A 1,045,675-nucleotide genomic window follows, 5' to 3' on the forward strand; every position below is an offset into this window, starting at 1 on the left:
TTGGATAGCGTAGGGGGAAAAATTACTATTCCTACTCCAGAGAGTGCAACAGTAGGGAAAGCGTTGGATAGCGGGTGGGTAAAAACATGACTATTCCCACTCCAGTGAGTGCAACAGTAGTGAAAGCGTTGGATAGCGTATGGGTAAAAATTACTATTCCAACTCCAGAGGGTGCAACAGTAAGAAAAGCGTTGGATAGCGTAAAAATAATAAATAATATTCCAACTCCAGAGGGTGCAACAGTATGGAAAGCGTTGGATAGCGTAGGTGGGAAAATTACTATTCCAACTCCAGAGGGTGCAACAGTAGGAAAAACGTTGGATAGCGTAGGGGGAAAAACTAATATTCCCACTCCAGAGAGTGCAACAGTAGGGAAAGCGTTGGATAGCGTAGGGAGATAAATTACTATTCCCACTCCAATGAGTGCAACATTAGGGAAAGCTTTGGATAGCGTAAGGGTAAAAATCACTATTCCAACTCCAAAGGATGCAACTGTAGGGAAATAGTTGGATTGCGTAGGGGGAAAAAGTACTATTCCCACTCCAGAGAGTGCAACAGTAGGGAAAGCGTTGGATAGCGTAGGGGGAAAAATTACTATTCCCACTTCAGTGAGTGCAACAGTAGGGAAAGCGTTGGATAGCGTACGGGTATAAATTACTATTCCAACTCCAGAGGGTGCAACAGTAGTGAAAGTGTTGGATATCGTACGGGTGAAAATTACTATTCCAACTCCAGAGGGTGCAACAGTAGGGAAATCGGTAGATAGCGTAGGGGGAAAAATAACTATTCCAACTCCAAAGGGTGCAACAGTAGGGAAAGCTTTGGATAGCGTAGGGGGAAAAATTACTATTCCAACTCCAAAGGGTGCAACAGTAGGGAAAGCTTTGGATAGCGTAGGGGGAAAAATTACTATTCCAACTCCAAAGGGTGCAACAGTAGGGAAGCGTTGGATAGCGTAGGGGGAAAAATTACTATTCCTACTCCAGAGAGTGCAACAGTAGGGAAAGCGTTGGATAGCGGGTGGGTAAAAAATTACTATTCCCACTCCAGTGAGTGCAACAGTAGTGAAAGCGTTGGATAGCGTATGGGTAAAAATTACTATTCCAACTCCAGAGGGTGCAACAGTAGGGAAAATGTTGGATAGCGTAAGGGTAAAAATTACTATTCCAACTCCAAAGGATGCAACAGTAGGGAAAGCGTTGGATAGCGTACAGGGAAATTTACTATTCCCACTCCAGAGAGTGCAACAGTAGGGAAAGCGTTGGATAGCGTAGAGGAAAGAGTTACTATTCCCACTCCAGTGAGTGCAACAGTAGAGAAAGCTTTAGGACGCGTGTATGTAAAAATGACTATTCCCACTCCAATGAGTGCAACATTAGGGAAAGTGTTGGATAGCGTAAGAGTAGAAATTACCATTCCAACTCCAAAGGGTGCAACAGTAGGGAAGCGTTGGATAGCGTAGGGGGAAAAATTACTATTCCAACTCCAGAGGGTGCAACAGTAAGAAAAGCGTTGGATAGCGTAAAAATAATAATTAATATTCCAACTCCAAAGGGTGCAACAGTATGGAAAGCGTTGGATAGCGTAGGTGGGAAAATTACTATTCCAACTCCAGAGGGGGCAACAGTAGGGAAAACGTTGGATAGCGTAGGGGGAAAAACGAATATTCCCACTCCAGAGAGTGCAACAGTAGGGAAAGCGTTGGATAGCGTAGGGAGATAAATTACTATTCCCACTCCAATGAGTGCAACATTAGGGAAAGCTTTGGATAGCGTAAGGGTAAAAATTACTATTCCAACTCCAAAGGGTGCAACTGTAGGGAAAGAGTTGGATAGCGTAGGGGGAAAAATTACTATTCCCACTCCAGAGAGTGCAACAGTAGGGAAAGCATTGGATAGCGTAGGGGGAAAAAGTTACTATTCCCACTTCAGTGAGTGCAACAGTAGGGAAAGCGTTGGATAGCGTACGGGTATAAATTACTATTCCAACTCCAGAGGGTGCAACAGTAGTGAAAGTGTTGGATATCGTACGGGTGAAAATTACTATTCCAACTCCAGAGGGTGCAACAGTAGGGAAATCGTTAGATAGCGTAGGGGGAAAAATAACTATTGCAACTCAAAGGGTGCAACAGTAGGGAAAGCTTTGGATAGCATAGGGGGGGAAATTACTATTCCAACTCCAAAGGGTGCAACAGTAGGGAAAGCTTTGGATAGCGTAGGGGGGAAAATTACTATTCCAACTCCAAAGGGTGCAACAGTAGGGAAGCGTTGGATAGCGTAGGCGGAAAATTACTATTCCTACTCCAGAGAGCGCAACAGTAGGGAAAGCGTTGGATAGCGGGTGGGTAAAAAATTACTATTCCCACTCCAGTGAGTGCAACAGTAGTGAAAGCGTTGGATAGCGTATGGGTAAAAATTGCTACTCCAACTCCAGAGGGTGCAACAGTAGGGAAAACGTTGGATAGTGTAAGGGTAAAAATTACTATTCCAACTCCAAAGGATGCAACAGTAGGGAAAGCGTTGGATAGCGTACAGAGAAATTTACTATTCCCACTCCAGAGAGTGCAACAGCAGGGAAAGCGTTGGTTAGCGTAGAGGAAAAAATTACTATTCCCACTCCAGTGAGTACAACAGTAGAGAAAGCTTTGGCTCGCGTGTATGTAAAAATGACTATTCCCACTCCAATGAGTGCAACATTAGGGAAAGTGTTGGATAGCGTAAGAGTAGAAATTACTATTCCAACTCCAAAGGGTGCAACAGTAGGGAAGCGTTGGATAGCGTAGGGGGGAAAATTACTATTCGTACTCCAGAGAGTGCAACAGTAGGGAAAGCGTTGGATAGCGGGTGGGTAAAAAATTACTATTCCCACTCCAGTGAGTGCAACAGTAGTGAAAGCGTTGGATAGCGTATGGGTAAAAATTACTATTCCAACTCCAGAGGGTGCAACAGTAAGAAAAGCGTTGGATAGCGTAAAAATAATAATTAATATTCCAACTCCAAAGGGTGCAACAGTATGGAAAGCGTTGGATAGCGTAGGTGGGAAAATTACTATTCCAACTCCAGAGGGTGCAACAGTAGGGAAAACGTTGGATAGCGTAGGGGGAAAACTAATATTCCCACTCCAGAGAGTGCAACAGTAGGGAAAGCGTTGGATAGCGTAGGGAGATAAATTACTATTCCCACTCCAATGAGTGCAACATTAGGGAAAGCTTTGGATAGCGTAAGGGTAAAAATTACTATTCCAACTCCAAAGGGGGCAACTGTAGGGAAAGAGTTGGATAGCGTAGGGGGGAAAATTACTATTCCCACTCCAGAGAGTGCAACAGTAGGGAAAGCGTTGGATAGCGTAGGGGGAAAAATTACTATTCCCACTTCAGTGAGTGCAACAGTAGGGAAAGCGTTGGATAGCGTACGGGTATAAATTACTATTCCAACTCCAGAGGGTGCAACAGTAGTGAAAGTGTTGGATATCGTACGGGTGAAAATTACTATTCCAACTCCAGAGGGTGCAACAGTAGGGAAATCGTTAGATAGCGTAGGGGGAAAAATAACTATTCCAACTCCAAAGGGTGCAACAGTAGGGAAAGATTTGGATAGCGTAGGGGGGAAAATTACTATTCCAACTCCAAAGGGTGCAACAGTAGGGAAAGCTTTGGATAGCGTAGGGGGAAAAATTACTATTCCAACTCCAAAGGGTGCAACAGTAGGGAAGCGTTGGATAGCGTAGGTGGAAAAATTACTATTCCTACTCCAGAGAGTGCAACAGTAGGGAAAGCATTGGATAGCGGGTGGGTAAAAAATTACTATTCCCACTCCAGTGAGTGCAACAGTAGTGAAAGCGTTCGATAGCGTATGGGTAAAAATTACTATTCCAACTCCAGAGGGTGCAACAGTAGGGAAAACGTTGGATAGCGAAAGGGTAAAAACTTACTATTCCAACTCCAAAGGATGCAACAGTAGGGAAAGCGTTGGGTAGCGTACAGGGAAATTTACTATTCCCACTCCAGAGAGTGCAACAGTAGGGAAAGCGTTGGATAGCGTAGAGGAAAAAATTACTATTCCCACTCCAGTGAGTGCAACAGTAGAGAAAGCTTTGGCTCGCGTGTATGTGAAAATGACTATTCCCACTCCAATGAGTGCAACATTAGGGAAAGTGTTGGATAGCGTAAGAGTAGAAATTACTATTCCAACTCCAAAGGGTGCAACAGTAGGGTAGCGTTGGATAGTGTAGGGGGAAAAATTACTATTCCTACTCCAGAGAGTGCAACAGTAGGGAAAGCGTTGGATAGCGGGTGGGTAAAAAATGACTATTCCCACTCCAATGAGTGCAACATTAGGGAAAGTGTTGGATAGCGTAAGAGTAGAAATTACTATTCCAACTCCAAAGGGTGCAACAGTATGGAAAGCGTTGGATAGCGTAGGTGGGAACATTTTTATTCCAACTCCAGAGGGTGCAACAGTAGGGAAAACGTTGGATAGCGTAGGGGGGAAAACTAATATTCCCACTCCAGAGAGTGCAACAGTAGGGAAAGCGTTGGATAGCGTAGGGAGATAAATTACTATTCCCACTCCAATGAGTGCAACATTAGGGAAAGCTTTGGATAGCGTAAGGGTAAAAATTACTATTCCAACTCCAAAGGGTGCAACTGTAGGGAAAGAGTTGGATAGCGTAGGGGGAAAAATTACTATCCCCACTCCAGAGAGTGCAACAGTAGGGAAAGCGTTGGATAGCGTAGGGGGAAAAATTACTATTCCCACTTCAGTGAGTGCAACAGTAGGGAAAGCGTTGGATAGCGTACGGGTATAAATTACTATTCCAACTCCAGAGGGTGCAACAGTAGTGAAAGTGTTGGATATCGTACGGGTGAAAATTACTATTCCAACTCCAGAGGGTGCAACAGTAGGGAAATCTTTAGATAGCGTAGGGGGAAAAATAACTATTCCAACTCCAAAGGGTGCAACAGTAGGGAAAGATTTGGATAGCGTAGGGGGGAAAATTACTATTCCAACTCCAAAGGGTGCAACAGTAGGGAAAGCTTTGGATAGCGTAGGGGGAAAAATTACTATTCCAACTCCAAAGGGTGCAACAGTAGGGAAGCGTTGGATAGCGTAGGTGGAAAAATTACTATTCCTACTCCAGAGAGTGCAACAGTAGGGAAAGCATTGGATAGCGGGTGGGTAAAAAATTACTATTCCCACTCCAGTGAGTGCAACAGTAGTGAAAGCGTTCGATAGCGTATGGGTAAAAATTACTATTCCAACTCCAGAGGGTGCAACAGTAGGGAAAACGTTGGATAGCGAAAGGGTAAAAACTTACTATTCCAACTCCAAAGGATGCAACAGTAGGGAAAGCGTTGGGTAGCGTACAGGGAAATTTACTATTCCCACTCCAGAGAGTGCAACAGTAGGGAAAGCGTTGGATAGCGTAGAGGAAAAAATTACTATTCCCACTCCAGTGAGTGCAACAGTAGAGAAAGCTTTGGCTCGCGTGTATGTGAAAATGACTATTCCCACTCCAATGAGTGCAACATTAGGGAAAGTGTTGGATAGCGTAAGAGTAGAAATTACTATTCCAACTCCAAAGGGTGCAACAGTAGGGTAGCGTTGGATAGTGTAGGGGGAAAAATTACTATTCCTACTCCAGAGAGTGCAACAGTAGGGAAAGCGTTGGATAGCGGGTGGGTAAAAAATGACTATTCCCACTCCAATGAGTGCAACATTAGGGAAAGTGTTGGATAGCGTAAGAGTAGAAATTACTATTCCAACTCCAAAGGGTGCAACAGTATGGAAAGCGTTGGATAGCGTAGGTGGGAACATTTTTATTCCAACTCCAGAGGGTGCAACAGTAGGGAAAACGTTGGATAGCGTAGGGGGGAAAACTAATATTCCCACTCCAGAGAGTGCAACAGTAGGGAAAGCGTTGGATAGCGTAGGGAGATAAATTACTATTCCCACTCCAATGAGTGCAACATTAGGGAAAGCTTTGGATAGCGTAAGGGTAAAAATTACTATTCCAACTCCAAAGGGTGCAACTGTAGGGAAAGAGTTGGATAGCGTAGGGGGAAAAATTACTATCCCCACTCCAGAGAGTGCAACAGTAGGGAAAGCGTTGGATAGTGTAGGGGAAAAATTACTATTCCCACTTCAGTGAGTGCAACCGTAGGGAAAGCGTTGGATAGCGTACGGGTATAAATTACTATTCCAACTCCAGAGGGTGCAACAGTAGTGAAAGTGTTGGATATTGTACGGGTGAAAATTACTATTCCAACTCCAGAGGGTGCAACAGTAGGGAAATCGTTAGATAGCGTGGGGGAAAAATAATTATTCCAACTCCAAAGGGTGCAACAGTAGGGAAAGCTTTGGATAGCGTAGGGGGGAAAATTACTATTCCAAATCCAAAGGGTGCAACAGTAGGGAAAGCTTTGGATAGCGTAGGGGGAAAAATTACTATTCCAACTCCAAAGGGTGCAACAGTAGGGAAAGCGTTTAATAGCGTAGGATTTTATTTTAACATACTTATAAATAATGTTTTTATTTGAAATAACGTATAATTAATTTTTTAAATACATCAACATCTATAAAAAACAATTAATAATTAATAAAACCAATTACATTTGAATAATTAATTGACAATAAATTAACAACAAACACAAATAAGTAATACTTATTAAATATTACTCACCAAATAATAACTATAAAAAATAAACTATTTATCATAAAAAAAATTTTTTTTAATTTAAATCTAAATTAAAATGTAAAAAAAATATACAAAATATTAAATAAAATAAAAAATTTTACCAATTAATTAATGAATTTTTCTAGTTAATAAAAAATAACTACCCAATTAAATAAATGAATTATGTTTTAAAAAAAAGTATTAGCAAATTAATAATGAATTAATACATTAATTATCCCTAACAAAAAATGTATAAATAATTAAATATTTACAATTAAATTACTTCCCACCCAATACCCCTATAAACCCACAACACGCTCCGGTACCAAAACATAACATTTAATAAAAATTAACATTAATTACCAATTAAAAAAAATATTTATCAATTAAAATAATTAATTGCCAATTAATAAATAATTACAAAATATATTATACATAAAAAAAATTCATTAATTACAATTAAATTACTTCCCACCCTATTCCCCTATAAACCCACAACCCGCTCTGGTACTAAAACATAACATTTACTGAAAATTAACATTAATTACCAATTAAATATTTAATTTATCAATTAAAATAATTAATTGCCAATTAATAAATAATTACAAAATAAATTATACATGAAAAAATTAATTAATTACAATTAAATTACTTCCCACCCTATTCCCCTATAAACCCACAACCCGCTCTGGTAATAAAACATAACATTTAATAAAAATTAACATTAATTACCAATGAAATAATTAATTTATCAATTAAAATAAGTAATTGCCAATTAATAATTAAATAAAAAATTAAATAATTACAATTAAATTACTTCCCACCCTATTCCCCTATAAACCCACAACCCGCTCTGGTACTAAAACATATAATTTACTTAAAAATACATTTATTAATATATAAAAATAATACACATATAATATAAATAAATTTAAATACTTAACAAAAACATATAACACATACATAATAAAAAACATAAAAATAATACAAATTTCGATATTAGTGACATCGAAATTAGTTCCATCGATATATATGCTATCGATATTACTTACATCGATATAAATAAATTCGATATTACTTACCTTAGGGTCGATATTCTGTCCTACGATATTCTTGACATCGATATTCTGTACCTTTGAAATTTCAAACACGATATTTTGGTAGGTCGAAATTTTAAACTCGATATTTTGACTGTGTACCGCTTTTGACAGCCGCATAAACATGACAACTTTGCTCCCGCCAGAATAAGGAGTATATCTCCAGAGTCCTGTGAAAACAATAGACAGTTATTTCACTCAGTCAATCGTGCATACTTAGTTTCACCAGGAGTGCAGAGAAATAGAGAGACGGGCGTTTTCAATAAAAGGTGTTATTTATTGAGCAGTCCTCTTTCTCATGCAAGAGAAGTGAGTGAAGTAAAGTGCGTACAGTAAAAGGAGTATTATGAAATAATACTGTAAAAGCATTGATATGGTTTCTGAGCCATATGATACTTCAAAACGTATAAAATATATACATACATAAAAACATTGACTAAACGTACTCAACTGGTGATACGCCTACCCCGGTGTACCTGACCTAAGCCTAATACGTGGGAAGGAGTAAGTAAGTTGCAGTTTAAGTTAAGTTAAGTTTTTTGCCAAGAATCTGAATCAAGAATTCTCTTAGGATTTAATCAGCTCCGTACCTTGGTTTTAGAATGAAGGAGGTCTTGTATCTCTCCCTCAGGACTCAATCTCCCAGCAACCGGCAATGGTGACTGGAAACACCGGAGCTGGAATTTCTCAGCAGGAGAAGAGACAGCGTCACTCTCAGTCTGTCAAATGGGAGGGTCGGCTTCCTTCGGCACTCGCATCAGCTAGGCGTCGGGCAAGTAGATAGCCGCTCTGCTCCAAACCACCGTGTGTTTGCTTAAGGCAACGTTGGTATATTTATACCTGGAAGGTGCCGGGTTTGACGTAAGGTTGGACATAAGACGTCACTAAGAACTTACAGTTCCTTCTGGACTCCAGGAGTTCTTGTGCAAATCTAAACAAAAGCAGGGGGAATTCTCGGGCTGCTGGAGGCTTGGTTTGTTTAAAGAATGCGTTGTACTTTCTAGGAGCCTATGGGAGTAGCCTTGCCGTATTTGGACTGCATTGGCTATGACTAAATATGGACATGATTCTTATGCCTTTATAAGGATATGTTTTGTTATAACCACATAAGGGCATGAATCGGGAATATTTAATTAGGGTCCTAGATACATTCACAACACATGAAGATGTGATGTGATTTATTATTATTATTATTATTATATTTAAGCTTGTAAAGCGCGCAGCTACCCGGAGGTTTCCCGGCGCTAGAACCAAATTAAGGGAGAGAACGAACTGAGGAAGAAGAGATAGATTATTGGTTAAACAACCAAGTTTTAACTTCTCTGCGGAACTTAAGGTAACAAGATTCAGTGCGCAGGGGAGGGGGAAGGGAGTTCCAGAGGACGGGAGCCAGAACGGAAAAAGAGCGACCACCCATTCTGGCTCTCCTAATTCTGGGAACTTGAAACCTATACTGATAAGATGAACGGAGAGTGCGAGTAGGGCAATACCGGTGAACCAAGGTCCTAAGGTAGGGAGGGGCCAAACCTGCATTGATTCTGTGCATGAAGCAAAGAGCCTTAAATTTAGCACAGCTTTCAATGCGAAGCCAATATAATTTACGAAGGGAATTAGAAGTGGAGGAGAAGTTAGGAAGTTGACAGAGTAGCCGAGCTGCCATGTTTTGGACTGTCTGCAGTTTACGGGTCACCTCTTTGCACGCCCCCAGGAGAAGAATATTGCCGTAGTCCAGTCTAGAGGTGATTAAGGCCTGGACTACGGTTTTCTGTGACTCCTGAGGGAGCATCCAAATGATCTTGCGGAGCCACTTAATGATGGTAATAGAGGTGGAGGAGGTTTTGACCACGTGATGCTTCATGGAGAGTTGGTCATCAAAAATGATGCCAAGATTACGTGCTGGTTTTGAGGGAACGGGGAGGGTACCCATCTGAGAGGGCCAATGTTGAGGCCCCCGCAGATTAGTGTTCTTACCAAACAGAAGAAGCTCAGTTTTCCCCCCGTTCAACTTGAGTTTGTTTTCGTACATCCATGTGGCGATGTTACTAAGCCCTACACTGAGGGAGGAGGGAGTGGAGTGAGAATCAGTAGAAAGAGAATAGATGATCTGTGTATCATCGGCGTATGAGTAGATGATTAACCCAGCTTGTTCCGCAATTGTAGCCAAAGATCTGACATACAAATTGAAAAGTAAGGGGCTCAAAATAGAGCCCTGGGGGACACCATACGCCGTTTTATAAGTTTGAGAAACAGAAGAAGAGGAAAAGACCTGGAAGGTACGGTCAGAAAGAAAACTAACGAACCATTGGAGGGCTGGGCCGGAAATGCCAGATGATTTAAGGGCTTTGATAAGGATGGGGTGGGAAACCGTGTCAAATGCGGCGCTCAGATCAAGCAAAATGAGTGCCACGGTTTCCCCCCCATCCACTCGGCGTCGAATAGTTTCTGAGACCCCCAGCAGAGTGGATTCTGTCGAGAAACCGGATCTAAAACCTGATTGAGATGGATGTAGAATATTATTAGATTCAACATGCTGGGTAAGTTGTATATTGATATGTTTTTTCCAATATTTTTGAGAAAACGGGGAGGAGGGAGATGGGGCGGAAATTGGATGCATTATTGGGGTCGGCATTAGTCTTTTTTAATAGAGGAACAATCATGGCATGTTTCCATGTGGATGTTACCGTGGCTTCTCTAAGAGAAGAATTGAGTAAGTCCAAAATAAGATTAAGGGAGGAGGTGTCCAGAATTTTTAGAATTTGAGGGGGAAGTGGATCCAGTGGAGAACCAGACTTAATGCTGCTCATACTATTGAGAAGTATAGAGCTATTAAGAAGATCCCAATTACAGATATGTTGAGCAGGTGAAAGGGGGGTTTCCTCTAAGGCTTCAGATTCGAGAAAGATCACAGGATCAGATCCCCACTCTATTTTTTCCTATGTACGTGTAGTTGTCAGGGAGGGCAGATGCAATATCCGGACCGGAGTAGTCTTTAAGCCAGGTCTCGCTAAGGAATAAAGCCGCTGGTTGCGAAGAGGTGAGGAGATCAAAGATGTCTCTCTTATGTTTAACTAGAGACCTACAATTTAGGCTGATGAACATGTACACTTGGGAAGGATTTATATGTCTGGACCGAGTTTGAGAAGGGGGGAAATTGCAAGTAGCAGTATTCGTTAGGGAAGGAAGGGAAGAAAGTGAAAGATTACAGTTGGAACAGGATATGGGGCTAGATGACAGTTCAGAGGCGTGCTCTGTGAGCAGTACGACGAGCGGAGATTGAAGAGAGCATCTCTGGAATAAGAAATAAGAGGGTTTGGGGGTAGAATAGAGGGGGATGTGGCCCCTAGTCCCGGCCCGTCACGAACGAGCGCAGACGGGCTGGACTTTGGAGCGACTTCGGCGCGCCATCATCGCGCCAGCTGCGCGCGTCCGCTGCGCGTCGTCCAGCACATCGGTATAAGAGGGTTGGCGGCGGTAGGAAGCTAGACCGCTCCCCCCTTCCGCCGGAAGTGAGTGAGAGAAAGCAAGAAACTCCCTCCACAACAACGAGCTAGGCTCGGGGTGGACCGGGGAGTGGAAAACAGGTGAGGTACACGTAAAAATTACAAACGTATGCAGTACAGCGCCTAAGATCGTGCCCCCCTGCTCTCTCACAGCAGCAGCGCCAATGCCAGGAGTTGTAATGCGCTAAAGAACAAAGTTAAAAACAAACACGCAGTGCGAGCACCTCAATCGTGCCCCCTGCGATGACCGTTAAAAGTAATGACAGGCAGCGCAGTACAAGCATCAAACTCGTGCCCCCTGCGATTAAAAGTGAAGCGCTCAGTAAGTAGAGACAGGTAACAGCGCAGCAGCACTCATACCCTCAGATTGGTAGGTCTGCTCCCGGCCATCTTCCTGAGTTTAAGAGGGGAGGCGGCGGTAGGAAGCAAGACCGCTCCCCACTTCCGCCAGAAGTGAGTGAGAGAAAGCAAGAAACTCCCTCCACAACAACGAGCTGGGCTCGGGGTGGACCGGGGAGTGGGAAACAGGTGAGGTACACGTAAAAATTACAAACGTATGCAGTACAGCGCCTAAGATCGTGCCCCCCTGCTCTCTCACAGCAGCAGCGCCAATGCCAGGAGTTGTAATGCGCTAAAGAACAAAGTTAAAAACAAACACGCAGTGCGAGCACCTCAATCGTGCCCCCTGCGATGACCGTTAAAAGTAATGACAGGCAGCGCAGTACAAGCACCAAACTCGTGCCCCCTGCGATTAAAAGTGAAGCGCTCAGTAAGTAGAGACAGGTAACAGCGCAGCAGCACTCATACCCTCAGATTGGTAGGTATCTGACCTTCAAAGGATAGTTTAGTGTACAAGATAATCCCCATGTTTTTCACCTTAGCACTTGGGATGGGAAGGGTGTTGAGTTCTTGAGGCCAACATATTGGAGACCAGAAGGAGGGATTTTTGCTGAAAAGCAGGACCTCAGTTTTTGAAGAGTTTAACTTAAGACAATTGTCCACTTCACCAGACAACTAAGTTCCCATCTTTTAAATATGTTTCATGAGGCTGTTGAAATGGTTTCTTTCAGACAGATCTAGAACAAACCATTATAGGAGTCAGTAAATTCCACAGATCTCTGCTCCTAATCCCAACCAGTATCTCTTTTAAACATGGATGCTAAGATCTTGGTAAAAGTACTAGCTGCTAGACTAATTAGAGTTATGTCCCCCTGATGCAGTTAACCGGAATGGGTTTATGCCAGGAAGAAGTAGAAGACACTGTATCAAAAGTGTCAAAAGGCACACAAACTTGCACTAATATTGTTGGACTTTGAGAAAGCATTTTAATTTTTCAACTGAGACCTCCATTTCAGGTTCTCCACAAAATGAATTTTGGCCAAAATTTGTTTTGCAATTAGCCATGTTGTACAATTCTCCACAAGGCTGAATATAGATGAATGCAGCCGTATCCAAACCATTCCCCACAGAAAGAAGTGCAAGGCAGACATGTCTGTTATCCCCTTTCCAAGATGTTTGCAAACTGGGTGTGGTGTGATGCATAAGTCTTAGGTTTTCAGTGAGCAGACCGTCCTTAAGATTGTCCATGGACACAGGTTCTAGGCTAATGCACATAGTTGAAATATACAGCAAGAACTCCTTCAAAGTCTCAATAAAAGGGGGTGGAGTCATATTGAATTTGAAGGACAAACTGAGTTTCCATCCAGGTAGCTTCAAATATTAGGGAGACCAAATCACTTTAGACTCAGAGTTAGGCTGGAACCTAAACACTGGGGGCCAGATGTATCAAAGGTTTCTACCCATTCTGTGTCCATGGGAAAATTAATTCGTACATATGGCCATGGAACCCTTATTGCAACCCCACAGAGAGACCCTCAAGATTACAACTTAGCATCCAAAGCAGAGTTGCTCTATTCAAGATGAAAGCACTCCCAGCATTTCTATACAATTTATAAAACTGAAAACATGTTTTACTGCAATCCTTTTTCAACTGTTTAAGAGAGAAAACACATACATATAAGTGTGGAGGTGGGTAACCACACATTGCACTCAATAAATGCACCTCCCAGTATGTGAAAGTGGAATGGGTATGGCAGACATTACGTTACTGGGCATCCAGATCACAGTTATAAATGAGTAGTTATTTGGAGATAGAGAGGACAAGATCTTCTGCGTGCAGAGGCAAGAACTGAATGGGAAACTGATTTCCTGTGTTTTATGTTTCTTTAGCAATGTATAGCCTTCCTTTTAAGTAAGAATGCTAACCAACATGGATGCATTTTAAGCTGATGCAGCATATCCTATGTGCTTATCCTACCCTGAATTCTAGGCAAGATGTTTCATTAGCTAGTTGGATGTAGTCAGGTCATTTAGTTGATCTTAATTAAACAAGATACATGCTTGCTTATATTTGCAACTTGAATGCCACAGTGAGGCCTTCATTTCAGTGCAATTACTTTATGTATTTTGTAGACATTCATAATAACGCTGTCTTTTTATATGTTAATTATCCTCTTTCCTAATAATAACCCTAAAAATCCAGACGCCCACTTTTTGTTAAAATGTTGAGGAATAGCTGTCAAGACAGTTCCTTAGAACTGGGAGCCAAAGGTGGCTCATCTAAAATGACAGGGACACCTGGTCCAAGCTTATATATATAAAAGGATCGTCCAGTGGCATTATGTTTGCATAAGGATAGCTACATTGAGCCAAGTCATGCTTGATGGAATGAGTTGGACAGCGCCAACGCTGGATAAATTCTAACTCTATTTAAGTCAAATGCCCCATCTTAGATTTCTAAACTGATAATCGAGCATTGGTAAAAAGGGGATTTCTAATGGCGATTAAAACCCAAGAGTATTGGTGGTGTTGGTGCTAGATTGATAATTTCTGGTTGAAAATGAAGTTTTTCTCTAAAAGAATCCTATGTACAAATGTAAGGTACCAGTTTGGACAATAGGTAACCACAGTATGCTTTTGGGTGAGATGAGCCAAAGTGATGGTTTGATTTGGAAGACGTTTACTGCCAACAAACCATATATGACTAAGAGTTGTTGAAATTATCACCAGATGAAGAGGATCATGAAGATGTCCATATGGAGGTTCTGTTTTATGTATCTTGATCAAGAGCATATATCATAGTTGTAATGCATTACATTGTACAAGCTTTTATTTACCACTTGATACCCCTGGTGAAGTCCGGAGGCAATGACATTTATGTTTATTTTGACTAACATGTTTAATAAAATTTTAGCCAATGGTGTTGGTATGTCAAATATTCTATGGGAACAGTTGTTTTTATAATCTACACTAAGGTAGTCAGGAATTCAACTTTTTGGGGAAAGTCCAAAAAGCGTTGTTAGTTAATCAAAGTTGTTTACAGACAGAACCACTAGAAAACATGATCGTGCTACTGCTGAATTTTTTACATGAATATGAACTTGAGGCCTCTCTCACATAAAACAACATCTGTGCCATGGTTTGCAGATTTGATTTGAACAAGTACATGATTTATAGCTAAAAAAAGATTAAAAAAGATTACAGTTGCTGCAATTCCACGACTGACCCTTTATGAACCTAACTAGTCACCTTCAGCTGTTGACTATTGCAAACAGCCATTCAAAGAGGTGACAGTTTTGACTGAACAGTGTAAGCAGTCCCATTTCATAGAGTAGGGATGGGCTGTGCTATGCAGCAGGAAACAAAAACCTTACATCCATAATTGAGATACAAATAAAGTGAATATATTTTCAATTTCAAGCTTATTAAGATAGAACACACGCCTACACTAATATAGCAGAAACAAACAATCTTGAACAAAAAATTAAATAAAATCAGATCAGTCCAACATTTGTTATAAAACCACATTAGACCATAATTGCATAATTGTTTTAAAAAGTAGCCAGATTCTAGAGTAACACCAGGGCTGCTCAGATCAAACAAAAGTCAAAAGTTTATTTCACTTTTCTAATACAGTATTTTAAACATGGAGCATGTTTAGGGCAAAATAGCAGCAACTCATTCAGGATTGTGCGTCCTTATTTGCAAAGTATATATATCCTCTAATCTCCAAACAAGATTTGTATTGTTTAAGATGGTATATACATTATTACCCTAGGCAATACATTTCTTTTAAGATTTAAATGAAACACATTGGTTAACACGTATCAGTTAGAAAAGATTCATGGATAGAAATAACTTTGTCATAATTGTTTTTATATCTTCTTTGTTTTTTTATTTCACTACTAGCACAAATTAATGTGCGCATCATACCTACTGTTCTCCAATCTGCTGTCATTCAAATAGTGCACTCTGGCTTTAGAATACACACACATTTGTGACATCTCTTTTTAAGGTTTCAATGTTCTATGTCTTGAGCACTTCTGAGTGAGACATATACATAATTCACAGCCAAGGTCATGAAATGTCCTTCTGATCGGCTTTTACATTTTGAAAAGAAGTTTATTAAAGTAGATCGCAACACGATTACACAGTTACATAAAAAAAGGCAAATATAAAATAAATTAACAGCAGGATGTTATATAAATAGGTACAGCATCTTATTAGAATTAAATAGGTTGCATACAAATAAGTTATAGCATAATAAGAATAAGAAAGAATGAGAGAGAGAGAGGAAGGTATGAGAGATGCTAATTGTATAGATTGAAGGGCAAAAGAGGAGAGTGAAAAAGAAGTGTATAAGTATAACGTCAGTAGTAGCATATCATCTATAAGGAGTCATAAGAGGAAATATAGACAAGAAGTATAATAGTACGGAGGCATGGGGATTTCTTTCAAGAGAGGCTGGTGATGAGCTAAAGCTTGAGTGCAAGTGTTCAAAAAGATAGTAACAGGTGACCAAATAGTGTATCTCTTAATAACAAGTGAAACTGGTGTAACATTTGCTCTATCTAATGGGTCATTATAACATACACATTACCACCAGGCTTGAAAAGAAGTTTGTGAGGATTGCGTCCAGTTCTTAGTAATCTGCCGAAAGGCAACTGCAATTAATAAATCTAATATAATAGTTTTAGAATTGCTGTTGTGCCAAACATCAGAAAGACTTACAAGGAAAATAGTTGAAAATGAAAGTGGAATGTAAATAGGAAAAATAGCAATAATAACGTGAGACCATACTTTCAGCCAAAGTTGATGAGGATATGGTACAGCTCTGCGTTACTTGACCAATAATTTGACAAATATTCTGGGTTAAATGTATGTAGATTAGCTGGGGTAATCATGAGTCTGTGATATATTAAAAAGAGAGTTTAAGTAGCGTTAGCAGGTCTTGATACTTTGTATATGTTCATAATTTGCGTAACTTTATCTCCATGAAATCCTGTTCCAATTATGATTATGTAAATAGATGAGGCATTGGGAAGAACAGAATATACAGGGAGAAAATGACTATTGTCTGTTGAAACAGAAAGATATGATATTAATTGAAATTGGATTGAAATTATTACAATAATATTTTGGAAGTTTGCCCAACAATTGTGCTTGTAGAAATATAATAAAAGAGTCATTTGAACAGAGCTGGTGAACCCAGAGTAAACCATTATTATCTCTCCGTGATTTTTAGAGGATTGTTATGCCAAATAGAAGAGCGCACAGAGATTCTTCGCTGTCTAAAAGGTGTGAAAAGAGTATTGGTTTTAGTAGTTCACAGGTTGTTTTATGAACAGGGTGTAATAGAAAGTTTTTTTTTATAAAATTAAAGGAACTGTTTGAATGAAAAAGGGAATAACAAGGATCATTCAATATCTTTCCAAAGGGGGGAGAATTCCATAGGCAAATTTAATAAACATTTGGAAGTTTGTTTAAGTAGAAACACAGTATGATAAGATTGAAAATCAAGGAGATTCACTGCCTTCTTGATATTTACTGGGTTTAAGCTTGAGACATTTTTTTTATTATGCAATAGAAATGAGAAAAGTATAGAGTATATTTTTTTCAAAAGTAAACAGGAATTGTTAGGGGAATGGCAGAAATGGTATGACAAATGAAGAGTGCAAGCATCATGATAGATAAAAAAGAATGCCATCTAGCAGTTGAAGTGGATGAGGTATTGTTAACTGTGTTTTGGTTTAGAGAGATCGTAATTATGATAGAGGGGGGAACCACAGTCCCAGATATTTAATTTTATGAGGGGTCCAAGAAAAATTGGATTGAGAAAAACCCAACATATTGAGGGGAAGAATTCATACTTGTCATGATTTAATCTATAACCATAAAGGCTGGAAAGGAGACTACTTCCGCTAGGAAAGCTGAGGGAGAGGATTCATGTTTAAACAAGAACAAAAGGATATCATCAGCATAGCCACACAATTTAGTGTGATTATTTCTAGTTTGGAATCCAAGTAGATTACAGTTCTGTCTGATCTTTGCAAGAAAAGGTTCCAATGCAAGAATAAAAAGAATTGGGGAGAGGGGACATCCCTGCTTTATACCTCTTTGTAAAGAAATAGTGGGAGAAATGAGACCATTTGTAAAAATTAAGGCTGCCGGTGCAGTGTATAACAAGGATATATAAGAAATAAATTTGGGGCCAAAACCAGACCAGGAAAGTGCATGGAAAATAAATGTCCAAATAATGAGATCAAAAGTGTTTTCAGCGTCAAAGGAAATAGCTGCCCATGAGTGGGGATATTTATTGGATTTACTTAGCATGTTAAAGAACACCCTAGATTTATCAGAAATATATCTACCTTTGTTGAAACTGGACTGTTTACCAATAAAAAGGGAATTTTAGCAAATATTTTATAATCATAAGTTACTAAGGAAATCGGTCTATAGTTTTTACAAAAGTGTGGATCTTATCCATCTTTAGGATTGAGGCAACTACGTTCCTCTTGAAAGGTGCCCACTGGATGCTTTGGAAGAAAGAAAATGAGTGAAAAGATCATGACATTTTTGATACAGAAGTTTGGAAAAATTCAGACGAAATTCAATAGGAAATCCATAAGGACTAGGAGCTTTTCCTGTTTTATTTGATCTCATTGCTTGAGAGATATCTTTAAGAGAGACATCTACTTCCAATGAGGGGAATCTATGTTGGGCTCGAAGTCTTTCTGAATAGATGATAGATATTTTCTTATGGCATCTGGATCTGGAATGGCTTCAGGAGTATAAAGAGAAGTATACATGTTTTGAATGTTCTAAGATTTCTGCATCTTTAGAAATGGGGTGAGAATTTGCTGTTAGAATAGATTCACTTTTAGTTTGCTCTTTCTTAACTGTAAGGTAAGTAGCAAGTGATTTACCTTCATTGTTTTGACCTCCATAGTATCTAGCACTTGAGGTGATAGGAGGCACTATTTTCTGTAGAGAGTTTATTGTATTTAAATTTTTCTGAAATTAACTTATTGAGATAAGTAGTAGAATTAGTGGTAGTACAAAGATTTTCCAGATTTCTGATGCATAAGCAAACATTCCAAAGTGAAAGACTCAAATGAGGAGGTAAACATTTTGAAATGGCCTTAGGTCCAGTGGACATTTCAAGCATTGACAACATTATCTACAGCCACTGTTGGACTTTGCCCTTTTGGCAGGTTCACCCCGAAACTTTTTGCATTTGCCTAGCCTGTTTCTGTAACCTGGTGTTGGTGATTTTAGGCCTCTGCACACCTTTCCCTATGGTCCAGTGTAAAGTGCGTGTGCTCTCTGTGTATGTGTGGTGAGAGTGGCTGCCCTCATATAGGAATGCATGGGGAATATGTGTGACCATGGTAGTTTCTGATGTGTGGGGAGTGCAAGGTCGAGTTTGGTATGTGCGAACTTGTGAGATTAAATGCTGCGCGATGATGTGCGCGGATTTAATGTGTCTAGTGTGGAAGTGCCACTTCTAGAAGTTGGCATGTCTGTGCAGTAAATGTGAATTGACTGTCTGGCTTGTGATTGGGTGGAGCTGGCTGGTGTGCTTGGCTCCCAGAGTCAGGATGGGTCTGCCCCGGTGGTGAATGGAGAGATCTGCATGTTGATGGGAGGGAGGTGTGCACCTCGGACCTGAATAGGGCTGGGCCTTCCATCCACAATGCTGGCTCCACCCCTTGTGGTGTGTCTGATGTCCCTGACCCACCCTGTGAATAGGCAGAGGGGCTGAGCAAAACAAAGTGCTCCAGAACCAGTTGCATCTGGTTCACACCTTGCCTGCACCTTTGGAAACAAAGGATTTATGTGTATAAAAAGGGTCTGTGACCCAATGAAAAGTGTTTTTGTTCTGATACACGAATCTACCAGGGGCGTGCTGCTGCTGGGGCCAAGGGGAAGGCTTGCCTCCCTGGGCCCTGCCCTGTCCTGCCCCTGGATGCCTAGAGGATTTTGCTGGGAGCTGCTTTGCTTCACCTTGCCTCCAGGACCTTTTCTTTCGACCCTGTGCTGTTGCTTGATTGTTTCCTGGGAGAGACTTTGGGGCTGCCCCAGCACCTTAGGAGTGCTGTCTTCGCTTCTTTGGATGCCCCTAGTTCTCCCTGCGCTGCCTTTCCCTCTGGGAGCGCTTTGTAGTGGCTTGGCGGCGCTGAGCTGCCCCTTTCCCTGAGGGGAATCCCCGGTGTAGGGATCCCCCCCCAAAATGGCTCCACTGTGGGTGCCCACTCCGCTTGTTTGGGTTTTTGTATTATGGGTGCCACCCCGTTTATGGGAGCCTTGGCGGGTGCCCATCCCGCTTCTACATTTATTTCTAATCTCGAGGGTGACCCGTCATTTTCCGCTGTTGAAGTCACCTCCGCGGCCCTGTTCGGCCGAAATCGGAAGTCAGGCAGAGCCGCCTGACGTGGGGCGGGACTTCAGCTTCCTGAGGGAAGCCCCGCGCCATCGCCCGGCAAACAGAGGAGGAATGGGAGAGTGTCCGGGGCTCCCGTGAGCTGAGGGAGCCCCGCGTGCTACACCGGATGCCTGATTATCGGCGGGGCTCTCCTGAGAGAGAGAGCCCTGCTGGCGCCGTGCTGACAAGACCCCGGTCCCGGAAGAGGGACCGGGCGAAGCGAAGACACGCAGCGCCGAGAGCCCCGGTGAGTGAAAAGGGGGGGCACGGCTGCATCCTTGCCCGAGCAGGCCCCGCTGGATAAGGGACCTGCTCCACCGAAGGGGCACACCATTGGTTAAAGGGTCCAGAGGGACCCCGTGGACATGCCTGCATTTCTCGCCCCCATTGCTCCCCGAGCCTAGATGGCTCCAACGTGCGGTCACATTTATTTACCCCGGCCCAGAGGGGCCCATGCTTTATTAGGGGGCATAATTTGTTCTCAAGAGCCAGATGGCTCCAGCGATTGGGCATTTCCGTGAGTGAAGAGGCCCCCGAAGCACCCCGTGGGTGCTGGCTTGTGCTAGGGGGGCATTTAGGGCCGCCCCGGATGGTAGTGGGCCGCCCCAATGGTTGAGTTATCTCGAGAGCCAGAGGACTCCAACATGGGCACATTGTTGTTTAGAGGGCCCAGAGGGGCCCATGCCTTATTGCCCAAGGGCCAGTTCTTTCTCTTCAAGAGGCCTTAGTGTTGATGGAGCCAGTGTGCTCTCCGGGGACATTCGATCTCAGAGCCTAGAAGGCTCCCACGTGTGGCAGTTTGTTCCTAGGGCCAGTGAGAGCCCATGCAGCAGTTTTGTTGATCCCCAGCTGCCCAGCAACTGGTGGGCAGCTGCACCGTTTAGGTTCTTTCTTTTCAGGGGACCTGTGCTTTTGAACTCAGCAATGGGACGCACTCCTTTGCCCCACCTTGGCCTTCCACAGCTGCGCAGAACTTAGTGCCAGCTGCAGCGTTTAGGCCTCTCTGTTCTTGTTCTCAGCTGCCCAGCAAGTAGTGGGAAGCTGCAACGTTTAGGTTTGCGCCGGTGGCGCACCCCTGACTGGCGCACCTCCCTCAGCACTAGCACACCACTGACAGATTGAAATACCACAAAAGGCAACCTCCAATGACAGCTCTCCAACTGATCCAACACCCTCGCAACCCTCAAGAAGGCACCCGGCAAGCAAAACTCCAAGAAAACCAGCTGGTTCACTCCCACACTCCACAAGTCCAGACGCACATGCAGACGACTAGAGAAGAAATGGAGGAACAACAACACCGACACAACCTTCAAAGCAGCGATCACCGCACACATCTCCTCCTCAAAACCACAAAGAGAATGGCCCTCCAAGACATAAACACCAACGCACACAACAGTAAAAAACTCTTTGCCATCATGAAGGAGTTTGCCAGGCTCAACAGTGAGACCACGGACGTCCCACCCTCCCAAGACCTCTGCGACAAACTCGGTGCCTTTTTCCACCACAGGAACTGGCAGATCTAGGACACCTAAGACCTTCCCACCAAGCCCGACACCACTGTGCACAACCACGCGGCACCCAAACAGATCCTGCTGAACTGGACCCCGCTCACCAGAGACGACACACTCAGGACCATGAAGAGCATCCACTCCTGAGCCCCCTTGGACCCATGAAGGCACCACATCTTTCATAGAGGAGCCACTGCCATCGTCCCGGACTCCGCCGCACCATCAACTGCTCCATTGAGACTGTGACCTTTCCCAATGACTGGGAACTCACCGAGATCAACCCTCTGCTAAAGAAACCATCCGCCAACCCTACAGACCACAAGAACTTCGGACCCATCTCTCTGCTCCCCTTCTCAGCCAAGTTCATCGAGAAGGCAATCAATGCCCAACTCTCCGAGTTAATCGAAGCAAACCATGTTCTGGACATCTCCTAATTTGGTTTCAGAAGCAACCACAGCATCAAAGACCACACTTCTCGCCCACACCGATGACGTTCGTTCCCTTCTCGACCAGGAAGAAAACACCGCCCTCCTCCTTCGGGACTCCACGACTCTGGCATCGATGACAAGGCCCTGGACTAGATCCACTCCTTCCTCACCGGTTGAACACAGTGAGTCAGACAACCTTCGTTCCTCTCTGAACCCATGGAGATCAGCTGCGGAGAACCCCAGGGCTCCTCCCTGAGCCCCACCCTCTTCAACATCTTCATGGCCCTTCTCACTGCCATCATCAGGAACCACGGACTCCACATCGTCTCCTACACTGATAACACCCAACTGATCCTCTACCTCACCAATGAACCCACAACTTCCAGAAAAACTTCCACAGCAGGGTGAAAGTCGTTGCCACCTGAATGAAAACCAGTTGCCTCAAACTGAATTCGGCCATGACCAAAGTCCTCATCCTGAGACTCGCCCCCTCAGAATGGGTGACTCCTGGTGACCCTCTGCATTGGGAACCCCGTCCACTCCTACCGACCACGCACAAAACCTCTGCATCATACTGGACTCCTCACTTACAATGAACCGTCAGATCAATGTCTTCTCCTCATTTTGCTCTCACACGCTTCACCTGCTTTGAAAGACATTCAGATGGATCACCACCCAATCCAGAAAAACAGTCACTCACACACTCATCAGCAGCAGACTCGACTATGACAATGCACTCTACACTGGTGTCACCCTGAAACTCCTCAGGAAACTACAGAACTTTCAAAATGCTGAAGACGAACTGGTCTTTGACATCCCCCACCGCAGCCATATCACCGAGCTTATCAGAGAACTCCAGTGGCTCCCAGTCAACAAAAGAATCACTTTCTATCTCCTCACACACACCTACAAAGCATTCCATGACGCAGGACCAGCATACCTGAACTACCGCCTCTCATTCCACATACCCACCAGACACCTCGGCTCTACCTAGCTGGTCCTGGCCACCGTCCCTCAGATCCACAAAAATAGAACTCCCTCAGATCCACAAGAATAGAACCAGAGGAAGATCCTTCTCTTACCTCAACGCCAAGACCTGGAACACCCTGCATCTCCACCTCAGACAATACTCGTTGCTGACCCAATTCAAGAAACATCTCAAGTACTGACTCTTTGACTGAACCCCAGCACCTTGAGACCCTCAGGAGTGAGTAGCCGCGCTTTACAAACCCTGATTGAGTGATTCAGGTTCGAGCGGTACAGCAAAGTTAAAAAAAGTATTTTAAAAAATCCCCCAAATAAAATCCCCATGCAGGATTTTCTTTTTGAAATTAAAAAAATAATACCCTCATTGCCTTTTCCATGGCACTTACTGCCAGGTTCTTCCTGGCAGTTGTGGGCATTGAAAAATGGCTGAATGTCCACCCATCTAAATTAGGTGGGCAGACATATAGTCATATCTTTAACGGCCCCTTATTCTGTCTGGCCATCTGAGAAGTTTGAGCACAACTACATTGTCCAACTACATTGTCCAACTATGTACTGCCCAAATCAAAATTGGTCGGGCAGACCATAATCTGGGTTGAGAGGGAACTTCTTTACCTTTGTGATGGAATTCCTTCTCCACCAATAATTAAATCGGGCTCTCAGCCTGTTACTATGATCAGAAATATCCTCAACATTTTAAACACTTAGGGGTCTATTAAGATGGCGGGCAGATCGCCCCCGCCCGGCCGGAGGTAGCCCCCGCTGGCCCAGAGGGGGCTATCCACCTGCCATCCATGCCTTATTGATCCCCGCCATATTAGCATGTCTGTCGCTTTTCCGCCGGTCTACTCATCGACTGGGTGGAAAAGGGGCATAATATGGTGTTTGCAAGACACCGCCATCCATATTATGATGATGGCGGGGATCAACCTTTCCATGGTGGCGTTGCTGCCATGGAAAGGCAGGCTGTTTTTGCATTTTGGGGGTCCGTTGCGGGCCCCCAGGGTGTTAGGGGAATGGGTGGTGCACATGGGGGTACCTATGGTACCCTCCTGCATTTGCATGCAGACTTAGTCCGCACACCATCGTAATGGACCCCCTAGTTGCCAAATTATATGCAAATAAAACAAATGAGCACAAATTATTTGAAAGCCATAATCACTTTTAACAAAGAGAGACAGCCGTGATCACTTTTAACATGGGGGACAGGAAACATTGTAGATGACGTGTAAATAGCTTTAGAACAAGAAAAGATGCTGATGTAAGACAGTTATAGTCATTACTCACTGAGAAATACAAAATGCTCAAAAAATTGTAAATAAAGGTAGATAAACTGAGAGTGTAGGTGAGATGTTTAATGAATCATTTGGAAAGAGCAGAATGCTATGGGTGTAACTCTTAATTATTTTTACCTTTCTATTTTAAGGACATTGGGAAAATGTCTTACAGTATGGAGAAATACAGACACAGGCATACAGATAAAGGTATATGTTAGTTTAAATGAAAGTGCAAACAGCCAAAAGAAGCGTAAGCAAATCCAATTGGTCTCAGTAGTAACACCTTATTGCTCTGTCAATGCTTGTCTGTTTCCAGATGGCTGCTTCAAATGCATTGAATATTATTTATTAAAATAGAAGAAGTACAATGTATGGATTTTTTTTGTTTTAAGAAAATCATTTTGAAATGGCTATTGCGTATGTGCACGTGAGTCACCATCTTTTAACAGTATTAAACTAATTCAAAGATAACCACCCACCGATACAGTAGCAGTTTGTGGTGAGAACACAAAGCAGCTGTAGGGGAGTAGGCATTGGGTGGCAATTCATTTATGAAGAGAACAGGCAACAGAGGAGGGTGTGAGGGGCAGCGAGCGACACACACAGGGAGAGAACATAGTCTCTGATGCACTGCAATGCAAGGTTATAACATCTGCAGAGGAAGGATAAACTCAGCCAATCACGGTGAGAATGAAATGTTTTTTATGTGGTACAATCAAAGAATAGGGAGGAAAGCCTTTGAATTAGGAGCAGACATAGACAACTGACATACACAAGAAAGCAATTGAATCATACGCAAGGTGTGGACACAAAGCCCCCACTTAGGCCGTGATTCTGAGTTTGGTGGTCTGACTGCCTGACCGCCATTGTGGCGGTCAGGAGTACGGTGGCAAACCAGCACATCCCAATTGCCACATAACAAGTAAACCACCAGGCTAGTGGTGTTACATCGGCGGTGCCATGGTAGCGGCATGCTTTACTCCTAGACTGCCTGCAGCACATGCCCCCACTGTTGACTGCCTCTTGCACATCAGTGCACTGTGTACCATCCACTATGTTGTGCATGGTATATAGTGCACACACAACAGTACAAGAAGAGGGGGGCAAAACATGTGCCCCCATGCACACCTCCCATGGACTACAACACCCTGGGGCCCTATTTGGGGTGGGGCGCCTTTCTTACCTTTCTGCCACCTTTTTCTGGCGGGCTCTCCGCCATGAAACGGTCGGTGGAAAGGCGGGTCGTAATCGTCACGGCGTTGCCGGCATTGGCACTGCCTTTATAGCATGCCGATTTCCTGCCCGTCGTGGGATCCAAGATCCTGGAGGTTGTGGTGGTTTTGTGGTGGTCCGACCACCATTCACGTAATAGGGCGGTCAGACCGTTGAGGAAGCGACGGTTGGACTACCATCGATGGTACGCCGGTCTCAAGACTGACGTACTCGTAATAGGGCACAAAGTATATGTTGGACACAATACGTCTGTTTGTCAGTGTCATGTAGGTGTAGAAAAGACAGACAGATAGCTGTGTTGAGAAGCAAAAGGCAGCAAGTTAAAAAGGTATACAACCTTTACCACGCATTTTTTACCACGCAATACCATTACAACGCAGGCATTACCACGCAAACCATTACAACGCATTGCGCTGGGGGGCGCTCTAGGATAGGGAATACGTTTAATTTTCTATCCAACACCTTGCCTAGTGTCCACGGGGACTGGAGTTGGAATAGAAAATTATACTTACCACTATCCAGCACCTCTAAGCGCTATGCGTTGTAAAGGTATGCGTGGTAAAAACCGCATTGTAAAGGTATGCGTGGTAAAAGTATGCGTTGTAACGTCATACATCCGTTAAAAAATATGTAAATGATAGACATTTCCCTTGATTTGCTGCTGCACGTAAGGCTTTCATTTCAATAGGTAACTTGCCATAATCCATGTAAAGTGCTGAATGCCATGCCAGTTAGAGCAAACCTGAGAAAGTCATCAATCCTAATTTTTAGCCCTGAACCTATTAACATTGGTAGTAATTACATATTTCTGTAAGCATAAAATAGATTTCCGTAGTTCATGATACATATCTGTTAGGCCAGGTTCCCCAGTTTGGGTAATTACAGGGGTCACTGAGCTCTCTAGATGCAGAATCAGTCCATAATAGAAAGTAGAGATTACAGTGTGGAAATGGGTGAGCAATCCAATGCTGTGCCTCCTCTTTTTCAGGTACTGTCCAAGCTTTGCCATCAGTTGAACTTTTTGTGAACAGTACATTGTGGTTAGCCAGATCCCCTGATTCTAGTACTGTATTGTGTTTTGCATTCTGCTATGATCTCACTGGAGATTGCCTTTCTCATAGAGGGATCTCTGGCTCATTGTGTGATATATTTTGCATCTGATATTTTATAATTCATGTTTCGTGTACTTCTTATTCACTTTATTTGTGATTATACTGGTTTTTATATTTTATTTTCAGCAGTCCGTCGCCATGCATGTATCCAATTGCTGTAGCACCCTGTTTTCACTAATCCATGGCACTCTTTTTCACCGCTCTCCAGTGCTCGCTCCCAGTTCTCATCAAACAATTGGCAAAAAGCATTGCCACAGGCAATAGTGCTGCCTAAACAAGGTATTTTGCCTTAGCCAATGGTTGTTGTTTTTTTGGTGTGTGTTTTTTTTTTGTTGTTGCTTGAACAGCTTTTTTTCTTCCAGGTTTTTCGATGATTATCACAGGAAAACATTCGAGCATTAGCCATGTCCTCCATTCATCACATAACTGAATTTATCCTCCAAGTGGCTTTTTCTGTGGACATCTGCAGACATTTTTTTCTGCTTTCGTGCACAGACACAGAGGCTACAGAAAGAGCTCTGACCTATGTTGATTCTACGCATAGCAATTCCTTGAGAATGCTTATTTGATATTACAGACGTAGCTCCCCGTTTTCATTTAATCAACTAAGCTGATGGAAACAGAACAAAAAGTGCTCATTTTCAAACTCAGACAAATCTAATATAATTCCATTTTCTGTATGTAGAATTCCGAGGCTGATAAGATCAGACCAAAGGCATTAGGCTCATGGCAAGAGCAATTCTGTTTGTCCCTTTCAGTAGCGGGTAAACAAAACTTTCTGTTATTATCTGAAGTCAGAGTGATATTTCAGCTGTTTAAAGAAACATGATTTTCTTTTAGAAAGAGAAAATAAATATGCTTATATTTATCCTCATCCTTTTAGAAGTTTTTAAACTAAAGTTGCTGCTTTTGAGTGAATAAAGTACAATGTTCAGACGCCTCCTAATTAGTAGATGACTATGCCCATATGCATTTAGCTAGATATAAGCGGTGAAGATCTTTTAGTTAATATGTAAAAGCAATTTCCTTCATTACAAACAGACCTGCTTCTACATCTAAGAGAGAGACCTCTTGTTGCCATTTTTAGAGTGATTCTCCCCTACAAATCACTACAGAAGACCCTCCTAATAATTTCCTCCCAGTTTTGTCTGTCTTCCTATCCTATTTGAAGGTTCTCCTAAAGGGTCTATTTTAGCACTTACCTCTACTACTGCTACTACACCACTGACCGTGACGTTTTTTGAAAGCAAGATGGTAATGGGAGTTTAAGGAATGGAAATGGAAAGCAATAACAACAGATATAAATAGGCGGTTTTGTCTCACGTGACTTAGAGTGATTTATATAAATGAAAGGCAAGAAGGGGTAAAGTGCAAAGAATGTTATTTAGAAAGATTAAGGGCCAGATGTATCAAGATACACTTTTGCGATTCTCAAATAGCGATTTTTAAGGAATCACTATTTGAGAATTGCAAAATGGTATGTATGTAGAAATACGCTTTTTTTTTGCGATTTCTTAAAATTCCTTAGTTGCGATTAGCAAATTGCTAATCGCAATTAAGGAATAATTTCCCATTCATTTCTATGGGCCAGGAGGCCCAAAGGAATGAATGTGAAATTATTCTCAATTTGCGGTTCGCAATTTGCTAATCGCAAATTGAGAATAATTTCAAGGGTGCAGGGGTGTCCAAAGGACACCCTGTTGAACCCCTGAAATAAGCATGGGTGCACATGTGGTGCACATACATGCCCTGAGGGCATGTATGTGCATCACATGGCACTTTGAAAAATGCAAAAATGGGAATTTTTCAAGAAATTCGCAAATTACCACCAACTTGAAGTTGGTGGTAATTTGCGATTCCTGAGGGACAATTAGCAATTTTTTTTGCATCATACATTGTATTTAAGGAATCGCAAATTTTGCGATTCCTTAAATGCAATCGCAAAATAAGGAATCGCAAATTTGCGATTCCTTATTTTGCAGTGAAATTTGCTACATACATACCATTTTGCTCAAATGAGTTCGCAAACGCTGATTTTCGGCGTTTGTGAACCCATTTAAGCTTTATACATCTGGCCCTTGGTTTTTTCGATAAAAAAGGCAGGAGACAACTTGTATAGCTGATGTATGGGTCTATGGTGGGAGTCGATGACTGGGTTGTAAATCATACGGTAGTGAGATTTAATGATTGTAATTCTGAAAAGTGCATATGAATATATAATTGATTTGAATTGTATTTGTTATTTATAGTGATCCCTGACGAATGTAATGTAATGCCCGAAATGCTTTGGATTTTTTGAACAAACACTGCCTGTGATGAATCGTTCGTCAGTCGTGTTTCCTAAAGAGGTCCGATGGACACATTTGAAACAGTAGAAATTTAGAAAATGGCACATAATTCTACGTGTGGACCAGCAAGCAAGAGAAACACTATAACTGAGGAGAATTAAAGGGATTACTAGGATTACATTGGCAAAATTGGAGTTAATTTGCGGCTAAGGCCATATAGCAGTGCTATTGGTTTGGGGCGAGATGACGCCCCACCCCTTGGAGTTGTTAACTAATTGGTGCCATGGGCATGGCACCAAACCAATGTGCACGCAATCATTGTATAACATGGACAAACATAATATACTGGAATAATGGTGTGCATCTCACCCCCCCTACTTGCTGGAACCTGTTAGAGCATTTGCAAACCTGGGCGACTGAGAAGAATGTTCTCTTTGAGTTTCAATTTGGCTTCTGCACCGGCATTGGTAAAATTGAGGAGTGCCTTAATTTATACCTTTTAATAAATAAACACACAGTGGCCAAGGAAGAAAAGAAGTATCTAGCATTTATGGATTTGAGTTTGACTTTGACTCAGTCAACAGATCAAAGCTTTGGACCATAATGATCAAACTTGGGGTAGAAATTAGGATTGTCATCTTACTTTCTGAGGGAGTTTCACCTAGAAGTCACTGCAAGCGTGAGGTTTTGCCCTGGTGGGGAGACAACAGTATCTGGGAAAGGACTGTGGCCTCCGTATACAAGATGCACAAGCCCTAACGGGAAATAAACAAAAACTTGAAAAGACACACTCGGGTAGGGTGGATATCAACTTATGTAGGCAAAACTGTTCCAAAGCAAAAACAATATCAATTACACTATTTTTTCATATTACTGATTCTCATTTTTATTCTCAAAATATATAGAGCTCATTTGGTAGAAAGACATGTGGATACATGTGTAAATAAATACATATATTGTTTACATTTAAATCATCATAACAGTATTTCAGTGATTATATAACATTTTTGATACACAATTAAGACAGTGTAGATGCTGGTCTAACAATCACAATGCATTTCAATTATTTCAGTTGAAATCATTTTTTTAGGGTGGCTCAATTGACATTTCAGACCATAGGAACTTGATGTGCAAAAACTGGCGGATTGTTGGCACACTACGCGCGTTTCGGCATAGCCTTCATCAGGACTCCATCCTAGTAATCACTGTAAATTCATCAGTTGTCAATAGGGTTTGCCAATCTTAGGTCAGGTGAGGAAAATTGGATGGGTCTCTATCCTTTGATGTGTTCTTTAGGAGTATTGGCGAGCCTATATGAACAAATTCTCTTGCTGATTCAGTAAATGAGGATTAAAGGTTCCTCACTGCTGTTTCAATATATATAGAAATTAGCATCCTCTGAGGTAGATGAGTAGATAAAAGTTGCTGTAGCTTTTTGATAGGGCATGTGTCAATCACTGAAACCTTAGTTTGTGGTGCTGTCATTTTGACAAGTTGACGGTAATACCTTCTGGTTCTAATGCCTCTGTTGCACTTATCTCAGAGTTATTCTGATGTAGAATACGGCGTAAACGCCAGAATATGGTAGGTCCCTCTGCAATACTCAAGCAACAGAAGCCTTTAAGCTCACTAGAGGCATACACCAGGGCTGTGTTTTGGCCCCTTTTCTTTTTTCACTGTATGCTAATGGTCTTGAGAAACACTTCTTAGATACTAATGCTGACTGCCCCAGGGTAGGAAATTGCAGTGTTCATGCACTGATGTATGCTGATGACACTGTATTATTGAGCAGAAGTGCGATTGGGTTGCAGTGATTGTTAGATCAGTTTTGTGCTTTTATGACAGACTTGGATCTTACAGTAAAACAAGCAAAAATACACATAAAGGTGTATAGTTTTAAGAAAAACAAAGGCACAGGGCCTGATTTAGTTCTTGGCAGACTGGTTACTCTGTCACAAAGGTGACAGAGATCGAGTTGCCGAGATATAAATTCCATTATATCCTATGGGATTTATATTTAGGCGGATGGGATATCTGTCACTGTTGTGATGGAGTAACGCATCCGCCAAGATCTAAATCAGGCCCATAGTTTTTTCAGTAAATAATACAAAAGTTAGCACAGTCCCCTCATACCCATATTTGGGAATCCTATTTGATGATAAATTCAACTGGCAAGCCCACTGTTCTGGCCAATGCTTCAATTTGCACTAGTCCTGGCACTGAACCTTACCTAATTTGGGTGAGCAATATGCACTAAAGTTGTTTGTTAACAAGACTAAGGGACTCATTACGATGGCAGTCGGACGCCCGGGCAGGAACTGTCCAACAATGAGTCGCGATTCCACGTGCCCTATTAAGATACGACCACCATGAAGGTGGTCATAAAATGAATTTTTCTGGTGTGGCTTGAGCTGCGGCCCAGGAAAAGGGCCACAAACAAGCTGCACTAGGGAAGTACATTTTGTGCACATCCATGCACCGTGTGCCAAGTACCAAGTGCCTGGCATATGGTGCATGGAAGTGTGGGGGCACTACATGTGCCACCCATGCCACTAGGCATAGGCCCACAAAGAACAGGGCCCTGCTTGGGACCCCCAAGTCCCTTTCTGTCTGCCTGTTCATGGCGGTGGGACAGCCATGAACAGGCAGTCAGAAAGGGATATCCTCATCCCTATGGCAGTGCCTGCACAGGCACTGCCTCCATTGTTGGGATTAGGAATCCGACCGCTGCTCTGACCGCTTGATCCTGTTGGAGGCGACAGTCCACCCCCGACCTCTGTGGTCCGACCAACTGCATTGTAATGCAGCGATCAAACCGATACCCAGATGGCGGGTGGCTGCCAAATACAGTCTGTCGGTGATGGTCTGCCCGCCATTGTAATGAGGACCTAAGGCTTACTATTGTACACTTTTCTGTAGTCTGCCCCGTTCGGGTACACTTATCGAAATTTTTATATATATATACCATTAAAGGTAATTTACTTAAAATATTAAATTATAAAATATTATATTGAACAAAAATTGTTTTAAAAAGTAATGTAAATAATTTTTGGAAAAATAAAAACAATGAGCAAACACATTTTGAAAAACATTAAATTAAAAATATTAACAATGACATATATAATTAAGAAATAACAATGTTAAACAGTAACATTAATAATATTATCAGCACCTTAATAATTACAATAAAAAAATATATTAACAACACATATCACAATTAATTATAAAATGTATATAGAAAAGTAACATTTAAACAGAAAATATTTTTAAAGTAATTGGTTAACATTAATTTAAAAATGCGAAATATAAAAAAATGATAACATTAAAAGATAAACAACACAAGCAAAAGTGTTGGACTTCAAAGAGACGGATTTACGAATCTAGCTCCAACCTAAGCAAAAGTAGGAAAAATGTTGTTCTTTGAAGGTGCTCAGTTTACTGTTTCCTCTTTCACATAACCAAATGCAGGGAAAGTGTAGGATTTTGGAGGGGTTACATTTACTATTCCTATTCCAACATAAGCAAATGCAGGGCAAGTGTTGGACTTTGGTGGTGTTAGATGTATTGTTCCCACTCCAATCTAAGCAGAAGTAGGGAACCTGTTGGGCTTTATAGGAGTTGCATTAATTATTATTTATCCAATGTAAGGAAAAACATGGAAACAGGGAATAGATTTACTATTTCCACCCCAATGTAAGCTACAGTATTGACGTTGTTTGAGTTTGGAGGGGTTAAAGTTACAAATCCCACAACAATCTGAACAACAGTAGGTAAAGTGTTGGACTTTGAAGGGGTTATTTTACTCTTCACACTCCAACACACACAAAATGTGTTGGATTTTAGAGTGGTTACATTTATAATGCCCACTCCAATATAGGCAAAAGCAGGTGATGTGTGGGAATTTGAGGGGTTACATTTACCATTTTCATTCCAACATAAGCAAAAGCACGGAAAGTGTTGAACATTGGTGCTGTTAGGTTTACTGCACCCACTCAAATCAAAGCAAAAGTAGGGAAAGTGTTGAGGTTTAAAGGGGGTACATTGATTATTCCTTCTCCAATGTAAGGGAAAACATGGAAACTTTTGGGTTTGGGAAGCGTTACATAAAACCATTCCAACTCCTAATCATTAGTATACAAAGATTGAAGTATATAACAACATAAAATTATTAAACTATTTTCAAATTAAAAATACAGTCAATATAAATAAATCCAAATAAATGTATACAAAAATAATAATGCAAACATTATGTACAAAACAAAATGAATACATTTAAAATAAATACTACCCAAAGAATCTCTTAACCACTCAAACATTACCATATATTATACAAACAAAATGTTAACATAGCAATTAAATAACACAAATTAAATTAACACCAATAATAATTATAACATATATTTCACAAAGTTAAGTATTAAATATATGCATCAATAAATGAACAATCAAAAATACTACTCCAAATAATGTACATATTAAATAATTTACAACAAAAAAAACATTAAACAATGTAGAAAATTACCAATTAAATATTTAATTAACAGACAAATGTATTTGTAAAACAAAGGCAATATTATATTTTAAACAACATTCCACTTTACTCCCTTAAAAGCCCAAAAACCTGCAACTAAAATATAAATTAGTAATTAAACTACACATAGAGGAAATATTAAAAATTGCAAAATACACTTAAATAAATACAATCCTAATTACCCAATTACACAATGCACATAATTTATCAGAAATTAAAAATGTAATTAACGTAAAAAATTATTTGAAGATATAAAATAATAAGGTATAATTTAAATAAGTTCCCACCCTGTTCCTCTACAAACCTAAAAACCTGTTATTAAATTATAAACTACTCGTTAAAAGTAATACAATTTCAAATACACATTCCGAACAACACAAATAAGTAAAACTATCATATTACTAATACACAATATTAATATAATAACTAATGTATATTACATTAATGAAAACATGATATTGAATACAACTATAATAAATTAACGGTATAATATGCAACAATATTATATAAAATGATAATAAATACAACAAAAAATTCTTACCATGTATATTACATTCATCAATACTTTTGTAGTGATAATATTTTTGTATCAATTTTAGTTGTCATTCATCATTTGTAATATATCATCATAATGTACAACTTAGCTGCTCCCACCCAACTAACAACTGAACAAATCAATTTAGTATAAATAATTACTTTTGAGTATCTGCAAACAAAGGCAACTCTTTTTACTATTTTAACAAAAAATAATGTAACTCAGGTGTATATGCGGAGAGGGGTTATCACACCTACTCAACTTAAAGGGCCCGGATAGGAGTTTGGCGGTGCACTCTCACACCACCAAACCTGTGTACGCACCGCCCACCAGATTATGACTTTAACAGTCACTGGTGGGCAGATTTCTGGCAGTTCCACAGCAGTGCTAAAGACAATACCTGCACAGCATAGACGGTGCAGTCCATGCCGTACAGGTACTGGGGTGCAGGCACACAGGGGGGTACATCATATAACTTCTGCAAGTACCCCCTGGCCCCCTTTGTTTCCTCTCTGCCATGGTTTTCATGGAGTAGGATCTGCCATGAAAACCATTGCGAAGAGGAAACTGGTAATATGCTTGACAGCACTGCGGCAGTCCTGCCAAGCATATTGTAGCCTCAAGACTGCTGCGCCACCACCAGGGATCTATGATCCCTGGCGGTTCTGGTGGTGCAATAGCAGTCCAATCGCCCTGGTTGTCATAGGGTGGTTGGACCGCCAGTGCGGAGGTGTCTGAAACACCACAACTGCACCCTTGCGAGTCTGGCGGCTCTCATAACTCCAGATTTGTTATCAAGCCCAAAGTATTTATGAACTCTGTTTCAATCAGAACGGCAGACAACAAATATATTTTAGGGTCAACAACAAGGGCTTTCCAAGACCACCATATTTCAAGTGACAATCTGTTGTTCTTAGGAAATCTCACGGGGGTGATTAAGACTGGAAGCCTAGCATAATACAGAGTTTTGGCTACAATATTGTGGTAGCTGAATATTCCTTCCTCGATATGTTATACCTCCACTGTTCTAAAAGTTATTTTGCATGTGTAAGTCAACTTTTAAAGGTAAGTCATATCTGATTTTCACATAAGTATTTTACACTAATAAGAAGTTACTTAAATATATACTTTTATGTGGCTAAATCTTTTCCTGGTGTGGGGTTGCTCCGGAAAGCTGTACATACTCCTAAACTCACATTTGTGAGTATTAGCAAATCTTTTTTTCAATAATTCTCTCCTCATAAGGTATGATTGGTTACCTGGCACATTGGTCTTCATAAATCAATTTTTGTCGGTTGGTAAGAGATAAACTATTTAGCATTGTTACACCATTTTCCTAGGCTGTGTGTCTAAATCACCCTGGCAAATCTAATATTCAGGAAGATATACTCACAGTGCAGATAAATAATGCAAAGCACTTACATCTATAAAAATTTTGTTTCCAAAATGCCCATAATCCTGTCATCTGTATAACTAAATGTTATTGGTATACCACGTGCAAGCACCAACCTTGACCATTATAAAGAGTTCAATACAGTGTTGATAGGGAATGATGAAGCCCTCCCCCATCGGATAGATATTTTAACTGCATCTTCAGTCCGGTGCTCCTATTCCATTTAGCTATCACAAAACCTGGAAATGAACATCTAAAGAAATACATTGACGAAACCCTGGCCTCATGCTTCATGTGACATTCAAAGTCTTTAGCCTCTTATCCTTTGATCTTTGTTCCAAAGAAGGGTGAGTAACTCATGACATGCACAGACCACTGAACAATTAATAAGATCCTGATAAAAAATGGATATACCTCGAATGTAATTACTGCTCTGTTGTACCAAGCGAAGAATGCCAACATTTATAGAAAATTAGATCTGCGTGGTGCTTGTCATATTGAGAGAGTCCCATGTGAGGATAAGAGGAAGGCCATGTTTTATACAAAATAAATTCTTCATGGGAAACAAATGATGACTCTTTGGGTCTGTAATGCCTCAGGGGCATGCCAATGTTTTTATAAACTGAGTCATGTGCTCTTTCTGAATGTTTCCACAATGGTCCTTATGAATTTCATCCTCATTGATTCCAGGAATGTTCAGGACCGTGTGCAACTTGTGCAAGCTGTACTGTATCATCTGTGTGATAACCATCTAAAACCTCAGCTCAAATAATGTATTTTCTACATTGAATTGGTAGAGTTCCTAGGATTCATACTGAGAACATATGGCATAGTTATAGCCATTAAGAAGGCTGATTCAGTCTTATGATGGTAAACTCCCTCAACCCTCAAATAAGTCCAAAGCTTCAGGGGATTTTCAAATTTCTATCCACACTTTAGAAAACAGTTCTGATCCATCATAGCTCCCATGACCAGGCTGCTAAAAAAGGAGGTTAAAATCCAGGACATCAGAAACAGACAAGTCTTTCTGGCATTGAAAAATAAATTAATTTATACCCTGCTTTCTGTCATCCTGATCAAACCCAGCCCTTTCCATTTGTAGTAAATGTTTTTTCAAGTAGCCATGGGCAGAGTTTTGTCACAATGAAATCCAAAAAGTCGTTAATTGTTCCCTGTAACACTCTAACCACAACAAGTTGTTGAATGTTGTATTTATCCACTTGGGATCTTCAGTAACAGGTGTTGGTCTTGTGCCATGATTTATTTGTGGCTAGTCACAGTAGGAAAACAGAAACTTTAGCATTTCTACGATGTTGGTTATGTTATCTATCAATAATGAAGGACCCAACAACCATTGTAAATACTTGTGTAAATACTTGTGCAATTTGCACACTGTTCTCATCTGGATCTTCAGGCTTGTTATTGTTTACTGTTTATCTTAGTCTCATTAGCCATATGGTATAGTTTCCAAGGACTTTATTTTTTAGCTCCTTCTAGCCCGAAGGAGGTACAACACTATCTTGGTCATACCATAAAAATGGCTACTTTTATGCCCTTAAAAGTGTTAGCAAATGATCATCTACGTCAGATGCAGACAACTGCTTAACACATGGGAGAATTCAATGTGGTCATACTTAAGGTACCAAGGAGCCACTTAAGTGCTGTCTCTGAATAAAAACACCGGGGACCAATTGCAAATGTTTACAAAATAATCTCTCTCTAAAGGGACACTTAAAATTGTAACTTCAAAACAGTAAATTTTGAGTTATTGATAAAATTATCAATCCAGTCAAGGTCATCCTAAACTGCCTGTACACCCTGTGATCTAAGCCTAACTTCTCACACCATAACTAGCGTGGACTAGAGCAACAGCCCCACTTTCACCAATTATGGTGGATGTTCACCCAGAGTTTGAAGTCAGAACCATCACCGTTTTCAAGATTGCACAGTGCTGCATAGTGTACTTGGTAAACTGGAAAGGGTGCGGACCGAAGGAACTAATCTGGTGGCCAGCCACCCACCTGCATGCTGTGTACTTTGCATGCAGGCCCCACCATTAATAGACTTTTGAGCCAAAACCATTTAGAGGGGTCTTTGGTAGGATGCCCTGGGTTGTAGTAGACACCACACCCATGGAAAGTCACCAAGAGTGGATTTTAACCCTGGATTCCCAACAATCCGCTGGATTCCCAAATACTCGATCATCATGGGGGGATCCTTACACTTCAGGTCTAGACACAAACAGCATGCCCACAACCATACTTACTGTCGAAACCACACTGCAATGTTTAATATATAAAAGATTATGGTCAATGTAAGAAATGGGCTGTTGGTTGACTGGGGTGGGAGCCCTTGTCAAGTTGCAACAACAATCCTTGTCAAGGTGAAGTCACAAGCACCCCTAAATTATCTTGTGCTCAACCCCCTGTTAGCTTGGCACCGAGCAGACAGCCTTAACTTTCAGGCAATGTGTAAAGTATTTCTGCAACACTTCAAAGAGTGATAACACGAAAACAACCTGCAAAAGGGATTTCACACCATTTTAGAAAAATAGAGTACACATTAATAAATACACCAAAACCAAAGAGACAAAAATCCTATCAGTAGGATCAAAGATATGCACTTTTAAAGTTTATAGTGAAAATAGTGCCAAAAAGCACAAAGCGCTAACTGTAGATATCTGATCCTGCGGGACCAGGACAAAATCACAAGTTCAAGGTCCACAGTGAGGGAGCACGGGCCAGCTACAGGGACCCAGTTAGGCCTTGCGGAACAAAGTACCTTAAATACTGGTTTGCAGAGCATTGTGAAGCTCCATGTCTAAGAGGCGCTGTGCTGCTGAAGTGATGCGTCGGTCCTGAGGTGCGGCGAGGCTGCGATGAGAGGTTCTGCATCGTCATCGAGGATCCCATCGACAAGGGCTTGCAAGGCAAAGTTGGGCGTCAAGGATGCATTGTGCAGTCGGGGCCATGCATCTGTTTCAATGTGAGGGACCGTGCCTAGGGCTAGGTCCGAAGAGCGGAGGTTTCTCTTGGGGGCGTGGAAGGTTGTTGAGGTATTGGGGTCCTGTGTTGTGGAGGGCTTTGTAGGCATGTGTGAGCAGTTTTAAGGTTATTCTTTTTTCAATGGGGATCCAGTGGTGTTAGGTGATGTAGTCATGTTGTGGGATATCAAGGACGAGTCTGGCTGCGGTGTTCTGGAAGGTCTGGAGTTTACGGAGCAGTGTTTTCTTTATTCCGGCATAGTGCGCGTTTCCGTAGTCCAGTCTGCTGGTGATGAGTGCATGGGTGACGTTCTAACTGAAGCAACTGGCCCATCCAAGCATACCTGAGCTCCCTATTGTGCATGGCTGTCTAGGAGGAAGGAACAAAGCCCATCTGTCAACTACACCCAGTCAGGTGACCCAGAGACAGGCTGCAGGCACCAAATGGCCAAGCCAGGAATATACCAGCTTTCTAAATTTGCATTTTCAGATTGTAATTTATAATCCAACTACACCATAAATTAGGATTTTCCATTGCAATTCCAAAAGACAGCAAACATGAATTGATAACATGTTCCCATTTCAAAGCTTCAGATCTTTAAATGTAATAAGAGAGCTCCGATGTCATCCTTTGGGAGAGATAAATTAATGTAAGAGTTTTTTACTACCAGGACACATAAAACTTAAAGTACATCCCCTAATTTTTAAATGCACTGTACCCTGCACTGTGGCTGTCTATGGCCTGCCCTAGGGCTGACATATGTATTGAAAAGAACGGTTTGGGCATGGCAAAAGGTGTATTTTGCCAGGTTGAAATAACAATTGAAAACTGCAGACACAGGCTGAAGTGGTAGGCCTGAGACATGTTTAAAGGCCTACATGAGTGGGTGGCACAATCACTGCTGCACTAGTAGCATTTAATTCACAGGTCCAGGTGCACCATTTTACTAGGGACCTATAAGTAAATTAAATATGCCAATTAGATATAAGTCAATGTTACCATGTTTTAAGGAGTGAGCACATGCACCTTAGCACTGGTTGGCAGTGGTAAAGTGTGCAGAGTCCTAAGTTCTGCAAAATGAGGTCAGCAAATATGAAAAAGGAAGGAAAAGGTTTGGGGGCAGGACCACCCTAAAACTGACAGGCCAGCTGAAAGTGGGGAGAACTACCCAACCCCTTGGGAGTTCTTATCACTAAGGTGGAAGATCCTGGGTAGACCATCAGCATTGGAATGGTCTGACCCAGGATGGTGTTCCACCATAAAGTCCATTCCCTGTAGATAGATACCTCCTGAACAGTTTGGGATTTTCAACCCTCATTTGCATGAGCCATCTGAGGAGCCTGTGGTCTGTCTGAGCCTAGAAGTTAGTCTCAACAGCTATGGTCTCAGTTTCTTCAGTAGCCAGACCACAGCAAAGGGCTCCCTATCAATTTCATTCCACCTCTGTTCCTGAGGAAGTAACCTAATAATGAAGACAACTGGTTGGTCTAGGTACTCCTCATTTAAGTCGGGATCTTTGGGTACCGGTGCTGTTTATACAACCTCCTTCAGTGTGTCAAAGGCTTTCTGGTAGGCCTCTGTCCAGCTCACCTTTCTGGGCTGCTTCTTTGACGGCAGCTCTGTTAAGGGGGCAGCAATGGTACCATATCCCTTAACAAACCACATATAGTATCCTGTGAGGCCCAAGAAGGCCCTCATCTCAGTCTTTGTTTTAGGGGATTGCCAGGCCAAGATAGTCTCAATCTTGGCCTGGAGTGGCTGCACCTTGACCCGCCGACCATATGGCCCAAATATACCACAGAACCCTGCCCTATCTAGCACTTACTGGCCTTGATAGTCAGGCCTGTCTGCTGCAGGGCCTGAAGCACCACCTTTTGTGCATGTGTTCCACACAGCTGGAGCTGTACACAGAAAAATGTGGAAGGGTGTCGCTACAAAGTGAACCAATTCACCTCCACAGAACCGTATTGAACCTTTCCTGAAGTAATTGAAAAATGCCCAAAAAATAAAGATGATGAAGAGGGCATATAATAGAAAAAGAAAATGATTCCTCCAAATTAGCTTCTTAGCAACAATGAGCATACATTTCTGTGGAGACACTGCAGGTCCGCTGACTTCTGAGGAAATAATGAGCGCCGAGCTCGCATAATAGTTGCCAGAAAGCGGAGCGCGCCGGGAGTGGAAAGAAAAAAAGCAAACAAGTTGACAAACAGACCAATTAAAGGTCTAAAAACTTGCCTCTCCACTTCCAGGAGCCTCCGAAATCTTTTCCTGTGGTCCGACTGCTGCACATTGACGTGTAAATGTCCTCCTTCACATGACAGCTCCTCAGTGCTTCGGAGGAGTTCTAAGGAGCAGCCATCTTGTCTCGCAGCCGCCGCTCCAGCTGGGTGTGCGTCACTCATGATGACAGAATTGAGTCCTCTATATTCCACACAGAACCTAAGTTCAGGCATGGTGCCCCCTGGGGCAGCCTTCAATACCTACACTACTGGGCTGGACCAGGGACTGTTGGAGGGCTCAATCTCCCCTAACACCAGCATCCTGGAGACCTCTTCTTTGATACTGGTGCTCACCTTATCTGAATACTTACAGATTTGATTTTTAACAGGCGGACAGTCTTAAGTGTCAATGTCATGGGCGCAAAGATGTATGAGTCCAGGGTTGAGGGAGAACATAGATGAGAACTGTCCCAGTAACTGGCGACAGTTACCCTGCTGTTCTGGGGTCAGAGTAAGGGAGGGGAGGGGTTGACACAGTCTACTGACCTATCATGCTCTGGGGCAGACCGGACACTCTCCTCTTCCACCCCCTCGATGTTGAATTTGGACCCTTCAAAGGGGGGTTGGCGGTGGTTTATATGGAGCACCCTTAGGGTGTTTCTAGGGGTCCTGAGATCCACCAGGAAGGTGGACTCCCCCTTCCACTTCTTCACCTTCACCTTGGCCTGTACAGTGATCCTGGAGAACTTAGGGCTCCACAGGCTCCATAACCCATACCTTCTGGCCAGGTGGAAACTTTACCAGTGTAGCCTGCTGGTCATTCCAGAATCTCATAACTACTTGACTGGCCCCAATATTGCTTTTCGCCTTTTTCCAGAAGCAATGCATCTGGTTCTGGAGTGCCAGTATGTAGCTGACCACATCCTAAGTGGGTTCCTGGGAGTTTGCTCCCACATCTGTGGCTGTGAGGTCCCCTAACAGGGTGGCCAAATAGGAGTTTGAAGGAGCTAGACCCAACCCCTTCTGTGGAACCCCCCTATAGTCAAAAGAAAGGCATGGCAGGAGAGTGCCTCTCTTATCCCTCATCAGCTCAGGCAGGCCCATTATTATGCCTTTGAGAGTCTTGTTGAATCATTCCACAAGACCATGGGTTTTGGGGTGATAAGGCATTGGGATCTTATTCCATACTCACCCCACATGGACTTCATGTATGCTGACACGAAGTTAATACCCTAGTACCTAGTACTTCCTCTTTGGGTAATCCCACACTGGTAAAAATTTCCATCAGGACCCTGGACACTGCAGGTACAGTCTCAGACCTCAGAAGGATGACCTCTGAGTAGTGAGTGGCATGGTCAAAGTAGATCAGGATGAAAGTGTTGCCTAAAGCTGTCTTGAGGTCAACAATGTCAATGCCCACCCTCTAAAGGCGGTACAACAAGAAGTAGTGGAATATGGTGATCCTTATACTTTTACCCTGACTTCCCACTGGGCTGGCAGGTGGGACAGGGCCTACAGAATACATCTGAGGCCGTCTTCATCCGGGCCAATAGAAGTGGAGAAGGTCTTGTCTTGCCCCAGATGTCCTGCCAGGAGGATATCATGAGTCAACCCCAGCAGGAAGATCCTAGAACACTGGGGGATCAGGAGCACACAGGCTTCCCCAGGTCCAGCAGGAACCTCATGTCCACTATATAGATGGTTGTTCTCCCAAAAGATATGGTCATCCCTAGAGGTAACACCTGCTGCCTGGGCCTCAGTTTGCCCACTCAAGCCCTCTAGGGTAGGGCATTCTCTCTGCAATTGGCAGAATTCCTACCTGGTGGCCCACCCTCAACTTGCCAACCAGCAAGCTCAAGCAGGTCACCCAGTGTAGCAATGTCCTCCCCGGTGGGCCCAGAGGCATCCTCCTCAGGTGACCCATCAACCTGTAGTGCAGCAACTCCTGTTGCTAATTTCCTGTGCTTCCTGCCCCTACCCTTCTCAGCAGCTGTCCAGGCCATTGATACAGCCCCAGACTCCCTTGACTCCATTCACAGGCAGCAATGGACCTCATGGTCATACCAACCCATTCAGGCAATCCCAACATCACCATGTGTGACACGAGCTCTATCTCCCTCAAGATAGTGTTCTCCAGGTCATTGCCTAACAGACAATCTACAGGCATGGCAGGGCTCACAGCTACTTTTAGAGAACCTGGCACTCACCCCCACCTCAAAGGGAACTACAGCCATTGGTGGGCGAGTCTTCCGGTTGTTTGTGGCTATGACTTGTTGGAGTGTGCTTGTAAGGACCTGCTCTGAGGATACCAGCTGACGTTACAGTAGTTATGCTGGCTCATGTGTCCCTCAGAATCTCCACCCGTTGCCCATTGATGGTGACCCATTGCATATACTTGGAAGTACTGGCAGGCATATGGGCTTTTGCCACCATTTCCTTATCCCCCAGCATAGTAGGGTAACCTCTAGGTTGGTTCCCAAAGCTAACTGTGACCACCTCCACCCCCAGTAACACACTCGACGACCCAGGCGTCTGCCCACCAGTGGGGGATGTGCCCTCTTGGCTTGATTGGTGTCTCCCTTGGAGTGCCGAAATTTGAAACACTCAGTAAATTGAGGGACAGACCTCCCTGTCTGCTTATCAAAGAGATCCTTACTTTTAAGTTATTCTCTCCCCTCGTTATTCTGGTGGGAGCCCTGGCCACCCTTTTGGGAGTCTCCCCAGATGCCTTTTGGACAGTCTGGTGCTGACCCAAAGGTCTTTCTCATCATGCTTCCTGGGGTCAGCAAGCTTGCTGTCCACTGAGTGCTGGTGCTTCTCTGTAAACCCAATATTGAGTATGCACTCCCTAAGAATCAAGTTGTACATTCCATCATAATCATTAATCTTACTGTCCCTCACCCAGCCATTTAGTGCCTTGTTGGGGTAGTTCAAGAACTCCACCCAAAACTGATTTGGGAGCTTGTGGCTGTCCCTGAACCATTGGCGGTACTTTTCAGGGATCAGACCAAAGGATGACTTTCATAGGAGTGTACCTGGCTTGGTCCTTTACTTCTAGGGCCAGAAGTGTGTCCCTTCCCACTGGAGGCATATGCTTACAGAGGCCCCATCCCTAGTGCTCCTCTGGGATCATGTGCACCCTCAGGGTCATCACCAACAAATACAGAGAGAAGGAGAGTCAAAGGGATATTTTACAGACCTGCCACAGTTCTATTCCCCAAATCTATCACACTCATAACACAAGGAACTGGGTGTCTCGTAAAAAAGCCAACAAGTGCCAAAGGACAGAAAGAAGAAAGAAAAAATGAAAGAACTGGAGTATTGTGAGAAACAAGGGAACCGTGAGCAAAGCTTGGATTCCCATCAATTGTCTCCGTGATCAGTATTATCATCTGGTCTTCCGCCAAATAGAATGATATATCTCTTGATCATAGAGACTATCTTCTTTGGAAAAACTCTCTCACTGTCAGGACTACTAGGGCGGCTTGCGGTCTAGGGCCCGCCCTCAGGTGTCCCAAGCACTTCCTGTGTGGCAAAATGCACTATTTTCCTTTGGGGGGTCGTTGGTGGCACAAGTGTAGCTAGAACAACAGTTTAATGTACCTCTGTCCGCCTAATGCGTGAGATTCGGCAACCTGAACGCGTCCGCGAGATGCGTGAGGTTTGGCAACCTGAACGCGTCCGCGAGATGCGTGAGATTTGGCAAGACGTCGCATTTCTTACGGGAAAACACGGAACGTGGTCACGTTGATGTACGCGACCACACCCAATCCCCTTTGCTCACTATTCTGAGGATCTTGGTGGTGTAGCAGCAGTTTCCAGGTGCTCCAACTTGGGGAATCTTCTGGAAGTAGTTTGTTAGCAGTCTTTTGCAGATCGTTTGTGTCTTTGGCAGCAGGTAACCAGTTTGGAGAGTCCTTTTTCCGAACAAGAGCTGCAGTGAGAGGAAGACTGATTCCGGGTATCCAGAGAGGCTGCCACACCCTTCAGTTAAGTAGAGTAGGTCGTACTCTACAGGTAGGAGAAAGTGAAAACTTTCAATTTAAGGTTAATTTTAAAACATCAAAGTGTAAAAAAAGTATATTCATTCTGATTTTTAGGAAACTATTAGCGCAAAGTTCCTTTGAGATATTTTACGGAAAAATATAAGAGAGCAAATATTTGTCTTGATTAAAGTTTAAGAGATGTTCATGGTTCTTTGGATAAATCGAGAAGCTTGTTAATTTGCTTGGTCGCAATTCTCAATTGTTTGGTCGCAAATTTTGAACAGTTATACGCCATTTATGCTTATGCTGAGATTTTATTGAAAGTGATAATTTGCTGATGCGCTTAAAATACAACAAAAGAAGTTGCACAGATTGTAAAGAGCCTATTTACAAGATTAATAAGTCGCAAGCTTCTTTGGTGTTATTTCCTTTTGGGAGCACGTTGTTAGTTAAAGTGCAAAGCTGATAACAAACGTTTTATAGACAACAGAAATTATTTTGTTATTACAATTGTCTAAGAGTCGAGTGAAGCATTAAGAAAACTCGCAACAATAACTTTTCCTTTTCAGATCTCCCTCCCCGCAGTTCCTTTCCTAATTCCTTAATTCCCCCCACTTGATCACTTCAATATTCTGTGTAATTGTTACAATCAGAATTGGAGGTATCGAGAGGTGGGCCCTTATATCTTCACATCAGATCCCGAGGAAGACTTCGCCTGACAGAATAGTGAGCCCACGAATCATTTTCCTCCTGATCTGATTGTGTTGTCATAATGGCCACCATCGATGACTTAATGGCTGTAATTATTAAAATGCAGGCTGATTTGAAAAATACTATGAATGCAACCGCGTTATTAGCAAACAAGGTAGATAATATACAACTACAGAACACTCCCCTTCCAGAGGATGTTCAAGACTTAGGAGCAAGGGCTTCCACAAATATATCAGTAACTGTTCCACCACAGATTCCCTTGGCTAATCCGGAACGTTTCTCTGGGGACCCTTCTAAGGTACAAACCTTTCTAACACTAATTGAATTACACATTTCTTGTAGGCCTACTGCATTTCCAACCCCACAATCTAGAATTGCGTTTCTAATCTCTTACTTGTCTGGAGACGCAGCTAATTGGGCTGTTCCATTTGTTAGACAAGACAGCACATAGTTGTAAAATTGGAAACGCTTTATAGAAGAATTCGAGAAGGTGTTTGATAGACGAACAGTAACATTATCTGCAGATCGAGAACTACTTCAGTTAAAACAAGGAAACAGAGACCTCATCACTTATTTATCACATTTTAATAGATTTGTAGCAGAAACTTCTTGGCCGGAGGAAAAGAGAGCAGCTCTTTTCTATCAGGGATTGAAAGACGATTTAAAGGATGTTCTAGCCCAAATTGACCCGCAACCTACAGCTTGTTCAGATTTGATAAATGTAACTTTACGTTTAGATCACCGACTTTCAGAAAGAAGAACTGATAAGAAAAAAGGTGACAAACCTATTTGGAAAGCTGATAGTAGATCAAGAACACAGTTTGTACAGTCCAAATCAAGTCCTGAGCCTATGGAGATAGGAACCCTTCGACAACCACTGTCAAAAGAGGAAAAGGACAGCAGACGTAAAAATGGTCAATGTCTCTACTGTGGTAGAAAAGGACATTTTGTGAAAGACTGTATGGTGATGCCTAAGAACAAGTTTTCAAATGTTAACAAAGTGGCAGCTATTGAAAAAACAAATCAACAGTCGGAAAACTAGCATGCCCAAGATGTTTAGAGGGGGGATCTCTTGGGAACTATTGCTTACCCTTCTATAAACTCTTGTGTGACCAATTATAAATCTCACTTTCGCTTAGCGGTCCAAATACAGGTAACTAAAAAGATCTGGCAAATGGAAGTATTAATAGATTCAGGAGCCACGGGAAACTTTGTAGATTTGGAAACTGCACTACGATTAAGCATAATCTGTGAAGAAAAAGAAACACCTGAAATCGTGCAGGCAGTAGATGGGAAAATCTTGTCCGGAGGGCCAATAACTATGCAGACGTCAAAAGTGACTATGATTTGTGAAGATTCAAAGAGACAAAGACATTTAGAGGAGGTTCAGTTTGACGTCATCCAAGCTCCCCAGTATGGGTTCATTCTAGGAATGCCTTGGCTATGTCTACATAATCCTTTGATCGATTGGCAAAAAAGAGAACTTGTATTTCATTCTGAATTTTGTCATTCTACCTGTTTAAATTCTTTCAAAACAATTGTAGGTCAAATCGCAACGTCAGAAGAAAAAGAAACAATTCTACCCACAGTATATAAAAAATATCAAGAAGTCTTCAGTGAAGAAAAGGCAGCAATTCTTCCTCCTCATCGCAGTTACGATTGTCAGATTGATCTTATACCAGGGTCTTGTGTACCAAATTGTAGAATATATGCTATGTCTGAAAATGAAAATCAGCATTTAAGACAATATCTGGATCAATACTTGGAGAATGGTTTTATCCGCCCTTCTAAGTCACCAGCAGCCTCCCCTTTGTTTTTCATCCCGAAAGCAAATGGGGAATTGAGAACTTGCATCGATTATAGGGCGTTGAATAAAATAACGATCAAAAATAAATATCCTTTGCCACTCATTCCCGTCCTCTTGGATCAAGTTAAGACCGCAGTAATCTATACAAAGCTAGATCTGAGAGGAGCTTACCATTTAGTGCGAATCAGACAAGGCGACGAGTGGAAAACTGCATTTAAAACTCGTTATGGCTTGTTTGAATATTTGGTAATGCCGTTTGGCCTATGTAACGCACCAGCGGCCTTTCAATTTTTCTTAAATGATGTCTTGAGAGAATATTTGGATTCGTTCGTTATCGTCTACATAGATGATATCTTAATCTATTCAGATTCAGTGGAAAAACATGAAGGTCATGTCAAAAAGGTTTTGAGCACATTGCAATCACACAATCTATATTGCAAATTATCTAAATGCGATTTTCATGTTTTTGAAGTGGAATTCTTGGGAGTGTTACTCACCCCAACAGGTATGAAAATGACAGATAGAAAAATCCAGGCAGTTGCAGAGTGGCCCATTCCAACTTCAGTTCGGGATGTACAATGTTTTTTAGGCTTTGCAAATTTTTATCGCCGTTTTATTGATCATTTCTCTGCAGTGGTCGCTCCCATCACTCGATTACTAAGGAAAAAGGTGAAATTTGAATGGACTTCTGAAGCCAACGATGCATTTCAGAATTTGAAAAAGGCTTTCACTGCTGCACCAATCCTACAACATCCTGATGTAGATGAACCTTTCATAATTGAGGCAGATGCTTCCGACGTAGCAATAGCAGCCATTTTGTCTCAGAGGCATCACAAAACTGGTCAGATGCATCCAGTTGCATATATGTCTCGAAAACTGAACCCAGCAGAACAAAACTACATTATTGCAGAGAAAGAATTGCTTGCCATATTAGAAGCGTTCAAAGAGTGGAGACATTATATAATGGGAGCAAAGTTCACAGTAACAGTTTATACGGACCATCGAAATTTACAATTCATGAGTTCTGCTAGAATGTTGACACCTCGTCAGTTAAGATGGATGATGTTCTTTGCAGAGTATGATTTCATAGTAACTTATCGTCCAGGACAAGACAATAAAAAAGCTGATGCTCTTTCCAGAAAGGATTCTTCTTTACACAGAATTGAAAGTGCACCACAAGCTATAATAGATCCCGACAAAGTAATCTGTTTATTGTCTGCAGACCAATTCCTAGAAAATATTCATGAGAATTTTCCTCCATCGCAATGGAAGAAATGGGAGAATAAAGAAGAAAATCAGACAATCAAAGAAGGCATACCTTTCCATGGAAAGCAAGTTTATCTTCCTACCAAAGAATTACAAGAAACAGTGTTCAATTGGTTGCACTCTCATCCTATGGCTGGACATCCTGGTCCCAAAAAGACAGTGGAAAAAATACAAAGGTTGTTCTGGTGGCCAAATTTACAGAAAGATGTTACAAAGAGGACTCAAAATTGTGAAACTTTTGCAAGATTTAAGACAGATCATAGTAAACCAAAGTGTTTGTTACAGATTTTACCAACACCAACCAAACCATGGGACTATATCTCGTTAGACTTTATTACAAATCTTCCACAGATCAATCAACATTCAGTCATTCTGGTTGTAGTGGATAGTCTAACTAAGTACGCACACTTTATAGCTTGTAAAAGATTGCCCACAGCAGGACAATTAGCACAAATTTTCCTTAAAGAAGCAGTGCGATTACATGGTTTGCCTTCAGTGTTATTATCTGACCGAGGATCTCAGTTTTCATCTAAGTTTTGGCAGCAATGGTGTCATAGTTTACAAATCACATCAAACATGTCTACCAGTTACCATCCGCAAACTGACGGCCAAACAGAACGATTAAATCAAACACTAAAACAATACTTAAGGTGTTATGTTGAAGATTCCAAAAGGTCCTGGTTGGATTTGCTGTGGATTGCTGAGATAGCTTATAATTCTTCACCTCATTCTTCTACTGGATCTTCTCCTTTTGAAGCTCTTTATGGATACCTACCAAAGACTATTCCTTTGACCCTGCCCAAAGATGAGACCAGTGCACCTGCGGTACAAGATACTGTACAACTCATGCAGACTGTTCACCAAAAGATTCACAAACGGTTATTACACAGTAAAGATAAATACAAAGCACAATATGATAAACATCATCGTTCAGCACCAGAGTATACTTCTGGAGATAAAGTATGGCTGTCTACCAAGAATTTGCATTTTAAACACAAAAACATGTTTCATCCCAAATGTATCGGCCCATATCCAGTACTTCGTCAAGTTAATCCAGTGACATATAAACTAAAACTTCCCAAAACCTTGCGAATTCATCCTGTGTTTCACACGTCCTTGTTAAAACCAGCTAGACAGGATAAAAAACTCAGACCAGCTCCGATTTTAGTTCATGGCAATTGGGAGTATGAAGTGCAGACTATACTGGACTCTAAGCGCAGAGGTGCCGAGCTATGGTATCTTGTGTCCTGGAAAGGGTATGGATCCGAGAATGACTCTTGGGGACCAGCTGAGAACATTCATGCTCCTCACATTGTGCGGCGATTCCACCTCCTTCATCCTTCGAAGCCGGGCCCTAGACCGCTCTTGGGAGGGGGGAATACTGTCAGGACTACTAGGGTGGCTTGCGTCTAGGGCCCGCCCTCAGGTGTCCCAAGCACTTCCTGTGTGGCAAAATGCACTATTTTCCTTTGGGGGGTCGTTGGTGGCACAAGTGTAGCTAGAACAACAGTTTAATGTACCTCTGTCCGCCTAATGCGTGAGATTCGGCAACCTGAACGCGTCCGCGAGATGCGTGAGGTTTGGCAACCTGAACGCGTCCGCGAGATGCGTGAGATTTGGCAAGACGTCGCATTTCTTACGGGAAAACACGGAACGTGGTCACGTTGATGTACGCGACCACACCCAATCCCCTTTGCTCACTATTCTGAGGATCTTGGTGGTGTAGCAGCAGTTTCCAGGTGCTCCAACTTGGGGAATCTTCTGGAAGGAGTTTGTTAGCAGTCTTTTGCAGATCGTTTGTGTCTTTGGCAGCAGGTAACCAGTTTGGAGAGTCCTTTTTCCGAACAAGAGCTGCAGTGAGAGGAAGACTGATTCCGGGTATCCAGAGAGGCTGCCACACCCTTCAGTTAAGTAGAGTAGGTCGTACTCTACAGGTAGGAGAAAGTGAAAACTTTCAATTTAAGGTTAATTTTAAAACATCAAAGTGTAAAAAGTATATTCATTCTGATTTTTTGGAAACTATTAGCGCAAAGTTCCTTTGAGATATTTTACGGAAAAATATAAGAGAGCAAATATTTGTCTTGATTAAAGTTTAAGAGATGTTCATGGTTCTTTGGATAAATCGAGAAGCTTGTTAATTTGCTTGGTCGCAATTCTCAATTGTTTGGTCGCAGATTTTGAACAGTTATTCGCCATTTATGCTCATGCTGAGATTTTATTGAAAGTGATAATTTGCTGATGTGCTTAAAATACAACAAAAGAAGTTGCACAGATTGTAAAGAGCCTATTTACAAGATTAATAAGTCGCAAGCTTCTTTGGTGTTATTTCCTTTTGGGAGCACGTTGTTAGTTAAAGTGCAAAGATGATAACAAACTTTTTATAGACAACAGAAATTATTTTGTTATTACAATTGTCTAAGAGTCGAGTGAAGCATTAAGAAAACTCGCAACAATAACTTTTCCTTTTCAGATCTCCCTCCCCGCAGTTCCTTTCCTAATTCCCTAATTCCCCCCGCATGATCACTTCAATATTCTGTGTAATTATTACAATCAGAATTGGAGGTATCGAGAGGTGGGCCCTTATATCTTCACATCAGATCCCGAGGAAGACTTCGCCTGACACTCACTTGGGTCAACAAGAGAGGGCCAGGTACCATGAACAAGTAGATCGTCAATTACTTAGATCAGTGATCACAGAGAACTTGTGCAGTGCATGAAATAGTGAGTGCAATATTTAAAATAGAGTTGTTCGGAGAGAAACCAAATTTTATTCCTAATATCCCCCCACACTCTAGATAAAAACAGTGCAAAAGGCAGTGTTAACAAATAACTGCCAGTTATTAAGGTCGACATGTTTCAGCCATCATGGTAAAAATGCCCAAGGCTTTCTTCAGGACCCATGTTAGTCAAAGTTTGCTACTGCAGCACCACCAAACCACCACTAGTGTGTCAAAAGTAAAATTGTGTATAATGAATATCACCACTGAGAAGGTTGAAATCAATACAACCTTTCCTTTTCTGGAGTGTGAGCCCTGGTCAAGTAGCAACCACAATCCTTGTCAGGATAAGGTCACAAACAACCCCAAATGAACCTATGCTGAACCATCTCGTAGCTTGGCACCAAGCAGTCAGGCTTAACTTAGAGGCAATGTGCAAAGTATTTGTGAAACACTACAAACAGTAATAAAATGATAACCTGCCAAAAACAGGATTCCACGCCAGATTAGACAAACAAAGTAATTGTAATAAATAAAACAAGACCAACATGACAGACAGTTAATCAGTAGAAACGGAGATATGCACTTTAAAGGTTTTGGTGCATATAGCGCCAAAAAGCACAAAGTGCCAACTGTGGATATCTGTCCATGCTAAACTGTAATAAATTCACAAGCTTAGGCCAACCGCAATGGACCCTAGGCCAGCTACAGGGACCCAGTTCGTTTTGCTGAACAAAGTGCCTTAAATCCTGGTTTGCAGAGCGTTGCAAGGATCCACGTCACAGATGCATCGTGCATCCAAAGTGATGTGTAGGTCCCGAGGTGCAGTGAGGCTGAGATGCGAGGTCCTGCAACATCATCGAGGATCCGGTCAACGAGGGTTTGCGATGAAAAGTCCACTGTCAAGGACACATTGCACAATCGGGGTAATACATTAGCTCCAATGAGCTGGGAGGCTGCAACGCGGAGTCTGGCATCATCCTCAAGGCGGCTGTTGATGAGGGATGCAAGGGCTTGTGTGGAGTATGTGTCATGCAGCAACGGCTCTGAAGTTGCTACGGCTGCGTAGGCTATGCGGGACTTGTCGGCGCACCCGATCTACGCAGCAGTGGTGATGGGTAGGTTCTGCTCAAGGTTGTGACTCACAGTAGAGTCGACATAGGCACAGCACCTTAAGTCCACTTCCACGGGTCCACGACTGCGGTGACAGCACTTGGCAGGGTAGATTCGTAGATGACAGAGTCCAGGTGCAGGTGCAAAGTCGCTGGAAGTCTGTTGTGTCCCTGAGGTTTCAGATCAGGAGGCCAGTCAACTAGCCCTTGTAACTCTGGGGTTCTAGGTTCAAGAGATGCAGGTCCTATCCTTCGCACCAAGGCAAGAGGCAGCAGGCAAGCACAGCAGCGCAACAGTTCTTTCAGAGCAGCAGTCCAGCAGACTGGCAATGTTTTCAGCAACAAAGGGTTCAAAAATAGAACTGGGGAGGCAAGAGGATGCTGTGGGGAGGAGACGTGAAGAGGTAGATGGGGATGAGGAGGAGCAAGGAGAGTGAGAGGAAGAGAAAGTAGTCCCTTCCATGCACTTCAAAGCAAGGTTTGATGTCAGCTGTGCAATGATATATCGTCCATACTGAATACTGTGAGATTGAAAAGCTCCAGGGTATGACAAACACAGGAATACAGTTGAAATCAATTGAATCAGCAGCAGGAAAGGGACTTATACAGCAAAACCCTACAATCATGAGCAAGGGACCGACTCCTAGCCCACTCTGAGTATATGTAATGTAATGGAAACTATAAGTACTGCCGAGAGACAACGAATTCTGTTTGTAGGTGAAACCTAGAAATGGGCTTCTGCAATTGAATTCTACGGAAAACAAAAAGAGAATAGTGTGTTTTATAAGTGTGTCTTTGTCCTTTCTAAAGGAGCACACTGGTTTTAACCCCATCGACATCATCCCTTCTGATGGCTAACAAAGTTTTCTTGTCTGCTGGTCAGACAATTATTGTAAGTTTTAACAACAGGTTGTGTTGAGTTGCAGCTACTCGGAGTGCTCAGCAAGGTAATATAAACATGCTGGATCCAAAAAATATCTGATAACACTTGATCAAGGGAGTACCTTTCATTAGGGGTGGGTAAGCCAATGAAAGCTAGAGCCGAAAGCCTGGCTCTGGCACGGCTCGAGGTTCTCTCGGAACCAAAAGATCAAAACGAGCCGGGCTTTAATGGGATCCAAAGCGGTTTCGTGGCTACAGCTACTGACTGTGTAACAAAGGGAACCAGGACCTGGCGTTGAATCCCAGTCTTGATTCTGCATTCCGTCAATCCTCACAAATCTCCTGGTACTGGAAAAACATAAATGTGCAACCTGTGTGTAGTTAAAGAAACCCTATTATGTCCTTGGTCAAGATTTGCAATACATCAAACTGGAACAATGACAATGAAGATCCTACCTGTCACCCATTCTCAAATCTTATCCCCTGGAATTAAGGACAAGTTTTTAACCTTTATTGCCAGAAAGAGAGTCCTCTCTAGGGAAGGAATTAAACAGTTTGAAAAGTGGGATCAATCCCGGCTTCCCAGTTTGACGACACTGTGTGATCCTAAGCAAAAACAAAAATGTTTCGATAAGCCTCCTTTTTGCTCGTTATAACATATTACATGAGTACAGGCAATGAGCTGTACAAAAACCTCTGTTTGATTGAATAGCCTATAATGCTACTCCATCTATGATAAGAATATGGGCCACATACAGGGTGCACTTGACAAGTGACTTGCCTCACACTTCACTAAAAGCATTTTCATTAGGGTGGGTGTGTGCAGGAATGTTTCTTGGTGCATTTTTAAATCCTCTCACTTTTAACAACTACTTCTTAATTCAGGGATATAATCTGATGTGCTAAAGTGTAACGCTTGTAAAGAAATACACGTTTGTGAAATCTGAAGACACTATCATATCCTGACGATGTTTGTTGCAAAGTTTACATTCCAAATATTTCCAAAGCTCGGTTTAGAGCCAGAGCAGACCCTTGGCTCTGGTTCTGCCCTTACTTTTTAGTTCTCGCCTACGAAGCGCATGCGCTTCATAGGCAAAAATACCTTTTGCTATCGCCACGGCTTTTCAGCCTAAAACGTGAACGCGTTCCATTGCCTTCAATGGCAACGCGTGCACGTGTGGCGATTTACTTGCGGGAGCGCGCGGCGCCATATGGAAGCAATTATCGCTCCTGGCTCTGCACGCTCCCGCAAGGGAAACGCCACCTCCTCTCGCCCTGCCCCCTGCTGCCTGTTTTTACTGCGAGGAACGCGCTTGTTTAAAGTGCAGCTTTAATGAAGTTCCTTTCCCTCAGCTGCTGGATTGCAAATAGCTCTTCTCCAAACTTTCCTAGCGAAGATTTGTTCCATGGGATTTGCGATAGTATTAAATTATCCTGTAATTGACATGGCGGCTGCGTGCGCATGCGCGCTTGTGTCAGAACCTAATGACCAAGAGAGGAGTTGTCTTGAGCTGAAGAGGCAATTATGTGACAGGAGACCCCGGCCTCCACACTGTTCCCGGCGCCCCCATAACCTTGCACCGGCTTCAGCATGATCAAAGCCATACTTATCTTCAACAACCACGGCAAACTGAGGCTCTCCAAATTCTATGAGCATTACGTGAGTAAAAGACTGCTCCTCCTATCCGGGAACCATCGCCCAGAGCCATTGCACAGCACCGGTATCATACTGGGGACTGACAGCTCGCTAAGCAAACATCACGCTGCCACTAGTCGAGCAGTTGACACTGGCCCAGTAAGAACCACAAGAAGGGAGGGGCAATGACACAATACCAGCAGCACCTACATAGGAGCGGAGTCAAGGCTCCCTTCCTGTCTCCTTCAAAACTGGGCAGATCACCCCTCTGCTTAAAAAACCCACTGCTGATGCAAATGACCTCAACAATTTCCGCCCCATCACTAACCTACCCTTTCTTGCGAAGATCACAGAAATATGTGTAGCAAAACAACTCTCTCGTCACATCAAGGACAATGATCTTCTTGACAATTTTCAGTCCGGCTTCATCCAAAACTGCAGTACTGAAACAGCCTTGCTGCAAGTGATTGATGACGCGCTGCGGATACTCGATTCGGGGGGGTCTTGTCTTCTAATCCTCCTCGACCTTTCTGTAGCCTTTGACACTGTCAATCACAACACTCTCCTCAACACTCTTCAACAGAGAATGGGCATGGAGGGCACAGTGCTTAAATGAAAAATTTCCTAGCTAACGTAACGGAAAGTTTCAATTCTATTAAGGACTAGGAGGCGAGGATTATGCAGTCCTTTCTTCTCTTTATTAAAATAGCAAGTTCAAAGTAACATCACCAAAAAACTTATAAGAACTACAACTCCCATGAGCACATGGGGCACAGTGTCCATAGCAACCATCATCCAATGGCGAGATCGTCCGCCGTATATCTGGTGCTGACGTCCCTTCCGCTTCCTCTTCTTCACTGTGAGGAACAGTCTCGGAACATCTCATCAGTCCATCTTCTGATCTTGTCCTAAACCAATACAAGACACCCCATTATCCTAATTCTTCTCCATGGAGGAAACATAACGAGGAAGAGTACACCACAGCCATCAACAGAATTAACCACTGTGAATAACATGTCAAGGAAAACTTGGCACAGAAAACAAACTCGGATTGTGACCAATATAGTGCCGCAAAACAGAATACACATTTCAAATCCATACTGTAAGACGTTACTTACTGAGCTTACGTAGCCTCCAGGGTGGGAAGAGACCACCAAGTCTCGGGAGGGATAATCCTCGCTTCCTAGTCCTTAATAGAATTAAAACTTTCCGTTATGTTAGCTAGGACATTTTTCATTCTGTGTCAGGACGGAGGCGAGGATTATGCGGGTTTAAAGCTGATCCACCACCAATGCTGCCGCGCCATAGATGGGTTTGAAATAGAACTTTTTGAACGTGGACTCGGATGACCAATCTGCTACGTTCATGATGTCCTCTAGTCTACCACCTACCTGCACAGCCCTAGAGGCCATGGCACCTCTCGTGGAGTGAGCCCCAAATCTGGTCACATCCACCCCGCTTCGGTCATGATCCAACGGACCCACCTAGCGATGGATGGAGAGGAAACCGCTTTAAAAGGTTTCTGTAGGGCAATAAGAAGCTGGCGTTCCCCCGGAGGGCGATATTCCGTCGTCATCTCCTCATACGCCTTAAGGCACCGTACCACACAAAGTTTGGGTTGGTCTGGAAATTCCGGATAAGATACCGACCTGATATTAGTCTTGGTCCTCCTTGCTATCATGAAGGTTACTCCTTCGGGAGTGAACATCCGTGGCGAGATATCCAACGCTCTCACGTCGGAGACTCGCTTACACGAGACCAGACATAGCATGATAGCCAACTTAGCCGACAGTTCCTTCCTGGAAAGATGTTGATTATCTGGCCACGTGTGTATAAAACGCAGGATGATGTTCACATCCCAGAGGCAATCATACCTGGGTTCCGGGGGTTTAGATAGCCTAGCCCCTCTCATCAGTTTGCAAACCCAAGGATGCTCCCCCGCTGGCTTCTCATCGATGTGGGCATGGCCCGCCGGAATGGAGGATCTGAAAGAGTTAATAGAACGATAGGCCAGCCCTGATTGCGCCAATTCGGCCAAAAAATTCAGGATGTGACTAACGTCCGACTCCACGGGATCGGCGTGTCTTCCCAGACACCAACGACGCCACCGTTTCCAACCCGAGAGATACCTCTTGACGGTTCCTGGAGCCCAGGCCCGACGGATGAGGTCCTCAGCGTCCGCCGAAAGGCGTCTGTCTTGCCAGCTTCCCCTGAAATCCTCCATGCCATAAGGGACAAGGTCTCTTGGAGCACCAGCGGGTGCGGTTCTCCCAGGGGACCCGAGAGCAGCGAAGGGAACAAGGGCAGTCGAATCGGACAATCCCAAGAGAGCTCCAGCAGCTGCGGGAACCACGCCTGGGCTTGCCAGAAGGGAGTCACCAGGACCATGCTCGCTTGCTGCCGTCGAACTTGAGCCGCTACTCGCGGAATCATCAGAAGGGGGGGAAACGCGTGGGCCTGTTCCTGCGACCAATCCTGCTGGAACGCATCGACCGACGTCGCCTCCGGGTCCGGTCTCCAACTCACGAACCTCGGGAGCTGCCGGTTGAGCCTGGACGAGAATAGATCCACCGAGCATGGACCCCACCTGGCCATCAAACCCTGGAAGACTGATCGTTCCAGTCGCCAGTCGCTGAAGTCGTGGAAGTTACTGGAGTGCCAGTCCGCGATCGAATTCTGTTTTCCCGGAAGGTACTCCGCTGTCACCGAAATCTGCCTCTCCAGGCAGTAGTGCCAGAAGTCCTTTGCCAGTTCCGCCAAAGCCCGAGACCGAGGGCCCCCCAGGCGATTGATATACTGCACCGCTGACACATTGTCCATGCGCAGCAGGCTGCAGCACGACACTTGATGCCGAGTCAGGGACCTCACCACAAAGGAACCCGCAAGTAGCTCCAAGCAGTTAATGTGCAGTTGGAGTTCCTCCTCCGACCAACGGCCCCCCATCGTTATATCGCCAAAGCGTGCTCCCCAGCCCGACCTGCTGGCATCCGACTCGATGATCAGGTCCGGACTGGAACCAAAGATCGCTCTCCCGTTCCACGCACTCATGTGTTCGATCTACCAACGCAATTCCGTCCTCGTCTCCTCCGTGAGCGAGATGAGTTCGGAATACGTTAGCCCCTTCCTGAGGTGTTGCGCCTTCAACCGTTAAAGGGCCCTGTAATGAAGGGGACCCGGGAAGACCGCTTGGATCGAGGACGAGAGGAGGCCCACAATACGGGCCAACTGACGAAGGGAGATTCTGTCCTTCCTGAGAAGCGGATTTTGGTCACTTTCTGCTGGGGAAGACTGAGGGAGGCCGTCCTGGAGTCGATCAGAAAACCCAGAAAGGTAATCTGCGTTGCCAGGTGAAGTTCCGACTTCTGGGCGTTTATCACAAAACCCAGATCTTGAAGTAGAGCAATAGTCATGTTCAAGTTGACCCGGAGACGGGTCGGTGATTGATCCAACAGCAGTATATTGTCTAGATATATGATCAATCGAACGCCCCTCTCTCGGAGAGTCTCCACCACCGGCAGGAGGAGCTTCGCAAAGCACCAAGGGGCCGATGAGAGGCCGAAGGGAAGCGCCTGAAACTCGAAAAACACTCCGTCCCAGAGAAACTGGAGAAACCGCCGATGAGGCAGGAAAATGGGCACTGTGAGATAAGCGTCCTTCAAGTCCAGACGCACAATCCAATCCCCCTGGAGGAGAATATCGCGCAAGAGATGGATCCCCTCCATCTTGAAGTGGCGGTAAACCAGCCACTCGTTGAAGTCCCGCAGATTTATCACTGGGCGAAACCCCTTGTCCTTCTTTTGGACCAAGAAAATATTGCTCAAGAATCACGAAGGGTGAAGCAGGGACCTGCGGATCGCTCCTTTCCTGAGGAGATCCGCAACCTCGTTGCTTATCAGAAGCCTGTCTTCTGCTGAAAATACCAACGGGCGAGGGCGAACCCTCTGACGGGGAGAACCGTAGAACTCTATCCGAAAACCCCGGACCGTTTGGAGAACCCAAGGGTCTGAAGTGATCCTGCACCAGTTGTGGAGATGCTCCCGTAACCTCCCCCCCAGGACGGACGGGGAAAAAAGGGTAACACTCACCGGATGGGCCTCCTGGGGCGTTGGCTCCCCCTCGGTAGCCTCTGCCGCGCCCCTTTCCTCTACTGGGATAGAAGGATCCCTGGCGGCCGTCGTTCCAGCCGTTATTGCGACGTTGCTGATTTCTGTTATTGGGGCCTTGCTGGGACTGGTGGCCGGAGGAGCGACCCCGTCCTCTTCCAGCCCCAGCAAAAACCCGTCCCGGGAAAATCTTCTGGATGGACGTCTGGGCCTTATCCAGTGTGGAAAAGGTAGTGATGAATTTATTGAGTTCCTTAATGAAGGGTTCGCCAAACAACTTGCCCTGTGCAATAGGTCCCGCTTCTGACGTAGCCAAATCCCCCAGTTTAGGGTGTATCTTAATGAGGAGAGACCTCCTCCGCTCAGCCGCCAATGCGCAGTTCGCAGTACCCAAGATGCATAGGGCTCGCTGGGCCCAACCTGCCACGACCTCCATGGATAGCGTAGTCCCCGACTCCCTGGCCCTCTCCGTCAACTGGATGATCTGAGTCACGGGACCCACGGCGTCCAAGAGATTATCCTGGCAATTACGCCAGGAGTGATCTAAGCCTTTCTTAGGGTCCTTCATGAACTTTGCAAAGAACGCGCAGAGTTTCTCCTCTATGTCCGGAGTAACAGCCACCCTGCCCTCCAGTTTCGGGCGAGGGCATTCTCCCCGCATACGGGTTCTAACTTCCTTCTCCAGGGGCTGGCGAATTTTACTTGTGGCGTACGCCGCCACCTTGGGATCAGGAATCCACTCCGACGATCTAGGATGGTAGATTTTCGTCGGATCAAACATATCAGAGGTCCCGTCCTCCCCTTCCTGGGACCCCGATGAGTGGGAGGCCGGGCGCCAAGGCCTACCCGTGTATCCCTCCTCATCCCCCGAGGAGACCTCGTCCTCCAAAACACCTCTCCCTCCACGGGGAAACCATCCTCCTGGTCTGTGTCCTGAGCGACCTCATCGTCATCATCTCCGGGATAAAGTCCCTCCCGGCAGGGTAAGTGTTTCAACATCCGCGCACTCTTACGGAAGGAGTCCCTCAAACTATCAAACTCCTCCAGGTGCTCCGCGTGACGCTTAGCTGTCTTTTTAGCCCCACCCTGCGTGCCTTTGGGTCCACAGTCCACAGGCACTGTGGTGCCCAACACCCCGGGAATGCTCTGGGCGAGGGTGTCCACTCTATCCCTCAGCGGCGCAAGCACCGAGTCCAGGGCCTGTGATAACGCGCGGCCCACCGCAGGCGGCAAGGGTTGTGTGACGCAAAGCTCCTCCGCCTCCTGAATGGGGGGATTAGACTGGTCTGAAGACATCATTAGTGAGGGTGAGAGCACTTAACATCTTATATATTAATACAAGAAGGTAGCTCCCTCGCCGGTGCTCAGGCAGCCTAGCTGTCAAAATTGAGGTGTCCGCCACCAGATGGCGTCGCGCACAAGCGCGCGAAGAACACACTGAAGCCGGTGTCAGGCGAGGGTTGGTGAGGACAGAACGAGTCTGCCTCAGTGCGCCACACCGCTCGGAGCCGGCTCGCAAAGGCAGCCTCTCCGTAGCGCAGGGGCGCCCCACAGAGCCGGGAAAGCGCGTGAGCGCGCTTAACGCGGTCCGCGATGAGGCGGCAATGACCCACGCAAGCAGAGCCTGACGCGCGTCAACAACCGCAGGAGCCGCGCCAACAATGCGCACCTAGACCGCAGAAGCAGAAAATAATGCACAGGCAAATCGTAAAAATGGCAAAATACACAACACGTCGGAAAAGATAAATAAAGTGACTTATCTGACGAGCAGAGAAGAAAGAGGAAGCGGAAGGGACGTCAGCACCAGATATACGGCGGACGACCTCGCCATTGGATGATGGTTGCTATGGACACTGTGCCCCATGTGCTCATGGGAGTTGTAGTTCTTATAAGTTTTTTGGTGATGTTGCTTTGAACTTGCTATTTTAATAAAGAGAAGAAAGGACTGCATAATCCTCGCATCCGTCCTGACATAGAATTGTTTGCTTCCTTCCTCTCTGATAGATCCCAAATGATCAAAATAGCGAACAGTCTTTCATCTCCTTTGGCGGTAGGTCAAGGTGTTCCTCAAGGCTCCATACTTGCACCCACATTGTTCGATCTCTACTTAGAACCACTGGGAAATCTCCTAAGTAAATTCGGGATTCACTATCACCTCTATGCAGACGACACTAAAATCTACCTCAAGGTTGCCTCCACTCACGATCTCTCTATCCTAAGCTCGACTCTCGACTCCATTCAAAACTGGATGTCAACTCATCAACTGATTCTGAATCCCCCCAAAACTGAATTCCTCCTACTCTCCTCCTCACTTTCTCCTCCCCAGTTCAATCATGGATGGATCAGATGAATCTACTTAACAATAAACCCATCATTGTCGACAGCGCAAAATCCCTTGGTGTCATACTCGACAAAAAACTCAATCTAATCTCCCACATAAATTCCATCGCAAAGTCTGCTCGACACCAACTGCGCCTTCTATGGGGAATTTGTCGCTTCTTCCCGGAGCAAGACCTTAAAACCCTAGTCCGATCGCTGGTCCTCTCCAGATTGGACTACTGTAATTCTCTTCTTACTGGCCTCCCCAAATCCCACCTGTTCCCGCTTAAATCTGTTCTCCATTCAGCAGCTTGTTTCATTTATGGGGCTAAAAGAAGCGACCACATCACACCCATGTTATCCACCTTCCGCTGTCTTCCCATCGAGGCAAGATCCATCTACAAGACTGCCTGTATCACCCACAAAGCCTTGCACTCCTCCTCTCCTAGCTACCTGGCGAATAAACTGAAACTCTCTGGAGGCTCTAGACCATCACGTAATGCGGAAAATCTACTGCTTGAACCTCCCACTTTCAAGAAGGAAAGATCGATGGCCCAATCCTTTTCAGGTAACGTGGTGAAAATCTGGAACTCACTTCCGCCTCAGCTCCGGACCACCACCTCCTCCCAGGCCTTCAAAAATGATCTCAAAGTTCTACTCCTTCAAAGACACTTCCAAATATAATTCTCGCCCTCTCTATTATCTGAATGCAGACCTTCCATTATAGGAAATTCTATTCTCCATGGAGGTGCCTTTCCAGTGTGTTCTTGTGGTTTGAATAGGGAGTAAGAGCAGCACTAGTGCTGCATCGAATCACAGAGATCACTGAAAGAGGCACGTAAAGCACCAAGTTTCTTCATGAGCTATCAACTATACTTCGTTATATAGCTTCAAGTCTGCTAGCTGATGGAAGCACTGACATCTCCTCCTTTACAATTTAAAAATTAACGTTATACATAATCCAAATGAGTAAGGGATATTTTGTCAAACTAGGTGGTACTCTTTTTATCAAACGGGGAAATATGTTAGGCTCAGTGGATCTGCTGGTGTACACTCTAATATGCGGACAGTTGAGAGCGCAAGAAAAGTAGAGAACGCACTTATTGGTGTCTCAAGACCTTTATTCAGAATGAGTAAATACCACAATGTTTATTCTTTATTACACTGATTATTTTAAATGTGAGGTCACTGTTAATGAAAATCGTGTTTCTTTCAGACTGAAAATACCCAGCAACTAATAATAAGGGGGACGTTTCACCTGGTTTCTAAGAGGGATGAGAATGTTTGTAATTTCTTGGAAGGAGGCCTGTAAGTATAACACTGGCCATTTGTTTCAGAGAGAATTATTGTTTTCCAGATGTTATTTGACTTTAAAATATCAGTGCTGCACAGATAAAAAGTTGACAGTGCTAGGACACATGTTGGGGGTACATGCGGGAAGACGACGTCCACCCACCGTTTCACAATGTAGACGTAGCCGACCCTGCAAAGAAGTTGGGCCGTACTGAAATATGCTGAACTTATCCTGGTGTAGCTTTCAGACACCAGGACACGTTCAGCAGCGCCTGCATGTTGCCTGTTTTCCATTCCCAGCAGCAAGGTGCAGGCAGGGAAGATGCTTTTTTATTTTCACCTTCAGCAAGGTCAGAGGTAAAGGCAGAAGCTAAGGGGATATCAGTCCTCTTTTGTTCAAGTTTGATCCTGGCTGGGCGCAGTCTGTAGCCTCATACTTCGATGCAGATGCAATAAAGGGAAAGCAAAGGCACGCAATTTACTTTTTATTTCTCAAGGACTTAAGAGATGCATGCTTTTGACTTGGTTCAGTGCCTTTATGTAAGAGATAACTATGCACTGTAAGAATGTCAGATCTGTTGGTCATCATTGGCATAGCCAATAGGGCTCGCCTTTGGGACATTATAAGTGTTTCGCCATGCAACAGTTGAGGTTGCACAAAGGATATTGTGCTGCATAATTAAATACTTCTAAGGTCCCAAAGGCGAGACCTATTGGCTATGCCAATGCTTGTTTTTTTGTTGGCTCGCCCACCTCTTCATTTACTTGAATAAGTGCTTTGCGTGGAGAAGTGAGGCTCAATGGTTAGAGCGGCAGACCCTGATGCAGAGGTCTAGCCCGGGACCAGGGTTCAATTCCCCGCCTCTGCGGGTCTTGGGCTCAAAATTCCACGGACCTGATAATTCTCGCCTCGGTGCCTATTCCAATCATGGAGTCCCACTCTGCAACTCTGGGCAATAACTTGCTTAATCTCCACAACAGCCCCCACAACAAGGATGCCTGGCCTCCACCTTGGGGGTGCCCAGGAATGGACACCTCACAGGGAAAGCCAGGATGGGTTCCACAGCGGTATTCGTACAAGCGCCTTGAGACCCTTGCGGGTGAGTAGTGCACTGTACAAATATCAATTTACATTTACATTTTTCCCTTTCTGCGCTCCCATTGCATTGTGGACCTACATTTCACAGTTCATTTCTTTTATCACAAATACAGATGTCAGTGCCCCACGTCTTCTTGTGCTTTACTTTCATTCACTCATCACAATCATTTTACTATGTTCATATCTCATAATGTTACCCGTGGAAACTTTTCATTTATCTAGTTTTCGTTTTTTTTTAGGTTCTGTATTATACAGAACCTAAAAAAAACAAAAAACTAGATAATGACAGACTGTATAGCATCTTAATTTAGGAGTGTCCCTTTATTTTCCTCAATTGAAAGCCAAGGAGTGACACGTAAAACACCTCATGAAAACAATGTAGACTTGTGTTCTGCTTTTACATTTCGATGTAACATGCAAAAGACATTTGACACGAGGTCTTACCCACGTCCCAGCTGTGCTTCTGCATAATGAGTTTACAGCACCTCAGCCCCCTGACAGCCCGCTTCCTCCCCCTACATCTGTAAGCGTTAGGGGAGGGCTACAGCCAGCTTCGGAAACTAGTTGTGCACTCGTTTGTTGCTTTCAGCAAGAGTAGTTAAGTTGATCTCATGTCTCAATATATAAACAAGAACACCCCTCCAAATATATTACATGTATGCGCAACTTTGTTTTTGGACTAGTTTAGCATTCTTTAAGGGCTGATGAGGTGCAGCGGGCCGTGGTTAGCTCACTCTGGATGCTGTCACTCACGTTTGGTTGGGGGAGAGAAATTTGATGCCCGCGTTTCCTGTGACTCAGCTGTGCCTCGCGCTGCCTGCAGGGACAACTTCACTCCTAAACAAAGGAGCTCGCGGGACACCAGCACGCACGGGCTTCAAGGGGACGCTGCAAAACTACGGACAAAATGCAAACATGATCATCAAAGGGGTCCGCGGAGGCAGCGCGGCGTCCCCAGCCTCCCTGTGAGGAAACCTTTGAACTTCCATGAAAAGGGCACCCTCTGCTGCTGGCCGTGCCCTGGTGAGGCGGGGTGTCCCGGTGAGAGCAGCATGTCAGTCCACTGGAAGAGCTGGCTTTCCAACGAGGGGGCAAAGCATCTGTTTTTGGTAAAGTGATTTGTGAGTGGAGTTAAATTGGGCGAAGTTTGGTTTGTCGTGTTTAGCTGTTTTATTTAAATAACTTGTGGGTGGCTGTGCTGGGGCGCGCGCACCATTACACAGGGCGAACATCTGAAATCCGCAAGTTTGCATTTGTGTCCGCTTTTCTGGTGCAGAGGTATCCATCCTGCACATCTAACATGTATTGTTGCCTTAGGCAACATACATGTTAGAGGCAACTTGCCTCTTCTCTGCCATGTACATCGGCATGGTTTTGTTTGGAAGTGACCACTTCTTGAAACGTCGTATTTTGGAAACTAGGATGATCATTTACGTTTCAGCTTTGGTTGTCCAAACTGGGTACGAGTATATAAACAAATTAAGTGCCCCTGTCCTTTCAGTTGCCAAAAGCTCCCGCATCAGGTCAGACCATGAGCATACTCTGAAAATGTAGCGCATCACGCATTTTATGTTTTTTTTTTATTTTTATTTGCCCAAACTAACAGTTAAACGCGAAACTACAAGCCCCAGAATGCATCTTTTTCAGGGTTGTTATTTCGCTTTTAAGAGAGTGGCATTTCTGAAATACACATCTACAATGTAGGAAGCAAATCCCCTAATACGAATATCTGGTTTGGTGCATTCTGGGACTTGAAGTTTCGTCCAATATTCTAAGTACTTATCAACAGTCCCAAATTGCAAACTGTAGTGAATAAAACATCCAAAACTGGCAGAATGTTCCACTTGTAGTTTAACATTTAAATGGCTGATGTTAGTTATACAATGAATGTGTTTGTTCATTTCCCGCTGGACACACTAGGGCTTGACACTGCAGTTCTGGATTCCTACAGCCCTGTTATCTTCCTTGCAGGTTTTCTGGCTGGCGCTCAATCTATGGCTCTTCTGTGGGAGTTTCCTCTATTACAGTGGACCCCAGTACTACTATCTGCTGCAGATGATAGGGGTAAGTGATGCTCCACACCAGGGACGTGAATGAGAATAGGAGAGAAGGGGTTCATATGAATTGAAATATTGCATGATTAACTGCATGCAGGACACCCTTTTAAACGTAAAAATGAATAGAACGACAAAGGGAAGGTGATAAAGGTAGAACTCCCTTCTAGGCCCACAATAACAATGGGAAAAGAGAACATGACTGCAATGGGTTTTCGTTTCTCACTCGAAGAGAATCTGACACTCAAAAATGTAAACTTGTGTAGACGTAGAGCATTCATCTTAAAGTATTCCAAGTTTTTTGTCCTCAGCTGCGCCCTCGGGGCAGCACTTTCTCCCATTCAAAATTACTACTTTTCAACCCTTCCTGAAAATAGTTTGGGAATATATTTATTTATTTATTTTTGAGGTTTACGTAGCGCTGGTTAGACCCGAAGGTATCAGAGCGCTTTACACATTATGAGATTACATTTACAAGATGTGCATGAGGGGATTCATGAGAGTAAAAAAAAAGAGCAATACATCATTAGGTGGTTATAAAGTCACAACAGATAATGCAAGAGCACATTGAGGAATGGCACCGGGGACAATAAAGGAGATTGAAAGGGTCAGGTGGCCAGTCTTGAAGGAGCCAGTCAATGAGGGAAACATAGAGCAACTTGTACCTGTGTTGAAGTAGTTGTTGAGAAGTAGAAGTCTAAGTTTCTATTTGAAGGAAGGAAAAGGGGGGTTCCAGGTCTTAGGTGCATTTCCTGAGAAGGAGCGCACTTGGTATGATTTCTTCTTTAGGTTAGGAGGGATGAGATGAAGAGAGTTGGAGCCTCTCAGTGCCCAGACCCTTCCTGCTCTTGAGATTTTGGTCTCTTCGTTTTTATGGGGTTTATTGTATGAACGTCTTTGTGGGTGATACAGGTTGTTCTGAAGATGCATCTTCCTTTGAAGGGAAGCCAATTCAGACTCTTGTGGGCAGGAGAGATGTGATTGAATCTTTTGATTCATGTGAGGGGTCTGGCAGCCGCGTTGAGAGCTGCTGTAAAGGTCACAAGATGACATTTAGGATTTCCTGTAAGGAGGGCATTGCAGTAGTCAAGATTTTTGATGATAAGAGATTGCAAAACTGTTATATCCTAAGTATTACATTTACATTCCTAGGTCCTAGCTGCTCAGCCAGAGTGAGAGATGGTAACGGAATGTTGGTGTGACTGTGATGAATGGAATGCCTGGGTGCCTGTGTGGATGAGTGGTGAAAGTTGGAGATGGACTGAGCAGCTAGGAAGGCTGCTCTTGGTGGGGCTGGTGGAGGAGATGTAGGAGCTGGTACATGGCTGAACTGAGTTTGATACTACCATGAACTGGAACCAAAACAGAAGACTTTGGAATAATACAACAAGGCTACCAGTGTCTCTATGTACAGGGTACAACAAATACATCTTAAGATCGTCTGGGGGGATAAATGGTTTGATTTTTTTCAGGTGTCTGTGTGCTCAGAGTGCTTCTTTAGCTGAGTTGCTAATGTGCTCCCTCATCGAAATGTTGTTATCCAGGATGATGCCCAGGGACTTTATGGATTTAGAAAGAGAAAGAGAGTAGCTAAGCATGTCAATATTTTTGATCCATTCTTGGATAGGAAAGTTTTTAGGAGAGAAGGTTATTAGTTCTGTCTTTTTGGGGTTCAGTTTAAGGTGGTTTGGTTTTTAGCAATGTTTGCCTTAATTAGTGTGGTGTTCAGATGTTGGAGGTCACAGGGTGATTTTATTTTGTAGTAGAGTTGTGTGTCATTTGCATATAGGTGATATTTAACCCCTGCTTGGTTCAAAATGACGGTTAGGGGTTCCATGAAGAGGTTAAAAAGGGCTTGGGGGAGGATAGCCCCTTTGGGTATGCCTTGTGTTACTTGAGTAGGATTAGAGAGACAGATGTTGATTTTAATTTGCTGACAGCGATGTTGCAAATGGGACGTGGACCAGAGTTTTAATAAAAGCTGGATGATTTACTGTATTGAATGCCACAGACAAGTCAAGTAGGGTTAGGAGGCAGGGATTGCCTTCATTCAAGGATCTGTGAATGTCATCGGAAATATTGAGCATGATGGTTTCAGTGCTACAGCCTTTCCTGAATCCTGATTGGGAAAGAGTTGTGGAGGTTGAATTCCTCTATCTGTCAGATGAGTGAAGGAGGACACACTTCTCCAGTGTTTTGGCAAGGAAGGGAAGGTTGGCAATTGGTCTAAGGTTGTCCAGATCACTAGGGGTCTGCTCCTGTTTTTTTGAGAATGGTTGTGACTTGTCCTAGTTGGAGCGATTCAGGAACACAGCATGATGAAAAAGATGCATTGATGATTTTGGTCCAAAACAGGGAGATGATGTAGTTGCGCTTCTTTACTATGGTGAAGGGCTGTGGACCGGTGGTGTGGAATGTGGGCTTCAAGTTCGCAATTATTTTGAAGACTTAGCTTTAAGTCATGAGTTTGAAATCTGTCCACAGAGCATTTTATTTGGCTGTTAGGCGTTCATGATGGACTTTGGGTTTATTTGGGTCATACTGGTCTTTGGTTAAGCCTTGGGTGGAAATTTCAGTGGCGACCGAGGGGGCGACGATGCAGGTGGGCAGAGATGTCAGACTAGTATCATGGAAAAGACATTGTTAGATTTCTGCAACTTTTTCAGTGAAGTAGTTACCTACTTCTTTGCAATGTTCTCCAGTGACTGGTGTATCAGGTTCGGAGGTGTAAGTGGTTTGAGGTTTAATTATGTTAAAGAGCTCCCTAGATCAGTTCTTCACTCGATCCAGTTGATTGCGAAAGAAGGTGGCTTTTTCTCTAAAGATGTGTTTCTTGTAGGATAGCCATTCGGATCTAAAGAGTGCAAGGTAAGCCAGTGAAAAGTTTGTCCCCAGAGCCTTTCGGTTTGTCTAAGTTTTCCCCTCTCAAAGTTAAGGTTAGTATTGAACCAGGTTCTAGACTGAGTTTTTCTAGAGCTCTTTGGTTTAAGCGTTACAATTTTGTAGAGCGCATCAGTAATAGCATTGTTATAGTGGGCGGTAAGGTTGTCAACGATGTGGTGGAGAGGTTGCGAGTCTAGTTGGATGCAGTTGCAGGATTCCAGTTCTGTTAAAACGATGTGTTTGATGTTCCTTGCCCGGTGCGTGGGTTTGTTGGTGGGGGGGGTAGAGCATGGGATGGGCATAAAGATTGAAAAGTGTGAGATGGTGGACCGACAAGCCGGTGGGCTTGATAGATTGGAGGGAGACAAGCTCATCTTTGGAAATTATGGCTTCAAGAGCAGAGCCTTGCCTGCGGGTCGGTTTGTTGCAACATTTCTTGAGGAGAAAGGAGTATGTGTTTGGGTTGGGTGGGTTTACTGTGGGGAGTCTGTGTTGTGTTCGAGAGGGGCTCAGTGGTGTAAGGACTAGAAGTCGAGCTGGCACTATCATGATCGGTGAGCACATCTAGGGAATGCATTGCAGTGTGAACGAGTGTAAGGGTGGGAGCAGTGGGGTATTTACTGATGCTTACTAGATTAAGGCATGTGACAGGAGAGGAAGGAGCGGTGGATTGATTGGCAGAGGAAACCAGAGGTGGAGTGGCTAGAGGGACAACTGTTAAAGGAGACGGGTAGGGGGGAGGGTTGGGAGTATGGCCAGCATGAAGTGCTGAAGTAATGAGGCAAGAAGTGACGAGAAGTGTCAATCGAAGATGGGGAGGTGCTGGTCTGATGCTTGGATTAGTATGTTGCACGTCCTGTACATAGAAATGAGGATCTCCCCACTAAAGCTTTGGGAGGGGGTGGATATGAGTTTAAATCCATATGGAATTTTAATTGTTTTTGAGATATGAATGTGGAGAAGGAAAATGGTTCTCAATTTTTTAGGGCATTTGGAGTAGAAGATGAAGTCAGTTTTCAGAGTGCCATTGTTGGTTGTGTAGTAGATATCCGCAATTAGTCTTTCTGGGAGTTACTTGAGAAGGTTGTTTTGGGAATTATTTGAAATGTGATATACATATTTTATGCTCAAAGAGTTGGGGTCTTATCTCTCAAGGTGCAGAGTTAGAAAGAGTGGGGAAGGAGTAGGAAATAGTTCAAATTTCTTTGCACTCAGGTTCAACTCAAGATGAGGTGGGGTGCTGTGGTTTAAGTGCCTGTGTATGTGAACAATTTTCTCGGGGGCCATGTTGAGATAGGTTTAAGTGGCTCTCCTAGGGTTCTGTTGGGAGTTATGGGGTGAGCTGTCAGCTAAAGTAGGTAGGAGATGAACATGCAGTGGAGCTTAGACTATAGCTTTCAGTTAAAAATGTGTAGGTGTTGTGTTAGTCTCCTTGTTTCTACATGAAGTGGGAGCTGTCTTTCTGTCGGTATAAAATTGACTCTTGGGCGAAGAAACAAGTCTACAACTATCCACAAATACTTCAGGGCTGGAGCTAGTAAATAAGCCTCCTGAAATATTTGGAAGAAAGTTTCTCTTTTCCCAAATATTCTAGGACTGCAGTTAAAAAAGAAAACTTGACCTTCCAGTGCCCGCCATGCCTACTGTTGACCGAGGGCACAATTCAGGGCCCAGATCCATGCCTGAGTGTTTTACTTTGCATTCTGGGACTAGTAGTTCAGTTTAGCCAACTACAAAATCATGTAAAAAATGTAGAACTTTGTCAAGCTAAACTACCACATTTTTTTAAACGAAGTTTAGTGGACGTATATTTTAAGATGTGTTAATATATTTGTTTATCTTCTTTTTAACCCTTTGCGTGCGTCAGACGGCCACCGGCCGTCCGACGTCACGGTGGGCGTGTGCGGAGGACGGCCGGGGGCCGTCCTGACCACGCCGAGTCATAAATCACCCGCACCGCGGCGGAATTCCAGCCGCGGTCAACGGGTTAAATTGATTTATGCCGAATGAGTCTTCCAGAGCCTTTTACTATTATTGTTAGGTGACAACTTGCAAAATACAAAGACTGTCATATACATGGCCTCTTGGTATCCAAACATTTAGAGGATTTGTAAAACCCCCACATTAAATAAATCTAAATATTCCGTTTTCTGTGATTTTACCTTAACATCTTAAAAGTAGGATGGCAATATTTTCTTGTTTTACCTTGACACAATCCACAGACCCAGCACACGCATTTTATCGTTGGAGGATTACAAACAAGCATTTGTTATTCACTGCAACACTTCCATTAACAGTTCGTATGAGGTGCATAAATTGCCAAAAAGATAATAACAATAACTACTCCACATAATGAGAATTGACCACATTCAGACCACCAATCTGAAAACAGGAATGGCGTTTCCCTCAAACTACCCAAAGTGCTCAGCTTATGTTATGTTACTGGCTTTGGTGTAGCACACCTCATGCCACTAGTGTGACTTAACACAACTCAGATGTTTCGTCAGTCTGAGCACTTTACACAGAGCTGGGTCTGATTCAGCTTTTGGTTATGTTTTGTACTATTGTTGACCAGTTATGTTCCCAGTCTGGTGGCTTGGTCTCATTCCTTGAGCTATGGGTATTTGGTTTTAGTGTGTAGTGGCTGAGGGCAGAGAGGTTACCTTCTGATTACTTACCTGATAGATTTGGGGCGGGGGCGGCCTGGGACAGAAAATAGGCCCGCTCACCAAAATAAAAGTAGCTCCATTAGCAAATTGCATATCTAAAAATGTGGCTCATATTTGCAAATTGTGTCAGTTTTGAACTTGTAAGGACACACTATATAAGTGTTTTGCAAGGAATGGGGTGAACTCATGGATTTTTGCTTACTGCACGCATGCTTGTTATACTAATAGGGAAATCAACAGTAAAAACAGTCTCACAAGAGAGTAAAACAGGCCTATCAACAGCTAAAAAACAGCCTCATACACTGACCTTTCAGAACAACCCTTTGGGCACTGCCAGATTTCCCTGTAGGCCGGTCCGACCCTCAGGGAGGACCATGGTAGCCAAAGATATGGTGTATCTAGTCTGTGTCGGATATGTGGTCAATGTGTTTTTTGAGGATTGTTATATATTGTGGGAAGAAGTGCCTTTGTGAAACTGCCCATAGTCAAATTTGGCCCTCGTTAGTGGCCCAGGAAATGAGTCAGATTTTCCGAGTTACTGATCCTTGGGTTCCGGTAGAGGTAGACAAGCCACCGAAAGCTCAAACCAGAAGAATGGCACTGGCTCAGCTAGAGGTCTTCTTGGAGCCTCGAGCCCTAAACTAGTCAAGCTTTCACAGGAGGTGATGGGCCTAGTAGCCACAGTTGCCTACCATGCACCATGGTAACCCAGCTTGATTCTCAGCTCAGCCTCCTGTAAATCCTGGCAAATCTCCCCCTAGCAGAAAAAGAAGAAAAAAGCATAACATAGATGTGTCTTTTGTTGAGTGCTCTTATATGCTTGTGTAAGGTTCAGGCTATGTAATACTGCCAAAAATAAAATGATCATTCTGCCTTTCACCAACCCTCTAATCGCATTCTCCCAAAATTAAGCACAAAGCAATAACATTTGATGTCCGGAAGAGATAGCCAGAGAGAAAGGGGCCTAATGGCTAATGCGGTCGACCTCGAAGCTGGGGAATTGGATTCTCATCTCGGCAGGGATGCTCAACATCCTGTGATTCTGGGAAAATCACTTAATCTCCCCAAGCCTTCCAAAAATGAATGTATCCATATGTAACGTAACCGGTGCTCATGTAAAGCGCTCTGAAACTGTCCAGTCAAGTACGAGCTATTTAAAACTCTAAAAAAAAAAAAACATTGCACAGTGTGAAACTGGAAAACCTGGGATTAATTCCAGCTTTCCTCCTTAAACAATGTGTGTGATCCTCGGCTACTTTATTTCAACGAGCCTCCTTTTTGGTTTGTTATCACATATGACAGCACCTTCAAATACATGAGTTCAGGCTGCGGACTGTAAACAAACCTCTATTATGTTTATTTCAATATCCTTAAATGTTTCTCCTTATATAAGAACCTAGGCTACAAGTAGAGAACACATGGCAACTGATTTGCCTCTTAGTTTAATAAAAGCACTGTCATCAGGGTGGGGCAGGAATGTTTTTCAATCAATCAGGATTTATAAAGCACAGCTGATCACCCAATGAGATATCTAGGCCATTTCAGGCCCCAGATTCTTTTTTGAGCAGCCAGGTCTTGAGGGCTATTCAGAATTCCAGAAGTGAATTGATTGTCCAGAGGTGCGTGGGGAGGCTGTTCCAGGTCTTTGCTGTGATGTGGGAGAAGTGTCCTCCAATTCAGATTCGGTAGATGCAGGTAGTATGAGCAAGTGAAAGGGAGGTGTTGCATAGTATTTTTCGATGGTTGGTGGAAGTTCAGGTGGTGGTTACTGTAGGTGGATCCTTGGTTGTGTAGAGTCTTATATGTGTGGGTCAGTTAAGTGCTGTAGGCACTCGCATGTATTGGGACCACGTGATGACCATTGACTAAACTTGTTTTGATGGAGTCTGTGTTTTAATTCACTACATCATTTTTTGGGCACTTGCATTTTAACTTGTGATTTAATTTTGTGTTTTCTTAAAGCTGCAGAGTAGGAGTGTTTTAAACTAGCCTTGCCTTAACATAATGTGTGGAATGTGCGTTTGAAAGCATGAGAAAGAGAGAAATGTGTGGAATGTACTTCTCTGTCTCCGAGTGTAGTGGTATAGGCAGTGGTGCACAAATGTGCATTGTGTTGGACATTGGGAAGGTTTATGCAGTTTTTACTTCTGGCTTTGACATGCCCTCATGCCATCTTGATTTCTGACTCCTGAATTTTGAACGCACAAGCAGGCCCCTAGGTTACTCGTGGTTAGTCAGATTATTCATGTTTAAAGATTGTTTTTCTCTTTGAAGTGTATTTTTGTACTTTTTGAAATGTTTTTGTACTTTCTCAAACCGATTCAAGATAAGGAAAACATGTAGTGTGGGATCACAGAAGAATACGTTAGAAAACCTTTGCCAGCTCTGGTAAGCTTCCTTGGCGCAAATGAGGTCTTCTTCGAAACTTCTAGTGTATTGAGAATATAATAAAACTGGGGTCTCTTGACTTGGAAAAAACGGGTTCTCTTCCTGAGGGACAGACACATCTGCTCAGTGTTGCATTTACTGGCTTGAAAATCTGTTGGCCTCAGTGTTGTCATTTGGGAGCCCCTAGTCTTGTGTGGACTAAGTAGAAGCTATTGCAGCCGGGGAGGTATTGTTTCAGATTATTGGATTGTGATGTGTGAGTGTGCCTGTGTACACATTCAGGTATTCAGTGGTTCTTGTTTATTGGCATTCATTTATATGCGTGTGTATACTTATCAGATGTATTCTGTTTAATATATTTTATACATTTCCATGCTTTCACTTGACAGGGTATATTTCTTGTATTTGACTACTTGTATTTAACAGTGCCCATTTCTTCCAGTTGACATCCACTATTATTATTATTTCATGCTTGCGTTCTATTTCTCTTGTATTTGATTCATGAATGTCCCATTACTATAATCTGCCTATGTTTTGCTCCATTATTATTATTTGACTTGTAAGTGCTCATCATTTGTGTGTGTTTTACCTTAATTATCTGCTTGCATTTTGTTTTATGTCATGCATTTGAACTTGAACTTGTGATGTGTGTGTATATATATATATATATATATATATATATATATATATATTTTGCCTGTTGTTTTACCTCTTTTTGTTTTTCATCTGGAAAAGTCTTTCTGTTATAGAGTGTTGCACTAATAAAATCCTACTCTTTATTCTGAAAACTGTCTATTGATTTGCCTCATTTGTTGAGGGTAGAGCCTCTTTCCAGGAGTTTTCTTGTATTACCGACTGCCTCTGCTAGGGACGGCTGAGTTTCTTCTTTTTGGGAGTGTAAAGCAAGACAGTCAGCAGCTTGAATTGGCATCTCTTCTGTCTAGGGAGCCAGTGGAGTTTCCTGATGTGAGGTGTGATGCGGGTTAATCGGGGAAGACCAAGGATGAGTCTGGCTTTGGTCTTCTGTATGGTCCGAAGTCTCTGTAGAAGATGTGCGGTGATTCCTACATAATGGGCATCACCATAGTATTGGCGACTGGTGATGAGCGCTTGTGTCATGGTGCATCTTGTGTGTAGGGGCAGCCACCACAGATCTTATGTAGCATGTGCAGAGTGAGGGAGCAGGCGGAGATGAAGTTTATCTGTGATTTCATGGTGAACTTGTTGTCAATGATGATTCCGAGATTTCTGGCGTGGTTGGAGGGAGTGGATCCTAGGTCTGATGGCCACCAGGATTCTTTCCATGTCTTGCTGCTGTTGTCAAAGATCAGTACTTCCGTCTTGTCTGCTTTTAGCTAAAGGCAGTTATTTTTCATCCAGTCAGCGACGTTTGTCATGCATTTATGTGGGTTGGTTCTGGTGGTGGTGGGGTTGTTGGTGAGTGAGAGGATGAGTTTGGTGTTGGAAATTATGTTGGGGTCTGACGATGTTGGCCAGTGGGGTCATGTATGTGTTGAAAAGCATTGGGGTTAAGGGATGACCCCTGAGGAACACTGTAGGTGATCTCCATGGTTCAGAGGTGAAACGTGGGAGGTGGATCCTCTGGGTTCTTTTGGTGAGGAAGGAGGTGATCCATCTGAGGTCGTCCGCTTCGATGCTGATGTGGTGGAGCCTTTCAATCAGTGTGTGGTGAGATATAGTGTTGAAGGCTTCAGAGAAGTCTAGAAGTATCAAAGCTGTTGTTTTTCCTCAGTGGAGGATGGTTCAGATGTGATCAGTAGCTGCGATTACGGCGTTTTGGTGCTGTGATTGCTGCAGAAGCCGGATTGGTAGGTGCTGAGTAGCTGGTTCTGCACCAGGTGTGTCATGTGTTGAATGTTGGGGATCTTTTCCAGTACCTTTGCTGGTAATGGGAGCAGTGAGATTGGCCTGTAGTTTCTGAGTTTGCTGGGGTCAGCGGAGGGTTTTTTGAGTAGTAGTCTGACTTTGCCATGTTTCCAGGTGTCGGGGATTGCTGCAGTGGTGATAGAGGTTTTTGAGTAAAGTGGTGAGTTCTTGGCTTATCCTTTGGCTACCGAGGTTGAAGATGTGGTGCAGGCATGGGTCTGTGGGAACTCACGTGTGGGTGGATTTCATGGTGGAGGGGGTGCCCTGGGTGGAGAGGATGTTCCAGGTGGTCAGTGTGTGGTTTATGCCTGTTACAGTAGTGGTGTACCTGTCAAGGAAGTCTGTAGGTGTGGGTTGGGGTTTGAAGTTTCTGTATATGGTTGAGATCTTGTCATGGAAGAAGAGTGCATGTTGTCGCACAGATTCTGTGAGGGTGTGATGTTTAAGCCTCGGCAGAGTCTGCGAAGTTGCGCTACGCAGAACTCCGTGAAGTGCAAAAAAAAAACTACGCCTAACTACGCAAAGCTCTGCCAGCTGCGCAGTACCATAGAAAAATTCTGTTTGCGGTGATTGCACAGTGCTGGATGCTTGTCTGCACTGAGCAATCATTGCAAACGGCTCCATGCACAGTGCAAGCTTTCCTTTTCTGCCGTTCGAGTAAAGTTTTACTCAAGCAGCAGCTTTCTCAACGCAATGGGGCAGTTTCTCAACGCAAGTGGTCGCGAGCATATGCGACCACTCGCAATGAGAAACCTGACCCCCGTTGTGCAGAGAAAGCTCACAGGGAGGTTGATTTTCCACGCACTTGCTCGCCAACTTGATGTTGACGAACGTGAACGAGGAAAAATCTCACCGGGAGGTTGATTTTCCTCGCTCGCGCTCGCCAACTTGCCGTTGAGTAACACGAGCATGGAATAAAACTACGCTCCGCTATACAAGGCGGAGTTTTTCAGATCTCCGCGAGCTCTAAGTAATGCTCAGTGTGGAAAACTCCACAAACTTCGTGAGGGGAGCGGAGTTTACAGCCCAGGCCTAGTGATGTTGTTTTTGCTGGGTGCCAGGTTGGAAAATTCCCTAACAAGGTTGAAAAGTTCCTTGCTGTTGGCACTGGTTTTGATGTGTGCAGCAAGGGCTGTCTTCTTTGTGGCCCTCAGCAAGCCGTGGTAGAGATTGAGGGAGGTCTTCAAGGCTGCCCTGTCGGAGGTATCCTTGTTGGTGCAACATCACCTCCCCAGCTGTTTGCTGTCTTGGTACACTGTTCTGAGTTCTTGGGTGTACCAGATGGAATTTCCGGAGGATTTTCTCTGGCTGTTGCTCTTGATGGGGACAATGATGTCTGCGCAATTGGTGATCCAGATGCTCAAGTGGATGATGGAGTGATTGGCCCATGTTGTGAAAAAGGCAGGGCCGATGTCGACCAAGAACTTTCAGTGTTTGCCCGGCGATAGTCGCCTCTCATACCATTCAATATTACCAAACAAAGAGGCAGGCGCTGGAGACAGGAAGGCAGGAAACAGGAGTTTATTCCGACGGAGCAGAACACGTCAAATCAGACAACAGGGTATCTTCTCGAGGTGCTCTAACCGCATCTCTGAGGCCTGGCCTCTTATACACAGGTTTATGGCTTTATTACATACATTGCATCCGTAATGTTTCTTTGAAGGCCAGGAAAGACATCCTTGGAATCCCCGGTCCAGGCCCGTTCCCACACACATCTACAGTAGAGTTCCCACCCCGATCTCAGCATGTGGTGGTTATCGCGCAGCTGGGCATTCCGCTGGGAACGGGAGAGTGGGTGATCGGTCGGATCTGGAGGTGTGAGGGTATTGATTAACCACCGCTCCTTTGATGTGAGGCGAGGTCCTACTGTAGGGGGCAATAAACTGCATCTGTTGGGCTAGGTGATGGCCTGGGATCAGGCCGGACAATCGGGCAGGGAGGAAGAGGTTATCAAAAAGGGCCTGTTCTTTGAAAAGAGCGAGGGGGTTCAGCACGGGATGTGGCTCTGAGACAGGGTCGCGTTAGAGGTGCGTTTATGGCCTAAGCAGGAGAGACCGGGGGCTGTCGGGGCGCGGGGGAATGCTTGCGAGGCTGGGGAGTGAGGGGGAGAGACGCGCAGGCTATTGGCAGTGGGCAGAGGCTGCCACCTACGTGCGTGATGGGGCCTAAAAGGGACAAGATGGCGTGGCCACTGTTTCGCGATGTTCACTTTACTTTCAACAGTGGCTGTGGTGAACATAAATGAACGCCGCTTATGTATACCTAATTTTAGTCATTTTCCACAGTCCCCAGTTTTTATCATAAGTTAGTTCATTCCTGTTCATGTCATAGGTGAGGATGTACAAACTGACATTAGTTATACAATTCGCTTTGGTAGCCCATGTGCATTACAGGCAGATGGAAATAATTCTGCTATCAATGTAGACAGAATCGTACACAATCATATGTAGTCAATGTGATGGGCGGGGAGACAGTACATACAAAATTACATTAGCTGCGTCATACGTTAGACCTTGGAGATGGGGACATTACTTAGATGATGTAGGGGATTTCGTTCGAATACAAACATGATGTCATACAAAAATGTTCTGGCAGAATAAGGGCTATTATCACTTGAGGTCTGGACTCCATGGGGGTCAAAACTAGACAGCATGTTCATGTGCATAACTGGTGTTCTACAATCATCAAGGTACAGAGTTAACGCCATGTACAGTTGAAAAGTGACCGATGTAAGGTTACGAAAGCTCAATTGGGCGATAATCAATACAAAGTGGTTGGGAGAGGAATCCAACTTAATACAAGGGACAGTCAAGGAGTGGCAATGTTCAAAAAGGGTTCGTCTTTCCAGTGTCTTATTTACAGCGAGCCATCACTGGTAGGCTCTCATCGTTCTTCCTCTTTCGTTGGCACTGTTGAGCACCGGCGGTGGAGCTATGCGTCCAGCTCTACTTCAGATCTCGCGTTGCAGGGTGTGGCCATTCTTTGCTCTCGGACCACAGTCCTTTTTGTCCTGTTCCCTAACTAATCTATCATAGGTACCTTAGGCGGGGTACCCGCATTCCGTTCTTCCTTCGTGACAAACCCTATTCTATCTTTTGTGCTGTGTTTCTTCTTTAAGTCAAGTTGAAAAACTCCATATGGAAAAAGGGGGTGATGGGGGCGTGCTTTGGGAGGCCGAGGGAAGAAAGGGTGGAGTGGGATCAGATCTGAGACGGACCAAGGAGGGCAGAAATTTTGAGCAAGTGGGCCCATCAATCGGGCACAATGGGCTGGGACTTTCGGCACGAGCTCATCAACATGCAGGGGCTTCTGGAGAGCCCTTCTTTCCTTCACTTTCCACGTTGAAAATGGTGCCTTGTCCCGCAACTCTTTGCTCTGTGGCTCAACCTTGGTCGAGGTCATAGATATTCCCCGATCTGCAGCCAGGCTGTGCGCCACGTCCGACCCCTCTCCTCCGACGACTGCACGTTATCTTTAAATGAGTACAAAAATCAAGTTTTAGAGAGCTGGCAGGGGAAGACGCTTACACACTTTAATTTCTCTCCCAACCCCAAGTAGTTGGGGAAACGTTTATTGGTCACGATAGGGTGGATGCTTAGTAATCCTTACATCAGTGTATGCTGTTAACTCATGCATCATTGCTGTGGTTCAGGTCGGCAAGCATTTTTCTATTTTCAAACATCATGTCTGTCTGGTGTTTTATTCCTGTTATATTTGCGAACGTGGCAAGAAGTCTGATATCTAAAATTTACATGGTTTATCGAATTCAAACCGGCTCCTCCAGTAGATACTCGTGTTTGTCTAAAACAAATCCTGTTGAGCTATATGTTTCTTCAAGGTCTGCTAATTTATAAAAATGTGAAGTGCTATTATCATGGGCTTACAGCTACAGTCTTTAAGATTTTCTGGGACGGCTGGTACAGAACTGGGACCATTCTGGAAAAACGGGGACGTTTCGGACATTCTACTTTTGTGAAATGGGCGGTGGTAATCCGAATGATGAGGGTGGTGTTACTAAAGCACTAAAACAAAAGCCACTGACATATAGTTCCCTTTTAAGGGTCAGATTAGGGGACATCAGTCGTCTTACCTGTCCTTTCTTTCTCAGCCAATTAAGTTCCATCATTTTACAGAAAGGAGAGGTAGTAATATGGCAAAAATACGGTCGTTTTGTTTCTGTCAATTTGTTCAAACACTGTTGTGTCTAAGGCCAATTATACCTGTACCAGCGAGGTACAGTGTCGTCATTTATTCAAGAGGGAGCAAGGGAGCCCTCAGAGGGAGAGAGCGTCGTGCGCACCAAATAGGCTATTAGTACACGTACAACATAAAGAGAGAGAGAGAGGAAAAACGTGTATAATAATAGGCTATTCAGCGCATACACATATAGAACAGTACGGGTCAGTTTTACGTGTAGAAACACAAGCTGAGGGAAAACATAAATTCCTAGTTTACGTACACATGGATACCAGATAGGGCGCGACAGTAGATACATCAAGTATGAAAACCTAAGACAAAACACAGAGCTATTTTGGGCAAAAGGACTTTTTCATGCGTGTTGCGTATTCTCAGTATTCCAATTAATTCATTTGGGGGTCGAGCTCTTTGTTCTCCTTCCTTCCTAATAGTAGACAATTTTTGTTGGTAACCTCGCTTCAAAAATACTTACTCCTTTTAATTGGTCGGACACCAGTCCAGTCGTGCTTATACTCACGGTGGGGTCTTCCAACATCTAACAAATGATGATCCAAGCTGAGGTAAAGGAGGGGTGTCAGTCGGACGTGCGATGGTACAATTCTGACTTTTCTATGAGGGTGGAAGAAGAAGGGGTAAATCTAAAAAATAACAATATCCCTAATAGCTGGGCTGAGGGGGGTTTTGGATGGACCCCAACCCGGGGTACTCTTGACTTTTCTTATTTTGTCAGCACATAAATTGACTCACTGGTGCGCGTCATTTTGGGTGTACATTTGGGATATCGGTTGGGGTTGGGTTCGTCGTACTGAAATAAGCCTTCAAGTTTCTGGCGTAGGCCACTCTCCCATTCGCTAGCTCCAGAGAGAGTCGTTCCTAAGTAAGGAAAGTGCTATATTTTTATTTGTTTTTCACATGCAGATACCATGTTCGGGCTTAATTTTTCTATCCCATTGACCGTTCGATCAACACCTCAGTCGTACAAAAAGCATTCTTTCGTCAACCCAGACGTGCGCCACACATAAGCATTCATACGACACAAATCAGGGCCCATGCGCACATTCATACCACACAATTTTTCATGCTCCCAGAGATAGCTCCTACATATAATGTACCGTCTCACAGAGCTAGCCTATTTTCCTTGCGCGGAACACGGTGCATTCTGGGTCTTCTCCATATTTCAGCTGAAATTCCGATATTAACCTGCAGAGAAAGAAAAGAGGGGGGGGGCAGCGTTCAAAGCACATCAGCGCGCATAAACACGAAAATGTTTTTTACCTACCACGTACCTGACTTATCTTCTTTGGGATGCAGTACCTTGCATCTCGGCATTGAAGCCCAGAGGAACTGGTCTACTGTCCTATTCATAGAGATATCTAAATATCAGGATCCTTACCTATTGCTTATGCTGCAGGAATGTAAAATACGACAGATCCTGACTATTCTTTTCGTATTATTTCGGCGTACCATGCCTTTCTAATTTTTCATAACCAAAATTGCTTCATTTTACTTGCCCTTTATTTATTTGAGAATAGTAGCCTTTATTCGAGAACCTACCAATCTAAGTGACTGTTATGAGGCTAGTTCCACATATTTTTCCTTTAAAACCTTGATTGAAAAAATGTCAGCATTCAAATACGGGCCTCCAACCATACAGGCCGGCCACGGGGCAGACGGGAAACGCATGAGGTAAGGAGACATTACACTGTAGTATAGAAGTAAGTAAAGGACGAGCCATTTAATTGAAAAACTAAACGCGACTAACGGTTGCAGGACCAGTGAAAGTTTATTTTATAGTCGGAAGTTATAACAGGATCAGTTACAATAAAATCGTCCATACGCACACCATGGGCGAGTATCATGAGTAACATTACTTCGGAGCTTTAATAATACAATAATCAATAGTAAAAAAAAACGACATCAATAGGGTTGTCCGCATGCTCAGTCAGTACCCTTCCCCGCCCGCCATGTGCACAAAGACCGCATACATATCCCATTACATCAAGGTTTAAGCAACTAGAACGTCATAAGGAGTTGCAAGTCACGCCCATACTGGCGCCATTTTGGTCGAGGCCGGGCGGGTCCAGAGTATAGTCCAAATGCCTCCAATAACTAGCGGCCGGACCAGAATCCCTTTCAGCAGTTCAAAAAATTCCGTTAACGCCGGCAGAAAGGACAGGCGGCATGAACCGCGACTTAAAAGTGAGGAAGGCAAAATCTTCCCTACCGGGTCACGCTGAGGTTCCACCGGAGCTGATCGAGTTGGCAGTCTACAGTGTCTCTTAGTAATTCGGACAAAAGCTGGCATCAGCATGAGAGCACCACCCTCTTGTGACAACGTTGTGGCCACTCCAGAGAGCGGGACATCGGGCGTGTCCCTCCACCGATGCGCTGAATCAGCCTTTCCTACGGCACCAGATGTGGATAAGGCGGCGGTCACCCAGTGCAGCGGCATATCCATGGGGGGGGGGTAGTCGAGCAACAGTGGCGGTTGCCCCCACCGGAAGCCCGCGGGAGTCGAGGGCCAATGAGCCGGCCGCCATCTTGTGAGTCCCGCAGCAGCCGCCCTTCACCACGGCCACCGGAGCGGGTCCCCCGGCCAGTCCACCGTGGGAGCTCGTCGAGTGGAACGCTAATGGCAATATTAGTGTTGGAGAGGAACCTCTACCTGGAGGGGGAGGGGGGCGTCCGCGCCACCTCTCCGCAGGCGCCCCACGCCATCTCCTGGCGTAGATATACAAAATGGCCGGACCCACGACCTTGAGTTTAAGAGTCTCATGCTCGATCGATTGAGCTAGCCGGGCCAGGCAACAGAAGAGGGTGCGGGGGGTGAGTAGAGCCATCAGCAAGGCATCCCCCGCACACAACTTGCTGGACACCACCTCTGGACGTCCTGGGGACGGGCCTCGGCGCGTGGTGTCGCCTCCGGGCTATTTGCACAACGGTCCTCCACCCCAGGCCGCCACCGATGCTACCTCGCCGGCTGATGGCTTTTGTAGACTTTCTAAAGCCCAAAACCTACTAAAAAGTAGCCCAAATTAGCCCAACATTGCTACTTTTAAGGAAAGGGGGGGGACAGGAACAGCGTCAAGCAGACGGTGAATGCATTGGGATTGATGTTGCAGCCGGCTGCCATGTAAATAGTTATATAATAAAACGTTTTAACATGTTAATTTGCTGGAGTGTTGTATATATTTATAATATTTGCATAGGGTTTGTCGTTATTTTGGGCGGGGTGGGCGGCGGAGCCGAGCTGTCTTGCGGCCATCATGGCGTCGAGTTCGGCTCTTCTCACTAGTTTCATATTTCTCATGAGGGGTTGTTCCTAATGTTTCTATTTTAGCGAGGTCAAAAAGATCCCATCAGTGGCCTACTGATTTTGCTCGATTCCTTTTGTTTTTCCTAACGATTTTTATGTTATAGTTTGCTAGCACGATACAGCGGCTAATCCGCATTTTTATATATATGTCCTTTTTATTAGGGGTGTCCTCCGGTGGAGCCGGATGATCTACCTCTAATAAACGGTCCGGGCTGAACCAACTACCAACAAACGGGGCAAAGATAGGCATGACGGGTTACAAAGGGGACAAAAGTCTGCACTACCTATCCTTCACTATCCGCAAAGACTAAACAGAGTATTGCGACTCTGTGCTTATTTGTGAATAGAGAATAGCCCAAATAGAACCAATTCCGAACGATCAATGTTCGGTCAAACAATCAATCAAATGAGGGATAAAAATAGGCACGACGGATTACAACGGGGGCAAAAGCCTGCGTTACCTATCCTTCACTATCTGCAAAGACTAAACAGAGTATTGCGACTCTGTGCTTGTTTGCAAATAGAGAATGATCCAAAGAGAACCAATTCCGAAACAGTAAATGCTTGGATAACAATCAATCAAATGGAGAGGGAAGCAGGCACGACGGATTACAACGGGGCAAAGGCCTGCGTTACCTACCCTTCACTATCTGCAAAGAGAGAATACTCCTATTCTTCCCTGTTTGCAGACAGAGAATCTCTCAGAAACAATCAAATGAGTAATACTAGTATTTTCAAACAATCAAACAATCAATTCGCAATTCGTCGTGTTACACGACCTTACCCGGACCGCATGGACAGTTTCTCGTCTTCCGCTTCCAGCGCCTGATCGTCCTCTATTCTCCGTAATTGCTGTGGCACTCCTGATGGTTCCCAGTCAGGACCGTAGATCACTCGAGAGAGGTCTGCTCAGAACCGGTGAAGTTCGGATGATCGGCTGCCAGACGAGGGTCTATCCGGCAGGTGCACTTCCCGATCGTTGCAGTCGTTCACTCTGTCGTTGGGACCTCTCCCACTGGATCCACGTGTTGCTGATGGGCCCCACGTTTGGGACGCCAATTGTGAAAAAGGCAGGGCCGATGTCAACCAAGAACTTTCAGTGTTTGCCCGGCGATAGTCGCCTCTCATACCATTCAATATTACCAAACAAAGAGGCAGGCGCTGGAGACAGGAAGGCAGGAAACAGGAGTTTATTCCGACGGAGCAGAACACGTCAAATCAGACAACAGGGTATCTTCTCGAGGTGCTCTAACCGCTTTTCTGAGGCCTGGCCTCTTATACACAGGTTTATGGCTTTATTACATACATTGCATCCGTAATGTTTCTTTGAAGGCCAGGAAAGACATCCTTGGAATCCCCGGTCCAGGCCCGTTCCCACACACATCTACAGTAGAGTTCCCACCCCGATCTCAGCATGTGGTGGTTATCGCGCAGCTGGGCATTCCGCTGGGAACGGGAGAGTGGGTGATCGGTCGGATCTGGAGGTGTGAGGGTATTGATTAACCACCGCTCCTTTGATGTGAGGCGAGGTCCTACTGTAGGGGGCAATAAACTGCATCTGTTGGGCTAGGTGATGGCCTGGGATCAGGCCGGACAATCGGGCAGGGAGGAAGAGGTTATCAAAAAGGGCCTGTTCTTTGAAAAGAGCGAGGGGGTTCAGCACGGGATGTGGCTCTGAGACAGGGTCGCGTTAGAGGTGCGTTTATGGCCTAAGCAGGAGAGACCGGGGGCTGTCGGGGCGCGGGGGAATGCTTGCGAGGCTGGGGAGTGAGGGGGAGAGACGCGCAGGCTATTGGCAGTGGGCAGAGGCTGCCACCTACGTGCGTGATGGGGCCTAAAAGGGACAAGATGGCGTGGCCACTGTTTCGCGATGTTCACTTTACTTTCAACAGTGGCTGTGGTGAACATAAATGAACGCCACTTATGTATACCTAATTTTAGTCATTTTCCACAGTGTGAGTTCTGCAACATGGGTGTAGGTCAGAGGTCTTCAAACTTTTTTAGGTTGAGCCCCCCCAGCTGAATTTATTTAGATGTCGGACCCCCCCAACCACTTGACAAAAAATTCTGGAACCTGGTATTCTACATAATCGACCGTCATCCGCATTTCCCAGTCCATATCTCGTTAATAATGTTAAACACAGTAAGAGTGTTTAGAAAACTGCAGGTTTGCGAGTTGGTGTGGTAAAATGACAGAGGCTTACTACACAGTCCAAAACTACATTTTTCAAGATAAAATGTGTGCAAATTGTTACGGGTTCGCACTTAATTCTTGCAAAGCCTCCTCAAAGAAACTTCTGTGGTCAATAAAATGAGTACCATTCAAAGACTATGCTCTCCACTGAGAAGCACTGTCCAATGGCATTAAAAAAAACTATTTTAACTCTGGCCATCCTAAGCAGCACTGCCCCATTCTCACCTCCCCATTCCTGCACTGCCCATCCTATCACAGCTTCTCTTTCCATGAAAAAAAACGGTTGACACCCTCTGCCAGGCATTGAGGTAAGCAGTTTATTTGATACACAGGTTGTATGTAGCATGTGTCTTCCCTGGCAGACACGTTTTAAGACATAGGCAACGTGGGCTCTGGCTCAGGGTCCCAGCCTTTAAGGGGGACCGCTGATAGAGCCAGCTCTTTTCTGGAGAGAGTCTTACCCTGTGTACCCCTGCTCAGCTTGCTGTATCCGGAATAAATCGTTGCAGGTGTGCATTTGGGAGAAGCAGATGCACTTCGGGTAGGAGGCTGGAGGTATGTTTGTTGTTTGAATGAATATATGGCTACAGAAGGATTGGCGGGAAAGGCCTTAACTGTCTTCACCGCAAGTGTTCGTGTAATCTTACGTGTGATTTCGTAGTGATTGTAACTACACTACACGTTAAATGGGAATAAATAGTTGCGTGCCGCTTTACTTAAAACGGTCCATATTGTGCTCGACGATATTGTGCTGTTCATTTAAGTTTAAGTTTAAAGTATTTGTAGAGCGCAACGTACACCTGTGCGGTTTCTTGGCGCTGAGATAGCAAACAACCTACTTGGCGGAGTCAGACGCTGCGACATAAGCTGAGGGAAGGGACAAAAAGGTTAAGACAAAAAGGCCTGAGTAAATAAAAATGTTTTCAGGGATTTGCGAAAAATAGAATACTGGGTAAGGGACCTAAGATGGAAGGGGAGGGAATTCCAGAATACAGGGGCGAGGGTAGAAAATTTAGAGCCGCCCTGTTTTTTTTTCCTGTAGCGAGGGACAACCAAAAGATGTTGGGCTGAGGAGCGAAGGTCTCTGCCGGGAACGTAAGATTTGATGGCTGAAGATATGAAGATAGGGGCCAGGCCAGTCCTGGCCTGGAAAGCCATACAGCCTAGTTTGAACAAGGCGCGTTCCCGGACGGGGAGCCAGTGAAGTGTCTTCAAGAGGGGAGACGTATGATGAAATTTGGGGAGACTGAAGGCAAGGCGGGCCGCCTGGTTCTGCATTTAATGGATTCTCTGAATATAAATGGGTATTGGAGTTTCAAACTTTTCTTAACACTTATTCCCCGCACATCGAACCCTCTGAGAGCTGTTATTGCCAAAGGTATGCGCACTGAAGTCTACAGCGCCGTGGCTGCTTGAATCCGAGCGCACATAACTAGCTCATCCAGTGCCATTGTTTCCCTTGTGGTATGATATTTGTAGTCCACGGTTCATAATGGAATAAAAAAAAAGACTGCGAGAACCAAATCAAGACTACATGTACCAGAATCAAAATAAGAAAGGCCCGACTGGACTGCTTCTTCTAATCGGCTGCTGTTCTCTATTCCAAAAGCCCCATTTGAAATGGGTGAAGAACAGGCTCGCAACGTCCATTGGATTTAAAGGGCTTCTCGTCGTCCCCCCCCCCCTGTCCCCCTCCTGCGTCTCTGGGTGGCTGCCCGGGATGAGACAGCTTCAGCTTTGCAGGCACCCGAGTACTTCACAGGTCTTTTAAAGACCTTTTGCATGTTAATGAGGCGTTGTTGGTCTTCACCCCTTCTAAGGGCCCCTGCAGCTCCACTCTGCCTCTCCGGCCGTGGGAAACAATGAAAGTGTGAAATTTTATAGTGGAGTGCGCGCCCCCCCTGAGATGGCGTCGCGCCCCCCCAGAGGGGCGCGCCCCACAGTTTGAATAACTCTGGTGTAGGTGATGTGGTTGCTGGAGATGAAATTTAAGTGTATGTTTGTCACTTTCTATGAATACTTCTCAAAGCAGAGATATAATCTGATGTATAAGGTGAAACACTTCAGCATGTTAAGGATATACACCTCTTTGAATTTGAGGAGACTTTATCATATTTTTTACATATTGTTTGTTGCATGAATTACTTGCTAAGTAGTTTCAAGGGTTGGCTCATGCACAGCCTCTTAGAGCTGTAGCCAACCTGAACTGTCATGTGCTCGCAACAACCACAATTGAGAAATGACCTTAAATTTGAGCCTCATGTGTCACGTTTGTAGGAAGGCATTGGTGAGTAAGCTTCTTAAATGTCCTTGCATATTCAAGAACCAAAGGTGTGTGATCAAGAAGCATGTGCAAGAATTGCACCTGCATTTTCAGGGGGGTTATGGGGGAGATATATGCTAAGATGATGAATAATTCCAGAGCATGCTGCACAGTCAAACCTCACTGCTTTGCATTCACTTTTGCGGGTTTAAGAATCATATTACCTGTTCAAGGATGCACTTAACAATTGCTGATAACGATCCTCTAATAAGCAGGTGCACTTGAGAGCTGGAGGTGTGCAACCACCTATATGCATTCAGAAACAATGGATTGTAGTTGAGAACGTGTGTACCTGTTGGGTAGATGTTGTTTTCAAATGTGCGTATATGTATGTGTGTGGGGGGTATATATATATACCCCCACGCATTATTGTAAACAGAGCCCCATAGGTGGTGGTCCCCAGGGCTGCAAGGGGGCCTCGTGGCCCCCCACATTTCCAAAAATTAGCCCCAGGGAGGTAGCAGTCCCCAGGGCTGCGGTGGCCTGTGCGGGCTTGCATTATTAATTCAGTAGCCCCCGGGACCTGGCCCTCCCGGGGGCCTAATGGAAGTAAAGAGCGGGAGCCTACACTTAATTTTTTTAATGTCAATGTGTTTCTACTCTGCCCTTTTTCTTATGTTTTAACAATTTTTCTTGTGACTCGGTTCACACTTCCTGGTTTGAAGTGTTGGCATCCAATACGATCCCAGGCACGGGATTGGAAGAGTTCACGGATCCACCGTGGCCACAGTTGTATATCTGAGAAATCTTTAGATTTCTCAGGAACTACTTAACGGATTGACACCATTTATCAAAAAGAGTGATTTCTGAACCAAAAGCTACCCTTTTGCCAAATTTGGTGTAATTGCGGTCAGCGGTTCGGGCTGTAGCTGTGTCTAAACTTCCTATGGAAATTAACATGGAGAAAAAGCGTTTTACAGCTGACAGTGAGTGTCATTACATTTAATTCCCAGACCCCAACATGCATACTATGTACGTGGCAGCATTGTGACTTGTGGCGAATGGGGGAAGTAATATGTCTTTGGCACACCACCTAGCCATACATATCACACTGTGACATAAATGCTCCTACCACGAGTTTAAGCACAAGTTTAAACCTCCATGAGACCTTCTGCTGATATTAGGGTAATATATCTAACTCTCAGAAATAGATCATGGGTACCAGATTTACCATTCTGAGTAAGCTGCATAGAAAAATGCTCTTTCTTACCAGATATGTGCACTGATCTGCACTGTGTGCCACAAGACTGTCCCCGTTAAGGGTTCAACTTGTTCAGTTTAGTTTTAATATGTTAATGGGCAAGTATTTGTTGAAGTTCCATGTTTAATATTGTTTATACCATTTTTAGGTTGAGCAGGGTAGCAGCTCACATGCGCTTCTCCAGGAAAGGGCCTCTTGGAATAACTCCAGACTTCCCAGAGACTTCTCCATGTGGGTCGGACTCCTCCCACATATTCCATTGGTCTTTGCGTGAGGCTTTCAATAATTAAAGCATGCAAATGGCCAAAGACAGGTGCATGTCCCGCCTTCCCTCTAAACTCCTACTCCCATGGCCTTTGGGTCTCCGGAGCGAGCAGCAGCGCTCAGGCTGGCAGTGGGTCGTGGATCAGGTTACTAATTTATAGCGCAGTCGCTTTCACTTTCGCACCCTCGCCTGTGTTTTCTTAATACAGGCAGAAACACCTCGCCCCAATTCGGAACACTATCATCATTTAACTTGCCAATTGGTCACAATGTCTATGTAGTCATTTTTTATGCATTCACACAGTTTTTAACTTATATTTTGATCTAATGATGCATTGACACTTAAACTATTACTGGGATTATTATGTGTTTCTTTTACAGTGTTTGCTGATGTCTCCAAAAAGCAGCTGCATGTCTGGAAACATGGTTTCCTATTACATAGGGTATCGAGAAGTCTATCAAACTGAGCCAATAGCTATGAAGCATAGTGCCAGACATTAGAAATATACACTTTAATTTCAATTATCAGCATTGTACATAGATCAAACATTTTTTAACTCCATACCCGTTCCTTGCTTCAAACAACAAGTCTGCATGCTTTGAAACAAGGTTTCTACTTGTATGCGATTTAAGGAAAATCGTTTCAAGAAGCAGCCGGTCATGTAACTAATTGCCGGGCTTCTACAATGTATCAAAGGCAGCGTGTCCCAAGCTTCGCATGCCAGCTTGAGCTCCCAAGCAGCCTTCGTCGCTGTTTACTGTTTCTTTTTTTATTTTTTTTATTTAATGCAATTTTCCATAGTGCGAACATTACCCGAAGGTGTCAGAGCGCTATACAAAAGAACCAGTTGCAATACATAAGGATTTAGGATTACATGACTTACATAAAAGATACAAACAGGAAAAAAATGTGCAAATGTACAAGGTGTAAAGTCACACAGGGGAGAGATACAAATAGAAAAAATTGCAAATGTACAAGTTGTAAATTCACTCAAGGAAGAGATACAAATGGATAAACTCTAAGAATCACATAGGAATGGTAGTGAGTACAAAGGTCTACTACATATACTAGTGGTTAGAGTTATCTTTATATACATATATATACAAATAGTAGATTTTATCAGGATTCCATTTTACCAGCGATTTGGCTTTGACAAGTATATATCACATATTTACAGAGTGAAAAGAGAAATAAAAAAAAATTAAAGTAATTTAAAATAAAAAGGGGTAGAGAGCGGTATGTGGGGGAGAAGAGTTGGAGGCTGAGTTTGGTGATAGGAGAGAGGGGAAGAAAGAGATAAGTCAGTCCAGCGTAAGTGAAATGTCTGATGGTCAGCAGGATGGAGTCCAAGGGACCAAAGGAAAGGACAAGAATCAACAAAATGGCGGACCCGGGTCGTGGGCATCGATGGAAACCATCTCAACATGGTAAGATGCACCCAGGGCAAGAGTTACAACAGGAGATATTCCCAAACTGGCGGGGTGCACACGAGTTCCAGTCCAAAAGTTACGAGGGCCAAGTCCAAAGAAAACCAGGGAGCTGACCCAACGGAGGATGAACAAGAGGGGAAAAGGAGCCACACAGTCAAAAGGAGGAGCATCTTCAGTATTTGCACCTGCTTTCATCACTGCTGCACACACATGATCCCTGGTCTAAATGCTCCCACGCTCCTGTATTGGGCACCACAGTCCACCTGTGTCATTAGCTGGAGGGGTGTTAAAACAAATCCCCAGGTCTCCACCCAGCTTTCATGCTCGACAAAAAGATGATGTCTATCTTGGCTCTCCCAGGGGGGCATTAGCGGCTTCGTCACATGTAGGGGGTGAGCGCTGTAATTAAAATCCTCTCCCGGTCGTGTAACCTGTCCCGCCCGTCCGCTGTGGCCACGGGCCCCATCCACACACTGCGGTCGGACCACACAGGCAGATGGAGACTGCAGATCCGGCGATCACGGGCTGCACCAGCTGGGGGCGCCCGCCAGGGAAGATGAACGGGCAGCAGGGGGCTCGCTTCTGATGTCTCGGCCCCCGCATTGTTACCTCATAACGTGGGTCGTTTCACCCCGGCCCCCCACTTCTACCTCCGTTTCAACTCGGGCGCCATCTTGAGGTGTTATCTCCAGTGATGGATATTGCCGATATCACGGCAGAGCAGCCGCTGGAAGTATTGGCGGCCCCAGCGGCAGACGCTCCAGATCGTTCGTTTTTGGCATTTGGCCCTTACAGATAATTTAGTGGGGCTTGGAGGGCCGTGTTAGGATGTAGTGCGCGGGGTTTCCACGGAGCATGTGCTGAGAGTAACAAGCATTTGCAATCCAATAGGTCTCGAATTTACAAGAGTTTGAACTATTGGCATTGTACATGACAATGCATTTTTTCTATGTGTTAATTAGCAAACAGATAAATAAAAGGCATTGTCATTTACAATGCCAATAGCTTAAACTCTCGCAAATGCGAGACCTATTGCATTACAAATGCATATTTTGTGCTGGTTGCCTTGGGTGTAAGCTTTTTATTATTGATTCCCGACTACGCCTGTTTATTATTACTTTTGCTGAAAACGCAAATTGCAGATGAAACATAAAAAATTATTTCAAAACGTTCTTTTCGGCAACGCATCACTTCATACGAATAGTACTTGCGAGGCTATCCCAGATAAGGTAAAGAGAAAATGCAGAATATTATTCTGTTCACAAGAGGGTAGTTGCAATGTCCAGCCGGTAGTGATTTGCAAGTAATTTGGTGAATCACCCACTTCCCAAGAACATTTTAGTAAGGTCCACACTAAAGTGATTTCACAGAGTATAAATAGATTCTTGGTTTTCCTGAGACTATTTAGGAGGTCCCTTTGATGTAATTCGCCAGGATTATGGAGATTTTATTTGTTTCTGTAATTTTTTGGGTGGACATTTTACAAATATAAAACATGTTCTAAAAATTGCATTACGATGTTATTCTAAAGTATATACTTTCTAATGTGGTCCTACTCTTCATTACATGCTTGCTTCATAAAAGTATAGAATGCAAAAAAGAGGATGCCTCATATTACTTAGGTAGTCGCAAGTGGTAATATATACCAGTGTTAAAGTTTGTATAATACCTAAGAAGTATCTCACAGGCACACCAACATATGTTTTCAAGGAAATTACAGCGTTAATACTCTTCATTGAAACAATTGTAATTTTGTTTTAAAGTATGATTTAGTTACTACCTGGTCTATCCATCAAGAGTTGTGAATCAGTAAATATGTGATATGTTTATTGCAGTTCTACAACAATCTAATGGGCAGATTTTCAAAGAATTTGCGCTGGCGCTTGCGTGATGCAAAGTGGCGCAAAACCTCACACACATTTTCAGATAAGTGCAGGTAAGCATTTGCGGCATATTGTAAAGTTAGCGTGACACACAAACGGTTTAGTGTCTCTCTACGCCAAAGTAAATCAAATGTATGCAGGGTGTTTCAGGGTGTTACCTGAGCAAAAGCACTGAAACCCAGTAGGCACAAGTATTTACAAGGGTCACTCAAAGTAGCGCAAAAAAGATTAGGCGGAAAAAATTGCGTGGCACAAAACAGGTGCAAAAAGAGCTGGATCCATTTACTGGGAGATCTACCAGCAGAAGCACAACAAATATCTCCTGTCTGTGGCAACTATTGAGATAGTTATTGTCCGTCACCTTTTAAGAAAGCATTCCATTGTTTTGAGTGTGTGGAAGTATCATTTTAGCTCAATTCACTACCCAGATTGCATAGAATACTGAGTGTAGGGGGTAATGTATAATTAGTTAAGACCCAAATTTCACATCCTTCAAATCCATGTGTCACTATAGATAGTGAATAATAAATTAATGTGCCTTGCAAATGGCAAATGTGGAGGTGAAATAAATGCATGCATTCCTCCCACAGGATTAGTTGCTCCTGTGCATGGCCTTAAAATATTTGAACATAAAGCAAGAAAAGCAAACAATACTATCTTTACAATGTCTCAATTGTCACCAAATATGTATGGGCTCCCTCCCATATAAACTAAAAATATTCAGAATCTACAACTCCATAGGGGGGGAAGGTGTACAGTTGCATGCCAGCAGAGTGATGGTCAGCTGATGTCGAATGCTATTACAACAGTCTGTAAAGAGGGTGAAAGTATCACTTAAAACAGTAGAATGTCTGTAAATAAACAGGTATATGGTGGTTCATTATAGAGTGGCAAAACACACTCATACAATGTGCTGAGGTGATGTTCGTGAGGAGCACCAAATAGAGGGTAAGGATCCCCTACAGATAGCTGTGAATTTGTATAAAGTAACCATATATATTATATATGAGTTACAACTACATGTCCAACTGAGCCAGTACAACAGTAGTCATTGAAAAATTACATTTTGGACTTCAGATGAAAATACACACAAGTTGAAATAAATACTAATGTCACATCAGTGAACACTAACAAGGCTGACTTCAGCCCAATTAATCCCTTTTCAGTGGCAAAACTAATGCGTTGATGTCAAAGACACACAATTATCATGATTACACCACATATGTTGTCCTACAGCTACTGAACCTGCTGTGTGTTTCCCCTGAATACACAAGTAAACCATATGGAAGTTACATAAAATTACAGATGATGTAATCCTGCCCATAGAGCAGTGCCACTTCTAGAGGAAGGGTGAAGTTGTCCAGGTGCAGCTAAAGAAGGACAGATGCTCAAGGCTATATGCCGATAGCTATGATTGCGGCATGACATTCTCTCTGGTCCACAGTTTGTACCTACATTTTTTAATATATTCATGTATTGCACTTCAAGTGGAAAGTTCCCACATCTATGTGGCTTTAAAAATAACCAGATCACAAAAATGCACACAGGGTGCATGGTATTAACGCCTTAACTGTGCCCGCGATTTTGCGGAAGTGCGGCACTTTTGCAAAATGGGCGGGGCCGCGTCGGCCATTGGCCGACAGCAGCTCTGGGGAGCTAGTGCTGCCGTCGGGCAATGGCCGACGGCAGCACGGAACAGGTTAAGATTGAAAATTGTAAACACCTTCATCATTGCATCGAATATCTCACCCAACAAATGTAGGGGGATATTTTCAAACATTGTGTGCTGGGTTAGCATCACAAAAGTGACGCTACCCATTGCAAAGTATTTACTTTCCAGCGAAAACTTGTTTTGCGCTGGAAAGCACCCTCAAAGTAGCGTGAAGCATTGCTTTTTTTTTTTTTTGCAGAGTTTTATATAGCGCGAACTAGACCCAAACCGAATCAGGTATCAGAGCACTTTACATAGCACCGGTTACGTTACATGAGGACATACATTCATTTTTTTTTTTATTTTAGGCACGGGGAGATTAAGTGATTTGCCCAGAATCACAGGAAGTTTTGGCGTCGTTACCGAGACTCGATCCCAGTTCCCCAGGTCCGAGGTCGAGCGCCCTAGCCGTTAGGCCAACTCCTCTCTTTGTGTTACTTAGTGCAGAGGGGGCATTACAGGGGTGGTAATTGGGTGAACACATGCAACCACCCATGCCTTTCCACATAACCCACTCGGACAAAGTTGCATTATATTATAGTTAGCATTGGCTTATTTTGTACTGTGAAATTGTATTTTACACTCATACAGACACCTTTGCACCATGGTGCATCTTAAAAATGTCTACCCGGTGTTCAAAACTATCATTGTAGACAGCACCGCTGCAAAATTATGCTGCTCTGTGTTGTGTGACAGGGAGGGAGCAGGAGATAGTAATCTTTTACAGTGCTATGGCTCCCTCTTCCCCTCTCCCTGGCACCAGCGCTAATTTTGAAGGCTCTGCAGCTGGCACATATCTTTGCACCATAGTGCAAGGGTGTGTGCCTTACTCTACCATAGGTTTAGTACTGGAAAGGTACTCTTCCAGTACAGAATACTGCGCTTTGACAAACTTTATGACTTTTCCTATTTTGCAAGTGTGCTGCACAGTGCATCACGCATACAGAGAAGAGAGGAGAAATACATTACTTGGCATTACTTTTTCACAATGAACTCTGTTTACTAATTGTTTGTAGATGGGGATTGGCATTAAAAGGCATGGGTGTGTGCATGGGAACACTCATGTACTACCCATGTAACACTCCCTTTGTACTAAGTTACACAAAATAGTGCAAAGGGTACTTGCCAGCCCTAAACCATGGACCTCGTTTATGGGTATTTAGCTGTAGGGCAGCGCATCAAGCCTTGCTGCTGTGCTGCCCTACAGAAAAAGAAAAGGGCAGGAATGAGCTGTTATCTATTAGATAGAGTGCATTCCTGTCCTTTTCCCCTGCGCAGCACTCAATGGGCTTGCATGGGCCAACGCAGGCCCCTTTGTACCACGGTCCAAGGGTGCCTGTGTTGAGGGGAGGATTATTCTTGTGCAGGAAGGGAAACCTTTCTGCACAAAAATAATTGCTTTCTCATTCTGCAGCACACATAGAAAGAGGAAAAATGAGGAGAAATAAAGTTATTTCTCCTTGTTGTGCCTCCCTTACACCTTCCCGGGGAGGTGTAAGTTTTTGATGCCACATCAGACTTACGATGTTTTATCAATCTGGGGCAGTGTAAAAAAAGCCATGGATAGTGCTGGGAACGCCCCCCTGCAACACCCATGGAATGCCCCTTTCACGCAGTTTTCTGAATAAAAGGGGCACATGTTTATAAGGCCATAAAAAGCCACGTATCATTAATGAGACCCTCAGTTAGTAACTGGTAAGTTACTTATGAACAAATACATTTACTCCTGGTGTTCATCTCTTTTGCAACTATAACCCTGTTTAAAATGTTTGGTCACCTCTCCCTTAAAATGTTACCCAACACACATATACCATACACATTCATAGTTACTACCGTAATCATTACACATTTTCATTGTGACTGCATGTACTTTCTGTCATACATAAAAATGTGTGTAATACTCTACTTTTCCATGAACTTCATCCTCCTGAAGCTCCTCACTGTCTGGACCTTGTATCCCACCAACCCAGTCAGGTCCTATTACAGCCTCAACTCGTTGCTCCATTGGTGTAAGCTCAGTGTTGCTCTCATGTCCAACCCCAGTTTTCAGGGCAGCACGGCGAATACGTGCTATCTTCTCTTTAGTACGGTGTTTGATGTCATGCTATTGCTTTTTACACTCTTCAGCCGTCCTGGAGGTAGATGCCACAGCATTTATTTTGCCTACAAAGAAATTCCATAAAGCATTTCTTTTGGCTTGAGGTATTTGTGTGTTTAAAAATAGCTGGTGTTCATGTTTGCTGACCTCAGCTATTAATAATTCTACTTTCTCTGGTGTAAACAATTTTTTTCTTCTTTTTTCCTGTGATGATTCTGGTAGCTGGATCCGCTTCTGACTGCTACATTACAGGATTGGGTTGTGGGGCAAGACTCTCTGCCATTTTGTGTGTTTGGACTTCTACCAAAATACGTAGCATCCTTTTGCAGTGTTTTGTGTTTTTTTTTTAAAGACGTGCATAAGGCACCTACGTTTTGCGCTGCGATGTGAGACTATTTTTGCGCATGCGTTAGTTCTTGACTCCTGGCGTTGTACATATGACGCAGCGCTATTCACTTTCACGCACACAGCGCAGTGCTGTGGTTTTCTGGCGCAGCGCTAATTCTACTTGACCTTTGAAAATCTGCGCCTTAGCTTTTATATGGCATGCATTGTTTTAAATAATACACAGTATAGGCCTAAATGTTGTTATGTAAGTCTACCAATAGTCCCTTCAAAGGAGGGACAGTATGTGAAAAGTTTCCTGAAGATACTGAAGTTGGTGTTCTCCAGACTTCTCGCTGGATCATGAGAGGAGCAGGGATTCTGTCCTAAGTCTCTTCTTGGCTCATAAAGGGACTAGAATATAGAACCACACTTTACCTCAGGGTATTGATGTCTATGGTGGTGGGTGCATGAGGGGGTAAATATGGACAAATCCAGGGGAGACAACAAATAAGTAGGGTCACATAAGGGTGAGGAAAAACGGATGCGTCAAAAGGTGACCTATGGCATGAGTGGGAAGGATGCAGCATGGAGAGGCTGGAAAGCAAACAAAAAATGGTGGATCACAATTGTTAGAAATGGGATCTCTAGGTGTCAGTGGTTTGCACCCTGTCCTAGTAGAGACCCTCACGCCAATCAGGGTAAGGAAGTCACACAGCTAAGATAACCCCTGCTCACCCCCTTGATAGCTTGGCACGAGCAGTCAAGCTTTTCTCAGAGGCAATGTGTAAAGCATTTGTACACACACAGTAATACAGTGAGAACAATACAAAAGGACTCCACACTAATTTAAAACAAGCATTTGCAATGCAATACTTCATGCATTTTCGAAACTTTGACCTATTGGTATTGTAAATGACAATACCTTTTATTATTGCAAGTTTTTTAAAAACATAAATAAAAGGCAATTTCATTTACAATGCAAATAGCTCAAAATCTCGCAATTGTGAGACCTATTACAATGCAAATGCTTGTTTTTAGGTCGAGCATTCGAGCTCTTGTATACTTTAGTATACCTCTTGCTTACTTGAATGTGGACACGAGTCGGACGTGCGCTTTTTCAGTGTCAGATTCGTCCTTGTGAGCACGCTTCTGAGACGCGCTTGCGCAGACGCACAAACAGCCCCTGCTTTCGCTTTGCTTTGCATGCACTAACGGCACACACACACACACACACAGCCAGCCCCCACACCCCTGCACACACACACACACAGGCGCGTGCATACATACACACGCTGGCGCCCCCCACCCCCCCTGCATACACAACATACAGACATGCACGCATACACACGCCGCCGCCCCTACCCCTCCCCCTGCACACACACACATACAGACACGCACACATACACACGCCGCCGCCCCTACCCCTCCCCCTGCACACACACACATACAGACACGCACGCATACACATGCCGCCGCCCCCTACCCCCCCCTGCACGCACACACAGACACACCCCCCCACCCCATGCACCAGGAGATCTGCCATACCCCCGAATCAGTACTTACTGGTTAGGCGCCGGAGCGGTCTGCGGAATCTCCACCTCTTCCTCCTCGTTTTACTTTCAGTCCCATCCCGCCCCCGGGCGCTCTGCTTAATGTTTCATTTGCCCCGCCTCCTTGTTAATCACTGCCGCTACTCGAGCTGCCTGCTCGAGGCCAAGTCCGTGATCGGAGTAGAGATGCGTTGCAGTGAGAACAAAGCCGGGTTGCATAACAACTGGGACTCCCGTAACCCGTCATTGAGATGCAGAGCGGAGGAAGGAAGTCCCGTCTCTGCAGAAGTCGCGCCGCAGGAGGAGGAGAGCTCCTGTCGGCGTTGCACCAGGGGGAGGCGTCAACCACGAGAGCAGCCCCAGATAAACGCTCCCAGCCGCGCTGTGTTGATACGCGGCCGGGAGTGGGTTGGGAATGCTTGTTGTTTCTCTGACTTCTTGTATCCCGACGAGTTTCTTCCTTTGCTCCCCTCCAGGTGGACGAGATCTCTTAAGATTGGGTTTCAGGCTATCCGCATCCCCCTCAGGGGCCTCTAGCAATGTTGCGTGGATTTCTCTGCTATGTCTTCAGGTAATATGACCTATAAAATTCCAGGACACCCATATAGAGAAAAAAGACCGCTTTATTAGGACAGGTCTGAAGCTAGTTTTCTGACCAAAAAATTACAGTCAAATAGAAATCACCCGCCTCCCTTAAACAGCCCTCCCCGTATCAACAAAACCTTGCAACGCAAACAGCACCTCCTGAAAGTCACACATTCCTCACCACTCCCCGACTGTCCAAGCCATGCGCCATCTGTTGGCTTCAGGACATGCACGCCAATTTTTATGGTTTTCAGCTTATGCCATATTAACCCACACACGTTAAAAACTCAATCATATACAAACACCAATTATACATACAATAATAAAAATACCCAAAATGTTTCCATGTTGCAAGAAGATTCTAGAGGTGTGGCGCAGCGGCCAGGGTGCCTGACTCCGTATCACTGGGTTCACGGTTCGATCCCCGGCACCGGCGGCAGGTTACCCAGCACCATGTGATTCTGGGCAATAGCTCGCTTAATCTTCCTGACGGCCCCCAGCGCCGGGACACCTCTCTGGAAGTAGATGTGCGCTTTACAAATGCTGATATTTCATTGAATTTCTATATACAATTCAAAATGAATTCACTGAATTGAAAATAAAGAAATTAAATGAAACTCCCCTTCCCAGCTATTCGACTCGAGCGCGTTTGTGTTTCCTGTGTTGAACCCAAGGCCTGGGAGTCCTTTTGTCTTCTACATCATGCTCTCTACTGCTATGCTTCATATATTACAAATTTACAAATATAGGGGTCAGATGTTTTATAACAAAGGTTCCCTGCATCCTTACTTTGGGTTTTCTGGTAGTTCTTAAAAAGGGGTAAGAACCACTTTCTCTGTGATCCCAAGGTTTTTGTTAAAAGAAATAAAATGTTCAAGCCTTCTTTTTTCCTTACAGCGCACAAACTACTTTTTTTTGTTTTAACAACCAGTTATGGCGGCCGCACGTCTTGCTGCGCGCCAGTCGTCCAAAAATATACCTTGATGTTAATAAACCATTCCATTCCACTGATATTTTGAAAAACAAGTGCGGCTCTGATTACATTACGATGTGGGGAAACAAATATGGGGAACACGCTTTTCAGTAGCTTTCAGTAATTGCTTGTTTTTTTTTACCATAAGCTTTGTTGCGCAGCAGCTCTAGTGCTGTGTAATATGTCAAACTATTGACAGAGCTAATAGATTTTATAAAGGCGTAACCTGCAGGCTTTGCCAGGGCTTGTGTTCCTCTTCTTTTTACTGATTCTCGCTAAACTCTGCCTAGCATGCTTTCTTCCTTCAAGAAGTGGCGCCTTAAAATAAATAACATACGAGCAGAAAACAAAGCAGATATAAGTGCCTCTCCTAACACACAAAGATTTCTCTTTCATTTCATCCAAAGTGTTTTACGAGCTATCGCTTGCTGCTGGAATTAAATGAAAAGCAATTCCAGCTGTAAAATGACACGAGAACGGCTCAATGTAATTTTTTACCCTTCCAAGCCCCCACCGGTTTAAAACGGGCCCATCCTTATCCATCCATTTTGTTAATATTCCTCCACATATTAAGATTGCATTTTATTTTATTAAAGATGTCTAAAGCGCCTATGGCCATCTTACAGCAAGTTTCCTAGTGCTAGCTAGCCCATACAATACCAATGAGTGATACCAAAAAAGTATCTCCCCAAAAAAGAGTGTTTTATCTTGCCACTGCTACCTCTCTGCAGTTGACGAACCTCCTGTCGCACGTCAGTCACATCTTGTATTTAGCACCATCATTGGAAAGCTGCAACGCTACACACTTTTAAGGTCCTCTCACCCTCACACACCCTTACCTGCAATCAATCAATCAATCAATCATAACACTTGTATAGCGCGCTACTCACCCGGAAGGGTCTCAAGGCGCTTGGGGGAAGGGGGCCGCTACTGCTCGAACAGCCAGGTCTTGAGTTGTCTCCTGAAGGCGAGGTGGTCCTGGGTAAGCCGAAGGTGGATGGGGAGGGAGTTCCATGTCTTGGCCTCCAGGTAGGAGAAGGATCTGCCTCCGGCGGTGGCTCTTCGGATGCGTGGTACGGCGGCGAGGGCGAGGCTAGCGGACTGTAGCTGGCGGGTGGGCGTGTGGAAGGTCAGGCGGTCGTTGAGGTACTTGGGGCACAGGTCGTGGAGAGACTTGTGTGCGTGGGTGAGGAGCCTGAACGTAATCCTCTTGCTGACGGGGAGCCAGTGCAGGTTCCTCAGGTGGCCGGAGATGTGGCTGCGTCGAAGGATGTCCAGGATGAGTCGGGCGGAGGCGTTCTGGATGCGGTGTAGTCTTTTCTGTAGCTTGGCTGTGGTTCCGGCGTAGAGGGTGTTTCCGCAGTCCAGCCGGCTGGTGACGAGGGCCTGGGTGACCGTCTTCCTGGTTTCGATCGGGATCCATCGGAAGATATTGCGGAGCATGCGGAGGGTGTGAAAGCATGAAGAGGAGACGGCGTTGACTTGTCTGGTCATCGAGAGGGAGGAGTCCAGGATGAAGCCCAGGTTGCGTGCGTGGTCTGTCGGCTTGGGGGCGGTGCCCAGGGCTGGGGGCCACCAGGAGTCGTCCCAGGCGGAGGGTGATGGTCCAAGGATGAGGACTTCCGTCTTGTCTGAGTTCAGTTTCAAGCGGCTGTTCTTCATCCACTCGGCGACGTTTTTCATCCCTTCGTGGAGGCTGGTTCTGGCGGTGTCGGGGTCTCTGGTGAGGGAGAGGATCAGCTGGGTGTCTTCGGCATAGGAGATGATGTTGAGGTTGTGTTGGCGTGCGATGTCTGCGAGAGGTCTCATGTAGACGTTGAAGAGGGTGGGGCTGAGTGATGATCTTTGCGGGACGCCGCAGATGACTTCGGTGGCCTCGGAACGAAACGGGGGGAGGCGGACTCTCTGTGTTCTTCCAGCGAGGAACGAGATGATCCACTTCAGTGCCTTCTCATGGATGCCGGTGTTGCTGAGGCGTTGGACTAGGGTGCGGTGGCCGACAGTGTCGAACGCGGCGGAGAGGTCCAGGAGGATGAGTGCCGCTGTTTCCCCGTTTTCGAGAAGGGCTCGGATGTCATCGGTGGCTGCGATGAGGGCGGTCTCGGTGCTGTGGTTGGCTCTGAAGCCGGACTGCGAAGGGTCGAGGGATCCATTCATCTCGAGGAAGGCGGCAAGCTGTCTGTTGGCGATCCTCTCGATGACTTTGGCAGGAAAAGGGAGGAGCGAGATGGGGCGGAAGTTTTTGAGGTCGGTGGGGTCCGCTGTTGGTTTCTTCAGTAGGGCGCTGAGCTCGGCATGCTTCCAGCTCTACGGGAAGGTGGCGGTGTCGAAGGAGGTGTTGATGACGTCTCGGAGTTGGGGTGCGATGGTGGAGTCGGCCTTGTTGAAGACGTGGTGGGGGCAGGGGTCAGTCGGAGATCCGGAGTGGATGGTGTTCATCGTGTGGGCTGTGTCTTCGGTGGTCACTGCGGTTGGGTGCGAGGAAGGTGCGCCGAAGCTGTTGTGGATGTCGGCAATCTTGCGGTGGAAGAATGAGGCGAGGGAGTCGCAGAGATCTTGTGATGGGGTGATGTTGTTGTTGCCGGTGCTGGGGTTGGAGAACTCATTAACGATGCTGAAGAGTTCCTTGCTGTCGTGGGCGTTGTTGTCCAGTCGATCCTTCAGTGATTTCTTCTTGGTGGTGCGGATGAGCTGGTGGTGCTTGCGGGTTGCGTGTTTGAGGGCGGTCATGTTGTCAGTTGTCCGGTCGAGGAGCCAGGCTTTCTCGAGGGTGCGGCAGGTCTTCTTGGAGACCTTGAGTTCGTCGGTGAACCAGGGGGCCTTCATGCTTCTTGGTTTGCTGGGAAGGTTCTTCAGTGGTGCGCGGTCGTCGGCGCAGGCGGTCAGCCACTGCGTGAAGTTGCGGGCTGCTTCGTTGGGGTCGGTGTGCTGGCAGGTGGGTTCTGGCTGAGGGAGGTGGTGAGCTGGTCGGCGGTGATCTTGCTCCAGCTTCTGTGAGGAACCTGTTGCGGGTGGTGGTGGGTAGTGGTTTTTCTGAAGCTGAAGTGGACGCAGCTGTGGTCGGTCCAGTGAGGTCCGGTGGAGTGGCTGAAGGCGATGTGCTTGCTGGCTGAGAAGATGGGGGCAAGCGTGTGGCCGGCGTAGTGGGTGGGGGTGTTGACCAGTTGCTTGAGTCCGAGGTTGGCGAGGTTGTCCAGCAGGGTGACGGTGTTGCGGTCCTTGTTGTTCTCCAGGTGGAAGTTGAGGTCCCCTAGGAGGATGTAGTCGGCGGAGGGGAGGGCTGATGAAGTCCGTGATGTCTTCGCTGAATTGTGTGCGTGGTCCTGGGGATCTGTAGATGAGGGTGCCTCTGAGGGTCGTCTTTGGGTCGGTGTGAATCTGGAAGTGGAGGTGTTCGGCAGCGGTGTAGGTGTCGTCGGCGTCGGTCGTGATGCGGATGGTGTTCTTGTGGACGATGGCGATGCCTCCCCCAGTCCCTCCTGATGATCTTGTATCCATCCGGGATGGCGATGGCGATGTCGGGGGCTGAGGAGGCGTTCATCCATGTTTCAGTGAGGAACGCGACGTCTGGTGATGTTGTGTCGAGCAGGTTCCAGAGTTCGACGGCGTGTCTGTGGACGGAGCGGGTGTTGAGCAGGATGCACTTGAGGTCGCTGGTGGGGTTTGGCTTGGCGGGCGCGGTGCATGTTCGGAGGCAGGTGAACTTGCAGGTTGTGCAGGTGAAGGGTCCGTGGAAGCGTTTCGGGGTGGCCCGGCAGCAGGCGGGGTGCCGGCCGGCATTGAGTGCATTGAGGGCGGCGGCGTCGTAGGTCTGTCGAGTCGGCTTGCGTCGGTGGGGGCCAGAGGTCCTGGCGCGGACGGGCGCAGACGGGCTTACCTTTGGCGCGCCTTCGACGCCCGCTGCGCGTGACCACTGCGCGTCCGCACGGTCGCCATTTATGGCCAAGTGGGAGGGAGGGAGGAGCATCTGGGAGGCGGGAGCGGGGAGGGCACAGAAGGAAAAGGGGGCGTGGCCGCTGGCACGGCGGCGGGAAGAGGGGAGTGGGGCGGGCAGGCACAGGGGGCAGAGAGACAGGAAAACAGCACAGGCAATATCAAGAAACAATTACAGCAAATGGGAAACAATAATAATATTAACAAGATGCAGGGAAACAAAAAGGAAACAAATTAAAAACAAACAGTACACGCAAATACGGTGGGGGGCGGGGTCGGTGAGGCAGGCTCAGCGAGGCTGCGGGCAGCAGCGGGGCGAGTTGCACACACAACAGCTGGTGGCCGTGGGGCGCGGGGGTGTCCTGAGAACAGGTCACACTCACCTGCGCCTGCGCCTGCGCCTGCGCGGTCGCAATTTATGGCCAAGTGGGAGGGAGGGAGGAGCAGCTGGGTGGCGGGAGCGGGGAGGGCACAGAAGGAAAAGGGGGCGTGGCCGCTGGCACGGCGGTGGGAAGCGGGGAGCGGGGCGGGCAGGCACAGGGGGCAGAGAGACAGGAAAACAGCACAGCCAATATCAAGAAACAATTACAGCAAATGGGAAACAATAATAATATTAACAAGATGCAGGGAAACAAAAAGGAAATGAAATAAAAACAAACAGTACACGCAAATACGGCGGGGGGCGGGGTCGGTGAGGCAGGCTCAGCGAGGCTGCGGGCAGCAGCGGGGCGAGTTGCACACACAACAGCTGGTGGCCGTGCGGTGCGGGGGTGTCTTGAGAACAGGTCACCCGCACCCCCTCACCCTCACACCCCCTCACCCTCACACCCCCTCACACTCACACCCCCTCACCCCCTCATCCTTACACCCCCTAACCCTCACACCCCCTCACCCTCACACCCCCTCACACCTCCTCACACACCCTCCCTCACCCTCACACCCCCTCACCCTCACACCCACTCACACCTCCTCACACACCCCCCTCGCCCTCACACACCCTCACCCACACCCTCACCCACACACACACCCCTCACCCTCACACCCCCTCACACCCCTCACCCTCACACACCCTCCCCAGCATAGCATATTACATAGCATAGCATAACAAAACACAGCATAGCATAGCATAACAAAACACAACATAGTATAGCATAACAAAACAAAGCTTAGCATAGCAAAGCATAACAAAACATAGCATAACAAAACATAGCATAACAAAACATAGCATAGCAAAACAAAGCATAGCATAATAAAACACAACAAAACATAGCATAGCATAACAAAACATAGCGTAGCATAACATAGCATAGCAAAACATAGCATAGCATAACAAAACATAGCATAACAAAACACAACATAGCATAACAAATTAAAGCAGAGGATAGCAAAACATAGCATAGCAAAACAAAACATAGGACAGCAAAACAAAACCTAGCATGGCATACAGCATCACTCAGCACCACCACAACATCACTCAGGAGCACCACAACATCACTATGCGCTACCACAGCATCACTGAACGCCACAGCATCACTCGTTCGCCACCACAACATCTCTCTGCGCCACCACAGCATCAATCTGTGCAACCATTCAACAACAACTGGTTCAAATATGTTTTCTCAATGTTTCAAGCTTTATTACAAATGTAACAAGAAGATGTTAATATTTCACTTCTGTTCTTGGATTTTCGTCACAATAAAATACACTGAACATAATATTCACAAACGTTATTTACAAAAGTTAAAGCTATTGCCATTATAAATTACAAAAACATTTATTGAAGTATTAATTATTAAAAAAAATAAAACCATTGTTATTTTAATATCAATACATGTAAGTCACGTAAATGCAACACATATTGCATTAAAAATGCTATAGGTGTCACATTTGCGAAAATTATAACTATTGGCATTGTAAATGACAAAGCTACTAATTTCGCTATTTTCCATAACATAAATAAAAAATGTGTCATTTACAATACCAATAGCTCAAACTTTCCTAATGCGAGACCTAGTGCATTGCAAATGCTTGTTCCTTTCTGTGGTCTTCCGGCACATTAGGGAGAGCTGAAACAGAGAGCGCAATGTCCATGAAGTGGGCGCTGCGCTTAGCATTACATTTTTTTTTTAAAGCTGAGAGTAAGGGATACTACTTTTAGGTAAAAAGATGTGTAAAACAAGCCATTAAGATAACTGCCTGATGAGAAAAACACAAAGGAGTCGTTTTTTTAGGTCTCGCCTAGACAGCACCTGCGCTGTCTCTGCGAGACATGCTGTATTGAGGATATGGACTTTAAAAGCTCCGCCCATTTTCAAGGACTGCCCCTGTTACATATTTTGTTACTCTGAGCTTGTGAAAGCTATTTCTTTCTTCAAGCTGGAGCACTCGAGACCAGTGCTTGTGATATACAGTATTCTGTTGTAAACAAGGCTGTAAATGTTTTATCTTGCTTCATTTGCTGTGCATTTAAAGAGCGAGGTCTATTTTGGCTGCAGCTGCCTCTTCCTCCTCCCTTCTGCTTTTGACATGCAGGGCCTGGTGTCTCAGTCCCTGCTTCCCTATGGCTGCTGCCGCCTCCGTCTCAGCGCTCAACAAGCATTTGCAATGCGATATATCTCGCATTTGTGAGACTTTGTGCGATTGGCTTTGTAAATGACAATGCCTTTTATTTATGTGTTTTGAAAGCCTTCCTCGGGTGCACAAAGCGGGCACAAACACATTTTGCGCCTCTGGGGCACCTTATGCAATACAGCCCCTGGTCTTTGGGGAACGTGAGAAGATATTTGCATGGGGAGAAGAAGTCATGTCACAAAATAGGCTAATAAGAGGCAGCAGAGAGATAATTCAGAAATACAGGCACCTGGGCCACTGTCCAAGATAAAGAGTGAGCAAGAAGACGCAGCAAACCAGGTAAAAGGAGATATCAGCCCATGGGAGAGGTAGGGGCAATAAGAAATGTGCAGGACAAATTAATTACAGACGAGGATGACACCATGCCCCAGGAGGTTTGGGACTTTGGGAGTGGAAGCAAGACAAGTAGTGGCATCATGCAAACAGGTGGTGTTGTTAAAACAGAGAGAGGTAGACATCAGGAACAAGTCAAACTGTGACATCGTGTCAGGGCATATGTAGGGCCATGGAAGAGGTTAGGGAGAACAACGGAGTGGGGAGAGAAAAAGAGATAAGGCAAAAGGATGTATTTGGCAAACAAATGTGTGAGGTAACCACGGTTAGGAAGGCCACCAGTGAGTGGAAAACAAGTGAACTTGGAAAGGAAGCAGTTCAAGACAAAGGGAAACAGTGAGGCGCTTGAAGGGAGAAGGCAACTGTGACAGAGTCCGGGGAGGTGAGGTACCAGGCCAGGGGCAACATTGGTACATGAAAAGATACATTTATTTAAATTTGATTCTAATGTGCACCTTCATCCACCTTGGTCGGGTTGATGGATTAGTTTTTTAGAGGTATGGTCTCCCTTATTGGTTTAGTTAAGATTAACAGGTTATGGGTGTTAATCAACAAAAAACAACTGCCCATAAATTGTTTAGCACCATAATTTGTTTAAGGACATAAAACGAACGCCTAGTGTAAGTTTTCAATGGAAGTATTGTAGATAGAAAAGTAGATTCTTTGAAGCTGGCTTGAATGTAACTGATATATTTAATGAGTTGACATTGGGCGTACAGGGACCAACAAATTACAATATACTTTTTGTGCAGGTGGTGTAGTATATCACATTTAGCGCAAAGTAAAACACAAGTATACCCAATCTGTGTGCTATGTGAAAAAAACGTGAAAATTCAGAGGCTGAATTTCTGGAATATACAAATATGCTCTAAAAAATATGTAGTTGAGGGTCAGGCAAAAGCCTAGAACTTCAGTCCAATGGGAGCAAACCCTCTTTTCAACGCCTAGAATTGAGTCCTCATCAGGTCACAAAAAAAGAAAGCACAATGCAGAAGGCACCCTAAAGACACAAAATGAGAGACAATCGATCGAATGGTGGCAAAAAGTACAGTTTGTCCTCGGTTAGAGTTGGTAGATAAAAGGTATGTATAAATGAAGGCAGACGGCCCAACAACCATGTGCGTCTGTGTTTGTTCACAGATGACATGTGTAACAATTTTCAAAATGGCTGAAGGTAATTGGACCGGTATTGAATGGTCTGGTATCAGAAGAGATACTGACATTAACATCAGAAACTTCATGTAGGTCATAGAAGTGTTCTAAAAGTATTACTGGAAAATTAAAAAAATCATTAGGAATTTCAAATCATGGAAAAACTGCAAACTAGAATATCAGAACATGCTTTACACAAAGAATGGTATGCACCGAATGCTACTGAGGAACGGCTCCCCCGCCTAGGGAGAGAACACCCCTGAGCACAACGTTGGGGAGACCAGGTGGTCTTATTCCATAATCACAAGGTAATTATAAGTTCAAACTTGAATAGAAGATAACCATCGTTCAAAATTTATTAGACATGTGGAAGCAATGTCTTTGTTTTCAACATGTAGGTATGGCTGTTATCCAAATAAACTTCAATATGTTGTGATACACATATTAGCACACATCCCGATGCATTTCGGGCGGAGCACTTCGTCAGGGGATTACTCTACAGAAAAAATAAATCAAAAAACCAAACTGTAATCACTTAAAGTCGCAGTAATACAGTGTAAATCATGCAAACAAGCAAAACGGTCCAATGAACATGCGTCTCAATGGAGCCCTTACTGTGGGAAAGTGAAAGAAAAACGGCCGCCTGGGAAAGCGGTCTGTTCAAGTCCTAGAGGGGTGTGCAGGTAGCGTGATAACCCAAAGACGAGTCCTAAGAAAAAGTCACCGGGGAAGTGCTCAACAGCAATCTGCGAGACAACGTGATAATAGGAATGTTAACCCATGCGCTAATGCCAGACAGTGATTACCCCCAGCAGCACACTTTAATCCATTACAAACCTTCCAACAAGGATCACATTCCGCTGTGCGAGCTCCCCATATCTTTGAGATGCACCGAATGCTGTCAGCCTAGAGGATGAATTGTCAGTATCACTGCAGAAAAAAAAGAAGGAGCAAAAAGCAAATTACATATGGTTGATAATATGCCTAGGCATTCTAGGTTGGGTCATTTACAGGGACACATATCCAATGCCAAATAAGGATATGGAAAGTCAATTGGTCTTGGTAATGAACCTATTGGGTTTGCTAGTGCTTTTTTTGTTGTTGCTTCATTTGCTGCCACAAATGCATGTGCATCTGTAGCAGTTATCTTGGAACTGGTTTTAAATCTTTTCTAAGTGCATTAAGGGGTGGCTCCATGAAGATGGCGCACACTCACAAGGGCTATCTTTGAAAGCATTTGTAATGTTTTAGCAAATGGTGTTCAAACTTGGCCATCACAAATATGTATGCTTCTGCGGTGGCCATCTTTGAATGTACTTTTTTTATTGTGTATCTGTGGCAGCCATCTTTGAACTGGATGTGTTAAATTAAAACAAAACAATTTAAGGTGCCCACCACGCATGCATTTGTGCAAACAAATTACCATTTTGAAATGGTAAATAAAGCATTTTAAGATGGCTTCCTGCAAATAGCATGGCAGGCGGTAAAAAGTAAGAAGGGAATAGAGGGCATAGAGAGAAGGAGAGAAAATAGTCCATCCCATTCTGTGCAAAGCGAGGTCTCATGTCAGCAATAGCAAGGCACGTTATTTGGTCACAACACTGTGTGACAAAAATGCTCCTGGTCAGCACAAGCACAAACACAAAAGGGCGTAAAGCCTTCAAATCGGGAGCAGGGAAGTGGGACTGATAGAAAAGGAATCCAATCATGATCAAGGTTCTGACTCTAGGTATATGTAATGTATTAACACAACAGATGTTGCCAAGTTTAAACTAAAACTGTCTGTAGCCGATACCTCATGAGGCTCCGGAGGAACAGCATGAGCCTATCTGTGACTGTCCCTCCAGTTAGAACAGAGAAGAGCTCCAGTTTATATGATGATTGTGAAATGTTCAGAAAAACAAGTGTGGTACGAGAGAAGCTAGAGGGAAACTCAGCCAGTGGTATTACCAGTTCACAAATATCACCGTCCATGTCTGAAATCTCTATCAGTGTGTCCAAATGAGATAAAATGAACAAGAGCATGCCAATAGACATGACATGTTTGACATAAGAAAACAATAATAGGTGTTCAGGTAATAAACGAGAAAGATGGTAACTCACCTGTGTTAGGAGTAGAAGCTTTGAAAAGTGTTGGCAAAAAATATCAGACTAGGAGTTCTTCTGTGTCTGAATTCTCCAAGGTAGCAAAATAAAAAGATCCACTGTCAGGGAAGTATAGTAGTGTAAAAAGGTAGACGTGGAGAAAAAACTTCTCATGGTCCATTATCATTTCATTAAGCATTAGCACTCTCCCCTACACAGCCAGAATTTCAGTAGCTTGAAGATATCAATGAAAATAGTTTGTTACTCGTTCCTTTTGTAGCTCAGGTGTAGGTTTTTATTAATCAAGTTTCATATGTTTAGAGACGTGTGGCATCTGGGTGTAATGTAGGACCCCGCATTCCCCATGGTGGAGGGTGGGAACCATGCCATGCCTGTCAGAGGGTGCCTCCCAGCCCTGCCAAGTGTTAGTCATCAGGAGATACCATAATGCATTCTGGGATTTTCTTTACATTAGGTATTAAGTATCATGGTCCCAGAAAGCACATGCAAATCAGCTATCCAAAATTGACAGAGTGTTCTCTAAAGGTGCATCCTTTCTGTGTAGGGAGATTGAACCATTGTTAAGGATGGTGTTGGCCCTGGGAGGTCCTGATATCTGGCTTGGCCTCTTCCTACTGCCGCTAAGATTGGTGGATCTGGTCTGTTGCTGGCAGTGTTAGGCTACATGCTGTATCGGGGCTGCAGCCACCCACTGTTGAGTTCTGGACCTTTATGAGAGCCAACCTGTCTGGAGGCTTACAGCATGATCTGACCATCATTGTGATTCCCTGGTTGAGTCTGGTGACAAGAGAAGTACTGAAAGAAATTAGAGCCTAGCAGAGCGCCACCTACTGGTGAGTGCTAGGCCTGGGATGGAACCTAACTTGCTCTTGTGCATTCAACCCAGAGTGAGAGCATGAGCTCTTTGAAGACTGGTACTCACATAAACAGATGCAGATGAACAGTAGGCAGCAACTGTTTAACACTTCTGCCACACTGTGTGCAGTGAGTGACTGACAAAGAAGGTGCAGAAAAGTAGGAGGATCGCACGGTATCCCAGTTCTGGTGTTGAACAAAGAAAACTTCTCAGGGGTCCCACTGATACTTAGTCCTTTTAAACTCACAAAGAAGAAATTGGCACAGAAGCTGAAATATAAAAGAGACTCTTTATTATCCTCAAATGAGTGAGACTACGTCACACAGAAGCCTTAGCAACTGAATGAGGCAGTCTGAGGAGTACAGAAAACAGAGGCCTTATATATGCTTAGGGTTACACAGTAAGCATAAAACCAAGGGGCAGTCCTGGCTCATGTAAGCATGCAAAATGACTAAGATGGGCATACATGATCTGCTTGCTCAACAAAGTGGGAGGAGAGTTACTTCTCCATACAGCAGCAAAAATAGCCTAACAGTTGCGAAGTTGGAAGATGCTGAATATAGTTTGTCTCTAGGCAGATTTCAAGAGCAGTAAACAGAAAGGTAGAACAGAGCACATGGCGAGCACATGGCAAACAAAATGACTGCCAGAAATACAAAATAGCTTTCACAAAGCGGATTAGATAACTTCTAAATACAAGATGGCTTCTACTAATGCTAACCCATTGCTGCCAATTTACAACACTGGCAGCTATTTCAGGGCTGGATCTTGACCTGACTGACCTAGGGAAATATGCTGTTTTTGTCCTAGTATCAGTTTCTGACACCAGACACAATTCAACAGAGGATGTTGTCTGCATTATGTTCGGTGCAGCAACATTTTTTTTCCTTTCCAGCTGTGCATAAAAAAAAATACAACTTATGAACTTCAAGTAATGACACAATAGCACTTTCTCAGTGTCAACAGAAGTAGCCCACTTGCCTATCTATAGAGCATACAAATCTTTTATCTGCATTTTATACATTGTCTGTTGCAGCAGGCTCATTCGCCCTCTATGCTACTTTGAGTAAAAAATGTGAGTGGATAAAATTCAGAATCTTTCCCAGATCTGCATTAACTACCAGAGTTATTTTACCGCTATTGTAATCCTCCAAAATTTCTGGACACACAAAGATCCCTGAAGCTTGTGCCCTTAACCCTGTAAGATATTTAAAAATGCAACCTCTTGCTGACCTATTAAGAAAGCTAGAACAGATTTGCTGTCACATTTGTCTTTGCTGCCAATTCTTTGGCAGGAGATATCTTTTGACTGATTCTGCTTTTCAAGCGCTGCCCCTTTTAACCCCCCCTTTCTTTTTGTTTAATATCTGTTTATTGAATTCAAACAAATAAGAAATACATGTCGCAGAAAATGAATGGCAAGGGTGGGAGGGCAACAAAAGCTGGGCTACATAATAAGTAAACAGGTCCGGGACCTTTCAACAAAGCCCCCCCACATTCATAGATTGCAAAAGACAAAGGCAATGAAGGCACGATGGCCTCTCAAATCCCAAGTGACAGCGTCAAAAAGGAACCCTCGCCAGAACCAAGAGAGAGGCTACAGAAGGGACAAAAACACATAAGCCAAACTAGGAGTCCATTGTCTAGTAGAGTGGTGACATAACATCACAGACAAAGAGTCAAACAGGGGGTCAAGGCAAACAAGGTCCAAACCGAAGTGAAAGCCCCACCCGCATAACTTTTGACACACCTCAACATCCTATGGGTTGCCAGAGTAACTGCTCTGCTGGTGTGCAGGATGTATGACATTACAACGCATGCTTTTACCACGCATGCTGTTACAACGCAGTTTTTACAACGCATGCTGTTACAATGCATAGCGCTTAGGGGTGCTGGATAGTGAATAGTTTAATTTACTTTTCCAACTCCAGTCCCCGTGGATAGTAGGGAAGGTGTTGGATAGTAAATTAAATCCATTCCCTATCCTAGAGCGCCCCCAGCGCAATGCGTTGTAATGACATGCGTTGTAATAGTTGCGTCGTAAAGGCACTGCGTGGTAAAAGTTGCGTTGTAAAGGATGTTTCCCGGTGTGCACTATCTACCCACTCTTGTTCAGTATGTAACTATCCCTCCACGTCAACATAGATTATGGTAAACATATGCCCCAATGACATTCACAGCCATAGTACTTTTAAGGAGGGTTTTCACCCCAGGAAGTACCAGACAGCTCACATCATCTCGCCTCCACATAATGATAAAGTGTGCATAACATTGCTTTGTCACGAGGCAATTAAAAAGTGGAACAAAATAGGCTAATGTGGTCTTTAATGTGTAAGTGCCCTAAACCTACTTCACTTAGGGCACATTCTCATCTCTTTTGGAATTATATGTAGACAGACATTAAACCCACCCACCCCACTACCCAGCTGCTTTTATCTAGGTCCAATAAAAAAGTGACGTGGCTTTCACACGCCAGGTCAGGCAACAAAATCAGCGAAGAGTAGCAATGAGATTCATGGCTTATGGTGCTCAGAAACTCGATTTCAAAGTGTTATCTGATAGAAAATCTATCCACAAAAGGTATGCTAAAATAGAAAACCGATCTAAAACCTTTGTGTAATATACTTCTAAAAACGTGTTAATTGCGATGGACTTCCAAGTAGCCTCATACAATGAATTTGTTTACCAGGCAGATTTGTGGAGAGAAATCAAAAGAGAAAGATCGAGGAAAGTGTACTTGGGAGTTGAGACAAAAAGAGAATACCCAGGGTTGATCATGGGGGGGGGAATCAACATAAAAAGATACAAAATTAAGGGCATGAGAAAGAATTTGTTAGAAATTAGATTATTGGTATGCTAGGGCATGTGCCCAAGCCAGGCAGAAACCACAACTCTAGTCAGGATAAGAGAGTTACCCTCCTAAAATAACCCCTGCTCCCCCCCTTGGGTGCTTGGCACGAGCAGTCGGGCTTTTCTTAGAGGCAGTGTGTAAAGCATTTGCACATAACCAACAGTAATACAGTGTAAGCACTACAAAAGAACACCACACCAGTTTAGAAAAATATCCAATATTTTTATTTACTTAAGACAAGACCAAACACGATAAAAATCCACAATATAGTACTTAGAAATCTTCAGTTATCAAAATGTGCTTGAAAAACAGTTCCTTGATGTCGATAGCTCTGTTCGGGGCTATCACGGCATCGTGAACAAACAAATCCAAACAATTCTGGATGACCGCGGTTCGTGGGCCAGCTACGGTGTCTGGGAGACCCGCAAACAGTACTTTTAAGAAATGCAGGGAGTCGGCCACCTCTCATTGAGCTTCCGAAAGCACGGCGTCCATGGGCGTCAGTACCGGAGGTTGGTGCAGGACTCGCCTGGGCCTTCGAAGTCACATGCGTTGCAGATCGGACTCCTCTCTGTTGAAGTCAGGAGCGATGGTGTCGGTAGGAGTCGAGTGCTTCGGTGCAAAGTGCAGAGTTGCGGCGTGCGGTGCCCTCAGGTCGCAGTGCGTGTAGCAGCTCGGTGGTGTCGTCAGATGGCATCGTCGGTGAGACAAGGTTCATGGTGCGAAGTGAATGTGGTGCTCGTCGCGGTGCTGGCAGGTCGCAGTGCAAGCAGCGGCTGCGTCGATGTTGAAGTGCTGTCGTCGGCTGATGAACGGGAGTCGATGGCGCCGGCGTCGGTAGGCCAAGGCTGCGGTGCGGGATGAGGGCGGTGCATCGTGTAACTTTACGAGTGATACCCTTGAACCACGGTGCAAGCAGTGGCGTGGATTTCGGCGTGGAGCAGTATCGTTGGGGATACCAAGGCATCATTGTGAAGCAAGGCGGTGCAGAGTGTGGTGCCCACAGGTCACGGTGCGAGCAGCGGCTCAGTGGCGGCATCAGTAGGCATTGTCGGTGAGAACAGGGTCGCAGTGCGGCATTGCGGCGGTGCCCTCTGCGGTGCCTTCTGGACATGGAGTCAGCAGCGGCATCGTCAACGTCGTTGGGTTGTTTCTTCTTCTGTTGCAGCACAAAACTCACAGTCCCCAGTGCTGAGGACAGAAGAGCTTGAAGTCTTTGCTGTTCCTGAGACTTGTTGAACATGGGGCAAGCTCTACCTCAAGCCCTTGGAGAAGCTCACAAAAGTAGATTGCAGAAAGTTCAGTCCAGTCCGTTCACTGCCCAAGACAGAAGCAGCCACTGCAGGCCAACACAGCAATGCACACAAAAATGTGGTAGTTCCTCCTCACAGCTTCTCCAGCTCTTCTTCTTGGCAGTCTCCTTGGTCCAACAGAGTTCTAAAGTTCAGGGGTCTGGGCCGTAGTATTTATATCCCAAAATCCTTTTATCTCTTAGGCAGAGAGTGTCTGTGCCCAGTCAGAACCAGTTATGCCTTCTCTGGTATGACTTCCTGGCAGGAGGTGGAGACGGCTTAGTCAGAGGCAGACCAGGCCCTTTGAGGTACAAGGACATCTCCTCCCCCTTCCCAATTGCAGCCCAGGTCTATTCAGCCCTTTCCTGACCCACCTAGACTATCGGGAGCCACTCCTACTTCCCAGCCTTCTGTCATCCAAAACCCAGACAGGCAATTCACATTCCAGCAGAGGCACATGGGATGTCTGAGCAAGAAAACACCTACTTTCAAAAAGTGGTATTTTCAAACACAGAATGTAAAAATCACCTTCACTAAAAAATGCATTCTGAGTTCAGGGATACTAAACTTTATTTTCCTATCTAATTTCCCGGGCCAGTTATGTTTATAAGATGTTATAAACAAACTCCCCATTCTGTCCTAAGGGGAACAGGTAGCGTTGCAATAGCGAAAAATGAATTTGGCCGTAAATCACTATCAGGACATGCCACCCACAAGGGCTTGTCCTACCTTTCACATACACTGCACCCAGCCCACAGGAGTACCTTGGGCCTCCCTTAGGGGTGGTGGACATGTAAGAAAAGGGAAGATGAGGGACTGGCAAGTGAGTGCACTGGGCAAGTCGACATGGCAGTTACAGACTGAGAGCAGACTCCGCAATGGCAGGTCTGAGTTACCTTTTCAGGGCTACTTACTTGGGTGGCACAATCAGTGCTGCAGGCTCGCTAGTAGCATTTGATTCACAGGCCCTGACACACTCAGTGCACTTTACTAGGGACTAACAAGTAAATCAAATCTCAAATCATGGAAACCCCAATCCATAACACAATTTACCACAGGAGCACTTGCACTTTACCACTGATCAGCAGTGAGAAAAGTGCGCAGAAACACTACGCCTGCAAAAACAGAGTCAAAACCGGGGAGGGCACAAACAAAAACTCAGGGGAAACACGCCAAAAGATGCCAAGTCTAACCGAGATCAAGAGAGCGAGGGCCTCTGAATAGGATTCATTGGAGGTGTGAGGCGTGGGAACCCATGAGAGTACATGGCAAAAATTGTAGGTAGCAAAGAGTTTGTGGGAAGCAAAGAGAGGAGATGCTAGAGATGTACGAGAGAGAGTGCGTAACTGACAGAATACCCAGGAGGGTGTTGAATCATGTGGAGAAAAATACTTTACAAGGGTATAGGAGAGACAGAGTGCCTGAGGGGTAATATCTGACACTAATGGTGAATAATGAAGTATAGAGGCCGAAGAGTGTCTGACGGGGACAGGTTTTACATATGAGATGGGACACCAAAAGTGAAGCAGAAATAGTCCATATACACTAAATTATTTATGGACTCCAATCCTACTTCACGTTTGGTATTACCAAGCAGTTTAAAAAGGTAGTCATTTCTGTAATGTGCAGCATGACAAATAGACACACCCTCAATGCTCTTTACAGCGCTGTCAGGATTTCCATGTCCATGTTTAGACAGCTGGCTCAGACCAGGGCTCACCTTTGAAATCTGGAACTCGTAGTCTTGTTTATTCCATTTTAAAACCAAGACTACAATTCCCAGAATTCAAAGAAACAAATGGCATGCAGCTAATTACGCCTAGACCTGGGAAAGTAGGCAGCCATGCTTTTACTCTGCTACCTAAGTGTCACACAAAGTGCCACATCTGGTAGATGGCAAGTTACACTAAATCACCCTGGAAAGTAATTGGCAAACGAAGAACATGGCAGCACTGGCCTCCACAACTATATCTGGCTGATTTCAAGAGAATGAAAATGCAATTTAAGCATTGCATGGAGAGGGAAGCCAGCTTAGGCCATTCTGCTGTGGCAAGAGTGTAAAATACACACCAACAGTGCCTGTGGTAATTGGAACCGGACTACAAACCAATTTAAATTTAAAAGAACAAAGAAGGACTGTACTCGAGTTATTCTGCTGAGCTGGGGAAAAGTTAGGAAGAGCTGGATGGGCCTACTCTAAGAACTGCTTCTACAAATCGCAATACAGGGCTTCTGACCTAGAGGCCATCACAAGGGGTTTGTGTGACCTGCCCCAGACTCTTAAAGTGGGACCCAGTGTCCATGATCCATCCAGAGCTCCTCCAGCCTGGTGCTCATGAGTCCCCAGGCTAACCTATTTACACACATCACTTTGAATGTCCCAAACTGTAAGTTTTTACCTTTCATTTAAGAGAGAAGGATAATAGATACCTATAACATCTTGTTCACAGGGGGCCGCTCACTCGGATATGAATTGCATCCATCACTAAGTTTAAAGAAAAGTAAATGGTGGTTTAAACATGTTTGATCCTGCAGATTTGTCGTAAATCTATATATTACAGCTCACTGAGCTACACTTCCAGAATAAAAAATGTTGATCTTAAATTGAATACCCCAAGTGCACCTGAAGCTACGCTGAAATGTACTGCTATGTGTAGCCATCTATTTATTGACATTTTATGTTTGTTCCTGGAACGTTTGATTGCTTAGTATACACATGCATACAAACACACAGATATACACACAAGTACACACACAAACCTTCTCTCTCTCTCTCACACACACACACACACACACGCACGCACGCACTCCCCCACCCCTCCATTTGAAATTAGTCCCAGTGTTTCAGCCAACATCACTGTGCATTCTTGTACTTGTAGTTTTGTTAGATTTTTTAAAACATATGTCTGTAGAAAACCCTGTATGCACAGTGCTTTGGGATAAAACGTCAATGCGGGCTGAGCGTTACAGTTGACATATTGATATTTGAGAGCTATGCACATTTCTTCTTTCACGTTGCTATGCATCATCTGAATTGTGAAATAAGCTTGCTCTGCTGCTGTGCCATTCTCCCTGTTTTGGTGGGAGATGCTTTCAAAGCCGACATTGCTGCTTGCTTCCCGTGGTGCAGCACAGTGTGAAGGATGTTTTCAGTGCTCCTTCTTTCCCATACTGTATCTGTCTTAAGAGGGAGACTTCTACAGTTGTTGCTCTTAGTATTCATGTTTGGTGCGGGAAAAGCTTGCACACCCGCTGCCAGTTCTGGACCTGTTTTCCTTTCTTTTTGTAAATTTTATGAAAAGTGTATTATGTAAAAAGAAAAAATCTCTAACAAGTTATCAAATGTAAACACATATCAATTTCTATTAAATGTATATGACACATATCATGTAGGAACAAAAAAGAGAAAAAAGAATAACAGGAAAAAGAGATGTCAGGTGGTAAAGTATGAAAAGCATACATATTTAATACAAAGGCTATCAATAAATACAGATAATACATATTGGGCCCGATTCACAGAACTAACAAGACAAAATCCTAAACGTACTACCATTTTGGTATTCACAGAAGCCACTTTCTCATTTTGGTATTCACAGAAGGCACTTAGGCATGGATTCATGAAGGTAAAATACACTTTCCAAGGGGCAGATTCTCAGAATCTGCCCCTTTGCGACCGGTATTTTTGCATTTGGGATGCATCATCCCAAATGCAAAAATCGCAAAATAAGAAATCGCAAAATTGCGATTACTTGCATTTAAGGAATCTCAAATTGTGATTCCTTAAATGCAATGCATTAAAGTTTAAAAATAGTGATTTCGCTAATAGGGCTTGCAAATTACCATGAAGTTGAACTTCATGGTAATTTGAAAAATGCACTAAAGTGCATTTTTCAAAGTTTCATGTTGCACACACACATGTGCGCAACATATGTGCACAGATCAATTTCAGGGGTGCAACAGGGTATCCTTTGGGCACCCCTGAACCCTTGAAATCGCATTCTCAATTTGCGATTCTCTAATTGCGATTCGCAAATTGAGAATGTCTTCCCATTCATTCCTATGGGCCTCTAGGCCCATAGGAATGAATGAGGAGGTATTCCTTAATTGCGACTCGCAATTTGCGAGTCGCAATTAAGGAATTTTAAGAAATCGCTATTTTTTAAGCGATTTCTTCTTGCATTGCATTTTGCTATTCCTTATTAGCGATTCCTTATTTTTCGCTAATAAGGAATCGCAAAATGGATGCTTGATGCATCTGGGGGTTTCTCATTTCGGTATTCACAGAAGTTAGGAGTCCTAACTTTAGAACTCCTAAATGCCTTCTGTGAATACCGAAAGTCTTAAGTTAGGATTTTTCTCAGTTTAGGAGTAGTAAAGTTAGGACTCCTAACTTTAGGACTCCTAAATGCCTTCTGTGAATACCAAAATTCTAAAAAATTAGGATTTTTCTCAGTTTAGGAGACCTAAAGTTAGGAGTCCTAACTTTACTACTCCTAAACTGAGAAAAATCCTATCTTTAAGACTTTCGGTATTCACAGAAGGCATTTAGGAGTCCTAAAGTTAGGAGTCCTAACTTTACTACTCCTAAACTGAGAAAAATCCTAACTTAACTTCTGTTAATACCGAAATGAGTAGGTGCCTTCTGTGAATACCAAAATGAGAAAGTGCGTTCTGTGAATACCAAAATGGTAGTAAGTTTAGGATTTTGTTTTAAGTTAGTTCTATGAATCGGGCCCAATGTATGTGTAAACATAGAGAGGATAATAAATATTTATAAATACATAGATTAGACATAAAACTGTAGCATTCAAGGGGGTTTCTTATCTTCTTCAATCGATGGGTGATGAATAATAGAGGATTGAACAGCTGCATCTGTATAAATTGTGACAGGTGACCAAATAATTTCTCTTCATATAGCTAAGGGTAATGGATGAACATAAGCTCTGTCTTTTTTAAGGCGCTCAGCTATATGCATAAGATCAGGATGAGAACTGCTCCTAGCTATTTTCAAACCCTTGTTAATGTCTACGCCCCTACCCGTCCCCTCCGGTCCTCTTCTCAAATTCTTTTTACTGTACCTAAGTTTAGATTGTCCAGAATGGGCGGAAGATCATTTGCTTTTCTAGGGCCTAAGCTATGGAACTCTCTTCCTTTAGACATTCGTTCCGAGAACTGTCATGCTCGTTTCCGTAAAGCCGTTAAGACCTGGCTTTTCAACCAAGAATTATGCTCTTCTTGTGCCTACTGTTAGTTGTCATTTCTTAGCGCCGGGAAACCCTTTCGGATAGCTGTCGTGCTTTATAAGCTCAATAAATAAATAAATAAATAAATAAATAAATAGACGATGGTTGTATCAAATACCATACCACCACGCCTGAAAGGAAATAACAAAGGTCTCCTTCCAATTCTTGGTAAATTGTTGTAAGGCAACTGCCAGTAGCAAGTCAATAATGTCAAAATTATAAGTAGAATCATGAAAAAATGGCCCGTGGTCCCACTGACTACTGGGCCCAGCTGCGCACTACTCAAAATGATTTACTTTCACTTTTCCGAAACAATACTCGAAAGTTGTGAATACTTTTAAGCTCTCTTTTAATACATACAAAATGATTATCCCAAAGGCAATTTTTGAAATCCTGTTGCATAATACAGTATTTTTCTAAAGGAAAAGCCTTCAACAATTCTATTGGTGCAAAATATACATAGGCTGTCATAAAATAGGTTTGATTTGACTAACTAGTGAGAAACTTCATTGACTTATATTGCTCTACAATGTACGCTCATTATTCCTTTAATTTATCTTTATGAAGAAGGGACAAATTATGTCCCAAAATGCATTGTTTTTTTTATTGTGAATTTCTGTTAAACAAATTATAATGTGTAATCATATTTTGCACCAGTAGAATTGTTAAAGGCTTTTCCTTTAGAAAAATACTGTATTATGCAACAGGATTTCAAAAATTGCCTTTAGAATAATCATTTTGTATGTATTAAGTATTCTCAACTTTCGAGTATTGTTTTGGAAAAGTGAAAGTAAATCATTTTAAGTAGTGTGCAGCTGAGCACAGTAGTCAGTGGGACCACTGGCTATTTTTTCATGATTATGCACCTTGGTGTGAACAGGTGCACGCTGTCAGTTGTAGCACACTGATCAGAGTGCTGTATTAAACCTTTGAGTATATTTACAAAAAAGGTGTGCATTGCCCAGACATGAATATTATAAGTAGAACATTTTCAATTGTCCATTAAACTACTCAAAAATACATTAGAAGATGAAAAAGTAACATTTGTGGGAAATAATTGTTTATTTGCTTTCAGCCAGAACTAATGTGTGCGAGGGCAAGGGACTAACATGATGTAGATCTGTCGAAGACCAACAATTAGTCATAGTGTTGGGATTCATTTTATGTAACATAAAGGGTGTGATTAAAAGTATTTTATATATAAAAGATGATATTTGAACAAGGTTTGCTACCCTAGAGGATTCAATAATTTCAAGCCAAAATTTCTTCCAGATTTGAATTGACCAAGCAACATTGAAATCCTTTTCCCATTGTAGTTCTATTTGTGTCTCTTGAAGATGAAACACTGGTCTTGTATGAAATGCAGGCATTGGAAGACAAAGCTATAGGGAATACCAATTGACTATGGGCTCTATCTAACTGGAAGATGAGAGGGACTCTATTGTCTGTGAGATAATTTAACATAGCAAGGTATATTTTTGAACAAAGGTAGATGAAAACAAGATTGACCTTTCTGAAATGTCATAAAGGTATTTTCATCAACAAGTTGTTTAACCCAAAATAGACATTTCTCGCTCTAGGCCCTCCAAAAAATTGTTCCACCTCTAATCTTGATTATCTGATTACACCAAAGGGAGGACTCTAAAACAATTATTACTTTCAGATTGATGAACCTGTAGAAATGTGTTTGTTTTATGGAGGTGCGTAAGAATAGGAAGAGATAAGTATGCAGGCTTTTGAGTAATTGTTAGAAACTCCTCTAATGAAAATGGGAATAGAAATGATAATTCAATATCTATCCAAAGAGGAAGAGCAGAAGGATTATCATCTGAATGAAAATATTTTGATTTATTTAAGAAAAAAGCGCTGTGGTATACATGAAAATTGGAAAGTGGATCCCATCTAATTCTTCAGGGCACTGTAATCTAGAAAGGGGCATCCTGATAAAGATCAATTTAAAATGGTCAGGCTATTTCAGAAGATGTTTCCTTAGTAAAATTTGCCCGGCGTAAACGCCTCTAATACCATACGAAGTTATCCAATAAAGAGGCAGGCGCTGGAGACAGGAAGACAGGAAACAAGTTTATTCCGACGGATCAGAACACATCAGATCAGACAGCAAGGTATCGTCTCGAGGTGCTCTCTCAACTTCTCTGAGAGCTGGTCTTTTATACACTGGTTTTAGACATGTGAACGTCCTTTATTACAAAAGGGACATTGTAGAGCATGAGAATGACATCCCCGGCACCCCCCCCCCCCATTCCGGCCCGTTCCAACACATGACAACAGTAGAGGCTCTTTCCCCCTCATGTGGTCGGGAGGGGGCTATCATGCAGCTGAGTGTTCTGCCGATTCCTTTGGAATGTGCGCCTGATCGAATCTCGGGGATGGGGAGGTCGTGATCAATAGTGGCCTCTTTCAGGAGAGGCGAATGCATACAGTAATGGGCAATAAACTGTATCTTTGGGCTAAAGGATGACCAGCGGTCCGTGCTGACGTTTAGGCTCAGAGGAAGGGGTCATCAAAGGAGGGGTATTCATGGAGGGACAGGAGGTGTTGGTCAGGCGCGGGGTGCGATTCTCTGGGACAGAATCATGGGAGGGGAGGGCTCATGACTTGTGCATGAGAGAGCGGGGGCAGTCAGGGTGCATGGGGGACGCTTGCAGGGTCAGGGAAGTGCGCTGATGAGCGATCGTGAACAGGGAGACCATGGTACCTAAAATGGCTGTCGTGTATGCTCGTACGTGGGTCTGCAAGATGGCGTAGATGATGTTCAATACACGAACTAAAATTTCACACATCCAAGGTTCTTTATCATGCCAAAAAAACCTAGAAAGAATACTGTTAATTGTTTTAAAATAATGGCTCATAACCTGCTCCAGGAGATTAGATTGAATAAAAAGAATATTAGGCACAATCCACATTTTAATTGAAACTGACCTTCCCCAGCAAGATTAAAACAATGGATTCCACCTAGAAGTTAAAGGAGAAGTTATTGAAATTATTGACTTAAACTAACTGAAATAATGTCTTTGATATTATCTGTAAACCATAGCCCCAGATTTATTATTTTCTGATGGGCAAATGTGAAGTTGATAAAATCAAATTAATGTTTGAAACAAGTAGAGAGGGAGAATTTCACACTAATCTAGATTAAGTTTATACCCCGAGATTGGAATCAAGGAAGTTGAATTAGAGATGAACATCAAAATATCAATTGCATATGCAACCAGTTTGATCTGCTTTCCGATATGGAACTATCAACATATTCAGATTATGTCGTATTTTAAGTGAGAAATGTTCCAATGCCAGGATAAAAAGCAGGGGAAAAGAGGACAACCATGTCTTAAACCTCTTTTCAGGAGGACAATAGAGGATATCAACCCACTTGAAAATATAGAAACTGTCCGTGAGGCATATAATAAAGACTCTAAATTAAGGAAATTTGGCCCAAATCAAAACAATCTATGTGAATGAAAAATAAATGACCATCTCATTCTGTCAAATGCTTTTTCTGCATTAAGGGAAACCGCTGTCAATGAATATTTATATTTATGGGATTTGCTTAAAATGTAAAAAAATGATCTAGTGTAGTTTGAAAAATGTAGACCTTTAACAAAATCCTGTTTGCTCGAGGCCTATCAGTCTCTGTAACAGCGTTACAAACCGTAATGCAACTAGCTTAGCAAAACTTTTATAATCAATGTTGACCAAAGAAATTGGTCTATCGTTTTTACGTGGTGTAAAATCTTTACCTCCTTTGTGATTAAATAAATGCAGCCGTCTTGGAATGTACATTCAGCATGTTATTTTGTAATATAGACGGATTATAATTTAAATAATTTAGGGAGAAGTGATTTAGAAAAATTGAGATAAATTCTATTGAAAATCCATCCGGCCCTTGGGTTTTTCCCTTTTTTAAACAAATTCATTGTTGAAAGTATTTCAGTAACAGTAATTTCATATTTTAGAAGGGAAAAATCTGTAAGCAAGTGATTATCAATAGGATTCTGTGTTAATATTGGTTGATAAAATCTGAAGATGTGGTTGCTTCAGGTGTGTATAAATTTGAATAATACGTTTTAAATTCAGGGTAAATTTCTGATCTTTGAAAAGGGAAATATTGTCCTTTGTCAAAAATTACTATCTTTGTTCTCTCCTTCTTAAAGTAATTACCTAAGAGATTTCCTGCTTTGTTTTGGCCACCATAATATTTATCGCTAGACAGAAGTAAATATAATGCTGCATCTTCAGTGGAGTGTTTATTAAATTGAAATTGAGCTTGAATTAAGTCAACTAGACCAGCTTTAGATTTATTAGTGAAGTATAGTTGTTCTATTGATTTATTATTTTTCATTATGGCAAATGATCTGTGACGATTTGTATTAAGCTGTGTTGGTACAAATGAGACGAATCTTTCAAAAAGTCCCATACAATCTGAGGGGAAATATTAGTGGTATCATTAATAATGAAAAACTCCTGAAAAAAAGATTCAAAACTCTGCAAAATTGAGTATTTAAGAGAAGATAATTATTTAATCACCATCTTTAATTTCCCTTAGATACCGAAAGAAAGTCCAAATCTATAATACCTGGTGCATGGTCCCAAATTCATACAGAACCAATTTCTGACTTCAAAAGATGGTAGGATAAAGTTTTCGAAATAAATAAATGATCTAGTCTAGATTGTGAAAAGTGTACTAGAGAAAAGAAGGTGTATTCTTGTATAATTGGATTACCAAGTCTCCAAGCATCTACAAGAGAAAGTTGTTTAATTGCAGATCTGAATTGTTCATGAAGGCTGGAAGGAATAAAAGGAACTTTAGATTTTCTTTCAATATATGGATCCATAACCAGATTTTAATCCCCTCCTAGAATTAAGTAGTCCTCTGAGAGAGACATTCATTTATTGGAAATATGAGGTCAAAAATTCTTGTATGGTTGTGTAGGTGCTTATAAGTTAAATGTTGTGAAAGGGTTTGTGTTTATGAGCAAATCAACAATGAGCTAATGGCCCTCTATATCAGAATCTTGAGAGACTAGTCGCACATCCAGAGATTTTTTATAAAGTACGACAACACCATTTTTCTTCCCTGAGCCAGGGGAGGAAAATACTTGGCCCACCCATCACCGAGCAAGCTTTTTAATCTCACTTTGAACAATATGTGCTATTTGTAGTAGAAGCACATCAGTTTCCAGCCTCATCAGATGGTATAATACACATTAACACTTAGGGCCCTATTAGGATGGCGGACAAACCTGCATCCGTCCGCCACCCCAGAGGTGGAGGGACCGTCCGCAGGGGCAGCAGCGGTCCCTCTGTGCAAATTAGGATGTGACCGCCAACCTGGCGGTCACTTCCTGTATGTTTAACATTGCGGCGGGTGCTGCTTGAAGCAGCACCCGCCGCAATGTTAAAAATGAAAGCAGTGCATTTGCATGCACAAAGCGGCAGGCACCGCGCGTTGCCTGCCGCTTCGTGCACGCAAAGGCATTTGCACCACAACCCCCCCTTCACCCCTGGGGGCCCGAAACGGGCCCCCAAAGAAAAGACCGTATGCCTTTCCACGCCAGAAATGCCGCCGTGGAAAGGCATAGGACCGCCGACATCCTAATATGCCTGTGGTGTCTGATAGACACCACCAGCCATGTTAGAGCTTTTCCGTCGCGGTCGAAAGGCGACCGCGGCGGAAAAGCTGCAGATGGAAAAAATATCCCCCAGCCATCCTAATCTGGCGGGGGGGGTCTTTTTCCAGTCCACATCGGATAATCCGCATCCTCCGGGCCGGCGGTGGCTTCCGCCGGCCCGGAGGATGCGGATTATCCGCTATCATAATCGGCCCCTTAATTGGTGAATTTAGCCCTCTAACATTCCATGAGGTTATTCGTTAAGTCTTAAACCAACAACTTCAACTATGATATACATATCATAAGTGATAAAAGAAGTGTAAGAAGACTGCTGTAAATTCAAGTTAAACACAATAATAAAGAAAATTAAATGAGATAGAAAAGAAAGTGAGAAGAAAGAAATGAGGAGAGAATAGAATAGAGAATAAAGTAGAAGCACAGAGGACATAACCAGCTTACTGAAAACATATAATAACCTATAACACATGCCTAGAATACATACAAAAAATTTGGGATGGGCAAACCACATGAGAAAAACGACTCACCGGACCTCAAGACATAACAGACAGGTGTAGGAACTTTCCATCAAGGTGAGGTAACATAACTAAATGGAGGAAAATGAAAAAATAAGAAGAAGAAAGCATGATCAATGGATTATCAAAAACAGTATTGATGATACGAAGATCAAGGTGGAACAAATCTCGTCACACCCATGACTTCCATTTTGCAACTGTCAATGAATTTCTGTAAAAACACTGGATTCTCATAAGTAGTTGTTTTGTTCTGATAAGTGATATCCAATAAGCAGGCATGAAATAATCCAAAACATGCATTAAGTGATCTGAGAGCAGGGCACATCTCCAGGAACCTCTTCTGCCTCTCTGCAGTATCCTTGGCATAATCTTGAGTGTAAATAAATTGGATTCCATCCATGGAATATGACCTTTTCCTTGTACTGTCCTAAGAACCTTTAGCAAGACAGTATATTTCAGAAACAACATGATGATCCCTGTAGCTGTCTGAAATGTTGTCACAATTTTAGGCACAAGACCGAGATAGCAAGTTGAATGTTGAATATTCAAGTTAGTTGTATCTGGCATTCTAAGGACTTTGGGGATAAAGGATTAAAAATGAGATATTATCTGAACCTTCCAAACCTTCTGCCAGTCCATAAAAGCGAAGATTATTTTAGCAGTTTACATTTTCCAATTCTTCAGCATGTTTTATTAGTTTATACACCTCCAATTGTACAAATGGGAGTTGATGATGGGTGTTGTGCAAAAGGCCTATTTTGTTATCTACGTCAGCGATTCTAGCATCCAATGAAGACCATTTTTCATCCAGATTTTGTAGGTGGAGATTAGTTTCCTCCATATAAGGTTTGAGAGCATGAATTTCCTCCAAGATAATGTCCGTGGTGGTAGAAGAGGAAGACTTACCTGGAGAGGGAGGATATTTTTTGATAAAAAATTTGAAGAATTACTCACTTTGGTGACAGATTTGGAAGAAACTGGAATCAAAGGCTGGGACATTGGTGAGTTAAATACTGAGGTAGACTGCGATTAAGGGTCTGAACTCTCCATGTCAGAAAGTAATGCAGAGAATGGGTTAGGGTCTGAAAACAATGAATTAATAAAGGATGTTTTAATAAGAGGTGCATTAAATTTAAGATTACGTGTTTTCCCCATAAAAGAATAGCAAGCTTTATGTCATAAGCAGGTTTAACAACACAGAGGCCAGCCGAAGTACCGCAGGCTATCATCAGAAGTAACCTCAGAGTATTTAATGATGAGAGGCAAAAGAGATTCAAGCTGCTGTGTTGAAAAAATGTAGGAATCCAGAGATAAATATGCAGCCAAAAGTTACAAGCAATAGAAATATCTGGTGTTGACTGTATCATGATGCATTCTAGTAGCATATGATGCCATTGAGATACCTGCTGAGTGAGGGAAGCACTGAAATGATTTAAAGAATGGCAGGTGCGACTCAATCATTTGGCACACTCCATCATAATGAGATAACCATAGCGCCACCACAATACGACACGTTGGTTGACTGAAGTGATATAGCAGCACTTCCCCTGACTATTCCTCCGCGTTCAGTGTTCCATAGTACCAGTTATATTTCTCTGGCTGAAAGCTTCTCCCTGTCAGATCCGGAGCTGTGCTAGCCTAGCGGCCATTCTCAACAGCATTAGGTCACACCTCCCTGGACCTGTTTTCCTTGAGTGTCTTTCAATGCTGTTGACTGTAAGTCACAATTTGTTTTAGCTGCTGTCCAAGCTGCACCTTTTCTCTGTAAGGAAACTTGCAATGCTGCTGCTCGTAGGATACCTGTTCTGTGTTGCAAATGAAGCCTGCACAGCTGTTGCCTTACCAATTTCTGTTTTGCACCAGGGAAAGTTGCAGGTATCTCCATATGGCATTCATCTTCTCAATGAAGGAATCTTACATTGTTGCTTCTTGTGTTGTAACTATGTACTACTTCTCTGTGAGAGAATCGTTACATTCCTGCATGTTATAAACCCTTTGGGGTGGGTGCACTCACTGCATTAAATCAAACACAAGTTAAAATGGGATTGACATAAGACATGCTTTTGTCTAGAGTGACTCTGTGTGTGCAGAACAATATAGGCTGGAATGCTACCCAGAGTGATGACAAGTATTTTAGACTATTTGCAAGCATTCCTCTCATCGCCTTTTTGTGTGTTCTTTGAGAATCTTGCTCTATAGCAGCTTTTGCTAGTCCATTCTATTGCAACTCTTGAAATGAAATCCTTTGCACTTAGGCAGGGGGTTCTTTAATAAGCATGACCCTGCAAGGAGGCAGACCTGGCAGAACTTTGGGTATAGGGGCAGTAGGGAAGTCAGGTTTCAGCATGGTGGCAGAAAGTAAGGCTAGAAAAAGGGGAGTGAAGCACAGGAAATGGAACAATTGACTAGACACAAAGGGAGAGAATAATAAAGGGGAAAGCGTGAGAGTGCAAGCACGAAATTAAGGGAAAATACCCAAAAGGTAGATAATAATAGGGATAGGAATACCCGGAATTGGGAAGAAAGCAGGTAATGGAACAAAAAAGTCAACTTTATAGCAATAGCCAAACCAGATATAAGAGAAGGGGGAAAAAGGGAATTTAAGATTGGGAGAAAGAAGAAATAAAAATTAAAGGTACAAGGAAATGCAGGTATAAAAAAAGGAACTGATGGGGAAATTACTAAATATTTGAAAAAAGCACATTAGAAACTGAAAGGCTAGAACGAGTAAGATGAAAGTCTGAAGAATGGCAAAGAGAGTGTGAATGAGCAGGAGGCTGTGCAGGAGTGGGAGGCAAAATGAAATGGAGAGAACTATCCATTGCAAAGTGGTTAAGGAGTTCAGAAGGGTTGGACATGGATGTAACAGGATGAGTGGTGTAAAGGAATTGGAAAGCGAGATGAGATAGGTGTAAAACCTGGAATACATAGGGGTGAGTAATGAAGACGGCAGAAGGAAGTTGAAAGTTAAGGGACATTGAGAATGATTAGAGAAAATGGAAAATAAAAAGTTGGTAGTTGTATGTAAGGGAATGAGAGAGGTAGAAGTGTTGGAAACCAATTTGACAAGAGTTTGAAAATGAGAAAGAGGGATACAGATGGAGGTAGCCGAGACACTGGGGATGCAGAAGCAAGAAGATTTCAGAGATTATGTTGGTGCTTTAATTGGCATTGAGTGATGAGTGAGAGACTGAGACAAATAGACCTGGAAATAGACCTAAAATATGTACTGAAAAGATAGATATTTAGTGAGCTACGGTAGGATTGAATGTGATCGGGACCGTGGATGATATAAAAATTGAGGAGAGTGAAATGTACAATTTAAAGGAAGATGGGAGTATGAGTGGAGAAAGAGCAATGGGGTTGGGAGTGAAATTGAAAGAGACGGAGGTGCCAGGATAGGTACAGATTGACTTTAGAGAATGAGAGTTTGAGAGCTGACGGTAAACAATAAATTGAAGGAGATAGCAGGAGCTAACGAGAGACCCAGGAGAAATATAGGCAAGGGCAAAACTGTCTGTTACATATGTTAGTGATCTAGAAGTGGAGGTGTGAAAAAACAGAGCAGAGGGGTAAGACCGAGAGACACATAATTGAGTGTGTATAGGAAACTGTAATCAATCGATGTAGTAGAAGGAAAGAGGTGGAGTTAAGAAAGAAACCGGTGGAGGGAGGAGAACAAGATGGGGAGAGAAGAATATTTAGAAAGATAGAAATGAGAATGACAGGAAGAGAACAGTAATGCAAGTGAGGAGAGAATAATAGAGTAGTTGGCTTGGAGTAGAAGTGGTGTAAGAAAGAGAGATTAGGTATGTTTAAAGCAGAAATGGTGATGAGTGATTGAGAGATAGACTCAGAAAGATGGAATTGATAGATTAAGACCAGTAAGTAGGTTCTTGGTGCATTTTTTATTGACTTTTGAATAGCAGAAAAGCAGCAGTTCTGCTCACAGTCATCTTTTATGTGCTCATGTTGGTTTCTCTATGAACTAAAATCCCTCCACATCACCAAGAATTTCTCCTTTTGGAGCCCCTAGTCCCCCATTTTGTAAACAAATAATACTGAACATGTTTTTGATATGCCCTGATATCTCCCTGACTGCAGAACATGTTGATCTCCTTGAGGATATTTCGATCACTGGAAATCCTGCTGATGTCTTTGCGATAGATTACAAGGACAAGGAGCTTGAAGACAGAGGGTGGGTGAGTTTTTGTATGTGGGGGCCTACTGACCGTACCTTGCAGGTGGGCCCTCTAAGGTTTCATTACACCACGGCAGTGATTCGTATTCTTTTTTTTTTTTAAAGAGTGTTTTCAATGCTAGCTCATATTCCATGTGAATTAGTGTGCGTTCTTTAAGAATTGTTGCGTCCAGCATAAGTTGTTTGTCCATTGTACACCCACCAGACCATATGTGTTGGTGCCAGAATACCTGGTTGCATATCACTGGTAGTTTGGTGTTGCTTGAATGCAGGTCAATGTTTTAAAGTAGCTATTCTGGTAATTTGTTTTGTCTATAAACTGGACATTTCTACCCAGATTTGTGGTGCATTCAAGGTGTTCATAATACACCAATATGCCCGCTCACCTATTTCTCATCAGTCCCCCCTTTTAATAACAGAACTATTACTGTACTTACAGGTCAACGGTGGAGGTCGGTAGCATGTTGTTAAGGACAGTCAGCACAGGCATGCTGTACTCCTTGCATACTTCCCATGCGTAAGAAGGTAGAATCCTTCTGCATAGTTACCCCCACTTTTTGCCTAGTGCTCAGCTACAACATGACTAGTCTGACTGGGGTCCAGCTAATCAGGACCCCAGTCTATCTGCTTTGTCCCTAAATGGTTGTGTTGAGTACTTAGGTACATTCCAGATTGGATACTGGGGTACCTTATCAGTCCCTAGTCCATGGTACTAAGGTACCCAGGGCATAGTTTCCCCAGAGGTCTGTCCTTGGCTGAAGCATGCATTATGCCACCCATGAAACCATGAAAAATGGAACTACGGGCCTGCCATTGCAGCCTGTGTAAGTTGGTGCTTGCACCACTTAAGATATAGGTTTCCTATACCTAGGGTCACTGCACTTGAAAACGATGTCACCCATATAGCAGACCTTTCCAATCCTGAAGGCAGGGTGCTTGGCTCTAAGTGAGAGGGTGCCCCTGAATGAGCAGGACACCCCTGCAGCCTATGAAGTCCGTTCTCCTGGGTTGTCTGTGAAGCAGCCATATACTATATTGAGAGGCACCGCGTAATTACGCAATGGCCAACTTGAAAATGGCTGCTATGAATCCTATCATGTTTGGTATCAAACATGTTGAAATCATACCCCTACACTGTAAACAGTGTGGGGGGTATGATTCCAAGCACTGGAAGAGCCCTCCATTAGGCTCTCAGTGGTCCTGGTGCCAGCCTTCTAGACCCGGACAGCACAAAATGGTTGTTGCTGTCCAGAGATACATTTCTGCCCTCTTGCTGCTGAGTCAAGCTCGAGCAGAGGAAGGGGGAACAATTGGTATCCTGTCCGAGGGAGGTGTGACTATCTCCCGGACAGGATTTAGTGTATTGGGACCGAGTGAATGCACTTCTCAGCACCAGAAAGTCTGCATGAGGGGCACACTTGGTGTCCCTGTGCATAGTCCAGTTCAAACCAGTTCTGGGAGCCGTTGTCTCCCACTCTGGCGCGAAACTGGGCAAAGGACATGGGAGTAACCTCCCCTCTGTCCAGACCCTCCCCTGGGAGGGTCCCCTGAATCTTCCCAACACTTTCCATAGGGTACTTAAGGGATTATCTGGGTGTAGATCCCTAGATTTGTCGTGGAATAAGATTCAGAGCAGACACCACTGCACTTCTACTGTCTGGGCACTCTGGACTTTGTTTGGGCCTGACTTCGTCTCCCTTCCAGTCTGCTGCATCGTCTGTGCCTCTGCATCATACAGGAACCTTCCAAGGCCTGTAAAGCATCAAAGACACCTTAGAGTGAAGGAGTCACTCCCCTGCATTTGCAGGCACTGCAACTAAATTGACTGGTCTGCAGATCCTGAGCTCCTCCAAACTCAGTGGGCTGTGCAACACAGGTGATGGTTTTCCACAGCTCCAGAGGCCTGCCTTGCCCTCTCACCAAGTTTGAGGTCAGTATCCCCGTGGGGGATGCAATAACCAAACCCCTGTGTACCACGTCCAACTTGCAGTTGCAAAAGCTTGTTGGCGTCTTTGCAAGAAGATCTTCGGGCTCTAAGTAGCCCCAACCTTGAGCACCTCCAGTGACCAGAATCTGCATCATGGCCTGCATCTTTTGGTGAGCTGCTTGAGGTCCTCTCGCGACTCCAGTGCCTCCGGCCTGTGGGTCCACCTGAGGGTCACACTTGTTTCTTTTGGGCTCCTTTGATTGCTCAGGCCTGCTCTGACTTCCCTTCCTTTGAGTCCCTTGGACATTGCTGGTTCCGACATTGCTCCTTCTTTGATTCATGCGTTGTTTGCCTTTGCCAAGGCTTGTTGGTGCTCCCGCCAAACACCGACCTCTCAGCACTCGACAACCTTCATGGGACAGCTCATACGTTGCTCCTGGTCTTTACGGCTGCAAAGTGATGGTCATCATCATCCATCCTGCAACACCCGACAGATGAAGGCATTTGTCTTCCAAGTCTCCTGGTCACCCCTGAATGACATAGACTCTGTCCCCTCTGCTTGCAGGTACCGCTTATCAAGAATCCATCCTTGGGTTTCACCGGACACTTTCTCCTTCTTCGCCAGCCACGCTTTCCTGAAGTCCTTCATTGGGTTCGGCGGTGGTTTCCAACACCACTGCACACGTATGTACCCGGCTTCCCTGGTGTATGTAACATCGGTACTAGGGTATCCACGGGTGGGGTGGCTCTCCAATCTTTTGTCTTCCACTGGGTTTCTTCAGGGTCCACTGGGAAGGGTCCTTAATCTTTAAAAATCCAACCGCGACTTGCACATACAGTTGGACGTAGCACGCAGTTGTGTTTCCACACTGCATTTGCTCTCCTTGGGGTCCTTATCTACTCACCTTTGGTGGTTCCTTGGGGTCCCAGCACTTCTGCGTCCTCTCAACACTGTCTTGACTCGAGTCGTGGTTCTTATACCACTTTCTTAGTATATGGTTTGGTACCCCCTGGGGTCACTGTGTATTCGTGCTATTTACTGTATTTGTTTGCTAACATATTGTGTACATTGTGTTTATCCCCATGTTGGAGATACTGGAACGTACTACAGAGTATTATATAATAAATACATATTTGTATAAATACTTGGTGGGGTTCTTTTTCACTTAATCTATACTATATAAGATTGCATTCTGGTAACATAAGCTGCTTTACTGTCCTTCTGGACTAAGCCTGAAGGCTGCTCTCCACAGCTACCCCTTAGAGAGCTTTCTAAGGTTGTCTAAGACCTCTTAAATCACCATAAGGGTTGTCTGGACTAGTGCAAGGTGTCCAATTACATAAGTGGACATCCTATACCAGGCCACCTTCTCACACCAAGATACTAACTCTTGGTACAGACACCTGTGCTCTGACCCCATGGATTTCAGTATTGGAATATTAAGTGCCTCCATGACCCTGGCGAGTGAACTCCAATACCCGACTTGTGGGCTACTTCCATTTGTAACACCACAGTACTCTTCAGGGATATGCATTGCTGTCTCTGTACAATCATCTGGATTCACATCTACAGGCCACTGAAGTTTGTAGTATGCAAACATTACCACAGGTACCAACATTTGGCCGAACACTGTGCTGGTGGCACAGAGAACACTAGTAGTTCCACTGGGTTCTAGATTAGTCAAAAACCCTTAAGAAATTTTCTAATGAGCCAGAAATTAGTATTATGGATACACATGTTTTAATACTTTCCCATGTTCTTCCTTTTGTAAAGATTCTTAGTCATTCCAAAACTCAATCATTTTTAATCTGATATTGGTTAACCACGGAGACAGGTGTGAGAGGAATGAATCGAGGTGTACATCCAGCAAACCTGGAAGTCACCAGGTCTGGCCCCTTGTACGAGTTCAGGACACTTTTTTTTTTCTCCTCAAATTGTATTTATTGATTTTAGCAGACTACATGCAGCAAAGAGACGTGGGACCTTTTAACTCATAGATCAGTCATTTATTTATTTATTTATTTCCAAGGTTTATATAGCACTACTGGACCCGAGGGTATCAGAGCGCTTTACATGGTAGGTAAACATATACAGCAAAATAAACAGTGTGCATTAAAACATGAGTGACATAAAATAAGGTATTTGAATGAGCTGGGGAGGTAGGGGGATGGAGATCAATAGGAGGGGGGAGTGTCGAAATTCAGAGGGAGATGGAAGTGCAGAAAAGGGGAGAGGAAGAAAGAAAGGCGGGGAAGGGGTTGAGAGGAGGCGAGTGCCAGGGAGCAAGGAGTGAAGAGTGTCAGACTTCAGTGAGATTACGTTCCCCAATATTTGTTGAGAAGGAGTATTTTGAGTCTTTTTTTGAAGAGGGGATAGGAGGGGTTGCATCGAAGATCTTTGGGGAGAGAGTTCCAGATCGTGGGGGCGTTCCCAGAAAAAGCACGAGATTGGGCTTTTTTGTGTTTGAGTCTAGGAGGGATTAGGGCAAGAGAGTTGGTGCTTCTCAAGGACCTGGAACACCCAGCTTTTTGCAATTTCTCTGCCAGGTAGGAGGGGGTGCTTTGGTGAAGGGCTTTGTGTGTGATACATGCAATCTTGTAGGTGGATCTTCCTTCTATTGGGAGCCAATTGAGTTTTTTTAGGACCGGAGATATGTGGTCGAATTTTTTACAATCGGAGATAAGTCTGGCGGCAAGGTTAAGAACAGATTTGATCGGAGCTAGGTGGGCTTTAGGGGTGCCAATGAGTGTGGCGTGACCATCGTCAATACGGGAAAGGACAATTGATTGGACAACGGTTTTAAAGTCATCTGCTGGTATGAAAGGTTTGAGTTTTTTGAGGTGGTGGAGGGTGAAGAGGGCACCCTTGGCAGCATTTTTGATGTGGGGATGAGATTCATGTTATGATCAATGCTGATGCCTAAGGATTTGACAGTATTCGAGGGGGAGAGGGAGCAGTTGAGAGCTGTTATATCCTTCATCCAGATGTGGAAAAGTAAATTTTGCCATGTTCTGTGTCCCTACGCCTCATCCATCATATGTTATGTGTGCATGACCAATATGCATCTGTTATTCCCCATGTCCGATTAATGACGCAATTATAGTTGTGTCCACCTCTGGTATGTCATTTTCCAGTCCTCGTGAATACTACGAATATCAGGCCTATGTAAAGTTATGTTGCCACGTTTCTCAGTGTGCACGTTATTCCATTATAAAGTCCCCGTTTCCAGGCCTCAAAAGGGCCCGGACCCTGGATTCAACTCCTGTCTCCTGAAAGCCTCGCTGAGGAGCGATACAGCCCCCACCTGTATCCTCGACCCTTCACTTACTTCCTGCCTCGCAGTGCCCGGTGCAGCTTGGCTCTGCCTCTGAGTCTGCCAAGAGTGTGTTATGATTCCAGCTATCAGTTCAGTCCTCCTTCCCTGCATTCCTAAGCTACTGAACTGCATCAATAGTTTCCGTCATTGTCTAGCCTATTCGGCTCCACGTTAGAGAAATACTGTATTAATGGTCATTTAATATTCTTCATCACGCACTACATGTAGAATAATGCATGGTCCAGTCTTAGAGTAAAGTTAGCTTTTCCCCTCATGACTTCTAGTTTATATCAACCTGTTCCCTAAACATCAGATACCAGATAGGGTTTAGGTACATGTCGCTCCGACCCTCCAGACTCTAGTCTCTGCTCCTAGCACAGAGTTCGTAGCCCCCAGCTTCTCCTAGTAACACGTCATTGCCAGTTTTCGCGCACCACCAGGTTAGAGGTCCCGGCTCCTTAGGTAGCCCCCTCCTATGTTTCCGCCCCATTCATGACATATTCTGTTACGTTTGCATCACATGTCTATGTATACTCCCAGTTACACCTACTTTTACTGTTATCTCTCGCGACTGCTACGCGTCACGCCTTCTGCTCCACCCACTGCTACGCCTACTGCAATGTAATGCTATGTATTTGCGCTATGTATATAAGTCAATGTATTGTTATTAAAAGTTAGCGCGCTCATCCCAGATCAAGCCCCGGCAGCTGCTGGGCCCCAGTTGTCCTGCTGGGCCCTGTCACCTCTGTTCCTATGCAGGTTGTCCTGATCCTGTCCTTATGCTGTAATAAACCTGCAGAAACTCCTACTACCTCGAATCTTGACTCTTATTTTATTGAGCTATCTGTTATTCATTCATACATTCAAAAATAGATCCGGTATTATTTATTTATATACCACATAATGGCGCCCGAATAGGGACTTGCCCTTTCCCCACGCGTCGGTGAAGCCACGCCGACCCCCTGACCCTCTGCAGTCGTGACGGAACCATACCGTGCACTGGCAGATATTTCTGCTCCAAGTATCCCTCAGGCCCACGGAGGAGACGGAGGAGGCGGTCCAGCATCCAAACGAGACGGTGGAGGAACGCGGCGAGTCCCGACCAGAGCCCAAGCCGAGAGTCCAAGGTCCGAGGTATCCGGAGGCCCACCAGTAACTGAAGTCCGAAGTTCGTCGTCGTAGCAGTCCAGTCCCGTCCGAGGCCTTCCGTTCCGTGCTGCCCGGTGAGTACCATTGCTGGGGTAGTATCTAGACAGGACCAATCTAAATTGACTCCTGGTCCGTGGGTTGGTGGTGCCCAGACTCACAAACGAAGTGTTCACCTAGGTGGATACGGGTCTTGATGCGTCCCTTTATGGGACCGGTATGTTCCGTACTGTTACAGCAGTGCATCCAGTAATTCTAGTCTGTTCCGTTCTCGAGACATTCTGTTCTGTTCTGTTCTCAGTATTCCAGGTAATATTCTGTTCGAACTGTCATTTATAATGTTGTTCAATGTATTTCCAATGTCGTGGTATGCCTGAATTGTTTTCCCAATTGTTATTGTTCTTTGTGTATTGTATTGTGTTTCGATTCAAGTTTACAATGCCGCTCCTTTCCAAGTTACGTCAGATAAAAACTAGAAAGGGTCTGTTAGAGGAAGCGGTTCCTGTCCCGCCTAGGGACAGTCCAGGTCACTTTATGTATCAGAAACATGGCATAAGCGCCATAATGTATCTAGATTTATGGGTAGAGTATACCAAACAGTTAGAAGAAAAGTATAGATGGCCCGTATCGGGTACATGGGATGCCGAATGTATCATGCGAGTAGAAGAAGCATTATGGAAAAAGAAAGCCAGACAGTCACAGAAAGATGCCATCGAGTTATGGCGTAAGGAAGCTCATAGAAGAACCGAGAAAGAAGTCAGAAAGTCAGAGTTAAGTAGAGAATCCCAGGAACGAGCCCAAGAAAGAGAATTAATCGAGATAGGTGAACAAGTCAAAGCCGAACAGTCAGACAGACAGAGGCATGCCCTCATTAAGGGTATGTATCCTCTTCTTGCCGAAGGTGTGCCAAAAGCGACCCCAGAGGCATCTAGTAATTTCCCGCCACCATTAGTTCCGACCAAGCTACGTCACAAACCGACCGCAGCTGATATTTTTATTTCGTCCTACTTGGACGACACAGTCCCCGAATATGCAAATCCTGTTCACGCTCCGCCAGTCCCTGTAAACCAGGTAATTCCTGCTCCTTCAGACACCGGGGTGCCCTTAACAGCTCCCCCGGTCCAGTCCGCCATACAAGTCCAGCCCACGTTACAACTACCGACCCTGCCAGGACGAAGAATGTCAGTCGACGATTCTAGTCTAGGGGCCGCAGGAGGAGGTCTTCCTCAAACCCCGCCGCCACACAAGCGTTCAACATTACTCGAATTACATGCTCAAGCGTTACAGCGCACGCCTAAACATCAGTCTGTTACAGAAATCAGGCAAACCCTTACCGAATGTGTCTATGATCCAGTTCCAGGCGAATACAATATGGTTTTATATTCCTTACGTGTAAGGAGAGTGACCGAGTATCTAGTCACCTTGCCGAATATGAAAGAAGATCTAGACAGAATATATCGTTTCATCCGTACAGGGGATGATCCAGAAAGTATTGGCGAGATTATGTCTCAAAGGAAAGCCGAGATTCAGCTCATGATATTAAAGTTCCTGATCAATTGTCTAATAAGAGAACAAGATTACCCGTCTAAAGATCCCGCCGAAATGAGAATCCTGACAAGGTGGAGTGATAATATAGCCGAGGGTAAGCACAAGACCGTCGGTGCCATGGAGAGTATGTACAAGAAAATTCGTAAAGAAATAATAAGGTTACACGACCAGCGTAAAGCAGCACAAGTAAGCGAGAAAGAAAGTATCTCTGATCCTGAAGAGGAAGACGAGAATTCCGCCAGAATAGCGTATGTAGGAAAATCTAGATTTCCAGATCGCCATTTACGTCTAGAACACAAGTCTATTTTTCATCATCCAGCACCAGAACAAGGTTCTCTAGAACAAGTATTTCAAGCTACCGATCACATTCTGAAATCACGAGTCGGTTACAGTGAATTAAGTACTATGCATGAACAAGAACTAGCCCGATCAGCAGTCCGATGGATTACTGATTCTACCACTTTTCCAGACGAAATAGTGGCACAAATGTTTCTGAAACTGCCCCCAGCCGAGCAACGACTGGTGGGTATGTATATGATCCAGCACCTCATCACTCTGTATGAGGGTCAACATTCTGATCCAGGTCCGTTGCATGATATTCTGAACGAGTTACTCCAGTATAGATGGAGAGGTCTAGGTACCGATTTAATTAGTGTCATTCTAGAACAGCGTCACAAATACAGAACGTTTCTGAACCCGCATTTTGTTCATGTCTCACCCCCAGAAAGTAAATCATTCTACATAGACAGACAGAATCCGTTACGAGAAGTCCACCCAGTCCAAGGGGCGGGTGGCGTAATGCAACGAGTGTTTGTATACACTCCGATTTCAAAGATGGAACTTCTTGAAATGAAGAAATTAATTCCCTGTCATGACAAAGATCCAGCAGGGTTCCATAGAGAATTAAAAGACATGCTCCGTATGGGAGAATACACTTACCCAGATATCATTAAAATGTTAAAGGTCCTGTTACCCGCAGGGGTGTATGAAAAGTTAAAGGAAAAGGAATGGGAGGTGGGAGAGAAAAAGATCGATTGGACAGCTCTAGAAGCTGAAGACAAGGCACGAGTACCAGGTACCGGTCTTGGAGATAAATGTAAAGAATTACCAGAATTATTGATTCAAGTTTTACCCAGATTATTGACAACGAGAAAAGAAGACTGGGATGCAATCTCAGCCTGTAAACAGAAACAAGATGAAGATATTAGTGATTTTTATTCTAGATTTGAAAAATGTTTCAGTATCAACAGTGGTCTCAAGACAAGTAGTGAGTCATACCCTCATCTTTTCGTTACTAAATTAGTCGAGAATTCAAGCCCACAAATTAAAAACCGAGTTTTGAAAGTCGAAAGCACCTGGCAAGCAAATACTCCGTCCCAGATGCTCCAGATGCTCCAGTATCACCAGAATAGAATCAGGGAAGAGCAAGAACACGAGAGAAAACGTATGAAAGACACGAAAATGAAAGTACTAGTTGCACAATCTGTTCCTCAAGACAGTCAGAAGAGGGGTCCGAATCAAGCCAGTCATCCTGCAGCTCCCGTTAGAGGGAACTGCAATTATTGCAAACAGCCAGGTCATTTTATAAACGAGTGTGCAGTTCTGAAACACAACATAGCTACTGGTAAGACTAAAGAAAGACCACGTCCGCCTAGACAAGAACAAGTTTCACAGATTCCTCAGTCACAGAATGCACAACAGACAGTTACAGTACCGCAGCCTATCGCTGCAACACAGCATGTCACATCACAGATGTACCAGTATGCACAGTCCGAGTATCCGGAGTACCAGCCATATTCATGAAACAGCCTAGAGAGGGAGGTAGGCTTGCCTCTCATCGAGATACCTGTAGATCAAGAAGGTCCCTATGTTCACAGTCAAGTATTAGGGAAAGACAGAAAGTTTTTGATCGATACAGGGGCAAGTAGGACCACAATTAGTCATGCCGAAGTTCCAGGGGCTCCGCTCTCAGGCTCAAGAAATGTTTCCCTTGGATTTTCAGGAAAGCCAATAGTTAATGAGATATCCAAGCCAGTTACTCTAGAAGTAGGTCCATTGTCCCGTACTACTGATCTATTACTTACTAAGTCATGTCCAGAAAATCTATTAGGCATTAAGACACTGAAAGAATTAGGTGCAGTTATTTGCTGTTCCCCAGAGGGAATACGTCTGTTCCTACGTGACTTTAAGGGTCACTATGTATTACGAGATTTTGATTCAAGATTGTCTAATGTTCCACAGCACTTATGGGCGCAAGGTCCAACTGATGTAGGTTACATGCAAATCACACCCCATCGTGTGACTCTCAAACCAGGTGTAGTGCTACCACGAATCAGACAGTACAGATTGCCACCTGAGGCTGTAGCAGCCTTATCCAAAATTATTGACGAGCTCATGGCTCAAGGAGTAGTTGTAGAAACTGACTCCAATGTATGCAATTCTCCGATCATTCCAGTCATGAAACGTACTGATCCGAATGCACCCCCAGTATATCGATTAGTGATTGATTTACGAGAGCTTAATAAATGTATTATTCCTCAGTACCCAGTTGTTCCAGATATCTCTTCCCTGTTAACAGCCATTGATTCCGAAGCCACGTTTTTCACTGTCATAGACCTCAAGAATGCATTTTTTAGTGTTCCGATTCATCCAGACAGCCAGTTTCTTTTCGGATTTTGTTTAAATGGAAGGAGCTATATGTTCACACGCGCTCCTCAAGGTTTTACAGAAAGCCCTAGTATTTACAGTCAGGCACTTAAGAGACAACTAGACAACATTCACATGCCAACTGACACTGCCCTACTCCAGTATGTCGATGATCTACTGATCACAGCCCGTTCTGAACGTGACTGCGAGCGAGCATCACTTACAGTCCTGTATTTCCTTGCCGAGATGGGGCACAAGGTGTCACCTTCGAAGCTTCAATTCTGTGTCCAGCAAGTGGTATACTTAGGACACTTGCTGTCCAAGAGGGGTAGGCAGTTGACACCCGACCGTATCCAGTTAATAGCGAGTCTTCCCCAGCCCAGAACCCAGAAGGAGGTACGTGCCTTTATCGGCCTTACTTCTTATTGTAGACAATGGATTCCCCAGTATGCATTTCTAGCCAAGCCACTGATACAGTTAACGACACAGGAGGCAGCCGTATCGACTGTCCTCCCTTGGACATCTGACCATACACTTAGTTTCAATGAGTTAAAGAAAGCCTTATGTCAAGCTCCAGTTCTAGCTACACCGAACTACAGTAAGCCTTTTACACTTTTCGTTACTGAACGGGAAGGTACAGCATTATCTGTTCTCACACAAGATCAAGCAGGACAATACAAGCCCTGTGCTTATTTTTCGAGCACATTAGATCCAGTCGCCCAGGCGTTGCCTGCGTGCCTCAAGTCAGTTGCAGCCACAGCACTAGCTATCAGACAAAGTGATTCCATAGTTTTAGGACACTCCCTGACAGTACAAGTCCCACATTCCGTGGAAGTTCTTTTAAACCGAACACAAACTCAGCACTTGACAATTGCACGTTTAACAGGTTATGAATTGACACTGTTCCAGCCACACATAGATATTAGACGCTGCAACGTCCTGAATCCTGCTACACTGTTACCATCAGTTAGTTTAAATCCTGACCCACATGACTGTGTGGAAGTAGTTAATATTACGACAAAGCCAAGACAAGACCTGACGGACATTCCATTACCAGATCCTGACCTGACACTTTATGTGGATGGTTCATGTATGAGAACTAGTACAGGAGAACTAGTCGCCGCGTATGCAGTGACTACTGACACCGAAGTTATTGAAACACACCGTATTGATACCCTGTCCGCTCAAGCAGCAGAGCTAGTCGCTCTGACACAAGCCTGCATACACGCAAAGAACCAGAGAGTTAATGTTTATACAGATTCACGTTACGCATTCGGAGTTGTACACGACTTCGGAGTGCTCTGGCAGGAGAGAGGTTTCATGACTTCTCATGGAACCAAGATTCAGCATGGTCTCCTTATTCAAGCCCTGTTAGATGCCATACATTTACCGACATCTATTGCTATCATGAAATGCAAAGCACATACGAAAGTTACTGACATTATTTCCCAAGGTAATGATCTAGCAGACCGCACAGCCAAGCTTACAGCACAGACTCCAGACATTCCAGTTAACATGACACATACTCCAGATCTGACTACATGCATGACAGTTAAGGACCCTACACAAGATGTCATAGATATCCAGTTACATGCTACTCCTGAAGAAATCAAGAAATGGTATGAACAAGGAGGGGTCCAGACAGATCAAGGATGGTTAACGAAGGGTAGAGCCACATGGTTTCTCCCCGACTCTATGGTTCAAGTCATTATTAATACCGCACATAGTCCAGCACATTTAGGAGAAAAAGCTATGTTAGACAGTATCCAGAACATTTGGTTCAACAAGCATTTACGAGCTGCAGCCAAGCAGAAAGTCCGCACCTGTATGATATGTTGTCAGTTTAATCCAGGTAAAAGTGTCCCGGTGGAACAAGGTGGTTTCCAGCCTCCTGACCACCCTTTTGAGGTCCTCCAGATGGATTATATTCAGATGGAGCGATGTCGAGGTTTCAAGTATGTCCTTGTAGTTGTATGCGCTTTGTCCAGGTGGACAGAAGCATATCCAGTCCCAGATTACACAGCCGCGACCACTGCCAAGCAGTTGGTTCGTGAATTTTTCCCTAGGTATGGACTCCCTAGAGTCGTATATTCTGATAATGGTCAGCCATTCTCCTCAGAGTTAATGAAGCACGTTTCCCTTTTGTTAGGGTACCAGTGGAAGTTCCATTGTGTACGCCATCCTGAAGCAGCCGGTCTCGTAGAGAGACATAATCAGACCCTGAAAATCCGTATTGCCAAAGTTTGTAAAGAAAAAGGTGTGGACTGGCTAGTAGCTCTGCCAGTCGCTTTGTTTTATATGCGCATGGTCGCACATTCTAGATCAGGTCTGTCCCCGTATGAGGTCGTATTCGGCCGCCCCCCTAACATGTGGGGTACTCCTAGACCCCGAAGTATTACCGATGTTTCATGTAATATGCTGACAGATTACCTAGCTTCCTTGATGTCTGCCCTCAACTCATGTCGTTCACAGGTTGCCGCCGCATTTCCAGACAATACCGAGGTGGCACCACATGAAATCGTTCCAGGCTCCCTAGTGATGGTCCGGAATTTCGACAGATCAAGTCCGCTGGAACCACGTTGGAAGGAGCCACGTCAGGTCCTCTTGACCACCCGTACCGCCGTCAAGTTGGAAGGCAGAAAAGGATGGATCCACCTTTCTCATATTAAACTTTTTAAAGGACTGAAATCCGTTTCTAAAAACATTTCCCAGGATTTGAAGGACTGCCAGAATATTGCTCTTAAGGACTGTCCCGCACAAGACATTATTACAACCCCTCCCTTGTTAGAGAAAACTCCGCAACAGGAGTATAAGTTAAAGCTCAGGTCTAGTAAAATAAGTCAGTCAGTTTGATTGTATAAGTCCTCCCCTAGGTGAAACGGTTAGACTGTTTCTGACATGTATAAAATAGACCCCCATAGTGAGAGAGTTAGTCGAAGCTCAATTCAATGTATCGTTTTTCTGAGTTTCGTATTATTCATCAGCATAATGATTTCCTGCACCAGCTATGCGTTCTATTTGTATTGTCCAGTTCCTCATGTAAATATGTCTGCTAATGCTACAGTAGAGCACACGTTTAGTGATCTGCCTCCTCACGAATATTCATACCGCCTCGCTATGCGCAACAACACATTTATCCGTATGTTACATTACTCACACCAGACCAGCAATGCCACTAATTGTTGGGTGTGTGGTCGACTCCCCCCTTTCCAGACACCGAAGGGAGTTCTGCCACTCTTTCCTTATCCATTTTCACATAATGGTTCGTGTGGAGCATGGTCCACGTTAACGTCATCCTCAACAGATATGTCTTTTCTTAACAGTACATGTTTCCCAGACAAGCAAAGTCTCCCCCACAGAACAGGTTTAGATCTAGAAAATGAAGTATATAATTTAGGTAATTATTCGTCGAATTTCATGGTCCTGAATGTTCAGTCTGATCCTACTCCAGACTTACCTGCTATTTCAGTACTACCTGTCAAAGGCGAATTATGTGTCCGTAGTTATGGTTCCATACATGTAGGTCATAGTGAATGTACTACTGTTATCAAGTATAGTGACAGTGGGAAATCTGTTTTCAAAGCTTCACGTCATTCTTATTTTATTTGTGGTCAGACCGCATATGTCCGTCTGCCCCTCGATTGGGAGGGAACCTGTTACATTGCCTTCCTACTGCCACCTGTTTTCCTAGCCCCATCTGATTATCACAGAAACACACATCTAGTACACATTAGACATAGAAGGGAGTCCCCAATTGTCGATTATACTGAAACTACTCTAGAACAGTATACAGATTTCAATAAAGGTTTCTTCTTTTTCGTAGGACCTGTCCAGAATAGTAAACTGATCCGTAGGTTAACAAGAACCCTTGAAGCTGTAGTAAATGAGACTGCCTCTGCTCTAGGTAACCTAACCGAAGAACAATCTGCTATGAGATTTGTCGTTTTGCAAAATCGTCTCGTCCTTGACGTCATACTGGCCGATAGGGGCGGGGCCTGTAGAGTCATCGGATCTAGTTGCTGCATTTTCATTCCAAATAACGCGCCGTCTGTTTATTCAGCTATAACCAGACTTCATAAAATTGCCCATCTGTTACACCAAGATCCAGGCACCTGGACATGGTCCGGTTGGTTCTGGAATATAATTTCCGCATGGGGATGGAAAGTCCTGTCCTTTCTAGGTATTGCAGTAGCGATCATATTCAGCTGCTGCCTCTGTATACAATGTGGCCCTGCGATTTGCAGCATGTGTGCTACCTCTTGTATTCCTAGTCCTAAGCCCCGTTCTAAATCCCGTTCCAAGACAATTCGAGACGAGCAAATGGTACTGTATGAAATGATAGATGGTATCATGAAAATTGATGTTTCCTGATGGAAACGTAGTGACAAGGAGGGAATGTGGAAAAGTAAATTTTGCCATGTTCTGTGTCCCTACGCCTCATCCATCATATGTTATGTGTGCATGACCAATATGCATCTGTTATTCCCCATGTCCGATTAATGACGCAATTATAGTTGTGTCCACCTCTGGTATGTCATTTTCCAGTCCTCGTGAATACTACGAATATCAGGCCTATGTAAAGTTATGTTGCCACGTTTCTCAGTGTGCACGTTATTCCATTATAAAGTCCCCGTTTCCAGGCCTCAAAAGGGCCCGGACCCTGGATTCAACTCCTGTCTCCTGAAAGCCTCGCTGAGGAGCGATACAGCCCCCACCTGTATCCTCGACCCTTCACTTACTTCCTGCCTCGCAGTGCCCGGTGCAGCTTGGCTCTGCCTCTGAGTCTGCCAAGAGTGTGTTATGATTCCAGCTATCAGTTCAGTCCTCCTTCCCTGCATTCCTAAGCTACTGAACTGCATCAATAGTTTCCGTCATTGTCTAGCCTATTCGGCTCCACGTTAGAGAAATACTGTATTAATGGTCATTTAATATTCTTCATCACGCACTACATGTAGAATAATGCATGGTCCAGTCTTAGAGTAAAGTTAGCTTTTCCCCTCATGACTTCTAGTTTATATCAACCTGTTCCCTAAACATCAGATACCAGATAGGGTTTAGGTACATGTCGCTCCGACCCTCCAGACTCTAGTCTCTGCTCCTAGCACAGAGTTCGTAGCCCCCAGCTTCTCCTAGTAACACGTCATTGCCAGTTTTCGCGCACCACCAGGTTAGAGGTCCCGGCTCCTTAGGTAGCCCCCTCCTATGTTTCCGCCCCATTCATGACATATTCTGTTACGTTTGCATCACATGTCTATGTATACTCCCAGTTACACCTACTTTTACTGTTATCTCTCGCGACTGCTACGCGTCACGCCTTCTGCTCCACCCACTGCTACGCCTACTGCAATGTAATGCTATGTATTTGCGCTATGTATATAAGTCAATGTATTGTTATTAAAAGTTAGCGCGCTCATCCCAGATCAAGCCCCGGCAGCTGCTGGGCCCCAGTTGTCCTGCTGGGCCCTGTCACCTCTGTTCCTATGCAGGTTGTCCTGATCCTGTCCTTATGCTGTAATAAACCTGCAGAAACTCCTACTACCTCGAATCTTGACTCTTATTTTATTGAGCTATCTGTTATTCATTCATACATTCAAAAATAGATCCGGTATTATTTATTTATATACCACACAGAGGTGAATGGGGAGGGAGCTGTTTTTAGGAGTGAAAAGGATGATTTCAGTTTTTTCGGGTTAAGTTTGAGATGATTAAGATGAGACCAAGCTTGTATTTTAATCAGGGCCTCGTTGAGGTGAAGGATGTCATTGTGAGATTTAATCCTGTAGTATAGCTGGGTGTCATCGGTATAGAGGTGGTAGGATATTTAGCTTGTTTAAGGATGTGGGTGAGAGGTTCCATGAATAGGTTAAATAAGGTAGGGGAGAGGATGGAGCCTTGCGGAACACCAAGTGAGACAGGTTGGGCTTGGAGAGGCAGCAGCTGAGCTTAATTTGTTGGGATCTATTTTGAAGGAATAAGGAGAACCATTTGAGTACGGTGCCCTCAAGACCAAAGCGGACTTCGAGGGTGTTAAGAAGGGTGGGATGGTGGACAGTATCAAAGGCAGCCGAGAGGTCAAGGAGGATTAGTAGAGAGGATTCCCCTTTGTCTAAGGAGCGATGGATGTCATCAGTAATATTGAGCATGGCAGTTTCAGTACTGCATCCTTTTCTGAAACCAGATTGGAATAAGTCTAGGAGATTGAATGAGGCGATATGGTTATCTAGTTGGGTCAGGTCACATTTTTCCAGGGCTTTTGAGAGGAAAGGCAGGTTAGAGATGGGGCGTAGGTTGTTAAGGTCGTTAGGGTCAGCGGAGGTGTTTTTGAGGATGGGGGAGATTTGGCCTAGCTGAAGGGAGGCGGGAACACAACCCGTGGAAAGAGAGGAATTGATTATGCTGGTCCAAACCGGAGCAATGACATGTTTGAGTTCTTGGACCAGTGCGGGAAGAGGATCTTTAGTGTAAGAGGAGGGTTTGAGTTTAGAGATGATATTGGTGACATCGGTTTCGGAGACAGAGGAGAATTCGCTCCAGGAGGCATCATTTTTAGCATGGTGGTTCGTGACAGTGGAAACAAGTTGAGGGCGAACAGTGAGGGATTTAGAGGGAATTTGAGGTGGGTGGAAGAGGATGAACTAGTGTTAGGGATGTTATGTAAATGTAAATGTATTGCGATTTATATAGCGCACGTATCACCCGAAGGCATCAAGGCGCTTGTCTTGGGAACCCGTCCTGGCTTTTCCCTGTGAGATCACCCCTACTGGATATCCCCAGGGAGAAAGCCAGGCATCCCGCAGTGGGTGGGCCGCCGTAGTGGAGATTAAGCAACTATTGCCCTGAGTTGCAGCGTAGGACCCCCTGATTAGAATAGGCACCGAGGCGAGAATTATCGAGTCCGTGGACATTTTTTGGGCTCAGGACCCTGCCGCGTCGGGAATCGAACCCTGGTCCCGGGCCAGACCTCTGCATCAGGGTCTGCCGCTCTAATCAGTGAGCCACACTCCTCCACTGGGGGGAGTTGATTGAGGGGAGGTTGGGGTGGGAGAGGGGTGGAGCCGAAGGAGAGTTCAATCGAGTTGAATTTATTAGAAAAGAAGCTGGCGATTTCTTCACATCGTTCAACAGACGCTAGCATTTTGGGGGGCCGGAGGATGTTTGCTTTTTAACAATGTTAAATAGTTCTCTGGGGCGGTTTCTGGCCTAATCTAGTTGGGACCGGAGATAGGAGGCTTTTTCATTGAAAATGTGTTTTTTGTATAGGGCTCTGGCCTTTCTGAGGAAGGCCAGATTGCCAGCGGAGGGATGGTTCCTCCAGGTCCGTTCTGATTGTCTGAGGGCCCGTCTTTCATTATTGAGCTCAGAATTGAACCAGGATTTGGGCGGAAAGTTTTTTTGTTGTTTGATTTTGATTAGGCCAATTTGGTCAAGGGGTTCAGTAATAGAATTATTGTAATGGTCGGTTAGGTCTTTAGTACTGTGGGAGAGAGGGGCGAGGACTAAGTGAGTTTGAATAGTGGATTCCAGTTCGCCCGGCGGAATAAGGTGAAGTTTATGAGTAGGTTTCAGAGGTAGACTGCCGATGGGGGTGGGGCGCGTAATGGAGCAATTCAGGGTGAAGAGGATGAGGTGGTGGTCGGACCAGTCAACAGGAAGGATGTTAGAGGGAGGCCAGATCCTTGCAGGTCAGAATTGCATCAAGGGCGGCACCTTTGGCATGAGTTGGGTATTGGCAGAGTTGAGTCAGGTCAGTGATGCCCATGATGCCATTAAATAGGGAGACTGCGGGGTCATCATTTGTATTCCAGTGGATGTTGTAGTCCCCAAGAAAGAGATTTTTAGAGTGGGAAAGCGATGATTGGGTAATAAGATCAGACATCTCTTCAGTAAAGGTGATAGAATTACCAGGAGGGTGCTAGATAGTGTGAAGCCTAATGGAGGGGGAGCCAGGAATGTTGATGTCAGCACATAGGTACTCAAATGTGGAAGGGTCTTGCACCTGGACTATTGAAAGATTAAGATCTTTAAAGATTAGGGCAAGGCCACCTCCTATTTGCTCACTTCTATCTTTCTTGATGATGGAATAACCAGGGGGGATCAGCAGGTCGAGGATAGGGGTGGAGTGAGGGCTGAGCCAGGTTTCAGTAAGGAATGCTATGTCAATGTTATCGCAGAGAATGGTTTCCGCAATCTCAGTCGCGTGGCAGGAGGCGGATCGGCAGTTAATCAGCATGCACAAGAGGGGGGTGGGGTTGGGCAGTTTGGAGGGGGGACAGGGGGGACAGGCCTGAGGTGTCGGGGGATCTAGGTGACACTGGAAGTAGAGGGAGTCTGCTTGTACCAACGAGACCTGGGATAGTGGACTGATGGTTAAGGGGAGTGGAGGGAAAAGATGGTGATGGAGAGACGAGAGCGCTAGTATGAGAGTTAACTTCTAGGGCTGTCGTGCAGGTGTCAAGCTGTGGAGGGGGGTGTGATGGCATAGAAGGGGGGATGATGTTGGTAGTTTCAGTGGGTTCGGATAGGGTAGAGCCGTTTAGGGGGAGGGGTGGGCAGGGGGGAATGTTGGTGTTGGTAGCAGCGCCAGGTAGAGTGTGGGTGTTGGCAACAATGTCATGTGGGCAGTTTGTAGGGGGGTTGAGGGGAGGGGTGTTGGAGTGTATAGAAGAGGGGATGGTGTAATGTGAAGGAATTGATGTGGGGGCATGAACCAAGGAGTGGGCTTTGGTGAGGAGTGAGACATCAGTTCTAAGGGAGGTGAGTTCAATGGCAAGGGATGATAGGAGAAGTTCAACATTAAGGAGTGATTGGTTAAGAAGTGAGGAATGAAGTGGCTCAATAGTGTTAATGAAGTTAGAGGGGGTCGGAGATAGAAGGGGGACAGGGGGGATAGCCTGGGGAGGGAGGACACCAGAGTTGTGATGAGGGGGAGGATCGTCATTGGGGAGAGCACAGCAGTTAGCCAGGGTGGGGAGTTCAAATTGGTTGGAAGGATTGGAGAAAGGGACAGGGAGATAGAGGGGGGTGGCGTCTCTGGTGTCTTTTGGGTTGCGTGAGAGAACGAGGGAGTGTGGGAGGGAGGAATGGGAGGGAGGGACGTGGGAAGTAATAAGGGGCTAAGGGGGGACGTTAAGCGGGGTATACCACAAACATGTTGTGGTATACTGTATTGAACAGTATACCACAACATGGTTAATACATAATCCGCAATAAGGGTCCTACAGGCTACATCCAGCTGTGTTCATCATATCCAATCAGTAAGACAGAGAAAACTAAAAACTCAATAAAATAATGCAACAGTGGTGGAGTGTGCATACTCAGGGCATCAACAACCAGAAGGCGTTGCAAGGATGTAGGTTACGGGTTGGGGTTTATACTGTTGGACCAGGACCCTTTTTACTTTCTAGACATATCTGAATTTCATCTACCACTTGGAGGTCGTATGTACTATTGCTAAGTATGTTAAGCAAGTGTATGCCACAGAGCAGCTTAACATGTAGCAATCGGTCTGATTCACAAAAGTAATCAGACAAAATCCTGACTTTATGATTTTCGGTATCAGAAAGTGCATTTAGGAGTAGTAAAGTTAGGATTCCTAACTTTACTACTCCAAAATGCACTTTGTGAATACCGAAAGTCGTAAAGTTAGGATTTTGTCTCAGATTACTTTTGTGAATCTGGCCCAATAAGTTATTTTTTCTACTGAAAAAGCGAAAATATTTAATATGGTATATAAAGTACTCTGAAGTCGCTAAAAAGCATTCATCACACTGAGCTCGGCATCATCTGGAAGTCATTTGTTTTAGAGAATGAGATACCTATGAACTATAAAACAGTAGAATCCTGTGTGGTGAATTCTTTTATTTAGGTAACATCTGTGCAGATATAATTTGCACTTTAAGTATAACTAAAAACCATCCGCTCTCCTTTATGCAAGCAATGGCCTGAAAAACAGACTTCATATCTCGAAGGCAAGGATGTCCTAGACTGAAATCAATGCTTCAAAAGGCGACGGCTCTGCTTTTTCCATGGCTGTCAGAAGTGATTGTGCTGTTTTATTTATTGATGGCTGAATGATTGATAGTTTATGATGGATGTATGTAGTATGAGGATAGAAGGATTAGATGAACTGTACTGAAAGGATAAAGGAATGTGAGGATGGCTGGCTGGAATAATGAGGGTGTGAGGATGAATGAATGCGAACATGAAATTGAGGAAGGATGTGTGGATAAACGCACCTCACAATCAAAGCAAGAGCAGAAAATAGAATAAACAGCCTTCACTGCGCTCAAGGCACAAACACCATTATGTACCCCAATCCGTAACTGAGGCACGAAAGGCAAGACTGCCCACAGTTCTCGTCCAAAAATAATGTTTTTTAAGGACAGTGCGCAAGTAAATGGAAGAATGAAAGTCTTTGAATGAATGAATTAATTAATTAATTAATGACTGGCTGTATGGAAGAGTTATTGAATGAGGTGAGGATGGAGGGTTTCATAGGTTGATGATGGATGAATATTTTTTGTGAAAATGCAGAGGTGAATATGAGTTTTAGCATGGCTGGATGAATGGGTGGGATGGTGAGTGTGAGAATGGATAGGTGAAAATGTGTGAGACTGAATGGATTGATTCACTCGTGTGATGATGTAAGAGTAAATGAGTGGTTGTTTGGAGGAATGAATTATCGAAGGAAAGTAGAAGCTTTTGAGCAGACACATGGCTAAATTAATATGTGAATGAATGGAAGAGGGCGCCAACGAGCGAACATGCCAGGGTTGAGGGATGAACAGATCATAGTTAAAATAAAAGAATTGACAAAGCTAATAATAATGTCTGGCGTTCCATATGTGTAATACTAGATTCTTATGTTATGTTTTATTAATGGTCAAGTGAGTGGGAAAGACGATGGATGGATCATTGGTAGCGTGAGTATTGAGTGTAAAAATGGGTGGATAGATGGATAAATGAAGATTATCCTGCACAATGGGGGTATGAGGACTCAAGGAAAAAAAGCCTCCTTGTCCATTAAGACTTTTGAGGTTTGATTCATCCTATATCGCCCGCTTAACCCTGGCTTGCATGCCGGAGACCACTAGTTGACTTCCTTCACATTGTCTTTTATTCCCCAGCCGAGTACCAAACTGTACAGGACTACAGTTTGCATCTAATCCGCTCATTTCTCCATTACTGGGGTCCTTCACCCCTCAGCCTCACCCAAGGAGTCTGATGTTTATGTACCAGCATGTGTTCCTATGTGATATTGTGGATGTCCCAACATTTCTTCCCCCTTCAGTATAGAAATCCTACAAATAACCCGCAAAAACGGGGTTGGATCATGTTAAGGCTCATGGGGGAAGAATCCGCTATGTATACATACAAAAAACAATGACCTGCCCCCAAACTAGCCACACATTCATTGGTATGCTATTCCTGCTGTGGTTGCTGTGCTTCTCTCACATACATTTATCATAGGTTAACACCCGTGAAATTGAAAAATATTGTAGGCATAATAGATGTTTTGAAGAAAAATATGGAGGCATTTTCTGCAACCAGCCCAAACCTTTCATCGTTTCAAAATATCCTGACTAATATTAATCAGAAGAGTTGCTTCACCCACAATGTAAAAATGCAGTTCATGTAGTACCTAAAAAGGTCAGTACACTACTATATAGTAAGCTTGTTCCCTACTAAATTCCTAACAGGTTTAAATTCAATGTCCATACAATGTGTTCATACTTTAACTTCACAGCACTTTGCGACCTCCAATGTTGGGGATCATTTTTTAAAGTGAGGTCTTCTTCAAGGTAAGAAAAAGTAAGCTAGTAGAGTACTGTGTTCAAAAACATATACACATATGTTATACCTGTAACCATTCACATTTATCGAGAAATTGTTTAGTGAAAAGTGGTGTCTTAGGTGATAGTCTAATCTCCATATAAATATTTTTAAGTGTGTTTAGGATAAGGCAAACTATGATGCATCTAGAATCAAACAGGAAATCAATAAATGTAAAACAAATAGGCTCAGATAACAGGAGGTTTTCTGGTATGGCAGCTATTTCACATATCCAGTATATGTTATATCGAAGTCATATGTATAAGGTGTTATGAAGTGTGTAGTGAATGAGGTGATCCCACAGTGCATACGTTTTCAAGTGAAAACATGTATAATACGTGCATATATGAAAAGGCTGACATCGGTATATCAATTGAGAGGGGAAACCCTCTGTAAGAAACATAGAGACAGTCTAGTCAATATCACAAGTATTATTTATGGTTTTTCAAGCCAGTTATCCCCGGGTTAGAAAAATAAAAGTGGAGCAAAAAAATGTATTTCGAAAATCGTAATTGGACTTGAGGACTGAAAAGACTAATGAGCAAACCAAGTTATAACTCATGGAAGGAGTCAAATCATTCATCTACGGTAATGCAAAACAATAAAATGAATATTAAAAAAAAGAAAGCATTGCTGGCAAGGCTGTGAGTTCACTGCATTCATGTCACACACAATCCACTCCTATATATACAATATATATACAATATATATATATATATATATACAATCTACACTTACTATCCATACAACTACTGTAGAATAGAGAAAACAAAATTAGAACCTCCCAGAAAGGCAAGAAATGTTGGCTTTGCCAATGTTTGTTTCGTTTCAGTACCCCATGGGAATGCAACGTTTCTTGCTCTCTCGCCCATGCACTGCTCCCCTCTTTGCATTTCTTCACTCTCCCAAGCTTGTACATTGCTCTTACCAGCCCTCCCAGCTTTTATTTATTTTAATTTTATTTTTTAACACATAGCTCTCCTTGCTCGGATGTTTTTACATCTCCTCACTTCCACCATCCCTACCATTCCTTACATGCCCCTCTTATTGCATCCATCTTTTGTATATTTATTTAAAAGCACTTTTTGGAGGGCTTGGCAGCTATTAATTGATCCCACACCATCCCTTCCTCAAAGTGCGTAAATAATTTTTATTGTTTTTTTTAATTTTCCTCTCCAGGATGGGCATCTACCATCTTGGAACAAACATTTTATAAAAAAACAAACAAAAGGGTGGCTGGGTCATGATCATGCATGCATTAAGATGTTTAAGTGTGCATATGTCATGACGCCTGTGGGCATGCTTCACAGCACTGATATGATTATGCATCCTCACGTACATTCCATGATGCATGTGCTCCTGTATGACCTGACACATGAATGCTGTTGGACCTTGCCCTTTTTGCTGGGTTACCCCATAACCTTTTGCCTTCCTCAAGTATTTTCTCTTATCTGTTTTTGTTGGTTTTTGACTTTGGGCACTTTACCACTGCTGATCAGTGCTAAAGTACACGTGCTCTTTCTTGCAAACTTGGTAAGATTGGTGTACACCTGTTTGGCATACTTAATTTGCCTGTACACTCCTTGTACAGTGGTATCCCATATATCCAGGGTCTGTAAATAAAATGCTACTAGTGGGACTACATCGCTGCTTGCGCCACCCACCGTAGTAGCCTTTCAAACCTGTATCTGGCCTCTCCAGTTTACTGATGCAGTGACGTGGCACTTAAAGTGTTTGCCACATCTAAAACTCCCCTTTTACTATATATATAGGTTACCCCGAAGGTAGGCCCTAGGTAACCCTATGGGCAGGGTGATGGGTAGGTAAAAGGTAGGACATGTGCCTTTGTAATGTGGCATGTCCTGGTAGTGACAGACAGCCTATTTGGTTTCTCACTGTTGTGAGTCTCCCCTCTCATAGGTTTGCCTTGGGAATTCCCTGATATGTGCTTCAGTGGTAATTTCTGATGTGAAAGGGGTAGCATGGCCATGTTTGGTATGTTTGAAATAGTAGTAATAAATCCTGCTTATTGGTGAAATCAGATTTGTTCTTACTATTTTCGAAATGCCACTTTTAGAAGTAGGAATTTCTGTGTGCTTCTGACTCTTAGGGCCCTGCCTGGTTGTGGATTAGACTGACAGGAGAAGGGGATGGGCATTCACCCTACACAGTTACAATGGGAGTTGAGGTGTGTCCTGCCTTTCCTTGGTGAATGGGCGCTGGGCTGACTGGACCTTGGCTGCATTTAGAGTGGTGGGAGGAGTTTCCCTTGCACCTGATTAGTCCTGGCCTGCATTTAGAGCGGTGGGAGGAGTTGCACCTGCACCTTAATAGGGCTGTGCCTGACTTTCACAATGCTGTCTCCGCCCCCTGTAGCGTGTATGGAGCCAGGGCTTGAGATTGAATGGGTGTGTTGTGCACGTATGAAAGTTGTTTGAAGTGGCCCCAGAACAAAGACGTTTGGCCTATAAGTACAGGGGCTGTGACCCCATGTTTTGAGACACTGCGTGGACTTGTAACCAGATGACTGCTGGACTGCCACGAGGAACTGCCATGGGACCTTATTACTCTGAAAGTGCTAATCTACTGCCTCTGGGGCTATAATAAGTACTGCCACTTTGCTCTGAGGACCCTTGTGCTGGCCTGCCTGCCTGCCTGCATCTTACTGGTGTGCCCCCAGTACTCACCCAGGTGTGCTGTTTTGCCCCTGGTCCTTGTAAACTCATGGTGAGTGCCTCTATTCCTCCTGATCAAGCTACCAGTGCATTGTGTTCTGCCCCTTCACTTACTGAAGTGTAAGCGACTCAGGAGCACTTTGATCTGCCCTGCAACGCCTGCCATGCTGAGCTCTCATAGTGATTTCGAAGTGATAGAAGGGGAGAGCTTAGGGGGAAGAAGTGCTCTCCCTCTACTTGGTGGCCTGTTGTGTTCCCGCATTTTTAGCTGCAGTCGGGGCTCTGGAATGTGTCCCTGGGCTGGAAAGTATAACGGCACCCAGGCAGTGAGGAATCCCGGCCGGGAGTTCTCCTGCGTTGCTGGGGCAATGCTAACGTCACGGAGGGGTGGTGCGAACCGTCGCAGAGGATGTAGAAGGCTGTAGTCCAGAGAGGAGTCCTGCAAGCTGGGTGTTGTGACCCGGGCCGGGAGAAGAAGTACAGCAAGCAAGAAGGAGCTCCAGCACATTTTCGTCTTTGCAGTCTATGGCTGCAACCTAACCCACTGAGCCCCTGGTGAGTGGGGCTGAGCTTCACTGCATGGTAGCTGTACCGCATATTCGCGGGCAGCCGCCATACTCGTACTGCCAGGAGTGGGTGGAATGGCAGTGCCGCCATGCCTGAAGCAACCGCACGAGATCGGGAAAGGTCTCAAACGCATTCCCCGACATTGCTCGCAGCTGCACCGCATGATCGCTGGCTGCTGCACTCTTAACTAATGTTTGGGGGGCAGGGAGGTCTCTCCACATCGCTGTGCAGTAGGTGTGCACATACCTTGGGGGCATTGTCTGGTTGGATGCCCATCCCCGTGGAGTCCTCAACAGAGGGCCCACCTGCTTCACAGAGTAGGGAGCTTTCCCACGGATTGCCATATTTTCCCTAATAGGAGGCCACGTGTTCCTGCACTCTGATCTGGATTTGAAATTACTATAGTCCTACTGGTAGACACACATATGCTCCTGTGATTTACAAGATACTTGTACAGCCAGGCTCTCTCTGGGTGCCGCATTCACTGTTGTAGGTGGCCCTGAAACCTACGTTTGCGGCGAACCTTACTGTAGACGGTGTGCTAGAAGTACAGAACGCTGTGTTCTATTGGGATTCTATGGTGATACTGGTTGTTTCCTCTTGACATATGGGAGTTTATGTGTGTTATTACCTATGTGCTTCATACCTATGCCCTGATGTTGTGATTTATGTTGGCTTACATTTCCAGGACTGGTATAGTATGCCGGGCAGCCATGAGTGATGTATAAACTAACCTGTATTTTAGGCCCTGATATTTTCTAATGTAGGTTGGTTTTGCCTTGCATTGTCAAGTTAATGAGTATTATTTCAGGATTCGCCTTATATGTAAAATGGTGGATGGTTTTGCAACTTGTTGAAACTATACGTATTTACTGGATTGCACTAACTTGTAATGTTATGACCAGTGCCTAGTGGCAAAGGGATTCTATGATAAATGCGACATCATGACAATTGCCTAGTTGGCAAAGTGATTTATGTGATTATGGTCTAAAGTGTTTTATGTACAATACAAAGGAGATTTTTATATAACCATGTGTGGAGTCTCTTTTTGTGGTGTGCTTAATGTGTCACCGGTGTGTGTGTGCGTGTGTGTGTGTGTGTGTGTGAGTGTGTGTGTTGTGCAAACGCTTTACACATTGCCTTTGGGATAAGCCTGACCGCTCTGCCAAGCTACCAAGGATGTGAGCAGCGGTTATCTTGTGTGTGTAACTTACTTACCCTGACTGGAGTGGTGGGTTCTGCCTGGCTTAGGTGCATACTCTAGCCAACCGGAAACCCCATTTCTAACACATGGGCAGGCAATCTTGTAATGGGTTTCCTGTCATAGGATACCCATTTACATTTTGCATGATCTGTGTGCACATGTGTGTTGATGTGTGTTGATGCATGCATTTACAGTGTGAACAAGGATTGGCAAAGTCAGTAGCCTGGCCAGTTAAAGCCAAGACCTATTGGCTTTGACAACGCATGGCTATTTCTGTGGCTTATCCTGGTATTTAATTTCGAGTAGCTAATGCTAGGTTGTCCAGGAGGGACAGATCTGTGCCTCAATCGTAGGCTATCTATGTAAGATGAATTTACATGCAGTGATTGTATATTGAACTCATTCGCATGATTATTGATCAGCCTGAAAATATGGCCTTAATTCGGCCTTCCTACTACTACTGTAGCCATGCCTGCTCTATGACTAACGTGTGCAAGTGGATTTAGGAAGGCCAAAGATCCTAATGACTGATGAGCTCCCGATGACTGCATGATTTTGGCTGAGGTGATGTGATAGCACAAGCGAAGTGTCTGAAACGTTATATACTTTAACAGGAACAGAAAAACGTTTGACGTGCACAGCAGTGCTTAATTTGAGCCAGTGGTTTCCGGTGCTTGGCACCAGCACTTAATTTTCCACACTGGTGCTTGTCACAGTCTGCCACAAGGTGGGGCTGTCTGACTAATTTACAGATGACAACAACAGTCAACTATTAATTCACTATACATTAAAAATGACTATTTCCTGCCATAGTCTGCATTGTCACACTTGTAGGAGTGTGATGGTTATTAGTTGTGTTTTTACTGTGATTGGCAGCATGACAGGGGCAATGGGTGGTGCAAGCTGCAGTTTCCTCCTAATGAGGGCCCTGGCACTTATTGTTGTTACAAATTGAGCACTGTGGTTAAAAAAAAACAAGGTTCGGGGTGTTTAAAGTCCCAAGGCTCAACAATAGTGTACATACAAAGCACACCTCTTTTTCAGTGGAGAGAGAGATGTACACAGAGAGCGTTATGTGTGTTATTATAGAACCAGCTTTGAAGACTGAAGTTCAATTTCATGTTGCTCATGTGCACCGTGAATCTTATGCTGCCGTGGGGGCCTTAATAAGTGTATGAAAGTTAGGAACGTAAATGATGCCGGGCAGAACAGGAAAAGCTATATTCTACCGTGATTGCGGTTTGTATTGGTCTATTTCAGTTTATTGCTGTATTTATACAGAAAGATTGCTCCTGTGGTGAAGCTAACATGCCAGCCTTCTTGCCTCGTTCACTGATGAAGTAGCTATTAGCTCACAAAAGGGGAAACAAAGCACATAGTTCAAAAAAGCGAATACCTACTTTTAATGCTTGGGGAATAGAACTGCACAAACAAAGTTAACTCTACCACATTTGAAAGAGGTTTGTTTGAAGGTCAAACTGCTTCCCTAGTGACTCGTGTCTGTACTGTGAAACAGCGAACTTTCGCATTTACTGGCCCAGAAGTCATAGCTTTACCTTGAAACAAATTATGTGAATTTTCAGGGAGTAAAAGTACTGTGGCCTGATTGAGAGAAGGGCTGTAAATGGAAAGTTTGTGGTGATGCCTGCAAATGTTCTCTGTCTGCTAATCTTTCTGCATATTAATCCTGTTCTGTGTATGAAATATATCCACCGTCTCACTGACACTTCTGCAGCCCAACCATCATCCACAACAATGCCGCAGGAGACTCCTGTACGTGGAGGTTAACTGCCCAATCAATCAATCAATCAATCAATCAATCAATCAATACATTCTTTATTCGATCCATTAAATACAGATCATAAAAGCACCGATAAAATTAATATTCTGCGTAAAACTCCAATTCATGAATTCTAAAATCCATGTAGTGACTAAGATTACCTGTACAGAACATAAATAGGTGTTACTAAGAAGTACAATAAAAACCTGCAGTGGTTGGCCACATACAATATAAATATGGTTACCATTTATCTACTGCTTGGATTTGGAATGAATACTCCACACAATCTATGAACCCCCCAGTTTCTCCTTCTTATACAAGCCCACAAGAATGTGGCTACCGAGAAGCAAACAAAAGGATCAGGAAAGGTCTTTAAAAATATAATGCTAAAAATTGTAACGCCTTAAAATCGGAAAAATATGATCTTCTCTTTCCTAACATCAGAGGGATCAGATTCAAACAAAATCTCAGTAGAATGCATCTATGCTGTGCTATACTAGTGCTTGCTAAGTAGGAGTGCCCTGCCTCCAACCTGGGCGGGATCAGGTGGTATGCAAGGACTACTTCTTTGCTATTATTCCTTTCCATTCGGTCATAGTGTGCCCTTAGCATAAAGGTATCGATCAGTTTCTGTTTCGAAATCTTCCTGCATACATTTGGATCCTTAAATAATTCTACTAGCCCAATGGCGGTCAGATTTAACTCCACATTTCCAGTTTTAAACAATGTTTTATTATATTTTACGTTAGATTTACCGTATCCCTACACCAAATAGAAAACCACAGTAAGATCAGAGTCGCTCTGATCGGATCTGACACGTAGGCCAAACCCAATTCTGTGCGTAGAATATAATTTGAATAGGAAGACGGAAGGGAAACAAAGCTCTTCAAACAACTGTCTTCAAGAATTTGGAGAAAGTCTATGGGCGCCATACCGCTAAGTCCCGCCCCATACGTAGCTGTTGATTTCGTCTTAGCCTGGTAGGTATTTTTTATTAGGCCTACAGGTCTTACGCCCAGCTTTTAAAAAAGGACATAATAGCTGTCAAACTCCTCTCCATACCTAGTGCCCTACCCACCACCAAGTTTGACCAGGTTTGGTTTTTATCTAACAAAACCCCGAAGTAAAGGAAGGTATCTACCACTTCTATTTTACGAGATTCCATATTGAAGTGCAGGACTTTATCACAGCTGTGAGCCCCTGCTATGATGACAAAAGATTTAGTTTAATTAATTTTCAGATCCAATGATGTCATGAAAGACGCATATGTTGTTATAAGTCGTTGGAGGGCTAGCCACGTTCTGGCGATCAACACTGCGTCATCCGCATAAGCCACTATTGATAGGGAGTAGGTATCAAACACGGGGAAATCCAGAGATAAATCCAAAAGGGTTGCTGTAGTGATTGCTACTCATCCTGTTTTGCTCTTCCTCTGATGTCACCATGTGGAATGTAATATTCATGATGACACATTAGAATGTTGGGTTCCCAGCTCTGTGAATTCAGTTGGGAGCTTGGGGCTGAGCTTTAAGGAGACAGCTTCTGGTGGGGTTTTTATTCCTTCTTAACATCTTATTACCATCTACTACCACCTTGTACCATCTTACTAAATAAATACCTATTCTACAAGAACCTACGTTGGACTTCATCTTTATTTCCTTCACTACAGTTGCCTCAACCCCGTTTGTATAGATGGAAAGAAGAAACTGGGCACGGACACATCCCTGTCTAACTCCCTCGGCAATCTTAAAAGAGCGGGTGCATTCCCCATTTTTGCCATAATGAACACATGTTGTGGTATTGGAATATAATTGGTGAATAAAGTTAATTATAGCTATATCAATCCCCATCACTCCAATATATATACCATAGCTTGGAGTGGCTCACTCAGTCAAATGCTGCTGATAAGTCCATAAAGGCCATATAAATATTTCCACCTTTCACTCTGGTATATTTATCTATGGTTAACGATAAATTCAAGCACTGGTCTATGGTGTCCTTTCCCCTTGAAACCCATGCTGCTCCTGCATTAAAATATTCTTCTCTTGGGCCCCCCTTCCAGTCTGAATAGAAGAAGTCGACCCATAAGCTTGGCGGTTGTATCTAGCAAAGAGATTGGCCTATAGTTCTGTGGGTTTCCCTGTCCCCTTTTTTGAATATCGGGACAATTAGACTAGTCTTCCAAGCAGTCGGGGGCTGACTTTCGCTATTCTGCTAAAGACATTGGTTATTAGAGGGGCACACAGGTCTTGGTTTTCCTGGAAAAAATCTATATGTACCCCATCAGGGCCCGGAGCCTCCCCAGTACAACAGGTCACCAACCCTCTTTTTAGGTCGAGCCTAAAAGCAAATGCGAAGCATTTGCTGTCTGGCTCGAGAACTATTGTCACCCGTTTTTGGGAATGTGGACACGAGCTGGGCACGAGCGCAGATTTCACCTTGTGGGCGCGCACGGCGCCGTGCCCATCTCGTGCCTCATATTCCCGTGCGCAAACACACACACAACCACACTCACGCATGCGCACATACACAGCACACGCATACACATGTACACACACACTGCATACACACACGCACCCCCCCTTAAACAGACACACGTGCACACAGACACACGCACAGACACACTCGAACACACACAGACACATGCGCATACACCCCCCACCCCACTCACCGGGCTCTTTCCGCGTGACCCTCGGCAGCCAGCATTCAGCATGCAGGGTTCCAGGACGTTCTCCCAGCAGTTCCTTCCTGTTTCTTTGCAGGCCCCGCCCACGTCCCAACGAAGGCTGCCTGACTTCCGTTAGCACTCCGTGGCATCACGCTGAACTTGTTTCTCATTGCGGACCTTTAATTTGAGGATGCAACACGGGCCAGACACTGGCACTCATGAGATCCCTTCTGACTTTGCGGCAGCCTGCTCTGATGCCAGGCGTTTCCCTGTGTTTGTCACAGCATGTCCTGTTCTCTGGGGCGAATGCCAATATTTCATATTACCGGAAGGTGTAGCGAGCGAAGCAAAATCCAAGCCAGGTCTCTTGGCAAAACCGCGGTTTTCTCTTCGGTCTCATGCCTTCTTAATGTGTCGGGTTTCATAAGTCAAAAATACTGATTTTTCCTTGCAGGGGGGCGTGTCTTCGTCGATCGTGGTTGTCGGCGCTCACTGTACGTGGTGTTATTTCCTCTGCGACATCCCTCAACGCTCTGGGTCAGATTCTTTATGTGTTTAAATGTGTGTCTGCCTGATTTGAAGCATACTTTTTTGCCTCACCGCATCTCTGTCATTTGCGCAACATCACTGTAGGTCATGTGCTTGCTGCACTTTTAAAACAATGACCCAAGGAAGGCCTCTCTCGAAGACCAGACACTCCTGAAGAACAGCTGCTTCTCAGAAAGATGGTGCAGTCATGGATGGCAATGTGCCTGCTGACCTCCCCCCTTCCCCACAGCAATGCCAAGAGCTTGTTTTAGTCGCTCGTCTACCGTGGGTCTTCCTCTGACCTCCGAAGGCTATTTTTTTCTCAGTTTCTCAGTTTAAGTCTGCACCTCGCATTCCTCTGCCCCGCGGTTCCTTCTATTTCATACTTTTTTCACTCCAACCTGTGTTCCATCCACCAGGGTTACAGGTCAGCGCTGCTCCAACTCCCGTGTTTCCTACATAGGGTGAGTCACTCCTTAGGTTGCCAGTGTGGTTGTGCCAACTCTGCTCATACCATTCCGATGCGTGGGGTCCATGGATCGTGCCACTTTGACATAGATCTCCAGATAGTGGCAATACAAACCTGCGACTCTGGTAAATATTGCAAGTGATTCGGAGGGCCATGAGATAATCAGAAAGAGGCCTCACAGTATGTATATATGCATCCGCCTCCCCTGCCGAGCTTGGATTCGTCCAAACACTTGTGTCTCTGTGCACCTGCGTTCCCAGCTCGCTGATCTCACTTCCTTGACAGACATAAAACCATGTGCCGCCGCCAACACAACCTTTTGAACGGCAGAAATAGAAATGCCACATACCGAGCTGAGCAAACAGGAACATCGCTGGGAGTAGAGGTATCCTTACTGTACCTGTGAAACCAAGGAGTGGTGTCCGAGTGTTGTGTGCCTAGGGGCGTAATGTAGGCAGGGTAACTGGAATTATGCGGCAGCGTTAATTAAATTATGCAACAAGATAAGGCACATTATTCAGCATAATGCAGCACATTTTGTGATAGTATTTTTTAATTATTTCTAAACATGCTTAGACTGTCTGATTATTTTTACAAGTGCTAACACTTTCTGAGCCAAGATCCTGCAATAAGCAACGGAAGGAGATCAGTCAACGTTTTCAAAGGGTCCTCCACTTTGTGGCAACCGAGGTAGCCACATTTTTACTAACTTTGGATACGTTTGAGCTAAAAAAAAATTGGGTGTTCAAATCTGCAGATAATGGATTGTGCGTCAAATGTGGCAAGTCCATAGCTATGTGGAAAACACCACAGGCGCAAAATCTCATAATTCCACTGGCTTTGGAAATAGTGCCATGAAGCCTCCTCACCACAGGAGCGATTCGTTTTAGTGCAGGTTGCCAAACCCTTACTTAGAAGACCCCTAGTGGTGTCGCTAGAAATTGTTTGTTTTGAGAGCGTACACGAGGAGACCTAGCTACTACTGATGGGTTCACGTCACCAATATCATGAGTATTCGTAAAGCGCGTCCATGCATGCGTGGGTCCGTAATGCTGTAATTGACACATGCTGGCAGTAAGAGTTGGGTCCATCTTCCTGCCTCCTGTGACCTCCGAGACCTGGAAGAATGTCACCCCGAAACATAACTCCAGGTAGACTTACACCACCTGCAGTTCCGAGTGTCTCCGGAGGGTAAACATATCAGGTCCATAAACTCTGGTCCCAGTAACATCAGGACCAGACATCAATGCAGATGTACACTGCTGCAGTGGCTGGGGGCTCCTATTCGACCCAGGCAGCACAACGAGGGGACCAGACAATGCTCCCCCAGGCAGGCACCTGCTTCCCTTCCTGATCCTTTAAAGCAGTCACTGTGTATTGTGTTTATAGAGGGACCAAGAAAACAGGCATTTGCAATTAAATAGGTCTCGCATTTATGCAAATTTGAGCTGTTGGCATTGTAAATCACTATGCCTTTCATTTATGTTTTGGTTTTTAAAACCTAAATAAAAGGCATTGTCAAGACCTAACGCTAGTACGTTTGCAAACGTGAAGAAGTGCTCTTTATTTTCCCCTGGAAATGGCATGCTAAAGCCAGTATTTCCACCCGTGGTTTGGTTTCATGCTGTGAATGTTCTGCTGCCCCTGGGTGTCGCTGCGCCTTCTCAGTGGTTTTCTGTACTCCGGGTTCTTAAAGGAGACAAACTAGGGAAAGTAAAACGAGTGATTTTTTTTTATCATTAGCAATGTTTATTGTTTATACCAGCACGGAGGAGGGTAATGAGGGACTTCAAACGGTGTGAGCTCTGGAATTTTTTTTGTAGCAAGGGCTCAAATTATATTCTCAGTTGTGGATCAAAATGGAGTGGACACCCATGGTGAGCAGGTTTCGGGCGTAACAATACGGACCTTAGCAGGGGCTTTGTCAGTGTAAAGTAGACCCCCCCCCTTTCCCTCCCAACAGTCCTGCGGTTTCTTCTCGTCCCGTACCCCACCCTGCTCAAGCATTTCATGCGGCCGGCTAGCTGGTTGCAGCATTCCTCTGTGTGATGGAGCTCCTGCTGCAACTGATCCCTGTAGTCTCTCTATGAGCACGGCTGCTCAGCTGTCCATGGCAGAGCCTGCTGCTTTCCATTCCCCACTCCTGCAGCCCTCACCTTCCACAGGCTCCGGTTTTCAAACACTCTTTAAATGACTGCAGGGTCCACAGCATCGGACTGTAATGTGGCAGAGCAAGGTGATGACGTGGCTGGTGCATCCATCACAAAAGGTTAAGAAACAACTTCAAGGCCACCTATTCGCGATAGTAATGGCCCTGTTGCTGAGGCACAGGAGCACCAAAACAAAGCCTGGGGCTCTAAAAATCCCAATAATGCCAGGTCATGCTCATAACATAAGCATACCAATGAATCACCTCAAGAGGGTTTTGTTGTTGCAATTTATAAAATCATGTAGACAGCACACACAACAATCTTTTGTACCTGTCGCTACATTACTGAAAGGCAGTGTACCTTTTTTTATGAGGAAAGAATCCCAGTTGCCCAAAAGTTGCTTCTAAACTTGCATGGGGTGAAATGCAGTAGAAAAGAAATAACCAAGCTGTCAGGTTTCAATAAATGTGATCATGCGTTTTACACCATGCCCACTAAGAAGCTACATAGATGCTTTCTAATGCTATAGAAAAGTGTCTTGCTTGTTGTGCCTTTCTGCCCTCTGTTAGACTCGTTTTTTGTGCCTTTCTGCCCCCTGTTAGACTCGTTTTTTGTGCCCTTCTGCCCTCTGTTAGACTCGTTTTTCCCTTGTTTTTGTGCACTTCTGCCCTCTGTTAGACTCGTTTTTTGTGCCTTTCTGCCCTCTGCATCACCACATCATCACTCAGCGCCACCCCAGCATCACTCAGCGCCACCCCAGCATCACTCAGCACCACGACAGCATCACTCAGCACCACCACAGCATCACTCAGCACCACCACATTATCACTCAGCACCACCACAGCACCACTCAGCATCACTCAGCACCACCACAGCATCACTCAGCACCACCACAGCACCACCACAGCACCACTCAGCACCACCACAGCATCACTCATCGCCACCACAGCCCCACTCAGCACCACTCAGCACCACCACAGCATCACTCGGCACCACCACAGCATTGCTCAGCGATACCCTAGCATCACTCAGCACCACCACATTATCACTCAGCATCACCACATTATCACTCAGCATCACCACAGCACCACTCAGCACCACCACAGCACCACTCAGCACCACCACAGCACCACTCAGCACCACCACAGCACCACTCAGCACCACCACAGCGCCACTCAGCACCACCACAATATCACTCAGCACCACCACAGCACCACTCAGCACCACCACAGCACCACTCAGCACCACCACAGCACCACTCAGCACCACCACAGCACCACCACAGCACCACCACAGCACCACTCAGCACCACCATAGCATCACTCAGCACCACCACAGCACCACTCAGCACCACCACAGCACCACCACAGCACCACTCAGCACCACCACAGCATCACTCAGCGCAGCCCTAGGTTATAGGTGTCACAGTTGCGAAAGTTATAACTATTGGCATTGTAAATGACAAAGCTATTAATTTAGCTATTTTCAAAACCGACACATAAATAAAAAAAAATTCATTTACAAGACCAATAGCTCAAACTTTCCTAATGCGAGACCTATTGCATTGCAAATGCTTGTTACTTCTAGAAGTGAGGAAGATAACTTACCCTCTGTTTAAGATCTGTATTAGTTTGTAATAACGCAAGAGATGTACTGGAGGCAAATATATGTTCAAAGTGTGTCACCCATGCTTCTTCACCTACATGAGTATCCAACGTGGGATCCTTAGGGTTTTTGAAGCAGGGTGAATTGATTAACTTCCAAAAGTCTCAGCTATTTCCCGTCCTGGCAGCATGCTCAAGTTTAGCCCAGGACTCCTCCCTCATGTCCCTTTCTCTTTTCTTTCATGCTATCTTAGAATCCCTGCATGATGATCTTATTTGATCTACGTTTCTAGGTTGATTTTCAGAGCTTTGGTGAGGGCTTTTCGAGATTTTGTACAGGGGGAGTCGAACCAGCGGTTAGATGTAGAATTATTCGCCGGTTTATGATGGGTAAGGGCCGATTTTACTCTCCCTAGAAGTTCTATGAAATGTAGTAATGATGCTGGGCTAGACTCTAATTCTAGACAGTTGAAGATGTTATCCTGTATATTCAATATAATCACAGGGATCAGTTTCAACTTATCAATTTGCGCCCACTTTAGTTTGAAACCATTCTTTCTGGACAGAGTCAGGTTTTCTCTCTCTGGATGCTGCGTCACTTCTCTGATGGCCAAACTCAGCTGTATAAATAAAATGGTGTGATCACTAAAACTCATACCCTTATCGTTAAAAGGAATTGACACGAATATAAAATCGATAGAGGATTCATAACCATTCCGTCTAAAGGTTTTCCCTACATTGCCTGTTAATGAATTTGGGTTATTGGCTAGTATCATATTCCTAGTATATAGCATCCTATTTAAGCTATTTCCGTATTCATTATGAGCAAAGTGGTAAATAGGGTTTCCCAGCACATCTTCTAGACCACAGACACAATCTACGTTGTGCTTGCAAAGATGTACATTAAAATCACCCACCCATGTAATATTAAGTGCTCCATTGTTAACACACTTGGTAAGTTTATCTATCTCCCTGTTCAGCTCAGCTATCACTCAGTGCATGTTTCCCCCAAAATCATTATTACAATAAATAATTAAGAGCTATGCACCCTCATTGGCAACCTCTACCAGGAGCATGTGGAAATGGGCGCTCGGAACTTCAAACTTGTTTACTTTTATCGGTGGGGTGTTTAAGATTAGGGTTAAAAGACCCCTTTGCTCTGCCTGACAATGTTGGTGTTGCCTCTGTCTGGAATGAATGGTAACCATTAATAAAAATGCAATATTTGGGCCATGTTTTTGATAGGCATATGATGTCCTGGGATTTCCAATGTGTTTGCCAATGTACTTTGGCTAGCTTTTGGCCAATGCCAGCCACATTTCAGGAAGCTAATCTAGTTAAGTAGTTAGTGCCATGTTCTGAGTTTTTGGGCTCCCGTGAGTCTAACCAATCCCTCTACGAGATCAATACCACCTAACACTTGCTTCTGCGTCTGTCAGGGGTTGTATCTATTTTCCAATCTCAGCCCTGCGGCACCAATATTTCTATCTGTGCGGCTCCATATAGGGCTTTCCCTCTGATTACCTCTATGTTAATTTTCCAAAAATTAGATATGACTATAAAAATACTCTCAACAGTAAAGCTGTAATCAGTGTGCCCTTAAGGGGTACTTTGTGTAACTGGTCTAAGAGGGATCTAACTACAAATTAATTGTTGAAGTTTATTACAACACAGTAACCTGATATTGATTTACTAGAGCTGCCCAGCCACCCTACTCTCCTTGCCATAATAATCTGATTGGACAAAGGACCACCTCCCTTCCCAAATAAGTTGAATGTCGCGTCAGCCAATGCAGGGTTTTATCAATTATTTGGGTTGTTGATTCTTGCTGGTCCTCCCACAGAATCGGTACATTTGCCAGAACCAATACAAGTGCGGAAGCCACTGGTGGAAGGTGCAGTGGCTGATACAAGTAAAAGTTCTTCCCAGCCTTATGTCTTTCTGGCCTCTAGGGGTCGTCCCTTCCCAAATCCTCCATCAATTGAACTATCAGTCTCTTTGGAGAACTTATAGTATGTGGAGTTGGCGTTATGGCTTCCGTTATCTTCTCAGGGTGGGCATTAGCTTGCTCAGGAGTCATGTATGCCAAAGGGTGAGGTCCGGGTTCAGTGCAATCATTTGAATATAAAACCTGTCCCAGATTTTTATGAGGATGGTATCCATCAGCTTCCGTTGCATGACTCCTCGCCTGCGGGTGCTGGACTGTCCCAGAGCACAAGAAATTTAAAGATTGTAAATTGTTTGCACCCTGTTCCTCAGGCGAGATAATCTCCCTTCAGTCTGTGTTAATTTGAGTAGGAGAGGGTTCAATAAAATAGTTACCATATTTTCTAGTTTTTTCCACATATCATCATCAAAGGAAGCAGAATCAGGGGCTGAAAGATACTCTTGCTATTTTCCACGGTTGTGGTCACCCATGGTTTTGTCACTCGAGTGACTCTTGCAGGCTTTTGCTTCTGTGCCCCGCCGCCCCTTCTTCCCTTAGTTGGTGGTTTGTTGTTGGGATCAGCGTGGGGTGGAGGTACAGGACCCGTAGTAACTATTAGGGGATGGTATCTGTCACAGGGGATGTTTCTGGGGCCCTAGTTGCAGAGTGATTTAATGGGGCTGGTAGAGAGGTCCACGCGGGAACATTATCTAAGCTTTTACCCCCTAAAGAGGATCGCTTCTGAGAGGGCAGATGATCCAATGATAGGTGTTGCTCTATTAATTCTAATTCAAATGTGAGGACGCTTGCTGCCCTTGTTCAAAATGTATCGAGGGTGCTTCCTACCACTCCTCCCACTTGCTCACTTGGCCCATTCTCCTTGACCATTCCTCAATCGGCTACAGTCAGTTTTAATCAATCAATTATTATTACCACAGTACCTTATACAGATCCCAGTTGTTAGTGGGAGGGCACAGGCCAGCCTCCTCTGGGCTCCAACAGGCGTGGATGGGCCTGCCCTTGGCCCGGCCACAGCTCGGGCGTGGCCCCGTGAAGGTCCTGCGCTGTGGGACTGCTGGCGCTTCTTAAGCACGTATGGCGGTGAAAGGGCTCATGGGACTCCGAGCCCCCAGCGGTACGGTGAAAGAAAACACTGCACAGCTTGCCCCCTGCTGCTGCCAGGGAAAGTGGATGAGCATTGGCAGCTACGTCGGTCACGGAACTGCTGGTGCATTTTTAAGTACGTATGGCGGTGCAAGGGCTCATGGGACTCCGAGTCACGGCTTGCTCTTTGCTGCTGCTAGGTAAAGTGGATCAGCATTGGCGGCAACCCAATCAATCATGTTTGACTCTTCTTCATTAATAAGAAGAGTCCCAAGCACACACATAATTAAATTAACATGAATCTAATAGTTTGGACATATTAGCATTGTTGTAAATCAGGAGTATCAAGATCAGTGTTTCAATAACACATTCCAGGAGACAAGGATATACTGACAGGGAACAATATATAATTATTTTATTGCTTAGAGTTTTCATTTATGCATCATTTTGAATGTGTGGCACCCTTAGGTTTATTTTCAGCCAACATGTGTTTCGCCCCATGCACAAATCGGCCTGGGCTTCGTCATGGCTTGTATATCTGTAATTATTGCATAGCACGCCTTTTAGAAAAGTGTTTTCAGTCAAGGTGTTACTTCATTTTGGAAGGCAGAAGTGGTCGGCTCAGGGCTTTAAGTGGAGTGAAAAAAGTGAAGGGGCCTGAAAAGTGTGTGGTCTATTTAATTAAGGGTGTGGCTTAAACATGTAAACTTAGGGATTGATTAAGATGGCAATCAGCTGAGCGTCCGATCGCCATTATTTCGTGATCAGGACCACCCAACAAGTAGGCAGCGGTCCCAAACACCAAATTACAATCCCACCGATGTGTGGGCAGTCGGAAACATGCCTTTTTGCATTGAGGCTTGTGCTGTGGCCCGAAAAATGGCCACAGCACAAACCTCAATGCAAAAGTCCTGTTTACAAACATCCCTGCACCATGTGCCAGGCACTATGTGGTGCCTGGCACAGGGTGCATGGGTGTTTCAGGGGGCACCACGGGTGCCCCAGAGCTCCATAGTGGAGGACAAGTGGGTTGGGGGCCCTGCTAGAGGCCCGCAAAGTTGCTTTCCTTCTGACTTTTCATGGCAGTCGGGCAGCCATGAAAAGTTAGAGTGAAAGGGATTAGCCCTGGGTGTAGTACTACGCTACGCTCGCGGAGCGTGCATAGTTTGCGCTACTACGCGAATTGCACGTAGCACAGTGCAAAAACGTGTAGAGTAATGCGCATTTTGTGCTTGCTCACGGTTCTCAACGTCAAGTTGGCGACCGGGAGCAAGGAAATTCAACATCCCGGTGAGACTTTTTCCTCGTTCACGATCAGGAAACATCAAGTTTTCGATCGCGAGCATGGAAAATAAACCTCCCGGCGAGATTCTCAACGCAGGGAGGTCCGGTTTCTCATTGTGAATGGTAACGTATGCTCGCGACCGCTCGCGATGAGAAACTACAAGTCCGCGTTGAGAAAGCTGCCGCTCAAGTACGAATCTACTCGAGTGGCAGAAAACAACCGCTTGCACTGTGCATCTGGAAGTGTGCAATCAGTGGGAACAGCATTTTCCCTACCGCACTACGTTATTCGCATAGCTACGCGAAGTGTGCGTAGTGCGAAGTGCACTTCACGTAGCTATGCGTAGCGCTATGCAAACTACCCCAGGGTTAAAAGGGACATCGTGATCCCAACAGCGGTTCCTGCCAGACACCACCGTCTTTCAAGGATTACCTGTCTGACCGCGGCCCAACGGGATCTCCAATTCTGTTGGAGGCTGCGTCTTCTCCTACCCCCGCCCGCAGAGCTCTGACTGCCGGCATCATAATCCAGCTGTCGGACAGCGACCCTGGATGTCGTGCAGTTCAGCACTAACGGCCTGGCGGTGGCTGTCGGCACGACATCATAATCGGGTTCTAAATTTCACATTGCATGCCACCAAACCCCACATAACAGCAACTGGCATACATGACAATTACACTATGTATTCTGATGAGAGAGGCCAAGGATTGGATGAGCATGTATCCTGAACACCTTTATGACCTACTGACAGTGACTGAGTGGAACTCGCACCCGAGTGTGACTCAATTCAAAACATGCATTAGACTACATGACTGAAAATAAAATATAAAAACATCCTGTACATAACAAACGCTGTTAGGGAATGCAAGATTAAGTAAAGCAAGTGAAATATAAATAGTAAGAACATAGATTATCTCAACGTTTTTTATATTTGTGGTTCAGACATTGATCAGTGTTTATACTTGTAAAATAAGGACAAGAATATAGAGCCCTAGAGGGACCCGTTTCAAAGTCTATTTTTAATTCCTACCGGGCCTGAGACCCGGCACAATTAAAGCCCTGGGTCGGCTGCCCTGGTGGCCTGTCCGAAATACACTGTTTAGTCAGAGACCATCTATGACTGAACACATGAGATGCAGCGCATTTCGAATCATCCCCTAGGTACTTTCGATAACCTTCCAGGCCTCTCTGTGGTGGGAAGCAAGATTGGGCACCTGGGCGGCAGACAGTGTCTGAAATCATTGGGCCTGTCTGGGCCGTGTACTGCCACTCAAACATTCTGTGTGCCGATGGAACACTGTAAAGACACGCAAGACGTGGATATAGGCATGTAAGCTCTCTGCATAATTTTGAGCTGGACTAACCTAAATCGAGCTCCCTAGGGGACACCAGGGCTTCTGGCCAATCGTCTTCATGTAGGTCTGTAATGTCCATTTCCCAGCATTCCCGTAGGCATGTATAGGTGTCAGGGGAGTTGTTAATGAGTTTCTGATATAAGTGAAGTTGCCCTGCAAGTTAAATGTTCTTCTAGGAGTCTACATTCTAATGGTGGCATCTCTGGCAAGGTTGTGCCATATGTCACCACTGTCTGTATGGCATGACAAATCTGTAGGTTTCGAAAGGTTTCGGTGGGGGCTAGGTCATGGGTCCTCTGTAGCTCTATGAAGAAAACAATGTCTGTTCCAGAGTGAAGCTCTCCCACTCGCAAGATCCCAATCAAGTCCCATTTGTCAAATCCTCTTCTTGCGCCCATTGCCACCAGCTGCTCGGCTTCCCATAGGGGTTTTGCTCTGCATTCTAACTTGGAGAGAGTCGAGCTGTGGGTCCCTCTAGTGGGAAGCGCTGGGGATCAGTATATAAAGCATGGAGGTATTCCCTCAGTTGGAGAACTAGTCGGTCTATCCAATAGACAGGTTCGGGTATTGGTTGGTGGACCCAATGGTCTATAGTTGCTAACTTAGCTGCTCTATAATATGTTTGGATGTCAGGCAGGACAATTCCTCCATCATACCAACCTGAGTCAATTTACTAAGTGTGATTCGAGGGGAGCCCCCATTCCATAGGAGGTTTCGAACAACACTTTGTATAGATTTAAAATATGTATTGGGAATCGGGAATGGTGTGTTTTGCAATAGGTAGAGAAATCATGGTAGTGCCATAATTGTAAATAATGCCGCTCTTCCCAAGAGGGAGAGGGGAAGCGACCACCAATGTTGAACGTCATTCTTAAGTCGAGTCAGGGGACCTTGTAAATTACAGACATGGAAGAGAGCCGGTTCAGTGATAACATAAATGCCAAGATAGCGGAACCCATCTGTAACTATTTGTGCCTTGCATTCTTTGGGCAGACAGGGCATCGGTCCGTGAAGGACAAACATGTCCGATTTGGACCAGTTGATTGTGTACCCGGAATACCTGCGGAATGTTGCAAAGATATTCAGTATTCTGGTGATAGAGGACTGGGGAGATGCCACATAAAAAAAGGATATCATCTGTCTATAGTGATATTTTGTCTTCCCAGTCCTATGACCAATAAAGGCCTTGCATTAGTAGATCCCCTCGAATCCAGGTTGCCACGGGTTCCAGCAATAAAGGAAATATGAGGTGTTATAGGGGCAGGCTTGTCTCATTCCTCATTGCAGGTGGAAGACTTGTGACATTTCCCCATTGACCACTACCTGTGCCAAGGGCTCGGCTTATAATAGGGGAAGCCAGGACAAGAAAGGCGGACCGCAAAAAGGTGTTAAAAGCCATGCGCGCATCAAGGGATAGAACTACTGCATCTTCTCGTATCCTGTGAGTCCATCCTAGCATGCCATGTGGAGGAGTGTGGCTCAATGGTTAGAGCGGCAGACCCTGATGCAGAGTTCTGGGCAGGGACCAGGGTTCGATTCCTGCCTCGGCGGGGTCTCGGGCTCAATTTCCTCGGACCTGTTAATTTTCGCCTCGGTGCCTATTCTAATCACGGGACCCACACTGCAACTCTGGGCAATAGCTTGCTTAGCCTCCACACCGGCCCCAACAGCGCTAAGGATGCCTGGCTTCACCCTGGGGGTGCCCAGGAGTGGACTCTTCACAGGAAAAGCCAGGAGGGGTTCCACAGCGGTATGAGTATCAGCGCCAGGAAGCCGAATAGGCGACACCGCAAGGTGACCGTCTGGTGACAGTGCGTTCTACAAGTACCATGACATTTACATTTGACATTTACATGAAGGCGCCCTGGCATAAATCCAGAATGGTCTCGATAGACTAAACTGGAGAGAATCGGGAGAAGTCGCAGGGCTAGAATCTTAGCTAAAATGTTCGCTTCCGCTTTGAGCAGTGAAATAGGTCGATAAGAGGTGCATTGCTCCACTGACTTTCTCTCCTTGTGAATAACAACTATGGGGGCAAATCTCTGATCTTTGTGGCGCTTACCCAGGCTTCTACTTTCTTCAAACATTTTCAACAGGTGCGGCATAGTAGAGGAAGCTGTGCACTTGTATAGTTCTACTGGGATACCGTTCGGACCCATTGGCTTGCCCGAGTTAAGTCCCCTAATTGCCTGTGTTACTTCACTGTCTGTGGGGTCACACTCCAGAAGTCATATATCCTCTGCAGTCATAGACGAGAGTGGGATGTCTGTCCTGTTCCGAAGACACTGACTCTGCAGAATAAATCTGAGAATAATAGTTTGCGAAAACCTCCGTGATCGCATGAGGATTTCAGAGGAGTTTCCTGTCTTTTGAGCTTATAGTTGTGACCCATCGTTTTGCTCTCTTACGCTGATCGATCCATTGAGCAGTTTTCCTGCTTTATTGCCGAGCTCGTACACTCTGTGCTGAGATGCTTTATTTGTGGCCCTGGCCTCCTCTGTCAACCAGTCCTTATAGTCCTGTTGTTTAATGTGTGGCATATGGTCTCATTGACATTTCCCACTATACGGGGTTCAAGGTCTAATATCTCCTGCTAAAATTCCGTCACCTTTGGTCTTTTGTCTCATTTGCGCCCTGCTATTAGGGAGAGGGCCTGATCCCGGCCACTGTCTTATATGCCTCCAAAGTATCGCAGATGAAGTAACTGAGTGTATATTGTGTTGAAAGTAGTTTTCAGTGGCTTTAACAAGCCCTTTTCAAATTAATGGCATTTTAATACAGCAAGGATTAATAGTGATTGGTCCAGTGTGGCGTGGGTTACACACCATGTGTCTTGCTCATAGTGGGGGATGAGCTGAGATGCATCCCACCAAGTGTCTCACATCCATAAAGTATTGTAGGTGTGGTGCTAGGGATATTAAGAAGTCGATTCTTGAGCGACTCCCATGTTCCCCTGAGTGAATGGGGCATTACTGTGCATTAGGATTTCCAAATGTCGATCAAGCCCAGCGCGGAAAGAAACTCTGCCAGACGTGTTCGAGACGTGTCCGAGAGGGGTGCGGCACCCTGGGCGGCAAGCAATCTAGGTAATCAGATAGTGCCATATTGAAATCGCCTACCATCAAGAGACGTCCCACCAGGAGTTCAAGCATAGGGGTCCCCAAGTCAGACAGAGTCGGGGGGACATATACCGACAGGATATTGTTCACTTCTCCTGCCCATGTCCCCAAAAGCGCTGCAGTAAATGGTTACTTTTGATTCGTTAATAGGCCTATTAGTCCGTCCTTAGTATCTACTTTTTTTCCTGGTGTAACCTCCCTTTAGGACCGCCCTTGTTACATGTGTTGTTACTTAGTATGTTTTTTTAACTGTTTGTGAGCACTATTTTCTTTATCACTTTCTCCTAGCTGCTGTTGCATGCACAACAGACTCCCTGCTCTCTGCATCAGTAATCTAGAGTCCACGTATTCTTGTGGATTAGCGAGGCACACGATCATTGAAACCATGCTTTATCTTTTAAAGATGATCCCAGCCTACGGAAAACTGGCTTTTGACGCTGTGGGCCCGGGCTGCAGGGCACCACCGCCATCTGAGCTGCGCACGGGTGGGACTGGGGACGTGCGTGCCGAACCTGACCGAGGTGAGCTGGCGGTTCGGATATAGCGCTGCAGGGGGAGTCAGCCTTTGCCCTGCTGCTGGGGAGTCATTTCCTATATGGAGAGTGCTGCTCTAATCCCCTGCAGATAAACTGCGCTATCCTCTAAAACACGCTACGTGCATCAGGGCTGCCCTGCGCCCGGCTGTTCACTGGAGCTCATTGACGCTGATGAAGGCCTTGCGGGCCCGCGGCCCTGGTGACATTCAGCACGCTTTGGCCTCTCTATCCTGACGCACAACCGAGGCGAGATAACTTGGGCCTCCCTGCTGAGAAGGCACAACACACAGGTCTTTACTCATTGGCAGCCACAGGTGCATAGAGGACGCTATCAAAGAGTGGTAGGAAGTATCTGACCTGCCTGTGCCCCCCACGGCACGCTGTGTCCCACTCTGCATCCCTGGGGGCTTGGAGCTTGGAGAAGTACAATCCGCCGCAGCACTGGTAGCTGTGAGGCACGTCCAATCCGGCCATTGAATCATGGGGAAGGGGGACCCCCGCCAGCCAAAGCTTACATTCGAGCAGAAGCGACAATCCAAGCAGGCGGAGCAAGAATCCATGGCTTCAGGGGGATCGTCCCAAGAGGCCCCTCAGGAACTGGACGTCACTGCACTGATGCTAGAGGTGCGCTCAAGCCTCAAAAGTATTGATGCAAAGCTGGATGCAATGACGATGCAGCTGGAAAATGTGAGATCTCAGGTTGCCGCCCACGAAACACGCTTCGATAGCCTTGAAAATCGTCACACCGAGTGTTGTGAGTTCCAGCAGGATACAAAATCGCATGTAACCAACATGGAAAAGAAAATTGAAGCACTATGCACCAAGGTGGACGATTTGGAAGCGCGCTCTCGGAGGTGCAATATTCGCGTCACAGGAATTCCGGCGACCACAGCAATGGAGAAAATGGAGGACTTCATCACGGAACTACTGCATGACATTTTTGACCCTAACCTATCCCAGGTATTCACTGTAGAGCGGGCGCATAGAACACTGGGGGAAAAGCCACCTGTTGGGACTCCGCCGAGACCGATCCTAGTGAAACTGCTCAACTACCAAGACAGGGACTTAATATTGCGCCTAGCAAGGGAGAAATGGAGAATAACGCATAAAGGTAACAACATTTCGTTCTATCCAGATTTCACGCAACTGGTGCAGGCGGCCCGCAAAGAGTTCTTGTCTGCCAAGAGACTGTTGCTGCAGGCGGAAATTCCATACTCCCTCATGTACCCGGCGAAACTGAGAGTAGTCCATGATGGCACAACGCATCATTTCCTTGATGCAGGGTCTGCTCTGAAATTTGCGTAACATGTGAGTGGGCCAAGGTCTAAGAGGAAAGCTCTCACTGCGGTCGAGGCCGGGGTCCAAATGAGTGACAATGACTGAGGACTGGATGACCCGATGTGCTGTCTCACCCGGGTGTGATACGCCCGTTGTTGGTATTGTTATGGGGCACTTACTATGTTTGATGTTTTTTGATCAATTGCTATGCTATGGGTCAACAATTTATTCTGGATCATGTGGTGTGTATTGCTTTATTACTTGATCGTTGATGCACTGCAGTCATTTATCCTTCTAGGCTGAAAGTTGTTTTATTCTTATTATGTGTGTAACAGCCTATAATAGTGCAGCCACCCTGTGCGAGCATGGTTGTACGCTCGAGATGCCGCGCCTCCGAGGGGTGTCTCCCGCAATTCAAGAGTTCTACTGTTCTAACGCCGTTGGCGTTTTAAGGGGGATATTGACACAACCTAATTGGGGGGTTGGTGTGGGAGGTGGGAGGTGTGGGGAATGGGGATGTTTGGCAAGTCGTCAGATATACATGAATGTGCATACTCTTGTTGTTGTACGCAGTACTAATGGGGGTCAATCGGAAGGTGTATACAATGCTTCAGTTAGCAGACTATGGGTGTGACTAAAGTTCTGACATGGAACATAAGAGGCTTGAATGATGGTAGAAAGTCACTGCTGATGCACAGCTATTTACTCAGGCACAACATAGACGTTTGTTTCCTACAAGAAACGCACATCAATTCCACATGCTCACACAAACTTAAACACTCGAGGTGGGGGTCCACATACTCAGCTATTTTTTCTAATCATGCCAGGGGTGTAACTATACTTGTGCGTCGCGGTGTAGATTGGACTGAACATAAGGTAACTTGTGATACAGACAGCAGCTATGTAGTACTGCACGGTGCTCTGCTTGGCAAAAATGTAGCACTGGTTGCTGTATATGGGCCAAATGTGGATGATCCGGAGTTCTTCAGGGAAGTGTGGGCGCAGATAACACTCCTGGATTGCTCGACAGTTATTTGGGGAGGCGACTTCAACGTAGTCATAGATGACTCCTTAGATAGAAAGGGCACGTCCAGACAATTACATCCGCAAGCCAGCCAGGCGCTAAGAGACATAATTAATGAGGGCTCGCTCATTGACATATGGAGATCTCGGAACGCATGTAGCAGGGTGGGAACATGCATTTCGGCGCATCACGCGGCCTCGTCCAGACTAGACTTTAGGCTGATATCTCAGGACGTAGCCACTTGGACTGTTAATGTTGGGATTTTGGCCCGCTCCCTCTCAGACCATGCTCCCTGCCTCTTAGAGTTAGAAATTCCAGGGGCCCCCACTAGGGCATTCACATGGCGACTCCCACCACATGCACTTCAAGACACAGCATTTACTGAAGAAATTAGGAAAGACATTACGGATTATTTTGCTAACAATGAAGGCTCAGTTACTACTGAATCAGTGCTATGGGACGCATTTAAAGTGGTAATAAGGGGGCAATGTATAGCGCGCAAGGCAGGAGTTTTAAAGGCCATTAGAAACACAATAGCTGGGATAGAGAGTGAGCTAAAGACTCTCGAGCTATCATTCTGCGCTGACCCTACACCAGCTCTAGCCACACAGATAAAAGCTAAACTACTAGACTTTGCCGAGGAGGCTCAGCGTGAGCTAAAATTCTTAGGTAAACAAGCTGAGGCTCGGAGATATGGAGAAGGAGATAGACCCAGCCGAACTCTTGCTAGTATGATAAGTCAAAATGCACCACCTACGCACGTGCACAAGCTCAAAGATGCTGAAGGGGTCATGACAGCGGGACAAAGTGGGATACTGCAGGCGTTCACTACCTACTATTCCCATTAATATAAGTCCACGCATGCTATATCACAAGACACTCTGGAGACATTTTTGGAATCCATAGCACTTGTATGGTTCAACAATGCACACAGGAAATACATGGATCAATCCGTTACCATACAGGACATAGCCACAAGTATCAAAGCCCTCCCACTGAATAAAGCGCCAGGACCGGATGGTCTCACGGCGGCATTCTACAAAACATATGTCGATGAGCTGGCCCCACAACTCCATGCGGTGTTTGCTGAGGCTCTGGAGGTGGGTACACTGCCAGAATCTATGAGAGAAGCCCTCATCATAACATTGTTGAAGCCAGATAAGGACAGTCAGAGCCTAGATTCATACAGGCCTCTGTCACTAATCAACGTAGCTGTAAAAATCTACACGAAAATAATAGCAGATAGACTCCAACCCTTACTCCCAATGGTTGCCCTACCTGACCAATCAGGTTTTATACCTGGTCGTGCCACCACACATAACTTGAGAACTGTGTTCTCCACACTCCACACTGCACTATCTACATACGGATGTACAGGCCACAGTGATATTTTTAGATGCCACAAAGGCATTTGACTCTCTTGAATGGCCTTATCTTTTTGCTATACTGGAGCGCATGGGTTTTAGCCCGCTATTCATCAACCAAATTCGCTTGCTATACACTGCTCCTAAGGCCAAGGTGAGAGTAAATGGCATGGTATCGGACCCGTTCCCTATCTCCAGAGGTACGAGGCAGGGATGCCCTCTGTCCCCACTCTTGTTCGCAATTGCCATGGAGCCGTTAGCGGCCAGAATTAGACAACACCACACTGCCAGAGGTATAGGATTCAGCTCCCGAAGTTTGTTAATCTCGCTATACGCTGACGACGTCACTCTGTATGTGCTTAACCGGCTGTAAACCTCAATCCACTATTGAGCGAATTTGTTAAATTTGGTGGACTATCAGGTGTTTCTATAAATTGGGCTAAGTCAGTTATGTTCCCACTAGCTGATAACACTTCTGAGGTGCATTCTGACTATCCCTTACGATGGGAAGCCGAAGAGGTCAAATACCTAGGCATCTGGGTCAGCCGTAATCTCCAGGACTTATGGACTCTGAATTTTGGCAGAGAGGTATCATGGCTTGAAAGTAAAGTGGGGATATGGTCAAAACTCCCTCTCTCTTTGGCTGGTAGAATTGCATTGGTAAAAAGGATTGTATTGCCCAAATTTCTTTATCTATTTGCTAACATACCTATTCCACTGACACAACAGTTCTTCACTTGTTTGCGCTCACATTTGCTGACACTGGTGTGGGCAGGGAGCCAGGCTAGGCTTTCATGGGCACTGTTAACATTGCCGCTGAGGCAGGGAGGCATGGGTGCCCCGGACATGCAATTATATGCGCTGTGTGCGCAGGCCCAATATCTGCCTTTCTGGGCCTATCCTACACCTTTTCAACCGCATGTGGCGGTCGAGCTAGACATGGTGGCTCCGCTACCCCTGGGGGTGGCGTTATATCGCAAAGCGCCCAGACCAACACAAGACATTGACTCGGCCAACATGCTTCGTTGGACGTGGCGTGAGCTGCAAAGGCGAGCTGACCTACTCCTGTTATACGCGCCTGCGATTCCCCTTAAACAGAACCCCATGCTCCCATGCCTGGAAGTGGGTGGTGGAGATGTATCTATTGCCGGACCCACACTACACACATTTGCAGATCTATACCCAGATTGCACGTTCCGGGATCTACAGATTGCGGAAGATGGCCAGTCATTGTCTTTTAGGGACAGGTTTGAATACCACAAACTAAAATCTGCGTGCAAGGCAATGTGGGACCAATTCCCGGAAGAGCCGCCACACCTACATTCACTCCAGAACATATTAGGGAGGGCGTCCCGTAAGAAACTGGTGTCACGCCTATACAACTCCATGCAAGAGCAATCCCCTATTGCGGTGCCCAAATCTTTGCAATCAAGGAACGAAGAGCTCGAGACGTCCCTGACTGAGGAACAGTGGTCGTTCTGCTGTAGACAGCTTTTGGAACTCTCCCCAAACTATAAACTCCGACTTATACACTTTAAGTTCCTCCACAGGTTCTACCGCACCCCACTAGCTTTACATCGCATGGGTATTAGAGAAGATGACAAATGCTGGAAATGTGGGGAGGAGGGTGCTTCCTTTCTGCATGTAGCCTGGAATTGCTCGGCTCTGTTTGACTACTGGTCGGAAGTTTTTGTTGCTGTCAACCAAATTCTGCATAGAACAGACGCTCCTTCCCCGCTCCTCGGCATTCTGGGGTGGGTGGCGAGCACGGAGCCCAAAAGTCGAAAGTTGCATGCTATATTGCTGCTATATGCTAAGCAGCAGGTGGCTATGAAATGGGGGCGTAAAGTCCGGCCTAAATTTGCAGACTGGCTGTCTGATGTGACATATGGCCCCACACAATTAAGTACATATTGGGATCTAATGCCGACTGCCTCGCGGGCAAGGGATCTTTGGGTGCCGTTCTTGCAGTGGTCACGGGACAGAGAAGAGTCCCCCCCCATCTGGGCCTGCTAGTCCGAAGACATAGTTCCGAATTGCTAAATTGGGATTGCCTTTATGTTGGATCTGTGCAGCTGTACCACTTTAATACCAAAATGGGAATATGATATGATTTGTCAAGCCTAGAATAGTGTGCGCGCCGCTTCAGCGTATTGTTGATAACGGATATGGTATGTACTCACATGTGTCTGCTGAGGGGGGTATATGATTTGTTCGCCAAAAGTATATTGACTCCATTAGATATGCTTTTATATATTGACTTTGTAAAAAAATGCTGAAATGACAGATTTGCTTCATGTATGTACTGACGATAGCCTTTTCTTGTTGGTTAGTTGTTGTATAAAAATTCTTATCCTTCCGAAATGTGTGGCAGCAGAGCCAATAATGATTGATTCAACAAACAGACATATGATGATGCAATATGTAACTGCTGTATTTTATTATGCAATCTTGAATAAACACATTTAAAAAAAAAAAAAAAAAAAATGATCCCAGCCTTCTTAATGCCGGCCGCCTCGTTTTATGCTTCCTCAGATTATTTTTTATTAGTTGCTTTCCCTTTAAGCATGCTGACCCCCTTACCCCTCCCACAACACTTCTTGCCTGCCCCAGTACCCCTCCAAGATTGCTTCTTTTTAGGTTTCGCCTCGTCGAAAGCTGCGCCGCACAGCTTTTCGGCGCAGGCGAAATCTAATGTTAGAACAGTGTCGCCTTAGTTCCGCCTCTGTCTTCCATTGGCTAGCTCCATAAATGGAGGCTAGCCATTGAAAGAGAGAGGCGTCCATCATTCTGCGAGGCAACTCGTGGGCGTTCCGGCGATTATTTCTCATCCTGCCCCTTTGACAACGTCATTGCGGCGGTGGGCGGTGTTTTTTTAGTTTTTTTTTAGAGGTTTGTTTTGGGCATTTCGTTGAAGATGGCGCCCAGTGGAGAGTGATTTCAGCCCCTGCTTTGTATCCTGGCCTCCTTCAACCCCTTCATACACGTGGGACCGGGGACAAAGGTGCATAGTGGATTGGAGTGGAGACCGCTACTGTCAGCGGTGGATGCGGGCAGAGAGGTTATTTGCAGCCTCACTGTTATGGCCATGAACCAGATACGGGCCGCGAGGTCCCACTGGCTTAGACAATGACCTCTCACTGCTGCCGCGACAGAATAGGAGACATCTCAGCCTTCCATCGGCATTGGCACTACACTGCACCATGTGCACACACTTCAGTACTGAAATATGATGGCGATCTGTGCCAGGGGCAACAGGCGTGCGCTCTGCCAGAAGCATCACACTGCTTCGCCGGAACACGGCACAGCTCCAGACAGACTACCAGCAGCACAGAATGAAAGACACTGGCATTTACGCAGCTTCACAGTTGGAACGGGGGCACTAACAGCTAAGTGGTCGCATGCAGGGAGCCCCGCGCTCACAACAAAGCTTAAACCTTATGGTCCAGCCTGCAGGCCTCTAGGTGGGACAGCTGGGCCACTGTAGCTACAAGCCCCCCTAAGAAGGCCAGCATCACCTGAGCCCCTGACGTGAAACTGCGGGATGCTCGCTGGTCTTTGGCCAATGATCCCCTTCACAATATTCAACCCCTCCCTCCGAAAATGAGAACAGTGTTAGAAAAGCGGCAGGCGCCTCTAATTAGGATGCTAGTGGAGGACAATCGAAGTGTGTTGCTACCACACGAACCGCTAGGCACAACCTGCATAGTTAAAACTGCAGCAATATACACATCCAAACACATCCACCGCATGCAAACCCAGTGCGTTCAGTTCCTCATCCCACATAGCCATAACCCAGTAGCCCGAGCCTGCGCAGTCAGACGAAATCCCCACGATCCGCAGTCACACAAGTAGCACTGCCAACCACCACCACAGCCGGCATAGCGGAAGCTTGCACTCTGAGACACCAGACAAGCTGCGTAGACGCAGCCTCCTCTGCCGGCACCCCCACAACTGGCACTCAGAGCCACAACCCACCTCACTCCACCGAAAGCATCGACATGACCGCCAGTCACAACCTGCGCCCCGCAGCCAGCCGCTGACAGTGCTTAGGCGGCCACTGGCAAGTAGCTCAGAATGGCCATCACGTGCCTCTGATGAGGCTACAGAGTAGGGCACGCGCCCCTTCCGCCCCACGAGACATATCCAAAGTTGTGAAGACTGCCACCTGTAAACATACAAACCCACAGGGTGCACACGAACAGCCTGCATACACATTTACTGGACACCCTTACACAACTCACAAAAGCAGCCCCACGCCCCCTGCGCACACACAACCACACTTAAACTCCCTAAGCATACACTGACACCCTCTACACAAGCCGCCTTCACACTCCACCCACACAGACGCATCCACATTCAGTGAACAGCCTATTCGAGAGAAGATATTTTTGGATACTTAGAAATGTTGAGGTACACCCCGAATACAATGGAAATGGAATTTCAGGATTCTAAACGTGTCGTCAAAAATAACTGTCACTTGGAGAGGAGGACGCTCTCCGCTGATGGCCCCACTCCCCCTGCAGTCTTACACCCACCTCTGCATAAGTCATGGACACCTCCAGCACATCCACATCCGACATCTCCTGACGCATCCCCCCACAACACACTGCTGTCTGCCACCATTGCTCTGCGTGCACGTCCAACGTCCTTCCACTGCCTCACCCACAATGGGTCCAGGACCACCCCATCCATCCTCCATCAATAGAACTTTATCCCGAATAGTCACTGCAGTGCACAGTCCAAACTCCCCTATAACCTACATGCTTAGCCCTCCCACACACACTGCACGAGTGACGACCCCACGACATTCCATAAACAGCGTGGGCTGCCACTTCCCCCATGTTTGCTGCATGCTTATCACGTTTCGTTTTCTGCATTTGTTTTGTTTAAAATAAATGTAGCCAGTCATCTATGTACAAGGAAGTCCATCCGTACTGCGTAGGCTGCACTTGGCACTAGCCCTAACTCTCGACCCTGTCCGTTCCTTGCACAACCCCTGCATGGGGATCCCCATGCCCTTGTGCACGTAACCCGTCATTGCACGCACAGCACGATCCTCCAGGCAACTCCATGCAGGCTAAGACCTCTCCCTCCCCGCACAGCTCCACGACATTCCACGCACGCAAAGGACGAAATGTCCCTGCACAGCCAGTTCACTCACTGTACGTTTCCTGCCTGCGTGACTCCACCCCCTGTACAGGCAGACCCACCCAAAGTTTCTTTCAGGCAGGCCCGTCTTCCAGTATTTGACCCAAAACCCTCCTGGCACAGCCTTCCGCACACCATGCACAGCGTTCTCCAGCGTTATGGCATGCCCAGAACGTTACACCAGCACAGTCCGTCCTTACTTCACAGCCACCATCACGCGGACGTGACCTCAGAGCACCCCCAGCACAGCCCTGTGAGGAGCTGGAACGACTTCACACCTCGGCACCAACATCCCAACAGAACTGCTAGCCTACCACCAGACTCCCCTTGCGCAGCGATCCCCTCGACATTGCCACCGTCCTCTCAAAAGCACACTCCCTTCTTCAGACGTTCCCACAACAAAACCCCAGCTGTTTTTACATGTCTTATATGCACACATGCCGAGGCAAAGACCCAAAACGTTTCTGATTCACAAAGAGTTGTGTTGCTTCGAAAACAGCAGAAGTGTGTGACACGAAAGACTCCTGGGTCATTATTAAGATTATAAACAGAGGGAAAACATGACAGTAGCCCTCTAAATACACAGCATGCGACCACACGAGGCTACCCCCACCGCCGCCAAAGCACGACCACCGGAGTGTAGCCAGCGTCTCTCCCCCAATGCTCCCCCACCGAGAGGAGGGCCCCAGCGAGAGGTCGGTAAAGGAAGCAGACCGGCAGCCAGAGAGTCCCGCATGCCGGCAGCAAAGTGACCCGATCGGAGCGGGACCGGAGCAAGGAGACAGGCTGAAGGGGCATAATTGAGTGAGAGCCTGAGAGGCTCCCAGGGGCATTTCTGATTTAAAGCACACACGGACTCCACCTGGGCATGGTTGGTACCGAGTCCCCTGAGGAGGGACTCCCACATCTGGGCATAGTTGCTTTAGAGCCTGCGGGCTCAAACACAAGTAAGGCCCACCTGCACCCTAAGCCAATGAAGACTTTTACACTGTAGGGCACACTGAGGTTCTTTACTCCTCCCTTCGGTACATAGGTGATGATGATGTTTTTACAGTCATTAACCAGTGACTGGGTGATGATAACTTTAATTGCGACATGGAATATTTTATTTTTAGTATTTTACTTTTAGTTCCTTGCCCCCTCGCTGTTCTTGCTCTCCTGAGTGTGTGTGTGGCTCTGGGTGGGTGGGTGTGTGTGGCTCTGGGTGGGTGGGTGTGTGTGGCTCTGGGTGGGTGTGTGTGTGGCTCTGGGTGGGTGTGTGTGGCTCTGGGTGGGTGTGTGTGTGGCTCTGGCTGGGTGTGTGTGTGGCTCTGGGTAGGTGTGTGTGTGGCTCTGGGTGTGTGTGTGTGTGGCTCTGGGTGGGTGTGTGTGGCTCTGGGTGTGTGTGGCTCTGGGTGTGTGTGGCTCTGGGTGTGTGTGTGTGTGTGTGGCTCTGGGTGTGTGGCTCTGGGTGTGTGTGTGTGTGTGTGTGTGGCTCTGGGTGTGTGTGTGTGTGTGTGGCTCTGGGTGTGTGTGTGTGTGGCTCTGGGTGTGTGTGTGTGGCTCTGAGTGTGTTTGTGTGGCTGGCTCTGGGGGTGTGTGGCTGGCTCTGGGTGTGTGTGGTAGTAATTGCTGTCTGCTGAGCTCGTCCGTAGGGTACAATAGGTCTCTCATTTGCGAGAGATTAAGCTAATGGCAATGTAAATGACAATGCCATTTATTTATCTGTTTTCAAAACCAACACATAAATACAAATTTTGTCATTTGCAATGCCAATAGCTCTAAATTTTCCAAAGGCGAAACCATTGCATTGTAAATGCTTGTTTTTTAGTTTAATTAAACTCAGTGGTTGACAATGTGTGTGTCAATGCACCGTAAAATGTAGCCAGGGGCACTGCACCAAGCACACTGTTTGGGAAACAACAGATACGCGTTGTCACATAAACAAGCCAAATCTGCAATAAGACACACCCTGCCCTCCCGCTCCACGGCAGGCCGCCTCGCTTCATGCTACGTCACATTTTATTTTTATTAGCTTTGGCTACACTCAACAAGCACAATTGCAGTGTGAGGGACTTTAAGCTCGACGTAGGCTTTGTCTTCTGGACTTTCCACCATGAAAAGTTTGCTGTAATCCTTGATGGAGTTGCATACATCCCTGCTTTTCTCGAGTGCAAAACTCCATTACTTATTAATCAGCCTAACAACGTGCGCATGGACAAGGCTAAGCAAGTGAATTTTCTATGCTTTTACACCGTGAAAATGTAGTGGTAATCCTTGATGGAGATGTATGCATCCCTGCTTTTCTCGAGCACAAAACTTCTGCTACGTATTAATCAGCCTAACTTCATTCACGTTGTCAAGGCTCATTAAATCTAATGGGGTGGCCCAGTGACCCTCAGAACCTGGGTTCTAAGTTATATACAAAAACAATGGTTCTGTTGGGAATACACCAATTTCTTTGTCCGATTCAATAATTTTCAACACTTTTTTATATATTTCACAATAATATTCTTGGAAATACTTTCCGAAGTGTTTGCAAAAGGGAAAAACAACGTAATCTTTTAAAAAAGAAAAAACATACACACCAAAGTTTTGATTTTCGCAAGAAGTAACTTATTTTGAAAATAAGTCATGAGTTAATCATAGAAAGAACTGGAAAAGGGTTGACCAAAACATTAATAACATAGGTATCACAATTACAATAAGGTGCTCAAGTGAGTGATAGTGACAAGTGATGACTGTGTAGTGACACGATAACATATAAAGATATAGATATGCATCAGTCCATAATTTGAAATCAATTGTTCCAACAAACACGTATGTATTTTTTTCTTTTTGGTTGAAACTTAGTATGGACGGATAAGAAACACAACGTCAAGGCTAAGCAAGTTCTTCTTTTTTTGTGCATTTCCACTGTGAAAAGTTAGCTTTAATCCTTCATGGAAGTGAATGCATTCCATCTTTTCTTGAGCACAAAACCTCATGTAGTGTATGTGATGAGGCAGTTCCTTTGCATCATCTGATACATTGAGCTGGGCAGATGGGAGGAGGGGTGGGCACGGATATGTTCTGTTGTGTTTATTGGATTTGTTTATTTTTTTCAATAAGAACGTTGCCCAGCCTCACACGCTCTCATGGACCATGTGATGCCTATTGACAACCTGATCCAGACAGGAGCTTTGACTGGGCAGCTCTCACACGAATCGTTGCATCACTGTTTCAGTCAACAGGAAGTTAAACTTGTTGTTAAGTTTGCCAGGTCTGGTATTATGGAACTGCAGGCTCAAGCCTCAACAAGGGCTGCATAGGTCTACAGCATGGGTACTCACAAACTTTCTCTCGGGGGCCAAATTTACAGTGTGGTTTGTGTGTCCGAGGGCCGCACCGGTGAGGGCGGGGTCAGTGGGGGAGGGGGCAGGGCTAGAAGAAAAGAAAAAACTGACCATGAGGTTGATCACAGGTCCCTGCAGCGGACGCCTTCGTCCACTGAGCCACTAGACCCAGCATACACACATTTCTCTCTCTCTCTCTCTCTCTCTCTCTCTCTCGTTCTCTCTCTGTCGCTCTCTCTCTCTCTCTCTCTCTCTCTCTCTCTCTGTCTCCCTCCCTCTCTCTCTCCCTCCCTCTCTCTACCTCTCTCTCCCTCTGTCTCTCTGCCTCCCTCCGTCTCACTCACTCTGACTGTCTCACTCCCTCTCTCCCTCTGTCTCACTCCCTCTCTCCCTCGGTCTCACTCACTCTGACTGTATCACTCTCTCTTTGTCTCCCTCTCTCTCTCTGTTCCCTCTCCCTCTCTCTGTTTCCCTCTACCTTCCTCCATTTCTCTCTCCCTCTCTCCTTCCTTCTCCCTCCTTCCCTCTGTCTCCCTGTCTCTCCTTCCCTCTCCCTCCTTCCCTCTGTCTCCCTCTCTCTCCTTCCCCCTCCCTCACTCCTTCCCCCTCCGTTACTCTGAGGTCTCCCTCACTCACTCTGAGGTCTCCCTCCCTCTGTCTCCCTCCGTTGATCTGTCTTTCCCTCGCTCTCCCTCTGTCTGCCTGTCTCCCTCCCTCACTCTCCCTCTGTCTGCTGTCTCCCTCCCTCGCTCTCCCTCTGTCTCCCTCGCTCTCCCTCGCTCTGCCTCCCTCGCTCTCCCTCTGTCTGCCTGTCTCCCTCCCTTGATCTGTCTTTCCCTCGCTCTCCCTCTGTCTGCCTCTGTCTCCCTCGCTCTCCCTCTGTCTCCCTCGCTCTCCCTCGCTCTGCCTCCCTCACTCTCCCTCTGTCTGCCTGTCTCCCTCCCTCGCTCTCCCCCTGCTTCCCTCGCTCTCCCTCTGCTTCCCTCGCTCTCCCTTTGTCTGCCGGTCTCCCTCCCTCTCCCTCTGTCTGCCTCTGTCTCCCTCCCTCGCTCTCTCTCTGTCTGCTTGTCTCACTCCCTCACTCTTCCTCTGTCTGCCTCTGTCTCCCTCGCTCTCTCTCTCCCTCTGTCTGCCTGTCTCCCTCCCTCTCCCTCCTTCGCTCTCCCTCTGTCTGTCTATCTCTGTCTCCTTCCCTTTCCCTCCCTCTCCCTCTTCATCTCACCCTGCCTGTGTGTGCCCGGGCTGAGACAGCTTCTGGGCACACACACACTCAGCAAACCGGCCAGCCAGCCGCACCCGAGCACTTAACAGGTCTTTAAAAGACCATTTGCATGCTAATGAGGCTTTGTTCACCTCTTAGGTCCCTGCAGCCCCACTCTGACGGAAATCGCTCGGCCCTCACAGAGAGTCTCTGCATCGCGCTGCAGCAGGGGTGTTTGCTGAGATTCTTTAAGAAAAACAAACAAACACGGGTACGGGTACGATGTCTGCACGGGAAGGCTTGCCGGGCCGCCCCTGGCCCGTGGGCCTTACTATGAGTACCCGTGGTCTACAGGGAACGATCTCGGAGAGTCACTATCATCATAGCTTTTATTGTTAGCTCTTTGTGCAACTGGGCATGCTCCAAGGGGAAGAGACCTCACCAAGATGGCTTCTCGGTTCACTCCAAAAGAGTTATTTTTTAGAGTTACATTACTTTGCAAGTGATGCTAATCAATCCTTCAATCTGCTGCTGTACCTGCAGGTGTGCCTTGCCTTGTTTGATTTTTTTTAAGAGCGGAAGATTTACATTTGTTTGCATAATATCACGGGCTGCAGTAGTGTTAGGTGCATCATCAAATAAAGGCACTGCAGTATTAGACAGCAGAGCTGAACTTCTACTGCCGTCCCTCTTTGTGGCAAGTTATATAAATTGGGTTAGCATATGCTTGCTAATGTATGATTATTAACCAGCATCATTGCAAAACTTCAATTCCCGGCGTGCATTGCAGGCGAGGTGGACACCTTTTCACTTATTTCTTAACCCCAGCACTACTAGTGTGGCTCATATCTCAGCATTCATGTTACTACTGCCATATCAAGTAATGGTCTCAGTGAGTGTGTGTGCAGGTGAATAGTTACTGTCAAAATATTCTCCAGTTTTTGCACTTGGAAAGAGCATGTGTGAAGATCCGTATATGTGTGTCGCTACATAAAACAAACCTGGCAACAAAGCATTAATTCCGCCTAACTTTTGGCATGCATACACTAGTGAAATGAAAAAAATTTGTAAAATCATTTTCCCAATGGGCCAAACCTAATCTTCTTAAAAGTAGATTTTACTAAAAACATGTGGAGTTGCTGACTTATTGTAAAGCCATATGCGGATTTGCATTACTTTTCATCAAAAGAATTCGGCACACATCTTGACTGTTGTGCATTATTTTATATGCTATTCAGGATTCTGAGAAAACTGTTAACTTGACAATCTATGCTATAGGATACTGTGATAATAACAGAAATGAACTTTGCAGTACATTTCTTTAAATAAATCCGCTCTTTGCATCGTATGTTTTAACAAATAAATATATTCTCTATGGGTCACACATATTTGTTACCAGATGGAGTTTTTCTCCTTGCTTCTCAAACCTTCTTATAAAAGTAGTCACCCTTTTCAACCTTCACCAACCCCCACCAACTTGAGTGTGTCCTCTTGACTCATAACCTGGAAACATTTAAAAGGCTCTCCAACCTGTGCTCTCAGTCCACTTGTGAAAAATAGAAGTTTTGTACAGTCAGGAAAGTTAACTTGACCAGATACTTTTGAAAACAAACAGTTTCACCCCCCACCCCCTCTCATCTCGCAATCCCACTGACTCCTGTTAACCCTCACACTTCCTATCTCCGCTCTACACTTCCTGCTCACACATACCAATCACAATTTCTTTCCCGAACCTTTTCAAAATTTCTATCCCTTAGTCCCATGCTCTCCTCCTCTTCTTGCGGTGTCTTCTGCATCGAGAAGTCTGTCACTTGCTCTCCCCTTCTTTCTCTCTTTCTCTTACACAATCTTTCTGCTCCTCTATCTGGAGTTCATTCACCACTTCCAGCACAAACTACCTATCGCTCTCTCATCCTTTCTGTCTATTCTTTGCAGCTCTCACCCCTATCGATTCACCTTGTCACATAATTCCACTACACAATTCCACTCCACAGGATTCCAGTCAACCCACATAATTCACTCCACACCACATTCACCCACTACACTCCTAACCGAAACATATAGATAAAAGACATTGTGATTTACAACACTAATAGCTCTAACTTTTCCAAATGCGAGACCTACTGCATTGCAAATGCTTGTTACAGATTGTTGGCAAATATGCAGTTTGTCAAGGCTCACATGCAGAAATGCAGTGCCCGCTCACCTCTATCGATTAGACAAAAATTTGGAGTACTTTATTCCTGCAGTTTTCATGGAAGGGAACATGCACTTTTGAGATTTTGCACAGATTATTCAGTCAGTAAATTAAATGATAATAGGTGATTGCCTCTGCCAAGCATGTACATTCTATGATACCTTTCTAAAATAACCATTGGCAAAAGCCAAAAGGTTTTGTCTTTTACCCATTGGCTTTTCCAGTGCTGTTTGCCAATGCCGCGCAGCATCAGTAAAGAGTATTTTTTTTCTCCCAAACTGTTCAGCATTGAACAAATTAAAAACCTTTTTATAAGATCTGGTGACCAAGCCAATGGCCACGTAATTTCACAGACACACACATCCATGATGACCTACGCACAGGTATGCATCATCAAGCAAGCATGTGCCCACCGAATGTGTGCATATACAAAATGAGGTGGGCATTTTTATTGAGCAATCGGGGAAGTATCAGAAAAAAAATGAAAATAATTTTAGCTAGTGCAAAAACACTATTGTTATAGCGGAGTGGCCAGCTACAATTTCTTGCTTTGCCCTGGAATCTTTTCTAAAATCTATGTAAAAGCCAAAAAGTCTCGCCTTTGGGACCTTTCTTTACCAATGGTTTTAGTGGAGCTGTATAGCATCTCTGATGCTATGGAGCATGGTTAAAGAAAATCATAAAAACAGCTATGATGATGCTGCTGGCTGCGTTGTTTTGGTGTGCGTAGTACGCATTCATGCTTCTGCAGAATTACATTGGTGCTTTTTTCCCTTTTTATTTAATGAATTGACTCCGAAAAGTAGTCTGGTTTCATGATCAATCCAGTTTCACTTTAGAGAACATGGATTGGTACATCAAAGAAATTTGCTAAGCTGCTTTCTTGGTAAGATTCAAAGGTATTCTTGAAAAGCATGTATATTTGTTCAAATCAAAAGGAGTAGAGATTTGCTGTAATGGAAAAAAAGACGAAAGAGGTATATACATAATTTTATATATATTAATTTTTATTATGCAAGAAAACCTCTGTTTGAAAGATGTGGTGTTGACTTGAAGCTGAAAAAGAAGAATAGACAATATGATGGAAAGTTCCCTTATTGTTTACTTTTTCTTGGGCGTTTTCAGGTCTTCTATTAGAGGTCCTTGTGTGATATATACGGATCGTTTGTGGTGTACATGAAGATCTGGGTCATGGAAACGTTTCTCATCACCATGATTTCAAGATAGGAAAGTAAACGCACAGAAAACACCTTTAGTTGTCTCCTTTATTTTACAAGGTAGCAGAGACATTAAGAAGGGAGACATGGTAGACGAGGAATACATTTGCCGCGTATTATAAGATTGTGATAGAATCAAACACTGGTAAAAGCGATCACTTATGCATGGCACACTCATGGATCTCTTGCTTCTTCTACCGCTGACTCCCACGCCCCTCTTTGTATTCACAGTTTTCAGCTACACCTATTGATCTCTTGTCTCTATCCCTCGAGTAAGTTGAGGAGGAGATGTCTCTCAGAGAAACAATACTAAAAAAGAAAAATTACATATTGTGATTCCCTGCTTCTCATCTAATCTGCACTCCTCCAGGATGATGAATTACCTGGACCAAGTGGAGAATAATTTAGGCAAAATGCCCAAAAATTGACTGACATTTGAAAATCTTTTAAAGAGAAAGTGAAAAGATTCCGATTGATCATCAGTTCTTAGATGTCTGGGGCTTCGATATGCATCAATATCCTATTGAACCCAACTCATTGTTGATGGGCAACCACCACTGTATGCCGCCTTTGGTCCTACTCACCGGGATATGGTTCCAGGTCGTGGGCCTTAGCCACCAATCACCACTTTGCATGCCCTTCAAGTATGAACTGGCCATTTTATTTACTTTTATAGTATTGTATTGTATTGTATTGCGTATTTGTATAGCGCGAAACTGTCACCCGAAGGGTATCCTGACGCTTTGATTTATCAGACCAACGCAGAAACACAGCACTACACTGCCCTGGGGAATAGATGGGAATTCAAGCCTTTCTTAAATGAGAGAAATTCCCCCGTGCTCTTTAGAGTCACTGGCAGAGAATTCCACAGTTTGGCCACAGTATATCCAAAGGAACGGCCTCCCATCCGTATCCTCCGGATCTTAGGGACTGTGACCAGATATACCGATGAAGATCGCAGGGGTCTGGAGGTCAAGTACCATGAAAAGAGCTCTTGTAACGGAACAGGCCCCTTATCATGGAGGGCCCTAAACACTATACACAGTGCTTTAAAACAAATGCGCTGGTGGACAGGTAGCCAGTGAAGGTCCTTAAGCGCAAGCGATGAGGAAGCCAAACGCGGTCAAGAAAGGGACAATTTAGCAGCCATATTCTGGATGCGCTGCAGTTTTCCGGTCAAATTATCAGGGGCACCCAGAAGCAGTGCGTTGCAGTAGTCGAGCCTACTGAGAATAATACTGCGCACTACTTCTGGTCTAGCTTTAGCCGGAAGCATAGGGAGAATGCGATCCAAAGAGCAGTGCAGCACCCCAGTTTTTGAGCCGTTAAACTGAAGAGAATTAATGCGCAGCCAGTTCGCAGTGAAAGGTCTCCTGAGACACAGCCTCTCTACCTTCCAGAGAAAAAATAAGCTGCGTATCATCGGCGTAGTTAATAACCGAGATACCGAATGATTTAATCAGCTTAACTAAGGGGCGGTGGTACAGATTAAATAAAATGGGACTGATGGCCGACCCCTGAGGTACCCCTTGCCCCACTCTTTTTGTGCCAGATCTAAAAGGCGGTAGGGCCACTACTTGATGTCGATCCTGAAGATAGGACACCAGCCAATCTCTGGCCAGACCAGCCACCCTGGCTTCCTCCAATCTGCTGATGAGAATAGCGTGGCTCACTGTGTTGAACGTGGCCGACATGTCAAGCAGCACTAAAAAGGCTGCATGACCTGAGTCGACACTCGAACGAAGATCATCCAGGACTGCCACTAGCACAGACTAGGTGCCGTGGGCAGGCCTGAAACCGAACTGGGCCGTGTCCAGCCAGGTGTTAATTTCCAAAAAGCTGGACAGATGTTTAGTGACCCACCTTTCCAGAATCTTAATAGGAAATGGAAGCAACAAGATTGGCCGGTAATTCCCCGAACAAGAGGGGTCCAATGTTGCCTTCTTCAGGAGGGGGGAGACCACAGCAAGTTTCCAGCTATCCGGGACCGTAGCAGTGCTGAGGGATTGACAGCAGATGGAAAATAGAGGCGAGAAAAGTTCATCTTGAAACACCTTCCACAATCTATGGGGCAGCGGGTCCATGGGGATCCGGAGGACACACCATTTGCCAATTGGCAAAACTCCTCATAGAGGGGGAGGGGAAAACTATCAAGCCGTGCCTGTTCCATCGCAACCTCGGGGGTCCCAGAGATGGACAAAGGGGCCGTACCCATCTGGAACTGGGGGCAGGGGGAGGCTGAATCAGAGAGCCCACTCAAGATGGTGGCAATCTTGTCCTCAAAGGCCGCTGCCAAGGAGTCGCATAAGGATTGAGAGGCCGGAATGCAATTAGCCACACAGGCCGGGTGAGACAGGTCCTTGATGATTTTAAACAGAGTTTGGGACTTATTTACTGCCTGCGTCAGAGTCTCTTCGAGGAACTTGGCTTTGGCACATTTGATTTGCGCTTTATAGCACAGAAGAGCCTGTTTGTAACCGGCTTTGTCAGACTCGAGATAGTGCTTCCGCCAGGCTCTCTCCGCCTGCTTACACCGCAACTTCTGTTGGAGAAGGTCTTTAGAGTACCAAGGCATGGCACGTTTGGGCCTATCTCTTGCTTTCCGTAAGGGTGCCACTTTATCCAGGGATTCAGTAATTTGCTGAGTGAGACGCAGATAGCTCTCATCCACGTTTCCTCCCAAGATAAAGCCACCAGATAGCAAGGTGGGGAGACTAGACTGTTTTAACAGTCTAGACCATTGCCTAGTAAGATTGGTCGCTCCCATCTTATCACGCCTCCGCGTGATGGCGGGAGAGATAGAGAGAAAAGAACCAAGGCATGGTCAGTCCAACATTGGGGAACAATATTCCCAATAGTAACCTGATTCTCATCCGCAAAGACTAAATCAAGAACATGACCCTTAAGATGTGTCTGGGAGAGTACCAGCTGTTGTAAGTTTATGTTATCACAGGCGTGGCACAGATCTCTAAACGCTGAATCAAAGGCCCATTGGGCCAGAGGTTAAAGTCCCCCAGAATTAATAGTCTAGCGTGAGCATTAGACAGATCATAAATGAGATCAACCAGCTCAGGTAGAGCTGACAGGGCATTTCCAGGGGGCCTATAACACAACAGCCCGGAGTGCAATACACCTCCTTGCCCTTTCACAGAGAAACCTATGAATTCAAAGCCCGACACTGCCTTAATCTCCAGCAGCAAAAGGTCCAAGGTGTCCCTGAAGATAAAACCAACTCCCCCCCTCGGTTCCCTATTCGAGGGTTGTGTCAAGATATGCATGTAGGTTGTGTGTAGATATGTATCATTTGTGCTGCACTCTGACAATACATTTGAATATGTCCTTTGCACCATAGAACTGTGTGAATGCATGTTCAATAGTACAGTTTCTCCAAAGTACATGAGTTTTTGGGACACATTTACTTTCTCTGACATTGCATAAATATATAGGTATGCAACTATATAATGAGATATGTGTGTGTGTGTGTGTATGTATATATATATAGTTAAATAATTTAGCAAAATGTATATATTTTTTATTTTCCTATACCTTTCCACCTTTCAACGACTTTTTTAAATAGCTGAATAATGTAATGTGTGACTGTCCAGATGTATCAGAGATCTAATAACAGTGATAGTAAAACATTTACTTTATTAATTATTCCGAAGAGTGGGATCGAGATTTAGAGAACCTCTTTGCAGTGGTTAATTTGTACAAAAATAAGTGCCCAGACTCTCGTCAGGAGGCAGCTAACACCAACCAATTTCTACTGTTAATGCTGCCTAAAACGGAACCATGAAATCCTACAAGTACGTTGAGAATGTGGCATAATGGCCAGAGCTGCTAACTTCAGGGCTGGTGAACCAGGTTTGAGTATTGGTGTTGGCTCAAAATCTTGTGATTCTGGGTGAATCACTTAATCTCCCTGTGCCTACCAAAAATGAATGTGTCCCTAACTGGTGCTCAAGCATCGGTGCTGATGATTAAGTGCCAGTGCTCAGCACCGGAATCCACCGGCTCAAATACTCACTGCTTCTGTGTCTTCACTATAATATTAGAAGATTGCACAATACAGGCAGGTTAATGTTTTTAAATTCATATCCCTAATTTGTCACTTGTAAATGAAGCATGACATGCAGAACTGGTAGTCAACCCAGCAAATTCTGACTGTTATGTCTATTTCTGCGTCTTTGCCTGTGATCAATTTCAGCAGGTTTGACCTTCCAACATCTGTCAGGGGAAACAGTGGGACTGTGATTCTGATCTCTGCGAAATCTCTTGTTTGTCCAGGGATCAGAAGTTAACCACCAGTTCATAATCCAAACCTATGTGACCAGAATGGAATAATTGTAGATGTGGTTGTCCTAGTCACCAGATATGAATTCTTCTTTTGTTTTGTGTGCTACAAAATCATGCAGTGCACGGTGTTCGTAGCTCCTGTTAGAATGTGGCTCCTTCTACAAGGAGATGACAATTCAATCCAGCTCCCCTTCACCCTTCCCCTTTCACTCCTCCATTATAGACCCCCATCCCACTAAAGCCTGTTCATTTATGGCATTCACATCTTCTCCAGTATCCAAGAACATAGATTTTCTTTTTCCATCCTGTGTTTTTCACTTACATTTTCTTTATCTCCACCTTTCTTTAGCGACAAAGATTACAGAGTTGATGAGGAATTACTTCTCACGTGTTTCACACGTGTCATGTTGCCAAATAGAACTGAAATTTATTGGCCATATTTCAAAGTTTTTCACAATAGACATACATTTAAAATTGAGATAAAACAGTTATCTCATGAAAAGCATTTTTCCACTACACAAAAGTAAAATTATTTTATTTTTGCTTTATGGCTTGTATGTACAATGTGAATGGTTTGTTTTCCATACAAACGTAATCAGGAGTCACATGCTTACAATATTCGAGTATAGAAGGCATGGAATCTTTCAGGCTTTGTGCTTTAAAATAAGCCTGAGGAGAGGTTCATATAATACTGGGGAACATGCAATCACTTTATAAAAGTTCCCATTATAGTTTGGTATCTTTACTCACATCTAATAAGAAACTTATGTCGTTGCTGAACTGTCATAACTCATTACAGTTGAGTTGTGACATCACAATGCCTGCTTCCAGCAGTCTCAGTGCAAGGCAGGTCACGGAGCAGTTACCGCTGCAGTATAGACAATGTAAACCCGAACTCACTTTTCTTTCGGATCTGTTTCCCTAAAATAATAATGATCAGCAGAAAGGAGAGATATAGCGCAACATGTTTTTTCCACATTATAGGTCTTTATAGAAAATATATATCTGCATGTATCTATATATTTAGTACTGCAACTATGTTTAACTTGGTCTACATTACGCTGATTCTAATTGCTTTTTGCGACAAATTACTAATTGCTTTGTGATGTGTTTCATTTTGCATTAAAGTTTTGACTTTTATTCTTCGTTTACAAAACATACTATATCTTTCATATGAAAGAGAAAGACACTAAGGATTTCAGTGTCTTTTAAAAATGTGATTGTGCCACCATTTAATTAGGGCTCCCAGTTTTTCTTTCTTTTTACAGTTTTGTCTGTATTGATCCATATTTATTTTTTGCTAAATGTATCTGTATTCATCCATAAATCTTTTGGGTTTTCTGAAAAAATGAAGCAGGAAAATAGTATATTTCCAAATTAATTTAACCAATAAATGTACATTCATTCGTGAATGCCTGTTTCCTTTCAATGCTATGAACACCCACAGATGATAAATCAATGCATTTATTTGAAAACAATTTCTGTTTTGCTCCACATCTAAAAATAAATACAGGGAGGAAAATCAATCTTTTGTGTCTGTTTTTACCTGTAAAAATCAATAAAAATGACTAAATTGAGCCTTAATTAAAATGAATAAGTTACCCTCTGCCGTATATCAAAGGAATACTGCATGTCACTTTAAAATTTCATGATCCAAGGAGGAATAGATAGATAGAGATACGTATTTTTTAATAAGTATGATATATACACACATATATATATATGGTCAAAAAACAAACAGCTCCTGCTGGAGTGCTGGAACCCACTGGAAGGTGGCGCAGATACCGGCGAAGCAGTCCGGCTCATTAGTATCCAAAATAAATCCACAAAGTAAATGTCTTGCGCTCTCGGGCAAAAAGGTAGACGGGGATCCAAAGATCTTTAAGAAAGCAGTTTAATACACAACGCGAATAAGTTACCCTCTGCCGTATATCAAAGGAATACTGCATGTCACTTTAAAATTTCATGATCCAAGGAGGAATAGATAGATAGAGATACGTATTTTTTAATAAGTATGATATATACACACATATATATATATGGTCAAAAAACAAACAGCTCCTGCTGGAGTGCTGGAACCCACTGGAAGGTGGCGCAGATACCGGCGAAGCAGTCCGGCTCATTAGTATCCAAAATAAATCCACAAAGTAAATGTCTTGCGCTCTCGGGCAAAAAGGTAGACGGGGATCCAAAGATCTTTAAGAAAGCAGTTTAATACACAACGCGTTTCAGCAAGAAAGCCTTGTTCACGTGTACCAACACACAGGAACACCAACTGTTAAATAAAGTTTTCATACTACACAGCAATAGTGAAAATAAAGGTCGGACTACAAGAAAATACATGGCAGACATGTTGGAATGGTGTTAACTGCATAGTTTCTGATTACAAGAGACAAGAGCCCACATTTGTTCAAAATCACAGCGAGGCCTGATTGTAAAATAATACATTGTGAATGGTGTTATTGAGAAAGGTTGAATTAACCATAGTTGTCAACATATGAATAACAAACACCTAATACAGTTGTAAATCTATGTCGGAACAGTGTAATTGTACCGCTAGTGTTCTGAAGCCTCAAAACCTTAGTAAATCTCGGAATGGCCTGATAGAAGGACACGTTGTGTGACAAATATTACGTGTGCTAACTCAGACTCAATAAATCAATTTAAGGAAATTCCTTTTGAGAAAAAACAATTTAAGGAAAATCCTTATAGGAAAGAACACAATATTGGCAGCCATATGTCATACTTGCGATATGTTAATCAGATGTAACATAAAATGAAGTAATTGCGTTAATGCATGTAATCATTCGCCCAGTGCGGCGCAATGCATCTTTACAAATAAACGGCAGATAAGACATAAATATGGCGCAATGGTGCATGCAGCCTGGAGGAAAATCCACCGATGAGCCAATAACATGCATGGTGCAAGTATGGTTGGAATCATGCACTAGAAATATATAAAATCAAATGAAATTGTGATTCCTGCTGCTGCAAATGTGAGTGTCCTATTTATAAGCAATGCCCAACCTGGAATGGAGTTCCATGGGTAATTCTCATAGTGAGGTGGCAGTAACAAGCCTGCTACTGTCCCAGAGAGTCAGGAGTGCTATGTCAGCCGTGGGCTGTATATTTGAATAGTGAAAAGGTCTGACCTTGGAGGTTGGTGTCTCAAAATGTGATTTAACCACGAGCTGTGATTCCTGGAGTGCAAAGGTTGGGTGCGCCCGTGCAGGTGAAGTCCAGTGATGGGCCCCCTCCTTTCCTCCTGAGGAAAACAACAAAGAAAATTATATACAAAGATGCATGAGTGAAATTGAAAGAAGAAGAGTCATATAAACAATTAGAAATAATTAAAAATACAGAATACAATGTCAGAACAGTATATATACATTTAGAGAGTACTGCAGATATCAGAGGACACATGCTGGTAATAATATCGATTATTCTCTTAGATGAATTGCTAATTCCTCATCAATGTTCAGGCCTCCCGGAAATCTGGTTTGAAATTCAATAATGAATTTAGACTCGCGTTGTCTCAAAATTAGTAACCGGTCACCCCCCCTCGGATGCCTGGGGACCTGTTCCAATATGAAGAAATTTAAATCAGCAATATTGGAAAAGTGTAGTTGTTCAAAGTGACGTGCAACAGGGTATTTGGGGTCTTTGTTGGTTATGGCCCTAAGATGTTCCAGGATTCTTTTTTTGGCAGCGCAACTGGTGCTGCCAATATACCATAGTTTGCAGGGGCATTCGATGGCATATACTACAAAAGTAAATTTGTACGGAAATTAAAACTAAGAAAATGGCATAAACTGAAAAGATCTAGCCAATCCAACACTATGGATATCAGTGCTAACAATGTCTCTTCTAACTTAATTATTGGTGATGCGGATACTTTAGCAGCCATGTCTGATCTCAATGAGATCCATGATATTACAAATGAGGACCAACCCATCTCTATCACCCAATGTCTTGATGACATGAATTTAACACAAGATGCACATGCGAAAAGTAACTTTAGAGTAAAATCGACCTTTATGCCTGTACTTCCACATGACTGCATAGACACTTTTCACGATTGCATTGTGAAAGGGCTGGTGAGCCTCAGGAAAAAGAATAAGACCAAACGTAAGAGGGGGTTTAGAAACAACTTAACATTTTCTCAAAGAAAGGCACTCAAGGCGCTTTATGATGACACTAATATAGTGATACGTCCTGCAGACAAAGGTGGGAACATTGTTGTGCTGGATCGAGAGAACTACATCAATGAGGCAATTAAACAACTCAGTGATACCAAATTTTACACACCTGTCAAAATTGATGCCTATAACGTAAGTATTACTGACATTTGGGAGAAACTAGAGACGTGGAAAGACAAGGGGCTCCTTGTTTGGGAAGAATATCGTTATCTGAAAAAGGACTTCCCAAAATTACCCATCCTATACTTACTACCTAAACTCCACAAAAATGCCACTGATCCACCAGGACGCCCCATAGTGTCCTCCATCGGAAGTATCAGTCATTTGAGATGTCATCAGTGATGTCACTGACCATGTCATGAATGATCTAATATGTGACATCATCAGCAGTGGATTGCGGGTGCGCGAAATATAGTTAGTACAACTAACTATATAGGAGCAATTTCAATGGTTTTGTATGAGTAAAATGTCCAGCTAACTATAACACCACTAAAACTTATAGTTTTTTGAGTGAATTTCAAAGGTTTTTTAAAAGCTAATTCCTAACTATATAACTCCTGAAACCTATGGTTTTTTCAGTGAATTTCAAAGGTTTTTTAAATGCTAATTCCTAACTATATAAGGCCTGAAACCTATGGTTTTTTCAGTGAATTTGCACGTTTTTTAAAATGCTAATTCCTAACTATATAAGGCCTGAAACCTATGGTTTTTTCAGTGAATTTCAAAGGTTTTTTAAATGCTAATTCCTAACTATATAAGGCCTGAAACCTATGGTTTTTTCTGTGAATTCGCAAGGTTTTTTAAATGCTAATTCCTAACTATATAAGGCCTGAAACCTATGGTTTTTTCAGTGAATTTCAAATGTTTTTTAAATGCTAATTCCTAACTTTATAAGGCCTGAAACCTATGGTTTTTTCAGTGAATTCGAAAGGTTTTTTAAATGCTAATTCCTAACTATATAAGACCTGAAACCTATGGTTTTTTCATTGAATTCGCAAGGTTTTTTAAATGCTAATTCTACTAGCGGATAACGTTTTTATATATTAAAACGTTTTTTAAATCTCAAATGCCTGCTTTGCTAACAGAGTTTCTAAGCACAGGCTCTTTTGTCTCTGGTGGCCATCTTGGGAGACTGCATATCAGAATTTTTTTAATGAAATATAAGAGGATTTGAGGAGTTACTCAAAATGTGCCCTAATTTTTCTTTCTTCAGCACTAATCATAATTTCTATGGCAAAATGAACCCCTTCATTTTATTCCTTTGCAAATTAAATGTTTTAAGTGTTAACACTTTATTCCAATCAAGATGACTTCAGGTGTGCCATACTTTTGTCATAAGTAAGACTGTTAGTGCTCTAGTTGTTCTTTAGAACACTCTGGGACATTCTGTCATTGGGCTATAGTTGGGCTACATCTGGCTGATATTTGGGCTACATTTGTTTTTTTTGTCTCTGGTGGCCATCTTTGGGCTACATTGGGCTACATTGGGCTACATTTGGGCTCTAACATATATATAGCCCAATGTAGCCCAATATATATTTTTCAAAGTTAATTTTCGTAAAAACCACTGGAGCACATATCTTGAGACATAGCAAAGGCACATCGGGCTACCAGTCCCTACAATTTTGCCAAGTTTGGTGGAAAACCATTCAGCCGTTCGGGCTAAAAGTGAGTCCAACCGGCCTATGGAAATTAACATGGGGAAAACACGTTTTGGGACCCCCCTTTTATCTTGGCCCCCGCTTGACGAATCCCCCCCCAAACTTTCAGGGAAGGACCGGAACGCCGCGAGGCAAAGTTAAGGAAAATTTCAGGAAGATTCCTCAACCGGCGCCAAAGTTATTCTCAATAGAATGTTGCGATTTCCCTATGGAAAACAATCCTAACTATATATACCTCCTGGCTATCGCCAGTAGGTAATATGTATATATATATATATCCAAAATAAATCCACAAAGTAAATGTCTTGCGCTCTCGGGCAAAAAGGTAGACGGGGATCCAAAGATCTTTAAGAAAGCAGTTTAATACACAACGCGTTTCAGCAAGAAAGCCTTGTTCACGTGTACCAACACACAGGAACACCAACTGTTAAATAAAGTTTTCATACTACACAGCAATAGTGAAAATAAAGGTCGGACTACAAGAAAATACATGGCAGACATGTTGGAATGGTGTTAACTGCATAGTTTCTGATTACAAGAGACAAGAGCCCACATTTGTTCAAAATCACAGCGAGGCCTGATTGTAAAATAATACATTGTGAATGGTGTTATTGAGAAAGGTTGAATTAACCATAGTTGTCAACATATGAATAACAAACACCTAATACAGTTGTAAATCTATGTCGGAACAGTGTAATTGTACCGCTAGTGTTCTGAAGCCTCAAAACCTTAGTAAATCTCGGAATGGCCTGATAGAAGGACGCGTTGTGTGACAAATATTACGTGTGCTAACTCAGACTCAATAAATCAATTTAAGGAAATTCCTTTTGAGAAAAAACAATTTAAGGAAAATCCTTATAGGAAAGAACACAATATTGGCAGCCATATGTCATACTTGCGATATGTTAATCAGATGTAACATAAAATGAAGTAATTGCGTTAATGCATGTAATCATTCGCCCAGTGCGGCGCAATGCATCTTTACAAATAAACGGCAGATAAGACATAAATATGGCGCAATGGTGCATGCAGCCTGGAGGAAAATCCACCGATGAGCCAATAACATGCATGGTGCAAGTATGGTTGGAATCATGCACTAGAAATATATAAAATCAAATGAAATTGTGATTCCTGCTGCTGCAAATGTGAGTGTCCTATTTATAAGCAATGCCCAACCTGGAATGGAGTTCCATGGGTAATTCTCATAGTGAGGTGGCAGTAACAAGCCTGCTACTGTCCCAGAGAGTCAGGAGTGCTATGTCAGCCGTGGGCTGTATATTTGAATAGTGAAAAGGTCTGACCTTGGAGGTTGGTGTCTCAAAATGTGATTTAACCACGAGCTGTGATTCCTGGAGTGCAAAGGTTGGGTGCGCCCGTGCAGGTGAAGTCCAGTGATGGGCCCCCTCCTTTCCTCCTGAGGAAAACAACAAAGAAAATTATATACAAAGATGCATGAGTGAAATTGAAAGAAGAAGAGTCATATAAACAATTAGAAATAATTAAAAATACAGAATACAATGTCAGAACAGTATATATACATTTAGAGAGTACTGCAGATATCAGAGGACACATGCTGGTAATAATATCGATTATTCTCTTAGATGAATTGCTAATTCCTCATCAATGTTCAGGCCTCCCGGAAATCTGGTTTGAAATTCAATAATGAATTTAGACTCGCGTTGTCTCAAAATTAGTAACCGGTCACCCCCCCTCGGATGCCTGGGGACCTGTTCCAATATGAAGAAATTTAAATCAGCAATATTGGAAAAGTGTAGTTGTTCAAAGTGACGTGCAACAGGGTATTTGGGGTCTTTGTTGGTTATGGCCCTAAGATGTTCCAGGATTCTTTTTTTGGCAGCGCAACTGGTGCTGCCAATATACCATAGTTTGCAGGGGCATTCGATGGCATATACTACAAAAGTAGTACTGCAGGTGAGAAAGGAGGTCAGATTTTTTGTAATGTTGTTATATTCTACAGATCCTCTATATTTACTATGTTTGCAGGCTTTACAGTGGCCACATGGGTAAAAACCTACTAGACCATGTTCAGTGTCCTTTTTAGTATATTGGGTGATGTCATTTCTTACCACTAAATCACGTATGTTTCTGCTTCTCTTGTAAGTAATCATAGGTCGATCTGGAATACTGTTACCTAAAACAGAATCTGTTTTGAGTATTTCCCAATTTTTTGCAAGAAGTTTTTTGACTTGTTGAGATTCTGAGCTGAAAGTTAAGATGAGTCTGGTAGACTCATCAATTTCGGTGGTGTCTGATACTTGGTTATCACCCAGTGTTTCAGATCTTTCGATTCTTTCTGCTCTTTCCTTCGCTTTTTTAAGAACCCAACTGGGATAACCTCTGCTTTTGAACCTGCTCATAATGGTTTCCTGTTCCATTAAAAAAGAATCATTGGTATTACAATTGCGTTTAGCCCTCAAAAGTTCCCCGTAGGGGATGCTCCATTTGAGAGCCTCAGGGTGACGGCTAAGGGCGTGCAAAACACTGTTCCCGGCTGTAGCCTTTCGATACAATGAGGTGCAAATTTTTTGTTCCTTGATCTCCAATTTAACATCCAAGAATTCAATCTGGCTGTTGCTAATATTGCCAGATAAATAGATATTGTAACTATTGCAGTTCAATTTGGTGATGAAGTCTTGTGCTTCAATGTTGGTACCTTTCCAGACAATGAAGAGGTCGTCAATGTAGCGTAGCCACACGACGACCTTCCCAAAGTCTTCCCTCAAGGTGGCACTGTCATGGATTTCCTGCTCCCAGTATCCCATAAACAGATTCGCCAGGCTAGGAGCAAAGCAAGAACCCATGGCAGTACCACTGATTTGCCTGTAGAGGGCGCCATCAAAGGAAAAGATGTTATTTGTAAGGCAGAAATGCATCATCTCAATTACCATTTTGGAATGTTCACGATAATGTAGAGGTCTATTTTTTAGAAAATGTTCACAAGCCTCAATGCCATGTTGGTGGTTAATGATAGTGTACAAAGATTGGACGTCTAACACAATAAACATGAATTCAGGTTCCCATGCTATTTTTTCAATTTGACAAAGAAAATCTTTCGTGTCTTTTATATAGCTGGGTAATGAGATGACATAGTCTCGAAGGAAGTGATCCACATATTTCGAAATGTTTTCACTGATACTTCCGATGGAGGACACTATGGGGCGTCCTGGTGGATCAGTGGCATTTTTGTGGAGTTTAGGTAGTAAGTATAGGATGGGTAATTTTGGGAAGTCCTTTTTCAGATAACGATATTCTTCCCAAACAAGGAGCCCCTTGTCTTTCCACGTCTCTAGTTTCTCCCAAATGTCAGTAATACTTACGTTATAGGCATCAATTTTGACAGGTGTGTAAAATTTGGTATCACTGAGTTGTTTAATTGCCTCATTGATGTAGTTCTCTCGATCCAGCACAACAATGTTCCCACCTTTGTCTGCAGGACGTATCACTATATTAGTGTCATCATAAAGCGCCTTGAGTGCCTTTCTTTGGGAAAATGTTAAGTTGTTTCTAAACCCCCTCTTACGTTTGGTCTTATTCTTTTTCCTGAGGCTCACCAGCCCTTTCACAATGCAATCGTGAAAAGTGTCTATGCAGTCATGTGGAAGTACAGGCATAAAGGTCGATTTTACTCTAAAGTTACTTTTCGCATGTGCATCTTGTGTTAAATTCATGTCATCAAGACATTGGGTGATAGAGATGGGTTGGTCCTCATTTGTAATATCATGGATCTCATTGAGATCAGACATGGCTGCTAAAGTATCCGCATCACCAATAATTAAGTTAGAAGAGACATTGTTAGCACTGATATCCATAGTGTTGGATTGGCTAGATCTTTTCAGTTTATGCCATTTTCTTAGTTTTAATTTCCGTACAAATTTAAAGACCTCTATACGGGTGTCAATAAAATTTAGTCTAGTTGTGGGGCAGAAAGAGAGACCTAGACAGAGTGTCTTTTTATCAATGTCAGACAGAAATCTATTGGATAGATTGACCACAGTTTTGTTTACCGTTTGTGCATCCATTAGTAGTTCTTGTTGGAGCGTGTCTTTCTGGTTCCCACTGCGCCCTTTGTTTTGTCGGTATTCCCACCGTTGTCTGAGTCTTTTCTTCCGATTTCTCCTCTTCCCCGGCCTCTGCCCCTTCCGCGTCCCCGTCCTCTCGGTTTGGGAGATGAGAATTCCGTCTGGTTGTGTTTCTCTTTGTGACGATTTTCCTTCATCACCCGAAACTCGTCTAAAAATTTTTTTCGACGTACAACTTCTTCACTTGAAACACTTCCCATTGTTGCATCGGATTCAGTGTCACTGATGGAAGGATGTTCTTCTAAAACACCACTGGTGTTTCCAGAGCTTCTGGAGGCATCATCTTTTTTATATAGGTAGTCATATTTACGGCTGAAGGTCAGTATTCGCCCACAGTCGTAATCGGCATAGTCGCGATTCATTTTGCGCTGTTTACGTAATTTGATCTCTTCTTCATGCTTGGTAAGTCTCTCTTTCATGGCATCTAAGGTTTTTTTCAAGTTATCTTCGTCCATGAGAGCTGTTAAGTCTATGATTATATCCCCAATTTCTTTCAGCAGGCTGTCTCTGTCAATCCACGCATATTGGATTAAAATCTCCAACATTCCTTTTGAGCTTGCAGCTGAATGGTCAGACCAAGCCTTCAACATCAGCGGATTGGGTGCCTCATAAGTGGGGGTAATGAAAATTCGCAAACCGCGAGGTACCATTGACTGATCTACATAATTTTGTAGGGAAATTGCTTCCCACCATTTGCCAATTTCTGCTCGTTTGAGTTTTTCCAATTTTTTAATTTTTAGTTCGATTGGCTGATTTTTAGGTTCTGATGCTTTGGTGTTGACGATATTAGACACACCACCAGGTTTTCTGGAGAAAAGAGTAAGAGCAGCCGCTCTTCGTGATGATTCCTCTTCTGACATTCTATGCTCGTGTTAAACTGCAGGTGTTGTAATATAGTCACTGATCCCCTTTGCCTGAACGCCCCTTCCCAAGATGGGAAGTTCCTTCTGCCAAAATGCCCGCAAAATATATATCAAATGCCCTAGAAACAGTCCAGGGGCAAATACCGTTCTCCTCTCCAATCGAACGAGTAGCGGTAAAAATATTTGGTGACACCTCTCACATTGGTAGTCGCTTGCACGTTCAGCCGCTGCCCCGGGGAGACAAGCAGGCTCGGGTCCGCCGACCCTTCGCACCGCTGTCTCCGCACAAGGGACGGACCAAAAAGTGACTCGGCTTACCTCGAGAGGGTCCCACGAAGTATTCCTTAATAAGGGTGTATGTCACTGGGCTCGGCCGGTTCAGTGCACTCCTCTGTAAATCTGGTCAAAAAACAAACAGCTCCTGCTGGAGTGCTGGAACCCACTGGAAGGTGGCGCAGATACCGGCGAAGCAGTCCGGCTCATTAGTATCCAAAATAAATCCACAAAGTAAATGTCTTGCGCTCTCGGGCAAAAAGGTAGACGGGGATCCAAAGATCTTTAAGAAAGCAGTTTAATACACAACGCGTTTCAGCAAGAAAGCCTTGTTCACGTGTACCAACACACAGGAACACCAACTGTTAAATAAAGTTTTCATACTACACAGCAATAGTGAAAATAAAGGTCGGACTACAAGAAAATACATGGCAGACATGTTGGAATGGTGTTAACTGCATAGTTTCTGATTACAAGAGACAAGAGCCCACATTTGTTCAAAATCACAGCGAGGCCTGATTGTAAAATAATACATTGTGAATGGTGTTATTGAGAAAGGTTGAATTAACCATAGTTGTCAACATATGAATAACAAACACCTAATACAGTTGTAAATCTATGTCGGAACAGTGTAATTGTACCGCTAGTGTTCTGAAGCCTCAAAACCTTAGTAAATCTCGGAATGGCCTGATAGAAGGACGCGTTGTGTGACAAATATTACGTGTGCTAACTCAGACTCAATAAATCAATTTAAGGAAATTCCTTTTGAGAAAAAACAATTTAAGGAAAATCCTTATAGGAAAGAACACAATATTGGCAGCCATATGTCATACTTGCGATATGTTAATATGTAGATTTTCCTTAAATTGTTTTTTCTCAATGCAGTTAACACCATTCCAACATGTCTGCCATGTATTTTCTTGTAGTCCGACCTTTATTTTCACTATTGCTGTGTAGTATGAAAACTTTATTTAACAGTTGGTGTTCCTGTGTGTTGGTACACGTGAACAAGGCTTTCTTGCTGAAACGCGTTGTGTATTAAACTGCTTTCTTAAAGATCTTTGGATCCCCGTCTACCTTTTGGCCCGAGAGCGCAAGACATTTACTTTGTGGATTTATTTTGGATACTAATGAGCCGGACTGCTTCGCCGGTATCTGCGCCACCTTCCAGTGGGTTCCAGCACTCCAGCAGGAGCTGTTTGTTTTTTGACCAGATTTACAGAGGAGTGCACTGAACCGGCCGAGCCCAGTGACATACACCCTTATTAAGGAATACTTCGTGGGACCCTCTCGAGGTAAGCCGAGTCACTTTTTGGTCCGTCCCTTGTGCGGAGACAGCGGTGCGAAGGGTCGGCGGACCCGAGCCTGCTTGTCTCCCCGGGGCAGCGGCTGAACGTGCAAGCGACTACCAATGTGAGAGGTGTCACCAAATATTTTTACCGCTACTCGTTCGATTGGAGAGGAGAACGGTATTTGCCCCTGGACTGTTTCTAGGGCATTTGATATATATTTTGCGGGCATTTTGACAGAAGGAACTTCCCATCTTGGGAAGGGGCGTTCAGGCAAAGGGGATCAGTGACTATATTACAACACCTGCAGTTTAACACGAGCATAGAATGTCAGAAGAGGAATCATCACGAAGAGCGGCTGCTCTTACTCTTTTCTCCAGAAAACCTGGTGGTGTGTCTAATATCGTCAACACCAAAGCATCAGAACCTAAAAATCAGCCAATCGAACTAAAAATTAAAAAATTGGAAAAACTCAAACGAGCAGAAATTGGCAAATGGTGGGAAGCAATTTCCCTACAAAATTATGTAGATCAGTCAATAGTACCTCGCGGTTTGCGAATTTTCATTACCCCCACTTATGAGGCACCCAATCCGCTGATGTTGAAGGCTTGGTCTGACCATTCAGCTGCAAGCTCAAAAGGAATGTTGGAGATTTTAATCCAATATGCGTGGATTGACAGAGACAGCCTGCTGAAAGAAATTGGGGATATAATCATAGACTTAACAGCTCTCATGGACGAAGATAACTTGAAAAAAACCTTAGATGCCATGAAAGAGAGACTTACCAAGCATGAAGAAGAGATCAAATTACGTAAACAGCGCAAAATGAATCGCGACTATGCCGATTACGACTGTGGGCGAATACTGACCTTCAGCCGTAAATATGACTACCTATATAAAAAAGATGATGCCTCCAGAAGCTCTGGAAACACCAGTGGTGTTTTAGAAGAACATCCTTCCATCAGTGACACTGAATCCGATGCAACAATGGGAAGTGTTTCAAGTGAAGAAGTTGTACGTCGAAAAAATTTTTTAGACGAGTTTCGGGTGATGAAGGAAAATCGTCACAAAGAGAAACACAACCAGACGGAATTCTCATCTCCCAAACCGAGAGGACGGGGACGCGGAAGGGGCAGAGGCCGGGGAAGAGGAGAAATCGGAAGAAAAGACTCAGACAACGGTGGGAATACCGACAAAACAAAGGGCGCAGTGGGAACCAGAAAGACACGCTCCAACAAGAACTACTAATGGATGCACAAACGGTAAACAAAACTGTGGTCAATCTATCCAATAGATTTCTGTCTGACATTGATAAAAAGACACTCTGTCTAGGTCTCTCTTTCTGCCCCACAACTAGACTAAATTTTATTGACACCCGTATAGAGGTCTTTAAATTTGTACGGAAATTAAAACTAAGAAAATGGCATAAACTGAAAAGATCTAGCCAATCCAACACTATGGATATCAGTGCTAACAATGTCTCTTCTAACTTAATTATTGGTGATGCGGATACTTTAGCAGCCATGTCTGATCTCAATGAGATCCATGATATTACAAATGAGGACCAACCCATCTCTATCACCCAATGTCTTGATGACATGAATTTAACACAAGATGCACATGCGAAAAGTAACTTTAGAGTAAAATCGACCTTTATGCCTGTACTTCCACATGACTGCATAGACACTTTTCACGATTGCATTGTGAAAGGGCTGGTGAGCCTCAGGAAAAAGAATAAGACCAAACGTAAGAGGGGGTTTAGAAACAACTTAACATTTTCCCAAAGAAAGGCACTCAAGGCGCTTTATGATGACACTAATATAGTGATACGTCCTGCAGACAAAGGTGGGAACATTGTTGTGCTGGATCGAGAGAACTACATCAATGAGGCAATTAAACAACTCAGTGATACCAAATTTTACACACCTGTCAAAATTGATGCCTATAACGTAAGTATTACTGACATTTGGGAGAAACTAGAGACGTGGAAAGACAAGGGGCTCCTTGTTTGGGAAGAATATCGTTATCTGAAAAAGGACTTCCCAAAATTACCCATCCTATACTTACTACCTAAACTCCACAAAAATGCCACTGATCCACCAGGACGCCCCATAGTGTCCTCCATCGGAAGTATCAGTGAAAACATTTCGAAATATGTGGATCACTTCCTTCGAGACTATGTCATCTCATTACCCAGCTATATAAAAGACACAAAAGATTTTCTTTGTCAAATTGAAAAAATAGCATGGGAACCTGAATTCATGTTTATTGTGTTAGACGTCCAATCTTTGTACACTATCATTAACCACCAACATGGCATTGAGGCTTGTGAACATTTTCTAAAAAATAGACCTCTACATTATCGTGAACATTCCAAAATGGTAATTGAGATGATGCATTTCTGCCTTACAAATAACATCTTTTCCTTTGATGGCGCCCTCTACAGGCAAATCAGTGGTACTGCCATGGGTTCTTGCTTTGCTCCTAGCCTGGCGAATCTGTTTATGGGATACTGGGAGCAGGAAATCCATGACAGTGCCACCTTGAGGGAAGACTTTGGGAAGGTCGTCGTGTGGCTACGCTACATTGACGACCTCTTCATTGTCTGGAAAGGTACCAACATTGAAGCACAAGACTTCATCACCAAATTGAACTGCAATAGTTACAATATCTATTTATCTGGCAATATTAGCAACAGCCAGATTGAATTCTTGGATGTTAAATTGGAGATCAAGGAACAAAAAATTTGCACCTCATTGTATCGAAAGGCTACAGCCGGGAACAGTGTTTTGCACGCCCTTAGCAGTCACCCTGAGGCTCTCAAATGGAGCATCCCCTACGGGGAACTTTTGAGGGCTAAACGCAATTGTAATACCAATGATTCTTTTTTAATGGAACAGGAAACCATTATGAGCAGGTTCAAAAGCAGAGGTTATCCCAGTTGGGTTCTTAAAAAAGCGAAGGAAAGAGCAGAAAGAATCGAAAGATCTGAAACACTGGGTGATAACCAAGTATCAGACACCACCGAAATTGATGAGTCTACCAGACTCATCTTAACTTTCAGCTCAGAATCTCAACAAGTCAAAAAACTTCTTGCAAAAAATTGGGAAATACTCAAAACAGATTCTGTTTTAGGTAACAGTATTCCAGATCGACCTATGATTACTTACAAGAGAAGCAGAAACATACGTGATTTAGTGGTAAGAAATGACATCACCCAATATACTAAAAAGGACACTGAACATGGTCTAGTAGGTTTTTACCCATGTGGCCACTGTAAAGCCTGCAAACATAGTAAATATAGAGGATCTGTAGAATATAACAACATTACAAAAAATCTGACCTCCTTTCTCACCTGCAGTACTACTTTTGTAGTATATGCCATCGAATGCCCCTGCAAACTATGGTATATTGGCAGCACCAGTTGCGCTGCCAAAAAAAGAATCCTGGAACATCTTAGGGCCATAACCAACAAAGACCCCAAATACCCTGTTGCACGTCACTTTGAACAACTACACTTTTCCAATATTGCTGATTTAAATTTCTTCATATTGGAACAGGTCCCCAGGCATCCGAGGGGGGGTGACCGGTTACTAATTTTGAGACAACGCGAGTCTAAATTCATTATTGAATTTCAAACCAGATTTCCGGGAGGCCTGAACATTGATGAGGAATTAGCAATTCATCTAAGAGAATAATCGATATTATTACCAGCATGTGTCCTCTGATATCTGCAGTACTCTCTAAATGTATATATACTGTTCTGACATTGTATTCTGTATTTTTAATTATTTCTAATTGTTTATATGACTCTTCTTCTTTCAATTTCACTCATGCATCTTTGTATATAATTTTCTTTGTTGTTTTCCTCAGGAGGAAAGGAGGGGGCCCATCACTGGACTTCACCTGCACGGGCGCACCCAACCTTTGCACTCCAGGAATCACAGCTCGTGGTTAAATCACATTTTGAGACACCAACCTCCAAGGTCAGACCTTTTCACTATTCAAATATACAGCCCACGGCTGACATAGCACTCCTGACTCTCTGGGACAGTAGCAGGCTTGTTACTGCCACCTCACTATGAGAATTACCCATGGAACTCCATTCCAGGTTGGGCATTGCTTATAAATAGGACACTCACATTTGCAGCAGCAGGAATCACAATTTCATTTGATTTTATATATTTCTAGTGCATGATTCCAACCATACTTGCACCATGCATGTTATTGGCTCATCGGTGGATTTTCCTCCAGGCTGCATGCACCATTGCGCCATATTTATGTCTTATCTGCCGTTTATTTGTAAAGATGCATTGCGCCGCACTGGGCGAATGATTACATGCATTAACGCAATTACTTCATTTTATGTTACATCTGATTAACATATCGCAAGTATGACATATGGCTGCCAATATTGTGTTCTTTCCTATAAGGATTTTCCTTAAATTGTTTTTTCTCAAAAGGAATTTCCTTAAATTGATTTATTGAGTCTGAGTTAGCACACGTAATATTTGTCACACAACGCGTCCTTCTATCAGGCCATTCCGAGATTTACTAAGGTTTTGAGGCTTCAGAACACTAGCGGTACAATTACACTGTTCCGACATAGATTTACAACTGTATTAGGTGTTTGTTATTCATATGTTGACAACTATGGTTAATTCAACCTTTCTCAATAACACCATTCACAATGTATTATTTTACAATCAGGCCTCGCTGTGATTTTGAACAAATGTGGGCTCTTGTCTCTTGTAATCAGAAACTATGCAGTTAACACCATTCCAACATGTCTGCCATGTATTTTCTTGTAGTCCGACCTTTATTTTCACTATTGCTGTGTAGTATGAAAACTTTATTTAACAGTTGGTGTTCCTGTGTGTTGGTACACGTGAACAAGGCTTTCTTGCTGAAACGCGTTGTGTATTAAACTGCTTTCTTAAAGATCTTTGGATCCCCGTCTACCTTTTTGCCCGAGAGCGCAAGACATTTACTTTGTGGATTTATTTTGGATATATATATATATACATATTACCTACTGGCGATAGCCAGGAGGTATATATAGTTAGGATTGTTTTCCATAGGGAAATCGCAACATTCTATTGAGAATAACTTTGGCGCCGGTTGAGGAATCTTCCTGAAATTTTCCTTAACTTTGCCTCGCGGCGTTCCGGTCCTTCCCTGAAAGTTTGGGGGGGGATTCGTCAAGCGGGGGCCGAGATAAAAGGGGGGTCCCAAAACGTGTTTTCCCCATGTTAATTTCCATAGGCCGGTTGGACTCACTTTTAGCCCGAACGGCTGAATGGTTTTCCACCAAACTTGGCAAAATTGTAGGGACTGGTAGCCCGATGTGCCTTTGCTATGTCTCAAGATATGTGCTCCAGTGGTTTTTACGAAAATTAACTTTGAAAAATATATATTGGGCTACATTGGGCTATATATATGTTAGAGCCCAAATGTAGCCCAATGTAGCCCAATGTAGCCCAAAGATGGCCACCAGAGACAAAAAAAACAAATGTAGCCCAAATATCAGCCAGATGTAGCCCAACTATAGCCCAATGACAGAATGTCCCAGAGTGTTCTAAAGAACAACTAGAGCACTAACAGTCTTACTTATGACAAAAGTATGGCACACCTGAAGTCATCTTGATTGGAATAAAGTGTTAACACTTAAAACATTTAATTTGCAAAGGAATAAAATGAAGGGGTTCATTTTGCCATAGAAATTATGATTAGTGCTGAAGAAAGAAAAATTAGGGCACATTTTGAGTAACTCCTCAAATCCTCTTATATTTCATTAAAAAAATTCTGATATGCAGTCTCCCAAGATGGCCACCAGAGACAAAAGAGCCTGTGCTTAGAAACTCTGTTAGCAAAGCAGGCATTTGAGATTTAAAAAACGTTTTAATATATAAAAACGTTATCCGCTAGTAGAATTAGCATTTAAAAAACCTTGCGAATTCAATGAAAAAACCATAGGTTTCAGGTCTTATATAGTTAGGAATTAGCATTTAAAAAACCTTTCGAATTCACTGAAAAAACCATAGGTTTCAGGCCTTATAAAGTTAGGAATTAGCATTTAAAAAACATTTGAAATTCACTGAAAAAACCATAGGTTTCAGGCCTTATATAGTTAGGAATTAGCATTTAAAAAACCTTGCGAATTCACAGAAAAAACCATAGGTTTCAGGCCTTATATAGTTAGGAATTAGCATTTAAAAAACCTTTGAAATTCACTGAAAAAACCATAGGTTTCAGGCCTTATATAGTTAGGAATTAGCATTTTAAAAAACGTGCAAATTCACTGAAAAAACCATAGGTTTCAGGCCTTATATAGTTAGGAATTAGCATTTAAAAAACCTTTGAAATTCACTGAAAAAACCATAGGTTTCAGGAGTTATATAGTTAGGAATTAGCTTTTAAAAAACCTTTGAAATTCACTCAAAAAACTATAAGTTTTAGTGGTGTTATAGTTAGCTGGACATTTTACTCATACAAAACCATTGAAATTGCTCCTATATAGTTAGTTGTACTAACTATATTTCGCGCACCCGCAATCCACTGCTGATGATGTCACATATTAGATCATTCATGACATGGTCAGTGACATCACTGATGACATCTCAAATGACATCACTGATGACATCACTGATGACATCATCCACGTGACAATCACATACACCTTTTCATACACTATTACAATTTTTCATCACTCTTTGTAAAATACAGAGTATCATATTTAAATCCATTGTCACAGCAATACAAGTATCTAAAAATCCACTCAGTGATTCATAGATGTATACACACATCTAATCACTTACCTATGGATTCACTCATACATGCTGTCAATGAACAATAGAACACTATCAAAAATACTTATACATCTATATCGACATTAAACAACAGCACGCATCCTATTCACATATGAAGTCATCCTACTCACTTATGCAAACAATGGATCATACTTACATATTTACTTAGCAAAACACTTATACAAACACCACTTCTTCTATTCATTTAGATAGTAAGTCATACTTAGTGAATTATAAAATCATTATTACAAGTATACAGTTATCCATACAGTCACTCACACAATCATTGTGTCTTATGTATACTTATTTATATACAACAACTGACACATACACTGCCTTTTATTTTTCTAGTTTGTTGGACCTGTACCATTGAGAAATGTATTTGCTTATCACCACACCCATAAAGATATTCACTCACCCAAACAACTGTTAGAACATGTAGTTTTAACTTCATATATCTACTGAATCAACTATTCACACATCTTTGGACAGTCACACACCCCCCACCGAACCACACACACTTTCACACTCCCATACAAATACTCAGTTAACTAATCAATAACTAATAGCTAGTAACCAACTGTAGAATCAGTTTACACAACAACTGACAAAGTGATACAGATATTCACACAGTTTAGTCACTATCCACTATATTTAGTGAGACATTACAAATTGGTCAAGTAAACAGTCAATTACACTGCTACTAAATCCTCCATCCAAATATTTATCTATATATATCCACTTATTCTTCAATGCAAATTGCTATATATATAATGCATATTTAAATAACGAAGCAAACCACATTCACTGGATGATGTCATCAGTGATGTCATCAGTGATGTCATTTGAGATGTCATCAGTGATGTCACTGACCATGTCATGAATGATCTAATATGTGACATCATCAGCAGTGGATTGCGGGTGCGCGAAATATAGTTAATAAAACTAACTATATAGGAGCAATTTCAATGGTTTTGTATGAGTAAAATGTCCAGCTAACTATAACACCACTAAAACGTATAGTTTTTTGAGTGAATATATATATATATATATATATATATATATATATATATATATATCATATATATATATATATATATATATATATCATATATATTACCTACTGGCGGGCGCCAGTATGTAATTATAGTTAGAACCTAGTTTCCGTAGGAAAAGCATTTTTTGATTTGCTAATAACTTGGGTGTAGTTTGACGAATCTTCCTGAAATTCTCCAAAACAAAGTCTATCCAGGTCAGCTCTTCTCCTGAAAGTTTGGGGGTGATTCCTCAAGGGGGGCTGAGAAAAAAGGGGGTCCCAAAACGCGTTTTCCCTATGTTAATTTCCATAGGAAATTTTGCGACGAGCTACAGCCCGAACTGCTGAACGGAATTACCCCAAATTTGGCACAAAGGTAGTGCGTGGGTCTGAAAGCAACCTTTTTTAAAAAATGGTGTAAATCCGTTCAGTAGTTGCTGAGAAATTCGAAAAATAAAAGTTTTGATATCTGGGAGGAGCCTAAGTCCGGTGCACGAGCTTCACTGTGATTGGCTGCCAACCAGGAAGTGTTGGCAGCCATCTTGTGGCTTGGAGTCGCTAGAAAACAAACAAACAAAGGTAGAAAGCAAGATAAGGGGGCTGGGTAGAAACACCCTGACCCCCATAGGCCTGCTTAGGGCGTCCCAGGAGGTCCCCAAGGGCCCAAAAAAACATTTTTTTAAAACCGAAATCGCCACGATTCGCGCTGGGGTCACGAGTTCCCGTGTTTTATTTTAATGAGACCCCGGGGTGGGCTAGGTCCCGGGGGCATTTCTTAAAAAATAATAGCGGGGGCTTGCTGGGGCTGCGGGGGCCCGCTGGGGTCCCCGCAGTCTCGGGGCTTCACCCATGTTGGGAGGGGGGTTGCACGCCCCTTCTCCTGGAGCCCTCCATCTGCTTATAACTTTGGCGTTCTTCTGCGATTCTTTACGAAATTTTCGAAAAAGTTTCTCTTTTTTGATCAGCCCCATCTTGAAAGCTTAGGGGTGATTGGTCAAGGGGGCGCTGAGAAAAAGGGTGGTGTCAAAACGTGTTTTCTCAATGCATTTTCCATTGGAAAATTTAGACAAGGCTACAGGTCAAACTGCTCAACGGAATGACGCCAAATTTGACAGGGAGAAAGGTTTCGGTCCAGAAAGCACTGTTTTGTAGAAATGGTGTAAATCCGCTCAGTAGTTTTTGAGATATTAAAGGAAAAAATATATATACATCTGGTTGGTGCTTAACTCCCGAGCACGAGCTTGCCTCTGATTGGCTGCTAACACGTCAAAGCAGGAAGTGTCCTCTGTTTGGCTGCTAACACTTCAAACCAGGAACTGTTAGCAGCCATCTTGTGCCTCGCATCGAGTGACTCTATAAAAGAAAGGTTCCGGGGCCAATTAAATATAGCGGAGCTCTGTGTAATGATGATTTGGACACAGTGAAGGTTTAAGATTTATTAACAATAAAGGAGAAGCAGGTGAGCGCCAGGCAGCACAACTTCCAGGACACCAGTAGGAACATAACCCTTTCATGCTCCCTGTGCCCAACATCACCACTTCGCAGCTATGCCTTTAGAAGCCAGTCCTTCGGCTCGCAGCTGTCTACCCTTGCGTGCTACTACGCTGCTGTTCCTTTGGGAGCGGACAGCTCGTAGTTCTGCCTCTGTGAGTCGAGCGAACGGGACGCAGTTGTCCCTCTGCAAGCCTGGTTATGAACTGTTCATAAGTCACACTATATGAGCATTGAAAAGCCACTTTGTGATTCTGTCCGTCAGCTGGCATCTGTCCGAGGCATTTCTGAAAACATACCGGAGCTCTTTCTGTGAGAGATACCCTTTCACGCTCCGTCTCCCCACATTAGCAGGTTACGCACCCTCTTCCCACATTACCAGCATACCCCCAAAAACCTTCTTAGGCCCGGAAGTGTCCCTCTACGAACTATTAATAAAAAGATGCTTGTGAGGCTGGAGAAATAAGAATCTTAGGCATGTATAGATTTACATATAACACATTTTATTAAAACAAAACAACAACAAATAAAACTATGTACAGCCGTGGCGTGGCTGGTCCATTTGTGATTCACAGCCTGCAAGACCAAAAGAAGGATAAGATGGTGCGTCATGCGTCCAGCAAAGGAGAGAGAGAGAGAAAGAGAGAGAGAGAGGAAGAGAGAAAGAGTGAGAGAGAGAGGAAGACAGAGAAAGAGAGAAAGAGTGTGTGTGAGAGAGAGAGAGAGCGAGAGAGAGGAAGACAAAGAAAGAGAGATAGAGTAAGAGAGAAAGAGTAAGATACAAGGAAGAGAGAAAGAGAAACAGTGTGAGAGAAAGGAAGACAGAGAGAGAAAGAGTGAGATAGAGGAAGAGAGAGAGAGGACGAGTGAGAGAGAGGAAGAGAGAAAGAGTGAGCTACAAGGAAGAGAGAAACAGTGTGAGAGAGAGGAAGACAGAGAAAGAGTGAGATACGAGGAAGAGAGAAAGAGAGAATCACTGTCAGAGAGTGGAAGCGAGAGAGAAAGAGTGAGAGAGAAAGAGTGAGAGAGAGGAAGCCAGACAAAGAGAGAAAGAGTGAGACAGAGAGGAAGACAACAAGAGAAACAGTGTGATAGAGAGATGAAGAGTGATAAAGAGTGAGAGAGAGGAAGAGTGAGAGAGAAAGTGAGAGAGGGAGAAAAAGTGAGAGAGAGGAAGAGAGAAAGAAAGAATGAGAGAGAGAGGTAGAGACAGAGAAAGAGAGAAAGTGTGGGAGAGAGAGAGGAAGAGATGGAGAGGGAGTGTTGACACTGGAGAAAATCTTTGCAGCTCACCTTGGTGCCACCGGTGTGTCTCCAACCACGTGCCGGGACATAGTGCACCGTCAGTTTAGTGATTTGAAAGATAGTATAGATTTAGTTATTGCAGAGTACATACAACATGCACACGCGTAATTCTTTGTTTCGCTAATGCGCAATGAGGATGGTGCACCCCATCCACTCCCACTGCTCAGAGGTGTCTGTGCACTCTTGTGCGCCCAGACTGCTGCACACTATCCACTCCCACTGCCCAGAGGTGACTGCCGGCTGCTGCGGAAAGAAGTCTCTCTGCTCACCTTCCGCCACCGGCGTGTGTGTAAGAGGGCCCACAACGTGCTGAAGCAACTTTGTCATGCATTCAGGATGGCCATGCATCATCGCAGATATTCCGTGCGTTCAGCTTTGGTGGTGTTGGGGGGGTGAATGTCGATTCGTGATTCACGGCCTGTTAGATAAAAAGCAAGATAAGATTGTGCGTCTTGCGTCCATCAAAGGAGAGAGGAAGAGAGAGAGAAAGAAAGGAAGAGTGAGCAGAAGACAGAGAGAAAGAGAGAAACAGTGAGAGTGAGAGAGAGAGAAAAAGAAAAAGAAAGAAAGTGAGAAAAAGACAGAGAGAAAGAGTGAGAAAGACGAAAAGAGAGAGAGAGAGAAACCGTGAGAGAGAGAGAAAAGGGAAACAGTGTGAGAAAGAGGAAGAGAGAAACAGAGGAAGAGTGAGAGAGAGAGAAACAGAGAGAGAGGAAGAGAGAGAAAGAGACAAACAATGTAAAAGGAAGAGGGAGATAGAAAGAGTGTAAGGGAGAGAAAGGAAGAGATGAGGAGGGACACTGAGTGCCCACGCTGTCACAGCTTACCTTTGTGTCACTGCTCTGTCTCCAACCACGTGCCGCGACCTAGTGGAACTCTCAAGCTCCCACATCTGAAAGATAGTACAGAATTAGTAATGGCAGAGCAGGCTTGGATTAGGATTCAAAATCGGCCCGGGCACGCTAAAGAAAAAGTGGCCCACATTTGCATATTGCCTTTCCTCAAAACAGAGCTTCGGCAACATTTTATTTAAAAAAGGGGAGCGGGGGGAGATACAAAAAAACGCACAAATTTGTTTACACTGGTGACTTAAAAACAAGTGAGGCGACTTCTGCTCAGGCCCCCTGCCCCGTTAGGTATGCATACTTTAATGAGCGGCCCTGCGAGAGAAAGAAAGTGACACCTCTGCATGTTGCTAAATGTGAGGTAATGACGCCCATCTGAAAGGCCATTCAGACACCCAATGGGCCGCTGGCTGTATCCAAACAACAGCGACACAGCCCAAATCTGCCCCCCAGACTGCTCCAAAAAGCAGCCTACAGTTGGAACTCGGCACCAGCCACTCGGGCATTGCACCAGTGCCCGCATTACCAATCCCACACTGTGGCAGAGTATATATGAGTGGCTACGCCTAAATCGCTCTGCCGTCTTTCTGCATTCAGGCTGCTGTACCCCATCCACTCCCGCCGCCCAGAGGTATCTGCCCGACGCTGCGCACCAAGGCTTCACTGCTCACCTTTTCACGGTCATGGCACCCTTCACATCATGCAGCTCCATTCTGCAAGCTAATCGGACTCAAATTTGGTACTGAGTCTTGATATCGCCATGGCAGATGACAGACTAGTGCACCTATCATCATCACAGGTTGTACACCCACTCAGTGCTTGCGGTCCTACTAAGCCAGTGAGAAGTGAGGTCACGCACGTGGTGGTAGGCCCTTGCTATTGGGCTCATGCCTACACTGCGGTACAGCAGAGCATACAAAACATCAAGTGTCTGGACCACTGGGACGGGCCATCACCGTGGTGGTGTGACTGTGCCGGTCGCAGTGCATGCGCTGCGAGCAACTCTAAAATGGCGTAGAGCATGTGCGCCCGGTCTTTTATATTAGCAGGGTCTAGTGTCCTGTGAGCCTGTGCTGGATGGGTGTGGTGTGGATGTATACCAGCTGTGAGGGAGTGGCTGTGGCATCAGTGTTGCCAGATTGGGCTAGATCACGCACAATTGGGCTATATTTTGCTGGTTGTGTGGTAAAAGTTTGGTTTGTGCTAGTTGCCAGATTATAAATATATATACAGCGCTCCAGCAAAGTAGTATGTTAAAGCGCTTTATTAGACAAATATTTACTTGGCATCCTGCTGCAACATCAATTCCAATGCATTCACCGCCTGCCTGACGCTGCCCTTGCCCCTCCTTCCCTAAAGTAGCAATATTGGGCTACTTTGTAGTTGACTTTGGGCTATAGAAAACTTAAAAAAATCTGACAACACTGGCATGTGGGTGTCCGTGTTGGAGTGATACCGTCACCCTGGTTGCAAAAGCCAAAGTGTCACTCTGTGAGCCAATTCCAACAATATGACCAACATGGAAGTTACGAGGAATTACTGACCCAATATTCATCCATAGTTCCACACAAGAAAGATGGTGGACATGAGAAATCTGTGTGGATATGAATGTTTATCGCGCATTCAGTGGATTGTTGCTGCTGTAGCAATACAGGGCCATAGAAAGTTGAAGTTTCAGTTTTTGGCATACGGAGGACAGCCAATTAGAGACAAGCTCGTTGTTGGAGTTAGGCTGCACCAACATATGTACTTATACAATCTCTGCGACGATCCTCACACACTTATAAATTCACTATACACTCTGCTTGTAGTACTCTAATGATGCAGTCTCTATGTACGTACTTGTACAATGACAGAGACAAAGTTACATAACTAAAGTTTTCCCCCACTGTCAAAGGTAATATGGTTGCATACGCTGTCCAGAGCACTATGTAATGTGATAGGGCCTAGGGGCAGCATGTTGCATACATAATGAACACACAGACACAGATAGATAGTGGAACTGGGTACAGGCATGTGCGCTCGACTCCTTTTTATTACCAGGGTCACATGTCCAGTGACGTCTGTGGTGGATGCGTGTGGGTGGGGTGATTGTACGCCAACCCTCCGGGAATGGTTGGTGCTGGCAACAAGTACAACAGTAATCATTGTATCAGACACAGAGATTCAATCACAAAGGGTCAATGAATTGTGCTGCACTAAGGAACGGGTGCTAGATATAAAATCATACAGAAAAGATTCTATCATAAAGGTTTCATTTCATGACTTGTGATACACTGAGGTAGGACGGCAGATGTGAAATTATACACAAAATATTGTATCAGAAAGGGCACATGAGTTGTGCTGCACTGAGATAGGGGCATCAGAAGCATTTAGCGTCTGCGCAGCCAGCGATGATGCGTGGTGCGGGCGAGCCACAGAATCTCAATTCGATGTGAATTGTGAGCCCTGCTATCGGTAGTGTACATCAAAGGCAGTAGTCAGCACAGACATCGAGGAATGTTTTTAGTCACTTCCTCTTGACAAACTTCGAGGACTTGGAGTACAATTCTCTCTAATAAATAAATCATGTTTCAATTTAAATTATGAGCTCCGCTGACCCCAGTGTAGGTGTATGGAACAAAAGATGAAACATTTATGGAATACACTGAGGAAATCCTGGTTGTTCTGAGTACAGTTGTAAAGTACAGTATTCTGAAGCTAGAATCTGAACTGGTAATTTATCATATCGTCTACCTTTTCCAGTAGGGAAGAGCTGTGGAAAACAACGAGCTTCCAAACTTGTTTCCCACACACTCATGGGAGTTCTTTTTGCTTTTTTCTTCTGGAACAATTCAATAGTATGTCCAATCAGTTCTTTTGAATGTAGAGTATGTATAGTACAATATTCATAAATTACTTCTTTTCTTGAATTGTCCACTTGAAATATGTGTTTCATCTTCTAAAGTCATTTCTTCTTCTTCGACATTTACAATTTTATAGTAAATATTATTTTGCACCAGATATAATGTAGCCTTTTGGACTTTCGTGACATATACTAACTCTTGCTATATTTTCCGACTCTTTGTGGATATACCTTTACCAAGAATGACTACAGGTGCAGTCTCGTCTCTTTCTACACTAACAGTTTCAACTTTTTTCTTAAAATTTAAAGGTAAATACACAACGCTTCCTTTTAAACCTCTTTATAGATCTGTTGAAGGCAGCTTACCTGTTTTTGGCTGCATACGGATCATAGCCTGAAAAGGGTGCACATATTGTATAAGTATGGCCTTATATGTATTTAACTCTATACGTTTAGGAGGTATAGCAACTAATTATAAGTCCTTATGGACAACCCTTGCTTGCATTTTGTTTTGTTCTAATTTATTATAACAAAATTTAAAAATACATTGTACAGTACGTAACTTAAAATGAGCTTCCACAAACAGATAAGCAGGAAATTCTTTCTATTTATCAATGTTATCCTTTTCACGTTTTAAAAACACATCTACAATCTTAGTTTGAATTTTATAATGAGTACGTCGAGAACAAATACAAAAATAGTTGGGATTTTCGGCAGAAACTACTTTAAACGTTGTTATTTCTTTTTCAAATTTCACATCAATATTATCTTCCATCTCTTCTTCAATATGTACACTTATCAAACTGTTTTTTTCTGTACACTTCTCTTGACTAGAAAAGAAACGTAACTCTATATCATCACAAACTTGTTTTATATCATTTATATTAAAACTCGATTTCGTGCCACAGCAAGACCTAGACTTATCCATGTCATGAATGATGTAATATGTGACGTCATCAGCAGTGCATTAGCGGAACTAACTATAACGGGGGAATTTCTATGGTTTTGTACGAGTAAAATGTCCAACTAACTATAACGTCCCTGAAACCCATGTTTTTTTCAGTGAATTTTTAAGGTTTTTTAAAAGCTAAATTCTAACTATAACATGCCTAAAACCTATGCTTTTTTCAGTGAATTTCAATGGTTTTTTAAATGCTAATTTCTAATTACAGCATGCCTGAAACCTATGCTTTTTAGTGAATATATATATATAATAGAGGGGTTGCCATCCATTTCAGATGCCCCCGCAGGATTGTAAATAATATATATGGTTTTTACAGTACAGTATTTATCAGCATCTTTTGCACATAATGTTATGTTTACATTGCGTAGGATTGCACATCAATATAGGACAAGCTTTTAGGATAACAATTAATTTTCTACGTAAAATGTTTTTAAGTATTTATATTATACTTTTAAACCAAATTGTCTATATGCACTGAATATTATGTTTACAAACTTCGATTATTCCCATTAGATGTTTATTGATAGTTCAATACTGTGTTAACCATATTTAAGCATTTATGCAGAAACCTTCTTGCTATTTTATATGAATTTATTCAGTTATCAACCCGCATTCGTGTGACATAAATATTGAATTTGGCTATCACCCACCTCTGTTCTCTGATGTGCCATAGAAACGTAGTAGTATTTTTTCCATGTTTAATATAATCACATGGTGTGCACTAGCACTTTAAAAATTCAGGCATGATGGGTAAACATTTGACTGTGATCAAGGGCATCCGCCCGAAACACGTCCGTTCGCTTTGCTGCTGAGTTTGCCTTATTAAAATCTTATTTGCCTCATACCGGATTCGTTTGGTCGTCTGTTCCGTCCTGGGGACCTGGGGCTGCAGTCTGGCTACTGTTGTGCATATATATATATGACATGCTTATTTACAAAAATGTGTTTTCTAGAAAATTGTGTTTTTTCAAACAGGGAATTTATTATTGGAATCTGTAAGTGAAATAATGGAGAGTGCTGTGTGGCTTTCTGCAGTAAAAAGAAAAGAAAAATAGTTATGTAGTTAAGAATGCAGACTCTTAGCAAAAGTAATGTTTTACATTGTTGCAAATCAAGATCTGTCTGTAGAAGAGAGAGATTGTTGAAGCAGTTTTGTGGAGATAGTAGTGCAGCTATCAAAAGGCTCTGAATGGAACTAGAATGTTTAGGTTGAGTTTACCTTTCATAAATAGATAAGAAAATGGTAAGGACCAGTGGAATTATACAATTATGTGGCTGCAAAATATTTATCGCATGATTAAGGTATTACTGTGTGCCACATAATTTATAGATTTTGAACAAAAATGCTATTTCAGAGAAAGTGCCACATAATGCTCAATAATTTGCTCTTTCATGCTGCATAATTTAGGTAACACCAATGCATGAATTGGTCTACCCATTGCTACATAAACCAACTGGCTCTAGTGGTAGATCTCTTCATGGTGGTTTGAGAATTGCTATTATGACGATAAAGCCCAGATTTCACAGGCAATCATGAAATATTTAACAAATGTCACAAGCGCTATTGAAATATTTTCCACACTTTCATGTTAGCCTATGAAATGTAGATGTTTAAATCTGCATTTTGTGCAATGAAAACACCAAAACATGCACATCACTGCAAATGTTACCTTTCTAAGATGATATCATCCCTATTTGAGGATTAACACTCAATGGCAGTGAATATGATTCAAGACCAATCATACAGTTAACAAAGTTAAGCTTAATTATTTATTCAAAAATCTGTCATTCAAACAATAAATTACAAAAATACCTTTTTTCCTTAATCCTCTTTTTGGAGTAGATCAAATGATGGAGGCTTTTGTTGAATTAGAATACACTTCTTGTCAGATATTACTTCAATTAAATGCCAAATGTATAAACAATAGGTAAAATTCGAGTTGAAAAAAATTTAATTTTAGTCAAAAAAAGAATAAAATTACGTTGCTCTTTCCTGCATAATAATAGAAGGGTCACACAATGTGTGTTCACTGTTGAATGTTCATAAGTACGGAAGGTGATCATTAAAAACTGGCACGCAGCCAACACATTTCGTTCCCTATGCCGGTTAGCATGCCGTTTTCCGTATTCTTCGCATTATGAAGACTTTACAATAAGAACCATCAATATTATCGCTCCTTGGATTTGGAGCCTACTATGGGACTCTTGTGACCTTCTCGTACCCTCTATGCTATGAACCATGTACTTCTCTTACTTGAGATTTTACAATATATGGCCATTTTGGATGTGATGTCAATTGCGCTATGATATGTATATAATTTTCTAGATATTATATTCTGATCCGTTCTTTATATTTTCAAGCCCTGGCGAAGTTCTCTTTGGCATCAGGGAACAAAGCGCGTTGGTTGTGTGCCAGATTTTAATGATTACCTTAATAAAAGAAGAACATTTTAGATGACATTGACTTTTGATTGACTCCGTACAGAGTGCACCTTCCATACTCATGAACATTCTTCTATTATTGGTATCCTTGGACAGCAGATGCTGGAAGTAGTTGCACCGTATCTCAATATATAGTACATGTGGATTTGAAGTGCTTAAACTTGGTCAGCCATTTGTTCTTTTCTTTTTTCTGTATTCACTGTTGACCAGGACCAGTGAGGAATCCTGTTGAGTGGATCCACTTAACAAGGTGTGAGGAAACGGCTGCTGCAATGATCAGATTGTTGCTCTTGTGCAGGGAAAGTCTGCATACCTCGAATACAAAAGGAAGGCTGCTGAGAAGTGAGCCATGATTGTTGCTGCACGGAATGAGTCATCGCCTGTGTACATGGAAAGTTGAAGACCATGTATGCCAGGTGGGACTGCCATGAAGAATGGCCCGTAGCCCTGTTCGGATGTTAAGTCAGCGAACCTATATGCCAAAAGGGGCCACTGTCAAGATAGTCGCTGTGCCGATCAGGTCGGAGCCTGTTTGCAGTGGAGGCATGGTGACCCCGTATGCCAGAGGGTGATGGGGACAAAGCAAGAATTATGACCTGTTTGAAGATCATCATCAGAGGAGTGATGCCGACAGGGTGACCCAGCAAGTCTGAGCCGTGACTGAGGACTAGCACTAGGATCATTGCACCTCCTCACTACCCGAAGAAGTTACCCAGCTTGGAGGAGCATTGAGAATTCCCCAGCAACTGCAGGACCGCATATGAGGAACTCGTGGACAGCTGATAACAGCCCAATTACCCAGGTCACGTGTGAAAGACTAACCGGAGACAGCCGCAGCAGCTTCAGTGCCCACGGAGGCAGTGTGCTCAGAGGCGCCAGTTGCTCCAATCCTGCTGGTGTGGATAAGACTGATTTCAGGCCAGTCAGTTGTGGGGGGAACTTGCATTCTAGATAGTGTGTTGGTGCTGGAACACTTTTGAGTTTCATACAGAGTCAGAGTGGGACTCCTAGGACCCAGACTATTAGTGGAGTCTAACGTGAATGTAGCCTATAGTGAATGGGAAATAAACACTGCTGCTAGTATTTGGTGAGTGGGACTCAGGGATCCGCTTATCAAACACTAGAGCCCTAACCTCAAAGGACTGTGAGTATCGCTTGTGAATGTCTCTACATCCAGTTTAGACCAGGTTTTGACCAAGATTTTAAGATATCTTGTACATGTGTGTGTGGAAGTTCATGTCATCTTGGTTTGTGAGCTTTGAGGTTGCTTTTAAGGCACAGGCCTTGAATGAGGCACCTAAGGCAGCTGTCTTTATGAAGCGCAGGCCACTGGAAGGACAGCCTTTATTGGGAGGATGTCTAGCTATACCAGATGGTCTATGAGTGAATGAGTCTGTTATTAGACGTTTTGGGCTGAAGCCAACTTAGTACCTTCAGGGATTCTGGGACTACAAGAGGGCAGATGTTGTTCCATTTGAGAGTTGGATTCATGGTTTATTGTGTGATTGGAATAAGTGGGTGAGAAGGATGGTGGTCAAGGACTTCCAGTCCCTTAGCCAGTTGATGGTGACAGAGCAACTTAAGGAAGAGTGCTCTATTGTGCTGAGGGAACAGCTGTCAGAATTTATGGCGAGGGATCCAGCAAAACTTGCATTGTTGGCTGACAATTAGTTGGGGTTCCCAAAGGGCTTGAGCAGCATGGTTCTAAGTCAAAGGGGGAAAGGAACTCTCCACAGATTGGTTCCAAACTGGAGGGTACGGACCACAGTAATTCTCATTGGAATCGAAGAGGGCCCAGAGAATGGAAATTCTTATGGTGTGTCTGGGAAGAAGCTGCATTAAAAGAGAGTATTGGGAAGTTCTTTCAAGCCCAAGGTGGTGACTTGTTTCAAGTGCCAAACGGTGGGAGACTTTGAGAGATTGTCAAGAGAAAGACCCTGACCCATCAGCACCCTTGATAGCAAGCATGTTACACATTTGTGAAAGGGAAATGAGAGGGCCCGGTTGGATTCAACCTGGTAGCTATGGACATCTGAGAGAGAGGACCAGATGCTCTAAAGCACATTCATCCTAACATGATGAGATTTGTGCAGAAAGTTAGTATTAATGGCAGGGTAGTGCCTGTCTTGATTGGTACTGGAGCCTTCCTAACTATGGTTGAGGAAGTACCTTAAGACTGAAGAGATACTCTCTGGGACCGAGGATACAGGTTTGGTCGCAGGTGGAGAGGTCATGGAGTATCCACTTGCCAGGGTTGAGATTGAGCTTAATGGCAAGGTGGCCATGAATGATGTCTGAGTAAAGGAAAAACAAGGTGCCATATGACTCTTGGGCAATGATTTGATCACCCCAGGCTTGATGACATCTGATGTTGTCCAAGCCTTTATGGCTTCGACAACATCAGATGTGTTGCTAGAGCACAGGCTGCACATAGTCTCAGAGTGGGCTTGGGATCATTCCTGATATGCATGAACCAGGATAAGGTAGTTCCCATGAAAGGGCAGATTCTGGGTAGGCAATAATCATTGAGGCCATCGCTTCTATTCCAGAGGGAGGATGAGGCTTCTGAAATGGATCAGGTGCTGGAGTCTAGGTTGCTTCCAGAGCGGCAGGGTTTGCTAGCTGCTGGAGGGCCTCTCTGGCAAGATTTCCACAAGGCAGAGGAGGAGTGCTCTACCCTTGTAAGACTTTGGAATTAATCCCAGGAACACGTCAGCAAAGAAGTAGTCGGGAAACTCTATGTTGCCAAGGAGGATGCCCTACTTTATGGTGAGCTAGTGAATTGTTAACAATGGACCAGGAGCATGCTAGTGGTTTAATCAGTGCAAGGAATTTCCTGTTGTTATTGGCTCATGAAATGCCGTTAGCAGGAGACTTCGGCATTAAAAAGACCCAGGATAGGTTGGACATTCTGTTCTACTGGTCGGGGATGTGCAGAGACATAGAGATGCTCTATAGAACCTGACCCACTTGCCAAATAACTGGTAAGACATGAGGGAGAGCTAAGGCCTGACTTATAATTTGGTGGAAGGACCCTGTTCAGAGGGTCACGGGAAAAGCAGGCTAACCATGTGACCCTTTGAACGGGGTTCTGACGGTGAAAAATATTTGCCAAGGCATCAATCATTGCTTTTCTCTTTCCCTCCTCCTACATTTGTTTCTGAAAAGTCCAACATGTCGAAAGTGCATGAGTCAGGATACTCCTGAAATAGAGCACTGTTAAGACATTAAATTCTTGCCTTGAAATAGGGTTCAAAAAAATCCCATAAAGAACATCTATCAATTTGGAAAAGTAGACCAATACCTACAAATGACTTTATGGACCTAAATAATTATCTGCACAAACGATGCAAAGAGCTGTGATATAACAGAGGTTATTTACTCATACACTCTCTCTAATATAGTGCAAGCACCCACCCAGGCACAGAAGCTCTCATGCTTTTCAAGGAGCCATCTTCTCCTTTTTGATTACTTTTAACCCGCCTCTCAGAATCGGGGGTGTCCTAGTCCTACAACCAATGCAACAGCAAGAGCACCAAAGTTGATTGTGTCTGGTGGTTTTCGCCACAGGCTTCCGGGGTATAACTTCTCAGTGCTTCCAATTTTTGTACCCGAGGACATAAATAATCTCTTTGCACCGTCAGTGGACTCGCACTCACTTGTTCCATCCTGAAGAGGCCACATTTCAACAGGTTGAAACGTGTCACCCAAATACAATGAGAAATTCATATTGAATGCTAAAAAGACTTTTTATTTATGTATTGCCATCCAAACCCTGTTAGATGTTCCACACACAAATTTAGTTGATGGCCCAAGATAAAGTGGACTATCACTAGACCAACATTTCTTGAAAATGTATGTTTGGTCGTTTCATGATATAATTGTGTATCCCACACAAGGATAGTGTGATTCTAGTTTCAATGATTTGGGAACCTTTTTTAATATATACATTTACATAATACATTTTTTGTGCATATATGAGATATTTAGATATTTGGTGATGGCAAAGAAGCTATCTAGATAAAAGTATTACATCAACACACTGTTAATATGATTTATATGCCCAATAATAACGAATGTGTTATTGTTGAGCTAAAATGCAAGATAAATGTATCCCACTGGAGTTATTTCCCTCTTTTTTCTGATTAACTAGCTCAAGCTCTAGACTAGAGGGTTCCCACTTATTCCTTCTTGTCTTCTAACTCACCCACAAACAACATGCTCTCAGTTACACTGACTACACAACCACACACTTTAGGTAAACAACCCAGTGCAGTGCTGGAAAACAAGACATTGATCAGTTATTAATTTAGCTTTTTAATCAGAAACAAAATGGGATTTCATTTAAATGTTCAGTGTGTAATTGCCAAACTTTAGCCTTCAATATATATTTAAAAACCACAAATTCTCTCAAAGCAGCAGTATGAATTATATATTAAAAGATATTAGCTTGGGACCTAAGCCTATATATAGCACCTACACTGAAAAGGGATGTTTTTACTGGATATTACATCTATAATTTAGACTGTATCCTTCAAAAACTAGAAAGAATGCAAGTGCCCTGAGGCTAAACAATAGCAGTACAAGGAATTGATTTAAATAGCCTGGGGCTGGCATATATTTTTTAAATGTTTATACATTTCAAGAACATAAGGTCAAACATGCCATTCATAGTAAAGCTGGTAGAAAAATAATCTGAAATGTAGGCATTGATATCGCTTTTGAAACAGCAGATAAATACATAGATGCTACTGTGCATTTACTTTAGGTTATTAAACTGGTTCCTGTACTAATGTCACTATCTAATAAGTTGTACACAAATTGTAAAATATCACTTTGTTACATTTCATTTTGAAGGTTAATAAAAAGTAGCGAAGCATACCACATATGCGCTAAACTAGGAGGTATTTTCCTACAGAATTCCAAAGTACTCTACTATGTCGCTTGACTTCTGCATATTCAAGAATGTGGTCCTTGTTCCTACACCCAGCATTCCATAATATGTGTCAAAATGTAATGTCAAGAAAAACATGGCACATTTCCAATGGCTGAAGGAAAGAGATACATAGTAATAATCATTACCCAAACGTCTGTTCAACCTACAACAGTAGAATATAAACAATTGATGTGTGAAACGGCTCTCTTTACGAAAGGTATTGTAGATCAAGAAGAAGGTGCAAAAACACTTTGAATGCCAAAATTATAACTGTGTGAGGTAAACATACTTTTCATTCATGTATGGTGTGTAGCATCCCTACATTGCATAACTCAGAGCACATTCCACACTTCCCACATCGGTTACTATGCATCTGATAGCTATCAAATTAAGTGTGAAACAGTATATGAACTAATGCTGATCACATATTTTGTCAACTCTTCAAATTCATAAAAAACAACTCCTCGAGACCCTCACGGGTGTAGCAGATGTGCTACAAAAATCCTGATTGATTGACTGATTTATCAGAGTAAACTGGCAACACTTTATGGTATAGATTGCATTAATTGTGATCAGTGGTTCATAGTCCAGGAAAAATAAGGTTGATGTATCCACACACTCCAGTGGATGGCTTCATTCATCAGGCAAAACAAACTACCCCAAAAGTATTTCTATTGACCATACTCTCAGAGAGTTTTGTACATATCAGATATACCACAGGAGTATTACAACTTTATAGTGCAAGAACACAAGATTTAAACAGTGGGGACTGTTTTATCACATTACTTTGAAAGGAGTAAATCATTACATTTGTGCACACAGGAAGATTGAAACACTAGAAAGTTTATTATTTTTCAGCTCCAAGTCCCTTGTGGATAACTGATTATTTTTATTTATTTATGTATTTATTTTGAGAGTTTTATAGAGCGCGAACAAGATCCTGGCGGATATCAGGGCGCTATACAAACAATAAATGTTACTTTTACAGTAAATAAGAGCAAGTCCAAACATATGTACAAAGCAAATTATTAAAAAAAAATCAAAACAACATAGTAAAATGTAACATCAATAAAAGTCTTCTGTATGGGAGCGCGTGGGCATCTCGTAACATGGTTTCAGTAGCAAAGTCTTCTGTTTGGGAGCACGTGTGCATCTCGTAACATGGTTTCAGTAGCCCATACTCATGTGAATTTGGCCATGAGGATGGATTTTACTTCCTTTTTAAAAGAGGTAGTGGATGGGTTAAGTCTGATTTCTGGGGGTAAGGCATTCCAAATTCTAGGGGCCATCCCAGAGAAGGATCTGTTATAAGTTTTTTTCTTATGGAATTTTTGTGGTTTCAGTTGTAATTTTTCTGCATTTCTTGTGGATCTAGACCTACCCGAAATCGTCAGTTTCTGTGACAGGTAGCTGAGTGTTTTGTGATGCATGGCTCTGTGCGTCATGCATGCAATTTCCAGCTGTATTCTCGCTTCCAGGGGTAGCCAGTTCAGGGATTGAAGGTCCGGGGAGATGTGGGAGCTATGTTTTGACCCAGTTATGGGTCTTGCTGCGGCGTTGATTGAAGCTCTTAGTGGTGCAGTTGACGCTTTGGGTAGGCCACAGAGCGAAACACATCCGTATTCCACTCTAGGTATCACCGGCACCTGTACTGCTTGCTTGAAGTCATTGTGAGGTAGGAAGGGTTTCAGTTTCCTCAGTGTGTTTATTTGAAAGTTTGCTCCCTTGGTAGCACTACTGATATGTTTTTGCATGTTGAGGTTACTGTCTAAAGTTATTCCTAGTGATTTCGCTGAGTCCACGATGGTAGGTTGAACGTTGAACGCTGTAATATGTTTGAACCAATCTTGCATTTTGGGGATTTGGGCTGGAGGAGCTATTAGTAGGAATTCAGTCTTTAGGGCGTTCAGTTTGAGGTGATTTTCTGTCAGCCACGTTTGGGTATTCCTAAGCGCTGTATTAAGTAGTTTGACGTCCTCTAGGGTGTGGATCTTGAGGTATAGTTGTGTGTCGTCTGCATACATGTGATATTGCACATTAGAGGTTTGTAAAATTTCGGTGAGAGGTTCCAGGAAGAGATTAAACAGTGTTGGGGATAGTGCGGATCCTTGCGGGACTCCAAAAGATACTGGGACGGGCTTGGACAGGGTGTTATTGACTTTGAATTGTTGTTGTTGTTGAATTGTTGCTCCAGAAAAACCCATTCTGTATTTCAGGAGGTCTAACAGGTTCTCATGCTTGACCGTATCAAAGGCCGAGGAGAGGTCAACCTCCGGGTAGCTGCGCGCTTAATAAATGTAATTATAATAATAATAATAATAATGAGTAAACAGGATCCATTTTGATCTAGTATTTGCAGTGCATCGTTTATGGATTTAAAAGGATTTAAAAGGAGAAGCATTGGAATTTAAATCACATTGATGGCTTTACTAGGTGTCAAACAAAGAATCCAATCAACTCTACCCCTTCAAAACATTAGTTTGGTCTTTGGTGGCATGTGGTTCTAAGGCCTATATCCTAAAATCGAACTCTGGCTTGAATGTCCTTGTGCGCAGAGTAAAGTCTGGCTGCCCAAACAAGTCAATACCTCACTGTGAGTGTACCTATATTTAACTTAGATGGAATCTCTCACACATTGAGTGACCAAAGGTTTAGCAATGCCCAGGTTTCTTCTGTTTAAAGAGCTTTATTAAGAGACACAATACACATGTACCAATGTAGAAAAACATGAAAAAAAACATTAGTAAGTTAATAGATATGAAGAAAGAGTAACCTTTAAGAAACTAGTAACTGTGTGTTGAGCAGTAAACTAGTATATTAAATATACATAATAGAAAATCTCATGCTTTATAGTATAGAATGCAAGCTTATTTTTGGGAACATTCTCTGCTTTGGAAGTGGGGGAGGAAAATCATGAGTTCATTAATGTATGCAAAACCACAAGGTGATCATTTAGAAATACAATATAGTTTGGATAGAAGCATCTTGATGTAAATAACATATACACAAATATGACATGAGTGCAGATAAATTAATAAGACCGTCAGAGAACTGAAACAGTCATGGAAGTTTACAGGTGCCAGGGTGTGAAGTCTGTTTGACAGTAAAAAGTGCACTAGCTGTGTTTAGATATGACTTGAAGGGTAGCCATATTAACTAACTATCGCAGAACCCAAGAATGGAGTCTGCATATCTATTGAGCTATGATGGTAGCAGACAGCATACCACCGGGCTTTATAACAGATGTTAGATGTACACTTCCAGTTGGCAGTAATCTGCTGTCAAGCAACTGTAAGTAAAAGATACACCAAGTTCCATTAGAAACGTTTAACTGTCAGTGCTCCTTCAAAGAACCTAAAAAGATTGAGGTCAATTTAAATTAAATATATGTTTGAAAAATAAGAATAATTTTATTCCAACTTTATATGGCAAAAGAGTAACATTTTGGGACATAAAAATAACATATGTTCAGGAGCACTATGTGTGCATGAGCAAGACCAACAGCAAGCGCCAACAGTTGTGGATAATTTTGATATGGAGAACGAATAAAGTGGAGTCTATTTTATTTTTAAAAGTAGTGTCTGAGTAAGAGAACCTGTCCTGGAAGTTTTATGAATTTTAAGCCAAAGTTTATTCCATAGGGATATAGGCCAGGAGTAACCCAAAAGGAGGCTAAAGAGGTTTTAATTCGAGAGTGGCGAGACGGAAATCAAAGATTTATAAATAATAGAGGCTTTAGATTTAACATATACATTTTGTAGTAGCATCTGGCCTACGATATTGTCGGAAAGGCAGGGTTATAAAAACATCTAAAGAGAGAAAATTTGCATGCAAATGAGCACATGAGCACACGTCTACTGTGACTCATGACGGCCGGGCCGTCATGAGCATCGAAGCAGTTAATGTAACTTCAAAGAGACTCAGTTTTCAGTTTTATGTGGCACAATCTTGGAGCAAACAGGAGCACCAGTTACATTACACAAGGACATATTCATGTTTTCAATCACAGGATGTTGAGCCGACGTGAAGCTAGAAACTGCTTTCTCAGCTCCAAAGTCGGCAGCTCTAGCCTTAGCCACAAACTCGCCCACAAGAATTGAAGCATTTTAAAAATTATATACAAATAACTCATAGTTGTTGCTTATCTTATGCAATTTTCAATCATTGACAAAGCCAGTAGCCCTGGCTTGTTGTAGGTGTAATGTTACTGGTTTAACCAGTGGGTCAGCACACTATGCTAAGAACAGATTTTTAGCTATAGTGTTTTAAGTCACTTCCTTAATTACATCCGACACGCCCAGATGAGAGAACCTCCAGTTTTTTCATCCCACTTCAAGCCCTGACTACAAGCATGACGTGCGTCATGTGCCATCTCGTGGTGTCAACGGATTTCCTTCAAGCCTGTGACTCACTACTCAGGAGAGCGGACGGACACAGAAAGTATTTTAAGTGAGCCGGGTCCTGCCGGTGCTCACCAGATGCAGAGACTGGTCCCCATCGAGTTCTCCATTTTTGCCCTCAGGGGAAAAAAAATATCTTAACTCTGTAGTAGTACCACCCTTCACTGACTTTGATGTAAATTCAAAGAGACTCGTTATAGTTATTTCAGTCTCATCATGTCAGGACTGAAGCATTAGCAATGTTATCTACAAAGAAGGAGTAGTTGGTGCTTATTTATCATCTGCACCTAAGAACCATTGACAAAGCCAACAGTCCTGGCTTGTTGAAGGTGTAATGTTACTTGTTGTATTATATATCTGGATGCAATGACAGAAGCAGCAAAATATCAGGTGGGATGGACACTATGCTATGCACAGATTTTTAGCTTACGTGTTTTTAAGCCACACCTTTCATTCCATAGGCCACGCCCCTTTGAGAGACCCTTAGTTTTTTCAGCCCACTTAATGCCCTGCCCAAACATATATGACGATTTAGCATGTTACAGCTAGACAGCATAGCCAAGACAGCCCATCAATTATTCTCAATATTCATAGGCCTTGCAGATGAGGCCTGAGTCAAATAAACAACAACCCAACTGCTGGCTACGCTTCAAATTAGAAAAACACAGAAACAGCGCGGAGGATTAAAGGGCTGCCCTACTCAATATATGCCGATTGTTTTACCTGGGCGCATAACTGATAGCTCCACCACCTCCAAGATTTCCAACGTTAACCAAAAATTAATACGGCAAGTCCTGGTTGCATATGTATAGATTTTGAGTGGAAAATAATTGGAATTATTTTGAAATCAGCACAATCACTTCAGGAAGTCAACAAGGCTGAATGTTGTTCTGTGTATTTATGTATGTGGGTTTTAAAAGTCCAAATTGGTCTCTAGCTTCATGCTGGCACAATGTACAAACTTGAATGCACACCAGGTACCTCTAATTATATTTGCCAAAATTGCTTGCTTTAAAAAAATATATATTTGTGGGGCGCTAGCATCACTATATCAAAATGCATCGTAAATGAAACAGAGTGGAATTTGGGTCTTTGATGCACCTTCACTCAAATAGTGCATCATGCCGTTTTCCACATATGGTGCAATTAAAAACCTATACGAGTGCTGACGATGCTTCATTTGATTGCCTACTTTTTATCTCTCTATGAAAACGCCATTTTGAATTGGTGTATTTTATTAATGACTAGCAGCCCGTCCCGACCTTGTCCGGGTATTAATTACTGCCGGCCAGTAGTAAATTGTTTTATAGGATTTCGTTTTGATAGCATTTCTTATCTGTGACAGGCCTGTGAAACGCTCCGATTCACAGTGCACTGCTGATGCACACTTGGATGCTAAGGCTCTGGCAGATTTGTACTGTAATTTCCATTGAAATGAATGGGCACTCCATGACGAGTTACCCTTGTCATTAGCATCCAAGTGGTTAAGAGTGCGCGTTCAGTAGTGTGTGAACTCAAGTTTCCCTACTTTATTTTTCCTTGCAATATTATATAGCGCGAACTCGACAACATGGCATGAGCACCATTTACATTACAGAAGAACACATTCATTTGTGGTAGGCACAGGGAGACAAAGCGATTTGCCTGGAATCACAGGATGTTGAGGTGATGCCGAGATTCGAACGTAGCTCCCCAGCTCTAAAGTTCGCAATTCTAGAACTTGTGGCGGGAGGTGTGTCTAAAAGTGTATGTCGGTGCTGGCCATCAATGAGAGAGACCTGTGCATTTTTCAAATGGGTGTTGATAAAATATGAGTATGTTGCTGGAGATGTTGTCCGCCGTGCCGCCAATTTACTTACCGGAGGAGGGTAAACACCCATTATTCCGCAACTTTCTTTCCGCATACCATCACTCCGCATACTTTAATTACGAAAGTACCATGACTCCGCAATGCCATTATAACGCATGGCATTACATTTTATATGCTTTTACCAAGAATACATTTACAACGAAATTCGTTGTAAATGCATGAATGGTAAAAGCATGTTTTTTTTTAATGTTTGGATAAGGTAAGTATGGGTACTGAGGGATATGTTTTGGGGTGTTTGGGTATTTTAAGGGTTCAGATATAGTTTTGGGTTATGGGGTACAGGGGTAGTTTTAGGGTTTAGGGATAGGTATGGGTTTTGGGGTACAGGGGTATTTTTAGGGTTCAGGGCTAGGTTTGGGTTTTGGGGTATTTTTAGGGTTATGGGGTAGGTTTGGGTTTTGGGGTACAGGGGTATTTTAGGGTTCAGGGGTAGGTTTGGGTTTTGGGGTACAGGGTTATTTTTAGGGTTCAGGGCTAGGTGTGGGTGTTGGGGTACAGGGGTAGTTTTAGGGTTCAGGGGTAGGTTTGGGTTTTGGGGTACAGGGGTATTTTAAGGGTTCAGGGCTAGGTTTAGGTTTTGGGGTACAGGGGTATTTTAGGTTTCAGTGGTGGTTTTGGGGTACAGTGGTATTTTTAGGGTTCAGGGCTAGGTTTGGGTTTTGGGGTACAGGGGTATTTTTAGGGTTCAGGGGTAGGTTTGGGTTTTGAGGTACAGGGGTATTTATAGGGTTCAGGGCTAGGTTTGGGTTTTGGGGTACAGGGGTAGTTTTAGGGTTTAGGGATAGGTTTGGGTTTTGGGGTACAGGGTATATTTATAGGGTTAAGATGGGTTAGTGTTTAAGGGTGTTGGTGTATTTTAAGGAGTAAGGGTGGGTTATGATTATGGGGTGCAGGGGTATTTAAAGGGAGCAGGTTGGGATTAGCACACGATATGAGACATGGCATGAAGGGCGGAACGTACCACACGCCCCCAGCGTTTGTCACGCCCCCAGCACACGCCCACAGCACAACGCAGACACGTCCACAAGGGACTACTTTGCTGGCATGGTTCTTTTACCTTTTAAATGTATATGGTGGGACGTCTGCATAGCCTATGTCCTTCTGCTGCAACTGCCCTTTCCAACGCTGTATTGGGTGTTATGATTGGTGCTGTGGTTCCTGAGATTACCCGCCTCAAAGGTTTGGGCTCTCTCTTTATTATATTAGTATAGATTGGGAAACATCCTTTACAACGCAACTTTTACCACACAGAGCTTTTACATCGCAACTTTTACAACGCAAACCATTACAATGCATTGCGCTGGGGGGGCGCTCTAGGATAGGGAATAGATTTAATTTACTATCCAACACCTTCCCTAATATCCACGGGGACTGGAGTTGGAATAGTAAATTAAACTATTCACTATCCAGCACCCCAAAGCGATATGCGTTGTAATGGTATGCGTTGTAAAAACTGCGATGTAAAAGCATGCGTGGTAAAAGCATGCCTTGTAATGTCATACATCCGTATAGATTGCACCAGCAACCTACGAAAGCAGACACTCTTGCAAACAGAGAATCCTATATTCTGTGCTTTATTTTATTTTACTTTAATCAACAATGATCATTTATTATACTTAAAATATTCCATTCAGTAAAATGCTGTTTAGTAAAAAAAAAATTACAAAACGTAACTTATGAACATGAATGTAAAACTGTTCCCAAGTCGCTGAGTCTCGCCTTAACAGAACAATAGCACGTGGCGTATGTCCTTTAATTCTGGTGAGCGGGTCAGATCATGTGCACTATGTGCCAGCAAGTGCTGACACGCGTGTGTAATGGCTAATGTCTGGCTCTGCCATGCCATGTGCCCCTTTGTCTGTGGCTTTTCTTCTCAGGTGAAGACTGGGATCTTGTAAGACTTGGAATTTAGGTTAACCTACTGCACCTTTCTCAGAGCACAATGGACCTATGGTATAATGATGACTGTCCTAGATATAGTGTGCCTTCCTTCACATTAAGGTGTTAACCTGCCATAGGGATGGTCACTTTTTGCATGCTGGTGGCATTCTTGCCAAATTATGGCTTGCCATGGCATAATGGTAGTAATCCTTAAAATACTGTGGAAATCCAAGGAGTTATGTTGTTAGCCACCAACTTAATGGTGGCCCTGAAATAATGGTGGCTAACCTTTGCATTTTGCTGCCATTTATGCAATTATGGAGGCCTTCCCTTCCCAGAGATGGTTGCACATAACTATGTCAGGTAGAGTCTGTCCATGTGAGACAATTATGCATGTGCGTACTTGTGAAAAAAAGACAAACTATAAACTTACTAAAACTGTAAATTGGTATTATGAGGCATAACATTTTTTCTTTTTCCGTCAAAATGAGCTTATATGTGATATGAATGTGTTTATCAAAAATGAAAAACTTGCATTTGTCAACAAAAGCTTCGGGTGGGGAGTGCTGTGTTTGCAGGTATATTATTGTTTTAAAAGGACCAGCTGTGAAGTTCCTTGTCTCCAGCAATTTTAGGCAATAATAAATATGTGAAGTGTAACTGGTGATTAATGTTCTGCCTGGAGAGAGATCGGAGTTTTAAGGTAGCGCAGAGGGTTAATATGCCCTACTGCAAAGAATGTGTACCATGCAGATCACAAAGTGCATACAATGAAAATTGGTTCGCGGGTTACTATTTTTGTCAGAGAGGTCATTTTGTTACCTGCAGTTTATAAGTTAAAATCCTAATATTGAAGAGTAAACTATTAACTGTCATCAAAGAACTTCATGCATACTGCAAGGTGTTGATTAGAGTGTTATTATTTTTCCCCAGCCATTCATTATCCTAATGTTGCAAAAGGTTTTTTTGGGTACAAAGCAATTCTTAGTAAAGAGAAACCCTAACCATGGCGTTACATTTTAAATTCTGAGTTTGTGCTCCTTCAGACAAAACACTCTTAAACTATACTGCCAACCAGTATGAATGACATGTCTCTCCTACACCTTTCAGTCCTCTGTCATATGTAAAATTTCTTATAAACCGATTTACATACCTATGATTGATTGTCTCTGTTTAATGTGTGTGCAACGTAAAGTACACCCACTAATGGTTTGAGTGGCGCTATAAAACGAATTAAAAGCAACTCAGAGCAAGGGGTAATGGAGACTGGAGGGGCACTGTTAAAGGGTAATAGTGAGGGAATCACTAGTGGAGGTGGTGGTTGGGGGGCACCAACAAACATTGTCACACAGGGCACCACTAGGGTTAAGGCCAGCCCTGTGCGCGGCATATTGTGTACCTCTGAGAAAGTATTCATGTTAATTGCAATGCATGACTGGCGCTGCAATGAACATGAATACTCGCACAATCTGCAATAATATTTGTCGTGCACCCACACACACGGTCAGGTTCCTGGCGCACATTACTGTAGCTGCAGTGCACAGAGGCCTTACACTGCCGCACAGAGAGGAAAAAAACTAGAGGGAACATTGCTGGAGGCCACGGGGTCTCCTAATTTTCACCGTCTAGACTGCCTTCTGCTATCTGGGTTTCCCTCTGAGGTCCTCTCCCTCCCAGGAATTCTCCTTACTAGCAGGTAAGCTAGCTTGAGGTGTTGTTCCTCTGCGCTCATCCCCCAGCTTCTGCTGTATCCCTCGGCTCCGCCCACTTAGTATCAGCTGGTCGCAATGAACTTACTTCGAGACTCTGATAGTGGATTCCTGTAGACAGGAAAGTTTTTTGCTTCTCAGGTAAGGGCTTTTCTGGGAATTATAGTTCCAGTTTCATGTTCATCCGGTCCTTCGCTCAAGCCAAAGGGATCACTAGGAAAGCTTGGATTCAATGTTCCAGTATGCAACGAGGTAAACCTGGAAAAGGTGCAGACCAAAACATGTAAATAAAAGGTATGCACAAATGACAAGCTGGTCATAATCTATTGCAGGTTATTTTTTGCAATAATCTGCACTGTGCAGACATGTGGCTTGTGCTGACTTTGTAGACAGATAGTGAATGAACTGGTTTTAATTGGTTCGACTTTCTAGAAAAGTCACCCTCCGCTCCCTCCAACCACCGCTCCTCATTCATGCACAGTGCTGTAAATAATAGCTGTAAAGGTCGACTCTGCTGCTGTCTACTGCAGCAGTGAACACTAGCGACAGGCAATGGCGTTGATGACTACCCTCTTCCCACAAATCATGCATCACCCAAATGCATCCATAACTCAGCCTAACTTGGGCGTGTGTTTGTGATCGGGGGGTCTGTGAACAGGGTGAAGGTCTCATCTGCTGCATAGACCTATAGTAGAGTGAGACTGCGTGCACACCACTGTCCGGACTGTGAATTAAATGCACAATCAATTTTAATGTGCATGATGCATGTTGGGCAATTAATTATGTGGAAGATCAGTGGCATTAGTAGAAGACATGTCAGTATGTTTAGACGAACACAGTCAAATGTTACATTATCCAATCAGTTCTCAGCCTGATAGAGGTGTCATGCCGTGGTGTATGGAGTGAAGTGCGTGGCTGCAAATGCTGGTGTGTTGTGTGTGGAAGGAGGATCGCAAGGCAAGCTGAAGATTGACCTTTGAAACTTTAATATCTGCAAAATTCAACTGAATTATTTAAATTTATGCTCCTGACTTCAGGGGACTAGGCACACACTAACTTATTTGTTTGCATGCTTGAAGATTAATGTTAGCAACGGCCACTGCTGACCAGCAAGAGCTGCATTTCTGCATTAGAGGCAGCCACCGGGCTTGCCTTAGTGTCTTTATGCCGGTCTGCCTACATCAGGCTGGCTCAGCCACAGTCAGAGGTTGGTCCTAGTGCTCTCTGGGGCAGCGAATAAATCACCACTGCCCAGGCCACTGCAGTATGAGTCAGTCAGTCTAACGTTAAGCGTGGTGCGCCCGACGGGTGGACTGGAGTGTTGGTCTTAACTTGGCCCGGCCACAGGATTTACAGTTCTCAGAACTCACTGACCTCACTCGTCACGTCTCAGAGGTACCCATTGGCAGCCACTGACTTAACGTGATGTCAGTGCTTATAACTCATGCCCGCAGCGCAATGATTGAATCATCCAGTGACAGTGTTGCATTGTAGTGTCGTGAGCTAACCTGGTCCAGTCCCCAAAGAAGTCTGCCAAGCAGCGTGGTTCACTGCATGCTGCCTGCCTGTGCCACTGGCATATAATAATTAAGGGGTTGGGCTGCAGCATTTGACAGGTTTGGTACTGGGTTGACTGTAGGTATTAACCAGTTGTGGCACTAAGTTGTCTATTTACACCTGTAATTACTATTATTTACAGCCTTGAAAAAGTTACGGTTGTAACGAAACACGTGCCGGCTGTCATGTTTCTTCATCGCCGGGCTGCGTTGTTTTTCCATTGACAAGAACTGGAGTTTCACTGTTGAAGTGTATCATCTCTAACTGCTGAATGTTAATAACAATTGCATGTATATATTGATGTTGTATTAGAATCTCTGTATAAAATGACATCTGTACAACAACGAAGCAACATACGAACTATTACATTTAAGAAAATCCCAGTGCAACGTCACAAACTGGTGCTCCTTGTGTTTGGAGCCACCTTAAATATATATATGGAATGGTGTGCCACAAACACAATTGAGAAATGAGAGGACAAATACTAGGAGTGCCGGGGTACAAATTGTTTTATTTCGTTTAGCATGTAGGAATGACTGGATAAATGTGTACTAACATCCAAGGTAGTGGGTGTTCTGTGATCTCAAGTGCCACCAGGATTGGTATGTTTTACATGTCATAGAATTGCAATCAATACCGCGTTACCCACATCAAATTTATTTTGTAATGATCTGCAACATCTTGTGCCACCACTACCGCTTTATTGAAGATATTCTGCACATAAATGGACATACTACACAAATCAGCTGTAAATGGGTCAGTGAATGAACTGCTTAATCTGAAATCAGAACTGTTTAAACTCCCATGATATCACACTAAAAACAAATTTGGAAAAAAGCTGTTTGGAAAGATTTTTGAACAGAAACAAAAGTTTGAGAACATTGTTAAATGAGAAAGTACCAAAGACTGAAATAAACATTATTTTTTTGTTTGAAGATTTGCCTAGATCCAAGGCTGCAGAAGAAGAGTAGGGATAACACATTTAGAAGAAGATGGGGTAGGGTTAGGGCTGACCATCTGAAGACTTGTAAATAAAGCTAAAAAGAATTAACTGCAAAAGAAAACTTAAGAAGGTGCTTTAAAACAATCTGAAAATCATCTAACTGTAAAAATATTGCAGCAGTATATTTTTGTTTAACTACCTGATTACAAACAAACGTGTGTTCTAAATAGAGCTAAATGCAAGATTATACTGGGTCTTACATTTTTTGTGTTAGTAATCATACCAACATTAATAGTATTTTATTTGACACCAGAGATTGACAAATCCCTGTTAACACCTGAAACTGCAACATCTGCACACACAATAAATTAGACAAAGTTAAAGGAATGTTTTGTGAATTACATGATCATTCTATCAACATATATTCTAGATTAGTTCAAGAGCACACACAGCCACTAGATGCACAGGACTGTTACGTCTGTGCACATTTACCTTCATCAGCTGCAGAGAAAGTAACTTATCGCCATATACCTTTGTCATATGCAATAAGATGTAGTATTTTACTTAGCTTTATATATAGGTGAGAACACTTTGAATATTTGTATTCAAATTATGACTAAGGACCCGATTATGAGTTTGGCAGTGTGGGAGAGTATAGCCATGTCCCCCCCACACACCACCAAACAGGGCCGATGGCCACCCGCCAGATTACGAGTTTCCTTGTGGCATGACGGGCGGTCGTTTATCTTTCCCACAGCAGGGCTTTTCAAAAAGCCACGGCTATGGGAGAACCAAAGCTTGTTCCTGCATGAACCAAAATGCACAATGTTGTGCTTTTCGTTCATGTAGGAACTAGGGGTGCATACACACAGGCGGGCACAACATGTGCCCCCCTGAATGCACCTCTCTGCACAGAGGCACAAGGGGGTCCCTGTATGGGCCCCAGAGTTTTCTCACTGCCCCACTTTTCATGGCGAGCTCACAGCCATGGATAGGGTTGCAGTGAGGAAACTTGTAATATGTTTTACAGAGCCGCAGTGCCACCACCAAGCATATTGCGGACTCAAACCACTGTGCCACCGTCAGGCAGGCATCATGGATCCCTAGCGGAAAGCGGGGAATCCCATATGGATCCAACCGGCATACTTGTAATACGGCGGTCAGACCACTGGTGCAGCAGTCCCTATCCACCACTGCACCCGTCCTCCACCACTGGTTTAGGGGTCCGAGGCACAACAAAACTTGTAGTCTGGCCCTTAGTTCATTCTAGAGTTCCATTACAGAAGAGCATACATTTACACCCCTAGGCAAAAGAAATGGATACATCTTGGCATTATTTTAGACAATCGATACTTAAAGATAGTGTTAAGGCTTATGAAAACAATTTAACCTGCTTAATAGTCAGAATGCAGAAAGGCAAATCAGTATGAAAGCTTGAAAAGAAAGAGAAAGGACTCAATTGAAGATGAGAGTGAACTCTAAAGAATCATTTGTGCAAAAGTGTGCTGGTTAAATAATCATCAGATGGGCAAAATGAGAAAGCGTTTTTAATAATATTGAAAAACTAACAGTTTTATAATAATGTGCAGAATTAATATGTAAGCTTTAATGAAAATAATGTGTTTGAAAATGTAGATTTGTAATTAGCAGTCACATGTATTCGTGCCATGCCTCAAATGTCTAAAGCAATATTGCTTGACGTGCTCACTTTACTACAAGTGATGACTACGCACAAAATGTTATATTCTTGACCTTTCCATGAACATGTTTTTTATAATAAATAATAGTTGCATTATTATTTTCATATATTTTCACATAATGTTTCTACTTACACAAAGACCACTGTTAAAACATGATTAATGCTGTCATTTAATGGGGTAATGAAGAGTTCATACATAGATAAGCAGAATTTAAAATGTGAACTTGACTTTTAACTTATTTATTCCTCTCAATCAATGGTGGTTCCACAAAATGTTTTCTTTTCATTCATACAAATTGTTTTGACTTCTAAAAAGACCATTGTTAGAAACTTGACATATTAGAAGGTTAGAAATGTAGTTTAAACACGAAAAAGAGAACCTGAATGAGAAACTGACCCATTGAAATTGTTACAAACTAGTAACCAGCTTAAAATCCTCATCTATGGATTATTGTATTTCTGTGAGAAGAGTAGGAGTGATCTTGTTCTCAGGAAAACATCGGAGGATGATTGTCTGAAGGAAGGAGGAGGAAGACTGAAGCTTTTAGATTTGTGAAATATGAGATGGTGCCTGTTACTAGATTAGGCCACCCACTCTTCCCCATGCTTTTTTCCAGACACTTGTCTGGATATTTTCCCAGACCTATATATCACGTTGCTTGAGACTCTACTGAGTTTCCTGAACATCTCTTTAGGGGAAGTTCATTTTTTTTAAAAGACACTCTTTTTATTGAGGAAAGAACATAATGCGTTACACCATACATTACATAGCCCGGCGGCACATGTCCCCACTCATATATATCACCAAACTAGGATATGACCCTCCAATATCGCCTGTGGGACACTCCAGCCACATATGCATATTATTCGTCTCGCGAAAGCTGCGTCATTGGTGCATAATATCATCATCTTCTTTACAACATACAAACTAATCTCAACCTCTATGCCCCACCCCACCCCACCCCCACAACCCTAGCACCAATATAATATACCATATCTTGCATTAAGGTAGTCCATCGCTGCCTGACATCATCCTTTATGGGAAGTTCTGCTTTATTGATTTATTTTACATAGCTAACATTGATGCTAATGCTTTATGCTTTTCTCTCACCCTCTCTTAAACTGGACCTCTTTATGGGTTCTGGCTTACACCTTTCCTTCCCCAGTCCCAGATTAGGGATTTCTTCCTTCTTAGGTCGAGCCTAGTTGCAGCATGCATGCAATGCTCTCTCTGCGAGACTTGTAGTAGTCAAGTATGCTGTGTAATCCTCGTCTTCTCTCCGCCCATATTTTTGATTGGCTGGCTTCATTGTCCTTGGTAAATGCTTGCTTCCGATTTATTATGAGGCTTCTTAGTCCCTCCTTGTAACCGCCCTGTCTCCATTTCTGACCGCCCATGACGACTGGATCTTTTACTTGGCTCCGAACACAGTTGGCTTTATCTAGAGGGTGAGCACTATTTTGTTAATGGACACTTATGGGCACAATGGCGGCTGCTATTTTTTTTCTATTTGTATCCTGAGCTCAGCGCCCACTTTAGGGACACCGTGCTCAGTTTGTTTATTTATATATTTTAATTTAATACTGAGCACGGTGTCCCCTTCTGGGACACAGCGTTCTGTTGAATATTCCATTTTATGTTACTATTATAGTGAGCACGGTGTCCTCTTCAGGGATATTGCGCTCTGTTTTTTTAACTGTAAAACTGAGCGCAGCACCACTTCAAAGACAGTACGATCGGCTTCTTTCTTTTTTTTTTACATTTTAACACTGAGAGCGGCACCTGCTTCAAGAACACCGCGCTCAGTGATAAAGTTTAAAAAAAAATCAAACGAGCGCTATGTCCTTGAAGCGGCTCCACGCTTAGTTTTACACTTAAACTAGTATTTGAAATGCAATTGGTCTCACGTTTACACAAGTGTAAAAAACAATGCCTTTTATTTACATTTTAAAAAACCAAAAAAATAGGCATTGTCATTTACAATGCCAATAGCTTAAACTTGTGTAAATGTGAGACCTATTGCATTGCAAATGCTTGTTAGAATGTTCTTTTAAGGCATTTATATTTCGATTAACCACTTTTTAGGTTTTGCCTCGCCAAAAAGATGCGCTCTGCGCATCTTTTTCGCGCAGGCGAAAACCTGATGAGAATTGTAGTGTGCTTTGGGTCGGCCCTCCTCATTCATTGGCTGGCTCCGTAAATGGAGCCTTGCCATTGGACGAGGGGCCTGTCCGTCAATGCCGGACCAGACACGGGGGCGTTCCCGACATTCTTTGGCTTTTGCCGACGTCACGCGACGCCGGGAACGCCCCCGATTCTGTTCCGGCATTGCCGGCACCTCCGTTGCTCTACTGTCATCACCACAACACTGCGCCCATTTTATCCCAAGCTAAACACTCGGAGAGGCGCAGTGACCGGGTCTTTGAAGGCCGCTCTCCCAATGAAAACAAGTTTTCTCTCCGAGTCAGCACGAGCAGGAAGACGAGCAGCGCGCCTCCCAGCTGGCCTCTCGCATCAGCATCCAGAGCTGCCCTGCGCGGTGTGTAGCTTCAGTGGAGCTTCAGAGTGCAGAGTGGAGCTTCAGAGTGGAGCTTCAGAGTGGAGCTTCAGAGTGGAGCTTCAGAGTGGAGCTTCAGAGTGCAGAGTGGAGCTTCAGAGTGGAGCTTCAGAGTGGAGCTTCAGAGTGGAGCTTCAGAGTGGAGCTTCAGAGTGGAGAGTGGAGCTTCAGAGTGGAGCTTCAGAGTGGAGCTTCAGAGTGGAGCTTCAGAGTGGAGCTTCAGAGTGCAGCTTCAGAGTGGAGCTTCAGAGTGCAGAGTGGAGCTTCAGAGTGCAGATTCAGAGTGGAGCTTCAGAGTGCAGAGTGGAGCTTCAGAGTGCAGATTCAGAGTGGAGCTTCAGAGTGCAGAGTGGAGCTTCAGAGTGCAGATTCAGAGTGGAGCTTCAGAGTGGAGATTCAGAGTGCAGAGTGGAGCTTCAGAGTGCAGAGTGGAGCTTCAGAGTGGAGCTTCAGAGTGCAGAGTGGAGCTTCAGAGTGGAGCTTCAGAGTGGAGCTTCAGAGTGCAGAGTGGAGCTTCAGAGTGGAGCTTCAGAGTGGAGCATCAGAGTGGAGCATCAGAGTGGAGCATCAGAGTGGAGCTTCAGAGTGGAGCTTCAGAGTGGAGCTTCAGAGTGGAGCTTCAGAGTGGAGCTTCAGAGTGGAGCTTCAGAGTGCAGATTCAGAGTGGAGCATCAGAGTGGAGCATCAGAGTGGAGCTTCAGAGTGCAGAGTGGAGCTTCAGAGTGCAGAGTGGAGCTTCAGAGTGCAGATTCAGAGTGGAGCTTCAGAGTGCAGAGTGGAGCTTCAGAGTGCAGAGTGGAGCTTCAGAGTGCAGATTCAGAGTGCAGAGTGGAGCTTCAGAGTGGAGCTTCAGAGTGGAGCTTCAGAGTGGAGCTTCAGAGTGGAGCTTCAGAGTGGAGATTCAGAGTGGAGCTGCAGAGTGCAGATTCAGAGTGCAGAGTGGAGCTTCAGAGTGCAGATTCAGAGTGGAGCATCAGAGTGCAGATTCAGAGTGGAGCTTCAGAGTGCAGAGTGGAGCTTCAGAGTGCAGATTCAGAGTGGAGCTTCAGAGTGCAGAGTGGAGCTTCAGAGTGCAGATTCAGAGTGGAGCTTCAGAGTGCAGAGTGGAGCTTCAGAGTGCAGATTCAGAGTGGAGCTTCAGAGTGCAGAGTGGAGCTTCAGAGTGCAGATTCAGAGTGGAGCTTCAGAGTGCAGAGTGGAGCTTCAGAGTGGAGCTTCAGAGTGCAGAGTGGAGCTTCAGAGTGCAGAGTGGAGCTTCAGAGTGGAGCTTCAGAGTGCAGAGTGGAGCTTCAGAGTGGAGCTTCAGAGTGGAGCTTCAGAGTGGAGCTTCAGAGTGGAGCTTCAGAGTGCAGAGTGGAGCTTCAGAGTGGAGCTTCAGAGTGGAGCTTCAGAGTGGAGCTTCAGAGTGGAGCTTCAGAGTGGAGCTTCAGAGTGCAGATTCAGAGTGGAGCTTCAGAGTGCAGAGTGGAGCTTCAGAGTGCAGAGTGGAGCTTCAGAGTGCAGATTCAGAGTGCAGAGTGGAGCTTCAGAGTGGAGCTTCAGAGTGGAGCTTCAGAGTGGAGCTTCAGAGTGGAGCTTCAGAGTGGAGCTTCAGAGTGGAGCTTCAGAGTGCAGAGTGGAGCTTCAGAGTGCAGAGTGGAGCTTCAGAGTGCAGAGTGGAGCTTCAGAGTTCAGAGTGGAGCTTCAGAGTGGAGCTTCAGAGTGGAGCTTCAGAGTGGAGCTTCAGAGTGGAGCTTCAGAGTGGAGCTTCAGAGTGGAGCTTCAGAGTGGAGCTTCAGAGTGGAGCTTCACTTTTTCGCGCAGGCGAAAACCTGATGAGAATTGTAGTGTGCTTTGGGTCGGCCCTCCTCATTCATTGGCTGGCTCCGTAAATGGAGCCTTGCCATTGGACGAGGGGCCTGTCCGTCAATGCCGGACCAGACACGGGGGCGTTCCCGACATTCTTTGGCTTTTGCCGACGTCACGCGACGCCGGGAACGCCCCCGATTCTGTTCCGGCATTGCCGGCACCTCCCTTGCTCTACTGTCATCACCACAACACTGCGCCCATTTTATCCCAAGCTAAACACTCGGAGAGGCGCAGTGACCGGGTCTTTGAAGGCCGCTCTCCCAATGAAAACAAGTTTTCTCTCCGAGTCAGCACGAGCAGGAAGACGAGCAGCGCGCCTCCCAGCTGGCCTCTCGCATCAGCATCCAGAGCTGCCCTGCGCGGTGTGTAGCTTCAGTGGAGCTTCAGAGTGCAGAGTGGAGCTTCAGAGTGGAGCTTCAGAGTGGAGCTTCAGAGTGGAGCTTCAGAGTGGAGCTTCAGAGTGGAGCTTCAGAGTGCAGAGTGGAGCTTCAGAGTGGAGCTTCAGAGTGGAGCTTCAGAGTGGAGCTTCAGAGTGGAGCTTCAGAGTGGAGCTTCAGAGTGGAGCTTCAGAGTGGAGCTTCAGAGTGGAGCTTCAGAGTGCAGCTTCAGAGTGGAGCTTCAGAGTGCAGAGTGGAGCTTCAGAGTGCAGATTCAGAGTGGAGCTTCAGAGTGCAGAGTGGAGCTTCAGAGTGCAGATTCAGAGTGGAGCTTCAGAGTGCAGAGTGGAGCTTCAGAGTGCAGATTCAGAGTGGAGCTTCAGAGTGCAGAGTGGAGCTTCAGAGTGGAGATTCAGGGTGCAGAGTGGAGCTTCAGAGTGCAGAGTGGAGCTTCAGAGTGGAGCTTCAGAGTGCAGAGTGGAGCTTCAGAGTGGAGCTTCAGAGTGGAGCTTCAGAGTGCAGAGTGGAGCTTCAGAGTGGAGCTTCAGAGTGCAGAGTGGAGCTTCAGAGTGGAGCATCAGAGTGGAGCATCAGAGTGGAGCATCAGAGTGGAGCTTCAGAGTGGAGCTTCAGAGTGGAGCTTCAGAGTGGAGCTTCAGAGTGGAGCTTCAGAGTGGAGCTTCAGAGTGGAGCTTCAGAGTGGAGCTTCAGAGTGCAGATTCAGAGTGGAGCATCAGAGTGGTGCATCAGAGTGGAGCTTCAGAGTGCAGAGTGGAGCTTCAGAGTGCAGATTCAGAGTGGAGCTTCAGAGTGCAGAGTGGAGCTTCAGAGTGCAGAGTGGAGCTTCAGAGTGCAGATTCAGAGTGCAGAGTGGAGCTTCAGAGTGGAGCTTCAGAGTGGAGCTTCAGAGTGGAGCTTCAGAGTGGAGCTTCAGAGTGGAGCTTCAGAGTGGAGCTTCAGAGTGGAGCTTCAGAGTGGAGCTTCAGAGTGCAGATTCAGAGTGGAGCTGCAGAGTGCAGATTCAGAGTGCAGAGTGGAGCTTCAGAGTGCAGATTCAGAGTGGAGCATCAGAGTGCAGATTCAGAGTGGAGCTTCAGAGTGCAGAGTGGAGCTTCAGAGTGCAGATTCAGAGTGGAGCTTCAGAGTGCAGAGTGGAGCTTCAGAGTGCAGATTCAGAGTGGAGCTTCAGAGTGCAGAGTGGAGCTTCAGAGTGCAGATTCAGAGTGGAGCTTCAGAGTGCAGAGTGGAGCTTCAGAGTGCAGATTCAGAGTGGAGCTTCAGAGTGCAGAGTGGAGCTTCAGAGTGGAGCTTCAGAGTGCAGAGTGGAGCTTCAGAGTGCAGAGTGGAGCTTCAGAGTGGAGCTTCAGAGTGCAGAGTGGAGCTTCAGAGTGGAGCTTCAGAGTGCAGAGTGGAGCTTCAGAGTGGAGCTTCAGAGTGGAGCTTCAGAGTGGAGCTTCAGAGTGCAGAGTGGAGCTTCAGAGTGGAGCTTCAGAGTGGAGCTTCAGAGTGGAGCTTCAGAGTGGAGCTTCAGAGTGGAGCTTCAGAGTGCAGATTCCGAGTGGAGCTTCAGAGTGCAGAGTGGAGCTTCAGAGTGCAGAGTGGAGCTTCAGAGTGCAGATTCAGAGTGCAGAGTGGAGCTTCAGAGTGGAGCTTCAGAGTGGAGCTTCAGAGTGGAGCTTCAGAGTGGAGCTTCAGAGTGGAGCTTCAGAGTGGAGCTTCAGAGTGCAGAGTGGAGCTTCAGAGTGCAGAGTGGAGCTTCAGAGTTCAGAGTGGAGCTTCAGAGTGGAGCTTCAGAGTGGAGCTTCAGAGTGGAGCTTCAGAGTGGAGCTTCAGAGTGGAGCTTCAGAGTGGAGCTTCACTTTTTCGCGCAGGCGAAAACCTGATGAGAATTGTAGTGTGCTTTGGGTCGGCCCTCCTCATTCATTGGCTGGCTCCGTAAATGGAGCCTTGCCATTGGACGAGGGGCCTGTCCGTCAATGCCGGACCAGACACGGGGGCGTTCCCGACATTCTTTGGCTTTTGCCGACGTCACGCGACGCCGGGAACGCCCCCGATTCTGTTCCGGCATTGCCGGCACCTCCCTTGCTCTACTGTCATCACCACAACACTGCGCCCATTTTATCCCAAGCTAAACACTCGGAGAGGCGCAGTGACCGGGTCTTTGAAGGCCGCTCTCCCAATGAAAACAAGTTTTCTCTCCGAGTCAGCACGAGCAGGAAGACGAGCAGCGCGCCTCCCAGCTGGCCTCTCGCATCAGCATCCAGAGCTGCCCTGCGCGGTGTGTAGCTTCAGTGGAGCTTCAGAGTGCAGAGTGGAGCTTCAGAGTGGAGCTTCAGAGTGGAGCTTCAGAGTGGAGCTTCAGAGTGGAGCTTCAGAGTGGAGCTTCAGAGTGGAGCTTCAGAGTGGAGCTTCAGAGTGCAGAGTGGAGCTTCAGAGTGGAGCTTCAGAGTGGAGCTTCAGAGTGGAGCTTCAGAGTGGAGAGTGGAGCTTCAGAGTGGAGCTTCAGAGTGGAGCTTCAGAGTGGAGCTTCAGAGTGGAGCTTCAGAGTGGAGCTTCAGAGTGGAGCTTCAGAGTGCAGCTTCAGAGTGGAGCTTCAGAGTGCAGAGTGGAGCTTCAGAGTGCAGATTCAGAGTGGAGCTTCAGAGTGCAGAGTGGAGCTTCAGAGTGCAGATTCAGAGTGGAGCTTCAGAGTGCAGAGTGGAGCTTCAGAGTGCAGATTCAGAGTGGAGCTTCAGAGTGCAGAGTGGAGCTTCAGAGTGGAGATTCAGAGTGCAGAGTGGAGCTTCAGAGTGCAGAGTGGAGCTTCAGAGTGGAGCTTCAGAGTGCAGAGTGGAGCTTCAGAGTGGAGCTTCAGAGTGGAGCTTCAGAGTGCAGAGTGGAGCTTCAGAGTGGAGCTTCAGAGTGGAGCATCAGAGTGGAGCATCAGAGTGGAGCATCAGAGTGGAGCATCAGAGTGGAGCTTCAGAGTGGAGCTTCAGAGTGGAGCTTCAGAGTGGAGCTTCAGAGTGGAGCTTCAGAGTGGAGCTTCAGAGTGCAGATTCAGAGTGGAGCATCAGAGTGGAGCATCAGAGTGGAGCTTCAGAGTGCAGAGTGGAGCTTCAGAGTGCAGAGTGGAGCTTCAGAGTGCAGATTCAGAGTGGAGCTTCAGAGTGCAGAGTGGAGCTTCAGAGTGCAGAGTGGAGCTTCAGAGTGCAGATTCAGAGTGCAGAGTGGAGCTTCAGAGTGGAGCTTCAGAGTGGAGCTTCAGAGTGGAGCTTCAGAGTGGAGCTTCAGAGTGGAGCTTCAGAGTGGAGCTTCAGAGTGGAGCTTCAGAGTGCAGATTCAGAGTGGAGCTGCAGAGTGCAGATTCAGAGTGCAGAGTGGAGCTTCAGAGTGCAGATTCAGAGTGGAGCATCAGAGTGCAGATTCAGAGTGGAGCTTCAGAGTGCAGAGTGGAGCTTCAGAGTGCAGATTCAGAGTGGAGCTTCAGAGTGCAGAGTGGAGCTTCAGAGTGCAGATTCAGAGTGGAGCTTCAGAGTGCAGAGTGGAGCTTCAGAGTGCAGATTCAGAGTGGAGCTTCAGAGTGCAGAGTGGAGCTTCAGAGTGCAGATTCAGAGTGGAGCTTCAGAGTGCAGAGTGGAGCTTCAGAGTGGAGCTTCAGAGTGCAGAGTGGAGCTTCAGAGTGCAGAGTGGAGCTTCAGAGTGGAGCTTCAGAGTGCAGAGTGGAGCTTCAGAGTGGAGCTTCAGAGTGGAGCTTCAGAGTGGAGCTTCAGAGTGCAGAGTGGAGCTTCAGAGTGGAGCTTCAGAGTGGAGCTTCAGAGTGGAGCTTCAGAGTGGAGCTTCAGAGTGGAGCTTCAGAGTGGAGCTTCAGAGTGCAGATTCAGAGTGCAGAGTGGAGCTTCAGAGTGCAGAGTGGAGCTTCAGAGTGCAGATTCAGAGTGCAGAGTGGAGCTTCAGAGTGGAGCTTCAGAGTGGAGCTTCAGAGTGGAGCTTCAGAGTGGAGCTTCAGAGTGGAGCTTCAGAGTGGAGCTTCAGAGTGGAGCTTCAGAGTGCAGAGTGGAGCTTCAGAGTGCAGAGTGGAGCTTCAGAGTTCAGAGTGGAGCTTCAGAGTGGAGCTTCAGAGTGGAGCTTCAGAGTGGAGCTTCAGAGTGGAGCTTCAGAGTGGAGCTTCAGAGTGGAGCTTCAGAGTGGAGCTTCAGAGTGCAGATTCAGAGTGGAGCTTCAGAGTGCAGATTCAGAGTGGAGCTTCAGAGTGCAGATTCAGAGTGGAGCTTCAGAGTGCAGATTCAGAGTGGAGCTGCAGAGTGCAGATTCAGAGTGCAGAGTGGAGCTTCAGAGTGCAGATTCAGAGTGCAGAGTGGAGCTTCAGAGTGCAGATTCAGAGTGGAGCTTCAGAGTGCAGAGTGGAGCTTCAGAGTGCAGATTCAGAGTGGAGCTTCAGAGTGCAGAGTGGAGCTTCAGAGTGCAGATTCAGAGTGGAGCTTCAGAGTGCAGAGTGGAGCTTCAGAGTGGAGCTTCAGAGTGGAGCTTCAGAGTGGAGCTTCAGAGTGCAGAGTGGAGCTTCAGAGTGGAGCTTCAGAGTGGAGCTTCAGAGTGGAGCTTCAGAGTGGAGCTTCAGAGTGCAGAGTGGAGCTTCAGAGTGGAGCTTCAGAGTGGAGCTTCAGAGTGGAGCTTCAGAGTGGAGCTTCAGAGTGCAGAGTGGAGCTTCAGAGTGGAGCTTCAGAGTGGAGCTTCAGAGTGGAGCTTCAGAGTGCAGAGTGGAGCTTCAGAGTGGAGCTTTAGAGTGGAGCTTCAGAGTGGAGCTTTAGAGTGGAGCTTCAGAGTGGAGCTTTAGAGTGGAGCTTCAGAGTGGAGCTTCAGAGTGCAGAGTGGAGCTTCAGAGTGGAGCTTCAGAGTGGAGCTTCAGAGTGGAGCTTCAGAGTGCAGAGTGGAGCTTCAGAGTGCAGATTCAGAGTGGAGCTTCAGAGTGCAGATTCAGAGTGGAGCTTCAGAGTGCAGATTCAGAATGGAGCTTCAGAGTGCAGATTCAGAGTGGAGCTTCAGAGTGGAGCTTCAGAGTGGAGCTTCAGAGTGCAGATTCAGAGTGGAGCTTCAGAGTGCAGATTCAGAGTGGAGCATCAGAGTGCAGAGTGGAGCTTCAGAGTGCAGATTCAGAGTGCAGAGTGGAGCTTCAGAGTGCAGATTCAGAGTGGAGCTTCAGAGTGCAGAGTGGAGCTTCAGAGTGGAGCTTCAGAGTGCAGAGTGGAGCTTCAGAGTGCAGATTCAGAGTGGAGCTTCAGAGTGCAGATTCAGAGTGGAGCTTCAGAGTGCAGAGTGGAGCTTCAGAGTGGAGCTTCAGAGTGCAGAGTGGAGCTTCAGAGTGCAGAGTGGAGCTTCAGAGTGCAGAGTGGAGCTTCAGAGTGGAGCTTCAGAGTGGAGCTTCAGAGTGGAGCTTCAGAGTGGAGCTTCAGAGTGGAGCTTCAGAGTGGAGCTTCAGAGTGGAGCATCAGAGTGGAGCATCAGAGTGGAGCATCAGAGTGGAGCATCAGAGTGGAGCTTCAGAGTGGAGCTTCAGAGTGGAGCTTCAGAGTGGAGCTTCAGAGTGCAGATTCAGAGTGGAGCTTCAGAGTGGAGCTTCAGAGTGCAGCTTCAGAGTGCAGAGTGGAGCTTCAGAGTGCAGCTTCAGAGTGCAGAGTGGAGCTTCAGAGTGCAGAGTGGAGCTTCAGAGTGCAGAGTGGAGCTTCAGAGTGCAGAGTGGAGCTTCAGAGTGCAGAGTGGAGCTTCAGAGTGGAGCTTCAGAGTGGAGCTTCAGAGTGGAGCTTCAGAGTGGAGCTTCAGAGTGGAGCTTCAGAGTGCAGATTCAGAGTGCAGATTCAGAGTGGAGCTTCAGAGTGCAGAGTGGAGCTTCAGAGTGCAGATTCAGAGTGGAGCTTCAGAGTGCAGATTCAGAGTGGAGCTTCAGAGTGCAGATTCAGAGTGGAGCTTCAGAGTGCAGATTCAGAGTGGAGCTTCAGAGTGCAGATTCAGAGTGCAGATTCAGAGTGCAGATTCAGAGTGCAGATTCAGAGTGGAGATTCAGAGTGGAGCTTCAGAGTGGAGATTCAGAGTGGAGCTTCAGAGTGCAGAGTGGAGCTGCAGATTCAGAGTGGAGCTGCAGAGTGCAGATTCAGAGTGCAGAGTGGAGCTTCAGAGTGCAGATTCAGAGTGCAGAGTGGAGCTTCAGAGTGCAGATTCAGAGTGCAGATTCAGAGTGCAGATTCAGAGTGGAGCTTCAGAGTGCAGAGTGGAGCTTCAGAGTGCAGATTCAGAGTGGAGCTTCAGAGTGCAGATTCAGAGTGGAGCTTCAGAGTGCAGATTCAGAGTGGAGCTTCAGAGTGCAGATTCAGAGTGGAGATTCAGAGTGCAGATTCAGAGTGGAGATTCAGAGTGGAGCTTCAGAGTGCAGAGTGGAGCTGCAGATTCAGAGTGGAGCTGCAGAGTGCAGATTCAGAGTGCAGAGTGGAGCTTCAGAGTGCAGATTCAGAGTGGAGCATCAGAGTGCAGATTCAGAGTGGAGCTTCAGAGTGCAGAGTGGAGCTTCAGAGTGCAGATTCAGAGTGGAGCTTCAGAGTGCAGAGTGGAGCTTCAGAGTGCAGATTCAGAGTGGAGCTTCAGAGTGCAGAGTGGAGCTTCAGAGTGCAGATTCAGAGTGGAGCTTCAGAGTGCAGAGTGGAGCTTCAGAGTGCAGATTCAGAGTGGAGCTTCAGAGTGCAGAGTGGAGCTTCAGAGTGGAGCTTCAGAGTGCAGAGTGGAGCTTCAGGGTGCAGAGTGGAGCTTCAGAGTGGAGCTTCAGAGTGCAGAGTGGAGCTTCAGAGTGGAGCTTCAGAGTGGAGCTTCAGAGTGGAGCTTCAGAGTGGAGCTTCAGAGTGGAGCATCAGAGTGGAGCATCAGAGTGGAGCATCAGAGTGGAGCATCAGAGTGGAGCTTCAGAGTGGAGCTTCAGAGTGGAGCTTCAGAGTGGAGCATCAGAGTGGAGCATCAGAGTGGAGCTTCAGAGTGGAGCTTCAGAGTGGAGCTTCAGAGTGGAGCTTCAGAGTGGAGCTTCAGAGTGGAGCTTCAGAGTGCAGAGTGGAGCTTCAGAGTGCAGAGTGGAGCTTCAGAGTGCAGATTCAGAGTGGAGCTTCAGAGTGCAGAGTGGAGCTTCAGAGTGCAGATTCAGAGTGGAGCTTCAGAGTGCAGAGTGGAGCTTCAGAGTGCAGAGTGGAGCTTCAGAGTGCAGAGTGGAGCTTCAGAGTGGAGCTTCAGAGTGCAGAGTGGAGCTTCAGAGTGGAGCTTCAGAGTGCAGAGTGGAGCTTCAGAGTGGAGCTTCAGAGTGGAGCTTCAGAGTGGAGCTTCAGAGTGGAGCTTCAGAGTGGAGCTTCAGAGTGGAGCTTCAGAGTGGAGCTTCAGAGTGGAGCTTCAGAGTGCAGCTTCAGAGTGGAGCTTCAGAGTGGAGCTTCAGAGTGGAGCTTCAGAGTGGAGCTTCAGAGTGCAGCTTCAGAGTGCAGAGTGGAGCTTCAGAGTGCAGCTTCAGAGTGCAGAGTGGAGCTTCAGAGTGCAGCTTCAGAGTGCAGAGTGGAGCTTCAGAGTGCAGAGTGGAGCTTCAGAGTGCAGAGTGGAGCTTCAGAGTGCAGAGTGGAGCTTCAGAGTGCAGAGTGGAGCTTCAGAGTGGAGCTTCAGAGTGGAGCTTCAGAGTGTCAAGAGCAATGCCAATAGCTCTAACTTTAACAAAGGCAAAACCATTGCATTGTAAATGCTTGTTATTTTATATTTCTGTCAGTCATATATTGATGATTGAGATTAATACCAATTTAACTTGTGATATGCCAATCAAGATGAGCGACTAAAAAATTTGATTAATAAAACCATTTAACTAACAACAAACTCTCTTTTTTGACAGAAAATATTTTAAGGATTGCGATTAGTATTTAATGTGATGTACAGCTGCTGATCTTCTCTAAAACAACAGCTAAATCAACGGCAAAGATCCATTAGACCTATCAGACCCAGAAAACGGGGTTTAGACCTGATGATGAAAACCTAAATACTATTAAATTAAACCAGAACCTATGACCCCCATGCTTCCCCCTTGAACCCCAGGCACTGCTTTTGCCACCCCTTGCCTCAGAGGTGGCAAAATCAGTGCCAGGAACAACATGGGCGTCCGCAGAAATGTTTCCAGGTGGGGGCACATTTTTAACTTCATCACTTGCCTTCCAGAGGGGGCAACATTTTAATTTCCTCACTCCCCTTCAAGGCACGTTTAATGCAGACGGACCATTGTCATTCTTAATGTGATGATCAGCAGCAGAGAGAATGACAATGGGCCTGTCCACAGTCTGCTCGAGGTCGGGGAGGAGCTGCTGCAGCCTCTAGAGTTCAAAGAGAAGTGCGAGAGGCCCCAAGTGAGAGAACATATAAACTCCTGGGGCTTCTGGCAGGGGAACAGCCTGCTGTAATCTTGAACATTACGGACCAAAAGGAATGGGACCGGCGATCCAGGGGGGGGGCATGCGCACCCCCTTGCCCTCCCCTGCAGACGCCCATGAGGAACAAGGCGGCAGCTCGTCCATAGGACCTTTGGTTGGGGCTCTACTCCGTTTGTTTTCTTTCTGTAATTTTATTACACTAATAGTAAATAATAGTGAAGAGTATTATATTATCCGCTATAAGTGTAATAAAACCTGGAGTACATTAGCTGGAATGTGAACTTTTCTGGCAGCTGATGTAAGTAAAAATTTGAATATCGTTTGCATGCTTGTGGGTGAGAGCATGTTTACTTGAGCGAGAGATTGTGTACATATGAATCTGTTTTTATATGTAAGTAGAAGTGAAGTTCGGAGGGTGTGTGCTGCCACTTCCTTTACCCCTGGCATTTTAGGCAACCCTACAGGCAGCAGAAACATTTACCACGGGAGTGAAACATTCTGAATACATAATGGCAGCACTGATAAGACTTAACTGGCTTCCCATAGAAGCAAGCAGCATTCTCGAAATTGCAGGCATTAATTCGAAAAAGAATGCCTTGGGGCTCTCCCGTCATACCTGTCTAAAAACTTGACACTGTCTCCACTCCATGTAAATTGCCAAGGCCATGGTTTTCTCTTTCTTTTTCAGATAATGGTGGAAAAATATGAACATCGATCTCCTTCAATATGCATAAACCTATCAATTGAAAACATTAAAAAAATACAAAAAACATATTGTTGCAGCTCTATTTCCCAGGATAAATCCACAGCCCACTGAACCTGTGTGCCTAAAATTTAAACCCGAACTGGAATATATTTGTTTCTCTTATACATTTCCCTACCTCAATTTTATTCCCAGTGCTAATGTGACGTTAATATTGTAAATTCTCTCCAATACTAGCAATTGTTATGTAAATACTGCTTGTACAGTGCTCTGACAACCCTGTCAGCATGTTAAGCTCTACATAAAATTGTGCAATTAAGATAAATAATAATATTCAGATGCAGAGGTTCAAGGCACTTCTTATAGGCAGTAATCTAAGGATCAGAAGAAAGACCCCATAGATTTCAGGATACCCAAGGATGATGAGCACTCATCGTTCATCAGCACAGAGGATTACGTTTCAGATTGCAGTGTGTTTGGAATATGTCATCAAATTATTCTAGTTGAAATGCGGATATCGAGACTAGTATACTCGAAGTACATGATTGTATGAAATTCACATGGAAAAAGTTGAAAGGTAATTCGCTGGTATACCACCTTTATAAACCAGACTAGGCCTGGTAATAGGGAATACATACCCTACTGAGGAAAACAAACTCCTCTAGGCAGGGTAGGCTTTAGGTTGGTGCGACCTGTGCCGTGGCACCGGTCACTGACTTATGGGGAGCGCTGTGTTTTCATATATATTGTGGATGTAAAAAGCACCTGCTGCAGCTTCTTTGCCTCCAGCAGTTTCCAGGCAACAATAAAAATGTCAAGATAACTCCGGTGATTAATGGGTCTACTGGAGAGAGATCAGATTATTGTCAAGTGGAGTTTTTGGCACATCACATGGTTATGCAGAGGGTTAATTTGCCTGCTGCAAAGAACGTGGACCATGCAAATTAGAGAAGTGCATATAATGCAAATAGTTCAGTGGGTTACTGCTTTTGTCACAGACATCCTTACGTTACTTGCAGTTTATAAGTTAAAATCCTAACATAGAACAGTGACCTATTAACTGATATCAAAGAGATGCATGCAGACTGCAAGGTATTATATTTTCTTACCAGGTCTTTCATTATCCTAATATCGCAAAAAGAGTTAATTTGAGTAGAAATCAATTTGTATTATTAAAGAGAACTCCCAACCATGGTGTTATGTTTTTAATTCTGAGTTTGTGCTTCTCCAGACCAAGCACTCTTAACCGCATGCGTGCTGCGGTCATTTTTGCGCTGTGCGGCTTTTTTTTCAAAACCACATTACATGACGAGCTGAGCTCGTCATGAGCATGCGAGCGGCGCAACTCATGACGAACTCAGCTCGTCATGAGCATGGAAGGGGTTAAACTATACTTCCTACAACTTCAAGTATCCGTGACGTGTGAATCCTACACCTTGTAGTCCTGTCTTATGTACCATTTCCTATACACTGATTCACACACATATATTTCATTGTCCCTCTGTAATTGTGTGTGATGTAAAGTGCTCTGACACCCTACCTTGGCATGAGTGGCGCTATAAAACAAAAGAAATGCATGTGAGAGAGAGTGGTTATGGAGACTTGAGGAGCACTGTTAATGTGTGGTAGGGAATCCTTTGTGAAGGACGTCATTGGGAGCGCCAAAAAACATTGTTGCACCAGGCGCCACCAGCGATAAAGCCAACCCTGCCTCTAGGTATGCTATGTAAATTCAAACCAAGAAGCTGGTATATATAGAACTTAACTTTATGCCATATTTAAGCTTGCCCATTTGTCAATAAATAAGCGCTGGTGCCCAAAGCTTTCTCTGGAGTCTGCAGCCAGTGATATTGAATGTTGACATGCAAAATAGCAAGGCTGCGTAGTCTTGATTCCACCACATGTATCTTTAATTCACCACCAGACACTCCCTGCTCCCTTATCTCACGCCTGATGGATCATATTACGTGCCAATCCCCAAAAACGAGTGCCGGTGGGTCTACCTGCAACCAACGGCTGAAATGAAGCACTGCTGATACCCAATTATTCGGCTATCTGTGCTGTGTTGGATGTGAGTTGGATATTTTTGTGTGAGTTGTATCTAAGTGGATAGTGCTATTGTGATCATGTTGATATCCAACTATGTAGCATATCTGCCTTGGGTACAACTTATTTACGCATATTCATGAATAGTAGAGAAATAATTCTACCCTGAAATGCCTTAGGTTTGTGGATAGTGCCAAAACATTATACCAGGACCCAGTGTGACCCAGTTTAATTTTCTTCAAGCGTTTGCATGACATATTAAACTCTTTCAGCTCAAATTCCAGAAACTAAATTGTCTAGTGGTTGCTCAATTAATTACTTGCTCCAATTGCCATTTCGTTAACCTCAGAAAAATTAATGTCAAATCGACATTTTCAGTTTCAAACCGGCAATCTGCAGAACACAAGCAAATCTCTGTAGTATGTGCTTGATTATTCCACTACTTTACTATACTTGTTTGTGCACATGCCACCTTTCTTCCTACCAAGTGGTAATGGGTCTGTGGGCCTTTCACTGGCCAGTGGCCAAATTAGGTTTCACGCTATGGCGTTTTCCTAGGAAGCTTTACCACAACCAGATACATTGGCCCTTGTAATGAGGATCTGAGTGTTTCCCAGGGTTTGTCAAAGGCTGTACGTTGCCGGTACTCTGTATGTTGTTATGCCTCATTCAACACTATATTGTATGCTAACACTTTCTCTGTTTATTCAGCTAGGATTGTGTGTTAGCAGAGCCTCCGCCTCTGTCCTGAACCTCAACTGCTGCCTCATACTTTTGCCAATTTGTCGAACTCTTCTGGGATGTCTAAAAGGCTCACAAAAGGTAAAGGAATGTTTTATTATGGTGGAAAATAGTTATGTTAAAAAAACGGACAGCCTTATCAGCCTCCATACATTTTTTCTTCCAAACAAACTTCTTATATGTGTGCAAACTCCAGTCGCTCATCCCCACGTCTCTTGCTATGTTAATATTTGTATGATCACTGCAAGTGCATGTGTTCAGTTAGCAGTATTTTATGATGGCTGTCTGGCCAGGTTTTTTAATTATAAAATTACATTTACATAATTTGCATTCCCTTTCCCTTTGCATAACTAAATATATTTACCTAAACGCCTGGGAATGCCTATCATTGAATGTTAGCATTTGTTGATGCACATATACTGATTAAACATCTGTTTTCATTTTCTGCTTCATTTGCACCTTCAGTTGTATTCCACCCTCTCTTCTTCTTGGGCACTAACCATCGCTGCCGCTGAATTACTTGTTAACATCTGACACTAACTCCCTCAGTTTCACTTAAGAAGTGCTTAGCTAGATTTTTAACAGACTCTCACACAAATTCACAATATAAATGATCTGTAAGAACATTTTACAAAATAAATGTATTGCAATGGACTCATTTAAAAGTTTGAAATAAGATAACTGCACGTATTGCGAATACACCACATTCCTAGGCTTTTTTGGACAGATGTTTCATCAGTTGCTTATGGATTTTTCCATCCCATATGCCACTGGATGTGTCAAGTCTAGGCTGTCAATCAATAAATCAATCAATCAATCAAGGATTGATAGAGCATGGCACATTACCCCTTAGGCTTTCAAGGTGCTTGAAAGTGTAGGTTGTTGTGGTGTTCTGCTGCTCATTCAAAAAGCTAGGTCTTTAGTCCCTTCCTGAATTCCTGGAGCGATAAGGTGGCCCTGAGGTGCAGTCGGAAACTGTTCAAAGCCTTGGTTGCCAAGTGTGAGAAAGAACCATTGTTTTGGTGAATCCTGGAGGTGTCAGCGATGAAGAAATCAGCGGATCACAGCTGTCTGGTCTGACGTCGAAGGTCATGCGTTTGTTGATGAACGATGGTCCTTCATTGTGCATGGTCTTGTCTGCTTGGGTCAGCATCTTGAACTGGCATCTGTTTTGAATTGGGAGCCATTGAAGTTTCTTGAGGCGTGGTGTGATGTGGGTCCATTTGAGGAGGTCGAGGATGAATCTAGTCGCTGCGTTCTGTATTGCCTGTAGTCTTTTCAGTAGGTGTGCGGTGATAACTAAATAAAGTGTATTCCTGTAGTCCAGTCTGCTGGTGACAAGGGCTTGCATGACAGACCTTCTGGTGTGGACAGGAAGCCATCTAAAGATCTTATGGAGCATACGGAGGGTGAAGAAGCAGGTGGATTAAACTGTGTTGACTTGATTCTTCATAGAGAAATTTCTGTCCAGTATGATGCAAAGGTAGTGGCCATGGTCTGTAGGGGTGGGGAGTGGGCCGAGCTCGGCAGGCAGCCAAACATCGTTCCACGGTGTGGTGTTGTTCCCAAAGATGGGGACTTCCGACTTGACTGTGCTGAGCTTGAGACAGGTGTCCTTCATCCATTCTGCGATGATCATCATGCATCTAAGGAACTTGGCTCTGGTGTCTTTTGAGAGAGAGAGGATGAGCTGGGTGTCATCAGTGTAGGATCCGATGTTGAGTCTGTGTGATCTGAGGGGGGTCAAATATGTGTTGAAGAGGGTGGGACTGAGTGACAATTATTGGAGGAAGCCACAAATTATGTTCTGGGTTCAGATGTGTACGGTGGTGGATGGATTCTCTGGATTCTACCCGTTAGGTAGGAGGTGATCCATTTGAGGGCTTCTCCCTGGATTCTGATGTGGTGGAGTCTGTTGATCAGGATGTGATGGGAGAGAGTGTTGAATGCAGATGAAAGGTCCAGGAGGAAGAGGGCTTCCATTTCTCCATGGTCCAGGAGGGCCCTGATGTTGCTGGTGGGTAGGATCAGGGCTGTTTTGGTGCTGTGGATGGCCCAGAATCCTGATTGAGAAAGGTCGAGCAGGTTGTTGTGTTCCTGGTGTGCAGTAAGTTCCTGATTGATGGCCTTCTCAAGAACCTTCCAAGGAAGGAGAGCAGGGAGACGGGCCAGTAGTTCTTCACATCTGCTGGGTTGGAGGAGGGTTATCTTCACAAAGAACCTCACTTTGGCCTGTTTCCAGTTCACAGGGAGGAAGGCCTAAGTGATGGAGGTGTTCAGGACTTTCTTAAGTTTGTCGTAATTCGTCTTCAATCAATCAGGCGAATTGTAAGTGAGCTACTCACCCGTGATGGTCTCAAGGCGTTGAGGAGGGGGGGTCTGCAGATCTGTTTAGCCGAAGAGCCAGGTCTTGAGGGTCTTCCTGAAGGTGATCAGGGAGGGGGTGCATCTGATGTCTGCCGGTAGCTGGTTCCAGGTCTTGGCTGCAATGTGAGAGAAGGATCTCCTGCTCTGGCTCTGTGGATGCACAGGGTTTCGGCCAGTGCGAGGTTGGAAGATCGGAGGTTTCTTTTGGGTATGTGGAAGTTGATTCTGTTGTTGAGTTATTTGAGTCAGTTGTTGTGTAGGCATTTGTAGGCGTGAGTGAGGATTTTGAAAGTGACTTTTTCTCCCCGGGGAGTCAGTGGAGACTTCGTAGGTGTTGACTGATGTGTTCGTGTCAGGGCTGCCGAGGACGAGTCTGGCGATAGTGTTCTATATTGTCTGGAGTTTGTGCAGTAGGGACTTGTTGATGCCGGCCTAGAGTGCATTTCCACAGTCCAGTCTCCTGGTGATGAGTGCGTGGGTGACTGTCTTCCTTGACTCAGGGGGGATCCACTTGAAGGTCTTGCAGAGGATGCGGAGGGTGTTGAAGCAGCTGGAGGTGACGGCGTTGACCTGTCGGTTCATGGTGAGTGATGAGTTGAGTACTATGCCGAGGTTCCTGGCATGGTCTGAGAGGGTAGGTGGGCTTCCGAGGGCGGTCGGCTACCAGGTGCTGTCCCATGCAGAACGGTTGGTACCGAGGGCGAGGACTTCTGTCTTCTCGGCGTTGAGCTTCATGTAGCTGTTGGTCATCCAGACTGCGACGACTTGCATTCCTTTCTGGAAGTTGAGTTTGGCAGCGGTGGGGTCTTTAGTGAGGGAGAGGATGAGCTAGGTGTCGTCGGCGTAGGATACGATGTTGAGGCCGTTTTGTCGGACGATGGCTGCGAGGGGGGCCATGTAGATGTTGAAGAGGGTGGGGCTCAGGGATTAACTCTGTGGGACTCTGCAGATGATTTTCATGGGGTCGTAGAGGAAGGGTGGGAGTCTGATCCTTTGTCTTCTTCTGGTGAGGAATGATCGGATCCAGTACAGGGCTGTTCCTTGTATGCCTGCCTTGTGTAGTCTGATGACTAGTGTGCGGTGGGAGACGGTGTCGAAGGCCGCTGATAGGTCGAGTAGGATGAGGGCTGAAGAGGGTGGGACTGAGTGACAATTATTGGAGGAAGCCACAAATTATGTTCTGGGTTCAGATGTGTACGGTGGTGGATGGATTCTCTGGATTCTACCCGTTAGGTAGGAGGTGATCCATTTGAGGGCTTCTCCCTGGATTCTGATGTGGTGGAGTCTGTTGATCAGGATGTGATGGGAGAGAGTGTTGAATGCAGATGAAAGGTCCAGGAGGAAGAGGGCTTCCATTTCTCCATGGTCCAGGAGGGCCCTGATGTTGCTGGTGGGTAGGATCAGGGCTGTTTTGGTGCTGTGGATGGCCCAGAATCCTGATTGAGAAAGGTCGAGCAGGTTGTTGTGTTCCTGGTGTGCAGTAAGTTCCTGATTGATGGCCTTCTCAAGAACCTTCCAAGGAAGGAGAGCAGGGAGACGGGCCAGTAGTTCTTCACATCTGCTGGGTTGGAGGAGGGTTATCTTCACAAAGAACCTCACTTTGGCCTGTTTCCAGTTCACAGGGAGGAAGGCCTAAGTGATGGAGGTGTTCAGGACTTTCTTAAGTTTGTCGTAATTCGTCTTCAATCAATCAGGCGAATTGTAAGTGAGCTACTCACCCGTGATGGTCTCAAGGCGTTGAGGAGGGGGGGTCTGCAGATCTGTTTAGCCGAAGAGCCAGGTCTTGAGGGTCTTCCTGAAGGTGATCAGGGAGGGGGTGCATCTGATGTCTGCCGGTAGCTGGTTCCAGGTCTTGGCTGCAATGTGAGAGAAGGATCTCCTGCTCTGGCTCTGTGGATGCACAGGGTTTCGGCCAGTGCGAGGTTGGAAGATCGGAGGTTTCTTTTGGGTATGTGGAAGTTGATTCTGTTGTTGAGTTATTTGAGTCAGTTGTTGTGTAGGCATTTGTAGGCGTGAGTGAGGATTTTGAAAGTGACTTTTTCTCCCCGGGGAGTCAGTGGAGACTTCGTAGGTGTTGACTGATGTGTTCGTGTCAGGGCTGCCGAGGACGAGTCTGGCGACAGTGTTCTATATTGTCTGGAGTTTGTGCAGTAGGGACTTGTTGATGCCGGCCTAGAGTGCATTTCCACAGTCCAGTCTCCTGGTGATGAGTGCGTGGGTGACTGTCTTCCTTGACTCAGGGGGGATCCACTTGAAGGTCTTGCAGAGGATGCGGAGGGTGTTGAAGCAGCTGGAGGTGACGGCGTTGACCTGTCGGTTCATGGTGAGTGATGAGTTGAGTACTATGCCGAGGTTCCTGGCATGGTCTGAGAGGGTAGGTGGGCTTCCGAGGGCGGTCGGCTACCAGGTGCTGTCCCATGCAGAACGGTTGGTACCGAGGGCGAGGACTTCTGTCTTCTCGGCGTTGAGCTTCATGTAGCTGTTGGTCATCCAGACTGCGACGACTTGCATTCCTTTCTGGAAGTTGAGTTTGGCAGCGGTGGGGTCTTTAGTGAGGGAGAGGATGAGCTAGGTGTCGTCGGCGTAGGATACGATGTTGAGGCCGTTTTGTCGGACGATGGCTGCGAGGGGGGCCATGTAGATGTTGAAGAGGGTGGGGCTCAGGGATTAACTCTGTGGGACTCTGCAGATGATTTTCATGGGGTCGTAGAGGAAGGGTGGGAGTCTGATCCTTTGTCTTCTTCTGGTGAGGAATGATCGGATCCAGTACAGGGCTGTTCCTTGTATGCCTGCCTTGTGTAGTCTGATGACTAGTGTGCGGTGGGAGACGGTGTCGAAGGCCGCTGATAGGTCGAGTAGGATGAGGGCTGCAGAGTGGCCTTGGTCCAGGAGTGTGTGAATGTCATCCGTGGCAGTGAGTAGGGCGGTCTCTGTGCTGTGGAATGCAGATTGGGATGGGTCGAGGATGGCGTTCTCTTTAATGAATCATGTCAGTTTCCTGTTGACTGTTTTCTCTGCAACTTTGGCTACGAAGGGGTGGAGTGAGATGGGCCGATAGTTCTTGAGGTTGGTGGGGTCAGCTGTGGGTTTCTTGAGCAGAGGTCTGACTTCCGCGCGCTTCCAGTTATCTGGGAAGGTGCCTGTTTTGAAGGTGGTGTTGATGGTGCGTTGTAGTTCAGGTGGGATGGTGTCTGCGACTCTGTGGTAGAAGTGAGGGGGGCAGGGGTCGGTGGGGGCCCCCGAGTGGATTATTTTCATGGTCGAGGCGGTGTCTTCCACCGTGAACAGTGTCCAGTTGGAGATGGTGGGCTGGCTGGTGTTTCAAGGGGGTTCTAGATGTGTGGCGCCTGGTGGATGGTCTATGAAGTTGTCTTAGAGGTTTTTGATCTCGAGGTGGAAATAGGTTCCAAGCTTGTCGCAGAGGTCTTGGGATGGGGTGATGTCTGTGGCTTCCCTGCATGGGTTGGTAAATTCTTGAATGACACTGAAAAGTTCCTTGAAGTTGGCTAGGATTTTGTTGTGGATGAAGTTCCTCTTGGTGGCTCTGATCTGGTTGTGGTAGTCCATCAAGGCGTCCTTGTAGGTGGTGTGGTTTTCGGTTGTCTTGGTGTTTCTCCAGTTCTTCTCCAGGTGTCTGCAGGTGCGTCTGGCTTCTTGGAGAGCGGTGGTAATCCAGGCGGTTTTCCTGGGGCGTTGTCTGGCAGGGTTGCAAAGCGGGGTGAGCTTGTTTGCACAGTCGGAGATCGAGATGTGCAGTTCTCTGGCTGCGTCGTTTGCATCGGGTGCCCAGGTGTGGTTGTCTCGGGTGAGGGTGGAGTTAAGTTGCTCGTCGGTAACCTTGCTCCAGTTCCTTCGCGGGGACATGGGGCTGGTTTGGGTGCCTTTGGTTTGTTAATGGCGAAGTGTACGCAGTGGTGGTCGGTCCATGGAGTCTGCGTTGTGTGGCTGAATTGGACACTGTTTCCTGCTGCGAAGATGGGGTCGAGGGTGGGACCTCCTCTGTAGGTTGGTGTGTTGACGAGTTGTTTAAGTCCGATGCTGGCGAGGTTGTCACAAAGGATAGTGGAGTTGGGGTCGCTGGGGTTGTCGAGGTGGAAGTTCATGTCTCCAATGAGTATGTAGTTTGTTGAGGCGGTGGCGTGGGGAGCGATGTAGTCGGTGGTGGCGAAGTCTGTTCAGGAGCCGGGTGGTCTGTAGACGAGGGTTCCTCGGAGGGTGGCTTTGGGGGTGGTCTGGATCTGGAGGTGCAGGTGTTCGGCGGAGAGGAAGGTTTCGCTGGATGTGGTTAGGCGGAGGGCGCTCTTGTGGGCAATGGCGAGCCCCCTCCTGGTTGATTGGGGCAGTCTTTCCTCTGTATCTTGTATCCATCTGGGGTGGTGGTGCCGATGGCAGGGTGGAGGATGTGTTGGTCCAGGTCTCTGTGAAGAAAGGGATGTCGGGCGAGAGAGAGACGAGTAGGTTCCAGATTTCCATGGTGTGTTTGTGTATGGAGCGTACTTTGAGAAGGATGCATTTTAGGGTGCTGCTGGTGCTGGCGTCGGCGGTGTTGGAGGCTGGAGTGGCGGTGAGTGTCTGGTGGCAGTGGAGGCAGGAGAACTGGCCGTGGGTCATGTTCAGCGAGGCCTGTTGGCATTCTCTAAGTCTTCCAGGGTGGAGTGCGAGGAGGGTGGTAGCATCGTAGCGATTGGTAGTGGGAGGTCCAGGGTTACTGGCTCTGGCCGCAGTCGGGTTGTGCACGGGCACAGACGGGCTTGCCTTTGGCAAGCCTTCGGTGAGCCAGCGGCGCGCCCGCTGGGCGCATCCGCTGCGCAACCGTGCAGCGGTCATCATTAGGTATGGGAGGTGGGAGGGAGGAGAGGCTGGGAGGTGGGAGCAGGATAATTCCGTGGCGAATTCAGGGGGAGGGGCCGCAGGGGCAGGGGCAGCAGCAACGAAAGGTACAGGCAGGCACGAGAAAATAGAAATAGTGGTGGAATTAGAGCAAGACACAGATGAGCACAATACAGTGGCACAACAGGGAAAAAATAAGAAAACATATGGCTGAGAAGGTTACGGTGGTTGCAGGCAGTCTGGTCCCAGTTGGAGCGGGCAGCAGCCTCGAACCTCCCAAGAAGGAGGTTGGGGTCTGGAGGCAAGAGACGGCACAGCAGCGCTGTGGCGAGAGAGTGGACCTAGACCGAGGGTCGGAGGTCTTACTCCTTGCTTGTGAGATTGAAGATGTGGTGGGGGCATGTGTCCGTGAGTGCTCACGAGTGCACTAAGTTCATGATGGAGATGATGGCCTGAGTTGTGAAAGGATTTCAATAGGTGAGCAGGTGTTTGTGCTTGGTTTTAAAGGGTGTGAGCAGGTTGGTGCTGTCATTGGCAGAGGGTTGATGTTTTTGATTTTCGTAAATGACTGCAATCTTGGTGTAGAAGAAGTCTGCTAAGGTGTCAGAACATTCATGAGAGGGGGTGATGTTGTTCTATGCAGCTATATGGTTGGAGAACTCCTTCACGATGGCGAAAACCTCCTTCTGTGGTTTGTGCTTCCTTCTATGTGGTCTGCTAGGGCGTTCTTCTTTTGTTTCTTTCAGGAGACAGTGGTATTGGAGTTTCCTCTTCAGTTGCTAGCATTTGCACAAAGTGGCTTTCAGCTCCACAGTGAATCATTTGGACCTTCTGGCAGTCTTTTGGCTTTGCCTGGCTTGGCAGGGGCGATATTATCAACACAATGTATGATCCATTGGGAGAAGTTCTTTGCAGCTTGTTCTGGGTTGGATGTGGTGTGTGGGAGATAAGCGTTGAGGGCGTTGTGCCACTGGTCTTCTGATATCTTTTATCATTGTCTGTGCGTGGAGTTGGGGGGCAGCATGGATGTGCTCGAGGGACCTGAGATGGTGAAGAGGACGCTGTAGTGGTCTGTCCAGGTGAGCTGTGAGATGTGGTTGTATTTAACTCTGTCACTGAACGTGGAGATGGGGTTGAGTGAGTGCCCTGCGATATGGGTAGGGTCGGTAACAAGTTGCTTGAAGCCGATGATGCTCATGCTTTTCAGGAGGTCTCTTGTGTTCATGTCAGTCGGGTCACTGAGGTGGGAGTTGAGGTCTCCTAGGAATATGTAGTGCTCAAAGTTGATGGCCAGCAGAACGATGAGGCCCAGAATAGTGTTGCAGAAGCTGGGACGTGGTCCTGGTGGTCTGTAGTCAAGGGTACTTCTGATGATGTATTTTTCCATCTGTGTGAATGTGGAAGTTTAGGTGTTCCATCATTGAGGTTGAGTCGTCCGAAGAGGTTGTGCAACAGATGGTGTCCTTGGAGATGATGGCAATTCCACCTCTGTGTTTGTTGGTTTGGTCCTGGTGCATCATGTTGCAGAAGAGATACAATGTTACAGAATTGTTACAGAATGAGATGCAATGTAATCAGAGAAAGCTATGCAGGTAAAAGGCTAAGCAGTTATAAGAAAATACCATTGGTGTTGGTGATAACAGGGTGTAGTTTGTGTGAACACAGTGTACAATGCAGGAAGCAGGCAGCTGGGGCAGGCGAGTGACACACAGCGGGGAAGCTGACGCGAGCATCTGCAACTTAATTTAGAATCAAATGTTTCACTATACCTAGATGGGTTGGTTCGAGTAGTACAACCTCAATACAAAAGGTATGAAAATGTATTATTTTTTCCAAAACCTCCCTGTAAGGAACAATAAAAATCAATAAACACTATTTAAGGTCCAGGCTTGTATTAGAAAAAATAGCCAATCAATCAATCGTCTTTAATTCGCTGACATAACAGCCATGAAAGCACAATTCATATAAGACACAAAAAACACAACCTCTAAGATAAATATATAGAACAAAGAAGGAAGAAAAACTCAAATTCTCATCTACGTATGAAAAGGCTCCATCACATATTTCCTAATCTTTTACAAACAAATTCCTGAGCCATACTTCTTCCTAGTGGCTAAGGAACTTCCCACTAAAAATGAATCGCTAAATAACAAGAGTATGACTTGTGCCTAGTTTTTGCAAAATGTTGGAGTATTCGTGATCTGTATAAAAAATCCCAGCTCAGATTTGAGTCAAACTCAATCCCTAGGTATATAAAGCTTGTAACCTTGGCTTTCTGTATACCCCCTAGTTGAAATGTCTTTATTTTGGCATACTTGGGCCCCACTTTTATAATTAAAGATTTACTAAGATTTGTTTTCAGACCTAGGTTGTCCATAAATACCTTAAAACCATCCATAAGTATTTGTAGGCCAATTACAGTTCTCGAAATTAAAACTGAATCCATCATCCACATAAAGCAGGATTAAACTTGAAATATTCTTTATTTGTGGCAAATATTTTCTGCACACCCATAGTAGATCTAATTTCCAGTGAAAGTTTTCCATTTATCCCATTTCGAATTTTAGCCACTGTGTTCCGGTGCATTCTTTATAACAAGCCAATCAAGGATTTATCGAGTCCTTGCATTGCCATGATGGCCCACAGTTTAGATTGGTTTACCATGTTTACCATGCACAAGGGAGGTTCATGAAAGCTAAATGAATGGACCCTTCTTTTGGTATTGACATATTTTCCTATTATAATCTATGGTGCCTAAACCTTGCGGGAACCCTTATTGCACCCTGGAGAGAATCTGCTTTTTTCCTATCCAAGCCTCCATTTTGGAAGCTATGCTTCTTCCCAAAAATGTTCAGGAACTATCCAACAAAGAGATTGGAAGGTAACAGCAGGGAAGATTCCTATTTCCATTTTTAAAGAATGAGGCAACCACCACCTCCTTCCAAGATGGAATTCATTGACTAGTTATGGCAGCCCTTAGTGCATTTGTTATTAAAGGGGCCCAAAAATTTACTATTTCCTGTAAACAAGTCCATAGAGGCTCCATCAGGACCTGGTGCTTTCCCAGGGGGCTTTTTTAATTGCTGAGATAACAACATTCTTGATCTCAATCGATTGGCTGGGTACAATCCAGCTTCCTGATCAGACTGTATACCTTCCAAATGAGCTGGTAAAGAGATACCATTTGTTGGATCAAAGACAGCTGAGAAATGTTCTACCCAGGAATGCACGATAATGTTTAAGTCAATTATGGGTTTATTGTAGCCTGTAAAGAATGGTTTGTTGGCAGTTTTCAAGAAAGCATCATCATCATAATATAGACCTGCTCTCTCCAGGTACTCCCAAGCTTCCTTTGTAAGCTCCTCTTTCCTCAGATCAATAAACTGTTTGTAAGCCCTTCTTCAAGATTTAATTTCTTTCCTAGAAAGTGAGCATTGAGTGAGAGCCAATGTAAGCCACTTATGAGCCACTGTGCATGCATGATTAAACCACCCTTTAGAAGATTTACTCTTGGGTGATTTTTGAACTAGCATCCTAGAAGAAAAGGATGCACAAAGTGAGCAAAAAGTTCAACAATCGGGGGCTTCATCATGTGAAGCTAGAATTGAAATAAAATTCTAGTTATCCCCAATAAGCTTCTGCATAAGATTTTCTCTATTAATCTTTGCCTAATTAATCCTGATTCCACTGTTACAGGAATTCACAATATCTTGACTCTCTTGGTGACCCTTCCCAACTAGATTCAAGGAGAAAAGTAATCAGCGGATTGCGGTCGCTAATACAGCTTGCGACAACATTATAGTCCTGCAACAGGGGAATCAAGTCAGCAGAAATAATTATATAATCAACATTGCTGCACTTCCCATTAACCTTAAATATTGGAGGAAGGAGGATATTTGATCTCCTGTAATCACTTGCAAAAACCATATCCCTAGTTCGACTAATACAACATCAAGAAATCGTGCGATATATCCTAGAAACACTATTTAAATTACAGGCTTGTTTCGGAAAAATAGTCGGAAATCCCAAGAACAATAGGGGTAGACTTGTTTCCAGTTCACAGTGAAGTTAAGCAAAAGTCCTGATTCCACTGTTACAGGAATTCACAATATCTTGACTCTCTTGGCGACTCTTCCCAACTAGATTCAAGGATTCAAACAGTCGCTTTGATCTTACTTGATCTCAGTGCCGCATTCGACACTGTAGCTCATCACAGACTGCTACAGTGTCTGAAAAGGGGAGGAGTAGTGGGCAATGCATGGAACTGGCTGAAGTCATTTCTAACTGACCGTAGCTTCCAGGTTGCACAGGGGCCTTTCCGGTCTAAAGAACTAAATCTCAAACAGGGAGTTCCACAGGGTTCCAGCCTCAGCCCCACACTATTCAATCTATACGTGGCACCAGTAGCAGGCATCACAGATAGATTTGGGGTTGAGGTAGTGTCGTACGCTGACGACACAACACTGATTGTGACCTTGTCGCAACCCTAGGAACAATGTGCCGCCAACTTTTCTGCATGTATGCAGGAGTTTGTCACATGGATGGCTGACAACTGCCTCCAATTAAATGGAAATAAGACGGAGGTGCTGATTGTGGGTAGAACCCCTTCAGTTTGGGCCTCGGCCTGATGGCTGGATAGGCTGGGTGCACTTCCTATTCCCAGCAATCCAGTGAAGAACTTGGGGATCTGGATAGACAACAAAATATCGTTTGAACATCAGACCAAACAGGTGGCGGGCACCTGTTTTGGAATGCTAAAGTTCCTTAGGAAAACATTGGATCTCTTGCCTTTGCCGGTCAGACAAACCTTGGTCCATGCCCTAATAACGTCCAGACTGGACTACGGGAATGTCCTGTACTTGGGGGCCAGTGCGAAATGCCTCCAAAGGCTACAGCGAATACAAAGTGCGGCTGCCCGCCTGATCCTACTACTCCCCAGAAGAGCATCAGCAAAAAAAGCACTCAGGACCTTGCACCGGCTAGCGGTTCGGGAGCGGGTGACATTCAAGGCCCTCTGTGTAGGTCACCGCATCCTACAGGGAAGGGGCCCTAAATACCTACACAGCCTTCTCAGTCGGTATGAGCCCACCAGACAGTTAAGGTCAAGGGGGACGAGGCAAGTTCTTGTCCCCAGATTCAACAGAGTGAGAATGGGAGGAAGCTCTTTTAGAGTCCTGACCGCCACCGAGTGGAATAGACTGCCACAGAGGCTGCGTCTTGAATCAACAGAGTCCATCTTTAGGGGAGAACGTAAAACCATTCTGTTCCCCAGAGAATAAGTCTGGCACAGAGGAAATCACGTAGTCCACCAGCACCGAAATAGGAGCCTTTTCAGGAGTGAATAGCGCGGGGACACACTAGCCAGTGTAACCATGCGCTTTATAGGCTTTATATAAATAAATAAATAAATAAATAAAAAGTGCACAGAAGTAGCTACTGAGACTACAAATGGCAGAATCTAGGGGCATATTATCAAGAAACTGCATTAACATTATCGCTGCTTTAGCGGCGATAATGGGCTTGATAATACGCAGTAGAGAATTCCCAAAGAAGCCCACGTTCACACCAGAACATGGGCTTCTATGGGAATTCACAAGGGTGTATTATAAAGCCCATTATCGCCGCTTTAGCAGCAGTTTTCTGCCGTTAAAGCGGCGATAATGTTAACGCCGTTTCTTGATAACATGCCCCCCAATTCCTAGAATCAGGATTTAAGGATATTTACGGTCTCATACAGAACTTATAAATAGAGAAAATCCACCAAGTGACCGAATTTTAAAAGCCATGAATTCATTAAAGAGTAGGAAAAACACCAGTTTTTACAGCACTCATGTGCACATACATTCATACATGCAAGCATGTATCCAGCATTCTGGAGGATGTGGGAAAGGTAGGGACTGCCAGACGTTCCTGCTGCTTCCTCTCATTGACTGACCTGGTCATCATGGGTCAACCAATCAGCGGAGGACATTCCTTACCTCCTCACCGAGTGAGAAGAAGTCTGTGAGAGTTGCTTTGCTCTGCAACGAGGAATTATGACAGTCAGTCAGTTGTGGGTATTTCAGGGCTCAAACCTGAATCGCCCCAGTCTGAATCTATCTGGTTGTATGATGTTACAACGAATTCCGTTGCAACGCATGCCTTTACCACGCATGCGTTACAACGGAATTCCTTTCCCACGCATCTCCTTTACCACGAAAATGCCTTTAACACGCATATTTTTACAACGTTTTTCGTTGTGAAACTATGCATGTTATTGACATTTTTATGTTAAAGGATATCTCCTCTCACTGTAAATTATCCCTTATATTTTTCCCCTTTGAAACAACCCCCTCATTCCTCCTTACCTCTCCACGTCCTCTCCACTCCAAGCCCTTCCGAGGTGACGTTTCACGACGTTTAGAGGAAACGGAAAGGTCTTTCCTTTTCCTCTAACGACGCAGATTGCCTCCACAATTGTTCATCTTGCTGAATCAGGTGAGTTTCTTTTTTTGGGGGGGGAGACCCCCCCAACCCCCCTTTATTTAACCTACGTTTTTTTTTTGTGGTGGGGGGAGACCCCTCAAGCCCCCCCCCCGTTTTTTGTTTTCCTTTTGCACACATGCATTTACTACTTATCTCGTAGTAAAGGTATGCGTGGTAAAGGCTTTCCGTGGAACCACGCATGCGTTGTAATGCATGCGTGGTTACGGTTACTCGTGGAAACGGCCGCGTTGTACTGGCCGTTTCCCTGCAACGAGGGATTATGACAGTCAGTCAGTTGTGGGTATTTCAGGGCTCAAACCTGAATCGCCCCAGTCTGAATCTATCTGTGATACTTCCCCTCATCGTGAGAGGGAGGATCTGAAATGACTTTGCTGGGCTTATGAGGCCACTCCTTCAGGCCTTTGAAAATTTCAGTCTGGCAAAGATTGGCCTAGGAGGCCAGACACCTTCACATTTTGTACCAGTCTGGTAGCTCAGGTTGGGTCTGGTGGCTCAGTGGACTAATGCGTCCCACTGCAGGGGTCTGTGTTTGACCTCATGGTCACAGGTTCAAATCTTGGTGGGTCGACCCAGCCTTTTATCCATCTGAGGTCAATAAAATGAGTACCGTTGGGTAACAATAAACATCTGTTATTTAGCACCAAGGTACCTACGGGTGAACGTGCCCTTTACAAATACACAGGTTATATTATGTTAAAGCCCCTGGCTGCCTGACTCTGACATAGTGTGTCAGTCAAGTTGATTTTGCTCAATCTGACAAACACTAATCCTACTTTGCTATGGGCAGGCCCCTTCCTGCCTTAATGAAAGGCTGCCACTGACATCTTATACTTGAAAGAGAGTACTCCAAAAAACATCTAACACACAATATAGTATCTTCGAGGATGACTTTTCACATCTAAAGAGCATTGTCACCTTGCTTGGCAGACATGTTGGCGTAAATCTGTCATTAAGTTATGAAAGTGTCCCACACATGCCAATATTTTTCATGGTGTATGGGAAAGATTCCTCTACCCAGAAACTATATGAAAGAATACACTGGGAAAATAACCGAATACACATTTCCACTAATCCTAAACAGACAGATTGTCTACTTGTGAAAAATAGTAAGGTTTGGGGACAAAGTCTGATATTTGTAGATTTCAAGAATACCTCCACTTTTTAATGCAAAAAGTTAAGATCTGATGGAAATGACTGAAAGATGATATTCTAGCTGTGATATTTTTGTGCTCGATATTCTGAGATACCACCTCTGAAACTCAGAGATTTATATTCACCTTTTAAGAAGGGTTCTTCTTCTGGACAATCATAAACCATACTACTACTTTAACTTCCTGCCTTATGGTAAGTGAGCACCGGTAGGGGTCACAGAGATATTCAGCTTTCCTTCTGGTAGGAATGTGCCTGACAAAAACACTCATTGAGGGCATCAGTGATAATAATTTGCTGAAGTGCAAATTGTTGCACACTTTTAAAATAGGGCTCGTGGTCTAATTTCAGTCATATATATGGAAATATGACTTCCAAAAGTTTGTCCACTCTAAAAAAAGCATCTTAAATGCTCAGACTTGTTAACAATTTTATACATGCCATTTCTGTAGACAAAGTAGGGTAATTATAAATGTGTAAGCAACGATAAACTGCTCTGAGCACCATTCAAGTCCGGATATATCTCCTCAGCTAAAAATCTAACTTTCTTTGTAGGTTCCGAGCAGGAAGACGCGAAGGCTTTTGGATAAAAACAAGACCTTCCACGCAACATGTGGTATCACCATATGTGTAGCTTCAGGTAAGAATTCAACATCGTTAATCATCCTTTACGCACATTTTGAGCATAACAACAATCTGCCTGGAAGGGTCACTTGCAGGACCTGTTAAACCAGCAAAAAGCAATACCTCGGCGGGGATGCATTCGTGCGAATATACACAGTGGAGGGAATAATGTTATCAGGAAGTGGATAGTGTATGAGCCATGGAGGCTGCGTCAGAGAATGTGGCTGTCCAGGCCTGAGGTGATGCTGAATGAATGTAAACTGGAAGGGCGAGATTTTGATCGATACCTTATCACTATTGATCCAAACCTCGATCTGGTCGACTGAACCTTTGTTGCCTGTCTTTGAGGAAGAAAGTGCATCTATTACCAAGCTAGTTCACCCAATAAAGGACTTCGCTCCCAAAGATCACAAACAACTTCTAGCTTTCAAAAGTTTATTGTAAGGATAGGATAAGCTGCAAATACAGGCATCTCAGAATGAGATTCACGAGATACACAGGTCCAACTACATACATGTGCTCTCTGAAAGCCCTCAGACGAGCAACGGAAATTACTAACACAAGTTCTAAGAATAATAAAGCTATCAGCATTGACGCATATCTCTCCTTCATTTAAGTTGGAGAAAAACGCACAGGTTAGGCTGTCCCTACCCTGCTCTAGATGGTATCCCTACTTAACCAAATCCCAACCTAACAAAGGTGTCAGCAGTGAATGACCCCCAAGGGAAGTCACTCACTCTAAGTCTCTTGGTGAAAACCTATAGTTCTCCAGTCATGACCCCTCTCTGCCTACCCATCCGCTCTCTAAAGGGTCCTCAGGTATCTGCTCTAACTCCACCCAGGGGTGCTGTCCCTAATACAAAACAGTCAACAACATTTGAGACGCCCCTCGTGAGACGCCCCTCACGTGGTGTAGCTTCTGGCTTTTTCCATGCTGCTTTGTATTGGGTCTCATACGTTGGAGTTGACCTTGCTTCTCAGACTCTTCTCCGGCCCGCTGATACCCCTTAAACATTCCGGAACCCTCCTCCATGTCTGGGCCGTCTACTGAACAGACCTCTATTCATTTTATTTATAATTGGATTCCCCCTTTTCTCTTGCAGACAGACATCTGCAGCCAAGATCCCAACTCTCATAGACTTCCAAAAAGGTTTGCAACATTTCTCGGCCCAGACATGTACGTGTAAATCAATGTTAAAACATTTCAGGCCTACAGCATTTCTCATAATGATTATAGCATTCAACTTCTTCATTAATTAAGCATGTTAATACTCTTATTCTATTATTCAGTAAACACATCTATAAATCATGGCCCATTAATGCAATGACCAAAACATTAGTTCATCTATGTCGTGAAAAGAAACACCTTCCCTTTTAGCACTGGCCCTGAGGCCTACCACATTCTGCGTTTAACCACATGCCATCTTACATTTAACAGCTACACGACATGGATTCAGAAATAATCACATCTAATAAAATCATATAGTGTCACACATTTCTGTATTAGTTCCACTTCTACTTAAATCTCTACATTAGCTATACATTCAGAATATAATTGCAGATACTACTAGCACTCATGGCATTTCTCCTCATGATTTGTGCTTACTACGGGTAAGTGTGATGCACTCATACATTTAGGTCAGTTTGCGCTCTCTCAGTTCCCCCCTTTGATGACCTCTCGGGGTCATCACTAACATTTAAACTGCAGTTATTGCTAGCATAACTTGTCTCTGCGCTTCCAGAGCCCTCAGACTCCTGTACTGATTATCTTGTATGGCAGCCAATCTCTGCAGCTGCTCTCTTTGGGCCCTTTCTGACCTTCTTGCTCTGTACCATTTGAATACCCTCACCAATCCCCACAATATGATCCCACAGATCAATATTATGATGATAGGTTTTAGTATATACCACACAAAGCTTTTGCCTAAGGTGGAAATCCACCCTCCAACTTCACTCATTCCGTGGCCCACCTTTTCCCAGACATTTTCTCTACTCAAATCTTCGATCTCTTTGTGAATATCAGTTATGTTCCTAATAACTTTCTCAAGGGGCTTTGAATTGTCTGGAATGTAAGTACAACATTCCTGGACCTTCAAAGCCTTACAGACTCCGCCCTCTTTTGCTAGTAGGACATCTAACGCAAGACGGTTCTGAAGAACCATAGCCCTTATCGATTGCATCTCTCCTTCTACCAGCATTAAGGACTGAGCAGTGCTGGCAGACAACCTGTCGACGACTGTTGCCAGTCGTCTAATTTTAACATCATTAAGGATTAGACCCAAAAGAGGGAACATAGCTCCAAAGACATCTCCAACCATTTCTGCATCTCCTATATCTCTCCTACCCCTCGATGATGTCTTGCCCTCGATGATCACTAAGTCTTGTGCATGATATATTTTGGGGAAGACAATTGCTAGGTAACATGATCCATACCAGTTGTCAGGTAGCCTCACGTAGGCATTTCTTCCACATACAAAATACACATTTGGAATCACTTGCATTCCCTTCAGGAAATCCTTAGTATAGTACTCTATATTGAAAGCATGTTCACAGTCGACTTCTCCCACGTATACATTTTCATAATACGTTTTGGCTCGGTGAAGACATAGCTTTCCTCTCTGCGTCTTATCTAACGCTATTGGACCACTACTACCCTTTCTCTTGTGTGCCTTCTCTTCCTCGGTCCAATCTGTTTTCCATTGTCCTGATTTTTTCAAAATCTTTTGTCTCCTGTAACGATCATCCACCTGCCCTATGAACTTCTTCTCGACTTCTGACACCTTGCATGTCAGGTTATTTCTACGGGCATGTGAAGTATCTAAGGTAATCCAAGGAATGAAGAACTTGGCCAATCTGTCTTCACTCTTCCAGTAGTCCCATTTGTTCATCTGCTTATAATTTGGGACTTCTGGCAACACTGAATCATAGTTGGAGAAATAGTATTCAAAACTATCTCTCTCATAAAATATACTAAGCAGTAAGCTACATGTAATGCCATATGTCAGCGGGAGGTGATGATATCTAATGCCTTCATCTACAGACGCCGGCAACTGCATGCAGACGTAACAGTCCTTAACCTCCATGGCATCCACGTATTCATATAAGAGTTTAGCATAAGCATTTGACCTAAAGTCTCCTTGGGACTCATCTACGTGTAACCTGCGGGCTTCTGCAGCTAATAACGCCTTCTCTTGAGTGTTTTCCCTTTTCTCACCAGCAACAGTGGGTGTAAGCGTTTCTACAGATTTCACATCAGTTACCTTCGCCTCTTCCTCATGTCCCTTTACATAAGAAATTGTTACCACTAAAGCTATTAATATTATCACTCCTACTATTAGTGTACCTATTATACATTTAGCTCTGCGGTTCTGGGTGCCGGCTTCCATTTCGTCAGACAATATGGCTCTCTCTTATCTTAGCAAAAAGTTCTTTTCTTCTCGTTCCTTTACAGTCTCTTTTTAATCCTTTTGTCTTTAGAATCCACACAACTGGAAGCTGACAACCTTTTTCGCAAAAGTCCTTTAACAGTTCAATAAAGACAACCCTAGCCCTTCTCCATCAACTCAAGGGAAGTTCCCTAATATTCTCTGCTTCCTGGGCGCTAGGTAATCTTCTTTTTCTGCTTGCTTTATTTACAAAGTCCTTTAAGCATCTACTATCAAGTTTGTGCCTGCAGCTTCGATAGCAAAGTTCAGTATTTCCAAACGAAGATTGTGCTCTTCATGTGCTGTTATCGTTGTACCAAAGTCGGGGAATTGCAATTCTGAAAGAAACATATGTTTTAACTTGCTGAGGCGGGGAGGTCTGGGGAGCATGAATGTTAGTGACCCTTCTTGTTCGACTCCGGGTACCAACAGTCGTATTTCCACGGTGACGATGGGCTCAGAACTGGACACCACCACCGCTCGGATCCTCCCTGTCTCCTGTTTCACAGACATTTGTCGCCAGATATGTCCACTCAGGGGTGGAGTATCTTCTACTAGGCACACGCACTCTTCTTGACCTTCTTCGGTCCGGTGCTTCAGCGCCCTGAACACCTTCTTCCGGGTCTGAGTCTTCTGATATCGGAGGAAGGGTTACCTCTGGAGTTGACCTCAGGCTAGAGCTCCTTCTTTGCGGCCAATTAGCTTCTCCACGTGCCCTTCTACTCCTTCTCCTTCTTGTCTGTTCTCGCTCTCTGTCAGACCTGTCAGTGTCTGACTCGTACTCCCAGCTACTTTCTCCTTCTGTAGCGTCGTCTGTTTCGCTGTTGTACTGACCGTCCTCAGCTTGGTCAGACTCGTTCCCTGCTTCCGCTGGCACCTCTACAGCTTGGCTAGCCCCCTCTATGGCTTCTCGGTCCTCTGTTGGACGTCTATCCGAGAGAGGAGCTGTTTCTTCCCGAGGTGCTGGAACCCTTCGCGTATGTGACGCGTGGATCCAATTGGGCAGGCCTCCCACCTTCACAGCCGTGTTCGTGATCAGGATGATCTGGAAGGGCCCACGCCAACGAACATCCAAGCAGCTTCTCCTCACATGTTTTTTCACCAGGACCCAGTCCCCAGGGTACAGGTCATGGCACGGGCCCTGGCACGATGGAACCTCGGCAGCCTGCACCTGAAGGGACACAGAACGAATGGCGTCAGACAGCCCCTTACAATAGTCCAGGATCATATCATCTGTGATATTTAACAGTGCAGTAGTTGGGACAGATGGCAGCCTCATTGCTCTCCCCATTAACACCTCATGTGGTGACAACCCCGTTCTTCTGTCTGGGGTACTACGAAGGCTCATGAGGACCAATGGCAGGGCGTCAGGCCAACTCAGGGTCGTTGAGGAGCACACCTTTGCAATTCGGGCTTTGATCGTGCCATTGATCTGCTCCACAATTCCTGAGGCTTCTGGTCGGTAACTGCAATGCAACTTCTGATCGATATTCAGAGCTGCACAAATCATCTTCACAAGCTCGCTGTTAAAATGCGTTCCCCTATCTGATTCCAAAAAGGCCGGCACCCCGAAGCGCGGAATGAGTTCCCTAAGCAGTAACTTGGCCACTGTGAGGGTGTCGCACCTACGTGTAGGGTATGCCTCAACCCATCTGGAGAATACACAAACAACCACCAGGACATAGCGGAGGCGGTTGCACCTCGGCATTTCAATGAAATCTATCTGCATTCGATTGAATGGACCTCCAGACCTTCCTATGTGACTCAGTGCAACTGGTGTTCTTTTCCCTACGTTCAGCTGCTGACAGGTCACACAACGCTGGCACACTGCTTCTGCTGCTATTCTAAACTTAGGATTGTACCAAGTCTGTCTAAACACTCTCAGCATAGCGTCTCTCCCTAGGTGTACGGGACCATGTATGTGTCTGGCCATTGGGCTCACCATCTCATTGGGCAATACTGCTCTGCCATCTGCTGAGACCCAAAAATGGGACTCACCCACTACACATCCTGCCTTTTCCCATGTTTCTTTTTCAAAATCAGGAGCATTTTCTTGCATGTTTGCCAGTTCATCCCAAGTATCAACAGTTTCCAATATCATGGCTAATTCAGTCCTTACATTTATTCCACCCACTTCCACCTCTGTGAAAGAGTACCCTTGTTCTGCGCAATACCGCGCGACTTCGTCGGCATATCTATTGCCTTTCGAGACGAAGTCCTCATTTCTGGTATGTGCGGTGCACTTTACAACTGCGATACCTGCTGGGCATTGCAACGCCTCTAACAACAGGCGCACAAACTCTCCATTGCGAATGGGAGAGCCTGAAGAGGTCATGAACCCTCTTTGAGACCATAACTGCCCGTAATCATGAACCACCCCATAACCATATTGGCTGTCGGTGTATATGGTGACTCGAATTTGATTGCTTGCCAAGCAAGCACGTGTCAAGGCAATAATCTCGGCTACCTGAGCGGAGTGTACTCCTTCCAGGCACCCAGCTTCCACAACTCCAGTAATTGTACAAACAGCATAAGCTGCTCTCAACTGCCCAACTTCGTCTCTTACACATGAGCCATCGACAAAGAAAATTTCGTCTGGGTCGGTCAGTGGCTCATCTACGATGTCGGGTCTGGGTTTGGTGCATAGTTCAGTCACATCGAGGCAGTCATGGTCTGTACATTCATCATCATCCTCGATATCATTTGGGAGTGGCATCAAGGTGGCAGGGTTCAAAACAGAGCATCTCTTGAGGGTCACATTCTCTGCAGCAAGAATAACTTGCTCATAGCGCGTGAGCCTGCTGTTGGTCAGATGCTGTGTTTTGGTCCTGGTCATCAACAGTTCAACAGAATGGGGCACGCACACCTCTAACGGGTGCCCCATGACGATATTTTCACATCTCTCAATGCTGACACCCGTTGCAGCAACGGATTTGAGACATCCGGGCAACGCTGCGGCTACTGGGTCTAAAGTAGCCGAGAAATAAGCAACTGGTCTACGGGCATTCCCATGGATTTGGACTAACACAGACAACGCGCAACCTTCTCTCTCACAACAGTAAAGCAAAAATGGTTTATTGTAATCAGGCATTCCCAATGCCGGAGCACGACACAGGTCCTCTCGCAGCTGTAGGAATGCCATCAAACAGTCTTTGTCCCATGGTACCGGATCGCTCACCTCCTTATGCGTCAGTTTTTGCAAGGGCTTTGCTTTCAGTGAAAAGTTCGCGATCCACTGTCGGCAATAACCCACCATCCCTAGGAACATCCTGACCTCTCTCTGTGTCTTTGGCGCATTCATTTTCATGATCGCCTCTATCCTGTCTGGTGACACCTTTCGCTTGCCTTTCTCTATTCTGTGTCCCAAGTACTGCACTTCTGTCAGGCAGTACTGCAACTTTCCCGGGGACACCTTGTGCCCATTGGCAGCTAGGTGATTTAACAAAGCAATGGAGTCCTCCCTGCAAGCTTCTTCTGTTTCTGACGCCACGAGGAGGTCGTCTATGTACTGGACCAGAACTGACTTCTGGGGCAGCACTAGACTTTCAAGATTTTTCTTCAAAAGCTGGTTAAAGATCGATGGGCTCTCTGTATACCCCTGAGGAATGCGACACCATGTTAGGACGCGACCTTCCAGCTTAAATGCGAAAAGAAAATGGCTTTCTTCGTCCAGAGGGATCGAAAAGAAAGCCTGACAAAGATCGATCACAGTGAACCACTCAGCTTGGAATGGAATCTGAAACAGTATCACTGATGGATTCGGCACCACTGGACAACACGAAACGACTATGTTATTAATCTTTCGGAGGTCCTGCACTATCCGAAATTTCCCATTTGGTTTCTGCAGACCCATAATCGGGGAGTTGCATGGACTACCCACGATTTCTTTCAGTATTCCCTGTTTAATCATGGACTCGATCACGGGTTTTATGCCTGCAATCGTTTCTGGAGTCAATTTATATTGGGGTGTTCTTGGGAACTCAGCATGCGGTTTCACTACAATTTTCACTGGGTCCACCCCTTTGACCAATCCTATCTCTTCCCCAGTGAAATCCCATACTTCTGGTGCCACTGTCTCTCTCAAGTCCCAGGGGAGCTCATCTACTGTCAAAGTAGGGTACAGCTCCACGCATATTCTTGAGTTTGCAACTTTGAAGTCTGCGTCATCATCATTGGTCAATACCTCCACTCCCTGAGGTGTACAGTATATTGTACAATTCAATTTACATAACAGGTCTCTACCTAGCAGACACACAGGACTTGAATCGCAAACCACAAACTGGTGCTCATCGCTGTACTTCCCTATTTTCACCTGTACCGGTTCTGTCAATTGGCTGGTTATTCTCCTGTTTGCGACCCCTACCACTTGTATGGTCTCTCCAGACATGGGCAGGTCTGGAACTGCAGCTGATCTGATCGTGGACCTAGTGGCTCCTGTGTCCACCAGAAATGTCGTGGGGCACCCTGCTACTTCTGCTTCGACATAGGGTCCCCTCTGGTCCACCTCCAAGGCTGCCCCGAGGGTGCAGTCTTCTCTTTCCACTCTCTGTCCGGTTAATGGGTCCACATAATAACACTCTTCTCCTTCTACAAACAGGGGCATCTGTCTATAGGTCTTACCCATAGTCCCTACTCGAGGAGGTTGCGGGAACTGGGCTCGGGGAGGAGCCCCCCCCCTTTGAGCACCTTTCCCTGGTATGGCTTCACCCCTCTTGTAGGCGCGCTCTGGACCTCTTCCTCCTCTATCTCTTGTTCTCCTATCTCTACGTTGTAGGGACACTCGCGTTTCCAATGCCCCACCTCGTTACACTGGTGGCACCTAGTCGTTTTCTTCAAGGCAGCTATGTCTATTCTGGGTCTAAAGGTGGAACTCTCCTCATTGCCCTTGTTCTGACTGTACTGCTTCTTTCCTCCTGTACCTGTTCCTTGCTGCTGTTGCTGCTGTCCCCCCTTCCCTGCTGCCTGCATCTGTACCACCATCAACTTTTCTTTTAGTTTCTTAGCCTTGGAGTCTATCTCATCACAGCAGTACCTGGCATATCTCAGTATTTCGTCTAGGGGTTTACTTTGCCAACAAATCGAGTGTTGCTGAATCATTAAACTAATATCCGGTCTCAGTCCCAGGACGAACTTGGACACGAATTGCCCTATGTCTTTTGGATCCATTACATCCAGGCCGCTATACTGTTTAAACGCCTTCAGTAATCTCTCGTAATATTCGTGGACGGTCTCTTTGGGTTCCTGTCTGGTTCGGTCTATTCTGACCCAATCTATGTCTTGCATTGGCACTTTCTCTTTCAGCCAAGTCATCACTCTCTCGAATTTTGCCATCACAATCTCGGACGGCCCATTAGTCTTAGCATCTCTCTCCGGCTCCGTTGTGGGCCACTCAGCGCTAACCTTGCATGCTGTCCACAGATCTCCTGGTACTACAATGTCGAACAGCGTGTTCAAATCTATCCATAGGACCTTTGAGATTTTTACGAATCTCTCGACTTGCTTGTACCACTCCACTGGGTTTTCCCGCAATTTGGGGAAGGAGGTGGTAAAAGCAGCTAAATCTCCCCTACTCCAAGGGACATGCACATAGTTCCCATTGGCGACTTCACGCAAAGGGTATGCTTCTATTCCCTGCAGTCCTCCTGGTGTCATACCAAGCGTGCTTCTCCTGACGGTCCCTTTCTTGGACCACCTCTCTTCCCACTTATCTAGTGCCCTCCATGTCCTTATTCCAGTGATCAGTTCCCTTATGTGCGTTTTCAGCCCAATCGTTCTCCTCTCATCTAGGTCTCGATCTGTATAATGTAACCTGTGGTTACCCTGTAATGCTTTGGTTCTTGACAGGTCCACCATATATTTGCCTGCTAGTTCGACTAACTTCTCATGGATTGCTCTCGCTTTTCGAGTGATGTCCTTTGCCATATACAGTATTTCATCCTGCTCATACATTTCCATTCTTTCTAAAGGCAGGGTACCATCTATCATGTCATCCAGGTCTGACCTTAAGCTGGCGACATCGAGTCTCTTAGCTTTTATCTCAGCTCGCAATATGTCTTTCGAAGGGGGCTCACTGGTCTCCCTACCATCCCAACTCCGAGCTCTACGTTTGGGCTCGGGAGAGTTAATGAGTGCTCTCCCTTGCTCCCATCTCTCCAGGTCCCATGCTCGGCCATCCGATCTTGGAAGGTGATGGAACACGGGCCTGTTACCCCCACTCTTGCTCTGCCCACTCTCTTCTTCTTCTCTCCTTTCACCGTACGCCTCTCTGTTATTTTCCCTCTGGTCGCTACTCTCCCTTTGCCTAGTATCGCTCAGTATCCGATACGATCCTTCCTGGTTCCCCATATTCCCTGGGCTGCGCTCATTTCCGTCATCACAGGGACTATGATGCGACCTCTCACAACTCCCATTCAGTTCTCTGGTGCCGGGCACACAGTGTGGACACTTAAAGCTGTTTCTGTACTCTTGCGCTCTCCTCTCCCCTTCACTGAGTATTGGGCGCGCCACCCCTCCACTCCCGGGGCCCCCGTTTTCCAGGTCTGTTCTATCTCCACTCCGGGCCCAATGGGTGACTCCCCTACTATCTCTCTCTCTACAGTCCCACTCCGGGCTGCTCTCCCCAGCCCCGCAGTGAGTCCGAGCTCTGCTGTCCTGACTTTCCCTTTCAGCTTCTGCAGCTATGATGCTCTTGTGAGCCTCCACTGCCTCATCCCACTTCTTCATGTACTCATTTAGCTCTTGAAAGGATTTTCGTCCACATCCCCTCAGATCCGCTGGCCATCTAGGGCCCCCAGGATCCCCTCCTGGATCCCCTGCTGTGTGCATCGGGGTGCTCCACTCTCTTGGTATCGGCATCTGACTTGGGGAATTAATCGTATCGTTCCTCCTTGCCGTCCCTGCTCTTTCTCTGTCCTTCCGTACCCGTTCTTCCCCTCTTGCTCTCTCTTGGTCATATATCGATATTATAGGACCTATGGTAACAGGTACCTGTAGTGCATCTGGTAATGCGTAGGATGTGGCGCTCTCCGTTTCCGGCGCTCTTTGTACCACAAACCTCCCGACTACCTGTTGCACCTGACTAGGCTGGGACAGCTCTTTCTTTGCCTCAGGATCCCACTCTGAACTGGGAAGCGGTCCATGCTCTCCTGCATTGCCCCCCTTTTCTCTTTCACTATGCTCGACCTCTCCCCCTGCTCTATTATACGGGGGTGGCCTGTCTGTCAATAGTCTGTTTATCAGGCTGTCCTCTGTTTCGCTCTCATCATCTTCTTCTAGGGGGCTTTTATTACCGGGCACCTCTAACACTGGGTACAGTTTATTTACTTCCATGTTATGCACTCTCCATCTTTTAGCATCCGCATCCCACCTGGCATCCTGTACTGCCCTTACCGATCGTTTCACCCTTTCTTGTCGTCTGTTCATATTCTTTTCATGCGCTGCCCTAATCCATGCATCAAGAGCTTCAAACTGGGTCGGTCTAGGCAAGGGTCTCATTGAGGTCATGACTGATTTTAATCGATGTAACACCTCTAATCTGAACGTCCCGTACTTCGGGAACGTCAGTTCCTCATTTCCTTCCGTAATCTTACTCCACTCTGATATCCAAAGGATCGTATGCAACCCAACATTCACTGCCATGTAACGAGCCGGCGTACCCTCCGGCGGGGCTTCTTCCCCTTCATACGATCCCCGCTTCTCTTTTTTAAACACCGCTCTCAGCCATTTAAAACACTTCATAATTATGCGCACAATATCCAGCCTCGCTACTCTGTTTACTTCCTGATGACAATCCACCAATCCTGTCGCGGCTTTGCTAACTTGGCCTATCGCAGCGCGGTCTTTCTCCGGTCGGCCAATCACAGCTCGACACTTTCTGACGTCTTTGCTAGCTGGCCTATCACGGCGCGGTCTTTCTCCGGTCAGCCAATCACTGCGCGACACTTCCTGACGTCACTTTTCTCCGCTTCGCAGCAGCACCCCTCCTTTCTCAACTCGTCTCCCGGTCATGCATGCGTCCCATTCATACACCGAAAAATGACTACTTCCGACCAAGCGGTCACTTCCCTCGACTGTACGTCCACAGTCTATATGTAATTGTCAACACAACTGACGAAATGTCTATCGTCTCTCTGATAGGTTGCTTACACACACAGTAACCTCCGACCAGCGTCCGTTACTCACGCACTCACTCTTACGTTCCCCCTATCTCGGTCTTTCGGGTGATCAATGGTACCTCATGACCCCCTTCACACTATTTGACAATTACTCTGGGTGTCCGATACACCCGAACCACTTAAGCTCTCCTTGAACTTAAGATTTCCACCGGTTGCGCGCGCTCACAACCTGTTCCACAGTCACTCTACAGACATTCAACTCCGCCAGACATTACAACATAGATACAATACAAAAACACCGCAATCTAACACGCATGACCCTTTATACTCACTCTCGACCGATACTGCTGCTTTTTCTGTCTCACGTCATCCGGATCTTCTTCGGCGGGCGATTCTTCCGATCATCGATTTCTAGGGGCCTTGGGGTAAGCTAACCTGGCCTAGGTCACCGTCCTCAAGAAGGCAACCATCCTCTATAGCTACCAACTGGAAGGGCGAGATTTTGATCGATACCTTATCACTATTGATCCAAACCTCGATCTGGTCGACTGAACCTTTGTTGCCTGTCTTTGAGGAAGAAAGTGCATCTATTACCAAGCTAGTTCACCCAATAAAGGACTTCGCTCCCAAAGATCACAAACAACTTCTAGCTTTCAAAAGTTTATTGTAAGGATAGGATAAGCTGCAAATACAGGCATCTCAGAATGAGATTCACGAGATACACAGGTCCAACTACATACATGTGCTCTCTGAAAGCCCTCAGACGAGCAACGGAAATTACTAACACAAGTTCTAAGAATAATAAAGCTATCAGCATTGACGCATATCTCTCCTTCATTTAAGTTGGAGAAAAACGCACAGGTTAGGCTGTCCCTACCCTGCTCTAGATGGTATCCCTACTTAACCAAATCCCAACCTAACAAAGGTGTCAGCAGTGAATGACCCCCAAGGGAAGTCACTCACTCTAAGTCTCTTGGTGAAAACCTATAGTTCTCCAGTCATGACCCCTCTCTGCCTACCCATCCGCTCTCTAAAGGGTCCTCAGGTATCTGCTCTAACTCCACCCAGGGGTGCTGTCCCTAATACAAAACAGTCAACAACATTTGAGACGCCCCTCGTGAGACGCCCCTCACGTGGTGTAGCTTCTGGCTTTTTCCATGCTGCTTTGTATTGGGTCTCATACGTTGGAGTTGACCTTGCTTCTCAGACTCTTCTCCGGCCCGCTGATACCCCTTAAACATTCCGGAACCCTCCTCCATGTCTGGGCCGTCTACTGAACAGACCTCTATTCATTTTATTTATAATTGGATTCCCCCTTTTCTCTTGCAGACAGACATCTGCAGCCAAGATCCCAACTCTCATAGACTTCCAAAAAGGTTTGCAACATTTCTCGGCCCAGACATGTACGTGTAAATCAATGTTAAAACATTTCAGGCCTACAGCATTTCTCATAATGATTATAGCATTCAACTTCTTCATTAATTAAGCATGTTAATACTCTTATTCTATTATTCAGTAAACACATCTATAAATCATGGCCCATTAATGCAATGACCAAAACATTAGTTCATCTATGTCGTGAAAAGAAACACCTTCCCTTTTAGCACTGGCCCTGAGGCCTACCACATTCTGCGTTTAACCACATGCCATCTTACATTTAACAGCTACACGACATGGATTCAGAAATAATCACATCTAATAAAATCATATAGTGTCACACATTTCTGTATTAGTTCCACTTCTACTTAAATCTCTACATTAGCTATACATTCAGAATATAATTGCAGATACTACTAGCACTCATGGCATTTCTCCTCATGATTTGTGCTTACTACGGGTAAGTGTGATGCACTCATACATTTAGGTCAGTTTGCGCTCTCTCAAAACCATGGGGGTCAAGCCTGCATTGCAGATACATGCTGGCTGTTTAAAGCTGGATAAAGAGAGTTGTGCTCGTATTTGACCTGTAGATCAGTGGTCCTTAACCTTTTGACATATATGGACCCCCACTGAATCAAGGCTGGAATCTGGGGACCCCCTTGAGTAATTATTGACAGCCGGGACCCCTGGCCCTGAGCAAAATCTATGATTTGGATTGCAAAACAATACACAAAAATACAAAAACAAGTGTACACCAAACAAATGCTTAAATATTTGAATATTTTGTGTAATTTATAATTAAATAGAAAAAAAGTTTCACATTTCCATTTTACTTGCTTATTTCTGTATACTTTATTAATTTTAAGCCGGTTCTGGTGACTTAGTAGACTGTTGCGTCCACTCTAGGGGCCTGTGTTCAACCTCATGGTCACATGTTCAAATCCCAGCAGGTCCACTCAGCCTTTCATCCTTCTAAGTTCGATAAAATGAGTGCCATTGAGTTGGGTAACAATAAACATCTTTTATTCAGCACCAAGATACCCTTCTAGGTGAACGTGTGCTTTACAAAAACACGTTATGTTATTGATTCATTTTAATATTATGTGACTACCAGAGCAGGCCTCACGGACCCCCAAGGGTCCTCGGGCCACAGGTTGAGACCACTGCTGTGGATGTTTCAAAAACATAAAAATTTTATAGGTGTGCCTAGAAGAAATGGACAAAACTTTGTGTCTAAATGGCATTCAGAGTGTCCTTAACCCCTTCCATGCTGCCGTCGGCTGCACTACCTCGCTGGTGCTGCCGTCGGCCAATGGCCAACGTGGCCTCGCCCGATTTGTGGAAGTGCCGCACTTCCGCAAAATCGGCGGTGCAGCCGAGGGGTTAAAATGGACATTCAAAGGTCTTAGGGAAGATCTAAGTCTATATAGGGAAGACCTAAGTCTATATATATGTGTCAGGTGCATTCTAAACTCCCACCTATTTAGAACGAGTTAAGAGGCAAAAAACTTCCGTGCTGGAGTACATATTGTAGTCAAGGCTGGCTGGTTCACTGTACAACTTTGACAAAGAATTCAGGAACTGAAGGCACTGAAGGCACTGCCTAAAAAGCATACAAAGAACTGACAGGAATGTGGGACCGTTGGCAGAGAGGAATGGTAAGCAAACTGACAGATGCTAGCAGTCAGAAAATAGTTCCAAAAGTCTGTAACATAGATGAAGCTAAAGTTATGCGCTTGCAAGACCACATGGTCCCTTCAAGAAGAGATCCTATTAAGCGGCAGTGGGAAAAGGATATAACGAGCATTTTCAATGCAATATGTCTTGCATTTGGTTCGAGTTAGAGCTATTGGCATTGTAAATGACAATATATTTTAACTATGTGTATTGGTTTGGCATGTAGCTGATCTATAAACAGAGACACAGCTGCAGCACTGCCTAGACGACTTAAAACAATGAATTACTACTGGGATAAGAAAAGCAACTGTAGCACTGTCTAGAGGACTTAGAATGAGGAATTACCAATGAGACCCGAGAAGCAGCTGCAGCACTGCCTGAAGGACATAGAATGAGGAATTACTGCCGGGACCAGAGAAGCAGATGCAGCACTGTCTAGAGTACTTAGAATGAGGAATGAGCACACGGCCACTGTGGCTCATGACGAGCTGAGCTCGTCATGAGCACCGGGGCGCTGTGCGCGCCCCCCTCCCCACAGCACAGCGGGGGAATTAGCCCCGCAGGCAAGGGGTTAAAGGGCTTTGATACCTTTATTTGCACTGTATAAAAATTTAAGAAATAAAAAGGAATGATAGGAGAAGTCCTTGCAGGTTTTTGAGTTGGGGGAGAGAAAAGATGCACTCTGTAGAGTGATGAAATAAAGCATGTTTGTATATAAGGGCGATGTGGCTGGGGTTGATTGGGGGAAGAGGCGACGGAGGACAGAGGGAGTGTAAACGAACACATGAGCACCTTGTGAGTGCTTAAAGCAACAAGATTCACAGTCACTTTCCAGTGTAACTAAATACTTACCAAAGATAAGCACCATGGCTTTAAATAGTGACTTAATGACCTGGTGTCAGGTTGTCATCCTAATCATTAAGTTTCCAGTTATGTTCTTTTGTGTGACAGGCTAATTAATTATCAATGTTGTACTCTTGCTTGCATTGATGCCAATTAGATTGCCACACCTGAAATCAGGAATTTATAGGTGAGGATTTCAGGACAGGAAACAGTATCCATAATGATCTTGAGTCAGGTGGTAACAACACCTTAGGTCATGGAGAGAGAAGACAGCTTTACCTGGGCATTGCTATTTTAGTTGGGATTGTGTGTTTGCAGTAATGCTGGTTAGAGTATAATTGCTTCCTAAACCCAGAAAAGATATTCAGTGTCACAGAATCCAGATCTAGGAACACTTATGTATTACTTTCTTAAGGAATTAGTAAAATGCTCTTCCAATGTATAGACACGAGGCGACGACCTTGACCGCATATTTTTGCATTTATATGTACTTTCTTTTTTTGGGTACTACAGTGGGGTTGATCAAGTAACTCATAAGCACTTAAATCGGTAGCAACGTTTTGTCTTGCTTCAGTCATATGCAGTGTAAACTAGTAAATACACTAACGGATAGCAGCGTTACCTGAGCAGAACTAACTGTCAGATGTTTCCACAGATGCTTCCCTTTTTTGTTATCTCCTTGACATGTGGGTTGCTTCTAGCCACTCCCACAGCACACGCATGTTAGCTTGGTAATTCCCCTTTTTAGGTTTCGACTGCAAAAAGCTGCGCAAGCAGCTTTTGCGCAGGAGAAATCTAATGAGAACTGTAGTGTGGCTTTGGGTCGGCCCTAGTCATTCATTGGCTGGCTCCATAAATGGAGCCTAGCCATTGGACGAGGGGCCTGTCCGTCAATGCCGGACCAGATTCGGAGGCGTTCCCGAGATTCTTTGGCTTTTGCCGACGTCACGCGACGTCAGCCGAAAGCCGGGAACGCCCCCGAATCTGGTCCGGCATTGCCGGCACCAGTGACTATCCTGCTCCTGATTGGTGAAGCTGCGTGGACGTCACTGCTGGTCCACGAGGGAGCCCACTCCTCGGGAAACTTCGCCGCCCGCCTGCCTGAGCTAGAGACGGGCCGCCGCGCTGCCCGCGGCGACCCGGAAGTGACCGGCCGGCCGGCCAATCCTAGCGCGGCCGGCCGGAAGTGCCCGCCCCCCGCAGCCCGGGGGAAGAAGGAAGACGGCAAGAAGTATGGCGGCGCCCGCGGGGCTCCCGTGGCCTGGAGGGAGCCCCGGGAGATGCGGAGGACGTTGCCGGTCTCCCATGCCAAAGAGGGAGACCGGAGAAGTGCCAGCGAGATTGCCGCCGTCGATGTTGCCGGTCTCCCATGCCGAAAAGGGAGACCGGAGAAGTGCCGCCGTCGCAAGGTGCAGGTGAGTCGATCTGCTTGCACAGGAGGAGCCCCGGGGAAAGAGAACGTCCCTCCGCGGCCCCGGAGAGTCCCGAGGAGCGGGAGCTCTCGTCCAGCAGCCGCCGGACCCGGTGAGTGCCTGCAAGGGGAGAGGGGCGTCGGGACACATTGTCAGTGTCCGCCCCTCCCCCCGTAGTAGAAGTCACCATGTCCCCTGCGCCTCTGTCCCGTGCATCCCCGTGCGCCTCCTCCTTCCCTCGTGTCGGGTCTCCTTCTCCGTGGGTCTCAGCCGTCTGGCAAGAAGCTGGGACTCGGGTAAAGATGGCGGTAAATGCTCCACTGGGGCACATCTGCCCAGAGGTGTGTTATGAAGGGGAAATAAATGCCATGATGCCAGATGTTACATTTATTAAGTTTAATGGAGCCCACAGCCGAGCGTGATTCTACCTGGGCTGTCAAACCTGTCACTCTTATCGCCACCATTCTGCAATAGAGTTACAATGACGTCATGCAACATGGCAAGGCGCACGTCACTATGCCGGTCCCAATCCACGACAGTGCTGCGGTATCCGTCGGTATTTTTGAATGGGTGAACAGTGCCAGCAATGGAGATGGTGCCTGGTGCCCCAAAGCGGCGCTTCATTTGCCATGATTGCAGAGTAGCACCAACCGAGGGGCCACCAGCCACCTCTGGATTGCAGGAAGATATGGCGGAGCGGCCAACCAGCTCTCCGCTGTGGCAGCAGCCGGGCATCAGTCCGTGCCTGGCACCGTGCTCAGGGCTCATGGACTTCAGCAGCAGGTGGGTGCCAGGGCGACTGGCAGGCGGAGAGGGCACTATAAACACTCCCTGCTGAGGAGGTCGGGGTGTCGTGTGCTCCTAGCCTGCACCCTGGAGGGGAAAAGCCAGCACGGGTGGTCTGCAGACAGGGTCACCTGCCCTGAGTCCTAACTCTGCACTCTCCCTTCACCTGCAGGGTCAGTGGAGCAGACTAATGGAGTCCAGGGCCAGGACACCACAGTGTTGCTTCGCTGCAGCTACACTCCGACCTTGGATTTGATGTTTTAGTGTCTGCCCTGATAGAGCCTGATATCATGCTGACTGTTCCCGAAGCTTCCATGGCTCTGCTTTCAGAGGGCAGCCCCAACACCCTCCACCTGAGGCACTCTGTGCACAGTTGGTACAGTCATGGCTGCTACGAAGAGATGTATACCTTGGGCCAAAGAATGTTTTATTTACATTACTAGTTGTAATACTCTTATGCTACCTCACTATTTCCCTTTAAGGTGTGATCGTGGGTGTGTGCTCTCGCCCCTGTGTGCGGTTGTGCTTCAGGGCTGTGAGCAGCTTTTATTGTTTATCTGAACCTGTGGAGTAAATGGGGGGAGGAGAGGCGTAAACTGACCCAAACCTTGATATGTCTACTATCAGGTCCGGTCCTGCAGAAGCTTTCTCTGCTCTCTTGGACCCTATGAGTGAGAACAAAGATGCAGCATCAATGCGTAGGAACACGTGCAGCACGGAGCAGGGCTTCGGATGAGGGAAAGTGACTGACTGGTCGATAAGAGAGCGGGCGCAGCAGGAAGACACCCGCTGGACCAGGGAGACCAGGGCGGCGACACCGCGGCGGAACCAGGGCTGCTGCCTTCAGGACAGGGTGGCTTGCTTTAGCATGAGGGTGGGCACACGTTGCTGCACTGAGTTCATTGGGCATGCAGTTGGCAGCGCTAGGTTGGGTATGGCAGCACCAATGTGGCCCTGCTGACTGGACCAGGGCGAGGACTGACAACGCAATTTCTCTTTTCAACCTGCGCCTCACAACAACCAAGTGCGTCCTTGTAAAAGAAAGCAGTAGAGACCGGGGCCTTTCTTTTAGAGGGGCACTCCTCTTAAAAAAAAAAAGTTTTCTCAGTCCCGTTTACAATTATGCTGTTTGTTATGAGGTGATGCACAACAGATACTTGAAACTCCACGGGTCTGCAACAGGGCCTCTCCTCTTGATACTCTTCTGCAGGAGTAAATGCACAAGCCAGTTTTCATTGTAGTGCAAAATGATAAGTGAAATAGTTGCAATACAAATCGCATTTGCGAGAGATTAAGCTATTGCCATTGTAAATGACAATGCCATTTATTTATCTGTTTTCAAAACTAACACATAAATAAAACGTTTGTCATTCATAATGCCAATAGCTCAAACTTTTCCAAAGGCGAAACCGTTGCATTGTAAATGCTTGTTAGCTACTCCTGTCTGCTCTTGCATGTTGACTTGGACGTGCCCTCTCCCACGCTGCTACTCCTGCCTGCTCCCCCAAGTTGACTTGTAAATGCCCTGCATGCAGCTACTCCAGCCTGTGTGCTCAATTTGACTTGTAAATGCTCTGTGCTGCCACAAAAATGTAATGTATTCATGAATTCCTGCACTACAAAAATGTTGCCTTGGTATTGCCCCAAGTGCAGGTACCCCTGCCTGTGCATGCATGTTCACTTGTAAATGTGCCCCATATAGCTACCCCTGCCTGCTCATCCAGGTTGACTTCAGAATAACCCTCCCGTCTGCTGCCTAGGTTGACTGGAAATGCTCCCCCATGTAGCTACTCTTGCCTGAGCACGCGTGTTGATTTGGAAATGCAGTGCACACATGTTAACTTGAAAATGCCATCCTGAAAGCTTTGCCCTCTGTAGAAGGTAATTCCGCACATTACACACTTGCTTCCATTCAGAGACAGCTGTTTGGCATTCTCCTCCCAACAACTGACTACATTGTGCCACTTCTAAGAACTGCTGCAAAGACTGCTCATTTCAAACTAAGTGTTGCACTTAATTCTTTCACTGGCTGGGATTTTAAAAGCTCCCATTTAAAGAAATCCCAATTTGCAGCTTCTGTCTAAAAGGCAGTCGAGTGGGGCTTTTAAATTCAAAGGGATCTCCAAATGCAGATTATTCAATTGAGATTCCTTCATGCCCAGAGTCTCTACCAGGAAATCCCTCCCAGCCCCTTCCCTGAGATCCTTTCAAATGGACCATCACCTGGTGGTACTTCGGTAAAACCCTTCATTGTGTGCTCCTACTCTCGGCAACCAGCAGTCTTTTTTTAAATATCAAAACTGAAATCATAAGCGATTCCTAAAAAACATGTCAGCAGCAAGTAAAAGTTGCTGGTTTGAGTGCGGCGCAGATCGCTGCAGGGCACACTGCTCAGCCACCCGGTACATGTTCATGCGGTGTACTATACTTCTAGAACATCCACATCGCTAAGTGTATCAGACTATAATTTTATATTAGAAAGTCTGTGGGTCTGAGATATTGGCTGGTTAGTGCCTTATTGACCCTGGGGTATATGTGCATTCGTAAGCTGGTTAGTGCTTCACTAATGTCAATTTGTGCTATTTGACCCCAATTAAGTCACAATGGTCAAAATATCAAATGTGTCAGATGTTCTGATGTAAGCTGTATCTGTGTGACTTCTAGCACAAATTAACAGCACTAACCAGCTTACCACTAAGCCAGTCAAATATGGCGCATTGTATCATTGACAAAAAAGTCCGCTTTCCATAATGATGAATGTAATGTGTTGGAAAATGTTTTAAAAGCACAAACGGTATTAACTCATGTTGTGTGAACAAGCGCTCTGTGTAGGGTGACCAGAATTTTAAAGCCAAAAACCGGGACATTTCACAAAAATAGAAGAAAACCTATTTACTGCAAGCGAAGACATCGCTCCTCAGCAGAGAACAGGCAGTAAGAACATACATAAAGTGCAATTTTTAAACCCAGTAGCTTGCCTGTTAATTCAATTGCTTTCTTGAAACAATTGCTAACTGCTTTGTAAAACATAAAAAACACCTCCCACCGTTTTCAGTCGACCCTCTTTAAAAACGGGGACATGAGTTACATTTCTTGAAATTTGCTGGGACAGGATGAAGGGTGCCTACTAGGGGTCCCCAAAGTCAGTTTCCCACAGCCTTTTCATGTCAGACAGGCCAACTCGGAAAGGCTGTTGGAATCTGACATCGTAATCGTTCAGAAGGAAACTCTGTCCACAGACCTGTATTAGTTGTTTTTAAGGTATATTGAATCAATATGTGTCCTGTTCATCGCTTAATTACACAAACAGTGTCAACATGTGGCAGCTGTCATATGTGTCGCTGCGGAGCACCGGAAATCACAGGCTCAAATTAAGCCCTAGCGCAAAGCATAAACAGAGATTTACCAGAAGATATAGCTGGACATTAAGGGGCTTATTACGAGTTTCGCAGTCTTGAGACCACCGAACCCATATTGGCGGTCCGACCATCGTAACTTAGGCTGTCCGACCGCCTGATTACTAGTCAGGTAGCCACCAGCCCGCCACAACACTGCTGGCACCGCCAGGATCCTGTATCCCACGGTGCTGGCAGTGTTCAGAGTGGGGAGTAATTGATGTGTTGCTGAGCCCAGCACTGCTGTCCATATTCCGACTTGCCATTCCGCAAAGCCTTTTCATGGCAGTATAACCGCCATGAAGAAACTGGGCCCCTGGGCATCATTGCCCATTTTGTTATGTGACTAGGGGAACCTGTTGTGCCGGCCGCCCTATGCCTGCAGTGTTGTGCATGTACTGTGTGGCATGCACAACATGGGGCATGCAAGCAGTATGCGTACAACAGTGCAGGTGCTTCTAGGCTGCTGCTTTGGCTTCAGTCTCAGTCAGTGAGCCGAAGCATGCAGACTGCCAAAACCGTGACATGGTCTTGTGGTGGATGCGGCTTCGGCAGTCCAGCGGGCAGACCGCCGAAGTCGTAATAAGGCCCTTAACCTCTGTCTTGATATGTACAACTAATGTGGCAAGATAAAAAGCAAACGTTCTGGCATCTATATTGCTCATTCACCTCCTGAACTCCAGCATTGTTTTTTTAGGGTGCTTTGGCAGCCGCTGCACTCCTGTTTCCAGCGCCGATGCCAGGTTATCATTTTAAAACCTAAGCATAAAGGTCAAATTACAGTGCCTGAAAGATGTGTTTTTAGGTTTCGCCTGGCGATCCGCTGCGCAGGGCGAAAACTTTTGTTTACAGTATGGGGGACTTGAACACGCCCCTTCTTCCATTGGCTAGCTCCATAAATTGAGGCTAGCATTGGAAGACATCGTTGTCAATCACTCTTTCCCCGTCAGAACGCGATTCGGGGGCGTTTCTGGGTCTTTTTTTAAGTCCCGCCCTCTCCTCTTCCCATTGGCTGGAGTACACCCTTTCACGTACCCCACGTTTCTTTCAGTGTTACGAGCACTTTTCACTGCTTGTTAATATCGGTGTTCGTTTTATTATTTATTTTAATTCTTAATCTTCGTTGGTGTGTATTCTTTTATCGCCGTTACGGTACGCTTAATTTATTTTTTTAGCAGTCGAAGAGATAAATTGCGGTCATAAGAAATTGAGGTGAGTCAGACGTTTAGCATGTGGTTGTTTTGAATCCTATTTTTATATGTTTATACGTACGAATGATATATGTGGTTAGCTGGATCCTGGAATGTGGAATTTTCTATTCATCGGGTGCAGTAAAAAGTCGAGGAGACCCTTTACCCACTGCTTCAGTGGGCTGCCCATTAGTCGGGCACCTGTGTCGCGTGGACGCCTCCGCCCTTGTGTCTGGTGCCTCTGCGCCCGATGATACCTATACTGTCCCTATGTCTGGCCGTCTACTCAGTCACCTGTGCATAACCTTGCCCTATGGCGGCACTCTGTATCCTTCTGCATGGACCTCCCTCGCGCAGCGCCCTCGGGTCTATCCCCCACCCCATCGGGTGCAGTAAAAAGTCGAGGAGACCCTTTACCCACTGCTTCAGTGGGCTGCCCATTAGTCTGGCACCTGTGTCGCGTGGACGCCTCCGCCCTTGTGTCTGGTGCCTCTGCGGCCGATGATACCTATACTGTCCCTATGTCTGGCCGTCTACTCAGTCACCTGTGCATAACCTTGCCCTGTGGCGGCACTCTGTATCCTTCTGCTTGGACCACCCTCGCGCAGCGCCCTCGGGTCTATCCCCCACCCCGTGCCCTTTGGCCCGCTTGGCGAGCTAACTTGAGCCGCCAGAGGTGCGGCAGGAGGAGGCGCGGGGGAGATGCCTCAATGCGCAGCAGAATTGTTACACACTGTTTGCTACCTCTTACTTTTGTTTGCTTTCGATACTTGCACAAGTGCCACCATGGCCCATGTAACGTTTGTTCATGTGCTGGAGTGTCCTCCATTTATTACAGTATTATACCTCTACTTGTACTTTGTACGCTTTTGTAACCTGCACACGTCACTTTTCTCCTCGTGTAATGCACCGTTTGCTACCTCTTGTACTTTGCTCACTCACGATTGTCACTTTTACCTCATGTATTGTAACTTTTACTTTTGTAATTTGTTCACTTGTAATGTTCTCTTATATGTATTGTAACTTTTGCTTTTGTAATTTGCTCACTTGTAATGTTCTCTTATATCAATTCTGTTCCTTTTATGAAGTGCTCTGACACCTTCGGGTAAAGTCCGCGCTATATAAAATCGCATTAAATAAATAAATCGCATCAGACGCTTCCTCAGAAACTGCCTGAAGCGGCGGACGAGGGAGTGGCCCGCATACCGGCAGCCAGCCGTTGGCGCCTTGCAGCCCGGTCGAGTGCCCAGATATCAGACAGGGTACTGATGCCCGCATATTAATAAAAGCCAAAACTTAGAACATGGCGCGGGCCTCATGTTGCTGTGCTTAGATGTAAATGAACAGTACTGCGAGTGTACAAGGGCCTGCCTCCCTTGTAAGCTGTGAATATTTCATTTTGGGGTACCGCATATCTATTTACATTTAAGGTGTGATTTCCAAATGTTGTCATCGTTTTCCTGCCCCTTTGTTTTCAATTATTTTAGTATAGAGAGGCCTTCCGCTTTTTTCCCTCCACAGAGTTTTATTGTTCGAGAAAAGGCTTAATATACTGCGCATTGAAAGAAACTAGATACAAAGAAACAGAGATACAAAGGTTCATAGAATGCTCTCCATTTTTTATTCTCTCTTTAAATGCAATATTTGGAAGGCGGTGTCTGTATGTAAAAAAATAATTTAAAAAAATCATGCTAGAGGTCTCCTGTACAGCGCTGACACATTTCCAGTTATTGTTGGGCGCACCGATGGGACAGACAGATTATGTGTGCGTGAGAGAGATCATTTGTGTGTGTGGAAATGATTGCAAGTGTTTGCGTCAGAAAGATTGTGTGTGAGAGTGTGTATGTGAGAAAGTGATAATTATTGTGTGTGTGGTCGAGAGATTATGTGTGAGCGTTTGTGTGAGATTGTAAGTGTGTGTGCACGATGGAGACAGACAGATTGTGTGGGAGAGAGAGAGACTGTGTGTGAGAGAGAAATTGTGTGTGATTGTAAGATTGTATGTGTGCGTGTGACCCTCTGTGTGTGTAATGTAATTACAAGTTGTATGGCTATTGACATTGTAAATGACAATGCCATTTATTTATCTGTTTTCAAAACCAACACATAAATAAAAATGTTGTCATTTACAATGCCAATAGCTCTAACTTTGGCAAAGGCGAGACCGTTGCATTGTAAATGCTTGTTGTTTTTTTTTTAAGATACGTTTACAGGTACATGGTGTAAAGATACTTTTTTACCTTCATATCAGGGTTGAAAAATCTGCCATGTGGTGAAAAATAAATTATTTCCAGGAAATATATAAATCAGCGAGAGTAGCTCTTGTTTCTCTCCTGCTCCTCACCACCCCCCACCTCCTTTGCACCTCCCACTATGACATAGTATCTTAATATGAAAGACATTACACTGCAAGTGTAGCTTAGGTGAAGTGACACATAATACATATTCAATTCTGGGTAGAATATGTCTCTCACTGAAATTACTTTAATGTATCTTTAAAGTTTAACTTTGATGACCCTGCAGCAGCATTCATGCTAAATATATCTGGAATGCAGAGAAAGACCTTTATTTTGGCACGTAAAAGGGACGTCTTTTTAATTGATGCTCAAAACAAATATGCCACTGTCATGCATGTCACGAGGGGGTTTGCTCTTGTGCAATGCTAATGTGGCACTTACTGTTTTCATTATGTGTGTTGTTGGAGATGTCTTGTCTCCATAGTCAATATTGGGGTACTTTTGTGATATCACAGCTGCTGGCTGAAGGACATAAATTATTTAACTGTGGTTCAGAAGCACTCGTGTTGCTTCATGTGGCATTAAAGTTAATTATTTTGTGTGCTGTATCATATACGCAGGGAATGATAAACCATGCAATCATACAACACAAATTAGTAATTTGATAAGCGTGTAGTAACTTCGTACAGCAGTAAACAACAAGTCAAATTGTTATGATGTAAATAACAAATCCATTTTTTATGTGGAAATGAAAAACTTACTAAACAGTGTTAAATGTTCATGCATGCAGGTGGTAAGTAAGTGTGAGTAAACCGAAGAGAAAGATTAAAGTAGCCCCAGACTGCACTGCTTCATCGTGTAGCAATGACCTTCCAAACACTGAGGTAAATCAATGGGACCTGGTTGGCAGAGACTGATCTATGAGCAGGAGTGACGTTCGTTTATAGTACGCCTTGTGTCTTCTTATATTCCAGGAGTAAGACTAACACTCTCATGCGTGCTCCTGGAATTCGGGAGTTCTACAGGAGTACTTCAAAGCAAAGTTTTAGTGGAATTGGTCTGATATTTTAGAAAGAGATAATTCCTCTATGGGATTACCCCTACACATTTTTATTTCCATTTGTATTGAAATCTATTTTTCCATCTAGGTCTGGATGTCTATTGTTTGCATAGGTCGAAGTGGGCGGAGTCTATTGGGAATGACTGTCCCAAGTTCGCAAGCGTTTTTAATTTTACCAAAACTTTTTTAAAAATCAGCCATTGCAGCACCATTATTGCCACCTTGGGTTGCTGCCTCAGGCTTAAAGCGAATGCATTTCCCACAGATAAGTTTAATTTTTATTTTTTATTTAAGGTGTTTGTACTACAAATTCTATGCAGTTACCTGTAGATGAAAGGCCAGCAAAATGTAACAGAATGTGTTCTTTTTAACTACGTGTCTAACCCTGCACCCACACTCACTGTCCCCACCCCATTCTAAACAAGCATTAGAAATGCAATCGGGCTCGGATTTATTTGAGTTTGAGCTAATGGCATTGTAAATGCCAATGTCTTTTTGCCATGTGTTATGGAGTGTGTGCATGTGGTGTGTAGTGGAAGTATCTTGGTTGAATTGTAATTTTACCAATGGTGGCATGCTGTGCTTTATATGAATATGTTTAAAAGTAAAGTGTACCATACTGCGATTGCTTGGTGGAAAAGTGCACTGCCGGCTGGAGGTGTGTGTGCCTGGTGGAAGGGTGCACTGACGGCTGGTGGGTGTGTGCTTGGTAAAAGCGTGCACAGATGGATGATGGTTGTTGGTGTTTGTGCATGGTGAAAGCATTCATTGACGGCTGGGGGTGTGTTGTTGTGTGTGTTGTTTTCTGTGTGCTGGTGAGTGTGTGGTGGTGAGTCTGTGGGGGTGAGCCTGGGGAGTGAGTGTGGTGGTGAGTGTGTTGTGTTGAGTGGTGACAAGTGTGTGGTGTTGAGAGACTGAGGTGTGTGGTTTGTGTGTGCGTTATGTGTGTGTGGTGTATGTGTGTGTGGTGTTTTCTGCACACTCACACACTGCCCCTACACATTCACACACTGCTCACCCGCACACTCCCAATGTCACCCTGCATAGTCACACACTGTTTACCCTGCACACTCATTCTGCACACTCACACAATGTGCACCCTGACACACTGTCTCTGCAGTCACTCTGCACTCACTGTCACTCTGCACTCACTGTCACTCTGCACTCACTGTCACTCTGCACTCACTGTCACTCTGCACTCACTCTGCACTCACTGTCACTCTGCACTCACTCTGCACTCACTCTACTGTCACTCTGCACTCACTGTCACTCTGCTGTCACTCTGCAATCACTGTCACTCTGCACTCACTGTCACTCTGCACTCACTGTCACTCTGCACTCACTGTCACTCTGCACTCACTGTCACTCTGCACTCACTGTCACTCTGCACTCACTCTGCACTCACTCTGCACTCACTCTGCACTCACTGTCACTCTGCACTCACTGTCACTCTGCACTCACTGTCACTCTGCACTCACTGTCACTCTGCACTCACTGTCACTCTGCACTCACTGTCACTCTGCTGTCACTCTGCAATCACTGTCACTCTGCACTCACTGTCACTCTGCACTCACTGTCACTCTGCACTCACTGTCACTCTGCACTCACTGTCACTCTGCACTCACTGTCACTCTGCACTCACTGTCACTCTGCACTCACTGTCACTCTGCTGTCACTCTGCACTCACTGTCACTCTGCTGTCACTCTGCACTCACTGTCACTCTGCACTCACTGTCCCTCTGCTGTCACTCTGCACTCACTGTCACTCTGCACTCACTGTCACTCTGCACTCACTCTGCACTCACATTACAGTCACTCTGCCCTCACTGTCACTCTGCCCTCACTGTCACTCTTCACTCACTGTCACTCTGCACTCACTGTCACTCTGCACTCACTGTCACTCTGCACTCACTGTCACTCTGCACTCACTGTCACTCTGCACTCACTGTCACTCTGCTGTCACTCTGCACTCACTGTCACTCTGCTGTCACTCTGTACTCACTGTCACTCTGCACTCACTGTCCCTCTGCTGTCACTCTGCACTCACTGTCACTCTGCACTCACTGTCACTCTGCACTCACTCTGCACTCACTCTACAGTCACTCTGCCCTCACTGTCACTCTGCCCTCACTGTCACTCTGCCCTCACTGTCACTCTGCCCTCACTGTCACTCTGCCCTCACTGTCACTCTGCACTCACTGTCACTCTGCACTCACTGTCACTCTGCTGTCACTCTGCACTCACTGTCACTCTGCACTCACTGTCACTCTGCACTCACTGTCACTCTGCACTCACTGTCACTCTGCTGTCACTCTGCAATCACTGTCACTCTGCACTCACTGTCACTCTGCACTCACTGTCACTCTGCACTCACTGTCACTCTGCACTCACTCTACAGTCACTCTGCCCTCACTGTCACTCTGCCCTCACTGTCACTCTTCACTCACTGTCACTCTGCACTCACTGTCACTCTGCACTCACTGTCACTCTGCACTCACTGTCACTCTGCACTCACTGTCACTCTGCACTCACTGTCACTCTGCTGTCACTCTGCACTCACTGTCACTCTGCTGTCACTCTGTACTCACTGTCACTCTGCACTCACTGTCCCTCTGCTGTCACTCTGCACTCACTGTCACTCTGCACTCACTGTCACTCTGCACTCACTCTGCACTCACTCTACAGTCACTCTGCCCTCACTCTACAGTCACTCTGCCCTCACTGTCACTCTGCCCTCACTGTCACTCTGCCCTCACTGTCACTCTGCCCTCACTGTCACTCTGCCCTCACTGTCACTCTGCCCTCACTGTCACTCTGCACTCACTGTCACTCTGCACTCACTGTCACTCTGCACTCACTGTCACTCTGCTGTCACTCTGCAATCACTGTCACTCTGCACTCACTGTCACTCTGCAATCACTGTCACTCTGCACTCACTGTCACTCTGCACTCACTGTCACTCTGCACTCACTGTCACTCTGCACTCACTGTCACTCTGCTGTCACTCTGCACTCACTGTCACTCTGCACTCACTGTCACTCTGCACTCACTCTGCACTCACTCTACAGTCACTCTGCCCTCACTGTCACTCTGCACTCACTGTCACTCTGCCCTCACTGTCACTCTGCCCTCACTGTCACTCTGCACTCACTGTCACTCTGCCCTCACTGTCACTCTGCCCTCACTGTCACTCTGCACTCACTGTCACTCTGCACTCACTGTCACTCTGCTGTCACTCTGCCCTCACTGTCACTCTGCACTCACTGTCACTCTGCACTCACTGTCACTCTGCTGTCACTCTGCACTCACTGTCACTCTGCACTCACTGTCACTCTGCACTCACTGTCACTCTGCACTCACTGTCACTCTGCTGTCACTCTGCAATTACTGTCACTCTGCACTCACTGTCACTCTGCACTCACTGTCACTCTGCACTCACTGTCACTCTGCACTCACTGTCACTCTGCACTCACTGTCACTCTGCTGTCACTCTGCACTCACTGTCACTCTGCTGTCACTCTGCACTCACTGTCACTCTGCACTCACTGTCCCTCTGCTGTCACTCTGCACTCACTGTCACTCTGCACTCACTGTCACTCTGCACTCACTCTGCACTCACTCTACAGTCACTCTGCCCTCACTGTCACTCTGCCCTCACTGTCACTCTTCACTCACTGTCACTCTGCACTCACTGTCACTCTGCACTCACTGTCACTCTGCACTCACTGTCACTCTGCACTCACTGTCACTCTGCACTCACTGTCACTCTGCTGTCACTCTGCACTCACTGTCACTCTGCTGTCACTCTGTACTCACTGTCACTCTGCACTCACTGTCCCTCTGCTGTCACTCTGCACTCACTGTCACTCTGCACTCACTGTCACTCTGCACTCACTCTGCACTCACTCTACAGTCACTCTGCCCTCACTGTCACTCTGCCCTCACTGTCACTCTGCCCTCACTGTCACTCTGCCCTCACTGTCACTCTGCACTCACTGTCACTCTGCACTCACTGTCACTCTGCTGTCACTCTGCACTCACTGTCACTCTGCACTCACTGTCACTCTGCACTCACTGTCACTCTGCACTCACTGTCACTCTGCTGTCACTCTGCAATCACTGTCACTCTGCACTCACTGTCACTCTGCACTCACTGTCACTCTGCACTCACTGTCACTCTGCACTCACTGTCACTCTGCACTCACTCTGCACTCACTCTACAGTCACTCTGCCCTCACTGTCACTCTGCCCTCACTGTCACTCTTCACTCACTGTCACTCTGCACTCACTGTCACTCTGCACTCATTGTCACTCTGCACTCACTGTCACTCTGCACTCACTGTCACTCTGCTGTCACTCTGCACTCACTGTCACTCTGCTGTCACTCTGTACTCACTGTCACTCTGCACTCACTGTCCCTCTGCTGTCACTTTGCACTCACTGTCACTCTGCACTCACTGTCACTCTGCACTCACTCTGCACTCACTCTACAGTCACTCTGCCCTCACTGTCACTCTGCCCTCACTGTCACTCTGCCCTCACTGTCACTCTGCCCTCACTGTCACTCTGCCCTCACTGTCACTCTGCACTCACTGTCACTCTGCTGTCACTCTGCACTCACTGTCACTCTGCACTCACTGTCACTCTGCACTCACTGTCACTCTGCACTCACTGTCACTCTGCTGTCACTCTGCAATCACTGTCACTCTGCACTCACTGTCACTCTGCAATCACTGTCACTCTGCACTCACTGTCACTCTGCACTCACTGTCACTCTGCACTCACTGTCACTCTGCACTCACTGTCACTCTGCACTCACTGTCACTCTGCTGTCACTCTGCACTCACTGTCACTCGGCACTCACTGTCACTCTGCACTCACTCTGCACTCACTCTACAGTCACTCTGCCCTCACTGTCACTCTGCACTCACTGTCACTCTGCCCTCACTGTCACTCTGCCCTCACTGTCACTCTGCACTCACTGTCACTCTGCCCTCACTGTCACTCTGCCCTCACTGTCACTCTGCACTCACTGTCACTCTGCACTCACTGTCACTCTGCTGTCACTCTGCCCTCACTGTCACTCTGCACTCACTGTCACTCTGCACTCACTGTCACTCTGCTGTCACTCTGCACTCACTGTCACTCTGCTGTCACTCTGCACTCACTGTCACTCTGCACTCACTGTCACTCTGCACTCACTGTCACTCTGCACTCACTGTCACTCTGCTGTCACTCTGCAATCACTGTCACTCTGCACTCACTGTCACTCTGCACTCACTGTCACTCTGCACTCACTGTCACTCTGCACTCACTGTCACTCTGCACTCACTGTCACTCTGCACTCACTGTCACTCTGCTGTCACTCTGCACTCACTGTCACTCTGCACTCACTGTCACTCTGCTGTCACTCTGCACTCACTGTCACTCTGCACTCACTGTCACTCTGCACTCACTGTCACTCTGCACTCACTGTCACTCTGCACTCACTGTCACTCTGCTGTCACTCTGCACTCACTGTCACTCTGCACTCACTGTCACTCTGCACTCACTGTCACTCTGCTGTCACTCTGCACTCACTGTCACTCTGCACTCACTGTCACTCTGCTGTCACTCTGAACTCACTGTCACTCTGCTGTCACTCTGCACTCACTGTCACTCTGCTGTCACTCTGCACTCACTGTCATTCTGCACTCACTGTCACTCTGCACTCACTGTCACTCTGCACTCACTGTCACTCTGCTGTCACTCTGCAATCACTGTCACTCTGCACTCATTGTCACTCTGCACTCACTGTCACTCTGCACTCACTGTCACTCTGCACTCACTGTCACTCTGCACTCACTGTCACTCTGCACTCACTGTCACTCTGCACTCACTCTGCACTCACTGTCACTCTGCACTCACTGTCACTCTGCACTCACTGTCACTCTGCACTCACTGTGCACTCACTGTCACTCTGCTGTCACTCTGCACTCACTGTCACTCTGCTGGCACTCTGCACTCACTGTCACTCTGCACTCACTGTCACTCTGCACTCACTGTCACTCTGCACTCACTGTCACTCTGCACTCACTGTCACTCTGCTGTCACTCTGCACTCACTGTCACTCTGCACTCACTGTCACTCTGCACTCACTGTCACTCTGCACTCACTGTCACTCTGCACTCACTCTGCACTCACTCTACCGTCACTCTGCACTCACTCTGCACTCACTGTCACTCTGCACTCACTGTCACTCTGCACTCACTGTCACTCTGCACTCACTGTCACTCTGCACTCACTGTCACTCTGCACTCACTGTCACTCACTGTCACTCTGCACTCACTCTGCACTCACTGTCACTCTGCACTCACTGTCACTCTGCACTCACTGTCACTCTGCACTCACTGTCACTCTGCACTCACTGTCACTCTGCACTCACTGTCACTCTGCACTCACTGTCACTCTGCTGTCACTCTGCACTCACTGTCACTCTGCACTCACTGTCACTCTGCACTCACTGTCACTCTGCACTCACTGTCACTCTGCTGTCACTCTGCACTCACTGTCACTCTGCACTCACTGTCACTCTGCACTCACTGTCACTCTGCACTCACTGTCACTCTGCACTCACTGTCACTCTGCACTCACTGTCACTCTGCTGTCACTCTGCACTCACTGTCACTCTGCACTCACTGTCACTCTGCTGTCACTCTGCACTCACTGTCACTCTGCTGTCACTCTGCACTCACTGTCACTCTGCACTCACTGTCACTCTGCACTCACTGTCACTCTGCACTCACTGTCACTCTGCTGTCACTCTGCAATCACTGTCACTCTGCACTCATTGTCACTCTGCACTCACTGTCACTCTGCACTCACGGTCACTCTGCACTCACTGTCACTCTGCACTCACTGTCACTCTGCACTCACTGTCACTCTGCACTCACTGTCACTCTGCACTCACTGTCACTCTGCACTCACTGTCACTCTGCACTCACTCTGCACTCACTGTCACTCTGCACTCACTGTCACTCTGCTGTCACTCTGCAATCACTGTCACTCTGCAATCACTGTCACTCTGCACTCACTGTCACTCTGCACTCACTGTCACTCTGCACTCACTGTCACTCTGCACTCACTGTCACTCTGCACTCACTGTCACTCTGCACTCACTGTCACTCTGCACTCACTGTCACTCTGCACTCACTGTCACTGCACTCACTGTCACTCTGCACTCACTGTCACTCTGCACTCACTGTCACTCTGCACTCACTGTCACTCTGCTGTCACTCTGCACTCACTGTCACTCTGCACTCACTGTTACTCTGCTGTCACTCTGCACTCACTGTCACTCTGCTGTCACTCTGCACTCACTGTCACTCTGCTGTCACTCTGCACTCACTGTCACTCTGCTGTCACTCTGCACTCACTGTCACTCTGCACTCACTGTCACTCTGCACTCACTGTCACTCTGCACTCACTCTGCACTCACTGTCACTCTGCACTCACTGTCACTCTGCACTCACTGTCACTCTGCACTCACTCTGCACTCACTGTCACTCTGCACTCACTGTCACTCTGCACTCACTGTCACTCTGCACTCACTCTGCACTCACTCTACAGTCACTCTGCACTCACTCTACAGTCACTCTGCACTCACTCTGCACTCACTGTCACTCTGCACTCACTGTCACTCTGCACTCACTGTCACTCTGCACTCACTGTCACTCTGCACTCACTGTCACTCTGCACTCACTGTCACTCTGCACTCACTGTCACTCTGCTGTCACTCTGCACTCACTGTCACTCTGCACTCACTGTCACTCACTGTCACTCTGCACTCACTCTGCACTCACTGTCACTCTGCACTCACTGTCACTCTGCACTCACTGTCACTCTGCACTCACTGTCACTCTGCACTCACTGTCACTCTGCACTCACTGTCACTCTGCACTCACTCTGCACTCACTGTCACTCTGCACTCACTCTGCACTCACTGTCACTCTGCACTCACTCTGCAATCACTGTCACTCTGCCCTCACTGTCACTCTGCACTCACTGTCACTCTGCTGTCACTCTGCAATCACTGTCACTCTGCACTCATTGTCACTCTGCACTCACTGTCACTCTGCACTCACTGTCACTCTGCACTCACTGTCACTCTGCACTCACTGTCACTCTGCACTCACTCTACAGTCACTCTGCACTCACTGTCACTCTGCACTCACTGTCACTCTGCACTCACTGTCACTCTGCACTCACTGTCACTCTGCACTCACTCTGCACTCACTGTCACTCTGCACTCACTGTCACTCTGCACTCACTGTCACTCTGCACTCACTGTGCACTCACTGTCACTCTGCACTCACTCTGCACTCACTCTACAGTCACTCTGCCCTCACTGTCACTCTGCACTCACTGTCACTCTGCACTCTACAGTCACTCTGCACTCACTGTCACTCTGCACTCACTGTCACTTTGCACTCACTGTCACTCTGCACTTACTGTCACTCTGCACTCACTGTCACTCTGCACTCACTGTCACTCTGCACTCACTGTCACTCTGCACTCACTCTGCACTCACTGTCACTCTGCACTCACTGTCACTCTGCACTCACTGTCACTCTGCACTCACTGTCACTCTGCACTCACTCTGCACTCACTGTCACTCTGCACTCACTCTGCACTCACTCTACAGTCACTCTGCCCTCACTGTCACTCTGCACTCTACAGTCACTCTGCACTCTACAGTCACTCTGCACTCTACAGTCACTCTGCACTCACTGTCACTCTGCACTCACTGTCACTCTGCACTCACTGTCACTCTGCACTCACTGTCACTCTGCACTCACTGTCACTCTGCACTCACTGTCACTCTGCACTCAGTCACTCTGCACTCAGTCACTCTGCACTCACTCTGCACTCACTGTCACTCTGCACTCACTCTACAGTCACTCTGCACTCACTCTACAGTCACTCTACAGTCACTCTACTGTCACTCTACTGTCACTCTATTGTCACTCTACTGTCACTCTGCCCTCACTGTCACTCTGCACTCACTGTCACTCTGCACTCACTGTCACTCTGCACTCACTGTCACTCTGCACTCACTGTCACTCTGCTGTCACTCTGCACTCACTGTCACTCTGCACTCACTGTCACTCTGCACTCACTGTCACTCTGCACTCACTGTCACTCTGCTGTCACTCAGCACTCACTGTCACTCTGCACTCACTGTCACTCTGCACTCACTGTCACTCTGCCCTCACTGTCACTCTGCCCTCACTGTCACTCTGCACTCACTGTCACTCTGCACTCACTGTCACTCTGCACTCACTGTCACTCTGCACTCACTGTCACTCTGCACTCACTCTGCACTCACTGTCACTCTGCACTCACTGTCACTCTGCACTCACTGTCACTCTGCACTCACTGTCACTCTGCACTCACTGTCACTCTTCACTCACTGTCACTCACTGTCACTCTGCACTCACTGTCACTCTGCACTCACTGTCACTCTGGACTCACTGTCACTCTGCACTCACTGTCACTCTGCACTCACTGTCACTCTGCACTCACTGTCACTCTGCTGTCACTGTCACTCTGCTGTCACTCTGCACTTGCTGTCACTCTGCACTCGCTGTCACTCTGCACTCGCTGTCACTCTGCACTCACTGTCACTCTGCACTCACTGTCACTCTGCACTCACTCTGCACTCACTGTCACTCTGCACTCACTGTCACTCTGCACTCACTGTCACTCTGCACTCAGTCTGCACTCACTGTCACTCTGCACTCAGTCTGCACTCACTGTCACTCTGCACTCAGTCTGCACTCACTGCCACTCTGCACTCTCAATCTGCACTCTCAAACTGCACTCTCAATCTGCACTCTCAAACTGCACTCTCCACTCTCAATCTGCACTCTCAAACTGCACTCTCAAACTGCAATCTGCACTCTGCACTCTGATTCTGCACTCTCAATCTACACTATCAATCTGCACTCTCAATCTGCACTCTCAAGTCTCATACTGCACTCTCAAACTGCACTCTCAAACTGCACTCTCAACTCTCATACTGTACTCTCAAACTACACTCTCAAACTGCACTCTCAAACTGCACTCTCAAACTGCACTCTCAAACTGCACTCTCAAACTGCACTCTCAAACTGCACTCTCCACTTTCAAACTGCACTCTGCACTCTCAAACTGCACTCTCAAACTGCACTCTCAAACTGCAATCTGCACTCTGATTCTGCACTCTCAATCTGCACTATCAATCTGCACTCTCAATCTGCCCTCTCAAGTCTCATACTGCACTCTCAAACTGCACTCTCAAACTGCACTCTCAAACTGCACTCTCAAACTGCACTCTCTATCTGCACTCTCTATCTGCACTCTCTATCTGCACTCTCCACTCTCAAACTGCACTCTGCACTCTCAAACTGCACTCTCAAACTGCACTCTCAATCTGCACTCTCAATCTGCACTCTCAATCTGCACTCTCATACTGCACTCTCAAACTACACTCTCAAACTGCACTCTCAAACTACACTCTCAAACTGCACTCTCACACTGCACTCTCACACTGCACTCTCACACTGCACTCTCAAACTGCACTCTCCACTCTCAATCTGCACTCTGCACTCTCAAACTGCACTCTGATTCTGCACTCTGATTCTGCACTCTGATTCTGCACTCTGATTCTGCACTCTGCACTGCCCGTAGTCCCATCACACGCAGGCGGCTATGCCCGAAAACAAATGGAAGCGCACTAGCTGGTAAAACAGTCCTGAGGGTTAATGCTCCTGCTGCTGAGGTATGGGTGTAGCCTGCAGGTCTCACGGAAGAATCTAATGGACAAACCTAGGTGAGCGACTGTACTTTCTCTAAGCTCCGTGTTTAATTTGCAGATCACACCCTCGTATCCGGGTAAGATAGCTCAGTTGGTTAATGTTGCTGCAATCTTTGTATATTCACGAGGCAACAGGGTTGAACGCTGGTCGAGTACATCAGTGAGTTAATGGTTCTTCAGCCAGTGTCTCCTTCTGCCCATGGTTACGAGGAGCCAAAACAGGGGCCAGGCCCACCCAAATGTGAACTTTGGCCCACCCAATCACGGCAGAAGAGGCCACGGAGAAGGCACCTGTTAAGTGCTCCATCAATCTCAACGTCAGCATGTCGAAATGTTGTTTTCACCGTCTTTAAAATTGAAAATGGGTTTTGGGGTTAGAGGTGAGAGAGGAAACAAGTTAACAGGGACAGCCAAGCTCAGGCTCTGGCTTGGCTCTTAGAGCCATGCACAATCCGAGCCCTGAAAATGTTTGCTATGTAAAACATATAACAAACATCATGTAATTTGTTATTTATGGTGTAGTTTTCTCAACTATTGGGTGAAACCTGACGATTTTATATCTCTGCAACTGTAATGTTAATTGTGCTTATATAGAGCTTCATGCCTCTGACGCGTCGCCAAAGCGCTTTACCGAACGGGTACCATCTGTGAGGAAGTGCTTGATCGCAATAATTTGCAGAGGTCTTGTGGGAAGAGTTTAGTGTCACTCATGAGTGACTGACCAGAGTGGCCCTCTTATTCTGTCTGTTCAGTAGTGGAGAGAAGAGAGTGAGTGATAGCGGACACATGGTTTAACATTAGTTGGTTTCTAACACACACACGCCCGCTTGTAAGTATGTTAAGTTGCATGTGGCTGCTTTGAAACGGGCATCTTTTACCCAATTCGAAGCGCTCCATGGTGCATCTAGCCAGCTCCTAGGCACTCTTTATTGCATCTGTCCTGTTTCGCCGATACAGATGAGGGAGGGGGCCTGTCTCAGCGCCGGATGAGTGAGGCTAATGAAGCCCTTTCCCGGCCTGGCATGCAGCAGCTGCGCGCTGAGCGCTGCTGAATGGTGAACGCGCCCGGCCATCTGGATTCACTTACGGAGGCACCCTGACAGCTCCTAATTATAATTAATGTACTTCTTTGCGCGCACACGAACGAAAAATGCCCAACATGGCGGAGGAAAACTACATTTACCCTATCACTTCAAGCCTATTAAAACGACACCACAACGAAGACGAATCACTGGCCAGATGACAGAACACACTAAGGAATGTGTGGAATTTGTCTCGCCAAAGCCCTAGGAGATACTTTTTTTTTCTCTTCTTTAACATTAGGATCTCGAAACTCCTCCCACTTACGTGGGCGGAGGCCTCGCCCTAAAAAAACATACATGCCAGCATTTGTAAAGTGCACAGCTACCTTCGGAGGTGTCCTGGCATGGGGGCATCGGGAAGATTAAGCAAGATATTGCCCAGAGTCACATGGTGCTGGGCAAACCCGCTGGTTCCAGGGATCGAACCGTGAACCCTGTGGTCCGGAGTCAGGCACACTGGCCGCTACGCCACACCTCTACTCAAAACACAGTTGACATACTTTTCTACTAGTTGTTTGTGGCCTAGCATGTCATTCTATGTGTGCGTGTGCTGTTTGTGACCGTGTGTGTGTGGCGACAATATATTTATTTTGATTATTGCTGTCAGATAGTGTCTGTTTAGAGGTATGCCTGCGGGCGCACTGTTTGTGTGTACGTATGTAACGCCGTGTATGTGTGTGTCTGCATGCCTGTGGTTCTGCATGCATGTTTATGTGTCTGTTGATTTCTATCCTTTGATGTCTATAGGTGTGCTTGTTTGGTGTGTGCATTGATACACGTAGATGTGTTGCTTTCCGTATATGCTGACATTCACCTGTGTTCAAATATGGGAGTCTATGTGCTATAGCAATGTCAATATTAAGTTTAGTTTAAGTTCAGCGGGTTCTTCAGCTGCTAGGACATGCTACTGTTAGTGGCAGTTCAATATTGAAAGAACAAACACAAAAGATGTATTTGTTCGTGGAATGGCTATGACGTTTTATACCTACATCGTCTTCAAAGCTAATTGAAATAGAAGATATAAGGGTACCAGCAGAGGCCATCCACTTTGTACCATTTACTAGGCACGTTTCCACTTTTAGAAATACTCGTTTCATCATGCACCAGATGAGACATCGCTGGGAACAATAGTGTCCATGTCATTTCTGAAGATATTCAGTTATGCCATTATTAAATGCCAGTGACAATGGTGTATTTGATTTTATTTTTATTTTGTGCCTTTTTGTCTCACTACACAAATTATAAAAAGTAAATCAGTTGCCAAAAAGAAAAAAACAAACATGTAAGATAAGTTTGCTTTTATAGTGGGCTCAAGGGAGGATAGGAAATAATAGAAATAGGAGTAAGAGAAAAAGCATTGAACAATAGGTCTGGCTTTAAAGGAATGTTGTATGGTAATGTGAAGCATTCCTAGTAATTTGCATGGGAATAGATATGTATTGGTGTGGAAGCAAAGAGCTGCATAATAATATTGGTATAGGTTAAAGGGTCAGGTGACGGTTGCACTGTCAAGCCAGACATAAAAATACATGTAGGTTAATGACTGCTCGCCTCCCATCTGTGCTGCTACCAGAGAAAGACACCATAACTTATCTAGTTATCTAAGACATTTTAATAGTATTCCATTTTCATGTGTGTGCCCCTGAAAGTTAAGGCACAGCCATCTGCATAAATAAGCAAAAAGATCACAACTGCATGAAGAGAAAGCTCTTGTTTTTGTGGAATCACACCCCCTCTGTCCAATTAAAACATGTACTCCTGGCTCCCAACAAATGGGAGGAGCCAAAGCCACTCTCTAGTGATGCTCTCATTATTGTCTGGCGGCAGCTGCTCTTTCAAGCCAGACCATAAAAAGTTGATTTTTTGATGTATTCCCAAAACAAATAATGACAATACAAATAATATCTCTAAAAAGTCTAACAATTGTTCTAAATTGAGTGTCAATTATTATGCTCCCTCTATCTCACTTTTTCTTAACTTCAAGCCTACGATTAAGTAACTGTAAGAAAGGGAATTATTAATTGGGGTGGATGGTAGTCCACCATAGTTTGGAACATCACTATCTTGTCAGGTCCAGGCAAAGGTTTCAGCAGCAGCTGCTCCTTCGTAATGACGGTGGAACATCGCCCCACTGCTCAAAGCCAACAGTTGAAAAATAAAATGATAATAAAACAATTTTATTATCATTTTATTTTTTAAGTGACTGGCTGTGCCATGTGTGTGTAGGGAGGGGCAGGCCTGGACCATGGCAGGGAGGAGGAGTGGTGAGCACTGTAAGTGTGCATGTCAGTTTGGCCAGCCGTCTTAAGACAGCCAAACTGACATGCGCACTTTGGTTTCTCCAACCCAGCTGTGTTTCACAGCCGGGTGGAGAAACGGAACAGACTCCCTGTGACTGAGTGAGTGTAAAATCAGCCCGCTCAGACCAATCCCGTCACTGCTCTCGCATGAGAGGAGCGTCTGGATTGGATGAGTAGTCTATGATGTTGTCCCAGGGACTGCTGGGTGCAGCAGGAGAGCAGAGGAGCACCGAGGCACGAAGCAGCCGGCAGCATCAGGTAAGTCTGTTTATTTTAATTCTTATTAATTCCACCATTGCCCAAGCCCCACCACTGTATATGTGCTTATGCCCCAATTGGGTTTCAGTAATTTACACCTGAAGTCAACTCCTGGTGGCAAAGGCCCGGAGCAGACAGACTTAATTCATAGAATATGTGTAAAGTATTTAGAACTACCAAAACAGTTAAAAAGTCAAAGACACACAATTAAAAATCCACACCAATCTAACAACAGAGAAAAATGTAATAAGCAAAATGAAACTAAATCAGCAAATATCCAAAATGGGCAATGTGGGGAACAAGACATTTCAATTTTTAAAGATGTAGGTTGAAAACAAGCCAATAAATAGTCATTGTGAGTTAATGGTCTCCGTAGACTAGAACCAATATGTAATTTCAGGCTGACTGCGTCTGATACACCAAGTGGACTGGTCCTATGAAAATCTGGAATTCAAAAAGTTTGAAAAAATGTTTGTCACTCTTCAGAGAGAGACTTTATCTGTTTTTTGAAGAAAAGCATTACAATTTCTTCTAAGTCTCCCAATGCAGACTTATTGAGAAAAAAATTATTTCCGAGCATGACGCCACAGAAACTGTTTCGACCACCGTGTAACTGAAGGCTTGACACCCAAAGTAGGTTGGGATCCTGGGAGATTTAGAGATTTTGTGCTAAAAACTTTCTAAGTCCTAATGTAGAATGGGATGTAGTCGTTTTTTGAAGGTGCTGAGAACTCTGCGTGGAACTAAGCTGAAATCCACTCTAATACCATGAAACTGCTGGTAGGATGCTTTTTTAGACTATGTTCGCTGAAGCTCAGGAGGAACAGATTTTCAAAGTCTCCAACCCTTTTGTCTGATAACCAAGCAACTTCAGGAGTACACCTATAGGCCTCCATGACCTCAGGGGAAACACCTGGAGTCTCTCAGGGGGGAAAAACCTTTACAACGAAACCCTAACAACACGGTACCATTACAACGCAGGTTTTAGAACAAAAGTCGTTACAACAACTTTCGCTGGAGGGCGCTCTAGGATAGGGAATAGTTTAATTTACTATCCAACACCTTCCCTACTATCCACGGGGAATGGAGTTGGAATAGTAAATTAAACTATTCACTATCCAGCGCCCCCAAAGCAAGTCGTTGTAACGACTTGCGTTGAAAAACCTGCGTTGTAACGGTACGCGTGGTAGTACCACGCGTTGTACCGTCATACATCCCTCTCAGGGTGACAGGCAGAGGCCAACAGCAAACTTCAGTCCTCTTGAAGTTGTTCTGTCCCTGTTGCCACACATTCGTTTAACCAACTAAGCCTTGGAGTCCACATCTTTTTCCTAATACAAGAGGTAGCAGGTCCAGGCCTTCAGGTCTCATTACAGGCTCCAGACAACAGGTACATCCCTCCTTGTGTTCTTCTACAGGTCCAGAATATACTCTGGGTGTGGTGCTTTAGGGTGCTTCATTTATGCTTGGCGCATGTTATTGGCTGGGGGTGACTCCTGGCTGTTCCCTAACCAATGGGGTGAAGGTTCCTAGTGCAACCTTACCCAATTGTACAGTGGTTCCTCTCTGCCCAGCTGAAACAATCCTACAGTGCATCTTATTCCCAAAATCCAAGATAGGGAATTCCCAAGATAGAGAAATGTATCTACCTTGACAGAGAACGTGTTCCCATCCAAAGATGTGGCCTCCACTGGTGGTCGCACAAACTCGTTCGAGGGGCAGCTTTATTCTTACTGGGTTTGTTGACCACATGACTGGGGGGAACAAAAGGCGGCTCCCCTCAGGCATCTCCTTGCATTTGCTTGTGAAAAGTGAAATCACCTTTCCGGGTTCCACCCTAACTAATCTTCTTGCAAGGGGAAGACAAGTATTGGCATAGCCTATAGGTCTCGCCTTTCGGACCTTATACGTGTTTAGCCATGCAGCACTTTATCCTGGGTGCTGTGCTGCTAGGGATTAAGAGCAATTTCACAACCATCTAAACTGAGGCATTGGGGGCAACGAGGCAATACTTGGGTTCATCATTCCTAGGGAGCACAAGCATTTGCAATGCAATTCGTCTTGCATTTGCAAGTTTAAGCTATTTGCATTGTAAATGACAATACCTTTTATTTATGTTTTAAAGAGCAAAACATAAATAAAAGACATTGTTATTTACAATGCAAATTGCTCAAACTTGCGCAAATGCGAGACCTATTGCATTGCAAATGCTTGTTCTTTGTTGAAATATTTTTCTCTGGGGCCATTGTGGTTCTTTATATGACACTATTACCTAGACAAGGTGATGCATGGGTGCTACACATACAACATATCCAAGCTTGATTGTAGTTTTATCAAAGAAGTGACACACATGTTTTGCTCCTCATCTGTGACATCATACGGGTGTCCCATTGCCTAGTCAGCCTCTGAATACCTTCCTATTTTCTGCAGAGGCGCCATGGAAAGGGTAAGGAGTGAAAACTACACACCTAGCTCTTAGTACCTTGACTACTTTCCATTATTGCTGTTGTTTACAATATGCACGAGAAAATGGGCTGCAAGGACAGTGAAGGGTATACCAAAAGGCATTCTGGGGGTTGTATCTGGCTACCTGGAATTGACGTCCAAGTACACATCGTCTGTGCATTATTTATTAAATGGTGTGATATCATGAATAACATCAAGCACAGCCACTCTTAACCATTCACTCATCTGTTTCCTCGTTCATTTTGTTAATCATTCTAGAGTTAAGGTGAATTTACGACAGCACAAAGCGGCAGACACGTGACCATGGGTAACGTTGTCAATCCGCTGCTTTATGGGGCTGATCACTTTATTCCGGGCCCTCCTTTGTGTGACTGAGGGTGAGTAATGAGTCCCGGCTCCAGGCATGGATTGTAAATCTCACTCATCTCAGCCCCCTCCACCTCCTGGCAGCAGGCACCACCCAGAGTGGTTGTGCAAATATAATCAACAGCTGGGTGAAGACGTGTTAAATCACTGTGGGTGTCAAGGGGTCATCTCGTTGACAGTGGAGCCACTGGAAAGCCCAGTTATCACAGTCAAAACCAATACAGACAAATGCAATAGTCCTGATTTCTCTCCAAAGCCAGGATGCACCTCAAAGCTCTGTCACGTTGTTGCGGATATCACTTTCTCTTGATGGCTGAGTTTTCATTAGGCTTTAGCAAGCAGTGAAAAAACAAAGTTTGTCCCATGAACTGAAATGAAAGTGTGAAATGCGTAAGGAAAGCCACCTGGGAGTCATACCGTTCTCGGAACGGTATGATTCCCAAGTGGCTGCCTTTAAAAGTTTAGCTACTAGACGTCAAGGTTGCCCATAAAATATCTTCTTTATAGGAGCGTATATAATCGTTGCACCTTTTCCCTTGTCTTTCAGCCATAAATATCACAAATACTTTTGCAAAACAAGACTAAAGGAAAAGAAAAGCGGAAGAAAAGTGAAGAACCGACAAGAAAGTGAAAGCAAGCGCGAGCAGGCAAATGTAAACAAGCGCGCGCAGCCAGGCCAATTGAAAACAGATGGCCCCTGCGCGCCACTGCTCGCTAGTGCAAGGTGGGTGCCGCCACTAGCATCTCCTAGAGCAGCGCATGTGTGCTGCTCTAGGTTCGACCTAAAAACAACTCCCTACACCCAGGCCATTTTAGGTGGTTTTGGAGCAGTTTTTGCACCTCTTTGACACCTGATTGAGGTCAAGTATAAGCTGAACAATTGTTGGAGCACTAATACCTATTAGCCTCTAGCAGCTTCAGGCATGGTAAAGGTAAGTTTTTTAAAGTTGCATTCCCATACCACAGATTTAAGAAAATTCAAACTTAACCCTTAGATTGGATTTGTATTAAATATAAAACTAAGGGCCTAATTAAGAGTACAGCGGTCCATGGGCCTCTGTACTTATGGTAGCCGTCTGATCACATTACGAGTGTGGCAGTCGGACCACCCCAAGGCCGCCAGCTCTGCTCGTATCAAGGATCCCGCTGCGCCAATGATCTGCAACCACCCTCAATATGCTGGTGGCGCTGATGCTGGCACCACCAAGCATATTACAACCTGGAATTCCACCGTCCTTTTCATGGCAGTGAGCCTGCCATGAAAAGGGAAGTGGGCAAGCAGGAAAGGAGACCTAACAGGACCCCCAGCTGATTGTGCCTAAGGGTGTATGTGTGCCCCCCCTGGAAATGCACTCTTGTTCCTGCATGGTGTGGCATTATGCACAACATGGTGCATGCCACACGGTGCAGGAACGTGCAGCAGGCACTCTTACAGCGGCGGTCTGGTGTTAAGGTTCTCTTATGAGCCTAGCAGACCACCAACATGAGACCGCTGCAGCACCGCCCCCGCCATGGATTACACTTGTAATCTGGCAGGCGGATGCACTATGGGCTTGGCGGTCCTCCTGTAGGTGCAGCGGTGGGGGGCCGACATGAGGACTGCAAAACTCGTAATCAGACCCTTTGTCGTTGAATGGAGTCTATAGCTGGTACAGGTCAAAATTATAGATTAAAGTGTATAATTTATGCTTTGACTTTTCCTATGTGCCAGTTACAGCTTGACCAGTGAGAATGTCGTTTTGGGCTTAGGCACTAGGGGACTATGACATTTCTAATGTTACACATATTCCACTCTGAAATCTCAAGCAGCCAACCTTGTCGGCAGCAAGGTGTGCTTATGGATGACCAGATCAATATAAAAAAAATAGTTTTCCTCCCTGTCATTAGGTCTGTACAGCAGGGTTCAAGCTGCTTCTGTTAAGCTACGCAGGTTAGGCCCAGTCACATTTTCCCTACCACTGTAGTGGATCGCACAATAGATTTTGCCGTCCGCAGGTGAAATTTAACTTTGTACGCCATGGGTGTAGATTCTATACCATATACTAGGGCCTTATAGGAAAGTTGAATAAGCCTATCAGGTATTAGACATTTTTTAAGTGTGAGAATACTGTTATAGTAAAGTAAGTATGTTTGGTGTTCATAGCATACTTAAAACAAGCATTGGCATAGCCAATAGGTCAGAAAGACTGTAGGTCACTCAGAGCCTGGTGGGATGCTAAAAGCTGCTGTGTAAAGTGCTGATGGTTTCAGAAAAGGAGAGGGCATTTTTAGATTACTTACCACACACAGCCAAGGGTAACTTCATTCTGGGCAATCATTCTGAAAATGAATCCCTTCCTCTTCTAAAGGACCGGAATTTGGTGGCAGACTTCTTCCTGGGCAAAACACTACTCACTGGCCGCCAAAAAGACACCAATCAAAGCCATTCTGTAAGCAGAACACGACTAATCACCAACCAAAGAAAGTTTAAGCACACCTTCCTACATTGTAAGAACTGCATTGTTTCTCTTTACTCTGTGAGAACCAGTTCAAATTCTGCTGCATGATAAGGTACGCAACCAAATAACTACCACGCCAGTAAAATCTGCCACTTCTGTGGCACCAGAACTAATGGGAGTGCATTCCTGGCTGCGCAAGGCATCCAAAAGACTTAAAGAATGACCTTAGCAACAGGTATTCTTTCCTCAGACAGACCCTAGCGCAACCTCCCTTCACATGTTAGACTTGCTCCTTTGCTTATGCAATTAGGGAAAGGTCTAATAGCGCCCTTCTTCAAACTGTGTACAATCTTAGGTTCATCTTTCCCTCCCTCTACCTCAGTGCACTTCTGTGTTGCGTGTCTTCTATTTATTCATGCTTCATGCTTCTTGCCCTCAGTTCTCATTTTAAACATACTTGCATGTATTTGTAATGTCACAAGTCTCGCAGCAGGATCCTTACATGAGACCATGTTCAGCTATTAGTTTCCTTTGAAGGGTAGGTTGGAGCTGTATAATAAGTAGTACAAAAACAAATTCCCAGAATCCTGCAGAGGCCAGTAATCGATATGTCCTTTTCCGCACCCCTTCACCTGACGTGGTATGCTGGAGAGTCATTCCCAACAGGAGGAGACCCTTCAGGCCAGTTAGTAGCTTCCTATCACATACACCCCCAGAGATAAAAACAAAGACATCTACCATCATGGTATACTTACTCCACTAGCTTTAATTAAAGGGTTTGAGTCAACAGCACTGCTGATGTTAGAATCGACCATCTAATGGTAAAACTTTGCTTGAAACCAGCACAGACTTTTCCAATTACAAATAGCAAAATATGAAAAATGTATGCAAACTCGACTGCAACACTGTCAGGCAAAAAGTAATACCATACTGTACGCATTACAACTGCAGACCAACTGTGTCTAAACAGGCGCGCAGTCTGCTCTTTTTGGAAGCGCATACGCGTGCTTGTGGCGTGCCCCTGCTCGCTCCCGCAAGGTGGATGCTGCCACAAGCACGAGTATGTGCTTCCAGAAAGAGCAGAGCGACGGCTAAAGGTCCTCCTAAGCAGCGCATGCACGCTGTGTTGGCGAAACCTAAACATTGAGGGTACATTTTTAGTACCCTCATTTGCCTGTGGAAACTGTTTGTACAGTGATAGGTACTGGCAGGTTTTCTGCTGAATAGTTTCTCCACCACAGCTGCTCTTTCCATGGTGAATAGTTTCTTTAGTGGCAAAACAATTCTAAATGTATTTGTGCCATCATGGCATAGTACGTAAATCTGTCAAATCTGATTACCAAATTCTATGATTGTGTTAAGGAAATTAATTTGTTTTGTAAGTAATCAAGGGCCAGATGTAGGTAAATCCATTTTACGGATTTTTAAATACCGAATTTTACCGATTTTTACTGAATCGGTATTTAAAAATCGGAAAATGATATGTAGGTAAAAATTCGGAAAAATTTACCGATTCGGTAAAAGTCGGTAACGGATGATCTGTATTTACCGATCGGTATTACCGATCGGTATGTACCGATCGGCATTTACCGATCGGCATATCCAATGCATTCCTATGGGCCTTTTGGCCCATAGGAATGCATTGGAAATACCTATCTGTAATACCGATCGGCAAATACCGATCGGTAATACCGATCGGTAAATACAGATCGGTATTACAAACAAACGTGCAGCAAACAAAAGTGAAACTGAACACAACAGCCAATCAGGTGCAACCACCCTCCCCCTTCCTCCCAGGAAGTGCCTGTCCAGCCAGGTGCAACTCATTAGAAAGTTCTGGAGACAGGCAGAGCAGAGCACACAGAGAGAGGAGCAGGGGGAGAGTTGTTTGTGTTTAAAACCCAGGAATAATGTCAAGCAGCAGTGAGAGAAAGAGAAAAATTAAGTTCAGCAACACTGAGCTTGAACTCCTAGTTGAGGAGGTGGTCAAGGTGCACACCCAACTATTTGGGAAGCTCTCCCTCACCATGGCTGAGTCAGCTAAGCGAAAGCTGTGGCTGCACATAGTGGAAAGGGTAAATGCAGTGGGAGTCACCAGCAGGAGCATGGAGGATTTAAAGAAAAGATTCTATGACCTCAGGAGCCAAACCAAGAGGAAGCTTGCAGAGCTGCATAAACAGGCTGGTGTCACTGGAGGAGGCAGGAATCCAGCACCCCCCCTGACTGAGCTGGAGGAGTTGGTGGCGTCTACCATCGAGCCAGACAGTGTGGTGGGACTGGGAGCAGTGGACAGCTCAGCCCGAGCCAAATCAAAAGGTAAGATGCATGCGCAGCACAACACCCCATACCAAGCAGCATCCCTTAAACCTCTGAGCACAGGCCAAGCCCAGTCCAGTACTGCTAGCACTATACAGGAGCAATGCATAATGGGAAATGTAGTCTGCTAATATTAGACCATGTATAACTGAACAGACATCAGCAAGGCAGTGAAAGTATTGCAGAATCATGAAAGTTAAATGTGTAAAGATTTATTTATAGTCACTGTGACACAGTAACAATCAATGTACATACGCTTATTTACACCTAGGGGCACCATCAGCCAAGCAAGGCACATCGACACCAGGGACTGCAGCAGCGAGGGAGGAGAGAGAGGAGGCAGGGCCAAGCCATGTGCAACCATCGCAAGATGAGGAGGACACAAGTGGCATTGCACAGGAGGAGGAGACAGGCCTCACCCCCGACCTTCCACACTCCCCACACCTGTCACAATCACCTGCATTGGTATTCTCACCGGAGACTTCCCCAGTAATGCAACAGGCTGCACCTGCAACACCACCAGCCAGGAGGCGACTCGTGGCCACACTGCCCTTGATGGAGGCAGCATTAGATCAGGCTGAGCAAACTCCACCTATGCCTCATGCTGCACTGCAGGCAAACACTGATGAAGACACCATGCACAGACGTCGCCGCATGCACAGCACTGCAGGAGGCACTGGAGAAGGCACTGTCTTCCGGGGGCTGGAGGGAAGCATGGTGCGCATCCAGCGCATGCAGGGCAGATCCATCCAGGCCTGCCACCGGCAATTCCGTGCTCTCAATCAAACTGTAGGAGAGATGGGGAAGGGCATTACTGATATAGCCAATTGCAGCAGGGACATGGTAAAATCAAATGACAACCTAGTTGCTGGTATTACGTCTGCTATCACGCAGCTGTGCGATAAGATGGACCACATCGAGAATGCAAGGCGCAGGGACACCCGCGCTACCAACAGGGCGCTGAATCGCCTTGCCACTGCCACTGCACAGCTATGCAGGAGAGGAAACAATATGCAGGAAAGCCTAACACAAAATACGGCAGAGGTCACAAGGGGCATAGCCAAAATAACCAGTGCCCTAGAGGCAATGATGATCAGTAATGCTGCTCACAATCCTGCCCTGGATGTGGCTGAAGGAGAGGACAGTAGTAGCCGCAGCAGCTTGGGTAGTGCTGTGGTGCCTGCTCGTAGGGGCCGGAGGCGCACAGCTGAGCCTTCAAGCCTGGAGGAAGGCAGTGGGGATAATCCCAGTGTGTCTGGGAAGCGGCAGAGAAAGTGACTATCCAAGTTTGGGTGAAGTAACCCTGGACATGTTGTCCCCACCTTTGTACATGTTAATTTGTTGCACCTAAGTGCTGTAAATTCGTGCCAACAGATAAATACTTTACTTCCATTCACAACCTGTCTGTGTGTCATTACTTACTCAGAAATAGTTGGCTGTTATTTCCTCACGCCTGTATCTCCCATCACTTGGTGTTGTGACTCCAGCAGGTTGTATGTCAGGCACGGCATTGTCGTCGTCATGGTCCTCGTACTCCTCCAACTCCACCTCTGTACCCTTTTTGACAGCCAAGTTGTGCAACATGGCACAGGCAGCTATGATTTTGCAGCATGTTGTGGGGGTATACTGCCTTGCACCTCCACTCTTGTGAAGGCATCTAAATCGGCTCTTCCAGATGCCAAATGTCCGTTCAACCACATTCCTTGTACTTTTATGTGCCCGGTTATACCTCCTTTGGCTGGGTGTGGAGGGGTTGAGGTAGGGAGTGAGAATAAAAGAACGTAGGGCATATGCACTGTCTCCTAAAAGGGAAATGGGAGTACATTACTCACATGTATACTTGTAAGTCTCACTGCAATATGTGTGAATGCTGTCGCAGACTCTGTCTTACCTAGGAGGTATCCTTCGCCAAATTCCCCTGCTGACAGCCGTTCATAGATGCCGCTGTTCTGAAATATATAGGAGTCATGTGTACTTCCAGGGAATTTAGCTACAAGGTCTGTGATGACGTACTTTGCATCGCAAATCACCTGGACGTTGATGGTGTGGCTTGACTTCCTATTGCGGTAAATGTATTCGGTGGCAGCAGGGGGACAAATGGGGGACAAATGGGGATGTGTGTCCCATCAATGCATCAATGCAATGCATATGGGGAAATCTTGCCATCTGGTAAAAGTCTGATTTTGTTTGTACCAGTTCAGCATGGGTGGATGGAAATGAAATATAATGCTCCATCCTGTGCAACATGGCGTCAAGGAATCTGTGGAAAAACCTTGAGAGGCTGCTCTGGGTCACCCCTCCCACCACAGCAACCACGCTCTGGTAGCTCCCTGACGCCAGCAGGTGGAGGCTGCACAGCACCTGTACATGTGCTGGTATTGCATGTGCCCTTGGGGTGGGGTGCTCCAACAGTGGTTTAAGGTCCCTGATGAGCTCCATGATGGTTACTGGAGCCAACCTGTACCTTTGTACTATCTCCTCCTCTGTCAGCATGAACAGGGTGACCCTCTGCCTGTAGACCTGCTCCTGTCTCAGCCATTCCCTCTCTCCTTCCTCCCGTAGCCGTAGACGTCTTGCTATTACATAGAATGCCGCCATTGTGCAAACTGAATTGCATTTTGGGTCCTTTTTTATAGGCTGCACCTGGTTACCACCTGATTTGAATCCATGGTAAATTCCGACTCTCAAATACCGATTTTGAGGCAAAATCGGTATTTCTGGGCCTCCCTACATCTCGATTTTCAATTTTACCTACTTTAATTTACCGATCGGTAACATTTCCGATCGGTAACATTACCGATCTGTGACATTACCGATCGGTAACATTACCGATCGGTGTCATTACCGATCGGTGTCATTACCGATCGGTGACATTACCGATCGGTAACATTACCGATAGGTAACATTACCGATAGGTAACATTCAATTATCGGTATTTTACTGCTCGGTAAATATACCGATCGGTATAATTACCGATTCTGCCTATTTTTGGTCACCTACATATCGAACGCTCACTACCGATCGGAAACGGACGGAAATCGGTATTTTCGGCCGATTCCGATCGGTAATAGCCTACCTACATCTGGCCCCAAATCCATAAAATAACATTCAATATGTTTTATCGGGCACTGTTTCTTGACAGTTGTTTCCATTGTTTTACTATATATTTACTGATATGAAATAAGCCTTTACTTGAAATGGTGATTTTAGCTTGCCTTCGACTGCACTTAATTTTGTGTTTCTGTTATTTTTTCATAGCAGTTCATGTTGGAGCTCACATGATAAATGCCTTCAACTTTTCTGTGAACTACAACAAGGACTTTCCAGGACTCAATGTTGCAAGTTACAAGAATGAGGTCAGTAAGTACTGGTGGGAGACTATTTTAAGTCAGTTCCAGAAAAATTGTTCAGTGTGTTGACATGATCTACTTTTGCTTTTGACAAGTGCAGATATTAATCCCAAGATTGATATTCGCAGGTTGGATTATCTCGCATAGATGCCGCCTAGCCCAGTCATATCACTTTATACAAACTAACTTCTATGTGCAATGCCATCCACTTAGCTTTCCAATCAATAAATAATTTAAAGGTTTAAAGATATAGTCCATTTATTTTATTTTTTGTTCATGACAATCTGCAAAAGCTAAATTTGACAATGTTTTGAGTATTTACAATATTGTCTAATAGAGCCATTTTTAAAACAAACTAGGTTTCTGTGGTTACAAAGGTGTTGTATAATATTTTGTTTTTATGCCTTGTACTTACCCTCTCATATGTTGCATAGGTTTTAACGTTCAAGAAGTTAAGCACTTAGATCACTAAGTGAAATATCGCAATAAAAAGTCTTGCATGAAAGAATGCAGGTGCTGCCGTTTGCAAGGTATTTTATTACCAGTGGGCTTATAGCTTGCCATTACATAACATTGATTAGTTTCATTGTCTCTCTCATTTGCTTGCTTCTCTTTGGTCAATGCTTGCCGGCTTCTCTTCCTCTTTGTCTGTTTGACTCTTCCCTCAAGCATGGCTCGAGTATTTTTATCCATCCACTTCTTGCCTCGTGAGAGCTACTATTTTCTTTTTGTTGAAACATTTTGCAAAGATGAAGTCCAGTAGCCGAAATGTAGTTTAAGATGGATGTATTTAGCTTTAGTTACAGGTTGGTAAGTTCATGTAGAGCAGCCCTACTGTCACACCTCACCTCACCGGCACCCAGACATTCCATTCAGCATCACCACACCAATCATTCATGCAGCACATTCACAATGGTTGAGCAGCTAGGGAGAAAGCAACAGGAGAAATACATATACAGGATACTACATATCCCACCCTTTATATAACAAAAAAATGAAACTGCAAAACGGAATAAAGTATTGGTAAGAAGATCAATTAAACAGAAATATGCTAAAGTACACAAATGCAAGAAGTGAAAAAAAAACATTAACCAGAAGAACCATAATAAAACATTGCGAAAAATTGAGTAAGATAGATAGCTGAATAAAGAGCAACAATATAGCATTGAAAATATATTACGAAGATGCATAGGTAAATATACAAGAGAAAATTGAGAAGATACATAGATAAATATACAGGATGATAAATCATGCATCCTCCCCCTCTAAACATTTCTTAAAATATGGCATAAAATATGGCAGAAGAAACAATATGTTAGATAAATGACACAATCGTACCTATGACTAACACCAACCACACCCACTGGCCAGACAGGCATGAGGGGATGCTCAGCACAGCACAATATGAACTAGCCGTATGAACAACTGACACACACATGTATAACATGAAAGTAATGGGATTAGTACACCACACCAAACGTCCCCAAGACAAGGGTTAGTGGAGAAACCTGAAGCAACAGGTGACACTCACACTCAATCAACATCCTTAGAATAAGGACACGTAGTGAAAACTGTGAAAATGGGGGACTCCCACCCATATAGCCACTCCTCACTTAAGGGCTGAAAACGAAACATGTGAAAATGGGCGACTCCAATCCATACAACTGCTCCTCACCTAAAGGCAGCAAACAAAACGTTTAGCACAGGGTGACTTACACACTGTCCAGTCATCCCTCATGCAAGGGTGTGAAACGTGATCTGAAGATATGGGACTACTACCCATTTGGACACCTCTGATATAAGGGTCTGTAGTGTAAATTGTAGAAATGAGACTTTCACCCATTTCCACCTCTCATATAAGGGTATTTAACGACAACATAGACATGGGTGAGTCGTAGACTGTAGACATGGGACTATAACCGATATAAACATCCCTTGTCTGTAATGTAAATTCTAGAAATATGACTTTCACCCATTACTATCCCTCGTGTAGAAGTGTGTAAAGGTTACACTAAAGAAATGGGCAATTCCCACCCATAGCGCAATCCCACATGTGAGGGGTATGTAGGGTTTAATGTAACAATGTGGCGTAAGATGTAAAATAAAAGGACAACATATGTAGACTGTAGAAATTACTCCAGGACCATAAAACTACCCTCACAAACATACATAAACTGACACAGCAATACAATGCTAATACGCAACGCACCAGTAAACACTCCCAGACATGAGTATGCAGTCATGAAAACATAGCACGACAAAGAAACTGGTGACCAAAAGAGCAGTTTGTGACTTCCAGTACAACAGTGTAGTGAGCAACCAGGAAACTGAAACATAAAATAGAAACAAAGATATACAATTAAACTTAAGAAATTAAAACATAACATCAAAACTGTACTGGGTCACTGGTGAGATTGCTAACGCGGGATTACTGGTTACTAATTATCTTACCAAATCCCAAACTATGTCGACTGAATCGTTGGTACCTGTCGTTGAGTAAAAGGTAATCTCACAATAAGTCAATCAATTTAAGAACTTACACCACTCTAAATGACCACCAACCAAATTTAAGTTTTAAAGATTTAATATAAAGTCAAAGATAACTGAAGATACAAACTTCTCAAAATGAGATTCAAAAGGTAAATTGGTATCACTATAAACATGAACTTCTTGAATAATCTAAGTCTGAAGAACAAAATAATAAGTACAAGCTCAAAAACCATAAGGGTTGTCAAAATAGAAATAAGTTGCAATCTCAAAGTCATTACAGAAAAGAAAATTAAGGTTAGTCTGTCCCTACACTATACTAAGTGACATCCCTACTTAGCAAGATCTTAACCCTCTAGGTGTCAGCCGTGGTGACTTCCTAAGAAGATCACGCACTTCTCTTTGTCTCTTCTCTGATAATGGGTCTCTCCTGATCAGCCTATCTGCCTACCCATCCGCTTCCTTAGGCTCCCAAAATCATCTGCTCTGCTCTCCTCCCGGATCGCTTTCCCTAATACCAAATCACATTTCCAATAGAAACGCCCCTTGGGACGCCCCTCACGTGGTACATCTTTGCGCGGCAAACTCCATGATGGTACTCTTGAAGACCCTCGTTATAGTTGACCTTGGTTCCCAGGCTTCTTCTCCAGTGCGCTGATACCCCCTGAAATTCCTGGAAACTCCTACAGGCCTGCGCAAGGCGCCACTGAACAAAGTCCCTTTCATTCGAGCTGATTAGGACCCTCGCACCTGCATACAGCTCGTCCTGCAGTGGGCCTCAAATTCCAGACTTCACCATATCTTTAGTCGTAAAACACTCTCAAAGCTCTGTGCTGGACACCTCGCGACCTCTTCTCTAACGAGCACATGACGATTTAAACGACATGACATTATCTCCTCTGGCCTACTTGATTTACATGCAGCAGGTCCCTGCACTTTTAAAACGTTAACTTGATTTAAACAGCAAACATTCTTAACTAGCATACGTTTCTAAAATAACACATCTATAAAGCATATACTTTTAACCCTAAGTTCAATAGTACATTTGGAAGAACCATGTCAACCTTATCTCACATTAATTTAGCAGCACGTTCAGGTTTGCTGTGAATTGCCCTAAGGCCTACACAGTATACTGGATTTCAGAGTTACATTTAATTCGGACATGATTCTTTTAACATGAGAACATGAGGTTTTCACATATATTCCATCATTTCTACATTAATCTCACACCGTTATAATTATAGTTACTCTACTTAACATTCTATACATTTCACTACTGAATATAAAACACTCTGTATATTTCACTCCTGGATATAAAACACTCGTGTGCAAAACATGTTTAAACTAACTACGTGCTTGTAAATATGGCGTACTTATACATTTTTTTTCAAACTTGTGCTCTCTCAGTCCCCCCTTTGATGACCTTCAGGGGTCATCATCACCAAGACACCAAAAATGTAGAACCCTTCAAAGTGAAGACAGGGCAGTTCCACCTCTTTTCATACTCTCTAATGCTTTCAGACTCTTATAATGAGTGTCCTGCATCGCTGTCAACTCTTCTTCCTGTTTTCTCATAGTTCTCTGCAACCTATTTGCTCTATAACATTGATACAAACGCACCAATCCCCACAAAGTGATTACACAAATCACTATTATGATGATGGGTTTCAGTATGTACCAAACGATACCCTTTCCTAAGTTGGCAAACCAACTTCCAACTTTACCCATTCCATGACCTACTTTTTCCCACACATTCACCTTTGCTAGGTCCTCAATTTCGTAGTGTATGGCAGTGATATTTTGTATATACTTCTCTAGAGGTTTTGAATTGTCTGGAATGTAAGTACAGCATTCCTGGACCTTCAAGGCCTTACAGACTCCTCCCTCTTTAGCTAACAGAACGTCTAAAGCAAGTCGGTTCTGAAGAACCATTGCCCTAATCGATTGCATCTCACCTTCTATCAGCATCAATGATCTTGCAGTACTGGCAGATAGCCTATCTACGACTGTAGCTAACCTCCTAATTTTGATGTCATTCATTATCAATCCTAAGAAAGGGAATGCAGCACCTAGTACATCTCCAACTACTTCTGCTGCACCCAGCCCTCGTTTCCATCTAGTTGATATTTCCTTCTTAGGCGTGTCTAAATTTTCAACATGATATATTTTAGGGAAGACAACAGCCAGATAGCATGATCCGTACCAATTATCTGGTAACTTCACATAGGCATTTCTTCCACATACAAAATATACATTTGGTATTGCTTGCATCCCTTTCAAAAAGTTCTTAGAGTAATACTCCAATTGAAAGGCATGTTCACAATGGACTTGACCTACATAAAAGTTTTCATAATAGGAGTAACTCCTGTGAATGCACAGTTTTCCCCGTTTATCCTTATCCAAAGCAATTGGACCAATACTACCTTTTCTTTGATGTGCCCTTTCCTCCTTGGTCCAATCTGTTTCCCATTGTCCTGATGCCTTCAAAATCTTCTGCCTCCTGTACCTAGTATCTACCTGTGCTATAAACTTTTTCTCAACTTCTGATATTTGACAAGTCAGATTGTTCCTTCGAGCATGTGAAGTATCTAACGTTTTCCATGGAATAAACCATTTGTGTAATCTGTCTTCGCTTTTGTAATAGTCCCATTTGTTCAAATGCTTGAAATTCGGAACCTCTGGCAATGTCGAGTCGAAATTCGAGAAATAATACTCGAATCCTTCTCGTCCATAAAACATGCTCAACAATAAACTGCACGTTATTCCATATGTCAACGGAAGATGATGGTATCTGATACCCTCCTCCACTGAAGCTGGTAATTGCATACAAACGTAACAATCCTTCACTTCCATGGCATCAACATATTCATAAAGCAATTTAGCATAAGCATTTGACTTGTAATTTCCCTGTGACTCATCTGTGTGAAGCCTTTTTATTTCTGCATCTAACAACGCTTTGTCTTTCTCATTGATGTTTCCCTTCCCTTTAATAATGGTAGTTTTCGGGGTTGATACTCCCTTATCCTCCTTGACTGCGGTTTCATCCCCTTCGTGTCCCGCTAGGAATGAAACAGTTACCACTAAAATTATAAGAGAAACCACTACTCCTAAAAGTGTAACAGCTATACATTTTGCCCTGCGGTTCGGATTGCCAGCCTCCATGTTCTCAAACAGTGTAGTTCTTGACTTTCTTCCAGCATTCACTTCCTCTTCTTTTCAAACAAAGTCTTTCTCTCTTGCCATGTCTTTCTTTGAACACTTGGAAGCTTGACAATTTTTTTCCCACAAAACAGTTCAAAGTCCAGTAGAAAATAGACAACCCTAGCCCTTCTCCATCCACTAAAAGGAATCCCCTATCACTTTTCTTCTTCCACTCGGCGCTAGGTTATCTTGCAACAAGTTTACAATTTCTTTTCAAAAGTCTTATTTTCGTCTGAAGTTATGTATGACTCAAGGAGTGACACTACGTCTTCATAAATGTCCATCCGAAGTATCATTCCCTCAGGTTCTGGGCAGTTCGTACCACAACATGGAAAGTCAACTTTTTCTAGGATTATTCTCCTTATTTCGCTCAAGACAAGTGGACGGACAAAATTGAGAGTTAGCGTTTTTTTCAATTTCTACTCCTGGTACTATCAGTTCTACATCCACAATTACAAAGGGGTCCGTTCTAATCAAGATCACTTTCTTCACCTTTCCAGTTCTGCGCCCCTTTGAAGACATTCATAATATGGTATTAATCCACAACAATAAGCGCTCCTAGCATTTCTACTACTCGCTCAAGCATTTCCAAACGAAGAAGAGTTCCCTCCAATATTGGATATCGTGAACAGCAAACTGGAAACTCAACTGTCTCTAAAATCAATTTTCTTATTCCACTCAGGAGAGCAGGATGAACGATGTTGAGTGTCAGCAACCTTTCGGTCTCCGCTCCTGGCAGTAGAAACCTTATTTGCACTGTGATGATCGGGTCAGTTCTGATCAGTTCCACTTCCCTGATCCTCCCTGTTCTGTGTCTCCCAGACATCTGCAACGAGGTAGGTCCAGTCGGGAGTAGAGTATCTTCTACTAGGCACTCGCACCCTCCTTGATCTTCTAAGACCCTCCTCGGCTTGATCCTGGATATCTTCTTCTGGATCTGAGTCTTCGGATATAGGAGTAAGCGTTTCTTCCTGGGCCGACCTCAAACTTAGCCTTCTTCTCCTTGTTGGCCAAGTGGCAGCTCCAAGCCTTATTCTCCTATTCCTTGTCCTCTCACTTGGTTCTTGGTCGCTCTGATACGGATCTGAGTCTGAGTCGTATTCACTTCTGCTCTCTCCTTCAGTTGCGTCTTCTGTCTCACTGCCGTCCTGCCTTCGCTCTTCTTCTGAATCCGTTGCGTTCCCAACTTCTTCTGACACCCCCTCAGCTGCCTCAATCCCTTCTTGCAACTCTTCTTCCACTTCCGGGCTTTCGTCTGGGATGGGAGCTGTTCCTTCTAGAGGTGCTGGAACTCTTCGAGTATGGGAAGCATGGATCCAATTTGGCAGCCCCCCGCACTTCACCGCGGTGTTCGTTATCAGGATTACCTGAAAGGGCCCACGCCAGCGAACATCTAGGCAGTTCTTCCGGACGTGTTTTTTAACTAAGACCCAGTCCCCTGGGTTCAGATCATGACACAGGTTCCTCGATGCTGGAACTTCAGCCGCATGCACCTGAAGGGACACAGAATGGATGGCGTCAGACAGTCCTTTACAATAATCCAAGATCAGATCATCTGTAATATTCAATAGGGCAGTAGTTGGAACTGTAGGAAGTCTCATGGCCCTCCCCATCAGGATCTCGTGGGGAGAGAGACCTGTCCTCCTGTCAGGTGTGCTGCGCATGCTCATGAGCACTAAAGGAAGAGCATCTGGCCAACTCAAAGATGTGGATGCCACTACTTTAGCCAATCTATTCTTCAACGTGCCGTTCACTTGTTCCACAATTCCTGAAGCTTCTGGTCGATAACTACAATGCAGCTTTTGATCGATATTCAGTGTGGAGCACAACATCTTCACTATTTCGCTGTTAAAATGTTTTCCTCTGTCAGATTCCAAAGAGGCAGGCACCCCGAAGCGCGGTATCAACTCCCTGAGCAACAATTTAGCCACTGTGAGTGTATCGCACCTACGTGTAGGATACGCTTCAACCCATCTGGAAAATACGCATACAATCACCAACACATACCTAAGGCGATTGACTCTTGGCATTTCGATGAAATCTAATTGCATTCTATTGAAAGGCCCCCCCGACCTCCCAATGTGACTCAGTGTGACTGGTGTTCGTTTGCCTACGTTCAGTTGTTGGCAGGTAACACATCGTTTACATACTGATTCTGCTGCTATTCTAAATTTAGGGCAATACCAAGTTTGCCTAAACACTCTCATCATAGCATCCCTTCCTAGATGTACTGGACCATGTATTTCTCTCGCCATGGGATTAGCTAATTCTTCAGGTAACACAGCTCTCCCATCTGCTGAAACCCAAAAATCCATTTCACTTCGCACACAACCTGCTATTTCCCATGCCTTTTTCTCTGTTTCAGGTGCGTTCTCCTGCATTATTCTTAAATCCTCCCAAGTGTCTACAGTTTCTAACATCATACTTAATTCAGTCTTTTCTTCTGCACCTTCTATTTCCACCTTTGAGAAAGAATAATTTTGTTCCGCACAATAGCGTGCGACTTCATCAGCGTATCTGTTGCCTTGTGACACAAAATCTGTATTCTTAGTATGAGCTACACATTTCACTATTGCGATGTCAACTGGACCTTGTAATGCTTCTAACAACAGCCGCACAAATTCTCCATTTCGAATGGGCGAACCAGAGGAGGTCATGTAACCCCTCTGAGACCACAACTGCCCGAAATCATGAACCACACCGAAACCATATTGGCTGTCCGTGTAGATGGTGACTCTCTTTCCGTTTCCTGCTATGCAGGCACGAGTTAGGGCAATAATTTCTGCTACCTGTGCGGAATGTACTCCTTCCAGGCAAGCGGCTTCCACAACTCCAGTAATGGTACAAACAGCATAAGCTGCTCTCAACCGACCAGTATCGTCTCTTAAACATGAGCCATCAACAAAATAAATTTCATCGGGGTCTGACAATGGCTCATCCACAATATCTGGTCTGGGTTTCGTGCATAGTTCAGTCACATCAAGGCAATCGTGGTCTTCACATCCTTCGCCTTCTATTACAGTAGGTAATGGCATCAAAGTAGCAGGATTCAAGACAGAGCATCTCCTGAGAGTCACGTTCTCTGCGGCAAGTATAACTTGCTCGTAGCGCGTGAGCCTACTATTGGTCAGATGCTGCGTCTTCGTCCTGGTCATTAGCAATTCAACTGAATGTGGTACATACACCACCACTGGATGTCCCATCACAATACTCTCGCTCCTTTCAATGCTGACACCCGTTGCAGCAACGGATTTGAGACATCCGGGCAACGCTGCGGCTACTGGATCTAATGTAGCCGAAAAATATGCAACTGGTCTACGGGCATTTCCGTGGGTCTGTGCCAAGACTGACAAAGCACATCCCTCTCTCTCACAGCAATAGAGTGAAAATGACTTTTCGTAATCTGGCATTCCCAGAGCCGGAGCACGACATAAATCGTCTCTCAGCTGTAAAAACGCCACCAGACATTCTTCATCCCATGGTACCGGATCACTCACCTCCTTGTGCGTCAGTTTCTGTAAGGGCTTTGCTTTCAGTGAGAAGTTAACTATCCACTGTCGGCAGTAACCCACCATTCCTAGGAACATTCTAACTTCTCTCTGTGTTGTAGGCGCATTCATTTTCATTATCGCCTCAATCCTCTCTGGGGACACCTTACGTTTCCCTTTTTCTAACCTGTGCCCTAGATACTGTACTTCTGTCAGACAATACTGCAACTTGCTCGGAGATACCTTATGTCCATTTTCAGCTAAATGGTTCAGTAAGGCAATTGAATCTGCTTTACAAGCTTCCTCTGTCTCTGACGCAACAAGTAGGTCATCTATGTACCCTACCAGAACCGAGTTCTGCGGCAATACTAGATTTTCGAGATTCTTCTTCAACAACTGGTTGAAGATGGATGGGCTGTCTGTGAATCCTTGTGGGATTCGACACCATGTTAAAACGCGATCTTCCATTTTAAAAGCAAAAAGATACCTGCTCTCTTCATCCAATGGGATTGAAAAGAAAGCCTGACAAAGATCTATCACTGTGAACCATTCTGCTTGACATGGTATTTGAAACAGTATCACTGAAGGATTCGGTACCACGGGACAACATGAAACGACTATGTTGTTAATTTTTCGTAAATCCTGCACTATCCTGAATTTCCCGCTAGGTTTCTGCAAACCCATAATCGGGGAGTTACAAGGACTACCCACGATTTCTTTCAGTATTCCCTGCTGTATCATTGACTCGATCACAGGTTTTATTCCCGCAATCGTTTCCTGGGACAATTTGTATTGAGACGTTCTTGGAAACTCAACATTTGGTTTTACCAGAATTTTTACCGGTTCTACCCCTTTAATCAATCCTATATCTTCTCCTGTGAAATCCCACACCTCTGACGCCACTGCATCTCTTAAATCTTGGGGAAGATCTTCTACAGTCAGAGTAGGATATAGTTCTACACAGAATTTTGAATTGGCCACCTTAAAGGTAGCATCATCGTCGGTAGTCTGTACCTCCACTCCTTGTGGGGTGCAGTATATGGTGCAATTCAATTTGCATAACAAATCCCTTCCCAACAGACATACCGGACTCGAGTCACAAACCACAAACTGATGTTCATTCATGTGGTTTCCAATTTTCACAGACACTGGTTCTGTCAAGGGACTAGTCATTCTTTTATTTGCGACTCCTACCACCTGAATTGTTTCCCCTGACATTGGCAAGTCTGGAACCACCGCTGATCTCAGAGTCGAACGAGTAGCCCCAGTATCCACTAAGAACGTAGTGGGACACCCTGCCACTTCTGCCTCAACAAATGGCCCTCTTTGATCCACTTCTAGGACTGCCCCAAGGGTACAGTCCTCTTCACTGCTCACCCGTTGTCCTGTCAATGGATCAATGTAATAACACTTTTCTTCCTCGATAAACAGAGGCATTTGTTTAAAGACCTTTCCCCCAGCTGCTATCTTCGGTGGCTGTGGGAATTGGGCCCGTGGAGCCGAAGTCCCCCCTTTGGCCACCTTATTACTTGGGACTGTCACCTTTTGCACTGGGACTTCTTGGACCTGCTCTTCTACTTCCAGCTCTCCATTTTCAGGGTTAAAGGGACACTCGCGTCGCCAATGCCCCACCTGGTGACACTGATGACACTTTGTCGTTTTCTTTAAAGTGGCAAAGTCTATCCTAGGTCTCTGCCCTTCCTCATTGTCCTTATTCTGACCGTTTGGCTTTCGTCCCATCCCCTGTTTCTGCTGGCCACCCTTCCCAGCGGACTGCATTTGCACCACCATCAATTTCTCCTTTAGATTCTTGGCTTTAGAATCTATCTCGTCACTGCAGTACCTCGCATAACGTAAAATCTCATCTAGTGGTTTGTTCTGCCAACAGATTAAATGTTGCTGTATCATCAAACAAATATCAGGTCTCAACCCCAAGACAAACTTTGACACAAACTGCCCTATATCTTTGGGATCCATTACATCTAGTCCACTGTATTGCTTGAATGTTTTCAATAACCTTTCATAAAACTCGTGAACTGTCTCCTTGGGTTCCTGCCTTGTTCGGTCTATTTTTACCCAATCTATGTCCTGTGGTGGTACCTTATCTTTCAGCCATGCTATTACCCTTTCATACTTTTGCATGACAATCTCGGACGGTCCATTAGTCCGAAGATCCCTCACTGGTTCAGTATTTGGCCATTCAACACTAGTCTTACAAGGGGTCCACAGATCAGATGGGACCACGATGTCAAACAACGTGTTCAAATCAATCCACAATACCTTCGAAATTTTAACAAACCTCTCTACCTGCTTATACCACTCTACTGGATTATCCCGCAACTTCGGAAATGAGTTGGTGAATGCAGCTAAGTCTCCTCTACTCCAGGGCACATGTACATAATTTCCATTTGATATTTCTCGCAAAGGGAATGCCTCCATATGCATTACCCTTCCCTCTGGGGTCATCACATTTGTACTTCGTCTAACCGTGCCCTTTTTCGACCACCTTTCTTCCCATTTATCCAGTTCCCTCCACACTCTTATCCCTGATACCAGCTCTCTTATGTGTGTTTTTAATCCAGTAGTTCTCTTCTCATCTAGATCCTGGTCTGCGTACTGTAATCTGTGGTTACTCTGTAATGCCCTTGTCCTAGACAAATCCACGGCATATCTATCTGCCAAATCAGTCAGTTTCTCATGAAACGCTCTAGCTTTCCTAGTAATATCCTTTGCCATGAACAATAACTCATCCTGTTCATACAATTCTATCCTTTCCAAAGGCAATGTTCCATCTATAATCTCATCAACATCTGATTTTAAACTAGTAACATCAAGCCTTTTTGCCTTAATTTCAGCTTTTAAGACACTCAATTTAGCTCCTCCATCCGCATCTCTCCCATCCCAGCTCCGAGATCTACGTTTAGGTATCGGTGAATTATAGGGAGTCCTCCCCTGTTCCCATCTCTCTAAGTCCCATGCCTTTCCATCTTCTCGGGGTGGGTGGTGAAACACTCCTTCATGCCTCCTAGCCTCTCTCTCCCCATCCTGGCTAGTTTCACGGGATGCAGGGTAAGATGTTCCATTACTCCCTCTTTCCTCCCTACTTCCCTGTGATTCCTGATTATTCGAGGCGTGGCGGGACCTATCGCTGTTCTCCTTTCTCCAATGTTGAACGTCTTCCCCGAGTGTATGATGAAGGCACCTAAACCTATTCTGAAAAGCCCGTACCGCCTCATCTCCTCCTTTCCCCCAGAGACGGGACATTTCCTCACATTCTACAATCCTAGTATTTTGTTCCGGCTGTTCTCTCTGATTTGTAGGACATGCATCCCCTCTATTCTCTTGACTTTGGCCTTCCCGGCCCTGACTGCTTTCGCTGGCCCCACAATGAGATACAGTCCCGTTACCCCTGCTTTCCCACTCTGGTTCTGTTCTTGTCCTGTTACTTGGAGATACTATGGACCCGTCCCATTCCCTCAAATCAGCTCTTAACTCTGAATAGGATCTTGGCCGTGGTTCCCTTAGATCCATTGGTCCTCTCGGACCTCCCTGTTCTGAATTGGGACCGACAGTTATGTCTAATGGGGTATTCCATGTTACTGATCCTGGCAATTGTTTCCATGCATTTGTCACATTATTCCTCCTTTCCATCTCGATCCTTTCTCTATCCAATTGCCTTTGTTGTTCCCCCCTATCTCTCTCAGGGTTATAGATCGAAACTATGGGTCCTATGGTCACAGGCACTTGAAGAGCGTCTGGTAATCCCACAGACTCAGCCCTTTCGGTGGTTGGCGTTTTCTGCACCACAAACCTTCCCACTACACTCTGTACAGTGTTGTTTGGAGGTGTTTCTCCACTTTTGATAGGTGTCCATTCCGATATAGGGAGTGGTGTATATCCCTCTATGTCATTCCCATCTTCCCTTGCAAGCCCTCTATCTTCAATTTCCTCAACTCTCGGAGGTGGTCTATCCATTAACAATCTGTTTATCAGATTGTCCTCCGACTCGCTTTCCTCGTCTTCTTCCATGAGGTTTCCTCCTCCTGACACCTCCCTCATCGGATACATTTTCTCCACCTCAATAGTCTGTACCCTCCAACGCTTTTCCTCCTCATCCCATTTGGAATCTCGCACTGCCCTTACCGATCGCGTCAGTCTTTGTTGACGCCTGTTCAAATTTCGGTCGTGTGCAGCCTTAATCCATGCATTAAGAGCCTCAAACTGTGTTGGTCTGGGCGAGGGTTTCAATGAGGACATGGTTGCTTTTAGCCGATGTAACACCTCTAATTTAAACGTCCCGTACCTCGGGAACTGCATTTCCTCATTCCCTTCCGTAAGCTTATTCCAAGCCCCAATCCACAATATGGTATGCAGCCCCACATTCGTTGCCATATAATGAGCTGGCGTACCCTCCGGCGGAGCCTCTTCCCCATAATAATGTTCACTTCGTTTACGTTTCCAAATCCCTTTCAAACACTTAAAACACTTCATGATTTCTCTTTTCTCCGCGTTTGTTTACTTCCTGATGACACTCCACCAATCTCAGCGCCGTTCTCACTAACTGGCCTATCCGTACGCGACTTTCCTCCGACGTCACTCTAGCCGCCCAACCAGAGCGCGGCTCTAGCTAACGTCACACCAACCGCTCAATCACAGCGCGGCTCTAGCCGACGTCACCCGTCCCCCTTCGCAGCAGTTCCCCTCCTTTCTCAGCTTGTCTCCTCGGTCATGCACGCGTCCCATTCATACTCTGAAAAATGATTACTTCCGTCCAAGCGATCACCTTTCTTTGACTGTACGCCCACAGTCTTTCTGTAGTTGTCACCTTAACTTGGCGAAATGTCTTTCCGTTTACTTCCAGACAATCGCCTTCTCCGATAGGTTACTCACACACAGTAACTTTCGACCAGCGTCCGTTACTCATACACTCACTCTTACACTCCCCCTATCTTGGATCCACGGCGGTCAATGGTACCTCGTGACCTCCGTACTATGGTCGACAACTACCCTGGATGTTCGATACACCCAAAACCACTTAAGCTCTGGCCTGAACTTAAGATTTCACCAGTTCACCCGTTTACCAGGTTACCAGCTTACCAGGTTGCGCGCGCTCACAACCTTCTCTCATTCACACTAAAGGCATTCAACTCCGCAAGACATTACAATACAAATACAACACAAAACACCGCAATCTGTTCACGCATGACCCTTTTTATACTCACTCTCCGATACTGCTGCTTTTCTCGCACCGTCTGCACCTTTCGGCACACGATTCTTCCGCTGCTCGTCTCTCAGCGTCTCGGGCCTTGGGGTAAACTAACCTCTCTAGATTACCTTCCTCAAGAAGATAACCATCCTCACTCTGCTACCAACTGCTAACGCGGGATTACTGGTTACTAATTATCTTACCAAATCCCAAACTATGTCGACTGAATCGTTGGTACCTGTCGTTGAGTAAAAGGTAATCTCACAATAAGTCAATCAATTTAAGAACTTACACCACTCTAAATGACCACCAACCAAATTTAAGTTTTAAAGATTTAATATAAAGTCAAAGATAACTGAAGATACAAACTTCTCAAAATGAGATTCAAAAGGTAAATTGGTATCACTATAAACATGAACTTCTTGAATAATCTAAGTCTGAAGAACAAAATAATAAGTACAAGCTCAAAAACCATAAGGGTTGTCAAAATAGAAATAAGTTGCAATCTCAAAGTCATTACAGAAAAGAAAATTAAGGTTAGTCTGTCCCTACACTATACTAAGTGACATCCCTACTTAGCAAGATCTTAACCCTCTAGGTGTCAGCCGTGGTGACTTCCTAAGAAGATCACGCACTTCTCTTTGTCTCTTCTCTGATAATGGGTCTCTCCTGATCAGCCTATCTGCCTACCCATCCGCTTCCTTAGGCTCCCAAAATCATCTGCTCTGCTCTCCTCCCGGATCGCTTTCCCTAATACCAAATCACATTTCCAATAGAAACGCCCCTTGGGACGCCCCTCACGTGGTACATCTTTGCGCGGCAAACTCCATGATGGTACTCTTGAAGACCCTCGTTATAGTTGACCTTGGTTCCCAGGCTTCTTCTCCAGTGCGCTGATACCCCCTGAAATTCCTGGAAACTCCTACAGGCCTGCGCAAGGCGCCACTGAACAAAGTCCCTTTCATTCGAGCTGATTAGGACCCTCGCACCTGCATACAGCTCGTCCTGCAGTGGGCCTCAAATTCCAGACTTCACCATATCTTTAGTCGTAAAACACTCTCAAAGCTCTGTGCTGGACACCTCGCGACCTCTTCTCTAACGAGCACATGACGATTTAAACGACATGACATTATCTCCTCTGGCCTACTTGATTTACATGCAGCAGGTCCCTGCACTCTTAAAACGTTAACTTGATTTAAACAGCAAACATTCTTAACTAGCATACGTTTCTAAAATAACACATCTATAAAGCATATACTTTTAACCCTAAGTTCAATAGTACATTTGGAAGAACCATGTCAACCTTATCTCACATTAATTTAGCAGCACGTTCAGGTTTGCTGTGAATTGCCCTAAGGCCTACACAGTATACTGGATTTCAGAGTTACATTTAATTCGGACATGATTCTTTTAACATGAGAACATGAGGTTTTCACATATATTCCATCATTTCTACATTAATCTCACACCGTTATAATTATAGTTACTCTACTTAACATTCTATACATTTCACTACTGAATATAAAACACTCTGTATATTTCACTCCTGGATATAAAACACTCGTGTGCAAAACATGTTTAAACTAACTACGTGCTTGTAAATATGGCGTACTTATACATTTTTTTTCAAACTTGTGCTCTCTCAAGATCCGACTCACATGTGCCATCACTCAATAGATAGGCTAGATATCCAGACAGTATGCACCACATTGCACCATTGTGTGGTTGCTGCTACACCAAGGAATTTGAAGAGAAAAATAATGTAGTGATTAGCCCAACATAGTCAAGACGCTGACACACCCCACTTGGAACCAAGCACTGATCTCCAATGTCACAATCACGAGAGAAAAAAATGCTTGTGTAAAGCACCCAATATGAATGAAAAAAGAAGCTTATCCATATGAGATTGCACAAATTGTCCAGTTAGATTTACCACACTTTAAAGTTAATCCAAATGCCTGTAGCTGGGCACCATCTTACTGACACAAAAAATTCTCTGTTGCAGAAGCGTCCGCCCACTTCTCCACAATCTCGTGTGCCACAGAAACGCAACTTTCTTCACCAGCAACTGGTTGACAGTATAACATCAGCACAGCTGGTAGTGCTGCTTTGTTTTTTCCTGGAATGTCACTCCACGGATGTGAGATGGGACAAGATGCTTGCATAGGAAAGTACACATAATAAATAATAAAAATGGCGGCACGTAATGCAGAACAGAGCTCCAGGTGCGTAGGTGCGTGACATTTTGAGCATGGTACGTATTCCAGCCCTGGATCGTAGAGATCATGACGGTATGGGAAATCCGCGCACAAAGACTCAGCAGAAACTGTCGGGCCCCACATGAATCAAACGAAATGCCGCCCAGTCCACATGCACTAATGGACAGTATGGCGCTGAGAGAGAGAAAAACAAACACTCACCAAAGTTACTTTTTTTCTTTTTGTACGGTGAACTTCTCAATATTGACAGCAAACCAGCTGATTTCTTTTAATAAATAGTTGCAATGCATGACCCATCTTTTGAGCCCTGCCAGGTTCTGCGAAAATAAGCTGCTGTTTTCATCCTTCTAAGCGCTAACAGATTGCTTAAAAACACTGTATGATGCTTGTATAACTCAGCTTTCTGTAGCTTGTCTTCAATAAAGTGAATGGCAGTTCATGTAACCAACAGATACATGCCCTGGCTAGGGATGTCTGATGAACAGGACACTGGGAGGGCTGAAGGGCTGCAGGGCAATCTGTCTGTCTCTGAACTCTCAACTTCAACACATATTTATTTACAACTACTTTATCTGTAGTTTCCTTAGGCTGTGATTTCATGTAATCCTAGTTTCATAGTTTCTCTCTGTAGAATAAACTTCTTCAGCTTCCTCAAAATCGTTGCCAAAATTGTAATGATGAAATTCAGTAGCCGAGATGTAGTTTAAGATGAACTTTTTTAGCTTTAGTTACAGGTTGGTAAGTTCATGTAGAGCAGCCCCATCAGGAGCAGCCTGCCTGCTGCTCAGCCCATACTCCAACTGTCCCACCTCTACTCACAGGCACGCAAACATTCCATTCAGCATCACCACCCCAACATACCACGCAGCACATTCACACAAGCTGAGTAGCTAAGGAGAAAGCAACAGGATAAATACATATACAGAATACTACACACTTGTGGCGAATACATACATTTGTGATGTGTCTACCTTATGTTCCTACATTGTGTCGCTCTAATCCATATGATTTTGTTCCCATTAAGCGCTCATGATCCCCTATCTCACCAGTGTGCTTGAGGCTTTAACTCCTTGCATGCTGATGACGAGCTCAGCTCGTCATGCAGCACGGTGGCCGTGTGCTGAAGACAAGCTGAGCTTGTCATGACCTCCGCGGAACGCCCACGTGGGGATAATTACCCCGCTCTGCTGGGCGTTCCATTGACCGGGCATGGCCATGACGAGCTCAGCTTCTCATCAGCACACGGCCTCCGGGCTGCATGACGAGCCAAGCTCGTCATCAGCACTGCGGCGACACGCCTGGCTCCCCTCCCCCCGCGCTGCGGGGGATTTAGCCCTGCGGCTATGGGGTTAAGTTGCCTGCCCCCAACCCCCCACCCAGTCAGCTCCATATTGATGTTTGCCCCAACCGCCCACTCTGTATTATTTGTTGTCCAAACTATTCTATCCCGCTCTGTTCAGTGCTGTTGCCTGCCTCTACCCTCCCATCCCTTTCCATGTTGGTGTTTCCTCCACCCTGTCCCCCATTCCACCTTGTGTTGTTGTTGGCCCCACCCACTCTCCCATCCTGCTTTATGTTATTTGCCCCCACCCAGCCTCCTGTCCTGCTTCTTGTTATTTACTCATCTCACATTCAATTTTCGAGCTCCATGTTCTTGTTTGCTCTGCTTTCCCTCTCATCCCACTCCTTTTTTAGGTCTCGCCTGTCGATGCGCATGCGCATCGAGCAAGCGAGACTATAGGGGCTCATCTACTCTTTATCTAACTTGCAAGGAATCGTGGCGATTCCTTGCAGTGCCCGTGACTTTTAAGCTCAATGCGCATGTGCATTGAGCTTAAAAGCGCGTGCACAGCCGCCCGCATTCCTCCGACACCTTTGAAGTGAAGCTTAGCTTCACTTCAAAGGCCCGGCTTCTTCACACCCACATGCCGCTCTGCCCCGCTCCGCCCCCTCCCCTGAGTCATCCTGCCTGCCCCTTCCCGCCGTGTCGCATTTCTCCTCCCCCCTCCCCTCTCCCCTCTCTTCCCTCCGTCTTGTTTTCTTTGATGCTGGTATTTCCATATCTGGCAGCTTCCTGCCCTCACCCCACGCACGCTGTTTATTTATTTATATTTAATATGCAGGAGATCTCAGTTTATTTAATTTATAATTAATGATGCCGCCCACGCTGAGGCTCGAACCCTGTTCTCCTTCTCCAAAGTCGGCATCGTTATATGTTGAGCCACCTCTTCGCACCGTTTGTTTGTGCTGACTTTCTTGCTCTGCCGCTGCTGGCAGCGGCATTGCGCTTGGAGGGAACATGTAATTGACCCGTCTCGCTTCTTTTCATTTGAATTTTTTTTACATTGTCTCCTTCCTTCCGCCCCTCGCAGTTTGTTTTCCTTGCACCGTCCCTTCTTACAGTCCCTTTAACCATTTTGGTGTTGCTCAGCCCCAACTAGCATGTTATTGTCAAGCCTCCAAATATGCAGCACAAACACGACGTACAAAGAGATTAACGTGTTGCCTGGAGCACATTTCGGGAATAACATTAAATGAAAGCCCAAACCCGCTTTACCGCAACTTGCTTTCACTTGTTGTCTTTGTTTCCAGTGCTATTTTAGAGCTTTGTGCAAACTACACTCTCGTTATTTTGCTGGTAATAACTTTGAGGGAATAGCGTATTTTTGTTTTTTAAATAGCTGGCAGCTTCCTGCCCTCACCCCACGCACGCTGTTTATTTATTTATATTTAATATGCAGGAGATCTCAGTTTATTTAATTTATAATTAATGATGCCGCCCACGCTGAGGCTCGAACCCTGTTCTCCTTCTCCAAAGTCGGCATCGTTATATGTTGAGCCACCTCTTCGCACCGTTTGTTTGTGCTGACTTTCTTGCTCTGCCGCTGCTGGCAGCGGCATTGCGCTTGGAGGGAACATGTAATTGACCCGTCTCGCTTCTTTTCATTTGAATTTTTTTTACATTGTCTCCTTCTTTCCGCCCCTCGCAGTTTGTTTTCCTTGCACCGTCCCTTCTTACAGTCCCTTTAACCATTTTGGTGTTGCTCAGCCCCAACTAGCATGTTATTGTCAAGCCTCCAAATATGCAGCACAAACACGACGTACAAAGAGATTAACGTGTTGCCTGGAGCACATTTCGGGAATAACATTAAATGAAAGCCCAAACCCGCTTTACCGCAACTTGCTTTCACTTGTTGTCTTTGTTTCCAGTGCTATTTTAGAGCTTTGTGCAAACTACACTCTCGTTATTTTGCTGGTAATAACTTTGAGGGAATAGCGTATTTTTGTTTTTTAAATAGCATGCACGAAAACAGTATAATTTCAATTTGCACCACTTATTTCCCATGTTTGTGTCAATGTAAAAATCGACCCTGCACACCCAGCACCAGGGCCGTGTGCCTCAATGATGCAGTACACGCACCAGTAACTGAAATATGACGAAAGACTGAAAGGAGTAGCTACAAGCTGTGCTCTAGTTCTGCTCTCCAAAAAATCAGCAAAGAAACAAGCAATTAAGAACATTTCATTGAAGAAACCATTGAGCAGGAAACAGAAGGAAATCCTACAGAAAGAATCCTAGAGAAAGAAGCTTGAGGTATGTAAACACTTTTATTATGCAAAGGACGTCAATTTCAGGATGCTCAGATGCTCTCATTGGAGTGAAGCGATGGCTTACGTTGAATGAAGAAGCAGCTCTGAGCACTTCAAGAACAGCTGTAGTTTACCACAAGGCACAGAGGCTCTGGCAAGCTTGCATAATGTGGCGGTAGTCCACATCTCGTCATCTAGTGCCCCTCCCTCTGACCACATTATAACACGTTTGTGCCGAGTTGGCTCTATGGTTTATGCAGGAATGAAAAGAAACAAGTAAAATGCATCAGAGATGAGAAAATAAAAAACAGCGAATCTTTCGTACTAAAAAGATGTATGTGAAATAGTTACGAATCTGTTAAAATATGAGCGACAATCCTCAAGTCATCCACAACTTACACTGGTGCTGTTCACTGAAGGGTTCACACTCTGCTTATTCAATTGTTGGCCTCTTGCTGAGATGGTGAATAAAAAGCTATTTAGTGTTCATTTGTATTAGAGCATGAATTACAAGATCAGCGAGTAGTAGTGAGACCACCCAACAATTCTCCATCAGTTGGCAAGTAAGGGGCCATTCTAAAATGGCAACACCCAGATCCTGGACTGCCTAACTCTCGGCCCACCCATAGTATAGTCTGGTAAAGATGATGCTCACGAGTGCCTGTGCAGCAACAAAAAATATCAAAAATGCATAATCTCGCCGGCGCTGAACTATGGATCGATAATTATTTGTCAAATACATTTTTAAAACATAAATGTTCCTCTAAGGCACATGGCAGATGCTATCTGTAGCCTTGAAAGTCCATAGGCCCTGAGAAGTGAAAGGTGATTGGTGAGGGCAAGTTGTGCTAAGACATACTCCTAAGCTTGTGTGCTCACCCTCACCCTCAAACCTTCACCCTCAACCCCTCACTCACCCTCACTCTCACTCACCCTCACTCAGCCTCAACTACTCTCACTCACCCTCAACCCCTCACCCTAACTCACCCTCACCCTCACTCACCCTCAACACCTCACTCACCCTCACCCTCACTCACCCTCACCCTCACTCACCCTCAACACCTCACCCTCAACCTCAACCCCTCACCCTCACTCACCCTCACTCTCACTCACCCTCAACCCCTCACCCTCACTCACCCTCACTCACCCTCACTCACCCTCACTCTCACTCACCCTCAACCCCTCACCCTCACTCACCCTCAACCCCTCACCCTCACTCACCCTCACCCACTCTCACCCTCACCCTCACTCATCCTCAACCCCTCACCCTCACACAGTGCAATAGGTCTCAGACCATTTCAGTTAGAGCTTTAAGAAATGTTTATGGCTTTTTTTATTTGTAATTCTTTAGCATTGGCTACAGGAAACAAAAATGCTAAACATTTACAAAAAAAACCCATAAACAATTCTAAAAGCACTAACTCTAATGGTGCGAGACCTATTGCATTTCCAATGCTTGTGTTGCTTGCCACCACCCACCCTCCATCTCACTCTGTTGTTACTTGCCCCACCTTCCCGTAATGTTTCACTCTGTTTGTTGTCTGCGTCAACCCACTATTCTCCCCGCTTCGTTGTTGTTTGCCCCCACCCACTACCCCATCCTGTTTCATGTTGTTGTTTGTTCCTCTCATCCTTCTGTCCTGGTCTGTGTTGCTGTTTACCCACCAATCCTCCTGTGCCGCTCCAGGTCTTTGCTTGGCCCTCACCCTCCCATCCTACGTGATTTCTGGCTACCTGGTGGGGCTTTCTAAACCTTCCTGTTAACCACTGGTGTGGTGGTTTATTAGTAGGTGAAAGTGTTTGCTGAATGGGTTGTATGTTTATGGTGCTTAGTTGGCAAACCTTTTTGTTTTTCAGGAATACATTCCCTAAGCCGTACTCTGTTCTAGAAAAACAAAACATCAATGGTACTGATGCGGAGCACCTTTATCACCATGTGTGCAGACCATTGACAGACTTCCCTGCCCCAGGATCATCAAACCTGGCATGACTGCCCCTAGGTAGTCATTATCTCCACAACCCTAAAAGTGTGAGGGGTGATCATCACTGTGACTGATAGTTGCATAGTGGACGTGCTGTCAGGTCAGAAGATTACTATGATAGTGCAACTTGAAGCTGAATGGACAAGCCACAGGTTTTGTGGAACAGGAATCCTGCCAATTTACTTTCGGGCTTCCACTTGACTACGATATAAATTAGGCCCACATTCCCAAAAGCATCTTATTGAGAAAGTCTTTCCTGATGTCACCTGCAGCTCTCATGTCTTCAGGGTAGCTTTCTCAGCACTGAGTCTCTTTTGACTAAACGCTCACTCAAGGTCCAGTCCCAACTGGTAGCTAAGTCTTCTTCAGAGCAGAGAAAATGTCTTCCTTTTGTGTCTCTGTAACAGCACCAGAAGCCCAACAAGGTGACGCCTACATTGCAGTTCCAGTCCCTGGCTACTAACAGGTGGCAAGAGTCCTCAGCATTCTTTTACAGCAGACAGGAAAAACATTATTCTTGATTATGTTTTTCCAGGTCCACAACTTTTCTGTAGAAGTGGTGGTGAGGTGGCTCTATTATCATATGCACTAGCCAGTGATTATTCCCTGTAACCAATCCTTACGTAGATAAAAAAATTAATTTTGCAGGACTTCCTTTCTTTTTTACTGTAAAGATTCCTCATTCAAGAAAGGTTTAGGCGTCTTCCCTCTGGAGGATCTTGGTATTCCATTTAAAACACGCCCTGACTGACTCCACTCTCCCTGTGTGGAACCAGTTTTCCTACGGCTGCAAGTACAAACTAATAACTAAGAATGATACTGAATGGGTTTGGTTCCTGAGACCTACCATTTGGGATCTCCAGTTCAAAGAAAGGACTGTTGCTGCAGTCATTGGTGTTTACATCTGCTCTTGTTCCACTCTCAGATGACTCACTGCTACTAAATACTCACTATTTACACCATTTCAGGTTTGTGCTCTCAGAGAGAGCATTATTATCATGCAGAAGTCCAGTCATTCACACCTATCCTTGGATGTTTATTTTGGTCACTAGAGTAAAGCCACTGGACAAATTGGTTTTAATCAAGCTTTCTCTCAGTCAAAGCACAAAGTATACTTTTTAAAAGTTGCTTTTTGCTACATTTATCAATTATCTATTTTCAGTACATTCTTAACGATAAATGAAAAGGACCTTTGAATTATTTTCCTATTTTCCTACTTATGCGTCTGAAAAATGAATGTTTGTCAGAATCAGGACTTTCCATTTAAAATGTAGCACTCCTCGTCTTGCAGAACTATGTTTCCCAGGCAAACACTCATTGACAGTATTTTTGCCTTTGGCTTAATTTTGACTAGGTTTATGCTATATAAATATCGCATCTAGACATAAATATATAAACCTAGGGGCATATTACCAACAACTAGCGATAATTTTTGTCTCTAACTTGTTTAGAGACAAAAATTATTGCCGCACATCGGCGATTTTTATCGCAGATAAACCTTGCTATTAGCAAGGTTTATCGCAAATGCGATAAAAAACGGCCGCAATGCATGAATATCGCTGAAAAGTCAGCGATATTCATGCATTATCGAGCAAATGCTCTTAGCCATGTTATCCACCTCCCATTGGATAACATGGTGAAGAACTGCTCAGGGCAGGTGTTAGCTTTTGAAGATATTCGCGCTTAGCGCGAATATCTCCAAAAGTTGGTAATAGGAGATAGCGATGTTAGCGACTGTTTCCAGTCGCTAACATCTTGGCACGCCCACTTTGCATGTCATTAGTGATAAATATCACTGACATGCAAAGTGGGGCCCAAGATGGTCGCTATCTCCTATTAGCTGTCACTAACTGGTGTTAGCGACAGCTTGGTAATAGGGAGATAATTTTATCTCCGCTTTCTTGGCTTTTAAAGCCAAAAAAGAGGAGATAAACCCCCTTGATAATATGCCCCCTAGTTTGGCCAACACAATGGCCGACAGCTTTTGACAACTGCTCCCTGTGAAGGTTTAATTTTCTTCAATAATTTCTATGTTCCACTTGCATATATTAATCACTCTTTCCTATGGTCTAGCAAGGAACACTTCGGGGCAACATATCTAATATATAAAATAGGTTTTCTTGCATACCGAAGAGGTTTTAAGCCCCAGCCCAGTCAATGGTTTTCTCTGAAGCAGTATACTTTAGTCATATTTATGCGAGTTGTCCATAAACACAAAAACTCATATATGACATTTAACGTCCATGTAAGTGGTGCATGAAGGTCTTATTGGAGAGTTAATAATATTGGATGCAGCTAATTATTAAGTAATTGTTTAGGAGATTAGCACACGAAATGTAGCTTGGAATGACAGTGTCACAGTGCACAGAGACATAATTCCAGCAAAAAAAGAGTCAATAAAAAGATGAGAAAATGGACAATGCAGAAAACTGTGAATTTCTACAGTCATTTTAATTTCAGGGTCTCCATTTCTGCACTGGACAGCAAGCTAGGAAGACCTAATACTGACGAGCATCACTGAGCAAGAAGGGACACCTTCTCTTGTGACCAGGGAAAGAAATTGCTCAACAGTGCCTGTGACCAGTAAAGTCAACCAGCCTACTTTGCCTGATACCAGAAAATATCATGTCAACCTTTTCAACTTAAAGACCGGCTTACCAAATTCAGTGCTTCAAGCTATGGTGTCTATATATCTTGAATGCATCGGATTGAACGCTGAGCACTGCAAAGCAAAGGCTAGAGCAGAACCACTGAGCCCAGAAGATGCACATATGTTCCTCTACTGCTGATCCAAGGTTGCACGTGACCACTTGCTATGCAGCGAAGAATAAATCTTACCATATGTCTATCGGGAACAGTTTATTGACCCCTTAGCTAAACAAATGCAAATATGGTTTGGCCAACAGCCAAAATAAATGAAGCAGTCAACATAGCAACTGTTTACCATAAATCCCATGATTCAAACCATTAATAATAATAATAATAATAATCCACATTTGTAAAGCGCACAATCACCCGTAAGGGTCTCTAGGCGCTGGGGGCCGTCGATCACTCTCATAAGGCGGTAGAAACTACTAGGGAAACATTGAACAACTGGAATGCAACACTAAACCATGGAGTGTTGAGGATCCAATGCCAAAGAAGGCTGTGGGTTTTTTCTCCCCCTTTCTAATCCACCTTTGACTATGCGTCAATACTATGCCTCAATGCAATAAATGTGGAAAATGAGAACACATGATGTGAGCTTCTGTAATGACCGGATTTCCTGACCAAGTTATCAGCTCACCCAAACACCACAAACCTAGTCATCACGTACCTTCATCCCTTCCCAGACCCTATTTACAACAGTACCTGGGGTACTTACCTGGGAATGGGGAACCCACAATATATACAGGCTTACACAGCTAATATACCACTAAATCCTAGAGAAACTACGGAATTCCATCCTATATCCTATGATTTCCAGCAGCAGGCTGGCTCCCACCGAATTCCTGTGCCAGCTCCCAGGCTCTCTGCGCACCCGCAGTGGCCACTTGCGTGTTGCGTCTAGGACCCAAGAGACAAACACATTCCTTCGATAAGAACCAGTCTTCACCGGCTCCTCACTAGCGAACAACAGGCTAGACTCTAAGCATTACCTTTAACCTACAAGCATCTCAGACATCTGAGGCAAGAACAAAGATGGTTTCTCTCTAGTTTAGGCCTCCAGGCCTAAAAAGAGGCAAAGAAGGCACAGAATCATGCAAAAGCCAATAGGTAAACCCTACAAATAGGCACAAATAAGGCTGAAATAAAGGATTCATGAGTATATACTGAGATGGCGGTGGACAACAGTCACCATCAGTCCAAATAGGACAAATTATCCGGGCACTACAGCTTCCCACATAAGAAAGACAATAGGATGAAAATACAGGAAACAGATGTGGATTCATGTGTAGTCTCTTCTGCTTTTCTACATCATTTACCATTCCTGCAGATATCCTTGCAGGCTCCAGGAGAACCATGATTGACACAGGGAGTTATCAAATAGCAATCTGATACCTGATCTGAAGAGCTTTTCCGGCCTAAACTCAATTGCTGTGTCCTTTGGCATATTCTAGAATAGGCATAGGAACCTTTATAATCCAGTGGAATGGATAGAGCACACAAGTACCCAAGACTTTCATCCTTTCCTTGCATGGGAGGGGAAAGAGCTACAGAAGTGCCTGCCAATGGGGTGGAAGTAGGGGTTTTAAAGGAGTGTTTCTTACTAACCTCAGGATCTCCAATATTTCTTTCTTACTTGAATACTAAACTAAGAGCAAGCTAAAACCCAGGAACGGGATGTCGAAAATGCCCATCTTTTGCATGGGGTACACCCAGATTTCTTGTGTTGCCTGTTTTCTGACTGTAGACATCTTTGTATTTTACCCCTGCTAACCAGTGGTAAAGAACATGTGCCCTCCCTTGCAACATGATGAAATTAGTATACCCCTGACTGGCATATTCAACTTACCTATAAAGGCCTAATATATGGTTCAAGGTGTACCCAAAGCCTGTAAATTAAATGTCACTAGAGGGCTGCAGGACTCATTGTGCCACCCACCGAAATGACAGTGCAAACATAAATATAGATCTACCATTTATAGCCAGGATGCACGTTTTTAAAACTGCAAATTGAACCTGTAAAAATAATCCCTTTTGATAGGCCTAAACATACCTGTTAAATATTAGCAAGTCACCCCTAAGTTATCCTTATTGTCCGAGAGGCAGGATATATGGAACCTATTAGTAAGACCTGTAAAAGCTTAATGTTACACATGTCCCTACAGTGAAAACAGCCCAAAAGTTATTTATCTTTACTGGCCCACCACTCCCATTCTAGTTGTCTGCAGTTGCACCTATTGGAGTGCTCCGAAGAGCCTGGCTCTTCCTTCCTCCAATGTGTGTGCCATCCAGCTCAGAAAAGCTGCATTCCATAAATCTCTCTGTGGGAACCTCCACCTCTCCCTGCTCCTGCAGCAAGACTAGGGTCTCCCAGAATGGAACCCTGGGTCTTCGATGTATTGTGCTCTTCACAAATGCACACATACTGGTGCACACAAACACATTCAGATTTGCGCTGCCTCCAATGAACTGCACCACTTCCTGGACACACATACATCCTAGCACACTCATGCAACATCACATGCTATTTCCTATGTGATGCACTTCCGGCAGGCATGTGCACATCCTAGTGCACCCACGCATCTGCTCACAATTCCATAATTAATCTTTTTTCTTGAAAACCATGTCCTTCAGTATCCACAACGCACAGTAGCCAAGTATTTCAATCATCTGTCCTTGAAGCTTCAATGGCTCATTTGGGGGCATATCATCAAGTCCCTGTAATAAAATTATCGCCACTTTAGCATCCGTTTTCGGACGGAAAGAGGCGCTAATTTTATCGCATAATCAGCAAGGTCACGCTATAGCGTGAATCCTTGCATTATCTCCCTTTCCCCCAACGCCCATCTTTGCATCTCTAATGAGATGCAAAGTGGGCGTTCCTGCCCTGACATAACTGGAGAAATGTCGCTAAACAACATTGGTCCAATTATCAAAGGGCACGCTAACCTGCAGAGCGACAAGCAAAGTAGCGATAACCTCTGTTATTGCTACTTTCCTTATGCCTGCTTCACAACTAACTTAGCCATGATATCCTATGTAAGGTGGATATCATGCCTAAGTATGCCTTGCCCTATCAGCAAGCTTTCGCCAAACCTTGTGCAATTATCGCTTCATTTCCAACGATAATCGCACAATTGGCAGCTTGCGCTCTGAATTTGATCGCTTTGGAGATAAGCGTTGCTGATAGCATGCTATCTCCGCAATAAAATTCAGAGTTGGCCGGCAATAATTATCCTCGTGCTAAGAGCGCTGAGAGATAATTATCACATGGCCTTGATGATATGCCCCTTGATGATTATCCAAAGCTCCAATTGGTGCAGTTCCTTACCCTCATGACCTTATGATGCAGATAACTTGGTACTCAGGCACTGGCAGTCACTTCTCACTTCTCTCTGCGCTAAGTACTGCTCATGGGCAAATCTAGAAAGGAGTCTCGATCCTCAGCCCCAATTTCCTGCCACAGACATGCAATGGAATTATATTGCACTTCCAAAGACTACTGAGAACAAGCATTTGCAATGCAATAGGACTTACATTTGAAAGAGTTTAAGCTATTGGAATTGTAAATGACAATAGCTATTAATAATGTGTTTTGAAAACCAACACACATAAAAGGCACTGTCATTTATAATGCCAATAGCTTAAACTCTCACAAATGACAGACCACTTTAATGGTGACCACGCCCCTTTCTTTAGTCGCTGCTCGCCATTTTCTGGTTAAAGCAAGCCGCGTCTAAAGAAAGGGGCGCGGCCACTATTAAAGTGAAAGCACCCGATAGGGCACTTTCACCCCCCCCCCAAAAAACAGAGGTTCCGTAGTGCAACCGCTTAAGTTAGAGTAGACTGCGCTGACTAATAAAAAATATAAAGAAGCGCAACAGCTATCGTTAAAATGGCCCACGCTGACAAATTAAATAAATAACGAAGCGTGGCCGCTATATCAAGAACGGACCGCTCTGGAAAATTAAATCAATTAAAGAAGCGAGGGCACTATAGTTAAAGCGGACCGGCTGCATTACTAATAAAAATATAAAAGCAAGTGGCGTGCTTTGTTATGGGAAAGCTCGATGTGGGTGGAATAGGGGAAAATCATTAAAGAAAATAGTGATGACAGACTAGATAAAGCAGACCATGTAACAATACAAGTAAAAAGTCCAGTCCTTATGGGAGGTTACCAAAGCAGACAAGGCAGTACCAAGGAAGGACTAAAAAGCCTATTTATCAATCAAAAGCAAGGATTTAGAAAAGACAGTAACAGGAGCCAATTGAAAAGGTGGGCAGGGAAATGGGCAGAGCTTCAAGTCCCTACCTGAATACAGCATGCCCCGCAGAACAGCGCTTGCGCTGCCCAGGCTCGACCTAAAAAAGAAATCAACATCCCAAATGCATCCAGTTTGACAGCTTAGCAGTAGTATAAAGAACTACGGCTTCAGGAGTAGTGTGCATTTCTTGAAATAACGGCAGAGCTCAAGCCAATGCCCAAAGCACTGTTCAGGGATGCTATTAAACATACCAAGGCTGTGTAGTGTTGAATCCACCTCATGTTTCTTTAATCCACTTCTAGACACTGCTACCCTTTTATTTCCCTCTTAACAACGCCTGCTTTCTCCCTTTGATTATAATAGCAACAGTGGTTAAAGAAACTACTTCATAGATGACCGTCAACTACCATTTCTTAGCATGAATAAAACGCTTAAATTTAAGAGCAAAAAACACAGAGACTCAAACAAATCATGAAAAGGTACCCAGAACAATTAGACAGAAAACATATATCATATATGATGTTTATAAAAGCCTGTTGTTACCAAAAAAAATCAATGTGCAATATACAAAAGAGGTGCTCACCGGGTTACATGACAAACATAACTCAAAATACAGTTCACAGTGTTAACAAAGAGACAATTGAAAAGGAAAGGTTAAACAAAACCGATCAGGAACCAAAGTGCAATGTATGCTTCCTCTGTGCCAATTTCTTCATCTTTCTCTTCCTCCTTCATCCCTTTGTGTGTTTTTTGCTCACTTTCACACTGTCAATATCTGATGAGGAAATATGTGCTGGTCCCCAAAAAAGAGTGCCCGTTGCCCCACCGGCTACCATGGGCTCAAATTAAGCACTTAATAAGGGGAACTGATATGGACCCCACAGAACTTAGGTAACATATTTCAGAGGCAGATAGAGAAAAAAAGCAAATCTAAAAGATGCCTTCTCCCATCTAAAGAATTTCTGTCGTCCTATTTTCTGGGGCATTTGGGACTGTTCTTAAAGAGAGTTTCCTAGCTCACTTGTAGAAATAAATCCACATTTCTAAAGAAAGGAGGGCTGGCTCATTCAAATGCTGCCTCGTTGCACACTGATTGTAAAAATATTGGCCTGGCCACTGGGTACTGAATAGAAGTCACTTTAGGAGACTTATCACTGCTCATTGGGAAGAACAAAACACATGCCTTTCCTATTCAGCTGGAGCCAGCATTTCGCTTCGTAACTTGAATGAGTCGAGGCAGGAAACATAATGATTTTGTCAGTAAACCTTTTCAACAAAGTAACACTAAAATGTCTGAAAAGGTCAAAGTTCAGGATATCACAGCTCACTGTCTGCAGGTACCTCGGGAATGATCTTGCTCCAAGAGCAATCGATCCACTCGATCGATCCAATTCTCCCTGTTCACTGTCATTCAGATGAATGGTCGCCAGACCATCTTCTAAACCCCTTAAACTTAAATTAGCTAGTAGCAGAGGAACACAAGCAAACACCTTGTCTACTGATATCCCTGCTGTCATATGCTGGACACATGAAACTTGTGTTTATGTCATTTGATTCAAATCCACAATCGGCTCCTGGGCGGTGCGACTGGTGCCACCACACCAGGTGCTGGCTTCCGGGATGCACTGTGTTTGCAAGTTGATTATTGTTTGAAAGCACCTTTTGCTGCGTCCTCCAGCAATTTCGAGGCAACAAAAAAATGTCAGGATAAATCTTGTGATTAATGTTCTTCCTGAAGAGAGATCGGAGTGTTTTTAATTGGGGGATGACTCACTATGAAGTAGCACACAGGGTTAATACGCCTGTTGCAGAAAACAAGTACCTAGCTGATTACAAAGTGCATAGAATGTAAATAGGTCAGTGGGTACTCCTTTTAAAAGGGACATCATTTTGTTACTTGCAATTTATAAATTAAAATCCCAATATACGATTTGAATTCATAATTTGCAAGTAACAAAATTGTCTCTTTCAAAAGCAGTAACCCACTGACCTATTTACATTCTATGCACTTTGTAATTGTACTGCACTGTTAACTTTTATCAACGAACTGCACGCACGTCGCAAAGTATAGATCTATCTGAGCTAAGATTAATGTTGCAAAACAGATTCATTTGGTCAGAAATCTATTCTCATTATTAAAGTGAACCCTCAACTATTGTATTGTATTGTAATTGCATTTGTATAGCGCTTACTACCCCTGACGACTATGGTGTTCCTTTTTAAATTCTGAGTTTGTGCTTCTCCAGACCAGGCCCTCTTTAACTATACCGCCTACCAGTATTGATGACATGTAACTCCTACACCTTGTACTCCTCTGCCTTATGTAACATTTCCTATACGTTTAGTTACAAACGGATATATGATGTTAGCACGCATACTTTTAGCACGCAGACCATTACCACGCAATTTTTACAACGCAGGACCCTTTACCACGAATACCTTTACAACGCAATACACTACAACGCAGGTACTATTACAACGCATACCATTACAACGTAAGTATAGGTAAGTATATAATATGTTAAAATAATGTAATTATTAGTAATATTTTTTTATTTATTAATAAATTATTATTTTAATATTAAATATTTTAATTAATTGTATTAATTTGTATTTATTAATTTGTAAATATATATGTTAAAAATACCCCTGTACCCCAAAACCCAAACCCAGCCCTGAAACCTAAAAATACCCCTGTACCCCAAAACCCAAACCCTGAAACCTAAAAATACCCCTGTACCCCAAAACTCAAACCCAGCCCTGAAACCTAATAATACCCCTGTATCCCAAAACCCAAACCCAGCCCTGAAACCTAAAAATACCCCTGTACCCCAAAACCCAAACCAAACCCTGAAACCTAAAAATACCCCTGTACCCCAAAACCCAAACCCAACCCAGAAACCTAAAAATACCCTTGTACCCCAAACCCCAAACCCAACCCTGAAACCTAAAAATACCCCTGTACCCCAAAACCCAAACCCAGCCCTGAAACCTAAAAATACCCCTGTACCCCAAAACCCAAACCCAACCCTGAAACCTAAAAATACCCCTGTACCCCAAAACCCAAACCCAGCCCTGAAACCTAAAAATACCCCTGTACCCCAAAACCCAAACCCAACCCTGAAACCTAAAAATAACCCTGTACCCCAAAACCCAAACCCAGCCCTGAAACCTAAAAATACCCCTGTACCCCAAAACCCAAACCCAACCCTGAAACCTAAAAATACCCCTGTACCCCAAAACCCAAACCCAACTCTGAAACCTAAAAATACCCATGTACCCCAAAACCCAAACCCAATATCCCTAATAAATGTTTTTAAAAAAAAGATAAACTTACCTATACTTACGTTGTAATGGTATGCGTTGTAATAGTAGCTGCGTTGTAGTGTAATGCGTTGTAAATACATGCGTTGTAAATACCCTTGCGTTGTAATGGTTTTGTTGTAACAGTACTTCGTGGTAAAAGATGCGTGGTAACGGTTGTATACCGTTACAAACATATGATTGATTGTCTCTGTGTAATGTGTGTGTGATGCAAAGTGCTCTGACACCCTACACTGGTATGAGTGGCGCTATATATGCATCTGAGAGAGAGTGGTTATGGAGACTTGGGCACTGTTAAAGGGTGGTGGTGATGGAATCCGTGGTGGAGATGGTCATTGGGGGGCTCCAACAAACATTGTCGCACTGGGGGCCACCAGCTCTAAAGCCTCTCAATCAATCATGAATTAATGAATCAGCCAACCAGGCTATAATGTGTCCAACACAGACAACTGGAGTTGGGAAGGTGGGGGTGGGGCTGGGAACAAGAACATGGACAATGGAGTATGGGGGCCAAGCTAATGCACAAGGAAGGTTAGGAGGGACTGGGATAAGCAACAACATTGATACCAATACAAGGAGGGAAGGTGGGCACGGGCTACACTGGAGGAAGGGTGCTTACGGATAACAATGAAAGGCAGAAGGGAGAACGGTTCAGGGCAAGCAACAACACAGACAACAGAAGGAGGGAGGCTATGTCGGGCCAAACAACAACATATATGGGCAAGCAGCAGAGATAAGGGAGGGTGAGTGGAGGCAAGCAACATGGATGTGGTAAGGGGGATGGAGGCAAGTAACACAGACGAGGGGGGAGGACCCCCGGAAAATGAAGAAGTACACGAGGGAGCGAGCTGAAAAAGACACACTCTGGTAGAGTGCTTAAACACAAAGAAAACACTCGTGCCTAAATAAGTCATAAGTAATGTTTCCAGACTACAGGGAAGGACAAACACATGAAGATGAGGGAAGCATAAGGCAACTGACCAATAACAATTAAGCAAATAAGAGTGACAATGAAACTAACCCATGGTAAGCAAAAGGGGACCTCTAAGCCCACTGTTAAAAAACAAACGGTCTAAATGGCACCGCTCGCCCACGACGCCCGTCGGCACGACCTCAACATTATCTCCTACGCCGATGACACCCAGCTGATCCTCTCCCTCAACAAGGACCCCCAGACCGCCAAAACCAACCTTCATGAAGGAATGAAGGCCGTTGCTGAATGGATGAGGAACAGCCGACAGAAGCTGAACTCGGACAAGACAGAGGTCCTCATCCTCGGATCCAACCCTTCGGCCTGGGACGACTCCAGGTGGCCGACCGCACTGGGAATCGCTCCAACACCCACCGACCACACACGCAACCTATGGGTCATCTCGACTCCACCCTCTCCATGACTAAACAGGTCAACACCGTCTCCTCCTCCTGCTTGAACACCCTCCACATGTTCCGCAGGATCTACAAGTGGATCCCCACTGAAACGAGAATGGTCACCCAGGCACTCGTCAGCAGCAGGTTGGACTACGGAAACGCCCTCTTTGCAGGAGCCTCGGCCACACTCCTGAGACGGCTCCAATGCATCCAGAACGCCTCTCTCTGTACGCCTGATCCTCGACATCCCTCGCCGCAGCTACATCACACCACACCTAAGAGACCTGCACTAGCTCCCGGTCAACAAGAGGATAACCTTCAAGCTCCTCACCCACGCACACAAGACACTCCACAACACCGGACCAACGTACCTCAACAGAGACTCAGCTTCTACACCCCCACCTGCCAGCTCCGCTCCGCCGACCTCATCCTCACCACAGTCCCCCGCTTCGGAAGAGCAACCTCCAGCAGCAGATCGTTCTCCCACCTCGCCGTCAAGACATGGAACACCCTCCCCATCCACCTACGGCAGACCCAAGACCTGCTGACCTTCAGAAAACTCCTCAAGACTTGGCTTTTCGAGCAGTAGCAGCATTCCCCACCCCAGCGACTTGAGACCCTTACGGGTGAGTAGTGCGCTTTACAAATGATATGATTGATTGATTGATTGATTGAAGAAACAATGCATGCACTGTCCAAGTGAGACCGGAAAATGCAGCTCCTTGAATTTCACACATTCCAGGACCTCTCTGCTGACTCCACCCTATCCACGAAGCCTCCCTTCTTGACCCAATAGCTACCCCCATACAAACAACTCCCTCTTCTCTTTCTACTGTCCCACACGTCTGTCTTTACTTTACATTCTCTTGAACATTTCTCCATTCCTTTGTAGCTAGGTTTGAGCTATTTGCCACCTATATACATGGATCTCCTGTTCAAAGGGAGCTAAACCTATAGTTTAATATGGGTTAATCTGTGTAGTTGTGTTACGATGGCCTGTAGTTGCAATGATATATTGGTAATGGATTGGATATATCAGTGAAGCAACCCAGAAGTGACTTTTAAGTTAAAATGGTTTAATTCTACTAATTGTCAAACAAGGTATGTGGATTACAAACTTGTTTCTGTGATGTTTTAATAAAGCAATCAATGTTCTTCTTGTTTCAACAAGTGTTTTGTTAATTTTAGGATCCGAGGAAAATCATATTTGCTACTGGTGAGTCTTTCAATATTTATTAAAGTGCCAAAAGGCAGATATGCTGTGCATGGAATGTGTTCCTTTAGGAGGGGTGGTGCTGTTTTAAACGTTATGATTCCTCGGCTTAATTTCCCTCATAGATTCTGCCTTTCTAGTCCATTTACCTTTCTTCAAACTATTAGTAGGTGTGTTATTTACCATCCATTTTCTCTTAATGCATGTAGCCTTACCCAATCTGGCATTTATTTTATTTATCATTGGCCTTGTTACTTGCTTGCATTTACTGCACGATGCTAGTTGCTGTACATTTGTGATTTCGGGAGTGTACTTTCACACTCTGATAAAGATTGGCGCAGTTTCAAGTGCCTTCCTATTCCTGAAGTTCAGATGATTGCTGTCTGTTCCCATGTGTCTGTTAAGGGTGTTCTATCTGCTGGGCTCTCGTTAACAAGATGTGTCCATCTCCCACAGTGTGGTATTAAACCAACCTGTTGGTGTTTGATCGTTGAAGAATAAAATATGTTTTTACCCCATTTGCATTTCACAAGTAGGAAGATTGCTATTTGCAGCTCTGTGTATGGTGCAGACTTTACTTGCAGCCGATTAATGTTCTTTCGGAATGGAATGACTTGCAGCTTGGTATTAACATATGTGTGATGAAACGTACTGTTGCAAATAGATATACAGAAAGACAGAGGGCCTGATAAATAAACAAGTGCAGAAGTCCAAACATGGACATCCATTTAAGAAGTCGCAGCGCCAATCACTGCCTTGCCCCTTTCGACCACTGGCACTGCTTTTGCGACCCCTGGCCTCAAAGGTGGCAAAAACAATGACAGTAACACAGTGGAAGCTCGTCCTTGTGGACGTCAGTTGGAGCTCCACTTTCTTTGTTTTCTCGCACTTTTTTTTAATTACACTAATAGTGACTACTGCTACATTATTCACTATTAGTTTAATAAAAAAGGAGCATAATTAGCTGGAATATGACCTTCCCTGGGAGCCATGGAAAGTAAAAAAAAATGCTTTTAAATCTGTTATTTAAAAAAAAATGTATTTATAAAGTTTTATATAGCGCTAACTTGATCTCGAAGGATATCAGAGCGCTTTACAATTTGAGGGAAAGTAAGGTAACAGTTCAGAACATGAGTCAAATGGGGGAATCTACGTAGGCATTGAATCAAATAGTGCTGAAATAACAGATCATTTATAAACCCGGGGTAAACTACAAAGCAAATACAATATTAATATACAGGATTAATAACCAATACTGTACTATATCCGATGTGATTAGAGCTGACAGTCGCCCCTCATGTTAAGGTAAGAACTTATTCATGAGGAATCTTTTTGCTTCCAACCTTGGACGCGTGTTCTTGCGAGTGAGTTTAGTTTACATGAGAGAGAGAGTGTGTCTAGGTGTGAATCTGTGTGTATGTATGAGCACGTGTGTGAGTGAAATTGACGGTCAAATAACGTGAGATGCCACTTCCTCCACACCTGGCATTTTGGTGAAATGACTTTCATGCACCCAAAGTTTTGCTTCATTTTGCGCTGCCAAGTGCAGGAATGATAAATATTATGCTGCCTAGACTTGATTCCGCCTCATGTCTCGATCTGCCATCACCCTGCACTTGAAAACCAAGTCTCGCCATAAGCATCAGAAGTGCAAACAGGCCAGGGAAGCAGCGATCCCATCCCGCTTGAAATTAATACAGCTAAAAGTCCTACATAGGGTATATTTCTCTCACACCACGATACACAAACTGGGGCGCGCGCCTGACCCACTTTGCCTACTGCGTTGCGGACAAACCGGCACATACTATCATACACTGTGGGATTGCCCCAAAATACGATCATATTGTGAACAAGTGCTGGAACAAATCTCGGAGGTGAGCGGGGTGTAAGTTCTGGCGGACCCTAGATGTTGTATTATAAACATGTGGCAACCAACAGTCCTCAATGTGGCGCAGAAAGCGTGGGCTACGTTGGGAATGGCCATTGCAAAACAAAATGTAGCACGGAACCTGGACTCCGGGGTGACACCCACACAATCACAATGGGAAAATGATATGGACATCGCAATGGTAGCGGAAAAAGCGGTTTATACCCATAGGGGTTGCCCCAAGAAGTGGACCCTAATATGGGGGAAATCGAATGAATCTCGGGGGAACTTGTGTGAGCCACTGTGTACAGAGCTGACACCTGAAAACAGCCCATGAAAAGGGGAGGTCCCTGATGGAGTGGCTGAGAATCCGAAACAGTGTGGTGGGGGGGGGGTGGGGGGGAGGTGGGAAGGGGATGCTTAGCGGGATAGTTAAAGTCGATGTAATGTGCTTGAACCTTGCTGCGTGCAGACCGCCGGAACATGTATAATCGATTAATGTAATTGGAAGTGACTGTACTTGATTGTTACGTAATTATATGTTTGATGAAATGAAAATAAAAATTGTAAAAAAAAAAAAGAAGTGCAAACAGGATTCTTCTCCTTCACCTCACTCCCCGCTCCGGGGAGAAGTAACATAGTTACCACTCGAAGGATCCAGCTCTGACTCCCTCATCTGACTCTGAGCCTTTACTGAGGCTTGTCTGAGGCTTGTCTTTACATGCCTAAGTTTCCTGGGCCATCATTTGCCAGCTGCAGGAAGAGACCTTGCTCAAAATCTGTTGGATGATTCTGTGTTCCTTTGGGGTGCCTTCGGGCCCCATGGATCTTCTAGGCTCCAGTAGTACTTCCGCCAGTGCAACCTGCCCCATCACCAACTGATTCTATTTAGCACCAGCCTACTACTTCACCTATGCACTGAAGGCCAAATTGAATCTGACATCTCCAATGCTGGCATTTGTTCAATGGTTGCTGGTTCCAGACCCAACCTTGATGTCTGTTACAGATCCAGACGCAACTTCTGCCACCGCTCGGTCGATATTAGATAAGTAATGCACAGACTTCTGCCAGGGACGACACCCTTGCAGTATCACTGCTCAAACACCAGTACTATCAGAGCTAGAGTATTTATTTAGCTTGAATTTAGACACTGTTCAGTGTCTACACAAATGTACTTATGATGAAGATGGTGAGGAGGAGGAAGCCTTATTCTCCCTCATTTCCTTGATGCAGACCTGCATTTAGATCTCCAAAATGCTAGGGGCCATACTTTATTCTCCACTGCTCTACTGGGCAGAGAATCAAAGTGAACTGATGCATTTTGAAAAAGGATTTTCTAACCAGCTTTAGTATTGAGGCAGCAGGACACTGCTTGTGTGCTGGAGCGCTATTGGGATGTAGTCCGTGAAATGTTGCCTGCCATTCCTGAGGAATTCAGGAATGTGTTCATACAAATGATCCATGATGGACAAGAAATAGCTAAGTATGAATTGAGAGCTTGTCTATGCTTACCCAACTATTTGGGTTGCACTCTGGGCACCAGTGTGATGATCCGCCATCATGCATGGATGTGCGACACAGGATTTTCTATAGATAAACCAGATATACAGGCATGTCAGCTGTAGATCACATGCTTTGCATAAGTCTGCCATCTAGTGTTGGGTCCAGATGTTTGCTGTTTTTGTTCGAAGAAGTCTTTTCCAGTCACGAGAAAGGTGACTCCCCTTTTCGGCGATAGTGTGCATGGGCATCGACTCCATTGTTAGATTGTTTTTTCTCGCCATCGGGTTCGGACGGGAATTGCTGCACTTGTTAGGACACCCTTCTCAGGTTCCGCTCGGTGCGCAATCCACTACCGTTGACGGTATTGTTTCTCGATCGAGTATTCCTGTCTTCGTGTACTGTATCCATTTCTAAAACTTTGATTGGAAAGTCTTGTGCAAGGCCCTTGGGCCTAGCCACGTCGACCGAGTTCACAGTAAATGGAACGGACTCCATTCCAATTCTGCCCCAGGTGCCACTTTAAGTACCCCCGCATTGATCTACACAACGTGTGCAATTTGTGTTTATCACGCAAACACAACAAACAGAACTGCAAAGCCTGCTGATCAAAGAAGAAGCTCCGTGACCGTTGTGCTCGATGTCACAAAATGTATCAGCAACCGAGAGACTCTCCTCTAGATCTCTAAGGTGAAAATGTCGACCAGGAGATCTTCAAAGCAAAGGGAGCAGAGGCAGAGGAGGAAGAACACATCTACGTGTCCGAGGAAGACTCCGACATTGAGTAAGACATCATACCCGGTCAACGTACCGTGAGTAAAGATACTCCTCTGCCCCAAAAGGTATCCTCTAAAAAGGCTCCGGTACCTCCTCTGCCTTCGGGCCAATGTCGGCACTGAGATAAAGTTTTGAACGCTCAGCCTTCTGGCCCGGCTCCGAAACACGTATCAAAGCCTTCCGGCTCGGGACCGAGTCGACCTCCTTCGGGGTCCAAACCCAAAACTTCGGCACCGAAAAACAAACCAAGTGATCCCTCAAATACTTCGGCACCAAAACAAACTTTGGATCCAAAATCCTCTATGCCGAAATCCTCAGCTCCGAAATTATCGGCACCGAAATCTCCCACAACGAAAATTCTGGCCCCAAGAGAAAGAACTGCTCCTCTACCATCTAAGGAGCCTTGTTTGGATGTTCTGCTTGCCAACACAGACCACAGAAAAAAGGTACTTGTTATTAACCCTAAACCAGGACACCTTTATGCAAAGTTGCCAGCAAAAAGAAAGCCAGAGTTTGAGGCCTCTTATCATATCCCTCTAAAGAGAAGGAGTATTGGTACTAACACTTCTCCACCAACTCTTTCACCTTCTTCACCTTCTCCACCTATTGATCCTAATGTACTCATAACACCCACAAATTCCCCTCTGCCACAATCTCCAGATTATGAGGATGAGGAGGATGGGGATCAAGATGGGGACACACATGGGATGTGCCACAAGACAATGCTCCAGAACCATGGGTCGACTATAACACTGATCCCAATAATGATAAGAATCCAGACCTATACCCATCTAAGCCTTCTCCTCCAGATGATAATGTGGGGTTCATTGAATTGCTTAATAGAGCTGCACAGTACCATGTAGTACAGCTCCTTAAGGAGCCTCTTGAGGAAGATTTTTTATCTGAGACACTAAGTGCATCACAAAAGACTACACATACAATACCTATGCTCAAAAACATGCAGATGAGGTATTCAAAGATCCATTGCAAGCTAGGGTCCTCACACCTAGAGTTGACAAAAAATATAAAGCTGCAACTACAGATCCAGTTTACATTAAGAGTCAGGTTCCACTAGATTTTTTAGTGGTATCAAATGCCAGTAAAAAAAATAATTCTCATACAGGAGATGCCCCACACTCCTGATAAAGAATCTAAATTAATAGATGCCTCATGGCAAATGAGTAACAGTGCAAGCAGCCAATCATTGGCACATAGCTAATACACAAGTACTCTTAGCAAGGACTGACAGAACTCATTATGATGAGCTAGAGGAGCTGCCTGATGAGCATAAAGCTAAAGCTCATGACCTCATCCAGGAAGGAAAGCTTATTTACAACACTTCAATCAGGTGTGCTCTAGACGCTGGTTCACACGCTATTAACACCAGCGTCCTACTCAGACGTCATGCATGGCTAAGGGTATCAGGATTTAAACCGGAGGTTGAAGCATCCCTTTTAAATTTACCATTTAACAAGGAACATTTATTAGGCCCTGCAGTGGACACTTCATTACAAAAATGAAGAAAGACACTGAGGTAGCCAAATCAATGGATGCACTGCAGAGCAGACACATCCAACCGTGGTTCCTTTCGCCGCTCCTTTTACAGGGGAGGCTCAAAGACCATGCCTACTGACGGGTCCTCTACCTCATTTACAGGCAATAGTCAATCACCCTCTACCAGAGGTTATTTTTTAGGTGGATTTCGGGGAAACAATGGCAAAGGAAGAGGGAACGGCAATATACCCGTATTTCCCCAACCACAATTAAACAGTGACTTGTCTCCCCTTCCCCTGATCATTCAACACTTGTCTTAGGATGTCTCACTCAATTTCTCCCAGTCTGGAATACCATCACATCAGACAAATGGGTTTTACAAATGACCCAATCTGGTTATTGCCTAGAGCTTATCAACAACGCTCCAAACATTCCCCCACAAAAACACAAACTATCTCCAGAACAAATACACCTAATCAAACAAGAGATCCAATCTCTTCTGGAAAAGGGAGCTATAGAGCCCGTCCCATTACAATATCAAGGGACGGGTGTATACTCTCTTTACTTTCTAATTCCCAAAAAGGATGGGTCTTTCAGACCTATATTAGACCTCAGAGAATTAAACCTATACAATAATTCAGATCACTTCCATATGGTCACTCTCCAACAGGTGCTTCCTCTGTTACAACAAGGTAACTTTAGGTCCATTCTGGACTTAAAGGACGCGTACTTCCTTATTCCCATACATCCCGCTCATTGCAAATACCTCAGGTTTGTGGTAGTGGGGCAACATTACCAATTCAAATTGCTCCGATATGGAGTCACCACAGCTCCCAGAGCATTGACCAAATGCCTGGCAGTAGTCACTGCACATCTTCGAAAACAACATGTTCACGTCTTCCCATATCTAGACAACTGGCTCATCAAAGCCAGAACTCTCACAAAATGCCTACAGCACACTCAAAGAACACTACACTTACTGCACAACCTCAGATTCACAGTAAATCTGTTGAAGTCCCAGCTTCAACCCTCCAAGACGCAAACATACTTGGGGGATACTCTAGATACACAAAAATCTCTAGCTTGTCCCAATCCAACCAGAATCCACAATATTCAGGTTCTCATTTCCAAATTTCAACCCAACCACTCATTACCAGGTTGGGTATCCATGCAGCCACTAGGAATGATGACATCTTGCATAATGATAGTTCTGTAAGCAAGACTTTAAATGCGTCCCCTTCAGGAATGTTTAGCACATCAGCGGAATCAGTCTCAGGATTGATTGACAAATCTAGTGTTGGTGGACAGCCGCACTCATCGCTCTCTGCAGTGGTGGAATCCACAGAACCTTCCTAAAGGGCGGCCTTTCATTGATCCAGGTCCACAGACAGTGCTAACAACAGATGCATCACTGGTTGGGGAGCTCATCTCCAAACTCACACAATTCAGTCGATTGTGGTGTCAAAAGGAAAAGCAACTCCACATAAATCATCTACAGCTGCTAGCAGTCTTTCTAGTGCTCAAAGCCATCCCAATTCACCTTGTAGGCTAAGCTTTCCTAATACGCACTGACAGCATGACAGCAATATATTACATACAGAAACAGGGGGACACGCATTCTCTCGAGCTGTCACACCTTGCACAAGCCATTTGGAGATGAGCCATTCATCAAAACATTTACCTCCTAGCAGAACACCTCCAAAGAGTAAACAATCAGATCTCAGGTCACCCTCAAGTTCTCCTCCCGTTCTTTTAGATTTGGGGCTTCCCAGACATAGATCTGTTCACCACACACCAACACGCAAAATGCCCAAACTTCGCCTCCAGGTATCCACACCCATTATCCAGAGGCAATGCTCTATGGATGAACTGGTCAGGGGTATTTTTGACTATGCTTTACCGCCTCGCCCACTCATTCCACTAGTGGTTCGAAAGCTCAGGCAAACATCTGTCACACTAATCTTGTAGCTCCTACTTGGGCCCGTCAGCCCAGGTTCACTCCTCTGTTTGGGCTCTCAGTAGTTCTTGATCAAAAACTACATCTCACATCCAGTCTCCTCACGCAGAGCCATGCAGAGATAAGACATCCAGATCCCAAACCTCTCAACCTTGCGATATGGCACCTGAAATCATAGAGTTTGCTTATCTGAATCTTCCACCAGACTATGAATATCATTAATGAGGCCAGAAGACCTACTACAAGAGCTTGCTATGCAGCAAAATGGAAGCAGTTTGTTATTTATTGTAATAACAACCATATCAACCCACTTGATACTTTCGTTCAAAATATCATTTGCTATTTAACTAAACATAACAGCACAGGTCGTAGGTACATCTAGAGGTAATCATTGGCGTCCTTGGGATCCAAAAAAGAAGAAAAATAGTCTACGTCTGTATTCCAATCTATTATTTGTCCATAGAAGATCTAAATTCCAGGAACAAGTGGATAATGGTCCTAAGTTGTAATGAAAAAGGCCCCAGTCGGTATCTGATAAGACCGAGTGGCAGTATTCGGAAATCCTCGGGTTGTGACCGCAGCGCGTTCCCCAGCAGCTAGATGTACCTATGATCTTATCTACCAGAGACAATACTAAGCTTTATTTTAACCCTGAAGAAGTCCCATGTTCGGGACGAAACGCGTCGGCTGTACGGTGCTTCATCTTTTGAAAATAAAGAACCTAAACTGAAGGACCCTATTCTGCTTGACTCATTGAAAACATCAATGTTGAATGTTGTGGTGCACCTGTGCTGTTATGTTTAGTTAATCAAAGTTCCCTAGGGAATAGGCACTGTTACAGTGGGTGCTAACCAGTGTGCACACAGACCCACACACAAATACATGGGGTACTTATAACCATTTGGGGTCATCGTTTATTAGGTGATAACTTTAAGAAGGTTCCACTGTTGGTCCTGTCATCATTTGCTATTTACTACTAGTACAATGCTCAAATTTAGCGTGCACATCTTTAGGCTTACATCTCGCTGCAATAGCCACTTCTTAGTGCTATAGACAACATCTGTCCCTTTTCAGAGTGCCTGTTATTAAAGATTTCTTCGAAGGACTTAAGAGTTATTCCTCCCACACTTCCACCTGCCCCAGTCTGGAATGTTAATATTGTCCTTACCAGACTAATGGGTCCACCCTTGAAGCCATTGCATAAATGTGAACTGCAATTTCTCACTTGGAAAGTTGCTTTCCTCATTGCTATCACATCACTGAGGAGAGTGGGTGAGCTTCAGGCATTAATCATAGAAGAACCATTTTCACAAGTACACCAAAACAAAGTGGTTCTTCGCACTAACCCTAAATTTTTACCTAGAGTTGTTTCTGCCTTCCACATCAACCAATCTGTTCAGTTGCCTTTGTTCTTTTCTCAACCATATTCTGTGGGAGAACGTGCTCTACACACCTTGGATGTTAAAAGAGCATTACTCTATTACATAGAAAGGACAAAACCTTTTCGGAAAACAAAACAACTCTTTGTCTCTTTTGCTCCACCACACAAAAGCAATCCCATTTCTAAATCGGGTATTGCACGATGGAAAGTTAAATGCATTTAAACTTGCTTTGCAAAAGCAAAAATAATTTTACCAATTCCCCCTAGGGCGCATTCCACCCGCAAACTAGGGACCTCTGTAAAGTTGCAACATGGTCAACACCACACACATTTACAAAACACTATTGTTTAGATGTGTTAGCTAGACAACAAGCTAATGTAGGCCAGGCAGTTCTACGTACACAATTTCAAATGACTGCCACAGCTAAAGGTTAGCCACTGCTTTGGGAGATAACTGCTGCATAGTCTATGCAAAGCATCTGATCTACAGCGCACATGCCTCGAATGAAAAATGCTACTTACCCAGTACGCATCTGTTCTTGGCATGTAGAGCTGTAGATTCACATGCGCCCACCCACCTTCCTGGGTACCTGTACATGTTCCAGTACTATCTTACTTAGTTACATAAACATGAACATCTCTATTCTACTCTTACTAACTCCATTCTCACCCTCTGCGGGAAAACAATCTAACAATGGAGTCGATGCCCATGCACACTATCACCGAAAGGAGGAGTCACCTACCTCGTGACTGGAAAAGACTTCTTCCAACAAAAACAAAGTGCAAACATCCGGACCCAACACTAGATAGCAGACTTATGCAAAGCTCTACATGCCAAGAACAGATGCATACTGGGTGAGTAGCATTTTCCTTTTGAAACTACTGCTGATTTAGTATTGGAGCACTTCCAAGACAGACATGCTATGCCCATTACCTGAGCCTGCTGCCTCCAGTCTGCCAATTCTACCAACAATAACAAAAGTTCAGGGTTTACTCTTGGTGTCTCATCTATTGCCAAAGGCAGCCTTCGATGCCTGAACAATAGCCATATAGTGCTTTTGGTCTACCAGCAGACATGATGGCAGCAGACACTGTGGCCATCAGAAAGGGCAGTAACCCTCCTCCTCTTCATAGCATGGTGAGATTTCAGCCAAGCTGCTTTTATTTCTCCTTTGTGATCATGAGCAGCCGGTACAGTCAGGATACATTTGAGTCTACCTGGCGGGCATGCAATTACCTAAGACCACTCGGTGTCCATCGAGCTGGAACAATTTTCAGAGTGGGGGTGCTCCCACCAGTGTTACATCACTAAAGTCATAGGGGTTGTGAAAAATCCAATTGTGACACAAAAATGTTTAGCAAATGAACCACACCCATTCAGAAGAAGAACGGTAAAGGTTTGGTGTGTAGACAGGGGTGCATTTTGAAGTACATTGTAACAAACCTTGGCATGGAGTGGTAGCACACTGTCATTTAAAGGCAGCATATTTTTCATTGAGATGATAACAAAATTCACACTGACATGCAGTTTTGCTGATAAAACGATATAGAGCACAAACAATACTGTAGAAATTGGAAGTAAGAAAACATTGGTCATTTGCACACCACCAAGTAATGTGTCAATTCCTTTTGATCTTATTAAAAAAAAATTATCACACTTTAGATTGACAAAACATTTACTTTATTTATGATTTCCTAACTGCTGATGTATTTTCAAATAGTTGTACAGTTAATTTACAGATATTTTAATTTTGTTGTGTGTTAGGAAAAACCTGACACTCTATAGCTTTTCCTTTTACTGTCAGTGCCCTAGCAAAATTGTTGGAAAGTTCACTTTACAAAATCCTTTAATGTTGGAGTCAGATAAAGAGAAGTAAACACCAGTCTCCATGTTATAAGAATAACAAGCAGTTTGTCTGAAGGCATAGTCTGACATTTCACTTCTGTCTTTGAATGCACAGCAAAAGTGACAAGATAAAAACAACGTTTAACAGCATCTTTATTTTTCATTTACCTTCTGAACATCAGCATGGTTACTTTGGGGGTGCTGAAGCACCCCCAGTAGCCCTACTTCCAGTGCCTTTGCTGGGGGTTGCAGGCTGTTCAACATTATTACACCCTCTCTTTTGTGTCCATCCTGCGGAGAAGAGATGCTTTTACTCCTGGTATATGTTGGTGCCCCGAAAAGACAGATGCATAGACCACTATTCAACCTTTGGGTCTCAAACACCTCCTTTGGAAGGACAAGTTCAAGATATTGACTCTGGTCCAAATCCTCTATGCCTTGGATCAAGGGGTCTGGATACTGTCTTTGGACTTCAAGATGCGTACTTTCATGAGCCTTTTCTACAATCCCACAGAGGCTTCCTTTGCGGTGGGTTTGGAGCATTCTCCGTTTACTGTCCTGCCCTCTGCCTCACTGAGTCCCCTGTGTGTTTACTAAGGTAATAGCAGGACTTGTGTCCATCTTTGCTTGTCAGGTATACTTGTACTTTGATGACTGGTTGTTGAAAGTGAGGTCTTTGAAGTCAGTTGTGGATCACCTGTAGACTATTATTAATTCACAACAGGGTTTCTAATGGAGAATTAACACCATCCATGGTACCACTCCAACATATATTTCTCATAAAAGGTAACCGGATGGTTATTCAAGGAAAAAGAAAAGTGCACCAAGTGAGCTAACACAATACAAAGGGCATTTGCTTTTTAAAGACGAGAACCCTCACTCACCCATAGGGTGACATGCTTCATCATTGGGTCTCCTCTTCAGTGTGGGCTACAACTCTCCCTTTGAAGAGGAGCGTGAGGTGTTTTCTACGCCAATGTGATGTGTGAGTGAGGGGCAGAGTGCTAAATAATATGTGTGTATTAAAACCACCTAATATGGGGAAAATAACTTTATTCAGTATCCCCAATGGATGGAATTTAAAAACAGTATAACAATAGGGATATAGATGTACCCTATCTGACTAGGTCAACATGTATCTGCTAAATGATATAAATTTGTAGCATTCTTCAGGACCAGTGTCTTGTCACTCTGTGAATATTAATCTAAAAAAAAAAAACATACTTATTTGTTGGTATGGATACTTGCAAGACCAGCTTCAATATAGTCCACCCTCTGCAACACAAAAATCATAATCTAAAAATTACAACCAATTCAATATAATGGTGCCCAAGTGCAAGTGAGAAAAGTGCCAAAAACGCGTGACATGACACTCACTACAACATAGATTAAGTTAATAATCTCACAATATGCAGATCAATTCTCTGCTTCTACCTTCAATTAGGTCCTCTTATCTTACACTGGGAATCTTAAAAACAAAGATCAAAAATTGTGAATCATCCTTCTTCACAGTATAAACAAACAGGACTCTATTTGGCTATTTGATCTTTGATTTTAAGATTCCCAGTATTAGATAAGAGGACCTAATTAAAGGTAGAAGCAGAGAATTTATCTGCATATGGTGTGTTATCGTACCTGGTTGCCGAAGGCGTAGTTTGATCGGGAAACAAAGTATTTTCATTTGGAGGAGCAACATTCTTCTGATTTTGTAAGATGTCTTTCAGATCGTTTCTGACTTCTGGTTGGAGAACAGTTGCTGGGATCCTTTTACAATGTTCAACATTAATCCAGTTGTGTCTGTTGGTGACACGGATGGCAGTTCGGGTTGCTAGTAGAACTTGTTCTGCGTTCTTCCATCCAGGTTCCAGATTCTTAGAACATTGAACTTTTTTTATGAGAACAAACTAGCCAGGCTGGAGACAATGAGCCGGACCCTCTGATTTGTCTGGTATAGCTTCATGCACTTGCTGGTAAATGAGAGACAATTTTTTCAGTCAAATTTTTCAGGTAATCACTCAAAATAGGATACTGTTTTTCTTTTATCACATTTGGCCTTGGGGGTCCCCATTCATTCATAGGCCTGCCAAAAACTATTTTGTAGGGAGAAAGTCCAATCCTACTATGTGGGATGGGACAAACAGATAACAATGCTAGAGGCAGAGTGTCTGGCCAAATAAGGCCCATTGTTGCTTGTATCTTTGCCGGTTTCAACTTTAATGTGGCATTGTACCTCTCTACTAGACCCGCTGCCTGGGGATAATTAGCAGCATGAAACTTTTGTTTTACCCCTAAACCCTTCATTAGGTACTCTATTATCTGGCCAGTAAAGTGGCGGCCACTGTCACTCCACAGGACTCTGCAAATTCCAAAACATGGGGAAGAACTCTTTTAGCAGAATTTTAGCTGTTGTCAAGGCTGTGTTGGATAAGCCTCCACCCACTTACCCACTACTAATACATACTTCAAATTATTACAGCGCTCTAACTGAATATAATCCATTTGAAGTGCTTCAAAGAGGACCTTGGGTCGAGAAAATCCGCCAGTAGGGGTTGATACTCCCTTCCCGGGATTGTGCTGTAGACATATCATGCAATGCCTAACCAAATGCTCAGCTGTTTTCCGAATGTGCTGATTATCCCAAACCTGTTCTTGTCGGGAGATGGTGTTTTTAGCACTAACGTGAGCAGGTCCATGAGCCATGGTTACAAAGGGCAGTAAACAGGCATAGGGCAACTTCCATTTCAGCATATCTTTGGGCCTCCAACATCCCTCATCATCTAACTCTGCTTCCGTTTTCCATTCTGCATTTTTTCTTTTTCAGTAGCTAACTGCTGTATTTCTTTGATCTCCGTGTTCATATTTTCCCATCTTTCAGCTTGGGATCGTAGTACATACATCCTACTCATGTGCATACTTGCAGTATTTCTTGCAACTTCATCCACAAAGGCATTTCCTTGTCCCACTTTGTCTGTAATTTTCTTGTGGGCACTACATTTGATAATGGCTACACTTTTTGGCAATGTCAAGGCAATGAGAAGGCTATTTACCAATTCACTGTGCCTTATTTTAGAACCATGGGAGGTTCTAAAGCTTGCCAAAATTGTGTGCCACACCAAATGCATACTGACTATCCGTGTAAATGTTTACCGATAACCCTTCACTATGTTCACAGCCCATCAAAAGTGCAATGAGTTCAGCAGCTTGGGCAGATTTTTGCAAAATACGGGCTGTTTCTATCAATGTTTGTAATGTGGTTATGGCATAGGATGCAGAGGTGGCGTCATTGGGTAATCTCAGACAGGAACCATCCACTTATAATTCCCCCTCAGGATCTATCTAAGGTATATCTTTAAGTTTTACTCTTCCCTTGATTTGCTCTTCTGTCAAGAAAATACAATCGTGCAAATCATGAGATTGCTCAGCTGGTAATGGTAACAATGTAGCTGGGTTTAGTGTCAAACATCTCTTGAGTGTGATATGGGGGCCAAGAGCGTAAATTCGCATCCTGTGAGTCTAGCACTAGTTAAGTGTTGTGTCTTGGTCTGATTAAGGTGTTCATCTATGGAATGTGGTACCATAACCATAAGCTTGTTACTCAACACTATCCCTTCAGATTGTCATATAGAAATGGCTATGGCGGCGACTGCACTATGACAGCCCGGAAGACCTCTGGCCACTGGTTCAAATACAGCTGAAAATAAGTACATGGACGATGTTTACTGCCTTGTGGCTGTGTCAAAACCGATAAAGCTCCCCCCTATTTGTGAATTGAATTCAAAACCGATAATGCTCATCCTTCCTTCTCATGAACATATCATATGAAAGGCTTGGTGTAGTCTGGAGTGCTTAACACTGGAGCATAACAAAGGGAGGTGTAAAGCTACTGATATGCATTTTGACATTCAGATGACTATGGTAGAGCAAAGGGTGTGTCTTTAGTAACAAGGGTAAAAAAAGGTTTGATGCTAAGTGGAAAGTTGGGGATCATCTGTTTGCAATAGGAAGTAATACCAATAAGTGCCCTGACTTCTTTTTGAGTACTTGGAATGGGAATATTTAGGATAGTTTGAATCCTGTCTTTAGTGAGAGTGCGACCTTCCTTAGACAAGAGGTGACCCAAATAGGTGACCTCAGACTGACAATATTGCAACTTATTCTTAGAGACCTTATGTCCCTTAACAGCAAGATGATGTAAAAAGGAGAGAGTGGCCTCTTTAACATGCTCAATGGTGTCTGCTGCTAGCAAAATGTCATCAACATATTGCAGAAGTGTAACTCCAGGTGACAAAAGAAGTTCATCCAATTGTCGTTTAAGTGCATGACTGTAAATGCTAGGACTTTCCGTAAAGCCTTGTGGAGCCCTACAAAATCTAAATGAGTGGCCCCTTAATGAGAATCCAAACAAATATCTACTATCCTTATGTATAGGAATAGAGAAAAAAGCATTCTTGAGATCGATAACCGAAAATACCGTGGCTGTAGGTGGGATTAATGTCAATAGGGTCGTAATATCAGAGACGACAGGATATTGAGGAACCACTATTTTGTTTATTTCTCTTAAGTCAATCACAAATTGGTAAACCTTGTCTCGTGTTCCATCGCCCCTTTTAAGGATAGGAAGAATAGGGCTGTTACATACATTAGAGGAAATCTCCTCAATGATTCCTGAACGTATCATGTCATCAATTACAGATATTAGCGTAATATCACCTTCTTTCGATATTTTATATTGCGGGACCCGTGGTAAGGAAGCACCTTTCCTAACTTGTATGTGTACTGGGGAAATGTCCATTCTTCCTACATCTTTGTCAGTAGTAGCCCAAACACATGGGGAAACAGAATCAAGATCCGGACATGATGAAAAATTATATTGTTTAGGCAATGTCTTTTTCCCAAAAATGAAACGTACTCCGGATGGGGAACAATGTATGGTAGCATGAAAAAATGTCAAAAGATCAAGTCCCATCAAATTATCATTAGCGTGTGGGGGAAGTAAAAAGGGGGCTAAAGTGATTAAATTCTCAACCTGCAGAAGTAGTCTTTGGGACACAGGGCTAGGAGTTGGTGTTCCATCAAACCCTATCAATGTGATTACTTGGCCAGACAAGGGTGTCCCAGGGACTGGTTTTTGAGACATTGCACTGCATGTCGCCCCTGTATCCACAAAACATTTCTGATCCTGCCCAAGTATGTTATCTAGGGTCGTGACTGGTCTACAGGTATCTCAACTGGTCCTCCTTGTTCTACGCTGTCCAGGGCAAAGTGCGTTCCCTCAGTTTCCTCTGATTCCCAATCTTCCATAGAATATTAATTATTTTATTAATCAAAATAATTTTCCAACCTATTTTTCTCTGGAGCTTGAGCTTGTTGTAGCTGCTGTCGAGGAGCTTAAATCCCCCGGTCACCGTTCATTAGTTCCTTTCCTCTCCCACAAGCAGCTAAAACAGGGCATTCAGAACGCCAATGTCCCTTTTCTTTACAATAAGTGCATTGATCCAGCCCCAATGGAGTCTGTCTACGCGGTGGCCCTACTGGAGGTGCTTGGCTAAAATACTGACCATAGTTTTGACCAACGACCTCTACCTTGGGGTCCATAGGCCTGGACCATCATTACCTTAGTTTTCAATTCTTTTAGTTTTCCTTCATTCCGTTCTTGCTCAGTTGTCACCTGATTCTGATAATACTGAGCCATATCTAATATAGCTTTTGGGGTTACCGAAGCCCAGATACTCTCAGAATTATTTAAGTGAACAGATACCTCAGGAAGTAAGTTTCCCCCAAATCGATCTTCAAATAAATGCGCCCCCCTGGGTGTAGATGTATCTTGCCTACTAAAGTCATGGTACACTTCTTCAAAGCGAGTAAAGAAATCAGGGACGGCCTCTCCCTGCTTCTGTTTACAAGCAGTAAGAAGTGCCCAATCTATTGTCCTTGCCAGAACTATTGGTTTTATATAGGTAAGTATGTTACCAGGGAGATCCAGTACGAACTGACTAGGTTTCGGACCAGGCTTCCTATCCATATCGGCTGCTATTATAGCAGTCCAATCTCCTCCTAAGTCAACAGCATGATCCTGTTTCTGAGTAAGTCGCCACATATCCGGTGGTAGGATTATACCAAAAAATCTATCAATATCAGCTAAGGTCATGACGCAGGAATTAATAGCTGCCTGTACATCATCATAAAAACCTCTAGGGTTTTTCCGTATGTCCGGTAAGGAGGCTTTTAAAGTGAGTACATCTGTCCTTTTCCAGGGCGTATATATGTCCAATTGTACATAAAGTGGGCTTTAGCATTTGGACTATTAGGGTCATCATTATCTGCATTCCCTCTCGCCGGAATAAACTGCGGCGCGGCTTCCCTCATTGGTCTTAACCGCGGAAGGAAAAAAGTTTATTACGATATCCAATTATTGTTGTAATGGCGGTGTTAAATCTACTTACAGGGAAAGCCCCTATCTGACACTGTTGATTAATGACTCTAACATCATCAGGACCATTCTGTCCTGTCATCATCTCCCATTGGACTATGAGTTGATGGGAAAGCTTATACACAAGACAAAGAAGCTCTCCCTCAGAAAAATCCTGTATCTGATCTATAATTTTTTCAAGTTCTATTTTTTGATAACTCAACCAATTTAATACTATCAGCCTTATTGCGTTCTGGCGTGACTGAGGTACAGTAGAATGAAAAATCAGGGGTTCGGAACAGGTACAGGAGGCATGGAATCATCAACCATTCAGGTGCAGTGGCCTGGGATGGAGAGGGTAAAGGATGTACCGGTACTGATTGGAAAATAGGGAGTTGGACAAAGAGGTGTTAAAGGTACATATGGGGGTGGGGGGGGTCATTCGATCAATAATCCTTCAATATCTGAATGAACATCAACTTGGTGAATCTGAGCTGCTACTGTCGAAATAGAGGGGGGATTTAAACCATTAACCAAAAATAGAGGCTTTGGGTGATTATTATAAAAGTAAGACTAGATTAATGAATTTTGGTCCAAAGCCAAACCAAGGGAGAGTAGAAAAAACATAAATGCCAATGCATACGGTCAAATGCTTTCTCAGCATGTAAGGAGATAGCTGTCAAAGAGTATTTACAAGATTTGGACTTGCATAGAATGTTAAATAATAGTCTAGCAGTAGCTGAAATATATATCTGTCTTCTACGAAACTTGGCTGTTCCCTTCCGATTAAATTTAGGAGTTGAGGATCAAGATGTAAAGCAAGAATTTTTGTGAAAATCGTATCAACAGAGTTAAGGAGGGAAATTGGTCTGTCATTTTTGCCAAACCTAGGATCTTTATTGTCTTTGGGAATAAGATATATTATATATATTAATTTACCTTAAAAAAAAGCCAGTAACTGATTAGTTAGTATCAAAATATATAAATAATTGATATAATTTGGGGAGCAAGAATTTTGAAAACAGGAAATAAAATTTGATGGGAACCCCACTGGGACCAGGAGCCTTTCCTTTTTTAACAGAGTGCATAGTGTCAAGAATATCATGAGTTGCGATATCGGCTTCAAGAGGGGACAAATCAGAGTTTGAATTCCATTCCTTCTGAATTCATGACAGGCAATGATTGATATCATATTGAGTGGGGTTATATTCTGGTGTATAAGAGTGAGTCAATAATTGGTACACTCATCTAAAAAGTCTGGTTTAAAATACAGGACGTTATTATCACGTAGAATAGGATCTATTTTGACACAATTGTTTTTTACTTTAAGTTAATTTGCCAAATGCTTACATGCATTATTGTGTCCTCCGTAATATTGGGCACTACATTTAAAGAGGTAAGAGGAAGCATTCTCTGTAGAGAGTTTATTATATTCACATTTGCCTTTGACTAATTCATCTAAACACATCTTGGACTTTGATGTAAATTACAAGTGTTCTATTGTTTTGATATGTTTCCTAATATCTAATGTTTTGGATGTGCTTTCTTTTTCTGAGAGACATAAGTAATAAAGAAATCTCTGGAAGAAGTATTACAAGTATCCCAAATAGTGTAGACTGACCAATCAGAATTATTGAGTTGAAAAAATTCAAAGACTCATTACTATTCAAAAGGGTATTATTAAAATGCCGTCTTTTGAGAAAAACTAATAAGACAATTATTATTAAATTAATAAATAAAACAAATTTCGTAGTGCGCACTGCATCGCATTTTGCGATGCAGTGCGCGCTACGAAATTCGTTTTATTATTTAAATTGTTTACTTACCTGTAATTATCCATATGCCAGTTTTTAGCCCTCTCCACCCTGCCCCTCCCCGCCTCCCTGCCCCACCGTAACTCCCTCCACGGCCCGCGACTGGATTGGAGATGTTTAATATTATGTGGGGCATCTAGCAAGTCACCAACGTGTTACACTTCTGTGACTCTGTTGTCTATCAAAGACGATTTGTAATATAACTGTTTAAGATTTCTATTCTTGTCTTCGATATATGGCTTTATGGCTTGTATTTCATCTAGTATGAGCTCCATGGAAATGGATAAAGGCGATTTGGCCGGGAAGGAAGGGTTTTCCTTAGCCCTTTTATTAGATAGTAAAATGATTGTCATAGCAATCTTGGCATTCAACTTAGAAAATGTAGCAGACTGAATTGTACCTACTGAGGATGAAGAAGATCAGATAGAATCTTGAGTCTGATTCACGGTACTCTACATGGTGGTAACAACAGCAGAGAACGAGTTGGTAGTGATCCAGCTATTCTAATGACAGGGCCCATTCACGCTGGGTTAGTGTAATTCTTAAAACTATATCAACTTACCAAATATCATCTAGTACTCTCCTTTCTAGAATACCAAATTTGGTGATGCAATCTTTATATAGTTGATTACACTTGGCAAAACAATACTTGGATCAAAACACTAGGAACTAGAATAAAACACTCCCAATAAAGACAGACTCATTTGTAAATGCATAATGTGTATCTGAAATAATGTGAAATAATGCTCATCATACCAAGCACACAGTACAATTCATAGATCGTCACAAGGCAAACAACATCAGAAGAGAAAATGACAAATTCATATCAATGACAATGCATAAAGGAGTGGATAGGCGAAGAGACAAATGATTCAGAGACAAAATACATTTGCAAATGATTATCAAATTCAGATTTCAGGCTATACCAACCCAATTAGGAAATAATACATTACTACTCTCCGGCCATGAGAGCAGCAAGGGCCTCTCAAGAAGATTTGAGACAACAAACAAGGCCTCTCCTCACCCAGGCAGCACAGCAAACCAATGACAAAATGACGATCTCCCCATTAACAGTCTGTCAAAATTTCTACCTAAACCCCTCCCTCCAGCCACCTCAATTATACCCTAAAACACAAATGTCCAACCCACACATGTAGCTAAGCTAAGGGTTTTCTCCTCATTTGTTCGGGTAAGGAAGGGGGTGTATTGTCACACCTCTGTCAGCATGTCCATCACACTAAATGTCCCACTGTTTTATTCATTCAATCATATAAACTTTCACCCCAGGAAATAAAAATGTGAGCCACTGTAATTCTTTTCTTCCTCTACTCCGGTAATGTAACAGCTTTGTATAACTTTTGTGCTGATCATGCTTCTGCAGAGGAAGCTTCCCTATGCTTGTCGCATTGTTCTTTCATACAAGTCTTAGCAGGCACTCAGGATTCGAAGGACAGAATCATGCTCCACCTTCCTCTTCGCACTCGAATTTTCATCTTTTATTGCATTTTATTTTCTCTCATCTCTTTAACCCATGCTTCTATGAAAAACAAACACAAGCATTTGTAAACTTGAAATGCTTTTTCTCTACGCACCAACCCAAAGTGCATTTATCCCTGCGCTATCTATGTTAATTATTACCTTTTCTCTAGCAGACATTAATAACGTGCACCAAAGCAGCATTAGTCCTTTTTATTTTCGTTAGTCAAAAAGCATTTGCGGCCTTCTTGAGTACACGCTTGCGCTGTAGCATTTCCCCTCATGTTAGGCCTTTTTCCACATCATTTTCACAGCACACGGTTAACATGTTACTGAGGGTTCAATCCCAGCAGGTTTTATTTTTGCGAAAACCCTGCTCCATCAGTAGTATCTACAGCAAATTTCTGTGACACAGGTTGATTAGGAGTAGTTAGTTTCAAGTTCCTAGTTTTCCTCAGGTTTGAAAATAGGAGTATTTTGTTCCGACAGAAATCACTAATACGGTGCATGAAATATGGTGTAAGAAAAACAGAGGGTTAGAATATCAATAAAAACTGCTATAAAAGAAGTAAAACAGGTTAATAATAAAACATAATGGAATGTTTCTTCAAAAATGACTAGAATGTAGCATAGCGCAATGAAAATGCTGCAAACGTTTCCTAGTGAAGAAATTCAAATGGCAGACGTGACCATGGTGTCAGTAGACATTCTGTCAACGCGGTTTATCAGGGTAATCAAAATCACTACATTAGGGGCAGGAGATGTTCCTCTAATATTGCCTTCAGTCGCACCAGACCTGTGCTAGAAGATGCTCTTCTTTGCCCGGTGTCAAGTCACGCCCCTCCTCAGTAAAAGCTTCTGACTAGCCTGGTAAGTAATGTAATGTTGAGATTGTTTTTTTGTTTTTTTTAGATGGGGCAACAGCTGTGGAAACACTACATCTACATTTTGGGGAAAAACAGTGCAAATTTCCCTCTTTCAGAGGACAGGTAGTGCTACGGTACCACCAGTGCAAGCTTTTCCCGTCAAAGGACAGGTGCAAATCAAATCAAGCCGCAGCAGGGTAGCCTTCACTCGTACACATAATAGGGACAACAAGGCAGTAGCAAAACAAGCTTCCGTCTCTCACAGAAGGCAGTAAGTGCAATTCCTGCAGAACAGATCTAGCAGGTGAAAGTTGTACAAACGTTCATCGCCCACAGAACATGTACACTAAAGACAGATCTTCAGAGTAGTTGCATAACTTAACTCACTAAAGGGACGTATAAGAGGATGAGTGAGTGAATATGCAAGTTATTACACCATTCTCCATTAGGTGATATTCCACGTCAGTACCCTGAAAATCTGCTGCCCTCCCACAGTGACCTGGTGTTTGTGTTAATTCTTTGGTTTTCCATGTATTGCGAAATTGCTGTAATCTAGTAGGTCAGTGCAATTGGGAGCAGCCTAACCACTGCCTAAGTAACAATGCCCTTGACCGGCAGGTACAGAGGTGCCAACCACTCGAAAAGGTTTTGAATGCATGCACATCAGGCTATGTCCCATCCCAGCCTCAGTGATGCACTTGTTCAAAATGTTAAGGCCGCCAGTGCATGGAAATTTCATAACTGATTTGGCTATTAAATCTATAAGGCCAGGAGGAGCTACGCTAGCGACCAAGATGGCCGCGTAAGCTCCCGGCTCCGCCGACTTCCGCCAGCAGCTCGAATATCCTGCCTTCAATCCTGACTTCACACCTGATTCCCCTGTTTATGAAGTTTTACTGCTTCTAACGGTGCAATCCCGAGTTTTCTACCTCATCGGTCGACGAAGATACGCCGTGTCTCCATTCTCGGCCTAACATCGTATGGAAACCGGGACCTCGATTTCTAACCTAACCGGTCTGGCAGTGATCAACAACAGCCGTGAGACCTGGACTGAGCCCGGTCTCCCGAAGTGTGCCGGGACTTGTTGCTTTTTGGTGACGGTCCTGTGATTGATCTACACCGAGGACACACCAGCGTGTTCCACCGGATGCCGTGGTGGGGGTCTGGTGCCCGAAGACCTTGCTGACCACCCGGGGTCGACGGGACAGGGCCCTCGCTGATGGCGAAGGTGTGTTCTGCTGTACGAGGAGCGCCCACTGTTTGACATCTGACTTGCGTGGCTCAAATCCGGCTCTGCCGCCTACTGAGAGGGGACGGAGCGGATGGAAGGCACGCTATCGCTGCGGGCCGTCATGGCCACCATTGAGGCGCTCCATTCGCATACTAGCGCTGTGTTCCGGACACTGATCGTTAAAGTGGACGGTATCCTGGAACCGGAGGATGACTCCTTGTTGAGTTCTCCGCTGGCGGTTGTACCCGCGGTGCACCGAACGTCTGGACTCGAGGTCCCTGTGCCGATACTGGATTTTCTGAGCCCTGGCGGTCCCGAATCAACGACTCTCAAGCCTGCGCTTAATGCCAGCGTCTCCTGTTCGATTCTGTTTCCTTATGCTACATCTATGAACGGTCTCCAATGTGGTAACAAGTTCTTCAGTGACATTTTGGAAAACGTGCTGTTCCTGGAAGCATTTCATTGTTTTATTCGTGAACATTTATCCTGCATGCGACTCTACTGCACTGACGAGAACTTTCATGGACGCTTTGCCTTTTTTCTCAAGATGGCGGCTCGAGGGAAGGAGACTCTTAAGGAAGATCGTACTGGCCAGGGCTGAACTTTACTGCTTCGATCCGATATTATAGTTTTCAGCAATGCCGGGGTTGTGCCTATAGTGTAACGGGAGTTGGGTGGCTATTGACTATACTCCCCCAACTGGTTTGTATATTTTGCTGAATGTTGGCCTTATTGCGTCTGGGGGTGGTCGCTGTTAGCGGGAGGCACGGGAGACCGGGAGTGTGTTTGGTTTCTCCTCCGCCACTTTTCCACTCTTTCCCTTCTTTTAGGGTAGCTCTTGGGTGACAGGCACCCTGCTAGTGGGGTTAGGCCATAGCCATTGCAGGGGTGCAGGGTGGGGGGTTAGGGGAGGGTTTTTTTTTTTTTCCTTTGTTTTGTTCTATGGCCCCTTTAGTCTTTCCTTTTCCTTTTACGAGAAGTGGGCTGTTTATTCTTCACGGATCCTTTCTTGCTCGGGTGTCTATATTGGTTTTAATTATCCTGTATCGTTGCGGATGGGGGAGGATGTGGCGGGGTTGTTTTCGATCGTATGATACACTGTTTATTCTTCCTAACTGTTGTGTATAGTCGCGATTTACCGTGGGTTCCCTATGATGATTCTTGTATGTATAATCCCCCGCCGTTCCTTTCCCGCATTGTACTGTTTGACACCCGATATTTGTAATGTCTACTCTTGTCTTACTGTTAAAATAAAAAAATATTTAAAAAAAATAAAAATCTATAAGGCCATGCTAACAAAGAGAATAGTACCGCCAGGCATTTCAGATGATTCTAGAAACAGTTAAACTTCTGATTCTTTGTAAGAGAATCTATGATATAAAAAACAAAATAAAACCCGAAACCGACGATAAGGGAAAATTCACAACCAACCAAACGTTTTAAATTAAAAGCTACAAATGGGGGTGGGGTCACACACTACTCACACACCGGCGGTATCGCCCCTAAGGACCATGGTTAATGTAGTTACGTGTTCCGCGATGCATCTTCTTTCGATTCTCTGCTATCTTCGCTGTCTTCGCCATCCCTAGACACGTGTTTCGGGGTATCATCCCTCGTCAGCAGGGATAGGCCGTGTTCTGGGGTTGCCGGTGGCTGCCAAATATCTGCCAGGTTTAGTACCACTCAGGCGCGCAGGTGCGGGGTCCCAGGCTCGTCAGCCAACTGCTCAAGGGAGCTTAAACATTAGAAATGGGGGTGGGGTCGCACACTACTCACACACCGGCGGTATCGCCCCTAAGGACCATGGTTAATGTTGTTACGTGTTCCGCGATGCATCTTCTTTCGATTCTCTGCTATCTTCCCTGTCTTTGCCATCCCTGGACAAGTGTTTCGGGGTATCACCCCTCGTCAGCATGGATAGGCCGTATTCTGGGGTTGCCGGTGGCTGCCAAATATCTGCCAGGTTTAGTACCACTCAGGCGCGCAGGTGCGGGGTCCCAGGCTCGTCAGCCAACTGCTCAAGGGAGCTTAAACATTACAAATGGGGGTGGGGTCGCACACTACTCACACACCGGCGGTATCGCCCCTAAGGACCATGGTTAATGTAGTTACGTGTTCCGCGATGCATCTCCTTTCGATTCTCTGCTATCTTCGCTGCCTTCGCCATCCCTGGACACGTGTTTCGGGGTATCACCCCTCGTCAGCAGGGATAGGCCGTTTTCTGGGGTTGCCGGTGGCTGCCAAATATCTGCCAGGTTTAGTACCACTCAGGCACGCAGGTGCGGGGTCCCAGGCTCGTCAGCCAACTGCTCAAGGGAGCTTAAACATTACAAATGGGGGTGGAGTCACCCACTACTCACACACTGGCGGTATCGCCCCTAAGGACCATGGTTAATGTAGTTACGTGTTCCGCGATGCATCTTCTTTCGATTCTCTGCTATCTTCGCTGTCTTCGCCGTCCCTGGACACGTGTTTCGGGGTATCACCCCAGCTAAATTAAAAGCTGTGCGTTTATTTTGTTTTAATTTGTATACGAAACAAGAGAAAGAAATTGTTCTTCCAGATCCATTTATGCAGTATAAACAGTAGTATAATTTCTAAAACAGCATTTGGTTTTTCCTTAGTACATGTTTAATTACTAATAGCAATGCAGACCCTGCACTATAATCAATTATTGTGCTACACAGAAATATCTGCTATCTCGACTAGTGGTAGAAAACTGCGCTACAGAAATGATTACCCTACTTGATTTACACAATGACATTTGCAGTTGAAAAAAACTCGAATATGAGAAACCAACACCTCAGAGAATTAAACCACAGTTTAGCATGCATAGCACAATAAATAAGTACCGAAGGAGCAGCCTTGGGGTGAGAAGGACAGGAGACAAGCTTAGTGTGTTGGAAAGTGGAATCGTTCTAGAATATGATCCGGGTTAAAAAGTCACATCACATATGGATGAGCTGCCATTGTTGTCTGTGCCTCAGAGGCGTGTCAGTCTTGCAAACTCAAAGCCAACTTCACAATAAAAATATATATTTGTAGAAGCAGCAGAGAGAGTATGTAATGCCCGGGGCCAGTACAGCAAGGAAAGAGCCAAACTGTCCACTGGGCAGGACCATCAAATGTGTCATAACCCGTTACATCATTGCTTGTTTCATTGTGTTCCTTTTCTGTTGACACATGTCAAAATTTGTTTCTCCTTGCAGCACATTACCAATCATTATTATTAATATTATTTTTTTAAATACTGCAAATTAAATTTAGATTTTCAGCTATGCACTTCACTTATAACAATTCGCCTAGCTCTGTGGTTTATATAACTAATTATGCTGGAAATGCAAGTTTTAATTAACTGTTTCATGGCGACTACATAAATGATGGCCTGCAGGATTAACTGTTCTGATAAACAAATAATATAATAAACTAAAACAAATTAAAGGAAGATGAGATTTAAATCCGTACAAATACTGCACTCATTTGAATAGAAATTAAGTTTATTTGGTGGTTCAAAGATGTCAGATTTGTTAATGTGACAAGTAATAAAAAAGATGGAATAGCAAAACTACAGGCAACAATTTATCAATCCATTGCCGGAATGCTACATTCTCTTTCTCTCTATTATCCAAGATAAAAAAAATAATTGTTTATAAACTCCTACTGATCAATATCTCCATTTCGGCGTCTACATTCCTTCTTCTTGGTGAAAAATGATCACTTTTTCTTTAGCTTTTTCCTAATATTACAATGACAAGAAAATGTACACTTATCAAATCATTGTTGTAAGAATTTGGGTTGTTGATTGATTGGGGAGTGAGCCATGGTCAAGCAGCAACCACAATCCTTGTCAGGGTGAGCTACAAGCCTACCCTAAATAAACCTAACCTCAATCCTCTGGTAGCTTTGCACAGAGCAGTCAATCTTAACTTAGAAGCAAATGTGTAAAGTATTTTTGCAGCTCTTCAAACAGTAATAAAGGAAAATCCAACACATAAAAAGGATCCCTCACCAGATTAGAAACATAGAGTACTTTTGTATAAATAAAACAAGACCAAATGACAAAACTCCAATGAGTAGAACTGGAGATATGCTGTTTTAAAGATTTCAGTGAAAATAGTGCCAAAAAGCACAAAGCACCAACAGTGGATATCTGGTCGCACCGGACCAGGACGCTGTCACTAGTTCAGGCTAGCAGCGATGGAGCATGGGCTGGCTACAGGGACCGAGTTAGGCCCACTGAACATAGTGCCTTAAATCTTGGTTTGCAAAGCGTTAAAAGGGTCCATGTCAAAGATGCTTTGCGCAGCCAAAATAATGTGTCTGTTCCAAAATGCGTTGAGGCTGCCATGCAAGGTCCGGAGCGGTTGTCAAGGATTCCATTGATGAGCACATGTCATGCAGTCATTGCAATGCTTTGGTTCCCAGGAGCTACAATGCATAGTCTGGTGTCATTGTTGAGGCTGCTGTTGACGAGGGATGCAAGGGCCTGTGCGGAGGATGCATCCCACAGCAGTGCTCAGCTGAGGAGCCAGGCTGTGATGCCTGTCTTTGCGACGCAGGAGACCCACACATCAGTTGCAAAGGCATTGGCTCTGCTTGGGGTTGTGCAATGCAGAGAGGAGATGTGTCAGTTCTGCTGGGTCCAGAAGAGCTGGCAGAAAACCATGGGCCCACTTCCAAGGGTCCATGTCTGGGGTGGCCCCACTTCACAGGGTAGACGCACAGATGGCAGAGTTTAGATGCTGGGGCCGAGGTTGTTGCAGACTTGTGTCTCTTTGGCACATTTCAGGAGGCCAATTAACTAGCCCTTGGAGTCACTCTGAGTGGCCTGGGTTCAAAAGATGCAAGTCCTTCTCACCCAAGCAAGAGGGCAGCAGGTAGCAGGTCAGCACAGCAGGGCAACAGTCCTTCAGAGCAGCAGTCCAGCAGAGGGGCAGTCCTTTCATCAGCACAGGAATCCTTCTTCCTGGCAGAGTTTCCACAGGTCCAGAACTGTACTGAAGAGTTAGTGTCTGAGGTCCAATATTTATTGCCTTTGAAGTGGGAAAAGATTTTAATGGGAGCTTACACAGGTGCTCTCCCTTGCTTGCTCTGGCTCCAGACTAACTATGGGGGATATGCAGTCCTTTGTGTGGAGGCCGGACACAGCCTAATCAAATTTAATTAGGCCTGTGCCCAGCTCCTCCTCCCATCCTTCTTGTGATGGCCCATCTAGGCACACCTAATCTCCCTATTGTGTGCGGCTGTGTAGGAGGAATACTCAAAGTCCAACTGTCAACTACATCCAGTCATGTGGCCCAGAGATAGGCTGCAGGCACCTAATGGCTAAGGCAGGAGAATGCCAACTTTCTAAAGGAGCAATTTTGAAAATGTAATTTAATATCTAACTTCATCATAAGTTAGGACTTTTCATTACAATATCAAAGACACCAAACATTAGCTTGTTACCTGTTCCAATCTGGAAGTTACAGATTATTAAATGTAATAAGTTAACTCCAATGTTAGCCATTGGGAGAGATAGGCCTTACAGTAATGAAAAACAAATGAGATTTTTCACTACCAGGGCAATTAAAACTTAAATGCACATGAGCTACTTTTTAAAAACATTGCACCCTGCCCTCTGGTGTGTCCAGGGCCAACCCTAGGGTTGACTTATATGTATTAAAAGGCAGGTTTGGCCTGGCAAAAGTTGTATTTTGCTAGGCAGAAATGGCAGTGTATAACTGAACACACAGACTGCAATGGCAGGCCTTAGTTATGCTTACAGAGCTACTTAAGTGGGTGTCATAATCAGTGTTGGAAGCCCACTATTAGCATTTTAGTTTGCAGGACCTGAACACAGGTAGTGCTACTTTACTAGGGACTTACAAGTAAATTAAGTATGCCGATAGGGAGTAAGCTTATTATACCATGTTTTAGGGAGAGAGCAAAAGCACTTTAGCACTGGTTAGCAGTGGTAAAGTGTGCAGGGTCCTAAAGCCAGAAAAAACAAAGTCAGCAAACAGGAGGGTTGAAGGCAAAAGGTCATAGCCTGCACCTTTATAGCGGAAGTTACATCTAACACATTTGTGGCCCATTGAACTGCGCACAATAGAAAATCCCAAAACCATTGAGCCATTTAACTTTTCCTTTGTAACTTATTTTTTTTTCCAACTGTAAGAACTGAAAGTTAGCACTTGGTAGCCAACAGCTTTCTGCTTCATTGTTACTCTCCCACACGTTTGAAACAAAAGAGGGGCCAATAAAACTAGTCTTGCTGTGTGAATCTTTCTAGATTCACATGCTGTGCCTTTAACTTAAGCTTGAATGCCTTGTGCCAAGCTTCCAGAGGATAGAGCACAGGTTAATTTAGGGTTGGCTTGTGCCTCTCTCTTAAAAGTTTATGGTTGCTGTTTGACCATGGCTCATACCTAGTCAACAAACACCCCAATTTCTTACAACCACAGATGGATATATTTGAAGCACATGAGAATGGGAAATGCAAAATGTGCAAACTTCTGATTGAGGTACTTGCACCAGTGGTCGCTGGCGAATGCCACTGTGATAGACTGGTCAGGTAAATGTGCATAGGTGTTACCCCCACAATCATGCAGTACTACTGTAGTCCAGTTGAGATGAACTATAGTGATGTTTGAATAGAACTGTAAGAATGGAATCATTTTGCATAACATCCTACAAAAAAGGAAGCAAGAAGTGGAGACTTTGTTAATCAGATTAGAGAAAAAGCGATTGCTCAAATAGAAGCCAAGTTTGTGCAGGGAATTCACTGGGATATGCGAGTCACCAGTTCAAGAAGGCCACCATCCCTGTAGCCAAGTTGAAGGGTTTGTTCCAATGATGTGTACCTGAGACATATTTGTATTTAATTTGAAAGAGCAGGACTCGATCCATTTAATAATTCAATAATTTCCAACATAGAGAGCTAGAAGAAGCTTTGCTTCTGGTGGAATTCACATTGAGGTGGATGATAAGTGTAGTATTGTTCTCTTCCGTCGTGATCGAATATCTGAGTGAACTTATGCACATGTTGCGAGCCCTAAGTTTGGGTTGGATGCTTCCATGGTTCAGCAATAAATAGCAATCCGTCTTCTTGCCAAGTATAGGGTCAGACGTTTCTGTGGCATGTGTGCCCAACGAACAGGACTGTGGACGGGGGTTTGAGTTTTTTCGATGACTGGTGTTTGGGCTAAGTACTGGATAGGTCTGGATGATGTTTCTATATTTTTAGGGTGATGGCACACGTAAAAATGAAACAACAAAAGACAATGATTTGATTTCTTCTATAGGTCCCCGCCATTGGGATTAACTTGGAGTGCATTACAGTACATCATCATATGCCCTTTGTGCCTATTCAGATGGGGAGCAACCATATCCAAATTGTTCCTGGTCCTGCTCCAATAATAACAGTCCAGTCTAAACTAGCAGGCCAGATCGTCTTTGAATGGGAGCACAAGTCTCCAGACTCTTTTCTGCCTTTTGGTTCTCATTTGTAAGGCGTGGCGTGGGTCGTATGGTACAACTAGCAAGTGGCCCACATGTGAGCTCCCATTGCACTTAAGGCATCACAGAAGAACAACAAATACTTATTAAAATGCTCCTTAAAGGAGATGTGCACTGGTGCTGATGAGTGGACAGAGAGCTGGTTTTAGAAATAATTATATATTCTATCCCAGATTGCGCAATTTCCTTCAAATTCACTTCATGTACTGTAGCATTTCTCATTTTTGTATTTAACCGCATGCGCGCTAGCGGGTTTTCCCGCTGCGCGCTGGATTTGAAAAAAACCCGCGTTACGTGACAAAGCCAGCTCGTCATGCGCGTAGCGCAGGTAACGCCTATGACGAGCTGGCTTTGTCATCCGCGCTGAAGGGGTTAAACAAAAGCATTGAGTTTTGCTATTCAATAATAAATTGAGCAAAACGGCTCTTTGGCTGATATTACCACTTAGGCCTTGATTACGAGTCTGGCGGTCAACAGACCGCCAAACTCAAGGGGCGCGGCGGTCTCCCAAACGCCCAATTACAACTAGTGCGGTCGGACTGCCATTGCCCCACCTCAGCCGCCGTTCCCTGGCAGTGTTGTGGCTGTCAAGAGCCAGAAATATGCTTGGCAGGACCGCCGCAGTCCCGCCAAGCATATTGCAAGTTTCCTCTCCGCCATGGTTTTGATGGTGGTTCCACAGCCATGATAACCGTGGCAGAGAAGAAACAGGCCCCCTGGTGGCTCACGCCCTGTGAATGCACACAGGGGAGCACAACATGTGCCACCCTGCGTGCATGCACACCAGTTCCTGCACAAAATGTACTTTATCGTGCATGCCCGGCAGGAACTGTTTTTGGTGTTCCCTCTGTGGTGCCCATTTTCAGGGCACTGCTGTGAGAACGTCAAAAACAAAACCCACCAGACAGGAGGATACTCCAAATCTGGTGGGCGGACTGACCACGCCTTTGGTGGCGCACTGCCAAACTCGTAATCAGGCCCGAAGTCAGCAGTGGTTACAATTGCGGGGCTGGGAAGCACAGGTCTTTGTTTTCTTATATGAAATTTGGAGATGGGGGGGTGATGACGAATGGGGACTGCCTCTGACGTGCTTCTGTGTAGCTCTAGTGAACAAAACGTGGACCATAGCTCAGTGCCTAGATAGCCTCACGGGTGATAAGCTGCTCTCTACAAATTGACTGACTGATTCATTGCTTAATTGATTGATTGAGCTGTCTTTTCAGAGCACCATTGTTGTGTATTACTCCACTTCCAAAAACAGCGTGTGTGCTATTGAAGAGGGAAGCATGAAAAGACCATCACTTTACAAATTTGGTTAACCTTAATGCAAACATGGAAAATGGTCCCGCTGCTGTCCATTTCAGTAGTAAGGGGCTTCCTTAACTGGAGTGGGTGCTTTTACACATTCTACACTAAAGACAGCAACATCCTGGGTTTGCCACAGTGCCTAATATGTAAACACAGAAGTGCCAGGGCTCTGTCAGGATGCCACTGCAGCTTGAACCACACATTGCCCCTGCCATGCTGCCCCTCTATTAACCGTTACTAAAGACAGAGATCCCTAGAACACGAATATTGGTGACCAAATCAACATAAGCTAGATAGACAATATGCACTTTGTCCAGCTGGACATAGTTTATTTGAATGATATAAGTGATAACAAAATTAAAATTATTATCTAGGGGGCACAACCTGTGACCCACACAAACAAGACAAAACAGCAATTTCAGGCAAAAGGAGAAGCGGTCTGTTTTCTAGTAATCAGTAGACAGACTTGATTGTATATAAGTACCATTGCGCAATACATTCAGAATATTTGAAGCCATATGGTACAATAGTGTTGACGTTTCGATCCCTTAACTCAGATATATGGGATCATCTTCAGGACAGTGATTATAAAGCATGCCTGTCTTGAATACATGAAATTTCGGGGGGTTGCACTTTCAATGGAGGGTGCAGTTTGGGTCAGGATCGAACGGGATCTGTCGGTCCTATCCAATGGGAGCGAGTGATAACCCAAACTTAAGAATCGGAGAGAGAATGCTGAAGGATATTGAAATGGAGATTTACGGCAGACTCGAGTCAATACTCATGGCGGTTGCCGGTCGGACTCGAGTCTGCCGTAAATCCGCCATCAGCGACGGTTGCCTTCCATTTCAATATCCTTCAGCATTCTCTCTCCGATACTTACGTTTGGGTTATCACTCGCTCCCATTGGATAGGACCGACTGATCCCGTTCGATCCTGACCCAAACTGCACCTCCATTGAAAGTGCAGTCTCCCGGAATTTCATGTATTCAAGACAGGCATGCTTCATAATCACTGTCCTGAAGATGATCCCATATATCTGAGTTAAGGGATCGAAAAGTAACACTATTGTACCATATGGCTTCAAATATTCTGAATGTATTGCGCAATGGTACTTACATACAATCAAGTCTGTCTACTGAGTACTAGAAAACAGACCGCTTCTCCTTTTGCCTGAAATTGTTGTTTTGTCTTGTTTGTGTGGGTCACAGTTTGTGCCCCCTTGAAAATAATTTTAATTCAGTTATCACTTATATCGTTTAAATAAGCTCTGTCCGGCTGGACAAAGAGCATATTGTCTATCTAGCTTATGTTGATTTGGTCACCAATATTCGTGTTCTAGAGACCCCTCCCTGTCTTTAGTAACAATTAAGTGCCCAAGGTCCCTAGTGTATCGCCTTTGGGTTTCCCTTGTCTCTTTAAAAAGTCCCTCTATTAACCCCTTGCATGCTGATGACGGAACCGCTCCGTCATCAGCTGCGGGTGCGCGTGCTGATGACGGAGCGGTTCCGTCATGGCCCGCCCAGCTCAATAGAACGCTCATGCGCGGCGCGAATTCCGCGCCTGCGCTGAGGGTTCTATTGAGCGGGGCGGGCCATAACGGAACCGCTCCGTCACCAGCATAGCTCAACTGACGCTGGTGACGGAGCGGTTCCGTCACCAGCATGCGGCCGCCGCGTGGCCGCCCCGCCCCCTTAGCACTGCGGCGGAATAGCCGCCGCAGTGAAGGGGTTAACCAACACATGCCTTCAAAGTGTGACAATTCAGACTATTTCTGCTCCCCAAAGCTATAAGAATGGCTTGGGCAGGTAATACTCATTGTTCATGTATATTGAATTAATAATGAACTATTGTGATGATCCCCTCTAAATGAGCCAGACAGCGCCACCTTGTGGCAGACTGTCACAAGACCCGGTGTTGACAATTAAGTGCCGGTGCCAAGCACCGGAAACCACTTCTCAAATTAAGCACTGGTTTGACACCTCACTGTAATATCTTGTGGGAATATTGCAAAGCACCAACTGTCAGAAATTGTTGCTTCACTTGACTGAGAGAGAGAGAAAGCGCTGATGGTGAATGCGTCACCATGGAGATATAGCAGAGCATCTAAGATTTCATTTCGGATTAAACACGGCATAGAGCAGGCAGTGTCACTGCAAAGCGTGTGCTATGAATTCTTAGCAGAGGCGCGCTGGGGTGCTGCTGGGGTGACTAACGCGCCGGCGCGCTGCGGGGTTCGCTAATAGAGTCTAAATTGCTTTGCATTTATGTTTTAGTTCCCGGGGTGACGGGTGTCCTCATGGTGCTGGTCCTGTTCCTAATGTGCACAGCGTCTACAACTGCAATCAGGTAAGGCTCTGATTGTTACACCAAACACTGCCAACCACCCCTGTAATCACTACTGCCAACAACGGACCGCTGCGGGAGGTCAATGTGTGGGGAAAAACGATAAACTAATGCATTAATGGAGACACATTTCCTTTCCCGTTTCCTGCGCTTATAGAATAATAAACCAAGCAGGGGAAATACAATTCTTTCATTGGGGAGATGCATACGTCCATTGTTTTAGACGTATAAACTGAGCAACAAACACGTTTCCCCTGTGCGTAATTTGTAACTTTCGCTTGCGCGTAATTTGGGTGTAGTACATGTTAAAACATATGCAGAACATATGGTACACAAGGCAAGAGGTGACTCGATTTTTTTCTTAACGGGCACGGAATACATATGCTCTATGGTGAAAATATGGCGGGTTAATACTTATTTTTTTAACGGTACAGATTTTCACTCGAGTAAAACACACTTTTTAGATGTGTTCCACTCTTCCCTGGGCACATTCCGAAGAATTTGGACTGATTGGTGCACTTTTGGGCACTTTCAGGTAAACATTGCCACTCAGTTCTGGCTTCCAAAACTGAAATAAGGTTTCCCTAATTAAAACGTGATTATCTCTCTGAACTGGACAGCCCGTCCTGCCACAGTTTTCACACTGGATTTATTTCAAAACGTATTCCTGGTACCGGCACAGATTTGGGTGAATAACAATGCATGAAAACATATTTACTGCAGATTACAGCAAAAAAACAAAAACAACTCCGATTTTTAAGAATGGGGTTAAAACGAACTTTTTGGGAGAAGAGGCAGATCAAGAATATAATTTTGATTAATGTTGTTTAGAATTTTTGAGTAATTGCAGGAGACATTCACTTGTGACATTATCTTTGCCGTCCATGTCTTATGTATTATGTCTCCCTGAAAATCGTTGTGGTTTATTTAGTGTCTATCACATTTCTGACAACTAAAATAAGGTTGTTGGAATAAATTCTTCTTTTATTTCATTATTATTTTTTAAATATATATGGTCCAACAACCAAAACATATAGTCAACGCGTTTCGTTCAGTAAACATTGAACTTCTTCAGGGCTTTATTGATCTTGTTCTGTATTAATATTCACTCCTTAGGTTGGTATTAATATTGTATATCAGATCATGTGTGGCTTTCTATTAATCAATTATCCATAATGTTTTAGGCCAACTCGTATAGGCTCCAAGAGTAGAGTCCAATGAAAAAAAGGGGTACTGGTATACCTCAGACGATACCGGGATCCGCATCGCAGCGCTCCATTAGCATTCCACCATCCATGTTTTTGTTGTGGGATGCAAAATGAGCATTGGAAAAAAATTAAAAAAAATTATATTTTTCTTATAACATACTTAAAGATTGACTTTCTTTCTCAGTGCGCCATTCCATCCATGTTTTGAATCTTACTCTGCTATTTAGTAATATCGCATAGCTGCTCATATTGGAGTTGAAGTGCACCAATTGATTACCTTCTGGAATTGAGTGTTAGGTGGGGTATAGGCGTCCCCAATTGGTGTGTGTATCTAGTTTTAACGAAGATAAGATGTATATTAAAATGTACTTCTATTTAGATAAAGTATATTAGAATAGAATATGGATCAGAAGTATGAAAGATCAAGTACTGGTAAGGAGTATAGCTGAAGCAACTGATATTTTTAGGAACACACAATAATAATTTGCATTCAATTAAGCTGTGTCTGGAACTAATCTCTTCTAGAGAACTTTGGACTATGAGAACAAAGCATTTTATTGGTCACAATCATCCCGGTTTGGATTTTGCAACCTAAAAAATACTTTTTCTAATGTACCAATCTCATCACCCTTGCATGAGTGGACACTCATACTTTTGGCCTTTTGCTGGCCCCTATATTTTTGTTGGCTATATAAATCTGTGTACTATAACCCTGTTAACCAATGGTAAAGTGCATGAGCTCCCCCTTTAAACACGGTCAGATTTAGATATTCCTAATTGGCATTTTTACCTTGTCTATGTGTCTCTAGTATATGGTAAACGTGTGTCCAGGGCTTGGACGTTAAACGCCGCCAGTGGACTGCAGCACCTATTGTGCCATCCACTACAGTGGCAGTGCAAACACAGCTTCAGGCCTACCGTGTATAACCTGAGAGTAGCAATGTAAAACCTGCAGTTCAACCTGTCAAAATAAACTCTTTACACAGGTAAAAACCACCATTTTAAATATGAATAGGTCCATGCTATGTAGGGCTTGTAATCCACATGGCAGGATGCAATGTATTAAAAAGTAGGTCATGTAGAAATGTAATGCTAATATGTCCTTACAACGATTAGTAGCACCCTACAGCTATTTTTCACTGTGGTAGTCCTAGATGTCCTGTGTATAAAATAAGTGTACATCCTAAAATCCTAATACTGTATCTCAGGAATAGGACTAGCTAGATAAATAATTATACTACTATTTATAATAGTTCTTAAATATATAATTCAATGCCAAATGTTTTCTTTAAAGTATTGTTTAAAAAGAGCAAAATAAAAAAGTATTTCAAAATACTGGAGGAAAAGCAATTATGTATGTTAAAATTGTACGTTGAATTCCATGTTATCAATATTTATAAAATGCTACCTTATTGTTCAAATACTTTTCACTAAGGAAACTCTGAATATAATTGAAAAATAATATAGAAGTGTCAGAACATGATGCAGCCATTTGGTCCTCTCTAGTAGCCCAGAAAGCAGATTTTTGGCCCTCCTGGAGAAGTGCCATGCTAAGCACACTTTCTGCCTCGGACACAAGCTAAGTGTAGCAGATGACCCTTCCAAAAATGCCATAAGATCCTTTGTGTGCCAAAGTTTATATTTTCGTTCAATACTTGAAATACAGGGCATAAAATATAAATCTGCACTTTGGGCATTTCCTAGCAAAAATATAATTATTGCTGTGCCTTTACAGATAAGGTGGAAGGGGCACGGAGGAAAACAGCACAGGATTGAAGGACTGGGTATTTGGGAATGAGGAATAAGTACATGAGGAAGATAGGTAGAAAACACATGCAGTCTTGTGGAGTGACGAATGAAAAAAAAAAAGTAGTTACCGGGAGGAGGAGCTACGCTAGCAACCAAGATGGCCGCATAAGCTCCCGGCTCCGCCGACCTCCTCCAGTTGCTCATAAATCCTGATGATTATCCTGATTTCTCACCGGACTCCCGTGCAGCTGAGGTGTTCCTGACTCTAAAGGTGCAATCCCGGAATTTCTAGCTGCTTTAATGACGAAGATACGCCGTGCCCCATTCTCGGCCTAACCCAGAGTTGAAGCCGGGGCCTCGATTTCTCACCCAGCCGGGTTGGAGTTGAATAACATCGGCCGCAGGACGTGGGTAGCGTCCGGTCTCCCGAATTGGAGTGTTTCTTGTCCGTTTTGGATGGTGGACAGGTGGCAGTTTTATCTCGCAGCTGCGGCGGCGTGACGCATCGGTTGCTGTGGTCGGGGATCCGCTGCCCGGAGGCCCCGTTGGGCTACCGGGGTCGATGGGCTTGGTTCCTCGCTGGCGGCGACGGTGTTGAGATCGCGCTTTTGAGTGTGCCCACAGTTGTCACCGGATTTGCCTGTGCCTTGTGCCCCGGAGTAGTCGACCTCCGGGGTTCAGAGACCTGCTCGGTCGCTTCGTGAGGGGCGATGGAGCGGGTGGAATGTATACCGTCGCTGCATACAGTAATGGCCGCCATTGGGGAGCTCCATTCACAGGTCACCGCCATCATCCAGAGGATGGTCGTAACGGTTGATATCATCTGCTGGAGACCGGACTCCGACCCTTTGTTGGTTCTGGAACAAGCTGTTTTACCCGCGGAGCAAGAAGTGTCTGAGACGGAGGGGCCCGCGCTGAAGCCAGACTTGGTATTTTTGGTCGCCCCCCGAACGACTGCTAGCAAGCCTGGGACTATCGAATGTACATCCTGCCCTATGCCGATACCGCCCCAGATGGACATGGATGATCTTATATTTCGGAGCAAATTCTCCAGTGACTGTAGGATTGTTACCTCTCCCTTTTTCTCCTGGATGGTTCAAATACGCTCTAGAGACCTATCTTTGGTGGACAGCAAACATCGTTTGACTCTTAGACTTTGTGTATTGTTATCCTGGCTTCAATCCTTCCGTAATGACTTTGAACTTTCCCAACATTTTGATACTCTCATTGGAATGGCGGATCGAGCAGACAGGGCTTGCATGAAGAATCGCAGCGGCCAGGGTTGACTTTGACTGGATGGGTTTGAACTATGACTTCATTTGATACGGGATTTGTAACCTATATTGGCGCAGGAGTTGGGTGGTTCTTACAAGCTCCCCCCCGTCTGATTTTAATCGTTCCATTGTATTATTCTGGATACGTGTAGGGGTGGTTTGCTACTGGTGGGGGGTAGGGGAGACCGGGGGTCTGTTTGATATTTCCTCCTCCACTTTCTCTTTTTCCTTCTTTTAGGTCTAGCTCCGGGGCGACAGGCACACTGCCAGTGGGGTTGGGCCGTAGCCATTGCAGGGGGGCAGGGTGGGGGGATTGGGGAGGGGTTTGTTATTTTACCTTAGTTTAGTTCTATGGCCTTTTTTTTTCTTTCCTTTTTTCTTTTACGAGAGATGGGTCGTTTATCCTGTATCGATTTTCTTATGTATCTGGGTGTCTAATTTGGTCTTCATTATCCTGAACCATGGGTGGGTGAGCCCTGCTGGCTGCTACTTCGCTGGATTGTTGATCGTACTTTTCCTCCTTAATGTACCTAACTAGGTTGACTTGCATACTCCTGTGAATTGTATTTCCCGCATTGATTTAGTCGCTCACCTATCGCTATATTGTACTTTTTGTATGACACCCGATATATGTACATTTCTCTTGTTTTCTTCAATAAAACCCTTAAAAAAACAAAAACAAAAAAAAAAGTAGTTACCTAAACTTGAGCTGTGGAAGGATGCAAATCAGTCAAGCAGATGAAAATCATAAAGAGGCTATGATCCATGAGAAGGACAAACGCAAGAAAAGAATAGGAAGCCATCAAATAAGAAGTAATCAAATAAGAATGTTAATAAAGCCAACCAATGGTAGGCATAGAGCTGGCTGTAAGCCCATTGTAATTTCAAAATAGATCTCTAGTCCTGTCCACTGTTGTAGTGCTTTTAGATGCTCTTTCTACTTAAACCTTTATAAATTCACATCTCCTGTATCCCATATTGCAGATTTGTCATTTTGGTGTAATTTTGTTTATTAAAATGTACTACTTTTTTTCTATTTAGTTTAGGGATTTTTATTGTTTTGAGTTTTGACTTTATTACTGTTTTAGTACTGCATAAATTATTTAAAAATTGCTCTAATTTAAGTCTGTCCACTGTGTGCCATAGATACCGGGGGGTTGAGCTTGGGTTAATTTAGTGACTTTAAGGGTTCACCCTGAAGAGACTTGTGATTATTCATTATAGTTGACAGTCATCTATCCCACATATTAATCTAAATTCTCACTTTTACAAACTCCTAAAATTGGATTACGACCCCATACTAAGCCGTTATTGGTAAGGGGTTTCTTGAAGGTGTTCCTTCTAAATATGAATGGGCATGTGATGTGTCAATGTTTTGCAACAAAAACATTGAAAAGTTACTGATTCCCAAGTTAGGGTGATTACCCATTTGCAAAAGGGAAGGGATCCTCCTGAGCCATTTCTCCTTTCTGAATATAAAAAAAAGATTTGATGATCCAGGAAACAACTGGCAACTTAAAATTTAAAAACTTTCTTAAAATGGAAGCAATTGTTTTATAAGGAAAAGAGGCTGCATATAAAAAAAAGTTCACTTTACTCAAAGGCAGTCACTAATACGGTGTCTGTTGTCTGCTAACTCCAGCAGACAACCATCTCTGTGATGGTTACCAATTAAAATGAGTTATGATTTGCGATCTATCTCATTAATATTCACAAGGTAGGTTGGCTCACGACCCTCTCTGAATCAGAATTTTGTGAATAATCTATACTACATAGTTCACTCATAAATTTGTATAAAGACCACAAAAACTATAGGTTGCAAATTGTAACCAGTTTTTAGGACATGTATTTAATGCATCTGGCTCTTTGTTGTCAAGGATAATGGCTCCAAGCCCAAAATAATTTGTCTCCTTTTCTCCTTGGTGCAAATAACTTAGTTGTACTTAGTGCCTAACTCCATCTACCAAGACTACTTTGCTTTTCTTTGGAAATGAGAAGCACATCAGATCCACCTGTGTTTGGCAAATTCAAAATAATATGTCAATTACTTGAATGTGGCTCTAGATTAAAAGATCCAGCCTTCCGACCTGTTTGACTGCCTATAGTTTGGAAAATACTGCAGTTCTAGGGATGAGTGGGAGTCAGCAGCCCCAGCAAAAGTAAGCATGATCCTTCCGAGCTAGAAAGGTGGTTTCACAAGCTTTTCCTCACCTAGTCTTTCCTTCTTTCTTTTATTCCATTAGAAAAATTTATAACCATAAAAATATATATACATAAAACAGTAAAAAATATAACATTAGATAAAATTCTGTGATAAAAATGACATCACAGCTAACAGTACATCACAGTTGTATAGAACAATTACAAGTCAGAAAAAGAATTTGAAGATCTTCTGATCAGTGATTTGCTTAATTTAGCACAAGCTGCTAGAAAGCGGACCACGGAAAGACAGACATGAACATCAGTTAATGATTGCAGATACATCAAGGGGGTTCTTAAAATTCAACCTTCTCAACAGGAGCACTACAATTTATAGTCTAGGTTCTTTTTAATGACTGCAAAACATAATAAAGTGCAATGTGTCTTGGGGAGAGAAGCCATCATAGTCATAAAAGCCAGTTAAGTAATTAGGATCTGCTGCCTTAACCAGTGCAGAAGATGATGCAGCATATTAAGTCCAAAACGAGTCAATAAAATCCAGTGATGCACATTTGGGACCATTAAGATATGGTTCCAGAAATTTGTCTGACCAATGGTTTGGCTAGTACAGTAGAGAATGGTCCCAGTACTTTAAGGACTGTCTAAACTTTAAGACAAATTGCAATAACAAAACATATAATAATATTCAGCCAAGAGAACTTATATCAAGAGCAACTGTTATTTAATCACATTGCTACACAAAGATTTTTTCAGCAAATAGACATAGGGTAATACTATAAATACACGCGGTGCCCAAAAGGACAGAGAAGTAAAGGGGATGGGTAAGTGAATTGGAGTGAGAATATGTGATCATGGGGTAAGCATGGAGGTAAAGGTAAAATCAATTTTTTTTTAAAACCCGATCAGACTTTCAACATCAAGTCAATGATATATAAATTCCTAATAAGTTGTACATAGCTAAACCCAATACATTGAAGCACAATACATAGTCTCTGTTGTTTCAAGGGCTAGCATCGAAATAAAACAAGAGAAATGTCGATGTTTCGACCCCCAGATTTCAACGTAGGTCGGTTGACACCTTACAGCGGGGTCTTCATCACCAAATGCGATGCGGTGCGTGCAACGAAATTCGTTTTATTTATTTTATATGTTTACTTACCTGTTAAAGTCCGTAATTCATAAATTTCTACCCCCACCCTGCCCCTCCCCATGTCACCACCCTGCAGGTACACCTACTACCAGCAGCGGCTGTATTTAGGCCAAAAACAACTCGGAGTAGATGTCTAGTTGTTTAATTTCTGTGTCTCTCCACTTTGGTCTAATTCACCAACTTTATTATCCCACTTAACACTGTTTATGCCCTTTTTGGTTCTCCAAGTTTGGGGCTTTCCCCGGTTCCCCTCTTAGTTTGTGTTGGGCTTTTCATTGTACATTCAGATGTGTACTCACACCTTGCTTTCTCTGCTCCAGTAGAGTTGATCTTCTTGGCATCCTGGGGTCTCCAACTGGTATGCAGTTTGTTTATATGTGTGTGATAGCCAGAGGAGTCCAAATAGATGTTAGAGTCTGACTTTAAGCCATCCACTGTGGTTACCAGCAGGGAGTGTATGTGATGTCTAAGTGGAAAGTAACTTAAGCAGACTGGTTCAGTGTGGCATTCCAGGGAAGGGTGATTGACAGTTATTTGTGAGATCTTTTATACCAGTGGCAGCAAGATAATTCAGTAGGATGGCATGGGACGCAATATCAAATGCTGCCGGTCTAAAAGGACCATTCTGGCTTCACCTGCTTTGTATTACATCATCCATATGTCACTGGAAACTGGCACTGTGTATGTGTCTCTGGCTTTGGAGGTTTCTACATACTCTAGGAGCCGGGAGTTCACAAGGCTTTTATTGTTTTTTGATGGGAAAGAAATAGAGAAACCAGCCTGAAGTTATCCATGATATTGGGATCATCTGTAAACTTTTCAGAAGGGGAGTAACTAAAGCTCTTTGCAATAAAAAAAAACATCACAGAAGTTAAAGAAACAATACAAAGTTCCTTGGGAACCAGGAAATTGGAAGAAGTCTCATTTTAATGCCCTTCATAGCACAGAGCATCTAGTGGAGAACTCAAAGAAATTGGCTTAATTTTGGAAAGGCTCATATGCTCTTAGACAAAGGAAAAGGCAGAGAGCAAGAGGATTTCTCTGGTTGAGTACAATAAAGTCTCATTATTATATACACATATTAACTGACCACTTCTAGAGGCACAGTCACCTTCTTCACCTTGGCAGCCTCTTGAATTTCAGGGTTCTTTATGGATAACAAATGCTAGCATGACAAGCAAATTCAAAGTAGCACAAAGGAAAACCAAGCAGTAGTTGAGGGAATTGATGGTACAACTTTCCATCAAAATGATGCCTGCAGAGAAACAGGCACTCTTTGGATGCCTGCACAGACATGTCAGTGATTCATGTAGTTTTTCTCTACCATCATTCAACCCTTCATCTGATTAACCAAGAATGGTGTGAAAACAAGAACGTGCCTTCCAGAAACCGAAAACTATAGAGGCATCTTCCTTTGTGATTGATGCAATTTTATCACAGTGTGACCATAAGAATTATACTCAATGTACTATTTTTCCCACAAACAGATGGGAGAACAGAATCCTTGAACCAGTCTATAAGAAAATATCACAGATGTTTCCTGATGAGCAATCAGAATGCCTGGAACTGACAGATTGTACTAGGCGAGTTTGTTCACAGTAACTCATTCATTACATTAATCTTTGGAAAGATCACCTTTCTAAAGTTTGTATGGGTTCCATCTACAAATGTAGCCTGCTAGGATCACTGCCATTGACAGCCCTTTTGTCACAGACCTCCAACAATGTATTAAGACCATCCAGAAAGCTGCTTACAATCATGTATTGCAGATTGAGACATCATAAAATAAAAAATAAATGTATATATATGTTTTGCTGATTGCCATATGAGTCTAGCACGATCATGCCGAAAGGGGCAAACAGTTTGATTTGCTAGTAGACTTACCAGCCTTGGTCCCATCCCAAGTTTACATGCTGCTTTCTAGGTTCCTATAATGTTATGGGGTAGGCGGGCATATTAACCATTCATCTTGTACTCGCTTCACAGTTGCACTTCCGCCCAGCCATTCATGTATCTCGGATCAAGAAATCTATCACTAATTCTTTGGGCACATCTTCTACCATGATAGTGGATGGCTCTTCTGAGTACAAAATAGAGGCAATTATTGATGCAGGGCGAAATGGAGTCATTTGCAATAATTAGTGGCCTGGAAAGGGCAAATAATCAAAGAAGAGGAAGAAAGAAGAAGCTGTGATCCATTCAGCTTCCTTAGTCTAACTCACAAAATGAAGTGGGGAATGGATCACTTGTCCTGCATAACCTGGGTTAGCGGTTCCTCGTGTTCAATGTCCCAATAAAAAACCCTCAATCACATGTAAAAGATGGGTTTGGCGGTATATCTTGATTCTCCGCCTCCTAATCATGTGACAGCATCATCATGGGGTTAGTGCTCATGCTTCCTCCACCCAGAGGTGAACCCCTGGTTAGTGCAGTGGTGACCATTGATTTTTAGGGGTCAGGTGTGGTTTTAAAAAATACTCGTACAGCCAGGAATCGATTTAATAAGTCTGGATTCGAGATATGGGTTAAAAGATAGAGTTATGTGCGTTCTGAGATTGGGTTATGGATCTCCCGCACTTTTATTAAATCTATTCCTGGCTGTATACACGCAACCTTAGAGATATGCTAGTACATACTAGACCTGCTCCGAAAAGACGTGAGGAGGAAATTCCCCGACAATGGAACAATCCCCCCATTACAGGCCACTACCCATGCGGTTCATGTTCCGCATGTGACCTAACAAAAACAACCAAAGTTATCCAACTACTACCTGATTTCAAGTGGACTATAAGAACCCACACAAATTGCAACATTACACATGTCATCTTCATGATCACCTGTCCGTGCAATATGCGCTACATAGGGATGACATGTCGCAATGCAAAACAAAGGATATGCGAACATAGAAGCAACGTAAAATGCAAGAGGAATACCACAAAGATGAGTAATCACTACAAAGAGGCAAAACACAAGGTGGAAGATTTAAAGTGGACAATTCTAGAAACACTAACAACAAGAACTCCTAATACAGAAAAAATCCTCTTTGAGAAGGAACAAAGATGGGTACACAGACTGAAAACAGATACTTTAGGGCTGAATGATCAGATCCCTTGGCTGAGCCTGAATAATTGAATGATAACGGAAATGACATATGGCAATATCACATGAATTTTAAAATGAGCCATAATCTCTCAAACGCCCCCATTATGATATTACTCCTCCATTGAACATTAACAACAAACACTGGGAGGACCACTGACCAACTGACAAGGAACACGTGTGATGGACAAAGGGAAGATGATCTAATCACATAACCACTTTGTCAGTATTTGATTCTCTAACACGAACATGAGTAATAGCTTCATTCTGTTTTTCAATATTCAATTTCACTTTTCATTTTGATTTTTGTTATTTTCATCGCCCAGTTTGCTAAAATATCTTAGCCCCCAAAACACGAGGTTACAACCATTTAGATCACGACAGTTTTAATTTTGAAAAAACAGACTACCACTCGAATCCTAGTCTCTCCTCGCTTTTCATTACAAACCCCAAGCATACAAACACCCACCCGGAAACTGAGCGAACGATCCGGGCCCAGGACAGCAGAGTCAGCACAAGTCGTGTTGACAGGATGCCGAAAGTAGATGCAAAAACGTGAAGCGGACTCCACATCTAAACCGTAATGTACCTTTCACCTTTTGTAATTGAAGTCATGTTCTTTATCCAGAAGGCATAAAAAGACTCACTGGCAGCCCGTTGAAGCGATTTTCAGAATCACGGAAGGTATGTGCGGGAACGTTAAAACGGGCGTCTTGCCCAACTACGTTATTAAACACCGCGCCCATTGCATATCCATCTTACGCATAAAAGCACGCTGATCGGGGCTTATACAAATTATTTAATTAGAAGCACGAGCAACATTTCCTCGCATAGAAATGTGCCGCTCATAACCTACTCTCAATGCCGACATGAATGCACATCAATACTTTACGATGTATTCATCAAAGTAATGGTATTGCCCGCAAAACCCGGCGGCTGCCGGCAGCAGGCTATCATTCGAACAAGGTTAACACACACGATTGGTTGTATGAGGTACACTATGGTTCTATAACACACCTAGGCCGCATCCCTTTCCTTCCCCAACACCAAAATAAGCAAAGTATGAGGAGCTATGCTAAGACACCTTAAGATTAAAAGTGGCTCACATAGTGATTTACAACAAAACACACAGGATGATGGACGAAATGTTGCACAATGGCAAAACATTCAGCCCCATTCACAGATCTAGGTTTAATCCATCGGTATTTCGCTCACCAAGCCACCCCAGTTCAGACATGGCCATATGCAAATCAGTATTGACCCTGTGCCTCATGGGAACAGTCCGGCCCGAACTGCCAAGCCATGTCTTTCCTGGACCGGAATCAAGCATCCTAGGACCGGTTTATGGCAATCAGCCATCTTCAGCCAGGATAGCTTGACTCCAGTGGCTTAGTGAGCAAGGGACCCATGTCTGGGCATACCCTTCCCACATAGGGTGAACAGCAAAACACACAAGATGATGGATGGAATGTTGCACAATGGTAAAACATTCATCCCCAGTCACAGATCTGGGTATAATTCATCGTTATTTTGCTCACCAAGCCACCCCAGTTCAGACATGGCCATATGCAAATCAGTCTTGACCCTGTGCCTCATGGGAATCTTGTGTGTTTTGTTTTTCACCCTATGTGGGAAGGGTATGCCCAGACGTGGGTCCCTTGCTCACTACGCCACTGGAGTCAAGCTATCCTGGCTGCAAACGGCTGATAGCCAGAAACTGGTCCTAGGATGCTTGATTCCGGTCCAGGGAAGACATGGCTTGGCAGTTCGGTCTGGACTGTTCCCATGAGGCACAGGGTCAAGACTGATTTGCATATGGTCATGTCTGAACTGGGGTGGCTTGGTGAGAAAAATAACGATGGATTAAACCCAGATCTGTGACTGGGGGTGAATGTTTTGCCATTGTGCAATATTCCATCCATCATCTTGTGTGTTTTGCTGTTCACCCTACGTGGGAAGGGTATACCCAGACGTGGGTCCCTTGCTCACTACGCCACTGGAGTCAAGCTATCCTGGCTGAAGACGGCTGATAGCCAGAAACCGGTCCTAGGATGCTTGATTCCGGTCCAGGGAAGACATGGCTTGACAGTTCGGTCTGGACTGTTCCCATGAGGCACAGGGTCAAGACTGATTTGCATATGGTCATGTCTGAACGGGGGTGGCTTGGTGAGCAAAATAACGATGGATTATACCCAGATCTGTGACTGGGGGTGAATGTTTTACCATTGTGCAACATTCCATCCATCATCTTGTGTGTTTTGCTGTTCACCCTATGTGGGAAGGGTATGCCCAGACGTAGGTCCCTTGCTCACTACGCCACTGGAGTCAAGCTATCCTGGCTGAAGACGGCTGATAGCCAGAAACCGGTCCTAGGATGCTTGATTCCGGTCCAGGGAAGACATGGCTTGGCAGTTCGGTCTTGACTGTTCCCATGAGGCACAGGGTCAAGACTGATTTGCATATGGTCATGTCTGAACTGGGGTGGCTTGGTGAGCAAAATAACGATGGCTTAAACCCAGATCTGTGACTGGGGGTGAATGTTTTGCCATTGTGCAACATTCCATCCATCATGTTGTGTGTTTTGCTGTTCACCCTATGTGGGAAGGGTATGCCCAGACGTGGGTCCCTTGCTCACTACGCCACTGGAGTCAAGCTATCCTGGCTGAAGACGGCTGATAGCCAGAAACCGGTCCTAGGATGCTTGATTCCGGTCCAGGGAAGACATGGCTTGGCAGTTCGGTCTGGACTGTTCCCATGAGGCACAGGGTCAAGACTGATTTGCATATGGTCATGCCTGAACTGGGGTGGCTTGGTGAGCAAAATAACGATGGCTTAAACCCAGATCTCTGACTGGGGGTGAATGTTTTGCCATTGTGCAACATTCCATCCATCATCTTGTGTGTTTTGCTGTTCACCCTATGTGGGAAGGGTATGCCCAGGCGTGGGTCCCTTGCTCACTACGCCACTGGAGTCAAGCTATCCTGGCTGAAGACGGCTGATAGCCAGAAACCGGTCCTAGGATGCTTGATTACCGTCCAGGGAAGACATGGCTTGGCAGTTCGGTCTGGACTGTTCCCATGAGGCACAGGGTCAAGACTGATTTGCATATGGTCATGTCTGAACTGGGGTGGCTTGGTGAGCAAAATAACGATGGATTAAACCCAGATCTGTGACTGGGGGTGAATGTTTTGCCATTGTGCAACATTCCATCCATCATCTTGTGTGTTTTGCTGCTCATATAGTGATTTAGACACCATAATAATCCTCAACTAATTTTTTTGCCAACTGAACAAGCAGAGATATTTTTGCCTATTATGAAACACAGCCATTTTATGTACATACCGATCTTTTAAGAACTGAGAGAGAAACCTTTTGCCAAACATGAGAATGGTGGTTTAGTGTTGAAGTATTGCCATTTTTAGTTGCTAATTTTGATTGTTTGAAATAATTAATGCACAAACAAACAGACAGTACTTTTAGGATGAGTGACATACACCTCTGTATACGTCTGTGTGTCCCCCTTCTCTCCCCCGCCCTCTTCTTTTTTTCACAGGTACAGCTGGACCTTGTCAAGAATGAGATTAATATATCTTCTTCTCACTTCTTCTTGAAAACTAAACATTTTCGAGGGGCACACACTAAGAGACACTCACAGTCTCAAATCACTCACTCACCCTGGTCCTGAAGAAAGCCCATCTGACCTATAGAGGAAAATCAAGGGCTGAAACATGTCGACCATTTTAAAGGACTTTTAAAAGTGCGGGAGATCCATAACCCAATCTCAGAATGCACACAACTCTATCTTTTAACCCATATCTCGAATCCAGACTTATTAAATCGATTCCTGGCTGTACGAGTATTTTTTAAAACCACACCTGACCCCTAAAAGTAGTGAAGCGGGTGCCTTTTCTATCATGATAAATGGCAATTCCACCTTAAAAGGCCTTTTGATTTATCGCCCGCCTGGCCCTCCCACAGCCTTTATTGAGAAACTAGTGGAGGACGTCACTGAAGCTGCATTAAGCACGGATAAATATCTAGTCCTGGGTGATCTAAACTTACATTTAGACACCCCGACGGACAAGGCAGCAAATGATCTCTGTCTTACAATGGCTAGCTTGCAGTTCGAACAGAAGGTACAACACCCTACCCATAATTTGGGTCACCTTCTTGATCCAGTTTTCGCAAACTGGAATCGAGTGGAAGCTCAGACCCCAGTCCCCATCCCATGGTCGGATCACCATCTCATTCCATTCACCATTGGGAGTCAGGAACCTGCTCCGATCGATCCTCCTGCTGACAAACACCCTAGGCGGAGATGGGCAGCTTTCTCCCAAACTCTATTCAATCAGGCATTAATTGCGAAAGGTCATCCCGGTGGTGTGGGCGTGGAAGATATTAATTCCAACCTTGACCGACGTATTACGGAGGCCCTGGACCTGGTGGCTCCACTTGGTGCGGCCAAAATGGGGGGTCGGGCTCAAAGATCTGCTCCCTGGTTCAATGAGGACTGTCGGGTGGCTAAAGCAGCGTGCAAAAGGGCCGAAAGGCAATGGAGGATTGCCTATTCCACCTCCGCCAAAGCAGAGTACATAGACTGTAGGCGTAGCTATCATAAGTTGCTATGAAAGGGCAAATCAGTGTACTTCTGCACTAAGATTGAAGAAGCCGAACATTCCACCAAAGAACTCTTCTCAATCTACAAATCTATTGCTGTAGGGAAGCCTGCTGTGTGGCCCACGAAGCTCTGCACTACGGAGGGTTGCGACCGTATTGCAGAGTTTTTTGCTAATAAGGTCATCAACATTTACAATTCCTTTCCTCAGCGGGCTAATAACTGTCTCCCACGTGGGGAGGGTGCTAAAAATAAAGGAGAACGACAGCTCATCTCCTTTACCACCCCGCCTACAGACGATCTTATCCGTATCTGTGGGTCAATAAAATCCGGCTCCCCAAGAGACTCGACGACTCCCAGTCGACTCAAGGGCAGTCTGCAAGTACTTGAACCCTATGTCCGCCATCTACTTGACTCCTCCTTTCAGTCCCAGAGTGTCCCCAAAGCTTGGAAGCAAGCAATTGTACTTCCCCTGCAAAAAAAAGCCAACGTGAATTTTGAGACATTTGACAACCTCCGCCCCATCTCCCTCCTGCCGTACATGGCTAAAGTAGCGGAAAAAATAGCCAACGTGCAACTCATGCAGTTTGTGGAGGAGGCCTCGCTACTCCACAACTCGCAATTTGGCTTCCGTCCCCGTCATTCGACGGAATCGGCACTCCTTGTGGCGGTTGAAGCACTTCGGCAGGGTGTGGATGAGGGCCAAACCATGGCCTTGATCTTGCTCGATCTAAGCGCAGCATTCGACACTGTAGCACATGCCACCTTGCTACAGTGTCTGAATGAAGGTGGTGTCACTGGCGCTGCGCTTGGCTGGATCAAGTCCTTCCTGTCTGACAGGTGCTTCCGGGTCAGGCTGGGTGAATGCTATTCGAGGGAGATTGAGTTGGGCCAGGGCGTGCCTCAGGGTTCGTCCCTGAGCCCAACCCTATTCAATATCTACGTCTCCCCCCTAGCGGCCATCGTGGAGGAACACGGCCTTCGCCTAGTGTCCTACGCCGACGACACGCAGTTGGTCGTCTCCCTATCGCGTGCCCCCGGTCTTGCAGCGGACATCTTCAGGAACTGCATGCAAGACCTTGCAGCCTGGATGTCCGCAAACTGTTTAAAGCTGAACGGTAGCAAGACCGAGGTGTTAGTGGTGGGAGGCGGACCGTCTGCGTGGTCGTCGGCGTGGTGGGCTCCCTGCTTGGGGGAGGTCCCCATTCCTTGCCTAGAGGCCAGGAACCTTGGCGTGTGGCTGGATAAAGATCTTGCCTTTGGCCCCCAGGTAAGTCGGGTGACGGGGACGTGTTTCGGTGTCCTAAGAGCTTTAAGGAAAGTCTTAGACCTGCTTCCTATTTCTGCTCGAAGGACCCTGGTGCACGCCCTGGTCACCTCGCACCTTGACTATGGGAATCTGCTGTATCTGGGGGCCACGGGCAAGGTCATGGGTCTCCTCCAGGTGCTACAAAATGCCGCAGCGCGGCTTGTGCTCAGGCTCCCCAGGAGGTCGCCATCCAAACCCGCCCTTCAGGCTCTCCATTGGCTTCCTATGGAGAAGAGGGTTGAGTTCAAGGCCCTCTCAACATGCCATCGCATTCTGAGTGGCAAAGCTCCTGTACCACTTCAGAGTCTGGTAACCCAATATGAGCCCACTCGCAACCTACGGTCCTCTCAGACTGGGCTACTAAGAGTACCCAGAGTAAGGAAGGCACGAATGGGAGGGAGATCTTTCAGACATCTAGCCCCCAGATGCTGGAATGTCTTACCACCAGAACTGCGTCTTGAACCATCGGAAATCGTATTCAGGAAAAAGCTTAAAACTCACCTTTTTAGCAGGTAGCCTCAGAGGGAGGGGGAGACAGCAACCACTCACTTATCATAGCGCGGGGACACGCCAGTGGCGTCACCAGGCGCTCTACAAATGCCCTATAATAATAATAATAATAATAAAAATCACTGATCACTACTGCACTACTCAGGGGTTCACCTCCGAGTGGAGGAAGCATGAGCACTAACCCCATGATGATGCTGTCACGTGATTAAGAGGCGGAGAATCAAAATATACCGCCAAACCCATCTTTTAAACATGATTGAGGGTTTTTTTCGGGGACATTGAACACGAAGAACCGCTAACCCAGGTTATGCAGGACAAGTGATCCATTCCCCACTTGATTTTGTGGCCTGGAAAGGGCATCATATCTCATAATGGTCTTAGGAACCAGCTGACATTTTATATGACCCTCACCTGGTCCAGAAATATCACAACCACTTTTCTTTGAAAACAGGTCCTGGCTCCTGTTCCCTGCTAGGTTCAAGCTAGGGGATAGAGGGTCTGGTACTCCCAGAATTTACACACTATTTAGATATGGGATTATGTGTAGGTCTGGAGGGGCTCTGGGGAACAGGCCTATGGAAAAGGAAAGCACTCATACACTAGACCGAACTACTGAATTTAGGTACTAATTTCCTGGTTAAGGGTGCACATCCGAGTAAGATTAGGCAGAGTAAGCACTTGAGGCCAAAACATCGAGTACACGCATGGCATCACGTTGTTTGCTTGTTGTGCCTCTCTCCTTATTTGTAAATCGAAGCCAAATATTGCTTTCAGACACTTCTGTTGTTTTCGTCTTTTTTCGGCCACCTCATATTTAGGACTATTCCCTGTTTCCCTTGCAGGTTGTGTGCTTTTTTTGTAACAGCTGCTCTGTTACCTTTTGCCTTCCCAGCTCCGGTTCAGTTGGTCTTCTTGGTGCCCTGGGGTCTACACCTGGTATCCAGGCTGGCTGGATGCATATAATAGTGACCTTTGCTGATACCACTGATATGTACGATTCAACCTCTTCTAATACTGCTTTAACAATTGAGGGTACTTGGTATTTAGTTTGTGTACTGCTTCTTATAGCTGGTCCTGTGGTCCTTGAAGTCTGTTACCTACTCATGCCTGAGTTGAATAAATATATAAATATATAGTTTTTCAAATCAAATCAAATAAGTCTTTATTCAAATTGACAGATACAGTAGAAACAGATAGAATACAATCTTAAAATACACAAATTATGAAATTTCAAAAACTCCCTAAAATTAAACCGGTATGACAGGGATGGGTACCAATCATTACAATAAACAGTACGATCAATTTCATTTTCTCTCTTTCTTTTAAAATGTAAAATATGTGTGTGTGTGTGTGTATGTATATATATATATATATATATATATATATATACATATATACATATATACATATAGATATACATATATATATATATATAAAGCATTGGTATGTGAAAAAGACACATTCACTGGTTTAAAGCTGAGTCTAAGCAGGATTCTTGTACAAATGTACTAAATCATTTTCATAGGCCAAGCTGGTTTTTCAAGGGATATTCTAGTCCAATATTTCTCTTTTTGTTCCTGTTTCCTACTGCATGATTGTACATTTTAATAGGAATTCAAGGATTACAGGGATGTTCAGTGGATCCCTCTGCTCAGAACCTGGCATGCAGACTTTGGTGAAATCCTTCAATTATTTTCAATATTTTAGAGCAGTCTTTCCCCTGCTGACTCTGAAGAATCTATCTTAATCTCAGTTGTGAGTGACACGAAAATAAAGATTGGTGGTTGCAATATAGGGGCTCCGTTTCTGTGCATCTGGTTAGAAGAGCTTAGAGGAGCTTTATAGTCATAAAAACCTCCGCAGGTGTTACACTCACAGATTTATAGGCAGCTCAATAAAGATAGTGGGTAGCTGTGAGATCTCCTGTGCCTCTGCAGGCCTAGGAAACATGATCCTTGTTGGGAGTGCTTGGATTGGCATTTCGCATTTTAATAATCAGTACAAATAACTATACAATGAGATACACAGCAGAAGGTCAGCACTTCTAGTGGGAAAACAGTTGAAATCGTAAGGAATACATTACTGAATGGTAAATGCAACCAAGACTTCTTTTGTGGAAAAGCCTAAAAAATATGATATAGTTTCTCATTGGAGAAAGTTTATGGTCTTGGTGAAGCAAAAAGCATGATTGTGAATCATTGGAGGAAAAACATTAGGTGAAATTGTTAATGTGAGAAAATGAAATTTACAGCACCAGTGTTTCAAATATCATTTTATGATGAGTGGAAAATTCCCAAAAAGGCACGTGTTCACCCCTAACATGCATGAATCCTTTGCTTCCCAGAGAAACGTTTTGGAAATGACCTAAAACTGTCAATAATAGGTGTGAGATTAGCAACCCAGAAAGCCTCTGCCACATAACTCATGTGCTGTGACTGGAACTGGGTTGGGATGGGAGGCAGCAAGAAACAGCTGCGGCTCCTGATAAAGACATCTATTACCAAGCAGTCTCAAATCATTGCCAAAAAAGCATTATCAGACCACTTCCATAAGCATGACACAGGAACAGTAAAATGCCCATCCCACACACACAGTCAGCCAGAAAACAGCATTCAGGTGGGTATGGGCATCACACCTGATATGGGATCAATTATACATACATTATAAGGATATTGCAAATCTGAATTCGGGGGTGGGTCATGGAAGTATACACTTTTGAGTAACTTTACACTTGCAAATGGAAATAGCCAGAAGTAGTAAAGCTCATCAACAGTGTAAAGAGTACATTTACATGTGTTGATATACTTATGTAAATGTTTACCTTTCTGAATATCCCCTTGTGTGTCCAATTCATCAAAGAGACTGAGGTACATATAAATACCCATTGGGCGAATGACGATAAAACAGCATGAATATATTTACATACACATTGAGGTGTGTTATATTACAAATGGAAACTTTCATGATAGGCCTACACACTTTAAAGGCAGAGTTACCCATTTGTCACTAATGTATGATGCAGCCTCTTCCAGCCTTCTGAGCCTTTTAAGGTGAATATCAGTGATGCATATGGTGTTAAAATGCACAAAGTTGGCGTTCAGCTCTGAAAGACCTGTAGACAAACATTCTTTCAGTGGGTGCTTTGTTTGAATAATTTATTGTTATTCCCACCGAAATCCAATTGTTTGATTGTGTTGTCTTTCTCATAGACTCCCTCAAAAAAGTTGCTCTGACGTTAGCAGTGACGTTCTACACAAACTTTCTGGAGGCTGCATATAGATGTTATGAATTGGTAAAAAAGAGTTTGCCTAAGGCTAATTATATGTCATCGTTGGTTAGCGACATACCAGCAGATATACATCAGTAATCAAATGCTGGTCATTTCTATTACTGCGGTGTGTTTAGAGAATTACACACGTAAAGGATATTTGAGTGAGACGCTTTTTTGTGCTCTCTATCTACAACCCTGGTGTCCTAAGCAGTGGCGACTAAAGATATGCCCTGAAGAAATTGCCTGAAATTACAAAGGCAATGAAACATGTCGGCAAGTTGATATTGGCTCTATAGGTAGCAGCCTTTTTCACCTTTTTAACTTGAGTACAACAAGCAGATTAGAACAAGAATAAAAGTGGTCAGTTCATGCTTGTTGTGGATTTTATATATGTGGTATTGTCTCACTATATGTATCGTGTTGTCTGTTTGTTCCACTGCACACATCACCACTAACACGGGTTTGGTTGGACACGTTTCCGTTCAGCGTGATAACACCGATGATGATAACAGGGCCATCCTGGTGAGTACCAGCCAGGGGTCCCATTGGTGGTGCGCCCGTGAGGTGTTATCACGTTTTTCACACATTTTTTCACATATTATGGTGTGGGTACTAGAACTGTTGTAGAGAATGAGACAGGCTTTTTTAAGATGGGCCATTGACTGGTATACCGCCAACCCTACACAGCATGGAATGGGTGGTCATTGTTAAAAGAATATGACAATATGGAGCCAAGTCTAAAGAAATGTATTGCGTGCCCTTGGTCTGGATCATTATTGTTTTGATCATTTCTATTACTGGTCAATTTTAACCATCGATCATTGATCCTGGGAAGAACATGTATCAAGTGTCCTGCCATTTTTTAGCAGCTCTGCACTGCATAACCCAAAATCCATTGTGTCAAATCATTTGGAATCCCCGAGTACAGCCAAAGCAATTTCCAGTAAGTCTCTACTGGTTTTTCAAATACATTTTTATGAGGGACATAAGAATGCAAGTCCTAGGAGTTGTTGAGGTCGAAACCCTCCAGGGATTAAATAAAGGACATGTAGGTAAAATGCAGAGGGCCTTATTTGGAGTTTGGTGGACAGGAAGTCATCAGAAATGTGGCGAATGCAACGTCCGCCATGTCATTGCTATTGAGTATATTGCACATAATATGGCAGATGGGACATCTGCAAAATTTGGGTTAGTGCCCTCTCCACCAAACTTTAAATAAGGCTCTGACACTTGTGCGGTTTTCGAAAATAAGTATGGAAAGGCTTTAAATGAAGAGATTTGAAAGGCACCACTGAACGCACTAGCACATGGGTATCTTAGTCTGCCCTGTGAGTCGAAACCATAATTAAGCTTCAGAAGCTTATCCTCGCCTCCAGCTTGATTTATGGCTCTTAAGTTGGCATCTGTTGCTGTTCCTACACAAATGTGTCATTGAAGCCTTTGGAAGCCAAATATTTCATGGATAGGAAGTAAAATGCTATCTGGACTAACAGTCTGTCTGCAAATCAATACATAAATTGACTATTTTGATGACATCTCTGCTATCAAATGCTCACCTTTGATGATGCAATTGATCTTTTAACACTTTTTCATAGAGGTGAGGTAAACAACTGTTATAGCTGCCATGGTTGTGTTTGATTGCATTCAAAGCTCTTCCCGATAGTAGCCTTTACTGAGTGGGAAGGAACTCTGACAGGTAGATAATAACACAAATAAAATGACTCATCTTCTCTGGCTCCAGGTCTAATGTTTTTTCTCTGTGAGCACGATAGTGCAGTTTCATGGAGCAACCTCTTGGTTTCACACCACTGACATTGCTAAAAGGGCAGTAAACTGTCTTTCAAACAAGATGTAGATACATGTATTATTCTACTAATTATTAACACTTTGATATTCTATACGGAATCTGGAAAACGATTATGTCCTAGCAGAAACTTTTTGTGATTAATTGATTTAAAAAATTGTTTTTCAATTGAATCAATGGGTATAATATCTAAGAAATTGACAAGGCTGTATACCTTTTATTTTCCAAATTTGTGAAAATAGAAACTTATGGAAATTATAAACATGTTTAAAATGTATGTTTTATATAGATAGATACATAATCAAGCAAAACACTGGCACAAGTAATCTGCCAATTATGCTTCAACTCAGAATCAGTGTCAGAGTTACCATTTCTATGCACAGGTCTCATAACCATCTTGTAGATGTGGTTTCACAGACTCCTTTTAATACTGTGAAGTGTTTTAAGCAGATCTCGAGGGTACACATGAAAATTCAGGGCGTTTGCAGTGCAAAAATGTTTTAATCCTGCAGCACGTAATTTCCTTGAATTACACGTAGAGAGTTGATTCATATATTGCCAAAACATCCAGGAATTAAAAGCACATTTACCAGGATGTGTAATTTAGCCTAGAAGTATAGATATCTGGATAGAACCTGAAAAGGATTTACTAAAATGGAGTTATCGCTTGGACTTCATACCTTTTGTGTACAGCAAGCAGATCTACTGATCCACTCTTGAATGGGCTAGTTGCTATTTTGAAGCAATACTACTCACACCATACTAAGTCTAAATGTTCAGGATATGTTTCACTAGAAGCAGAAAGGTAAGCCCAGAACAGATCCAAATATCAAAGGAGATAGTTCACAATTAATACATCCCGGTGAGTAGATTTGACTCTACGTTTGTTGTAAAGTTAATCTTTCAGTGGTACCACCTTGCTACTTGCTTTTGCCGATCCTGCACTCCCGAGGATAATCTCCACAGTCTACCTCCACGCCTCGCGGAACCCGCTGCGCGGGTCCCGCATCGCAGAGGGGCGCTCTTGTCTTTCTGTGGAAGCTGTTTGCTGGGGTTAAACAGGGGCAGAGGGCTGCGAGCGAAAGGGCTGGACTCCATATCCCAGGAGTCCCAGGAAGCCGCGCCCGCTCCACCTGGGCTGCTCTCCCTCCCCGCCCCGCCCCCAACGGACTGGTGATTAAATACCGGCTTGCCCTGCATCTCGAGGGACCACCTTGCTACTTGCTTTTGCCGATCCTGCACTCCCGAGGATAATCTCCACAGTCTACCTCCACGCCTCGCGGAACCCGCTGCGCGGGTCCCTCATCGCAGAGGGGCGCTCTTGTCTTTCTGTGGAAGCTGTTTGCTGGGGTTAAACAGGGGCAGAGGGCTGCGAGCGAAAGGGCTGGACTCCATATCCCAGGAGTCCCAGGAAGCCGCGCCCGCTCCACCTGGGCTGCTCTCCCTCCCCGCCCCGCCCCCAACAACCCACCTATCAAACCACAGTTATAACATAACGCGTGAATACCGCTGCGCGGGAGCGCGCGGGAGCTCGCCGGGAGAAGCCCGGGACAAGGGCGGGACCATCTGTGGCCGTCAGGGGCCAAAGGAGGCCGGGCTGGGCCATACCCCTAACCTTTTACTTCCAACTTCCATTCTGACTAAGGTGATGCCTTCGCCGGCAGCATGTGAAACTCCATCAAGGGAGGGGGGCAGCAACACAGGGACGCTGGACAATTATTTTAAATCTGCCAAAGGAGATGGGGCCAAAGAAAACTCCCTAGAGAGACGTAGGGCGGAGCGACGGCGCTCCATTGAATCCATGAAGAGTAGATCCTCGACAGAAATTATCCCGTATCCTATCTCTCAAGAGGAAGGTACGCCGCCCAATAGCTCAAATCCCCCGCCTCTTGAGGATTTCCCCCTTTTACTTCGGGAAATTCCAAGCACCCCCGGTATGGTGCCTAAAAAGATCACAGACACAACTCCTCCCATGACATGCGCTACCCCAGTGAATCTGGTTACTCAAACTCCCGCTTTGAATATAAATAAGAAGAGTAAGTCAAAACCAAGTGTTGTGGTGGAGTTGCATAGGCCTCCACCTAGCAAACGCAGTAGGAAGTCAATGGGGGGCGGGGGAAAACCAAACTATCCCATTTAGATTTTGGGAAAAAACATACAAACGTATTCCAATTTGGGAAGGATAATGAGACCGCGCCTATTGCTGTCCCCTCTAAGGTCCCAAGCTCTAACATAGCTTTTATTAACAGCGATTCAGTGGCCAACACATCCAATACAAACTCCCCGCCCATATCTATAGGGAGTATAGAATTCCTATTCCGTTCCCTTCTCCAGCCCATTAGCGATAGCCTGAAAAAAGTCGAGACCAGGCTCACTCTACTAGAGACATCCCTTACTACCGTGAACACCTTAGTTAGTAAGCAATCCAAAAATGTGGGACCTTATCTCCCCGTAGGAAACCCTCCTAAAACAGGAGCCTCACAGGGTGCCAATAAAGTCCCCCCTCCGAGCGCGCCTACCGCTCCCCCCTTGCAGCCACTAATGGCTATTTCAGTCGAGGCACCGCGCAATAATTCATCCAGTAGGCCTTCCCAATCAACAGTCTCTGCCCCTCAAAGGTGCCAGATACGGACCAATGATGGCCACCAAGAAGCTGGCAGCGCCCTTGCATTCTCCCCGGGTCGGCCAGCCCCAAGACTACGGAGACCAGATCTCCCGCCAGAAGCTAATAGTCTAACGGTGGTACTAGCAGGCGCCCCCCATCTAAGAACAGGAGAACATGAAGATTACCAATCCCTAAAGAAAAAGGTCATTAAATGGCTAAATTGGAACCGACCCCTACCATCACACTTTAATAATGAGATCATTATGGTTAGAAGGGTCCCTTGGTTAGGGAGGTCCAGAAAAACAATAATAGGGGACTGTATTTTGGTAACTTTTAAAGATCCGGGCACTGTCTTGCATATTTGTGAAGGCGTAAATCGTTCACTGGATTCTACTATTCAGACCCTCCCAGTATCCTTCTTCTTCCCTCCTATTCGCATGCACAATGCTCCATCGCATGATGAATGGATAAGGGTGGAACATAGACGCAGACTCAAGGATTATGCACAACGCCCAAATCTTCAATTGCCGGACACACCCTATTTCCACTTCAACCGTTTTAATTGCTTGAACGGCTTGGATGGGGTTGATTGACTCTCCGCTCACAACCCAGTGCCCCGGGATAACGGCTCCTGCACATTTTTTGAGCCATTTTCCCCGACTGTTGGCAAAACTCCGGGACCACTGAATGATCCAGTGACTCCGGATAATGGCACCAGCGGACTTTTTGATCCATCTGTCCATAATGTTGACTATGCATCTGGAATACTGAATGAGCCGGTGCTTGTGGATAATGGCTCCTGTAGTCTTCCTGAGCCACCTGCCCCTACTGTTGGTTATGCGTCAGAACTCTTGATTGAAACAGTGTCTGAAACCATCCCCTTCAACCCTTCTGGCACGGCAACTAACACCCCTGAACACTTGAGGTTAATTTGCTGGAATGTTGCTGGACTGGCCAATAAATTGGGTGACCCGGACTGGGTAAATTACATCGAGACTGGAGACGTATGTATGTTCCAGGAAACCTGGGCCAGAGAGGATTATGGTCACCAAGGCTACATGTCATTTTTCATTCCAGCTAGGTGGGAAGGCAAAGGCCGTCCATCAGGGGGGCTTACGACCTGGGTTGCATCTCATCTGGGCTGCGTGGCAACACGGCTGTCGGCTAACTCTGAAGACATCCTTGTGGTTTCATTATCCTGGCCTAACCAAGCTAAACTTGTGTTTATTAACATCTACTCTAGGCCAGTGGGAAATGCAAAGGAATCACCGACCATAGATGAACTCTCGAATTATATATCTGAATTACCGAGTGATTCATTTTATGTGGTGGGAGGGGATTTTAATTCCCACTTTGAACCACTACCTGGTCTTCTGGAGGGGTTCTCATCGGAAGAAGAGGCCAGATGGGCAGTGCCCCTAGTGGAAGCTCCCCCCCCGAAGGCTTGGACCCCACTAGCACTACAAATCACAGCCCTTACCCTAAAGTTTGGAATCAGAGCTTGTAACGGGCGAATGAAATCTGACATACCCAGTAAAACCACCTATAACAGACTGGGAAGAGAGTCTCTCCTGGATTATGTCCTGGCCCAAATAGTGAAGTGACCGACAATACAGGACTTTAGGGTGACGGAGAGGACCGATAGTGACCACAATCCGCTTGAGCTTGACCTTGTCCACCCTGGTCCCCAAGCTCTCGCGATCAATGCGGAAGGGAACAAACCTGCTCTTCTCCTGGATAATAGCAGGAGAAGAATCAGGTGGGAGCACTTGGTTACAAGCAAGAACAAACTCCCCATGCTCTATGATGGGATAACTCCCATCTTGGAAACTGTGGGGAGCTTGGATACCGAGGCAAACAACAAAGATTCCCAGGCCAAATTGTACAAGGCTCACGAGGACCTTATAAAAGCTGCGGCCCCTCATCTCTCTTGTAGTTCACGAAAGCCAAGAGAGGCGCGGCAAGGCAAAATATCATGGTACAACTCAGCATGTAGAAGGGCAAAAGCAGAACTCCTCAGACTAATTAAGGAGGGGCTAGGGGGGGATAGCTTAAAACAAAGTAGGCGAGCCTACAAGAAAATTGTTGCCCACGCTAAGGCCGAATGGGAGGAAAATCAGTGGGAAGAACTCACCAAGGCCCTAGCGATCCAAAACCATCGTCTGTTTTGGAGGATAGTGAGCGGGGGGTCGGGGAACTTACAATCGGCATTAGAGCCCAATATTGCTCCAGGGGTGTGGCAGGCACACTTCCAGTCCTTATACAGCTCTGAGCCGGGAGAATCTCCTGCTGTCACTGAGGCGGGCTGGCCGGGCTACGAGGGGGAGCCAATAACGCTGGGTGAGGTCACTGCTGCCATCTCAGGTCTGGCTTCTGGAAAGGCGCCGGGACTGGATGGCTTACCTGGGGATATGTTTAAGCAGGAGCCCACTGTCTGGGCGCCCTACCTCACTGCCCTTTTCAATGGAGTCCTTGGCGGCATGGAAATCCCTAGTACTTGGCTGGGGGCAGAGGTGGTCCCTATCTTCAAAAAGGGCTCGCCTCTGCTCCCAGCCAGCTACAGACCCATCAGTTTAATAGACGTAGCACAGAAACTGTTTGGTAGGGTTTTGCTGAATCGGCTCCAAGATTGGATGGAGGAGGTGGGTGCCCTTAGTCCCTACCAGGCGGGATTCAGGAGGGGGGTATCCACAGTGGACCAGGTTTTCAGATTGAACCTTATCTATTGGAGGGCAGCAAAATTCGAGGGCGGTAGTCTGTACACAATTTTTGTGGACTTACGGGCCGCCTTCGACCTGGTGCCTAGGGGGAAACTTTGGAGCGTCCTGGCAGAGATGGGCGTTCCCCCGGACATCCTATTAATCTTACAGAGGCTGCATCACAATAATTACGCCCGAGTGAGGTGTGGGCGGTCGGGGGAACTGACCGATAGATTCCCCGTTGGCCGGGGGGTAAGACAGGGTTGTGTGTTGGCACCGACCCTGTTTTGCCTCTTCGTCAACGGGGTAATCGCCCACCTGAATGCCACTGATTATACTGACGCCCCCAAATTGAATGGCAGCAGGGTGCCCGCAATTATGTTTGCGGACGACACCCTGCTGTTATCCAAAACCCCAATGGGGATACAGAGGATCCTCGATTCCTTTGTAGCCTTCTGTACAGACAGGGGGCTAGAAATCAACGCGGCAAAAACCAAATTCATGGTTTTGAACCCGAGCCAAAAATTGCGGCCGAATCCACAACTGGGAGCTGTACGGCTCGAGAGAGTAGCCACCTTTGAATATCTTGGTGTGACTCTTAACGAAACCATGTCTTGGAGATCCCACCAGACTAGGGCAAACCTCAAATTGACCGGCTCATCATACCGCCCATTGGGGGCACTAATCCAGATATACAAGGCCCAGGCTAGGGGAGCGATCATGTATGGGGCGGAATTGTGGGGTCATACACCTTGTCGGAGTCTGTCATAAACGGAAAACAAGTTTATAAGACAGATAGCCGCACTCCCGCCCAGTACCCCGCTCCTCCCCTTGAGGCTTGATTTGGGCCTACGACCGCTAGCCGATGAAATAAGCCTGAGACCCATAGCCTTCTGGCGTAGGCTGTGGAGCAGTAATAATCTTGCAGAATACAGGGCGGAATTGGTCGAATTATTGAACCATCCAAAAGCGCTCTGCATCCCCTGGGTCAAAAACATCCAAGCCACTTATATGGAATTAGGGCTCCCTGACTTATGGACGGAGCCGGCAAAAGCCGCATTAAACATCTCCAAAAGGTCCCTGGCTAATATATACCATGAACAAAAACTAGCTAGGGCCCAAGATATACAGGCAGAAGGGTCTTTATCTTTTGTGTTTTTGCAAAGCAAGGACCTTTATAGGTTTGAGAAGGTATTGGATCCTATCTCCCCTGTACTCGCTAGAAAGCTGTTTCTCCAATGGAGATACGGCACGCTGCCCTTCCGGTCCTTTACAAGCACTTGGTCATCATCCTCCACTACAAAGCAGTGTCCGGCCTGTGATGCTATGGAGGAAACTGACTTACACGTGGCTTTCTTCTGCCCAGCCTACAAGGTAGCTAGAAAATACTGGCTCCTCCCACTGATAAGGAATATGGGCTGCAGGGAATATGCACCAATGTATAGGATTCTAAAATCTGATGTCTCTGGCCCAACTGTTTTCGTAGTAGCAAATTTTTTTACCAAGGTTTGGCATACGCGTAATCGTATTTTAAAGATGTTGGGTCCTTCTTAAAATTTTAGATCCACATTTTTTAAAGCATTCTTGTATATGCATTCCAATGGTTTTATCTCTTTATGAACTGATTTATCTGTGATGTATATGTGTATTGTTCATCTTTTATGGCCAAATGGCCGAAATAAAGATTGGAAATGGTAGTTCACAGAAGTCCAGAGAGGTATACTCATAAATATACACCATTAATAGATTTACATTGGATGCCCTCCATACTCCAGCTCTCTTAGCCCTAACCATAGGCAATTTCAGGATCAAATTTACAGTAAACTTATACAGTAAATAATATCTTCCGTTATGGCACACTGCTTTTTCCAAACAAGTAACCCTGTTTGCAACACACACGTGCAGTAATTATTTGGGTGTTTACAAGAGCAGTATTCCGTGTACTCCCACTGGGAGACAAATGTGAAATCTTTTCTGAATACTCCTATAGCCAATCAATACCTTGTGCCTGCAGCTGTGGATTTGCATTACCAACCCCATATTGTAACTCCCCTTTACTAACCATAACTATTCTAATACAGACAACCACATGTAGAAAAAGCCCAATCACAATTTATCAACATTATTAAAATATTTGCCTTTCTATAACATCCACCTCAATTTTCCTATTTTTACTTATATATTTACCTTCTTCCAAATGACTGGTTCGAATGCCTATACTTGCATAGCTATCAATAGATCATCACCTACGTACAGCAATTCCAGGGCTAAACATAGGGACACTTGTATTATAACGTAAATTCTACATATGTGTCACCTGCTTTGTAGATATGTTTTGTTTGAGCACAGCAACTACATCTGGTATCAGTTCTAATTTACTCACTCCACTTTCAGTCCCTCTGGGTAGGTAAAGAACCTTTACAACGCAACTTTTACCACGCAGTGCCTTTACAACGCAACTTTTACAACGCAAACCATTACAACGCATTGCGCTGGGGGGCGCTCTAGGATAGGGAATATGTTTAATGTACTATCCAACACCTTCCCTACTATCCAAGGGGACTGGAGTTGGAATAGTAAATGAAACAATTCACTATCCAGCGCCTAAAAGCACTATGCGTTGTAATGGTATGCATTGTAAAAACCGCATTTTAAAGCATGTGATGTAAAAGCATGCGTTGTAATGTCATAAATCCCTCTGGGTAGTGCTGTGCAATATAAGAAGCTAAAATAAAAAATTCAAATAGAATACCTTTGTTAACCTATATTTTTTTAATCCTTTACCTTCTCTCATATGGGAGTGCTGCACCAATATCAATTGCCTCTTTCTTGGGAAGGCCTACGGCATCCTTAACATTTTTTCCCATTCTGATAATCTCTAGCTTTTCACTGTACCCACTAAACCTAACCCTCCAAAAGTAACCCAGACCTCTTTTACTGCTTCTCATTTGAGCCCATTATGTAATGTCATAAAGGGTCATAACCTAATCCAGCACCTGAAATCCTATCACACTGCCTGTCAAGGACCCCCCTTCCTATTTGCTGTGGACTAACTGTATCTCTGGGGCTAACTATTAAGAAAAGTAATTCCAGGATTGTCTCCACACAAGTTGCGTGCCCAAAAAAAAGCACTACAGGATCCAGTGGTGCAACGTAGCTAGTCCCTCGCAATCATAATAGATATCTCATGATTTTCCAAATGTTTTTTACTCTGAGCTCATAGATGTTATTGAATCACACCTCATTCTGAATATCAGTTGGCCTTTCATGCCATATATGGAATTGATAGAAGACTGGTGGGATTACATTCTGACCTTTGCAACAATAGGCTATCTGTGTTAGTTCATATGGTTTGCACGTATTTACATCACACACAAAGCACTATACTTTCAGAAGACCTGCTACCTATCCAACAAAATAGTATTTTCAGGGGTATCTGTGCTTTTAGCATCACACTGAATATTCAATTAGAAATTATGCTAATAAATAGAGCCAAACCCAAATTGAGCCCTCTTGTCTAATGTTACATTAGTTTGGAATCCTTTCCCTACAGAGTCACACTTTGCTCCCATTTCGAGACGACTTACATAACAAGTGAAACATAAGCATATCTATAATTCTGCATGGTTTGAATGTGAATGTGAATGTGTATAGATCACAATTCTATCTAAATGCTCACAGTACGATCATAGATACAATATTGGCCCAAGATGTTTAACACGGACTGTGAAGAAGTGAACAGCATATAGATGTACCAATACCATTCTTCTTTTACTAGAATAGGAAAGCACATAACTGAACACCTTTATGGTTGGTGAGATTCCTGGTCTAACTCAGGTCATGGCCAAGCATATTCCTGTGAACAAGACAGGGTGGTAGAGGCTATAAGAACAATTATTCTGTGGTCATGCTTGACTGATATTATATTCATTAACCTATGCTTTCCCAAGGATTTTTCTGCACTTACTCAGCGTCAAAAAAGAGGCTCCTGAGACAGAATATTCATGAGCATTCCACATATAGACCCTGATTTCGAGTTTAGGTGTTATTTATTGCACCTGATAAATAATGATACGACAGGGTTCCTTAGGCAACAAATCACACTTATTATGAGTTGGGGGGAATAACATGCAGATTTTGGTGTTTAACACACACAAATTTGCATAATATGGTAAATAGCAAATGCTTTTTCCCAAATAATTTCTCCCGAGAAACAGAAAACGAAGCCTTAAAATTGGTATTTTATGGGCTCAGTTTATTTAGTTTGCAAATTCTGTCCTTTATTAACACGCCGCATTGAAGCCAGTTGCGTGGACGCTGAATTTCCCTCTCTGTTCCTTATGAAAGCTACCAGTACCAAATATTTTGGAAAGAAGGTCTACTTCACTTGCAGAATTTAGGGCCTTATATAGAATTTGGAAGGCAGGATACTATGTCACAAAACATGCCATGTTTCAAGTGCATTATAACTTATGTCACTTTACAGTTGGTAGGATATCTGACCCATTTTGAGGGACTATCCTGTCCACCAAAATCTACATAAGGCCCTTAATTGTAAAAGGCTAACAGACTCACTTTCTTACAATAATGGGGGCATTGTTTTGGGCACAAATTGCTGTGTATCTGGCCCCAATCCTTGACAAAAAATAAGCTACCAGTTTTTTTGGGTTACCTGGCGCTTTCACACAACAGCAGCAATTTTACTGATCCTGTAAAGATTGACTATTGATTTATCTGTAGATGATCCTAATATTTTAGGTAGCGCAAGAAAATAAGGCATCTGTAGAGAGAATCAAATAATTTGGGGCATAAGAAAAGTGTTACTCAAATGTTAATCTTCTCTCTTTTCACTTGGCTATGTCCTCCTCATTATCTTTGCTATTGCTCCTAGGATTATCTCTCGAAACTCCCAATATTTTAGGTAGTGAAAGAAATTGAGGCACAGGGAAAGGGAATCAAATAATTTGGATAAGTGAGGAAGCTGGGACTTAAATGTTGCTCTTCTGTGTATTCAAGTTTGAAACCACATGTCTCCCTTATTATCTTTAATATCTCTGCTTGGATTTCCCCTTGGCCCACTAGCTTCTCAGCGTTGCAAACCAAGCTGATTTTCACTGTTGTGAGGTGGTGAGACGGCCCATAATATGTGTATATACACAGCTCGTAATGCTGGTGTTTACCCTGCTTTTCAGCAGTTCCAATTTAGGAAGATAAGAAAACTGAGGTCTGTTGAGGCCGAGGGGCCTGATTACAAACTCATTTTGGAATGCATAAAGTACTACTCTTTTAAATACACTTATCTAGGGGTTACACCAACAGAAAACATTGAGTTGGGCCCACAAATTGCTAAATCAAAGCTTAGGCTAGCCCAGACTTCTGGGGGGATTGCCAAATTCCTGAGAAATGCCACCTCTAAACCTGCTGGGCCCATAGTTGAGATTTACAAGGCCCAAGCCAGTGGCGCAGCAATATATGGGGCTGAACTCTGGGGGCATTGCTGTTGTGGACCTGTGAGCAAGGTGGAAAATAATTTTATGAGGCAGATCCTGGGTCTCCCCACTAGTACCCCCTTGTTCCCCTGTGGTTGGATCTAGGAATTAGACCAATTGAGGAGGAGTTGGGCCTCAGACCACTAACTTTTTGGCGTAGAATGTGGGTGACGCCGGAATCGGCAGCGTACCGAACAGAACTAAAAGAGATATTGAGCCTTCCGGGAGTAGTAAAAATCCCCTGGTTTGCACATATAAAGGATGAATGCACTAAGATGGGAAAACCAACATTGTGGAGCAACCCAGAGGAAGCATGTGCTGCAACCCCACGCTCTGCAGTGGTAAAAGCTTACCGTTCGAGCAAGCTTGTTGCTGTACAGGGACGTTCCTCTGTAGGTCAACTGACAGCCCAATTTTTATTACTAAAAGATGATTACAGAATGGAATCTTTTTTAGATGACATCCAGCCATTTCTGGCGAGAAAACTGTATGTCCAGTTTAGAATGGGCATTCTGTCGCTCCGTGCATTCACCCGCAAATGGACACACTCTTCTCCTAGAGAATGCCCAGATTGCAATTGGGAGGAAGAGACGGTGCTTCATGTCTTTTTCTTTTGCCCGGATTATACATTAATAAGGCAGTGCTGGCTTGTCCAATTGTGCAGGAATTTAGGGTTTGTTCACTGTGCTGAGGCATTTAGAGTTTTGAAGTCCGACACCCGAAAGCCCACTGTCTTTGCCGTGTCAAGATTTCTGACTTCAATGTGGCGTAGGCGCATGACTTTTGTAAAATCGCTACTTTAGTTGCAGCAGCACAACGTTGTTATTTTCTAGGATTTTAACCTGTATTTTAAAAATGTTAACAGTTTCAAACCTTAAAATGTATTTAGCTTTACTTTTTATATGTGACTATAAAGTTTGTATAATAAGTGTATGACTCTGATTGCTGCTTCAATTACCTTCTCTGTATGACCCGTATTGAAACTATTCGCACAGTTGTGTTTTTCATATTCATTGTCCTTTGCCCAGTATTTATCTAGCACATGCACTTCATTGAACCGCCGGAAATGGAACTATGTCAGTGCCTAATTACAGATCGGGATGTTATTTTACCGGATTACCTTTTTTGTCTATTTTCTTTTATTGCATTTACTGTTTTTACTGCATACTTTTATGGTCGCAATGACCGGAATAAAGGTTTCTGAAAGAAAGTATTTGTGAATAATTTCCAAAACATCTAAAATGGGAATAAAATTGGCACATTTGAGGAATATTCATATACAGTGAGGCCAAACAGAAAGGACAGTGCCCTCTTTGCACTTTTACTAATAGGGAGTTGAATATTTTGGTCCCAATTACCAAAGTGATAGAAGGGATGTAAGAGCACATACAGGTATACTCCTTTAGTACTACTACCCATGCTCATAATACTCATGGTTTCATGAATTGATAAGATCCAAACACTTAAAATCAATTTGGAACTGAGCCTGAAAACACAGGTGTCATGATTCCAATGTTGACAATATAGCGGTTATGCGTGCCTCTAGCATGGACATCCAAATCTTAATCTAGTTATTCAATGTTGTGACATAGCAACAGTGGGAAATAAAAGTGGTTTCCCACTTTCACTATGTCAAGAAGGAATTCCAGACTATCTCTCACTGGCCTCTCAAAGAGCGTGTCAGACATCACTGGCTCTCTGCTCCAATTATTATTATCAACACTTATAAAGACCGCTATCACCCTATGGGTACCCTGGCACTGTGATACATGTGTCCAGCTTAACGCAGATGATGGTAGGGCACAGTTATCAGAAGAAAAAGATTAGAGGAGTGGTAGAGGACATACTCTAGAATAGAGCCATGTTTTTATCCTTTTTCTAAACCGAAGGATATCATCCACTTGTCTGATCTCAAATAGGAGTTTGTTCCAGAGTCACCAAGCTGCGGTGCTGAAGGCCCTGCCTCCTGATTTAGTTCTTCTAAGCCTGGGCACCTTCACCAGTTTAGCATAGGAGGAACAAAGATTTCGGGAGGGGGCATACCATGCAAATTTGTCCTGCAATGGTTTGGGTCCAGCACTATGCAGAGCTTTAAACACTATACAGAGTGACTTGAATTGTATCCTTTGCGATACTGGAAGCCAATGCAACTCTGAGAGTGCCTGAGAGGTGGAGGAGTGTCGTGGCCTCATTAATACCAACTTAGCCACCTTAGTCTGTATTCTCTGGAGTCTCTCAATTAAATATCTTGGGGACTCCAGCAGCAAGGTGTTACAGTAATCCAACCTACTCAGGATAGTACTTCTTCCATCAATATTCTGTCCTGTTTTGAAAACATCGGGAGGATCTTCCGAAGTACTCTGATCAAAGAAAAGCAGCTCCCAGCTGTTTCATTCACATGAGTTTCGAGAGTCAGTTTACTATCGAACATAACTCCCAGGTTGCGTACCGTCTCGGTAGGGACCAATGGGGTAGCTGTGGGAATGGGCGAGAAATCAGTAGGGAGTATGGGGGGAATCCTCCCAGCTGCACAGTGCAGGACAGTGCAGGACCTCTGTCTTGTCGGCATTAAATTACAGAGAGTGCTGTGCCCTGCATACAGACATGAAATTCTTCCAGGGATACAAATTGATCTCCCTCTAAAGACAGAATAAGTTGTGTGTTATCTGCGTAGTTAACCAGATTGATGTTGTGAGCCCTTATAACAGCAAGTAAAGGGCTCATATAGATGTTGAACAATATTGGACTAATCGCAGATCCCGGCGGGACACCGTGCAAAAGGTTGGTTAACTTGGATCGATAGGGGGAGGGCTACTGCCTGTTGTCTATTAGATTGATACGATTGAAACCACTTAAGAGCAGTGCTTACAACCCCAACCCCTTCGAATCTGGACCGAAGGACCTCATGGTTTACCGCATCGAAAGAGGCAGACAGGTCAAGTAGAATCAGTATAGCTGACTGTCCCCTGTCTGCTCACATTCATAGTTAGTCCAAGACAGTCCCTAGGGCTGTCTCCACTCCATGTCCAGGACAGAAACCGAATTGCACACCTTCCAGTATGTTATTGGTTTCTAGGAACTGGGACAGTGATTTACTAACTAATCGTTCCAGGATTTTGACAGGGTAGGGTAGAAGAGAAATGGGTCTGTAGCTTTTGGGACAAGCTGGATCAAGCAAGGCTTTTTTCAAAAGAGGTGTCACCAGCGCTTGTTTCCAGCAAGTCGGCACAGATCCACTTATCAAAGATTGATTTGCTGAAGTATCGGAAAGAGTTGAGGAGCCAGTCATTCCAGATTTTGTGTGAAAGGTCCAAAGGGGATCCTGAAGAGACACCCAGAGACACTTTGTTGCAATCCTCCATTGAGAGTGTCTCAAAGTGGTCTAAGGAGTTTAATTTATCCTCCCCTACTCGTCACTTTCTCTTCACAAGTGGTAATTCCTCAGGCATAATACCCATTTTGAGTCCATCAATTATGTTCCTAATCTTGTCCTCAAAAAAGTTTGCTAGACTGTCACATAGTTCCTGGCTAGGCAGAATCGTGTTTTTTGAGCAGTCCGGGTTGGCAATATCATCTACTATCTTAAAAACACTTCTGATGCTATTTGGCGCTTTTAAAATAATCTCTGCAAAATACTCTGTTTTTGCTATAAAAATATTTTTTTTATAATTAGCTATTGCCACCCTCCAGATGGTTTTATTTTCGTCTGCATATTCCCTTCGCCATTTCCTTTCCGCTTGCTTACAGCCCAGTTTCAGGTTTCTCCGTTTTTCATTAAACCACGGGACTGGCGGTCTACCTGTTTTTTTGTGACTTTTTAACGGAGCAATCTGGTCCAACCAAGTATTTATTTGTTCACAGAGTGCTGCGTTATTCTCTTCCACCTGCTTATATACATCATAACTCTCATTGATCAGAAATACAGGGGATATCATTGCTTTTTTCAGGAGTCCCTTCCAGTCCCTACTTAAATACGTAAAAAATGTCTAGCTTCCCAGTGGAGAGTAGAGAGCACAGCTTTGGAAGGGGAAGGGGAGAGAAGGCAAAGAGTAGTGTGGGTCAGTGACAAGAGATTGGGTATTGTTTTTATATATGCAAGTGGGGTGGTAGTGCATTTGAAAGAGTGGCGTGGGTACCTCTTTTTTCAATTTTGAGTGAGGAGAGCTCGTCAACGAGCACGGGTGGCCACACACCGTGTGGTTCTTTTTAACATTTTCAAGGAGGTAATACTGAGAGTGGTGTCGGAGGGAAGCAGAAGTCTGGCATTCTTTTATGAGGGGGGTAGAAATGAGGTGATGAACAGGCTGGTTGGGGTGCAGGGCAGGTCACCAGGTATGTCTTAAACAAGCGCACATCACTCATGTAAAGGGAATATAACTGTATACCCAAGGCTGACAATATAAACAATGTTTTTATGAGAAAGTATAAATCTAATTATTAGTTAAAAATATCATAAAATACACAGGACTTGAATTGAATTTTATGCATGGATGATATCGGACCGACGTTGTGACGCTCCCGCAAGCCGAAAAACCCTAATTATAAAAGGGACCATTGAGGTTAGAACAAGACATTAGCAAGTCCAACTCAAACATGAAAGTTCCTATTAGGAAGAACCGCTGTACCAACTAGGCCGGGGTGAGTGAGATTTAGGTGTACTTTGGTACACATAGTTAATATTATTACAAGTCCTGAAATACAGTGCAAAGGAAATTTATTTTATGATACTGTTAAACAAGAGAAACCCAGAGCTATATTTAAGCATGTCACAAATGCTCCAAGGCAATATTGAGAAACAAAGGGGGTGTGCAGTTCCTAAGGGCAGGAGGGGACTCACAGCGTAATGTCCAGAATATTCTCCGGTTCACTATGAACTGGATGACCTCTAATTCATTGAAGGTAAATCCAGATAAAATAGAAGTGCTTGCTCTTACTTCAGGGGTCTCACCCTGGTCCAGTCTTTTTTGGCCTCAAGAGCTGGGCACCACCCCGATACTGGTGGCAGCAGTGAAGAGCCTGGGTATTAAGTTGGACACTGGTTTAAGTCTAAATAGCCAGGTGTCTGCTGTTGTGGGGAGCTTTATAGGCTTCATGCGGCAACTTTGGAAACTGGTGACCCTGCTGTCATTCTCCACCATGCAGACAGTTGTGACTGCATTAATCTTGCCACTCTTAGACTATGGCAATGCAGTCTACACTGGGCTTCCCGAAAAACTCCTTGGGAAGCTCCAAGTGGTTATGAACGATGCAGCATGGTTGATTTATAAATTGCCAAGAAGAGCTCATGCCACCCCTCTGCTACAACAGTTACACTGGATTCCCATTAAGCAAACGGTTAGATTTAAGGGGCTGTGCATTGCACACAAGTCTCAGTATGGAGAGGCACCCGCCTGGACGCTGTCTCCGGTCGTCAGAGTCTAGCTTGATAGTCTGCCCATGTTTTAATAGAACGACTCTAGGGGGCCAAGCATTTTCAGTTACTACCCCCAGATCTGGAACAAGCTACCGGACGGTATGCATAAGGAAGCCAGATTACTACCATTCCGGAGGAGATTTAAGACCTTCCTGTTCACAGAGGCGTTTGGTAAGTTTACTCCGCTGTGTGTTGAGTATAGCTGCGTGAAAGGATTCTGGAACTTCTGATTTATGTTGCAGCGCTTAGAGACATTCTGGTGATTGGCACTCTATAAATACAATTTAACATAACATGAGGTCTTTTCTAAAAAGTGGCCTCACACACCCCAAAGGATGTCATGCTTCATCATTGAGCCAGCTCCTCGTCTGGCCGGCACTGCAATGCCCGACGGGCACTTTGGCGAAGGGCTTTTTGTAGATGAAGCCGTAGGGTGAGTGCGGGTGTGTGGGCTGGATAGTGCGGTGAATGTGTGTGTTAAAATAGGTCTAGGGCAGTCCAAACTAAATATGTTTATTACCAGGGGGCACTAGCCTAATTCAAAATAATGGACCTTAGCTGGATGTAATGGTCCTATAGGGCTGGTGTGGTGCATCGGGTCGACATATTTCATGTCAAATTAGCCCCTAAAGGGTCTGGTGGTACTTCATCAGGACCAAGAGAGTGATAAAAAGATGCTTTGGCACTACCGTAAACCTGATTCAGGGATTCGTAACTGATAACCAGAAGAAGTTGAACGCCCTGGGTTAAATGATCCAGAGATGAAAGACCTAAGGGAAAAGGGGAGGGAGATAAAAAAAAGAGAGAGCCAAGGTATTGTTTAGAAGTAGTTAAAAACCATTAAAAACACAGTGGTTGTACTACAAATGACAAGGTGTGAGGGTTTGTGAAAATGTCAGTAGTTATAGTAGTGGCTATATAGTGCATCAGGTGCTAATATTAGTGTGTATACCACCAGTGATTGGATCGGTGGTGTCGATAACAACCTTGATTTAATACTTGCAGTGGCTAAGGTCATGAGAGGCTAGAGTCAACATCTTGCACCAACATTTGATTATGCATATTGACATTGAGAGATCATTTCATAGGCGTTGTTTTAAATAAGCATGGCACACATTAAGAGTAGTAATCACAAGCACGCTAACACAAGCATTCATGCGGCATATGTTAATGTTAATGTTATGTGGTATTTATAAAGCGCGAAGCTGTCGCTCCGAAAGGAGCATCCTGGCGCTATACAGTGGATGTCAGTTTCATGGAAATGCGGCAGGTGCTGCCAGATGGGAATTCGCACACCAGAGTTGGCATCTATTCAAATACAATAGCGATGGTCCCACTACTGGTGTATTGGTAATTAAAAATGGTGGTACACATGGGGATGAGACCAGACGTGCCGTCGGGCACCGAGTATGCAACTGAGAACTCATCCCTAAAGATTAGGTCTAGTGCTGACAGGGATGGCAGAGCACTTCGTTGCTCTGATGCTAAGGAAGAGAAAGTACAATTCCCAATCAGGGTCTTGACGTGGCATATCCACAGGCAGATAAGGGTTAATCATACTTGCGCAGGGAGGCTGTGCAACTGGCGTCCGGGCTACCCTGGCTGCGGACCCCGTAATGCTTGCTTCCGGGTCTGCAGTTTGAGGGAGCCACATGTTGCATTGCTGCGTGGTAGACTAGACTGTAAACCGAAGCAGCCATGTTGGATAAGAACTTTATTCGCTATGCAGTGTACCTGAACACGGGTAAGCAAGGTGGTGCAGTGACATAACCTAAATTACAGAATAATATTGAGTGCGCCAAAAGAGTGGCCAGCTTAAGTCTAGACAATTACAGGAATGCTAGAATTGGTGATATATCCTATATGACAGGCCGATATGTGACAGTGGCCTGCTTGAGTCTAAACAATAAAAGGATTCCTAAAATGGGTGGCAGTGGCAATCAGATGTTTAGAACAGCTAATAAAACGGGAATCGGCATGGAGTCTAACCGCTCATAAGTGGAGGGAGCGATGTAGTGTAGGTTAATTATACCTCTATGTGAGGAAGTGCAGAGAAACAGATTAAGGGTCCACAAGTCGATAAAGAGGAATTGTTATTATTATTAATTATGTTAATAAATATATAGATAATCGTTAGGTCTGCTTAACAAATGTACATATTACTTATGGTTATATTATTCTATGTTCAACATGTACATAGGCAACTGCATAAATAAGAAATAAGTAATTTTTATCATAATTATTTATCTACAATTGCTTCACTATTGAATTATTAAAAGGAAAAAATTATTTAAAAACAAATAAATGGGGAGGAGCCTAGCTCGCGACCGAGGTGGCCGCGTTTTAGCTCGGCTCCGCTCAGCCGCCTGTTTTCTTCGTTTATCCTGTATTTCTCCTGCCCCGGGAAGCCCTCGTTGCTGTGTTTCGGTATTGCAGTCACTTTGCGGACACTTACCCGTTGCTCCGGTGATCCTGGGTGCTGTCGATCCTGTGCGGTGGTCCCGCCCGGAGCCTCCGGGGCGGACTGGCCCGGACCTCCCTGCTGCTCCGAGACGTGACGGAGCGCGATGGTCGACCCTTGCTGGCGCTGTGGATCTGGTTGCGGAGGCTGATGTGCGTATAGGCCGGCTGTGCCCGTTGGCGGACCCGACTGGCCTGGGCCTTGGGGTGCGGACGCTACCTCCTGCAGGGGAGCCTCCTCATTTATCCGGCTTGGTCCCCCCTTTGTTCCCCGGCCCGGCCATTTTGGATTTTCCGCCCGGGCTCGGAGAACGGGGCCGGCGGCACGAGGGGGCCGACGAACATCCTTCTTCTGGTGGGTCTCCTTCCTGCCTTGGGGCGCCCTGCCGCAGTTCGGCTGACCTCCTTCTGCTTTGGTGTTGCCCCGGCCGGGGCCCCCGACGACCAAGGGCTTGCTGGGCTTCTAAGATGGCGGCCGACCCTGGGAGTCTCTGCCGGGCCTGGGCGAGCACTGGGGGCCCGCCACACGGCCCGGATGTCGGATCTTGTGAAGGGTTTCCTGCACTTCAAGTTGTCCTGGATGCACTATACTCCTGGCGGACTTCCGTGGCTGCGCCTGTTTCCCCTGTGGAGACGCACCCACTTTTCGAATTGTGCGGGCCCCCGTCGTCCGATTTGGCTTCCTCGTTGCAGGGTACGGCTGGTGTGCTCCTGGTCTCTGTGCCTCCGGCGGAGATCGCATCCTTGGGTTGGAGACTCTCCGACGCCCTTCGTCGTCCTGCTTTGTTGCCTCGGCCGCTGGTCTGCGGTCCGTTTGCATCCTGTCCAGGCCTCGATGATCCTTTCTGTTTCTCATCGCGTCGGCTCCCCGGCCGGGGCGCCTGTGCCGACCCAGCTGGGCTTGCCTCGTTGGAACTGTCCCTAGAACTGTGCCTGCGGAGCGACGGTTGTACTGTAACTTTTTTGTATCCTCCGTATTTTCTTTCACGTTTCTTCTCAGGACTGCCGCTGGATTTACTCCTGAACCCTGTGTCCCTCGCCGTTTGGACTTTGTTTGTTTGGATGATTACAACTTTGGACAAAAGTGGACAGGGCTGAAATGACTTATTATATGCGGTAGTCTCGTTTCTGATCTATGACCGACATGTGCTGTTGTGATGTTGCGTAACTACATGGGACTCCTGAAACTTATCCTTATATCGTTAACTTCCCGTGGGCTCTGCCTCTCCCCTTTTTACAGGTGGTGGGATGGTTGCAGATAATACTGTTTTTTCGCCCTCTCCCGTGCGTAATGTTCCCTTCTTTCCTTGGCCCTTCTTTTTTGCCTTTGTTTCTACCTTGTTTCTTTCTTCTGTATTTCGGGTTCTATTTAGGGCGACAGGCACGCTGCTGGGGGGTTGGCCGTAGCCTTCTGCAAGGGTGTAGGGTGGGCTTGTGGGGTGGGTGGGGGGGTCTGTTGCTGTTTTTGGGGGGTCTTTTTCCTCCCTTTTTCTCCCTTTTTGGTTCTATGGCCCTTGTGTATCCCCTCTTTCGGGGCTCTGTCTCGTCGTCTGTCCCCCTGGTGTCTTTCTGGGGTATTCTTCCGGTATCACGATGATTGTGAATTGCTGGGTGTGTCTTCTTTATTTTTAATGTTTATTCTGTACCGGGTTTATGTTTTCCTGTTTCGTCGCCCGGGGGCGGGTGTTTGGGTAAGAGTCCCTTTCTTTTCCTTCTTCCCCTTTCCCTTTCCCACCCCCCCTTTCGTGGGGTTCTCTTCTTTTATTGTGGGTACGTTTCGTATTGTTTTTGTATTTGGGTCCTTTTCTGTGCTGTTCGGTGGGGCGGGTGATGGCTGCGGTGGGCGGGCGTTGGACGATGTGTGCAGTGGCCTTTCCTCATGTCCGTTGTTTTGACCGGTGCTTATTGGTATGCCTATTTCGTATTTGTTTCTCCTGGTTTTTTTACGATCACTGTGTTGCTGCCCGCCGCGGCCCCACCCCTCTGGTTTGTCTCTCGGCCCGCCATACTCCTGAACTCCCTAACCCGTCCTTTAAAAATACGAAAACTACCTTTCTAATTCTTTGCTCCTGTGACTGCTCTAGGATGCTTGTTATTTCTCCTGTTTCTTTGCCTTTGTATACTGTGATAATCTGTGCATTGCTCCTGAAATTCTGCTCTGTGGTGGCCAGCCCGGTGGGTTGTAGGCCCGTATTTGTGAGCTCCTTCTGTACAATAAAGGTTTTCAAAAAAAAAAAAAAAAACCAAATAAATATGCTTAAAGTACAGTAACACATGAAAGTCTGAGTTAATTAAATACAACTTCAATCTAGACATATTACCTTCCTTATACGTATATACCTTCCATGTACTTATGTTTCTTTATATTTATTACAGTACTCCTATTTCAGCAACTCCAGTGCACTAGCCTATATATCACCCTATACCACTCTCAATATATCCTCTACCTCCACTCTCTGACTCATCCCAAACCTCATTCCACTACTCTCTCCAATGCAATACCCCATTTCACACCCTGTACCTCTCTCAATATATCCCCTACCTCCACTCTCTGGCTCATCCTAAATCCCGTTCTACTACTATGATCTCCAAAATAACCCTTCCAACACTCTTTCCTCCTCTACTCTTCCTTGCATCATCTCAAACCTCATTTACGATTGAGAACTCCAAAACAAGCCTTTCTAAACCCTTCTCTCATTTATCCCTCCTAGACCCATCCGATACCTCATCAGTCTCCCTAATTCACTTCTAGAAACTCCCTCCACCATCTCTCCTTTACTCGTCCCAAACCTCCTCCTACTGCTATGATCTCAAAATAAACACTTTCTTGACCCTTTCCTCTTCTATTCCCCCACTATCCTTTGCATTTTTGTCTTTTTGTGTGCAGATTACGCAATAAGGTATTCTGGGAAATGCGGGTGGTTGTGGCGCACAAGGATACAACTACATTGTATTAAAAAAAGTAACTTTCCTCCCATATATAAGGCAAGATACATATGTGTTATGTGTTAAATTTTTATATTTTCCTTTGCAGGACTTCCAACTACAATGTCTTCTTCTACACTCACAACCTCTTCTTTGTTTTCTACATGCTGTTGATTGTGCACGTTTCAGGGTAGGTAACATTTCTGACTTCATCGTTATTTATTTTATGTCTTAGATTAGGAAGTACTGGTATCACTTTCACAAGTTGATAAAGCAATCCCAAAATGGAATTGTCACGTTATCATTTGTCAGCTTTAGACATTTGAAGCAATTGAGCAAAGCATTGTAAAGTGTCAGGGAATAGGACATAGCTAAGAAAATTTGAAGCGTGTAAGAGTGCTTCTCACCCCCTTATCGACTCCGTGGAAAGCACATTTCTAGGATGTGTCTTCTAAATACCCAATAGGGAATATCATGGGACAAAATACACATATATAGATTGGAGATGTGGAGTTATCCCTAACTCCCTATATATGCACCTTGACAATATATACACTTTCAAGATACATAGATATAGAGTTAAGAATGACTCCCTGTATATGCACCTACCTTTCGGTAATTTGTCGATTATGTTATGATACTATGGTATTCCTGTGCTCGATATTCTGTGGTACAATCTTTGCTAGAGCTCCTCCCACTATTGGCATCCATATGTACTGCAACATCATGTTGTCAGCCGTCATTCACGGCACCTGTTCCAGGGAGGTACTTGAGAGAGTCTGCTTTAAGCATGTGCAGGAAAAGCAAAGCACTGTGAATAAACAGTGTGGAATTCATTAACTGGTAAATAGGCCAACACATTCCTAACCATAGCTTTTACTTTTGAAGACCTTGCATTAAAGGGGGCCATTCACTGTAGTAAAAAAAGCTACCCAGTTTTGCATGCTAGCAAGGGAGTAGCCAGAAAATTGTAAAAACAAACACTTTGATCCGCACCTTGAGCGCCATCGGGTGAGGGAAGCGAGTAAGCCTTACTCACCCTAGATGAGGTCCCTTCAGCCCATCTTCTGTACCTCCATCCTCTAAGCCTTTCATGCATCCTTCTATCAATCTTTTCATGCTTCCATGTATCCGTCCTGTCACCATTCCATCTATCCACCCTTTCATCATTAGAGTTCTATCCATCCTTCCACTCTTACTTCCAACCATTTAGCCATCCTTTTGCCTATCCAATCATTATTTCTCATCCACCCATCAAGTCTCCCTCCTTTTATCAATTCATCCTTCCTCCTTCCATACAGACGCCCATTCATTCATCCATCCACACATTCATCCAGCCTTTCATCATTCCACCACTTTCATTCACCCACCATGCAAATGTTGTTTTACCCTCACATTCATCAGTCCATTCACCATTGAATCCTTCCTTTCATTCTTTTGGCCATTCTTTCTTGCACAGTTTCTTCCCAATTTTAATGTCCTTCCTTTCACTGTTCCTTCCAGCCATCTCCCCTTTTTCTTTCTCTCTCTTTTTCTCTTTGTTTTATTTTTGCTGTGGTTAACTATGCACCACTGACCCCTGTTAACATTTTCTCATACTGGTTTTAACAGCTTTTGTCTGCATATATGTAGAAAAGACAGTCTCATAAATAACTGTGAAGTGTCAATACCACCCGGCTTCAGCTGCATAAGCAGGGAGAGGGCCTTACGACACCACTAGTCACTAACCACCTCCAACAATAAACCTTCTAGACCATTGCTTTGTTTGTTGACATCTGGTTGAGTTTAAGAAACATTGTGACCAGCTTCACTAGATATGCTGTTTAAAAGTGAGGGTAGAATATTTTGACACACAAAGCCACCTTTGATTGTATTTGGCTTCACAAATATTAATGTAAGAAGGTGTTGTGTAGTTCGTACTAATCCATAGGATCTGCTCATTGTTTGAACAACATAAACTAGGGGCTTGGTGAATAGACTGATTCCAGACACCCCGCAGGATATGTTGGCCTATAGACCAGCTAGCTCACAGTACCACCATAAGCCCCCCTAACCTACCAGGGAGCAAACAGTTTCTGGCAGCCACTGAACGTGTAAACCCTGATTCCTCAGGAATTGTGGAAACAGCATAAAATATTTCGCTCAGTCACTCATGTTCACTTGTTTTCAGAGAAATATACAGAGAATGCACAGTGGGGATGTTTTCAATAATATTTACTGAACCAATGTTATACGTGTGCTGCAATGATTAGGAGACGGAAGCAAATAAAGATTACAAGCACCAAATGAGTGAACAGAAGATACATTTCTACCATGGTGTTGAAGCAATGAATATATGTAGGCATATATTCAACACGGTAATTTTATTTATTTATTTATTTATAAAGTTTATAAAGCGCCTGGTTACACTAGCTAGCGTGTCCCCGCGCTGGATAGAACCGAATGACTATTCCTGATGATCATATATTCGAGGCAGCCCACAGTCCCTATGTTAGTCTTTGGGGAACAGAATGGTTTTCAGCTCTTTGCGGAAAGCGACTTCTGATGTTCCAAGGCGAAGCCTCTGAGGCAGTTTGTTCCACTGGGTGGCGGTCATGACTCTGAAGGAGCGCCCTCCCAGTCTCGCTCTGTTGAATTTTGGGACCTGGACTTGACCCGTCCCACTTGATCTCAACTGTCGGGTAGGAAGGTATAGGTTAAGCAGGTTGTGCAAGTACGTGGGGCCCTTCCCCTGTAAGATTCGGTGGCCTACACAGAGGGCTTTAAATAACACATGTTCCTTGATTGGCAGCCAGTGCAGAGTTTTGAGCGCTTTCTTAGCTGACGCTCTATTGGGTAGCATCAGAATCAGGCACGCAGCCGCATTTTGTATGCGTTGCAGCCTGTGCATGCATTTTGCACTGGCTCCCACATACAGGACATTCCCACAATCTAGTCTGGAAGTAATTAGGGTGTGGATTATGGTTTGCCAAGCAGGCCATGGTAGGAGGTCCAATGTTTTCCTGAGGACCCTCAGCATTCCAAACCAGGTGCCTGCCACTTGTTTGGTCTGATGCTCGAACGAGATTTTATTATCCAGCCAGATCCCCAGGTTCTTCACCGGATTGCTGGGAGTGGGCAGGTCACCCAGCGTGGAAGGCCACCATGCCAAAGTCCATACTGAAGGCGCCCTACCCACAATCAGCACCTCCGTCTTATTTCCGTTTAGCTTGAGGCAATTATCAGCCATCCAAGCGGCAAGTTCCTGCATACACGCGGTGAAGTTGGTGGCACATTGCTCCTATGGCTGCATCAAAGTCACAACCAATTGCGTGTCGTCTGCATAGGACACTACTTCCACCCCAAATCTATCTGTGATGTCCGCTACAGGTGCAACATACAAGTTAAAAAGGGTGGGACTAAGACTGGCTCCCTGTGGTACTCCCTGTTTCAGGCCAATTTCTTTGGACCGGAAGGGTCCCTGTGCCACTTGGAAACTGCGGTCTGCTAGAAATGACTCCAGACACTCCCACGCTTTACCCACTACTCCTCCCTTTTTCAGACACTGTAGCAGTGTGTGATGGGCTACGGTGTCGAAAGCGGCACTAAGGTCGAGTAAGATCAATGCCGCTGTTTGACCTTCATCAGCATATTTCCGCAGGGTTTAAGTTGAAAATAGAAGTGCTGACTCGGTCGAGTGGAGGGCCCGAAAACCCGACTGAGTGGAATGAAGCAAGCCATTAGCCTCAATATAAGCTGATAGCTGTTTATTGACTGCCTTTTCCGCGATCTTTGCGAAGTACGGGAGAAGTGAAATGGGGCGTAGGTTCTCAAGCTGTTCCATACAGATGTTGGGTTTTTTTTCTCAGAGGGAGGACCACTGCCTTTTTCCAAGATTGAGGCACCTGTCCTGAGTCAACGGAGAGTTCTAATAAATGTCTGATATGGGGCTCAAGAGTTTCCATACTGCCTTGTAGTACTTTGGGGGGTGCCGGATCTTTAGGGGAGCCTGATTTAATGCTACCTGCAATTTGGCATAGGGCCTCCCGAGGGGGAACCAAAAATGCTGTAAGACAGTCCCTATCTGGATTCGTGAGGGTAGCATCTTTACTGCAGCCTACCCTGGCCGTGTCCGGGAAGGCGGAATACATCTTGTCCACCTTATTAGCAAAAAACTCTGCCACCTGATTGCAAGATTCTACTGACCCGATCATAGTGGTCGCTGTACTGGAGAGGTCCGGTAGCTCTTTATATACCAAAAACAATTCCTTCATAGAGTTATCAGCTCCCTCAATTCTACTGCAGTAGTAGACTTTACGGGCCTTCCTAATTAGGGCATGGTATTCCCTCAGGCCGGTTTTATGAATATTCCTCTCCATCTCAGAGAAGCTTCTCCTCCACATACACTCCAGTGATCTAACATACTCCTATGATGCAGACCCATCTCTGTGTGTACTTAGAGTGTGTATTGGTGTAGGGCCAAGAATCCCCCATAGGGATGACTCAACCCCATTACCTGATGGGAGAGAATGAAGGACCCGTATTGGTCTCGAGGTGGACACCCCTCCCAGAATGTCAGACCAATGCGTGATCATTTCTCAGCATGCAGGGTCCTTCGGTGTCAGCAGAAGTTCCTCCTCTACTAAACTATCAGGATGCCTATTATTTATAATAAAAAGCAGCCTTTTGGATGTGCGCACTAGATTAGTTATGTTTTAGATATGTGGATAGCGTTGTCGCCTCGTGGATGAAGATAGGAGGACTTTTGTAACTAGTGCATAGTGAGGCCTAGTACATGATGTTCAAGGCATGGTGATGATGTTTTGCGAAGCTGGATGTGTAAACAAAGTAGTTTCAGAGAAACTAATCCAACATCGTCGTGCATGCAAATGTGTGCAAAAATTAATCGCTGAAATGTTCTTTTCTAGGGCAATGTAAGGAATAAGCTGCCTCGCTACATGGGCCTAACCCAGGAATATAACAAAGGGTCATGGCATGACCTATGCTAAATACACACCTGAAGTTACAGAATTATTAAAATGCTACTTATACTTGCCATTCAGCTGCACAGGTTGTTTGCTAAAATGTTGATGACAGGTTATTCTTCTAATCAGAAGTGGGGGAGATGGAATATTGATCCATTCATTTTCCAAAGGATATAGTATAATCAAAGGAGAAAGGATCACTTGTCCTGATCAACCTTAGGTCTGCAGGATGGTGGGGGGGGGGGTTCCGTCCCAATATTAAGACCCTCAGGCACGTGATGGGTATGGTGGTGTCTTTAAGCGGTATATCTTGATTCTCCGCTTATATTTCACGTGTGTGCATAATCATTAGGTCTATTAGGTTATGCAGCCTCCACCAGGAGGTTATTACCCAAGGTTGGTGCAGTAGTGAGCCAGAGATAAAAAGACCGAAAAGCCAGGAAGACAAAAATTTTATTAGGTCTGGTTTTGGGTCTGGTAAACTCAATTGTAGTGCATCCGGTTTTACTGGTTTATGAGTTACAGTTGCACTTTGAGTATTAAAAAGGTTAAAAAATTGGTCGACATGTTTCTGCCTCAATTGCCTTTGTTCTAGGACTTACGGGCATTCATCAGGACCGTGAAGTAACGTGCAAAAAAATTAAATACAGTGTTAAAAAGTGAAAAGGAAAAAGGTTATTGACCTGTTCCTATGTCTTGGAGGTCTTATGGTACCTGTAATGAGTAAACACATAATTGTAACACACACACACGGGGTAGGGGAGGGACACACACCCACAGCAGAATACTGCTGTAAATTTTACCAATAAACAACTACAAAATGGCAATACTTTTTAGACCGTTTTCGTTCATTTAAGTGTCAACTCTCTCTTATCCTTTCCATACTCAGGCACCGTCCTATAGCATGCTTGCAAAGGGACAGTGTATGTTTTAAATAGTATCGTGCATTCATATTCATTGTGAACTCTAGTGATGCTGACGGTAGTGAATGTGTCTGCTAATCAATTTCTATCAGGGCGAGTGCGGTGTTGATTCGACCTGTGGTTGTGGCATGCAAGGCATATTGAGCGTTTTTGTGAGCTGAAACGCCGTTCTCTTAGGGGGCGTCATGAAACATGCATACGCTGTTTTTGGTGTTGCTAGTGTTTACCTCGCGCATTATTTGTGCACACTTCCTTCAGCCGGTAGAGATATTGGAGCGGGCTAAAGGGAAGGTAAATTGAGGCATTAATATCAAGGCGACTGTCTTATACTTGCGGTTTTGAAGACGTGGTAGAGTCTTTCTCCTCGCTACCTATTGCGCCTCGTCCTCAGCTTGCTGTTGTGCGCGCTGCTCTGCTCGTACCGAACCGGAAGTGGTTCGTCTTGTTTCCGGGTTACTTTTGAGGATCTGCCTGGAGGGCGGTGCTAACGTCCTCATCGCGTTCCTATTGGGCTGATAGTGTTTACTACGATGTTGTTGACATTCATGGCTATACTTTTCCTAAATTGTGAGCCTCTCCTTTGTGTAACACTTGTTTTAATAGTTTCAAATCTTGCAAAACACTTGTTTTAATTTTTGCAAGACGGATTGGTGACGGTAAAGTTTTCCCATAAACGAAGTGGTTTAAGTCCTCATGAGTACTAAGGGGTAGTTTGCAGATAATGACTACGTGTGGTTCAGCATTTTATTTGTGCAGATCTTCACTGATAGATACATATCGATATCTTTTGTTTTTTACAGGGTAGGGTGGATACGGGGTTGGGGTCTCTCATTCATTGATGAGGATGTTTCTGCTATGTATTATGTACAAATTAGCCTTTTAGGGATAGAAAAACGAGAATGGGCTGTGTTCTCTTTATGGAAGGTATACCAGTATCATCTTACTGTGTATATTGTTGGGGCGGACTGTTGTTTTCAGGGGGCATTAATATTGAGATGGCCCTCTTTTGGTTTCAATCTGTAATGGGGCCTTATTTTTGGGGGTTTGTTACCGGGTTACATTATTAACTCGTGTGGTGCTCCTAGGGTACTCATTTTCTTGCCACCGTGAGCCAAGGTATATTATCGTTCAGCCCTTCGGTATCTGTCTTGAGTCTGTGTACCCATCTTTGCTCTTTTTCAAAGAGAATTTTTTCAGCATTGTGGTCTTTGTGTGGTAATGTTTCCAGGATTACCCATTGTAAGTCTGATATTGTGTGGCCCTTCTCTAGGTAATGGGTAGCCATCTTCGTGGTGCTCTTTTTGCATTTGACATTGCTCTTATGTTCGCATAGTCTTTGCTTTGCTTTTCTGCATGTCATTCCGATGTAGTTCATTTTACATGGGCATGTAATCATATAGACCACGTGGGTGGTGTTGCAGTTTGTGTGGCTGTTCAGAGTCCATTTGAAATTCGGTAAGAGTTGCAGTTCTTTGGTTGCTTTCGTGAGGTTGCAGACTGAGCATGAGCCACATGGGTAGTGACCTTTCACTTGTGGATTGCCCCATAGGTTTAGATTCTCTTTTGGTTTCTTTGGGGGTGGCCTCGTATGGACCAAGATGTCTTTTAGGTTCCTGCTCCTCTTATTTGCGAATCTTGGTTTCTGCCAGGTCAGATCCCCCGATGTGAGTATCCGCCAATTCTTATTGACCATCTTCTTTAGATTGTTTGTCATTGGGCTATACGTGGTGACACACGTAAGTATTTCTTCAACAGGTTTCTTTGGTATGATCTCAAGGAGTGCTTCTCTGTTCTGATTTCTAGCACGTTTTTTGCAATTGTTGATGATCTTTTTTGGATAATCTCGACTCTCTAGTTTCTTACAGAGGTCATTTGCTTGTGCTTTGTATTCTCCGGTGTTGCTGCAATTGCGCCGCAGCCTGAGGAACTGGCTGTAAGGTAAGTTCTCTCGTAGCGGGCGTGGATGAAAACTGTTAAAAGATAAAAGGCTGTTTTTTGCAGTCGTCTTGAAGAAGGTGCGCGTTTGGAGAGTGTTCTCCGCAGCATAGATGGTTATGTCTAAGAAGTCAATGCTCTTGTTATCTGCACAGTGAGTAAACTGTAGACATTCATCCTTTTGGTTCAACCAGGTGTGGAATTCTGACAGACTTTGATGGTCACCTTCCCAGATCACAAAGATATCATCAATGTATCGTTTCCAGAATCGTATACAATGATGATAAGGGTTATTGGTTTCATTGAGGATGTGTGTCTCCTCAAAGGAGCTCACGTATAGCCCTGCCACGCTCGGGGCAAATGTACTGCCCATCGAGGTCCCGTGGCACTGTAGGTATAGTGTGTCTCTGTATTGGAAAAAGTTTTCCATCAGGGCCAGCCGGCAACATTCTAGAACGAAATGTCTGGGGGTTTTATGTGACCATGTGGTGTTAAACAGTGTGTCTTCTAGAGTCGCCATGGTCTTCTCCTGGGGTAGGCTGGTATATAGACTTTCAACATCGAAACCCACCAGAAGCATGGTCTCTGGTGAGTATTCGATGTTTTTAATTGATTTAGGAGGTCCCTTGTGTCCCTCAGATATGTTGGAGTACTTTGAACAAGTGGTCGCAGATACTGGTCAGCGAACTGGGAAAGAGGTTCAAGAATTGAACCAATCCCCGATACAATGGGGCGTCCTGGTGGCGGTATCCGTCTTTTGTGTGTCTTGGGAAGTGAATAGAAGTATGGGGTTCTTGGTGTTGTAGTTCTCAGGTAATCCCCTTCTTTTTTGGAGATCCAGTTATTGGTCTCCCCTCCTTCTATCATCATGGCTATTGTTGTTTGTAGTCTTGGTGTCGGGTCTGTTGATAGGATTTTGTAGAATTTGTCATTAGACAAAAGGTCCATACACTGTTGGTTGTATCCCGTACTGGTTAGGAGGACCACCCCTCCGCCTTTGTCGGCTGGCTTGATGACTATGTTGTTGTCACTTGTCAGTGCATTCAATGCTAGTTGTTCTGATCTCGTGATATTCTGGAATGGTTTCTGTATATCTCGAGCCAGATCGTCAATCCCCTTGAAAATAGCCTGTTCAAAAGTCTGGATTTCGATTGGGACCTGAGAGTTTAGAGGGCAGAAGGATGATTTCTTTTTTAAGGTTGTATCTCCTTCTTCGTTTCTGGGTCCATCTCCCTTGAAAAAGGCTTTCAATTTCAGTTTCCGGCAGAATTCTGCCATTTCGCATTTACTTTTGAATACGTCCAATTTTGGTGTGGGAACATATCCCAATCCCTTGTTGATTATGCTTTCTTCATCTTTGGTTAAGGTTCTGTCTGTGAGATTAACTATGAGGGATTCGTTGGTGTTCCCGTTTGGGCCTTTGTTACGCTCCTTGTTTGTACCTGTCTGGTCTGGTCGGACCAGGTCACTCCTCTTCTCCGTGTTCTCTCGGACGTGCGGCCATTCCCTAAAAAAGGGATGCGCGGTTGGAAATTTTGTCCACCATGAGGTTGCATCTGATGATTCATCATCTGTGGGCCTTGGAAATATGGATTCATCCAACCTTGAAAATGGGGATTGAACGGCTGGAAGGGCATCCCTTGGTTGTCCATTTGAAAGAAAGGGGGGCGCCAGGAATTCCGTCCACGGCGGTTACCTCTTTTGTTCTGTTGGTAGTGTCTTGGGTTGTTATGATTGTTGCCTCCTTGGTCAGAACTGGTACTTGATGCACTGCTGTTTGACCCATTATTGGAAGCATTGTCATCTGCCTTGTAGTCCTTGCTGCTATAGGGGTGCACTTTTTCCATAGAGAACTTCTTGAGTTCCTTTGCTAATTTCTGTAGCTTGGTCTGTATCAAGTATTCATGAGAATCACTCATTTCTTTGTTAATTTCATCTAATTTTGTTTTGTATATGGTGATGTCGACCGTGTTGTTTAGACTCGTTTCCAGTATACGGATTTTTATTGTTAATTCATCCGCCAATCTTGTGGCTGTTTTTATAATCAGGACTAGATAGTCTCTTGTACATTTCCATGAAATGGCGGACCAATCTTTTCTAAATGCTAGATCCTTCAGGAAAATTCTTGGAGCTGTGGTGACCCAGAGGCCTCTGGGTGCCGCATTCACTCTCAAGTACTCCGTCATAATTATGCCATGTACGGCGGTCCTGACTCTTTCTTTTTTTACTTCGGTCAATTCATCCCATTCAGTTGAGCTAGAAAGGGTTGCTGAGAGGTCACTGTTCATGAACAGGTTATTGTCATTTGTTTGTAACACAATTTTGATGTAAAATAATATTTTCCTTTCAAAGTATAGTTTGTAAAAATGGTGCCTCTATGCTACATTAACCCAAAAGCAAATACAAAATAAATATAGAACTTGCAAGTATGTTTGGGAATTTGTGCCCAGTGCCAGATACAATAAACCAGTCACCTTCCTGGTGTATAATATTGAATAAACTGTTTGGAGTGAATATGTTCTCATTGTCTAGTAAGGGCATGCCCTCCTGGGACGTTATTATGTGTATGTTGCCCTGCCGTCTATTGCACCTTAAGAGTCCGGACAGGATTTTGCCCGGCCTCTTCCCCTTGCCATACTGTTGAGCAAGTAGATTCTTGCCCAAAAAATGCACCTCTCAGTCCGCTAGGTTTCTAAACTCCTGGAGTAGCTGGTGCTGCTCTTTAGGTATCTAGAGCTGTGAAGTTGATGTCACTAGACCTTCAAGATCCTTACATTTCTATTCTAGTCATGTGAGCGGTTCTTTGTATAACTCAGAGAATCTCTGCATTTTTAGCTGTCGTAACTTCTTGGATATAGGTGTTAAAGACCTCCCAAAGTGGGGCGTAACTCTCCACTTTGCCCTTGTTCAACAGAAAGTACTAGAGTATGGCTGCGTGCAATTTCGATAGGAGCTGTGGTCCTTATTCAACTCAGTTGAATTAAAATTCCAGAATTGCATTGGTGGAGGGAATGAAAAGCAGGACTAGAAAATGGTGTCACTGATGACTTGGCATCATCTGGTAACCTTAGAAATCCCAATGGATGCCTAGAGTTTTCACTGTAGTTGCAGGTTTTATTGAGCCACAACTGTAACCTTAGCTGCAATTTTCATTGCAGCTAACAGTTTCTATGGCAAGATGATGGACCACAGTTGTTTTAGGTCCTATTTGGATAATCAAGGTTCTTCAGACAGGGAACTATAAGGACCATTATTCCTCAGGGTCCGGGCTGTTTCAGGGTCCTGGCTCGTACAGAAACATGTATTTGTAGATAATAACATAAGCTAGCACTGTTTAGTAATGAGGAGATAGACAACATTGCTAATACAATTAGAAAGGCCAGATGCTTGATCTGCCTGCTTTTCTGTTAATAAGCAGGACATATCTCCCTAAGCTTAAACTGGTTTTAGTTGTATGAGAGCCCCCTGAATTTGTTGTCTTGAGCCCCTCAAAAGTTTCTGCCTTTGTTCATCTATTGAAACAGCAAAATGGTGGTTCACTTAGACTTCATTAGTGCCAGGTAGTTCTTATTTGTGCTAGTGGTTACATATAGTACTCACAGCACTCATTTTGGCAGACTGGGTGCATTTTTAGGTCACGCCTACCAACCTGCACAGCTGTCTGGTTGCGAAAGACATATTGTATGCTTACAAAGAACAAAGAGGGGTTTTACTCATAGCCCATTGGTTGGCTTTACTATACTTCCCATTTGCCTGCTTCTTCTTCAATTGCATGCCCTGTCTATCTTTCGTCTGCCCCCTTCCTGGACCAAAACGCCAATTTATTTGTGTGCTTCCACTGCTCACTTTCAAGGAATTACTATTTGCTTTTGCCTTAAGCTTTCCATAAGAGTGCATGTGTTTTCCAGCTGTCTCCCTAGTGTGCTTCGCTTCCTCCTCCACACTCCATGTTGCTCTCTTCTGCCTGTGTGCTCCTCCCTATCCCTCCTCCGTGATGCACTCAGCCTTGTGTGCTATTCCTCTGCATTGCTTTCTCACCCTTGTGCTTCTCCTCTGCAATCTACACGTTCCACTCTCTCGCTGGTCTGCTCCACTCCCCATGCTCCACATTGGTTTCTCTTTCACTCATTTTCTTTTCAGCGTACCCCCACACCCTCTGTGTTGTTTCTCCCTTCCTGGCCCAGTGATCATTCCAGTTCACCCATGCCCTCCTTGTTGCTTCCCCCCACATGCGCCTCCATACTGCTTCTGGCTCCTCATCTTGCTTCCACCCCACCCACTTTCAAACAAAAGAATCTTTCGCACATTTTTTTCTTTTTATTAAACAATCCAACTCGGTTTGGTAAATAAAAAGAAATAAAGGGCCCATATCACTTTGTAGGTCTGTGCATACATTGTGTGCACCCTTGAAAAATTACTTGATGGTTGTGTATAGTCTTTTTTTTAATTCTCCCTCAACTATGCTGCACAACATTGGTGAAAACCATTATCAAAGCCAATAGGTCCCAAAGGTGAGCCTGATTGGCTTTGTCAATGCTTCTATTATTAACACTTGTTGAAAGGCAAGAGAGAGAAAGGCAGAAAAGGAAGACAATAGGTAGATGGGAAATGTCGGAAAACAGTGCCAAAGACTGAAAACAGGGATGAAAAAGTGCAAGATAAAGGAATATGAATTGTAGAATGGATGAAAGAAAGAGGAATGAGGTGCAATCAAGGGCAGGCAGACTTGGTATTCAGTCACCTCGGCATTCAGTAGTTACGATCGAAGGCTTAAAAAAAAGTTGACCTGTTCACTTATGTTTTTTTCGTTTACAACGTAACCATTGGTCGCACTGTATCCTTTAAAATAAAACTAAGGATGCACCATACAAAAACAGAGCTGCTTATTTCATCATCAAGTGGCACAGTTGCTCCAAACCTTGCTGTAAAGTTTGTATAAAATGCTGCTGGTGCTGTCTGACTTCAGACTTACAGACAGGGCCGGCTTTAGCGCTGGTGGCGCCCTGTGCAACAGTGTCTGTTGGCGCGCCCCCGCCCCCCCCCCCTCCCAATGACCGCCTGTGCCACGGGTTCCCTCACTAGCACCCTTTAACAGTCCCTCTCAAGTCTCCATAACCTCTGTCTCTCAGATTCGTTTAGTTTTGTATCACCAATCATACCAGTGGGAGGTGTCAGAGCACTTTACAGCACATACACACATTTCACAGAGACAATCATATGTGTATAAATCGGTGTAAAGGAAATGTTACATCAGACAGTACTACAAGGTGTAAATACTGGTAGGCAACATAGTTTAGGATCTTATTCAGAAAAAGCACACCTTCAAACATCATTGTTAGGGGTTCCCTTTCATAATAAGAATTGTTTACTACCCCAATGAACCCTTTTCACAAGATTAGGATGGTGAAAGACTGGGCATAAAAACATATAGCTATATATAGCTATAAAATATACCTTTCAGTTTGCATGCAGCTCTAGGATGAAAGTGAATAGCTCAAGGTTCTATATTAGGATTTTGACTTATAAATGACAAGTAACAAAAGGATTACTCTTACAGAAGCAGTAACCCCGACCTATTTACATTATATGCACTTTGTGATCTGCATGGTACACGTTCTTAGCAGCAGGCATTTTCACCCTCTGCACTACCTTAGGATGAGTCCAAACTTCCACTAGACAAACCTTCCTTCCCTTTCCAGGAAGACGATTTATCACCAGACTTCTCTTGACATTTTAATTGATGTTCGAAACATTTTAATTGATGTTCAAAAGTTGCTGGAGGCCAGGAATGAGGCAGCAGGTGCTTTTAAAATGATAATACCCATTTTAAAAAATGACGGCCCCACCCAAAGTCAACGCCCAGTGCAGTCGCACCGATCGCACCACCATAGAGCTGGCCATGCTTACGAAGCAAGCCTCCATTTTAAGTCGGGGTACTGATTGAAGCCTCCATTTTAAGTTGCGGTACTGGCTGACATTCTGACTGTGTTCACAGTTAAAATATAGCTCTTTCTTGAAAAAGTGATGACTGTTCAGAAACTATATTTTTTAAAATGCTCATTCTGCAGAACAAACCTTGTAACAGAGAGAGGGGTACTGCGCTGGGTCTTTTTTATTACTTCCCACTTCTCATTAAATATAGATCAAAGGATGGTTGCGAGGAGAAACAACACAATGAAGGTTTCGTTCTCACTTGGCAGCTGTGGGAATGTCAAATTATGAACACATTGCACTGGGGTTTAAGTCCTGGATCGGCAGTGCATTTTGAGCACAGGTTTTGGTTTTGCAAACTGCCAGTCAAATATTCAGGAGGTGGAAAGGTGATTTATTACATTATTCATCCTGGCAAAGCTGCACGTGGATTGCATATTTGAAAAGGGAAACTAAGGCAGTTGCACTATTGTAAAAAATCAGCCTAGCATTGCATTGAGTGAACATTATATTTGTTAATGTGTGGAGAAAAGAAGCGGTGAGAAATAGGCTTTTTCAACTGGAGTAGAATAATTTTGGCTTCATCCTTTTATGTGTGGCTAGGTTATATATATATTTATATATATATATATATATATATATATATATATATATATATATATATATATATATATATATATATATATATATATAGTGTCTGATGTACTTGTGTGATGAAATAATACCAATGAGATGTGCTGCACTAAAGGTATAGAAGGTGCATTTATTGTGTGTTTTTCACAAACATATTTATGTGCATATTAGTTTTTCCCTTTTCAGAGAAATCTGGATTGCTGATAAAATATGTCTATAGGTTTAGATTGTAAGTTGGTGCACTAAAATGCATTTAATGCGTTCGCCAGGGATTAGTAAGAATTAATTATATATGTGATCAATGCTTTCTTTATAAATTGTGTCCAGTTGTCGTTTTTGGTTAATAATACACTTATTAGTTTATTGTGCCGTATATAGGAGTACAGTATCATTTATAGGAATATATAAAGGTTGTAGAATTAACATGCATTTAAAAACATTAAATGAGTGTGATTGTGGGCCTTAAGCTTACAGTCAAGACACTTAGGGGCCCATTATGATGTCGGGCGGATTGCCCCCGCCAGGCTGGCGGGGGCAATCCGCCCGACATCCACACTCGTTTTCCCCCCGCCATATTAGTATGGTGGGGGGGACCACGGCGGACGGAAACACCGTCCGCCGTTTTTCCGCCCCGGTCGCCTTGCGGCTGGGGCGGAAAAGGAATAATATGGTATACGGTGTCAGACACCGCCAGCCATATTATAATGGGCATTTTCCAATGCCTTTCCGGAAAGGCATGCAGAGACTCCCGTTGCGGGCCCCCTGGGAGTCAGGGGGTGCACCTCGCATTTCACAGTGCGATATGGCAGGCACTGCGCGGTGCCTGTCATGTTGTGCTTTGAAATGCACAACGTGCATTTTTACCATTGCAGCGGGCGGCGCTTTCTGCATAGCCCGCCGCAATGGTTAAAATACAGGATGCGCCCGCCACTGTGGCGGGCACATCCTAATTGTCAAGGCAGGACCGCCACACCTATGGCGGGCGGTCCCGGTTTGCACTGGGATGGCGGGCGGATACTAATGGGAGAGTTGTTTTCCTGCATGTTTTTCTCCTATGCAGGTGCAGACCAAAGGTATTCATTGGTTAGTAAAAAAAAACCATTGTATTTCAGAGATAGTTAGGGAGGAAGTACTGGCAAAGTCAAATAATTGTAATGAAGAAAACAGGAAGTGTTACCAGTTGGTACTATCAGAAGAAGGATGGAATCCAAGGACGCCTTGGAAGCGGAGACTGTAATATGAGAGTAGTGTTCAAGGTGCCAAGGTCTTTTTCGGGAACTGGAAAAGTACTATGATGTGTATGAGGTTATATTTCTCTAATGTTAATTGTGCATTTTAATTAGAGAACCCACCTTGGGTTTAGTCAGATTCCCTTAAGACTTGGATAGGTACAGACCTTTCCTGTCATTTATGATTGTGTAGCTTCATGCTAAACATGACTTCATACATAAAGAATGTCTTCAGAAGTTCTGATTCCTGACACCTGTGTTGCTTCCTTGACTCAATAGGTTTTCCCTATCCTTAGTCTAGTGTAGGGCTTACTAGATGTTGCATAGCTTTCCCATGTATGGGGAGAAGGATCGAAACCATTCATTTACTCATCACATCCGTTACCATATTTTTTGCATTGCTGCCACTGAAATTCTTATATGCTCTTTGCTGTTGGAAACCAATATTGCACATCACTTTTGTCTTCCTTTGTAATCATGTACTTTCATAGTATATTCTTCAAATTGATTTATATTAGTCTGGTTTTGAGTTTGTAATAAATCTTCTGACTTCAAGTTATTTTTACTGTGTGGTCCTAATGGTCACATTGCATTTTAAGATTTAAATGTGTTCCTAACCCCTTTTCCTCTCAGGCTACTATCCAGGTCTATTGACCTGCATTAAATTGGAAGAAATGGCCCAGAGCATTCTCACTGCCTGACCTATTAGTGTTTTTCATTCTACTACACACATCAGTCGGTTGTAGTATATGGGTAAAATAGGTATTTTCTGGAACTGATGTTTGAAAATTTGAGTTTTTTATTTGTAATTTTTAAAATTCAGATCTGTTTAGCTATGGGATGTGCATTGGTCTTTTTGGGACACTAAGGTACATTTAATTGTATGCACTTGAGAGGTGCTTCAACTTACTGAGTGGGTCCAACCCTGCAGGAATGAGGCCCGACAGGAGTCCCACTAAACATACAAGTAAAATCTAACTCCCTAGCTATCACTAACCTGAGGCCTCTGAAGACAGCTCTGAGAGATGTTGAATAGATTCAAGAATGAAAGGAAAGTCTTTGAGGTGACTGCATAATTCATTTATTTTTTAGTTATTTTATTGTTTTTTGTAAATGAAAAGACAATACAAAAAACTATACAATGTTGGTGTATATATAGCAAATAGATACATAACTTTAAAATACTCTTATTGTAATATACATATATATATATATATATCTCAGCTCCACAAATCCAAGGACAATAATCCAAAAGGAAAGCAGCACTCGCAGGGGGTAGTTCCAAACCAGTTTATTCGTGGAGGAACTAAACAGCAACGACGCGTTTCGCCGTAGGGCTTTGTCAAGTTGTACAGAAAGCATTGACGCGCACAATCTTAAAAGGACGTCATAGCACAATCAAGAGCAACGAAGGACTACAGGATCTTAGTCTTAAATGGCTGCCATGTGGGAACGGTATACATCATCATTTACTGCGCATATATTGCTACAAGATATCAGTTTTAAGGTTCACATGTATGACATGGCTTACCTACTAAATTGTACATTCAGCAGAAATCTACAATTCACAAATAATTCAGCCCGGGATGGGCAAAAGCAATCCAATTCCAATGCTCACGGCTTTCCTTTTGGATTATTGTCCTTGGGTTTGTGGAGCTGAGATTTCGTAACGGGCACACCCCCGTTTGGCGTGCACCCGCCCGCGAGTGCTACCGGCTGGTGTTTTGGAGTTTTGGATATATATATATATATATATATTTTTATACACGTACCTTTGATAAAGGCTGCGACCAGCCAAAATGCATCTGTACGGACATGGTGATGTAGGTACAAAGTAATAAAAGAGATTTATGACTTGCCCGGAGTTCCCACCCTTGCTCTTTTGTATGAGGGTGTTTGAAGTATATATATTACTGACACAGGTTTGGCTACTAGGCTACATAGAAAGCCAACTGCTGGGAACACAGTTTTACACGCGACCAGCCAACATCTTCACCATCTAATAAGTAGCATTCCCTTCGGAGAAATGTTACGTATTAGAAGGATTTGTAGTACAGACCAGAAATGTCATAAAGCTCAGGAGGATAGCAAGAAACGGTTCTTGTCCCTGGGATATTCTAAAAAGACGATCCAGAGGGCAATCAACCGATCCACTGCAATAACGAGGGAGGAAGCTTTAACTGTCAAAATTAAATCCACTACTGTGACAGAAAGCAATCCAAAAATTTCCCTAGAGTGATTACCACATTCAACAAACAACATAAGGAAATTAGGAAGATTTTCTACCGAAATTGGAATTTAGTAACAGGGGATCCTGTTATAGGTAGATATATAACAAAAAAAACAGATATCACCTTCAGGAAATCAACCTCCATGGCTGACAGATTAGTAAATAACACTCTATAGAAACCTGTATCGAACACCTGGATGGCTTTGAGTGGTGGTTTTAAAAAGTGCATGGTTTGCAAAGCTTGCAAACATGGGTGCAATAAAACTCATTACACAGTATAGTTCAAAGAGACTGCAGTTCCAATTAGGAAGCGTTTGACCTGCAAGACTGACTATGCAGTCAATGTGATGCAATGTCCTTGTGGTTTAAGGTATGTGGGGAGTACTCGACTGCCGGCACACAAGCGAATATTGCAACACTTAAGGGTCATTGTGGGAAAAGACCAAACTTATCCGGTGGTTCGCCACTTTGAAAGTGTTCATAACAGTGATCCCTTGCATTTACAGTTCTATGTCATAGATTGTATTATGCCTTTAAAGAGAGGAGGAAATAGAGAAGCTTTACTGCGCTTGCTGGAAACCAGATACAAAGTAGAACTAAATAGCAAGACCCCAGGAGGTTTTAACCCAAGTGATGATCTATACACGTGTTTATAGTTCTTCTTTTGTTTAACATCATAGGTTAAGTATCAAGGTTTCCTACAACACCTCCAGGCTTCCCACATTTTATTTTCTAATATGTATTTTCTGACACAATAGCGAGGGGAATGCTGATCTTTTATAGGGTTTTAGCTGTACATAAGAACGATTGTTTGAATAAGAAATGATAAAATACTGACCTCCTCCTCCCTGTTTCCCATGATTTTAATATTTGCACTAATTATTACATAGCAAAATTTTGCACATCACTTGCACTTTGGGGTTGGTTTACTGATTGAGACAATTTAAAAACGAGCATGTATATTGTGAGGTATAAACCCATTTGGGTTATATGGATACCCAGAATGAGAAAAAAAAGTTTTTTACATGTAAACTGTTTTGTATAGGAATGATTTTTACTTAATATAATTAAGTTTTAAATTGTTTATATTGCTTAGTTTGCACATATTTTTGCTGCTATGCTTAAATGCCATAATGAGGTTTACATACATTTTGGACACTATGTCTTTTTTATTTTTTGACTTCTACACAAGGACCAAATGTTTTTTAATGTAGTATGTTTACAGTTCATATTGCGTGATTTGCACAGCTCCTTGGGGCGTTTTCAAAACTGTTATATTGTAGTTCATTTTAGACACTATGTCTTTTATTATGTTTTCTACATAATATAACAACCAAACATGTTTACAGTTTCTTGATGGGTTTAAGGTAGGATGTTACTATTGAACTCTACCTCTTGTTACATGCTCTATAAATACCCTCAACAGTTTCAGCAGCACATCATGTGATCAAGCCTCTGGCTAGAGGTGAAACGCTTCATGCGGACTTGATGGGTGCTGATTTTTTCAATGGAATAAAGCACTGAAATTTTGCACCAGAATTGGGTTTGGCTTTTTCATCTTTTAAAACAAGCAGAGTACAGGGATTGTAGATTCTGTAAATCTAATAATTTGCTGTTAAATGGCTTATTTTCATGGGCTATTATAGAAATTATCACCCCTCATGAATATACTTTAAAAGTGTCCCACTTAATGATGCAGGAGGTTACACCAACAGGATTTAGAGAAAACTACTCTTGAGCAGCTGCTAAAATATTGCCTTTATGAACATCTTGATGGACAATATCTAGATTCATGCGCCAAAGGGAGTAAGAAACAGAAAAATTATTAATGTGTAGGTAAAGTCAAATAATTGCATGGTCAGAAATGTTGATATTTCCAATAGAGGGTTGAGTTATGAATTTTACCAAATTTAGTGTGAGTGAGAGTTATAGGGATTGGAAAAAGGGTTAAATCTTTCTGAGTCAGGAAATGCAGTCTCCTAATGTCAACAAGTTTATATTTTTTAAACAAAACTTTGAGTCAGGGAAACGCTTTGGGAGTTGAAAATTTAGTAGAAGAGAGCCTATCTAAAAGGGGGTCACTTATCAAATTGAAATCTGCACCAACAATGAGTACAACATTTCCAAGTTGGAGAAGTGAAGCAAAGAGGATAGATAGAAAAATATGAGATATTAAATAAGAAGTAGTGGAGACCATTGAACTATCTCTAGAACAAAGAAGAACATAAAACAAAGAACAAATACACAAACATACATACAAAACAATGAAGAGCATACATAAAATTGATGAAACACATGAGACACACACATACATATGAGAAGACCAGCTAAAGGATAGAGAGAGAGAGCCCCATAGCAAGTAGAATATCATTCATAAAAACAAGGTTAAAAAAATACTATAATCCGTATCAAACATGAGCAATTTGTATAGTAAACTGTAATATGATCAAAGCATTTTCAGATTGATTGAAGAGACTAGGCAATATGCTCTCAATGTAGTGTCTATAGTAATTCCCTTCTATATCTACAGGCAAATTATAATTTGAAAATTATATTGCCTGTTTCTATTTTCTAACTCGAGGAATCTAGTATTGATAGAGGGAATCTTTGTGACAAGCGGCATTAGCTTATCAGTTTTTGTTTTAATGTCATTTACTTTAATTTCATTATCCTCAATCTTCATTAAAAGACCTGCCATATTCTTACGTATAGTTTTAATTTCCATCACAATATTGTCTGTATTAGACCTGACAACCTTCAGTTCCTCCAAATGGTAGTAAGTGAGGGCTCCGATGAAACGCACGCCACATTCTTTTAACCTGGCTTTCACTCCAGTAATCATTAAAATTCATTTTCACTGGACATATAAGCCTTTTTTATCAATATTACCCTATTCATTGTAAATCTTTAATCACTACTGCACTAACCAGTGGTTTACCTCTGGGTGGATGAAGCATACAACTAAACCCGATGATGATGCTGTCACGTCGCTAAAACAAGGGCGGAGAATCAAGATACACCACCAGTCGAGCCTCGGTACGTGAGTGAGTGTTTTTTTATCTGAACCAAAAACGACGAGATTACAAAACCCTGGTTACTCAGGACAAGTGATCCTTTCCCCCCCAATTGATTTTTTTGAGTTGAAATATAGCCTATAGTTGTTTTATAATTAACAAGGGGCCAGTTAGATACATGAACGCATCCCATGATTAGCCTTAATGTTGCCTTCTGAAATGTAGGTGTTCACGTTAGATTCTAGTAGAAATTGGATTGTATTTGGAGCTTTGAGCTATTGATGATGTGTGGTACAGGTTGTGATTTGATGGCATCTGTTAATTTTGAGGCTCAAGAGGTGAGGGGAGAATTCATGCTTTTCAGAAAAATAGCAATAGAGGCGGGGTGGCGAAATGTTTACTTCTGTCTTGTTGGAGACATCTTTATGTTGGTGCTAAAGAGTTCTTTATTTGCCAAAAAGCTTTGAAATAACTTCAGCTAATGTTTCAATTCAGTAGCAGTTTCTTCAAAAGCTATTTGAACATAATGAAGGTACATGACATGATAGCACATTTGATTACCTTGGACCTAATCGATGGCTGATGTATATTTTTTTAATCTTTATTAAAAAAAAACTAGCAAACGTTTGTTGCAGTGATATGCCTATCGAATTAAAAAAGATAATTTTATCCGTGGTACAATGTGGCTTTGTCTGAATCAAAATACATGTCCATCCAATATTGTTTATGACCTGTAGGCTTCAACAAAGAGGTGAATTGCTCAAGGTCTGCTAAGATAGCCTTTCACCAGAAATGACTTGGGCATATATTGCTTGTGGATTTGCTGTGTGATGGCCAGACTTTAGTCAGAATATTACTAATTAGCACTTCATGAATTTTGCTTATTGCAGAATCATTGCTATTACCTCAAAGGTTCTTACATGAGTATTTGAATGGTCACTTAATAGCTTTGCAATGCACTGAAAGAGGATTTTGACCTGCAACTGGTTGGAGAGCAGAAATAATGTAAATGCCATTGTGGTGACTGAACCAATATTATCAGAAAAGTTTCATGAACTTTAGTGCACCCATATATGGAGATGGTCATGTAGACACAATGGCTAATTGCAAGTGATGACCCAGAATTAAAAAGATACCATGTTGATTATATTGCTTTATAATACTGAAACATGCAAGAATTGAAGACTTCAGGTTAGAAATTGAAGCTTTCAAGTATTAATCAGTTCATAGTGAAGTTGACACAAATGACTACTGATTGATTCATGAAACCAATACATTTTTCTCAACATACTATGTGTCCATCATTAATGGATCCTGATAATCAGTTTAAGGCAGAATCTGACAGTGTTTATACATCCATACCTAATTGTAGTTTTACAGATGTTCTACCTGTTAACACCAATTCCAATTGCCCTAGACTACTGGATACATTTAGTACCACTATTGGTCCTTTCGTCATAAATACTATTACACCATTTGGAACCCCCATTGCTCAAAAGTATATTTCAAGTAATATTCTCACTGCTGTTAGGCCTGCACTGATTAGAAGTATCACTAGCACTTCTCCAGTTACCAATGTAATGGGTCCAGCCGAAACATCTACCTTTCAAGAGTACTCTTTAATTAATGATCCCTTTTCCTCAAGGTCTCTCTCGGCCACATTACGATCTGTTGCTCCTGCTACAAGTTCTGTTGTTGCTGACAATACAGATTAACAGAGCTAACCCAGAACAGATGCTAACTGAGGTTGGGGTCCCCGGGTGAACCTCTGAGATGAATACTGGGGTAAAAATGGGCTTGTCTATGATCTCTTAGAATTTGGCTGGGATCTATTCAAAATATTCTGATCCTGTTTGGTTTGCATTTATTGGCAAAAACGACGTCTGTATTTTTCAGGAGACATGGGCTCTGGATAACGAGTATATCAATGGTTACTCCACATATATTATATAGTGTTGAAGTGATTGCTCCAACGAAAGCAGGCAGAGCTTGTCGAGGTCTAGCTAGTTTAGTAAATAACACTAATGCTTGCACTTACAAGTTGTTACTAATTGATTGCCCTGGCCTAATGGGGATCCAGCATATTTTTCCTACAGGATTATTTCTGACTGTTTTTTAATGTTTAAGCCAGGTCTGTTCTCTCGGGCACTGATTCTCCAGTGTTGACCATATTAGACAATTTGATCAGTACCTTCTAGCACCAGAGTAAAATCATGGTAGCAGGAGATATTAATGTTTCTTTCAAACCATTCCCTCTAATAAACACTCTTATTGAGGAGGAAGCGAGCTGTGGAGTATTCCAAATATGTCATGCAAACCCAATACCATCATTTCACCAATGCAGCTTTCCACCTTTCTTCTCTGGTGGCTGGGAGGGGTCTAATGGCAAGCAGCAGTAGGACTCGCTCCAATGTAGATAGGCAACCCACGTTTAACCCCTCCCATGCTCATGACGAGTTGAGCTCGTCATGAGCCACAGCACTCCGGTGCTCATGACGAGCTGAGCTCGTCATTAGCCGTGGAACGCTCGCATGCGGGGAGAATTCCCCTGCTGTGCTGAGCGTTCCACGGCAGGTAATGCACCTGTGACGAGCTGAGCTCGTCATGAGCATGCGGGTGCCGTGCGCGCCCCCCTCCCACCCAGCACAGCAGGGGAATAACCCCCGCAGGGAAGGGGTTAAGAGGGCCCCAGCCATAGTTTTATCAACTGCATTTTGGTAGATGTTAGATTTTGGTCACTAACAAAAGACATGGTAATTCCCCGGTCTGATAGCGATCATAACCCCCGCTTGTAAATCTGCAGTTGGCACCACTTTAAAGAGGTCTGCCAAGTTGGAATTTGATAACACAGGAGCCCTTTTTATCCAACAATTTAAGAAGTATTTCTTTGCTCCGGATCCTTGATGACTGTGAATTGCACTCAAAGATACAAGATTTATTCGTGCATTTTCTTTTGGATTTTGAAAATGTTTCTTCGTCCTTTGAGTTTGTGCTAGTCACTCGCAGGGAATTCTACAAGGCTCTGCAAGCTGTATTTTCTAACAAAGCGGCCTGAAGGAAACCTATTGTTGGGAGGAGTCACAAGTGGTACAACACAAGAGTGTACATTGGCAAAAGTTGAGTTCAGGAGGGCCACTAGAGAGGGCAGTCGCCTAGATGTAGCTACAGCACTTATAAGGTATAAGGCTGTGCTTGCTAGAGCCAAAAGAAATTGGGTAGATAAGACCTGGCAGGACTTACTAGCAAGTGCTAGGTGTAAAGATAATTGCTTCTTTTGGCATGCTATTGTACATGAGAGTCTAGATAGAGATAGTTCCCCTTGGTATTATATCCACCCCGAGAAGTTGGTTGACCATTTCTCTGCACTATGTATCAGAAGAGGAGATGTCAGTGCAGTCGATGTTACTGGAGATAAAACTAATCATCCAACTTCTGTTATACTCTCTGATGATAGCAACATTGAATTAGCTTTTTTGCCTAGACGATACTCTTGCAGCCATTAATAGACTAAAAGCAACAAAGGACCCTGGATCAGACAAGATCCCTTGGGGAAACAACCTTTACAACGCAACTTTTACAACGCACTACCATTACAATGAAACTTTTACAGCGCAACATCCATTACATTGCATGCCATTACAACGCAACCATTACAACCCATGACACTACAATGCATACCACTACAACACTTGTCATTACAACGCATACCATTACAATGCATAACATTACAACGCATAGTACCCTTACACTATCCAACACTTACCCTACTGTTGCGCCCCTGAAGTTAGAATAGTAATTTTTACCCCTACACTATCCAACACTTACCCTACTGTTGCACCCCCCTGGAGTTAGAATAGTAATTTTTACCCCTACACTATCCAATACTACCATACATGCAATGTAATGTTATGCGTTGTAATGGTGTGCGTTGTAAAGGTAGTATGCGTTGTAATGGAATGCGTTGTAAAGGTAGTTTTAAAAAATGTGTTGTAATGGCATGCATTGTAATGGAATGCGTTGTAATGGATGTTACGTTGTAAAAAATGCGTTGTAAAGGTATGCGTTGTAAAAGTATGCATTGTAACGTCATACATCCATCCCTGGTGATTTTTTCAAGTCTGAACCTTTGGTGTGGGCTCCGTATATTAATCTACTGTCAACTGCGGAGACATGACGAGGGGCAGAGATATTTGCTAGATACAAGAAAGAAGATGTATTAGTTCCTTCAAATTTAGGCTGATTAGATAATTTTCAACGTGCAGAAAATCTTTGCGAGGCAAGCCTTGGACAAATTGCAAACCAGGATGAATGACAATGAGATCTTGTCCTACTATCAGGTGGGATTTTGGGCCAGAACAAGCACATGCAATCAAGTTTTCAGGTACACATCACTTACCTGGAAATACGTGCTGTTAAAAAACAAATATTACATGTGGCATTTGTTGACATAAGAGCAGCATTCGATCTCGTATTCCGGAGACCCTCTGGAACATCTTACTAGGTTTGAGATTCCCAGCCTACCTGGTAAAACTGATAGCGAGAATGCATGAGGATAATTACTCCCATGTTCAGTGGCGATAACAGGGTGGACTAACTTGTAAGATTCCCATTTATCGAGGGGTGCGCTACGGTCTCTTTTACTTTATATTCCTTGAACATTAAAGAGGTGGCCAGTGAACTTATGGAGTGCAGAAATTATTTTCCTGTCGGAAACAGAAATAAAATGCCGATTTTGCTGAATGCAGATGATTCCATGCGTATTTCAAAGACTCCAATAGGCTCTAGAATCTACTAGATACATTCCTGGCTTTCTGTGCAGCTAGGGGACTGGAATCAGACATAGATAAGACAAAACTCGTGGTCTTTGGGAAGGGTAAGGTGAGAACACAGGCAGTCAAAATTGCAGACAAACCCTTCGAGAGGGTAAAGAGCTCTGATTACCTGGGATTCAGGTTGACTGATTCTCTAGGATGGGAATTGAAACTTTATAAAAGTTATCTTACTTTATGTCTCAAGTCCAAATCCATATTGCAATACCACAGGCAGACCCAGAAGCAGTCAATAACCCCTGCAGTAGAAGACTACTGTTCCAAATCTCAAAGTGCTGTGCTCTACGGAGCTGAGATCTGGGGTCATGCTGATACACATAGACTAACGGTGTGTGAGAATACTTATGTAATATCTCTTGTTTCTGTCCCGACCAGTACTTCACTGATCCCTTTGTTTTTCGATCTTGAGATAAAAAGAATAATGAACATCTCTTCTCTAAAGCCCCTAATGTAAATGTAAATGTAAATGTGTGTATACTTGTAAAGCGCACTGCTGCCCCATCTTGGGGCATCCTGGCGCTGTATTCCGCTGTGGAACCCTTCCTGGCGTTCCCTGTGAGATGACCCCTCCAGAGCACCCCCAAGGTGAAGCCAGGCATCCCAGCGCTGTTGGGGCTGTTGTGAAGATTAAGCAAGCTATTGCCCAGATTTGCAGAGTGAGACCCATGGTTAGAGTAGGCACCGAGGCGAGAATTATCGAGTCAGCGGACATTGAGCCCAAGACCCTGCCGCGTCGGGAATTAAACCCTGGTCCTGGTACCGGGCCTGACCTCTGCTTCAGGGTCTGCCGCTTCTAACCAGTGAGCCACACTTCTCCACAATCAATTGGTTGCGGCTGTGGACTATGGCCGAGTTAACTGATTAGCACGAGTCACTGAGGGGTCTGCTAATAATGTGCAGTGCTAGGAAAAAATCATGTGACTTCAACATGTAGCAACTTGGTGTACGCTTCTGAGAATGACCAGTTTGTGGAACAGGCCAGAGAGGGCTAGTAAAGAACTGGCTAGCGTTAAAGTGAAGTATTGGGCATATGTGTCGGATCAGAATACTACACCTAGCTACCCAGATTTTATGCTTCAAGCGAAGCCCTAAGTTCAAGCCCTTTCTAGATTTGATTTTCCCGCCATTAGTGAAAAGCTTATATGTCAGGTTCTGCTTTAGTTGCTTACTATTAAGATCCTTTAGCTACTGGGCCAATGATCTAGGCTCAGATATGTGTCCCGCATGTGGCTTGGCCCTGGTGTCTGAGGAACACATTTTATTTATCTGTACCAAATACTACCTCCTCCGAAGGAAATTGATTCAACCAATAAGTCTGACTATGGCCGTCAGGCAGCATCAGGTCGCTTACAGGATCTTAGAGACTAATACCACAAACTCAATTGTTTTTGCTGTAAGCTGTATTTTATTGAATGTGCAGCACAGGCACCAGAAGTTTGTGACGCAGGATGATAAGGGGGCAAATATGTTTGGTGTGCTAGTATGTGAACGTTGACTTGGCTGTTCATCCAGTGATCAATCTTACCATGAAAAGCAATCAGTGACTCGCACATGTTTAGTGTTTGTTGGTACATTGTATTTCATCTCTTAATAGACTATAGGTTTACGTGGGTTGTGTAATTGTCTTTTGTGGAGTTTTTATTTATTTTTAATTGTGTTTTATCCCATTTTTACTGCTATGCTGCTAACTCTATTATAGAACGTCATGGTTAAAAGTAACTGAATGTAGCATAAGATCGTTCCAAATAATTGTAGTATATTTGACATTTGTAGACTTTAATTTTTCTATGAAAAGCTGAATAAAGTTCTTGATGATGACTACTGGAATACGCTTTGAGCATTAGCGGCAGAACGGTATAGCAAAGCTTAAGAATGCTGATTGATAAAGCTCATTCAGTTTCATATTTCTTCAACGACCCCATATTCAATATGTGACTCGATTCTCATGTTTGTGAGAAAAAATTTGTTGCCATTTGTATATGCAATCAATTTGAGCAAACGTTAATTTTGATTCTAGTTTCTTTTGCAATGCAACAGTTGCAAAACACAGCTCGTCCTTTTGTGATCATCGTGAATAATTTGTTTTAAACAAAGGTAATGCCAGTATTCTTTAGCGGGTTCACCATTGTATCAATGAGTTTAAAAATGTATATATTACTTGACCTTGGGCCTTTCCATTGCACTCATTGTTCTTCTATGTCTCTTCTTGTCCACCCAATACAGAATACAGAAAGGGGCTTTTGGTGAGAGGGAAATCCTAAGAGTGGCCTGTCTCAAAGCAAATCTCAATGGCCTCTCTGGATCGATTAGGCTCATCTCCTCTTAATGTAATCAGTGGAACAACTTCTTGTTCACTCTACATATTCACACATTCCACTCAAGACAAAATTCAATATAAAATATACTTTTTCAGTCTTCTCCACTTCCCTTTGAATGATCCTGCAAGATTGTTTTGCGATATTTATGTCTGCAAAGGAGAAGAGGCCACTGAAATGTATAACATTTTCGAGGAGCAGCAAAGCCCTAGGGTTTAGTAAGGGAGACCCTTAGCAGGGAAGCAGAGAATATGTGTTTTTAGTCATTTTAGCTCAAATATGCTCCAAGTGTGCTTTGTCACTGACCCAGTGTTGTTTATTGTAGTAGGAACATTTTCAGTTCTCCTCTTATCCAAATAATGGCTCTTTTAGATGTACAGTATCTTCAAAGTAATTGCAAGCTTGTTTTACATAAACAATAAGTTCACAACTTTTAGGTGTTGCTGACAGCAATTTTGGTATTTACTGTTATTGCACAATTTGCTTGTTGTCATGGATTTGAGCCTCTCTCCATTGCTCACCTTGCTTACTTCTTGCTTCGCTCATGGGATAAAGTCCTAACAGCCCTTTTTAAAATTATCAGCGATAAGTTGAGAATGACTGCATTACTTTGAAAATTAAGATTGTCACCTTGACTTCATTTGAATGGATCTGCTGATGCCATTGTACAGGCTAGTGCTACATGTAAATCTCAGCATCCATGTTCTTTTCTCAACTCTACATTTCCTTTGCATTAAAGAATTGTGATCTGCAGGATTGCTTTTTGTTCATGCGTTTATTTAATAACATTTTGAATTTCACTCTTTCTGGACTAACACCAACACCAAAATATAAATATATTCTTTGACTATCAAACATGCCCATTAAGAACTCATGCTTATATTATTTGGCATTATGTGTTTTAGTATATCACTGCTGATATTCTGCTTTTTTAAATGAAAATGAACTGGAGTTTGTTCTCCATCATCGGTGCTCCTTGTTCTCCATTTTCTAAAAGTGTTGACTTTGTTTAGGAAACTTGCATTGATTTATTTTATGCCTGATCTGGACGCAAATTTGGTGTAGGTTTCCAAGAACTTTTCAGCCATGGCTGGGAAATGTTAGATTACTCATCAGTCTTGCACCTGTGGATATCTGTAGAAGAGTCAACAGCATCCTGTAAACTGATTATGTTCTAGCCTTTCTTGATTTATGCCATACTGGATTGCGCTCTCAGGCGAGCGTGTATGACGTAGTCAAAGATTGTTCAGCTTTAAGGTTTTGCCTTCATCCTAGAGTGGCATGGCTAGATGGAAAGATGCGTTGGGGAATGTCATGAAGGTTACATCTCAATACAAAGCTTGATGGGGTTCCTTGGAAGGCTTTGTAACTAATACATATGTGTTTTAAAGGTAATACTTTCTGTCACTTGAAGCCAATGGAGTTCATTAACCCCTTGTGTGCTTCTGTCGGCCGTTGGCCGACGGGAGCACTACCTCGCTAGTGCTGCCATCGGCCAACAGCGGACGCGGCCCCGTCCGTTTTGCGGAAGTGCCGCACTTCCGCAAAATCGCGGCCGCAGTAAAGGGGTTAAGGATAAGTGTGAAATGATTTAACTTCCTTGAGTTCAGGTTGGTCTAGTCACTTCAATCACTTTCCTTTGGATTTGTTGGACTTCTTCCAAATGTTAAAGCTTATAGAATAACTGCAGTCATGGTTTTCTTTGGAACAGGTTTAAAGAGGATATCTGATTCATTTTGTCTGAATAGGTCTCAAAACTCACACAGACATCATCAAACAAATGAATATTCTGGAATATCTATTGTTGTTGATTTCTTAGACTTCAAGAATTGAATAAAGCAAACAGTTTTTTTCTGTACACCGGATGGCCCCTTATCCATACAACCTCGTCCTTTAACAGTGAACCTTTAATAAGCTGTTTTTTTACTAGTCCCTCCCTTTTGACAGATTTAATGAAACTGGATGTAAATACATGCTACTTTCTCTGGCATATGCTTGCTACCTCACTGTGACCAAACCCTGCATGAGATCAAGTGTTTACGGCTGTTTTTTTCCATTCTTTTCCAGAGGAGTACTTAAGTACCAAAGTAATTTAGAGGGACATCCGCCTGGTTGTTTCCACATAAACAAATCTGCCCAGGGTGACATCCATGGTCCAAGATTTGCTGGAGAACCTTCTGCTTTTTCACTAGAGACAGTCCAGCAATACTTTCCAGCCCAGCAATCATTTGCACAAAATACCTTTGGAAAAGTATGCACTGAGGATCCTGTGTTCAAACCTCATTTCCCAGAGGTATGTGCCACTTTATATTGTATTTGTCTTATTTCAAGTCGTTTCTGACTAGAACTAATCCTAAAGCTTAACAGTATCTGGTGTCTGCCATGGGTGGTGCCAGCAGTAAAGCACCCGGTTGATCCTATAAGCAGGCATTGTGGATTCATTGTTGTAGAAGGGACAACTAACTATTTGCACCAGTTCTGATTACTCCAGTGTGGAAGACAATGACCAGAAAATTTGACATAAAGGCAGCCTTGCAGTGATGGAGCCGAAGCCACCATTTATTTCTATGCACATAAAACTGCACAGTTCTTGATACTTGAATACATTTGTGTTTTTGCTCAGCATTTGCAAAATACTTATGTCAGTTACTTGTGATTTTATTTATTTAATTAAATGAATTCTGATTTAAACAGCCTGGGTGTACAATGCATATTTAGATAAAATGGACTCATTAAAAGGTTTTCCACACCGGGTTATAGGCACACAAATTGTGCACATCCTGCCAGTCAACCTCTTCATTCCCCATATTCATTGATAGAACTGGGAAAGATATATGGGGGCCTGAACCAGGGGTAAGCCTAATCTGTGGCTGGGGTGCCAATTGAAATGGTGCTGCCACCATTTTCATTGCTATTCATTGCCACTTGAAATTATGTTTCTATTGCTATCCCTTTTGTGCAAGACTGGAATGTGTCTTCCAGGAGTATCTTGAACAGAAGAACCTCAAAATTTCCCTGCCATGCACTTCTGAGACAATTTTAGTATGGATACTGGGAATTCCCTCCCACTTTGGGATTACATTTGCAGCACATTCATGATTACAGTTCCCTTATGCAGCCAAGGCATGGTGGAACTTTTGCAGAGGACTTTTTGTTCCTGTGCGATACAGACAAGAACCACTTCAGTGGAGAACACTCAACCTCTAAGGTGGGGATCTCAAGACGTGGTGGTCCATCCATAAACAGTTCCACAACATCCGGAATACCGGAATAAGAAACATAACCATAGGAGAAACAGGGATTCCACTCATCGTGTGTGAAAAGCCCTCTTTCCAGAAAGAAAAAATATTTTCTAGAGCCCTCTCACCCACCAGGGTTGCCCCTAGGTGGCATACTTCACCATTGGGGTCCTCTCAATTCTCTGCGGATTGAGGCATGCTGCGACATGTGAAATTACGTAGGAGCACTTAGTTTTGAAAAAATGTGTGGTGCAGTGATGTGGAGTGAGAAACAAATAGGTTAAAAATACCTAGCTAGTGAGCTAATATTTTATTCCTGCTCCTAGTTGGTATGTTTAAAATCAGGGGTTAATAATAGGGACAGACCTAACTGTAATCAGTATGGTGTCCCTAGTTTTGGGACGACATGCTTCTAGCTATCCCCTAAAAGCTCTTTATACACATTAGGTGTGCATCTCATCCTTTCCTATCCATAGGATTTCTTAGGAGTGGTATGCAAGGGGCTGGCCCTCGTGTGGTCCTGAAGAAGAGCTTATGAGATGCCAATAGGTTAAGCTTTGATCAACATGATGGACCTCATTGTGTAAAATTGAAACGCTAACAGATTTATGTGAACTAGAGTGCCCATACGTTTCCCCAGAAGAGACAAAGACGGTAGGGCCAGCCTGTATTGTGATAATTCGCGTTTGGGCATGCAGTGCATTTTTTTTACCATCATTTATGAATGCCTGTTTTTACATGCATTGGCACCTTAAAAGCAGGCGTATTAGCTTTGCCAATGCTTGTTCTGTAGAGGGGCACAAACTAATGCCAAATGTCCTTATGAATGAATTGATAATTATTGATCTTCGGGACTCTGATTTTGTCCATCTCTACTGCATCGCGTTGGACCCCAATAAAACAATATATACTTTGCTCCCGGTTTTTATCTGGAGATGTGCAATTCCATCTTCCTTCGAATGTTTTGAGTATCAATTAAAATATTTTTGGATGCTCTTTGCAGCTCACTATGCCTCTGGAGTCAAGCTATCCTGGCTGAAGACGGCTGATAGCCAGAACCCGGTCATAGGATGTTTGATTCCGGTCCAGGGAAGACATGGCTTGGCAGTTCGGGCTGGACTGTTCCCATGAGCCACAGGGTCAAGACTGATTTGCATATGGCCATGTCTGAACTGGGGTGGCTTGGTGAGCAAAATAACGATGGATTAAACCCAGATCTGTGACTGGGGTGAATGTTTTGCCATTGTGCAACATTCCGTCCATCATCTTGTGTGCTTTGCAGCTCCCTCCATGCTAGCAGAATTCCTTCCTTGTCTGCAGGGTAGTTTAATCTGAATGCATGGCTTCTGTTGTGTGCGACCTTTGTTCTTAAATCTTGCCTACGGGTTAAAAAGAGAGATTCGGCTCCATTTAGCACGTGACAAATACTTAATCCCTGGTTGGATTCACCATTCATCAATGCGAGTATGCTCGCCCTCAAGGACACGACCTTCAAAAGATGCACCGTTCAGGCATATGTTGTTTCCTATGCATAGGAAGTGGTAAAAAAAGGGAAGGGAAGGGTAGTGGGGGAAATTTACACTTTAAAAAAAGTAACTTTCCCTTTCAACAGCTGTCAGCCTCTAGCTGCCCAGAGGGTGCATCTAGCTGTTCCTGAACCTGATGAAGTGTGCCTTGCAGGATATGACCTGTGGGAACCGCCCTATTGATTTGCAGATTCCCACTGTCCAAGCACTCCCCCTCCCCCCTAGTTGTTGCTCACAGCCTGGACTGGTGTCTTCGAAGGTACCTGTGTGAGGTAAATCCAGAGCACTGCTCGGGAAGCCGCGTCGGAGAAGGCACTTCATGTCTTTAAAAAGACAGGTTCAGCATGTTTTGTTGCCTCGGAATGTTTCTAAGGAAGGGGTGGATTTAACTGGCGAAGCACAACATCCTGTGGTGCAGACCTCATTGTAATATCGTGATACAGTCTAGTGGTTGGGGTGGAGCTAGAAGGAGGGACAGGAACAGGAGGAGCCAAGGGGAAGTGCTTAGGGAACAGATAGAGTAGGGACGGGACCGGAGTAAGAAATAAAGTTTGGTGTTAAACTACATCGTGTCTGTCTTTATTCGTGCCAAGACACGACAACTGGCGACGAGGGTGGGATGGGTGCATCCTACCACCTGCAGAACCTCGTGAAGAAGTGTCCCGTCCCCCTGCAGTGCATAAAAAAAAAAAGAATAAGACGCTGCTGAGACAAGAGTGTTGGAAGTAAGCCCACCGCCTAGAGTAATAAGAGGCCAGTGGACATTGTCCCTATACCGGGATTTGCCAGTTGCGTGGAGCCCTGATAGAGAAGCGCTGCTGAATGCCGAGAGCATTTTGAAAGAGAACGCCGCTTCACGCCAAAACGCGTCTCACCCCCGATGCGTGCAAATCGGCACGCGCCTACTGAGGAGAAGTCGGGAGCTCACCCTGCTCCCACCTACTGCGCTGACGACCGGGGGGTCTCTGAAGCGTTGACGAAGCCCTGGGAAGTGCTCAGACGAAAGAGTGCTGTCGCGCGCCAAAAAGAAAACGAAAAATGGAAAAGCTCACCCCGATGCGTGAGGAATGGCATGCATGTAACGAAGCATAATCGAGAGTCTGCCTCGATCCTACCTGATCGTTCCTATGTACCACAACACAGGAGGAAACGAAGAAACGTTGCTACCTGCAAACGACTAACTGCTGGTGAGTGTCAACTGAAGCCCTGTGAGCCTGATGAGTGAGCAAAGTCAAACCTCGTGGGAGATGAGAGTTTCAAGTGGGCGGCCATCTTTGAGCCAGGCAGCCGAGAGGGACACCCCTGTGAAAGCCAAGAGCGGCCATTTTGGAGTCAGGCACCAGCAAGCATCAAGCATTAGCCAATGTAAAAGCATGAAAGACTAAACAAGCACGAGTCAAGACAAATGGGAATGAGCAAACAAGCATTTGTCGATACAAGAGGAAAGTGGCAAACAAGCACTGGAAACTGAAAGAGTGAGGGAATAAACAAGCACGAGCAAGCGAAAGAGTACAGCAACAAACTAGTATCAGCCAATGAAAAGTGAATAGAACAAGTAAAAAAGCACAAGCGAACACAAGGGTCAACACAGACAAGCACATGCAAATGCAAGTAGACGTAAGAAGCAAATGCATAAGCCTAAGCAAGTGCCAGAGATAAACAAAGACAACGTCGATCACGACCCCGAAGAGGGCAGAAGTGCGGAAGACCCACACGAGGGCAGTCCTGCTGAAGACCCCGAAAAGGGCAGAAGTGCTGAAGACCCCGAAGAGTGCAGAAGACCCAGAAGAGGACAGTCCTGCAGAAGACCCCGAAGTGGGCAGAGTTGCTAACGACCCTGAAGAGGGCAGACTTGCTGAAGACCCCGAAGAGGGCCGAACTGCAGAAGACAGTTCCAAATAAGCGAAGACCGCACCGATTGTAACCAATGAATGTAAATGAGCAACATGAAGTGAAAGGAGTCAAGGGTCAATAAACATAGCGGACACTGACATGCATGAACGAACAAGATGTCACATGTGTCAGGCATCATCGCGGAAGATCCATCAACCACCTGCAGCTAGAATGCGACTTGAAAGAAAGAGAACCATGAAGTACGCACAGTGTAGCTGAGAGGTGGCCAGTCTGAACTCAAGAAATCCAAGTTTCACTCGCTGGCGCACACGGAGATAGTTGCAAAGTTTAATAACCTCAAAGCAAATGACCAGACCGAGGATCTCGGCTGAAGAGAGTCAGCAAAGAAGACGGGAAGCAAAGTGAACAGTCCTGTGTCTGTAACAGATCAGCATTTTCTTCTCTCATGGCGGTGGGGGAAGTAACACAACGGTCCAATCCCTGCATTGAAGTGCCGCCCCCAGTGACACAGACTGACACTCGGAGTTTGGGTCTCAAATGGAACCAGTGGCTGGAATCACGGGACGATTTTCTTGAAGCAATTGGTGAGCGAAGAGATAGAAAATGTCTGATACTACTCCTCCAGCTGGTAGGTCATGAGGGCCGACGCTTAATCAGAACATTTCCAGAAAAGGACACAGAGACCTATGAAAGACTCCAAGAGAAGCTACGTGCCCATTTCCATGCACAGGTAGACGTGGATCATGCTCGCATCGCCTTCACCACAGCACGGCAGGAACCAGGAGAACCATTGCCAAAATTCATCACCCGGTTGCAACATTTGGTACCATGCTGCTACTTCAATACATTTACAAATGAGGAAGCAGTTCGGCTCCGGATAATCGAAGGCTGTTTAAATGCTAACACGAAGCGCAAGATCCTTCGAGGGCAGTGGTCGCTAAAGGAAATCATCAGAAAGGCCGAAGTTGGAGTGCGGGTCAAAGCAAGAGACATAACAAAAGACGTGCACTCGAATGCAAGACACAAAGATACCTGGAAAGAGACATCCCTCATGTCAAGGAACAAAACCCAAGACACAAACAAAACCAGAAAGAGGGAGGGTGAAGGCAGATCAGAGCCAAGGCAAAACGAGAGACAAAGTGTCATGAAATACTCCGAGTCAACAACACAAAAGACCAGGATGAGTCAGGATTGCGATAGCGTCACTGATACAACCTCAAGGAGTTATTCAACCTCAAGGAGTCATTCAGCATATGGTGCAAACGGTTCTGAAGCAGATGAAGTGTCAAGTGGGACAGATCGCACCAATGGACCAGATGACAGTCTACCCAACAAATGCGCAAGAAAGGCAAAATATAGAAGACTGGACCAGTCACGTCAACCCTGGAAATCGGTACACGACCACACACAAGCACCTCACTGTTTGCCAAATTCTAGAGACGAGTCCGAGGAGACATCAAACAGGAGAACACATCACACCGGTTGCACAGATGTCAGTGCACCAAACAAGTGTGAAGAGGAAGCGAACTACATAAGATGGACTGATTCACTCAGACAACGTAAAGGGGAAGACAAACACATTCATGACATCCGAGATAATGAAGAAACTGAGAGGAGGTCATTACCATCATGCGAGAGAGGCAGAAATGAAATACCTTGGGATCAAACTCAAGAAACAAGTATGTGGTTATCGAACATTGTCTCCAGTGAATTGACAACGAAGACACTTCGAGAAAGGTACTCGGAGAAACATCCCAAAGATAACTCCGACATGACGCACAGCTCGTCATGGTCTGCTCACGTCGGAGATTCACCAGTCAAGATGTTCTCCAAGGAACGCTCTCCAAGAAAATCGACGAAAGACTCCTCTGAGTCCGAAAGTATGTCTGGCCGATCCTGGGAATCCACACAAGACTTTTCTGATTCAGAACGCATGTCTATCCGATCTTGTGAGTCGACCGAGTCATGGTCCCGACAACGGCTATGGTCCCAATCACCCGAACACACCATAGAACCAAAGAGCATTCGTCCCATCAAGAGCAACCTATCTCATATCAAGGTTTCTGAGCATTCTATCACTTCCCAAGACAACCTGACATGTCAGTCACAGGTATCTCAAGACACGAAGAATATACCGTCACCCCTCATGGGGTCCGCAAGGTTGACTCAAAGGACCTACCGAGTGAAAACAGGCATAAGGGACATTACACACCGGATAAGACAGGACCATCCAGTCACTCTACAAAGACGACCTGACGTCTTGACGGAGACCGACCGTCATCAGATGGGAAGGGAACATGCACCTGCTCAGACAGTCAAAGAGTTCACCAGTCCCAGACGCGAGTGGGAGTGGGTGAGCCAACCAGAGGCAGCGAATGAGTCCCCGAACCGAACCAAAATTATCTTTTCAAATAATGCATCACCGTCTGGGATGCATGAGTTTGGACAGGATGACAGTGTTGCCCTCTATCATGCAAGACCAAAGGAAGCAAAACGATATGCGGGTGTTTGGAAGAGAACCAGAGAAACATCATTACCTTGTCATGCCACTGAAATAAACTCGTTGATTGTAGACCATAGTTTGGATGCCCTCCTCCTTACGGAAACTTGGCTGACCTCTTGCTCAGGACCTGATATTGTTAAAGCCCTCCCTCCGGGATATCTCATGTTTCATCTAGATAGGCCGGAGGGGAGAGGGGGAGGAGTGGCCATTTTGTACAGAGACAAATATGTATGTAAAGCGGTAGATTGCGGTATTGATAACTCTGAAGGCTGTCAATTCTCGCTACGCATATCGTCCACCATCTCAATCTCGGGCCTTCTCGTCTATCGGCCTCCTGCAGCGATAGGAAATTTCATAGACTCCTTCCTTGAGGTGGTGATACAACTAGCTGCCGCCTCCTCCAAATTTATAGTGTTGGGGGATCTCAACCTGCATTTCGATGATCCCTGTGATACAGTGGCGAGAGAGCTACAAAGTATGTTGGGTGCACTTGATTTGCATCTTGTTAACGTCGGAGCTACCCATATTAAAGGTCATCAGCTGGATGTGGCTTTCACGAACTCAGAGAATCTTCAAGCCTTTCAGCCTCTGCCTCTTCCCTGGACAGACCATTGTCTAGTCCCCCTCATATGGCAGTTGGGGAAGGGGAGAGATCCTGTACCAAGACGGTATTCAGTTGAACGGCTCTGGTCTAGGCTGCAGGTGGATAACTGGGCGGCTGAGTTAGCGAGAACCTGTCCTCCTTTGGTCTCTGACCCTATCACTGCTGATCAGCATGTGGGAAATTGGCTGATCAATTCCCTTGACTTGTTAATTCCGGAAAAGAAAAGGCTCATTAGGGAAAGAAGAGCCGGTTCCGCTCCCTGGTACACCCCTGAACTTAGGGAGCTCAGAACACCCTGTAAAAGATTAGAAAGGGCATGGAGGAGAAAGCTGACGGAAGAAAGTCGAGAACACTACAAGGCATCGATGAGGAAGTATAAAGCTGCCTTGAAAGATGCCAAGAGAAGCTATTTCAGTGATAGGATTGATAGGGCGAGTAACTCATCAGGGGAATCTTTTAAGATTTTTTAGGAACTGCTAAAGTCTCCGGTTCCTCCAGTCGTGCACGACAACCCCCAAGAAAAATGTGAAGAGCTGGCAGACTTCTTTCATTCCAAAATAGAGAAGATTCTGTCTTCATTGCCTGCGACATCTCAGAATCTGGAGATGGACTCTAGCCCAGGAATATGTCCCTTTGAGTTGTCCTATTTTGGCCTTTTTTCGGAGGAGGAGGTCGTAAAAGTTCTGAAAGGGATGAAGAGTGGGTCTCCGAGTGACCCGGTGCCCATGAAATGGCTCAAACAAGTGGCAAATACTCTTTCTGCCCCGCTTACAGATCTTATCAACCTTTCCCTCTCCCAGGGCACGGTGCCGCAGAGATGGAAAAAAGCAGTTGTTAAAGCACTGCTGAAAAAACCTGGCTTAGATCCCTCGAATCTGGCCAATTTTAGGCCTATTTCTCTTTTGCCCGGCTTCTCAAAAATCGCTGAAAAAATGGTTAATCGCCAGCTCTCGTACCACCTAGAATCCCATCATTTGCTGGGAGACTCCCAGACGAGCTTTCGCCCTGGTCAGGGGACGGACACGGCCTTATTGGCAGTGGTGGAGGAAGCAAGGAGCATTCTTGATACGGGGGGGTCAGTGGCAGTGATCCTCCTGGACCTGAGAGCTGCCTTCGACACCGTGAGTCATCAGGTGCTCCTCCAATGACTGTCAGAGGTGGGTGTCACGGGGATGGCCCTCAAATGGCTTGAGTCATTCCTTTCTGACCGCTTCTATCAAGCCTGGGAAGGGGCAGAGCAGTCGACCCTGTTCCCTCTTCAATGTGGAGTCCCGCTGGGCTCATCATTGAGCCCTACCTTATTTAACGTCTATATGACTCCACTTGAGAGAGTGGTCTCCCCTTCAGGAGTGAAGATCATCAGCTATTCTGATGATACTCAGCTGGTTGTAGGCCTTACCCAGCTGGCGGAACAGCCAGAGGTTCTTCATGACTGCCTTGCCAACGTTCATCGTTGGATGTCCCACTCTGCCCTTAAGCTCAACGGAGAGAAAACTGAGCTTATGTTGCTAGGCAAATCTAGGCCTTCGCTTATCGCCAGTTGCTGGCCTCAGTCTCTGGGTGACCCACCATCTCCTAAGAAGGAGATTAAGAGCCTAGGAGTATGGCTGGAGGAAGACCTGTCCTTTAGGACACATGCCAGGAAGATCGCAGGGGTGTGTTTTGGCCTGTTGCGGTCAGCGCGCAAGGTGCTACCACTGCTCCCCAATCCATCCAGGAAGCTTCTGATTCGTGGTTTAATCTTGTCGAGACTTGACTATGGGAACGCACTGTTCCTTGGCGCTCTGGAAGCGACCTTTAGGACCCTTCAACAGGTGCAGAATGCAGCCGCTAGACTGCTGATGGAGGTTCCTAGAAGACACTCAGCTGCGCCGGCCCTGAAAACACTTCACTGGCTCCCGGTTAAGGAGCGGGTGAAATTTAAAGCGTTATGCACGGCCCATAAAATCTTGCATGGTAGGGGCCCTTCTATCTTGTCCAATATGGCACGCCCCTATAAACCCACACGGCCACTGCGATCGGACCAAGGATGTCTTCTGCAGTTAACCAGAGTAAAAAGAGCTCGCTCTGGGGGCCGGCGTTTTTCAGTGCAAGTGGCGGCACTGTGGAACTCCCTGCCCTTTAAGATTCGTTCGGACCCTAACATTCTGCACTTTAGGAAACTCCTGAAGACGTATTTGTTTCCTGTGTAGTGACTGAGTCTGAGCTTTCCCTTCCTTGTTCTGTTCTGCGCCGGGATGCCCCTGGGTAACTGAGCGCGCTACAAATTTCATATAATAATAACATCCACTCATGAAGAACATCAAGCGTCAATCGAACAAGGGTTACCAAGGACGACAAACGGCCACCCTCATGGTGAACCCTCCACAGCCACCTCACCGGGTGCAGTTGTGATCGCCTTGGAAATTGAAGATAAGTGGACAACACAGAAACTTATCGGAAACCACCACGAAGTTGGGTATAAGGAGAGCACACAAGACATTTCACAAGTTCAAAGATGTATTCCTGTAGTCAAAGAGACTCTTGTCAAGGCACTAGAAGGCCACACCAAAGAAATGGAGATGGGTCGGTATAGCTCGAACATGCGGCCTACAGATCCGTGTAGCTAATTGAGGAATCATAAGTATGTTAGACGATCAGTCTCTTTTGTTAACAAGGGGGGAGATGTAATATCGTGATACAGTCTAGTGGTTGGGGTGGAGCTAGAGGGAGGGACAGGAACAGGAGGAGCCAAGGGGAAGTGCTTAGGGAACAGATAGAGTAGGGACGGGAACGGAGTAAGAAGTAAGAAATAAAGCTCGGTGTTAAACTACATCGTGTCTGTCTTTATTCGTGCCAAGACACGACACTCATGGTGGGGGCTCTCACTGTGCAGGGCAATGTTTTTGAGCCTTCACTATTGTTTTAAAGGAGAGCTGGGACGAGGGAGAGACGATACGCTCTTAAAAGGTGAACTCTGCCTCTTCCCCATCATGACTGATAGATACCCTCTGAGTTTTTAAAAATCAAGACAGAAAATGACAAATTGTATTGCAAGCAATTGCATTGATAAATACAGCTTATTACCCTTGAGGACAGATAGCAAGCACTATATAAACGCAATAAAAGGGAGAATTTGTTTTCTTTTTTCATGGGTTTGCAGAAAATGACACATTAGCAGAACTGGGCAGAAAATAGATGATTGTATTGTGTGCAATAGCATTTATATATAGCGCTTTTTACCCATGAGGAGCCATAGCAAGCACTATATAAATGCAATAATAGGGAGAATTTTATTTCTTTTAAAAATGGTTTGCAGTGATTCTCTGTCCACCAGAAAGTCCAGACTTTTCTATCAATAGCATCACTTCTTCCATTCTGTTGTGATGGAGGAGTCATATAGTTTTTCTTCAGGAAAATCAAAGTAGTGGCTAAAAAAATAGGAACCTGCAAAGTGGTTTTGGCAAATAGGGTTATGGGCAGTACTTTGTTTCGGTGGTTACTGGTGGATGGCAGCAGCTCTTATAAATAGGCCACTGAAATTATGCAGCAGGGTTGACTAAATTATTGAGCAAGAATAGGGTTACTGTACTGTGTAATGTGGCACATTTTGTGAAATTATTACTTCATTATTTCGTGTTTTTTATTTATCTGTGTTAAAGTTTGGTTTAACTAGTGTTGGTTTAACCCCAAAACACATCAAAAAGTAGCTCATTGTGGCCAATCAACCTTTGTGTAAGGCCTTCCACTGAGCATCAACATAAGGCACTGCATATTCAGTGTTTTTTTATTAATTTGACCTGGAAACACATTTTTCTCCTAAAATCTACAATATGTGGCATATGCGAATCCATAATGTTGCAAAAAAAGGCTGTGGCACTACTTAGTGGGGACAGGGTTTTAAGAAAAATGGTCCCGCAGGCAGCAGTCTAGATTCGGGGCTAACCGAAATCACAGAAATTACAATTCTTAAAACTTTGCCTTGGCTTGATTCCGTGCACTCAGAACCTTCCACCATGGAAGAACGTCCACCATGGAAGAACCATCTCGAACGTCTTGTGGTATATGCAAAAATGGCCAGGGCGACATTATCCATTTATTATGCTCCTGCAAGGAGCTGCTACAGGAAAAGAGACAGCTGCTAAGAGTCCCCCTAAACCAAAGGAGTATTCGCTCAAGGAGGCAAGCAGTTTTGGCATGCTTTGACCCAGCAACACCTCAATTAAACTGTACACTAGTGAGATTCCTATATGCAGCCAAGAATAAAATGCCATTGAACACTTAAACTCCTTCCAGGCTAAGGGGTAGCCCGTTAGGCTATCAACTCATGCAGGGGGCCGGAAACCAAGATAATTGGGAGTACTGTGTCCACCCTTTTAACTATGATATGAGACTGCCCCCAATAAATCCACTTGGGAAGCCTCCATAGAAGCTCTTTTTTTTATAATGTCCTCTCTTGGTTAATAGCACTGCCCAGACAGAGTAATGAAGCCGGGCAGAATGCACAATTTATATTGAGAGCTATCTTCATGAAGAACAAAGCATTTTTAATCTGATAGCAATTTATGAAACATGAATTTTGTAAATGTGTAATTAATATCTCATCACGATTTATTGTCTTATTTGAAATTTGTATTGCAATGGTTTTAATAACTATGTAAATGTAATAAAATTCCAATTCAAATTCATTCGAGCTGGTAACACATTTTTCTGCTAAACTCTGCAATATGTGGCATATGCGAATCCATAATGTTGCAAAGAAAGGCTGTGGCACTACTTAGTGGGGACAGGGTTGTTTTTTTAAATGGTCCCACAGGTAGCAGTCTAGATTCTCTGAGTTAAATATCCCTGGCGTCCTGTTCTATCACAGAAGGAATGTGAGCTAAGGCTCATGCACTGAGGTTACTTTTGAGCCTGTCATGCAGTATTGGCTTCAGAGTAATGGCTTGACAGTAACAGCATGTCACACAGTTACTCTAACAGTAAATAGTCAGGCAGTGGTGCAGAGCGGCCTGTTATTATATTCCTCTGACTCATACTTGCTCTGTGGCTGAGTTTGGCTAGAGCAGGATAGGCATGCTACAGATTGGACACAAATGAGGAGCAATATTCCCTATGCCTTTGTCAAGGACTACTGGGTGCTAACCTCTCAAAGTTTACTTCACAGAAGGCCCTTGTGTGCCTGTTGCCTACTGTGTTTTAGTGGACAGACACGTAATAAACTAAACAGGCGGATCAGCTTGGCACTGTGCATGGACAGAACCTGGCACTGCTCCTTCTGATGCTTTCTGCTTCAGCAGCATGGTATGCCCCAGACAGCTCTGAAATTTGAGGGTCTACTTCTTGGTCATCTTTCCCATCCCTGGATGTGATAACTTTTGCTTGAAAACATTGAGATGAAGGGAGAAAGAGGATTGAGCCATATACATTTCAAAGGCTCACTTTAACCTCATCACTGCGGCGCAAATTCCGCCGCAGTGCTGAACATTCCAATCGCGGTAGAGGTCATGACGGCTCCCGGCCGTCATCAGCACACGCCCACTGTGACTCATGACGGCCGGGAGCCGCCATGAGCATCAAAGAGGTTAAATGCTGATTGGCTACCCAGCCTTGCTGCTGTTCCTCAAGTGGATCCATTTTTGTAATCAGTTGGTCTCTGCTTCACCTTCTACAGCTCTATGTCAATTTCAAACAAGCAAGTCTCCTCCTGTGGGTTAACACACCTGCTGCTGTGACACCGTCCAGGTACTTAGCATTTTTAATGTCAGCATGTTTAGTGGATTTTACCAAGCTCAAGCTTGGTGCCAAGAAATAAAAACTTAAAACGTAACACATTTATTAGTAGCTTTTTGCTTTTCTGCCCAAGCCTGTTTTTTTCTCCCCATCCGCTGCAGTGTATTTAGACTACTAGTACATAACTATAGGCTGTCACCTCAGCCTTAGCACTGTTTATCCCACCCTGGATCCCTGTAGTCGCTCTCCTCTCTCACCATGCCGCTTCCTCCTCTCCTGCTCCTTCATCTCCCCTTTCATTTTTCCTCCATCTGTTGCTACCCACTCCTTACATTTCACTTTGTCTTCCTTCTTATTTACCACTGTCTCCATCCCACTGCCTCTACTTCCCTGCTCTTTCTAAATGCCCTCACTACAAATGTATGCCAAAAAGAATATCAAATTGACCTAAAAGCAATGACTGTCAAGACAGCATTCACAACAACGCCTGGATGGTTAAGTAGGCAGAGGAGGAAGAGAGTGTACAGTAGAGAGTGGAATAAAAGATGAGGTAAATATAGATGAGTGGTTTAACTTCTATGCAAACCATCACGTTTAGTGTGCTGCTGCACAACGTACCATTCAAACCGCTTGGGTTTGAGAAGCACATGTTAGTGCCTGTTATATGAGGGAGAGGAACCTAACACTAAAGTGGATTACTCATCTCAAGAGAGGGATAAACATCTAGTAGATATAAATGAGTTCCTCCACTGATAACATTAGTTTCTGCACATTCATAAAGAGTCAGACCCTGTCATAAACAGAGTCTTGCAGCCAGATTCATCAACAGGAAATCGGCTCGCAAAGGGCCAGATTCTGAGAATCTGGCCCTTTGCGAGTGCAATTTTTGCATTTGGGATTCATCACCCCAAATGCAAAAATCGCAAATTGCGAATTCGCTAAATTGCCAGGAATTGCATTTAAGGAATCTCTATTTGAGATTCCTTAAATGCAATTCATGAACCAATCTTGAATTGCGAAATCGCTATTTTTGGCCGCTATTTACCGCGAAGTCTGACTACGTGGTAAATAGCGAAAACTTAGAAAAATGTACTTTAGTGCATTTTTCTAAGTTGTATGTTACACACACACATGTCCTTTGGACATGTGTGTGTGCAACATCAGTCTACATTTACATTTCAGGGGTGCTACAGGGTGTCCTTTGGACACCCCTGGCACCCTTGAAATCGCATCCTTATTTGCGATTAGCAAATTGCTAATCGCAAATAAGGAATGACTCCCCATTCATTCCTATGGGCCTCCTTATTTGCGATTAGCAATTTGCTAATCGCAAATAAGGAAGCTGTAGAAATCTCAAATAATATTGCGATTTCTGCATGAATCCCGTTTTGCGAGTCTTTAATAGCGATTCCTTAATAATCGCTATTAAGGACTCGAAAAAGAGAACAATGATGAATCTGGGGGTTGATTTCTTGTAGAGCTGAGCTGGAACACAGATACAGCCGAGTCCCTGCATACAAAGTGCTGAACCCTTGTCTAGCTAGAACAAAGTCCAAGCACAGCTAGATCAGCGGTTAGATAAATATATTGCTGAGCTCATTTACAGACAGTTGATTTCTTGCACTGAACTAGAGCTGATTCCCTGGTATACATAGAGAGTCAGTTCACAGACCAAATCAAGTCTATAATAGGAAGTGAGGAGAAGGTGGTAAGGAGGTCGAGAGTGAAAGAGAGAAAGGATTGATGGAAGACATTTTGGAACAAGATAGACAGAAGAGATAGAGAAAAGTGAAAGTCTGCAGGAATATGGAGGGAAAAGGGAATAACGAAATGAGAGGAGACTGTGACTGAGAAATCCAAGAAAAGAGAGTGTGAAATAGGAGATGGTAGAGTGAGTGATGTGTTAACAAGCAGCACAACAATGATGCTAAGACAAATTATACAGCACATTTCACCAATTCCTTTTGCTCCCTTCTTCACCAAAAGTCTGGATGTCACTGTCTCAGTGGATAATGCCAATGCTGACAATGGATGCCACAGGAACCAATCCCCAACGTAATATTTTGAACACGAGCACCTTGATATTTGGGGATCTGGGTTTGAATCCAGATTGGCACTTGACTGAAAACTGTGCAGTTCTGGGCAAATCACTTAGGGCCAGATGTAGGTAGGACTTATTTACCGATTCTTAATTACCGAATTTTACCGATTCGGTAATTAAGAATCGGTAAATAAGAAGGGGGGACATGTAGGAGCATCCAGATGTTTCATTTACCGAATCGGTAAAAATCTGTATTTACCGATTCGGTAAATACCGACCGGTAATGCCCATTCATTCCTATGGGCTTTGAAGCCCATAGGAATGAATGGGCATTACCGATTCGGTATTTACCGAATCGGTAAATACCGAATTACACAAGGGTGCAGGGGGTGTCACTTTGACACCCTCTGGCACCCCCAAAAGAGGCTCGGGTGCCATGTGGCAGGCACACCTGCCCTAAGGGCAGGTCTGCCTGTCATATGGCATAGGTGTGCATGCACACATGTGCATGCACACCGGAATCGGTATTTTACCATCAAATTGATTTGATGGTAAAATACCGATTCTGTAAGGCTTGTGGGACTCAGAAGAGTCCCACCTACATCTCAAATTTACCGATTCGGTAGAAATACCGATCGGTAAATTTACCGATCGGTAATTTTACCGAATCAGTTACACATGCCCCTACATCCCATTTCTGTAATACCGGTCGGTAACGGCCGAAAATACCGATTTTCGGCCGTTACCGACCGACCTACATCGGGCCCTTAATCTCACTGAGCTTAAACTAAATGTGTAAAATGCTCGTTCAAATATGTGCAATTCAAAGATATATACCCTTACTTAAAATCACTTCCCATAATCATTATGGCATAATGTATAGTGTTTCAGTGCTAACCAGCAAGGTGTGTGCTGCATAAATATCAACAAGTACCCGTTTAAACATTTGTGAACAGATATTCCACTAATTCTGCTTTGTGAATTAACTTGCCTTTTGAGCTGTTCAGGCAGATATAAACCCCTCATAATTGTATTCATCCCAGTGCATGCTCCACATCATTAATGGGATTCATATCACTTTAATTCTGTGCTCATTGGAAGATCCTCCCCCAAAAATCGTGTTCCTTGGAAGAATTTGTTTATTATGTGGCTTATGTCGCTTTTAGTAAGAAAAGACAAGTTTCCAAAAAGGCATCTGTGTTTTCATTTCTGTGTGTCAGACATGAAGACCAGACACTGGACTCACTTGGTACCATCTTGCAGCCATCTGATGCTTGCAGGTCTCGTGGAATCTCTTGAAGCCGCAGCAGTGCTAAATGTATCAAGGGAAAGCATGGCCAAAGCCAATAGATCTGGGTTTAAAGAAAAAACAGGCATGCATAAATGCTGTGTGCAAGCGTTAGCACACGAAAGGCAAACCTGTTGACTTTGGTAACGTGTGTTCTCATACTGGCTCTGAGGGTGCCTGCGTCCCCATTCCGTGAAGTGGTAGCCTCACCACTGTGGCTTGGACTACTAGCTCTCCCCCCCCCCCCCCCCTCCCAGTTCAAGTCTAGTTGCGCCCCAGCAAGTACTAATGTAGCAGGAGAACAAATGCAATATTTATGCTAATGATGAATGTTTCTGTTCCTTTTCTCTGACTGTTTGCTAATTAATCCCATGCTAAATACAAGGTTTTGACAGACCCGAGGCCATCTTGAAAGAGTGCGTTATTTCCATCCACGTTTATTATCCGAGGGAAATGATTGTTGCTGTGACAAAACGTGTAAAAACTTCAACAAGCACCTTTACATTTAATATTCTTTCGAAGCACACACTGCAAACCGGATTACATCTGGGTGCTAGAGCATATGGAGGCTTTCTCTCAGAGCATCCTATGAAGAATCCCCTAACGGCAGATGTCCTTTTTAGACCTTTCTAGTCACTTCCGCATACAGCCATTAGATTTGTGTTCTGTAAACAACATCCCACAATGGTTGTGTGTTGCTTCCTCGACGGTCACTACATCAACCAGTCCGTTAATTATATCGAAATGATCCTAATTTCGACAAGGCCACTGCCTCGACCTCACTTGGTGATACCTGACCCCTGAACCTGTCACCTACCAATTTGTGCCAGAGCCATAAGTAGTGGCAAGGATGGTATAGTGATGTTGTCGATGTGAAATGGTTGTCAGTGTAACAGGGGCCACCTAAGGGGTACATTTCCAGGTGGACAAGCCTTGCACTAAATTCTTTAAAATGATGTTTCTTTCATGCCTGTACTCAAAAGCAAGGTGAAATGTCAGACAATGATGCACAGTGCTTTTTTTGTGTATTTGATTTACTCCTTGTAAGTGCATAGTTTCTCCACATAGGGGCAAAGCATTCAGATGGAATTTTGCACTAATTTAGACTAGTGGAAGGAGGCAAGATGGCGACCGTGGCGTGGCTGTGTGAGCAGCTCTTTCCTCCTTCTCCGTGAAAAATCCAGAAAGCGGTCCGAGATAAGTGCTTTACCGATATTACGTACCTGGGTGAAGATAATGCGAAGGCGATGAAAAGTTTTCCCGTCCGAGATTGACGAAAAAAATGTACTTTGTGAAGCGGTCCCAGCAAGGCAGCTATGAGGCAGTTACAAGGCAGTAAGGAAGGAAAAAATAGCAGCGGTACGCCGAAACAAGTCAGTATATGAAACACCTGGGCTGCGATGTTCTGGGCTAGCGTGGCTCGTTGCTGAAAGTGGTTACAGGAGAAACTGCAGCTTCGTTGCAAAGGCGGCTTGTACCGAATGTCGGAGCTGACTGACCGTATTGAAAACGCCGGAGCAAACTGAAGCACGAGATTATGTGTTTAGTGCTTCTTACTCTAATGAGAACACTTATGAGAACACTTGCAACGAGGCAGAAAAACTTTGTAATGTGTGTGTAGTGTGATAACGGTACCGCGACATTTGAGTACCTGAGCACGACGGCATATAGAACACGGAATACAAGGTATACCATGGCACACCTCCGCAGGAGTACTTGGGTTTGAATTTGTTGCAAGCTGCAAGTCTTAAAGTCTTAAAGTCTCAGAATTGATGAAAAGTGCCCTAGTGGTTATCGGCGGAAAATTCCAAGGCTTGCCGCAACATTGTATTACAGAAAATTTTCCGTACGGATCTCTCGAATAGCAACGCGGCGCGGAATATTGATGCAGGTCGGCTGCCCCTTTGCCCGTAGACGGTCTTTTCTTTGGTGACTACCTGCATTATTGTGGGGGATTCAGCATCGTGTGGTAGGCGGCAGAGGCGGCGCCGTGACACGGAAAAAAATGCCACCGAAAACTACGTTAGTAAAATCTCAAACTACGGTCTTAACTCGTAGTGCGAAGAATGGCAGTCAGCTAGCTACAGGACAGGAAATGGGAAAGGCTGCTGAGAACACCGAAACTGTACCATCCGATAATATCGGAGGTGAGAGTGAGAGTGTTCTGGTGTGTTCTTCAAAATCTTTACAGAAAAAAAGGTTGTGTCTAAGAATATTGCTCTCTCACGTGTACCTTCTCAAAATTTGGTTGCAATGTTTGAGCGACAGAATGCAAAGAACTTTGGGTTGCAAGGTGCCGCAGAAGGAATACTCCCTGCGGGTGTATCAGTTACGAATAGTATACCGATTGATGTAACTGTAGACATTCCGGTTCCAGTTATCATTGTCGCAACTATACCAATTGAGATTAATGGTACTGATACTTTGAAAGATTTGCGGATAAATGAAAGCGAGCTGAATCCTGTACCTATCACTAACATCACTGATGCAATCATCGATGAGAATGGTGTTATGGGAGATGTAGTTCCAACGGAAGCCAGTCCTATTTCAGTAATCGCTCAGTCTCAGCCTCAGACTCAGACAAGCTATAATGATAATAGGCTGGAAGAGTCCGAGTTAGGAAATGGGATGACTGACGCAGCCGACCAGGTAATGAGTAAAGGCCATGAGGTTGGGGAAAAGTTTTATTCTATGTCGGATCATTCATCGGATGAGAGCACAAATGTGAGCCGAGACTGGGTGGATTTCAGCGAGGGAAGCTCTTCACCGGAGGATTTGAGGATAAGCTTGACTTCCCCGAATTTAAGTACCATGACAGTTAAGAAGCGCAAGAAGAGAGCTCAGCAGCTCCAGGCTGGTAAAGGATGTGACTCTGTCGTCAAGCCCAAAGATAAGAGTGAAGAAAAGGCAACAGATTCCTCGAACGCAAATGTGAATGAAACAGACAGAAATAATCCGCAAGAGATAACATTGGCAACCATATATGAAACTATGATGAAACACAGGGAAGAAAGCAAAGCGGAGAATTTAAGAACACAGGCTACCTGTTGCAAAGTGAAAAATGCAGTTAGGAAGGTAATTAAGAACTGCGCTGAGACGGCGGTCAGGGTAACAGAAACGGAGGCTAGAATTCCCGTGTTGGAAGACGAGTTGGGTGCCCAGAGAGCGGAATTAGACTCAGTTAAGGCGCACAGGGACGACCTCAGCCATAAAATTATGGAATTGGAAAATCATAGCCGTAGGAACAATTTGCGTTTTTTGGGGGTTCCGGAGGATAAAGAGGGCCCTGATACACTGAAATTTGTGGCTGAACTGTTAAAGGAGGCATTCCCCGAATTAACAACATGGGACTGGGCAAAAGAAATACAAAGGGCGCATCGCTTCCCGTTTACAAAGAAACAACCTCGACAGGCAGAAGAAATTCTTCCACGTGCTATTCTAGTTTGCTTTAATAACTTTTTGGCCCGGGAAGACATCTTTGTTCGAGCTCGCCCAGATAAGAAAGCCTTGGCTAAAGGTTGTAGTTTTTTTGTAAGCCCTGACTTCTGTGCAGCAACAGTGTCTAAACGTTGGCACCTTCGTCAACTGATGCCGGAATTTCAGAGCAAAGGGGCTGCGGTATATCTGCAGAACCCGGCCAAGCTTAAGGTGTTGTACAAAGGGCAAACAATTTTTTTTTTTTGAGGTGAAGACCAAAGAATACTTGGAAACTATTTAGCAGTATGTTAAGAGGGTAATGTTGAATGAGTTACATTTTAGGGATGAACTGTGTCTTCTATATGCTTCTTCTGCTCTTTACTTTTTTTTCTACTTTGTCCTTTTTAGTAGAGTGATTACTTGTTGATGTTCGGTCTTGGATCTAGCTTTTCCGGATGGACCCGGATGGAGGGGGGCACGGTACCCCATATTATGCAGGGACTGTTGGTCCCTGGGCCTCATGTATGGGGGGGGTCTAGGGTGGGGGGTTGGGGATTTCAGGGAGGGAGTAGGAGGGGGGAGGGGTGGTGGTGGTGGAAGGGTGAAAAGTCAGCATCAGAATGCAAACAGTTTGTGAAGACTAAGATGAAAAAAAAAGCTATGCTTATTTTGAAACGTTTCTAGTTTGGAGGGAAGAGGATGGATTATTTAAGGCTGTGAAGTTAGGGGTGAAGTTTTACGATGGATAAGAAAATTAAAATATGCACGTTGAATATATGTGGCTTCAATAATGTTAAAAAACAACAAGTATTGGTAAAAATTGTACAAATATTGCAAATCGATATACTATGTCTGCAAGAGACTCACGTACCATGGCTAAAAAGGGATATTTTGAAGAATCTGGGTAAGGAATTGGTAGTTTGCTCTAGGCAAACCGGGGTAAAAAGAGGGGTTGCCATATTGATGAAACGCGGACTAGGTATTTGTAGCAATTCCGCTGCAGATAAATGGGGCCGCTGGGCAATAGGAATGCTAAAGATCGATCACAGTACGTTTACTTTGTGTAATATTTATGGGCCAAATCTGGACGATGCAGAACTGTTTAACTCTATCAATGTGGAATTGGCCCAATGGCCGCAACCCGTGGTATTATGCGGAGACTTGAATATAAATATTCCTGCAGACTTAAATGTTAGATCGAATCATAGGTATATAGGAAGAAAGACCTTAATGTATGGTGCCCTATGGGGCTTAATGGTAGAACAAGGCCTTTATGATGTATGGAATGTTTTATATTCTGAAAGTCCTGGATATACTTTTTTTTCTGCCCCACACTCTAAGTTTGTCCGCTTAGATTATTTTCTTATCTCCACCGTTTTGTTAACTAAAGTTAATATAGTTATACATCCGAAAGTTGTCTCTGATCACAATCCTGTGATTTTAGAATTAACTATGGAGGGGGCCCAGAGGGCTTCACCACGGACTTGGACTTTTGATAGGAAGCTTTTGGTCGATGAGGAGTACTGTCAAGTAATGCTTAAACATATACAGGAATTTTTTGATCTAAATAAAGCACAGCATCCCAGGAGGTAGTGTGGGATACATTTAAATCTGTTGTCCGTGGGGAAACTCTCAGCTTCTCCAAATTTAAATACAAGAAATGGATGACCAAACCTCAACATGATTTTGCAGAGGTTGTCTTGAACATAATCTAGCTGACGTAATATCTCAGGAGGAGAGACAGAATTAATTCAAAAGGCTCAGCAAGATCTTACAATTAAGAGGACTTTGGCTTATGCTAATATTGCAGAACAGATTGCGGAGAAATACACACAACACAGAGAAGAGGCATACGAGTATAGTGAAAATACTGGGAGATTTTTGGCAAAGAGGTTGAGGGAGAAGGCCGTATATAACGATATAGTAAAAATCATAGATATGAATGGGAGAATACAAGAGTCGAAGCCAGGGATACTTCACGCTTTTCATGAATTTTATCAATCATTATATAGTGAGACGGAAGTGGGTAGGACTGGGGAGGAGGAGTCAGAATATCTTTGCCGTCTAGCGTCTAATACTTTGACAGAACATCATCGGACAATCTTATCTACACCACCGGACTGGGTTGAAGTAGAAACTGCGCTTCTGGGATTAGCTCAGGGGAAAGCGATGGGCCCAGATAGTATTCCTTTAGAATTTTATAGCACATTCCGGAACACAATCCAGAAGGAATTGCTGGAAGTCTGCCAACAGGCTTTTCTTGGTCGGGCACCGGATTCATGGTCTCAGGCCACAATAGTTATCTTCAAAAATAAAGGGAAGAATGCAACGGAAATGGGCTCATATCGACCTATTTCATTATTGAATGCAGACAACAAGATCTACTAAAAAATACTTGCCAATAGGCTTAATGATTTGATTCCTGGATTGGTTTCACTCCGCCAACACGGGTTTATCCAATGCAGAGATACCACAGACCATATCCAGAGAATAATATCTATTCTGGATTGGGCTCAGAGTAGTAAATCACCCGTCGGCGTGGCCCTGTTGGATGCCGAAAAGGCATTCAACAGGGTCACGTGGCGGTTTTTATGGGCAGTTTTGGCCTAGAAGGGGTTTTCTCCTGAGTTCATAAAAGCAATACAAACGCTGTATATTCACCCAACAGCGGCAATCCGGGTAGGGGGCGAAGTTTCTAAACAGGTTGTTATAGCAAGGGGAACAAGACAAGGGTGTCCCTGCTCCCCGCTTTTGTTTGCGCTATATATCGACCCTTTTATTACCACAATGGAGGCAGACAGCATAATTAACCCGGTTCAGATAAGAACACAATCTCATAAAGTATATGCCTACGCGGACGATATTGCCGTGGTTACTGCTAACATTGTAGAGGCGCTTCCTCGAATTATTGAGGCGGTGGATGCTTTTGGGATGTGTTCCGGGTACAAATTAAACATTGCAAAAACCCAGGTGATTCATTCACCTGTTGGTCGGCCAGCGAATATTGTATTCAATTCAGAGGTAACATACTTAGGTATAAAGATTACATCAAACGTTGAGGATATAGTTGCTAAAAATCTTGACCCAATTATCACCTCATCTAATAAAACACTGGAAATAATCAATAATCTTCATCTCTCCCTGTTTGGCCGTAGCAACGTTATTAGATGCATTTTGCCCCGAGACAGAGGAGGTTGGGGGATCCCTGATTTCCAATTATATCATTGGATTTCAATCTTACAGCATATGGGGGTGTTACTGTTACCTATAAATCCAACCCCTGATTTTGCGGCTCCCTCAATTTATGAGATGCTCTTGGGACAAGAAGCTAAGCAATGTATAAATCGTATCATTGAGCCCAGTTACTTAAAAGAAAAATAGGTTTAAGCCGGTCTTAGCCGCATATGTTATATGGAGGAAAATGAAAAAGAGGTTGGGCATTGGCCCAAATTTGAATATTTATACCCCGCTCCAGAACTGCACTCTGTTACCTGAAATTTCTATTGACTCCGTTATGAAAAGATGGCATAATTTGGGAATTTGCTCCCTAGGGGATTTATTTTTGGGGTCACAATTTATTTCTTTTGAAAGTCTACAAAGGAAATATAACCTACCTCGAGGGGACTTCTTTAAATACTTACAGCTGCGTAGCTACTGTGAGCGGAAAAAAAATCAAAATGCAATTATATTACAGAATATCGAGATTATTGAGCTACTTAAGTCTAGATGTAAAATGCGCCCCCTTTAATATTTATTTTTGAATAAGGTCAAAGATGACTTAGAATTCTATGAGTTAAAATGGGTTAACAAACTCGGCACTGAAGGGGTCAATCTTACTAGAAGTATTGAAATAGCAATTAATGTATTGTTTTAATGGCCCTCTGAAGAGCCAGCATTACATGGCAATCTTTGAGCTTTATTACACTCCGGGGAAACTAGCAAAATGGAATACTTGTAGGGGAACTAGCTGTAATCGTTGTGGACAGTATGCAGCTGATGCATCTCACATGTTTTTAACTGCCCTAAACTTAGCAACTTCATAAAGAAAATTCAGACCTTTATCTCGGGCAGTCTGGGTATTTCAGTGCACCTTACAGCGACAATGGTAATCTTTGGATGGCAAGTAAATGGGTTGTCGGTTGCAAAGGAGGGCTTGGTATTTATATGTATGGCCATGTATCGCTTGTGCATTACATCACAATGGCTAGAAAGCAATCCTCCAACTTTTTTCAATTGGCAAACCAGGCTGCTCTCGACATACCGCTTGGAGATGGCGCTCTACAGAACAAAGGGCATTCGGAAAAAAAGGCAAGGGAGCCAGTTATGGGAGCCGATTGCTAATTGGCTAGGATCTTAGGGTTAGTCAGTATGATTATGATAAGGAGCAACACGGGCAACCGAGTGGGGGCAACATGGACAATGGAGGTAGAGCGGGTTGTGGCTAACATGGACAACAGAGAGAGGGCAGGTGGGAGTTGAGACTTGGAGAACAGAGCAAGGGCAAGTGCAGGGGCAACACAGAAAATGGATAGGCAACACAACCATCAGAGCAGAGGGTGTTTGGGGGGTCAATATGGAGAAAAAGTGGCTGATGGGTGGAGGGCAACACATAAAACTGAGGGAGGGTGGATTGGTGCAGCACGGACAATGAATGGAGAGTAGGTAAGGTCAACATGGACATTGGAGGGTGAGGAGCTTGGGGCAACAAAACCAATGGACAGAGGCCAGGTGAGAGGTCAACATGAAAAATGGAGGGAGGTCAGGTGGAGTGGGGACATGAACGGAGGAGGGATGGCCAGTAGGGCGGACATGAACAACGTAGGTGCAATGAGTGGGAAACCAACTTTGGACAAGATAGAGTTGGTAGGAGCGCTGTAGACAACCAGACAGACAGCAGACGGTCCGCACGTGGGAGGGATATTGAAAGCGAGACGTAAACAAGGGAGACAGGAGAAAAACACACACTCTCATGGAGTACTTAATCATAAAGGAAAAGGTAGCGCCTACAAAATAACAAGCATTGGCATAGCCAATAGGTCTCGCCTTTGGGACCTTATAAGTGTTTAGCCATGCAACAGTTGATGTTGTTGCACCAAGGATATTGTGCTGGATAACTAAACACTTTTAAGGTCCCAAAGGCAAGACCTATTGGCTATGCCAATGCTTGTTTATACAGTGACAGCACAATGGTTATAGGTATATAGGTATATATGCTAACGTGTCCACTACGGTACCTTATAAAATTATTATATGTCAGTGAGGCACTTCATTACCACGATCCAGCTGCAGAAGACTTGTGTGCGAGAGAGGGTGTGAGGCCAAGGGATGGTGTGAGTCAGACGGTGTGGGACAGTGTATATTAAGGCGTGTTTGAGAGTGGTAAAGTGTGTGCTTACACATCCTATCAGTCCAACAACCTGGCCGGGACGCATGCAAATAACAGGATTCCATTGGTATGAAGAGGTTGGCATAGAAGAACCATTATTAACCTTTCGCCAAAACAAGCACAAGACAGTGCAAAGTATATGGGCATAACAAAAAGCAAAGCTCCTCATCTTTAGTGGGCATCCATGAGGACACTGAGTGACTAGTATATAAACTCCTAGTGATGCAAGAGGGGAAAAAGGCAACTATTATTTGTAGAGAGGGGGTAATCTTAATCTGAAATATAGTGTCATCCTCGCTAAAATCTGTGAAAATAACAGATACAGCGGCAACAAAACAATTTCCCCTAATCAGTGTCAATGACATGGCAAGGAACACCTCCCCTCTTCTCACGGACATTAATCCAATCCAATCTATGCGGTTATCATCTTCAAGGCATGTGCGGCTCTCTCTAAACAAAGCTGGGGAAGTAATCCTGCATGGGACAACATCACTGACTGCTTCTGGCTTTGAAACAGGAGTCACAGGCTTGCTTGAAAAACAACAAATTCCTCCTAGACTCTCCCTTGGGAAGTGCGATTTTTTATTTCTAAATGATGGCCTTTTAAGCAAACAGACCGAATCGCAGGCCTCTGTCTTCTCTACCAAACTGCTATTTAATAGGGCAATGACCCTGAAATACGGTGCCTGCAATTTTCGCACCTGCTTTGCTTTGCTACATGTTGTTCTGCACAAAGAGGGAGTTCTCCAGGCTTGTTTGTTAAGTGCTTGAACTGTGCTTCTGTGAGTCAACCGTGGCAGAAGGAGGGAGATTGGAAATACTGAAGCCGCAAGATTAAAGTAACTGGATAGCGCATTTAAACCAGAAGTAAAAAGGGAATTAGTAACCAAGCCCAGGACTAGAGAAACACCAACTTCAAAAGATAATTTTAAAAAACTTGTTAACTGTACAGTAGTAACCGTGTGATCGCTTATAACTTCACTCCAAGACACCAATCCATCTACATATGGCCTCCAATAAAATATGAGAAGTTAACAAACGTTAACACAAAAGTTTTACCAACCTGGCTGATTCTGAAAACGTTTCAAAAAGGAGGCGTGTGTGAAAACGCGCTGAAAGTTAACAAGAATGAAACGAACCGGACTCCGGAGGTGTGGGGGGAGGTGGGGCCTTGCTGCTCCGGGGTTTTTCACTGCTCAGTGCCCAGCAGCCGGCCTGGTTCCTCCTCTGCGGCGATGCCTCGCTCCTACCTCAGACGCAGCTTCCCCCTGACGGTCTCGGACCTGTCCCCAGTGGCCGGCTGTGGAATTGCAGCCCCTGCGCCAGCAGCAGCACGCGTTCGGAGCCAGGAAGGGAGCACGCGCACGCTGACAATCTGCGCGTTCACATTCCACAATCTGCGCGTGGCCAGGTCTGTACTCCCTTGCAAGCCGTCACGGTGACAATACATTTTGCTGGCGGGAGCGCTTCGCGCTCCAACACCAGCGAGCCCTAAAAAGTGGAAGGGCACAAGAAATGCACCCGTGCTCCAGGGGAGGGAAAACATATAAAGAGGAAGGAAGCTTATGGCGGCTGACCAATAAGAAGCCAGCACATGAGAGTGACAATGAAGCCAAATAATGGCAAGCAATAAGCAGTCTCTCAGCCAAGTATTGGAAAACAAAAGATCTCGCAAGAGACAGCGCAGACACTGCTGTATGCAAGACCGAAATATTGACCAAGGGCATGTGCAAACTATACAGTGTTCAGACTTCTCATATATAGGGTATTGAAAGAACACATGGAGAGGATGGGCAATTTTGTGAATCAGTTCAACAATCTTCACTTACAACTATGTAGAAACATATGCTTTTTCGTTATTCCTCTGACAAACGTACCAATACAGATAGAAGATTGTATTCTTTGAAAATCCAGTGACATTGCCATGTGATTAAGAGCTTCCTTAAATATGCCAATAACTGTAAATTAACAACATGTTCATAAATAACGACCATGCATAGGCATTGTGCAATTTCATTTCTTTAAGTTTCACGTAATGTGCATTAAATGTCATGTTACCAAAAGGGAGGGAGGGGCAACTTGCACCCCCCCCCCCCGAGCCATTATCAGACCCGGGGACAAAATTCCTTGGGACCACTTATTTAAAGAAAGGAGAGGGGGTCTTTGTGGCCTCCATACCTGTGCCTTGCAAGGCTCTGGGGACTCTATCCCTATAAGCCAATTTTTTAAATAAAGAGAAGGGGGGCTTGTGCAGCCCCCCTGGCATATTTCTACCCTAGGACCGTATTCCTGATGCCCTTGGACAGTTAAAGTTGGGTGCCCTGGTGCCCTCCCAGGGTACACACCATAGTCTCACTGGGGGCTGCTGGAGAGCTCCAAGGCCTCCAGTGCCTAAGCCAGCTCCCCACATACCATGGGAGCCTGCATGGCTCCTGCTCACATGGAGCAGCTCCAAATGATGCTCCCTGTAGGTCGGAGCAATCTTTTGATCTGTTTCCCTGCCCACACTCAGATCAAATAGAGCATTTTTAAAGCCCGCTGGGAGTGGACTCGGTGTTTGCTCCCACTTAGCAGAAAATTCAAAAATGCTCTCACCAAGTGAGAGCAAACCCAGGTTTCCTTGCCCGCAGCAGTGTGGGCTGGAAAACCGCTATGTCCCGGGGGTGGGCTCCCCTGGACTTGATATATCTCAATCAATGCATGGTAGCCTGCACAAATATATATAAATAATTGGCTGCAAATTTGATGCAACATTTTTTTTTTTAATTGGCCCCAGGCTTAACAGTTAGGGTATCCCTACGCTGCCCCCTTGTTCCACCATCCCTGAGTTTGTAGTAATTCAAAGGGTTCACAGATAGAGACCTGTCTAGTTAATATTCCTTAGGTAAGCTGTCCTGTGGCTCCCGATACTGGAAATTCTTTGATAAGGACCCAGTAGTAAATAGGTGTATCACAAAATTAAAGACAGGTTGCAAAACGTCTGCCTAAAATTTCCTGCATCTTTTAGCAAGGAGTATTTTCAACTATCTAGCCTTGTGTTTTTACTCCAGAAAGAGGCTGGTTCTTTTCAGTAATTAAATAGAGCAGTTCATCAGGCAACCACAGCAATAGTGTATTCTTATTGCAAATTATTGTGAAATTACATGTAATTACCTAAAGCACAAATCCATTATTTAGCACTATAGTTTAGTGTGAAATGCATCCTCATGTCAATTTTTGTTGTTAAGACAAATTTCATGGTAAAAATATAGCGTGAACAATACAAGTGGCATGAGAAATAGCTGCTTGCATTCTGGTCATTCGCTTTATTCCCGCTGCTCTGTTGCCAAGTAGGAAAACGAGGCTTAATTTCAGGGTTTTTGCATACTCAACTAACTCACTAATCTTGAAGTTATGGGACTAATGACAGCATATTTTACATTTTGCCCGGGCCTACTTAGCACCTTCACCATCTCCTCAATTCATTAAAATGAAGGAGATACAGTCAAAAGTGTAGAAAACAGCTGAGAGATAAAACTTTAGAAAGCTGAATTTAACCACATAGGTTTCACAAATTCAATCATGTACCCTTTCTTGTTTAAATAATATATTTATAGCTATCCAATATAGGAATCCTAAAATATTTATGTATCTCTCTTTACCTTGTAAAGAAAGCTCAGTCTGTTAGGTGCCAACCTTTGTGCTACTTACATTTTAAATGTTGAAATCCCAGCAAAACTGACACTGCTTTCACACTTTTGAGGATAACCAAACAAACTATCTTCAGTTCGGTATTAGCTAACCCCATTGTAGCTAATCCCCCTTTTCTGCATGGTCAACCCTAATTTTTCACAAATGTTAGGATCCTTTTTTGCTGGTCTTCGGATTCTGTGCAATGTCACACTGCTTCTTTTCAGTGGCTCAGTGATTATGCTCAGGTTCTACAATGGTATTGTGATAATGGTTTCACCACATTTGGTCTGTTTAACGTTCCTTAAAGAGCATGATAGATGGTGTAGAAATTGCACCGGGTGTGGAAGTTACATAATATATGTGAACTGTGGTGCTTATGTACGCAACTCACATATATGGGAAAAATAAATGGCTGCCAGAAGCACCACTGTGCACTGGCTGGGCTCCAATTCAAATGGTACTGTGGTAAAACATGGCAAGGAAACTTGCATTTGTATGTTAGAAAGACTTTTTTATATTAATATTCCACCCATGTGCGTTTTAAGCAAACAATGCTAGTAGCACAGTGTTTCTTTATGAAGTCTACCTTCACTGTGACTGCAGGCCTAAAAGCTATTTCCACTGTGACGGTTCAGCCACATTTTCAATTAGACATTCCTATGTGTGATTACAATATTTATTTAGCAACTTTTCTTGGGAAAATGCTGGAAAAACATTTAAAGTTATTTTCTTTTAGTTTCAAAATCTGATTTAATGGTGATATCAGATTTGTGTTCTCCTGAAATTCTTCAGTCCCTGGCTAGTGCATATAATAACACTGGTTCTTCATCACCACTTCAAAACACTACACCTGAAGAAGACGACCATGCTGGAAGAAAGAACACTCAGGAACATAAGGAATCCTGAATCGTGCTTACATCAAGGAACTGGAGCTGGTCTTTCAAGTCAACTGTTTGGTATCCTGTTTGCCTGCCCCAGGGGCACAAAAGGCATAAGCAATCCTCACCCTATGAGGGTCTGTCCTAACACAGAGAACTGGACCCTGCAGGAGCACAGGCTAGACAAAGCTCTAGTGCCTAGCAGCCAGTTATGAGGACCTCAAGGGTGAACAACTGACCAGAAAGCACTTTCCTGCAGTTTGAGAAAATGTGGACATAGTAATTAAGTACTTTATTCCATCCCTGCAGGACTGTCACAAGTTGCTGAGGGAGGGAGGGCGCACATTGGGAAGGCACAAAAATTAAGTTTGTCACTTTAGCAGCTTGAAATTGTGATAAATGGGACAGCTCTGTGAAGGTATAGTGCCTTGTTGAGTCCTGCCTGGCAGCAACGTTTAGCCTTGCCACACTGGAGGATTTTGACGGAAAAAGTGACCAAGTCCAAAGGTAAAGCTTGGCAGTGGTGAAAGACGTCACATTTATCTGACTGGCTAAGTTACCTCAGTGGCTAATAAATCCAGCTTTGTGGTTGTATTGCCTAAACCAACATCTTTCGTGGGAGCTCAGAGTTTCCAGCTTCAAGCGCACACACTGGCTTCAGCCTTGGATCATCACCCGCTGAATAATTTTTACTTCTATTCCAGAGACTACATCCAAAATTAAAACTTTAACTGGGGTGACAAAGTTGGGAGATATGACAATTGCTCCATCATGGTTGGCCCGATATCGAGCATTGGCCCTGGCCAACTGCAAACTGTTGCTTTTTAATGGTGCTTTACTTTTTTCTAGGTGCTTTTGCCTTGAAACTGTAAAAATATAATATCTCCGTTCTCCTTATTGAATATAATGATCTTGGTGTCTTTCTACTTATTAACGTTTTCTCTATTTTTTTTAACTAGTTAAGACATTTTCTTGGTATGGGCCCTTTACTTTAAATTGGTTGATACCGCTTGATATGAACTCACATTTCTCTAAATAATTGACTGATGTTTGTGTCATAGTTGCCAGGGATTAAGCAGAGAATTTCTGAGAATTATGTTTTGCCTAACTATGTTGTGTTCATTATGTTGGCAGGGGTCATCCTCTTTCAATTTAATAACACGATTTTTGTCATCCAAAATATGTATATACCTCATTAAACAGCTGTTAAAGCAGAAAAAAAATGATAGTAGTTTGTGCATCACATGTAACTTTGTAATGTTGCATACTGTATATGAAACTTGTTCCGCAGACAAAGCCCACAACAATATGAAGTCTACATTATGTTTATGGTGCTCAAAAAGAACAATCTTCACCTCTAAGCTTGAGACTGTTATGAAAGTAGTCATCCTCACAAACTCCCAAATATAAGGCAATTAAATGAAACAGTATACATTGGAATACAATTATCAGGTTCGTTCAAAATAAAGTTAAGATTAACCTGATACATATTTTAAAAGTGGCCAAATAGATTATTCTAGAAAATTAAGACTTCTTACACATTAAGTGGGTGAAGAGAGTTATCAAGTTGCAAAAAATAATGTCCATTGTAGACTGATGATACAACTGACTTCTGGACTAGTCCCTCTTGCTCTGGTGCCCAGCCCAATATTTTGTCCTATTTTTTGTAACAAAGGATACAATATAAAAGCACTGGCAGATGTTTTGTGTACTTCCAGTTGACCAACAACAATAGCCTTGTAACTATCACGCTGGATATTCCCTGAATGTTACAAATACCATATTAGGACCCTGAATGGAATCCAAGGATTAGCTCCACCATTTTCAGGTCAAAATAGTGAGAAACAAATGCAGATAAACGAAACAGAAAAAAGTTAGTAGTTTGAAACAACTGGGAATCGTCAAGGATAGCAGAAAGGAAGGAGATAAGAGTAGAATTAAATGTAGGTAAAGGCACATCCATTAAATTGAGGTATGAATTATTGTGAGGGCATAGTTTTGGGAAAGGGTTAGATAGCAGGCTATTGTAAGGGTGGAGCTGGAACACCCTAAGAGCATGAGGGGTCTGTGCCTCTTGGGGACACTACTACGTTTTCTTGGGTTTGAAACAGTGGACATGGAGGGGCTTTACAGTGGGCCGGGCGGTTGTGCCCTTTATGGTTTTGTTCAAGAGTGAGTTTGCGGTCAAACCAAATTACTTTTATATTGTGATGCTGCTCATTTGTCTTTACTTTTTGGCCAAGGAGAAGATACAAGCTGGCCAAAATCTTCAGTAAGTCTGTCCTGGAGGCAGCATTCTTCACTTTGTTAAGAATGTAAAGAGTAAGTTGAGAAAACCATATTGTGTATTCGCTCCAGGCAATGAAGACTTTATTGCTCAGACTGCAGGCAATGACATGTAAGTTATCTGCAGCCCCATAATTAAGTTGTCTTATATCATTTGGTGTTCCCAGTTTAAAGTTGTTTTGTTAGAAGGGATGTTGGTTTTAACAGGATGTCAATTGAAGAGATGGACCTCCTGGCAAAGCACATTAGAAAAAGCTTTACCACAGGGGAACGTCCTGTGCCAGAATTGCTGCTGTAGTCCTGCAATGATGGGGCCTGTTTGATAATAAACATCAGCAGCTCGGGAGGACTGGCTTGTGACTTTGGCGCTGGTGGGGAGCCTGAAATGAACATGAAATGGCCGATGTCAGACCTCATTATAATTATATGCAATGTAATTATAGAAACATTCAGTATATTACGTCGCAGAAAACATTCAATTTAACTTAAAGCAGAATATGTATGACTTATCCCATTTCATTAGGTGATACATATGCCCATCATTACAAATCAGCTGGAGCAATATCCCCTGTGGGATGCCACTTGATCAATTTCATCTGGCCCACAGTTCTCGCACATGACTTTACTTGGTGTGAGAATACCAGTCTCATTAGGTCTCACCTAGTGTTGCAGCGCATGCGCTACTCGCTTTGCGAGGCATGCAGTATACACTATAGCGTAGAAGCTTCGTGGAAGCTCGGCCCACTCTCCGCCCATCTTTTTGATTGGCTTAGATCCTAAATGTTGCCTTCTGATTGGTTTTAGGCTTGTTAGTCACTCCTCCTGACAGCCATGTTGTGATTTGTATGCTTCCCTGGCTATTGGCACCTTTACTTCAACACAATTTTTCTTCCGTGTCCTCCCGCCCCCTTCCACAGTTCGTAACTTCTCGCCCCGCTCACCCTCCCCACTCTCGTTCGTGCCTTCTTGGACCCCACACTCCCGTTTTCAATGCAATAGGTCTTGCATAAACCTGAGTCCTATTGCATTGAAAATGCTTGTTTGTCGTGGGATTGGCTGGGTGAATTTGCACTCTTTTTTGTGTTGCGCGCTGCTGATGGCTTATTTTGCCTGACCAAATGATGGCAGTCTCCAGAACACATGCGCAATACAAGCATGCAAATGCTTGTTTTTTTTATTTGTGAGCACTAGGGCTTGTTTTCTCACTGCTCTCCCTTCCTTTGGTAGCCTGCCCTGCCCTCCTCTGCCTCTTCCCTCTCCCCGGTGCGGTGCAAACACTGGGCTTGGTATTCCAGGCTGCAGCCTGTTGCCCACGCCCAGCCTCCCTCCCACGCAGGATCTGCGTCACAGGCCTATGTGTGGGAGGGAGACAGCCGAGCTCGGAGCGGAAGATCCTAATACCATCCGCAGAGGGAGGAGGGGAGGGGAGGTGCGGGGGAGGAGGGAGGAGGGAGGAGGGAGGAAAAGAAGCTGCCATCCGCGTCCAGCATTACCACACTCCCACCCACAGCTAGGCTGCCCGGCTCCAGCACAGGCGGGCCCTGGGCAGAAGGGAACAGGAGACCCTTGGCTGCTAACAGAGTGCCTACCCCTGTGGGCACCAGATGGGTACAGTGCCTGTCCTGGTGTCAGGGTGTGCTGTTTGCACTGAGTGAACGAACAAGGCAGCCACTACCGCTTGGGGTAAGTTGCACTCACTCAGTGCTTGCCTTTATACAGATTGGGTAAGTGGCGCTCAGGCATGCTTGGTACTTTAGGGGACTTCTCAAATTTTATATTTATCATTGCATCATTCCTTTAGGTGTACAAGGTACCTTGTACTATTCATCATAACGCAGCGAAATCACAGGGTATCCCATTGTTCATAGGGCTGCAGAACAGTGCACTCTACAGTTCACGTGCGACTCCATTGCACTGGCCTACACCATAGGCTTCACCTCACTCTCTGGGAACTTTGCACTGTACAACGTGCACCGTACAACACTTAAGTACTCGTCACGCGCAACTGCACTTCTCTGCAGTGTACACTTGACAACTGCATGTGTTTTGAACTATACTTTTCACAACCCTGTGTACCCTCACATGAAATGCATGATACTATTCATAGTTCTCTATGAACATCGGAGTGCACTGCACACACTTCATTTTAGACTACTTTTGATTTGATGTACTTCACTAGTTTGTGCACCAGCTTGTGTTCTGCTCTACACTCCACAACATAACATACCTGTATCTTACTTTTCAAATCTTTATGCAGTTGCATACCGTTTACACTGTGCTCTTAACACGGCTGCATCACTGCACGCTCATCCCAAGCTCACTTAACATAACTATTGGTTACACTACACAACAGCAGACGACAGCATTTGATCAGCTCTTGTAGACTTCATAATATTACTATACAGGTGTGTGATCCACTTCATAAAACCCGCCACATTAAACCTGCCTGTGTACACTTTATTGCAATCGCTTTGTGCGTTGTCTGCAGAATCAAAACGTTTCTCACAGCTTTACTCTTTGGTGTGCTCTGCGCTTCACTGAACTATACATTCCTAACTGAAGTATACTTTTCTATCCTGCGCTGTATTGAACACTTCCCATCAGTTTTGACCTGCGTGCTCTCTTTGCTCACATTTCACAGTACCAACGCCTTGCATATACCCTGCAGTGCACACTGCAAAGTACTACTAAAGACTCCTGTACTAACGTCATGGTGTTGTATGCTATGCACTGTACAGTTTCACTTTATCAAACTGTATGTGTATTTGGATTGTGTAATTGACTACATCGTATGCTTCATTTTTTTAAAGTTCTGTTACTTTACTTACAAGCAAAAAGTACTTTGAAGGTAACCAGCACACGCATTGCTTAAAATTGAGCACAGCTTTCCGGGCAAATAGTAATGTGCGAAGGGTGCTGTACTCTTGATATACTGTCATGTGTCATTTCGGGGTACCACGTGACTCCATGTCAAGAAGCCATAACATTTCGGGTCTCGTACCCACCTTTTAATGGTTTTCAAAGAAGGCTGGCCAGCGGGTTCATTGGACTACAAGTCCCAAAGTGCGCATATTAAAAACAGAGCTTTGGACTATACTATTTGCCGCTGAAAGGCAATATTTCTCTCCATGTGTTCCATACCTGGAGTGTCACACAGTTTGGTGCTTACTTTCCCTCCATGTTAAAAAACAGTAGATATTTCAGCACCCAGGCTAATGAGCTGCATAGCTAAATACATATTAGGTCCCAAAGGCGAGACCGATTGCATTGCAAATGCTTGTTTTTTAAGGTGATGAAAGGCATTCCATAATATCGTGGACCATTGAGAGCAGAGCCAGTGTGCAGAGGTTCAGCCTGGTCCCCACTTGAACAACTCACAGCATGGCACAGCATGAACTGCTCTACTCAGCAACTTTAATGAGTTCTTTGATTGTTTTCTGTACTTCAACTGAGCTTTGCACTCTGATTTATTGATTAACTGATCTTGACTATTCCAATTGATTTCCATACGACAAAGTCTGAAAATAAAGCCATTAAGGTTTAAGACTTCTCTGTTATTTTTGTAAGACCAAGTGGGTTCTACTTGGGGAAATAAAATTGTCATTTAAAATGTTCCAATTACAGTAGTGACTTCAGTGTTCCTAAGGTGGTAAGGCAGGAGAAAGTTATAAAAAAAAAAAATGTTGTATATTATGACAGTATGATTTTTTTAAATAAAACTGTGTATTTTAGAAAATGTATTCTTTTGCTGCCAATAACCTAGAATTTTAGATATTGTTTGGAAAGAAGATAATTGTTTTTCTTTTATGTAAATGTGTTTTACTTTGATGATTCTGTGAATCGAATAAAGATGCTTACAACAAAAAATACAATGAATTACACACCTACCTTGAGGCGTGACGCAACATCCTCCTCCACCGGTCATCTCCCTTCCAGGCTGGCTCCAAATGCAGGACCAGGAAACTGCATTAACCAATCCTGATGCTGCACTCAGCACAAGAGCAGCACCAGGATTGGTTGGAGCAGCCACTCAGTGCTCCTAATCGGCGCTAGACGCCTGCGCTTTCTCAAACCCAGCTGTCTCGAACAGCTTGGTTAGAGAACTTTAAAATGCTCATGTCTGACGGCCGGCTAAATAGACATGTGCGTTTTAAAGCACACAGCTCCTAGCTGCTGCCACTCAGCAAGGCAGCACTGGCCTCACCCCACTCCACCCTGCCCTGTCCTGTCAATCAGTTCAGGGCAGGTTGGTTGCTCAAAAGTAAAACTGTAATAAATAAAATATATTACCATTTAATTTTCCAGCTCTAGCCTATCGGGTGGCACTCTTCCACTCAAACGGAGGAGCTACACATGCCCAATTTAGAAACCGGTCCAGTAGGGGAGCACCAAGATTTGTATAGGGCTTACACCCCTCCCAGTCCAGGAGTCGCACAGAGAAAAGGAACTTTAGTGGAACGTCCCAAAGTGAAAAAGATCATTGATATTTCCAGTTTCTGCTTTAATTTGCAAAAAGGATCTTCTTGCCAGGTTCGGATCTGCCCCTTTAAATATTAAGTGCATTAATTCTGGGTGCGTTATTTCACCTGGTATTTACGTGTGCAGACCCATGCCTGGAGTAACCACACCCAGTAATGACAGATGCGACGGTACACCTGGAAAACTTGCAATCACGCAGACCGGATGTAACACATTAACCCATGTGATAAATACTGTCCAAACTGCTTGTAACAGAGTCCATGAAGGCAAACGAGTCCAGACCGTAAATCATGTAGGTAATGAGAAAGGTCATTATGGACCCAATGGTGTCTCAGATTTTCTTTACGGTTTTACCAGAACAAGAGTCCGCGGGAAGTCACTTCCATGTATTTCCCTGCTCAGGGCAGTGATCTCAGCCCAAGCACAAGTCTGCAGATAGAATTTCAGATTCTGCTGTAGCTCGGAGACCGATTTTTTTCTATCTAGCTCTTTCTTATTTTGGGAAGAATAAAGTGCTAAATGTTGATAGTTTTCGTGATAAAATATTTGCTCAGTTCTGACTGATAAAAGTAAGGCAGATGCCTCGAGGAAGCATTTTTTATGAAAATATGGAACACTTTCTGGTAATAGTACACAAACATAACAAGATGTGTATTGTTATCAAATCTAATGCTACTCGTATTATCAACCTCCGAAGAATGAAAGGCTGAATGATCCATTCAGGATTCAAGCTTGTGGCCCTCAAGTCAAAGACAGAATTTTCCAGTGGACAGTATCAGTCCACTGAGGGGTCAATTTTGATGTACTGAAATTGGGAACGTCTTTTTCTGGGGGTACGGACCATTCGTCCTCATGCAAACAAAGCTCTTTATTTCTCCCATGGTGTTCTTCTGTTTTGTGCAATGATATGTTGAATATACCACAGCCACTGCAATAATAGACCCAAGCCCACGTGGTAAAACAAGTGCAAATGTAATTTGCACACAGTTGACCATTAACGACCTTTGGGAGTTAAGGACAAACTGCTCCTGCATTGTCCTGGCACTGCTGCATTTGCAAAGCACTGCAACCGAGGCATTAACCCCTTCCATACTGATGACGGCCCCCGGCCGTCATGCATCACGGTGAGCGTGTGCTGATGACGGCTGGGGGCCGTCATGATCCCGCCCACTCTTCAAAACCGCCGCACAGCTCGAAAATTCACGCCGCGTGCAAGGGGTTAAAACATACAAAACGGAGCCAAAAACTTTTTTCTGCCATAAGCCACATTTGTTCCACTACTGTGTAAATTAGGAACACATAGCACCTGATGGCCGGCACTGACATTTTATTGTCGCAGTGTTCTTGCTCCCAGTATTTACACTAGTTCAGATGCACCCATCAGTCTTTGCATTTAAGCCATTGGGCCTTAGTTAGATTTTGGAGATGGCATACTACGTCACAAATGTGGTAGTGGTCCCATCTGCTGGATCGCAATTACATCATTGAATAAGGCACCTCCAAAATGGTGGTCGGGCTATCCATCACGTGTTGACAGAGTATCCCATCCACCAATCTCTAACTAAGGAACAAAGGGCCACATGCATCAAAAGAAAAATTGGTCGCAAACGGGCAGATTCTCAGAATCTGCCCCTTTGCGACCGGTATTTTTGCATTTGGGATGCTTCATCCCAAATGCAAAAATCGCAATTTAAGGAATCGCAAAATTTGTGATTACTTAAATTGCGATTGCATTTAAGGAATCGCAAATTGCGATGCCTCAAATGCAATGCATGATGCCATTGAAAATAGCGATTTTGCTATTAGGGGACGCAAACTACCGTCAAATGAAACAACGGTAATTTGCAAAAACTTTGAAAAAGGCAGTGAAGTGCATTTTTCAAAGTTCCTGGTTACACACACAGATGCCCTTGGGGCATGTCTGTGTGCAACATGTGTTCACATTACAATTTCAGGGGTGCAACAGGGTGTCCTTTTGGCACCCTGCCACCCTTGAAATTGCATCTGCAATTTGTGAGAACCTATTGGGTACTCGCAAATTGCGCTTGCAATTCCCATTTATTCCTATTAGTCTCTAGGCCCATAAGAATGAATGGAAAGGAATTCCTTAATTGCGAGTCGTAATTTGCGAGTCACATTTAAGGAATTTGTAGGAATCGCAATTTTATTTGCGATTCCTACATGCATAGGTAATAGTGATTCTTTAATTGGAGTTCCTTAAAAATCACAATTAAAGAATTGCTATTGACTTCTTTGATGCATGTGCACCAAAATATTTTGTCTGGGGATGCAAGGCAAACCTCTCCAATACCACCCGAACACCAAAATAACGTTTTGGAAGGGCCTGGAGCATTTACTTACTCTGAGACATAATGATAGAAACACATTATTATTGCATAGTGGTATTCACACTGCATCAGTGCTTGAGATGGAGAAATAGAAGTGCTTGTTTCTGAGAAGTGCCGGTAAACTCAAATTAAAAGTATTACACTTCTCTTGAGAAGTGCCGGTACTCTCACTCTCAAAATAGTGCTGGGGCCCATTTAAAGGACTGCATTATGTACAGCCAATTTATGTGAATTTATTTGAATATAATATTTTGTGGCATGCTCTATTTCGTTCCTCTTCTGGTGACATTTGTCTGGCATGGAAAGTGACTATGATTAAATTGTGTTGTTTGTTGTTTACCTTACAGACCTGGCTGTGGATTTCAGGACCCCTGTGTCTGTACTGTGCAGAGCGGCTGTACAGATATATAAGGAGTAGTAAGCCAGTCACTATCACCTCTGTAATAAGCCACCCGTGTGATGTCATTGAAATTCAGATGATAAAAGAAGATTTTAGAGCAAGACCTGGTCAGGTGAGCCGACAAAAAAGGCAGTGACATGTAATTGTACACCTTAGCTAGAAATACACACACATGCACACCCACATGCTCACACATATGCACACACATGCAATCGCATGTCAGTAGACCTTTGTACTCTCTACCATTCCTATGTGACTCTTCGAGTATATCCATTTGTATCCCTTCCTTATGTATATAGAGATAACTCTAATCACTAGTATATGCAGTAGACCTTTGTACTCTCTACCATTCCTATGTGACTCTTAGACTATATCCATTCGTATCTCTTCCTTGAGTGACTTTACTACTTGTACATTTGCAATTTTCCTTCCTGTTTGTATCTCCTCCTTGTGTGACTTTACATCTTATACATTTGCAATTTTTTCTGTTTGTATCTTTTATGTAACGCATGTAATTCTAAGTCCTTATGTTTTGCAACTGGTTCTTATGTAAAGCGCTCTGACACCTTCGAGTAAAGTTCACGCTATAGAAAATCTCATTAAATAAAATAAACCTCTATATCTATAGTCATGATTTTCTGTCTACCCATGCCCCTGTTTTACGAGAACTGAACATTAAATACACGCTGCCTGTTCTGCACCCAGGCTGCATTACAGCCTAAGTGGAGAACATGCCCAGGCCCCCAGTCCCCATCTGAGCACCGAACCATGGCACTCAGATCAATCTCAGTGCTGAATTGCAGCATTGTGATTGGTCAGGGGATCCTGGGGGTGCTTCCTTGTTCTTGTTCTAACGCGGAGGACAGACAGAGCAGATACATGGGGCCCAGCGATAAGGTAATATGGTAAATTATTTTTTAAACTTTTTTCACATTCTCTATCCTACACCCACCACCTCCGATACGTGCTGGCCAGCCCTGTCCATAAGTAAAGTCAATTTTTTTTTTTTAACTTTATTTTCAATTTTGCAAAATACAAGATAAACCTCCCCCCAGGCATCGTTAAAAACACGTGTATACAGACCGACAAGTAAAGTCAAATTAAATGCTTTCCCTTCTAATGCTTGGATAGGGAGATAAAATGTATTGATACCTTTGGCAAGAAAATGATTTCCTTAGTTTGCCTGACTTTACACTGTTTGAATGGGGTGTGCCTTCTATGAAGGTGCACCAAATCCTTTTGGGACATGGCTAGCAAGATCTTACTAGCCATTCTGTAGCACCGTAGAAACTCATTGGCCTAAACAATCCAAGAAAGGCAGGGCACAGCAAAATATTTGTTGAAAGGAGCCCTGAATGCCAACCACCACACAGGTGTGCTGTTGACATGAGTGTACTGCTTAGAAGGTACAACTGGATGCAATCAGCTGTATTTTCAGGGGATGTCGTTGCGCCCCTTATGAACACGCACTTCGATTGATCTAGACTCTTTAGAGGGAAGGCTGACTCGCTATTCAAGTGATTCAGAGATAGTCAGGCCACAGCTCGATCCTTGGGGATATTGTCCCCAGCCAGAGAATTCCACCAGAATCGTGAGGCATTTGGAGGCTAATGAGGAGGCCTAGCTTCCTGGGAATATGGATTTCTCAGCCAGTGAAACAGCAAACTCAGCTCTTTTGGGACAGAGTGCATGCAGTTAGCTTACATGCTGTTGGCTGAGGCAAGTCATTCCAGCAGGGACAGCAATCCTTCAATTCTTTCTCCTCTGTAGAGTGATTCCCAAGCTGCTTTGGTTCACCCTCTCGGGCCCATGATTGGTCTCTGGGGAGCAAGACATAGCACTTGGTCCCTGGCAGGAAATTCATCAGTTCAGACCAATGGGTTTTGCAAATTGATTGAAGAGACTGTGCCCTGTTTTTAATTTCATCCCCTCCTTTTCTTTTTCCACACTAGGGAATTTTTTGGTGGCCCATGCCTCTAATTTGATGCAAGAAGTCAATATCCTGCTGGCCAAAGGTGCCTTCAAGTAAATTTTGGACTTGAAGAAGAGTGCTATTCTCAGGACTTCCACATATGAAGGAGCGCAGAAGCTTCAGGCCTATACTGGACCTCCAGCAAATTGAAAATTCTCAGTCTGGTGCAGGTCCTCTATGCTGTGGATCATGATGTCCAAAGACGTGCAGAATGCATATCTGTGCATATTCCTGTCCTGAAGTTCCACAGATGTTACCTGTGATTCACAGTGGGGTGTAAAGACTTCCAATTTGCAGTGCTGTACTTTGCTCTTTCTGTGATCCCTCAGGTGCTCACATAAGTAATGTTAGTGGTCACGGCTCGTCTTGAGAACCCAGCGATGTATCTATTCTTGTACCTCCATTACTGGCCGCTCAAGACAGGTTAGCTGTCGTCAGTCACAGACCACTTTTTCTGGAGGTATCCTGGACACATTAGTGACCAAGTCCTTGCCACTGCTGCAGAGAGTCCAGGACATTTAGGTTGTTATCCCTACCTTCCCCAGGTATCTCTGATAGGATGGCTCTTGTTATCATGCCAGATGCTACATTTGGACCCTGCGTATGAATTGAAAATGTCAATGGACCCAATGAAGTAGCAAATGAATGAGAGCAGACGAGCTGAGTAGACATCTACTGGTGAACCACGAGTGGCGTCTTCATCATGAGGTGGCACGGGCATCTACAATCAGTGGGATATTGCCTGCTTAGATCTGGTAGACACTGTCAAGAACTCAGTGTCAGAGCTTCTTCACAATGGAGTTTCCTCCAAAAAGGATATCAGCAGATGCATTCAGTCTGTGATGTGACACATATCTCCTTTAAGTATTCCTTCTACTACTTTTCCTGCCTCAAGTTCTGAGGAAAGTCAGGACAGACTAGGCCCAAGTCATCTTTGTAGACTAGCCTGGGCTAGGAGAGTGTGATGCCCAAGGACGCTGAGCCTGGACATTTATCGTCCAATCCAGGTACCCATTCTTTCAGAGGACATCCTGTCTTAAGCAACAGGAAAGTGCTCTATACCCGAATCTACACCTCCATGTGTGGAGAATGAACAAGGGGAGTTTAATTATTTTCACCTTTATCCTGAAGCAGTTGCTGTCATTATTGTAGTCAGATGCCCATACATGAAATCCATCTATTTACGGTGCTAGTAAACATTTGATGTTTAGTGTGGGGTCTGTCATCATGACCCCCACGCAGGCCACACCTTCTGATATATTGTTGTTTGTTCTGTCTTTGGCCCAGGACTGCCTTGTAGGGGTACAGGTTTCGGCCCTTTTGACATTTAACATTTTTGCCTGATCAACCATCTCTTTAAATCAATGAATGTGGTGCATTTTTAAAAGGGCGTGATTTTTCATGCCTCTGTTCCTTACGCCATTTGAGCTTATTCCCCTTTTTCCTGTGCGATGTTGTTATTGAGCTGAACAAAGAAAGACTCATATTAACCTCTTCGATGCTCATGACGGCTCCTGGCCGTCATGAGTCACTGTGGGCGTGTGCTGATGACGGCCGGGAGCTGTCATGACCACGCCCACGATTGGAATGTCAGCACTGCGGCAGAATTCACACCGCAGTGATGAGGTTAATATTCAAGATATAATTGAAACAAAATAACTCCTCATGTCTTCTATCCAATGAAGCCAACTGAATATTATCTCACAAGACCATACCGATTGTATTGACTAACCTATACCTCCTCCTCACCTATACCTCCTCACTCTGTTCAATTGTTTCTGGTGGTTTAGGGGTGTTGCTCATATATAGGCTTATAGGCTTCAGCACATAAAATGATAGCCCTGTTCAAAAGACGTGGACCCTGTGGGTTGTCACCCCCTATCTCACAGTACTGAGCCTATGCAAGTTGCGTGTAACAGGTTCTGACAATTTAAACAGTCTTTATCACCTGTACGTGACATGACTGAACTACGGGTGCTTTCTCTGAAACCTCCTTACAAATCAAATGGTGGTGAGGACTCAAGCTGGTTTCTTGCCAGAGCCGGTATTGTTACTCTATGTAGGTCAGTTGATTACCCTGCTGATGTTTTTCATACCGCCACACCCCTCAAAAGAGGACAAGAGCTCCATTGGCTCATCCGTTAGAGAGCGCTGAGCTTCCACCACAGTTGTTCCATCAGGCTGAAAGCACACAAAAATCCTCCCTTTATTAAAAAAGCTGTCGGCAGATCCAAACTTGCCGGCTCACCATGGACCCATTTCTCTGCTGCCTGCGCTGTCCTGGAGAAATTTGTCAACCAGAACCTTTCACGCTATTTAGAAATTAATGACCTCCCATATCCAAGCCCATCGGGTTTCAGGCCGAATTTTAGCACTGATACTGCCCTGCTTGAAGTTACTGATTTTATTAGAGGCACTTTAGACTGTGCTCATATTATTAAACCAACCAGCAACCTTTGGCACGGTTCCTCGCGCTAGGCTCCTCTCTCACCTTCAGAGTATTGGAATTGAGGGTCTTGCACTGTAATGACTGAAGTCTTTCTTGGATATTGGAGGACAGGAGGTGTGGACCCACCACCCCCTTTTTCTCCTGGCATGAAAGAACTTACAGTCGCCCTAAGGGCTTGCTCTGGCTCGCTCTGAGTCCTACATTGTTTAATATCTACCTTACTCCGCTTGCATATCGGGTGGAATCCTTTGGTGCCAAAATAATTTCTCATGAGGATTACACTCGGCTCTTCTTCTCCTTTAAACAAGCATTGAAAATGCAATAGGTCTCGCCTTTGATTAAGTTAAAGCCATTTGCTTTGCTAATGGTATTCTATAGCTAAGCAAATGGCTTTAACTTAATAAAAGGTGAGTTTTAATGCTTGTTCCAATTTGTTAGAATAGATTTTCAGACAGCCGTAAGGAGGATATGCTTCAAACATTACCCAAATCCAGGATCCACCACACTATGATTATGCACACAAACCAACCATCAACAAGTGCACAAAACACGATTCCGATACGCCATAACCTGCTATTGAACACGAGAGCATTGACACCCAACAACACAATAACTTCATCTATGACCTTTCCACTGAGTGTTGTCCTAAAACAAACAAGCCTGTCAGTGTATTACGAGGATTATTTTTTTAACCATGCATTTCAATCTACTGCGGAAAATGTGTATGATGGATCCATTTCTTTTTTTGAAACACAGTGACTTTCTTGCCACTGTGAAGGTGCTATTCTGGCTTTTGACCTTACAAAGGTCCCCTACGTGCAAGACTTCATGACACAAAACATTCCATAGTAGAAATCTGAAATTAGCTTCCTGGTTATACCTTGCCCTACATTAGATATATAGTTGAATGCACAAGGGAGTAATTCTGTATGTTATGAAAAATTGAAAAATGGAGGAAGCACGTTTTCAAGAGACATGAAGTGCTTTATTTAGAAATATATTTCAAGAACTCACTATCTAGCGGGTTTCTTTTTAAAAGTGCCAATACTCCATTAAAGCTTTATATAAAAAAATACAAATTACTACTACACCAATGCTGGTTGTTTTTTTAATTTAGGAAGTGCAGGCACTCGGTAGCCGATAGTACCTGGCCATATAAAGTAATGGATATTAAACATTTGAAAGCCATGTTCCTTCTGACTTGAATCCCCCTCATAACTGCTGGTGACGTCAAACGACGAAGGGTGTAGTTAGACGGTAAAGATTCTCTGTTTATGACCACAAAGGCAACATTGGACACCACACAAGCAACTTTTATTTATGTTTCCTAAACCAGTGGACAGTCTTAAAATCACTACCAAGTGTGTTTCTCTGTTTGTAAGAGGAGCCAAGAGAAGCAAAATAATATTTAATTTTAAAAAATGTAACGCGTCCCTCTACTGCATCCCCGGAGCTAAATGCTGCACCCGTGAGCACCGCAGGCCCCAGGGGCTGACAGAAACCAATGCTTGAATGCTCGAGGTCTGACTCTTCGACCTGCTTACATCCTACACCCAAAGACAGCAGGAGGTGAGGGCACCACAAGAGCAGCGAATACCAGTCCTGAAACTGAAAGCAGAGCCTCATTCAAAAACAACTCATCTAGAAGTCATTCCAAAAGGAATTAGGAAATCTAGAAGAAGAAAAAAAACCACATGCTGCTCCGAAAAGCAGGCCATGATCCCCGAGTGCAGGCAGCAGAAAGACTCAGGGCTTCCCCAACAGACACCGAAACTGCAGAGCAGGCAACAAGTGACTATAGTCTCTCATTTCTGTTCCACCTCAATTTCTCATTGGGTACAATAAGCAAATATAATCATACTGCCCAACAACATGGACTTGCTTATTCCTTTGATTTTCTCGCATTCTGGACTTACAAGACCTGTTATTTATAGCGTCTAGAAACAAAAAAGTGAGGTATGAGCCGGTATATATTCATATTAGTTTAACAGCATCATCAAAAAGCATAACTATGCGAACAGTATCATACACTCTGTGGTGTGCATCCATGCGACATATTTCTAAAGGCATGTAATCCATGAAAAGTGTTCTCCCTACTTCAGAACAAGTGTTGGTTGGAACGAGGGCGATTAAGTTACAAAACAGTGGGAGAGGGACACATTGAGTAATTGTGTAACAAAATTTATACACAGGGAAAACAATGCTACAGTGAAAGAGAGAACATACCTGGCAAGGAGAAAGTGACTTAACAAGCTTACAAAAAAAAGTGCGGCAAGCTGATTATATATCTACTGTGTCACGCCGCAAGTAAGAGATACAATCCCACGGGCGTGGCTAAAAGGAGACAGGATTGCAACAAGCAGCGATTGACATGCCTTGCATACAATCATTGCACTGCTTTCGGCATAATTTGTGATGCCAAACGACGTGCACGAATCAAAGCTGAAGGCAGAGCTAGGACGAGGCTTCTGGAATCGTATCGATTCCAAGAAGCCTCGTATGACGAGAGCAGCGCATGCGCTGCTTATGTCACGAGACCTAAAAAGGAGAAGCTATTACATTGGATTCAATAAAACCTTGTCTAGCTGATGTCTTACACTGGATGTGCATCAATCAGTTAAAGTGCAATGCGGATAAGACCAAGGTACTCTGCTTCAGCCGCACTTCTTTGGGGAACTGTCAAACTCTGGCCAGATAGTGCCCCTCCGCTAGGCCTGCAATCTGAGGTGGTCAAAAACCTTGGAGTGAAGTGTGATAATCAGTTGTGATTTTCAGATCAAGTTAACGCCGTAGCTGGGACCTTCTTTGGCCTGTTACACACTGCAAAAAAGTTACTGTACCTTCTCTACCTTCCAGCTGGACAAACAGTTATTACAGCACTCATCATGACCGGACTGGACTATGCAAATACATTATATATTCTGTTCCATGATTACCAAGTAAACAAGCTACAGGTGGTACAAAATGCAGCTGCTTGCCTCCTTCTCAAGCTTCTGCTTGGAGCTCAGATCTCTTCATATCTCCAATCCTTACATTGGCTTCCGGTGAGAAAATGCACCCTATTTAAAACTCCGGTACTCTTATCCACAGAGCTTTGCACCACACCAGCCCCAGCTACCTTTCGTTCAGGCTACATACGTATCTTCCACGTAGGAAGCTGCGTTCCTCTCAAGGGGCTCTTGCTATGGTACCCAAAATCTGCCATTCTAGAGGAGGTGGACAATCCTTTTTCTACTTTAGCCCCTCGGTCTGGAACAAACTTCCCCCTGATCTTCGTCTAATTGAATCTGAAAAACAGTTCAAAAAGAAGATGAATTTGAAAACTTGGCTTATTTCCCAAAGTTAATCACCTCTACCCATGCTTCAGTGCCAGGACACTCCTCGGAGTAGCTGCGTGTTATATAAATCCCACCCCTCATCATCTACCATACAAGAGACCATTGTATTGATCATCTGGGTTTATTGTGATCACGAAAGGCAAGGCGGTGCAAACAAGAACTCTATCCAGGTGGATAATCTACAATTGTAGTATTGGGAAATGGGGGTATGGATCTGCTTTGAGCATCTGCCAGGTTTTGGTGTGGGCGCTGGTGCGCGTGTTCAGGAAACATTGCCTTGACAGGTCTGATGGGAAGGCCTTTTTACCTGTTCGGTACTGCAAGACTGCATAACCGGAGTCCTCTCCTGACACACTCCATCATTTTGAGCTACTGCAGCAGTATCTATTTGAAAGGTGCGGCATTTGTGATTAAAAATATCCTTCAGAAAAACAAGTTACTTAAAGTTGGTAACATTCTTTCTGTGGTTTACTCAATCTAAACCCAGGTTCCTCAGTTCCCTTCCTCCTTCCAGTTCTGTGAAATGGACTCATGATCATCATAATAAGTTTCCAACATAGATTTTGGCATCCTGTCACCTGCAATTTGTTTGAAGTGCTCTGTATCTGATGGCACAGAAGGAGAAAGATTAAGAAACTGTTGTCAGCGCCCAGGGCTGATGTCTATATGCGGCTCTGATCCATGACTTCTGGGGTGGTATGAAGTTACAGCTGACATCTATAGCTTCAACTACCAGAGTTCACGGAGCACTGCCGAACAAATCTCTGGATGTAGCCTGGCACCTGGGAATAGTCTAAAGGAGAGGAATCTGAGCTTAGATAGGGCATGCACTGGAAAGAGTGTTGCCAAAGGTAAGTAGCTTGTCTGTTATGAATAGGGCTCCCGATTTTATGGTATTCATTTTTTTGACATTTCTGTCTGTAATTATCTATATTTATTTTTTGCTAATTTCATCTGTATTTATTCATATATATTTTGGAATTTTTGGAAAAATTAAGGTGAAATTAGTATATGTTGTATGCTGTAACTAGCAGAGATTAATTTACCATTGTATTTATCTGTACATAGAAAATAATGCCAACATAGTAATAGCAGTGGCCTGCCAAGGACCAGTGCTTAATTTGAGCCGGTGGTTTCCGGTGCTCAGCACCAGCACTTAATCATTAACACTGGCGCTTTGAACACACCCCTTTATGGTAGGCAGATTAAGTGATTTGCCCAGAATCACATGATGATGAGCAGGCACCAAGATTTGAACCTGGTTCCCTAGCTCTGAAGTCGGCAGCTCTGGTCATTATGCCACATCATCTCCCCACTTTCATGGTTAATAGTTGGTTCTGTTTTAGGTGCTGCTAATGGGAGAAATGGGCTGGTGCAAGCTGTCTTCCGAGGAGGCCCCGGCACTAATGTTTTTTTGCTAATTAAAAGCTGCTAGAGACAAATATGCGTATTTTTATTTAAAGGATGAATATTTAATGTATTGGCTGGTGCTAGAATGCCGATTATGCACTTACACAATATTTCGTTCTCTTTCCTGTTTGTGTGGGTGTTTCTGGCAGTATATTATTCTGCACTGCCCAGGAGTTTCTGCATTAGAACAGCATCCCTTCACCCTGACCATGGTAAGTGCAGCTTTCACTTTAATCTATGACTTTTCAGTAAGATCAGCATTCTGCTTCATTGGAAAATGTCTGAAAAGGTTCATGAAAATATTCCTTAGGAAGGACTTTGCTCTCTAAACACACATAATTGCTATTTCGTGCGCACTGTGTTTGTCTTTCATTTCATCAGCGAAAGCGAAATGATTGTTAAGCTCTTTTCTGCTTGCCTTTTGTTTTGCTAAGTGGGAGTAACACGTCAATTCAATTTCACAACAAGAATATGCACACCATGGCTCGTGAAACTAATTGCCTTTGAAGCCATCTGTTTGCGAACCGGCAACCATTATTGGAAAGTAATGTTTATCACAATGCTTTAATGTGTATGTGGCAATCATTTTTGTTTAGAAAAGGAATCACCAAAGTTCCCCTTTTGCCTTGAAAGGGGAATATTTCCACATTTGGACATCTTTTTCTTTCCTAACATAAATCTTTGTTACAACAAAATATAACAATAATTATTCAAACACAAACAATGCAAATTTTCTGTTTCTGCACTGCCATTGTTGTGAAATGTGATTCTGTTTCCAATATCAATAAACAATTCTGGCACATGCATCAACAATGCCATTTGCGATTCCTTATTAGCGAAAAATAAGGATTCACTAATAAGGAATAGCAAAAGGCTATGCATGTAGAAATCGCTTAAAAAATAGCGATTTCTAAACATTCCTTAATTGTGACTCGCAAATTGTGAGTCGCAATTAAGGAATACCTCCCCATTCATTCCTATGGGCCTAAAGGTCCATAGGAATGAATGGGAAGACATTCTCAGTTTGCGATTCTCAATTAGAGATTCGCAAACTGAAAATGCAATCTCAAGGGTGCCAGGGTGTCAAAAGGACACCCTGTTGCACCCCTGAAATCTGCATATGAGTACATCTTGCACACACACATGCCCCAAGGGCATGTGTGTGTGTAAAATGGAACTTTGAAAAATGCACTTTAGAGCATCTTTCAAAGTTTTTGCAAATTACCATGAAGTTCAACTTTGTTTAATTTGCTCCCCCTATTAGCGAAATCGCTAATTTCTTTACTTTAATGCATTGCATTTAAGGAATCTCAATTTGAGATTCCTTAATGCAATCGCAGTTTAAGTAATCGCAATTTAGAGATTACTTAAATTGCGATTTTTGCATTTGGGATGATGCATCCCAAATGCAAAAATACTGGTCGCAAATTGGCAGATTCTGGAAATCTGCCCGTTTGCGACCGGTTTTTACTTTGATGTATGTGGGCCAATATTGCCAAAAATGTGCCTCTTTAAATATTAACACATTTTAGTTTACATGGTTTCAGTCTCAAAGGTTTTGCAAAATGGAGCAAATTAATCATATTCACATTCGTTGAAGTTTCTTGCAAATATGGAAGAGGGAGAAGATTGTGGTGTAGCAGGGTAATGCATCCCAGTGGCGCACATCATTAAAGACACAGGGACTTATTACGATGTCGGTCAGGACAACGTAGCGGAAAGGGACTACCCGACAAGGCGTCTGTGGTCCAGCTCCCATGATAATGATGCGACCGCCTTCATGGCGGTCAGAAAGTGTATATTTTCTATTTTGGCTTGTGCTGCGGGCTGCAGCACAAGCCGCAATAGAAAAAAGACACTTTTAAAACATCCATGCCGCGTGTGGCAGGCACCATCTGCTGCCTTCCACATGGGGCATGCATGTTTGGAGGGGGGAACCGACGGTGCCTGCCAGACCTCTTAACGGAGGCAGCATATGAACGTGGCCCTTCTAGGGGCCCCCAAAGTCTGTTTCCATCTGCCTTGGGTTTTCCCGCCCAGAGATTACATTTGCTAAAATATAGATGGGTAAACATTAAATACTACTGGAATAGCATGTCAGTAGTTAAAGAGTAGTTGTGTCGCGAAAAATGCTATTTTCCATCACTCCGACATACAAACACTGAATGTGACTTTTCAGGCAGTAGCAGCACTGCAAGCTGCCCCTACAAACATGGAAATGGCACAGGCAAGTGTAGTCGATGCTTCTGTATGGCACAGGATCCAGGCAGCACAGAGGCAGAACCAATGCAATTTTTTCCTCAAACACAGAATTGGTACAGCATGACCTGGGGGTGGACATACTTTCAGGTTGCACCAACAGAACCAGTTGAGAGGACTGAATTGCTAATATGGTCGGAGATTCATAATGGGGACAACCACTGCGAAATCTTTGACAATCTGGTAACACCTATTTCCCTGTGTTATAAGTACTATAAGAACCTGGTTGATAAACCTAAAAGCAAAGGATCTGGATTTGCTTTGCCAGTAAAACAGAGGCCCAAGATCATCTCGTGGCAGATAGTCAACAATAGGCAGAAATCCATGTACGTTTTAATTGTCAATTCCTGATCTTGAACTTACAAATCTGAGATACACATTGAATCTTCTTCCAGAATATTGGATACCACGTGTTACAGACTTCTCCACAGCAGCCGCGGCTGCTGCAGGTAACAGCGCTGGGGCGGTGGGGGATTTCGGGAGATGACCACGAGGGAAAATTATTTATTTAATTTTCCTTTGTGGTCGTCTCTCGAAATCCTCCTCAACCGGCACCACTGCCTCACCGCTCTTACCTGCAGCGACCGTGGCTGCTCCACAGTAATAACTATATAAATTTATATTTCTTTGTCCAGTCTGGAGAGATCGAGATTACCGTACTGTACACCATGTTGAAAACTTGTATTGATAGAATTAAAACTATAAGCCTCATGTATATTTTGAGGTGTGCCCCCATCCACCAAGGTGGCAATGGTGGCTTACTGCCTTCCATGTTTAGAGATCTTTGCCAGCCTAGTGGAAATCACTGTGCTTTCAGAAGAGCGGAGCCATGTTTCATATGGCCTCTCAGCAAACTTATTTGTTTTACAGAAACCAACTCTCAAAGCTGGGAATCATTTTTGTAAACCCTGATACTAATGGCCCCCATACCCTGGGAGTTTTCTCTAATGAATTTGGGGTCATTGTTTAGGTTTTTTCGAGACAGCGCATGCACTGTCAGCAAAGTATTTTATGAACTGCAAATAGAAGCTTAAAATCGGCCACCCAATAGTCACTATAACTTACCATTGGTTAGCTTCTATTTCACTCTTGTTTCCTTGCATCTTATAGGTCAGCGCATCCTGCTTCCTCCTGTGGCTTCAGTGTTTGTCCCTACCATGGACTAACTACCACTATCTGTAGGCCAGTGTCCCTCCATGGGCCATGTGCTTCTGCAGGTCCTTTATTTCTTTTTTCTTTTTTTAGATGTTGCACAGCTGCTTGCAGGCGTGGCAGTTCGGTTGAGGCTGTTCCCATGAGGCACAAGTTCAAACTGAGGTGGTATGGTGAGCAAAAGAACAATGGGCTGGAGTTCTACCCCAAGCTATTGCCAGTGGTTGGACTTATTGCATCCAGCCTCCCATCACCTTATGCATGTTTCATATACCTCCCTAAGTGACATGGGTATGCCCAGACGTGGGTCCCATGCTCAAGTGTCACTGGAACCAAGCTGTACCCGGTTTATGAGCCCATAACTAGGGCAAAATCAGTCCTGGGTTGTTTGTATTCCGATTCAGGGAGGACCTGGCCTGGCAGTTCAGGCTGGACTGTTCCCATGAGGAGCAGGTTCGAGATTGATATACATATGGCTGGGTTCAAACTGAGGTGGCATGGTGACCAAAAGAATCATGGGTGGGAGTGCTACACTCAGCTATTGCCAGTGGTTAGACTTATTGGAAACAGCCTCCCATCACCTTTTGTGTGTTAATGTAGCAGTATCCTTAGCCCAACAGCTTTATGATGGATACAGAAGAGACTTGAAAGATGCCAAGGCCAAATGTCAATGACGAAGAATTAAGGTGTGCGTTAGAATGACAAGAGCTATTGGGATGTTTGAGATGATCAGTGAGTCTTGAAATAGTTAATTTAAGATGAGTCTCTGCCACAGATTTGGACTGATTGGTGTCTTGAATAGTTGAAAATCTGGAACAACAGTATTTTAGCACCTTAGACAGTGGCCAATGATTGCTAGTCAGGGGACAGTAGTGGCATCTGTCTCTGTAGGGTGTGGGGGGCAGTCTTATATGGAATGGTTGTCTCTGATCAAGATGGTACGTTGCAAGACCAGACAGTTGGGACAAGATGGTGGTCGAGGAGCAAGCAATAAACCTACCTTCAAGATGCTTTCCGTGGTCATTGCTCTCTACTTAATTAAACCAAGCTTTGCACTGGCGACAAGCGATATTAGGAAGTGCACGTGAACATATCTGCAGATAGAGAAGCAGAAGGGGCAAGAAACAGGGGTGTGCTTGAAACTGTTGACAGGTGATTGTTAAGGATAGATTTGTGATGAACACCCAACGATCAGAGGCGGAGTGGAGGAACCTGGTTCAGTTAAGTGTTTCTTCAGCCAAGATGATAGATGAAGAAGCCATTAATGATGAAACTCAAGAAAACAGGCATGACGGACACAAGTGCTGCGTCTGGCTGGAAAAGTAGCAGTGTTTGTTGACATCTGAAAAGTATACAACAGAACATGAGAAAATAACATAATACGAAACACCATCGCAACACAATTTAAACATAACAGATCACACACTATAATAAAAATCAAAACACAGCATAACAACCAGAGAATAACACAAAAACATCATATTACAATAATGCATCACAAAAACAACAGAACACATCAACACTACAACAAAATTTCACAAAAATATGCATGGAATTATCGTACATTACCACCCTCAGAAACCTGCTTTCGTGATACAATGGTCAAAGGTGTATCCAACCAAGCACTTGTTTTACTTACCACCAAGGACATGAAATAGCGCCAATCAAAAATGTTTTGGGATCCAAATCAATACGTCCTGTAGCTCCACCTGGACAAATCTGATATTTGTAAATGCTCACCCCACGTATGGTTAGACCATTTGACATTAATAAATTCCTCCACCTAAACCAATCTTTCTGATTTGTTAGGCCCATTGCTTATCTATGATCAGCTTTCGACTTCATAGACTGTATCTTAAGACATGGCCATTGTACTTCTGTGTTACCCTAAACATTTGTGCCCTATTTTAGCCAGGCCGGTAATTTAGTGCAATTATACATCACTCTTTAAAAAACAAAACTGTGGTTTGCTGTGTTTACAGGGTTTTGCACCACCAAATGGGTATAACATTGAAATATTTCATGTTTTCTCACCAATCTGAAATCCAGAACTAAGAATATTAGCAATGTTTCCCCCTCCACAAGAATGCCACCAGATTATACTCCGTGCAAATATAGTATGGAAAAACCCACAGGATCAGCGGTTGAAGTGCATTAAAAAAAGTATGGGAACTGTGATGTTCCACACAATGGGGGAGGAGTGAGTGAGTGTGGGGTAAAATGCATGGCTAAAAAAATAATATTCTTAACTTTTTTCAGACGTTCAACTTCAGGTAACTACATATAAAATAACGCACAGCTTAAATGACAAATAAATGCAAGTTAAGTTAATCAGCGGAAAATTCACTATTGTACATTATGAAACCTCTTTTTGTTATTTAGTTAATGCACTGCAGAAGTCTGTGTGTGCAACCAGAGAGCAACACAACTAAATCCTAGTTGGTGCAGTCGAGAATAGTGACTTGTGTTTGTTTAGTGCTATGAGGTCTCAATCTGTGACAGAAAGCACTGTGAATACGTAAGTCATTATTTTAAACTTAGATTACACACAGTATAAAATAGGCTGCTACAAAATACGCAAAAATGTTAACTATAATAAAAGTCCAAAATATAGATTTTTGTAATACCAAGACTGCACACAGTGCAACTTTTATAGAAAACGAACTATACTTAAAACAACTCACTTCACAGCAAATCTGGTAACTATCTAGCAATATCTCTCAAAAAGATAAATCTGTGTCATCAGGAAGCTGTACGTGAACCCATTAATTAAAGCCAATACCGCTTTCAGGCACCCATTAAATTTGCAGATTGAAAATTTGCGCACATTTACATTTTTTTCAGGCAAGCAGGCACCCTAGCAAGAACGCTTGTTTAGCTGTTTGCCCTACCCTCAGTTTCACAGCACAGGAGACTCCATGTCCTCCACTTCAGCTTAAGCATTTCAACTCTCGGAATGAACCGTCCCGGGTTGGTTGTCTTTTCACAAAAAGAAGGGGAACTATTTTCTTTAAGTATGGGCACGTCATGCCCTCCAGATCCCGCCCACTTCAAACACTGTGCAAGGTGCAGTAATTATTGTATGTCTTGGAATTCCCATTTATGGACAAACTCCAATTTTGTCAGAATCAGGATTTGTGGCTGAATGTGAAATCTTATCTAGCAGGAAATATACTACTCTGTTTATACTTACTAACGTTTTTTTAGACCCCTATAACCACCTAATGTGTTGCAAAGTTCTTCCCCATAAAAGGACATTTAGAAAGGGGTTTTATATCAGGCTTTAAAAACCTCATTCAATTCAGTTGATGAGTTCAGAAGAAACAGTGGTGCACTAAGGGTAGGTGCTGGTGTTACTTTTATTTTATAAGCACCAACCAAGCATATTAAACCACAGTCACAATGTAGTATATTAAAGAAATGCTCGTCCCACCCATGTAACAGCAAAGTCACAGTAAGAAGACATTGTTTAGAATGGATGCCATTTAAACTACCAAGTGAACTTATTACAGAGGCATATACATGATTAATGATGCTCATTTTCATTATTGGATTGAGAGAAACAAGCTTCTACATGACTCTCTGGGGACCTATTGGTTAGGCTTCACATGTGTGAAGCAAAATGCAATCTGACATTTTACTCAGCATAGGGGAATTATTTTTCTGCTTGTTTTGCTAGCACATCAGCATGGTAAAGGCCCAGTATAGAGGGTTCAAGACATAGGGGTGATTTAGAGTTCAATGGGCAGGGCACTCCATCACAAATGCAATGGAGTTGCCAGTTTACCAATATGAATGTCTACCCATCTGTTTAGTGTCGGGAGGATTGTCAGCTCTCCATCAATGGAGCCCATGTTGGCTCCGTTAACAGAAAGCTTCCTCTGACAGAGTAGTGGTCATTGAGGGGGAGGGCATTACACTACCCATTCTGTATATGGTGGATGGCGTAATGTCCTTTTATTCAGGCTGTATAGGCCAGGTTAAAAGCTGGTGGTGTGGAAGAGCAAAAAACAAATAATGAATCCATACAAAGAGAAAACTCCCTAGATTTGCAGGTCACTGTTTCTTCTTCAGTACATTCAGAGTTTGTTTTTGAAAAATGAAAAGTTATACTTTGGTGAATGGCCATGAAAACCGACGGCTTCCACCCACCAAACATTTTGTACCTTGACAGAAACACCCATAACAGTAGTACCTGTCAAGGTACAGAGATCACAACTGGGCTAGCGATAATCTCTAAATTTGGCAGGTGGTAGTCTGTCAGGGTGGCGGACGTAATGTTCTCCACCACCCTGACAAATGCATTTACCAAACTCTAGATCTGGCCATAAACTTGTCATAGGCCCTTATGTATATAGACCAGACCAGAGCAGACAAGGTACCGTTATATTTTTTTAGATTCTCTAGAATTAAATACAACCTTTGGTTGGGAGCTGAAAGTATTAAGGAAACCACTGACTATGTAGGCATCATTGACTAGTACCATCTGGAGTGGCTGGTAAGTGCTTGGGTATAGAACCTTCCATTGCATCAGGTTGGTTCATAACCTCTTTTTTAATACATTTTCACTCCATATCTCTGAAGTGACCAATGTGCTTCGTCAGCTATATTAACAGTGCTTATCGTCAGCTATATAAAGCTCACTAAATAAATAAAGATTTAAAGAAGTAATCTATTACTAAGGGCCTAATTTACATTTTGGTGTATGGGTACTCTGTCACAAACAAGACGGATACTGAGTCTATTAAATCACTTGTAATAAGGCAGACAAGATATTAATCATGGTTGCAATGGAGAACTAGTCAGCACAATTCTAATTCAGACCTTAACTGTTGTGTCAGCACTATATAAAAATCTTTCTATGTAGGATAATGTACCTCCGTGTATTATTATAATGACACTACAGGTCACAGAAGAGTTCCATTACCATATAGATGCACAAGACTGCAGGTAAATATCCTTTTACATGCACCATTGGGTATATGTTATCATATAAGTGGCCTCAAAAATACTAAATCAAGTCTGTGTTTACTACTTGGTTTATACCCACCTCTCAGTACTAATAGCTCTATTCTTTGCAGAACTTTGTTTCTGCTGATGCTGCTAGTACATGGGTACTCACAAACATTTCTCCGGGGACCACAAAGTACTGTCTGTGGCATGTCCAAGGGCTGCAGCTATGCCAGCAGGGCGAGAGTTGGGAAATGATAGATGGGCGTAGGGGGACGTGAAGCAGATGCATGGTGTGGACAACAAACCGAGCCTTGTGACTTTTGCTGCCACCAATGCTCTATTAAAGTCAAAGCAGTAACTTTTAATGTAAAACATGAGAGGGAAAGAGATACTCATCTGGTGGCTAAATTGCAAAATGTGAAACCAGAAAACCTTTATTTATGTCAGTTTCATAGCTTTCTGAATGTTCCTGAACTGTCATGTGAAGAGCAGCCCAGAGCTTCTGGACACCAGGAGGCCACAATTATTGGTCAGCAGGGCTTCATGCAGCCCCGGGGCCCTATGTTGAGTATCCCTGCTCTAGTATATCACTTCTGCAAGTCTTGATTCTGAGACACATCTAACCCTGTGTCTCGCTCTCCTAGTGCATTTTCAAATCCTGCTGATCTCTTTCCCATGACAGTATCACCTTTGAAAAATCTATTCCAGAGCACATATTGGCATACAAATATGTCTTGTAGGGCACCTCAAATTCCCTGTAAATGTCCATACCTTCTGGAGATCTCTTCCGTTCTGAAGGCACATCTCACGGCTTCAGATCAAGTTTTCTCCCTCAGAGTACATCTTTCCTCTTGTAAGCCTCTTTCATGTAACACATCTTACCCTATATTTATCAGCAGACACATGCCCTCTGCAGCTCTTACTAGGGGTGGGCGGAATTTGCATAATCGTGTTACGCAAATCTCCGCGAAATGGTAAAAAATCTTTCCCAGATTCATTTTTGCTGTCAACTAATCTTTTTCCTTGGACCTGTTTAATTCCTGTAGTTCTATCCTACTAAGCTCATCATACTCACTTAAGTTCTCTTTCTCTCCTTCTGTTTTGTTAAAGAGTGCTTTTGAGGACATTTGAATTATAGGCTTGTTCCAAATTGGGTTGTAGGTCGACTGGGGTATGAGCAATAGTCAAGCAGAAACCACAATCTTAGTTAAGGTAAGAAGCAGGCAAACCTAAATTAACACATGCTCACCTCCTGGTAGTTTGGCACAGAGCATTAAGGCTTAATTTAGAAGCAATGCGTAAAGTATTTGTGCAACACTTCAAACAGTAAAACAGTGAAAACACCTCACAAGGTTAGGAAAATAGAATTTTATGTAATAATAAAACAAGACCAAACCAACAAAAAATCCAATTAGTAGAACTTAAGTTATGAAGTTTTAAAGAATAAACTGTAAAATAGCGCTTAGATGAATAAGAATTTACTTTGGTTATCTGGTTGCGCCGGACCAGGAAAAAGTCAAAAGTTCAGGCCGACCGCGATAGAGCGGGTGCCTTATGCAGAGACCCCATGAGTCCCGCTGAACAAAAGTACCTTAATCATTGTTGCTTCGATGTCAAGGATGTGGAGTTCAGACGAGACGATGTGCTGGTCCTATCCACATTGTAGCAGCGCATTGGTCCTAATTGGCGCAGCAGCGACAATATGTCGGTTGTGATGAGTGGGGTGCTGTGATGCAGAGGTTCATCATCAAGGTTGCCGTCGTCGGGAATACAAGGACCTTGCGCCTGGAACAGCGGAGCGCAGTGGTGGTTCTGAAGACAATGCATTGTGTCCGATCCATGCAGCACAGGTGATGCAACACTTCTGATCCACACAACTGGGTCTATGTGCGGCTTCTGATCCACCCAACAGGAGCATCAGTTCTGATGCATGCAACAGTGGTGATGCATCAATTCGACAGAAGATGCATGGGTTCTGATGGAGCAAACACCTAGGCCCACTTCCAAGAGTCTGGGACTGTGGTGGGACCACTGGTAGGGCAGACTCACAGATGGTAGAGTGGTTAGAAATCTTGTATGTCGCTGAGACCTCAGATCAGGAGGCCAGCCAGTTAGCCCTTGGAGTCACTCTGGGTTCAAGTGATGCAGGTCCAGTCCTTCTCACCCAAGCAGTGGAACAGCAGGCAGTAGGGCAGCACAGCAAGGCAGAATTCCAGCACGGTAGCAGAGCAGCACAGCAGTCCTTCCTTCTTGCAGAGTCTTCACAGGTCCAGAAGTGTACTGAAGTAGTGCTGTAAGAGGCCCAGTACTTATACCCAGTTGTACCTTTGAAGTGAGAGAGACTTCAAAGACGGGCATTTGAATTGGACAGAGGTCCTCCCTTTCTGCCCTGGCTCGAGTCTCACTACGGGGTGCATGCAGCCCTTTGTGTGGGGCCAGGACACAAGATATTCATGTGTGTGTGAGGCTGGGACCGGCTCCTCCCTCCCATCCTGCCACAATGGCCCATCAAGTTACACCTAAGCTACCATTGTGTGTGGCTGTCTAGGGGGAATACACAAAGTCCAGCTGTCACCCTCGCCAAATGTGTACCAGACACAGGCAACAGGCACCAAACGACTAAAGCAAAAAATGCCAACTTTCTAAAAGTACTAACAAAAAATTGGGCAACCCAGTAGACCCTTGGATTCTTGGGAAAATCAAAGTTAATATTTGGTAAGAGTGCCTACAAGGGATTTTTTAACAAAAGATCTAGAATTAAAGAAATTAATTTATAAAGCCCTAATTTGTGTCTTCTGGCAAGTAATTTAACAAAATTAATGACATTCTTTCGAAGAGACTATGGGCCGTATGTATCAAGGAACCATTTTGCGATTCTGTAATAGCGATTTTTAAGAAATCGCTATTTCAGAATCGCAAAATGGTATGTATCAAGAAAAATGCAATTTTTTAGCGATTTCTTGATATTCCTTAATTGCGAATTCGCAAATTGCGAATTCGCAATTAAGGAATACTTTCCCATTCATTTCTATCGCAAATTGAGAATAATTTTAAGGGTGCAGGGGTGTCCAAAGGACACCCTGTTGCACTCCTGAAATAAGTATGGGTGCACATGTGGTGCACATACATGGCCTGTGCGTCACATGGCACTTTGAAAAATGCTGAAATGTGCATTTTTCAAGGAAATCGCAACTTACCACCAACTAGAAGTTGGTGGTAATTTGCGATTCCTTAAGGGCATTTTGGAATTTCTTTTTTGCTTGATACATTGCATTAAAGGAATCGCAAAATTTGCCATTCCTTAAATGCAATCGCAAAATAAGGAATGGCAAATTTTGCGATTCCTTATTTTGCACCCAAATTCTTTCATACATACCATTTTGTGAAAATGAGTTCGCAAATGCTGAAATTCTGCGAATTTCTGCGTTAGCGAACCCATTTGTCCTTGATACATATGGCCCTAAATCAATAGCAGGGAAAAAGTAACAGAAAAAATGCAAATTAGGTGTATACTTTTGGAGTGCAGATTTATGTAGAAAACTCTATTGCAAAAAAGGGTAAGAAATGCTATTCGAATAAATACAAAATTGACTGAGAGGGATTTTCTTCACAGCAACTGTTTTCTCATAAACACTTTTGTTAGAGCCCATTTAATATATTTTCAAATGAGGAAAACATCATTGGTGGTACAATGAACAATTCCAGAAAGGACTTTACAAATGAAAATGGGTAGGAATGTTTTCCCTATAGGTTGTCCAGGGCCTAGCTTAGGGGTGACTTACATGTATAAAAAGGGAAGGTTTGGGCCTGGCAAGAGATTTATCCTGCCTGGTCGAAATAGCAGTGTAAATGGTACACATAGGCTCTGCAATGGCAGGGCTGTGCCATGGTTAGATGGTTTTGAAGTGGTTGGCACAATACGTACTGCAGGACAACAAGTAGCATTTGAGTTACAGGCTCTGGGCACATGTAGTATACTTTACTAGGGACTTATACATTTAATATTCCAATTGGGGATGAGCCAATATTACCATGTTTAGGGGAGAGATCACAAGCACTTTAGCACAGGTTAGGAGGAGGAAGGCAAAACGTTGGGAGAAAGATGACCCTAAGGCTGTCAGGTCTAACAAGGGTCAACAGATAAGGAAAGTCATTTTGTGAATGGTGGAAAACTAAGTGGAGTGAGGGATTCAAAAAGCATAAAATAAGCTATACAGTTTTGCAGGTTAAATGCAATGGAAATCTTAAGTATGGAAGTCCTCCATACTCCTACCCCACCAACCCATAGTTCACCAACCCAGCACATGAGCCATTGTGAGCCAACAAGCGGTCTAAACCTGTCTGAAAGCCTGGTAATCATTTTTATTTTCTTATTATTCTCTTATCTGCTTCATGAGGGGTTGTCACTCCATTGTCAAGCCACCAGCACATCAGCCAAAACAATATTGCCCAGAACTTAAGAAGGAACCAAACCTAGGTTTCCTACTTTGCAGTCCAATCACCTGGAGTTTTATTTTTCAACCTTCAAAAGGGCAGACTTTTGATCAACAGCTTATCAAAATTTGTATCCGAGCACACAATACAGCAGCAAAAATCTATTTCCTTTGCATATTGGGCACTTCTTAAAGCTTAAGCCGTACAATGAGTGAAGGTAGGCTTTCTGTAATTCTTTGCTTGGTCAAACGGCTTACAGCAAAAACAATGTAACCCAAAAGGGTGACAAAATATCACAGCTAGGGAGAATATGAGAAAGTGTGTCATCTGGATATTGCCACCCCAGGCTAATTTTTCTTATTTCGATTATGTCAGTTTGACAATTTGGTGAAAATAATAAACAGAAAATAACTAAATAGTATTTCTTTATGTAGTTGACTGGTTTGCCTATCTCATTCATGTATTTCACAAATTTTTGCCAATACTTATATTTGGTAAAGTTTAGTTCTTCCTTCTGTTTTAAGGGTGTTATTTGACCATTGTCTGCTTCAAGTAAGGCAGCATTAAATGATGATATTGAGATGCTTCTTCACTCAGACTCTAAAAGTTCATTCTCAAGCTGACAGCCAACTAACTAAAGTCCACTCGAGATAAGACAAGTATTTCTCAAACATTTTCATTTGCATCCTATTGTCTCTCTGAAATAACGTTTTATCCAGAAAACGATCTTGAATGATCTTTATTTTCACTTGAATTAGAAGCTTATGGGAGGGGCTATATTGTAAGTCAGGGAGAATGAAGTGCCAATATAGATGCATTTTTGAAATTGTAGTTATTTTATAATACTTAATGATGTCTCGTTAGTTTGTCTTCTATTCCCTCATAATTTTGAACATTACCTTTATTAAGAACAGGGTATCACTAAACCTATACAGGAAACCTGCAGCATGGAATAGGGCAGCAGTAGCATTCTTAATTGCTAAAGTGATTCCTCTTCATCTTTCCTATAGAGATAATGTCTCATTCCATAGAGTTCTGATGCCAATAGTACATTTACCTTCCGATGGAGTCCATCCTCCTTTGATAAATGATGTTTGTATTCTATGTAAAAATGTGTTTTCTAAATATAAAGGGAGCGCATGAAAAAGAAAATTCCGTTTTTTTATGAAAAGCATTTTAATAAAATGTATCCTTCCAATCAGCGACACATACAGAAAATCTTATTTTTTAAACAAAATTTTGATATTTGTTGAAGCAAAGTAAATATTGATCTTTTTAAGTTTTCTTAGTTTTTAAACATTTAAACACCTAATTTTTTAACCATTATTTTCTCCAGGGGGTTAGGAAATTAGTTAATCCATTGAAGATTTCGCATTTAGTTGAATTCACCTTATACCCGCCAGAAATTCAGATTGTTGATAGATTTCATTGGTACACGTTTGCATCATTTCAAGATAGTTGGTATAGATTACTAAATTGTCAGCATAGAATTTAGATGTAAGTACTTGATTGTTATAGATGACAAAAGGAGAGAAATTATTGTCTTATCTGAGTTTTTGGTCTTAAGGCTGCCAAGAAAAAGCAAAGAGGAAGGGTGATAAAAGACAGCTCTGCCTCCTTACAGATACTGACTTCATTAGATAAGCAACAATCTTTTACCACTCAAGCCTCTTGTATAAAGAGCCCATGTTCCATTAATATAGCCTTCAGGCAATCCAAAGTATGAAAGCAATACTTTCAAATAGCCACAGCCCAGGGGATCGAACACTTTCTCTCTGTCAACAAAATGTACCCCAAGAAAGATTTTTCAGTCAAAGCTGTATTAAATGCATGGCCTAGAGTGTGCATATGTGTGAATAATAGAGTATGAACAAAACCCTTTTGATCTCTATGAATCATAGAGTCTAACATTTTACTCATTCTATTTGCAAAAACTTATGGTTTTAATCGGGTAAGAACAACAACCATGACCTACATCCATAGGCCGGTGTGGAATAGCAACCGTTATAGAAATAGAGGGGAAAACAGAAGAAAAAAGAGGCGATAGATATAAAGAAGAGACGAGTGAAGAAGAGCACTCGACGTCCGAAAGGAAAAATCACCAGCAGAAAGCAGTGTTATGCCGGCGGAGGAGCCATAGGTGCCTATGTTGTACAGGTTAAGCCTCAGTTTGAAGTGCCTGCATGAGGTGAAGCACACGCAAATATGTAGACATGTCAATTTGACAAACTGTCACTAGAAATCTAATGGTGGAGCCCCATGTTTTGTCAAAGCGTGGCAGTCTGTGTGTGAAACGCTGGCTGTTAGCTTCTCCATACCCCCAAATTTGTACAATTTATGCAACCATTCCAGCCGGGTCAGAATCGTATCAGTGCCCCAACGGGATATAAGGGTATGCTTGACTGCCCCTAAAGTGAAGGTAATAACTCTTCCGCTGCAGGATCTGAGAGGGTAGGTCAAGTCATTAGGCAGACTCAGCAATATGTGGCTCGGAAATCTGTGCAACTCCGTCTCGTAGATGGCGTCAATGTTGTACAGGACTGCTGACCATAATAGCTGGATCTTTGGGCACGGCCACGGCAAATGCTTTAGGGTTCCCTCCTGACCGCATTGACTCCAGCACCATGGGTCTCCCCCAGTTTTCCAGCAGGCCACCCAGACCAGGGTGTAATACCATTAATGAGCAATTTGAGGAACATTTCTTTGCCCGCTGAGCTGCATGACGAAGCCCTGACTCTGTGGATGATGTCCTGCCATTCTTTAATGGAAAATTTACGCTCACATCCAGACTCCCACCTACTCTGCCCTGGGGATTTCTTGTGGTATAAAGGTGCGGTAAGGAAGGAGTATATGTCCAAGAGTAAACGTTTGTCAGAGTGGCGAGTAACAAACCATTTTATAAAATCTGTCAGGGGACAGCTAGTGTGTGGGCGTACATGGGGCTGTGTGACCCAATGTCTCAGGGTGATGTATTGCCAGTAAGCGTTCTAAAGTAAGCTGTAGCCAACACAAAACTGGGCAAAGTCCATCACTCCCTCTTCATCAAATAGGTCCCCCAGTCTCCGACAGTTGGCTTCCTGCCACGTAATGTAGCCATCTCCCTTCAGAGCCAAGGGGAGATCCAAATGGCAAATAAATGGTGTCGAAGGTGATGTTGGCATGCAAAGGTGTCTCGTTACCAGTACCCTGTCCCATACCCCACCATCGCCCTAGAGACAGGTGAAATGTACACCCCTGCTGGTTAGTGTTTCTTCAGCAGTCAGGGCACTTTCCATATGTGTATCCAGCAATGAAGAACCAATGAAGCACCAATGCTTTTTAGATGCTGTTCTGTACCATTCTATCACATAACGCAGTTGGGCGGCCTGATAATACCTTTCCAAGTGGGGTATGCCCATCCCACTGTCGTTTTGTTTAAGAAACGCCTGGTGCTCGTCCATACGGGCTCTCTATCCAGCCCACACGAAACCTCCTATGAGGTGCTGCAGCTTGGACAGGACCGACAGAGGGGGCTTTAAGCAACAATGTCTGCATGACATATAAAAAGTACCAAACACATCACCCCTTCGGTGGCCCAGGCAAAGGGAAACATGTCCGTCAGGCATGATTGGTCATCCCTGGGAAGTGTCAGGCTGAGGGCCTGCATTTTCTGGAGGTTGTCCTTAAAGCCGGACACCACCCGAAGTCTGCCATTGCCTGGAGAAGAGGGGGCAAGGACATGAACGACCGCGTCAGAATCGGCAGCACATCGTCTGCAAGGAGCGATATTTTGTGTTCCCTATCTCCCATGTGGAACCCAGAGATGTCAGTGTGCTGATGAATCCGCTCTGCAAAAGGCTCCATGTAGAGCGCAAATAATAGAGGAGACGGGGCACCCCTGTCGAGTTCCACACAAGATCTTAAAGGGGCAGGTTGAGATTCCATTCACACAGACTTTTGCCACTGGTGTGGTGAAGTTACAGTGTATCCAGCTCCTGAATCTGCTCCCAGCCTAAATCTGGCAAGCACCACATGCAAGTAAGGCCAGTGTACCCTGTCAAAGGACTTTTATGCAACTATGGACATGAGCAAGGCAGATATCTGGGAGCGTTGTGATTTGTCCAGTAGGTGGCAAAGTCGCCTAGTGCCATTACAATACCCCTCTCGGGGATAAATCCAGATTGGTCCTGGTCGATGGGGCATTACATGTACGGCGCCAGGCGGGAAGCCAACACACTAGTGGAAATCTTCAGATCGACATTTAACAAAGAGTTAGGTCGGTACAATGCATATCTCTTTGGGTCCTTAGCTGGCTTCAGAAGAACCACAAATGTAGTCTTCTGCATGGAGAGATTAAGGCATCCAGCAGCACTGAACGAGTTATAAAGACGGGAAAGCAATGGAGCGAAGGCGAGCACAAACATTTAGTAAAAGTCAGAGGTAAGGCCGTCTTCTCCGGGAGCTCTGCCAGTGGGTAGTTTCTGAATAGCACAGAGTACCTCCTCGGGGCTAATATCAGCATCCTGTTTGATTGCTTCAGCCTCATGGAGCGGGGTCAGTTGAGCCTGTGCGACATAGTCTCCTGCCACCACTTGATCAAGCGCCTCCACAGTGTAAATTGCGGAATAAAAATGCTCAAATTTGCCTGCTATATGGTCATCGGTTCACAGCCCCTCCCTGCCCAGGCCCTCAATTACTGTACCCAACGTTGAGCCACCGGGGTCCGGAGTCTATTTGCCGGTAGTCTGCCTGCCTCGCTGCCTCCCTCATAATACTTCTGCCTGGTGCGCAGGAGGGAATACTCCGCCCTCTTCATGTCCAGTTCCCTCAGCTGTTTGCGAGTTGGGGTGAGCTGGTGCCTAGCTTGAATGGAACCTGTGCGTGGGTGGACCCCTTCCAGTTCCCTGATCATGTCTTCTAGCTATTCCCTTTTTACCTTCCTATTCCTTTTTTTTTTGATTTCTGTAATTTTTTATTGTAAAAAAAATATATATTTACATGGAGCACGGAGTATACATGAGTGGAGGGAAGAGAGGAGAGGAGAAGAAGGCAAAAGGAAGAAAAAAAGAGAAGGGTGCCCGGGGGGGGAGGTGGGTGTTGACCACGTTGTTCCGTGGCTCGTTCAAGTGTCAGTTTCAAAGTTCAGTTTCCATGTCCATCTGGTAGTCGTCTCCTGTTACCCCTTCAGCGAGGCCCAATTGGTGTCCTTGGCCCACGCCCCGGACGAAAGGGGGGATAGTGGATAGAAGTTGAGAAAGAGAGGGTGGAGCAGACTTGCGTAGTAGTTTTCTTTTCGTTGGTGCATGGATCTGCAGGGTGCGACCTTCTGCGGTGGTCATTAGTCTTGCCTATGGGGGTTTCTGCGAGGATAGGTAGAGGTCAAGGGGTTCCCAAAAGTTCGCCTGCCTATGAGTTTTCGGCGTGTGTTTCGCTGTGATGTTGTCTGCCCCCCTTAGGAACGTGACCCAGTTTAGCCATGCCTTGGGTGCAGCCTTTGAGGTGTCCTTCCAGTTGCTTAGGACTATTTTGACTGCAGCCGTCAGCAGTAGGTCGATGAGGTCACGTTCCTCTTTTGTTGTAATGGTCGGGGATGTGAAACCCAGGGCTAGGCTTGGGAAATCTATGTGCATAGCTACTCCAGTGATCTCCTTGATAAGTACCCCAATTCTATCCCAGAACCCCCTGATCTTGGGGCATTTGACTAGCAGGTGTTCTAGGTCTCCCTTCTCTTTGTCGCAGTTCCAGCATGTGTCACTCTCTCGGATCCCCAAGGCGGCCAGACGGGCAGGTGTCCAGTATGCCTTATGTATTAGCCAGTATTTGGTCTGGTTTAGCGTAGCAGTTATTTTCTTCCTGGAAGTTGATCTCCATAGTTCCGATTTCTCGGTCTCGCTAAGTTCCTTTCCTGCTACGCCACCCCAGAAGTCTGTAAGCTTGTCATTGAGTTTCGTCTTTTGGGGGCGGAGTGTTTTGTAGAGGTGTACTGCTTGGTGTCCTAGTGCGTTGAGAGTGGTTGCCAGTTGTGTTATTGACGGTGTACGGCTGTGAAGGTTCGCCTTCCTGACTGCTACTTTGATTTTCAGGAAGTTGTAGAACTCTTTGGCTTGTAGGTTGTGGGTTTCCTTGAGGGTGTCAAATGTTGTGTACTCGCCTTGCTTTTGCAGGTCGTGGGCGGTGGAAATGCCATGTTTATACCATTCGTGCATGTCTAGAACCCTACCCGTGTATCTTAGCTTAGGGTTGTACCAGATGGATTCCGATTGGCCCCCCTTAATGCTTGTTGTTAGGAGTTTGTCTACACTTAGGAGCGCTAACTTCGTGTTCTTTAGGACTGGGTTATCCTTGGCAGCTGGGTGGCGGGTGGCGGTGAGTAGGGCTATGGGGTTCATGCCTTTTAGTAGTTCACGCTCGAGTGTGAGCCATGCTGGGGTATAGTCCTGTCTTTGGTCTAGCCAGTGTAGCCCTTGTCTGGCTATGCAGGCTGTCTGGAATCGTTTGAAGTTAGTTATGTTCAGCCCACCATGGTCTTTTGAGAGTCTAAGCTTGTGCAGGCTTATTCTGGGTTTTTTCCCCCTCCACAAGAAGTTATTCAGTATTTTGTCTAGTCTCTTGTGGAAGTCTTCTGTGTTGGTGAGCGGGAACATGGTTAGCATGTAGTTGACCATCGGTGTGAGCATCATTTTTATTGCTTCTACCCTTCCCCACCATGTTGTGAATCTTGGGGACCACCCATCTACTTTATCTTTGATTTTCTGGATTGTTGCTTGCTCATTATGTTCCAGTGTCGTTCTCAGGTCTCTCTCAAAGAGGATGCCTAGGTATTTTATGGGCTTCTGTTGCCAGGCTAGTCCAGACGTACCTAGTAGTGTTCTTGTCATGTGGACGTTTAAAGGTTTTCACTCAGATTTGTCTGTGTTGAGTTTGTACCCCGAAACCTGCGCGTATTTTTTGATAGTGTCAGTCAGTGCCCGTATTGATCTTTCTGGGTCTTCCTTGACTATTAGTACGTCATCGGCGTATGCTGCTAGCTTGAATGTTTCTCCTCCTATTGGTATCCCCGCTATGTCTTTGTTTGTTCTTATCATTGTGAGGAGAGGTTCTATCGCTAATAGGAAGAGTGCTGGTGAGGGAGGGCAGCCTTGTCTTGTTCCCCTACCTAGGTGTAGTGTGTCTGATGTGCCGCCGTTTACCACCACCCGCGCTTTGGGATTGTTGTATAAAGCCATCACCATCCCTCTGTAGTTTGGCCCTAACCCGAATTTCTCCATGCACTGGTCTAGAAAGGGCCATGAGACCCTGTCGAAAGCCTTCTCTGTGTCCAGGGCAATCATGACAGCTGCGTTGTTGCTTCGGGATTTTATTTTAAAACATATTTTTATTGCAGAGTTAGAAACCACAGGATACAAACAATCAACCCGTGCCCCCGCGACACCCCACTGTCCAATAATAAATCCAAACTGTACACAGCCATTCAGCCCGCATCCCGGAGGCCGGGCGGCATGTTGATCCAAGCAATAGGAGAAAATCACAGTGCAAGTCCCACAGGGACCATGGTCGAAAAGCCATCGTACGTATCTGCTTTTTACCCCCCCCCCCACAACAAAATCTCCGTCAGCCATCCCAAAACTAATGCAGTAACATCCCGCGCTTCGGGGCTCCCCCTAAGCGCCCCCGCCCCAACTCGCCTGGCCGCTCCCCCAGCCCTCCCCCACTGCCACAGCACGCAACCTCCCTAATAGAGCCTAGGCACCCAGGCTAGCCACCCCCTAATGGCTTCCGTCCCACCCCAAGTCCCATAAACCAGTCCCCCCCAAGGCCCCCCCCCCCTGGCAACTGCTAGGAGTACCCCTCGCCCTGTCGAGTTGGATGGATCTACCACAGCGCGGAAATTAGCTCTTCTGTGTGCGCCCCGTGGTGTCCACCGGCTCAGTTCTCTCCATCCCCGTCATCCACCATAGAGTCACGCAAGGCCTGCACCACCTGCTCCCATGCACGCGCCGCGTCCAGAACCCTCTCATTCCCCAACTTAACAGCCTGTTTCATCCGGAGCACACTCTCGCAAGCAGACCACCGCAGCAATTCATTCCTCCACCTACGCAGCGAGGGCCCCCCCCTGGACTTCCAGTGCCACGATATCTCCCTCTGCGCCAGTATCAGACCCAGGTCAATAAATTTGCTCGTCACCTTGGTGCGTTTGGTGTGCGGGAACCAGAGCAACAGGCACGCCGCCATATCAAAGTCCACCTCCCTGGCAGACACTTCATTCAGGAGTTCCCCTACCTCTGCCCAGTAGGTCCCCAATTGCGGGCACCCCCAAAACAAATGATCCATGTCCGCACCCAAAGACGAACACCGTGGGCATCGGGCATCCGGCACCCGGAAGTACCGCTGTAATTTCTCCGGGGTTAAATAGGCCCCATGAAGCACATAGAAATGCACTTGTTGAAAGCGCGCATTTCTCGTGCCCTTCCACGTACGCCGCAGGATGTGTCCCCACGCCGTATCCGGTATGGGGCGGCCCACACTCTCCTCCCATTTAGACTTGAGCCCCAGGAGCGGCTCCAGACCCTCATGTAGCATCCTATTATGGAGGCACGTCACAGCCTTAACCGTACCAGCTGCCATCACCACATATTGGCACGCCATAGTCGTCGTTGGTTCTACGAGCCCCCCTTTCCAGTGCTTCTGTACGGCAGCCACCACTGCCGCGTGTAGGAGGAACCCCCCGTCAGGCAGCCCAAACTGGTCCCGGAGCACCTCAAACGGTGCCAACGCCCCATCTATGTACAGGTCGCCCACCACCTGCAATCCCATCTCTTCCCAAGCCAGCAACGGGGACCAATCACCCCCGTGCGGCAAGGCCATCAGCATGCCGATCGGAATCTCCGGTGCATAAGGCCGCGAAGCCCTCGCTCTCCGAAGGCTCCTCTGCCAACACAAACGGAGCGTCCTTTCCTCCACGGTGAGGGCCCGCAACTCAAGCCTCTGCTGCATGATAATATAGGACAACACATGGCGTTGCATCCCCCGATCCCGGTCCTCCTCCGGACCCCTGAACACCCTAGCCACGTTCTGTGTTAGAACCTGCAGCTGTGCCGCTAGGTAATACAGCTCAAAGTCAGGCACAGCCATACCCCCTTCCATCTTCGGGCGGAGGAGCGTGGTCAGGGCCACTCTACGGCGGCCATGCCCCCACAGAAAGCCAATAATCATCGACCTCAGGTCTCTGAAGACCCCTTGGGGAATCCATATGGGCAGCGTCCGGAAATAATAGAGAAAGCGGGGGAGTGCCACCATCTTCAGAAGGGCAATCCTGCCTAGAACCGTCAGCGGGAGGGTCGACCAGAAAGACAAGCTGCCCCGCAGTGCCCGGACACAACGACCAATGTTGCCCTCCAATAGGTCTGCGGTAGCGTGGTAAATGCGAACACCCAGATAGGTGAAACAAGATGGTTCCCACACCACGTCCAAGTCTCCGTCAGGAGCAGGTGAACCCGCTCGCAGCGGGAACACACAAGTCTTCGCCCAATTGACCTTAAGGCCCGACAGCCGGCCGAACTCCGACAGCAGCTCCATAGCACCGGCCAACGCCCGGGAGGTGTCAGCCAGGTACAGGAGCAAGTCATCCGCATAAAGCGATATATAATGCCACTGCTCGCCCCTGGCTATCCCCAAGTACACGACACCCGACCTCGCATGGACCGCTAAAGGTTCCATTGCCAGAGCAAACAACAGGGGAGACAGAGAGCACCCCTGCCGCGTGCCCCTGCCCACCGGGTACGCCGCAGACACCAGGCCGCCCAATCGTACTCTCGCCGTCGCCGATGCATACAAGACCCTTGTCCACCTGCGGAACCCCTCGCCCATACCAAACCTCTCCAAAACTCCGTCCAGGAACGGCCATTCCAAACTATCAAAGGCCTTCTCGATGTCTACAGATAGGACCGCAGGGGCACCCTCCCCGTCCAAGATGGCGTCCATTATCCCCACCAGTCGGCGAACATTCAGCGCCGTGCTCCTCGTGGGTATGAACCCGGCCTGGTCCCTATGTACCAGGCCCGTCATATACGGGGCCAGCCTGGTGGCCAGTATCCGGCTCAGAATCTTATAATCCACCGTCAGCATGGACAGCGGGCGGTAAGACCGCACGTCCGCTGCGTCCCGGCCTGGCTTCAGGAGCGGCACAATCAAGGCCTCCCGCATGGATCCGGGCAGCGCCCCAGCCTCGAATGCTTCAGCATACACCGTCAGCAATCTGGGTGTCAAAATATCCGCATACAGCTGATAAAATTCAATCGGTAATCCGTCCACCCCGGGCGTTTTGTTGCGGGCCATATGCTTTATGGCCGCCCGTATTTCCGTGAGCGTTACCGGGCCGCCCAGTTCCTTCGAGTCCTCCTCAGCAAGGACCGGAAGCTGCCTCTCCCCCAAGTATTCCACAATGTCCTGGACCCCCACCTCCAGCTGACTCTGGTACAGTTCCTCATAGTACCCCCTAAAGCACTCCAATATCGCTGCCTGGTTGTACACCATCTCCCCCTGCGCAGTGCGAATGCCGAGGATCGGGGAGCCCCTAAGTTCCGGGTTGGCCAGTCTGGCCAAGAGGGTACCCACCTTGTCCCTTTCCGCATGCGCCCTGACGATATACTGCTTATAGTCATAGCATCGCAAACGTTCCGTCTCAGTGGCAACCACCTCCTTCGCTTCTAATAGCTGGGCTTGTAAGTCCGGTCTAGCCGGCCTGCGGCGCTCCAGGTCCCTCAACCTATCTTCCGCTGTCACGAGGTCATTCAACACAGCCGTGCGAGCATTCGAGAACCTGCCCAGACACACTCCCCTCGCCACCACTTTCATTGCATCCCATTCAATGGACCTACTCGTGGCCGTGCCCGCATTCATTCCGAAATAGCTATCAATGCCTTGCCGAACCACGTCTTGGAAGACAGGATCCTCAAGTGTCTCCGGCCGAAGCCGCCACGTTGGTATAACTGAGCGCTCCCACTGCCACTGAATGTGCACCAATAGGGGATTATGATCTGAGATAGTCCTAGCTAAGTACTCCGCATGGGAGACCAACGGAGCTAGGGATCCACCACAGAGCACCGAGTCAATCCTGACATGCAGGTCATGAAGCGCAGAGTAAAAGGAGTAATCCCTGGTCTCCCTGTGCCGCTCCCTCCAGACATCCAGCAGCCCCCACCTATCCTGCCAGTCCTTCCTGTGCGCGGTCAGCCTGCGCACCGGGGAGTCCACCAGAGGGGGATGGGACCTATCCAGAGCCACATCAGTAATCGAGTTAAAGTCCCCCCCTAGCACTATCGGGCCCGCCAGGAAGGAGGCTAACGCCCCTGAGAGGCTATCAAGATATCGAGCTTGATCAGTGTTTGGCGCATACACACAGCAGAAAACCACATCCCGGCCATATAACCTCCCCTCCACCGCCACAAACCGGCCATCCGGATCCACTACTTGATTCAGCAATTGAAAGGGTATCCCCGCCCTCACCCAGATCAGCACCCCCCTGGCATACGCTGAGTAGGTGGTGCCAAACACCTGGCCCCGCCATCTTTTCTGCAAGGCAGTACATTCCTTCTTAGTGAGATGAGTCTCCTGAAGCATAGCAATCTGAACCCCCCTGCGTACAAGATATGCATGGACCTTATGACGCTTCACCATAGTTCGCAGCCCCCGGACATTCCACGTTAGGCATTTCAGATTAGGTAATGTCCCCATTCCAACTTCGTACAGTCCAAATCAAATAACGAATGTTCATAACCCCCCCAGTGCAGTTGCCCCCCCCCCCAAACACACCCAAAACAGAAAAACTTCCCAAACCCCGCTCCCCAGGACAGAGCACACGAACCCAATGTCCGCCCCCATCCAAACCTTGAAACAACTTCTCACACTCATAACCCTGTGGTCTCCACCACAGGCGGCCTTAAGGGCCCAAGGGGGGTGAGTCACCGCCGACCTCAGCGAGCGGAGCCCACGCCCCGCGCCTCCATCCCTCTTGAAGCACAGATCCCCCCCTCCCGGCGTCCCGGCCCCCTATCAACAGGATACCACCCCACCATGAAGTCCCGATCTAGCTCAATCCAACCCAATGTCAGCCGCAAAAGATACCATCCGAGGTCTGTGGGGTCACCTCCGGCCCCTTCGAACTGTCCGCTTCTGAAAGTTCCTCTCCCGACCTGCCGCCTTCTCCTCCCGAGTCAGTGTCCGCACGTTCACTGTTCTGTTGCGACCCTGTAATGGCCGCCGTCGCTGCGAGTGCATCCCTCTTTTCCGCCGCCATTTGGGCCTCCCGCCTCTCCCGTTGGCGCCTGTTGCGGGATCGGATGCGTTGCGATTGTCTCACCCGGGGCTGCTTGGGCTCATCTCGCCTGCTTTTATGCGATCTGTCCGTACCCGCCCTGTACAACTCCAGCCATTGCCAAACCTCGTCCGGAGTCTGAAAAAAGTGCGTAGACCCATCCAACATGATCCGCAACTTAGCTGGGTAGAGCAAGGAGTACTGAATGCTTTCCTCCCTGAGCTCCTTTTTCACTGCCAGGAACGACGCCCGGTTTTTCTGGACCATTTGGGTGTAGTCCGGGAAGATCGTAACCCTACTATTCTCCACGTCATAGGGGCCCGACATCCTGGCCCGCTGAATGAGAAGATCCCGGTCTTTGTAGTGGAGGAGTCTCACCACCATCGGGCGGGGGGGGCGACCAAGCCCCGGCGGGCGAGCAGGTACCCGGTGGGCCCTCTCTAACGTAAAGAAAGGAGTGAGCCCCTCCGGCGCCACCACAGTGCGGAACCAGTTCTCCATATAGGCCACTGCATCCTCCCCCTCAATCCGTTCCGGAAGGCCGACGACCCGCACGTTGTTCCGCCTATTGCGGCCTTCTGCATCCTCCGCCCTCCGTTCCAACGCGTCCAACCGGGCCAACATATCAGTGATCTTATGTTCCGCGGCCACCACCGACGGTTTCAGGTCCAGCAATAGTTGGTCATGGTCCTTAACTTTGTCCGCTAGCTTCGCGTGATCTGCGCGCAGCAGCCCCAGGCCCACGGCCACTTGGGCGATGTCTTGGTGCAACACGTCCTTAGTCGAGGCGATCGCACCAAGTATGGCATCTAGTCGCTGGTTCAGCCGTTGGTCTCGATCGAGCTCCGAGGAGGGACTCTCGCCCAGCTGGGTGGAAGTTGCCGAGTCCCCCTCAGTGCATCCCGCGGCCATCGACCCACTCGTCGCCGCCATTCCAATTCCGGTCGCCGGCAGTGCAATGTCTCCACCGACACTCACAGGCACAAGAGCCACTGCCTGCGACGCCCACTCCACTCGGCCGCCCCCACGGGAGCCTGAGGGGAAGAGGAGAAGTCCCAAGACGGTATCCAGCTAGGGTCCCCAAGCTCCGGACGAGCCAAGGCAGCGCACCACGGCCTCAGATCACAGTCCCGCCGACCCTAGCGCCCCAGTCAGCGGCTTGCAGGATCTCTCGCCAGGATCCCTCGCCAGTCGGCGACAACTCGGCTCAGGGCTGAAGTTCGGGGCCTTCCGACCTCCCCGCCGCCATTTTCTTCGCACCCTCGGCAACACCTCAGCCGCTGCTTCAGCACGGTCTCCTCGGGGGCGGCAGTCCCCCAGCAGTTCATCAAGTGCACCCAGCTGTCCCCTCACACTTCAGAGGGCAGGAGAGTCGTCTCCGGGCCGCCCAGGGTTCCGAAACAGGAGAATTAGCGGGATCCTGCGCGGAGCTACGAGCTCACGCCGCCATCCCGATCGGCGTCCAAGCCACGCCCCCGTTGCTTCGGGATGAGTGATTGATTATGTGGCATAGTAGTCTGGTATTGTCATGGGACATGCGGTTTTTGATGTAGCCCACCTGAGAGTTGTGTATCAGTTTGGGTAGGTACGCATTGAGTCTGTTGGCTAGTATCTTTGCGTAGATCTTGCCGTCTATGTTTGCCTCCGCCATTGAGGAAGTCATACGTCCAGTCTGGACACACTCCGTGAGTACTTGTTTCAGTGTATGATTTAGAGTGGGCAGGTAATGCTTGTAGAAGGCAGCTGTGAAACCATCCGGGCCTGGTGCCTTGTTGTCTTTGAGGTTAGCCGTGGCTATCCCTATCTCATCCTCTGTTATGGGCTGCTCTAGGATGTCGCGCTCTTGGTCTGATAGTGTAGGTGTAGTTATGCTCCCTAGCAGTTCCTTTCCCCCATCCTTCTTGAGAGTGTCATCCCTGGTGTACAGCTCCTCATAGAAGGCTCTGAATACCTCTAGGATGTCCTTGTTTGCGGTCTGGGACTTGCTGTGTCTGTCTTTGATTGCGTCTATTGTGTGCTGTTTCTGTTTACCTTTCAGGTATGACGCCAGATTTTTTCCTGCCTTGTTTGCCGTGCAGAGGTTGATAGACTTGTATTTTTTAATCCATGTCCCTGCCCTCTCACTCAGTATTCTGTTAAGTTCATACTTCCGTTTGGTGAGGTTTGTGAGTGTGTTGCTCTCTTCTATTTTGCCTATGTGGCTGCTCTCTAGCTCCTTAATCTCTTTCTCTAGATCGTCAATTCTCTTGTTCCTTCCTCTGTTCATCCTGCCCTTAATGGTCATTACTGTGCCCCTGACGGTGGCTTTTAGGGCGTCCCATAGTACTTCCCTCTTTGTCTCTGATGTGTCGTTTATTAAAAGATACTCCTTTATTGCGTCTTCTATCTCAGCCTTTGCTGAGGGGTGTTGGAGTAGGCTGTCATCAAATCTCCATCTGCGGGATGGCTTGTCGTTGTGCTTGCCTGATAAGGTTAGGCTTATGTGTGAGTGGTCTGATACTGATCTGGGGCCTATCTCCGTGTGGTCTTAGAGGTGGGTGTGTGTTTCTGACATTAGGATATAGTCTATCCGGCTGTACGAGTTGTGTGGGTTGGAGTAGAATGTGTATTCTCTGGCGTCTGGGTTGCTTAGGCGCCATGGGTCTTTCAGTCTTAACTTACAATATAGATTCTTTAGGATGCTAGGATTAGTTGCTGACTGGCTGGGTCTGTGTGGGTGTTTGTTGATGGATGCGTCCAGAACTTGGTTCATATCTCCCGCGACGATCAGTAGATCGTCAAGCGGTAGGGAATGCAGTTGTGCTCCTACCCCTTCCCAGAATTGTTTGTCCTCGCAGTTGGGGCCATATATGTTTGCCACGTGAAACGTCTCTCCCGCTCTTCTAAGTGTGGTCACAACTGTTCTTCCTTGGGTGTCTGCCTGTGAGTCTACCACTGCTACGTTGGACTTCCTGCTGATAATTGTTACCACCCTGTTCTTTTTGTTCTGCGCCGGTGATCCCACTACCTCCCCTATCCAGTTTGCGCTTACGCGTCTGATGTCTGCCGCTTCCAGTCTCGTTTCTTGGAGTACATATATGTCACTCTTTTGTTTCCTAAGGTGTTCAAGTATCTTCCGCCTTTTCACTGGGCTGTTAAGACCCTTGACATTTAGGGACACTATCTTAATATCGGCCGTGATGCTGCTCTGGTGGCTGCTCTGGTTGTTGTGTGTCATTTGTGCATCTCTATATTTCGCGGCTTGTGTGACCCCTCTTTGCGCGCTTCCCGCGTCCGCGGTGTGTGTGGATCTGTTGCTCTACGCCTGTGTATGCCTTTGCTGCTCCAAGGTGTATAGAGAGAAAAGTAGTAGGAAAAGAGAAAGTGATAGTAAGTAGACCCATGTACATGCTTCCCGTACCCCCCCGCACCCCCTCCCTACCCTCCTCCTTCCTGCCCTCCCCCTCCCTCCCATACTTGCTGATTGAGTGTGCGACGACAAAGTTCCTCTGCCCCGCATCTTCCCTGAGGTAGAGTTTGTTCTTCTTTGGTGTATCCATGAGGTAGTTGAGAAAAGAAGAAAGGCGCAACAAAGCCAGTCTCTGTCCTTTTCCGTGGATTGCCATGTGGCTTGTTCTTGAGGTGGTGAAGCTATTGGCCTGCTTGCTTTGTCTTTTGTTTGTTTGGTTTTGTTTGTCCTAAGCCTGATGAGGTATATATGTTGTCCTGTCCTTCGGTCCGTGATGTACCTTATTCCAGATGACCGTTCTCGTTAGGTGAGGCACTCCTTTTTGCTGCTCCGGGGTTCTTGATTTGCTCCATCTCTTCTACTTGCGGTCCTTGCAGATAGTCCCTTAGGTCTCCCGGACATTCGAAGTACATTGTCTTCCACTTGTCTGTTACTTTAAACCGGGCAGGTGCAACGAAGCTGAAAGTGGCTCCCCTTTTGCGCAGGTTTTCTCTGAGGGCCAGGAATCCCTTTCTCAGCTCTACTGTTGGTTTTGAGTAGTCTTGGGTCAGCACAATTTTACTCCCTTCCCACGTGAGGTTTTGATTTTTCCTGGCGTAAGCGAAGATGGCGTCTGTTTGGCTTGATCTAAGCGGGTTACATATTATTGCCCTTGGCCCCTTGCCTGTCGCCGGTTTTCCTGCTGGTACTCTGTATGCCTTTTGCACTTCGAAGCCTCTCTCAAAGGCGATGCCAGTGAGGACGGGGATCATCTCCTCTAGCATGGCCGCACATGAGTCCGCCTTGTCTTCTGCCCCTTCTGGTACGCCCAGGATCCTCACGTTGCCTCTTCTTGCCCTGTCATCCTTCTCCGCTAGCTGCTTTTGTATGTTTTTAGTGGCTTTCTGCAGCTCCGCTATGGCCTTGGTGTTTTCGTTTGTGTCATCCTCCACTGAGCTTATTCGGCTCTCCGCTGCCTCCATTCTTGTGTTTGTGCTGTGGAGGTCTGCTCTTATGGCCGCCAGCTCGAGCTGCATGTTCTCCACCTTGAGTTGCGTCTCCTTCGCCACTGCGTTGCCTTCATTTATTTTTCTTAGGATGGTCTCAAGGGTGACTGCTTTGCCTCTGTTCTTTAATGGGGATGCCTGGTTGTCTATTTTCGGCTTTTTCTGTTCGGCCCCCGGTTTTCCTCCGTCGCTTGCCATTGGCCCGATGCCCCTTCTGGATAGAATGTTGCCTAGCCGCCCTTCTGCTTGGCCCCCTTTGGTAGATTTGTGTCTTTTGCCGCCGGAGTGCTTGGGATTCTGTATCTGCTGGGCTCTCTGATGTGCCTCGTTCTCGTCTTTGCCTTTGGCCCTGCCAGCGTGTGTTTTGTCTCGTTCGCAGCTGTTTAGCCGCGTGGTTTTGCTCCGCTGGCGTTCTGTGTCTGGCGTCTTCTCCTTGAGGGGCTGTTACTGGCACGGTTGCGGCGGTTGTGGCGGTCTTATTGTATGGTGGAGTAATGCGGCAGTCTTGATTAGCAACCGTTGGTGTTGTGTTTGCTTTTTGGCGCGTTTTGTATGTTCTTCTTGCCGTTCGGCTTTCCACCCCCTGTTTGCGGCGTTTTTGCGCTTTCGCGGCTGTTGCTTACTGAGGGAGGTGGGTTGCCCTCCGCTTCCCTTCCGGCAGACTGTGGGTTCCTGTGGGCTACGCCCCTTTCAGGACGTGGATGCTCGTAGTGGCCCTTCTGCTTCCTTAATTGTGTCTCTCCCAGCCTAGGCGCGTGTCTCTTCTGCCAGGTCGGCACTGTCAGGCACTTTCCTATGTGGATGAGCTCCGTGGGGCGGGGTCTAGTGCACCGCTCGGTACCGTCTCGGGGGTCGGCTGCAGTAACTCCGCCTTACCCTCCGTTGCGCTGTTGCCTGCGATGCTCCTCGTTTGGATCTAGGGGCTCAGGACCTCGCCGTTGTCCCTCGGTGCTTACTTCTCGTCTCGGCCCGGCGGTGCATCTGGTTGCATCCGGTTGCGTCTTCTTCCGCTTCCGGCCCGTCACTTCCTGTTTCAGTCGGTGAAGACTTCCGGTGATGGCGCTCTTACGTGCAGCGACTTCCGGCCCCCTTCACTTGGGTTTTGGCGGGTCTTCCTCTCGGTGGGCTTACCGTGAAGCTGGCTCCTCCGTCGCTGCCTGCTTATGTCTCTGCTCGCTGTGCACGTACCGCCTGTCCGCATCAGCACCTCCTCCCAGGCAGTTTAGATGGCCCCTTGTTCAGCAAAATTCCCTTTTTCAATCACTGCCTTCAAGCGCCAGGCAGCGGAGACCGAGAGACCGAGAGGTATGATGCCCTCTAGCTGTTTCTCTGTCCGGTGATGTTCTTGCGGGGTTGTCTAAGTCCTCAGGGCGCCATCTTGTCTCTCTGCTGTTGCTGTTCAGTAGCCGGCGGCGGGGCTGATATCTCCGCGCTGTCGCTGTCTGCCTTCCTTACTCGTTCTGTTCCTTGTTGCCCAGAGTTTCCCCCATCCGTTCCTGTGATCTGTGGTTGGTTTCGGTTCGTTTGGCTTGTTTTGGCATGGTAGTTTAACCTCAGGGTTGCGGAGCCGACGGAATTAGACGACCTTCCGCATTGCCGTCCAAGCCTATTGAGTTTAGCTGCAATAGCCATAAACTGCTCCCGGAGTACTGCCTTGAATATGTCCCACAGGAGCGCAATGAATGTGGATCTGTCATTGTTAGAGTTCAGGAAATCCTGTATGGACTTCTGTATTTCCACCACATTGGAGTCGTATGTGAGCAGTCTGTGATTCAGCCTCCACAACCTATGAGGGGTGTGCCCCCCAGCAATCTCAAGGAGAGGGTGATTGGGAGTGATCCGACAGATCTGCTGCTCCTATCTCTACCGCCCCCACAGCTAAAGACATGCGTGGGGAGGTCAGAAAGAGAGCTATGTGGGCACACGACTGGTGTACTGCAGAAAAAAGGTGTATTCCTTAGACGAGGGATTGCGCAGCAGCCATATGTCCACCATCACCGCCTCCCCCCGCCCATTGCTGTGTGGCATTCAAGAGCGCCCCAGACTTCCCGGAACTCACTGTCGACCTGTCCATGTGGGGTCATGCACAATGTAAAAGTCCCCCCTACTATTATATCCTCATCGAGGGATGCCAAGACTCTGCCCAGAGCATTCCTAATAAAGGCCTCCAGCAAGACGTTTGGAGCATATATAGAAGAAATGTTGTTGGTGTGGTACCCCAACCCTACCCCCAAAGGACAACATCCTGCCCGGAATGTCAGCCTGGGTTGAGAGGATCTTCCCCTGAAAATGTGTCAACAGCAGGATGACCACCCCCACCCGTTTCCCAGCCATGGATGGAAAGTATTGGCAGTCAAATCAGCAGGGATGTTGGGGAATAAGTTTTTTCCTTATGTGGTGATTTAATCCTGCCTTTATACACCTGATGTACTGCAACAGTTTTGGAAATGGTGTACAACGTAACTGGAAATTAATTGCAAACTATATGAAAAAAAACAATTCTGAAAAACTGGCAGTGCATAAATTATTAAGTAATTCAGACATTCCAGTTATGTTCCGTTATTCCTTTTAAAAATGCAGTTATATGCATGACCGTCAACATGCTAGTGGGACCCTGGGACCCTTAACAGTGTAAACATATCCACGGTGAACCTTTTCTGAAATCAATGGAGGGACTTTGAGGGATATTCAGAGTCCTCCATCCCATCTCCCCCAATTTGACACCTACTCCCAGCCAGAACGTGAGTGAAAAAAGATATTACTAATTGCCAATTACAGAGTGGGTTACTTGCACTTAGTTTTCTTTGACTAAAATAGACAGCACAGTTTAAGCATGACTTTGTCTATGTTCCCGAGGGAGCTCCACTTCACCAGAGTCTGTTGCTCCCCCAAAGGAAAAATTCAGCCCCCCAGACGTGCCTGCCCCCTGTTTGAAGATCTCTGACATACACTGACTGGTTTAGGAGATTCTTTAATCTACAGCAGATGAGCCATTCACAAAATGTGAAGCTCTTAATAAGATGTAAGGAACAGTGATGCTAATAAGACGTAATGAACAGTGATGCTATTATGTCTTAGAAGTCAATTGGATTTTTTTTTAAATTTTATACAGCTGGAATAAATAAGGATTTTGATAAAAAGGCCTCGTGCTGGATTAACCCTTTAACTGCTGTGTTGTTTGCACACCCCAGTGCCTGGGAATTTCATTTCTTGACCAATGAGTGTTAGGTTGTTGAAATACACGTACCCCTATGATCCCTATGCGTACCTATACAAAATGTATGTTTTTGTTTCAGAACATGCTGGCCTATATATTTATGCAAACCCAGCTTTGACATCGCATTGCAGCCTTAACACATAATGAAAAATGTGGAGATGTTTTAATTTTTTTGATAAATTTCTTCAAAATTTCGTAAACAGACAAACATAATTCCAGGAAGGCTAAACGAGGAATTAAATGTTGCACTGAATATCGGGAGTCTGGCAGTACCAAATGTTTGTGCTTTCCTAGACAATGTAATCTGCACAGTCACTTATAGTTAAATGAGCTCAGATCACACGATTGTGCTAGTATCACTGTTTATGGTGTACTGCTTATTTGATCACAGAAGTCAGGCCTATGTGGGAAGTATAAAAACTATAAATGTTCTTATTCTGTATTATATAAGACAACGGTGGGCTGTATTCCACATCCCACCTGCCCTGACTTGCTCTTTGGAAGAACACACTGAACAGGACATAGATTAGACTTTATCCATTCTATTTTCGCAAAACATGGTAATTCCCTCCAGTCTCCTGTGCTCAGAAACCTATCTCTGCCAAGTCTGGACCCAATCTTTGTTCCTTTGGTGTCCTAAGCATGGTGGTACCAGACGTTTATGAGTTTTTTATGGGTGACAGGAGCTCACAGGCTATAAACTGGGTGCAGTGCATTCTGAATGTTTGGAAAATAACTGAAAGAGAAATGCCGAATTAACCTGTCTTTTGGTTGCACATGTCATTTCATAAACTTTTATTCGATTGCCAGATATTATTGCAACCATAAAAAGTACAAAGAAAAACATTGGAATTATACAATATTAAAAGACGTATAAAGAGTAAGTCAATCATGTTAAAAAGAATATAAAAGAGCATAAGCTAAAATATGGATTACTCATAATTACGTCGGTATTTGATGCAAGTTTTAAAAAAATTAGCTACATACTTCGCTATAAAAGGAGAGTTCAGACATTGCAAACTTAAATATGCTGGGCGACAAGTTCTTTGGCCGATTGTTCTTAGTAAGGGCAAAATCCAGACCTTCCTTGGGAAGACATAAAATTTACAGAAAAAAAGAATATGTATTGTTGATTGGGGGGAAACATCATCACAGGGACAGGGAGTAATAACAGGGGACCAGTTTTGGACATTTGGAAAGGTTACAAGCCGGAAAAAAGAATTAAAACGAAACCTTGTGAGAAGATACTTTTCATGATTGTTCAAAGGGAAGGTCAGATATGGTTGGATACCCAAATGAGTCTGTACGGCAATAACTTGTGAGTTTGTAGGTTTTACCAATTCTGCTGCACTTCGAAGCGCTCTTAAATGGGACAAACATAGCTTTTTAAGGTCTTTCCTCGTTATGCACATGTCAACAATGGGTTGTAAGGAAATATAAAGGAACCAATTAATTTCTAAGATGAACACATCCTAGGTTTCTATGACTGGATGCCTGTCCTCACTCAACCTAAATGGCTGGCTTATAGATTGCACTGGACAATAAGTTTGTCATCGTTTTAGCATTTCTCTTAAAGATTAGTAATTTCTTTAAGTTTCTCCTGTGCAGAAACATATCCCTACCAACCCAACTTTGTTCCTCTGGGTCTCCTGACCATGGGAGTGTAAGACATGTAAGGGATTTCTATGCGTTTACGGTGCCCAAAGACAATAAACTATGTGCAGTGCATTTGGGAAATCTCAAAAGCAAAAGAAAGCAAAATGCTGGTTTAGTCTATCTGTCTTTTTGTCCCAAATCCGGGCCCTTTACAAACATATCTCAGCGACATATTTTTATAAATCTACACTTCTTATGGTTTTTATTGCTAGGTGCTCGACAACCCTTACCCTGATTGGCTGGCTGGAACAATGTAACAAATAAGAAATTTGCCAAATTTTCAGCATTTTTCCCGAAACGTATGGTAGTTTCCTATAGATTTCCATGCGCAGAAACATATCTTGACCGAATACATTTTATGGGTAAGACAAATTAGTGTTATTCATGCAATAAACAACACCCAGCTTACTGACATCCTAAAAATCAACCGGATTCCAAAATGTTTTCTTCCACTTTCCATGGTTGCATTCATATTAGGCCTTCCCTGTCCCAGGCAAATATGCTTGTGGGCTATTGGTGTGTTTGCATGCACATGTGCGGGGGGAATGGAGGATGGTAGGGCTGCTATCTATTGAATTTCTTCATATTGTTGGTTTTGCATTATAAGTCAGTGTCCACAAAACACTTCTTTAAAAAACATCCTGAAAATCATTATGCACAACAGATAATCCAGAATTTGGGGTGCAACAAATGTCACCTTTCCCAAAACTCAGGAACATTGAATGAATGAATGAATAGTATAATTTTAAAGCTCAGCTGTCACTCTGGCAGGACCATCCTGACACTAAATGGCGATAAAAAGTGCCTTCATGGCACATATGTGAGTCTTACAAAGAGAAAACTCACTGAATGAGCGTGTAACACTTCCAATTGGCGGCAGCAAAAGTCCAAGTCTACAGCTGCTTTTCAAAGATGGAATCCAATTCAATGAGTCTCAAGTGACTGGGGAGTTGGTTCCAGGCCTTTGTACCCATAACAGTAAATGATTTGCCTCATCTAGTTTTGAGTACAAAAGTAGGGGGTTTCACAACAGCGGCTGCCGGCATGGGTAAATGCGGTGGAGCATTGGGGCAAGCGGTTGGGAGGGGGATAAGTCAACAGAGGACAGAATAGGTACAAATAAATAAATAAATAATACCTATACCACCCTGCCCTGCCCCACCATGGATATCTGAGCTGCCCGTTGCTGGGGCTTCAGAAGATTGGCTTGTGGATTGGAGGTAAATCTAGAATTAGATATCTTGGCCCAAAACTTCTTTAGGCTCTAAAAGTAAACAGGAGAATTTTTAAAAGGACCCTGTTATGTGCTGGCAGCCAGTATAGAGTGTTTAGAGCAGCCAAGGCTGATGATCGTTGAGGCAGTTTCAGTGCAAGACAGGCAGCTGCTTGTTGCACCACCTGCAGTTTCTGAATCGTTTGTTTTTTGGCACCTGCATACAGACTATTACAACAGTCCAATCTGAATGTATCAATGCAAAGGCTTCTGTCTTTCTTGCTGATAGTGTGAGGTTAATCAAATATTTTTTTCAGTGATTTTATTAAAGTAAAACACATTTCTGCAACTGCAAGAGCTTGTGGAAGTAAAATAGCGAAGCATCGAATTTAATTCTGAGTTTTTGCGACCTCAACTGTAGCGGACGGAATTCGGCCACAATAACACCAGGTCAAATCAATTGGACTTACCAAGCAGCATAATCTCTGCCTTATCGATGTTACATTTTAAATGATTGTATTGCATCCACCAGATAACTTCACTTAAATAGTGTTTGAAGTTAAGCACAGATGCTTTTTTCAAGGCCAAGATGTAGTTTCAATTCCAAAGGAAGTGATCAACGAAATCAGGGGAGCCATATAAATGTTGAATAGTGAAGGGCTGAGTGATGTCCCCCATGTTCCCCCTGAGAGGACCGTCTTTTTGAGGTGTATTAAAGTTCCTAACACAACTGTTTGTCTAAAGTCAGAAGGGAAGGATTTAATCCAAGCCAAGGCATGATGGGAAATACCACAGTTCTTGACACGTTGCAGCAGGATGTCATGGGAGATGGTATCAAATGCAGCTAATAAGTCTAATAAAATAAGCACTGCATTGTTTCTAGCATTTAACTTTAATGTGTCTGCAACTTCCAACAGAGGTGACTCTGTGGAGTGTCTTGAACAAAAGCCACACTGCCTTGGATGGAGGATATTGGCCTCTTCCAAAAATAATTAATTGATCATTTACCATTTATTCTGTGATTTTACTAAGAGCAGGAAATCATGAAATGAATTGAAGGTTTGAGAGAGTTGAGGGATCCACCAGATGTTTTTTCTGAAGAGGTTTGATGGCTGCTAGTTTTCAGTCATTTGGGACCTTGGCAGTGGACAATGCAGTAATCAAAATTTAATTGTTCACTGGATTGACAATGTTCACAACTTTTTGATAGATGGAAGGAGGACAGGGGTCAAAATGGGATCCCGATGTAGAAGCCAGAATAGCTTGTTGTGACTGAGCTAGGGTCATTTTTTGAAAGGCTGACAAGGACTCTCCTATCACGGGGATATTTTCCTCCAAGTCATTCATTATTGTAGAAAAAGAACTGAACTCCCATTGGATATTCCGTATTTATTCTTCAAAAAACAAAGACATTTTGTTGCATAGGGTTTGAGATGGTGGAATATCTCTGGACTGCTTTCAGTTGTAGAAATGATTTAGTAATTGTGAAAATAGTTTTTTGGTTTGCTTGACCTTCATCAATCTGCCTTGAGAAATATGCCTTTTTCGCAGTTTTAATCTGGCAATGGTAGATTTGTTTCTCCCTTCTAAACTGGATTAGGTTCTTTGCATTGTAGGCTCTCTGCCACTTCCGTTCAAGTTGCTTGCAGTGTAGATGTTGTTCTGCTAGAGCATGAGAGTACCATGGAGCTGAGGGTTGAGAACTCTGTTTCTTCTTTAGTGGGATTGCTGGAGCTAATTCATTAATAATTTGGGTAATCCAGTTCTTAAAGGCCAAGACAGCCTCTGCTACAATTCCCGACGAGGTAAGGGAGGAGACATAGACATGCCTGTCAAAACTAGGGTCAGAAAACACCTTGCCCCATTTCCATGTGGTTTGGGAGCCTGAAACTAAGATTGGCTAACTGGCTGAAATTGGATTCTCTACGGAATCAGCATATGGTCGGCCCAATCCTGCCGGATGAGCAGCAATAATGCCAGATTGAAGTTATTAGAGCAAATTTTGTTCATGGTTTGCACTGCAGTGTGGGTAGGTGAACCAATCCATTGATAAAGACCAAAGGTACTTAAAGTATCCGTATAATTAGCTACCTCCAGATCATTGCTACACTCCAGATTAAAGCTAAAATTCCCAAAATAGTGAAATTCACATAGTGCAATACAATGCAAGCTAAAGCTTCTCCTAACGCTGCCAAAAAATACTGAGGCCTAAGTCTGGGGTGCAATAGATCAGCCAACCTGCAAAGGAACAAGACGGGCCACTCTTAAAACACAAGGCAAGACTTTCTGCCCCTTTCAAGAGTCCTAGATCAAAGGTTTCATAGTGTTCATGTACACCCCACTCCACCAACAGTGTCTGGTTCTTGGACAGAGAAGCATTGTGAAGCAAAGGCTCTGCGTGCAACTGAGTCATTAAGTAGGGATTGGAATGGTGGAACTAGGAACGATCCTAGCTCATCCCCATTCAGTCCCCACCTTGTGGTTCAAATCGTCTCATGGTGAGGTAGGAGATGTGGTGGGAAGGTAGATAGGAAGATCTGGGCAGTTCTTCCACCCTAACTTTCACCTACATCTCTGTCTCCAACAGAACAATAGAGGATTGAGCTGAGGGTCAAGGCGAGGGAGGAGCAGGGGACAGTGATAGCTGCCCTTAGCCCCTACTGAAGCTCCGCCCATCGTCTTGATCCTTGGATGCACCTGGGAAGGACTTGGGGATCCTTCCCAATCAGTTATGCTGCACTGACCACGCACGCAACCTGGGGTTCATCCTGAACTCACGATCCATGACCCAGCAGGTATACGCCGTCTCTTCCTCCTGCTTCAAGACCCTCCGCATGCTTCACGAGATCTACAGATGGATCCCCACCGGAACCAAAAGGACGGTCTTCCAGGCCCTCGTCAGCAGCAGGCTGGACTACGGCAACACCCTCTACGCAGGAACCATGACCAAACTACAGGAAAGACTTCAACGAATACAGAACGCCTCTGCATGCCTCATCCTCGACATCCCCCGCCACAGCCATATCACTGCCCACCTGAGAGACCTGCACTGGCTCCCCGTCAACAAGAGGATCACATTCGAGCTCCTCACCCACGTTCACAAAGCACTCCACAATGCCGGACCAAAATACCTCAACAAACGACTCTCCTTCTACATCCCGAACCACCAGCTTCGCTGTTCTGATCTCTCCTCGCAGCCGTTCCACGCATCCACCGAAAGACCTCTGGAGGCAGATCGTTCTCCCACCTTGCCGCCAAGACATGGAACACCCTCCCCATCCACCTGCGACAGACCCAGGACCTGCTGACCTTCAGGAGACTTCTTAAGAACTGGCTATTCGAACAGTAGCAGCACCCCCCACCCCCAGCGCCTTGAGACCCTCACGGGTGAGTAGTGCACTATACAATTGATTGATTCATTGATTGATTATGCTGGACTTGAGTTACTGCAGGTCTAAATTCATTTGAAGTGGTAGAATGATATAACTTTTAACCTGGATGAGACTTTTACATAGAAAGAAATGGTTATTATTTATTTATTCAAAGTTTTATATAGCGCGAACAAGATCCTTACAGATATCAGAGCGCTTCACAATGACAGGGTAGGGGCAGTAGGAATGAACAGAGGTAATGGGAGCAATGTAGTAGTCACTAACATGAAAGGATAATAATAACAAACATAAAACATATCAATATACAGTCAGGTAAACAAGTAATATAAGACGGCATAAGTCATTGATCCCACTACAGAGGTGTTCAGGTACACTTTGGGTGTGTGGAAGGCTTATAACAATGTTTTGGTATAGAGAGAGCATTGAGTGGGGGCATCGGGAGGGTGAATCAGTGACCCAACGTGTATCATATATTGGTCGGTAGTAAGAAAGTAGCGTAATAGTGTCTCCCTCAAGTAGAGGTATAGTGCTAAAGGACAAGGTGAGCATTGACACAAGGCAATGCAGAGTCTCTGATCCAACACCTATAGCGTTCAGGAGATCTTGGCCAGAAGGATGGTTTTCACCTCTTTCTTGAAGAGTGCAGTGGAGGAGATAAGCCTGGTTTCAGGAGGGAGCGCATTCCAGATCCTGGGTGCCATTCCTGAGAAGGAGCGCTTGTAAGTTTTCTCTTTCCGGAATCTACGGGGTTTCAGGAGTAGATTTTTTGAGCTTCTATTGGATCTCGAACCGCCTGATATAGACAACTTTTGAGCGAGGTAGTTGGGTGCATTGTGGTGCACTGCCGCGTGTGTCATAACTGCAATTTTTAGTTGTATTCTGGCTTCAAAAGGCAGCCATTTTAGGGACTTTAAGTCTGGGGAAATATACGAATGTTTTCTTGAGCCAGTAATGAGTCTTGCGGCAGCGTTCAGGGAGGCTCTTAAGGGTGCTGTTGTGGATAGCGGGAGTCCGCTGAGGGCCACAATTCCGTAGTCTATACGAGGGATGACTAACGCTTGTACAGCAGTTCGGAAGTCTTCAGCAGGGAGGAAGGGTTTAATTTTCCTCAGTGTGTTGATTTGGAAATTAGCTGCTTTTGTGGCTTTGCTGACGTGCTGCTGCATGTTGAGCCTGGCGTCCAGTGTGATGCCTAGGGATTTCGCTGAGTCCACGATGGTGGGTTGGACATTGAGTGCTGTTCGGTTGTTGAGCCATGTTTGGGTGGTTGAAATTTTCGCCGGGGGTGAGATGAGAAGGAACTCAGTTTTCAGAGCATTTAGTTTGAGGTGATTATCGGCTAGCCAAGATTGAGTGTTAATAAGCGTGGAATTCAGATGTTTGATATCTTCCGGGGATTGAAGCTTTAGGTACAGTTGTGTGTCGTCGGCGTACATATGGAATTGGACATTAGAAGCTTGGAGCAAGGTGGCGAGCGGTTCCATGACGAGGTTGAACAATGTGGGGGAGAGGGAGGATCCTTGTGGAACACCTAGATCTGCAGGCACAGGTGAAGATAGCACATTGTCGATCTTGAACTTCTGAGTCCGGTTGTGAAGGAAGGACGAAAACCATTTGAGAACCGTCCCCGATAGTCCCATTCTAGTGCTTAGCAGCTCCAGCAAGTTCTCATGTTTGACCATGTCAAATGCTGACGAGAGGTCAAGAAGGATGAGGAGGCAGGACTCATTGCGATCAAGAATTTGGAGGGCGTCATCAATTATGTGTGTCATAGCTGTTTCCGTGCTATGTTTCGCTCGGAAGCCTGATTGATGAGAGTTGAGGAGGTCAAATTGGTCAATGTGTCTTGTTAGTTGGAGTTGGACACATTTCTCCAGCAGTTTGGCCAGGGTGGGGATATTGGTGATGGGCCGGTAGTTGTTTAGGTCAGTCGGATCAGCTGTAGGTTTCTTGAGTATAGGCGTGACTTGCCCCACCTTGAGGGAGTCCGGAATGAGGCCTTGTTGCAGGGAGCTGTTGATGATTTTGGTCCAGAGAGGGAGGAGCAAGGGGATGAAGTCTTTTACCGCATTAGCAGGTAGAGGGTCTGTGAGGTGATTAGAGGGCTTCAAGGTGCAGAGCAGTTTGCGGATTGCTTCTTCCGAGTAGGTATCGAAGCACAGCCAAGATGCCTTGTTTTTAGGTTGAATGTAAGACATTCTGGAGTTGTTGGGGAATCGACTTACATCCAAGATGAGGTCATTTCTTATGTTGTCAGTTTTTAGCTTAAAGAAAGCAGAGAAGGCTTCACAGTGTGGGGTGTCGCTTGTTGTGCTGTTTGATTGTAGGGGTTGAGTCTTTGTTTGGGTCTTGATTAGTTCGAACAGCTTTCTTGGCCTGTTTTTTGCTCGATCCAACTGACGGCTGAAAAAGTCCGCCTTTGTGCGATTTATTTTCCTGAAGTAGGCGTTTCTTTTGTTCTTAAGCCTTTTGAGGTGCAGTGCTGAAGGGTCCGATCTCCAGGTGCGCTCTGCCATTCGCATAGTACGCCTGTCGTCATTGAGTCTATCATCATACCAGGGGTTAGAAGTTTTGGTGGAGACTCTCTTCAGTTGAAGTGGGGCGACTTCATTGACTACTGTGTTCATAGAGTCAAGGTAGTGGTCCATCAGTGTTTGAACATCCGAGGCACCTGAAGGGGGAAGGAGGAGATTGCCGATGTGGGGAGGCAGGGTAGAGGGGTTAAGGTTCTTTATGTCCCTTTTCCAAGTTTTGGATTTGATTGGTTGAGCTGGGATAGGTTTCACTTTTTCATTGATAAAGAAGGTGATAATGTGGTGGTCAGACCAGTCGCAGGGTTGGATCGCCTCCAGTTGTGTTGAGTTCTCTTTGGCAATGATGAGATCGAGTATCGAGCCTTCGTCATGTGTTGGTCTATCGCATATTTGGGTGAGGTCAAGCGCATTAAGGAAAGTTTTGAGACTATTCACCACTGTGTCTTTCTGATCGTTCCAGTGAAGATTGAAGTCACCCAGGTAGACTTGGGTTGTCTGCCGACCGGCATTGGAAGTGATCATGTCCATGAGTTGTTGGGTGAATATGAGGTTGTCACCAGGCGGGTGATAGATGAGATGTAAAGCACAAGCTTGTTTGCCCTCGCTGGTGATGTCGAGGCAGAGGAGTTCACTGGAGGGGAAGGCGGGAGGGGTGATTTTAGTAACAGAGAGGTTGCTCCTAAACATGCATGCAATTCCCCCGCCCGTCTTGCCAGGGGGCCTGTCCAGCCTAATGATGTGATAAGTGGGGGGGACTAGTATGTCCATAATCGGGGTAGAGGCTTCAGTAAGCCACGTTTCCGTTATATGCAAAGAGGAGGGCCTGCATTATTGGTGGATCTTTATGGTAGTTTGAGTTTTATAAATGTAAGAAGGGCCTGTTGGTATAAGCATGGGAATATGGCCCATCAAAAAATTCAAGATGTACATGTTATATTTGATGTCAAAGAGAGTGATCATTTACTTTTTTTGGTGAACTCTTTCTTTTACTTCTTGCTCGTCTTTGGTTTTTAACATGTGGACAACTAAGCCTGCCTATTCCGAAAACTTTCTGGAGTACGTAAAGTAGTACTCCTGTATATGCTCTTATATGCTTTGTGATTTGGCCCAAAAACATTTAAAATTGGAATATTCATAAACAACTAGTACAACTAGAAATGACTACGCCCTAGGAAGCTGGATATTTCAGTGCCGATTCCAAAGGCACGCAGTAGTATCTTAAAGAGTACTTCTGCAAAACTACAGCCCCTAATCAAAAATGTTTTTGTGAAACAGGCTCTTGGAAATCAGAGTGTGGTCCTATTTTGCTGTATCTGCACCAGAAGCTAGCGGGTATGAATTCAGGGGAAAGAGGGTTTGGGCTAGGTTTACCAGAATGTTGATGCCATGCTCCTGTTGGTCTGATACACATGAGTTGGGTATAGTAAGGGTTCAATTTTCACTACTCCCCACCAACCTACTGATCAAAAATATTCTAAATTATGAGACTGCTACATTATCAATTAGAAAATGAATTAAATATACGCAGAAAGAAAGCATAAAAGTGTATGTGCAACAGGAGAGGGATGGAGGGATGGTAGAAGAGATAATGAAAATGGAAATCACAGATGGCAGAAAACTCTACTGAGTAACAAGGGAGATATGCTATGTTAGTAATAGGTAAAAGTATGAAGATAGAGTGACAAGGTTGAAGGGAGAAGTGGAAATACACACAAAGAACTTGTAAAAACATTATCTGTACGCCTGCTCCGGGAAACATGGGCTAGTCAAAGCACACTAAAGGGTATATTTACAAGGGCATTACGCAACTGGAGCGTCACATTTTAGGATGCTCTAGTGGCACAATGCCCTGCTCCGTATTTACAAAAGTGGCGTTAAGCAACTTTGCGTGGCTTAACACCACTTTGTAAACATCGTACCCTTTTATGCAGGTAACCGCATGAAAGGAGCGTGCAATGAGTGTTGCTGTAGGTGTTCCACTGCGGTACAAAAGGGGGTGGAACACCTTTTGTACCACAGGTGTTCCACTGCAGCATCCATTGCTTTTTGATGCTGTCCCGGATTTACAAGGATCTGTAAATGTGAGGCAGCACAAAAAAATAACGCCACTGAAAAGCAGGAGTTAGATTTGTGCACCGAGGAGTAATACTATTATTTCTCCTCATTTTTGGTACACATATACTCCCAGAACTCGCAGATTTAATTTTCTCGCACAGGATCTACCCCAATTTGATATGCCACTGGACTTTGTAGGCCAAGGAAAAACAAAACTGCACTCTAAGGCAGTTTTCTCCCAATTTATATGATAAGGTGTCACCACAGACAAAACAGTAAACCACACTGACTTTCCTTATGAGTGAACACTAACATTATAAGGCTTATGTCAGGTCATTATCTAATCCTGCAGAGTCTCCTCTGCACCAGGCTACCTGTGTGCAGTTACTGTGCTGCGTATGACAGCAGTCTCACACACACAGCCCTCACATGTGTGTAACACTTCTAAATGAGCCTCTAATTAGTCAGCTGCAACAAAGCTGACACGCTTTGTTGCAACTTGGGTATTTGCAAAATGTATCACATGCTTTAGGTGTCGTAGATAAGTGTTCCATAGTTTATACCACTGAAAGTTTAATATCTACCATGAACTCACAGGTATTGCACTCAGGGTAGAAACAATCCTTTTTTTGCTAACTGGTCAAATGTATAATGAAAGGGAGATTGAGATGAGATAATCTGGTATGTACCTAAAAGGTGGCCCCTGCACTGATGTATTCACCAAGCAGTGGGGGTTAAAATATGTTATTTAGTGGTGAGACAATGGATTGATTTCAAAACTGCAGTATCTATCACAGACAGCACCGAAAGGGGCTAAAATTTAAAACTCAGAACGTCAAGGTTCCCAGTGTACAAACCCCTTGAGGGGAACGATGACGTTAATAAGGCCCCAATGTTCAGCTATGGTTTCCTGAGCTGTCTTTTTGTTGAGGCCTACGACCGCTCATGAGGATTCTGCTATTATGTGAATGCGTTGGTTCACTTGTTGTATGTGTGCACTGATGTATTCACCAAGCAGTGGGGGTTAAAATATGTTATTTAGTGGTGAGAAAATGGGTTGATTTCAAAACTGCAGTATTGCGATCAAGCCATGTGTCTCCTCCTTTTGTTTCCAGTTATGGGGCTTGTCAGACAATTAATCACTCATGATAAAATATTTTTATCACTTGTAGATTAATGCAGTATGACCTATCATTGTCATACCAACAGAACCCCCACTCATGGGAGCCAGCGGTCCTATCTCATAGTGGTATAGACAATTGAAATATGATCTATCACAATGTGAAGGTTTGTGGTACCCACTCGGTAACTGTAATGAGTTCAGAAGCAGTGTTAACAATTTCATCCAATTATAGGGCTGAGAAAAACACTTAACTGGTGTTCCTCCACACTTTTCGAACTCTGATGCAGTAGAGTAAATGATGATTATTTTGGGTATCAAATGCAGCCAAAAAAACAAGTCGTTTGAGAGCAACAGTCAAATATTGGTAATAAACTGTTCTCTAATGCCCACATGAGTTGTTCCTATTGCTTTGAAAAGGTCTGAGCTGTATTGACAATTATGTTAAAGAATGCTTGCCTAAAAATAAGACAAGAATTGTAATATCTCTATTATTTCCAAAATATTAGCATTTCACTGTATTTAATGTCATGGGAGCTAGGCTTTACCTAAGCTTTTAGATTTTCAGTAAGGAAAGACTGTCAGCTTTTTTAGTTTTTGCAAGATTGTGCACCTTGAGAGGAGCATTTGTCCACTTTGAGATTGCACAGAGTGTTGTCCTCAGTTCAACTTCTTCTATGACCGGTTTCAGGGTGGGATACATTAATGTCCTCATTATAATGTCGAGCGGGACAACGTTGTGGAATCGGGACCAACCAACCTACCTCCGGTCGGTGGTCCCGACCGCAGTATTACAAATCAACAGCGCATGGTGCTGTCGCATACTCCCATTTCTCTATAGAAGCTTGTGCTGCAGCCGCAAACTGGGCGTAGCACAAGCTCGCATCGAGAAATGCGAGAATCTGTTCATCCCTGCACTACCCAGAGGTCGGAGGTTTTCTGAGTCATATCGTAATCAGATCCTTAGTATTTAATGGCCTTTGTCATTCGGTCTCCAAGACCGGGGAATATCCAACAAGAATACAGTGTAGAAGAAGCCCTATGTAGAAGACATGATGCTGTTGCATCCTGAGTCAGACTGAAAGTAAATTATGAAAATAATTTTTAAAAGCCATTATTATCCACATAGATGCAGAGGTTCTGCAGTGGTCCAATGTCCACATCATTATATATGTGCATGAGCTCCCAAGAGTCAGCCTTCGATATGCAGACCTGAAAGTAAATTTTGTTGCTCTCAGTATTGCTTGCTTTTAATATTTTATGTATATTGTATGCTGTTTGTTTTGTATGAAGGTGTGGAAGACAGTTAATCATATAATGACATAGCAATAGTTTGGAGCCATCTGGACAACATTTGTCTTGTATCTGGCTGAGAGCTGGCTACATGGCCATTTTCTAGATGCTTTTCTAGGTCACTATTCTGCCTTTGGCTTATTACTTTGTGAGACATGTTTCTATTTTACACTTTAGTTTGATGATCACTGTGAATTGTACTCTTACATGACCTACTTGCTGCCTACCAACTGACCTACTTGCAGTCTTACAGTGTTAATCATTTCATTGTAGGACCCTGTGGTACTGTGTGTAATCCCTTTACCTTTGTTAATCAAGGCATCACAAAGGGCCATTTGTGGCATTGTTTTAATGAGCACGTCGCTCTTTTAAACAGATAGAATAAGGACGCTGGACATATGGAAAGTGATTCATCCTCATACAGCCAATTACGTTGACATTTTAACACATTAGTGTTTAGTCATAAACTATTAAAAACAATTGCAAAAACTATAAGAAAGTCTCTATCAAATTCAAATTCGAATTCTTTTTTATTGTTTGATTAATTAAAATCATTACAATACCCCCCTGGAGTGGATACAAACGTACTTAAGAAGAATCATTACAATCCCGTTTTAAAATGCACCTGGTTTTAACACAATACCATGGTTCGGGTACTTCAATACAAAATGGTTATCGTCAAAATTAATATATGGATTCCTACTTTAACAGCGTTCTCCTGACATAAAACCTTTATTGCTCTTTGCATTTTTTCCGATGTAGTCCCTCCCCGGCTCCTGGCTAAAGCACAGAAAAAACAGGCTATCAATTAGGCGGCATAAGACAGCACCGAAAGGGGCTAAAATTTAAAACTCAGAACGTCAAGGTTCACAGTGTACAAACCCCTTGAGGGGAACGATGATGTTAATAAGGCCCCAATGTTCAGCTATGGTTTCCTGAGCTATCTTTTTATTGAGGCCTACGACCGCTCATGAGGATTCTGCTATTACTTGAATGCGTTGGTTCACTTGTTGTGTGTGTTCTCCGTCGGCTTGCCGTAAAAGTCTACTAACCATTGCCATGAATTTGACCCACCGGCAGGCCAAGAAGTTGGACATGCCCTCCAGCCAGCATATCACCGCTTGCCTGCTTGAACGGATATTCAGATCCTTGAAGATATGTTTTAAGTGCTGTCTCCTCTGGACCAGAACTGCTGGACAGGCACATAATAAGTGGGTTAGAGATTCTTGTTTAAAGCCACATAATCGACAGGTCTCTGATTGAAAAGTCTTTTTCCAAGATGAATACAAGTCCTTTGAGTTGTGCACGCCCAATCGAAAGTTTATGAAGCTCTTTTTTAGCTGTAGGCTATAGTGGGCAGATAAGTATGCTTGTGGCTTTAAAGATCTGTAGGAATTAATGACTGTTCACCCGTGCCGGCGCTTGGTGATTGCCTTTTTTGTCAGCCAGCAGGGATTTCTTTTTTGCTGCGATATTTGCTGCTTTGCCCAAACTTGCTCTGTCTGCCCCGTTTTCCCATACTGTTTCTAGTTCCAGCTCAGCCAAGGATGTTTTCAGAAAGCTTCCCCAGGAGTTTGGTGTTTCAAGGTTCAACTGGTGCTTAATTTCATCCCAGCATAATCTGTTCAGGGTACCCGGGTTTGAATGGCAGAATTTATAACAAAGTTTAATGAAGCCACTCATGGGGGAGGAGCCAAGCTCGCGTCCGAGATGGCCGCGTTTTAGCTCGGCTCCGTTCGCCTGCCTGTTTTTATCGTCTATCCTGCTGTTATCCTGCCCCGGGAAGTCCTCTTCGCAATGCTGTAGTGCTAAGACACCTTGCAGGCACTCACCTTTTGCTTTGGTTGTCCTTGGGTGCCGTGGATCCTGCACATCGCTCCCGCTCGCTTCGGGGCCTCCGGAGCGGGCTGGCCTGGATCTTCTCGGCGGCGCCCGGACGGGGCGGAGCGCGATGGTCGGCCCTTGATGGCGCTGTGGACGCGGTCGTAGAGGCCGTTGTGCGTATAGGCCGGCTGTGACTTGCTGGCCGCTCCGGTGGGCCGGTGGCCTTGGGTGGAGGCGCTGCCTTCCGTTGACGGGGCTGACCGTACATTCGGCTTGCTCCCCCTTTGTTCTCCGGTCCGGCCATTTTGATTTCCTCCCCCCGGACTCGGAGAACGGGACCGGCGGCACTGGGGAGCCGGCGATCCCCCTTCTTCTGGTGGCCCCCCTTCCTGCTCTGGAGGTGCCCTGCTGCCGGTCGGCTGGTCTTCATTTGCCTCGCTGCTGCCCGGACGGGGGTTGACGGACGCCGCAGCCCCGCCGGGCTTCCAAGATGGCGGCCGACCCTGAATGTCTCAGCCGGGCCTGGACGAGCGCTGGAGGCCCGCCGCATGGCCCGGGTGTCGGATACTGTAAAGGTTTTCCTACACTTAAGGACATCCTGGACGCCCTACACTCCTGGCGAGCTTCGGTGGCCGCACCCGTTGTCACCCTGGAGGTGGATCCTCTCTTCGGGCCGTTCGGGCCCCCTAAACTGGGTGCGGCTTCGTCGCCGTTGCAGGGTGCGGCTGGAACTATCCTGGGAAGCATGGGCCCGGCGACGGCCGCGTCTGTGGGTGTGCGAAGTTCCGTTGCCCTTTATCGTCCTGTACTATCTCCGGCGCCACTGGTCCAGGGGCCGGATCCCGTCTGGACTGGACTCAATGGTTCTTTCTGCCTCTCTTCGCCTCGAATGACCGACCCTGGCTCCTGTGCCTGCCCCGCTGAGTCGGCTTTTCTCGTACTGTCCCTGCAACTGTGCCTGCATTGCGTGAGATGTTCTCTGACTTTTCCGGATCATCCGGGTTTTACTCCACGTATCTTATCTGGACTGCCGTTGGATCTCCCTGTTCTTTGCCTTCTGTTCTTCGTGGTCGGGTTCTTTGTGAATCAGACGACTACAACTTTGGACAAACAAGGACAGGGCTGAGACAAATTTGCCTCTGTGTGCGGTAGTCTTGTACTGGTTGGATGATCGGCATGTAACGGTATGACTATGTGTGAATTTGTGATGCTCCTGGAGTGTATCCTGATACTTTTTTGACTTCCCGAGGGCTCTGCCTTTTTCTCGGGCGGGTGGGTGGATGCTGATAATTCTGTTCCTTGGCCCTCTCCCGTGCGTTTTCTTCCCTTTTCCCTTTCCCCCCTCCCCCCTTTTTTTTTTTGTCTTAGGCTTCCGTCTTGCCTTTGCTCTTCTATATTTCGGGTTCTAATTAGGGTGACAGGCACGCTGCTGGGGGGTAGGCCATAGCCTTCTGCAGGGGTGCAGGGTGGGCTTGCGGGGTGGGTGGGGGGGTACTGTCACTTTGGGGGGTCTTTTTCCCCCCTTTTTCTCCTTTTTTTGTTCTATGGCTCTTAAGTATTCTCTTTTTCGGGGCTCCGTCTCGTCATGTGTCCCCCTGGGGTGTTTCTGATGCACTGGCCTGCCGGTCTTATTGTGATTATGGCCCACTGTGTGTTCTGTCACTAATCTTCAATGTCTGCCGTGTACCGGTTTATGTTTCCCTGCTTCGTCGCCGGGGGGCACATGTCTGAGGAGGGGCCCCCTCCTTTTTCCTTTTTTCTTCCTTCCCCTCCCTCTTTTGTGGGGGATTTCCTTCCTTTTATTGGGGTGTGTACCGTGTTGATTGATACGATGGGATCTTTTTTACATCTGTTTGTTAAGTCTGGTTGTAGCTGTGGTGGGTGGGCGCTGGACGGCGAGCGCAATCGCCTCTCCTTGTGGTACTTCCGTTGGGATTGTCTTTACAGATATGTTTAGTTCTTGTTGGATTTATCCTGTACTTTCTATGATCGCCTGTTCGCGGCACACCACGGCCCCTCCCTTTTTGCTTGACTCACTGCCCGTCATGATCCTGTACTTCCCCTTCCCATAATAGAAAATCAACCTTCACATATCCTGTCCATGCTGGTTGCTCTATGGCTTTCGGCCTATGTCTCCTGTGTTCTTGTTGTCCTATCCTGTGGATACTTTTGTACTGCTGATTATGCTCCTGTTATGTGGTGGCCAGCCCGCTGGGTTGTAGGCCCGTATTTGTGAGCACTTTCTGTACAATAAAGGTTTAAAAAAATAAATAAAATAAAAATAAAAAAATGAAGCCACTCATTCCTCGGAATTTCTGATGGTGAAGGCCGAATTCCTTCTGACCTGGGAAGGGGAGGCAGACCTTGGCAGGTCAAAAACTGCCTTATAGATCTTTGTCTGAAGCTCGTTCAAAAAGTGCGCTTCCTTGCCACACCAGGGAACCAGACCGTAGGATAGGCTGGGCTGGATTTGGGCTGCCATTACTTTTAACAGATGTGTATAATTCGGGCTGTCCACTTTTTTGCGTAATAATCTATATGCATAGATTAATGATTGAGCTTTTGCTTTTAGGGCTGATTTATGTTCTTTATAAGATCCGCCCTGCCCGATTGCTATGCCCAGATATTTGTATGAGCGCTGCTCCTCCACAGTTGCCCCTTTGGCCGACCATTTAAACTTGTTTTTTTTGGGGTCCACTAAGCGAACAATTTTGGTTTTATCTTTGTTTAGCTCCAGTTGTTCCTGATCCAAATAAGCTGAAAGATTGTTAATCGATCTTTCTAAACCGATAGGAGTTTGGCTCAGCAAAACAATATCATCTGCGTATTGTAAGATGGCGACTGACTCGTTAGCCAGGTTCGGTGGGTGGGAATCAGGTTTTTCAATGTATGGGGTAATGTCTGATAGGAACAAGTTAAATAGGCTGGGAGCTAAGACGCAGCCTTGCTTCAAGCCTTGTTGTGTGTGGACGCTTGGGGTTGTACTGAACCCGTCGCCCAGCTTGACTCTTTCCCAGGTGTCCGTGTACAGGGAAATTATGGCATTGAGCATTGAATTTGGCAAGCCCCATGCTTTTAGTTTCTTCCAGAGATGACTCCAACTTACTCTGTCAAAGGCAGATTTAATGTCTACAAAACAGGCAAATAGCTGTGATTTCTTTTTTGGGGCTTTTTCGATTTGGAGTGCTGGAAAGGCGAGGTTGTTTGTAGTGCCCATCCCTTGCCTGAAACCCGTCTGGAATTTGGGATTAGGTTTTTCTCCTCCATCAAGTCTTGCAGCTGGGCTAACAGGCAAGAAGCGTAGAGCTTGGCTTCTACGTCAATCAATGAGATTAGTCTGTAGTTTCCCGGCTTGCGGTGGTCTCCCTTTTTAAATATGGGGTGGATGATGTTTCCTTTCCAGGAAGCCGGGATGTTGGACTGGGTGTAAATCTCGTTGAAGAGGGGTGAAAGATGTGAATACCAAAACTCAGGGTCATTCTTAAAATGGCGTTGGGAAGGCCATTTGGACCTGCCGCTCCCTCGGTCTTAAGTTTTGATATGAGACCTCTTAGTTCCTTCACGTTGGTCAGGGTGTCTGGGTCGTTGCTAAAGGATTTTGATCGTGATGGTCTACCTTCAGCATGATCCGGGGCGGGAGGTGATTGTATTTCTTCTTGATCGAAGTGCCACCCGCTGGGCTTCCAACAAGACCCGTTGCTGTGAAGTTATACAGAGATTGCACGTGGTAAATCCACGTATCTTCTCCAATTCCTGCATCTTGTTGTAATGTTGGGCCAGTTGACAGTTTGTTTATTATACCCCAAAAGTCACTGCTATTGTGCTTTTTGCTTGTGGCTAATAATTGTAGCCAGTTGGCCCCTTTGTGCGCTGTTTTTACGCTCCTTAGGTTCCTTCTGTAGTTGCTCCTCAGTTCGCGCAACTTCTCTTTTTCCGTTTTGCGGCCTTTTTTTGCTGCCTGTATTTGAAGAAGCACCTCTCTTGCGATCTCTTTTTATTGTTTTCTTAGTTCTTGGTTGAACCAGGGATCGCTTTTGGTCACTATTCTTGGAGAGCGTCCCTGAGTAGCGGGGAATTTTTTAACTAATAGCTGGGCCAGCTGTTCCCAGGTTTTGAAGAGATCGTTTTCTGCTTGAGGGTCCTGTTTGCCCAAGAAGTCCCTAGCTATCTCCTGAATGGCTTGGGGTGCCACTCCCCGCCATTTTATCTTTCGAAGGTTGTATTTTTCAGGGGGATGCATTAAGGGACTTAAGGGACTTAATTTTGGGTGCAGGCTTTACATCGATGTTTATTGTTAAGATGAGAGGAAGGTGGTCGCTTTCGACTCGTGAAATGATTTTAAACGTGTCGATTTGTGGGAGCAAGCTGTTACTGATGATGGTGAAGTCTATCGTTGAAAAGACTTTTCTGCTTAGAAACGTAGCAGCAGCTGGAGTATCTCCCGGAGTGATGCCGTTCAGGATTGTCAGGTCGAGGGATTCCAATTTGTTCAGTAGAACTCTTACTTCATGAGGGTCTTTTCTTTTACTTCCAGGCAGAGTGCTAGCTATTAGATTGCGGTTGAAGTCACCTGAAATAACTATTTGGCAGTGTTCGTGACTTCTCTGCATTGATTTTATTAGTTTCATTAAGATTATATATTTTCCTTGCTGTTTTTTCCTTTCAGGATGAATATAGACATTAATTAATAGAAGTTGCCACTTGGATTCGTCAGACGCATGCCTACCGCTTAATTTGGTTGCTTGGATCCAATTAGCTCCCGTATCCAGTTCTTCTGTTGACCAGTCCCGTTTTTGTGTGACGAATGTTGATAGGCCCCCTCTAGGGTGCCCGAAAATAGAGAGTCTTTCGGCCAGGCAATGATGTTCTATGAATCCTGGAATTGAAGTAGGAACCAGGCTCCAAGTTTCCTGGAGCAAGATTATGTCTTGTTGGGTGAAAAACGTTATAGTTTCGTGATCTTGCCTCATGTCTTTGAATCCGTGGACATTCCATGAGCAAAACGTGATGTTGGCTAGGCATGCGTCTTCCACTTTCGGGGCCGTCCTCCTTACTGCTGGTATCCTGTTCTCATCTTCATTAGGGATGCTTATTATTTAGTGTTGTTGGCACCCAAGACCAGTCCCTATTTTCCTGTGAACTGTCCTCCAGGTTACCAGGGCATCCCCTAATATTGTGCCTGTTCTCATTGGAGAGTATTACGGGCGAATTGGAATGTGCACTGCGTACACATGTGGTGTGGCAATTCCCTGGAGTAACCTCCTCTTTTGGGTTTTTAAGGAGGGGATACGGGTACCTTAGTCGTTTGTGAGCCTTCAACACGATTCCCCAGGCTCCGAACCTTGCGCTTGTTGAAGATATTTTTTCCACCAATTCCTTGGACGACCAAGTTGTTAGTGTCTCTTCAATACCTGTCTGTGTTGTTTCTTTGAATTCTACCAATATTAAATCTTGAGAGCTAATTCCTTTTAATTCTGGGATTTCGTTGAAAAGCCTCAACAGGTTCCCTCTGTTTAGGGTGTCTTAACTTCCTTTGGTTTGATATTCGGGCATGAATGACAGTTTCAGATCAAGCTCCTCCGACTGGTTTTGGTCATTGTGGTGGAAGGGTGCTGTTTCCTTTCTTCCCGCTTCTGAAGGATTTGTTGGTGGGGTGACCTTTTTACATCGGGGATCGCCCTCCGTAGGGACGGCGGATGCCTCCTCTGAAATCCGTTCCGGCATTCCCAGGGTTTTAGTTGCTCTTTTCCCTGTTTGCGCCGGCCCTTGGGCCAAGTGACGGAACTCGCAATGTTGGGCTTTTCCAGTTATTGTAACTGCAATTGGTCTGATATGGTGTTGAGCCTCTGGGATTACTGGTGACGGTAACAGCTTGACTGGAGAGGCTTTCCGCGTTTCTGATTTCTATCAAACAGTACAACCCAAACGTTATGGCCATTTAAACCCTTGCTTTATCTCAAGAGATGAGAATGTGTGAAGCAGTATTTAAACTTTATTACAGAGGAGGCCAGATTGCCACTGTGTCTTTGACTGAATTGCTCTTTACTCAACTTTTCAAAAAGAAGTATATTTGGAATGCCATTTATATCACGGAATTGCTATGATTCTTCAAGTTGAATAGGGAGATTGGTATGGGGAGCGTGCACTTACAGGCCAAAGTACCATATCAATTGTTGCTATTCTCTACAACAACAACTGATAGATAGCCCATAGATGTGGTGTTTTCATATCTGCCCCACTTAAAAGGAAATGCTGCTAATGTCCTTTTACCATGTTCAGCTCGTCTTAACCATTGTCTTAGCCATTACCCCCCATTTGGGTGAGGATGAGACGCCGCGCTCCCTTGATGTAGACAGATTGATACTACGATCCTAAGGAAAGGCTCACAGAAGGAGTTCGGATCGATGACATATGCATTCCCTCATAGGCTGGTACGAGTGAGAGTAGCCAAATGAGGTCTTTTCTGAGGAGGATATGTCCAACTTGAGGTGCTGTTACGATCAGTATAGCCCTGAAGAATTTGCCGCAAAATTACAGGCATTGAAACATGTTGGCATGTGAATTGGGTGTGCATAAATAGCTACCTATACACATTTTTTATTTGACAGTTCACCCCTACTAAATAATACAGTATAGAGTGAAAGGTGTGCCTGTCAATTTTAATTATATCTTGTTCACTAACAGAGAGCGTATTTCGTCTTCACTCCCTGTGCACCTACACTATCTATGTTTTTTGGTTGTTGGACACTCTTTTCTTTTATAGATAAAGTGACCACCGATGATGAGAACAGTGGGTTGACCTGGTGAGTACCTGCAAGCTCTCCCCTGGGTGGTTCACCCGTGAGGGATCATTTCATCTTTCTCACATTTTTTTCACGAACCCACTAAATCTTTGGTGTTAATCGTCTATTTAGACGTATTTCTGCTTGACTGCAATTTATCGGTTAGCAAGTGTTGTCCCCTCTTGAGAGACTGTCAGTGGAATGGAAGCAATTTTAGATAAAGAAATCTGACGTATAGCAATTAACCATTAGTACAAAACAGGTTATTTTTGCAAAAACGATTTAAATTTGTGTGATAGATACACCTCGTATGATAAACAACGATAAGTGTTCTACATACGGTATACATATACTCTTTGCCTTGTGGGTGGGTATTGTTGAGTTATGTGATTTATGAGTGGAGGGCTACCCGTATCCCACAAAAAAAACCTCTGGGCTCCTTATTGATAGAGTTAGCCATTACCCTAACTTTAACTTTTACATTTGTTCATTTATGTGCTGTGAGCAATGGTGAAACCAGGCCACGCTACGTTTCTGATAAAATTTGTCACTGGTAACTACCTCTACCATATACAGCAATAAAAAACATTTCGGATTGCAACCGTATTTATTTACTTGCATACTTATTTATTTACTAGCAGTTTTTTATGGCACTAACTAGACCAAGTGGGTGACCAAGTGGGTGCAAGGGCATTTTACATCAACAAAACCAAATAAAACTGGATGTCATGAGCATAGTTAAGATAATATGCGCCAATATTATAAGACATACGATTAGACAGTCTGTACTATAAATTCAAATAAGATGAGGGATATAGTTTGCAATGTAGGGAATATAATAACATTTTGTGAAAAGTTAAGGCAACAGCAAACATTTTAATTACTTCTTTAATGTTCAATGGGGTTGTAGTGTCCTAATGGCAGCCACGGCCCGTGGAGGGAGTTTCGGTGGGGCAGAGAGGTGGGACGGGGGAGGGGCAGGGTGGGGGGTGCTAAAAACCGGAGTATTTATAATTGAAGGTAAGTAAACAATTTAATTAATAAAACGAAATTCGTAGCGCGCCCTGCAAGAGTAAACAAAGGTGACAAGGAAAGAAAGATAGCACTCAAGCTAGCAACCATTGGAAAAGTCAATAGGTCTTGCATTTGGAACCTGTTGGCTTTTCCAATTTGTAGGAGAGTAGGGTCTGCTATCCTATGGTCACCCCAAATTTTTGCTTTTTGCTTCACTGGTTTTTGACTACTGAGGCTGTGGGCCTGCTGATCAGACCCCCAGCCTGCTGTTCTCTCACTAAATTACTGATACATGTGCTATAGGCACATACCACAATTGGAAATTGACTCCTTGTCAGCCCCTGTATAATGCACTATAGGTGCCCAGGGCATAGGGGCCACCAAGGCCTACCAGGGGCTGCAGCATATCTTTTGCCACCCCTGGCTGGTTCTTAAATTGACACAACTGGCTGATCACTCAGCTGGGGTAAGGTGGTGTAATCACCCCTTACTTAGATATAGTATACCTATATCTAAACCTATATCTGGACACATATTAACCTGTGAGCCACTCCTATGGAAGGCCTCATCAATCCTGGAGGCAGAGTGCGTGGTTTAATGTGAGATGGAGCTCTAGCATGAGCTGAGCCTGTCTGCAGCCGTCGGGAACAACTCCCTAAGCTGTTTCAGGATAATGCCATACCATATACTCTTAAGAGCCTTATAATCCTTGCGGTTATATAGCAACTCTGGTTTGGCTTTATCAAAACATGTCGTGTAAGGTGTCATACGATTTGGAATACTATCCCCTCGCCAGTTCTGGCGACGGGGATAGCATTCCACCCCTCTAGAGGGGTAAGACATGTTACTTTACTTAAATGCGGTTAATTTCTAAAAGGACCTTAGATCCACAAAATGGATGCCTCTGCCACAGACAGAAGTCTGACCCCCTGAAGCTGACCGAAACTCAGCCAAATGGGGCCTGGACAAAGGGTTTCCTGTCGCAGGGGGGTGTTACCACCCTCCAGACAGGAGATAGTGGATTGTAGCAGGGAGATTTGAAAGAAACCAGACACTGCTTGGGGCGCACAAGGCTGCCCCTTGCATAATCCGGCCAAACCGGTTCTGGGGCACTCCAGCCCTTGTGCCAGGGCGGCCTGGATCAAAGGAAGGGGGTGTATCCACCCACTTCCTGGGTCCCACCCATAGGAGGGGACCTAGCAGGTAATCACGCCCCCCAAATTAGTATAAGACTGGGAGCAGTGCCAATGCACTTCAGATTTCCTGACGAAACATAAGAAACGAAACTCTGGACCCTTCGACATCCTACTCAACGTGGAAGCCCGAAGAATCTCCCTTGTGGTCAAGGAGTGACCACCCTGTGCAAACAGGCACCATCCAGCCATCGACGTCTGCTTTGTCGCAGTTCCCGCCGGAAATCGAGCGACAGAGATCGACGAGATCAAGCTTGCCTGCCTTCCAACAGCCCGATCCACAGTCCCTGCAGAGCTGAGACCCGTGGAGGCGACCGGAAGCGTGGGGCACGCCATCTTGAATTGACCACGAGACGCTGACCGTGCAGCCCACGAGGGACCCTCGAAGCTGTACACCGGGGTTTGAGAAGCCCCAACCCTGAGCCACTCTTGCACCGAAGTTCAGCCCTCCACACTCGACGAGTGCTGCGTGGGGCCCTTCTGCTCCATTTGGCTCAACGCGTTGGCCCGGTCACTTGCCAGCCGGCTAGTGGCCCCTGTGCCGACGAAACTTTGAAAACGACTTGCGATTCTGATTGCCCCAGACTTGCACCAGTTCTCCTAAAAAGGAGCCCCCACTCTGACCCTCCTGGTTCGAGTGAGAAGCAATCTCCCGGTTCCGCGTGGATTGCTCTTGCCAAGTGTTGTTTGCTCCACACTTGAAGCCGACTGCACCGACGGTGAGAGCCCTCGTGGGACAGATCGTGACCCGCTCCTGGACGTCGCAGATGCCCCAGAGCTCACGTGACAGTGGAGAGAAGCTCCTCGACGACCACCTGATTGCGCCCGACATTGCCTGGTTCCGTCCTGGTTCCACCCTGGTCACTGCTGAGTGACCCAGACTCTGTCCCCTCTGCTTTCAGGTACTCTTCAACTTGAGTCCACCCTTGGACTCCACCGGACACTTCTCTTTCACCCCGCCTGCAGCCCTTTCAGCTTCAAGCACCAAGAGCCTGCGTGACGAAACCCGACTCAACTTCGACCCTGTGCACCCGCTTCCTGTGGGTGAGGTAACTTTGCTCCGCCGGTGTTACCACACTGGTACACATCTCTAGGGTCTGTGTCTTAAGTTTTGTTCCTCTAGGTTCAGCGGAAGTGTCCTTAAACTCTAACTTTACAACTTTTACGCACCATTGGTTAACATTGGTGCATGCGTGCGCTTTCCGCACTGCTCCCGAATCCCGTGGGCCTCTACCGACTTCAGCATTGCTTGTCCCGACTGCTCCCAGCGATTCCCTAGGCCCTAGGCCTAACCACTGTTCGAGTGGCATCTCTTATACCACTTGTTTAGTATATGGTTTGAGTGGCCACCCGCCCTCATCCATAATTGTGCAACTTTGTATGTTTAAACTGTGCTTTTGATTTAACGCTTGTGCCCCTTTATTCATAAAGAATACTGGGGATTGTTTTTAGTAATAAATACATATATTTTTATAATATATACTTGTGTGGTGTCCTTTCATTTGATATTACAGGATTGTATGTGGTAAAACAGCTCGCTTAACACGACCTCTTAAGTTAAGCCTTTAGGCTGCTTAGTCCATGCTACCCCTAGGATAGCTTGTCTAATAAGGTTGACTTACAACCAGACACCATAAGGGATTGTTTGGTCTGATAACCGGTGGTTCCAGAATTGGAAACATCACCTATCAGGCCAACTTCTCACATTGGTGGCAGCGGTGGGATTTGAGCTTGCTGTTGTTTTACCATTGCAATCTTTTATCAAATTGAAAGATCACATCAAGTACCTCTAGGTACATATAAATCAAAAGCTTAGCATATTAAGTTCTACTGAACTTAGTAGTTGTAGAATAAAGGGATTAGCACATCCTGACTACAACTCACTAGCAAGGTACAGTAGGAAAACACTTAGTGTAGGTAAGTGCACCACTTACACCTCACTAGTAGTCATGTCTGACACAGGAAAAGCCTCAGGGTCTGCTCCTGTGACAGTTGACCTTACCAAGGCAACTTCCAGCTATGACAAATTAACCCGAAAGGACTTGATTGCTTTGTGCGTATCAAGAGGGTTAAAAAGGGGCATAAGTCCCACCTGTCCTATCCTGATAGCCATTCTAGAACAGGATGACTTAGAAAAGGTGAATGAAGTTACCTTAGAGTCAGGAGATGGAGTGAACCCCCCTGTAACTGATACCCCTCAGGAGGAAGAAGGAGAAGAAGGAGAGGAGGGGGATGAGGACTCAGATGTTGAGGACACAGAAGATCAGGATCAGAGGGGTAGCCAGGTCCTAGTTGCCAGGCTTAACCAGGCCAACTTAGACCTACTGGGGAATGGAGAGGGCCAGCACCTCCCCAGACCCTATAACATTCTCCCAGGCAACAGAAGAGTGAGATCTCCCTCAGGGGACTCTCATATTTCTAGTGCCTCAAGAGAATCTCAGAGAGGCATGACTGCTTCTCAAAAGCTAGAGCATAGGGCCAGAATGAGGGCTGTCAAACTCCAAATAGAGAGGGAGGAGGTAGCCTTGGCTCAAGCTAGACTTGCCTTGGCAAGAGAGCAGAAATTAAGTGGCTTAGATGCCACTGGTGGCAGCAATATTCTTAGAGAAAAAGACAGGGGCTCTGATAATAGAAACCTGACAAAAAGTGTGGCCCCCTACAAGGAAGGGGATGACATCCACAAATGGATGACTGCTCTTGAGAGAGCCTGCATGGTACAGCAGGTTCCTCAGGATCAGTGGGCTGCAATTTTATGGTACTCCTTTTCTGAGAAAGGGAGGGACAGGCTCCTCACAGTTAGACCTGAGGATGCCAAAAACTACACTGTCTTGAAGAGTGCTCTTATTGAAGGGTTTGGCCTAACCACTGAGCAATACAGGTTGTTGTTCAGAGACACCAAAAAAGCACAGACTCAAGACTGGACTGATTTCGTGGATTGTGCCACTAAGGCTCTGGAGGGTTGGTTGCAGGGAAGTAAAGTTTCAGACTATACAGGATTGTACAATCTTATAATGAGAGAACAGATCCTTAATAACTGTACAAACCAGCTGTTGCATCAATACCTTATTGACTCTGATCTGACCTCTCCCCAAGAATTGGGAAAGAAGGCAGACAAATGGGTCAGAACAAGGATTAAGCAGAAACCCCAGAACCAAGGTGGTGACCAGAAGAAAACAGACCAGAAGGGTGGAAATCAGAAAGATAAAGAAAAAGACCAGAAGTCTTCAGGCCCCCAAACTAATAGTAAGGAGGGTGGTTCCCAAAATGGAAACAAAAAGAAGAAGAATAATGGCCCAAAGAAACCTTGGTGTAATAACTGCAAATCAGTTTCACACTGGGGCAGTGAATGCACCAAGACAAATCCAGTCCCCACCACCCCAGCTCCTAAAGCAACTGCAACCCCATGTCCAGTAAGCAGTGGTGGAACACAGTCCAAGGGTGTAGCAGGGTTGACCCTGGGTATTGAAGTAGGATCTGGCCTAGTCAGAACCCCTACTCAGGCAGTTCTCCTATATGATGTGGACCTAGATTTGTCCACTACAGTGAGTCCCAGTAACCTGGGCAAATATAGGCAGACGCCTTTAATCAATGAGAAACTGGCTCAGGCCTACAGGGACACATGTGCCAGTGTCACAATGGTGACACCTGACTTTGTGGACCCTGGACAGATTGTACTAGGGGAAAGTTACCTAGTGACCAATGCAAGCAACTCCACTACTTCCCATAGTGTGGCAGTTGTGAACTTCTCCTGGGGAGGGGTAGATGGCCTAAAGAAAGTTGTTGTGAGTGCAGACCTCCCAGTAGACTGTCTGTTAGGCAATGATCTTGAAAGCTCAGTTTGGTCAGAAGTGGAGTACAGGACTCATGCAGAAATGCTAGGGATTTCAGCTCATGTCCTTGCAGTGACAAGGTCTCAGGCTAAGAAGTGCCTTCCTGAACCAGTGGTGGATCTTGGAACAATAGACCAACCACAACCCAAGAGAAGGAGCAAGAGAGGAAAGGCTGAGCCTTCCACCTTGCCCCAGGTTGAGGATCAAGTTTCAGAGGAAACTGATTCTGCAGTCCAAGAGGAGACTGTCTCTGAGGAACTTGAACCTGACCAGGTTGAGTTTCTGGGGACAGGGGGACCCTCAAGGGCAGACCTGAGGCAGGCTCAATTAGATTGCCCTTCCCTTGAACCCCTCAGACAGCAGGCTGCTGCTGAGGCTGATGGGGATGCCCAAGGTACCCATACTGTGTATTGGGATGATGGACTCCTTTACTCAGAGGCTAAAGACCCCAAGCCTGGCATGACCAGGAGGTTGGTTATACCTCTGCAGTTTAGGGGGTTCCTTCTTACCTTGGCCCATGATATTCCCCTTGCAGGACACTTAGGCCAGAACAAGACGTGGGACAGGCTTGTTTCACACTTTCACTGGCCTCATATGTCAGAAAATGTCAAGGAGTTTTGTCGCTCCTGTGTCACTTGCCAAGCCAGTGGTAAGTCAGGTGGCACAACAAAGGCCCCCCTAATACCACTACCTGTGGTGGGGGTTCCCTTTGAAAGAGTTGGAATTGATATTGTGGGTCCAATGGACCCCCAAACAGCATCTGGGAACAGATTTATACTGGTGGTAGTGGATCATGCCACCAGGTATCCAGAGGCTATTCCCCTGAGGACCACCACAGCACCTGTGGTGGCAAAAGCCCTCATTGCAGTTTTCTCAAGAGTGGGCTTCCCAAAGGAGGTACTATCAGATAGAGGCACAAATTTTATGTCTAGCTATCTGAAAGCAATGTGGAAGGAGTGTGGAGTAAACTACAAGTTTACCACCCCCTATCATCCACAGTGCAATGGGCTTGTGGAGAGATTTAACAAGACCTTAAAAGGCATGATAAAAGGATTACCAGAGAAGCTCAGGCGGAAATGGGACATTCTTTTACCTTGCCTGCTCTTTGCTTACAGAGAGGTCCCACAGAAGGGGGTTGGCTACAGCCCTTTTGAACTTTTGTTTGGCCACCCTGTAAGGGGTCCATTGTGTTTGGTGAAGGAAGGATGGGAGTTACCTCTCAAAAAGCCTAAGCTAGACATAGTGGACTATGTACTTGGTCTCCGCTCCAGGATGGCTGAATACATGGAGAGAGCATCCAAAAACCTGGAGGCCAGCCAAGAATTACAAAAAGCTTGGCATGACCAAAAGGCTGTACTGGTAGAGTTCCAACCAGAACAGAAGGTGTGGGTACTGGAGCCAGTGGCCCCAGCAGCACTCCAGGACAAATGGAGTGGACCCTATCCTATCATTGAGAAAAAGGGAGAAGTCACCTACTTGGTTGACTTTGGAACACCCAGGAGCCCTCACAGGGTAATCCATGTGAATCGTTTGAAAGCATTTGTGGACAGGGAGGACATGAGCTTGCTCATGGCCACAGATGGGGATCAGGAGGAAGAGAGTGACCCTCTCCCAGACCTGCTTTCTCAGAACCCTGATGATGGTTCAGTTGATGGAGTAGCCTTGGCAGGCAGCCTCACTGACCAGCAACAGGTGGACTGCAGACAAGTTTTGCAGGCCCACAGGCATTTGTTTTCACTCACACCCAGCCAGACTGACTGGTGTACCCATGTGGTGGACACTGGTGACAGTCTGCCTGTGAAGAATAAGATCTACAGGCAACCTGACCATGTCAGGGATTGCATCAAGGCTGAGGTGCAAAAGATGTTGGAGCTTGGAGTGATTGAGCCATCAGAGAGCCCATGGGCCAGCCCAGTACTCCTTGTGCCAAAACCTCATACCCAAGATGGAAAGAGAGAAATGAGATTTTGCGTGGACTACAGGGGTCTCAATGCTGTCACTAGGACAGATGCTCACCCCATTCCAAGAGCAGATGAGCTCATTGACAGATTGGCTTCTGCCAAGTTTCTGAGCACATTTGATTTGACAGCTGGCTACTGGCAAATCAGACTAGCTGAGGAGTCAAAAGCCAAAACAGCATTCTCTACCCCTAGTGGACATTATCAGTTTGTGGTAATGCCCTTTGGTTTGAAGAATGCACCTGCCACTTTCCAAAGGTTGGTGAACCAAGTCCTTGCTGGGCTGGATGACTTTTGTGCAGCATATCTAGATGATATTGCTGTCTTTAGCTCCACCTGGGAGGATCACCTGATCCACCTGAAGAAAGTTTTGGAGGCCCTGCAAAAGGCAGGCCTGACTATCAAGGCCACCAAGTGCCAGATAGGGCAGAGTAAGGTTGTATACCTGGGCCACCTAGTAGGTGGAGGTCAGGTTCAGCCACTGGAGAGCAAAATCCAGACCATACAGGACTGGGCTCCTCCAGTTACCCAGACACAAGTCAGAGCCTTCTTGGGCCTGACTGGGTATTACAGAAAGTTTGTGAAAAACTATGGGTCTATAGTGACACCATTAAATGACTTGACATCCAAGAAGATGCCAAAAAAGGTTCAGTGGACAGTTAGCTGTCAAAAGGCATTTGATGACCTGAAGAAGGCCATGTGCTCTGCACCTATCCTGAAGAGTCCTGACTACTCCAAACAGTTCATTGTACAGACAGATGCTTCTGAGTTGGGGGTGGGAGCTGTGCTCTCACAACTTAATCAAGATGGTCAAGACCAGCCCATTGCTTTCATTAGCAGAAGGCTGACCCCTAGAGAGAAACGTTGGTCAGCCATTGAGAGGGAGGCCTTTGCTGTGGTTTGGGCCCTGAAGAAGTTGAGGTCCTACTTGTTTGGAACTCACTTCCTAGTTCAGACAGACCATAAGCCCTCTTGTGGCTCAATCAGATGAAGGGTGAAAATCCCAAACTGCTCAGGTGGTCCATTTCCCTACAGGGGATGGACTTTACAGTGGAGCACCGCCCAGGGACTGACCATGGTAATGCATATGGTCTCTCCAGGTACTTCCACTTAGAACATGAAGACTTATCTGGTCAAGGTTAGTTTAATGTCCCTGCGTTTGGGGGGGGTTGTGTAGGAGAGTAGGGTCTGCTATCCTATGGTCACCCCAAATTTTTGCTTTTTGCTTCACTGGTTTTCGACTACTGAGGCTGTGGGCCTGCTGATCAGACCCCCAGCCTGCTGTTCTCTCACTAAATTACTGATACATGTGCTATAGGCACATACCACAATTGGAAATGGACTCCTTGTCAGCCCCTGTATAATGCACGATAGGTGCCCAGGGCATAGGGGCCACCAAGGCCTACCAGGGGCTGCAGCATATCTTTTGCCACCCCTGGCTGGTTCTTAAATTGACACAACTGGCTGATCACTCAGCTGGGGTAAGGTGGTGTAATCACCCCTTACTTAGATATAGTATACCTATATCTAAACCTATATCTGGACACATATTAACCTGTGAGCCACTCCTATGGAAGGCCTCATCAATCCTGGAGGCAGAGTGCGTGGTTTAATGTGAGATGGAGCTCTAGCATGAGCTGAGCCTGTCTGCAGCCGTCGGGAACAACTCCCTAAGCTGTTTCAGGATAATGCCATACCATATACTCTTAAGAGCCTTATAATCCTCGCGGTTATATAGCAACTCTGGTTTGGCTTTATCAAAACATGTCGTGTAAGGTGTCATACGATTTGGAATACTATCCCCTCGCCAGTTCTGGCGACGGGGATAGCATTCCACCCCTCTAGAGGGGTAAGACATGTTACTTTACTTAAATGCGGTTAATTTCTAAAAGGACCTTAGATCCACAAAATGGATGCCTCTGCCACAGACAGAAGTCTGACCCCCTGAAGCTGACCGAAACCTAGCCAAATGCGGCCTGGACAAAGGGTTTCCTGTCGCAGGGGGGTGTTACCACCCTCCAGACAGGAGATAGTGGATTGTAGCAGGGAGATTTAAAAGAAACCAGACACTGCTTGGGGCGCACAAGGCTGCCCCTTGCATAATCCGGCCAAACCGGTTCTGGGGCACTCCAGCCCTCGTGCCAGGGCGGCCTGGATCAAAGGAAGGGGGTGTATCCACCCACTTCCTGGGTCCCACCCATAGGAGGGGACCTAGCAGGTAATCACGCCCCCCAAATTAGTATAAGACTGGGAGCAGTGCCAATGCACTTCAGATTTCCTGACGAAACATAAGAAACGAAACTCTGGACCCTTCGACATCCTACTCAACGTGGAAGCCCGAAGAATCTCCCTTGTGGTCAAGGAGTGACCACCCTGTGCAAACAAGCACCATCCAGCCATCGACGTCTGCTTTGTCGCAGTTCCCGCCGGAACTCGAGCGACAGAGATCGACGAGATCAAGCTTGCCTGCCTTCCAACAGCCCGATCCACAGTCCCTGCAGAGCTGAGACCCGTGGAGGTGACCGGAAGCGCGGGGCACGCCATCTTGAATTGACCACGAGACGCTGACCGTGCAGCCCACAAGTGACCCTCGAAGCTGTACACTGGGGTTTGAGAAGCCCCAACCCTGAGCCACTCTTGCACCGAAGTTCAGCCCTCCACACTCGACGAGTGCTGCCTGGGGCCCTTCTGCTCCATTTGGCTCAACGCGTTGGCCCGGTCACTTGCCAGCCGGCTAGTGGCCCCTGTGCCGACGAAACTTTGAAAACGACTTGCGATTCTGGTTGCCCCAGACTTGCACCAGCTCCCCTAAAAAGGAGCCCCCACTCTGACCCTCCTGGTTTGAGTGAGAAGCAATCTCCCGGTTCCTCGTGGATTGCTCTTGCCAAGTGTTGTTTGCTCCAAACTTGAAGCCGACTGCACCGACGGTGAGAGCCCTCGTGGGACAGATCGTGACCCGCTCCTGGACGTCGCAGATGCCCCAGAGCCCACGTGACAGCGGAGAGAAGCTCCTCGACGACCACCTGATTGCGCCCGACATTGCCTGGTTCCGTCCTGGTTCCACCCTGGTCACTGCTGAGTGACCCAGACTCTGTCCCCTCTGCTTTCAGGTACTCTTCGACTTGAGTCCACCCTTGGACTCCACCGGACACTTCTCTTTCTCCCCGCCTGCAGCCCTTTCAGCTTCAAGCACCAAGAGCCTGCGTGACGAAACCCGACTCAACTTCGACCTTGTGCACCCGCTTCCTGTGGGTGACGTAACTTTGCTCCGCCGGTGTTCCCACACTGGTACACATCTCTAGGGTCTGTGTCTTAAGTTTTGTTCCTCTAGGTTCAGCGGAAGTGTCCTTAAACTCTAACTTTACAACTTTTACGCACCATTGGTTAACATTGGTGCATGCGTGCGCTTTCCGCACTGCTCCCGAATCCCGTGGGCCTCTCCCGACTTCAGCATTGCTTGTCCCGACTGCTCCCAGCGATTCCCTAGGCCCTAGGCCTAACCACTGTTCGAGTGGCATCTCTTATACCACTTGTTTAGTATATGGTTTGAGTGGCCACCCGCCCTCATCCATAATTGTGCAACTTTGTATGTTTAAACTGTGCTTTTGATTTAACGCTTGTGCCCCTTTATTCATAAAGAATACTGGGGATTGTTTTTAGTAATAAATACATATATTTTTATAATATATACTTGTGTGGTGTCCTTTCATTTGATATTACAGGATTGTATGTGGTAAAACAGCTCGCTTAACACGACCTCTTAAGTTAAGCCTTTAGGCTGCTTAGTCCATTCTACCCCTAGGATAGCTTGTCTAATAAGGTTGACTTACAACCAGACACCATAAGGGATTGTTTGGTCTGATAACCGGTGGTTCCAGAATTGGAAACATCACCTATCAGGCCAACTTCTCACACAATTCCTTTTGGTGGTGCTGTAAAACGTTTTTTAAAAAGCCCCATGATGCAAAGCTGCATTATTTATTGGTGCGCAGATCTGAAAGCCATTCTTGGAAAGCCCACTATCGATCTTTTGCAGCCTTCCAGCTTGGCAGCTTGTGCTGTCTGGTAGGCTCTATCTAACAATGAATGCAATTATAAAATCACATTCTTGTTATACAAAGCCCATTGCCCACTAAGAACAAGCATTTGCAATGCAATAGGTCTCGCATTTGCGAGAGTTTAAGCTATTCACCTTATAAATGACAATGCCTTTTATTTACCTGTTTTGATAATTAACACATAAATAAAAGGCATTGTCATTCACAATGCCAATAGTTCAAACTCTTGTAAATGCAAGACCTCTTTCATTTCAAAGAAGCGACCACCATTGTCCCAAGCTGCTTAGAAAGTGAAAGCGAGCATGGATAGCTGAATGTTGCAGGGAAGCATGTTGTGCCTGCAGTAAGAGAAACTCATCAGGGAAAATAGTGCTTACAGACTAAATAAGACATACCATGTAACAACAGAAGTAAAAGGGCCAGTCCTCTTGGGAGGTTACAAATGAAGACAAGGCGGTACTAAGGAGCGACTAAGAAGTCAATTAATGAATCAGAAGCCAGTGTTTACAAAAAACAGTGACAGAAGCCAATGACAAATATGGGCGGAGCTTCAAGTCCATACTCTAATACAGCATGCCTTCCAGAGCAGCACATGCACTGTTATGTTATTATGTTATGTTATGTTATTATAATTTATTTTGCGCACAGATGCTAAGGAGCGTCCTGGCGCATGGAAAAGGTGGACATAACACAACGCAACAGGAATCAGAAAAAACACGACTCCATATGAGAAAATTAAAACAAGTGAGTTTTCACGGCCCTACGGAATGCTAATAGATCCTCCAGCAGGCGGATTTCCAAAGGGAGGGAGTTCCAGAGAGCCGCAGCTCTCACACGGAAGGAACGACCGCCCATCCGGCTAAGCCTGAAACGCGGAATAACCGCAAGAGATTGCCCAAGAGATCTAAGCGGGCGAGTCGGGACATAGGCGGATAAGAGGTTATTAAGGATCTCAGGTGCCGATCCTTTTAAAATTTTAAATGCAAGGCTGAGGGCTTTGAAGTGGATTCGACTTTTGATTGGCAACCAGTGTAGGGACCGCAAGGTATTGGAAGTGAGACAGAACCTCGGCAAACCCACCACCGCTCTCGCAGCAGCATTCTGTACTCGCTGCAAGCGAACGATCTCAGATTGGTTTACTCCCAGCAGGAGCGAGCTGGCATAGTCCAACCGGGAGATGATCGTCGCTTGTATGACTAGCTGTCTCGTCGGGGCGTCAAAAAATTTGAGTACCGGCCTTAACCCACGCAGGACACCAAAACAGCATGCCGCCACTCTCTTAGTATGGGTAGTAAAGCAAAGGGTGTGATCTAGCCACACTCCCAGGTTCCTGAGTTCCATCACTGGTGTAGGGGCCGGTCCTAACTCCGGAGGCCACCAAACGCCACCCCAGCGGTCCGCTCCCTTCCCAACGATCATCACCTCAGTTTTTTTCGCGTTCAGCTGGAGACAGTTGTTGTTCATCCAGCTGGCCACCCCTCTCAGTCCATCTCGAAACCTGGGGGCATCCTGTTCGGCATCCCCGCTGATCGTGACCGCTAGCTGCGTGTCGTCGGCATACGAGACCATGGTTAGGCCCCATTGCCTGGCGACATCAGCCAGCGGCCGCACGCACAAGTTGAAGAGCGTGGGACTCAGCGAAGAGCCCTGAGGGACCCCCAGGTCCAGCTGATGGAATTTGGACTGAAAAGGAGGGGTGGCAACGCAGAAGGAGCGATCGCTAAGGAAGGAGCGGAACCACTGCAGAGCAGAGCCACAGATGCCAATGTCCTCCAGGCGGTGCAGAAGGATGCGATGGGACACCGTGTCAAAGGCAGCGCTAAGATCTAATAAAATAAGCGCTGCCATTTGACCTGCATCCAACACACTCCGCAGATGTTCTACCATTCCAAGAAGGGCAGTCTCCGTGCTGTGGCCAGCACGGAACCCATTCTGCATAGGATCGAGGACATTGGCCCGGGCCATGTGCTCAGTTAGAGCTAGGTTGACGTGGGCCTCCATGACTTTGGCCGGCCAAGGAAGCAATGAAATCGGGCGGTAGTTTTCCGGTTTTAAAGGATCCAATGATGGTTTTTTCAGGATCGGGGAAACCACCGCCTGCTTCCACTTGGCAGGAACTGTACCTGAGGTCAAAGAAAGATTGATAAGCGAACACACCGCAGTACGCCCCTGAAAAGAGGAGTCTCTGAAGAGGGCAGGTCTAAGCGGGTCCGCCGGAGAGCCGGACTTGACTCGTTGTGCCAGCTTGACAAACCCATCCCAGGACAGAGCAGGGAGAGAGTGAAATGTCGGGCAGCTGCGAGCGCCAGTCAGAGGAATAAGTGATATCGTTGTGCTGGGAAACGACTGATAAATGGTCTTAACTTTCTCCAAAAAGAAAGCGGCCAGAGTTTCGCAATGGGAGGTAGAACCATCCACTTGCGGAATCACTCTCTTAGCCATCAGATTTTTGAGGGCTTTAAAGATGGTCTTCGATGGATTGTGGCTATTTCGGAATTCCGTCGCATAGAAAGCCGCACGGGCTCTACAAATAGCTCGATGGTAGAGATTGACGGAAGCCAAGTACAGGGTTTTTTTGGCGACATCATATGTCTTCCGCCACTCCCTTTCTGCCCTTCTACATGAACCCTTCAGGGCACGGAGGGCACTGTCATACCAACCGCGGTTGAATTGAATTATCTGTTGAAATATTAGGTATTCTCTCTGTATGTGGGGTTTTCTCCTTTCTTTGTTTATCTTTTTTCTTTAAAGATGAAAAGTGTGCTGCCTATGTAGAAAATGTGTATTTTTCCAATGACTGTGTTGTATAATTTAATATGATAATGTCCTTCTGCTTTTAATTTTAATGCATATTGTGGTGTGTTGATGTATATAAAATTTGTTTTGTATATTTTATATTTTCAGTATAATTCACTCCATACTGAAATTTTATTTAATATATATGTTTTTTAATAATAAAAAATTGTGAACGTTACAAACTTGTCTGTGATCAGTGATCCCGATATTATTTCTATTGTAATTATATACCGCTAGCGAGTGTTATAGGATTAACCTGTCCAGGGATCTTCCTTTGACTTTAAATTTATGTTGAAAGTTAAAGCCATGAATTTTATCATTTTGGCGTAATCGTAACAAAAATGGTTCAAGGGCGAGATTAAAGAGAAACGGAGAAAGTGGACATCCTTGTCGTACTCCTCTACCAAGAGAAAAATATGAAGAAATGCCACCATTCGCCGAAACCACCGCTCTAGGGTGAGAATACAGAATAGAGATTAAAGTGGAGATTTTTGGGCCAAAACCAAACCAATCCAATGTACGAAAAAGATAGGGCCATTCAACTTTATCGAACGCTTTCTCTGCGTCGAGAGCTATGGCTGCCAGAGGATGAGAGGAATGTGAGGACTTAGGAAGAATGTCAAAAAACAAATGAGTATTATCCGTAAGCAATCTACCTTTAACGAAACCAGATTGTTCCTTACCCAGTAAGTCAGGCAACAAGGATTCCAAGCGTAGGGCTAAAGCTTTAGAGAAAATTTTGTAATCAATGTTGACCAAGGAGATAGGTCGATAATTCTTGCAAAATTTCGGATCTTTACCCTCCTTAGGAATAAGGCATATGACAGCGTCTGAGAAAGATCCAGAAGAGGTGCCAGATTGTAAGAACGTGGACAAAAGCGTATGCAATTTAGGAATAAGTAAATGCGAAAAGTGGGTAAAAAATTCTACTGTAAAGTCGTCCGGTCCAGGAGCTTTGTCCTTTTTAAGAGTCTTTAAAGCGGCGAGAAGTTCCTTCTGCGTAAGGTCAGTCTCCAGTGATGAAAGATCAGGACGGTCTTCGGGAGAGCGTTGGATCTTGGAAAGAAATTGAGATATGCATGAATCGTAGGAAAGAGTTTCAGAAGAGTAAAGTGATTTGTAAAAGTGGAGAAATTCATTTCGAATCTCATCATCAATACGTTTCAGTGAGAGATCTCGGCCGTAAATAGAGTCTATATTAAGTTTATTTTGTTTGACCTTTAAATAATTAGCCAATAATTTCCCAGCTTTGTTCTGGCCTCCATAGAATTTAGCAGTAGATCTTAACAGAAAGTTGGAGGTATTATTCGTGGTTTCTTTACTAAATTGAAATTTAGTTCGAATAAGTTCGGATAAGGATTCGTTCGACTTAGAAGAATAGTAAGAATGTTCTAAAAGTTTGATTTTGGATAACAAGTCATTGGAGATTTGTAGCACTTTTTTTGCTTGTGGGAGACATAATTAAGAATGAAATCCCTGGAGGAGCTACGCTCGTAACCAAGATGGCCGCATAAGCTCCCGGCTCCGTCGACCTCCGCCAAAGGCTCATGAATCCTGAACATAGTTCCGACTTCCCGCCAGCCTCCCGTGCTGGTGAACTGCGCCTGATTCGAAAGGTGCAACCCCGAAATTTCTGGCGGCCCGGACGGTGAAGATATGCTGTGTGCCATTCTTGGCCTGCCCCAGATTTGACGCCGGGGCCTCGAGTTTCAACTTGGCCGGGTTGGAGTCGAACAACATCGGCTGTGAGAAGTGGGTGGATCCGGTCTCCCGAAGTGGTTTTTTTTTCTACTCCCTTATTGGTTGGTGCTCTACCCTGCAACTGCGGTGGCCCGTTGGTATCGACTATTTGTTCGAGGATCCGCTCCCCGGAGACCCCGTTGAGCTCCCGGTGGTTCTCTGGGCTCGGTTCCTCATGGGCGGCGATGGTGTACCTATCGTGTTTTAGACGTGTTTCACAGCGGTCTTTACATTGATTCTGCCCTGTGCTTCGGAGAAGTCGACCTCTGGGGTTCAGATACCCGCCCGGTCGCTCATTGAGGGGAGATGGAGCGGTCTGAAACTACACCGTCGCTACGCACACTAATGGCCGCCATTTTGCAGCTCCACAAACGGTTCGCTGCCACCATCCAGGGGATGATCGTAACTGCAGACCGTATTGGTCTGAGACCGGACTCCGACCCTTTATCGCTAGAAAGCCGAGCTACTCCACCCTCGGACGCCGTCTCGCTTGGCGCTGAGGACCCCGCGCAGAATATGGATTTGGTACCTCCCAGCAACCCTAAGATGGCGGCGATCGAAGTCGAAAGGACTGGATCTGTGTTTAGCCCTATATCGATACCGCCAGTGTTGGATGTGACTACCCTCCTGAGAAAGTGTGCCTTCTCCTACGACTGCCAAATTCGACCTTCGCCTCTTTCTGTGAGCGATCGACACCGCTTGGATGCTTTCTCGCTGGTGGGCAGTGGACTTGCTTTGACTCTTGATCTCTGTGTACGTTTATCCTGCTTTCCTACCCCTCGCATTAACTTTGACACTTTCCTGTTTTTTGACATTCTTGTTGTGATGGCGGTCCGAATGGGTGTACTCAACGTGGAGAATCATGGCGACCTGTTTGTGCTGGAAGGGCTTTTCGTGATGGACCGTGAGGGTTTGGGCTGAACTTGATTGGGCTTCGATGTAATGTTTCCTTTTGTTTTTTTCTGGGTTGTAGCTGTGGGAGCGGGGCCGGCTGTGTATCTGATTAGTCTGGTTACTGTTTTCCTAATGTATCTGGACGGGGTCTGCTATCTCTGTTGAGTTGGGGTCGGACGGGTTGTTCTCTTTCCACTCTGTTTGCGGTTCCCCTACAGGCTATTTCTTGATTTGTTATGCCTTGCTGCTCTGACTCTAGGGGGTGTCTGCTTTTGGCGGGGGGATGGGAGTCCGGGAGCTCGTATCGTATTGTAACATTCTCCTCCTCCACCTTTTTCCCTTCCTTGGGGTGTAGTTTAGGGGGCGACAGGCACACTGCTAGTGGGGTTAGGTCGTAGCCATCGGCAGGGGTGTAGGGTGGGGGGCTGTATTTTTATTTTTTATTTTACCTTTGTTATTTTCTATGGCCTTTCTATTCCCTTTTCCCTTCTCTCGCAAGAGCTGTGGCATATTCTCCTCCTTTTTTTTTAATCATATCTGGGTGTCGCATGTGTACATCGTAAATCCTGTATTTCTGGTGGGTGGTTGGTGTGAGGGGATGCTTGCGTTCATTGACATTTCACTGCTTTGCCCCAGCCTTTAGCTGGTATCGATTTTTCTATCGCTCGTGATTGTATGATGTTTCTGTACTGCACTCGCCCATCCACAGCTGTGCTGTGTTTCGTTTACTGGCGCCCGATATGTATATTTCTTCTCTTGTGTTGAAATAATAAAAATATATATAAAAAAAAAAGAATGAAATCCCTGGCTGATGCTTTGAACGCATCCCAGACACCAGGGAAGGAAACAGTGTCTAATTGATTGAAAAGAAAATATTCCTGAAAGAAAGAGGGAAAAGAAGTTGTAAAAACTGAGTCCAGAAGTAAAGAGTTATTAAAGCGCCATTTGAGAGTAAGGTTAGGTTTCTGCAATATATCCAAATGTATAGTGACGGGAGCATGATCAGAAATCAAAATGGAGCCAATATCCGCAGCTATAAGTGATTGGGAGAGGTGGTGAGAAAGGAAAAAATAATCTAACCATGATTGAGTATGATGTGTTGGTGAGTAAAAGGAATATTTTCTCAAAGTAGGGTTGCATAATCTCCATGCATCGATAAGTTTATATTGGTTAATAGTTTGTGTAAAGGATTTATGAGACCAATGAGGAAGGAATGGGCTGGAGGATTGCCTGTCTAAAAATGGATCAAAAACATCGTTACAGTCACCTGCTAATATGAAGTTATCGTCATAATGCTGTGTAATGTGTGGAGCTAAGGAGTTCCAAAAGGAGGCGTCACCAGTCGTAGGAGCATAAAGGTTTAAAAGGGCAATAGGAACATTATCTATTGTGAATCTAACAAGAACTCATCTTCCGATTTGATCAGTAGAATGAGTTATCTTAATTGAAAGGGATTTCCGAAACAGAATAAGGACTCCATTTCGTTTACCATCGCCCGGGGAAAAGAGGACCTCCCCCACCCAACCTCTCTTCAATTTGACTGATTCTTCAGCAGACAAATGGGACTCCTGTATACAAGCAATATCTGCACCAAGTTTTACGAGATGTGTTAAAACTCTCTGCCTCTTAATAGGTGAATGTAAACCCCTGACATTCCAAGATATCATTTTTAAAGGCATATAAGAAAACTAGAGATACGTATTAAAGGCCAACAGAAGCAACATTGTAAAAGCTAAAAACTGTAGATGCACAAAAAAGGCCAAATAAGGCAATATCGTAAAAGATAACAGCTGTAGTCATCAAAATTTGAACTGTATGTAGGAAGAAACAACGGAGAATAAAAGAAGAAGGAGAGAAAGAGAAAAAAGAGAAAGTGAGAAAATGCCAATTGAAGAGTATGAAGAAAGGGCAGAATGGAGAAAAAAGTGAAGTTAAAAAGATGAGCAAAGGAGATACATGAGGAAGGAAAAAGACAGAGAACAAAAAAGATGACAGAATAGAATAAGATTGTGGAAGGAGTGGTCAACTTACATAACGTCCCAAAACATACAAGGGGTGGGAGGATGGAGGCCACATAGAACAATGACGGGTCCAAAGCTCTGGAGGGAAGGCGGGAAGGGAAAACGACCCCAACGGACTCCAAATACATAAGGAAGGGAGGTAAAATGTTGGAAGGAAACCTGTATGGAAGGAGAAAAGAACAATGCATAACAACATTAATAAACAAAGAAATAGATTAAGTATACATCATGAAATATTTCTTATAAATAACAATCATAAATAACAACAATCAGCTCAGCACAAATATAAAACCATCAGCAAGGAGTAGTTATTTAGAGCTCGATGTAGAGGCAATATCCACTGTGACAACAGTGTGTGAATAAAGAAAGCTCTTCAGCTTTAACAGATCATCATAAGTGGTGGTTTTATTGTTAAGAGTCACTTTGAAAAGGCAAGGGTAAAATAGCCCAAAACGTGCGCCCAATGAGCGAAGCTGTGGTCGAAGGGACAGGAACTCTTTGTGTCGGTCTGCAGTAGATTTAGCTTAGTCTTGTGAGAAGAAAAGAGGATTCCCGGACCAGGTAATTTGAGACATGGTTCTGGCAGCTGATAAAATTGTAAGCAGATCAGTATATTCAAGGAAGTAGATGATAACGCCCCTCCTTTTTTTGACAGCAGTAGCAGACAACGCATTAGGAGGAGGGCCCAGACGATGTGCTCTATGTATATTAAGATTGGTACTTTCTGATAGTTGAAGAACTTTTGGTAAGAAAGATTTGAAGAAAGCAAGGGGGTCGGAGCCTTCTGAACCTTCCGCAAGGCCATAAATACGGAGGTTATTTCTTCTGTTTCTGTTTTCCAAGTTTTCAATTTGCTTATGGAGAGCTGAAACTTGTGCGCAAAGCGGGTCAACCTTGGAAGCAGAAGAGTTGAGAGAAACAACATTTTGTTCCAACAGGGTAACACGATTGTTGACATTTGTCCACTTCTCAGAGAGCATTTGGAGTGTAGTTTTAGTCTCCTCAATAAAAGGCCCTAATGTCATCGAACAAAATGTCCATTGTGACCGAAGTAGGCTGTTTGGGAGGAGAAGGAGGATCCGTTTTTAACCTTTTGATGGAGCCTTTATTAGCACAAGACATTGATAAAGCCGAGGCTGCTGATGAGCTTTTAGATGATGTGTCAGGTGAGTCTTCCATTGTGAGACACTGATATCGAGAGCTCGTGTGAATTAAGAATTTACGTGAGGAGGGAGATGGTTTATGTAAATCCTTAGATAACCTCCCCATAAAAGAGGTGAGCAATTGAAAAAATATAGGGTAAGAGCGATGAAATCACAGTTCACAATAACTCGAGTGGTATTACAATGAACTTATGACTAAATAGATATACCTATCACAGAGGACATTATAGGCAAATGTTAAACATAACAACAGAGGTCATATGTCAAAACCAAGGCAGAAATGCCGCAGGGACAGAGTCACTGAATTCAAAAGCATAAAAGGCACATATTCCAACAAAAGGAGACCATATCATACATCTTCAGTAAAGTAATGTATGCATATATAGTAGAAAGAGAGAAACATAGCTGAGACAAAAAGAGGCAGGTATATGCAAATTGGAGATTAACACCAGAAATGCAGGGAAACAGCACAACACAGGAATGTATTAAATGACTGGCATTAAATGAGGAATGAGTACAGTCCATTGAAAGACATTTAGGTAGCCAAGTTGGTCAAAGCGCCTCTTAAAAGTAGAGAAAACTACATTGTAGAATGTCCCAAAATGCTAAAGCATGGAGAAATAACGGTGGGAGCATGCATCAATTGCAGAGTTGTGACAGAAAGTTCACTATGTCAGGAGAGTACATGAGAGGAATGAATACTGGTCTCTTTTAAACTCCGGCATGTGGAAAAAAGTAGAGTGGAAAGGCGAGAGACTCACTAGCGCCGTCGGGTGAAGAAAGAGGAGCCGCGTTGAAGCGGGAGCTGAAGCTGTGTCGGCGTTAAGTAAGAAGATGGCCGCGGCAGCGGGCCGTGAATGCAATTTCAGCGCGTGAAACAGCGCTAAATCCAGGGAGCCTGCTGGAGCCTGAAGGAAGAGAGAGTCAATGCGGGGCACAGGAGGAAAGAGAAAGCGGCATTGGCAAGGTGTGGAAACAGTACACACAACAAGCAGAAAACTGCGTTGGAGCAAAGCTCCGTCAGCGGGTTCCACAAGATGGCGGCCGCGATCTCACAGGCCCGCGCTCCACTCACTTGTCAAGAAAAGTGGGTGTAGACGCTTCAGAGACTCCTCAGTAGGGAGTCCGTCAAGAACTCAGGGCTTCCCACGGCACCTCCTGTAATTCGGCAGCATGTTGCAGTTCAAGGAGTCGCGCTGGGCTCGCCGCTGTCTCCGTCTCTGGGGAGAACTAAGGAAAGACCGCCATCTTCTTTGGGCGCTAGCCACGCCCCCCATACCAATTGATTCTGATTAGAAAAAGTAGCCTAACGACAGATGAACATTGCAATTCACAGCTCACAATTTCCAAGCTACAGATGGCATTTGACAATGACACCTTGAGTATGATAGATGGCATTTCTTTAAACCTTCCGCCCAGAAGCACAAACCCACACCCTGTATTTAACCTTTTCTGTATCTCTCTAGTACAGTCTCTGGATAGCACACTGACTGTACCACTGTAAATCTATGACATAGAGGCAGACGTCTCACTGTTAACACTGCTCTAAGCATAGCCTCTGTCCCTGGACATAACACTTTCTGCAGATCTCTAGTTTCCTTAGCCTAACTGACTAACCTTGCCATATCTCATAGGCAATCTCTGGGTCACACTCACAGTGGTGCTGGAACAATTTTCAGAGTGTGAGTGCTGCCATTATTGTTACATCACTAAAGTTACAAAGATTGTGAAAAATCCAAGAGTCACACCAAAAACAAGCGTAACAAATGTATCACACTAATTCAGTTAGAGAGTGAGAAGGGTGTGGTATGTAGCCAGTGGTGAGTTTTGCAGCACTGTTTTGGTTGTACACTGTCATTTACAGACAGCACATTTTCCTTGGAAATTGCCACTGAATTAGCATAGACGTGCAGTTTACTAGAACAGCTGCATAGCACACAAAGATAATGTGTAGGAATTGAGTTTCACAGAATATTTATCATTTGCGCATCACCAAGCAAAGTGTCTTGATTCTATTTTGATCCTATTAAAATCTTTGTTTTAAACACACTTCAGAGGTAGAAAAAATGTGTTTCATTTGCTCTCTCTTAATGCTGATATAGTTAGAATACGTGTATATGTGTTCGTTTACAGTTATTAACATGTTTTTGTGTGTTATTAAAAACTGACTTCCTGTAGTTCTTCTTTTCAATTCCAGTACCCCAGTCAAGATTGTCACTTGGGTCACTTTTACTTTAATTCTCTCGCTTTGCAGTAAGAGAAATAAAAGTAAACACCAGTTTCCAAATAAGCAGCTGATTGTCAGAAGACAATGCCTGGCATTTGACCTCTGTCTTTGAACACATAACAAATGTGACAAGATAAACACAAAATCTAAAGGCATCTTTATCGTTCATTTACCTACTGAACTCCAAAACATGGTTATTTTTTGGGTGCTGCAGCCCCCTACTTCCAGTGCCTATTCACACAAGCATTGGTATAAATGGCAGATTTTTTGATCACATTGAAAAACGGGGTGACGATAAACCATTTAAAGCTCTACCCAGTCAAAACAAATTCTTAGATGTGGAACTCAGACACCGGCGCAAAAGAACCTGGCCTGCAGACCTGGGAGAAGACCTCACACATAGAAAGACAACCAAAACCGATGAGTCATTCGAAATGTGGTTCTTATTTTGAAAATGCAAAAAGATGCTGTAGGGAAATGCTCAACTAAGGTTATCTACGAGTCTAAGATGTGGGCAAGCTTCTCCTTTCGCCTGAACTATGGGTGCAGGAGCCAGACATTTATTCAAGCAAATGTTAAGGTTGCAGTATTCAGCTGCCAGCTACTCTGCCACTTGATACACTTGGATCTCATAATCACTCTCTCTGAAACCTAGCAAAGGATCAGGTTCAAAGCATTGGTCATAACACTTTGCGTGCTGTATGGGATGGGCCAGCATACCTATGACAAAAATCCAAGACCCGCTGCCCTAGATGAACCCTGTGATCCAATACGTGGACATCTCGAAGAGTCACATGTCAACGAAACCCAGCACATAGATCTCTCTTCTCAGCAGTGTCAGACTGCCCTGTTGGGAAGTCTCACACTGCCAGATGACCCAGCTTGAAAAGGCTATTGTGTGGGCCATTTTCTTTGGTCCTGTGGCTGTAACGGGACCAATAAAAGCCCACAAACTGGTCCTTTCAAGCTGGACCATTTGGCAGTGCCAGAGTGCCTGACAAGCCAGTATAACACTTCTTCTCAATTCAAGCAAACAAACTGTGGAACTGCAGCCACATCCACATAAGGAAACCAGAAAACCACCTGGCTGTGTGAAAGGCTGTTAAAAACGTGTCTTTTTAAAAAAAAAATTAAACTAAGTGATATCTGAGCATTCACCAGCGAACCACCAGACAACCTCAAAACTAGTGAACCACAACACGAAAGATGATAATACATCTTCCAGGAGAGAGCTCAATAACATCAGGTGAAATAAATTGCGTGGCACATGTTCTATCAAGCGTCAAACATGCCTTTTAACCATGAGCCACAAACAAGCAGGGTACTTCCACCGCAACACTGTCAAATCACAGTCTTTTCCCACATACATAATCCCAAAATCACACACTTCACCAGCCAAACAAGTAGGTCCACCTGCCATTGCTGGAGACAGAGTGCCACACTAGTGGCAGCTGCTGGCACAAAGCAAGTACCAAATTACCTGACATAACTTCATACATCTCTCTATATCTTCTATCCCTGTGGACTTCTTTAAACGTGTCCTATAAAAACAACTTCAAAGAAGAGGTATAACACACATTCACCATCTAATAGTTTTTCAAGTCTTGTCTGAACTGGCCAAAATCTATACTGAACTATCTGTACCACTATTCTTAGACTGTGACATCAAATGGTAGGTAGGTATCAGGGGCATACCTATCAATGGTGCAGCAGGTGCCGTGGCAACAGGGCCTTTACGCTGAGGGACCCGTTACAGCCCCGGTATTGCTGTCCTCACTGCCATTAAGGCCTGCTTCACCAGCGGCCAGGTAGCGTACATAAAGGCTTGCATAATTCATTTCTTAACCTTCAGTATCCTATCTCTCACTCCTTTTAGCCTCAAACTCATGCATAGGTGCCGCAAGCCACAAAAACAAGACAAGAGCGGAACCTTTGTCCACTTGGACAATATTGACACTACCCTTATGGGCCTTTTGGGCCATAGTTTTCCAACCAAGGCAAGGAGTAGCGTGCTACCCATACAGAAAATGCCCTTGTACCTTGTTAGGGCTTAGAAGCACCATATATATGAAGTTACAAAGCAATACAGTCCATTTGTCTGCGTCAACCAAACATGGGCAGCTTCGATGAATTTGGATCCGTCACACCTTACTTACCTCAATAAGATTGTTGGACTTGGCCCTTTTTGGCAGGTTCAGCCCTAAACTTTTTGCCTTTTCTGTGACCTGGTGTTGGTGGTTTTAGTCCTCTGGGCACTTTAGTCCTGTGGGCCAGTATAAAGTGCGTGCGCTCTCTGTGTACATTTAGTAAGGTTGGCCTGCCCTCCCATAGGAATGCATTGGAGATTCCCTGATCAATGTGTGACAATGGTAATTCATGGTATGGGAGGAGCAGTGTGGTCTAGTTTAGTATGTATGAAATCGTGAGAATAAATGCTGCGCAATGGTGTGCGCAGATTTATTATGACTATGGGAGAAAAGCCACTTTTAGAAGTTGGCATTTCTGTGTGCTATATGTCTTCCTGCTTGATGTGAATTGCATGTCTGGCTTGTGAGTGACAGGGGCTGGGAGATGTGCGTGGCTCAAGGAGGGGCAGTGTGAGTCAGCGCTGGGCTGAATAGGACATCTGTGCTGGGAGTAGTGGGAGGAGTAATCCCCTGACTCTGAATAGGAGTATGCCTGCCCTGTTCAATGCTGGCTCTGCCCCCTGAGGTGTGTCTGATCACCTAGCCCCCACCTGACAAATGGGAAGAGGAGCTTGCAAAACAAAGTGCTCCAATTCCCCCTGAACCAGTTGCATCTGGTTTCCCCATGCCCTGCACTACTGACAAAGGTTTATGTGGTATAAGTAGAGGGGCTGTGACCCCATGAAATTGTTCAGTTCTGTACTTTGGTGCTGTTCCTGATCCTGCTGGGGCGTGCTGCTGCTAGGGCCCAGGAGGAACTGACATGAGGACTGCCTCCCTGGGCCCAGCTATGCCTCAGGGACCTTTTGCTTTGTTTTTTTATCCTTCAGGACTTTGTGCAGTATCCTGCGCCCTGTGAGCCCTTTATTTTTATTTTTCCCCAGATGAGCGTGTGGGATGTGCAGCGCTGTGCTGCAGCCCCTTTAAGAGGGAATCCCCATCGTAGGGAGTCCCCCGTGATCCGGTGTAATTGCGGGTGCCCATGCTTTCTTTTGTTTAATTTGCGGGTGCCCACCCCGCTTGTTTGCCTTTTGAACGTGTGCCCGCCCTGCTTTAAGTTTTATTAACTAAGTGGGTGCCCAACCCGCATTGGTCCGGCCGAGAGGAATCAGCGCCGTGGCCCCGATCGAGGGGCAGGAAGTCAGGCAACCTTGACTGGGACGTGGGCGGGACCTCGCCCGAAAGAACCGAAAGTCCGGAGCCTCGTGGGCTCCACAACAAAGTCCTGGGTCCCACGAGGGGCCCGGGTGAAGTTAAAGAAGCGGCCGAGGCCGCCGAAGGCAGCGCGGGGCTTCCGTGAGTTAGGAGAGAGCCCTGCGTAGTGCTGGCCTTGCCGAGGGACCGCCAGCTGTCCGGAAGGAGACACTGCCAGAGAGCCTTCAGACCAGGTGAGTGAGGGCCCCTCCTGAGTTGGTGCTGAGTAATTCACAGTGCAAGTCCTTGGTCCTAAGCGGCCCCCACCTGATAGGGGGCTGCTCCAAAAACGGGGGCTTGTTTGCTTTTTGAGTCCCTGATGGGGGGGTGCATCGGGGCACATTGTCGGTGCCCGCCCTCCAACGTGGCCACATTTGATTTTATGGCCCCGTGGTGGTCCAGTGGGCCCAGAGGGGCCCGTCGGCAGATGGATGATCCCAGCTGTCCTCCTGCGAGAGTGCAGGCAGCTGCAACAAGGGGGCAACTTGATTTAGAGAAGGGCCCAGAGGGGCTGAAGAGGCCCAGATGTGCCAAGGCCCCTGCTCTGCGTTTTTATCCTCAGCTGCACCGCACCAGCGCGGACAGCTGCAACATTTGTGCATAATTATTCAGAGGGCATAGTAAGTGCTGAGGGCAAGTAGTGTCAGCTGCCACGTTTAGGCCACAGTTCTTTGGGGGCATTTTTAGTAAGATAGGAGTGAGATGCACTCCTCTGCCCCTGCGCAATAGCACACTTTTGGATATTGCTGCATTTGCAGCTGCCCTGGCTTTGTTGGACATAGGGCTTTTGAGCCTCTGAGAAGGCCAGTTTGACCGGGGAACCTTGGGTTTGTAGAGTACCAGGCCCTAAGGTGATTTATATGGTGTAAGGAAATGTGAATCATGTACGATGATTTGCGCACCCTGTTTTATGCCTCTAACTGTGGTCTATGTTTTTGAAGTAATTTGCATTCTATGATTTATGCTTAGGAGGTTATGGTCTAATATGTTTAGGCTTATGAGGTTGGCGCAGAATATATTTCACGCCTAATGTGACACTGGGCATAATATGGTTTGTCTTACAGGATGATGCTGAGTACAGTGTTTGCCAGTAATTACTGATTGTGTTCTATGTTTATGATATGTTCTACATTTACTAAGTTCACTTTGTGATGGTTCTGACAGTGGCCCAAATGGCCCTGTCAGGTGTATATAATACCCTGTAAATAATCCCTAGTGCCAGTTGGCACAGTGTATATTGTGTGATTACTATTCTAATGTGTTTTATGATACTACCAAGGCTATTTTTGATATAACCTTTTGTGGTGTGCCTAGTATGTTGTTGCTGTGTGTGTGTTGCGCAAACGCTTTACACATTGCCTCCGGGATAAGCCTGACTGCTCATGCCAAGCTACCAAGGGGGTGAGCAGGGGTTATCTTTGGGGTGTAACTCCCTTGCCCTGACTAGAGTGGTGGTCTCTGCCTGGCTTTGGCGCAAGCCTTACCCAACCAGAGATCCCATTTCTAACAGAGATGCTCCAAATCTTTCAACTGCAGACAGGTAAAATTGCGCCGCAAGTCGAGTTTGTGGTGGTTTGTCCTCTGTCTAGCTCCGTCTGCTTCCTGCTCCATCCACTGAAACACTGCCGCTCCTGTCAGCAGGTAGCCCGTGCACAGGAGGACTCTCTTTCGCACCCTGGCAGTTCACATGGACCAGGGGCTCCTACGCTTTACAATCTCGTAAGTAAAAAACTTCAGCGAACTGAGAAGGTGGTTACGTCTCAACTTACCAACTATGTAGAGGTGTCAGGCCTGCTTCATTCGGCGCAATCCGGTTTCCATGCCTCGTATAGTACGGAGTCAGCACTGCTAGAGGTGACAGAGGCGATCCAGGAGTGTTTGGATGCCGGCGGGAGAGCAGCTTTGGTTATGCTAGATCTCTCTGCGGCATTCAACACTGTGCCCCACTCCCTGCTCATTGACCGTCTATCAGAAATAGGCATTTATGGCTCGGCTCTGCAGTGGATCTGGTCCTTCTTGGAAGGCCGGTCGCAGCAGGTCTGGCTTTCTCTGTGTGCCTCCGTGCCTATGCAGGTGACTACTGGTGTGCCGCAGAAGTCTTCACTTAGCCCCCTCCTCTTTAGCATCTATGTGACTCCGCTGGTCTATCTCGCGGAGTCATTAGGGGCTAAAGTGATGGCATTCGCCGATGATACCCAGCTCTTGTTTTCCTGGACCAAGGAGGATGACTTGGTTGTGGCTGCGCAACATTGTTTGTCTTCGGTTTTTCACTGGCTGGCGAATGCACAGCTGAAGTGTAACAAAGGAAAATCTGAGGTGCTCCTGTATGGCTCTTTCTAGGCGGACTTCAGAGAAAGGATATGGCCTCCCGGTTTTCACAGGGTCAGACTGATTTGCATATGGCCATGTCTGAACTGGGGTGGTGGAGTGAGCTAAAGAATGATGATGGATTAAACCCAGATCAGTTGACTGGGGGTGAGTGTTTGATTTGCTCAAATGCTCCATCCATCGTCCCCTTTGGTATCGCTTTGTTCGCCCTAAGTTGGCAGGGTATGCCCAGACGTGGGTCCCTTGCTCACTTTGCCACTGGATTCAATGTAGCCTGGCTTATGAGGGTAATGAACCCGAAACCGGTCCCAGGATGCTTGTTTCTGGTCCAGGGAAGACATGGCTTGGCAGTTCGGACTGAACTGTTCCCATGAGGCACAGGGTCAGACTGATTTGCATATGCCATGTATTAACTGGGGTGGTGGAGTGAGCTAAAGAATGATGATGGATTAAACCCAGATCAGTTGACTGGGGGTGAGGGTTTGATTTGCTCAAACTCTCCGTCCATCATCCCCTTTGGTATCGCTTTGTATAAATTAAATATAACATAACATAACGTCTCTCCTGGTCGAATGCCTGAGCTAATAATGAAAGGCAGGAAAGAGAGAGGCCACTTCTGACAAGACTTGCGTGGGAACACAAGGGCTGGTTCGGACTTTTGGGCAGCTCAATGACTTGCTGCTGGAAGCACTTCCGACAGCGGTTGTCCCTGGGAAGCTGGGCTCGGTGAAAGTGTAAAGTTGTAAACAGGGAGGGACGTGGACAGGCCAGTACTGCCTCTGACTGCTTCTTTGCTCAAGCTTTAAAGTACTGTCCTTACGTGGCGTAATGTTTAGCATGATCAGCAAGCATCTTCATAGCAAGCATTTACAATAGTAAAAAAAAAAAGAAAGAGCAATGTGTCCTAGAAGCGGGCAGCTCGCTCAGTATTAAAGTTACAAAAAAAAAAGAATAAAACTGAGCTGGGTGTCCCTGAAGTGGGCGCTGCGCTCAGTATTAAAGTTTAAAAAAATAATAACAAACAGAGCGCGATGTCCCTAAAGCAGGCGCCATGCTCAGCATACAAATACAACAAGCATTGGCTTAGCCAATGGGTCTTGCCTTTGGGACCTTATAAGTATTTAGATACGCAGCACAATATCCTTGGTGCAACACCATTAACTGTTGCATGGTTAAACACTTATAAGGTCCCAAAGGTGAGACCTATTAGCTATGCCAATGCTTGTTAATTGTCCAAGCAGAGCATTTCTCACGTTTAGACGGTAAAACGAGCCAGTGGTATTCTAATCGAGAGGGGGCATTATGGACTGTGTTACTACAGACAACGAACGAGGCATGATGTTTCCTGTAATCCCACAGCAGCACGCGACTCTCTGAGCACTGCTGCCGGGAACTCGTGTTTATGCCATCATTTATCCTGCACGATTCCTGCAAACCTTCAGCATTTATTTCTGTAGCCAAGCGCTCTAGTGGTCCTCTGAGAGGATTCCTGCCTCGCTTCGAGCAACGACGTGGGCTGCGCGGCTGTCAATAAAACGGCCCGGCCTATAAAGCATTTCTCTCCAGGCACCAATCCGGGAGAACTCGGTCGTAACCGGCAAGTTAATGAGGGATTTGCTTGTTACACATCCCCGAGGTGAAGTACTGTGTCCGAATGAAGGAATCATTAAGTACTGGGGAATTGAGGCAGTAGTAAGCTGTAATTAAAAGTAATAATTCATTAGAGGGGGAAATAACAGCAAAACACATGTAAATAAGGAAGAGGGAAGAGTGTGACGAGCGGAGGGTGGCGCAGCAGCTGTTTTTCTGAGCATTTTAGAGCAATTAGAAAACAGCTTGTGTCAACAGGAGCCACCGAGCAGCGATTGTGTGTTGCCATTTGATGAGGAAATCCCACCTAACTCAGCCAAGATGCCAACGAATAGAAGTCAGGATGAGCTGCCCCGGCCTGTGGTGTGTTGGAGCAGTGATGCCACAATGAGGGGGTTTAGAGTTAGACTGTGAATGACTTATGCTGAAACTCAAATCAAACAAGGCAAAAAAAAAAAAAACACGGCCCGCACTGTGTTTAATGACTGTGAATGACTAATGCTGAAACAATCAGTAGCTGTTTTCAAGCACACTCATGCTTGTGGTGCCATCCACCATGCGGGAGCGAGCAGCGGCCAACTAGCACGCGCGCCGCTGCTCAATACCGCAAGGTGGATGCCGCTGCTAGCACGAGTGTGCTCGAAAATGAGCAGACCGATGGCTAAAGGCCCTCCTAGAGCAGTGCATGCATGCTGCCTAGGCGAGACCTAACAACAAAGTAGCCACCATTGTCCCCATCAGTGTCCATAACAAAAACAGCTCTCACCCACTAGATAAAGCACACCATGTAAGTAGCGAAGTAAAAGGTCCAGTCTTTATGGGCGGTAGCAATCGGAAACAAGGCGGTATCAAAGAGAGACTAACAAGCCTCATAATAAATCGGAAGCCAGCGTTTATGAAGGACAATGACACAAGCCAATTAAAAATATGGGTGGAGAGTGGGCGGGGCTTCCACTGCGTACTCTATTACAGCATGCCTCGCAAAGCGAGCAGTGCATGCATGCTGCCGCTAGGCTCAACCTAAAAATTAAGTACTAGTTCTTGATGGGCAGTGGCCAAAGATACTATGATGAGAAAGTGATGAGTAGACGGCCACCCACAGCCTGAAATATAGACGTCAGGCAACATGCTTCCAGGCACGGCTATCCATAAGCACCCCGCACCTCTATCCTCTCCTTTCTTCCCCTGATCGCACCCTTAAAAGGATACGGAGGCAAGAAGTAAAGGGGGAGGAAGCGGCACACTTACCAGCAATAACAGAGGCCACCAAAACAGCCAACAGAAGCAGTTCCATAGAAACTACTGAGCGATTGCTACTTCAGATGCCAAAGGTGCCTGCTGATTCAGCACACCAAACGACAGTGCCACCAGAGGAGGCTTCTCTGTGAGAGAGTAGGAGCATCGCCCCGCCACCTAAATTGCCCCCAAAATCCTCAGAGATAAAAAAAATATGGTAATAAAGTTAATTTATTTTAAAAAGAATTTTTAGCACTCTGACCGAACCGAGGGTCAGGATGGGGCGGGGCTTGCAGAGTTATCACAGCTTGGAGGAGGCTGAACTGCCAGGAAACTTCTCAGAGTGCGCATATCCCTTTGGCCGGACATCTTGCGACGGTTAGCCAGACCTGTGCCCTTTGAAAATTCTAACCCAGCTGTCTTGAGACAGCTGCTTTAGAGCAAGAGCAAATACAGGGCTCCAGTGCCCTTGGGAGCAGCATTAGAAGTCACTCCCTCCAATCCTGACGCTTCTCCCATGCTGGTAAGAGCTGCGCCAGGATTGGTTAGCTGGGGACCACGTTGGACTGTAGAGGCTGGAGGAAGATGTGCAGTGAGGAGGAAGTCGTGTTTAAGGTGTTTTTTTATTTTTACCCACTAACCATTTGCCCGCCCCACCAGTCCCCATAAATGCCAGCCATGATGACTGAGAACCACATAAAGCAAAACAATTTCATAGACAGCAACATCGAATAGAGGTTTTGGCCAGGTTCGACGCTTTCCATGCCATGGCCAACAACACAAGGTATTATGGATGCTTGCCTCTGCTCAGCTTTTGACTGTAATCACTCAAAAAGCTGTCAAGCAGCCATGCATTGAGGTGACACATTTTATTGCACTTGACAACACAATAACGCCAGCGGCAGCTTTAATTTTCCACTGTCAAAAAAGAATTCTCCGTCATTTGTGGAAACTGGAGCAGCGTCTCTGAATGCAGTGTGGAGGGAAGTGTCAGCTTTGTAAAACGAGAGTGCGAAGCATTGGAAAGACGCGCTGTCTGTCAATGCCAGCACCTCTAATCCCCAAATCACTAGTGGCATTAGCAGACAAACCGAAAGGGCTGCGGATGCCATCTGTTTATCAAATGAATGACTTTGACAACAAAATGAAACAAAACCTATTGAAATAACTCTGTTCAATTAAATTAAACAAAATGTCATTAAACATGTAAGCAATAGACGCAGGTTCTCCATCTTTAGGAAACATAGGGGCAGATTTATGAGGCCCTTGCGCCACGTTTACGCCGCTGTTGCGTCACGCAAGGCGGCGTAAACGTGGCGCATCCCTACGAACGATTTACAACGTGACGCGTCTAGGCAGATGCGTCACGTTGTAAAGCCCTGCGCCGCTTGTGGGCGTTCCGGCGCAGGGTGGGCGTTCCGGGGCAGGTGCGCCTCGCAAAAGTGGCTGAGTGAAATCTATAAGATTTCACTCAGTCACTTTCAGGCCAATGCTGCATCAAAAGCCTGCGCCTGCTTGAAGCAGGCGTAGGTCTTGATGCAGCATTGGTCAGATAGGGCACCCCCGAGCATTGCTGGAGCTGCGTCGCGCTTGCGACGCAACTCCAGCAATGCGCCGCCTTTACGGCACAGATGCATCACGCATCTGTGCCGTTTTTGCCCCATGGTGCGCCGCATTGTAAATGCGGCGCACCATGGGTGGCGGAGCTGTGGCGCACTGTGGCGCACATTAACTGGCGCATCCCTGGGGATGAGCCAGTTAACATAAATCTGCCCCATAGTTTTAGCAGGACAGGCTGACATTCCTGATGAGGTCTGGAGGTGGGCCCAGGCCCTGGAGAGGAGAGGGGGATGAGATGGTCCTATCCTGAGGTATGACAGTGTTGTGTTCATGTGAGAGCCCAGTGTCAGCGAGATGATGCTAAAATGGGCTAAAATGTAGGAACCTATCCAGAATAGGGTGGTAATTTCGTTGTCAAGTTCCTCTTATCTGAATAGGAAGAAGGGGTAGTGTAGAGTGTCGAAGGCATTAGACCGGTGCAGGAGAAGAAGTGTGACAACCCGATTTCTTTTAAAGAGTCTATTCCTGATGGAAAATGGCACATGTGATGCGTGTTCTGGGTGGAACACTTTTTGGTGGCCTGGAAGTAGCTTGCTTCCTTGCAGGAAAACGCTGAACTGTTTGGAAGCAGCACCTTCAATCAGTTTGCCTAAGCAGGGGCTAGTTTAATAATAAAACACTTCGCATGTGGAAAATTTAAGTAGTCCCAAATATAGACACAAACTGAGTTAAACAAGTCATATCCTGGCAGCTTGTTCTGCTAAATAAAAGGTCTCGTGTATTTCTACTGCCCACCGGGACATTTTAAGGATTTTGGGGGCCCTGGGCCAGATGTATTTTGGGGGTCCTGGGCCAGATGTACTTTGGGGGCCACTGTTCGGAACAACTTTGATTTTATGATCCAGTTTCAGCTCTTTCATGCCCTCTTTGGTCAAATTCTAAATGTGTGCAGTGCTGATATTCAGGGATATTGATGTGTGTTTTAAATATTGTAACACTGCAGCAGTTCACTTTTATTATTGCAAATAATCTCTGTCACACCCTCCCATTTCTCATATGTGAGGTCCTGTACTGATCTAAAAGAAACTTCTTTTATGGATTTTGCATGAAACAAACACATTTTGTCGGCAAAATGTCTGTAATAGACTCTCACACATTAGAAATAAATGATAGAAAAATGCTATTTACAATAATCTGTTTAAACATTATTCAAGGTAATCAGGGCAAGACTCTTTGTAGAATAACCTGGCTCTATGAGGGGCCCCCTGAAAGGCTGGGGCCCTGGGCTAGAGCATACTTTTCCCATGCCTTAAAACGTGTCTGACTGCCCACTGACCAGTCCAGGACAGACAAACACCAAACGTGCATTGGGGAAGCCAGGGCTTTAAGTGGGTGAAAAAACTCGGGGGGGGGGGGCTCTCAAAGGGGCGTTGCCAATGTAATTAAGGGTGTGGCTTAGAAAATGTAGCTAAAAATCGGTGCTTCGCATAGTGTGCCGCCCGACCTGTATTTTGCTGTTTCTGTCATTGCATCCAGATATATGATACAAGTAACATCATACTTACAAGAAGTCAGGACTATTGGCTTTGTCAATGGTTGTTAGTTGCATAAGATAAATAAGCAGCAACTATGCCTTGTATATAATATTGAAGTCCTGGTGACACCACAACAATGTTGCTGCTCCTGAGTTTCAGAAAGAGAAGGGAAATCCAGGGAGAAAATGACTCTTTAAATGACTTCCGTTCTCCTACAACGCTCACATGGCATGACGTCATGTCGTAACTTCTCCACTAGTGAGAAGTGAGCAGTGTGAGCATCCATGTGCCTGCTGTCACTGTAGTCTGTAAAAAAATGGACCGCCTGTGTCACGGCACAAAAAAGAGTCCGATAGAGACACGTTTTGAGGCCCCCTTAAAAAACTGCCTGTGTTCAGCCCCGGTGAGAAAAGCCCTTGGAGAAGCTATCAGTAGTGCAGCAGATGGCACCGGGGCACAGGAGTGTTAGGTGGCTATGTCACCCCTAATAATGGCTGTGCTTTTTACTATAAAACCAGTTGATTGGGGGTGGTAGGGTTGGTATAATTTCCTTCCTTACGTAAGGGCCCAGGACACCCTAACCCCACTACTGTGAATGTGTTAACTCATGAGATGCTGTGTAGCACAGATCGCAAGTCCTCTTAAGTTGTTGCAACCTATTACATTGTCTTATGTTCCTCCTAAGTGGAAGTCTCACAGTTCCAAAATTAGAAAACAATTTCTTCCCAGGAGGCAAATTCGTTTTCTGAATATATTAAATTGCTTTGTAGAGCCACCTGGCTGCTTGGTGACTGGTGCATGTTGCTGTTAAAATAAGCAATACCTCGATTAAAGATTCAGGGCCATATTATTAAGAAAGGGCGATACATTATCGCCGCTTTTATCGGCAGGAAACTGCAGCTAAAGCAGCCATAATGGGCTTGATAATATGCCCTTTTGAATTCCGATAGAAGCCCAGGTTCTGGTGTTAACCTGGGCTTCTATGAGAATTCACAAAGGCATATTATCAAGTCCATTATCGCCGCTTTAGCGGCAGTTTCCTGCCGATAAAAGCGGCGATTATGGATCGCCCTTTCTTGATAATATGGCCCTGAATCTGTTACTTGATAGCATCGCTGTTTTTGATGGTATATCTGGACCTTATTGCTCGTATTTCAGCTGAATGACATATAGATCTCGTCATGGTGTATGGAACACAAATTCATATGCTTCTCCTTTGATGGTTGATCCACCACCTTATGAACCAATGACCAGGGGTGTTCTCTGGAGCTTTAGGAAGTTAAAGTCAAGTTCAAGGCATTTGTGCACACCCTTTAAATCTACTATCAGCTAAACCAAAGTCAAAATAGGGGGCCTCGTTCACTGTAGTATGGATTTCGTTTTAGGAATCCAAAATAAATATAATGAAAATAATATTTTCTCCTAGTTTAGTAAGGCTAATTAATGAATTCAAGTCCATACAAGAACGTTGGTGGTGTCTTCGCCTTTAAGACTGTTTTAAATGAAGTTATCTGGGTCTTTAGGTGACAAGCAATAAACTGATGAATGCCTTAACCTGAAGCTGTAAACAGCAGCATAATCGAGTCATCACATTTAGTACAAATATTGATTAAACAACAAACCATATGACAATTCTATGGTTTGGAGTATTTATTTTCTCAATTACTCTCTTGTTTCAAAAAATAATTTGTATCTTTTTAGGGTGTTCAGAACAAGGGAAACATAAATATTTAGACAACTGAACAAACAATCAACACATTTGAAAACCAACACATTACAGTGCACATTTGACAATATATCAAGTCAAAGCCAGTTATGGTTTCAACAAAGAAAAGCAACCTCAATGGTAATTGATGAACCACATTAAAATCCAAGTTAAGTGGTCGCTACCAGTGGGAACGTATCTAGGGATAGTCTTATTTAAACAAATGAATATTTCCTAAGATAAGGTTCAAATACAATAAAGGTATCACACTGGGAAAATGTGCTGACACGTTTCAAACCCCAAAACCATTTGTGGGGTTCTCATCAGGGCCGTGACTTAGTGTGATCTAAAAAATGAACTAAAATAACGTTAATTAGTGCAAACCCTCCCCTGTGTTTATTGAGTGGTTTTATGCCAAGGCGTACTAATAGTACCTGTTTTTGGAAATTGGAAGAAGCTTGTGTCGATATTTCCATAAAAACAGCTTGAAAATTTCTTTTTTCGATGAATTAAAAAGTAAAATGCATTTAGGGTACAGGTGCCCTAAGAATACATCAGCGTAATGCATTAGAGTCAGAGGCAGAGCAGCACTGCTGAAAGCTTCACAACGTACTTATCAAAGGTGAATGTAGATGGAAGTATTGATTCTACACAGAGTCTGTGCCAATGAATTAATTAAACTGAAGCTGGGCATTACACTTTTAGGTCTGTTTGACAAAGCTGTGGCAGCAGCCATTTTAGGACTTGGGACTCTGTTCCTTGTTCTCAAATAATGTTAAAAAGCATACAGGGAGGCAGGCTAGGGATACCGTGCACCCCTAGGCCTAGTGGGGGATTCCAGAGGTTCTACACATCCACTCTACACTTTAAAAACAAAATAGGCTACCGCCCTTTTTTAAGCTCCCTTTCCCCAGGGTGGCCCAGGGAACACCAGAATATATTTTTTATAGAGGATGGAGGTATGTAACCACACCCCCTTGCCATGCCAAATTATGGCCCTGGGTACCACATGCTTTTTGGGCCAAATCATGTTTTTATTGAGGCGGTGTTTGTCCCCCCCTCCCTAAGCGGAGGTTTTGGCCCCATTCCCTGGGGCCAAAACCTGATTTTCTTTAGGGAGAAGGGTTTGCACCATCTCACATAACATCAGTAGGTTCTTGTAAGGGAGGCTAGAGCAGTGCCGGGGGAGTATTGCTGTCAATTTAGTGTGAAGTGGCGAGGTAAAGGTGCAATTGGAATGAGGCAGGCAAACCAGGAAAACCATTTGGCGTATTGCGCAAGCCATCCAAAATTCTGTTCAGGGAGGGGAACAGACCAGGTTATGGGGTGGAAAGCTGCAGTGTTGCACTGGCCCACTCATTTGCCCTGTGTGTTCCATCATTGTTTTTAAATTAAGAATACCTATGTATGTTGTGAATTGGGATAGTAAGTGTGGGATGGCAGGCCTGGACTGGGTCTGCAATTGCTTGGATTATCATTTGCCCAGTTAGGGCTACACCTCTAACTGCCACAATCAGAACTGCAACTGACTTGACCACTAATGGCCTGAGCAGGGTTGCGACTGTCATCAGCCCCAGCCAGGTTGCGGCTTTGTAACTGCTAGTAACCTCCACAGCCAGGTCTCCACCTGCGTCCGTGCCCGTGGTTTAAGAAAGACTGAAGCTGGGTGGGCATGTGGTCAGATGCAGCATGCACCCAAATTCCATGGTGATTTCTGAACTTCCTGCTCACTGCGGCCCCTACAACAAGATGAGCGGACGGGTCACTCAGCCTACAACAAACGTACAAAAACTCAGTTATTGCTTAGCCAACTCAGCAAAGGGGGTACGGCTTGAACTGAGTGCAAATTTGCCTGTGTGAGAACAAAAAGGCTGCATCCACACTTGATTCATAATTTGCCTGATTCCAAAGAGCGGGACCCAGCAGATAGAGGGACTGATAAAGGGGATCTTGTGTATAGTACCACAAAAAAGTAGCACACCCATGGACACTGGACACTAACTGTATAATTAAGCAGATTGTGTAGTATTTAATTAAACTTTGTGATTAAAAGTACTTTTTGTAAAAGACAAACAATGGGCTGAACATTGGAGTTAATTTGTCTATTGTTAAATTGTTAACTGTTGAGCTCAAACACTCCAGTCTACCTCCCTGAGCAGCCTGTGACTGCCCTCCTCTGCTACTGGTGAGAGTCAAGTGCAGAAAGGGTTGTACTTGGCACAGTTTACGGAGCTATAGGAGGGTGGGCCCCGGGACACCTGAGGCAAATAACCTCAACCACCCCGACTGAGGCTCGGTAGCCACTGCCTGCCTTGTAATCACTAAACAGGATCTGTCAGTTACCATATTCAGATAACCTTCATTTTACCTCTTGTATCCCAAAAACATGGGTTATAACTCCAGTTTCGGAAAGTAACCAAGAATCATGCGATTGTGTGCAATCTTTGTATCTACTCCTACTCTAAATTATATATTTATGCAATATAAAAACCAAGTTTATATTTTGTTATTTGTTAATGTACATAGTACGTAATTTGGGTACTCTCCATCAAACCAACATTGTTAACTTACGGATATATTTCTTTGCTTTAAAAAACCTTCTCTTTCTGGTCTCCCAGTAGTATTGTTAGCCGCATGGTTACAGCCATTGTAATTAATGATGTTGTAATGGATTTTCCCACACCTTGCTTTATTACAGTGACATTTGAGTTGTTCATGTGGTAAACACTTCCTTACACTTTCCTTTTATAGAACTAACTACTGGAGTTGTGGTTGCATTTTCTCACATTTAGCGTCATTGCAGCTCCTTGCAACTGTTTCACTCTATTAAGGCTGGATTGATGTTACGAGTTTAGAGTTTCAGCTGGGCACCTGAGAATCTGGTTACATTATTCCAGGAGAGATGTCCCTGTGCAGAAAAGGTTGATGCTGGACAGGTACTGAGCAGTATGCTGTTAAAGTGTACCTCCTCCTCACAAAAGGGCTCTGCCACATTTCTCTAAACTCGAGTGCCAAAAAAGATCAAGATACTCAGCAGGAGTTGCACTGAAGCAAAATGGGATAAAATGTTACCACATGATTAATTGTGCTAACTGCAATAAGTTGTATTGAAGTGAAGCGGTGGGACAGAAATCTCCCCCTGCATGGTGTGCAGGAGTGTTTCCATGTCCTGACTGCCCAACGGTGAGTACCTTGTGCCGAGGGTTTTGATTATGGCCACAGACACGCAAGTTTACAGTGTGCATGAAGGCCTTGGCCTATCCCTTGATATGACTCAGGTCATACACCTGGAATGGTGCACAAAGTGTGCTTCAATTGTTTCACAGAGGATAACTGTCCCTAACAGGGGTTTAGCCTGTAGAACGGTGGTTGCACTGTACCGTGGTTTGCAAATCAGTAGTTGGGACCAGACCTTTTTATCTGTGCTACTAGCATGGGGGCTTCTGGCCCACTTATGTGACGTTCCGCCTCTATGAGCAAACCCAAATCCTAGCACTAGCATCCCAAGTATGGTATGCATGTACTTTTGTGTAGCTATAGTGGTACATGCTGTTGCTGTATGAGTGAACCAGAATAATTGAGGCCTTTAGGTTCCGTTGTGGAAGTCCTTGCCCTGTTCATGTGCACAAGATGGAGGTGAGGATGATTTTTCAGACATTGGAAGTGTATTGCTGACATTCATGAAGTTGGAGGGAGGAGACCTAGATTCTGAAGTATGGGAAAATTATAGAGGACTCCCATTAAAAAGTAAGTCCTGTCTCTGAGAGAGACTCCTGATTAGTTTTCTTGACCATTGCAAATTTGTAGAAGGTGAAGGGTGGGATGCAACCTCTGCTGTTCAGGGAGTGAAGGGTCCTTTAGGTGAGGCATGTCTATTGTCTCCTTCCTGATTACTTGTCAGTGTGGCTATTAGTAGACAGGTGTAGAAAGCTCACACCTCTTTGTGCCTCTGTTGCTGGTACTGGAGGATAAATAATACCTACTGTAAGGAACACAACTCCTTACAAAGGCTGTAGCTGATGATCTGCCTGCAGACGATACACAAAAGAAGAACCACCCTAAACCAGTTCTAAAAGTGCAGACAGGGAATCTACACCCCCTTTGCTTCAACTGTATAAAAGTGGAAGCTGCTGACCCACTAGTTGCTCATGTTCCAAGTTCTAGTTTATCCCCCGACTAGTGGTTCTTATCAGAAACAGTGGCAGCATCATAAAGTTGTGCCCCAGTGGATTGTACCGCTACAACTTCCTGAAATTGTGCCCAAGCACACGGTGCCCACACTGGCGTAACGAAAACTGAGGGGGCCTCCCTGCACGGTACGTAGAGGAGCCCCCTCCGGGCTCAATCATAAGCTCTCTGGCCAGAGTGCAGTGCCGAGGGGGCCTCTTGGATCTTGGGGCCGCGGGGGCCTGTGTTACGCCCCTGGGTACCCAAGGACTGACCCCTTGCATCCAGCGACATAGCATCGGTTGCCAGAGCCCGGGATGAGGCAGGTATTTAAAAAAATGCTTACCCTTATTTAAAATGTTGAACCCCTAATAATTTTGGGCCCGGGACAACCGCCCCTGTGGCCCCGCCCACGCTACGCCTCTGGCTGCATAAGCAGACTGTGCCGCTGGGACATCAAACTGTGCTGGAGCAGAGGGTGCCACAACAAAGACAACTGTACCTGAGCAGACTGTGCCACTATATCAACAAAACATGCCATGGCAGGGCCGTGCTGCCCGAAGAACATTGCCTCAAGGTCATCGGGGACCATTGCCGTGCACGATCCCAAGTCACCCAAAGCCCAGAAGCAGGCTTACAACCAGACTGAGATCTCTCGCCCATGGGTCCCTAAAATGAAGTGAAAGTGATTCATTTAGCATTTAATATAATGATTTTGCACGCTTTTAACTCTGCAATGGATTTTAAAAAGGATTCCATATAAATGTATGCTTATGGGATCGTTTTGTGGGTTTATAAACATAATTTTAATTTAAAGAAAACAAATACAGTCACCGTGGCACTGTTTATCGGCATTGCAAAGGTTAGCGAGCCACATAAAATACAGCTTTCTTTCCAAGAGTTAAGAATAAGCTACTCACTGTTCAGGCAATATTTATTCCTTCGTTATCTGCAACGCGGTGTATCAAATGCCCACCACTGTTTTTTTTTTCATTTATTTTATTTTGTTTAAACATTGCGAATACAAAGCTCGTTATTTAATCCTCTTAACGTTTGTGTTTCTGATTTTCCATTAATGCATTCAGTTGTGACTTTAGAATGCTTTTCTGTTGATAGATGTGTATCTGATTTTCCTTTCAGTGCCCTACAGATAACAAAGCGACGTTCGGAGTCCATCTGAAAGTCGTGGGTGATTGGACGGGTACGTAGAAACAATGCCCTCGCCAGGGCTTTGTGCTGTAATTAGTTTCAACTGGGTCTGGGGGCGTGTGCGCTCCGAGCATGCACTTCCCACCGCAGGCATCAGAAGGAAGGTTTAATTACTGTGCTGCTGTAAAACGGCTCCTGCTGCGCCTTGCCTCTGATCGACCATGTTACGAGCTAGCAGATGCTGAGATTGTCGGTTCTGCAATTAATAATCATATGTAGCATTTAGATTGCTTTCAACAATAACCCTCTGTCCTTTGCCAAGTGCTGGAAAGATAATGGAATAAAATACAACTAAATGTGCAGGTTTCAGATAAGAAGATTTGAACGGTAATGTGATGAATTGTTTGTCTACTGAGTAAATAAACTTAAACAGTAGTATAAAAAGCTTTCAACGTTTTCCCCATTCAATATAAATATTAATAAATATCCCCTGTACTACCCTTCACTTTATCTCTATGCCACCCTACTCTACACCACTATACTCTACGCTACTCGATGTCACTTTACTCCACTCTGTGACACGTTATGCCACTGTACTCTGTGCCACTCTATCGCCCTTCAATCTACTCCAAGCCACTCAACACCACTCCGGTCCACTCTACACCATCCTACACCCCTCCATACCACTCTACACAATGCCACTCCACTATATATGTATGTCTTTGTCTACACACACAACTGCCCATTTTTTATTCCTTACATCCCTTTACCTCTACAAAATATTACCCTTACTTCATTTTACCCTCACCCACCCATAACCCTAAAATTACCCTCACCTTCTTTTACTTCTACCAACCAGTAAATCCTAAATTCTCACTTATCACCTTTTTTTCTACCTCCCTTTACCTCTACCCACCCAAAACCTTACCTCCCTTACCTCTATCCACACCAGAACGCTAAAATTACCCTTAACTCCATTTACCTCCACCCATTCTCGAACCGTAAAATCACCATTTCCATCATTCACCCCTAAACCCAAGCCTGAACCTTAAGAATTAGTCTTACCTCCTTTTTCCTCTACCCACCCCTGAACCCAAGCTTACCCATACATCATTTATCCCTACCCACTCATAAACTCTAAATTACCATTAACTCCCTCTATTTCTACCCACCCCTGAACCCAAAAATCATCCTTACCTCCATTTACCTTTATCGAAGCCTGAATCCTAAAATTGCCCTTATCACCCTTTACCTCTACCCACCACTGAACCCTAAAAACACACTTACCTCCATTTATCTTTTCCAGCACCTACCCATTTTCTTTTAAATGAATATATAATGATTCTACCTGCATGTGTATTAAAAACACCGTGGAAAATGCATTTGAAGGATTGTCCCCTTACATGTTCATTCAAGAAGTTTGCACTTGACCAGAAATTGAAAGCCAACACCATTACAGCAGTGTACATCGTGTTCATATTTTTTCCTTTTTTTGCAGCATGAATCTTTTCTGGATTCACAAGCTGTGCATCATTCCATCATCTAGGGGTTGGGTTTTCAATTGTTGTCTGATATTTTCTGCAGTTAGTATCAACCATTTGGTATTATGTCCGTCCCATGTGATGTCAGATATAATCACCGGAAGCCCCTCTGCATGGTCGTCACATTCAGATTCTTTTTTTTTCACCATTGAGTGTGGCAGTACTGCGGAAGTTCTGAAGCTTCAAAGAACTGAAGACAAAGATTTTTCGAAAGATCACCAAAAAAAAAACCTCAAAGGGGACCATGGATCAGACAACTGATGTTGAGGGAACCCAGTTAACACTGAAGATAACTGACGTTTTGAGAGCTTTTTTGACGTATGAACATTGACCCTGTGGAAATTAAAATATTTACCAGGATCACCCATACTCCCTTTAGGTTTTGACTGAAGTGCCACTGCAAATTCACACAAAACGACCGTCATGAGGTCTGCAACTTTGGTCTGCCGAATGATCACAGCTGTGAAGAGTGCAACACATTCAGAGTTCCTGCCTAATTCTTTGAAGACAAAGTTGAGGCAGAGTTGGGGCACAGTACGATATGACACAGTCACATCAGAAAACATTGCTAAGGGACCTCGGACTGTTGAGCAACAAAGAGAGCATAGAGGAAATTGAGGTGAACAAGGGGAGGGCTCAGATGCTAAAGAAGTCAGTGAAACAGGGAAGGAGAAAATGTTGAAGATGCAGAAGGATACCCAGGTGAAGAGGCAGCAGGTTACACCACAAGGGTTCAATAAGACATAGCCAAAACCCTCTGACCTGATGTCCCCGAAAGGTATCACAACACTGCAGCTTTTGATAATTGAGGACAAGCAAAAGCAGAGAGAGTTCCAGGGGTTGAAGTTGAAGGACACCATTAGCGGTAAAACCTAGGAACCAGCCCCAACCTCAAAGGGAGATCCAGGGCACAGAAGGAAGAAGGAAACCAGAGAGGAGGGCTCTACACCAAAGAGGAAGGCCACTGTGCTAAAAAACGAGCAAAACGTATCGACATAAAAAAAAAGATTGACTCAACGCAGAGATGGAAGTCTTCATGAGAAGAAAAAATGAGTTTGACAGGTTCCTCAAGAGATTTTGGATCCCTTTAAAACCTCAGACTGAGAAGGGGCACTAAGAGAAGCACACAGAGCTGGAGCCTCCTACAACGCCAGAACCTGAAGAAGAGGAGGAACCTAACCTGGAAGAAGGTCCATTTGAACAGGGTTAATTCTAACACCTAGAATCAATGGTGGAGGAGTTGCAAGATCTAGAGACTGACTCCCCAGAAGAAAGGATCAAACCATGTACCTTCAGGCCTTTAGCCTGGTGACATTGTGGTGCATAATGCCCTACGCAAGAGGGCATTGGACACCAATGTATTCCAATTGGAAGTGGATCAGTCTGAATCATGTGTCCTCCTAGAGAGCCTGTTACCATCTCTGACATAAAAATCATTATTTCCAATGTTTACCAACATCTTCGAGCATGGATAAGAGTCCTTTGAGGAGCCAGCCTCAGCAAAACCATAACCCCCTACGGTGGAGAAGAAATGCAAACTTTCTTCCCTGAACCCTACCTACCTCAAAGGCAATGTTCCAGAAGATTTCATCATTGTCACTATGATTTGCAAGAGGGCCAATGTACCCACTGCCTTTGAACCTCCACTGGGAAAGGAGAGTAAGATGATAGAGATGGTGGGCCTATTACTATAGGGGTCATCTGCCATGCAGTGGCACATTGTGCACTTCATCGCGCTGCTCAACAGATGCAGATACCAGAGGACGTGGAGGATTTAATGCAGCACCTACTACAGCAGTAATGGAAGAGAGCTAGGCAGGAATCCAGAGGTCAAGACCATCTCCAACATTTACCTAAAATCGTCTTTGGATGCAGCTGATATAGCCAATAGGCAACTGTGCGTAGGCACCACCCTGAGAAGACATGTCTGGCTGAGGGTGTCTGGGTTCAAGTAATGAGTACAAGCGGCAGTAGCAAATTTGACATACATGGGCAAGAACCTTTTGGAGCTAGCAGAGAATGAGTCGCTGCAGAATATAAAGAAAGTGAGTGAAACAGCAAAGGTGAAGATAAAGGGCCTGTTTCGCGAAGGAGCAACAGCAAGAAAGTGGTTGTCTGCAAGAGGACTGCAACACCACAAACTCAATGCGAACTGCATTCCACAGACTAGTCCCAGAGGGCACCATCTCAGTGGCAATATCTCAATATGCCAAGATTGCCCTTTCAAGGAAGAGCCAGTGGAGATGCACCACCCTGCAAGGGTCTTAACCATTTAGCAAGTGAATTGCCAACAGAATCACCTCTGCACACAGCAAAAGAGGGCAATCACCTCCGATAAATGGACCTAAACAAAATTCAACATAGTTATCATACAGAAACATCAGGTCAAAAACAACAACCGGCAGCAGGGAAGATATTCTGCATCTACACTGAGAGATCAAAGACCTTCTAAGCAAAGCAGGCATAGGAGAGGGGTCCAATTAATTAAATATATCAATCTACTCTGCTTGTTTCCTTGTGCCAAAGCCAGACAAGACAGTCAGACTCATTCTAGTCCTATGTGCTTTGCACAAGTTCATAAACACGCAAATGTTAAAAATTGCTGGGCTACAAGAGGTCATAGCGTGACTGTGGAAACGAGGCAAAATGGCAACAATAGGCCTCAAGGACACCTATCTGATGTACCGATGAACACCCGACACAAGCGGTCCCTGTGGTTCATCGTGGACATGGTATGCTACAAGATTCAGGGTAGTCCACTTTGGGATAAAATCTGCACCAAGTGTTTTCACAAAGTATCTTGCTGTAGATGCAATGCACTTAAAGGGAAAGAGGATCCACGTCTACCATCACCTAGATGAATGGTTGGTAAAGCAAAGTCATTCAGACAGTGCCAGAAAAACATAACTGCAGTCTAGATACTCTAGAGAGTGAGGTTCTCCTTTAACCTGGAGAAACCATCTCCAGTCCCTCAGAAGGAGAACACAATTTTGGGTGAGAGATTAGATTCCAGGGAGCCAAGGCATTCCCAGTTACTAAGAGAATCCTGGCACTGACAGCGCAAACTCACCTTTTTCAGAAGGGGCAACCTCTGATAGTGGGGAACAAATGGGCATGATTGCATCTTTCACACCCCTAATGCACATGACAGGCAAAACATGAGCCTACTCCAGTAAAGGCTACAGCATCAATGGTCATAAGCAACTGGGATTTGGGAGGATGTAGTGGTTGTCACCGAGAAAGTGCAAAAAGGAATACAGTACTGGAACACAAAGAACATCATGTAGGCATAACATTAAAACATCTCAGCAGATGCATCCCACAGGAGGAAGGGAGGCTACATGAGAAAGGACCTATGGAGCCCAGAGGAACAAGTAAAACTTATAAACTTGTTGGAACTGAAGACAGTATTCTTTGCCTTAACAGCTTTTGATCAGAAAGTCAAAAAGAAAATGGTCCAAATCCACACAGACAACATGACCACTATGTTTTACCTCAACAAACAAGGAGGAAGAAGGTCACACAGACTCTCCCAGATAGCTCAGGACATATGGAATGAGCCACGAGAGAGGGATAACATTAGTATTCATGCATCTACCAGGTATTCAAAATAAACAGGTGGACAGACTAAACAAGCGAGCAAGTGCCATATATGAATATGAGCTATAAAAAATGGTATAGAGAACATTTCAGGAGTGAGACAAGCCACAGACCTCTTTGCCACTCAAGAGAACGCAAAGTACCAAAACCTTTCGTCCAGGTACCCACACAATCGCTCGCTATGGAATGATGTATCAATAGACCGGTCTGGAAAATTTGCATACACTCTTCCCCATTCTCGCTTATGCCATTGCTGTTTGACAGGAGCAAACAACCATGATACAAATCCTAATAGCACCTCAATGGGCCAGACATGCATGGTTGTCCAATCTGTTGTAATTGGCACAGGACTGAATGAGAAGACTGCCGGCTCACCAAGACGTGTTAACAATACAAAGAGGCCAGGCATATCACCTGGAACCAGCCCCTTTCCGCCTAGCGGCTTGGCTCTTGAAGACATAAAATTAAGTCACCTAGGACTACCCCAGAAATCCATGGAAGTCCAACAAGAGAACAGAAGGCCTACGACTCAAAAAACGTTGCACCACAAAATGGAAGAGCTTAGGGGACAGCTGGACAAAGGGCGCTACTATGGTCAGGTATCTTACTCACCTGCTAGATGAGATCCTTTCATACAATAAAAGTGCACTTTTCAGCTGCAGTGGTATACCCAAGGGGTGTTATTGGAAGACGTTTTTTCAACACGCTCGTATTTAGAGAATCCTAGATTGATAAACTAGGGTAGTTACACCCGGGTCAGCATCCACACTACTGTGGAACCTAAACCTAGTGCTAACACATTTGATGAAGCTGCTTTTCAATCCTATGCATAAGAAAGGACTCAATTGCCTAAAAAGCAAGGCAGTCATCTTGATTGCATCACATTCTTGTGATTAGTTAGTGAACTACAAGCCCTCACATCACACGAACCTTACTTGCATATACATAAGGACCCGATATGTATGAGGACAAATGCACAATTCCTGCCAGAAGTTGTATCACATTTTAATGTCAACCATGCTATGCTGCTACATTTTTTCTCTAACAACGAAGATCACAAGCAGAAAGGGGTCTTCCCATGCTGGACGCCAGGAAGACAGTCATGTATTACTTGTAGGAAACAAGCCAAATCAGGAAGAAAACCAATTCTTCATCCCCTTTGCACAGACAAGCAAGGGCTCACCAGTAATTTGGGAACTTTCACCAGATGGATACTTTAGCCAATATAGATATGCTACAAGGCAGAAGGAGTAGTGCTGGGAGAAAAACAGTGAACACAATCGATAAGGAAGAAGGGAGCAATTCTGGCATTCATAGATAATTTTTCCATAAATTACATCTGTATGGCAGCCACATAGTCTTCTGTACACAAATTCACAAACATTATTGCATGTATATCCCAGCTAGCAAAGAGGTACAGGTGGGACAGAATATTGAAGCACCTGCTCACAAATACACTCATTTCAACACAGCCTCTCAAGAAAGGAGAATACTACTAGCAAATTGATGCACAGCATGTGAATACAGAAAAGATTCATGCTGCAAAACAAAATGGTTTCTTAACTGTTGGAGTAGTTTTGCACTTAGAAGAATATTTGGGATTCAAATGGGACCCTCACCCACATCCGAGGAAATGAGGAAATTTGTAGCCAAGAAGTGGAAACAGTATTTAGAAGGAACTAGGAAGCCAAGTCAATGGTAGGAGTCGCCAAGGGGAAAAAAAGAATCTGAAGATGGCAACCAAGCAGAGGGCCTTATTAGTGTGCAAGCAGTGTTGGTCTGTGGTCTACAGAAAAGCATCAACCAGTGAAAAGGGCTGTGGCATAGCCTGTCTTTATAAAGTATACTGGAGAGACACATTTTGAAGATCTTCCTTGCTTATTCTCGTTTCCTGATTTAAGTTAGGTTAAGTTAGGTTAAGCTCTTTGCTACGCTTGTAATTTGTGCTACACGAAATAAATCAATAAGCACCAGGGCAGCCCAGGTCTGTCTTTTTTGGGGGGACGGGGACGGGGGGGGGGGCGACTGGGAGGTGGTGGGTCGGATGCTGTCCATTTCACTATGGAGGCTCAGTCTGGAACTTCACTCACACAAATGTGTGCAGCTGGGAGGCCATTGTGATGTTTCTCCCCACCGCCCGACAAAGCATCCTCAGGATAGCAATGTCAGAAGGCCTTATGCAAGTGAGGGATCTTTTCAGCATTTTAATGCATCTTGTATGACAGTAGTTACCAAGGCATACTGTGTAATAGAGCCCTCAATTCAATAAAGGGGCTCTTTTCTACACCCTATTTAATGTGTTGCACGTTCCTGCTGGTGGGCATGTCTTACATGCTATTTTATGCATCTATTGATATATTTCTCGCATGTGATTTAACAGATTACAATTATTTTCTTTTAATCAAATTATTTTGCTCAACCATTATTCACCGAGACGAGACAGCCAAAAATGTGGAAGAATATGCTTCAATTTAATATTTAATAGATAATTCATCATTTCCGTTGTTCTCCTTAAAAAATAATGTTCTGAGTGTAATTGTCTCCAGATTCAGGGCTTGTGCTGCCTTTCTTCCTGATCCTTGTTTCCTGCAGCAGAACCCCTGCCTGTCATTTCTTCTGGCGCTGTTAGCAGTGAAAGGGTCAGGTCTAGCCTGACCAGTAAGAACAAACGCTGAGACTGTGATTTCAGGCACATTTATTATTCTCTCTTGATTCTCCTCGGGTGTAAAATAAGATTGAAACTAAAATGAAATGCTCGCCTTGTTTACTTCTTTATTTACTATTTTAGTCTATTTTTGAAGTACAGCTTTTTCATCTTTTACAACCCAGAAGGAATTTGGGGCCGTATGTGCCAAAGTGTTTTATCTATTTTGTGTCTATGAGGATATGAGCTGATGCCTAATGTCCACAAATGTGGTTTCAAAGTTTGTATTCCTGCAATTTTTTCTTTCTTTCCCCTTCTCTAGCAGCTCCCCTTAATCCTTTAATCAGTATACACCTGTATTCTATACATTCCTAAACAATGCTTGTTTTTTTCCCCAGTTTCTCATTTTTTTTCAATCTATCACCGGTTCCTTATGGGCTATTAAATTAATCTTTTAGAGCAAGGTAATTTTCGTCATTGCTACAATATCCCAGATTACAATACTCTTCTAATTTTTTTCACAGGAGGCAAACTATTGACCCTGTGAACGGCTTCCATTTAGTGATGACAACGTGTCGATGCATTTCATCGTTATGATACCATTTTGATTGTTTACCTAGCTGTGGTCACTGTGATTAAGTGGCAGCAGGCAGAGGCGTTGTAGGGCATGGCAAAGTTGGCAATTGCCCAGGACCCCAACCTTCCAAAAGGCCCCTAAGAGACTGAGCTCAGCCTTTATTTAACACAATTCAATATTGTTTTTGAACCACGGGGCATGAATTGGAAGAACTTGGGTAAAGAAAATTGAAAGTTGCTCCAAACAGGGGATGCCAAATTATTTCTTGTTCTTGGTCCACAAAATCCTTAATAGGATAATGGTAGCAGGAACATGTTTGTGGAAAATTAGTGCGTTTTGGTGAACATTATCTGCGCCATCTTGCCTCTTCCCCTGATGCCACACTTTTGTCGTGCGCTCGCCATTTTAAGATGCCCCGGTCAGAACAAACCCTTTTGCATGCCGCTGGCCCCTGACATAGCCCTTTGCCTTCACTACGCCTGCACGCTGACCACCCCCTGCTTGCACCTGCCTTGAGTCATAAACCCCTCTTCGGCGCTGCTCTGCCCCCAGCCCTCATCCTGTTCCCAGCGCGACACCTCCCCGCCTTCCTTTCATGATCTCCGGCCCTTAGATGCAAACCCCCTTTTCCCCCGTGTGCCCGCTTTGTCCTCCCCGTTCCCAAGCCGACACCCAGCTCTGCCGATACCATCATTGCCCCTCCCCGTACAATAGAAAGCTTCCCCCATCAAAGAATCCCCGGGTTGATCAAAGCCCCCCCCCCCCCCCCCCCACCATGAGATCCGATCAGACTCCCCACATTCCGTGAATCGGCGGATTATCCAGCTGCGCGATGTTCATCACCTGTTGTGACTAGGGTGGGGACTTTAACTGTAAATGTGTGTGGGAACGGGCCCAAAGGGGAGTTCCGAGAATGTCTTTTCCGCACATCAAAGCTTTAAACATGTATGTGTAATCTGCAATAAAGTCATAAATGTGGATATAAGAGGCCAGGCCTCAGAAATACAGTTAGAGCACCTCAGAACGATACCTTCTGTCCGTTTCGTTGTGTTCTCCTCCGGAGAGAATAAAAAAAACCTTGTTTCCTGCTTTCCAGTCTCCAGCGCCTGCCTCTTCATTGATTTAAATAACTAGAGGGTCACAGAGGCAATACCGCCGGGCAAATATCGATTGTCCCCGACCCGATTGAAACTGTTTTTACAATTGGCGTCCCAAGCGTGGGGCCCATCAGCGACTCGTGGATCCAGTGGGAGAGGTCCCGACGACAGAGTGAACGACTGCAACGATCGGGAGAGCTCTTGCCCAATAGACCCTCGTCTGGCAGCCGATCATCCGAACTTCACTAGTTCCGAACAGACCTCTCTCGAGTGATCTACGGTCCTGACTGGGAACCATCAGGAGTGCCGTGAGAAATACGAGAAAAAGAGGACGATCGGGCGCTGGATTCGGAAGACAAGAAACTGTCCACATGGTCCGGGTAAGGTCGTGTTGCCACGACAAATTGCGAAAGAATTTGTTTTTGATTGCTTGATTGTCAAAAATACTAGTATTGCCTTGTTTATTTTTATTTAGAGATTCACTGTCTACAAACGGAGAAGCAACAGGCTCTCTCTCCCTTTGCAAGCAGTGGAGGATAAGTAGGGTAGCAGCCGTGCTTGTTCTTTTTCTCCCCCACTCAATAATTGCTTGAAACTGAACTGTTGTTCACAAACTATTGTTTCCTGGAGATTCTCTGTCTGCAAGCAGGGAAGAGACCATCCTTTTTGCAGATAGTGAAAAGGGTAGGTAACGCAGATCTTTGCGGTCCTACTCATTCTCCCCATTGTTATTTTGTTGGTCTTTTGGTTTTTTTTGGTTCCATGAGGTATTCACTGCCTGCAAACAACGTAGAATAGAAATATTCTGTCTAGTCTTTGCACCTAGTGATAAGATAGGCAGTGCTGACTTTTTAGTCCCTCGTTACGAGCCGTCATGTCTGTCTTCTCCCCATTGATAAATAGCCTGTTTAGCCCGGACCGGGTGTTAGAGGTGGACCATATGGCTCCACTAGAAGGCACCCCTAATAAGGACATGTTCATAAACTATGGGTTAGTCACCATAGCTTATAATAAATTATGGCACAGGTATACCGAAGATAGCCAAGACAAACAGTGGCCACTGGCAGGATCCTTTGACCTTGATAAAATAGAAACGTTAGAAATAGCCCTTCGAAATAATAAGACGACGCCAATTATGCTCGACAGTCTCGGTATGTGGCGCAGAGAGGCTACGAAACGACAGAGAAAAGACGAGGATAAACCAAGTAGGGAAATATACCGACAGGACAACCCCAGGACACCGCTACCCACAACTTATCCCCCGACACTATACAAAGGACGACCAGACTTAGGGTCAGACCAATGCGCTTTTTGTAGGTATGTCGGACACTGGAAAGCCCAATGCCCGACTCTACTGAGCGTGAGTAAAGGCAAAGGGCCGACAAGAACGACAGACCGACAGTACGAGAAAAGGCGCGAGACAGAGGAGAACTCGACTTACATAGACAGACCAGACAGAACCACCACGTTTGATTATGCCCGATGGCACAGATTTCGCCAGGAAAATCTCAGCGGCATGATCAAGTTCTCCTAGGTCGGGCAATGTCAAGACGGGAACCCAGCCTCGTTTAAAATTCACAGACGGAAAGAGATAATTATGACCAATAACTGTTTTTATATTTGTCTTGGGTCTTTGTATGTCGTACTTGTACTGTCCCCCGTCTGAGTTCGTGTGTACGTAATGTACAAATCTGCGTCATCCCTCTACACGTGTTTCCGTGTTACTCGACCCCTGTTAGCAGAAACTTAGCATAAAAGCAACCTGGAAAGGAAGAAATGATAAAACAAAATCCGTAGACCATTAATAAACTTGAACTTTTAATTTAACACAACAAACAAGGAATAATAACGATAAACTGTAGAAAATGAAAGTCAAACAGAACATTCGCCCCCCCCCCCATTCTGGAACCTTCCAAAGTAGGGCAGGGTTGCGGCTACGCCCAACCAACGGCAACCCATATAAGGCGAGCCCCGCCGCCAACTCTTGGTCAGGAAATCTTAACGTATGGGGGAGCCGGAGGAGAGGCAGGAGCCCGCAGCCTGGGCATTTGCAGGTAGTCCCGCCACATGTCTCCTTGGCCGGCCGCAACGGGCCTGGAAAGACTAAGGTAGTCCCGCCACATGTCAAGAGGAGAGCGAGGCGCCTCTTCCTTTTCTCTTCCGTCACAGCCGCAGCAGTCCTGGACGGCGGGATGTCCTGCACGTACCTCCACAACAATCTGTCCAAGTTGGGCTGGGAGGGAGAGGCGACGCGGACGAGCCTCTCCCACCTCCACCGGTAGGAGGTTTCCCAGCCCCCAGCCGGCGCCGAACACCCCCAGTCAGGCGATGGTGCCCATACTTCCACAGCACCGGACACACCATGGTGGCACCCCAGTACTTGCGCAGCACCGAACACACAATGGTGGCACCCCAGTATTTGCGCAGCACCGAACGTACAATGGTGGCACTCGGGGAACACCGGATGTGGAGAGGCCTTCATGCGGGGCGATGAAAAGGAGCGGCATGGAGTGCACCGGGAGAAGGAGACGATGTGAACGAGTCTCCCTTGCCCCCCCCCAGGTGAGGGCATCACAGCTGCACCCCAGCTGAACGTCCCGCTCTCACAAAACAGGGACCTCTTCCTTTCACTCCGAAGGGTCTCTTCCATTCTTGCAAACTCGACGAGAGTGGCCCCTGTAGGGCCTCAAAATGGCGTCTGGATCCGCTGGAAGGCGGGCCCCGGCCACTAGAGTAACTCTGGCCAGCCATACAACTCGAACATTTGTCCCATGGAGCACGAGCCCCCATCTCCGACAGCATCTTCGCAGCCTTGAAGATCATACAAAGGTCCCCGGCGGAGCCTTCGGCCTTTGCAGGTTTCCGGTAAGGGACGGCTGCTTCGATCGCCAACGAAACAAACATGACATTGCCACACCTTCTGTTAGCGTGACTTCTAGAACTGCCGAAAAGGACTCTGGTCCAAACTGCCAGTAATGGAAACATTTCCCCCTGATGCTGCTTCCGGACTGTGCCGGCCCCGCCCAAAATGGCGCTGGTATCAATCGGAACTTACGAACACCTCGTGGTGTTCCTTCGCACTAATATAAACTTGATGTTCTGAGATTTTTGTGATCCTTTGTACACTTGGCTAGAAAAGACAAGGAGAGCTCACTCGACGAACAGTATGAAAAGATCCCCGTTACAAATGTTGATTACGAATATACAATGTATTATATTTTTATAACTGATGTAAACCTCATTTACGATGCATACGTACGGTATGCATATAGGAAATCTGATTACAACTGTTATGATTATGTTTCTAAATTATGAAAATATATGCCCCCGAACCCCCAGCCAATTAATAGACGTTTTAGTCTCTCACAAATGAATGAGTAAAACTTTCCGATGTTTTTACTGTTGCCAACGACACCCCCCCACTGTACGCACTTTAGCCATTGCCACGACCGACCAAGTACGACCACACCCTCCTAAACCATATGCTGAAATGAATTTGCAAAATAAAGTCTTTGAAACTATGGACGGGTATTGCATGCTTTATTTTAAAACAATATGGGATGGGTAGGAAAGTTCTTTTTCTGTGCACCCTACTCTGCTCTCTCTTTAAGGTTAAAGGAAGATGGTTGCCCAGCCCTGGAGGACGGATCGGATCGACAACACGACACTCCGTCTTAAAAGTACGCGACTGACTCATGAACTTTCGCGTAGAGGAAGACCGTGACTTCCAAGGATGGGTAAAACGAATGGTGTAAACGATGGAATGTAAAAGGAGGGTAAAATGAAATAATGTAAATATTGTAAAGCACAACGTTCCAAAGTAGCAGGGACCCAAGAACCGAAGAACTTTAGAACGCCACGGCGTTGAAAGAGGTTTAAGGATCCCGATAGTGAGATATATCCTTTGACTAGATACCTCGCACTAGGCCCCTCTGGTTTCCTTTTTATGTTTCCCCGCACACGCCCTACATGAACACACTACCCCCCCGACTCCGAAAACCCTATCCCCGGGGACCCTGCCCCAAGGAGGAAAAGACGAGTAAGAGGTAAGTAAAGGACTTATGAATCCATGTATTTGAATGCGCGCGAATGCTGTCTCCCCCACCCCCCCTCTTTTCCTCCCTCTGCAGGTTACGTCAGAAATTACAGCCGAGGTGTGGCGAAGATCTGAGACCTTGCCATGTCTAAATACACGAAACGGACTAGCGCCGCAGGGTGGTGCCCAAGCACGCCTGCAAACTACTCACGTATCGAACAAGCCCGAAAAATTAGCACAACCTGATAAAAAGTGACCACCCTTAAACCAGACCGGAAGAATGAACCCATGTCACGTATGATGCGAAACTGTGAGGGAATGTGTGTGTGTGTGTGACTGAGGCGTTGACCCAACTGATCAAAGGACCGAGAGTGCGAGAAAGTGCGACAAAATGGTACCTCCTTTTTCTTCTTTCCTTTTCTCAAAGCACGTCCCCTCTACCCTGTCTAATGCTCAAACTGCATGATTACAAGATTCTAACGCGGACTCGTGAATACCCTTTACTGTGTAATGCACTAAATAGCCTTTCTTGAATGCACTGCCGCCCTCTCTGTTGCACGTGTACTATTTAGCCTGCCGTTGCACTCTTTCTCTCTCTCTCTCTCTCTCTCTCTCTCTCTCTCTCTCTCTCCCTCTCTCCCTCTCTCTCTCTCTCTCTCTCACTCTCTCTCTCTCTCTCTCGCTCTCTCTCTCTATTTTTGCACTACCACTCCCCCGAGTGGTTAGCCCCGAAATTGGCAGATTGCCACCCCTAGCACACCACCTAATTGGCTTCAAATACCGTCAGTATTTGCACAAACGTTTGTCTTTAAATACAATCACCCTGAGGCCACGTCATTACCTCTCCTTTTCCGCTAGAAGTCAATGAACCCAGGTTGGGCCGTAAGGGAAAGGACAGGTAAGACGACAGAGGTTCCCTAATCTGGCCCGAAATAAGGGAACTACATGTCAACGGCTCCTATAGTATAAAACAAGGACCTCAGAATACGCGACCCTCCCCTCCCCGAATCGTCGCAATACCCAACCCAGAAGAACGATCACCCCCGTTACCTCCCCTGTCTATGTCCCTGGTTGTTTCCCATAAAACCCCTGTCCTTCCTAGTTAAAGTAACCGGGCTGTAAAAGGTTACGTAGGACCCAGAATGATGTTTTACAAGGTTAACAGACTAGACCAAGGTAAAGAAATCATCAAAATGAACCCCGCAGTAGGTGAAAAACAGGATGCACCGATAGAAAGGAAATGTTTAGCCATGTTCGTCTCTCAGCAAAATACCTGTGTAGTACCATGTTGACGACTCACTGTACCCTTTTGTAAATGTGAAACTCTAGAGAACGGCATATCTTTGCCAGATTTGTCTCCCGGAGGTGGGTTACCATCAGATGAACTGTCATGCCTGTAATAAATGATTATGAAGGAAAGTCTTAGTAAATCCAACAGGTCCGCCACCGGTCATTCATATGCCGGTTGTGAACATTAAATGTAACGGACTTTTTCATTCTTTACCTGGAGCTGGGAGAGAAATAGACTTTTTGATTATCTTCATCCGCAAATTTTCTAAAAAACTGTCTTTTCAAACTTGTTTAAGGGTACTGCTGTTGGAGGAGAGAAGGACCGGATGTGGGAGCACGAGGCCCGACTGCAGACTAAGGGACACCTGCGACATTAGTCAAGGCGAGACCACGACTGAAAAGAGCTGCAGGACGAGGCACTGTTTTCGACAGCGTGAAAAGAAAGGGTCGACCTGATGCCCCTGCTCGACGTCCAGTGCCTGTCGACAAGTCCCCGCTCTCTGAATTCCGTCACACGCCCGCCTATTTGAAGTCTCTCGTTCCCCTAGTTTGTTCCTAATTTGGCCTTGCTCCATCCCCCTTTTTCCTCTGACCTACCCTATGGACTGTTTTGAACGCTCTTCTTCCATCGGAACTTTCTGACAATCACCTCAAAGGACACAGGGCGAAAAGGACCTTTCCGACCAGAAACGCGAGGAAAGGGTCGTGCCCTGCAACGCAGAACTTAGAACAGAGCTGGACTTGTAGCTCCACCGCCGGTGCTCAACAGCGCCAACGAAAGACCACAAAGAACAATGAGAACTCGTAAAACTTCGAACATTTGACATCCTCAATCACCGTTTTTTGCCTCATTTCTCTCCCAGCCGCCATTGTATTGATCCTGCTCCAAACCGAATCTGAAATATGTATTAACCTGCCAGTTCACGTTATGATATGTACTTGCTGCTCGCCGTTTTTTGTATTTCATTCCTATGACTTTCCTGCTGAACAAATTTATCAAAGTTTATCAAATAGGTGCACCTCCTAAAACTAGAAACCTCAAAATGTATTGTTTACAAACTCCTTTTCTAGGGTTCCTACCGGTTTCTTTCTCATGCCCACCACAATAGACCAGAGTAGAAAATGAACCAGCAAGATGTCTTGAATATGTTAAAGGAGGGACTGTGGAAAATTAGTGCGTTTTGGTGAACATTATCTGCGCCATCTTGCCTCTTCCCCTGATGCCACACTTTTGTCGTGCGCTCGCCATTTTAAGATGCCCCGGTCAGAACAAACCCTTTTGCATGCCGCTGGCCCCTGACATAGCCCTTTGCCTTCACTACGCCTGCACGCTGACCACCCCCTGCTTGCACCTGCCTTGAGTCATAAACCCCTCTTCGGCGCTGCTCTGCCCCCGGCCCTCATCCTGTTCCCAGCGCGACACCTCCCCGCCTTCCTTTCATGATCTCCGGCCCTTAGATGCAAACCCCCTTTTCCCCCGTGTGCCCGCTTTGTCCTCCCCGTTCCCAAGCCGACACCCAGCTCTGCCGATACCATCATTGCCCCTCCCCGTACAATAGAAAGCTTCCCCCATCAAAGAATCCCCGGGTTGATCAAAGCCCCCCCCCCCACCATGAGATCCGATCAGACTCCCCACATTCCGTGAATCGGCGGATTATCCAGCTGCGCGATGTTCATCACCTGTTGTGACTAGGGTGGGGACTTTAACTGTAAATGTGTGTGGGAACGGGCCCAAAGGGGAGTTCCGAGAATGTCTTTTCCGCACATCAAAGCTTTAAACATGTATGTGTAATCTGCAATAAAGTCATAAATGTGGATATAAGAGGCCAGGCCTCAGAAATACAGTTAGAGCACCTCAGAACGATACCTTCTGTCCGTTTCGTTGTGTTCTCCTCCGGAGAGAATAAAAAAAACCTTGTTTCCTGCTTTCCAGTCTCCAGCGCCTGCCTCTTCATTGATTTAAATAACTAGAGGGTCACAGAGGCAATACCGCCGGGCAAATATCGATTGTCCCCGACCCGATTGAAACTGTTTTTACATGTTATGTGGCAGTGTGGACTAAATTATGCACCAAGAAAGGGCAGGATATGCTGCATATTACTCATTACATTTCAAAACCAGATTATGCGACAATCTTTGATTTCATCATCTACCTAGCTATTGTGAAAAGTTCAAGCGCGTTGATTCAAAGTGAATCCCCTCGCTTTAAAAATACAGGTATTTCCTAAAAAAGGAAGAATACGAAGCTTGAGCCAATATTGATCAAAATGTTTTTCACTAAGAATTCATTATTTTTCTACTAATTTGAGCAAATTAATGCAAATGCATTCATAATTTCCTCTTTACCTTCCAGAATAAAATAATTTGTGCAAAACATATACAGTGCTGTACTCAGCAGAACACAACACCCACATGTACAAATGTCTTGTGGTAAAACTTACATGACTTTACGTCTGCACATCCTAACTGCACTTTCATACTGGTCTCCTGGACCTCAGAAGGAGATCTGTTCTATGTTAACAGTGCAAAACATTTGGAGCAAGCACCCTTTTCCAAGAAAAAACAAACCTTCAGAACAGTCTTGTGCATTATATACTTGTTATAAGTGTTGTACTGTAAGCCAGGCATTACTAAAAATCAAGGCATCAGAATGACATTCAAAGTTTTGGGATTCTTCTACATTTTGGACACCTTTCTTTAAGAACATTCATAAACAGGCATTTGTATTTCAAAGAATGCTTCTTTGCACCAACTATAAAGTATTTAAATATAAAAATGTTTATCCTGCTGGGGTCAAAAGTACTCCCCCCCCCCATTCAATCTATTAGGCACACTTTTAACACCACATGGCAAAATTGAATGCCTAATGGTGGAAAACAGCATTCAACAGTGCTGGATACAACACTTGTGCAGATTATAAATCATATGACAGATCCATAACTATGCAAAAATGTATATAGATTTGGAATCACATATTTGTTACCCTATCGATAGCTGTCCCCAACAATCATTGACTGCAAAATTCCAGTCTGCGCTGTGGACCACCCTTATTGAGTGTATCAGGCACAGACCAGGACTATGAGTCTGAATGAAGGGAAAATATGTTGACACCAATGAAGGCATGAATTCATCCTTAAATCCTGAGAGCAAATTAATGAAAGACAGATAGATAGTTTTTTACCACCAGTGTACTATTCACTACAGATAGACTTGTCTCAGTTTAAAGAGGAGGCAGGGCTTCCCCCTCAGGCAGGTTCTGTGTTTGAGAGACTCACCCACTGAGGGAGAATCAGGAGCTTGTTGGCCCTCAAGGGACATGCTAATTTTGAGTCACTCCCTAGATGACGCCCAGTCAATGAGCCTTCCAAAGGCTTCTTTGCCCCTGCACCCACATCAGTAATATGGTATGGGTGTAGTGCCCCTTTCAGAATGAAAACCATGATCTTCCATTCTCATACTTGGTAGCATAAGTTCTAAGTTACCTTTGTCCATAAGAACATTTGATCTAGTCTTGCACCCTTACTTTTTGTATCACAGGGAAACATTTTGATGCAAAATCAACCCTGCCTGTTTTTTTAAGAATGATTTTACTTGTGGTTTGATTGCATCTCTCTCCTGTTCAGGTATAATTAAATTCCCTGATTCATAAGGTCTTTTTATATGCGCAAGATTCGTTATCTAACCAGGTGAGAATAAAAACGTATTACATCTTGTAACCTCTTTTCCCTCGTGTTTAAAATCTTTTCCGTCATACGACAACTCCTCTTGCTGTCTACTGAATGTGATTTTAGTCAGAAATGCCCTAAAACACGTTTGACTAGTCGGTTGTGGCTGGCATACTTTTATTTATTTAAATTTCTTTATGTCACTATAGCTATGTCTAGAAGTTAACATGATAGACTACCTCATCTTCTATCACCCCCTTTGATTCTTTCCTATGTTTACTTTGGCCTTACCCTTCAGGCGCAAGCCGAGCTCTCCCTGTAGTTCTTTATTTTACTTTTGTTTTTAACCTTGGCTGTGTTGAGAGTTATGAAAGTACTCTACAACAAGCAGTTGGTCATCCAGGAGTAGCTTCCTTTCAGCCACTCTTCTGCACTAACAAAGACAGGGGTTTTTCTGTATCCCTGCAACCTGCCACTCACCTCCCTACTCCCAGCACACCAAGAGCTGGGGAGGCATGGTGATTAAGGGCTTTTCTTCTCCCCTCACTGAATGAGCTACAGTGCTTGCTCAACTCTTTGGCTGTTAGGCAGTGTGCAATTTGTAAAAAAAAATCAAACAAATAAGTGGTGGGCCCTTGTAAGGAGGCCACTACAGTTTGCGACACATATTGCCGCAGTACTTACACAACTACTAACCATCACACTGCTAGTATGACAATTCAGAATGTTCGGGCCGCCAAAGCTTTAAGAATGGCTTGGGTGGCTGGTATTAGTGGTTTTTAGTGTATAATTAATTTTAAAAACTGCTGGTTTTCTGCTCATCTTTAAATCGCACAAAGAGCGCCACCATGTGGCAGCAGTCATAAGTGCAGGTTCCGGCAAGTAATGGCTGGTGCTGAGCCCCAGAAACTACCGGCTCAAATTAAGAACTGCTGTTAGGCGTCCTATGCTGTCAGCACTCCTCTACTGTGAGCTGATAGCAATTGCACCGGGGAGAGAAGCAATCACCCACCTCCCCGGTTGTACTTCTAATAGCTCTTGGATTGTCGGGGAGTATCTGCCAGCACCATCAGTTGCCCCCGATCCTGCGGAAGGCAGAGGACCAAAGAGAAAGACAGGAGCCATGTGCAGAGAGTCAAGGAGCCCGACAATCGCGGTCTGCTGAGTCACCGATTCGGGGAGGCATAAGTACCCATGATTTCAGGAGGCGGTAGGAATCATCACAAGTTATTAATGAGTAGATAGGTTTGCTATTGCTGCTTTCATATGCTACTAGGATAGCTTGTGTTTCACTACGTCTTTTATAACAACAGTTTTCTTTTCTGTCCAGTGCAAAAATAAAGGGCATTTTGTTTCTTTGTAAATTCTCAGGAGCAGGGGTGCAAAGTCAGTATTTGCATGTGGCCACACGCAGGTGGAAAATGTTGGCCTGCAAGATCCATTGCACAGATGGCGCCACACACAATCTGCAGTCCCTTGTCTAATACTGAAATGCTGAAGGGGGCTTAGGATAAACAAAGGACACACACTCCTGTTGCTGCCCTGGGGAACATTAACAATAAGGTTCCAGCACTTGTTTCTTGCTTCTGCTATTTTGCAAGGGCTATTCATGTTTCACCAAAATGCGCCCATGTAATATAAAATTATGTGCTAGCACATTCATCACTGTCCTCCAATGTAGGAAAACACCTCTGGGTTGTTAGAACTGTACTTCCATGTACGTCTTTATAGTTAGCAGAGATCTATTATTGGAAGCTGTTTTTTTCACATCACCTAAGTGTGGGATGAACTTCCAGACACAAGTGCCCCCAAAATGGTAAACCTGGTAGTGCCTTTTAATATCCAGGACACATAAAGCAATTAATTTTCTAATCCAAGTGAAATTAATTTGGGGATTCTTTTATAGCCCCTAAAAGCAATTTTTAGTAAACCTGTTGAAAATTCCTTCAGTATCACCAGAATGGTTCTTGAGAAATGGTGAAGCAATTTTGTTACAAGATTTGTCTTAATGTATGATATCAGTCAATCAATCAATCGAATTTAAACAGCTTGACTGCATCACCTTTGAGGGTCTTGATGCGCTGGGAGAGCGATTTGCCAGTTCTCCTATTGGTTAAACATCCAGGTCTTGAGATCATGTGGTTTGTATTACGCGCAGGCCTGTAGACCCATTTACCTCACTTATGAGTTGGCATGGTTGTTTAAGGGTAGGTTTGTATGAGTTAGGCATAAAAATATGAGAAAAAGTATTTGTATTGATTCAGGTGACAATCAATCCTTGGTTTATTATTAGTTAAAACTCTTCCAATAATCAGGACGTGTGAATAGCATATATAATTGAATACTTTACCCTTTCACAAACTACACCAGGCAATCAAATGTCATTGCCCAGTAGTGTATTGTGTGATTGTTTTTTTTAGGGTTCGGGTTTCTAGCTTCTACTTCTCCAGAATCATATATATCAGGCTATTTTTGAAGAAAAGTTCCATTACAATAGTAAAACAAGCATTTGCACTGCAATAGGTCTCGCATTACTGATAGTTTAAATAATGATGCAACACCAATAGCTCATACTTTCAGTAATGCGAGACCTAGTGCTTTGTAAATGCTTGCATAGTGAGCCAGGAACCAGCATTGTATGTCTCAGTGCAGTACCGCAAACTGCTCCTAGAAGTCTCTAGTGAGCAAGGCACCAGCACTGCATGTCTAGGTGCAGCACCACAAGCTGCAGCTAGAGGTCCCTAGTGAGCAAGGCACCAGCCCTGCATGTCTAGGTGCAGTACCGCAGCTGCTCCTAGAGGTCCCTACTGAGGATGGCACCAGCACTGCATGTCTACAAATTGGAGTTATTGGCATTATAAATGGCGATGTTTTTTAACCTAGCCATGTTGCAGGGTGCAGTACCATATGTGGGCAAAAAGGAACCTCTTTTGGTCACATATGGTACTGCATCCTGCAGTAGATAAGATAAATCCACCCTACATGCAAGACAGTATTATGAGTACATTCAAATAGCTATGTCCTTACGCCATTGGAAATCTCCATCTCCTCCTTCCCAAGAAGAATGGTTGACAACTATGTTCCAAACAGAATCACACGAGATAATAATTTATACTCTTCAAAATCAAACTGACATAGTTCTTCGTGTTTGGTCACCTTTCCTGAACCTGAATAGTGGCATGAATATTGATGATAACACTCCAGGAGTGGATACTAATACCCCTTGATCTGATATTTGACAATATACTCCTTTTTTTCTTTTCTTTTTTTTCCTCCCTCCTTTCACCCCTGGTTTTCATGCTTTCCTATTATTGTATTAACTTGTACTTTTGTTGTATTATTATTATTATTATATTAATATATTATCTTATTATTCTATCCTTTCAAATTTTCTTCTATTCTTTTATTCTTACTATATCTTGTTGACATCTCGTTTCTCATTTCTCTTCATATAACTTCTATGTATATGCTTTGTTAGTTCTTATATCAACTATTTTTCTATATTCTATTCAATACTCTTTTCTTAATATATTTTACAATTTTCGATTTTACAAATGAATTACTCCTCAAGGACTGGGGAGATATTTCATGTTACTATTTTCTATATTTGTAGTTATATATAATAATTAATTTATATACTAAATTTATATATCTATTGAGTTAACATATGATTCATCCTTTAAGACTTTTATATTTCTTATATATGTTGCTTGCATTATTTAAATATTTAACGTCTCTCGCATCATATTTACTCAACTGTTTACCTTACTATTTATCTTTATAGTTGTAAGTGTTATTTATTGGTGCATAGTATTTATCATATATAAATTTTTTCTTTTTCTTTTCCATATATTCCGTATATTTATTCATATCATTCAAATTGTAAGTTATTATTAACTTTATTGTACTTATGATGCAATCTTCTCAAAATGTCAATAAAAAATTATAACACAAATAGCTATGTCCATACATGCAATTATTAGCTTTGAAATGTGACAAACGAAATATTACTTTAATTTCAGATTAGGTTGTACTCTGTGTGGAGGTGATGAAAGGAAATTTATAGACGGTCTCCTATAAATGTGAGATGTTCTAGTGAGTGAAGTAACCACTTCCACCCTAGCTTAAGATCAAGTGTGTGTCCTGCCCGAAGCCTTTTAAGAAAATAGAGCAAGATGTACGACCTGGCTCTATTTCTATTTGCGCTTGCAAACAGGAGATCGTCCTGTTTCCGGCCACAAAAAAAGGTAACAGCATGTACAAACTCTATTTTGCGAGTCACTGACTCGCAAAATAGCGTTTGCGACTCTCGCTATTAGGAAGGGGCGTACCTTCCTAATAGCGAGACTCACTGCCATGTACTATTGTTTTGCAACCGCAAAATACTTGCAGTTTACCACCTACTTCAAGTAGGTGGTAAACCACTCACAAACAGGAAGGTGTCCCCTTCCCCTTTGTGAATGTGTGAGAAAATATTTTTTAAGAATCCCTCCTTAAGGAAAACTGCCAGCATAAACAAAACTGCTTTATTTAAAAAGCAGCCCCAGACATGGTGGTCTGCTGACCCTAGCAGGCCACCATCCCTGGGAGTCCTAGCCATTCCTAATGGGGTCACAAATAGTGCTTGCTTCATGAATATTGACGAGGCATGCAATTTGCGACCCCATTGGGAATCACTAACAGTGTCTGTGACACTGTTGGACTTTGCATTTTGCGAGTCGCAAATTGTGAGTCACAAAGCGACACAATTTGCGAGTTGTAAAATGTAAGGGTCGTGCATCTGGCCCATAGTGCCTTGAAGCTGTAATTAAAACCTAGGGAGTAACAACACATGTAACAGGGGGTGTCCTCATGGGAGGTTACAGGAAGAGACAAGACGGTAATAAGGAGGGACTACTAAGCCTATTGACAAATGAAAATCCACCATTTACAATGGACAGGGACAGGAGCCAATTAAAAAGATGGGTGGAAAGTGGACGGAGTTTTATGCCCATATCCTAAATACAGCTTGTCTTGAAGAGACAGCACAAGCGCTGCCTAGGCGAGACCTAAAAAGCGAGAGAGGGTAGAACACCTGCATGCTTTGCTGCTCTTCTCAAAACTAAAAAACTGTTCATTTATCCAGAAAATTGTTTGGAGGTCTGAATTCTACTTTTTGTGAAGCTGCATTGTACAATGATATCTTAACATACTCCGAAGCTTTAATACCATCTACCAGTAATATTGCTGCTGAAATGTTTTTTTTTCACAAGTTTGAAGAGTATCTTATTTTATTTGGTGGCATGTTAATGCTTGCACAGGGATTTGCGCTGTGGCACAAGGGGTCTGCACGCTAAAGATTCTCAAACGATTTACTAAAGTAATAGATAGGCTGGAAAGCTTATAGTTTCTGATCAGTCTGTGACTAAAATCTTGCCTTTGTGCCATTCCCTCCATGAATCTCTCTAAGGCCTCTGTTTGGTCTCACTATTGATATGACCTTTGTGGTCCTGTTTTAGTCTCTTGCATATAATACAATCAATGTGGCTTCTAGAACACTACAGCCTTCATCTGATGTCACTGCTACTCCTCAAGAACGTTTACTGCAATAGTCCTCCCTCACTCAAAAAACAAATTAAGAAAACAGTTGTCATCCATTTACTAACTGTTATTGATCAGCATTCATTTGTTTTGTATATTTAGGTAATGATTTGAATCTAAGTTTATATGGTCTATCAGCTTAAAAGAACAAGGCCTAGAATTGTTGCCAGTTTCATGTCGAGGATTGTATGTGCCTCAAACATTGTTTGTGTTATTGTCAATTTCCTGCAAACAAGTCATTGTGCATGACTGAACATAGGCGATGTAATGGCAGAAATACAAGAACAAACTGTAGTTTGTTTCGAATGAAGCATCTAGCTGTTGTATATGGTGTATCTTATTTTTATTCTCGAGAAAATTCAGCCCACAAGACAGGCCAGTACTTAAAGTTTTAAGACATAGTCGGTAGACAAATGCATAGAGTGGGCTTCAAGGGTTAAATGTTAGAAATATTTTGACAATTGAAAATTATGTTTTGGTTTGCTACAACTTTAGCAGCATTTCATGGATTTGCATAAAGTTTGGAGCCAATTGGCATACTTTGCTTACTCTGAAGATTATTAAATTAGGGCAAGTTTATCAAGGGGTGGCATATTTTTCATACAGTAATATAAGTACTATTTAATCTGCATGAAATGTGGCAGGCTATCGGCAAGGCAGTTCATTACAGGAAACTGGAGTTTCATGCAGATCCAAAAAGGTGAGTGGGAAGCAAAATTAAATGGGAGGAAAAAGGAAAAGATTTACTAATACCTTTGGAGAAGTGTCAAGGATCTTCACAGAAAAGCTAATACTTTGGAGCAGTGTCAGGGATCTTTACAGCACATGGCAGACACTAAGCATGTTTATCTTACTACTAATATTTAGAGTTTCATGAAAATCTGTCAAGATAGGCACGGTTAAAGCAGGTGTTACAAAAAAGTGTGTATTTGCTGATAACTCGGTGATCTTTAATGAATTTACATGACATTCTGTAGGCTGTTAGCAAGTTAAGCGTAGTGCAGGTGTTTCAGGTTTTATTGAGATCTGATGGGAGGGGAGTAAAAGTGGTGGTATTAAATCATTGGATTTGCTTATAATTTTGGTGCCGTTTCATAGACTAGTACAACATTTGGAAGACACATGATATGTTCAACCTACTTCATTTACTATTAGTTTGGTGTTATTTCATATGTTAGCACTAATTGTTTTTGCACATACTTGGCAAGCTTAACTTATTTTTGTTAGTTTGAGTTTAATGAATATCCGTCAAGGGAGTATAGTTAAGGGTCGGTCAGGGTGGCAAATTGTGTTAGTCTGCTAATAACTTTGGCCCCCTTTTAGCAACTCCACATAAACTCCATCATGGATTTTTCTAAATTATTTCAACTTGAACTGTGCAAGCATCCCATGTTTAATGCAGTGACAAGTGTTAGCAATGTTTTTATGCACTATTAACTTTACCATCCTTTGGCAAATCCACAGCAAATTAATCAGGCACAGAAATATAAAAAATGTATACACAGTCAAGACAGTGAACAAAGCAGAGAGGCATAAGAAGGATACTTTGAGACACCTGCCACTTCTATATCTGTATACAGGTGACCATTAAAGGGAGTGCACCTGGGGGCACCTATAAGCTTCTTGCAGATAGGCAGAACCAAGTATAATAACCTCAACAGTGTACTGCAGCGCACAGACACAGGTATACACAACTATGTTGATGAATAGCACCTGAGCGAAGACCATAGAAATTCACTGTACCTGGTGTGCATAGTCCTGTGACATTTCGGGATCAGGGCAGCACATAGCAGAATGAGGTTCAGGTCAAGCTCAACACTCACAAGGATATAAATCCAATTTAACCTATGTATATTTGTGTGTATATATATATATATATATATATATATATATATATATACACTCATTTAGATGAAAAACATATATGGAGCAAGGGCCAGATACAGGGAAAAATTTAGACCCCCTGAACAAATTACCTTAAATCCTAGTTGCAGGGGGTTGTGAAAGCCCAAGTCGAGGATGCGTTGTGCAGCAGCGGTTCCGAGATGCTGCAGGCTGCGACGCGATGTTCTGCGTTGGAGATGCCTCGCATAGAAGTGGTTATGTTGAAGCCGTTGACGAGGCTCGCAATGCGAGGTCCTGCGTTGTCGTCACATAGGCTGTTGACAAGGGCTTGCAATGCGAAGCCCTGGGGTGCATCACGTATTGGTGGCTGTTCTGAGGTGCTGCGAGCTGCGATGCGTGGTCCTGCATCAGGCGGATGTGAACCTGCAAAGAGATGAATTACGCTCCATCGCTTCTGTCCAAAAGACCACATGGGCTGGCAGAGCACCTTCAGTCCTACCTCCTAAGGTCCAGGATGGGGTTTGTGCCACTTGTTGGACAAAACTCACAGCAGACAGAGTTCAAGTGCTGGGTTTAAGGTGTTTGGGGCCTTTTCCATCCCTGAGGCTCTGATCAGGAGTCCAGACAATTTGGCTCTTGGATTCACTCAGATGGTCCTGGGTTCAAGATGCAGGTCCAGTCTTTCTCAATCAGGAAGCAGGGCACCAGAGTATCAATCCTTCTTGCAGCAGAGTAGCACAGCAGTCCTTCAGAGTCTTCAACAGATCCAGAGGTGTACTGAAGAGTCGGGTCTCAGGGTCCACTATTTATACCTGTAGCCAGCTTTGAAGTATGAGAAGGTTCTGTAGGTTTCCACCTCCAGAGGTGTTTGAAATGTTCTGCTTCATTGTCCTGACCCCTGCTTGTCTGGGGGCACAATAGACTGGTGTGAAACCCTTTGTGAGTGTGCTGAGGCAGAGCTTTTCTCATGCAGGTGCAAGATGGTAGGTGACAGCTCCTCCCCTATCAAGTCAATGATGTCCCATCCTGCCATCACCTATTCCGTTGTTGTCTCATTATCTGGAAGATACACACAAAGTCCATCTGCCAGCTACACCATAGTCATGGGACCCATGATATAGGCTGCAGGCACTAAATGGTTAGGACAAGGAAATAGCAAGTTTCTAAAAGTGTCTCCACACAGAGGATCTGTGTATTTATTGGAAACAATGTGTCTTTAGGCAGAGAACCCTCACTCACACAAGGGTGTCATGCTTGAGGACTGCAAGGTCCATGGTGTAGGCTACAACTCCCCAAAGAGGAGGAGCTAAGGTGTTTTACAAAGATGAGCAATGAGAATGAGAAGGGGTTAGCGAGGGGCAGAGTGCAGAAGAAATATATACATATAGGGGATAAATAAAACTATCTCCAGGGGTCTGCGTAGGCTTTATTCAGTGGGCCTCTGGGGTAGAATGTAAAAAGAGGACTAGGAATCAAACAAATATATCCCTATCAAGGGTCGACATGTTTTTGCCCATGTATGGTCCCTTAACAGGATACCGGGGCATTCATCAGGACCTTAAAAGTTATAGAGACATTCTGCGTAAACTCGTGAAAACTAGAACACTTTTTTAAAAGTAAATATACTGGCCAGCACGAGATCAAAGCTGCCATGATAGCAATGACCATTATTATTCTGGGAACACAGTCTACCTGAAAGTGATAGTATAGTTCATTTATCATCACAGTGTTCAAAAATGTAAAAAGGCAGTTCAATTCCATCCTTAACTTGCATCTAATCTATTGGAACTCTTCAATAGTCAAAAATATCTGTGATGAGGTTTGGCTTTGCTAGGTAGTGTATAATTGGTCTTACATAGTGAGCAGACAAGTGAGGTCTAGTCTCGAACCATTCGGTACGTCTTGTGGTGCCCAACTGTAAGTGAAAAGTGCAACAATAGCAGATAATAAAAACAAAGCTATGAAGTATCACAAACTACAGGAGATACTGTGTCTAGGTCTAATCGGGATATCTGATATCACGCAAGGGCATTTGCAAGACAAACCATCAATATTCTTTTTGGTATGTCTTGCAGTGCCCATTTAATGGTAAAGTATGTGCAGATATAGACATTATATTTTGTGTAGTGGGAAATCACAAACTACAAAGGATAATATATCTCTATCTAGTTGGGATACATATCTCATACGGAATAATCTATTAAAACATCAGCCAAGATATTGTTATTGCCTAGATTGCAGGCAACAGAGTCCTGTTATAATATCTGCGAGTAGATCCAGCAACATGTATATACGTGTATCTAGCAGCATGTATATACGTGTGTATGGCAGTACATGAGTGCGAGTGAACGCGAGGATGTATCATATTCTCTCTCGTAGACCCTACCCAAATTAGAATATCATGTATTTAGATATGGTGATAATTAATATTATGAATTTACAGTAGGCTCCTCCTGACTACAACTGAGGACGTTGGTGAAAAACCGACTAGTATGACCCTGCAGCGCAGATGGTTAGCATGACTCTGTCAGGGTCTCCTGCTATTCATTGTGAAGCTAGTAGGCTGTACCGGGCCCGTTTATCTCTTTGGTAGGTGCCAACCCCAAACAGACGTCCCAGTGATAGTCAAACATGACTGCTGTCCATGTACTGTTAATAGGGCTGGTGCATGACGCGTATAGCGTGCGCAAAGTGCCCGTGACTTACTGCCTGGGAATCTCTGGATATGTAGTCCAGAAGGATACGGGCAGTGTAAAAAAATACTCATTGTGTTTATTGTGATCGTTAATAGATTCAAGTTTGTATACTCGTTTGTATAGTGCACTGAGGTGGCAATGTCCTGCATTACAGATGCCTTATGGTGTTTATATACTGCGTCTGATATGTGTCTTTTTTCTCTCCTTCCCCTGGGTGAGTACTCAATAGAAGGTCCATTATCTAAATGAATAAATAAGAGCCATTTAGGAGGTCATCAAGGGCCATGATAGAGATCCTAAAAGAGAGGGGTCGGAAGTGCTATATAAAAGACATATTTAGGTATTATATACCTCGAACTGGATATGTATTAACATGGCTTTATAGTGCATATGGTCCTAATCTGGATCAAGTGGTCTCTCTCCAGACTTTAAGTTGTTAGAAGTCTCAATTTATGCTGGTCCACGGGATGTCATCATTCAGCCCACATCAATCACTCTTCAGTCTAAAGACCCAGAGATGTTCCCACTGGAAAAAGACTGATTCAAGGGAGCCCATTACTGGTGAGAAGTTTGGATTGTCTATCACCTACAGTGTTAAATCATGCTCTGTGTGTGATAGTTCCAAAAAGTATCTGGTGAGTTTGGTGTTCGTTTTTGTACGCCTCACTGAGCTCCGGTGTTCAATGATCCTGGTATTAACCTTACGAGTGGTCATGCCTATGTAGTTCAGTTTGCAGGGGCATCTGAGTAGATATATGACACCCTCTGTGTTGCAATTCGTATGCTTCAAGATTTGACTGCCCTGATCACATGACGGTCTTGTATGGACAATACCATACACATGTATATACATACTGCTAGAAACAGATATATACATGTTGCTAGATCTACTCACAGATATTATAACAGGACACTGTTGCCTGCAATCTCGGCTGATGTTTTAGTAGATTATTCCGTACGAGATATGCATCGCGACTAGATAGAGACACATTGTCCTTTGAAGTTTGTGATTTCCCACTACCCTGAATGCAATGTCTATATCTGCACATAATTTACCTTTAGATGGGCACTGCAAGACGTACAAAAAAGAATATTGAGAGTTTGTCTTGCAAATCCCCTCCCCTGATATCATATATCTCGATTAGACCAAGACACAGTATCTCCTGTAGTTTGTGAGACTTCATAGCTCTGAATGTATTGTCAGCAATTGCTGCACTTTTCACTTACAGTTGGGCACCACAAGACGTACTGAATGGTTTGAGAGTGGACCCCACTTTTCTGATCACTAGGTCAGACCAATTATACTCTACCTAGTAAAGTCAAAACTCTTCACAGATATTTTTAACTATTGAAGAGTTCCAATAGATACAAGTTATTGACTTAATTGAACAGCCTTTTGACATTTTTGTACACTGTGATGATAATTGAAGACGATAGACGGTGTTCCCAGAATAATACAGGTCATTGCTATCCTGGCAGCTTTGATCGCGTGGTGGCTAGTATATTTACATTTATTACATTTTTCCAATTTTCACAGGTTTACGCAGAGTGACTATATAATTTTTAAGGTCCTGATAACTGCCACGGTATCCCGTTAAAGGACCATATATTTGCAGCAACATGTCACTCCTTGATAGGGATATATTTGTTTGATCCCTAGTCCTCATTTAAAAGTCTATCCTAGAGGCCCACTAAATAAAGCCTACTCAGACCCCTGAAGGTAGTCTTATTTATCACCGGTATATATATATATTTTTTTCTGCCCTCTGCCCCTCGCTAAGCCTTTTTCATTGCTCATCTTTGTGAAACATCTGCGCTTCTACCCTTTGGGGAGATGTAGCCCACGCCATGGACCTTGCAGTTCAGGTGTGAGGAGGGAACCCAATGACGGAGCATGCCACCCTTGGGTAAGTGAGGGTTTTTGTCCTTAAGACAATTTTTTTCCATCAAACACACTTACTAATGAGTATACAGGAAATCATTTAGATACATGCGATCTAACTTTCTAAAAATGGCATTTTCAGAATTGTGACTTAAAATCAGACTTTACCATTAAAGAGGGTTTTAAATTACAAAGTCTACATTTCTACGTGCTCCCAATTGAAAGTTATGGCTTATTAAATATAGTAAGATAACCCAATGTAATCCTATAGTGGAGGCAGCTCTTGAAGTATTAAAAAAGTAATTTAAGAGTTTTTCACAATCAGGACATGTAAAAGTTAAAGGTAGATGTCCAACTTTTTAAAATACATTGCACTCTGACCTATGGGCTGTTTAGGGCCTTTCCTAGTGACTGATAGGATTTAAAAAGAAAGGTTCAGGGCTGACAAAATGTTTATTTTGCTAGGTCGAAATGGCAGAGTGCTGCAGGCCCACTAGTTGCATTTCATTTACAGGTCTGGGTGCCTGTATTACCACTTTGCTAGGGACTTACAAGTAAATTAAATGTGCCAATTGGGTGGAAGCCAATTTTACCATGTTGTAGGGAGTGAGCACACGCACTTTAGCACTGATTAGCAGAGGTAAAGTGCACAGAGTTCTAAGGCCAACAAAATGAGATCAGCAGAAATGAAGAAGTAAGGCAAACAGTTTCAGGGAAGTTCACCCTAAGGCTGACAGGTCTAAGAGTGGTCCAGGGCTAGGGGGGGTTATAAAATATTAGGGTAGAGGAGTGTGATTGGGGCCCCCTCCCAGAGCCGCTGTTGGGCTCTGGGTATCCATTCCCCTGGGGCCTATTTGTAAACAAAAACAATGAGGGCACACAATATGAAAGTAAAAATAATAGTGGTGATTTTTAAGAAACATTATCATTGGCTCTCTTTTTATAATTTGATGTTGTAACTCTTTGGCAGTTAGTAAGTCTACCTGAATGCAGCCCAGACTTGGGAGACCAACTGCATTCTGACAGATGGCCTGCACAGTGGGAGGTTGGCTGTCTGTGGGGGTTGGCTACAGGCATTGTATCCAAAAACATGCTGCGCACAGCTAAAGGTTATGCATGGTGGGGAATGGCTGCCCATGGGTGGGGGGACGTAGGGCCTGGCCCTGCGGCCAACCGCACATGGCCGAAGTCTGTGCATGATGTGGCGTTGCTTGCATGTGAAGGGTTTGCCACAGGGTTGCCAGGCTCTGCTGCCAACCCCTCATAACGCACAGCCTTCAGCAGAGGTTCGGTTCCCAAGGGGGGGAAATGGATGAAGGCCCGGCCCTGTGACTAACCCCTTCTCACACACAGACTTCAGCAGGGGTGGTTGGACCTGCCGTAGGCCAGGCCAGGCCCTGCGACCAACCCCATGCTGCGCAAGGGCGAAGCCTGTGCGCGGCATGGGGTTGCTTGCCAGCGGGGGTTGGCTGCAGGGCCATGAGTTATAATTACTTAAGATAATTATATCTGGTGAATTTCAGTGGCTTTTTTATTTAAACCTTTATTTTGTCACTTTAATTTTCACCTATAATGTGTATGTGTGAATACTTAACAGGTAACTGTGTAATATATTTTAATATTGCCATTGCCACTGATGGTACTGGTGACATCATAGACCCTGAGGCATAAGGTTGACTGTTTTTTAAGTGTCCCCAGAACCTTTTGAAGGCAATATAGGACAATATATTTCGAGCACCCATTATGTCTTTTGTTATGTTTACTTATTGAAGATTACATCACTTGCTTCCTAGTGATGCAGGTAGAACGTATTGAGGTAATATAGAATATGTGTATGTCTAAGAGAAAGTTACAGACGGCAGTTGGATTGTACCTATCAGCAGTAGCAGTCTCTGCATTGGCTCTTGCTTGCAGAATAAAGGAACTTAAATACATTCATAGGTGGTTACTCAATTCTTTCAGAGTAAACACTGCACAAAAGACAGTACCGCAGTGCGAAAAAGGCTGCCATGGGCTGCAGTGGACATAGGACCAGCACCCACAGCGAGAGTTGAGAGGAAGAACGGCTAGACATGTCTCCCAGGCACCAGAGAAAGAGACTGGGCTAGACTGAGCCACATGCTCCCAGGGATCAGCTCACTGTTTGGGGGGAAGAGTCTGTTCCCCACCATGAACTTCAGGAAACTCCAGGCTGTGAATTTAGGAAGCTAACAAGAGTCCACTGATGGCAAAGAGGGTTAAACAGCAAGGCCTCAGACAGCAAGGCTATGAAGGACAGAAGAATGCGTGCTGCAGGCACATCCCCAGTGGCAAAAGGATGCCACTGCAAGATGAGGAACAGGGTGAGCACGGCACCAGAAGAAAGAGCACCCACAAGTGAAGGACTGAAGGCGCAAAATTCAGAAGTGCGCCGAAGATTGTCCCAGAGAAGAGGACAGTATGGTCTGGAGCCCGAGAGTGAGAGCCCTGCGAAGAAGAGGGCCCATGTCGTTACAGGGTGTGAGTGGAGACTGAAGAGAGTGCCGTGTTGGTGTCAGGAGTGCGTCCTCAAGAGAAGAGACATGTGAGAGGTCGAGAGGATACCTGCGAGAGGTCAGAGGAGATGACCATTGAGAAGTCAGGGAAGATGACCTGTGAGAGTTTGGAGAAGATGACAGGAGAGAGGTTAGAGAGGAAGACCTGTAAGGTCGGAGAAGACGATTTGCAAGCGGTAGAAGGAAGAAGACCTAGGAGAGATTGTGAAATGAAGAAGGTCACACCGAGAGGTCTGGTCAGTGGAGGAGGAGAAAATTCAGTCCTAGGGGTAGGACATGGCCAGGGAGACCCATGTGAAGTGCACATCACATAGAGAGTCCTGGTCAAAAGAAAGAAGGGTAAGACAAGATTGCACCAGATCGCGTCATGTAAAGGATGAAGATGAAAGTGAAGAAGTGGCCTGATGCCACAAGAGTAAATCAAGAAGAAGATGAAAGTGGAGAAATGACACAAGGCCACAAGTTTAAATCAGAGGAATAATCGAAGTAAAGAAGAGAATGGTGTGGAGTTGACACCTTGGACACTACATACTGGGTGTTGTTGAGTTCAAGTGCATCTCCAAGAACAACACAGGAGCTGTTGAACATTTTGAGTGTAGAACTGCACCTGTGTAACACCCAGAGGTCAGCGAGGCATCCATGGCACTATGAGAAGCTGGCTATCTAGAAGTCTTTGGTTACACCAAGCACACTTGAAGTCTGAGGAAGAGAGCAAGCTGAAGCATGTGTAACATCCACCTATGGGGTCGCATTTGAGACTGGATTGTGGTTCTGCTTGGACGCCCGGAGTGACCTCGGTCGTGGGGTCTAAAAGAGAATCCAACCCATCCACACCAACCAGTGGCAAGCGCCTCAGGGATTACTGGTGATAAAGGGATGCATCTGCAGCATCTCACCAGCAGGTATCGGAATGCATGAAGATCTCTGTTGGAGCCTGAATACCCCAAAGACTGTCCTGTCAGTGCCAGTGCAATGGCAGGAGTAACCCAATCTGGTACCCCCTACCCTCAAGGCGGAGCGAGTGAATTGAAGGTGGGACTCGTAGAGATTCCTCCAGGGGCCTAAAAACAGCATAGGAGCGACCCGTGAAGTCCACACAGTCCTGTGGAAGCCTGGTGAAGAGGACTTCAGGGGCCTCACATGAGAGCGGAATCTTAGTATGAGGGGGGAATCCTAGTGAGAGAAGGATGTCAGAAATTGCTCCACCTTCAGGCAGCTTGAAGCAGTGCAGCATCTGGGGAAGGCTCGTCAACAACGTCTTAGGAGGCTTGATGTTCATGGAGCAGGGCGTCTTTTGAAAATGTAACATACACTGACTTCACTGTTGCTCCACATGCACGGTCAGAGCAAACAGTGTATATAGACATTGTGTATAGAATTCCATGCATTGATTCCAGGTAGGACAGGTTCCACAGCTCACTGTTACGCTGTGCCAATTAGAACTGCACATGTACACTCATCCTGTCCAGAAAGCAGCCTAATAGACTGTGGAGTTTTCTGTTATTGTTTTGTACTCTTCCACAGTTTTCAGTTCCAGATGCCAAGTCACTATGTCTGGGTGATACTTATTACTGTATGGGGGCCTAGGACCCGACCCTTTACAAGTAATCCACACTGCACTGCGGCAGATAGGCAACTAGCTCAAGGATTTTCGATAGCAGATGCTTTCCAATCAGAAATCCTGTGGTTCCCCCAATTCTAAAGGAGTAGGACAAGCACAAGATGAGCAGACAAGAGCACTGGCAATCAACAGCAGTGATTTTTCTCCACACAACTCTAAATGACTATAATAGCCTCTCACAAGCACACACACCAATTGTGACAGGGCAGTCAGTTGCTGAAATAGTTACTCTAATCAGCCACCCAGACAGCTTATTATGTAGTGTTGTTTTTCAAAGACAGGTTGTTTATACAAAGTGTGAGCTTATACACAGCATGCAGAAGCACAAAATGTTTTCTTCAAAAGCTCTATTAGTTCCCCATCATGCCTGGCATTCTTCCGAAAAGGGTGGAATGCGCTGAAGCTTCTAAATGTCCAGTGGAAACCTGTGCCATTATACCATTTTCAGCATATCTGATGTACCTACACCGAGTAGTCCATTCTTAGCTCTACCCGCTCTGGTGACATTTCTTTATGAAAAATATTAGCTTGTTTGCTTGCTTTGTTTGCTGTAAAATGCAATCCATGTCTTTGGTAGGTTGCCAGGCAACCGACATTTGCTAGTGAAAGCTTTCAGTGACTTAACTTGACTTACGCTCTTTTTGAAAAGCCTGGATATTCTGCTTTATTCATCTGATTTTGTCCTGTGGTTTTGACAACTGTAAAATACCGTAGGTACTGAAATCGCCCACAGAATCGTCATTATATCAGATTCTACCCTTAATAGTTACTAAAGTAAATCTAAATGTGCATCCGATAGGTTTCACATGACCATGAAAAATTGGAAAGTGATGGGTGGCATGCTTTAATTAAACGTAGCTGCTGTTAATTAATCTTGTTTGTATTCAGTTCATCATTTTTTAGCCCCCAGACCCACTCCAGACAGTGACCAGCTTTATTCAAAGGAGCTTTAGTCTTTCCAAAACAATAAAAATACAACCTGAAATGCTAGACCATGTATCCTCTGAAAGGGAGCAGAAGCAAACTAAGATAGGGCTATATTTTTGGGGGGTCTCATCAATGAGGTGCAGCTTGTGTCCTGTGGTACATCAAGCACAGGATTCACATGTGCACCAACTGCAGCACCTATTCTGCATGGAAGGGTGTATAGTATCTTGATACTACCCTTGTCAGTATGAAGAGGATTGTTGACAGACATGATTGGCATTTAGTGAAAAACTATTTGATATTTGATATGCATAGGAAATTCCCTCTTCACTGGTAAACAATAAAAAAAAATAGAAAAAGATGTGAAGGTCAAGGATGAGAGTAGAAAATGAAAATGATGAAAGCTAAGCCTAAAACTCGGAAGTTCATGTTTGCAAATGTATACAAACTGACAAGTTATATCCTATGAACGGAAGTTCTGAGCATTCAAGAAGCCATTAACAGTGTTGCTAACAAAGCAGTCTGGTGCAGCAAGGAGCATGTGGGACACCTCCACACTTCTTTGTGCAGAGGAGGCAAAGGGAAGGGTTAACAGCTAGGTTGTTAAGCAGCAGAACATGGTGAAAGGCAATGTTTTGTTTGTCTTAAACAAAAGTGAATCCCAATGCAAATCTTTAGTTTTTGCAGGATCTGCTTCTATTGACATGGACTAATAAGGAGGCAAACTTCAAGGAGCAAAATACCAACCTGGTTGCAAGCAATGGCCAGTTCACAAAGATATGTTAGAAACATAACAGATTACCCTTTTCTGACTTGTTTAAAAAGGAACTACTCTTTTAACCAATCTGAATATGTTCCTATATTAGTAATATTCTGGTTGGATGGTGGTTGTAGCCAACTGGAATCCTTGTGCACAGCCAACACATCCATTTGCAAACATTTGGGGTCCTAGAAGGAATGGGCAGCCAAAACACAGTGTGTATTGTGTGTCAGACTAAAAAATACACCCATTTTTATTTATCTCCTCCAAAGCTAATTTTGCATTTTAAACCTAATTTTGCTTGGTGGTCAGTCGAAAAAAACATGAAACATCATCATTGTCTTATGTTTTGTTGCAATTGGTTTCGCCCATTCAAAATGCCTGGATTTTCTTGCTTTTTGGCTCACCCGGTTTTGGACTTTTTAGTGCAGGTGAGTTTAACTACGCGTGTCTCACCCACGGAAATCGCATGGCTAATGGGCTGTGCGTGTTTACCACCATTGTCCGGATTTTAAGAGAAGGCCGCTGTGATACAGCTAGGGTGAGGGGGACCTTACTGCCTACATGTGGGTACACGGGTATTCGTGTAGACTACGGTCATGCGCAGCCCGGTAACTGTGCACAGTAAGACCAGCTCAGAGGGGACTTTGCATATTTGGATATTGACTTGGGGTATGCCTTATTCTGTTAGTGTATACTCAGAGGGAAAGTCAGTGTGATTTACTGTTTTGTCTGTAGTGACACTTTATCATACAAATTGGGGGAAAACTTAGAGTGCAGTTTTGTTTCCCTTTGGCCTACAAAGTCCAGTGACATATCAAAATGGAGGGATCCAGTGCGAGAGAGTCAAATCGGCGCGTTCCAAGAGTATATATCGGTACAACTTAAGGTTCATCCAGAATTGCCATATTTCTCTGCCTCAGCTCAGGATGAGTGACCAGCCTTTTTGTCATCCTGCTGTGCCTCAAGTTTATTACATTTCTCTCCAGCAACAGGAACAAAGGCTGCCATACACAAAAGTAGTAATTGACAGTGGTTTCCTCAGCTCCTGAGAAGGGAAGGGTGAATATAAAAAATTTGCATCTGTTAATTGTCTGTGATTCTGCACCAGGGCAGGGGACAGCTCAGACCAACGGAACAAAGGAGGAAGCCCAGATAACTGGACCCAACACAGGAAGAGGTACCTCTTTTAACTTTTGGTGGAAAGGGTCTGGCAGTAATGTTATGGAGGAGTGGAGTCGAGTCACAAGGAGCACATGTGACAAGTGACTCCTGGATGACTCCATCTTGAACATCCCAGCATGCTGTGAAGGAGGGTTGGGACAGGGGTGAAGAGGTGATGTTGCACCCTAGGATTAGCCAAGGGAGCCTGGCTCCTAGAATCTTCTACCCCCTCTTTAAAAATGCATGCACAAGGCAGAGACTTTCTTGGTTGGTGCTGTTTTGTGCTCTTCACTGCTGAAGCCTGGGACTGCGACAGCCATGAACAACTGGAAGGAGGAACCCCCTGAGGCCCAAAAAGGACTCTGCCCCTATTGATACCAGGACCAGCAGGTCTTCCAAAGGGCTAGTGAGACAGCGCCCCTAACACCCTCTGAAGACCAATTGGGGTAAAGCACTGAATTTCAGCACCCAGCGACAAAGAAAATGTGAAAGGCTGCTGTAGGGAGCCAATAGAACCAGCTCCCTGTAGATTACACCACTTTGGAGGTGAGGAGGTCTGCTCCTGTTGGCTAGAGCTCTACATCATGAGTAAAATGAGCTCAAGATTGGCCGAATTAGCTCAGCGGGCCTGAGCAATGGTATTTTCAAGATCAGCAACCTTTGCTCTTTCTTTCGGCAATGGACTGCATGGGGCACCACCGCCTTTTCACTTATTACCCCTGGGGTGAGCCAGAACCCGGGGGTCGGCACAAGAGGGATTCCTTTATTTTTTTCCCGGGAGGAGGATCGCTTGGGATCCCTTTCCCAGACTCTCCATTGGTCCAGAAACCCAATCTCCCGTGCTGTATATACTGTAAAGGGGGCCAGGACCCCATAACCAAATGCCAAAGGCCATGAGACAGGGAGAGCTCCATCATCCTCCCTCCCCCACCCTCCAGGAGTGTGTGCTCATCCCTGCATCTCTTGTCTGAGGGAAGCGGGCGGCCAACAAGCAGCCATGGGTGGGCCACCTTGGCTAGCACAATGTGGTACACTCGTGGGGTGCCTGGTGGGTCCAGGTACCCTGGGATTAAGAAATAAAACATAAAAAAGGAAAACATGCACGTGGCATGAGGCTGTGTGCCAGGAAAACCAAACAGCCATTCTCTCTGTCTCAGTGGGAGAGACGCTCATTCAATATTTACTGCTCATAGGTGGAGCGCCCCATAATGTCCTGCGGGGATTGTGAATTTGCATATTCTTCTTGCCTTGTGGTGGCCCCAGGACATCAGGGTCACCACCAACAAATTTAAAAAGTGTTGTGGGGGCTGTAGCAGTGAAAGTAGCCCCAACGAATGAAACGTTCCACAACTGACTCTATGTTTGTGGGGTCAAGCAAACCATGATCCTGTAGGATTTTTCACCTATCTTTTTAAAGCACTTCCAATGCTGGAGCTTTTGCTCTACAGCTGGGAATGCACTGCCTTCTTGGGGCTTGTTCTATGATTGTGTTTAATGTGACCTGAAGATGTACAAGGGGATAGATGTAATGAAGTGCTCTCTATGGGCTGAGTCTATGTTTGTATTTTATGTGATCAGAAATTGATGCCTTCTAGGAGCTGTATTTATGATTGCATTCTACATGGTTTCAAAGTATACAAAAAGCACACAGTGTACTTCATTTTAAAATGCTTTATTGACATAATAATGTTGACAGTAATTACTGATCAGGGTGAAGATGCTTTATTATCATAATAAGTGCATCTAAACATTGTTATTATTGATGATTGCATTTACAAACAAAATCATTGTGTTTAAACCTGTGGTTTGTTGATCTTGAACCTTTGACCAAGCCTGTACTTATATGTTTGGATGACATTTTCAATCTCCCTAATGTATATATTTGTAAATGAATGCGTAGTATTTAGTAGTGTCTGTAATAAATGTACTTTACCTAAAGAAAAAGCACTCACTGGACAATCATTTATTGAGTGTTCTTATTGTGTACTAGCGAATAGTTAATGCTAGCTCACACCACATCACCTGAGCAGGTCGTGGACTGCTCTGCTATCCCGAGAGAGTCAAGCGCTACAATGAGGTGCTTGGTTCCCAGTAAAGGGAAATTGTGGACCTATTACTTGTGGTGGCCACACGCCTAATAACCCAATTTCCTATATGTTCTTTTTTTACCAGGGAAGTGAATATATAAAAACTCCCTTTACCTACTTTTAATTGATATTACAACTTTTTTTTACAAACACCCTTGATTTGGCCAGGTAATTTTACTTGCACCTCCCACTCAGTTCTTTACCAGTAAATATGGTGCACCCTCCTTCTAGTACCAGCTGCTAGTAGATACTACTGCGATCTACATATGTTTCTGAACATAGAGGTGCATTCAAATTAAATCAGTCCAATGAGAACCATTCAAAAGACTTTCTTGTATCTTCTTTATATTTCTTTTCCAAAAAAGTTCTTAATTCCATAAAAATTCACTTTGTGTCAAATCAAGAACTTTTGGAAAATAAAAATAAAGAAGATACAAGAAAATCTTTTGAATTATTCTCTTTGGACTGGTTTAATTTGGGTGCACCTTTATGGTTGGAAACTGATATTAGAAGTTTTTTGGAAGCTCTGATGGAAGTGATGTATACAAATAACTGAAAATATTTGTCCTGAAGAAGGTGGAAAGGAAGAGAATATACTATCGAAACACTGTGGCAATGAACTTGTTTGCGATTACTATTGACAAGATGCAATACAATTTTGAAAAATTCAATATTTAATATAATGCCTTAGTGTGGTAGAACATAATCATAAATTGTTTGGTATGGTAATGTTTTATATTTGAATATAGGAGGGATATGGATTGTGAGGTGTATTTTAGAATCTTTTTAAAAAGTAAAAACATTTTTAATGATGTGAGAGTTTTACTAAAAATTCTAATTATTATTTGTGTATATTGATTATGTATAATAACAATGTTTTCTATCACAACTGGGATTTTTCTTTTTAGTTTTTGGACTTATCTATTGGTATTTATTGGACTTTTTTGGTCAGGTTGTTTGCAAACTCTTCATAAAAGCATATTAGTTTATCAAAATGTGATTGTCAGACTGCGCTAACCTAGATTCTGCATCAAATGGAGTGATGCACTTTACATTTCCTTACTATTTCCACAGCCACACACAACAGCATACGTTGGAAAATACTAGATTGATAGATAGGGGTCTGGGATAAGACAGAAAGCAAAGGCACTCTATATCACCATTTGACCTCATCATCACTCTGATGGGCACTGATCTTTACTGGTGTTAGTGACTATCAAAAGACAAGATTAATATCCTTAGCACTTATCACTATAGTGAATCATCTATCACAACAAACATATATCAAACCATCTCTGTTTATCAGATTCAATACAGTTTAGTGGAGACTGACTTTTCTGGAATGGGAACATAAATAATATCTGTGTAATGAATGTTATTTAAGCTTTAATCCTGCTCTTATCTCTGACAAAGGTAACTACCTTCTGTTTTCATGAGTCCATTCTCTCTGGCTGTAAAATACATTCGAAGTTATCTTTTCTTAAATCTATAATATAAAAAACATTGACTAGAAATATATAGTTTACATTGATCACTCCTTCTAAAACATAACACTGGTTTAAATATAATAAATTCGTCATGAGTATTTCAAGAAGATCCTTTCTGTTTCCTCACATTCTAAAGAATAAAATAATGTGCAAAAAGACAGGGTTTTTTTCTAAACAAAGCACAGAACCACCATAAAACTTCACGGCTCAAGGGTCAATAGATATAAAAATTAGAGGTTGTCCTATATTTCTTAAAGGCACTCTCAGAACCATTATATCAAAACAGTTGGTTTCCAAAACATGACTTCAACCTTGGAATACAACTCTGTATTTAGCTGCAAAACACACTTTCAAAAGAAAAAAAAGATTCTCCAAGATTTTCACAAGTTCTGGGTGCAAGGTCTGAGATCACCGTCAAAGTATCGTGATTACTTCGTATTCTTTAAAATCACTCACAGCCTTGGATTAACAATTTACTGTATCATTAAAAAAATAATATATTTTCATGTGTTTTCCATTTTTTTTTTGGAGAGGCATGTACTTTCTGGAGTTGGCCTCGCATCCAATACAATATGAATTACTTAGTTGAGGCAGGCACACGTCATGTTGCTAATTTTATTGTATTCACTATTGAATAGCAAAAGGATAGCCCACATTGCAACTGACATATATTCTGTGCTACTGCACTTCATTAAAGCCATAAACAAATTATGGCATAACTACAATATATGTATCTGCCAGCCTTTTGGTGGTCAGTCTTTCAAATGCTTGCATAGGAGTGATAGGAAATGAGGTGATGCTAGTGCACTATATAGTATTTTTCAAAGTCATTTACTTGAATAGGATTTATGCTAACATTTATATTGTGTATTGATTAGATGCACCTTTCAACAAGGTTTTTGCAGATTGTTTATCTGTGTAACATGTACATGCAGATGTTCTGTTGTGCAGAATGTTTCAGTGCTAGCGAGGGCTGAAGCATCCTCTTATCAATGGAATGTGTATACTGGTGATGAGGTGAAGGAGAATGTTAGTCAGTTTTGAGTTGGAGGTCAGTCTGACAGGAGGCAGGAGTTGAACTTTGAACACATTTGTGGAAGCCAGAAGATGCACATCTCTTTCTCAGTGACCATGAAGATGCGTTCCTAAAGGTAGCATTTGGGGGAGCACGTATATTTGGAGTGCAAATTGGGGTCTTTCTAAACATATCCTGAGAGGAGTACCAGGCTCCTGAGACCATAAACTGTTGCAGGTCACGACTTGCCATCAAAGACCCGCTTTTTTTTTACATACATGATTATTTATTCAACCTTCTGGGTTTTCACACTGGACAATATGGTCAAACAATCATGTGAACAATGAATGGTGACTCTTTCTGCTTCTTCACAACGATTAGTCACAAAAATCATTTGGATCGGACAAAACAAAAAAAGTTCACATATTTTCTAGTGATACCTAAGCTCTTAGTCATAAACAAACATTTTGAACACTTTCCAGAATTTTTCATTGATGTGACTCATGTCTGCTTCTTTAACTTACTCCATCATAATGCTGCTGTTGAAAACCTTAATGGGTTCCACTATCCATGTACAATTGCAGACCTAGCTCCAACATAATATGCGTAGCCAGGCATAGTGATAAAACCTCAAATAATCGTACCCAGTCCTTCAAATAAGTTCACCAATTATTAGATGATAGTCAAGGGTGTGGTAATATAGAGGTACTAAAACTAGATTAAATCAGCAATGACCGAAGAGAGAGCATTTGTTGAATATATTAGAAATAGGAGCATCATACCTTCACATAAGCTGTTCCTCACCCTCTTCTTCCTCAACAAGATCGCAATCTTATACTGAAAACTTCATACCCCAAACCCATACCTAGGGGCTTCCTCCACAGATACACAGTGATCGTAACCGACATAAACCACACACTGACCACGTGGAACACCCTCTTCACCCAGGACACCACCTTCACCATGAAATCCATCCACTCAAGAGCTCCCACAGACCTATGCCCGCACCACATCTTCAACCTTGGAAACCAAAGGATCGGCCAGGAACTCACCATGCTACCCAACAATTCTATCACCAATGCAACATTTCTCCCCGCATGCAAACATGCCGAAGTCAGACCACTACTAAAAAAAAAAAACTGCTGATCTTACCAAACTCAAAAACTACCAGCCAATCTACCTGCTCCCATTCCAGTGAATGTACTGGAAAAGATCATCAGCAATCAACTCATGACATCCCTAGATCATAACCAGCTACTTGATGCCTCCTAATCCGACTTCTGTAGCAATCACAGCATGAAAACGACCCTCATCACAGCCACCAACGACATCCGAACCTTCCTCAACTAAAGAGAAACAGCAGCTTTGATCCTCCTCAATCAGCCATTGACACCGTCCCCCAGCATACGCTGATCGGCATGTCAGATGGATCACCTCCTTCCTCACCAAAAGAACCCTCAGGATCCACCTCTCAGCATTCACCTCTGAATCTAAGGAGCTCACCTGCGGTGTCCCCCATGGCTCATCCCTCAGCCCCACGCTCATTAATGCAAATATTACCCTACGGGCCAACATCGTCTTTTCCCATGGTCTCACCATAATTTCCCACACAGACTACACCCAACTCATATTCTCACTCACTGACAACCCCACCACCACCAAAACCAACTTCCAAAGATGCATGACAAATGTCGCTGACTGGATGAAGAACAACTGCCTGCAGCTGAGCACAGACAAGACGGAAGTAATGATCTTTGCAACAGCAGCAACATATGGAACGACTCCTGGTGCCCATCAGACCTAGGACCCACACCCACTCCCACTGACCATGCCAGAAACCTCGGAATTTGCAAGCTCACCAAGAAATCACAGATCAACACCATCTCTTCTGCCTACGTCCTCACTCTGCACATGGTACATAAGAACTTCAAGTGGCTACCCCTACAAATGAGACATACCATGACACAGGCACTCATCACCAGCCAACTGGACTACGGCAGCACCCTCTTCATAGGAATCACTGCACACCTCCTAGAGAGACTCCAGACCATACAGAACGCTGCAGCCGGACTCATCCTTGACATTCCCCGATGAACCCACATCACACCCCACCTCAGGCAACTCCACTGGCTCCCTCTACAGAAGAGATGCCAATTCAAGCTGCTGATCCATGCACACAAGGCTCCACACAACCAAGGACCTGCATACATTAACCATCGCATACATTCACCATCGCCTGAACTTACACCAACCATCAAGAAGACTACTCTCCACCTCCCTTTCACTTGCCCATACTCCCTGCATCTACTGAAGCAGAAATGAAGGATGTTCATTCTCCCACATGAGACCGGAACAGCCTCCCTACGCACCGCCGGACCGTCACCTCTCTTCAAGAATTCTGATTGGCCCTCAAGACCTGACTGTTTGAATAAGCCTCCGGGTACTTCAAGCACTTGGATACCCTATCAGGTGACTAGCCACCCTTTATAAATCCTGATTGATTGATTAATACCAGCATTTACTTTTAGACCAATAACGCCTATCAGAAAGGTTAATTTGATTCAGACTACAATGTTTTGAGATGCTTAAATTGAATTTGGTAAAAGAGATACTGCCTGACAATTGTGTATTTCCTTCCCTTCTGATGTATTCCAGGAGTCGAATTTAATGACTTAATTTACCCACTTAAAGATGCTTTCGTATGGGTCACACATGATTCCACTATAACTCTAATGCTTTTCAATACTTGCATGAAACCACTGGTAATTTAGTATTCATTTACAGAAATGCAGAGGATTACCAGTTGTGTTCAGTGATCCAGATTTGGTCTTTTATCTTTTAAAACCAAATGAGATAGAACTTGCATGAGTTTCATGAAGACAGATTCAGAATTCCCATATTCGGAAAATAATTTAAGCCATACAATTTATCTTTTAGCCACCAGTGTTTTCCCCACTGGCCTCTGATAGAATTCAGAAGCCTCAGTATTTACTTTGACCCTATGATATTTTTTATCACTTAGACCAGTCAGTTCACATAAGTTATGCCTTATCAATGAAATATTATCTGTCAACTCCTGCCTTCTTCTTTTCATCCAACAAAGCTACAATGTGATATTTCCCTGGTTTCCCAAACAAATGTGTAAAGACAACTCCTACTCCTGCAAAATAATGGAGCCAGAAATATTGTTGGGACATTTCCTCAGAGATATTTTTTTTTCCAGTGTTGTACAGACTGCCTTGGCTTGTTATAGATTACAACACTCTAAAAAATTGAGAACTCTGTTACTCTCTTTTATGTGCAGAAATACAGCCTTCCAATCATCCACCCGCTTCCTCACTCATTGCACAGTAAGGGTTCGTGAGCCCTAATCCCGATCTGATTCCCCGGTTAGGTGATGAAATATGGCTATAGTTGAGGTGCTAATGGCTCCTCATGCTTTGAACCCTGGTGCGATTTCTCCTGCAGCGATAACATAGAAAATCCTCTTAATGCGATTTCAATACTGATGGCTCAACCCTCTCTGGCAACCTCCAGAAATTACTTGGAAACATAATATTTTTCCAGTTAATCACTTGCAACCATCCTTAATTTTTGAGTGCAGTCTCGCCATAATAGTCCTCAATGAGCATAGGGCACTACATAGAATAAGTGTATCTAACAAGTAAGATACAATAGCCAACACATCAGGAGCTTTGTACGAAATCCCCTGAAACTGACAACTAAGCCACTGAAAACTGCACAAATAACAACCAACATGGGACTTTTTTTTAAAGAAGGCAGACTTTTCCTGGGACATACAAATGGATATCTGGGATCTAAATGAAAAACAAACTTGGTGATAAATTGTTTTGTTATATCATTGTAGTATCGTGTATGAGTGTTCACTTCATTTGACCTGGGTATGCACAGTTGCCTGTGGTGAGTGTATATCCATGCATGCAAGTGCACCGTTCACTTTATACATCGTACATGCTTTAGAAAATACATCAGACGAGAAACAGTAGGGCTACTTGGGCTATTTTATTCTCTGTTTCCTCATTCATTACCTCGCTTGGACCCAGGGCACAAGTCCTAAAAAAAGAAGTGGGGGGACGCTGATGTCACAACAGAAAGTGAAGTCACGAAAGGTGGCTTGCACCATCAGACTCATTGCCTCCCCTCGCTCACCCCTTAGATGCCATTGCATCAGAGAAGCCAGCGCATGAGCAGCGTTCTGAATGAGCTCCGATCTTCCCCCAGGGAGGCCAAAGAGTGAATGTGTGGCTCCATTTGCTCCAGTTATCGAGCTCCCGGTAAAATAGGTGGGGGGACACCGTCCACCCGCGTGGTACCCCGACTCAAGCCCTGCTTGGACCGGACATTAAAGTTAAAAACATATACTAAAGGAAATCAGACTGACATGCAATCTGAGGCAGGGCTCATAGTCTACACTCGGGTTGCCACTAAGCTATCACAGTGCCCTAATAAAAGAAATAGTGAAGGCTCACAGGAATCCATAAAGGTCAATAGCCAGGCCAGAGCAAAGGGATTACTATAGAAATGCACGAGGAGATGTGTGTAACAAGCCAGCCAATTAACAATATAGTTAGAGAACTAAAGAGCATAAAGATTTGAAAATAATGAGGCTACATCACAAAATGGTAATTAATAAACAAATAAATGGGTTATACAGCCCTTGGGTCTTTATGGGCTAAATATGAGACAGAAATGTCCAAAGCAAAGATAAATGAGACTTTAATTTTTTCAGAAAATATTTTTGACCATTAACTTTACAGTTGAAAGAATGGGAACTGAACCCTTATAATCTTCTGAACCCAAATATTTGATCACCCCAATATTTATCAAAATGTTGGTCCAGGATCTTATTTTATTTACGCAACAAATACCCGCAGGCGTCTCGGCGCTAAAATATTTGCATAAACACCGCTCAGTGTATCTTGCATCATCTGCATGTCTTTCCAGGGGGGCACTATTGGTTAAACAACCAGGTTTTTAGTTTCTTGCGGAACTGCAAGAGTGAAGGACTTAGTCTGATGTCCTGCGGCAAGGTGTTCCATAATTTAGGTGCCGCTATCAGAAAGCGACGATCACCCCAGGACACTGTTTTGGACCGAGGGATCACTAGCTGGTTGAGGTTAGAGGACCGAAGCTGTCTAAGGGGGTGATATGGCACCAGCTGGTCCATTAGAAATTGGGGACCTTGATTGTTTAAAGATTTATACATTATGCATAGTGATTTGAATTTGATCCTATTTTGGATCGTCAGCCAGTGTAGTTGTTTTATTTTCTCAGATATGGCCGCAAATTTAGGGATTCCTGAAAGCAGACGTGCTGCAGCGTTTTGTATCGACTGCAGCTTTTTTAAGACCCTGACCTGGGCATTTAAAAACAGACCATTACAATAGTCAAGGGCCGAGAGAACCAAGGAGCTAACCAAAGTTTTAATGGCAGTTGCTGGTAGAAACGGACTTATCTTTCAGATCATGCGTAATTTATAGTGAGCTGTAGTTGCAACTTTGTTCGCATGATCCATAAAAGTAAGGCCGTCGTCAAAGGTGACTCCTAGGTTTCTGACCATGGCTGCCGGCGTGGGTGGTGCTCCGAATGTGGATGGCCACCAAAATGAAGACCACGCTGGTAAAAGTGGGCCGAAGATAACTACCTCGGTTTTTTCCGAGTTGAGTTTCAGGCAATTTATTGCCATCCACTCTCCTATTTTCAGCAGTCCATTTTGGAAGCGTTGGGCCACCTCCCCTCTGTCACCTTTAATGGCCAATACCAATTGTGTGTCGTCTGCGTACGAGGTTAGGCTCATCCCATAGGTTTTGATGACAATGGCAAGGTCCGACACATAGATATTGAATAGTGTCGGACTGAGGGGTGAGCCTTGGGGTACTTCACAAGGCAGAGACAACTGAGCAGATTGGTATGGCCCCAAGGTGACGGCCTGGGTTCTGTCTTTGAGAAACGAGGCAAGCAGATTTATTGCTGTTTGGCAAACGCCCATTTGGCCGACACGGTCGACCAGGATCTTATGGTCGACCGTGTCGAAAGCCGCAGACAGATCCAGCAATACCAATACTGCCGTCCCGCCCTGGTCTCGGATTGCTCTCACATCGTCTGTAGCTTTAATTAAGGCGGTTTCGGTCCCATGATATCTTCGGAATCCGAATTGTGTGTCATCCAGCAGTCTGTGTTTCTCGATGTACTCCGACAGCTGTGAGTTCATAGCCTTTTCAACCACTTTTGCTATAAAAGGGAGACTGGCTATAGGCCTATAGTTTTTTAGTTCAGTTTTGTCGAGGCCCGGTTTCTTTAAAAGCGGTTTCAGTAATGTATTTTTTAAGGCTTTGGGATATATTCCTGAACTCAAAATGGAGTTGCATACTTGAGTAATGGTCGGTATTATGGCATCCATCACAGGAGGGAGGACGAAAAAAGGGCAGGGATCCAGTGCCGATCCTGTTTTGATTGTGGTGATAAAAGCTCTTGCCTGGTCCTGGGTTAAGGGGTTAAAACTAGCAAAGATGGCTAGATGTGTGTTGGGGGGAGTAGAGCTAGTTATAATGGAGTTGGAGGCAAAAGCTTGATAAATATCATCTACTTTGGAAAAGAAGAAGCTGGCGAGCTTGTCGCACATTGCTTGTGATGGGGGTGGGGTGAGGTCGGGGACGTTACCTGACAATGTTTTAGTTATTTCGTATAACTGTTTGCTGGAGTGCTTAGCTTGCTCAATTTGGTCGGAGTAAAATTCATCTAGTGGTTAGAGACTGCACTTCTCATCAGGGAAACAACAATTTAGCAGAGTTAAAGGTAATAAAATATTAGACTTGTAAGGACTGAGTTCTAGATGAAAAATAGGCAAAAACAGATTTTTAATACAGAGATGTCAAATGCGGTATAAAGGAGAATAATCAAAATCACCATGAAGGTTCAAGGCAGACGTACAATGCAAAATAATAAACCTCAGTCATGCATATTCTAAATAACAATTCTAAATGTCAATCTCATGAAGGGTCCTGACAGCATAAAAGGACATCTTTTAAGGAAAATGGCAAAGTATCCCGAACTATGAAAAAGGAAAAATGAAAACCCATCAAAAGCACATAGGTAAAATATTAATCCTCTCACTAAATACAAGATACCGAAGGTTTTCTAGCAAAACCACACATTCTATTAATACATTCTGCAAATTCAGCATAGCATGATCATGGTTAGGGCCGCATTTGGAAAATCAGAAACAACAACGTACAACAGCAACTGCACTCCGGTGATGCATAACACAAATGAAACATTTTTAAGACTATGGCTCATAGAACTCACACTTGCTCAGCGGAACTTCTGGCGGACGTTCATGAAAGTGATACTTTGGGTACATCATGAAAGTTTTATTCACAATACACACGTTCAAACAAAACATTATACAGAGCTGATTCGTTGACATCATCTGCTTGATTCTCAGCATACAAGAGAAGAGGTGGTGTTGCAGCGGGACACTGATTCAGAGGGGGAATAGACAGGACTAGTTGAATATAACACAAGAAACGGCATCCATTTTTAAAATAATGGTGTACCACATGAAAATGTGGCACAACTATCCATAACATTATCTAGACTTCTATATGGCCTATCTATTCATTTTAGGTGCAATCTTATCGATTCTTTGGTTACAACTCTATGCATCATTAAAACTAAAGCATTTCAAAAACAATTTTTAACACTAATTGCACATTTTGGACATATTTGAGAAAAACCTTGTGACAAAAGCAAATTAGGCAAACCTTTACCACCAAAATAATATTTTTTATCAAAAATGTCCCCAACACTTTGTGGAAGTCCTTTCTGCACCCGCAGGGGTGGAGGGAGGCCCACCCCCACCGCCTGGACAAGGACGAAATCCTGCAGGTGATCCATGCCTCTCGAAAAAGCCTGGAGGGCAAGATGGCGGAGGTGCAGACGGAAGTTTCCTTTCTGCGTCAGGACCTGTGCAAGGTTTCCAAGAGGGTGACCGAAGTTGAACAACGTGTCTCAGAGCTCGAGGACACCTTGTGGACCATGCGCAAAGGCGTGACTGATCTCCGGGTGGCAGTGAAGGATGTGGCCTGGAGAGTCGACGAAGCCGAAAACAAGGCTTGCAGGAACAACCTGCGTTTTATAGGTTTTCCGGAAAATGCGGAGCGCTCAGACCCAGGACATTTTCTTTTGACCTTTCTTATGCCCTTCCTGAAGTGCAATTCTCCTCATGCTTTGTCATAGAACGGGTGCATACGATGCCTGGGGATAGACCACAGCCGGGGGCCCCCCTCGGCCCCTGATAGTTCGATTCTTGAATTTTCAGGACAGGGATCTAATCCTCAGGGAGTTGCGGAAGAAGGGTGAGATCAAATATCAGAATACAAGACTTGAAATCCAGTGTATGTTGTTGTTCCTGGCAAACTTAAAGTTATTTTTCAGGGTACCACGCAGTTCTTTCAGACACCAGAGGAGGCATGGGCCTTGATTGAGGAGCGGCCTCAACTACGACGTGGGTCACCTTCTCTTGCTCTCCTGTCCGCTGCTAAGCAACCAAGCTCCAGCTGGGAGCGGCCTCAAGTAAAGCGACAAAGAAGAATGCACAAGCACCAGACTTCCATCGGGGATACGCCAGGGAGATCCCTGAGGCCCAGAGACCTGAAAGCTACTATGTCAGACTCGGACGATGAGACAGCCCTGGAATGTGCGTTGAGAACTTCTCAGAGGTCCAGTGGCCATGGAGACTCTGATCAATCGGAAAAGCATGACTCCCGTATTTCAGACAATACACACCCTCTTCTGTAGAATATTCAGCAGTTGGAGGCTTCAGGCCCGGGCCCCCCGGGTGGGGGCTCCTGTTCATTGCAGCTTCTGGCGAGGAGGAATGATGTGGTGGGGCCAGACATCTTCCTAGAGACGCTTATTAACCCCAAGGTGTAGAGGACATTTGGACCCTTTGCTGTGAGGAAGGGAAGTATACAGCGGGTTGTTCTTTTTTTGTAGTGTCATATAGTTGAGTATGTGGGGAAGGGGGTGGGTTACAGACCTCTGGGTAGTTTACCTGCGCCAGTGTTGTCGTGTTGATTAGATTTGGGGTGGTGGGGGTACCTGCAGAGTGTGGGGAGAGAGACACGATGGATACTGTTAATTGTTTTGGTCTGCGTGTTTCGGGTGGGGGGGTTAGTTCTGCTTTTGAAATTTACATGAATGCTGACATTGCAGTGATCTGGCATGGCACGGGCGGTGTTGGGGGACTCAGTTGAGAGCAGGAATCTCTCATTTATCTTGTACAATGGCTATCAATGGGTACTCATTGCTGACGTGGAACGTCAATGGCCTATAATCAAAAGGGGGTTAGTTTCGAAATATATTAAGAGGCTTAAACCGGACATCATACTATTACAGGATACCCACCTCATGGGGTCACACTGCGCTTTCCTGGGCAGGAGACAATACACTACTTTGGCACATGTGTGCTTCACCAGAGGATCGAGGGGAGTATCGATTCTAGTTATGCGGACATCCCTCTTCCGGGTCACTAGACAGTGGGAGGATCCAGAGGGCATGTACATGGCAGTCCAAGACACTTGGAAGCACAGATGTTGGTTAATTATCAGTGTTTATGCACCCCACGCCTCCAGCAGCGTACTCTGGATAAATTGTCCGACCTCCTGCTACAGTCTCGCCCTACGACACACCTCATAGGAGGAGACTTTAATGACGTAAGCGATCCTGCCTTAGATCGTACACTGACGCGACCGGGCGACAGGAGGCCACAGCCTTGGCTAAGTTCTAGGCAGACCTTGGACTCACTGACCTTTGGAGGTGCCATCATCCCTCCACGCGTGAATACTCCTACTTTTCTGGGGCCCATAGGGTGTTTTTTAGGCTGGACTATCTTTTTGCCCCAGCCAGTGAGGTTGACCAGATCGAGGAGACGGATTATTTAGTCAGGGGAATCTCAGATCATTCACCGCTGTACTTGCGGGTGGGGGGAGGACAGAGAAGTCAGGGCACGACATGGAGGCTGAATGCTTGGGCACTGAGGGATGAAGCGGTTGCTGCAGAAATTGGGGTGGACACTGACCTCTATTTTAAAGAAAATGAGGGCTCCGTGCACTCCGACTGAGCTACATGATAGGGCCCAAAATATTATAGCTCACAAAAAGAGACGGGAACTTCAGAGGACACTGGCGCTGGAAAGCAGGCTATTGGAACTTGAAACAGGGAGTGCCCCTCCCTTGAGTGAACATACCCACCGTCAAATAGACATTACTAAACGGGAATATCAAGCGCTCGTTACTAAAGAGACTTGGGCGCATCAACTCACAGTCCAACATAGAATGTATGACACTGGAGACCGAGCGGGTAAATTGTTAGCGTGATTGGGCAGGAAGGAGCAAGAGTCGAGGAGGGTCTCGTCTATCAAAGAACAAGGCATTGTTTATACCGCGCCACAAGACATTGTGAAGGCATTTGCTTGATACTATTCAAAGCATTATGCCGCCCTGACGCAGGCCACTGAGATACAAATAGCTCAATACCATGAGAAGGTTGAACTCTCGGATCACTGACATAATATCGAGGGACATAATATCGAGTAGCAAAAATATAGTTGACAAAATATCGACAGACAGAATATCGAGTTTGTATCTACAAACAGGTAAGTACAAAAATATCGACTACAAAATATCGTTTACAAAAATATAGTTTATTAAAATATCGACTTTATTAAAAACAGTGTTAAATTATTATTAAAAATTAATTACTAAAATATACTTTAAAATACTTAAATTACCTTATAATAATTAAATAATTAATGAAAGTTATAAAAAAAGTTTTTACAATCATATTTGTTAAAACATATATATATAGTAACATAATATAATTAAATAATAATCAATATTATTACCGTAGGATAGCAGAAGTGTAAAAATTACTATTCCCACTCCAGAGAGTGCAACAGTAGGAAAAGCGTTGGATAGCGTAGGGGTAAAAATTACTATTCCCACTCCAAAGAGTGCAACAGTAGGGAAAGCGTTGGATAGCGTAAGGGTAAAAATTACTATTCCCACTCCAGTGGGTGCAACAGTAGGGAAAGCGTTGGATAGCGTAGAGGTAAAAATTACTATTCCCACTCCAGTGGGTGCAACAGTAGGGAAAGCGTTGGATAGCGTAGAGGTAAAAATTACTATTCCCACTCCAGTGGGTGCAACAGTAGGGAAAGCGTTGGATAGCGTAGGGGTAAAAATTACTATTCCCACTCCAAAGAGTGCAACAGTAGGGAAAGCGTTGGATAGCGTAGGGGTAAAAATTACTATTCCCACTCCAAAGAGTGCAACAGTAGGGAAAGCGTTGGATAGCGTAGAGGTAAAAATTACTATTTCCACTCCAGTGGGTGCAACAGTAGGGAAAGCGTTGGATAGCGTAGGGGTAAAAATTACTATTCCCACTCCAGTGAGTGCAACAGTAGGGAAAGCGTTGGATAGCGTAGGGGTAAAAATTACTATTCCCACTCCAAAGAGTGCAACAGTAGGGAAAGCGTTGGATAGCGTAGGGGTAAAAATTACTATTCCCACTCCAAAAAGTGCAACAGTAGGGAAAGCATTGGATAGCGTAGGGGTTAAAATTACTATTCCCACTCCAAAGAGTGCAACAGTAGGGAAAGCGTTGGATAGTGTAGAGGTAAAAATTAATATTCCCACTCCAGTGGGTGCAACAGTAGGGAAAGCGATGGATAGCGTAGGGGTAAAAATTACTATTCCTACTCCAGTGAGTGCAACAGTAGGGAAAGCGTTGGATAGCGTAGAGGTAAAAATTACTATTCCCACTCCAGAGAGTGCAACAGTAAATACTTCATATATTATTTAAAAAAATATAAATTAATATCTATAAAAAAATAATTTAAAGTAATTACCAATTTAATATAATATAACAATTAATCAATTAAAATTACAAATTAAAATTAATTATTACTATTAGTTACCTATTAATCCAAATTAATTACAAATTAAAAATTAATTAACAATTAAAACTTATTTAACAATTATTTCAAATTAAATACAATTAAATAAATTGAATTATTTAATTAATTATGAATAAATAACTTCCCACCCTATTCCCCTATAAACCCACAACCCGCTACAGAAAATAAATTAGTAAAATTAACATAATTAGCAATTAATTAATTAAATACAATTAATTGCCAATTAAAATTTTATTAATTACCCATAAAAAATTAATTAACAATGAATTAAAAAAAAATACCAATAAATATTTTTACATATTTAATTAATTATAATTAAATTACTTCCCACCCAATTCCCCTATAAACCCACAACCCGCTACAGAAAATAAATTAGTAAAATTATCATAATTAGCAATTAATCAATTAATTAAAATTAATTGCCAATTAAAATTTAATTAATTACCAAATATAAATTAATTAACAATTAATTAACAATGACTACCAATAAATAAACTTACATATTTAATTAATTATAATTAAATTACTTCCCACCCTATTCCCCTATAAACCCACAACCCGTTACAGAATTTAATTACGCAAAAATTAAAAAAACAAATTTCATTATTTAAAATTTATTATAACATAAATACACAATTTTCACACATATAATAACATAAAAAACACTATAAAAAATTTGATACTATTAAAAATGCGATAATTTTAATAACCTATATTACATACTTCGATATTTTAACTTTCTATATTTTTAACATTCGATATTACATTACTTACCTTAAAAACGATATTTTTGATGTCTATATTCTGTCCATTCAATATTTTGTCCAGTCTTTATTTTGAACTCGATATTATGTCCATTCGATATTTTGTAGTCGATATTATGTCTGTTTACCTGAACTCCCCTGTCTGCCCCCAGATGAGAGGGACAGGCTTGATGAGGATAGCACTCTGGCAGAGTTCACGGAGGCCATTGGTCGGCTGAAAGCAGGGAAAACCCCGGGTCCTAATGGCCTTCCGGGGGAATTTTTTAAGACGTATAGTTCCATGCTGGCCCCGCACATACTTAAGATGTTTGTGGCCTCTAAAGAGGAAGGGGTACTCCCGGCAGATCTTAGACTAGCGACGGTGGTGGTGATTCCTCAAGACGGGAAACCCCCAGATGAGTGTGGGTCTCACTGACCCATCTCACTTTTAAATATAGAAACTAAGATCCTGGCCACTGTCTGGCGACACGCCTTGTATCTGTTATCACCTCCTGGATACATGGGGACCAGACTGGCTTCATGCCGAAACGTGCAACACTTTACAACCTACGACGAGTGGCCAATTGGATGGATGAGATCAGAGACCGAGAAGAGGCTCATCTGCCGCTCTCCCTGGACGCAGAAAAAGTATTCAGAACCATCCATTGGCCCTTCATGAGACACGTTTTAGAGAAATTTGGCTTCGGCCGGGGATTCCAGGAATGGGTGGCCTTGTTATATAATGCGCCCGAGGCCAGGTTCAGGGTCAATGGTGCTCTGTCAGAGACCTGGCCGATTCCGCAGGGGACTAGACAGGGTTGCCCGCTATCCCCCCTATTGTTTGCACTTATTTTGGAACCGCTGGCCTGTGTCATTAGGGCCTCCCCGGGACTGGGTGACTTCGTAGATGATTCCCGACAGATGGTAGTGGAAGGCATATCACTATATGCAGATGATATTTTACTGTATGTGACGAATCCGACAGAGACACTCCCTCACATCCTGCAAATAGTTGAAGATTATGGGTATTATGCAGGATAGGATTAACCGGACCATGTCCACCCTGTCCCCAGTGGGGGGGTGATGAAAACTCAGGCTCTGCCTAGCTGCTTTTACCAGTCCACCGAGGGATTCACCTACCTTGGCTTGTACATTACTTTGGATGTACACACCAGTCTGGCTCGCAATATTCGGCAGGTCTTCTCCAATTTTCAAAATGATGTTAGGAAATGGCGGAGGCTTCCCTTAACTATTATGCATAGGGCTGCCATGTTTAAAATGGTAAAGCTCCCACAGTTGCTCTACATATTGCAAAATACTTCTTAAGATTCCAGATCCGATATTTAAGGGCATTCACAGTGAGCTACGCTTACTCCTCTGGGATGGGGCCAATCCACGTATTGCACTTTCAATGCTACAGAGGAATCCCTATAATGGGCGCTTGGCCCTGCCAGACATTCGGTCCTATTATAGAGCGGCTCACCTTATTGCCATTAATGAATGGATTCATGTATCTGGGGGTCATCCAACATATAGGCTTGAAAGGCAGCAGTTTAGAGACCGTACCCATCTTCACTATCTTTATGGAGGTAAGGGATGTAGTAGACTACTTCAGGCGACTCAGAGGACGTTGGAGGCATGGAAGAGTGCAGAGCGCCAAATAAAGTGAGACCAAAAATACACCAGGGAAACCCCACTGTGGGAGGGTGCTAAGCTAAAGGAGATTGGAAAGTTGAGAGGCTTTAGGCAATGGGATCTAATAGGGATCTCCAAAATTGGTGATGTCCTTGATCATGGTGTGTTGGCCTCTTTCCACACGCTCCAAGCTAGATATCAACTGCACGACACTCAGGCATAAGCGTATCTTCCCTGGCAGCATGCTTGGATGGCGGAGGGGTTAGATGGTATGACGCTACCGGAATATGCCCCCTTAGAAGGTCGTCTTCTTCGGGAGGAACTCCCAGTTAAAGCCATTTCCTTTACTTACAAAACATTACTTAATAACATGCCCGATAGACCGGTAAAGTGGGAAAGGGTCACCGGTGGGTTGGAGGACATTGATTGGGAGGCAGCTCTCATGCATCCACGCAAAGTGGCAATTAAATTGAGGCTACATCTCATCCAGTACAAAATATTACACCGAGCATATTTTGATAGAGCCAAATTGCATACAATAGGAAGAGCCACAAGTGTCTCCGATGTCACACTGAGCCTGGGACGTTTATCCATACTTTCTGGGAGTGCACTGAGATACAGGCCTATTGGAGATCAATTGTCGGGGAACTCAATCATATATTGGAAGTCCAAAAAGAATTGGAGCCACAGTTTCTCCTTTTGGGGATGCCAACAGAGGTAGACATGCCAAGGCGCAAACTTGTCTTAGCTAACTTGGGATTGGTAGTAGCCAAATGGGATATAGCCAAATACTGGGGGTCTCCACAAATGCCTACTGTTAATGACTGGAGGGCAAGTCTGGGCTTATGCATAGTTGCGGAATGGGTGACATATAAGTCCCGGGGCTGTCCTATGGGCCCCATGGATTAAATACTATGGTCTGGAAGTGGAAGGAGATGAAGAGGGTGGGACTCCGTCGTCCGAAAGACCCGGGGCAGAGCCCTGACTGATGTACTGTTTGTTCTAACTATTTGTAACCATGAGAAATGTACTACTGCCTCTGACCTCCCTTTGCAACTAGCCCGCTCGCACTTCTGTCTAGCTTCAACCAAGATGGTTCTTTTGGTTTATACTCACCCTATGGGGCCACTGTGGAATGCTATGCGCTGTGTATTGTGTATTCATGCTTTGTTTTATGTTTTGCTTTATATGAAAAACGCAATTAAAAATAAATGTATTTTAAAAAAATGTCCCCAACAATTCACCAAGGGAAATTTTCTAAGAACATAAGCCCTCCCACTGACCACTGAAATTGTGGTGAAGTCACATACCTTAGTTGAAGCATGTTGTTTCTCTCTTGTAGGGTTCCTAAAACTGAAAATAAGTCCAATAATACCTCCCAAGACTCCACTTAAGTACTCTACAGCATGCTATTTCTGTTACTGGACCTTCTCTCCCTTTGCATTCTAGACCACAGGGAGTCAATTTGATAGTGGTTTGCAACAATGAACAGCAGACCACATCACCTGACACAAATGCCACTGGTCCAGTAAATATTCCTGCTACTTCACCAGCCAACTCGAAATTCCCCAAAAGGTCATTACCTTTATGATCTGGATGTTCTCAACAACCCAGCACCATAGGTCTGGGAGTCGTGTACCCTAGCGTGTGAACAAGCTGACCCAAGCACATCTAGATCTTCTGTCCCATGATGCAATCAGTGAACCATCTCTGACAGTTCTTAGAACAAGTACTTAGAGCAGTGATTCAGGATAAAGGTTGAAAAACCAGTTGTAGGCAGGTAGGTGTTCTTGGTGGTAGGAAGGGAGGCTTTCTGCTCTTCTCCATTTCCATGTTGAGTTTGAAGCCCTAAAAGATGGGTTCTTAAAGGGAAATTAGAATGGTTACTAGAGTCATATCAAGGTCATGGCAAACTTATTTTGATGGTAATATTGATGCATGGCCTGTCTAGGCAATTTATGTGACTTATAATCATGGGTAAGAATGTAACTTCCATCCCCTGGGTATCTTTAGAAATATTAATAATGTAGAGACCCATTAACTTTTTCCAAAATTTTAAAAGAGATATAGCTATGTCAGCCGTTGGCTACAGACTTCTATAGAGAGGCACCACTAAAGTCGAGATAATGTGATGGTGTGCTTACCATCATCCTTCTAACATGCTTGATTAAAATTAGCACAAAAAAAACTCAAGAAGAGAGAGCACTAAACATTATCATAGTAAAATCCTGAATTAAGTTTTATGTGCAGATTAATGTTACTGCCAACTGTAAATTATAAAATGATCAGCCTCCAAGGAGCTCAAAGCCATAAAAAAGCATGAGGCTTGAGGCAGAAATCGTTTAATTAAATTCATACAATGTTTTTAAGTGGTTACACTACTCTGTACTATAACAGCTCAATCATTGCATTTAAAGCATTCGGTGTACGCTTTAAAATTAAGGAAAATGTTATAATATTTAAATAGGTGTCTTTTGGTTTTGGAAAGTGCAGCTGCTTGTGGGTAATGTGTACAATTGTTTTTTTTTCCCTGTGGCTTAAAATGATCTTAGGCTTAGGTTTTTATCTTATTTAACTAAGAGTTCTCTATCAAACAGCAACATCATATATTATTGTGAATAGCAAGAATGTAAGAGGCAGGGTGAAGAGAGGTTGTAGGATCCATGGTTGAGCTCCATATTGCATATAAAGGGCTTGTTGCTTGTAACTGAAGATGCTTGGAGGTACGTGTGGGTTGGTGTTCAGATCCCTCTAATATACAAGAACGTCAGTGTTTAACTAGTGCGACAGAGGAAACTGTCCATCATCTTTGAAATACGTGCTTTAGGTATTTTGTGATGTGCTTCGATCAAACACGTTGTTCTGCAGTCGGAGATGGAACTGGGTGTCTTTAGAATACATCTGGAAATGAATATGGTAAAGTCCAAAGTTTGGTGAGTGGGAACATGTACACATTTAATAGGAGCTTATTTAACCCCTTCCATGCGTCGGACGGCCGGCGGCCGGCCGACGTCACGGTGGGCGTGTGCGGAGGACGGCCGGGGGCCGTCCGAACCACGCCCACGCCGTAAATCACCCGCACCTCGGCGGAATTTTCGCCGCGGTCAAGGGGTTAATGGTGAGCTCTGTGGTATCTTGCGAACCTCTGGTTTCCGGCTGAATTCCAGTGAAACTATCCCATCTGTTCCCTTCTCTTCGATATTAAGGAGATGGAAATATGGTGTTCCATTAACATGGAGTCCTCTGGTAACACAACACAACTAACCAATATGATTGCTTAGTTGTGAAGTTATGATATCTTTGGCAAATGTTGTGTTCTCTGGGTTATGTATGGGACTTGTTAACAAGTGGCATTATCTAACAGGTAATGCATATTGCATGGCTTAAATATACAAGTATGGTTTAGAAAAAGGGGTAACCCTGTGTCCCTCAGAACCTGGGTATTAGTAGTTTAGAAAATAGTGGTTCTGTCGGGTCTGCGCAATTGCTTTTTAACCTTTCAATAAATGAAAACACACAATCTCTCTGATACGAGTCTGGTAATTTGAGAAATAAATGCTCAAAAACTTTCAATCATATGATCAATCATTTGTATTAAAAAGATTTTCCAAAACATTTGGTATCCGAATTGTATTCATTCGTAGATAACATTCAATGTTTATGGTGACTGTCAGGTGCAAAGTGACTTTCAGTGGAGAGTGCTTCAGTGAATGGCAAAAAATACAACACAATATATATACAATTATATACAAATGTCTTCATTGGCCAGAGAATAATTTTTTCCGAAACCAAGGAATCCTAGGGGTCCTATCTGGATCCAGGTCTTTCTGGGCCTAAGGAGTTCGTCGACGTTTCGACCCTGATGTGCCCCGGTTGTATTCTCTGGCCAATGAAGACATTTGTATATAATTGTATATATATTGTGTTGTATTTTTTGCCATTCACTGAAGCACTCTCCACTGAAAGTCACTTTGCACCTGACAGTCACCATAAACATTGAATGTTATCTACGAATGAATACAATTCAGATACCAAATGTTTTGGAAAATCTTTTTAATACAAATGATTGATCATATGATTGAAAGTTTTTGAGCATTTATTTCTCAAATTACCAGACTCGTATCAGAGAGATTGTGTGTTTTCAATTATTGAAAGGTTAAAAAGCAATTGCGCAGACCCGACAGAACCACTATTTTTTAAATATACAAGTAGGCATTTATGTTTGATTCCTCCTCCATTTGTTGTTCAGAGAGTAACAATGCATGTTAATAACCGCAATCACCGCAGCCCTCAACCATAATAAAAAGGGAATTGTCCGTTTAATGAAAATTGGGAACAGCCTCCCATGTGTAGGGTGCAGTTCTGTCCCTAATTGTAACATTATTAGTCTCAAAACACCTACAGCAATCTTCAGTTTGTTCTTTCGGTTGCCTCAGTTCTTCATTACAAAGTCGCTTAATGACATTACTGTGAAGTGAAAATGGATTCATTGTGTAATTAGTTGGCAACAGCAATAAGGAAAATGAAAGCTGCTCTCATCTAGAGGGCCATGGAGAAGGGTTGTCTTTAAAATAAGCTGCTTAGGGAAAGTAACACATGACATGATTTGAAAAAGAAAATAACAGCAACACATGTGAGGATGAGCAATATCATGGTGAGATCTGAACAATAAAACCTAGAGAGAATGCATGATGATGGTTTTGGGAAACACGCTTAAATGATTAACATGTCCTACCTCTCTCACCAGGGATATATTCTGAAAGCCTAGCTCAGTATGCACTATAATTACAAAGGCGGAAAGAGGAGATTATTGCTTGCTAAATGGAGGCTTTTCTTAAGGAACACAGAGACAAAAAAATCTAACTCTAATAGCGGTTTTTGAACATACCACTTCGTGAAGAACTTAATACAGTTTCTAAGCACTTTAATAACAAGCTTTTGCAATGCAATAGGTCTCGCATTTCTGAGAGTTTGAGCTATTGCCATTGTAAATGACAATGCCATCCATTTATCTGTTTTGATAATTAACACATAAATAAAGGGCATTTTCATTTACAATGCCAATAGCTTAAACTCTTGTAAATGCGGCTGCCATTGTCCCGAGCTGCTTGGAAAGTGAAAGTGTGCATTGCACACTGAATATTGTAGGAAAGCATGTCATGCCTGCAGTAGGAGAAACTCCTTAGAGAAAATAGTGTGTACTGACATACCATGTAACAACAGAAGAACAAGCCTTGGCATAGCCAATAGGTCTCGCTTTTGGGACCTTATAAGTATTTATTTATGAAGCACAATATCCTTGTTTAACGAGTTGCGATCCCTATTATGCATGATATTTTGGCTGATGGAAGGCACAGGGTGAGGTTGACAGACCTTTATCTCCCCCAGGATGAAGGGGGCCTGGCTACATCTGACTATAAGCTATATTACACAGCAGCGCAATTGCAGTGGGCAATGAGATGAATGGTGGGTTGTACCGTCCAAGAGATCAGAATTATGTGGGCACACTTAGACTGGCTGCCATTGCGACTCTGGGAAGCAGACGAGAAGCAAACCACCACTGATTTGCTGTTTCAAGTGGCTCGCTGGAAGAAATGCATGGAGAAGGCCCCTGCACAATCCGCAAATTTTCTCCAGAGTTGTCCTTTTGGTCCCTCCCAGGAAGTGTGACACTGGCTGTCTTACATGACATGCGCCACTGGAGTGAGGCGGACATCACAACGTGGACAGATCTGTCCCATGAAGGATCTGTGCAACCCTTTCCTGCACTACAAAAGACCACTAATCTGCACAGTGATAGTGGGATTGTGGGCCGGAGTACTGCAATATATAACAGACTTCATGGGATGGCTGATACCTAGAGATGCCTCGCTTTTCCTGTTGAGATTAATGGCCTATTCGAAAAAGCACAAACGTGTCACGATTGTCACGATTTAACGACCTGGCATTGGGGCTAGCTTGTGGAAGGTGGCTGTGGTGCCGACACTTGGAGACTGGGTTATAAATGTCCGGAAAGAGCCCAAGTTGAGATGGATGTCTGGATCCCGAGGTATGCGCTAAGCTGACTGGGACACCTACCTGTAAAAACTGGAAACTAGATGGAACATACACTCTGCTTGAGCAGTAGTTACATGGTAATGGCATATCAGACATGGAAATGCTCAGGGCAGGATGGTGGGTGCTCAGATGAGGTCCTTAGTACGAAGGAGGATGGCACTATGCAATAGCCCATGACATGGTGCTAGGCTTTATGCGTAAGCATTACTGGTCGTCTCACAAACTTAATTACTCTTACACAGCACTGCACTTGGAGAGTTATGGTTAGTGTTACAGTTGGTCACTACTGTGGTAATTATGCATGCAAATATATTGCAAGCTCTGTTACTGATACTTATAAATTTAAGCTGTAGAATTTAGCTGGAATCGACGGACCCGGAATTGCATGCACTGGTGGCTGAGTGATCGTACTGCATCGTCTGTTAATGTTACATCATTTTCAATAAAGAGATATGTAAAAAAAAAATCACACTCACTGGAGACGTTTATCCCTTCCAAATTATTGGTGTCATTTACACTTCGTGGTCATCCACTTTCCTTTCATTTTTCCCTCCTGCGATTGCTAACTCTCGAAAAGGCAACTGGCTAAGAACTCAGTCAGTTGTCGTGACCATTAGAGTGAAATATTCACATTTCTCTTGCCAGCAGGGCACCTGCAAATGGTCTGGCAAAATGGCATCTTACGCCCTTCCACCAATGTGGCAAAGCAGGTGGGTATTCATTGTATGCCCACGCAAGCCTAAACGGAAAGTATTGCCAGATTATTATTATTTAGATGTGTTCTTCTAGACATCATTTCATATGAATTATCCACGTTTTAATGTCATTTAGTCTGGTAATACAGAATTTCAACCTATACCTCAGTGTCGTATTGACCGATTGGACACTGCAATGTTCCTTGTGGTTGAGCCCCTGAAGCAGCCAATATCACTCTCTAGTCTAGCTGGAGCCTCCTCCGTTACACTTCTCGATGGGCCTGCTTACTCCATTACCTCAAAGTAAAATTGGCTTGTGAAACAGATACTGAATGCACTATATATTCTGTGGGAGGTTTAGTAATTGGTGGGCTGGAGAAGGACCTATTGACTGGAGTGTAAGGCCTGCTAAGGAGGATGCCATGGTAAGAAGCATGATGAGAAAGGGATGCTAAAGCTTCCATCTATCGACGCAGCAGGGTGCCAAGGATTTGGCACTTGCACCAGTCATTGGGTGACACATCGTGCAGTTCCATATGCAAGCAGTCCAGCATGCATCCATTGAGACCTGCTGCAGGCAGTGCCATTCTGAGCAGAAGTGTGCAGTGTGGAGAAGAGCTGGGGGATGGGTGTTGGTTTGGGTAGCATGCTAGCTGTGATAGATGCACTGAAACTGGCATAACATAACGTCAGTTTTGTTTCTGGTATGACAGTATTTCTGTTCATACCCATGAGGTGTGTATTCTGATATGATACAACTGCTGGATACATTACAGCATTGTGGATGCTTAAATTGCAATCGTGCTTTATTTTTGGGCACGATAATAATGCTTTATCTGCTGGGTTCTTCTGTACAGGGGTGGTATTTTACTCAAAGCTGTATGTGGCTTTTTTCTGCGGGATTATGGATATCGGCTTAATCATATAGCATAATGTAGAACTCTACCGTTCGAGGCCTACACCAACATAAAATGAAGCCTGCATCACTCCCGACTAAAGAGCCGCTGTATCATGAACACTCCCATTGCCCAATGACTTGTTGTCTGCAAATATATTCCCCATGTCGAGCATACCACGATAACAAAGAGTCCATAATAAGCAGATTAGATGCTAAAAATAACCGTTGTTCATTACCTTACTCGCCTCAATAATAATTATCGATATGGTGTGCCAAAGGAATTTCACATTTGCTAGCAGCGAGCAAATTAATGGAGAAATAGTCGTCCACCAGAGGGGGTCGTAGGCCTAAAAATAGGAACAAGGAAATGTTTCGTACAAAGTTACGAATGTAGTTGGAACTTGAAAATATTAACACAGGTGGCACTAATTACAGAGGCAGTCTCCAAAAGATGAAAGCTAGAATCTACCTGGAAGATAAGTTCACCATTCAAAGTTTAACGTGCGCTGCTTTACAGGTTTTCCGAGAGGATAACCGGGTGGTCTGCATGGTAAACAAGCAACAAACACGAGCGGGGCGGGGGGAGGAGAGGAGCGGGGTGGGCGCGATTCACTCGCGGGAGCGATAATTGCTGCCAGAAGGTGGCGCGCGCTCCAGCGAGGGAATCTCCTGACGTGCACGCGTTGCCATTGAAGGCAATGGAACGCGTGCACGTGCTTGGCTGAAAAGCCTTAGCGGTCGGAAAAGGTATTTTTCCTTTGCAACGCATGCGCGTTGCGAAGGCGAGACCTAAAAAGGGCCAATCCTCATTGGAGAATACAAAAGAAGACAAGCCGGTACTATGGAGGGACTAACAAGCCTATTAACGAATCAGAAACCAGCATTTACAAAGGACAATGACACAAGCCAATGACAAATATGGGCAGAGAGTGAGTGGAACTTCAAGTCCATACTCGAAAACAGCATGCCTCACAGAGCAGCGCATGTGCTGCTAATGTTCAACCTAAAAAGATGTTACCATTGCCTACAGTAATGGCACTAACTTTACCAAACAACTTTCATATTTCACTAACGTACGCATGTCAGCCACACCACGTGAATGCAAATTGCTCATTTTTCTTTTCCCGTTGTTTCTTTTCAAGTAAAGTACTTTAACAGAAGGAACCCCTTCTTCTTTCTGTACTCTACTTCAGTAACCATCAATATCATTAGGTTTAGAAATGCAACAAATGTAGAAATTGCATTTGTGAACACCAACAGAATTATGTCTTTTAAGGTGTTCTCCACAATTGCTAGGCCATCTTCCTTGGTACTCCCATTGGAAGGCACCTTTTTTTCTTTATAGCTCGCACTTACAAACACAGCAAAACTAACATTCTTGCTGACCTTCCCCTAAGCTACAACTGAGTGGTCTATTGTGCTTTAGAATGTTCCACTTTGCAAGCCCTAAATATTTATCATAATGATTCTATTCACTATAAAGTCATAGTTCGTTTTATATAGTATTCCACTTTTAAGCTAACTTTCCGATTTGTTAAAGATAACTTCTTCAATGAAGGTAGGTCCCACATCCCTCTCCCGCAGGTAGATTTTGGTCTGTCATTGTGCTTGCCCGTCTCAATTTTTCCTGTGTCTGTATAAGTCGTATGTGCTCCACTCACTTGAAGTAGTTTATCTAGGTCCTGTATGGTCGCCAACGAATCTGTGTCATTAGGGTCCACCTTCAGCTAGTCCTGGCATTGTAGCAGAGAGTATTTTGATTCGGAAAATAGCAGTTTCAGTTTTCCCAAAATAAGAATATTCCAGTAAGTATTAGTATGGGAAGTCCTGAGTAAAAAGTCAGAAAGAGATAAAGGTGACCCTCCAGATATGTGACCAGTGGGCAGCGATGCAGAGACTCACTACTTATTTCAGATGAGCAAGTTGCAATGTGGTGTTATACTTAGTTCGGGGATGATGCCTTTTGTGCATTGAGCATTTTGTGTTGGCTGGCGCTAGCTACTGTTAATCTCTAATGTACTTGATGTGCTTAGAACCAGAGAAGCACTATTATACCCTTAGAACCTTACTTGGCTTTACCAGCCATTAAAGGCCTGCTCCAGTATTCGCTCAGGCCTTTAACAAGGGAGCAGTCCTTTAACGGCCGGTAGGGCCCACTATGGAGGGCTCTAATGCTATTAGAACGTTCCACCCCTGGTGGGCAGAATGTTCTGATTTGTAAAAGAAAGGCCTCACAGAGCCCTAGGGGGTGAAATTCCATCGGGCTCCCAGAGGGCTTTGTTCACAGCATTAGCTGTAAACAAATAATGGAATGTAGATGCTTCAGGCTTCTACCAGCCATTAGAAGCCCATTGCCTTCAATGAAGCTACCAACAACGTTCGAGTGTTCTAATATGGTGTTTAAGTAACGCAGCATATTTTGTGTTGCCATCTCCAAGTGCTGCCTCCTTGAAGTGGAGTAGTGTGGCTCACTGGTTAGAGGCGGCAGACCCGGGAGCAGAAGTCGGCCCGGGACCAGGGTTCAATTCCCGACGCGGCAGGGTAGTGGACTTGGGTCAGCGGACTCGATAATTCTCGCTTCGGTGCTTACTCTAACCAGGGGTTCCACTCGGCAACTCTGGGCATTAGCTTGCCTAATCTCCACAGCGGCCCCATCAATTCCGGGGATGCCTGGCTCCACCTTGGGGATTCCCAGCAGGGACCATCCCACAGGGAAAGCCAGGACGGGTTCCCCAGAGTTATACAGCGCCAGGAAACCTACGGATGGGTAGCAGTGCGCTTTACAAGCTCAAATACATACAAATACATACATACAATGTTTGCGGCATGTGGTTGAGTCTGATTGAGATAGCATGTCGGGTCCCCTACAAAGCAGTACAAGCCACCCATGAATCTGTGCCATGGTCGTATGCTATTACACTCCACTCCAGAGCTTTTCTGGTAGACACAGTACGCTTTATTGCACTTATACTCACTTCACCTAATGAATCTGAAAAGAGATCCCTTGATTTCTAGTAAAATACTGGTATATTTAACTAAATCAAAAACATTTACGATGAGAGTCCTAGCAACGGGCTGCTACAGCCATATCATTGATATGGCTGTAACTTATTTTAATGGTAGTATTAATGTCATGGCCTATCTAGGCAATTTGAGTGACTTATAATCATGGGTAAGATTGTAACTTCCATCTCCTGGGTATCTTTTCAAATACTAATAATGTAGAGACCCATTAATTATTGAAAATGTAAAAAGAGATATAGCCTTGTCAGCCACAGGCTACGGAATGATATAGAGAGTTATCAACAAAGCCGAGATAATTTGTTGTTGTTCTGACCATAGTCATCCCAACATGCTTGGTAGAAATAAACAAGAAAGCTAAAATAAAGAAAAGAGAGCTCCGATCATTATCATATCACAATCCTGAATTATTTTTTAGATACATAACCTGTAGTTGATGCCTTGGCCTGTCACTGCTATTGTTGGTACAATCGTTGCATGTCTGTTTATATTGATAGATAACACATACAACAAAGAATCACAAAAATATAGGCAACAAATTATATATGAAAATAATTTTAAGGAGAGAATGTAAATGACTAAATAATTGACCAATCCAAGCATAATACATCCATACCCATGCCATAAGGACGGTTTTTAACATAGGCTGTCCGTTATCTGCGGTATAGGTGGTACGAGAAAGAAAAACCACCAATGTTAAATTGGAAAAAATGAAATTGAGTTCTCTGTTATGTATAGGGCGTGATAGTATTTGTGGTATTTCTGCAGATTGTCTACACCTCACTTTATAGATCACAACATCCGCTTCTTTGGAACCACATCCATGCAACCTGTCAATACCTAATCTCCTCTAACCTGTCCATTATCCCCATTTGCAAGAATTCACATAGCCTCACTAATGTACACTTTTTTTTGTGTGGAGTTTTATATAGCGCAAACTAGACCCAAAGGTATCAGAGCGCTTTGCATGAGCACCCGTTATGTTACAGACAGACTCCTACCTTTTAATCGAATCTTCTACAAAGAAACTGAGGCAAATGCATTGAATTCTTTCCTTGGGAACACAACTAATCCCCGTTAACCAACAATAATCAATAACCACTGGGTGAACCACTAATCTCGGGTTCCAGAGTACCTTGTTACTCGCTGTAAAGTGCTTTAATGCGACTTAATAATAATAATAATACTAATAAACAAATGTATAAAGCGCATGCTTACACTGACTAGTGTGTCCCCGCGTTGCGGTACAGAAGAACATATTCCGGATGGAATTAAGTATCAGGTAACAGTATATAAACCCACATAATGTATTACAACTCTGATGGCCCTGCACATCTCCACCCAAAGACTACCAAGCATTCAATAGACAGGAGTTGCTCTGGGGAGCAAAAATTGCTAGTTTTCACACTGTATATGAAAGAGACTTGTAATTAATTCTCATATTGAAAAAATGCAAAACATTTTCATGATACAAAATTCATGAGCTTGTATACTTCATCAGGGGCGGCTACACTATAGGGGTCAAAAGGGCAGCGACCCCACGCAATCCCGGGTCACTTCTTGCATCTCATTTGTAAATTACTACAGCTTTTACATGTAACAAAATGATCTCACCAATCATTTGTTTACATGTAAAATCTGCAATATCACCTTTCACCTGATGAGACTCCCCTGGGATGTATTGCACATGTGTCAGGCGTGGGCTGTTACAGCCTGTCCTTTCACAAATGCAGTACATTTCTGACAAGCTGCTCTAGCATCAGGCAGTGTGGCATGTCAGAGAGTGGGGATTTGGGGCCTGTCAGCCATGCACCCTTATGCTCCTTAAGAAGCCACAATATAGGATAAAAGACACCCTTCCGTCCTATCCGAGTTTCTGATTGAGCATAAGGGTGTGAGCCTCGCTCTGGTGCCTGGTTTGTTTGATGTGAAAGTTGGGAATCGACGTGCAAAAGAAATTGTATGATTAAGACTACCCCAGGTAAGTTTCCACGTCGTGTGTATGATTCAGAGCGTGCTTATGTTTATGTGCCTGTCTGCAAGATTGTGCCAGTGTGTGTGTGTGTATATGTGAGTGTTTGTTTGTATGTGTCCTGACTACCATGTAATACTTTCATGTGATAGCCCTCATCACTTTCAAAAATGGACCAGCCACCACCACTGTACTTCATATTATCAATCAATCAATCAAAGCATTTATATAGCGCACTACTCACCCGGCGGGTCTCAAGGCGCTAGGGGAGGGGGGGTCCGCTACTGCTCGAACAGCCAGGTCTTGAGCTGCTTCCTGAAGGCAAGGTGGTCCTGGGTCAGGCGGAGGTGGGTCGGGAAGGAGTTCCAAGTCTTGGCGGCCAGGTAGGAGAAGGGCCTTCCTCCTGTGGTGGCTCTTCAGAAGCGGGGGACAGCGGCGAGGGCGTGGCTGGTCGATCGAAGCTGGCGAGGGGGAGCGTAGAAGTTGAGGCGGCTGTTGAGGTATCCTGGGCCTTGGTTGTGTAGGGCTTTGTGTGCGTGGGTGAGGAGACGGAAGGTGATTCTCTTGTTGACCGGGATATGAAAGTCTGAAGGCAATGGACTAGTTCTTTTTAGAATTTTGTGACCTTGGCTTTTGGGTAGAGAAATACTTTCCACCCAGCAAATGATAATATTGAACCCTCACAGTCACACATCTATGAACTGGTACTGATCATCATCATGGAACCTTACACAGCTTAATTTGAATATTTATGGGTGTACACATCAGAAAACATTAGTATTATTTAGAAGATTACAGTAACTTGTAAAGGATTTGCACGTGTGCAGCCACTGTGATATGTGTGCTGTTATCAGTGAAAGAATGATGGTCTCCAAATGCATAGCTGTTATGTTTTCTTTGACTCTATGCAGTACCATTAATGTAAAGAGGTGGGTTTCATTTGTTAGGTAGCTTCCCCAAACCATACCTTTTATTTATGAATATCAAAGTAATGTCTCAAAAAGAATGGATAAGACAAAAATCTGAAAGTTCACTAATTTGCCTGTATGTTGAAAATAACATGAGGATAAAGAGCCACTGCCAACCATTAGGGAAAGGTTTGGACAAGCTGCACTATCTTCAAAAGCTGCTGGGGCGAACTTTGCAGCACTATTACAGCACTTTTCAAGTGCTCTTGTCAATACCGGCATGGTGCTACATCAAATGCTACAATATTTCAAGTATACTGCGATAGATCTGAACCTTGCCCTAGTTTCTTCACACCAGTGGGTTGAAGGATAGATAAGTCAATAGGCTTTAGCTCAGGGGGCTGAGTGCCCTGTGAGCATTTGGGCCAACCGTAGGGATGATTTATACGTATTAAAAAGGTAGGTTTAGTCGTGGCAATAGGTTTATTTTGCTAGGTAGAAATTGAAGTTTAAAACTGCACTACAGGCTGCAATGGCAGGCCTGAGACATGTTTCAAAGGGCTACTTGAGTGGGTGGCACAATGAGTGTCACAGCTCCATTAGTAGCACTTAATTTATAGGCCCTGGGTAAATGTAGTACCATATATTAGGGACGTGCAAATAAATTAATATGTCAATTAGGTGTAGGCCAATATTTTTTATAAACAACTTTATTGATTTTAAAACAATACAGCAGGTCATAAGCATATCAATGATTTCGTCAGAACCACTCTTAGATACTTGTAGCAAAACTAGTACTGCACCCAGAGAGAACCACCAGGACAGCCAATTAATCGGTGTAGTGTCTGAGTTTAATACATCAGATCTATTCCTGAGTCAGCCCACCAGTTATTCCATATCTTGATGTATTAGTTGGGGCAGCCCATGGCCTTGTACACTGACTTATCCTGTTAGGTGCACCAGACTATGCCACGGTGCCACTGAGATATTGTGGGAGGTTCAGAAGACTTCCAGTGAGACACTATATCTCGTTTTGCCACCATAGTGGACGTGCCTAGCAGGGCCCGGTCTGCCCATATGCCCCCATGCCCTCAAGCACTCCCAATATCAGCAATAGCAGGGAGAGGTCCGACATACCAGTACCGCTGAAAGTTCTGCAGCCATGGTCGCCCAGTGGCTTTGTATGAGTGGACAGGACCAGACCATGTGATAGAAATCTGTAGGAGACTTGGAGCAGCAGAAGCACTCCGGAACGTGTACGGAGACCACCTCTCCCAACCACCTGACCTGTGATATCAGAGTCCGTTGGTTGAGTGTGGCACTCCATCCTGTATGGCGCAGTGCCACTTTCCATACAAGAAACACCATTTGGGTCACCTTAGGTAGTGTAGCTGGGACCGTATCACCGCAGAGCATTGTCATTAATCTGTGAAAGACTATTGAGTTAAGTTCGACTCTGTAGGCCAGGTTGGACCACTCTCCGGTGAGCCAGTCATTAATCACTAGGAACTGTGATGCCAGATAGTTCAGATATGAGTTGGCCATGCCAAGGCCACCATCATATGGGGCGCCTTGACACTTGGCATAGGCCAAGTGTGGTCTTCAATCGTGCCACAAAAAGGCGGTGGCCAGAGAGTCCATCTCTCGAAACCAGTGGTGGGGTAGCATCTATGGAATGCTCTGCAAAAGGTAGAGGAAACTTGCCAGCACCATCATTTTATAGAGGAATAGTCTGTGGGAGAGATTGCCACACCTTAAGATCCGCTTTGACCCTGCAGATCGAAGGAGTGATATTAAGTGCCCATAGGTGTAGTCCAATTTTAACATGTTTAGGGTTAGAGTGCAAGCACTTTAGCTCTGTTTAGGAGTGGTAAAGTGTACAGAGTCCTAAATCCAACAACACCGAATTCAGCAAACCGGCTGGGTGAAAGCAAAAGGTTTTGGGGGGCTACCAGCCAAAGGTAACAGGTCTAACAGAGCTCATTGTACAGCAATCCAATGCCCTTGAGCCGAGTTCGTGCTATAACTTCAAATAACATAAATAAATAATCAAGCAATGCAAAAAAGGTCAGTGTGTTGTCTTCCTGTAGCTATAATAGTTGTACACCTATAGTGTGTCCTAACTCCTACCTTTTTAGATCTGACTGTAAACAGTATTAGTGAACTGGATGTAACTAAAATGGGTATCAAAAAAGCTCTCTTTACCCAGTCCTGCATCTCTTAAAAGCACCAACAATAACCGTTCTAGAGTGTTCCTTTGTTTGATGATGTCTGCTTGGGATTTAAGACCTACTTTGATGTCATTGACCAGATGACACCTTTCATGGATTGCCTGCTGTCTGCAATGCTGCCAGTGCCAATTTTCTTGGGGACGGGCTGCCACCGCAGTGAGACATTAAGACCCCCTGAGAGTTACTCATTTCTTGTCACTTTAGCAAGCTGATATGATGCATGTATTTTTATTGTAATGGATGGTACATTTCCTTTATCTGACCTAACTCCCAATACATTTGCTCAAAAGCAAAGCAGGGTGAAAAATGTGCATGTAATAGGACTTTCCCATTTGTCAGAGCTTTTCATGGTGTAGAGAGAGGATGATTTATGTATACATTAGAGGTAAAAGGTATGTAGACCGGCTGTACCAAGCTGTTTCTGTTGTTAGGGATGTTCATATCTATTAAGGACACCCATTCCATCATCCAAGATTAAATTCAGTGTGAATTACTTTTCTGTGTTATCACATTTATGCTTGCGCAGTCATGGGTGAACAGAAGAAATGCAGCAGAAATGCTGTTTTCACGGCAGTCTTCAGCAGCGGACAGCGTGCATCTCTCCCGAGTCCAATTATTGGGAATCATATTTTAAAGGGGGTGACTTATGGTCTGAGGCCATTTACTCAGATATTGAGGGATTATGGGGGCATAAGAAAATGTCATATACATTTTTTTCAGGATTTAAAACCCGCACCACAACTGAGGAGATTAGGTTGTATGTTGTACTGGAAGCGTGCATTTGTATGCGTGATGGGGCGACAGGGTTAAGGATTGCGTGCCATTTCCATGTTAAACTAACTCATTCAGTTGCTCATACATTTTAAACAGTTTATTTATTTTAAGCCATGTCTCTTAGATTACATTCTTTTCATACATTATCACTGTTGTGTGGCAAGTGCCATATATATAATCTTAAATGTGATGTGTACTTCTGGCTCATTCCAGCCGCTGCCGGTAGTGGGAGTACCGGCCGGGCGGTGACGTGAGGAGGGGGAGGGGCAGGGTGGGGGTAGTAATGTATGGATTACGGACTTTAAAAGGTAAGCAAACAAAAAAACGAATTTCGTTGCACACACTGCATCGCATTTCGTGATGCAGTGTGTGCAACGAAATTCGTTTTATTTATTTTTATGTTTACTTACCTTTTAAAGTCTGTAATCCATACATTACTACCCCCCACCCTGCCCCCCCCCCTCCTTACATCACCGCCCGGCCGGTACTCCCACTACCGGCTGCGGTTGTCAAAGACTAATCCCATATGACCTCCACTGCCTTCACCACCTTCCTGCATGAATGGGAGCGATCCATACTGAACACAAATCCCCTGGAAAATATGATGTCATTTAAGGGTCACAGCTGTGACCCCTGGCTTGCGCCTTGCGACCCCTGCGGCTGCCTTTGCGACCCCTGGACTCCGAAGAGGCAAAATGAGTGCCAAGAACACATTTCTGTCAATGTTTTATTACTCTAATAGTGAATTAAATGTTATTATTCACTATTGGTATAATAAATAATGAATTACAATTTGCTGGAATATGACCCTCCCCGGCAGCTGAGGTAAGTAAAAAATGATTTTAAATTTCTGCTGTGTGCATGCTTGCGGGTGTAAGTGTTTAAGAGAGAGTATGTGTGTCAATGGGTGTGTATGTGTAATCATGCGTGTGGGTTAAATGGCGTGTAATGTCACCGCCGCTACCCCTGACATTTTGGTGGATTGACGTTCATGCTTGGGGTCATACAGGATGACCATCAGTAGTACACGGTTGATTCTCATTTTCAGCCCAGAAGAGTGGAGCCAGTAAGTACTCTTATGAGGTAATTTACGGAAAGAACTACAATTTAGGTAAAATTACTTGCCGTCAACATGGAAATCAGAAAATGAATATGAGCTAAACTAATAACACTTTCATCGCATAATGCCAAAAAGTAATTGCCACAATGAATGTAAGTTATAACATGCAAATAAAAAAATGAAGTAGGTATTAGGTTGTTTGGGTTAATTAGGATCAGGATGATGTGCCTGTTCTCCCCATTCAGAGAAGGCAACTTCCAAATTTTCCAAGGGCGGTGGAGGTTGCTTGGCTGTAAAGAACTATCTTTGGCCGCTGTGGCACTCAATATGAGTGGCCTGAATTTGACCCATTAGGTCACACCTCCCCTTGACCACCAGAGGATCTGGCAACTCTGGAAAACTGATTCAAAGGGGATTACAGATGCAACCCTGCTTTTCCCCGGAAATGAAGAATTACCAATGGAATCAGTAATTTTGAATCTGATTCTCCTGGTATTTCCTAATTGGTCTGTTTTGTTCCTCAAATCTCATAATACTGATAGAATTACGAAGCGACTCATAATGAGTGCATCTGAGATCTTTGAAAGCGATGCTGGCATGCCTCATGCAAGACACCTTGAGTAGCGGCCAGCAGAGGCAGAAAGAAAAGAAAAGTGATCCAATGATGAGCGGTCATGTCCTTCTCTTCTCCATGCATTCATACACTGATAACCCAGTGTCCAAAATGGAAACTTCGAACCAAAAAGCATCGAAGTGCAATGGGAAGCATACGTGAATCAACCAATCACACCCAACAAGGGACAAGATGACATTTCTTAAGGTGTGCCTAATCAAGCCCCAACACCTCTATTGATATTGAACAGTTAACAAAATGCGTTCGAAGCTAAAGGACATTCTGGCATTCCCCACAGCATATGAGGAGCCCAACAAAGGACTCAACCTGCTCAGCGTCATGCATGAGAACAGCCTTGTTTCCCGTATCCTGATGCTTCCATTCTTGCTGCCTTCTAGACATGTAAACCTAAAAGCACCAGAATTCAATATTATCTATTAACACCTCATAACCAGCAACAATAATTATGTATCAATACACAATTACAATACACTCACACACCTCTTTTTACTGATCCACCAACAGAGTTTTAGACGGTGATAACGATGATAGCTTGACATGGATGAATCTGGAGACAGACCAGAAGTTCTATTCTATTCTATGCACATTCATAGAGCGCTTTCCTATCCCTGGGCATCCTAGCACAAGCAATGCAACGCAACGCAACATAGACTACACCATTATGCTCGAGGGGTTTAAAGGAGGTTTTAGGTGTCAAATTACTAGGTTTTTAGACGTTTTTGGACAGCAGTTCATTGTCCATGAGCTGCATTGTATGCGGAAGGGAGTTCCACCGATTAGCCAGTGGCAGCTCCTCCACAAAGTCAGAGGAGCATCGCCTCACTGCTTCATAGCAGTGAAGTAAAGGAAACATAAAATCATAATGACTCGGGTTATTATCATTTTATGTTTCCTTCTGCTGCGGCAGCTTTCGTGGTGGGGCGGTGCTGCTCCGACTTCAGAGGAGCAGGGGAAAAGTGGTTTGCCCACTCCTGAGTGTACATGACTGTTTGGCCGGACCGAGACATTCATGCGCACTTCGCATCTTCTCCATGCCGGCTGCATTACAGCTTGCGTGGAGAACATGCCCAAGCCCCACTCCCCGGCTGAGCGCCGATCCACGGTGCTAAGACCAATCACAACGCTATATTGCAGCATTGTGATTGGCTTTTGGGAGGCTGGGAGGGTGCTTCCTGATGCTTCCTGCATCCTGTTGCGTAACTGAGACACGATGAAGAGGATGGAGGAGAGGCAGCGGCTGTACCAGTCATAACAGGTAAGGGGTTTACAAAAAAAACATTTTGTTCTCCTCCACACCCCTGCCTCTGCCCCCGCCCACCACCCAGGTCTGGTAGCAGCCGCTACTGCAGTTAGCCACATTATAGCCGAAGGTACCCCTCTGCATCTTGCTCTTCGAACAGTTGGAACTGTGGCCAGTCTAGAATTGGTGAATCGAAGGGTTCTGTTCAGGGTGTAAGGTGAAAGCAAAGTGCCAAATATGGATAGGCTTTTGGTTAGAAGTGCCCTATGTGCTATGCATAGGGCTTCGAATTTAACCCTCTGCTCAAACGGTAGCCAGTTGGAGAGTGGCCAAGTCCAACTGGGCTGAATTGTGTTGGGGAACGTTGAGCAAGGTTCGGGCTGTGGCGTTCTGCACAACTTGGAGTTTTTTGTAACCTCTTTTGGCGGTCCTAGGTAAAACGAGTTCCCATAGTCCAGGCGAGAAAGGTGAGATTAGTACCTGGACCACAAGCTTTCTGGAGAAGAATGGAAGAAGGTGTAGGATTTTGCAAAGCATTTTAAGAATGTCATAGTAGTTGTCTGAGAGTTTTGATTCCTGAGCTTCTATTGACAGAGATTTGTCCAACCACACCCCTGACGTTTAATAACCATCTTGGGGTGTGAAGGCATGCCCAGACCATCCGGCCAGCCTAGCCTCAGGTGTGGGTAAATAATATTACCTAGTACAATGAGCTCTGTCTTATCCCCATTTAATTTGAGACAGGACTTGACCATCCAACTTGCTACTTTCTCTAGACAAGGTCCCAATAAGCGGGGTTGGGTATTATGCCAGGGGTATGAGAAAACACCAGTTGGGTGTCATCGGCATTTCACACTATAGATATGCCGTATGACAATACGATGTCTGCAGGTGAGTGCATGTATAATTTAAAAAGATTATGGCTCAGTGACGAGCCATGCGTTACTCCACACTTTCGAGAGGGAATAGCTGATGAGTAGGATTTATCAAATACCTGAAAGTTTCTATCTTTCAGAAAAGAGATTAGCCAATTTAATGCCGATCCTGTGACTCATGTGCTGTTTTTTCATTTGAAAAGGATGGCATGGTTTACTGTATCAAATTATGCACTTGGGTCCAGGAGTATGATCCTTGATCAAGCAGCATTTTTGATTCTTCCACTACCGCCAGGAGGGCGATTTCCATGCTGTGTTTAGGACGAAACCCCGTCTGGGTGAGATGGAAGGAATTGCTTACTTCTAAGAAGTCTGATAGATAATGATTTATGTGTTTTTGTATTACATTGCTTAGTCCAGGAAGAAGCGAGATGGGTCTATAATTACCTGAACACAAAGGACCTCTGTTGGGTGTCTTCAAGAGGGCTTTTACCATGGCATGTTTCCATGATTAGGGTACCATTCCCTTTGCAAGGGAAATATTATCCAATTCCAGCATAATAGGGAAGATGGCTTCTGCTGCTTTGGAGAGCATGTGTGGTGGGGCAGGATTGAGTGGTGATCCTAATTTAACTTTGCTAAATAAAATTGCAAAGTTATCGAGGTCAGGCTGGGGAAGTCTGTTAGGATGCTTTCTACCTTACCATTGGTGAAGATGGGGCATGAGTCTTTTTCCTACTCATGAAATACTGAATTCACGTCAGTGATTTTTTAAAGAAAGAATCTTGCTAGTTCATCGCAGCGAGTTAGTGTACATGCAGGGGAGGAACTGTGGTGGGCTCCAGCAGTATTTTCATGATCTGGAAAATTTCATCTGGATATTTGGATGTGCCATTGATTTTAGTTTCGTAATTTGCTGTTTTTCTGTTTTTTTAAATGTCAGAGTGGTATCTCCTCGTGGATTCTCGATATTATAATTTACCTAACTCCCCATAGTGTTTCCTTAATTTCCTATCCCCCTTTTTACACTCTTTTTCTAGCATCAGTAGGTATGGGGTGTATGACGGGGCAGATTTGTTTTTGGCACATTAGGTTAGGATTTTCGTGGGAATACCTGGGTCCAATGAGTGTTTGATCCACTGAGTGATCCTATCACTTGCCACTTGAGGGTCAAAGTCAGGTCTTGTTGCACTGAGGGTATGTTTCCATTTTTCACTAATTTATTTTGACCAACTAAATTCTCTCCAGATGATAGGATTGGGAAGTGTGTTATGACTGGGAGTGTTCAGGGTCATGGGAATCATGATGTGATCTGACTACACAACAAGGAACGTGACCAGCATGTTGAATTGGGGAACATTAGCAAAAATAGGGTCGAGCAAGTGACCTTTTTTTATGTGTTGGGCTGAGTACTTTTTGAGACATTTGTAAAGCAGAGAGATCTTGCAGAAGCCCAGTGGCTTGTGAGCCTACTGGATCTTCCAAATGTAAGTTACAATCACCCAAGATGGTGAAGTTTGTTTTTTTGATTGCCCCACTGGCAATTGTCTCAGTGAAGTACTGGATAAAATGGCCGCACGGGCCAAGGGAGTGGTAGACGAGCACAAATGAGAAGGTGAACGTTGGAGTCAGCCAAATTGCAAATGCCATACTTTTGCAGTCTGGGAGTAGTAGGGATTTGTGGAAGCATTTAAAAGCTTCCATTACGATGATTGCAATCCCCCACCCTTCCTATCTACATGGTCTTTCCGGCATATGTGAAAACCTGAGGGAACGGCTTGTGTGATATCAGGTCCTGCCTCTGCATGAAGCCAGGTTTCCATCAGTAATAATTTGTTGTTTTTTTTCTCCTCCCAGAAGGAGAAAAGTTCATACTTGTGACCATGTAGCAATCTACAGTTAATCATATACATATGCCGGCTGGTCATTTTTCCACTGGCGATCTTGGAGGTGGGAGTGTATGGGGGAACAAAGGCGCAGCTCCTGCATTGCATTTTCTCTTTTAATAAATCGATGGAGTGGAGGCATTTCTCTATGGTTGATCCCTTTAAAGCCTGCAGCTGTAGTGAAGAATGTTTGAGCTTACTTATGCTTGGTGGATCCTCGCCCCTGGTCCCGTTCATCCGCGGACAGACACAGACGGGCTTGCCTTCATTTATAGTGTTAGTCAGGGTAAACTAAGCGCGCAGTGGTGACGAGTCGTGTTGACAGAGTGATCGCGCCCCAGCATTCATTTATAGTGTTGGTCAGGGAAAATAAGACAACTGGCGCACCGACCAAAATGGCGACTCCCACTGTGCTAATTCCCCTCAAGCGCGTAACTTTAGCAACAGTGCAAATAATCAAAAATGTGCCTGGTAAGTATTTAAAATTCCATTTTCACACACAACACGTTTAAAAACTGCAGTGTTTCAAATCAAATGCCCCTCGAAGTGCACTATCGCGCTTGTCCAGTACTGTTGATAACCGCCCCCACTCAGCGGAGGCAGTGATTTGAGAGGGCTGGTAAGGAGACCGGTCTTTAGTACACCGATATTCTTTCTAGGATCGAAGCCAGGCACCAGCCAGGGAACCATGTTTAACATGTGCCAAATACAGAGTGCAGCATCAGGCAAGCATAGGGTGATTTGTGTTCTGGCAGGTGTTGTAGTGCCTATCACAGACTTGCATAATGATTACATGCTGGAGTCGGGAGACTTGAGAGGCAATCATGGTCTGGTGCAGTTGGCTTACAGTACTCCATCTCTTCTGAGGGGGAGGGGGTGGCCTTCAGACTTTTAGGGAGGTAAAGATTTGTTTGCACCCCACTAACCCCCACCCATCTGTAGTCAACTTCACCTCTCTGTAATCAGCGTCCCTACCTCCATTCTAAAGATTTCAAAGAATATAATAGTTTCATTTTAGACTTTCAAGGTCCAAGTCATGAAAGCATTTTTGAGAATGGGAAGAAGTACTACAGGAGTACTCGTTTACATACTCCTTGACGCCATAGTGAATTAACCACCCAATTTACAAGCCCTTTTTTGTAAAAAAACGCAGAGGGAACAATGTTTATTAATTTGTACTAATGGTACATGAATATTTCCACTTAACTCCTATCTTTATGTTTTGGGGGTTAATTAACAAAGACATATATGAGTATTTAAAATCGTAGTACAAGAATACTACTTTATGTACTCAAAATTGCTTTTGAAAATAGGCCCTTTCATGTTTAAATGCGATGTAAAGCATGCATTTTTTTCTGCAGTGTTACAGAATAGCCATTGGCTATTTTCATCTTTAAAACTTAGATATTTCATTTCTTGCTGTCCTTAGTATGTTTCCAATTTGTTCTTGTGTTTTTTTATAGTTGTTTTAAGAAAGATTTTCATGTCTGCATTTTTGCTGTATTCGTTTTCTTTCATCTTTCACTTTTGATGTTCTATTTCAGTTCAATTAGCATACCTCGCTTTGAGCATGCCAGTTCAGAGAAGACTGGGTGACTGGCTCCAAACTTAAAATAAATGAATGATTTCGGCAGACCTGGGATTAAAATTCGTTTCTCCCTAGAAGCACAACAGAAGCCAAACAGTCACTTATTGCATAAATGCTGCAGGGCAATCTTCGTTTACACTTCTGCCCACGCACATTGATATTCCTGGTAATCCTAACATCTGTGTTATTATTTCAATGTTATTCTTGTTATTTGAACTATAGACCAATGCATTTCAGTTGAAAGGTTTTCTGGATCCAGTTCATTCCCGAGCTTCACCCCATCAAAAACATTTCTTTATTGGAACATCAACCCATAAATAGGTGTCAAACAATGTCGATCTGCAGCCAGACAAATCTGAGTAAATCCAAGTCTATCATTCAACTCGCTTTGCCAGACCTGCCTGCTGCAAAGCACAGTACATGTTCGCTGCGTGTTTCTATTCTATAAATCAGGTAATTGTTCTAGAGGGACAACTAAATGTGTGTATAATTTGCCTCCAACTGAGGATGTATTGGAATTAGTGTAACAGCTTCTTTGCACCATTAAATTAAGGGGTTAAGTAGGAGTTTAAGATTGTTGTTGGGTGTGAGCCCTTCTCAAGCATCAGCCACAATCGTTGATGTGGTAAATCACAAAAGCCACTCAATTAACTTGTGCTTAACCGTCTGGTAGTTTGGTACAAAAAGCACTCAGGGTTAACTTGGAGGCGATGTGTAAGGTATATATGCAGGACACCAATAGTAATACATTGAAAACCCAACACAAGAAAAATCCCACACCAATTTAGAAAAATAAAGTAAAATGTAATGGATGATTTGACATCAAAATGACAAAAATTCAATCAGTAGAACTGGTGATATGCAATTTCAAAGATTTAAGGTAAGTGTAGCACCTAAATCACAAAGCACCACTCATAGTTATCTGGTCATACTGGACTGGGTGAAAACCATAAGTTCAGGTTGACCACGATAGAACATGGACGGGATACAGGGACCAGATTAGTCTTGCTGAAAAAGCTACCTGCTAAAGTCCAGCACAAAGATGTTGACTGGAACAGGCCCGTTGCGCCGTAACGAAGAGCCCTTAATGACCCATCCTGCCAACACCCAGACCCTCTATTGTGCAACTGTCTGGGAGGGATACACAAAGACCAACTGTCAACTACACCCAGTCATGTGACCCAGGAAACTGGCTGCAGGCCATAAATGGTTAGAGTAAGAAAATATGAACTTTCCAAAAGTGGCATTTTCAGAATTGTGACTTGAGTTTACCATTAAAAAAGGCCTTAAATTGCAATTCCTCAGACCCCAAACACGACATTCCTACCTGCTCCTCAGGAAAAGTATCACTTATCAAATGTAATAAAGTAACCCTATGTTATCCTATGGGAGAGGTAGGCTGTAGTGAAAGACTAATTTGAGAGTGTTTCACTACCAGGCCATGTAAAACTTAAAAGTACCTACCCAACTTTTTAAATACATTGCACCCTGCCCTTTGAGCTGTTTAAGGCCAAACCTAGGGGCGACTAATATGTATTAAAAAGGTAGGTGTAGGTCAGCAAAAGGTTTATTTTGCCAGTCTATAATTGCAGTTTCAAACTGCACACACAGGCTGCATTGGCAGACCTGGGACTTGCTTAAAAATCTACTGAAGTGATGGCAAAGTAAGTGCTGCAAGTCCACTAGTAGCATTTCATTGACAGGCCCTGAATAAATGTTGTACCAATTAACTAGGGACGTACAAGTAAGTAAATATGCCACTAGGGTGTAAGCCAATTTTAGCATGTTTACAGACAGCACAAGCACTTTAGCTCTGGTTAAGAGTTCTATAAGCCAATAAAAATGGGTTCAGAAAACAAGAGTGGTGAAGGCAAAGGTTTTGAGGGTGGTGCTGCAGACAGGGCCATGGCCATTAGTCATGTTATAATTATGTAATTGCTCTCAGTGATCACTTAGGGGAGCTGAAGGATTGGATACAGTGGGCAACAGTGCTTAATTTGTGAAAGAATAAGTGCTGGGCCCAATGTTTTGCTCAGAAGCCCACAGCCAGTGCTATTGGATGTCTGCATGCCAACTCCCATGGCTAAATGGTATTGAATTCACCCCAAGCCCTCTTTAATCCACCTCCAGACACTCACTGCCCCTTTATCACATTCTTGCATATTCCTGTTTATTCGCTTCATGTTTTTTCTATCTTAGTAGCCCTCATGTGTGTTTTTCACTCTCTTGCTCAACAACAGATGAATCAAAATAAGTGCTGGACTCCAAAAATGATTATTGGTTGCCCCCACCTGCAACCATGGGTTCCGACTAAGCACTGGTGGGCAGAGGTCAATGTTAAAAGAAATACAGATTGTCCCTGGTAGTCCTACGTTCAGTGACCAAAATACAATGTGCAAATGTGAAATCCATAAAGCTGCATGTAATTTGGCTTTTTCTAAAGTGCATACACTATAGCGATTCCTTGCACCTGGATGCATTGACTCAAAAGGAGATAGGTCACCGAGGTGGTCACATCAATGGTAGCGTTTACCAATTTTTCAAAGGATATAAGTGCTGCTGTGAATCCACACTCGCCTTTGCTAACTATATGTGATGCTAGTGAAACCACTTTCTAGAATAGGTTCAGTCCTGACTCTAGCATATGTCACCTCTCCAGTGGCAACAGCTCGCATGCTCTGTATGTGTGCAGCTGTACAATAATATTGCTATGTTCTATGTATTTATAAAGTGCACTATGATCTGTGAAGGCAAACTGGCACTGACCAGGTGTGTATGTGTGCGCATCCTAGCCTAGTCAGTTAATTGAAAAGCCAGGTCTTTAGCCTCTTATGGAACTCAAGAAAAGAGGAGGAGGTTGATGTGTAAGATCGTTCTACACATTACGAGCGATGTATGAGAAGTTTCAGCCTCCGGATCTATTTCTGTGTATTTATAAGTTTTGTCTGAGTAGGAGACCGGCAGCCCGGTGGTGTCAGTGGAGTTTGTGGAAGGTAATGCAAACATTTAGGCAGGCTGGACCTTTATATGGGAGGTTTCAATTCATGAGTGAGGAGTCTGAAATGTGCATGTTTGTGTATTGGTTGCCAGTGAAGGTTCCTGAGGTGTGGTGTGATATGTGTTCTGAATGAGAGGTTAACGATGAGTCTCGCTCACGTTTCTTCTATGGTTTGCAGTCTTCTAGTGAATTGCTTGATTATTCCTGCATGGAGGTGGTTCGCATAGTCCAGCTTGCTTGTGACGAGGGCGTGAGTGATGGTTTTCCTGGTGTTGCTTAGGATCCATTTCAAGATTTTACTCAGCATCTTCAGGGTGTGGAAGCAGGTCACTGTAACATTGCTGATTTATTAGGTCATGTACAAACTGCTGTCCATGATGATCCTGAGATTTCTAGCAAGGGTGCTGGGGGTGGGTGTGAGTCCAAGGTAGGTGGCCACCACCAGATGGCGTCCCTTGGAGTGGTGTTGGAGACTTTGGTCATGCAGGTAGTGAGCTTATTCCTTGTGCTGGGGTTCTTGTCCGAGAGGGAGAGTATGAGTTGCATGTCATGGGTGTAGCAGAGGATGCTGATGTCATGAGTATGACATAGGCATCATATATACCGTGAAGAGGTTTGGGCTAAAAAACGAACGACGAGGCACACTACAGATGAGACTGTAGGCTTTTGAGCTACAGTGCCAGGGTGACAGCTTGTGTTCTATCTGTCAAGGAGGAACAGATCCAGTGGACAGAGGGCCCTTTGCTTCTGATCTTGTGTAGATGTCTGATGTGTATGGGGTGAGAGACCCTGTTGAATGCTGCTGAGTGGTATAGGAGGATGGCCACACCATGCTGATGTCATCTGTGGTGGCGAAAGCAGCTGTTACAGCACTGTGGTTGGGTCTGAAGCGGAGTGTGTGGCATCAAGGAGCTGGTTGTTGCTGAGGTATTTGCCGAGGTGTCTGTTGGGGTGCTTCTCTAAGTCCTTTGCCTGTTACAGTAGGAGGGATATTGATCTGTAGTCTGTAAGTAAGTAAAGTTTGTTTTAGCTTATAAATCTAAGCCATACAACATGAAATGACAATTATCTGTAGTTTATAAACATGGCTGGGTCTGTGGATAGTTTCTTGAGCAGGGTGTGATGGTGCATTTCCAATCATCTGGAATGGTGACTGAGATGACTGAGATGATGGAAGCATTGAGGGTGTGTGTTAGATCTTTGTTGATTGGTAGACGTCCTTTGGTGAAGGCATGGGGACAGGGGTCTGACATGGCCTGGGAGTTTAATGGACTTTATGGTATTGGTGATCTAAATCGCGGTGATGGCTGGCCTCTAGGTGAGGGCCAGTTCATCGGCCGTGATGGGAAGGGTTATGACGTTCAGTTGAGGATCAATGTTGCGGCATATGCAGGTGATCTTGTTGCAGAAGAATTCCAAGAGCTTGTCGCTAACGTGGTAATGTTGCTGGAGGTGGCTGCAGGTGCTGTGAATTCTTTAATGATGGCAAAGATTTCCTTGCTACTTCTAGTGCCTGCGTCAATGCGGTCTATGAGTGCTTTGTGTTTGGTGTTTTGGATCTGTTGGTGGTATTGTTTCAGAACAGATTTGAAGATGTATTTTTCTACAGTGTCTTGAATCATTCTCCAATTGCAGTGCAGTTGCTTGCAGTGACACATTGTGAGCCTTAGTACCAGCTAGCTTGTAGCTGGAATCTAGTTGGTTTTTGCGCTTGAGGAGATCCACAGTGTGAGTGCATGTGGTGATCTAAATATTGAAGTTTTTTTCTGGCAGGCTGTTGGTGTGTTCAGGCTGGTGCACTGAGGGCGTGGAAGTCCAGCCTTCCTCTCAGATGTTTTTCCAGCTGCGGAGAGCACATCCGGTGGTTGATGATCTGTAGTGGTGCGTGATGGGGATGCTGAAACCGACGAGGCTTCTATATGTCCATGTGATTGATGATGGCTTCTCAACTGTGATGTTGATGTAGGATGTGAAAATTGGGTCTAGGTGGGTCCGGTAACATGGTGGGCGAAGCTGAGGCTAGCTAGGACGTCAATCATTTTCAGGCTGTGCAGTCTTCAAAGTGAAAATGTAGGTTTCCAAGCAAGATGAATGCTAGAGTCAATTACAAAGGTTGCTACAAAGTCTCTGATTTTGTTAGCAAAGTTAATGCGTTGTCCCCGAGGATTGTATTCCAGGTTTCCATATGAGAATTCCACACAGACTGACGTTTGCTGTGATGAGCAGCTTGAAAGCGAGATGTTCCATGTAGCTGGTAGGTGTGGATGGGGTCCTTGAGTACTATGGCGATTCCACCTTTGGGCTTGCATTGACTGTCCTGCCTGGCAGTCTTGTGGCTGACCGGGATGGCTGTAGCAATGCCCGGTGCTGAGGTAGGGTTTAGCCAGGGTTCTGTAAGGAAGAGTAAATTCTGGACCAAAACGTCATGTAGCAGGTCCCAGATTTCAGTGGTGTGTTTGGTGAATAATAATGCTTGCCTGCTTTGAAACATGCTGTGGGTAGCATCACCGGACAATGCTATACTGTTGCTTTGGCACACACAGTCCTAAAGACTATCCTTTGGGCTTCATGCTAAGTGAAGCATGCGACTAGACCTCCTGTATTTAGAACGTCACCAGTCTTGTTACTTGAGCCAACCCACATGCAGGAGTCAAGGGTGCACCCTGCTCCAGGGAAACTAAAGTAATTTTCACACCTTTGGTGGCCACCACATGCTCTGGGGTAGCCACAAACATACACAGAACTCACATGCACAAATACATATAGCTATGAATGCAGGCTTTACTCAAAGGTACAGATATAAAGACACATGCACACGCAAGCACACTGTAACCTTGACATCCATCTATGCTTTCCTCCCCTGGTAGCACTTCTCCACACGACCGTGGATGTATTTACCCAATCCTTTCTGACCGATGTTGCGTGACTTTCATCCACTACCACAAGTCCAGAGGTGAGGGACAAAAACAGCTGACTGGGGCCGCGTGTGTTGTCTTTCAGGTAGGAAATAGCTTGGAGTTTCTACTAGACAGGCAGCTGGGATTAATACGAGCATTCCGCCCATTCATTTTTTTGTTTTTGGCAGGAACTGCAGTACCCTCTTTCTTCCACAGCACACCGACCATCAGAAACATGAGGGCTAGTGATACCTTGCATCTTCAAAGGTGTTGTCTGGATAGTAGTCATGCAGCTTTGAGTAGGTGGCATGGTGCTTGGCCATGGGCTGCAGGTCTGCGTTGTCTGCTTCACATTATGGGTGAACGTGAGACCTGCAAAAGAGCGTGATTGGCTGTGGATTGAAGATGAATAGTGCTCTGTTTCCCTAGTATTTGCACCCCCCTAAAAATGTTCAAGAGTGCTTGAATGAAAGGCCACACAGCCCATACTTATACAGTTTACATTGGTCTTTGGTGTGAGTTAGGGAGACTGAATCTCTACAGTGCCACTGCATGCGGTGTACAGACAGCAACAACCCCCAGTTCCTTTGTGTGGCATTTCCAGGGGTTCAGGGATGTCTTCACTGCCAGGCCCCTATTGGCAAACCACCACTGCCTGGAAATCAGATACACTAATTGTGCTGTTTTTCAAATCTAATATCAAGGCATGGAATCTCAGATATTTCCTTAAACTGGCTGTGAGACAGATATAAATGTCGAAGTCTCCTTGAGTCCCTCTCTCCGTACCTTCTGGTCAGATTGGAACTCTTACAAATCTGATTACTTGCTGTGTTATCCATTTTGTTTACAGGCTGTATTCTGTCTGACTCTTGAAGTAAATACTGATATTCACTTTTCGGTGAATGAAGTACACCCGCCACCCCCCACTCTTCCCCGTGATGACGTGCTTTCCACAGAGGCATCAGGTGGCTTCACAATGCCTTGAATGTGTGATTTCAGTTTCAGGGCAGAGTGCCCTGCAGAGCCTAGGAAGGTGATGTTAATTGCTTGGTTTTGGATAAGGTTAGTGTAGCTCCTATTTTCCCAATAGGCTCTGCGCATTGGAATAGTACCTACAGCAGTAAAGGCCTAGACCAGACGTTAACTAGGTCTACTACTGTCGATACTAGACTTAATTTTTGGGTTTGCCAGCTAAGCTCAGAGTTCGCTAGAAACTTTCTCGAATGTTCAAGGAAGGATTAACTCCCCTGATTAGACAAGAAGGGATTTAGTTTCTGACAACCATAGAACATGACAACTTTGATCTCCCCTAATCAAGAGTCAATCTCAAGAGTCGTGTGAGCACAAGGCAATTATTTTACTCAGTCAGTACGTGCATTCTTAGTCTCATCAGAATGTAGAGAAAAGGAAGAGACGGGCGTGTTCAATAAAAGATGTTATTTATTGATCAGTCTCTTTTCTCGTACACGAGAAATGGATCGATATTATTGCAATACTTATAGTTAAGTAAAGTGCATACATTAAAAGCAATAGTATAAAATAATACTGTAAAAACATTGATATGGTTTCTGAGCCATATGATGTTTAAAATGATTAAAATATATTTACATACACATATACATTTGACTAAACGTACTCAACTGGTGTTTCTAAATACGCCTACCCCGTGTACCTGACCTAAGTCTAATGCGTGGGCGGGAATAGAAAGTTACAGTTTAAGTTAAGTTTGTTTTTGCCAAGTGAATAACTAAAGAATTCTCTAGGAGGGGTTATTCAGTTCTGTACCTGGAATTTAGGATGAATGAGGAATGGTATCTCTTTCTCTGCTCTCGATATTCCAGGCTGCCTGCGAGGGCTGCCCAGAAGCGCCGGTGCTGGGTCTCTCGGCTTGAGATAGCAGCGCGTCTCTCAGCGCGTCAGGAAGGCGGGGCTGTTGCCTGCGGGGTCTGCTTCTGCTCTCTGCTTCGGCAAGTATGGCTGCTCCGTCTTGTCACCACGCGTGTGTTTGCATAGGGCAAGGTCGGCAATATTTATACCTTAAAGGTGCCGGGATTGACGTAAGGATGGACATAGGTACGTCAATAAAGATGTCATACGACTTGCTCGTTAGCACATTCTTTACTAAAGTTCTCTGTGAAATCAAAACAATGGCCGCACGGATTATCCAGGTTGTCATAGGTTTGATTTGTTATGAGAACGTCGTATGCCTTATCAGGGGCTGGAGGAATGTCGCTTGTCTAATTAGATCTCAAGCGTTATGACCTAATCAGATAACACGTTCCTGTGCCGTAGTGTGACTGCGTCAGATAACGGTATCTGCATCATGGGGGATTTCTTGCCTCATGGGCTGACTGTTAGTTAACTAGCTAGGTAGGTTAACCAGAATATGGTCAGGAATAGGGGGATCGATTCAGAACCTATAGAAATACACAACACCCACTCCACGCTAACTATGGTCATATCTACTAATCTATGCATAGTATAACATAGTACAACATACTATAGAGTATAGTGTATACCTTACCACCCCAAAATACATAAATGCATTTTGAAATTTTCAAATATACTGAAAAATTGCAGTCATATATATAGTATGCACTTAAGCTATGAATTAAATGCAAAAGTAAACATGCATTGTTATGCATTATTGCTTTTTGGTATATGAGAAATACACATGAAATGGCTCTTAATATGGCTATACAGAAAAAAAGTCGAAACCATTTCATCACATAAAATATATTGTGAACATACCAGCGGGCAGCTAAAGTCTATATAAAGTCTATAAAGTATCTAAAAAAAATAGAAATCTTAGTTCTCTAGGAATAGTTTCTTACTTTAAGCAGAAGATCAGTGTCCCGGGGAAAAATATATAGAAAAATATTTTAAGGGCTTGCTGAAAAAAGTTGCTGTCCGTGAACTGGATTGTAATTGTTCATGTGACTTTATTTTTTAAGTTGAAGGCCGGATTCAGGGAACGCCGTGTGCGAGTTTACTCAAAAGTCTCTATTTCTGTTCCGGAGAGAACATCATATCATTCAGGCTTTCGAAAAAACTGTCAACAGCTTCATGGGAAAGTTCCACTAAGTCGGAAATAGGTGTAACCATGCATTCATGCGCATGATTGTCTGCATTGACATTCTGATTTGCATTGCTGACAGAAGGTCGTACCTGTTCGATGCTGCTTTCATCTTGAACTTCACTACTCTTCAATCGCAGTGGTGAAGATTCCAGGAATGCCGTCATCAGAATTGGCAGCCTTTGAGGGCAGCACAGTGCGTGAACCTTGGTAGGAACCAACAGTGTATCTGCATCCACCGGCGCATCCGATTGTAGCGTCAGACAGGTGTCTAACACACATTCTTCTCCGCATAGCAGACACCTTAGTACAGGTAAAACACACCTTTGCCACATTGGTCGAAATGATAGAAACCAAGTCATGTTTAGGTCTCTAAGCCGGGAAAGTCCCAGGATTTTTGATATCCGGTCCCGGTATCCAATGGCTAGGATCGTATCTTCCATTGTCGCGAGAGTTTGATCTGTGACATGGGTTGCCATAACGAAAAATAAGGACTAGGAATAGGATTCCTGCAATTAGTCCCAGGATCAAGGGAAGTCCGCCAAAAATCGAATGGACGAAATCTGGAAAAATACCCAGTATGGCTTTGAATGGTGTTAATGCCATCGAAAATACTGTCTTAAATACCTTTGAGACCCCAGTGGTATCAGAAATATTTAAGATTTCGCTCAGGATTTCCGCGAAATGTACGGGGGAATTGGTTGATAATAATGTATGTATCTCTGCAGTCGTCCTTGCGACTTGTAGATCATACGTTTCTTTAGATGACGTGAGCCTTGTAGGCGTCTGAAGAAGCACTGTTTTCATTCTGCTTAAAGTGTCTATTCGAATAGAAGTAATTTTCAAACTGGGCCATGCCCTCGCCTCCCTGTCTGGAAAGGAGCTGGGGAACAAAGAACGTCCACAGCACTTGACCTTCGCCGTCGTAGTGACGAGATAAGGAGTCCCGGGCATAAGACTACAGCATCTGCGGTCTACAATAAGAATGTAACTCCCATTATAGAGTCTTTGAAAGAATGGTTCTATTTCAGTTGCAGGTGCGCCTTGCTGGTGACATGAAAGGTTGTATGAATTCCCTTCACAGGCTCCGTGCAAACTAATACCGTTACACAGAAGCGTGCCGCTCAGTGACATAGCACAATTGTTGCCACTAAGAAACACTTTCTGTCCTTTGTTACTGACACATGCATGTGAATAGGGCAGGTTCCAAGTTGTTTTAAGGTACCCCTTTCCCAATTTTTCGTACATGCCAGCCTGTATATATTTTTGGCAGTATTGAAACCTGAAGGTTGAGATTGGAATATTTATGATTCCGTGGATTATCCATTCACTGACAGGTCGTTCTGACATTGTCAACGGTAATCTTTCTAGTTTTTCAATGCTCAAGATTGTATAATCAGCACCCTTCTGCGCCATACCGATTTGTCTATCAGTAAGGTTAAAGATTTGGAATAGTGACGTTGTGTTGATTAAACGCCAAGGCACATAGCCTGAACGCAGATTTTGTAACGTCCAGCCAAGCTGTACAATGGAACGCAATTGTGACTGACCATGTTGTAATAACAGTAAGTCTTGCGATAATATATCGATTGCTGAAGACACAATGCTGTCCAATGAAAAAATTCTGGAGGACAGAGTCATTAACCCATTGTCCACTACAGAAAGTGATTTTTCCAAATTAATACGATCAATTTCACGTATTCTCTCTGCTGTTTCAATTTGAGTAACCTTCCAGGCCTCATTGTATGCTGCATATACAGAGGCTGCTATGAAACGCTTTTGACGCTGTTTGCGTGGTCCCATTATGAAATCACGCAAGTCAGCACCATCAGTAAGTAAAGTTAGGTGTTGCTTAATTTCAGGCAGTGTGGAAGACTGTAGCCATTGAAGGCATAATTTGCCCACACTGTAGGTTGTTATTATCCCTGGGTGATGTCTTTGGGGATATCTAGGGTCTGGCCTGGTCATTTTGAAACCCTGTGTTTTATTCAGGAATCTATCTTGACAGTTATTTGTATCTGTGGGCCAGATCAACCATTGTTTCCAATCAGGATTTGTTCTGTTTTGGTTAAGTATATGGTTTATGTCTATTCCTTCATCTGTATCAGAGTTATTGCTAAACATTGTTGGCTTTGGAATAGACGGGTTATTTAAATCTTTGATTTTGGCTAAGCCAAGACAGGTGGTTTGTTGAACAGTGTCATTTAAAAATATCATTTGTTCTGGGATCATGCAGGCTCTAAACAAAGCTTCTAAACCCTGTACTTGCCATTCTTTTGTGCCCCAAACACTTTTCAAATCAACATTTTTGTCCCAATAATCGAATCCAAAAGTATTCATTTTTTCAAAGAATGAATCAGAATAAATCAATTTTGTGTTGGTTATCATGGTTTTGGTCCCTGTCTTGTTTGACAATTTGTAATAAAATGTTTCAGCATTACTAGTGTTAAAACCTTGAAAGTATGAATATTTGTCATAAACGGTTCTAGAGCTCCCTTTTGGAGGTGTAGCACAATGTTCCCATTGATTAAAATTTAAAACATTTCTAGGTTGTGCAGATTTATGCAAGAAATGGTTACCATAGTGGTTATAGCAATACATACTATCATAATTTGTAGAACCTTGCAAATAATCATGTTTTGTAAATTTAGCAGACATTACTAAGTCAGACATCATATTGTTTATACTTTCAAAGTCCCAATCATCAGCAAATGAGTTTGGTTTCGCAAAGTCACTCAAAGAGATCTTAATTTGGTGTGGATATTTCAGGATCTCGACCGGACCATAAATTTCATAGTCAGTGTTGTCCCAGGCTACCCCACCAGGTATTGGAATTGCTGTGAAGTTGGCTGACGAAAGTTCTGAAGAAAGTTCTCGTTTCTCGACGTGTGAAGATGTGTGTGGTTTGAGGACCAAGTTGATGTTCTGACTTGCTGTGTCCATTTTAGCATATTTTCCCTCAATGAAGCGTCCCAAAGTAAATACCATGATGAGCCAAAGTATGAGGATAAATGCACCAAAACCCACCCAAAATTCAATCCATGGAGAAATCAGATATGTTTCTTTTAGTTGTTTCAAAAGTTCCTTCGCTTTGTCTTTAAAGGATTTTGATGATGGCTGTGTCTTTTGTTCGCTGAAGCCTTCAGAGGAATCATCGAAGTTGATGAAGTAACCGGATGCAGTTCTGTCAATTGTTCCAATTGGTTCAGGATTTTTGTTTTTTGCATTTTCACTTGGTACTTCAGTATAGATTGGTGTGTCTCTGCTAAATGTCTTTATTTGGGTTTTCAGAGGTCTAAGTTCTATTGCATTGTTGCATAGTCCTTGTTGTTCTTCTGTAGGCGTTTCGAAAGTGATGAGCCTCTTTGTTAGGACCTCTGTACTGGTAGCAAACCTTGGTGTTCTGCTACTTATTGGGAGTCCACTTGGCCTACTGTTTGTTATTGGCCACATGTTGTGGTTTTACCAGGTCGATTGATACAACTCGGTTCTCCTTTTTTCCAGCAAGTGGCGGTAGTACAACTGATCTTGTCCCGTTGACAGACAAGACAGGAACTGCTTTTCTGTAAGAAGGCCCAAATTCCTTCTTTACCGCGATCTTCTCCCTGACTAGATCCCCGACTTTTGGAATCCAGACAGGTCTTGCTGGGACAGGTGGTGATTCTTCAGTGGTTGTTGGCTGTTGTTTCAACTGTATGTTGCTCAGGTCTTTTCTTGTTTTGTTTAAGTCCTGCAAAATAGCCAAACGGTCTTTGACATCAAAGCTTTTTTCTATTACCACTGAAGTCTGACTATCAAGGTCAGAGATCAACATCCTAGTTCCGAATAATAATTCGTACGGACTGAATCCCTTCAGAGAATTTCTTGGCAGGTTATTTAGACTACGTTGGACACTTATTAGATGTTTGACCCACCCAGCTCCCGAACCTAATATCCTTTCTATTATAGATTGCTTTCTGTCTTGGTTTTTTCTTTACACCATCCCATACCCTCAGGAAGGAAGTGAGAAGATTCCCGCTGGGCTGTGCTCATTTGGCCATTCTTTCCCCCCCCAGGCTGGATTGCCTGAGAAAAAGAAAAAAAAAATGGTCGAACGTAGCATGCTCTTAGCGTATATGCCATTTAGACTCGCAAATCTTGTATAACAGTCCGGACGTCAGCCGAGTGCTGTGGATCTACATTATAAGTGGGAACTAGCCTGTATATGTTAATCGCAAGCCATTCTTTTTAGTGGTGATGTTATCTGCCGTGATTCGACGAGGTATTAAACTGCTTCTCTCCCCTCTGCGATCTCTGTTGCAGTTTGGGCAGTTTTTTACAAACATGGTGTAGTGCAGGCTCATGCCTGGCCACCAGTACCGTGATTGTAATTCTTCCAGAGAATCTTTTAATTTAAGGTGTCTGTGACCCTCGCCCATGTGTGCGTCTGCGATTAACAAGTGTCTCCTGTCCATGTTTGGAATCACTCTATCCCCCACTCCAGGGATTCGAGCAAAAGGGACGGAGTTTGCATCGATTATTTATGTATAATTGAGTGGATAGTTGATCGGTAACGCTGAGCAGTCGCCTTTTGATGACGTTTTCACCGCCAGCAATGTTTCACCGTCAATGTATTTTAATGTACGCTTTTTTCGATCTACGGGAGCCGATTTAGTGGCTGCCGCTGCGGCTGTTTCAGCCAATGAATTCCCCACAACGTGAACGCCATCACGTTGATGACTCAGTGAGTGAGTCACGTGAGTCTTTGGTAGTTCTTTCTTTAAAAGAGCTACTTGTTCCCAGAGAAGTCTCTGCTTTATTGGTGCATCTGTGTCATCTTTGTAACCGTTCTGAATCCATGTCTGCAAATCCTTGTTATATGCTTTGACGCAGAAATATGAATCTGACACTATAAGTGTCGGGAATTCGCGATCCGCATTATCTAGCGCCATTTTCAAAGCTATTATTTCAGTTTGCATTTCTGAATTTGTTTCTACTGAGTGTGATTTTGTTAATAGAGGTCTTAGTTTACCTCCGCGCCACACTTCTTTTGTGATCTCACATGTGGGGTTGTATGCATGTTCTCCCCAAACGGAGGGTTGAGCATGGCCGTCTGTATAGATTACACAGGCGTAATGTCGTAGAGGCAGAATGTCGATTGGCAGAGGATACGTCTTTTCATATTTTAGATTTTTTAATTCTTCTAGTTCTGGATCAAAGAAGTAGTATACTTTGTCCGTTGTGATTGAATTTACCCATTGTAACCATTCTGGATCCAATGTTGTTGTTGGTAAATTACACGGTGTTGTTAATGCTTCAAATGCTGATTCAGCTGTTCTGACTGTGATATGTCTACCGTCAGCTATGTCTTTTTCTCTAGCTATTGCGGTTTGAACTGCTTGAACAATTTTTCCTTTGTTGCTGAATCTCTGATATGAATTGTCTGGTTTGGAGACCGGAAACAAAGGGTTGTTCATTTGTGAGGTGCAAGTTTCAATCACCCCCTGGTATTCTAGCTGATCTAGTATTTCATTTACTTGTTTTTTAGCTTCTTGCTTAATTGGGTACTGCCTTTGTGCAGTTGGTTGTGATTTTAACTGGATTTTGTGAGGAGGAGAATCCTCATCCCATCCTACATGATTTTTATATAAAGCAGGTGCTAAGGCCACTGCCCACTTTCTAGCAAGTGTGTATTTTTTATGAATCGGGATTTGATTCGAGAAGGCAGGCATAATTACTTCTTCGCCATGAGGGCACTCCCTGACAAACTCTGGTGGCCAGTCTTTTTCAGCTAGAAGTATGTCATAACCCTTTGAGAGGTTATCCCAAAATAGTCCCCTTATTTTCCTAGTCTTATCTCCCTCTATACGTAATGTTATCTCGTATATTTTGTGGGGCTTGCTAACTCTGGTATCTGCAGTTTCCACTTGAAGGTATTCATTCGTGTCCACTGTCTCCAGATGATCCATAAGGACTTTGCGAGCTATGCTCACCTCTGCTGCGCTGTCTAGCATTGTCTGAGCCCATTCTCCGTTTTTCAGTTGTGTCCTCAGTATTCTCGGCATTGTTAACTACCTTGATACTGGCTACCTTCTTTTTTGGAAATTGTGATTTCTTTTTCAGTTGAGCAGGTTCCTTGTCTTTGGACTTGGCGTGCTCTTCTGATCGTCCTCTTCTTTCCGATTTCTGCGAGGAATTCTGAAAAGATTGAGAGGGACGTGTATCAATGTCTTGATATCTATCAGGTTTTTTAATATTATCCCTATTTCTAAGGTTATATCTATTCCCAGAGGGTTCACTCTGAGGTGACCTTTGTCTCGGGTTTGGAGATTTCTCTCTTCGCCTAGGAGACCTTCCTCTGGACTGGAATTTCTTTTCTTTTGGATTGGATTGTTTGTTCCCATCCCAGTTCTTTTTTGGTGAATTATTATTATTATTAAAAAACATTTTTTCTGGACTTGTAGTCAGTTGCGGTTTTACTGGTATTCCACCTAGACTATCTCTGCCTAGTTCTTCATAGGATTTTTCTATGATTCTGGCAATTTCAGCTGGTTGGTCTGCTATGTCTGTCTCTTTTAACCTCTGGCGGATTGCCACGTTTGCTGCTTCACCCTTTATGTTGGCTAGTAATATAGCCGAGACCTGCTTGAAGTCTTTTAGTAATTTCATACCAAGAGTTAAAGCAGGTTCTGGACCGTATTCATCTTGAATTTGTTTTAGCACATCTGGTATTACCGAAATGGATGGAACACCGTGCGTTTTTGTGTAGATGGAAGCAAAGACTGTACCCCAAGTGTCACAGTCCTCAATGTGTGGTGCGATTCCCATTGGGAGACATATAGTCAGAATCCTGTGTTTTTCCAGCGGGGTGGTGTCAGGAAACACCGCCTCTATTTGGGTAATTTTCTGTGCCAACCAGAATGGTATCTGTTCCCGTTTAGCTGGAACTTTACCTAGGCAGGATTGGATGTTCTGTGGTGTAATTTTATTTGTGTTCCCCTGGTGAGGGGTCAGCTGTGGAAGTTTAATCGCTGGCTGAATTGTTGAAGTCCGCATTACATACTGAACTAATTGTCTGTGAATTTTTAGTAGTTGTTTTAGCTGTATTAACAGCTCTGCTGCAGGCATTCTTTCGATGTCTGGATATGGTGTGTATCCGGCTAAGACCGGCCACGTTGCTCCTGGTCTTCCTAAAGGACCGAGCCTTGTAATGTGATTATTATGTTTTAGGGCGCCATCAAATAAGAGCAAATGCTCTTGGAATTTGAGTGGTACTTCCACCTCCTCGAAAGGAGTGTACTCATTAGGAGGTTCCTCTACTTTGTAATAGTGGAAGTACTTTGTTATAGTATTAGCTGCTGGAAAATGTATCCATGTATAGTATACCTCTGTCTGCCGATATTCGTGTGCCTCGATTACGAATATGACTGTGCCACCTCTAGGTGTCAGTCCATTTTCTATAAGTTTTAAGGTTATAGATCTCCTTTTGGCGACCGGAATGAGTATTATATCCGCGTCTGCTGCTTGCATGGTAGCATCAGCATCTGCTATTTCAGTAGCTAATCTAGTAACCTCTCGTTCTTCATTGCTGTCCATCTTGCTGACAGGATGGTAATATGTTTATTTGCAGATCAGGTTTCTTTATGGAAACAGAGATTAGATGCACAATATTCTGGAACTGTTTTATCCTTCAACGTTGACTAGACCAAGAACCATACATAGGAGTTCCCTCCTGCGAGGTTTTGGAGGATACAATAACCTTTCACCCACTCCAGACGTCTTTGGAGTATTTGGGAAAAGGGGTCTGAGTGAGAAAGCACGACTGAGTTACTCTAAATGTCTTACGTTAGTTTTATCGCCCTTTCCAAACGCGTTGGGCGCCATGTAGTGTAGCTCCTATTTTCCCAATAGGCTCTGCGCATTGGAATAGTACCTACAGCAGTAAAGGCCTAGACCAGACGTTAACTAGGTCTACTACTGTCGATACTAGACTTAATTTTTGGGTTTGCCAGCTAAGCTCAGAGTTCGCTAGAAACTTTCTCGAATGTTCAAGGAAGGATTAACTCCCCTGATTAGACAAGAAGGGATTTAGTTTCTGACAACCATAGAACATGACAACTTTGCTCTCCCCTAATCAAGAGTCAATCTCAAGAGTCGTGTGAGCACAAGGCAATTATTTTACTCAGTCAGTACGTGCATTCTTAGTCTCATCAGAATGTAGAGAAAAGGAAGAGACGGGCGTGTTCAATAAAAGATGTTATTTATTGATCAGTCTCTTTTCTCGTACACGAGAAATGGATCGATATTATTGCAATACTTATAGTTAAGTAAAGTGCATACATTAAAAGCAATAGTATACAATAATACTGTAAAAACATTGATATGGTTTCTGAGCCATATGATGTTTAAAATGATTAAAATATATTTACATACACATATACATTTGACTAAACGTACTCAACTGGTGTTTCTAAATACGCCTACCCCGTGTACCTGACCTAAGTCTAATGCGTGGGCGGGAATAGAAAGTTACAGTTTAAGTTAAGTTTGTTTTTGCCAAGTGAATAACTAAAGAATTCTCTAGGAGGGGTTATTCAGTTCTGTACCTGGAATTTAGGATGAATGAGGAATGGTATCTCTTTCTCTGCTCTCGATATTCCAGGCTGCCTGCGAGGGCTGCCCAGAAGCGCCGGTGCTGGGTCTCTCGGCTTGAGATAGCAGCGCGTCTCTCAGCGCGTCAGGAAGGCGGGGCTGTTGCCTGCGGGGTCTGCTTCTGCTCTCTGCTTCGGCAAGTATGGCTGCTCCGTCTTGTCACCACGCGTGTGTTTGCATAGGGCAAGGTCGGCAATATTTATACCTTAAAGGTGCCGGGATTGACGTAAGGATGGACATAGGTACGTCAATAAAGATGTCATACGACTTGCTCGTTAGCACATTCTTTACTAAAGTTCTCTGTGAAATCAAAACAATGGCCGCACGGATTATCCAGGTTGTCATAGGTTTGATTTGTTATGAGAACGTCGTATGCCTTATCAGGGGCTGGAGGAATGTCGCTTGTCTAATTAGATCTCAAGCGTTATGACCTAATCAGATAACACGTTCCTGTGCCGTAGTGTGACTGCGTCAGATAACGGTATCTGCATCATGGGGGATTTCTTGCCTTATGGGCTGACTGTTAGTTAACTAGCTAGGTAGGTTAACCAGAATATGGTCAGGAATAGGGGGATCGATTCAGAACCTATAGAAATACACGACAGTTACACAAGAACTCCTCCAAGCATAGCAGTACTGACAGATGATAATCTTTGTCAAGGATTAATCGGTATTGAGTCTTCATTTGTCTCAGTTTGAGCAGTGTTAAGGTAAGGATTTTATTAATTTACTATTCATGACACCAGAAATTGCATGTGTATTCTCTGTGAGATTCCCAAGTCAGTGAGGTCACATTTCTCTCCGTACTCTAATCATTTGAATGACCTTTTCTGGGATTTTAAGATAAAAGGTTTCTTTTCTTATGTGCCCTCCTGTCGTTTCAGCCTTTTTTTCCAGTGAAGAACCTTTCTGTAATTCTCATTTTTTATCCATCTATAATGTTATATTACGTATGGGCTCCAAAATCATCTGTCTTTGCTTTCAACTACTACTCAGCAGCAGAGGAGTAATGAGGGAGCCACACATAACATGGCCTCTCTTCTGTGTCCAAAATGTGCTAAAAATAATACCTAGCCTTCTGCCACCTACCCCCACCACACACTCTGCCTTCTCCTTCATAAGCTATGCTCCCTGCTTTCCAGTGCTGCTCCCGGGGCTCTTCAGGAGTCCAGACTGAGCCACCTGAAATTCCTTTATGAGGTAGCAACAGAGAGTAACATATTTTTAGGTCGAGTTTGGCCAGAGCTTGAGCCGCTCTGCGAGGCATGCTACATTCAGGTATGGACTTGAAGCTCCTCCACTCTCTGTCCATAATCTTTCATTGACTTTTGTCATTGTCCTTGCGACCGCGGCGGAAAAGCTCTAATATGGTGGCGGTGTCTATCAGACACCACCAGCCATATTAGGATGTGCTGGGGTTATGCATTTCCGTGGCCGCAATGCTGCCACGAAAAGGCATACGGTCCTTGCTTTGGGGGCCCATTGCGGGCCCCCAGGGTGAAGGGGGGGATGCATTTGGAGGGTACCTATGGTACCCCCCTAAGTTTCAAAATACAACATGGCAGGCACCGCGCAGTGCCTGTCATGTTGTGCTTTGAAACGCACAACTTGCATTTTTAACACTGCGGCGCCCGCCGCAATGTTAAAAATGCGGGATGCGGCGGGTGCATCCTAATTCCACGGACAGGACCTCGGCCCCTGTGACGGACGGTCCCGTCCTCAGACAGGATGGCGGACGGACTTTGTCCGTCCGCCATCCTAATGGACCTCTAGATTCAGTTATATTAATGGCACAGCATGCCACAGTGGCGGCCGTGCCTTTGTTTTATTTACGGCGCAGAATGTTTTTCCCCATTTTTAGTTTTGTTTAGAAGTGCTCTTTCACGTGTATTGAGGCCACGCCCCTCTCTTCAGATGAGCTGCGTTGAAAAATATGTCCACAGCAGCTACTCAAGTGAAATTGTGGCGTGGGGGGCTTTTACAAAAAAGAATTTGTTTGTCAACTTGACAAACAAATGCTTTTTTTTATAAAAGCACGCCAAGCCGAGGTTTCTCTTTAATAACTGCCACAGTACTTTCTTTAGTTGGCTTGTCTAAAGAAAGGGGTGTGGCCTCTATTAAAATGAAAGCGCTGCATGGGCACTTTTACCAAAAAAGTATTTGCAATGCAATAGGTCTCGCATTTGTGGGAGTTTAAGCTATTGACATTTACAATGCCAATAGCTCAAACTCTCCTTTGTTAGTTGGCAGGGTATGCCCACATGTGGGTCCCTTGCTCACTTTGCCACTGGATTCAAGCTAGCCTGGCTGATGAGGGATGTTAGCCCGAAACCGGTCCCAAGATGCTTGTTTCCGGTCCAAAGCTTGGCAGTTCAGGATGGACTGTTCCCATGAGGCACAGGGTCAAGACTGATTTCCATATAGCTGCGTCTGAACTGGGGTGGCGAAGTGAGCTAAACAACAATGATGGATTCAACCCAGATCTGTGTCTGGGGTGAGTGTCTGAAAAGTTTCAGCGCTCCGTCCATCATCTCCTTGTGTTTGCTTTGTTCCCCCTAATTTGGCAGGGTATGCCCAGACGTGGGTCGCTTGCTCACTTTGTACTGGATGCAAGCTAGCCTGGCTGATGAGGGCTGTTAGCCCAAAACCAGTCCCAGGATACTTGTTTCTGGTCCAGGGAAGACATAGCTTGGACATATGGACTGGACTGTTCCCATGAGGCACAGGGTCAAGACTGATTTCCATATAGCTGTGTCTGAACTGGGGTGGCGAATATGATGGATTCAACCCAGATCTGTGACTGGGGGTGAGTCCCTGAAAATTTTCAGCACCCCGTCCATCATCTCCTTGTAATTTCTTTGTTCGCCCTAAGTTGGCAGGGTATGCCCAGATGTGGGTACCTTGCTCACTTTGCCACTGGATTCAAGCTAGCCTAGCAGATGAGGGCTGTTAGCCCGAAACCGGTCCCAGGATGCTTGTTTCCAGTTGAGGGACGACATAGCTTGGCAGGTCGGGCTGGACTGTTCCCATGACTCACAGGGTCAAGACTGATGTGCATAGAGCTGTGTCTGAACTGGGGTGGTGAAGTGAAAGATGATGGATTCAACCCAGATCTGTGACTGGGGTGAGATTCTGAAAAGTTTCAGCGCTCCGTCCATCATCTCCTTGTGTTTTCTTTGTTCGCCCTAAGTTGACTGATTATGCCCAGATGTGGGTCCCTTGCTCACTTTGCCACTGGATTAAAGCTAGCATGGCTGATGAGGGCTGTTAGCCCGAAACCGGTCCCAGGATGCTTGTTTCCAGTCCAGGGAAGACATAGCTTGGCAGTTCGGGCTGGACTGTTGCCATGACTCACAGGGTCCAGGCTGATTTGCATATAGCTGTGCCAGAACTGGGGGTGGCGAAGTGAACAATGATGGATTCAACCCAGATCTGTGACTGGGGGTGAGTGTCTGAAAAGTTTCAGCGCTCCGTCCACCATCTCCTTGTGTTTGCTTTGTTCGCCCTAAGTTGGCAGGGTATGCCCAGATGTGGATCCCTTGCTCACTTTGCCACTGGATTCAAGCTAACCTGGCTGGTGAAACCGGTCTCAGGATGCTTGTTTCCTGTCCAGGGAAGACATAGCTTGGCAGTTCGGGCTGGACTGTTCCCATGAGGCACAGGGTCAAGACTGATTTGAATATAGCTGGGTCTGAACTGAGGTGGCGAAGTGAGCTAAAGAACGATGATGGATTCAATCCAGATATGTGACTGGGCATGAGTGCCTGAAAAGTTTCAGCCTCTGTCCATCATCTCCTTGTGTTTGCCGATGTATAAAGCAGTCACATGTGTGATCAAATCACCACATTACATAAATCAGTCAGCGCCGCACGTTGCTTTAGCCACATCTAGTATGCGTGGACCAGGGAGGTGCTTCGACAGACGAAAGTAAGCTTTAGGCTGCCACACAGTGGCAGGGACCCGTCACTGCACCCGGTCAGAATTTAGGAGAGCGCTCCAGGGTGTAAAATTATATTTTACTGGTGTTCCCCTTTCCCACCCTTAGGGGATTTGGAGGTGGCAGTCCTCTTTCTAGTTCAGAGACAGGAGCAGGGGAACACCTCCACAGATGACTGACGAGGGAGGCGCGGATACGGAAGGGATTTCCATGCATTAGTAATAGCCGAGAATGTGCTGCAGGGGATTTCGTGGCTACCCTCTCGCTGGGTAAAAGGATCCTTTTATCTCCCAGCGGTTTTTATTTGTCTGAACACAAGCCGAGGCGATCATCCTCCTGCGCAGCAATAATCTCCTTTGAAGAATGTTTAAATGGCTCTCTGTGGAAACACTTCCGCATTAAAAATGCAAGGGATGAGCCATTAAAACAAATGGCATGCGGCAAACGTCTGCCCTCCGGTTGCTCTTTCCGTTTGCCATTACGCAGCTTTTAATTGATAACACTAAACGTAGTGCGTACCTTTTGGGTATGATGCTGATGGGGCATCGGGAAAGTGCCGATTGCAGCATTTCCAGGCTCCGAGGAGGGCCTGAGAATGTGTGTATGCAAATGAGCGGAGGTTTGAGTGCTTCTAAACGTCACCTACGGCACAGAGGCGGCTTTTGTAAATCTTAGACTGGAAAAAATGGCTTTCAAGCCCGCGCGCACGCAGCCTCGCCTCGCCCTTGGTGAGGTTACACGCCATTTCCGGTTTAATGTCACGAATAATGAATGACTGATTAAAACAAAACATCTGTTGTTTACTGGAAGACAGGGAGGGGGCGGCTTACTACACAAGATGGGAATTTGTAATTGGAGTGGCTATGCGCAAAATACACGTCCATAAAACTTCAAATTAGTTTCTCCGTAAAGATTTTGGGTGAAAGAACAGTCAGGAGGTTATGTCAACGTCATTGGCGATGCCCACATCATCTTAAAAAGCAGCAAGAGAAGTAGAGGTGGAGGCAAGAAATTGACATCCAGAGTCCTGAAAATATTTACTAATTAAATCATACACCTGGGTATGATAAAGATATGAAAAAAAGTCTTCCAAAATTCAAAAAAATGTATTTCTTTAACATGTGGCAGCATCGCACAGCACCTCTCTGAGAAGTACCTTATTAAACGGGGTACTTTTTAAACATGAACTATTAGTCAACTAAGAGGCAAAACAATTATCATGTACGTGGCTCAGATTATTATAGAGCAACCTTATAGTTTATTCAACTAAAAATAATAGGTTTTTGAACAACTGGTATCAGAATTCATACATTTGAACGTTTTTTCCTATGGGATAATGAAGAAAAAAGACTTTTTGTGAAATAACATATTTACCTAAAAGCACACAATTTAAGTGGGGCATCTGTGAATTATTCAGGATTTCTGGTTTCACAGTGAACACATCGGCCAGTAAAAGGGAATTTGTCTTTCCTTATGATAAGGTTTTGTTTTCACCTATTTGTGCACTTTTCTGCTGTTTTGTTATAGAGTGACCTCGACCTGAAGTTACTTGAGCCTTTACATGTGCACCAGTTACAGTACACAAGCGGCCACATGCATCATTGTTGCCGTTTGCGATTTCTTAATTGCGAAAATTAAGGAATCGCAATTAAGAAATCGCAAACGGCTAAGCATCAAGAAATCGCAATTTTTTTGCGATTTCTTCATTTTCCTTAATTGCGATTCACAATTTGCGAATCACAATTAAGGACTCCCTTCCCATTGATTCCTATGGGCCTAGAGGCCCATAGGAATGAATGGGAAGCCATTCTCATTTTGCGATTCGCAATTAAGGAATCGCAAAATGAGAAAGCTATTTCAAGGGTGCAGGGGGGTCCAAAGGACCCCCCTGCACCCCTGAAATTTTACATTAAGAACATTTTTCACACACACAAGCCCCAAGGGCATGTGTGTGTGTAAAATGAAACTTTGAAAAATGCACTTTTGTGCATTTTTCAAAGTTTTCGCAAATTACCATGAAGGTGAACTTCATGGTAATTTACCTCTCCCTATTTGCAAATTCGCAATTTCTAAATTGTGATGCATTGCATTTAAGAAATCGCAAATTGCGATTTCTTAAATGGAATGGCAATTTAAGAAATCGCAACATAATTGCGATTCCTTGAATTGCGAGAAAATAAAAAAACATGATGCATCCCAAAAAAGGAAATTGCATTCGCAAACGGCCGAATTTTGCGATTCGCACCGTTTGGGAATGCAATTTACCTTGATGCATGTGGCCGATGGTCACCATTCATTGTTTAGAGAGATGGGGAGACCACTTGGATGCTAAGGCATTTTCCATCCTCCCATGTAATTTCCATTGAAATCAATGGAAACTCCATGACGAGCTGGGCTCGTCATGAGCGTCGAAGGGGTTAAGTGATCTTCCCAAAATCACAGGGTGTTGAGCCGAGGTCGAGTCAACAGCTCTGGCCGTAAGGCCACATCCAAGGTACAGGGAGAGAGACAGGCAGAAGCCACGTGAAAATGGGCTCGTTATGGGCTCGAGGTTACAACAGGACCTCGAGCTTTGCCAGAGCCAGGCTTCAGTTCAGGCTCGAGTCTGGCTCGAGCTTTCAGTGGCTCACCAACCTCTAAGCAGAGAAACACGGCTGACAGTGCACTTCAAAGAACTCATAATACAGCAAAACACAGCATTGCATAACTAGAGGTGGCATGATCATGACATGAAATAGCATAACATGGCACAGCGTATTAGCAGTGTATCGACTGCTTTGACGCATGCATTAGTTGGACAAACAGTTTAGAAGAACATTAATTGCCATAACAAAAATAGCATTAAATTGAATAGTAGCATCACCTGTTATATACAACGGTAGCGAGTGTTATTTACAAGGACATTCAATATTTATTACACAACTAAACACTCAAAATATACTTATTTTTAGATGTATGTCCTGAAGCAGCCTTTTGAGATGAATGTGACTGCAGGAAATATGTCTGGCTTCATATAATACGACGTAATACGAAATATTACAACCAGCACAATATTTAATCCATCCGGGGGATTTTCTATTCAGTGCTGGAATCGTAAATGACAGCTGTGAAAAAACACTGACCATGCCAGATACAGAGTTTACAACCAATGTCCAGTGCTGTGATATTACTGAGGCTGGCACAGCATGGACTGTTTGCCAATTTACTGCTGTAGACAGATTGCAACAGCTGTCCACATTGGCTCCACACTCGTATAGTAAAATGTCAATTGCGTTAGGATTTTATTTCACACCACAACATACATTTGGACAAGATAAATGTGTGGTCTGTTTGGCTTGGCTCAAAAGAAGCCTTGTATGGGCCATTTATCCCCTTTGGGAACCACTTAAATGAAATCACTAAAGTCATCAAGCTACTATGGAAGTTAAAATGAAATCTTACCCCCAGCAACTAGTTATTTGAAATGAACAAAAAATTGTGATTTGGCTGTTATTTTGCTAACAATAACCCAAATCATTTTTAGATCAGATTCATTCTTGAATGTTCCATGTTGAGGTATCATATTAGTGCTGGCTGGAATGTCACGTGATTCCACTATAAATAAGTAAAGTGGTACATTTACTAAGGAGAACCTCTTTTTATATTTGCTGTGCAAAAATAAAACATTACATTTAAAATCAGCAACTCATAAAATGTATTCACTTTATGTCTGCTCTTTCAGACATCTTTGGAAAATCTATAGTTTGCGATTTTCTAAATTTGTGACTGTCAGCAATTGGCAATTTTAGCTCCTTGATAGTATCACAGAAGGCATAAGAGTAGTAGGAGCAGTGTAGATACACCCCAGAGTAGTGTGCTGCTGCCAGTGTGTGGGGAGAAGTTTGTACTGTCAGCATAGCAAGAGTGCCAAGGGACTCTATGCAAGCAAGGACAAGGCGCCCCAACAACCAGCTTTGTAGTTAGACAGCTGCTAATTAAGTGCAGAGGGCCACTGACTCCTCCCTGCTCACTCTTTTCCGACCCCAGTGCCACTTCACCTGCTGCATTATCCAGTGGCGTAACTAAGGCTTTTGGCACATAGGTCGATACCACAGTTTGCCGCCTAGTGCCGGCAAGAGCTTGGAGGCGTGTGCTGGCGAATGACAACGTGTGGGGAGGATGGGTGGGTTTAGGCAACAGGCAACAGACAACAACAAGCGGGGGCGGCGACGAGGGATAATACAGAAAAAAACGTACCTTACATTCGTGGTTCGCCGCCACCCCTAAAAAATTACACATGGGTCGTACCGCTCCCACCTCCCCTCCTAGCTACACCACTGGCATTACTGTTAGTTTTCCCCCTGTGTACTGTAGGCCCAGACACCAGACCTATTCTTATGGGTGGAAATTTCAGAATGGAAGGCCAATCACCACCCTTGAATTCTCCATCTCCTTGTGTTGCATCAGTGGGCAAAAGAAATGCATGTACATACTCCAGCAAATGGGCAGGAAGAGAACATATAAATTCACCCAGTAAGAAACAGATGTGCTCATAGCACAGGGCAAGTTGTTTGGTGCATCTGAGAGAGCACAAGTCTGAAAAAAATGTATAAGTACGCCATATTTACAAGCACGTAGTTAGTTAACATGTACTTTGCACCAGAGTGTTTATATTTAGAAGTGAAATACACCGAGTGTCTTATATTCAGTGGTGAAATGCATAGAATGTTTAAGTAGAGTAACAATAATCATAACTGTGTGAGACTAATGTAGAAATGTTTGGGATGAATATGAAAACCTCATGTTCTCATGTTAAAGGAATAATGTAAGAGTTGAATGTAACTCTAAAACCCAGTATTTTGTGTAGGCCTCATGGCAATTCACAAGCAAATCTAAACGTGCTGCTAAAATAATGTGAGACAAGGTTGACATGGTTCTTTCAAAATGTACTATTGAACTTAGGGTTAAAAGTATATGCTTTATAGATGTGCTATTTTAGAAACGTATGCTAGTTAAGAATGTTTGCTGTTTAAATCAAGTTAACGTTTTAAGAGTGCAGGAACCTGCTGCATGTAAATCAAGTAGGCCAGAGCAGATAATGTCATGTAGTTTAAATCGTCATGTGCTCGTTAGAGGAGAGGTCGTGAGGTGTCCAGTATGGAGCTCTGAGAGTGTTTTATGGCCTAAGATATGGTGAAGTCTGGAATTTGAGGCCCACTGCAGGACGAGCTGTATGCAGGTGCGAGGGTCCTAATCAGCTCGAATGAAAGGGACTTTGTTCAGTGGCGCCTTGCGCAGGCCTGTAGGAGTTTCCAGGAATTTCAGGGGGTATCAGCGCACGGAAGAAGAAGCCTGGGAACCAAGGTCAACTTTAACGAGGGTCTTCAAGAGTACCATCATGGAGTTTGCCGCGGAAAGATGTACCACGTGAGGGGCGTCCCAAGGGGCGTTTCTATTGGAAATGTGATTTGGTATTAGGGAAAGGGACCCGGGAGGAGAGCAGAGCAGATGATTTTGGGAGCCTAAGGAAGCGGATGGGTAGGCAGATAGGCTGATCAGGAGAGACCCATTATCAGAGAAGAGACAAAGAGAAGTGCGTGATCTTCTTAGGAAATCACCACGGCTGACACCTAGAGGGTTAAGATCTTGCTAAGTAGGGATGTCATTTAGTGTAGTGTAGGGACAGACTAACCTTAATTTTCTTTTCTGTAATGACTTTGAGGTTGCAACTTGTATCCATTTTAGCAACCCTGATGGTATTCGAACTTGTACTTATTATTTTGTTCTTCAGACTCAGACTATTCAAGAAGTTCATGTTCATAGTGATACCGATATACCTTTTGAATCTCATTTTGAGAAGTTTGTATCTTCAGTTATCTTTGACTTTATATTAAATCTTTAAAACTTAATTTTGGTCAGTGGTCATTTAGAGTGGTGTAAGTTCTTAAATTGATTGTTTACCTCGAGATTACCTTTTACTCAAGACAGGTACCAACGATTCAGTCGACAGGAAATGGGATTTGGTAAGATAATTAGTAACCAGTAATCCCGCGTTAGCAGTTGGTAGCAGAGTGAGGATGGTTATCTTCTTGAGGAAGGTAATCTAGAGAGGTTAGTTTACCCCAAGGCCCGAGACGTCGAGAGACGAGCAGCGGAAGAATTGTGTGCCGAAAGGTGCAGACGGTGCGAGAAAAGCAGCAGTATCGGAGAGTGAGTATAAAAAGGGTCATGCGTGAACAGATTGCGGTGTTTTGTGTTGTATTTGTATTGTAATGTCTTGCGGAGTTGAATGCCTGTAGTGTGAAAGAGAGAAGGTTGTGAGCGCGCGCAACCTGGTAAACTGGTAACCTGGTAAACGGGTGAACTGGTGAAATCTTAAGTTCAGGCCAGAGCTTAAGTGGTTTTGGGTGTATCGAACATCCAGGGTAGTTGTCGACCATAGTACGGAGGTCACGAGGTACCATTGACCGCCGTGGATCCAAGATAGGGGGAGTGTAAGAGTGAGTGTATGAGTAACGGACCCTGGTCGAAAGTTACTGCGTGTGAGTAACCTATCGGAGAAGGCGATTGTCTGGAAGTAATCGGAAAGACATTTCGCCAAGTTAAGGTGACAACTACAGAAAGACTGTGGGCGTACAGTCAAAGAAAGGTGATCGCTTGGACGGAAGTAATCATTTTTCAGAGTATGAATGGGATGCGTGCATGACCGAGGAGACGAGCTGAGAAAGGAGGGGAACTGCTGCGAAGGGGGACGGGTGACGTCGGCTAGAGCCGCGCTGTGATTGAGCGGTTGGTGTGACGTTAGCTAGAGCCGCGCTCTGGTTGGGCGGCTAGAGTGACGTCGGAGGAAAGTCGCGTACGGATAGGCCAGTTAGTGAGAACGGCGCTGAGATTGGTGGAATATCATCAGGAAGTAAACAAACGCGGAGAAAAGAGAAATCATGAAGTGTTTTAAGTGTTTGAAAGGGATTTTTAAACGTAAACGAAGTGAACATTATTACGGGGAAGAGGCTCCCCCAGAGGGTACGCCAGCTCATTATATGGCAACGAATGTGGGGCTGCATACGATATTGTGGATTGGGGCTTGGAATAAGCTTACGGAAGGAAATGAGGAAATGCAGTTCCCGAAGTATGGAACGTTTAAGTTAGAGGTGTTACATCGGCTAAAAGCAACCATGTCCTCATTGAAACCTTCACCTAGACCAACACAGTTTGAGGCTCTTAATGCATGGATTAAGGCTGCACACGACCGAAATTTGAACAGGCGTCAACAAAGGCTGACGCGATCGGTAAGGGCAGTGCGAGATTCCAAATGGGATGAGGAGGAAAAGCGTTGGAGGGTACAGACCATTGAGGTGGAGAAAATGTATCCGATGAGGGAGGTGTCAGGAGGAGGAAACCTCATGGAAGAAGACGAGGAAAGCGAGTCGGAGGACAATCTGATAAACAGATTGTTAATGGATAGACCACCTCCGAGAGTGGGATTGATAGAAGATAGAGGGCTCGCAAGGGAAGATGGGAATGAGATAGAGGGGTATACACCACTCCCTATATCGGAATGGACACCTAGCAAAGGCGGAGAAACACCTCTAAACAACACTGTACAGAGTGTAGTGGGAAGGTTTGTGGTGCAGAAAACGCCAACCACAGAAAGGGTTGAGTCTGTGGGATTGCCAGACGCTCTTCAAGTGCCTGTTACCATAGGACCCATAGTTTCGATCTATAATTCTGAGAGAGATAGAGGGGAACAACAAAGGCAATTGGATAGGGAAAGGATTGAGATGGAAAGGAGGAATAATGTGACGAATGCATGGAAACAATTACCAGGTTCGGTAACGTGGAACACCCCATTAGACACAACTGTCGGTCCCAATTCAGAACAGGGAGGTCCGAGAGGACCAATGGATCTAAGGGGACCGCGGCCAAGATCTTTTTCAGAGTTAAGAGCTGATTTGAGGGAATGGGACGGGTCCATAGTATCTCCGAGTAACAGGACAAGAACGGAACCAGAGTGGGAAAGCAGGGGAAACGGGACTGTATCTCATTGTGGGGCCAGCGAGAGTAGTCAGGGCCGGGAAGGCCAAAGTCAAGAGAATAGAGGGGATGCATGTCCTACAAATCAGAGAGAACAGCCGGAACAAAATACTAGGATTGTAGAATGTGAGGAAATGTCCCGTCTCTGGGGGAACGGAGGAGATGAGGCGGTACGGAATTTTCAGAATAGGTTTAGGTGCCTTCATCATACGCTTGGGGAAGATGTCCAACATTGGAGGAAGGAGAATAGTGACAGGTCCCGTCATGCTTCAAGTAATCAAGAATCACAGGGAAGTAGGGAAGAAAGAGGGAGTAAGGGAACATCTTACCCTGCATCCCGTGAAACTAGCCAGGATGGAGAGAAAGAGGCTGGGAGGCATGAAGGAGTGTTTCACCACCCACCCCGAGAAGACGGAAAGGCATGGGACTTAGAGAGATGGGAACAGGGGAGGACTCCCTATAATTCACCAATACCTAAACGTAGATCTCGGAGCTGGGATGGGAGAGATGCGGATGGAGGAGCTAAATTGAGTGTCTTGAAAGCTGAAATAAAGGCAAAAAGGCTTGATGTTACCAGTTTAAAATCAGATGTTGATGAGATAATAGATGGAACATTGCCTTTGGAGAGGATAGAATTGTATGAACAGGATGAGTTATTGTTCATGGCAAAGGATATTACTAGGAAAGCTAGAGCGGTTCATGAAAAACTGACTGATTTGGCAGACAAGTATGCCGTGGATTTGTCTAAGACAAGAGCATTGCAGAGCAACCACAGATTACAGTACGCAGACCAAGATCTAGATGAGAAGAGAACTACTGGATTAAAAACACACATAAGAGAGCTGGTAACAGGGATAAGAGTGTGGAGAGAACTGGATAAATGGGAAGAAAGGTGGTCGAAAAAGGGCACGGTTAGGAGAAGTACAAATGTGATGACCCCTGAGGGAAGGGTAATGCAGATGGAGGCATTCCCTTTGCGAGAAATATCAAATGGAAATTATGTACATGTGCCCTGGAGTAGAGGAGACTTAGCCGCATTTACCAACTCATTTCCGAAGTTACGGGACAACCCAGTCGAGTGGTATAAGCAGGTAGAGAGGTTTGTTAAAATTTCGAAAGTATTGTGGATAGATTTGAACACGTTGTTTGACATCGTGGTCCCATCTGATTTGTGGACCCCTTGTAAGACTAGTGTCGAATGGCCAAATGCTGAACCATTGAGAGATGTTCGAACAAATGGACCATCTGAGATAGTCATGCGAAAGTATGAAAGGGTAATAGCATGGCTGAAAGATAAGGTACCACCACAGGATATAGACTGGGTAAAAATAGACCGAACAAGGCAGGAACCCAAGGAGACAGTTCACGAGTTTTATGAAAGATTGTTGAAAACATTCAAGCAATACAGTGGACTAGATGTAATGGATCCCAAAGACATAGGGCAGTTCGTGTCAAAGTTTGTATTGGGGTTGAGACCTGATATTTGTCTGATGATACAGCAACATTTAATCTGTTGGCAGAACAAACCACTAGATGAGATTTTACGATATGCGAGGTACTGCAGTGACGAGATAGATTCTAAAGCCAAGAATCTAAAGGAGAAATTGATGGTGGTGCAAATGCAGTCCGCTGGGAAGGGTGGCCAGCAGAAGCAGGGGATGGGACGAAAACCAAATGGTCAGAACAAAGATAATGAAGAAGGGCAGAGACCTAGGATAGACTTTGCCACTTTAAAGAAAACGACAAAGTGTCATCTGTGTCATCAGGTGGGGCATTGGCGACGCGAGTGTCCCTTTAACCCTGAAAACGGAGAGCAAGAAGTAGAAGAGCAGGTCCAAGAAGACCCAGTGCAAAAAGTGACAGTCCCAAGCAGTAAGGTGGCCAAAGGGGGGACTTCGGCTCCACGGGCCCAATTCCCACAGCCACCGAAGATAGCAGCTGGAGGAAAGGTCTTTAAACAAATGCCTCTGTTTATCGAGGAAGAAAAATGTTATTACATTGATCCATTGACAGGACAACGGGTGAGCAGTGAAGAGGACTGTACCCTCGGGGCAGTTCTAGAAGTGGATCAGAGAGGGCCATTTGTTGAGGCAGAAGTGGCAGGGTGTCCCACTACGTTCTTAGTGGATACTGGGGCTACTCGTTCGACTCTGAGATCAGCGGTAGTTCCAGACTTGCCAATGTCAGGGGAAACAATTCAAGTGGTAGGAGTCGCAAATAAAAGAATGACTAGTCCCTTGACAGAACCAGTGTCTGTGAAAATTGGAAACCACATGAACGAACATCAGTTTGTGGTTTGTGACTCGAGTCCGGTATGTCTGTTAGGTAGGGATTTGTTATGCAAATTGAATTGCACCATATACTGCACCCCACAAGGAGTGGAGGTACAGACTACCGACGATGATGCTACCTTTAAGGTGGCCAATTCAAAATTCTGTGTAGAACTATATCCTACTCTGACTGTAGAAGATCTTCCACAAGACTTAAGAGATGCAGTGGCGTCAGAGGTGTGGGATTTCACAGGAGAAGATATAGGATTGATTAAAGGGGTAGAACCGGTAAAAATTCTGGTAAAACCAAATGTTGAGTTTCCAAGAACGCCTCAATACAAATTGTCCCAGGAAACGATTGCAGGAATAAAGCCTGTGATCGAGTCAATGATACAGCAGGGAATACTGAAGGAAATTGTGGGCAGTCCTTGTAACTCCCCGATTATGGGTTTGCAGAAACCTAGTGGGAAGTTTAGGATAGTTCAGGATTTACGAAAGATTAACAACATAGTCGTTTCATGTTGTCCCGTGGTACCGAATCCATCAGTAATATTGTTTCAAATACCATGTCAAGCAGAATGGTTCACAGTGATAGATCTTTGTCAGGCTTTCTTTTCAATCCCATTGGATGAAGAGAGCAGGTACCTTTTTGCGTTTAAAAGGGAAGATCGCGTTTTAACATGGTGTCGAATTCCACAAGGATTCACAGACAGTCCATCCATCTTTAATCAGTTGTTGAAGAAGAATCTTGAGAATCTAGTACTGCCACAGAACTCGGTTCTGGTACAGTACATAGATGACCTACTTGTTGCGTCAGAAACAGAGGAAGCTTGTAAAGTAGATTCAATTGCCTTACTGAATCATTTAGCTGAAAATGGACATAAGGTATCTCCGAGCAAGTTACAGTATTGTCTGACAGAAGTACAGTATCTAGGGCACAGGTTAGAAAAAGGGAAACGTAAGGTGTCCCCAGAGAGGATTGAGGCGATAATGAAAATGAATGCGCCTACAACTCAGAGAGAGGTTAGAATGTTCCTAGGAATGGTGGGTTACTGCCGACAGTGGATAGTTAACTTTTCACTGAAAGCAAAGCCCTTACAGAAACTGACGCACAAGGAGGTGAGTGATCCGGTACCATGGGATGAAGAATGTCTGGTGGCGTTTTTACAGCTGAGAGACGATTTATGTCGTGCTCCGGCTCTGGGAATGCCAGATTATGAAAAGTCGTTTTCACTCTATTGCTGTGAGAGAGAGGGATGTGCTTTGTCAGTCTTGGCACAGACCCACGGTAATGCCCGTAGACCAGTTGCATATTTTTCGGCTACATTAGATCCAGTAGCCGCAGCGTTGCCCGGATGTCTCAAATCCGTTGCTGCAACGGGTGTCAGCATTGAAAGGAGCGAAAGTATTGTAATGGGACATCCAGTAGTGGTGTATGTACCGCATTCAGTTGAATTGTTAATGACCAGGACGAAGACGCAGCATCTGACCAATAGTAGGCTCACGCGTTATGAGCAAGTTATACTTGCCGCAGAAAACGTGACTCTCAGGAGATGCTCTGTCTTGAATCCTGCTACTTTGATGCCATTACCTACTGTAATAGAAGGCGAAGGATGTGAAGACCACGATTGCCTTGATGTGACTGAACTATGCACGAAACCCAGACCAGATATAGTGGATGAGCCATTGTCTGACCCCGATGAAATTTACTTTGTTGATGGCTCATGTTTAAGAGACGATACTGGTCGGTTAAGAGCAGCTTATGCTGTTTGTACCATTACTGGAGTTGTGGAAGCCGCTTGCCTGGAAGGAGTACATTCCGCACAGGTAGCAGAGATTATTGCCCTAACTCGTGCCTGCATAGCAGGAAATGGAAAGAGAGTCACCATCTACACGGACAGCCAATATGGTTTCGGTGTGGTTCATGATTTCGGGCAGTTGTGGTCTCAGAGGGGTTACATGACCTCCTCTGGTTCGCCCATTCGAAATGGAGAATTTGTGAGATTGCTGATAGAAGCATTACAAGGTCCTGTTGATATTGCAGTGGTGAAGTGTGTAGCTCATACTAAGAATACAGATTTTGTGTCACAAGGTAATAGATATGCTGATGAAGTCGCACGCTATTGTGCGGAACAAAGTTATTCTTTCTCAAAGGTGGAAATAGAAGGTGCAGAAGAAAAGACTGAATTAAGTATGATGTTAGAAACTGTAGACACTTGGGAGGATTTAAGAATAATGCAGGAGAACGCACCTGAAAAAGAGAAAAAGGCATGGGAAATAGCAGGCTGTGTGCGAAGTGAAATGGATTTTTGGGTTTCAGCAGATGGGAGAGCTGTGTTACCTGAAGAATTAGCTAATCCCATGGCGAGAGAAATACATGGTCCAGTACATCTAGGAAGGGATGCTATGATGAGAGTTTTTAGGCAGACTTGGTATTGCCCGAAATTCAGAATAGCAGCAGAATCAGTATGTAAGCGATGTGTTACCTGCCAACAACTGAACGTAGGCAAACGAACACCAGTCACACTGAGTCACATTGGGAGGTCAGGGGGGCCTTTCAATAGAATGCAACTAGATTTCATCGAAATGCCAAGAGTCAATCGCCTTCGGTATGTGTTGGTGATTGTATGCGTATTTTCCAGATGGGTTGAAGCGTACCCTACACGTAGGTGCGATACTCTCACAGTGGCTAAATTGTTGCTCAGGGAGTTGATACCGCGCTTCGGGGTGCCTGCCTCTTTGGAATCGGACAGAGGAAAACATTTTAACAGCGAAATAGTGAAGATGTTGTGCTCCACGCTGAATATCGATCAAAAGCTGCATTGTAGTTATCGACCAGAAGCTTCAGGAATTGTGGAACAAGTGAATGGCACTTTGAAGAATAGATTGGCTAAAGTAGTGGCATCCACATCTTTGAGTTGGCCAGATGCTCTTCCATTGGTGCTCATGAGCATGCGCAGCACACCTGATAGGAGGACAGGTCTCTCTCCTCACGAGATCCTGATGGGGAGGGCCATGAGACTTCCTACAGTTCCAACTACTGCTCTATTGAATATTACAGATGATCTGATCTTGGATTATTGTAAAGGACTGTCTGACGCCATCCATTCTGTGTCCCTTCAGGTGCATGCGGCTGAAGTTCCAGCAGCGAGGAACCTGTGTCATGACCTGAACCCAGGGGACTGGGTCCTGGTTAAAAAACACGTCCGGAAGAACTGCCTAGATGTTCGCTGGCGTGGGCCCTTTCAGGTAATCCTGATCACGAACACCGCGGTGAAGTGCGGGGGGCTGCCAAATTGGATCCATGCATCCCATACTAGAAGAGTTCCAGCACCTCTAGAAGGAACAGCTCCCATCCCAGACGAAAGCCCGGAAGGGGAAGAAGAGTCGCAAGAAGGGATTGAGGCGGCTGAGGAGGTGTCGGAAGAAGTTGGGAACGCATCGGATTCAGAAGAAGAGCGAAGGCAGGACGGCAGTGAGACAGAAGACGCAACTGAAGGAGAGAGCAGAAGTGAATACGACTCAGACTCAGATCCGTACCGGAGCGATCAAGAACCAAGTGGGAGGACAAGGAATAGGAGAATAAGGCTTGGAGCTGCCACTTGGCCAACAAGAAGAAGAAGGCTAAGTTTGAGGTCGGCCCAAGAAGAAACGCTTACTCCTATATCCGAAGACTCAGATCCAGAAGAAGATATCCAGGATCAAGCCGAGGAGGGTCTTAGAAGATCAAGTAGGGTGCGAGTGCCTAGCAGAAGATACTCTACTCCCGACTGGACCTACCTTGTTGCAGATGTCTGGGAGACACAGAACAGGGAGGATCAGGGAAGTGGAACTGATCAGAACTGACCCGATCATCACAGTGCAAATAAAGTTTCTACTGCCAGGAGCGGAGACCGAAAGGTTGCTGACACTCAACATCGTTCATCCTGCTCTCCTGAGTGGAATAAGAAAATTGCTTTTAGAGACAGTTGAGTTTCCAGTTTGCTGTTCACGATATCCAATATTGGAGGGAACTCTTCTTCGTTTGGAAATGCTTGAACGAGTAGTAGAATTGCTAGGAGTGCTTATTGTTGTGGACTAATATCATACTACGAATGTCTTCAAAGGGGTGCAGATCTGGAAAGGTGAAGAAAGTGATCTTGATTAGAACGGACCCCTTTGTAATTGTGGATATAGAACTGATAGTACCAGGATTAGAAATTGAAAAAACGCTAACTCTCAATTTCGTCCGTCCACTTGTCTTGAGCGAAATAAGGAGAATAATCCTAGAAAAGGTTGACTTTCCATGGTGTGGTACGAACTGTCCAGAACCTGAGGGAATGATACTTCGGATGGACGTTTATGAAGAAGTAGTGTCACTCCTTGAGTCATACATAACTTCAGACGAAAATAAGACTTTTGAAAAGAAATTGTAAACTTGTTGCAGGATAACCTAGCGCCGAGTGGAAGAAGAAAAGTGATAGGGGTTTCATTTTAGTGGATGGAGAAGGGCTAGGGTTGTCTATTTTCTACTGGACTTTGAATTGTTTTGCGGAAACAAATTGTCAAGCTTCCAAGTGTTCCAAGAAAGACATTGCAAGAGAGAAAGACTTTGTTTGAAAAGAAGAGGAAGTGAATGCTGGAAGAAAGTCGAAAACTACACTGTTTGAGAACATGGAGGCTGGCAACCCGAACCGCAGGGCAAAATGTATAGCTGTTACATTTTTAGGAGTAGTGGTTTCTCTTATAATTTTAGTGGTAACTGTTTCATTCCTAGCGGGACACGAAGGGGATGGAACCACAGTTAAGGAGGATAAGGGAGTGTCAACACCGAGAACTACCATTATTAAGGAGAAGGGAAACATCAATGAGAAAGACAAAGCGTTGTTAGATGCAGAAGTAAAAAGGTTACACATGGATGAGTCACAGGGGAATTACAAGTCAAATGCTTATGCTAAGTTGCTTTATGAATATGTTGATGCCATGGAGGTAAAGGACTGCTATGTATGTATGCAATTACCAATTTCGGTGGAGGAGGGTATCAAATACCATCATCTCCCGTTGACATATGGAATAACGTGCAGTTTATTGTTAAGTATGTTTTATGGACGAGACGGATTTGAGTATTACTTCTCGAATTTCGACTCGACCTTGCCAGAGGTTCCGAATTTCAAGCATTTGAACAAATGGGACTACTACAAAAGCGAAGACAGGTTACACAAATGGTTTATTCCATGGAGAACGTTAGATACTTCACATGCTCGAATAAACAATCTGACTTGTCAAATATCAGAAGTTGAGAAAAAGTTTATAGCACAGGTAGATACTAGATACAGGAAGCAGAAGGTATTGAAGGCATCAGGACAAGGAGAAACAGATTGGACCAAGGAAGAAAGGGCACAACAACGAAAAGGAAGTATTGGTCCAATTGCTTTGGATAAGGAGAAACGGGGGAAACTGTGCATTCATAGGAGTTACTCCTACTATGAAAACGTTTATGTAGGACAAGTCAATTGCGAACATGCTTTTCAATTGGAGTACTACTCTAAGAACTTCATGAAAGGGATGCAAGCAATACCAAATGTATATTTTGTATGTGGAAGATATGCCTATGTGAAGTTACCAGATAATTGGTACGGATCATGCTATCTGGCTGTTGTCTTCCCTAAAATATACCATGTTGAGAATTTAGACACGCCTAAGAAAGAAATATCAACTAGATGGAAGCGAGGGCTGGGTGCAGCAGAAGTAGTTGGAGATGTAATAGGTGCTGCATTCCCTTTCTTAGGATTGATAATGAATGACATTAAGATCAGGAGGTTAGCTACAGTCGTAGATAGACTGTCTGCCAGTACTGCAAGATCCTTGATGCTGATAGAAGGGGAGATGCAATCGATTAGGGCAATGGTTCTTCAGAACCGACTTGCTTTAGATGTTCTGTTAGCAAAAGAGGGAGGAGTCTGTAGGGCCTTGAAGGTCCAGGAATGTTGTACTTACATTCCAGACAATTCAAAGCCTCTAGAGAAGTATATACAAAACATCACTGCCATACACTACGAAATTGAGGACCTGGCAAAGGTAAATGTGTGGGAAAAAGTAGGCCATGGAATGGGTAAAGTTGGAAGTTGGTTTGCCAACTTAGGAAAGGGTATCGTTTGGTACATATTGAAGCCCATCATCATAGTAGTGATTTGTGTAATCACTTTGTGGGGATTGGTGCGTTTGTATCAATGGTATAGAGCAAATAGGTTACAGAGAGCTATGAAGAAACAGGAAGAAGAGTTGACGGCGATGCAGGACACCCAATACAAAAGTCTGAAAGCATTAGAGAGTATGAAAAGAAGTGGTACTGTCCTGACTTCACTTTAAAAGGTTTTACATTTTTGGTGTCATGGTGATGATGACCCCTGAAGGTCATCAAAGGGGGGACTGAGAGAGCACAAGTCTGAAAAAAATGTATAAGTACGCCATATTTACAAGCACGTAGTTAGTTAACATGTACTTTGCACCAGAGTGTTTATATTTAGAAGTGAAATACACCGAGTGTCTTATATTCAGTGGTGAAATGCATAGAATGTTTAAGTAGAGTAACAATAATCATAACTGTGTGAGACTAATGTAGAAATGTTTGGGATGAATATGAAAACCTCATGTTCTCATGTTAAAGGAATAATGTAAGAGTTGAATGTAACTCTAAAACCCAGTATTTTGTGTAGGCCTCATGGCAATTCACAAGCAAATCTAAACGTGCTGCTAAAATAATGTGAGACAAGGTTGACATGGTTCTTTCAAAATGTACTATTGAACTTAGGGTTAAAAGTATATGCTTTATAGATGTGTTATTTTAGAAACGTATGCTAGTTAAGAATGTTTGCTGTTTAAATCAAGTTAACGTTTTAAGAGTGCAGGAACCTGCTGCATGTAAATCAAGTAGGCCAGAGCAGATAATGTCATGTAGTTTAAATCGTCATGTGCTCGTTAGAGGAGAGGTCGTGAGGTGTCCAGTATGGAGCTCTGAGAGTGTTTTATGGCCTAAGATATGGTGAAGTCTGGAATTTGAGGCCCACTGCAGGACGAGCTGTATGCAGGTGCGAGGGTCCTAATCAGCTCGAATGAAAGGGACTTTGTTCAGTGGCGCCTTGCGCAGGCCTGTAGGAGTTTCCAGGAATTTCAGGGGGTATCAGCGCACGGAAGAAGAAGCCTGGGAACCAAGGTCAACTTTAACGAGGGTCTTCAAGAGTACCATCATGGAGTTTGCCGCGGAAAGATGTACCACGTGAGGGGCGTCCCAAGGGGCGTTTCTATTGGAAATGTGATTTGGTATTAGGGAAAGTGACCCGGGAGGAGAGCAGAGCAGATGATTTTGGGAGCCTAAGGAAGCGGATGGGTAGGCAGATAGGCTGATCAGGAGAGACCCATTATCAGAGAAGAGACAAAGAGAAGTGCGTGATCTTCTTAGGAAATCACCACGGCTGACACCTAGAGGGTTAAGATCTTGCTAAGTAGGGATGTCATTTAGTGTAGTGTAGGGACAGACTAACCTTAATTTTCTTTTCTGTAATGACTTTGAGGTTGCAACTTGTATCCATTTTAGCAACCCTGATGGTATTCGAACTTGTACTTATTATTTTGTTCTTCAGACTCAGACTATTCAAGAAGTTCATGTTCATAGTGATACCGATATACCTTTTGAATCTCATTTTGAGAAGTTTGTATCTTCAGTTATCTTTGACTTTATATTAAATCTTTAAAACTTAATTTTGGTCAGTGGTCATTTAGAGTGGTGTAAGTTCTTAAATTGATTGTTTACCTCGAGATTACCTTTTACTCAAGACAGGTACCAACGATTCAGTCGACAGGAAATGGGATTTGGTAAGATAATTAGTAACCAGTAATCCCGCGTTAGCACATCTTTTTACCACGTGAATTCAAATGTGAAACAGATATCTCGTTATGGATATATAAGAAAGTGACGTATTGCCTGCTATCAAGATGTGGGGGCATGGGTGCAGCACTGAGGAGCTTGAGTGCCAGTCAGTGGATGGTCGCGCGTGACCCCAGACATCAGGATCTTACCTGTGGTTCTCCACCCAGCGGTTGGATCGCTGTTCCAGGTGCCTTCCTCCAGCCTGTCTCAGGTAGCATGCAGTGTGGCTCGACATCCTTAAATTTCCTGGGTCAGTGACAGAGTACCCCACAGCATCAAGCCCGCCACTTTCCCTCTGGCATGTCTGGTGGGAAATGGAGAGACTACTAAAAGTGAAAACCAGAAGAGTTTTTTAAATATTTACAATTATATACCTGCCCATTCTTCTAAGAAACATTTTTGGATCCAAGATGGCAGAATTAATTCTCTTTTCTAACTTCATTTCAGTCCAACATGGCTGCATTTCCGGTTGCACACTTTTTGTTACCTGTCTTATAAGTATACAAATAACAACAGAACAGTAGATCTGTGTCACAATGTATTCGTAATCCTGACTGCCCACTGTTTCATCATCCAAATCCTGTCAGGTTATGGTAGCTCCTCTTCTCTTGTCAGTTTGTCTCTATTCCTTTGGTGCTCTTCAGCTTTGTGTAGTCTGCACTCCTTGGATGGTCACCTTGCCACCTAGTCATCATTTAGTGCCACCCATGAAATTCTGGCCGGGTGTTACTTTCACCAGCTAATAAAATACGGTAAGCGAAAGTCCTGCACTTTAACAATTGTGAACAGTGCCAAGGAGGCTAGTGTGCAGTTACTTTATTGCTACATTTCATTCTTTAATAGCACGGAACGAAAAACAAAGATATTTGGTTTAAAGAAACATAGGGCTCTCCAAGCCGGCTGGCGTCCGGAGGTAAGATAGGCTTTTGCAAGGGTTGGAGAAAGGGCAGGAGGGGATCACCAGGGCAACCATTTCTACGAGTAAGCTGCAGCTTGTGTCTTCTCCATTTGCCAACAGGACGCTGCCATATTTATTGATTTTCCTGGCGGATTTGAGTTGAATGACGCAGTCCTGAAAGGGATATTGTGGGACAAAATTCGTAAGCCCTTGGCATAGAGAATAGATGGTGAATTATTAGCATTTTTTGCCAAGCAGCCACACTCATGGTTTTCTATTTCTTTATTTCTCTGGCTAGTTTCCCACACTTCTTGTTCTTAGAGAGTTGCTTTGGAAGATCATCTGGAAAACTAAGATACTATCGTACTAGTTGAACTGGTAAGCTAGATAGATGAGTGGTTAGTGCTCTATGATATTCGAATAGGTCATTGTGCGACAAATTTTCTTTTCTTTACAGATTCTCTTGGTCCTGAGGAGAATCCCATGAACAAAGGGATTCGAAACGTGTAGACCATCGGTTTTGCCTATCATTTGTTTTGCCAATTAAGTTTGGCGAAATTACACCTAATTGTTGTGATTATTTTGATCTATTGTATAGTTGAAAGATAATACTTTGCGAAGGGTGTATATAAGAGAAATTAATGGATGGTGTAAATAGTAGGGGTTGGCAGTCCAGGTGCCCCTCAAGTGGTTTATTGAATCTCCCTTGGTGTGTGCACCCAGTAGGTTGAATGTGTCTGGTGTGAGTTGGATAGAATGAGTAAGCAAAAGTGAATTAATGCTTGTTTGAGTTTTCACTATTCCCCGTGTCCATAATCAATCCCATTGTATGGTTTAGGTTTTAAATGTATTTGAAATATATTTTTTGAGATTAAAAAATAGTATATTTGAATAAGAAGCTACTAATGAGCTTTCAGATGCATTGTTTTGTGGTCTATGCATTCGTGGCAAATTATTTTTGAATAAGGAATCAGTATTGGCACTTCTTGTTATACAGTTTTTAGGGCTCAGCCTTACTGATTAGAGCTATACCCTTTTTTTGGTATTAGTACCTTTTGATGGAAGGGCATTCTTTCCTATCCATTTCTCACCTCTCCCTTATTTAAATGTCGGGGCGCCCTTGTGCATGTGTCAGTGAATGTCTGTGTGTGTGTGCCTATTAATGTGTGTAAGGGAGTGTGTCTGTCTCCTTCACTCTGCAATACTCCTGTTAAATGTTTCCACTCTTCAACAACCTTTCCCTACTCTGGAAAGTTTTCCTGATAATAAATAGTAATTTGTATTAAAATGGTGTGGTTACCATGTAATATCTCATCCCTTTTTAGGTCTTGTCTAGACAGCGTTGCGCTGTCTCTTCAAGACTTGCTGTATCTAGGATATGAGCTTGAAAAAACGCCCATCTTTTTCATTGGTTCCTGATGCTGTCCTTTAGAAAAGCTGGCTTTTTATTGGTGAATACACTTAGTCGGCCCTCCTTTTGGAATTTTGTATCCTCCCATGAGGACTGGCCCTCTTACATGTGTTCGTATTGTTCAGGATATTTATACTTAGAGAGTACTCTTTTTTCAGTTGACCTGCCTCATTAACTGTTCTGTTTACTTGTGCAATGAAACTTCGGTTGCATCATTTGCTTGTTGTTGCTTTAGCTCCCCCATGCCTCACCATGCCCCTCCCACAACATTGCTCGCAAGCCCCCACCGCCAGCTGAGTTCACTGCTGTTTTGCAAGTTTTTTTGTTTACTTTACGCATAATTTGCAATGCGGTGCTCTTGTTTAATATTCCTTTGCATTTCTGAATAATGAGTGTAAAAGCATTAAGGTAACTATGCTGTTCCTGCTTACATTTCACATGCTTTACTTAATCTTGCAATCCCTATGAGTGTATGCTATTTCCAGGATGTTGTTACCTTTTTTTCAGCCAGCATATTATTCGTCTCCCCTCTCTCATAACCTATTTCCCATTTTTCTGGTTCTTCAGTGCCGCCATGTCATACAAATGGCAATAGCGCAAAGCAAATATCATCACTCTACTGGATACAAAATACAAAAGTAAAATATATTGTGATTTTCAACATCAAGAGCTCTAACTTTCACAAATGCGAAACTGAATGCATTGCAAATGCTCATTCCTCTTCTTAGAGGGTGTTTCGTTTGCATCTACACCGACCATCAACATTGATCCCTGGGCTCATCCATGCATGTTTTTGCATTCTCACTTTTTAAGGATGAACAGTATATTTACCAAAAAAATACACTAGTCATTCAGTGAAAATAGTGTTATTTTTTAAATGGAATGCTTTTTTCGAATATTTGTGATTATTTTTCCAGAATGAAAACATTGTTAGCTAAGTGTGCATATTTCCAGAACTTATTGTTGTTTTTTCATGGTGCTCTGAGGTATTTCCTGCTATGACTTTTGATTCATGACTAGAGGCATTTCATCATCTATACTGATTCAGTTTGTTATGACTTGATGGCTGCTGATGTTTGAGGCAATAAGACCTGTAGAGCTAGCTCTGTTCTTTGAGTCTTTCTGTGAGATCTGCCTGCGATTGCTGTCTACCATGTGAGTTTTAGTGCCTGTGTAACTTATTGTTTTTTCACCAGGCACTTCCAAGTAGACTGTCAACCGTGGAGAGTGATCTCTGATATTGTTCTTGTAGGGCAGTATGGAAAAATAGAAAGACGTGTTCTGTAAAAGAAGAGGGTAGGTTCATTAAAACAATTATTGTACATGTGAAATCGATTATCTCAAATTTTTAAAGTGCCTCTAATGCACAAGGCTTTTGATAATTTTTGCGAAATTGTGCAATTTTGCCTTTAGTTTTAAAAGTTTTCTGCTTTATACTTTCTTCTTTGAAAGTATGGTTCGTGTAGCCAATTTGGTACAAATGTTGCTCTAAAATGCAGCATTTGGCCACATTACAACAATTTCTCATGTGGAGAACCCTATGCAACATTCTCCCTTTGCTCCCTCCCTGTGTGAAATGTGTAGGAGATATTTATGTCACCCACTGTTAGACTTCACTCCAGCCTCCAGTGTTCAAGGCTGCCCTTAAGGTCACCTCCTGTTGTTAGGTCTCGCTGAGCCCCCGCATGTGCCGCTACGAGACATTTAGTATTGGGGTTTTCAAAGTGCTACCCCAGAGGCTTTACTGGCCTCAAGCTTGCGGTCACGCGCACAGCCGCCATCCACCTCCCTTCCAGCGCGATCACTTTAACTTTTTCCTGCAACCACTCTTTTAAAAAAAATGTATTTTACCATGCGCGCATACAACTCCCTCCACCTCTCTCTTTGCTACCACTCGTGTGCTTTTGTTTTTATTTTATTTTATCGCGCTGTACAATTATTTTAAAATCTGGCGTAGTCTGGCAATGTGGGGAATTGAACCTGGGGCCTCAGACCTCTGAATAATGCGCTCTATCACTGAGCTACACCCCACTAACCGTTTGTGATTTACCACACAGAGCAAGTCTCTCTGCACTCGCGAGAGTTCGCATTGGACCTGCTTTCACCGTTTAAGTGTGACTATTCCCACACTGTGCCAGCAGCTGCCATGGCCGTTGCGGAACTACACAGAGGATTTACTGTACCCCCACCCCTTGTTTTAATGGTATTAGAGGAAGTTCCGGAAAGACTTGTTTTCTATTGTCACACACGACTCAGTCAGATAGCCCACGTGGAAAATCTATTCTCATAACACTTTACTTAAAAATGTCATTATTAAAAATGGTTAATTGCATCAGCAACAGATCTTTGTGGACATTCAGTCCCAGAGCATGCTTCAAAATAACAATCCATATAGAAAAAACATGAAGCATCTGATAATGTAATGCAAAAAATCATGTTTATACGTCATCAGTGGGACTACCCCCAGTCACGAGTATTGTTCTGTGTCGTCCACAACTTCAGTTGCAAATCAAAGCCCTGCCAGTGCACAACGAAACCCCACACCTTCCTTGATGCCTAATTCCTCGACTCATTGTGATATATATGACATCACTTATCGAGTTGTAGCCAAATATGTCGCAAGATTCCAGTGAGTGTCCCACAGCTGATGCGATTGTTTTTTCGGGGGGGGGGGGGGGGGGGGGGGGGGTTGAACATAGTATCCCCTCATTTACAATTCAAATACCTGATTGTCTTTTCACAGGGAACAATTGCAAAAGCATTTATTGCCTGTAAATTAATTGATAAACAGGCAATTGCTTCCCAGATATTTCTACTTTTTATCACTATAGTAGCAGGTGCACCTAATTTTTGGGATCTATGCTACTGCCCAGCATAGGCTCTAAGATGGCTTGATGGCTTTGTTGTCTGAGAGGGCATTGCCTTCCGATCAGTCTTGATTCCGGTCTGCACTACCAAAAAATGAGCCAAGATTAAATCAAGGAGGTGATTGGGTTAGAAGTGTGTAATGTTCTTACTAAGAATCTCATGAGCATGTCAGAATGACCAGCGTGTCATTCAGCTCTAGAGATTCCAGATTCTAAGAAAGTCTGTTACTGTTCCCTGCTCGCTGTGGGTAGGACGTTATCTCTTATCCTTTTACTTAACTTTATTAATAAACGCCTATTTCATCACCCATCAAGAACCAGTGCTTCATTTCACTGGCGACGATCCTGGGATGGACTCCCTGCACCTATGACGCTGTCCTAACACTCAAGCAACTTTCGAAGAAACAGAAGCGCGTTCGTGTCAAGAAGGAGAGGCAAGAACTTTGTCCTCACTTGCCTAAGGTACTGTTAAGCCTTTCTTCTTCTTAAAAGGATCTTTGCGCATATTTTGACAGTTTCTCATTACTTCTCTTACTTGCGCATCAACATTGTCCCCAGCGCGAGTTAATGCGCGAGACAACACTATGTTCCTCCAAAGCAAGCCTGACACTTGAGCGCGAGCCCTGACTGGAATGTTTACAGCGCAACGTCACGCAATCCCTGACTGGAAATTTTCACCGCGCTACGTGCTTGCGTAACCTCACACACGTAACCAATTTCCTCGCAACCTGGACGCCTTTGTTGCTTGGTTACCAAATAATCAGCGCTGCAACGAACGTCTTGATTCGCCTTTCTCCTTTGACGCCCTGTTGCTTAGTTACCCAGCGACCCAGCAAAGATTTCAGCGCGATGCAAATCGTTTTAACTGCTTCCTTATGACAACTTACTTTCGCTGCCAAGTTCTGTGGCTGTCACTATTAAAAACAAAGTAGAACACAACTACAGGGTGTCATTCATCATCAATAAGCAATAAAAATCACGCATCAAAAGTGTGCCATTTATTTCTTATTTTGTTCATTTGAAGAGCAAATACTCTTTCATCTTTAAAAATGTTTAATTCATCGGCCACTTGCTAATTGAAGATCACACTCCGCTCGCTCCTCTAAATCAGAAAGGGTGAATTATTGTGACAGGAAAACTTCTCATTCAAAGGCAAACTAGTAACAGCACACAGTTCCAGGTTCATAACAAAAGAACATTTCTGCTTGTCCACTTTACTTCGCTGACAAGCACAGCCTTTGTAATACATTGTACTGTCGTTGTGATTTACTCACTCTGATATTTACAAACCTCTTCACTCTTCAAGTCTGCACCTTTGAGTTTGGCTCTTCAATCTTATTCAAGTTGTAGTGAATATGCAAAACGTCACTCCACCACCGTTTTTTCTTTTCAACCCAGGTGAACCACCAATACGCTGGTCTAAGTGGAAAAAAGTTTTTATCAATTACGCTAGAGTCTGTGGCGTCTCACTGAGTGCTGAGAGGAAATCTGCCCGATTACTACACTGCTTAGGCTCAGAAGGACAAGACATTTTTGAACATCTCCCTGAGCTCTCTAACTCTGAATCTGACAGTCTTAACAAATTTGAGGTTTGTTTAAAAAAAATAGATAAAGGTATCAAGAAGTCTGAAGCATCTGATTGGTTAGCTCCTGTGGTTCTTGTCCGCAAAGCCTCTGGTGAGGTCAGGCTTTGCGTTGACTTACGCTCTCTCAATCGTGCAGTCATATCTGACAAACATCCTCTCCCCAATATTGCTGAGATGCTGACACAATTGGACGGTGCTGAAGTCTTTTCCACTCTCGATCTCAGGGCTGCATGCCACCAGATCAAAATCGACCCTGAATCACAAAATCTCATGGCCTTTATAACACCCTTCGGCACCTTTAAGTTCACCAGGCTTCCATTTGGTCTCAACTCGGCTGCTTCAGTCTTCCAAAGAGCTATGGAAGACATCTTACAGGGTCTCCCTGGCATAAAGATCTATCAAGACGATGTTCTTGTTTATGGCCCGTCCCAAGTTGTTCATGATGAGAGACTTAGAGCTGTTTTAAATCGCTTCAAGTCACGTGGTTTGACTTTGCGTGAGAATAAATGTAAATTTAATCTTCATGAAATTGACTACTTGGGTCATAAACTGCTGAAGGATGGAGTCAAGCCTAAAGATTAGTTAATAAATACTATTAATCTTCTTCCCATACCTGATTCCAGAGATGAGCTGATAAATTTTCTAGGGATGGCAGAATATTATAATAAATGTGTTCCTCAGTTTACCTCCCGCACTCACTCTCTCAGATCTCTTCTCAAGAAGGGTGTAAAGTTTCTTTGGTCGGATGCTTGGCAAGGAGAGTTCGACACATTAAAAAAGCTCTAAGTCAAGCTCCTGCTTTGCATAGTTTTGATACCGTAATACCTTCTGTTCTTGTTACTGATGCCAGCTCAAAAGGGCTTGGTGCGGTACTCATACAAACTAAAGATGGACGTTTAACGACTATAATGTTTTTGTCAAGAGCTCTAGTAGGTGCTGAGTTGCAGTACTCGGTAATTGAAAAGGAAACACTTTGCATCTTCTGGGCAATTAAAAAACTGGAAAAAATTATTTGGGGAAGCTCTTTCGTCGTACAGTCTGATCACAAACCTTTAAAAGACTTGTTCACAAAGAAGAGTTTGGACGCTGTCTCCTCCAGAATTACCAAAGGGATTGTTGCTCTGCAGGAATTTGACTTTGTGGTTCATCGCATACCTGGCACACAAAACAAAGTATCTGATTGTCTTTCACGCCTTGTTCCACATGATTGTGCTGCAATGAATATCAGTCGAATGATCTTCATTGTGATGAGGATGAATATAAAGTTTGTGAGGTCACATGTAGTGTTTTGAGTGAAGATTCAACTATTGTCAAGGTTTGCAAACTAGTTCGTGAGGGTTGGGAAGGAATTAGGAGCCTTGATGACGAAACAAAAAAATTCTGGAGTGTAAGGCATGAATTATCTGTTTCCTTGGGGTTACTTCGTAGGGGAACCAGATTGGTACCACCACAGTCTCTTAGAGAAACTATGATTGGACAAGCTCACCAAGGTCACCAAGGTATTTCAAAGACAAAAGAAAGAATCTGTCCACATTTCTGGTGGCCTGGAAGAGATTTAATGGTAGTACATATGATTAGAGATTGTCAAGAATGTAACACCTCTGACAAAATTCTTAAAACCAGAGTTCAACCCATGGTTGTCCGTGAGGCTCCATCTCGTTGCTGGCAAGAGCTCGCTCTTGATATTCTGGGACCTGTTTACTGTAACACTGGTCAGTCTTTTGTTATAGTTTTAATTGATTTATTTTCAAGGTGCTATAGCATTGAATCCAAGGTCATCATTAAGTTTCTTGATAACGTTTTTTCTCGTGAAGGTCTTCTAGATTGTCTCCTGACAGACAATGGAGTCCAATTGTTTTCCAAAGAGATGGAAACATATCTTGCTGAGAAAGGGATTCGACACAAGCGTTGTTCTCTCTACCATCCCGAAACCAACGGAATCGTAGAAAGGTTCAATCGCGTGTTAAAGGAGTCCATTCAACTTGCCAAGTCTATAAACAAAGACTGGAAAGCTGCTATCCAAGAAAGAGTCATGCTATATAGACTTACTCCCCATTCCACTACATCCTTAGTTCCTTTTGAACTTTGTCGTGGTAGAAAACCTAATACCCGTAAGTTCCAATCATGGATGAGGTACAAGGAAAAAAATTCTCTTAACATGGGTGGCACTGTTGGGTCAGCTTCGTGGCAAGCTAGTCAGGAGAGAAAGTTTGCTAAGAGAAAAGCTTACTTTGACTACAGACACGCTATCACTCACTCCTCGGGTGCGTGTGGGTGACTGGGTACGTGTTCATCTCCCGCAACGTTCCTCTGGTGTTTCAAAATATTCCTCTCCTTATCTTGTAAAGAAACTTTTCCTAAATGCTGTCAAGTTAAGTGATGGGCGCATTTGGAACCTTAACAGAATTGCGATTGTAAAGAAACCTAGTAGTTCTGTGACTGCTCCTGAATCATCTAATACAGGTGTTAACTTTCCTGTTGTTTCACATGAGTAAAAAAATAATAATACTCCTGGTGTTGTGCCCAATTTGAGGAAGAGTTTGCGTGTTGGTAAAATCCCCATGAGACTTAATGATTTTATTTTACATTGAATTTTGTTTGTTTTGTTCTTTAGTTCTTTCTCTTTTCTTCGATATTTTGTTTTTGGGAAGAGGGAAGATGTGTAATGTTCTTACTAAGAATCTCATGAGCATGTCAGAATGACCTGCGTGTCATTCAGCTCTAGAGATTCCAGATTCTAAGAAAGTCTGTTACTCTTCCCTGCTCGCTGTGGGTAGGACGTTATCTCTTATCCTTTTACTTAACTTTATTAATAAACGCCTATTTCATCACCCATCAAGAACCAGTGCTTCATTTCACAGTGGCTCTACAACAGTGATATATTGTTGATGGAGTTCAGGTAAAGAATTTAAAGCAAATACCCATTCTCGCAGTTCTTTTTGCAAAACGTTATTTCCCCAAAATGCTGACTTTATTTATATATGACACAACTCTGAAATGATAAGCTCCATCTTTTTTTATTTTGATCTTAGTATAGCAATCTTTCATTGACTTGATTGTCTACATTTTGCGCAGCCTCGCCTATAGAAATAATTCTCAGTATAGCTCAAGCTATGGCTTTGTCTAAATGCTTCTTTAGTCTTCACCAGCAGAAAGCAAGAGAGACGTTAACGTAGCAGTGCCTCTGTAAAAGCCTGATGTATACCTTTTCAATACATCAATGCAAGAGGTCTGTACCTTTATTTTTCTTCCCCAGCCAATTTCCCAGTATGACAATGAACATGTATTCGAGGCATTCTTCTTAGTACTTGCCTTCTGCACGTTCTTTCGAGCTTCCGTTACATAGGCCATCAGTGCTTCCTGTATTTCAACCCTTCTTAGTCTTACTTGCCTGCTTATGTTATTAACTATTGCTCGAGAGCTTATATGAAAGATTCCAGTTATAAGTGTCTCTAGGTCATCCGCTACCTTTTCATTAATGGTGATTCACACACGTATTTCTGCAAACTCATTATTTTCTGCAAAACTCTGCATAAGCTCTTTTTTAGGTCTTGCTGAGCCAGCGCATGCGCCGCTCTTCGAGACTTTTAGTAAGCCTTTGCTCAACATTGCACTCTTTGTTTAAGCATCAATATAAGTTTCCTTTTTTAGAGGCATTGCTTCTATCCTGTTTTTTTAATGACAAGGCGGAGCCCCAAAGCCCTTTATGGCGAGCTGCCACTGCTCCATTAGGACAGTCCTTCGTTTCATCTACATCTTTTAATGCACTATATTCCCCCACTTCTGTGTTTCTCTGTTGTGCAAGCCTAGAATAAGGAAATCTCGCAAGGTAGTTGTGCTTTCATTTTCTAGGCAGCCTATCCATGAAACTCCCTTCCCATTGAAGCACATTCCTTGATAGTTATAAGCAGCTTAATAAGGCATTGAAAACCTTGCTATTCAAGGTCCAAGGCGGTTCCTTTCCCCAATTATTTATCACTATATTTAGCACACAGATGCCTTTGGTCACCAGCACACCCTGAAAAACGTAAAAATAAGGAAAAGTCATGTTAAGAGACAGCTGGAACTCCCAAATACATCTCTAGGAAAGAGTTTTCGCTTGTACGTATCCTATTCGCCGGTCCTAGAAATGATGCTTCCCATAGGCACTTGCTTTACCCGTTACTGACGGACCAATGCTTAGTAAACTGAGTGAGCTTTGAAGTAAATTCCCCCCGAAGCTTGAGGAGCTGTCATAGCAACCACATCAGCTGTTCTCGTTTCCTTTGTGTTTAAGCAGTTCATGGGAGTGCATATCTTTTAAGCTGTGTCCCTTGTGTATTTCTCTCTCTCTCTCACTCAGTGTTGCTCTCGGTCACCCATGTGCTTCTGCCTGACCCACTCCCTGTAGTGCTCGTTCGTGTGCTTCTTCACCATTGTTGCCCAGAGTCTGCATGGAGCACGCTCCTCCTCTCTCCCCGTCAGTGCTTCCCCCACCTGTGCCCTCCACGTTGCTACTTTTAAACCCCGTGTTGCTTCTGTCCAAACTCCCCTATGTCGCTTCCACACCACTATCAGCACTTCTCTATGTTGCTTCCTCACTCCTTCAGACCTTTCATGGTGCTTCCACCTCCTGTTGATTCCACTACTTTAAAAACAAGCATTGGCATAGTCAATAGGTCTCGCATTTGGGACCTTATAAGTGTTTAGTTATCCAGCACAATATTCTTGGTGAAACAACATCAAATGTTGCATAGCTAAACACTATTAAGGTCCCAAAGGTGAGACCTATTGGCTATGCCAATGCTTGTTCAATGTGCACCTGTGGTTAACCATGGTGCCCCTTGAGGAACATGTCACTCCCCCATTCCCCTGCACGAAAACAAGCTTTCCCTACTGGATATTCTGGTACTACACTGAATTGGGAATGGATGGGGAAGTAGTTCCTTCATGGGATGACATATTTCCGCCATTGTGAAGAAAAAAAAGCCCACTCTGCAAATGCAGCTTTGTGTTGGATTTCCATATAAGGAATGTTCCCATTGTGGAATTGTTGCATCTGTCAGCGTTATGCAAGTACTCATGGAAAACTCTGAGGGGCATATTACCAAGCAATAGCGATAATTATCGCTCTTGCTTGTTTAGAGACAAAATGTTACCACTGAGCTGCGGCGATTTTTATCGCAGATAAACCTTGGTATTACCAAGGTTTATCGCAAATGCGATAAAAAACGGCCGCAATGCATGAATATCGCTGAAAAGTCAGCGATATTCATGCATTCCCGAGCTAATGCTCTTAGCTATGTTATCCACCTCCCATTGGATAGCATGGCTAAGAACTGCTCAGGGCAGGTGTTAGCTTTTGGAGATATTCGCGCTTAGCGCGAATATCTCCAAAAGTTGGTAATAGGAGATAGCGATGTTAGCGACTGTTTCCAGTCGTTAACATCTTGGCACGCCCACTTTGCATGTCATTAGTGATAAATATCACTGACATGCAAAGTGGGGCCCAAGATGGTCGCTATCTCCTACTAGCTGTCGCTAACTAGTGTTAGCGACAGCTAGGTAATAGGGAGATAATTTTATCTCCGCTTTCTTGGCTTTTAAAGCCAAAAAAGCGGAGATAAACCCCCTTGATAATATGCCCCTGAATGTCTTGGTTGGCCAAGAGTTCTCCAGGGATTTTCTGTGAGTCCCTGAAAAGAAGGAATTTACTTGAAACGTAGGAGTGAGGCCATTGGAGCAAATCTCTGCATTTTATCCCCTGACTTGAGAACTAGCCTGTTTCCGACTCACTACATGTCATGTTGTGTTATGCATGCTATGTTGCTATGTTTATGCAAACAGATACCCCCCCCCACCCGTTCTATTGTATATCCTAGGTTTTCTGATCTCATTGCTCAGGAGCTCTATGTATCACAAACAAAAAAGGGAACCTCAATGAAAGCATGGACAATGAATTTAATAATGCTGTTTTGTAGTTTTAGTGCGTCTTTATTTTGCCCAGGACGAAAACCTGTTTTATTTATAATGCATTTATTAAAGGTAAAATGAGGAGAGAGAAAACTGATGTGCCAAATGTCTTTTCCAAACCCACATTAATCTTCTTTTATGAGCTAGATAAAGAGCTGGTTTCAGAAACAATTACAATTAAAGCAGTTGCTCAGAACAGGATTCTAGCTGCATGATTTACTGGCTGTGACCTTTTCTTTTCGCAGAGAGATTCCGGGATTTACTGCTCTCCCACTCCAGTGACGCTGCAGAGATATTACCTATCCTTCATCAAAGGCATTATCCCTCGTAAGTAAGGCGCGAAGGAGAGATTCTGCTATTGTATTTAGGATGTTTTTGTTTTTGAGAAGTAAAAACATTTTTTCTGAAAGGGCAGCTTGCAGCAGAGCCCCCGTGCAGTCAGCGCTGTGCTCTGCCTGGCTGTGCCAGGAAGCCGTGGGCACGCTCTGGCAGTGGACCAGCTATGGGTGAGGGGCTGCTGGCAGGGTGATTGGGATGAGCTGGGCGGCTCAGTTTAATTTCACTTGACACTGGCAGATCTTTCATCAGATAATCCCTGCTCTTACCTGCTGGGATCCCCTTTTAAGGCTGACAGATTAGGTTGGGTTTCAACAAGCTACCCAGGAGAAGCATAGGCATGCTAAAACAATTGTAACTCTCTAAAAAGGAGCTTGGGCAAGCTGGGAAAACATTTAGGCCCACATGCATCAACATTGCCATTTGCGATTCCTTATTAGCGAAAAATAAGGATTCGCTAATAAGGAATCGCGAATGGCTATGCATAAAGAAATCGCTAAAAAAAGCGATTTTTTTAAATTCCTTAATTGCAACTCGCAAATTGAGAATCGCAATTAAGGAATACCTCCCCATTCATTCCTATGGGCCTAGAGGCCCATAGGAATGAATGGGAAGACATTCTCAATTTGCGATTCTCAACTAGAGAATCGCAAATTGAGAATTAAATTTCAAGGGTGCCAGGGTGTCAAAAGGACACCCTGTTACACCCCTGAAATCTGCCTATAAGTACATCTTACACACGCACATGCCTGTGTAAAATGGAACTTTGAAAAATGCACTTTAGTGCATTTTTCAAAGTTTTGGCAAATTACCATGAAGGTCAACTTCATGGTAATTTGCTCCCCCTATTAGCGAAATCGCTAATTTATTTAGTTTGATGCATTGCATTTAAGGAATCTCAATTTGAGATTCCTTAAATGCAATCGCAATTTAAGTAATCGCAATTTTGCGATTTCTAAAATTGCCAAAAGTAAAAAAATTATGATGCATCCCAAAAGTTCAAATTGCATTCGCAAACGGACGATTTTTGCAATTCGCACCATATGGGAATGCAATTTTCAATGATGCATGTGCCCTTTAGTCCTGTATAACTAGAATGGCAGTGGTAAGACCACTTTCACACAACTTACTTACTTACAACTTTATTGTGATCACACAGATCCTAAACTATCCAGCAAAGAGTCCCAAGAAAGTATACAGCAAAATATACAGTTAGAATAAGTATGGAATAACAATTGATAAAAACATTTGTACGAATTCAAAATTACTGGCCCCCAGAACAGTTTTAAAGTGCATATGTGCAAAGCAGCTAAATGTATGGCACAGGATAAGGCGCTTGAAGTTCCCACAAGTACAAAATAGCAAAATGTTTAAAAAATAAATAAAATAAATTGATAACATTCTGATCTGGCAAGGCTTTCCAAAAACACAGTGACTCAGCTACATAATTTTTTACGGCTAATCCAAAGAGCAAGCCAGAATCTAGAAAGATCAAATACAATAGGTTGTCTGGTATCAGTACACAAGAGTCTTAAGACCTCTAGATAATGCCCTCGGCCTACCAAGAAGCATAACGGAATAATCAATTTTTTTCTTATCAACTGGTAATTCTGGCAAAAATGGAATAAATGAACTATGGTTTAGAGCTAACTTGGCAAGTGGGGCACAAGTCATCCAAAACGTTATTACTGAACCATTTTGAGTAGAACAGTTTGGTGGGAAGTGATTTCACACAACCATTTCGAGTCACTTTTGAGCCACTATGTTAGGATTGGCACTTAAAATGGGAAAAAAATGTCCCCATGGGAATGCGTTATCATGGCAGGTGCAAAGCACGAAACTAATAGGTCATGTTGACAGGCAACATTTCCTCAAATGGACAGTATAAGTAGTCAGTTTAAACTTTATTTCGGTCATAGACCATAAAAGTCACAGAGGAGAAAGTAAAATACAGTATATAAGCCCAATTAAAAAGCACAGTTAATAGCATAACGCAACGTTTTAAGAAAAATAATGTGGGCTCACTTAGGTGACAGCAAAACAAATACCATAAGTCTTAAAACCATAATATAAAATAATAATTTAAAAGCCATAAATAGAAAGATATTATTATTATTTTTTTTAAATGTACACATATACTATAATTAAAACACTGTGCGTGCAAGAGGAATGATTCAATTCGCGTTGGATGGCTTTGCACCGGATCAGCCAGACACTCTCTAGAAGCTTGGTGATCGAAAACACGATTTTGGTCGAGGTGTCGACTCTGCAAATTTTCAGGGCAACCCTATACTGGTGCACTCCTAAAAAACGTAGAAGGGGGACGATCCCGCGTTTGAGCTGCTGAAATAGAAGGGGAAAAAACTGCAGATGGTAGTTAGTTTCCTCACACCCTTTGCATGCTGCACAGAGGCTACTTCCCCCACTGGCCACGTTTCCATTTAGAGGTAAATGAAGTGAGGATAAGAGTGCTCAACCTGAACCTTATATAAAGGAATTTAGTGGAGGAATGATCGATCTGGTCCATATAGGCCTCAAAAGCCGAAAAGGGTTTGCACTCTATAAAGTGGTTGCTAAGGTACCCTGGACTTGGCTGGTTAATCAGACAGTATAGGCACTTCTTGGAAGAGATGCAATTCTTGTATAGGACAGTATCAGCACTTCTCAGCATGGCTGCATTACTTCTTCAGAGGGACTGCAATACTGCACGTCTCAGCAGGGTGTGATACTTGTATGGGACAATACCAGCACTCCTCAGCAATACTTCTATTGGACGGATAACGTCAGCACTTCTTAGGGGGACTGCGATACTAGAAATGGATAGTATCAGCAGCATTTCTCTGAAAAGCTGAAATACTTGTAAAGGACAGCATAAGCACTCCTTAGCAGGGCTACAATACTTGGCCATACCTATTGTGGGCTGTCAAAGCACTTTTCTGCTGGATTGCCATCTCTTTACAGGAGTCTTATGTCCCTGAAGGGCTGTCTTACTTTTAATGTGATGCCACCAGCATGTTTCTGGAGAAAGAACCTATGTAGTGATAATATAACTGCATCTGTCCCTGTTTGTTGCAATAGAAATGACCCTGTATGCATGCTACATACCTTTCAATATTACTGATCCTATTCGCAAAGGTAAGTTATCATGTTGTGATCGCCTCATGCAGAGATCTGCACTTGCACCAGAAGGTATAGATCATCCGATGGATGCACTTCACTATTTCCGTATGAAGATTTCCTCACACTTATACTCGGACAACTAATTTTATATACATACGGTCACTTTTAGTAACTTTCTGGCCGGCTGTGGAGATTTCCATTACTAGGGCAAGTATATCTGTTTGAAATGACCCTTTTTTGCATGATATTCTTCAAGAATATTGTCTTCTTTTGCTGAATCTGTTTCTTCTGGCCATAGGACACTGTGCACTGTAGTCCTGCTAACCAGTGCTAAAGTCCTTATATTCTCCACTCTAAACATGTTAGATATGGCATTCAACTTTTTGCCACATAAAAGTGGGCCTCACAGACCTCTCCTCAGAACACTCTTGGAACTGTGAAGATCAGAAGAAGGACTTTGCTGCTGTTTGAAACCGGATGGAAGATTGGACCTGCTTGCCTTGAACACAGGACCCAGAAGTGACTACAAGGGTCAGTTGGCTGAACTCCTATTTAAGCTATAGGGACAACACACGTTTCCAGAGGCTCTTCTTACCAGTACCAACTGGACCTGCCCTAGACCCTTCTGCTGACCTCTGGTAGAGTGAGTCCTGACTCCAGGTCCTGGTGTTTGGATGTACTCCTCCTCTCCCCCAATCACAAGAAGTGGAATTTGGAAACTTTTTGCCAATTTTCTGCTCAAAGCACAGACGTCTCCATAGAACCGCAGCAACATACGTCAAATCCCCCATTTGCCTCAACTTGCTGGTGTGTGCTGCTGAAGGAGATCCAAATTTTAGAAAAATGCCTGCGTTCGAACATAGAAGGCTTCATCAAGACCGATGATGATCAACATCCGACCAACGTCAAGGCCTTGTGATTTTCCCACCTTTGTTGACGATCGCACCAGTGCCTTGCTCATCAGCTACCTCCTGTTGTTGAGCATCACTTTGAATCCAGCTTGCTGGTTGCCCCACCAACTACGTGTCAATTATCACTTTTTCTCTATAAAAGTTTCTAAGTCAGAAAGTAAACTTTTCACAGGGATGAACCCGATCCTTGTAGTCGACCCACACTCCACTGCATTTTGACTTTGATTCAGACTAGCGTGATCAGACAACCACGGATGGTGCTGTGTTCTCTTTGACACTGTTTTAATTTGAAAGTAAAAACAGAAATACCTCCAGCACTACAGATTGGGTTTTATTCATTTTGGTGTCATTTTATTTAATACAATCAATTGTATATTTCTAAATTAGTATGAGATTTTTCTTGTGTTATGTTTTCACTTTATTACTATTTGAGTACTGCTTAAATATTTTACACATTGCCTCTAAGATAAGCCTGACAGCTTTGTGCTAAGCTACCAAAGGGTAAGCACAGGTTTATTTAATGACTTTTGTGGTTCACCCTGATAAAGATTGTCATTATTAATTGACCTCCCTCAACTACTTCTCATTCCCAACTAATACTCCAATTTCTTACAATCTCCCATTAGTAAATATTAAATGGACACTGTTAGGACACCCAGTACATTTCTGAATATATTATCACTGCTGTCAGAATGTAATTCAGGCATATTTGTCACTAAAGGCAGGTCTGGTTATTATGCAGCGAAGCATAGTAGGCAAAATCTGGCCTTCCTCTCATTGCGACTTTGGTGATGTCCTCTATTAGGTAATTTGAGATGTCTTTAATGATGCCGTCATTGATGTCATTTAACATGTCAAGTGTGATGTAATATGTGATGGCTTGAGCAGTACATGACTGGGTGAAAGTTAGTTTACTGAACCATAATATCAGAATTTCAGTGTTTTTTAGGTTTTGTTTTGCAGCCATGACTGCACCTTAACTCTGGTTTGTTCAGTGAATGTCTGAGGTTTCTGAAACATATGCTATGGTGTTGTGAGCAAGCCTAACAATAACTGCACCTCAATCTTTTGTTTTTATTAGTACATGTATGTGGTTTGTAAGCATATTCAACCTAAGTTAAATTCTAACCATTGCTGTCCACATATTTTGGCTGTGACTAGTAAGGAATTGCTGCAATTTCTGTAGAAAACCTTTGACGGCAACCTAACTATTGCAGGACATGGCTTGTACACATACAAAGCAGGGGTTGAATGCATCACACATGTTTATGGCTAGCCTCTGTAACTTAACTGTACCAGGGATTTTGTATGCAGAATCTGTTTTCCCCAACCTACATCAACTGCTTTGTAGGCATCCAATAGCCATATTTCATGGTCTTTGACAGTACGTAGTGGGGTTCAGTTACAGGGCTGGGCGCAGTAAGGCTCTTTTGGTCTGCAAAGTTTGTCCTAGTGTTGGTATGCCAGGTTGGCAGTAGGTTTGCGGTACATTTAACCATTCCTCTGGGCCATATGCAGCCATGAAGCTTGCAACTGGTGGTGGTGCACTAGTGTCTCCACAGGTGGGCACCTTTAGTCAATGAAGCTTGAACCCTGTGGTGGTGTACCAACAAGGCTGCACTAGCCCCTCCACTGCAGGGCTACTTGAATCAGTCAAGCTTACATCCAGTGGTGGTATACCAAGCAGCCAGAACTAGCCCCTCCGCAGCCAGGCCCTTTAAATCCATGACATTTATACCCAGTGATGGTGTACTGTGCGTGCATGTTAGACCTGTCAGCCTTAGGATGGTCTTCCCCCAAAACCTTTGCTTTATACCTCCTGTTTTTTCATACATTTGTTTTTGTTGGTCTTATGACTCTGCACACTTTACCACTGCTAACCAGTGCTAAAGCACTCTCTCCTTAAACATGGTGAAATTGGCTTACAGTCAGTTGGCACTTTTACTTTACTTCTAAGTCCCTAGTGAAGTGGTACTACATATACACAGGGTCTGTAAATTAAATGCTTCTAGTGGACCTGCACGACTCATTGTGCCTCCCACTTAAGTAGCAGTGTCAAATATTTCTCAGGCCTGCCATTGCAGCCTGTGTATGTGGTTTTAAACTGCTATTTCGACTTTGCAAAATAAACCTTTTGCCAGGCCTAAAACTTTCTTTTTTAATACATATAAATCACCGCTAGGATAGGCGGTGACAGACCATAGAGTGCAGTGTATTTAACAAGTTGAGTATGTACTTTTAACTTTTACATGTCCTGGTAGTGAAAAACTCTCAAATTAGTTTTTCATTACTGCAAGGCCTGTCTCTTCCACAGGATAACATTGGGTTATGTTATTACATTTAATAGGCGATAACTTTCAATTGAGAGTAGGTAAAAAAAGAAAAGATTGGTCTCTAAAGAATTGTAATTTAAAACCATCTCTAATGGTAAAGTTGGAATTTAAGTAACAGCTCTGAACATGCCACTTTCAGAAATATTGTGAGCAAGTATATATGGCCCTACCAGGTCCTTGTCCTCTTTGGGCCTAACTCCCATGTTCAATGACTTTTAGAAATATGGCATTTTCTTGTCCTGACCATTTGGTGCCTGCAACCTGTATCTTGGGTCACATGACTAGGTGTAGCTGGAAAGTTGGTCTTAGTGTATTGCTTCCAGACAGTAACACAAAGGGGTGCTAGGTATATGCAGAATGAGCCTGTTGCTTGAACATGAAATACCTTGAAAAACACAAGAGACCAGAAGCGTTTGGCAAAACAGGAACAGTTCATTTAATTAAACAGTGCTGCTGGGAGAACAGTTACGTGCATACGGTCTGAGGACTGTCTCAACTTACTACCGATCTGACATGGGTTTTTATACAATTTTTTCAATGCCATAAAATAGTTCTGGTGATCCTTTTTTGGTAAGGAATGTGAACCTCTGTCTTTTGCACATTGTGCATGGATACAATGTGGCTAGTGGGTAATGTGTCCAGATATCCGGCATGGGGAGCATGTGATTACTGCGTGTACTGCGTGTGCTGTGTCCTGATTGGCTATGTGTTCCTAACTTCATATGGCATTTGACTTTATGGTATTTGGGAACCCACGGATGCCTCAGGCCATGTGTGCTTTTTTGGGGCCAATTTCCCTGGCCAATCTCCCCACCTCTGACCTGTCTATCAATGACCTCGGGCCTGGGCCTCAGGGCTTGGCTGACTACATATTTCTGAGTTGGGATTTGATGAGCGAATTTGCCAATAAAATTGCAACTTCGTTTTTATACATAGACATCAACTTTTTCAATATTAATAAGCTATCTCTGTCAGATTGAGGGATGTGTAATTGTCACCTACCACAATTGCACATCACAAAAGGTCTGCCTCAGCACACTCACAAAGGGTTTCAGATTAGTGTTCCCATCCAAAGACAAGCTAGGGCCAGGGCAGGGAGGCAGGACATTCCAGACACCTCTGTAGAGGGAGAACTCTAGAAGTTTCTCCCAATTCAAAGTGGCACCAGGTATAAATATTTTGCCCTCAGGCTCGGCACTTCGGCACACTTCTGGACCTGTGGAAGACTCAGAATAAGCACGGCTGTACTGCTCTCCAGCAAGAAATACTTCCCAGCTTCCCTGCTACTCTGATACCTGAGTGACAAGAACTGGACCAGCATTTTGATCCTAGGACCATCTGAGTGACTAGTTGGGCGGCCTCCTCATCAGAGCCCCAGGTACAGAAAAGGCTCCAACCATATTGAACCATGCACTTGTACACTACCTGATGTGAGCCCTAGACCCCCCCCCAAGTGGTTCCCCTGAAGGCTTGACCCTTGGAAGTGGTGCTAAAGTTGCTCTGCCAGCCAATCTGCAGTCTTCAGCAAACCCGATGCAACACATCACAGCCTCAAAGCCCCTCGGAACCAGTCAGAGTAATAAATTAATGCATTCAATGAGGAATCCAGGTGGGCCTCAAGCTTGTGTGGACACAATGTGGCCAGTGGAAAGCGTGTCCAGAGGTCCGGCATTGGGAGTGCGTGATCACTGCATGAGCTGTGTTCTGATTGGTTACGTGTTGCTAACTTCATGTGGCCTCTCACTTTTTGGTGTTTTGGGAACGCACTTATCCCACCGGCCATTGGTGCTTTATTGGGGCCAATCTCCCTAGACCATTGTGGTGTCTCTGTGTCTATCTGTGGGAGTGATCTGGGGTTTCCTGTTTGTGTGTTTGTCTGCTGGCTACCTGCCACCCCACCTGTGGCCTGTCAATCAGTGACCTCAGTCCTGGGATTCAGCGCCTGCCTGACTACGTATTTCTGAGTTGGAGTTGGCGTGGAGTTCATAATGAGTGATTGCGTCAATAAAGATGCAACTTCTTTTTATAGTTATTCATATTGACATTGACTTTTTCAATATTAACATTCTCCCCTCTGGTTGAATTTTCAACTACACTATCTAACCCATACTTCATGACAGTTACTTTATTGGGGGCCTGTTGTTCTTCGGTTTTGCCAATTACACCTTTCCTAGTTACTTGCATTCTACCCAATTCGAGGACTATGACCAGAAAGTCACCGGGAGCCAGGATAACTAATTTGAGAACCACTCCTGCTTAGGGCCCCCGCCCCACTCCTCATGCATGTCTCTAAACGGTGCAGTGCTTGGATGGCAAGAGTCAATATCATGTTATCCTTGTCATTCCCTGAGATAAACCTGCAGCAAGATGCGCCAATCTTGACACACACCACTCCCTCCATCGTGGTCATTAAGTCTAACACATACCGAAGCTGCATCACCATCAGGCGTATTGATCAAGTAAAGGCTGAGCTCAGTGCTGTTCATCAATTTGAGCATTTTCCACCTGGTTATTTAGAGCCACTGGGCATTAGCTTTTGTCAGCACTGTGAAGAAGGGTATGGACCCTCTGCCGATACTTGTGAGTCCGAGAACAGTCTGAATTCTTCTGGAATATCCTTGTACTAAGCCCCGGCAAAATAATCTGCAGTTCTTTTTTCAAGGGCCTAATGCACAAATGGTACAAATTTGTTAGTTCTTCTCCGGAAATGACCAGGGTGTATGGTTACAAGAGAACAAAGCTTGTACCATCGGGGGATGAGCTAAGTGTAGGCAAACTTACTGCACTGTCAGTACATATCCATAATATTAATAATAATAATTCCTATTTGTAAAGCGAGAACATATTACCCATTAAGGGTTTCAAGTCGCTGGGGGCCATCGGGGAGATTAAGTGAGCTATTGCCCAAAGTCACATGGTGCTGAGCTGAACTGCTGTCGGGGTTGAACCAGGAGCCCGGTGCTCCAGAGTCAGCCGCTCTGGCTGCTGTGCCACACCTCTTCTACAATCCATCAGCATGAAGGTGTCTCATTGCATAACCGGAATGTGCAGGAATGTGCTGCGGTTTTTATTCTTGCCCAGTGGAAGCATTCTTTTACCTCTGAAACATAAGGAATACAGTGTAAGTTTCCATGCAATTAGGGGTTGCCCCTTCCCTGCTAGCAAAGTGTATCCACCCACCTTGACATGGGCTGTCTATGCTTTTTGTTCAACCCTCTCCTATGAAACGAATTTCCCTTCGTATCATTGAGCTGGAAGGCCCTACACAGGAACTCAATGTCTGGGCTCCACTTGTTTGTTAAAGAAGATTGCCCCAGATACACTAAGGGCAACCCTTGGACTAAAAATGGTGGCAGGAGTAGATGTGTTTGTGCATTGAGTTGGGGGTTTAGCTACCTCCAAGAATCTCCCTTTCTGGGAAGTCTGAGGGCCAAACAAAAAGTCGGAAACTTGCTCCATGTCCCCCATGTAACCTGATCATGCCGTTTTGTGGTGTCAGAGGTTGGGGCTTATTAATTTTTCCGGATGGTGTGTATGAGTCCTGGTGCATTGGTTAATTGCTAGGTCTGATACAGTGGTAAGAGCATTCTGCATTCTACTCTCGCCTGGTGCTGTGATGGACTATGCAGACTCCCCTCTCCCAGGTACCCCCTCTCTCCCTCAGACCACGTCTTTTCAGTGCATTTTGATTTGCAGTTCCTGGCTTGTGGCTAGGGACTGGTAGCTAGTGGGCATGCTCCTGTTGCTATTTTGGAGGGGTATGGCAAGGCAACCAGACTTTTGAAGATTTGAAAAACCTGAAGGAAAAAAAAGAAGCACCACCAGGATCATAAGAATGTGTGTAGCCTGGGACCAAAGGCAAGAACCCTCGCTGAACTTTGCCTAAGGATGATGACTTTACCAGACCTGCCTCACAATTCTGGGACATCTGGGTAAACTGGCGAACCTCTCGACTAACTTCACACCATGCGGGCGCATCGCAACTTATTGGTTCTTATGCGTGTACTGTGGAGGCTATGGGCTCTTCACTATCCCAGGCGTATGGGAATCCCGGCTCCCATCAAGTGAGGACAGCGTTCTGTAAGAACTGAAAAGGGGCCTAGTTTTTCAGGGGCACTTTTGGCATCACACCATGAAAGAAACAGGTCCCAGGCCGGAGACCTGAGTGTGGGGGCTTTTCAATTCAGTGATCGAAACCCATCCCTATTTAATTTTGGGTCCGGGGACCTGGATGCCTGTTTTTAAGTTCTTTGTCTAGGAGCCTCCCCACCCCCTCATCAGATTGCCCTCTTCCTGCGGTGTGGCCAGCCAACCTCACCCGGGAGGATAAAGAGCCGAGTGATGCATTAGTCACGCAGGCTCCCTTAATTGCGAAGTTAGGATACCCGATCGGCAGGACACATACAGCAGGCTTGACTCCCCAGCAGCAGTAAAAGTTTGTATGCCCAACATTGTCTCATTGGTCCTTGTGTTGGTTTTGGTTCAGTTGATTTTTGGGATGTAGGTGAATGGGTGGCATTTACTCTTGGGGTTTGTTTTACTGCACATTTGGACTCTGTGTTTTTGCGAAGGCATTACCTCCCCAGACAGTTACCCCTCCCTGCTGAGGCTGTGGCCCGGGACCCTGTTGGACTGATTTCCCTGTCTGTGGTTGCTGTTGCCACATGTTTGTCCAACTATCTGAGCCATGTTGCGGTGGGGCGATGGCTGACTGACCTCCGTGTGGCAGAATCATTCCGGGTTTCCTGGGGCTTAGTTTTCTGGATGAGGATTTTGTGGCAGCTGGCCCTGGCCCATCGATCTCTGGTCTTGGTAGGCTTTTAACCACCATCTGTCTTCCAGGTGGTCCATCTTGTGGTAATAACATAACATAACAGCAAGCTTCCTGCAGTTTAGCAAGAGGGAGCTAAAATTGGTCTTTAATAATCATAGGTGGTGCATGAGGGAGAATAGTGTGAATGGTAAATCTTCTGTAATAAGATACATATCTACTCAGTCTCTGCTGGGTTTACCTAAGCATCTATCATTAAACACCCAGCAGAGATTCTATCTTACACGAATGCGACTGGGCATATTACATCAGTTAGTGGCCTGCCCTAAGAGGGCCGCCTGGACATCTGGCTTGCCATAATCTCACTGTGATGGTCGGGCAAACCAATCTACCACCCATCTTATGCTTTTTGCAGCCTATTTAGAGATGTAAGGAGTAGCCTGTCACACCCACTTTTTCTCCCCTAGAAACTCTTCTTGTACCAGGATTCATTTAAATGGCTATGTAATCTCAAGAATGAATTAGTCTGTTGTACTGTTTCAATGTATATTACACATCTTATTGCTAGAGGGAAATAACTAACAGAATTGGACGATCTGAAATATGAAAATTAGAGCCTATACTACCCTGAATAATGAAGATATAGCTGGCAAACCATTTTTTTAAAAAATAGATATTTAAGAAATGGTTTCTAATAGTAATTTTAGGATTTTCAGACTATTTTTTTATGTGCAACTCAATTTAGGATGTAAATTTGATCAAAATATTGTTTCTGTAAGTGTAACAATAATTTTGTTTATTATATTACTTTTTTTATAATGTATTAATGTGAAGCTTTTCAATGCCATGCATTTTAAATCTGCTTTTATGGATAAATATTTATCAGAGTAAAGATTTGATTGATTGGCTTTATGGTGTTTTGGGAACGTGCGTATGCCTCCAGCCATGTGTGCTTGGTTGGGGCCAAACTCCCTTGACCATTATGGTGTCACTGTGCCTATCTGTGGGATTGATCTGGGGTTTCTTGTTCACAGGTTTATCTGCTGGCTATGTGCCACCCCACCTCTGACCTGTCAATGAATGACATCAGGCCTGGGTGTCGGCACCTGCCTTACTGTGTATTTATAAGTTGAGGTTGACATGGAGATCATCACTAAAGATGCAACTTCGTTTTTATACATGAATGTATCGTTATTCAAATTGACATATTTTTTTTCAATATTAACAAGCCATCTCTGTCAGGATGAGCGGTGTGGAATTGTCACCTACCACATTTGCACATCACAAAGGGTCTGCCGCAGCTCACTCACAAAGGGTTTCACAACAGTCTTCTCTGCCCCCAGACCAGCTTGGGCCTGGGCAGGGAGGCAGGAAATTTCAGAGACCTCTGTAGAGGGAGGACTCAAGATATAAATATTGGACCCTTAGACTTGGCACTTCAGTACACTTCTGGACCTGTGGAAGACTCAGAATAAGGAAGGCTCTACTGCTCTGCTGCAAGAAAGACTCCCCTGCTTCCCTGATGCCTGAGTGAGAAGAACTGGACCCGAATTTTGATTCCAGGATCACCTGAGTGACTCCAGGGTCTAGTTGGCCGGCCTCCTCATCAGAGCCTCACGTACAGAAAAGGCTCCAACCTTGCACCTGGACATTACCTGCTGTGAGTCCTACCCCACATGAGTGGTTCCCTTGCAAGCTTTACCCTTTAAAGTGGTGCTAAAGGTGCTCTGCCGGCCCAGTTGTGGTCTTCAGCAGAAATGACGCAGCTCGGCGCAACTCTTCACATCTTTACATCACAGCCCACAGCCCTTCGGAACGCCAGTGCCAAATGCCTATCTGAGACAAGACCTCGACTCGCAGCTCCCCTGAACTTCTGCTGTGCGGTGCATCTCCGACACAGGGCCTCGCATCACAGCTCTGCAGCTCATCAGAACCATTGTGCGTGTTGTATCTTCAATGCTGGACCTTGCATCATAGCCCCGCCTCCTCACAACTGGGGGTGCTTGATGCATCTCCAATGTGGGACCTGCAGGGGCCTTGGGTGGTAGTGTGGTGGGTGCCCTGGGTGGGTACTGTGGCACTTACCCTTTTTTGGCTAGACCCCAGTGGATAGGATCTCTGGTGCCAAAAAACAGCCCATTGGAGGAGGGCCACATGCCCACCATCTCTGTAAATATGGTGCTGGGCCCCCATAGCCAAAATCGACTCAGGGACATAGGCCACATGCCCCCTTCCCCTCAAATACATTGCTGGGCCCGGGGGGATGGGGTGCCTGGGGTCAAAAGGATTCCTGGGAGGGTGCCCCTCCCCTGTAATTAATGTGCCAGGCCCGGGCGATGGGGTTTGCGGTGTCAAGAGTGGCCCAGGGAGGGGTGCTGATCCTGCTGGAATATGGAACATTTGGGAACATGGTTACTGGATACATATATATAAATAATATATATATATATATATATATATATATATATATATATATATATATATATACATACATATATATATATATATATATATATATATATATATATATATATATATAATCACTAATAAAAATGAAGGTTACAGCGATGTTATAGTTAGGAAGAAGAATTAAAAAACCTTCGAAATTCACTGAGAAAAAACAATGCCCAATTCAAAGATGAGAATCCCCCAGAGAACACTTCTGCCATTGTACGTTAGGATGCCTTGAACCCGTGAAAGCAACTCTTAGAGCCACACTCATAAAAATTGCAGCAACAAAGTATAGAGCACTGAATAAACAGCTGGCGGACATAGAATCTCAAATCAAGCAACATTCCGATTCTATCAGACATTCTGCAGGATCCTTTGATCTTCCAAAATTAAGTAGTTTACAAAATGACTATAATAAAATTCTCAGTGGGTGCAGACCTCGAATGTTAATATTATGATGAACAGAAACAGAGCAGGGAATATTCTTGCAAACTACATGAAAGACACAAATACACTGGTTCTGCTATTAGTAACTTGTTCGGGAAGTTTGCCACCTCACCTCAGAACATCCTGAATGAGTTTAAAATTTTTTATGTGGATTTATACAATCCAAACCTTACAACTTCTCCTGATTTAAGACATGAATATCTTTCATCTTGCGCTCTCCCTCATGCTTCGCAGGAAGATTGGATTTTTCTTACTGCCCCGATTGATAGTGAAGAGATACAGAGGGCCACTGATTTTGATCAATGCTGGAAAGGCATCCGAACCAGATGGCTACACTGACAAATTTTATAAAGTCTTTGTGGATTCAAGTAACGGATTCTCTTCAGTGGCTTAACGAACCTTGAGGGGGCCCCCCTGCAGGGTATGTGAAGGGGCCCCCTCCGGACTCAATCTCGAGCTCACCAGCAGAAGTGCGGTGCTGACGGGGCCCCCAGGAGGGTAAGGGCTCCCCCGCACCGCGGGGGCCGCAGGGGCCTGTGTTACGCCCTTGATTCTCTTGGTTCTGCATTTGAACAGTACGCGAATTTAGGTTCTGTAACTGGCTCTGCGACAGAGGCCACGATAGTGGTTATTCTACAAGAAGGGAAGGATCATTTGGACATTAGAAACTACCAGCCTATTTCCTTAATCAATATAGACTGTAGACTATATGCTAAGATTCTGGCATTACATTTGGAAAAGGTCATACTAAGGCTCATTGCCCCGTCTCAAACCGGCTTCCTGAAGGGTAGACTGGCGACGGACAACATTAGAGGATTGATTTTTACGACTCCAGCATATGACTGTATTCACTCATTCCGGTTATAGATTATGGCACTTACAGATTACATTTATCCTTTATGCTTGTCGTGGATCTTTTCACTCTGATTTTACTTTCAACCTTTACAGAAATCGCACTGTGTATTCCCTGTCTTATTCCAACTTCAATAAAATAGGTTGAAATAAACATTTAAAAAAATTAGCCTAAGACCTACTTTAATGATACAGTCCCAGATCTACTACTGGTCATATGTGTGATTTATCTTTTAATTTGACTGTTCATGTAGTAAGATAATGTGGCCCGTTGTCAGTCACGGCCCGTGTGGGTAAGAGCGGTGGAACCGGGTTGGGGGAATTCAACAGATGACCACAAGGGCAAAAAAAAAAATCCTTCGTCATTATCTATCGAATCCCACCCCAACCCAGCCCCAACGCCCTACCACTCTAACCTGCACGAGCCGCTGCTACCCGTTGTTTCTAAACATTGCTTTCAAGCCCTCTGATAGAGGCATGTTTACTGTTTTGCTGGAATTGTTCATGGTATTCTCTGGCTCGTTTTATTTTCTGTTTGGATTTCTGATAATTCTCCAAGGAACAGAGAAGGCTGCTTCTGCTCTCTAGGGAGGATTTAAATGAAATCGCATATCTCTTTTGCTCCAGGTCTTACAGCGTCTTTGGCTCATTTACTTTCCTTGACATTTTACCATCCAGAGGATGAGCTGTCCCAAGGGCAGACAGCTTTTCTCTTCCTCCTATGCTAAAGACCGACTGCTTACCCATGGATTACTTTGCTTTCATTATATTCTTGGAAATGTATTGTAAGCCACAATTAATGGGAGCATGTATTTTACCCATTTTTACAGTCTAGCGCGTTTGCTTTAAATGCCCAATCAAAATAAATGTCACAGGGATGTATTTCTTTTGGTTTCAGTTTCTTGATAAATTCCTCTTTTGATTCATCACTTAATTCTTATATTGACTCAGCAAAAATTATGATCATTTTGCATTCTTGTACAAAAGCCTATTCTCGTTATTTTCATCTTTCATCACGACAGAAACTCGTTTGTTTAATACATGAAATTCCTGTGTGCTGTAGGTTAGTGAATTGAAATGAACCTTCTTTCTAATCGGATTCTTGGGAGCTTTCCATATTTTAATTTCAGATTATTTTTCTGAAATTTCGCAGAATTATGCAAAATAAAATTATGTAAATTTCGCAAACCGCTAGTGATAACCCATGGTAAAGTCCCAAGTTCAGACTGAATTCCAAACTCCAAGGGCCACATGTATCAAATTTGGAAATTGCAATTACCTAATTGCGATTTTCTGAGAATCGCAATTAGGTAAGCGCTACTTCAAATGTATGAAACTCCATAGATTTCATATACCGATTACTAGTTGGTCGCAAATCGACCTACCTCATTAATATTCATAATAATAATAATAATAATAATAATAATAATATGGAAGCTTATAAAGCGCCTGGTTACGCACACCGGCGTGTACCCGCGCTATAGTGAGTGTCAGCGACAAGTACCCTCCCCATGCTCAGGTACAGAATTATTGTAGGACCAAAAACGTTTTAAGATTAGCTCTGAACTTGGCCTCTGAGGGTTCAAGACGAAGCTCCAGCGGGAGGTTATTCCAGCTCTTAGAAGCTAGGAGCTTGAAGGATCTGCCCCCCATGCGAGCCTTGTTAACCGCATGCGTGCGGCGGCTTTTCCCGCTGTACGCGGCGTTTTTTAAAAACACGCGTTACATGACAAGCTCAGCTCGTCATCAGCGTGCGAGCGGCGCAACTCATGATGAGCTGAGCTCGTCATCAGCGCCGAAGTGGTTAATTTTAGGAATCGTTAACAGGCCGGTTCCGGAGGATCTGAGCGACCGCATAGGCCTATATAGTGCAACAAGGCTCTGTAGGGGCCTAGGTGCCTTGCCTCCGATAATGCGGTGACATGTGCAGAGAGCCTTGAACATAATCATTTTCCTAACTGGAAGCCAGTGGAGAGCTTCCAAGGCGGTCTTTGAGGCAGCTCTTCTAGGAAGCCTCAAAATCAGCCGGGCCGCGGCATTCTGTAGCACCTGCAGACGATTCAAATTCCTAACCGTGGCACCTAATTCTAAAAGGTTGCCATAGTCTAGTCGCAAGGTAACCAGGGCGTGCACCAGCGTCCGCCTGGCCTCAGTAGGGAGGAGGTCCAAGATCTTCCGCAAGCCTTTAAGGATGCCAAAGCACACCCCAACCACATGACCTATCTGTGGTGCAAAAGTAAGGTCCCAATCGATCCATACCCCTAGGTTTTTAGCCTGCTGACAGGGTGCGGGAATCGTAACTAGGCAGGACGGTCACCATGCCGAAGACCACACAGACGGGCCCCCCCCACCACGAGCACCTCAGTCTTGATGCCATTCAATTTCAGGCAGTTGATGGACATCCAGGAGGCAAGCTCCTGCATGCAAGCACTGAAGTTGGATGCCGCAAGGTCGGGTGCCCGCGACAGGGAGATGACCAGCTGTGTGTCGTCTGCATACGACACAATTCGCATGCCGTAACCCTCCACTATGCTAGCCACAGGGGAGGCATACAGATTAAATAAAGTCGGGCTCAGGGCCGAACCCTGCAGCACCCCCTGGTCCAGGTTAATCACTCTAGAGTAATAATCACCCTGTCTAACCTGAAAACCCCGATTGGATAGAAAGGATTGGATCCACTTCAACGCCGCCCCTGAGACCCCGCCCCTATTCAGACACTGCAGCAAGGTGAAATGCGCTACAGTGTCGAAAGCTGCGCTTAGATCCAGAAGGATGAGGGCCATAGTCTGTCTCTCATCCACCCCTTGTCTGATGGTCTCTACAGCCATCAACAATGCTGACTCTGTTGAGTGGCGAGAGCGAAACCCAAACTGAGTCGGGTGGAGTAGATTGGCTTCCTCCGTATAGGCCATCAGCTGGGAATTAGCGGCCTTCTCTGCCACTTTTGCCAGGTAGGGCAGGAGCGAAATGGGACGGAGATTATCCAACTTCTCCCAACTAACATTAGGCTTTTTCTGGAGAGGGAGTACCACCGCCTGCTTCCATCCTTCCGGCACCGTATGAGTCCTGAATGATATATCCAAAACATGCCTAATATAGGGTTCGAGGACGTCGATGCTCTCTATGAGCAGTTTCGGCGAGGCGGGGTCCCTGGGAGACCCTGACTTGATCGAGCTACAAATCTGCCGCAGTGCCTCTGGGGGTGGGGTGGCAAAATTCTCCAGCCTATGTGTTCCTCCATCTTTCCCCTTGACCTCCATAAATTCTGATCCCCTTTTTTCTCCTCCCGCAAAGGAGGAATATATCACAGCCACTTTCTCCAAAAAGAAGTCCGCAATGCGGTTGCATGATTCCTCTGAGATATCAGTCGGCACAATGGACGACTTACATGAGGAAATTTCTTTGTAGATCTTAAATAATACCTTTGTGGATTTCTCAGCTTCACCTATTCTACCCGCATAATAGGTCGCCTTAGATCATCTAATTAATCCATGATATACTCTCGGTTTAACTTTATACTCCCGTTTGGCCTGGTCGAGGAAGGCTACCCTCCACTGCCTCTCAAGATTTTACACTCCGTCTTAGCTCCGCGGAGCTCATCAGTATACCAGGGAGCTGATTGCTGAGACCTACTCCGAGACTTGTTCAGACAAAGTGGGGCAGTACAATCCAAGGCATCTTTTATGCGCTTGTCCAATTTGCCGGATGCAGATTCTGCATCCTGACCTCCCGGCCTACCTCCTTTGGCCAAAGCCATATCAAACTTGGACTGGGAGTAGCTCGCCCACTTGCGACTGGGATATTTAGGGGTAGCCTGTTCTTGAACTTTCACTGCAGGGATACTTATCACAAAGGGCACCAGGAAATGATCTGACCAGGGTATGGGAGTCGGATTCTTTACTTCAACTTCCCCCCAGTTGGCAAATATAGGGTCCAGTAAGTGGCCCTGCTGATGGGTTGGGGCATTAGATTTAAGGTTGAGCTGGAGTAATTGTAATTCCTGACAAAAATCAGTATCTCCCTTATCACGTATGTCCTCAAGATGTATGTTAAGATCACCTAACAACAAAAATGTATCCCTCCGTAGAGCACATTCCGTCAAGCCTTCCATCAGGCTGGCAGCTAAGCGTGTATAAGGGCTCGTAGATCTATAAACCAGGAAACCCTTTACCGTATTGCGTGGGTTAACCTTAATAGTAAAGGCACCTGTCTCGCTGTCAGCAACTATTAACTGTTCCAATTGACAACAAAGCAGTTGTTTTGATATAATTGCTATTCCGCCCCCTCTACCGGAGGCTCTATCCAGCCTCATCATAGTGTACCCCCAAGGGAGTGCCTCTACTACGTCTGGCTCCGAATCGGAGTCCAGCCAAGTTTCTGTGAGGAATAAAAGATCATATTTCTTATCATTAGGTAGCTCAAAAATATCCAACTTATGTTTACGCATGGGCCTAGTGTTCAAAAGTCCACATATGAGCCTAGTTTCCTCAAGCTTCAACTTATCTCCAGTGCCACAAGTATACTGACACTCTTTGCAGCACGTATCCTCTTCAACCTTTATTCTGTGACGGCACGCCTTAGAGATTGTAGGACAGAGGTCGCGGAGTTGATCCGCACTCCACTGCACTCCTGCCCCATTTTGTCCAGGGGTTGTGGCCCCGGTCCCCGCACGGCCGGGGACGGGCGCAGACGGGCTTGCCTTTGGCACGCCGCTGGCGCGCCCGCTGTGCGCGTCCGCTGCGCGGACGGGTAGGCATCCGCCTTTTATATCCCGCAGCCAGTGAGCCTCAGGAGCACTAGACCGCTAACCGGCCCTCCGCGCACCGGAAGTGGCTGCCTCTACCTTCCTCGCCCTCTGCGCAACGGTGCTAGTCACCGTGTCGGACCGGGGCAGGAAGGAGGGATGACAAGAACAGCCCCCGGTGTGCAGCCTCTAATCAGGTAAGCCAGTGAAGGAGTGATTAGCGCAGATCGAGTCACAAACGGGAAGCCTAAGTCGCTGTCCCGCAATCAGCCCAACACAAGTTTAAAAGCATTTAAAAGTTTTCAGCAATTTAAGTAAAACGCACAGTAGCACCAAGCACAGTAGCTAAGGACCCTGCCACTGCCCACTCACCACAGCGCAACCCGGTCTATGGTGCCTTTTATATCCCGCAGCCAGTGAGCCTCAGGAGCACTAGACCGCTAACCGCCCCCCCCCCGCGCACCGGAAGTGGCTGCCTCTACCTTCCTCGCCCTCCGCGGAACGGTGCTAGTCACCGCGTCGGACCGGGGCGGGAAGGAGGGATGACAAGAACAGCCCCCGGTGTGCGGCCTCTAATCAGGTAAGCCAGTGAAGGAGTGATTAGCGCAGATCGAGTCACAAACGGGAAGCCTAAGTCTCTGTCCCGCAATCAGCCTAACACAAGTTTAAAAGCATTTAAAAGTTTTCAGCAATTTAAGTAAAACGCACAGTAGCGCCAAGCACAGTAGCTAAGGGCCCTGCCACTGCCCACTCACCACAGCACAACCCGGTCTATGGTGCCTTTTATATCCCGCAGCCAGTGAGCCTCAGGAGCACTAGACCGCTAACCGCCCCCCCCGCGCACCGGAAGTGGCTGCCTCTACCTTCCTCGCCCTCCGCGCAACGGTGCTAGTCACCGCGTCGGACCGGGGCGGGAAGGAGGGATGACAAGAACAGCCCCCGGTGTGCGGCCTCTAATCAGGTAAGCCAGTGAAGGAGTGATTAGCGCAGATCGAGTCACAAACGGGAAGCCTAAGTCGCTGTCCCGCAATCAGCCCAACACAAGTTTAAAAGCATTTAAAAGTTTTCAGCAATTTAAGTAAAACGCACAGTAGCGCCAAGCACAGTAGCTAAGGGCCCTGCCACTGCCCACTCACCACTCATTCATGAGTTAGATCGCAATTTACGACCTCCTAGGAATCTCTAAAATCACGGGGATAGTGGCCTGCTGGGGTCAGCAGACAACCATGTCCATGACAGCTTTTAAATAAAGCAATTGTTTTTTTTAAATGCACCCCATTTTCTTTAAAGGAAAACAGGTTGAGTTTAAAAATAGAAATTCAAACTTTTTTTCATTTTTTAAGAGCAGGCAGTCCAGGGGACCACTGCCTGCTCTTTAAAAATGTTTTCACAAACATTCCCAAGGGACTGCTTCCCATTTGCGAAAGGGTGTAGGTGGTAAAATACAAATGTTTTGCGACCGCATTTATGGTCACAAAACATTCATACAAACCATTAGGATTCGCTATTTGGAAAGGACGCCCTAAACAAACCCCTTCCAAATACCAAATCGCAAACCCATATTGCGATTCGGTAACAGATTACTGAATCGCAAAATGGAGTTTGATACATGTAAAAAGCCTTTTTTGCGTTTGGGGGAAAGGCACATAACATCCAGTAGTCTTGAGTTCTCATATACTAATGCAAATTAATTAGAAACTTAAACACAATAAATGGATGCAATTCAGCAATAATAAAGTGTTTTTTTCCAGAGTTTTATATAGCGCAAACTAGACCCGAAGGTATTGAGTATCAGAGCGATTTACATAGCACCCCTTGCGTTAGATGAGGACACATTCATTTTTTTTAGGCACAGGGAGATTAAGTGATTTGCCCAGAATCACAGGCTGTTCAGCGTCATTGCCAAGACTCGAACCCGGTTCCCCAGATTCGAGGTCGACCACCCTAGCCATTAGGCCAACTCCTCTACATTTTAGCACATCTAAAAATAAAAAGTAAACATTCCGGCTCTAGGTCAGTCCTGATGGATATGGGAATGTTGTTCTAAATCCTGGGTGCAAGGTATTACTTTGAGGTGTAGTCTGGATCACTGAATTAACAGGTTTTATCTTGGAATATATTGAGATACATGCCATGGTTTGGTATTCACTAAGGGCAACCCTGCCATGTAGAATTCAATCCTACTGTAATACTCAGTCTTGGAGAAAACATTAAACCATACTGGTCTGAGAGGAGGAGACAGCTCATACAGAAAGTGCATCTCACTATCTGTACTCTGACATGGAAGACACAGATAGATGGAAAGTAAGAATTTTCTCTTGACCTATTGCTTTGCTCTAGAAATTGTAAATGTTGAGACTATTGGACAAAGTTGGTGTGAGCAGGGAGAATTCATGGGTTGCATGGTCAACTAGGGGAAAAGCTAGGTTGAATACGAATAAGAATTAAAATTGTGGGACCCTGAAAATGATACATTAACAGAGGATCCTCAGAGACTACAAACTACACATTTAATTCCTCACAGTAAAATTTAAGAAGCAGGTCAAAGTGTGGAAAACAGGGTAATCAGAGTAGCTCTTTCAACTTCCATGAAGGTGGTTGTCAGTAGAAGAGGCATCATTAATAAAGCCTTCTCAGAAGCAGCAATGGAAGCCTTGTGGTGGAGCTTGCACAAAGGTAAGGCATATAGGTAGGACAGGTTTCCTAGTGAGTTCTTAAGAAAATTCACAGAGTTTTCTAGTAACTCCATGAAATTCTGCTGAGTGCTACTACGCAAGCTCCGCCCAGGGTTAGTTAGGAGAGGCTGCATGGTTGACCACTAGGGGCGGTCGGTGCCGATGGACATACATTAGGCACATTCAGGGGCAGATTTATGAAGGCCTTGCGCCGCCCGTGCGTCATTTTTAACATGGGAAAAAGTGACGCACCGGCGGCGCAAGGCCTTCATAAATCTGCCCCTCAGTGTCTCTGGATTGTCCCCACTGCAGACATACCTGACTTGGCTACTATTAAATAAGACAGCAGTGTGAGGCTGTCACTGCAAGCACTACAGTCTCCAGCCACAATCAGGTGGAGGTCAGACCAAAATGGGAAAAATGCACCGTCAAATAAAATAATTAAAATAACATCAGAAAGTAAAACAAGCAAGGACAGGTAATCTCAAACATATGTTTGCAAGTAAATAACATCAAATCAGAGCTGTAGTCCATCTCAACTGTACCCTCTTGGTTAAACTGAAGGTCCATCCGCCTTATTTATAGATGGACGGACCTTCAGTATGATGAAGGAAGAGGGTACTTTTGTCTCCGCTGCTGACATACATCTGTAACGGCCTGACTGAGAAACGGCTGCCAGAGGTTTGGCTATTTGTCAGCCCACCCTATTTAGCATAAACAGGCAAATGGGCAGTTTTCCATGTCCATCTCTCTCAGGTTAACCCTGGTGGTAAGGGACAAGGAAAACTGTAAAATGACCCCCTACACTATGGGAGAAAACTCCCACGTTGAGGAGGTTATTATTTTATTTTCAATAATACAATCCTGCTTTGAAATGTTCTTTTTGAAAATTTTTAAAAAACATGGAAGGTTTGTCACACAGCTAGTCATGTTGACGGAGCTGTCCATCAAACTATCAATTCATTTTCAGGAACTGCTGTGGTAGAGGTTCCTGTAAATGCAAGCGATATCCGCTGCACCGAAAGACACCTCAAAATTTGGTGGGCTGATACTCCCTTAGAGTGAAAAAGTACTTTACTCCATTGCCCTGACAATGTAAATACCCAACCACCGGGCCCAAAGACAGGACAGGTCAAGTCCAAGATCCCCTTACAATTAGAGGGGCATGATAAAAAATAAAAAATGGCAAGTCAAGAGAAATAAAGAACAAAGACACACACACAAATGGTGATAGGAGGAATGCTTGCAATAAGTCTAACCACTGGCAATTGCCTGGGGTAGTATTCCAACCGATCATTATTTTGCCCAACATGCCACCTTAGTTTTGGACCCAGCCACATGCAAATTATTCTTGACTCAGCTCCAACAGGAACTGCCAGGCCAGGTGATCCCTGAACAGAAAGTAAAACAAACTAAGATGGTTTTGTCCTGATTAAAGCTCAATAGAATCGTTTAGCTTGGTTTCAGTGGTACAAGTTGCACAGAACCATTTCTGGCTATAAGCTTGCCACTTAAGATTGAATATCAAACACACAAACGGTGATGGGAGGAATGTTTGCAATACACCTAGCCCCTGGACATTGCTGAGGACAGCATTCCAACTCATCATTATTTTGCCCATCATGCCACCTCAGTTTGAACCCAGCTATATGCAAATCAATCATGACCCAGCCTCAGTAGGAAAAGTCTCGCCCAAACTGCCAGGTCATTTCCTCCCTGAACTGGAACACAAGCAAACCAAGACTAGTTTGAGGCTCATCAGCTGGGTGTAACTTGGTTCCAATAGCACAGTGCCCTGTCCTCTGTCCTACCCTTTCCTTTGCTCCTTTATCAAAGGATCAAAAGAACACACAGCAGGACTGTGTGCTATTCTGACTGACCCACCCCCCATGCCAAGGGAGTAATTGGTGATCACACCTGGCAGTCAGTCTCCACTTAAATATGCCTCATAATTGCCTAGATCTTCCTGCCTGTTATGATTTCCTGGTCCTACAATGTCAACCTTATCAGCCCCATCATCTCACCTGACCATGAGTTCAGGCCCCTGCTTCCCTTCCTCCAGTGTGTGTGTTCCCACCTTAGCCCTCAGGAATGTCAACAATCCGATTCTCCTCTCTGTTGATTTGCAGTCCTCCTCACCCACAGCTAGCCTTTACAGGCTCTGAGCTTCCAAAATTTAACCACAGGCCTCCTTGTCATTTACTATCCACAGACTTAGATGCATCCAACCATGCACACACAAGCACCACTTGCTACACAGTGCTATACACAGACATCATGTAGGCCAAATGATGTGAGTTAAGTACACAGCACAAACGTTATATGGATGGTCCATAGGCACTACTCCTGTGACATGAGTAGCAATGCCTGTTCAAAGTACTGATTCCTATAAAACACAAAACTGGTGTGCTGCTACCACTGCTCTTGTGTCACTTTTCTCCTGGCATTGTTGTGTATCGATTTAGATTCCGTATGAATATCCCGATTCATGCCCTTATATAGGTACAATTCACATTGCCCTTATATAGGCATAGAAATCCAGTCCTTATTTAGGCGTAGCCCATACTACCCAAATACAGGCATGGCTACTTGCATCCGTTCATCTACATCACAACGACTTCCTGGAAAACCAGACTCTTAAGCCGTTAGGGACATCCCCTTGCTTGAATATTGATTTCTCCAAGAAACTCATTATTATGCATGAACATCTATTCCTTAGAGGTTCATTCATGACGTTCATATGCCCAACTCTTACGTCAATACTGGCTTTCCTAAAACACCTTCATGGTATAAATATACCTTTACTTGCTATGGCAAAGCACGGTGTGGTTTGGTGCAGTTCAACTACCTACTTGCACGACGCAGCTCACCACAGCAAGTAGCGAAGGAAGCCAACCCCCCAGCTGACACACTGACCAGAAGCTGTCATCCTCCTGCCGAGAATCCAGCTCCAGTGTTTCTGAATCCCCTTGCGGGGTGTTGGGAAATCGAGTCCCGGGAAAGAGATACCAACCTCTCTTATTCTAAGGTATGGAGCTGATTAGAACCTAGAGAAACCTTTGGCAATTCTTGGCAAAACTAAAACCTATGCTAAACCAGCACCTACTTCTTCCCTCGTACTAGACCTAGGTTAGGTACACTGGGGAAGGCGTATTTTAGAAGCACCCGTTGAGTATTTTAGCCTGTGTTATTTATGTATGTATTTTTATATATGTCATAGCAACAGACCATGCTATTACAGTATTATTGTATATTACTGTTTACGCTGTACGCATTATACTTCGCATTCTGTCTTACGATTCCAGCAGTTCAAATCTCTTGCATGAGAAAGAAGACTGTTCAATAAACCCATTTTATTGAAACGCCCATCTCTCTATTTCTGTGCAACTCTGTAGAAACGAAGCATGCACGATTAACTGCGTGAAATAGTTATCTATTGTTTCCACGATTCTGAAGATATTGTTCCGAGTCTAAGGGAAACAAAGTTGTCATGTTTATGCGGTTGTTAGAGACTATTCCCTTCTTGTTCATTCCAGAAAGTTTCTAGTGACCTCTGAGTTAGCTGGCACACACAATTAAGTTTAATGTACTCGATAGAGACATACTGACCTCAGTCCTATGTCAAATCTATGGTGTGTTTTTATTCCAATGCGCAGAGCCTATTAGGGATATAGGAAGTACACTAGAGCACGTGCTGTAGCCCTCTACCACTACAAGGGTAGCACTTGGGCATCCCACCCAATGTAGTAGGACTACATTATCATGAGAACGGTGTAGGGAATAGCGCACATGCATGAGCCATGTTTGTTTGCTCATTACCAAAATATCAGTACTGGGTCCAGATAAGTATGGAGCTGGGCCTGTCTGTCACCATGCAGGGGACTATTGTGTCCCCCACCGTCTTCTTCTTTGTACTTTTTATGTATTATGGCTACCGATGGAGATGCTCAGTCCAAGATTGCATTTCAAATCACTTGCAGAGAGCAAGGTTGACTGAATGAGGCTTCATTTTTGTTACAGTTTACATATATTAGCAGTATGCATTAACGTCCGCAACTTCCCAAATAGCAAGTTGAAGAAGACATCAGAATGTTTTTTGTTTCTCGCCCATCCTATGTTCTTAGTTCCAATCTTGTCCTACTTCATTTGCCAGTGTGTTTCTGCATGGTATTCCTGTAATTCCTTTCTTCGTTTAACAGTGATGTAGGCAAAGAGCTTTACTATTGTTCAGACGGTGCCCAGTGTGGCTGCCAGGACTGAGTGGATGAGGTTGAATCCGTCTTCAGGGTATCCTCTGTGTTCATTACAGTAATTTTGCATCTGGATAACAATCAGGAAGTGTCAATGTGAAGTATATTCTATGTGTAAAAAGATATTTTGACGTGTGATTGTTATTGTACTGTGACGGGGCCATTAATAGCAGTTAATGCCATATTCTGAAGAGGACTCGTAACACTGGTCAACTTGTACATAGAAATGTTGTTAGAGCAGACCCCCAAAATGACCCCCTCTTGGACGAGAAATGGCCCAGTCTTCTTCCTATCCCTACTATACACTTTCACTAAACTAGATTGCAGGTCAAAAACACTAGCGAATGCCAGCATTCCAAAATTTCTGATTGGCTTCACCAATTGCAGCAAACCGTAAAGGGTGACAACATAGTTACAAATGTAAAACACATTGAAAACAATATAATTCAATGATTAGTGAAATTAGTTTGTCCAGGATAAACTTACAAACCATCTCTTTTATTTGTCATATATGTTCTTAGCTCAGGACATTGTTAGTGACCGCAGTAGCAGCCAGCCGTGGTCTGTGGCTTCATAGTTTCATTACCTCGGCTCATGTTGTCAACATACACAAATCACAGACCACTTGATGCAGTCATTCACTGCTTGTAATTTACTTGCATCCCCTCACCAGCAACACTCCTTAATGTTCTGCGTCTTGTGAGGACTATCTGCTTCCGGGGTAAATCATCAATCCGGGCTTCAGCCAGTAATCGATGACACACACTTCAGCCAAGAAGAAACAGACATCTGTCTCCTTATAATGTGTGACACCGTTCAGAGCTCGCCCTTCTAATGGTCGTGTCTGTTTGCAAACCCCACTTTCATCTCAGAGCACTGCACACCCGTGTGTAAACAAGGCAATCAATGTCCTCCAAACAGAATACAACCAACACAAGTGGACATGATTGTGTACTATCACGCATATAATACAAAAATCCCCGTTCTAAGGGTTGTGTAGAGCTGGCTACAGATGTTTCGAACAGAAAATTAGTTACAAATGTACGTTTCCAGCACTTTTTACATTAATATTTAATATTTTCCTCTAGCTCATCAGTTTATTCCATTGAACACTCACATTGCTGTACACAATATTGTATGTTTGGCTCTTTATATGCGGTCTGGTTTGACTACTCATCTTTCTGCTTCGTCTGTTGTTACTAATGGTTTAACACATACATGAAGTGGGGTTGGGGTTTGCCGAGAGGAGTATTCTTTTTAATCTTAGTGTAAAGGCTGTTAGCTGTTTCATTCTGTCTCCCCTAGAATGCTTTAATTGAAATGCTTAAGGTACAACTTTACAGAAAAGTACACTACTAGCTCATGATACATTATGTTCTTTATCTCTTAGAATTTTTATATACAGGAAGCAATAATATTTTACCCTTGATTCCAAAACCACAACACCAGACAATAACAAACCCCTGTGACTGTTTATTTTATTGTGTAGTTCATATAAACTTCTACAAACCTGAAATAAATTAGCATTTCATTTGTTTCTTAAAAAGAACAAAGATGTTCACGTAGCTAAGCATTCCAGTAAACTCACACTTTCTAATAATAAAACTAGTATTGGCATTAAGGGTGAATTTGCACGAGTGTTTACAAATTGACAATCCTGTGTTCTAACTGTGAAAGGGGGCCATATTTTGAAAGCACTACTGAACTATACCAATGCCTTTACAAATGCATGTATCACAACTTAGTGCACTCAGGTTCTTGTTTAGAATGAAAGGTTTCCCTAATCCTCTGTAGTAACAAATGGGTATGTCTTCATTGTCCAAAGATAGATCGTTATTTCAATAAAGTTACGTACTTCTCACAGTCAACCAAAGGGGAGAGAGTTTCCACATTGGCTGGCTAGACTGTCCTAGTTCTCCCCAAATGCATGATGGGAAATGTACTCACAGTAGATATGTGATTGCTTCAACCACATCCCAGTGCCTGGTAACCCTTGACACATGGCTCCTGCTTCCAGTACTCTCCAGAAAGGTACTTCTTTGTGGGGAGGCTCTACTTGTTAGTTATTATATTCATATTATAGTCCATTATTTTGTGAATTTGTTAATGCTCACCTTGAGATTCTATGACCTTTAAAAACACTTTCCCAGGAAAAATATGCAGAGGAATCCAACCTGAATGTTTACATTCTTTCACTATATTGGGGAGGGGTATAATATTATGTAAAATCTGCCATTCTCCTATTTTGTCCATATTTGCAACTTACAAACTGTTTTGTTAAACTAACACTCATATTAGGGACTGCTATATTACTATCGTACACTAAAGCAATATAGTAATTTTCACCTTAGAGCTTTCAATATTGCTAGTTATTTTCTGGTAATGAGATGCAAGCTTATGAATCATGGGAACAAAAATATAGTAGGAAAGCCCACTACTAAGGGCTACAACAGTTGTTAAATGCCCTCTTTTTTCAAGTCACAGGCCTGGCCCACAATAGAGGACAATGGTATAGCCCAAGGCAGAAGTGCTATAAGGTTATTAATATTTCCCTCTCAATGTTCTAAATTAAACAGGTAGAAACCTACGAGATACATTGGAAAGTAAAAGCAGAACCCGTGTATATCCATTGTTGGCTCTCTGTTACTCCGTTGTCTTCAATGGAGCGTTAAACATTCTAATGACCACATTAGCATTATTGCCCTATTCAAAGCCATTAATGCTATCTGTCCAAGAACATGCTAGTGCAGTCACCTTGCCCTCCCATTTCTGCCATCACTCGGTCGCCAGTTATGAAAGAGCGCAGACCTAGACTCATAGCTACCTGATTGATGATACCACTCTTGTGACTCACTTGAATTTGCTAATGCTGTTACAACTCAGATGCTGTGACTCACACTCTATTTTTGGAATGTACCGATGTATGATACTTGTTTGGTGCATACAGAGTATAGGCTGAGAGGGGACAGGAAGGATGCTCAAATCAGTTTCCTTTAGTGACATCTTGATAGTCGTCCTACCCAGGCTATCATTAATCTACTCAGCTCTTGATTTCAATGCAGGAAATCAGCAGCAACATAGACCCTCTAGCTGCAAGGCAAACAGCATTGACAACGTTCTCTTCCAACCCCGGGGTAGCCAATATTACCTTCGTGCAGAAGGTGTATTCTGGTTCAACCTAGCATGCATCACCCACAACTTACTCCTCTTCACCAATAAAGAATATGCCTTAAAGTGCAACCTGTTCCCAAGACAGTTCAGATGCTCAAGTAACGCATCTTGGTCGCCACTGAAATATTTTGATAACCTAGAACCAGCCCTTAGCAGCTGAGCCCTAAAACCATGCTCTAGCCGGCTGACTGAGCATATACAGATCCCAGGTTGAAATTTCTGATATAACACAATTATGTTCTCTTGGAACTCATGCAGTATGTGCCAAATCAAAGGGATGCTATAGATTAGAAATGTGATTTCTTATGCTAGTGCCACATTTTCAGGTGCCTAACACTGACCTTAATGTGCTCTGAAGATTCTAAATCATAAAGAATTGACTGCCTGACCTTTCTCTTCTCTTTAATCATTACTGAGTACTAAATACGACTGGGAACGAGCTGGTCCATATTAGTGAGATGTAAGTCGTTGTATGATGTTTGTCATCAAAAATATAAAAACGGGATTGTGTTTTGTGTGTTAAATACTGATGGCTTTAGCACATGTTTAGGTTTTCAGTATGCGGAGTCCAGTTGTGAAGTGCTTTAGTGTCTAAAATAGAACGTCCTAATGGTTGTTAGGTTTCTATAGATCTTAGTTTGTTCACTTATTTAATGGGTGGTGGTAGTATTCACTAGTGAGTGGGGTCAGGTGAAGGGAGGGTTGGCACGCCTCTGTGTTGTGAGGCTGCCCCAATTAGCTTGCATTGGAGGTTGCAGTGGAATGGGTAATTCAGTGGGTGAACATTAAATGATTGGGAGGTAGGCTGGGTGGTAGAACTGATTATTAGAGGCCATTGTTTACCAACAGCAATTCAGCAGTGGGACAGTAGAAGCAGAGATTGTGATTCTGAAGAAGCCCAATCTTGACCCTCTGTTGCACGCCAACTATAGGCCTATCTTCCTCCTCCCGGCTTTGGCTAAAGTCGTGGAGAAGCACGTTCACTCCTCTCTTACGAACTTCCTGGAGAGCAATAACATCCTCCATGATACTCAGTCGGGCTTCCGGGCCAGCATGAGTACGGAGACTGCCCTACTGGAGGTGACGGATGCCATCAGAGAGGTGTTAGATGCGGGAGGTAAGGCCATGCTGATTATGTTGGACTTGTCGGCGGCTTTTGACACCGTTCCCCACGGCAGTCTCCTTTTAAGACTCAGGGAGATTGGGCTGCGGGGACCGGTGTTTAACTGGTTTAAGTCCTTCCTTGCTGGCCGTCGGCAAACGGTCTGGGCCCCTCCTTTCTCCGCCGAGATGCCACCTCTTGAGGTAGGGGTGCCGCAGGGCTCTGTTTTGAGCCCTACGCTGTTTAATACCTATATGGCACCCCTGGCAGCTCTGGCGGAGTCCTTCGGTGCCCAGATCGTGTCCTACGCTGATGACACCCAGCTTCTTTTTACCAGTCTGAAGGGGTCCGATTTCGATAGGGAGCAGATCAGAGGCTGTCTGGGAGCCGTTTTTGATTGGTTCGAACGGCACAGCCTGAAATGTAACTCCGACAAGTCGGAGTTGCTGTTTTTTGGCTGTCCTGCCGACCCCAGATGGCAGACCTGGTGGCCGCCGGCTATGTTTCCTCCTGCAGCTGTATCCTCCAGGGCCAAGAATCTGGGAGTCCAGATAGACGACGGTCTTACCTTGAAGCCTCAGGTGTTGGGTCTTGTTGGCAAATGCTTCGGCATTATTAACATGCTGAGAACATTTCTTCCTCTGCTGGCCCTCTGCCACCGGAAGGTTACTGTCCAGGCGCTCATTGGCTCTAGTTTGGACTACTCCAATGGTCTCTACTTGGGCCTGCCGGAGTTTCTTCTTTCCCGCCTGCAGGTCGTGCAGAATGCTGCCGCCAGAGCCATTCATGGGCTTCATCGCAGAACCAGTGCAACTATTTTATTAAAAAATCTCCACTCGCTCCCCATTAAAAAACGAGTGATTTCAAGGCTCTCTCACTGACTTTTAAGGCGCTTCATGGCACAGGAGCTAAATACATTAGGAATCGTTTGGCATTCTATCTGCCTACGAGGGCGCTAGGGTCAGCTTCCCTGGCTCTGGCTCAAGTTCCATCAATCAGACGGGTCAGAATTGGTGGACGCTCTTTCCGCTATCTGGCGCCCAAGCTCTGGAACTCTCTGCCAGTGTCCATGAGACTTAATGCAAGTCTCTTAGGTTTTAGGAGGGAGCTAAAGTCTTGGCTTTTTGTCCAGTAGGTCCGTACGTCTGATCCCTTTTCGCCCCGTTGTCTGTCTCCTAGTTTTTATTAAAGCGCTGGGACACTACCCGGAGTAGCCGTGCGCTATATAAAATCTTTTTAACATAACATAAGTGCCGATTGGAGTGTTGTTGTTGCAATAGTGGGTGAATTGTAGGTGCAAAAAAGTCAACTTTTTATTTTCCCTTATATGCTGTCATGATCCGTAGACGCAGAGCTCACTCATTCAGTGCAATCCTGGGAGGGAGCAAGCTGACAAGGACTGGGATGTGTTTCAAACCGGTTGTGCTCCCATGTTTGCAGTAGGTGCAAAATACCACTATACCTTCTCACTTGGATTGCAATCTGTGCCTCAGCTTGCACACAGATCTCTGAAACAGGTGACTTGCAGCCAGATTCATGAAGCCAAAATCGGCTCGCAAAGGGCCAGATTCTGCGAATCTGGCCCTTTGCGAGCGCTTTTTTTGCATTTGGGATTCATCATCCCAAATCGCAAATTTTGAAATCGCTAAATTGCGAGGAATTGCATTAAAGGAATCTCTATTTGAGATTCCTTAAATGCAATTCATGAACCATTTTAGAATTGCGAATTCGCAATCTTGGGCCACTATTTACCGCGAAGTCTGACTTTGTGGTAAATAGCGAAAAGTTAGAAAAATGCACTTTAGTGCATTTTTCTAAGTTGGATGCTACACACACACATGTCCTTTGGACATGTGTGTGTGCAACACCAGTGTAAATCACCATTTCAGGGGTGCTACAGGGTGTCCTTTGGACACCCTGGCACCCTTGAAATCGCTTCCTTATTTGCGATTCGCTAATTGCTAATCACAAATAAGGAATGACTCCCCATTCATTCCAATGGGCCTTTGGTCCATAGGAATGAATGGGGAGTCATTCCTCATTTGCGATTCGCAATTAGCGAATCGAAAATAAGGAAGCAGTAGAAATCGCTATAAATTTTGCGATTTCTACATGCATCCCGTTTTGCGAGTCTTTAATAGCGATTCCTTAATAATCGCTATTAAGGACTCGCAAAAGAGGAGCATGATGAATCTGGGGGTTAGCCCGCTGATCGAGCTAACTAGAATTGCAACAGTCAGCTTTTGAGTACCAGTTTCCTTTGTGAAATAGGTCTCTGGTTTGAAGTACTTATTTCTAAAAATGTGAAACTCAAAACAGTTTCGGATCTGATATCATTATCTTGCAGTCAGACTGCGGTTTCAAAAAACGTGTGAGGGAAAAACAGTTCTCAAATTGTTGTATAGAACATTTATTATATATGTAATCGTTGGGATTTAAAATAGCTGTAGTTGTTATGGGGACAATTATGTTGCTACATTTTATTGTGCGGCCATTACATGCAAACTATGGAATCTGTCCTTCATTAAAATGCTCCCTAGGACAGGAAGTTAGAGGCAACTGCACATATCATTACTTGACAAAAAGGACGTAGGTTTCATTAATTTCACTAAACACTGTATTAAAACGGGATTAGTTTGCAGATTCACAGATATTGAATCAAACGAGTGATGGACAGAACTTTTATCAACTACATCGAACTGGAAGTACATTCAAAGAATGCATCTTCTTTATCATTCACATGTATTCAAACAACTAATACTTCTTTCCTTTTCAGACTTTATATCGACGGCCCTTTTGGGAGCCCCTCTGAAGAAGTGTTAAATTATGAGGTTAGCCTCTGTGTGGCTGGTGGTATTGGAGTTACCCCGTTTGCGTCGCTACTCAACCAACTACGGTACGTAAACTGTCATATTTAAGGTTAATGAGATGCCTTGCATGCTTACATGTCACTCACAATCAAGCATGTTTTAGACAACAGCATACAAGGAGCCCCTGCATTAAAGTCCCTCAGGCACAGTCGCAGTTCCTCTCTTTTTAGACCTCGGCTAGGCGAGGCATGTTGTTTACACACTTAGGTCAATAGAAAATGAGAGGGGCCCCACAGACCTTGGGGGCAGGGCACTACAAACCAGTAGAATAAAAGCCCCCCTTGGCAAATATGCATCACACACCAATGATGTTTCAGTCAATCACAACACTCAACCAAGGTATTCCTGTGTTCACTATAGACCACCAACTTCCTCACAATAACCCCTTGGCTGCGGCGGTAATTCCGCCACAGCGCTAGAGGAGAGGGGAGGGCGCGCGGTGCTGCCATGCTCGTGTCGGGACCACTCCGTCACGAGCCTCGGGCGCGCTGTGCTTTGTGACGGAGTGGTTCCGTCACAGCCCCGCCCGCCCAATAGAACGCGCCGCACCGCGCAGGCGCGGCGACCGGGCCGTGACGGAACCACTCCTTCACCAGCACAGCGCGTCCGTGGCTGGTGACGGAGTGGTTCCGTCACCAGCATCGATGGTGTTAAGTACCACCAGACTAAAAAGTTACGCAAAGCTTTAGCGTCAGTGTTCAGTTGTTAATAGTAGCTATCCTTTGGACTGTTTTTTTCCTCTAAATTGCACTGCGTATTTATCCCTAGGAAGTGCAATTAAAATGAAAAAACCCAGGGAACAGGAGACAGAGTATCCCTATGCCAGGTAAGGATTTTTAATAGGGAGAGGTACACACCCTCTGTATTTCTGTTTTACACACTGTGAGACATATTTATGAAAAGGTGGTGGAGGGCAGCAAGGGAAGGAAAGTGCCGCATTTAAAGCACTACATTGCACAAGCATTCCTGTCCTATCCACTGCACTGGCGCACAATAGACTGCCTGCGTTGCATGCAGGATCGTTTTTGTGCAGAAAGGGGCACCTTCCTGCACAAAACAATCCTGAGAGAAATTAAGATATTTCTTCTTGTTACGCCTCTCCTGGGGAGGCATATCTTATTGGCTCATTCCCAGGTGTACCTGTTCTTTTTAATCTCGGAATGCATCAACATAATGAATGTTGAGTAGGAACACCCATGCAACACCTTGGAAACCTTCCTGACACTGAGTGATGAAACGCAGCGATGTGCGCTGAGTAAAATTACTCAAGATTTATGAAATCACGCAAGGTGGCCTTGCGTGGCTTCATAAATCTCATTTTTGTTTTGCGTCACTCTTGCACCACATTGCATGGTGCAACAGTGCTGCAAGGGGGGCTCAAAGATATGCTGCCCCTGTGGGCTTATAGCCTGCCCACAGACGTTTGTTTACTTGCTTCAACGTCACTATCATTTCCTAAATTTCCTACATTCCGGTTTGTGAAGGCGTGCCTACATCATGTCCTCTTCCCATGTCTATCCCTGCCCTGGAGCATGGACCAAGTACTTTTGTACATCCACTGGTCACATTTTTGGAGCTACTTTTCTCTTTGTGCTCCAGCACTCCACATGAGAGTTTGTGTTTCCCCTCTGCTCCAGTGCGTTTCTTTTATGTTTCAGCACTCCACATGAGTGCTTATGTTTTTCCTCACTGCTGCAGTTAAATTCTCTCCACCCCCACTCCCTGCTTCATAAACTCCTCCACCCCCCCCAAGCCTCCCATTTTCCCCAGCCTAGAAGCAGTTTCAATGCGCTCCCTGCAACCGTCTTACTGGGAGCCGTTTTGGTGCGTGGTTTTATTTGTTTTACTTTGGGCATCTTTGGTGTGCTTTGCAAGCATTCCCTCTCAGGCAGGGAGAAGAGTGGGAGGGGGAGTGCTGGTCACGTGGTGGGTGGCTCCTTTGTGTACAGCAGTGAACAGCAGCTCCTGAAATGCTTTTGATTTTATGTGTTATTCTGCTTTGTTACTGCTGGGTTTCCACCTCGAAGCTGGTCTACATGAGCTGTGTAATAAAAGCAGATGGTCCTGGAGGTCACTGAAGGTACTTCAAATGTATTGGTCTCCCTGTGGACTATCTTTAGCAGAAATATCATCTGCTTTGTGTTCATGTCTACTAACCCTCTCGGTGCCTGCTCAACATCCTGTGATCTCCCCATGCCTCTAAACAGTCCGTGTGAGCATGTGTAATGTAATTAGTGCTTATGCAAAGTGCTTTGATTTCAAGGCCTTAACATAAGGAGAGACAACTAAATACCTATTTCCTGACTGAGTTGTACAAAGGGAAACCAGAAAACCTGGATAAATCGCAGCTTCTCCATTTAAAATGTGAGCTCTTGGTCAAATATTTTATTTCACCAAACCTTTTTTTTCTTCATTAGCGCCTTCAAATAGTTCAGAATACCAGCTGGACAAAACTATCACTTTTAATAAGAACTTCTCAGTGTAGTGCTATCATGTGCTTTATTAATGTCACAGCTCATCTACATTCTGGCCTGATGTGCCCTCTCGTCTTAGTTTAACCTCTTCCGTGCTCGTGACGGAACCACTCCGTCACGAGCCACCGACGCGCTGTGCTGGTGACGGAGTGGTTCCGTCACAGCGTGGCCGGGGGGGTTCCGTCACAGCGTGGCCGACCCGCCCACGCTGCAGGAATTCCGCGCCTTGACGGTACCACTCCGTCACAAGCACAGCGCGCCCGTGGCTCGTGACGGGGTGGTTCCATCACGAGCATGGCGGCGCCGCGCAGACCCCCTTCCCCCAGCGCCGCGGTGGAATTACCGCTGCGGCCAAGGGGTAAAGTGAGTGAGTTGGGGGTACCGAGGTGTGGATGTTATAAGCAAACTGCTAGAAACAGGTTGCAACACAAGCGCTGTGGAAGGAGGTGAAACCCGCCTTGGCACAGCTCATTGTTATGGCTGGCTTTAGTTTAGGACTGGAAATAGCAGGCAGGGAGCATAAGCAGGTGGTCATGGAGTAGCCCTGCCTTGTTTTATTCCTGTGTGCTGCTGAACTGTTTGCCCTTAGTGTTCCAGCGCCAAGAAGCCTTCGGGCGTATGCGCGCTTAACAAATAAAAAATAACATAACATAACATAACAGTGTTTATTGTACTTCAGTGGCACGCTTAGAAAAGAAATGCTTCTTTTTGTATTCCCAAACTCCAAATAAACTACGGTGGCTTCTAGCAATGTTAGTATTAATGTGCGCAGCATTTGAACTTCCTGCCGCCCTTTTTTTTAATCAAAGTATCTAAACTTAGTCACTGCATTATTTCATGTCTGCTACATATTTTTACTGCCTGTTAGTGTTGCCAGCCGCGGCCGGTAGTGGGAGTACCGGCCGGGCGGTGATGAGGGGAGGGGTAGGGGCAGGGTGGGGGATAGTAATGTATGTATTACGGACTTTTAAAGGTAAGTAAACATAAAAATAAATAAAACGAATTTCGTAGCACACACTGCATCACCAAATGCGATGCAGTTTGTGCAACGAAATTCCTTTTATTTACTTTTAGGTTTACTTACCTTTAAAAGTCCGTAATCCATACATTACTACCCCCCACCCTGCCCCTCCCCCTCCCCACGTCACCGCCCGGCCAGTACTCCCACTACCGGCCGCGGCTAAGTGCTGCACATACCTAGGCATATAACGCGTGCATTTCACATTGAAAAAAACAAAGACAGTTTTTTGAGTTTTGAACAAACATCATATTTTATGTAATGTATGTTGTATGATTTACATAGCTAATATTTTCAGGGCTCGGCTGGTGCATGGGCTCTAAGACCGCAAATGCCCTCCACCCCCTCCAGTGTTGTGTTGCTTGACTTGCCTCCCCATCATTTTGCTTGTTTACCTTCTCCCTAACAGTCCTTCAACACATACCGTGTTGTGTGGCTTGACTAACCCCCGCCCCATTGTGTTGCTTGACTTGCTTCTATTCGGCATGGCTAAAAAGACATTGACAACGCCAATAGCTCTTAGAGTGCTGCAACATATTGGCTTTGCCAATGCTTATTTTAAACCGGAATTAATAGCTTCATTTTCTAAAGCAAGAGAGGGCGAAACAGTCTCACAGGTGATGCCACTTGGAGATTCAACTTGGTCTACTGTTATTTGTTAGGTCTCTTTAAAATCATATTGCTGCTTCAGAAATTATAATTCTCTGCTGCATGTCATTTTACCACTGAGTGCGACTGAAAATAAATCTGACATTCTCTTCCTTGAATTGCAAGATTTTGTACAACTGCATAACTTAAAGCTCTGCTTCCTCTCTTTCTTTAGCTATTTTGGCGATCTAGTTACTTAGCAACCAGAAAAAAATCTGGAAAATAGCGGAATGAAGGGCACCCACTCCATCCTTCTGTAGCTCAGTGCCATATTTCTTTTTCAAGAAATGTGCTCCTACTGTGCCAACATAAATTTGTTCCCTTCAAATATAGCACATTTTGGGGGCGTGGCCAAGACGGCGAACATGGCGGACGCAGCCTAACCGAGCTCCGTCCCGCCAGCCACATATCCTGCCTGCATCCTACGTCGCCCCGACCGCACTGCGCCCAAAAACCTGGTGGCAAGCGGCGGATCCGACGGCGACGCCTCGGCAGTGACTCCGGTGTCCCGGCGGGCTGCGGCTGGGGAGATACAGCCGCCGAGAATTCTGACGGCGAAGGGGCCTGCCTCTACAGCACGGCCGGGACCTTGATTTTGGGCTGATCCGCCCGGAAGTGTATGGCAGCCGGGGCGCGCCGGCCGGAAGGTGCCGCCTCAGTGGAAGTCCAGTGGCGGAGAGGCGACCGGGACTGATCGAGCCCCGCTGACGCCTGGACACTTGCTGCGGTGGCGGCTACACCGGCTGGGGAGGACGAAATCGACGCCCGTTCTCCAGCGGAGGTGGGGTAAGGAGAGGTGACTGGGTGTAAGGCCTAGTGGGGGAGGGGTCGCCCTGAGACTGTGCCTGGCCCCACTCGGCGGCGGGATCGAGCCGCGGGGCTCTGAGACACTGGCACACTAGGGGGGTAGCGGCCCCGCTGACCCCCTACTCGTCCCCCCCCCCCCCCTCCCCCCTCCATATTCGGACTGCGACCCTGCCGGGCTCTTCCTGGGGCTGGAATACTGCTACACTCCTGCTCGGTGGCCGCCTCGGGCCACGGTGGGGGGAAGGTGCCTTGGACAGACCCCCGCAGCCTACTGGCACGACCCTGGGCATACAAGAGGCCCCCCAAATTGTTTTGCTACTACAGCTGGGAGGTGGGGCACGGATGTTGAGCTGATAGCTGCGGGCCCGCAGCGTAGTGAACGGTTTCGATACCGCGTGACACCATCCCCTGCCACCGCACGTATAGCACCTTGCGGGAGCTTCACGGGGGTGCGCTCCATCTCCACAGGCTCACGGCGGTCAGGGAGACGTCCATAATCAGAGGCCGTGCACGACGTGCGGAGCACATTGGACTGCTGGTCCCTCGTGGTCGGAACCATCACTCTATCCGCGCCATGACGAGAGGGAGCAACAGCAGCAATGCTTCGGAGCAGGGCCCAATGGACAAGTTTGCAGGACCCAGTGGGACGGCCGGAGCATCTGGGGGTCCCCAGGGCGCGGGACCCGACAACGCGGCGCTGATGGCGGCGATCACGCAGTCGAGGGACATGTTGGATGCGAAGATCGGGGCGGTCGGTGCCGACGTGACCTTGCTCCGACAGGACCTACGCAATGCGGTGGCCCGCATCACCGAAACGGAATCCAGGATCACGGAGGTCGAGGATGATGTGGCCGTCCTCAAGAAGAAAGTTGCCGCCATGGAGGGGATTCAGAAGGGACTTGCGCTGCGGGTGGAAGATGCGGAAGGGAGGGCCAGAAGGAACAACCTGCGCTTCGTTGGCTTCCCGGAGGACTGTGAGAAAGGAAATATGGTGGCCTTCCTGACCCAATGGCTTGAGGGATGGCTCCCCCCAGACACCCTATCGCGCTGCTTTGTGGTAGAGCGGGCGCACCGAGCACTCCTTCCAAAACCACCTCCTGGAGCTCGCCCCCGCTCGGTGATTGCCAAGTTGCTCAACTATCACGACAGGGATGTTATCCTGCGACAGGCCCGCGCCCTGGACCCTCTCATGTTTGAGAACCACAAAATCCTTGTGTTCCCGGACTACACAAAGCTGGTCCAACAGCAGAGGCAGTCGTTCACCGCGGCAAAAGCACGTTTGCGGGAGCTCAAAATTCCCTACTCTCTACTCTTCCCGGCCCGCCTCCGAGTGGTCTTCCAGTCCCGCACCCAGTTCTTCAACTCTCCGGAGGAAGTATTTGAATGGACGGACGAGACTGTGCGTGTCAAGGTGCATACCCCTCCCAGGTGGAACTCGGACTCGTCGACCACCGGGAGACCTCCGAAACCACCCAGAAGGTCACGCAGCAGAAGCAACTGGAGGGCGCGCTCCCAGAAACGCCCTCCTCCCCGCGACGAGTCGGCCGAGGCTCCGGAGGAGACGGACTCTTCCCCATCGAAATCCTGACGCCCTTCTCTTCACACTGACTCCGGCGATGGATCTGCAGGACTATTGAAGTGCTTGGCAGTATAGTATAGGCCAGGCGCTGCTCTCGGACATGCCACTCATTGATGGACTACACAATTTTGTACTCATGGGTGGACAGTGGGTCGGGTGACGCCTCTCCAAGGGCGGGCCTACTCCCGGAGTTCGTTCCCAGGTGTTGAGTGGGAAGTAGTTGGGCACTTTGTGGGTAGTTGGGTGGGATCCATTGGTGCAGTGGGTCTTGGGCCTCCCGTTGGAGGGCTGAGATTGCCTGCATCGCGACAGGTACTTCAATGTTGCTGAGGTATGGGGTGGGGGGTTGGAGGGGAGGTTGTTGGGGTGGTTGGGTTCCGGGGGAAGTTTGCAGGGGGAGGGACGGGAGTTTGGGGGTTCCGGGGATGGTGGGGAGGGAAGTTGGGAAGGGCCTTAGCACGGTGTACATGGGAACCTGGAGACGACTGAGCATGTGTGTGTGGCCTCAGTGGCCTGACGATTTCGGAATCTGGATGATTGATGGCGGCTGATGTACTGGGGGCGAGCCCCCCGCTGGCCTCCATGCGAATTTTGAGCTGGAATGTGCGAGGGATGCTCGACAAAATTAAACGGAGTGCAGTCCTACGTCTGGGGAAGACTGAAAGAGCGGATGTGTTGCTCCTTCAGGAGACTCACCTCTTGGGCACCAAGGTTCTGAGCCTACGCAGATACGGGTATGATCAGGTGTTTCATGCTGGGTTTACACGAGGGTCCAGAGGAGTTGCAATTCTCATACACCGTAGGGTCTCCTACACCCATGAAACACAATGGCTGGACGTGCATGGTCGGTATGTTTTTGTTAAGGGGAGTCTGGGGAGTGAGCCGGTGGTTTTCGGGAGTGTGTATGCTCCACCCCCACTCCAAGATGCCCTGATTGAACGACTGTTCGAGGTATGGACGACTCTTCCGCATGTGTTGACAGTGGTGGGTGGTGATTGGAATGATGTGATGGATGGGAGACTGGACCGCTGTAGGCCTGGGGGTGGTCAATTGTCAGATGCCTCTACGAGGCTGAGTAGGATGGCGCAGGGGATGGGATGGATTGACGCTTGGCGCCACCAGCATGCATGTGATCGTGAATATACATTTGTCTCTGCGGTCCACAAATCCTTTTCGCGCTTGGACTACCTATTCGTCCCGCAACCCTGGTTGGGCAGAATTGACTCCACCTCCATACTTCCGAGGGGCCTGTCGGATCACTCCCCGGTCGCCCTGACGTTGAGCCTCGGTGTGCGGCGACAACCGTTTCGCTGGCGCCTCTCTGTGTGGCACTTGCAGCGCCGCGACTATCAATCGCACATGAGGGAGGCTATCTCGCACTACTGGTCAGAGAATGAGGACCCGAGTATAGATGCCATGACCCTGTGGGAGGCCCTCAAGCCAGTCCTTCGGGGCGTGGACATTGCGTGGTGCGCTGCGAATCGTAGGGCCCGCAGGCGGGAGGTGGAGGAGGCGGCCGACCGGGTGCGGAACCAGGAGACCAGATGTCTCACGGGGGAGGATGGAGTGGCCGTGGACCGGCTCCTGCACCTCCAGCAGTCATACACCTCGCTATTGTTAGACGAAGCCCGACAGGCCTGGCTCGCTACGCAGAGCAGAATCTATCAATGGGGGGACAAGTCTGGCACAATGCTATATAGGCTATGTCAAAGCACTTATCAAGCCCAGCCCTTGCCGGGTCTCCGAGATGCCGCGGGTGGCCCTGTCTCGGCCCCTGAGGTCCTGGCCCAGATGTTTGCTCAATACTACGAGACCCAGTATGCCCCCCGAGAATCTCTCCCAGCGGAGGAGATTGACAAATTTCTCGCAGACCTTCCTCCCCGGGCGCTCTCGGATGAGGCGAGGGCCCGCCTAGACCTCCCACTGTCGGCGGAGGAGCTTGGGGAAGCACTGGGTGGCCTGAACACGGGCAAGGCCCCTGGGCCCAATGGGTTCCCCTGCGAATTTATGAAGTTGTTTCATCTCCAATTGGGGATGCGCTATAGGAAGGCACTGGAGGCGGCTCGGGAGCTTGGCAGATTGCCAGCGGACTGGCGACACGCTGAGATCGTAGTTTTCTGCAAACCGGGAAGGCCCCAAGACAGCCCGGACTCTTATCGGCCGATCTCTTTGCTGAACTTTGAAGCGAAAATATTGGCTAAGGCGTTGGTGAACCGTCTTCTCCCTTACATCACGGACTTGATCCATGCCGACCAGGCAGGCTTCATGCCTCACAGGGCTACAAGACACAACATACGTCGCGCTCACCTGGTGGTGGAGGCGGCACGAGCAGCGGGCATCCCCGCGGCCCTCCTGCTGGCGGACATAGACCGGGCCTTCGATTCCCTGAGTTGGTCATACCTCCGAGCCCTCCTCCTCCGGCTCAATCTGGGCCCACGTTTCCTGTCGTACATTCATCTGCTCTATACGGACCTGACGGCGACGGTCAGAATAGCGGGAGCCACCTCTGACACATTCCTCATCGGTCGTGGCACCCGACAGGGATGCCCTCTCTCACCTTACCTGTTCGCCCTGGCTATGGAACCGCTTGCGGCCTGGGTGAGGATGGATGCCCAATTGCGTGGTGTGGAGTGGGTTGGGGGCCCATCTGACAGGATTGCGCTATATGCGGACGACGTCCTGTTCTTCCTTACAGACCTCAATAAATCGGGGCCGAGGGTCCTTGAAATAATGCGCATTTTCGGTGAAGTGTCGGGCCTCCGGCTCAATCCGCAGAAGTCGAAGCTGTGGGTCCTGGGCGACAGGGGGACTTTGGGTCCCTGGGCCTCGGCCCTTCAGGAGGCGGCGGGCGGCCTTAAATATCTTGGTGTCTTTCTAACCGATGTGCAGGGAGTGTCATGGTCCCGTAATGTAGTGCCTGTTTGGGACAGGATCCGCTCAGACATGCAGATGTGGTCCAGGATGCCTCTAAATGTCTATGGCCGTTCGGCCATTTTTAAGATGGTGGCCCTACCCCGAATCTTGTACCAATTGCAGAACTACCCGTACCCAATTCCGCAGCAATGGTTTCGTCAGGTGAACTCGGCTCTGGGTCGGTTCCTATGGGCCGGTGGAGCGATAAGAGTGGCGCTCCGCACCTGCTTCCTGTCGACCTACTGTGGGGGACTGGCCGCATCTGATGTCCAGTCCTACTATCAGGCATCGCACCTACTTGTTCTTAACGAATGGTGGTACGGGGATCGCACTGACCCGACCTATGCCCTAGAGAGGTATATGATGGACCCACACACGCTCCATACTATCTTATACTCGGCGACTATCCGGAAGAGACTTCCGAGGGCCACGCAAGTAATCTTCAAAGTGTGGCGCGATGCGCTCCGCCGCATGGGATGGTGGAACACGCTCACGGGCGAAACCCCTCTATGGCACAATGGGAGACTGCCCAGCCTGGCTGCGCTCCGGGGCTTTGAGGGCTGGGATGCCATAGGCATCTCGGCGCTGGGCCACATCCTGAAGGGCACAGTCCTCAAATCGTTCCAGATGTTGCAAGATGAATTCGATATGCACCGGTCCCAGTTCTTCAGGTACCTACAGCTCCGCCACGCCCTGACCCCCGCACTAGCGGACTTATCGTCCTTGCCGGAGTTTAGTCCCCTGGAAGCAAAAGTCTTTATGGGGGAATTGGAATCAAAAAAAATCTCAACCATCTATCAAACGTTAGTTACGCATTGTTCCCCCTCTCTTGATAAATTGCGGGCGGTCTGGGAGGGCGATCTGGGAGACTTGGAGGAGGAGGACTGGAGAGAAGCCCTGGAGGCCCCTAGGGGAGCTGCGATAGCGGTGCGCCTGCGCTTTATTCAATTTAAATACCTGCACAGGGCATACTACACGAGGGAACGATTGTGGAAGGCGGGGCTGATAGCCTCCCCGGATTGTTTGAGGTGTGGCAGTGAGGTAGGCTCCTTCTTACATACAGTATGGGGATGTGCACGGCTGCAGAGGTTTTGGACCGGTGTATGGGAATGCTTGGAGGAAGTGTTGGCATGGGAGCTCCCTCGCACGCCGCAACTTGGCCTGCTCCACGTTATGGAAAAAGTGGGGGGTAATCTGTATAAACGACACTTGCTCCTTCTGGGTCTTACAATAGCCAAACGAGATATAGCCCAAGCCTGGAAAGCCCCCAAGGCTCCGTTGGTGGGGGTGTGGAAGCGGGGCATGGACTTTAGCATGGGTTTGGAACGCCCGATCTTTGAGGCCAGAGGCTGCCCCAAGAAACATTATAGGATTTGGAAGAAATGGGCTGATTATAGGGGCCTATTGCTGGACCCCCCAGCGCCACAAGCCTCTGATACAGATCACGTCTATACTACCCTCATGTGAACTGTCCACTTGTCGCTACCATGCTGCTTTGGCTCCTGTTTCTGGACAATATGAACACCGTGCAGGGAGGGGGGTGGGACCCGGGTGGGGATGCGGGGAGGGGGGTGTTGGATAATGTTGACTGAATTTCTTGAACGCTGTTGCTCTTCTATGCTCACTGTCTTTCTGCAATCTTGGGAGCAGTGTTTCTTTTGTATTCTGTCAACTGCCATAACACTAATAAAATTTGTTCTGAAAAAAAAATATAGCACATTTTAGTGCCGCATTTTTTCCTCCTCCGAGTCTTTTGAGCTCAGAAATAGGCAAAGTCCTATTTCAGACCTGAGTGGCTTAGGATGTCTTCTATATAGACCCTTTAGATTGATGTTGGTATTAAAGTGTTTAATGCTCCAGCTACACTTATAAGAGAGTTCAGGCGTTTCGTTGTTGGATCAAAACCTGAAGCCTAGTTTGATGTCTCTCTGAAGTGTGTATGGGCACATAAAACAAGGACTCCAGAGAAGTCAGAAATATCTCCTTGTAAGCCTGTGGCGAATATAAAATGTTTGAATTTTAAAACCAAATTTTATCGGTTTTGTTGCACAAAATGTGAGACTTTCTAGATGTTGGTACGCAGGTGCCTTCAACACACTGTGCATTTGGATAAGGATGAATCCTGAATTTTCTGAGGTGCAACCCTCAAAAACCAGGCAGTTACTGCTGCCCAAGTGCACCGGCACAGCAAAAGGCTGGATGTAGGTCATGGGCTGTATTATACATTGTACCCCAGTGGCATCAATGGGCATGTCTGGCAACTTTGCGTGCCCCAGGGGAAAATGGAATTACAGAAGGGGCTACACATGCCTGTGTGGCCCCTTTTGTAACACTGATAGCACGGGTGCACATGTAGCACGAGAGCTAGCAGGAGAGGGTGTTCCCTCATTTGCATGTGGGCACGGTCCCATGCAAATGAGGAAATCACTGTGCCTCTGCACCCATGTCACATTATAGATGCAGGTGCCGACTGAGGCAGGTCTTTTGGAGGTGCACTCACTCTACAGCTCTTGAAAGCAACCAGTGCAACCAGGCCCGGACTGGCTATAGTGGGCACCGGGCCATCCCCCGGTGCGCACCACGGGTGGGGGCCGTTTTTGTTACAGGGCCGTTTTTGCAGCCGAAAACCGGCCCCAGCAAAGTGCTCGGCCAGCCCCCCTCCACCCCCCCTCTGAGTGGGGAGGGGGGGGGGGGGGGCGCGGCCGAGCACTTTGCCAGGGCCAGTTGTGGTTCCCAGTCCGGCCCTGATTGCAACCCTCTGGAAGGGGGAAATGGAGTCCCATCAACCTCCCCCAGACACTCCTCTGCAAAACGGGTGCAGTCACTCACTGCAACTGCCTGCAGGGGGTTCTTTCTCCCCTCTTTAACCCCTTCGGTGCTGATGACAGCTCCCGGTCGTCATCAGTTACTGTGGGCGTGTGCTGATGACGGCCGGAAGCCGTCATGACCACGCCCGCGATCGGAATGTCCTGCACAGACGGGGAATTCCGGCCACAGCCAGGGGGTTAAAGTGCAGGTAGCATGTGCCTGCACTGTAGAACACAGAGGAGCTTTAAAGCATCCGCTCCATATTTCACTGAATGCGCTGTCCCCAGTATAGCACATTCATTGTAATAGGGCACACTGTCCCTGTTTGCGCTCAGCGCATAAGTGTTTAAAGATGTGCAAGGTGCAGACAGGGACTGTGGGCTCCTTCCGTAATACATTCCCTGGGATCTCCAATCTTTTTAATGGTGAGAGCTACTTCTGATCTATGAAGAACATCTTGAGTTACTGCTTATTATATAATGGTACATAAAGATCAAGGACGTAACAGAACTACTGCCTGACCCCTGTCACACTAACTGACTCCTTCTTACAAATAGGTCCTGTCTTTATGTTATCCTATGTATTTTGATGTTTCAGTACAAACTCCCAATCAAGGATGACATGTGCATAACTGTCCCTGTTTGCGCTGACATGTGCATAACCCATTAATGAGGGCTCGTGGGTAAAAACTACTTTTCCCAGGGCCCCCCTCTGCACTGTCTTTTGATGAATCTCGGAGCACGTGATGCTGATTCATCACCCATCACGTGTTAGCACGTGAGGAGCTCTAAGCCTGCTGGCTTCATAAGCCGCTCTTTCCAGTCGTACCAGAGACGCCTAGGTGGAAACGTACAATGTTCCTTTTGTGTAGTGTGTGTGTATTGTATGCCTCCATGCGGGTCCGCATGAGACGAGGCAGTGCCTGTGTTGGGGGGCATCACCTGACCTATTTTGTATCATTTTACATACTACCAATCGGATTGCACAAACAAGTGCAAGTGGTTATCACAATGTGGGTGTATGTGTGTTGGATCCTTCACTGTTCATTTTGTTAATGGTACGAGGTAATGGAGGTCTTGGTCATACTCAAGGGACGCTTTCACTCTCTTTAAGTATATTAAGCATAAGCTTTGTCCATCATGCTCTCCGGTAAGCAAGTTCTGCCTGGTCGTGTATACTACTCTTCCTCGGCATTACTTTCACTGCGACCCTGCATCCCCACGTCTTGTACCTTATGCATCTTACCCCGTCATTACTTTTTATGTGCTGGTTGTGGCTTCTCTACTGGCAAAATGCAGCTCTCTAAGACACAACAGAGTGTTAAACATTATAGGGGAAAAAGGAAGCCTACCAAGGGTCATACTTCTTCTCCTCCCCCGCTCCATTTCTGGAGCTTAAATTGTAGATCACTTCCTAAGAATAAATTAAACATCTTCGATTTTATTACTGAGGAATCCCCTGATGCTCTGTTCCTGACCGAGACTTGGATACATGCCAGCTCGGGTCCGGACATAGCCGCTGCCATTCCGCCCAACTATATGGTGCTGCATCAGGATAGACCCTCAGGTAAAGGTGGTGGAATCGCAATCATTTTTAAATCTATTTACCAATGTAAACTGGAACCATTACATCTTCCAGGTAGTGAGGCAGCATTGTTCAAACTTATGATTAATCCTCAAATGACGCTTTCCGGTCTGCTAATTTATCGGCCGCCCGGAAATGCTGCGTCATGGATCACCTCACTCATTGATTGCCTATCAGCAACACTACTAAAATCAAATAATTTCACCATTCTTGGTGATTTAAACATCCATTTAGATGATGTTAATAATCCCCTTAATAAATCTTTTCTTTCCGATCTTGAGGTTTTTAACCTCAAACTTTGTAATTCTGGAGCTACTCATCTTGCCGGCCACCTTCTAGATCCTATTATTTCCACTCTGTCATTTGACTGCACTCACTCGGCGCGTCCGCTCGTCTGGTCTGATCATTATGCGATACATTTCGAGCTACCACCTGGTCTATATTCGGCCAGTGTTTATGTGGAGGAAATTAAATCATCTTATCGCTGGGACAGGCTTGATGTAGCCGTTTTTAATCAGCGTCTGACTGAGACTATTCCATCCTCTATCAACTCTGAGCAGAATTTGAATGCTCCCATTGTTGGTTGGCTGACAGATGCAGTGTCGGTTCTCGTTCCCCGGTCTAGCAGCAAGTGTAGATCCTTGCGCCCACCAGCACCTTGGTACTCGGAGGAGCTCAAAACTCAACGTGCTAAATGTAAAGCCCTGGAGAGGAAGTGGAGGCTGTCTTACTCTGCTCCTTCTAAGGTGATTTACAAAGAAGAACTAAAATTTTACCACGCAAACTGTAAACGTGCCAAGGCTTCCTACATCGCCTCCACAATCACCTCAGTGCAAAATTGTCCTCGGACTCTTTTTGCCACTGTTAAGAAACTTACAGGAGCTGATACTACTCCTGCGTTGCCGGCTTTGGATGGTACACAATGTAATGCCATTGCAGACTTTTTTATATCTAAGGTCGAGGGCATTTACCAATCTCTGGCCTCCTTCTTACCTCCAATCAATTTCTCTCAACCCAGCTCCTCCTGCAATGCCTTCGTTTTCCCTTCTGAGTCCATTTACAACTGGACATTATTTGATGACTCTTCCTTCCTGTCCTGTCTGAAAAGTATCAGGTCAGGTTCTCCGAGGGACCCTGTCCCTATGATGATACTGAAACAACTTGACCTTGAACCTCGGAGATTTCTAATGAGGTTACTTAACATCTCTCTCATTGAATCTCGGGTAGAACAGGACTGGAAACATGCCATGGTCGTCCCCCTGCTTAAAAAATCAGGTGCTGACATCACAAACCTTGCCAACTTCAGGCCTATATCCCTGCTGCCAGCCTGCTCCAAAATATTGGAGCGTCATGTTAACACTCAGCTCAATGAGTTTGTTGAAAACGTGGGATATCTCCATCCATCCCAATCAGGCTTTCGCGCTAATTATTCCACCGAATCCGCACTCCTTGGGGTGACTGAGCGACTCCGACACGGTATCGATAGCGGTGAGACCTTTGCGCTTATTCTTCTTGATTTAAGCGCTGCTTTCGATACCGTGTCTCATTCCATCTTACTGGAGTCTCTCTGCTCCCTCGGTGTTGCTGGACCAGCGCTTGCCTGGGTGGCCTCATTTCTTAATGAGCGCACTTTTCAGGTTTTCTCGAACAAAGCTGAATCTGCGATTTATTCCCCTGCCTACGGCATCCCTCAAGGGTCTATATTGAGCCCTTTGTTGTTCAATATTTACATCAGACCACTTGCTTCCATCGTAGAGGACGCCGGTCTGTCTATATACTCATATGCAGACGATACGCAGATTGTGTTCTCTTTGTCTAGCAGCAGGACTCAGGACATTTCTGCCCTCAAAATTGGCCTTTCTTGTGTTGCAGCTTGGATGCAAGCGCATCTGCTACAGCTCAACGGAGACAAAACCGAGGTGATTATACTGGGTAAACACAAAGATCTGTGGGGCCCTAGACACTGGCCCAGTGACATGGGTCCGTTGCCTATCCCCGTGTCTGTCGCCCGTAACCTCGGCGTCCTGATTGACGACAAACTTTCAATGAGGCACCAGGCAACAAAGGTCGCTGCAATCTGTTTTAATACCCTACGCTGGTTGCAGAAGATCATATGGATGTTGCCTGAGTCTACTCGAAGAACTGTCGTACAGGCCCTTGTGATGTCTCGTATCGACTATGGCAATGTGCTCTATTTAGGAGCAGATAAAGCCACAATCAATAAACTCCAGGTTGTACAGAACACAGCTGCGCGTTTGTTGCGCAATGTTCCTCGGAGAACGTCCGCAATGCAAGCTTTGCGCGACCTTCATTGGTTACAAATTTCTGATCGTGTGGTCTTTAAAACTCTGGGCTTCCTATTTAAGATTCGTCAGGGTTCTGCTCCCAGTTACCTGCTCAATCTTGCCCAGCCATATCTGCCTGGCCGCTCTCTTAGGTCATCTAACAACAACAATCTTGTGATTCCTAGGATCCGATTGACAAAAATGGGAGGCCGTTCATTTGCATATCTGGGACCCAAGATGTGGAATGCTCTCCCGTTGGCGCTAAAAACAGAAACTAGTCTTTTTGTTTTCCGTAAAAAATTAAAGACTTTTCTGTTCTAAATTCTTCAGTTCTGTTTTTTCTCTCAACCATTGCTTGTTTTTTCTTTCTTCTCCAGTCCGTCCCTGGCGCCGGGAAACCCATCGCGGGTAGCTGTGCGCAATATAAGTTCAATAAAATAAAATAAATATTGAGAATGGAACGCCAACGAAGGTGATTACTTTTCCTCTTGGTGAACAGCATCCCACTTGATGCTGATACATCACGCATCACGTGTGCTAGCACGTCAGAAGCTCTATGCATGCTGGCTTCATAAGCAGAGTGGCCGTCCTTCCCAACTATAGCAGTGGCTGGGAGAGGATACGTTTAGGTGGAAATGCACAATGTACCTCTGGGATTAGTAATTGGGTGTTGTATGCCCCGCAGTGCCTATGATTGGGAGCATGGTTGTTTTACCTTATCTCCTGACCTATTGTGTATGATTTTACTCAGCACCAACTGGGTTGCAAAAACGGGCTATGGGAACAAGGCTACTGGGGTCTGGATCATACTCAATCCATTAAGCCGCCCATTGGCAATGTTACTCATGTAGACCATTTATTATGAGCAGCTATTGTCTATGCTATATGTTGGGACAAGTATGCATCTGGGTAAGGTATACAACCTTTACCACGCAACTTTTACCACGACCTACCTTTACCACGCAACTTTTACAACGCAGGACCCTTTACCACGCATACCATTACAACGCTGGTATTTACAACTCAGGTACCTTTACAACGCATACCATTACAACGTAAGTATTGGTAAGTATATAATTTTATTTAAAATATTTTAGGTTTGGGTTTTGGGTAAATGGGTATTTTTAGGGTTCAGGGTCAGTTTTCAGTTTTTGGGTAAATGGGTATTTTTAGGGTTCAGGGTCAGTTTTCAGTTTTTGGGTAAATGGGTATTTTTAGGGTTCAGGGTCAGTTTTCAGTTTTTGGGTAAATGGGTATTTTTAGGGTTCAGGGTCAGTTTTCAGTTTTTGGGTAAAGGGGTATTTTTAGGGTTCAGGGTCAGTTTTCAGTTTTTGGGTACAGGGGTATTTTTAGGGTTCAGGGTCAGTTTTCAGTTTTTGGGGTACAGGGGTATTTTTAGGGTTCAGGGTCAGTTTTCAGTTTTTGGGGTACAGGGGTATTTTTAGGGTTCAGGGTCAGTTTTCAGTTTTTGGGGTACAGGGGTATTTTTAGGGTTCAGGGCTGGGTTTGGGTTTTGGGGTACAGTGGTATTTTTAGGGTTCAGGGTCAGTTTTCAGTTTTTGGGGTACAGGGGTATTTTTAGGGTTCAGGGCTGGGTTTGGGTTTTGGGGTTCAGGGGTATTTTAAGGTTTTAGGGCTGGGTTTGGGTTTTGGGGTACAGGGGTATTTTTAACATATATATTTAAAAATTAATAAATACATATTAATATAAATAATTAAAATATTAAATATTAAAATAATAATTTATTAATTTAAAAAGTTATTATTAATAATTAAATTATTTTACCATATTATTTACTTACCTATACTTACGTTGTAATGGTATGCGTTGTAATAGTACCTGCGTTGTAAATTACAGCGTTGTAATGGTATGCGTGGTAAAGGGTCCTGCGTTGTAAAAAATGCGTGGTAATGGTCTGCGTGGTAAAAGAACGCATGGTAACGTCATATATCCTCTGGGTAATATCACCAATTTATGAGCGGGCACACCATCATCTTAAGCCCAACCTGTATTAATCAGAATCCTTGTGTCCATTTACTCGAAATGGTTACGCTACCGGTCTCATTACCCTTCATAATTCTCTACTAATGTGTGAATTATAAAGTACATCGTTCCCCTCCCTGACCAGGAAGCCAGCATCCCTATAACCTAAGGTAAGGGGTAGTTGCCTCTGTTTGTAAGATAGGGAAGTGTTTATCTCCTTATGATAACAACAAAATTGTATCGTTCACATTGCATGTGTTTTATTTTTGCAGGTGCAGTCTCATGTATCACGTGTTAACTTTGCAGTGGCGTGCTGTGTTGTGTCACCTGTGTGCCCACATTATGATTATCATGTTAAGGTGTGTCTTATGTAGGGAAGTCCGAAATAATAGTTTCCTCTTTTTAATCTACCTCAATAAGTTAATATACCTCCACCTCTACTCAGGTAGGACTCATCCGGGTCTGTGTTGGGTTTTAGCATTATAAAGTTCTGCGACTAGGCTGCATTAAGGTATTTAGAGATCCTTGACCCTGAAGAATGCCCCTGACCCGATAGGGCTAAACAGTAGCGCAGAAACATGTTGGTCTAGAGAGACGGTTTGAGCCATGGTCCTCAACACACCACCTTGCTTCGGTTTTTAGTCATACCTGAGGTCCCCATCTATTAAAGGAGATATACCGGGGAGCCACAAGGTACGTATTTTTAATTTATCTGGATCCCGTCTTTGTCCAGTAGTCTTTATCTAGGAACTCCCTCCTTATTTCAGTCGATCTGGAGGTTAAGTCCGCCCAGGTGACACTGTCCTATGAGGGTGGGTAAGGCTGCCTATTATAAAACATGACATAAATATGTGTGGGAGGCTTCCTCTTCCATAAGAATGTTCTTCTCTTCTCCTGCAATTCACGCAGCAGTTCTGTGATGTCCGAATTGAACTCTTAACGTGTACTCCTAAAGAGGAAAACAGTCAAGTTTCCTTTGTCTATAGCTACCGCACCTATTTGTGGTTGATGCTTGATTAGGGAGGATGTACGGTGGCCTAATCTCCTCCTCTTCACTTGTGTGTTGAGACATAAAGATCAAGCCCGATGTCCTAGGGCACCTACTCCTGATGCTACCAACAAATTACATTATTGGCTTAAGAGCTGTAGGTGAAAGGTTCATCTGAAAAATGTTGTCTCCTTAATTTTCATTGTTTCATGTGTGAACAGTCTCTCACTGGGGTTTGTGTTTTTTTTGTCATGCAGTACATGAGATGACACTATGCTCATTGTGAGATTTGTGACCCGAAAGACTTCAATTATCTGGCTCTATGCTCTACAGTTCATTGTTTGATGTCCAGAAACTGGTCCTGCCGTAATGATTTAAAACTAAGGGTATGTACATGCAGGCCTCAGCATTATACAAGTAAGCATATGTCTGCAGCCAACCCATACCCATAATTAGATTGCTGAGGCAAAGATAAAACACAAATTAATCAGTGAAGAGATTGCTTTAGAAAGTATTGTACTTTTGAGAGAAAAAAGACACAAGAGGAGGAAAGAAAGGAATTGAAGAAAGAGAAAAGATGGAGGAAAATAGAGAGAATGTGAGGAAGGAGAGAATAAACAAAAAGAAAGAGAGAGAAGGGAGAGAGAGAAAGAAATAGAGGAGCAGAAAAGAGAAAAAGGAATAGAAACAGGAAGAAAAGATGAACGGTGATGAAAGAATAGAAAAGAGGTGAACGGGGAAAAGAAAATGAAAAAGAAAGGAAAGAACGAAAGGAAACAAGGAATGAAGGAAACAAGAAGAGAGGAAACAGAAATAATGAAGGACTACATTTTTCTCAATAGGCTATTTCTATCTATGGAATCAAATGATGCCCACATGTCAATACCCATTGGTGTTGGAGTGACCTTTCCTGTAACCGACAATTAACCGACGCTCAAACCAAAATCCATGACAGCCCTCGCGTGGAAATCCTAATGAACTCGGCTTGATCCGTGTCTGTCACGACACTAGGCCTAACCAAACAAGTGGTGCAGCGTTTTTATTGGCTCAAGTAGGACAAGGCTGGGTGTTAGAAATTTTGTGGATTCCTGCAGATTCTGGAAGTTTTCATCACAGAAATATGCGGGTGATGCATGATTTTAGGAAAGTGTAGATTTTTCAGGATTTTCTGGCTAAGAAAACCTCAAGAGATTCATGCAAGGCACGCCACGATGGATTCCCTTGGTTGTCTACTTTTAAGAAATTTCTGTGGTTAGAGGTTTTCCATGGGTGGCGGGCGAACAAGGCCCCAAATCCTGCTGCTAATCATATTGCTAATCTCTCCAAATAGCACTTTAGGGACTTTTGTATTAAGGTGTTCGGGCCCACCCACACAAGTGAGGTACCATTTATATCGTGAGACTTTGGGGGAATGCTGTGTGGTAGGAAATATGTAGCTCCCGGCAGATTCCAGAAGTTTTCCTCAAAGAAATGTGAGGGACAAATGTGTTGTTAGTCATAGTTTGAGGTTTGCAGGGTAGTGTGTGCAGGAAAATGGTGGAGGATGCATTTGAAGCACACCACCCTGGACTCCCCCATATGTCTAGTTTTCAGGTCTGTCTGAGTCTGATAGGTTTCACCAGGCAGCAGCCTACACAAGCCCAAAAAGTGCAGCCATTTACCATTGCAAGTGGGACAATATTTGAAGTTAGCCACACTTTCCTGGCCCAGGCGGCAGCCTACCCAAGCCCAAAAAGTGCAGTAATTTACCATTGCAAGTGGGACAATATTTGAAGTTAGCCACACTTTTCTGGCCCATATGTAAAAACTACACACAAATGAATCAAATTTCCTCTCGCTTGCCATTGGTATGGGATGCTTTAGTCCACAGGGGAGCAGAAAGATTATTGAGGTTTTAAGGGCCTGATGTTAGAATGGGCAAGACCCACCCGATTGTTTCATTAAAAATTTATATTGCTATCATACAGTGGGGGGGCAGATTGAGGGTGATGGCCCCCTTTGCCCCATGATGCAGAAAGACTGTTGCCCATTTACTTGGGGGGGTAGCCATGCCCCCACCCCTATATTACAACAAATCCCTGTCTTTCAGTGGGCTTTTTGTCCCCAGGGGGCAGATCAGGAGTAATTACCCCAATCTGCCCCCAAAGGGTGGGGGGGCTGAAAGACTGTGTTAACATTTATTTGTGGTGGAGGCATGGCCATACCTTTTTATCTATATAAAAATATCCCTGGTGCCTAGTAGGCATTCTGCCTCCGAGGGGGGCAGATCAGGGGTAAGTGCCCCATCTGCCCCCCAGGGGAGCAAAAGACTGAAATAAAATATTTGGTGAAGGAAGAGCACAAGCCCTTGGCCAAGGGCCTGCTACCCTTATTCCGGGTGTCTAGTGGGTGGATCCCTGCTTGGGAATAACTCTCCTGCGAAAATCCAAAACCAGGGATCCACTGGGCAGAGGTACCAGTGGAAAGGGGAGATTAACCTTTCCAGTGATACCTCTCCCCTTAGAATGCTCAGGGTGAGATAGCCTCGAGCACTGATTCAGTGAAAGTAAAACGAGCCCATCGCCCACTTTTACTGCAATGACGCCAGCGTGCCCTGCACACTGATCGGCATTGTAGTAAAAAAAAAACCAATCAAACTGCTCGGGAAGCTGTTGCCAAACAGCCTGATTAAAATATAAATAAAGGACTCCCTGTGGTGCTGAGCACCAGAGGGGCCTTTAGGTGCCTCCCGAGTGTCAGCCAATGGCCCCAGCACCCACACTGACGGCCACACCTTTAGGGTTAATATTTGTTGTGCATACATTTTACCCAGAATGTCTATTAAGTAATTCTCGGTTTCCATTGTATTACCCGGATAGAAATACTTCCTTGTCAGGATTTTCAGTGTCATGCTTGTATCTATTTAGGTCTTTATCACAGGAAGCAAAACTGATGACCAGATGTTCACATCACGTTTGCTGAACTCTAAATCAGGCTTGAGCACTTGAAGGTTTAGTTGCTCTTGCATAGACTTCAAGTTCCTTCACTGTTGGATAGTCAGGTCTAGAGTTACTTTGACAACCTCTTAACAGTCATGTTTTATTTATTTTCTTTTGCAGTGGAAAAAAGATCTGTTATTTGGTAGTTTTAAGATTATGCATTTATGCGCAATACACTGTCCATTAGATTTCCCTTAATGGGCTAGCCATTATCTTTTTCCTAATGCCCATCGTGTTCCACAAGTTCCCAAAAAACTTTGGTCTTCACTCCTTTAATGATGATTGAACTATATTCCACGTTTTGCATTCTTGTATTCTATTTTACGCATTGTATTTCAAAGTTGTTTCTTATAATCTTTTATAAGAAGCTCTCTTTTTTTCATTCCGTTTTTTATATCTTTGGTTTATGTGTCTTCTTGAGATATACCTTAACTTCCTTATAACAATGATATTTTTCCACACTTTCTACACTGTACAACACAATTAAGTTTAGCTTTGAGCACTAAGGGGTAGATTTGGATTGCGGTTTTCCCGCATCCTCCAGGCCGGCGGAAGCCACCGCCGGCCCGGAGTATGCGGGAAAACCGCTGCGGAGCCTCAAAAGACCCACCGCTATATTAGGATGGCGGTGGGTCTTGAAATCTGTCCGCAGCTTTTCCGCCGCGGTCGCCTTCCGACCGCGGCGGAAAAGCTTTAACATGGCTGGCGGTGTCTATCAGACACCACCAGCCATATTAGGATGGTGTAATATGTATGCTTTTCCGCTGCGTTTTTTCTGCCGTGGAAAAGAATACGGACCTTCACTTCGGGGGCCCGTTGCGGGCCCCCTGGGTGAAGGGGGCGTGGGGGTGCACATGGGGGGTACCTATGGTACCCCCCTGCATTTGCGTGCATTTGCGTGCACAAAGCAGCAGGCACCGCGCGGTGCCTGCCGCTTTGTGCACGCAAATGCGATGCATGGATTTTTAACATTGCGGCGGGTGCAGCTTGAAGCAATGTTAAATATAGAGGATGTGACCGCCACCCTGGCGGTCACATCCTAATCTGAACGGAGGGAACGCCGCAGCCCATGCGGACGTTCCCTCCTCCTCCGGGGTCGCGGACGGACTCAAGTCCGTCCGCGATCCTAATCTACCCCTTAGTTCACTGAAACACACATTTTATTTTACAGCAGTTGACCAAATAAACTTATTCTTTTTAATTATTACTTTTTTAATTTTTCCACATTTGCCTCCTTCTTAAACCAAATTCAATTTAATGGGAGATTGTATATGGTCATTACGACCACTACTATCATATAGTCACTACCATCAAGCTTACATACTCTCTTTTCACAATAGGGTTGTTTTACCAGGGAGAAAGTAAATATTGATTACAACAAAACCATCTGAAGGGTTGCCAGAATGGGAATTATTCCCACCATTTAATTCAATTTCCCAGGTTTCTTGGAAAGTTATTATGTAGTGCAGTTCCTATATTCCCAATATGCTCTGCGCATTGGAATAATATCTTCAATAGTATAGACGTAGGACAGAGGTTAACTAGGTCTTCTACTGACGATATTAGACTCAAGTTTTGTGTGCCAGCTAGCTCAGAGTTCACTAGAAACTTTCTCGAATAGGCGAGGCGGAGTTTAACCTCCCTGGATAGACAAGAAGGGATTTAGTTTCTGACAACCATAGAACATGACACCTTTGCTCTCCCTGATCAAGAGTATATCTCTAGAGTCGTGTGAAAACAAAAGACAGCTATTTTACTCAGTCAATACGTGCATACTTAGCTTCACCAGATTGCAGAGAAAAGGAGAGACGGGCGTTTTCAATAAAAGGTGTTATTTATTGATCAGTCTCTTTTCTCATACAAGAGAAATGAATTGCTACAATTGTAATACTGATAGTTAAGTAAAATGCATACAGTAAAAGCAGGATTATAAAATAATACTGTAAAAGCATTGATATGGTTTCTTAGCCATATGTTACTTTAAAATGGATAAAAGATATACATACATATATACATTGACTAATCGCACTCAACTGGTGCTTCTAACTACGCCTACCCCGGTGTACCTGACCTAAGCCTAATACGTGGGAAGGAGTAAGTAGCAGTTTAAGTTAAGTTTGGTTTGCCAAGAATCTGACTCAAGAATTCTCTGTAAGGGGTTAGTCAGTTTAGTACCTGGGATTTAGAAGGCAGGAGGTCTGGTATCTCTTTCTCAGGACTCGGTATCCCAGTTACCCGCGAGGGCAAGCTGGAAACGCTGGAGGCTGGATTCCTCGGCAAGAGGAAAGGCAGCGTTTTTCCTCAGCGCGTCAAAAGGGGAGGGGCAGCGTCCGTGGGCTCTCGCATCAGCTGGGCTCTCCGGCAAGTAGTCGCTGCTCCAAGCTCATCACCACCGTGTCCTTACTTAGGGCAGTGTCGGTATATTTATACCTGAGAGGTGCCGGGTTTGACGTAAGGATGGTCATAAGACGTCAATTAAGAACTGGTCGTTCTTACATTCTTTACAGGAGTTCTCGAACAAAATCACAACAATAGCAGCGGGGATTTCCCAGGTTTGCTGGAGGCTTGGTTTGTTTAGAGAACTCGGTGTGCTTTCTAGGGGGCTGGAGGAATAGTGCTTGCTTAATGTGACAGCATGCGCTATGACTAATTTATTAAACTGGTTTCTGTGCCGTTGTACGGATATTAGTGATTTATAACCGGACAAGGGTCAGAAATTGGAGTATCGATACAGGTCCCTGTATAAACACACTACACCCACTCCACGAATTCATGTCCATATTTACTAAGCTAATCAATAGTAAACATAACTAATAGTGCATGTGTATACCGAACCACCCCAAAATACATTTTTTGCATTTGAAAATAGGCATATTCGAAATACACGAAAATGAGTATAGGTACTGTATGCATTCAAGCAGTGTAATCATTCAAAAAAGGATGCACATTTTATCTCAGCATGAATGATTTGCGAAAATAACACATGAAATGGCTCTTAATACAGAAGAAAAAGTGTAAGACCACTTCATCACATATAAATATAAGCACTCGTAAATATGCTAGAGGCTGAGGTAAATTATTGTCTCTAGAGTTCCTAAAAATAAAAGCTCTGTTCTCTAGGAATAGTTCTACTTTAAGCAGAAGATAAGTGCCAAAAGGTAAATATTTTGGATTTGGGAAAAAAGTTTTCGTTTTCAGGGAAGAAGGAAAAAATTGTCAGTATCTTTGTTTTTAAAACTGATGGCCAAATTCAGAGTTCAGGGAACGCTGTGTGCACGTTTGCTTATAGTCACTCTCTCTGTTCTGGTGAAAACATCATTTCAGACAGATTTTCAAAAAAACAGTTTACTGCCTCAGGTGAAAGTTCGACCAAGTTGGAAAATGTCGCTACCATGCAGTCGTGCGCATGTTCGCTTTCAGTGATGTTTTGATCAGCAATGCTTACAGAAGGCCGTACCTGGTTGATGCTGCTTTCATCCTGTACTTCACTACCCTTCAATCGTAGTGGTGAAGTCTCCACGAATGCCGTCATCAGGATAGGTAGCCGCTTGGGACAGCACAATGCATGAGCCTTTACTGGACCCAACAAAGTATCTGCATCCAATGGTACTTCTGATTGTAGTGTAAGACATGTGTCCAACACGCATTCCTTGCCGCATAGCATGCATCTCAATACAGGTAAGACACAATTCTGCCATATGGGTCTGAACGAAAGAAACCAGGTCATATTCAGATCTCTTAGCCGGGCTAATCCAAGGACTTTAGTTATGCGGTCCCGATAGTGTATAGCTAGGATCGTTTCTTCCATTGTTGCTGGGGTCTTGTCTGTGACATGGCTTGCCATAACGAAGCAGGAGTAGCAAAAATAAGATGCCTGCTACGAGTCCCAACAGGAGTGGAAGTCCGCCAAAGACAGAATGGACGAAATTGGGAAATATTAACAGGACTGCTTTGAATGGAGTCAACAGTCCCGAAAAAACAGACTTAAATACACTCGCGATACCATTTGTATCAGAAATATTTAAGATTTCGCTTAGCATTTCTGCAAAGTGTAGGGGGCAATTTGTTGATAACAATGCATGTATCTCTCCCGTTGTCTTTGCAACTTGGAGATCATACGTTTCTTTTGATGACGTCAAGTGAACTGGCGTCTGTAGGAGCACAGTCTTCATTCTGCTTAAAGTATCAATTCGAATAGAAGAGATTTTCAAACTGGGCCAAATTTTTCCCTCCCTGTCTGGAGTGTCATTCGGAAACAATACTCGCTCACAGCAAGTGACCATGGAGCTCACGTTTACTAGATAAGGTTTTCCTGGCAGTAAGCCACAACATCTGTGATCTACAATTAGAATGTAACTCCCGTTAGAAAGTCTTCTAAAGAATGGTTCTATTTTTGTTGCAGGTGTGCCGAACTGGTGACATGAAAGGTTATTTGAAGTCCCCTCACAGGCCCCATGTAAACTTATACCCTGACACAGAAGTATACCACTTAGTGATTTTTCACAATTGTTACCACTAAGAAATACACTCTGTCCTTTTTCACTATAACATGTGTGTGTATAAGGTAGGTTCCATGTTGACTTAGTGTATCCTTTACCCAACCTTTCATACTGGCCTGCCTGTATATATTTCTGGCAGTATCGAAATTGGAAAGTCGTTATCGGAATAGTTATGATTCCATGTATTATCCATTCAATGACAGGTCGTTCTGACATTGTCAATGGTAATCTCTCAAGTTTTTCAATGCTCAGAATTGTATACTCTGCACCCTTTTGTGCCAAGCTGATTTGTGTATCAGTAAGGTTAAAGATAACGAATAATGACGTTGTGTTGATTAGACGCCAAGGCACGTAGCCTGAACACAGATTTTGTAACGTCCAGCCAAGCTGTACAATAGAACGCAATTGGGACTGACCGTGTTGTAACATCAGTAAGTCTTGCTCTATTATATCGATTGCAGATGATACAATGCTGTCCAGTGAATATATTCTGGAAGACAGAGTCATTAACCCATTGTCCACAACAGAAAGTGATTTTTCCAAATTAACACGGTCAATTTCCCGTATTTTCTCTGCTGTTTCAATTTGAGTTACTTTCCAAGCTTCGTTGTAAGCTGCATATATAGAGGCCGCTATGAAACGTTTTTGACGCTGTTTGCGTGGTCCCATAATGAAATCACGCAAGTCAGCACCTTCTTTAAGTAAAGTTAAGTGTTGCTTAATTTCTGCCAGTGTGGATGTTCGTAGCCATTCGAGGCAGAGTTTCCCCACACTGTATGTAGTTACAATCCCTGGATGTTGTCTCTGGGGGTATCTAGGGTCTGGCCTGGTTATTGTGAACCCCTGTGTTTTGTTCAGGAATCTATCTTGACAGTTATTCATGTCTGTGGGCCAGATCAACCATTTTTTCCAATCAGGATGTGTTCTGTTTTGGTTTAAAACATGGGATATGTCTATCTCATCATCTGTAGTGTTATTACTGTCAGGTGTTGGTTTTGGAATAGACGGTTTGTTTAAGTCTTTAATTTTGGCTAGGCCAAAACAGGTTGTCTGTTGAATTGTGTCATTCAAGAATATAATTTGTTCTGGGATCATGCAGGCTCTAAACAATGATTCTATACCTTTGACCTGCCAATCTCTTGTACCCCAGATTGTTTTTGTTTCAATGTTATTGTTCCAGAAATCAAAACCGAATGTATTCATTTTGTCAAAAAATGTCTCTGAATAGATTAATTTTGTATTTGTAAGCATGGTTTTCATTCCTGTCTTATTTAACAGTTTGAAATAAAACGTTTCTGCATTACTTGTGTTAAACCCTAAGAAATATGGAAATTTTTCATAAAATGTCTTCGAACTACCTTTTGGTGGAGTTGCACAATGTTCCCATTGGTTATAATTAAAAACATTTCTAGGTTGAGCAGATTTATGCAGATAATGGTTACCATAGTGGTTGTAACAGTACATCTGGTCATAATTAGATGAACCCTGTAAATAATCATGTTCTGTAAATTTAGCTGACATCACTAGATCTGACATCATATCATTAATACTTTCAAAGTCCCAATCATCAGCGAATGTGCTTGATTTTACAAAGTCACTTAATGAAATCTTGAATTGATGAGGATACTTCAAGAGCTCGACCGGGCCATAGATTTCATAATCAGTTTTGTCCCATGCTACCCCACCGGGTATAGGATTGGCTGTGAAGTTTACTGAAGAAAGTTCTCTTTTCTCGATGTGTGAAGACTTGTGTGGTTTCAGGACCAAGTTGATTTTCTGACTTGCTGTGTCCATTGTGACATATTTTCCCTCAATGAAATGTCCCAAGTATAGTACCAGGATGAGCCAAAGTATGAGGACAAATACACCTTGTGCCACCCAAAATTCAATCCATGGAGAAACCAGATAGGTTTCTTGTAGTTGATGAAAGAGTTCTTTTGCTTTGTCTTTAAAAGTCTTTGATGTTGTCGGCTGTTCCTCAGGCTCGCTCGGATCCTCAGAAAAGTCATCGAAGTTGATGAAATAGCCTGATGCAGTTCTGTCAATTGTTTCAATTGCTTCTGGATTTCTTTTTGTTTTTGGAATTTGCTTAGTTTCTTTAGCATAGTCAGTGGCTACATCATTGTAGACTGGTGTTTCTTGATGTAAGATTTGGATTTGGGTTTCAAGAGGTATAAGTTCCATGTCTTTGTTGCATAGTCCTTGTTGATTCACTGTAGGTTTATCAAATGTGATTAGTCTCTCAGTTTGAATCTCTGTGTTTGTAGCAAATTTTGGTGTTCTGCTATTTCTTGAGAGTCCACTTGGCCTACTACTTATTATCGGCCACATGATTGTGGTTTAACCAGGTCGATGGATACAACTCGCTTCTCCTTTTTACCAGCAAGGGGCGGTAGTACAACTGATCTTGTTCCGTTGATAGCCAAGACAGGTACTGCTTTTCTGTAAGAAGGCCCAAATTCCTTCTTTACAGCGATCTTCTCTCTGACCAGATCCCCGATTTTTGGAATCCACACAGGCCTTGCTGGGACAGGTGGTTTCTCTTCAGTGGTTGTTGGCTGTTGTTTAAACTTTATGTTGCTCAGGTCTTTTCTTGTTTCATTTATGTCCTGTAAAATAGCCAAACGATCTTTGATATCAAAGCATTTTTCTTTAACCACTGAAGTTTGACTATCGAGGTCCTGGATTAACATTCTAGTCCCAAACAATAGTTCGTACGGACTGAAACCTCTCAGAGAATTTCTTGGCAGATTATTAAGACTACGTTGGACACTTATTAAATGTTTGACCCACCCAGCTCCCGAACCTAATACCTTTGCCGTTATAGATTGCTTTATGTCACGGTTTTTTCTTTCCACAATTCCGTTTCCCTCAGGATGAAAGGGACAAGAGTACCGCAATGCAATGCCCATGCTGGTCATGGCCTCCTTATAAGCCCGAGAGCTAAAAGCAGGACCCTGGTCAGAATGTAGCATGCCAATTGCGTATGTGCCGATAAAGACTCGCAAATCTTTTATAACAGTTCTGGCGTCAGCCGAGCGCTGGGGCCACATCCAAATAAATCTCGTACATGAATCCACTGCGACCATGATATATTTATATTTGCTATCCCTTTGTAAGCGACCGCAGTGGTCCAGGTAAACACATACTAATGGTTTATCTGAGATTAGAAGGGGCGTCTGTGCTGGTCGTTTCACGGTTGATACCTTCATCCTTTGGCATATTTCGCATTCTAGAACATAGTTCCTAGTTTGTCTTCTCATGTTTGGCCACCAGTATCTCTGTTTTAATAGCGATACTGTGGCTGAAACACCAGCATGTACAGAAGCGAGCCCTTCGTGTGCCCCTATAATGAGTCCTAACCTATATTCCATGTTTGGAATTGCCCTATCCCCCACTCCAGGGATTCGAGCAAATGGAACGTTATTCGCATCAGTTATGTATGAGTACTTTACTGGAAAGCCTTTCGGGAGTGTTTCTATCGCATTTTTTACTGTAGCGCTGACAGCTTGTAATATTTCGCTGTCTATTTTTGTTTTTGACCGGGTGATAGCGGCTACGGAAGCCGTTTGGACAGCTGCCTTCGCTGCTTCATCAGCCAATGAATTCCCTGCAACGTGAACGCCATCACGTTGATGACTCAGTGTATGTATCACGTGAGTCTTTTGTAGTTCCTTTTGTAAAAGAACTACTTGTTCCCAAAGCGTTTTGTGCTTGATTGTGCCACCTTTTGCGTCTTTGAAACCGTTCTCAACCCAGATCTGCAAGTATTCATTATAAGACTGCACACAATAATATGAATCGCACACTATGAGTGTGGGGAATTCACGATCGGTATTTTCAAGCGCCATCTTAAATGCTAGTAGTTCTGCTCGCTGAGCTGTACAATCTCCTAGAGATTGTGTTTTAGTGACCAGTGGTCTAAATTTTCCTCCGTGCCAGCGACCTTTAACGATCGCGCACACAGCACTGTAAGCTTGTTTACCACCAACTGCGGGCTGTGCTGATCCGTCTGTATATATTATACAGCCGTAGTGTTCTAGAGGCAGGATTTCGGTCGGCAGAGGACATTCAAATTCATATTGGAGAAATTCTTGTGTTTTTAAATTAGGATCAAATTCGTATACCACGTCTGTTGCAGCAAGAGAATTAACCCACTGTATCCATCTCAGATGTAATGCTTTAGCATTTGGAATGCTTGCCTTTGTTGCCGCCTCTAGGGCTGGTATTGGTGTAACGATGATTATTCGTTTACCTTGTGCTAGGGATCTTTCTTTCGCTACAGCAGTCTGTACCGCGGTTAGAATTTTTTCCGTTGGGCTAAATTGTATTTCAGCTTTTGTGTACAAATGTGATTTGTATGCTATTGGTACCGTTTCTCTCTCATTAGAGGTCAGGTATGTGAATCCGCATCTTCCTGGGATGACCCGAATTAGAAGGTTGCGTGTGTTATCACGTGTTTGCAATTTTGTTTTAGCTAACATGTCTGTTTGCAATGATCTCAAAATTTCTGTGTGTTTTTGAGTCCAATTGATTGTTTTAAAATCTGGTCTTATTAGGTCATAGAGAGGTTTAACCCTCTCTGCATAATTTAGAATGTACGTTCTACCGAAATTCAGGAAACCTAGAATTGATTGTAAGTTTTTCAGCGTTCTTGGTGCTTGGATTACGGCACATTTCTCTAGGAAATTGTCTGCCAGGCTTTTGCCTTCACTTGATAATTCATATCCTAAAAACAGGACAGTCAGATGGGCAATTCTTGACTTCTTGAAGTTGAATTTGTAACCCTCTGCTGCGAACCCAAGTATTATGGTGTTCACTCTTTTCAAGTGAGTATCCAAGTCATCATCTGTTAGATAGATGTCATCGACATAAGATAATGCCTCATCATCATATATTTGTAGTAACTCTGTTACTCTCGCTGAGAATAATCCTGGGCTGTTCTTGAACCCTTGTGGCAAACAACAGAAATTTTTCTGCGAGCCATTTATTGAGAAAGCGGTCAAATATCTGCTTTCAGGTGCTATATTTTGACAAAAGAATCCATTAGAGATGTCTAATGTTGTTTTGTATTTTTTGCGCACTATGCTATTCATTAGTGCTGCATTGTGTGAGTTTTTTACTGCAAAAGTTTTGCAACATGAGTTAAGGTGTCTGTAGTCCAAAACTAGACGATAGGAATCATCTGGTTTGGAGACAGGAAACAAAGGATTGTTCATTTGTGAGGTGCATGTTTCAATCACCCCCTGGTATTCAAGTTGATCTAAGATCTCCCTGACCTGTTTTTTAGCTTCTTGCTTAATTGGGTACTGCCTCTGTGCAGTTGGTTGTGATTTTAACTGGATTTTGTGAGGAAAAGATTCCTTATCCCATCCCACATGGTTTTTATATAATGCAGGAGCTTGGGCTACTGCCCACTTTCTTGCAAGTGTATATTTTTTATGTATTGGAATGTGATTTGAGGAGGCAGGCATAATCATTTCTTCGCCATGAGGGCACTCCCTGACAAACTCTGGTGGCCAGTCTTTTTCAGCTAAAAGGATGTCATAGCCTTTGGAGAGGTTATCCCAAAATAGACCCCTTATTTTCCTAGTCTTATCTCCCTCTATACGTAATGTTATTTCGTATATTTTATGAGGTTTGCTAACACTGGTGTCTGCAGTTTCCACCTGAATGTATTCATTCGTGTCCACTGTCTCCAGATGATTCATCAGGATCTTGCGAGCTATGCTCACTTCTGCTGCGCTGTCTAGCATTGTCTGAGCCCACTCTCCGTTTTTCAGCTGTGTCCTCAGGATCCTCGGCATGTTTGATTATTTTAATACTGGCTACCTTCTTCTTTGGAAATTGTAACTTTTTACTTTGATGAGCAGGTTCTTTGTCTTTGGACTTGAAGTGCTCTTCCCTTTGTTCTGACCGTCCTCTTCTTTCCGATTTCGGCGAGGAAGTCTGAAAAGATCGAGAGGGACGTGTATCAATATCTTGATATCTATCAGGTTTCTTCAAATTATCCCTATTTCTAAGGTTGTATTTTTTCTCAGAGGGCTCCCTCTGGGGAGACTTGTGTCCTTGGTCCGGAGATCTCTCTCTCCGACGAGGAGACCTTCCTCTGGACTGGAATCTTTTTTCTTTGGAAGTGGATTGTTTATTTCCATCCCAGTTCTTTTTTGGAGCTGTTAGATTATTTTTAATAAATACCTTTTCAGGATTTTCAGTTAGTTGGGGTTTCACTGGTTTCCCACTCAAACTATCTCTTCCTAGTTCTTCATAGGATTTTTCTATGATTCTGGCAAGTTCAAATGGTTGTTCTGCTATATGTTATGTTATGTTATGTTATGCGTTTTTATTTGGCGCACAGATGCTCCAGCTAAGGAGCGTCCTATATCTGTTTCTTTCAACTTCTGGCGGATCGCCACAGATGCTGCTTCTCCTTTTATATTGGATAAAAATAAAGCTGAGACCTGCTTGAAGTCTTTCAGTAATTTCATACCCAGAGTTAAAGCAGGTTCTGGACCGTATTCATTTTGAATCTGTTTTAGCACATCTGGTATTACCACCATGGACGGAACACCATGTGTTTTTGTGTAAATGGAAGCAAAGACTGTGCCCCAAGTGTCACAGTCCTCCACATGTGGTGCGATCCCCATTGGAAGGCAGATAGTCAGAATTCTGTGTTTCTCATTAGGGGTAGTATCCGGAAATACCACCTCTATTTGAGTGATTTTGTGTGCTAACCAGAATGGAATTTGTTCCCCTTTAATGGTTACTTTTCCTAGACTGGACTGTATGTTCTGTGGTGTGATTTTATTTGTGTTCCCCTAATGAGGGGTCTGCTGTGTAATTTTAATAGCTGGTTGGACTGTTAAAGTCTGCATTACATATTGGACTAATTGTCTGTATATTTTAATCAGTTGTTTTAGCTGTACTAAGAGTTCTGGTATTGACATTTTTTCAATGTCTGGATGTGGTGTGTAGCTGGCTAGAACCGGCCACGTTGCTCCTGGTCTACCTAGTGGACCGAGCCTGGTGATGTGATCATTATGTTTTAGGGCGCCTTTAAACCAGAGCAGGTGCTCTTGGTATTTTAATGGGATTTCCACCTCCTCGAAAGAAGTGTACTCATCCGGTGGTTCCTCTATTTTGTAATAGTGGAACCCTTTTGTGACAGCGTTTGCTGCTGGAAAGTTTATCCATGAATAGAATACCTCTGTCTGCCGATAATCGTGTGCCTCAATTACGAATATGACTGTACCACCTCTTGGTGTTAGTCCATTTTCTATAAGATTAAGTGTTATTGTTTTTCTTATGCTGACCGGGATGAGTATTGCATCCGGGTCTTGCTGTAGGAGACTTGTGTCATCCGCTAGGAGTTGAGCTGCTAATCTAGCTGTCTCCCTATCTCCTTCTCCGTCTGACATTTTACTGACAGGAAGGTTTTTTGTTGCAGATCAAGTTTTCAAGGAAACAAAGATTAGGTGCACAATATTTTGGAACACTGTATCCTTCAACGTTGAATAAACCAAAAACCATACATAGGAGTCTCCTCCTACTAAGTTTGGCGGATTTTTAACCTTTGACCCACTCCAGACGACTTTGGAGTATTTATGGGAGAAAGGGTCTGTGTGAAAAAGCACGACTGAGTTACTCTAATGCCTTGCCTTAGTTTTATCGCCTTACCAAACGTTGGGCGCCATGTAGTGTAGTTCCTATATTCCCAATAGGCTCTGCGCATTGGAATAATATCTTCAATAGTATAGACGTAGGACAGAGGTTAACTAGGTCTTCTACTGACGATATTAGACTTAAGTTTTGTGTGCCAGCTAGCTCAGAGTTCACTAGAATCTTTCTCGAATAGGCGAGGAGGAGTTTAACCTCCCTGGATAGACAAGAAGGGATTTAGTTTCTGACAACCATAGAACATGACAACTTTGCTCTCCCTGATCAAGAGTATATCTCTAGAGTCGTGTGAAAACAAAAGACAGTTATTTTACTCAGTCAATACGTGCATACTTAGTTTCACCAGATTGCAGAGAAAAGGAGAGACGGGCGTTTTCAATAAAAGGTGTTATTTATTGATCAGTCTCTTTTCTCATACAAGAGAAATGAATTGCTACAATTGTAATACTGATAGTTAAGTAAAATGCATACAGTAAAAGCAGGATTATAAAATAATACTGTAAAAGCATTGATATGGTTTCTTAGCCATATGTTACTTTAAAATGGATAAAAGATATACATACATATATACATTGACTAATCGTACTCAACTGGTGCTTCTAACTACGCCTACCCCGGTGTACCTGACCTAAGCCTAATACGTGGGAAGGAGTAAGTAGCAGTTTAAGTTAAGTTTGGTTTGCCAAGAATCTGACTCAAGAATTCTCTGTAAGGGGTTAGTCAGTTTAGTACCTGGGATTTAGAAGGCAGGAGGTCTGGTATCTCTTTCTCAGGACTCGGTATCCCAGTTACCCGCGAGGGCAAGCTGGAAACGCTGGAGGCTGGATTCCTCGGCAAGAGGAAAGGCAGCGTTTTTCCTCAGCGCGTCAAAAGGGGAGGGGCAGCGTCCGTGGGCTCTCGCATCAGCTGGGCTCTCCGGCAAGTAGTCGCTGCTCCAAGCTCATCACCACCGTGTCCTTACTTAGGGCAGTGTCGGTATATTTATACCTGAGAGGTGCCGGGTTTGACGTAAGGATGGACATAAGACGTCAATTAAGAACTGGTCGTTCTTACATTCTTTACAGGAGTTCTCGAACGAAATCAAAACAATAGCAGCGGGGATTTCCCAGGTTTGCTGGAGGCTTGGTTTGTTTAGAGAACTCGGTGTGCTTTCTAGGGGGCTGGAGCAATAGTGCTTGCTTAATGTGACAGCATGCGCTATGACTAATTTATGAAACTGGTTTCTGTGCCGTTGTATGCATATTAGTGATTTATAACCGGACAAGGGTCAGAAATTGGAGTATCGATACAGGTCCCTATATAAACACACTACAATTACAGATATTTTGCTCAAATAGTTTTATTTCTCATTTTTCTCTGTAGATCTGCAATATTCCGCAAAATGATATTCAAGGTGTTCCTGCTAGGAACCATACAGATTTGGCAGTGAGGTGTCTGCGTTGATGGCAGCTGCAATCCAATTCCAGTCTGTCTCTATATGCTATATATCTGGGTGTTTCTTCTTACTCCCCTTCTACATACACATATCTCTCTTAAACCTTGTTTTATTACTAATGGCCTTAGGTTGGTGTCCCTCCCATTGAGGTGTAAACCATCATCTGGTAAATTTGAAGTGCTCCCTTGTTTCAATAATCCCCATTCCCTACAGATGTATATTGTCTGTTCGAAATATATGCCAGTTTTCCTCATTTACAAGGACATCAAACCCAAGTCATCTTATGTCATCAAATGATCATACAATTTCTTTAACCAATGAGTTGGAACTAAAATTAACAATCATTATATTTACATGGGTGTCTTTACAAAATATTACACGGTCTAGATGCTTAGAGTTGATTTTACTCAAACTTGGTACTGAGGGTAGAATTACCAAACGTCCTCCCCCCTAGCAATGGAGTACATGGTGCACAAGGCATATCCCCACAAATGTCATGCATGTGTGTACAATTAACATGTTTAATGTGAGTTTTGTATGCATTTGCAGCAACATATTTGGGGATATGTGTTCAGCCGTAGCTGCGACCCCCGCGGTAGCAGTGGTTGCATTGTAATACAGTGGGGAGAATCTTTCAGGTTTCGGCGGTTGGAAAAGGCCTGCAAGGATGGTGGTCATACAACCAGCATCGTAATGACCCCCTTAGTTGGGACCTCCATGATGAAATATGTCCTTGCGCATTATTTATCCTGTTTCTGTCTCCCAGGCAATATCATGAAACTTTTTTTAAACGGAATAGTCAAAAGTAACGTACCATGGCCTGTATTACAGAAATTGTGCCCAAGTGGAGCAATGGGTGTGTGCTCCTGCTTTGAACACCCATGAGTACTCTGGTATTACAGAAGGGGCCACAGACACTTGCTTGTGCAGCCCCTTTTGTAATACTGACTGATTGTGGTGGTGCACATGTACAGCGCTATCATGAGAGGGCTTTCTCTCATGTGGATGGTGACGTGGCCCTCTGCAAATATGGAAATCACCTTGACTCTGTGTCCACACCGTATTACCAATGCTGGAGCAGAGGCAAACTTCCTCAGGAGATGCACTGACAGTGTGCTACAGACTTAAGACAGACTTAAGACAGACTTGAGAGAGACTTAAGACAGACTTAAGAGAGACTTAAGTTAGGATTTTGTCTTAAGTCTGTCTTAAGTCTGTCTTAAGTCTGCCTTAAGTCTGTCTTAAGTTTGTCTTAAGTTTCGCCATCTTAAGGAGGATAATTGCAAGATTCACAATTGCCTACAGGAAGTTACCAACAAGCTCAGTGGCGTGACAAAAGATATTGAAGAACTACAACAGAGGGTAATTAGCGCTGAGGAAACATTAGCCACCACTACAACCGAAGTAACATAAGGAAGACATAGAGACTTTAAAACATAAAGTCGAGGACCTTGAGAACCGTCAAAGGCGCCAGAATTTGAGAATCTTTGGAATACCTGAAGGGACTGAAGGCTCCGACGCCAGAGCCTATTTGATTCGTTTTTTTCAGAAAGCATTCCCAGACCTGGGCGACTGGGACTGGGATTGCCAACTTCAAAGGGTACATAGACTACCGATTATCCCCAAGAATAAAGAGAGTAAATACCCTCGACCAATTCTGGTTTATTTTGGCAATTATTTGCTAAGACAGGCAATTTCACTGAAAGCTAGACCTAATACACCTATCACTTGTGAAAATATAACTTTTTTTGCTAAATCAGACCTTAGCAAGGCAACTATGGATAGAAGATGGGTGTTGCGGAAATTGATAGACCCTTTCAAATCTAGGGGTGCTACAGCATATCTACAGGAACCAGCACGCCTTAAAATTATAAAAGCAGGACAAAGTCTATTTCTTCAACGACGTCAAAGACGCAGAGCAACTTTTGGCTAAAATGGATAATTAACTTCACCTAGCTAAATTTATAGAAAATTAGAATTTGAAAGCCATGAGCGATAACTCTGATTTATAGAAATTAAAAGAAAAAAGGGGAAGAAGGGGAAAGAAGAGAAAAGGGGAAAAAAAAGAAAAAGAAAATGTTTTTTTTTTTTTTTGGTGGGGATTGGCTGATATTGTTTTTTTTTGACAAGATTAACACTGAGCGGGAGACCACGGGGAGACCTCTCTGTTCCGCTGCCCTTCCAACGGCAGCAGAAGATAGAGGGAGGCTTTCGGGTAGGTACTTGGGGTGGGGCCTCTAAAGCAGGGGGAGAAGCTTTAGGGGAGCTAGAAGAGGGGGGAACGAGTAGGGGAAATAAGGGGGAAAAAAACTATTGCAAGAGAGAAAAATTTGTAAAAAAATACAACGAAAGCTTGGAATTTAATATATGGAGAAGAACAAGTGATATCATTATAATTTATGTTTTTTTTTAGATGTTTGATTTGGAATGTTGCCGGTCTTAATAATAAATGTAAAAGAAAATTGGTACAAGAAGAAATTAATGTGTATAAACCACATATGGTATTCCTCTCAGAAACTCATATTAGATATAGCGACCGCAAATTACTATCACAAATGGGCTATGACCTTGTTGTTTGTTCAACTATAGATACAACTAACCGAGGTGTTGCTATTTTGAAACAGAAATGGCTAAGACTAAATGTTATCAAAACTAATAGCGACGCTAAAGGCAGATGGGCAATAGCTCAACTGCAATTTAATCAAAAATGCTATGTATTTTGTATTATTTATGGCCCAAACGTTGACATACCCAAACTGTATGAACACTTGACTATTGAATTACTTGATTGGGATGGGGAACTGGTGTTAATGGGGGATTTTAATTGCGTTATGAACTATACCATAGATTCTACAAGTAAATGCACTAGAAATAGGATGAGGAAAGTGAGACACGCCATAGAGGAACTAGTTAGGATACATAATTTGAAAGACGTTTGGCGTACTAAATATCCTACAATTCCCGGCTTCACCTATTTCTCCGCCCCACATCAAACTTTCTCTAGCATTGATCTGGTATGGACAACTGATAATATTTCAACTAACTGCCAAATTGAAATTTGTCCCAAAGTTGTTACCTCTGATCATAACCCAATATTGTTTGAATTTAAAATTTTGGATACTAAACAAACTACTCGCCAATTTACATTTCCCAGATACTTACTCACGGATTCTAAATTCATCTCGGTTTTGAAGAACCACATACTCGAATATATATCATTAAATATTAACTCCAATGCGGTTAACTATGTATGGGACTCTTGTAAATGTAGTATCAGAGGGTATACACAACAATATATATTCCGGGACAATGCAGACAAGACAAGAGGTGAAAAACTAGATACCTCCAATATACTAATAGTCGAACAACAACTTGCAGATGCTATTATACAAGGCAACACTAATATTGAAGAGATAAAACTAACACTAATCTCATTAAGAGCAGCCCTAAAGAAAACTCTTAGAGAAAAATATAGCTCCAAAATACATAAATATAAATTTACACAATATGAAGGGGGAGATAGAATTGGAAAAATTTTGGGTTATAAGGTAGCCGATAAAAAGGCTAAAACCACCATAAAAACAATTAAAGGGTTGGATTCCCAAAAATATCAAAAACAAGAACAGATCTTAGAGCAATTCGCTAAATACTATTGCTACTTATATACTCCAGAGAACATACCCACCTTAGAAACAATAGAATCTTATCTAGAAATTCACAGACCAGTAATAATAGATTCGGAGAAAAATAAAATACTCAATACTAAAATAACAATGGAAGAAATAAAAAAAGCTATACATTCACTCCCTTTAGGTAAGGCCGCCGGCGAAGACAATCTACCCATGGAGATCTATAAGATTTGAGAACAAGAATTACTTCCTTTGTTTCATCAAGTGATAGATTCTATAGCTGAAATAGGTAGTGCCCCCGCTTCGTGGCGTATAGCAAAAATTATTTTCTTTTTGAAAAAAAAACAAACCATCAGAAGAACAGGGATCATACCGACCAATTTCATTAATTAATACTGACGCAAAGATTTTCGCCAAAATACTTTCCAACCGGCTAGCCCCTATAATGCCTGATCTGGTTAACTGTCAACAACATGGGTTTGTGGTGGGGAGAGATACTACTGCTCATATTAACACCGCAATAACTGCTTTTGACGTTGCGGCGGTTACCCACACCCCACTGGGAATGGTTATGCTAGATGCTGAGAAAGCATTTGACCGAGTGGGGTGGGAGTACTTATGGGCAACACTAAGATCATCTGGTATACAGGGACAATATCTGAGATGGATACAATCCCTATATGAAACACCAACAGCTATAGTAAGTTATTTAGGTAATAACTCAGATAGTTTCTTGATAAAAAGGGGTACTAGACAGGGGTGCCCTCTCTCACCCCTGCTCTTTGCTTTAGCGTTAGAACCATTCCTAAACGCTCTTACGATCCAAGATCATATTATCCCAATAGAACATGAAGGTAATATTTTAAAAATTACAGCTTTTGCTGATGACATTGCCATTTATACCACCGAATTGGCACAAGCTATACCTAATATAATTAAAGAAGCTAGGGACTTCGGCGATATATCGGGCTACCGCCTAAATGTTAATAAAACTCAAGTAATAGCGAACTATAAACCACTTCAACCGATAATAGGTTTATGCTCTGAAGCTACATATTTAGGAGTGAAACTTACCTCGAATATTGATAAAATTATTTCAATAAACTATGAGCCCCTACTAAAGGATATCACATCCACTCTTAAAAATTGGCACAAAATACCACTAAGCTTGATCGGACGCATTAATACTATCAAAATGAAAATAGTACCAAAAATACTTTACTTGTTTAGATCTATCCCGTTACAACTGAACATAACTTATATTAAGAGGATAGAAAGTATCTGCAGTCAGTACATATGGGGATACAAAAAAGCCCGAAGATCAATGACGGCACTTAAACTATCTATTGAAAAAGGTGGATTAAACTTTCCAGAACTAAAAACTTACTTTTTTGCTACTTTTATTTCACGTATACGTAGCCTCTTGTCCAAAGAAAGTCCTCTATTCTACCATCAATTTGTGCTAGGGCCACAAAGCAACCAATTTCTATTTCGGGTCCATGACCCAAATTACTACAAAAGAGTTAGGTTCAAGACCGTTAGATTAATTAAAAGAATCTGGGATCAAATTACAGAAACAAATAAAATTCCTTTTTTTAATGCTGAACTACCAATATGGGGGAACCCGGGGTTACCAAATATCTTTTCTGATGGCGCCAGCGCTCAATGGCTAGATTATGGAATTAAATCTCTAGGAGATCTCTATGGTTCAGAAGGTCTTCTAAGTTTCAATTCATTAAAAATACTATATAAGATTAAAGACACCATGTACTTTAAATATATACAGCTACAAGATTTTTTGATTAACAAAAATCAAATTATAAACGTCGAACAATCAGAGATTCTTCAATGTATTTATTCGAATCTCTCCAAATCTCTTATTAGCAAAAGCTATACTTTGCTGAACAAAGGCCACGTTGGTGATTGCGGGAAGATAGCAGACAAATGGACCAACAGGCTGGGAATTAATATCAACTCCAACCAGATCACTAACTCATTTAAACAAATTAATCGAGTTGTCCATTCTTCAAGCTTAAGGCTACAATCTTACAAGACAATCACCCAATTATACTATACACCACAGAGAATCTCAAACTGGACATTTGGTAATACTTCTAATGAACGTACCAAATGTCCAAAATGCAATAAAGAAGCTGCTCCTATTGAACATATGCTTTACCAATGTCCGAAACTTTCAACTTTTTGGGCAGGAATAACTGAGGTTCTTGACAAAAAACAAATAACTTTTCTGGCTATTTCTGCCCATTTAATTTTACTGTATATACAAGATAATAATAGTAATTTTAAAGATTTAATAACCATTATTTTCTCGTGTGCGAGATTGGCCATTGCGCGAACTTGGATATCAAAAGAACCCCCAACTGTTATGGATTGGTGGTATCTAATCCATGAAATCTATACAATGGAGATATCATTGGCAAAACTTAGAGGCCCAAAAACCCTAGAACGAAAGTAAAGAATATGGGGATCATTCATAAATTAAATGTATGATTGTATTGTGAAACCGGCACGCTTATATGTTTTTTTTTTTTTGTTTTTTTTTCCTTATACAACGAATATTATATGCACTTTTTCTTCATATATGTATGCATGACTAGTGTGACTTAAATATTGTAAACATTCTCTCTTGCAACTTATAAAAATGGTTTAAAAAAAAAAAAAAAAGTTTGTCTTAAGTCAAAGTTAAGACAAAATCCTAACTTTACTACTACTAAATGCCATCTGTGGATCCCAAAAGTAGTAGGTTTAGGATTTTGTCTTAAATTAGTTCTGTGAATCGGCCCCTCTGTGCCTATGTAGTCATGAAATAACATACTCTCCTTTTTTCCAACATAGAAGGACTGCCCATGCTGTATAGTTAAAAAATGATAGATCGCCGGATGCTTAGGTTTCGGGATTTCATGGACTTTTCCTTTTGGGGCTGGTTTGAAAATGATCCTCCTCTCTGCGCTTGCTGCTGTCTGAGTGATAATAGATTACGAGGAATTGCTGGTAATTATACTGAGTCTCTTGCAGTGAGAGGCATCAGCATTGCACACAATTTGCTAAAACTACAGCCAACTCCCAACACAGTTCCACCATAGCCACCAGACCACACATGCCTGTTGTCAGATTGCCTGGAAATAAAAAAGACCAAGGGAGCTCCATGCATGGTGACAGGACACGCATGACTGGCGGCGATTTTGAAATACTTTTGAGATTTTTTTTAAAATAACAAAGTTTGTGCATTTAATAGCGCAGAAAAATAACGGAGTAGCCAGGGAGCAGTTTGCATATTTACAACAAGGGGTGGTGATGGACAGAGTCTCTGAATTAAGCAGAATACTCTCACCCAGTCAAGAGATCAGGGCTAGATCCAACACCGTTTTTTAGCTCATTGCACCATCCCAGTTTCAGAACCTGGCTGTATGCAAATTAGTCTGTCCCTGGCCCAGTGCATCATGGGAACAGGGCAGACCAGACTACAAAAGCCAATTCTTACACCGGGAAGGAAACAAGCTTCCGGGGACCGGTTTCTGGCATTTCAGCCGTCTTCAGCCCGGCTTGCTTGAATCCTGATTGTGCAATGAGCAAGGGACTCACATCTGAGTATACCCTTCCACGCTTATGGTGGACAAAAATATTTACAACAAGGGGTGGTGATGGACAGAGTCTCTGAATTAAGCAGAATACTCTCACCCAGTCAAGAGATCAGGGCTAGATCCAACACCGTTTTTTAGCTCATTGCACCATCCCAGGGAGCAGTTTGCAGCTGCTGCTGGGCCCGTCAAAAAAAAAAAAAAGCTTTGACAATGCCAAGAAGAGAGAGGAGCAAGCAGGGGCCGTGTGATGGGTCCTGTCTGGCACTGGTAATTGTAAGAGCACCTGGCTGCAAATGAAAACACAACAAAATAAAAAAGGCAGCACACCTTAAAAAAGGTAACTACTTTAAAAATAAATGTAAAATCGGTTACAAAGATTGAATTAAATGGTAAAAGTATGCTAATACTTTTCCAAGTAGTCCACATGGGCTAAATGCAATGGGCAGTTGCCAACGATGACCGACAACCCCTTTGGTCAATTCCTAATGCCAATTCAACACATTAAGCCAATGGCTTAAAAGGGGATGTGTAAAAGCTGCTTTACATTTTCTATTTTTCTGTGACTTTCATCAAGTATATAGTAAGCAGTTTTTGATCCCCTATTTTAAGTCTCATGATATTACTGATTTTGGGGAAGCATATAGGGAGATTGTTAAGTTCAACAGGGACAACTTAACACTCTGTGTCAGTACTTTTTTGAGACTGGCAGTTCGTTCCCGTGCCACTATGAATACAGCGTAAGAAAGCTTTGGTTATATGTCTGGTACCAGAATTAACCTATATGTGGTTTTCATGTGTCAAAGTGTTCGCTTTTTAAAAGGAAAAAACCTTTTTGTTGTTAAAATATGAAATATTTTCTTTTTTATTATCAAATTTTGTCCATGATTGTTATAGGATTGTTTTGATGAATTGATTATTGTACCCTGTATATAATCTATTTTGTAACTATATTAATATGTCCATCACATTTGCTGACTCACTTTTTAATATTCTATTTGTGTATGTACCGTCTTGATTTTTATTCTGTACTTTTATGGATATTTTCCTGTATCCAAATAAAGAAATTGAATTGAAAAGCTGCTTTCAGTATTATGTATGTATGTATGGGTATATTGTTTAATGACATGAGACAGCTAGTATTGTCTACAGCTGAGACCCTAAAAATGGTACCACACAGAGCAGTTTATGTAACCTAACCTCTAGTGTATGCTTATATTTAGTTCACTTCTCCCACATGTTTACATCCTTTTCAATGTCAGATGCAGTTAACAATATTTTCATTTTAAATTCACTATTGTTATTTTTTTTTGTGTGCTTTCAGCCTTAGGATTCATTTGGTGTAGAGTCCTTCAGTCAATAAAACATTCATTCGATGTTAACAAATTCGCCTGAATTGTTTCTTTGGTTAATTTGTGTTACGCTCACTTTGCAGAAGTTCCTGGGAGCAGTATAAGTTAAGAAGGCTCTACTTTATTTGGGTGTGCAGGGACATTGAGTCCTTTCGATGGTTTGCCGATTTACTGTGTATGTTACATGACAAGGTAAGCCTACTAGTCAATTGTACTCTAAAGTCCTCCAATTGAAACCTGTGTTTTGTTCATATCTGAACAGAGTTAAACTGTGTACTTCAACACAGTGTTTCATGTCAAAGCCATGGCTGTAAAGTGTTACATCAGAGAAACCAACAACTTCAAATCTTCTGCACATTATTCTAAATAACTATTGGTCTTCCAGTCAACAATCATAAAAAATTTCATATTTCGGTCACTAGTACTTACAGACACAGCGTAATAAAGAAGTAATCAAAAAAGGAAATCTGACTGAACAGAAGTTGAGGCAACTGTCCTTTTGGTACGTCTTGATTCAGAAGGAAGGCAATTGCTAGGTTATAACAGTGAATTCATCTGGGAGTGACCTTATCCACAGGCCTTGACCCTGAAGAGGTCTCATCCAAGGACCTTGGTCTGGAAGTGATGTCAGCCACAGACCATGACCCAGAAGTGGACATACAAGTAGAACCTGACCCACAAGCTACGATCTGAAAGTGACACCATCCACAGACCCTAATCTGGAAGAGATATCAACTATGTGCTTGACCCAGAATCCCTGTCCTGAAAGTAGACTCTATCATGAGTCCATTTTAAGACCAGATAGAGCAGGAAGTGTTCTACCAGAAAGTGACTTTAATATCTGAGCACCCCAGGGGTCAAATCACACACACCCTTTAACCCATCCCACTATACAATGCACAGAATGTAATATGATCTGTGTGAGAAGAGTTTGAATGTATCTTCCCCCTTCAACCAATCCCATCATGCACTGTGCAGAAAATGACATCTTAGAAAATCACATTGGTGGTAATGCCAATTTTTAGAGCCCAGGGTGTATATGTAAGGAGCTCTTGGCACTGTTTCAATCAGAGCCCAGCATTCACTACATGAAAAAGACACTGCCACTGCTATGAAAAGATATAGCCAGTATGTAAATACAACCAATAAGCTCAGTAAATCTCTTATGCACATGGTCTTGAAAATCACAAAAGCAGATGGAGGTAAAGTTGCTGGTTCTAAATTGTCAATGGTCACCTATCTGATTGTTGTTATTTTTAACCGCGTAAATATCAGCCTTGCTCAGTTCCTAGTTATCTGATGTTTTTAAAGCCTACATTGAGAAAACTCCCAGTTGTAGCAATTATGACCTTGGTATTCAACTTTCTTCATTGCTCTTGTACAAGGACACATTTGTCATTGTATAGATACTGGTTTTGATGTTTATAACCAAGACTTGCTGCCTCAAATTCAAACACAATATTCGAGTGGTAGGTGGTACCCTGTTCTAACCATGTACCGCATGGATACTGCTTTGAGCCTTTGGTCACTAGCAGTTCCAGGATGGTGACAGATTTACACTCTAGCTCTAAGTAGGTATAGTGGTAATATAGACTAAGGGTGTCTATAGTTGTCCATGAGTGGGGCCTATCTGTTGATTACCATATTGAGTAGCATGAATCACATCCACAGCATGTCACTGGACCCCGATAACTCACTCAAAGGTGCATTGTGTCCAAATGTGGAACGTGTAAGATCTCCTCTGTTCTGACATAGCATGACTTTGATAGAACTTCAATTAATGATTGTTGTCATGTGGTGGAGGAAGGAAAGGGACATGACTGTGTATGTGCCCCATTGGACATATTACTCACTATTACTCTTTTTTTAATTTTATCTTTATATTTGTTTGGACAATTAAGTAATGCACATGATGGCTGCATCATGCCATGTAACAGGGAAGCCTCTTGAGTGTACCGTGAAATGAAGACAGCTCTTGCATATCAACACATGTGATCCACAGCGACTGAAACCTCAACCTATTCACTAAAAGGCGTTTCACAGCTACTCAGCAACTGAAACCTCAAAGTATGACTACAGTTTGATATGTGCTTTCCTTTGATCAATTTGCCCAGATCAGAGCAATAGGAATTATGCCAAGCATGAAAAATACTCACCAAATTCTATAAGTACGGACACTCTTAGCTTCTTCCACATCCCAACTTAAATCAGAATTGGCAATTTGTAGCTACAACAACAGCAAGATCATGATACAAGCCTTTCATGGCAATCTGAAACTGTTTAACTTTTCTTTAAAAATACTTCTTAATATAAAATCTGGCAGCAATAAACACAGCAGTCAGAAACTCCCCTCACTTTCATAGATGTGCTGTTTAAGTTGTTCATGCCCAAAGTGCCCTTAGTACCCATTTATTGAGCTCTCTCTCTATCCCACTGTCCCTCCATATTGAAAACGTAACCACTCAAACCCTCAGACCCCCACAACAAGAATTCCTGTCATACTTCCCCTCCCATTCTCTCCCTTTAACATGAGTACACACACACTTGTTCTCACAATTCCTCTTGAAAAACCAGTAAGTCTCCGCCGACCCTCATGCGTATCTCTCTTTGACTCCTCTATAGAACTCCTTCCATTTTATTAGCACATACACTAGCACCCACTACTCAGATCACACACCTCTCATCTAACAAAACCAATCAAAATCCATTAACCCTCACTCGCACGTCACATCGACCACCTCACACACAACACACACTACTTGCTCCAATCTCAATCCACTCGGATCTCTTACAACTCTTTTCCCCTATCAAGCACCCATTCTTCGCTCCTACAAAAGTATATCCTATGCCTTCCACTCCATTCTACCTGTTAAACAAAAGAACTTGATGCACACTAACTCCCTCACCAATGTCCCAAATTTCCCAATCCGTACAACAAACTGCTCTTATTTGTTATGAGAACTATCTGCCAACATTCAGAACACAATCGTTTTTAAAATGAACATCCTCATGGCAATGATAGAATCTCTGTACAGCAAACTAAAGATCATCCCCTGTAAACTCAGCAATGTTACCAACAAGCCCAATACTAAAATGACACCCAGACAATCAGGACTCTGCTTCAAAGACACCATGATGAAAATATTCTGCTGTAACAAGGAACCACATGGAATGAAAACTTGCTCTCCCCTATCCACTAGTGACTTTTAAGAATGTGTTACTCACTACAACCAAGAGAAAGTAGAAACACTCACTGAGACCCACAAAGGAGTCCCAGAACCCACCATGAATTGCAGGATGAGAAAACAGCCAACCTTCACAAATAGAATTAACCACAACAACTTATGAGTAATCACTAACCAACATTCCGAACCCGCTCCTGCACCAATCTTCACTGAAATGACTCCAAGACAACTGTAGATTGATGGTAAAGAACTCCCTCAAAATTGCAGATTTAATCGTCGACCGCAACCAAGACCCAATTCTCCTTATTGAGACTGGAATATGGAAATCTCTTAGGGAATCTTAGCTCTTTTGGTCCCAAAACAATAATCCAACATCCAGATAGAGAGATCAAATAGAACTGGAAGGTGGTGGTGATCATCATCAAAGACTCTTTGAAGGGCAAAAATAGCACCAAAGAAGGGCACTCTCTGTTCAAACTTCTCTCATTTGAGATAAGATCATTGGACTCCCAATCCGATTATGCTAAGCCTCCTCTACCATTAAGGGCAGAACAACTCAGTTTTAGCAGAACAGCTATTGGAACTCTTCACTGTCAATTAGATCAATGCCAGAAATACCATCATTCTCCTATATTTTATTCTACATTAGGGTGACCTTAAACTTGACAACAATAATCTTGAACAGTTTTGCTTAGCACCAACTCACAACAAGGGAGCCATATTGAACCTTATAGAAAAATAGACAAAATGGAAATTAATTCCATGCTGCTTGACTGGTCAGATCACTCACTCAACCTTTTCCCAGTTAACTTGACAAGAAACATTCCAAATGATCAACCCACAAGACCAAAAATATGGATGAAACAATTAGAGACCTAGAGAAACAATGGCTTGCTATGGCATTTGAACATGAATTTCAAGACACACCTCTTCAGATATCAATGATCTCATAAATCGCTATGGTGAATCAATGGCAGTAGTCATAGATGCCTTGGCCTCTAAAATTCTGAATAGGAAAAAAATTCAAAGCCTCAGCCACATGGTCTTAAAGGATTGGAATGATGGAATGAGAACCCTTTGAAACACCAAAAGAAAATTCTTGCAAAACCCATCAGTATTTGGGAGCGCCACAAGGAACTACTAAAAGACTGCAGATTTTCCAGAACTGTGCAGCCCGCCTCTTAATGAATATTCCCAAGCGCAGCTCAGCTAAACCAGCCCTTACCTTGCTGAACTGGCTCCCCATCCAGGAAAGAATTAGGTTCAAGGCAATCTATTTCTGGGAAGGGCCCTCCATTGTTTCATTCAATGGTGCAATTATATCGCCCTAATAGGACTCTGAGATCCAATAATAAACGACTACTCGCAGTTCCTATGATCAAGCGGTCACAAACTGGAGGTCGGCCGTTCTCATATAATGCAGCCAAGTTTTGGAACCAGCTCCCTGATTATTTGCCTCTGGAATCTAGTTATCTTAAATTCAGGAAACAGCTTAAAACTTTTCTCTTTCTGTGATCAGTTCTGTGTTTAAGGTGTCACATTAAGCGCTGAGATGCCCTGGGTAGCCATGCGCTATATAAATGTGTAGTCAATTCAATTCAATTCAGTAAGCATTATCCACACCACACTCTGCAAGAAGAATCTACAAACAACACATCTTTGAAGCCAAATCCCAGGTAATCAAAAAAGCTAGACCAAGCTATGAATAAACGAGAAAAACTATTCAATGTTGTCCACAGAGCAGTACCTGTGGCACATCCACCTATCTTGCAAGGAAATCATTCTTTTCAGGGGGACAACAACAACAAAGATGTTCCGTAGCAGTTATGGGAAGGTGTGGGAAACATAGGGGCATATTTACAAGGAAATGGTGTGCCATTTCCAAAACACAGGGATCCCCCATATTTACAAGGATGCTGCGCACTCCCGTGTTTCCCCTAGCGCTTGCTGTGCAGGAAAGTGTCGCTTCCTGCTCATGAACAATCAATAATGACGATGTGTTACTTCTATTTGTGCTGCATTTTGCAGCACACATAGAAATAGCAAATCACCATTAATGATTGTTTATTTGCAGGAAGGGGCACCTTCCTGCACATAAACAATCATTAATGGCGGTTTGCTATGTGTGCAGCAGAATGAGGGACACATAGAAAGAGCAAAAACGAGGAGAAATAAAAGTATTTCTCCCCGTTGCGCCAATCTAACGCCTGCTTTTTCATGGCCTCATTTTATGGCACTGCCTCAGACTTACACTTCCTTGGAAATCTGGGGCAGCATCAAAAAGCAATGGGTGTTGTGGTGAAACGCTGACAGCAACACACATTGCTCGCCCCTTTCATGCAGTAAACTGCGTGAAAGGGTACCATATTTACAAAGCGTTGTTAAGCCACAAAAAGTGGCTTAACAACACTTTGTAAATATGGAGCAGGGCATTGCGCCACCGGAACGTCAGTAAAATTGATGTTCCCGTAGCACAATACCCTTGTAAATATGCACCATAACCTGTGGGACAGCGGAAGTGTTTGCGATCCCAGATTGTCTTACTTATTTACGAATGTGAAATGCAAGTTGAGTTCCAAGTGATTCTCTAGTGGCAACCTTTTGGATAGTATTGGAGTGTACTGAGTAACTTTTTCTGCGGACGTCATGTCTTTGTATTGAGTTTAATATCAGTTGCATCAAGTTTTGTGGGTTTTTGATAAAGTTCTTTATCAGTTGAAATCATTGCAGACCCTCTAATCCACGTATTTATGCACTGTTCTCCTGAGTTTCGATTCCCACTTTTCAAGGGCATTGTTCCTTGTTTCCCTGATTAGGTAGGCCTTTGCTTGACTGGAACCTATTAACTTGAACTAGTTGGAAAAGTAGGAACAGTTTCATAAATGACTCCACTTTGGGTATATAGTCAATTTACAACCCCAAAACACAGATGACCCTGGGAAGCAAATTAGATAAAGGAGCTTTGGGGATGCAAAGCGGAAGAGCCCAACACATGGATGAAATGAGGGAACTTGAAAATGTAAACAGGAAAGAGTAGAAATCAGGACTACAGAAAGAAAACGTGAAAAATCAAGTGCCCCACTCTTTTTATGTGATCAGTTTATTTAGCACAGCCAGGTTGCCCATGGTAAGGTTGCTCACTACTTATTCACTGTACTTAATTTGCTACAGTTTGTATGCTTGGAACTTGCCATAATGCTCTGTATGAAACTTCAAGAATATGTTGCCTCTGTATTCATATGGACTCCCTGTTTTTGAATGTCCTCATCTACTACTTTTAAATGTAAGTGAATTACACCTTTCGATGCTCATTCATTCCAAACATTGTCTCTGCGAAATATTCTCATTCAGTTCTCTATGTTCTGCTGTTGCATTATCTTTAATAAATGTCTTATCTTATAAAATGTCTTATCAGTGTTGATGACATGATTACGCTTATGTCACTACGCATGTTCATCTTGTACGTTCTAATGATAAAAAAATTGAGCATAAAATATGCACTAGTGGAAATGATTTTCATATTTAACATTCCGAGCACGATAAGCCCTGCGTATATGTCTATCGTGAGCATTATGTATATATGACTGTGATGCTAATGTCTGCTAGAAGCATGAAAAATCTGCCTTTTAGACACATTATGGAAAAACAAATTATACGTAGCTTATCCACTTATTAATTCAGGCTTTCTTTTACATGCTCTCTCCAGCTCTGGCAGGAAAACCGACCTGACTACTTGAATATCCAGCTGTACCTGAGCCAAGCAGATGGAATGCAGGTAAGAGAAAAAATATTATAAATAAATTAATATTTTGGGATACACCTGTATGTAACGGAGGCAGACGACAGCTAAAGAGACGCTTGTGAGGAAAAGTAGCCGCTGACAAAATGTACCCGGCATCCCCCTCCTGGCATTTATTTAATTTATTTTTTATTTTAAAGGTTTTATATCGCGCTGGCTAGACCCGATGGTATCAGAGCGCTTTACAGGAGTATCAGATCATAGTTACAGGTTACATCGTTACTAAGGTTACACATTATAGCATGGCAACATAGTTACTTGTAAGGTTGAGATAAACAATAAGCACAAATACGTCAGGAGAAAAGCAGGCAAGGGGAGAGATTCAGGCGAGGGGGTAGGAGCAGGGGAAGTAGACAGATAATGAAGGTGGGAAAGAGGAGGGGAGTGTGAGAGACACAGCATGGAAAGAGGAGGGGAAGGGCGCAGGGACACAAACCGGTAGATAAGTCAAAGCAACGTCCAAAGTCCAGTATGCTGTGATCCCAGGGGAAGTGGTATCACTTCCCTTATCTCTGTTGCGAGAGGCTTCCTTTACGCAGTGGACTCTCTCAGAGGGTTCTCTGAGACTCCAAGGCCTACATACAGGATCCTTCCCCAAAAAGGAGTGAGGGAGTGCTTTGGCAAGGGGTGCCATACCATACCTCAGCTGTGAGTGGCTCCCTTGGCGCAGTGGACTCTCTCAGAGGGTTCCCTGAGACACCAGAGTATAAATATTGGACTTTTCCCCAACAAGGGGAGAAGGAGTGCTTAGTCAAAGGGCAAAGAAGGACTGAGGGCTAGGCGGTGTAGCGGACAAGGTGGAGAGATTCAGGGGAGAGGGGACAGGAGCTAGAGAAGTAGACAAAGAGAGAAAGAGTACTAAATGGGAACATATTTAATTAATGAGTTTTATATAGCGCTGGCTAGACCCAAAGGAATCAGAGCGATTTACATGAGGAACAATAATGTTGCAATTTACATCAGTTAAAAGTAACATAAGTATCAAGAAAAGCATTTAAAGAACATAGGGGACAAGGTGGATGGAGCAAGGAAGGTTAAGGGGAACTTAGGGGACAAGGTGGATGGAGCAAAGAAGGGTAAGGGGCAGATTTGAAGGCATCAAGAGAAGCGCGGATGTCGGCTTTAATTCTGTCGCGCAGCTCTCTTTTAAAGTCCCTGAGTGTGGCCAGGAGATCATCACGGCCCCATATTCTCCTTTGGCTGTTTATGCCCTAGTTCTTGTCCGTCTCCCGTGTTAGAGTTTCCAAAGTAGCTTAAGACCTTGTTGGCTTGTGACTTTTTGGGAGGCATTTTTGGAAATTTCCAGGGCCAAGCCGCACGTTGGTGCGCTCGTGTGTTCCCCCTCTCACTCGGCTGTGGAGACTAGACTTGTGGTTCTCAAGTGGCACTGTAGGTCAGGGTCTCTTTCCTGCGAGTGGCCGTGGCCTATTGTATAACCCTGGGTGCCTTAAGAGCTTGAGATATAAGGGATTGAGCCGCCATCTTAAGCTCAGGCAGCGAGGTCAGGCAGGCCTTTTCTGGGGGCTTCTTCCTTCGCTGCAGTAGCCCTGCCTTCAGCCCCGTTGCTAGTGGTTCCACTCAGGCTAGCGCGCCACAGATCGGGAGGCGGGAGTCTCTTGACAGATAAGTGGGGGCCCCCCGGGCCTTCAGGGTATTTCTCTTGCTCTCACCTCTCGTTGTAGCTGTAGCAGTTTCCGCAGTCAGGGACGCCACAGAGGAACTCTGATGGTGTAATTGAAAGGTATCCTATGCCCTGGTCACGATTGTATCTCTGTGACTTCCTCAGCCGCATCAGTAGACTCTGCTGCATGGGGCCTTCACTCGGAGCCTTCACTCCAAGCCAGCTGCCATTTTATGTTCGGCATCACACGCATGCTCTGAGTTGTTACTAACACAGGTGGATTAGCCTTGGATAGACCTCGTGCAGACAGGCTCAAAACATACAAATAACGTTACAGCCGGCTGCACGGCTTGGATCACAGTCTTCCATGGTTGAGACTCACAACTCCAGTGCGAGGAAATTCGGAGCCACTTGGGTGCTCCTTTTACCGGTCATTTTAGAAGGTATTTGTTGGAATGGAATGCCTTCTTGTGGCTATTTGCAGAGGTGCTGTCCTGCTGTAAGGCAGCTAGCTATATGACTGGACCTGAAGAGTAGAATGAAATATTATGGTTTCCGGATGAACTATCCTTAATCAGGACATTTGGCTGGCACACACGTGTCTGACAACAGCCAAAGAACAGAAACAGTCAAACAGCGGAGAATAATGTATATGAAAGGAGAAAAAAACCAAAATACTACGCAGCCTTTAGATGCTAATGGATTTAAAATGTCTACGTAAGGCCCTGGGAAATGAAGGGCGCCTTGTTTATTGTTCTGCTGATAGGAATAGCCGTGTGGCAGCCTAATCGCAGAATAGTTTTAATCCGCCAGGGATTTCAGGCTTTGATTTATGTTTATTTCCCTCTAACAGGTTAACGCTTTAATGTGTTTAAGTGGAGGCAATTGTAAAAAGTCCCCGGCCACTGATAAGCGCAGTTTTTCGTGTCATTTGTTTAAAATGCAACCCTTTGTGATCTACACAACAGCAGTATCCCAGCCGCGTACTCATATTTTATATTATTAATTTTTAAATTGTTTCATGGTTAGCCCACGCTAAAACAGCGACCAAACGTGTGTTTGATCATTGCGTGTGCCGTGTATGTGCTGTGATTCATAAACAATGTAGAAATTAGCTAAGTCCTGATTGAAGTATTTAACTCTGCTATAAAGCCACATTGTATGGTGTAGAAACTGCAACCATGGCAGAGAAAGTTAGATGCCAACTGTGGACTGCAGCGTGTACTGTACCAAAAACTAATATGACAAGTAAAACTTGAGTTCAGGCCTACCATTCTTGCCTGACTGTTGCAGTTTAAACCTGCAGTGCGACCTGTTAAAATAACATTTTTGATAGGTAAAAACCTCCTATTTAAATATTACCATGTCATCCCTATGTAGGCCTTATAGCCCCCAAGGTAGGGTGCATGGTATTTATTTGTATTATTATTATATATATTTGGGACATGTAGATTATTAATGTTAACATATCCCTATAGTGACATGACCCAAAAGCTATATTTGCTTTGGCAGGCCTAGCTGCCCTATGTAGAAAACCAGAGTGCAGAATAAAATATAATTGCTTATAACTCAAGCAAGGGACCAGCTAGAAAAATAAATACATTACTATTTTTATAAGTTATTCTAATTCCAATTCAATGGTGAAGTTGAATTTCTAATAAATATTTAGGAAAATAAATGTTTAGACAGTTGTCAATTTCCTTGCTGAACTTTAAGGTTGCTAATTTGCATTAGCTCTCAAGCTGCACCCTAGACAAGCACTGCCTTGCATTGTCTAGATCAACCATAAGACCTTTCACCTGCCGCCACTGTCACCTTGCCTGCAACTCAGAATCTCCCGCCACCTTGGGAACCCTCACCACACCCACCTCACTGACTGCATCCGCTACGCAATCACTCCAATCTATCCTGCTCGCTCTGTAAACACGCCACCGAGGTATGGGGTAACATCATCCTAGACAGCAAACTCACCATGAAATGCCAGATCAATGAAGTCACCTTCTCTTGTTTCCACACCCTTCACATGCTCCGAAACATCTGCAGATGGCTCCCCATTAACACAAGAAAAACTGTCATCCAAGCCCTTAGTCACCAGCGGACTCACCTACTTCAATACACTATATTCAGGAATCTACACCCAACCCTTGTAGACACACCAGACCATTCAGAACTCAGCAGCAAGACTCATCCTGGACCCCCCCCAAAAGGACCCACAACACCTCCCACCTCAGGTACCTCCAATGGCTCCCCACCCAGAAAAGATGCCAGTTCAAGATGCTGACACACAAGGTCCTCCTCAATCTAGGGCCAGCATACATCAACCACCACCTGAAGTGCCACCAACTCTCCAGATACCTGCGCTCTCTACCCTCGCTCACATTCCTCGCATCTGTGGAAGCTACAGTGGAGGTTGCTCCTTCTCTTACCTTGCCACCAAGTCTTGGAACAAACACCCCTCCAAACGGCATCCTGGATCATGAAATTCAGAAAGGGACTCATGACGAAGCTTTTTGACTTATAGCAGCAGGATCTCAGCCCTGGGATACGATACCCTTCCTCATATCCTGCTTTTCCCCTGTAACCCCCACATTTGCATAATCCCCACATATGCTTATCCATTGCCCTCCAACACATCTTGTCATTTTTTAGGTCTCGCCTGAGCCAGCTGCTTTGGCTGGCCTAGCGCTTGCGTTCACGTGTGCAACTGCCAGCTTTCAGCGCCTGATCGGGCGCCATCTGTCTTTCCTCTCATTTGAGTGCTTTCTTAACGCTCCTCTGCCCCTCCCCTCCCCCGCTGTATCACGCTGCTTTCACTTTCTACATTTTGTTTAAGATTAGCGCGGTGCCTGCCTCGGGGCCACAGCGCTAATTTAAATCATGGCAGCTGCTTCCGGAGACTGCAAGGCTTTCTTTTGTTTTGACTGGTTCCACACTACCTTCTTCTCGGCTTGCTGATGAAATTATTGCTTGACTGAATAAATGATTTTGCTCTTACACTTCTGGATAGAAATATAATACTGCAGATATCCCAAGAAATGGGCTTAGTTCCTAAACTAATCTGAGAGTACTATTGCACCTTTCAATACCCGTGTATATAAAATGCAGTAATGCAGCCTTGTTCATGCCTTGTCAAAAATGGCAACTACCTCTAAATATCTGTGATTACAGTTAGACTTGACAGTGTAAAGGTCTCCCCATGGCTTTAGTTTGATCATGACTTTCTTTGGGGATGTGTCTCCAATAAAATGACTCTGGCTACTTAAACTCTAATCACTTCACGCAACAGCAAATCTGGCATGAGCCTTCATATATTAACCAGGTGCAACCAAGCGTGAGCTATCTGCACTCTATAACAGGCTCCCCAGGTGCTTAAATCTACACCACCATGTGTAAACCACCTACCTCTCACAGCTCAGACATCCACTGGTTACAATACCTCCCAGTCACGTTTTTATGCTCCTCGGCTCTGGTACTCTTCTCCTTCTCAGGTCGGTACCCTTTCTATGTGCCATAAGCACTGTGTCATCCGCGTAGAGCAGAGACACTATGGGCTTATTGCAGTAATAAAGAGGGTCTTTTGTCCTGGCCGTTAATTCTTCTTCTAAAGCGTTGGTATATAAGGAGAAGAGAAACCGGGCCAGGACGCAACCCTGCCTCACGGCCTTCTCTACAGCAAACGACGCAGTGCATTCACCCCCTACTCCATATCTGACTTTTGCTGAAGCCCCTGCCTACAATTGCCTCAAAAACTGGACTAAAATTGGATCTACTTTTAAGTCCCGCAAAATATCCCAAAGTCTATTATGACTGACGCAGTTGAGCGCGGCCGTAAGGTCCGCAAACGCTACGTACATTTTCCCTTGTTTAGCTTGGGTATATTTCCCTGATAACATTATAAAATTCAACACCTGCTCGATAGTTCCTAGCCCCTGTCTAAAACCATACTGTATTTTGCATAAAAATTTGTTATTCTCGGCCCATGTTTGTAATCTGTTCAAGACTATTCTACCTACTATCTTGACCAGGGAGTCCAACAGGGAAACTGGTCGCAACACACCGGGTTATCCCGTTCTCCCTTTTTAAATATTGGAATGATCACAGATTCAGACATCAAGATAAATCCCTTCTCGCAACAGGCCGTCAATACCTGTGTCAACAAAGGGGACCAGAGTGCAGGAATGTTCTTAAATAGATCCATAGGGACACCATCTGGCCCAGGAGCTTTGCCACCTTTGCTTGCGTTAATTGCTACTGTAACTTCGTCTAGCGTGGCATTTAGCCTTATGGGCATAAAACTTTCCGCCCCTACTTGTACCCGCAAATCAATATCAGTTATGGGATCGTCGCCCCCCCTATTGCTATAAACGCCTAGAAAAAAAATGTAATCCAGGCCTCTTCGTCTATAGCCACTTCTATCCTGGGTCCACCATTATTTGAAAGGAAAGGGGCGTTTACTGCACACCAGAATATAGTGCAATCACTTTTTTGTGAGGCCTCATATAATAGATCCTACGCCTGATTTTTAAGTTCTTTTTTCCTGTTTTTTCTAGCCAGATTATAATTCTTTCTGCATGTACTAATTTCTTCCTGGTTTCTCTCGGTCTTATGAAGGGCCACCTTCAGTTGGTTATAGGCTTTCGTGCATTTAGTATCAAACCACCAATTCATCTTCTTTGAGGGTGCCTTTTTATGGGCTCTTAACGAGTTTTGGATCTCAATTGTAATTAATGAGTATGCCCTTAAAATTCCATTATAGTCTGCACTTTCTTGGAGACATACCGCTATTTGTTCTTGTGCATTACCAAAGATCCGTTTAGTCACCTCTTCAACATTTATCTTACCCCAGCTTAAAGAATAGCCATTCTGGTGCGCGAAAGAAATATTTTGTGACAATGACAGATAGCTATTATTTGGTTGTTCGACTAGTTTGGGGATGATTAAGTTAATGCTCAGGGGCAGATGATCGCTAAGTGTATTGGAATGAGTTTTAAAATTATCGAACCATGAAGCATATCTAAGAGGGACGATTATAAAATCTATAAATGAGACATGCCCTGCCATAAAATCATTGAACATTTCGCCCCTTGCAGTATGGAAAAAAATGAGGAATATGTACATTTACTTCATCATAAACCCCACACTGACCATTTTCTTTATTACAGCAAATACCAGTATTAAAATCCCCACCCCATATGCTAATCACATCAGTATCATTTGGTACCCTTATTTTATGCAGTTCATCACTGAGCAAATTTATAATTTTACCCACTTCAACCTTTTCGATGTTATTATTAAAATTTACTACGCATAGTACTACTTTACCATTCAAATGGATACCCAACATTTGGTAGTAACTCGTGGAACTGTACATTTCTATTTTTTTAACCTTAATCAAATTTGTGATGTATATACACAAGCCACCTTTATGTCTTCCATGCGTGGACCTAACAGAGGGTATGTGAAACATCTTATAGCCATCTAGATTAATCTCCTTTAGTAGCCAGGTCTCCTGGAAGCATAAAATGTCAAAACTATATATAAAATCTATCCAGATAAAGTTATGTACCTTTGATTGCAAACCAGCAATATTCCAAAAGAGCACACGAATCCTGTCTGAAACATATGTATTTAGACCATCAGGAGCAGTGGCTCTGTTGGTATATTCCTTATTCTCGCTGCCTTCAAAGGCATTTGTTAAACTTACGATACTGGTCTCATCAATCAATACATTTATCAATTCCTCCCTTTTATCTTTTGTCCCACTCTGAGCCAAGATACATCCTCCATCTTCGCTCTCTAAAACATTTATGCTAAATTTTGGAGGTGCTACTTTTTCAACACCACTATGCTCATTGCCATTATCTGAGAGTCAATCGTTCTCGTCCAAGGATTGGAGCGGCAAGAAGCTATTAGACACCTGTATATTATATGCCTGCTTGCTTATGCTCTGCGCGTGGGGATCCCTATCCCTATTCTCTATACCATTTAGAAGGTCCTGGTTTATAGAAATGCCTGCTTCCAGGTTGCTATTATTATTGCCCGTCCGTCAGAAAATTTCCCGAACCAGGGAGAGAACTACACAGTCCCCTTAGACGCATTTGCCAATTATACCCACCCAAGGCACGCGTCTAACCATTTTAAAGGCTAAGAAAATATCCATAGTTAAACCTGTTCTAGTTCCCAGGCAGTGGATTGTCCTGTTCCTTAGTGTGTCCCATGTTTACTTTTCTCCTTCAAACAACATGGGAACGTTTGCCAGCACCACTGTATATGGTTGCGCTGCGGGAGGAAAATTTAGTATTTGGTGTTTCCCTAGGTGTTCAGACACTTTTTTTTCTTTCCAGGTGTTAGGGCCCATTTCCCTCTGTTGTCTATTATCCTGTCTTTTATCCATTCTATCGCTACTCTTTTCTGTTGATTCACTACCATTCACTAGACCTCTGGTATGCGCAGCATTAGGTATTTTTTTGGGCTCGGTAGCCGACATAGTATGATCCCCTCTTTTTACCTGCTTTCCAGGGGGAACAGTATTAACTAATGTGTTCGGGCCATGCGTTTTAACAATGTCTCCCTTTTTCTCTGCTTCCTTTTTGTTTCCTTTATTATCCACTATAAGGGGCCTATTTTGATTCTCCATTAGTAATGTCAAACCCTGTCCCATCTTTACTAGTCTTGACTCTATGGCGCCAATTGATTGTTTGATATATTTACTTAAATCAATCAGTTCATTGGCTAAACTATTTGTTTCTGCGTCCCATGACCCCCTTTTTTGGTGGGTTTCCTGCCCGCGCCTTTATTTTTGCATTATGCCGAATTGCCATTCCACCTGTTTGTTCTTAACTATAATTATCTGCAAGGGGAGCTCTGGTGGAACTTTATGAATCACAACCTGTGGGCTTCCGGACACAGTCTTTGATTTTGGCATGCAGCATCTTTTGGGTGGGGAGACGGCTCCGTATCCAGGTCACTGGCAAAAATCTCATCGCTAGTGACCTTCATACAACCACTTATGAACTCCCCACTGGGGTTTCCTGGTGGTCCCTTCTCCCCAACCTCTTCGCTCTCCGTCTCTGGTATATTAATGATCTTATTTGTGATAGCTGCATCCTGTGGATCCCTTTATAGCGACTCCTCAACCATAGATATTTGCTTGTCTAATTCCCCAACTGCTCCCTTAAGATAATTCAAAATGGTCTTATTCACATTTACTTGTTTACCACCTGGTTGCCCCGAGCTCATATTTTGTAGCTTTCTCTTCCCCATAATACCGCCTCCTGTAGTTAACGTACTAAAATGCGCTTTCCACTTCTAGGTGCACGGTGTCCGACTATAGTTAACAATGCTAATCTGGTCAATAGTAGCAGTAATTGTACCCCCTTCCTTATCAATCACAAAGGGGGAACAAGGACAGGCAGAATTAGATGTAGTCAATGGTTAAACATTCAATGTTCTCGTTAATGAATTCTGAGGTTAAAGCATACATACAATCCGGAACAAGGACCAAGGGACCTGGCCCAGCCCAGCCGCCTCCGGACTCTGACGGGTTAAGACGGGCCCGGTCTTGGCCCGTACTGAGCCCGCGCGCGTCCCGCACTGCGGGACCGTCTCTGATGTTAAATAGCGTCCTCCAGGGAGCGGGCTGAAAGTGTTGGTGTACTGGGCTAGAGTCAGGGACTGTGAATAAAGATCCAATTACCGCCTCGTTGCAGAGCGGTCTCCCGCACTGCGGGACCTGCTCTGATGTTAAATAACGTCCTCCAGGGAGCGGGCTGAAAGTACTGCTGTGCTGGGCTAGAGTCAGGGACCGTGAATACAGATCTAATTACCGCCTCGTTGCAGAGCGGTCATTAACTGAGGAAATCAGAATATTTTCAAGCCAATACTGTGAACCACAAGTATGGAATAAATTTGATAAAATCATTTAAAAAGTTTGAAAAGGCTCAAGTCAGTTGTCGGTCCCTTCTACTTTTCATTTCAGTCTTCTTCATTACAGAAAAATATTTATTAGTGCAACTTGTAGAGCACACGGCTACCTCCAACAGGCAGTCAGTGTAGGCTGTGCAGGCGGCGGTATATGGTGGCAGAGTGGCACATTTTTAATGAGCCTGGCGGCCGCATTCTGTATGACCTGCAACTTTCTAATCAGGTAAGCTGGGAGACCCAAGTATAGGCTGTTGGCATAGTCTAACTTTGAGGTGATCAGTACGTGAACCACTGTTTTCCTACAATCCATTGGTAGGACGTGAAGGAATCTCTGCAGGGTTTTTAGCTTCCAGAAACACGAGGATGAGACTTGGCATATCTGGGCTTTTCCCGAAAGGGTGGAGGCAAACTTAAACCCTAGATTTCTAGCAGATGGGACTGGAAGAGGGGGAAGAATAAGTTATGTTGGCCACCAGTGGTCAGCTCGTGCAGGGGACGGCTGATTGAAAAACAGAACTTCTGTTTTATCCGTATTTAGCTTAGAACAGTTGTCAGTCTTCCAAGATGAGATGGTAATCAGACACTGTTTGAAGTTGGAGAAAGCTGCCTCAGAGTGATCCCTGAAAGAGAACACCAGCTGGGTGTTGCCAGCATACGAGACCACCTGTTGCTCGACAAGTGAAGCAAGTGGGGCAAGGTAAACATTAAAAAGGGTCAGGCTCAGGGCCGAGCCCTGGGGGACTCCGCAGACAAGTGGGGGAGCGGAGTAGACATGGGGGCGTAGAAGGATTTTCTGGAAGCGGCCCTCACGAAAGGAGCGGAAACAAGTTAAGACAGTACCCCTCACTCCCGTCTGCTCAAGCCTCTCAAGTAGGATCTGGTGTGAGACCGTGTCAAATGCTGCAGACAAGTCCAGCAGCACTAACATTGCACAGCTACCATGATCCAAGGTTCCACGTATTGCTTCCGCCACCTCAAGCAGAGCTGTCTCTGTGCTTAACCTGACCTAAATCCTGATTGAGAGTCATGGAGGAGGTTGTTAGATTCAAGATATGCTTATAGTTGTCTTTGCACTTCCTTCTCTAGGATGTTGGCTGGTGCTGGCAAGAGGGAGATAGGCCTGAGTTTGTTTAATTCTGCCGGGTCTGCATCTTCTTTCTTAAGGATTGGCTGGACCAATGCAGTTTTCCAGATAGATGGATAGATGCCTGAGTGTAAGGATGCATTCCAAATCTGGTTAAGTGAGGTAAAGAGTAACGGGGCGAGTAGTGTAAAAAACGTAGCCGGGCATGGGTCAATCGGAGATCCAGATTTGACTTTGATCAGTTCTTTAAGGGACTCATCGGAGCTGAACTGGTGAAATTCAGACCAGGCATCTGAGCAGTGAAGACTAGGTGGGGGCAAGGTTGGAGCTCCTGTCGGAGTGAACTCAGAGTATATTGCCTGAACTTTCTCCTGAAAGAAGCTGGAAAGATCTTCACACAAGGTGGCTGAAGGCGCTATTGTGCTTTTCAAGGCCTCTGGCTTTATAAAGCCCTGAACAATCCTAAAAACGTCTTTGACAGAGTTGTCAGAGGATATAATTTGGTCAGCAACAAAGGCCCTAATGGTGTAGCGTTTGAGTTTATTGATTATTTTTAGTGCTGCTCTGTAAGCGCTCTTAGTCTCTATGTTGTATGTTTTTCACCATACCCGCTCCAGATTCTTACAGAGGCCTCTCTCCATATGGAGTTTGGCTGTGAACCAGGGGGCGGAAGGTTTTTTTCTGGCCATTTTTCGTGTTTTTAATTGGGGCTATTTTGTCAAGGGCTGCAGTAACCCAGCAGTTGAAGGTGGAGGCATCGTAATTAGGCTTCCCTGTGAGCAGTAGAGAGGTTTTTGATAGTGCTGGCTCCACAGACTCAGGGGAGACTTTCCTACAATTCCTTCTATCTTTGTATTTTGCTCTCGCTGGATCCTTGTAGCAGGAACCAGCGAGGTGTAAGGGGAATAGGGTCTTCCACTTTTAAAGTAGAGACATTAGTGAAGATCAGATCTAACATATGGCAAGCTTTATGAGTGGGAGGAACAACCTTTTGGGTAAAGTTTAATCCCTTTAGGGAGTCGGACAGCTGGGAGGCCAGGAGACCGCTGTCATTGTCCACATGGACATTGAAGTCGCCTAGGACTATAAAATTCTTGTGTCTCAGTGAAAGATCTGCAACCAAATCGCAAAGCTCCAGCAGCTCAGAGGACTCAGAGTCCGGGGGTCTGTAAACCAGCAGTCCTGCCACAGCATAAGATTTTAATACTGAAAGACATTGCTTCAATTAGTCTGGTCTGTTCAATTCTTTTATGTGAGATCTCCCAGTGATCTCTTAGGATCACGGCAAGCCCGCCACCCACTGCCTATCCGGTTGGCGGTTATTATTCGGTAACCTTCTGGAATGGCCAACAGTATATCAGGGTTAGAGCTTTCTCTTAACCATGTATCAGTAAGAAACATGTGGTCCCAGGTTTTTGACTCAAGTGTAAGCCTGATGTCTTCCCTATGTTTGAGGAGGGATCTACAGTTGATTAAATATGCGTTAATATTGGACCCAGCGGCTGGAGTGTGTGCTATGGCTGACATTGCCGTACTATTGCCCTTGCCTCCGCTTCCCAGGATCTGCCTTTTATCAAGTACAAAGGAGCATGCCTTACAACACAGCTCCTGGCCATATCCCTCTAATTCCAGAGTACATGGACAAGACATGCTGGCCGCGGCAACCTCTTGAGTACAGCTCAAGCAATTGGTACCTTGACCAGAAAGGTTCTTGTTGATGGTTCAGAAAGGGCAGCATGAATGGCTCTGGACGCGGGCCGGGCGCAGACGGGCTTGCCTTTGGCGCACCTGCTGTGCGTCCGCTGTCCCATCTGCTTTAAATGGGCAGCACGTGTTAAAACAAGCTGCGCCCACTCCACCGTCAGAGTACAGTTGAGCAGAATGTTGCTGCCAACCCTGCCCTCCACATAATCAGTAGCCTGCCGCGGGGGACCACGACGAGTGGCAGGTAAGAAACCTCACCCACTGTGCAAATTGCAATCAATTTTAAAAAGATTTAAAAAGTTTCAGAACACATGCTAAGAACAAATGCCTTCAACCCCAGAGAGTTTCCCCACTGACAGTAGCCGCGAGAGCAGTCCTACCGGGATTCGCTGCGTGTCCTCTGTCCAGCTGCTTTAAACTGGAAGGGCGCGTTAAAACAAGCTCTGCTCACTCCAGCATCAGAGTGCAGCTGAGCAGAATGTTGCTGCCAACCCTGCCCTCCACACAATCGGCAGCCTGCCGCAGTGGACCGGGATAAGTGGCAGGTAAGAAGCCTCACCCACTGTGCAAAGTGCAATCAATTTTAAAAAGATTTTTAAAAGTTTCAGAACACATGCTAAGAACAAATGCTTTCAGCCCCAGAGAGTTTCCCCACTGACCAACTGGGAACAGAGTACCCTGCAAATACTTGTACAATCAGAACCAAGAATCTTTTTTATATGCAAGGAAGCATGTAATTAGGCCTGATGAAATCTATGTAATTTCCTTTTCAGAAATTATTCAAAATGGCCCCAAAATTGGATGTAATTACGTTTTATTGGGTAAAATGCTGGTCTATCATTTTGCCCTATTTTTATAACCCAATTCAGCCTCATATCCATGTTGGTCGAGGTGATGTGTTCACGGTAATCAATAGTGCAATATCGTAGGTGCTCATATGTGATTGGATAGTCAGCTCAAGGGGATGGTGCAAGTTATGCTTTAAGCAGTTATAGCACTGGTGATGCCATAAGTTATGTAATCAATGTTGTCACTTATGATGTCATCAATGCTGTTGCGTGTGGTGACATTTGCATGCAAATGGAGGTGATAGCTATGTTCAATGGTTTAACAAATTTGAGTCCGAACAATAACTCCACTCTTAATTGTGTTTTTCCAGTGAATTTCAATCATTTTTTTAAACAGATTCATTTGAAAATAAATATTTCAGTTGTGATTGGTGGTAAATGTATTTTTCTTCTTTTTGTAAACTTTATTCAAATTGTAACTGTGCCTGTTTGTTGGAAAAAGAAACAACATATTAACTTAAGTTTTATTATTTTGCTCTAGCTAAGTATCTCAGTAACTGGTTTTATTATTTTTTTAATTTTATTTTACCTATCCCTTTGTCTGTTGACCCACCCACCCTACCGCACCGCTCCTACCTGTGCTGGCCGGTCCTGGTGGTATGTGTACAAATCTGCACCTGCATTGGACACCCTCTGCCTCACTCTAATTGTACTGCCATTGGAGCACTTCCCCAGATCCCTGATGGCGGCCCTGAGTGCTTCTAGCCCATTACATGCATCTTCATGAAAATTGTCATAGCAAAAATTAGCTGACTTGTTTGATAGAGTGCCACATTTCATGTATAATTAGGGTCAAAAGTTATAGGGAAATCAGAAAATGCTTTTTCAATGGAAAGTGCAGCTGAACCATAAATATACGGTGCCGACCGTCACTTTGTAATATATGTACAGATGTCGCAGACACTGCCAAATACAGCCCCCAAACAAATCATATCTAATTTATCTGGTGTTATTTCAAAAGCGAGTAGAAATAGGGAATCAAAATGAATTACTACAAGATTAATCTCCTGAAATTAATCTCATCCCAATTTAATTAATTTTCTCAAAATTAACACAAGGAACAATTTCTGTGTGCTTTTGTAGATGGTCTAATGTTCCTTCTTGGTAGACTTGGGTTTAGCAGAAGAAGCCTTGTGGGAATTGTGAAAATGAATGTGTTCCATGGTCGCATGTACTCCACTAGCTTCCTTCACCACGCAACTTCAGACGCTACATACAGTGCAGCGTACATCTTGCAAGCCTTGTGTATAAGAGGATATGTTGTGAAAGGATTATTCACTAACAATTTCAGGTTAATAACTCACAATACAAAATACATGTAAAACTTGAAATTTGCATTAGAATTGTACAAGTTATGTTAGGAAAAAATTACACAGTTTACCCCCTCACTTTCTTTCTTTGTTCCTGCCTGTACCGCCACTTTAAGACACTGATTTGATGAAGGTACAATTCAGTACTTACTTGTATGAATGTTTTACATTTGAATATTTGCGTTGGTACCAATTCATCCATTGTGTTTGTGATGAATTAAAAAAAATTAAATTGCTGCTTGCTCTACTTCCCCTTTTCTTTTGGTGATTCTTAATAGATAGGTTCAGAGACATCTGAAGTATCTGCACAATCAACTTGTGCCAGTCTTTGAGACTTTTAAGCATTTCTTTTTTCATAGATGTATATAGTGTATAACTTTATGGAGGAAAATGGAGGCTTATAGGGTTGGACTTGTGGTCTACAAATATTATGTCTATCTTAAACAGGGTTCACACCCTGAGGAAGTTCAAATATTTACCTGCAACTTCCACTTCCATCCCTTAACTGTCCAACTATGGTCATTCACCACAAAGATGCATTAGTCCTACAAAGGAGTGTCCTGTGTGTGACATGAGTAGGGGAACTGTGAAATTTAAGTATACTTCTCCCCCATTGAAATACTAAATGGGCTAGATGCTAAAGGGATTAATTTACCAGTTAACTAAAACGAGAGTGTCATATAAATATTAAGTAGAATTAGTGATAAAATTGAGTCATCTTCACTGAGGACAGACTCAGACATGTCAGGTTAATAATAAATACAATTAACAAAACTTGCTCTGATAGTTCACCTGTATCAAATTACTTCCACTGTCATCTAGCTAGTCTAAAATAAACATTAGGTGGTGTTGTGATGATGACATAATTACAACTATTTAATGCACTTAGAGTAGATCAAAATGTATTTTTTACAAATGGCCTCTTCCTCACCAGTGTGCTAAAAAAGGTATGATCAATTTTGTATACTTGTGATGAAATGTCATCATCACTTAAAGTAAATGGTTAAGACATGAGAATGCCCATTGGGACAGTGGTAGTATAGAAACCAATTCGTCAATTGTGTTGCACTCTCAACCAAAAGATGACAACAATCACAAATACTGATATTTTTATTGATGATCTTATATACAAACTATCAAATGTTACCTGTGTGAACTAAGAAAAGTGTGCTAAACTTCATAACTAATGTAATGGAATCATTAAAGGAAAGCCCCCAAATGCCAGAGACGTTCTAATTGCAGCTTACAAGAAAGCCACTGAAAAGCATCAGCTGATAAAAGGGAAAAAACGAAAAACAGGGGTTGCATAAATGCATTTCTATACACAGATCACAAACACGATCCAATAAAGAAATATTTCATGTGGTTCCGAAATGCACACTCATGTTGATCTCCAAGTCAAGAAGCAGAATAGTCTTCAAAAGAACGTCTGAGTTTACATGGAGAGGTTTGGTCAAATGGAAAATGGTGCATCGTGAATGAAACTTCTTGATAAATTATTACCATCTACACTCATTTTTTATTTTTAGGTTTTGCACCATTTGTGGAAAATATATTGTATGCATGGCAAGAAAGGACCCTGCTGTGTGAACAAGTAGTGCAGTTTGATGTTGATTGCAATATAGGTTTTGGATTTCGTTAATGTACTATTGGAAAAAAGAATCTGTCTTCAACTTCTACATGAAGAAGAAAGCATTTCAACTCCTTGCTAAAAGTTCTCAATCTAGAGAAATATAAACTTGGTTTGCATTTTCAGAAGAACAAGCTACTTACCTTCGGTAATGCTATTTCTGGTGCATACTCTATCGAAACACAGATTCCTCTGCAACCATGCATAGGTTTGAAAGGTGTCCACATTTGGATGTAATGGAAGCAGTGTTTATTAAATAAGACCAAGTTAACACCCCATTGTGGCATCACAAACGGTGTGGGATGGTACATGTGTGGCCAAACCTTTAATAAATCTCATCACACAGGTGAACTGAACCTCGTTGGTCTGGTAAACAAACATAGGCCAAAATGGATGAGCAATAATATTTTACAGTTCCCACTGCAAGGTCTTGCAGCGCTAAAGACAAATCGCACTAAAACATGTCTGACAACTTTGCTTTAAATGGGTCAATGTCCCAGGCACCACACCAGGTAACGATCCTCTTCTAACACCCATGGATTTCATGAAGTGGCATCTGGTGGTGAGGATTTCATCTACGACCTCAGGCGGCAGATCAAAAGCAATTAGCTGCCACCACCCAGTCTTCATTCATGGAGGTGTAAATTGCTTAGGTTTGGGTAGAGAACTCTGCCCTGCTGCTGAGACAGGAGGTCCTCCTGAAGAAGTAGCCTCATCGGAGAATATATGCTAATGCTCATTAACTCCAGGTATCATTCTCTCATGACCCAAACGGGAGCCTTTAACCAATTACGACCTGGAGAACAACTTGTGGTCACACAAGGGTAGAGAGATCCTTTACAAACTGAAAAGAAAGGGGATGCATACTCCCTATGCAATAACCAAAATGTAAATAGTATCCTCCCTTATAAACCAGTGTACCTGTACTCTGCCGCCCTCAGTGGTGGGGAAAGGAAAAACCTTTTTAATATATAAACCTTTCCCACTCTAGTAGTGGTATGCTTCATCATCGGGTTCACCCTGACTCCTATAGGTCAGGATGGGCTCGGACATATTCCAGGGAGCTCTTTTGAGTATTGGTTTTTCTTGGGGGTTAAATATTAGATAAAAGAATTCCTCATTCCCCGCATGCTATCCCTTTATTCGTGGGGTAAGTGGGAATGGTTAAAAACTATGAATAAATGGGGCAATCAGGATATTGTGGTCCTATGACCCTAACCTAAAAACGCTGACATCCATACAGGTCTTGGGCATTCTTCGGGGCAATACCAGAGAAAAGAGAAATATCCCCCAGTGACGCACGCCTGTAATTTTACAGGTGGATGCGTAGCGTGAAAAGATAATCTTGAGCATGCCAAAAAGACCAGTGTACTTGCTGTGTATTGGAAGTACCCCAGCAACAAATACATTTTACTTATCAGGGGGCGGGCCTTCTAGTCAAACTAGCATCAAGGGTCCCTACCCTCAGCAAACTTGGTCATTCGTCCGCTCTCACTGGCTGACCTGGAGCCACCAGGATGAGTTGTGCCACGACTTCAGTGATCTTCTTCAGAACTCCTGGCAGGAGAGGTAGTGACTCAAAGGTGTACAGGAGTCCCATTTTCCATTCCAGCCAGAATGCGCCTCCTAACAAGCGTTTTTGCGGAAACACAACATATCTGAAATGTTGACACTGTAAGTTCTCTATGATGGCAAAAAGAGCTAGCCAGGATTCCTCCCACTGAATGGAAGAGGACATCCACCACATTGGGATGCAGAAGCCACTTGTGATCTGCCAGACAACGTCTGCTTAATTCATCCTTACTGGCAGTCAGGGACCCTGCCAGGTAGCTGACGATTAGACAAATACTCAAATGTTCTAACCCACTCCAGAGGCACAAAGCCCCCGACACAGGGCCCAGGACCCCACTCTGCCTTGCTTGTTGCAGTACCATTTGAAAGTGGTTTCGTCCATGAGAATCTACATACGCCTTCTCTTGATGGGCGATAAGAAAGCCTTCAGGGCTAGATGAATGGACCCTAGCTTCAGTAGGTTGATGTGGAGTTGGCCCTCCATTGGACACCAGAGTCCTCTGTTCTCCACCTTTCTCAAGTGAACCCCACTCTCACCAGCAGGGATTTGCCTGTCACCGCTGTAAGCATTACGTGAGAAAGGGAGAGTGGGCTGTGGCAGGACTGAGTGTTTTTGGTCAGTCACCATTTCTTATCTTGAGCAGTCTTCTACAAGACCTGGATGGTGCCAGAAAGGCAGCCTTTATGCTGGGTCCACTGGAATTGCAGGTTCCACAGCAGGGCTCGCATGCATGTGCCACCTGATGTGGTTGGCCAACATGATGCATGAAACTAAGAGGCATCAGAGCCACCCTTACCTGGAATGAGCCTGAAACATCGGGAGCGAAGCACCATAGTCCTTGACTTGATGCTGTGGATAAAAAGCTCTGAACTCCACCATGTTAAAGGGTCACACCAGTAAATAGAAATCTATGTGTAAGAACAAGGTGGGTCTTTGACACATTTATGAAGAAGCCCAATGATCTCAAAAGTTCCATTACTGTCAGGATGTTGACCATGCCTCACTGTGGCGAGCCCACCTTCAGCAGTCAGTTGTAGAGGTAAGGAAAACAGGAACTTCCAGCCTCCAAAGATAGACAGTGACCACCATCATCACTTTCGTGAACACTCAGGGGGAGCCAAAGGAGAGCACGGCAAATTGGAAAGGCTTCTGATCCACCTTGAACCTTTAGTTAATGCCTGTGGGACTGTTGGATGGGTATATAAAATATGTGTCCTGCAAGGTCAAGGACACCTTCAAGTCTGCTAGTTCCACAGCAAATAGGATCTGAGCCAATGAGAACATTTTGAATGTGTCCTTACACATGAAAGTGTTCAGGGGTCAGAGGTTCAAGATAGGCTGTAGGCCCCCATCCTGTTTTTGTGAACAGGAAATATGGTAACAACCCCGGTCTTTCACTAAGTATGGTAACCCCCTACCTAGCACCCATGGCGAGAAATTGACATACCATCTGTAGCAAGATGGACATATAATCTGCTGAAATTTGTTCTGGTATGGTAGGGATACTGGATGGGGAGGAGAGAAAAGGTAGGGCATTGCTTGTTTGAGCAATTTGCAAGATCCTTCTGTCAAAATGGATGGATCACCAAAATATGAGAAAATGCTGAATCCAGCAACACAATGGTTGAAGGTGCTGTTTAAGGCAAACTAAAGCATTTAGTTGACCATTGTAGGAGAGAAAGAAGGGGCAGAGGCACTTTTCTTGCTGCATATGCATATGCAGCCTTGAGTGGACTGATATGTCTGCTCCATTACTGCTTGAGAAGGCTGTCTACACCTATATATCAGCCCTCTGGACTCACCCCTAACTTTCCAGAACTGGTGCAGACATTTTCTGGCAGAAGTTAACAGTCCCAAAGAATGCATTGTAGCTCTAGCATTGTTACAATGTTCCAAAGTAGAGTCTTAAAACACACAAACGAGAGATACCCTCAAATCCGATACGGGAGAGGGTGAGAAGTTACAAAATAATTTTGGTCCCACTACACAAACCTTTGGCAAGTCACTCAGAAATCTCCTCTCGCCTGCCACAGTAAGACTATGGGAGGTAAAAAGCTACTTGTAGCACACAAACCAGTCTTACTATAAGACACAGTGGTAGTCAACGATGTAAATTAAAAACAAAGAAATACCTTTATATAACACAACACATATAGAGCACAATCACTGCCATAAGAGCACTAAGTTATAATGCACAAACCGATATTGTTGATTAAAAGTGATTCAATTTTATTCTTAAAAACAAGGTATTGCCTTGTACACCGTTCCATACATGACATTGGCAAATTAATACAAGAAATTACAAAAAAAACATAAATGTCGACGCAGCGTTTCGGTGCTTTTTTTTGAAGATATGACACCTTCTTCAGGATGTTTTTTTTCTATAAAGAAATGCACATATTTAATACACAGGCTCTTATATACAGAATGACATTTAGGTGCTATTTAATCTAAAACACATTAGAAACCAATTTGAAAATACTTTACAATATACAGTGGTGAACTCCTATGTAGTACATTTAAAACAGAGATACCCTCTGAGGCCTATTCTTGTCATGATCGTAATGGCTTAGGGATAGATCAAAAGCATTCATCACTCAAGACAGTGATTGATCTATTTACATCAACATCATTTAAAAAACGAATCTACACATATTACACAGAAGGGCAAACAAATACATACCTCTTATCTGAGAAATAGTCTTGTTAATTTAGACACACACGGCCAAAGCGTAATAGCACTGCTGGCTAATTCCATAGAACAATTTATTCATGTAGTACCTATATTGTGAAACAAGGATAGAAGTGTCCTTAATATCTAATTAAATTCTAAACTACTGTCCACAGTGTTAACAGACTGTTTTCAAACAAAGCATACCTTTAGAATGAGCAATCCTTCATAGATATAACGAAAGCAGAGACAATGTAGTTCCTCACTTGACGTTGATACAGACACTTCGTGAATATGGTTATCACGCTAGGTAGACAGAAATACACAATATGTAATGAAAAAAGTCCTCCCAGGTCAATTGATACGAGTGAAAATCAAAATGTCTAGATAACCATAAACTACCTTAATAAAAGTGAATGCACTGATGTCCTTAATTTTACAGTCACAACAGATCACGTCTCGGCATCATTCAGTATGCCTTCATTTCCTAATTCAGTCCCACCTCATATAGTTAGGACAGTCTGTAAATAAAAAATGGCACTATTAAGAATTGCATCTAACTCATTGCTCCTAAAGCACCAGTACAGGCAAATACACCTAGTGTGGAGAGCTGATATGACTCTGCTATTTATATATCTGTGTGAAAACTCTCAAAATTACGAGGGCGATATTCACCCCATAAACCACCTACAATAACAGCCAAGGTGGAGCATACCCGTTGGGCTAATTCACAATAACTACCGCACTATACTAGAGCTAACGACCTCCTCCCTTAAAACGAGATCACCAGCCTCTCAATGATCAAAAGGAAATATAGTATAATACAGTCCTATCTTGCTGGGTAGCGAGTAATTGAATCATTCGTACTCTAACTAACGTGCTGGGCTGGGCAAAACGAGGTCATAATAACCCCCCCTATACTAGCAGTCTTGTGGCATAGCGTTCATACCTTCATTGTTTAGAGGATCAGTCTTGTAACTTCCGGGCAATCACACGTTTCCGGGTTGCTGTATACTTAGCAACATCATAATGGGTCTCTTATGTAGCGACCTATCTCAGGTCAAAGGGCAGGTTTGCACGCTCTAACTTCCGAGATTTCCTATATAACATTTTATTCAAGTATTATTTAATGTGAGAGGCTATGGCCAATACATTTATCTACCATTCTATGTAAACTGAATATTATCCAACTTCACGTTCGATTGCCCGGAAGATACAAGACTGATCCTCTAAACAACGAAGGTATGTAAGGTATGTACGCTATGCGGCAAGACTGCTAGTATAGGGGGGTTATTATGACCACGTTTTGCCCAGCACGTTAGTTAGAGTACGAATGATTCAATTACTCACTACCGAGCAAGATAGGACTGTATTATACTATATTTCCTTTTGATCATTGAGAGGCTGGCGATCTCGTTTTAAGGGAGGAGGTGGTTAGCTCTAGTATAGTGCAGTAGTTATTGTGAATTAGCCTCAACGGGTATGCTCCACCTTGGCTGTTATTGTAGGTGGTTTATGGGGTGAATATCGCCCTCGTAATTTTGAGAGTTTTCAAACAGATATATAAACAGCAGAGTCATCTTCGCACTAGGTGTATTGGCCTGTACTGGTGCTTTAGAAGCAATGAGTTAGATGGAATTCTTAATAGTGCCATTTTTTATTTACAGACTGTCCTAACTACATGAGGTGGGACTGAATTAGGAAATGAAGGCATACTGAATGATGCCAAGACGTGATCCGTTGTGACTGTAAAATTAAGGACATCAGTGCATTCACTTTTATTAAGGTAGTTTATGGTTATCTAGACATTTTGATTTTCACTCGTATCAATTGACCTGGGAGGACTTTTTTTCATTACAAATTGTGTATTTCTGTCTACCTAGCGTGATAACCATATTCACGAAGTGTCTGTATCAACGTCAAGTGAGGAACTACATTGTCTCTGCTTTCGTTATATCTATGAAGGATGCTCATTCTAAAGGTATGCTTTGTTTGAAAACAGTCTGTTAGCACTGTGGACAGTAGTTTAGAATTTAATTAGATATTAAGGACACTTCTATCCTTGTTTCGCAATATAGGTACTACATGAATAAATTGTTCTATGGAATTAGCCAGCAGTGCTATTACGTTTTGGCTGGGTGTGTCTAAATTAACAAGACTATTTCTCAGATAATAAGAGGTATGTATTTGTTTGCCCTTCTGTGTAATATGTGTAGATTCGTTTTTTAAATGATGTTGATGTAAATAGATTAATCACTGTCTCGAGAGATGAAAGCTTTTGATCTATCCCTAAGCCATTACGATCATGACAACAATAGGCCTCAGAGGGTATCTCTGTTTTAAATGTACTACATAGGAGTTCACCACTGTATATTGTAAAGTATTTTCAAATTGGTTTTTAATGTGTTTTAGATTAAATAGCACCTAAATGTCATACTGTATATAAGAGCCAGTGTATTAAATGTGTGCATTCCTTTATAGAAAAAAACCGTCCTGAAGAAGGTGTCATATCTTTAAAAAAAAGCACCGAAACGCTGCGTCGACTTTTATGTTTTTTTTGTAATTTCTTGTATTAATTTGCCAATGTGATGTATGGAACTGTGTACATGGCAATACCTTGTTTTTAAGAATAAAATTGAATCACTTTTAATCAACAATATCGGTTTGTGCATTATAACTCAGTGCTCTTATGACGGTGCTTGTGCTCTATATGTGTTGTGTTATATAAAGGTATTTCTTTGTTTTTAATTTACATCGCTGACTACCACTGTGTCTTATAGTAAGACTGGTTTGTGTGCTACGAGTAGCTTTTTACCTCTCATAGTCTTACTGTGGCAGGAGAGAGGAGATTTCTGAGTGACTTGCCAAAGTAGAGTCTGCCTTCTGTCTGAAGAGGCAAAACCTATCAAACGGCATGTCCATTAGCTAAGACTGTATTTTGCCAGAGAACCCGGTTGACCTCATCTAGGCATGTCTATGAAGGACAATACTGATACCAACAGCCCTCCAATACAATCTATAGTAGCCGTGCCAGTGCGGATAACATACTTGATCGCTTTATGCTCATCAGGTGTAGTCTGAGCCCGAAAGGTCCAAAGATCCTCCCAGATAGTCTGTAACATCTCACTGGCCATGTCCAAAAGAGTATGTGTGAATCAGCCCAGCAGACAGAATGCATTTATGGATCACAGTGCCAAGCAAGCAGAGGAAAGCATACGTTTTCCAAAGGTGTCAGCCCTTTTGGATACACTGTCAGAGGATTCATTGGAAATGAGTTAGGGTTTACCTTACTGGTTGAGGTTTGTACAATTTGGCTATCTGGGGTGGGGTGTTTGGAGAGAAAATCTGGGTCATCAGGTGCCTAGGTTACCATAGGAGTATCTGTGAGGTATCATTAAATAAAAGGAAGGGATGAGCTTTTGCTGTAGGATTTCCACCAAACCATTTGCCTTAATCTCAGCGGCGGACTGCTGCAAATCTAGTACTTTGGCTACCCTCAGAACCACCACTGCAAACAAGGCACTTTCTTGCATTGGTGACCCATGTGGCAAGGTAAACTCTGTTTCAGCCGAGGTAGCAATTCTGCTTGCATTTTGTAAATCATGAGATAAGGTATCATCAGTGTATTGTGGGGGAATCCTCCTTCTCATTATCATGATAACAATTCTGGGGTCTCTGCTCTGGCACAGGGTCAGAATCTGAGCCCAAAAGAAAATGCAGCTACTGTCGATAGCTGTGATGTGGTAGTGGCAGACGGTTAGAGTCAAGGGGCAACATTTGCACTTTTGTAATTTAACAGTGCAATATCGGTTGAGCATGAGCTGTTAGTTCGCAATCTGATATTGGTGTCAATACTAGATTATTCACCGGCACTGGTGTCAGTGTGGCAGGCCTCAGGTCTAGGGTGGAAGCCTGTACTGTATAATGTATTGGCTCAGTAACTGATCCAGGGGGACAGAGGGCACCTGCAAGGGACCCTCCAGCGGTAACCCAACTGGAAGCCTCTGTGGTTCTTTGGAGGCCAAAAGTGTACCAGAGGGAACTAAAAGTGCATGGAAATTTTTAGAAGGGCATCTTTGAAAGACTTTATCTGATGCATGGTCAGTGATGGCCCGGGAGTCCAAATGTACACCAATATTATCTGCTGGATCGGCTCTGTGGCCGGTGGACCTTCTCTTTGGAGTCAGAATGTTCAGGACAGGGTTTATGTTAAGCTTTGCTTCATCTTGCTTGTGTACTGCAGACTAGAAAGCAGGAAGTGGAACAGTTGTGGTAATGGCATCATCACCAGGACAGGGCCCACCCCACAACTTGGAGTGGGAGTAAATCTAAGCAAAGACCACAACTCCTTCTTGTGTTCAGTGATATCACACTTTATCTGCCAGCCTCAAAACACCACCAGGTCCATGAGGGTGTACTTACCACATGACTTTATGTTCTGTTCTGAGCCCTTACAAAACAGTCACATCTCATGTGTCTGACATCTGCTTTCAGAAGTCATAGCACGGCTTGAATCCTGTCATTTTTGATGGAGACATCTTGCCCTACAGTCAGGAGCAGAGCTTCGGATCCTCATTGGAAGGAGCAGATAAAAAGGGAATGATGTCAGCGTTCAGGGGTGATGCCACCTAACGCTGTGCTGCAAAAAATCTCTGGATCCGGTCTGGTGGCTGGGAGAGACTCAAAGATGAGGAGTCTGTGATAAGAAATATGCATCAAAAATATATTTTTTGCTTAATCTGAAAACAGATTACCTATGCATTGTAGCTTCTGTTGCAATGCATAACACACTGTAAATATCAGTATCAGGGATACAATAGATACTTTGAAAGCAACAAAACCAAAATTGGTCAAATTGTCGAAATTATGTGCACCAAATATATATATATATATATATATATATATATATATATATATATATATATATATATATATATATATATATATATATATATATATCACGTAAAATCCTTTCGTAAAAAGATGAGAGGCCACAAGGGGAGTAGGGAACAGACAAGCCGTTTATTTCAGGAGTCCCAGCAATGGCGGATGCATTTCGGCATGATAGCCTTCTTCAGCGCCTTACACTGAAACGAACCTCTCCCTAATGAGCTCCTCCTGTGTGTAAATACCTGCAGGTACCTGAGTTCCCTCCCCCTGATGCAATCAGCAAAGCAATGGCAGCCCGTGTTGATTGTTACGGACTCCAAATCCCAGCATGCACAGTCTTGGCATAGTCAGGTAGCTGGTGTGGGGGAGTGGAAGTAAATGATGGATTGGTACCCGCTGCAGGAGGGTGGGGTGATCGAAGAACAACGAAAATCACGGTGCCAGTCCTGTGTCCCCTATAGCTGCTGCAGCCAATCCTCCAGGTTAGACGAAAAACAGGGGCAGTCAAATGAGAGACATCATGCCCCATCGAGATGAAATATCTCAGTCTGCTTCCTCCGGCCTGTGATTCTTGGCGGACCTCTGGAATATCGATCCCTCGATTTCAAAAAAGCTGCGAACAGCGTGGTGCCAGTTTAATCCTGGCTCACTTGATGCTGCAGGGCCATCTCTTCTCCGCGTCTGGCAAGCGCAGTATATACCACGTAAAATCCTTTCGTAAAAAGAGGATATATTTATTGCAGGTAACTCCTTACCAATTCCCTTTATCCACGAGAAAGAAAGAGTGCGGACCACGATAGCTAGTTGGCTGCAATGTTATTTTATTTCCATACGAGGTGCAGCAGCAGCCATGACGCGTTTCGTCCCTCCAATATATATATTGCCATCTTTCACCCACAGTTTATTTTTGTACATTAATGCACCTCCCCATCAGCCAAAGAGCCAATGATACATACATGCAAAATGTATGGACACATGGACAGAAACTTACATACAAAGTAAAACACCTACATATATATGCACACACAAAATAACATTTATATAAACTTCTAAACACACAACACAATAGATACAGGCACTCCTGTGCACAGACACTAACATAAAATCATGTATGCATGCATGTACAGTCAACACATATAGAGGCATCCAAAGACAAAACCAACACAGAGAGTGAGACATACATACAAGGATAGCAAGCCTAGTTGCAGACAACATGCACTTGTGCGCGCATCCACCTTTGTTTGCGTGCATGCCTCAAAACACTTCTTGTCTGTGACAGTGTGTGTGGTGTCTGTGAAGGTATGTAAGCCTCTCTGTGTTGGCTTGTACACCACTACACATTTTGCTTGTTTATGCATGAATAAATGTATGCTTGTTGAAGCGTGTGTCTATGTTGCCCTGCGTGTGTGACTTTCTACCAATGTGAGTCTGTATGTGCAAGGATATTTGCAGGTCTCTTGCATGGTCTGCAAGAACCTAGATATTTTGGCATGTATTCATCTATTTTATGTGCCTCTCTGTTATGCACTAGAAAACAAAGCACAACCAATGCATATTATTTAGACTTCTCCTGTGAAATACATGCTGACACGGGCAAATTGTGCTATACTTCTGCTATTGCTCCTTTGCAGTAAAAAAAAAATACTGCAAATTGGTTACAACCCCATTGCATTAAAGCATTTATTAATATGATGAAAATTACTTCTCGCCACATCTAAATGCAAAGCATTCAGCTCTAACATAGGGGTGCAGGGAGCTGAACTAACTCTTTTATTTTAAAATATTCAACCAGGACCTTAAAGCACTGGTAGGGTAATCAGTTTAATTGCACAAGAAGACTAAATTAACTCTCCTGGTCTGAGAGGTCTTATTGTGCTGGCATTCTAAATAATTGGGATAATCCTCGTCCATCAAATCTCTAAATCATTTGTTTCAATTCTGGCAGAGTTGAAAGAGATATTCATCCTTCCAAAGTTGATACAAGCATCCCACATAAGGGGCCTGATTGCGAGTGGGTCGGTGAATTCTGACCCGTGTATAAACCTCTGTTTACGCATGGGTCGGAATTACGGGTTTGAAGGAATTTAAAGCAACCAATTATTATCGAATGCATTAAATGACGCAACCTTCATTACATTTCAAAATGTAACAGGGGAAAGCATTCAGTATTCATGCGGATTTTGGTGCATTAAAGACCACAATCTGCATTTAATTCCCCAATAACTCATAACAGGTGCTAATTATTGCACCCGATAAATAAGATACCCTGTGGTGTCATTGTTTATCAGGTGCGATAGCTAGCACCTAAACTTGTAATCAGGTGCTTAGTTGGGTATTATCAACACTATTTATTTTAGCACCTGTATGGAATTGTGTCAATTGTGTTTGTGTAGTAATGGTTGTTATCATCCAATAATGTTTATGTAGACAACTGTGTAGTATATACGCATTTGGAAAGGATGTTTTGCTGATTTTATTATTTTTTGCAGAAAATAATTGGTGAGAAATACCACGCACTGAATTCTCGTCTTTCTGTTGGGCGACCGAACTGGAAAACTTTATTTCAGGAGCTTGCCAAATGTAACAGACAGTAAGTAACAGTACAGATTAACCAAGAGGCTGTATATTATAAACAAGACAATGTGGTGCATGTCTTAAATCCAAGAGGCCCAATTTATATATAAAAAAAGTAAAATTGCTTGTCATTTGTGGCAGCTCTTATGTTTCAGCTACTGGGCTGATCTTTTTATCTTTCAGATTAACCACTTTAGATACATATCCCTGTTGCAAACAGCGTGTATTTGTTGAGTCTAACCACAGTGAACTGGTTTGTAACGAATACAAATCCATGCAGACGAGCCCCAAATATATCTACACAATGCATTTCCAAATATATATGAACAGTGTTTGTAAAAGCCCTTTCTGTAACTCATGTAAAGTTCTGCTTGCCACCAATGGTAGTCTTGGACGCTTAGTTAGGAGGCACCAAAGATTGGGAAGGAAGAAGGAAAAAAGGAAAAACTCTTCAGCAGGAACCACAACAGATATTGCAGTTGGTTGAGAATGATTCGTATGAGGAAATCTTTTTGTGAGCTGCAGTGGCGGCCGACACAGAACGGGGTTGGCAGTGTGATTGGTAAGCACCCAGGCTCTCCTGACCAATCACAATGTTGCAATGCAGCGTTGTGATTGGTATGAGCGCCGTGGTTCGGCGCTCAGATGGAGATTGGAGGCCTGGACATGTTCTCCACGCAGGCTGTAATGCAGCCTGCATGGAGAACATGCAAAGTGCGCATGACTGTTTGGCCAGCCCCATAGGGACGGCCAAGCATTCATGCGCACTTTGAGTGGAGAGCAGAGCAGTCTTGCCCACAAAGAAGTTAAATGATAATAACAAGTTTTTTTATTTTTCCTCTCCTCACACTGCCTAATAGCAGCGAGGTGACGCTCGTTCGCCTTAGCGGAGCAACCGCCACTGGTGAGAGCGTAAATGTGTGGTTGGGCCCCAATCTATGCACCCAAGTACTGGAACAAAATCCCTGTGTCTATTAAGACCGCCTCAAAGCTGTTCAACTTAGGAAAAAGTTGACAAACTTCTATTAAGAGCATTACATTACAATGCATTAACAGTCTACAAAACAGCTATCTTTCCTATCACTTGGTGACTGCTTACTTCCTTTTGGCCATGTAAACTTCTCCACTGCCTTTTGGCTTCGTTCTCGCTATAGAAATACCATATGCATAACTACAAACATATTGGAAGAACTCTAACAAACAACACTTTCAAGGGGCAAACCAATTTTTCGGAGTGGGGTTCTAATTCATTGAACACTCCCTGCCCTCTAAATAGTATAAATGGCTTAAACATGATTTAAAATTCATGCAATCCTGAAGTAATATGATTTTGGCCAATTATCATTCTACAATTACAGGAGACTGCTTTTCTTTGTTTCGTTGCATTTGGATGCATAAGAACTGAATGCTCATACATGTCAGATACCTCTGGGAAACACGGTTGAATGGTTGATGGAAATGCCCATAATACCGTTTCAAAATCAGCATGCAATGGGCATTGCTGAGGGGCAAGGATCTACTGTGCATGCACACAGTGTGCCTTAGGCTAACATCACATGGTGCATTATATTTAATACTGCACCATGTTCAGTACTTGCAATAAGATACTTTGTTACAAACCCCTAAAGTCCATACTCATTTACATTGGGTATAAATATATCACACAACTTGTAAGAATTTTTTTTCACATTTCGCACATAAGTGAAGCAAACATTTCCAGTATACTTCTTTATTTTTCAAGAAAATTCAATGTGATCTAATTTGGTCATTTGAGAATTGATTTTTCTCCCTAAACCTAATTCTTTTTGAGTACCTAATTTTAATTAGGTGTGCAGAAAATATAAAAAAAATTGCAGTTGCAAAAGGCGGATCCTGATTTGCTGGACATTTACATTTACAAATTAACTTTGTTACAGCTGAAAATCCACTAGCGTGCAGATTTTCTGCATTACTAAACTTAACGTTAAGTATGGGAACGTTTCCCATGATAAAAACTGTGGGATGGCAATTGTAAAGAAGCGAAAGCATGCAAAGTTGCAACGTGGGAGTATTGACAAATCAATGGGTTTTCACACGCTGTTTAGGCACCTATGTTTAGTTCCAGAAATACTGGTAAAAGTGAGCAAATTGTATATGAAAAGATTTAAACAGCCCTATATTTCATGAGAGTGCTGGGGAATGGATTTCTCCATGATGACAATGATTTTTCTGGTGGGCAGATAAATAAGTACATTAATATGTGCGATAATGCTCATATCCACAATACAAACTCTGGTATTAAAATGTTTTTGTCTGCTCAGCAATGATGCTCATTCTGTAGGCCTGGGGCAATTAATCTGCCAATGGGTTACAACTGCAAGTGCAACACCGAGGCAGTCAACGATTTGTTTTGTGTTTTTTTGTTTTGAGGTCAGGTTCTCGACGAGACCTTTTAATTTTAGTAAAGTAATATATGCAATATACTTATATGGGCATTCAGCAACCCTTCTTTATTTAGTGGTCTGCTGTGATGCCATTCACATATTTCTTTCACCCACTACAACATACAGCAGGTTAGTCCACGTCAGCCCTTGGCTAACTCAACTGTGAGTGACGGCATTCTGCTCTTTCACCAGAAGCCCATTGTTGGAAAGTGGATTATTATTAGGGTTAAATATATACCTGCCACTGGCAATAAGGCCACTAACACAGTCTAGGGTTCAGAATAGGTCTCAGAAAATGATTCCCAAGCTCAACCCTTGGTAGCTTAGCTGCAAGCAGGCAGGTTTAACTTCAGAGACAGGTATGTAAAGCATTTAAAACACCAATTCAGTAAATAATTAAGACACAACACAACAATAGGAAATATGTGTATCTTTAAAATAACACCAAAATGAAAAAAGTCCAATGTAGGTAACCAGAGATATGAATTTAGCACTGTATGGCACTTAGAAACTTATCGCGCCTAGGACATCTGGTCACGCTAGACCTGGACAAGTCAAAGTTTCAGGCCAACCGCGATGGAGCCAGGCTCAGCTATCCCTCCTGGTAGACCTCGGTCAAAGTTTTTACCTTCTGACTTAAAACTTTTCTTGAGCATATTCTCACGTGGTTCCTTGATGCTTTTCGCCAGGCAGGGACGAATCTGGAGGGCAGGCCGGCTTGTGATTGAGGGTCGCCGGCTAGGTTGGCCAGGTCGAGTCAGTCCACTTATGGAGCTTTTCCCAAAGTTGCCCTAAACTTCTTCCACTTTCATTCAGTCAGTCAAATATCTTTATTCGGTTTATGTGCAAACCATAAAATCATTCTAAAAAACAGTTTATATTAGCAAATATAAATCCCTAATATATAAAACACAGTCAATACTCATAAATACATATAAAATCAATAAATGAAAATGGGACAAACTGATTACATTTTAACACAAAAATAAAAGTATACATGTCATCTTGTTAATAGTGAACTCGTACCTGCGACCTTACGTCAAGTTCGTCTATCCCTGAGGAAGAAGGCATGGACCTTTGAAACGCGTCGGAAAGCATAAAGACGAACCCTCGGCCTTTTGAATTTTCCAGAGGCTTTCACATGGACCTGTGAGCTATCAAGCACGCTGCTGCCAATAAACGCCTGTTTGTGAAACCCCCGTGAGTGTGGTGTGTTCTGTAACACGGGAGCTGTAATGATTATAAGATATTAAGTTATTTTCATCAGGGTTCTTACAGCTGCAGATAAAAAATTAGCAATGTTAACAGTTTCCCATTCATTTGTCAGCATTTGCAAATAGAGAAGGGCTGGTCTCACTTGCATAAAACCTTTGTTAATTAAAATTGGAAAAATAAAACGCTTCCTAATGACAGTAAGGTGCTCACAGAAAAATATGAAGTGTATGGTATCCTGCCTCGAGAAGCTATCGCAGGTACAGGGCCCAAGGTCATCTACCTTCTTCCAACCTTTCTGTTCACCGAGGAGAAAATGAAATTGATTAAGTCTAAATCTGATCAATAAAAAACGGTGATTGGTATTTGTGACAAAGCCTAAATATGGTTCCATGGATAGTGTTGTTTTACATAGCTGGTGGGCCCTTACTGTCACCTTTTCCAGCTCTCTCTCTTCTCTATCCGTGGTTGCTAAGCGCAGGTATGTTTCCTTGGACCATTTTATATCTCCCTTCTCGAGTGTTTCTGGGGAGTTATATAATTCTGGTCTACCCAGCTTAACTGACAGCTTCTGGACGTATTTGAGCCAGGGTATACACAGCCCACGATTAAGTGACATACAATCTTTCAAAACATCATGGTTTAGCACTAAATCAGGGTTTAGCCAAGAAGCTATCCATTTCTGTAGGGGTGCCACGTCAATTGCATCTTCAACAAAGCCAATTCCACATTCCTGGTGGACGATGTTATGGCTGTTGTTTTAGGGACAGTTAGAAGGTTCTTTAAAAACCTATCTTCGACAATCTGAATGGCCTTCGTATTTTTAATGCCCCACAAATCGGCCCCATACATAGCTAGTGATATACACTTCGCTCTATATATTTGAATTAGGGCCTTCGTTGGCCTAGCTCCTAACTTCCTGGCAAAACCCAACACAGCCGATGTGGCTCTGATCAAAACATTTTTTTTGCTGTAATTTGGGTTCCCCAGGATCCTTGGTCGTCGAATAATACTCCTAAATATGGAAACGACGAGACCCTGGTTAGTATATGTCCCTCGCAATAAAGGGTTTTGACCTTTAGGGATTTCTGACCAATGGCCATTATATGTGATTTCAAAAAGTTTACACTTAGGTCTAATGACTTCATAACGGCCGAGAAAGAGTCTAACAATAACTGGAGTCCCACTGCCGTTCTCGCTAAGAGTGCGGCATCGTCCGCATATAGAAGTGCGGGAATCAAGCGTTTCCCTGCACAGGGAATATCTTTACAGGAGGCAGTTAGGGAGGAATCTAAGTTGTTGATATATAATGTAAAGAGAAGGGGCGCCAAAATACACCCCTGCCTCACTACATTAGAAATGGGTATGCCTTCCGTACAATTGCCCTGCTGGTCGTACCTCACCGTTGCAGATAAATCCCTGTGCAGGTCCACTAAAAAATAGACGATATTTTTGTCTACGCCTAGAGTTAGAAGATTGGACCACAGCTTTGACCTGTTTACTCGGTCAAAGGCCGAGGACAGGTCCATGAAGGCCAAAAATAGTGCTTCCTTCTTTGCCACCGTATATTTGCATATCAGTAGTTGCATATTTAGGCATTGATCTATTGTGCCCATCCCTTTTCTGAAGCCATACTGGGTTACAGAAAGCGTTCCCGTTTCCTCAAGCCATCCAGTCAGTTGGCTTAAGACCACCCTGCCAAGTACTTTTACAGAGGAATCAATTAAGGATATCGGGAGATAGCAACTCGGGTCACCTCTATTCCCTTTCTTGTATATTGGTGTAATAACAGATCTTGCCCATGTAGGTGGCAAGCCCAAGTGACAAGCGTTGACAAAGACATTATACAATATCTTTGTCCAGGTCTTTACATCTGCTTTAAAAAGGTCTGCCGGCACTCCATCTGGTCCCGGGGCCTTATTACTCGTCATTTGCATTATAGCTTGCGTAACCTCTAGCTCTGTAAATGACAATGAATATTTTTCCATATTTAGGACTGGACCTGCGGGCATCCCTTCCCCATCATAGACCTGTTCAAAATGACTGTACCAGCCATGTTCCTGGATACCACAATCAATCTCACTGTTGCTTTTGTCCTGGAAAAAAGGCTTATTAACCACAGACCAAAATCTGGCGCTATTTTAATTACATCAATGGATAAAAGCTCATTCCAGGCCTCCTCCCTAATTTCATTTTTCCGCTTTTTTTGTGCCATTTTGTATAAATTCCTAAGGACAGCTACTTCCGCTTTATCAGGAGGGTTGGATTTCAATGCTACCACCAGCTTCCGATAGGCTATTGAACAGTTGTGGTCAAACCTTTTCTCCCCGTTCCTTGATTGCACCTTAACTACTTTCTTAAGATCACTATCGATCTGGGTACAAATTCTACTGTAGGCCATAAGGACCTCCTCACCGACTATGCCATCTGTCAAACTGGTAGACATTTCTTGGCCAACCTTTGCCAGCAAATTGTCCTCAAACTCCTTAGGCACGACCCGGCACCATTTCAATCGTCGTGCTTGATCGGTGGGTCTTAAATGTAACATTCCAACTGTCAAGTTAGTTTTATCTGTTTTCTTTAGGTCATCTACCAAGGTCAGCCTTACAGGGTTATGATCACCATATGAGGACCAGGAGACATTAAACTGGCAAACCCTGTTTGCCACATTTAGGCTGACAAAGATGTAGTCAATAGTTGACCCAGAGCCTTTCCTGATAAAAGTTGGGACGTCCCCCCTAAATTGGGATGGGTAGATCAGATCGTTTCCAGCCACCAATTCTTCTAAATACGATCCCTGCGGGGAATGCTCAAAATGAATGTTATCTTGGTTAGCTGGTCCTAGACTGTCCCAGATATAACAATTACCGTTACAACAATGAACATTAAAATCTCCAAGCACTATAACCGAATAACAATTTGTGCTGTTAACATTATACAATTCTAAGAAATCATATAAACTGACTAGATGTTCATTAAAAAACGCCTTATCAAAGGAGTTATAGAAATTAACAATGAGACAGTTACCAGTGGTGTTGGTTAAAATTTCCACAGCCAAGCAGTAAGGCGTACCTGTCTCAACTTTGGTATAAGTGCCCTCAAGTTTTAGTGAGATAAGGGTTAAGAGTCCACCCTTCGCCATTCCCATAGGGGAAGCAACTGCTGGCGACCAAAAAGCCGCATACCCATCCAAAAGAAAAGTATTATTTGTATCCCAAGTTTCCCGGAGCCCGATGATATCACAATCAGTAAGACAGTCCCTCCACTTAACGTCTTTTGCCTTACTGTTTAGCCCGGCAATGTTCCAGCTAAGGAACCTGGTTCCCTTGACATCTGTGGGATGCTGTCATTTTGAAGCAAGTTTGATCCCAGGGGTGCAGTTCCGGATTGTGCAGCAGGCGCAGTCAGTCAGAGTGCAGGGTCTGGATGGTGCAAATCAAACTTCCATCATGGACACTTTGTCTTGTGTAGTTTCAAGTAGCAGATCTGAGAGGCTCTGCCCCTCTCAAATACGTATTCTGCGTTCTCTGGGGTCAAACAGGAGGGCACCCCTGTCTAAAGAGGTACTGGGCAACACCCCAGAGCATGACCGTTTCCTCCAAAATGTGGCACAATGGTCTCCCAGAAAGCACTATTTCTCCAAAGTTCAATATGGCTGAAGTCTCATCAGAGAGACCAGAGCTGGCTAAACCAACCTCCAGGATGGCTTACCTCCATAGTCTCCCTCCCCCTACACATTCCTTCCTTAAGCCTGCCATCTGGCTGGGTTCAGAGGGGGTGGGCATGGATGGACCTGACTTTCTCTGCTTGCCCCCTCTGAGCTTTGGAAGCCCATGGTTTATGACTCCTGGCTCTGGCATTCCTATGCACCAGAACCTCTCCTCCCAGAATGGCACTTCACCCCAGGTGCCACTTATCAATTCATCAAAGCAGGCTGGCTAATCCACTTAACTGACAAATCAGAGCAGACCACTAAAAGGCTGAACTTTGGCATGCAGATCAGAACGTCTTATAACTTATTTTCTGTACATTTTATAATAAATTCAAAAACACCATGTTGTTGAATTTATCAATACCATTCTCCTAAGTCCTTGAATGATATGTTTCTGCAATGCCTAGCATTAGTTATTGGTCAGAGGGCCGCCTTTAAACTGCTTAGCCATGCCCACAGGGCTCTACATAAAACTGGCCCCACAATTCTTCAAGGTAAAATCGAATTTTATGTCCCCACCAGGAACTTACGTTCTTCTCAATCAGCTCTGGCCAAGACGAAACGCATCTACAAGGCTAGAACAGGTGGTCGCTCCTTTTCCTACCTGGCAGCAAAAAGGTGGAATGAGCTCCCCGCCGACCTGAGACATACCACAAACTATCTCCAGTTTCGAAAAAAACTGAAAACCCACCTCTTCCCCAAACTCTAGCCTTTCAGCATCCGCCATCAGTATTTACTATCTGGTACAAGCGCCGTGATATCCCTTGGGATGAGTGTTGCGCTCTATAAAAACCGCAAATAAATAAATACATTAATTAATAACTGAATGTCACATTAACCTCTGTGGCTGGGGATCTGCAATGGGAAAATTGAACTAAGTAATTTCTCCAACACCAGGGCTTATAAAGCGTGCTTTTATAAGGACCCTGCTCATAACTACAGGACCCCTCACCCCTGGGAAAACCAGGGGAAACTTTAGGGGATCTGAATATGTAAAAATATAGCAGATGCTCACTCCACAGTGCTCCTAGCACAACATTCGATTTGGGGCAGCACTTTACTACATTGAGGGAAGTGAAATGTGCAATTACACTATCACCAGAAATATAAAACTTATTTTATATGGTTCCTCCTTTTAAGTACCTGACCCCCACCCTTGGGACACCTAGGGGAAACCTTGGGGGTACCTAATATGCCAAAATAGTGTAGGGTATCAATTTAAAAGTGCCCCTAACACCAATGTCGAATTTGGATACAATTTACATGCAAGTGTATAAAGGGTTGCTGGCCTCTAAACTGCAATACCCTATTATATACTAGGGACGTAAAGGTAGTTTTGATCCCCTGCCCTATTATGGACTAGGGCCTTATAGAGGAGGTCATGCCAATCATAGTGGTACCCTAACTCATAGTGTACCTAAGTATGTGTAGGTGGTTTCACTGTATTCTAAGTGTGCTTCACATTAGCTCTGGTCCTGGGCCTGCCTAGCAGAACCCAGGGCACTCTCAGAATCAGAAAACCAGTATCTAGTGGTCTCAAATGAGGGAAAAAGTGGGGGACACTGCAACCAGGTCCTGATTTCCAACACAAATACCTTTTGATTTGTATATACAAAATATATTAACTTATTATATGGGCGTGTATCCAGTCCTCTTTAAGCATTGGTCTGTTTTTGTGGCATTTACATTTTTCCCCCATCCACTATAGCATACAACATGGTTAATAGGTCAGCCCACTTGAGCTATTTGCTAACTCCACTGGGAGTTACATCATTCTGCTCTTTCACAAGGAGCACATTAGTAAACAAAGTACTTCCCTTGAGTGCCAGATATTTCTATAGCAATGTGTGTTTTTTTAGACTAAAAATATTTTTGCTTTTGGCGAAAGATTTTTATGTTGGTGAAAATGAGGATTGACAAAGCCAAGAAGCCGGCAGACAATTCGAGAACTATTGGCTTTGCCATTGATAGTTTTCACAAGTCACTAAAGAGGCCGGGCTAAGTGGACCAGTTGCTGGCGGTATCATCATTGGCTTCTAGTCCAAGGGAGAGAGAACTTGTCAGGGCCTGCCCTCGGTCCTAAGTGTGCCATGCAGCACCATCCCACCCACACCGTACTCCCTGCAGCTAAAACTGATAAAGTCTGGAGTAGAGTGTAATAAGAGGGTGCAAGAGAAGTTTGTGTAAAGAGTTTATGAGAGCATATAGGAGCAATAGTTTGAGGTAGTGATCTGTGAAATTATACTGTAAAAATAACATGCCTTGACTGTCATATTTTTGTGGGTGAGATTGATTACAGTGATCTGTAGTGGTATTTTATGCAAGTGATTTTGCCAGTAATTTGTGTTAGTAGTCTTTAGCAATAATCTTTGTAAGTAATCTGAAACAACACTTTGTGTAGTAATTTGTGTCACTAAGTTATGGAAAACATTTATGGAAGCAATTTATGGGACAAGTATGTTGATGCAATCTGTGGCAAAATTCTGTCATTCTTGTGGTAATAATTTGCTTCAGTACTCTGTGACTGTAAAGGTTTGAGTCATCTGAATGACATTTGTGCCACGATTTTAGGATAGCAATTTGGCCAAGAATCTAGTGCAAAATTTAGATCAAGGGAATATTCTATGCCAGTGACAGGATTCGATAGATGTAATCTGTGGGAGGATTTTGTAACTGAAATGTACTGTTATTCAACAAGCTGCCACCTAGCAATATAGACTGTGGGCAACTCCCATGCTGAAAGTGGCTGGCGCCACAGGTGGAAGCTAGCGGGAGTGGTAGAGAAGGGGAAGGAATTTAGGTGTGGTCTTAAGCTAAAAACAAACCTTTTTACTTTAATAATATTAAAATATCTGAAACACAAATAATATGTTAAACTTCACCTTTTTGAATCATTTTTGTAGGCTTCATAGCTTAAAAAATATTTTGTCAATGCTTCATGCAATTAGTTTTGGGTTAGTATTTCAGTAGCCTGGAGGGCTCTTTCCAGCATGGTCAGGATACAGGCACATGAAACATGGTTAACTTTTGGAAGGCAGGGGAGGTCGCGAACCCCCCCCCCGGCCATATTTATTAAGATATAAGATCATAAAATTTTTAATTGCATGATAAACGTTTTATACAAAAATCATCAAGACATTAGATACAATGTTGTCAACAAATGTGAGAGCCTAACCTTAACAGAGACTCTAATACAGCTTGTTCCTAACCGAATCTAACATCCTCATCTAGATTTTTGTATATTACATTTCTGGCCATATGGCAAGGTCGCTAACCGGTGTCAGGTCCTACTAGCTGCGCCTTACCTAGAGATGTGCGCATGCGCAGCCGGGCCCGTTAATTACCTCGGTCCACGCCGTGAACTCCATTTACCCACTAAAGGAGGGCCCTTACTCTGCGCCATCCGGTGACATCATAAGTATGCGCGCGCGGGGTGGCTACCAGCCTAAGGAAAGCGTGACTACTCCAACCCGCGGCCCTTTGAAGCACCAGTTACCTTGCCCCTGAAGTTCTAGGAGGGGCCGATGGCCCCTCCCCCTGGGCGGGAACCTCAACAGTGCCCCCCCCCCGCCGTGCCCTCCCGTTGCCTGTGGAAAGCCTTCACATGAGAAACCGGGCAACAGGGGTTGGTCCCGGCCCGGTGGAGCACTATGGTGTGACCCCGAGATTCCTGATCAGTTTTTGACCTCTGAATTGTCACCCACATGGTATCTTCCTTGATCCTCACACTAGTCAGTTGTAGGCCAGCCCAACTTATCCCCTTTTGACCCTGCCACCAGTTCGCCAATTCTTAGAGCCCCATAAAAGGCCAGGGAAAAAGCGGCTTTGAACAGATGTATCTCCCATTCTGATCTACACACCTCGTGCAATGCCAGTAACAGAGCTGCCAGCCGCGCCACTCCTATGGGCTTTCTCGTATCCGCAGAGTGGCCCTGCAATCGGCGCCATCCCCTCATGGCCTTGCGCACCATAAAATTATTGGTGGGGTCTCGCATGCCCTTAGCCTGCGCAAAGAAGGAGACCGCCGCCCTATGTCTGCTTGCGGCTGCCACTGATCTCCCTTCCCTGTGCATCCATTCCAAGTAGTCCGCAAAGCTGTCCTCCTGTGCCCACCTAACCGCCCAATCCTGCCCTAAGAAAGCCCGGTAAGACAAAAACGCCCCTTCGTAAGCTGTCTTGGTCCTGGGGGCTAGGCTAGCAACCACGAGGTCCTGTAATCTGGGGCACCAATCTGCCAGAGTACTGCCGGGAAATGCGCTGGCGAGGGGTCCGCTGCCGGAAGATGTTCCCTGAAAACCTGCATTTTAAAGCGAGAAAGGGAGTCAGCCGATTGTTTAGGACGCCCGGGACATGTTTGGCCCTGAAGAGTACATTCCACTTCAAGCACTGAAGAACAATCTCTTTAATCAGGCGCAAGATGAACGGACAGCGTGCCCCCTGTTGGTTTATGCATTCGACCACTGTCATGTTATCCGACCAGAACACCACTGATTGGTTACATAGATGTTCCGGCCAGACCTTCAATGCCACCCATACTGGGAACAGTTCCAGGAAGCCAATGTTGGCGGTCAAGCCCCATCTTTTCCATTCCTCAGGCCACCGTTGGGCAACCCATTTTGTCCCCAGAATGGCGCCAAAGCCCACACTACCAGCAGCATCTGTCCATAAACCCAATTCTGATGATGTGGCGGGAGGACCTGACCACACTACCCTGCCATTAAAGTCCTCCAAAAATGCCATCCATATATGCATATCCTGGCGAACCTCAGCTGACAGCCTAGTGCGGTGGTGTTTTTCCCGTAGCCCTTTCATAGCCTGCGCAATAGAGCGTGAGAATGGACGCGCCATTGGGATGACCCGTAGCGCAAAATTCAATTGCCCCACCACTTCCTGCAGCTGGTGCAAGGTAACCTTGCTTCTACCTAGGCATTGACGCAGAGCTGCCCTAAACCTAGACACTTTGTCCAAGGGTAACCTGAAACATCCCTGTACTGAATCAATGCCAAGGAATTCCAAGCAAGTAGCCGGACCAACCGTCTTACCGGGAGCCAGCGGAACCCGAAAAGTCCGCATGAGCACGCAAAATTCCTGCAGTGCCCAAGCACACTCCTGAGAGTCAGCCGCGCCTAGGAACAGGAAATCATCCAAGTAATGCATGATCTGTTGGTGGCCCGTCGCCTGTCGCATGACCCATTCTAGAAAGGAACTAAATGTCTCAAAATAGGCACATGATATTGAACAGCCCATGGGCATGCATTTGTCCATGTAAAACTTGCCATCAAAAGTGAAACCTAAAAGGTGGTGGTCCATGGGGTGCACTGGGAGGAGACGAAAAGCAGATTCTATGTCAGATTTAGCCATCAATGCCCCTGGCCCCAGGGCGCGTAGTAGCGCAACCGCCTGATCAAAAGAGGCATACTTGACACTACAAATCCCTTCGTCAATTGCATCGTTCAGGGATGCACCTCTAGGCGCAGACAGGTTGTGGATCAGTCTAAATTCCCCTTTCTCTTTTTTAGGCACTACTCCCAGCGGTGAACATACAAAATTGGGGACAGGCACCTCCAGAAAGGGGCCAGCTATCCTGCCTAAGGATAGTTCCTTGGCAATCTTAGCGGACACCACCTTTGGGTTATGTGTTACCGACAATTGGTTCCTGCAATTGCTGCTACCTGTGTACCCCACTGCCGGGATCCTAAAACCTTGTGAAAAACCCTCCTGCAATAGGGTGGCCGCTGCGTGATCCGGGTATCTATTTAACCATGGGATCAATGCTAACACATCTATTGGTGTGGTGGGGCCTGGCGCGTCTGAGTTACTCTGGCTTCCCCCTTCCCCTATGACCATGATTGCCTTGCTTGGACCTACAGGTTGTCTCGGGGTGAGACGGGTGACCACAGACTGCACACACATGTCTAAATCTACAGGTGCCCTGGGCTCTTGTGCATGTGCGCTTATTAAAATCCCAGCATACCCCTCTCCTTTCTGACCCACCCCCCCTACTCTTCCCCGGGACATCATTCGCTTGAGTTGCCCGAAAGGGCTGTTGGGGCCTGGCGGAGAACACCCTGACTGCACTGGTGGCCTGAGAAGGGGCAGTGTCACCTGAAAACTGCTTGTGCCAGGACATAGAGTCCACCTTGTCCCACGCCAGTGTTGCGTCAAATTCCTTAGCCTTCCTGAAATTAACATCATACTCCTTCCACGCATCCCCAGAGTATTGATCGCTCCACCCCACAATCCTGCTCAGGTAGCAAGCCATTGCAGCCTGCACATTTGGGGGGCGTTCTGCCGTGATGGCCGAAAGGACAGCAAATGCTCTGATCCAATTCTTCAAAGTCTCCTCTACTCTAAACCTGGAGCATTGGGCCCTCCATTCACTTGGATGCATCCACTCCTTCAATACCTTGGCCTGTTCCATTTCCCTATTGTCTAGCAATAAAGAGAAAATGTATACATATTTTCCCTCCCAAATCATCTTGTTCACTTCCTTGGACACATGTTGCCCCAAGTTTTCACTTCTGGTTGGCACCAGACCGTCCCCCAAGAGAGGCAGGGACACTTCCTTACCATTTAAGGGCACCTGGGCCGGTACAACACTATCACCATTCGCCTGGGCGGGACTGGAACCTGTAAGGGAAGAAGATAATGGACCCGCACTACCGTCTGCCACCGTTGCAGCCTTAATCTTTTCTACCAACTTTGTTGCTTCTGCTATATGATCAGATGAGTCAAGGCACACACCCCCCTTTCGCAACCACGGCAGCAGGTCAGCTATACGAGATACCAATTCTGAGGGAACTGAGTCTGGGTTACCTGCTGGGACTGCTGGCGCCGCCGGGGGCGTTACCGGCGGCACAGGAGTAATAGGCAAGGGTGCGGCCGGTGGCGGCAGGCCCGTGACTGGGGTTGGCAACACGGGTGAAGGGGCTGGCCCCACAAGTGGGAGCGCCGGCGGGATGGCTGGAGCTGGTGCCGCAGGAGCTGGGACCACGGGCAGGGATGTAAGAGGGACCGGAACCAGAGGTACTGGTGTACTAGGTACCGGGACTACGGGCTCAGGAGCGGGGCCAGTGTACCTGGGCTTCTTAGCCTTAGACCTCCTAGGCGGGGTAGCAAAATCCCCCCTTGGCAAGGGGGCCGCCCTCTGGCGAACAGGCCTACCCGATGGGCCCGGAGCATCATCAAACCTTTCGTTGATGCGGGCTTCTAATTCATCAATTCTACCCAATCGCTTGTTCATGTTGCCCATTTCCCGCATCATGGCCCGCATCATAACCTCCATCTTGGACCCTCCCTTGCCACCCCTTGGCCCTGGCATGTTAACAGCTGCCTATACTGTCGCAATTGAGCGTACGTCTATTTTGTACCTTCACCAGATGGAGGATGTCCAGGGGGCGTTAAGCACCATGCAACGGCAACCGCAGCACCACCGGCTTATCCAGCTATGTCAGGGGTGAGTAAACCTAGCGTAGACCCACCCGGCGGCCACCAGGAGCGATGAAATGCTAGCCCCCCGTTCTCCTCTTACCGGTCGAATCCTGCGCGTTCCGAGCCGAAATCGAGTTCGCGACCACGTCCGCTGTTTACTCCTCTGGGCTCACTGTGCACAAGATGCCACCATACTGTGTTAAATTGCCTGTAATAGAGAAATTATTAATCTCTGGGAATGGCACACTCACGCCGCTAAAACAGTCCCCGGGGCAGGGGGGGTTATACGAAAGCAAAACAATTTATTTACACCTATTTACGCCCCCCACACAGACCCCCAGAACCCTGGCACACTGTAGCACCCCAGCAAAAGATTGGACCCGAATGCAATCTCCTCATAAGTTAATTACCTTCAAGCAGCATCAGATAAACATTTTCAGGGGTATACCATGAATCTGTCCCTAAATTAAATTAGGTTTCTATAAATCACCAAGTACAGGCCCCCAACATCAAATCTGTCCCTAAATCAAATTAGGCTTTTCCAAATCACCAAATGCAGGCCACCCTTTTATCCTGGTCTCCCCTCCAGGTCCTGCCCTGGTCGACCCTGCTTTACACACCACTTCACACCAAAGGCAGCCGGCTGATCTCGGTGTGACCTGCAATGTGAGACAAAGAAAAAACGAGGAGCGGAGACGGCGGAGAAGGCGGGGGTTCCGTGTGCCGACTTTATCCAGCTACCTTACCTCAATGGCACTCACGCGGACCTTCAGCCGCCGACACGGCACAGTTTGCAGCAAACACCGGCTGCGCTGCGTCCCGCACCCGCCAAAAAATACCTCGCTCCTTCCAGGCAACGCTCCCCTCAGCCTGATGGCAAAGTACGCGGCGCTCCACGTGGCTCGGACGCCCGATGGGACCAGCAGATCACCGGACCACCGCCGCTGAAGATCGCCCACAACGCCTCCGCCGAGCTCGTACAACCGCCAGCTGGGAACCGACAAAACCTAAAATAAAAACAACAAGAATTATAAAAACAAGAAGCCCCCGAGCGCGGGGCACGACAGCCTGTGGGGGAGCGTCCGGGGAACAAGAGGGTCTCCCGGGCGCTCCCTGCCTCTTTATTCCTGAGGGGTCCGAGGGAGTGGCGGCTACGCCCCCCACCCGGCCCCCCTGCGGCCCGCCCCCCTGACCCGGAAGTCGTAAGGTGACATCCGGGTCAGGGAGGGCGCCACCCAATCAACGGTGAGGCGCGCCCAGGAGGGCACGCCCCACCACCGAGAGGCCCGGAGAGAGGGAGGCGGTCGCCGCGCCGCCATGCGGGCGGGGGGGCCAAGAACCCCCCCTTTTCATATCAAACCAAGTAGATTTTTTACGTTTTGTTTTATGCTAAACCCATGTACTAATAGTGTAACTTTAGAGACCCACTTTTCCCCCTGATAGAGCCTGGTAAGCAATTATACACTTCTTGAAGCCCTCTCCTTCACACTTTTTCCCACTTGTAATTACAGGCTGTTATCCCAGGGTGGAACCTGCTTTCCTTAAAACGTCTACAGTTTGAATGTATTTAAAGGATGCTCGTAGATCCTTTACTCTTACAAACTCAATCTTGTTTATTCTGGTTATTGCTTAGAGCTCCCTGTTGGTATGGTAGAAATGCATGTAATATAAAATAATACAAAAGCAGAATCCAATATAATATATAATATGACAAAATATATAATACAATGATATAATATGATATAATGTATTATAATATAATACAATACGATATAATATATTTTAATATATAATATAATATATAACACATTGTCAGAAGTGTAGTTCAATTTATCAAAATACAAGCTAAAGCTTCAGCTGCCGGGTTTTGAAAGTTTACTACATTACAGTGAACTTTGCACGTAAACACTTGGGCCCCTATTCAGAAAATTGACCTTGGGTTGCCCCTATAACCTCAGAAGTTGGTATTGCTAACACTGCTGTCCCAGATATAGCATATCTACTAAAGGAATCTTTATTAAGATCCCTCTGCTGCTCTAGGCTCATAGTATTGGCAACGCTTGGTGTGCTTTTCACCCATCACCAAAGCAAACACATTCCTTCTCCCCCCTCTCCTCTTGCAGCATCCCACAGATTTCAAGGAAACCGGTTCCAGAGTTGTTGGGAACAAAAAAGGACCATCTGTTGTTGCTTTTATTACAATATTACTCACCGAAATACAGTGCCTGGTACTGGCCAGTGCTGTACGCGCTGCTGAAAGCAGTTTTCCGGCATATTAGGATTTCCAAGGTTTATTCTGCCAAATGTGAAATGCCAAGTTCATCATTCCAAATTTAAGAGCGGAGTCTCATATATGGAAAACATAATAATAAAAGAGCGAGAGGGAAATTGTAATAGACAAGATTGCAAAACAATCCACCACGTGCCATTGTGTCTGCAGGTTTTACAAAGACGTCTGTTCAAACCTCCGTAGTTACTAATAGCAACTGGGAGGAGGGGCACACAATCTGCAAGCCCTTCTCAGCCTGAGCAAAATGGAGCAATCTGTTCACTACGCAATATTCAATGTGGCTGCTACTGACTAAAAATCAAGGTGGCGCATTTAAGATCCTGCTGTAAAACACACGCACCAGACTATAACAACGCTCTGTCATTTTATGTGCCACATTTGAGGCAGTGGAAATATACTCAGCAGATAATGGCAATGTGCGCGCTATTACCCTTCCGTTTCCGGCCTGGAGAACCGCGAGCCAGACACGACGAGCGTCATTAGGCAGATGGGTATTTGAAGCTTTCCAAGATTCATTGGGAACCATCAGCGTCTGGAACTTTGCAAACCACGCCACATGACATTTTATTTTATCATCTGATTACGCTAACGTGATTATTCTGCTGTTTCATTTTACAAACAAATGAATTCGAAATTCATGAGAAATTTGTGTGAGACTTGTACAGGAGTTAAGTTATAAAGGAGTGCATTATTACTCATGAACTGTGGAGCCAGTAGAATTATGTCTACAATATTAAGAAGTCTAAGGCATCCAGTAAACAAGGACATTTAGTATTTTGCCTTTAACTGACTCACAAATTAGATGGCCCATGCTTTCATTTCTCCCTGAACAGATCCGAAGGTTTTCAGCTGCTAACTTGGAGGTCAGGAAAACTATCAGTTTACCTCTAATCTGTACTACTGGCAAAGGTCCTAGGAATCTTGGTGATAACACGGTGGCCTGCAGCACAACTTTAATTTCAGTGATCTTCAGTTAGACTCTACATCTGGCGTGGAACTGAGTTCACGCTCATGAATATTCATGAAGAACCATTTACTTCTAGGGCCAGGCCTGTGTCTTAATCTCTCCTCAATATTTGGGACTATGGATCACAGTATTAGCCTCTACCACCTCTAGAAGCTCTGTATAAAACATGGTGAAGTGCTGCTGCAATTTAAATTCTTCGCCTCAGTTCACATCTAATGAAACATGTTTAATTTGCTATCAGAAGTTGACAATCTTTCCTTGCTGTGTGCCACAAAGGTTTATGTTGACATTGATTCTCTACTGAACTTCCATGACACCACTCATATGTGTTTTACACTGTCAGAACTGCCTAGCAGTTGGCACCCTTCTACACATAAAAGTCTTTGATGGCCCTCAGTATTGCCAACAGGTCATAGACTGTCCAATATTTTAGACAGTGTTATTGACTGCCTAAATGCCTCTAAAGCAGAGGTCCTGCAATGTGTACCCGGGATAGCCTTTTTTACTTCCACTGAGATTACCCTCCACAAAGGACTGCAGCCTAGCGCCGTCGTGACTTCCCATTCCCAAACAGGCGACAAAGGAGTGGTGGAGCCAGGCTCAAAGGCAAGGACCAAGTGGATAGGAGACAAAATAAACATCCCTGAAATAGATCAGTTCAACGGTGACACTCAAGACATTAAATCATCCCTGATCTGAGGTGGACATTGAATTGTGGATTTTAACTCAGGCGTTTGGTTGCTGTCTGTCTTTTCCCTCCCCCTCCATGTAGAAGCTGAAAGGGAGACTCATTGACCCCAATAACTCTAATCCAGGGAGGGTAAGGTAACTGAGCCCCGCACACCCAGAGGGCAAAGGGGCTGTCTTGCAAAAGCAAGGAAAGAAGCACAGTTGAGCAAGTGAAATGGCCATCTGAGGCTGACACATGGAAAGGATACTACAGTTGAAAAGCTGTATATCGCCAATCATTATTTGGGAGATAAGTGGCTAAATAGGTAGAACTGTGAGGCAGACTGGGATACAAGTTGAATAAAGAGGCAGTACAGAGCAATAAAGAAAGACCTAGAAAGACACTAGAAGTCGAAAAAACACAGACCTATAAAAATGGGACGACCAAAAACAATAAAGATCAAGATGCAGGAGTCACAGTGTGACTAGAGAACACCCGGCGCCCACCAGGATGGGGGATGATCCCTCACAGTGGTGATGGATGACTATCGTAAAGCAGACCAGAATGACAAACTGGACCAGATGTTAGAGACGAAAGTGAGCTACACAAATGCCGAGGCATAAAAGGAAGTCCAATACAGTACAATTGGCTTTAGCCACTCAAATAAACAAGAAGTCCATAAAACGATCTTGATTTTTCTTTGTATATCCTTTATTCCATATCAAGCATGGTTTTCATGTCATCCGAAATAGGCAGCCGTCACGTGTTTCGTCCGAAAGGACTTTCTCAAGGCTAAACATGATAGTAGACCATAATGTAATAAGGAGTTCCTTGTCCATGTTAAAATGTGTACCACCCATAATGAAGGTGTGACACCTGTAGCGTAGAGTCGGAAGTATCCTCTCTAACTACACTTCCATACACGATCAGAGGTCTTGATAAATCTGTGAGAGTAAGCAGTCTCTTCGCGCATAGCCCCGATTTCAATCATGACGAAATTGGCCAGTGGGAAGGCCCTGGAAATGAAGATTGACACAATGGCCATAGACCTGAACATTCTTCAAGACCATCAGAAGAAACTGGCAAACGGTGTGGAGTGGACATACAAGGGGATTAAGGTTATCTGTACCTCTACAGAAACAAGTTCCTGCCCTGTTGGACAGAGTATGATTTCTAGAATGCAGAGTCAAAGATGCAAAGGGTGAAAGCAAACATTAAAACATTTGTATACTACTCTTTCCAGAGGGTGCAGTGGTTTAAATGTGGTGGAGTGCATAGAGAATTGGCTTACGATTGAAGTTGACCCCCAGGTTCTCTTATGTTTTTGCACTGGACAGGGAACATGGAGTTCCACCCAGTCACTGGACTCTCCTCCTAGAACAGCAGTGCATCAGGCTCTACATTATATGGACAAATATGTTTATTTGCGGGAAGTGCAAATAGTTGGGAACTTCACAATATAAAACATGTAGGTCACTATATTTCCAGACTACACTGCAGTGGTTCAGTAGAAAAAGCCATCTTTTGTGGAGGTTAAGAGAAGCCCCAGAGAAGAAGGAACAGGCTCCATTCTACTGTTCCATGTAAAAACTTGTGATAGACGCAAAAACGTTCATCTTCACAGAGCCAGAAGTAGGTTTGGGGTTAGCTTGAGAAGTACAACATAGAAAAGGATGGTGAAATTTGCAACAGACCCCAGTCTCAAATGTATCAATTATGGAGGCAACAAGCTAAGTGCAGCTCAATTAAACCGACCAAAAGGCAAGCAGAAACAGAAAGGAACGCATTGGAGAAGGCAATACAGCTCTAAAATAGACTGTCTGGACAAAGAAAAGAATGAAATGATGACAGGACCCTCAGGCCTAAGCTTGGTCTCAGAAGCTTCCGCAGACAAAGAAACAAACCTCCTGAAAGTATGAAGCAGCTCCATAGACAAACTCCAAAGCCCCAAGAACAAAATAAGACCCAGACAAGGAGATGGGAAGAGCCTATGAATGACATCATAATTAATTGAGAAGCATGAAGGGACAGTGATTGCTGGCTCCGACCAGGTAGATGAAGATTAAAAAGAAAAAGAGAGAGAGCCAGACAGACTGGAGAGCAATGAATGAGCGTGAGCTACTACCCCATAGGTTCTTTCTTCAGAAACTGAGGGAGGACATAATGTTCTGTAAACTTGGTTCAATGTTTGATGGACTGAGAGCTGTTGCTCACCTCTCTGGGGGAGTTGTAGTTCGGAATTGTTTATCAAAAAGTCACTGATATGCTAATATCAGATACAGCATGGAGGAAAAATGAGACAAGATTGGTGGGGAAACAACACATTTTTATCTAGTGGGGAGCCCAAAGATCTGGATGTCCAAGAGGGGAAAAAAATTAACTCATATTACAATCCAAATGAGTAAGTGAAAGACATATGCATTTCTTTTTTTTAAGTTCAAAGAAGGTTTATTGAAAGAAAAAAGGGTGTCTATACAGGATACAAAACATTAATACATTTCGTACAGAAAAAATCAGTCAAGAAATTACTACAATAATAATGTCTGAATAGGGCTTAAAAGTAAAGCAGGTAAAATGACATAACGCAATCATGAAAAAAACAATACAATAATGAAGATATAAGGAACATTTAGGGGGCTCACAGAGTTTTTGAAACTTCTTGTTGAGTGGGCTGCAGCTGAAAAGAACGTTTAGCACAAACATCAAGATACATCGTAACATGTAACCATAAATCCAGGCGTTTCGCTGTCATGTGTGGAGGATATACAAAGGAAGTGTCTAATCTGTGGTTATGGCAAACACTGTACCACCACGCTCTAAAATAAATCTTTGAAAAGTCTTTCCAGTTAGCTGTAATTTGCTAAAACGCACCTGCCAGTAATAAATCTATGATTTTAACATTGAGCGTAACATTTTCCCAGCAAGAAGAAAGACTGCCCAGAAAAACATGAGTGAAAGAAAAAGAAATTTTAGTTCGAAAAATCAAGTTGAGTTGGGACCATACCTGTTTCCAAAAGTTATGTACAAAAGGACAAGCAAATAACATATGAAGCAAGTCTGCATTCGGGGAGGAACATGTCCAACAAACATCTGGTGTTGTAGCAAATTTTTTGTTTAAATCATGCGGTATAAAGAGAATTCTGTTATATAAGAAAAACAATGTCTGCGTTATACTAGCTGCTCTGGATGATTTATGAATTTTGACCCATATATTATTCCATAAGGACACTGGCCAGGATATAGCAAAATCACATTCCCACAACTCTTCTACTTTAGATTTCGGCCGCACAGTGTTAGCACTATGGAGATACCTGTATATGTTGGAAGCCTTGGACATGGTCTTTAGGAAGTTATGAAGTTGTAAGGCAGATGTAAGAGTAGTGAAAGAGGTATTTGCAGCAGGGAACTGGGTATAGATAGCCATCACTGCTTCTTTAAGCGAAATATATTTATGTATGAATGAGGTAGGTAAACTAAATAACTGACTGAGTGATGAGAAAGGTATGACATTTGACTGTGAGAATAGCTGATGTATCCAAATTAAACCCTGCCGATGCCAAGTTTTCCAATAAAATGGTTTGCCCTTAATGAGTACATTTATGTTGTGCCAAATGGTGGATTTGAGAAAGTCATCAACTGTCCTAAGAGGAGAAGGGGAAGAAGATAAAAGTAAGTTGGAAGTTAATTTGGTTATGGGAGTAGATAATGCTTGTGGTTTGCGTGAAAAGGAGAGGTATTCAGAAAAGGAAAAAAGGGGACAGGAAGAGACGTTCAATTGTCACCCATAAAGGGCAGTCATCTGTGGAATCTCGTAGCCAAAGGGAGGCTTGGCGTAAAAGGAATGCTTTCTGATAAGCTGGAGACATATGCATTTCTAACTTGAAACATTTGTGGTATTGGCTAAATAGCAACGAGAAGTAAGATATGTTCATACCTAAAATTCAGGGGAGTTGAGATCCTATACCTCCAGGAGACACACCTGATGAGGCATGAAGTTGGAAAAGTGCAGCATTAATGGAAAGGTCACTTTTTGCCATGGGGTTCTTTTCCTAATCAAGAGGAGGTTTATTAAACGAGGAAGCCTTTGGGGCTCAGTAAGCCTTCATAGATCTGGAGAGACCTTATGTGATCATCAAAGGGAAGCTGGATAAGCAATATATGAGGGTCCAATGTAGAGCAGGTAGAATGCTTCAATCATTTTTCTGATCTGAGACATTGACCACAAATCTCCAAATACTTCTGATACAAGGAAGAGATTATAACCGGATATTAGAGACTTGACCCGAGAAAATCACACCAACCTCTCCTTAGTATATCTGTTGAAAAGCCTACGCATGGCTTTTGCTAGTGGGCAAACAATATGGGGCTTAATTGATATCTAGTGGCATGATCACAGGTTGGATAAGGAATATTCATATTACTGATCTTTACATAATCTCCTGTGAGGTTTGTCCAAATTCTATGTTTCAGGACATTAGTCACAAACATGAGTCCTTCAGACTACTTAGTACCCACACTTAATCCCCATTATTCACAAATCTAACATTGGGAAAGAGCTTCTATAACATAACCACATGGATACTGCTAAATGCTATACTAGAAGACAAGGTGTTCAGAGACTCACTTAGGGATATGGCACAGCATTATTTTAAAGAAAACCAACGCACAGCCTCAGATGAAGTAAGAGAGGGGAAGGCATTTAAGGTAGTGGTGCTCAGTCAGTGGATGGGTGAGCTGTTTGGAGTCCGAAAACTTTAAAGAAAGAAGTGATCAAGCTGGACAGGAATACATAGGCTTGAGCAGGGGGTATCGTGGAACTTTATAGGAGAATCTACGGTTAGGGCAGAGAGAACAAAGTTTGAAAGATTAAGATGCCTAAATCACAACAAGTACATAGCTAGACTACATAGTGAGGGAAACGTAGCAGGGAGGTCTTCAGCTAGGATAATAAAACTCGAAGTAGGGAGTGTCCTGATGCTACAGGTTAAGGATAAAAATGGCCTAATAGCTTCCACCCAAGTTGATATTAATAACATGTTCCTAGAATATTATTCAGAACTCTAAGATGTGCCAATCTGGGTACAATGATGCAAGTCCTTTAGAGATTTGTTGTATTCTGGTCCTTCTTGCCTTTGTCAACCCGGGCAGAATTGCCCTGTTTAAGATGGTCATGGTGCCTTAAACTTATACTTTTTTACCACCCTACAAATGGGTGGCCTAGAATTACTTTAAAGAGCTCAACTTACTAATAAAGACACTGTATGTGAAAAAACAGCCACAGAGTTGTAATTGTCAAGGTACTGTTGATGGTAGCGGAAGAAGTATTGGGGGCCCTGAAGTTTGGACTGTATACCTTGAAGCAGAAGTCAAGTCAATAAACTGTATTCAATCTTCCACAAGTAGATCATAAAAGATAAGCATATAACAAGAGCACTCAATAAAAACATGACAAAGTATGCAACATTAAAAAACATTTAAGAAATATGTTAAAAACATACAAGAACCACTCACACTGTGGTACATTTAGAAAGCTTCATCTTGAAAGAACCAATTGTGCATTAGTCATTTGACAGCAATATAATAGAAGACCAGAAGCAGAAAGTGCAGTTGCGCTCAGTATAACATCAATTTAAACAGCATTTTCCTCCTTTGGGCCAAAAGACACTTCAAGAACCAAGCCTTAGAATGGCAAGAGAAATGCTCATTAGGTTGCTGGAGAACAATTAAGCAATTTTACACTTAGAAAACTTGTACCTACATAGCAATGGCAATAAAAATATCCTTGTAAAAGGCAGGTAATAATTACAGAAGAAAACAAAGTGCAATAAGGACTGACATGATTTCTCGTCACATGGACAAAAACGTATATCTTCAGTAGAAGAGTTCCCTAGTAGAAATCATAGCAACCAGCAAATTGAGCCCAGTCTAAATTGGGTCAGTAATTTTCGCTCAAACACATTCATCACATAAAGTCAACGAGGAGCAATCTAGGGAGACATCTGGTTTATGCAATAATCTCACCCCTGATTTCACTACCCCCCAGCCCCCCTAGAAGTCTGCCTGTGCTTAATAAATCTGTCCTGTGCCAAATGTTTATCTTTTTTCATTATAGTCTCAGGGTTCACAAACAAATGTGGTACCACAGGGCTGAAGAGGTGTCTCTGATATATTGGAACCATGGAATGGTCAGACCACGGCTACAAGAGAGATGACAGCACGATTAAGCGTGGCTTCCTTATTCGCCAGATTGAATACCAGAGCACTAAAGGGGCTGCATTGATGGTGTCTTGCACATACGTCATACCTAATTCCTGATGCAGAGGTAAATGCAGCATTGAAGGGGAAACCTCCAACAGGCGGCAGCAACATTTATGCTCCTCCCCTTGATCACCCCAACATCTCTACACCCACCAAATCCCCATACCATATGTTACAGTTGGCAGACATTTCCAGTGATACATTTCTAGAATCAGGGCAACCGGTTTTCCGCCAATGCAAGAGAAAAGGTGGTACCCAATGCTCGGGTGAAGCAAATTATTCTGCTTCTTAGACAGGAGGACCGAGTACAAGCATCATCAAATTCCAAGCCGAGGTATGGAAAGATGCTCACCCTGTCCTGTATCACAACTCTAATTTCTAACACAGTGAATAGATGGGGTTAATCTGGAAGAAGCTGGGATTACAGGAAGAGATTGGACTCACATTTGTCGACAACTAGGCTCTTTACAAAGGGTAAACAAGAAAGGGCTAATCAGAACAGCATTTACATTTTCAGGGAGGCGTAGTCATCAAATATCACAAATTCCACTTTAAACTCCACCTCTTAACAGTTCTACCTTGTGGTGGAGGTGCATTCAGTACCTTCAGGACCAGCAGACTTGGTGCCTGGGTGGTGGTAGAGGTAACCACGGTGGGAAACTGCTTCAAAGTTGGCGATTATTGTTAAAATATGGTGAGCTGGGGGAAACACAGAACTCTAGACCCATGAGGTTATGGATCTGATTTTCACAATGAGAGACAATCACTGGCAGGTAACATTGATCTACAGAGACCTCCTCTCGATAACTAAACATGATTTATTGGACTTAAAAGAAGAATGGTTAGACTGCCTGGGAGAGAACGGAATGAAACCAAACAGAAAACGGCAGTTGAATATGCCCACAGGCTAATGTAGAAGGTGAGATGTGAGTATGCACTGTTTAATTATAATCACAAAACATAGGTAGCCCCTAAAGGGATTTGTATAATTCTAGGCACTAACACAGTATAATGCCCCGGATGTACCCACCTAAATGGGGACTTCCTCCATATGGAATGGAGGTCCCCTGAAGTAAAGCAGTTTTGGAACAAGGTAGTTGCCCATATGAAGCATACACTGGACAGGGAAGGTTTGATGTCAATGGGCACTTGCTTGCTGGGTCTACGTATATGTCCCAAACAGTAAACAATACATTTCTTGACCTTTACAGCAAATGGAAGAAAGAAACAGAGACGTGTGCTAGAAGTGAAAGTATTGCTTTACATGGTGAGGTTGTAGACAAAGTCTGAGATTACCAGAATTAGCCCATGGGATAGGGAAGCAATATGCTCTCTCACCCTCACATTAATCACTTTGATTACTAACCAGTTAGAACAGAATAGACCATAACTGAACACAACAAGATATGAGTAATCTATACAAAGTAGACAAGACTGTTTAAACTGTTGAAGTTCGCCCATTTTGTATATCATTGTCTGTTGAAGGAACATACTTTTGCACTTTGTATTGAGGTTTTTAAAATTGTAAGGTAATAGAAATCATTGCATCTTGATCTAATAAAATGTAAGTTTATTACAGATTGTAAAATCGGTAAACTAATAGATTGTAAAATCTGTACAGTAAAACCAATAAACAAATTATAAAAAAATCTTTGCAATCTGAGGTTTGAAAGAGAGTTTGTTGTCAAAGATAGGCCCTCAGTTCCAAGCTTAATCATCAGGCACAGGTGAGGAGCCCAAAGGGGGTGATCACCTCACCATAAATGTGATCAAACCGAGGAAGAGAAGCTACAAACAGGAACTGCTCTCTTTCCTGTTTTAGGCATGAAATGATGGGTGTACATTAGAGGTAAGTCTCTTTAAGACTGTACTGAAAGGCTAATTGCAAGTGACTTTCCATCGTAAGTATAATGGAGTATAATTAGTATGAAAACAAAACAGTGTTAATTAATTTCTAATGATGAGAACAAGGGGTGTTATGTAAATATTAAACAGACTAGGCATATGTAAGGGTCCTGAGCAACCCTGGCAACCTGTGGCAAAAAGCAAAGTGGAAAGTAGAAAGTGCAACTGCTTGCTCCCTTGTCATTGAGTAGAGACTTGATCTGCTGCACAGCTCTTTCTCTCTCTTCCACATCTTCAAGAGGTGATAATAGTATGGGGTGAGAGACACTGGTGAATGTTATAGAGAGTCCAGAAGGATCAGAGCAGCGGATTGCCAGCGTCCAGGGTGATTCGAAGATCGCCGAGTGCTACATTCAGCAGAGCTTATGACCCGAGCCATGGATCAAAGAGAGAGAGTCTAGTTTCCAAAAATGGCAAAAAGGTGAAATTCCAGCTGATTCATTTATCTTGGATATCTATTGCAAAAGGGATAGTGGATTATAGTTATAACAGATCGGTGGTTCTGCGATGGATTGCTTTAAAGGAGCCCTAATGCCCACTTTTAAAAGAAAGAAACTTCTGGAGTTTTTCCCTTTCGGAAGTGGCTGGAATTACCAGTCTCCCTGCCCTGGTTCCAGTCTGCCCGAGGCTACAATAGGCTAGTGTGAAGTCTTTTGTGAGTGAGCTGGATCAGTGCCTTTAAAGTGCAAGTGTGGTAGGTGACATCTCCGCCACACCCCCCAAGCCAGTATGGCCCATCCTGCCAACACCCAAACCCTCTATTATGTGGCTGACTGGGAAGGCTATGCAACGGCCAACTACATCCAGTCAGGTGTCCCAGGAACAGGCTGTAGACACTAAATGGTTAGGGCAATAAAATGCCAACTATCTAAATGTGGCATTCTCAGAATTGTGACTTAAAGTCCGATTTTACCATTAAAGAGAGTTTTAAATTATAATTTGAAAAAATTACATTCCTATCTTTTCCCAAACAAAACTTCTCACTTATTAAATGTAATAAGGTAACCTAAAATAATCTTATGGGAATGGTAGGCCTTCAAATTGTGAAAAACTAATTTGAGAATGTTTTACTACCAAGACATGTAAACCTTAAAAGTAAATGTCCAACTTTTTAAATAGAGAGCACCCTGCCCTATGGTCTGGTTAGGGCCTACCCTAGAAGACACATATGTATTAAATAGGAAACAAGGTTTAGGCCTGGCAAAAGGTTTATTTTGCTAGGTTAAAAGGGCAATTTGAAACTGCACACACATAGGCTTCAATGGCAGCACTGAGACAAGTTTTAAAGGGCTACTTAAGTGGGTAGCATACAAACGTGCTGCAGGCCCACTATTACCATTTAATGTATAGGCAAGGGTACCTGCTATACCACTTTACTAGGCACTTACAATTTAATTAAATAAACCAGTTTGGTGTCAGCCAATTTTACCATATTTAGAGGAGAGAGCACAAGCACTTTAGCACTGGTTAGCAGTGGTGAAACGTGCTGAGTGCTAAAGCACACAAAACAAATTTTGCAAAACAGGAGGGTTAAAGGCAAATGGTTTGGGGTGAATATGCAGTGTGCGCCTGGTCCAACACTCCTTTTCTGGGTATTCAAACTGCAGCTGTAGAAAGAGTTGTATTAACAAATCTCAGTCAGGCGCAGTAGCTTCAAGGCAGTACCAAAGGAATTATTGTTAAGTCATTGTTTCAACCCTAAGTAAATTTGCCAATTTATTCAAAATTGCCTTCACGTAATTAGTGAAAGGAATCACTTTCTCATGGTGAGCACTTGTCAGACACTTTCCTTGTTCATCTACTTGGTTGGTTGACTCCAATTCTGGCATCATAGCCAGCCTTCTCCCGTGTAAAAAAAAAATTGTTAAGGCAACACACACTCACACTTTAAAATGCTCTTTTTTGCTACACTTCCTTTAGAATAAGAAATAGTGAAGATAAAACAACTCCCTAAGAGACCATTATGACTTTTGGGAACAAACCTCGCTCTAGGTTTCAGAATATAATGATTTTGGCTCATTGTATATAAGCAAGATCCTCATTGTTGTGAAGGCAGTAAGCAGCAAAAGCAATATAAATACATCTTTTTGTCCATTCCATAATAAAGAATGCGCAAATCACACGCATACTAGGTAGTGTTATCTGTGCAAAACAGTCCAGTTCTTGTTACCTTTACAAAACAGTTCAGCACTTATGAGCCTCATGGAAAGATGGGTGTTCACAGCAGATATACCAAAAAGTCGAACTGCCCTATGTGCCCTCCTCTGCATTTCCTCTCCCCACTTTGAGAGCAGGGAAAGCCAAGGGACCAAATGCCGCAACTTCTCCCGGCTCCACAATCACAATCAGATCAGTTATGGCCAGGTACTTATACCACAAACAAGATGGTTGACTAGGCATTTGATTTATGGTGTTTTGTCTGCCACCATTTTTGTCAGCTTCACCCCTGTGAGGGACTACTATATAACAGAAATTATTAACAGGAGAGGCACACCTTAATTTTATCAAATCTTAACTATGTATACTAATTTTTCAATGCGTGCTACTGAGGTACGCGCAATGCCCAAATTGCGCCTGTAAACATGAAATAATATAACCAAGCGAAACCGCTTGCCCTCTATGCACTGTTGCAAATCCTGTTTGGAAATCATAAACACAATTCATGAAACCTATCCCATAATCTTATAAAGACATCAGCAACACAGATATATCTTTTTTTGTTGATTCAATACTTTTTTACTAATATATTTTAGTTCATCAGAACATTATTCGGAATCATAACATTCCATAAACATCAATAATACAATGCTTTTTTTTAGAAATCCATTTTCTCTTTCAAAAGGTGCCCATGCCCAATGCATTTCGGGCCACACGGCCCTTCGTCAGGGGCTGTACCTGAAAAACATAAAACATGTACATATTCACAACATTGAAAAAACCTCCAGCGTCATAGGTTGCAGTTTAGAACATTGCTATTTCATGAGAAACATAAAGTCAATAGATATGTTTACTTTGAGCGTGTTCATGATATACATTTAGACTCTGGGGAAAAAATGGAAAATGTGGAGAAACCTAGGTAACAAACATACTATAACATCGTAATGCATAGTTCATAAACGCACATTAACCGTGATATCTACTCACTTGTGAGTATAAAGAGATAATGGTCCCTGTGATCAGAAAAATAGATGACGGATCCTAATCGGTCCGGGATAATCACCCAGTAGCGTAACCGTTTTCTGTGAACAAGAAATAGGCTGACTCACTATGTTGTTTCATGTCATGAAAATAAACAAAGCTTAAGTAGAACAAGAGGATCACAACACAAACCTGAGTAAAAAGGCAGCGTTAATGCTATGAAGAAAACGCCAGATATGTTCCGTCACGTCTAATGCCTAAAAAAGCACGAAAATGTAATAAACCACGTGGTACTCGTAAATACAACCCATAAATTTGAAACACTGACAAGAACTGGTCAAAGTCAACCCGAACTGACCTTCCGTGATAGAATCTGTTCAGCGGATCAACTCTACACCCTGTTCCAAAACACGTGTTCCCATATGACTGTAAAACGTCTTTTCAGTGGATGTAGGTTCTAAAGAGATAACACCATAACACGTTTAAGTTTACAAATAATGATCCAGCCTGTTTAACGGTGAGCACGTCAACCAGTTCCCAATATTCCACCGTACCTTTTCGAAGAAGTTACCGACAACGCCCGGTAGAGCCAAACGCCGTAGTACGTAGTCAGAAGGTTACGCCCGATGTATTCAACAAAGCAGCAAGCCGCGCATGCGTATGTAAAGATGAATGTGGTGATCGAAAAAGGACTAACACCACTAGAAGTGAGACCTTAGTGTCGTGTTGGTTCATGCGCCATATTGGAACTTGTAAAATACTATTTCAAACTCATGGTCACATTCACATACGTTACAAAAAAACTATATTAGTGAATTAAAAAAAAATATAGAGAAAAATTTGTAAGTAGAAGTGACATAATGAACAAAATACATATATTATCTAGGAGCCTAAATGCAAACATCGTTGCATGTTTATGCAATAAAAAAGTGCAAGTAAACAATAACACTGTCCTCATGCATGCCAGAATGGTGCAGTAATCACAGGTAACATGCTAAATCCACTCTGTCGTTGATCCCTTTCGGATCTTGTGTGTCTAAGCGTTTAATCCAGAATACCTCCCTCTGGAGTAAAGTCTTTGTTATGCTCTTTCCGGGTGTGGATGTAACCACCTCAAGAACCTGGAATTTGACTTGAGCAATTGAATGTCTATTTACCTCCCAGTGTACTGCCAAACTGCTATTTGGATTCTTATTGCGAATCGTACTCTTATGCTCGGAAATGCGAGTCTTAATTTTACGTTCAGTCTTCCCTATGTACAACAGACCACAGGGACATTTTATCGCGTAAATAACGTTCATGGTGTTGCAATCAGCATTGTGCCTGATTGGAATTGTCTCTCCTGTGTGTGGGTGTCTCACTGTGTTAGTCACAATAACGTTGTTGCACTGGACACATTTTTGGCATTTCCTCATTCCTCTGTAAGTTACTTGGGTATCTCGTGGTTTGGATTTCAATAGCTCCTTGATATTCAAAGATCTTTTATAGGCAAAAATTGGTTTCCTTGCAAACAATTCTTTAAAGTCAGTTTCGTTGATCAATAAATCCCAATGTCGATGGATGCTTTTCTTGATTTCATTGGAACTTGTATATGGCCGGGATGCCCGCCACCCCCTCCCAACCTATATCCCCAAGGATGGAATAGTTGAACTTTTGGAAGACGGGAGGGAGTCACCCTCCCGGCCGTATTTATTAAAATATGAAACAAAATGTAAAACATTAAATAAAAGTTTCATCATTATGCATTATGTACAATTTGTCATTTATTACATTTCGATGCAGTCATGTACGTTTGGCTAACATCCTGAAAACACTCTAATTCAAATTGTACATCCTAGCGTTAAGGCCAACGGCAAGGTCTTAACCGGTGTCAGATCCCTACTACCAAACTCCCGCCCTCACTGCGTGAGCGGCGCATGCGCAGAGGGCTCTACACTCATTGCCAACTGTAACTTCCCTTGTCGTGGTGGGGGCCCCCTTTCTACTCGACGCCATCTTAAGGGTCGTCCGAGTTCCCGTATGAGGTCTCTGTAGGAAGGACAGCGTGGACTCTCCCCCCCAACCCCACACTCTCTATCCGCCGTCGCGGATATCCGGCCCCCGGGAAATTAGTAAGGAGGGGCATATAACCGCCTCCCCCCCTGGGAGGGGCCCATGGCCATCTCCCCCTAGGCGCCCCATCCTTAGTGGGTGCCGCCTCCCCGTGGAAGGGGCCAATGGCCGTCTTCCCCCGGGCGCTCCCATCCATTGTGGGTGGCGCCCCACTCTAGGGACCTTGAAATCTGCTCACCGATCATGACCTTACCGCCCGACAAATAAATACGACAGTTGTTTACCTACTAGAAAAGAAAAATTTCACATCATCTTACTGTTATCACTGATCTTTCCTGCAAGAAGACATTTCTCCAATGCAAACCATTCTTTATTCTCAAAGTTCCTTTATTCACTGTACCAAGGAAAAAAGGCCTATACTTTCATCACTCAGAAAACTTTATTTTCCTCCAAACATTTGCTATCAGGGGCTGGTGGGTGGGTCAAAATTGCTGCTTGTTCCGTCGAGGGCTCACGAGCAACGAGTGGGTGCAGCCTTCCGATCCGAGGAACAAGAGGACGATCTTCTGGATTCCCGCTCCTTTATCCTTCTGCGGGAGGGCGTGTACCCGTCCCCGATACGCCTACAGGGCGTGGTCTTCCATCGAGGTGTCTAGGACAACCCCTCTCGGGCGGGGAAAGGCGCGCCCCGGCTACGCCGCTTTGGGCATACCAGCCGGGCTACGCCCACCCCGCCCAAAATGGCTTCCCGGGAGGTTCGGGCACCCATCCATACGTTCGGGGGGACCGAGCGGTCGCCCCTTTCCAGAATATTTGGAAACAAATACTTGCCGTTTCTCTGTTTCTTTAATCTTATTTACTAACAAAGAGTCTCTGACTTGATTTTGTACTTTCTCTCTTGTATTATCCAAGAGAGTTTTGGGATACTTTTTTAGTGCATATCTGGTAACAATGGAATCTAAGTTGGTTTCTAAGGTGTCATTCTCTGAGCAAATCCTTTTCACTCTCAACATTTGAGAATATGGTAAGTTGTTAATCAGATTCCTTGAATGAAAACTGTCGTACATTAGTGCCGTGTTCTTATCAGTGGCCTTGTGGTACACTTCAGTGTAGATCACATCATCCTCTATTTTCACCAGAACATCTAAAAATGGAATAGCTTTCATCTCAATGTTTTTTGTGAACTGGATGTTCTCCTCATATGTGTTCAGTTGTGATATTTTTTGCTGAAGCATTTCCTTCGAGTTCCGCCATATCAAGAAAATGTCATCAATGTAGCGACAATACAAGATTATATTGTCGACCCACTCTTTATCCTTCAAAAGAAACATTTCCTCATATCTAGCCATGTAAGTATTGGCATACGCCAGGGCTCCAGAAAAACCCATTGATGTACCCTTGTTCTGTAGTTAAAAACCATGTTCCATTTGAAGTAGCTGTGATGTAGACAAAAATGTAAAATTTCCAACAGAAAAATGTTGTTTGCTAGTAATTCATCTTGTTTCAGAAGTGCCCATTCTACAGCCTCTATCCCTGCCACATGGGGGATGGAGGTGTACAAAGCCTTAACATCTAAGGTCCACATTATCATTCCTGTTCTTGTTTGGATGTTCATCAATTTCTGCAAAAAGTGTCTAGTGTCTTTCGTATAAGAATACCATGATTGGACGAAAGGTTGAAGGAATTGGTCGATATATTGACTCAGGGGCTCGAAGAGGGTACCACACCCTGTGACAATGGGTCTAAAAGGAGGGTTTGTGAGGTCTTTATGGATTTTTGGCAGCATGTAAATTCCTGGTTGCTTGGGAAACAAAACTGTCAAAAATTGTCTGGTTTTTGCGCTAATCCACTTCAAATTTTCAGCCTGTTCTAGGATACTATCCAGAGTGCTTTTCAATTCTTTGATGGGATCCTGATCAAGTTTAAAATAGATGTCTGTATCAGATATATGATCGATCACTTTTGATTCGTAAAATTGCTGATCCATAACAACTATTGCGCCACCTTTGTCTGCTTGCTGGATATGTATCCTAGGATTGTCTGCTAGTTCCTTAAGAACCAGTTTTTCTTGTTTGGAGAAATTCTAGTTCCGCTTCTTCCAAGTTTTGATATGCTTAATGTCATTGAGTACTAGACTTTCAAAATCATCCAGTATTTTATGTGAAGTAGGTGCTTGGAATGTGGATTTGGGTTTGAACTCTTGGTACTCAGTAGGAGTTAGGCTGATGGTTTGGTCAGGAAGATTTAAGAAGAAATATTTCAAGCGCAATATCCTCATAAATTTGAAGAAATCTATTTCAGACTCCAATAGATTGGTATGATAAGTAGGTTCAAAATTAAGTCCTTTATTAAGGACTTTGAGTTGTTGGGCAGTTAACTCATGTGAAGAAATATTCACGACTAGGTTGGTCTTGTGCTCCTCAAGTTTGGTTTTGTTACCTCTTTTGCTTCTCCTTGTTTTCCTTTTGGTTTCCCTGGTGGCTGGGTTGTCTCCGCGTCCTAGGCGGAAAAAGACGTCTTACTGGAAGAAGCACTCTCAGCTTGCACTCCATCACTTGTGCCACTGGTTTTTTCAACTCGAGGTGGAGCTCTGTTAACGTTGGTATCCCCTTCAGAAGCTACACTTTCCTGTGATGATGTATTCGGAGTTCTCTTGACAAAGGTTCTTCTCAGGGCATACACCTCTGCCATTGTGTATACTTCGTTTAATTTGTAATCCAACGTGTCTCTCTTATATTTCCTGAGTTTCCCTTCCTGTATCTCTTTTGTGTATTTATCCATTCTAATATTCATATCTTCCAGAAATTTAGACCAATCCTCTGAATCCATTCTATTTTGTAGATCTGTTTCAATGAGTGTGATTTCCTCAGTAATTTCTTTAATCACTACTGCCAATTCTTCAACCAATAAAAGAATCAGATCCAATGAGCACTTATTCAGCACAGCATACCATCGATCCATAAAGTCTTTTTTCATGTGGAAACGGAATAACATGGGTTTGATCGGCATCCTCAAACCTCTAGGGATTCTCTTTGCCCGGTGGTACTGCACTAGAGTGGATGCATGGAGACGTTGATTCAATTGTCTCTTGGTCAAAAATTCTAGTTGCTTCAATTGCTGTGGTAAACTGCTTCCCTGTACGTTGAAGGATCTGATGTTGTGAATAAGGGAATATATTTCAGTGGCTTGTTCATTCGTGTAGGCCAAGGTGCTGGCCCGATTATCTGTGAGACCTGTTATTGCATCAAAAGACATTCTTTCAAAGTGGGTGCTCCCTCCCTATGGACAGGGTACAAAACAGAAATTATTAATAGGAGAGGCACACCTTAATTTTATCAAATCTTAACTATGTATACTAATTTTTCAATGCGTGCTATTGAGGTACGCGCAATGCCCACATTGCGCCTGTAAACATGAAATAATATAACCAAGTCAAATTCCAGGTTCTTGAGGTGGTTACATCCACACCCGGAAAGAGCATAACAAAGACTTTACTCCAGAGGGAGGTATTCTGGATTAAGCGCTTAGACACACAAGATCCGAAAGGGATCAACGACAGAGTGGATTTAGCATGTTACCTGTGATTACTGCACCATTCTGGCATGCATGAGGACAGTGTTATTGTTTACTTGCACTTTTTTATTGCATAAGCATGCTACGATGTTTGCATTTAGGCTCCTAGATAATATATGTATTTTGTTCATTATGTCACTTCTACTTACAAATTTATCTGAATATTTTGCATTCACTAATATAGTTTTTTTGTAACGTATGTGAATGTGACCGTGAGTTTGAAATAGTATTTTACAAGTTCCAATATGGCGCATGAACCAACACGACACTAAGATCTCACTTCTAGTGGTGTTAGTCCTTTTTCGATCACCACATTCATCTTTACATACGCATGCGCGACTTGCTGCTTTGTTGAATACATCGGGCGTAACCTTCTGACTACGTACTACGGCGTTTGGCTCTACCGGGCGTTGTCGGTAACTTCTTCGAAAAGGTACGGTGGAATATTGGGAACTGGTTGACGTGCTCACCGTTAAACAGGCTGGATCATTATTTGTAAACTTAAACGTGTTATGGTGTTATCTCTGTAGAACCTACATCCACTGAAAAGACGTTTTACAGTCATATGGGAACACGTGTTTTGGAACAGGGCGTAGAGTTGATCTGCTGAACAGATTCTATCACGGAAGGTCAGTTCGGGTTGACTTTGACCAGTTCTTGTCAGTGTTTCAAATTTATGGGTTGTATTTACGAGTACCACGTGGTTTATTACATTTTTGTGCTTTTTTAGGCATTAGACGTGACGGAACATATCTGGCGTTTTCTTCATAGCATTAACGCTGCCTTTTTACTCAGGTTTGTGTTGTGATCCTCTTGTTCTACTTAAGCTTTGTTTATTTTCATGACGTGGAACAACATAGTGAGTCAGCCTATTTCTTGTTCACAGAAAACGGTTACGCTACTGGGTGATTATCCCGGACCGATTAGGATCCGTCATCTATTTTTCTGATCACAGGGACCATTATCTCTTTATACTCACAAGTGAGTAGATATCACGGTTAATGTGCGATTATGAACTATGCATTACGATGTTATAGTATGTTTGTTACCTAGGTTTCTCCACATTTTCCATTTTTTCCCCAGAGTCTAAATGTATATCATGAACACGCTCAAAGTAAACATATCTATTGACTTTATGTTTCTCATGAAATAGCAATGTTCTAAACTGCAACCTATGACGCTGGAGGTTTTTTCAATGTTGTGAATATGTAAATTTTTTATGTTTTTCAGGTACAGCCCCTGACGAAGGGCCGTGTGGCCCGAAATGCATTGGGCATGGGCACCTTTTGAAAGAGAAAATGGATTTCTAAAAAAAAGCATTGTATTATTGATGTTTATGGAATGTTATGATTCTGAATAATGTTCTAATGAACTAAAATATATTAGTGAAAAGTATTGAATCAACAAAAAAAGATATATCTGTGTTGTTGATGTCTTTATAAGATTATGGGATAGGTTTCATGAATTGTGTTTATGATTTCCAAACAGGATTTGCAACAGTGCATAGAGGGCAAGCGGTTTCGCTTGGTTATATTATTTCAGGACTACTATATAAACCATGGCAGTCTGTCATGAAGTTGAAGAGATGTGTTATCAAACTCACTGGATGGAATATCACTGCGTGTCAGGGACAATTCTAATACTGATCCCCAAAAGGCACCTCAGCTGTAGGCGTATGTTTCGAGGACTCTTATTCATTCTGGAGGAGCAAGGAAGTCACAGGGGGTGGTGTCAGGAAAAAGATGTTCAGAAGGCAGGGATACATCCCAGTGAGGAGGAAACAGGAATCCTGGGGTAGAGGGTGAGTCGAATTAGGCAGTAGGCATGAGGCAGAGAACTAGCCTTGAGGATCAGGGTATATAAAGTGGGAGTGATGAAGAGGAACGGAATTATAAAGCAAGTTACCTGAAGTGGAGATGTTTACTTACCTGAGGTGGCTTCTTTGGTACCACCAGGAGCCTGAACAGCTGAAAAAGCCAATTGTGTTAGGCCTTCAGGGCTACACAACAAGCAGGGTGGCCAATATACCTTGCTCTAAATCAGGGCCATGTTTTTCCTCATAATGTATGAAAGGTGCATATACCACATATATAGATACGAATTTCAATGGGCAGTGGACACAGTTAGAAAGTCACATTGAACATTTTTCTATTGTTTTCACCCTGGGAAAACATTTTCCCGCAGGAAAAGTCCTTCCCGCACACACCATTCACCTAGGAGAAAATGTACAGTATATCCAGGGTTTGAATATACTTGCAAATTATTATTGAAAACCTACAAACCAGCCGCTATAATTCCATTTAAAGTACAGACATTCCACCCCCCTGCCAGAAATTCCACATTCACAATTGTTCTATATGCACGAAAATTCTGATTCTTTAAATTAGTATTTTCAGTTTCCTCAATGAACAAAAAAATAACACTCATAAAATCAATGTAGGTGTGCAATATCGCTTGCCAATCCTACATCTTTAGTCTATCATAACATAACATTCTTTGTAAACAACTAAAAAAGAGCATTTATTTAAAATCTCATTTAAAATGGCACTGAGTCCCTGGTATTAAAACTTAAGATACTGCGCCTGAAGAGATTTACATATGTACTCCTTTCCACTGCATGTGCACATGTCCGCTGTGTGCACATGTCCAATATGTGTGCACCTCTCCGCTGCTTGTGCATCTGTACGCCAGTGCTTCATTTGAGCCGATGGTTTCCGGTGCTCACCACCACACTTAATTGTCAACACCGGGACTTGTACCCTTTTTTCTACACAATGGCGTTATTAAAAAATGACTACTGATTCTTATAGCTTTGGGGTCTAGGGTAGACTGAATTGTCACCCTGGTAGGAGTGTGATATAGTAATTGTGTTGGTAACTCCATTGGCAGCACTGGCAGGAGCAATGTGTGGTGCAAGCTGCAGTGGCCTCCTGACGAGGGCCCTGGCACTTATTATTATTTTTATTTTTACAAATTAAGCACTGCCATGTGTGCACCTGTCCGCTGTGTATGCACCTTTATTGAGGATATCGCGTTTTCTGTGCCAAATCCCTCCTCGGCAACAGGCCAGGGGCGTAACAAACACCCCCACATTCCCAGCGGTGCGGGGGTAGCCCAGTCTTCAGTACATGAAGGGGGCCCCCTCAGCTCATCTGTAGAGCTGTGTGTGTCTTGGTCTAGAGCAGCTGCAGTGTGCAGCCTGCTCTGAGCTCCTTGTGGTTACCCAAGACAGAAGAGAAACAAAGTAACAACTTACATTGTTTCTCTTCAGTCAGAGCCAGGCCCGGAAAAAGGATGGGGGCCCTCAGCGAACATTCTCCACGGGGCACTGCTCCCCTGAGAAGGGACGAGACAGCACAATGCTGACTGGGGCAGGAGAATGTTTCAGCTCCAAGAACAGTATCTGCTGTGACGCATCGGAAGGTAAACAAGCATTTGTGAGAGTTAGAGCTATTGACGGTGTAAAGGACAATATATTTTATCTATGCGTTTTCTGTTTGGAGTGGAGTGAATGTGTGTGGCGTCAAGCAGACATTTGTGGTTTGGATTGGAATTGATAGTTGTGGAATTGTGTTGTGTGGATTGAATCTGTATAGTGAAATAATTTGGCATGGTGTGCAGTGTAATTATGTGGATAGTAATTATGTGGTATTGAGTGCACTGGAATTATGTGGAGTGGGACTGTGTGTCATGGAGTGGAATTGTGTGTCTTGGAGTGAGATTATCTGGAATGGTATTTTGTGTTGTGGAGTGGTATGTGGGGGAGTTTACTTATGTGGTGTGCTGTTAAATATTGTAGCATGATGTGGAATTATGTGGTGTAGATTGGATGTATGTGGCGTGTTGTGTAATTGTGTTGTTTGCTTGAATTATGTAGTTTGTTGAATTATGTGGTGTGGAATGAAAATGTGTAGAGTTGAATTATGTGATGAGGAAGTGTGCACTGTTGAGTCAAAACTATGTTGAGTGGTATTATGAGGCATGGTGTGATGTGAATAATGAATGAAAAATTAGTTTTTTGTGTCAATTAATAAAAATTGGTGTGAAGTGTAGTTATGTGGAATGTTGCTACATGGCTTATACTGGATTTATGTGGAGTGTATTTATGCAAAATTGAGTAGAGCCTAATCATGTGGAGGTTAATTAGTGGTGCTCTGTGGTAGGTATTATGTGGAGTGTAATTATGTGGTATGGAGTGGTATTAAGTTGTGTGGAATGTTATATAATGTGGAATTATGTGATATGGAGTGAAGTGGAAATAAGTGTTTTTTTAATGTTTAGGATTGTAATTATGTGGTACGGAATGTTGTAGGGTTAAATTCTTTACAGTTGAATTGTGTGGCATGGAATTTTGAGATATTCAAATGTGCTGTGTATGGTAGAATTAGGTGGCGTGGATTTGAACTAGCTGTGCATGCTAACACTTTTATGTCATGGGGTATAAAGTTGACAATTGTCTATTTTTCTTTGTAAAAATAATATGGGCTGTTTCTTTACCTTCAGGTACATTTCTGAAAAATTTGTTAAGCTAAATTGTATTCTTGGATTGTGTGCGCATGCAGGGAAGAACTAGTGTCTGTCAGACATGCAAAAAATCATCCTACGTCTCAGTATTAACTTCCACACTCTAAGCAGTAATTCCAATCCTAGAATGAGTTACCTGTTTGCTTTACAACAACAGTTAGTAAAACAAGTAAGTGCTTTGCCAGCCTGTATAAGTAGCAACGTGTTTAAAGGGACTTGTTTTCGTGCAAGTTATTACTTTTCCCAGTTCACGGAAGGGATAAAAAACATTTCCAGATAATAATAGGATTGACAGGATGGTGCACAGCAGAATATTGATACGTGTGGATCTGGTGAGGACTGTGGGCAGCATGTGCTTGATACGCTATTTACATAAGAAAATACTATATATTTTTTTCTTTATCCTCCATTAGGTATTAGTAAGGAAGAGGGAAGAGAAGCATTTGCCAACTGCATTCGTTTAGTCTTAGGGAGACAAAGAATGCTGTGGTCTGTGGTAGATGCCGCCCAGAAGGCATAGGTATATGTATCAGGAGCTGCCAATGAAAGGAAGTGGAAATACGCTTTAGACATTGCCGGTATTGATGGCTACTGAGCGGTTGCAGACATCGCTGGCCTGACAGTGGGTGGGAAAATCTTTCGTGTCACTGTAGATTTAATTACATGAATTGTGCATTCTCTCTGGTTGTCCTAGGTGTACTTGCTGACTGGTGCTACATATGGGATCAGCTTTGCCTTTGACAGGAGGTATAAACCATACCTGTTAGGTAAATAGTGTGAATTAATGTTGGCGTGAGGAAACAAAAATCAGACCCTTTGTACATTTAATATTCTTGTGTGCATCATGCAGAAGATGAAAAGTAGCAGGATTGACTTTGATGCCGTGGAGGCTAGCAGGAAGAACTGTTTTTGAGTGGTCAGTTAAAGAGATGGTTTAACATGTTTTAAACTATCAAAGTGGCATTGGGGAGGGCAATAGCTGAAAGGCTCTGTCTTTACTGGTAGGCAGTGCTTAGATGGCGCCGGCACAGTCTTTCTGTCGGTGGAGGACAGGGTAGCAGTGGGCGGCGGTCACTGGTTCACAGTGACATCCGAGGGGTGGTTTTAAAGGCAGGTGGAAAAGCATAACTGCTGGTCTCGTGGGGGTAAGAGTAGAATGTAATGGATGCGTTAGTAGCAGGCACAACAGCAGTGGTCTGTGTTTGGAGGTGGGTAACTGAGGGGGCTCTGCTTGGTGGTGGGTCATCAAGTAGGAGGATGTGTTTGGTGGGCCGGTTGGAGGCAGTGTTATGTAACTTTGCTGGAGGGCGCAGCAGCAGTATTTACTGATGTATGTAAATCGCCAGATGAGAGGGTAGATGTGACCAATGGAGGAACCAGAACCCTTCTTTTATGGCTGGGGTGAGCCCCTGCAGTATGGAGGATCGCTGGCCTGAGAGCTCATGACTGGTACGGAGAATGGGGGGGGGCCCTCCATGTACTTTGCAGGGGAGCCCCCTCAAGTTTCATTACGCCACTGCGATAGGCCTGGAGTTGTGTTATATATCCATCAACAAATTACTTAATTTAGTAATGTAAACATGCAAGCGCAACATTTGGGCACTGGACTGCTACATCAGTCATAGGCGCGAGACAACAACCGTATTCAGATGGGATTCTGTGTTACAAATGAGGTAATTCCGCTCCAGTCACTTTCAATGCTTTTAGTACAAATGATAAACAACATGCTTCACAGTTTATAATGCACGCGGAGAACACACTTTGATGACATGAATTTCTTTCATAACTTTGTTTTCAGGAAAACAGTCGGGGTCTTCTGCTGTGGGCCGAAGGGGATCTCGAAAGCGCTGCACAGACTTTGCAACAGCAGCAATCCCTTCGGGACGACCTTCGAGTACAACAAGGAATCATTCAGCTAATGGATTCTGGGGCGCCCGGCAGGAGGATTCTAGCGCAATATGCCAAAGTGAAGCACATGCACTGCGTCATTTAATTATTAAAAACACTGAGGCAATGGTTACGAGCACTGCTGTAGGACGTCTTGTGTACTGTATTGTAGCTAAGCTGTAGAAGATGTTTCTCATTCGTGTGATTGTGTGCACAATATTGTTTTTTTAACACTGTGAACTTCCATGGAGAAGAAAACACGCCTTTTAAAATATTTTAATTATTAAAGGATGGTTGTTGTAAAGGTTCTTAAGTGTTATTGTGTGGACAATGAGCAGGTCCCCTTGTTGAAGATTGGATATTTATAACCATGCTGTGTTCTGTGACTGTAAAAATGAGTCTGGGTAGAGAGGAATATTAAATAGATTTCTTGAAGGATTGTGGCTTGGCAGATTCTGGTTCTTTTATTAGAACAAGGCTGTTCTATGTAAACCACTAGTACATCTGATGTTTTCAAGAATCTATATATAAGATAATGCTTTTTTCCTCCTACACTTTCCATATTTGTTGCGCGCTAGTGCTGTGATTGAAGCATATGCAGTGTGGGTGTGCGTGGCAAAGTCTGATTTAACAAATGATGTATGTATTTGATTAGCTTGTATTGTGTCGGTATGTGATGTAAGGATTGTTTCAGTTCCATACTATACAAGATAGATTAGCTCAATGAAAAATAAATACACTTGGATACCCATTGACAGTGGTATACAGTGCCAAACAGTTATCAAAATACAGACATCTTCACAATATATATGTACCAGTGGCGGCTCCTCCGCTAAGGCGGAGGAGCATCGCCCCAATGACCAAATTGAAAAATAAAATGATAATAACGAACAGTTACTATCATTTTATTTTTCCTATTGAAGTCAGTGGCTTTCGGGGGTGGGGGGAAAGGGTCTGGCCAGAGCAGGGAGAGGAGTGGTTTTCACACCTTAAGTGCGCATGATTGCTTGGCCGGCCCAATTGAGCCGGCCAAACAGTCCTACACGCTTTGCATCTTCCCTACCAGGCTTGCTTTGCACAGCCTGGTGAGGAACATGCAAAGCCTCCAAGTTCCTGTCTGAGCACCGTGGTTCGGTACTCAGACCAATAACAGCACTGCATTGCAGCGTTATGATTGGCTATGGAGAGCCTGGGAGACCGGGTGAATTCAGCGTTGTGATTGACTATGGGGAGCCTGGGAGACCGGGTGCGTTCTGCTGCTCGCAGAGACAGGAAAAAGAGGAAGGAGAAGAGGCGGCGGCCAGCCCAGGTAAGTGTTTTTTTTTTTCATTTCATTCCTGCAAGCACCCCACCTCACTTCACCACTCCGGATCGGTAGCAGCCGCTACTGATATATATCCTACATGCATGGACATGGTTAAGTGCCTTAATATGAATATGGCGGTTCTGGTGCCGCCTTACTCGCAGTCGTGGTCCTACCGCCACCACCCAGCGTTCTGACCACTGTATTATGATGGTGGTGATGGGACAGGCACAAGACTGCCACCATCACCAGGTTTCCATGGTAGCGGCAGTGGAGAAAGCAGACGGGAATCAAGGGGGTGCCAATGCCGGCCCGAGCGAGCAGATTCTGACTTTGCCTTTCCACCAAGCACTACATGGCAGGGACCCAGCCACAAAATGCGTGGCGGAAAGGCACAGAAAGGGGTCCCCAACAAGGCTCCCAGGCAAATCTGCCCATGGGAGTGTGTGGGGGGCACATCTGCGTGCACTGTGTGGCATGCACAACATAGTGCATGCCACACCATGCACAAACGTGCTGTAGGCACTGTCATGGCAGTGGCATGCTGTTTAGGCTCTCCTTTGATCCAAACAATCCCACAGTCATGACACCACAGCACGGCCAGCCCTGGATTCAACTCGGAATCGAGCAGATGGGTTCACCATGGGCTTGGAGGGCTTCCTGGGAGTGCCGTGGTGGTGGTCCTACAGGAAGACCGCCAAACTCGTAATCAGGGCCTAAATCTTGTTGTTCAGGCATTTAAAGTTTAAGGCCTGGTTTAGAGATTAGCAGATATGTGAAATCTGCCAAAAAAAGAAGCATGTCCTGCCCACTCTATTTAAAATGCTTAGGGGCCTTATACAATCGAAATAGGGCAGGTGGGACGGACAGTAATTTGTGGTTGATATTTCATATTACCCATACTCTAAATAAGGCATCTGGTTTTTAAGCTACTTTTGAAGTGCTCTGATCTCCTCAGGTAAGGTGATTCAGCTATTCTGCCCCACAAAGTTCTGACATGTGGCCTCCCATTCTCAACCTCTCAAGTTTTTTGGGGAGATTCTGGGGTCAATTGTCACTATGAAACTATAAACATGTCCTTCTACTGCAACCTTTGCACTACACTGTAAGGGCTTAAAACAACTAAAATGATGGGGTGGTCATATAGACTGTCCATGTAATATGGAACAATTTGGCTTCTGATCTAAGGACTTTCTCTAGGAACAGTAAAAGGGCTCTCTGTCACGGTTAAGGTATGGTTTCCTGAAGAGTTATAGTATTTTATAGTTTTTTTTAAGTGGTGTGATAGGCACCCTTTATGAGAGGAGAGACCAAGGCAGGGAGAGACAGTTAGGAGAGAATGAGTCAATGATGGATTATGGTGGCAAATTTGGTTGTAGTTTGTGAGTGGAAAATCTTCTAAGGGATTCATTGGTCATAGGCTTGAAAGAGTGCCATGACGTGATGATGTGCTTAGGCGTATGAGTGATTTCTCCATGTGGTTGCATGTTGTGATGAGCTTGAATTCTATTGTGATTATTTTACGAAGTTTTGATGTATCTTAGTGGAGTTGTGCATTAAATTAAGGATGTGAGCATTAAAGGATTAATACAATGTTTGACGCACTAGAAGAAGTTTTTTGTTTTATTGTTGGCCTGAGGAATGTTGTAAGGGCTTAACAGAACTGCATATAATAATTATTGTGTGTCTGCTTTTGGGTATGCTTGAGTCAGGAGAAAGTTTGATTCATCAAGAATTTGTGTTAGGTCTTAGTTTTTAGATGTGCCTTTTGTTGTAGCTGTGATGTTGATTGCACTATGAACACATGTAAATAGTGTGGACTTCGGTTCAGGGAGTGAGAGTATTTTTTGTTAAAGTTTAGAGTGTAGTGTTTAGCGTGGTAAGAAGTGTGCTCTTCTTATGTATAATAGGTGGAATTCAGCTGGCAGTTTATTCACAAGAGTACATGAGAAAGATTTTGAATGATTCGGTGAAGATGTACATTGGTTTGTGTTGGTGTCTGTCCTGAGAACATTTGGATTTCTATGAGAAATTGTCACAAACTCCTTGCCAAGTATTAAAAAAAGTATTAAAGCTCCATCTCATCAGCATGTTTGTACCAATAATTTTCCAATGTATAAACAGCATATATTAATGTCTTAATTGTTATTGTTTTGTGTGCTTTAACACTCACACGAGCAAGGGGCTTCACTGAAGTATTTGTGCTGACTCTGTTGACTCATGCAAAAACAACAGTTGATGGACAGAATGCAGAACAATGTCATACATTCAACCCAGTACAGAGATCTGGGCCTAAATCCATCGTTTTTTGCACTCCACACCACCCCAGTTCAGACATGGCCATATGCAAATCAGCCTTGACCCTGTTCCTCATGGGAACAGTCCAGCCCGTACTGCCAAGCCATGTCTTTCCTGGACCGGAATCAAGCATCCTAGGGCCGGTTTCTGGCTATCAGCCGTCTTCAGCCAGGATAGCTTGACTCCAGTGGTGTGGAGAGCACGGGACTCACGTCTGGGCATACCCATCCCACTCGGGGTGACAAAGGCCCAGATCTCTGTACTGGGTTGAATGTATGACATTGTTCTGCATTCTGTCCATCAACTGTTGTTTTTGACTCTGTTGACTCATTCGTTGTTTCCCTTTGGCAACAGGTGTCAGTTCTGGAACATGCTCAAATGACCTGCTGAGCCTGATGATTCATATGTTTGTGTTTGGGTACACTAGAAGATGACTTCAATTTGGTTTCCCTTTGGCAGCAGGTGCAAGTTTTGGAACATGCTTGAGGGCACCGCCTTCTGAGACAGCACCTCTATTTAAAGAGTTTGTGTCCTTTCAACTGCACTTGCTATTCATGTTTGGTTTTGAAAGGAACTGCCACATCGAGGAACCAACACTCAAGAGGTTTTCTCGATTTCAGAGAGCTATTCTGGTCCTATTTCAGATCAAGGCTGCATGTGGTTCTTGATACCACACTCTCTAACTGCGTGCTTTCAGCCCCCTCTCACCATCTTCAGATGTTCGGGTGATGTACTGCCTTCTGACACTCGAGCAGAAATTCTTCTGGTGAATTGGGAAAAAATAGGACTCTGGTAAGGTGTGGAGTCAAGGTGGCACAGTTAGGTCTGCACTAGTGGTTGGTATGCAAAATGTTGTAGTTACATTCTCCAAAAAACTGAAATAAATGGTTCCGTGCCAAGATCACAGGATCCCTATTTAGTTAGAAATACCAGTTTCACCTTGATTTTGACAACAAAGTATGCAATTGATCCACACACGTAGTGACATGTACGGTATACAGTTATCATGTGGTGTGTCTGATTTTTTTTGTTCCTAATTTCAAATCTTTTTGGGAGTTCCTGATGGTGTACATGGAAAGAGCTGCCAAATTGTACTTTCAGATCAAAAGACTACACAGAGAGGAACCATTAAAAAAAAAAAAGCTCCTGCACCAGAAATGCTGCAGCATGTGCACGTTCACTGGGGACAAGGTATCATTCAAAGGTCTACATCTGAGGTGCTTATCTGGATAGCAAGAACTGACACCACTAGGAAGAAAGCGGCGCTATAGGCAGAGTAGGCAGACAGGACGTCGACTTTGGAACTGAGGACCCAGGTTTGAGTTTCAGAGTCACCTCAACATCCTGTGATTCTGGGTAAATCACTTCATCTCACCTGCCATAAAATTGGATGTGAAGTTGTGTAATGTAACTGGTGCTCATGTGAAGCACTACATAACTTTCGGTCAGGTCAATTTCACGCTGTTTAAAAATGGGAAAAAAAGGAAATAGTACCTCAATCACAACGAGTTGGGCGGAGGGAGACTAATTAGGCTAAATTAATCTGTACTCGGGCCATGCTCTATCTGGAGACAAGGTAGTAACAGCATCCCACAGGCTGCTGAATTTGAAGGCAGCAAACAAGAGTTATAATGATGCTAACAAATAGTAACGGGCGAGCTAAAAGCCCATTATTGTATAGTTATTTTTTCCAGATACAATAGATCGGTGCCATAGCGATAGCACATGTGTGCTGCCATCAGGCACGCCCTAAAAAAGCCAGTCAGTGCAATTAAAACTTGTATATGACTTGCTTACAGGTACAACGCTCTAACCTGTGAAAATCAGGTGCTAGATACACAGGTCTTTCTGCTGCTAACATTGAACAGTAGCACGTGATATAAGAGATAGTTTCTCCCTATGATAATTGCAGGGTTGCCATTTTCCATTTCAAAGCTAGCAAAAATCAAACAAGCAAAATGAATGGGTATAGATGAAGAATTAGATGAAGGTCTGAAATTATAATTTTAAAACTTCTTCGTTTGTTGGCATTGTAACTGTCGGAGATCCCGGATTGAAGCACAAATCATTTATTGGAGTAGGGCATACATTAGACAGTTCTCCAATTGCAACACCAGTAACATCATCTATGATATTTTTGCCTGTGTAATCTCTTTATATTGGACAGACACCCCAGGAAATTCAAGTTTGTATCTGCCAACATACAAGTGGGCTCAGGGTTCAAGGTCTCCACTGTGCCATTGGTAAAACATTTTTAAGAAAAAAAACATTCAGAATCTACTGAATAAGGAAGTGCCTAAATGAATTTTAAGATGTGATACCATCAGCTCTGGTCTTAACAATATGGAAGACAGGCCCTCATTGTGCTAACTTTATTATGGAGTTGATTTATACTGCCTTTTTATGTAGTAATTGGTGGATTTAAAAAAAAAAAAGGTTTATTCATGAATTTGACTACCATTTTTTCCTTCCTCTTCAATATGTCTTCTGTAGCATATTTCTGATCTGATGTTTACATGACATCGCTTTCTCTATTTCAGTTCTGCTCCTTTACTTTATTTCTATTTTTTTCTGCCTTGATAATGTAGAACCTTGCACTCTCTCCCTTGCCTTGTCTGCTTGGCCCCACTATGCTCCTACTATTGCGTTCCCTTTCCATGATGTCCCATATTTTTGTATTAGGACAATACACATGTGTTCAGTCCCATTTATAGCTGCTGGCCCTCACCCTTCCTAATACAACACGATCCCACTCACCCTGAGCACAGCCACATATATTATTGGTGGCTACAAAATAATGTATTTATCTATTTAGACCTATCTTTGGATATTCTGTCCAAATTAATGGCAGGCCACCCATCATGGACTCACTGCTACACCCATCCTGGCCCTATTTGTTTATGAGAACCAGAGCACTCAGCTCCTGATCCTGCGACGCTCAATTGGGAAACCCAAAATTTGGGGCTCTTTATCATATTCACAAATTCTGTTCTTAATATTCTCCTACCCTACTTCCCAAATTATTCATGCAGCCCTTAAAGCGCTCCCCAATAGTTGGCTACCCTCTTTTAGTGTATTTCTTTCATAGCACCTTCAGTCAGTTTATATAATCCCTTCACTACTTTCTTTTTTCTACTCCTTTTAGACATTTGGAACTGTCAGTGAGTTTTGCATGGCATGATTTCCTACACATCTGTGCCATTTATTTGCAAGACTTATTGCTGACTCCTCTTTCAGCTTAGTCAATCACTTCCTCTCCTGCACCTACCATCTTGAGTCCTGATGTGATCCCATATACTTAATTTACTACTTCTGTTGTCATGGTCATATTTTGCAGACACTCTGCATGATGCATTGATATTACTGTATCACGTTGTGTATTACGTTTGCGCACCATGTATGTTTTCTCACCTACCCACAAACAAGAGTTATTTTAATTTTTAAGCATATGTAATTTGAGGTTGCAATTGTGGACCAGAGGACACACATGTATTTCAAATACAGAAATGATGAGTACCTGGTGAAGGAAAGGACATAGTGTATGTGAAGTGTGAATACAGAGTCCAACGAATTGTTGTAGTAGGTTCACTGGTTTTCAGAACCCCAGAGTTGAAAGGCATGGTAGACAGTCCGACATTGCATCTCTGCTGAGAAATGCTGGATGAGTTAGTGAGGTATGACTGAATAACAATATCGCCTGACACAAATATTGGGTCCGAAGTATTGTTTACCTAAATATTATCCTATTGGATGTAAATGTAATGTTGTTAACTCCAGTGGGGCAATATTTTTGTAAATGATACTTGGGCCACAATATTTTTGTCAGACAATATTTAATCCATGATTTTCTGGTACCATGCCCAAGAAGCTGAGTCTTGTATGAGTGACTATGACTCCAGTGATGGGATGTGTAGTCCCCTTTAGGAGAATGACTGTTGAGAGAATGAATATAAGATCTTGAGGATTCTTGAGAGTGAGTTTCCTTCTCAAGAAAAAGAGTGGGAATCTCACAGGAGTGCTGTTCCATTCACAGGGCTAGCAGGTGGGCCACTATCCCTATCCAGCCCAGCAGGGGCTATTAGAAAAAGGAAAAGCCTCATTTCGCAGTGCCCCATTCAGGAATGGAGCCATCCCTTGGGAGACAGACTGGAGCCATTGGACTGAAGATCCAAGAGCTAGTTTCTCTGGCACTAGGTGAGTTCTGATCCATCAGGGGCAGATGATATGGGGCCATGCTTGTCAGAGCAAATCCTCAAATTGTACAAGGTGTAGAAGAAAGAGCGGTCTCAACATAAACCTGACCTACCTATTCCTCCATAGGCAGTGGATGATTTACTGCATTCGCTAAATTTGGGGCTGTCAATGCAGCTAGCAATTTTCAGGGCACTGGTTAGGATTCTGTATCACTTCCACAGGGTAACTCCTACTCTTGAGATTTACCTACAGCTCTACCACAATGCCTTATGCATTCCTGGTAAGAACTCTATGCATAGCTCATTAATTACAAAGAGCAGATTTATCAACAGTTTCTACAGACGCAAGTGTCATAAACTGGTACTAAGTGTTAATAAAATATTTACTTTCCAAGCCAGACATTTTTTTACACTAGAAAGTAACCCTTTCTGCTGCTTTGTTTACTTTCCATCAAGGGGATGTCCCCTGGACATTCCGAACTATCCCCCATGGGTTTTGATATACAACTCTATCTACTTACAATGGCAGACAGGTCTTTACACCAAGAAATAAGGCCTTCTTGAGGCAGTTGTTAACAAGGAGAAATATTTTTATTGTTCCTACTTCAACATTGCATCTGTGTACCGTACAGTTTGGTGTGCTACCAATACTTTGCAGTTTTTACTTTGAGGCCATATTTCAGTACGTTACTTTGCAAGTCTGTTAGATTTTAATTGTTTCAAGAAATTAAATCTTAATTGTCTTTATGAGGAGATATATATATATATATATATATATAATACATATGTTTGATTGCATGTGTGGCTGTAGTTACAGTTGCTTAGCATAAGTCTTCCATCTACTGTTGGGCTCAGATGTGTGCAAATTGTTTTTCGTCAAAGAAGTCTTTTGAGTCACAAAGTGTCGCGACCCCTCCTCTTGCTTGCAATGCGTGTGATCTTCAATTCCATTGTTAGGGTTGATTTTTTTCTCCTCGGGTTTGCTCGTGGACTCCTCTGCTTGGTCTCGACATCATCGAAAACCTAGCATTTAGGCCTGTACCGTTTGTATTGTCACCTATTGCAGTTACTCATAGCTTACATCTGTCACTTGTAGATGGGTTCCATCCGACCGTGGCCCAGAGGAAATGTCTGCATAGTTTTGTTTAATTTATCTAGTAGAGATTTTGCCTCTGCTACTGCGTCACCCTCAAGGAATTATTTTACTGTCTCTTCTATTTCCTTGAGTTCGGCTTTGGCGTGCTCAAGTGCTGTTTCCACGCCTAATACCATCCAATAGCAGGAACAGGTGGTGGAAATATGACTAAATTTGCCTTTGAATCTGGGGTCTTCCCTGAAAATGCAAGGAACGTTCCTGACATGTAGTCCCTGCGGTATGATACCTACCTTCAGGTACTCCGTCAGCATCCGTGCATGAAGCTCGGTTCTGAGGTGCTTCTTTTTGGCCTTTTCTAATTTCTCAAGCAGTTGTTATCTAGGGTTGATGCTTCTACAAGGTTATGCGGAAAAAAATGGATGGTCCACTAATTATTTTTGCAATGTGATCGTCTGTGTCATCGTCTGTGTTATTATTATTATTATTATTATTACAAATGTGTGTAAAGCGGAGCACCATCCCCTGTCATTGTAACTCTCAGGGAAAGAACGACCCTATTGTTGTAGGGTGTGAAGGAAAATCCTGGTTAATGGATATCTCCATCGCGGTGCAGCCACCGTACTAAAAGTTCATGAGAAACAGGGGAACCCTACTCACTAAGGAACCAGGGGTAATAGTTATAAAGGAAAAACAGTGGTTCCTGTGGAATTATATACTATGAGGTTATGATACATAAGCACAATCGTAATATAGAGGGTTAGATAATGGCAGAGCGCGAAGGAACTACTAACACACCGATTCCAGTGTAGTATATTTTATGGATTTTTTTAAACAATAAAGTTAAGAGTAAACATTATACATCAAAACAACATTTGTGCATAGTGTCTCAAGTGACAAAGGGAACCTAAACCTAAGTGACAATGTGAATATTATATACAAGGTATCCACAGTTTGTACAAGTTGACCATTATCAAAATAATTCCATGTGAACAGCAACTATATACAATCATATGTGCTGGGAAAATGGCTTGCTTCTTCTGTTTGTCGACTGTGTTTCAACCCTCAAAACAATGTGGGGTCTCTTCAGGACTATTGATGAAGGGACATCTAAGTGGGAATGAAATAAAAAGAGCATAAGGCCCATATACCAGCACAAATGTGAAAAAGGGAAAATAAAGGCCGTTGGATAAAATGTACCTGAATTTATGATTGCGCAGCCTTGTGAAAATGATGTGCCACACGTGAAGAATAGAGGAAAAGGGTTTACTCACATGAGGACCCCTCTGGGTACTATGATTGAGAGAAAAGAAGCAAAGAAGAATGTTGCAATTACTGATAATAGGACAATGTGGTGTATAATGAAATACAAGTTTCACTGAGGTTCTTACCTCAATGTGAGGACAGGCTGTCAATCCAATGGGGTATGTAGGCAGGCCGGAGGGGCTCTATTAATTTTACGCCACAGCTGTAGTCTTGTAGAATCCCTTTCAATCAATCAATCATTTGTAAAGCGCACTACATACCCGCGAGGGTCTCAAGGCGCTGGGGGGAGGGGGCGCTACTGATCGAACAGCCAGGTCTTGAGTATCCTCCTGAAGGTCAGCAGGTCTTGGGTCTGTCGTAGGCTCAGTGGGAGGGTATGCCATGTCCTGGCCGCTAGGTGGGAGAAGGATCTCCCACCGGTGGTTGTTCTTCGGATGCGCGGGACGGTGGCGAGTGAGAGGTCAGCGTAGCGTAGCTCGCAGTTGGGGATGTAGAAGGAGAGCCGTCTGTTGAGGTAGGCTGGGCCAGTCTGGCGTGCGTGGGTGAGGAGCTTGAAGGATATCCTCTTGTTGAGGGGGAGACAGTGCAGGTTTCTCAGGTGGGGGGTGATGTGGCCGTGGTGTGGTACGTCGAGCATCAGTCGTGCCGAAGCCTTTTGGATGCGTTGTAGTCGTTTGATGAGCTTGGTCGGGGCTCCCGCGTAGAGGGCATTTACGTAGTCGAGTTTGCTGCTGACGAGGGCCTGGGTGACTGTCTTTCTTGTATCTGTCGGGATCCATCTATAGATCTTGCGAAGCATGCGGAGGGTGTTCAAGCAGGAGGAGGAGACAGCGTTGACTTGCTTGGTCATTGAGAGCGGCGAGTCGAGGATGATTCCCAGGTTGCGTGCGTGGTCGGAGGGTGTCGGGGCTGCCCCCGTGCCGTCGGCCACCAGGAGTCATCCCAGGCTGAAGGGTTGGAGCCGAGGATAAGGACCTCCGTCTTGTCAGAGTTCAGCTTCAGACGGCTGGTCTTCATCCAGTCGGCAACAACCTTAGTTCCTTCATGGAGGTTGCCTTTGGCGGTGATGGGGTCCTCGGTGAGGGAGAGGATCAGCGTAGGAGATTATGTTGAGGTCGTGCTGTCGGGCTACGTGTGCGAGCGGGGCCATGTAAATGTTAAACAGCGTTGGGCTGAGGGAGGATCCCTGGGGTACGCCGCAGATGATCTCAGAAGCTTTGGAACGGAATGGGGGGAGGCGGACGCTCCGGGTTCTGCCGGAGAGAAAGGAGGTGGTCCAATCCGGAGCCTTGTCTTGGATCCCTCCGGCGTGGAGGCGTGCGCGTAGTGTGCGGTGGCAGACGGTGTCGAAGGTAGCAGAGAGGTCTAGGAGGATGAGTGCTGTGGTCTCGCCGCTGTCCAACAGGGTCCTGATGTCATCGGTGGCGGCGATGAGGGCAGTCTCGGTGCTGTGGTTGCTGCGGAACCCTGACTGGGAAGGGTCCAGGGTTCTGTTTTCTTCGAGGTATCGGGTTAGCTGTACTTGACGATTTGTGATGATCTTTGTGGATTAACGGTGACAATGTACTGGGAGTTTCTCTGGAAATTCAAATAATAATTATATAGGGGTCAGAATGCTAAAATAAGGGCTGAGCACAGGGGCTAAATGGCCTGGATGTGCCATTTCTTACCTCATTAGAAGATTAGAAAAGTGGGACAGTTCTCCGCATGTAGATTCAGAAAAAGCTGCGCCAGTCAGCTCGATCGGGTACAATGACAGACATCCTCATCCAGAGACGATTGTTATATAAAAGGTTTCCTGCTCTTTTTGCCTAGGGAAAATGGCAGACCTAGCTAGGGAAAACCGCTGCACCGAGCAATCCGGTGCTCCAGTTCCCTGATCGGTAAAGAGTGAAAAAAGACCTCAGTGGGAGGTGAAGAACTAGAAGGTGTGGCACAATGGTGGTGTTGCTGCGCTTATGACAGTGGTGAATTCTCAGTTAATAGGTGGAAATGAAGGTACAATATTGGTGATGGGTACTAAATAAGGAAGAACAGGTAAAATGACATATACTTTATATATGTACAAAAATCAGAATTTTGCCGGTATTTGTAATATGCAATCACGCATGCTGAGCACTTCATGGAGTGTGAACATTGTATGCGTGCAGACATTTCACAGTTGTAATTCTTAGTTAGGGAACACGTATTTCATGAGAGTAGATCCAATATACACAGTTCAAATGTCACAGCAAAAATGAATTAAATAAAGCTGTTGGAGCAAGCATAGTCGTGTGTCAGATGACATACACGTGTATTCAGGCCCCAATTGTTATATCAAAAACAGTTGTTTAGCAAAGGTTTGTGACATATCCTCTCCATTCCTCAGCAGTATTAAGCCCTTCATTTATTGTCTATCCAGCTGCATTCATTCCGTTGGACTATCTGAAGGATGTCACACCTCTTTCTGGAAGAGTGGTGATTTCAATTTCTTGCCACTTTATTTCATCAGCAGTATGGCCTTTTACATTGTAATGAGACACAAGTGCTGCATTTTCAACTGATCTGCGTATACGGCTGCAATGTTGGCTAATGCGAGCTTTGACCGGTTGTTGCGTTTGTCCAATATAGGGGAGGCCACATGGACACCATATGCAATAAACAACATTCTTTGTGTTGCAGTTAGAGAAAGATTGTAAATCGTGTTTTACACTACCATGTTCAAATGTGTTGGTATTAAACGTGAAATTGCAGGAAACACAGTTGCCACATTTGTGGTGTCCTTTCATTTTGGGTAGGCCCCATGCAGTAGTCAGTGTGCCCTGTTGGTGATTAAGTCTGTTGATGACCTGACCAGATGATCTTTTAGATTTTTTCCTCGTTTGTAGGCAAACAGAGGTATGTCTATTGTAGGATCAATACTCTGGATAATATTCCAATTTTTGGTAATCAGGTTGCAGACTTGATTGGTGTGTGGGCCAACGGTGGTGACTTAAAATCTTGTTAAGATTGGGTTTCTCTTTTGTCTTGAGAAGTTCTTCCCTGGGCAGTGCCAGGCGCATTTGAGAGACTTTTTTACAAGTCTTTTGGGGTACCCTCTCGTTACTAGTTTGGTCCTTAGTATCTTCGCCTCTCGCATGTAGTCTGTTTTAAGGGTGCAATTACGGCGTATCCTAAGGAATTGGAAGAAGGGCAGTCCATCCCTTAGTTCACGTGGATGTTGACTTTGGTATGAAAGGAGGTTTTTTTTTCAGTGGGTTTCCTACGGAGGGAAGTGTATAGTCTCCCTTTGTCATGATTGATATTTAAATCATGGAATGCGATGGTGAATTTATGTACTATGGATGTAAATGTGAGATGGGTCAGGATGGTGTTGAGGTACGTGACAAAATTGTCAGTCTGTCTCACTTCCTGTCCAAATCAGAAAGATGTCATCTATGTACCGCTTCCAACATTTAATGTTGGGGCAGTACACATTGTCAATGTTGAGAGCAAATTTTTGCTCCACATAGTTCATATAGATATTTGCCAGATTTGGTGCAAAAACTGCTCCCATGCTGGTGCCAGAGCACTGCTGGTAGATGCCACCTGATAGAAAGTAATTACTCTGTAGGGCAACCCGTAATAGTGTGATGATAAATGTGGTGAGTACCTGGATGGTCTAGGTCTGCTTTCTAACAGTTGTTCAATGATTGCTATACTCTCAGTTTGGGGTATGTTGGTGTATAGTGAACTGATGTCTAAAGTAGCCAACATGTCAGTTTCTAAATTGTATGGCATCCCATCTACCAGGTTAATCATATAATGAATGCCGCTGGATAGACAAGGTTAATTCAATAAATGAAGGGCTTAATTCTGCTGAGGAATGGAGAGGATATGTCACTACCCTTTGCTAAACAACTGTCTGTGATATAACAATTGTGGCCTGAATACACCTGTATGTCATCTGACACCCGACTATGCTTGCTCCAACAGTTTTATTTAATTCATTTTTGCTGTGACATTACAACTGTGTATATTAGATCTACTCTCATGAAACACGTGTTCACTAACTAAGAATTACAACTGTGAAATGTCTGCACGCATACAATGTTCACACTTCATGAAGGGCTCAGCATGCGTGATTGCATATTAAAAATACCGGTGAAATTCGGATTTTTGTAAATATATAAAGTATATATGTCATTTTACATGTTCTTCCCTATTTAGTACCCATCACCAATAGTGTGCCTTCATTTCCACCTATTAACAGAGAATTCACCACTGTCATTAGCGAAGCAACACCACCATTGTGCCACACCTTCTAGTTCTTCACCTCCCACTGAGGTCTTTTTTCACTCAACCGGAGCACCGGATTGCTCGGTGCACCGGTTTTCCCTAGGTAGGTCTGCTGGTTTTCCTTGGCAAAAAGAGCGGGAAACCTTGTATATAACAATCCTCTCTGGATGAGGATCTCTGTCATTGTACCAGATCAAGCTGACTGACGCGCCTTTTACTGAATCTACACACGGAGTGCTGTGCCGCTTTTCTAATATTCTACCGAGGTAAGAAATGGCACATCCAGGCTGCTTAGCTCTTGCTCTCAGCCCTTATTTTAGCATACTGACCCCTATATCATTATTATTTGAATTTCCAGAGAAACTTCCAGTGCATTGTCAATGTTAATCCACAAAGGGATTCTACAACGCTACGTCTGTGGCGTAAAATTAATTAAGCCCCTCTGGCCTACCTACATACCCCATTGGATTGACAGCCTGTCCTCACATTGAGGTAAGATCCTTGGTGAAACTTGTATTTGATTATACACAGCGCATTGTCCTATTATCAGTAATTGCAACATTCTTCTTTGCTACTTTTCTCACAATCATAGTACCCGGACGGGTCCTCATGTGAGTAAACCATTTTCTTCTATTCTTCACGCGTGGCACATCATTTTCACAAGGCTGCGCAATCCAGGTACCTTTTATCCAACGGCCTTTATTTTCCTTTTTTCGCATTTGTGTCGGTATATGGGCCTTATGCTCTTTGTATTTCATTCCCATTTTGGATGTCCCTTCATCAATAGTCCTGAAGAGACCCCACATTGTTTTGAGGGTCGAAACACCGTCGACAAACAGAAGAAGCGAACCATTTTCCCAACACATATCCTTTTATATAGTTGCTGTTCACATGGAATTATTTTGATAATGGTTGACTCGTACAAACTGTGGAAACTTTGTATATAATATTCACATTGTCATTTATGTTTAGGTTCCTTTTGTCACTTGGGACACTATGCACAAATTTTGTTTTGATGTATAATGTTTACTCCTAACTTCATTGTTTGAAAAATCCATAAAATATACTACACTAGAATCGGTGTGTTAGTAGTTCCTTCGCACTCTGCCATTATCTAACCCTCTATATTACGATTGTGCTTAAGTATCTTACCTCATAGTAAATCATTCCACATGAACCACTGTTTTGCCTATATAACCATTACCCTGGTTCCTTAATGAGGAGGGTTCCCTGTTTCTCTTGAACTTTGGGCAATGGTCGGCACCAAACATATGTACAGGAAACAACTAGCCCCATCCCAGCGCAGAAACAACAGCAAAAAGCCCATGCCCTACGGTCATATGCCTCAAGTCGAGACTTGGAATCGAAAGTCTTGGCGCTGAATCCTCAGTCTGCTTCAGCAACGAAGCCAAGTACAACTAACCAGAAACCCTTAGCCTCGAAACCATTGGCGCCAAAAGCTGCTTCAGAATCAAAGTCCAATACTGCAGCCAAACAAAAGGCCAGCTCCGAAACTGTGGAACCGTTACTTGAACATTTACAGGAACATATAGATGCCAGGCAAAAGCAACTGTTGATTCACCCTGGCACGGGTAGAATCAAGGCTACACCACCTCAAACCAGGGGAAAGCCAGTAAAGAGACAGTTAAATTTTGAAGAAGCCTTGGAAAGCCCCTGCCCACCAAAGCACAGAAGAAGGATGAACAAGGACACCAGTCCACCAACCATTAGCCCACCATCAGTGACTCCAAGGGCACACACTCCACCACATTCACCTCCTGCAGATACACACTACTCCCCAAAGGATTCAAATTATTCATTTGGGGGCCATGGGGAGCAACATTCTATTATCTCTCAAGATGATCTTTCAGACACATATGACACAGATCTGCCAGCCGCCATGGATCGAGATCTGTATCCGGCGAAACCTTCCCCTCCAAATACTGCTACCACATACCATGACATCATAGGAAGAGCAGCTAGCTATCATAAGGTTTAGCTCCACACCGAACCACTGGATGATGATTTTCTATTCAAGACACTTTCAGCCACACAATATCTGCCCATGCTTAAAGGTATGCTAAGACAACCAACTGATATTTTTTTTAAAACCCAGTAACAGCACAGATCATTACACCATGAGTGGATAAAGACTATAAGTTATCCCTACCGACCCAACATACATAAATGGTCAACTAGCTCCTGACTCTTTAGTAGCTGCCACAGCAAGAAAAGAGGGCAAACTCACAAAAGGCACCCATCCCTGACAAAGAGGCCAGGAAAATAGGTGTTGAGGGGAAGAAAGTGGCAGCACAATCAGCCAACCATTGGAGGATAGTCAGCTCCTTTAGTCTCCTTTCCACTATGACAGAGCTCACTGGGACAAAATGGAGATGCTCCACCAACCTCTCCCAGAACAATACAAGAAACAGGCATTTGACATTGCCTCAGGTGGCAAACTAATAGCTAACACGTTGATATGCTGTGCACTAGTTGTAGCTGATATGGCCACAAGAGGCATTAACACTTGTTAGACATGCCTGGCTCAAGATTTCAGTATACAAGCCAGAAGTGCAGTAAAATATTCTTGCACTTCCTTTTGATGTGGAATTTGTGGCCCTCAATAGACTTCTTTTGAGAAAATTAAGAAGGATAATGAAACGGCCAGAGCTATGGGGCAGAGGGAATCTTCGTTGCTTACCTTATGGTGGAGCAGCAAAAGGTGCATCTGCAGATACCGCCACAGTATATCAGCATCCCCAGTCGCAACATACATCCCCAAGAGGATATTATAAAGGATCCTACACTGAAAATAACAAACAAAGGTTATAGTTATGAATTGTAATAGCTTGGTTTACAGTAAAAAAATAAAAAGCTTTATAAAGTCACTGAAAAAATCGAAGGTTAAATGGAAATTATAGGTAGGTAAAAATATTTGTTAAAACATAATGTTTTAAACTTACAAAAACATTAAAACTCATCAGTTATAGTTATCTCAAATAACTATAACTCGTGCCCTAAACTAACTATAATCCGCACCCTTTCTAAGCACAGTGCGGTTATCAATGATGCGATTTCGGAAGTCATTAGGTAGGTTATCAAAGCAGTTAATAAACATGTCACGAGTGATGTAATATGTGAGGGTATAAGCAGTGCATGGCGAATATGAGAAACATAAATAAAATTGTACACCAAATTATTCTTAACTTAATTTTTCTAAAACATTTTTAGGAAAGAAAAATAGAATACAATCAACAAGGACACTATACTCTGTAAAACATGGAAACATATTGCTTAAACTTGGGGGTATATTTACTGCAAGTAGAGACATACTTAGCCTATTGCTCATTGGAGGTGTGTGGACTGCTTCTCAACCTGTTGCAGAGGCAGCCCTGTTCCTTTGGGTGACATGTTTGAAAACCTACCAACCATAACTCCTCTGCCTCTGCAGCAGACTTGGAAGTATATGAAAATGTCCATTATGTTAAAAAATGCTGGCTGCACCTTCCAGTGAACCATATGGCTCATTAATATGAGAAGTTTCACAAAAAAGTCCAATGAATGATGCTAGCAAGATTCCCTCTATTTCTAATCTGAGAAGAATGGTGCATAGAAAAAACAGACAAGCAATGTTTATGCAACACACCCAAACCATTAGGGAAATTAACATACTACCTGAAGTAACTGAATCTTTTAACCATGAACCTTTCCAGCTTTATGATTCTATTCTAGGCATTTTTGAAGCTTAATGCTACCCTACTGGGCCTCCCAACACTAAGTAAAATGTTCAGACCTTATTTCACACCGAATTAGACAACTAGTTGCTTTGTGAAACTCATATCTTCTGTTTTGTGTATACTAAAACGCAAAGAGTTCCATAGTCTAAGGACAATATAGGCAAATGATTGACCACCACTTCTCGTCCTATGGATCTTAGGAGTTACCAATTGATGTTGCTAAGTCCTGTTAGGGTTGTAAGGTCATAACAGGTGTTTACAGGTAACCAGTGCAGGGAGGGAGGTCAGTGAGCATGACACAGCGTTGTTCTTGGGAATCTTTAACAGAAGGCGTGTTGCTACAATTTGTAACAAAGACTCTCAGAAGAAAATACTAATCTTTGCTACTATGAACAAAAGCACTAGGAAAACTATAATAGACTTTAAATTATCAGTGACTGATACTATCAAAAAATGTATTCAGCTACACAAATTCAAGGGTGTTTTTTTCATTTCCACAGGGAATATTGGAAGACAAATCAAAACATCCTCCACAGAAGAATCTGTGTCTAATAGCAAACTACAATTTGAGTTATGAAAAATAAACAGTGTACCTCCTGAACTTTAGATGGCACAATCTGCTTTTTTTCCACAAAATGAAGCAAAAATGTTTCCATTGCAAAAACTATCATGAAGAAGCCTGCACTGGTCATCCAAACAGGTCAGGCTTCTGTAGAAAACTATGTTTTCAAAGCGGGTGGAGGAAATACTTCTCTACATGTTTAGAGGGAGAGGGAAAAACTAACAATGCTATCAAGAGCTGGCATTACTCCTCCAGTAGTCAATCAATCAATCAATCAAATAAGCGTTATTCGGTTTTCAGATTAAAATCATAAAAGCATACAATTTTTAAAAACAAGGCACATATTACGATAGACAGTTAGAATTGATAGCAGATTAAGCTACTGAACAGAATATGATTAGAATCCATTAACACATGTTCAGATAAATTTACATCACACAGTTTCATGTGCAGATAGCTTTCCTGCACTTAATTGTGCTTTCTAGAAATAGTGCAATAGATCTTCAGAAACATTCATTTTCTAACTGTTGTAATGCTAAGAAGGCTGGTCGCCATTGCCTCAGACCCCGCAGTTTTAAAATAGGTTTGATCCTCCTCTTCCTTTGTGCAATATAACATTTGCAAAATAAAACTACATGCATTGACGATTGTGGAGACACTTCGTCGCACGGACAATTACTTAATGTTTTTGACCAGTCATTTATAGTGGGGAAGCTTACAAAGCAGTGAAAAATACCAAGTCTAAGGCAAGTCAGGACAAGTCTATCTTACCCACTCGCTATTGAATAAATAAGGCACATCAGGACAAGTCTATCGTACCCACTTGCTATTGGATAAATAAGGTTGCATACCTGGAATACATAAAAGCAGTTGATTGGATTGTACCGATGGTCTTGATGCCACCTCGGCGAATCTGATTACCTCTAAATGTGTCATACAATGTTTTTTTAAACCTTTTTGTAGATAGAACAGATAGAGGCAGGGTTGTCATAGTATTCTGGATGGCCCCGATCAGTCATAAATCTTTAATATATTTAAGCCAGCAAAACTCTTGTACTCGATCTAGCTTAAGGCTTTCTTTTATGATGTTACGATTGAGGGAAGCTTTCGTTGAGGACCAGATCCGGTGCCATAGGAGAACCGGTTGGGCTTTTATTACGTCAGCGATATATGGGATCCCTAGTTCTGCATGTCAGATATATGTTGAAGTGCTACATGGAACTGCCAGTAAGAATCGTAAAAGGGCGTTATCAGCCTCCTGGATTTCGCAATATCCCCATATTCCGGCACCACATATGGCCATGCTAACACATTTAGCTTGGTAAATGTGTAGCATCTCAGCCGGGGGTCTTCTTCCTAGTTTCTTCACAAAGTTAACCAGGGCAGCTGTTGCTCTCATGAAGAGTAGTTTTCTAGTCTTGACTGCCTGGCAGCATGATCACCTGTGGTCGAACAAAATGCCAAGGTAGGGGTATGTGGTGGTCGTTTCCACCTATTTACTGTCTGTGAAAATGTCTCTACATATCGCACCGCCTTTCCTGCATTTCATTATTAAGGTTTTTGAAGTATTCACTCTCAGACTTTAGTTTTTCATATATTTGGTATAATTATTCAGTGCCCGTTGAAGACCCAGTTGGGTCCGCGCCATTAGTACTGCGTCATCCACATAGAGAAGGACAGGAATGGGTGATTGTGTATCTGTGGCAGGTCCCTGCACTTCTCTACCATGGTTTGCTCCAGACCATTGGTATATAGTGTGAATAGAAAAGGTTCCAGGACACAGCCCTGCCTAACCCCCTCTCCACGTTGAACAATGCAGTACATTCTCCCTTGGACCTGAACTGAACCCTAGCTTACGCATTGCTTTACGGCTGCCTTAGGAAGTGTATTAATGGTACTTCCACCACCATAACGGCTAGAATATTCCATAATTTCTCATGGACTACACAGTCGAAAGCTGCTGTGCGTTCTACGAAAGCCAAATATAATCTTCACTTTTTTGACAGTGTGTACTTTTCCAATAAAATATTATGGTTGAGTCATTGTTCGATTTTGCCCAGGCCCTCACGGAATCCAAACTGTAAATCTGATAAAACATTGTTATCTTCCTGGAGCCGGTTGAGCACTATTCGCCCCGCCACCTTAACCAGGGAATCCAGCAATGATATTGGGCGATAGCATGGTGGGTTCTGCCTGTCACCTTTTTTTTATATATGGCAACCACAATAGATTCCAACTAGGTCTTTATAAATACAGTTGTACAGCAGGCTTCTAAAACCTGCATTAGAAGTGCACCCCATTAATCTAAGTTGGATTTGAAAAGATCTATTGGTACTCCGTCAGGGTCCGGAACCTTTCCTCCCTTGCTGGCTTTTATTGCACGATTAACCGCATCTAAGGTGAAAGCTGAAGCTATGGGGTAGTTTGCCAGTAGGAATGTTACTTATGGAGCCAAACGAGTATCCGTGCCACCCACCACCCTTTCTTGTCTATACATTTCAGAAAAATACTCCACCAATTGCCCTTCATCAATAGCAATCTTTATGGTTTGGAATATCATGAACTGTAAGGAAAGGAGCTTTCACTGCATGCCAAAAGGCTGTGCTATCTCTATTCAGACTAGCTTTGTGTAGGTTGGCCCATGCCTTATCTTTTAATTCACCTTTATGGAATTTCAAAGCACATTTATATTCCTTCCTGCACTCCATAATTTCAGTTCTATCCCTTATTGGCTTGTGTAACACATGTTTTAATTTAGAATAAGCTTTTGTACATCTGGAGTCAAACCACCTCTGATTGTTCTTATGAGCTTTATTTGATACCACCTTTAGGGCATTCCTTATTTTCCTTGTGATCTACGTATAAGATTCCGAAATCCCAACGTGAGGTGTGGTCTCATCCAAACAGTTTAAGAGGGATTTGTAACTGTTTTCCACGACTCTCTTAGTGAACTCAATTGGATCTACCTTATCCCACTTCAGGGAATAAGCATTTATTTTATCCATTGCTATATTCTGGGCCGCAAGCACTGGTTTACACTAAGATTTTCGCATATCCGTTTGATATAATTATAACATCTATAATTGTACTCAAACCTCTCTCATTAAATGTCTGAGTGAAAGGTTATGTGTGGAGAACATAAAACATTAGCAAAACATAAATCAAAAGCAAATAACATCTCATTTAAAAAGTCCCCGTAAATTGAATGAGGAAAATATGGGAAAATGCTGTTGTCCTTGTCTAATAGGCCGCAAGTTACATCTCTAGTTGATGGACACAAAGCAATGTTAAAATCCGTTCCCCATACAAAGAAAACATCCCCTTCACTTCCATTCAGTTCCTTATACAAATAATGTTTAAGTTGTTTCAAAATTACCACAACGTGTTCCTGTAGGGCATTATTATAAAAATTAATCAATACAATACAGTTTTTATTGTCCATGTACATGTTCACAATTTGATAGTAAGTCTCTGTGGTCATTAAAGATATTTTAAGCACCTTCACCATATTTGTCACAAATATACTTAGACCACCCTAGGGCCTCCCATGAACAGACGGTACTGCGGGGGTATGAAAAGTTTTAAAACCATGAATATGTGTTGCTTCCGCCATCCATGTTTCTTGGAAACAAAGTATATTGCATTTCCTGACAAATTCGTACCAGAGGTGATTTGTCAATTTAGATCGTAGCCCTGCAACATTCCAAAATAAAACAGAAAAACTATTCACTTTATCTATACATTTGCTTTCCATGCCGGTTAATTAAGTGGTAGGCAGTGATACCTCGTGTCTCTAGCCCATGTCTAAAAAGGTTCCTGCCTCCCACCTAGAAATAAAAGTATCAGAACTAATAGGAATGTTTTCTACTGAGCTATCTCTGTAGTCCTTGCCTACACCCTTGTCCATTGGGAGGTCCTGGTTAGGAATAAGGCCACTGTCTTCGGAGCTATGAATGTGTAATCTATTACTCTAGTTGTTTCATGTGGGACATGTTTATTTAGTCAGTCTACCTCATCCAGTGTGCGGAGGAGTCCAAATCGTTTCCCCCCCGCAACATTGTATCTATAATGGTTTCTTTCATTTGTATCCCTTCTATTACTTCTCAGGGCCAAATTAGAGGGTGGCTAATAAAAGAAACCCAAAGGTAATATATTGATACCAGATGTCGTTACGGTGTTGTTACCTGCCCTCCAAAGAATGTTTTACACTAGCTGGGGTGTTTTAAATGTTAGTACCACACAGTCCCCTGGTAAGGTTTTCCGATCTCTACCAAGCCAACTGACTCTTCGGGAAATCTTAAATTCCATGAAAAGTGCTTCCATTAACCCTGTCTTTGCACCCAGCCACTGCAGCGACTTGTTTCTCAATGTATCCCACACATCTGTTTCCCGCGCCCTTAGTCCGGGTACATTTGCAAGGATGACTGTGTATGGGGTAACGGCAGGTTGTAAGTCCAAACGGTTTGATTCAGATGGGAGTGTCATGGTGGATAGAGGCGTGTTACGATGGTTTTTATTTGTATGGTTGGAACTGGCTGATCGTGTGTCAGTGTCCTTACTGCCCCTGTCTGTCTTAACGTTGGATTGGTGGTGGACCAGAGGGGTCGGGAGAGTATCTATGGGGGTACCTGAGACTGTCTGTGCATAGGGCTTAGTAGATTGAAACCCTATGACCGTTCTATTGACTGAGGTGGTTGACTGATCGTTATGATTTATTATTCTCTCTGACCTATTGAGTTCTCATTCACCCTCATGGCTGCTGTGCTTAGTTATATTGCTAGCTTTAGCTCTTGAGGCACAGCCGGGAGCAGGGACAAACAGTCTATTTTACTTGTACCCTATATTGCTGCTTATTTGTTTTAAAATCGCTGATTTTGTGATTCCCTCGCCACTCAGCTGACTGCTTGCTGACGTGGACAAGGTATTACTTGCTGCCGCGACGTGATTGGCCTGTCGCCAGGACACGCCCACCAGCGAAGCCACAGCCCCTCTAACATAAAACGCGCGCTGATCACTAGCGCAGCGTTTTGCTAGCTTTAGCTCTTGAGGCACAGCCGGGAGCAGGGACAAACAGTCTATTTTACTTGTACCTTATATTGCTGCTTATTTGTTTTAAAATCGCCGAATTTGTGATTCCCTCGCCACTCAGCTGACTGCTTGCTGACGTGGACAAGATATTACTTGCTGCCGCGACGTGATTGGCCTGCCGCCAGGACACGCCCACCAGCGAAGCCACGCCCCCTCTAACATAAAACGCGCGCTGATCACTAGCGCAGCGTTTTGCTAGCTTTAGCTCTTGAGGCACAGCCGGGAGCAGGGACAAACAGTCTATTTTACTTGTACCTTATATTGCTGCTTATTTGTTTTAAAATCGCCGATTTTGTGATTCCCTCGCCACTCAGGTGACTGCTTGCTGACGTGGACAAGGTATTACTTGCTGCTGCGACGTGATTGGCCTGTCGCCAGGACACGCCCACTAGCGAAGCCACGCCCCCTCTAACATAAAACGCGCGCTGATCACTAGCGCAGCGTTTTGCTAGCTTTAGCTCTTGAGGCACAGCCGGGAGCAGGGACAAACAGTCTATTTTACTTGTACCTTATATTGCTGCTTATTTGTTTTAAAATCGCCGATTTTGTGATTCCCTCGCCACTCAGCTGACTGCTTGCTGACGTGGACAAGGTATTACTTCCTGCCGCGACGTGATTGGCCTGTCGCCAGGACACGCCCACTAGCGAAGCCACGCCCCCTCTAACATAAAACGCGCGCTGATCACTAGCGCAGCGTTTTGCTAGCTTTAGCTCTTGAGGCACAGCCGGGAGCAGGGACAAACAGTCTATTTTACTTGTACCTTATATTGCTGCTTATTTGTTTTAAAATCCCCGATTTTGTGATTCCCTCGCCACTCAGCTGACTGCTTGCTGACGTGGACAAGGTATTACTTGCTGCCGCGACGTGATTGGCCTGTCGCCAGGACACGCCCACCAGCGAAGCCACGCCCCCTCTAACATAAAACGCGCGCTGATCACTAGCGCAGCGTTTTGCTAGCTTTAGCTCTTGAGGCACAGCCGGGAGCAGGGACAAACAGTCTATTTTACTTGTACCTTATATTGCTGCTTATTTGTTTTAAAATCGCCGATTTTGTGATTCCCTCGCCACTCAGCTGACTGCTTGCTGACGTGGACAAGGTATTACTTGCTGCTGCGACGTGATTGGCCTGTCGCCAGGACACGCCCACTAGCGAAGCCACGCCCCCTCTAACATAAAACGCGCGCTGATCACTAGCGCAGCGTTTTGCTAGCTTTAGCTCTTGAGGCACAGCCGGGAGCAGGGACAAACAGTCTATTTTACTTGTACCTTATATTGCTGCTTATTTGTTTTAAAATCCCCGATTTTGTGATTCCCTCGCCACTCAGCTGACTGCTTGCTGACGTGGACAAGGTATTACTTGCTGCCGCGACGTGATTGGCCTGTCGCCAGGACACGCCCACCAGCGAAGCCACGCCCCCTCTAACATAAAACGCGCGCTGATCACTAGCGCAGCGTTTTGCTAGCTTTAGCTCTTGAGGCACAGCCGGGAGCAGGGACAAACAGTCTATTTTACTTGTACCTTATATTGCTGCTTATTTGTTTTAAAATCGCCGATTTTGTGATTCCCTCGCCACTCAGCTGACTGCTTGCTGACGTGAACAAGGTATTACTTGCTGCCGCGACGTGATTGGCCTGTCGCCAGGACACGCCCACTAGCGAAGCCACGCCCCCTCTAACAGAAAACGTGCGCTGATCACTAGCGCAGCGTTTTGCTAGCTTTAGCTCTTGAGGCACAGCCGGGAGCAGGGACAAACAGTCTATTTTACTTGTACCTTATATTGCTGCTTATTTGTTTTAAAATCCCCGATTTTGTGATTCCCTCGCCACTCAGCTGACTGCTTGCTGACGTGGACAAGGTATTACTTGCTGCCGCGACGTGATTGGCCTGTCGCCAGGACACGCCCACCAGCGAAGCCACGCCCCCTCTAACATAAAATGCGCGCTGATCACTAGCGCAGCGTTTTGCTAGCTTTAGCTCTTGAGGCACAGCCGGGAGCAGGGACAAACAGTCTATTTTACTTGTACCTTATATTGCTGCTTATTTGTTTTAAAATCGCCGAATTTGTGATTCCCTCGCCACTCAGCTGACTGCTTGCTGACGTGGACAAGGTATTACTTGCTGCCGCGACGTGATTGGCCTGTCGCCAGGACACGCCCACTAGCGAAGCCACGCCCCCTCTAACCCCTCCCCTCTTCCGCCACATAGCATGAACCCCCACCGGAAGCGCAGCGGACGAGCACAGCGGGCGCGACGATTGCGCGCCGAAGGCGCGCCAAAGGCAAGCCCGTCTGCGCCCGTCCGCGGCAGACCGGGGCATGGGGCCACTACCCCTGCTCACTTCTCCACAAATGCCTGCCCCAAAACCTTAATTGGGTACACGAGAGGCGACTTACTTGCCCTCCGCCCTAACGCAGGCACAAATTGCCGCCACACGATGTCATTGGAGTCTACCATGCCTCACTGTGGATTCTGTGGTTACTCCATTGGTAAGGGGAAGAAAGATGTAGGGAGTCTGACAAATGTGAAGTTGATGCTGTTAAACTGCAGATCCCTCAAAAAACACAAGCTAGAGATATACGATCTGATATTAGAGGACAATCTTGATGTGCTCCTCTTAACGGAGACATGGTTAGATGAGGCCTCTACCCCTGAAACCCTTGAAGCCGTTCCCGCAGGATATTGCCTGCTCAGAATTGATAGAGAAAGACAAACAGGGGGGGGATTGGCAATAATATTTAAAAGTGAGCTGCACCGCACCTTAGAAAAGATCACGCTGAGCAACTGTGAAGGTGAATTTTTCACGATAAAAGTCAACCCCAAATATACTATTAATGGACTCCTCCTATACCGTCCTCCTGGGAAGGCTTCACAGTTCTGTAATCTTTTGACAGAGCTGATAACTACATATACTCTGCGGTATAAGAAATTTCTTGTATTAGGAGATCTTAATTTGCATTTTGAAAACCCCGACTGTAAGATGGCACAGGAGGTGATAGTTGCAATGAAGGCTCGGTCACTTAAGCTTCAATCTATGGCCCCGTCTCATCAAGGTGGCCACCTGTTAGATCCCATTTTTGCCAACTGGGAAGGAATTAAAATAGCCACGCCACGGCAAATTGCCTGGTCAGACCACTTCGCCATTCCGTTTGAAGTGGAAGCTGATCCTCAAGATAACAGTGGGACTAAAACTCAGCCTGTGAAACATAGAAACTGGAAGAAGTTTACGCCAGAAAATTTTAAATCTGCCCTACTTAAAGACCCGCCGCCCCTCAGCGACACCCTGCTTGAGGCTTGGGTTCACTATGAGAACTGGGTGTCTAGGGCTCTGGATACAATAGCTCCCTGGTCATCCAAACCTCCTGTTAGGAAAATTAAAAGCGCCCACTGGTTCTCTAAGGAACTTAGGGAAGCCAAAACCAAGTGTAAAAATACTGAGCGTCACTGGAGGAAAAACTATACTCCAGAGGATAAGCTGCTTTATAAGAAGGAATTAAAAACCTATTATAAACTAGTCAGAGCAGCCAAAGGCGCTCATTACAATGGATGCATTGAATCGGCCAAAAATCCCACTAAAGAGCTCTTCCTGATCTATAAGGAACTCACTATCCCAACTAGGATTGAGACCCAGGATAACTACACCGATGAAATATGTGAAGATATCGCCGACTTTTTCATAAAAAAAGTGGATTCTCTACATGCCACTTTCACAGGAGTCATGTTGACCACTGACCCTGGCATGGGAAGTGTCGGTGCTACAAAGGCCTCCCGACCCAGTTCACTGTTCCTTAGAGGGCAGACTTGCTAAAAATCATCAATGGCATTCAGTCTGGCTCCCCCCTCGATGTGATCGCCCCCAATCGCTGTAAGGCAGTCATTGACTGTATGATTGAGCAATTGGAGCGCTTGATTACTCTTTCCTTTCAGGAATGCTATGTGCCTGATACCTGGAAAATGGCACAAGTAATACCTCTGAAAAAAAAGGCTAATATACACATTTCCCAGCTACAAAATCTTCGTCCTATCTCTCTCCTCCCCTTCTGTGGGAAAGTTGTGGAGAAGATAGTAAACAGCCAACTTATGAAGTTTGTCGAAGAGAACTCGCTTCTCCACTCCACGCAATCAGGGTTCAGAGCAGGCCACTCTACTGAGTCGGCGGCTCTATTCTCCACAGAATGTTTAAGACAACTTGCAGATGAGGGGCAGACAGCACCATTGGTATTATTAGACCTGAGTGCAGCTCAACACTGCTGTCTCGCCTCTCAGATCTGGGAGTAGACGGGCCAGCTCTGAAATGGATGGCATCCTTTCTGGAAGACCGTAGTTTCCAAGTATACTACCCTCCATATAAATCAGCTATCCACAAATTAAAACATGGGGTACCTCAGGGCTCAAGCTTGAGCCCCACGCTTTTTAATCTTTATATGGAGCCGTTAGCCCACATAGTGGAAACTTTTGGTGTGGATATCGTCACATACGCTGACGATACCCAACTGATAATTAAACTCACCCACAATCAACCTGAGGATGCCATCAATTTTTCCATCTGCATGCGTGCTCTGGCAGGGTGGATGCATAACAACTGCCTACGCCTTAATGGCGATAAAACAGAAGTGTTGATAGTGGGCAAATCCCCTTCTGCCTGGTCGCAGGCTTGGTGGCCATCAGAACTGGGCGCACTTCCCCACCCCGCTAACCTGGTGAAAAACTTAGGTATATGGCTAGATGCAGAGCTTTCCTTCAAGCAACAAATCAGTAAAGTTGCGGGTAAATGTTTCGGTATTTTAAAAACTCTTTGGAAAGTCCTAGATCTCCTCCCCATCAGCGCCAGGAAGACACTCATTCATGCCCTGGTTACTCCACACCTGGACTACGGGAATGCCCTTTTTTTAGGACTAAGCCGGAAATGTCTACATCAATTACAGTGTGTCCAAAATGCCGCGGCCCGCATGGTATTGAATCTCCCCCGCAGAGCCTCCGGTAAAACAGCACTACGAAAACTTCACTGGCTCCCTGTTGAGGAACGTGTGAAGTTTAAAGCTCTATGCTTTGCCCATCGAATTGCCCAGGGAAAAGGGCCCAGTTACCTACGCAACATGCTGACTATCCACCGCCCTATCAGAAACCTTAGATCTGCGGGAGCGATGCTCTTTCAACTCCCTCGCGTAAGTAAGACCAGGATGGGAGGTAGCTCCTTTCGCTTTCTTGCAAGTAAGCACTGGAACAATCTCCCGCTAGATCTGCGCATGGAGCCCTCTGAAACAAGATTCAGGCTCAAACTTAAAACATACCTTTTCCCTAAGTAATATTGGTTTTGTACCCCTGCACCCGCGTGGGCTCCATACCTTGGCCTCGTTGATATACTGCAGCATTTCTCAGCGCGGGGACACACTGTCATAAGTGTAACCAGGCGCTTTATAAGTGTTTTTATTATTATTATTATTATATGTTTAGCCATCCCTTCCTGTCCAGGGAGTTGATCAGTCTTACTTCTATATAGGCGACTCTTTCCTGTAATGTGGCCCAGTGAGTTTCTTAATAATACATCTAGTTTTTCCACTAGTGTGGTTAGGTTCCCAAGTTCATTAGAATGGAATTTAATCTTAGCCATATTTCCTACATCTGGAGGGGCACTTTTTTTATTGGACTTAGTCAATCTTTTACGTGGTTTGAATGGCATGGGCCTATTGGATGTGTTAATATTTTCGCCTTTGACTGCGCCCACGTTGCGTTTGAATGTTACTACCAGATTTCTAAGGCATTTCAAAGGGGGCTGTGTTTCGGATTCGTGATCACTAAGGAATAAGTGATCCGACACATTTTGTATGCAGCCATTCTGGGGTATTATGTCTTTTGGAGACCCGGCGTAAGGGCCACCCACTACAGTGGTTACCTCATGTAATCCGTCTATTATCCCCAGTTTTTCTGAATTCAGTGACTCTTCTACTGTGGATATCTGCCTTTCAATTGCCCCAATAGCCCCTGTTAGATAGCTCATAAGCATTAGGTGTGTTATCCCAGGAACATTATTTAAGGGTGGGGGCTGATTAGTTACAGCCTTTCTCTTCCCCATCATGTAATGACAGATATATATCACAAGTTCCACGAGTGTGAATACAGAGTTATAGGGCAGTTGTATGTTCCAATGACTTACCACAAGTAAATAGTCTGTAAACTAAGGAATTGGGTGATATAATTTACAACACTTCCACACCCCAGATAGAATCAGTCTTTGCATACGTATTTGGAACTGTAACCACTGTTAGGAGTTGCTTCACAGGTGTTGTACCAATGCGCCCTGCGTATCGAAGAGTTTGCGTCCTCGCTTACCTCGACTCTGTGCTGCCTGTATGTAGCAGTCCCACTAGTGTCCCTACAGGCACGCTCTTTCAGGATCAGATGAGTGTGGTCCTAAATAGCCACAGGGCCAAAGGAGTAGGCCCAGCCGAGCCCGTCTTCGCCCGGTAAACCAGAAGTACTCAATGCTTGGGGATCGGATCCTAGATCCCATCCACTAAAGACACCGTGCGTGGTTTGCACAGTGTCCACAGTGTGATTCTGATGCCAGAATCCTGGTGAATCCTGTTTCTCATTCATGCAAAGTCACCTCCTCCCTCACCAACGTGTCTGCAAATTGATCGGGCCAAATCTCCCTGTAAAAAGGCTAATGTTCTCGAATTGCTGCCTGAAACAAGGTAACCTGGAGGACATGTTACAAAATGTGGCACCATATTGCAGCTGTTCTAAGTCCTTCTTCACCACCACCTCATGTACCTCAGTAAGACCCGCTTACACCCACAGCACCATATTTAGAACAACACAGTGTCCATCTTCCAGTCCCTGCCTCTGATGTTTTATGAACCCACACCACCTTAATACAGCTACTCTAATTGCATCACATGCCACAACTGCCCCGAATGGTCTATCTCAACCCATTCCCCTCTATCAAAACACCAGACAAAATATTTTAAGTTCTCAGTTGCCTCAGAGGATAACCAACACTAAATAATTCGTGTATTTTGCTTGGGTACTTACTTATTTTCTTATCACATTTTGACATGGTTAACGACATTTTATATTTGTTTCTGCCATATATCAGTTAAACAAAGACATGTTCGAGTTTGCGTTTAATAAACACAAAGCTACAACTCTACACATTTGCAAAATGAATACCTCTGCTAATGACTTGAAAGCAAATGCCTCGAGTAAAACAAGAAAGACACTCTTTTCCATGCATTGAAGTTGACATTAATTATATGTTGCTGCACATAAATGGGCGCTTTCTCTGACCAAGATCGCTCCAACCCCTATACAAGCACTTGACTGCATGCCATTGTTTCCTGTTCCCGCACTTGACTGCATGCCATGGTTTCCTGTTCTCGCACTTGACTGCATGCCATTGTTTCCTGTTCTCGCACTTGACTGCATGCCATTGTTTCCTGTTCTCGCAATCTGCATTGAAATGATGGACGATAGTTAATCGCTTTTGTATCATTTTAACGCGTTCCAATTTTAGACCTCATCCATTTTAGATGAGTCAATAAAAAGAGGCGTCATTAAGGAAATGCCTTTAGATAATGGGATGCATTGTGTGCAGTTGGCACTGCATAGCTAAACTAACACTGACGGACGGAGCCAGCATGTTCAGCTCTTTAAAGTGAAGATCATGTGTGTTTCTCAAGTATGCATGTATGAGGATTTACAAAGAGCAAAGCAACGAATCACTGTAAAAATGTGGGCGTAAGGGAGGGGTACAAGAGAGGTGAGGCAGGCTGGCCAAGTGTGCTTAACAGCGGAGGCTACCTTGGAAATGGCCTTGACAGACCTTAACTCTAAAGACAGACGCATTGAGCTTACCTAGAACATTAGCAATCAGGAAATCACCTTTCTTGATGTTCTCATAAAGCTGACAAAAAATGGTCTACAAACAGATCTCTTCCGAAAAGCCACCGACCGCGATAATATTCTGCACCACACAAGCTTCCACCAAAACTCCCTAAAACGACATCTACCTTTCAGCCAGATGTTTAGGATTAAAAGGATCGTATCCGACCCTGAAACCAGTGCACTTCAAATGCAAAATATGGCAAAAAGATTTCTAGACAGAGGATATTTCACGAAAACCATTGACGAAGCCATGAAGAGAGTAGCTACTATCTCATGATCAGAAGCACTTAAGGGGTCACCCAAGAATGAAAGCAAAAGAACTGTACTAGTTTCTAGATACTCTACCTCAAGTAAACCATTTCAGAATATTATTTTGAAACACTGGCGTATCTTATCCTCTGAACCAGACTTTGGTGATTTATTCAAAGAAACTCCTATTTTTGCCTACACGCGCACAGAGAACATTAAAGAGATCTTATCACGAACGACCACTGACCATCAAATACACACGGGCACACGCCCATGTCATCATTGCAATAATTGCAACAACATCATTAAAGGGAACACTATCAACCATCCCATGAGAGGTTTCACAATAAAACTGAGTGTAGATGCAACATGTGACTCATCTAATCTAATTTACTTGTTGAAATGCCCGTGTGGCATGATATATGTTGGAAAAACCACCAGGAAGATCAAAACCTGGCTGAATGAGCACAAATCAAACATCAGAACTAAAAATGCTAAATCCAATGTTGCCATTCACTTCACTGAAGCCAATCACAGTGTAGCACAACTTAAATTCCTTGTGCTTGAAATTGTACCTAAAATCGAAGGAAGAGACACCAATAAGACACTCCTACAGAGAGAAACCTCATGGATCTACCGGCTCCAATCGATGAAGCCACACGGCCTCAACGACCGTTTAGAACTAAGTTGCTACTTATAGTACCCCGCGGGTACTTATGATACACATTGTAACTTGCTTTGTCATTTATGCTTGAGTATATTACACTCTTTCGACTATCCCCAACCACTTTCCAAGATGGCCTATCGTTTCACCCCCGACATCACAGTCCTTCTTTTATCACCACCTTTGCCTTTGGGAACGCACCACGTGATCCCAGAACCTTCCGTTTTTAACACATCCCATCCTCGCGAGGTTCGCGTACCCTGCATGCACACCGTCATGCCCCAGGACCTTTCACTATCACTGCACGTCAGTTCTCCAAGTAAGTGTTCAAGCTCCTTCCACCCATACTGAGAACGCTAACCCGACGACGTTTTGATTATTAACATCACCCCCCGGCTTGTTTTTTGACAGGCTGCTAGCTACGTGGTCAATGTTCTTTCACGTAAGTCTCGCTCACTACGAGCTGCATGTTTCAACCATCGCATGACTTCTACCGCTATTCACCGTCTTCTCAACTTCCCCTCACCACACGTCCAGCATCCTAATAATTCTACCACTCCCAGGCGACCGTTTCACCCTTAAAACCTCCGCTCACAACTACTCCGTTCCTGCACACCTCACGAGCACTTCAAACGTTAGAATCTATCCAGACACTCCTTGTACCGTCATGAAATATGCACCTTGTTTTCTTAGACGCATGATTAGTCACTACATTTTTTAACACTGGCATGTGAATGTATTTACCTGATGCTATGATGATTCGTGGTCTATTTTTTCACATACATTGATATGAGCGTTATTCTGTATTCTTTCACAGCGCTCCTTGACAAAGGGCCTCCCGGCCCGAAATGCATCGGAGCACCTTTTGTTTAACAACGTGCAAAAAATAATGTTGAAAATTATGAACACTATGAACTTTGATTTACAAAATGTATCATATTGAACTATTCGATGAATCTTTGAATTAAAAAGATATTGTCCATAAGAACCTATTGGAGTCTGTTGTACATTACAACGAACCAATCAAGTGTGCCCAATTGTAGGGATGCGTCTACATCTTCCGGTAACGCACTCAACCCATGAGCGCAGAGGCGACATGATTCCTTCATTTGCATGGGGCGACTTCGCCATGCAAATGAGGCAACACCCTTTGAAGATTGCGCTGCCACTACATGCGCACCAGCACTATCAGTATTACAGAAGGAGCAACACAAGCATCTGTAGCAACTTTTGTAATGCTACAGTGCCTCGAGGGTGCGAAAAAGAGTTGCACATGTGAATTGTGCCCTCCAGTGCACTGTATGCAATACAGCTCCACGTTGGCTGCTTGATTGTTTAGGTGTTGTATGATTTATTGGGTCAATATGAGTTTTGTACTTGTCTGAGAACAATAATTGTTCGGCATTACTAGTTTTGAATGTCACTCTTTGTATAGGTCTACTGCAAACAGTGTGAGACAAAGACAGGACTGTAAACTAGGACCAGTTATGGCACGGAACAGTGTAGATTAATCTATCCATTATGTAGCTACCTGCATCCATATCGCTTTATCTATGTCTACATATAGATACTCATTTTGCTGTGTTAAAAACAAAGGCAGCCCTTGAGACAAAGCAGAAGTTTGTTAGTAGCAGATAAGAAGTGGGCAGGCTATGTGGCCACAAAGTCTTCTAACAAGCAAAAGTTAACACAAATTCCCAGTCAGCATCACATTTTAAAAGCCCGACCCTAGTACATTTATACATTTTTACATTGAAGGTGTCATCTGACCTGCAGATACTCCACTGACATGATGGGTCATCAAATGACCACATTCTAAATTCAGAGGACTTTGGGAAAATAATCCAAACATGCTTTTATTTTGAAAAACGGACTCATAGTATTTAAGTTATGTTTATGTTGGAGCACACAAAGAAATATATACAAATTGACTAATATAACCCTACCATGCTGTTTTAATTGACATCCTTGGTGCGGTATTCACAAAACGCTTTGCCTTCACCCATCCTATTTTCAAAAATGCGTTTCTTTTAGCATTGGGACACTGTGCTCTTTACCACTGCTAACCATTGCTAAAGTGCTAGTGCTCTCTCCATAAAACATGATAAAAGTGGCCTACACCTGATTGGCACATATAATTTACTTATATGTGCCAAGTATATGATACATCATGCGCCTGTAAACAAAGTGCTAAGAGTGGGCCCGCAAAACTGATTTTGCCACCCACTAAAGCAGCACTTTAAAACATGCCTCAAGCCTACCATTGCAGCTTGTAGTGCAGTTTCAAAGTTCCATTTCAACCTGAAATAAATAAACCTTATGCCAGGCTTAATACTATCTTTTTTATACATGTAAGCCTACCATAAGGTAGGCCTTAAAGTCTCATAAGGCAGGGTGCATTGTATTTAAAAAGTTGGACATGCAGGGTTAAGTTTTACAAGTTCTGGTAGTGAAAACCTCCTGAAGCCATTTTTCACTACTGTAATATCAATCACTCCCCTTGACTAACATTGGGTTGCCTTATTACATTTGATATGTGTTAATTTTAGATTGGGAAGAGGGAGAGATATCATATTTACACTCTAATGAACTGTAATTTAAAATCATTTTTAATGGTAAAGATAGATTTTAAGTCACAATTCTGAAAATACCACTTTTAGAAATGTGGCCTTTTCCTGTCCTATTTGCGTCTTCTTGCCAGGGTCCTGAGTATTTTCAAAAGGGGGTGGTCCTGAGTGACATGATTGTGGATCTGCTGTTGGGCTTTGTGTATTCCTACCAGACACTGAGACAAAAGGGGACTAGATGTCGGCAAGATGGGCCATTCTGCCAGGGTGGCTGGGGGCAGAGCTATTCCCTGGCCCACTTAAAGTTCAAATGGCTTTCCTCTAGCCCAAACAACCCTGATGCTATCCTTATGTCACCCCAACTTCTTGAAGCCTTGAAAGGGGCTGGAAAGAACTTTCCAGAATCAGATGTGGGTGTAGGACAAGATGCAAGTCTGCACCAAGTATAAATATTGGACCTTTCAGAACAACTCTTCAGTACACTCCTGGACCTGTGGAAGACTTCAGCAGGACTGCCCTGCTCCTTGAGGACTGTTCTGCTGCTACTAGAGGACTACCCTACTGCTTGAAGAACATCTCCTTGAATCCAGGACCAATGGAAGCGAATTCCAGGGCTAGTTGGCTGCCCTCCTGTGTGGGTTACAGGGACATAATAAGCTTCTGATCTCTTGAACCCCGCACTTTGGCTCTGCTGGAGTGAGTTCTAACCCCCCAAGTGGTGCCCCCCAGGTCCTGGTCTCTTGGAAGTGGTATTGACGGGACTGCTCCTGCCTAATCCTAAAACTGTTGTGTAGTTCCTACAAATTTATATAGGATCTACGCATTTAGACAACATAAACTAAGGGATTGGTAGCTCAGCAGGTTTTGTTGAACTGGCACACGACTCGTTGTTAGGCATATTCACATAGATGTCAGTATTAGGCCGAATTGAGATCTGTGTTTCATTTGTGTTTAGTTGTTGTTCAATTTCAATAGGCATGAGTTCCATTCCATTGTTGGCAACTCGGTTACTTCTTAGAGTAGAATCTTCAAATGTTATTAGTCTTTCTGTCTGAACTTCCTGTATGATTGTCAAGATTACGTTCCACAGGATCCGGTCGTTGATAATGGGGGTCCACCTCCTAACGTTACCAACTCCCTGATCTTAGAACACAGGGAATTGGAACCATTAAGCGAGGGAAGTCAGGAACGGGGAGGGGACTGCTGGGACAAAGGCTCTGAAATGATATAAGAACAGACAACACAGTTAAACACAACATAGCAAAATCATGGCTACTCTCTTCAATTCTCGCTAAGAATGGAACTCCAGTTGACAAGTATACACACCTGAACCACAGAGTCTATTTATACCCAGCAGAGTAAACAGTGAAAACAAAGAAGGCGTCATAGCTCTCTCCACCTGCGTATAGCCGCTGAAGTCAGCAGCTTCTAGAAAACACAGCAAAGGCAAAGTACACCAAAGGTTCCTCAACACCTGGAATAATGTACAACCATATCCAGATTGTTGCAAAAGGAAATGAGCAAGAGGTTGAATCCCAACCAAAAAACAAAACGAACTGTTGTTAGTGGCAGCCACCACGATGATTCTCTTTATAGGGGAACAGAGTACACCCAAGGAATCACGGCAGCAAGTAGTTGGCCAACACACCTTGCTCCGCTACAAACGACAAAATGATTAATCATTATACGGTAGCGCGGTGCCAGCCGACACACAGCGCTCCGCTCTTAGGCTGGAAGAAATGGAGAACACGGTAACATGTGGCAGCCACCACTATGTTCCGCGATCGGATGATATTAGGGAGGAACGATGCAGACATGTGTGGCCAGCCGACACACGGCGTTCTGGAAAAGTAGTATAAGCACAGCCGCGCTGAAGCACTCGGAGCCCCGAGAACAGGAGAAGAATTAAGAACGGTAACGTGTGGTCGGCTGACACACGACGTTCCGTTTGACGAAAGAGGAGCCATGGGAGGAACACTCACCCACAGCTGCAATGAGGAAATCAGGAAAGCCTCCGACAGCGAGGCGGGAGCAGCACAGCGACGTAACAAGACCCGTTCCTACGGATCTCTGCAAGAACCGGAAACCAACAGAATTACGCACATGAGCCGATGCGCTTGCTGTCTCTAAGTAGCTTCCTGGTACCAAGGCTCATGGGAGTTGAAGTTCACAGGCTAGGTAGGCGCGAAGGGAGCCCGAACCCTGACAATGATAGCGAGCGGTCAAATGGTTTTTCATCTGTCACTATGCTGGTACAATCGAGGTCAGGTACCCACATTCTAATCCTGAACAGGATTTCTTATGGAGTACAGCCCCCCCAAGGAGCTTCTTGGCATGTTGTTTAGTGTCCTCTGGACCCCATATAGGTGAATAACGCAACTGGTACCCAAGCCTAATACCCTTGATGTTGAGGATTGCTTTAAGTCCTGTTTTTTCCTCTCCACAATCGAATTTCCCTTGGGATGATACAGAGAGGAGTACCGCAATGCTACACCCAAACTTCCCATAGCCTCTTTGTAAACCCAAGAGCTAAATGCTGGGCCACGGTCAGAATGTAATGTGCCAATTACATATGTCCCTATGAAGACTCGCAAGTCCTTTATAACAGTTAGGGCGTCAGCCGAGCACTAAGGCCAAACCCACAGGAATCTAAAGCATGAAACCACTGCCACCAAGATGTACTTGTAAGCCCATTCAGATTGTAAGGGGCCGCAGTGGTCCAAATAGACGCACGCAAGAGGTCTGTCTAATATCAGTAAAGGTGTTTGTGGTGGATGTGCTATGGTGGAACCCTTCATCTGCTGGAAGATGTTGCACATAAGGATGAAGCCCTTGGTCTGTTTTGTAAGGGCCCACCACCAATAATGTTGCTTCAGCAATGACACTGTCACAGTAATACCTGCGTGCGCGGAACCCAGACCCTTGTGTGCAGCGAGTATTAAACCTAATCTACGATCCATGTTTGGTATTACTAATTCCCCCACTCCTGGAATTTGAGCATATGGAATATTTTGTGCATCTAACTTGGAGGAGTAGTTGAGTGGAAAACCTTTCTACAAGACTTTGCTGTTTTATTTTGATGCGATGACAGCAACCATTATCTGTCCGTCTATTCTCATGCTAGAACAAGTGATTGCAGCAACTGTAGTAGTTCACACTGTCCCCTTGGCGGCTTTATCAGCCAATTAATTTCCTTCAACGTGCACACCAACACGTTGATGACTCAGCGTATGAATCACATGAGCGTGTAGCAAGCCTCTTTTACGATCTACCACTTGTTCCCAAAGTAATTTATGCTTTATTGTGCAACCTTTTGTATCCATTCTGACCTCAGTAGTGAAGATATTCATTGTAAGACTGGCCACAATAAAATGAATCACACACAATTAGTGTGGGGAATTATCAATCCATATTTTTTAGAGCCAGTATCAGAGCCTTTAGTTCTGTTAGCTGTCCTGTGAAATCTCCTAGACACTGCATTTGCGTATTGGTAGGATGAAACTTACCATCCTGCATACGTCCCTTTACAATGGCACAAGCTGGACTGTATTGCTGTTTACTTCCTACGGGTGGCTGAGCTGAATCATCAGTGTAAATTATGTATTCATACTGATCTAAAGGCATGACTTAATTCAGAAGAAGGTATTCTTGTTCGTATTGCAAAAATGTTTGTGTTTTTAATGTAGAGTCAAGTTTGTATTCACAACATTCAGAACTACTTCATTCTTTTATTCTTAAGTACTTATAAAGGTGCACACATATTTAATACCACCTGGACTTGTATTTTCAATGATTATATTTGGTATGAAGCCAGCACTTCATGGTTTCACCGGTGGGAAGTACGGTCTTTAGTCACTCTCTCGTCAGGGCCGTAGTTCGCTATTTTACTTATTCTTCCACCGTTCAGGACCGCATCTTAAGTGGTATTAAATACATATGCACCTTTTAAATACTTAAGAATGAAGTAGTTCTGAATGTTGTGATTAGTAGACAACCATAGGAGTGGAACTAGGTATCAGACACTTAATACACTAGGTCCTGAATAATAGCCGAGAGGGGTAGGCTGGAAACATGTGGATCATTAGGTATTCGGAACATTGAATCCACGATACCTAATCTTTTTCCCTGTTTTTAACCATATCGACTATGGGTCGGAAAAAAGTAGTCATTACCCACTAGTCAGGTATTTATAAATCACCATCCTTTACCATCACTCCTTCCCTGCAGAATCAATTGTCTCTCCTAGTCAAAAACGTAGTGATCCCACGTAGTTCGACTGGTCGCAGCACGCCCCATTCTGCAGCAGATCGGGAAGGACCCTAAGATGAAGCATGCCACCAAGGGGTAACCCTGGAGGGTGAGGGTTTTACAGAAAACTTTGTTTTCCTTTGTGAAGGAACAAAAACTTCCCTAAAGTAAGGTTGGGTCCACTTTTTTCCTGCATCTTTCTCTCACTACAGCATATCTGTACTGCTGTCAGTATTTTTTCAGTGGATGCAAACCGCATTTCAGCATTCGTGCACAAATGTGATTTGTTTGCAATGGGTACAGTTTCCCCTTCAATGAAGGTTAGGTAAGTGTATGTTGATTGAACCGGGACTACACAGATCACCAATATTTGTAGTATTTACACATGTATGTAAGTGTTTGGAAGCTATCATGTCAGCTTGTAGGGGACTGCGAATCTCTGTATGTTCCCGTGTCCAATGTCAAACTGAAAAATCAGGTCTAATTAAGTTGTAGAAAGGTTTCACTTTTTCTGCATAATCCAAAATGTATGTTCTGCCAAAATTTAGGAATCCTAAAATGGATTGTAGATTTTTCAGAGTCTTTGGAGGTTGGAGCAGAGCACATTTTTCAAATAAATTGGCTGCTAGGCGTTTCCTTTTTACTTTAGAGCTCATATCCCCAAAATAGGACATTAAGGGCCATATGTATCAAGCAAATTCGCAGAATTTCGGCCTTTGCGAATGTGAATTTGCTAAATGGAATGTATTAAGCAAAATGTGGTGCAAAATAAGGAATCGCAAAATTTGCGATTCCTTATTTTGCAATTGCATTTAAGGAATCGCAACATTTGCGATTCCTTAAATGCAATGTATGATGCAAAAAAAATGTGCGAATTGCCCCTAAGAAATCGCAAATTACCACCAACTTCAAGTTGGTGGTAATTTGCGAATTTCTTGAAAAATGCCAATTTTGTCATTTTTCAAAGTGCCATGTGATGCACATACATGCCCGTAGGGCATGTATGTGTGCACCCATGCTTACTTCAGGGGTGCAACAGGAAGTCCCTTGGACACCCCTGCACCCATGAAATTATTCTCAATTTGCGATTAGCAAATTGCGAATCACAAATTGAGAATAATTTCACATTCATTCCTATGGGCCTCCTGGCCCATAGAAATGAATAGGAAATTATTCCTAAATTGCGAATAGCAATTTGCTAATCGCAATTAAGGAATATTAAGAAATCGCTAAAAAATAGCGAATTTCTACATACATACCATTTTGCGATTCCTAAATAGCGATTCCTTAAAAATCGCTATTAAGAAATCGCAAAAGGGTATGTTGATACATATGGCCCTAAGAGGGTAAATTTTTGATTTTTTAAAGTTACATTTGTAGCCCCAGAGGCAAGCCCCACAATTATGTTGTTCACCCTGTTCACATGATTCAATAATTCATTGTCCATCAGATAAATACCAATAGACCATGCCTCTTCATCAAAATATTGAAGTAACTCTGATACTCTTGCTGAAAACAACCTTGGGCTATTCTTATACCCTTGGGGCAATCTACAGAATTAATGCTGAGAGCGGAGGGCTGAAAATGCTGTCAAATGCCTGCTCTCTGGAGCTATATTTTGGCAAAAGAATCTATTTAAGATATGTTGTGTTGTTTTGTAGTTTTTTCAGCTCAATGTTATTCATTAGTGCGGCACTATGTGCATTTTGTACTGCAAATGTTTTCGTGCATGTTTTCAAATTGTCGGATTTCATTAAAGGAAACAAAGGATTATTCATAGAAGAGATGCTATTTCACTACCACCTTGGTATTCAAGTTGATCTAAGTTATCCCTGACTTGTTTCTTCGCATCATGTTTTATAGGGTACTCCTTTCGCAGCGTTGGAGTTGTTTTCCCTGGGATTACATGGTGAGGTGACTCAGCATCTCACCCTACATAATTGCGGTATAATGCAGGAGCTAGTGCTACCACCCACTCCTGCGCGGATTAATATTTTAAAGATACTGGAACAAGGTCGGAAAAAGCAGGTAAATTACTGTTACTCCCTTTGGACAGTCCATTACGAACTCTGAAGGCCTATCTTTTTCATCCGAAAGGAAATCATATCCAAAATTCATGTTCTTCCAAAACAGACTCTTCACTTTTCTGGGTATGTCCCCCTCCATAAAGAGTGTTATTTCATATAACTGGTGTGGGACACTTACCCAAGTAGCAGGTGTTTCCACCGTGATATACTCATTCAACGCTGCGGTCACCAGAAATTCCATCACGTTCTGGCAAGCTATTGTTACTTCTGCTGCGCTGTCTAGCATCATCAGAGCCCCGTCTCCTTTCATAATTTGAGTCCTCAGCAGCCTGGGCATTTCTTATTTTAAGACCAGCTACTTTCTTCTTTTTAAATTGAGGTTTGGATTTTGGTTTATATTCTTTTTTGATATTATAGTCTGATGTGAATCCTGTATCCCTTGACTTTGCTCGCTCTTCTGATCTGTGTTCTGACCGTCCTTCCCTCTGAGTTTTTTCATTAATCCTGAAAGGAACGAGTGTAGCGTCTATCAGTATCCTGATACCTGTCAGGTTTTTTATATTGTCACAATTTCTAAGGTTCTACCTCTTGTCAGAGCGCTCCTGTTGAGGAGATCCACCCTGTGCTTATGTTCTATTCTCTCTATTTGTGTGTTGTTTATTATCCCATTTCTTTTCAGAAGAATCAGGTGCTTGCTTGCAGCTATCCTTTTCAGGACTACCTATTACTTGTGGTTTTGCAAGTCTAGCTCAAAAATTCTCTCTACCTAATGAAGCATAGGTATCTTCGATAATTTTAGGTAAATCTCGCTCTTGTTGTGCAGGAGTGCACTCCCTAAGGCGTTCGCGTATAGCCATCGCTGGTGCCTCCCTTTTTATGTTTGCCAACATAATCATGGACACCTGGGAAAAACTAGCTACTAATTTCATCCCTAAGTTCAAGTTCAAGTTCAAGTTCAAGTTCAGAAATTTGTAAAGCGCGCTACTCACCCAGAGGGTCTCAAGCGGTTGAGGGAGGGGGGGTGCTTTACTTATCGAATATCCAAGTTTTTAGTTGTTTTCTGAAGGAGAGGTGGTTCTGTGTAAGGCGGAGGTGGGTGGGGAGAGTGTTCCAGGTTTTGGCCGCTAAGTAGGAGAAGGATCTTCCTCCCATGGTGGATCTATGGATGCGTGGAATTGCGGCGAGGGCTTGATTGGACAATCGTAGTTGACGGGTGGGGGTGTAGAAGGACAATCGCGTGTTGAGGCATTCGGGTCCTAGGTCGTAGAGGGCTTTGTGTGCGTGAGTGAGGAGACGGAACGTTATTCTCTTGTTGACTGGGAGCCAATGGAGGTCTTTCAGGTGACCGGAAATGTGAGCTTGACGGGGGATGTCCAGTATGAGTCTGGCTGAGGCGTTTTGGATGCGTTGGAGTTTTTTCTGTAGTTTGGCTGTGGTTCCGGCGTAAAGGGGGTTTCCGTAATCCAGTCGGCTTGTGACCAGTGCGTGGGTGACCGTTTTTCTTGTTTCAGTGGGGATCCAACGGAAGATTTTTTTGAGCATGCGTAGGATGTTGAAGCATGATGATGAGACGGCGTTGACTTGTCTGGTCATCGAGAGGGAGGAGTCCAGGATGAAGCCCAGGTTACGTGCGTGGTCCGTAGGTATGGGTGCTGTTCCTAGGGCTGGTGGCCACCATGAGTCGTCCCAGGCAGAGGGGGATGAACCTAAGATGAGGACTTCCGTTTTGTCCGAGTTTAGTTTTAAACGGCTGTTCTTCATCCACTCGGCTACCTCTTTCATTCCTTCGTGTAAGTTGGTTTTGGCGGTATTTGGGTCTTTGGTGAGGGAGAGGATCAGCTGGGTGTCGTCTGCGTAGGAGATGATGTTGAGGTTGTGTTGGCGCACAATGGATGCGAGGGGACTCATGTATTTGTTGAAGAGGGTGGGACTGAGTGATGATCCTTGTGGTACGCCGCAGATGACTTCGGTGGCCTCTGATCTAAAAGGGTTAAGGAGGACTCTCTGGGTTCTTCCGGCGAGGAACGAGATGATCCAGTCCAATGCTTTTCCTTCTATTCTGACGTTGTTGAGGCGTTGTATGAGGGTGCTATGACAGACTGTGTCGAAGGCTGCGGAGAGGTCAAGTAGGATGAGGGCGGCTGTTTCTCCATTGTCCAGTAGAGTTTGAATGTTGTCTGTTGCTGCGATGAGGGCGGTTTTGGTGCTGTGTTTGGCTCGGAAGCCGCACTGTGAGGGGTCGAGGCATTTGTTGGATTCAAGGAAAGCAGCGAGTTGACTGTTGACGGCCTTCTCGATGACTTTGGCCGGGAATGGGAGGAGCGAGATGGGGCGGTAGTTCTTAAGTTCAGTGGGGTCTGCTGTGGGTTTCTTCAGAAGGGCGCTGAGTTCGGCGGGTTTTCAGCTTTCCGGGAAGGTAGCAGAGTTGAGGGAGCAGTTGATGACGTCGCGGGGATGTGGTGCGATAATGGAGTCTGCTTTGTTGAAAATGTGGTGGGGACATGGGTCGGTTGGCGAACCTGAGTGGATGGAGTTCATCAGGCGGATGCTGTCTTCAGTGGTGATTGGGTTCCAGGCGCAGAGGTTGTTAGAGTGCGGTTTTGGTTCAGGGGTGGGTGGGTGGAGTGGACTCGTCGTCTGATTGGTTTTCAAAGCTGTTATGTATGTCGGCGATTTTCGTTGTGGAAGAATGAGGATAGGGCGTCGCAGAGGTTTTGGGAGTGAGTGATGTCGTTGGTGCCGGCGGTGGGGTTGGTAAATTCTTTGACGATGTTGAATAGTTCCTTGCTGTTTTGGGCGTTGTTGTCAAGTCGATCCTTGAATGCTGATTTCTTGGTGGATCGGATCAGTTGGTGGTGTTTGCGGGTGGCGTTCTTGAAGGTGGCCAGGTTGTCAGAGGTTGGGTCTTTTCTCCAGGTTTTCTCGAGGGTACGGCAGGACTTCTTGGATTTCTTAAGTTCATCGTTGAACCAGGGGGCTTTTTTGCTACCTTACTTGATTTGATGGTTTTTCAAGGGTGCTAGTTCGTCGGCGCTGTGGGTGATCCATTGTGTGAGGTTGGTGGCTCCTTGGTTTCTGAGCAGGTTTTGCCCTGTACTTATTCTGTATTTGTCTTAATATTTCTGGTATCACTGCTATTGAAGGGGTGCCATGAGTTGGTATAGAGGGCAGTGAAAACTGTGCCCCAAGTTGTACAGTCCTCTATCTTGGGAGCTATTCACATTGGCAAGCAGATTTTTAATATTCTCTGTTTTTTTTGTAGGCCTGTTGCAGAAACACTGCTGCTAGCCGTGCTATTTTCTGTGCTTTCCAGAATATCATTTGCTCATGTTTTGTGGGCAATATTTCCATAACTGCATTCAGTGTTTGTGGGGTAATTTTAGTTTCAGTCCCTTGTAATTTACCTGCTAAAGTAACCATTGTAGGTTGAAGTGCGAGTGCTCTCATAACAAACTGTGTAAGATTTCTGTAAAGTTTTAATATTTCTTTGTGAAGTGGACGTAAGTCTGCTATTGGCATGTGTCAATTTCTGGATGCGGTGAATAAGCAGTTATTTATTTTATTTATTTAATTTATATGGCGCGTTATAACCACAGGGGTCTCTAAGCGGCTTAGTTGCTCCATCTCTGCTGAGCGGACCAAGTCTCAATCTTTCTGTAATGTGTGAGAGGGCACCTTTAAACCAATGTATATGCTCTTCGTATGTGAGCAGAACTTCTATGTCCTCGTAAGTACAGTATTCTGGTATTTCATCTGGAGTATAAGAATTACATGTATTTGTACATGCATCTGCAGGTGGGAATTTAACCCATGAATAGAATACCTCTGTCCTGAATGACTTGTGTGTCTCAATCACGAATGCTACAGTCCCTTCTAATGTTGAGAGACCAAAATTGTCTAGTTTTGCAGCAAGTGCATTTCTGCAATTTTCAGAAATGTTTATTGCACCTGCCTGCTCTGCTTCCTCCCTACTTGAACAAGCCCTGCCATCAGCAGCAGTGATTGATGTCTGAGACATTATGGGTGGAAGTTTACAGAAAAAGATAAGGTTTTTGAACAATATTGGGAACTATAATCCTTCTTGCTTGAATAAACCTACAGCCACTACATGGGGGATACCTTCTAACCTGCGGTGGATTTTCCCGTCCCACTCCAGACGTCTCTGGGTAAATGTGAGTAGGTGTTTCTGAGAAGAGCATGACTGAACTACTCAGATTTGACCGTTAAATAAGAACCAAACTAACGTTGGCAGCACCCTGTCGTGTAGTTCCTACAAATCTATATGGGATCTGCGCGTTTAGACAACATACACTAAGAGACTGATATCCAGTCTTATTCCAGATGCACCCAAAGGATATGCTAGTCTGTGGATCAGCTGTCTCACCGTGCCACTATGAGCCCCTCTTACCAAGGAGAAAATAGTTTCTTGCAACTATCTAACATGACAACCCTGACCCCTCAGGGATCATGGACACAGTACAGCACTTTTCGCTCAGTCCCTCGTGCTCACTCAGTCTCTGAGAGATACACAGAATAACCGGTGGGGATGTTTTAAATAAGCATTTATTGAACCAGTGTCATTCAGTATAAAATACGTGTGCTGACACAACCATTAGACAGAAACATATGTATATGGTTATAAGCACCACTGGAGTAAACAAAATGTAGAATTCTACCATAGTGCTAAAACAATTAATTTATGGAGGCATCTGGATACATGACAGTAATATTGTGTACTCCTACGAGGCTAACCCTAACTAGATGTAACTACGTGTAACCAGCATTTATGAAGGTGCTTAGCCAAGAATCCCCCTACGAAAGAGCTAACCCATTATATGAAGTGAGAGAAAGAAGGACGCCATCTTGGTCTCGAGTTGGACACCCCGCAAGGAATGTCAGACCACTGTGTGCTGGAGTGACTGCATGTAGGGACCTCAGCGTCTTGTGTCAGTATGGAAGCTTTTTCTCCTCCTCCCTACCCAGCAAAGATGTGGTACTTATATACCTAAAAGGTATCCTCAGAGGTTCTACCTAGATGTGTCATGGTACTTGTGAGAATGTCGGGCAAGTATGACGATAGTGGTGACCCATCTATAGAGTTATTATGCAGAAGATGGTAAGCCTTCTATGATGCTGAGTATCCCCCTGCACAATAAATTAGGCTAGTGTTCAGAGAAAACCACACAAAATGTATGCGGCACCTAACTTCTTAAAAGGTCATTACCAGAACAGTTATGTAGAACATATAGGTTAAAGGTTGTGCAACTACCTAGGCCTATATCGGGGTGCATTGGGGTTCATAACACTTAGAAATGTTTCCACCTAAAATGTTTTCACCTACAACTTCTAGGAGAACCAACAGAAGACTGGGACATACCTGCCAGATGATCCGCCCAAGGTACATTGCGAGACAGCCTGACTTCCCAGTAGCTCCTGCTACGTTCTTCCCCGCAGCAGCAAAACCCTTTCAGCAGTACCTCTCAGTAATGGTATCTGGTCTGGTTAGGCCTCTTTGGCTACAGCCTGCGGCTTCATCCTTCTGGAGGCTTTCAACCTTCATAAAGTTGTCTGAATCCACAGGTAAAAATCTTCACCAGGCTCGATTGCAGCCAGCTCCCCATAGAAGACGGCAATTTCATCATCCTGGAAATGCAGCTTTTCCCACTCTGAGCTTTTTCTAGCCACCATCGACTGCTTTACTGAGACTTCAACTAGCGGCTCCCCAGTGACAATGAGTCTACCTTTGACACAGTCTGCTGCCTTGCCCCACTGAACTTTACCTTCTCCTGGATAATTTTCTTTTAAATGTTTCTAAGTTTGAAGGTGAACCAAGACCGGGCCCAATCCAACCCACATTCCATCATGGTTAGCCTTAGCTTTTGACTTTGTCCCGCTCTCGTACGACCAGATACTTGCGGTTGACGCCTTGATCTTTTAGGCATTAACAAACCACAAGGGTTATCCAACACCCCTGAACCAGGGACAACTTAGTTATAACAACAAACACCGGTTCAGGTGATCTTTTAGGCACTAGATTTCACAAAATACTTTTAAAATTAATACTGATTAGATTTAGGGCTTGATTTTTACAGTGGTGGTAAGCATACTCTGTCACAAAGGCGATGGATTATGCGTACCAACAAAATAATGGCCCTTCTACTTAATTTAGATGAAGGCGGTCCATAGTTTGCCCATGGCTAAGACTACTCTGTCACCGCCATGGCCAAACTTCTCCGACGACCTGATGAAGTAATGGTTTTCAGAGATCGACTATATGTCTGTCCACCTAATTTAGATGGGTGAACCCATTCAGTTTTTTATTCCCCATCATCACCAGGCAAATCTAGATGTAAGGGGCAGTTAAAAATGAAACCCCATCTCCAGACGGGATGGGGGGCATTATTTTTTAATTTTCAAAAAGAAAATCCCACATCTGGATTTTCTTTTTGAAAATAAAATAAAACATTTGACTGACTTCTCTGGCATTTTGACGAAGCTGTGCATCAAATTTAAGAAACCACAAGAGGAACCCATGTGACAGCAGTTCTTTTCAATGCTTTAGAAATGATCGCTGGCTTGGTGGTCATTTCTAAACTTGGCAGACGGGGACTCTGTCAAGTCGAGGGAGTAATATACTCCATTGCCCTGACTGCATTAACCCCATTTACCAATAAATAGAAAAAAAAACTTAATTATTTGTGGGTTTCATTTTATTTATTACATTTGTCTCTATTTTTCTAAACAGGTATAGGATTTTTTTTTTTTTTTTTTGAAAGTTCATGACATTTTAATATACACCAAACATGACAATGTACAAAAATATAAGAATAAATATACATGAAGTAAGGGCAGGGGCACTTAAAATATCAGAAAGAGAGAATGTTGCATATACCAAACAGAGGTTAAAAGAGTAATAATCGTGACAAGGTCGGGGCATAAAAGACATTATAAGGCCCCGCATCTTGACAGCCGCCATGTAGCCACTGGCGCCCAGATCCGTATCCCCATTTCCCTAGATTTAAGTCCCTTTAAGGCATAAAGTTCTGACTCGATGTTGTGAATCCCTAGCATCCTACAAATCCACATTTGGAAAGTTGGGGCCTCGACATCCTTCCAAGCAGCAGCGATTAGTATTCTAAAAACCGCTACTGATATAAAGATGAGCGCCTCACACTCTGTAGTTAAAACCAATTTAGCATCACAACCGAATATTAAAAGTGTCGGGGATAGGTCTATTTTGACAGCTAGCAGCCCCTCTAAAAATGCTGCGATTTCCTTCTTAATGGGGCCTAATTTTCCACAGCTAGAAAACATATGTACAACATTGGCTGGCCCGTTCCCACACCTGGGGCAATTGTTATCCACCCTCTTGCCCCAATCAAATAATTTCGCCGGTGTGTAATATAAATTAAAAAGGGTCTTAAAATGCTGTGCTCTTAAATTTGAGGATCGCAGGAACCTTTTATCCATTACAATGGCTTTGTCCAGATCAATATCTGGATCCCCTAGTTTTGAGGCCCAGGCTGTCTCTGTCTTAACCATATCATCAGGGAATATTTCCAGAAATAACCTGTATATTTCCCTGATTTTACAGCCACCCCCCTTCATGTAATCTAGTAATGCGCATCTTTTGGATATATTTATACAGGGTCTTTTTTATTTTATTGTATTAACCAGCTGCATATACTTGAACTCTTGGCACCCTTGAAGTGAATGACGTAACCTCAGAAGTTCTAGGGGCCTACATACATCCTTTATCATTACTTGGCCTAATGTAGTAATTCCCTGTTTTTCCCAGTGTCTCCATGCACCATCACTACTTAGATGCGGGAATAATCCTGAATTCCAAATTAAAGTATATTGATTGTACCTTGGAATGCCCTGATTTTTCTGTACAGAAGACCATAGCCCCCAGACGTCTTCCAATATTTTATAGCCTGATGCCTTAAAATAGCGTTTATCATATTTCCTCAACAGTACCCCATTTGCTTCCCTCCCAAGGGCCAGCTGAAAAATGGAGGGGATACCTCCCTGAGTATACGTAGTATCGTCAGGAAAGAAAAGTAAAGCCATATCTGTGAGCAGGCAAGACCAGTTATAAAACCTGAGATTTGGTATTCCCAACCCACCCCTTTCCTGGGGAAGAGACATGAATTTGCTTGATCTCCTCACTTTGCCATATTGCCAAACAAAATTCATAAAAATTGCCTCCATTTCCTTGATCAATGAGTCGTCTATCTTAAATGGAATAGACCTAAATTTATATAAAATTTTCGGGAACATTGTCATTTTGATGACATTGGCCCTGCCTATTATTGACAAGCGGAGCGTATCTATCCTTTTTAGATCTTGTTTCATTTTTACCAATAGCGGTACAAAGTTGTCTTTAATAATATCTCTTGGCTGAGCAATAATTATTATTCCCAGGTACACTACTGAGTCAACATATCTATCATCACGTTTGACTATATTTCTAGAGCATAGTACCTGCGTCTTTGCCACATTTAAACGATATCCAGATAATTTCCCGAAGTTGGAGGTAATACTAACTCTTTCCCTCATGGCGCTGTCAGGGTCCGTGGTGGTTATAGCTAAATCGTCCGCATATGCAAGGACTTTAGTATGGAATCCATTGATAGTGATTGGCTTAATTCTGTTATTGTTCATTATGAGGGTTATTAGAGGGTCTATATACAACGCGAAGAGAATAGGTGAACACGGACACCCTTGTCTCGTGCCCCTTGTTATATGAATCTGTCCTGAGCTCTCACCCATGAGCTGAATACTTGCAGTGGGATTAAAATACATGGCCTGGATTGCCTGTAGGAATCTGGGACCAAATCCTCTATCTTCCATCACTCTCCACAAAAAACTCCACCTGACACGGTCGAAGGCCTTTTCCGCGTCGAGGAGGACCATTGCGGCCCCCCCCTCCCCGGCAGCATGGATGTCAAACAATGTGATGGCTCTTTTTATATGATCAGTCGTACCCCTGCCTGGAACAAAACCATGCTGCCAGGGAGAAACTAGAGTCCCAATGATCCTCCCCAATCGTGTCGCCATGATTTTTGCATATAATTTATTATCGCTATTTATTAACGATATTGGCCTATAGGAGCCTGGGCTTTCCTCCGGTTTACCTTTCTTGTGGAATACCATGATATTAGTTTTGGTCCAAGATTCCGGTATAACTCCGGTATTCATAACCCCGTTGAATAAATCCAAAAGAAGAGGTGACGTTTCTTCTTTCAGGTATTTATATACCTCCAGGGGTATAGCGTCGGGCCCTGCTGCCTTGCCTGCTGCTAGGTCTTGTAGGGCCTCTAACAATTCGTCCATAGTAATACCCTGTTCCAGAGTTTCCCTTTCAATGGATGTGAGTTTGATGCCACTTTCCGGCCAATTTACACCCGGGTCATCAATATCCAGTACTTCCTTATACAGGTCTTGATAAAATCTTCTAAAAACATCAAGGATTTCAACTGGTTTGTTAAAGATTTGATCCCCCTCTTTAATTTCAGTAATAATGTTCTTAGATGTAGCCTGCCTTATACGTAAAGCCAATTCCCTACCTGCCTTTTCCCCAGTTTCGTACACCCTTGCTCTCTGGGTTTGGTATTCTGCAGCAGCTTTCTTAGCCAATTGCCTCTGTATTTCGGCCTTTAAACTGTTCAACCGATCCAAACTCTGGATACCCTGATTCCCCTGACACACATCCCTCCTATGTTGTTCCTCTGCCTCTACCAATTTTCCCAGCAGGCGTTCCCTCTCTTCCTTCACTTCTTTCCACTTACGGGCAGTATAACTGATTGTCTCCCCCCTTAAACCTGCTTTGAAACTATCCCAGACAACAACACGGGAGGCACTATACCTGTTCGCATCGAAGAATGACTGAGACCAGTCCTTTACGTGCACTATGTAGTTGCTATCAGCTAGTAGCTTTCTGTCAAACGTCCAGGGTCTGACTTTTTTTGTTTGTTTATTGATGGCAATTGATAATACTAGGGGGTTATGGTCTGATATTAACCTCTGAAGCATTTCTATTTCCACATTAGGAAGATAAGTAGCCGATATCATAAAATAATCCAACTTTGTGTGCTTATTGAATGGATGTGAGAAGTACGTGTGCCCTGGATCATCTTTTTTTAAACTTCCCCACACATCCCTCAGCCCATGAGATTGCATTATGGAGGACACTGCTCTGAATACCCGGGGTTTGAGACCTGTATAAGGAGTATTGCTAACAAAGTTTGCTGAAATATTAAAATCGCCCGATATTACTATAGGGGCTGGCCAGTTGGTTAGCTCCCTCTCTATATGGTCCATCACCCCCGGATCATCCAGGTTAGAGCCGTATATTGAACATATAGTTATGCCTAGATTCAGTTTGCATATTGCCCATCTTCCGAATACATCGGCCTTACAACTTTTTGCCCCCCCTAAACCTATCCTGCCAATGATTGCTACCCCTTTTATCATTGATGTCTGTGAAGAACAGGACAAAATTTCAAACCCCCTTAAATTTAGCCAATGCTTCTTTTTCCAAGGTAGGTGGGTTTCTTGTAGGCATACAATGTCAGCTCCTATTATTTTGATGTACTCTTCAAACCTGCCCCTCTTTTTCCAATTGTTCAACCCCCCTATATTCAAGCTTACTACCCTAAGCCTAGACATTGCCCTGCGGAAAGCTTAGCCACCATACTAACCAATCAAATGCCCTCCTGAGCATATCATGGATATTCTGGTTTCCTTCCAACCTTTTAATTGTATTAATGTACATATTCATTGCCTGAACTTTCTTTTCTTTTGCTTTCCCCCCCCCTGCCTCCCCCTCCCACTCCAAACGTACCCCCCCCCCCTGAACCCCACCCAAACCCCCACCCTAGTGGAGCGCGCAGACTGGGTCTGTGCGTGTGATGGATGCAGCCAAGTAGTGGACTCACTACATACATTTGATAAACCCTACCTCTTGAACAAACCATAAACCAACAAGTTGTCACCCCAAAAATTCAAAACAAAACTGACCACAGAAATCATACATTGCCCTTAATAACCAATATTCTGCCTCTCATGAATTTCATCATTCTTTTTGGACAGAACATTGAAAGACTGATTAAAGAGGACAATAAGGGCTGCCATATTGAACTGAGTCTGATTCTATACTGAATCCAGAAAATCCCGAGCTTTAATTTCTGAGGAGAAATATATTGTCTTGCCAAGATGGACTACCTTTAGCTGGGCTGGATTAATAAGATACACCTGTATTCTTTTGTCCTGAAAAGGCTTGATTAATTGTCTTCATCTCCAACGCCTTTCGACGGTGGTATGGCAGAAATCGGGCCTTACGAAGAAAAAGCCCCCCTCAAAGGCTCTTTTGGCATCCGGTCTTGCCTTCTCTGCAATGGATTGTCTCAGCAAAAAGTTCCCTATGTAGATCAGAATTGCTCTGGGCTTGTCTTCCACTCTAGCATTCTGCCTCAGTTTGAACGGTGTCCGATGCGCCCTCTGGATTTCGGTAGTCCAGTTCCACCCGGCAATATCTGGAAAAGCTTTCTCGAAGACTTTGACAATAAAAGCTTTAACGTCTTGCCCTTCACATCCTTGCGGAATTCCAAGAACTCTGAGGTTGTTCCCCCTTAGCCTATTTTCTAAGTCTTCCAGCTTCCACTGGACATCCTGTGCTTGTTCTCCAAAAGATTCCACTCTGGAGGTGGCAGCCGCCGCCTCTGCTTCAGTAGCAACTATCCTCTCCTCCAAATTTGAAACCCTATCTCCTATGTTCACGCAGGCTTTTGAGAGTTTTCTAACCACTCCTTTCATTTTTCTCATTGCTGCTTGGGCCTTGAGACTATCCGATCTTGTCTCTTCCCGGTGTGCTGTGATCCCTTGATGAATTGATTCCATCATTGTCATCATCTGCACCATTGAGATTTGTGTGGCCACCTGACTCTGTGCCTTGCTCGACCCCTGGTTTGAGTCTCCTTGTAGCAATGTTGTTGGGGAATGATCCCATGTTAATACTGCTTGATTTTTTTTTTGGACTGCAGCTTTAATAGCCGTTGATGGTAGACCCGACTCTAAGTCACTCTCTGTTTCTGGATTGCTGGCATCGATATCTGAGCTTTGCAGGTCATCATCCTCTGACCAATCAGCCTCTTCTGCTACGGAGAAGAAACATTCACTGGGGGTCTTCTCCTTCTCCTTCTCTTTCTCGATCGTGTCCCTCTGATTAGCATTTGTTGTTGATTGTCCTTGTTCACCTGGAGTCACAATGACCACAGCAGACTCTTTCGCTGGGTCACATGAAGCCGAAAGGATAGAGCCGTCTTTAAATCCACCTGTGGTCTCCCCTCCTTGACCAACCTGATCACTTTCAGAGTTGATATTTGCAGTGGAGGGACCGACGAACTGCACTGCCTCACCTTCTGGAGATGCGGTCACCATTTCGTTGTCCGGCGTAGGGACTTGATCCTCCTTACCAGCATCATTCTCAACAACCGTCGCCTCTATAGTTGGCAGCACCGTCTTACCCTGTGCACCATTTACGATAGAGATCTCACCTCCAGACTCAGGGTTTGGCTGTGTCTGCGACTGCGGCTGTAGTTGTGAATCTGGCTCTTGTTCTTGCTCCAACTCTAACTCCGGAGCGGGCTCCTCAGCCTCTTCAGTAATCGGTAGCGAAATGGTTGCTACTACTGGGGCCATAGTTGTTTTAAGTTTCTTTTCCTTGCGGTTCATCATTTCAATGATACTTATGGTGGCAGTAGCAGTGGCTGTGGCGGCGGCTTGTCTAGTCCTAACAGAAGGAGGCCTCCTCTCTTTAGGGGTACCCTGCCCCTGTCCCTGTGTAGGTAACTTTGCCCGACCCCCAAACTCAACTTCAGGCAGCGCTGCCTCGGTGTTTACACTGTCCACGACAGCACTCTCAGCGTTTGCAGGGCCACTGACTACACCGGTATTTTCGGCCACATTCCTTTTCTTTACAGGCGGCTTACCTCCGATGTTAATTTTCGGTGCCATCCGTGAGAGAGGTTGCCACTTACCCCTGTTCTGCCTCCTGTCCCTGCAGTCCTTGAGCCGCGCTCTCCCCCCTCCTCTGACTCCGTTGCCTCGGCCAGGCTCCGTCCGAGCCTCTGCAATGCTCCGCCCCCTGACTCCGCGAACTCCGCGAGCACCACCGGAGAGCCTGTCAGCCAACCCAGTCCTCAAGAGTAGCGTGGCGGTAGCCCTCAAAACCCCGAGAGGGAGTATCTTTTGATATGAAGCGCTCAGAGGCATCCGAACCGCCGTATGTCAAATCCCGGCTTTTTTTTTTTTTTTTTTGACAGTTGTTTGTTTTTTCTCCCTTACGTTACTTTCTCGTCTTTATCACTCGAAAAATCTCTCCATTGAGCTCCAGATCAAAAGAGTACAATCAGCAGAATAATCCCAGCATTTAGACAGCCAAAGGTCTGTGGTGAGGTGCTGCCATGTCCACACTGCTTGCACTGCTTCTCAGCCGTTTCTCACGGCCGCCATCTTGCTAGGTATAGGATTTTTCTTGTGTTATGTTTTCACAATATTACTGTTTGTGTGCTGCATACATATTTTACTTTTCCTCTAAGTTAAGCCTGACTGCTTTTATGCAAGCAAAGGGTTAAGCACAGGTTAATTTAGTGACTTTTGTGGTGCGCCCTGACAAGGATGTGGTTGTTGCTCGAGTAGTTTTTTCACCCAATAACAACATTTTTAAACATACTACAGCCAGATTTTAATGTATCTCAGTTTTCATAAGCTTTTGCAAGGTTCTCCAACTCTTTCTATAATAAGAGTTACATATGTTCAATGAAAATCATCCAGAGCTACTAATATTAGTGATGTAATAGTGACCACCCCTTCCAAGATTGTCAGCAGTGATCACATCAGTGTAGAAGGCAGGGTTTCCAGCACTAATGTAAATTGTCCTTTGAGAATATGAAACGACTCTACATGGGTTATACATAAAAGCTATATCTGCAATGCCCCTGGCACTAAGGTAAATAATATGAGTAATAAACCTCCCCTACTCAATAATACCTTTAAAAACATTTTAAAACTCAACTATTTTTTGCCAAAGATCAGCTTATGAGTTATGAAAATAGAAACATTTTCATCTTGAGAACATGCTTTGAAATTGTAGTATACATACACTAACTCAACCAAGCAAAAGCTTTTATATTAGTAGGCTCACAGGTAGCTGGAAAGCTACTGTCAGCTCATTATCTACTTGTTGGAGGCACATGAAGTATTGGTATTTTAGGTTTCACAATAATATCTCAAGGTTGATTATATCAATATACAAAAATGCAGTAGCCACTTCATTGCCCACCACTACACTACATCATCCCGGTAAGTACATATTTACTGTTATAAACTCTTCATCAAATTACCTACATTTATCTAAAAATGTAGCAGCCAGCTAATGTAAAGTATTTCTCAATATGTATATTGTATGTGCTCCACTTTAAGTTTGATTTATTTTGCTGAACAAAAGTCTACATAACATAAAGTGGTTTTCAATGTAAATAATTTCAGAACATTATATATGCAAAGTAGTTGCCACACTTCATGCGACTGCTTTTTTCTTTAACATCTTCACAGCTCTTGGTTTATGTGTCTTGCATTATTATTTTACAATTATGTGATACTTTGCTTTCTCATTGTGTAAACAATACATTCACCACGGTATATGTGGACATTTGAGATTTGGCCCAACAGTTGTATGTAATAATATCATCCTGCCAGACTATCATGCCCAGAATATCAGCTATCATAAAATTCTGATGGTAAGTATACATACCTAAGCATAGATTTACTAATATAACCATTTACGACTAACTCGATACGTTAGTAAATAATGGCATTGATGAACATTGTTGGTGAATACCAAGTCTGCAATATGACACAGTGTCCCACCCAACCCTGATCAGGAGGCTTCGTCAGATCGGAATCCAAGAGAACACCCTGAAATGGATTGCATTCTTCCTCACTGGAAGAACACAGAGAATCTGCCTTCCACCTTTCACTTCGGAACTCGAGAGTATCATCTGTGGCATCCCTCAGTCTCATACCTAAGTCCAACCCTGTTCAACACCTACATGACATCCCTGGCCAACATCCTTAGAAACCATGGACTGAACATTATCTCCTACTCAGACGACACCCAGCTCATTCTCTCTTTATATACAAGCACCTATCCACCACAAAGGCCAATTTCCACCTGTGCATGAGCAGCGTCACCGACTGGATGCAAAACAACTGCCTCAAGCTCATCACAGACAAGACAGAAGTGCTGCTATTTTCGAAGAATGCCTCCCCCTGACCTGAAAGGACTTCTGGTGGCCTGCTGAACTGGGACCAACCCACACGGACCACATCTGGAACCTCTGCATCATCTTGGACAGGAAACTCACCATGAAGAACCAAATCAATGCAGTCTCCTCCGCCTGTTCCGGAAGATCTACAGCTGATTGGTTTATGGCATTACTTAAGAGATTTCCTAAAAAGCTAGTGATTCTGGGTGTTCACATTGGAGAGAGGCAGTAAGTTTAAGAGAGAAGGAGCAAGAATTCAGAAGGAGCGGCCTTTAGTTCTTGCTTTCCTAACGTGGGGAACAATGGCCAAGTTGAGGTCGGTGAGCGCAAGGGTCGCGAGGGCAGGGATGGTGATATGAGGTTATGAAGGATGGAGGGATCCCCTCGGAGTGCAGGGTCTTATGGGCGATGTGATACACAGGGTCTTGAAGTGAATGCGCTTGTCCACAGGGAACCAATGCAGTTTATGAAGAAGGCCGTAGGTGGAGCAAAATTTGGGTAGGGAGAATAGCAGCCTAGCTGCGGCACGTTGGGCCAGTCGGAGTCTTCTTATGACAGATTTGTTGACTCCTAGGTACAGAATGTTGCAATAATCTGACTGTGACAGAATTACTGCCTGAAAGATGGTTTGTTTGGTGCGTATGATGGAGCGAGATAGAAAACAAAATTTTGTTTAAACTCGCAAAGTCACATTTCCATAACATGAATAATAATATTAATGATTTGTGATGTATTGTATTAATACAACCTAGATTAAACTTTACACATGGGGGGACTAACATGTGTGCTCATAAACGTGCATAAATGTTGCATCTTTTGTTCGTGCAAAATAATAAAAATAATTTGTCGTTTTCGTTTTTGTCATTACTAACTGCAGCAAACTTAAAAGAAGCATGTGCTTATTTTGCTTTTCCTTGTCTATGTGATGTCATTTCTACTATTCTAGGTGCACATAAGTCTCATGGATTAATGAAGACTGGTAGATATAAACGCTGCTTTATTTGTTTGCATTTTGCTAGATAACATTAGACTAATCGGGAGGGTTAATTAATTAGTAAACCTAGGGTGGATACAGAACCAACATTATTTCTTACATTAATACTTTTCTTGTGTTTGTTTTATACTAGAAAGCATAAATTGCCTGCTTTTGGGCCTAGTTTGCTCGAGTATGCTAAAAACTGAATTTTACTTCTGCACAAGTCACGAGAAGCCCATTCTGGAAAAAGTGTTCGTCAAAGCTGCATTCACAAAGCAAAAACTGATGTGCTGTCATCATTCTGTCGGACGTGGCCAAGGTCGAATATGTGATAAAGGACAATTTTGTCAGCTCTAACTTGGCATCCGCGGAAACAAAATGAACACTGTGAGAATATTGATTTACAATTGTTGCAAACCAAGGAAGCTCCTGGTTGCATTCGAAAAAGGACAATGGTCTTTAAGAAACGTGACCTAATGGAACTTTTGAAATACGGGTGACATGTCACTTGTCACTCTCAGCCAATGGGACTTCGAGAATCTTTGAAAACTTTCCTTCGCTTAGTTTAGTTAGCATAGAAAGGTATAAAAAGTCATGCCCTTAGGGATGGGCTGGCTGCTGCTTTCTGACTTTCCGATGAGGGTGAAGTGCTGCTGGACTTTGCGTGGAGCACGTAAGAATCCTCAAAGAACTTTACTTTATTTTCCATTTATTTAGCTTAGCTAGGGACTTAGACTTTAGAAATGCTAAACTGCTAAATCTTACGTAAACTTTGAATTTCTTACTAAAATGTGTTTTTCTCATGAAGATTTTCAAATATGCTTACTTTAATGTTAATAAAATTACAATAATAAAATTACATTTTGAAATACCATAATTTAGTAAATAAAATCTTACTTTTGACAAACAAGCTGGTCTTGATTATTCAGAAGTGTAGGTTACTATTAGCTAGATCCCATCGCCAATGGTGGTCGCTTAAATGGTTAAGATTTATTCTAATGACAATATTCTTTCCGCAGATGTATAAAATTGTATATATTTTGTAGATAATGTGTATAAAGATTTAGTCTGACCACCTGATTCAGTAGGCCCAAAATATGTCATGTTTATAAATGGGTCCATAAATTAGTGTAGAATTTTGTTTATAGGTTATGAAGTTGGGTAGCGTTGTTTATGATATATTTTCTATAGGCCGCTGGATCAATTCTCTGGTTGCAGAAATTGATGGTTGCTAAGGGTAACCAAGGTAGGTAATATGTTGGTTGCTAAGGGTTACTAAAGTGTTATGGTATGGATATAGGATCGATGTTTTAACACATGTTGAGTTTGTTTTTCGTGCTATCTGTAAGCTATACCGGTATAGATTGTGTGGCGAGAAATTAGTCACGCAAGTCATCTGTTCTGTTTGCAGTGATATCGCCGAGTATCACAAGAGGTATCGCCGTGTACCATAGTGTTGTCGCCGTGCAGCACAGTTTCAGGGCTAGGTGTGAATCTTGTATAGTGAGGGTTTTCTAAGAAATTAGAGCAGCATGAGAATAGGGACAAAGCGCCTTCCATAAAACTCACTGTGATAAAAGTATTAGTTACATCCGAGCTTGAATGAAGGGCAGAGTAACGTCGGTGCATGATTATCTATAAACAGGTTAGAGTCCTGTAGGGGTACATGTTTAATATCTATAAACAGGTTAGAGTCCTGTACGGATAACGTCGTTACTTTGCTAACGGTGCATGATTTCTATAAACAGGTGAGAGTCCTGTACGGATTTCATGTGTGTTCGAAATTAGGGAATTTTCCGTGTGAAAGTGCGAATTTGAATTGTAATTTATGTTCAAGTGGAACTCTTAGAACTGTCACTTCGCGGTGCGTTCAGAGGAAAACGAGTTCATAATTTTACGTGTTAGAAGGGTGGGGTAAGAGTTACTCTACCGACGATTGAAAATTATCCTTAGTGTGAATAGCGCCGACTATTCCGAAGTGTGGATACTTGTATGTATGTAAACTATCCTAAATAGTGAAACGAACAGATGAGTCCTTATTGTCATTGTTGAAAAATTCATTTACACTGAAAAGTGCCCTTAAAATGGCGCTGTGAAAAGATTTTGTGAAGGAGGGGTAAGTGCTAGGAGTGAGAAGCGAGAAACCGCAGCTGCTGTGTACGTCACAGAACCGCGCTGGGATTGGGTGACCTACGTCACAAGCTATATTCTGATTGGCTCTTGAGTCTCTGACGACCTGTAAGCTGATTGGTCCTTCAGAAAAACTCCATTTTTATTCGTTGAGCAGGAAACTGACGTAGCTCAACTGTCATTGGCTTGTTGGTGTGTTTCGCGCACGGATTGGTTGCTTTGCGGAACATCCCGGAAATATTTTACGAACGATTTTACGAATTAAATGTAACTTTTAAAAATGAGTTATCATTTTAAACATGTTGAGAAAAAGCCAACATTATTACAGAAACTTAAAAATTTATTTTCACCCGACAAGAAAATTGAAACGCGAGGTGGTAAATTACTTCATAAGTATAAAACACCTGCAGCGTACATGGAAGGTGAATATGGATATCATACTGTTTTATGGTTTGATAGCTGGAAACGTTATACTAAGAACGACGGTATTTTAACTTGGCCTGATGATGGTTCATTTAATGTAAAAGTCTTGAGAAATTTACGAGAGAAAATGAATGCTCTTATTCCAAAACCGAGACCAACTCAATTTGAAGCTTTAGTTGAGTGGGAAGATGAGATGTATCAGTTACAAAGAGAAGCTAGTGGAATCAAAAGACCTACTAAAACTCCACCTTGGAGAAGAGAAACTCATGAAGACAGATTGCGGATGTGGAGGCAGGGAAACATGAGTGAAGGATTGTATTTAATTCAGGAAATGGTCATGGGTACTCCTGCTGGGAAATCTATAGAAAGCGAATCTGAAGATGCAATTATGGAAGAAATATACACTACAGCTAGAAAGAATCAACCTTTAAGACCTCCTAGATCATGGTCAACTCCGGTGGTTTCTACTGAAACTTCACCGAGTGCACCCCCAATTAATGAAGCTCCAAAACTTTATCCAAATAATTGTGAAATTATTGAAACTCCAAGAAGACCAGAATTCGATAATGTTCGAAATGAAGGTAGACATTTTGCAATGACTCCAAGAGCAAGGGAAGCTCCAAAAGAATATGCAAGGGAAACAAGAAATGTTGAGGCTGTTGATTCTGCTGAATATTATAAATTTAAAGAAGAATTAATTAAACGAATGACAAAAAGCATGGAAGCTGTGACAGTTCCAGTAACGATTGGTCCTGTTCAGCCTATATTTGACCAAAGAGAATCAAATGAAACAGGGTTAACTATTCCTTTAAATGCAGAAATTCAAAAGGCTGCTGAAAAATTTTACTCAGACATATCCGAAATAAACTCTTTGAGATCGAGAATGCCAGATTTAACCTTTAATGAGGAATTATCTCCAAAAACACCAATGGGTGCTATTTCAGACGTAGGGAGTCCTGAAGTTAGGGTAACTACTCCAAAACTCGATGTGGCTAAATTAAAAGCAAATATCGAAGAATTAATAATTGGAACAATTGGTCCAGATAGTTTAAATTATTATCGAGATGATGAACTACTGTTCATTTGTAAAAGTATTCAGTGGAAAACTAAAAATAAATATGATCAATTAGAAGATCTAGCAGCCGAACTTGAAATCGATGTGAGTAAACAAAAGAATTTTGCAAAACATTACAGACTAGACTTTTCAGAAAGTGACATTGAGAGTTTGAACTCAATGGGAAGAATAGTACATATAAAAGATTTGATTGTTTACATCAAAAAGCTGGGAGAACTCAATAAGTGGAGAGTAAAATGGACGAAAAAGAAGGAAGATGAAAGATTGGAAAAATTGTCAAAACAATTTCCAATGAGAGAGATTGCAGGTGGAGGATATGTACATGTCCCTTGGTCGAGACAGGACATACTGCTATTCACAAATGACTTTCCAAAATTGAGGGAGAAACCAGTGGAATGGTATAGGCAAGTGGATAGATTTATCAAAGTGTCAAAAGTTCTGTGGATTGATTTAGATGGATTTTTCGACATTGTCGTACCATCAGATCTTTGGACAGAATGTAAAATATCAATAAGTTGGCCAAAGACAGAACCTGAACGAATCAAAGAAACAGGTGCCCCAAATCCTCTTGTAATGGATTTTTATGAAAAAGTGATCGTTTGGATGAAAAACAAAATTCCACCCAAAGAAGTTGATTGGGTTAAAATAGAAAGGACTAATCAGGAAACAAAAGAATCAGTTCATTCCTTTTATGAGAGGTTACTGTTAATTTTTAAACAATACAGTGGCTATGAAAAATTAGATGAAAAAGACATGAGTCATTTTATCTATAGATTCGTTTATGGACTAAAACCTGAAATTGCAGATATGATCAGGAATAGCATTGTAGGATGGCAATCACTTTCTGTGGATGATATTCTGAGAAAAGCTAAGTATTGTAGCGATGAATTAGAGGTGAGACAAAAGAAGCTCAAGGAGAAAGCCATGTGGGCTCAGGTAAAAGTAGCTGAGCAACAAATTGCCAGCATGGGTAATAAGAACACAAATTTTGTTCAAACTGGAAATACAAACCAGATACAAGGAAAGCTTAAAGGTAATATTTTTCCAAGAAAATTTAGCCCAAAGATTGAGGAGTTGAAACAAAGATTACCTTGTTTTAATTGTGGCGAAATTGGACATTGGAGAGACGAGTGTCCTAAACCTCCTAGAAACTTAAAGAATCCCTTATTAAATCCACAGATGCAGAATGGTGTTGACCTGCAGCAACAGCTACAGATGCAACAGGGGTTAAACGAGTTAAACATTCAGCGACAGCAACAACAACAGGTGAATAACTGCCAGGATCAATTGCCACAACCACCATTTCCGAATTGTGGGGGAGTTCAAAAATATAATCCAAACGTGGGATTTCAGGGAAATGAGCAAGTAATAAGACCGCAAAAACAGCAAAAGCAACAAAGAGTGCAAATGCAAAATGCTTCACAACAATTTTTGTTAACAGAAAGCCAAGACAGTGATTCTGATGACTATTGCTGACGGTGCCCGAGAGAGGAGGAAGAGTGTATTGTTGGAGCCACTCTTGAGGTTGACCAGTCTGGTCCATTCGTAAACGGGAAAGTTAACGATGTAGACATCACTTTTCTAGTGGACACTGGTGCTACCCGTTCTACTGTTAGATCAGTGGAAATTGAAAACCTACCTCTCTCTGGGGATACCATCCAAGTTGTTGGAGTAAGCAATCAACAAATTAAAACTGATTTAACTGATCCAGTTCCAGTTGAAATTGGAAATTATAGAGACAAACACAGATTTGTGGTTTGTAATAGTAGTCCAGTAAATTTACTAGGCAGAGATATTCTGTGTAAAATGAATTGCAGAATATATTGTTCTCCTGACGGAGTTGAGTTACAAACAATGGAGGAAGATGGTTTGTACAGAATGACAATGATGATGATGGAAGCAGAAGAAACAAAATTGTTTCCTGCATTTGAAGAGAAAGATTTGCCTGAAGAGCTCAAGGAAACAGTGAAATCTGATATATGGGATTTTACTGGAAACGAGATGGGTCTGATGAAAAACGTAGATCCAGTAAAAATTACATTGAAACAGGGAATAGAATTTCCTAACATTCCACAGTATAAAATGAAAGCAGAAACAATCGAAGGTATTACACCTATAATTGAAAAATTAATCAAACAAGGTGTATTAAAAGAAATGGAGAGTAGTCCTTGTAATTCTCCAATTATGGGAGTTAAAAAGTCAAATGGAACATTTAGAATCGTACAAGATTTGAGAAAGGTTAATCAAATCGTTGTTCCATGTTGTCCTGTGGTTCCAAATCCAGCAGTAATTCTGTACCAGATTCCACATGATGCTGAATGGTATACTGTCATTGATCTTTGCAATGCATTCTTTACTGTTCCCTTACATCCAGACAGTTATGAAATCTTTGCTTTCAGATTCCAAGGTAAGACCCTCGGATGGTCAAGAATCCCACAAGGCTATACAGAAAGTCCTTCAATCTTTAACGAATTGTTAAAAAGATCTTTGGAAAACTTGGATTTACCAGGTAGGTCTACGTTAGTGCAGTATATTGACGACTTGTTGATAGCTGCAAAGACAAGAGAAAATTGTGTGACAGACACAATAATACTGTTAAATCGCCTTGCAGAAGAGGGACATAAAGTGTCTCCAGCAAAATTACAATTTTGCAAACAAGAAGTAAAATACCTTGGTCACAGAATTGCAAAGGGGAAAAGACAAGTAACAGTTGAGAGAATTAAAATGATTCAAGCAATGCAACCTCCAAGAACACAAAGACAGGTCAGAATGTTCTTAGGAATGGTCGGTTACTGTCGACAATGGATAAGTGGATTTTCAGTAATTGCAAAACCACTACAAAGACTGACAAAGTCCGACGTAAATGATCCAATTATTCTCAATGAAATTGAGATGGAATCTTTTGAGAATTTGAAAAAGAGCTTATGCCAAGCTCCTGCTTTAGGTATGCCGAATTATGAGAAAGATTTTGAACTGTATTGCAGTGAGAGAGAAGGATGTGCATTATCTGTATTGATTCAGAGACATGGGAATTTAAAGAAGCCTATTGCATACTTCTCTGCAGTTCTTGATCCCATTGCAAAGGCATTACCAGGCTGCTTGAAAGCAGTTGCAGCTACAAGTGTTAGTCTTGAACAGAGTGAAGGAATCATTATGGGATTTCCTGTGAAAGTTTTTGTGCCTCATTCAGTTGAAATATTGCTGACAAGAGGTAAAACTCAACATCTGACAAGCAGCAGATTGACAAAGTACGAGAAAATTATACTAGGAGCAGATAATGTTTCGATTTCAAGATGTTTGAATCTGAATCCTTCTACATTACTACCTGATTCTGAGATCATTGATAACATCGAAACAGAACATGAATGTTTAGATGTTATGGAATTCTGCACGAAACCAAGACATGATATCAAAGATAGACCTCTATCTGAATCAGATTTTGTCTACTTTGTGGATGGCTCTTGTTTGAGATCAGAAGGAGGTGTTTTGAAAGCCTCATATTCAGTCTGTACAGTTAAAGAAGTTGAAGAAGCATCATGTCTTGAAGGAGTTCGATCAGCACAAGTGGCTGAATTGATTGCTTTAATTCGTGCTTGTGAAGTATCAAAGGATATAAGAGTTACCATCATTACTGATAGTCAGTATGGGTATGGAGTTGTACATGATTATGGACAACTCTGGTCTCAGAGAGGCTATATGACATCAGCAGGATCTCCGATTAAAAATGCAGTTTTCATAAGGAGATTAATTGAAGCAATACAATTGCCGAAAGAAATCGCAATTGTCAAGTGTGCAGCGCACACTAAAGGAGTCGATTATATCTCAAAAGGCAATGCATTTGCAGATGAAACGGCAAAATACTGCGCAAGAAAAGGTTATTCATACAATCGGGAAAGGAGTAAAGAAACTGATTCAAATTCATTAATGCTAACAACAGTTGTAGAAACATGGAATGAGATTAGAGAATTACAAAATGAAGCAGATGATGAGGAAAAAGATCTGTGGTTAAGATCAGATTGTAGACCACGTGAAGAAGATGGAGTGTGGGTTTACAAAGATGGCAGAATAGTCTTACCAAATTGTTTAATTGCAGATATGGCCAGATTATATCATGGTCCAGCACATCTTGGAAGAGATTCTATGATTAGACTTTTCAGAGAAACTTGGTTCAATACTAAATTCAGAACAATTGCAGAATCTTTTTGTCAAAGGTGTTTGTCTTGCCAACAAATGAATCCAAACAGAAAATCATTAGTGGGGACAGGAATAATTGGTCGAGAGGGTGGTCCTTTTACCAGGTTACAGATGGATTTCATTGAAATGCCCTTACACAACTGCTTGAAATACGTTCTTGTAATCGTTTGTTTATTTTCAAGATGGGTAGAAGCATTTCCTACAAGACATTGTGATTCAATTACAGTAGCAAAACTACTGCTCAGAGAAATTATCCCAAGATACGGTTTTCCAGTCACTATTGAGAGTGATGGAGGAAGCCATTTCGATAACAAACTGATGAAATTAATTTGTGAAGCTTTGAGCATTGAGCAGAAAATACACTGTGCATACAGACCAGAGGCATCAGGGGTAGTTGAACAAATTAATGGAACAATTAAAAACAGAATTGGAAAAATGTGTCTTGAAACAGGTGTAAAGTGGACAGATGCTCTTCCACTTGTTTTGATGTCATTAAGAAGTACACCAGATAAAAAGACAGGTTTGAGTCCTCATGAAATTTTAATGGGAAGAGTTATGAGACAAGCTTTTGTACCTGTAGGTAAACTATTGAGCATAAATGACAGTGCTATTTTGGATTACTGTAAAAGGTTATCTGATATAGTGACTTCTGTGTCTAATCAGGTGGGAACTGAAGCACAATCAAATGAAAGTTTTGACACATGACCTGAGACCTGGTGACTGGGTCAGAACAAAAGTACATCGGAGAAGAAATTGTTTGGCTCCTAGATGGCAGAAACCTAGGCAAATAATTTTGATCACTACTAATGCTGTAAAATGCAAAGGATTGAAACGTTGGATTCATCCTAGTCATACTATTCCAGTACCAACTCCTGAAAGTTCTGATGTTGAAAGTGATACTACAGATGATTCTGATTCAGAAGCAGAAGGTGAAATAAATCCAGATCCTGAAAATCGACAAGAAGGTCGACATCTGGAACCTGTACCTGTGAATGAAAATTCAACAAGAAAAGACTTGGAAATTATTGAAATCGATTCTGAAGGTGAAGAGAATCTGTTAAAAGGAAAGATAACTGAGGATTCAGTTGTTTCTATTAAAGACAGAGAAGCGACAGAAGCGAAACAAAAAGAAGTTTCAGACCAGGAGAGTATCGAAAAGCAGAAAACAAGCTCTGAAGTAAGGAATAGAGATCCAAAATCTGGGAAGTTGGAAGTAATTGAAGAAGAAGAAGAAGACGAATTACCAAGTACCAGTATTGGAAATCAGAGAAGTGTTCCTGAAGGAGTAAAACTGCCGAATAGAGAAGTTCCTGAGTCAATTGAAATTTCAGACTACGAAACTGAAGAAAGTGACGTGGATGGTGCAAGTGAAAACAGAAAGAAAAGGGCTTGGAAGTCAGAATCAAATGCTTCTGAACCAAAGAAGAAATACGTGAGAAAAGCAGACTACTGGCCTGGTGGAAGATTGAGAGTAAGGTTGATCAAGAAACCTAAAGAACAAGTTGAAGAAATCAGTAGTCAAAAGAGTCCTGGAAAGGAAGTAGGAGTTGGAAGGAAAATTGAAGTGGTGTCGAGAAAAGGAAAAAGAATAGTGAGACCAAACCAAAAATACAAGTCTCCTGAGTGGACTTATTTAGTAATTCCACCTGTTATTGACATTTATGGTAGTAGTGAAGAAGAAAACGAAATAGAAGAAATTAGTGACAATGATTGAAGTACAGAAATTTTAATTTGGCAAAAGGCTGAAGAAATTTTGTTAGCTGACATAAGGTCGAAGAAAAACTGTTTAGTTGAAGAAATCTTATGTATGACATAAGGTCGAAGAAAACTTGTTTAGGGTTTTAAAAATAAAATTATTTTAAAAGGGGGGTATAAATAGTTTAAATTTAAGTCTTAGAAATTTTAAAATTAATTTTCTTTTTAATTTTGTGGCAAAACTAAAACTAACCAAAAATGCCTTATGTTAAGGAGAGCACTTCAAAGTGTTCTGTTTTTAAGAGATGCTGTAAGATGACTCTGGTGTGTCTGCTCATTTTAATACTGCTCTGGTTAGTTTTAGCTGTGATCATCCCATTAGAGATGAATAGAGAATTACACAAAGTTAACATGACAAGCAAAGCTTTGGTTAGTCAAACTAAACATAGTGCATCTGCTAAAGTTATTGATCACCAACCTAACTTTCATCAAGATAAATCTATTAGTGATTTTTCAAGTAATACATTCACAAAGCTTTTGAGTGAATATGTCAAGGTAATGGATGCTAAAGACTGCTATGTCTGCGTCAAGTTACCTGCTTCTGTTTCTGAGGGAGTGACATACAATATGCTTCCTCTCACATATGGTGTAACATGTAGTGTGTTAACTAGCTTATTTTATCAAACTGGACGCTTAGAATATTACTATTCAAATTTTGATGAGATTTTTGCGAATATAAAGATTGATGGTGCTTTAAATAAGCACAAGAAAGCAAAACAAATGAGAGAATTTTTCCTCGTTACTAACGAACTCACTTACGAGTATGCTTACAAGAATAATCTAACATGCAAATTGAGTGCTGAGGGAAAGAAATTTTTGAATATGGTTGAGGAGAGAAGAGCAATTTACAAAAGAAATGAATTAGTCAAGCAGACTAAGTCAAAATTCTGGCAAAAAGAGGATGAGAAATTAAATGGCAAAATGCTTGAAAATGTTGCAATTCACATAGATAAACCAATTAGTGGAAAGCTTTGCATTAGAAGAGATAATACACTTTTTGATAATTATTTTGTAGGTGCAAGTAACTGTGAAGATACTTATCAGATATTGGGAGGTTGGGGATTCAAAGGTGGAAAAGATCCAATCTTCCCTGGGATTTATTTTGTTTGTGGTGACAAAGCCTACTACAACCTTCCAGACCACTGGTATGGAACTTGTTATGTGGGAATTGTTTTCCCTAAAGTGTTTCATGTTGATAGAGATTCAGAAGGATTGTTCAAAATTCATAATTATGTAAATAGAGTCAAAAGAGAAACTTTTACAGAAGTTTTGGGAGATATTTTTCAAGCAGTGATACCTTTTGTTGGTATAACCCTAAATGCAGGGAGAATTAGAAAATTGTCCACAATTGTTGACAGATTGTCAACAGACACTGCTGATGGATTCCAATTAGTAAATGTTGAAGTAGTTGCAATCAGATCTATGGCGATTCAAGATCGTCTTGCTTTAGACATACTCCTAGCAAAAGAGGGAGGAGTCTGTGGCATTTTACATGTACAACATTGTTGCACATATATACCTGATGAAAGTAAGAATATTGAGATGTATATTAAAAACATTACACAAATTCATTCAGAAATAATTCCTTTAGAAGAAGATGATTTTACAGGGAAACTTTCAAAAAGGTTCCAAGCTATTAAAGTTTCATGATATTGGTAGTTCAATTCTTGGCAAGATTTTGGCACCTTTGATTATAATAGTATTCATTTTTATTTTGACAAAAATAGGTTGTTTGTTGCATAAGAGAAAGAAACAGTTGAAAGAAAAGAAAAGAATCTATAAACTTAGAAAAGAAGAAGAAAGGGAGATTGAATTACAGGAGTTACATAGAGAGCGTTATGCTAATTCCAAAGATTATGCAGAAACGGATTTTTAGGATTACTGATACAAATGAATTTGAATTAATTTCTCGGAAATTTAAATTACAAAATTTTGGGTGTTGGTGTGGTGATTTGTTAATCACCAGATGAGGGAGTTGATGGAGCGAGATAGAAAACAAAATTTTGTTTAAACTCGCAAAGTCACATTTCCATAACATGAATAATAATATTAATGATTTGTGATGTATTGTATTAATACAACCTAGATTAAACTTTACACATGGGGGGACTAACATGTGTGCTCATAAACGTGCATAAATGTTGCATCTTTTGTTCGTGCAAAATAATAAAAATAATTTGTCGTTTTCGTTTTTGTCATTACTAACTGCAGCAAACTTAAAAGAAGCATGTGCTTATTTTGCTTTTCCTTGTCTATGTGATGTCATTTCTACTATTCTAGGTGCACATAAGTCTCATGGATTAATGAAGACTGGTAGATATAAACGCTGCTTTATTTGTTTGCATTTTGCTAGATAACATTAGACTAATCGGGAGGGTTAATTAATTAGTAAACCTAGGGTGGATACAGAACCAACATTATTTCTTACATTAATACTTTTCTTGTGTTTGTTTTATACTAGAAAGCATAAATTGCCTGCTTTTGGGCCTAGTTTGCTCGAGTATGCTAAAAACTGAATTTTACTTCTGCACAAGTCACGAGAAGCCCATTCTGGAAAAAGTGTTCGTCAAAGCTGCATTCACAAAGCAAAAACTGATGTGCTGTCATCATTCTGTCGGACGTGGCCAAGGTCGAATATGTGATAAAGGACAATTTTGTCAGCTCTAACTTGGCATCCGCGGAAACGAAATGAACACTGTGAGAATATTGATTTACAATTGTTGCAAACCAAGGAAGCTCCTGGTTGCATTCGGAAAAGGACAATGGTCTTTAAGAAACGTGACCTAATGGAACTTTTGAAATACGGGTGACATGTCACTTGTCACTCTCAGCCAATGGGACTTCGAGAATCTTTGAAAACTTTCCTTCGCTTAGTTTAGTTAGCATAGAAAGGTATAAAAAGTCATGCCCTTAGGGATGGGCTGGCTGCTGCTTTCTGACTTTCCGATGAGGGTGAAGTGCTGCTGGACTTTGCGTGGAGCACGTAAGAATCCTCAAAGAACTTTACTTTATTTTCCATTTATTTAGCTTAGCTAGGGACTTAGACTTTAGAAATGCTAAACTGCTAAATCTTACTTAAACTTTGAATTTCTTACTAAAATGTGTTTTTCTCATGAAGATTTTCAAATATGCTTACTTTAATGTTAATAAAATTACAATAATAAAATTACATTTTGAAATACCATAATTTAGTAAATAAAATCTTACTTTTGACAAACAAGCTGGTCTTGATTATTCAGAAGTGTAGGTTACTATTAGCTAGATCCCATCGCCAATGGTGGTCGCTTAAATGGTTAAGATTTATTCTAATGACAATATTCTTTCCGCAGATGTATAAAATTGTATATAATTTGTAGATAATGTGTATAAAGATTTAGTCTGACCACCTGATTCAGTAGGCCCAAAATATGTCATGTTTATAAATGGGTCCATAAATTAGTGTAGAATTTTGTTTATAGGTTATGAAGTTGGGTAGCGTTGTTTATGATATATTTTCTATAGGCCGCTGGATCAGTGCGTAGGTCAAAAAGTCCCAGGATGGGTTTAAGGCTTCTCAGGGGCCAAAAACAAGTTTTAGCTACAGATCTGGCTTGGGCCTTAAAGGCCTGGGTGTTATCCAAACATACTCCTAGGCTTTTGATGCATGTCTTCGGCCCAGTGGAGGCCCAAGAAAAGTATGCCACCAGTGGTGGACCCAGGAATGGGGATGTTTGTCTATAAAAGTATTTCTGTTTTATTCACATTCAGGTGTAGACAGTTGTTGTTCATTCACTCAGCAACAGCAAGCATTCCTTTTTTAAAGCTTGCGTTAGTTTTTCAAAGAATGACTTGCAAGCCCTGGATTTTGTTCGCATCCCAAATATCATCTAGCTTGGGAGGTCTATATCATTACATTTTTTTAAATCTGTTAGCTTTGTCACTGGGACAAGTTTTGTGCCCAGCCACATGGGGTTCTTTGGTGTCAGCCTCTTTTCCCATCTCACTTCGCTATTTAGCTTGCGCCAGATAGATGTCACTGTTGTGGTCACTGGTAGGGTGCTGGTCCCCACCTTGCCTCCATATAGTACATGAAGGCAGACTTTTCTCTCCTAGGGCAGCCCGGTCTAACCTAAATGCGGGATCATTGAGTAGTGCATATGCACATTGGTTTACTGTGCTGACCTGTGCAGCTTCGAAATATTTGCAAATGTTTGGCAATGCTATGCGTCCTTCATGTGTAGAGCTTTGGCGGGTAGCTAGTGCTAGCCATGGTGGGCTATCTAGCCATAGTAGGGATCTTAACAGTTGATTTATCGCCGGGACTCAATGGCATTTATGAGTACATGAAGTAGCAATCCTGTAATATTACTTCACATACTCTTGAATATATTTGTGAAGTGCCCCAAAATATCTAAAATGGGATTTACCAGGGAATATACATATAACATTAGTCGAATTAGAAAGTATTGTGCCCGATTCACAAAGAAATTCATGAGTATTTGAAGTAATAGTCTTCTAGTACTATTTCTTATACTTATAAATACCTTTCTGAACAGGACCCCAAAAGGTCTGCACAAGACGAAGGCTAAATTACACAACTGAATATTAAGAGTTGGAAATAAGTAACACAAACAAACCAACAAGATGCTTATTGCATTACACTAAGGCATTTTCTAGCAATTAAAAAAGTCAGTTAGCTGCCACAACGTCTACCAGCGGTAAGCAAGACTATTTGCTAGCAGGAAAAATGACAAGATAAGTAGTTATCTTCAACACTATAATCACTTTAGGGAAGGAATACTTCTGATGCTTGTAGGTGTGTAAAAGCAGCTTTATAGGAAGCAAGCAGAGCTCACAATAAGTGTGGCCTTAGGCTTTCTTACACACTCCAAATGTTCCTAACCAAAAATCTAATACTAAACAAAAACCCATGCCCCCATCCCTGTAATGTTACTCCTGCCCAAAGGCTCTAAAGCCCCTTCCTTTACATTTTTTTTTGTAAACACACTGAGTTTTTCAGTGTCGATAACAAATGACAATATATCAAAATCAGTTTCCTAACATTCCAGCTCAATTATCAATGCAATTATACAGCGCCGAGTCAAGTAAGTTGAAGATTACTGTACAGATCAGTGTTCTACCCTGCAATGACTGAGAGAGTGGGAGAGTTAAACAAAATTATAGGGAATAATCCTCGCTGACTAGTGACCACCCTGATCTATAATAGCATGTAAATCACACCATCCTACTCTAAAAAAACTCCCAATCTTCCCCCCAACCCATCCTTCCTTCCAGGCATGTCACTCCAATGTTGCACAACACACTCAATATTCATCTGTTATATATAGGTGTCGGCAGTCTACCAAGGCTAAGTGTAAGGTCAGTTGCTCGCCTCTACCATGAGCTCGTATACCATGTGGGTGCTAGGTGTGGTGGTTCCGCTGCAGCTATATGCCACCTATTCAGTGTCTTGTCTCTGATTCAGCAATCTCACTGTCCTCATCGCTATCAGCATCTGGGTCTTTTAACAATCCCACCAATCGTTCCCATGCTTTATCCGCTTCCAACAACTTCTCGCTTCCCCGTTCTCTGTGCTAATTGCAATCGCACTATCCCATCACATTCCGCCCATTTGCCGAATTCCTTCTTCCACCTATCCACAGTGGGGGCCCTCCGTGCTTTCCAACGCATCGTAATCCCTCTTTTCACCAGAAAAAGGCCCATATCCAAGAATTTGCTAGTGATCTTAGTTTTAGCCGTATGTGGAAAACAATGCAGCACACACGGTCCCATTGCCAGCTCTAGTTCTTTCTCCGTTACCACATTCAACAAGGTCACTACCTCAGACTAATAAGTTTCTAATTGTGGGCATCTCCAAATCATATGAGGAAAGTCCACTCCCTCCCCCTTGCAGCGCGGCATTCATCTAAATCAGTGTCAAAGTAGGTTTTGATCTTTGCTGGAGTAAGGTATGCTCTGTGCAAGATGCAAAAGTGCACTAGCTGAAAGCGGGCGTTCCTGGTGCTCTTCCACGCCCTTTCCACCACCTCGGCCCAGGCCCTGTCTGGTATCTCTTCCCCATATCTACCTCCCATTTACGCCTAAGGACATCTAGGGGTACCAGCTTCTCCTGCGTCATGAGCTTGTACAGGCATGTGACCGCTTTAAACTTCCCTGCAGCAGTGATGATATATTAACAGCCCAGAGAGGTACCCGATTCGGTCAGGCCCTCCTTCCAGTGCTCGCTAACAGCCGCTGTGAGAGCCCCATGTAGCAGGAAGTCCCCCCCTCTGAGGTCTAATCGCTCCTGCAAGTCATTAAAAGGCTTAGAAAACACTACTGGGTATGGGCTCCCAGCAGTAAGGCCAAGCCACTGACCTAACAATAAACTGAACAATTGCCAATACTGTTGTCCTCAATTCGACTTATTTGTCACAGCACATTGTAATTATACCAAACATGGGTCCAAGACTTGTAATTCAGTCAACAAAAAACACACAGATTATACAATGAATGATAACTACCACTATATACAATCCAAAACATTTGCTCCCAATCATTCAACACATTACACACTCACACTATGATTTTCACACCAGAAAACAAGAATCTATTTACATGGACAAATTCTGAAATCCTTATATACAAAACCATAGAAAGAACATTGTTTTTTCTTTTTTTTAATACTTGTATTTTTATAAACAATGATGCCTATTTTTGAGATCTTATGGCGTACAAAATAGCGGTCTGCGCGTTTCGAACTCCAAACTCGTTGGGAGTACTCATCAGGACCTCATGGCTGTGAAAAGAATAAAAACAGGTGTCTGTAACTACCCTTTGAAACCCCTCCTATTCTGCTCCCCAACTTATACTTCTGCTTCTTACTTCTTACTTGGTCCTCTAATGCCTCCGGGCACAATCGCCAAGTCGGGATCTTGGCTCGCACCTGCGACCATTGCATCCAGAGTAAAATGGTGATCTGATAATGTCCTAGCGAGATAGTCGCTTCCCTGCACTCCCGCATTCACATCCGGGGTGCATAAAAATGCATCCAAGCGCACGTGGAGGTCATGTAATGCGGAAAAGAAAGAGTAGTCGCGCTCCTCAGGATGCTGAACCCTCCAAGTGTCTACTAGTCCACATCAGCTCTGCTAGTTCTGCCTTGCATCTGCAATCTTATGGGTGGGTGCATTAGGAAATGGGGGGTGCAAGCGGTCCAATATCACATCAGAGATACAGTTAAAGTCCCCTCCAATCAATATTCACCCAGTGAGATAGGTGGCTAGCTTCCCACACAGCTGCGAAAAAAGGCAGGTTGTTCCGTGTTGGGTGAATATAAGCTCCCCAAAACTATGTCACGCCCGTCTAGTTTCCCAATCACCACCACATATCTACCCTACGGGTCTATAAGCTTTTCCCTGCGCTGGAAGGGCACTCCCGCCCACACCCAAAACAACACTCCTCGGGAAAATGCCAGAATAGGCTGTATAGAACAGCTGGCCATGCCAGCGCCGTTGTAACGCTACACCTTCCTGCGCCTGTAAGTGGGCTTCTTGCACCATCGCTATGTGGACCCCCCCTGCGTTCTAAATATGCGTGCAGTTTATGTCGACACCACATAGAGTGCAGGCCCCGCACATTCCATGATATACACTTTAAGTCATTGGCGGCGCCCATTCCCACAGTATCGGTCATTCTACCCTAAAATCTGCTCTAGTGACATGCCTGGTCCTACCTATCCCACAACCTAAAAAACATCCCCAACTCCCCCTCCTCAGGACAGCTACCGTTAAACTAGTACCCATCCAAACCATAAAAAAGATAACACACATTAAGTCCTCTGTCGAATACAGAGGTTCTGGGGACCACAGCGGGCTCGGGACTACAGTACCCATTGCACATCAGCCCCCTTGTAAGCAAAGTAGTTTAGGACCTTCGCCTGGCCCGCTTCCTCTGCACCTCTAGTGTATAGTCCGGGAACAGCGTAACCCTAGAATTATCCACAGTGAAGGGGCCATCCGTTCTTGCTTTTTGCAAAATTAAATCCCTATCAAGAAAATGGAGCAGGCGGGCCACCACAGGTCTCGGAGGCCTCCCCAGGGGCCAGCGGTTTGGCTGGCACTCTGTGAGCTGTTTCAAGGAAGTAAAAGGTAATGAGGCCCTCCGGGGGCTCTAACACTCCTGAACCATGTCACTGGGAAGGCTACCATATCGCCCCCTTCTGTTCCCTCCGGTAGCCCCACCACCCGCACATTATTCCTCCGATTGCGTCCTTCCACATCCTCGGCTTTGCGCTCCAGGACATGTACCCTGTCCATCAAAGCCTTCATCTGCTGTGTCATGTCCTTCTACACCGGCGTCGGCTCTGCAAGACTGACTTTGTTTGTCTTGACCATCTCCGAGAGCGTGTTGTGTTCTTCTCTTAGTAGCCCAAGTCCCACTGCAACTGTGCTGATGTCTTGTGGAGGGTCGCCTTAGAGTCCGCTATGGCCTCCAAGATTTGTTGAAGTTGTTGCTGCACCGGGTCTTCCTGGACAGCCAGCGGTTGATCTGAGGTATTGCCTTCCTGTTCCTGGGTGCCCCCAGCCAGGCGACCCCTGGGCTTACCCATAATGGCGAAGACTCTCCCCGCTCACCTATATTCCTTCTTCCATCTTGCGACAGGTTCTCTGCAGAGGTGACTCAACGCAAACTGCCCATGCAGCAGGGGTGCAGTGTTTCAATGGTGCATCAGTGCCCACTTCACTTCTTCCATCCAGTTCAAGTTTGGGTGCAATGCTCAAGTTCTTCGTCTGCGCCCCAGTCCCCCACCGCCAGGGCGGCTAGCAAAGCCTGTTCACTATGGCCCAGATCAGCTCGTAGATACTCCTCGGCTGCAGCCTGCACTAGAGGCACTGGAGCCGTGCTCCAATCTCTTCAGTAGCCCCTCAGTATGGGTCCGCAGGTTACCAGGTCCCCAACAGGCTGCTCTCCCATGCGCGCCCCAGCTCTCAGCAGGGGATTTCTAGATCACTCTTGCAGCAATTGCCATCTTACCAGGTCATGGTGCGCACTTCTCCCCTGTAGTGCTCAACTCTCAGCAGCTTCTCCAGCCGCCTCAGGCTTTTCCTGGGAGGAGGGGTGCTGCTCAGCGTCTCAGTCTCATTACCACCAGCGCTCTCAACATCTTGGCCTGAGCGTGACCACCAGATCCCCAGTGTTCTCAGATCCTGCAAGACTCTCTGGGCAATGAGATATGTCCTGGAGGTTAGCCCTCACCTGCAGCATCAATCCCAGGTCCGCCACAGGCTGTCCGCCATCGCAAGCAGCCCAGCACCACTTCCTCATGACATCGCTCCGGGCAGCTCCGGTAAACAACCCCTGCCGTCTTTTCTCCACTCTTCCGTAGCAGGTCGGTCCAACACCAGGGAGCTTCAATGCGGCCTCTTAGCTCGGTCCGCTCTTCCCAGGCCCCGCGAGCCGCTCACACGCCACTCACCGCCGGTCTGGACTGCAATCTCCCTTCAACGGCGGCCGTGCACAGTGCTGCTCACAGGTCTCCAGGGGTCCGCCAGTCTCCGTTGGATGTGTCAGGGCATACACCCCAGTGTCGGCACTATGGCGCTAGTAGAGTCCACTCCGGTAGGTCGTCCCCAGTTCCCCCACAGCCCAGCAGTTCAGGGCACGGTCTGCTGCATCTCCACGCCGCCACTGCACTTCTCCCAGCCACTAGGCGTACCTTTACTCCTTTACCAGTTGTGGTGAAGCCCCGTGTAGCGCGGCGGTGTCCCCGACCCGGACCACTAGGCTGCCCCCTTACTCAGTGCAGGACCCAGGTTACTGTGGAGTCACCACTGCTCCCGCCGCCATTTTGGGCTCTCCAAGCCTCCCGAGGCAGTTCCTCGGCAGCAGCAGTTATGCCGCACCTTCTGCCCCACTGCCGCATTACGGTACAGGTGGTCAGACACTTGACTGGCAGGGGATGGACTATTGCTTCTAAGAGGATCTACTGATCCGGACGGGACGACGTTTGGAATTGTGATCCTCAATGGATTATGATGACCATTTCTGACAGCCTTTTCATGGTGGTCCCACTGCCATGAAAAGGCTGTTGGAAAGGGACTTTGGGGCCCCAAAGCAGGGCCCCCGTCCTCTGTGGGCCACTGTAATGTGGCCATGGGGGCACATGTAGCGCCCATGCACATCCATGAACTCTGTGCCAGGCACGACATGGTGCCTGGCACACGTTGCATGGATGTGCACAAAGTGCACAATAACACTGCGTCTTGTGCTGCAGCCCTTTTCCGGGGACGCAGCACAAGATGCAGTGTTATTGAGCGCTTTTCCGCCTGCCAGTCTGATGGGCACAATGTAATTGGGCGGTGACACCCCTGACATCTTGTTGGCGCTCCCCTGCCCTACGACACTCGTCCGACCGCCATCGTAATCAGGCCCCATTTCTGGGCGTGTCCTATATGCACATTTTTAACCACCATGGGCAACAACTGCCCTCAGTGCATGCCACTTTAAACAGTCCATACCATTAACACCTGTTACTTGTCCAATCCAAAACCTGTCCGTAGGTTTCTTTATGCATTTAATGTCCTGCATGTTATACTCTGTAGCTCTTGGTCTGTAGCCACTGCATACAAAACATATTATTGCTCACCTGTCCTAGTCATCTCTCTTGGCCATGTCTCTTCACACCTTGTTCCATCTCCAACTCTGAAGCCTCTTCAGTCTGAACTCCCCCATCGCAACCCAAATGCTTCTGCTGCTGCCCGGATCCTAAACAAGTATGTACAAAAACTTTTCTGGGGCAGCTACCCTAGTTGTAGACAATTCTCCAATCATCCAATCCTGCCTGCCTGCTACCCTGCTGCTGTCCTCATGAATACAATCTTTCCCTGTGTGTAGCCCGTGACTCCCACATACCTCCCAAAACCCTCCACTGCGCACACTCCCAACTTTCCTGACTTTACTGGGTATGGAAGTAATTTTCTTATGTGTACTTGCTGATGGCACCGGAGATATAACTTTAGGTGGGGATCTAGGTGGTGAAAGAGATGTATGACACTACACCTTGAGTAACTAGAGACTATACTAGTTGGTGTTGAACTTAAGATAGAACAAACCACTATATTGTCTGTCTCTCCCTGCATAAAACTAGATCTTTGGCTCAGAGTAACTAAGGGGTCTACTCTTTTGGTATAGAGTGTTCGGGGGTAACAGCAGACCCAATTATACCCAGTGATGAGCGCTTTCCTGTTAAAAGATCTAAAGACAGGCGTTTTTCAGTAAGGGCTATTTCTTTTTCTAACACCACTGCAGCTCGTTTAATAAATTGGTCAATAGTACCTGTAACCACCCCACCCGTAGTGGACAGGGTGACATTACGACCCTTCCTAAGACGTTGAGCCATTTTACCTGGATACCAGTAACTGTAAATACAATGAAATATACAAAATGATTAAAACAGTAAAGCAGTAAAGACAATACCAAGACCCAAAGGTTGGGGGGGCCTGGCCCGACCTCGATCGTCCCCGGACGGCCACAGACGGCCCGCCCTTTGCCCGGGCTTCGCGTGCGGGAGAGTGGGCGTAACTAAATATGGGGGAGGGGCGGGAAGAGGACCCAGGTGCGGCCGGTCACTCGCCGCAAAGAGCACTGGTCCTCGCAGTCCCGCTCTCCAGTATTATCCCCAAATCAGCGTGAAGACCAGCGTGACAGGTAAGGGGATCGTCCAAATAAGGCAGGCAGACAGGGATACTCCAGGCAAAGTCTCCGGCTGCGAGCGGCTTTCCTGACTTCATAAACAACTTTTTTTGATCCTGATCCCCTCTCAAAACTCTTGCTCTTGTGCACATGGACATGTAACTACTTTCTGTCGAGTGCCTGATGATCTATCCCCAGTGAACCTTTACCCCCACCACTTCAGATATTCAAAAAGCTCCAAAGAACAAAATGCAGGATATACAGTACATAAGACAGCTCCAAGGGGAAGCACACACAGGTTTTGCTTGCTCATCAATATTCTCGAACACCTCCTCTTGTCACCTACCCTCTCTCCCTGTAGCACATCCCTCAATGATGCTTCTTACAAATTCTCCCAATCCCCAATACTGCTCATACCCAAAACAGCACTTCCTGAAGAAAGCTATTCTTGCTATTTTTTTCCATATGTTTGCTGTGACAGCCCTTTGTTGATCAGTGACAACACACATTTCACCACGACATTTCTCAGGTTTATCATACCATACCTGTCAAGGCTCCTTTGTCTTACCTCCTATTCAGAAATTCTGTCAATGATTGCTGGTAGCTGCCTCTAGTGAAAGGGGCCAGCAACTCTTCGAGTAACCTTATCACCCTCAGCTCCATTGGTTCCACATTTCTTCTGGCATTGCTGCTGCCGGTTAGTCCACCCCAGGGCCAACCGATGGAATCTCAACCACTGAAATTGTGACAAAGCACTAGCTACCTAGTTCTGCAAGCCCACTAAATGCCTGGCTCTAAATATCAAATTCCTCTTTGCCACATTCCAACACCATCACATGCAATAGCCACATCTACTTGTCGCTGGCAGAAATCTTGTTGATCACTCTCAACACTGCCTAATTCTCAGTGACCAATTCTCCAAGTCTTCCTATTCTCCCAGTCCGGTCCCTACAGTCTCAGTGCTGACATTGCTGAGAAAAATTCCAGCAATGCAATTCTGTGGTTTTGTTGAGCCTAATCAAATCACCACCCTCTGGGCACCATTTGCCCTTCCAGTTGAGGCTGAAATCTACGAACTCTGATGCATTTGAAAATATGTCAACTGTCCAAATGGAGGGATCTGTCTGCACCCACACTGTCGTTCCAATGTAGCAGCCCGGAAAGCCAAAGACATTTGAGCAAATCCGGTCTTGGAGTATAATGAAGCAGCATTCTATAGTTAAGTCTTTTGGCTGTTATGGCCAAAGACATCTGCGTGCAAAAACCCTGGTGCCATAATCTTGCATGCAAAGTTCAAGTGGTCAAGAACCTGCAGCGTTTTTCCCGGTCACCCTTTTCTCTGCCCACCACTTCCATTAGTGGTGCCCTGAATACCACTTGCATGCCTGCTGGAATTTGTGATATCATGGCCAAAGAGTCAATTTCAATTTTGAGGAATGCTAACAACGTTTCCTCAGTATTTTCTTGTGTAAAATGCACTCCAAAGTCTTATGCCATCTCCTCTTCAACTCTCATCATCTCTTACACTCCCCCAAATACCCTTCCATCCTACTAACAAAAAACAAATCATCATGCCACATTTCCTCAAATCACACTACTTTTTTTAGCGCACATTCCAGAAAGGAGCTTAACATATTTAAAATGGCACATGACAAAGAGCAGCCCATCAGCATTGCTTTGTACAGTAAGATTTGTCTGTCAAATTGAATACCGGTCAGATGGCAATCCTCAAAATGTACTACTGGCCGAAGTCTGAATGATGGCTGCATACTCGTTTCACCCATCTCATCCCCCATCCCGCACCGTTGTAGTAATTTACTGTTACTGTCCCACAAGGGTCGGCCATCAGCCCTATCCTCTTTAATTTATATCTGCGGCCATTAGTTGCGCTAATTAGATCTTTTGGCATAGCGGTGACGAATTATGCGGATGACACTCAACTTGTCTTCTCGCTTGAGGGCAAGGAAGCAGTGACGCTGGACATCTTCCACCGATGTATGCTCGCAACTGCCGACTGGCTGAATCAGAATTCGCTGCAGTTTAACAGCTCCAAGACAGAAGTCTTACACTGCACTACTGATCGTGTCCCTAGACCTCTTCCGCCGGACTTTTGGCCGCCTTCCTTCCAGAGCACGTCTGTGTCAGCTATTTCGGTCCGTAATCTGGGAGTGATGTTTGGGTCTAATCTCCAATTGGACGCAGCTGTTAGTAAAACTGTGAGTAACTGCATGGGATTACTACGAATGCTGAGGAAGGTCCTCCCGATGCTTCCCTTGGACAGCAGACCAGAGGTGGTGAGAAGCATTATTGTAAGTCGTTTGGACTACTGTAATGCCCTTTTCCTCGGAGCACCAGCTACCTTGACAGGAAAACTGCAACGGGTGCAAAATCTTGCAGCCAAATTAGCGCTAGACCGTCGCCGTTTCGACTCCTCATCCCAGGCACTAAGGGACCTCCACTGGTTACCGGTCCTTCAGCGGATTGATTTTAAATCATTATGTATTGTATTTAGGGCCCTTCACGGACAAGGCCCAATCCCACTACAGAACATGTTCCATTGGTATACTCCGACCAGATCCCTTCGCTCGGCTTCTGCCTACCTGGCTGTGGTGCCTAAAGTATTGAGATCACGACTGGGTGGCCGATCTTTCAGCTTTACGGCAGCTAGGCTATGGAATGCTCTTCCATTGGGATTGAGAAGCACGAATGACCTCAACTCTTTCAAGAAAAACTTAAAAACCCATCTTTTTCCCAAGGCTGGGATACATTAGTTTCTTTTGATCAGCACGTTGCGAAGCAGGCTCCTTTTAGTCAAAGCGCCAGGATACCCGTTGGGTGACAGATACGCGCTATAAAAGTATACCAATACATACATACATACATACATTACTGATAACCTTCTGACCATGACAAATGGTGTATGAGCTGGAACTCTCCTTCCACGTTTTTGGGAAGAACTCCCAGTGGCGAAATAATTCAGTCTGAGAGCTCCATCCCTACAAAGGGACCCACCATCCTTCCTGCCTGAACCTCTTTATTCAGTTTTTTGAAAAGCTCCTTGTCCTTTCAACAACTTCAAGTTGTCAGCCCAGAAACTCAACAACGTGACCTCAATTTCTGCCCACAATTTAGTGGTGACCAATCTCCAACTTCCCATGAATTCCTCATTATACTGTATCCAAGCCAAACCACTCAAACGTTTCTAAGTTGTTCTAATGGCATCCAGATATGTGAAGAGTATCATATTATCTTCAAGATACTTTTCTCAAAACATGCTGCTGCATATGAAGAATGCCACAGTACAAGAGTCAACATTGCGGGGCATCTTACTTTGCTTTGCAACTCCCTCTACTCGGCCTTTTGACCCTTCTTTACAGGTGTCTCCCTTTGCAAGAGCTTGAAAATGTCCACATATCCAAACAGCATCCGGGGTCATCACTCTAAAGCTACATGCCTTCCTGCCTGCATGCCGGCCAAGTGAAAAAATATGAGGTGTTTGGATTGTTTCTTAGCATCCGAAAAAAATCCAAACAGGGTCCAGACTCCACAGGGGCACTTCTTATGTCTTGTGACATTGGCACCCCGCCTATAAAGCACTTTTTAAATTGCTCATTAATTCTGTTAACAGTACAATAATCAAAAACACACTGGACTATTTATAAAAAATAAATTCTTTGATGAATAGTAACAAATCAAAAAGATGTGATAAGTATCTTATGACTGGGGCCAAAGAACAGAACCACCAAATCTATATTAACAATGGTTTTCCTAGTTTCAGGAGCCGGAATGGTCAATGGCATTTCGAATGCTACATAATTTTATAGTTATTATCAGGACATGCAAAGTTGGGCACGAGAAAAATGGTCTACAAGAAACAAGAAAATTCTATTTAGAGGAAAATAATGTTAAAATGAATAAATGTAGGTGTACTGCCTGATGAGTGGAACTTAATGGTAAGCTGAACAGTATCAACTAGTTGTGGCAACTATTTACAGTGTTAGGACTAGTTATTTGATCCTCAAAGACATATGGGATAGGATATAAAACAAATTCCAAGAATGAATCACTAAAATGACCAGAAGATGAACAATGTAAAGCCCATGTGTTTGTGTACATACCAAACCAAGAACAGCCTCCAACTCCAATGAAAACAGAAAAGTAAGGACTAATGAAACAAGGGAATCAATGTAGAAAATTGCAGACAGTATTATAAACCCACTAAGTACTTACTTAAGTGGAGGAATAATGAGCCAAAGTCTGCTGTCATAAACAACACTGTTTGCTATGTCAAACTGCTCAAGTTGTTAGTGTTTTGTAGGGCATCTCCTATCATTTCAGAATACAATTCTAAAAACTGCATGTTATTGCTATGTTATTAATCACAAAGAGAAAGCTTTCTGTCCATACATCTTTCAGTCAGAATGATCTACTGTTAACCTGGCCCACAGTGTCCATCGAGCCTACCAATTGTCAATTCTGCTGAAAATCACTAGCCCTCTTAGGGAGCACCATGGAGATTCAACTCAAATACTCTATAGAGGAAAACAGTCTGCTTGGTGAGCTCACATCAGGCTTCAGCTCAGGTTGATGCATGGTGATCCCAACCTTAAAAATAATAAATGATGCACTGTGCATTCTGTTCACCAATCTTGGGGATCCAATCAGTGGTTGCTGGTGCTTCCTTCACTTTTCCAGTGTTAGTGAGTTTTACTTGGACATTGCTCTGTGCGTCCCGGGAACTATTCAGTACCCGTAAAACAGTCAAACATTCATTGATGTCAAAGGTTGTTTCTTCCGCCATTGTGCTGTAACTGTCGAGGTCAAGTACCCACAAATTATTCCCAAACATGGTCTCACAGGGAGTCCAACCACCCAGGGATTTTCTAGCCAGATTGTTGAGGCTCTCTAGGCCCCTTATAGGTGATGGACTCAAATGCGACCGGAGTCGAATGCCCTCTCTGTGGAAGACTGCTTAAAGTCTCGGTTCTTCTTTCCACTACTACATTTCCCTCAGGATGGTAGGGGAAGGAGTATTGCATGGTCATACCCAATTTTCCCATTGTATCTTTGTAAGCATTCAAAGCAAACGCCAGCCCCTGGTCCAAACTGAATGTGCTAAAGGCGCATGTCCTGATAAAGACTTGTGGATCCTGTATAACAGTTTGGGTGTCAGCCGATCGCTGTGGCCAAAACCATAGGAATGGAGAGCCATAATCCACTGCAACCAAGTTATATTTGTAAAACCCATCTCATTATAATGGACCGCAGTGGTCCAGATATACACAAGCTAATGGCTTGCTTGAGATTAACAGAGGTGTCTGTGATGGACAAGCTATGTTGGAAGCTTTCAACTGTTGGCAGATGTTGCATTTAAGGAAAAAGCCCCTAGTTTGCTTATAAAGACCTGCCCAACAATTGCGTTGCTGCAATAGTGAAATTGTAGCTGCCACCCTTGCATGTGCAGATGCTAGGCCTTCATGTGCTGCTAGGATTAACCCTAACCTGAATTTGGTATTACTCTATCCCCCACTCTGGGCATATGGGCAAACAGTATGTTTTGTGCACTTAATTGGTAGGAGTATTTCGCTGGAAAACCTTTAGACAAGCTTGTATCGTCACATGCAATGTTGACATCCGTCATAATGTCTTTCTATCCTTGTACTTCAACGAGTAATCAAAGTGATAGCAACAATTTGCACGTTTGCTTTTGTGCCTCGTCAGCCATGGGATTTCCTGCAACATGTATTCCTACATGTTGATGACTCAAGTTTGAATCACGAGTCCTTGGCAAGCATTCCTTCAGCTTAGCCATTTGTCCCCAAAGCGCTTTGTATTTTATATAAATATCTGAATCCATTCTAGCTCCAGTACTGTAGATACTCATTACAAGACTTGACACAATAATACGAATCTCACACTATGGGGTCGATTCCGATTCGGGAAAAAATGCTCCGAATAGCCGTTCGGAGCGTTTTTCCCATACGAATCGTAACCTGCAACGTCCAGCGAACATACGTCGAAGTACGATTCGTACCAGGAGCCGGACTCCGTACGAATCGTACAGAGACCGTTCGACTCAAATCCCCGTACGAATCTCCGTCGGAATCCGCTGTACGCGACATCTGTACGGCTCGTGGCTGGTTTATACGACCCAGCAAGTACGATACGTGTCGGGTACGCACCGTACGACCCTTTTTTTACGGGAGCTGAAAACAGCCATAAAAGCAGAGTTCGCACCGAAACAGGTATGGTACGGCCCCCCCGGGTACAGTGCGTACCCCCCATGATCGCAGGGGTATGCCCCTTATACCCAGCGTACATGGGGTACGGTGTGTACCCCCCATGATCCCAGGGGTATGCACCGTACTCCATGTATGCTGGGTGTACGGTACGTACCCCAGCGATCATGGGGTTTACGCACCGTATCCCATGTACGCTGGGTATACGGGGCATACCCCTGCAATCATGTGGGGTATGCACCGTACGGTGTGTATGTGATTGTGCGCTTTTCCGTACGAATCGCCCTTACCTGACGTGGACCGTACGGATCGCGTCCTGATGCCCCGGTCCAGATCGTACTAGTCCGGTCGTACGGCGTGTGTACGAGTCGTACGAAGAGGGCTCCGGATAAGATTCGTACGGACGGTTTTTTACCGGATCGGAATCGACCCCTGTGAGTGTAGGGAATCCGTATTCTCCAGTGCCAGAATTAGAGCTCTGAGTTCCACCAGCTGTGCTGGGGAATCACCTAGTTACTGCGCGTAGGACTTTTCAGGGTGGACTGTACCATTCTGCTATCTACCCTTAACAGCGGTGCACACTGCAGAGTATTGGTGATGTGGCCCTATGGCAGACTGTCCAGAACCATCAGTATAGAAGATGTAATCATACTGATCAAGAGGCATGCCTTCAGTAGGCAGAGGGTATTCATTTTCATATTGCTGGTATGCTTGTCTTTGTAGTGTAGAGCAAAATATGTAGTCTACCTCTGTTGCAGTGAGAGAATTGGCCCGCTGAATCCATTTTGGATGTAAAGCCTTAGCGTGAGGAACAGTGGCCTTTGTGAAAATCCTCCAAGGCCGGCACAGGAGTCACACGAATATTCGTTTTCACTGAGCCAGTGCACTGAGCAGTCTGTACCGCCATCAGGATCTTTTATATTGGTGCAAAGGCAACTCGCCATTGGTGTATAAATGTGATTTATATGCAATTGGTACAGTCTCTCCCTTGTTTAATGTAACAAAATTATATCCTGATGCACCTGTAATGATACAGATCACCAGGTTTGTTGTGTTTACACATGTTTAAGTGTTTTCAAGCTAGCATTTCAGCTTGTACTGAAGATAAAATCTGTGTGTGTTTAGTTGTTCAGCGTGTGCTTGAAAAGTCTGGACAAGTCTCAGAATGGTTTAACCCGTTCTGCGTAATCTGAAATATAAATTCTGCCAAAATTTAGGAATCCTAATATGGATTGAAGCTTCTTCCATGTGTTTGGTGGTTGTAAAAGCTCACACCTCTCTAAGAAAAGCATTCCATGGCTTTTGCCTTCACTTTATATCCTGTATCCCAGAAACAGGGTATCGAGGTGGGCAATCTTTGATTTTTTCAAATTTGGATTTGTAGTCAAAGTGAGCAAATCCCAGAACCATGTGATCTACCCTTGTCAAGTGTGTAGAAAGGTCATCATCCATCAAATATGTGTCATCAACATAGGACAATGCCTGGTCATCAAATTCTTGTAAAAGTTCTGTAATCCAGGGTGAAAACAACAAATGGCTGTTCTTATACCCCTGCAGCAAACAACAGAAATGTTTTTAAGAGCCCAGTGTGCTAAATGCTGCCAAGTACCTGCTTTCAGGCACTATATTCTGGCAGTAAAATCCATTTGCGACAGCTAGTCTTTTGTATGCATTATATTATTCATTAGTGCTGCGATGCGCGCGTTTTGTACTGCGAATGTACGTTTAGCCGTTTAGATGTCTTCAATCTAATACTAGAAAATATGAATGATCTGGTTTCATTACTAGAAACAAGGGATTATTCAAAGGAGCAGTGCAATTTTCTATTACACCTTGGTATTGAAGTTGTGTGAGACTCTAACTTATTTTATTAGTCCCATTTTAATGGAGTATTGTCATTGAGGTTGCAGGGTTGACATCACTGGTAATACATGATAAGGGGAACCGTCATCCCTCACCACATGGTTGCAGTATAAAGTAGGAGCTAACACCCACTCCTTGGTGTATGAAGGTTTTGCTGATTCTGGCATGAGGTCGGAAAAAGCAGGTAAAATTACCATTTCACCATCTGGGCAATCCATCACAAATTCATGTGGCCAGTCCTTTTCGGCTAATATCTTAGCTGAATGACAAGTTCTTCCAAAATAGATCATTAATGTATCTCGGTATGTCCCTCTCCAATTGGAGTTGTATCTCAGATCATCACTGCGGTACATTTACCCTAGTATCTGGTGTTTCCACCTTGATATAGTCACTCAATGCTACCAGACAATACATCAGGTTCTGGTGAACTATCATGACTGCTGCTGTGCTGTCCAACATGGTCAGAGCCCACTCTCCACTCAAAAGCAGTGTCCTCAATATCCGTGGCATGCTTGACTTGGAGTCCTGCTACCTTTTTTTTTTATTGAGGTTTGAGTTTGTCTTCCTTTTTAGGTCTCGCCTACGCAGCACGCATGCGCTCCTTAGGCAAAAAGACCTTTTGCAATAGCTTTGGCTTCTCAGCCAAAAACATGCACGTGTTCCATTGCCTTCATAACAACGCGTGCACGTTTGGCAACTCACTTGCCGGAGTGCGCGTGGTGCCATATGGCAGTAATTATCGCTCCTGGCGCTGCTCGCTCTCGCAAGTGAAACTCTTTCACTCGCCCCCTCCTCTCGCCCCTCACCCTGCTGCCTCCTTTTTGCACGAGGAACAAGCTTGTTTTTTCAGCTTGCGCATACTTTTCTGGCATTCAGAAACAAATGAAGTAATGGAGCAGGCATCGGACGAGTCACTGCCAAACGATCTGCAAATCTCGCCTTTTGCATGTTTCCTGGGGAAGCATTTTCCAACACTCCCGCCTCAGCATCCCTCCCTTTTCTTTTTTTTTTGTTGTAGTTCCTTTGAAAGCCGTAACCTCTCTGAAGTGCAGCGAATAATTAGCAGCGGCACTTCTTGCCAAACACCTCCTCCCCTGCCCCGTGTAAAGAAACACCTGTTGGGCGTCTTAATGCTGAGCCCGGAGCCGCCTGGGCTGCAGCCTGGTGCGCACATGTAAACCATGTCAGCCAACTCCGCCCGGGTGAAGGCTCCTGATATACAGCACAGTGGATTTACATCGACTCCTCCTGCAGCCTTTGCTTCCGGTCCAGAAGAGGGGGCGGCTTCTGAGGTGGACGCCTTAAACGCTTCACTGTCTCAGGACACAGCACTCGCCAAAACATTCCTAACTCGCATATAGCATCAGCATCCTTAACCTACGTGTTCTTGAGCCATAACCTTGAAGATGAAACAATCCTCAGTGCATAGGGCTGTCATCTTTCCAAGAGAAACAAGCATTGGCATAGCCAATAGGTCTCCCTTTGGGACCTTATAAGTATTTAGTTATGCAGCCAATATCCTTACTGCAACAACATTAACTTTTGCATGGCTAAACACTTATAAGGTCCCAAAGGCGAGACCTATTGGCTATGCCAATGCTTGTTTATTATGCAGTCCAAAGAGCACTGCGAGTCATTCAGTTTTGTGTACTCCTCTGATCAGTGCTCTGACCGTCCACCTCTCTCCGATTGTTTCTCGAATTTATCCTAAAATGAACGAGATGGACATGTATCGATATCCTAAACAGTATCAGGTGTCTTAATATTATCACAATTTAAGCAAATTATAGTGCTTTTCAGTGGCCTTCTGTTGAGGAGCTCTGCCCTGTGACTTATCCTTTTCTTTATGTTTCTTATTATCCCACTTCTTTTTCGTAGAAGGTTTGGGTGCTTGCTTAGCGTTATCCTTATCGAAATTACTCTTAATTTGAGGGTTTGTAGGTCTGGCTCCCAAACTATCTCTGCCTATTCTTCGATAACTTTTGCTAATTCACACTCCTGCTGTCCCGGAGCCAATTAGTGAGTTTCTGGCATATAGCCAACACTGCTGCTACCCCTTTAATGTTACTTAACATAATGGTGCATACTGCTGCAAAATTGCCCATCAGTTTCATCCTCAAATCTAGGGCAGGGGCTGTCCATACTCCTTTTGGATCTGTTTAAGCATCTTTGGCAAAATAGCTAATGAGGATGTACCATGAGTTCTGGTATGTTCTGCAGTGAAGACTGTGCCTCAAGTGGCCAAGTCTTCAACAGTGGGGGCATCCCCATTGGCAATCATATGGTAAGAATTCAGTGTTTTTCCTGGGGTAATGTATTGTGAAATACTGCTTTAAAGCAGATTTATTTTTTGTGCAATCCAGAACAGAATTGCCTCCTGTCTGGTGGGAATTTTACCCATAACTGCATTGCTAGTCGGTGGACTAATGCCTGGTGCAACCAATTATGATTGTGCAGCTTGAGTAGTCCTCATGGGATTTACTGTCAGTGTTTGCCTTGACAAACTGCGCCAGACTCCTATATATTCTGACTAGGTTTGCATATATTCTTCACATCTCTGCTGCGGACATATGAGCTACATTAGGGTGTGGCATGCAACCGGATAAGACTGGTCATGTTGCTTCCTCATTGCTAAGGGGACCCAGTCTAACTTCTTCAGTAGTGTGTGGTAGGGCTCCTTCAAATCAATTTTGATGTTTTTGGTAAGTCAATGGTATTTCTAAAGCTGTATAATTTCTTGGAACGTCAGGTGCAGTGTAAGTGTGAAACAACTGTGAAAGGTTGTTTGCTGCTGGGAATGTCACCCATGAATAGAATACCTCTGTCCCAGATGCTTCATGTGCATCAACCACAAAGGCAACATCACCATCCCCAAGTCTCAGATTGTTTTGTAGCATCTTCTGACTAACTACATGTCTACAGTTTTCAAGTGTGTTCAGGGCTGCTGTTTCAGCCATAAGAATATTTCAAATTCAGACAGGTTATCACTACGTGGTGATCCTTTGAAAGGTTCAAGCTTGAGCAACCTACACACAATAAATAGCTTTAACTTACTCAGCAGAGGAGGATTTTTTCCCTAACATCAAGGACTTCTCCCGTTATTAGGTGAGTAGGGGTCTTAGGGTACACAAAAGAAACTACTCAGGTGGTTCATTAAATGAGAGCCTAACCTAGAACGTTGGTGCCATATCGTACCGCTTTTTCCTCTCCGGTAAAACTGCGTATTTGTTAGACAACATAAACCTCAGGATTGTGCCAGGCTGATTCCATGCACACCCTCAGAAAATGCTGGCCTATATCCCTGCTAGCTCACGGTGTACCATCTGGACCCACAATCTTACAGGGTAACAAATGTGTGTGCAACCTCAGGACATGACAACCCTGATCCCCCAAGGAAATAGTGGTAACAGATCTGGAACCCTTTCGCTTGGACTCTCATGCATACCCAAAGACATACACAAGAAATACTCAGCAAGGAATTTCAATATTTATTGATGCATGGTGATTCTTGTATAAAATAAGTGCACTTGTGCTATAACAGTGAATATACGCAGGCGTGTAAGTACTGTGTATAGTGTAGTCCTATGTAGAGCTCCCTAACCTCATCTTGCCTAGGGTGGCTGATTAGCCTAATCCCTGCCGGGAGGGCTAACTCCCCATTACCTGCTGGTAAGTGTCATAAGGCTGACCGTCTTGTGGTAGAGGTGAACAGCCCTCGTGTTAGTAAACAGGAATCTGCTGAGATGGAATTCTGACATGCAGTGACCTCACAGTGTCAGCTGAGTGCTCCTCTCCCTTAAATAAGGAAGTGCTTCTGTATATATATTAGACAGCACCCATGTGGCCTTGTCGCAACACTTGTCAGGCTGCAATTGTTTATAATAGTGAGAGCTTCGTCGCTTACTGGAAAATTCCATTATTGACATTTGCACGTTTAACTGTATGGATCACTGAAATAATATCGATAACATAAATATCGATGTAGCAAAATATCGAGTAAAAAATATAGAATACAAAAATTTCAAACTCCTATCTCCAAACAGGTAAGTACAAAAATATCGAATAAAAAATATCGTTGTAAAAAAATATAGATAGTCAAAATATCGAATTTTTTAAATGTCTTAAAAGTAATTGAATAATTATAAAATATTAAATATAATTAACTTAAACATACTTAATATACTTAAATAACCTTAAAATTAATAAATAATTAATTTAAGTTAAACATAAATAAACATACAATTTAATTTTAAATACATACATATATATAAACATAATATTAATAAAAAATATACACTATTTTTACCGTAGGTTAGCAGGACAGTAAAATTTACTATTACCATTCCACTGAGTGCAACAGTAGAGAAAGCGTTGGATAGTGTAGGCGTAAAAATTACTATTCCCACTCCAGTGAGTGCAACAGTAGGGAAAGCGTTGGATAGCGGGCGAGTAAAAATTACTATTCCCACTCCAGAAAATGCAACAGTATGGAAAGACTTGGATAGCACAGGGATAAAAATTACTATTGCCACCCCAGATAGTGCAATGGTAAAGAAAGCGTAGCGGTAAAATTTACTATTCCCACTCCAGAGAGTGCAACAGTAGGGAAAACGTTGGATAGCGGGAAGGTAAAAATTACTATACCCACTCCAAAGAGTGCAACAGTAGGGAAAGTGTTGGATAGCGTAGGGATAAAAATTACTATTCCCGCTCCAGTGAGTGCAACAGTAGGGAAAACGTTGGATAGCGGGAGGGTAAAAATTACTATTCCCACTCCAGAGAGTGCAACAGTAGGGAAAGCGTTGGATAGTGTAGAAGTAAAAATTACTAATCCCACTCCAGAGAGTGCAACAGTAGGGAAAGCGTTGGATAGCAGGAAGGTAAAAACTACTATTCCCACTCCAGGGAGTGCAACAGTAGGGAAAGAGTTGGATAGCGTAGGGATAAAAATTACTATTCCCGCTCCAGTGAGTGCAACAGTAGGGAAAGCGTTGGATAGCGTAGAAGTAAAAATTACTAATCCCACTCCAGAGAGTGCAACAGTAGGGAAAGCATTGGATAGCAGGTAGGTAAAAACTACTATTCCCACTCCAGGGAGTGCAACAGTAGGGAAAGAGTTGGATAGCGTAGGGGTAATAGTTACTATTCCCACTCCAGTGAGTGCAACAGTAGGGAAGGCATTGGATAGCGTAGGTGTAGAAATTACTATTCCCACTCCAGTGAGTGCAACAGTAGGGAAAGCGTTGGATAGTGTAGAAGTAAAAATTACTAATCCCACTCCAGAGAGTGCAACAGTAGGGAAAGCGTTGGATAGCAGGAAGGTAAAAACTACTATTCCCACTCCAGGGAGTGCAACAGTAGGGAAAGAGTTGGATAGCGTAGGGATAAAAATTACTATTCCCGCTCCAGTGAGTGCAACAGTAGGGAAAGCGTTGGATAGCGTAGAAGTAAAAATTACTAATCTCACTCCAGAGAGTGCAACAGTAGGAAAAGCGTTGGATAGCAGGTAGGTAAAAACTACTATTCCCACTCCAGGGAGTGCAACGGTAGGGAAAGCGTTGGATAGCTTGGGGTAAACATTACTATTCCCACTCCAGTGAGTGCAACAGTAGGGAAAGCGTTAGATAGAGAGAAGGTAAAAATTACTATTCCCACTCCAGAGAGTGCAACAGTACAGAAGGGATTCGATTGCGTAGGGGTAAAAATTACTATTCCCACTCCAGAGAGTGCAACAGTAAGGAAAGCGTTGGATAGCGGGAGGGTAAAAATTACTATTCCCACTCCACAGAGTGCAACAGTAGGGAAAGCATTGGATAGCGTAGGGGTAAAAATTACTATTCCCACTCCAGAGAGTGCAACAGTAGGGTAAGCGTTGGATAGCGTAGGGGTAAAAACTACTATTCCCACTCCACAGAGTGCAACAGTAGGGAAAGCATTGGATAGCGTAGGGGTAAAAATTACTATTCCCACTCCAGAGAGTGCAACAGTAGGGTAAGCGTTGGATAGCGTAGGGGTAAAAATTACTATTCCCACACCCGTGAGTGCAACAGTAGGGAAAGGGTTGGATAGCGTAGGGGTAAAAATTACTATTCCCACTCCAAGGAGGACAACAGTAGGTAAAGCATTGGATAGCGGGAGGGTAAAAATTACTATTCCCACTCCAGTGAGTGCAACAGTAGGGAAAGCGTTGGATAGCGTAGGGGTAAAAATTACTATTCCCACTCCAGGGAGGGCAACAGTAGGGAAAGCATTAGATAGCGGGAGGGTAAAAATTACTATTCCCACTCCAAGGAGGGCAACAGTAGGGAAAGTAAAAACTTCATATATGATAAAAAATAAATTAAATATTAATACCAATTACAAATTAATTAAACTTAATTACCAATTTAATATATTATAATAATTAATCAATTAAAAATAATTAAAAAAATTACTAACAAATAATTACCTATTAATACAAATTAATTACCAATTAACAATTCATTAATTGAAAAATTAACAATTAATTCAAAATAAATACCAATTAATAAATTAAACAATTTAATTAATTACAATTAAATCACTTCCCACCCAATTCCCCTATAAACCCACAACCCGCTAAAGAAAATAAATTATTAAAATTAACAAATATCAATTAATCAATTAAAAAAAATACAAAATATAAATGAATTAACAATTAAATAATATTTAACAATTAATTCAAAATAAATACCAATAAATAAATACAATATTTAATCATAATTAAATTACTTCCCACCCTATTCCCCTATAAACCCACAACTCGCTACAGAAAATAAATAAAATTAACATAATTATCAATTAATCAAAATTAATTACCAATATTTTAATTAATTACCAATTAAAAATTAATTAACAATTCATTCAAAATAAATACCAATAAATAAAAATAATTATAATTAAATTACTTCCCACCCTATTCCCCTACAAACCAACAACCCGCTACAGAATTATATTACGCAAAATTAAATACCATAAATTAATTACTTAAAATAAATTATAAAATAAAAAAATACTAACACATAAAACACTTAGATATTATTACAAAATAAATATTAACTTACCTAAAATTCAATATTTTTGTTGTCTATATTCTGTCCTTCGATAAATTTGTTGTCTATATTCTGTCCATTCGATATTGTATCCATTCTATATTTTGAATTCGATATTACTGCTATTCAATTCGATATTTTGTGGTCTATATTCTGTCCATTCGATATTTTGCCCATTCTATATTTTTTACTCAATATTTTGACTGTATACCGAACTTTATACCTTGTACTAAATGTTCAAGTGTGTCATGATAGTGTGCCTATGAAGTAGAAATATAAGCAATGCCATTTCAGTGTATGTTATCCTACATTGTCATGCATGCATGCAAATGTATGTTAAAAGCCATTGTGGGTAACTAAGAACCATGTTATTGTTATGTTCTGTTATGTTATTGATTCTTTTATCGCGCATGACTCACCCGGGGGCATCTCAGCGCTCACCATAGAGGGGGAGGGATCCTAAGGTAAAGAGAATTTAAACAGCCAAGTTTTTAAATGCTTCCTGAAGATCAAGTAGGTTGGGGATTTTCGCAGTGTCAGTGGAAGCTAGTTCCAATATTTTGGAGCAATAAATGAGAAAGCTCTACCGCCAGTGCGGGTGAGCCGGATTCGAGGAATATTCAGCAGCCCCAGGGCATTTGATCTTAAGTTGCATTTGCTAGTGTGCTTGACGAGTTTGTTCTTCAGATATGCTCGGCCTTCCCCTCTTAGGGCCTTAAAAGACATACAGCAGATCTTGAAAATTGCGCGTTTTTGGATTGGCAGCCAATGCAGTTGTTTGAGTAAAGGGAGGGAGGGGGTTCCGGGGGGGCAGTTCAGGATCATTCTGGCTGCGGTGTTCTGTATTATCTGCAGCTTTGATATGGTAGAAATTCCTATCTCTGCTAGTAGGGCATTGCCATAATCCAGTCTACTTCCTATCAATGCCTGCACCACTGTTCTACGGTGCTCCAGGGGCAGATAGGGGATAATTCTACGTAATAGGCGTAGATTATAATAGCACGAGCCTGCAATGTTTTTCACATTTTCTTTCATGTCTAATTTGGCATCCAATTGGATTCCCAGACTTTTTACTGAGGTAGAGGGTGTTGGTGCTAATCCCAATTGGGGGGGCCACCAGTCTGCTGCCCATAGGCTCGCAGACTTCCCCAACAGCATTATCTCAGTTTTCCCCGGGTTGAGTTGGAGACATTGCTCCCTCATCCAATTTGCTATCGCCAGCATACCATTCATAAAACGTTGTTTCTCTTCAGTGATGTTTTTGCCGATTGGGAATAGTAGCTGCGTGTCGTCGGCGTAAGAAATAATCTCAAAACCGAAAGACTGCATCAGCGTGGCCAGGGGAGCTAGATAAACATTAAAAAGGGTAGGATTGAGGCAGGAGCCCTGTGGTACCCCCTTATCCTGTAGGAACTTTTTTTGGAAATATAGGGGCCAAGCATGATGGATTGCCATCTATCCTTAAGGACATTTCCTAGCCACTCTAGAGCGGTGCCTCCAATACCACACTCACCTAGTCTCTCCACTAGCCTCCGATGAAATATAGTATCGAAGGCTGCGGAGAGATCTAAGAGGATCAGGAAAGAGGAGCCCCCAGCATCGGGAGTACGTCTAAGTGAGTCGGTGATTGCCAGCGTGGCAGTTTCCGTGCTGAAACCCCGTCGGAACCCTGATTGGGACGGGTCTAAGATGTTATTGATTTCCAGATATTGGCTGAGTTGAGAGTTTATATTGGCTTCCAATAATTTCCCTAATAAGGGTAGCAGAGATATCGGCCTATAGTTACTTAGGTCCAATGGGTCTGCGGATGGCTTTTTCAGGATTGGCCGTACGATGGCTTCTTTCCAGGTTCCTGGAATAAGACCAGTCTCAATTGAGGCATTAAAAATGCGTTGAATTATTGGGGCACAGAGTGGAGAGATCAAAGCCATCGTACTAGCTGGACATAGACCCAAAGGGGACCCAGATTTGGCCGCTGATAGTAGTTTGCGTGTCTCCACCAATGAAACCAAATTGAATTGACTGAGCGTGACATGATTTAAAGAGAGGGGGGATTCCGGTTTCTTGTTCAATTGGGGATAGTTTATATTTGTAGCTGGAAAATTGGCGTAGATTTTTGCAATTATTTCCTGAAAAAAATCGGCAATGGAGTCACATAATTCCTGGGATTCTGTTGGCAATTGCTTGCATGCTGGGGGAGCAACAAAGTCTCTGACAATATTAAACAAGGTTTTGGAGGAATTCTTAGATTTTTCTATTTGGGTTTGGAGGTAGGAACAGCGGGCATTCTTAATTTGTGGTGATAATGGGATAGCGCCGTTTTGTATACTATCCTGTCTTCCGTAAGCTTTCTCTTCCTCCATTTCCTCTCTAGTTCTTTGCAGGTAGTTTTTAGGGCTTTTAGTTCACTTGAGTACCAGGGGGTTGAAGAGCCTCTTTGTGCTGGAGTTGTTTTTTTTAGGGGGATGATTACATCCAACGTTTTCGTTAATGCTCCATTGAAGCCTGACAACATGACCGAGGGATCGTGGTCCGTCAGGGTGAGTTTTATGGCTTGCTCAATATAGGGCTTGGCAAAGGTGTCTATAGTCAGTTTTTGCCATGATCTTTTATATTTGCCCTTGTTATATATGGGGTTTATCCTGATGTTTGGACCTGGTTGAGGGAGAAGGGAGAATTTAATGAGGTAGTGGTCCGACCAAACTAATGGGAGTGACTGCAGTACTTTCAACTGTTCAGAGTTCGTGAAAATAAGATCCAAGGTATGGCCTGCAGTATAAGTGGGACCTACCACCATCTGCTTAAGGCCCAGGTCACCCATATTTGAGAGGAGGCATTTCAGCTCTGAGTTGTCCTCAATTTCAGTATGAAAATTAAAATCTCCTAACAGAACAACATTTTTAGAATTCATGACTTGCATAGCGATAAGTTCTGTCACGGCTGTAGCAAAGTTGGATTTGGATTTAGAGCCTGGAGGTCGATAAAGGAGGGCACCATCCCAGGATACAGTTGGGGATACCAGCACTTTAAAAATACCTAGTTCCATCATCTCGTTGGCTATCGATGATGTCCATAGTACCTGAAGGTCATTTTTGTATGCGATTCCTATGCCCCCTCCTGTCTTACCTTTCCTGTCAAGCTGTATAAATTTATAATCTGTTGGAATCGCTATGTTAATGGCTGGGGTATTTGTCGTGTTGAGCCAAGTCTCTGTTAGAAAGCATATGTCTGGTGAAAGGGTCGATATAAGGTCCCAGATTTCTATCGGGTGTTTCGCCAGGGACCGGTGATGGAGCGAGATAGAAAACAAAATTTTGTTTAAACTCGCAAAGTCATATTTCCATAACATGAATAAAATTATTAATGATTTGTGATATGTCGTGCTAATACAACTTAGATTAAACTTTACACGTGGGGGGACTAACATGTGTGCTCATAAACGTGCATAAATGTTGCATCTTTTTGTTCGTACAAAATAATAAAATAATTTATTGTTTTCGTTTTTGTCATTACTAATTGCTGCAAACTTAAAAGAAGCATGTGCTTGTTTTGCTTTTCTTTGTCTGTGTGATGTCATTTCTACTATTCTAGGTGCATATGGGTCTCATGAAGAAACGGAGACTGGTAAATATAAACGCTGCTTTATTTGTTTGCAATGGCTAGGTAACATTTTGATTAATCGGGTGGGTTAATTAATTAGTAAACCATGGGGTGGATACAGAATCTACTTTATTTCTTACATTAATACTTTTCTTGTGTTTGTTTTATACTAGAAAACATAAGTTGCCTGCTTTTGGGCCTAGTCATTTGAACCGCAGAAAAAGAGCTGACATATAATTCTGCAGAAAGTCACGAGACGCCCATTCTGAATTAAAACGTTTATTGAAGCTGCATTCACAAAGCAAAAACTGATGAGCTGACATCATTCTGTCGGACATGGCCAAGGTCGAAAGTGAACATTTTGTCAGTCCTTAACTTGGCATCCGCGGAAGTGTAATGAAAGTCTATGGAAGCTGCGAGGATGACTTAATACATAGTTGCAAACGCAGGAAGCTTCTGGCTTCACGTGGAAGAGACAATGGTCTTTATGAGACATGATTTCATGGAACTTTTTGAGAAACGGGTGACATGTCACTTGTCACTCTCAGCCAATGGGACGTCGAAGATTTCTGAAAACTTTCCTTTGCTAGTTTAGTTAGCGTAGAAAGGTATAAAAAGTCATGCCCTTAGGGTTGGGCTGGCTGCTGCTTTCTGACTTTCCGATGAGGGTGATGTGCTGCTGGACTTTGCGTGGAGCACGTAAGAATCCTCAAAGAACTTTACTTTAATTTCTATCTATTTAGCTTAGTTAGGGAATTAGGTTTTAGAAATGCCAAACTTTATATATTTTCTTTAAATTTGATTCACTTGCTTAAATTGTATTTTTCTCATATTTCATTACAATCATGCTTGCTTTAATGCTAATAAAATTCATTTATAAAACTTTCAACTTATATACCATAATTTAGTAAATAAAATCTTACTTTTGACAAACAAGCTGGTCTTGGTTATTCAGAAGTGTAGGTTACTATTAGCTAGATCACGTCGCCTATGGTGGTCATTTAAATGGTTGGGTTTTATTCTAATGACAATATTCTTTCTGCAAATGTATAAATATGTATATAGTTTGTAGATAATGTGTATATAGATTTATTCTGACCACCTGATTCAGTAGGCCCAAATTATATCAGGTTTATAAATGGGTCCATATTTAGTTTAGAATTTTGTTTATAGGTTATGAAGTTGGGTAGCGTAGTTTATGATATATTTTCTATAGCCCGCTGGATCAATTCTCTGGTAGCAGAAATTGATGGTTGCTAAGAGGTAACCAAGGTAATATGTTGGTTGCTAAGGGTTACATTATGGTATGGAAATAGGATCGATGTTTTAACACATGTTAAGTTTGTTTTTCGTGCTATCTGTAAGCTATACCGGTATAGATTGTGTGGCGAGAAATTAGTCACGCAAGCCATCTGTTCCGTTTGTAGTGATATCGCCGAGTATCACAAGAGGTATCGCCGTGTACCATAGTGTTGTCGCCGAGCAGCACAGTTTTAGGGCTAGGTCTGAATCTTGTATAGTGAGGGTTTTCTAAGAAATCAAAGCAGCATGAGAATAGGGACAAAGCGCCTTCCATAAAACTCACTGTGATGAGAGTATTAGTTATATCCGAGCTTGAGTGAAGGGTAAAATTAACGTCGGTGCATGATTATCTATAAACAGGTTAGAGTCCTGTACGGGTACATGTTTCATATCTATAAACAGGTGAGAGCCCTGTACGGATAACGTCGTTATTTTGCTAACGGTGCATGATTTCTATAAACAGGTGAGAGTCCTGTATGGATTTCATGTGTGTTTGAAATTAGGGAATTTTCCGTATGAAAGTGCGAGTTTGAATTGTATTTTATGTTCAAGTGGAACTCTTAGAACTTTCACTTCGCGGTGGGTTCAGAGCAAAGCGAGTTCATAATTATACGTGTTAGAAGGGTGGGGTAAGGTTACTCTACTGACAATTGAATATTATCCTTAGTGTGAATAGCGCCGTCTATTCCGAAGTGTGGATACTTGAATGTATGTAAACTATCCTAAATAGTGAAACGAACAGATGTTGTCCTTATAGTCATCGTTAAAAAATTAATTTACACTGAAAAGTGTCCTTAAAATGGCGCTGTGAAAAGATTTTGTGAAGGAGGGGTAAGCGCCAGGAGTGAGAAGCGAGAAACCGCAGCTGCTGTGTACGTCACAGAGCCGCGCTGGGATTGGGTGACCTACGTCACAAGCTGTATTCTGATTGGCTCTTAAGTCTCTGACGGCCTGTGAGCTGATTGGTCCTTCGGAAAAACTCTAAATTTATTGGTTGAGTAGAAAAGTGACGTAGCTCAACTGTCATTGGCTTGTTAGTGTGTTTCGCGCACGGATTGGTTGTTTTGCGGAACATCCCGGAAATATTTTACGAACGATTTTGTGAATTAAATTTAACTTTTAAAAATGAGTTATCATTTTAAACATGTTGAGAAAAAGACAACATTATTTCAGAAATTCAAAAATTTATTTTCACCTGACAAGAAAATCGAAACGCGAGGTGGTAAACTACTTCATAAGTATAAAACACCTGCAGCGTACATGGAAGGTGAATACGGATATCATACTGTCTTATGGTTCGACAGTTGGAAACGTTATACTAAAAATGACGGTGTTTTAACCTGGCCTGATGAAGGTTCATTTAATGTAAGAGTTTTAAGAAATTTACGAGAGAAAATGAATGCTCTTGTTCCAAAACCGAGACCAACTCAATTTGAAGCTTTAGTTGAGTGGGAAGACGAGATGTATCAGTTACAAAGAGAAGCTAGTGGAATTAAAAGACCTTCTAAAAATCCATCTTGGAAAAGAGAAACTCATGAAGATAGATTGCGAATGTGGAGACAGGGAAACATGAGTGAAGGATTGTATTTAATTCATGAAATGGTAATGGGTACTCCTACAGGGAAATCTATGGAAAGTGAATCTGAGGATGCAGTTATGGAAGAAATATATACAACTGCTAGAAAGAATCAACCTAATCAGCCTTTGAGACCTCCTAGATCATGGTCTACTCCGGTGGTTTCTACTGAAACTTCACCGAGTGCACCTCCAATTAGTGAAGCTCCTAAACTTTATCCAAATAATTGTGAAATCACTGAAACTCCTAGAAGATCAGAATTCGAGAATGCTCGAAATGAAGGTAGACATTTTACAATGACTCCAAGAGCAAGGGAACCTCCAAAAGATTATACAAGAGAGGCAAGAAATGTTGAAGATGTTGATTATAATGAATATTTAAGATCAAAAGAAGAATTAATTAAAAGAATGACAAAAGGCATGGAAGCTGTCACAGTTCCAGTAACAATTGGTCCTGTTCAGCCCGTATTTGAACCAAGAGAAACAAACAAAACTGGATTAACTATTCCTTTAAATACAGAAATTCAAAAGACTGCTGAAAAATTTTATTCAGATTTATCTGAAATAAACACTTCTAAATCAAGAATGCCTGATTTAACCTTTAATGAGGATTTATCTCCAAAAACACCAATGGGTGCTGTATCAGATATAGGGAGTCCTGAAGTCAGGGTAACCACACCAAAACTTGATGTGGCCAAATTAAAAGCGAATATCGAAGAATTAATAATTGGAACAATTGGCCCAGATAGTTTAAATTACTATCGGGATGATGAACTACTATTCATTTGCAAAAGCATTCAGTGGAAAACGAAAAATAAATATGATCAATTAGAGGATCTAGCTGCAGAACTTGAAATCGATGTGAGTAAACAAAAGAATTTTGCAAAGCATTACAGATTAGACTTTTCAGAAAGTGACATTGAGAGTTTGAACTCAATGGGAAGAATAGTTCACATTAAAGATTTGATTGTCTATATCAAAAAGCTAGGAGAACTAAATAAATGGAGAGTAAAATGGACGAAAAAGAAGGAAGATGAAAGATTGGATAAATTGTCAAAACAATTTCCAATGAGAGAAGTTGCAGGTGGAGGATATGTTCATGTCCCGTGGTCGAGACAGGACATTCTGTTATTTACAAATGACTTTCCAAAATTGAGGGAAAAACCAGTCGAGTGGTACAGGCAAGTTGATAGATTTATCAGAGTGTCAAAAGTTCTGTGGATTGATTTAGATGGATTTTTTGACATTGTAGTTCCATCTGATCTTTGGACAGAATGTAAAATATCTATTAGTTGGCCAAAAGCAGAACCTGAACGAATCAAAGAGACAGGCGCTCCTAATCCACTTGTAATGGATTTTTATGAGAAAGTAATTGTTTGGATGAAAAACAAAATTCCACCCAAAGAAGTTGATTGGGTTAAAATAGAAAGAACAGAACAGGAAACAAAAGAATCAGTTCATTCTTTTTATGAAAGACTACTGTTAATCTTTAAACAATACAGTGGTTATGAAAAATTAGATGAAAAAGACATGAGTCATTTTATCTATAGATTTGTTTATGGATTAAAACCTGAAATTGGAGAAATGATCAGAACTAGTATTGTCGGATGGCAATCACTATCTGTAGATGATATTCTAAGAAAAGCAAAATATTGTAGCGATGAAATAGAAGTAAGACAGAAGAAGCTGAAGGAGAAAGCCATGTGGGCTCAGGTAAAGGTGGCTGAGCAACAGATTGCCAGCATGGGTAATAAGAACACTAATTTTGTTCAAACTGGAAATACAAACCAGATACAAGGAAAGTTTAAAGGTAATAATTTCCCAAAGAAATTTAGCCCAAAGATAGAAGAGCTGAAACAAAGATTACCTTGTTTTAATTGTGGCGAAATTGGACATTGGAGGGACGAGTGTCCTCATCCTCCTAAAAACTTAAAGAATCCCTTATTGAATCCACAGATGCAGAATGGTGTTAACCTGCAGCAACAGCTACAGATGCAACAGGGGTTAAACGAATTTAATATTCAGCGACAGTTACAGCAACAGCAACAACAACAGGTGAATAATCGTCAAGACCAATTGCCACAACCACCTTTTCCGAATTGTGGGGGAGTTCAAAAATATAATCCAAACGTGGGATTTCAGGGAAGTGAACAGGTAATAAAACCACAAAAACAGCAAAAGCAGCAAAGGGTTCAAATGCAAAATGCTTCACAACAATTTTTATTAGCAGAAAGTCAAGACAGTGATTCTGATGATTATTGCTGACGGTGCCCGAGAGAGGAGGAAGAGTGTGTTGTTGGAGCCACTCTTGAGGTTGACCAGTCTGGTCCTTATGTAAACGGGAAAGTTAATGATGTAGACATCACTTTTCTAGTGGACACTGGTGCTACCCGTTCTACTGTTAGATCAGTGGAAATTGAAAACCTACCTCTCTCTGGGGATACCATCCAAGTTGTAGGAGTAAGTAATCAGCAAATTAAAACAGATTTAACTGATCCAGTACCAGTTGAAATTGGAAATTACAGAGACAAACACAGATTTGTGGTTTGTAATAGTAGTCCAGTAAATCTATTAGGCAGAGACATCCTATGTAAAATGAATTGCAGAATATATTGTTCTCCTGATGGAGTTGAGTTACAAACAATGGAGGAAGATGGTTTATACAGGATGACAATGATGATGATAGAAGCAGAAGAAACAAAATTGTTTCCTGCATTTGAAGAAAAGGATTTACCTGAAGAGCTAAAAGAAACAGTGAAATCTGAAATATGGGATTTTACTGGGAATGAGATGGGTCTAATGAAAAACGTGGATCCTGTAAAAATTGCATTGAAACAGGGAATAGAATTTCCAAACACTCCACAGTATAAAATGAAAACAGAAACAATTGAAGGTATTACACCTATAATTGAAAAATTAATCAAGCAAGGTGTATTAAAGGAAATGAAGAGTAGCTCTTGTAATTCACCAATTATGGGAGTTAAAAAGTCTAACGGAACATTTAGGATCGTACAAGATTTGAGAAAGGTTAATCAAATTGTCGTTCCATGTTGTCCTGTGGTTCCAAATCCAGCAGTAATTCTATTTCAGATTCCACATGATGCTGAATGGTACACAGTCATTGACCTTTGCAATGCATTCTTTACTGTTCCCTTACATCCAGACAGTTATGAAATCTTTGCTTTCAGATTCCAAGGTAAGACCCTTGGATGGACAAGAATCCCTCAGGGCTATACAGAAAGTCCTTCAATCTTTAATGAATTGTTAAAAAGATCATTAGAAGATTTAGACTTACCAGGTAGGTCTACGTTGGTGCAGTATATTGATGATTTGTTAATAGCTGCAAAGACAAGAGAAAATTGTGTAAGAGACACAATAATTCTGTTAAATCGCCTTGCAGAAGAAGGACATAAAGTGTCCCCAGCAAAACTACAGTTTTGCAAACAAGAAGTAAAATATCTTGGTCACAGAATTGCAAAAGGAAAAAGACAAGTAACAATAGAGAGAATAAAAATGATTCAAGCAATGTTACCGCCAAGAACACAAAGACAAGTCAGAATGTTCCTGGGAATGGTAGGTTACTGTCGACAATGGATAAGTGGATTTTCAGTAATTGCAAAACCACTACAAAGATTGACAAAGTCAGATGTAAAAGATCCAATTATTCTCAATGATGCTGAGATGGAATCTTTTGAGAACCTGAAAAAGAGCTTATGCCAAGCTCCTGCTTTAGGCATGCCAAATTATGAGAAAGATTTTGAACTGTATTGCAGTGAGAGAGAAGGATGTGCATTATCTGTATTAATACAGAGACATGGAAATTTAAAGAAACCTATTGCATACTTCTCTGCAGTTCTTGATCCAATTGCAAAAGCATTACCAGGTTGTTTGAAAGCAGTTGCAGCTACAAGTATCAGTCTCGAACAAAGTGAAGGAATCATTATGGGATTTCCTGTGAAAGTTTTTGTGCCTCATTCGGTTGAAATATTACTGACAAGAGGTAAGACTCAACATTTAACAAGTAGCAGATTGACAAAGTATGAGAAAATCATACTGGGAGCAGATAATGTTTCGATTTCAAGATGTTTGAATCTGAATCCTTCTACATTACTGCCCGATTCTGAAATTGTTGATGACATTGAGACAGAACATGAATGTTTAGATGTCATGGAATTCTGCACTAAACCAAGAAAAGACATCAAAGACAGACCTTTGTCTGAATCGGATTTTGTCTACTTTGTAGATGGCTCATGCTTAAGATCCGAAGGAGGTGTCTTGAAAGCTTCATACTCAGTTTGTACAGTTGTAGATGTTGAAGAAGCATCATGTCTTGAAGGAGTTCGTTCAGCACAAGTGGCTGAATTGATTGCTTTAATTTGTGCATGTGAAATATCAAAGGATATAAGAGTTACCATCATTACTGATAGTCAGTATGGATACGGAGTTGTGCATGATTATGGACAACTCTGGTCACAGAGAGGATACATGACATCAACAGGATCACCAATTAAAAATGCAGTTTTCATTAGAAGATTAATTGAAGCAATACAATTGCCAAAAGAAATTGCAATTGTCAAATGTGCAGCGCACACTAGAGGAACTGATTATATTTCCAAGGGAAATGCCTTCGCAGACGAAACAGCAAAGTACTGCGCAAGGAAAAATTATTCATACAATCGGGAGAGGAGTAAAGAAACTGATTCAAATTCATTAATGCTAACAACTGTTGTAGAAACATGGAATGAGATTAGAGATTTACAAAACGAAGCAGATGATGAAGAAAAAGACCTATGGTTAAGATCAGATTGTAGACCACGTGAAGAAGATGGAGTGTGGGTTTACAAAGATGGCAGAGTAGTATTACCAAATTGCTTGATTGCTGACATGGCCAGATTATATCATGGTCCTGCACATCTAGGAAGAGATTCTATGGTCAGACTTTTTAGAGAAACATGGTTCAATACAAAATTTAGAACCATTGCTGAATCTTTTTGTCAAAGGTGTTTGTCATGCCAACAAATGAATCCAAACAGAAAATCAGTGGTGGGGACAGGAATAATTGGTCGAGAGGGTGGTCCCTTTACCAGGTTACAAATGGATTTCATTGAAATGCCCTTACACAACTGTTTGAAATATGTACTTGTAATTGTATGCTTATTCTCAAGATGGGTAGAGGCTTTCCCTACACGACATTGTGATTCAATTACAGTAGCAAAACTATTGCTCAGAGAAATCATCCCAAGGTACGGTTTTCCAGTCACTATTGAGAGTGATGGAGGAAGCCATTTTGATAACAAACTGATGAAGTTAATTTGTGAAGCTTTGAGCATTGAGCAGAAAATACACTGTGCATACAGACCAGAGGCATCAGGTGTAGTTGAACAAATAAATGGAACGATCAAAAACAGAATTGGAAAAATGTGTCTTGAAACAGGTATTAAGTGGACTGATGCTCTTCCACTTGTTTTGATGTCATTAAGAAGTACACCAGATAAAAAGACAGGTTTGAGTCCTCATGAAATTTTAATGGGAAGAGTTATGAGGCAAGCTTTTGTACCTGTAGGTAAACTGTTGAGCATAAATGACAGTGCAATTTTGGATTACTGTAAAAGGTTATCTGATATGGTAACTTCTGTGTCTAATCAGGTGGGAACTGAAGCTCAATCAAATGAAAAAGTTTTGACTCATGATCTGAGACCTGGCGATTGGGTCAGAACGAAAGTACATCGGAGAAGGAATTGTCTAGCTCCTAGATGGCAGAAACCTAGGCAGATAATCTTGATCACTACTAATGCTGTAAAGTGCAGAGGTTTGAAGCGTTGGATACATCCAAGTCATACTATTCCAGTACCAACTCCTGAGAGTTCTGACGTTGAAAGTGATACAACAGATGATTCTGATTCTGAAGCAGAAGGCGAAACAGAAGGTGAAGTAATTCCAGATTCTGAAGATCGACAAGAAAGTCGACATCTGGAAACTGTGCCAGTGAATGGAAATCTGACAAGAAAAGACTTAGAAATAATTGAAATAGATTCTGAAGGTGAAGAGAATCTGTTAAAAGGAAAGATAACTGAGGATTCGGTTGTCTCTATTGAAGACAAAGAAGCTGAACCAAAAGAAGTTTCAGACCAGGAGAGTATCGAAAGGCAGAGAACAAACTCTGAAGTAAGGAACAAAAATCCGAAATCTGGGAAGTTAGAGGTAATTGAGGAAGAGGAGGAGAACGAATTACCGAGTACCAGTGATGGAAGACAAAGTGAAGTTCCTGAAGGAGTGAAATTGCCGAATAGAGAAGTTCCTGAGTCAATTGAAATTTCAGACTACGAAACTGAAGAAAGTGACGTGGAAGGTGGAAGTGAAAACAGAAAGAAAAGGACTTGGAAGTCAGAATCAAATAATTCTGAACCAAAGAAGAAGTACGTGAGAAAAGCAGACTACTGGCCAGGTGGAAGATTGAGAGTAAGATTGATCAAAAAGCCAATAGAACAAGTAGAGGAAATAAGTAGTCAAAAGAGTCCAGGAAAAGAAGTTGGAGTTGGAAGAAAAATTGAAGTGATATCGAGAAAAGGGAAGAGAATAATAAAACCAAACCAGAAATACAAGTCTCCTGAGTGGACTTACTTAGTAATTCCACCTGTTATTGACATATATGATAGTAGTGAAGAAGAAAACGAAATCCAAGAAATTAGTGACAATGATTGAAGTACAGAATTATTAAATTGGCAAAAGGCTGAAGAAAATTTGTTAGTTGACACAAGGTCGAAGAAAAACTGTTTAGTTGAAGAAAACTTATGTATGACATAAGGTCGAAGAAATCTTGTTTAGGGTTATAAAAGAAAAATATATTTTAAAAGGGGGGTGTATATAAATTTTAAAATTTATTTTTATTTTTGAGGCTAAAACTAACCTAAAAATGCCTTATGTTAAGGAGAGCACTTCAAAATGTTCTGTTTTTAAAAGATGCTGTAAGATGACTCTGGTATGTCTGCTCATTTTAGTTCTGCTCTGGTTGGTACTAGCTGTGATTATCCCTTTAGAAATGAATAGAGAATTACACAAAGTTAACATAACAAGCAAAGCTCTGGTTAGCCAAACTAAACATAGTACATCTGCAAAAGTTATTGATCATCAGCCTAACATTCATCAAGATAAATCAATAGGTGATTTTTCAAGTAATACATTCACAAAGCTATTGAGTGAATATGTAAAGGTAATGGATGCAAAAGACTGCTATGTCTGTGTTAAGTTACCTGCTTCTGTTTCTGAGGGAGTAACATATAATATGCTTCCTCTCACTTATGCTGTAACATGTAGTGTATTAACTAGTTTATTTTATCAAACTGGTCGTTTAGAATATTACTATTCAAATTATGATGAAATTTTTGCTAATGTTAAGATTGATAATGCTTTAAATAAGCATAAGAAAGCAAAACAAATGAGAGAATATTTCCTTGTTACTAACGAACTCACTTATGAGTATGCTTACAAGAATAATCTAACATGTAAATTAAGTGCTGAAGGAAAGAAATTTTTGAATATGGTTGAGGAGAGAAGAGCAATTTATAAGAGAAATGAATTAGTCAAGCAGACTAAGTCAGCCTTCTGGCAAAAAGAGGATGAGAAATTAAATGGCAAAATGCTTGAAAATATTGCAATTCACATAGACAAACCAGTTAGTGGAAAGCTTTGCATTAGAAGAGATAATACTCTTTTTGATAATTATTTTGTAGGTGCAAGTAACTGTGAAGATACTTATCAGATTATGGGAGGTTGGGGATTTAAAGGTGGGAAAGATCTTTCCTGGGATTTATTTTGTTTGTGGTGACAAAGCCTACTACAACCTTCCAGACCATTGGTATGGAACTTGTTATGTGGGAATTGTTTTTCCTAAAGTGTTTCATGTTGACAGAGATTCAGAAGGATTGTTTAAAATTCATAATTATGTAAATAGAGCTAAAAGAGAAACTTTTACCGAAGTTCTGGGAGATATTTTTCAAGCTGTAATACCTTTTGTTGGTATAACCCTAAATGCAGGGAGAATCAGAAAATTGTCCACTATAGTTGATAGATTATCAACTGACACTGCTGATGGGTTTCAATTAGTGAATGTTGAAGTTATTGCAATTAGATCCATGGTAATTCAAGATCGTCTTGCTTTAGACATACTCCTAGCAAAAGAGGGAGGAGTCTGTGGCATTTTACATGTCCAACATTGCTGTACATATATACCTGATGAAAGTAAGAATATTGAAATGTATATTAAGAATATTACACAAATGCATTCAGAGATAATTCCTTTAGAAGAAGAAGATTTTACTGGGAAACTTTCAAAAAGGTTTCAAGCAATTAAAAACTGGTTTCATAATATCGGAAGTTCAATTCTTGGCAAGATTCTGGCACCTTTGATTATAATAGTATTCATTTTTATTTTGACCAAATTAGGTTGTTTGTTACATAAAAGAAAGAAACAGTTGAGAGAAAAGAAAAGAATCTATAAACTCAGAAAAGAAGAAGAAAGGGAGATCGAATTACAGGAGTTACATAGAGAGCGTCATGTTAATTGCAAAGATTATGCTGAAACAGACTTTTAGGTTTACTGATACAAATGAATTTGAATCGATTTCTTAAAAATTTAATTTACCAAAATTTTGAGTGCTGGTGTGGTGATTTGTTAATCACCAGATGAGGGAGTTGATGGAGCGAGATAGAAAACAAAATTTTGTTTAAACTCGCAAAGTCATATTTCCATAACATGAATAAAATTATTAATGATTTGTGATATGTCGTGCTAATACAACTTAGATTAAACTTTACACGTGGGGGGACTAACATGTGTGCTCATAAACGTGCATAAATGTTGCATCTTTTTGTTCGTACAAAATAATAAAATAATTTATTGTTTTCGTTTTTGTCATTACTAATTGCTGCAAACTTAAAAGAAGCATGTGCTTGTTTTGCTTTTCTTTGTCTGTGTGATGTCATTTCTACTATTCTAGGTGCATATGGGTCTCATGAAGAAACGGAGACTGGTAAATATAAACGCTGCTTTATTTGTTTGCAATGGCTAGGTAACATTTTGATTAATCGGGTGGGTTAATTAATTAGTAAACCATGGGGTGGATACAGAATCTACTTTATTTCTTACATTAATACTTTTCTTGTGTTTGTTTTATACTAGAAAACATAAGTTGCCTGCTTTTGGGCCTAGTCATTTGAACCGCAGAAAAAGAGCTGACATATAATTCTGCAGAAAGTCACGAGACGCCCATTCTGAATTAAAACGTTTATTGAAGCTGCATTCACAAAGCAAAAACTGATGAGCTGACATCATTCTGTCGGACATGGCCAAGGTCGAAAGTGAACATTTTGTCAGTCCTTAACTTGGCATCCGCGGAAGTGTAATGAAAGTCTATGGAAGCTGCGAGGATGACTTAATACATAGTTGCAAACGCAGGAAGCTTCTGGCTTCACGTGGAAGAGACAATGGTCTTTATGAGACATGATTTCATGGAACTTTTTGAGAAACGGGTGACATGTCACTTGTCACTCTCAGCCAATGGGACGTCGAAGATTTCTGAAAACTTTCCTTTGCTAGTTTAGTTAGCGTAGAAAGGTATAAAAAGTCATGCCCTTAGGGTTGGGCTGGCTGCTGCTTTCTGACTTTCCGATGAGGGTGATGTGCTGCTGGACTTTGCGTGGAGCACGTAAGAATCCTCAAAGAACTATCCTTTAATTTCTATCTATTTAGCTTAGTTAGGGAATTAGGTTTTAGAAATGCCAAACTTTATATATTTTCTTTAAATTTGATTCACTTGCTTAAATTGTATTTTTCTCATATTTCATTACAATCATGCTTGCTTTAATGCTAATAAAATTCATTTATAAAACTTTCAACTTATATACCATAATTTAGTAAATAAAATCTTACTTTTGACAAACAAGCTGGTCTTGGTTATTCAGAAGTGTAGGTTACTATTAGCTAGATCACGTCGCCTATGGTGGTCATTTAAATGGTTGGGTTTTATTCTAATGACAATATTCTTTCTGCAAATGTATAAATATGTATATAGTTTGTAGATAATGTGTATATAGATTTATTCTGACCACCTGATTCAGTAGGCCCAAAATATATCAGGTTTATAAATGGGTCCATATTTAGTTTAGAATTTTGTTTATAGGTTATGAAGTTGGGTAGCGTAGTTTATGATATATTTTCTATAGCCCGCTGGATCACCGGACGTAGCATAAAGCAAAAGTTAGGGTCCGATGGCAGCTTGGTTGATTAGCTAATGACGTGATCCCTTCTTGCACGCTCCCCTGCATGCTTTGGAATTGACATGTGCGGCACGAAAAGGGTCCCTCCAGTGACATAGAGAAGATGCGACAGTGTTTATCCCTCTCCCTGGGTTCTCTGGGCATAAGTCGATTTATTTCCCGCAGTGACGCTCCCGAGTACACATTTGTCCCAGATGTTTGGACTCTAGTAATCTGAGTGTGGGAACGGGCAGCATCTCCTGCCTCCTGCCGCGATCTGCCGCAGACGGGCGCAGACGGGCTTGCCTTGGGTGCCCCTTCGGCGCGCCGCCGGCGCGTCCGCTTCGCGTAGGTGGGGTCATCTTTTTATAGATAGGCTAGGTAGAGCCCCGAGCAGCTAGTCCGCCGACCCTGCACCCTCCCAAGATGGCGTCTCCCTCCAGCCCCAAACTCGGCTGAAACGGAGGAACGGGAGGATCGGGAGAAACAAGTTGCTGTGGATGCAAATGGTAGTGTTCCTTGCCAGGCCTAGCCTGACCACATGACACTCTATAAACATCTCCCCTATTTCAAGGACACAACTGGGTAGAATTAGTGGATCTCAGTAACCACCCCTTCAGTACACTTCTGTACCTGTGGATACGCTACAAGGAAGGACTACTGTACTGCTGATGGACTGCCACTCTGTTGGACTGGACTCCGTTGGGCTCTGCTGACCGGCTGCCCTCTTGCCTAGGTGATCAGGACTGGACCTGCATCTGCTAACCCCAGAACCCAGCCCAGAGTGACTCCAATCGCTAGTTGACTGGCTTCCTGATATGAAGCCTCAGGGACATATTAGACTTCCAATAATCTTACATCTGCACCTGCACTCTGCCATCTGTGAGTCTACCCTGCCAAGTGGTGCCCCTCCAATCCTGGGTCCTTGGAAGTGAGATTAAGGTGCTTTCAAAGCCTCTATGGATCCATCAGAACAGACATCTCCTTTGCTGCACGGTGCAAAACTGATGCATCTCTGCTTCTAAGGGATTGGACCTTACGAAAAGACTTGCTTCGATGCCACAGCCTGCGTCACCTTCAGAACCCCCCCTGCACGACAGTCCCTTGCACCTCTCGGTGGCAGCCTTGATGGCGTCTCTGACTTCGCTTCGCCACAGATGCTTTGCCCGGATTGTGTGTCGCATCCCTAATGCCAGACTACGCAACGCAAGCTCAGTCGATAGGATCCCTGACGTTGGCCCAAAAAGACCTTGCATCACAGCCTCATCGCATCTCCGAACCAACGCATTGATTTGGCTGCACAACACATCTTTGATGCAGATTCAGGCTCTACAACCCAGGGTTTAAAGTACTGTGTTCAGCGTGCATAACTGGGCGCCTATAGCCGTCCCACACTCCATCGCGGTCAGCCTGAACTGTGACTTCGTCCCACCACGACAAGTTTTCCACTTTACGCCTTTTGGTACCATTTTCTCTAAGCCTTTAAAATTCAATATCTCTGATTCTCTTAACTAGAATTTTGTTGTTTTGGTCTTACTATATATTACTTTTTAACTACTCTCATTTTCTAACTCTGTAATGGGCTCCTCTGGTGGTGTGTTGTCACTGTTACTGTTTGAATTGTTGCACAAATACTTTACATACTGCCTCTGAGTTAAGCCTGCCTTCTCTGTGCCAGGCTACTCAAGGGCTGAGCACATGTTAATTTAGGGTCTGCTTCTGACTATGCTCTGAGAAGAATTGTGGTTGCTGCTTGGGAAGGGTTTTGCCCCCCTCAAACAGTAACCCAAATTCTTATACCTGGATTTTAATTTCCAATTCTGAAAGTACCACTTTCAGAAAGTTTACATTTTCTTTTCCTAACCATTTGGCACCTGTATCCTTAGTCACATGACTGGGTGAAGCTGGCAGTTGGTCTTTGTGTATTACTCCCAGACAGTGAGATAAAGAGGGAGTAGAGGTTATCAGGATGGGCCATCTCTGTTAGGATGAGAGGGAGGAGCTGTCACCTACCACACTTGCAATTCACAAAGATTCTGCCTCAGCACACTCACAAAGGGTTTCACATCAATCTTTTGTTCCCCCAGACAAGCTGGGGCAGGAAGGAAGGAAATTCTAGACCCCACCTTAGGGGGAGGGCTCTGGAAGTCAAACTGGGCACCAGGTATAAATAGTGGACCCTCAGAGCTACCTCTTCAACTCTTTTGAAGCTGTGCATTCTGCCAGGAAGGACTGCTAAGCTGTGAAGTCTGTCCTGCTGCCCAAACTCTGGCTTGCTGATCAGGACTGCCTTGCTGCCCAAGACCTACTGTTGCTTCAGCAGGACTTTACTGCTGCTGTGAGCTGCCCTTCTGATATCATATCTGCCTGTGTGGACCCAGGATATCTACAAGGGTCAGTCGGCTGGCCCCCTGTTCAAAGCCACAGGGAAATAACAGGCCTCTTCAACAACTCCTCGCATCTTGAAAACACAGCACTCGGCCTCTGTGCTGACGTAACACAGCACATGGCTATGCAAGCCCAGGAGGCTTCTTCTACAACAGGGAAGCTTGATGCTGGCACTAGCCAAGTGCAACACAACATTGCGACATGGCTTGGTCCCACGTTCCACGTTCTAGCGTGGAACTGTGGCCTCGTCCAATTCTAGGTTTGCCAGTTTGCCCTGCTTGAAGATGGTAGGGGTTGTTTAATAAAGTCTCTCTTGGACTTTACTTGTGTGTCTCCCTTTGGACTTTGTTTCACCGGTGACAATCGCGTAGCGGAGAAACGGAGAGTAACAGACAACCCCAACACCGAAAAAATGTTCACAGGAATGAGATATCAAGCATATTAAGCTAGGAATTGAGAGCGGAAGGAGAAGACGAGCCGTCCACTCACCTTTGTGTGTAACTGGCGTTGGCAGGTCAAGGAAGGCAGCGCGGAGCAGTTGAGACCAAATCGGGAACCGACAAGTATTGTGGATTCAAATAACACGCAGCGCTGCTGAGTGAAGCGCAAGGGCCTGCCTGTGGCTCACACTAGTGACGTCATCGCTGGATGTGCTCTATTTTCTGTGGAAATAAGCATGAAGGCTGTTTCCGTGTGCTACTGGAAAACAAGCCTTATCTACTGTAGAAAAAGGCCCTGATGTTTACATTTATACGTCGGCGGCCATTTTGAAGTTCAAAAACTGACATTTTATCGTTTTCAAACATCTTTAAGAAATAGAAGGTTTGAATTGTTTTTGAACATAAGATATTGGGGCTTGTCATCACACCTATTTAAATGTTTATTATTTGGAAAACTTTGAAGACGATTTAGGAAGTTGATGGGGTTTGACTTCACGGTGAAAGCAAACCTGATGTTTTGTGTTGAAGGCACATATTTGCATAAAAATTCAAGTGTTCAGGCTTGCCATCACGGTGACAGGCACACCATATTAGAAATTGGGAAGAATTAGTTATGTGCCTAGAGACTTTGGCTTGAAAGACAGTGTGTAAAAAAAAAAGAAAAAGAAAAGGGGATAAAAGTTCATTAATAATGGTGACAGTAATGGTGACAGTGTTAGTGTTGAAAAAAAATGTTATAAAAAATGTTTTTTTCAAAATGTTGGTAGATTGGAAAATTGTAAGTGATAATGCAAAATGTAACTCCACCCACATTTTTTCTGTCAAATCCTGGGGAACCTCCAGTAAAATGGAAAAAATGGAAGAAGATTTTTGAAAACTACGCAAGAGTGTGTGGGTCTAACTTGGGTGCTGCGACGAAGCAAGCTTTATTGCTTCACTGTCTAGGAGGTGAAGGGCAGGAGGTGCTTGAGAATCTTCCACAGTTGAGCACTGTGGTCCAGAGGGGGTTGAACGAACATGAGATTTGCATCAAGCAATTAGATTTACATTATCTGCCAAATGTGAGCACCATTATGGTGCGATATTATTTTGGGTTGAGAGAACAAGGTAAAGATGAAAGTGTGATGGAATTTGTGACTGCTCTACAGAAGTTAGCTTCAAGTTGCACATTTGGTGAACTAGTGTAAGAAAGGATACAAGATCAAATTGTTTTAAGGTGTAGCAGTGATAAAAATAAGAGAAGAGCTTTGGTTAAAGGATGAGCCACCTTTAGACAAGGTTATGATTATTGGTAAACGTGTAGAACATATGCTAAAATGTGTGGGTGAGTGGAGTAAGATGGGAAAATCAACAAGTCAACCAGAGAAAGTAGAAGAGATTGTATGTCAGACTGGGCAAAATTCCAACTCTTCCATCAACAAAGGCAGAGGGGTAAAAACAAGACAGAGTACAAATTTGGAGAAAAGAAACATTACGTTATTTCAGGGAACCTGTTATCGCTGTGGTTAGTTTGGGCACAAAGTGAATGCAAGAGAGTGTCCTGCTCTTAACGTAGTTTGTAGCTCGTGTGGGTAAAGGGGTCATTACACAAAGAACTGTCGTTTTCGTAACAGAACGGATAGTAAGAATGAAGTGAGATAGGTCTCTTTTCAGGTGAATGAGTGTGGGGTAGAACATCCTTCTGAGTGGGTAAAGTTGGGGGATGTTAACGTTAAAATGAAATTTCACTTGTGCTCCCATCTCACTTTCATATCCAAGGAGGTGTTTGAGAAGAATTTCGTGAGTAGGATCAAATTGTTAAAATCGGATGTAAGACATACTGGCTACGGTGGAACTCCTATTAAAATGTTAGGATATTTTATGAGTTGTGTGGAATGTAAAAAAAGATTCACTGATGCAAAAATTGATGTGGCGGAGGAAGAAGACAACTTGTGAGTTGGATTCATCAAGCACGTTTGGGTGTTATTCTCAATCCCAATGGTAAACCTCCTGTGCAAGTGCAGTCGGTTGAGAATGTGAACAACAAATTTGTGAAACAGTTTGAAGGATACTTTAGGTTGCTTAAAAGGTTATAATCATTGGATTAGACTCAAGTTTGGTCCAAAACCCGTTGCAGCTAAAGTGAGGAGAATTCCGATCAGTGTGCAGGAGACAGTTCAGAAAGAGATTGATAAGCTACTAGTTGCTGATGTGATAGAGCCTGTGGAAGCTACAGAATGGTTGGCTCCCATAGTTGTAGCACAGAAGGCCAATAATGAGATTGGCCTGTGTGTGGACCTTCGCGCACTTAATAAGGAGGTTGTTGTGGCCAAGTTTCCACTTCCCAATATTGAGGAAATGGCCTCGACCTTACAGGGTGCATGTTATTTTAGTACCTTAGACTTGGCGTTGGCATACCATCAGGAGCCTCTCTCTGTGAGCTCACAGGAATCAACTGCATTTATAACTCCCATTGGGGCATTTAAGTTCTTGAGAATGCCTTTTGGTTTAGTCTCAGCCGCCTCTGTTTTTCAGAGAATTATGAATTATGTCATTAAGGGGATTCCAGGTGTCAGATGTTACCAAGATGATGTATTGATATTTACGAAAAACATTGAAGAACTCGATTGCAGGGTAGCAAAGGTGCTTGAAAGATTACTTAAGGCTGGTCTGACTTTACGTCGTGAACAGTGTAAGTTTGGTGTAAATGAAGTTGATTATCTTGGGCATCATATTTCTGGAAGTGGTGCGTGTTAGATTTCAGGGTCTCTAGTTGGCACAGGTAGGTACTTGTGACAAATAGGGACTCTGGCCTCTAGTCAGGGTAAGGAGAATACACTCTTTAGATAACCCCTGCTCACCCCCTTGGTAGCTTGGCACGAGCAGACAGGCTTATGAAAGGCAATGTGTAAAGTATTTGTACCAACACTCACAGTAACACAGAGAAAACACCACACATGGACTCCACACCAGTTTAGAAAAATAGAGTTATTTAATCTAAACTCAACAAGACCAAAATGACAAAAATCCAACATACACAGCTCAAGAATATGATTTCAAAAGCGTTCTTAAGGCTGCGTTAAAATAATCCACAGTTGCCCCACGCTTTAGCCAACAGTACCTTTAGAAGCAACAAAAGTTCCAAGGAAAAGCTGCAGCATTGACAAACAAGTGATGTGTCACTCCTGAGACCCTGGGGAGGTGATGCAAAGACCCCGCTCGAAGCAGCGGGCGTGTTGCGGTGTATGGGGAGGGATGCGATACCTTGTGTGGATTCCGGTGCGCAGGTTTCATAGGAAGCATCTCGCAAAGGTATGATGCAACGATTTTCGGGACTGCGACGATCTCAAGTTTCGGCAGAGATGCGCAGCGCAGCGTCGATCTTCTCCTCTCGTGGCCCCTCGTTGCGATGGCTCTGCGACTACTCTCGCAGCGACGTGATGCAGTCCGCAAGCAGGCGGTGCGACGATCTCACCCAGTGACGACAGGTTCTGCAACGATACTCGCAGCAATTATAATCTCCCTGCACCTGAGTGATGCGTTCCACAAGCGAAGGATGGGTCAGTTCATGCAGCGGCAACAGGCGCTGCCACGATCTAGATATTCGCGGCAGCGGAAATTTTCACGCACTGACGGGGATGCGCTCCACAAGCTAGCGATGCGTGAAACTTTGTAGAAAGACTCAGTTTCTTCTTGTCCAGCTTCCCAAACAACAGGTACAACCTCCAGAGGCTCCACAACTGGCCCAAGCACTCTAGGAAGGACAAAACTCTCTTAGTAGAGTTCAGGGGGGCAGGTGATGTCCTTTTGTTCCTGGGACTTCTTAACAGGGAGCCAGCTCAACTCAGGCCCTTGGAGATCTCTTCAAGCAAGGGGACACAGCACAAAGCAAAGTCCTTCCCCTCTCCTTGGCAGCAAAGCAACTGCAGGTCAGCCCACAAACCCACAGCAGGACAGTCCTTCCTCTTCAGTCTGCCAGCTTTCTCCTTGGCAGAGGTTCCTTCTTGATTCCAGAATGATCTAAAGTTCAGTGATCTGTGGCCCTGTACTTATACCCCAAAAAGTGTGTTCTTTTGTGCAGGAGGGCTCTGAGCCCTGTCCAAACCAGTTCTGGAGCACTCTGTTTACATGACTCCTTCTTTCCTTTCACAGTGCAGAACAGAAACATCAGACGCCCCACAGGAGGTGGAGCCAGCATCGTGGAGGGAAAGCACAGCCCTTGAGCACTTTGTTGACATGATTCCTTCTCTCCTTTCACAGTGCAGGTCAGAGACATCAGACGCACCACAGGGGGTGGAGCCAACACTGTGGGGGGCAGGCACAGTCCTATTCAGGTCCCAGGTGCAACTCCTCCTGTCCATCTAGATGCAGATCTCTCTATTCACCACTGGGCGGACTCATTCTGTCTCCTGGAATCCCCCAGCCCTGTCACTCACAAACCAGACAGTGAATTCACAAACAGCCAAAGGCACACAGAAGAATATATGACGTTTTTCCGCATACAAATACCATCACTCCGCAAAAATGATCCCACAAATACTAACACTGCGCAAATTAACACAACACAAACTTTTACAACGAACATGCCTTTACCATGCATGCCTTTACAACGCAAAAGCATGCACGTTAAAGGTATACTCATTGTCAAAGTTTAAAACGTAAGTAAGGGTACCCTGCAAAAAACACTAACCTACACTACAAATACACTACCCTAAACTACACAAACACGACCCTAAAACCTAAAACACTACCCTACACTACACATACACTACCCTACACCAGCACCAACACCACAACACTACCCTAACTCCTAAAACACTACCCTACACAAACATGACCCTAAAAACCTAAATCACTACCCTACACTGCACAAACACGACCCTAAAACCTAAAACACTACCCTACACTACACATACACTACCCTACACAAACACTACCCTATACTACACCAACACTACCCTAACCCCTAAAACACTACCCTACGCTACACATACACTACCCTACACTACACAAACACGACCCTAAAAACCTAAGACACTACCCTACACCACACATACACTACCCTACACTACACAAACACGACCCTAACCCCTAAAACACTATCCTACACATACACTACTCTACACAAACACGACCCTAACCCCTAAAACACTATCCTACACATACACTACTCTACACAAACACGACCCTAACCCCTAAAACACTGTCCTACACTACACATACACTACCCTACACAAACACGACCCTAAAACCTAAAACACCACCCTACACTACACATACACTACCCTACACTACACAAACACTACCCTACACTACACCCACACCACACCACAACACACTACCCTACCCCCTAAAACACTACCCTACACTACACATACACTACCCAAACACGACCCTAAAACCTAAAACACTACCCTACACTACACATACACTACCCTACACTGGATGTATGACGTAACAACGCATGCTATTACAACGCATGCCTTTACGACGCAAGTTTTACAACGCAAGTCGTTACAACGACTTGCGTTGTGGGGCGCTGGATAGTGAATAGTATAATTTACTATTCCAACTCCAGTACCCGTGGATAGTAGGGAAGGTGTTGGAAACTATTTCCTATCCTAGAGCGGCCCCCAGCGCAAGTCGTTGTAAAAGTTGTGTTGTAATGGTTGCGTCGTAAAGGCACTTCGTTGTAAAAGTTGCTTTGTAAAGGATGTTCCCCCCTACACTACCCTACACTACACCCACAACACTACCCTAACCCCTAAAACACTACCCTACACTACACAACACTAATATTACCCTAACCCCTAAAACACTACCCTACACTACACATACACTACCCTAATCCCTTAAAAATTAACGCCCACCCCAGGCCCATTCCCCCTTACGTCTCTCTCCTCGTGGTTTCTCTCTTTTTCTTCTCGTAGGGCAGTTTTCTCTCTGCTTCCACAATCACGTCCTCTCTCTGTCAGGGGCGGTGCACGTCGATGTGAGGAAACGGAAAAGCCTGATTCCTCACAACGACGTGGATCGCCCAAATTCATTTTTTTTACATCGTATGTGCATTTACAATACATACCTTTACAACGAGTTTCGTTGTAAAGGCATGCGTGATGAATGCATATGCGATGTAAAAAAAAGCAGAGTAATGGTATGCGGGGTAGGGAACGATGCGCAGAAAAGGTATGCGGAGTCAAAGTCCGCGTGATAAAAAAAATTATAAAGGATAATTACCACACAGAAAGGTCAGACAAGAAAGCAGCCACTTTCTAAAAGTGCTGTTTTCAAACACAGGATTTAAAAATCCTCCTTCCTAAAAGATGGGTTATTAAATTCTGAGTTCAGGGATACCAGACTTTTATTTTCCATCTTGCTCCTATGGGAAGATATGCAGGTAAACATTATACACAGTATTCCCCATTATAGCCTATGGACAAGATAGCCTTCAATAGTGAAAAACGAAAATGGCTGTAATTCACTATAAGGGCATGTCACACACACTAGTACATGCTCTACCTTTCATATACACTGAACCCTGCCCAGGGGGGTACCTTGGGCCTTCCATTGGGGTGTCCAATGTATACAGAAAGGGAAGGGTTAGACCTGGCCAGTGTGGATACTGGTCAGGTCAGCATGGCAGTTAGCAACTGCACACAGGCACCGCGGTGGCAGGCCTGAGACACCATTTTAGGGCTACTCATGCGGGTGGCACAATCAGTGCTGCAGGCCCACTAGTAGCATTTGAATCACCAGCCCTGGCACACTTAGTGCACTGTACTAGGGACTTCCTGGTAAAACAAATATGCCAATCATGGATAACCAATCACAATAAGAATTTACACAGAGAGCATATGCACTTTACAGGAGTTTACTTCACAAGAATGCTGAGTTTGTGTGGGATGAAGTGTTTAAGGAGGAGTTTGTAGGTGTTAGGATGGATCTAAAAAATGCACCTAATTTACAGGCTTTTAGACCAGGTGATGTTACATTTGTCGTAACAGATGCAAGCAAAAAAGGTTTGGGTGTGCTATTGCTGCAGGTGAGAGATGGGCATGAACAGCTGGTTGCCTGTGCTTCCAGATGTCTGAAGGGTGCTGAGCTAAATTACTCAGTCATAGAAAAAAAGGCACTTGCCATTTTTTGGGCACTTAATACATTTAAAAAAACATTTTGGGGTACTTCTTTTATCGTGAGGTCAGATCATAAGCCTCTTAAGGAGATTTTCGAAAAGAAAGGTCTAGATTCGTTTTATCTAGGATCAGGAGGTGGGTTATATTGTTGCAGGAGTTTAATTTTGTATTTGAATATATTCCTGGGAGTTCAAATTTGTCTGCTGACTGCCTTTCGTGTCTAGTGGACACTGTGGAGTCGACTTGGATATCTTGTGAGGAAGGTACAGAAGATGAGTTTAATGTATCTGTGTGTGATGTCACTTCAGGTGTGATAAATGAAAATGAGTGGAAGGGAGAAGTATAGAAGATCCAGAATTGTTAGGCGTAATGGAGTTGTTATCACAAGGAAATAAAAACAAATTTTAGAAGCCCTGGTCATTGGTGTCAAATGAATTAGCCATTGTTGATGGAATTTGTCTAGAGGTACCAGGCTTGTTCCACCTAAGAGTTTAAGGAATAATATTGTACAGATGGCCCACAAAGGACACATGGGTATTTCTAAAACCAAAGAGCGCATTAGACATGATTTCTGGTGTCCATGGTTTAGATTGTGTTCCTTGCTCTTGAAGTGACAACATTCTTAAACCAAGACAACCGCCCATGGTTTGTAGGAGATTACCCATGTGTCCTTGGGATGAAGTAGCCATAGACATTGTTGGGACTCTTCATGGTGAACACCAGACTCCTTATTTTGTTGTGCTGTTAGATTTATATTCTCGCTGGATGGAATGGAGTTCTGTGAGGGACATCACTACACAATGCATTATCAAGTTCCTGGATTCTATCTTCAAGCGCAAAAGCTTTCCTTGTTCATTACTTTCAAACAACGAACCACAGTTTTGTTCACGTTAAATGGAAAATTACTTGGAGAAGTGTGGTATTGAACACAAGAAAATTTCACTTTATCATCCGGAGTCTAATGGTACCATTGAGAGGTTGAACAAAACCTTGAAGGAAAGCATACAACTGGCGAGAGTTAAAAGTTTTAACTGGAGGGATGAATTACAAAATCGCATTTCTGCTTACAGAGTTTCACCTCACTCTTCAACTGGGAAGACACATTTGAATTATTCAAAGGAAGAGCTCCTAATACTATATTGTGTCCACGGTGGATGTGTTTGGAGAAAGGTCTTAAGGACAATGGTATTGGTGCTTGGAGGGACAAAGAACGAGCTCTTCAAGAAAAAAGGAAGTACTATTTTGATGCTCGAAAATTGTGTAAGGTTGTCAAGTTCAATCTTGGTGATAAGGTAAAAGTCAAAGCTCCCGTGGCTGTCAAAACTGGTCCAAGTATACTTCTGAAAAGACTGTGGTTAAATTATTAAAAAATGCTGTCAAAACCAATGATGGTCGCATATGGAATCACAGTTGTGTTGTTCATGTTAGGCAGAGCGGTGACAACATTTGTGAGTCAGAGTCTTCTCAAGGAGCCTCTTCTCTATTGGAGCGTGAGCCTTCTCGCAAGAGTCTTAGAGTCTGCAAAAGCCCACGTTATTTAAATGATTTTGTAAGAATTTAATTTAGCATTTTTGTGCATTACAGTTTCTCTTTATTTGTGTACCTTGGGGATGGTTAGTCTATGCTTAATATCTTGTTTTTTTTAATCCAAGAAAATGTTTATTTATATGTAAAGAAGGAAAGAAGTGTGAACATGTATTTCAAATATAAGCTCGTCGAATTCTAGGTTTGCCAGTTTGCCCTGCTTGAAGATGGTTGGTGCTGTTTAATAAAAGTCTCTCTTGGACTTTACTTGTGTGCCTCCCTTTGGACTTTGTTTCAAACATGTCCTCACCATCGACACAGCATGTTGCAAGTCTTCACAAGCTCTCGTCGACAGCTTCCGACGACCCAAGGCCTTGCATCACAAGCCCCCGTCAACAGCTTTATCGCTATGCGATACATGTCAACACCCGGCCTTGCATCGCAACTCCTCATGGATGACTCCTAGACACAGACCCACGCAGCTTGACTCCCAGGCCACAAGGTACTTTTTCAGTGGACTAAACTCTGTCCCGTATCTGGCTCACACTCAGCCTGAACTTGTGACTTGGACCCAGTTCACCATATTGAGATAACCATGGTTGGCACTTTTTGCTTCCTAACGCTTCATTTAACCTTTAAAATTGCAGATCTCTCAAATGTCCCGACCTCCGACTCCCTTTGTAAAATGGCTGGTTTACAAAAAGGATGATCATAAACTCATATTCAAACTTTATGCCATGATTACTACTCGCCCGAAGAGGCACCGTACAAAAGCGCAAGTGCGTTGGGAGACTGAATTGGGGAGGCTCTTATCGTTTAAAGAGTGGGACCACATCCTATACCGAGCACATCACACTGCCTATAACACAGCAGGTGCGGAATCCGCATATAAAGTGGGTACATATTGGTATTACACACCGGCACGTGTAAACTGCTGGGACAAGTCCAAGACAGACCTCTGCTGGGGGGGGGTGTGGCTTAATAGGTACCCTAGTTCGCTTACTCTGGCACTGCCTGAAACTGGTACGTTACTGGTCAGCGGTTATTGATGATATTGATGCGGCATTCCAGATTGCATTGCCACAGGCTTCTGAATATACATTGCTGTGTCTTTCCCACCCTAAATCCTTCCCACTGAAATCATTGAGAGGAAGACAGATCGCAATGGCCCTGCTTTCTGCGAGACAGGTTATCTTAGCACAAGGGGGACCTTGTTATTACCTGAGCCAAGAGCCTGGATCCACCGTCTTTGGCAGCTTTTGACTATAGAGCGCCTATCGCTCAGTGTAGAAGGGAAAGGCACAGAGTTCGCAGAATTGTGGGTCTCTTACTCGCAGATACTTACCAAAGATATGGTAAATGTTTGCAAATTTTAAAGCTCATTCCATTAGAACTGCCCAGAGCATCCAAAGATAGGGACGCTGGGTAACTTGCCACTGTTGTAACTGACTGCTGAGCGGTCATCTGGGCACGTGCTGGAACTGATGCGGAGAGAGGGTGGAGGGAGGGTGTGGGTGGATGGGGCTGGTTAATTGTTTTATTTGTTCCTTTATAAAAGTGGTAGTCATTGCGGGGTGTGCTCAGTCATCACTAATGCTTGAACTTATCGCGAGGTCGCCCTCCAGGATGTACACCTGAACGCAGTGTATCTCTGCTCTTCCCTCGCTCTGCCGGCACCCTGATGTAGGCAGCTAAGCTGTGTATACACGTCCAAGACATCACACAATAAAAATGATTGATTCTAAAATTGCATATCTTCAGTTCTACTGATTGGATTTTGTCGTTTTGGTGTCAAATAATTTAGTACATTTTACTAAATTGGTGTCGATTTTTCTTGTGCTGTGTTTTCACTTTATCACTGTTTGTGTGCTGCATAAATGCTTTACACATTGCCTCCAAGTTAAGCCTGACTGTTTTTGTGCCAAGCTACAAGAGGGTTAAGCACAGGCTAATTTGGGGTTTGCTTGCGTTTCACCACAACAGGAATTGTGGTTGCTGTTCGAGTGGGGTTTCACCCCCCTCAACCAGTAGCCCAATTTCTCCCACCACCTATTCTTTTTAGTATGTCTCCTCAAACCCAAACATCAAAGCAGAATTTCACACAGAGAAATAGATGAGCTGAGAGCAGTGTTTACTGCTCACAACTGCTCCCACCACTTCTCACACTGATCTTTTCTGGAAGACCTAAGAGGCTGTAGAGAATTCCTACTAGGTCAACATCTGCTGTACAATTCATCTATTGTTTCAGCCATATCTAAAGATTCTGCATCATAAGCAAACATTCTATCCCATCTCCAGATGTGTATGCCTAAATAGCTCGCTATCACTTCAAGGCATAAGACACAAGGACATTTTTGCCAGGTGGGAAATGTCAGGAATTTGTGAGAACTGGAATCTGTCCATTAGGAGTGTGCCCACTGAGAAATTCCAAGACTTTACTTTATTTTAAAGTACTTCCAACAAAATATAGAGGTGAAGATTGGGCATACATGTGAGAAAGGTCAGTAATAGAGGAAAGGCATATCTGGGAGAGAGGGAAGGAGATTAAATTGTACCCGTTATGTTCATAAAGATTCCAGAAACCCTTGTACGTGGATTCATTAAAGTCAGGTAGCTCTAGACTCATGAGATCTAATGGAAGAAATATCCGAGAAGATTATCACAACTTTCTTTCTTCTGCTATAGATGTGCTGCTGATCAGGGCAATAAATGGCAACTTTGGAGTAATGTAGACAAATCAAAGATGGGTTACTTTACTCATTTATCTCCTTGCCACAGGAACATGCCCATGAAGATGATAGTTTGAGAGATCTCTTCAACTTGGTCTACTTTGAGTAGAGAAGCTAATCATGATAGAGTATGCATAATGTTTCTGGTTTTGACCTGCTTATACATTATGCCTCCTCTTAATGTGATTGTAATAATTTGTTTCTTCAGAAAACAGTAGGGAAATGTAGAACAAAGATATCCAGGATATTGAAAATGACTATTTGTGATAGAACCCTGTGGCTCCCGTGGAGCATCCACAAAAATACAGCTCCTAGATCTTTGTATTGGAATTCAATCGGGTTGCTGGTTCTATAAGGGCTCTTGCATACATTAAAAGGTTAGCAAGAGAAGTTGGCCCAGCTAGAAGTTTCTTTGTGTAATGGCACTACATAACATATACCCATCTGACTGAAGATTCGCAGATCGTTCAACCAACCACCCAGACACCTCCCCTCCGCAGGACTCCTACTCATACACCTCTCACATATACACAGATTCAGATCAGGAAGAAGGACGTTCTCTTACATCGCCCCTAAATGGCTCCCACGCCACATCAGAGCCTCCTACTCTTATCTGGAGTTCTGCAAGAAGTTGAAGACCTGGCTTTTCAATTAACCAACCACCAGAGGTGAGGCTAGGCACACAAAGCTACTCCAGGATACCCTTACTTGTGATAGTGACATTAACAAACACTTAACACAACGTGAGCATACAGATACCCAATGTGCAGAGGCACACAGGAGTACTGCTTTTCCCACGAGCATAGAGGATATCATGTCAAGATACTCACTTTTTATTAAAAATCCTATGTAGGCTCTAACCCTGTGTTTTTTAATAACTCAAGGATTGTAGTGAAACATATTACAATCATATTTAATGATACTACAAAACTGTAAAGAATCTATTAGGCAGAATTCCTCCACTCTAACTGTCCAAGAACACAGAATGTGATCTTCTATCAAACATTCCCCGTCAACAAGAGAATCACCTTCCGTCTCCTCACCCACGCACACAAAGCCCTACACGACCAAGGCCCGAGCTACCTCAACAACCGCATCAACTTCTACGCTCCCAAACGCCACCTCCGATCAGCCAGTCACGCCCTCGCCGCCGTCCCCCGCATCCGAAGATCGACAACAGGAGGAAGGTCCTTCTCCCACCTGGCCGCCAAGACCTGGAACTCCCTCCCTCCCGACCTGCGCCTGACCCAAGACCACCTCTCCTTCAGGAAGAAGCTCAAGACCTGGCTGTTCGAGCAGTAGCAGCACCCCCCCCCCCCCCCCCCCAAGCGCCTTGAGACCCTCCGGGTAAGTAGTGCGCTATATAAATGTCCATGATTGATTGATTGATTGATTCCAAAAATAGGCTTTTTACCGCATTCTTCCTGACACAGGTGCATATCTATGGCTAACCACAACAAGCTCTTGCTCTGCAGCTTGGAAATGTAAGCAATCCGGATTTTTTGTTTTATGTTCCTGGGGGTGAAAGATATCCACTGGTATTAAACTGGACAGAGTGCAGCCATGATCACGTCTATATAGCTGCTGTCGTCTATTAAAGTGTGAACTCTATGTGCTTCTGCTTACTCCAGCCTCCAATGCACCTACTGCTAATGGAAGCAGCTTTTATGGTCGAGATTGGGGATGGACAATGGGTTGACTGAAGTTACGATTTTAGTGCATTATGTTTATAACATTTATCATTTAGGATGTAGAGGAGCAATTGTAAATGAAATGCTAGGTTTGTATGGTGGGAGCTCTCTTTTAAACCTTTTGTGGATGGCTCTGTGGGGACAGTGTCTGGTGGTGGATTAAAGTGTCATGAAGTGGAAGCACGACTAGGCACCCTGGATATGTGGCATGCCGGCATTCAGTAGTGCCTGCATAGGCTTCTGGCACTTCTTCTTTTACATAAGAAGCATGGCTCATTTCACCATGAAGGAAAACAGACAATAGTAGTACGCCCATGCTTATGCTTCCATGCATCTCTTTCTGGTGAAAACACACTATGAACTATTACAAGTAGCCACTTTCTTTGTTATCATCATGCAATTTGTGTTAAAACCTCGTCTGCGCTCACCCTGGATGTTCTTTCTTGACTCCAAGATCCAGAAAATCTGTGGTGCCATTGAAGGACCAAAGGCAAGATATGTGAAACCTTATTGTACATTGTATGTGCGTGTCCTAAATTCCTAAACATATGCTGCTCGCTTTTAAAACCTGTATTTCTTAAGGCTGGAGTAAGATCAGCTAGTCAGGCCCTTATCTTATAAAAGGTCTATCAGGCGAGTCGCTTCCATTGCTATGTCAATTGATAACATTTTTAGCTAATGCTGACAAACTATTGGTACCTGCTACCCAAGGGTTGTCTTAATGAATTATGAATTATAGTGGTTGTTTTAAGGTTGCTGATATCTTGGATGATTTAGTGTCTAAGATACTATGGTAAATGGGCCCTATAGAAAATAGGAAAACACTGATGCACTTTCACTGCTCGTTTGCACAATGGAACTTATTGCTTAAAATTCTATCCCTGAGGCAACTTCAGATAACAGGCTTTTAAAACATAGAGAGACATTTTATTGCTCATTTGCACTTTGGTATGTAATGATACAGTTTGTGCACATAGGCACTTTATAGCATATTTGCACAATGTAATTTTGTTAACTGTTTTTTTGTATCTTCCTGAGAATGTAACCATAATACGTCATCAGTTCTATGCTTACACTGTGTTTGTTCTACAAGATTGTTTATTGTAGTATCAATGTTCTGGTACGGCATGTAACCATAGAAACATTATTTTTGTACAGATGCACATTGTTTAAAGAAACTGGGAATTCTTCTTATATTATTTTGTTTAAATTGCAATGATTTTTGTTAATCAAGCAATAAAGAATCAGTATAGTGCCCCGGGGCTCACCAATCTTTGTTTTGCACCCTCTGGTCACACCACACTGATTCACTGTATATTTTAGATAACACACGTATTGCTATTAGTAGAGCGTTTGAAAAAACTATGCCTCTGACCATGTTATTCAATAGTTGGATCTATCTGTCACATGATGAAGTGCATATTTGCATGTCACCTTGACCCCACCACAAGTAGACACTTTAAGGGTGTTACAGATCGATTTAAATATACTCTGCAATATTGAATCATATGGCATTCCATTGGGAATTGTCTATTTGAGCAGTCACAAAATGTTCACTATTTGGTGAGGATGGTGATCGACATACTACATGCACCTTTATAGAAATGTTGGATTGACTGATCCCTTGCATACGATTACATCTTGTAGCCCTGAAGAAGTCAAGTGGATAATTCCCAAAGACGAAACACGTGTTGGTTGGGCAAATCTTTTGAATTAAAGAACAAAAGAACACCAAAAACAACTACGATTATTTAAAGAGCTCAATGAAGTATGTCCTTTTATTGTGTATCTTTACAAATGAATGTATACTGAGTACAAGTTGAAATAGGAATAGCGTGTACATACACTAGTGTGTAGATAGTTATAAACTGCACCTGCCAGTGTGCTGGGGCGGTGGAGTCCCTGCAATGGAGGCTGGGTCTGTTGCCTAGAAACAGCTAGTTTGCCTTTCACTAATGCGATGTTCCCAGGGCAGGCACAAGTTTGCATCCTGCTCTGGCAACAGTGCATTTCTTGTAATTGGGCACAAAGTCCCTCTCTGCAACAGGCATGGCAATAAATTATGGGCGGCAGCTGTGCAGACTGGGAATTTTCAACCAATATGTAATAGGGTCCCAGCTAAATTTCCCCCCTGTCTCGAATTTTTAACTCTCAGATATGGTAAAATGGCTTAAAAACATTGACCTTTACAGAAATAGCGTAGCAGAGTGGCTGCGTGATGGGGCTCTTACTCGGCTGCTCACCCCGCCGAGATCTCAGGCGGCTCTGGGGGTGCTGCGTCACCACCCCAGTGACTACCGCCTGCTGGTAGTATCCCCTGATGTGGTGCCTCACCCGGACAGCTTTGCGGGTCAGGGTTCTACGTCTGGCGCCAGCCTCGGATGCAGCCACCTTCTTGGGCGAGAGTCACTGCGGCAAGCCAGTGCTTCTCGCTGTGGGGGGGGGTGAGGGGGGGGGGGCACTGGCCGCCCTGGTGTGCACTTGCGCCCGCCTGGCTGACCTCTTGGGGCCCCGGTAGGCTTGTGTGGCCCCCCTCCTGCTGCCCGCTGCAGGGCCTGAAAATTCACGCAGAGACTGCCGGTGAATGACTGCTGAAACAAGCGTCTGGGGCATGCTGATTGGGACTAACCCCTTTGACTGCTCTGTCATCAGACCTCCGTCTATCTGCTCTCCTCCTTTTCTGCTGATCTCTTTTTACCTTTCATATTTTCTGCTTTTCTTTCACTTTCTTCATTTTTTTGCTTTTCTGTCACTTTTGGTACTTTTCTTCTTTGGCTCTTTTTCCTCTTGTTACTTTTGTGAATTTCCTCACCATGACCCCACTGCTGCTCACTGAGCTCTGCCCCCCCCAGCCCTGCTTTCCCACCTTCCAGCTGTCCAGCCCTCCTTCTTACGCTATTCAATGGTGGCAGCTGTGTGGGCGTGCTGCAGTGCACCACGTACCTTGGCGAATGACACACTGTACCCTATTTTTTCCTGCTGAAACTGCAGGTGCACCTTTGCCTGCCACCACAAACTAGCCCCATGCACCGGACAACCAACCAATACCGGACCCCACTGTCTCAGCTTTATCCTGCTCAAGATAGGCTCACTCCATAAAGAGGCCATGGAAATCTGGGACCTACTCAACTTCTTCTACCCTGATATCACCTTTCTCACGGAAACCTGGATGAACTTCATCTCCACCATGGACATAGCCACAGCAATCCCAGATGGCTACAAGATCATTCACAAGGACTGCATCAACAAACTGGGTGGAGGCATCGCCATCATACACAAAAGCCTCCTCCGCCTCCCCACCTACTCAGATGACGACTTGATCAACATATAGCACCTCCACTTCAAGGTCCAGACCAACCTGAACACTACAAGACCACAGCATCCTCATCCGCAGCACACCGGGACCTCGTCCACCCTTCAGCAACTCCATCATCAACTTAATCGCACCCCACACTCTAGCCCCCTCAGACTACATCCTCCTCGGCTACCTCAACTTTCACCTGCAAACCCAACAACAAGAACACATCGTCCCTGCTGGAGAACTTCACCACCGTCTGACTCAAACAGTGGGTCACCTCCCCAACCCACTCAGCAGGACCCATGCTCGACCCATCTTCTCTGCCAGTGACAACATCACCTTCAGTAACACCTCTGAGCTGCTTTGGACCCATTACCGCTGCATCCGCTTCTCCTTCCACAAACCCACCATACACCACCACACCCACCTCTACCCTTGCAGAAGATGGAACAAAGTCACCAAAGAACAGCTCACCACCTCCCTCAGCAAAACCGCACCTCTGACTTTTACAGACGATAATACCTCAGCACGCAACCTCCACCTGTGGTACTCCAACTGCACCAACACATTGGCTCCCCTCTAGAAAGTGCCAGGCAAACGACACTCCAAAAAAAAAGGCCGCCTGTTCTCTCCTGCCCTTTAAGAGTCCAGATGCACCTGTAGATGGTTCGAGAAGAGATGGAGGAGCAGCAAGAGCCATGAAGACCGCTCAGCCTTCAAAACTGCTGTCACCGCACAACATCACCACCTCATTAGAACAAAGAAAGTGGCCCTACAAGAAAGGATCAACATACTCAATTGCAAATAACTTTTCGCCGTGATCAAAGAATACACCAAACCTAGCACAGAGACAGCAGACATCCTACCCTCCCAAGTCCTCTGCAACAACCTCATCACCTTATTCCACAGAAAGATTAAGGAGATCTATGACAGATTCACCAGCCTCTCAACCCACTCAAAACCTTGCCCTCAATAACCCCGGGCGCTGGCAGACCCTGCTCAGCTGGACTTCCCTCACCGCTGACGACACCCTCAAGATTATGAAGAGCATCCTGTCCGGAACACCCTCAGACCCCTGCCCACACCACATCTTCAACAAAGTGGGCACTTCCATCGCCCCCACCACATTCTGCCACAACACCAACTGCTCCATCACCTCCGCCACCTGCCTGGATGACTGGAAACACGCATAGATCAATCCCTTGCTGAAGAAACCATCTGCAGATCCAAAGGACCTCAAGAATTTCAGACCCATCTATCTGCTCCCCTTCACAGCCAAGGTCATCAAGATGGCCATCAATACCCAACTTTCCGACTTCATCGACGCAAACCCCATCCTGGACGTCTCCCAATACGGCTTCCGAAGTAACCAAAGAACAGAGACCGCCCTCCTCGCCACCACAAATGGCGCCCGCACCCTCCTCAACCAAGGTGAAATTGCAGCACTCATCCTCCTGGACCTCTTGGCTACTTCCAACACCGTCTCCCACCGCACCCTATGCACAAGACTCCACAACACCGGCATCCACGAGAAAGCCCTGGAATGGATCCGCTCCTTCCTCGCCGGCAAAACACAGAGACTCATACTACCACTGTTCCACTCTGAACCTACAGAGATCACCTACAGAGATCAGTTGCGGACTGCCTCAGGGCTCCTCCCTGAGCACCACTCTTCAACACAAACATGGCCCCGCTCGCAGCCATCATCAGGAACCACGGACTCAACATAATCTCCTACACGGACGACATCCAGCTGATCCTCTCCCTCACCAACGAACCCACAGTCGCCAAGACCAACTTCCACAATGGAATGAAGGCTGTCACCACTTGGCTGATGGGCTGCTACCTCAAGCTAAACTTATAGAAAACCAAGGTCCTCATCCTAGGATCTCTCTCCTCCGCCTGGGATGACTCCTGCTAGCCCGAAGATATTAGGTTCCCCACACCCACAAATTAAGCACAAAACCTCAGCATCATCCTGGACTCCTCGCTCACCATGTACCGACAGATCAACACAGTCTCATCAACGTGCTTTCACATGCTATTCCTGCTCCAAAAGTGGATCGCCACTGAGTCTGAAAGTGCAAGAGAACAGTGTTAAACAAATAACTGCATAAGAGCCAACATGTTTCAGCCTGAATGAGAAGACCCAAGGCTTTCTTCAGGGCTTCTGTTCTAAACGTTGCTACTGCAAAGTGATAATGTCACACAAAGAAACTCAGGTGACAAAGAAATAGTAAAGGGAAAAATCAACAAAGGATACGGTAAATCAGTAGCATATCCTCCGTGTCAGTAGATGATTCAATGTATCTGAAACCACAAAACAAACAGAATATCTGTAATGTAACATGTCCCACTCATACATCTCATGATGAGAAAGATAAAAATTTACAACACTCACCCAGCACGACCGGGGATTAAGCCTCACCTCACCTGGACACACACTCAGGAATAGTGAGACCACGCTCTAAAAAAGTAAGGATACGGGTGCATGATGCAGGTAGGTGAAACAACTTAATTCCACTCTATTCTACATTGATACAAACACTCCTAACGTTATCCTCAACTTTTTGTTCAAAAACTATTCAGGTAACCTCAAAAAACTAAGGGCTCAGACCTCTCAAGAGGTCTCTTAAACTATGGTCTATGACTTGGTAAGCCTGGTGATACTTGAAGCCTGGCCAATTAAGGAACCGGCTGTGTCTGAATGTGAAATTACCAACATGGAAAAACACTTAATCCAAGGCTCAAAAACTTTTTTCAAGGCTCAAAACCTTTTTAACAATACCATATTCACTTGTATCACAGATAAGCATACCTGTCCGTCGTTGCCTCTGGCAAGTCCCGAGTTGAGGGGGAGGCAACGAACGGGACCGGTACGCCGTGTGAAATAGAGTACAAGCGCCACAAAGTGACCAATCACAATCAAGCTCTCCAATATGAAATTGAAACCGGAAGGCGTTTTGTCACAGTACTATAGATATGTTCTTACTTATGCCAAGGCCATGAGTTGCCCACTATATAATGATCGCAAACGGGAAATAATGCCCCACATTAACTTACCCTGTTAAAGGGGCTCACTGTTTACTTCGAGGCGGAAGATCGAGTAAAGCGCGTGATCCCGCGAGACTCATAGGACTACAGAATGATGTCATTCAGCTCACTCGGGTAGTTCGTAAGCGGCGCGCATGCGCATTCTAGTAATCCAAGCCTGCTGTGTAATCAAATGTGCCAGATATGATTTACTAAAAACGAGTGACTCAATTCTCGTTTCTGGCTAGTGCCCATGGCAATACAGTCTCAATCATGGTATTGCATTATGGAATCAAACTATAAGGTGGCTATAGTTCTACCTGGTTATGATGCACTTATCTAGATGTGCCGTACCCAAATAAAAAACGTCAACATTCACCTATAACCATCATGGTGATTTGTCATTTAGATCTATAGTGTTCGCCCCTTCAACACATTACCAACTGTAACACCTCGGGCTCGCCCCTACTCGCTGGGGTCGGTGTAGGCGCTACCACGTTCCCTTCAAACAGACTGACTGACACCGGGGATATGGGTAACGCAGGCTTTATTGATTTAAAGGTCCTTTTCCTGTGTATCGTTTTTCGGTAGTAGGGCAGGGGGCCTTCTGATTCTGCCGTGTGTCTCAGCTGTCTCTTCTCCACAGCTGTCCGGCGGTCGTCCCGGTGTCTTCTGGGACTTGTAGTCGTGACCTTTTCCTCCACGATGTCGAGCCTTTGTGTCCCTCCGAAATAAAGAAAGAATAGCACCGTTTTAGTTTCTTGTGCTACCAAAAAGGCACAGGGAAGGGAGTGAGGGATCACACGTGCACGAATACTCTAATAGGGTCCGTTGTGTTTAGGGGGTGAAGGGATGGTAGTGCACGGGAGGTGTGAGGAGCTTTTACGGTGGTTTGACCCACTTAAATCCCGCCCACCTTGAAAACCTCGATCGTACCTCTGGTAGCAACACTTCCCTTGAAGTGTGGCTGGGCGATGCGCCTTCCGGTTGGCCTCCTGGCTTGTTGGGTTCTTCTCCTCGAGATCCTCCGATTCCGCCTTTCCGCTCTCCGTCCTCTTCTCCGGCCGGCACCTCCTCCCTCCGCTGGTCTCTCTCCCGCTCCGGTCTCCTCTCCGCCTCCTTCCTCCGATGGTCACTCTCCTGCTCCGGTCTTCTCTCCGCCTCCCTCCTCTGTTCTGCTCCGCTTTCGTCTCCTCTGCTCTGCTCCCGCCTCTCCTCGTCCTTCCTCACCGATCTCCGCTCTCTTCCGCACTCGTCCTCTTCTCCTTCACTCTCACCTCCGTCGCCTCCGGGTGTAACACACACCTGTGTGTTTTCTGGGACTGCCTTTACCTGGGATACGGGGGCGTACCCTGTGACGTCGTCATCATCCAACTCCGCCCAGTTAAAGAAACAGGGCTCTCCACTCTCTGCTGGCTCCTTGTCTCCGAGGATGTCCGTGTTTCTCCAGGTACCTGTGTGCTGTTTGGAAAGAGGCGAAACCGGTAAGCCAGGCGGGTCCGGGTCTTCCCCGTTACACCAACAAATCATGTATATGTGGCCATCGTGCACCAAAAACGCCAAACCAACTGTGTGTATATATACAGACTCAATCAGTGTATGTCAGAAACATCTAGAAATAGCGTCCAACTCAAATATAGTTCCAAATAAAATGCCCACCCGCTATTCTGTTGCCATATCAGAGAGTGGTCCAAGGTATTTCATCATTTAAACCTTGGCAATCAGAACGCAACTTATATATCCACCTCTGTTCTTTCATAAACAGAAATTTGGAAACATCCGAAATGTGAGAGGGGTTTAAAGGTTTTTCCAAAACCGTCCAACTAAAATCAGTTTCCTTATGGCCATGCTCCAAAAAATGTTTTGTAAGTTTAGACATGCTCTTCTTGCATCTAAACGCGCTCTTATGTTCCAGCATGCGTGTACGCACCTTGCGTGTAGTCATCCCAATATATCTCTCATTACAGGGACAGACCAACTGGTAGATGACATGTGAGCTGTTACAATTAGAAAAACGTTTTAGTATCCATGGGCGATTAGTCCCTATGTCAAGTTGAGTTGTTCTACAGGTCTGGGCACAAACAGAACACCCTCCACAAGGATGGTGCCCTTGTATTTCTGGAAGATCCCAGAGGGTACCACTGGTCTCCGTCAATACCTCCTTGGGGCGGGTGTGTACCAAGCAGTCCCGAAGGTTCTTAGAACGCTTAAAAGCGAACAATGGTTGTTCGATCTTATCGTTAGTACAATTCAGTACCCGCCAATGGCGTCTAACAATTTTCTGATTCTGGTTGGATTTGGCATTGAAGGTACTAACAAAGGTCAGACGTGTGAGAGGTGGCTTCACTGTCGAGGGCTCTAAGAGTGCCTCACGATTGTTGTTACTAGCTCGTTTGAGGAAGCATTTAATCAATTGTTTCGGATAGTTTCTTGCTTGGAGTTGACCTGTAAGGTTAGCCGCATTTTTCAAAAAAGTTTCATTGGTGGCGCAGTCCCTTCGAACACGTAGAAATTGCCCATATGGCAGATTGTCGCAGAGCGACTTAGGATGTTGGCTGTCATGTAACAGAAGTGAGTTTCTGGCCATGGGTTTTCGGAATAATTCACTCTGAAGTCCCGTAGGAGTGGCATATATAGAGAGATCTAGGAAGGCAAGATGATCTGTCTCCTGGTTGAAAAATTCTAGGACTTAGGCAACAATACTAGTTCAACACACTTTGCTGCAGGCTAGACAGTGGTGAGCAATTGGGTTTGCTTGTAGCACGATAGGTGTCCAATTAATTGCAGCACACTCCGTCCCACTGGAGGGTGTTAGGTAGCTACAGGTCCTGGATCCCACCGCTCGGCACCAATGTGAGAACTGGGACCGCCAGTTCTCCGGGGGGTAGCATGGCTCGAGCAGGAAGGCGGCCAGGAGCTTATGTGTAAAGCAGCTACTTAACACACACATCCAATGTAACACACAGTGGCACAATAATGGAGACCACACCAGATGTTGCATTTGAAAAATCAAGATCTTTTATATAGGCTTTCAATTAGAGCAAGGCATTGGTAATTCATTAGCATTTCAAATAAGCATTTCATTAAGACATTTCATATATCACGTGCAGGTTGCATTTCCTGTGAAGAGTAAGCATTTCAGTAAGGTTTTTCATTAAAACTACAGCCAGCTCATCTATGCAGTGAAATATTAACTAACCCTGCCTGTCGCATCAGACTCTTTGACAGGCAAAGGGGTAATGGTCTAAACCTGGAAGATCCTACAAGAAGCGACAATTATAATGCATCTAAGTAGCACATCAAACCTCTCATGGACGCTTCTCCTATAAAGGAATAAAACATATCAGCAAGTACTTATCAGTCTAACAAAGAACTTCAAAGAACACAGCCTTTAGTCATCTATGACAAGCCTTTCTTCTTGTAAATACAGGTCGGCTGCGACCCAGATCAGATCAACAGAATGTTATGGAAGTCCACCTCTGCAAGAAAATTCAGTACAGTGAAGTGACTCTCCCTCTCATTAACAGGCTTGTAAATACAGTACACGATGAACCTTTCAGGCTTGTAAATAGGATACACGAGGAATAATTCGGGCTTGTAAATATGGTCACGATGAGTAATTCAGGCTTTTAAATATGCAGGTAAAACAATAAAGTGAGGCACAATCAAAAGGCGGCCAACAGGACCCAGTCACAGTGAACCCCGGGGGAGGGGCGACCTCGGGCCTCACTCAGCCTACCGCCCTCCTCCCCAGGGGGTTACCTCTCTTCTTCGGCCCTCCGGGGCCCTTAGGGGGTTCTTGGCGAGAGAGAGGGCGCTCTGACCCTCTCGAGGCCTCACTCGACCCAGCGCGGTGCAGACGCCACTTCAGGGCACCGGCGCTGGGGACGAGGGGGCTGCATACGGGGCAAAGCGGAGGGGGCTCTCAGGCTCCACGGCCCCCTCCTCAGCGATCCTGGGCTTCCCCGTGTGAGGGACGAGGCGTGGGGAGGCAGCCAATCGCTGCGCGACTCCGGCGGGGGCGTGGCCAATGACGCGCTCGCGTCCCCCGTCACGGGGTGTAGGTCCAGGGCGGCTTCAGGCCTAGCGCGGCCTGTCAGTGACAATGCGGCGGCCCTCTACTGGTACCGGGGGCCGCCGAGCGGAGTCAAAGGTGACGCTGGACACAACGCGAAGGCGGGCAGCCCCAGGTCACGCCGGCCGCGCTTTAGAGGCGCCGAGTGGGCGGCGCTGATGCCGCGATGACGTGGGGGCCTCTTCAGGCGCCTGGGGGAGCTGAGGTACAGCGCTAGTGCCGAGTCAGGCGAGCGCGTGAGGGCAATTGCAGCGCCTCGCAACCAGGATGATCCCTGAAGGGGCTTCAGCGCTGGAGTCACGGGGGCACAGACAGCTCAGGGCAGGCAGCCCCTGACACAGCGCTGGGCAGGAGGGCAGGTTACAGCGCTCTGAAAGTTAGTCAGTCAGACTTGCAGGCAGGATGGGGACAAATCATAGCGCTTATCACTCAGTTCAGTCAGGGGGAGACAGGTAGGCCCAGCTGGAGGCAGGGGATGCGCAGGGCAGCTCAGTCCAGTACCTGGTCCCAGGAAGTAGGTTTCTTGGCACTTGGATGGTTCTGCGCCCTTAGTTGCTTGTTTCTTGAGGGTGAAGAGGGGGGGGGGGAGTGATGAGTTGAGGTCTTGAAGAATTTCTCCTCAGTCACTGCAGATGGGCCCTGGGGTTCCCTACCACTGGGCCAGATCAGGGGTCTAGCTTTGGACACCTCACCCAGCCTAAGAGGCAGCACCTAGATCCTGTCACTCCCAGTAGCATAGGTTCCTCACTAGGCCCTCCCGCCTAAAACTCCTGCGTGGGTTCCCCAGGTCAGTGATGCCCTAACTGACTGAAAAAAGTTCCCTCCCTGGCTTATATATGCCCAGGTCAGGTGACCACTCTCTAAGGCGGGAAAAGTCAGGTCCGCCTTCCTTCTGGAAGGTTCCAGGAGCTTCCCCACTCTAACTATGGACAGGGGCTGGGTGGCTGGTGTTGCAACATTGTATAGGGACCCAGCCTGCTCCTGGCAACTAGGGTGCTACACTAAAAAGACCATGCTGCAGTAGCAGGGGCCAGTGGCCGCCATGTTGAAAGTAGAGAGCACCTGCACCCTAACACAGATTAGCTATGCCAAGGTGCCCGAAGACCTAAGGGCCAGCAAAAAGTAGGTGGGAAAAATGAGGCAAGGGCAAAAAATCACTGGGAAAGACCACCCTAAGGCTGACAGGTCTAGCATGCGTCCCCCCCCAGCTGAAAGTGGGGAGAGCTACCCAACCTCTAGGGAGTTCTCGTCACTAAGGCAGAAAAACCGGGAGAGACCGTCAGCATTGGCGTGGTCAGCTCCGGGCCGATGTTCCACCCTAAAGTCCATCCCCTGTAGGGAAATGGACCACCTTAGCAACTTTGGGTTTTCGCCTCTCATTTGCATGAGCCAGCGAAGGGGTCGGTGGTCAGTTTGAACCAGGAAGTGAGAACCAAAGAGGTATGGCCTCAACTTCTTCAAAGCCCAGACCACAGCGAAGGCTTCTCGCTCAATGGTACTCCATCGCTGTTCCCGAGGAAGGAGTTTTCGGGAGATGAAGGCCACAGGTTGGTCTTGGCCATCATCGTTGAGTTGCGACAGCACGGAGCCTACGCCATGCTCTGAGGCATCTGTCTGCACGATGAATTCTTTTTGGAAGTCCGGAGTGGCCAGCCCCGGAGCGGTGCACATCGCGCGCTTCAGTGTTTCAAATGCCTCCTGGCAAGCAGCCGTCCAGATGACCTGACGTAGCTGCTTTTTGGACGCCAACTCGGTCAAGGGGGCCACGATGGTACCATACCCCTTGACAAATCTGCAGTAATAGCCAGTGAGGCCGAGGAAAGCTCGGACCTCAGTCTGAGTTTTGGGGGGCTCCCAGGCCATGATGGTCTCAATCTTGGCCTGGAGGGGTTGCACCTTACCTCCGCCCACCAAGTGTCCCAGGTACACGACAGAGCCCTGTCCAATCTGGCACTTGCTAGCTTTGATGGTCAAGCCAGCACGTTGTAACGCCCGCAGCACCTCCTGGAGACGCTGCAGATGGTCCTCCCAGGTGCTACTGAAGACAGCTATGTCATCCAGGTAAGCTGTTGAGAAGGACTCCAGGCCAGATAATACCTGGTTCACCAACCGCTGGAAGGTGGCCGGAGCATTCTTGAGCCCGAAGGGCATCACTCGAAATTGGAAGTGGCCCTCGGGGGTGGAGAACGCTGTCTTCTCCTTTGCTCCCTCGGCCATGGCAATCTGCCAGTACCCTGATGTCAAGTCAATGGTGCTGAGATACTTGGCTGCTCCCAGCCGGTCAATCAGCTCGTCTGCCCGTGGTATCGGGTGAGCATCTGTCTTGGTGACAGAATTCAACCCCCGATAATCCACACAGAACCGAAGTTCTGTTGTGGTGCCCGGTGGAGCCGCTTTTGGCACTAGCACGACCGGACTAGCCCACGGGCTGCTGGAGGGTTCGATTACTCCCAGCTCCAGCATCTTGGTCACCTCACCCTGGATGCTGTTCTTTACTTTATCGGACAGCCGGTAAGACTTGGTTTTCACTGGCGGACTGTCCCCTGTGTCCACATCATGGGTACACGGATGGGTAATTCCAGGTGTGAGGGAGAACAACGAGGCGTGCTGCGCCAAAACCTGGCGGCAGTCCCTCTGTTGTTCTGGGGTCAAGGATGGGGAGAGGACAACTCCCTCCACTGAACCAGCCTTCTCCTGAGCCGCTAGAAGGTCAGGAAGAGGCTCACTTTCCTCCTCCTCGCTCCCATCCGTCACCATGAGGAGAGCAAGCTCTGATCGCTCATGATGAGGCTTCAGGCGGTTGACGTGGAGCACCCGGTGGGGTTGTCGGGGGGTCTTTAAGTCCACGACGTAGGTAGTCTGCCTCTTCGCTCCACAATCTCGTATGGACCAGTCCACCGGTCCTGGAGGGCACTAAGCTCCCCAGGCTCCATGACCCACACCTTCTGTCCAGTATCCAATTCCACCGTCCGAGCGTTTTGGTCATACCACTCCTTCATGACGGCTTGGCTAGCCTCCAGATTGTCTGAGGCTTCCTTCCACAGCTTAGCCATCTGGCTGCGGAATGCCAGCATGTAGCTGACAACATCCCGGGGAAGCTTCTTCGAAGTCTTCTCCCAACTCTCCTTGACCAGACTGAGGGGTCACCTAACGGGGTGGCCATAGAGCAATTCGAAGGGGCTGAACCCGACTCCCTTCTGGGGTACCTCGTGGTACGAGAACAGAAAGCAAGGGAGGAGGATGTCCCATTTCCGCCTCAGGTCTTCTGGCAGACTCCGGATCATCCCCTTCAAGGTCTTGTTGAAGCGCTCTACAAGCCCGTTAGTCTGGGGGTGGTAAGGAGTGGAGAACCGATAGGTCACCCCGCACTCCTTCCACATGGCCTGCATGTAGGCCGACATGAAATTTGTGCCCCTGTCCGACACCACGACCTTGGGGAATCCCACTCGGGTTAATATCCCCATCAGGGCCCGCGCCACCACAGGTGCAGTAACGGTCCTCAGAGGGATGGCCTCTGGGTACCGAGTGGCGTGGTCCACTAACACCAGAATGAACCGATGTCCCGCAGAGGTCGGAGGGTCCAACGGCCCAACGATGTCAATACCGACCCACTCGAAAGGGGTCCCGACCACTGGGAGTGGTTCCAATGGGGACTTCAACTTGGTCCCAGTCTTGCCACTGGCCTGGCAAGTCTTGCAGGTCTTGCAATAAGTGTCAGAGGCAACTCTCATCCTAGGCCAATAAAAATGTGGAACTAGCCTCGCAAAGGTCTTGTCCTGGCCCAGGTGTCCGGCTAGAGGTATCTCATGCGCCAGTTCCATCAGAAAGGCTCGGTAGCACTGGGGGACCACTAAGGCCCTCGAGGATCCATGCACCGGAACCCTTGGCTCACTGTACAGGAGGCCATCCTCCCAATACACGTGGTAATTGCCGGTCTCCTTGTTCACCGCTTGGGCTTCGGCCTGTCGCCGCATGCCTTCAAGCGTGGGCCACTCCTTCTGCGCCCGACAGAATTCCTCCCGGGTAGGACCTCCTTCCACATGCCACTCGGCAAGGGTCGGCAAATCCCCCACGGGAACGACATCCACCTCCACAGACTCCGGGGTTACCTCCGCGGGCTCCCCATCCGTCACACGGGGTGCGTCTTCCACAACGCTCTCCTCTGGTCCGACAGTGGGTTGGGCCGTTGTTTCAGGCTCCAACCCGGGTTGAGCTTCTTGCCGGGCAGCCATGGACCGCGTGACTACGCACGTCCACCCTGGTAATCCCAGCATCTCAGTGTGGGCCTTAAACTCCACTTCCTTCCAAGCGGTATGTTCGAGGTCATTACCGAGCAGACAGTCCACAGGCAAGGCAGGGCTGCTCGCAACTCTCAACGGGCCTGACACTCCTCCCCATTCAAAG

The 1,045,675-nt window shown here is 44.0% G+C and overlaps 1 protein-coding gene across 7 annotated transcripts; it reads left to right on the top strand.

Annotated features, from left to right (window-relative positions):
• The first annotated feature begins 64,300 nt into the window (after positions 1 to 64,300).
• NOX4 (NADPH oxidase 4) lies at positions 64,301 to 904,525 on the top strand. Of its 7 annotated transcripts, none has more exons than XM_078658423.1 (18): positions 64,301 to 64,586; positions 65,437 to 65,529; positions 262,356 to 262,462; positions 277,769 to 277,853; positions 328,678 to 328,775; positions 363,735 to 363,762; positions 397,462 to 397,534; positions 441,381 to 441,461; positions 471,342 to 471,567; positions 510,855 to 511,019; positions 520,226 to 520,288; positions 616,222 to 616,282; positions 749,184 to 749,265; positions 782,878 to 782,997; positions 827,312 to 827,420; positions 834,120 to 834,188; positions 861,956 to 862,056; positions 903,994 to 904,525. In XM_078658423.1, exons 2-18 carry the CDS (start codon positions 65,460 to 65,462, stop codon positions 904,112 to 904,114), a joined length of 1,659 nt encoding a protein of 552 aa, XP_078514549.1. In that variant the 5' UTR covers positions 64,301 to 64,586; positions 65,437 to 65,459; the 3' UTR covers positions 904,115 to 904,525. The 7 variants fall into 7 exon arrangements, with proteins under 7 accessions (XP_078514549.1, XP_078514546.1, XP_078514548.1 ...); XM_078658420.1 differs by having other exon boundaries at positions 64,301 to 64,574; positions 262,352 to 262,462; XM_078658422.1 differs by having other exon boundaries at positions 64,301 to 64,574.
• Positions 904,526 to 1,045,675: the final 141,150 nt, after the last annotated feature.

The sequence above is a fragment of the Lissotriton helveticus genome, chromosome 8 (assembly GCF_964261635.1).
Source record: "Lissotriton helveticus chromosome 8, aLisHel1.1, whole genome shotgun sequence".
NCBI lineage: Eukaryota > Metazoa > Chordata > Amphibia > Caudata > Salamandridae > Lissotriton > Lissotriton helveticus.

Excerpts from the sequence above, each read along its gene's own strand:
- NOX4 (XM_078658420.1), top strand. The coding sequence starts at position 64,518 with ATGTCAGTCCACTGGAAGAGCTGGCTTTCCAACGAGGGGGCAAAGCAT. Across the intron at positions 471,568-510,854 it reads TCAAACCTCATTTCCCAGAG|ACCTGGCTGTGGATTTCAGG; the intron begins GTATGTGCCACT and ends TTTACCTTACAG. Across the intron at positions 749,266-782,877 it reads CATCAAAGGCATTATCCCTC|ACTTTATATCGACGGCCCTT; the intron begins GTAAGTAAGGCG and ends TTTCCTTTTCAG.